General features: G+C 38.7%; 2 protein-coding genes, 2 non-coding genes and 1 pseudogene across 4 annotated transcripts; 3 read left to right on the top strand and 2 right to left on the bottom strand.

Annotated features, from left to right (window-relative positions):
• Positions 1-91,277: 91,277 nt before the first annotated feature.
• On the bottom strand, positions 91,278-91,377 carry LOC133074877 (small nucleolar RNA SNORA72). The gene has a single exon (XR_009697278.1). It is a non-coding gene; the product is annotated as a small nucleolar RNA SNORA72 (small nucleolar RNA).
• A 5,111-nt stretch (positions 91,378-96,488) lies between these two features.
• LRRTM1 (leucine rich repeat transmembrane neuronal 1) lies at positions 96,489-98,057 on the top strand. The gene has a single exon (XM_061211403.1). The coding sequence runs from the start codon at positions 96,489-96,491 to the stop codon at positions 98,055-98,057; it is 1,569 nt and encodes a 522-aa protein (XP_061067386.1).
• Positions 98,058-151,629: 53,572 nt separating this feature from the next.
• LOC133074642 (catenin alpha-2-like) lies at positions 151,630-935,572 on the bottom strand. The gene is made up of 8 exons (XM_061168567.1): positions 935,426-935,572; positions 789,884-789,990; positions 678,650-678,845; positions 561,168-561,334; positions 550,682-550,801; positions 545,776-546,042; positions 507,374-507,577; positions 151,630-151,708 (listed from the first exon to the last, which is right to left on the bottom strand). The coding sequence occupies exons 2-8, from the start codon at positions 789,983-789,985 to the stop codon at positions 151,637-151,639; spliced, it is 1,128 nt and encodes a 375-aa protein (XP_061024550.1). The 5' UTR covers positions 789,986-789,990; positions 935,426-935,572; the 3' UTR covers positions 151,630-151,636.
• LOC133074869 (U6 spliceosomal RNA) lies at positions 801,576-801,678 on the top strand. Its single transcript, XR_009697272.1, has one exon. It is a non-coding gene; the product is annotated as a U6 spliceosomal RNA (small nuclear RNA).
• On the top strand, positions 874,629-875,567 carry LOC133105410 (guanine nucleotide-binding protein subunit alpha-13-like; annotated as a pseudogene).
• Positions 935,573-1,013,436: the final 77,864 nt, after the last annotated feature.

Raw genomic sequence — 1,013,436 nt, 5'->3', positions numbered from 1 at the left:
GTCTTCAAATACAAATGTTTTGTGTTTTTCTATTATGTAAGCACACTTCTGAATAGAAGATGACTGAGATAAAAACTAAATTAGAAAAGAAACTTAAGGTAAATGATCAGAATTCAGAATTTTATACCAATATATCACAGGCTTTTTTGTAACTTCTGTATCAAAATCAAAAGGGATGCTTTACTAGAAAACATAGTGTTTTAATCTTTGTTCTGCCATGCAGTGGAATGCTAAACCTGATAATAAGGAACCCACAGCTTGAGGTCACGAGGAAAATTTCCCTTATGACTGTAACAAGCAGAGGCAAAGGCAAAAGATAATAATAATAATCTTGATAAATTATTCAGTGGAAGTTTGGAAGTTTGACTAGTTTCTGTTTTCCCTTTTGTTTTTCTATTTTTTTCATTGCTGTAGTAACACAATTAAAACCAAACCAAACAGAACCTCCATTATCTTTTTAAAACCACAACAGTAACAAGATTCCCATGGATAAAAAGCTCTACATAACTTTATGGATGGCATTATCTTCCTCTGAAGAGAGAATTGTTCTCAGAATCTTTGTCAAATCTATTAAATTATATAACTTTAGTCAAACACCCTACAGATCTATTTATTTATGGTCCTAGTGGCAGGCCAATTCTTGTTCCATACTCAGTCTCTGTAAAACCAAGTAGGTCTCTGCAGTAATTTGTGTATATGATGAAATGAGATCCCAGGTCATAAATTGTGCCTCATGAGATAATGTGTTTCGAGGATCCATAGAAATTAACATCGGACAGATTTCTAAATGTTCTCTTCCAGTGGCAAAATCCTGGATGCATAAGGCTGATACATACACATCCGATTTACATATACCTAGATTTAAAGCAGTCACTCATTTCTACAACTTGCTTAATTAATCATTTTTTCTTGAATGAATGGTCGATGTGTAATCCTATAGGATTTTTCATGAAAAAGCCAAAACCAGGGCATATGTGCGTATTTTTAATCATTTAAAACCTACAAATCCCCATCACCATTTTTCCACTCCCTAAACTCAAATGCTGACCCTCTCAGATGTACAATCTGAAGTTTTGTAGGTAGAAAGAGCTTAAAATAAAGTGACCAACATTTACAACTTTGAAATATCAGCATACAACTAGCTAAAAGGAAACAAAAGTATATGGAGAAGAACGATGTGCTGCTTAATCTTCCGAGGACAGCTGTCACCTAGTGAGTGTGACTTCTGCGCCCTGGCTCTCCATAGTCAGGTGTGACACCAGCTTAGCAGCCAGAGCTGTTTCTTTTCTCTTTGGTTTCCTGCTTGCAAATAGGACGTCTGCCTTCAAAATACGGGCACTTTTACGGGGGTCTGGACCACAATCATTCTAGAACCACAGATTTCTCAAGCCCTTTCCATGTAGGAGAGTAATTAAAAACTTACTTTGAAAAATGAACAATTGTGAGTTTGTTTTAAAATGTGACTATGAGAGAAGCAGACTGGATCACTGAACTTTCCAATGTAAAAAAAGTCAAGACAGTGTGAATACACAAAATAATTACTGAATAAATACTGTGTCAGACAGGGCTCATTGCATCCTGCCAGTGACATATCATTATCTCCATTTACAAAGGAGACCATGAGGATGACAGAAGACCTGGGACCAGGGTGAGAGGACTGAGGCATTTGCCTCAGGTATAAAATGTAAGGGGTCATCAAAGAACTAAGGAACCAAGATAAACAATAGTTTAATGCAATAGTTTAAAAACTCAAAATTAATGCCCAAAAATCCATGCTGAACAAGTATCAAAACTTTAAATAAAGCCAAGTTCTGACAGGGCCAGGATTAGTGTAAGGCCAGTAAGGTGCATCACGCAAGTACAGGTCAGATAACATTTTTAAATTTTAAACTTTAAAAAATTAGGGGATATATTTATACTAAAAAAAGTCATTGTTTACCTAAATTTCAAATTTAACTGGGTGTCCTATAATTTTATGTGCTAAATCCAGCAACCCTACCCCCAGGGTTAAAGGGGATGCTCAAAATTGTAAGTAGGGTGGTTACAGACACACATTCTGTGAATAGCTGGGCAACATGGGATTCTGTATCCCATCTGGCATCAATAACCTGCAACTGTATAGCACATGTCCCAGAGATGTGAGGCATCATGTTGGTCACTGGGGGGTGGTGGTAGGGGGGTGCAGGGGATGCACAAAAAGTGAGAGTCACATTCTCACACTTGAGGAGCTCCTATTCCAGTGAGTGACCCCAACGTGAGACCAACAAGACTAACAACTCCACAGAGAGACTAACTCCCTACAGGGCTAAATAAGATGCTCCAAAGAGGAAGGAGATGCTGCATTTGGGAAGTCAGTAATCTCACAGAGGGATGGGAAGATTTAGCTAGACCTTAAGTCCTGGGCAAAATCCGAATCGGAAAGAGGGAGGGCCAAAGTAGCATCAAGAGAAGAAAGAGCAAGGCAGGTACTGGGAGGACAGTGAGTGGAATGGGCCAGCCTTTTCTCCACGATGTGAAGGGATTGGTTTGACTAGCTGTAGAGACAGGTTATTTTTATAGGAGCTTCTTTACAGTATGATTACAGCCAACTATAGTTTGATCTGCAAGCTCAGAGCATCTCCGGTGACATTAGCATTCCAGGTCCCTGTGTTGTTGCGATTCTCTTTGTATAATATTTGTGATCTGGTGTCTTGAGCTTTCAAATCTTTGGCTGAAAGCAGTTCAAAAAACTGCAGTTGACTTGGGTGCCATCTTTGTTTTCATGGTTTAGAGAGGTGGGGGAATGGTAAGCCTGGTACTAGAACTTAGGAAACTGGGGTCACCAGCTGAAATCATCCATTCACTGGCCCTTTGTTAGCACTAATTTTTAAAAATAAGGTAGGGGCACAGGAACAAGGCTAGTAACCCCTCAATGCTCAGATTTACATAGTAAATGGGGATTAGCAGCCCATGACTCCATATTTTCCTGTGCTCTGGTATGACCCCAGGTAGAAATACTTTTAAATTATCAACCTAAATTGGACAGGAAGCTAATCATTGAGAGAGACCAAACAAAGAAAGACTCCTGCCTCCTAGCGTCAGCCCTTCGTTATTAGGTTCTGTGATCTTGGACTAATAATGATTTGCTCATTTTATATGTCTGAGTTTTCTCATAAGCACGATGGATAGCATAATATATGCCCTATCTTCTTCACCAGGTTAGCAGGACAATCAATCAAGGTGTCAATGTGCTGGAAACAATAAAAGGCGTTAACAGTATTCAGGGTAATTAGGAAAGTATTTCTACTGTGGAAAAAAATGAAAGTACTGCTTTGGAAACTACACAGAAACTATTTTTAGATCACCTGGACTTCGACTTTCTCCACTCAGGAAGATAATATATGAAAACCTTGCCAAAGACTAGAATTCCTAAAGGAAGAGTTAATTCTGTTTAAGGAAGGAATATTTCAGGCAGTTCATTTTAAACGACTAGTCTGGGATATTCTAAGAGGTGAAATAAGGGTCAGAAACTCCAGATGAATGTCTTTTACATAGTAGGTTGTTGGATATATTTGTTAAATAACTAAAGATTTGATCATCATGAGCAAATTCTAGTTCCCAGGGAATCAACCAGAAGCCTAACCTAAACTCTCCCTCCCTGACCCTCTAGGCTCTATAAACTAAAAATTGTTTAACAAACTGAAGTGAAGAGAGACCTCCGTCTTCATTTTGACACCATCACCTAGTAAACAAAAGTGTGTGGTCTTCAGCCAGTCATCCCTTTATTACCTGCCTTTGCTGAACAGAAGGAAATGAAAAGCAGTTATAAGCACTCTCTGCCAATAACTACCTAAGTGATTTGGCAACTTCTCTACACTCCAGACTCATCATCTGTCCAATGGAGGGGCCAGAGATGAGTGACAGACCCCAGGAAATGGGGGAGCCCGAACATGTAACCACATTTCCCTTGTAGGGAGGCTCTCACGGCACTGCAGAATGGGCTAGAATTGGCTGTCAGTCAGTCGGGGTATTCTTATCTCTAAAATGTGGATAAATGCTTGCTTTGGGGATTATTGTGAACATAAAAGAGATAGGATCTGGAGCATGTAGCACAGTACCTGACCCAACAGAGGTAACTCAATCAATTTCTTCTCCTTCCTCAACCCCTCATTCCTCTCAAAGATGAAAAGAGCAAAACCCAGAAAGATAAAATCACTGATCACATGGCTCACTAGTGTCTGACCAGGATCTCTGGGCTTCCAGCCCAGGGCCATTTCCATTCCATGTCTAAACCGTCTCCCATCTCTAAAATTCTAGGATTCTGTGATTTTATAGAGTTTCATGTGTTTCTTTTCAAAGGCTATCAACAAAAATCTCAGTTTGAGGTGTATCCGCCCTATCACATGTTGTCTGCAGACCCTGTGTGCCTTTCTCAGACTGCTCCTTACTTGACTTCTTTATCTTTACCTGCAGAGAAAGAGTCTGCAATAGAGATAGCCATTTAATAAATATCATTATTAAAAAAAAAAAGAAGACAGGCGCGAGCAATCTCTCACACTGCTTCAGGCAGCTTTCCTAGTTGCCATCTGTTGTGCTAGGGAGGTGCGTGTTTATTAAACTTTATTTGTTTTAGTCGTTGGGCTCTATTTTACAAAACACATTTGGGGTAGATCCGCAGCTTGAATTGATGAGAGGGAAGGGAATGAATTTCCTGATTTGGCTTTTTATAGGGGGTCCTTTATTCTCCCAGCCTCTGGCTCTAAATTCAAGTCCAGTTTGCCAAAGTATTAGATGCTGTCAAGAAGACTTTCATATTTTCAGTTTAATCCTACACAAAAATGATTGAGGCCATTAATTGAAATTTTGATTTTTCACAATCATTCTCTGGGAAAAAGACAATATTTTAGTTCATTTTTTAAATAAAACTATCCTTTGTCCTTTTGCGAAATAAAAGCCCTTCTACTTATTGGAAGAGGGTCTTCATTTTTCTTCTTTCTCTCTCTCCCTTTTATTAAATATCCATCATCCCTTCTGAAACACTGAAGAGGTATGCAGTATATTTAAATTGTATGCTGAATATTTCACAACTCCCTAATTTATAAAACAAAAAAGTAAGGAATAGTAATTTTTAAATTTCTGAAATTGACTGTATATTTGTTTAAAGGTTGTTCCCCATCCCAGACCCTCATTCCACCTTAAACACATAATTCAGTACAAGGAGTCACTCATGGAGGCCCTGAGGATATAAATCTACTATCTCAGTGCTTCCATCAGATCTGTGGTTTCATGTTAGTTTCAGGGCACAATATTAATATGTGGGAAATGGCTGTAAGAAAGCAAATGTCTATCACTTTTTCCTTTCCCTCAACAGTACCTGCAAACTTGATTGAATGTATGAGAAATCTTCAAAATACTGTAGAGTGATGACTCTACTATGCTGAATGCATGGGAAGCTAATCAAATGCCCAGTCTTTAAATTGTTGTCATTTGAAAGAGATGGAAGTCAAAATCATCAGAACGGCAGAAGGCAATAATGTGCCATGCACTCCATCTCCCACACATTTTCCTGTCATTTAAACCTATGATTTAGAAAACAGGAGGGAGGAGAAAAAATCATCTATTGATCTAGCAGTCATCCTATCATATTTGGAGGGTTGACCATCTATCCTCAAACCCTGTATGTAGAAATCATATTCTTATTACAAATAGCACCAAAAATTTGAACATTTCATAATACCTTTATATTCGGTGTCAATCACAGTCTGAGAATGTGAACCTTTCTAAATATTTCTTTTTCACTAGCTATGGACATTTCTCTTAGAAAAGAAATGGACAATATCTCTTTAGAATGGATAAAAGTTTAGCATCAGCTGCAAATCAAACCCACGATCAGGATACTTTGACCACGTAAAAACCCAGCTTTCCTGGACTCTGGGATAGGGGTGGGAGGATAAAAGTAGAAAGGAAAAAGCTGATGAAAATGTGTCAAGGCAAAAATGTGTCTGACATTTCTCTGCCAGGCCTCATCAATGCTCAAGGAAAGAATCATCAATATAGAAGGTTAAAACAGCAGGATGGCATTATTTGTGAAACTCCCAGACCATACCTACTAGCATAGCAACGTTAGTACACACATCAGGTGGTGCACAGAGAAGGCCTGACTCAGAGAGTTCAGGGCACATCACTATTTGTTTTCATTCTCCCAGCAACCTCTTCATGTTCTTTTGGTAAACCCTCTAATTTTTCCTTCTGACTCTCAACCAAGGAGTTCTGGCCCAGGGATAAACTCAGGATAACATCCGAACCAGTGAGATTCAGCTATAAGGTGGTAGGTAAAATTATTAAAAAGGAGGCATATTTTTCTGCACTGGGATTGATAAACTGTCAGCAGATATACCTTGAGCTAGTTAGGAAGTCTTTCAAAATAGATGCCATGAAAAGAAAGCATAGCTGGGAGGTGGGCGGAGGGGAGGGAAGGAGAGAGAGAGAGGGAGAGAGAGAGAGAGATGAGAGATTAATTGGGGGCTGAAAAGAGATGAGATGCTAGGGAAAGGAAATAGAAGGAAAGGGGAAGGAAGGGGAAGGGAAGTCAGCTTTTGGAGTCAAAACAAATTGGTTCATAGTTTCCATTATATACTAAACTTGTAAAAATAAAGCTCCATGAGGGTACAGTCTGTGCTTTACCTATCATTATATCTGGCAGCCTGGAGCTTTGCCTGGCCCATAACAGGCACTTAACTAACTGTATTATATCAGTGAATGAAACACATGGGTTCCTGAATCCAGCTGTACCTAAATCCATTAGTATCTATCAATGGATTTCCTAGTGTCACAAGTTAACCAATTCCCCCACGTTTGTTGATGTTGGATTTCTGTCACTTACAACCAAAAACGTCTGACTAAATCAGAGACCTTAAACTACCAGACCAAACTAATTTGAAGGCAGCATGGAAAGACAGGGAAACCCCAGCAAGTCCCCCATGGACACAGCTCAGAGAACCAAGGGAGCTCAGGCCTTGGTTTCACCTACAGAGTTTTTCTCTGCACTAATCACTGCCCAAGTTCTAAATCCTAATATAATATTTCTCCCCTAAATCTGATCAGTCACTAAACTTGAGAATTTGTCCTTCAAAAAGTCTCTAGGATTCCTGCTGTTCCTCAAATCCCTCCACTCATGACACCCAGCCACCCCAGTGTACATCTCCAACACCACACCAGGCTCCCTCAGCATCCTCATTATGGCCTGTTGAGATGAAGCTTTCACTTCCTTGGCTCAATATTCCTCTCAGTTCCCATTTAGTTCTTACTGCATCCCTATTTCCTAGTAAACTTTTGAGCCTATATTTTAAGACTTCTTAATTTGAGCTCCTTCTTGTAATGCCCACACCTCTAGTCAATTTGTTCCTTCTCAACGACTCACACACTTTCTGCCTCATGTTGGTGCCTGGTTGAAAGGCGTCATTCTCCCTTCAACCATTTGCCTAAGCAGGATGTACCCATTCTTCAAGCAACAGCTTAAAATCCTCCTCCAGGGAGTGTTTCTAGACTGACCTGGCCCCTGAAGACCTTCCTCTCCTCTGATCATATCCTTCTATTATGTACTGTGCCAAATAATGTAGATGTTAACAACAGACCATCCTGCATTGTTTATCAAGTTTTCATGTTCCTGCAGAGTAGAACCCAAGCTTTTTGTGGATAGTGAATTTTATTTTCTCCTGGAAGACTCAGCATAAAACTCCTAAGAAGTGCTCCGGAAGTGCTTCTATCCACTTGTTTGTGGAAAGAAGGATGGATGGTCCAAGTAGGCCCCTGGGGATAGGAGGTAGGTATGAAAGGAATGAATTATTTGGAAAATGTGGGGTCCTAAAAATAAATTTCACCCACTTCACAATTTGCTGATCAAAGCCATAGGAAGTGGTTGGCACCTGTGTAATGTTACAATTCTTGCTCCTTGATTTATTTTATCAACACAGGTGTAGCCCTCAGTGATTATCTGTCAGGCAACACTGCCTAGAAGACAGTTTTCATCAGAGCTCCCCTTCCCCCAGCCGTCAAGCTTGGGTGACTGCTGAGAGCCATGGTTAATTAACCACACATGCCTTTGAAGCCAGTGAGAGACTATGAACTGAGCAAACTCCTAAAAAATGCCATTTTATCTTTACAGTTGAGATGAAAGTAGCCAAGACGAAGTGCAAATTTCCATTGATCTTATACACACACACAAACATGTATATACCCACACTGATTAAATGATTTAAATTTCAATGAAATTTAAACTTCCCCTTCATTTTTAAGTGCATATTCCCCAAACCACTCAGTTACAATTAAAGCTATCAATACCTAAAGGATCCCAGGAGTCTGGCATTTTCCACCATCTCAAAAAGAGGCCAATAACTGGGTCCACATTGCTGAGAGTTCACAGAAATCAGAAAACACTCAGACAGAGGATTACCTTGGTTTATGGAAAGTCTATCTGGGTGGGGAACCCACGCTTTGGCCTTCCTGGGCTTCATCTGCCCATGGATCAGGAGCCAGTTCATACTGTAATTCCTTCATCATACCTTCCTGCCCTCCCAGCTTACAGCGGCCCATCCTCCCCCGAGTGCCTACAGCCACCTATATTATTTATTTCATTGCCAGTTTCCACGCAGGCAACAACTGTGTATTGTGCAAATCTCTTGCATTGTTAATTGAATTTCAGATGTCACACTCTAAAGCTAAAGTACAAATATATAAGATGCATCATTACAATCCTTTATCGTTTGGAAACTTGTCATGACTATATGTCCCTTCTTCCCAATTAGAAGTACAGGAGTTTAAGGACAGTGTATTTGTCAGCTTGGGCTAACACAACAAAATCCCACAGACTGGGTGGCTTAAACAAGATAAATTTATTTCCTTGCTATTCAGGAGGAAATATTATGGAAAGCCAAGATCAAGGTCTGGCAGGTTTGGTTTCTGATGAGAGATCTCTTCCTCACTAACAGACATAACCAAGCTCTCTAGTGTCCCTCTTAAAAGGGCACTAATCCTATCATGAGGGCCCCACTCTAATAATTTATCTAAACCTAATTATCTCCAAGAGGCCCCATCTCCAAATATGATCACATTAGGGGTAGGGCTTCACTATATGAATTTTGGAGGGACACAATTCAGTGCATAGCAGACAAGAAGATGTCAGCCAATCACACTTCCTTGAAACTGAAGTTTCTTGCACAGTCCTTACACAGACTAGATACCAAGCAAATTAGAAATATGTATCAATAGGTACATATGAATATGTATTAAATAATAATAAATGCAATAATTAGTATTCTGGCTGTTTGACACAATGACATGATATGGATCCTTGAGGGCAAGGCTACTTGTGTGCGGAGGTGGAAATGGAGTAGCTGTATCTTCACCACAGGTAGAGTAATAGTATTGTCTACCCTTTTTGTATGCTCATTCTCTTCCTTGCCTGTTCCAAATCTCATGTGAGCAAAAAGAAGACAGAAATCAAAGCCTTTGATTGTATGCATAGGATTAAGATGCACACACTTGGGAAAAGAAACATACAAATTGTACATGATTTTGTCAAATTGTTCTTTCAAAATAGTGGGAGATGGGAGTAGGTAAGCTTGAGGACACTAAATACCAAAAAGAAATGGGTTTGGTGAAATGACACTTCTAAGGGACAAACAGGCCATCCCAGAGAGCATCTGGGAGGCTTCTGTTTGCCAACCTTACAGCAGAACAAAATGAAGAAATTTCCTTGGTGACACTGGGAAGAGGAAATACACAGATTGGGAGTGCCAGGCACTTCCTGCATGCCCAGGGGACCCCCAAAGTGATTTCTTTGCACTCTTCAGAACCAAGGCTTTTTTCCTCCCCAAATCAAATCTGACCTTTCTTGGTCCTTGCAAAGCCTGTGAGGACCACCTCTCCCCGTCCTCTCAGCATCATCACCCCCCATTCTATATCATGGCCCCTTCTTCTTCCTCTCACACTCCCCTCCAAAAGGTCAGCACTGTCTGGAAAGCCACCATACAAGTCTTGGCCACTTTACATCTTATCACTATGAGGGAACTGAGAGAGAATAATATTTTGTTTTTAATTATCTGGACAGTCAAAATAACTGAAGAAATATTTTAACTACTTAGACACTAGCAAGCCCCAATCAAGAGCTGCTAACCTCATTGTTAGCCCTTTTGCTTATCAAGACTTGGGCTCTTTCTCAACTTCCCAAACCCACTCCCAAGCCAGACTGCAAGGCCAGGTGGCTCCCCACCCCCAGCACCAATATCCCAAGACCACTGCTAAGTGACCAGGGTCCAAGCACAGGGCACTCCTCATGCTTAGGTGAGTCAAGGACCTCTCTGAGGCCCTTCTCACTAAGAGTGCTTGGAATCTGACCCATGATGGAACCATCTCATGGGGCCTTTGCTCACACTTGGAACCGATGAAAACCTTATGAGGCAAACAGCATTTTTTGCAGCATGACAATTAAAAACTAAACTAAATAGAGAGCAGGCCGAAACCCTGGAACACATGTCTCACATCGTCCCAAATATTCCTCACTATGTGGCTCCCATAAACACCATCTGCTGTGTTAATTTGTAAAGAATTACAAGGTTCTTAAAATTACACTTTGCTCTCTGTAGCGTACACTGTGTCTATTAAGGGGGAGAGTTGAGAATGTGCATCACGACCAGCCAGACACTGAGATCTTTTTCCTTCCTATGCTGGGATCCTACTGAAAGTTCGCTAAGTCTGCAGGGAATTTTAAGAAGTGTATCGTATTCTCTCTAGACCAGCTGCAGGAAAAAAATTCAAAACAAAATATACACACAGCAAAATCTTTGCCTGGATTATAATCCTAGCATCTTATACATTTTCAAGTTGTGTGCACATGCCCCACTTCACTGAATCCTCATGACAATGCAAAGTCCTTGACTATAAGTTAAAGAGGGTAAATAGCCCAAACTGAGAGAATTTCTTGGGTGAGACTTAATCCTCCATCATGAAGTTCTGACCTCTAGGGCCCCTCAGAGCCTTTGGGTGTTAGCTGTTTCTCGATCGCTCATCCCTGTCTACTCACAGAGCCAGAAGAGCAGCATCTTGTCCCCAAGCACATCTCTCTGACAGTGCAGGGCTATGGTGACTGGCCACCAATGTAAGCTTTTAGGCGAATCAAGTCCCCAGGGTGTTGCTGGTTAAGTGATGGTAAGTGGTGGCCAGAAATGAGAAGGTAGATAGGAGAGTCTTAGGCTCAATAACCCGAGGCTGGAAACTGTCGATGTGAGATAATTGTTACAAATGAAGATCCCTGGGTTCCTCTACCAAGAGATTCCATTCCGTAGCTCTGGAGTAGGTTGGAAATCTGTATGTTTAATAAACTTTTAAAAAATTACAAACAAGTTCTGGAAGTACACAGATCATTTCAGTGGGTCCCAACCTGATGAATCATTTATTAAACAAAATCTTTCCAATTAATACCCAGGAACCTGCATTTCAGATTGCCATGAAATTCTGTTGCTCGGCCTGATTTGGGACCAATGAGTTTTACAATGATTTACTACTAGTAAGCCTGAAGTAGGACCAACGATCCACAATTAAGGCAAATCTGCTTAATTCTGAATGAATCAGTCACTGTATCTCCAAAATAAATTTCATAACCAATCCACTTAATTCGAAAAAGAAAGCATACTGCAGAGTAGACACAGCCTGCAACATCATTTCAGAAAAAGTCCCTGAAAGAAAGCTGAACCAGCTTCCCCAAATTTCTTGCCTGCCATGGTCACATCTACATGTAGACGTTAAAATAAGGCTGCTAGATACAATGGACACAGAAATAAAGGAGGCTGCTGATCTTTCTAAAGCATAGAGAGATTTACAAATTTGCGAGATCACATACACTCAAAAACAGGATCCTGATCCGGCAGTACTTCAGAGTTTCTGCTGGTGAACCCAAGTCTACACGCTGATGATTTCTCAACATTTTCTGAAAATTTACTCCCAAATTCTTCTCCCCATGGTCCCAATCTCTCTGCTCCCTTGTAAGTACCTCCCAGTTCTCAGAGAAGCGTTTCTCTCAGCACCCTATATTAATTTCCCGTATGCTAACTCTGCCTTTTTTCCCCATCCCGAAGCAATCTCTACAGCCCAGATCAAGCTCTCCCTGACCCCACAGCCAACACAGAATTCTGCCTTCTCTGAACCACAGTAGCAATTGGTAGAGTCTTTTCTGATATTAGGCCATAGCATCCCCCTCAGACAAATCTCTGAACAGCCTTTGGGCAAGCTGGCTCTGAGTGGTCTCACCCTGCATGCCTCACAGAGATTTGGCTATAGCTGCCCCCTGACTTCCAAGCTCTCATGAAAAAAAGGCAGGAGTAAGGCTAAATGTGGTTGCTTGAATTTTCTCTGTTCACTCTCAGCTGAACTTCAGTTGAACCACAGTTGCTTCCAATTATATCATCAATCCTATGAAAAAGCGGGATTTGGGGCACTAATTGTAAGGGAAAAAAACTACTGAAACAGGTTGGCAGCAACACCCAAATTGTTTGGTGATGCGTCTGTCGGTTATGTATATAACACAGTAGCGTAAAATAAAAACGTTGTGCCAAGGGTCATCTTAGTCTCCTGAGTGCTGTGACTCTAAGACTTGGGGCAAGTGGAGATGGATGCTTCGATAAAGAAATCAGTGTTACCTCATTCTTAGGTAAAATGACAATGCAAATGAAACTGCCAGTCCACAACCACCAAGCACCCTTCCTTCTTGCCTTCTCCCAAGCCTTCCCTTCCTTCAAACAATTTTTGAAGCAGACACAAACAGTATTACGTTACATCTTGGCTCTGCTACCTAATAGCTGTGTAACCCTTGGCAATTAAACTCACTAAATCTCAGTCCTCAGCTGCAGAATAGCGAAAAGAATGCCTAGCTGTAGATTGGGGTGAGATAATGCATGCAAAATGTCTGTCTACAAGTCTAACATGAAAATCAGCAGATTCCTGACCCTGACTTTTTCTCCTCTCTTGATAGTAAACCTCTTCAGGAGAGGCACAGTGCCCAGCATCTGAACCATGAATGGATGAATGATGGATGGGTTGACTGTCTAGGGAGAAAACATTGTTTTATAGATTGGATCTGGGTTTACACAGACTAGCCATTTGAAAATCTTTTGACATCTGAGTGGTATTTAACACTCATAAAATTTTCACCATTTTAAAGTCTATTTATAACGCAATTCAAATATAAGGCCATGAAAAAGGAGAACCAGACATGGATCCTGAAACTTTACTAATAAAGCAGTGAGAAATTCAAACCCAACAGTTGCGGTTTCCTATGCTAGTGAGAGATGGGGAACAAATGTTGGAGACTGATTCCTTCCTTCAGTTCCATGCATGGGTAATGAAATCAGGAGTGAACATACCTTACTAATGATTTTAATCAAACTGAGCACCTAGAACTAACTGCCAGGAGAGGGAGATCTCCCAAGTAGCACAAATGGATTCTATTTCAGTCCCCCTTATTTGGCACGTCAAGGAAGGCATGGACTGGCTGAAATCAGGAAGCCAGATGCAGCAGACCTGTCACGTCTGCCCCATACTGATGGGGAGTCAGAGAGCAAAGCTGCTAATTACTTATACACACCTAGGTAAGTGGGGCCTCCAGAGATGGATCTGAGCAGCCAAAACACACCTCTTTTCTAAGTATGCCTTCTACTATGATGCAAAGTCTAGAGAGCTATCATTAGAGTTTTATTTTAATTCATTGATAATGACTCTAGAAGTTCCCTGGTAAAATACTAATAAAATTGAGAAAGACCTTAAGTATATAAACTGCTCACTGGTTGTTCATCTGTTTCTCCCGTTAGACACTTCATGGGATCAGTACACTTCATGGGATTAGTAACTTCATCCTTCTGGTTTACCTGTATGTGTATTTCACTAAATCCAGTAACAGGCATGTAGATTCTCAATGAAGCAGTGACATAAAATGGTTGTCATTTTGGAAAATAGAAAGTTGATCTCTAAACAGGACAAAAGGTAGCATAGAAACATTTATGGGGGGTTTAGAAAAGGAAGCTTAGAGAGTTGAAAGCAAACTCTGGTCCCATTAGGAAATCCATGGATCAGGGATTTTAGGATTAGAAATTAGATATATCCATGACACAAAACAAAAAACTGAGGGGAAAAAGATCAAATGATATGGAGAAGGCAAAAAAAAAAAAGAAAAAAAAACAAGATAATGTGTGGAGTTTAAGGCAAAGGATGGCTGAGACCTTACCCTGGAGCTTGGCGACTCTAGCACTGTGTTGGATCCAAAGCAGGAACCATCAAGGGAACAGAACAACAGGCCAGGGATCCAGTTACTATCATTTAGGTGGACGGTACTAATAGGTAGTCAAAAAAGAAGTCAGAAACCAAGAACCAGAAGGGAGGTTCAAGTCTGGAGTGAAATCAGCAGTAAGTCTGTCTTGAGGGTGAATCACTGGGTTATGGGTTCAAGTCCTTTTATTCCCTGTGCAGAAGCCAGAATGGTGCTAAGTTCAAAGTTGTCTGGGTAATCTGTCCCTCTCTCCCACCCACATGTAAACAAGCATGAAGCCAGGCTTACTACCACCCAGCTGTGTACCCAGGTGTCCCCTCTCCTCCTCCCTATTCAGAGAGCTCCCCAGGAACTCTTGCCTCCTGGAAGGGCTTTCCCACCAGAACCCTTTCTCCAGGGCTATCCAAACCTTCACTTTGCCTTCTTTCCCTTGTGATTAATCAAGACCTGCTAAGTGGAAAACAAAGAAATAAAGAGAAGAACTAACAAATCAATCAACATTAAATACAATCTAATTATCCCAGCTTAGGCTTCTTAAACTCAGTTCTCCAGCAGCAGAACCACCCAGCACTGGACCAGGCTTCCATCTGTGGTGGCCTGAGCCAGGGTAGACCTTGTAAGCTGCATATCACAGCAGCCAGGCTGACCTTTGTCTCTATGTGCCCTGGGGTCAGCCACCACATCCTACTTCAAACAGTAGACCATTCTGTCAAAAAGCAAGTATTTCCTGAGCACCTATTTGATATTGAGCCCTGTAGAGGTGTGATAGAAGCTGAATTATGCCCCCCTCCCTGCAAAAAGAAATGCAGAGGTTGAGGTGCTAACCCCATAGTGCCTCAGAATGTGACAGTATTTGGAGACAGAATCTTTAAAGAGATACTTAAGGTTAAATGAAGTCATTAGGGTGGGTCCTAATCCCGTATGACTAGTGTCTCTAAAGAAGAAGAGATTAGATATAGAAAAACACAGGAAAGATCATGAGAGAAGAAGTCTGTTTATTTACAAGCCTGAGAGAAAGGCCTCAGAACAAACCCACCCTGCAGACACCTTGATCTCAGATTTCTAGTCTCCAGAACTGTGAGAAAATAAATTTCCATTGTTAAAACCCCAGTCTGTGGTACCTTGTTATGGCAGCCTTAGAAAACTAATGCAAGGTGCAGCAGGAAATACCAAAGTAATGAATTGTTGAGTTTTTGACTTCCTGTTAAATACATTACTGACTCAGGCTAACAAAAAGTCCAAGAGAACTGAGGTGAGGGCAGGGAGGGAAGATGTGACTGTCTCCAGAAATCTTAATTGATTTCTCAGAAAGCTCTTCAGTTTTTCACAGCACACGGCATATATCAATCAGTTCGCCTGATTCTCATCCAACAATTAGAAAATGAGTATCCTACACTATCAAGGAAAGTGAAAAGATAATGCACAAAATGGGAGAAAATCATATATCTGACAAGGGACTTATACCTAGACTATATAAAGAACACTTACAATGCAATAATAAAAAGACAAATGACCCAATTAAAAATGGGCAAAGGATCTGAATAGACATTTCTCCAAAGAAGACAAATGGCTAACAAGTACATTGAAAAGATGTTCAACATCATTAGTCATCAGGGATTGCAAATCAAAACCACAGTGATATACCACTTCATACCAAATAATATAGCTATAATCAAAAAGTCAGATAATAACAAGTGTTAATAAGGATGTAGATAAATCAGAACCCTCAAACACTGCTCATGGAAATATATAATGGTGCAACCACTTTGGAAAACAGTCTGGAAGTTCTTCAAAAAGTTAAGCATGGAATTTCCATTTGACTCAGCAATTCCATGCGGAGGTATATATCCAAGAGAAACGAAAACATATATCCACACAAAAACTTGTACACAAATTTACGTACCAGTATTGTTCATATGACAGCTAAAGGCTGGGGGTAATGATTGTACAACTCAGTGAATTGTACAATTTAAATGAATGGATTATATGATATGTGAATTATATTTCAATAAGTTGTTATAGAAAATGAGTATCCTAAGTCTCAGAGCATAATTCTTGCTCTGAATGCCGGAATGGCTTCCGGTGTTTGTCTTTTTTCTTTCCTAGATCCTCAAAGAGTCCCACAACTCTCATTAAAAACTGGAAGCTATCAGATAGATAGATAGATAGATAGATAGATAGATAGATAGATAGATAGATAGATATAGATAAACCACTTAAAGCAATCTTCTTGATACATCTTCACACATTTCCATTTCACAAAACAGCCATAGACAGTTTAGTCTCATATTCTCTCACAATTTAATTCAGATAAAAATGTAACATTTTGTCCTCTAAATGAAAGCTTGCAGGTGCTTTTGATTAAGGAGCCTAAATGAGGTATTTAAGTAGCTATATGATGCTTATTCCTTTATTGGTAACTTTTTTTCTTGGTGTGCCTCTCAGAGTTCCAGTTTAACATACCTAGTACTTCAAGCAGGTAGCTGATAGCTATGTACTTGAGATGTCTTAGCAGCAACCCACATGTTGATTAAAGGGAGTGATGAAATCCCTATGAGATCATGGCTAAACTTTCAGTCCCAATTCATTCACTTCACCAATTAACATAAAGAATCATATAATGACCACAGTGCTAGACACTGGAGACATAGCAAACTGTCATGATTGCTACTGAAACTGAGTAGGACCCTGTGGGGCTCCTGGGCACAGAAGCCTTTCTGTGTCCCACATTTCTTGTTTGTAGGGACTAGGCTTCAGCCTCTATGACCTTCCCTGAGTTCCAAAGGGCAGGTTCAAACAGTTGTGAATCAGGGAAGGGAGCGGATGCAGAAACAAGGGAAGAGCAGTCAAGAAACAATAGTGCAGCCTTGGGGCAGGGTCCTGGTTCTACCTCAAGGGATACGCATAACAATATCTTTGAGCTCTTCTGCAGAACTAAAACCCCCAACAAATGGAAGATGTTAACTGCTTGATGAAGCTTTCTTCACTCCAGAGAGAAGGTCATAGTTTGATAACCTCAAGAACCACAGAAGCTCATCAGGAGATCACCTGAGACCAGATTAAAGGAATGCAGGCCCTGCACACACCCTGATCCTTATCAGCAACCCCGACCTTGAACCATTGTTATAAAACTCCTCACCAAATTTCCCCAGGTTGGGACATACAGTTTTTGAGGGCATGAGCCTGCTGTGTCCCCCTTTGCCTTGCAATGCAATAAAGCTATTCTTCTTCTTCAGCCAAAACTCTGTCTCCGAGATTTGATTTGGCACCAGTGCACAGAGGACGACTTTTCTGCATCACTATCCGCAGAGTTAGAGTCTAAGGCATGGTTTCCTACCTGAAGCACTACTGACATCTAGGGCTAGTATATTCTTTGCTGTGGAGGCTGCCCTATGTTTTGTAGGGTATTTAGCAGCATCCCTGGTCTCTACCAACTGCATGCCAGTAGCACCACTTCCTCCAGTTGTGACAACCAAAAATATCTCCAGACATTGGCACCCTGGAGAAGGAGGTGCAAAATAGTGCCCACTTGAGAATTATTGGCCTAGTGAATAAGAAAGATAATTTTAAAAGAAATTATAATGCAAAAAGATAAGTGCTACAGTACAGGTACAGTGCACATGAAGGGAACCAAGTAAACTGAGGGGTGGTGGTAAAAACAAAAAAGCAAAACTGCTTTCTCAATGAAGAGATGTAAAATAAAGACACACAATAGTTACTTATTTGATTTCTACCGTGTGTTAAACATTAAATTTTGCTTGCTTGTTTAATCTCTACAAAATGTCCTTATGTTAACCACTTTACAGATGTGCTCAAAGACAGAAATAAGTTTATTCAGCATTCAAAGACTGAGGGATAGACCCAGGATCTAACCTGAGTTGTAAACTCAAGTCTGACAAATTCTTTAGGAATGGAGAAATTTTAAGAAAATATTTTGCTACATGAGAGCTAAAGTACTCACATATTAAAACAACAACAACGACTAACACTTCTCTAAATATGGGGCTTGCATAACATTTTGAGACACTAAGTAAATGTATCATTGAAATAATTTAAATTGGAAATTGGTTTATAGCAATGAGTAGAGGGTCTACTGGAGAGGTTCTGGGATTCTACAGCATCCATCCTATATTTATGAGTGAATGGATTGGCCTGGCCACCAGGGGTCCCCAAAACCTACCTGCCAACTAAGTACCATCCACAGAACGAGTCATCTCATAGGAACCATGATGATACCTTCCAATTTGCTTCCATTGTCCCAGCATAATTAATAAAAATGCATTCTTTTACTCTCAAAAGTGCCCAATTTGGATGACATGTTTTATGATCCCATTATTATTAGTCTAATTAAGTCTTGAGCTGAAAAATTATTAGGCCAGCTAATTTATGTCATTTTACATCATCAGATTCACTGTGTGAAAACCCAACCCATTATTTGATTGCTATATTTAATAATACACATATGTTACTTCCTAAAATCTTATAATGTCAATCTAACACCTTTAAGATAATGTCCAAGAAGGTTCTGGCCAATTTGACCTCAGTGTGGCTTTACAATCTTATCTTCTACCCGCAACACAACCTCATGTGTTAGTCAGTATTCCTGGAACAGATCATGCTTTCATGCCTCTAGGTTCTACCACACGGCATTCTCAATGCCCATATTTCCTCCAACATTTTGTTCAATATCATTGATCACTGTGATAGACCCTGCAGCATCCTCCCCTTCACTCCTCACCTGCCTATTGAGGATCCCCTTCAAATGCCATCTCCTCTAAATAATCCCTGATTTCCTCAGACTTCAGTTGCTCTTCACTGCATGTGCCTGCATTATATTTCATCCATCCTTCTATTATGGTTCTTTTCATCTTTTCAGGTTCATGTGTCTGTGCCATTCATACTACTAGAAAGTCATCCTCATCTTTGTATCACAAACATCTTGCACTACCTGGTATTCAGTGACATTTGATGGGTATTTGCTGATTAATGACTACAACTCATGACTGTTGAAATCAGAATTGGCCACATTTTGGACAATCAGTAGGAATTTGCTGAGTGCCTACCATGTGGCAGGTGTGTGGCTTTTGCTTTGTGAGGTTATAGTGAGAAGCCAGAATATCTGTGTCTTATTTCCCATTTTGCGTCTCTGTCTTTCTGTGAGGCAAGACAAGTCACTGAACTCTATTAGATCTCAGCTGTCTTATCTCTAAAGCAAGATGTTAGAACTAAACAATTTCCAAGTGTTTTTTCCCCTCAACTACACGTCATCCTTTGTCAAGGTAACATGCCAAAGTCTTCTGGCTAGTCCTCAGTGAATTAGCATTGACTTGACCTTATTATGGATAATTTTTTTCCCAGTATTTTTACAAAGTTTTTAAAATTACAAGATAATGTATGTTAGTTAAATATTTTGAATAATACTCATGTAAATAAAGTAAAATATGAAATCCTCCCCCATGCACACAAACATAGCCCCTTCTGCAGAGAAACTATTGGTAATAATATTTTGCCAATTCTCCTACTATCACTTCCCTTTCTAGAGTTGATATATCAATATCTATCTATCTATCTATCTATTTATCTATCTATCTATCTATCTATTTACCTACTTATCTATCTATGTCCTCCCCTCTCCCCAAATCTGCCAAACCTATCAGCCAGTCACAAATTCAAAACAGGCTGCTAAGGAGAGTTAGTGAAATTTGGAATATGCCCCTAAATTTGGAGCTTGGTTTCACAAAAGATGAATCTGACATTTCCCAAACTATCTGTATCATGTAAGTGCCTTAAGAACAAATTCATGCATAAAATAGGCCATCAGGCTAACTGATACTTTCAAAAGCTTTTTTGTTTACATTTACTTTTTACACCCAAATTAGCCTGCTTTCTAAATCGAAACAAAATTGTTAAAAAGAAGTAGAATCTGTGTATAGTTTTGTAAATTCTCCAATCTTAGCACATTCATATGAAAATTTATAGAAAGAAGATTATTGGTGGGGATTAGCATTACAGTGTGAGAATACTCCTGTCCCCTAAATATACCTTATTACTCGTAATAATTTAAATCATACTAACAAAATGGTGCACAGCATTTCACAGTTTATGATGTACTTTTCTATTCATTATTTCATTTTAATTCTCAGAAAACCCCATAATTTTGATAGTAGTTATAATCTCTATTTATAGATGCTAAAGGTTCAAAAGGGTAAAGATCATGCAGACAGGATGTAGGAAATTCAGGATTTAGATGCAAATATATTCCAAGACAGCCTGTGACATTGATACGGCCCCTGAGGTTCAGTCAAACTCTAAAGTGATATCTGCCCACAGAAACATAGCTTTCCATGGATGTGTCAAATCTTTAGAAGTCAATTTTGCATGCATTTATTTGGTAACATGGATTTCAAGTTATGATGATAATCTGAGCAAACTGATAAATACCTTGGAACTCAACTGCTAAAAGTCAGATTTAAACACAATCCCATCTCAAATTAACAAGTCAGTGGGAAACTCAGTAGAGTAGATGCTACAATTTCCCATATCCTACTCAGTTAAATAACGAAAAAACTCAGAGTAGAAGAGAATATGATTCCTATTATTGAAGGAGTTGATTGACATTGAATATTTACTTCTTTTTAAAAAATTACATCATTCCAACGCCCTAAAACCTTTTTCACACTATCCCAAGTGTGATATGAAAGTGAAAAATATCCCATTAATCATAATGCTTGTTCTTACCAAGCATAAAGCTATTTGTAAACAGCTGAATGCTCAACCAACTTTTTCAATTTGCATCTAGATATTGGTCATAGTGTAGCTGCTGGCAAAGAAAATCTAATAAAGTTTTTAAAATCTTAAAATAATAATACTGCTACCATTAAATGTGTGTCTGCTATGGTCCAGGTGACTCACATAGGTTATCTCTTGCCTCCATAATAACCCTGAACTAAGGTACTTTGTATCTCCTTTTTATTGATGCATAAATGGAGACTGGGAGGCTGTATGAAATTTTCCTATGTTCATAAGAACTCATCAGTGGAAGGTTCTAAACCCAGGTGAACCTGTGCACTCCCCAGTTCACCAGGGCAGCATGCTCTAGTGTAGCAGTGCACAGAACAAAAGGAAGAACAATGTGACAGTGGAGTGGTTCTCTACCTTTTGATTTTTCCTGCCACATACCAGAGGGATTCGATACATGCCACCAGCAGTTGTTGAGGTGTTACCCAAATACTGGATTTGCCTTTTGGTGGATGTAGAGCCAAAAGACACAATGAAGCCAAAGATTGGGAGAAGGAAGAATTTATTATTTGCAGCAAGTAAGGAGAACACTGGGGATCTTTCCCAAAGCAGTGTCTCCCTGAACTGGGGAAGTTTTAAGCTAAGGGTATAGGCATATTCATGAAGGGGCTTGGACAGTCATCAGAGTCCAAGCTTTAATTGATTGAAGTCATGAGGGTCAGAAAAGGTCAACATCATCATCCCTTGGGTTCTAGGTGATCTGGTGGTTGAGCACTTCAGGCTAATCAGGCCATTGGAACAGACCTGGGAGCCTTTACAACTGATATGTTATCTTTGCTATTGTTACTTCCCTTGTCTGAAAAAAATTGTTTGTTCTTTTGTTCCTTTAAGATCATTAATTACTGAGGCCTGTTCAAGGGCAAGTACTGTGGCCAGGCTTAGATCACAAAATGGCTTAGGACAAAAATGGCTTCTCTCATGTCAAGAAAGCCACGCCTGATTCTCTTTCTCCAGGGACCCCTAACCTATCTGCTTACAGAGGGACAATGAAGGAGACTTGAAGAGGTTTTTAAGAAAGGCTGATCCAGCATTAGATGTATCCACCATCAGTATGACTGGGGTTGAGAGCCCTATCACAAAATAACCACATGATGGTCCTCACTGGCTAGATCTACAAATCTCAAAAGTGGCCACAGGATACTATGTCTTGAATTCACCTCCAAAAAATTATCTTATATGTTTGTGAAATACTTCATATCACTCCCCCATACACGTCCACCACACCACACCTTTTTTTTTTTTTTAACTTACAATGCAAGCATGAGGCCAATGACAGAGCTAAAAGAAACCTGTTCAACTTGATTTAACCTTACTTTTCCAATATCTACTGAGCTGCAAAAATATTTTCCCCTTGTCATGCCCATAAAATCTCCAGGAACAGCTGTTCAGAGGAGTACACTGGCTGGGAACCCATCCATGAACAGGATGTTCTCTGTAACCTTTCTAACTCAGGCATCCCACTGCCCTAGAGGTGGAGCCAGAACACAGAAGTCTTTGAGCCTTCCCTGCAGTGCTAACAGTCTTCCCTGCAATGGGGTATTTGTTTGGGATGTTAAGTGTTCTGTGCAAGAAATGCCACACTCTAACCCTGTCACCTTTCAGATCAATGAGGTAAGTGACAGCAATTCAAGTTCCCTGTCAGCTTAATTAAAGGAAGTGAAACACAATTACAGGGCATCAGTGCAAGGCTGGTGCAGAGCAGCAGAGGGCCCTGAGGGGGAGGCCATAACAGCAGACCACAGGGAAAAGCACACTTCTCTCCTCCGACAATTTCATTGAAAGTCTTAATTACAATGCTACTGTATGGGGAAAATTGTTTTATAAATGCCATTACAAACACAGTCTGATTGCAGAAATCTTTTCATCTAAAAACTAATTAAACCATTATTTCCTCTCAGATTACAGTGGTAAAGTGTAAGTTTTTCATTTATGAAAACAGTTATACAATCTTATGTTCCTTATATTTAGAGAGCATCTTTTTTTTTAAAGTATGTACAGGCCAAAATGATCTTAGAGATTAGGAATGCTATGAAGAAGATAATAAATTAGAGATTTTTAAAAAACAGACTATCATGATGCAGACAAAAGATTCAATGAAATGTTTTGGCTAAAATGTGAAGTAGGGAGCTTATGTGTATCAACTCAATCATTTTGATGATCACACTTTAAAAACATTACATTAAAAAATCATTAAAAACAACCCTACTGCCAGATCTGACAAAACATGATTATTTTGCAGCCACTAAAATGTAAGCTTTAGGAGGGCAAGGGGTGCTGCTCCATTCACAGATGTGTTGACAGCACGTGAACAAAAGGTGCCTCCCATCTTATTTGTTGACAGTGAAACCCAGCAGGACCCTGTGGGGCTCCTGGGCACAGAAGCCTTTCTCTGTCCCCTGTTTCTTGTTTGTAGGGAATAGACTTCAGCGTCCATGACCTTCCCTGTGTTCTGAAGGGCAGATTCGAACAGTTGATAATCAGGGAAGGGAGGGGATGCAGAGACAATGGAGGAGCAGTCAAGAAACAATAGTGCTGCCTTGGGGCAGGGTCCTGGTTCCACCTCAAGGGATACACATAACAATACCTTTGAGCTCTTCTTCAGAACTAAAACCCCCAACAAATGGAAGATGTTAGCATTCTTCATTCCAGAGAGAAAGTCACTGTTTGATAGCCTCGAGAAGCAGAGAAAATCATAAAGAGACCACCTGAGGCCAGATTAAAGAAGTGCAGGCCCTGTCCACATTCTGGTCCTTATCAGCAACCCCGCCCTTGAACCATTGTTATAAAACTCCTCACCAAATCCTCCCGGGCTGGGACACAGTTTTTCAGGGCATGAGCCCACTATGTCCCTTTTTGCCTGACAAAGCAATAAAGCTATTCTTTTCCACTTCACCCAAAACTCTGTCTCTGAGATTAGATTTGGCACCAGTGCACAGAGGATGAGTTTTCGACATCAAGAGAAAGAAAGCTGCTCTATAACTGGCTTTAAAGTTGTCCCTTAAATTTCATAGGTTAGAAACAATGGACTGGTTGAGTCTACTGAAATGTCATAGGTTTTCTTTGAACTATTTCATGTATGTAGATAGATAGAACAGAATATTAATTCTTGAATAGAAATGATAAAGATGAAAACAGCAACCCCAAATGGATGTCATTTCCAATTACAGGGGAAATTAAAGAGACAAAAGGCCATGTATGCAGATAAAAGGGAAGAAGTGGTACTACAAAGAGGCTAAAACCTACAGATGATTTGGGATAATGGTGTGTTGGAGCAAGTTCAAGCCAATGCCTTGAAATCAAACAACAACTACTGCACTTAACCCCATCAACTAATCATAAACCCTAGTTCTTCCTTGCTCTTACTTCTGGAGCCCACCTTTACTTCAAGACGATCTTTCACTCTCTTCAAAAAAGATAAAACACTTTCTGCTGTAAAAAAAGGCTGATAGACTAAAATCTGTTCAGGTAAAGCAGAGGTGATGATAAAAGGATTATTTGCTTAACAAAAGGATTCTCTACAAGCTTATTTTAAATTGTGAGCTCCTTAAATGGCCTTTAAGTGTTTATGTACAGATCATCAATTATGTTGGGGGTGGGGAGGATAGGATGTGTGGGGAAAGTGAGGGAGAAGATACTTAAACAACTAAATGATTAGGAGCCACTGACAAATGAGGATCAATCTGATAAGAAAATATTGTCTTTTCTCCCAAAGAATAATATAGAAGTCCAAGGAGAACTTAATTTTCGAATACAAATACTGAATTTACTTCCATATTGCCTTCCAAACAAGGCAAAAAGTGTATTATGTTTAATATTTGCAGAATTCACCATCTCCATTTTTGTAAAATAGAAATAAGAGAAAGAACAGTCCTGTCACAGAAGCTGTGATTTAAAAATTAAATTGACCCTCCCTCTTGAACTCAAAGTGATCAGGTAGATTCAATTTATAAAACATGCCATCAAAAGTTTATTTTCGAAAGGCTTTTCTCCCAGCGAGTCATAGGTAAAACAGCAAGACAAGAACAGTTATTTTTAGTCATCTCAGTGGTACAGCTTTCTCCTGAGGCAAAACTTAAATCAGATAAGGGTCTCCGAGGACCTGAAAGGAAGGAAACCACCCACTTAGTGTATTCAGCTCAATCCTCCCCACACAAACTCAATTTTAAAAACAGAACTAGAAAACAAGTTATGGAATACTTAAGGATGACACACTGCAGTAAGCGCTAGAAACCACATTTCAACAACTGTTAGAGGCTATTACCACTCCCGTTGCACACAAGAAAATTAACCGTAATTGGGTAAGCGACACAAGCATAGCACAGGAATGGGAATTGAGCAGACACTTAATTAATGGTGTTGGGAGAAGGGAAATGGGATTAATGAATAGTTGATATAAATTCCATTTTGTTATTGGGTTAATCACTGGTCTCATGAAAATTTATTTCCTGGCTAAGATTTATAACAGGGTTTTTAAATATTTTATTCCATTCTGAATAATTTCTAACTTGCATTGTAATTTCTAGAACCATACTAGTCACATAATTTATTGGTGTGTATACCTACCCGTTTTCCTGCACCATCATAAAAATGTGGCAGGACCCAATTCTTAGTACAGAACCCCTCATATAAGTGGGAGAAGATAACTTGGATTTGACATATTATTTATATAATTTTGGTCTCACCAATGATTTAATAACCAGGTAATGAGTTTGGTGTCAAAAGAACAAAGCCCCATCTCAGTGCTGTGTTTCAGTCAATGGAGCATTTCCCTAGCCTGGCTTCACTTCCAGTGCACTAGCAAAAGTATACGACATGCTTGAGATTCTTTAACTATTCAAGTTAATTCTTAGCATTATCATGGAGCTGCTCTTAGTCGTTTTTGCTTTGCTTATATTTTATCCCATGATATGTCAAATATGTCAAATTGAAGTAACTCTGGATTCAAGTAATGGCACCAGTGTTTGTTTTTTTTTCCCTTTTTAATGTTTTTTAAAAGCACTTACCAGGAAATAAAATATTTCTTTGCTTGTTTTTCATCATATCTAAACTATTTTCTTGTACTTACATTGATTTTTGTATTGAAATGTATCTTGCTCTATTTTTAAACCAAAATAATTATTGAGAATATGTATTTTAAAAATATATTTTCTTAAAAATATAAGTTTATCTTGATGATTAACTTAATAGAGGTTAAACTAGCTTTGAATTTACCGAGATATTTATTTTTAACCATAAAATGGACTTGAACACACTGATAACAGGAAAACTGGTGGACAAATTTATGAAAACCGGTTTATGGGTAAGACACAAAGAGAGAGATTAAATGTTCAAATCCAACACATAAATGTGGAGCTGACCTATTTTTGTTTTAAAAGTATTCTTGGCCTTAAAGAGACTCTTTTAAAAATGTAAGTCCCCATTAAATATTAGATTAACTGCTTGCATGTAAATCTAATACCAGTAAAGATATGTAATTCCTACTAATTTCATCCTTTAAAATGACAAGTTTTGCATGGTTCCTTTGTTTAAGCCCTTTGTGAAGAGAAATATATAATTGTTATTGGTGTTATTACTCCCTTCTTCCAGATAAAGAACCAGAACTTCAGGGAGATTGAGTGACTTCCTAAAGTATGTCAAGGTAAATACAATTTGCAAAAGAAAAAAACAAATCTCCCTGTTGAAAATAAGGGAAGAGACCCCCTCCTCCCACCCCTACCTTTTTTCTTAGAGCATTTACTTCGGGTGGGGAGGGGGGTAGGGGGAGGACTTGTCTTTTTCTGCCTCTTTGAAATGTATATAAATCTTAAAAGCTAAATAAGCCTCTTGTCAACTTTATAACCCAGGAGTGTCTTTCTCAAAGACCTGGACATCATCTCTTTGTATTACAAACATCAAGGAAGATACAGTTTCTGTGGTAGGGTAGGGGCCTAACTTGAGCCAGGTCCTCTCTCCAAGGTGTTCAACTGTCTCATGTCATAAAGATACGAGTTTATGTTTTCCTCGGAAAAAGCCAATTTTAGCTAACTTAGATGGTCATCCTGATTACCAGGTAGATCTAGGATGAACTGTGTGTGAAAAAGTGTGTTGTATAGTCCTCTCACTTGAGCACTGGTATTGTTTATCCTGAGAACATGTATGGGGTAGGTGGTATCTTAGCCTATTGCCTGTGATATACAACATACATTCCTGTTTAATGCTTATTCAACAATAAAACAATTTTCTTTCTCCTCTACCTTTGTGGAGAGGTTTTCTGATTTGGGAGGAGATTTTATTTTTAATTATATTCCCCCAACAGGTGACACATAGAATAAATAATAGAGTTGGGAATCCATCTGTTGTGTCTCCCTATACATCACAGTTATTTATCCTGTGTATCTTTCTGGTTGTGTCCATGTCACATCATTATTTTGAAAATGTCTTTCTTTGGGAACTGGCACTATTGTCTCAACTGAATGAAAGTTGAACTATTCAAAACTAAAATGAGGTACCACCTTACTTCTGTCAGAATGGCCATGATCAAAAAGTCTACAAATAACAAACGGTGGAGAGGGTGTGGAGAAAAAGAAACCCTCCTACACTGTTGGTGGGAATATAAATTGGAGAACAGTACGGAGGTTCCTCAAAAAACTAAAAATAGGGTTACCGTATGATCCAGCAATCCCACTCCTGGGCATATATCCACAGAAAACTCTAATTCAAAAAGATACATGCACCCCAATGTTCACTGCAGCACTATTTACAATGGGCAAGACACAGAAACAACCTAAATGTTCATTGATAGATGAATAGATGAAGATGTGGTATACACACACACACACACACACACACACACACAATGGAATACTACTCAGCCATAAAAAAGAATGAAATAATGCCATTTGCAGCAACATGGATGGACGTAGAGATTATCACACTAAGTGAAGTAAGTCAGATGGAGAAAGACAAATATCATATGTGGAATATCACTTATATGTGGAATCTAAAAAAAAAAGATACAAATGGATTTATTTACAAAACAGAAATAGACTCACAGACATAGAAAACAAACTAATGGTTACCAATGGGGAATTGGGGGGGGGATAAATTAGGAGTTTGGGATTAATATATACATACTACCATAAGTAAAATAGATAACCAACAAGGACCTACTATATAGCACAGGGAACTACACTCAATATTTTGTAATAATCTAAAAGGGAAAGGAATCTGAAAAAGAGTGTGTGTGTGTATATATATATATATATATATATATACATATATATATATATATATATGTATATATATATATATATATACACATATATACATATATATTTGAATCACTCTGCTGTACACCTGAAACTAACACAACATTGTACATCAACTATACTTCAATAAAAAAAATATGAAAAAAAAAGTTGAACTATTAATGTGTGGTCTTAGGAATAAGAATAAACCTAATCAGAAATTGCATTTGGTTTAGGAATATTTGTTTTAACCATATTCCTCAAGACCACCTTTTATGAAACAAGAATCACTCCACTTGTAAATCCATATTCAGAACCGAGTAAGCCACAATCCCTTGTGTACCCACACTAAGATCCATGATAATGAAGTGGCCCAAATTAGGAACAAGTGGAAATATAATTCTTGCTATTGTGCTTTTTAACCACTTATTACTATTAAGAAATGCATTCATATTTCTTCATAGAGACTCAGATAATTCTCGTGAGTTATGGGGAAGGCCTGAATACTTGCCCCATGTTGGTTAATAAACACTCAGTATTTCTTCTTCTATCTGCTAGAAAATCAATTTGGAATATACACAAATTAGTATTGCACAGTTCCTAACAGGGGTACAAAATAAAGGGCTTTGATGCAGTGAAGGCCAGCTGGGGTACAGAAGGTGAGGGCCTAATTCACAGGATATCCATGTGTATCATCCACTCCCAGGGTATAATCAAGTTTTGGCAACTCAACTATAAAAAATCATTACAATAAATTCAGTAATTAATAACTAATAATAGATGCTAATTAATAATAATCAATGGAACATTAATAAGTACTAGTAGCATATTCAAATTAGTGACCCACATAGACAGACCCATATAGATCCCTGTGACATGAGAAATCACATCAGAAAGCAAATAAGCAACAATGCCATTATTATAGATGAACTCTTCATTTCTTAAAGCAAAACTTTTTAAAGTTTTGGAAACATCAGCACTTTAATTCCCTTGCACTTTAATCCTAGAGGAGAGGTTTTCAAGTGGGGACAGGAATATATACCTTTAAGAATATGAAAAGCTGATCATTAAAGGAACAATTTCTAGATACTTAAACTCCATATATATTCTTACCTAAACTTAGTCTGTTTAAGATACTCCCATGGTTGAAGTTCACCTTTTTCTCTTTCATTTTCACTTTTACCATTCTCCCATTTTACAAAAGTAAGGCATAATTCTCACCCATTCTGCACCTTACTAAAGTATATTATTGTGAGATATAAAAATTCCTGGTGTGCTATCAGAGACAGTTATTTTAATCAAACTATCATAATTGCCACCTCTGTCTCTCTATAATATATATTTTCAAAAAATATATTTTCAAAATATATTTTCAAAAATATACTTTGTTTCTGGGACTTCCCTGGTGGCACAGTGGTTAAGAATCTGCCTGCCAATGCAGGGGTCATGGGTTCGAGCCCTGGTGCAGGAAGATCCCACATGCCACGGAGCAACTAAGCCCGTGCGCTACAACAACTGAGCCTGCACTCTAGAGCCCATGAGCCACAACTACTGAACCCACGTGCCACAACTACTGAAGCCTGCGTGCCTAGAGCCTGTGCTCTGCAACCAGAGAAGCCACCGCAATGAGAAGCCTGCACACCACAATGAAGAGTAACCCCGCTCCACACAACTACAGAAAGCCTGCATGCAGCAACGAAGACCCAATGCAACCAAAAATAAATAAATAAATTTAAAAAATATATATATACTTTGTTCCATAATTATTCATCAAAAAATTATGTTATTTGTTGTTTTGATAAATTATGTGTTAATAATTGTTGTAATAATAGCACAATCCAGGGTAAACATTTTAGTATATAACCTTACCAGGAAAAAAAATTATCAATTTAAATATTTTGTTCCACTACCCTCTCCAACAGCTTCAAAAAGATCACATACGTACCTAGGAATAAATTTAATGAAAGATGTTTAAGACGACTACATTAAAAACTACAAAACTTAAAGAGACGTATGATGTTTGCAGACAAGAAGATTCAATCTTATTAAGATATCAGTTCTCCCCAAATTTATCTATAGATTGACTGCAACCCCAGTCAAAATCACAGCAATTTGTTGTTGTTGTTTTGATAGAAATTGATAATCTGATTCTAAACTTATATGCCAATACAAAGAAATAGAAGAGCCAAGATTATTTTAAAGAATAAATTTGAAAGACTTATCTATACGATTTCAAAACTTACTGTAAAACTATAGTAATTAAGAGAGTGTGGCATTGGCATAAATATAGATGGAAAAATCAACAGAACCAAGTAAGTGTGCAGAAACTGACTTACACATATATAGTCACTTTATCTTTAGTAATAACATCAAAGCAATTCAATACAGAAAGAGAGGTCTTTTCAATAAGTGGTCCTAGAGTAACTCGGGGGTTAAAAAAATCAGTTAAAAATTTCAAGCCTAAAAAGAAATTGTTATAGTATCAATTTCTGTGATAGGATAGAATAGGACTGCTAATGCAAAGAGAAAAAGAAATGATGCAACATGTGAAAATGTTGTAAAAAATCACCTATTCATATTTTTTAATGAATGATGAGGATAGTTTGGTTTCATTAGATATATTTAAAAGAGTGATGCCAAGAGTTTATTTTAAAATGTCAACATACACAGAACACTAGAAATTGCATCCTTTGCAGTAACTGATTAGACTTAGGATAAACATTTTAGATATCTACTTAAAGACATAGAAGGAAACAAATACGTTTCTGAAAATGCTTGAAGGGCTCACAGGCTAAACAAAAAAGTGGAGGACTATTGATGAAGTCCTATGCATATATTCATTTAACAAAAATATTTTGTGTACCTATTATGTGCCAGACAGAGTGTAAGCCTAATATAATAGCAAACAATAGTTAATGTTCATTGATGCTTACTACATGCCAGGTACCATCCTAGGTGCTTTATAAGCATTAATAGAATTAATTCTCTTCTCCCCTCTGTGGAATAGGTACCCATAAGTGTCTGCGTTTCATGGATGATAAAAGTAAGGCAGAAAAGGTTAAGGCCATTTCCTCAGTTTGTACAGCTAAGGAATGAACAAGGACACGGTCTCTGCCCTCACAGAGCCTTCATCCAGGAAGATGAGGGATTAGGCAGTGCCATTTCCCTTTATCTATTTATGGGTGTCATACGCAAAGATAAGTTTCACTTCTGCTCTCCCATGTCCTAAGAGTACCCTATATTACAGCGAGTCAATAAGAAAATGAACTTTAGAGATGGCTTCTCCTAGCAGAGTCCTGGGTCAGGCAGTAGCTGCCCACATTCTGTGAAGGTAAGTGCTTGATGGCATGACCTGTATGAATCTAACAGATTATGAATTTGTCCAAGGCTTGGAGCCAGGACAAAGCCCTGCCTTTTATTCTCAGTGCTTGAGTGCAAAATGGGTGGATTTGACTAGAAGAATCACACTAGCTCTTCTGTCTTCAGTATGCAAGTATTGAGAAATAAGAAGACCCTGAGAGTCTCCTTTTTCTTATATGCTGCCACCACACCTTTTGGTGCTACTTGGAGTTAGGGAGGAAGGAAGAGGCATGGTCTCCATTCATCTATCAATTCAGTCCTGTTTATGGAGGCATCTGCTTTGTGCCCAACTCTAGCCTAGGTACTGTGAGAGATAAAGGTAGAAGTAAAACTTCCTGCCCTCTGAGGACTCACAAAGAGAGGGGGCAATCTGAACATGAATACCAAATACGGATAGGCTTTGAGGTTGCTGAAATCTACCTACAGAACATCATGCTACCTTCTTCCATCCCTTTTCTTCCCCTTGCTCACTCCCTTCCTTCCTTGCAAAACTGAGTTACTCCAAATACCTCCTTGCAAGGCAACTTTAAAGTGCTCTGTGGAGATAACTGCATGTTGTGGATGAAGTAAAATGAAAACGACTGTGCTATAAGATCACCATTAACTAACCTTCCACTTGGCCACAATTTGTACTCTCGAGGAGTACACCTGACTTCTGGGTCATGCAGAAACTAAAAGCCAGGTAAGTGGGTCTAGCCTCACATTGGTGCAAAGGTGACTTCGGCACAGGAAGGGTTGTTATGGGTGGTCAGCCTGTCTGAAGTTAAGACTCCTAGCTAACCTTCCAGTGATCTCAGCTCATTCCATAAATAGCTTGTGATTTCTTGCTATGCCTTCTAGACTTCTGGGGAGATCCAAAGCCCTTGCCTGGTTTATTTATTACTTAATGCCTAAAAGTATTTTGATGCAGCTACACAGAAGTACCTGATCTCTAAGTGTTTTCAACCTAGTTGAGAAGACAAGAAAAATGCTCAGAAAGAATTTACTAATACAGGTGACTGATTACAGTGCTGAAAATGATGCCAACAACAATGTTTTAGCATTCCCTGGAAGGTGAGACCAGTGATGACTGCAGTGGTCCAAGAAGGCTTCACTGAAGGTGTGAAATCTGGGCACATTTTAGCTCATGCTTCCATTTCCCCCCTCTATCCCTATCTTTTTCCCTCATGACTGTCTTCCTTCTGTTCTCTATCATTCTCTGGACTCTTAAACTTTGGTGCCTTCTTCTCTCTGTATTGTTCCCTGAGGGATCTCCATCACTAGGACAATGCCTGGCCCATCATTGGTATGTAAAAAATGTTTATTGAATGAGAATATCTCAGGATGTCTGAGCTGGAAGAAATCTTGGAGACCACTCCTTTTCATGAATGAGGCCCAGAGAGGCTAAGAGATTGACCCAGGACCGTACCACTTGAAGGATTAGCATGTGGAATCAGCAGGCTGGAGACCCTGACTCTGGGTATAGTGATGTCTGCACTACGTCCTACTGTCCGCTTCCTATGCAGAAGTCACCTTTGCACCAATGTGAGGCTAGACCCACTTACCTGGCTTTTAGCTTCTGCAGTGAACCAACTCCTTTTATCACTATCCAGTGGTCAAAGCTATTTTGGAGAAGAAAATCAGGCCCAGCAGGCATGTTTCCTATTTTATTGCTCTGCAGGCTGCTTTGCACAGAACAAAGAAGCAAAGTGAAACAGAAGACAGAAAGGGCCAAACTATTACATAATTGACATAAGAGAGTTACTAAGGATAAAGAGTGCTCCAGTGGGGGACAGTGATTATTTTGAAGACTGAAATGGATGGACTAAGAAATGGAATCGTTTTGGGAAAAAAAAAGGAAACAATGTGACTGTACTATTTACCTAGTATTATAGACCTTGGAAGACAAATATTCACTTTTTTTTAGATGCCATTATTTGTTCTGCCTAATTAGAAATGTCAGTTTAATGTTCATTGAAAGACATTAAAAAATCATATGGAGTTCAAAAAAGAAAGGAAAAAAATGTGCAATGCAAAACATAAAATAGAAAGTCCATTGTCATATGTAGAGGAGAATCTTTGCTGATGATAACTTGGATGTTGAGTTGCTGAAACTCAAGTGACTGGGGCATGATGATTGCTAGAACATTAGTCAGGATATGTTTAGCATCATGCAGTGGAAACCCACCAAAAAGTAACATACAAAGTCTGAGGTTTATACTTCTCACATAGCAAGAAATTGTTTAGGAGACTGTTCAGGGCTAGTACAGCAACTCAAGGAAGTCAAAGTCTCTATAATCTTCAGAATGTAGCTCTAGTCCTCACTATCACAAGAGAGCTGCTGAACCTACAGACACTGTGTCTATATTCCAGGCAAGAAGGGGACAGAGGAAGAGCAAAAACAGCATGCTGGCTTTTTTTTTTTTTTTTTTTTTTAATAATGTGACTAATAGGGAACTGGGGAGCTTTTTGGACACCGTCACGCATGCTCCTTCAGTGTCACATTCTTTTTTTTTTTTTTTTAATGTTTTATTTATTTATTTTTGGCTGTGTTGGGTCTTCGTTTCTGTGCGAGGGCTTTCTCCAGTTGTGGCAAGCGGGGGCCACTCTTCATCGCGGTGCGCGGGCCTCTCACTATCGCGGCCTCTCTTGTTGCGGAGCACAGGCTCCAGACGCGCAGGCTCAGTAATTGTGGCTCACAGGCCCAGTTTGCTCCGCGGCATGTGGGATCTTCCCAGACCAGGGCTCGAACCCGTGTCCCCTGCATTGGCAGGCAGATTCTCAACCACTGCACCACCAGGGAAGCCCAGCATGCTGGCTTTTTATCAGAAAAACAACATCTCTCCCAGAGGGCTTCTGCTTACATCTTATTGGTCAGAAGTATGTCATGAGGCCACTCCTAGCGGCAAGGAAGTCTAAGTCCGCTTTCCTTGAGCTGAGCATACAAACCACCTGGACAGTGTTATCAGTAAGGACAAAAGAGGGAATGGACTTGTAGGATATTGGAGTGTGTGCTACAATTAGGAAGTGCCGTTGCAAAATGGCCCATAGCTAATATATAGAAACTTGAATGTCACAAACCAAATAGCACATGGCCTTTCTCACATGTTAAATGAGTGCTTACTCTGTCCACATCAGTGCCCTGGTCACTTGGAGATAAACAAATAAACAACATCAACCTTCCCACGAAATGTACTTTCTGTGTTCTGAGGAAAATGTAGAGCCACCGCCAACAGGGGACCTGCCGAGGATTTAGGCAATATAAAGAGGGGTCAACAAATCAATATACACTGAGGCCCAGGGTATTAGAGTTAGGGTTAGAGCTGAAAGAAACATCTGAGCCTCCTTGTCCAACTTCCCATCCAGTGCAGCAATCCCTGACTCTCACCCCTGGCAGCTGATCCTCTTGCATAGAACTGAAGTTCTTCCATGAGTGACAAGGGCTAGCTAGACCTTCACCACCCAGAGTATGGCCCCACACCAGCAGCATCCGTGCCTGAGTTTGAGAAACCCTGATCTACCCTTTACCACTTCCATAGAACAGCTCTGTTTACTAGAAAAGATCTTCCACGTGCTGTCTTGGAAATATATTTCCATGAGATCCTACCCATGCCCAAGGCATGAGTTCAAATATTTGAACTATAGAAATTCTATCCTCCTTAAGACTCCATTTTTAAAATTCCCCCCAAATACTCCTTAGCCCATTTACCTTCACAGCCTTCACAACGTCGGTGATTGTTTATGTTTGTCGTACTGTTGTCCCCTTAAAATTCTGCCCTAGAAATCCACATGTCACTAAAGAGGCATCTATTTACAACAGTGAATGAGAGAGTTGTGAGACTCACGGACTCTTCTAGTTTGCACCCAGTGGATGTGGTTTGGTCATGATGACATTGGACAAAAGTGCTTTTCAAGTCAAGCACCATAATTAGAACTTCTCTGTAATGTACTCCTATCCTCACCCGCCCCTCCCTTCTCCATACACCCTTCATTCTAGAATTCTATCCTCTATATCCTCTAGTCATGGCATTTTTATTCCTGATTCTTTCAATAAAGTGTTTTGGTGGCAGTACTCTTCGAGGGAGGCTGCCATAAACTGAAGAGGTGGGCAAGACTCCTTTGTCCAAAGTGATAAAGAGGAAACCCCAGAAGCGGCTCAGGGGTGAGTGGTTAACTGTCATAACAGAAACTCCTCCTCTCATTTACTCCCATCTACCTGCCCACCACCTCCCTCCTTTCCTGGTCTGGAACACAGAGAGACTGTCAGGCAGCAAACACTGTGTGTGGAATGAAATTCTTCCACATTTAGGAAATTTCCTAAATTAGGGTCTTTGAGAAACTGTGTTGATTCAAGCCATTAAGATATTATTTAGTACCTTGCTGCTCCAGGACACTAAATAATGTCATATTTTCAAAGCATAATGCCATTAGAGTTTATAAAGCATTTTCATGGAGGTTATTTCATCGGATCTTGGCAACCACTCACCGCACCAGGTAGAGCTGGTGCATAATCATTGTTTTGCTATGATACTGATGCCCCTGATCTGAGGTCATCTGATAACTATGTTAGAGGCAGAGATACTCCAGGAACATCTGTCTCCTAGCCACTTATTCAGAATCTTTTCCACTGTGACCTGATAAAATAAAGAGTTTCAACACATGATCTTTATGCTATAGATAGATATCTCCATTTGAATCTATTCAAAGCAACTGGGCATACTGGAACTCAAAGCAGTACTAAACTATCCCAGAAAGGAGAGAACAGTTAGCAAGATTATAACCAGAGTGGGATGTCAAATATATGAAAAAGGAAGACAAATGTATCTTTATCACACCTATGGCAAACTACCACATAACTCCATTAAGATAGAAAACAGTAATATCTGCTGGGGTGTTTTGTCTGGTCCTAGATTTTCATGGCTGAATTTTGTTCCTTACTACCTAAAAATTAAACCACTATCCCTGACTGCTTATTTTGCTCTTTATCAGAGACTTGAGAATCTAAATGGAGAATGAGTGGAAATGCTAATGATTGATGAGGAGGATAATGCTGGCCATGATAAAGATACTTTAGGACCTTGGTGGAACAAGATTAACTAGATTCCATTGGGGAAGACATAACATTTAAACCTCTTGAACACTCATTTAGTAGATATTATCTTCCCAAGCACTGATACATATACTGTCCTAATAGAAGTAGTGAATTTATTTCCCCAAAGGGAACACATTTGTTGAAATCTAAAAAAAAAAAAAAGAAAGCAAAAATCAGCTCTAGATCTGATATCACTTATGGGAAATTACAGTAGGGTAACATATATGGTTGAAAGAAGTTAAAAATACCCCACTGCCTGGTATTCCATGCAATAACATCCACTGAAGATACATTTGTCTTATAATAAACTCAAAACAACTTAATTAGGTAAAGCACATAGTTCTCCTGAGTTTCTTTAGAGTACTGATTGACTATCATTTCAAAACATGGCATATTTCCATAACCCATTAAATAATAACTCATGACAGCATCCACTAAACATGCAAAGTGATAAACTAAGAGAGGTTCTTTGGAGGGGTGGAGTCAAGGTGGCGGACATGGAAGATGCAGAATTCACGTCTCCACACAACTAGGGCACCTACCAGCAACTGGTGGGGGACCACCAACACCTAAGGGGACAGGAGGAACCCCCAGCGATGGGATCCTAAGCAGAGGCCCCGCCCCATGCTCAAACATCACACCCCCACCGGCCTAGGTCGCACCCCATCTTAAACCCCACTCCTGCCTAAGCTCCACCCTGCCTGAACTCTGCCCCCATAGCCAAGGCTTTCTTTTTTTTTTCCTCTTTTAGATTGGGGTTCTCTTTTACCTTGTTGATTCATTGTTGTTGATTCATTTGTATTTTTATTTTTTCTAATAAATCTTTTATATTTCTAATTTTATTTTATTCTTTATAATATCTTATTGTTCTCTCCTTTTGGCTTGTTCCCCTCTTCTATTTTTCTTTTCTCTGTTGTGGTTTTATTTTACCTTGTTGCAGTTGTTTCAATTATATTTTTATTTTTCCTAATATATTTTTGTATCTTTCTAATTTTATCTTGCTTTTTTGTTCTTTGATATTGTACTAATCCTTCTTTTCTTTTTTTTTTTTTTTTGTTGTCATGCCATGTGGCTTGCAGCATCTTGGTTCCCAGGCTGGAGGTCAGACCCAAGCTCCTGTGGTGGGAGCTCTGAGTTCAAACCGCTGGACTAACAGAGAACCTCAGACACCAGGGAAAATTAATTGGAGTGAGGCTTCCTGGAGGTTCTCATGTCAGCACCAAGACCCGGCTCTGTCCAACTGCCTGCAAACTCCAGTGCTGGATGCCTCAGGCATAACAACCAGTAAAACAGGAAAACAGTCACACCAATCAAAAAAAAAAAAAAAAAAGAAACAACAAAAAAATATGTTATAGACGAAGGAGCAAGGTAAAAACCTACAAGACCAAATAAATGAAGATGAAATAGGCAACCTACCTGAAAAAGAATTCAAAGTAATGATAGTAAAGATGATCCAAAATCTTGGAAACAGATTGGAGAAAATACAATAAACATTTAACAAGGTTCAAGAAGAACTAAAGAGCAAACAAACAGTGATGAACAACACAATAACTGAAATTAAAAATAATCTAGAAGGAATCAATAGCAGAATAACTGAGACAGAAGGATGAATAAGTGAGCTGGAAGACAAAAGAGTGGAAAGAATTGAGAGGGAGCAGAATAAAGAAAAAAGAATGAAAAGAATTCAGAACAGTCTCAGAGACCTTGGGGACAACATTAAATACACCAACATTCGAATTATAGGGGTCCCAGAAGAAGAAGAGAAAAAGAAAGGGACTGAGAAAATATTTGAAGAGATTATAGACAAAAACTTCCCTAACATGTGAAAGGAAATAGTCAAGTCCAGGAAGCAAGGAGAGTCTGATACAGGATAAACCCGAAGAGAAACACGCCAAGACACATATTAATCAAACTACCAAAAATTCAATACAAAGAAAATATATTAAAAGCAGCAAGGGAAAAGCAACAAATAACATACAAGGGAATCCACATAAGGTTATCAGCTGATCTTTCAGCAGAAACTCTGCAAGCCAGAAGGGAGTGGAAGGACATATTTAAAGTGATGAAAGGGAAAAACCTACAACCAAGATTACTCTACCCAGCAAGGATCTCATTCAGATTTGACGGAGAAATTAAAACCTTTACAAACAGGCAAAAGCTAAGAGAATTCAGCACCACCAAACCAGCTTTACAACAAATGCTAAAGGAACTTCTCTGGGCAGAAAACACAAGAGAAGGAAAAGACCTACAAAAACAAACCCAAAACAATTAAGAAAATGGTAATAGGAACATACATATCGATAATCACCTTAAATAGAAATGGAGTAAATGCTCAAACCAAAAAATATAGACTGGTTGAATGGATACAAAAACAGGACCTGTATATATGCTGTGTACAAGAGACCCACTTCAGACCTAGGGGCACATACAGACTGAAAGTGAGGGGATGGAAAAACATATTCCAAGCAAATGGAAATCAAAAGAAAGCTGGAGTAGCAATTCTCATATCAGAAAAAACAGAAATTAAAATAAAGACTACTACAAGAGACAAAGAAGGACACTACATAATGATCAAGGGATCAATCTAAGAAGAAGATATAACAGTTGTAAATATTTATGCACCCAACATAGGAGCACCTCAATACACAAGGCAAATGCTAAGAGCCATAAAAGGGGAAATAGACAGTAACACAATAATAGTAGGGGACTTTCACACCCCACTTTCACCAATGGATAGATCATCCAAAATGAAAATAAATAAGGAAACACAAACTTTAAATAACACATTAAACAAGATGGACTTAATTGATATTTATAGGACATTCCATCCAAAAACAACACAATAAACTTTCTTCTCAAGTGCTCATGGAACATTCTCCAGGATAGATTATATGTTAGGTCACAAATCAAACCTTGGTAAATTTAAGAAAATTGAAATTGTTTCAAGTATCTTTTCTGACCACAATGCTATGAGACGAGATATCAATCACAGGAAACAAACTGTAAAAAATACAAACACAGGAAGGCTAGACTATACACTACTAAACAACCAAGAGATCACTGAAGAAATCAAAGAGGAAATCAAAAAATACCTAGAAACAAATGACAATGAAAACACGACAACCCAAAACCTATGGGATGCAGCAAAAGCAATTCTAAGAGGGAAGCTTATACCAATACAAACCTACCTCAAGAAACAAGAAATATTTCAAATAAACAACCTAACCTTACACGTAAAGCAAATAGAGAAAGAAGAACAAAAAAATCCCATAGTTAGCAGAAGGAAAGAAATCATAAAGATCAGATCAGAAATAAATAAAAAAGAAATGAAGGAAACAATAGCAAAGATCAACAAAACTAAAAGCTGGGTTTTTGAGAAGGTAAACAAAATGGATAAACCATTAGCCAGACTCATCAAGAAAAAAGGGGAAAAGACTCAAATCAACAGAATTAGAAATGTAAAAGGAGAAGTAACAACTGTGGCTGCAGAAATACAACGGATCATGAGAGATTACTACAAGCAACTGTATGCCAATAAAATGGACAACCTGGAAGAAACGGACAAATTCTTAGAAAAGGACAACCTTCTGAGACCGAACCAGGAAGAAATAGAAAATATAAACAGACCAATCAGAAGCAATGAAATTGAAACTGTGATTAAAAATCTTCCAACAAACAAAAGCTCAGGACCAGATGGCTTCACAGGTGAATTCTATCAAACATTTAGTGAAGAGCTAATACCTATCCTCAAACTCTTCCAAAGCATAGCAGAGGGAGGTACACACCCAAACTCATTCTGCGAGGCCACCATCACCCTGATACCAAAACCAGACAAAGATGTCACAAAAAAAGTAAACTACAGGCCAATATCACTGATGAACATAGATGCAAAAATCCTCAAGAAAACACTAGCAAACAGAATCCAACAGAACCTTAAAAGGACCACACACCATGATCAAGTGGGGATTATTCCAGGAATGCAAGGATTCTTCAATATACACAAATCAATCAGTGTGATATGCTATATTAACAAATTGAAGGATAAAAACAATATTATAATCTCAATAGATGCAGAAAAGCTTTTGACAAAATTCAACACCCATTTATAATAAAAACCCTCCCAACAGTAGGCATAGAGGGAACTTACCTCAACATAATAAAGGCCATATATGACAAACCCATAGCCAACATCGTTCTCAATGGTGAAAAACTGAAACCATTTCCTCTATGATCAGGAAAAAGACAAGGTTTCTCACTCTCATCACTGTTATTCAACATAGTTTTGGAAGTTTTAGCCACAGCAATCAGAGAAGAAATAGAAATAAAAGGCATCCAACTCGGAAAAGAAGAAGTAAAACTGTCACTGTTTGCAGATGGCATGATACTATACATAGAGGATTGTACCAGAAACTACTAGAGCTAATCAATGAATGTGGTAGAGTAGCAGGATACATAATAAATGCACAGAAATCTTTTGCATTCCTATACACTAATGATGACAAATCTGAAAGAGAAGTTAATTAGACACTCCCATTTACCATTGCGACAAAAAGAATAAAATTCCTAGGAAAAAACCTACCTAAGGAGACAAAAGACCTGTATGCAGAAAACTATAAGACACTGATGAAAGAAATTAAAGATGATACAAACAGATGGAGAGATATACCATGTTCTTGGATTGGAAGAATCAACATTGTGAAAATGACTCTACTACCCAAAGCAATCTACAGATTCAATGCAATCCCTATCAAACTACCACAGGCATTTTTCACAGAACCAGAACAAAATATTTCACAATTTGTATGGAAACACAAAAGACCCAAAGAGCCAAAGCAATCTTGAGAAAGAACAATGGATCTGGAGGAATCAGGCTCCCTGACTTCAGACTATACTACAAAGCTAAGGTAATCAAGACAGTATGGTACTGGCACAAAAACAGAAATATAGATCAATGGAACAGGATAGAAAGCCCAGAGATAAACCCATGCACATATGATCACCTTATCTTTGATAAAGGAGGCAAGAGTGTACAATGGAGAAAAGATCACCTCTTCAATAAGTGGTGCTGGGGAAACTGGACAGCTACATGTAAAAGAATGAAATTAGAACACTCCCTAACAAACACCATACACAAAAATAAACTCAAAACACATTAAAGATTTAAATGTAAGGCCAGACACTATAAAACTCTTAGAACTAAACAGAGGCAGAACACTCTATGACATAAATCACAGCAAGATCCTTTTTGACCCACCTCCTAGAGAAATGGAAATAAAAACAAAAATAAACAAATGGGACCTAATGAAACTTAAAAGCTTTTGCACAGCAAAGAAAACCATAAACAAGATGAAAAGACAACCCTCAGAATAGGAGAAAATGTTTGCAAACGAAACAACCGACAAAAGATTAATCTCCAAAATGTACAAGCAGCTCATGCAGCTCAATATCAAAAAAAAACAAACAACCCAATCAAAAATTGGGCAGAAGACCTAAATAGACATTTTTCCAAAGAAGATATACAGATTGACAACAAACACATGATAGGATGCTCAACATCACTAATCATTAGAGAAATGCAAATCAAAACTACAATGAGGTATCACTTCACACCATTCAGAATGGCCATCATCAAAAAATCTACAAACAGTAAGTGCTGGAGAGGGTGTGGAGAAAAGGGAACCCTCTTGCACTATTGGTGGGAATGTAAATTGATACAGCCACTATGGAGAACAGTATGGAGGTTCCTTAAAAAGCTAAAAATAGAACTACCATATGACCCAGCAATCCCACTACTGGGCATATACCCTAAGAAAACCATAATTCAAAAAGAGTCATGTACCACAATCGGCATTGCAGCACTATTTACAATAGCCAGGACATGGAAGCAAGCTAAGTGTCCATCAACAGATGAATAGATAAAGAATATGTGGTACACATATACAATGGAATATTACTCAGCCAAAAAAGAAACGAAATTTAGTTATTTGTAGTGAGGTGGATGGATCTAGAGTCACATACAGAGTGAAGTAAGTCAGAAAGAGAAAAACAAATACCATATGCGAACACATATATAAGGAAACCAAAAAAAAAAAAAAATATATATATATATATGGTTCTGAAGAACCTAGGGGCAGGACAGGAATGAAGGCACACATGTAGAGAATGGACTTGAGGACATGTGGAGGGGGAAGGGTAAGCTGGGACGAAGTGAGTGAGTAGCACTGACATATATACACTACCAAATGTAAAATAGATAGCTAGTGGGAAGCAGCTGCATAGCACAGGGAGATCAGCTCGGTGCTTTGTGACCACCTAGAGGGGTGGGATAAGGAGTGTGGGAGGGAGACTCTAGAGGGAGGGGATATGGGGATATATGTATACATATGGCTGATTCACTTTGATATACAGCAGAAACGAACACAACCTTGTAAAGCAATTATACTCCAATAAAGATGTTAAAAAAAAATAAAGAGAGGTTCTTTGGGGGGTGGGGCAAAGCAAACATCCTTTTACAATTGTTATTAGAAACGTATCTACCAAAGATCCCTGTGAAGAAATGGTTACTATTGAAGGAGTAGCCTATTAAAACATTAACCACAAACACAATTAGAATTTAATTCAAGTTTACAGAGCCCAGGAATTGCCAAACATCAGATCCACTGCATGAATCAATGGCTCCTACTAGTAGGCTATGACCAAATAGAGCTAGTTTACATTTAGATGTAAACTTGAAACAGTAGAGATTATTTGGGTACTTAACAGATTACTTGGCAGACCTCTGGCTTAGACATTTTTAATATTCATTACATTTCACTAGCCTCAGGCATATCAAATGGCTCATTGCTAGATCTCATCTCTCTGGGTAGGTTCAAGACATTGATTCCCTGGCAACACTTTATTGTTGTTGTTGTTATCAGCCTGCAAATTTTTGGCTTAGCTCAGCCTTAAATTATTCAATTCAAATAAATAACTTTCAAGTGACGTGCCTTTGAGGACCAACTTATTTTTTAAATCTGGATCCCTATACAGTAAAAATTTTAAAATAGAGCCCTTGATCCCCAAATGCTCCCTTGCAGCTAGGCTAATTCAGTGTGGATCAGGATTCCAATCAAGCGTAATGTGGGAGGCAGACATGAAAGAAAAAGGGGAGAAGCCGTGAGAAAGGAGCTGTTCCTTGTACCCCTGAAAATATAGGAAATCAGGAAGGAAATGTCAGGAGATGTCAACTTTTCTCAGCTATAAAACTGGGATGCTAATTGTGCTGAATGTTGATTCAATGATCAATTAAGTAAGTGCCTCGTACATGGTAAGTGGTCAATTAATATTAATGTCAAGGTGAGAAAGAAGGAGAATCATAGAGAAAAGAACAATTAGTCCTGACTAGGAGACTAAAGAACTGAGGTTTGGCTAGAGCATCTTGCCTGTTTCGAAAAAAAGGGAAATGAAAGCAAATCTTACACCAATATTTTAGTTATTTCCAAAGTAATACAGCAACTCTCCAATGTGAAATTAACACCCCTATGCTTACCCCCCATGCATGTTAAAGCAGATTAAATGTCATGCCGAATCACCCAGGCAGTCAGTGAACAGCAATCTCTAGGATTCAAGCTGATTGCTCAAAAACACAATTCTCCAATTGGGCAGCAGTGGTATCAAACATGGTCCTCTTTAATAATTTCTCTGACATTTTGTTTTCCCAGAAACGTGGTCACTGTGAACTGTAGGTTGACTCATCTCATGACAGTGAGGGGTTTTATTCCCATCTGCAACCCAGGCACAGCACGGAATCATAAACTGACCAGATGAGGTCATGGATTACTTCCCCAGGCTATAGGCGAACATCACATTTAGGCTTTATTCACCTGACAACAAAATCTTCAACAAACCTGACAACAAAATCATCTACATGGGCAAATAAACCACTTTTGGCCTCCATTTTTATCAAATTTAACTACTGTTGCAACTGGGTTGTGTTTGTATGTGTGTATGTGTGTGTGTGTTTCATTTTTAACCAACTTCCTTTTATCCTTTTAAACTCTTCTCAATGAGTTCTAACAAAATGAATATAAATAACTGTTGGAGTTCATTACAAGAAAGGATAATGATCAGACTCATTTTTTTTTTCCTTCAGTTTAGGCTTCAGGTCATCTGAAGTGTTAGTTTAAATCCTGCATTATGCCTTATTTGGAGATGTTTCCAGAAGCATCGCTATATGAGAGTTTTGACTAAACTTAAGTCCCCTATATTGAAATGCAAAAGTGTTACATTCAAATAACTAGAAGAACTTTGTCGTGCTTGAGGCCAACATTAATGTTCACAGAGGGTCTCAAATTCCTAGATTCAAAAATGTCATCGTTGAGACATGGTTGCTGGGGTTCCGGGGATGGGGTCAACAGTTATCTTCCAGATATCATCAAGACATGGCCCGTGTTCAAACTGGCTTCGAGTGCTTTAACACATTCACTTATTAATTTTCATGAAAACTCTAAGGTGGAAAAAATTCTTTGCATTATAAGTTACTACAGGGTATGAACCTTTGGGCTTACTTGGATGGTTCAAGGGAAGAATGGGAGGATAGCATCTATGTAATCAAGACAAGTTCTTTCGCTTTTAAGTAGAATGATGAGATGCTTTATGGGTCATTTCCTGAAGCAACAGCCTGGTACTTGATCTTCCACATAGAATGTTTGTATATACATATAATTATTTTACAGTAACCTTAAGAAATCTGAATGAATAATGAGTATCTATCTAGATGATGGCATAGTTTTAAAGAACTTAATGAATCAGAATGCTACAATATAATAAGCCTCAGTGTTTCATTTGGAAATCTGTGTGAATGCCCTTGGTTGCCAAAGGACTCCGTTGACACTACTGGCATTTAGTGGGCAGGGCCAAGGATTCCAAAGTTCCTGCAAAGCCCCAGTCATATTTATTTACCCACTGAAGCTGCCAAAAGCACACTCCCACTCCCAAAGCACTGCTGGTTTAAGGAGTACCCTCCTCTTACTCTGCAGTTATATTTATATGTAAAAGATGCTTCCATAGAAGATCCATTCATACTCTGTTGTACTTTAAATATCCTCCTAGAATTCATTGTTGTTGATAAGTATCTTAACAAATCTTTTATAAATACAGACTATATAAAAATAAACTTCAATTTAGCTCCTGGCCTAATCATCACAGTTTTGAGTAAATAAAGTTGAAAGAAAACTTCTTAATCAAAAAAGATAATGGAAAAGAGTCGTACTTCAAAGGGTGGGCGGAGGGTGGGAGGTGAGGGAGGAAAAAATGAACAGGAGAGAGTCCAGTCTCTAGGGTTTTAATCAAGATGACCAGTGAAGATAAAGTGAGAGGCAACAGAAGCTAGAGAAATCAGGAAAAATTGAAGGGGGACTTGGGAAGCAGGAGGAAGTGTGGAGGTGGGGAGATCTCTGCTTCTCCATATTGCTGGTAACCATGGTTAGTGAGAGGAGAAACAGTGATCGGAATGTGGGGCAAGAGCTCACCCACTAGGATCAATTTTTTTTCTTTCCTAGGATTCTGGTATAATGTTTAGAATCTAACATGATGCCAGAGACACTTATTCCCAATAAAGAAATGAATCAACAAATCAACAATGCTGCCTATCTGCTAACAATCTCCCAGTGCGATGCTGTGGAAATATGTGAAACTATTGAGAGCAAAACTGTTTTGAAGCCAACCTCCCTCTCAGATGTATACAAATTCCATTTCTGAAAAGAATTCAAAAGAATAAGAAAAACAGCGAGATGAAAGAAACTGTGTTTTTAGGCAGAGCAATTCCAGACTCCATCAGGCAATAAGAACAGGCAGGGACCACAGATGGCATGTTCTGGAAGCTATCATCTAACAAACTCGATGCTTTCCCAATTGATCCAAGTGCCTTTTACGTTTGGCTATGAAGTGGACGCCAAAGATCCCAGCAAGTTCATCTGTTTGTCCTTTACATTGTGCCATCTGAGGCTCTGTATAAACTGAAAGAACTTTTTAGTATTTTCTATAGCAGCCCTTTCCCTTTCTTTTCTTAGAGCTTGTCTTTCCTCTGTTCCTTCCCTCCATCTGACCAGTGCAGAAGCTTTCAGTGAAATATCTGCTTCTTGGAAAATCTTCCAGGTACCTAACAAACATCTCAAAACCCTATGCTAGTCAACCACCCTCAATTTCCCACCTTGTTTGTTTGTTTGCTTGTTTATTACCATTTTAAATCAGAGTCACAGGGCGTACCCTCCCTCTACTCAGTCATGGTTAGTGGCATGACTTACATGAAATTTTAAAATCTACATATAAAAAAGCCTACACAAAAATAATACGAATCCCAATTGCTTTTCTTAAAGTTGCTATTAATCATACACAGCTAAGTTTTTTGAAACAAGCAGGTAAAGTAGAAAAGTATCGGCTTTAAGAATTAGATAAAGCCTATTCAAAGCCAAATTCAAAACCGTGGCTTTTCCAGTGTCCAGCTGTCCAATTTGGACCTTTAAAATCTCAGTTTTTGCTTCTTTAAGAGAGATAGGAACAACTACTGCATAGCATTGGTGGAAACCTCAAATGACAATCTTTAGACTATACCCTTCCTCCTAAAAAGCATATTAGAAAATGAGATTCAAATCAAACAAATCTTTTGACTATCTAGAAAAACCATATAAAGCAAAAGGAATCTGTCCATTTTCAAATGAGTAGATAAGATAGATAAAGTGGCAAACTGAAGAGATTATACCTTTTCTATGGTGATTCAGAAGATAACTAATACCATATAAATAGACAAAATTCAAATGGAAACTTGTGGCTGGTAGGATGCCAGGTAACTAACTGAGAGTGTTGTAAGTATCATCAACTCTTTTTCTTTTGTTTTTTTTTTTTTGTAGTTGAATTTTTATTTTTATTTTTTTAACATCTTTATTGGAGTATAACTGTTTTACAATGTTGTGTTAGTTTCTGCCATATAACAAAGTGAATCAGCTATATGTATACATATATCCCCATATCCCAACCCTCTTGCATCTCCCTCCCTCCAACCCTCCCAATCCCACCCCTCTACGTGGTCACAAAGCACAGAGCTGATCTCCCTGTGCTATGCAGCTGCTTCCCACTAACATCTATTTTACATTTTGTAGTGTATATATGTCAATGTCACTCTCTCACTTCATGCCAGCTTGCCCTTCCACCTCCCTGTGTCCTCAATTCCATTCTCTTTGTCTGCATCTTTATTCCTGGCCTGCCCCTAGCTTCTTCAGAACCATTTTTTTTTTTTAGATTCCATATATATGTGTTAGCATACGGTATTTATTTTTCTCTTTCTGACGTACTTCACTCTGTATGTCAGACTCTAGGTCCATCCACCTCACTACAAATAACTCAATTTTGTTTCTTTTTATGGCTGAGTATTATTACATTGTATATATGTTCTACATCTTCTTTATACATTCCTCTGTCAATGGACACTTAGGTTGCTTCCATGTCCTGGCTATTGTAAATAGTGCTGCAATAAATATTGTGGTACATGACTCTTTTTGAACTATGGTTTTCTCAGGGTATATGCCCAGGAGTGGAATTGCTGGGTCGTATGATAGTTCTCTTTTTAGATTTTTAAGGAACCTCCATACTGTTCTCCATAGTGGCTGTATCAATTTACATTCCCACCAACAGTGCAAGAGGGTTCCCTTTTCTCCACACCCTCTCCAGCATTTATTGTTTGTAGATTTTTTGATGATGGCCATTCTGACTGATGTGAGGTGATACCTCACTGTAGTTTTGATTTGCATTTCTCTAATGATTAGTGATGTTGAGTATCCTATCATGTGTTTGTTGGCAATCTGTATATCTTCTTTGGAGAAATGTCTATTTAGGTCTTCTGCCCATTTTTGGATTGGGTTGTTTGTTTTTTTGATATTGAGCTGCATGAGCTGCTTGTATATTTTGGAGATTGATCCTGTGTCACTTGCTTTGTTTGTAAATGTTTTCTCCCATTCTGAGTGTTGTCTTTTCATGTTGTTTATGGTTTCCTTTGCTGTGCAAAAGCTTCTAAGTTTTATTAGGTCCCATTTGTTTATTTTTGTTTTATTTCCATTTCTCTAGGAGGTGGGTCAAAAAGGGTCTTGCTGTGATTTATGTCATACAGTGTTCTGTCTATGTTTTCTCCTAAGAGTTTTATAGTGTCCAGCCTTACAATTAGGTCTTTAATCCATTTTGAGTTTATTTTTGTGTATGGTGTTAAGGAGTGTTCTAATTTCATTCTTTTACATGTAGCTGTCCAGTTTTCCCAGCACCACTTATTGAAGAGGCGGTCTTTTCTCCATTGTATATTCTTGTCTCCTTTATCAAAGGTAAGGTGACCACATGTTCATGGATTTATTTCTGGGCTTTCTATCCTGTTCCCTTGATCTATATTTCTGTTTTTGTGCCAGTACCATACTGTCTTGATTACCCTAGCTTTATAGTATAGTCTGAAGTCAGGGAGCCTGATTCTTCCAGCTCCATTTTTCTTTCTGAAGATTGCTTTGGCTCTTTGGGGTCTTTTGTGTTTCCATATAAATTGCGAAATATTTTGTTCTAGTTGTGTGAAAAATGCCATTGGTAGTTTGATAGGGGTTGCACTGAATCTGTAGATTGCTTTGGGTAGTATAGTCATTTTCACAATGTTGATTCTTCCAATCCAAGGACATGGTGTATCTTTCCATCTGTTTGTATCATCTTTAATTTCTTTCATCAGTATCTTATAGTTTTCTGCATACAGGCCTTTTGTCTTGTTAGGTAGGTTTATTCCTAGGTATTTTATTCTTTTTGTTGCAATGGTAAATGGGAGTGTTTCCTTAATTTCTCTTTCAGATTTTTCATCATTAGTGTATAGGAATGCAAGAGATTTCTGTGCATTCATTTTGTATCCTTGTACTTTACCAAATTCATTTATTAGCTGTAGTAGTTTTCTGGTAGAGTCTTTAGGATTCTCTATGTATAGTATCATGCCATCTGCAAACAGTGACAGTTTTACTTCTTCTTTTCCAATTTGGATTCCTTTTATTTCTTTTTCTTCGATGATTACTGTCGATAAAACTTCCAAAACTATGTTGAATAATAGTGGTGAGAGTGGGCAACCTTGTCTTGTTTCTGATCTTAGAGGAAATGGTTTCAGTTTTTCAATGATGTTGGCTGTGGGTTTGTCATATATGGTCTTTATTATTTTGAGATAAGTTCCCTCTATGCCTACTGTCTGGAGGGTTTTTATCATAAATCAGTGTTGAATTTTGTTGAAGAGTTTTCCTGAATCTATTGAGATTATCATATGGTTTTTATCCTTCAATAGTTCAATATGGTGTATCCCATTGATCGATTTGCGTATATTGAAGAATCCTTCCATTCCTGGGATAAACCCTACTTGATCATGGTGTATGATCCTTTTAAGGTGCTGTTGGATTCTGTTTGCTAGCATTTTGTTGAGGATTTTTGCATCTATGTTCATCAGTGATATTGGCCTGTAGTTTTCGTTCTTTGTGACGACTTTTTCTGGTTTTGGTATCAGGGTGATGGTGGCCTAGCAGAATGAGTTGGGGAGTGTTCCTCCCTCTGCTATATTTTGGAAAAGTTTGAGAAGGATAGGTGCTAGCTCTTCCCTAAATGTTTGATAGAATTTGCCTGTGAAGTCATCTGGTCCTGGGATTTTGTTTGTTGGAAGATTTTTAATCACAGTTTCAATTTAAGTGCTTGTAGTTGGTCTGTTTATATTTTCTACTTCTTCCTGGTTCAGTTTCGGAAGGTTGTGCTTTTCTAAGAATGTGTCCGTTTCTTCCAGGTTGTCCATTTTATTGGCATGTAGTTGCTTGCAGTAATCTCTCATGATGTTTGTATTTCTGCAGTGTCAGTTGTTACTCTCCTTTTTCATTTCTAATTCTGTTGATTTGAGTCTTTTCCCCTTTTTTCTTGATGTGACTGGCTAATGGTTTATCAATTTTTTTTATCTTCTGAAAGAACCAGCTTTTAGTTTTATTGATCTTTGCTGTTGTTTCCTTCGTTTCTTTTTTATTTATTTCTGATCTGATTTTTATGGTTTCTTTCCTTCTGGTAACTTTGGGGTTTTTTTGTTCTTCTTTCTCTAATTGCTTTAGGTGTAAGGTAAGGTTGTTTGAGATGTTTCTTGTTTCTTGAGGTAGAATTCTATTGCTATAAACTTCCCTCTTAGAACTGCTTTTGCTACATCCCATAGGTTTTGGGTCATCCGGTTTTCATTGTCATTTGTTTCTAGGTATTTTTTGATTTCCTCTGTCTTCTTCAGTGATCTCTTGGTTATTTAGTAGTGTACTGTTTAGCCTCCAGTTGTTTGTATTTTTTACAGTTTTTTTCCCGTAATTGATATCTAGTCTCATAGCATTGTGGTCGGAAAAGATACTTGATACAATTTCAATTTTTTTAAATTTACCAAGCCTTGATTTGTGACCTAAGATAGGATCTATCCTGAAGAATGTTCCATGAGCACTTGAGAAGAAAGTGTATTCTGTTATTTTTGGATGGAATGTCCTATAAATATCAATTAAGTCCATCTTGTTTAATGTGTCATTTAAAGCTTGTGTTTCCTTATTTATTTTCATTTTGGATGATCTATCCATTGGTGAAAGCGGGGTGTTAAAGTCCCCTACTATGATTGTGTTACTGTCGATTTCCCTTTTTATGGTTGTTAGCATTTGCCTTATGTTATGAGGTGCTCCTATGTTGGGTGCATAAATATTTAAAATTCTTACATCTTCTTCTTGGATTGATCCCTTGATCATTATGTAGTGTCCTTCTTTGTCTCTTATAACAGTCTTTATTTTAAAGTCTATTTTGTCTGATATGAGAAGTGCTACTCGAACTTTATTTTGATTTCCATTTGCATGGAGTATCTTTTTCCATCCCCTCACTTTCAGTCTGTATGTGCCCCTAGGTCTGAAGTGGGTCTCTTGTAGACAGTATATATATGGGTCTTGTTTTTTTATTCATTCAGCCAGTCTGTGTCTTTTGTTTGGAGCATTTAATCTATTTACATTTAAGGTAATTAGTGATATATATGTTCCTATTACCATTTTCTTAATTGGTTTGGTTTGTTTTTGTAGGTCTTTTCCTTCTCTTGTTCTTCCTGCCTAGAGAAGTTCCTTTAGCATTTGTTGTAAAGCTGGTTTGGTGGTGCTGAATTCTCTTAGCTTTTGCCTGTTTGTAAATGTTTTAATTTCTCTGTCAAATCTGAACGAGATCCTTATTGGCTAGAGTAATCTTGGTTGTAGGTTTTCCCCTTTCATCACTTTAAATATGTCCTTCCACTCCCTTCTGGCTTGCAGAGTTTCTGCTGAAAGATCAGCTGTTAACCTTATGTGGATTCCCTTGTATGTTATTTGTTGCCTTTCCCTTGCTGATTTTAGTAGTTTTTCTTTGTATTTAATTTTTGGTAGTTTGATTAATATGTGTCTTGGTGTGTTTCTCCTTGGATTTATCCTGTATGGGACTCTCTGCTCTTCCTGGACTTGATTGACTATTTCCTTTCCCATATTGGGGAAGTTTTCAACTATAATCTCTTCAAATATTTTCTCAGTCCCTTTCTTTTTCTCTTCTTCTGGGACCCCTATAATTCGAATGTTGGTTCATTTAATATTGTTCCAGAAGTCTCTGAGAGTGCCCTCAATTCTTTTCATTCTTTTTTCTTTAATCTGCTCTGCGGTAGTTATTTCCACTATTTTATCTTCCAGGTCACTTAGCCGTTCTTCTGCCTTGTTCATCATTGTTTGTTTGCTCTTTAGTTCTTTTCAGTCCTTGTTAAACAATTCTTGTATTTTCTCCATTCTATTTCCAAGATTTTGGATCATCTTTACTATCATTACTCTGAATTCTTTTTCAGGTAGACTGCCTATTTCATCTTCATTTGTTTGGTCTGGTGGATTTTTACTTTGCTCCTTCATCTGCTGCATATTACTCTGTCTTCTCATTTTGTTTAACTTGCTGTGTTTGGGGTCTCCTTTTCACAGGCTGCAGGCTTGTAGTTCCCGTTGTTTTTGGTGTCTGCCCCCAGTGGGTAAAGTTCATTCAGGGGGTTGTGTAGGCTTCCTGGTGGAGGGGACTGGTGCCTGCCTTCTGGTGGATGAGGCTGGATCCTGTCTTTCTGCTGGGCAGAACCATGTCCCATGGTGTGTTTTGGGGTGTCTTTTAACTTAGTATGATTTTAGGCAGCCTCTCTGTTAATGGGTGTGGCTGTGTTCCTATCTTGCTAGTTGTTTGGCACGGGGTGTCCAGCACTGGAGCTCACTGTTTGTTGAGTGTAGCTGGGTCTTAGCATTGAGACGGAGATCTCTGGGTGTGCTCTTGCTGATTGATATTACATGGGGCTGGGAAGTCTCTGGTAGTCCAATGTCCTGAACTTGGCTCTCCCACCTCAGAGGTTCAGGCCTGACATCTGCCAGAGCTCCAAGACACTTTGGGAAGTCTGACGTCTTTTGCCAGCATTCAGTAGGTGTTCTGTAGGAGTTTTTCCACATGTAGATGTATTTTTGATGTATTTGTGGGGAGGAAGATGATCTCCATGTCTTACTCCTCCACCATCTTGAAGGTCCTTCTCATCAACTCTTATTACCCACATGTGCTGGAGATGAATTCTGGTTCTGCTCTAAACCAGGTGCTTTCAAACTATTGTGCATTACAACTACCTGGGGTGTTTTGAAAGTCCACCATGACCAAACTGAACCCCCTATGAATAAAATCAATTTCTCTGACAGTAGGACCCAGGTATCAATCCATCTTTTTGAAGCTTCCCAGGTGATTCCAATGCACAGTCATGTTTGGAAACCAGGGCTTTAACCAACCCTTCCAAAAAACAATAATGTACAAATGAACAACTGAGGATCTTGTTAAACTGTAGATCCTGAGCATTATGTGTTGAGCAAGACTCCAGAATCCACTTTCCAAAAGGCTCCCAGGGAATGCTGATACTCTAGGACCACACTTTGAGTAGCAAGCTCTAAATTGAAACAATACTGACTGCTCAATATCTTTACGGATTGTAAGACACAGCTTGTTACTTATTTCCCTTATCCAATATGACCTCAAAGAACATATTTGTCTTAGTATTAGCCTTCCTACTCCCCCAAATTTACCTTTAAAAATAAGCAAGAATGTGAGATGCATGATGAATTTCACAGTCAAATATAAATGGATTAGGTTGGATTATTCCTGTGCCTTACCCTCTCCTGTGGTGCTGACATTTGCATGTACATACATGGCAATCAAACACTATCTCTGCCAGGGCAGCCCCAGGCAAGTTTTCTAAGAAATCTGTACACTTCTCCAGGGTTTTAACTGGATTTCCAGATGAATGACATCAGGGAGGGCTCAGAGAAATAAAACCATAGATGTTTGTTGTACAGTGTAAGGTGGGGAAAGTGATCAGCTGTTTACACAAAGGAACTAATCAAATTTAGATTCAACTCATCTCCATGTCCTGCATCTCTGAAGTTAACAACATTTATGATTTTGAGGCCATTTCCAATGGAAGGAAATGTGCCCAGCACAATAGAGGGCAGAGTGCTGAATCAGCCACTGCAGTGCTCACTGGCTGCTTTATAGCACAAGGCTTGGTTTATCTCTAGCAGGAAATATGAGTCCACCGATAGCAAAGACTACTTACTCTATCAGCTTCTCTGTAGCCTTTAATCAAGCTGGGATCCCAGCATGTAAGTCCAGATCTTCAAATCCTTCCAACAGAAACATGGGCACCCATAAATCCTTAATTCACAAAGGCTGTTTTCTTCGGGAAGTGCTGAGGGTAAGATTCTGCTATTATAGAACTTCTCAGTAACAAATAAATGCACCATTTTATTCAATCCATGAGGACACCTAGTTAGGAGATGAATGCAGAGCTTTACATGGGAAAAGCAGGAATTAAAATGATATCACTTCTGGCCTTTTACATAAGCCTTCTACCAATTATGATCTTGTAGTCATTTCCTCTTTAAGGTTTATGAAGGTTAATGAAATACCTTGGGAAGAGAGAAGAGAAAGAAAAACGAGAGAACTCAGGGTGTAGGGGAGTATGGGCAAAAAGCTACAAAGATTTCTCCAAAAAGTGACTTTCACCTTTTCAAAACTATACTGGCACAGTAAGTATAAATGAGGCCCCAATAGCAAAATGAACAAAGAAAACTCATGTAGCAAGAGTAGCAGTCATCAGACAATAGTAGAGTTGGTTTTGCTTTTTGCCCCTTTTTTCTAGGCCAGAGATGATTAACCCAGAGTTCTTGGGCAGGCAAAGGATCCCTAGATGGATTTCAGGGGATATATTAATCTCAGAATTTAGGTACCAAATTATGTGTGTATAGCATCTTTTTTTCTGGGAAAAGTTTCCATAGGTTTCATCAAATCTTAAAATAGTCCATGAATCTATGAACTAGAAAAGTTTAAGAACTATGCAGTCATTCATTCCAAAAATATTTACTCAGCCCCTACTATGTGTCTGGCACTGAGGATACAGCAGTGAACAAAACAGACAAATATCTCTACAGAGGAAAATAAAGCAGCGAAGACGAACAGTGAAAGCCAGTGTTTTAGAGTTATAATTTAAAATCATATTGGCAGGGTAGGCCTTACCTAGTGGGTACCAGTTGAGCAAAGACTAGAGGGGTCAGGAGAACAAGACATGAACATATCTGGGGCAAGAACCTTCCAGACAGAGGTAATTGCAGATATAAAATACCCTGAGGCAGGAGCATACCTGACAAGTTCGAAGAGTGGCAAGGAGGCCAGTGTGCCTGGAGCTGAATGCAGAAGACAGAGAGTGGAAAATATTATCTCAGAGAGGTAAGGGGGAGGGGGCCTCATGTGCGGCAGCTGTAGGCCACTGTGATGATTTTGGCTTTTACTATAGATAAATGGAAACCACTGGAGGGTTTTGAGAAGGCAGTGATTCACTCTTACTTACATTTTTTTCAGGATCACCCTGGTTATTGTGATGAGATTAGAATTGGAGAAAGGATGGCAAAGGCAGAAGCAGAAAGAGCCATTAGGGAGTTTTTGTAAAAATTCAGATGAGACATGATGGAAACTTAATAGTGATGGGAGATGGTGAAAAGCAGTTACTTCCTAGATATATTTTTAGTGTAGAGCCAACAGGATTTGCTAATGGATCATATATAGAATGTGAGAGAAAGAGAACTTCAAGATTTTTTAAATAAAGCACTAGCACAGAGTTGTCTTTGATGGATGTTGAAAAATTAGGAAGGGGGGTTGATTAAGAATTCAGTTTTGAAATGGTAAGTTCAGGAAGCCAATGAAATATTCAAGTGTTGACGTTCAGTAGGTAGTTGGACATAGAAGAATGAAGGTCAAGGGGAAGATTTGAGCTCAAGATATAAATCTGGGGATCAACAAGTATACAGATGATATTTGTCCTATTAAATATGTTGATCTTATCCTGGATAAGATCACTAAGGAAGTGGGTGTAGATGTAAGAAAAGGTCCAAACACTGAGGCCTGGAGCACTTCAGAGTTAAAAGATCAGGGAGATGAAAATGAACTAATAATATATAAGCAGAAATATATAATAATATATAAGCAGAAAAAAAAACTTTTTGAATAAAATGTATCATTATATTTTGGCTGTTAATTTCAGAATCACTCCGACCAACCAGTTTGCTCCCTGGCAAAGCCAATTTTGGCAATGCTGTCAATTAGCTCTTACAGCAGCAGTCTTGTTTATTTACAAGGAGAGCTAACTCCAAGTGCCAGTTCACCAAGTTCATTCGAGGGCAAAAGAGAATCACAGTGCTTGGAGACTTAATTTTAGATATACCTATCTACTGTCTTAATGGCCAAACTCCAGGACGTAGCTGTTGTTTTTTTTAACATTTTTATAGAGATGTAATTCACATACCATAAAATTCACCCAAACTGTATAATTCAATAGTTTTTAGTACAGTCACAGAGTTGTGTAACCATAAGCATAATTTAAGTTTAGAACACTTTTATCACCTCCAAAAGATATTCCTTTTAAAAGCAGTCACTCCCCATTTCTCCCCTTGCCCCAGCTATAGACAACTGCTAATCTACTTTCTGTCTCTAGATGTGCCTCTTTTGGATGTTTCATTTTAGTGGAAGCATACAATATGTGGTCCTTTTTGACCAGTATTTTTTCATTTAGCATAATATTTTTTAAGGTTCATCCATGTTGTGGCATGCATCAGTATTATTGACAAATAATATTCCATTGTATGGATATACCACACTTGTTTATCTATTCATCAGCATATGGACATTTACATTCTTTACAATTTTTGGTTATTGTTAAAAATGCTGTTACAAACATCCATCTACAAGTTTTTTATGCAGACATATATTTTCATTTCTCTTGGCTTATACCTAGGAGTCAAACTAAAGGGTCATATGCAAACTATATTTAGAAATTTGAGGAACTACCAAACTATTTTCCAAAGTAGCTGCACCATTTTACATTCTCAACATCAATGAATGAGGGTTCCAATTTGTTCTTATCCTCTCCAACACTTATTATTATCCATCTTTTTGATTATAGCCATCCTAGTGGGTTTTGATTTGCATTTCCCTAGTGACTAGTGATGTTGAGCATCTTTTCAGGTACTTATACACAACTTGCAAGTCTTCTTGGACAAAGGTCTGCTCAAATTTGTGGTATTAAAATAAAAGTTTAATTTTATTAGTCTCTAGTTCTTAGCACATAGCTACTAAAACCCTTGGAATCTCCACAGTGATGAGGATCTTTGTAGACTAATGAGGTGGCTGCAGGCTAGGAGCCCCCCAGTAGCTTCAGGATGGGGGCTAACCCCAAGAAAACACCAAGGCATGATTAGAAAGTTGAAAATTTCAGCCCTACTCCTGACCTCCTGGGAGGTGAGAGGGACTGAAAGTTGAGTTCCCAGTGATTTAATGAATCATGCCTATGTCATGTAACCTCCATAAAAAACCCATTAACAATGAGGTTCAGAGAACTTCTGAGTTGGTGAACACAGCCATGTGTCAGGAGGGTAGTGTACCCCAACTCCACAGAAGGATAGAAGCTCTCGTGTTCAGGACCCTTTGGGATCTTTTCCCATGATCCTCTTCAACTGGCTGTGTACCTGCATCCTTTATAACAAACTGGTAAATGTAAGTAAAGTATCTTCCCAAGTTCTATGAGCCATTCAAGCAAATTATCAAATTTGAGGAGGGGGTTGTGGGAATCCCCAGTTTATAGGTGATTGGCCAGAACTATGGGTGGCTCAAGACTTGTGATTAATGTCTGAAGTGGGGACATTCCGTGGGACTGGATCCTCAACTTGTGGGATCTGGTGCTAACTCCCTGTAGGTAGTGACAGAATTGAGTTGAATTGTTGGACACCCAGTTGGTATCAGAGAGTTGGAGAATTGGTTGTTGGTGTTGGAAAATATCCCACATAGTCTTTGCTCATTTTATAATTGCAGTATTTGTCTTTTCATGATTGAGTTTGTACAGTTATTTATATATTCTAGATACAAGTCTATTATCAGGTACATGATATGCAAACATATTCTCCCATTGTGTGAATTGTCTTCACTTTCTGGATGGCATCATTTGAAGCATAAAAGTTTCCAATTTTGATGCAGTCCATTCATCTATTTTTTTCTTTTGTCACTGTTGTGTAGTGGTTTGATATGATTTCAAATCCACTTGTTTTTGACAAAAAAAAAAAATTGTTTTTAAGACTAAAGTTGTTTCTAAGAATGAAGTTTTTGCTTTGATATAAAAGTGAAATTGAGTGTCAGGAGGTCATCATCCACATCTGTGGTTGCTTATAAGAACTAAGCAGCTCAGCGGCTATGGGGCACCACTGGGGGCTTATTAATAAGAACATAGGAAGGAGCAACTTTGGAGAGGGGACATTTAGACTATAAACTCAGAGTCTGTGAGCACTATCCCAGAGTGTTTAATTTGGGGAAGGCTACCCTTTGCTGACCTAAATAGCTCTCTGGAGAACTTGGGGCACTAGTTTCTGCTGAGGTAAAGGAAACTCTTTTACCAGTAGTGGCGAAAGCCATGCAGATGTCCCTCAAGAAGATCATCTTGCCCACCAACACCAGCACCTTTGTTCCCTAGCAACTTGCTCTAGCAACAAGGGACTTTTGTTTTTGTAGGCAGCTGGACGTCAGCTCTTGGTTGGTTAAGCTGCTTCTCCGGAGAAGTAACTCAACTAAATTTGGACTTGCTTTCTTTCATCTCCCCTTCCCTGGAACAATAGTGTGATTAATCTATCATTGATTTGGAGTATGTCATTTTTTATTGACTTATTAAAAGACATTATCCTAGATGCTATTGGCTTATGAAAGTATTATAATTCCTGCAGTGAACCTGTGTTAAATAAAACATTGGCAAAGGCAATCAGTTTCTGAGAATAATTTGTCTCAAAACAAAAAAGTCACATATGCTTTTGATGTGTCTAAGAAACCAATCCCTAACCCAAAGTCACAAAGATTTACTCCTATGGTTTTTTTTCTACACGTTTTACAGTTTTAACTCCTACACTTAGGTCTATGATCCATTTTGAGTTAACTTTGCATGTGGTGTAAGGGAAGGGGCGTCTATTGACCATTTTAAAGATATTCCATTTATCTTAATCATTGCTAACCAAAAAAGTCAAATATTTGCAACTTGGTTCCCAAATCCTATATCTAGTTTTCAGCAAGAGCAATCAACTAAGACCAGTTACATGTCCTGCAACAGAGATAGAATGAGAATCTAAGTTTGAGGTCAGGAAACTGGGATGTGATCACCATTGCATGGGTTGTAATGTAAAGGGTTGCATATCACCTTGATACCTTCAGCTATTCTTGTTGGTTCTCTTTCGTGAAAGGCAGAATGAGAAAAGATCCAACTCTCCTCCTTCCAGTGAAGATCAAAGAAAATTATGAATATAAAAAGCTTTTGAAAAGTGAGCCATTGTAAAAGTGTATTCACAATAATCAGAATTTCGCCAAAGCCTCTCTCTTAAAACCATAAAGCTGCAGACAGCAAAAGACCACAGGAGACCTCACTGAAAGTTATCTTGACTGATCCTTCTCTACACGGCTCACACAGATGAGCAGGTTCAAGGAGTTCCTTCCCTAGGAAATGCTGATGCAGAACCAGGCTTGGGAATCATAGGCTGTCTGACCTAACCACGGGACTGCTCTGAGGATTATAGTTATCATCTATGTCCATAAAGAATCTAGCAAATACTGACAGGTGCAGCCTGACTTTAAATGATAAAGATTGCATGAAAGACATTAACCTTGTCAGTCAAAAGAAGAAGAAAAAGACCAAAAAAAAAAAAAAAAAAAAAAAAAAGTGGGCTTCCCTGGTGGCGCAGTGGTTGAGAGTCTGCCTGCTAATGCAGGGGACGCGGGTTCGAGCCCTGGTCTGGGAAGATCCCACATGCCGCGGAGCAACTAGGCCCGTGAGCCACAACTACTGAGTCTGCGCGTCTGGAGCCTGTGCTCCGCAACAAGAGAGGCCACGATAGTGAGAGGTCCGCGCACCGATGAAGAGTGGCCCCCGCTTGCCGCAACTAGAGAAAGCCCTCGCACAGAAACGAAGACCCAACACAGCCAAAAATAATAAATTAATTAATTAATTAAAAAAAAGTATTCATTTTCTCTTAAATTACCTGTGTGTTTGATGAAAAAGCAATACATACTCTGTAAGCACAATAACTGACGTTGACAAGAAGCTACATTAATAACTTGGTGGAGCCCCAATATTTAAAAGTATCATCCTTAACGAACAATGTTTAGAAACCAGCTCCCCAAAGATACAAAAGAGTCCCTGAAGATCATGCTGATAGAAAACATCAAGAGCAAACATCTTAGAGCTGCTCCCACACAAATAACCTCCCCAGCTCAAATCCATACCGTGTCTGATTCTTGATTCTTACTGAAATGGTTTGTTTCTTACACTTTCCTCTCATGTCCTTATTAAGACTGTCAACTCTTTGAAGACAGAATCTAGATTTTCTCTTCTCTTGCACCTCTGGTAGCATCTTGCCCATGGTAGGCATTTGATCAGTAGTTGAAGAAGCAGGAGAAAATCTAGCTCATAGAACATCACGATAAGGTATAAAGGGAAATATGCAACTTCTTTTTGGAGAAAATTGTGACTTCTAAATGCATATTGGAAGAGATAATTCTATGGCTATAGAGTGGGAGTAAAATTTGTCAAGGTAGTCACTTCACCTTATGCAGAATACTTTTGTGGAGCTGGTTTATGGTATTTTAGTTTTTCTTCTATGGTTGAGTCAAAGATACCCCCTCCCCCACCCAAACCCATCTCCAATAAAAATCAAGTATTCTGTCTGTTAAAACCTGTGACCCAGGTCTCATTAACACTCACTCTAGTTCAGTGCCACAGCCCATCTAGTTGCACCTCAGAGTTTCTAATCATGGTTTGGGGATGACTACCTGACGGTAAAATATTTTGTTCCTTGCATTTGGAAAACAGATTTGATTAGTGAAACTCAGTTGATATGGATGATGCACATCTGGGTGTGCACTCATTCACATACACAGGCACATACTTACATTATTAATAGAAGTGACTTTTAAAAATTTTTTATTTTATTTTATTTAAAAATCTTTTAAAATTTCCATACAATTTTTAAAGGTTACTTACAATTTATGGTTATTACAAAACATTGGCTATATTCCCTGTGTTGTAAAATACATCCTTGAGCCTATCTTACACCTAATAGTTTGTGCCTCCCACTCCCCCACCCCTATATTGATTTGTTTTTTGTAAATGAGAAAAAATCTACCGTATGTCAGCCCTACCTCTCCCTGAACACACACTTTTTTGGAGACTTATCTCTTCATCTACTGGCCAAGAGTGAGCAAATACCATTTATTGTACCATTCTGGTATAAAGTACAGCGAAGTAGACCTATCAGAAATACACTAATAAAAAAAAAAGAAAGAAAGAAAGAAATACACTAATAATAGCTAGCTCTGATTGCAATCCGGGAGAGAATGTGTATTCCTGTTCATGTTAAGTTTCCTTTGTTGTTCTCAGGCCTTTGGACCCTGACCTACCCAAAACTATGGAGTCTCCCTATCCTGCCTGGCAATTTGAATTCTAACCACAAGCTTAGCTCTCTTAAATCATTAGGCAAACCACCAGGACTGAGGCAAGTTGGCACCACTTACTTTCTTCTGTTTGTTGATCATTTAGAGTTTTTTATTAGGGCATTTGCACTTCTTCAGAAAAAAAGAATCTCACTTGCACACGAGCCTGTGATGAATGTCCATCTCTGGAGTTGACGGGGCTCAGAGGCCAAGCGAGAGGCCTAAACGTGTGCTCCTGAATTGCAGGGTCGGCACTGATGGACCCCACTGAACACAGCCACCACCACCTCTGTATGTCGCCGCCGTAGCCAGCAACTTCTGCTCCCCATTCCTCATTTTGGACCATCTGCCTTGGCTGAAGGCCCAGGTGTTTCTGAAATGTTCTGTTTGTTTTCTAAAATGGTTTTCTGGATCTCCCACAGAAAGACTTCCAGAACATTCCCTTTCCATTCTTTCTCTCTCCCCTCTCTGCTTTAAAAGCAGGCTATGATACCTTTCCAATTTTACTGCTGTCCATAAATTCTGCTCCATGAACCTGGGGAGCAAGCCTTTGGCTGCCTTGGGTTTGCTACTGCCATTTGTTCTGACCCAGAGACCTCCCACAGTGGGGTGAATTTGATTCCTGGAAGAGGCTGCACCAAGTCCTTCTATGATTTATCTCTACCTTTTGAAGTGAGGGGTTGGCAGTTAAAATGCTTCAAGTTTCTCCCAGCTGCTGGTACCCAGTCGCCATCATGCCTGGGGACATTACTGAACCATTAGCTACCCACAGTTTCAGCCTTTAAATGTGTCTTAATCATCCTTTGTTTCTTTGGTACAACCAGGAGGATGTGTGTGTGTGTATGTGTGTGTGCATGAGCAGGAATGCCTCACACACCCTGCAGGATGTGGGAAGGGAGCCAGGAAGAGGGTGTAGAGTATCATTCTTTAGCATCTGTCCCTCAAAACTGCTCTAGTTTTTTCTGATTTGTTCCCATAGGAGTAAAAAAAAGGAAAAAAATAATGTAGTCAAATAGAGGATTCCTGCAACAGAAGCAAAAGAACTTGTGACATTTCTTTGTCTCTTTTCTTATTCCCACTCCCCACCCAGTTGGAAATTTCCAGGTAATGTGCCTTTTTGAGATTCAGAGTCTGGGGATGGGGGTGGGGTGTGCACAAGTATGTATTGAGTTGGGAACAATGCTAATTTTTTTTTTTGGCCACACTGCATGGCTTGTGGGATTTTACTTCCCCGACCTGGGTCCTCGGCAGTGAAAGCGTGGAGTCCTAACCAGTGGACTGCCGGGGAATTCCCAGGAATAATGCTAAATTTTCTATAAAGCTCTGTAACTCTCAAGTATTCAGTGTGAATATCTCCATTCCTCTCCCACTCCAGTGCATTTTCTTGACTTCAAGACTTCATCTCTCGTGAATTAAAATGTGCATAGAGGGACTTCCCTGGTGGCACAGTGGTTAAGAATCCGCCTGCCAATGCAGGGGACACGGGTTTAAGCCCTGGTCCGGGAAGATCCCACATGCCACGGAGCAACTAAGCCCGTGTGCCACAACTACTGAGCCTGCACTCTAGAGCCCGTGTGCCACAACTACTGAAGCCTGCATGCCTAGAGCCTGTGCTGTGCAACAAGAGAAGCCACTGCAATGGGAAGCCCACGCGCCACAGCGAAGAGTAGCCCCCACTCGCCACAACGAGAGAAAGCCCGTGTGCAGTAACGAAGACCCAACGCATCCAAAAATAAATAAATAAATACATATTTTTTAAATGTGCATAGAGTCGTCTCTTAGCAACTACTTGAACACAGCACCTTATAAATCCTCATTTTAAAACTATAGCTTGATGATGTGATAAAACACAAATACATTTCCTGTAAAAATGTTTTCTAAATAAGCAAGTACATCTTCTGGAGCAAATTAATTAAAAATGATTATTTAAGCAAAATGTAACATGTTTTCAAATCTTTGAAATGTAAAAAGCAGAGCTCTATAGGGGTTGGGGATACACAGGCGTAGGCATTTGTTAAAACATGTTCATTTCACTGTGTATAAATTTTACATAAAAATAATGGTAAACAAATATCAAACGCTAGATAATGATTTGCATGCTGAAGTAGTCAAGGGTGAAGTCTACTGATATCTGTAACTTACTTTGAAAAGTTTCAAAACACAGGATGAGTAGATATGTGATAAAGCAAATATAGAAAAATGATGATTGTAAAATTGAGGTGGTGGGTATATGGATGCTCACCTTACAACTTCTTCAACTTTTCTGTAGGTCAAAAAGTTTTCATAATAAAATGCAGATGTGGGAGCAGGCAGGCACAGGACTTGGAATTGGGAGATTTGGGTCCAAGTCCCAGTGTGGCATGAATGAGCTATAAAACGTGGCCGAGGCTTTAGACTTCAATGGATTTTGGTTTCCTCATCAATAAAATGAGAATCTCAAATGTGTTTTTTTGTGTCTGATAATCTATTATTTTATGAAACAAACATGGATCCAATGGTCAGAAGGCTTCAATTCATAGGAATCTTGGGCTCTAATTTATTGAATTTATGTAGTCCAAAGGAAACATTGAAAATCATATTATCCAACATTTCACCAGTAGGAAAGGTCTAATGTGCCTTTTTGATCATTTCATCTCTCCCAGTGCAAACTTCTCATCTGGTGCCAAGAGCAGATGCCAGAAACACAGAGGGTAGAAATAACCTCTCCAAAGCTGGAGAGGCTAGTAAAAATTGGTCTGGATAACTTGAGAGAACACAATTAGACTGCTGTCCCATGGTGTTCTACCCAAACTATTTTGATGTGATTGTACATCTCACAGCCCTTTCAGAGCCCTCAGCCCTGGAATCCCACATCTGGGCAGAACAGGTAGTCACCTATGGGATGAGTATTTGAGGCCACCTGAAGGTGGGCCTTCCTTCTCACTCCTCTTTTTACCCCCAAACCACATCCCCCATTCCCAGGTCAAAATATCTGCCTTATGAGTTAATCATTTGATTGAAGGCTATGTTTCTTATTAAAAATGCAACGACTCCTGGTGGGTAACACATCCAACTATAGTAGCCATTCACACCACACTGTTAATGACTATCTTAGTCTGTTTGGGCTGCTATAACAGAGTAACTTAGATGGGGTGGCTTATAAACAACAGAAATTACTTTCTCACTGTCCCGGAGACTGGAAATCCATGATGAAACCACTGGAAGATTCATTGTCTAATGAGACCCACTTCCTGGTTCATAGATGACCATGTTTTCCCTGTGCCCTTACATTTTGGAAGAGATAGGAGAGTTTTCTGGGGTCTCTTTTATAAGGGAACTAATCTCCTGCTTAAGGGCTTCACTCTCATGACCTAATCACCTCCCAAAGGCCCTGCCACCTACTATGATCACATTACGTGTTAGGATTTAACATATGAATTTTGGGGGTACACAAACATTTATTCACAGCGATGACCTTCAAACCCTTTCCAGATATCACTTGGTAGTGGAAAGAGAAGAACTATTGTGAGAGTTTTCTTCCCTCCCACAATACTCTTCTCCTAACTTCACACTGCAGTTAAAACTCACCTTTAAGCCTGAAATGGAACGTACAAAGCATCCTTACTAAACCCATCTGAAAGCCATTTATTTTCTCTTTTATTTTATTCCTTTCTTCCTTAATTCACTCAACCAACTAAAGTTTATTAAGCATCCATAACTTATAGGGAACTATACTAGGTACAGAGGATACAGTGCAGAATAAGAGCAATATGGTCCTTGCCATTGAGGGAATGATAGTCTCACCTGGTGATCTGGGACTTTCCTGGCTTTAGCATTGAAAGTCTCATGTCCTGGGAACTCCTTCAATCCTGGGCAGACCAAGACAGTGGGTCACCTTAGTCTGATGCATAAATGATAATACATAAGTTATAATGCAATTATAGTTGTCTGAGGATTGTAGAGGTGCTCTGAGTATGTAAAATGAGAGAACCCCACTTGTGAAGTCATAGAAGGCTCCTCTGAATTCGCAGGCTTGTGAGCTGAGATTTAAACGATGGGACTGTGAGGGAATTCCAGGGAAAGAAAAATCACATTCAAAGGCTCTGAGGTGAGAAACACTGTGGCAGATCTGAGAAATTTAGGATGATCTTATGTCTTGGTTTGCCTGGAAGTGTCCTGGTTATAGCCTATTGCCCTGGCCTAATTAATCATGACCCCTTTCACTCTCACAAGTGTCTTGGTTTGAAAAATGACCTACATGTTCACCCCAGAGAAACTCTAAGATGTCCCTGTGGCTGGAACAGAGGGATCCAAGAGGTGCAAATGAGGCTGCTGAGGTGTCAGAAAACCAACTTTTCAGGGTCTCGAGGAAGATTCCAAAAATTTGGGATATTACGTGTATATCCCTAAGAAATACGTGTACACCTGAAACTAATATAATATTGTAAATCAGCAATACTTCAATATTTTAAAAAAAGAAATATGGGAACAGTGAGAAGAGTCATACACAGAGAAATATCATGATCACACGTAAAGCTTAAACACAGCAAATGCAAGAGTGGATGTGAGAGTTCCATTTAGCAGAGATTTTATTGTGATCTAGGCTAGAGATGACAGTGGCCTAGATTAGGGTGGAAACATCAGCAATGGAGCTAAGTAGATAATTCATAAGATATTCAGGAGGAATAATTGATAGAACTCAGTATGATAGCTGAAAGGTCAAGGGAGTGGGAGAGTCAGGGCTGACACAATTGGCCACCCAGACTGAACAGAACTGGAGGGTGTCTGCATGGAAGACCATGAAGGCTGCATTGAAATACGAGCATTCTCGGCAGAGGCAGAGGAGAGGGAGAGTCAAGGATGATGGCCAGCTTTCTGGTATGAGCCACTGGCTGGACAATGGTGAAATTTAGGACAGGGAATCTGAAGGAGATTCAGAATCTCATGTCATCGTTCCTGAAATACTCTTATAACATGCAACAATCCTTACCATTAATTTTGTCAGGCTTATCTCTTAGTTATGTGCATGTTTTATCTTGCTCTTCCCCTGACACACACTAAGCAGACTATAAATCCTCATGAGCATAGACCAGGCTGGATTCATCTCTCTGACCACCACAGAGCCTAGCACAAGATCTGTCATGAGGCAGCGTATGCAAACTCTTAGAACAAGGTGGACAAATGGGCAGGTAGGTAAGGGGGTGAGCTTCTGCAAAGACTAGACATATAAGAGTGAGACTGGTGACAAGGCTGTATAAACTAATTCCCAGTCAGTGTGACTGCATACACCAATAAAAAGTCCATAGTAAACATTTTAGGTTTTGCGGGTCATACGCCATCTCCTGTCACTTGTCTTTTCTGCCGTTTTGATGAATGAGCAGCCACAATGTGTAAACATATGGATCCTGAAATTTAAATTTCATTTAATTTTCGCATCACCTAATATTACTAGTCTTCTTTTGATTTTGTCCAGTCATTTAAAAACGTAAAACCATTCGCAGCTTGCAGGTAGCATGCCGAACCGCGGACCAATACCTCCATTTCCCTAAGTGGAGGATAGTGCAGCTTCGCATCAGACAGATTCTCATGAAGAATGACGGACACACTCACCCCAAACACCTTCCCTTTCTCCTTGTCTCAAAAACAAGGAAGATATTTACAAACCCATTGTGTCTAATCTCTACCTCATCTTTTAAAAGTGACTCTGATTTCTTAAACGATTTCTTTTTCTTCAAACTTCTTTGGGGGCTTTCTTTCTCTCTCTGCTTTCTCCACTTAACTTTCTTTTTTATTGTGCAAGTTTGTTCTCTCACTAATAAATTTTACTTTTACTACCAGAAGCACTACTGGGTTTGACATTTTTAGTGAGGATGCTGAGACTTCCCCAGATTTTGTTTATCACTTGCCTGTTCATAACCACAGGCAGCCTCAGCCCTTCCTAAATGAAGGATTGATGCCTACACAGCATGACCTACACCTGGAAATCTATTAACAATTAACAGCCAGTAAAAAAGACAACCCAAAGATCCAGACTGCCAGCTTCATGGGTGGGAGGAGGCAGATTAAAGTGCTAATGATGTGCACAGGATTTAATATTTTAACGTCTGTCCAGTGGCATCTGAAACTCTACACTGGTCATAAATACAATTTGTTTGTTTGTTTAAAGAGAAATACTGTTCCATATGCATGATCATTTCTAAAACTAAACTAAGCCATGCATGTGAGAAGGAGAGTGACAGTCATTCCTGCTTGTTTCATTATAGATCAATTAGACCAAGGCTGGAAGTCCTCTCTTAAACACACCTCACCAAATGTGTTTCTGCAGAATTAACTTGTGCCCAGCAGTGACCGTACTCCTGTCTGGTGTACCTCTGTATGGGAACAGTACCTCAAATCAAGGATATGCACAGCTTAAAAAATGATATAAAATTTGACTCAATAAGCAGAAGAATTGGAATATCATCAATGAAGCCATTTTTTTCCAGATCTAGACTAGGTGTAACCCATGACTGCTTATACCAAGATTTTGGAGGGCAGCAGCTATGAATGCAACGGAGATAAAGAAGAAAAATGGGGAGATCCACTCTTTTCTCAAGCCAGTCCATATTCAGCCTGTCACAGGGTAGGGATATCTCTGTCCTTTTAGTCTTTGACACCAAAAAATAGTTGGTCACCATTGCTCTGGAATACAACCCTTTATGTGGGAGACAGCAGAAGTGGCAGGGGGAGTCGAGAGGGATGGGAGCTATAGTGGACATCGTGCAATATCCCTTCTGCCCCTCTTCCACCACAGAGAAGACCTGTGAAGATAACCAGCAGCTACCGTCTGCTAACCAACAATCTAGGACTTCTGGGAATCTCTACTATTGGAAAACTAGAGCTTGATGTGCAGCCCTATATCTTAATAGACCCATCTCTGCAGTTGGCTTCTTTGGAATGTTGCAGGACCAGTTGGAGAGTATTTAAATCCACAAAAGTCTCAATCACATTAAAATGATCTCTGGCAACCAAACTGAGGCACACGGATTTATTTTTTATTTTTAAAAAATATTTATTTATTTGACTGTGCCGGTTCTTAGCTGCCGCTCACAGGATCTTCGTTGCCATGTGCGGGATTTTTAGTTGCGGCATGTGAACTCTTAGTTGAGGCATGTGGGATCTAGTTCCCTGACCAGGGATCGAACACGGGCCCCCTGCATCGGGAGCATGGAGTCTTAGCCAGTGGACAACCAGGGAAGTACAAGCACACAGATCTAAAAGGCAGCAAGCACAATCCTGCCCCACAAGCATGCCTGGTGTAGTCCTGATGCCCATGGTGAGGACGGAGGATGCATGCCTACTGTGTGATGCATCTGTGGCTGTGGCAGAGCATTTGATTCACCTCAGTTGTCACAGACTCAGGCTTGTTAGATAAAAGGGCCGCACTTCTTCCCGCACCCTTCACTGGCCTGTAGAAATGGACCATTTTCTCAAACTTCTAATGCCAAAAGTCTTCAGTGGAGCCAAGGGAAGGAATAAAAAAAAAAAAAAGAGGTTTAAAGGTATGCTCTGAATTTGCTAATAGGCATGCATGGTCCTTTTGGAACCAAAATAGAATTTTTGATGAATTACCTTGTGGCAAATTTGAAATATTATATTAGCCTGGGGGCCCCAACAAGACATAATTCACTCCACTGGTGAGAACAAATCTCATTTCCACATTCATTCCTTTAAACTCATTATTGACCCGGGGAAAATGCTAGCCGGGAGCAAGTTTTAATAAAGACACTGGCGGAATCATTGCTATAGTACTAAATGCAATAATAAGCAACATGCCACTCAGTGGCAATGGCCCCTTAGACCTGCAGAGACCCTGGAAGGCAGCTTCTGAAGGGCTTAACTCTCCATCCAGAGCAGAACAGGACATCCAAGAAAAGATTTCATTATTTTATGTGATAATCTGTCATATAAAAATCACTCTGGCTTAAATGGTCTGATTGTCAGCTTGCCTTCAAATGAACCATTGCTGAAAATTGATTTTAAATTAATTTTGATTAAAAAAAACCTGGCAGATGCAATAGAGGAATTAAAAAAATAATAATGATAACTTTGGGGTCAGAAATACCTAGATTCAAATTTTAAATCCAGGACAAATTTTATTCCCTCCTTAAGATTCAATCTCTGCCACTAGAATTATGCTTTCAGCTAAACATAAGTTATCTGTGGGCAGGGTCCATGTCTTTATTGTTTGTTGCTACATCCTCACATGCCTTATCATATAATAGATGTTCATTAACTACACATCAAATGGATCTATTTTCAAGGACTGTTATAAAGATTAAGAGAGCTAAGATATGTAATTCTTTTGGCACCTTGTTTGACACGAGACAGTTCACAACATATTCAGAACAAATTAACTGCTGCTACAAGGCCACTGGTGGAAAGGCCACAAAAAAGAGTTTTTAATGAAAAATCCAACCAAACTGAAGAGGTCTGCCTGCTGCTGTGGTTCTGGCAGGAAGGGGCCAGGTCCAGAGAAGTCAAGAAAGGAAGACAGGACACCTTGAAAATGCAAGGGGGAGATTTAAAAAAAGCCAGTAATGCCAGTTAGGGAGCTGTGTTTGCTAAAAAAATCTTTAGCCTTAATCAGCAGATTGGAAGGTTTCTCTGGGGTTCCAGAGTATATCTATGTCTAGGCAGGTAAAGTCAAATAAAAATTTAAATCATATCTGTAGAGAATCCACCTAATCAGCTGGTAGGAGGGAAGCACACATATGCCTGGAAAGGCGACCTGTCCTAACTTGTTTCTCCTCAACCCTCATGGCCCTGACCCAGCCCTTCCACTTCAGGCTGGCCCATTGGTCCCCAACATTCTCTGTGACCATATGATGACTTTCTCATTCCCCTGTGCTTGCTCTTTGAGATTGTCTCTGCCAATCTAATTTCTACATAGTCTTTAATCCCAAAATAATCTATACAACATTCCCATTCGTTGTATGAGAGGGAGAGAGAGAATCCTAGTACCACAGGGTTATTCTCATCTCTTCTCAATCTTTATCACACCCTGTCATTTGCTTCTATACTGCAAAGATTTCTCTCATTGTTTATAACATATATATCTTGTTTTCCTGAAAGGAAACATTACTTCTCCAAAGCAGGAACATCTCCCTGGTGTATATCCTCCACCGTCTGGTTACTCACCCATATGACCCAACAAACACCCATGCAATAAACGGTGAAAGGAAGTCAGCAGGTACCCGGTTCACAGTGTATTGACAGGAACGAATGACCTTTGTGTGATTCTCTGTAACTTTCCACAAACTTTTAGAGAAATGACAATATGCAAGGGATTCAGAAGGACTATCACAGAAAGAATGTCAACAGCATCTATGCATATACACATAAGCATATACATTAAATACCCACACACGCACACACACAATGAGGTTATATCTCCACCTAGTCATTCTCAGAGGCAGGATTCCTAAGCAGGATCTGATTTAGGTTCTGACTATAATCAACTCCTGTGAGCCAGGACTGCCCATACCAGCAAAGCACCTTGGGAAAGAGCCCAGAGCCTCTGTAGTAGGATCAAGGCTGTCCCACGCCCCACCCCCCAGCCACTGGTGCTGATTCTCTGGGCTAAGTGTTTCTCCAGTTGACTGCTCCCAACCTTTTCCCCTCTACTCTGTTCATCCTGCTCAATGGGTCTTTTAGTTTGGCCTCTCCAGCCCTGCCATCCCCCCATAGATAGGGATGTCCCTGTAGTACACAAACATGCATCTCCCTTTAACCTCACACAACCTGAAATCAACACATTAAAGTTTCCATCGTCATTGCCTCCTCATTCAGGAGAGAGAAAAGATCAAATGGTTATGGGTGCTTTAATAAGGAACTGATCATCCTTCCCTGAGAAATGTGGAGAATGACAAAAAACCAAAAGAGCAATCCATCTGCTTTCTGATTGCTGGGATGGGAATGTGGGTGAGCCAGGGGACAGAGACAGCTAAGAGTTTGTTGCCACAAAGAGCAAAATGGAGAGTTCAGAGAGCTCTCCTCTTCACTCCAGAATTACCTACTGATCATTTCCCCCGTCATATTAACTGTGAAATGCATCCAACACTGGATGCCAGATAAGGAGTCCATATCAACAAGGAAACATTTCCAGACATCAGAATTGTGAGGAAACAGAGGGAGTAACAAAAGAATGGAACCACATATACATACGAAAGGGAGGGTGACTTCTAGCGCAGATGGTTGCCAACATGGAGCACGTGGATAAGTGATTATCACAAAGTTGAAAGAAGCAAGTCTAGGGCATATGTTATAGCTAAAGTCCGACAGGGGTGCAGATAAGATATCAGGACAGACGATTAGGGAATTAATTAAGACTCTGTTTATACTTATATTGTCAGTGCTAATTATTTGTTGGTTTGAGTAAGCTCCCCTGTCTTCCTTAGAGGCTGTCAGCGAATGATAACGTACTTGGATTTCCACAAGTATCTCTTGTTGTTTCCAAGGATTGTACTTGCAGCATTAGCTCATATGTTCACATAATGACAGTAATAATCAAGGAACATATACTCACTGAAGCTAAAAATGCCTTTTTTTTTCAACGAGAGGTATGTTACTGTCCTTCCTTTAGACTTTGGCTTCTGTCTGGTTTTTGGTACATCGGGGTAACCAGAGAAGACGAAATGGTTAGGTTCTTTGGAAGAGGATGGGCTAGCAAGAGATCCCTCTGTGAAGAATGTGCAGACCATCAAATCCATTTTACAAATGACACCCCTCCTCTGTCCCTCTTCTGCCCCCACTCAGGCATTCATAATTCCAGTAGCACATCCTGGCGGGAGATCTGGTTTGGAAATCTTCCAATAAGGAAGCCTTCCAATGAGGAACCAGTGATAGAACTGGTATGATCATGCCTCTGATTAATTTCTACCTTTAACAAAAGAGTAGCTGCTATTCTACTGTTGATTTCTTACAGCTGGCCTCAGACTTACAAGCAGAAGGCAGCATGTGTTTTAACTTCTGCAACCCTGTAAGAGTCATCAGGATCTATGCAGTAGGGGAAGGGGTGGGTGCAGAGATTGGAAAGAGATAAATCCAGGTCTGTATCAGCAATGCCTTAGGAATATTCCTGGAGAGAGAAACTGAACTTCTAAAATGGAAAGAAATAAGGATTCAGCAGTTTTGATTACTGAATGAAAGGGTATGTGTAAATGGGAGGGGAAAATGAAAGAAACAAGACTGCTGGAGACCAAAAACATGCAGTCATGTGAAATTTGATCCAATTTCACTCTAGGGTGTTATTTTGGAGATATTTATAACTTTTTAACCAATAAATAACAAAAGAAAATCTAATCAAAACCATCCTCCTTTAAAAGCTAGACCTGAAGAAATTGACATTTTTTTTCCTTTTTAAGAAGTTACTTGGTTTCCTTAAATGGAAAGTTTTCTGTGGTACATCTTATTTTAGAATCTCTAACTTTATCTTCTCTTTTTTCCTACCTAAAAAAACGTTTGAACTGTTGGTAATTTGTGATTTTTGTTATTTCTGGGCACATTAAGATTGGCCATTAGTGTCAAATGCTAAAGGTGGTGATTCCAAAGGAAAAGGAATGGAGTCGCATGTCCATATAACACTTAGCAGCGCACAAAGATGAACTGAAGGAGAGGCAAGGGGGGGGGGGGCGGGGGGGGGAGGAGGACAAAATCTGACTGTAGAAGCAGATAAAATGACAGGAAGACTAGAGTTGCCATCTGCTGGAGGATGGAAAGAATGACATTTGACACTCACTGTTTGCAAGAGCAAAGCTAAACTCAGTCAAAATAATAAATCTCCAAGTACTGTGTACTGCCAGTTAAAGGATAAAAAATTGGGAAGGGGGTGTTATTATTTCAGTATGGCAGTCTTTGAATAATGTAGAAAATATATGGGGGAAGTAAAACAATACCATCCTCTTTTCTTAACTTGCACTCTGCATGCTCTTAAAAGGGATGATGAATACTGCTTTATATGCTTTCAAATGCCAGCATGTTCCTTCAACGTGTATTTCTCACTTTCACCACTGCGACTTTGAAAATAAAATTGATGATGGGGTTTCTTCTGTAAGTATGCCTAGTCATTGCTTCCAGATTTTCTTTCTGCTTATGTAACATGGCCAAATGCATGAAGCTTACTTAAGCTCAATATAGAGAGCACTGGACTGGGAGTCAGGATGGACAGGTGGATAATCTCAGTTTGCCTACCAGCCACCAATGTAATTGTAAGCCAATCACTTTATTCCTCTGGGCCTAGGGAGTTTAAAGCTGTAAAATTATAAATGATATGGAAGATGGGCTGCAGAGTTTAAAGGATCTCTGAGGCCCTTTTTAACTCTCAAATTCTGTGAATCTATAAGCATTCCAAACTCATGTAGCACTTATAACATGAATATTCAATCTAAATTCTCATCATTGCTTCTACGGAATGCAGCAGAACAGTATCTAATGGCTTGATTAATCAGCCAAAACCATCTTCCTTACCAATGAAGGGAAGGATGTTTTCCCCCTTTTCATATTGTAGAGAAAGAGCCATTTATTTAAACTTGCTTTCTCTGACACTGTTCTTGTTGCAGCAAATGCCATAGAAAGTTCCCTGAGTGGGGGAGGGATAAATTAAGAGGCTCGAATTAACATATACACACTGCTATATATAAAATGGATAATCAACAAGGACCTACTGTATAGCACAGGGAACTCTACTTGATATTACATAATAACCTATAAGGGAAAAGAATCTTAAAAAGAATATATATATGTATAGAATCCCTGCATCGCCACCCCCGGAACTGCCCCAGGCAGAGGAGATTTTCTCCCTCAGCATCACCCTAATTGCTTTCTCCACTCAAGAGTGCCCTGCCCTGAGACTGAGCAGCCAGAGCCTCTGTACCATTAACCCTTTGGGGCCACATGGTCTGTAGATGGTGCAGAAATGGGGTGGGGGTGTTACTAATAATGCCACCTTCATTCAGCTTCTAGTGTAGGCCCTAAGAAGTGGAAGAGTCCAGGGTCAGGAACCCTGTGGACATGCTGTGCATCCTTATATAGCTATAGATATATAAATTGATATATATAGAGAGAATATATATATATATACATATATATAAATTGAAGTATAGTTGACATGCTGTAAATCAACTATACTTCAGTTTAAAATTTTTTAAAAAAAGAAAGTTCCCTGATGAGGAAAAAGATCCATGAAAACATCTTTAAGAACCACAGAGTTAGAATAGCAAGCAACCTCGTAGATCAGAAGTGGAAACTGAGGTTAAGGAACTCATCCATACTGGTTTGGGACTAAAATGGATTTAATCATTTAATTGGCAAATTCTTCCTTACCCGAAACAAACCCATCCTTCTTTCTGAAGCTCTAAATCCTGCATACCTACAGCATCCAAGTCAGGATACACTTCCTCTCCAACCAATGCTTCTCCAGCCCAGAGTGCATCCTCCCTCCTTTGGAAACACTGGTGTTTAATATTTGAAACACTCACTTAGCAATGAACATAGATGGCTTATTATTCATTTGTTCATTTGACAAATATTTAATGAACACATTTTTGATGGTTTACGTTCTTTTAGGTGGAACAGAAGAGTTAAACCCATTTTCACGAAGCTTCTATTTTAATGGGAGATGGGGAGAAACATATATAAATAGGAAAATATCCAACAGTAGTATGTGCCATGGCAGATCATTAAAACAGGGTGGTATGAAAATGATTTGATACCTTTTTTAGATTGAGTGTCAAGGAAGACTTCTCTGAGTAAGTGCCCGCTAAGTGGGTACTTGAGTGACAAGGAGATGGCTCTTTCTAAAATGGTACAGAATGGCATTTGGGGGAAAGAAATCAAAGGAAGAAATGAGGCTGGAATAAAATCAACAAGAGGGATAGTGAAGAAAGATGAGGTGAGGGAGGTGAGCAAGATGCAGATGACTGGGGGGTCTCAAGGTCGCGCTGAGAAATGTAGATTTTATTCCAAGCATTCTGGGAAGCTAAGCAAAGAGCTGAGTTCTCTTTTCATGTAAATCAGTCTTCCTGACCTCCAAGGGTTAACCTCTTACTTTTAAAATTATTTTTAAAAAATTTCTCACGACTCCTAGGAGGCCCAAACCTTTGTACATAGAAAGCTTTTTAATAAACTGCTGCTGATTGGCTGACCGGTTGGCTAGTAACATGAAATCTTTAAGTTAGATAATATTTTAAGTAGGAGCTTCACCTCGGGGCAGTCAGAGGTCAGGATGATTGCAGCCCTCAAACTCAAATCCACAGGAAGGCTGAAGAAATGAGCTCAGCGTGGAGGCAGCTGCCCTCAGACACAGCCTATGACTCGCAGCCCTGATGTGTGACAATGTCTCACACTGCTCCGAGCAGCCTGTTAGGAATGAAGGGAGCATCTTTTGTCGACTCCTCCCAGAGCAAAGCAAATCCTCTTACTTTGAAGAGAGGTTCTCACGGGGTCTTTGTACTCACGTGTCACACAGCTATAACTGAAACTTTGGAACAGGTATATCTGTAACAATTCATGGTGATCACGCTTTAAAAAGTATCTCTGTGTAAAACAGCAGCCTGAATAACAGGGAGGATTAATTCAGAGAGGTTATTCCATATTTTCTCTTTTAATACATGGCCCATATTTATATGTTTTTCTTTTGACTGGACAGCCATCTTTAACTGCAGCTTTAAGGGAAGCAAGTATAATAAAGAGATTGTTAAACATTATAAAAACTAGAATGCTTCTAATGTTAGCTGAGAGTAACCTGATTTATTTTTTACCCTGAGCTACAGAAAAGGCAAATCCCTTGTAATTAGAAAAAATAGGGGAGGGGTCATCGTCCTCCTTCTACCTGGCCCCTCGTGGTCTAAAGAGGTCCTCTAGGCTATGATGGGAGGAACATGTGTCTTGGAAACCCAGGTAGATGCCAGCATTTTTAAAATCCTATGTGATACTGGGGGTGCTAAGAAGTACATATGGATTCACTAATAGAAGAGAAAAAGAAAGAAGAAAAGAAGGAAGGAAGGAAAGAAGGAGGGGAGGGAGGGAGGAAGGGACAGAGGAAAGAAAGAAAAGAAAGGAGCTGGCAGGTATGGAGCACTGCAAGAGAGAGGTCACAGATGAGAGACCACCAGTGCTATTTGGAGGCAGAGACCATAACCTCCCAAGCACGGAGGACAGTGCCTGGCGCATGGTTGGGAGAGAGGGGGTAGTTGGGGGAGGGAGAAAGAGAAACGTGGGAGGGAGGGGTGGGGGAGAGACAGAGAGAGAGACAGAGAGAGAGAAGCGTGGGTAGAGAAGAGAGGTGAATTTGAGGGACAGCAGGCAAGCCAGAAGGAAAGAGAAATAAGAGGAAAAGCTAGAAATGAAGAGGAAAAAGGAGAAAAGATCTAGACAATTATTCCCAAATTTTCATGATTATCAGAATTAACCCGAGGGAATCAGCCTCAAAATACCGATTTCCAGGCCCTATCCCAGATCTATTATTTCAGAAGCTGGGGGTGGAGTTGAACTGTAGCCCCGGAATCTAACAAAAGTCAAACCCCAAAGCTCTCCACAGGTGATGCTGATGTGCAGGTAGATTTGGGAACATGCTAAGGAGAAGAGAGGAAAGATGTGACTGGAGGGCAGTAGCGGGGCTGGTGCCTGGGCTGGTGCCTGCACTGAGCCTGGAGGTGGCAGCTGTGGCGCTGCCACAGGGCACCCACTTGTCTCCGAGCACACGGCTCATCTACAAGAACCATAGTTCTCCTCCCGGTAGAAGTGGTACCCAACTTCTGCTCCCACATGACATGCCCTTCAGTGGCGTTTGGAACAGCACGTGGTGGCGGACCACGAAGGGAACTACTTGGGAAGCGGAGTTCTCCTCTGCCCGTGCCCGGGGGGCGGGGAAGCAGCTCTGGCCGGCCAGCCAGCTCTGGGGTTGCCAGGGGGCCCAGGGTGGTTGTGGAGTTTGGCCCCCGATTGTCGCCGATTTGTGAGAGAATCTCTCCCACACGTGGAGGAGCTAGCAAAAGTGACTTGGTCTTGGAAAACGACCAGGTGGCAATGGCAGCCGTCTAGCCTGACACGCATTTCCGATCGTCATGGTAACGCGCGCAGCGGCAAGGATGCGGCGGGGGAAGCGTGGTTGCGCTGGGACCTGGCGGGCGCGTGGGGCCGCCACCCCCTCCGCTCGCGCCGCCCGGAGCCGCGGGAGCCCGGGGGCGGCAGAGCCATGCGGGGAGCACTGCCGCCCAGGCAAGGGTACAATTGCCTCTCGGGATGCAGGCGACGTGGGCCCGGATTATGTGTTACTATGACAATGGTAAATAGGTTCACTGGCTTTCAGAGAAGTGGCTACGTGCAGTTTGAGCGGCGGAAGGCACAATATCCCTCCAGTTCCAGAACACACGTATCCATTCATGGGTCTGTTTTCACATCGCAGAAAACGAGGGGCTTAGGAAAGCCACTGAAATACTTAGTTTTAGTCACTGGGCATTTTCCTGACAGTGACCTATACTGAGTTTGATTCAGTGGTTCCAACTAATATTTTTTTTTTTTTTTAAGTCTTTCTACTAAGAAAGAAGAGAATGAAGCATGCTTATCAGATGATAATTAATTTGCTCTCCAGAAAAAGAAAAAGAAAAAGAAAATGAGCTAAATGTCCTGATAAAGTGGTTCTGTGAAATTCTACACATACCAGGAATGTCTCAAATATCATCTTTAAAAAACACAACCACATATGAAATTGTGATTGGTTCTGCTGTTGCTTCCAAGAGGAATATCCACTCTTTTCTGAAACCTGTTACACCTTTCAAAAAAGTGAACTAGAAAATGCAGAGCACCTTCAGAAGGGCTATAGCTTTTCCTAGAGTATATGTTATCTACCATGTCAGAGCCAGCCTACAAAACGTGTTAGCAGAAATAAGGTATTGATTAAATACAGTCATAGTAAACATGAAACTTACATTAATATTACCCACCACTGGTGATTTAGCATTTCATCATCCATCAGAGCCTACGAATGCATGTATACATATATTTATAAACAGTAAACCTTGCCACAATTAACAGGATTTATGCAGCCTTTTAAATTTTAGAAAAGACAGGCTTTTTAAAGCCCGCTATCATATACTTTAAAAAAAAGATATAGTAGTTATCCTTGGTTGTGGTTCATTTGCATAAATTTTATGAATTCATTATATACCACAAATTATTTTAAAATATGCTGTTCAATAAACAAACACATTCAAGAGAAATCACTGGTTGATTCTAACACACTTCTTTCACTTCATCTCTACATGCACTTTCCCCAGCATCTGTACTTTGTCCAATTAATACTCCCCTGGGAGTATTTCTGTTCCCACCAGTCAGACTTGGTCCAGGACCTCCTCACTTCCAGTCATGCCTGGAGAACCATCATAATATGTTTTCCCTTGTGCCATCTCCCCCACTCCCCCACCACGTGGAATCACCAAACCCTCTCAATTCAAGTCACACTTTCTTGTTTGTCCAAGAGGCCTTTCCATTCTACTCTAACCATGGTAAATATTTACTTGGTAGGTTTTGAGTTCTTCCATGTTAAGTCAGTTATGGACTTTTCTTATATTGATTCTTTTATTCATTTTTATATATGAGCATGTCAAAGAAACTACCATGCCAAATTTATCTTTATATCTGCTACAGTGGCTAGCACATTTTAAAAAAAATACTTGAATGAATGAATGAATGAATATTAATGTTGGAACACTCTGATGGACTCAGCTGCTTAGAGGAATTCCTATGGTTATCTTCCTCCTCTGCCCCTTCAGAGACATCACCTCCCTAGCGGAATGAAATGTGGAGATGTGGTTTGTATCCTGATTCAAACAAATATACTTCAAAAAAAAAAAATTGAGGGATAATGGGAGGTATCTGAATATGGACTGTGTATTAGTAATATTAAGGAATTATCATCTATTTGCTAAAGTGTGATAATGGTATTATGGTTATAAAAATGTTCTTTTTTTGAGATATATACTAAAAATGTTTAGTAGTAAAATGTTATGAGATGCATGATTTACTTTAAAATACTCACAAATGATAATGAAATAGTGGCAAGACATTAATAATTATTAAGTCTAATATTAATAATTAAGTCTAAGTCTAATGAAGTAATTTTTTAGTCGCCTCTCTTCATACCATACTTGATAAGGAATAAAATAATAAGAAGAATGAAAATAAGTAAAGACTATACCTCCACATGGCAATTATCTGGCGGTGATTTCAAATATTCTGCCTGTTCCTTACTTAACCACTGTGTGAGGCAAGCAGCTGACTGTATCACAATTCACAGAAGGTAAATCATAGTTCAGTCCTAGAGGCATGTACTAGGTCTGCTGGAGCCCAGGGAGAAAAACAGCTAGTAAACTTTAGAACACTAAAGCTTTCTTCCCATCGACATCCCCCATTTTGTTGGGAAATGGCCTGTTGGCCAAAGAAGCGAATGGCAATGCTAAATGCTAGAAAAATGACAATAATAATGAAAAAGTTTTAAAGTTGCATTCTACCTCCCAGGTGTAGAATGCAACTTTAAAACTAACAGTATATGTATCAGCAAGTTTATTTCTTTAAAGTTGTTATATAAAGCAAGAACATTAATCCCATTTTATAGATGAAGAAACTTAGGTCCTGACAGTTAACATATACATTTATCCTTGAGTTGTTTAAAATTATTAAATGGATGAAATATAATTCCCAAGATTAAGACAGTAGGTAAATCTCAGAATCAAAGCAAAATTGTTCCCCGACATTCTGATTATTACTTTAACATGCAATTCTTCCCTTATCTGTTCCTGAACAGTTGGGTGGAAAACATTGCCTCATTTCTTACCAGCAGGATACAGGAAGAGATGCTCTCCCTGCTGCAGAAGAGACCCAGTTCATGAGTTGTTATTTTCTTTATACAGAACATCAAAAATTTCTGGAAGGCTTTTAAATATGTTTCATTTTAACCCTCCTGACACCACTGCAGTTAGGTGGGTGGTAAATGCCATGTAGTTTACTTTAGAAATCAAGAATGCTTATGACAGCTGGAATGATGTTCTAGCTGGCAATGGAAACAGAGTAGACAGAATCCGGGAACTGGAGACCCAGATACAGCCTTACTACATCCACATCACCAAAGTCACACAGTATTGCTTTCCTTTTTCAGCTCTCAGGGTTTCTGAAAGAGCAAAACCATCAAAGTAAACAGTACTTTGCTTTCCACATTGGTTGAATAATATCCTGAGCGGTACACTTGGATCTCAAAAAGATTTCGGAAGCCTTTGCAATGTTCATAACAGCTATAGGAGAGATGTACTATTCACCATATTATGTAATGAAACAAACTTTGGGCTCAAAGGGATGTGGCAAGTTTGGCAATATGCCTGTTTCATTTTGTGAAACAACTATTTAGTTGTTTGAAACAAAAACAACAATAATAAAATGGTGGGTATCCATCAGCCCTTGTTAGGCAATTGCACTGAAAGGAAGTGGTTGAATTCCATTAAAAACATTTCAAATTTGTAGGCATCCTTCAAACACCAATTATATTGAAATCAGGTAGATGAAATTAAATTCTTTCAGAGAATTACCTATCTTTAAAGTAAGTAATTACCCATACAGGGTTATTACTATCTGAACATAGTTAACCTATGCATATGGTCAAAGGAACTCAAGGCAACTGTTTGAGTAGAGAGGGCTACAACCAGACCAGGCTCGTGTCTGTAATAGGGTTTGGTGAAGGATGGGATTCTCCCTTTGACAGCAGCTCCCAAAGCATAGCACTGAACCCCTAACATCCTACCTTCCTTTAATTACCAGTTATGAATTGTTCAACAAACATCCATCAACATTAGTGGTACCATTCTGATACCTCTAATGTTGACTGTCTAGCGTAAGATGCAGCAACCCAATAAAGGTAGAAACAGGTATATCTCCTGTCTGTTTTGCTCTAAGGACTGGGAAGGAATCCCTGCCTAGCTGAAGACCCTGTCTAAAAGCCTGGCTTCAAGAGAAGGATCCAATATGATTTTTTGATTGTTTTTGTATTTACCCTGTTTCAGTCTATAAGTGGGGGGCAAAGCTGCATTACAGTTAGAAGACCACCCGCCACATAAATAGGCTAGAGCTAGAAGCCTCTGAAATAAGCTAGCAACACCTTTATACTGAGTGTCACCTTCACTTTCCAGCCCTTGTTATGTACTTTAGAATTTACTGATTCATGAAGGTCAGAGCTGAAAGGGAGCTTAGAAATCCTCCCAACCAACTTCCATTCTCTATATACAGAAGAAATGTACCCTAAAACCACAGAGCTAATAAGTGGCAAAACCAGAATTTAAACCTGGATATTCCAACTCTATGATCAGGACACACCACTATACCAGAAATATAATCTAGATTTTGCTCTTGAGAAATTTCAACCTAGGAAATGTGGGGAAAAAATAGGGAAAGGGGCTTAGAAACAACTAGAGAGCAATTTTAGACAGCATGTAGCAGAGCATTTAGTTTATAGATGAGTCATAATTCAAAGAAAGTAGGGATTAATATGGACTTCTAGGACTGTGATTCCCCACTAATGAATGAAATCTTCAAAGAATGGAGTACTATCCAAAATGTCTTATACATCCTAGTACTTGCCGCAGTTAATGAAACAGAGTAAGTACCCATGACATGGTAGTTGAATGGATGGGCGGCTATATGGATTTGTGGATGGATAGTCTGGAGAAAGGAAGCCCTCATAAAGGAAGTGGGATATAGTAGGGGTTAGAATAAGAAGGACAGTGTAGAAGCTATACAGTATTGAAACGAGCATTATTTACTTAAAGGATGTTGAAAAAACAACTTACTTGCAGTAGAAGACACTTACTAGGAAGTAGCACATGATGAATTTAGACACTCCATATCAGTATCACACAGCTGATCGTCACCTATTCTCATGACTTTACTGGATTATGTTTAGACTGGTGTTGTAAGTGCAGGGAGAGTTTGAGAAACTTGTTAATGAATCCAGACTCCCACATACAAAATGAGATTTCTGAATGTGTGTGGTCATTGGTATTCTGTTCCGTTCTTTTTCTACACAAATAGCAACAGATGGTTGGAGGGTGCCAAGAGGAGTGGGAATCCAGGAGGCAAATTTAAATTGCCCCATCTTCTCTTTTGCTGGGTCTCCTCTGGATGAACCCCAGGGGGAAGGAAGACTGTAGAAGAATTCTTTGGCTTTTACACAGCCAAAAGACTGATTGGTATGCAGCCTTCTTAGGTGCCCCATACTTGGATCTAGGGAATGCAGACAAATCTCTTATCACCAATACCAGCTGTGTTAAGTAAATGGCTTAGGTTTTAGATGCCTTGATTTCCACATATATATTGGGAAAGTGGTAGAATCTCATAGAACTTTTAGGAATAAATGGACTTAATATATTAATGTGCTTTACTTTACAGCCAAAGATATCACTCTATAAGGTTTGGTGGAGCTGATGAGGAACTGGTGAACATTTATGAAGTGAAGATTTGTCAAAGGGTACATCGACCCTTTAAGGAGGTTATCTTGTGTTCAACATTCCTCTTGTGTCTCCAATCCCATCACACAGGATCCAGCATGCTAGCTATTTCACAAGTTCATGAACATAGGCTTGTTTTGGCCTTAGGGCCTTGGCTCTTGCTATTCCCTCTCCTTGGAGTTCACATCTCCTGGAGCTTTAACTGGCTGCCTCCTACTCATTATTCAGGTTTCAACTCAAATGTCACCTCTTCAAGGAAGCATTGCCTAACCTTAGATAAAGTAGGCCCCTTCCCTCAATTTCTCTCTTCCACATGGCTCTATTTTAACTTTCCCTAGCTATTCAGTATCTAAAAATTACCTTATATGTCTGTTTGCTTACAAAGTTACTCAGCCTTATTCAGAGACTAGAATATGCCTGCATATGTTAAGTGCTCAACAGATATTTGTTAACTCCTAACTGGTGGGCTGATTGATTGACAAGAACAGGACCCCAAAGCATATACATTGAAAATAGTATTAGTTATAGCTTCAAACAATAAGTAATCCTCTTCTGAAAAGAGCAAATACCCAAAGCAGACTTCATACAGAATGACAGCAGTAGGCTTTAATGGAAAATTTCTCTCTCTCTCTCTCTCTCTCTCTTTTTCTGTTCAGCCTTGAGGTGAAAGGCAAACTGAAGGAGAGTGTTGGTCATTGTAACCAAGCTCCTTCACTTAAAACAAAATCAAAAGTTGAGAAAAGCTCTAGGTCCTTTATGCCCATGTCTGTCCTCAGCCTGGTGAAATAAACTTGTATTGTCGAAAGCTTAGCCTTTCCTACCTACTCCCCCACCTCACTTCTGGGGTCTCAAATGAAGGGAATCCAACAAACTACAGTAATGCTTGATTTAGACCAGTGACTTGCACATGCTAGAAGCTTAATAAGTTCTATTGGTCTTATTACTTGTATAAAGGCCTAACAGTACCTAAGGACCTGTACGTTTTCTAGAGATATTTAACTTGTGGTCTTAAGATTGGAGCATCAATCTTTCAACCTTCAGAAAACCAAGATCCAGTTAAGCAACTGCTTAGGAATATAAAAGTTCAGTTTAAATAAGTATGTGCCTAGCTGTTTCTACTTTAAAAATTGTTCTAACATCTAAATGGTTCTTCCCAGTTAAATATAATATTCTTTAATATTTATGTACTGTTATTTTAATTTTAAATTTCTATTTTTATAGGCAAAGGACAATTGAGCAGAAAAATGTTATACCCTCTCTCTCTCATGCTGTGAAGCAACCTGTTTTACTGTTTAAGCCTGTGTTTGTTCTGTTTCAATTGTACAGAGGAAACAGTTCTGGCACCTTTAAAAATCAAAGATCTATCACTCAACAGGAGAACATAGCAACCTAGGAAAGGGAATTATGAGGAATAGAGAAAAGATACAGTGCTTCTAAAACCTCACTGGGCTTATGAATCACCTAGGAATCTTGTAAAAATGTAGATTCTAATTCAAGTATATCTTGGGTGGAGTCTGAGAGTCTGCATTTCTCACAAGCGCTAGGTGATGTTGTGCTGCTGGTCCTTGTGTTTAAGGATGATGCTGTTTGGGTCACGTGGCTTGAGAAATAAAAATCACTTTAGAGCATTTAGTATTGTACTTGCAGTTATAGTAACATTAAGCCAGTACTATTTTATTTAACCTACAAAAATGACCAAAAATTCTTCCCCACCCATGCAGAGATGAAGCCTCTTTCTCCTCTCCTTGAGTCAGGATGACCACATGACTAGCTTTGGCCAACAGACAACAGCAACCTGCTGGAAGACGAGACCTGAAAAGTACTTGTGCACTGAGACTTGCTCTCTCTTGCTGCTCTTAGAACCCTTCAATCACCACACAGTTGCACCAGAGCTAGCCTTCTGGAGGATGAAAGGCCACATGGAAGAGAAGCAAGGTCCCCCCCCTGCCAACAGCCTGCCAATCGCCATCCCTTTGAGTGAAGCCATCCTAGGTTATACAGTCTCCAGCTAATTCTCCAATTAACCACAGTCAAGCTGGCTTATGCAGAAGATCTGACCCAACACACAGGACCATGAGCTAAATAAAATGATTGTTGTTTTAACCACCAAGGTTTTTGTTTTTTTTGCTTTGTTTTGTTTTTTTCATGCAGCCTCTAAAATATGAACTGATGCTTAAGAAGGAGCAATAAGAGTTTGCAAAGTCAGAGGTGCATAACACCATTTGTGCTTATGATTCTTTTTCCTTCTTGTCTTCATTCTATGTGGTATAATTTTGGTCTCATATAATAGAAATGGATATCAGTAGTTATTGCAATAGAATTTGAACTATTTTTCTATATTATAATTAAATTTATTTTTACCTTGTATTTTACTATGTTGAATCCTCCTGTTTAGAAGTTAAGCCACGTGCCCAGGTCACACAGTTTGTAAATGGCAGAACACTTTTTAGCCTAACACAGAGTCAGAAATTTCAAAAGTTCCTTGCAGTAAGTTATTCAGTGTCTCAATTCTTCTGCTAAGATGCAAATACAGAATTACATTCTGAAGGACATGCTCTCCAGCCCTCACCTTGTTTCATGTTTGAGAAGGTAATGCTAGGCCCAGTTACAAAGGAATGATCTTACACTGATATGAGATGCCAATGGCAAACCCTCCTGGGGGAAGGACTCAACATCAGCCAGTCCTTGACCCAGAGTCCTTAGATAGACGGCACTGGTGTTGCACTGTTCCTTTGCGGGTTTACTCACTGTTGGGCAGCCTCTCCCAATGTTGATGGTCCTTGACCATCTGGGCTCTTCTCAAAACCTGTCAATCTCCACCATATTTTTTCTTTTTCACAGCCATGTGAAATACCTATTACTCACAGTCTCATGGCCATGACTATATATTAAAAACTGCTCACTATGGACTTGGGCAGTGTTCCTTACTTTGTGCCTCCTATTGAAGTGACCTCCACCTCCTCTGCTCCCTTCTATTCTTCCACGTTGAGAATCATCACGTTAAAAGAAGCTTTCCAAACTGGTATTCCACAAGCTGAATAATGCCTGCAGTGTCACTTGCTTATGAATAGAATAGGATTCTTAAAAATTAGAATTTGAAAGCCTTTAATCAAACCATGTACTTTGCAGATAGCACAGGCCATATACTCCCTATCACCCAGCTGCTTCCCCCATCACAGCACCTTACCATACTGCAAAGGCCTCTGATTGTACATCAGCTGTATTCTAATCTTTCTCGCTGAGGATTTGCATATACTGCCACCACTATAACTACCAAGCACGTTCCAGGGATTCCCTGATCTTTAGATCCAGATGTAACCTCTGTCCACATCTTTAACTGCTTACTCTTATTTTTTATTTATTTATTTGGCTGCACCTCACAGCTTCTGGCATCTTAGTTCCCCAACCAGGGATTGAACCCAGGCCCTCGGCAGTGAGAGCTCGGAGTCCTAACCACTGAACCGCCAGGGTTAACTGCTTACTCTTAGCTCTATATGTTAGAGTTTTCTTTCACATCTTATTCTTCCTTTCCTCCCATCTACCCTAAATCAATCCATTCATAGAAATCATCTTAAATTGTTTCTTGGAAAAAGTACCATTTAAAAGATTGTCAATCCCATTGCAAAACTATTTTTGCATTTGTCTTGTCCTGTCCATCTCTCATGTTAACATAGTCAGCCTCACACAATATCTCACTTGGGCAGATAGGGGAAGCTCCCAGCTGCTCTCCTTGTTTTCAGTATCCTTTTCCCTGCCCTTCGTGTTCAAGACCATCATCAGGATTATATTCCTTGTACCCACATTTTGGAAATCGTAATCCAGGTTGAAAGTCTTTCCAATCTGGCTCTGAGCTAACCCTCCAGTCTCATCTCTCCTCAATCCCCTCTCTTTCATTCCTGTGCTCCAGACACCATAAGCATCTCAGAAGCCCCTGTAGTTTTTTCACAGACTTTGCCTACTGACTGGAGTGGCCATCCTCTGTCTATCTGGTCAACCCCTCCTCCTTTTCTCTCACCTCCTCTGACTGTCCTTGCTCAATTAGCTAGAGAAATCTCTCCAATCCCAGTTCTTGCTTACATCTCTGCCATAGCATGAATCATACTGCTTTGTTACCCATCACCTCCACTCCAGATCTAAGAATACCCAAGGCAGGCACCACATTTTATCTAACTTTATCTCATCAGCTAAACCTCCATTTGACTTAAACTAACGAAAACAAATAAGAACAGCAACAGATATTTATGCTAAATTATTAAAAGGTATTCTCAAGGTGCCTGTGAGAGATTAAGAAGTGGTTCCAGAGAATGGGAGATGATTGAATAAAGACATAAATGCACCCAACTGGTTAATTTACTACAGAAGGCTCACTGCTCATGGATGGTGGGGGATTTCCTACACAAACTAGATCTGTGAAATGAAGCCACATATAAATGGCATTAATGTGTGTGACTTCAACTCCAAAAGTTTGCACCTTCCTGGGTTAATAATTTGTGCCTATATGTCAATGTAATATAAAGGCTTTTTATATTTAGCTCAGATTCCCCAGGCTATTGATTAGGCAAAAATTCAAACCAGTTAATAAAGTCAATTCAACAAGAATCTCTACAAAGCCAGCACTGTGCCAGACTGCACTAAGAGGAAAGGGGGCGTGTTTATCACTGTAATGTGGCAATTCCGATGCTCTTTGTGTATGGTTTCTCATATATGATAGTCTTCCACACCTTTAGAGGTAGATATTAGAGGGTCCTAAAAGCAGGAAAATAACAAGTCTTTCCTTAGGGAATTTCATTTTACCTGCAAAGACAAAATTAGCAACATCTGGAAAACAAGATAATTAAATGTCAAGATGTATCAGAGACAGAACTTACTACAGAATCAAATTGGTTCCATTATTTGTGGCTAGGATGAGGAGGTGAGACTTGCTAATACCAAGCAGAAGAACTGTAGTTGTCTGGCTATCCCCACAAATTCTTGGGGCCTGACAGAAAACTGATTCTTGCACCAGCATCCTGTTACAGTGTTTGAGATCTAAACCTGAGAATCACTTCTTGGTATGGTGAGAGCCAAGTTAAAGTCAAATATACCTATGGGTTTACAATTAAATAAATGTTTCCTGAGCTGTTTTGGCACATTGGTTTGATGTTAACAGATGTCCCAAATAAGTGGGTGAAACCATGAAAAACAAGATTTCTCGTGATTGAGATAGTGTATTGTGAATAGCAAAGAACAGAGTCTAGTGCATTTCACAAATATATTTAAACATTCTTACCTCCACAGAGTATTTTAAGTAACACGGCATTAAACTATTTTCAGACATTAACACCTTTGCGAAAATAATTTGGCTGGACAGCCACTTAATAAGATGTGGCAATGAAACGCTTGCGAGCTCCCAGAAGGAACACTGAAGACCCCAAAGCCCAAGCCTCCACCTGCCTCTTCAGGAAGGAGGGAGGAAATGGGAATGGGAAGGAAGGGTGGTTCCAAGGCACCAAGAACAGATTCCGACAGGGATCTCAGTCGGTGCCCCAGCCAGATGAAGGAAAGGGAACCAAAAGATGTTTCTATCTGTGGTGTAGTGGAGTTTCTCAAGGAGAAGAAGAAAGCAGCAAAAGAGATATTGAGGGTGAAATATGTACAACCTTTCAGGAGGATAATCTGGCCTTATGTATTGAAAGTCTTTTAAAACTCCCCACTCTTTGAATACCAATACTACTTCTGGAATTAAAATTTGAAGACACAGTTGCCTAAATGTGCAAGGGTATATGTCCTAGTCTGTTCAGGCTGCTATAACAAACTACCATAGACTTGGTGGTTAAACAACAAACATTTCTTTCTCACAGTTCTGCAGGCGTGGAAGTCCAATATCAAGGCACCTACAGATTTGGTATCTGGTGAGAGCCTCCTAGTTCATGGACATCCGTATTCTCACTGTGTCCTCACATGACAGAAAGGGCCTGAGAGCTCTCTGGGTCTCTTTTGTAAGAGCACAAATCTCATTCATGAGGGCTCCACTCTAGTGACCTAATAACCTCTGGCAGGCCCCACCTCCAAATACCATCACATTGGGGATTAGGTTTCAATATATGAATTCTGGGGGGCACAAACATCCAGTCTATAGTAGTATATGTATGAGGAAGTTCGTCCCAGTCATTTCATAAGAGCTAAAAACCAGAAACAACTTAATTGGTAAAAAAGGGAGATGGGTAAAATAAATAGAATGGTCTGTAGCCATTGAAGATGATCCTATCAATTTGTATTCTGGATATGGGACTATATCAACAATGAAAAAAAATAGTTACAAAGTAATATGTATAATGTTATTGTATTTTTAGAAAATATAGATATATGTGAAATAGTAAAATTCTAAAAGAATATGTACCCAAAACTTAATAGTTTATCTCCAGGTGGTTGAATTTTAGGTGACAATCTTCATTTAAAATTTTTTTTCTTGTTTTTTTCCCCCATTTTTCATTTTTCTATAATAAAAAGGTAACACTTAGACATCCATGAGAAATACATACAGATTGACAGTGATAAGAAAACTGAGGTGTAATATAAGCCAGGAACTGCCTAAGGCTAGCATGTACAAGGGCTCTCTATACCTACTGCCTTACCAACAGTAAAACCAAACTTTATTAAGAGCCCTACGAAGTGCTAAGTACTGAGATAGACACAGACTTTGCATTCTATGTGTTTGAAATCTAATAGGACAGAGAACAAGATTCAGAAGACGTGAGGTTTTTGTCCAAATTCTAGCACCCATCTTGGGCAATCACTTAACATTTCTGGCCCTTCAATTCCTGAACTATAAACTAGGAAATTAATGATACTTGAGTTACTTTTTCAGGATAGAATTTGTGAGTGCTCCAATAGAATGCTTCTTAAAATTTAATTTTAACCTGGAGCTGACGGTAAAATGCAGATTTGATTCAATGGGTCTAGGAAGACACCTAAACTTCTGCCTTTCTAACATGCTCCAGGCCTGCTAGTCCTATGCTTACACTTTCAAGTTGCAAAATTCTAATATACATGATATCATTGAATTTTCCCCAAGAATCTTTTAAGATAGCCATCCTTGGTCCTATTTCACTGATAATGGAGTGACCTGTGTAGGATTAAACTGAGAGAAAATGGCAAAGCAAGGAACCCCAGTTGAAGTCTTTTTATTCCTAATCTCCAAGATGTTAAGGTCCCATTCAGTTCTAAAATACTATAATTAGAAATGGCTGCTACACTCATATAAAGTGAACCCCACCAGGAGCAGTATTGGTAAAGGTAAGCTGCTAATATAGTTCAGAAGAATGAGAGATCACTTTACATGGGAATCAATTAAGAAGTCATAGAAGGGAACTTCCCTGGCACTCCAGTGGTTAAGACCCTGTGCTTCCACTGCAGGGGGCGTGGGTTCGATCCCTGGTCGGAGAACTAGGATCCTACATGCCGTGTGGCATGGGCAAGAAAAAAAAATGTCATAGAGGAAATTTGACATCATCAGCCTTGAAGGATGGCTAGAATGAAGGCAAGCAAAGATGGAGAGAGTATAAACAGCAGTTAGGTATAATATGGCATGAGCAGAGCACATGGCAGTGCAGAGGAAGCTTGTAGAAAGGGGCCCAGGACAGCAGAACAGGCCTCAGGAGCTAACCCAGGTATTTATTACAAAAGTCAAAGGTAACCTTAAGGTGTTCAGTCTTAGAGGCTAGAAGAATACAGCAAACTAAAATTTTCAGTATAGCATTGGAAGCCCTTTTTAAAAAAATTTTACAGTTCATTTAATGGCAAATGGTAATCATCAAATTAACAATGGTTATCTTCAAAAGTTATTACACTAGCTGTGCTGTCATTTCTCAAGCTTGGTCACATACCTAAAGTCACACACACTTTCCACATACGATGCATCATACAAAGCAGACTTGGTTTATCATCAGTATTTATAAAACCAGGCCTAGGGAAAGAACTAGGTCTGGGGACCAATGCATGGTCTTAATATAGCAAATGTTTGGAAACCCTTTACCAACTTCCTTCCCCTCCCAACACAGATTCCATTTGTCCCTGTATATCTTCTTCCCCCGGAGAACTAGGGAATTAATCCACTCATCATGATATATGCATATCAGTTCCCCATCGTAGGTTATGCCTTCACGATGCCCATCTCTCCAGTCAGTGAGCCTTGAGTCCTTAAACTACTTCATACACTTTACTTCCTTCAATGAAGCTTTTTAGCATTGGTCCCATTTGACCTGTCAGCTCTTCGCATTTGTATGTTCTAGAGATATTTACTCTCAAGCACTGGGCCATATATAATTATTATCGGCTAAGTCTCTTAGTGTCTACTGCTCTTCCCTACCTAAAGCTCCAGGAGGAAAGCACTAAGTCACTGCATTTCTTTGGTTTACTCCCATGACTTAATATCAATGCAAGATGTTAGGTATTGCCTTAGTGCTATCCATATTACTACCTTGTTTTAAGAGGAGGATAAAGTTTGATAAGAAAAATGACTTTTTTAATGTGTTCCTCCTAAGTAGATCTCCTGAGAGAAACCTTACAGCCCTCACCCTTTGGCCCCATATACATCTTCAGAGGCGCTCTGCAAAAGGCTAGTTATATGCTGTGTGCCCACAGGAACAACAGAGTTAATTCTCTCCTTTTGAAATTGTGACTCCCACCCTCCTCCCCTACATCTAAATGTTTCCTTTTAAAGAAAAGCCAGTGCTCACTGCTACTGAAAAGTAAAAACAACCACATAAACACCAAGGTCCAGGCTGGAGCAAGCAATGACAGAACATTAAAATCACCATTTGAATTTCTCTTTCCTTGAACACTGCCAAAGACTACTATTGGAAGGCCAATCCTCAGAATGCATGCTCATTTCAGACTTTTGTCACTTGCACCTCTAGGTTCACAAACTATTTTGAGTCAAATAAACGAATTGGAGGTGGCCTTCAGTTGAGATGAAATGGGAGAGATACAACATTTCAAAAAAAAAAAAAACTGTATGTGACCAGCCCCTACCACCCCATCACAACATAAAGTACCAAGAAGAAACAAGGAGGGTTTATTATGCAAAGGTTAATGTATCAGTATAAGGTTTAGGAGAGGAAGAATAAATTACCCCTCCATCCTCCAAACTATACTTCTGGACTCTCCAGCTGCATCGAGCTTGCTCTTCCACCTCCTCTTAGTTCCAGATTGTGTTTTGGCAATCAGATCCATACTTCATGTACCCCTGAGTTCCTTCCCATTTGCTGAATCCACATTTTCAAGATTCTTATCCTTTCTTACCCCACTCCCCAATCACATGTTGGCCTAATAGCTTGAGGTGCCTTTCTTGCTCAACTACTATGGCAGTTCAGCAAGACATGCTAAATATCTTTCCCCATATAAACACGGAAAATAACAAGGGTGTTTTTAAGTGTGTAAAGTATCTCTCATCAGCATCCAATGCTGAAGGAGAAGACAATTACCAACAGAAAACTGTGCTTAGCCCAGAAAAAGAGATTGCTCATGTATATACACAATCATCACATTATAACCTGATGCATTAGATGTTCTCACAAGAGAGGTAAAGAGTTATGAGAGATCAAACATGAGGAAATAAAGAACTTTATGTGAGCTCTTTCCTTTTTTTTACTTTTTAGTGTGTTGGACCCTAAGAGGCATGAAATTAAAACTCAAGAAAACCAGCTATATCAGCTTGCTTTGGTGACTCAAAAGTTGTCGTTTCTCGACTCAACTTTGCTGAAACACTTGATTCATGTTGTTCTTATTTAACCTAATTTGCATTGATTTAATCAGGGCTGGTGTGCTTTAAATACATAATAAATTGGGATTCTGCAACTTAGATGACTTAGAATAGCTAAATTTCAATAAAGCTCATTTCAATCTGTTAATGTATACGGTTCTGCCAAGGGGTTTAAAACCGTAGAAAAGATGCAAACTTGCCACATTAGAAGTGGGAAAGATTTAAAGATACCATCCAGATGAAATGATTTGCAGGATAATAATGTGAAAAGCAATATATATATGTACATATGTATTTTTTAATTACAGCCTAGACATATCTTCTACGTTTTGAGTATCATACTTAGAAGAAAACTCACATATAAATGCAGTGAATTTAATTTTATTTTCCTTCCTTCTTGCCAAGACTCAACTCTTTTCTGCCTCCCTGTACCAGCTCTACAAATCAAGTGACATCCAAAGTGGGACCTCTTCTTGCCATTTGGCAGGCTCTAGCACCACTTTGCAAGCTGCCTGCATTAGGAGAATTTTCTTCCTAGCAGCCATGGGGATTGGGTGGCTTGTACTCACAATACTTGCTGAATGGTTGGCCAATGTTTACCCCTGTCTGCCCCAGCTCCCCAACCTTTTAGAGTTTATGGCTCAATCAACCGGCTTGCTGTGAGGAATAATTGTCTTGGCAAGAGGTGAAAACACTTGAAGGTGAAATTGTTTGTCTGTTAAAGTGTTTCGCAGCACCCTGGAGGTGCCAGTGCCCAGTCCAGAGTCAGGCAGGAGGCAAGAGTGATGGAGAGGTGACCATCAAGAATGGGAAAGGAAGACCACCACTTTGGTGCGAGACAGAAAATAACCTATCTGTGCCAGTAACAAGCTGTGAGACCTCGGATAATCACCCGATGTCTCTGTACCTCAGTTTCATCATGTGCAAAATTCAGATTTTCTAATGTCTCTTTTAGCTCCTAAGACAGCATGTGATGTCTAGGACATTTCAGCTTTGTTTTCCTTCCAATTGAAGGATGCATCTCAGAGATGAATGACCAGGGCAGAGCTCAGAGGAATACAAAATGGAATGATTCATGCCCCTGTTCATATAACTTTTCCTGAAAAGTAGCACTAGTCTTTGGTGACTTTAATTCCACTGGTTAGTGTCTTTGGCTTGAATGTAAGGAGCAACCTAGTTACTTGTCCAAAGCCAGTCCAACCCTGGAGCTTTGGTAATCCACCTCATTCTTATCAATGTGAGCACAACTATAGATAATGTCCACTTATTTTCAGTTCCTAAGAGTCAGACATGATGGGAATTAGAAGTGAGGAGCTGGAAATTCACATTTCATTCTCCCTATTACCTCCTTGGGCATATTTGTGAAGAAGGTAGGCTTATCCACTCACTTCCAGCAGGGTTTCTCTGTCTTTTTTTTTTTTTTTTTTTTTTTTTAACAGATGACCAACAGGTCCCTGACAACAGCAATGCAGACCCTCTCCAGACCAGTTGGAACAAGACAGAGCTAAACATAAGAAGCTTAAGGAGCCCATCCATAAATGAGTGTTAATGGAAATAATCAGGCCAAGACCTCTTCATACTCACATGATACAATTTAGTAACAGTCTCAAAGCTTAAGTACGGGTGTATATATAGAAAGGGGTAGGCTTCACGAGGGTTTAAACTACCCCTTCTCCTCTCATCCTCTCACACATTCTCCTGGAGCGGAGTGTACTGCAGGGTTCTGTCATCACCATGAGCAGCACGTCAGGGTCAGCCCTCCCGGTGTCAGACATTAGAATCTTTCTTTAATCCACCCGGGACCCCACAGACATCTATGGAGACTGGTGAAGCCCCGGCGGGATCTCGGGCAAGAGAAACTCCCTGTACACAGACATAGGTTTCTGCCACTCTAGGTCTCCTACCGCCGGGACCAGGGTGGCTTTCCAAATCCGCTGAGTTTGGAAAGCATTCCCCCATCCACCACCTAACAGGGGGGCTGGCTGACTGCAGAACTCCAGTGCCCGCAAGGGAAAAAAGAAAAATCTCAGCCAAGTCCCCACAATCATTGCTTTCCTCTAGCTTCTCTCAAGTTGCTTTTCTAAAGCTAAGGACCAAATGTTGATTTCTCTACAGATTCCTACGTATCTCTTACACGTAGACAGCTTTAAAGGGGGAGGGGGGAACGTTCCCCAAAGGGAAGGGGAGGGCGGAACAGAATATTTCAGTCTCCCACTTGGAAATATCTTGTCGTTGATGATGCTTTTCCAAACCTCCATCCCCCCTCCTTTTTTTTTTTTTTTTTTTTTCTTTTTGGAAATATGGACCAAAAAGCTGAAAGTTATTTCCATTTCATCAAAGAACATATATTACTTTAGTGGTTCGGGAGAATGTTGGTTTTCTGCCCACCCCTTTTCAATCTGCCCATGTCTGAGGTGCTCCGGGAAGACGCATAATCGTGAGCCGCTTACGACACTCAGTGAGCAGTAGGTGCCGGTGCAAGCTCGCGCCTCACACTGCCTGGCGGAGGGAAGGAGCCCGGGCGCTGGGCGCCGCTCCCCGCTCCCCGCTCCCCGCTCCCAGCGCCGCCGCCCGAGCCGCCCGCCGCCCGCAAAGCATGAGCGAGCCTGCTCTCCGCAGCCGCCCCGGGCGCGAATGGCAGGCGGTCTCCGCGGAGCAAAAGGTGGCGCCGGTCAGTGGTCCTTTCCAATGACGGACATTAACCAGACTGTCAAATCCTGGGGAGTCGCGAGCCCCGAGTTTGGAGTTTTTTTTTTCCCCACAACGTCACAGTCCGAACTGCAGAGGGAAAGGACAGCGGCAGGAAGGCGAAGCCCCGGCTCCCGCACGCAGTTGGGAAACTTGCGGGTCCTAGAAGTCGCCTCCCCGCCTCGCCGGCCGCCCTTGCAGCCCCGAGCGGAGCAGCAAAGTGAGACATTGTGCGCCTGCCAGATCCGCCGGCCGCGGACCGGGGCTGCCTCGGAAACACAGAGGGGTCTTCTCTCGCCCTGCATATAATTAGCCTGCACACAAAGGGAGCAGCTGAATGGAGGTTGTCACTCTCTGGAAAAGGGTGGGTAAGACACTTTTTAATTAAATTCTTTCCCGAAGATTTTTTTTTTTCCTCCCTTTTCTTTGCTGCAGCATCTAACATGGACCAAATCACCATCTCTTTGATCTTTACGTGGCTGTGAACTTTCTATGCTGCCCAGCTTTCTGCATGCTTAGAGGTGAACGTGTGGCTTTGGGGAGGGGGGGGTCCTGCTTTATTTCAATGTATTTATTTGATTTTTGCCCTTTTCTCCCCCTCCCCCGTTCCCCCTCCCTCGGAATAAAATATGATGTAGATTTCTGACCGAGCGCTTCCAATGGACATTCTCCAGCCTCTCTGGAAAGATTCTCGCTAATGGATTTCCTGCTGCTCGGTCTCTGTCTATACTGGCTGCTGAGGAGGCCCTCGGGGGTGGTCTTGTGTTTGCTGGGGGCCTGCTTTCAGATGCTGCCCGCCGCCCCCAGCGGGTGCCCGCAGCTGTGCCGGTGCGAGGGGCGGCTGCTGTACTGCGAGGCGCTCAACCTCACCGAGGCGCCCCACAACCTGTCCGGCCTGCTGGGCTTGTCCCTGCGCTACAACAGCCTCTCGGAGCTGCGCGCCGGCCAGTTCACGGGGTTAATGCAGCTCACGTGGCTCTATCTGGATCACAATCACATCTGCTCGGTGCAGGGGGACGCCTTTCAGAAACTGCGCCGAGTTAAGGAACTCACACTGAGTTCCAACCAGATCACCCAACTGGCCAACACCACCTTCCGGCCCATGCCCAACCTGCGCAGCGTGGACCTCTCGTACAACAAGCTGCAGGCGCTCGCGCCCGATCTCTTCCACGGGCTGCGGAAGCTCACCACGCTGCACATGCGGGCCAACGCCATCCAGTTCGTGCCCGTGCGCATCTTCCAGGACTGCCGCAGCCTCAAGTTTCTCGACATCGGATACAATCAGCTCAAGAGTCTGGCGCGCAACTCTTTCGCCGGCTTGTTCAAGCTCACCGAGCTGCACCTGGAGCACAACGACTTGGTCAAGGTGAACTTCGCCCACTTCCCGCGCCTCATCTCCCTGCACTCGCTCTGCCTGAGGAGGAACAAGGTGGCCATTGTGGTCAGCTCGCTGGACTGGGTATGGAACCTGGAGAAAATGGACCTGTCGGGCAACGAGATCGAGTACATGGAGCCCCATGTGTTCGAGACCGTGCCACACCTCCAGTCCCTGCAGCTGGACTCCAACCGTCTCACCTACATCGAGCCCCGTATCCTCAACTCCTGGAAGTCGCTGACGAGCGTCACCCTGGCCGGGAACCTCTGGGACTGTGGGCGCAACGTGTGCGCCCTGGCCTCGTGGCTCAGCAACTTCCAGGGGCGCTACGATGGCAACTTGCAGTGCGCCAGCCCGGAGTACGCACAGGGCGAGGACGTCCTGGACGCCGTGTACGCTTTCCACCTGTGCGAGGAGGGGGCCGAGCCCACCAGCGGCCACCTGCTCTCGGCCGTCACCAACCGCAGCGACCTGGGATCCTCCGCCGGCCCGGCCACCACTCTCGCTGACGGCGGGGAGGGGCAGCCCGACAGCACGCCTGAGCTGGCTACCGTGGCCCTCCCCGGCGGCGAACACGCCGAGAACGCCGTGCAGATTCACAAGGTGGTCACCGGCACCATGGCCCTCATCTTCTCCTTCCTCATCGTGGTCCTGGTGCTCTACGTCTCTTGGAAGTGTTTCCCAGCCAGTCTCAGGCAGCTCAGACAGTGCTTTGTGACGCAGCGCAGGAAGCAAAAGCAGAAACAGACCATGCATCAGATGGCTGCCATGTCTGCTCAGGAGTACTACGTTGATTACAAACCGAACCACATCGAGGGAGCCCTGGTCATCATCAACGAGTATGGCTCGTGTACCTGCCACCAGCAGCCCGCGAGGGAATGCGAGGTGTGATTGTCCCAGTGGCTCCCAACCCGTGCGCTACCAAATATGCCTGGACAGCCGGGGCGGGCCGGCGAGCACCAGGCTGGGGTCTCCTGTCTGTGCTCTGATATGCTCCTTGACTGAAGCTGTAAGGGGATCTCTCCCAGAGACTTGACATTTTAGCTTTATTGTGTCTTAAAAACAAAAACGAGATAAAACACAACAAAACCCCACCCCACAACCTTCAGGACAGTCTATCTTAAATTTCATATGAGAACTCCTTCCTCCCTTTGAAGATCTGTCCCTATTCAGGAATCTGAGAGTGTAAAAAGGTACCAATCAATCATTGATTTTTTTTTTTTTTTGTAAACTTAAAATGTTTAAAATAAAATAGCATTTACAGTTTTTACAGACTGGTGTAACCTAAATGAATTGTTACCTGGTTAAGAGAGAAGCAACAGTTAGAATTTCCTTCCCCCACCCCCCCGTGTGTGTGTGTGTGTGTGTGTGTGTGTGTGAGTGGAGGGGTGATCTAGTGGCCAGAGGGAAAATCCAGAAATTCAGGAGCAAAGTAGCCAGGCTCATTTTGAAACATTAAGAAGGACAAACAGAGCTTATCAGGTGGAGGTACCCCACATGATTAAGGACTGAAAAAAGCAAGACCCTTTATATTATATTTGGGGGTGGGGAGATGCAGTGCAATCTAGCCACTTTAAAGCAGTTGAAAGGCAGACTGAGGACTGAGCATCCTTGCTCAGCCTTTAAGGCAGAGATCATTGCAAATGTTTTTTAAAAGGCAGTGCCAGACAGTTTTTCCTATGAACAGGAAACATTTTTGCACTTAATACAAGCGTCTTTCAAATCGATTCAAAATCTCACCCCCAAATGCCACTGGTTCACTATTCTCCTACGCCTTGGATTCACCAGACTTAGTAGCATTTGTTCCCTTTTCCATACTCTCTCGAGTGAAAGACTCTCAGCTCCTGTGGTCTGACTCAGGGAAATAAGGCGGAATCCAAATGTTCGGTGATGAAAGCTGTGCTTTCTGGAGCATATTGGTAAGACTGCAGCAAGCTGAGGCTCTCAGCAGTGACAGCACACTCCTAGTTGCTGTGGGGAACAGTGGGAAAATCCTACCCTGGGTGCTGCTTGTAGCAGGAGACTTTAGGGGCAGACGGGATACAGAAGTGATGGGGGTGGGGTGGGATGGGGAAGATGAGCTTTTGATCCTATGTTCCAATATTACTGAAATAGGAATAATTTGTTAACCCAGGACAGAAAAGCTGCCTCTCCTCAGATTGCCCTGTTGTGTAATGCCTGCTTTCCTGTGTTATCTTAGTTTTTTTCTGTGTTGGGGTCAGTGATTTCCCCTTCCCAACCTTCATAGGTTTCCAGGTCCACAGAGATGTGGGTTGTTTATTGAACTAAATTCAAGAGTGGTAGCAGGTGGTGGTGTGGGGAAGGGACAGGGGAGAAGTATGTGTGACAGATGGGAGGGGTCTTTCACTAGCTAGCAATTTAAGCAAATGTGTGATTGAAATAAACTGTCATGAGTGACAGCTGGTGAGCTAATGTTGTCCATGTCCAGAAGTTTTTCTCAAACTCAGGTGCTCACCCCTCTGAATGATCTTACAGACTGGCATCGTTCGTTTTTCCTTTTCTTCTGGGAGAGAGAGAGAGAGAGAAGTCTGAATAGCAGGAAGAGGGATGGGGGGGAGAAAACATACACCACCCTCTCCCAAAATGCAAATGCCTCCGGCCACCTACCTAAAAGGGCACAATCAGCTGTTTGAAATGCAGAATGGCATCACCAGGAGGTTTACTTAATCTGAGGGTTGGTAGTAGATTTCTCTTCTACCAATGGAGAACCCAATATGCCTAAAAATACTGCTTCTGAGAGGTTCTTTCAAGAGAAATATTTTGCAAATGTCTCTAAGATGTTAAGCCTTGGTAGAGAGCTTCTTACGCACGCACACGCGCGCGCGCACACGCACGCACACACACACACACACACACCCCATAATCTCATTTTCTCTGACCAGGAAACTTCATCTTATTTTGTTTATAATTAAAACATGACTTTATGACACATACCAATGCACGCAACACCCATTTAAACTAGTAATGTTCTAGAAGAGAGACGCTTTGATAACTTTGAGGAGGGGGTTTTGGATATAGTCTAAGAATGATCATTTGGGAATGCCATTGTAAACAGCATCTCACTTGGAGGGAAGGGGTTGCAGGAACATCTATAATGAAACCTCACTAAAGAGACCTCCTCTAGGAGACAACAGACCTTTTCTGGAAAAAAAAAAATCCCCCAGTTGTGCAACTGAAGGATTCAATTCAATCCTTGGATTCCATGGATTTAATATGCTCCTAGGAAGGTTCCTGAAATCCAGTGCCAAAAGCTGCTCTGGCTTGGTGCATTAAGGGTGGTGTTGGTGTGCTTATAGGGAAAGCTTCCAGAAGCAAAGCCTTATTGGCAAACATCAGAAGCACAGATCCACCCTACCCCCTAGAAATATGGATATTGGAAACTGGAGAATTTCTCTCCTATCTCTAATACATTTTCCCCCTTCATTCTTCTTTTGTAAATGTGGCCATGAGAAAAAGCTAGAGAGTAATCATGCTTTGTTATATGCTGCTGCCACCCCTACCCACCATATGACTAAACACCACATATGTAGAAGATCTGAAGTCCACGTAAATCTAATGAAATACTATTGTAAACAGGACTCTGTAACCTGAGACCTGGAGAACAAATGATGGTCATGAAAACTGTGTTCTTAATTTGTTTGTGTGTGTTTGTGTGTGTGTGTGTGTGTGTGTGTGTATGTGTTATTGTCTCTGTGTTGTGTGCCTTTATAGGCAAGGAAATATGTTTCCTACACAAACAGAGAAATTTAGCTCACATCATTTCATGCTCCTGTGCCTCTTGCTTTGGAGAATGGCAGGGGGCGGGGGAAGGCAAGAATGAGGGAAATTGGTAGATTTAACTAAGGTTTTATGACACTTGAAATCCTTTCTTTCTTAAGTTAATTGATCTTTAAGCTTCAAGAAACTTGCTCTGACCCCCTCTAAGGAAACTACTGAGCATTTAAAAGACAATCTGATTTTTAAAGGTGTAGCACCTTTTTTGTTGTTGTTCTTCCCACAGAGGGTGCTGATCTCCTTGTCCTGTGCTGTTTGGAAAGAATTTAAGACCTGGTCATTGTCTCTTCCTGGGCATTGTGATGGATTAACCCTCCATTTGCAGTACTTTCCCAGCTGATTAAAGTTCAGCCCTAGTATAGAGGTTTTTCAAATATTTATATAGAAAAAAAAGTCCTTTCAAATGACAAATGACACTCTCAGACCAGTCTTAGCCCCGATAGTTTTTTTTTTAGGTGGTACCAGAGTGAGTGGGTTGAATGAAACCCATCCTTTGGCTTTCACTCTGAGGAAAAGCAGCCCCTGGGGCTCAGACTCCAGCCCTGATAGTTGAGACCACCACCCAGCCCAGGCTCTCAAGACTGCAAAGTTGCCATCATAAAGAAAAGGTTATTCCAGTAAAAGGAAACTTTTAAAATTCATTTTTAATATTCTCTCAAGCTCTTCAAAGTCTAAGAGTGCCTTACCTTTTTTCCCCTGCCTTCAGGAAGGAGACATTTGGTATGACTTAGCATCAACAACACATTTATGAGTATGTGTAAGTCATTAGAAGGGCAAACACTACCTGTTATTTCTCTCAAGTTTCCTGAGCAACTGCACACAGATCACTGGAGGGCTTAGGGGCCTCCTGTGTTGCTGGGTTATATTAATCGACTTGTCAGCAAGTTTGGCACCTATTCTGTCTGGTGCAGCCATGTAGAAGGGAGCACTGGTGGATCACACATCCTGGGATAATGAAAGGCATCAGATACCCTTCTCACAGAGACCACTATCAAGAGGCCAGAATTTATATGCTTTGGACAATGGGTATTATAATGTTTCAGGGTAGTCAAAATAAGCATCAATTATCTCCTGTAGATAGGTGGTTATGTTGGTTGATTTGGGCTTGCCATGGATGGAATGTCAAATAGCAAGGAGTTAATTGGAATATGACTATTAGACAGGCTCCTGAAATATATTTTGGGAGAAGTTTAGGGATATACACATACATACATATACATAAATGACGTAACATGACACATAATAGTCACACACACATACTACATTGTCATATATGTATGTATATATACATATAACCACATGTATAACAACATACACATGATCATATTACATAACTGAACCCTCCAGCATTAATTATCCTCCTGCTTTCTTCTTCCATGACCAAACTTTTACTCACAAAATGATCTGATAAAATCAATCACAAGGTGTAAAGGACTGAGGTGGCTGATGATATTTTCAGGCATTAGTTAATGAGTGGTAGAGGCTCTGCAGGCTGGGTATCTTCTGAGCTCCTCATGCCATAGAAGGGTATATGCCTGCTACCTAGTGGTAAGAGCCAGCAAAGCATTCTTTAGAGAGCATGCACCTAACTCATGAGTTCCACCTCAGGGTTACAAAACATTTCTCTATTAAAAATTGCTCTACTCTAATTTTTTTCCTGGGATCCTGTAGGCAGAATTCTTCCTCCTGTGACTGGGTCCCAGCTCCTGGCCTTCCTCAGCTGGACACAGTTTACAGTTTTTAGCTCAAAGCAAAAGCCTGGCTATTACATCCTTAAGGCTTAGTCAGAGTTGTAAATGAGATGGAAGAAATACATTTATTGAGTGGTTACTTGGTATGAGAGCCTTTATCTAGACCTTATCTTTACATGAGGAACCTGAGGCTTAGAGAGGTTGAGTGTTTTTGTACAGCTAGCAATTGGAAGCACAGGGCATTCAGTCTGGTGTCCTTTTAACTATACCCTGTTTCTAATTTCCTTGAATGGTTGCCTCCTCCACTCCTCTAACCAGCAAAGACCCTAGGACTAGCCTAGGCTAAGGGTACATGCTCACCATATTCTTGGTGGATGACATGGGTGCAATGCTTGAATCCAGGAATTTTCATCATGACTTTGTTTGCTCTGGCCTCTTGTAATCGGGTCATGCAGGACTCTGCCAACAGAAGAGACCTCTCACAGGCTTCCAGGAGCACAAAGTTCAGTTAATCATCCAGCCCAACCACTAACCAGAGGATTTTGGACTCAGAGAGACTAAGGTCTTCCAGGTATTCATATATTACTGTTGAGGATTTATTTAATGACCCCTCTTGGTCATTAAATGGGCTATGTCTCTATGGTGGTGGGTCTCAACCAGGGGCAAATCTGGCACCCAATCAATGTAATGTCCAGAAACATTTGTGATTTTCATGCTTGGGGGTGGGATGCTACCAGCATCCAGTGAGTGGAGGTCATGGATCCTGCTGAACACCCTACAATGTACAGGAAGGCCCCCTCAACAAAGAATCATTTACCCCAAAATGTCAAGGGTGCCGAGTTTCAGAAACTCTGCTCCCTGGTATAGAGTAATGAGGCCATTGACACCAACAAGCTGCGTTCCAGCTTTGCTTGGAGTCGTTCACCCAGCTCTGTTGCCTTCTAATCTTCCTCTCTTGCAAGAGAATTGGAAGTCTAAATGAAAACCCCTCAGGTTGGCTGCTAATCAGCGTGAGGACCTGTAGCTAGCACACGCTTCTCAAAGAACATATGGCAAAACTTAAATTAACTGGGACAAAACCTGTCAGAGCCCTCCATTGACCCACTTTTTCTCTGGCAATACCTCATTTAGGAAACAGAAAAAAAAAAATCGAGTTAACAGTGGATATTTAATTAACAAGAAGGAAAATGAGAAACTTGATATTCCTTTCAGTAGGTGTTCTGATGTCTGGGCTTTTCCCCTTCTCCAACCAAGCCTGGAATGTCTCCAAGGTGGGAATGGGCTTTCATTTTAAAAATCAATGTGCTGGGACTTCCCTGGAGGTCCAGTGGTTAAGACTCCACACTTCCAATGCAGGGGGCGCTGTTTCAATCCCTGGTTGGGGAACCAAGATCCCATATACCATGTGGTGCAGCCAAAAAATAAAAATAAAAATCAATCTGCTTAGTCTAGTGAGTGGTGGACATATTAATCAGGGCCATGATTTCAGACCTTAGAAGCAGGATGGTCTAGAGATGCAGGCATCACAAACTGAAAGGCATTTGGGGCCAGGCAGACCACATGATGAGTGAAGTTTATGGGCCTATGACATTAGGAGAGAACTAGAGAGTTCACTTCAAAATGCAACTTACTTTTGATTGGTCCTGGTTAATCAACAATTCTGCAGGCTATGCCGAGAGAGTGCTCTGAAAGAACCCCAGTCTTGAAGTCAGGAGAGATGGTCTTTAGACCTGGTGCTGGTACTCACAGGCCTTAGGTCCAACTGGTAATCATCTTAACTGCATACAGCCTCTCTCTCTGCCTTTGGGAGGGTTCATCCAGGTATTCCCTAAAGACCCTTTGGGTTCTGGGCTTCTATTTCATCATTTTCCCCGACAATAAAACAAAAGTGGTTTCAAGCTAGTGCCACTTAACCAGAAAATTAAAATTCCCCTGAATTCCCATTCCCCAGATATTCTGATTCATCAGGCTTGACTGCATGTGAATGTGTAAAGGTAGATAAAAAATCACAAAGAGACCAGGGCTTCAGAGAGGGATGTGGGTATGCTGGAAAACAGATGAGAAAGCACGGGCAAGTGTGGGTGGAAAATGGGGTTTTTAGAATGTGCAGGAAGATGAAAGGAAACCCTAGAGAGGACACACGCACTCACACTCACCCACACGTGAGATGGGGAGACACAGGGATCTGTCATGAAGCAGGACCAGTAAAAAAGCTGAAGAAGCCACTGCGGTGGAGGTGGGGTGGGCAGGGAAGAAGTACAGGCAAACATTTGTACAGGACTCCTGAAATAACTTACTAGATCTGAGTAAGTGGCTACAATGAAAACTAGGGGTTCAGAGCCCTTTAGTAAAATGAGAGCAAGGGGGAGGGATGGAGAAAGGGAGAGATGGGAAAAGTAAAAGCCAAGGTTGAAGGTGGGGGCAAAGGGGAAGAGAGAGGAAAAAAAGACAGAGAGCAAGTGGGGAGAGAGTTTCAAGATTTGTGCTTTATATTGATCAAATAATCTTCGGAAGTGGCTGCGATACACCAACTCTACTCCACAACACTTTTTAATCGTTTCTTTCCTTACTCTGATCTACCAGGTTGGCTATTGGCTTCTTATCAATGTCATGTTGGGAAGCCATTTTTCTCCCCGCTTTATGAGAAAAAAAATAATTTTCTAGCTGCATCCTTCTTTCTTTTGCTCAGCTAGGAAAATGCTTCTCAACCCTGGCTGCACATTGAAACCACTTGGGAGCTTTAACAAATATTGATGCCTGGGTCCCTCCCACAGAGATGTGGATTTAATTGATCTGGAGTGTGGCTTTGGTGAGGATATGTTTTAAAACTTCCCAGGTGATTGTAAAGTTCAGTCAAAGTTGGGAAACACTGAGCTAGAGGGTCACAAGTATCGCCACATTTGTAGCTCAGCAATCTGTAAGATCCACAAGTCAGACTGCAGCTCTTTAAGAAAGCATGGTGGGCTGGTGGCTGAGCTGGATGGGGGTCAGCGTTAAGTGAGGAGGCCCCAGCCTCACTGACTCCTCCTGGTGTGGCTGATTTGGTGAGAAAGATGTACAAGCATACATGGGCTTGTCATTTGTTTCTGAGTGCTCTATAGTTTACTAAGTATTCTTTACAATTATTTTATTTACTTTAATTCTCCCACCAATCACAAAAGGCAGACACAAACTTGTCCCATCTTTTAGACAAGAAGACTCAGATCAGAAGAGGTTAAGTAGCTTGCCGAAGGTCAAGGCCTAGCACCTGGAACTGCGTCTTCTAAATTCTGTGTCCTCCTCCGTCATTTCCCTTTCCTTCTCTGATTGGTTGTGATGAGGCATGGCTGGCTTTGCTCAAAATACAAACCTCAGTAAGTCTTCCAGCAGGAGTCCTGGAGAACACATTGCACTCATGCTCCTATACCTTCTCCCTCACCAGCCAGAGTCTGGCAATGACAAAATTTGGCATCACAGTCTCACTACTGCCCCTTTGGTGCCCCCCTCAAGCCCCCTGCCGAGCCTGACACTCTTCTCATTTCCACAGGAGACTCCATGATGCCTCGGAGACTTGCAAATAGATGCCAATGCTTTCCAAATAGCGAACATCAAAATGTTCCCTTTCCAGTCAGCCTACTGCCATCAACTCCTTTACCAGCAACTCTTTAAAGAATGTGAAAACTAAATGCTAGTAGGAAATGGATGGATGGATGGATCTTGATACCTATTTTGCCCAGAAATTCTTGCAGTTTAAAAAAGATCTTTTGGGGGAATAACCTAAGGAAATTGTTCTAATGCTAAAATTGCAGGTACTGAAACACCTGGGAGATGTATATTTGGACAGGAGATCCTTCCTTGTTCCTCTCAAATGAAACAACACAGGCAATTGCTCATATGTAAGCCCAGATCTGCCAACAGTTTATGGGACTTAAAATAAAGCCAGGATCAAGATTGAATCTTCCAGCATATTTTATCTCCTTAAACCAATGTCCTCTTTAGAAATCATGTATTACTAGATGTTCACCATCAGTGTGTTTATCTTCAATTAAGAGTTCTCAATATTGCAAACTATGTGTGGCAGGGACCTCTATCTCAGAGATATTCTAGGCAGACTTGGATAAAAGTGAGATGGCTCAGTCAGTGGCAAGTGAGAGCTGGATTAGTCTGCCACAGAAAGGTCTGGAAAAGCCAAGCTACACACAATTAATGGAATAATGCAACAATCTGTCTTTGGCTGGCCAAGGCAATCCTGTCATTTGTCCCTCAGCTGCAGGACAACCACACACTCTGTGATTTTGTCTCACTGTCTGCTCCATAGTGATTGCATTTGCTGTGAAATCTATATTTCCCTGCAACTGTGTCTGTGTGTGCGTGCATGGGTTTTATTCTAAAAATAACGGTCCTTCTTGGAATTCAGCCTCACTGTTTTGCTTTCTGTCCAGGTCATTTTTATCTCAGTTTCTCTTATTCATCCTTTTTTGCACACTATTTCAAAAATCATAAAGGTGTAAAGAGAAAAGAACAAACATATTGTAAGGAAGAAGAGGAGGAATCGTGTTATCACTGAACTGCAACTGAAGGTAACACATCACTCAGGTTTTTTAGTTCTCATTGAATTGGTCAACTCATTCAATCAAAGTGACACAACATTTCTTGTTCAGGGATTAAGTAAATGTTTGTTGAGTGAACAATAGACCAATTTAACTTGAAGGTGAGGCATTAGGAAGAAGACTGTGGTAAGAGTCTAGGTCCACCAGACTCATCATGGGTGTGTGGAGGAGAGGCCTCCACTTCAACCTGATCCATTTACGAAAGGCAAACACCACCACCCCCGCCCTGCAATGGGCGTGTTTATCACACAGTGTATTTACAAGGTGCCTGGCAACCTGCTAAATCCTTAACATTTTCTCATTTAAACCCTGAAACAAACCTTTATCCCTCCTTGTCCAGAGGAGTATTAATATTCTCATTTTACAGATAGGTAAACTAAGGTTTAGAGAGGTTCAATGACTTGCCCAAGGTCACTTACCTTAGTGGTGAGGGGGGGGTCAAACATTGATTCTGGAGACACAGTGCTTGGGTTCACTTCTGGCTGAGTGACCTTGGCAAGTTACTTAACCTTTCTGATACTCAATTCCTTCATCTATAAAATGGAGATAGGGTTATGAATAGAATTAAATAAGTTATTATTGAGAATTAAATGAGATATTCTTTGTAAAGTGGGTGGCTGGTACATGGTAGGTGCTAGATAAGTGGGATTTTGGTTTGCTTTAATAAAAGATAATGAAAGATAAATAAAACAAGGTCACACAGCCAGCGGGGGTGCTGAGTCCAACAGGGCTGCAAAGCCATGCTACCCCCATTTTCTTCTGTGATAGGGTACTATCCAAAAATCTGAGATCCTGAAAGCACTGGGTCTGGAAGGAGAAGTTAAGGAGGCAGAGTGTGAAGTCTGAGGGTAGAGAGACACGTTTCTTCCTTTATAGCTTTGCAAGTGGCTCAGGCCTTAGCCTCGATACCCACATTTGACTTTTTTCTGGTTCTTAATTGACTTGGCTTTGCCACTGAGATCAGACAGTCCTGGTGAATGTAGCCCATCACTGGAATATGCGTGTGTGTGTCTGACATCTAAGTACACATGCAGCTGTGGCCCCGCCTTCTACCTTCACACATACCAAAGCCTGGCAGCCAGCTCAAGGAAGCATCGTTTGTGTGGGTCTTTGGCAATACAGCAAAACTCACTTTCACATCGGAGCTGTTTGCTCTCTGTAGTCAATTCCTGAAGGTGGAAAGAGACTACACAGCTTGTGATTCTTACCCGGCTCCCAAACTTTTATTTAATATCGGCAATATTAAATCATACTGGCCCCCGAGACACTAAGTATACATCTTCAGCTGTAACAGACTTGCTGGTGTTTATTTAAAGATGTTTTTTTCTCTGTGTACTAACAGCCACAGTTTGATGCTGCTCAAGCAAGTGTAACAAAAGGAGAACACGTCTGAGGTGGACGATCTTCTGGGAGAGGAGCTCATGTGTGATGAGGCAGAGTCCAAGTTCCAGCTTTGTCACTTGGCTTCTGGCCTTTGGGCAAGTCAGTGCCACCTGCCTGGCTTTTCCTTTCTCATCTGTAGTAGTAATTTTGGGAAGTTTTTCTAGTTCTCTGATCTGGTAGGCAGGGTGTGGAGGAAAGCAGGGGTGATTTCCAATATATTCTCCACTGCTGTTGCTTATCAATAGGTAAAGTTATGAATTCATTAGATGTGCCCCAAGGGAAGCTTCCACTCCTCCTTAGAGACCTACCCAACACCACAAACAGAGATTATGTTTGGTCAGAGGAAATGCTCTATTTTGCTCCTAGGGAATTAGTTCCTGAAAGGTAAGTCTGTTCCAAGCCCCAGCCTGTTCCTTGTGATTTACTCACAGAATGACTAAAGAATGCTCCGCACCGGCTTTGGACGGACATATTGGAAAGACTTTGGCCACAATGAAACCCCAACACATGTCTCTATACTACCAGGAAAAGCTGTAACTATTGGGAAATTGAGGACCACTTTCAGTTTAGTGTTTTGTGTCTTTGTTAACTTGTTTTATTGTTTGTTGTTTGCTTTCTCTCTTCCCTTCCTTCCTTCCTTTCTTTCTTCTTTCCTCCTCCTTCTTTAAAAAAAAATTTTTTTAACGAATTCATAGTTTTGAGCTACAGTATGCATTCTCAACAGGGGTAATACTGAACCCAAGGAGTAAAAATAGTCTCTTAAGGGGATGAAAAATATCTTACTAGTTTTATGTATAAAGTACACATATACATATGGTAGACAGTATATAAACAGATACTCAATATATCTGTGGTATTAAAATTTCAAAGTGAGGGGACAATTGGGAAAAAAAGGTCCAAAAAAGTCTCTTGGGGGGAGATAATGAAAAAAGAAGTTTAAGAAATGCTGAGATAGTGATTAACATGGGGAAGAGACAAAATCACAAAAAATTGAAGCATCATGGCAGGTCACCAATTGAGATTTTGAGAAGGTCAAAGGAGGTCTGGGTTCTTCGATATCGAAACCTGGAATTCAGAGGTTATTTGAACAGCCAAAGTTTCATCTGGGGAATTTGGTCTTATCAGTCCCTCCTACACTCAGCATCTCCCAGAGCTGTTTTTACTTGGAAGTTTCATGATGTGTTAGAAAAAAACTGTTGGGATGGAATTAATAGACTGAGCCCTGGTCTTGGCTCTGTCACTTACTGACTTAGATATATCACCTCCTCTGCGGACTTCAATTCCCGTGTGTATAAAATTCAGAAACTAATCTCTGCTCAGCCTGTCTCACAAGGATCTGGTAAGGATCAAAGGAGAGAATGTAAGTGACAACTTTAGGAGCTACGTAGTATCACGCGAAGGCTTACAGCAGTGGACGGAGGAGGAGGGTGGTGACATATGGGTGGCCACCCACAGTGTGACTTTAGAGGGCCACATGCTTCAAACTCTCCTCCACAGGGAGTGGAATTCCTGCTATTAGTCACTGCTCTGAATTAAGTCCCTCATGAATCCTCTCTCTCGAGAGCATATGTAGCAGGGAAGCAACAACGAGACTGTTTGTTTGCTTCTTAAGGGAAGAGCTCCTTTCACTTGACTTTGCCCCTCAACGTGGAGCAGAGTCTGACCCACTTGAGTTTAATGGCCTTTGGGCAGGTCATCATTTGAGCTTTAAGAACTGTGGCCTTCACATCTCTAAAATGGACACACTAATGGCTGCCTTGCAGGTTCTTGGGAAGATTATCAGGGATCACGTATACTGAGTCAACCACAGTGCCAGTTGACAGTTAAGTTCTCAAGTAATAGTAGTTCCCACCCTGTGTCACCAATGTATAGTTACATGTTGTATTTATACAAATAGACTAGAGGAGCATTGAAAGGCATTAGGAACAATTGGTTTCTAGAAATGGATTCTAAGAAGTAGCTGTAAGAGGTTAATTTAAAGAGAACATTAAATATTAGTAATATAAAAACTATCTCCATGGAGGGAAAAGTTGGGGTTTAGCAACTAAAGTAAGTGGGAAGAAAGAGAACACCATCTCTATTAGGCAAAGCCAGCTGGAATACTTAGTTAAGGAGGTTACCAAGCTCCCATCACACAGGTGCTTCAAGACTTGCCACAGGTGATTGCCTTTATTTTTCTCCCAATATAACGATTCTTTCCAGTTCTGTTAACAGATCCAGTCTCCAGTCCTCTTTCTCTGTGCACACCTCTCCCCAGACCTGCTAGATCTCCTAAGAATTTAAATTGAGATTTCAGGAAGAAGGGGGAACAGAAGTCCACCCTGGTTCAATTATAATCACTTATTGCATCATATCACCACCATCAAACTCAAAAGTGCATGTGCTGCTGTTCTGAGTGTTCATGCACAGGCTCTGGCTGTGGTCCTGTATCTGTCGGCCAGTGAGACTCAGCATCCCTGGGTACCACAGCCAAGCAGCCTTGAACTGCAGCAAAATCCAGCAACAGATTCAGCAGCCTGCAGCCTGCTGGGTTCCACTGGTTTACCCGGAGCTACCAACCCCAAAGAACTGGGATGAAAGCAGATGGGGAAGAGGGAGAGGGTCTGTTTGTGTTTTGATTTTTTACCAGGCTCAGCTCTTTGGGAAAAAGAAAAGAAGAATCGTGCTCTGAGCTGGTGTCCTGCCAAGCTTCCTACCCTCCCTTGCTAGTCCAAGCACTCCACCGTCTGTGCAGACTGCAAAACAGCAATTTCTGGAAACACACTGAAAAGTCTGGGCTGGTCCAGAAGCAGTAGATTCTTGGTATCTGTGTGGTGGGGTTTTAGGGATTTTATTTTTCACCTTAATTCTTTTAAAAACCACGAGCTCTTTGAAGCACATCTGTTATCCACACCTTCTGTTTGTAAAATGAGACTGAAGGTATCCTCTCTAGAGAAATTCCTGAATCTTCTCTGTAGTTCAATGCTTCCACTGACAGTTTGGCTCACAGAGTATGACTGTGGTAAATATTAAAGAATGTTAATAAAAATGAGATAGAACACCTAGGGATCTTTTCTCTTTTCCGAATTTTGCTTTGCTCACTACTAAAGTTTATCTTGACAGAAAATTTACTTTTCTGATCCACATCATTTCCCAAAGCAATTTTCCAACAGCAAATATAAATTTGTGGTGATTGTGAAGAGGTTTTCAATCCCTGTGCTAAGGAGGCCACGGGGTTTCAACAGTTTGTCTCACCTTGAGGTAAATACCCCTCACTCAGGAAACTATCACTGAGGACCCTGAGCAGCAGCTGGGGGTGAAAGCCTGAAAATGAGCTCTTAGGTTTCCAAAATAAACAGTCTTGGTGAGGGAGATGGTTTGAGTTTTAAGATCAAATCGTGAGAAAGTAATTAAGTCATTAAGTAAGAAAATAATTGCATAAGCCCACATAGCTGTATTCTCAAACGGGATGAAGCACTAAGCAAACGAGATGCCTTTACATTGCACTGAACCTTGACCTGGTTAATACAGATTACATTTGTACCCTATCAGAAGTGTGAATTTAAGCACATATCATGAGATAAAATTTGTGTTCTTCTCGTTGTTGTGTTTGCTTTTTTGTCCTCAGCCTTTAGGGTTCTAGGGGATGAAAAATGATTGGGCTTTGGAATAAAATACACCTAGATTTGAGTCCCAGCTCCACCATACACCCAGTGAGTGATAAGGGGCAAGCAACTCAGCCTCTATTAGTATAGGGATGGTTTAAAATTTCTACCTTGATTGTTTGGGGAGGAGTAGTGTTAATGTATGTAAAACATTTTGCACATGCTGGGCACATAGAGAGTGCTTAATAAGTATGATTAGTATCACCAGTATCTTCTTCATCATTATTTCCAATACTTTTGGTACCAGATGTATCTATTACCACTGAAGCAGTTTTGACTTTGTACACAGTGAATCTTCTTTCCAATGCTATTGGCAACAGAGTGGAATTCAGTCTATGAATATCACTAGACAGAATCACATAAAATAATAAGCTGTGAGGTTTGATGAAAACATAAGCCACCAATAGGGGTTATTCCTGATGTGTCCAAACCAACCCACAGATGCTGAAGTCATTTCTCTCTCCCTCCCCATGCCCATGACTTCTCTATGTTCTCCTTTTCTTTCTAGTCATTCAAATTTTCATGATGATGCAACATCCAGTTAGGGTTCTAAAGATATCTAAGAAACCTTTCCCGATGCCTTCAGCTCACTATGGTTCTCCTTCTCGCCACCAGAAGGTGTTAGAACCTTCACTGACCTTAGCAGCCATGTTTCCCAGTCTGGACTGCCCCAGGATATCTCCTTTTCATTGTCTCTATTATTAATTTACTTACTATCATGTACCATGCATATATGTTTTGTGTCCCATTATACACTATTCATGGTCAGGAGACAACTCATTTGCATTTAATTCCATTTAGTTTCTTTCTAGGCACCATGGAAGCAAAGAGAACAAGACATGGCTCTGCTCTCAAATGGTTTACAGTCCAACAGGACAGGTACAATGCCCACACATATGAGGACAACCAAAGGTGGAAAAGGATATATACTACAACACAGGTGTATCAAAGTGTTCTGAGGACACAGCAAAAAGAGAGGATTGTCCCAATTCAGGAAATGGGTGGGAGGTAGAAGAGTTCTTGATAAAGAAGGCGGACTGTACACTGGGTCTAGGTAGGTGGGTGGGGATTTGACAGGCAGAATGGAAGGAAAGGGTCTCTCAAGAGAACAATCCACTATGTGCAATGGCATGGAGGCAGGCAAATGAAAGGGAGGTATGGGCCAAATGCACTGGCAAGGTGCCTACCAGCAAGTCATGACTGGATTTGTTATAACCAGATACTTAATCAGCAGGACAATCTAGAATCTAATTTTGTTCCATTTCAATAAGGAAATGTATCCTATTTCTAACAGAATGAGTTAGGGAGAAAAGAACTAACCACTCTGATATCCTTCCCCTGTGCTCACTGTTAGAAGCAGAATAGAGTCCAGGGGAGTGTTTCCTAAGGCTTCCTGAAGGGAGGTTCTGCAGAAGCATCTCAGAGATTATTAATCAAAAGGAAGTATTTGAAAAGGTCACTGGAACATCCAGGGCAGGGAGAGGTTTTAGAGAATGTCTTCTGAGATTGGAAGGGTGACATGGTTGCAACCAGCAGGGATCTGAGGAGGTGGCATGATCCTACAGGGGAGTGGCTATGAGGGGTCTCCTAAGGAGACTGAGTCACGAGCACCACCCTCAGAAAAGACTCCAGTGACCAAGCATGGCATGAAACAGCAGATCTGACTGCCTTTGAGGAACCACGTGGACGTGGACAATGATCCGGGAAGTGGAGATCATGTGACCTGAAGACCAGAGCACCATTCCTGAGAGTCTGGACCAATATAAGGCCTCCAGTGCCATCACATAATCAAGAGAGGTTGGTATGGTACAAGAATCCTTATAGTAATTGACAGTTAACTTCCCTGGTAAGAGAGAAAGCTCCAAGTAGATTAGATGCAATTTTACAAGAAAACAAAAAGCCAAGTGAAATATTTTCACTCTTGTTGTGAAGTAAATTTTATATCCATTACACTGACTTTTATCACACAAGACATGCCTGTATAACACCATGCAAACAGAGTGGCTGAAATGTTACTGGTATTCTTGATAAAGTCATGTTTGGAGTCTCATCAGTCAGGAGACCATTTAATTCCACATCAGACTTTGAGTGTCTCATAAACTTCCCTGAGAAGACCCTAACTTGCATTCCCATTGGGAATCCTGCCTGGGTTGCCTGAGTTTTATCTATTTGTATGAGTACCCAGTGGGCCCACTGGGGCAAAATAAAAGAACATATCAGGACTGATGACTGGGTCCCTAGACTATGACTCTTGTACAAAGACCAAAAGCAAAAGTGACCATCAGTCTCTCCATTAATTCCCTGGAAGAAACTAAAAATCACTGCGAGGTAAGAGAGTTGAGACACCTGGGCTTGATCTTGAGGCACTGGCTGATGGTCATCAGGAATGGACACTTTTGAGTATGACACTGGATGCCCTCCTCGGTGTCCCTAGACCCAGTCTGAGAATGAAAATTGTAATAAGAGAGATACCAGCGTGGTAGATGCTGTTGGCAATCTATTCAACAGCCATTCCCCATCTTCTTTGTCCATGATGGCAGAGTCTGTCACCATGATAAAGGCCAAAAAAGTCATAGGCTGTTTTGGCCAGCTTCCTTGAAGCCAGGTTGTGGCTGACCAGCAGGACAGTTGTCTGCTGGGGAACTTAGTAATATTTTATTCCTAGAAAAAAGTGGGATGTAGAAGAAAAAGTCCCTCTTTTTTGGCTCATGGAGAGCCATTCTGAATCCTGCAATGAGCAAGCACAAGGACTAGGTGAGGTAACAGGGCTGAGGAATGGATGGAGACTGGGTCTCTGATGACACTACTGTGCCCCAGAGCCTAGCCTGGGGAATATACCTCTAGACCTATTGCTGTGTGAGATAATAAACAAGCATTTTTCAAGTCATTGGAAAGTGAGAGCTTCTATGACTTGCAGCCATAAGCATCTTAACTGGTACAACCAAATTCTAGATGGAATGGAGTATAGACCAGGAAGTTTGAAAAGCTAAAACCATAAGGCTAATCTCCTCTGTGAGTATTCTGAGGGATTCTCAGAGATGATGAGAAGGTGATTGAAGATCAGAGATGATGGAACAGATGGTTTCACAACAGTGGAGAGAGAAGCAGCCACCACTTCTGTGTTGCTCAGGCTCGATCGGGGAGAGGAGAAGCTGGAGAAACTACTCTGGATAGGGCGTGGAGCTGAAAACTATTGCTAACACCCTTGCAATTGTTAACCTCATTCCTTGACTGCCCACCTTAGGATTGAATGAACTGTTGAAGTTGGGACCACTTTTACCTTAGGAGTAGAGGAGACCTGGCAGCATTGCACCATCTAGAATTAGGCCTCCTTAACTCCCCAAGAAGATACCTTGCTATTTTCATTCAATTGTTAATTCTCCATGCTCACCTTCTAACAAATAGAACTCTTTATTAAGATATTCAACTCATCCAATAAGAACTTGGGTAGTGAATTTGCAATGCCCCTTGCTGTAACTGCTGTTGAAGCAGAAAGGCAGAATCCCTTCCACTTGTGTGGCCATGAATAAGATTATTCCACTCACACTAATTGTGCCATGGTCAGGGAAATTGAGATAATGCAAGTGCAAATACCTGGCATGTAGCCTAGAATTCATCACTTAATGATTATTAATGGCCAGCCCCATTTCCTTTCCCTCCTCCTCTGCCTCTCCTCCCTTTCTCTTTCTTTCTTACTCCTTCCTTTCCTTTTCTTCCCCTCATCTTCCTTTCCCCTCCCCTCTTCTATCCTTTCTTCTCATTGAATGCTCAGCATATGCAGTGGCTGGAGAAATATCCTTCTTGCTGCATGACTTAGCTGTCTTAACTCATTAGACATCTTCCCATTGAAGTAATGCCATAAAGAGGGTACATCCCTAGCTTATCAAACTATACTCACTGAAAACAACTCGAACACTTGCAAGTTCCATCTCTGGGGTTGCATTTGTGAGGTTACTCCTTTTGGGCGTAGGTGTCACGTGACAAGTCTATCTCATTACTTACCCTTTGATTCTTTGTGCCTATAGACGCCAGTGTACACTTTTTAGAAAATAACTTCTTAAAACAACTAATGACATACACCTGTGACTAGATCCCTTACTCTCAAGTCCTCCTGCTTAAAGTTAACTTGTATATTTCAGATTAAAACCACTTATAAGATTCTCATTCCCATCTCTCATCCTTCATATCCCCAAAGACTGATTTGGAAGACCACATAGGCTTGACTTCCACAGATTCATAAACTGCCCTTTTTATGAGCTCCAATGACTTCACCTCCAGAAGTGAATCACTTAACAGTCTTGCATGTAACATGCTGGATGGACTTAGTCTTTGAATTTCTGATGAGCTCATAACTATGGCCTGGGTCTTGACAATGCACTGTCTTAACAATGCAGATCCTGAGTGAACACTCAGAGACATTTCTGAATATATCTTGTGTATAATTATCTCTGGTCACCCTGGGGATCCCAAATCCCCTTGGATCAGTGGAGCCAAGAGGTTGCATTTCAGCTAATAGCCAATCGCATTTTATGGCTCTCTTGAGAAGGCAAAGAGAAACGATGGTGTTTCTGTGCAGCATTTCAAAAGGAAACTTTTCAAGGGAGGGAAATTAACTCACCAAAGGAAATAAACAACACTGTGTTCACCAAATGCCTTTCAGAAATACTGAGAGTCCTTTGCCAATGAAACTTTGCTCTCTATTTCAAGAGGTGAAAAATAAGAGAGGGGGAAGGTCAGCACAAGATTATAGAAGGGCCAAGGCTAGGTACTCCACTGGTATGCTAAGTGGATTGCACTGCAATATTTTATCTAAATGTATGCATCCCTTTAGGGCTCAAATCGAGGGTATATGCCCTATTGCATTACTTAAGGCTCCAGAACTTAAGGTGACATGTATGGCCCCACTTATATGTTGACCTCCTCAGGGCAGTGAGTGGACAAGTGAGCAGAAAGTAGCAGTGGACAAAGCTCTAGACTGGAGGCAAAGACCTGGGTCCATCCCCAGAGCTGCCTCTAACACAGCTGGGTACCTCTGTGCACTGAAAACCTTCTGGTACTTCCCAGCTCCTGGAGGATGGACTGGTGCCAGTAATCATAATCCATTATCTGTGTTGTACTATAGAGTTACAAGCGCTGCAGCCAGCAAACCTAATCCCATTTGATCAGCTCTGCAAAGAGGTGAAGGGAGGAGAGGAAAACAAATATTGTTTGAAGTCATACAAAGAGATAGGTCCTGACCTTGGCATTTATAGAATCTTATGTCATTTACTCCTTATAACATCAATACTTAGGTAGGTACTGTTCAACTGATGACAAAACTGAGATTCAGAGAAGGTAAGTAAATGCCCAGTATCCCATAGCTAATGCCATTCTTCCTATTCCAAATCTAACAAATGTCTCCATCATAAAACAGGTATAAGTAGAAAGGGAAGCTTATCCTTACCTTAAGGTGGGACAACTTCCCATTTTATCAAGCAAATCTCCCAGGAGACCAGGTCATGACACAGAAATCTCAGTGCATAGAACACTGTAACTTGCTTGGGCAAGGATAAGTACAAGGCTCTTATGTGACAGGATGTAAGGGACCATGAAAAGCCTCCTTCCACAGAAATTGACTCTATTGATCCAATTTTTTTTGGTCAGTATTCCATTCCACCCATCGGTGGATGTCATCAAAGCAACAAGCTGGGAGCTAAAGAGTCAGGACAAAAGATGTGTAAATATTAAAAGGGAAAAAAGAAATAGTATAGCATTGTAAAACTATATAGTAATACAACTGGAAGATATCTTTAAAATCACTAAATCTAGTGCCTTCCTTAAATTGGTAAGAAAGCTGAAGCTCATATGAACTTCTGGGAGTGTCTATGATCACAGGGAGAAAAAGTAGCAGTGCCAGCATTCAACGTCAGCTGCATTCAAGCCAGTACTTATCCTGGAGATAGTACTCAACATATATTTACAGCATGAAGAGACAAGTGAAAGAAATCTAACTCTCTGGGATAAGTCTGGTACCCTTGATCTGCATTACATCACCAGCACATAGAGGGTAGTGGAGGTGGGCAGGCCCGAGCTGGAAGGCCTTCCTCTATTCCTCTTGCCCAGGTGGGGCATGAGGCTACCAAGGCTCCTTGATTCAGTGATCCTTTTTCCAAGTTGGACATCTCAGTTGCCTGTAAGTTTTCCATCTCCTTCTTCTCTTCATCTTTGTCTCTCTCTCTTATGCACACAAACACCCACACACCCACAGCCATCCACACACACATATACACACAGTAAAGTACAAAGTCACTAATGTGCCAAGAGATAACACAAATTCAGTCTCTGACAGAGTCATCTATCCTTCACTACTGCCTTTAAAATGCTTGTTTAGAAGGAGTTTAGTCTGGGGTAGATGATAAGATTAGACATAATTCTTTCTTCATCCATGACATTTGGTATTCCTTTTCCACACCAACTCTGGACTTCCTTGGGCCAATGGGACAGCAGCAAACATGATACAAGTGGAGACATTTAAAAAGCACTTGTACAATAGGACATGTCCTTTTGCTGCTCCTGGGAACCCTGAGGCCCTCATCATGTGAACTAGGCCAGGCTGGCCTGATGGATGAAAAGAACATCTGGCCAGAACCTCAGCCTGCAGCCAGCCAACCACCAGACACATGAGTGAGACCTTCAATCAACAGCAGATGGCAATGAATAAACAACAAGGTCCTACTGTATAGCACAGAGAACTATATTCAACATCCTATGATAATGGAAAAAAATGTTTAAAAAAAGAATGTGTATATATATATATATATATATATATATTTATAACTGAATTACTTTGCTGTACAGCAGTAATTAACACAACATTATAAATCAACTATATTTCAATAAAAAAACAAAACAAAACAACAACAAAAAACAGCAGATGACAAACACCTGAGGGAGCCCACCCAAAAGCACCAGAACTCTGAAGCTGAGCCCGGCCCAAGTTGCCAGCACACAAAATCATGAAATAATAAACTTCTTTTTTTTCAATTTTAAGCTATTACATTTAAGGATTTTTGTTTCTTTGTTTTTTTTTACAGCCAATGCTAACAGATACAGTACCCTAGTAACAGATCATATAAATTGAATACTTACTATATTGGGGGTACTGTCTTATTTTGTATAATTTTCACCATCTCTGAAGAAGTTATCAATATCCCCACTTTACAGAGGAAGAAAATGAGGTTCAAAGAGATTAATTCACTTCCATATCTAGTGAATGGCAGGTAGCACTTCAAATCCCAATCTCTCTGATGTCACAACAGACTCTCTTAACCACCACCCAACTCCAACAATTTCAGTGACAGAGGATCTCAGAACCATGTGGTCTGAAGACTGTGGGTAAGGATTGGGTTGGTTTACGCTGTGAAAAGCAGACTCTCAGGGCCAGGAGAGAAACTTTCACTCTTCTGGGGACTGTCCTATGGAGGGCAGAACTGAGAGCTCTGAGGACAAGATGTCAGGTTCAGCTGGTGGCAAGAAAGAATCTTGTACTAAAGGAGGGATGCAGTGTGGAACAGGTACATTCAAGGGAAGATGAGTTCCCTATAAGCAGAGATATTCAAGGAAAGAAATTTAGTCCATCCATGAATATCTCAAACTTATTTCTGCCTCACATGTACTCATTTTGTTCTTCTCATCAGGAAGGCACCCTGCTTTCCCCTCTTGGGATCCATTTTCTACAAACTCTTCAAGGCCTTGTTGAAATCCAACATTTTCCACAAAGTCTCCCGACTCTCCCTACCCTCACTGAGCTACCTTTCTCTGAACTTGTACTAACAACACCAGTGCCCTTTACCTCTCAATATGACTCAATTCCAGTATACATTATAATGTGGATTGATGGAAAATTATAGTCTTGGAATTGGACAGACCTGAATTTGAATCTAACAGTGTGTTTTTACTTACCTTTCGGGACTACTTTATGAGGCTGTTATGAGGATATACAATGTGATCACAGATGCAAAGTGCTCAGCATGGGTAGTTCTTAGTATTAGCATGTTTCCCTTTTTGAGCTGGTCTCCTGGAATAGACCTTAGGTAGGCACCATGCCTTATACTTCCGTGACCCCATCTCCTCCCGAGGCTGGTGATAAGCACATAGGAGATACCTAGAAAATATTACTGCAACTGATTTAATAACCATTCAAAAAGCCAAATCTGAGACATTTTTATAAAGTAAGTCTGTGGTGTAATAAAAAACATATCTAGTCTTTGTCCCTGGCTTCTGGCTAAGGGCCTCACACACCCTTGGACTTTCCTTAGTAATAGGAGTGTCTTTATTCTGTTAATGAGGCAACTCCTGGTGGGGCTCCCACATAGTTTCAGGATGGGAGCTGGTGATGAGAAAGACCAATCACATGATTAGGGGGTTGGAACTTTGCATCAGCTTGACCTCCAGGGAGGGAAGTGGGACTGGAGATCGAGTTCAATCACATGGCCAATGACTTAATCAATCATGTCTATGTAATAAAATCCCAGTAAAAACTCTGGACACCAAGAGCTTCCTGGCTGGTGAACACATCGGTGTGCTGGGGGAGTGATGTGCCCTGGTCCCACAAGGAGAGGCATGAAAGCTCTGCGTCCCCACCCTTCCCAGGCTTTGTCCTATGCGTTTCCTCCACTTGGTTGTTGGTGAGGTATATCCTTCATAATAAAACTGTAATCTTAAGTGTAGCACATTCAGTGAATACTGTGAGTTCTTCTAGGAAATTATTGCACCTGGGGAAGTTGTGGGAACACACAATGTTTTAGCCACTTGGTCAGAAGTGCAGGTGGCCCCGAGACTTGCAGCTGGTGTCTGAGTGTAGATGGTCTTGTGAAGGAGTTTGCCCTCAACTTGGGGTCTGCGTTAATCCCAGGTAATGTCAGAATTGAATGGAATTGCAGAATACTCTGTGTCAGAGAATTAGTGTCAGAACCGACAGCCAAATGACCAAACATTTCTCAGTTATAAGATTATCTTTTTCCTGGATTAGAAAAACAAAAATTTCAATAAGCTATATTAAAATTGTACACACTTAGAATAGTTTTCCTTAAAAAAGAATCCCAACATTAACTGCCTAAAATTTTTTCCTCTATTACCAAGTTAGTATTCAGCATCCTGAAGGATGTTGCAGAAAAAAAATCTCCTAATGAAATTCACAACGAAGAAAATATTATGACATACAACTTAAAGTATCCATTCTTAATTTTTTAAAAGAGAGAAAAATATATGCTATTAAATAAATTCTGATATTTCTACAACATGCCTTAATGTAGATGAAGACCATGTATTTTCTTTAACCGATTAGTTTTGCTTGAGTGCTAAAGTACAATTTAGAATTTTTACTTTAAAAGCTTACATATCCCTATTCTCTCTCTCTCTTGCTCTCTCTCTCTCACTCTCGCTCTTGCTCTCGCTCTCTCCTTCAAGGAAAAATTTTGTAAAGAGTGACAGCCTAATATTCTCTATAATTTCCCGGGGTAGTGTTACCGGGGTAAATGAGGTGTCAGGTTCCACGCTAATTCATCACTTATTAATTAACAATATCAACAACTCCTTTTTCATTACCGATAACACATTTTACTGACTATCCTGACTACCAGAAGGATTTTTTATTACAAAACTTATCTCAAAGGCTCTTGCCTGTTACCTACAGCAATAATAAAAAAAAATCATCATTCAGTCATCATTTTAATGACGGATCATTTTTCCCCTCACTAAAATTAAATCATAAAACCATTTAATTAAATTGAATGGTAATTGAATGATTTTAATCATGCAAAAGATTAAAATGAAGGATGATGCTTTCTCTCAAAGCCTGACAACACGTAATGACACGATTTGACCAATGTGGCACATCCTGAGAGGAAGCAGAAGGTCGATGATTATCTTTCCTTGTGGTATGTAACATTAACAAAAGAGCTACCATTGGAAAAACCCTTTGCCCCTTCCAGCTCTGGGGCAGGGTTCAACCAACACATCTGTACATGAACAAGAGGTCATGGGGTTTGATTTGGGGGAGGTTCTTATGAAGGACCAAGAAAAGCAAAGCCAGCAGCTATAGAGAACAATATGCTCAGGAGCAAGACTAGGTTTCTCTGAAGTTTCCAAAGTAACTCATCTAATATGCACTTACCATACACCTTTTATTTGCTATACTTGGTGGGAGAGACACAAAGGTGTGTCCCCCCCAGTCTGCTGGGGGAGAAGATATACCAACAAAATATTATAATACGGTAAGTGCTGTGCCAGAGGTCTGTGTAAGGAGCTATGAGATCCTAGAGGAAAAACTAATAAATGATTTCAGGAGAAATTTTAAAACTTCACTAAGCCAGCTGCTTGAAAGTTGAGTTTTGAGAGCTGAGAAGTTCTTGAGGCAATGAAGGCCATTCTAGACAGTGGTAAAGGGACATGCACACCGAGCAGAGGCTCAGGGCGGCCAGCTAGAGGAAGGACTGAAGGCAAACAAGGATGTGGAGGCAGGGTGAGCTGGACCTCATCCCCAACAGGGAGAAAATGGCAGTCTAAAATCTGGCCAGTGATATGGCTTGATTTGTTTCTTAAGAGGATCTTCCTGGAAGCAATATTGTAAGAGGCCTGGGAATTGAGAATAGAGGAGCGCAGAGGAGAAGACAAGAGGGAGAAGCAGTGCGGGAGAAAGACCCTCAGGGGACTGGTGGCCATGGGACAATGTGGAAATGGTCCCCATAGCCCAGAGAAGATCAGACTTTTAATGATCTTATTGTCTTCCCGGATCCTTGGTGATGACAAAGGAGCCCCACAGTGGAGACTATTGATGCACAGTTATGAGACAAATGAATACTTCTGGAATCCAATATATTGCAAAAGGACATTACTTGGCCAAATTGTAAAGTGTCCCTATTACTTTCTTAGGTATTCAAAGTCCTCATATTGACCTGCCTATCTACCTGCTCCCTTATTGTCTTGGTCTTTTCCATGTCCCGCCGTGATGCCCTGGATCTTCTGCAGAATATGACCCTGCCATCACAACATCCCAGTCCTATATCTCATTCTCCCACAATTCTGCTATTTGCAGTTAGGTATCTAATCCATATAGCAAATTTGTTAAAAACTGTTAATGGTTCATTCATTCATCCAACAAATATTTAGGGAGCACTTTGCATGTGGCAGGCACTATGCACTGGGATACAGTGATGACAAAAATAAACAAGAGCAACAACATAAAATCTAGAAGCTTCACGGAGCTTACGTTCTAGGGCAAAGACATGCAATCACAAGATAAGCAAGGAAAAGATAGAGTATAAGCAATGATGCATGCCATGAAGAAAAGAACAAAATAAGAAAGGGAGTGGGGAGGGTTGTAATTACTGTGAATGAAATATTTGAATGAAACCTTGAAGGAGCTGAGGGAGCAAACCATGAAGATACTTGCTGCAAGCAGAGAGGACAGAACTGTAAAGTCTCCTTGGCAGGGATGTGTCTGATACAGTGGAGGACCAGTGTGGCAGGAAAAGTTTGATGGGAGGCATTGTAGGAGTTGAGCTCAGAGTGGTACAATGAAGGAGTGCCGGGCTGTCCTACAGGCCACTGTTAGGACTTTACCTGGGTGAGATGGAAACCACTGAAGGGTTTGAAGTGACATCTCAGACTTAGGTTTCAACAAGAGGAATCAGGGTGCTGTGTGGAGAGTAAACTGAAAAGAGCAATGGTCGAAGCTGAGAGAAACCAGGGCAGGAGGCTACTGCAATAATTCAAGTAAGAAATTATGGCATCCTGGACCAAATTGTTAGCAGTGGAGGTTGTAGGAAGTGGACAGTTTCTGGCTATATTTTGAAGATAGAGTTGACAACATTTACTGTTGGATTGGATCTGGAATATGAAAGAAATAGAGGAGTCAAGAACGATTCTATGGATTTTGACTTGAGAAACTGAAAGGGTCAGTTGGCAAGTTAACTTTCTTCCCTCTCCACCCACACTGTTAATATTTATGATTAAAAATAGAAAATAAAGAATACTACTTAGTCATAAAAAAGAATGAAATAATGCCATTTGCAGCAACATGGGATGGACGTAGAGATTATCATACTAAGTGACATAAGTCAGACAAAGACAAATATATGCTATCACTTATATGTGGAATCTAAAAAAATTATACAAATGAACTTATTTTAAAACAGAAACAGACTCACAGACATAGAGAACAAACTTATGGTTAACAAAGGGGAAAGGTGGGGGGAGGAATAAATTAGGAGATTGGGATTAACATATGCACACTACCATATATAAAATAAATAATCAACGAGGACCTACTGCATAGCACAGGGAACTCTACTCAGTATTCTGTAATAACCTATATGGGAAAAGAATCTGAAAAAGAATGGATATATGTATGTGTATAACTAATTCACTTTACTGTACACCTGAAACTAACACAACATTGTAAATCAACTGTAATATAAAATAAAAATTAAATTAAAAATAGAAAATAAAATAAAACACAACAGTTACTGGGGTTAATCTTATTTCCTTCCTTCCTTCCTCTTTCCCTCCACCAGGCTTGTGAGTGCAAGGAATCAATGCTACCTCTATGTTCTAAACTTAAGTACCACAGAAAGGCTTTCCCAACTGAAACATCTCTCTAACCATCTTTCAAATGTACCCAAAGTACCACCAAAAGAGGTTCATTTTTGGAGATCTTGAAGAGTTTGGTCTTTAGGACTTCTCAATTAAAATAACTATGCCTTTAGAAAGAGTAACTATGATACTATTTTTCAAACAAATATCTTGACAGAACAGTTGTCTTGTAGGTTGAGTTGCCAGATTTAGTAAATATAAACACAGAACATCCAGTTAAATTTGAGTTTCAGATAAACAATAAATTATTTTTAGTGTAAGTATGTCTCAAGTATTGCATGGGACATACTTATACTAAGAAACAACTTTTGTTCACCTGAATTCAAATTTAACTGGGTGTCTGAGATTCTATGTGACAGTCTATTTGCAAGTGAAAACATGTGGAGTTGTTCACAGCTAGTTCACAATGGAAGAAAGGGCAGAGAAAAGGTGGAGAGCAGAGGGCAACCACAATTTTTCCCATTTCCTGCTTTACCCTAATCCTAACCCTGGATCCTAACCCTTGGGTCCTTAACAGCCAATGGTTCTAAAACTGCAATTTGTAACCACCACTGATGGTCCTTAAAGGAAATAAGCATGAAGAGATTTAAATAAAACTTCCAGCCTTTGTAAATCACATTTTGAAAATGTAACCAACTCTGTAATTAAGTTCCAAATTATTTGGTGCAGTCAGTTTGGCTAACAGATGGAATGGTATTTTTGTTCATCCTTCATCCCTGGAGTTAGTTTCCAGAAATCCTGAGTGGGGCATTTCAAGATTATTGCCTGAGTGACAGTTACATGTGTCTAATAACTTACTAGAATCAATGGATTTCTTTAAATGAATTCAGTGAACCGTTATTTATATAAATATGAATGATACATTTATAAGGGGAAAAGAAGCAGTTGGGAAATACTTTCTGAAATGATGTATTGCGGTAATGATAAGTAATTATACATCAACATGCTACTTGCTGATAAGATGTAACCGATGCTATTTCAAAAAGTCTTTTCCCCAGTGGTCCTCTGTGACTCATATTACAGTGGAATCCAATCTAAAAGGGGTAGCCTTCCATTTACAAGGCAGAGAGCATTCACAAAACGATTCTCTTATAGATCAGTCTGATACCAAACATTTGCCAGATGAGACCCTCCAAGGCTTTAAACCATTCCATTTTAAACTGATCCTTAGATGGGATTTTCTCAAAGATATTTATTTAGTGTTTACTGTATACCCCTGTGTTACTTACCACTCAAGACAACCCTCTGAGGTGGTTATTCCTCATATCTCCATTTTATGAAAAAGGAAAGTGACATTTTGAGGATAAAGAAACTTGCTCATTGTCTTATCTGTGAACAGAAGACCCTTCTTCTCATCACTACTTTATATAATTGGATCTAACAAACTGAGGGCATTTCCTAGTGTCAGTGTAAACATACACACATCCCATCACTACTGTCACCACTGCATACTCTACAAAGATATTCTCAATCTTACATGGGCAAAGGGGGAATAGAGAGGCTCCCTTTCTTGCTATTAGATATAAACTAATTTTCCTAGATTTAAGATTTCCCATCATATTGAAACCTATGTCATTCTACTGACAACAAAATAGTCCATGTCTACTAGAGGGGCACCTCACAATACATGATAGACTGGGTTGAGAACTTGCACGTAATTATGAGCTTGTATTTGTTGGGGGAGGGAATTTTATACTTTCAAATTAAATTTCCTTGGCAATAGCTTGCAAGTGCATTTCTTTTCCCTCCACTTAACCATTCTCTCCAATTCTCATAAACAATCATCTAAATATACCAGGGTAGCTGGCATTTAATTACCAAGTCCTTTGGTAAGCAGAAGCAACTGTTGTCATGTCAATATTCCCTCCATACTTTGCTCGATTTTCTGTAAATTATATTTTCTTAAGGAAGCTCCCCTCTGAAAACCTGTTTACCTCGTAGGCTATATCGAGTTGTTGAAGGCTGTAATTATCTGGGTTGAAAAATATATTACTCAAGAAAGTTGCAGTACTATTCCATTGTATACTATTCCACATCTTCTTTATCCATTCATCTGTCGATGGACACTTAGGTTGCTTCCCTGTCCTGGCTATTGCAAAGAGTGCTCCAATGAACATTGTGGTACATGACTCTTTCTGAATTATGGTTTTCTCAGGGTATATGCCCAGTAGAGGGATTACTGGGTCATGCGGTAGTTCTATTTTTAGTTTTTTTAAGGAACCTCCATACTGTTCTCCATAGTGGCTGTATTAATTTACATTCCCACCAACAGTGCAAGAAGGTTCCCTTTTCTCAACACCCTCTCCAGCATTTATTGTTTGTAGACTTTTTGGTGATGGCCATTCTGACTGGTGTGAGGTGATACCTCATTGTAGTTTTTTTTTTTTTTTTTTTTTTTTCTCATTGTAGTTTTGATTTGCATTTCTCTAATGATTAGTGATGTTGAGCATCCTTTCATGTGTTTGTTGGCAATCTGTATATCTTCTTTGGAGAAATGTCTATTTAGGTCTTTGGATCATTTTTGGATTGGGTTGTTTGTTTTTTTGATACTGAGCTGCATGAGCTGCTTGTATATTTTGGAGATTAATCCTTTGTCAGTTACTTCATTTGCAAATATTTTCTCCCATTCTGAGGGTTGTCTTTTTGTCTTGTTTATGGTTTCCTTTGCTGTGCAAAAGCTCTTAAGTTTCATTAGGTCCCATTTGTTTATTTTTGTTTTTATTTCCCTTTCTCTAGGAGGTGGGTCAAAAAGGATCTTGCTGTGATTTATGTCATAGAGTGTTCTGCCTATGTTTTCCTCTAAGAGTTTGATAGTGTCTGGCCTTACATTTAGGTCTTTAATCCATTTTGAGTTTATTTTTGTATATGGTGTTAGGGTATTTTCTTATTTCATTCTTTTCCATGTAGCTGTTCAGTTTTCCCAGCACCACTTATTGAAGAGACTGTCTTTTCTCCATTGTATATCTTTGCCTCCTTTGTCATAGATTAGTTGAACATAGGTGCATGGGTTTATCTCTGGACATTCTATCCTGTTCCATTGATGTATATTCTGGGTTTTTTTTGCCAGTACCATATTGTCTTGATTACTGTTGCTTTGTAGTATACTCTGAAATCAGGGAGTCTGATTCCTCCAGCTCTGTTTTTTTCCCTCAAGATTGCTTTCGTTATTGGGGATCTTTTGTGTCTCCAAACAAATTTTAAGACTTTTTGTTCTAGTTCTGTGAAAAATGCCATTGCTAATTTGAAAGGGATTGCATTGAATCTATAGATTGCTTTGGGTAGTACAGTCATTTTCACAATATTGATTCTTCCAATCCAAAAACATGGTATATCTCTCCATTTGTTTGTGTCATCTTTGATTTCTTTCATCAGTGTCTTATAGTTTTCTGAGTACAGGTCTTTTACCTCTTTAGTTAGGTTTATTCTTAGGTATTTTATTCTTTTTGTTGCAATGATGAATGGGATTGTTTCCTTAATTTCTCTTTCTGATCTTTCATTGTTAATGTATAGGAATGCAACAGATTTCTGTGCATTGATTTTGTATCCTGCAACTTTACCAAATTCATTGATTGGCTCTAGTAGTTTTCTGGTGGCATCTTTAGGATTCTCTATGTATAGTATCATGCTGCAAACAATGACAGTTTTACTTCTTCTTTTCCAATTTGTATTCTTTTATTTCTTTTTCTTCTCTGATTGCTGTGGCTAGGACTTCCAAACCTATGTTGAATAATAGTAGCAAGAGTGGATATCTTTGTCTTGTTCCTGATCTTAGAGGAAATGCTTTCAGTTTTTCACCATTGAGAATGATGTTTACTGTGGGTTTGTCATATATGGATTTTATTATGTTGAGGTAGGTTCCCTCTACGCCCATTTTCTGGAAAGTTTTTATCATAAATGGGTGTTGAAATTTGTCAGAAGCTTTTTCTGCATCTATTGAGATGATCATATGGTTTTTATTCTTCAATTTGTTAATATGGTGTATCACATTGATTGATTTGCATATATTGAAGAATCCCTGCATTCCTGGGATAAATCCCACTTGAACATGGTGTATGATCCTTTTAATGTGTTGTTGGATTCTGTTTGCTAGTATTTTGTTGAGGATTTTTGCATCCATATTCATCAGTGATATTGGTCTGTAAGTTTCTTTTTTTGTAGTATCTTTGTCTGGTTTTGGTATCTGGGTGATGGTGGCCTCCTAGAATGAGTTTGGGAGTGTCTTTCCTCTGCAACTTTTTGGAAGAGTTTGAGAAGGATGGGTGTTAGCTCTTCTCTAAATGTTTGATAGAATTCACCTGTGAAGCCATCTGGTCCTGGACTTTTGTTTGTTGGAAGATTTTTAATCACAGTTTCAATTTCATTATTTGTGATTGGTCTGTTTATGTTTTCTATCTCTTTCTGGTTCAGTCTTAGAAAGTTATACCTTTCTAAGAATTTGTCCATTTCTTCCAGGTTGTCCATTTTATTGTCATAAAGTTGCTTGTAGTAGTCTCTTAGGATGCTTTGTATTTCTGTGGTGTCCATTGTAACTTCTCCTTTTTCATTTCTAATTTTATTGATTTGAGTCCTCTCCCTCTTTTTCTTGATGAGTCTGGCTAAAGGTTTATCAATTTTGTAAAACTCAGGTGTTCTTTTAATATAAAAATTCAAGTTCCAATAGCAAAAGGGATGATACAATCTCTTAAGCCTTTATTGTATGTTACAGCCATGAAAACTTGCTTGCTGTCTTTAGGAGACAGGTATTTCTCTCACTGCTCCATGGAAATACATAGCTCTCTCACTTGTGTGCACTTTGCTACTTTAAAGATGGTCTAGAAAAGTCATAATTTTCAGTAAAGGATTGCAGACTAGCCAAGGAGCCCCTGGCATTTCCAACATCTGGACTGCTTCTGGGTGTGTTTATCAGTTTCTTGCATTGGACTAGTATAGTGATCAACAGTTTATATAAAAAAGCTGAAAATTGATTTTTTTTCTTTTTATTGTGATATTCTAGCTTCCTAAGAGTTGTCATATGTATCCCATACCAGTGATTCAGAGTACAATAAAATACACTTAATGGGCCTGAGCTAAATTAAATCTTTCTTCAATGATTTACAAGGCAGCATGGGATTATTCTTGAGAATATAAATTTTCATTATATAGGCATTGAGATGGTAGAGAACATGTAAGAAATTACACTAAATCTTGTCTTAGATTTGTCTTTCTGGATTTTCTGATTTCACTTTTCTTGCCATTTTTTTCGAAATGGAAGGTTTTGATCCTAATTGGAGGGTTAGTCCTGAATAAGAATCAATGAGGAAAACTGTAAAGAATATGGTCTGTGAACTTTGATAAGTCATTTAATTTCTCCATAACATGGTTTTGTCTCCTGTAAAAGGGAGATGGTGTGTAGCTATCAAATGAAAATAAAATAGATGTAGAAAAGGTTTGCAAATTTTAAAGCACTACAAAAAGAAGTAGAGATCTCTTTAGAATCGATAACATTCTACACCCATCCATCCACTTTCCATTATTGGGTTGTAATTTTGCTTTAAAATTGTGCCAGTCCATGCTTGCTTGTATTTGGGGTCCAGGGCTATAAGTAAAACTGTGTCTGGCATGGGCACAATCTTCAGGGCAGCAGCTGCCACTCCAACTCACAGTGTGGTAGAAGTTTCCAGAAAAGCAAGAGCTGGGATCTGTGGGCTTACAGCTTTTGCACAGAAACTGGCTTACTGCCCGTTTTCCAGAGCAGACTGCCGCCACTTCAAAGCATAAACTCAAGTCCACATTTACCTGGGTTTGATGAGAAGTATTAAGACAGCCCCCTTCACTAAATTCCTTCTGGAATTTATACGAAAGGAAACAAAGAATCAAGCAATCTTGCCCTCCCTCCTATCCTCTTTGACTCTGGCTGAAAAATCCATTTACTCTGTCTCCTGTTCACTCCTCTGGGAATACTTCAACTCCCACTTTGGCTCTCAAGTCTAGTGCGTATCTACTCATCCTTCAAGTCTCTCCCCAAATGTACCTTCCTCAGGAAGGCTTTTCCATGCTCCCCAGACTAGCCCAGAGCCCCCTGTTTTATGTTTTCATAACAGCTAGTACCTTCCTTCTTAGCACATACTGTCATTGATAATGATGCATTTGGGTGGCAATTTGATGCAATCTGTTTCCCTACTCAACCCCAAGCCACATGAGGGCAGGGGCAGTGTCTGTCTGCCTCAGCCTTATAGCCTCAGATGCCAGGCAAAATCCAATTAGGCTACCAGTTAGGAAGTGTGTCATGTATTGGGCCCAACATTTTGCTTTTTGTCAGCATAAGACAGTCTTTGCTCTCGATTCTCCTTCTCAGTCCTTTCTTTTAGTTTTTCATCCCTCTTTCTACTCTCCACCCTGCTACACCTACCCTGTTCTGGGAATGCTATTCAGAGAGTTTAACATATTTATTAAATGTCTCCCCCTCCCTGCATTGCACATCCTCTGAGAACTTGTGGGAAGATGGGGGTGGGGAGTGAAGATGTGGGGGGAGAGGAAAAGGAGAAAGGGAGAGGGTGCCATGAGGAGGAGGAGTCCATGAGTGTGGATGAAAGCAGGACTATAATCCTCAGGGAATAATGTCCTAAGTGGTGTCCCTGAGGGCCCTGGGGGGCCAGACACAGGTCTTTCTCAGCTGGGTTCCTCCTTGATCCTCAGAACACATAAAGTGATTTGAGTGGCTTTCAATTCTCTCAGGGATGGTACATAAATAATACCATTCTAGAGTCGTAGAGGAGAAGTGAATCCCTTTAACACTATGGATGTCTCAAGGCATTAGGGCTTCACCCTCTTGCAGAATCCCAGGTGAGCGCCGCTGCTCAGAAGGCAGGACGTCCAGAGTGGACTAGGAAGACGCCTGCTCTGGGCCAGGAGCAGGTGGTAGTACTGATCAGGTTTGGCCTCTGGATCTCTCATTCTGGATAAGTGGCTCATCCCTTGGTTCACTTTGCAGCCCAGTTCAGCACTAATGGCTCCAAAAGCAGCTTCTTCCCATGAAGTACAGTCAGGAAGGCAAAACAGAGAAAAATTATTTTTTTAAATACTGAGCCTCAATGACTCTTTATCCATAGTGGTTAAGTAAGAGGGAGCTGGCTGTCAAGCTGGCACAGGAAAATTCCTACTAGCTCCCCATCAAAGAAGAGGGCACAGCAAAATTTTCTAATGAATCACCAAGTTTATAGCACACCTGAGGCGTGGCTCAGGAACCAAGGAGGATCCGTAGGCGAAAAGCTGGCAAGCGGCATGGGCACAGCTGATGCTGGCCCACAGGCTTCTGAAGAGAGCCCCCCACACACCTTCAGCCACCTACCACCATCTGTGCTCCACAGAGGCCTCTCGACCACGCTTGCCTGTGGGCGACGGCACTAGCCATTAGTTTTCTCTGGTTGTGTGCCCACGCAGCCCACAGGGAGAATCCCCAGGCAAGAGGACCCCTCCATGGAGTGTGAGAGGGACCACTGGTATGAAGGACTGCAAGATACAGTCAGGGAAAAGTAGTACACACTCTACTCCCAAGATGAGGAATTAGTTATGACCCAGGAAGTAACCTCATCTAGGTAAACTCCGTGACTGATGGATGCAACCAACCTTAGCATCATCTACTTCAATACTGTAATTTCTCAAATGAGGAAATTTGAGACCCTGAAAGTCAAGTGACTTGACTGATACCACAGAGTCAGACAAGATTCAGGTCAGAATTAGAAACCCTGCCCATAGTTTAACAGACCAGGCTGGCCATCAGAATCATCTGAAAGTAAAAAAACAAAAACAAAAACAAAAATAAAAAACAAATAAATAGATCCCATCCTAGACCTAGTTAATCTGAAGCTCCATAGCTGGGATCAAAGAGCATTTATTTCTCAAAAGCTCCAGGTGATTTTCAGATTTGGTAAACACTATCTCAGACTCCTTTCATCTCAATTGTTTCTTTGTCTGTAGAGGATGATAAAGGAAGGTATCCAAGGTTTCTGACTTCTAGAAGCTTAAATATTAGCTGAGGAGATGGGGCACAGGCAGGAGAAAAGGTAGGGATCAACACAGAATACTATGTACTTACTGGGCTAAATAAGGGAGGTGGGAGCAGCAGTTAAGTCTAAGCATAATAAGAGAAGGGTGCTCTACATGCAAGTTTGGAAAGGTCTCAGGGATTGGACTCTGAATCATTTATATTAAAATAGCTGAAGGAGGGAAGGTTGGATAATTTCCAAATGTCTCCTGAATCCCTGTGCACTTTTTCATTTCCAATGCCACTGCCACCATCTTGTTCTGACATTTGAAATCTCTTACTTTGGTTTTACCAACAAACGCCTAACTGGTATCCCTTCCTCAAGTACCACTATTTTCCCATCTAGCCTTCATATTTTTGTTGGTGAAACCTTTCACATGTACAAAGCTTTCACGTTGTTCCTCTGCTGAAAACTCTTGCAATGCCCTTCCTACTTGTAAACTAAAGTCCAAAAGCTTTATAAATGCAATCAGGGCCCTTCTTATTCTGGCTTTGGCTTATTTCTTTAATTTCATTTTCAGTGCTATCCTTTACATACCTTAAGTTCCACAAAAATCACTGTCCCCAGAAAAATTACTATGTCTTTGCACATGTTTTTTTTTTTTTTTTTTTTTTTTTTGATTTGGAATGCTCTTATCACACCTCTGTCCTCTCTTCCCAATTTCCACTTAGAAAATTGATATACATCCTTCAAGTCCTAGCTGAAATATCATCTTCTATTAATAATATTACCCTACTCCAGAGATATTTTCATTTTAATAGGAAGAAAGGTTATTTAGCAGTGGACTTCCAGGCACCAACCAGTAATGAAGATAATGGTGACCATTCAAGCCACTGAAATCACAACTTCTAGACAAATGTCTCTCTTGCCAATGGGTAAAGTCAAAACCAAGTGGAAAAATATGTGAATGTCAGGGCATGAAACAACTTCTGATACCTGTTTACCTAGTACAAAGGCAAACATCTTCTTGTGTGGCTAGTGAAGATACAGACATTGGTACTGTTGGGCCTGATATCCAAATCCAGATTAAGTTTGTGTGCTAATTTATGGAAATAGGTAAGCTGAGAAATGCAATTACTATTTGAAAATCATTTTGCTATAACTTTCTCCTCCAATATCGTTAAATAGCGAAATGCAACTGATGCTCTTTTAGTTACAAGCAGAAGAAAATTAATCCTTGCGGCAACAAGCATCTGTCAAGGAATTTGACGTTCTCCAAAATACTCCTTGGTATTAAGCAAGCAATTTTCACTTCTGAAGGGGATTCTCATTGATATGTATGAGCTAAGCACTCTGTTATTTATGGTTAAGTGCAAATTGATATGTTTAAGAAAAATGCAAAATTAAGGGATGTGTATATTAAAAGACCTAAGGTGGTAATTGTGCATCCAGTGTGGGTAATTTAAATACAGTGACATTACAATATGCTTTAATAATCCTAGGTATGGCTTTGGAATACAATAATGCATTGCTCTTAGAATGTCTGCACACAAAGTTACAAGAAGCCATGTTGCTCTGGAAGCATTCTGTGGCTGTGAAAAATGTTTCATAGAGACTACAGTGGAACCGTGGAACCAGTATTAGATTGGAGGTTAAAAAGTAAAGCTGTCTAGTAGAATTTTCTGCAATAATAGAAATGTTCTACAACATTTCTTTAGCAATTTCTGTAACAATATGGTAGCCATTAACTACATGTGGTTATAAAACACTTATGAAGTGGTTACAATGACTAAGGAACTAAATTTTAAATTTCACTTAATTTAAATGTAGACTACTGTGACTAGTGGATAGCATACTGAAGATCGTTTAGGCTCAATCCTTAACATGAAATTCACCACATGAGAGTCTCCTAACATTTCCAGTTCTCAGTTTTTTTAATGCGCAAAACAGTTTTAACAAAATAGGTGTAGATTTTAAACTCTCCTTGCCACCACTCCCACCCTATCAGGTGAGACAGAAAACAAATGAAAATCAATAAAGAGATTCTCCTGGGACCAAGAAACCAATTAAGCAATTACGCACACACACACACACCCACCCCAGTCAAAAGAGTATTCTGAAATTAATTTCTAAGGAAATTCCTTTCTTAAGGGTCAGTTTAGATAATTCAAGTCTGGCACACTGGAATTTTTGTTAGCTATTATTATGTTTGTTATTTTAAATATTTGTCAATATTGTTGTTGTGGACAGAATAGGCAGTCTTTTTGTTAGGATTTGAAAATTCTGTAGAGGATTCTAATTTTTAGTTCTTTAGAACCTTTTGGGGGCTTGAGCTAAGAACATGCTGATAATTAGTAAGAATAATATATAAACTAACCAACAAGATAGCAGGGATGGCACTGATATTTCTATCTGGTTGATTAAGACACAGCGAACTCTACCTAGCTAAACCTTCCAGAGCCCTTTCTCACAAATAATAAAGCAGCCCCAAGGCAATGGAATGCAAGATGAGTATGTGCAAATGGTGGAAGCAAAGGTAGAGAGAGGTCCAAAGGACTACACTGTAGATCCCAGCAACCTTGTACCGCACAGCCACAGAGGAAATCCTCAGAGAAGGTCAGGGCTGAAAAGAGAAGCACCAGAGGCAAGCACTCTATCTAGCAACTCCATTTTAAAGACATTCCCATTAGGAAATACCACAAAACTTGTACAGAAAATAGATACACAAAACTGTACATACACAAGCATTAGTACAGTCATAAAAGCCGGAGACTATCCATATGCCTAACAATAAGGAACTGGTTAGTAGTTAATCTTTAGAACAGAATGCTCTGCAGCCCATGAAATTTGTATTCAGAAAGAATACAAAATTGAAAATATTTCAAAATTTATTATATAATTAGTGTAAAATAAGTGAAAATAATATTGAGGAATGTGATCACTCTCTCTATATATAATATAAAGTATATATTATATATATATTTATATATAGTATATATTATATATATTCTAAAATTAAAAAACATATTTTTAAAAATTCATTCATTCATGTTCCTACCACCTGGAGAGAACTACTATTCACATTTTGGTACCTATTCACATATTAACATATACTTTTCAAAAGTACCATGTATTTATAATTAAAAGAAAAATTATTCATCTTATTTTAAAAATCACCTTTTCAGAAGTTGAAGGTTCCAAGGCACTAACAGAAGAGCAAGTAGTTAGCTTAGTAGATGTCACCAGATTATGTACAGTTCGTTAGTTAGGTGTAATAACAAGTCTTAGGGAATCACAAAAGGGTTAATATTCTTCCTAAAACACCCTATTTAGGCATAGGGAGAAAGCTGAGTTCATTTGATGATAGATACATACTAAAAAATGGCTATCGATATTCATCAACATCTATTACCTTTGGTCTTATGTAAACCATAAATATAATTTTCAAATGGCTATGAGCAATCACTACTTCTTCTCCCTTAGAAAAAGCAATGACTAACACAGTGATCTTTTTATAGCACTGAAGTTGCCTAGAGTATTCAAATTGTTACCCTAACTATATTATTAGCAAAGGTCCTCAACCACCTGGACACTACAAGGAGAAACCTGTTTCAGGGACATTTAAAAAAAATCTTGGCCATTTAAAGGAGCCAACCTGCCTCTCTGACTACACAGAAATAGCTCATGATAGCTATAAACTGGTGTTAAAAATATATTAAGAAGTGCTTAAGAGCATGCAAACTGCTCTGTAATGAAGTCATTAAACTGAGTGAAGCTAATTTCTGAGGTACATTCTAACCTACAACCTAAGCCAGCAAGCAGAAGTCAATGAACTTTTATGGGGTTCTGTAACCAAGCCATTCCTAGGAGTTAAATTACCAAAGCCCATTACAAGGTGTGTTTGACCAGCAAAACCTGAACTGACACTTGCAGCACACACACGAAAATAAAGTTAGCAAATGGGCATTTAAATTTTCTGCTAACTCTATAGGTGCTTGTGTCATTTGCGGAGAGCCGTATTTATATGTGAACTGAGAAGCAAATGTTGCATCCTGCTTTGAACAATTAACATATAGCCGAGTAATTCAAGCAAGGCTTGGAAAGCAAACACTCCAAATGTTTAGAACAGTGCGGCTGTGGTGCCACCAGGCACTTGGCTGACTCACTAGACTGTCAGCACCATGAGAGCAGAGACTGGGTCTGCCCTTCAGCAGTTGGTCCCCAGGACCTGCACTGGGCCTGGTAGGTAACAAATCCCACCTAAATATTTTGGAAGAAATGCCCAGGTAGACATCAGGAAAAGGTGCAACCCAAAAAGTGAGGTGTATGTCTTTAAATCCTTAATTCAATTACCAATTATCAATTAAGACTTTTCCCCCACCCCTTGGGATTCCACTAAACAGAGAGAATGGAGCTTATCACATATGTGATGTAGGTGGGTTCTGCTCTATGCTGTCTTGCACACTTGAGTTATCATTCCTGCTCTGAGAACCTGATTACAATTCCCAACCTCTGGCCTATCTCTGAGTCTTGGTTTCCTTGACTTTTTCCATTGGTTTATGTTAGTGAGATCACAGCGGTTACTTTAAAAGCCCCATTCTGAAACAGAACCAAACCAAAGAACCAAACAAAGAAGTGAACTTTCTTCAATTAGTGGAAACAAACAGATGTAGCCTCTGTTTTGTGAAAACACTTACCAGGAATCACAGGACTAGAAAAGACTTAACTATGTCAGCCAATCCATTCCAGAGCCTCCAGGCAAAGACAGAGCCCTAGACACCAGTAAATGAGATCTATTCAGATTAAAGTCTTTTAGAAACAGTGCTATGGCTCCAGAACTATTTCTACAAAATGTACACTGACAGCTGACCCTCCATCATATCCCCTCGTTGTCACATTAACAGAACATTAATCTTTCAGGTAGTTTATTATTATTATTATTATTGTTATTGCTAATTACTTCATTATTGAGAAATAGCATAGTGTGATGCTTAAGAGTACAGGCTCAGAAGTGGGCCAAGATTTGAAAACTGACTCTGTCACAGAATTGGAAGACTAGGAAAAAATTTTAACTATTGGAAGTCTCTATAATAATGTGGGATAATAATAGAATGATAATAGCACGAAGTTCGTTGGGTTACCATGAAGGTTAAAAGAGATAAAGTGTGAAAAGTACCTGGAACATAGTAAGGGCCCAAAAGTTAGCTGTTATTATTATTCTTATTGGCCACATATTGATACTGTGGTCCAAGATTATAAAACATGCCTTTTAGTTTTCAAGCTAGGTGCACAGCCATCATCTCATTTAATGCTCCTATCAGCTCTCTCATTTAGCCAGGAGAAATTTTAGTAAAGAGAAAGAATTAAATCCTTTGTCCATTGTTACATAGTAACTTAGTTGAGGTATGAAGTTTGAAACCTGCATATTATACATCATAGCTTAATCCCTCTTTCTGCCACATGATGCTGAAAAGAAGTTTAAGAAGCCTATTATACATCTTGTTTGAGACAAAATTGTATCAAAGGAGATTCCTGAGTTTCAGTATGTCTCAGGAATATCCTGAGGGATCCACAGGGAATCTGATGAGTACATTGAACCTCTGGTCGAGGGGCAGAATGGGGCACTTAGGACTGCACTGCAGCCCCTTCTTGGTACAGGAGCCCATGGGAGAGGATGGAAGGCCATTGTGAAGAGGAGTGTAGAGTGGGTCACTACAAGAGGCAGCTCAGGGGCCCCGTGACCTGCTTCAGTACATCATCAGAGGCTGGGCAAGATCCAGGAAAGATCAAATTACCGCAGAAGGTTTGGTTTTGCGGATGTCACAAGCCACAATTACTCAGTGCAATTCTGTTTCTCTCTCTCCCTGGTGCTGTGCTTGCATCTACTCAAAACCCTGACATTCAGTGAGCAGTGGAATAAATGGGGTCAATGTTAGGGATGATGTCTGAGTTGGAAAGCATCCCAAAATGGGCCAGTCCAATCTGTATAGTGCTACCCAGTGTCTAGACACTGCCAGGCACAGAAATCAGGATTCAGGGATCTTGCCTGAATCGAGAAGGTCTAATTGGGCCATGAGCCAAGCACACCTGGAGCTGCTATAGAACATCTCAGAGCAACACAAAGGCAGAGATGGGGTTTCAGAACCTGAATCCCACCCAGTTCTGGCACTGACACTCATAATGCTGCTGACTAGACATTAAAGTGTTTCTCCTCCTTCACTGGGGTTCTCCTGCTCTGTAGCAATAGACTTAATTATGATGCTAATAACATTCACAATTACCACTAATTGTCCCTAGGTAACGAGGAGGCTACAACAGAGTCCTTTCCACCAAGGCCCTGCCAGCCCTAACTTCACATGTGTCCTCTTGCCTGGTGGAGAAATCCAGGCTCTATCAGCAACTAACTGCCTCACCACCCACGGTTGAGGTTAACATGCGGAGTCCCTCTGCTTTCCCTTCAGGTTGTGGCTGTGATGCCTGTGAAAACGTGCCCTAAAGATGCTTCAGTGGAAGCAGTCCTCAAATGTAGAATCACATGTTAAAGAGTTTCAGGTCCCCTCCTAAGAGCAGATGAGGTCTGGAAACTGGGGGATGGTCTATTTGCCACAGATGATTCAGTGAGACAGTCCCCTCCCTGATCAAGCCTGTGTCAGCTCCTCTAGTGCAGACACAACCACCTCCTTCCCATTTGTGAAGTTGTAATAGGAAAGAACAAATCTGACTCCATATTAGATCTGTTTCTTTTACTTAAACCTTTGTACTTTGTTGCTTTTGCTTGGAGTTAAGAATGTTGCCTATAGCCTGAAATATATGGGATAGCCCATTCTCAAGCCTCTGACCTTTAAGGGTATAACACTTTTCCATTCATACAGAGATAAAAAGTTGCAGAAGAGAGAATAACATTTGTCTTGTTGGAGGTTTACAGGAACATTGTGACCTGACCTATGTGGACAGCTGCGAGAACAAAGGATTCCCACACCAAGAGGTTTGCAACAACCGACCACACCCCTCCCTCACCTTGCCTTTAAGAATGCTTTGCTGAAACCCTTCAGAGAGTTCGGGGTTTTGGGGGCAGAGCCACCCATTCTCCTTGCATGGCCCTGCAATAAACCTATATCTGCTCCAAAGTCTGACGTTTCAGTATTGTTTGGCCTCACTATGCATCAGACACATGAACTTGCATTTGGTAACAAACTCTGCCATGCCATTCACAGACTCAGATACTCAATAAAGCCGTGAACTGCATTCTGCTTTGCACTGTTGTATGTCCGGGGACCCTGTCTTCTATTTCCCTTAGAACAGGGCTCTGTGAACACAGGTTGAACACATTAAACTGACTTTGCAGATACTGAATTTACTTTTATTTAGGAATAGCTGCAAGCTCCCCACGTGTAGAAATAACCTGAAGCTTCACCTTGGAAGATTTTTACAAGGAAGTTTTGCTCACTTCAATCGAAGAAGAATGGACTGCCACTCTGCCCAAGGTAGGAAGAGCTCACATACAAGGCTCACAAAAAGAGCAGTAAAACTCTTTAAAGCAAAAGAAATTTATTCTTTTAGCTGGCCCATACAGCACCTTACTTTACTTCATCTATTAGAAACATGTTATAAAATGTTGGATTCCTAGAAAAAGACACTTTAGGAAAATTGTCATGGTAAGTACACAAATCTCTGATGTCTATGGTGTGCCTGATGCACCCTAACCTTGTGCAGTGTACAACCTACACAACTGTATGTGACAATGCTAAGTTTTACCACAAAAGGATTACAGCCTCTTGGGACTCTGGTCTTGCCTCCTGGATGCAAATAAAATTTAGAATGCAAATTGCAGTGTAACTGACTGTGTTGATGATTGCTAGGATGTGAATTTCACTGTGAGCATGTCTATATTCATGGAACTGACCTTGTTCAATTATTGCTAATCCTTGACAGAATGCCAAAGGCAGAGTTATAACACACCCGAGAGAGTGAATGCTGGAGGAGAAGAGAGATCCATATGACTCACTTAGGACTGAGTTGCATCGTACACAGTAACTCACTTTCCAGAAACTGGCTGGCTGGGTCAGGGTAAGTCTGGCCTTCACACTGGATCCTCTCCAACATACAAATCTTGGTACATTCGCTGACACCCAGATCTATGCATCACATATTCGTTGAAACTCCTCTTTGAAGATCTGCTTTCGGCCTTCTCTCCCTGCACTGCATTTATCAGGTGGCCACACCCAGGCCACAGAATGTGATGAATGGTCCTCTTTTCTAACTGCCCTCTCCTATAGCAAAAAGATAATCAGTAACATTCACAAGGTTCTTTATATATTAAAAAATCCTTTCATCATGTGTATCATCTCAAAATGTGTTCCCTGTGGTGATGCTGAGGTGGGTCTCATTATTATTCTCACTTTAAAGATAAGTTAAGTGACTTTCTGACAATAACATAACCAGTGCAAGATAGCTTTATGTCTAACAATTAAGATTCTGACTCCAAATTATCATACATATATATATTTATATATATATGTATTTATGTATTCATACATACACGTGTATTTTATATGTTTTTTCAATTATAACCACCTATCTCAGAATTAAGAAGAGGTAGAAAATATGGGTAAGAAGGAAGCCGAAGCATAGAGTGAAGACAAGGCTGCAACGAAGAATAAAATGGCCTCTTACTGGTATATCTGACTCCTCAGAACTTTCCAGAGGACACAAACAAGCTGTCTTTCAACATGATATGTCCATTTTAACTAAAGAGGAAATACTGGGTTATAGCCATAGGTTCTATTGGAGTGAGGTCATCCTTGGCACAAAAAGCTTCAATAAAATGTTTGTTGAACGAACCCTCCTTGAACAAACTGGGCATTCTAGATAGATGGACATCTTCTACTGCGAGCCCAGGAGAGACTAGCCAACGGTGTTAGTAATTCAGAGGTTGTCTTCCTGCAGTTACTGTTGTTCAGCTTGTAGAATAACAATTCACCCACAACTGTGCAGGAATCTGTCCTGCGTCTGGCTTCAGCAAAATTCTGAAGTTTCTGCTTAACAAAGAAGCATGCTGATAACATGCTGAGCCCCCAGTGATGGACTTGGCCTTCCTCAGCACCTGGATGATTCTGCTTTAGTGAAGTTGTTCAAGTAAGAGGCTGAATGAGCACTTTCTAGGGATGGCCCAAGTGAGTCACTCCCCCAGGTGGAAGTTGAATGGATACTTGAACAGGCAGCCAGCTTCTATCCAGAAGCAGGGGTTTCTTGTAAATGGAGTAACAAATGTCTCAGCAACAAAGTTCCAAGGAGTTTCTTGAAGGACCCTGAATGCTTTCTGGGAAAGAGAAGCTGTTTCTTGCCATGTTCTCTTTGCTTCTAATGATTTTGTATTTCGATGTACCATAGCAGTCTCAACTTCCAGGGTGATGAAGGCAGCCTAGAGGAGAAAGTGGACTCGAGTTCAAGACCTAAAACGCAGAGCACCTGAGACAGTGATGCTGGGTAGATAGAGCCCGCGCGTACAGTCTTGAGAATAATGTCCCCTGACGCAGAGGATGAAAACTGCATTCACACTGTATGGCTGAGGGCTGTGCCATTTAATGGGTTTCTGAAAAAGCTGCATCCCATCCCTTGGCAAAGGAAGCCCATTAATAAAGGGAGGGTGGCTGGTAACCAGCTACAGATAGCGCGGCCGCACCAGCTCACTGTGATTAGAAACCTTGCTGCACTTAATACATTCCCACATTGAAACAGCTTCATTTAATAAAGCAGTATTACTGCTGACACAAATGTATTAAAAAGTGTATTAAAAGCACAAGCAGGCATCTAAAGCTCTTAGGAACATTCCACCTGCTTGGGGGAAGGGTGGAAGAAAGATGCAGTCTTAAAAAGACTTGTATTTTATGAGCGAAACCCAGTCCTAGCATTAAAAGACAATGGCAGAGGTATGTCACTTCAGCTAATGCCAATGGGGATCATAAATGTAAAATACAGCTTGTAGTATATGTGCATACATATATACATATATATTATATATACACATACTATCTAGAAAGTAAATATACTATATACTATACTATAGCATACACACATACACTTTAGCTAAACAAATCCACCCTTTCCTGGAACAATCATGAGCCTCTCAGATTGACGATGTAGCATTCTTTTAAAAGCATTTTTCCTTCAGGGAAATGTGAGTCATTTTATTCAGACATGACAAAACGTGAGGTGGGTTGGGGGTGGCAGGAGAAGTACTGAATCTCAAGAAAAGGCACGAGAGTCTGGTGGACAAATTTTCTTTTGGAAACAAGTTAGTCATTTGTCTCCCAGGACAATTCATTACCAACAAGAAAATCAATTTGAAAGAAATCAGCATTATGAAATACAAATATAGGACTGAAAACCAGAAATTAGGTTTCATTTAGATCAGCCAGTATTTTTCCTTCTGAGAGAGAGGGAAAAAGAGAAGGAACAGCAGTCAGCTGTGAGAGAGGAACCCCAACCCTTACTGAATCACTGTATGACCATGGGGCTTGGTCTTTCTTCATGTAAAAAATGGGGGTAATACTGCTTTCTGCTCCTAATCCCCCCCGGGTTCATGGGAGGATTCAAACTGATTCTGTGGGTGAAGTTACTTTAAAAGGGCAACACAAATGTAAGATATATCTAAATATTCTGCAAATCATGAAAGCATAGAGAAACTGGTAGGCTCAAACAGAACAATGGAAAGAAAACTGATTTGTGACTCAGGAAGGCTGGCATGTGGGGAAGGGAGACATGCATTTATGGAACTCCCACGCTGTGTCAGGGCCATTTCACATCCCCGGCTATGTCCAGGACAACCCTGGGAGTCTGGGCTTAGGTCCAGTTTCCACATGAACAGCATAATAAGAGGAGGAACATAAAATCCGCCCAAGTCACAGAGAGGGTGACAACACCCAGTACCCAGGGCCTTCCTATTGCACCTGGGATTTAGCCTAATTCTGCCAATCGCTCATGGTGTGATCGCTGCCAAGTCAATTCCTTCCTTTGAAAAACTAAGGGATTTCTTAAAACCTAGTAATTTGAATAATACCTTCATGATTTTTGCTAAATCCATGGACTACCTATCCTATAATTTAATGAATACTTTTCTAAATTTAATAAGAAAATCCTATTACTTCTATAAAAGGGAAATCACACATTAAAATACACAGAAACAGTTCCAACACATAATAAAATACCCAGCTATTACAGTAAAAAGGTGCTGTCTACCACCTCGGTTCCCCATTTTGGGAAACACTCGGTCAAGCTATCACTAGCTCGACTCTGGAAATCTGTGTTCTACTGTGAAGTCATAGGACCGATTCAGTGTAAGTACCAGGTACCAGCTACTGCACTGGCCTCTCTATTACCATGGCTTCTTACTCTGCTTTAAATACTTTTTCTCCATTCTTTCCTTCGTATTTTTCTGCAGTCTCCTCAACTCTTAACTTCTAGCCATCTTCAATGCAAATTTCAGCAAGGCTTTTCCTGAGGATCAATGTGGGGAGAAGCATGTGGTAGGTATTATCAGGGCTTATAAAATGAATAATGCATGCCAATAATATATGAGTCAAGAGTCAAGACAGATGAAGCAGTTCAAGAAAAATCTTACAAAGAAACATAACACCACACATACAAGAATACATTTAGCAGAGACACAGTCAGAGAAGAAGAACAGATACTCAAAGATCAACCCTTAGAATTAAAAGGCACCATAGAAGCCACCTAATTCAGAGCCTACATACCAGTGGCCTAGTGTTTGAATTCAACTGGCAAGCATGTTTTGTTTGACATCCAAATTACTTTACAAAAGAAATAATGAACACCTTTGTAATCAACCTCAGTCTTCAACCCTCTCTATGACCTTACCCCAGGCCTGCTTCACTGTTATATTCTCTACCTGCTCGTGAAGACGTCTGACAAGTACATTCTCTGATGCACTTCATCCCCACCCCTATCAACGAGAATTACACAAAAGTAGGAAAACAAGGCCCAAAGAAGCAAATAACCTTGTTGTTAAAGCAGGGCTGGGACCAGAATCCTACAGCTTTTGACTATCAGTGAAGTCCTTATTGATTAAGTTCAATTTACAATGATGCTTCCAGAATGGATGACTCTTTTTCTTAATAAATTTATTTATTTATTTATTTTTGGCTGCGTTGGGTCTTCGTTGCTGCATGTGGGCTTTCTCTAGTTGTGGCGAGCAGGGGCTACTCTTCGTTGCGGTGTGCGGGCTTCTCATTGCAGTGGCTTCTCTTGTTGCAGAGCATGGGCCCTAGGCATGCGGGCTTCAGTAGTTGTGGCACACAAGCTCAGTAGTTGTGGCTCGTGGGCTCTAGAGCGCAGTCTCAGCAGTTGTGGTGCATGGGCTTAGTTGCTGTGCGGCATGTGGGATCTTCCTGGACCAGGGATTGAACCTCTGTGCCCTGCATTGGCAGGTGGATTCTTAACCACTGTGCCACCAGGGAAGTCCCCAGAATGGATGACTCTTAAATAAGGTTTTGAAAGAGATGTCACTAGAGCAAATCTTGAAATAGGAGACATTAGTTGAGGAAGGTTGCAAAGAAAAGAGGCTGAGGAGAGAGGATTGGGAAGTTTGAGAAACGGGGAAGGAGATATACCTTATAACCAAGCACATGCAAAAGAACAGCAGGCAGATGAACATGCAGACTCAGCTTCGTCCTTGGGCCTGGAAGGCCTGAAGGAACATGCAAAGTGAGAGAGGTGTGAAGTAGAGAGCCCAGACTCTACTAAAAGGATTCCAAAGATAGTTTAAGAAATACCATGCAGGTACAAAATGATCTGTACTAATAGGAAACAAGTCTAGAAAAGCAGGGAGGTCAAGAGGAATAGTAGGGTTTGAACACTAATCAAGTTGTCTGTTAGATTTAGGGGTAGAGTGATTTTAAAGATCATGTGCATCTGTTTCTGTTTTGTAGATAGGTTCATTTGTGCCATATTTTAGATTCCACATATAAGTGATATCATATGGTATTTGTCTTTCTCTTTCTGACTTACTTCACTTACTATGATAATCTCTAGGTGCATCCATGTTGCTGCAAATGGCATTATTTCATTCTTTTCTATGGCTAAGTAGTATTCCATTGTATATGTACCACATCTTCTTTATCCATTCATCTGTTGACTCACAGACATAGAGAACAGACTTGTGGTTGCCAAGGGGGAGGGTGGGAGGGAGAGGGAAGGACTGGGAGTTTGTGGTTAGTAGATTCAAACTATTACATTTAGAATGGATAACAACAAGGTCCTACTGTATAGCACAGGGAACTATATCCAATCTCCTGGGATAAACCATAATGGAAAAGAATATAAAAAAATAATGTATATATGTGTATAACTGAGTCACTTTGCTGTATAACAGAAATTAATACAACATTGTAAATCAACTATACATCAGTAAGAAAATTAAATTAGAAAAAAACGTTATTTCTATTATGAAATGAAAAAAAATCATGTGCAATCCTCTTCCTTTTCAAGGATAGACAATGGCCCCAGAAAGGTTGCATAACTCCCTCAAGTTTATGTACCTGGATAGACACAGAGGGAAACTAGATCCCTGGCTTCTTCACTTCCAGTTTGGTATGTTTTTCCACTTTGAGTTGGACTGGGTTCAATATAACAGTCAATAAAGAGAAGGACAATGCAAAAATGTAGCTTGAAGAAATGAAGTTTGCAACTATATTCAATTAGAATTGGAGTAGAAAGTAAAAGGAAGAAGAGAAATTGTCAGTAGTTCTTGATTCCAGGTCTTATTTTAAGGCCAAGGCTTCCTTGTAGGTACCAACATCACGATACTTCTTCCTAAGAACCTGATAAATACAATTTAAAATCAAATCTCTTCTTCGCAAAAGTCATCAACTTACCTTTCCCACCCACCCTACCCATTATGCCTCCTGCAGATACATCATCACCTTGCAGACAAGTCGCCTCCTACAAGGCCTCTTGTAACCTCGTGAGCTTGCATAAGTTCTATTATAATATCAGAGAATAAAGGCAAAGTCAACCACTAGTCATAATAAAAAGTACCTAGGACATGTTTTTGAGGAACTACAGAGCAATTTTTTTCGTATCTGCTCAGATATGTGTCAGCAGCTTGCTTTCTGACTTTTGAAATCACACAGGGTTTCTGTTGACCAGAATTTATCAAGTTGTTTTAGAAAACACCTAATGTCAGCAAAGGGAACTATTTTTATCACTGTATGTTGTTTAATAGCCCTTGATGGTGATCAAATTTACAACACCTATAAAAGGCAGGATAACTCAAGAGGCTGAGACAAGAACTTGGATTTCTAAAGAACTAAGCATTACACTGCAAAGATTCTAGCTAGTACCTCAGAAACTAGGAGGAACAGGATGTTACTAACAGAAAAGTAAAGGCATAAAGACTAGGCATATGGCCAAATGAGCAAGTATTTAAATTATCTTCTTAATACTAACCCCTCTTCAGAGTTTAGTAATCCAGCAAATATTTATTGATCAGTTCTGACATACAAGGTTCTGTTCTAGATATTAAGAGGGTAAACAAAGATAAATAAGATTTAGTCCCTTATCTTCAAGAGCTCCACAAATAGTGTGGCACAGAGAAGTGTACATAAATTATTGTAATGTACAGAGGGATGTTTTAAGTATCATAGTGGCCACTGGCCCAAGCAACGTGCTGAAGGTGCCCAGAGGAACCGATTCAAGAAAGTTTAAGTCCGATTATTATATAAACAAAATTTTACAAATTGTAAGCAATGATGTGGATTAAATCAAATTCTTTTGACTGAAAATTAATTAAAAAGATGAACGCCTGAGCCATTTATAATTTTGACATTTGATCTGTAAGTTTATTAATAGGATAGCACTTTAAAAATGTGAAGGCAATTTTCTTGTGAATTGTTGGCTATTCACAAATGGTAAAAGGAAAAGCTGTTATCTTTAATGCCTCTTAAATGTTTCCAGGTAATGTGGGCTTCCCCAAGTAACTAGATGGATACAGAACCCAAAGCAGGTTTTGCTCTCTGGCATTTCCTTTTCTTTGCAGCCTTCTCAGAATTCAGAAATAAACATTCAGTAACAAAGACAGAGAGAGTCAAATGGATCAGAAGATCTTGGCTAACTCTTGGGGAAAGTGTATCACCTATAGAAAGTCAGTTTTGGTTTGGTTGGCTTTCTTTAGTATGTACTGGGGGTAATCAATCTATTTGGTTCAATAGGAGTCTACTTGAGTCTTTCCCGGTTTTTCCTTGCAGTCTGGTGAGGCTTAGTCAAGGTTTCTTCCTCTGCATGGATTGCCATTTCTCAAACGGGGGAAGTTGAGGGTTTCTGAATAGGGGACAGTGATGGGAGTGGTAGCCCACCAAATAGGAATGGGTGTCGAGATGCTGAAGTCTTTCAGAAAACCATCTTTGTGATGCCAACTGGACAGTTGTTACAATCATTTTTATTTCACAAATTTCATTTGAAAGATGAAGAAACCAAGATATGAAGTATAAGGCATGTGCCAGGTGTCATACACAGTTGGCACATAATCAAGATGGATATCAAGATACAGCTTCTAATAACCCCTGCTCCTGAGGACTTGCTTAAATTTATCTATAAATGAATGGGAAGAAACACTTTTGATGAGCTGTTAAAAGACTATCGCATATACCATTTACCAATCTTTCATGACTAAAATTAAGGTATCAAAACTGTCAGGATATCAACAGCAATATTCAGGAACCCAGATATTTGACCTCCCTTAAGCCTTAGTTGGCTCACAATTGAGAACTACTTTAGGGTTAATGTTTCCCCTTGAAGTATTTGTCTTGGCTAGTTGGAGAAAGCTGAATATCTACCAATATCATAGTACACACAGCATTAGAATTGGACTGCATTCTAGACATAAGTTTAAAGAGGCATTTGAAAAACACTAAGGCAACAACCAGTAATGACAAAATCAAGATGCCTAAATGCAAATTGCTTCAGAAAATCATAAAAATACAACAGAATACATGGAGTAAAAAGAATAGAAGGAGAACATCAAGGAAATAGAAAAAAACAGACAACATAAAGCAAGATGAGAGAAGTAAGAATTAAAGCTATTAATACAGTGATCATGAAGAATTTTTAATAATGAGGATGCTTACGGTTGTTAATAACAAGTAATGCTTCGTGAAAAAAGCAGGCTACAAATCTGCATGCACAAATGATCACAACTACGTATAACATGCAAGGATGTTTACAGGCAGCGTACAGCCGTTAAGAATATGTATTGTAGAATCCACAGATCCACATTTGGATCTGTAATCCAGGACTTACCATGTGAATCTGAGCCAACTATAAACCTACTGTATCTCAATTTCCTTTTTTTTTTAAAGATGATAATAATGATACCTGCTTAAGAGTCTGTTGGTAAAGATGAAATTAAAACGACTTGCAAGCTTTAGAAAAGTGCCGGGCACATAAGATGTGCTCAGTCAGTGGTAATGATGATTATACTATTAACTCCTTAATAAATAGTATCCTAGTGCCTTTGTCTCATCTCCCAAGGGATTCCTTTGCCTAGCAATGTGGCGAGGGAGCTTGGATGGGAAGTCAGGAGGCCTGAATTCTGGCCCTGAATCTGCCAATTATTAGCTCTGCGATCTTGAGTAATCCATGCCCTGTGCAAAGAGGAGCTGGTCTCAATGCTTTAGCAGGTTCTTTAAAAGTCATCACCATTTCTACCCAAGGAGCCACTGATGATGCAGGAGAGAAAGGCACTGGCGCTCCTCTGTCAAGACTCCGATCAGAAAAGAAAACCAGGCCCTGCCACCTGCCAGTGCAGTCACAGCATTCAGGTAAATTATATGGATTCCCTCTTTTATCAGACAATCACGCTTTCCCTCTATTATTTCTTCATCAGTAACACCACTAGCAAGATCCAAAGTTCAGATGCTTTACTCATTAAATACTTTTTTAAAATTACTTAAAGAAACCTCATTGTTTCATTGCATAAACTGGGCCTGATATAGCTTTTAGCCTTTCTCTTCATTCTAGGGAACAATATCCTTTGTTCTAGAGGCACATTCACCACCACTGGAAGTGGGAAGAGAGTCAGCCAATTATAACCACCTCCACCAAGAGACATGGCACCTCCCCTGGGGCAAGTCATCAAGTATCCAACTGGTGAGAGACTCCCTCCAGGGAAGTACACAGTAGTTGGAAGATGGCAGACAAGAACTGGGCTAAAGAGTGGTTGTATTTGTTTGTTTGTTGATAAGTTTGGCTAAATAGGACAGTCATGGAATAAAACAAATTTTAAGGCAATGAGTCTCAAGAAATGAAAGAAGACGCAAACCCTGAGTCAGATGCTATGGGCAAAGCACAAAGAATGAGAAACAAATTAGTGTTCAGAACTCCAGAACCTCTTCTACCCAACAAACAAATAACAGTTCTTAATTTCCCCTGGCAGGAGATTGATGATCATATCTGAAACAACAAGAAGAATTTGTGAGCTGTTTCCAAAGCAGACGGAGAGAGGTTGTGCTTCAGAATAAGTCTAAAATTTCATCCATCTTGACAAGAGCTTGCTAACCGACTGAAGGATGAACTTCTGCTCAACAGGCCGGGCAAAAAAGAGGCTATGATAGAAATGGTGAGCGATCCTCTGAAACAATAAAGGCGAACAGAGACACTGAGTTGTTAGTCAATACCTCTAAGAGATATGAGGTCACAGACATAGCCACAGTTTCCAATATGAAGTTCAAAGTCCTGAAAAATCACCCCCTACCAAAAAAAGGAAAAATTACAAGTGCTAATTTTAAAGGGCTTTTACAATTCTAACAACACGCAGATTGCTCCAGTGAAAAATTCTAGATTTCAATAACCTGCAGAATAAGACCACTTGGGATATTTATTCTGAGTTTCTGTTATCCAACAAATGTAAGAATCCATTTAGTTTTTCTAATTTTATTTTCCTCTAGACTTTAGGCCTTATTAAATCTTGGATATCCCCCTATGTAATATGTTATACAAGCTTATGGGTGAGTGTTTTTTGTACATGACAAAGAAAATTTATTTATAAGGGATCAGAAAGCTGGACATAAATGACTCAGGAAAGATAGCACAGAGAATTCTAAAATGGAAGAATGTGATGGGTAGGACTTGAGAAACCAGAACAGTATGATTAGAAGGGAACAAGAAAAATGCAAAAGAAACTTTGAGCTATCTCCCTGGTCACATAAGGTAGACTTGTTCGAGGTATGATGTTGGACAGACAAACTGGAGGTATGATGTTGGACAGACAAACTGACACACTCTAAGGTCTGGAAGTGAGGGACAGCGTCACAATCGGGCAGGTGGGGGCGGTTCACAGAGGGGAGATGTGATTGATCAGATGATGGGAGATGATTGATTAGAGAATGGTGGGGCTCGCAGGTGTCTAAGAGGTCAAGTCTCCAGCCTCCTCATTTAAAGGGTGAGGAAACTGAGGCCTAAATATATTGATCAAAGTTACATAGCAAATAGTTATTATGGTTGCTATTGGCAACAGGGAGGTCCCAAATTTCCCAGTTTAATGCTCTTGTCCATACTGAACACACCAGGCATCAGCATCTGCACCTCATTCTCATCCTCATATTATCTGAACTGTCCACAGCATGTAATAGAGTTCCTGAACTTCACCAAGATCTTGAAGCTTTCTCCATCCTTCCTTTGCAATGTGTCCCTCTATCTGTTGGTTCTCCTTCTCACTTGATCACTTCTTCTCCATTGCCTCCTCCTAAACCTGCCCCTTCAAATGTGCATGTTTTCCAGGCCACCATCCTTGATCTTCTCTTCTCTCTTGATACATATACCATATATAACCTAATAAATTAAAAAACAGAAACAAAAATAAACTGTGTTTCTTGCTCACAGTGCACAGATACATTTCATGTTCCAAATCTAGGCAATAGTAGTGGGTATCTAGGTTGTTATGCTGTCTGGTCTACATTTTTTTTGCTTCCTACATGTATCTCCTTTGGGGTAACTCCTCATTCCATTTATAGATTCACACACCTGTAGACAAGTGCCATTCTGTCTACAGAATACATAAAATATATATTTTAAATATATAAAATATTTATTTATTTATTTTCTTTATAGTTGGTATTTTGATACCTTAAAGAAAACTCTCTAGCTGGGGAGAAACTGCTCCTCCCAGAGCTAGCTAATTTTTAGACATAACAAAGGACCCAGCTGGGAGCAAGCCTTTGATATGCAGACTAAGCCATCCAGAGCCACACCTATTCTATCTGGCCCAGGAACCTTAGAAGGCAACATTCCTCTGCCTTAATCATCCCAGGACCAGGTGCTAGAGATCATTCCTATAGCTTAAAGTCACTCAAATTATTCAAACTAGCCAATCCCAAACTTTTCACCCTGCCCTGCCTCGACATTCTCTAGAAACCTCACTACAGGCTCTGACCTAAATCTTCCCCTTGATATTGTCTTCTGCCTTCTGACCACCTTGGTTTCTTTCCAAGGTGGCCCTGTGTGGCATGCTGTGCCTCCTGTCTCTAGGACCTCTGAGTTCAATAAACTTTGTTTTCCTCAGCCTTCTGTCTGTCTCTTCTTGTGGCCACACCTGAATGGCCATCTCACAAAAGACAACAAAATACATTCAATCTGTTTTGTGCTTTCTTCCGTCATGTACCAAACCAATAACCCTCATTAGAATAGTTCCCACACTTTGATTTTGTAAGAATCACTTAAGTCCCCTGTTAAAGTGTAGATTCTGAATCTCCAGGCTTTCCACCTCCAGAGATTTTGATGATTCAATAGATTGGGGAGGTGCTGAAGCCTGTGTTTTAATATATACTTCCAGGAGATTCAGATGTGGAAGGATTCACAGATTTGAATAAAATGTATATTTTAAGATGTAATGCACAGTGTGAGTGTGTCACAGGTAATGGCTCTGCCTTATGTTTCTTTGTGCCTCCCGGTAAGGGTGCCAGGCACAGTGTAGAACACACTAAGTGATGTTCTCTCAAAGAAAAAATGCTCACCAAAAGATCCGATGTATGCAGTGAAATATTTCCCATCGGGAATGTAAGATCCTGTGTAGAAATAAGTGGAATTGTGTTTCAGAGGACATACCAAGGTTCCAGAGGACTTGGTTGTTGTCTTAGATAACCTGGTGTTTCAGGGTCTCAGCAGTCCTATCATCTACCACTTAGTGTCAGTGGCCTGGAGGTAGGGCTGGGAAATATGTGTAGATGCCCAGAAGTGGTGCCTGAACAACCATTGTCTTCGCATAGTGCTTACCATTTGCAAAGGGATTTGGGATCTAGCATCATGCCTAATGCACTCAAGTGGATTCCTCAATGCCTGGTGAGTTTAGAAAGCAACATCACACTTATAGCATGTCCTTTGGTATATGATACCACAACCACCTAACTTCTGGTTTTGGACTCTTAAGAACTGTTTATTCAGTTAGGCACAATGCTAACCACTGGGTCCATACTTTGCCTTTGCAGTGATTTTACAAAAGCATTATAACCAGTGTTCTGCTTATCTGCTGTTTTAAAGTTATGCTCAATTCATTTGTTCAGTCTTTATTAAACAAGTTATTTCTGTACTGGCAAAAGGTCAATTTAATTGCACCAATAACTTTGAAAAAGACAGTTCAATCAATACAACTATATTATATATGTGCACTAAAATTTACCTTGCGACTTCCAGTAGCAAATTGCAAACAATAGCAGTTAAAGGGGTCTCTTTAGGCTTTGGTGGTTTCATAAGGTTTAGAGAAAGAGTAGGAGCTCAGATGCTAAATGACAAGTAGGATTGGGATGGAGAAAGGAAAGAACACATGAGTAAAGGCACAGGAGCTAGAAGTGAAATGACATGTTTGTGGGACTCCGAGGAAAGAACCTAACAGAACAGCAGGCGTGTATGGATTCTCTGTGGGTGTGATCTAGATATTCACCCGGGATTAAAACCCTTCCAATTAAAGAATGTGAAAATGGGAGTGATACAAGCTAGGAAAAGTGCTTAAAAACACCTTCAAATAAAGTGAGCTTTCCAAATATACTAATATATTTAATATGATATTAAAACAAATGGTCAGGAATGGGCCCTAAATTAAGATTTTGGATAGAGTCCCAAATTTGGCAATGGTCAAAATAAGGGGTGGAGTTTGCTGACAAAGCATTTGCAAAGAGCAAAGCTTGTTCTGAACACCACAGCCTTTGCAGGTTATTCCCAACAATTTCAAGCAATAACAGCATACAGTTTCATCTCAGCTACCTTGGCTTTTGAAACCAAATGCTGCCCTGAGATAATGAATTCAAAAAGGGGAACTCAAGTGTGAACACTCAGCAATGTGGAAAATCCTTTTGTGCACTTTATAATTTTCTGTTTGTTTTCATCTCTGCCGAGTATCACATGCACATAAGCTAGTTTTAGGGGTAGGTTGAGTCTTGCACCTGGCTCCCATTGTAGGTATGCTAGGTTCTCTGTGAAGATTTCCTCATTTCTCTGTTGAGATGTATGATGTGGTGAGGAAATGGCAAGAACTCACAAGATTTCTCTGTGAGCACCGTGTTGAGGGTGATTAGTTCTTCATTTTCTGGTATAATTAAGGCCCAGAGCTAAGAATCCAATGACCCCCAGCCCTCCTTGGGTTCAACACCCTTTCCATCCCACTAACATCCCACCCTGTCTAGCCCTGAAGCTCTGGGACAACAGGATCAAGGAGGGTTCGTTGTGGAGACCATTGACCAAAGAGGCAGAATCAATAGATACAGAACTCTGACCTCCCCCTTTGTGTCATTACTTCCCCTAATATTAATAGCAAATATCTAAACTTGTTGTTATGGGTACTGGAAAGAACATGGGCCTTGAAGTTAGACCTGGGTCAAAATCGTAACCTAGATTTGGGACCTTGGGAATTTTTTAAATTTTGTTTGCAGAGTGAAAATAATCATACATATAGCATATGATTGAAAAGCAGATTAAATGAGGTAAGTTATGAAATAACTTTTATTTAGTAGAGTGCCTGACAATTAATATTCATTCCCTTTGCATATGCCTTTCTCTGTGGATACTTATTTAAAATGACTTTGTGTACCTGTGGTCTGAACTTCATCTTAGAACTTTAAAAAGACACAATTTTAATGATAATGTCACCTAATAGTTAACAAGATATGCATATTAAATAATATGCAAATATCTTAATTCTTAGAGTTGCATACGGAATTCTGCAAAAAGTTTTGGCCAGTGTTTTTGCTCATATCTTGGACAAACCTTGTTTAAATAAATGTGTGAGTGACAGGAGATTGGGGAATAACTAAGGAGGCTCCTATAAGATATAGGCAGACCTTGGAGATACTGCAAGTTCAGTTCCAGACCACAGCAATAAAGCAAATAGCACAATAAAGTGAGTCACAAATTTTTTGGTTTCTTAGTGCCTATAAAAGTTGTATTTATACTATATGGTAGTCTATTAAGTGTGTAATACCATTATATCTAAAAAAATAATGTATTACCTTAATTAAAAATACTTTATTGCTAAAAAATATTAACCATCATCTGAGCCTTTAGAGGTTCATAATCTTTTTGCTGGTGGAGGGTCCCGGCCTCTCCAGGAACCTATGGTCACTTGTATTCAGAGACGATGTAGAAGGGATTTCTGCCCTGGGCATTTGAGCTAAAGGGCCACACTTGGAAACATGTTTCTCTTAGTTAAGAACAGTCTAAAGGACTTCTTTCTCTCTGAACATCATGTTCTAGTCAATGTGCAAGCAACATTTACTGAAATCCATAAAATGAAAGACAAAATATATTTACTTTCCTTTCTTCTTACAGAATAATGGTCAGGAATTTTAATCCATATTGATTTATTACCTCATGATTTTGACTAAGACTATAAGGTAAAAGTTCTTTAATTCTCTGGAATCTCACAAAACAGATAGTTCCTGTTGATGTTAGGTCACAAATATCCCGTAGCTTAGTGCCTTCCTTCTTTGTCCAGCCCAAGCCTTGACTCTGATGTGGGGCCGGAGACCAGAAGCCATGCTTGATGCAGACGGGCATATGGGCTGCTCAGGCATCTCACAGTAGGGATTACAACAATAATCCACCGGGATGTGGAGAAAGTGGGACTCTCAGCTGGTGGGAATATAAATATACATAAATGGTAAAGTGTCTTTGGAAAAGAGTTTGGTAGTTTCTTAAAAAGTTAAGAAACTTTCAGATGACCCAGCTATTCTATTCCCAGGTATTTTCCCAGGAGAAATGAAAGCATTCAAAAACTTGTACACGAATGCCCATAGCAGCTTTATTAGTAACAGCCCCAAACTGAAAACAACTCGGATGTCCATGGACAGGGGAGTGGATAAATGGACTGTATTATAGCCACACAGTGCAACTGTACTCATCAATAAAGCAGAACAAACTTAATACATGATGCAATATGGAAAAATCTAAAATATTTACACTGAGGGAAAGAAGCTAAACAAAAGGAGCACTTATTGTTTGATGCCATTTATAGAAAAGTCTAGAAAATACAGACTAATTTATGGTGGCAGAAAGTAGACCAGTGGTTGACTGGAGATGGGAATGGGATGGGGAGGGGTAGGAAGGAAGGAGTACAAAGGGCACAAGGAAACTGTAAGGGGTAATGGATATATTCATTATCTCTACTGTAGTGATGGCTTCATGAGTGAATACCTATAAAAACTTACCAAATTGTACACCTTAAATAAGTGCAGTTTATTGAATGTCAATTATGCCTCAATAAAACTGGTTTTGTAAAAGATCAGGGAAGGAGCTTAGAAGAAGAAAGAAGAGACATAGTAATACCCCCGTTGTTTCTGTGGGATGGATGACTCCCATAAAGCTTTTTTCTAGTCACTGCTGAGATAAAAGTCCAAACCAAACCACATTCTCATGTTCGAAGAAGGACATTCACAAAATAACAATTCCATTGAAACTCACTGCTCTTTCCTCTAAACAACCCGGCTCATACTCGTGGGTTCCCTCTAGTTTATAAGCCTAGTTCTGTTCTGCTTTGGGACCTATACTGGAGCTATTTCTCCTTTGTATCTTCAGAAACTGTTCCCTGCTCTTTGCTGTTTGCTCTGCCTCTCTCTTCCTGTGATCCATGTGGAAGCCCAGTGGCCAGGCTTTAGTGGCAGTGCAGTGAGTCTGCTCCATCTAGTGGGGTCCCTGCAGAACGAAGAAGACACACCCGAGCAAAGTCATCATCAAGAGAACGGGACAGACGCAGGCTGGCGAAGGACCAGCTGGATCCAGGCTGCTGCTCAGCTTCGATATCCAGATCTGGGAGCAAACTCTGAATGGGAAATGCTGTTGTTTAACTTGACTCTGGGATAGGGAGGGCCAGACAGATGTAAATGTTCCCTGCGCAGCGTTACATGGCAAGGCCATGGGAGGCTGGCACCTTTGATTTGGCTCTCATGGCACCGGAAGAAAAGCCAGCAATGCTGGGCTATTTTTAATGTTCATAGAGCCTAGCAAAAGATTTATGACTACAAATACATAGTGTGGGAGAGATAAATTGGAGCAAGGCTCTCTCAGCTCCAACAGAGCAGTCAGCCTGCCAGGCTGGTCAATAAAGTATTTAAGCCCTGAGTGCTGTGTGGGTTGTCATAGATTAAAATTTGAAAATCTTTTATGGTGTAACAAGGTCCTTAATTATAACTCTGGGCTTTGGATCATTTGCAGGTTGTGCAAACAGCAAGAGTTATGCTACAGAGAACATCCTTGGCTACAATAGCCTTTAAATACAACGTCCATGAGAGAAATACTCAGTTCTCAAGTTCAGAATTTTGTCCAAGAATAAAGGAGTCTGATGGATTTCTACAATAAAACCGCCTCCTGTCTCAATTGTACTTGATATTATTTTTCTCTCTTATATGACATTCATAGAATCTAATGAGCTAGCTGAAGTTTCAAGGTGATTTAGCTTTCAACCCTTTTTTCCTTTGTCACTCAATATTGCTAAAATATTCTCATTCTTTCTGAAATTTAAGACTCATGATAATTTCACTCACTGTGGATTTCAGCTGCTGATTAATGTCTGTGGCTGGTGGTTACTAGATCAACAACCTCTCTTAGAACAAAAGAGTCTTGAATAACTAATAGGATTGATTAGCAAAATATTTTAACTATCATCAACAGATCACGCTAAAGTAGTTTTGATTCTTGAAGAACAACTGGCATTAATCTAGAGCAACGTTAACGTTACCTTTAGGCTCCATTCTTGGCACACTGCCATATGATCAGGTAAACTCAGAGCATCATTAACCCAGCATAACAGGCTGATATAAATGAATCTTAACTTATATATATATGTGTGTGTGTGTGTATATATATATACATATATGTGAAACCCTTAATGATCACACATTCCCATGTGAACTCATTTGGCATCTATAACTATAAATTACATTATGGGGCTAAGATACTAGTATGAATGATGAGGGAGCAGGAAAAATAAAATCATGGGTTTAATATGGGAAAGAAAAAATTTTTTCATGAGATATTATGTTGTGTCCCCAAGGAGGAGTAAGGATCTGGACTTGGAAGAAGTAAGAATATATATTATTGGGGGTGTGAGCCAGAGAGATTGTATAGGACCGAAGTCAAGAGATAAGTTGAGCAAGCGATGGGGGAAGGAGCTAGATTAGGGTTTACACATCCATCCGTGGGGATGGCTAGAGGCAGGAATGGTGAGCTCTGTGAGTGGAAATTCTTAAAAACAGAGTGGTGCTGGGAAGCTGCCAAGCACTGACAGCATACAAGCTCTCAGATCTGGTTTGGGTTCAAGGCGTTGTGTATATTCTCTAAGATGTCTTAAAGCCAAGGCCATCTGATGAGTTATATTGTCCATCATTATCTCATGTGTGTCTTAGATTCCTCTTTAAGTTGGATAGGGCCTTTGTTCATCCTTCTCTAATATCCTTCATTGGGATGGACCAGAAGTCAGTTCACTGAGGGTGTTCAATAAATATTTATTATTAGGTTCCTTCAGTACTTTCTGAAAGGTATGTAGGAATGTTCATAATTGCTTTAATTTCAGAAATATATTTATACATATGTATCTCCCCAAAAAATATCTTTGCACAATAAATAAATGATTTTCTGACAATCACCCAGTTTTTGCATAACTATGCCGGGTGGTCACCCAAGTTTCAACCCCCAGCTGAAAGCTATTTTCAGCACACAGATGATTTTCCCGGCATGAGAGCACTCTTTTCAGGTTACATCAAAAGGAGGATCTCATAGAAGAACTGCATTCAGTACAGACACTTGAAAGATAGCATGATAATTGCAATCTCCAAATACATGCATGGATTGAAGACATAGAAGGAGTTTCCATATTTAATTATGCTCATAGTCAAGATTGTCTAATCCTGAAATGTATGAATTTTTAAGTACAAAGTTATAGTTATCATGCTAAAAATCTTCCTCTGATGTAAAATATCTTAAGCCCCCTCTTAGACATTTTTATAAACATTAGCTTCTTTTGTGAATAAGGACTTTCATTAAGGCTCCCAGGAACACAGCATCCATAAATCAGCATGTTGTTCCCCCTTCTGCCACTAGGCGGCCAGTACTAAGTGCTGCGATTCATCACCCAGGGGCGAATTCCACTGAGCAGGTCTTGGGAGATTTTTGATGTTTCTGCTGGTTTCTTGTCTGTGGCCTCAGAGGCTAGCTTTACTTATCCTGATAACTGTGTTCCTTCCCCCATTCCATCTCTCTATTTCTCTTCCAGGGTGAAGTGCTTCTTAACTCAGATGCCAGTCCCTGGACATGGTATATAAATTAAGAGGTTCATTTTCTTAAAACTAAACCAAGTGACTTGTCAGGCAATTCTTATTTCTCAAGAGCCTGGGAGTCTCAGCATTTTCCCTGAGTGACTATCATGCAGAGGCCTCTCTCCTCACACTGTCTACAAAGTCTCTTCCACATCTGTCTGCAAAACATCCTCCATGCTTTCTCTCCTCAATCCTTTTCCCAGCTTCATAACGAAAAGGCACAGCAGCCTGTAACAAATGCTTATCAAGACTCAAGGGCTTCTAATTAATTCCTTGTAATGCTATTTCTTATATCAGTTAAGTCCTGGATATGCTGCAACTCCATGTCAAGGCCAGCTCTTTGCAACTGCAGAGTGGGACACTTTGGTGCAGGAAGTGTTTACAGGGCTTTGACTGCTCAAAGCTCTGTTAGCTCCCTCCTTGCCTGGCATGTGGTCATTATCCCTTGCTCTGGGGCCTCAAATGGTCTTGAGTAAAGCAACTCCCTAGGTCACACAGTCAAGAATGAAATTTTGTTTCCAGATGCTCCTTTGGAGAATGCACTATTAGAATGGTAGCACCTTTCTCTGGATGAGGATATGCTCATTAAATGCAGTATATCCTCGAAAGGCACAGGCACCTAGATGTAGGTTGAAGAGAACAGACGAGTAGCCAGAGAGATGCAAGAAAAAGAAGTGTCAAATTAAAGAGAAGGCACTGGACCCAGAACAGTTGTCAGCAATGGATACCCAGGACAGGCTCCTAGGGAGAAGGACAAGACAGACCTAAATGAAGGGCAGGTCAAGGTCCAGCTGAACCTACCACCATTTTGTCCAGGATATAGAATCTTCACAACACTACCCCTTCTTTTTCTTACTTCGTTTCCCAATCCCTAGCTTGATATTCAGGACAGTATTCTGAGAACTCATCTTTATGATAAATCAACACAGACCCTTAGGGCGTCATAGTTAGAGGTGCTATTCAAAACCTTTCTACCCAGGGCTAGGCTGTGTAGGTACAAAGTCCACCCAGTCTCTACCACTGAGGAAACTTCCATCTGAAGAGCAGGCCTCGTTTGGAGTTGACTACTACAACAACAAAAAGGAACTGCGTACCTTTTACACTAGTATCACCAGTACCACTGCTGAGAAACCACAACCACCAGCCTTAAGGTTTCTCTAAAATTATATATTTTAAACAGTCACACTCAACTTTCCAGCAAAATGACAGACATGAAGTAACATATCCAAGGTCATCAGGCTGGATAATAGCAGGGCTGGGATCAGAGCCACACTTGTTCACAACTCATATCTTTGTGGCCATGTTTCCTGATGCAAGGATTAGGCTCCATGGCCTAACAATGGGATGTGATCTGTGGAAATCCAGGTCAGTATTAGCTGTTGGGAGGACACACAAGCACACTGTGCACTTCTTTCCATATGCTCTTTCTGTTCCTCTCAAACCAGAAGTTCAGAAAAAGTGCCTTCACGGGACTTCCCTGGCGGTCCAGTGGTTAAGACTCTGTGCTCCAGTGCAGGGGGCACAGGTTCAATCCCTGGTCGAGGAACTAAGATCCTGCATGCTGCATGGTACAGCCCCCCAAAAAAAGTGCCTTCCCTCTGTGTAGCAATAAACTCTTCAGAGTACACAAATAGGTGCTGGCTCACATTTAATAGTGAGGAGAATCCTACCAATTTGGATTCTCTATCTCTGATGAGCAAAAGGTGTTTCTTTTTTAGGAATGAGCCCAGGAAAACTATTTCGTTTTTCCTAGTGATTTGACAAACCTAGGCTCTTTGACAAACAAATGCAAGCAACTTCAGAGCACTTGCACAAATAGAGACAATAATCTAGAGTATTGTTTCCTGTTTTTTAAGAGACTAAGCCGTTCCCCTTTCCCCCTAAATACACAGGTGGATTACATTTCCCAGCATCTCTTGCAATCAAGTGTGGCCAAGTGACTGAGTTCTCATTTGCAAGGAGGACAAAGACTAGAAGGCAGTAAGGAGTGAGAAGACACGAGATGGAAATAAAGGATGAATAGCAGTATGACTGCTGGAAGAAGCTACCCACCTCCTGCGCTGTGATTTGACCACTAATATCAAGTGCTTTGAGAATTTGAAAGCAAGATACAGAAAGAGAATTTGTTAATGAGAGTAGAAGCAGAGACAAAGGAAGCAACTGATTTGCATTAATGCTGCAACTCTAAGGTAGGAGAGACAACCGAGAGCCCTACTACCCAGGAGTCTTGATTCCACACAGCGTGTGGTTCTAGGTCTCCCCTGAGGTAATCAGGGCTCCTTCTCTTTTCCGGGAGTTCAGACAAATTGTAGTGATGCCAATCTTACAATAAACCTCCACTAAGCTGAGTTCACCTGAGTGAGCCTCTGCTTCCTACAACAAAAGGACTCTCCAATTAGTGCCAATAAGCCAGCTACACACCTGCTGCTGTGTCCGCTCCACTCATCGGCCACATGGCTGCACACTTGGTCTTGGCTGGCATCCACTGTTGCCAGTGTTTGCAGTGATCGACAGTTCCTCAAGAGCAGAGATATCAGCCCTAATACTTTGAAAAATCTCTTAAAATGGTTATTACAGTATTGGGCTCTCTGATGACACAGAATTGCATTGTTGTTTTCAGGGTTTATGGTTCCCAGGGTTATTATTAAAATCCCTCTTTTATAGGAAAAAGTGTGTTGAGCTTAACTCTATGTACCAAACAAATTTGCTTTTATATGTGCAGATTTGGACACTTACAACATTATTAAAATAATAATGGCACAAATGAGCTTTGAAAAATACTGCTAAACTTAAAAGGGAGTTAATAATCTTCAGAATCTTAGTGTGCTCTGAATTTTCATAAATCTAAGATTTGGCTTGGAACCAGACATACCCTGTACCAACTAATCTACTGCATATTTTTAACAACAGGTTTTATAAATGAGTGACTAAATGGCCATCATGCCAAATCAGTTACAATTTTTTTGTAAGTAAAGTTTTACTGGAACACAGCCACACCCATTCATGTATTTTTGTCCAGGGCTGCTTTATGGAAGAGTGGAGTAGTTGTGGCAAAAGCTGTATGGCTCACAAAGCTGAAACTATTCACTACCTGGTCCTTTACTGAAAAAATTGCTGACCCCTGAATTAGAAGAAATATTATATTAACCATTTTTCCCTAACTTCATAATAGTCTCCATCACTATTTCCTCTTCTTTCACTCCTGTTATTTCCACTATGGTCCAGATATTCAGCCCTGCTCCTCTAGCCATGGCAGTAGCCCTCAATGCATCTCCTACTGTTCATTCCTCACCCCTCTGTCTGAGCCATCACCTATAGTCATCTCTTCCACAGTACCCAATCAGCTAAGCCAACACAAGCATCAAAATGACATGATCCCTGCTTTTAACTTGGAGAGGTCATAAGAAAAAAAAAGAACCCTTCCCAGAGGAAGATTACAAAAATATAATGGAAGATATGTTAGTTACATATAATACTAAATACTAAAGTATTTGCCCTGGAAGCACAAGGAGAAAGGATGAGGGTGAGAGGGAGAAAAGTGATGCAGAAAACTAATGCCTTTTGCTATTTATGCTTCCTCTATGTGTCCTATTTACTTTCAAACATAGTCAGATTTTTAATACTCTTTACTTGGGCATAAAGGTGGAGCAAAGTTATAAAAATCCACTTATTTAAGGTGGTGGTACCATGAAACAAATGTTACATTTATCACTTCTAGAGCAACTTCAAAGATCAAAAGGACTAGATGTAACCTTCCTACAAGAATAACACTAAATATTATTAGAAGTCTCTTCTTGTCCTAACATGCAATCAAACACTTCTTCAAGGCCATGAAACCAACGTCTAATTGTGATTACCTGGATGAATCAGGACGACATTCAATCCCCGGCCAGGTGAGTATCCCAAAGGTATGGATGCCATTTGGCTGCACAGATATTTCTCTGCCGCTGCATTTCCCCAATTTGACTTGACTGCTCACTGTAATCGCTCCTATAGAGATGGGCTTTCTAGCAAAATATGATAGCATTAGCTCCAGTCCATGTCAATATAATTAAGTTTCAGTCTGTCTGTCATATCACAGATAATGGGTGAGTAGATTTTCATTAAATTTGGAGGCTATGTGTCATATGCTAAAATTAATTTGGGGGACTGATGGAGGGTGGTCATTGCAAAAATGAAGGGCAGTTATTCTCCAGAGCAGCTGCACTGAGGTAAGATGGGAGATCTAGATGTTTCTTGGCTAGGAGAGACAGGCCAGAAATATTAAAATGCCATGACAGAGAAAATAAGTTCTGGTTTCTCTTGAGTCTCAGATTGAAATTCACAGCAGCAGACACTCCCAGGCGCAGCTGCCGCTCTGCAGTGGGTTGCTCCTCACATGGGCAACTCTACAGCAGAGTGCCCCTGCGTGCAGAGCAGTATATACTTATTTAAAGATAATCAATAATTGTGGTAACACTTCCAAGGCTGGCTAGTCCTCAAGAATCTAAAGAAGCTACCCTTGTGTACCAGTATTTAAGTAAACAGAGTTATGGTGACTGTTACCAAGTTTACTACTGAGTTTTCAGTCTGGCAGTTTGTAATCCATTCAATTTTTGTCGAGGATGTTACAAAGCAGCTGAACAATAATTCTCTTTTCTCTGATATAGGACAGGCAATGGTCACAGAATGCTTTAGGAATAAAGTAGATGAATCAGTCTATCTTGGTCACTTAACCAGCAAGTGAAATGTGAAAAATAAAGGTTATAAAGTTAGGAAACCCAGGCTGCCTCCCAGCTTGCTACAAATCAGCTTTGGTTAACCTTTCTCCTCTTCAGTTGTATCATCTATAAATTGAGGTGAAAACAACCCCTTCTTGTCCCAGCCAAGTTTCTCTGGTCACAGGAAATAGAAGCTCTTCAAAGCTATCTAAGGGAAAAGGAAGATTTGAACTCAAGGCAGGATGTTGCAGCTAGGCCTCAAGTGAGACCTGAACCAGACAGCGAAAGGCCTGTCTTCCTGGGGTACTTCTTTCAATGTCTGTTTCTTTCCTACTCAGCTTCTGACAACCAGCTTTCTTTGCTTTGTTAAGCACATGGCACAAAAATAGCCACTCCATATTTGCAATCCATCCAACCTTCCAGTTAAAGTACTCTGGAACAACAAACAATTCCTATATCAAGCTCACAAGACAGAAAATCTGATTGCTCATCCCAGCTTACTTCCGAGTCAGCCACTCACTGCTAGCCCAATTAGGATTGGGTGTGAGAGATGGAGAGCAGGGAAGAGGAAGGGATTCCACATGTTATAAGTAGAACAGCCAAGACTGGGCAGGATAGATTCCCTAAGAAGAAGGAACAGGCCTGGCTGGTGGGAGGATGCTACAAGGCACATATGTACCTATGCTGCCCCACCACAGAAGGTCACAGAGGTCATACTCCGGGATCACCATGAATCAGCTGGATGCTCAAAGTAGATCCAAACACCAGAGCCACACTGGTTCCATGCCTACTTCCACCCTGTGTTAGCCAAGAGGAAATTGGCTGAAGGTAAGAAAAAGTCCTATTCAACCTGGCATGAAGAATAAGAATTTTTACTGGCTCACAGAATTGGACGTACAGAGGTGAGGCAGGCTTTGGGAATAAACTTTATCTAGGGGCTTCATTTCTGGGTCCCTGAAATTCTCTGCTGTCTCCATGTGTGAGCTTTGTCTTCAGTCTAATAACAAAATAGCTGCTGCAGTGGTTCCAAGCCTGGTAACCACATATGACAACATCCAGGAAAAGAGAAGAAGTCTTTTCTTGGGACATTCTCCTAAGAGAGAGTACAACTTACCTGGAGCCCCAGAAAACTTTCCCTTCTCTGTGTGCTTTTCCAAATTAGAACTCATTCATGAATTGTTCCCTGTGATCAGAAACTGATGAATGCCACAAACTGATGGGCTTATACCTGGGTTCCTACACCAATCCAGGGGAAAGAGGGTATGAAAATGGATGAGAAAACATCCACAATGCCCATTACACATCCTCATCCATCTGATTCCTCTTATAACTGTGATACAGAAAAAATCCATTTGTTTAGGAAAAGAGGGAGCTATTCTTAAAAAATAATCCTTTCCCATCAATTATATGTCTGGAATTCCTTTAGCATGGAATAAGTAATGTCCACCTACTCTCAGAAAACAGGGCTGAACATTTGCATTTAAAACGTGAGCATACAAGGTACAAATGACCAGCATGAAATTCAGGAGCTTAGATTTGCTGTTACATAATAAGAAACGATAGGAAGAAAATAAAGTACTACATGCAGGACTAGCCCAATCACAAGTGACCAAGCAGTACAGGAACCTAAATAGTGACATAATCTAAGCAGTCTAGCTCTTGTCTTCAATACTGCCCTGGCTATGACCAGCTGTACCCACCATTTTTGTTTATATGTCCCTTTCTCCTAAAGGTCACTGATGTGTAGTGAACAATGACTCTAGCAGTGACCTTGGAATCCCTTGTAATGAGTCCTCACCAACAGGCTTGGGAATCTGTTTCTCGTGACATTAAAAATGAGGCAACATTTCAAAGGCAAGTTAAAGGGATGAGGGGAGGGGTTGGGCCCAATGGACCAAGACCTGAGGGACATGATGGCCAACCTTACAAATGACACAGTCTTATGGAAGACTGGTCCTGACCATGTGCATTCGTGGGAAGTCTGGCCTTCAGTCTTGATAGACAGAAAAACAGCTCAGCCTACTTGCAAAGCAAACACATGGTGTTCTGTACACTAACCAGTGAAGCACCAACTACATATCAAAGAGCATATTTTGGGAGAAAAGCTTCCTGGGCAACTTCCTTTCCTCAAAGATTTCCAAGATTTCCAATGTCCAGGCCACACAAGAACTTAATAATTTAATAAAGCATGTAGTTCTTCTTCCACTAGAGTCTTGGAATAGATGCTGTATCTTTGGGATTTTGTCTTTATACATCAGTAAACTGCCAAACACCCAAGTTTTTCCTGGCTCTCTCAGACAAGTCATAAATGTCATCTTCACTCTGTTTCTTCACCAATCAATCCTGTCCACATCTGTAGTCCAGTGAAGCAGAACCACTGTGGGAGAGCTGAGAGCTGGAGAGGCTGCCCTGTGCCTGTGATGAGCGCCTAGGCAACATTCATGGATAATCAGCACCAAAGGCAGAACTTGAGCTCATATCCATGGACAGAAAGAGCCATCAACAAAGTCAAGAATCAGTTCTTGTCTGTGCTTCTGTTCTACTGTGAAGGGTAATTATCTGAAAGCATGAGTCAATGCCTGGGAATGTCACTGCAGGGGGCACCACAACATGAGACAAAACCTCATAAACTTAGGAGTCAGACCAAACTTAGAGAAGCTTCGAGTGTTTCATTTATAAAGTGAAGATGATAGTATCCCCCTGATAGTACTGTGTGGGGAAAAAAATAAGTCAGAAGATATATTGAAAATTCACCATTCAGCTTCTGACCTGGTCAGCATTCAAAAAAGCAGTAGTGCTTATTATTTTGATAAATAATGCCTAAAATGTCCCTCCTTAAAAACACAGGCCTATAATAATTCATCCATAATTGTGAAATTAAACTAACTTGTAGTGACTAGGCAATAAGAAATAATAAAGGGATTCTTAAGAGGAGGTGTGGTGTGGTTGACCCCTGTCTTCAATATTCCATGTCATCCTAAAAAGGGGGTGACACTTGACACCGGCTGTGCCCATGTCACCATGTGAATGAATATGTCATCTCCTGAAGCTGTTCTTAACCCAAGTTTAGCATCCATGATAACACACACACACTTCTATCAAGCAGGAAGTTTCCAGGGTTGATTTTAAAATGAAATAAAGGTGAAGTGGAGTGGTGCTTGGGGCAGAGCAGGAGAACAAAGGTACTTCAATCTGGAGATGACTTGGGAAGCAAGGCATCCAGAGGAGAGGTATGAGGCGGGATGTAGAAAGAAGGAGACATGCTTATATCAAATATTTTAGCCGCTTAACTGAGTGTCAGGTCATTTTGGTCACCAGTGGCATGAAGCATCTTTGGGGAATTGTGTCACTCAGGACCACTCATCAAGCCTTTCCAATCCATACAGCCCCCAAATTCAAGCCCAAGGGAGAAAGCAGGTGGAGAGAGATATGAGGAAAAATAAGGCAGGGGAAGCCTGGCTGCTGTCTATGGCTGTGCAGGGGGTACACTGCGTCACTCCAGGAAGACCATTCTAATCAGAGTATATGTGAACAGTACCCCCATTGAATTGGATCTGGCAGGATATACAAAATTACAAGCAGAGGTCCTATACATTGCCAGTGACACTGCAAGTTACCTGTGCCAACACAGTGCTTGCCACTAACAAATATATCTGAACAACCAACACCCCAAACTTCAGGGCTGCTGTGTAACTTTGGACCTTCAGTAAATACTCTCAGGATCCAACCATCGTAGGGTATAGCCTCCTCAAGACAGTTCTATTCTAACCATGCCCTTATCCCTTTGTCATGAAGTCATAGTTCTTTATTCATCTAATTGGACCTAGAGTAAAATCACAGACCCTTCTAGAAAGAACAACTATAATTACCCTAAGGAGCTGTTTGGCTTTAACCTGCAATCTAGGCATAGTCCACGAAACACACATTCCCATTAGCTGAAGCCACTAAAGCCATCCTAAGGATGGAATATCTCAATCCTCATCTGATAATGGTTGCCACAGAAAAAAAGTATTCAACTTTTGAAGGACTTAACCTTGGGAATGAACAATTAAAAACCATAATACAGAAAAAATTTGCTATACAGGAAAAGGTTAATGACACAATTTCTGAATTGAGATCAAGAATGATTCTTAGAATCTAATCAGTATTTTTGGTTGTTTTTATAGCTATTACTTAAAAACAACAGGAATCCACCATCAGATAAATACTAATAGTACATCCAAAGGAAATTGAAATTGATTCTGTCCTTGCTTGCACCAGGATCAACAAATTTCATTTATGTAGGATCCCATTGCTTTGAATAATGGCTGAATGGGATACAAAGTAACTATTTTAATAAAATCTAAATGTGCAGGGAGAAAAACATCATCATCCTAGATTTATGCCTCAGTTAGTGGGAGAATAAGTCTGACAGCGCCATTATATGTTATTCTACATACATAGCTGTTTTCATTGGAGTTACTTCAAGATGTTTTCCTTCCATACCAATGGAGAATTTTTTTCAAAACAATTAAAAATAGGGAATTGCTGCTATAAAACATATACATCGCAAAGGACTAATATTCTGCATTTTTCTTAAACCACTTACCATAAAACCTTCATTTTTTATGGCCAACTCGGTACTGATTTCATGATTTGCAGCCAGAAACAACTGATTTCACAGCATCAGTCAGTCATAAATCTTAAGAACCTAAGTTCTGAATCCCAAAGCAGTACCCAGAGACACAAATGAGAATTCTCCCCACAAATTGTGACTTGTGTTTGCAGCTTTGATTAAAAGGAACAAAGTTGAGAAAACATCAACTGTGTCCACCTTTTCCACTGTTTAGGAAAATGTTTAAAATTTTTTCCAACCATAAGCCATGACTAGGGTGGCGCTCTGGGAGTGGACTTGCCCAATGGCTGTCCCCTGGGGACAATGACACATATTCCTAAGGAGAAGAGAAGCCCTCCCCTTGTCAGGCCACTCGTGGAGGCCAACATTTATTTTACTGTGTGTCTCCCTTTAAGAAAGATACTGACACATTAGAATAGGGTCCACTATTCTAATGATAGTGATCAGGATGATGAAGGGTGTGGGATTCTGATGCAGGGAATGGTTGAACTAGTTTAGGCTATTCACTCTGCATGAGAGTAGGGGGTGGGGTAGAAGGTGAGAATGATTTTTCTATTTTAACAGGTCTCACTGAAAAAGAAGGATTAGATTTTATTCGTGGTAGCCAGAAAGGTGTGGAGAAGAGAAAACAGCTTCACAATTGAGGATGTGATCAACTGATTGATGAGGGTCTAACAGTTTAGCAACTAAGAGGTAGGTCAGTGGTAGCATTTGTGAAAACAGATGTGGTGGACTGATTTGGGTGAGGCCAGATGTGAGTACAGGGTGAAGAGTTAGACACCATGAGTTTGCAAGTATCATCCCAGACTCTCAGGCTGAAGTAGAGAAGTACAGAGAGTCTTGCCCCATAGGAAATATACTCCATTTTATGTAAGGGAAGAGAACAAGGTTGGGTGCAAATGCAGACAACGTGGTTGGTCTAAATTGAGGGATGATGAGGTGGTGGATGAGATCTCTGTGGCAGCGGCGAGTTGAGACTGTCCTGTCTTCTGTGATCTCCATGATGTGGGCAGAACTCCAGGGATACAAGAACACAAGACAAGACAAGTTTTATAGCAAGAGGATTAGGGATGTGAGAAGGTGACACTGGTGCTCTGGCTTGAAGGCTGGGGTAACCAAGCACCATCTCAGAGCCCTGGGGGCCTACAGTAGACTAGGAACCACACTAGTGGATTTAGTTTCACTTAGTTCCTTTGCATCAACTCTCTTGTCCAGTAATGCCAATGGCCAGCTGCAAAATCTATGATAACCTCAAGTCTGAAAAATCACAACACTTGGAAAACTGGAATAATGTCTCTTTCTAAGACTATCAGTCATATCTAAGTGGATGGGAATGATATTGACTCAAAGCCCTAAGTCCTTACAGGGGTGTCAAATTCTCCAAACCAGATGTAGGCCCAGCTCATTCTGTGGAAAGCAGAGCTGCTTTCAGGAGATGTCCTAAGTACTGGTCACTTTCTGCTTCCAACAGACAGCCTGAAGAGTTACTGGTTTACTCTGAGCATCCTGTAACACAGCTGTTCAAGGAAGCTGTACGTGAGAAAAGTATGTATGTAAAACATAGGTGTCAACTACCAAACGTAAAATAGATAGCTAGTGGGAAGCAGCCGCATAGCACAGGGAGATCAGCTCAGTGTTTTGTGACCACCTAGAGAGGTGGGATAGGGAGGGAGGGTGGGAGGGAGGGAGATGCAAGAGGGAAGAGATATGGGGACATATGTATATGTATAACTGATTCACTTTGTTATAAAGCAGAAACTAACACACCATTGTAAAGCAATTATACTCCAATAAAGATGTTAAAAAAAAAAAAATAGGTGTCAAGTCATCTCGACAGCAGTTGTCTCCTCTTCCTTTTTCTCTCTTGACTTTCTGATGTTTTATTCTATTCTGTGTCTTAACTAAGTGCCCCTCACCCCAAACAAACAGGCAGACAAAAACCCAGAAATAAGGAAGTACAAACTACTAGATATAAAATAAATAAGTTACAAGGATGTAATGTACAGCACAGGGAATATAGTCAATATTTTATAATAACTTTGTACATAGTATAATCTATTAAAATATCAAGTTACTATGTCATACACCTGAAACCAATATAATATTATAAGCTATACTTCAATTAAAAAGAAGACCACTCATAAAAAACTCTCAGTTACATCTTAAGAAGTACCATCTTTAAGCCTATCTGATATTTCCAGTGCTCTGGAGAGACAACAGAATTTACAAACTCAATGGACAGATAGTAAGATAGCCAATATGGGCATTCAAAAACTGGGATTTGGATAAAGAGAGATTAAGAATAGCTGCATGAGTATGATAAGACATTGGGGTTTTCCTGAGTCCAAGCCAAGCTAATTTACCCCCAAAGCATCAGTAGGAATCAGTGTAGAGGAAATCACTAAGAAACAAAATCTCATTATCTTTTTTGCAAATTTCAACATCTCTTGACTTAACAACAACAATAAACACTGATGTTATATTTATACATATTCAGAGAAAGTCATTTGATGAGATTTGAGATGATGGTCCTAGAGATCTGGGCATAAAGTTGTCACTGCCTGATAGAGAATATGGTATAGATACGAAGAGATGGCATACACTGTTTCTTGAGCTTTTCTTGCACACCCTTAATCCAGCTAGGTTCTTAGGGTGTACCCTACAGCTAAGTAGTTCACTCATGACAACAGAGTGAAGCAGTAGAAAGAACACAGGGCTGGGTTTTGGAAGACCTGAGCTCTAGTTTTCTCTCTGCCACTGACTAGCTGTGCCATTTCAGGGGTCATGTACTGCTCTCCAGAGGGGTTTAGGTTGCTTCATCCTAATTTTTAGGATCTGAGTCTTTAGAAGTAAGATCTGAGTCATAACCTTGTCTTGTCATTTAGAAATAAAATTTGCAAATATAATGATATAGACAACAAATTTAATATCTAAATAATAAACAAGGAAACTATGTTTGGAATAGGGCAACGTAAGTGACTGATGAATGGTAAAGATATAATTTGAAATCAGATAGACTAAGATCACTATGAGTTTGATATTGTCAAGGTGAGATTTTCTTTGCATATGGATAGAATTGGGGACACTGGAATATAGAAGTGAAATTAATTTTTAAAAAAAAAGGCTGGATCAATGTGATAAGGTGATGGGGGGTACCTGTGGCTGATTTTTTAGCCTGGTTTTTGTCATCAATGCTTTTCTCCTGCCTCCTATCTCACCATATATTGTCCAAGTGGAAAATGGCCCTAGCATTTGGATTTAGGCAATGGAGTTTGCCACTGGTTTGCTCTCCATGATCGTGAAGTGTCAGAGGTAGGCTGGGTGGAAATGGTGGGGAGTAGCAAAGCCTTCCAGGAATCTGAGCATGGTAGGAATAAGCCTTCACAAAAGCACTGGTTTTATTATAAGGCAATTTGGATAAAAAGCAAACCTCCTTCCATTTAAAGCCATAAAACTGGAGGTGATTAAACCTGCGTGGTTAAATTCCAGAAATTTAAAACCTATGAAAAGCAGTCTAGCAAAAGGATTTGTGTTGTACACATTTTGACCATTAATCTGAATGTTCTTTAGCTGCCCTATACCACTTCACTCTTTACTTCATCTTGCTGATTGCTCAGGTTTATAAGATGTCTAGGACAAGGAGAATCAAACCCAAGTAACACAGTGTCTGATCCATTTCTCCCTTTTTTCCATGAAATTTTTGTTGATTCAGGGGAAGAGGTACAGATGGAGGAAAGGAAGCTGAATGGCAGTAAACTAGCTTAGCAGGAACGAGTGGCTTATGAAAGAAGAGATTTACACTCAGCTTGCATTTTCTAATGGTCACTGGATTGGCCAACAGTCATCTTTCACTCAACCATTGCTGGGATACAGTGATCCCATGAGGCTGAGCGGAATTGTAAGCCCCAACCTGGGAAATTATGAGAAATTCCTGTCCAACTTGCAAGCTGGCCTGAGGTCACCATAGCAGCTCCAAAGGCAGGAGAAAGCAGATTGGAGCCCTGGGGCAAACAGACAAAAGTCTGCAGCTCCTCCTACAATAATGGGGAAGTGTTCATGGTAAACGAAATGCTTTGATGGACCATCTAAAACCATGCCATCCCTAAAGGTGATGAGGCCCCAAAAAATGAACAGTCAGTAAGGAAGAAGACTCATAGAGGGGGAGAGGAAAGATGAGACATAATAATCATTGATAATTATAGGCACTATTTTAATTTTTCTTCATAATCATAAAATAATAGAGCATCTTACAATTGATGTCCCCTTAGGTTTGATGAAATACAATATGATTCGATTTTTAAAGCCATTAAGGGCCTTCTTTTAAGCCTGTGGAAGCTCCAGATTTTTGCCTATAGGGCTCAGATGTACCAGTCAAGTTGGAGGGATGAAAGTGCTGGGGGAGGGTTTCCAAGTAATTTGTCCTGAAACAATGTTTGCATAGCAAGCTCACAGTTTTAACTTAGATTTTTTATTTGGGGATCTTTGTGGGAAGATTGATGCAGATCGGGAGACTGGTCTTGAAGCTGCGTCCGCATGGCAAGCCACTAGTGTTACTTGAGCTGTATTTGTTTGGGGGAGTTGGGGCATCACGGGGGCTTTTTCTCCCTAACACTCCTTCTGTGAAGGGGTTCCGAGGAGAGGTAAAGGAGGAAGGTTTGGATGTAGAAATGCTGTCATGCCTAGCCTGAAAAACCTCCATGAGAAGACTCAACTTCAATTAAGATGCTCACGATATTAAGCTGTATTAAAAAGGGGAAGATGTATTTATTTTTATTTTATTTTACTTTTAATAAAAGGGGCAGACGTTTTAAAAAATGCTTAAGAAAACAAAGGCCTACAGAATCCAGTTCAAACTCCCTAGCCAGACACTAATGGCCTTCCAGGATGTACTTCCGTCCCCAGTGGTCAACCTTTCTTTGACCTCTCTCATTTCAGGACCCAAGATGACATTCAAACATAACTCTTGGCTAATGCTAGTCTCTTTAACAAGGATGTTCATCTCTTCATATTTACATATATCTAAATCATATCCATCTTTTAAAGTCCAGTTGCCAGTCACCTTCTCAATGACAGACGCTTTGATTCTTCAAGATGGCCGTAATCTTTGCCATCTTTGAAAATCAACAGAGAAAGGACATACCTCTCCAACTCTCTTACAGCATTTATCTCTCTTCTGTTGCAACCACTTACATATCTATTTTTTTTCCTCTACTAGACTGTAATAACCTGAGACAAATGATTTTTTTCGAACTTCTTGTAGACATCTCAACTTAGGTCAAAGTTGGTGGAATTCAATTGTGCTGGGTATTTCTGATAGAGTGATGGAGGAGGGTATTACAGCAATCTCTTTGCAAAAGGAACTCTAGAGAGGTTCCTTGGAGAGAAACCATTCTGAGGGAAGAACTTCAGGCAGACCACCTGGTCCCAGTAAGAAAGCCTCAGTCCTTGAAAGAGAGCAGCAATTCTACACTTAGTGAGCTTTCAGACCCTGAGAACTTGATTCACAGTTACATGGACTTGCTGGGCTTTAAGAAAGAGATGTTGGTGCTAACAAACCCTTAAGGTACCAATTTTGAGATACTCATATGGAAAATGTGTAACCCTAAAAGACTGGAAAGCATTCTCTATTCTTTCTACTTCTGATGAGAGAGTGTACAGCTGGGCTTCAGCATGAGCATGGTGGACTCCAATACTCAGTAGTAAGAGGCCCAAAACATGCAGCAAAGATGGTAGAAACCACTAGAGGGTGTGACAGCAATGCCCAGAAACATGATAACATCCCAAGGAGGGAAAAATGGTGGGTGCCACTTCAAAGCTGATGAATCTTTTACATATATATATATATATATTAGACCTCTTGAATGTGTCAAGATATTTAATATGATTCCAGGAGGCTGGGGAGGCAGGAGCCCAGTGAATTTTCTTTCCAAGTGTCAGGCATAGACTTATGCTTAGTATCTTGATGCCAGAAGAAGAGGGAAAGGAAACTTATGTAAATGGTCAACTTTTACAAATACTTTTACAAGAAACAATGCAGGATGTACCCTCAACATTACTGCAGTCTAAACAAAGTCAAGGTATTAAAGTGATGAAATTTTGGAGGATGTTTCTCTGTTTGTGGGTTGGTGTCAGGTTTTTGTGTGTGTTATTTTTTGTTTGTTTTGTTTCAACTTAATGTACTGTAAGTTAAGGAATAAACATGCATCTGTTACATCATAAAAATGTAAACAGATGACATAAAATGCAGAGTAATTAAAAGTAAAGTTGCATAGAGAAACCTATCTTGATGTGGTTACATTAAATGGAGAGAAAATAGAGGGGTTTAAAAAAAACAGTGCTGATTAAGAAACTAGAGGGCTAGAAATAATAACTAGGATGAGAGACACTTAAAAGATTGTGGTTTTGTCATAAACTTCCTGTTTATTATGTAGAGATATTTTCTGTTAACCAAACCTCTTTCTACATATAGGCATGAAGAATAAAGAACGGGTGAAGATGAAGAAAGTACAGACATTGACTCTTCAGTGTAACAGGTATTACCAAGTATGTGGGTGGATGGTTGGGTTGGTGAGTACTTTTGACTCAGACCAGTATCTCAGACCTCACATTATTTGGTGCATGCTTAAAACAAAAGTAACATAAAAAAGAAATTTTGATTCTTGCCTAGCTAACTTACAGGAATTCAGTGAGGTTGAATCAAATGAGAAAACGTAAAAAAATTTCCTTAAAAATTACTAAATACCTTAGAAATATTTTATATTAAGACATTAATGATATCTAACAGTGCTTCAAATTCAGTAGGTTCTCAATAATTTAGTTGCATTAAATAGATAGAACGAAATCCTTTCTCACTGTGCAGAATCCTGGGGATATAGTGGGATACTGAAAAAAAGTTTATTGCACAGAATTATTGGACTCAAAAATGGCATTTCAGAGGCTGTATTCAAAATCACACTGTAGCAGAAGACAAGGTCTCAGGTTGCTTTGGTAAGTCAGTCAAGGTTCAATCTGATTGTGTTTTATTTTTTAGCTGCTGAAAATGGATTTCACCAGCTCCACTATTAATTACCACCATAGCCAGATAACTTAAGTGCAGTATATATAGGTGATTATATTTCTGGTTGTGGATCCTTAGCATATGATTCTACATAATATTAAATTGAGGTTTTAATGTGTGTATTCATCCATTACTAAATGATAAACTTAAATAGTTCTACTAAGTATTATCCTACACCTCGGATGATTCCAAGCATTAAAGATATTGTAGTATTAATCCAACGACACTAAGTACTCTTAAATATATTTTCACCTTGTCAAATGGAAAGAACGTTGAGTGTATAAGGAAACCAAATGAATACTAACAGCGATATTTATGGAATCCTTACTATGTGTCAGGCTCTGGGCTAAGGGCTTTGCATGCATTATGTCTTTTAAATCTCACAACAACCCTGTGAGTAAATACTATTACTATTCTCATTTTACAGTCCAGAGAACTGAGTCTAATAGAAGGAAAGGAATATGCTCAAGGTCACAGAACTAATCATATCAGAGTGCAGTTCCAAGCTCTTCTGATTCCAGAGTTCTTGCCCTCAACTACTTTGTTATACTGCTTATCTACTCACCTTTTAACACCTTGGATCATAAAGGGCAACCCCTTTAAATACAGATTACCTGGTCTTTGCATTAATCCCCAAACTGCTGTCAATTAGCACAGGATGTCCTGAAGGCCTGCCCACCTCCAGGCACTATAAAAGCCTTCTCACCTTGTATTGAGCCCCCTCACCCTCTTTCCATAAGATGGGGCACAGGTGGAGACCTACAGCCTTTTTCTTTTCATCTTTCCTTCTGAAGCCCCAAAACAGTTCACCTTGACCCCGAAGGCAGAGCCAGATTGATGGGTAGGCAGGAGAGACAGTTTCCCACAGTTCATGAAAAGAGATATTAGGAAAAACTCAATGCCTCTCACCCTTCCAACATCATCCCAAAATTAAAAAAAAAAAAAGAAATAACCTCTAACTGATTGGTGGTATGTACTAATATCCATATTTAGAAATATTAACTTCTGAATTTAGTCATTGAAGAGCAAATGCAAACACTTTGACAGGATAAGACATAGTGGGATATTAACCTTTTATATGGCCTCATTAATGAAGACGATCCTTTTGTAATAGTTCTGTGAGAAGCAAGGTGGCCTGTGCAGAGGTTTCAAGCTGTGCTCTGGAGAGTGCTGTTCTCTGCAAAGGGGCTCAGATGTTCAAGAGGTCAAGTGAGCCGGCTCTCACCATTTTCCCCATTTCAACCATGAAGCTCTGCTTTTATCTGCTCGTAGCTTAGGCTCTGTATTTCATTTTGGAGAAAACAAAATACAACAACAAAAGTATTCCACACTTTAAAAAAAATGGAAATCACATTTACTGGGCAGAGTATGAAATTTGAATGCAGCAAGTCTAGTTCAGTGCCTAAAATAATAAAAGTTGCTCACCCAAAATTTTGTCTTTAAAAACTTCTCCCTGAAAACCATCGGGGAGTTCAGAGTTTTTGGCCCTGCAATAAACCTTTCTATGCTCCAAAAAAATAAAAATAAAAACTAAATAAAATAAAATAATAAAAGTTATTATCTCCCCCTCAGAACAGGTTTGGATTTGGGAAGTAAGGAAGTAAGTTTTCTTGAAACCTACGAGGGGTCAAGCCCTGGTTAAGGTCTTTAATTTTTAGTACTTCATTTAATTTTCTGTGAGGCAGGCATTAGGCCCATTTTATAAATGACAACAAAGCTTAAGGAGGTTAAATAATTTACACAGAGTTACAAAGCTGACGAGTGTGCAAAACTCAACCTAAGCTACTCTGGGTCCCTAAGCCATTGGTATCCTGAGGATGAAGACTAAGTTACAGGTTTGGTGACCAACATAAAAGTGGGTACATGAGGGTAGTAATCTAAGCTTTGCCTTCTTGGAAAGGTGTATGACAAGCGGCCCTGTTCCATTTGCTTGAAAGAATCACATAGAAACTGCTTTTCTGGGTCATTATCATTTTGTGGGGCCACTAAGGAATGGGAACATCTCAGGCTATGCCAGGCCTCCTAGAAATGTTTCTTCTATGATGTTTGTGAAGGTTTTCATTATTATTATTATTGTTCTTGCTATTGTTACTATTATTTTCCTCATTATTTTTCTTAACATCTTTATTAGAGTATAATTGCTTTACAATGTTGTGTTAGTTTCTGCTGTATAACAAAATGATTCAGCTATATGCATACGTATATCCCCATATCCCCTCCCTCTTGTGTCTCCTTCCCACCCTCCCTATCCCACTCCTCTAGGTGGTCACAAAGCACCGAGGTGATCTCACAGTGCAATGAAGCTACTTCCCACTAGCTATCTATTTTACATTTGGTAGTGTATATATGTCAACGCCACTCCCTCACTTTGTCCCAGCTTACCCTTCCCCCTCCCCGTGTCCTCAAGTCCATTCTCTATGTCTGTGTATTTATTCCTGTCCTGGCCCTAGGTTCTTCAGAACCATATGTATATATATACATATTTTCAGATTCCATAAATATGTGTTAGCATACGGTATTTGTTTTTTGCTTTCTGACTTACTTCACTCTGTGTGACACACTCTAGGCCCATCCATCTCACTACAAATAACTCAATTTCATTTATTTTTATGGCTGAGTAATATTCCATTGTATATATGTGCCACATCTTCTTTATCCATTCATCTGTCGATGGACACTTAGGTTGCTTCCATGTCCTTGCTATCATAAATAGTGCTGCAATGAACACTGTGGTCCATGACTCTTTTTGAATTATGGTTTTCTCAGGGTATATGCCCAATAGTGGGATTGCTGGGTCGTATGGTAGTTCTAGTTTTAGTTTTTTAAGGAACCTCCATACTGTTCTCCATAGTGGCTGTATCAATTGACATTGCCATCAACAGTGCAAGAGGGTTCCCTTTTCTCCACACACCCTCTCCAGCATTTATTGTTTGTAGACTTTTTGGTGATGGCCATTCTGAGCACTGTGAGGTGCTCCCTCATTGTAGTTTTGATTTGCATTTCTCTAATGATTAGTGATGTTGAGCATCCTTTCACGTGTTTGTTGGCAATCTGTATATCTTCTTTGGAGAAATGTCTATTTAGGTCTTCAGCCCATTTTTGGATTGGGTTGTTTGTTTTTTTGATATTGAGCTGCATGAGCTGCTTGTATATTTTGGAGATTAATCCTTTGTCAGTTGTTTCATTTGCAAATATTTTCCCTCATTCCAAGGGTTGTCTTTTCATCTTGTTTATGGTTTCCTTTGCTGTGCAAAAGCTTTTAAGTTTCATTAGGTCCCATTTGGTTATTTTTGTTTTTATTTCCATTTCTCTAGGAGGTGGGTCAAAAAGGATTTTGCTGTGATTTATATCATAGAGTGTTCTGCTTATGTTTTCCTCTAAGAGTTTGATAGTGTCTGGCCTTACATTTAGGTCTTTAATCCATTTTGAGTTTATTTTTTGTATAGTGTTAGGGATTGTTCTAATTTCATTATTTTACATGTAGCTGTCCAGTTTTCCCAGCACCACTTATTGAAGAGGCTGTCTTTTCTCCATTGTATATTCTTGCCTCTGTTATCAAAGATAAGGTGACCATAGGTGCGTGGTTTATGTCTGGGCTTTCTATCCTGTTCCATTAATCTATATTTCTGTTTTTGTGCCAATACCATACTGTCTTGATTACTGTAGCTTTGTAGTAGAGTCTAAAGTCAGGGAGCCTGATTCCTCCAGCTCCGTTTTTCTTTCTCAAGATTGTTTTGGCTATTTGGGGTCTTTTGTGTTTCCATACAAATTGTGAAATTTTTTGTTCTAGTTGTGTGAAAAATGCCATTGGCAGTTTGATAGGGATTGCATTGAATCTGTAGATTGCTTTGGGTAGTATAGTCATTTTCACAATATTGATTCTTCTAATCCAAGAACATGGTATATCTCTCCATATGTTTGTATCATCTTTAATTTCTTTCATCAGTGTCTTACAGTTTTCTGCATACAGGTCTTTTGTCTCCTTAGGTAGGTTTATTCCTAGGTATTTTATTCTTTTTGTTGCAATGGTAAATAGGAGTGTTTCCTTACTTTCTCTTTCAGATTTTTCATCATTAGTGTATAGGAATGCAAGAGATTTCTTTGCATTCATTTTGTATCCTGCTACTCTACCAAATTCATTGATTAGCTCTAGTAGTTTTCTGTAGCATCTTTAGGATTCTCTATGTATAGTCTCATGTCATCTGCAAACAGTAACAGTTTTACTTGTTCTTTCCAATTTGGATTCCTTTTATTTCTTTTTCTTCTCTGATAGCTGTGGCTAACCCTTCCAAAACTATGTTGAAATAACAGCGGTGAGAGTCTGCAACCTTGTCTTGTTCCTGATCTTAGTGGAAATGGTTTCAGTTTTTCACCATTGAGAATGATGTTGGCTGTGGGTTTGTCATATATGGTCTTTATAATGTTGAGGTAAGTTCCCTCTATGCCTACTTTCTCAAGAGTTTTTATCATAAATTGGTGTTGAATTTTGTCAAAAGCTTTTTCTGGATCTATTGAGATGATCATATGCTTTTTATCCTTCAATTTGTTAATATGGTGTATCACATTGACTGACTTGCGTATATTGAAGAATCTTTGCATTCCTGGGATAAGCCCCACTTGATAATGGTGTATGATCCTTTTAATGTGCTGTTGGATTCTGTTTGCTAGTATTTTGTTGAGGATTTTTGCATCTATGTTCATCAGTGATATTGGTCTGTAGTTTTTTGGTGTGTGTGTGTGACACCTTTGTCTGCTTTTGGTATCAGGGTGATGGTGGCCTTGTAGAATGAGTTTGGGAGTGTTCCTCTCTCTGCTATATTTTGGAAGAGTTTGAGAAGGATAGGTGTTAGCTCTTCTCTAAATGTTTGATAGAATTCGCGTGTGAAGTCATCTGGTCCTGGGTTTTTGTTTGTTGGAAGATTTTTAATCACAGTTTCAATTTCAGTGTTTGTGATTGGTCTGTTTATATTTTCTATTTCTTCCTGGTTCAGTCTCGGAAGGTTGTGATTTTCTACGAATTTGTCCATTTCTTCCAGGTTGTCCATTTTATAGGCATACAGTTTCTTGTAGTAATTTCTCGTTTTCCTCATTATTTAAGGTGTTATGCCTGCCAGAAGGAATGTGTTCAAAATAGCAATGATGTGAATTTAAAAAAAGAAAAAAAAGAAGAAGAAGAAAAGGAAGAAGAAGAAGAAACACCAGACTCACAGATACACAGAACAAACTAGTGGGTAACAGTGGGGAGAGGGAAGGGGGGAGGGGCAATATAGGGGTAGAGGACAAGAGGTACAAACTATTAGGTATAAAGTAAGCTACAAGGATATATTGTACAACACAGAGAATATAGACAATATTTTATAATAACTGTAAATGGAGTACAACTTTGCAAATTGTGAATCAATCACCTGTAACATATAACATCATACAACAGCTATACTTCAGTAAAAGCAAAAAACAAACAAGAAATAACAGCAATGAAAACGATGGCTCTACTTTGACATTGGAAATGGAAAACTCTATAGTTATTTTTAAAACAACCTCTACATACTAATGAGGAGATATGCCCAGGATATATTGTTTGAAAAATTATAAAACAAAATCTGTGGTTAAGATCCCTTAAAATATTTATTTACATATTCTTTTTTTTTTTTTTTTAGCTTTACTTTGTAATTGTCATTTGAGAGTTTAGTTTTTTTTTTTTTTTTATGGCTGTGTTCGGCCTTCATTTCCGTGCGAGGTCTTTCTCTAGTTGTGGCAAGCGGGGGCCACTCTTCATCGCGGTGCGCGGGCCTCTCACTATCGTGGCCTCTCTTGTTGTGGAGCGCAGGCTCAGTAACTGTGGCTCACGGGCCCAGTTGCTCCGCGGCATGTGGGATCTTCCCAGACCAGGGCTCGAACTTGTGTCCCCTGCATTGGCAGGCAGACTCTCAACCACTGCGCCACCAGGGAAGCCCCTACATATTCTTATTGTTAATATTTATATTATTCTTGCATGGGAAAAATTGTGTCCCAAATCATGACCAACAGTTAAGAACAGTTATATCTGGAGATAGAATTACTGGCGATATTCATTTCCAGGTTTATATTTTTCTGTAATGTTTTAGTTTTATATAATATGTATACCAATATTTTTATAATCAGAAAAACAATAAAGACATACTATTAAATGCCTATGCTAGCATTCTGATCTTTCAGTGTTTTTCCTTACCATGTGGAGCTTTACTCCAGTTGCTAGCTGAGGAAACTAATGGATTAAAATAATTTGCAGGTACACCAGAGCATTAGAACATTTCTCTTTTTATAACCATGGATGTGAAATATTCTAATGGTCTACTACAGGCAATTTGACAAGCACACAGTTTTTACCATTGTTGGGTGGGCTATAACAAAAGGGTTCATGTGAGAGTGAGATCTGAATATTGGCTATGCAGAGGATTCTAAAAAACTGTGGGCAGAATAAAAATACCCTGAAAGACCAGTTTTCAGTTAAACAGATACTTTTTCCAAATGATATTTTCATTTATCACAAAGATTCTGTTGGTGTTTCATGAGATGAAAGATCAGGCTTCCTTACTCCTTGCTATAATGTTTGTCATTTACTTTAAAATTCCCTTCAGCTAAGATAGTGAGATTTTGTATGTGTTCTTTAGTTTAAGCTCTACTCAAGGGGCAGTCTGTCATGTTAATCAGGAATCCAACCACTCAGGAGGGTCACAAGCACTCCCAACAGAAGGTTACATCAGAGATGGCCACTGCAAGAGCTTCTAGTAATATTTCAGTCAACATCAGGGGCTTTATATAATAAATATTAGAAGTGGGCTTTCACTGGTAAATAGCTGGCTTGCTAATTACCATGATGGGTGATTCACTGGTGAAAATATTGGTGTTTAACACTGTGGATTGTTTCACCTATTTTAGAGACACTGCCCATAACTATAGGAACAACAAAGCATAAGCTAGGCCTGAGTCCTGGATCCTTAGGAATGAGACCTGAGCTGCAGCCCTAAATGCTTCTGAGTCCAGAGATGGGGATGAAGAATTTCTGCTTGCTTGCTGACTTCTATAAGGTAACAATCCCGCCTCTCCAAGGCTGTCGTGTTTACCGCAAGTGAACCTTTCACACAAGGTATTATTTAAAGCTAGGTGCTAGGACAGGAAACTGAATATTCCTCAATACATTTGTTCTGGAGAATTCCTTTCATTGGAATTGTTAGCAGTGTTATTGGGGAGAAGCTAAGGCTCTCATATCTCAGATTGGTATAGCTACTGTCCATCTATCTATCATCTATTTGTTTACCTTTTTATCTATCTACCCACCCATCCACCCACCCATCTATCTATAAAACTTAATAACTCTGCATGGCCAAGTTAGCTTGTTATGTTGACTTTTAACACTCTTATTTAAAAATAAAATTTAAAAAAGCAGATTACAATAGAGGTCATGGTGATTTGGGCAGAGAAAGGAATGGATTGGTTGAACTGTGTGTTTGTAGAGGTGTGATATTTCTGTAGCTAAAGTCAATTCAGAAACTTCGGCAGGTCACCCCTATACAGGGATGGATCTTGCTTTAAGCAACAGACATTTTCTGCAAACACATCTTACTTCTTTCCCGGTTATTCATCCAGATCCACAAACAGTTAGATGATTTTAGTTCTATTTTATCTGATCTCTCTCCATGTGTTACTGATGACAATTCCTTTTTCTTGTAACTCCACCCTTCTTGTTCTACTCTCACTGACTACTCTTTCTCAGCTTCCTTCCTAAGCTCCCTTTCTTATTTGCTCCCTAGGTTCTGCTGCTTCCCAGAGTTCTATTCTCTGCTCTCTTCCTTTCTCTCCTTGAGCAGTCTCTTTAATCCCATGGCCCAAACATCCTGACTTACATATGGTGAGCTGCTGAGTTCCAGATCTATAGCTAGATTCCTAATCCCTCTCCCATGCTGCAAACACAGAAAATTGTTCACCCTGCTAGTGTGCCCTCAAACTCAACTTGTCCCACTCAAATAAGCATCTTTTCCTGGCTTCTGTACTACACACATTAATTGGCAAGACATGCCATTTCTACACCTCTGCTATTCCTTATACATCTCCTTGCCATCTCATCCCTAACGCCAAAGCCTAGTTGAAGCATGTACCATCTCTTCACTGGATTGTCAGAAAGTATTCTACCATACCTCTCTGCCACCATTTCACCTTCTTCTAGTCCATTCTCCACACTTAAAGCATATAAATTCTGAGCTCCCTAATGCCTTCAACATAAATTCCTAACTAACTTCTTAACAAGGAGGCTAAGGGCCCTGTTAGCTTTGAAATACTATCATCATCTGCATTTCCCTCCATCTGGGCTTCCTCCCCCATTCCACTCCCCACTTCCTATAGACATAGTATAAAATAAATCTCTAATCGTTGTGCAATGAAAAAATGAATAATGAAAATTTATTTTAGTGAATTTTAAGAATATATATTAAAATATTCCCTATTGATTTTTCATGGCCTATACAATAGTCCTATGCAAAAAAAAAAAAAAAAAAAAAAAAATCCTTCACTTAACAAGTGATGAGAAGAGGATCTTCAAGATGGCAGACGAGTAAGACGTGGAGAGCACCTTCCACCCCACAAATACATCAAAAATACATCTACATGTGGAACAACTCCTACAGAACACCTACTTAACACTGGCAGAAGACCGCAGACTTCCCAAAAGGCAAGAAACTCCCCATGTACCTGGGTAGGGAACAAGAAAAAAGAAAGAACAGAGACAAAAGAATAGGGATGAGACCTGCACCTCTGGGAGGGAGCTGTGAAGGAGGAAAATTTTCCACGCACTAGGAAGCTCCTTCGTGGGCGGAGATGGGGGTGGGCGGGGGCAAGATTCGGAACCACGGAGGCGAGCACAGCAACAGGGGTGCAAAGGACAAAGCAGAGAGATTCCCGCACAGAGAACTGGTGCAGACCAGCACTCACCAGCCTGAGACGCTTGTCTGCTCACCCCCTGGTGTGGGAGGGGGCAGGGAACTGAGGCTCAGGCTTCGTTGTTCAGACCCTGGGGAGAGGACTGGGGTTGGCTGCATGAACACAGCCTGAAGGGGGCTAGTGTGCCACAGCTAGCCAGGAGGGAGTTTGGGAAAATGTCTGGAACTGTCTAAGAGTCAAGAGACCACTGTTTTGGGGTGTGTGAGGAGAGGAGATTCAGAGCACCACCTAAAAAAGCTTCAGAGACGGGTGTGAGCCACGGCTATAAGCGCAGACACCAGAGACAGGCATGAAACACTAAGGCTGCTGGTACAGCCACCAAGAATCCTGTGTGCAAGCACAGGTCACTATCCATACCTCCCCTCCCGGGAGCCTGTGCAGCCTGCCACTGCCAGGGCCCCGTGATCCAGGGACAACTTCCCTGGGAGAACACATGGCACGCCTCAGGCTGTTGCAACGTTATGCTGGCCTCTGCTGCCACAGGCTCGCCCCGCATTCCGTACCCATCCCGCCCCCAAGCCTGAGTGAGCCAGAGCCCCCTAATCAGCTGCTCCGTTAACCCCCTCCTGTCTGGGTGAAGAACAGACACCAGAGGGTAACCTAATGCAGAGGCAGGACCAATTCCAAAGCTGAACCCAGGAGCTGTGCAAACAAAGAAGAGAAAGGGAAATATCTCTGTGCCGCATCAGGAGCAGTAGATTAAATTTTCACAGTCAACTTGATGTACCCTGCATCTGTGGAATACCTGAATAGACAACGAATTCATCCCAAAATTGAGATGGTGGGCTTTGGGAGCAACTGTAGACTAGGGGTTTGCTGTATGCAATGGACTACTTTCTGATTTTTATGTTTATCTTACTATAATTTTTTAGTGCTTGTTAATGCTGGTGGATTTGTTTATTGGTTTGGTTGCTCTCCTCTTTTTTTTTTAGTACTTTTAATCTTTTTATTTTAATAATATTTTTTTAATTTTTATTTTAATAACTTTATTTTATTTTATTTTATTTTATTTCTTCTTTCTTCTTTTTTTCCCTTTTCTTCTGAGCCATGTGGCTGACAGGGTCTTGGTGCTCCAGCCAGTGTCAGGCCTGAGCCTCTGAGGTGGGAGAGCCGAGTTCAGGACACTGGACCACCAGAGATCTACCAGCCCCATGTAATATCAATTGGCAAGAGCTCTCCCAGAGATCTCCATCTTAAAGCTAAGCCCCAGCTCCACACAACGACCAGCAAGCTCCAGTGATGGACACCCGATGCCAAAAAACTAGAAAGACAGGAACACAACCTCACCCATTAGCAGAGAGGTTGCCTACAATCATAATAATTCACAGGCACCCCAAAACACACCACCGGACGTGGTCCTGCCCACCAGAAAGAAAAGATCCAGCCTCATTCACCAGAACACAGGCACCAGTCCCCTCCACCAGGAAGCCTACACAACCCACTGAACCAACTTTACCCACTGGGAGCAGACACCAAAAACAACAGGAACTACGAACCTGCAGCCTGTGAAATGGAGACCCCAAACACAGTAAGTTAAGCAAAATGAGAAGATAGAGAAATATGCAGCAGATGAAGGAGCAAAGTAAAAAGCCACCAGAAAAAACAAATGAAGAGGAAATAGGCAGTCTACCTGAAAAAGAATTCAGAGTAATGATAGTAAAGATGATCCCAAATCTTGGAAATAGCATGGAGAAAATGCAAGAAATGATTAACAACGACCTAGAAGAACTAAAGAGCAAACAAACAATGATGAACAACACAATAAATGAAATTAAAAATTCTCTAGAAGGAATCAGTGCAGAATAACTGAGGCAGAAAAATGGATAAGTGATCTGGTAGATAAAATAGTGGAAATAACTACTGCAGAGCAGAATAAAGAAAAAAGAATGAAAATAATTGAGGACAGTCTCAGAGACCTCTGGGACAACATTAAATGCACCAACGTTTGAAGTATAGGGGTCCCAGAAGAAGAAGAGAAGAAAGGGACTGAGAAAATATTTGAAGAGATTATAGTTGAAAACTTCCCGAACATGGGAAAGGAAATGGTTAATCAAGTCCAGGAAGCACAGAGAGTCCCATACATGATAAATTGAAGGAGAAACACACCAAGATACATATTAATCAAACTATTAAAAATTAAACACAAAGAAAAAATATTAAAGACAGCAAGGGAAAAACAACAAATAACATAAAAGGGAATCCCCATAAGGTTAACAGCTGATCTTTCAGCAGAAACTCTGCAAGCCAGAAGGGAGTGGAAGGACATATTTAAAGCAATGAAAGGAAAAAAACCTACAAACAAGATTACTCTAGCCAGCTAGGATCTCATTCAGATTCGATGGATAAATTAAAACCATTACAGACAAGCAAAAGTTAAGAGAATTCAGCACCACCAAACCAGCTTTACAATAAATGCTAAAGGAACTTCTCTAGGCAGGAAACACAAGAGAAGGAAAACACCTACAATAACAAACCCAAAACATTTCAGAAAATGGGAATAGGAACATACATATCGATAATTACCTTAAATGTAAATGGATTAAATGCTCCCACCAAAAGACACAGACTGGCTGAATGGATACAAAAACAAGACCCATATATATACTGTCTACAAGAGACCCACTTCAGACCTAGAGACACATACAGACTGAAAGTGAGGAGATGGAAAAAGATATTCCATGCAAATGGAAATCAAAAGAAAGCTGGAGTAGCAATTCTCATATCAGACAAAATAGACTTTAAAATAAAGACTATTACAAGAGACAAAGAAGGACACTATATAATGATCAAGGGATCGATCCAAGAGGAAGGTATAACAATTGTAAATATTTATGCACCCAACATAGGAGCACCTCAATACGTAAGGCAAATACTAACAGCCATAAAAGGGGAAATCGACAGCAACACAATCATAGTAGGGGACTTTAACACCCCACTTTCACCAATGGAGAGATCATCCAAAATGAAAATAAATAAGGAAACACAAGCTTTAAATGATACATTAAACAAGATGGACTTAATTGATATTTATAGGACATTCCACCCAAAAACAACAGAATACACATTTTTCTCAAGTGCTCATGGAACATTCTCCAGGATAGATCATATCTTGGGTCACAAATCAAGCCTTGGTAAATTTAAGAAAATTGAAATCGTATCAAGTATCTTTTCTGACCACAATGCTATGAGACTAGATATCAATTACAGGAAAAGATCTGTAAAAAATACAAACACATGGAGGCTACACAATATACTACTTAATAACGAAGTGATCACTGAAGAAATCAAAGGGGAAATCAAAAAATACCTAGAAACAAATGACAATGGAGACACGACGACCCAAAACCTATGGGATGCAGCAAAAGCAGTGCTAAGAGGGAAGTTTATAGCAATACAAGCCTACCTCAAGAAACAGGAAACATCTCGAATAAACAACCTAACCTTGAACCTAAAGCAATTAGAGAAAGAAGAACAAAAAAACCCCAAAGCTAGCAGAAGGAAAGAAATCATAAAGATCAGATCAGAAATCAATGAAAAAGAAATGAAGGAGACAATAGCGAAGATCAATAAAACTAAAAGCTGGTTCTTTGAGAAGATAAACAAAATTGATAAACCATTAGCCAGCCTCATCAAGAGAAAAAGGGAGAAGACTCAAATCAATAGAATTAGAAATGAAAAAGGAGAAGTAACCACTGACACGGCAGAAATACAAACGATCATGAGAGATTACTACAAGCAACTCTATGCCAATAAAATGGACAACCTGGAAGAAATGGACAGATTCTTAGAAATGCACAACCTGCCGAGACTGAACCAGGAAGAAATAGAAAATATGAACAGACCAATCACAAGCACTGAAATTGAAACTGTGATTAAAAATCTTCCAACAAACAAAAGCCCAGGACCAGATGGCTTCACAGGCGAATTCTATCAAACATTTAGAGAAGAGCTAACACCTATCCTTCTCAACCTCTTCCAAAATATTGCAGAGGGAGGAACACTCCCCAACTCATTCTACGAGGCCACCATCACCCTGATACCAAAACCAGACAAAGATGTCACAAAGAAAGAAACCTACAGGCCAATATCACTGATGAACATAGATGCAAAAATCCTCAACAAAATACTAGCAAACAGAATCCAACAGCACATTAAAAGGATCATACACCATGATCAAGTGGGGTTGATTCCAGGAATGCAAGAATTCTTCAATATACGCAAATCAATCAACGTGATACATCATATTAACAAATTGAAGGAGAAAAACCATATGATCATCTCAATAGATGCAGAGAAAGCTTTCGACAAAATTCAACACCCATTTATGATAAAAGCCCTACAGAAAGTAGGCATAGAGGGAACTTTCCTCAACATAATAAAGGCCATATATGATAAACCCACAGCCAACATTCTCCTCAATGGTGAAAAACTGAAACCATTTCCACTAAGATCAGGAACAAGACAAGGTTGCCCACTCTCACCACTATTATTCAACATAGTTTTGGAAGGGTTAGCCACAGCAATAAGAGAAGAAAAAGAAATAAAAGGAATCCAAAGCGGAAAAGAAGAAGTAAAGCTGTCACTGTTTGCAGATGACATGATACTCTACATAGAGAATCCTAAAGATGCTACCAGAAAACTACGAGAGATAATCAATGAATTTGGTAAAGTAGCAGGATACAAATTTAATGCACAGAAATCTCTTGCATTCCTATACGCCAATGATGAAAAATCTGAAAGTGAAATTAAGAAAACACTCCCGTTTACCATTGCAACAAAAAGAATAAAATATCTAGGAATAAACCTACCTAAGGAGACAAAAGACCTGTATGCAGAAAATTATAGGACACTGATGAAAGAAATTAAAGATGACACAAATAGATGGAGAGATATACCACGTTCTTGGATTAGAAGAATTAACATTGTGAAAATGACTCTACTACCCAAAGCAATCTACAGATTCAATGCAATCCCTATCAAACTACCACTGGCATTTTTCACAGAACTAGAACAAAAAATTTCACAATTTGTATGGAAACACAAAAGACCCCGAATAGCCAAAGCAATCTTGAGAACGAAAAATGGAGCTGGAGGAATCAGGCTCCCTGACTTCAGACTATATTACAAAACTACAGTAATCAAGACAGTTTGGTACTGGCACAAAAACAGAAACATAGATCAATGGAACAGGATAGAAAGCCCAGACATAAACCCATGCACATATGGTCACCTTATCTTTGATAAAGGAGGCAAGAATATACAGTGGAGAAAAGACAGCCTTTTCAATAAGTGGTGCTGGGGAAATTGGACAGGTACATGTAAAATTATGAAATTAGAATACTCCCTGACACCATACACAAAAATAAACTCAAAATGGATTAAAGACCTAAGTGTAAGGCCAGACACTATCAAACTCTTAGAGGAAAACATAGGCAGAACACTCTATGACATAAATCACAGCAAGATCCTTTTTGACCCAGCTCCTAGAGAAATGGAAATAAAAACACAAATAAACAAATGGGACCTAATGAAACTTCAAAGCTTTTACGAAGCTTTGAAGGAAACCATAAACAAGACCAAAAGACAACCCTCAGAATGGGAGAAAATATTTGCAAATGAAGCAACTGACAAAGGATTAATCTCCAAGATTTACAAGCAGCTCATGCAGCTCAATAACAAAAAAACAAACAACCCAATCCAAAAATGGGCTGAAGACCTAAATAGACATTTCTCCAAAGAATATATACAGATTGCCAACAGACACATGAAAGGATGCTCAACATCATTAATCATTAGAGAAATGCAAATCAAAACTACAATGAGATATCATCTCACACCGGTCAGAATGGACATCATCAAAAAACCTAGAAACAATAAATGCTGGAGAGGGTGTGGAGAAAAGGGAACACTCTTGCACTGTTGGTGGGAATGTAAATTGATACAGCCACTATGGAGAACAGTATGGAGGTTCCTTAAAAAACTAAAAATAGAACTACCATACGACCCAGCAATCCCACTACTGGGCATATACCCTGAGAAAACCATAATTCAAAAAGAGTCATGTACCAAAATGTTCATTGCAGCTCTATTTACAATAGCCAGGACATGGAAGCAACCTAAGTGTCCATCATCGGATGAATGGATAGAGAAGATGTGGCCATATATACAATGGAATATTACTCAGCCATAAAAAGAAATGAAATGGAGGTATTTGTAGTGAGGTGGATGGAGTTAGAGTCTGTCATACAGAGTGAAGTAAGTCAGAAAGAGAAAAAAAATACAGTATGCTAACACATATATATGGAATCTAAGGGGAAAAAAAAAAGGTCATGAAGAACCAATGGCAAGATGGGAATAAAGACACAGACCTACTAGAGAATGGACTTGAGGATATGGGGAGGGGGAGGGGTAAGATGTGACAGGGTGAGAGAGTGGCATGGACATATATACACTACCAAATGTAAAATAGATAGCTAGTGGGAAGAAGCCACATAGCACAGGGAGATCAGCTCGGTGCTTTGTGACCACCTAGAGGGGTGGGATAGGGAGGGTGGGAGGGAGGGAGATGCAAGAGGGAAGAGATATGGGAACATATGTATATGTATAACTGATTCACTTTGTTATAAAGCAGAAACTAACACAACATTGTAAAGCAATTATACTCCAATAAAGATGTTTAAAAAAAAAAAAAGTTCTAGGTAGAGCAGTTTCTCATGACCAAGCGATCCCCAGTGCCAGTTACGGCAGTGTCTGCACACCCAGGCATCAGTAGTAGCTCTGAAGAACCACTGATAGTCTTGGATCCTCATCAAGGTTCATGAGTGAGACTCCTATGTGGTTCCTTCCTCTTGGGCATGAAGCTAAAACAGTCGTGTCCCAAAGTAGCTATTGAATGGACGGGGTGTAACAGGAGCCAGCAGGAGAATTCATGACTCTGCTTTTCCTCCTTTAAAAATGAGGTGATCTGGGACTTTCCTGGTGGCCCAGTGGTTAAGAATCCTCCTGCCAATGCAGGGGACACGGGTTCAAGCCCTGGTCCGGGAAGATCCCACATGCCGTGGAGCAACTAAGCCCGTGTGCCACAACTACTGAGCCTGCGTGCCACAACTACTGAGTCCGTGTGAGTCTGTGTGCCACAACTGCTGAGGCCCGTGCGCCTACAGCCCATGCTCTGTAATGAGAGAAGCCACCGCAATGAGAGGCCCGTGCGCCGCAACAAGGAGTGGCCCTTGCTTGTCGCAACTGGAGAAAGCCCTCATGCGGCAACAAAGACCCAACACAGCCAAAAATAAATGAATAAAATAAATAAATTTTTTAAAAAGGGTTAAAAAAAATTTTTTTAATTAAAAAAAATAAAAATGAGTGATCTGATATTACCTCTCTAAGTATAGACCAGTCATCCTGGGGAAATTCTTTCCTAATTAAGCATCTTTTGGTCCACAAATTTGCAGGATCTGGTTTCTCTCCATCACCTTCTCTCTTTAAGTCTGTCCCCTGGTTCTTAGCTGAGGAGTGCTCCTAATGACTTCTGATTTGGTTCTGCCTCATTCGAATCGAGTTTTGTTCAAATAAACTCTTAAAATTTAAAAACAAAACAAAACAAAAACAAACCCAAAACAATTAAGAAAAAGTTAATAGGAACGTATATGTCGATAATTATCTTAAATGTAAATGGATTAAATGCTCCAACCAAAAGACATAGACTGGCTGAATGGATACAAAAACAAGACCTGTATATATGCTGTCTACAAAAGACCCACTTCAGACCTAGGGACACATACAGACTGAAAGTGAGGGGATGGAAAAAGATATTCCATGCAAATGGCAATCAAAAGAAAGCTGGAGTAGCAATTCTCATATCAGGCAAAATAGACTTTAAAATAAAGATTATTAAAAGAGACAAAGAAGGACACTACATAATGATCAAGGGATCAATCCAAGAAGAAGATATAACAATTGTAAACATTTATGCACCCAACATAGCAGCACCTAAATACATAAGGCAAATGCTAACAGCCATAAAAGGGGAAATAGACAGTAACACAATCATAGTAGGGGACTTTAACACCCCACTTTCACCAATGGACAGATCATCCAAAATGAAAATAAAGAAACACAAGCTTTAAATGACACATTAAACAAGATGGACTTAATTGATATTTATAGGACATTCCATCCAAAACAACAGAATACACTTTCTTCTCAAGTGCTCATAGAACATTCTCCAGGATAGATCATATCTTGGGTCACAAATCAAGCCTTGGTAAATTGAGGAAAATTGAAATTGTATCAAGTATCTTTTCCAACCACAATGCCATGAGACTAGATATCAATTACAGGAAAGAAACTGTAAAAAATACAAACACATGGAGGCTAAACAATACACTACTAAATAACCAAGAGATCACTGAAGAAATCAAAGAGGAAATCAAAAAATACCTGGAAACAAATGACATTGAAAACACGATGACCCAAAACCTATGGGATGCAGTAAAAGCATTTCTAAGAGGGAAGTTTATAGCAATACAACCCTACCGCAAGAAACAAGAAGAATCTCAAATAAACAACCTACCCTTACACCTAAAGCAATTAGAGAAAGAAGAACATAAAACCCCCAAAGTTAGCAGAAGGAAAGAAATCATAAAGATCAGATCAGAAATAAATGAAAAAGAAGTGAAGGAAATGATAGCAAAGATCAATAAAACTAAAAGCTGGTTCCTTGAGAAGATAAAAGAAAATGATAAACTATTAGCCAGACTCATCAAGAATAAAAGGGAGAAGACTCAAATCAACAGAATTAGAAATGATAAAGGAGAAGTAACAACTGACACTGCAGAAATACAAAGGATCAAGAGAGATTACTACAAACAACTATGTGCCAGTAAAATGGACAACCTGGAAAAATGGACAAATTCTTAGAAAAGCACAACCTTCTGAGACTGAACCAGGAAGAAATAGAAAATATAAACAGACCAATCACAAGCACTGAAATTGAAACTGTGATTAAAAATCTTCCAACAAACAAAAGCCCAGGACCAGAGGGCTTCACAGGCGAATTCTATCAAACATTTAGAGAAGAGCTAACATCTATCTTTCTCAAATTCTTCCAAAATATAGCAGAGGGAGGAACACTCCCAATCTCATTCTACGAGGCCACAATCACCCTGATACGAAAACCAGACAAAGATGTCACAAAAAAAGAAAACTATAGACCAATATCACTGATGAATATAGATGCAAAAATCCTCAACAAAATACTAGCAAACAGAATCCAACAGCACATTAAAAAGACCATACACCATGATCAAGTGGGATTTATCCCAGGAATGCAAGCATTCTTCAATATATGTGAATTGATCAGTGTGATACACCATATTAACAAACGGAAGGATAAAAAGCATATGATAATCTCAGTAGATGCAGAAAAAGCTTTTGTCAAAATTCAACACCGATTTATGATAAAAGCCCCTCTAGAAAGTAGGCATAGAGGGAATTACCTCAACATAATAAAGACCATATATGACAAACCCTCAGCTAACATTGTTCTCAATGGTGAAAAACTTAAACCATTTCCACTAAGATCCGGAAGAAGACAAGGTTGTCCACTCTCACCACTATTATTCAACATAGTTTTGGAAGTTTTAGCCACAGCAATCAAAGAAGAAATAGAAATAAAAGGAATCCGAATGGAAAAGAACAAGTGAAACAGTCACTGTTTGCAGATGACATGATACTATACATAGAGAATCCTAAAGATGCTACAGAAAACCAGTGGAGCTAATCAATGAATTTGGTAAAGTAGCAGGATACAAAATTAATGCACAGAAATCTCTTGCATTCCTATACACTAATGATGAAATATCTGAAAGAGAAATTAAGGAAACATGCCTATTTACCACTGCAACAAAAAGAATAAAATACCAAGGAATAAACCTACCTAAGGAGACAAAAGACCTGTATGCAGAAAACTATAAGACACTGATGAAAGAAATTAAAGATGATACAAACATATGGAGAGATATACCATGTTCTTGGATTGGAAGAATCAATATTGTGAAAATGACTATACTACCCAAAGCAATCTACAGATTCAATGCAATCGCTATCAAACTACCAATGGCAGTTTTCATACAACTAGAACAAAAATCTTGCAATCTGTATGGAAACACAAAAGACCCCGAATAGCCAAAGCAATCTTCAGAAAGAAAAGCGGAGCTGGAGGAATCAGGCTCCCTGACTTCAGACTATACTACAAAGCTACAGTAATCAAGACAGTATGGTACTGGCACAAAAACAGAAATATAGATCAATGGAACAGGATAGAAAGCCCAGACATAAACCCACACACCTATGGTCACCTTATCTTTGATAAAGGAGGCAAAAGTATACAGTGGAGAAAAGATAGCCTCTTCAATAAGTGGCTCTGGGAAAACTGGACAGCTACATGTAAAAGAATGAAATTAGAACACTCCCTCACACTATACACAAAAATAAACTCAAAATGGATTAAAGACCTAAATGCAAGGCCAGGCACTATCAAACTCTTAGAGGAAATCATAGGCAGAACACTCTATGACATAAATCACAGCAAGATTCTTTTTGACCCACCTCCTAGAGAAATGGAAATAAAAACAAAAATAACCAAATGGGACCTAATGAAACTTAAAAGCTTTTGCACAGCAAAGGAAACCATAAACAAGATGAAAAGACAACCCTCAGAATGGGAGAAAATATTTGCAAATGAAACAACTGACAAAGGATTAATCTCCAAAATATACAAGCAGCTCATGCAGCTCAATATCAAAAAACAAACAACCCAATCCAAAAATGGGCTGAAGACCTAAATAGACATTTCTCCAAAGAAGATATACAGATTGCCAACAAACACATGAAAGGATGCTCAACATCACTAATCATTAGAGAAATGCAAATCAACCTACAATGAGGTATCACCTCACAACGGTCAGAATAGCCATCCTCAAAAAGTATACAAACAATAACTGCTGTAGAGGGTGTGGAGAAAAGGGAACCCTCATGCACTGTTTGTGGGAATGTCGATTGATACAGCCACTATGGAGAACAGTATGGAGGTTCCTTAAAAAGCTAAAAATATAACTACCATTCGACCCAGCAATCCCACTACTGGGCATATACCCTGAGAAAACCATAATTCAAAAATAGTCATGTACCACAATGTTCATTGCTGAACTATTTACAATAACCAGGACATGGAAGCAACCTACGTGTCCATTGACAGATGAATGGTAAAGAAGATGTGGCACATATATACAGTGGAATATTACTCAGCCATAAAAAGAAACAAAATTGAGTTATTTGTAGTGAGGTGGATGGACCTAGAGTCTGTCACACAGAGTGAAGTAAGTCAGAAAGAGAAAAACAAATACCTTATGCTAACACATATGTATGGAATCCAAAAAAAAAAGGTTCTGAAAAACCTAGGGGCAGGGCAGGAATAGACTCATATATAGAGAATGGACTTGAGGACACGGGGAGGGGAAGGGTAAGCTAGGACGAAATGAGAGAGTGGCATTGACATATATACACTACCAAATGTAAAATAGATAGCTAGTGGGAAGCAGGTTCATCACACAGGGAGATCAGCTTGGTGCTTTGTGAACACCTAAAGGGGTGGGATAGGGAGGGTGGGAGGGTGATGCAAGAGGGAGGGCATATGGGGATATATGTAAATGTATAGCTGTTTCACTTTGTTATACAGCAGAAACTAACACACCATTTTAAAGCAATTATACTCCAATAAAGATGAAAAGAAAAACAAACAAGTGATGAAACTAAGCCTCAGAAACGTTAAGTGTGTTGGCAAAATCTCCTTGCCAGATATGTACATCATGAAGCAAGAATCAGACCTTCAAATCTCCAACCTAGAACACAGAAGCCTTCAGATGACTACACTGCCTTTTCTAATTGTCTGTTAATCAGTACAAGCAAAACACTTAAGGAGGAAGACCCACCCTTTCCTCAGGCCAGCTTCTGTATCAGATGGCAAAGAAAGAAGGAGCTCTGCGTTTAGAAGTCATCTATCAGGACCAAGTAAAGCATTTAGTGATTAATAAAAAACAAAATGGTGTATTAAATCTAATGTTTTCAGGCAAAAATCATATCAAGTAAATGTATTAGACTTTTAAAAGCATTCAAAATGTGGGAAATGTGGGGGAAGGAATGACAACCAAAATCAGAAAGAGTATAAAAGCCAGGTAATGCATCTGATAAAACACGGACTTAACAAGTGGTTGCTTCTCCCTGCCCTTCACTGTATTCCTTCTCTTCACCGTGAAAAACTGCATATTTTCGTGGCCTCTCCAAGAAGCTTATCAAACACTTAACTTTCAAAACTGATCAGGATTAATTAAAAAAAACATTGACTGTGATGTGACGGCATTTTACAAATACAAAGATCTTCCCTAAAAAAAAAAAAAAAAAAAAAAAAAAAAAAAAAAAAAAAAGATCTTCCCTACATGTTCAATAGCAACATGTTCTGTTTAGCACATGCTTCAAATTGTTCTAAATCACAGTGTGTGAACATCTCTCCCCAACAGGACTTTGCAGGGAATCAAAAATTCCTTGAGGTCTATACAATAATGATGTTTAGATCAGGGTTGAGAACACAATAAATTTCCAAGAATACACATTCTACTATGAAGAACTCATACCTTCATCTGTAATGGCATGGTAGGAGATCTTCAGGTTCTTACATGTCTACATCCTATAAAGCTGTGAGTGCAGAAATAATAGATTTCAGTATTATTAAGAAGAGTATGCTGATCGTAATTATGGGAAAAGGCAATGATGAGTCAGATTATTATGGTAATTGTGAAAAGGAAATGGATTACTATGACAAGAAAGGTGAACAAAATATACTTCATTATAATGTGAAAGGCTACATCTAAGGCCACTTGAAGATCTATATAAAGCACTTTATAAATTGTTTCAAATGCATTGTCTTGAATCAATTATAAAAACTCCTAGTGCCTGCTATTTTTCATATTCAAGAGGGCAGAACTTTGAATTTTTAAACAGGCATTTCACCTTTCCTAGAAGGTTACCAAAACAAAACAAAACAAAACAAAACAAAACAACAAAGCTTTAGTGGTAAGGAAATACTGCTGACACAAGAAACTATTCAATATTTTCCCTTTTAAAACAATCAGGGCCACCTTCTATTTGAGGAGTGCCTTAAGAAATCTGGAAAGATCTCAATCATGAAAGTTTGTCTTTCTGGAAAACTGCAACAGTGACAGTAAATTAACACAAAAACACAGAAAATCATGAACATCCACCATCAACCATGGAGATGTAGAGTGTTTAACAGGTGTGCTCATTTGCTGATTGAAATTCACTTCTGCTAAGAAGAGAACTATGTTATAAAATACTAGTTTTTATGGAAAATTTTCTACCACGAGTTATCCAACTTCCTCACTTTCTGCAATAAAGCTCCCTGAGTCTAAATAAACCTTTATCTGCTGACTCTGGCCCTTCACCATTCACACCAGCTCCTGTGCTCTGCAGCACGCAGGGGCAGCAGTGGCAGTTGCTGAGATAGCCAAGTATCCACTGCTGTTTTTATTCCCTGGGTTTTCATAGTGTTTGTTAATTTGTTTAATAGTTATGTTTGTTTTCCTTTTCATTATTCAGGTATTAGGGATCACTTTTCCCTGGAGTGAGAATATGTTCCTTCAAAGAACTCTCAACCCTTTAGGTTTGGCTATTTTGAATCTGATAGTAGTCCAAGATGTCAGAAAGACAAGAATATCAGAATTAAGTGTGATAAGCTCTGAAGAGAGAGGCTTTAAAAAATCTTTTAAAACCAGTACCATCAGCTCCAGGCTTGTAGCTTATAGGCAGCATTTTTTTTTTTTTTTTTAAGTCACTTAGGAAAAAAGTTCTTTGCTCCAGAGTTTATGGCTGGGTTAATTAGCTGGTCTTTGCTCTATTTAATTAATACACTATTTTTCATATGGGCATTTCAAAGTACCTTATAACTTTTTAAAATTGAAACTCTATTTATATCACTGATTATCAAGTTTGCAATGAATGCAAATGAACTATGGGCTTCAACCCATTTGTTCACCTATTAGATGGCCAATCATTCCAAATGTCAGTCATTCCAGGAGGCTTTCCGTGTCCCTTAGGCTGGAGTGAGAGCTTCTTCTCTGCCTTTCCACAACACCTTCTTCTACTCTGGACTCTTGCCTGTACTGCATTTTTATTATAACTGTCTGCTTTCAGACCTTGAGTTCCTGGAGACCAGGATTCATGTTTCAATGTCAGCAGGGTAGGTGCTGAGTTATGTCTGGTTGATTAATTAATACATCAATTGTTCACAGGCATGTAGAGGATTAGAGCTAGGAAGAAAGAAGCAACAGAGAACAGATCAAGCAGGGAAGGAGGGAGGAAAAGAGGAGACTATTATGGTAATATGCGTATCCTGCTGGTAATGAAAAGTAAACATAAACAATGCTATGCAGAATCACTTGTAGTAGGGAAAATAAAATGCAAAAAAGCAGGAGAGTGATGAGAAGGGTGAAAGGGATAAGAATATTTTCTTTGCTTAGTTGGGATGGTGAAAGGAGTAGATAATAGGGATAAATTAGGCCCATTAAAATATAGAGAGGGCAGGAGATTAATGCTGTATCCAAAAAGGTGGCAGTCCTAGGCTTATTCTTTAATTAGTGTTTAAAAGGGAAAAGAAAATTGGGCGATTAGAAAAATAACAACGACTCGGCAAAAACATCTCCTGAAAAACAGCTCAGGAAGAGAATGAATATACATTAACCACGAGATTGGTCTTCTCCGCTGGGATATTAGGGAATTTGGCATGTTTGCTGAACACTTTTCTATGATTAGAAAAAGAAATCTTGTGGATCTGGTAAAATATGTCCAAATATTCTTAAATGCAAAGGCTGAATATGTTTGGGACAGAAATACCTCCCTTCTTTTTCTTCTCTGGGAATATAGTCTTTGTTATGTCTTCAGTTATTATGGTCCCATACAAGAGGACTCTGGGGAAGGTACAGGGAGGAAAGCCAAGGTTGGTAAAAACAATCACTCATTTCAATATGTCCATGCATAGGTTTATACACACACACTATTCTCATACAAAGAGGAGTCAGGTATGATGATTTTTCATGAACTACGGATATCAATGCAGAATGGCATAATGATAATGGGGAGGGATCCAGATTTAGGAATTAAATAGCTTGGATTCACATTCAGGCTTCACCCCTTCTGAGCCTCATAAACTTGAATTATTCATCATATGCCAGTTTGGATTCTCTGTTTCTCATCTGTAGAAAGGGAATCACAGTGCGAGAGAGATTGCTGGAAGATAATGTATATAAAGTATGTGGTACATTGTCTGGCACATGGCAGATTGCTCAGTAAATTCTGATTCACTTTCTTTCATTCTCAATGGTCAAAATGGGAGTGGTGCTGATTAAATTTTCTTCTGGAACATGTCTATCCCCCAAAACAGAGGTAGCCAGGGATAGCAAATTGGTTTGCACTTTGCTTAAAACATTCAAATTGTCTTCAGGACAGGGGCTTAGCTTTCTGGATATACCCAAGGGAAGGCAGAAACACTAAGGAAAATTAATGTTGAATTAGTGCCTGAGAGTGAGGTCAGGTGAGCACTTGGTGGAACTTTTTGCCCTCTGCTCACAGCAAGAGGAAGAAGACCCACTCAGATCTCACCTATTCCCTGGTCCAACTTTGGTTATACTTTTTCTAAGTAGGTCAAGAGTCAACAGCCCCCTTTCCTTCTGTTGATGGACCTGTCTAGTAGGACCACATCTACCACACTCAACCTCCTTTTATTCTCCTGACCAGCGCACTGTCCCAGAAAGGACCAAGGCTAAACAGATCTCCAATTTGAGATTACAGAGACCCAACCCATGATACTAAGATTGATCAGAGAGATGGTACAAGTTGCATCTCATTCTTCAGATGTTTTCCTTTGCCTTTCTCCTTTGAAATGACCTGCCAATTCCCTCATTCTGCTCTCATTTATCAGGTGCAGCTCCTGCTGTTACATTAATCTGAGAACTTTATGACCACAGACTTATTAACAGGTTACTGCCCTCAGGAATATCTGCATTTCTTAAAATGTTCCAGATAGAGATGATCATAGCAATGGTGGTTAAATTGCCCTATTTACAAGGATGTTTAATGGAGCAATCATGAAGTCCCTTAACATTCTCTTAGTCCTAACTCTTGGCAAATTCAAGGATCATCTCTTCAACTTGCTAGCCACATGGCTAGATCAGACAGTTGATAAAACATGACGGCCATGCCTTGACTTTTCCAAGTTAAAGAATTTAGCACTGTTCTTGGGAACTATGTAGTTCTAAGGGACAGAGTCACTCATTGAAGGAAAATATCTGATGTTGGGCATATGAGAAATAAATCAGTAAACACAATAATGAGCAATGACATCATGAGCAATAAGCCTCATGGATATAGTCCACATAAATCCTCTTCCAAGCACTTTGGGACGGGGTCATAAAGTTAGTGAATTCAGCAATGAAAGATGTTTCATATTTCAACTTCAGGAGAGAATATGCTGCCCTGTCTTGTGGCACTTCAGTTGCAAATTTGATTTTAATTTGATTGGTTAAAGACAGTCTCACTCATTGAAAATTGAAAAATGCAATTTTTTAAAAATCAGATTAAGTGGAAATCTCATAAAATGAAAAGAGGTGAACATTATGGCTAATTAAGCGCAAGTTAGATCTACCCAACAAAGACATAGTCTCTAGATAGTAGTGACTTATATTTTACCAGAGGTCAGCTTTCACTCCTTTCACTAATTTAGGCTCATTGATACTAATTTCTTTCCCCCCTCATGGATGTTATCGTCCAGAATTTAATCAGTTTGAAAGCAATCTGTTTTCTGAAGTCCCTATGTTCCTGTAAGTCTGAAAGAGCAAATACCTCAAGGAAGGGTACAACCAGAACACAGCCATGATGTAACTGGCGAGCTCACTTCCTGAGGAGTTGTAGATGCTCTGGTATCATGCTTGAATTTTAACAATGGTGATTCTATCATGGGCTCACACCGGCAACATTTTCATTAGCGTGTTGTTTTTACACAGCTTTATCTATGTGCATGAGTGATAATCAGAGGGCAGAGCAATTATTATTCAAAATCCCAAACTGTGTAGTATAAAATATCACCCTTCCTAAATGTTTTCTCATAGTGGGAAACCTGCTGGTACTGCAGAGTGACTACCGTCACAGTCATAATTATTCACCAGGTGGGATGCATGCAAGGGTGGGACAGCCATGTGCCCATTCACATTATAGGTATAATTAGGTAATAGTGACAACCAGAATAGGAGAGTCCCAGGCTCTGCCTGACTAAACAAAATGGCAGTACATCCCTAGTCTACAAACAGCAAGCATGTACAATGGTTTCTCATTCAATTACTGAGAATTTCTTTACAATAAGATAATTCCATGTCAGAGTGAGAGACTAGGGCTTCCCTGGTGGCACAGTGGTTAAGAATCCGCTTGCCAATGCAGGGGACATGGGTTCAAGGCCTGGTCCGGGAAGATCCCACATGCCGCGGAGCAACTAAGCCCGTGCGCTACAACTACAGAGCCTGCGCTCTAGAGCCTGTGAGCCACAGCTACAGAAGCCCGCGCGCCTAGAGCCCGTGCTCCGCAACAAGAGAAGCCACTGCAATGAGAAGCCCGCTCGCCGCAACTAGAGAAAACCCACTTGCAGCAACGAAGGCCCAGCACAGCCAAAAATAAAATAAATAAATAAAATTTTAAAAAAAGAGTGAGAGACTAGAGGTGGGACAGACTGGACCCAGAAGGGCTGATGGACACATCAAGGGTCAGGCAGGTACTTGGCGAAGGCTCAAGAGCAGACATCTACTGATGTCTACTGAGAGAACAAAGTTTGGGCAGTAAATGATGAATTTTCTAAGGGGTAGCCAGTTATGGTGAAGAGAGCACATGCTCTCATAAAAACAGACTTGGAGGAGAATTCTGGCTTCATTTAACTAGTTTTGTAACTTGGAAGAAATTACTATATGTTTCCAGGTCAATTATTGTTTTCTAATATGGGAATCACAAGATCTACCTTATACTGGGACTGTCAGCATTTAGGGTAATGCATGTGGACTTTTTTGGTACATAAGACTGATTGCAACAAATTATTAGGAGAGGAGACGAGTCAATATATTATGATCCAAGCAAATAATCTGTTCATTTAATCATTTAGACATGAAGTCTACAAACTAATCTACTCTACAAGTAAGGCAATTTGCTAAGATTTGGGTTTTCTGGTAGTGAACAAAGGCCCTGACTTCACACGTTCTATAAACTAAGCAGCCATTAAGTAAGAAACACACATATAAATGATTAATTACAGGTTGTGCTATGCGCTTCGAATAGAAACCTCAGAGAGAAAATAACAGTGTGTACCAAGGAAATAATACATTAACAGAGACCTGAAAGTTGAGTAGGCATTAACTGTAAGAGCTTAGAAGGAAGAGGTCTTCAGAGATGGAAAATTGTGCATACAAAGAAAGACAGCAAGAAAAAGACCAATGAGTGTGAGGATTGAAAGCAGTCAGGGAGTAAGAGAGAGAATGACCTAGGAGAATTAGTTACAGGCAAGATTATGTATGTCTTTCAAGATCATATTAAAGAACTGTTCAATACACTGGGAAGCCACTGGAGTGGTCTTGAGCAGAGAAGGCACATGATCTAATTTCCTGTTTTAAGCACTCTTTCTGGAAGCTGGAGAAGGTATTGGGGTAGATGGCAAAAGAGAAAGGAGAGATGATTGCATAGGTCAGAGAGAGAGAATGGTGACTGAGGTGGTGGCAGGTGGCTTCTGAGTTCAGCAAGGAGTGATCACTGGCTATTCTAGCAGCTGGATGAAACTTTTCAAAGTCAGGAAATCAAAGTAAGAGACGATAGACATTGGGGTTGTTGGGAAATGGGCAGGAGTGCCACAGCCGAGTTAGTGTGCACGAAAGCGTTTTCTTCTAAATCTGTGGTGGTGCAAAGAGGTCAAAATAGGGACTTAGTTGTGAAGTGCAAGTTCCTGTGATCAGATGTAAGGTGGGTCATAGTCTTTAAGTCAGGGGAGTGGGGCACACATTCACAGGAAATACTATGGCTTACCCTAGGCTGAACTGTCTGAAACGATGGCTTGGAATTAATTTAATATCTATAACTAGGAATAGGATTGGTTTCAGACACCAGGAAGAGCTGAACCAGCAAGTGACAGCTATGAAACACAATTTTAGGAAGACAGAGGACCCAGCTAACCCAAGGCAGACACAAAGGCACATATTATTCTTTATTAATTTAATCTAGATGTATGTTTTTAACACTCTCCCAGTTAGGAAAATTTATAATTACACACATTTTACATAAAAAGGATACAAGATCAGGTAAAGTATAAAGAAGGACATGCACAAAGATACAGTTTCAGAACCCTGGCACACACACACAAAAATAACATGTTGATTAATATTCAATAGAATGGTGATCTTTCATTCATTGTTTCATAATGATGTAAATCCAATTTCTCAAGACTGTAGAGAGCTCTGGGTATTAAAATGTCTGGACCTTGTCTTCCATACAGTTTCAAGGTGGCTTATTCCCAACACAACGCTATTTATAATCAGCTGGCAAAATAATGAGCTATACCTTTCATGTCATTCCAGGGAGGGAAAAGAAAAATACTTAGGTTTCCTTCTTTGCTTGTTTGTTTTTGAAAGCAAAGGACATTTCGTTTATCTGCTTGGCATTTTTTATTTTCTAAATCCTATTGTGATACCAGGAAGAGATGTTTGGGTTTCCCACTATGGGCTTAGATGGGCCCTTATACTTGATTATCTCTAGAAGTCACTGATGCCCAATCAGAAGGACTATGACTGTAATTTTTGACTTGAGTTTTTAGAATCAACAAGTTCTATCTTTGCCCAAATAGAATCTTTAAGTTTACCTTTCAAAATTGTTAGGTCAAGATTCACAAACCAAAATTTCACATGAATATATTCTATGCTGTTAGATTTTTTTTCCCCCCTAAGGCATGAAAGTCAAATTTACAATGCTAACATTTCTCTAAGAAAGGTCTAAGTGATATATACTTTTCTGCAAATAGGCAACAGATCTGTCTGTCTGTAAATATGCTTATAGTCCTATTGGACTGGAGAAAAAGAAGCAGACATACTGAATTCAATAAATGGACTATAAAACCAGGAGAACATTCATACGTTAGAAAGCTACCGTCAAGAACAGTCAACTAGGCTTCCCTGGTGGTGCAGTGGTTGAGAATCTGCCTGCCAATGCAGGGGGCACGGGTTCGAGCCCTGGTCTGGGAAGATCCCACATGCCGCGGAGCAACTAGGCCCGTGAGCCACAACTACTGAGCCTGCGCGTCTGGAGCCTGTGCTCCGCAACAAGAGAGGCCGCGATAGTGAGAGGCCCGCGCACCGCGATGAAGAGTGGCCCCCGCTCGCCGCAACTAGAGAAAGCCCTCGCACAGAAACGAAAGACCCAACACAGCCAAAAATAAAAATTAAAAAAAAAAAAAAGAACAGTCAACTGTTCCTTTACATAATTGAGTTCAATAAACATTTACCAAGAGTCTGCAAGTAAGCCCGCTAATTGTCACGAGGAATACAAATTGATAAAGCCCCTGTTCTCAAAGAACTAAAACATAAAAAGCAAGATAAAATATAGATTTTCTTCATTAAAGCCATTAGTAGGTACTAGAAAAGAGAAACTTGGTTTGAATTATGTTTGATTTTGAATATAGGTCACTCTTCGCAGCAGGAATCTGAAGTTAAATAATACATATGCACACATACACACATATATATGCAAAGTATACATATTAAACTGATGCAATTATAATATATTATTATTAATCTCCATAATTAATATTAATAAAAAGGGTACCTATATTAATGCACGGAATTTTTCCTCAAATAAACAAAAGGTTACCTGTCATCTCAATAGTATAAATAGAACCTCAACTCATGAATTTCCTTATCTTTTTTTTACTACCTGCAGATATTCACCTGGTTTTAAGCTACAATATAAACATATATAGCCATGCAGGCACCCACCCACCCATCACGCCCCCCACCACCATGACCTGTATACTTTAGTGTAAAAAAGAAATCTGTCATTTAAAATATGACATATAAAATATGATTTTAAAATTATGCTAAACTTGTCTCCAATTAAAAATACTTTAAAGCACTGCTACACCTGGTATATTTGCTATAGAACAAAATCTCCAGTTAATTTCTCTCTGTATAAAAATAGTGACATTCCAGTTTGGCCATGCAAGGCACTGATCCTCCCTGGGAGTGATGATGTAAGGCCTAGTAATCTGAAGCATCAGGATGCACAGGGAGTATCTGTTGATGTATGCCACCTTAAATAATTTAGTATGTTGACATACTTTCCACAGGAGTAGTCTTGTCTTAACAGCAGTAAATACAGCTACCAAGCAGTGAGGAATGGCAATTGGCTGAGGACACTAATTACACTGCCTTGACTTGAATTAAAATTGCTAAACAGCAAATGAGATTACCAGCCTAAAGATAACCTTAATTTAAATGCGAGGCTGCATTTATCTCATCTACAGTGTAATTTTCCAGAGGTGTAGAAAGATAGATACAATTTTAATGGAAATCCATTGTTTAAAAATATAATTAAAAATATAATTAAAGTCTCTGGTCCCTCCCTCTGCCCCCCTCTTGGATTTTATTCTACAGGCAAGATGTGCAGACTGACTTAGAGGTCAGAATGAAAACATTCAGACCTTGTCCTCTTGGCCAGACATTACTTTGAGTCCCATCTACATTTTTAATGATCAAGAGCTGGCTAGGGGACAAGTAAATGCCAAAGGAGTTGGGGGTGGGGGAGGAAAGGGAAAATGACCTTTTCCAGTCCCCAGAGCTATAAGAAATCTTACAAATGATAAGAACTCAACTCCACCATTTTGATTAATGAGGAAGCTCAAGGCCCAGAAATCCAAGTGATTTTTCTAAGAACACAGAGCAAGAAGGCAGCACTATCCAGTGGGAAAGATGTTGGCCTAAAATTTGGAAACAGAAAATCTATGTTTGAATTCTGTCTCTTATACTTACTAGTACTGTGGCAGCCCACTTATTTTCTCTGAGAATAACAAGTAAGAGATAGACTCTTACAAAAGTTCTATATATAATCCAATTTTAAATTCCTTTCTACTCTTCTCATTAATGAAACAGAAGAGAAATAAGTAAATAACAAAAGGAAGACAAGAAGAAGAAAGAAGTTAAATCATGATGATCATTTGGCAACAGGGTCCCCTTTGCAGAGGATAATAAGGTGGCTTTGGTTAATGTAAGGCTTGTGCTACAGTGAAAACCACCTTGAAGAAAGGACTCGAGTTTTTAACTCCAATCTCATTCGTATTTAGTTGTATGACCTTTGATAAACATTTAAAATTTCTGATACTTATCTGTAAAATGAGGAAAGCTCCTCATCTGTGTGAAAATGAGACAGATCAGATTACCTCCAAGGTAGCTTTTGAAATTCCATGATTCCACAAATATTCACAATTGCCGGAAATAGAAATTCCTTCTGAGGATGAGAAATCGATATTTTCAATGTATAAATTTAGGGAAGATTCATTAACCAGGCTGAATTATGGTAGAGACTTTCACTGGGTCCTAATGCTCTGAATAGTTCTACTTTCTAGATGGGGTCCTGACTAGGCAATTAACCATGATTTCCTTGTGCCACGACTTCATGCCTAGCTCTGTAAAAGATGTCCATGTTTGGTTATACTCAACCACACTCTAAACTCTGAGTTGTTGTCAAGAAAATAAACAAGGTATTGTTTGTGGTTGAAATATACTAATCAGGGTGTCATCTAGTCACCATGTTGTACATTGGAATGGCGAAATACATTCCTCCTGCAAAGAGAGGTATTTAGTAAGACATTTTTAGTTCTAAAAGAACATTTTTGTTACTCTTGATATTTCTAAGATTCTTCAAATTGTCCTTAGTGTCCCAGTCTCAACTCTAAGATGAATCAAGAGAATGTGTCTGAGGCTGAGAATATACTAGTATTAGTTGTTTTCCTATTTGAAACCAATGAGGAGTGAAGGAAAAGGTGAAGGAAGGTCGAAGAAAGGCAACTGAATGGGTCGATGTGTGACTCACTTCCTTTTTCAAATGGAATTCAGTCCCTTAATAGGTCTTGCAAGGACCATATCTCGCCTGTCCTTAGCACCATTTCTGGCACATAGTAAGTACTGAATAAATGCTTGTTGGAGGAATGACAGCTACTAAATCCAGACATTTAGCCAATAAGGCAGAGAGGATCTAATTGATGCTGGGATTTGTTGAAATCTTGATATGAAATGTCAGTAAAATCTTATCCATCTTATTTTTTCCTAAACTAGTTGCCTACCTCCTAGCTTTCTCTTTTATAACTTTGTCTCTAACCTTTAAGCACAATAGTGCTCCTGGCCTGCCTGGGCCATCTAGGAAAACACTATCTGATTTAACATTTTGAATGGCGTAAACTCTGACTATGAAAAACATTGTTTCACTAGAGAAAAGTTTTGAGGCCACTGTGCATTTAAAAGTTTAGTAATCAATATACCGAAACATTTGTAGCCCTTATTAAACGGGTTGGAACAACTTGTATTTCAGGTCATGAAAATGGGTTGTTTTTTTTCTGTCTCCTCCCTGGTCGGTACATATAGGAAAGAACAATCAATGACAACAACTGAAGAACCAGATTCCTCAGAGATGCACATGACTGCTGCAAAAGTAGTTCTTATAATTTGGAAATTAAGGGACCATAAAAGACAGCATTCTAGAGACACTTCACAAGATAATCAAATACAGTGATTTCCATGAGGCTGTACTTAGGCCCAAATCCATGGTACCCTGGATATTACCTTTTGTCACTGACTTCACCAGTTAAACTAACGAGGTATGGGAAAACTGAATCTCTATGGCCAGACCTTAAAAGCATTAGTCATGAGATTTTTCCCATGGATTTCCTCATTCATGATTCCTCTGACCTCAAAGTCTTAACTATATGCTTTGCATGAAGGTGTATTCCTATTACAACACCTTCTGATTAATTAAGGATTAATTTAAAAAAGAAAAAGCCTTCTTATTTAGTTCTTGCAGTACAAATGCTCCCTAGCTATTTGACATTACACTTCTATCTGGAAAATTTGCCTACAAGTGAAGATTTATTTAATGGTTGAGGTCCACGTTGTGTCACCTCCAGTTTGGTACTGTGTGGCAGAACTACACCACATGGGCCCAGGCATGGGCCTGGGAGTCTGTAGATCTAGGTTTGCATCATCTTTGCTAATTTATTTTCCTTCTCTGTGTCCCAGATTGCTTCTTGATGAAAAGGAGAGACAGGGACAATTTGGGGCTGAATGTCTTGGGACTCTAACATTCTACTGCCCCCTGGAGGGCAAGCCTTGACGATTGCTGTGGAAAATCTAAGGGTCTTGTGAAAGGTGTAAGGGTGGGATAACAAGATTTTATAAGCATCAGGAAGGAATCAACGATTTGACTCAGATTTGTGAATATGTTACATCTTACGTGGCAAAAAGGACTTACAAATGTGATTAAATTAAAGGTCATAAGATTAGGACATTTCCTGAACCATCTAGGTGGGCTCAACCTAAATCACATGAGTCCTTAAAAGCACAGTATCTTTCCCAGCTGCAGACAATAAGAGAGATGGCAGAGTGAGAAGGATTTGGCCCCCTGTTGCTGGCTTTGAAGATGGAGAAAGGGGCCATGAGCCAAGGAATGTGGGTGGTCTTATGAAGCTGGAAAAGGCAAAAAATTGGATTCTCCAAATTCTCCAAGAATTGGAGACTCCAGAAGGAATGCAGCTCTATCAACACTTTTATTTTAACCCCTTAAGACGCACTTTGGAGTTCTGACCTCCAGAAATGTATGATAATAAATTTGTGTTGTTTGAAGTCACTACATTTGTGGTAATTTGTTACAGCAGCAATAGAAAACTAATACAGAACTGCTGGCTGAAAGCAACTAGGGAAAGTGTTCAGGGTCTTAGAACATGGTCAGGCAGTTAGCAGAGGTGTTTTCTTTACTCACTTCTTATTTTGCAACTTTTCTCCCTTGCAAGGATTTCCACATCAACATATTCAGACTCAGGAAAGGACCTAAAATATTCGCACTAGATTATAAGCATATGAGTGACTGTTACCAGCTTCAACTATGCAATTTCATTTTATCATGGATCAAAGCCTTGGGGTAAGAGATGAACTTCCAAAAAATTTTTTTCAAAGAATACCTAATGACAGAGGACGATTAGGGCAGGAACAGGGGCCCTTCTCAGGATTTTGAAAGTATTCCACATAGGCAGGTACAAACTCTCTCTGTCCTTAAGGCTACGTTTAGACATCCTGCAAACTTTTGTTGCTTTTTGTCTTGACAGCATACTCTGTCCAACCTAGTGGTCTTAATCATACACTCTAAATTGTCAACAAAAATTTAGGGGAGAAAGAAAAACATATTGGTAGTAGGGTTGGAAGTTGGGGAAAACGGATGAAAACAAAGGAAAAGGAAAAGGCTTTTTTAATTTGAATGTTTAAACTTCTCAAAGATGTAGGCATTTAAGGTTTTAAAAACTGAGACGCATCTGTGATAACTGTAAGAATCATTTTCTCTACCATTCCCTACCATCTGCCTCTTTCTCTCTGTTCTTCCTCTATGATGCTGTCTTTCCCTGTACTTTTCTGCCTGGTGCCCTGCCCTTTGCCTTGAAAGGTTCATTGGTAGCCAGAACCCTTCTTTTATTCCATTACTTCACTCAGATCCTTGGACCAGACCACATAACACTTAGAAACACAAAAGTATTTTGTGTAAGACAAAAGCGAAAGGCCCTATTTAAAGAAGTCCACATGAAGTATAGATGAGTAACATATATAGCTGATTTATAAACCAAACCAGAAGTCTGTGACAGCACTTTGTTATATGGTGTGAATAAAACTTAACAAATTACTATTTAGTCGACTATCTCCTACTGTGTACTATTTTTCATTGCCTTATCTTTCTTCACCTCCTCCTCCTACATTATAAATTAGCACCATATCCTGGCACTTTTCAGACACAACAGATGTAATGCTATCAACATTCTGATAATGCTGAAGTTCCAGGCATACTGTTTGCTGTCAGTGATCTGGTATTTTTATTATAACTTTCTCTTTCTCTAATGTATTGAGCCATTCGATATATATGTATGTATATATGTATATATATATATATACATATATACATAGACATATGTGGACTACAATACCAATTGTTAAATGGGCCATGAATCAATCTGAGCACATGGAAACATCTGCTCACCTTTAAATAATAAATTCCTTATTTGAATCAAGAATTTTCAAAAGCATCAGGAGCAAGCACCATAATTCACAACAGTTTCTAATACCATATCTAGCTAAAGTTCTAGATGGATCAACCACCCAAAGATTGGTCCTAAAGCAGTATTCCACCCAGAACCATTCTTTTCTAGATTTCTGGTGACTTGTCTTGTAAGACCCGCACTCACACTACGTCATGTTGAGGAGTTGCAGGAGCCACGAGGAGGACAGAAACACAGACATGTTGGATAGACAACACACACACACATATGCACACACACACACATATGCACACACACATTTACACAAAACAAGATTTAACCTAATTATATTGTGAATTACAAGGACTACAAAGAAGCAGGCCAAGCAACAAAAATTATGAAATGTCTAAATATTCCCTCCTACTCCCTCCGTCCCCACCTTCAGGAACATGCAAAATACATTTCACAAGTGGCAGAAAATGAGAAAGTGAATAATTTTCAGGCCGAAATACAAAATAACATTCTTAATGTGTTCAGACATGTAACTCTAACCCAACAATAACTATGCTTATGCCCCACCACCACCCCCATGACATTCCACTCAGCCGAATCACCAGAACCCATTTAGAAAGATGCACTGAAACACAGCATTCTACAGCACTGGAGAGGGATCTGCGGACACACATGATGTCCAGGTCTCTGAGAGGAACAGAGTGCACAGGCTATTAAAGGTCCAAACAAGAAATTAAATGGTAATGTAATTCTTCCGTAAGTGAACTGTTGCAACACAGCATAAGATGCAGGTTTAAAGGAGGGACATGGGCAAAAAGTAAAAACGTTGAGTCAAGATGTTTCCAGAAGCAGTTGACAGTCTAAGTGAAATGCGAAGGGTCTATATCTTTCATTCTAGAGTAAAGTGGGTACAGTAAGTCCCCTACATATGAACTTTCAAGTAGTGAACTTTCAAAGATGTGAACGTGCCCCTGTATGCCAGTTGTTGTACTGTACTAGTGTACTTTCCAAGGTACTGTACTGTAAGCTAAAAAAATGTTTCCTTTATTTTTTGTCTTTGTTTTTTATGTATTATTCGTGTGAAAGTATTATAAACCTATTACAGTACAGTACTATATAGCTGATTATGTTAGTTGGGTACCTAGGCTAACTTTGTTGGACTTATGAACAAACGGGGTTTACAAACGTGTTCTTGGAACAGAACTTGTTCATGTGTAGGGGACTGACTGTACTGGTGACTATTCAACTCCTACAAGGATGGGGGTGGGGGGCTAGGGATATAAGTGGCAGAATCAGCTGCAGCCTGGCTTCTGCCATCCACAGAGGCTGAGGGGAGAGTACCAGCTGGGGCTGATATACATCATGGCTGGCTCACAACAGCTCCTGTAAATAGGCTCAACATCAAGTCATACAGTATGTTTCACTTTTACAAGCTCATGCTCCCAGCAGCTGATGCAGAAGATGAACCAACAGAAGTCGTCACAGTGATGGCTTTAAATAAACCTGCGGCAATTTAATAAGGTGGGAAGAGCCTTGGAGCTTCAGGAGACACGCAGTGACCCCGTGTTCTGCCGCCAATGGCCAGGCAACTTTCCAGTCCTCGGTAACATCACGTGTCAAGTGAAGGTGTGGGGCAGCAGTTCTCCAAACGTTCTGGGGAATGACAGTTTGATATGTCGCTCTTTAACAAAAAGGATTAAGTGGACAAACAGGATTGAGAACCACTACGACCATATTCCTTTCCCCCTTCCCTTCCCACTTGGAGATTCACGATGCAATGAACATGCTCAAGACTAAAAGGTCCTGTGGAAAACGTGCTCTAACCCTAGAATTTTGCAAACTTTTTTGATCTTCAAACTCTCATAACATTACTCCCTGTGATAGAGAGCTTCTGAAACGTCTCTCAGTGATCCCCACTCCCTGATTTTCATGCACTTGGGTAGTCTCTCCCCTTGAATGTGGGCTGGCCCCAGTAATTAGCTCCTAATGAATAGAATATGGCAAAGGTGATGGAGTATCACTTCCAAGATTAGGTTATAAATGACTAAACTCATAGATACAAAGAACAGATTAGTGGTTTCTGGAAGTGAGGGTTGGGGATGGGAGAAATAGGTGAAGGGAGTCAAAAGGTTTAGAAAAAAAGAATTAAAGTAGACCCAGCTGTACAAAAAGGGTATATTTTACAAAATTGACATTTTGTGTCAATGTCTCAGTAACCAACTTTTCAATTAATGTTATTCAGTCAATTTTTTCTCCATTGGAGGAAATGGTTTTCTAATAAAAAATACTTTACAACAAAAATACCATGACTTCCATCTCCTTAGCACCCCCTCTCTTGCTTACTGACTTTCCCAGTCTGTTGAAGCCATGTATCTATGGAGCAGCCCATTTGACAAGGAACTGAGGGCAACCTCTGGCCAGCAGCCAGCAAAGAACTAAATCCTGCCAACAATCACATGGATGAACTCAAAAATGGGTTCTCCCCAAATCAAGCCTTAAGATGACTGTAGCCCCAGCTAACACCTTGACTGCAGCCTTGTGAGACTTGAGCCACTGAATCCAGCTAAGCCATACTTGGATTCCTGACTCACAGAAACTTTGAGATAATAAACATTGTTGTTTCAAACAACTGATTTGTTGGGATAATTTGTTACACAGCAATTAGCAATACTAATACAATAGCATATAGAACTACTCTATGGGAAACACTTTGGAAAGTGCTGATGGGATTTTTAAGGTTATTTCTTATATATCTTTTAAATGTATGAGATAAAGCAAATCACTGGAAAACAGATTTTCCTAAATGCAACAAAGAAAAATTTGCATAAGCCTTTAAAGTATGTGAACTCAGTTGTCACTAAATTAAAATGACTGAGCTGAGATTCACCTTTCCACTGTCAATGAGAAAGAACCTACAAAACAAAACTAAAGTATGGAAAAGATAGGCAAAGCTTTTTCAAGTACTTTAAATATACCTCAATCCGTGGGGATGCTCATTTCAAACTAAAATCTATCCATTAATGCAGGTCCTCAAAAGACTTCTTGTTCACACACTTGCAGATCATTTTCAGTCTTGAAACTCAGAGTATTAAAATTACATTTCATTAAGACTGCTCTTCTATCTAACAAATCCCTGATTCAAGCAAGCCTTGCAAATCATTGAAACCGCTCTGCCACATGAAACTATGATTCCATATCATATGGTCTCACCGGTATAAAAAAGTAAGTTGAATAACTGTGAAGCACTGAGCACTGGGATGGCACATAATACATGTTTAAATGTTAGTATTGTCATCATTACCTCTTTATCACACTTAATGAATATATAAACATATAAACAAAAATAAATATGCATCTGTCTGTCAATGACATATACTAAAATTAATAAGGCTGATTTCCTCATATAGAGAGAATATACAGAATATATATAGTAGAGAATATATATAGTAGAGAATATATAACAGAGAATATACAGAATTTACAAAAGCAGATGAGCATGGTCTTCTTCAAAGAAATCACACTGAATAACTCTACGCTTTCGTCGTGAAGTTGTCACCAGTCAATGTTTTACACATAATCTCCTTTTGGATTACTTTTCTAAAATAAATTTTTTGTAGATATTATTATTATTAAATGCTCAAACAGTAAAATTCAGTTTTCTTATCCATCTCATTCAACATAATTTGCTATGAATGATTTTTGGTTGTTTCAAAAAACAAGGCACAAGCTCACAAATTGATATTTGCCATGGTAAGATCTTCCCAAAGATATTCCATGCAATACTTTTACACACAAACCCATACACACACATAGCACACACTTTCAACTCTTATTTTTTCATTGCAAATTTAATCTAAAGCAAATATGAAATTGAAGTTGTATTGATGTTTAAAAAGCTAAGCAAAGTAAAAATAAATTAAACAACAATCACATCCTCTTATAAATATCAAGTGATTTACTCTTGCAAATACATAGGGAGTTAAAGCCATAAGTTATTTTGTATCTGAATGATAATATACAATGCATTTTGGAAGATTAAATACTACCAACAGCATCAGGCTGCAGTGAGCAACTGATGAATGTTTACTGCATTAAATTAAACTTAGTTGTCTGAAGCTGCAGGGAACAGAAGGTTGGCTTTCAAGTTTACCTTCCTTCAAAGTACAGATAAGGACCATTAAAAGAAAACGTCATCCATAGATATCTGAATTTATCAAAGAAGAAAATTAGGGGAAGAATTTTTTTTTTTATACAGTATTTTTATGGTTTTGGTGGGTTTGCTTTTCATTTGCCAAAAACTACTATGACTAGGAAAGAGTCAGGAAAGACCGTGTTCTGCCACTTATTTGCTTCTCTCTTTTTGGGCCTCAGTTTCCACATCTGTAAAATGAGAAAGTTCCAGTCTCGTTAATCAAGATCAATACTACTTGTTATTGACAGGCGGAAAAGCATGCATGCGTGTAAGGAGGAGAGGGTGTTGGCATTTCTGGATGAAGAGTGTCTGTGTATCTACTGGCATTTAGTAGTGGGAAGCAGGCAGGTCCTTGACCTGCCCAAGGCCTGGAACACCATTCAGGTTGCAGTCTATGTAAAGGCGTCCCCTGGAGTTAGGAGAGGGAGCAGAGGTGAAGTCAGGAGTGATGAACAGTTTGTAGTGTGATAACAGACCTGTTTGACAAATTGTCCCAACAAAGTTCCAATGTTTCCCCCTTTGAAAAATAGGATTTTCTGTGGCACCCTCTAATCTCACACTTATGATTCTAAGGCATAATGCCTTTGGGTCAAAGTCTTGCCCATGTTAATCCTAGGAGTAGTGACACAGATATTTTTCTCACTTGCCTCAACACACCAAACCCCTTCCCATCTTAGGACTTTTTCACTTACTGTTTCTTCTGCCTGGAATTCACCACTCCCATCTTCACAGAGCTGACTCCCTCTCACCTAAAAGTCCAGCTCAAACGCACCTCTTCAGAGAAACCTGCTTTCTCAACCAACTCCTTCCCCAGTGCCAATTTTCTATCTAAGTCTCATTTTCTATCACATTATCCGATTTTACTTTCTTGATTAAACTAATTGTGATCCACTATATTCTCATGTATGTGTTTATAAGGTTTTTTTTTTTTTGTCCTTTTGGATGAGAATGATCACACCATTGAAAGCAGGGATCCTTTCTATTTTGTCCAGATCTGAGCACAATCCCTAATTCAGGGACAGGCTTATGTAGTTGCTCCATAAATATCTGTTGAAGGAATGAATGAGTGAGTGAAAGAGTGAATTTCAACACAAATTTTTAGCACATGAATTTCAATATTAAAGATTCATTAATTTGCCTAAATGAAAGGCACAGGGCGAGGCACTGAGGATATAATAGTGAGAAAAAACTAATGTGCAGCTTGCCCAAGTAGATCTTCCAGTAGAGAAATAAATAGGCATTGTCAATCAAATAATCAAACTAATAAATATAACATTTAATTCTGAAGATTGCTGTCAGGTGGCAGTAGCTTCCAATGGGGGGAGTTGATCATGGGGAATTTGAACTACTGATACAGTGACCAGGGAATGGTTGAGATGAGATCCAAAGAGCATTCCAGACACAGGGAACAGCATGCTCAAAGGCCTCACAGCCTGAATAGTAGGTTGAGACCTGGAAAAACGCCAGCACAGCCATTGCAGAGAGGACAAGGGAAAGCTAGAGATGAATTCAGGCTTGAGAGGCAGTGAGGAGGGGGACCATGCAAGGACTCTGAAAGTCATGTCAAGGGGTTTCATCTTTATCCTAGACGCAAGGGGAAGCCAGCGACACATTTGAAGTGGTGAGGATGAATGCAGAGGGAGGATGTGTGTGTGATATAGTCAGAGGCACATTAGGAAATAGGCCAGAGTGGTTGCTAATAGAGTAGTTGGGAGGCTACTGCTGTGATCCACATCATATGTGATGTAACTTGCATTTGGTTGGTGCTGATATAGATAAAGAGAACTAAAAACATTTAAGAAGTTTGTAGGGAATACGATCCAGGGACTGGGTAGTACAAATGACATAGAAGGTAAGAGAGAAAAATATTGTAAACACAAGTTGCCATTCTTTGAGAGAGAGGAGAGGGAGAGCGAGAGAGAAAGGAGGAGGGAGGGGGGGAGAGAGAGAGAAAGAGAGCGAGAGACAGAGACAGACAGAGATGGAGAGAGACGGAGAGAGCGCAAAGGTGCAGCAAACTAGGGGCAAGTGTGCTAAGATGAATGAATTTGGTTTGGATATGGTTAGTGTGGAGTGCCTTTGAGACATTCAAGATCGGCAATGGTGACTTTCATATAGGAGCTCAGAAGAGCAGCCTGGCCAGAGGGATGTGTTTCTAAGTCATTTGCTTGCACAGAGCTGGCAATTACAGGGCAATGATGGGATAGCCTAAGATTATATAGATGAGCTCAGCTAGAGCAAAATGGCCCAGAGCCCAGGAAGAACAGCCAATGGAAGATAGCTCAGAGGATGGGGTCCCAAATAACGAGAAACAGCATGAGTCCCTAGGAATGCTTTGGGCATCGCATCACAAGGGTATGGACACAGGGGCACCATCATCAAGATTTGCTCAGTTTACAATTTTGTTAATGTCTCTCTTCAAAATTAATGCCCCCACCCCTTCTAAAAAATCACATAAGGTAATCTGGTGGAAAAATCAGTGTATATGTGGGAATTAGAGAAAGGCTGGGGAGACTAAATTCCTTAAGTATTTGATAAGGCATTAAGAGTTCCACATTCTTTATTTCCCTTCTCTGAAACCATATTTGGCTTTAGTACTGAGGACAAAAAAAAAAAAACTTTCTAGTTGCATAGTGCATGTGCCAGCTATTGCCTTGCAGCTGCAAAATCCACCCTTCACTAGTTGTTGTGCTCTAGTGAGAGGGGCCCTTTAGCATTTCTCCTTTGCAATAGGCAAAATGTTAAGTTATGCCAGTAGAGGGCACTGGAGGGACACTGCAGAAGGAAGGGTCTTTTCTCCCTGGTTCTGTTGTGGTTTTGTTTCTCTTTTGCTTCTGTTTCTTTTCTTTTTGCACCTTCCTACTGCAGGGCATCCAGTGGTGCACACATTCCGCTGGTGAGCTCAGGACTGGCCCCGGTCCAGCAATCACCTTACTGCAGCCCTCCTGGTGCAGAAACCGCCGGCAACTGACTCCCAGCACCTCGACTCCTGGTTTCCACCCACCATTATCCACCAGCCTGTACCTTGGGAGCGTATTTTCTGCCCTACGACTGTGGACAAGCTCTGGCCCAGGGAAATCCATAAAATTTCTCTGCCATCCAGTGGGGGCAACCACACCTTCTCCAATGAAATCTGAATCCAAACTTTGGGGAGAGATCCTCTCCTTCTGTGTTTGTTCCTTCCCTACATACTCTCTCACCCCCAGTCTTCTTTAGAGTTCTCTTTATGCCTTTGTAGTTACTCCCCTCTTACAGATAATAACTCATCACATTAAACTTTCTCTGTTCAAATGAACTATGTTTTTGTCTCCCAACTGGACTCTAATACAGCTACCCTTTCAAATTCAAAAAATACATTTGATAAGCCATATAATCTTTACAATATTCTTGTGAAGTGGGTATATTCACTTTAGACATGAAAACCCTTTGGTCTAGTTTTATCATTAATTCAATAAATGTCTACTGAGTGGTGAACACGGGCCTGATGCATTGCTGTGCACTAAAAGTAAAATGGCTGAGGTAGAGCCAGAATCCAGGAGTCCAAGTTTAGGGTGACTTCCATTATACACTTAGGGTAGTAGTAAGTGTGTTGGTGGCACACCAGTGTTTGGAGAACTTTAGGGCACTTCCTCTCAAATTTTAACATGCATACAAACTACTTGTTTAAGTAGAGATTCTGATTCAGTGGTTTTGTGGGTTGAACTGTGCCCCCCCCCCTAAATTCATGTTGAAGTATTAACCCCCAGTGCCTCAGACTGTGACCTCATGTGGAAATAGGATCATTGTTGATGTAATTAGTTAAGATGAAGTTTTACTGGAGTAGGGTTTAGGCTCCTGTATCAGTATAACTAGTGTCCTTAAAAAACAATGCCACATGAAGAGAAACCTGTACACAGGGAGAATGCCATGTAAACATCAAGGCAGAGATCAAGGTAATGCATATACAAGCCAAGGAATTCCAAAGATTGCCAGCAAAGCACCAGAGGCTAGGAGAAAAGCATGCCATAGATTCTACCTCAAAGATGACAAAAGAAACCAACTCTGCCAACACCTTGATCTCAAACTTGTAGCTTCTAAAACTGTGAGACCATTTCTGTTGTTTAAGCTGCCCAGTTTGTGGTGTAATGCGAAGGCAAAGTACAATACCTAGGAAACTAATACGGTGGGTTCGAGGTGTGGCCTGAGATTCTGAATTTCTAACAACCTCCCAGGCGATGCTGATGCTGTTGGTCTTTGGGTCACATTCTGAGTAGCAGGGAGCTAGTGTATAAGAGATGCCACTATACCTGCCAGCCCCTCCTCTTCCTAGGGACACTTACTCCTTCTATAGTACCAGCTAAAGAGACTAACCCTATAGTGTGACCAGTGACTCAGAACCTGTATGACCTGACTCAGAACAATGAAAGGAGTTTCTAGTTAAAAGTGGAGAAAGAAATTACAATTGTTTAAAGTAAGGGTGAGGCCCAAGAGAGTTCATCTATAAGTGTAAATTAAGAGGAATAGCCAGCTAATAGTTGGGGCTGAAATAAACACACATACAGATGTAGCCAAGTCACTTCAGTACAAGAGGTGAAAGATTTGCAAACTCTAAATGCAGGGGCCCCTTGAGGAGCATTAGACTTGGAAGCACCTTCTTTCACAATCTTGTGGGGTCCAATCCTGCTACAGCTGCCTTTTGGCTTCTATGGTTTCTCTCTTGCTGCTTTACGTGGACTCTCGCACTGCCTCCTCTTTTCTTTCTTTCACTATTTGTAATTAAAGTGTTCTATTAGAATACACCAAAAAAATTGTAAAATTGAACACATCTGCCTCCCACCATTGATCCCCTCTAGCAGAGATGCTCAATTGTCTCCTACTAGCCATACTCCCCTGTTTCCTTTTTAGGAATCTTACCAGGGCATAAGTTCTCCTAGCTGGAGATTATGTTTCCCAACATCCTCTGCACGTGTAGCCATGGACAAAGTTTGGGGCAGTGGTTATGTACAGAATTTCAGGGTCATGTCCTTACAGACAGAACTTGCCATGAACGTCCTTTTTCCCCATTCCCACAGCCAGGAAACGGCAACAACAGCGGCAGAGCTTGGACTCGTGATGGAAGCCACATGCAGGAAGGCGTATCACACCTGCTAACCTGGGTCCCTGGAGCATAAATGTCTCCCTGCCCGGGATTGCTGACCTAGCTTGTGTTGTCACATATTTGGGGGCTTCTCTGTTACAGCATCTTGACATGCGTCCTAAATAATACACAGTCTGCAGCAAGCTCTCCACTGATGCTTTGCGTTTATAGAAACCTGCTCTCTAATTCTAAGCCATGCCTTGCTAGCTCCATTCGGCTTTATTTGAGGTTCATGGGAGTGGCAGTGATTATATTGACTGACATATTAAGCGCAATCCCCAAGAATTCACAGCACTCAGCTAGAGCACCTCGTCTTATTAAATACTTTTCCCTGTTTGGGCAGATACCATGGGCCTATTTTATAGAAAGAGAAATGGATGGAAAGGAAGCTTCAATCCTTTCAGTGTGTGGAGCAGTTCAACGCAGATGCTGCCTCAGTGCAGCCCTCTATCTGCTCATAGACGTTTCTCCACCATCCATTCAGTGTTCATTCATTTCATTTCTTCTTACAGTTTATTCAAATAGGCAACAAACACATATATGGCTTGCCTACTACTGAAGGTAAAATGGGCCCACAACAAGTACAGGGCTTCAACTCCTAGCTGCATTTTCTTTTTACTTTTCTTTTTTTTTTAATTTTTAAAGAATTTTATTTATTTATTTTTTTGGCTACATTGGGTCTTCCTTGCTATGCATGGGCTTTCTCTAGTTGTGACGAGTGGGGGCTGCTCTTCGTTGCAGTGTGCAGGCTTCTCATTGCAGTGGCATCTCTTGTTGCAGAGCACAGGCTCTAGGCACGCAGGCTTCAGTAGTTGCAGCATGCAGGCTCAGTAGTTGCGGCACGTGGGCCCTAGAGTGCGCAGGCTTCAGTAGTTGTGGTGTGTGGGCTCAGTAGTTGCAGCCCACGGGCTCTAGGGTGCACGGGCTTCAGTAGTTGTGGTGTGTGGGCTCAGTAGTTGTGGCTCACGGGCTCAGTAGTTGTGGCTCACGGGCTCTAGAGTGCAGGCTCAGTAGTTGTTGTGCACAGGCTTAGTTGCTCTGCAGCATGTGGGATCTCCCCAGACCAGGGATCGAACCCATGTCCCCTGCATTGGCAGGTGGATTCTTGACCACTGTGCCACCAGGGAAGTCCCTAATTGCATTTTCTATCACTTACTTATGCTTCCATCTGACGGGCATGTACTAAACACTTGCTATGCAGGCCTAATACACCAAGGAATGGGTACTGAACCAGGAGCTTACAGACTCACTGTAAAACACTGAAAGTAGGTTGTAATAGGGCACGGTTAACCTCAACAGTCTGGAGTCAGTCTTGCTTCAATTCGCCAGCATCTACTGAGGGCCACTAGCCAAGTACCCCCAGGCCCAGTGACCAAGCTCATTTATGTATCTGTTCCACATCCTCACTGCAGGACACTAGACAGGGTGGGGATATGTGGGGAAGAAGAGTTGCTGGCAAAGGAGAAATATGAACAGTCTCTTGTCATAAAAAACTCAAAAAGTGTTCAGCTTCCTGATGGCAGGCTAGTTGTCATTTTGATATACTGTATGAAGGACACACTCCACACACACACACACACACACACACACACACACACACACAGAACTGAGATGAGTTGGAAATTCATCACAAAAAGAAAAATGGAAGTAATTCAGTTACTTAGCCCTGAAAATATAAATGAGGGAAGTAAAGGAGAAGTGTTATTTTTAAATGAATTGGCCTTACTCGAGAAAGGGAAGCAGTTATTTACTGAATTCTTGCTCCTCTAGGCCCTGTGCCAGCGGTCTTCACATGTTCCCCTGTTTCCTCATTTAGTGGCTCCATCCCCTGCCAGGTAGGTATTGTTAACTCTGTCTACAGAGGAAGAAGCCAAGGTTTGGAAAGGTCAGTCATGTCACCTGAAGTCAGTCACACAAGTGTCAAGTGGCAGATCAGGAACGAGAAATTATATCTATCTGTCCCCCAAACCCATGTATTCTGTACTGTATTACCCCACTATGTATGACACCATGCAAGAGCGGAAATATCTCACAACCAAGCTGCCGGGAAGCTAGAAAGAGGAATCCAGGGCTGAGCCTCATCCGGGCAGGGATCCTGTGAGCAACAGGAGGAAGGTACCAGAGAGTCAGAAAGCATCCGTCAGGCCAGCATCTTCCAACCCTAGGATATAGGCCCATAGAATAGACTCCTGGGCCCGTGGCTACAGCAGGGGTGGTCACAGGCCAGACTCTCACATGTTCAGGGCCCTGAAAAGAATAAACGTGGGAACACAAATACCATATTTTAAAATATTTAAATGTTATAAATCAAGCAAGCTTAAATAAGATATATTCTATCCTCCTTTCTTAACAAATGCAGCTTCATAACAACCAGGAAAGCCAGGTTCTAACTTGAAATTTCTTCGACCTGTCAAAGTGCCATCCTTGGCAGTACCTGGAGAATTAGCCTGGGACCTGGTCCCTCACCCACTGGTCCCCTTCTCTTTCTATCCCCAGTCTCAGAGCACAGCCCATCACGTGGGGCTTTGTGCTCATGACCGTGGACACCTAGCCCCAGCCACTTACCCTTCTCCACAAGTGACTGCATTTTGGGCAGCCCTGAGGGGACACAGCACTGCTGCTTGTCTGGCCCCAGGCAAGAGACCCCAGAGACCCCAGAAGCAGGCTTGGAGCCATTTGGACAGTCAATTCAAAAGCCTTGGTACCTAGAGTGTGGTACAGAATGGGGACATGGGCCCCCAAAGACCAGATGATCTCACTCCGTGGATTCTTTATCCCATAGAGAAGAGCATAGCCAGAGGAGGGCCAGAGCAAGGGTCTCACATGCCCCAAGGCAGGGTCTCTCTTGCCTGAGTCTAAGGTCCTTCCTTGGGAGCCATATACTTCTATCCACAAAGGGAGGAGAAAATTTGGTTTGTGGGGACACACTGTATCAGAAGGGTTCTAGATCATCAGTTTTCATCTCCTCTATACATTCAAACCACCTAAGGAAATATTTAAAAAAAAAAATACATATACTGGCCCCACCCTTAGAGAACTGCTTTAATTGGTATGGAGAGGGGTCTGAGCATTATATAATTACAAAGCTACTCAAGGGATTTTAATGTGCAACTAAGGTTGCAAACCACTATTAATGAGATAAAAGAAAATGTTCTAAAGCCTGGAAACAACTTACCCCACCCCCACCACGTACATGTCTGCAAAACTTTGATGGTTACCAAAGGCAGAGGGTGAGAATGGGAGGAAAATGGTCAGGAGAAGGAGGGGAAGAGGAGGCCCAGAGCACAGGGAGATACTGGGGCAAGGCTCTGCCCAGGCATCTGATGCCAGAGCATTTCTCCAAGAGTAAAGCTACGTGATGTCTTTGGGCAGGTCAGGGCCCAAATTAGTTTATTTGGTATTCGTGGATGTTTTCTTTCTTTCAAACTATCACCATATACCTGCACCTCAATGCCTGTCACCTGTTTCAAACTATTGGCTTGTCCCTACATATGGCCAGAGACTCTTTCAGTTCATGTCACAGCCTTGACCTTTTCTTCTTGAGAGTTGAGAAGTGACAGTGGGAGAGGCAAGGAGAGCAGAGGACAGACACCTCTGCCCCTTCCTCCTATACTATGCTGAGCCATCTCCCTTCTGCTAGAGACTGAATGTCTGTGCTCCCCGCCCAATTCATATGCTGAAACCCTATCCCCAACGTGATGGTATTTGGATGTGGGGCCTTTGGAAGGCGATTAGGTAATGAGGATGGAGCCCTCATGAATGGGATTAGTTCTCTTATAAAGGAGGCCCCAGAGAGATCCCTTGCCCTTTTCCACCATGTGAAGACACAGTGAAAAGATGGCTGTCTATGAACCAGGAAAGAGGCTCTCACCACACTCTGAATCTCCCAGCACCTTGATCATGGACTTCCCAGCCTTCAGAACTGTGAGGAATAAATTTCTGTTGTTTATAAGCCATCCAGTCTATGGTATTATGTGATAGCAGCTTGAATGGATTAAGACACCTCTCCTGACTGCATTTCTCTGATGTCTATCCAGGTAATGGAATAAACATACACACATTCATTCCCTGCTTCTCCCTCAAGGCACTGATTTTGTGTCATCAAGGGCAGACTGGTTATTTACTAAAAAGAAAAAGTGAGAAAAAGTGTTTTGGCCATATGAGCACATAAATGTACATTGATTAAATGCTTTCCTCACAAACAGCCACTGATCGCCTAGTCATGTCTATCAGTGTTATTAAAGTACAACTTTCTTAAGATTCTACTGGAAATTTCAGTACAGTACTTATTAGCTATTTTCTTTACAGGCATTTTTTTCTCTAATAGCTGGATACAAAACGTAAGCTTTATACATAAATGAAATCATAAGGCAAACATCAAGCATTACAACTCATTCCTGATCATCAGTCAAGAAAAATTCTAAACATGGTCAGAGAAAGATATCTACCTTTAGCTATCCTCTAGGCTGAAGGTCTAGAGAGATATTTTTACCTAAGCAAACTTTGTTTAGAGCAATGACTTTCAAACATGGATATGTATACCCTTTTGGTCCACAGTCAAGGATAATTATAAGGAAAATGAATTCCATATTCTCACCATTCATATTCACCTTTTCTCAAAATTGATTAGCCTAAGAATATGTATCTCTGCACAATAGTCCTTCCATGTTACAAAGAATCGCACACTCTTTAGCCAACCTAAATATCATTATTGCTTTGCCCTGATAATAGAAAGACATCCATGCACCAAAGGGATAAATCTAAATATTGTTTTCCAGGAAGTCTCCAAAGCTCCCATTAATAACTAATCAAGATACATCCCTTTCTTTTTCTGCCTTCCACATATTTCCTTGAAGCATGCAGCTTGGCATTGCAAAGGTTACTTTGTCCCCTGACTGAAATGCCAAAACCATTAGTGTGATATGTATTCTTTTAAATGTAATGAATGTTTACAGGGCCACCATACGTATTCATATTTTTTACAACATCGGATGAAACCTATGGATAAAAAATTTACATAATTCCTTTCAGATTTAATGGATTATATTAAAAATGTAATTAAAAACCTACTGTCAAATAATAACATTAAATGTTTATTCCAATTACCATAATTCCCATTATTTCACTCTGTAAGATGTTTTATATTTTCAGGCTTCTAATAACAAGAAAAATTATATGTAAATTTTGATTAAAATGTTTAGTTATTAACCTAAAAATATGTGAAATAGGCTTCTGCTTCTAGGAGGATATAGTGCTCATACTTTTCCCTATTGCTCCTGCTAAAAAAAACAAAAAACAAAAAAACAAACCCAGTAAAATCCATGGTCATTAGATACAAAATATATGATAGAAGACTCTGAAAGTTAGAAAGAAGGCAGACTGGCCAGGACCTATAGGACCAGAAGAAATACAGTGGTAAAATCCCTGGATTTCTTGTGTCTTATGTCTTAGACTTGGACTTGAAGGAGCTGGCAAATGAAAAAAAAACAATGGCATAGACAAAAAAAAAAAAAAAAAAATCCCAACCAAAGCTCAACTTCTCTAGCCAAAAGACCAGAAAGTGGGAAGCCCAGTAATATAGAAATTGTAGACAAAAAAAAAAAAAAACAGAACAAAACACTTTACTCTAGGCAAACACTATATAAAAATTTGTGGCTCTGACCTGTCTAGGCCAGCAAAGGCCAAGTGGAGTGCTGAGACTTACACCCTTATGAGGCTGTAATGAGTTCCCCAACACCCATTACAGGATGGTATCAGAGAAGGCCAAGTAGGAAGCCAGGACTCTGATCTACACAGTAACGTGACCTGCCCCCCACCCCACCACCACTGGTCTTAGTGGAGAATACATGGGGAGTTTGGACTATCACTCTACCTGGCAATAGTGAGGTGCCCTCATCCTCTCCACTGAGGTGCAGAGAGGCTGTGAGGAGTCAGGTCTTTCCCTTTACTTAGAGGTAATAAGGCCATCCCCACTGAAGTATCAGTGCAGACCACATGGGGAGCCAGAATCCCCAAGCCTACTCAGTGGTAATGGGGAGTCTTCCCCACTTGGGTATCAATAGAGGCTGAGGGGAAAATCTGAACTTCTGTTCCCAGCTGGCAGTAACAATTGGCACCTCCATTTCCCCTCCTGGAGTGGTGTCAGAAAAGGCCAGCTAAAACAGAAAGTTTAAGCAAGATCTAGAGTCTCATAATATAATTAAAAAATAATAATGTCCAGGTGTCAATAGAAAATCACTCACACCAAGAACCAGGAGGATATCAAAGTAAATGAACAAGACCATCAATAGATGGCAACAATGAGATGAAAGAAATGTTAGAATTACCTGAAAAAGTTTTTAAAACAACCTTGATAAAAATGCTTTAAAAAGCAATTGTAAATACACTTGAAAGAAAGAGAGAGAGAGAGAGCACCTTATCAAAGAAATACTAGTCTCAGCAAAGAAATACAAAATATAAAGAAGAGGCAAACGCAAATTTTAGAACTGAAAAAAATACAGTAACCAAAATGAAATACTCAGTGAATGGACTCAGTAGCAGAATAGAGGGGACAGAAGAAAGAACAGGTGAATCAAAAGATAGGAAAAATTAACCAATGTAAACAACAGAGAAAAAATAGACAACTCCCCCCAAATAAAAATTAACAGAGGCTCAGGGACCTTTGGGGTTATTAAAAAATCTAATATTTGTGTCATCGGAGTCTGAGGAGAAAGATGCTGGGGCTAAAAACATACTCAGAGATAATAGCTGAAAACTTCCAAAATTTGTCCAGAGATATAAACCTACAGGTTCAAGAAGCTGAGTAAGCCCCATACATGATAGATACCAAAGGAATCCACACCAAGACACACAATTATTATACTTCTGAAAATGAAGGAAAAAGAAAAGAGTCTTGAAAGCAGCCAGGGGATGGGGAACTTTACCAACAGGGAAAATCTATTCAAATAATAGCAGATTTCTCATCAGAAACCATGGAGATCAGAATAAAGTGTCAAAAGTTTTTTCACGTGCTAAAAATAGAGCTGTCAACTAGAATCCTATGCCTAGTGAAAATAATCCTGTAAGAATGAAGAAGAAATTAAGACATGCTCAGCTGAAGGACAAAGCAAGAGAGTTTGTCATCAATAGATCTACCCTAAAATAAGGGTTAAAGATCTTAGAATATCAGGAAGGAAGAAAGAACATGGTAAGCAAAAATATGGGTAAATACAATAGCTTTTTTCTCTTCCTGAGTATTCTAAATTACATTTGCCTGATAGTTGAAATAAAAATTATAATACTGTCTGATATGGCACTAAATGTATGTACAGGGAATATTGAAGAGAATTACATTATAATGGGGGCAGTTAAGGGACACAAAGAGAGGTAAAGTTTCTATAACGCACTCGAACTGGTAAAATGTCAATACCAGTAGACATTATATAATAATCTATGTGTAAATTAAGTGATGCTTAGATCAATTATTAAAAATGCTACACAAAGGGATATATTATAGATAAATAAAATGGAAGTCTTAAAAAATTCAAGTAACATACAGAAAGGCAGGAAAAATTAGAAATGGCAAACAGAGAAAACAAACAGAAGGAAAATAGTGATGGACTTAAGTTCTAACATTTAAGTGGTGGACTTAACTTCTCATATTTTTTAATCCACTCTGCCAGAGTGGATTAAAAAATATTACCCAACTCTATGCTGTCTATAAGAAACTCACTTCAAATATAACAGAAGCAATTTTAAAGTAAATTTGGAAAATATATATCATGTAAATATTAATCAAAGAAAATCAAAAATGGCTATATCAATATTAGGTAAAATAGACTTCAGAGAAAAGAAAATTACCAAAGACAGAGAAATGTTACATAAAGGGTTAATCCACTAAAAAAAAAAAAAATTTAAATGTGTGTGTATTAAAAAACAGAGTTGCAAAATATGTGGAGCAAAAACTGATGGAATTGAAAGAAGAAATGGACAAACCCACAATTATTGCTGGAGATTTCAACACTCTTCTCTTAACTATTGATAGAACAATTAGGCAGGAAAATAAGTCAGAATATAGAAGAACTAAACAATTCTAGCAATTAGCAGGATCTAATCAACATTTCTAGAACACTCCATCCAGTAAGAGCAGAATACACATTATTTTCAAGCGTGCACAGAACATATACCAAGATAGATCATATCTTGGGTCATAAAACAAACCTTAACACATTTAAAATAATTGCAATAATACAGAGTGTGTTCTCTGACCACAGTGGAATCAAACTAAAAATCACTAACAAAGTGAGAAGTGGAAAATGTCCAAACACTTGGAAACTAAACAACACATTTTTAAATATAATGGAGCAAAGAGAAAGTCTTAAGGAAAATCTCTTGACCAAGATGGTTTCACTGGAGAATCCTACCAAACATTCAAAGAAGAATTAAAACCAATTCTATACAACCCTGTCCAGAAAACAGAAGGAAAAGGAACACTTCCAAGTTATTTTATGAAACTAGTATTACTCTGACACCAAAACCAGACAAGGAAGTAGAAAAAAAGAAAACTATGAACAATATCCTTCATGAATACATGCAAAAATCCTTAACAAAAACAGCAGTCCTCCCTTATCCATGGTTTCACTTTCTGCTGTTTCAGTTACGCATGGTCAATTGCAGTCAGAAAATATTTCATGGAAAATTGCAGAAATAAACAATTCATAAGTTTTAAACTGCATACCGTTCTGAGTAGTGTGATGAAATCTCATGCCATCCCGCTCTGTCCCGCTTGGGACCTAAATCATCTCTTTATCCACTGTACCCTGCCCATGAGTCACTTTGAAGAAGCCCTCTAGAGATCAGATCAACTGTCATGGTATCACAGTGCTTGTGTTCCAGTAACCCTTATTTTACTTAATAATGGTCCCAAAGCACAAGAGTAGTGATGCTGGCAATTCAGATATGTCAAAGAGAAGCCATAAAGTACTTCCCTTAAGTGAAAAGGTGAAAGTTCTGGACTTAATAAGAGAAGAAAAAAAAAAAATTGTATGCTGAGGTTATTAAGATCTAGGGTAAGAATGAATCTTTTATCTGTGAAATTATGAAGGAAACAGATATTCCTGCTAGTTTTACCATCACACTTCAAATTGCAAAAGTTATAGCCAGTGTGATGAGTGCTTAATTACGACGGAAAAGGCATTAAATTTGTACAATAAAATATTTTGAAAGAGATCACATTTACAAAACTTTTATTACAGTATATTGTTATAATTGTTCTATCTTATTATTAGTTATTATTGCTAATTTTTCTGTGCCTAATTTATAAATTAAACTTTATCATAGGTAGGTATATATAGGAAAACACATAGTATATTTAGAGTTCGGCAGTGTCCACAGTTTCAGGAATCCACCGGGGGTCCTGGAATGTATCCCCTGCAAGGTAAGGGGGGACTACTGTATTAGCAAATATAATTCAGCAACATATAATGTGCGTTATAATAATAATATATAATATATATATTATAACCAAGTGGAGTTTATTCCAGGGATACAAGGCTGGTTTAATATTTGGAAATCAATTAAAGTAATCCACCATAATAACAAGTTAAAGAAGAAAAATCACATGATTATATCATGATTAATCACATTCAGACAAAGCAATTGACAAGCACTCGTTCATGATAAAAATTCAGAAAAATAAGAATAGAGGGAAACTTCCTCAACTGGATAGAGTATCTACAAAAGCCTACAGCTAACATTATATTTAATGTTGAAAGATTGAATGCTTTTTTTCCCCATAAGATTAGGAAGTAAGGATATCTATTTTCACCCCTCATTCAATATAGTGCTGGAAGTTCTAGCCAGTGTATTAAGGCAAGAAAAGGAAATACAAGGCATGCAGATCAAAAAGAAAGAAAGAAGCATCTATTTGCAGATGATATGATTGTCTTCACAGAAGATCCTAAATTATCTACAGGCATACCTAATTTTATTGTGCTTCACTTCATAGCACTTCGCAGATGATACTATTTTTTTACAAATTGAAGTTTTGTGGCAGCCCTGCCCTGAGCAAGTTTATCTGGGCTGTTCTTCCAACAGCATTTGCTTACTTTGTGTCTCTGCATCAAATTTTGGTAATTCTCCCAATATTTCATGCGTTTTCATTATTATTATATTTGTTATGTAATCAGCTATCTTTGATGTTAACTACTATGACTCACTGAAGGGTCAAATGATGGTTAGTATTTTTTTAGCAATAAAGTGTTTTTGAATTAAGGTATGTATATTTTTTTAGACATAATGCTATTGCACACTTAATAGACTACATTATAGTGTAAACATAACTCTTATATGCACTGGGAAAACAAAAACTTTATGTGACTAGGTTTATTGCAATATTTGCTGTATTGAAGTGGTCTGGAACCAAACTCTCAATATCTCCAAGACATGCTTGTACAAAAAACTCCTAGAACTAATAAGAAAGTTCAGCAAGGTTGTAAGATATGACATACAAAAAATTCTATTTCTTATACTAGTAATAAACACCTGACACTGAAATTTAAAATATAATACCATTTATAATTACTTACAAAAATAGTTAGATGCAAATCTTGCAAAATATATGTATACAGGATTTGTATGCAGAAAACTATACAATGCTGGTGAAGAAAACTATTTTAAAGATCTAATCGGAGACATACTGTGTTGATGGTTGGAATATTTGACATAATGAAGATGTCAATTCTCTCCAAATTGATATACTGATTAACACAATTCCTATCAAAATCCCAGCAAAATTTCTTGTAGATACAAATAAGATTATTCTAAAATGTATATAAGAAGGCAAAAGAACTAGAATAGCTAAAATAATTTTGAAAAAGATGAATAAAGTGGAAAGAATCCCTCTACTCAAGACAATGACTTATTTTATAGTAACAACAATTAAGACTATATAGTATTGATGGAGAGATAGAAACAGATCTTTGGAATGTAATAGAGAACCCAGAAATAACACACACAAATATATCCATTTAATTTTTGACAAAGGTACAAAAGCAATTCAACATGAAGAGGATAACTTTTTCAATAAAGTGTTCTGGAGCAACTGGACATTCATAGGCAAAAAAGTGAAAATTAACCTAAGTCTCAGACCTTATAAAAAAATTAACACAAAATGTATCATGGCTCAAATGTAAAGTGAAAATACATAAAACTATTAGAAAAAAAAACAGAGGAAAAATGTTCAGGATCTAAAACCAGGAAGAGTTAGACTTGACACCAAAAGCACAATCCATAAAAGAAAAAAACTGATAAGTTGGACTTAATCAAAGTAAAAATTTTGTTCTGCAAAAGGCCCTGTTAAGAGGATTAAAGGAGAAGCTATAGAGTACGTGAAAACATTGAAAACTATACATATAACAAAAGGCAAATATTCAGAATATATTAAAAACTCTCAAAACTCAACAGTAAAAGCAACAATCCAATTACAAATGGGCAAAAGACATGAAGGAAACATTTCAACCAAGACGATATACAGATAGCAAATAAGCATATGAAAAAATGTTCAATATCATTAGCCATTACAAAAATAAAACCACACTGAAATATAGTTACACACCTATCAGAATGGCTAAAATCAAAAAAAAAAAAGTGACAATACCAAATTATGGTGAGAATAAGGGGAAAGTGGATCATTTTATATATTGTGATAAGAATGTAAAATGTTATAGCCAATCTGGAAAGCCCTCTGGAAATTTCTTACAAAACTAAACATGCACATTGCACTCCTGGGCATTTATCCCACAGAAATGACGTCTTGTATTCAGACAAAAACCTGGACACAAATGTTTTTAGTGGCTTTATTTATAATAACCCAAACCGGGGAACAACCTACATGTTCTTCAATGGGTGAATGGTCAAACTATTGATAGACAAAACAACCTGAATGAGTCTTCAGAGAATTATGGTAAGTGAAAAAAGGCCAATCCCCAAATGTTACATACTGTATGATTCCATTTACATTATATTCTTAAAATGACAAAATTATAGAAATGGAGAAAAGATTAGTGCTTGCCAAGGGCAAAATAGGGAGCAGGGCTGGGAAGGAAGTGGCTGTGGCTATAAAAGCACAACATGATGGATCTTTCTGGTGATAGAAAGGTTCTGTATATTCACTGCATCAACGCCAACACCTTAGCTGTGACATTACACTATAGTTTTGTAAGATGTTACTTTACCATGGAGGGAAACTGGGCAAAGGGTATACAGGATCTCTTTGTCTTATGTCTTACATGTGGATCTACAATTATCTCAAAAAAGAATGTTTGAGATAGTACAGACAATTTCAGGAGTCTTTCTGGGGGTATGCTTGATTCAACATGTTTGAAGGCCACTGATCCAGAAAATTGGTGGACGGAGGCATATAAGGAGCTCAGGCCCAGAAGCAACCCTGCTCTCTGATGATCTCTTTGGTTCCTAATTAAGCAGGTGGAAGAGGCTATTTCTGGCATTTGTATTCAAAAGCCCATCAACTGAAGAGATGCCAGATAAAGTGGCTGAGTGAAAAAAAAATTAAGCAGCTTTTTACCTAAATGACTAATGGTCAATTTCATATGTGAAATCTCACGAGAGGCTCAGCAAACTATGTAGCATAGAAAGAAAAAGAAATCTGGTTATTAGAGAGCTTGAATTCCAATGGATGTAAAAAATGATTGTTAAACTTTCTGCTCAGTCTCTATGCCTGGCCTTCGATTAGGGAAATGCCCCTAGCTGGGGCAACACAGCCCCACATGCATCAGCTCAGGCAGCTGCAGAACTAAGTTGTGGGGTGCCAGGAAACTGCAAGGACCTGCATCTGGGAACACAAATGTGTAAGATAAAAGCAAACATCACAGACACACTGCATCCTTTTTAAAGTGTCCTTCTCCCCGTGGTTGCATCACACCTTCTCAGACACAGCAGGTGTGAGCCAATCAGAATAACTACCTTCCCTTGGCCTGATTCCAGCAGTGGACACAGCACCAAAAGAGCTGAGAAAAAAAAATAGAAACCATTCATTTGCCCAAACCTCTGCTCCATATGGTTTTGCTAAACAAACAAACAAAAAAACATGTCATGAATCTTCACTTGACTGATGATCAGATCTGATGCAATGTATACACATATCTAACAGGCAGTCAGCTGGGATTTTTCCAGTTGTCTTGCAATCATGTTTAAGGTCCAGTGTGGTGAATAAAAGAACCAAGTTCCCCAGAGTTGAAGTTCAGGGACCTACCACTTAAGGGACTGTCCCATTCCTGCTGGGCTTACTGAGAATTGCCAAAGAACTATCCTTCACACCAACCACCCCTCCACCTTCCTATAATGGGAAGGTACAAACAAAGAAGTGCAGATCCTCTTTCCCTTCCCCTGAGTTCCTCATTCTGGAGAAGCAGGAACATCAGACCTTGCCTGGATTCAAAGGTCTGAAAAGGTACATTTGGAGACCTCACTGTTTCCAATACAGCTCCAGTCCGAGGGTTAAGAGGATGCAGGCAAAGGGATCACCACAATTAGTAGCTGTTCAAAGAAGCACCCCTCATCAGCAGCGCCTGTGGTACCCACCATCTATCTGTGTTGGGTCCACAGACAGCGAGCCCACACAGAGTCACAGTTAACCAAATGAGTGAGACTCAGCCAGGTCTAGTGAGGAGATTATTCTGTTTCTTCTCCATTTTCTCCAGCCCAACAGCACCAGGATTAAAAGGGGACACGATATGTGAGAGCCAGACCAGAATGCCATTTTCCCCTTTTCTCTCAAGCCTTGACTGCCATGGGGGAGAGATGACCAGCTCTGTAGCAAATAGAAGATTGAAACTCAAAGTTTTTACTTTAGAGTGAGTGAAAATGATGGAAAAATTATAGACTCTGATGAATTTTGTTAAGAGAGTTACTGCAAAGTAGGAAAGGGGATTCATCATATCAGGTTCTGGGCAGCTACAGGAAAAACTGAAAACCATAACATTTACATCTTGAATTGTTAACATCTTCAAATACATCGGTGATAGGAAGTTTGCAGTGGACAGGATTCACAGTGAGTTCTGGAGGCAGAAGAGTAGCCAAAGCCTCTTGTGTAATAAGAGGCAAATCATCAAGAGGAATGGTGCCCCAGAGCATATATGCTGTAATTAGCTTTAGAACCTTATAATTCAAGGTGTGGCCCCAGGACCAGTAGCATCTGTATCCGCTGCTTTGAAGCTTTCTGGAAATGCAGAATCTCAGCGTAACCCCAGACCTACTAAAGGAGAATCTGCATTTACAGGGTCCCCAGGTGATCCATACGCACACTGAAATTTGGCCAGCAGTGGCCTAGAGCGCTGGGTGGAAGAAGACTGCTGAAGAGGCTCCCAGGAAGGCATGGATACTGAAAGTTCCAGAAGCCTAAGGTGAATCATCTCTACTTGACAACCAAGAAGAGCTTTGAGGAGACAGGTAATATGAATGGAATGGCTGGAAAGCCACCCACTTTAGATCCAGATGGACGGAAAAAGATATCAGGTACCAATACTCTTAATTTTAGGAGGGTAGCCCAGAAGGTCTCAGCTACAGCAGAGAGGTAGATAAAAGGATATAAAAATCAAGAGTGGAATGTCGCACAGAGGCATTAAGGGCAGCTCAAGTCTTGCCAGTTTGGCTCGGCTCTCCCTGATGGCTCATTTTCTGAACTAACTTGCATTGAGCTTGATCCCCATACCCTCCAGGTCAGCATTTAAGGAAAGCAACAAGTCATTTGCAAGCAAGTAACGGGGGGAGGAGGGAACAAGGCCACCAGGAAATAATAAGTGGACAATTTTGAGGCAGAAACAGTGGTTCTCACCAAATAGTCCATCTTTTTTCTTATTTCCCAGCCATCCTTAAAGTTAAGGATCTGTTATGAGTTCTAGGCAACGGGTAATGACTAAGTGACTTGTGTCCTTGCTGAGTTGAGGCATTAAACGGCTAGAGGATAACTCTCCATCTGTCTTGTTCTCAGCCACAGTGATGGGAGATGTTCTAGGTCAGCAGTCCTTGAAGAGTGATCTCAGGACCTCTGAGATTTCTCAAGACCCTTAGGGGGGTCTAGGAGGTCCTCTCTTTTCTAACTGTGAGAGGCCACTCTTTTTGTATGTACTTAAATCAAAACAGCATATTGCCATAGACAGACTACAGAAGCAGACTTGAGAATCCAGCCGTCTTCTATTAAGCTAGGCATTAAAGAGATTTGTAGAAATGTAAAACAAAGCCACTCTTTTCAATATTTTTGTTTATTTGTTTTGGAAGATATGGTCATTTCCCATAAAAAAATGTTATTTATATTAATACATAATGCTATGACATAAGGCCTAAAATTGAAGCCCAATTTTATATGCCACCTGGATATCTGGGGGAAACTGGGAGGGTCTCAAATTACCTGACCACCAGATCCCTTCCCTACTCTGCTCCTGAGGATAAGGTCCCTTATCAAGAAACCAGGTTCAATTCCTGCTTATCTTTCAGTGTTGGTTTCAGTTCTCTGCCCACTTATGGCATTATTCAAACAAGCCCATCACATCCTCGCAGGGGCACCAGTGGTCACTCCACCCTCTTGGTAACAGTCCCATGTTGTCCACTCTGATCCAGAGCACAAACCTCGTGTGGCCCTGCTGGTGTACTGCATCCTCCACCCCCAGGCTGTGAGTGTGTGTGACTAATATACTGCTGTCAATCGCATCTGTCCAGTGCCAGGTGTTGTGTGTTTAGCCATCCTCAGAGCCCTTGAGAGGAACTCCTCCCTCATCAACAGGATGAATCGGAGGTGATTAGAACACAAGAGTTAAATCACTATTTTTAAATGAACTTATAAATATATTTTTAAATCTGTTTTAATTTATAATGCAGTAAATAGATATAGATAGAAACCACATAAACAAATGCACCTTGGAACCCTCAATATATATATTTTTTTAAGAATGTGAAAGGGTCCAGGAATTTTACAAAGTTTGAGATTGGCTGTTGTTACAGGTGGAAGCTCCATCAGCCTGGATCTCTGAGCTAATATGTGGAGGAGAGATGCCAAGACCCACCCTCTAGTCCCTCCCACATGACAGGTATCTGGAGTAGAAATAACTCTTTGTGCTATGAAGTCACTGGGACTGGAGGTTTGCTGGTATCTCAGCATACTCTGGTCCATCTTGACAAATGCACAAAACACCCATGGGGGCCTGAAATGATTTACAGGACCAGAGGGGCTAACAGGACTTTCTGTCCCGAAGAAAATCACTTTCATGTCACATACTTTCAGGCTCCCTTTTCCTCATAACCACACTCGGTGCTCAGAATACATTTCCAAGCTCAGTTTATTCCTGGAACTTGGCTCCCGGCATTGTGGAAACCCACACCTTGATAAGATAGCTCCCAGTTAGCAGCAGCTCTTCAAAACATCATCTCATTTTCCAGGGCTCCACCTGAAAATATCTCTTCTAATTAAAACACCGGGCGATTCACCTTTCCAATAGCTGGAGGCCCTTCTGAGATGTCATTTTACATCTTTCTAAAATACCACCAGAAAAAAAAAATGCTTCATAGCCAAAAAGCCATAGGCTTTGTCTACAGAAAAAGTAATCAAACCAAATAAACTGTAGAACTAAGTCTGGGTGGCAGTGCCTAAATAATAATGATTATAATAACAAATTTCGGCGTCATAGCTAATAATCATTGAGCACTAATTATGTGCTAGGCACAATTCTAGGTTCTCCTTTATTTAAAATTTCCTAATAATCCTATGAGACAGACACTACTATGATTTCCATGTTAGAGATGAAGAAACTGAAGCACAGAGAGGCTGAGTAACTTGTCCAAGGTTGCACAGCTAAGAAGTGGAGAGTCAAGGTGGGAATTTGTGTCCTTATCATTACATCATATTCCCTCTCATATTTCAGGGAAAACTATGCAATGGGAACTTAATACTACTCCTACTTATTCCTGCATTGCTTCCTAAATCTCAGACAACTTCATGAAAAAATTCATTTTTCTATCCAGAAGGAGAAGGGAGGTTTCTGTTTCTTCTTCTCCTTCTTTTAAATTACGTGTACCACTCTCCATGTTCCCCACTTCATCTGCTCCTTTTACCCCTGGGTAAAGCCTCATTCATGTGGTCTGTGTTGTTCTAATTATCTAGTCTACAGGAATGGAAGTCAGGGGAAAGTGAAGCAGGGAGGAAGAGGAAACAGAAGAAGAAGCTGCACAGATGAAACAAGCATTTGACACCATTTCCAGGAAGGCCAGGTCCCTTCCTCCAAACTAGGTGACACCTGGCACCATCACGACTGCTCTTTTTTTTTTTTTTTTGGCTGTGCCACACGGCATTCAGAATCTCAGTTTCCCTGACCAGGGATGGAGCCCTGGCCCCCTGCAGCGGAAGCAGCGTGGAGTCTTAACCACTGGACCGCCAAGGAAGTCCCATGACTGCTTTTTAAAGACCACTGGGTGCACTTCAGTCAGTGTGAGGAATTATCCTACCTGGGAGGGTAATATTCCAGGAGGGATTGGCTTAATCTAATTAAAACCACTTATCATCTTTGGTCTTAGTCTTGGAGAAATGGCACTCAAGAGCGACCAGGTGAAAACTATTGAGAAAGGACAAGAACACAGGCTGCTCTCAGGAAGGAAAGATCCCATCTGTCCCTGGGAACACTGGCAGATCCAGATGACAGCACCTCAGCCTTAAGCATCAGCGTCTTTTGCATGGATGTATACTAAACACACAGAAATGATGTCTTTCCTGTGCATAAGCACCGGAGGCAGTGCCATCAGCACATGCCAGTGGCCTGGCTGCCAACCTCGGTGCTGGGTGTGGCTGGAGATTTCACCAAAGTGATCTGAAGGAGTTGGAGGGAAAGATCAAAGAGCCATATAGTCGTCCAAATGGCTGGTTTTAGAAACACAGCTCAGTTGAGCTGCAGACTTCTCCAGCAATTTGGAAAGAATACAAGGGGCTGGAGTTCTTAAAGGGAAGGTGGAGGAAAAGCAAGGTAAATTCAGTTATTGGGGGTTTATCGTTATCCAATTTGTAACAGTCATGCCCAAAGATTCCTGAATTTTATTTTATTTATTTATTTATTTTTTGATTCCTGAATTTTAGAGGGAAAGTAGCTAAGGCCTCAGCTGGGATCTGGTAGATACATACATCCCAACTTCCTCTCCACCTCACCAGTATTTCGAGAACAACAAAACCCATTTGTGTCAGAGGGAAAATTTTCTCTCTCTCTCTTTTTTTTTTTTCAGCACAATAAAGGCAAGGTGGCGACATCATATTCATTTACATGTCTTTGATTTCTCTTGTCCTTTTTGGTAACTTTTGATGTGCTGACTGGGTGGAGTTGTTGTAGAATATTAAGCACTTTGTTCCTAATCATTTGGCGCTTCTAATAATCAAAAGTGTTCTGAATGGAAAACTTTGAGAAAGATTTTCTTCATCAAACATTTATGGAATCCCACAGGTTGGCATCAGAGTACATGCTTGGGGGTTCACGGAATTATAATTAGTACTTGCCCCTTCTCTGAAAAACTTGTAGTACTAATACACAGAAACCACACACACACACACACGTACACGCGCACACACAAACACGTGTACATGCACACGAATGCCTGTGAGCATAGGCTGACATGTGGAATGTCACGGATCAAAATGTCGAGAGGCCTTGGTTCTCTAAGATGTGCCACAAGTTTATACCATCTGCCTTAGGCCATCCACTCAGACGTCCTGGGTCTCCAACAAAAAGATTCATAGACTAGGAAATTTTTAAGGGATCTTGGGGATCAAGAAGTCTTAATTCATCTGACAAAAACACAGTCCAGAAAGGCAAGAAATATAAACCTGAATTTTCTTGCCCACTGCTCATTGCCTTTTATGGTTCTCAATCCTGTACCTCTCGCCCCCTTATTGGACAGCCTGCATTTTCAAGGGAGGGAGAAATACAAATGGTCAGAGTGCCCCCTGTCTCAGCCCCCTGGACCCTTGCCTGATGCCTAGGGCAACGCAGCAATAAAAGAGCCATGGGAAGCGGTGTCACAGTGCCAGCAGCATCGGTGATTTTGGTGGTGGCAGCAGCAATGTTGGTAGAAGCAGGAAAAGGCTGGAAGGGGCGGAGTTGGCAAATACAAGAGGCAGCACTGGCAGCAACAACTGTACCCCAGACATTGACACGGCAACCCTTGCCAAAAATATCGGGTGCTGCTAGCCATCACACAGATATTGGGACCAGCAGGAGCCATGGGGACTTCGATGAAGTTCAGCCAACAGTGATGGTACACACCATGGATTCTGGTGGCACTGCTGCCAATTTGGGCATTAGCTAGAGTCACAGTGAGAAAAAGCAAGGAGTAAGACAATGGTAGAGATGTTATGTTTCCAAGATGAATATTTTCTATAATATGTGTAAGAAACTTTGGGAAATGCTCAGAGCAATCTGGAAAGAAATGTGTGGGTGACCATTACAGCCTGAAAGGTGGCATGTAAGTAGAGAAGTTCTATTTTGTGGCTATTACTGTGTTTTACACAATGATCTTATAGCTAGAATGCCAAGTTCAAAGCTCTTGACTATACACGCCAGACCAGGCTGTAGCCTGAAAATGCAAGCCTATCCACTTGGGAGAACAGAATTCCATTTCTAGATGTGTGCCTAAATTTGGTGTGAACTTGAATTCAGATGGATGAGACAGGGAAAAAAATCTCAATATGACTGTTGCAGAGAAAGAGGGACAGCATATTGGCTTGTAGGGGAAATACAGATGGATCTAGTAGATGATCCGTGGGCTTCTGGGCAGCTTAAAGGCATAGAATCTGAGAGGAAACTGCACAGCAAGGAGGCATGGGGAGATGGGCGTGACAGAGGCAGAAGAAAGAAGGTCCACAGGGAAAAGCTCCCCACTCCCACCTTTCTACATTTTTTCCCAGGGTTGGCGCTCTTTAAGAGGCAAAACGAATGGGAGACTGTTTGCTCTCTGTATCCCAGAAGACTACCCACCTGCCAACAGATCTAACATTAAATAGTTCCGTGATCTGCATGAAAATGAAAGGATGGCATATTTTTCCAAGTTGAATAAAAATGTACTGTCAGTATAAATATCCTTTTTCAGAAGCCACAAAGGGAAGAAAGGCAAAATTTTTGTTCTAGTGCTGCATTCTGCCTTAAGTAGGCAATTACAGGGTATAGTGCTCTGAACCAACTCCAGTGTTCATTTAAATGCAATGATCACACATTACGTTTTTTTCCCCAATGGTCCCCTGAGAGATTGAAAGCTCTTCTCCAAAGCACATAGGTTCTGTAAACCCATCTAACATGATTCAAAATGGAGTAACACCTGTCAAGGGCCCCTATTAAGTCTCTTTCAGACACCCACGAACTGGAAAATTACTGAAGACTGCAGGTCTATTCTCTGAGAAACCACATGCTATAGAGACACAGCTAGCCCAGGTACTACTGTAGACCAGAATAGACATAAACCCACTCCCTTTTCCTGCACCTTGCCCTTTGAAACCCAGTAAAAGACTCAAACACCCACCCTTCAGTGCCAACACCACTCTATGCGTCTGGCTGTTTCCTTTCTTAGCAAGTGAGTAAAAACTTTCTTTTCTTCCCCTGCTAATATTTCTGTGAATTCTTTCACAACCCTCATCTGCTCACCTAACATTTTGGTGGCCTGTAGGGGGACAATTTTCACTAACCAAACTCCTTTCGCCTCCACCTCTGGCTCAACCTTCCTCGTTGCCCACCAAGACACTCACCAAACTGTAAGTTATAACCTTTGATGGGGCTTTCACTCGGGAGAATAGCGGCAGCATCTAGGCGGCAGAAAACCCAACGTCGGGTCTGTCACTATCTGGGTCGGAATTTGGCCTCAGGGGACGTCTCCTGTCCATCTTCCTCTTGTTGCTGATTCATCTCTGAGGCTCGGGGATGCACGACTCCAGAGTGAATCCTTCTAGGTCGTTCAGAGGGGGGATGCTCCTTCTGAACTCTGGGATACTAGAATGACCCCGTCCCCAAAATTTTCTCTTTACTTTTCTTCCTAAGATGTCATTATGGGCAACTGTCTATCTGCCCTGATGAAAGACTCCCCCTTGGGATGTCTCCTCAAACACTGGAAAGGTCTCAAATTAGATGACCTCAAACCCAAGCGAATGGTCTTTTTCTACAACATGGATTGGCCTCAGTATAAATTGGGTGACCAGGAGGTCTAACCTCAGGACAGCCCCTTCAACTATAATACTATTCTCCATCTCGATCTTTACTGTCACCACCTTAGAAAATGGTCTGAAATTCCTTATGTCCAGGCCTTCTTTCAACTCACTCAAGACCCCAGACTGCAGTCCTCTTGCTGCATGCTGCTACTAACACCCCCTCCTTCCCTACCACCAACCTCTCCTCTGCCGGTCCCTGGTTCTCCTCCTTCTCCCCGTCACACCCCGTCTGGATGTCCCCTTCAGCCTCCTCTTGAGCCAGCCACCCAATTTCCTCTAAGTGAAGTGGTTGGTTCCAAGGAAATCATTTGCGTTCATGTTCCTTTTTCTATGTCTGATCTCTCCCAAATTGAACTCAAGCTACACAGTTTCTCAGAAAACCCCGCTCTTTTTCTGTCTCACCTTTCAGAGACACTACACCTTTTCATCAATTTAGATTTAACCTCTGAGGAAGACAAAATAATCTTGGCGAATCATTTCACCTCCCAGTGAAACCCTGACATCCATCACAAACTCCAAAAAAATTAGAAAGGGGCCCTCAGACTCCCCAATCCGAACTCACCGACCTGACCTTTAAGGTCTTTAATAACCAAGATAAGGGTGGATGAGAGGAAGAGAGGGAACAAGACTGATAACAGTCTGGAGAGCAGAAACAATCTGTCCAAGTGATCATACCTGTGATTGGAGGCAGCCTCACCCTTCATGATAAGACTTATCTGAGGCCCCAACCAACGACAAGAAAAACAGACATTGGGCCCCAATGCTGGCTCCTGCTCCTACAAACAAGTAGGGCACTGGAGTCGAGAACGCCCCAGGAAAAGGTTACCCCCGGGACCATGCCCACTTTGTAAACTAAAAGGGCACTGGAAATGGGATTGCCCTCTCCCCGATAAGAGGGGACAAAATCTCCTTCTGAAACCAGGGAAACTTCCTGTAATGACCTCCTCCATCCCCATGGATCTTCAAGGACTTTGCTACAGACTTCGCTACAGACTTCGGACTGACAGGCCCCGACGCTAGACCTGGCTCCAAGACATAAGATCGACTTGGCCAAGCCTCAGTTAACTCTACCCATAGCAGGTAAGACAACCAATTTCTTAATTGATACTGGAGCCACTTGCTCTGCTCCTCCTGAGTTTTTGGGTCCCTTGATTCCCTCACTTACCACCATTATCAGAATAGAAGATAAACTTCAACCTACTCTCCAAACCTTTGACTTATCATGCTCACTGGGAGATCAAATCTTTTCTCATTCCTCCCTCGCCCTTCCTAATTGTCCTACCCTCCTCCTAGGTTCCCCTCCTGGGTCTACCCCCTACCTTTTGACCAAACTAGGGACTCAACTAATTCTCCAGACACAAGCTTCCTTCCTTGGAATCTTAAAAAACTCTCCATCTGATGCTCAGCCCTCCTCTCCCACCAGAAATACTTAAACAGATTCCCTTAATTATATGGGATGTTAACACCCCCCGGGAGGGCCTCTCACCTAACTCCTGTCACTATCACCAGGAGGGACCCCTCTCACTTTCCCCGCTGCTCTCAGTATAAAACTGGAAGATCTTAGGGGACTCAAACCTCTCATTAACCAATTCCTAAACTCTGGACTCCTTAGACCCACCAACTCCCTTATAACACTGCTACCTGTTAAGAAGACAGATGGCACCTATCGTCTAGTACAGGACCTGCGCATAATTAACGAGGCAGTGGTCCCTCTCCACCCGGTAGTCCCAAATCCCTAGACCATCCTCAGTTCAATTCCTCCTAACACTCAAGTCTTTACAGTCCTTGATCTAAAAGATGCTTGTTTCACTATCCCTCTCTCCCGAGATTCTCAAGGCATATTTGCTTTTACGTGGACGGACCCTGACACTCACCACTCTCAACAACTCACCTGGACTTCCCTCCCCCAGGGATTTAGAGATAGCCCCAACCTCTTCGGTCAAGCCCTAACCTCTGATTTATCCACCCTGTCAGTTCCGGGCAGCACTCTTATTCAATATGTTGATGATCTCCTCCCCTGCAGCCCAGACCACAACACCTCCCTTACCAAAACCATAGCCCCACTCATCCACTTAGCTCTATGAGGCTACTGAGTTTCTCCTTCCAAAGCACAAATTAATCAGATCACAGTGAAATACCTAGGATTTCTCTTGTGCCCAGGATAACGAACAATCACTATTCAATGCAAAGAGCTTATAGCCTCTCTCCTTCCACCTCATAACAAAAAGGAATTAAGGGTCTTTCTGGGCTTCCCTGGTTACTTTCACATCTGGATCCCCCATTATGGCCTTACAACAAAACCTCTTTATGAGGCCCTCCAGAGACCCAAAAATGAACCCCTGAAATGGAACTCCTCTCTCCAGTCAGCCGCTACCTCACTCCAGACAGCCTTCACCTCTGCTCCAGCCCTGACCCTCCCAAACTTAGATAAGCCCTTCTTACTATACACCCATAAATTAAGAGGGATCGCCCTGGGAGTCTTAAGACAAAAATATGACCCAGCTTTCACCTCTCAAATTACCCAACAGGTGTCTCAAGCTTTAGACATAAAATACAAACTACATACAGCCTGGCATCCCCAATCTTCAGGAAAAATAAAAAAGGCTCCCCCTTCTCTTAAAAGAAAACTCACCAAGTTTGCCTTAAAACTCAGTCAGAGCTGGCTAGAACTCCTTCCCTAGGTCCTTTTCCCATTCCGGACTACTCCGAAGGTCCCTTATACCTCAGTCCCTTCGAACTTATGTACGGATGCCCAGCTCTTCTTACTCCCTTTTCTACCATGAAACTTCCTCCTCTGGGCTCTTACCTCCCAGCCTTAGAATTAACTCACAACCTCTTATGGACCCATACTAATAAACACCTACCCCAACCTCAGGACTTGCCCCCATCTACAATCCTATAACCTGGGCACTGGGTCCTATTAAAGGACCTCCTCAGACATACCAAACCCCTACAACCCCCTTGGAAGGGTCCATTTCAGGTACTACGTACAACTCCAACAGCAGCCAAGCTCTCAGGACATCCATCCTGGATCTGTCACAACTCAAGCCTACTGATTCTCCTACCGTGCCATCAACACAATCCTCTCCCTACTCCTGTCAACAGTTATCCGACACCAGACTACAGATCTACCGGAACCCAGAGACCACCAAAACCATGAGCACAACTGAAGATTAATATGCCCTGGTGGGCTTACATGCATCTTACTCTCTTATTTCTCCTTCTACGCTTTATAATCTTTTATAACTACAAACATAACCCTTCTCCTATCCCTGGAAGGAAATTCCTAGCCCCTTGCTACACCAGTCCCAAAGACCGCTAAGACAAAATGCTTGGTCTCTTTCTTACCTAGTACTTAACCACGCTCTTTCATACCAGCTACGCCTCCTTAAGTGCCACTCATCACCCCTACTTCCACACAATAAAAAAAAACTACAGCCCTCCTTCAAAAGGCCAACTGCTGGCTATGCACTAACATTGACAGGACAGGCTTTTCCAGATTCCCAGCACCACCTCAGACATAGCCCCCGCAGTTTGGGCCCCAACACCCCATGGTGGTATTTCCGGCCTCAGGCTGTCTCATGGGTCCAAAAGAACCTCTCTGACCCACTTCCACAAATGCCCCTCCCCATCCATGGACCCATCTTCCAGGAAGTTTCCTTACTAACCCAGTCTCTCATATGTGTTATGGCCAATACTACTTCATGGATGGTCCCCTGGCCTCACACCCAAACCACCACCTTTACCTCCGACTTACGATGACCACAATCAGCTGGAAATCTAGCTGCTCTCAATTGCAATCAAACTCTATACTTAAACCACTCCTGACGATGGGACAGACCAAAACACAAAGCTCAAATAAATAATTTCCCTAACAATTTAATTTACCTTCCCAAACCAGACAACTGGACACTCCTATCCTGAATGGTCCTTTCATGGGACTTCTATTTTTCCTCCTGTCAATTCCACTGACTGCTCCCTGGCCTCATCTATAAGTAACTTCTGACACCTGCCCTACACGGGTGAAACTAGGACCTGCCACAAGTACATCGGCTCTTTGTTTCCACAAAAACCTTGGGACTTTGACTTTCAATGACAGTGTCTCACCTGGGAAAATAACACCTCCAGCCTCCCAAAAGCTTCTGCCTGCTTAAACCCCGTTGGCGAGACTTTCTCTAACTGCCGCATACTCCCTAACAGAAGCATCAAGTACAAACTTCCTCACTAACATAACTCTTACAGCCTATGTACCCCCTTCAGCCAGACTACACTTTCTCTGAGGGACCTCGGCGTATCTCTGTATGCCTCCTAACTGGATCAGAACCTGCACCATCGTATCCCTATTACCCCAGATGAACATCCGCACTGGGCCTATGCCTCTCCCCTACCTTTTCAGATATCGAACTAAACAAGAACCTCTATCAATCCTAGTAACCATAGCCACAGACCTGGCTTTAGGTACCAGAACTGCAACTATCATACATTCTTCCATAACTGCTATGCTCTGGCTCCTCCCTTTCAGCCCGTCTTATCCAGTTTCTTCTCTCCTCTATCAAACACTGTCTTACTGCCCTTACCAAACCTTCCTCCCCTGTCACGGGTCTTGCCTTTCAGACCGTTCAATTCCAAGACAACCCACACAGCCCCTCCCCCCCAGGTAGGGACAGCTCTATGCCCCAGCTCAGCGGGAAGAAGTTGCAGAAAAAAGACCTCTGCCCCAATTCCCAACAAATGGGCCAACTGGGTTCCAGACAACACTTAAGAATAAGTTAATATTCAGAGGGGGGAAATGTAAACCCATCTAACATGATTCAAAATGGAGTAACACCTGTCAAGGGCCCCTATTAAGTCTCTTTCAGACACCCAAGAACTGGAAAATTACTGAAGACACAGGTCTATTCTCCAAAAAAAAACACATCCTATAGAGACACAGCCAGCCCAGGTACTGCTGTGGACCAGAATAGACATAAACCCACCCCCTTTTCCTGCACCTTGCCCTTTGAAACCCAATAAAAGACTCAAACCCCCACTCTTCGGTGCCAATGCCACTCTATGCGTCTGGACCTTTTCCTCTCTTGGAAAGTGAATAAAAACTTTCCTTTCTTCCCTTGCTAATATTTCTGTGAATTCTTTCACAACCCTCATCAGCTCACCTAACAGGTTCCAAGATCTGAGAATCCTTAAAATCGCAGCTTGCCGTTGAAAACACATGACTAACAGAGACTCAACATTGCTTCAAGAAGCCAAGATTCCCTGGCGTGGCATTCTGGGTTTTCCCAGTGTGAGCCCAATCATCTGACCCAGGAATCTAAGTTTTCATCACTTCCTGAGTGGGAAGATGTGAGACCAGCATGTAGAAACCTGGCAGACAGTGCTGGCCTCCAGGCTGAAGAACAGAGATGGAGCCAATGATATAGTGACCCTGAGGCCAGGGAGACAAAGTGGGAGCACTGGGAACTTAGAAGTCAGAGAGAGGTGCCCTGAGATGAGATAATAAGAAGAGGAGTGGGAGGTGTTGGGGGGAAGAGAGAGACAGACAAACACTGATCTTAGCCAGAGGTGATGAGTAACTCAATGTTCAAGCCAAAGAAGTTACCATCACAGCAATATCAGTGGTGTCTGCAGCATCACAGGTGTGGCCATCTCAGAAAAAGCTTTGTGGAATCTAAAAAACAAAACACATGAACAAAACCAAAACAAACTCAAAGATACAGAGAACAGAAGTGTGGTTGCCAGAAGGAAGAGGGGTTGGGGGGTGGGTGGCATGGGTGAAGTAGGTCAAGAGGTACAAACTTCCAGTTATAAAATAAATAAGTCATGGGGGTGTAATGTACAGCAAGGTGACTGTAGTCAATAATATTGTAGCGTGTATTTGAAAGTTGCCAAGAAAGTAAATCTTCGAAGTTCTCATCACAAGAAAAAAATGTAACTTTGTATGGTGACAGATGGTAACTAGACTTATGGCGACCATTTGGCAATGTATACAAATGTCAAATCATTACGTTGTACACCTGAAACTAATATTATAGTTATATGTCAATTATACCTCCATAAAAAAGGCTTTGCATGGTCTGGCAAGAAACCACTTCACCATATCATTTAGGCCCTGAGCAGAAGTCCTGAGAGCCTCTGGAGCTGGGGGATGACCTCAAGAAGCCAAGAGGACAGGTTGGGGTACAGAAGAAGAACAGGCCTGGGGTGGACACCTTGACTTTTACTACTCATCCTTCAGCCCGACACAAATCCTGATTGTGTCATAAAATTGTAATTCATCGTCTCTATCTTGGGTCATTGTCTAATAAATTTTCATAAAGCAAATATACTGTCTTTGTGTTTTATTTATTTTAATGTCTAGAGAAGCACGGGGTCTGAGCATACAGAACAGTCCTGACATAGATTAAGGAGCAACTATCATTGGCTGTGGAAAACAGGGAATGTGACATCTGAGTTTTGAGTTGAGCTTTGTTGAATGGCTATGGGGTGTGTGTGTGGGTGTGTGTGTCCATATCCATCGACAGAGATCAATATCTTAATGAAAGTATGAATAGCACACTCTCTAGAGGCAGTGAGTCCTAGAACAAGATAAAATAAATAAGTAGAAAAACCCTCTAAACATCTCAAGAGAAAGAGATTCCACCAACTAAACTGAAAACAGAGACACCTAGACATTAGTAATGGAAGAAAGAGGAGAGAAAGAAAGCCTATGTTATAAATTAACAGAATCAGAACATTTTATAAGTCAGAATGTTGAGATTTTTCTGAGTTTTCCTTTTATTTATTTGTTTTTTAATTTGATAAATTCCAGCTTGCTCAGCTGCGCTAATGATGCACCAAGTGAGAGAGACTTGGGTCCACTCAACAGAGAATAGCAGCAGAGAAGAGGATCTGTGCAGGAAAGCCAAAATCGGGTATCCAATGCCATGCATGGAAGACTCTGGTGTTTATTTTGAAAAGGAAGACAGTTTTCCCTCATGAAGCCTAAGGGCAACTTCCATCCATATAGCATACCTTCATAGACTTTCACAGTCTTAGAGAAGCAGAACTCAAATTTGGCAGAGAGTCTGGGCAAACCATGCCCACCCAGAATTAAATTTCGCAAAATAAAAGTCTGTGGCGAACAAACTGCCTTGGTAGTAAAGCCCACCCTCTGATTCCGGTGCTACTCCTCGTCTCTCCCATCTCACCACCTTGTTCCAGGACCCCTCACACCCAGATATGTGAGCATCTGTCTCATCTTGCCCCTCCAGCCCTGGAGGCCTCCTGGTGGCTGACTTTTGCAAGGATTGGATCCCACCGCCTGGTTCAGTGATCATCTTACATTTGCGTTCTCTAGGTTTCTCTTGCTTGCCAGACTGCTGACTTGTTAATGTTCAGTTCCTGTGTTTCACATGATGACCGCCCTGTTCCAAACTTTTCTGTATAGTTTTTGCTGCTGCTTCTGCTGTCACCTTCTACAGCCCCTGTATCCAGACAAGACTGGCTGCCTTTAAACCTGTGCAGAAAGAAAGCTGCCAGTGTCCTTTAAAAATAAAAGAAAATCTCCAAACGCTTCGAGAGAAAAAGATTCTGCCAACTAAACTGAAAAGAGATGTTTTAGACATTAGCAATGGAAGAAAGAGGGAAGAAAGAAAGTTTATATTATAAATTGAGCTATGTACTTTAACCAAACAAAACAAAACCCAAGTCCTTGGCTCTGAAGAATGACATTAAAAAGTTAAGCAGTACTTACTCTTATTTAAAATGTCATTCTTATTCAGTGTAACTGTTAGACATTTAATACAGACAGATAAGCCACACTGACGCCATGAAGACAAAACTTCCCCCTATATATCCTCTCTAAAAGCTGTTAAAACCACTCTGTCAGGAGCAATCTGATGGCATATCAATTGTATTTATCTCCCAAACCACAATACTGCATGTGACAAATGAACATCATAGCAGGACTGGCTGGGTGGGTGGGTGGAGGTAGGGGCTGAGAAGTCCAACCACATGGTATAAATGACTCTAACACAAAACACCCCCAATAAAACAGGAGACAGAGTGCATTAGCCTGCTACAGGGGCTCAGGTTGACTATTAAATATTTCATATAAGAAAAGCATACACAGCACCTAAACAGGGCTTTGCTAAAAGCTAGGGAGTCAGAGGCCCCTAAAAATGATTTGCAAGGGGAGTTTTGTGAGAATGTCTGAGAGGAAGTCCTATAGGAGTTCATCATGGCTGATGAACGCCCCTCAGCCCAGGACCACAGTTCCCAATAGGAGTGTTTGTATCCATTTGCCATTCTTATCTTGATCTTTACCCCACACTGGCAACATCCCTGTGATTAAAAACAAAGAACTTCTCTTTTTTTTTTTTAAGTTTTTATTAGAAATTGATTCTATAACCAGAAAATTCAATCTTTTTGGTTAACCAGTTAAAGTGGGAGGTTGGTAACCCAAATCTAAATTCAAGTGAGAGCCACGAAGAGTGAGCTGGGGAGTATTAGAGACTGTCCATTTCTCTCCCAAAGGCAAGACAGTCATTAGTAATAGAGAAAAACTTGAAGTGAGAAGCTAAATTTAAACCCCATACTTGGGACAGTAAACCATGCCAATAGGCATTTGACTCCTTAATGCATAGAAAGTGGAGAGAGTTCAAGGAAATAAATGTTCAGGAAAAACTGTCTTGCTTGGCTATTAAATCTATGGATGAGTAACAATCCACCCCACAGCTTTGTGGCTTGCAACAAAAATCATTTGTTCACAATTCTGCAATGTGGGCAAAGTTCAGCAAGGGCAGCTCATCTGTGGTCCACATGGTATTTGCTGGGGCTCTAGGACACTGGAAGATCCCAGATGGCCTCAGTCACGTGGCTGCCAGGTGAGGCTCATTGTTGTTTGAGGATTCAGCTAGAGCTCAGAGAGCCTCAGCTGTCCTCTGTGTGTTTTGAGGTTTTCCCAGTATGGAAGGTGGATTCTGAGAGGGAGTATCCCAAAGGGATGAGAGGATCATCTTCAGAACTCTTAAGGTCTGGCCTTGGAAGTTACACAGCTTACTTCTACTGTATTATAGGTCAAAGCCGGGAGTTTCAAGAGGGGAAATAGACTCCACTTCTCAAAGGGAGAAGTGGTAAAGAAACTGCCAACATCTTTAATCCATTGCAGCAACTAAGACCAAGTTAAGAGTGTGTAAGTTCCAAATGAAGAATTTTGGAGAGGAAAAAGAAACACTTTCTCTAAAGTCATATACAAATTACATCACCAGTGGTGAGTCTTTGTGGCAACCAGCATGAACAGTACTTTCTTGTAGACTTGGCTCTGCTGGGAGAATGTTCCCAGTGCTTCTGAAACAAGATGTCCCAACTTCCAAAATGGCTCGTGGTCAAGTGAAAGACACATACCATTATTTTCCTTTGTGTGCCTCACAAAGAGTAGGCGCTAATTAAGTTCTTGTTTAATTGGATCATGAATTTCTAGACCTCTGTGTCTTCCATACGGAGTAGGCACATGGCAGTTAAATAGAAATGCTCTGGGGAGCAGCACAGTGCTATAAATGAACAGCTTTTAATCTCCTCCAGCAGTGGCTAGTAGCTAGTGATGGAGGTTATGGAAAAAAGGAATACAAAGTGAGAAAGGGGTACAACCATAATAAGGGATCCAGTGGACTACCAATAAATATTTGTTGGATGAATAGATAAATGACTGCAGAGAAAGAGTGCTTTGAGGGTAGACTAGAAGGAACTTCTAGAGAGAACTTGACTCAGAAAGTACTTTTTGCTGCTATCTATAGCCTTGTGAACCTGTAAAATCCTCCCAGCATGCAGAAGATTTTACATAAGTATTCATCTCAGGCAGCACATGTTGGCTAGTAACCAAGGAGATTTACGTCAACATTTTATAGTGTATGCATTTGTACAATTTTGAGATTTTGTTCACTCCTGTATCCCTAGTACTTAGGAGAGTGACTGAAGAAAAGCAGTGGCTTTCAACCAGGGATGATTTTGTCCCCCAGGGGATATTTGGCAATGACTAGAGACATTTCTGACTGTCACAGATGGGGGTAGAGGCGTTACTGACATCCAGTGGGTAAAGGCAAATGATGCTGCTACACATCCTATGGGATAGTTTCCTACAACAAAGAATTATTCAGCTCAAAATGTTAATGGTGCCGAGCATAAAAAATCCTGATAGAGTAAGTACTCTATAAATATTTTTAGGATGAGTGAATGAATGAATGAGGAACAAATGAAGAACAATAGTAATAAATTAATGAAGACTGTACGGTTAAGGCATAATATCTCAGGACTACTGATCAACTGTGGATAGAGTCAAACCTACCTGGATTAGTAAGAAGTGGCCTGAGTTAAACTTTGAAATAACAATGAAGTCAGATAGAAAGAGTCAGGACACATCAAGAAGAAGAGACTACTCAGGTCCAGGACAGGGACAAACCCCTCCACACTGCTCTGTAAGGGTTCCAGTGATGGTTAAGGAAGAAACGACTGGTGAACAGCTCCAGAATTGTACTGCTGTGAGACTGCATTACTGAGAAGTGGTTGTATTCTTGAATTTGTACCTAAAATTCACTTTGTAGTATGGGTTCTGTACCTTGAATAATTTTTTTAAAATGTTTATAAACTCACAAGTTCTGTGGGTTCCTTTGAGTATTGTTAAGGAGGAGACTATATCTTAACCAGGTGAATCTATGGGACATCTGTGATGCCCCCTCTGGGAGTCCAGTTAGAAATTTTTTCCCTTTTACAATTTTACGTTGCCAACTTCTCATTTAGGGCTTCAAATTTTTGTTACTTGCTTGGCAGACAGACTGTAACCTGCTGACTTAACATAACTACTGCTTCATTTTTGTCTATATACATCAAGATTTCAAATATTTTTACAAGTATGAAACACTTGAGTGAGAGCTAAAAAAAATTGCATGTGCTAAAAAATAACAGAAAACTAAAGAAGCATCATCATCATATGGAAAGAACATAAAGAGCCAGAAGCCTTTTGGCCTCAGTCTCCCCATCTTTCAATTGGGGATGAGACCCCTTGCCCTACATACTTCATACAATTGTTAATGACAACTAAACTAAACAAGAGATGTGACTGCTTTAAGTACCATGCCAAAATGTTTTAAAATCTAAATTCTCTCCATCAAGCACAATGTGAAGTAATTTTTTAACAAGTAAGTTCCTAGGTCTTTGGAACTGATTTTTTTCCACTCAAGTATTTGGCAAAACAGAACTTCTTGCTGCAATTATGACATCCCTCCCCCAAGCAATTTCAAGGTAGGCTTAGGGCTGCCTGGGCTTTGAGGTTTCTACTTCTTTTTCATTGCCTGCTTCTTCTTGAAAGGGGTATAGGAGAATATATTTTATGTGATATGAAATCTACCTTCTACCCAAAATCCCTTAAGAAGACATTTTGCTTCCTTTTGCTAATGTTCATTTTGCTTGTGAATGCAGGGCAAGCTCTGGGGAACATTCACTGAGGAAGGACACCTAGGTGTTAAGTCACAGTGCTCGGGCAGCTTTCACATCCATTCAGCATCAGCACATGGAATCAAGGGCTGAGCCACTGGAGAATGAGGTATTGTTAACTGTAGTTGATCTTTTTTTTTTTTTTAATTGACATATAGTTGATTTACAATGTTGTGTTAATTACTACCGTACAACCAAGTGATTCACTTACATGCATACATAATTCTCTTTTTTTATATTCTTTTCCATTGTGGTTCATCATAGGATATTGAATATAGTTCTCTGTGCTATACAGTAGGACCTTGTTGTTTATCCATTCTACATATAAAAGGTTACATCCACTAACCCACAAAATCTCGGACATAGAGAAGAGACTGGTGGTTGCCAAGGGGGAGGGTGCTGGGGCAGGGGTGGAGTGGGAGGTTGGGGTTAGCAGATGTAGTCAACCTCGATAGGGCACCTGATGGACTCTCCAATGGCACTCTTGTTATTCTATCCTTGTGGTAGCTCAGGACAATATCTCAGATTCACAGGGTATTCCACAGATCTGCAACTGAGAATGCTCCATTTCCTGACCCCAGATGGCCCTTTCACTATATCTTTTTTCCCCCATTTTCTGCTTTCTCCTCTGTTGATGCTACCCTTGCTCCTGATTCTTAGGCCTTCCAAGGCATCCTCAAATATTCTCTTGCTGGTGGAACTCAGCCCACAGAAACTGCTCTTCATGTGGTTTATGCCACCCGCCCCAACCCATGCCAGCTTTCCCAGCCAGACCTATTAAGGCTGGCCAGAGGCAAATCTCAGGAGAAGCTCACTTTATCTTTGGTGGGTTTTCTTCCCCCCTTCGATAACCCCCCTTTCTTTTCAAGGGGCCCTGAAGTTTCCCCACCGTGTGGTTTATCTCAGCCTCACTCCCCTTACTCTCTCCCGTGAACCTTACTGATCTTATACATCAGCTTCTACTTGCTAAGTCTGTTTATAGCTAATGGAAGAGGGCTCTGACAATCCCTCCAAGGAAACTGAATTATGTGTTGAATTGTGGATTCTAGGAAAGAAAGATTCATAGTTCTTTGGCAGTTCTCTCTCACGGTGGAGATTCCGAGTAGGGAAAGCTCTACGGAGCGATCCCTACACGTGACCGACTCTGCCACCCCTCCTCTCAAATATGCCCACCCCAACAGAGGCAAGCTCTACCCTGTGCTGTGCAGCAGTCCTGAGAAGAGGTACAGAGAAATCTATACACTTGTATTCTACATCCTAAAATAGTAACCAGGGAGGGAAAGAAGCAGGGTAAAAAACCCAAAACAAAACAAGAAAGCAGAGACAACAGAGTAACATCCTTGAAACTCTCTAAGAGTAGACACTGTATAATTAAGCCCAAATTCCAATCTATGCCCATTTTTCATCAGGTGGCTTTTGACGGCTCCTCACTGCAAAGAGGTTTAATGATTTCATTGAGTAAGAGGCGGTGGACTCGAGATGTGTGCATTTGCTGGGAGATAATTGCATTTAATGAAAGGCACAGCCACAGGTTTGGGGAGGCAAGTGATAAATCTTCCTCCAGAGCCTGTGGATCAGTCATATTCCCACCGATGAGTGGTTGGGGGATCAATTAATAATCATGATGAAAACAATACTTTTCACTTGCAATTTTCCTCAGGTTGCTCAGAGCAACTTTATAAACATGAACATCCATCTTCTTGGTCCTCCTGGGAAGCCTACATGCAGGCACATTATCCCTAGATACGCAACATGGAAATTCAGGTGCAGGGGACTGACTGGCCACCACAGCAGTGAGGGAAGGAGAGAAGTGAAAAGAAAGTGGACATGTTTTGGTATTTTCTATCAGCATTTTGAATATTTATTATGCAAACAGCTATTGCTGTCTAATGATAATATCAGCTAACAATTTTAGTGCCCAGCTCTGTGCTCAATTAAAGCTTTGCATGTATTATCTCATTTATCCTCCTGTTTCACAGATGAGAAAACCAAGGGTGAGGAAGTTAAGCACTGTGCGGATGGTCTGGTAATGGAACCCAAATGTGAACCCAAGCAGTCCAACTCCAGAGTCTGTGATCCTACACCTTGTGAGTATTACATGCCCGGCCTGCACTGGGATGGGTACTGAGAGCACATGATTCCTGTTCTCAAGAAGCTCACAGGGAGTGGAAGAAATCCAGTACTGATACCATCTGCGTGCCAGCCACTGTTCTACATGCTTGATACATATGTTGACACATCTAGTCTTCATAACAATTTGAAGAGTTGGGGGTCATTACAACCACAACTCTTTAAAAAGATGAGGAAACTGAGGCACAGAGAGGTTAAGTGACTGGTCCAACATCAGCACCTGTCCCCAGGTGAAAGGATTCTAGAACCTGTGCTGTTAGTCACTAACTGCCTTATTTTCCACACTAAGGGCTTTAGTGCTCATATTGAAAGTGATCAGGGAAAACAGAAGGATTTTATGCAAAAGAGTCATTCAGATTCAGGTTTTCTAAGGCCACTCTGATGACACTGGGATGAACTGATTGTTTAGTCCCTCTCTGCAGTGTAAGATACTTACACATTTTAATAGAGTTCAAAGGACTGAAGGACTGTCACACTTCCAGAATGATAGGTGGAATTATGTATGACTTTTTTCTGTACTTTCCACACCTGATCCTTTCATTTATAAGACTCCTGCTTCCCAGGAGGATTCCTATATGCATGACCCTAGATCTGAGTATTAGTCAGAGGATAAGTCTGAGTTTAAGCTCCTAACTCATTCTTCCCTTTGCCTGTGAGGTCCTCCTCACTATTCTCTGCTTAACTAGCAACTTACCAGTTAATGAGACCTCCAGGTCCCATTTCTCCAATGAACTTTCCCATTACTGGCTGGTCCAGGGAATCTAAGTCTCTCAGGAATTCAAGATTTTACAGCTCACCTTGCTAATTCACTTTTAGTTCATAAATCTTGAAAGGCTCCCATCAAATATTTTATTATCTCATTGGACAGGGAACTCAACATTGCCCAAAACAGCTTCTTCTATATTTGAGCATCCCTTTTGACAGTTTTTTTAAAGTTCATCCTTATACTAGGTCAAAATTCAGTTGCCTATAACTTCCCTAATAGCAGTCTGCCAGAGAAAACTCCTGTCTCTCAATCAGATTCAGTGTAGAGTAAACAAAGCCTTCCTTTACCCCCTTAGGCTACAGTAAGTTTCTCAAAATACCTGTATTCAGCCTTACCAGATTACAGATCAGATTATATGTAACTCCCTGCTATAAACTGAATGTTTGATCTCCCCAAAATTTGTATGTTGAAACCAATGTGATGGTATTTGGAGGTGGAGCCCCCATGAATGGGATAGTGCTCTTATCAAAAGAGACCAGAGAGCTCCCTTCCCCTTTCTCTTACCAGGTGAGGTTAAAGCTAAAGAGGGTTATTATGAACCAGGAAGTAGACCTCAACAGACACTGAATATATCACCACCTTGATCTTGTATTTCTCAGCCTTCAGAACTGTGAGAAATAGATTTCTGTTGTTTATAAGCCAACAAGTCCATGATATTCTGTTATAGCACCCCCAAATAGACTAAGACGATCCCTGGGTGCTTCCTGGTCTCCCCCAGTCAACTATAACCTTCTCAAGAACAAGGGGCATTATTTCTCTGAAACTCCAGCAGCTAGCACAATTGCACCATTCTTGCCACACTATAGGCATTGGATGTTTGTTGTGCTTAGATACATCAGGGATGCCCTCTCAGGAAGAAAGATCTACTTAAAAGAGAAAATAAACACAGCGTGAGAGAAAGAATGAGGAAGCAGAAGTAGTGTGCCACCATTAGAATGAAACAAGCATATGCCTGCTGTTGCACTGACCTTCTGTCCAGTAGAGAAGTTGAGCAGAAGCAAGAAAGCTAATTACACTAGACTTTATTAGCACTTAAATAGTGGCTTCATTAATAAACATGGTATGTGGACGATGTAAAATTTAATTAACAGAGTGAAGGAAAATAAAATAAGAAGGATATAAAGATCACTGGCCCTCCTACTTTTTGCAAGGGGCCAAGGAGTGTAGACCAAAAAAAAAAAAAAAAGTTATCAAAGACAGGAACAGAAAATAACATGGATAGGATGCAAATGTCCACAGTAGGAAAATCCCTGAGAAGGCAAACACAGGATCAGAAGCCAACAACAAAAAACTTTAGTTGTAAGATAAAGGATGATGATGATGCTGGGAAAAAACTGCACAAAAGCTCAGTCTTGGGGAATAGCAAGAAAGGAGATTTCAAAGCAGTGGATATTGAAACTTCAAAGGAAAAAGCCAACAAAGTTAACATTAGCAATGGGTGATCATGGAGATTAATGAATCACAGCATCTTCCTGCTACAAGGGCCCTTAGAGGTCCTCTAGCCCACACTCTCATTTTACAAACAAGGATGCTGAGGGCCAGAGGTTAAGTACTTTGACAGTTCCAGGTTTTGGCAAAGCCCCCCAGATCCTGGATGACTACATAGCACTCTTGCCCTCCTGAGGTCTGCACACTGCCAGGAACTTCACAACTGTTGTCTTATCTGAATGCTACACTGTCCATAGGGAGAACCAAGGAGCATCTCTCCATGCACACACAGTAGGATACACAGGCTAGGGAGGTCGAGCCACCCACCTAGTACCTAGGAAAGGAAACATTTGGGATTCATATTCTGGATTGTTCTACCTCAAAATCTGCCTTCATCTAGACCACACTGCCTTTTAACATGAATTACAAAGCATAACAATTCAGAAGGACAGTGAGTATCTCCTATGCCACCACTCTCTACCTTGGAGTTACAGGGCATGCACAAGGAGAAAAGGAGTTCTGATCTCCAGACTCCATGAGCAATAATGGCCACAGCATCTGACCTTAGGGCAGACCAGGCGAACACCCCTTCCAGGCTGCCAGGTGATTTATTATGGCCAGAAGTCTCCCAAAACAGTTTCTGGACTCTAGATTACAAATTTCTGGAGGGCAAGAGTGTGTTCCTAGCAACCTGGCCCCATGGTGACACATCCTGGGAGGTTCACGGTCAATTGTTAAACTAGATGGTATCCAAATGCCTATCTGAGGTCAGAACAGATTTACAGACCATGACTCTCTCTTGGCCAAGGGCAAAGTGATAGTGATATTACTTTGCATCCCGAGAGGGCAGAGATAGAGAGACTGGCACCCCTGCCCGCACCTCAGTCAAGGCAGAGTTCCTTTGCAGACCTCCGAACTCTGGCAATAACAGACACCCGTGATCTCTGGACTGCCCACCTCAAACACGTGAGGACAGAGAAAGGAGAGACTCTGTCTCCTCTCCTGAGCCCTGCTCCCTTTGTCTCTGTGCTGCTTTCCTGGAGCTTCTGACCTGCTGGCCTTTGAGCCTGACATCTGCCTTCTTGCCAGGACTCCATCTATCAGTCCTCCCTGCCAAGTTCATGGCCTACTGGCTGCTTGGAGTAGTGAGGTTTGCTCCTGCTGGCTGGGCCCCTGGCCCAGGCCTCTTTCTGTTGGTCCTGAACTAAGTCAGCCAGGCCTGATCCCCCCACCAGACCACAAATCCTCAGATTGCCTGTGAAACTCTTCCAGGCTCTTTAAAGCAAATCATTATATTTAACTTTCTGCTCTTGTACAGATAAGCGGTACTTGAAAAGAGAAAAATATGCAGATCACACTTTAATAAATATGGAATACTGCACCTGGCATCTATCTAAAAAAATAATATTACCTGCACCGTGAAAGCAGCAATAACACCACCATAACAATGACAGTGTTGGAATTCAGGAAACCAAGATGTTTTGAATTGTGTTATAATTAGAAAGCCGATAAACAAATAAGAACATCATTTATTCATTAAAACTGTGCAAATGGAAAATCTACTTAATTAATTTCTTTGTATAATGTCTGTAAACTACTTCAGGGAGGAAATCTGAGGAACAATTTCAGGCCCAGAGCAAATGACACAAACATACCTCTGAAGCACAACTGGAAAGGCAAACTGGTGGTGATTGCTTTTTTGTTGAAAGTGCTCTTTTGAATGAGATAATTAAGAGACCAGGCCAGCCTCACAAACGGGATGGCACAGGCAACCAACCATGAGTGTGCTTTAATCCTATTTGTCCTGTGCATCTGAATAATGCTCCCTCCCTTCTTTGCCCACCCTCAAAAGTGAAGTCTCTGGTTAAAGTGGATGGAATTGGGGTTGATTAAGGGACTTTCTGCAAAACCCTTAGGAATGCTTAAAAGCTGAGTCATTAGCAGGTTTCACATCTATCAGGGCAGTCATTACACCAAGCAAAGGATTTGGAGGAGGGTCGGCACTTAGTACAATTGTGGAGAAACGTCAACTGACCTTGGTCCAAATCTCTCTTCCCTGGCTCCTCCCTCCCTGGCCCTACTCTCACTCACTTTTTCTTTTTACTCCTGGGCCTTCCTCTTAGCCTTGCCTCTCCCAGACTTGATCCTGCTCTAGCCTGTAATCGCCTCGCCTTACTTTCATCTTTAAAAGAGTCCAACATTAGAGTCAGTAATATGACTATGGAATTAAGCTATGATTGCGTAATACTTGATAATGTACAAAGCTCCTATTGAGTCCCTAAGTTAATTCTCCTAACACTGTCTACACTAATAATAGCAATAATGGAAATTACTTTTTGAATACTTTGAGTCAGTCATTGTCAAGTACTTTGCATGCATTATCTCATTTAACTCTGGCTACAGGCCTAATGGGCACAATTATTAGCATTATTCCCATCTTCCGACTGAGGAAAGGGAGGCATTGTGTGGTTAAGTTTCTAAAATATCACCCATTCAGTAAGTTCAGTGTGTCCTAAATCCGATTTTCTTTTTTTTGTTTGTTTTCTTCTTTTTGTAAAAATGAGCATTCAAGGTTTTAAATGAGTATTCAGGGTCTTAAAATTTTTTGTTTGTTTTGTTTTAGTCTTAAGAAAAAGTTTGTGATTCATTCAAAAGCAACCCATGGTCTATAGGACACCCCTCAAAGTTACCTGATGCTGATGCCACAGAAGCTATTTTGCAACTCTGCAAATTGTAGATAAACTGACAGCAATGTAATATAATTTTTGTCTCTGAACAGATAAGTTACGCTCTTCCCATAGAGGTTCGAGTTGACTAACCTATCCTTCTGTGGAAGAAGCTAGTTTTTCTTCCATTTGCATATTCTTTTCAACATTCCTTTCTTCCATATAAATTTGTGCTTTTTTGAATTGGTTGTAACATCTCATCAGTTTCCTCAATAATGAGCTAAATAAAATCTTTAACATGTGTATTAGTTTCCTAGGGCTGCCGTAACAGAGTACCACCAAATGAGTGACTTACAACAGAAATGTATTGTCTCACAGTTCTGGAGGACAGAAGTTCTAAATCAAGATGTTCTCAGGGTCACGTTCCCTAGGAGCCCTCTAGGGGAGGATCCTTCCTTACCTATTCCAGCTCTGGTAGCCCCGGCCATTCCTTAGCTGTGGCAGCATAATTCCCATCTCGGCCTCCATAGTCACAGGGTCCTCTTCCCTCTGTGTTTGTGTATCTGTCTTCACGGGGCATTCTTCCTGTGTCTGTGTCTAAAATTTCCTCCTCTTATAAGGGCACCAGTCATATTGGCTTAGGGCCCACACTAATGACTTCATCTCAACTTGATGACATCTGCAAAGACCTTATTTCCAAACAAAGTCCCATTTACAGGTACTGGGGTTAGGACTTCAACATATCTTTTAAGGGGCCACAGTTCAACCTATAACAATGTGTGTTCATTTTTATATATGTATGAGAGGCATGATTTTACCTTGTTTGAAATTATTACAACATCTAAAGGACATTGATAATACAGTAGAATACAAAATTTCTTACTTTTTTCTCTTTCAACTTTTTTTCTTAGAAAACGTCAAAACACATAAACAAAACAGAGAGCGTAATAGTACGTTATAACATAACAATAGGTCCCCATGTACCCATCACACAACCTCAATAACTATCAACATTCTGCCAGTCTTATCTCTACTCCCACCAAAGCCTGGATTTATAGGAGTTCTGATCTCAACTCATAACTTCTTTCTCCCATTCTAGTTAACTGCTTGGCATCTGGTGCTGTCAAGGGTTGCTTGTTACTTGAAATAGATTTAAGGAATTAATTCATGATAAGGTAGTAACAATGATAAGATCTTAACACTGCCCATTCCAAGAGGGAGTTACATTGCTTTCAGACTTTGTTCTTGGTTAGTATATCATAAATAAGGACCAATGAATCAATTTATCTCTGTCCCTAGGTACCCTGTATATCTTAACTGGGGTTAATCTAGAGGGAAAGACCCATGAAAGGAGTCTTGAAATAGGTGGGGGCCAGTTTTGTCCCTACCATTCTTCAAAGCCCTGCTTATGAGAGACCTCCACTTCCATATATATCCAGGGACAACCCTTGGTTTTCACATAAGGTTGTCAGCACGAAGCCTTCTGTAGCAATCTGTGTATTCCTTTCCTCCAATTTGTTCCAGCTAACAGAAACTGCTGAGCCTTCTTCTCTTCCACAAACATCACAATAGCAGACATATCAGTCAATCAGAAAATTAACTGCACATACATTTTTTTATGAACTGTACAAGACACCTGTTGGAAGAACTACTCATGAAGATTTAAACAAATGAGAGAATGTATGTATAAGTGCTTTAATAATTAAAAATATTATGGGGCCTGGAATTAGAGATGGGTGGGTTAAAGCCATGCCATGAGATCTGTGGGCTGTCCTGGAAGACCCTAACCTGTGCCTGGCTTGTCACTATTAGAGAGCCCTGCACTTTAATAAAGTTACAGTCATGACAAAAATCCTCCATGAGAATGGGAATATCATGTACATGCATAGCATTTTATCCCATCATTACCAATTGAAACTTTTTTTATTCTGAAATAACATTAAACCTACAAGAAGTTGCAAAAATAGTGCAGTAAGTTCCCGTGTACTCTCACCCAGTTCCCCACAAAGAGAACATCCTACATGACCACAGTGCATTTTCAAAACCAGGAAACTGACACTGGTGCAAAACAAATTGAACTACATATATACCTTCTGAAGATTTCACTAATTTTTAACTGCACTCTTTTTTGTGGTCTATGAAATGTTCTCTCATGGATAGATTCATTATTATTATTTTTTTAATCACAAGGTGAATTGGTCCATTTTCCCAGAGTTGGCCCAGTTTTGTTAACCTCATTTCTATCCCCTCTTCACATGGGCTTCATGCGTTCTTTTTTTTCCCATTAACAACTTAAAAAGTAATATTATATTGGAAAATTTGGAAAACATCCGAGAATACAAGACATAATTAACAAATGTGGACCCCAAATCCAAACTGCTGCTTGTTAATATATTTGTTTAAAGTCTTCTCCATCCCCATCCTAGGTCCTGGTCCCTTCTCCCTCATTCATTCAGAGACGACCACCATCACAGGTGTTCCCTCTCATTTAATCTTTTTCTACTTTTACATGTGTGTTTTGTATATACGTGATTTTTAACTCTTTACTACAGTGATTTTCAACCATTTTCCTCCACTGATATACACATAGCAGATGATATTCAAGTAGGAGAGTGGGGGACACTTCCCACAACTCCCAGAGCACTAGTTATAACTCTATCTTGGAGTGCTGTATAAAGGGAATCACCTTGAATATGTTCCAGTTTACGGAAACAGTAAAGCCTTCAGAAATTCCAGGACTTGTGCTATTGCGACTCAGCAAATGTGCTTTGGTCTATGTAGATTTCTCTCCTTCCTTTGATCAGATTGGTGGTCATGCTCATCCTTCAAGACTGAGCTCCAGTTTATCTCAGTGCTCTGGGCATTTCTCACACTGAACTGTATCATAATTTTTGGTTTAGATCTCAGTCCTGCCTCCAGAATGAGTTCCTTGAGAACAGTGGTCCACCTGATAATGACAAAATCTCCAGCACCTAGCAATAGCACCTAGGTTACTAGTGGCCCTCAGTAGATGTGCACCGAATGGTTGGAGCTGCAATAGAGAAGCCAAGTGACTGGGCTGACTGGGGTGTGAACGGAATCTCCACCGCTTACAGCTATATGACTTTGAACAAGTTATTGATCCTGTGAGTTTCATCTGCAAGATGGAGATCCCCATAGTAGTTCCATCAGAGGGTGGTGGTAAGGATCAGCTGATATTACCCATGTTTTAGTTAGCACAGTGCCTGATATCTAGCAAAAATCCAAGAGCAGTGGTGATTGGTGCCTAGAGTATTTGGTGAATGCTGAGTTGATTGAGTAAATGAACCAGTAGTAGGTAGCTTGGATGCATTGCAAGGGCACTTGCAACTAGAGGTATGTGGAGGTGACAACACAAGGGCCAGGGGTATGGGGGGGGTGTCAGTAATGTCTGTGGTGACCATGGAAGTGTCCTACTCAGATCTCCCTTTAAGAGAACCTGCTGTAAGAAGAACAGCTGATTGACAGCTTCTAGTTGTCACTGCTTTAAAGCCACAATGGCATGTACACAGATGCCACTGAACATGGTAGAGTTACTAGATCCAGGTCATTCCTGCCCAATGCAGGACTCCTCCAATGGATTTTGTTCAGGGACCACATCAGCCTGGCTGAAACTTTCTCAGAAGTGCATTGAAATTCCAGGTTTTCCCTATACAACTCTCCATTCTTCTTTCTGTCCATCCGTAGATGGCAGACTTACATCATAGTCTGAGGCTCTCCCAAGCTTCACCTGCTCCCCCCTGCTTATCATTTACTAATGTGTCTCCCAAAGCTTCTTGCACATTTGATCCCATCTTAAGCTCACATCTTGACGTGAACTGACTGCACCTAAAAGAAGCTTCACGATTTCTTTGTGGCATAGGTAACATGATGTTGTTTAATTCTGCCTTCATTTTTCCTAAATATCCCCATTCACAGATTGTGTTAAGGAAGAGGTTGGAAGATTTATTATATTTCCATTTATAGGTAATTCCTATGAGAAAAGAACCATGGTGGGGTAGCACATGAATGGGCTTTGAGATATACTCCTTCTGCACTTGAAAATAGCCAGTCTCCATGTCCAAGACTGATCCACTCATGGATCAACAGTTTTGGGGAATCACTCTTGAAGCCATACAGATGGAACAGATAAAATACCAAAAGTCATAGCCTCAGGACTGCCTGAGCTTATAGAAAAAGAAAATATGAACAGAAAACCATTTATACTTCACAGATTGCTCTTGGTACTTGGACTTCTGATCTTTGTGGGTTTTATTGGCACCATTTTCTATAACATTTCTGATGCTCAGAATTTGCTACAAGCTATACAAGCCATGCATAGAACTTTAAATTTGGTCCATTATTTCCCCATCTCTTAACTTCCATTGCTTTAAAGCACCTGTGTGTAGCAGAGGGCCAGACATCATTATCTCAGTTTTATTCATTGGGAAGCTGTGGTCTAGAGAGAGGAGGGACTAGACTGAGCTTACAGAGGCCAGCTGTGTCAATCCTCCTTCAGACCTCAGCCGTGCTGACTCCCAGATCTGAGTACCTTTCACTGTACCAAGCTAAGAACTGTCTAACACCAGTCACTCAAATAAGTAGACACATTCGGGGCAACTGCAATTAAATTCCTTTCTGTCATTGAAGCCCCAGACTTCGGTTTTCACAGACTAACTGGCTCTGGCCTTTTTATCATCAAACACATTTCAAACTAGCCATAATGTCTGCCAGTGGCTGATACCCTGTGGTTTAATTTTTTTTTTTTTTTTCCTCTAGCTTCCCGAATGTTTTCCTTCCCTCCAAAACCTATCTTCTTGATCACTGCTCCTGAGTAGAATTTGGCTACTTTCATCAGTACATCAAAACCACTGAGCAGAGAGCTGGCAGTTGCTTGATTCCAAAAGGTTTGCAATACATATTAATGAATATAATTGACATTTTAGGAAATCAATGAATTTAGGGATTTTTTTTTTTTTAAGGATGCACAGCATGGCATGCAGTTTCTTAGTTCCCCGACCAGGGATTGAACCCTCCTCCTCTGCAGTGGAAGCACAGAGTCTTAACCACTAGACTGCCAGGGAAGTTCCTTAATTTAAAAAAATTTTTTTTGAATTTAGGCATTTTTGACCAATATGAACTTCCACAGAATTCATACTAAACCAAGAATAGCTGCTCCCCTACTCCCAATAAAAATGTCCCTCTCTTAGGCTAATGATCCCTGCAAACCCCACAGTAACTGATAACCCAGAGTTCTAGAGGGTTGCATTTTAGTAAATGGTAAAAACGACACATTTGGCATTAATGTTTTGACTCTTTCTCCCTCAAGATCAATCTCCTTTTAAAATCACCCTAGAGAGAGAACCGTCTCAACTACTAATTTGCAGTTATGGACCTCTACCATATCGTCTATTCTTGTTCTTCAGGGCCAAGAAGAAGAGGATAGGTGACAGAGTCCAATATTTAAACATTCTGGGTTGAATCTCTTCCAAATAATTATTCATATATATAGGCTTGGCTATAACCTAGCTTTGGGGTACATACCTATCAGATTTGCATGTCTATTATGTCAGCTGAAGGATAGGGCTAATCATTTTAAATTTACTTATTTATTTATTTATTTTTGGCTGCGTTGGGTCTTCGTTTCTGTGCGAGGGCTTTCTCTAGTTGCGGCGAGCGGGGGCCACTCTTCATCGCGGTGCGCGGGCCTCTCACTATCGCGGCCTCTTGTTGCGGAGCACAGGCTCCAGACGCGCAGACTCAGTAGTTGTGGCTCACGGGCCCAGTTGCTCCGCGGCATGTGGGATCTTCCCAGACCAAGGCTCGAACCCGTGTCCCCTGCATTAGCAGGCAGATTCTCAACCACTGCACCACCAGGGAAGCCCAGGGCTAATCATTTTGAAACTAGTAAAGTCAGGTCATAGTTTTAGCCACTTTCTTGTCAGCTTCCATATCTAATCCTGATGGTATCTTTCCATGCTCTAAAAGACATAGCTAGAGTTCCCCTCTCTCTCTCTCTGGAGAGTGAGCTAAGGTTTTTGGCTAACAACAAGCATATATGCAGCTAATATTTAACAAGCTGTTATTTGCAGCTTCCTATAGAGACCAGAAAAGAGCTTTTTGATGTGAAGTAGTAAATAATAATGGTAAAAAGCCTAAAAAGTTGAATTTGGGGACAGATACCCCTGTCCAGGGCTCCCTAAGTTACAATGAAAACACCTGTTTACCTGGCTACATTACAAGGTCAGCCTTGTCAAAGTATGGAATCTAGTCCTCATTTCAGTTTTCTCCAAGAATGTTTACTGGCTTTTGTTAGAAGAGCCCACAGAAAACAACGTTGCTGAATCATAGCAACAACCCACACTTGTGTCTAGGAGCTGTACTTAAAAAAGAGCTGAAGGAAACACAGAATGGGGCTCCCATTCCTACACCTCCTCCTCCGCGTGTGGCTTTCTTAAGTTTGTGTAGCTTCTTCAGACAGTCTGTTCTCTTTTTCTAAGTCTCTCTCTTCACACTTAGATGTGACTGATGGAGTGTAAGAGAAAGAACAGACCATGGGGAGAATGAGTGCCCTGATTTAATCAACCACTAAGGCAAATGGTAGGCACAAAGGACAGACCTTGAGGTGGGGGATGGCAGGGCAGGGGAGGGGGAGCTTGAGGAAGGAAAGAAGGAAGAAAGGGGATAGAGAACCTAAAGAGTAAAGAGAGAGAGAGGAGAATGGTAGAGTAGGAGGTAGGAGATTAGAACCAAGAGAAGTGAGAAGAGGGGCCAGAGGAAGGAGGAGAGGGGATTTCACTATTGAGATTCCTCTTTAACTTCTGCTTTATGCACACATATGGGGAGAATCATCAGGGTGAAGAGAGGGTCAGGCCAATAATAATGCTTTACAAAAGACTTTTAAAAATCTCTATCCATATAACCATCCGCCCAATCAAACATTCATGAAATGCTGAACTCATAACTATTAACCCGACACCATGATTTACATTTAAGTTTTTGTATATTTTATAATACCTTGCATCATGTGAATTAGAGTACATCTTTCCTAGAAAGAGAGAGAGAGAGAGAGAGAAAGGGAGAGAAGGAGGGAGGGAGGAAGGAAGGAAGGGGGAGGGAAGGGAAGAGAAGGAAAAAGAAAAAAACCACAGCAAAGAGAGAAAAGAACACAAGGTTAAGTATACAAAGAGGTAGTAACAGAATCAGCACAACTCTACACAGGGCAAAAGTCTAAATGGGAATATGAGAAAATGTCTGTATCAGGCAAGACAAGAGGATGCTAATATGTTTAGATGGCTTGTTGTGGACAAGTTACGGTACTAAACACTCTCTAATCATTATTGCTTTGAGTATTCCCATTCTGTAGATGTGTAATGGCCTTCACATTTCTGGCCTTTCTATCACGTGGGGTATTACGTGGATTTCACTTTGCCATTCACAGATTTCCTGTGTGGCAGATTGCAGAGCTCAGAGATGGTGACACACAAAAATTTGTATGAAGAATATCAGATAGGTATTTCCAACTTCAGCACCAAGCAATAGAGCAGAATTGTCAAATGGATTTCATTTCACATGCCAACTTTTAAATTGATTAAAGCCAACTTCCAGAGGGGCTCTAATTAGAAGCATTCTCTTGTTATCCAGAACTAGTAGGGGAAATTGAAATGTCTAGATAGTGACACCTGCTCTGTGCACAGGATGACAGAGGCTGCATGTATGCCCTGGAGCTGCCTCTCCTACAACAGACTGAATGGTCAGCCCCATGAGTTACTAACCTCCCTGTAGGCTGTGAAATGATCTGGTGAAATCAATCTACCCTTATCTAAGAGCTGTCTACAGGCTCATTTAAATCTTTACATCAGGGATAGTCCTAGTCACCTGTCACCTTCATGGGTCCCCAGGCCAAGGACACTGTCAATGTTGCTCAGATTCCACATGGAGCTGGCAGTGGATTGAGAGCTGGAGCCTGGCATTTAGCTCAGCTTTGTCACCCCGAATGGCACTGGGCAGCCCACTTCCCTCTGGACACTTCAGCTTCCTCTACTGTAGAATGTTATTTGAGCCAAATGACACCAGATCTAAAATTCTAAAATGTTGATGTCCCAGATTTGCTCGACTTCAATTTCAGACAAGACCTAGATTTGGTTCTCATCCAAACTGGTTCACTGGCGTTCTTTCCAAAAACATTTTGTTAAATGTATGAATTGGTATTGGTATTCTCTTCAGAGCTTGCAAATCAGCACTGATTGTCCCTTGAGTAGGCCATGCTAATTTTCACCTCTGCCTTGGCCACTGCTCCTCTCTCAGCTCCTCCCTCTGCTTTCCAAGTCTAATCATTCTCTTGCTCAGCTTCCTCCACAAAACTACCAATGACCTTGGGCATGCTCCTAATCCTCTCCTGCTGATGTCCAAAGCTTGATGGGGTCTTTTAAGGACTCTCGACTATTGCATATCTATTCAGAAGAGGAGAGGGAAACCTCAGAAGTCAATCCTTGGGACAAGTAATACATAGGAGCTCTATACATTTAAGTATCTAACCTGAATTTTCAAATTTGACCAGGTCTCTTGAACTCAGTAGAATCTGGTTCTCAAGAACTTTGGGTGAGAAGAAAATACAATGTCTTTAGAAAACCTCATTCTTTATACTATGTGTGGGAAAATATTTAGTACACTATGCAATAGGAAAGGGAAGATACCATATGTTATAAAGAATATAACTATAATGTCATATTTGGGTCATAATTGGGTACAGACCCCAGACTTTCTTTCTTGACTTTCACTTCTGTCTCTTTCTTAACATATGAGCTTATGAAAATGGCTTAAGGCCTCAGCAATCCAACGTCTGAATGATAAAATAAGGACAAGAATATCTTAAGATTGGGATGAGGATTCCATGAGACAAAGTATATGAGCACCTAGCACAATCCCTAGGCATCTAGGACTGGATGCTCTGGACAATTTTAATCAGAAATGGAAAGCAGAGACTGGGAAATGTGGAGGCAGAATCTGGACATAGATCTGGAGCATAAGGCTCAAAAAGAAACATGATATTTCACCAAGACTTCTCTGTGACATGTTTCCTGCCAAAGGCAAGGCCTATTCTACAGTGTGACTGGTTCTAAACAAAAACCTAAAATATCTTGCTGAAGCAAGAGGTGGAGGACAGGGGAGCTTGTGAAAAGCACTGAGTCTGCTTCCTTGCCCTCTAATTAATCTTCCAGCCTGTCTTGAAACCACCAATCTCAGCGTGTAAAGAAGGATCAGAGTCACTGCTGGTTTGGGTTGGGTCCTTGGTCAGGGCCCACATGTCAATGAGTGTGGCCAACCTGGGCCCCGCTTTTGTCTACTCCAAGTCATGAATTCAGCTGACCATCCTATTAAGATTCTGTACCCACCTGTTTGCCCTTCCAATGATTTCTTTATTTAACTGGTGTGATGGACAAGCTATCCACCATCATAAGTCCCCTATTACTGTGGGACCTGTGTAAATGTGTAAAGAAAGGAGGAGTTCAATAACATCCTTGTGAAATCCTATTTTTCCTTTCCTGGGTAGTTACTACTCAAGTACTTGTTTCACTGTCAGGCTTCAAAGCTCTTTGCAATATCTATTATGAGTACTTTTGTCATAAAAATAAGAAGGAAAGCAGGGCAAGGCCAATGTATACAGAACAAGAAATGAGAAAATCAGATTTGAGGAACCACTGTTCACTAACATATTCTTTCTTTCTTTCTTTCTTTCTTTCTTTCTTTCTTTATTTATTTATTTATTTATTTATTTTTGGCTGTGTTGGGTCTCCGTTTCTGTGCGAGGGCTTTCTCCAGTTGCGGCAAGCGGGGGCCACTCTTCATCGCGGTGCGCGGGCCTCTTCACCATCGTGGCCTCTCTTGTTGCGGAGCACAGGCTCCAGATGCGCAGGCTCAGCAGCTGTGGCTCACGGGCCCAGTTGCTCCGCGGCATGTGGGATCTTCCCAGACCAGGGCTCGAACCCGTGTCCCCTGCATTGGCAGGCAGATTCTCAACCACTGCGCCACCAGGGAAGCCCCTAACATATTCTTTAGATATTCAGAGGTACCAGTTTAGTTCAACTATTCTCAGGCCAATTTCCAGAAAACTCCTATTGAATATCCTGTCTTCTTAATGTCTCTTTCTTTCAAATCCTTCTTTGACCTGGAGTATTTTTTTCCTATGCTTCTAACAATTCAAATGCTATCCCTCCTCTTCAAGGACAAGTTCTAGATGTACTTCCTTGCCCTTTCACTACTTCTGTGGCCCAGTCTGATCACCTCTGAACCATAACATGTCTTTCTCCATTCTGTTTAGCATTTACCTGTTCTATTGTACTGTTTTCTGTCAGGAAGGTTATAGGGATAACTTGGTTCCTCCAAATTAGACAGAAAACAGCAAGAAAAGAAAGCAATGCCTGGGAGCTGGGTGAGCTGAAGCCCCACTAGTACGTTCCCAGAGCCGCTGAAGGAAATTACAGCCAGTAATTAAGCAGAAAGCAGGAAGCAGTCATGGGGCAAGCCTCTCCCCGTCTTGTTTTGTTTTGTTTTTTCCACAAGCGAAGGCTGACTGGAACCTGGATGAGAGTGAACTGACCTTGTCCCCAGAAAGGTGGTGGTGGTGGGACACACACCATACCACACTCAGAGATGGCAGAATTGAGGCTGTTCCATTTGAAGCTGATTAGCTTTTGTTCAGTTTCCACAGGCACATTGCAGAGCTTTGCCTTCCTGGATGATGGAAAACACCAATAGCTGCTGACTATAGAGCTTGCTCAGAAAGCCAATAGAAATGTTCTCCGTGCATCTTTCAAACACTCCTAGTGTGAGTCTTCACTCTTCAATGACATTGTAAGCATTGTAAGCCACCCAAGGGCAGGGACTGTATTGTCTCACACACACACACACACACACACACACATTTTGCATGGATATCTATGTCTATTCCTATACTATAACTAACTAATCACCTTCACATAATTATCTATCTATAATTCACACACTCATAGAGCAGACATTTATTTAGTGCTGGCTGTATCCACAGCCCTCTGTCAAGCATGGAGGGCAAAACTTTGGGACACTTCCCCCAAAGGAAGGAATCTGTGGAAAACCAGTATGTAGAACAGGTCAACTCTGGAAACAAGTTGAAAATAGCTACTGTCTACCTTAACCCTTCAATTTTGGGGGAGAAAAATAGGCCCAGCTGGACTATATTAGTTAAATAAGTAATAAATAAGTAAAACTAAATGAAACATGTTTAGTTTCTTAAACATGCTGGCAAATAGAAATTACTTAGAAACTTTGCAGGAAGGGAGAGAAAGAAAGAGAGAGACAAAGAGAGACAGAGACAGAGAGAAAACTGATTGATTCTCAGCCTCAACCCAGACTCATTGAATTCCCTATAAAAAGTTTTGGTAGTATATGAATTTATCAACTGTCCTGGATGGTTAAACTAGAGGATTAAGCCATTCACCTAAAATTGTAAGTTATGGCTCAGCCCAGAGAACTGAGTGCTCCTTCTCTAGCACTTTCCCTGTCACACCATCCTGCCTTGCTACCCCACAGTACTTTGTTTAGCATGAAGCTTGGACTTCATTATTGTTATCACTATCTGTCCTAGGAGTGTGTCTGATCTTCCTTATGGATTAAAAGCAACTCCAGGGAAGGGAAAAATTTATTATTTCCCAGTGGACTTAACAACATATTGACTAGATACTAGATATTCAGTAAATTTCTACAGGTTGGTTTATCATGGTTAGATTTTCACTTTAGAATTATACCACTCACCGTCCCTATAGGTTCTCTTTGATAAATGCAACCTGGTGATCAAGAAGGAACATGCCATGAAAAAATGGAGGCTCCAGTTTTTAGTTTTGTCACTGCCCATGGGATCCTGGGAGAATCAATAAACTCTACTGGACATCAGTTCAAAATGAGGGAACTGTTATAGGTCTCTTTCAATACTTTCTATGATAAAAGTCTTACTATGGAAAGCTGCCTTCTGATATAACCAGTTTTTTGTTTTTGTTTTTGTTTTTGGCTATGTGGCTCTGCTAGGTGTTAATAAATAATTCTTTAGTCTTACATAGTACTATATTGTTCTCAAAAATGTCACCTGTATTATCTCACTCCTCAAAAACCATGTGAAGAGAGTAAAATTAATAATGATGATTATTCCCATTATACCTATTAATAAATTGAGGCACAGAGAAGGTATGTGATTAGTTCAAGGTCACATAGCCAATAAGTGGTATAACTGAAATTCTAATCGAAGTCTTTTGACCCTTGGTACCGTGTCCAATGGTTTGCCTTCTGAGAGCTTGCTGTTTTCACTTAAGAGATGATTATTGCCTTAGAGTAGCTCTTAAAGCAAAGTTTAACGTTTAAACTAAATCAGAGCTGTGGAACGATTTCCCTCAGCATTTTCTGTAAACCCAAGCCATACCTTTTGGATCTCCACTTGCCCCAGAGAGTAGATGACTTCATTAGCCATGTTGGACCATGTGGAAAAAATCCAGAGCTGGCTTTTGATTCATACTGCATACTCAATTTATTTATTAGTTTTATCCAAGATGCCCATCATTGAGGCACATGGGACATAACTGTTCCAAGGCAATTAAACCAAATGTCAATAGTTCCTCTTGAACCAACCATTTCACCAATCAATTGCAAACAACCTGATTAAATAGATAAGCCTAGATATATGCCCTTAAGATCACCTCAGAAAAATAAAAACTGAAGCCTTGAAAAACAGGGTCATTGGTGGGGAGTTATGTTGTTCCACTTGCCATCATAATTAGAGACCAACATGACCCCTAAATCACTGCCATAACGTCTCGGCAGCCAAAGAAAACAAAATAAATGCAAATACCTTTAAATAACCCATTCACCCTAATAGCAAATATTTATTGAGTGGCTGCCATATCCATAGCCCTATGCCAGGCATGGAAGATGATTAGAAAGGACTAGTTAAGAAGAATCTGTCTAATCGCCATGTAACTCTTAATCTTGGAACAAAATTAAAATCCTTCATGAGTCTTGATTTCATCAGTTCTAATGAGAGAGCAGAATCCAGTGAGAGCTAAGGTTCCTTCTGTTTCTATCTACATCCTTGTTGGACCATAGGGTATCCCAAAGGAGTTTTGCATGGTATGTCAGGAAAATCTGATTATCACTCTCTGGAAGCAATATTTTATTTCTCAACAGAAATAAAACAGTGGACTTGCATCCTCATACCCACAGAATTTATACTGGAAATTATTTACAAATGTTTAGCAAAGCAAACTTAAACTAAGTTATTACTCTTAATGAATGAAAGACTACTGACTGTAATCAGTCAATTGAGTTGTGAAAGGAAGTAAAAATTATCAGACAAATTAAAATGACTATTAAAAAAGCACTGAGGAACTCTGCTCTGGTTCCAGAGAGAGACTGAAATTAAAAATGGTCCTCCTCAGCTATGCGGGGCCTCTCAGCAATTATGCATTGTCTTATCAGCACAGTGACTGACTAAACCTTTGGAGGGTAATGGGCACTTCAGTCAAAACCAAAGGCTACTGTTTTATAGAGTGCCAGAGGCTTTCAATTTTCTTATAGCACATTAAAACGCAGTCAGTCTTTGCCACATTTTAACCTTGTTTAGCATAAATTGTTGCACTTGAAAATCTTTGTCTTACATGGTCCACTGGAGATATCATTAAGAATTCTCATCATGGTACTCCCATGACTGAAGTTTTAATCCCTACTCCCCTTATAGCATATAAAAATTTCGTTATAGATGACTACCTGTCTCCAATTCTTTTAAACATTATTCTGAATTATTTCACATTGAGTATTAGAAGATATAAAGACATAAGGAACCCTTGATAGAAGCATATATAGTTTTGTTACATGAACTTTGTGTGCCCTTATTTACATAAGTCAGCTGACAGATACATTTCTAAAGCTAATCAGATCTGTGATCTTGGCCTATAAGTTCATTTGTCAAACAGTTTCACATCTACATGAACATATCTAAACAAATGATGAATCCTGAGTGGTATGGCAGACACAGGTGTTGGCTTATCCAATAATCATTCTCTAGCCACCTCATCTTCCTCCTTAGATGGTTTCTATGATGGAAGAAACTTCCAGCTATATGTCTTCTCCACCCCACCCCTATGCTTGCTTCTTGCCATGTTATAGGCATGTGACCCAATCAGGGCTAATGGGATATGCCGTGGTCAGGGGGAGGCAGCCAGAGAGCCTAGGAAAGGACTTCTTCCCTGTTAGATGCATAGAGGGCACACTCCTTTTTGTCAAATATTGTTGGTCTCTATAACATGCCTGCATTAGTAGCAGCCATTTGCCTCCAAGAGGAACCCAACCTAGGGATCAAGCCTATGAACTAAGGTTGGAAAAAGTCTGGGTGTTCAACAACAACACTAAAAAAACCTGGACCTACCTACTTTCAGATTTCAGGTTGCCTGCCACCTAAAACATCTGAGCTGGTAAAAATAAAGACACTCTCTTGCATCTACATGTAACTCAGTCTTTACCTTTGATAAACCCTGAGAAGGAGACAACACTATGTGGGAGAGGCAGGTGAGATGGTAGATGGTCATGAATTGGAGATGAAGATGAAGAATAGAGATGCCCTCACTGGGACCTCAAATCAAGCTTTGCTGGGGCTCCTATGCAAACAAGCTGTCTTGACAGGGGTCCTCCAGGTCTCTGCTGGGGATGCTGACCTTTGCCTTGATACTTTCTTAAAGAGCAGCTAAAGATTAACCATGCTTTGGGTATATATACCAAGGAAAAATAGTAAATTTCCTTCTTGTGTTTTCTACTTCCTTTGTTAAGGAGGACCATGAATTTGGTTCACTGAAATATGATCTACTTTAATTAAAGCCAGTGGCACTGAGTAAATTAGAACATAATTGCATTTTCTGTGCATTTCACACAGCTTGCATTTTACCAAAAGGAACCCAGTTTCAGTCAACGCTTGTGTGCTGACACCTGCAATCAAGGCCTTATTAAACTAAACAAATCATGTCTTCACGCAAGTTAAGGAAGCATAAATACAAGGCCAATTCATACATTTTCTAATTTCTGCTATTTGGAAAGGCAGAGTTTGGAAAGAGCTATTTGAAAGGGAAAACTTCTTCCAAGGCAAACCATCTCAGAAAGCCTATATTTTCTCCATTTCGATAATGATTTGCCCTAGAAGGGTTCTGCCCCCCTATATGACTATTTTTTCTCCATTTATTTGGAATGAGATGATACAATTTCAAGATAACGGTAAAAGGAAATTCCTGAATTCATGATTTGGTCAGTAAAAGAAGACCAATTTTAAAATAATATATTCTCAAAATAAGGAACAATTAAATAAAAAAAACTCTTGTATGATATGTAACTGTTAAGAGAGAGGGAAAGGAGCCTGTCTTATTGGTTAAGAGTTTGCGCTATTAACCTCTGTCTGTGTCCTTCCTTTCCACTTATGAGCTGTGTAACAACCTTTCTGTATATCACCTTTCCTCAAAAATGAGGGTGGATAAAAAGAATAGCCACCCCATAGGGTTATTGCTAGGATTAGACACTATAAAAATAGGCAAATAATGGTAAATACAATCAGTCCTTGTTTTCAGAGTCAGAGGCAAGGTAATAGACATGCACTGATATAGCGCATGAACTATGGGGTTATGAGCTCCACGAAGTTTGGGGTTATAAGCTGAAGTCTCATTTGAAATCTTGCCTTCAACTTACTTCTTGGGAGAGTGAGACTGAATACCTGCATGATGAAAGTTGCCTACTCAATTCCCTCAGTGGAGCCATTAGACTCACTGTTTTCCAAGGCCCCAGATGGTACCCTCACCTCTAGCCAATTGGCCTGGAAAAGCTAGCTGTGACTTCACAGGGGGTTGGGGCATGAAGCTTTCTACAAATCAGAAGAAATCCACCTACATCAAAAGATCAGTGCCAGCTCAGCCAGAATTGTGCATTTCAGCAAGTCATTTTTGGAATCAGTTGCTGGGGCACATCGCGCACACGCGCACACACACACTCACACAAACACACTCACAGGAGTCATCTATACTGCATACAAAACACCAAAGGAGAACTTATAAGGAATCAAGGGAAATTCTAAGTGGGTGTGTCAGTGAGACCATCCATTTACAAATGGTATTTATGTCAAATATGTACCCTCCTGGGCAAGGCAAATAAAACTATTTCATAGAAGCCCTTCATTAGTGTAAAAAAATATATAGTCTGAGTGTTATATACCTTGTTTTCTATTTACTTCTCTCCACTTGTTCACACAAAGAAGGTCCTTCAATCTGGCCCAAGGGTCCAACATAAAGATACTTCCATGGCAATCTTTAGCTTTTACCAAATTCTTCCAGAAAGCCCATTCAACAGTTTGTGACTAAAAGTTGACACCTTCACAGTATAAATACACTCTTGCAATTGAAAAATACTGTTAAAGAGTCTTTGATGCTGATAGGTTTGAACCAACTTTTAAAATTTTCTCTCTCCCAATCCCCAGAACTGCCAAGTGTGTCTGTGTATCTCTCGTCTTACATTAACACATGAATAAATGAGCTAAACTATGTTTGCACACACATACACATAATATTGTCTTATCATCCCCTTTCTGAAATTGGACTGGTAATTTATTAATGCTTTCTGCTTTTGTATCTATATACTTTGTTTCTTCTGAAACTTGAGAAACCTAGAAGAAAACTTATTTGATAGGCCCAGCAAACTCATCCCGACCTCACATGAATGCAGCATCTTCCCCAAGCCTATTCTTCCAGTAGTTATTTTTTCAATCACTCAAGAAGAAGCCTGTCATCCAAAATATCTAAACACATCATTGCTGGAGTATTCTCTCTTCTCTATTTCCAGTGCCCTGTCTTACCCCAGGTTTTCATAGTCTTTCAACTATCTCAGTAGCCTTTAGGTTACTTCTGCCAATACTAACACATATTACACACACACACACACACACACACACACACACACACACATGCACAAATCACACACAATCACAAACTTTGGGAACTTCTCCACTCCGTCCAGAGAGCTTTCTTCTTCTTTTTAAATTCTAAAATCTAGTTGTGTCACTCTCTTCCTTAGCTATCACAGTAGGATTTGTTAATGAATTCCCCACACCCACTCCTGCAATACACATGAACACATAAAGTCCTGAACAAATTCCATATTCTAAAACAGGGGTCAGTAAACTATGGCTCATAGGCCAAATCCAGCCCACAATCTGCTCTTATAAATGGAGTTCGATTGGAAGACAGCCACGTCCATTTGTTTATGTATTGTCTATGGCTGCTTTCATGCTATGACAGCATAATGGAATAGTAGCAACAGAGACTGTAGGTAGCCCACAACCTAAAATATTTACTATCCGGGTCTTTACAGAAAAATGTTTACTAAACTCTTTTCTGTAGCACAAGACATTTTTTACAATCTGTCCAAACATCATTACTATAAGCACAAATTGAGCCCTTAATATGTGTTAGCCACTTTTTCAGGCAGATGCGTATCATATTTCATATCCCTATTGAATGGAGAAACAGAGGCACAGAGAGGTTAAGTAATGTGTCCAAAGAGGTCCTGCAGCAATTAAGTGGTAAAGTCAGGATCCAAACCCTGGTCACTGGGTTCCAGAACTCTTTTTCTTAACTGTAATAATCACCTTCTTCTTTTTTTGCCTCCCCCAACAATCCAGAACAATTTCCCATTCCCAGAACCTTGCCCTTTCACATGGCTGTGCTCTGCACATGCTGTTCTCTCTCTTGGAATAGCATCCTTTGTAGGACATGCCATCAGATGAGCTATATATGTCTCCATCAATTCTGAAAGTTCAGTATACACAGTGTTATTCATGAGCAGTTGCTCATTTCTGTTTCTCTCTCTGTCTCTCTGTCTCTTTCATCTTGCTCTCACTTGTTCAATTAACTTAATAATTTCTGTTCTAGCCTTTAGGGAATGGAGACAATGGTCTTAAAAATCTTTCAAATTATCAGTTCCTTGACAGCTTAATCTTCAGAAGGTGGATCTCACTGTCTACCTCTATTTTTGCAAGTGTCAGGCAAAGAATGTCTTCTTCCATAGGTAGATTCCACCCTCTCAACCAAGTGTCCTAAATTCACTTCCTATCTCACAGCACACAGGAGCACACCTTGCAAATTCAATTGCTCATTTGTTGAATGAATAAGTGAGTGAATGAATGATCCTCAGGCCAACAAGGGCTGGCCCACAAAACAGGGAAGGCCTTGATACAAATAGAAACAACACTGAAACTGGGAGCTCACAAAGCATGAAGTCTGAGTCAGGCCTCAGCTCTCATACTGCATTATCTAACAAATTGTGTGTGTAAGTATCACTGGCCCCTAGACACCACTACTACCTCCAACACCGATCTCATTACATTAGCTGCTTATTACCTTACTTTTGCAGGCAGCTCTGGAAGAACAAGCACATTTCCCGAGGTGTAAACACAACTCCCAATAACCCCAACCTTGTGGAATGGGTCAGCTCCCTGAAGCACATGGGGTCGACCACAAAGCTTGGTTATACGTTTCCTCCACAAGGCTTCTCTGGATGAGGTGAGAGTGCAAACTCACACTTTTGATGGAAAACACGGTGCAATAATCACGCGGTGTGTGAGGATATCCTCGGGCACCTGACCAAGCCTAGGTCACAGCATAGTGGTTAATGGCCCTGCCCCATACCTCAGCCACCCTTTGACAAGGCCGGTTAGAAATGTCAACCCTGTGCGGAAGTGTGATTGTGGGAACGAGAGTGCAGTGCAGGGCGAGCTCTCCAAGAGACTCCTGGATTTCAGCGAGAATGCCCGCCCTCTTCCCTCAGAAGCACGCTACTCTAAGCGGATAGGGTACTGAGAGGTTTGCAGCTTCTTGGCCATTCCTGTTTCTATCCAAATGTAGAACGATTTTGGTGTCAAATGGTCAGTTGAATGCACGGATGGTAGGTATGGCCACAGGATTGGAAAATAGGCTCATGTAAAAAGCTTAAAATAAAGAAAATTGACTTCATGCAAATAAAATTTTGCAAAACCTATACAATTGAGGCTGCGTTTTCATGCTTTGAAAATGAGTATAAAAAAAGAATTTTCCCCAGGTTTTTTTTTTTTAATGTATTCGGATAAAACTCTGGATTTGATTTACTGAAATCAACATTGTTTTTCCATTCAGAAACCTATTTCCTATTGCATAAAAGAGAGTATATCTGAAATAGTTTTCTAGTAAAACATGTTACTAGATATTGTCTATCTTCTCTTAAAAATGAGGAGGAAAGGACAAATATACCTGGAACATACCTATATGTTCAAATTATTAAGCTCTTGGATCCTCGCCCGGTGCCCATCAGAAAGGGGGCACTCAGAAACATCTCGTGATGCAGATACAACAGTGATAAACACTTGGAGAGTTTCCCTGAGAAAAAAATTTCCTTTCAGTAGGTTGAATAAATGGATGGCCTTACAGGCTAAGGAATGATATGTATAAATAACAAAATATTCTCCAACTCTGTTATTCCAGAATTTGACACAGTATCTGAAATTCATATAGCAGAATCCCATGGATATCTTTTTCATATTTTCTTGCTCTTCACCAGATACTACTTAAATGTCTATAAAACACTGGGCTTTAAATATCTGAAAATACATCCCTGTCTTTGAGAAAACAGTAGTCTAGGGTTGGTACACTTTTTTCTGGAATGAACTAGTTAGCAAATGTTTTTGGCTTGAGTGCCAGATAGTTTCTGTTGCAACTACTCAATGCTGCCATTGTAGTGCAAAAGCAGCCATACACAATAAATAAACAATCAGTGTGGCTGCATTCCAATAAACTTTATTTACTGAAACAGGCGAAGGGCCAGATTTGGCCTTCTAGCTGTAGTTTGTCAACTCCTGATCCAGATGGATGCCTCCTAATCCATGGGCTATATACTCTTGGGGGATCTGTAATTTATAGAAGCAAATTTTCAAATCCATATGTGCACCAAGCATGGTTTACTGAATGAAAAGAACTTTGCAAGTCTGTACTGCTATTTTCCCAATATATGTTAATACTGTAATGAACACATTTTAAAATAGCTTTGCTTGCCATTAATTATTTTATCAGTAATTAGAAGTTGAACTACAAATTATTCCTGTGTGAGGATTATTTTTAAAAAATATTTATTTATTTATTTATTTGGTTGCACCGGGTCTTAGTTGCAGCTCACCAGCTCCTTAGTTGCAGCATGTGGTCTCCTTTGTTGCGGCATTCGAATTCTTAGTTGTGACATGCATGTGGGATCTAGTTCCCCGACTAAGGATTGAACCCGGGCCCCCTGCATTGGGAACATGGAGTCTTAACCACTGTGCCACCAGGGAAGTCCCCTGTGTGAGGATTTTTGATAGAAATCAGATTTAAACCCCAAAGGCTGAAAGCTACACCTCCAGACTTTCACATGCAATTCATATATTTCCTGAATTTTTTAAAACTATTTTCTTTTAATGTTTTCCCTCTTGGATAAAATGTGGTATATTCCTTGTTCCAGGAATCTACCTGAAAAGGCTCCAACATCTGTGTTAAGCACATCTCAGTCCTGGGGGATGACAGCTGCACAGGACCGACTCTCTGATGGATGGCATCAGGCTAATCATTTCACCAGGTAGCCTTTACAAACTCAAATGTAAGCTACTGCTCCAATCCCAGGCACAGCCATCTCCTAAATAGCTCTCTAATGGGGGGAGCATTGAGACAGAAAATCCCAAACAATAGGTGATCCAGATATAATTCATATTTGGTTCAACAAATGACCTTATTTTGTATGTGTTTTACCTTCATAATTATGTTTTCCTTACACTAATACAATTTGTTGCCACACACCATCTGACAACAGAATGAGGTGTGTAAAACTGTACGTAGGTGGCAGGGAGAAGCTGGGTAGGATAAAAATTTGGCTGTGAGTACTTGAACAAATATAACTGCCAGAGAGAAACAACTGTACGTCATTCAAAGCGTCACAAAATCAAGTAGGAATGGCCTTTATTTTTTTACCTTTTAAAAAATAGACTTTCTTTTTAGAGAAGTTTTATATTCACATCAAAATTGAGCAGAAAGTATAGAGAGGTGCCATACACTTCCTACCCACCTCCCCCCAATTCCCCCACCATCACTATTTTCCACCAGAGTGGTACATTTGTTACAACTGTGAACTACATTGACACACCAGTATTATCCAAAGTCCATAGTTTAGATTAGGATTCACTCTGGGGGTTTTGCATTCTATGATTATTAACAAATGTATAATGACATGTATCCACCATCATAGTATCCTACAAATGATACTCTGCCCTAAAAATTCAATGTGCTCTGCCTATTAATCCTTCCTCTTCCCTAATCCATGGAAACCATGGATCCTTTTACTATCATCTCCATAGTTTTGCCTTTTCCAGAATGTCATATATTTGAAATCATATACTATGTAGGTTGGTTTCTTTCACTTAGTAATATGTATTTAAGATTCCTCCATGTCTTTTTATGCTTGATAGCTCATTTATTTTTAGCACTGAATATTATTCCATTATCCAGATGTACCATAGCTTATTTATCCACTCACCTACAGAAGGACATCTTGGTTGCTTCCAGCTTGGACCAATTATGCATAAAGCTATGCATATATATATAAAATATAATATATATAAATATTTGTGTACAAGTTATTGTGTGGACATACTCAACTTTTTTGAATAAATAGCAAGGAGTGTGATTGCTGAATCATGTAGTAAGTATGTTTACTTTGGTAAGGAAATGTCAAACTATCTTCCAAAATGGCTTTACAATTTTACATTCCCACCATCAGTGAATGAGAGTTCCTGTTGCTCTATATCCTCTCCAGCATTTGGTGTTGTCAGTGTTTTAGATTTTTGTCATTCTAATAGCTGTGTAGCGGTATGTCACTATTGTTTCAATTTGCATTTCCCTGATAACATATGATGTTGAATATATTTTTATATAATTATTTGTCATTTGTATATCTTCTTTGGTAAAATGCCTGTTAAGGTTTTTGACCCATTTTTTTAAATCAGTTTATTTGTTTTCTTATTGTTGAGTTTTAAGAGTTCTTTGTATAAGTAGGATAACAGTCCTTTATGAAATGTGCTTTTTGCAAATATTTTCTTCCAGTGTGTGGCTTGGCTTATTCTTTTCATAGTATCTCTCACAGACCAGAATTTTTTTCATTTTAATTTAGTCCAACTTATCAATTATTTATTTTATTGTCATGCTTCAGATGCCATATCTAAAATGTCATTGACAAACCAAAGGTTATCTTCCAGGAGTTTTTTAGTGTTGTGTTTTGTATTTTTTAAATTTTTAAATTTTTTAAATTAAATTTTTTTTAATTTAAAAAAATGTTTTTTTAAAATTGAAGTATATATAATTGACTCACAATATTATATTAGTTCCAGATGTACAACATAGTGACTTGATATTTTTATACATTACAAAATGATCACCATGATAAGTCTAGTCACCATACAAAGTTATTACTATAGTATTGATATATATTCACTATCTTGTGCATTACATCCCTGTGATTTATTTATTTTTATAACTGGAATTTTGTACCTCTTAATCCCCTTCACTTATTTCACCCATCTCCCTACCCCTTTCCCCTCTGGCAACCACCAGTTTGTTCTCTGTATCTATGGGTCTATTTCTGTTCAGTTATGTTTGTTCATTTGGTTTTTTGTTTTCTAGATTCCACATATAAGTGAAATCATATGGTATTTGTCTTTCTCTGTCTGACTTGTTTCACTTAGCATTTAAGTGAATCCACATTATTGCAAATGGCAAAGTGTCATTCTTCTTTGTAGCTGAATAATATTCCATAATATTGTATAATGAATATTCTTTACTCCATTTACTCCATTATCCAGAAATGGAATTCCTGGATTGCATGGTAGTTCTATTCTTAATTTTTTGAGAATACTGTTTTTCCATAGTGGCTGCACCAATTTACAATCCCACCAATAGTTGCATCCTCAGCAACACTTGTTATTTCTTGTCTTCTTGATAACTGCCATTCTGCCAGGGGTGAGGTGATATCTCATTGTGGTTTCGATTTGTATGAGAATGACCTTTAAAGTTGATCCAACCCAAATGAGACAATGGGTTAAGTAGTTTATCAGGGATTACCCAGCTAGAAGATATAAAATGATAATGATGATGACAAAAATAATGACAATCTACCCTAGTCAAGTTATACTCCCATTACTCTCTGTCACAAGGATCAGCTAACATTTTCTGTGACAAGCCAAAGGGTAAATATTTTACATTCTTGGTTGCAACTACTCAACTCTGTGTTGAATGAGTATGGCTGTGTTCCACAGGACCATATTGCCTAGACATTTACATGTGAGATACTGAATATTAAAAGAGTTTAAAAGATCTCTACATGCCGTTCCTCCAAACAGTTTCAACCAAGGTTTCCTCAGTGGGCCCTGGGATCCAAGGAGTTTCTAAAATTGTTCAGACAACGCCCACCATGTTCCTATCAATCATCCACACCACTACAGTGGTGCTTCCCCACCCAGGGGCAGATGGGGAAATTCTGAGGGTATAAGGATGGATAGCAAGCCCTGACATTGATGCTCCCAACCAGCTCTGGGTCTGGATCGTCCATGTCAGTGCTGTCTCCCTCACTTACACCCTGGGAAAGGGCAGCTACACTCCACAGACTATGCAACAGGACCCTGATAACCCCATGGATTGCTTTCTGCTACTCTCCTTTAACCAATTAATTCTCATAGCATTTATTGAGCATCCTCAGAGGCATGAGCCCTAAGCCATGTGTACTGGGGACCAATGAGATATATAGGAAAAAACATGGACTTTGGCATCAGGCCAATCAAGAGTCCAAATCACTGATCTGTCATTATTGATTGCATGACCTTGAACAACCTACAGTCTAATCTCTAAAATGAGGAGATTATTCCTATGCTTTGTGATTATTGTTAGAATTAAGAGACATAATATGTTGCCCAGCTTAGTTTCTGGCAACCTAACAGATGCCCAGTCAATGAGTATTTCCTTCTAGACTTCAAGACGTGTACTCTGTAGTGGAGAATAAGACAACTATCAGTACTTGTCTGGGCAATTGGAATTGGTGGGTAGCTCTGCCACTACTCAATGTGGCACTTTTGTGTGACTTAATAAATAGTGCCCCTGCTTCAATGCACTTTGCTATCATATCTTGGAACACTGTAGTAACAACTCTCAAAATCTACAATGACAGCGATGTGAATGGCACTTCTAGAGTAGTGCACCCAGCCAACCATAAGAAGCAGCACTTGTCTAAATGAATACTGTGTTAATTCAGAGAAAGGGAGGGTTAATGCAGGCTAGGCTGGTCAGGGACAGTCACATAGGCAAAATGGCTTGAATTGGATTTTAAGTTGATGAGAACTGGAGCTGTGGTGAGGGAAGTAAAGAAAGCATTTAGCCAGCACCATGGCTGGTAGCCAGGAGAGCCCTGGGGGGTTGGCCAGGCTTTGAAGGCCAAGCCAGTTCTCGGAAGAGCTCCCCATGAATACTCCTACATATGGGTTATTTGGTTGAAGAGCCACACACAGATCAACTTGACATCTAGAGCAGAGCATGCATTTCTATGCCAAACAAAAGGTTTTGGAGAAGCAGAGAATATCATGCTGCACTTGACCGCTTCCTGGAATTCAGAATACCAAACATTCTGGAAGTACACCCCCCAGTAATAATACAGTGGTGGCCTGGGGACCAGAGACTCTGCATCACAGAAATGACTCTGGGGGTTCAATGAAGAGCCACACACAGACCATGTCTGGCCATGAAACTTCTTTCAATATGGCAGGCCACATGAAATGCCCTGTTCATGGAACAATCTTAAAACCGGGGCTCACTTGGACTCTGCTATCATTGAAACCAGTATGTTTATTTCATTGGCCAGGGACCCAATAAGCTAAAGGCAGGTGAAGTATGTCAGGTGAGTCTGACTTTTGCTACTCCAAGTCCTCCACTAAGTAAAGAATTTTTGAACTGAAAACCTATACCCTGAAGGGTACTACTTTGTGTTTATATCTACTTAAGTATGTGAAAAACTAAACAAAATTAAAAACATGATTTCAGGGAAGCAGCTTGATATAGTAGGAAAGCACAGGATTTGGAAAAGTCAGACTCTATTCTGACCTGTCCTTCTGCAATGAACCATCCAGGTAACCCTGGTAAAGCTACATGACCTCTCGAAAGTGAGTTTTCTCATCAGTAAACTGGGAGACAATACTGTTGCCTCAGAATACTCTATTTTGGATCTGCAAATCATAGCCTTAGGAAGGCAAATAGATGTCATCACTTGGTAAAATCTGATGGAACAGTAATTGCTTCCTGGGAGGCTGGGTTGAGAAGGATCCTGAGTTTATGAATGGGATCATCTGGAAAGTAGACCATGATGCAGGAGCGGCATCTGCCAGGCAAGGGAGAGAGGAAGGGGCAGCACAATCTATTTGCCATCACCACTACTGTGAGTGGACTTTCCCTGTATCAGCGTGCCAAGGAAACAGGGCAGGGGGGCAGAGAGTGAGTTCACTGAATGTTCTGGTTAATGTGGGTTCTACTATTCAAATGCTAGTCCTTACCTTCATATTTGATGCACAAGGAAAAAAGCTGGTTCCATGTGACAGTCCCCCTGCCAGGTCAGTGGAGACCACCTTCCTTAGTGTCCAGAAGCCACAACTACTCAACTGCTGCTCGGCTTTGGGGTCCAAATATTCACTCTCCACCAGTAAATGTTTTCTTCCTCTGGCTTTTCACTCTGTTTGGTCCTCATTAAAATGAAAGTCTTCTGGGACAAGTAACTCATTCATCCAAAACTCCCATCAAGCTCATGAAATGTTCGTCGTCTTCTCTCTAGCAAAATTTGCTAGGGGTACGGGCAAGGCACTGGGTGTCTAGGCAAGAGGGCACTGTTGGGAGTGCTATATAGTCAGAAAAGATAAATGCTAATGATTGACAATTTAGTTGGAGATGAGTCCAGCAGGCTGGTGCTAAATATCATGCTCAGCACAGCTACCACATCAACACATGCTCAAACTAGGGAATGGGAAGTGACTTTTCCCTACCAGAACCCCCACAGGACAGGCTTTATGTGTCTCACTTCAGTGCTGAGACTCCTACCGGAATGCTTCTAACAACCTGACAGTGAATACTCTGGTCTTACTGTACTCCTGGCTCTTCTCCTGGAGCCCTCTTGAGATCCTCACATCATTAGGAATCTGATGTTGCAAGCATCTGTCAGCTAAAGGCAGGTCCCAAACCATCCTGAGAATTGTGAATCTGAGAAAATAAGGATTCATGGTGGAGGAAAGCATAGGGTCTAGGCATTTGCAGTCAGGGGCAGGGGGTAGAAACCACCCATTATGGAAGAAGAGGGTAGTAAGATTCCAAGAAAGAACAGCTACTTGTGGAGCACTTCCTGTGCTAGGTGATTACATGTGCTATTTTACCCCCAAAATGTCTCTGCTTGGCAGGAATAACTATCTCTTCTTGAGAAAACCAAAATTCAGAAAGTCTAGCTAATTGGCTCATGGCCACTGAGATAGTGAGAACTGTGTCTAACTTTCAAGACCCTATTATTTCCTGTGCACAGCATAGAATGCAGATTACCTGGTAAGACCTGGGGTATGACACACAAATGATCCTTGCATAGAGAAGCAGGAATTGAGGCATAATAAATGGATTTGCTGATTATAATTCTGGGTTTCTAGTTGCATCTTAAGTTCAAACTTTAACAGTTACAGGTGTAGTCTCATACAACTGCTAAATCCTCTGCCCAGGCAATTCTTAACTTTTGGTGTGAAAGAAGAACATGGGCATAAATAATTCAAAACAGAATTTAGTTTTAGGCCTTTTCATATTTTAACTGGGACTTTAACATGCAGTTTAACAAAGAGGCATGAAATGGCCTGCCATGTGTTGGCCTGGAGAGCTGATGACTTAATGTTTTATGTGTATATTTGATCCAACACGATCAGTAATTCTGTTGGTGTGTATTCCCTGGAGAGAATTCCACACAGAATAGCAAGGAGCTAACCAAAATTATTTCATTAAGCCACTGCTGGCCCTGATAACCCCATTACAATTGTCTTCCTTTCATTTTTAAGAAGCACCAAATCCTTAAGTACAGCAGCAAAACTGTAAAACTGTTGACAATCAGCAAATCTCCAAGCAAGTTTACCATCATCCATTCTGATTCATTATAATCACTGAAATTTTAGGTCACACAAGAGCCATCTGTGAAGCAGCCTCCCCAGATGATTAAAACACTCCTGTACAAAGTACATTTACAAATTGAAAATTAATGAGGAAACATGTTTAAAAATTGACTATAGCTACCCAAGGGTTTAAAAACACTTTAAAATGCATAAAGAAATCACTTGGCTATGCAGTCCTCCTTAGTGACAAATAAGTTACATTGCTTCTCAGAATTACTCCTGCTGAATTAACTTTTCAATGTGTTCGTTATTATGGTAGCATACCAATATCATATCTTAAAAAATACTCCTACAAATCATATCCCCCCACTCCTGTCCTCAGGGCTAATTCATTTTGCATCTTTCCAACTCAAATGACCCAGAACAAAGCAAAGATATTCCTCATGAATGACAGGTGTAACAATAAACACAATCGTATTCTGCCAGTGGGAATGTTCTAATCTCAGTTAAAAGTTTCTCTAGTGTTCCTGGCTGCAAACACAAAATAGACTCTGAAGCACTTTCTGGACAACAGAGGGTTCCCTGCAGGCTGCCTTTGGTCAGGCATTCCATCTGGCAGCTGTTGGGATGGGAGTCTTTATTGGGGAGATAGAAAGGAAGAAGAAGACATAATTCTCATTCTCCAGGACTCAGTAGAATAACAGCAGTGGAAGCAGGGGTTTGAGTGGGGAACTGACCTTTGACCAGTGCCAAGTATGTGTTTAAACAGGGCCAAGTGCTTTGCATATTTTATTACATTCAATCCTCCCAATGGGCCTGTGAGATAGGCAATCTAGTATCAGTGTTCATAGGTGAAAAAAGCAAGGCTTAGAAAGCTTATGTAAATTGCCCAGGGTCACAGTTCACACTGTGACTATGAGTAGATTGCACTCAGGGGTGTGCACACACCATGAAAATAACACCACACATAAATTAGTAGCAGATGCTCGGAGTTATGGACACAAAAGCCAAAGAATGCTAGGTTGGTTAGATGAGGATATAATCTTGCAGGGAGTCACAACAGATGCATGCAGCAAGTACAGCCCACTGAGGTTGCTATGGACTGAATTGTGCTCCCCACCCAAATTCTTATGTTAAAGCCCTAACCCCCAGTGTGACTGTATTTGGAGATAGGGCCTTCAAGGAGGTAATAAAGGTTAAATGAGGTCATAAGGCTGGGGTCTTAATCCAATAGGACTGGTGCCCTTATAAGAAGAGGAAGACACAGAGCTCACTCTCTCAGTGCACATGCACACAAAGGAAAGGCCAGATGAGGACAGAGTGAGAAGGTAGCCATCTGCAAGCCAGGAAGAGAGCCCTCACTAGAACGAAATTTCTGAACCCCTCATCCTAGACCTCTAGCCTCCAGGACTGGAAGAAAATAAATTTCTATTGTTCAAGCCACCCAGTCAGTGGAGTTGTGTTATGGCAGCCTGAGCAGACTGAGCAAAAACACTGAGACTCAAAAACAGGAAACCCAGTCATGTGTTACTGGAGGTCAATGCCAGGGTAGGGGAGCAGCAAATGGCCTCCACATGCAAGCGCAGAGCATTGAAGTAGGAGTCTACCCCCTCTCCTCCTTTGTCTCCAATAGGTCACATCCCTGAACTAGCATTTGTGTTGCATTATATCATGACTATTTGTTCTAGGTCTGCTTCCCCCTGCCCTTGACTGTGAGTGTTTCTGAAGAAGAGACTACGCCTCATTCACCCTTTCATCCCTCACACTGTCCATGACACACAGTAGCTGTTCTTGATATTTCTTTAGTGGACTGAGGGTTGGGATATCTGAGAAAATGGGGCAGGTCTGTACCTGCAGGAGGAGTCAAAGTAAGAACATCTGTGAGTACCAGGGATTTGTGAAACATCAGCCACGCTACCCCAGAGACTGATATGATCAAAACAGTTCACAGAAGCTGAGTCTGGAAACAGCATATGGGACAGGGCGGAGGTGGGAGGGACTCTCAGACATGTGGCCTTCTGGAGGCTTTGCCAGAATTAGTCAGGACCCGCTCAGAAGGTAAAGAGGACAATGGTCCTGGGAAGAGGAAGATGTGAGAAAGATTATGAAGGAAATATCAGCTGTAAATCCTGAATGGATGCCTTCATTAATTCAACCAATATTCATTGACTGCCAACCTCCTAGCAGGCATGAGGCACTGTCAGAGGTGCTGCAACTCAAGAGTGAACAAAACCATCCACACTGCATCCGCGTTGGTTAGTTGATTAGTGCAGACAGAAATGAATCAAATAACCACTAAAATAATTTTATAATGACAAATCACGCACAGTAACATGCAGAAGGGTTGCATGGTCCTGTAAGAACCTACAACAGCAGGACTTCCCTATCTAAGAAGCTTAGCTCTCCCTGGAACCTTAGGTTGGGACTCCCTCTCTCATTAACAGGGTGAAGAAGAGGTAAACAAAACACCTCTCTGCACCCACAGCCCAGAGGTCGAGTGAAGCTGAATTTGAAACTCTTCAAGAACAAAGTAGGGGCTTCCCTGGTAGCTCAGTGGTTAAGAATCCGCCTGCCAACTCAGATGACACGAGTCCAAGCCCTGGTCCGGGAAGATCTCACATGCCACGGAGCAACTAAGCCCGTGTGCCACAACTACTGAGCCTGCACTCTAGAGCCCGCATTCCACAACTACTGAAGCCCATGTGCCTAGATCCTGTGATCCACAGCAAGAGAAGCCACTGCAGTGAGAAGCCCGCGCATCACAACGAAGAGTAGCCTCCACTCGCCGCAACTGGAGAAAGCCCGCGTGCAGCAATGAAGGCACAACACAGCCAAAAAAATTAACTAATTAATTTAAAAAAAACAACAAAAAACAAAGTAGATTCCATTCTCTAGTGCATGCCTAATCCACTCAACTGTCTCTTCAGCACACCATTGGTCACAGGAGGAATCAGAGAGAAGACATGGACGCCTGCCGTAATTTGCCCCTGCTGCAGATGACAGAATTCAAAGCAGGCATCCCACTGATAACACATTTCTGTACATGAAGGATGGCACCTGGGTCACTTCAGTGATGCCTCCCTTTGCTGTTAGGAGAAGAATTGGGCTTAGGCTACAGGCAGGCACTTTGTTAATTAAATGTATTCCTTTCAGGTTTCTGAATGAAAGTTTCAGAAGAAGATAATAAAAAAAGAAAGAATCGGTTCAAGTGAAAATTGCCATAGGTGTGATATTTATTTGTAATTTCATGAGTTAGTGTGAGATGGTATGGTGAATTAAAATCATAATGTATAGTGTCAACTGTTTCACAATGTTATCAATTCAGCATTTACAGAACTTATTTTGACAATGTGGGACTGTCATCTGACAATCACAAAGCACTTTAGAAAGCTTACTATGAATGTATTCTAAAAGGGAAATGAATCAAAATGAACATTTTTGAAACATTTTGTTGTGGTGGTTAATATGCTGAGGGGAATACTAGATCTATTTAAAATCCTCTAGGATATTCACCAGATATTTCTGAAAAAAATTCACTTCAATACCTTATTTCCTATCAAATGGTACTCTCCTTTCCAATCGGTCTTATTCCAGCAAGAAGTCCCATAAACAAACACATCAGGAGAGCAAACTGTAATGAGGCTTCGGAGAACAAAGGGATATGGGACTGCATGTGTTTTGACTGCAGGTACATATTAGGTTTGCTCTATAAAGATTCAAGGAGTTAGTCCTGGACTGACAAATGGAAGCCAGAGAGAAAATTATATTCACTCAAAATAATGAAGAAATGTCTCAAGTCAAACTTGTCCAAAAATGGAAGTGGAAGGGTGTGCTCAGAAGGTTGTGAATTTCCACCAGTGGTAGTGGGAATACTAGACTTTGATTAACCACTAGGTATAAGAGATTCAAGCCTCAGATGGTGAGTTGACCTAAATAACCTCAACTGCTGCTTCCAGTACCACACACCCGGAATACCCTGACCTGGGCACAATGTCAAGTGTTTCAGACACTCTTCTTACCTGCTGTGGAGAGAAGATCCAAATGCCTAAGTGACAGAGAAACATAAATTGTGCAAGAGTTGTTTTGTGATATTGACTAGAATGACTTTAGGATTTGTGAGGAAAATCACATATAGTCGACTAGAAGTACTAGAAGCAGCTCCATGAAGACACTGAGACTTGAAGGACAGGCAAAATGGTGACTGGAGAGAACATCTTAAAGTGAGACAAGCAAGATTATCAAATCAAGGGGCTTGAAACTATTAGTGAAGAATGCAGACTTTAGAGAACCAACAGGCGAGTTCTTTCAACCCGGGATGAAAGTATTTGTTGAAAGGTCTGCTTGTTAGATTCAAGATGGGTTAGCTATCATGTCTGAAAACTTCAGTGGGCATCAGTAAAACCTGTTCAAAATGCAGATTCAAGGGTCACAAGCCCCAAAACCCTGATTCAGTAGGCCTGGGGTTGGAGCCAGTAATCTGAATGTTTATCTTCCCTCTCACCCCCACCATGATTCCGTAGCAGGTGGTGCCCACAGTTTGATTAAACAAGTTTGTTTTGCTTTGTTTTGTTTGTTTGTTTTTAATTGTTATTGGAGTATAGTTGATTTACAATGTTGTGTTAGTTTCAGGTGTACAGCAAAGTGAATCAGTTATACATATACATATACCCACTCTTTTTTTATATTCTTTCCCATATAGGCCATTACAGAGTATTGAATAGAGTTCCCTGTGCTATACAATAGGTCCTTATTAGTTCCCTGTGCTAAACAGTAGGTCCTTATATATCTGTTTTATATATAGTAGTGTGTGTATGTCAATCCCAATCTCTCCAATTTATCCCTCCCCCTGGTAACCATAGGTTTGTTTTCTACATCTGTGACTCTATTTCTGTTTTGTAAATATGTGCACTTGTACCCTTTTTTTAGATTCAACATATAAGTGATACCATATGATATTTGTCTTTGTCTGACTTACTTCACTCAGTATGACAATCTCTAGGTCCATCCATGTTACTGTAAATGGCATTATTTTGTTCTTTTTTATGGCTGAGTAACACTCCATTGTATATATGTACCACATCTTCTTTATCCATTCCTCTGTGGATGGACATTTAGGTTGCTTCCATGTCCTGGCTATTGTAAATAGTGCTGCAATGAAGATTGGGGTGCATGTATCATTTTGAATTATGGTTTTCTCCAGGTATATGTCTAGGGGTGGAATTGCTGGGTCATATGGTAGTTCTATTTTTAGTTTTTTGAGGAATCTCCACACTGTTCTCCATAGTGGCTGTACCAACTTACATTCCCATCAACGGTGTAGGATGGTTCCCTTGTCTCCACATCCTCTCCAGCATTTATTGTTTGTAAATTTTTTGATGATGGCCATTCTGACCGGTGTGAGGTGATACCTCATTGTAGTTTTGATTTGCATTTCTCTAATAATTAGTGATGTTAAGCATCTTTTCATGTGCTTTTTGGTCATCTGTATGTCTTCTTTGGAGAAATGTCTAATTAGATCTTCTGCCACTTTTTAGTTGGGTTGTTTGTTTTTTTTGATATTGAGTTGCCTGAGCTGTTTGTATATTTTGCAGATTAACCCCTTGTTGTTTGCTTTGTTTGCAAATATTTTCTCCCATTCTGAGGGTTGTCTTTTTGTCTTGTTTATGGTTTCCTTTGCTGTGCAAAAGCTTTTAAGTTCAATTAGATCCCATTTGTTTATTTTTGTTTTTATTTTCATTACTCTAGGAGGTGGATCAAAAAAGATCTTGCTGCAATTTATGTAAAAGAGTGTTCTGCCTATGTTTTCCTCTAAGCGTTTTATAGTGTCCAGCCTTACATTTAGATTTTTAATCCATTTTGAGTTTATTTTTGTGTATGGTATTAGGGAGTGTTCTAATTTCATTCTTTTACATGTTGCAGTCCAATTTTCCCAGCACCATTTATTGAAGAGGCTGTCTTTTCTCCATTGTATATTCTTGCCTCCTTTGTCATAGATTAGGTGACCATAGGTGAATGGGTTTATTTCTGGACTTTCCTGTTCCATTGATCTATATTTCTATTTTTGTGCCAGTACCATACTGTTTGGATGACTGTTGCTTTGTAGTATAGTCTGAAGTCAGGGAGTCTGATTCCTCCAGCTCCATTTTTCTTTCTCAAGATTAAGCAGTTTTTTTGAAGAAGAGAGTGGAAAACCCAAATTAAGCTTGGCAACTCTTACTGTAATGGAGGTAACAGTAAATGAAATCTGTACTTCGGTTACCACACACCACAATGGAAGTTTTTGTACCTTCTGAGATCCCATAAAAAATATATTCAATCTCTAGTCCACAAGCCGGTCTTTGAAATGTCCAAAGACATTTAACATGGTTCTCCCAAGTAAACTCATCTCCAGGATGAATGATTTGTGTTGCTTTAACTATTTCTCCCAAGAGATGATCTCTAACCACCTCTCACCTTTGCTCACTCTCTTTCTGATAATCTCCCAGTTTATCAATCTCTTCCTTTAATAGGCACACCCACATGGGAATACAACATTCCACTTTACTGTAACCAGGGAGACATAGGACCTTCTCTTCTCTTCTTCTGCCCACCTTGTTCTTATTAATGCAACCCAAGATCTCATTAGTTTTTTGTGAAGTCCAAATCACTCAGTAAATAGTAAATTGATTGAAAAAGAAAACTATCTCACTTATCAGAGTTTGTTCTTAGTGAATCTATGGTTTCTGACAACCATAATCATCCAAGCAATTCCTTCAAGAATAGCATATAACATATGCATATATCCCTATCTTTAAGGTTAGCATTTTAAATCAGGGTTTATAAAATATAGATGTGCATAATTCAATGAAGATTTAATTTTAAAAATAGGTTCTCTGGCTCTTACTGCCTGTCCTTTAAAACCTCTAAATTAATCTTGTCCCCTCCAAGAGCATCTCTGGATGGGACAGCAGCTATCGTGACAATAGGAGCCAGAGAAGATGCAGTCTCCTCAATGAGAGACCATGACAACAGCCAGACCAGTAAAGAATGGCTGCTATTGTTCTCTAGACTATTGATTAAGCAATTTGTAACCATGGCAATGATCTTGGATTCCTGGAAATGTTAGTGAGGTGGGATGGAGAGTCTTCCCTGGTAAAAAAAATAAATAAATGTTGAAATGAAACAGAGCTCTTAACAGTTCTTTTCTCATGTCACTGAATAGGAATTGTCAATGCCAGTTTCTTACATTAAGCATTTCATCTTTCTAAAGAAAGTCCACCCAGAATCCTAAACCACTCACTCAAATCAAACATGTGAAAGCTACAGGATCCAGGGGAGGAGGAGATTGGGGTGATGGGTGCATGCCCGGTTTTCTTCTACTGAAATTAGAACATTGCTTTCACTTGCTACTCACAACAGGGGGAGCTGTCTCTTACACTCAGTGCTTATGAGGAATGCAAGTTCTTTCCCCCAACAAGTATTTGCTATGCAACTATTTATTTGCACGTGTGCAGACCTGTGAACGCTGAACTCTCTGGTTCTAAGATACCATTGCCTAATTGTCTCCAGTGACTAGAAGCCTCAGGGAGAAGGGGTTAGAGGGACTCCACTGAAGGGGACTCCAGGCAGTAGGAGAGTCTGTCCAAATGCAGAGTAAACCATAATTCACACTCGCACACACACACACACACACATGCACGCACACACACCCCTATCACTAATGAGGATTCATGGTGGTTGCTAGAGACACAAAAATGAATCAGACACATTTCTGAGCACCAAGAGCTTCTCGGTTGATTTTTTTAAAAAAGAATTAAATTAACAAGCATAGGGGTATTTCTAATACATTATTATAACAAAACTTCAAATCCAAACAACAACTGGGACGGTCCGAGGATCTTGTTTTGCAGAGGTTTTGTAAAAACTGATTAGGATATGTTCCTGTCTTGTCTGTCTTTGCTTCTTTAAACCAGCTGACTGCTTCTGCCCCACAAGTCCAGTACTTCATGGAGCCCATCAGGCATGTCTTGAACCCAAGATCTCAAAGCATTCTGTTCTTCATTTATCTAATGTCCCAGATACCTACTACCCTTAGCTCTTTCTCTGCTCTTACCCTATGTTTTCACAGCTGCCACAGGCTAAGGAGGTTTACTGCTCCTTTGGCATCTCCTTCTCATGTGCCTGGCATAACCTGCCTTCCTAATCCAGCTTGCTCTCCATGACCCTGTCCTAGTGGTAGTCCAGGTGTCCAGTTCCAGCCTGGTTCACCCCAGACTTTTGATTAGCATGCTGATTCTTGCTCAAACTCCTGCAGCTATCACCAGGTCCTCCAATTATTTTTGCAACCACCCTCTGCCCCACAAATCTAAACATTTTTGACAGATAGGTTGGCCACAAACCACCATACCAGCAAGTTTTCCAAAATTGAATCTGGTCCTGCAGACCTTGCAAAAATAATTTTTTCTTTTCATAATAGCCTGTGACTCAATGTGATGTGTGGGTGGACAATGGCCCTTAAACCTTCAAAGAAAGCTAGGAAACAAGTCTAATAGTAACAAGTCCTATTGATAAATTGAAGTTCTAAGCAACAAAAGTGCTTATTCACTGACCATGAGCCCTGCAACCTATTTTACTTTATTAGGTGCTGAATCCTTAAAAAAAAATTGCCAGAATTCCAAAAGCTTTGAATCTAATTATTTTAAGTATGTTTAATCAAACCTTTGAAGCTACTCGGAGTCTAATGCTGAAGTTTAGATGAGATTATGCCTCTCTGCCACTCATATATATGAATACTATTCCTAAGCTCTGTGAAGACACAAAATAGACCCAGCATTTAAAACAAAGCAATATTTTCAGTTTTAAAAATTTCTGCAGAAGCCTCTTAGATAGCCTCAACCACCAGAGGGCAGACAGCAGAAGCAAGAAAAACTACAGTCCTGCAGCCTGTGGAACAGAAACCACATTTACAGAAAGATAGACAAGATGAAAAGGCAGAGGGCTATATACCAGATGAAGGAACAAGAAAAAACCCCAGAAAAACAACTAAATGAAGTGGAGATAGGCAACCTTCCAGAAAAAGAATTCAGAATAATGATAGTGAAGATGATCCAGGACCTTGGAATAAGAATGGAGGCAAAGATTGAGAAGATGCAAGAAATGATTAACAAAGACCTAGAAGAATTAAAGAACAAACAAACAGAGATGACCAATACAATAACTGAAATGAAAACTACACTAGAAGGAATCAATAGTAGAATAACTGAGGCAGAAGAACGGATAAGTGACCTGGAAGACAGAATGGTGGAATTCACTGCTGCGGAACAGACTAAAGAAAAAAGAATGAAAAGAAATGAAGACAGCCTAAGAGACCTCTGGGACAACATTAAACGCAACAACATTCGCATTATAGGGGTCCCAGAAGGAGAAGAGAGAGAGAAAGGACCAGAGAAAATATTTGAAGAGATTATAGTCGAAAACTTCCCTAACATGGGAAAGGAAATAGCCACCCAAGTCCAGGAAGCGCAGAGAGTCCCATACAGGATAAACCCAAGGAGAAGCACGCCGAGACACATAGTAATCAAAGTGGCAAAAATTAAAGACAAAGAAAAATTATTGAAAGCAGCAAGGGAAAAACGACAAATAACATACAAGGGAACTCCCATAAGGTTAACAGCTGATTTCTCAGCAGAAACTCTACAAGCCAGAAGGGAGTGGCATGATATACTTCAAGTGATGAAAGGGAAGAACCTACAACCAAGATTACTCTACCCGGCAAGGATCTCATTTAGATTTGATGGAGAAATCAAAAGCTTTACAGACAAGCAAAAGCTAAGAGAATTCAGCACCACCAAACCAGCTCTACAACAAATGTTAAAGGAACTTCTCTAAGTGGGAAACACAAGAGAAGAAAAGGACCTACAAAAACAAACCCAAAACAATTAAGAAAATGGTCATAGGAACATACATATCGATAATTACCTTAAACGTGAATGGATTAAATGCTCCAGCCAAAAGACACAGGCTTGCTGAATGGATACAAAAACAAGACCCATATATATGCTGTCTACAAGAGACCCACTTTAGACCTAGGGACACATACAGACTGAAAGTGAGGGGATGGAAAAAGATATTCCATGCAAATGGAAATCAAAAGAAAGCTGGAGTAGCTATACTCATATCAGATAAAATAGACTTTAAAATAAAGAATGTTACAAGAGACAAGGAAGGACACTACATAATGATCAAGGGATCAATCCAAGAAGAAGATATAACAATTATAAATATATATGCACCCAACATAGGAGCACCTCATTACATAAGGCAATTGCTAACAGCTATAAAAGAGGAAATTGATAGTAACACAATAATAGTGGGGGACTTTAACACCTCACTTACACCAATGGACAGATCATCCAAAATGAAAATAAATAAGGAAACAGAAGCTTTAAATGACACAATAGACCAGATAGATTTAATTGATATTTATAGGACATTCCATCCAAAAACAGCAGATTACACGTTCTTCTCAAGTGCGCACGGAACATTCTCCAGGATAGATCACATCTTGGGTCACAAATCAAGCCTCAGTAAATTTAAGAAAATTGAAATCATATCAAGCATCTTTTCTGACCACAACGCTATGAGATTAGAAATGAATTACAGGGGAAAAAGCGTAAAAAACACAAACACATGGAGGCTAAACAATACGTTACTAAATAACCAAGAGATTACTGAAGAAATCAAAGAGGAAATCAAAAAATACCTAGAGACAAATGACAATGAAAACACGACAACCCAAAACCTATGGGATGCTGCAAAAGCAGTTCTAAGAGGGAAGTTTATAGCTATACAAGCCTACCTAAAGAAACAAGAAAAATCTCAAGTAAACAATCTAACCTTACACCTAAAGAAACTAGAGAAAGAAGAACAAACAAAACCCAAAGTTAGCAGAAGGAAAGAAATCATAAAGATCAGAGCAGAAATAAATGAAATAGAAACAAAGAAAACAATAGCAAAGATCAATAAAACTAAAAGCTGGTTCTTTGAGAAGATAAACAAAATTGATAAGCCATTAGTCAGACTCATCAAGAAAAAGAGGGAGAGGACTCAAATCAATAAAATCAGAAATGAAAAAGGAGAAGTTACAACAGACACTGCAGAAATACAAAGCATCCTAAGAGACTACTACAAGCAACTTTATGCCAATAAAATGGACAACCTGGAAGAAATGGACAAATTCTTAGAAAGGTATAACCTTCCAAGACTGAACCAGGAAGAAGCAGAAAATATGAACAGACCAATCACAAGTAATGAAATTGAAACTGTGATTAAAAATCTTCCAACAAACAAAAGTCCAGGACCAGATGGCTTCACAGGTGAATTCTATCAAACATTTAGAGAAGAGCTAACACCTATCCTTCTCAAACTCTTCCAAAAAATTGCAGAGGAAGGAACACTCCCAAACTCATTCTATGAGGCCACCATCACCCTGATACCAAAACCAGACAAAGACACTACAAAAAAAGAAAATTACAGACCAATATCACTGATGAATATAGATGCAAAAATCCTCAACAAAATACTAGCAAACAGAATCCAACAACACATTAAAAGGATCATACACCACGATCAAGTGGGATTTATCCCAGGGATGCAAGGATTCTTCAATATACGCAAATCAATCAATGTGATACACCATATTAACAAATTGAAGAATAAAAACCATATGATCATCTCAATAGATGCAGAAAAAGCTTTTGACAAAATTCAACACCCATTTATGATAAAAACTCTCCAGAAAGTGGGCATAGAGGGAAACTATCTCAACATAATAAAGGCCATATATGACAAACCCACAGCAAACATCATTCTCAACGGTGAAAAACTGAAAGCATTTCCTCTAAGATCAGGAACGAGACAAGGATGTCCACTCTCACCACTATTATTCAACATAGTTCTGGAAGTCCTAGCCACGGCAATCAGAGAAGAAAAAGAAATAAAAGGAATACAAATTGGAAAAGAAGAAGTAAAACTGTCACTGTTTGCAGATGACATGATACTATACATAGAGAATCCTAAAACTGCCACCAGAAAACTGCTAGAGCTAATTAATGAATATGGTAAAGTTGCAGGATACAAAATTAATGCACAGAAATCTCTTGCATTCCTATACACTAATGATGAAAAATCTGAAAGAGAAATTATGGAAACACTCCCATTTACCATTGCAACAAAAAGAATAAAATACCTAGGAATAAACCTACCTAGGGAGACAAAAGACCTGTATGCAGAAAACTATAAGACACTGATGAAAGAAATTAAAGATGATACCAACAGATGGAGAGATATACCATGTTCTTGGATTGGAAGAATCAACATTGTGAAAATGACTATACTACCCAAAGCAATCTACAGATTCAATGCAATCCCTATCAAATTACCAATGGCATTTTTTACGGAGCTAGAAAAAATCATCTTAAAATTTGTATGGAGACACAAAAGACCCTGAATAGCCAAAGCAGTCTTGAGGGAAAAAAACGGAGCTGGAGGAATCAGACTCCCTGACTTCAGACTATACTACAAAGCTACAGTAATCAAGACAATATGATACTGGCACAAAAACAGAAACATAGATCAATGGAACAAGATAGAAAGCCCAGAGATAAACCCACGCACCTATGGTCAACTAATCTATGACAAAGGAGGCAAAGATATACGATGGAGAAAAGACAGTCTCTTCAATAAGTGGTGCTGGGAAAACTGGACAGCTACATGTAAAAGAATGAAATTAGAATACTCCCTAACACCATACACAAAAATAAACTCAAAATGGATTAGAGACCTAAATGTCAGACTGGACACTATAAAACTCTTAGAGGAAAACATAGGAAGAACACTGTTTGACATAAATCACAGCAAGATCTTTTTTGATCCACCTCCTAGAGTAATGGAAATAAAAACAAAAATAAACAAATGGGACCTAATGAAACTTCAAAGCTTTTGCACAGCAAAGGAAACCATAAACAAGACGAAAAGACAACCCTCAGAATGGGAGAAAATATTTGCAAACGAATCAACGGACAAAGGATTAATCTCCAAAATATATAAACAGCTCATTCAGCTCAATATTAAAGAAACAAACAACCCAATCCAAAAATGGGCAGAAGACCTAAATAGACATTTCTCCAAAGAAGACATACAGACGGCCACGAAGCACATGAAAAGATGCTCAACATCACTAATTATTAGAGAAATGCAAATCAAAACTACAATGAGGTATCACCTCACACCAATTAGAATGGGCATCATCAGAAAATCTACAAACAACAAATGCTGGAGAGGGTGTGGAGAAAAGGGAACCCTCTTGCACTGTTGGTGGGAATGTAAATTGATACAGCCACTATGGAGAACAATATGGAGGTTCCTTAAAAAACTAAAAATAGAATTACCATATGACCCAGCAATCCCACTACTGGGCATATACCCAGAGAAAACCGTAATTCAAAAAGACACATGCACCCGAATGTTCATTGCAGCACTATTTACAATAGCCAGGTCATGGAAGCAACCTAAATGCCCATCAACAGACGAATGGATAAAGAAGATGTGGTACATATATACAATGGAATATTACTCAGCCATAGAAAGGAACAAAATTGAGTCATTTGTTGAGACGTGGATGGATCTAGAGACTGTCATACAGAGTGAAGTAAGTCGGAAAGAGAAAAACAAATATTGTATATTAACGCATGTATGTGGAACCTAGAAAAATGGTACAGATGAGCCGGTTTGCAGGGCAGAAGTTGAGACACAGATGTAGAGAACAGACATATGGACACCAAGGGGGGAAAACTGCAGTGGGGTGGGGATAGTGGTGTGCTGAATTGGGCGATTGGGATTGACATGTATACACTGATGTGTATAAAATTGATGACTAATAAGAACCTGCAGTATAAACAAACAAACAAAACAACTAATACTAAACTTTCATTGGGTTATTTGTATGGAAATATGTTAATATAAATGTTTCAGACATTACATGAAATTTCTAAAAATCTTATATGTTCTGGTATAATGTTATAAGTCATAATCCTAGTTATTACTTTAAAATGTATATCTCAGAAATAACTAATTTTCTTGTCAACTGCATTATTATGAACTTTCATCAAATCTTTAACCGTGGTCATTTTTAAGTCTTTTGTCATTTACAGACAGTTCTGGGTGTACTCTGATGCTTTTGTAAATATGTTCCTATAAAAGGGTTTCATCTTCAGGAAATTCATGGAAAAGACTCTGACAAGTACAGGTTTCTGGTACCTGACTGTACTGCTGAACTGAATGAATAAGCATTTTCAGAACTCTAATGAAAAACTGATGAGCTCATAAAAGTGCTAACAAAAGATCAAGATAAAAAAAAAATTAATTACATGGGACTGAGTGAACTGATGAGGATGAGTATAATTTTTGTGACTTTCTGGTTGAATTTAAAAAAAGAAAAAATCCCACAAGAACTCAGAGGCAAAGAATATACGAATCAATTTTCACTGCAAAGTAAAGGAGCTGTTACAGTGGAGGATTACTGGACTGAATGTCAATATTATGACATAGCATGAGTGTGTTTCATGTTTGGTAATTGCAATCATTGTTGCTTTTGTTGTGGTCATCCATGTAAAAAAAAAAAAAAAAAAAAAAAAAAATTTCTGCAGATAATTTTTCCCCTGACCGTTGCTGATATCCTATTCATCTCATCTTGGGACTCCAACATAAAGGAGTTGAGAAAGCATACCTCAAGAAGACAGTTGCAAATAAAAGAGATCTCAGCTTTGGAAAAGACCTTAAAAGGTCAATTTATCATCTGATGTTTGGATTACCTCTACTGTTTGGATTCATGTCAAGGAGTTATCTGTCCTACGCTTAGATATTTTCAGCCTCACAGCGCTGGCAACTCTGTCTTTGCATATCCCTGACAATAACAAAGCGGATTCTTATATAAACTTGTTTTATAACAACTTTGAGCTTATACTCACACACCAATAGATATTGCATAGGATTAGGTTCAAGTACTGAACACACAACTTCATTCAATTTCAAGAGAGCCCTGTGAGCCACATGCTATGCATTTCACAAAAGTCATCGTGCTCTGGATCTCAGAACAAATTCACAACAGCTTGCTTTCAAGTTATTACCAAAGGCCCCCACCAAAGGCAGTGCTTCCCAGACTATTTTAGTCCCAGACTATTTTAGTCCCAGACACCCCTGTGATCCCTGTATAGCACTCCTTTGAGGGTGACAGTGTTGGTGGGAGGTGGGGGGAATGTTTATTCATTATGGATCTGGCTGATGCTTCTCTCCTAGGCCATATGGCCCACACAGCACACACAGAGCACATGCAAACACACACATGCACACCGACTGAGCAAGTGTTCAACAAGCAAAATGCACACACTTCCACCCAGAGAACTTCCCTTCTATCCCACTGTGGTCACTGCCATCTCTACACTTCAACAATTTGACAAATCTCTCTTGAGGACACCTCAAATGTCCCTGAAGGTCAACAACATTTTATAGTTTTAATACCCTGCCTGAGTGATAGATGACACCTGGGGGCATCATTCCTGGATAAAGCAGAAATCTCAGGGCAATGAAAGTCCCCCAGTTTGGAAGCCCCCAGAGATCCATCCATATATCTCACTTGACAAAAAAGGACCTCTTGGTTCATCTGGTAAATTTCGAAGCTTGTGGCTGGGAAGATGAGGATTTCGAAGAAAATGTCCCTTAGATCTTCCCTAAAGCAAGGTCTGATGAAGAGAACGAGAAGAGTGAGGTGGCTGCTTGTTGACAACACACTCATAATAAAAGCAATGGGTGGAGGCCAACTGGTGCTTTCACTACAAAATGGAGTCAGAAACTGCAGATCTGGGCACTTCTAGAGGAATTTCCAACTTTTGTTTTTTCATTTTATTATTTCTTCTCTGGTCAAAAGAAATGGAATCCTTAAAATGAAAAGTGCCTGTGGGCATATCTTGGTAGTAGCAAGAAAAGGGCAGTTTGGGAAAGCAAGTTTAGCATGCAGGTCAAAAGACCCCAAGAGAAATAAAGGCAGCTGCTGGGATGGGGCAGAGCACTGGGAGGAGACTGAGGTGCAAGGCCTCCATGCCTCTGGCCAGGTGTTGGCTTTGTTGGAATCTCCTTCTTTAGGCACCCGAGGAAGCGCTCTGTGAGAGTGAGAAAAAAACTGCCCTTGGGACCCAGCTATTCCCGTTCAGACTAACTTTCCACTTTTGCTCCCACAATTCTAGGAGAGAAAATTTAACGAACGGAGCAGACTGGAAGTCCTGAATTTCCAGAACTCCTGCACTAGGGAAATCAAGTTTGGAAAAGCCAGCTAAGGGGAGGGAAAGTACTTACTCCAAAACAGTGTTCCCTAAAGAACATTTCATGGGCCTCCTGGGGACGGTAGGAGGTCTTCCACGGAAGAATGTTTCCATGGTCAAATCAGGCTGTGGAAGGCTGGATTCTTTACTGCTCCACTTCTCAGAATCTTCAATTTGCTATGTCCATTGTAAATCTCCAAGCAGGGGTAGTGAGCTCATAGGCACAGAAATTCTGACCAAAGAACACTAACAGAAGAACTGCAGGCCTCAGCTGACACCTATTTGGGCGGGCAATGTTTCAAGATCCTTCAAACATGTTTGGGTTTTGCTTTCTTCTTCTAAAGATAAGATGATCCAAATGACAGCTCTTGCTTTGCTCCACTACTTCACTTTTTAATCCTTCTTTATTTTCTCCCACGGTTGAATAAACTGCCATTGAGTATCTATGTGCAAGTAACCCTGCTCCTGATGTAAAACAAAACCAAAATAAGAGCCAAAGTACACTTTCAAGGCAAATGGACTTTCTTTTCTCTCTCTTTTTTTTAAATTGAGGTATAATTGACATAACATTAAATGAGTTTCAGGTGCACAACATCATGTTTTGATATTGTATACAGGGCAAAATAATAACTACAATAAGTCCAGTTTACATCCATCACCACATAGATACAATTTTTTTTCTTATGATGAGAACTTTCAAGACCCACTCTCCTAGCTATGATCTTTTTCTTAAGAACAAAACAAAAACTGTATAGTACTTCCAAGTACAATAGCTTGCATTTAAAGATATTGTTATGGTCTGAATATTTGTGTCTCCCCAACATTCATATGTTGAAATCCTACCCCCCAAAAGTGGTGGCCTTTGGGAGGTGCTTAAGTCATGAGAGTGGAACGCTCATGGATCTTATAAAAGAGATCGCACAGAACTCCCTAGCCCCTCCCCCATGTGAGGATAAAGCAAGAAGGTTCTAGCTACAAACCAGAAAAAGGGCCATTACCCAACCATGCTGGGGCCATGATCTTGGACTTCCAAGTTCCAAGAATGGTAAGCAATAAATTCTTATTGTTAATAAGATACCAGTTTAAGGTGTTTTGTTATAGCAGCCAAAAGGGACTAAGACAGATACAGTACAGACTTGTTGAATTAATATTTCTACTCCCACTAATTGCATAAATATATGCTGATTCTATAAACTGCCCAGCTGGTTATGGCCTGTGATGCTGTTACACTTCCAGATTAGACCTACGTCCTTGTAACTAACCTGATATTGGATTTATTACTGGAACTAATCATATATTATATATACCCCCCCCCGCCTTTTCTACCCATACACACTATTCAGTTTGATGTATGTTGCTCATTCATGTTCTGTGCCCCATGAGAAACACACAGTATCTGTATCCTTACATCATTTGAGTTTTCAGTTTTACCATTTCCACACTCACTTCAGGATACATGTAGTAAACCAGTCACAGAACTGTCTACAACCTGAAAGGAGTCTGCAGGACTGTGGTTGCTGATTAACAGTGAAAAATGTTCAGATTGCCTTTTATAATAGGCCTAACAGTTGTTGGTATCAGCTGAACGAAGGTTGATGTAGCAAAGTACGTGATGTCTGGCCTGCCTTATAATAGGATTAGAGCACGGACTGCTTCGTAATAGCTGCTCTGCTAGTAATCCTCAAAGCATCATCTGGAAATACATTTGAATCACTGCATTTATTTTGAAAAGTCTCTGATAGAAATGCTGGTAATCCTGGCCTCCCAGTAAGTAGTATGTTTATGTCGCACAATCAAATCAGTTTCTTGAGGCCATTTGGAAAATGTCACCGTAATGCTTCTTATTTTTATAAAACATTTCACAATTTACCCAATGCTTTTATTTGGCTTCTTGCATGAGGTTGGCAGGGCAACTTCACCCCAAGCCACACATTCTAAACCTTTACCTACAGATGAAGAAACTTAATAACCTAAGTCAGTTGAAGTTTAGGTTAGTGACGTGCGTTAGAGGGCTGGATGACTTGTCCAGGGTCTTAAGGCTACTCAGTGGAGAAGCCAGAACCAAAGCCCAATGACTGGATTCCTAAGTCAGATTCCTTTTTCCCATATTGGGCTGCTGCCTCCCAAATGATGATTCCATACATCACAGGGGAATGTCCAAAGAGTCAAGTGTCCAACCAAATGTCTGGATCAAATTAACTGGGTCTTTTAATGACCCTCACTTCACTATCTCATTAACCTGCTTGTTACTCCTGAGCATTTTACTTTTTAAAGAAGTTCAAATCAGCACAAAAAGAAATATGCGTGTCTGTCTGCTTTCGGATTATTTAGAAAAAACCTAGGTCCCCCCTATACAGAGAAGAAACTTTGTCCTATGTGTGTGGGTGTTACTTTTGGAAAACCAGGAAACACTTATCTTTTTTTAAATTCATTCATTCATTTGTTGGACAGATGTTTTTGAGTGCTCACTAATGCCAGAGTCTGTGTGACACCTGGGTCACATTCATTTATCAAGTGAAAATTGCTTTTTAATTTTTAATTTTTATTTTTTGGCCACACCACACAGCTTGTGGGATCTCAGTTCCCCGACCAGGGATCGAACCCAGGCCATGACAGTGAAAGCGCCAAATCCTAACCATTAGACCACCAGAGAACTCTGGGATATTGCTTTTTCAGACAGCCAGATCGCACTATGGGCTTATATCACTTGCAACAAACTAAAAGCTCTGGGAAGGATTTAAAATCATTGATTTCAAGTCAGATATTCATAAACCTCTGCACATAGAAGTGATTTTAAAATGCCTACATATAGACGTATTTTTTGTCTTAAGTTTAACCGTAGGTCTACATGCCCATCAAAATCACTTGAAGTCTGTGCTCATTCAGTTAACTCTCTCTGCTGGCTCTTTGCCTCATGTATATTTAATCAACATCACCCCTCCTCTACCCCGTCTCTTTTTCTTTCTCTTTAATCCAAGTCATTAATAAAAATATTGAGCAAAACTGACATAAGGAGGAAACCCTATGCCTCTTCACAGGAGACTCTTCTCCACATATCTCCAAGGTAATCAATCCATCAATACAGGTGAAAACTGAGAGCTTCCTAAAAGCTCCACAGACAAACAAGATGAAAAAACTAGGGTGAAAGAATGCCTTTAGTAAATCCCTCTAAACATTTAAACAAACTGTGCCTTTTCAAAATCACCCAGCCTTTAGAACTCCACCACAATATATGACTCAGCAAAGTTGCCTGTGTGCCACTCCCTGGCCTTACTTTTAAGTCATCATTTTTCTCTCATGCTCTGCAGTGGACATTAGTAGAGCTGTCTTGAAATATTCCTGTTCTCTTTTTGCACCCACTATAAGATCGGATTCCCTTGTCCCCTTTTTACTTTGGCATGGCAAAGTGACCTGCTTTGGCCAATGAAATGTGAATAGATGTTTGCCAACTTCAGGCAGACGCTCTAGGAGCCTTTGCTTTATCCGCCATCTCCCTTTCTCCCATGCATTTCAGGAAACAAGTGTCAAGAAGGATACATGACCACCCTGGGTCATGTATGACTATGCTCATCATACATGACTATGATGAGCAGAGCCCCTGCCAACCCACATTCATCACGGAGGGTGGATGAGAAGAAAACTATTGTTTCATCAAGATACCAAGATGGGGGGATGTTGGTTACTCCAGATTAACCTGGCCTATCCTCACTGATACTTCTGGAAGGATCAATGGCTTCTCACTGCTCAGAAGACCTTAATTCCTCTTCTAGTATTCAAGGTCTTCTATAATTTGACCTGGATTTATCTCTCAAATGTACTTTATAACCATCGCTCAGATAGTACTATCTGCTTCTTTCTGGAACCCAATTCTTCTGAGCTCCACCTCGAAATGTCACTTTTGCCGATCACTGAGTTGAGGATCGCAGCTTAGGAGCCAAATTCGCCTTCAGTTTTTTCATCTTCATTCCTTCATCTAAAATATTACAGAACATCACAGGTGGAAACAAAATATGGATAATTTTTCCCCTGACTGTCTGCTCTCCTTCATCCATTTAAATTCCTCAGGAATTGCCAACCAAAGAGTAAGCAAAATAAACCAAACCAGCTAGGAAGTTTCTTAAGAAGTTAATTAATGTGCTCCATGTAGCACTGTCATATACTAACTCAGGAGTGTGTGAAAGGCACGATTTCTCTAGAAGTTCTGCTGCCTTTAATTAATTCAATAAGCAATATAATAACTACTCTTTATAATCCCTGAAGTTGTCTCTGACAAATTCAATGCGAGTTACAACTGTGTATGCCATTTCTTAGAAGAGGGCTGTCGCATATGATAACCCAGACCCAATGGGTTGGACACTCCTAAAAGAGTGATTTTGGGTCAGTTAAAGATAAAAAACAATTAGAGCTCCCCAACAAAGGAACACACTGCCTACAAAAAGCATTGTGTTTATCCGGGGTCAACAGAAATGTCTAACAGAGGACACATCTATAAGAGAAGTCAGAGAAACAGTTCCAGCACTGGGTGGTATTTCTGCCCGATGAATACTACGGTACCTTCCTGCTTTCTGGTTCTGCGATTTTATTTCTCCCATTTCCCTGTGTCCACCTCTCAACATTTCTTGCCATTCCCTTCTGGCTTGCCACTAAACCCCATTACAAACCATAGATTAAGGACAAAGAAAGAGGGCTTCATCTTGTCAATGGTAATGTGGGTCCACCTGAGGAGGTATTTACAAACGTGATTTAAGGAGAGCCCAGGAGATTGTGTTGGTGCAGGAGAAGGGAACCAGTGGAAAGCTGCAAATAAACCCTCTTCTACAAATGCTCTCTTGTCTCACCAAGATACATTACCTCTCTGTGGGAAAGCCACCGAGCTAGCATTTACTATTTTGAGATTATGATCCACTTTCCATCCTACTGCTAGCATCCCTATATACCTCGCAAAGTAATATCTTCTTCTAAGATCTTGACAGGAATATTAAAAATTCATAAACATATTGCCTTTTGCCCACAATGAAAAAATACAGTGCAGATTTTGGTAAATAAACCTAGTATAACATGGGAAGTGAGAAGGAGCAGGTCCCTTACACTCTAATGATACCACATTGAATTATACATACATGGAAGTAAGAACATTCTGGAAAGGCTGGTGACTCTGACAGAGCTCCCAAGAATGATTCTTCCAGAACATCCTCACTGAAAATGAGAGAATTCAAGCACCTTTTCTTTCTTTCATGCTTCTCTGACTTTGCCTATCCCCCCAGACAAACTGTTCAAAGGTACTTGGAATTTCCAACCCCTAGCTTCTGCCTGGTTCTGCTCCCTACATAACTATAGAAACTCCACTTGTTCTGTCTCTCTTCTGTACACATCTGTGGCCTAGAGCCTCAAAGACCTATCCTCATCTTGCTAGTGTGGAAGTCAAGCAGCCTACAGAAGCTGTTGACAGAACCTAGGATGTTGCAGGGTTGTTCCATTAATCAAATGCCTCCATCTAGTTCCATTATGATTTGGGAATTTCAAAACAAGTACTGATGAAACTAGTTTTAAAACTGTACTTGCATTGATACAGGCAGGACCTTAGGGTATACGCCAAATCAAATTCTGTCAATGACTGTACAGTCACTGTCTATTAATGTTAAGGAAGTCCAAAGAATCAAAGCAAGTCATGATTAAAATACCAAGTTCCAAGTGTGTTTCCCACATGAGATCAAAAGGAGAGATGGGATTAAAAACCTGATATTTCTTCAGTGATGAAAAAGTCAAATCACTTCCTCAAACAGAGAAGTTATTCCCCCTCTTTTCTATAAGGTAGGAATAACTGAATAATGATTATAGTGCAATTAAATGGGGAGCATGGTAAATTACCTTCCAAGTGCAAGAAACCACAGTGAACAATCTGTTATAGCCCTCCACATCCTGTTCTGGAAATGATCTAATTAGGATATCGGTTAGAGCATATTGTCTCCCAGGTGACACAGTGGAAACTCCATTGCTTACAAGTGACTTTAAACTAGAAGATACAGAGAAGTAAAGAGTACAATTTGATCCTGGCAGAGAAACAATATTCTACTCATCTAATAAAGGTACTATTAACCTCTAATTTTTTTTTCCCCATTTGGAGATAGAAAGAGTTTTTAAGAAAATAAAATATTTCTACTAATTTTGAATTTTGAAACACTCCTGAACCTAATCCAAATAGATTACCTTCTCATTTGAAGTCACCAGACCAATGAACTCACTGGTCCAGCACTGACCCAAGAGCCTGAAAGTAAGAAGCAATGGCTTCTGGGCAATGAAAACAGAGGTCAAAAAGTCTTTCTGGCAAATCTTTTGAATCTTTTTTTCTTTAGTGTGTCAATTCCTTGGTGGGATTTGCTGTATTTTATTGATTTGTTCTTTGGACAAAGCATACAAAGTGCATATCATAAGCTATGCACCACTATGCCAGTACTCAGGAAACAAAGTCAAAGAAGCCAAGACCATCTCTCCTCAGTGTCACTCTTAGGATGTTGTTTAAAAGAACACAGAACAAGAAAACAGAACCTCCAAAAACTCTGTGAACTATTTGAAAAAAAGAAAAGAAAAGAAATCCCATTAATTCTCTAAAATTATTGAACCAGAACAAAATAGCATCACTTAATGGAACATGACTGAAACAGCAATTTCATTTGGTTTGATACTTACATTAAATCTTCAGACTAACCACCCATTGAAAGCTTCAGGAGAAACATACCTAAATCCTAGATCTAGATCCCCAAAACACCAAAAGAGCAATATAATCACATCGAATCCAAAGAAAACCAGACATTGGGCTAAGTAGAAACCTTATATATTTTGTTTCTTGCATCTCTTTGCAATCCTTTGGTTGTTGCAGAAGGAAGAGGAATAAGGAAGCAAGTAGTACCAGAGGGAGAAAAAAGAGACAACGCATTTCTCTGACCATCAGATTGATAGTATTTGATTGGTTAGTGTTTTTGTTTTTTTCTCCATAACCATTATCAGTAAGGCCGGTTGATTTTGAATCTAGCAAGGACCTAATAGATTTTCAAATAGGAACTTGTTATTTATTTCCTTAGCTAGTAAAAGTGCTTCTATATAGGTTACTTGATTATGTTGATGGTTCTCAAACGTGAGTGTGTGTGTGTGTGTGTGTGTGTGTCTGTCAGTCTGTCATAGGGGAGTAATAACCTGGACGAAGAACAGAGGAAAGACCTGAGTGGCAGTAAAGATATAAAGGGGAGTGGGAAAGAGATTTATGGGAGTGAATGAAGTCTCTCTGGTACAAATCAATTTTAAAAACAACTTATGTCATGTCTTCTGCAAAGGTGAAATTCACTGGAGTTTGATATTTTACAGGAAAGGAATAAAGTGAGAAAAAGAAAAGGGAGAGAGGGAGGGAGAGAGGAGAGAGAATTTCCTTGCCACGTTTCTGAAGGGAGCCATCCCCAGCGTTTATAGATTGCCACTTATCATTGGCGATACATACCATCAGATAAGGAAAACAGCCCGCACGTGTTTTAAAATCCCCTGTTTAAAATTTAAATTCATTAGTTTATGAGCTGCTGGGAATTGACAGTTTTACACCCCAATCGTCCTTGAAATTTATGTAAAAGCTGCCGTAAAATGGAATAGGGGAGCATCTCCAAGTGATAACACCAAATACAAATTGGTAAATAAAGACGCAGCTGAAGCCGATTTGCTGTGGGTCATATAACCGAGAATGTCGTTTTTATTAAAGGGAAGTTCTTTAAGCATTTGCTCCTCACCCGGCAATGCTTTTTTTACCAACGTTTAAAATATTAATGTACTGTTTTTATTGCTCCCCTCCTCTAATGGCATTTCTATAACTGGATTCACACATATAAAATATGTCCCATGTATCTGCAGCATGGCAGGCGTGTCCTTTTTTTGTAGTAGGGGGTGTGTGCGCCTCTGAGTGGTTTCTATCTGACAGTGTATATCACAATTAGATTACAGTGTCCTGATTTTAGAGGTTTTAATTATAATACAGCTTGATACTAGATACTAGAGATTAGACTTCAGAAATGCATGGAGGTTTGTGTCTGATTTGTCTTCAGTGTTGAAATTTCGTTCTTGCTGTTAAAACAAAGTTCCCTGGGGCCCACACATATGAGTTTAATATGTTTGAATAGGTGGAACAGAAGGTGAGTCAAGGAACCAGGTCTCCAAATGAAAGATGTATCTAGAGGGGTCTCAAAACAAGTTTTCTCCAAATGGGGAAGCCTCAAATACCCTTTCTTGTTCATGCTCTCTTGCTTATCTCTAAAAAAATCTTTGCTTAATCAGTGTCAAAAAGCTCTTCTCCAATACTAACTGCTAACTTTGTAGCAGTAACTAACTACTAACTAACTTTGTAGTTTTATCTTTTATTTGGGGGTTATGATTCATCTCAAATTGATTTTTGTACATGGATGGAGTAAGGTAAGGGTCAAGGTTGACTCCCTATTGAATTGTTTTGGTGTCCCTATTGAAAATCATTTGACCATATATGTGTGGGCCTTCTTCTCCATTCTCTATATTCTTCCATTGATCTATTTATCTCTCCTTTCACTAATATCATACCTTGACTATTGCAACTTCATGGTAAGTCTTAAAAGTCAGGTAAAGTAGGTCCTCCAACTTTGTTTTCCTTTTTAAAGGCCTCCATACCTGAACCTTTAGGTTTACCTGGAACGGTAAACTTACAAAGGCCCAATGACATGTAGGCCTCTTCTAAAAATCACTATTTTAATCAAACTCTGGGATCTTTACAAAGATTAAGGAATAAAGCAATAATAACAAATTTAAGAGGCTGACTGCATTTTACAGACTAATCTGCCTCCAGGACTTCCTGGAGGTAAAATCAAATCCCCCTAAAACTGAGTTCCTATGCTGAGTTTATGATTAAACTATCCCAAACTTTACTCCTTTTCTTTTCCTGAACCTGTTCCCCTCAAGATTGAGGAGTATCAAAGAAAAGGGAGGACTAAAACTGTATATAAGCCCCTGTGTTCCTGTCCTTTGAAGTAAAAGGCTTTCACTTTAGTCTCCCAGGCTTCCCTTGAGTCTCAAAAGGCTGAGTCAAGAGTTAACAATTAGGAATGTGAAGATGTACTAGCAATCCCACTCCTTGGCATATATCCAGAGAAAACCATAATTCAAAAGGATAAATGCACCCCAGTGTTCACTGCAGCACTATTTACAATAGCCAGGATATGGAAGCCACCTAAATGTCCATCAACAGAGGAATAGATAAAGAAGATGTGGTACATATATACAATGAAATATTACTCAGCCATAAAAAAGAACAAAATAATGCCATTTGCAGGAACATGGATGGACCTAGAGATTGTCATACTGAGTGAAGTAAGCCAGACAGAGAAAGAAATATCATATGATATCACTTATATGTGGAATCTTAAAAAAAAAAAAAAAGGTACAAATGAACCTATTAACAAAACAGAAATTGAGTCACAGATGTAGAAAACAAACTTATGGTTACCAGGAGGCAAGAGGGGGAGGGATAAATTGGGAGATTGGGATTCACAGATACACACTGTTATATATAAAATAGATAACTAATAAGGACCTACTGTATAGCACAGGGAACTCAACTCAACACTCTGTAATGACCTATGTGGGGAAAAGAATCTAAAAAAGAGTGGATATACATATATGTATAACTGATTCACTTTGCTGTACACCTGAAACTAACACAACACTGTAAATCAACTATACTCTAATAAAAAATTAATTTAAAAAAAGGAATGTGAAGATGTAAAACAAAAAATAGCTGTTGGACTTGGAAACTGGTAACAATTCAGACTATAAATCCACCACATCACAGAATCACCAAACTCCCAGTTCCCTGAAAGATAGAAACAAAGGCCTGAAGCACAGTCCTGAGTTGTTTTTACAGGAAGCCGACCCCCACCAGATGAAAACTGCTGCCCAGAAGAACACAGACCCTAGACTGGTTGAAACCAGAAGGCTGATGATGCTTGAAACTTCACCTTGCTGCCAAGCAATCTATGAATTGTGCAGGAGCTGATCACACACCCTGCAGCCCCTTCCCTCATACTGCTTTTAAAACCACTTCCCTGAAAGCCACCGGGGAGTTTGGGTCTTTTGAGCATGAGCTCCCAGTTCTCCTTGCTTAGACCCTGCAATAAATGCTGTACTTTCCTTCACCACAACCTGGTGTCAGTAGACTGGCTTTACTGTGTGTGGATAAGTGGACCCAGGTTTGGTTCGCTAACAGAGGTAGGGTCTGCTCTCCTTCAGCTTGGTGTTTCCAGCACATAACAGAGTCTCCAGCCCATTGTTCACAGCCATTTATTCACATGACCTCTGGGGGAATTCACCTCTGCATGGCACAGCCACACCTGTGTACTCACTGTTCCGCGGTGGGGGCCAGGGGGAGGTGCTCTCCTTCACTTAAAATACTCCACCAACCTCTCCCGACCTCTTTTATGTTGCTTTTCCCATTTTGCCTTACCTTGTAGGCAGTTTCCTTCCCTTCAAAATTATATGTCTGGTGTGGATAGAGACTGCCTTTTATATTTCCAAGTATCTCCACAGACCTTTGTACAGAGAACAATAATCCTTTGGTGAGGAGCAGGGTGGTTCTGTGGGGAGGTGTTGGGTCATCCATCAAGCCAGCTAGCAAACTCACCAGCCCCTCATAGAGTCTGGGACACAGAGCAGACACTCAGTAAATACCAGTCAATTGAGAGAGTACATACACTTTCTATTGTAAATACTCTTTTGAGGCAGACACAGAAAATTAGTTTCTTTGCATCAATGGGGGACATCATACATGGCAGCACTCCTTTCAGAGGCAAAATCAAATAGGACTCATATTTCCTATAAAACCTAAAAGAAAACCATGTCATCCCCCAGCTTGTATTTAAGAAAAGATAGAAGGGAAAGAAGAAGCATCAAGATAGGACATGCTTCACAAAGCACTGGGGAGAAGGGGTGAGCACCAAATGCCCTTGGCCAAAGTAAACACACTTGACAAACAAAAGCAGAACCAAATAGAAAGGCAGCACCACATGGAGTTGGAAGACACTTGTTACATATTACAAAGAGTGAGAAGAGGCCATTCCTACCACCACCACTGGATTATTCTAGCAATTCCCTAACTGGGCTCTCTGCTCATTCTGGACTTCTTCAATCAATGCACCACAGTGAGGCGAGCTCGACTGTTCTAAACCATAGTGAATGCATGCCATTCTCTTGCTTAAAGGCCTTCATTTACACCAAACAGAAAATAGGCAAAACCCCGAAGCCCATCACACGGCCCGTGCCCACTTTTCTGCTCCTCACTGGTCACCACTCACACATCTATAGTCTTCACTTCAGACCTAGGAACCACCCTTGCCATGGCTTTGCATATGTTATTCCCTCTGCCTAGAGCATCTACACCCCCTTCTCTTCCCAGGACTTAGATCAAGCATCACCTCATCTCAGGAACTTTCACTGATCCTCCCAGTTGAACTCCTCCATGGCAACTATTTTCACGTTGGTCTAATTGTTAAAACTGCAAATGGGTTGTGGTTACAAAGTCACCTTTGATCTCTGTGGGGTCCATACTCAACACTTGATGTGGCATGCAGTTAGTGCTTAAAGAATGGGTGAATAAATTATTGATTGAGCAAATAAATTATTGATTGAGCGAATGACTAAATGTGCCTAGTAAACATTAAATAGATTCATGACCAATGCAGTTATGTCTCTGGATAACTTTGATGTGTGAGAACTGAAATTTTTACCTACCTTTTATTTTTTAACTCATCATTTTATATACAACATAAAGATATTTTTACATAGTATAGAATATAAAACATATACTATGCTAGGCAAGTTATATACTGCACCCATTTTAAGTGTACATTCAAAAAGTTTTGAAAAATGTGCATGCCTTTGTAACTACCATCACAATAAGGACATAAAACATTTCCATCATCCCAAAAAGCTCCCTTGTGCCTCATCTCAGTCAACCCTCCTCTCATTCCCAGCTGCCAGGCAATCACTAATTTACTTTCTGTCACTATATATTAGTTTGGAATTTTTAAAAATTTTATATACATAAAACCATACAGTATGCATTCTTTTCAGGCTGGCTTATTTAGCTCAGCAAAGTATTGAGATTCATCTGTTTGGTTGTGCGTATCATTATTTTTTTATTTTCATAATTCATTTATTCATTAACACTTGTTGATAGACGTATAAGTTGTTTCTGGTTTGGAGTTATTATGAATAAAAGTGCTATGAAAATTAGTGTATAAGTCTTTGTATAGACACAGTTTTCATTTTATTTGAGTAGAATCCTAGAAACATTACTGTTAGCTTGTATGGTAGGTATGTTTAACAAAGAAACTTCCAAACTGTTTTTGAAGGTGGTTGTACCATTTTTCATTCTTTGCAGTAATATTGTGAGAATTACAATCGTTCTATAGGTTAGCCGCCATTTGGTCCTGTCCAAAATGTCCACAAGATATTTGGTCCATGAAACATTTGATCCATGCCAAAAGGTCCTTGAAATTTGGTCCTACCCAAAATATCCATGAGCATATTTGGCCCATGCCAAATGGTTTTGGACAGGATCAAATATCAAGAACCTTTTGGTGGGGACAAAATATCTTACAGACTACAAATCTCTTTTGGATATTTTGGACAGGACCAAATGCCCTACAAGGGTACTATACACTCTCCAACACTTAGCATTATCAAGCTTTCTAAGCATCTCTCTCTGTTTCCTGCTGTGAGTTCTGCAACCTAAAGGAGTTGTATACTTGCCTTAGGGAGAGGATGTGTAGTTGGTTGTAAGGCTCTTTCATTACTTAGCACAATGCCTATGAACAGGACCCAACTCAGCAGTAATGAAAGGGAGGGACAAACTGAGATGCAGGTAAACAAGTCCAAAGGTACCATGATTAAGAAAAAAAAAATGATGTGAACTGGAATTCAGTTTAAATCTGAAAAGTCCAAGGGTAAACTGAGGAGCAGGGAACCCATGCTTTCTTGGGAGCCCACCTCCATTCCCTAGACTGGTACAGGGCTGAGCAAGAAAGAGGTCTTCAATAATTACTTGTTGATTTCCTTTTTAAGGGTGGGCAGTACTTTTTGGCATTGAGACCATTTAAATAAGGGCTTGATAATTTCTTATTAGGGAGCCACACATAGGAAGGAAACACAGAAAATGCTTGGATCTATTTCTTATTGTCTCTAAGTGAGAAGCTAATGGAAAGCCAACTCTTTAAACTCCCTAGGGCTCCTTTCCCCATATGTCTCTGGCCATGCAATGTACATAACTGGTGATGAGTAAACACTGCATAGTCAATGAAGTGTGTTAAGAGTGCTGGCTTAATATACAGGTGGATTCAGCAGAAAATAATTAATTTATACCTATTATTTTTATAGTAGTTATTTTTAAATTTTATTTATTTATTTATTTATTTATTTATTTATTTATTTATTTATGTTTGGCTGCGTTGGGTCTTTGTTGCTGCGTGGGCCTTCTCGAGTTGCGGCAAGTGGGGGCTACTTTTCGTTGTGGTGCACGGGCTTCTTATTGCGGTGGCTTCTCTTGTTATGGAGCACGGGCTCTAGGCATGCGGGCTTCAGTAGTTGTGGCACGCAGGATCAGTAGTTGTGGCATGGGCTTAGTTGCTCCATGGCATGTGGGATCTTGCAGGACTAGGGTTCAAACCCATGTCCCCTGCATTGGCAGGCGGATTCTTAACCACTGCACCACCAGGGAAGTCCCTAGAGTAGTTATTTTTTGAGAGCTATATGATATACACTTTGCTAAGCAAGTTATATGTGATATGTCCCTTAATCCTTAAACAACCCTAGGAGGTAGATAGTATTATCACCTTCATTTTGCAGTGGAGGAAAATGAGACACAAAGAGTAAAGTAGATTGCCAAAAATAAAATAGTAAGTTGGGAAGTCCACATTGGAATTCAGGTCCAATTGACTCCAAAACCCTTGCTCTTGACCACTATTCTCTGAATTAAGACTGAGAACATATCAACACCCTCCCTGCCTCACCAACCTATAAAGTATTGAGTTATGTATATTAGAAATTACTTCTTTGGTGGAAAAAGTATGATATTATTATCAATCATTAACACCTAATTATAGGTAACTCTTGTCATTAACACTAGTTACTATCTTGGATGGCTCAAAATGGGCAGTTTAAGAACAGAAACACAGGTGTTTTGGTATGAGAAATGGAGGAAAAAGTTGACTTGTGTTCATATACCTATCTCAGTAATTTCCTAGGGCAGCCAAAGGGCAGAATGAAAGGGCGGGGCGTCAGACAGGGATAGAAGTGCAAAACCAAAAGGAGGGACAAAACTATAAGGAAAGGTAAATGGACAGGGCAGTGGAAAAGAATCAAGGACAAACGTTGTTCAGCTACATAGCGGTTTCAATGGACTCTCCTGGATATTTGAAACTCTCTGTACAATCTTATAGAAATAGCACAGATTTTGAAAAGCCTCAGATCTAGATTCAAGTATGGTTCAGCCAGGACACTAAGGAAGTCATTAAAATATCTGTGAGATTAGTATCCTCATCTGAACATTGGAGACACAATTTGCAGGATTATTTTGGGGAGTCCACCAACAAAATGAAATGACAACCTATGAAATGGGAGAAAATAACTGCAAAAGAAGCGGCCAACAAGGGGTTAATACCCAAAATATACAAACAGCTCATAAAATTCAAAATCAAAAATAATCTAATCGAGAGACCTTCAAGATGGCGGAAGAGTAAGACGTGGAGATCACCTTCCTCCCCACAAATACATCTATGTGTGGAACAACTCCTACAGAACACCTACTGAACACTGGCAGAAGACCTCAGACTTCCCAAAAGGCAAGAAACTCCCCATGTACCTGGGTAGGGCAAAATAAAAAAGAAAAACCACAGACAAAAGAATAGGGATGGGACCTGCACCTCAGGGAGGGAGCTGTGAAGAAGGAAAGGTTTCCACACACTAGGAAGGCCCTTCACTGGTGGAGATGGCGGGTGGCAGGGGGGAAGCTTCAGAGCCATGAAGGAGAGTGCGGCAACAGGGATGCAGAGGGCAAAGTGGAGAGATTCCCGCACAGAGGATCGGTGCCAATCAGCACTCACCAGCCTGAGAGGCTTGTCTGCTCATCCGCCGGCCTGGACGGGTGGGGGCTGGGAGTTGAAGCTCCGGCTTCTTCAGAGGTCAGATCCCAGGGAGAGGACTGGGGTTGGCTGCGTAAACATAGCCTGAAGGGGGTTAGTGCGCCACAGCTAGCAGGAAGGGAGTCCGAGAAAAAGGCTGGAACTGCCTAAGAGGCAAGAGACAATTGTTTCAGGGTGCGTGAGGAGAGGGGATTCAGAGCACCATCTAAACGAGCTCCAGAGATGGGCGCAAGTTGCTGCTATCAGCGTGGACACCAGAGACAGGCATGAAACGCTAAGGCTGATGCTGCAGCCACCAAGAAGCCTGTGTGCAAGCACAGGTCACTATACACACCTCCCCTCCCGGGAGCCTGTGTAGCCTGCCACTGCCAGGGTCCCGTGATGCAGGGACAACTTCCCAGGGAGAACACACAGCATGCCTCAGGCTGTTGCAACGTCATGCTGGCCTCTGCTGCCGCAGGCTCGCCCTGCATTCCATATCCCTCCCTCCCCCCAGCCTGAGTGAGCCAGAGCCCCCTAATCAGCAGCTCCTTTAACTTCATCCTGTCTGAGTGAAGAACAGATGCCCTCAGGTGACCTACACGCAGAGGTGGGGCCAGATCCAAAGCTGAACCCCAGGAGCGGTTCAGGAGCTGTAACCCCCCGAACAAAGAAGAGAAAGGGAAATTTCTCCCAGCAGCCTCAGGAGCAGTGGATTAAATCTCCACAATCAACTTGCTGTACCTTGCATCTGTAGAATACCTGAATAGAAAATGAATCATCCCAAAATTAAGGTGGTGGACTTTGGGAGCAACGATATATATATATACTTTTCCTTTTTCTGTTTTTGTGAGTGTGTATGCGTATGCTTCTTTGTGTGATTTTGTCAACATAGCTTTACTTTTACCATTTGTCCTAGGGTTCTGTCTGTCCGTTTTTTTTTGTTGTTGTTGTTTTCTGTTTTTCTTTTTTTTTTAGTAATGTTTTTAGCAGTTGTTATCATTGGTGGATTTATTTTTTGGTTTGTTTCCTCTCTTCTTTCTTCTTTTTTCTTCTTTCTTTTTTTATTACTTTTTAATTTTTTATTTTTAATAATTTTTTTTATTTTAATAACTTTATTTTATTTTATTTCAATTTATTTATTATTATTTTTTCTTTCTTTCTTTCTTTTTTTCTCCCATGCTTCTGAGCCTTGTGGCTGACAGGGTCTTGGTGCTCCGGCTGGGTGTCAAGCCTGAGACTCTGAGGTGGGAGAGCCGAATTCAGGACATTGGTCCACCGGAGACCTCCCAGCTCCACATAATATCAAATGGTGAAAGCTCTCCCAGAGATCTCCATCTCAATGCTAAGACCCAGCTCCACTCAACAACCAGCAAGATACAGTGCTGGACACCCTTTGCCAAACAACTAGCAAGACAGAAACACAACCCCACCCATTAGCAGAGAGGCTGCCTAAAATCATAATAAGGTCACAGACACCCCAAAACACACCACCGGATGCGGTCCTGCCCACCAGACAGACAAGATCCAGCCTTATCCACCAGAACACAGGCACAAGTCCCTTCCACCAGGAAGCCTACACAACCCACTGAACCAACCTTAGCCACCGGGGGCAGACACCAAAAACAACAGGAACTAGGAACCTGCAGCCTGCGAAAAGGAGACTCCAAACACAGTAAGTTAAGCAAAATGAGAAGACAGAGAAACACACAGCAGATGAAGGAGCAAGGTAAAAACCCAACAGACCAAACAAATGAAGAGGAATTAGGCAGTCTACCTGAAAAAGCATTCAGAGTAATGATAGTAAAGATGATCCAAAATCTTGGAAATAGAATGGAGAAAATACAAGAAACATTTAACAAGGACCTAGAAGAACTAAAGAGCAAACAAATAATGATGAACAACACAATAAATGAAATTAAAAATTCTCTAGAAGGAATCAATGCAGAATAACTGAGGCAGAAGAACGGATAAGTGACCTGGAAGATAAAATAGTGAAAATAACTATTGCAGAGCAGAATAAAGAAAAAAGAATGAAAAGAATTGAGGATAGTCTCAGAGACCTCTGGGACAACATTAAATGCACCAACATTCGAAGTATAGGGGTCCCAGAAGAAGAGAAGAAAGGGACTGAGAAAATATTTGAAGAGATTATAGTTGAAAACTTCCCTAATATGGGAAAGGAAATGGTTAATCAAGTCCAGGAAGCACAGAGAGTCCCATACAAGATAAATCCAAGGAGAAACATGCCAAGACACATATTAATCAAACCATCAAAAATTAAACACAAAGAAAAAATATTAAAGGCAGAAAGGGAAAAACAACAAATAACATAGAAGGGAATCCCCATAAGGTTAACAGCTGAACTTTCAGCAGAAACTCTGCAAGCCAGAAGGGAGTGGCAGGACATGTTTAAAGTAATGAAAGGGAAAAACCTACGACCAAGATTACTCTACACAGCAAGGATCTCATTCAGTTACGATGGAGAAATTAAAACCTTTACAGAAAAGCAAAAGCTAAGAGAATTCAGCACCACCAAACCAGCTTTATAACAGATGCTAAAGGAACTTCTCTAGGCAGGAAACACAAGGGAAGGAAAAACCTACAATAACAAACCCAAAACAATTATGAAAATGGTAATAGGAACATACATATCGATAATCACCTCAAGTGTAAATGGATTAAATGTTCCAACCAAAAGACATAGACTGGCTGAATGGATACGAAAACAAGACCATATATATGCTGTCTACAAGAGACCCACTTCAGACCTAGGGACACATACAGACTGAAAGTGAGGGGGATGGAAAAAGATATTCCATGCAAATGGAAATCAAAAGAAAGCTGGAGTAGCAATTCTCATATCAGACTAAATAGACTTTAAAATAAAGACTATTACAAAAGACAAAGAAGGACACTACATAATGATCAAGAGATCAATCCAAGAAGAAGATATAACAATTGTAAATATCTATGCACTGAAAATAGGAGCACCCAATACAAAAGGCAAATGCTAACAGCTATAAATGGGGAAATCGACAGTAACACAATCATAGTAGGGGACTTTAACACCCCACTTTCACCAATGGACAGATCATCCAAAATGAAAATAAATAGGGAAACACAAGCTTTAAATGATACATTAAACAAGATGGACTTAATTGATATTTATAGGACATTCCATCCAAAAACAGCAGATTACACTTTCTTCTCAAGTGCTCATGGAACATTCTCCAGGATAGATCATATCATGGGTCAAAGGTGAAGCCTTGGTAAATTTAAGGAAATTGAAATCCTATCAAGTATCTTTTCTGACCACAATGCTATGAGACTAGATGTCAATCACAGGAAAAAATCTGTAAAAATTACAAAACCTGGAGGTTAAACAATACATTATTTAATAACCAAGAGATAACTGAAGAAATCAAAGAGGAAATCAAAAAATACCTAGAAACAAATGACAATGAACATACGATAATCCAAAACCTATTGGATGCAGCAAAAGCAGTTCTAAGAGGGAAGTTTATAGCAATACAATCCTACCTCAAGAAACAAAAACATCTCAAATAAACAACCTAACCTTACACCTAAAGCAAATAGAGAAAGAAGAACAAAAATAACCCAAATGTAGCAGATAGAAAAAAATCGTAAAGATCAGATCAGAAATAAATGAAAAAGAAATGAAGGAAACGATAGCAAATATCACTAAAACTAAAAGCTGGTTCTTTGAGAAGATAAACAAAATTGATAAATCATTAGCCAGACTCATCAAGAAAGAAAGGGAGAAGACTCAAATCAATAGAATTACAAATAAAAATGGAGAAGTAACAACTGACACTGCAGAAATACAAAGGATCATGAGAGATTACTACAAGCAACTCTATGCCAATAAAATGGACAACCTGGAAGAAATGGACAAATTCTTAGAAATGCACAACCTTCTGAGACTGAACCAGGAAGAAATAGAAAATATGAACAGACCAATCACAAGCACTGAACTTGAAACTGTGATTAAAAATATTCCAATAAACAAAAGCCCAGGTCCAGATGGCTTCAGAGGCAAATTCTATCAAACATTTAAAGAAGGGCTAGCACCTATCCTTCTCAAACTCTTCCAAAATATAGCAGAGGGAAGAACACTCCCAAACTCATTCTACGAGACCACCATCACCCTGACACCAAAACCAGACAAAGATGTCACAAAGAAAGATAACTACAGGCCAATATCACTGATGAATATAGATGCAAAAATCCTCAACAAAATACTAGGAAACAGAATCCAATAGCACATTAAAAGGATCATACAGCATGATCAGTGGGATTTATCCTAGGAATGCAAGGATGCTTGAATATACGCAAATCAATCAATGTGATACACCATATTAACAAATTGAAGGATAAAAACCATATAATCATCTCAATAGATGCAGAAAAAGCTTTTGACAAAATTCAACACCTATTTATGATAAAAACCCTCCAGAAAGTAGGCATAGAGGGAACTTACCTCAACATAATAAAGGCCATATATGACAAACCCACAGCCAACATCATTCTCAATGGGGAAAAACTGAAACTACTTCCACTAAGATCAGGAACAACACAAGGTTGCCCACTCGCACCACTATTATTCAACATAGGTATGGACGTTTTAGCCACAGCAATGAGAGAAGAAAAAGAAATAAAAGGAATCCAAATCGGAAAAGAAGAAGTAAAGCTGTCACTGTTTGCAGATGACATGATACTATACATAGACAATCCTAAGATGCTACCAGAGAACTACTAGAGCTAATCAATGAATTTGGTAAAGTAACAGGATACAAAACTAATGCACAGAAATCTCTTGCATTCCTATACACTAATGATGAAAAATCTGAAAGAGTACTTAAGGAAACACTGCCATTTACCATTGCAAGAAAAATAATAAAATACCTAGGAATAAACCTACCTAAGGAAACAAAAGACCTGTATGCAGAAAACTGTAAGACACTGATGCAAGAAATTAAAGATGATACAAAGAGATAGAGAGATATACCATGTTCTTGGATTGGAAGAATCAACATTGTGAAAATGACTATACTACCCAAAGCAATCTACAGATTCAGTGCAACCCCTAACAAACTACCAATGGCATTTTTCACACAGCTAGAACAAAAAATTTCACAATTTGTATGGAAACACATAAGACTCCGAATAGCCAAAGCCATCTTGATGGAAAAAAACGGAGCTGGAGGAATCAGACTCCCTGACTTCAGACTATACTACAAAGCTACAGTAATCAAGACAGTATGGTACTGGCACAAAAACAGAAATATAGATCAATGAAACAGGATAGAAAGCCCAGAGATAAACCCATGTACATATGGTCTACTTATTTTTGATAAAGGAGGCAAGAATATACAATGGAGAAAAGACTGCCTCTTCAATAAGTGGTGCTGGGAAAACTGGACAGCTACACGTGAAAGAATGAAATTAGAACACTCCCTAACACCATACACAAAAATGAACTCAAAATGGATTAAAGACCTAAATGTAAGGTCAGACACTATAAAACTCTTAGAGGAAAACATAGGCAGAACACTCTATGGCATAAATCACAGCAAGATCCTTTTTGACCCACCTCCTAGAGAAAGGGAAATAAAAACAAAAATAAACAAATGGGACCTAATGAAACTTAAAAGCCTTTGCACAGCAAAGGAAACCATAAACAAGACGAAAGACAACCCTCAGAATGGGAGAAAATATTTGCAAATGAAGCAACTGACAAAGGATTAATCTCCAAAATTTACAAGCAGCTCATGCGGCTCATTATCAAAAAAACAAACAACACAATCCAAATATGGGCCGAAGACCTAAATAGACATTTCTCCAAAGAAGATATACAGATTGCCAACAAACACATGAAAGGATGCTCAACATCACTAATCATTAGAGAAATGTAAATAGAACACTACAGTGAGGTACCATCTCACACCAGTCAGAATGGCCATCATCAAAAAATGTAAAAATAATAAATGCCAGATTGGGTGTGGAGAAAAGGGAACCCTCTTGCACTGTTGTGGGAATGTAAATTGATACAGCCACTATAGAGAACAGTATGGAGGTTCCTTAAAAAACTAAAAATAGAACTACCATATGACCCAGCAATCCCACTACTGGCTATATACCCTGAGAAAACCAAAATTCAAAAAGCATCATGGACCACAATGTTCATTGCAACACAATTTACAATAGCCAGGACATGGAAGCAACCTAGGTGTCCATCGACAGATGAATGGATAAAGAAGATGTGGCACATATATACAATGGAATATTACTCAGCCATAAAAAGAAACAAAATTGAGGTATTTGTAGTGAGGTGGATGGACCTAGGGTCTGTCATATAGAGTGAAGTAAGTCAGAAAGAGTAAAACAAATAGCGTATGCTACCACATATATATGGAATCTAAAAAAAAAAAAAATTAATTGTTATGAAGAACCTAGGGGCAGGACAGGAATAAAGATGCAGACATAGACAATGGACTTGAGGACACGGGAATGGGGAAGGGTAAGCTGGGACGAAGTGTGAGAGTGGCATGGACTTATATATACTACCAAATGTAAAATAGATAGCTAGTGGAAAGCAGCCGCATAGCACAGGGAGATCATCTCAGTGTTTTGTGACCACTAAGAGGGGTGGGATAGGGAGGGTGGGAGGGATATGCAAGAGGGAGGAGATATGGGGATATATGTATATGTATAGTTGATTCACTTTGTTGTAAAGCGGAGACTAACACACCATTGTAAAGCAATTATACTCCAGTAAAGATGCTTAAAAAAATAACAATAATAATCCAATCAAAATGGGCACAAGACCTAAACAGACATTTTTCCAAAGGAGACAAGCTAACAGGCACATGAAAAGATATTCAACACTGCTAATTATTAGAGAAATGCAAATCAAAACCACAATAAGGTATCACCTCACACAGGTCAGAATGGCTGTCACCAAAACGTCTGCAAATAACAAATGTTGGAGAGGATGTGGAAAAAAGAGAACCCTCCTACCACTGTTGGTGGGAATGTAAATGGATGCAGCCACTATGCAAAACCGTATGGAGGTTCCTTAAAAAACTAAAAATAGACATACCATATGATCCAGCAAATCTATTCCTCGGTATATACCCAGAAAAACAAAAAAACTAATTTGAAAAGATACATGCACCCCAATGTTTATAGTAGCATTATTTACAAAAGTCAAGACATGAAAGCAATCCATCAAAAGATGATTGGATTAAGAAGGTATGTTATATGAATATATATATTAATGGAATATTACTCACCCACAAAAAAGAATGAAATACTGATATTTGCAGCAACGTGAATGGACCTAGAGAATACTATGCTTAGTGAAATATGTTAGACAGAGAAAGACAAATACTCTATGATATCACTTATATGTAGAATCTAAAAAATAATACAAATGAATCTATATGCAAAACACAGACAGACTCACAGACCTAGAAAACAAACTTATTGTTATCAAAGGGGAGGGGGGAAGGGGAGGGACAAATTAGGGTTACAGGATTAACAGATACAAACTACTCTATACAAAATAGATAAGCAACAAGGATTTACTGTATAGCAAAGGAACTATAGCCATTATCTTGTAATAACCTATAATGAAATATAATCTTCAAAAATACTGAATCACTATGCTATACACCTGAAACTAACACAATATTGTAAAGCAACTATACTTCAATAAAAAATAAAATTAAAAACTAAAATTTACAAAGTGATTTGGAAAAAATTATGTAGAGAAATGTGTCTTATGTAAATTGTCTGCCATAAGTCAGTAAACCTCATTTTGTTTCCTTTCTCCTTTTTTTCCCTTTAGATTTAAGCAGCATCTATTACATAAATGGTCACAGAGTGGGAAGAACCCTGAGAATATCTACTCAGCACTTCAATTGCCTCAGAGGTGCAGGAGTCAGGTTGTTTGATCTGGTGTTGTTCTTACAGCACATCTTGTGGTTCAGACTCCTCTGCCCCACCCCACACACGCACACAGACATACAAGGAGGAAAGTAGAAGTCACACCGTCATTGTGCCTCCTCCTCTAGCTCATCCACTATTTGCAAAGGATGCCAAGGTTTTTTTTTTTTATTTAAATGTTTTTTTTTTTAATTTATTATTTATTTATGGCTGTGTTGGGTCTTCGTTTCTGTGCGAGGGCTTTCTCTAGTTGTGGCAAGCGGGGGCCACTCTTCATCGCAGTGCGCGGGCCTCTCACTATCGTGGTCTTTCTTGTTGCGGGGCACAGGCTCCAGACGCGCAGGCTCAGTAATTGTGGCTCACGGGCCTAGTTGCTCCGCGGCATGTGGGATCTTCTCAGACCAGGGCTCGAACCCGTGTCCCCTGCATTGGCAGGCAGATTCCCAACCACTGCGCCACCAGGGAAGCCCTGATGCCAAGGTTTTAAATAGCATTTTCCTTACACCATTTAAAATGGGGAAGTGCATTCCTAAGCAAGTGACTATCTGTTTAGATGTTTTGGGGCATGATGATTTGACACAGTCGGTAACGTTACCAGATACGGTCTGGTCTTCACTTCAAAACTAAGATTGTTCAGGGGCCTAGTATGATTGAGTGCTCTTTGCATAATATATTTTCTTGATAAGCACAGTTGCTTTTTGATTAAAACATATCTGTAAGCTTAGACCATTAATCATATTGTTAAATAAATTGATGCATAAATAACTATTTTGAAATCTGAATGAAATCTCTTCCGAACATTATTTTCAGAAATCACTTGATTCCCCAGCTCAACCATCCATTCTGTAGAACTAAGAATCAACAACAGATTTACGGTTCCATCACTACATATCTGTAAGTATGAAACAATAAGCTACTTGTAAGAAAATATTAGAAATAAGGGCTTGGTAAATCATAGGAAAAGCTCATGATGAAATAATGTGCAGCCATTAAAAATCATGTTTTGGAAGAATTTTTATTGACATTGAAAAATGCTTAAGCTATTATTGTGAAAGCTACAAAACCCCATATATGGTAGGACTCCGATCCTGTAAGTATATGCGAGCCTGTGGATGTGTGTGTGTTTGTGAGTGTGTGTGTGTGTGTGTGTAATGTATGTTATATAAATGAAGCAAAGATGGCATCTGTGTATTGGTCCCTAAGTTGTATATTTTCTTCACTATAGTTGAGACCCATTAGCTCAAAAGCCTACTGGCACCAAAGTGAAATTTTTACACGTGAAAATATTTTATTCACAGCCCAAATAAGCAGATTTTTAGCCATTCTGAACCTGCCTGCTTTGCATATGCCATGCAGCTGTGTCCAACATCTATAGCCATAGATAAGGCAAGCTCAGCATCATAAAGATCCCAAGCCACTGCTGCCCTTCAGAGCTTTCTGGCCAGAGACTCCCCCAGGCTTCTGAGTCACTTCACCTAATTAGGAAGCTCCCTCCTAATCCCTCTTTCCCCAGGAATTCCCTTGTCCTCCTCCTCTTCCAAGTTGCTGCCCCAGACTCTTGCTGGGAGGGACTTGCCCAGGCAAACCTGTCCTCAAAGTGCCCAATACAGCGTGTGTGTGCTACTGCCACCTCGTGGTCATATCTTTTTCTAGCCCCCAAATCCCTTGGACCAGTCACAAAGTCACCTGAGGTCTTCTATTCCCATGAGATCCACAGAAGATTGGCTGCAAACTCATATCACCAATCCACATTTCTCCAAATATTTTCAGTGCTTACTATTTCATGTTTACCTTTGAAGGAAACCTCATAATCATTACTTCACTTTGATTCAAATATGAAAATCAGTCTCTTTCCTTATCTTCCACACACCAATACACTCATACAACACATATGTGAAATAGACTGAACTAGAGGTTTGATGCTGAGATAGAGGGTGTTTTGCAATAACATCCAATTGAACATCAAGCATTGCTGTTCTTGGCAGTCTTTTGCAGAGACCCTGCCACTCCCGGTTGTTTACTGGCCCTTTACCCTTCCTATTTGATCATAGATTCCCTCTACTCACCATCTCTTCTGTCCCTCATTCACCCACAGATAACTTGTTGATCACAAGCAGTGTTAGTTGGAAGTGGCAGGCCAGCATTGTGCCTGAGTATTAGAATGGTAGACAAGAGAAGGGTGAGTTCTCAACAGCATCATTTCAGTGGTTGGTTTTGCCAGCTCTCAAAGATAGAAATGGGCATCTGTTTACTTATTTACAATAAGCATTCTTGTTTTTGAAGAGATAGGAAATAGGAAAGGAGACACACAATTGTAAAGCCAAACATTCTTGTCCAAAAGATAAAACAAGTTAAAAATATAAGCAATCCAGAGCAGCAGGGTACTCAAGAAGGCACTTTTCAAAGCTTAACTTGCTACAGAAATCGTGAGGAAGAGTGAGCATCTGGAGCTTGAGTGCCCAGGGACCTGGCACCTGGCAGACTGGGAGACGACTTGGAACGCTTGGCGGGGGGCTTGTTGTGGGGGAGGGCCGGGGGAGGAGGAGAAAGTATAGCGTGACGTTTCAGAGAAGCAATGGGATCTGCACAAAGTTACAGATGTGAGAAGTCTGGGGAATTCTGAGTAGCCCAGTCTAACTGGAAAAACAGTGGGAGGAATGAAAAGTAGGCTAAGAGAGGCAGATGGAATTAGATTAGGGAAAGAATAAGATATCAGGATAAAGTTTTACACTACATTTTAAGTCAGAGTTTCTCTAATTGAGAATTCGTGAAGTCCTCAGTGTCTTTCTGTAGACTCCAGTTTAAGAAGCATCGCATGGCTCTGAAAAGGGTCTAAATCTGCCCATATATACCATTCCCTTGCCAAGGGATTTGGAACTGCTCTTCTCCTGAGTGTGAGTCTTAGCTGCTTTCTCTCTCTCTCTCTGTCTCTCTCAAAACCTTTTCAGGAGCCTAACTTCATTATTTTCATCTGTAAGTTTTCCCCAATCCAAGAATCCCCTATATTCTGTCTGAATCAGAGATCATGTGTACTACGGCCATCTATCACCAAGTAGTATGTACAAGGCTGAACAGCACTTTAGAAAAGATTCAATCCTCCTCTTACTCTCCCCTCCCCCACACGAAGTGCAAGCCAGGACCCAGCACAGATTTATTGAATGAAAGGGCCTGTAATGACTTATCAGTCTGGGTGAGAGAAGTCTATTACCCTCCAACCATACATCAAGTGGTTTTCATCTCAAGTCCACACACCATGGCAGGGAGCCCACAGTGGGCATGGAGCAGTGAATTCACTCCAAGATTAATAAAACTTTGCAGCAGGCGATGAAGATAGACAAGGTCTTGATTGCAACATGTGAGATGGCAATTTTGAATGGGTAACCAAATCTATATTGCAAAGTTAAAAACTGAGAGAGGGTCTCGCGGCAGTGCTGAAACTTCGGTGGGCTCCCATGGCGCTGCTTCGCTGACAGAGCTATTAGCAGCCTGCCTTCCACTCTCACCAGCTCTACGTCCAAATAACTGGTCTTTCCTGGGGAGCCAGTTCCTCCCCAGGCCTCTGAGCCATGCCCATCTTGGCTGCCCCAGACGAGCCAGTGATCACAAACTTATAAACAAATTTCAACTTTAGTACAAATAAGCTTTTTTTCTAGGACAATTTGAGACTGTTGCCAACCCACTGCCCCATCTCTTTCAAATATTTTAGTGTGTATACCAAGGATATTCTCTTAAATAACCACAATACTACCATCAAAATCAAGAAATTACGGGAGATTGTTTCAAGATGGCAGAGTAGAAGGACGTGCACTCACTCTCTATTGTGAGAGCACTGGAATCACATCTAACTGCTAAACAATCATCGACAGGAAGACACTGGAACTCACCAAAAAAGATATCCCACATCCAAAGACAAAGGAGAAGCCGCAATGAGATGGTAGGAGGGGTGCAATCACAATAAAATCAAATTCCATAACCGCTAAGTGGGTGATGCACAAACTGGAGAACAATTATACCACAAAAGTCCACCCACTGGAGTGAAGGTTCTGAGCCCCACGTCAGGCTTCCCAACCTGGGGGTCCAGAATGGGAGGAGGAATTCCCAGAGAATCAGACTTTGAAGGCTAGTGGGATTTGATTGCAGGACTTCAACAGGATTGTGGGAAACAGAGACTCCACTCTTGGAGAGCGCACACAAAATAGTGTGCGCATCAGGACCCAGGGGAAGGAACAGTGACCCCATGGGAGACTGAACCAGACCTACCTGCTAGTGTTGGAGGGTCTCCTGAGGAGGCAGGGGGTGGCTGTGGCTCACCGCAGGGATGGGGACACTGGCAGCAGAAGTTCTGGGAAGTGCTTCTTGGCATGAGTCCTCCTGGAGTCCACCATTGGCCCCACCAGGGAGCCGGGTAAGCTCCAGTGCTGGGTCGCCTCAGGCCAAACAACCAACAGGGAGGGAACCCAGCCCCACCCATCAGCAGACAAGCAGATTAAAAATTTACTGAGCTCTGCCCACCAGAGCAACACCCAGCTCTACCCACCACCAGTCCTTCCCATCAGGAAGCTTGCACAAGCCTCTTAGTGAGCCTCATCCACCAGAGGGCAGACAGCAGAAGCAAGAAGAACTATGATTCTGCAGCCTGTGGAAGGGAAACCACATTCACAGAAAGATAGACAAAATGAAAAGGCAGAGGACTATGTACCAGATGAAGGAACAAGATAAAACCCCAGAAAAACAACAAAATGAAGTGGAGACAGGCAACCTTCCAGAAAAAGAATTCAGAATAATGATAGTGAAGATGTTGCAGGACCTCAGAAAAAGAATGGAAGCAAAGATCGAGAAGAAGCAAGAATTGTTTTAAAAAGACCTAGAAGATTTAAAGAACAAACACCTAGAAAAATTAAAGAACAAACAAACAGACATGAACAATACAATAATTGAAATGAAAAATACACTAGAAGGAACCAATAGCAGAATAACTGAGGCAGAAGAATAGATAAGTGACCTGGAAGACAGAATGGTGGAATTCACTGCTGCAGAACAGAATAAAGAATGAAAAGAAGTGAACACAGCCTAAGAGACCTCTGGGACAGCATTAAATGCACTAACATTCGCATTAGAGGGTTCCCAGAAGGAGAAGAGGGAAAGGACCTGAGAAAATATTTGAAGAGATTATAATCAAAAACTTCCCTAACATGGGAAAGGAATTAGCCATCCAAGTCCAGGAAGTGCAGAGAGTCCCAGGCAGGATAAACCCAGGGAGAAACACTCTGAGACTCACAGTATCAAATTGACAAAAATTAAAGGCAAAGAAAAATTATGAAAAGCAACAAGGGAAAAATGATAAATAATATACAAGGGAACTCCCATAAGGTTAACAGCTGATTTCTAAGCAGAAACTCTGCAAGCCAAAAGGGAGTGGCATGATATATTTAAAGAGATGAAAGGGAAGAATCTACAACCAAGATTACTCTACTCAGCAAGGCTTTCATTCAGATACGATAGAGAAATCAAAAGCTTTACAGACAAGCAAAAGCTAAGAGAATTCACCACCACCGAACCAGTTCTACAACAAATGCTAAAGGAACTTCTCTAAGTGGGAAACACAAGAGAAGAAAAGGACCTACAAAGACAAACCCCAAACAATTAAGAAAATGGTAATAGGAACATACAAATCGATAATCACTTTAAATGTGAATGGATTAAATGCTCCAACCAAAAGACACAGGCTCACTGAATAGGTACAAAAACAAGACCCATATATATTCTGTCTACAAGAGACCCACTTCAGACCTAGGTACACATACAGACTGAAAGTGAGGGGGTGGAAAAAGATATTCATGCAAATGGAAGTCAAAAGAAAGCTGGAGTAGCTATACTCATATCAGATAAAATAGACTTTAAAATAAAGAATGTTACAAGAGACAAGGAAGGACACTACATAATGATCAAGGGATCAATCCAAGAAGAAGATATAACAATTATAAATATATATGCACCCAACATACGAGCACCTCAATACATAAGGCAACTGCTAACAGCTATAAAAGAGGAAATTGACAGTAACACAATAATAGTGGGGGACTTTAACACCTCACTTACACCAATGGACAGATCATCCAAAATGAAAATAAATAAGGAAACAGAAGATTTAAGTGACACAATAGACCAGATAGATTTAATTGATATTTATAGGACATTCCATCCAAAAACAGCAGATTACACGTTCTTCTCAACTGCACACGGAACATTCTCCAGGATAGAACACACCTTGGGTCACAAATCAAGCCTCAGTAAATTCAAGAAAACTGAAATCAGATCAAGCATCTTTCCCACCCACAACACTATGAGATTAGAAATGAATTACAGGGAAAAAAACGTAAAAAACACAAACACATGGAAGCTAAACAATACTTTACTAAATAACCGAGAGATCACTGAAGAAATCAAAGAGGAAGTCAAAAAATACCCAGAGACAAATGACAATGAAAACACTACGATCCAAAACCTATGGGGTGCAGCAAAAGCAGTACTAAGAGGGAAGTTTATAGCAATACAATCCTACCTCAAGAAAGAAGAAAAATCTCAAATAAGCAATCTAACATTACACCTAAAGGAACTAGAGAAAGAAGAACAAACAAAACCCAAAGTTAGTAAAAGGAAAGAAATCATAAAGATCAGAGCAGAAATAAATGAAATAGAAACAAAGAAAACAACAGCAAAGATCAATAAAACTAAAAGCTGGTTCTTTCAGAAGATAAACAAAATTGATAAACCTTTAGCCAGACTCATCAAGAAAAAGAGGGAGAGGACTCAAATTAATAAAATTGGAAATGAAAAAGGAGAAGTTACAACAGACAACTGCAGAAATACAAAGCATCGCAAGAGACTACTACAAGCAATTCTATGCCAATAAAGTGGACAACCTGGAACAAATGGACAAATTCTTAGAAAGGTATAACCTTCTAAGAATGAACCAGGAAGAAATAGAAAATATGAACAGACCAATCACAAGTAATGAAATTGAAACTGTGATTAAAAATCTTCCAACAAAGAAAAATTCAGGACCAGATGGCTTCACAGGTGAATTCTATCAAACATTTAGAGAAGAGCTAACATGCATCCTTCTCAACTCAAAGTCTTCCAAAAAACTGCAGAGGAAGGAACACTCCCAAACTCATTCTACAAGGCCACAATCACCCTGATACCAAAACCAGACAGAGGTACTACAAAAAAAGAAATTTACAGACCAATATCACTGATGAATATAGATGCAAAAATCCTCAACAAAATATTAACAAACAGAATCCAACAACACATTAAAAGGATCATACGCCATGATCCAGTGGGATTTATCCCAGGGATGCAAGGATTCTTCAATATACACAAATCAATCAATGTGATACACCATATTAACAAATTGAAGAATAAAAACCATATGATCATCTCAATAGATGCAGAAAAACATCTGACAAAATTCAACACCATTTATGATAAAAACTCTCCAGAAAGTGGGCATAAAGGGAACCTACCTAAAAGGCCATATACAACAAACCCACAGCAAACATCATTCTCAATGGTGAAAAACTGGAAGCATTTCCTCTAAGATCAGGAACAAGACAAGGACGTCCACTCTTGCCACTATTATTCAACATAGTTTTGGAAGTCCTAGCCATGGCAATCAGAGAAGAAAAAGAAATAAAAGGAATACAAATTGGAAAAGAAGAAGTAAAACTGTCACTGTTTGCAGATGACATGATAGAGAATCCTAGAGATGCCACCAGAAAACTACTAGAGCTAATCAATGAATTTGGTAAAGTTGCAGGATACCAAATTAATGCACAGAAATCTCTTGCATTCTTATACACTAAGAACAAAAGATCAGAAAGAAAAATTAAGGAAACAATCCCATTCACCATTGCAACAAAAAGAATAAAATGCCTAGGAATAAACCTACCTAAGGAGGCAAAAGACCTGTACTCAGAAAACTATAAGACACTGATGAAAGAAATCAAAGATAACACAAACAGATGGAGAGATACAGCATGTTCTTGGATTGGAAGAATCAATATTGTGAAAATGACTATATTACCCAAACCAATCTACAGATTCAATGCAATCCCTATCAAATTACCAATGGCATTTTTTACAGAACTAGAACAAAAAATCTTAGAATTTGTATGGAGACACAAAAGACCCCGAATAGCCAAAGCAATCTTGAGGGAAAAAAACGGAGCTGGAGGAATCAGACTCCCTGACTTCAGACTATACTACAAAGCTACAGTAATCAAGACAATATGGCACTGGCACAAAAACAGAAATATGGAACAATGGAACAAGAAAGAAAGCCCAGAGACAAACCCACGCACCTATGGTCAACTAATGTATGACAAATGAGGCAAGGATATACAATGGAGAAAAAACAGTCTTTTCAATAAGTGGTGCTGGGAAAACTGAACAACTACATGTAAAAGAATGAAATTAGAACACTCCCTAACACCATACACAAAAATAAACTCAAAATGGATTAAATACCTACATGTAAGGCTGGACACTGTAAAACTCTTAGAGGAAAACATAGGAAGAACACTCTTTGACATAAATCACAGCAAGATCATTTTTGACCTACCTCCTAGAGTAATGGAAATAAAAACACAAATAAACATATGGGACCTAATGAAACTCAAAAGCTTTTGCACAGCAAAGGAAACTATAAACAAGATGAAAAGGCAACCCTCAGAATGGGAGAAAATATTTGCAAACGAATCGATGGACAAAGGATTAATCTCCAAAATATATAAACAGCTCATGCAGCTCAATATCAAAAAAAAAAAATAAACAACCCAATCAAAAAATGGGCAGAAGACCTAAATATACATCTCTCCAAAGAAGACATACAGATGACCAAGAGGCACATGAAAAGCTGCTCAACATCACTAATTATTAGAGTAATGCAAATCAAAACTACAATGAGCTATCACCTCACACTGGTTAGTATGGGCATCATCAGAAAGTCTATAAACAACAAATGCTTGAGAGGTTGTGGAGAAAAGGGAACCCTCTTGCATTGTTGGTGGGAATGTAAATTGATAGAGCCACTATGGAGAAAAGTATGGAGGTTCCTTAAAAAACTAAAAATAGAATTACCATATGACCCTGCAATCCCACTACTGGGCATATACCCAGAGAAAACCATAATTCAAAAAAGACACATGCACCCCAATGTTCATTGCAGCACTATTTACAATAGCCAGGTTATGGACGCAACCTAAATGCCCATCAACAGACGAATGGATAAAGAAGATGTGGTACATATATACAATGGAATATTACTCAGTCATAAAAAGGAATGAAATTGGGTCTTTTGTAGAGATGTAGATGGACCTAGAGACTGTCATACAGAGTGAAGTAAGTCAGAAAAAGAAAAACAAATATCATATATTAACACATATATGTGGAATCTAGAAAAATGGTACAGATGAACCAGTTTGCAAGGCAGAAGTAGAGACACAGATGTAGCACACATGTAGAGAACAAAGGTATAGACACCAAGGGGGGAAAGTGGGGTGGAGGGGTGGTGGTGGGATGAATTGGGAGATTGGGATTGACGTATACACACTAACATGTATAAAGTAGATAACTAATAAGAACCTGCTGTATAAAAAAAATAATAAAATAAAATTCAAAAGAAAAATCAAGAAAAAAAAAAAAAAAAACTGAGAGAGGCTTTCAAAGGAAGGTATTCAACAGAGCCAGATTCTACAAGCAACAGCCCAGACTGGGGAGGTGGTGTGTTTCAGCAAAACTTTATCTGCCTCCTCTCCCTCCTTCCTTTCTACAGTTCTTCCATCTCATGTATTTTGTCCTACCGTTTTTTTGAAGAAGAGGAGAGCCATTTCTCCTTTCGGTGACACACTAACAACTAGACTACAACACCAGTGAGGAAAATATGGAAGTAGGATAGTCTCTCAGTGAGAGTGTAAGCCCACCAACACCTTGATGTCAGCATCATGAAAATGATTCTGTACTTCTGAACTTCAGAACTGTGCAAGAATATATTTCTGTACTTTTTAGCAGCCAAGTGTATGGTAATTTGTCACAGACCTAAAGGAAACTAATACATTTCTCAATCGCAATCCCCTTATATAGGATATTTTTGGAAATCATCCAGGGAGTATTTCTGCCTGGACATCATCCCACTGTTTGTAGTGTAGACTTAAATGCAAAATTACCTTGTCAGGAAGACTCGAGTACCCATCTCAATTTCACTGCAAAATCAATTAAACAAATTAGAATCAGCTCACCCAACACTCTGAAGGGTTAAACAATCCTGTGGCTAAATCATCAATCACTCTAGTAGGAATATATAACATAGCTCTTCATCCATGGCTCATGGCATATTCTACCTGACACTAGTCAAGGGTATAGGGACTAAGTTTCATAGAAAAACATATAAAATGTTCATGGGGATGCTTTGACAATAACTGCCAGATTCCTGAGGCCAGGACAGGGTTCCCACTGGCCATTCACTGTTTCCCACTTTTCTCCTTTCTCCACTCCCACTCCCCAACTCCAAAGCTAAAAAAAAACTTAAAAATGAATAGTCAAGAACCTTAATATTAAATAAAAATGAATTTTAATTTGGCAATAGCTAACAATAACATACTTGGGCTTTCAGCATCAAAGAGGACTAGGGTTATTTTAATAAACAGTAAGATGAAAAGCAGTGAGCCAACAAAGCGTGACAGGATTTAAAAAATGAGAGCAATGTGCAAGGAGTTGCAATTATATTTCCAGTTAAAGAGAGATGGAGGGAGTTCAACTCCATTTTAAGCAATTTGCATGTTTCCCACAAAGAGCTCTGCTCTAGTTAATGGCAGAGATGATAAAGAGGAAAAGCACGACCTCCTGGTTACCCAGTGCTGTTCCCTGCAGGGTCTCTAGGCACTTCAATGCACTTGGCACACTCAATTCTGCTGCTTCTCTTCCAGAAAATGGCCTCCAGGACTGTGTCCACAAGCTACATGGCAAGGTTGCTCTTTGGTAATCCTCAGCCTCTGCCTCTGGAGCACCTCTCCTGTCTCTCTCCTCCCATTGGCCAGTGCATCTGTGCTGTCTCTCTCTCCCCACATCAAAACAGCTGTATCAGTTATCTACTTTCACATAACAAATCACCCTGCAACTTGAGAAACTTGAAGCAACAGCAGACATTTATTCTCTCTCACAGTTTGTGTGGATCAGAAATTGGAGAGCAGCTTAGATGAGAGCTTGTGGTCCCTCATGATGGTCAAGCTGTCTATTGGGGCAGCAGTCATCTCAAAGCTTGAGGGAAGATGGAATATTTACTTCCTAGTTGGCTCACTCAGATGCTTGGCAAGTTTGTACCCGCTATTGACAAGAGGCCCCAGGTTCCTGACATATGGAAGTCTCCATAGGTTTGCTTGAGTAGCCTCACACATGGCAGCTGGATTTCCCCACAGTGACTGATCCAAGACAGTAAGGTAGAAACTGCAATGTCTTTTATGACCTAGGATCAGAAGTCACATTTCATTTCTATGGTATTCTTTTGGTTACACAGATGAGCCCTATTGAATGTGGGAGGAGTTTTACACAAGATGATGGATACCATAAGACAAGGATCATTGGAGACCATCCTGGAGACTGGCTACCACAGTAGCTTTTCCCTTAAACCACAATGGGAATACTAGTCACTGAGTCCTGCTAGAGAATAGGAACAGATTTGGGCAGAGTCATTCTCTCCTGTCCTCATGGAATAAAAGGATCTGGCCAATCTTCTAGTTATTTGGGGGATTTGAAAGAGGCAAGGAGTTATCTGAATGTAGATTCTATAGGCAACTGCCCATTCCTTAGGGGTAAAGAGAGCTATGGTATATTGGCAACATTTTTTTCTAGAATGATGATAATGATGATGATAGCTAATGCTTTGTGAGCTCTTATACACAATTTCATTTAAATATCACAACAATACTATGAGGCATGGAAAGACAAATTAATTTATTTTCCCAAGGTTAAACAACTCAAGAAAGGCAGAGCCAAGATTGGTACCTAGACAAGTAGGTACTATATCTTTACCACTATATATTATTCAGTGAATAAAAGACCCAAAAGCAGTGAAACAAAAGACCATCATCTGTCACCCTTACCTAATTTTTCCCAGATAACTAGAGCTATGGTGCTTTTTTTTTCTTCCAAGTTATTCATGGCAGATTACATTAGAAAGGACTACAAATTTCCATGGGTCTGTCCAAAATTATGACAACTCCCATCACACTGTACATAAATCCACCGATACATTACTCAAGAAAAACCATCTGGGGATATAAGTCAGTGGCAGGGTTTTTATTTGTAATATAAACTTGCATTTGTACTAGTTTATATTTAAAAAGTGTAAATCCTTCATAAACTTTCCTTCATCAACCATTACTTGACATACCAGTTTATTGAGATAGTAAGTGTGGGCAGACTGTTGGCAAAGATGGCCCTGGTAATACCTCCCATCCCTTGCAATGTGACCTTGCTATGTTTATCATCAAGAGGTGGAGTTTATTTCTTTTTCCCTCAAAACTAGATAAGGCCAATGAGACATTTGAAAATGTGATATAAGCAGAGGCTTGAAAAGTGCTTGCACATTAGGGCTTACCCTCTCTTGCTGTTGGGAATCTCGAGATGACCCTATGAAGAAGTCCAAGCTAGCCTGTTGCCAAGACTACAGGGAGGAGAAATGAGGCACCTTTGACTGACAGCCTGCCAAGCACCAGTCATGTGCACAGGCCAAATCTGACCATCCTCCTTCAGCTGAGCCCCCAGCTGAATGGAGCTTTAGGAGTGAGTCAGACAACACCAGTGAAAGAATCATCCAGCTGAGCCCAAACCAAACTGCCAATCTGCAATAAACAATGAGCTAATACATGACTGTTGTTTTAGCAGAAAATACTAATTAATACAGTAAGGCTAAGAGATGATTCTGTAGTGTTTCTCAAAGTGTGGTACATTACTAGATCACCTCTAACAGAACCATCTGGGCCTTATTAAAAAAAATCAACTTCCTAAGATCAACTTCAGAAAAACTAACTAACGTCCCAGAGAAACTGAAATGATGGCTAGGAATCCATCATTTTGCTTTATTTTATTTTGCTTTGCTTTTATTTCATTATTCTTTAGTTTGTTTTATTTATTATTTTATTTCTTTATTTTATTTATTTTATTTTGCTGTGATACAACTGAAAGCTTATATCCATTTACCAACTTCTCCCTATTTCTCCCACTGCCCCCAGCCCCTGGCAACCACAATTCTACTCTCTATTTCTGAGTTTGACATTTTTTTTTTTTTTATTCCACACATAAAGCGATATGATGCAGTATTCATTCGTCTTTCTGTGTCTGGCTTATTTCACTTAGCATAATGCTCTCCAAATTCATCCATGTTGTCACAAATGACAGAAGTTTCTTCTTTTTAAAGGTTGAATAATATTCCATTTTGTGTATGTATCACATTTTCTATATCTATTCTTCCCTAGTTGAACACTTAATTTGTTTCCACATCTTGGCTATTGTGAATAATGCTGCAATGAACATGGAAGTACAGATAGCTCTTTGAGGTAATGATTTCATTTCAAGAATCCATCATTTTAAACAAGTCCCCAGATGATTGTGATGCACATGGATATTTGATAACCCAGCCCTCATATTTTATTGCAGGGAACACTGAGCACATGTCAGCTTAGATGAGGAGGCTCTTCTTGGAGGACTGACACAAGGAGGATGTGCATATCAAGAAAATTATAGGGAATTCCCTGGCGGTCCAGTGGTTAGGACTCAGCCCTTTCACTGCCGGGACCCAGGTTCGATCCCTGGTTGGGGAACTAAGATCCTACAAGCCACGTGGCCAAAGAAAGAAAGAAAGAAAAGAAAATTATAGTTTTGTTGTTTTTTCCCTTTTTCCTTTCCCTCCCTCCTCTTTCTCTCTCCCCATCCCTCCCCCAGCCCCACACATTTCATTACTGTTTTCCGTTTCAATAATCCTAATACCTCTCTATTTTATTTGCAGTTTACCGGTTTGATAGCCTACAGCCTTGGTAATGTAGCCTAGACTACAGAATGATCTCTGGAGAGCCCTCAGAAGAGATCCATATCCAATAACTAGGCGTGGGTAGAGTGTGAATTCCTATACTTTGTAAATGATAAAATGCTAAATAGTCTATTATCCTGGGATGAAAACAGCAGGTGTTACAAATATAAATTTTGTGTTGAAGCTCAAGAGAAACAAGACTAAAACAGACTGGATTAATGTTCAGGTTTATCAATGCTGTAAGACATATAGTCACGATATGTATCTAATTAATAGTTTGTATCTTTCTCTAATGAGTGTCAGAAATTTCCAGAGGTATAAGCATCTGGCTTCCTACTCCTATGATGACTTCAAGACAAATACTGTTCAACAGCTATAGTCCTAACTAGAGAAGATATCCGTGTGAAGGGTGACCAAAAGCACATTCCACCAGAAAAGTTCTTTGCCAGTCTGCCAGAGATTCTTAATTAATGTTAGTCTTTTTTGCTCCATTTAGTAACTGCTTTTGAGCATCTACTATATTTCAAGATCATTGAACAGTGGAGATGTAAACAATCCCTATGCTGAAAGTATTTACAGTCTTATTAGGAAACAGTAACAGAATTGAAAGTTACAATCCAATATGGAAAAGGTTTAACTGGGGGCATGTAAAGTTGTCTAGAGAATAGGAGAGAGGGAGAGAGAGACAGAGAGAGGAGAGAGAGAGAGAGAAGGAGAGAGAGAGAGGATATGAATGGGGACAGTGCCACCTCCTTACTCTGCCTGGGGAGAAAAGAGGTTTCACAGGCATCTTAATGTCTGGACGTCATCTCAAGGAAAAGAAACGTAAACGTCTGACAAAGAGGAAAAACAAATACACACAAAAGCATGAAAGAACGTTGCTCACTTGAGGAAGTACAAATATTTGAGCACGCCTGGGCTCACAGTGCAGAAGGGGAGAAGAATGAGCAGGGTCCAGTCTAAGAAGATCCTCATGTGTATCACTAAGAAATTTGATCCATATCCTGTAAGTGACAGTCAAGGAAGAATGGAGTTAGTTCTTTGAGTTAAGGTATCAATACCCTTATTTAAATGTAAATGTTTTACCCAGGAGTATTATTGCAATGTCAGCTCAGTAGAACCAGTTAATATCTTTGTAAAGACTGGCTAATTGTTACTTGAGGAGAGAAGCTAAACTCAGGATAAAAAGGCAATACTGAATTGTACACTTAAAATGGTTAAAGTCCTGAATTTTATGTAAGTGAATTTTACATCAATTAAGAAAAAAAAGACAGGACTTTTTAGTAACTGTAGGAAGAGAGTGAAAGGGCAGAAAACAAGGTACTGTCAGAAAGTTTCAAATGTAACTTTCCAAAATTTAACCTGGAGAAATGCAAAAGTTCTTCAGTAAGAACACTAGCACTTTTTATATTGAATGATTAGGAAAAAAATGATCATTGTAAAGTTGAACAGAACATTTATCCCTGAATGGCATTTCTCATTTTCCTTCTGAAATCAAACTGATGCTTATCTTGAAAGCCTCAAAGCCACAGTGGCAATGTCAGCTTCTTTATAAAGCATGGAGCAAGGAAACACAGGCTGGGGGATGGCCTCCTATTTCATAGTCTTCTATCCTGACACAATCAAAAACATTAATTAGGGTTTCAATGCTTCTTTCTACATCCTTTCTCTCACTTTCAGTAGTTTGTCCCCATGCCACTTAAATGCTTGATTCTTCAAATCTCCACTCCAGATACAACTTCATTTATTCATTTGTTCATTCAGTAAAATGTATTGAGTGTTCACCGTGCAGAGGCCATGTCCTAGGCAGGGGGACATGATCTTCTGCTCTCGTGGAACCCTCGCTATAATACAAGAGATAAATTTAAATATTTGCAATACCATGTGGTGAAGGGTAATGACAGATGAATATATAGGGGGAGACAGATTTGCACAAAAAAGGAAGTGGTCATTAGGTAGAGAGAATTGGCTTCTCCTAAAAAAAGGAAGTAATCAATTCCACTGATTTCTGAGGGAATAGGGATGAAGGACATTGCAGCACAGAGAGGGATCCTGGAAGCTGAAGTTTTTCATTTATCCTCAAAGACTAAGTCAACTTCTGTTTTTCTGTTTTGCATTCTGGGGATTTGCTTAGTAATAGTACTTCATTTTACTGTTAAATGACTTAGGTTTTCTAATGATTACTTTCTCATTGTAGAATATTTAAAACAAGGAAAACCGAAACAAAATTCCAGAGATGGACACTATTTTAATTCTATTTTAGGAGTAACTCCTCCTGAAAATATTTTTCTTTTTGCTCTCATTCTCTTTCTCCTTTCTTCACGTAGATTCTTACATAATAAGGAGCACATTGCATGCACAGTTTTGCCTCTTGTTTTCATATTTACTTCATTAACTTGAGCAGTTTCCTATGTCATTAAATATTCTTTAATACAGAATTTAAGTTTTTCATGACTAGGTATGATTTCACCCTAGATTTGCCAGGTCTTAGGGTTACCTGGAAAACAGACTCTGAGATAGAGGTATGCATGCTGGAGCTTCACTAGGGAGGACTCTCAGAAGACTGCCTACAAGGGAGTGAGGGAAGCAGGACCAGGTAGAGAGAGAGCTTAGAAAGTGATGCAGCTGCAATGAAGTCCTCAGCCCATCCCATGAGGAGTTTAGCTGGAATGGCCCTACAGAGTTGTCCCAAACAGAAGTGCCAAGTGAAAATTGGCACTTGCCATCTGCCTCTACAAGGATGAAGTCGCTAGCCACTGCAGTCGCTGACCTTCAACACACCCTGAAAAGAGTTCAGGGTGGAGATCAGGAATCAGGCACGCTGTGCTCTGGGAAAAACTGGCAGAACAGATCTTCAGATAGTTAGATATTTTCAGGAGATTTTATAAGTCCAATTTCTTGTATCTTCTCATATCTAGAAAAGCACTAAAATCATTAAAGGAGACATCTGCTCCTCGTGACAAGCAGCAACCTTCTGCCAAAATGTGTGCCTCACTGCATGTATCCCCCTTCACTATACTTATATACAGTACTGACCTTCCCCCTACCTCTTTGGAGAAGTTCCTCAGAGCTTTCTGAGATGCTGTCTCCCGAGCTATACTCCTCATTTTGCCCCAAATAATATTGCCACTTAACTCACAACTCTCACATTGTGCATTTTTCAGCCGACAGAGGCAAAGGGGCTGAGCCTCTGTATCCTTGCATGAACTGGTCATCGGAAGTCAGCTGACAAAACCTTGGGTAAGGCAGCTTCCTTCAACCCACGGCTTTCCTGGCAGAGGGACTCAGCTGTGCACCGTGCATAGCCAACATTCCTGACAGATGGGGAATGAGTGCCTTGGCCCTGGAGGGGGAGAATGGGTGTCAAAATACAACGTCTACAACATATTCATTTATCCCTTGTCCTGTTGTTGGACATTTAGAGTGTGTTTGGAGGATGAATAGAAAGGAAAGTGGGGAGATCATTCCAGGTCAGTGAGACAGTGGGAACAAAAGCCCAGAGACACGAAAAAAGAGAAAATTAAGAAAACAAAAATACAACTCCTCAGAGTAGGGCAGAGGACCATAAGCAGACAGTGATGAGATGAGTGGAAGAGGTGGGCATTGGGAGAGCCAGGTCATGGGGCTGGGAACTGATCTTGTAAGAAATAGGAGATATTGAATGCTTTGCTCTGGTTGCATCAGTTTAATGAAGGTGGCTGCTTCTACTCAGGGGCACGGCATTCTCTCTCAGTGCCAGGTTGGGAGACCTAGAGGTGGCACAGTTACTGCCAGATCCTTTGACACGGCTATAATGTGTAGGGACCTCTCCAGCTGTGCCTGCCTTTATCCAACTATAGTGAGAGCCCGGCCCAATGCACGGAACCTCTCTTCCCAGGGTAGACAAGGGTGGTCCTTGTAGGAATATAACTGAGTTCACTGAGGTCATAGAGGGGGGCCTGTGGAGTCCCAGACAAGAGGCCATCAACCAAAAGCAAATATACGATGCACTCCAACTGGAGGTAGAGGGGAATGGCACCTATGCCTGGGCATGGCGCTTCCTTGCTCATGCCCCACTCCAAGTGGACTGGCCAAGATTGAGAAATCCCCATCTAGAAAGACAGAACAGCAATTTCTGCTTTAGTATCCAAATAGTTTAATTTCTTCCCCCAATTGATCAATTGATTGGCTAATTGACTTTGGGAAAGGGAACAGCTGAGCTGAGAAGAGGTAGTCGAAATAAATCATGGTGGAAAATTTTTTTCCTGCATGCCAGGCGGGGTCAGTGAAACAGCAATACACAGTTCTGGCCACTATGGTTATGAATTCATAAAGATCTCAGCCTTAAAGCAAGAAATCCCCATCGTTTAAGTGTGTCAGGCCTTATTGTCAGTGCTTCTGTGCTGATTGGGAACAGGGTGGGGCTGTCAAGAGAGCAAGTGTGTTGCCATGGTGACAAGAAGTTATTTGTGTGGGTACAGCAATTGTCTTGATTCTAGGAAGTTTATTTAAAGAGAGGCTCATATGCTGATGGGTAGAAATGGCTCTCCATCTCTCGGAATCATTATGGCATCAGTGATACAGACCACCATCCTAACAGCTTGCTGGTATCCAAGCAACTAAAATATTCCTTGACATGCTGAGAGAATCCAGGAGACTCCTGTCACCCTGGCACTTGTAAAGGAAGCAAAATACTAAGGGCTTAGTCAGGGAGGCTCAGATGCTGTTGACTCAAATTCAGAGATTCAAAGCCCTGCAAAAGGGAGGCTGCAATGTTCAGGTATTCATTCAAAAATACGTATTGGGCAACAGGTGCCAGACACTGTTCCTGGACCTAGGACCTTTTCACCCATCATGCCAGGTAAGGCAGGTGCATTCACAGACTCTGCCCTGCAGGAGGGACTTTGCTGCAGTTTGTGGCAGGGGAACCTGGCAAAGGCAAGTGGCCTATATGCCACAAAATACAGGATGCCATTGGTCTGTTAAATACAGACCAATGAGCCCTGCTTGTGTGGAAAGAGCTGGACTAACAGGCCTGCATTCCTAAATGCAAGAGCCTGCATTGTAGCTTTGCACAAACACTGTATCATGATGCTTCTTGGCAGATACTTTAAAAATACTGTTGTGATACTTCAGAGGTGCTTTAAAGAAAAGAGCAAACAGGGGAAAAGCAAGACAAAGAAGAAGTCTGTTACATGGGTTATGCTGATTAGAAAGGTGTTTAGCTGTTAAATAAAAATCCTTTCCGGGTATTATATAAGGTGGGAAGGTCAAAAAACCTGCTTGAGATGCATTTCTTGGTTGACAGACCTATCCATATTCCTTTAAACAGGGAAATGGCTTGATGAAGCATAAAGAGACACCCCAGAATAGGACTTGTGTAGTGCTTGGCAATGGGGCTGGGGACAGGTGATTGTGCCTCTGTGGTCGTGGTTTCATTTGTGAAATGAGGGTTTGAGTTGGAAGAACTCCATTTCTAGTCGTAATCTAAGGTTCTACAGCACTTAAAATAACATCTTCTAACCAAAGAGTTCCCATGGACCTAATTCCCTTACAAAACAGCTGGATGGTCATTAGCATGTAGTTAAAAGGTAAGATTGCTTCTACTCCTGGAAGAAGCACATCTTGCTGAGTTCGCAGTCATATGGACTCCTTCAGAACAAAAATAATTTGTAATGTTTCTCTTTCCCACTTGACTCTCAGAATCCCTGGAAATGTCAAAACAATATAGCAGAATTGTTCACCTGGGACAGTGGAAAGACCTGAATCAGAAATTAGGAGTTCTGCCCCATCACCATCTTCCATGTGACCTTGAGACAGCCACCAACACCTTCCAACCCTCAGTTTTCTCTCCTGTAAATTGGGAATAAGGAATACTGTTTGGGATTTAAAAACTGAAACTTAAAAAGAACAATTCTGGTATTACAACATTTTATATAGAGTGCCCTTAATCTCCTTCCTTCAAAATAACTTATTTCACAGAATGACAAGAAGACCCAATATTCTATTACAGCTCTCAAGAGAATCTGCAGAGCAGATGTTGAGAATGACAAGGTTACCCTTACAGATGCTGGGAAGCAGGAAGGAAATTAAACTACTGCTTCTAGAGACCACTCACTGCACATACTTAATCAGTTTTCTTTTTTATAAATTGATGAATAAATATCTGTCTGGGAATGACTGTGGTGTTGTTTTATTTAGTTGTTGTTTTTTTTTTTCCTAGATGGTCTTTTTCTTTTTTTCACATTTTTAGTATGAAAGGCATTGCTGTTGTTTTCTCTTGTTTCTTTAAAATCAAAAACGGTATCAGCTCTTATAGAAAGGTCATCCTCTGATCACATTTTCCCATTTTGGGGCTCACAGCATGAAAGTATCCTAGCCTCTCCTAAACATGTAAAATAAATCCTCATAGTTTGTTGTCAAAATGTAGTTTTCCTGAGAGCTGTAGTCTGGTTCCAAGCCTTGGTCCTGTCCTGTGTCTGCGTGTGAGGAGATGCTGATAAAGAGTGAAGTGATAAAGAGACAAGCGCAACACCTAGAACATGGGCTGCGTCATTTGCTCCTTAAATTCTTCCGTGTTCCCTAATTCAGATATCACAGGGTAGCTTGGGAACGTGAGCTCAAAGTTAAAAGGAGGGATGGACGCACAGGGCACGGAGGCCAGTTGGGGATGTTCTCATTATCACCATCAAAGCCTGGATCATCTGGAGATCCAAGGCCACCCTCAAGTATCTGCTCCTCAGAAGCTGAGAGACTTTCTCTTTTAATTAGCATTTCGGCCTTTAAAATGTCTTTCTTGTTTTTCAAAGAACCAAAAGTATACCCAGTACATCTTTTTTTTTTTTTTTTTTTAATGGTTGGTTGCATTATTTATTTATTTATTTATTTATTTATTTAGTATTTATTTTTGGCTGTGTTGGGTCTTCGTTTCTGTGCGAGGGCTTCCTCTAGTTGCGGCAAGTGGGGGCCACTCTTCATTGCGGTGCGCGGGCCTCTTCACTATCGCGGCCTCTCCCGTTGCGGAGCACAGGCTCCAGACGCGCAGGCTCAGTAGTTGTGGCTCACGGGCCTAGTTGCTCCGCGGCATGTGGGATCCTCCCAGACCAGGGCTCGAACCCGTGTCCCCTGCCTTAGCAGGCAGATTCTCAACCACTGCGCCACCAGGGAAGCTCTACCCAGTACATCTTAACGGTATGTTTCAGAAAGTTAATTCAGGGCAAATTACATGATACTTTTATTCAACAACAAAATAAAGATTTCATCCGCTGTCCCCAGTAGGGAAACAATTGATCAATCAGGTGCATCTGCAATAGTTTGAATAAAGTAACTATTGGGAGGAAAGATGTAATCTTGAATCTCCAGAGCTATGTTTCAGTTTTTCTTAACAGAAGTCATTAGTAGGCTTCTTTTTATCATATTGACTTATTTTTTTACAGTAAAAGTTCAAAAAGTTTAAAGTTTAAAAAGCATTATGTAAATTCAACTTTTGTAAACTGTTTCACACAGAATGGGGCCTTACATTTATTCTTTGGTGAAAGAATTTATTTTCTAAAATGAAAGAGATCCACCTATTCCTAGAGTGGGATTGCACTGACAGCACTGTGTTTCCTCCAACAGAGCCAAGACGGAACTCACTACTTAGGTTAAGATAGATCTCGTGAGACGTGGTGAAATCTAGCATCAGGCTTGCTCAGAAGCTTTGAAAACTGCACTTCATGTGTGGGAAAGAGTTATGAAGAGATTTGCCTTTTCATGTGGGAAGGGGCCACGCTGTCTCTTGATTCTCCCATAGTACCTTGCACAGGATTTAAACACTTGGTTGGTTTACCATGGGTGGTAAGGTAAAGCAAAATGCACAGGAATAAAGCATGAGGGTAGTATATAAAAGGAGTGTGGGACGTACATAGAGTTCATAGCAATTTCACTGGTGTGTGGATAATCAGGAGTTGAATCGAAGGGGTCACTGAGGTTTGATGATTTCCCTCCCTTCCTCTTTTAATATTTACATCATGTCCACCATGTGGAATTCTCTGGGAAATTTTAGAACCATATAGTCCTTACAGAGATTTTTCTCTCCCTGCTGATCCTTTGCTGGGAACAACGTCACCCAGAATAAAGACTCTTTTTCCAGCCTTCCTTACTGCTAGATATCACCATGTGACTCAGTTCTGGTCAGTGGGATGTAGGCAGAAATGCTGCATGCAACTTCTTCAAGGTTTCCTTTGAAGGTGAAGGCATGCCTTTCTCTGTTTATGATAGTCAAAAATGTGTTGCTCTGTTGTTTAAAGCACTATTATTTTGGATTTGCAGCCCCCCAGAGCTAATCCTAACCTCTCTTACTAAACTCTTCTTTCCAGAGAACTCACACCTGTAGGTCTCTGGCTTAGATGGTTGAGATCAGAAGCTGGCAACATGGTTTTGCAGGTATACCTGATTTTGGACCAGTTTTGGGGACCCTCAGCTCCCTTGAAAGTCATCAGCTACACTGAACTTCACCTGGGTATACTCACCTGGGTTCAAACTTTTGCAAAGGCTGTTCTGCATGGAGGTTGCAAACTCAAATGTAGACACCAGGCAGAGAACACCAGAGAGAGAAGAGGACTGGCCCTATGAGTGGTGGGGTCTGCAGCAAACTGGAGACGCATCCCAGCCTAAAGCACCGTGCTGGTCCTGAGTCCCTGTCCCTGGCAGTCATGCTGCCACTCAGACCCCATCACGACAAGTCTTTCATCTCAAGAGCCATTGGAAATCTGGCTTTTCACAGGAAAGTGCTCAATTTTTAAATTTTAGCAACTGAAATTTAAAAAAAGAGTTAAAAATTCCGTGGATCCAGTAAAAGTTGGTTTTGGTCAAGATTTGGCTTCCTCGCTAGTAGTTCACAACTAGTTACAAGCATGGGAGAGAGGCAGGGGTTATTAGCTGACAGCTTGGTGCATATGCTCCCAGCACACAAAAAACTCATTACTGTATGGAGAGAAGTTGAACTGTTAAAAACGTGATATAAATGTCAAAGGTACCTAAAATCAGGTTCATAAATTATGATATATAAGTAAAGTTTGATTTAACTTCAGATATTGTAAAAATAGCACCACTTTACCACCCCATCCTCCATGGAGATGGAAACCAAAAACTGAGACACTTCAGATGCACCATCTGGGGGACAGATTTAACCCTCTCCATCCGTGTCACGTGGTGTGTGTTAGTAATAGCCACTTATTGCCAGATAAGGTAATCTCTTTTTTCCATAGCATACCCCATTCCTGGCAACAGAGGACCAGGGAACGGAGCCTGAGGTCTCTCATTTTGGGAAAGTTCCTTACCTCATTTCCAAGGGCAGCATGGTTCCTGGTCTCAACAGCTCCTTGTGATGTTAATTACACACCTGCCCACTGGTCCTTGCCTCTAAAGGATACAGACATGGAACTAACAGCAGGCCAGCCACAGACTCAGCTGCCTGCCAGAAACCACAACATCCATCTTACTCCCGTTCCTCACCTAACACTCCTCTTCTGCAATTAACTTCCTCACCCCGGGTTCCTCCCCGCCAAGAAGTAATGCCAAAGGCATTACCGCGCAGCAGGCAAAGCTCAGCATGGCTGCAGGCTTAAGGAGTCATGGTGTTTCTGAAATATTTCCTCTAGGAAAAATTCACTTTCTAGCAACCTGGAGCTCCCTTAGCTTAAGCTACTCTCAAAATCACTCATAAATAGTTTTGACCTCTGGTTTAGGGTCTCTCGGAACTGTGACAAAAGCAAATACTAACGCAAACCCTGCTGGGGTTGTTTTCATTCCAGTGAAGTGAAATGTTCCCCAGAGACTAGGGCTTGAGGCCCAACCACTTAGGGTAGAGCCATGGAGGTCAGGCCGTTTGAACCAATCCAGCCCCAATTTGGTTGCATAAATTGAGCAAAAACACACAATGTTAAGAGTGAACAGCTACAAACAATAAATGCTGGAGAGGGTGTGGAGAAAAGGGAACCCTCTTGCACTGTTGGTGGGAATGTAAATTGATACAGCCACTATAGAGAACAGTATGGAGGTTCCGTAAAAAGCTAAAAATAGAACTACCATACGACCCAGCAATCCCACTACTGGGCATATACCCTGAGAAAACCACAATTCAAAAAGAGTCATGTACCACAATGTTCATTGCAGCTATATTTACAATAGCCAGGATATGGAAGCAACCTAAGTGTCCATCGAAAGATGAATGGATAAAGAAGATGTGGCACATATATACAATGGAATATTACTGAGCCATATAAAGAAACAAAATTGAGTTATTTGTAGTGAGGTGGTTGGACCTAGGGTCTGTCATACAGAGTGAAGTAAGTCAGAAAGAGAAAAACAAATACCGTATGCTAACACATATGCATGGAATCTAAAAAAGAAAATGGTTCTGATGAACCAAGGGGCAGGACAGGAATAAAGATGCAGACGTAGAGAATGGACTTGAGGACACAGGGAGGGGGAAGGGTAAGCTGGGACGATGTGAGAGAGTAGCATTGACATATATACACTACCAAATGTAAAATAGATAGCTAGTGGGAAGCAGCTGCATCGCACAGGGAGATCAGCTCAGTGCTTTGTCACCACCTAGAGGGTGGATAGGGAGGGTGGGAGGGAGACATAAGAGGGAGGGGATATGGAGATATATGCATACATATAGCTGATTCACTTTGTTATACAGCAGAAACTAACACAACATTGTAAAGCAATTATACTCCAATAAAGTTGTTAAAAAAAAAGGTGTGAACAGGCAGTTTTCATTTTCTTTGTACCTCTGGTTTTCAGTCACATGGGATGCAAGGCTTCTGCAGAACACGGTTGGCCAGGTGTATGGTCCACTTAACTAAACACAACTCTGCTGCACTACTTTGTAAAATGAATATTTTTTTATTTAATTTTTATTTTATATTGGAGTACAGTTGATTTATAACGTTGTGCTAGTTTCAGGTGTACAGCTAAGTGATTCAGTTATACATATACATATATCCATTCTTTTTCAGATTCTTTTCCCATATAGGTTATTACAAAATATTGAGTAGAGTTCCCTATGCTATACAGTAGGTCCTTGTTGATTATCTATCTTATATATAGTAGTGTGTATATGTTAATCCCAAACTCCTTATTTGTCCCTCTCCCCCACATTTCCCCTTTGGTAACCATAAGTTTATTTTCGAAGTCTGTGAGTTACTTTGTAAAATGAATATTTGTAAACAGAATGATTTCTGTCTATTGATACCCTTATAATTTAAGATATATTCATCTCAGGATTTAAGATATATTACAATGATACATACATTCCTACCTTATGCATATTTTCTGAGGAGGAGCAGGTAATGATATTGAAGAAGTGGACGCTGACCACCACAATGGGGTTGGATGAATGGGCCATGATCCACCAAGGGCCTCACTATTAGATGTGTGCTGGGGACCAAGAGCCAGGGAGCTTGTAGGAAATGTGGAGTCTCAGGCAGCAAAAGATGGGAATTTGGTAGAAGTGTAGAATCCTAGACCTGAGTCAGAATCAGAATCTGCATTTTAACAAGATCCATAGGTGATTCCTCTGCACTGATTACAATTTGAAAAGTAGCACTACGAGGCTAGCCAAGGAGGCGTGGTAGACATGTAACCCATGTCCTGGAGCGGATACTCGGTCTGGAGAGAGAACAGCTGGCCTGGAGTCCTAATTGCACCATCTAACAAATTACTTCTCAGTGTTCCACATCTGTAAAATGGGAATAATAACATCTCTTGCAGAATGGGGATATTTACTCAGTAAACTATAAAGGACTGTTCAAAGATAAGTGGTCTTAGTATTATCCACCCACATTCTTATGTGTACACACACATTGTGAGGCCACTTTTTGGATGTCTCACCTTGGAAGACTCCACCTTCAAATGCCCTTGAAGTGTTGGCTAGAATTAAGGACAGAAGGCTGCTTGCCTAAATCTGAAAAGCCAGAATAAGTGTGGGTACAAATGATTTTCTTTTGAGTATAAAGATAGGCTATAAAGTCCCAACTTCTGCCTGAGTTCACGGTAACAAGCTGAATGCAGTACATGGCAAAAGCAAATACTGAAAGTGAATTTTTCAAAAATCATCTTAGATCAGCATAATCCTAAAATATTAACTCCTCACACTACACCAAAGACACAGGGAACAAATAAAGCAGAAAAAAATGGAAGCAATGACAAAAAAAGAAAAATGGATAAAGGCAAAATTTAATCCACAGCTATTTACTTCAACTCCATTAGGTGTACACACCCTCTGGTCAGTTTCCTTGGTTCTTCAGGGAGCGACAATGGCATGGATTGAGCAACGGCCTCTGCATGGAAAAAGCGCCCTTTCTTGCTGTCTACTCAGTTTCACTGCTTTATTCCCTAAGCCAGCCCTACGTTTTTATTGTTGTTTTTCAAATTGAGTTTTGGATCTATTCTGTCATGTCCTTGCAGTGTTGCTAATATCTAAAAGTATAAATTTATAGATGAATGTGCAGGAGTAACATGTTGCAGTGAAAATTATTGCTTGCTTTTCTAAAGGATAAACAGCAAGCTTTCACATTTTAAAATATACACGATCTATTGGGCAGAGTGAGATTTACCAAAATCCCTGTTGCAATCATTTGCTTGAATCTATGTGTTTTGAAACCATAGGAAAATGTCCTGATCATTTTTTCCCCTCAAGATTACATAGTACAACAGAATTCAGACAACAGAATTAGATTAACCATTATGGATTGACCTATTGCTGAGAGTTCCATCCAAAAACTGTGGAACAACACATTTGACCTGAAAATAGAGATGTTCTCATGACTAAAGATATAACTATCAATCTTATGAGATCTTAGAAGTCTCATAAAATTTCCAAACCTTCTAATTGTTGTTTTTTACAAAATACATTTCCTACTAGAATAACTGTGAACGGCATTTCTCATAACATTACCTATGTTGAGAAAATAATTATCAATGGGTCAGATTTACTATAAGAAGTTTTTATCAAGTTTTCTATTTAGTAAGAGTTTGGGTCCACTGTCAATACTCATCAGAGCCAACGTGACTTGTGAACCTGTCTGACATCTGCCTCCAGGGGCTCCGTTTATTCTTGTTCAGGTTGCAGGCTCCTCTGCACTAAATACCCAGAGCCTGTATCTCAGCAGATGGCACATTTGGGCCTGGTAGCGAGGAACACAATGCAAAGGACATGTGGTGGGCTGACTCTGTAAATACACTGCAAGAGGAAAATGATTAGCCACATATGTCTGTGACTTACTGGTCAGCTGGAAGGAAGACCCACTGAGCCTGTGGGCTAAGAAAAGAAGAAGAAACACATGCAGCAGTTAACGTGAGAGAAACAGAGGGCAACCCTGCTCGTATGCAGATTTAGTGTAGGTTCACCTTGTAATAAATATTTTATGACTTCATGACTTTTTTTTTTTTTGGTGTTCACAGACAGTTTTTATTAGCCAGAGTCCCACCTTTTTAGACAAATGGTATGGAGGTTTAAGATCAGATTTTTAAGACTTGATTCAAGTTCCCTCCATCCCCACATGACCTCCATGGTAATACTCAGTTCACCACTATAGTAATTCAAATGGGCAGCATCAACTTGCAAAGAAAAATCGTATTTTATTCATAATCTCTACTCTCTTATTGTTTGGGGAGGAGAGAGAGGAAGGCATGCAGGGGAGGAATTATTCCTTGTAGCAGGTGATGGAGGAGCCTCTTGGGACATGTCCTGTTGGGGCCACAAGCCAAAACCCATTCGAGTCTCTGGAGGAGAATGGCAGTTATGAAGGCATTGTAGTTCTCTCTGCCATCTCCTAATGGACAGATATCTAGATGGTATAAGAGCAGGAAAGGGAAAAAAAATTCAAAAGGAGCAACTTCATTAAATAAACTCTGGAACTCACTAAGGACAGGACAACTTCTGACAAAGACAATGGTACAGCTTTGGAGCCTTAGGGGGCTAAGATGACAACGGTGCCCTCGGCAGAAGCCAGCGAGCCTCCTTTGCCCAATGGAGAGGAAACCATGATGCCAGGAGGACTGGCTGCAGAACCTGGCACTTGGCAGAAGTGCACTAGATGTGAACATGTGCGGCACAGCCCCGAACTTCCAGAAGGAGCTGCGAGGGGGAATTTCCAAGGGGACTAGAGGTCTTAAATTCGCAATGAAACATAAGAACTGTAGGTAAACATGTGAGGAAAATTAATTATTTCTATCAAAATTTATGATAATTTTATTTGTTGAGCACTGTGAGGGCTTTTATGCTAAACGTTTTATATGTATGTCATTTTATTGAAAACTCATAAATCGTCATGAAGTGTGCGGGATCGTCTCATCTTTCAGACGACCACTGATGTTACGTGACTTCCTCAGGGTGGCAGAGCCAGGGTTCAGTTCCTGCACCCTCTGACCTGAAGTCCATGCTCTTAACTGCTATTCTCCATTGCTCCCCTTGTGAATGACACATGAACTGGCCCAAAATGAGATAATTAAGAAAAATACTAAGGAAGTATTTACCAAATTTGATGCTATAATTTTGAATGTATTTTAAATATACTGCCACTTAAATTTCTGTTTTCATTTCTTAATTTACAGATTAGATCTTGCTTCTCCCCTGCTTGAATGCCTCCCCACAGGTCCTAGACTATAGCCCCTAATGACATGCTTCTAGCCCATCTTCTTCTTTTTTTTAAATAAATTTATTTATTTATTTATTTATTTTTGGGTGTGTTGGGTCTTCGTTTCTGTGCGAGGGCTTTCTCTAGTTGCGGCGAGTGGGGGCCACTCTTCATCACGGTGCGCGGGCCTCTCACTGTCACGGCCTCTCTTGTTGCGGAGCACAGGCTCCAGACGCGCAGGCTCAGTAGTTGTGGATCACGGGCCTAGTTGCTCCGCGGCATGTGGGATCCTCCCAGACCAGGGCTCGAACCCGTGTCCCCTGCATTGGCAGGCGGACTCTCAACCACTGCGCCACCAGGGAAGCCCTAGCCCATCTTCTAACCATCTCTCAATCTACCTTCCCACCTGTCCACACCCCAGATTCCTACCATGGCTGACCACGGGCCAAGTTTGTGATCATACCTGCCCCTTTATTAATCGTGCTGTGCTTCCTTCTCTTCAAAGTTCAACTTAAATATCACTTCACCTACAAGTCTCCTCTGAACTCACAGGCAGAACTAATGACTCCCTCTTCCACATCATTACTGCACATTTCTTTAGATTTCCTTGAAACATTTTCTATCAAATATCAATTTGCATGTCTGATTCTTCAACGAGAGAGCAAGTCACTCTGGGGCAGAACACTTTGTCTTCTTAATCTCAATTTCCCAGTATATGGCATCACATATTTGGTGCCCAAGAGCCACTCAATAAATTGATTGAACTAAGTTTCCTGGCTTTGGTTATAACCAAGTTTACATCAGAGTTATGTTGACTTAATTATTTACATTAATCAAGTTAAATGTATCTTCTTTTCCATAACCATTGCCCCCTTCTTTTCCATGGTCCCAAGATGTACATTCCCTCACCAGCCTATCTTCTACTTTCTTTTAAGGTTGCCATATAAAATACAAGTCTCACAATTAAATTTGAATTTCAGATAAACAGTAAATAATTCTTTTAGTATGGACCACATATTGCATGGTACATAGTTATACTTAAAAAAAGTTGTAGTTTATATGAAATTCAGAATTTAACTGGGTGCCCTGTTTTTTTTTTTTTTTATACTCTTCCTCAGCACCTGGATTTTCAGGGTTTTCTGTGAAGGCCTTGAGCAATGTTTTGTTTTGTTTTGTTTTTTTTGAAAGACTTTCTTTCTTTCTTTATGGCTGTGTTGGGTCTTCGTTTCTGTGCAAGGGCTTTCTCTAGTTGTGGCAAGCGGGGGCCACTCTTCATCGCGGTGCGCGGGCCTCTCACCATCGCGGCCTCTCTTGTTGCGGAGCACAGGCTCCAGACGCGCAGGCTCAGTAGTTGTGGCTCACGGGCCCAGTTGCTCCGCGGCACGTGGGATCTTCCCAGACCAGGGCTCGAACCCGTGTCCTCTGCATTGGCAGGCAGACTCTCAACCACTGCACCACCAGGGAAGCCCGGGTGCCCTGTTTTTTAATTTGCTAAATCTAGCAGCCGCTTTTTCTTTACAATCCTCTTTAAACCATTATTTTCCACAAGTGACTCATGGTGCTCCCGTCTTTGGTCATAAAATAGAGCCTTGCTCTTAATGGAATGTATTTGTTTCATAGGGGTAACATAAAACATAACCACACAGGCCTCCCAAATTCTCAATGGCCCCCTCATGTTGGTGGTATAAGACACACAGAAGGAAAACATCTCTGTAACAAACTGATAGGACATATGATTGCTTATGCTCCCATATCAGGCTGTCCTTCACCCTTCAGCTTTGACCTTGAGTATGGTTTTCTCCTTGTGCTCCTGTATCCTTTCAGTCACTTTTCAGGCTCTTCTTCCTGCTAACCTTCCCCAGTCCTAGCTAGGTCCAGGAGTCCTTACCCTGAATGCTTCCTCTGTGGGTGGCAAATCTGTTTGTCCCTGACCTTTAAAGGGAAATGGATAGGTCCGTGGTTTTTCTTTCAAAGGGTCCCACCTGCATTTTTCATTCAGGAAGGCAATGGGGCAGACACTGGGCCAGACACTGCTCCCCACCTGCACACACTGGAGAATATTCAGTGAGGGAAGGCTTGCTGATTGCCAACAGAGGCAGCACAGTGAGCATTTCAGAGAATGCTTTCTCTCTTAACGCCCAAAGAATTACAAGTGACGAATCTCTTATTCCCAAAGACCAAAAACTTCACTTGTTACTTAGAAAGGTTTTGTCTATAGCAGTGCTCTCTTATAGCATTTTCTATGATTGTGGAAATATTTTATTCTGTACTGTCCCCTATGGTAGCCACTAGACACATGTGGCTATGGAGCACATGTTGACATGTGGTTAATGTGACTGATTTTTAAATGTTATTTAAGTTTAACTGATTTAAATTTAAATAGTTACATGTATCAAGAGGCTACTGGGTTGGACAGTGTAGGCTGATAGCATTAAATTGACTATAAAGACTAAAGATATTTTATTTAGGGAAGACGGAAAAGCTTCTACAGTTTTGGGCAAGGTCTAGATAAGGTCTAAGTCAGAGACTGTCTTCTGTAGCTAATTTTGCCCTCAGGGGGCATTTGGCAATGTCACTTGTCACAACTGGAGATGGAGGTGCTATCAGCATCCAGCAGGTAGAGGCCAGGGGTGCCGCTAAACATACTACAATGCACAGACCAGCCTCCCACAGAAAATAACTATTCTGCTCAAAATGGCAATACTGTCAATGTTGAGAATCCCCAATATAGGCAAAGGAGTAAATGAGGTAACACAGGCACAAAACTTCTCTCAACTAGTTCCCACCTTCCTCCCAAGGCCTCCGTTCCCTTTAATCCCCAGATTTTATCATTATCCTTTCCAATAATCCTTATTTTAATTAATCTAATTATTTTTATTGTCCTGACTAATTAGCTTCCATTTCTTGGACTTGTTATGTTTCTTGTAAATTATCTTATTTTTACAACGATCTTTCAAAATAGCTGTATTTATGCCCATTTTACAGATGGGAAACCAAGGTCTAAGAGGTTAGGTACATTATGCTAAGTCAAAGACATGAGACACAAAAGGCCACATGTTGGATGATTCCATTAATGTGAAATCTTAAGAAAAGGTAAATATAGAGACAGAAAGTAGATTTGTGATAGTCAGGGGCTGGGGGAAGGGAAGAATAAGGACCTCATAGGTATGGGGTCTCTTTTTGGGTGATGAAGTGTCCTAAAATTAGATAGTGGTGATGGCTGCACAACTCTGAATATACTAAAAAACAGTGATTCATATAATTTAAAAGGGTGAATATGACTTATACTTCAAAATTATTAAAAATATAGTTGTATCTAAAATGTACAACATTAAAATATATTTTCATTAAATATGCACATTTAAGTGAATGTAAAAAATTAAAACAAACAAAAACTGAGGTGCAGTGTCTTGCCTGCATCACACAGCTGGGAGTGGAGAGTCAGGATTGGAGGCAGGTCATCTGATGGCAGGCTTTTCACATGACTGACACGTTTCTTCCCTTCATTTCTCCCCAGAGTGTCAGGTGTTCATATTTCAAAGCCAGGAGGATCTAGATTTAAATCCCTGCTATACCTCTTAGTGTGGCAAATTATTACTTTTCTTTAAAAATTCTTTATTTTATTGTTGTAAGAACACTTAACATAAGGTCTCAGCAAACTTTTAAGTGTACAATACAGTATTTTTGACTAAGGTACAATGTTTTACAACAGATCTCAAGAACGTATCTTGCTTAACTGAAACTTCATGTCCATTGATTAATAACCCCTCCATTTCTTCCTCCCCCTGGCCCCTGACAACCACCATTCTACTCTTTGATACTACCAATCTATTTTATTTATTTATTTATTTTATTAAGCTGGCAGGTGTTTTGTTTTTAAATTTTTATTGAAATATAGTTGATTTACAATGTTGTGTTAGTTTCAGGTACGCAGCAAAGTGATTCAGTTATACATATATATAAATATATATATTCTTTTTTTATATTCTCATCCATTATAGGTTATTTGAATTTGACTATTTTAGATTTATTTTGAATTTTTGAATTTTATTTTATTTATTTTTTTATACAGCAGGTTCTTATTAGTCATCCATTTTATACATATTAGTGTACACATGTCAATCTCAATTTCCCAATTCACCACACCACCACCAACACCCCGCCACTTTCCCCCCTTGGTGTCCATATGCTTGTTCTCTACATCTGTGTCTCTATTTCTGCCCTGCAAACCCGTTCATCTGTACCATTTTTCTAGGTTCCACATATATGTGTTAATATACGATATTTGTTTTTCTCTTTCTGACTTACTTCACTCTGTATGACAGTCTCTAGATCCATCCACGTCTCTACAAATGACCCAATTTCGTTCCTTTTTATGGCTGAGTAATATTCCATTGTATATATGTACCACAATTTCTTTATCCATTCATCTGATTTAGATACCTCATATAAGTGAAATCATGCAGTATCTGTCTTTCTGTTTCTGGCTTTTCACTTAGCATAATGTCCTCAGGGTTCATCCATGTTGCCACATACTGAAGAATTTAAGAATCTCCTTCTTTCCTTCTTAAATAATATTCTATTGTATGTATATACGACATTTTCTTTATCCATTTATCTGTCAATGGATGTTAATCTTTCTTGAAACAATTTCTTTACAAAATGGTGTTGCTAATACTCATACTACAGGTTGGTTATGAGAGCTGCACATTACGCAAAATGTCTGACAGAAAATCTTCCTTCAGTAAAGTACAGCTATTGTTGAACTGCTCTACTGAGAAAACTCTGAGAGCATTTTCTTTGGGGCTTCTGGAAGACAAATCTTAGACCTTGGCTGCTGAGGCACCCTGGGCTGCCTAGGGCATGGATGGATCTGAATGGCCTCCCAAATCTGTTGGAGCAACTCTATTTTTTAGCTGCTTTATATATTAGGCTACCAAATAGAATTTTGTTTGAACACAGAGTTCTGTAAAAAGTTTGAACCCCACAGATCTAACCCACCAGTGATTCTAATTTAAGGAACTGGACACAAGCATAAGAAAAAAGTGAGCTAATTGGGGGAATACTTCTCTTTTATCCCCTCTTCAATTACACCATGTAGGAGGTCTCATCTGCTGAGAACCTATAAATAAAGTCTTCGTGACTTCTTTTTCCTGTGGGTGAAGACATATACACCTTGAGAGTCTTGAGTGCCTTGATTAAGGCATTTGTAGGCCATTAACCTCTCCTGGGCAAGTAACCAGAGAATTTTCCAAGAACAAGTGACGGAGTCAAGGTCAACTCCAAAATCAGAGAAGGGGGCAGGGGAGGCATGGCACAGCTTCTCAGCAACTTCCCCAACTGCTCCCAAATGTTCCATTCATTATCACTGTCTTTACATTTGTGGATGAGGGCCCTCTTCTAGTCTGCAAAACTCTTTGAAAACAAGAATGGGAGGAAAGGGCAGATTCAACCTTCTGCCTGGGGAAGCAGGGGGACACTGGCCTTTATGAAACTGCCTTAATGATATTTGCGATGGTTTAATATCTCTCTTTAAAGCAAACATCCTCTGTCTGCTGCCCTGCTGAATGATCCACTCCCACTTTTCGAGATGCAGGCTCATTTAACAACTGGCAATCAAACCCGCTCTGGCAGCCACAAAGGAAACTGTTGAGGTTCATTACACTGGAAAAAATATGCCATCTTTATTTCCATTCTATTGTTTCCCCAAAGATTAACATTACACATTTTTTTCAATGGACAGTTTTTATGAAATTTCACTTGGATATATTTCTAAGTCCCCAATCCAGATGGTACGTCTCAGAGTGAAGTCTGAAGTGTGCTTCTTGTGCTGCTATTCTAAAGAATGGCACTGCTATTCTGGACACATTCATAAAAAAAAAAAATGGCATTAGGAATCCAAATGATGAAAACAATTTGAGATTGAAGAGTTTATGATGTGGGAGTGTGGAAATGCATTCTTGATTTTGATAGTGATTATCGATGATGATTTGATAGTAGCGTGCACGTTTGCCCAATTATTCAATTGGTGTGGTGAGTTTCTAGCAAAATCCTCATGGTATATATTGGGCACTTAATATACATCTGTTAAAAAAGCATTAAAAGAGTTACCCCTTGTGGTACTTTTGGGAATCTTAAGAAAGATATGGGGAAGTCAACAAAACTGTGATAAGCTATTGCAACTAAAAAAAAAAAAAAAAAAAAACAGTAGAAATAACAGATTTTAAGAAAAATAGATTGTGGAAGTTTTAAAACACGATCCCTATTTTTTTAAACTTCTCCCATTGATAGAGTCCCCTTGGGTACACTTATGACAGCTGTGACCAACAGTATGGCAAAAGAGACTCTGTCCTACTTCCACGGCTAGTGATAAAAGGCCAGGCAGCTTCTGTCTGGTTCCCTCGGGATGCTTGCCCTGGGGGAAGCCAGCCAGCCACCATTTACAAAGTCCAACCACCCAGAAACCACCATGCTGGAGAGGCCATACACGTGCTCTGGTCCACAGCCTAGTTGAGCTCCCAGCTGGCAGACAAGTAAACCGCCTACCATGGGAAGGTGCCATTGTGGGTACCCAGCTTATCTGAGCATTCAGATGACTCTAGTCCCAGCTGACATCTGCCTACAAGTCAGAAGAAACCCCAAATGAGAAATGTCCAGTGAGCTCTTTCCAAACGTGCTACCTTCAAAATTGTGAGCAAAATAATATGGTTGTAGTTTCACACTTCTAGGTTTGGCGGGTATATTGTTAAGTAGAAATAGAATCTGGAATAGGTATTAAATCTGCCCATAACTGAGCCCAAGTTTTCTCTAAATGTTTGTACAATAAGTTCCTTTAGAAAGATTGGAAAAAATATTTCCAAATATAAAAGAACTTAAAGGGACTTAAAGAACTTGAAATGCTCAAGCCAACATCAGGAGCTCACCAAACATTGTGTATAACTAGGCCATCAAAATCCAAATGTGCTATGGATTCAGTTAGATGAGGCTCAAAGGTCAGCCAAAGCTTCCAAAAGTCTAGATTAAATGGTAACTACAGCTGAGTAATGGGGATGTATGATTTGGTTCACTATGCTATAGCTGTCCTCCTCCTGACTGCTGATTCAGCCTGAGGAGGATACTCCCACCCAGCTCCACCCAGCCCTGCCACAAGGTGCCTTTCACTGGAAAGCACAGCTTGGCTGTGCTGTAGTTGGCATTCACACCCCACCCCCAAACCACAAATCTTCCATTTGAGGCTAGATTAAGCTATGGACAGAGCCTTCTGGGGCCCTGACATTGAGCAAAGATCGCTGATCTCTTTAACAAATGTGACAAATATTGACTGTATATCTAGAATATTTATGATCTACATACCGATGCTGAAGAAGAAAAGATGAGTGAGCAAAAGTGCCTGCCTTCAAAGAGCTCACAGTCTTGCGGGGTAGACATTCAGGAAATATTATGACCCAGAACTGGAAGCTCCATAATAGAAGGATATGAAAAGTCTGAGAGGATCCCAGAATAGAAGGCATCTCAATCTGCAGGGCAGCTGGGGACAGCCCCAGAAAAGGGAGGGGACAGCCTAAGGTTTGCTATTTGCTTCTTTCAAGCCTATACTGGCTGAATTTTGTAATCAGTAAAAAATAAGATGATTTTAAGTTCTGTATTTTTTTATAATGGGATGTATTTTAGATGATTATTTGCTTCATAAAATCATGTGAATATTTTAACTAATCAGCATTCTGCCTGCATTTAGCACTTGATTTTCTTCAAAAAAGTGTCATTGGCATACCCATAAATGCAAATATTTTTGCAAAATGATGCCCTTTGCATTATATAGCAAAGCCTACAGTTCAGAAAACAAAAATAAAACAATATGAGGACACCTAGAGAATGAAAAGAATATAGTTATCTTCTCTTCCTATCTTACAGAAAATTCCATAGTTTTTCCAAAAGCATTTTAAATTATCTACTAATATAGCAGTCCCTCCTTTACTGCCTATTTTTTTAAAATTATCAACAAACGACCTCTTGACAGGTTTCAAATAGAGTGAGTAATTCTGTTCCTTTTGAAAAAACCTGTGGGCTTATGTCAAATGCATGCATATTCAAAGTATTTTTTTTTTAAGGCTGAGGCAGTAGCTCCACTTATTTGCTACCTTTATCCTCCCACTCAATTGCTGTGTGCTCAAATGTGTCCTGTGTTCTGTGTGCACACACGATCCCCTCCACACACACACATACACACATACCCTCCATATTCCAGCTGGTATATGAAATTCTGCCCAGCACTTAAAGAAAGCACTGTGACGTTAAGAGTCACACAAGTGAACAAAGTATTACTGCCTTTTGTATATTAGGAACACTTGTTTTACCTTCTCTCCCATCAATGTCAGAATATGGAATGCAGAAAAGGCCTGGGCTTGCATCTGGCTTCTATGATTGATAGACTGTGTGATGTCAAGTTGCTTTCTCCAGGCTTCCATTCCTCTATCAATATGATGGGGAATCTACCTCAACTATCTGAGGGTGCTGTGAGGGTTAGATTGATAATGTGGAACATTATCTTTGCAAATATTAAAGCACCCAGAAAACCATCAGCTTATTGTTCAAAGAGGTATTAAGAAATCAGTACCATTGCCTGTGGGGGGCTGTGCATTCAGCCCAAGAGGACTCTAGGTTCAAGCTTTACTCAGAGAACATCTGAGGGACATCTTAAGAGAACATGACTACAGAGTGAATTGCTTGGCTTCTATGTAGCACACCACATTCCCAGCCTCAACCCCAGTCCCAAACTGGTCTCAATTTATCCAAAGCTATAGGACATTTCACATTCCCTAAAGTTCTATAAATGGGAATTTTAGAGAGATTAGGCCAATCAAGCTTAGAGCCTGTGGCAATCACAAAGTCATTATAACATAAATTCCTCTAACCCCATCCAGCTAGTATTCATAAAATGATTTTTCTTAGATCTAAGTTGAAGAATATGCTGGACGGGCATCATTGCTCTCTCATACCTAACTGTGACAGATATCACTAATCTGTCATGGTCCGTTTTCCCATAGAGACTAAAGTTGGCCTCAGAATCCTTCTTAACCCATTGATAAAGTGATTAGAATTGACTTTTTAGAAGCAGCCTTGGGATCCCTGCTTTAAGAAGAAGAGATACCACATAAAAGTGGTCAGAGAGGTTTGGTTCAGTGGAAATCACCTCCACCTTACTGATGTTTCTTTTGCATAAGTAAATTTCTTTTGTCAGTAAGATAACTGTAGAAATATTATTAAACCTGGTCCTCAGAAGCGTTTATCAGACTACTTTAGACCTTGAAGCAAATTCTCTAGATCACTAAGTATGACTTTTAAGAAAAGAACACTGCTAGATGATCAAACCACTCACTGCTATGACTTCCAATCCATGAAGAGAGCTTGAGAATGGTTTTCTCCAAATGTATGTGCTATTTATTATCTGTCTCAGGGCCCGCTTTGGTACTAATGTCTCAAATCCAGCATTCCTAAGAATAATGCTTCAGTTATAAATATTATTCAGGAGGTTGAAACTGTCTTATTAAAGATCAAAATAGTGCTTTGAGTATAGTGTTTCGCCTCTAATTTGTTTTATATACTATCCATTCTATAAATAGGCACTATTACTATGGGAACTCATTCCTCTTCAAAGACAAGAATGTACTGAAAATACTTCACAATTATTCTATTCCTCCAAACGAGCCACTTAACAGCAATAACATTAGTCATGTCAGAGGAAAAGTCATTTCGAATTTTTGCCAGGTGATGTCTTTATATATAAGCAGACACATTATCATAATGTGACACTTATGCTGGGTGCCCCCCACCCAAGGTCCAATGAATAGAACAAAGCAAATAGATATGTGTCTATACAGGAGTCCATTAAATAAGCCTTTTTCTTGAACACTTTAAGAATACCAAATATTCTCTTTTCACACCACTTCCATTAAGAGAACTTTTAACTTGGAAATACACAATGTAGCTGCTCACAGTGAAAAAAAATTTACTGTGTCCCCTTCCTCACCCTTCTCCATGATTATAAGGAACTTAAATGTTCACTATGAATAATAAAAAAAAAACACTAAAATTATTTAGAAGAAAATTTAAATCACTCATGATTCTACCACCCAGATTTAAGTATCATTAATACTTGCAAGTTGTATATATTCTAAATATATTGTTAATGGTATTTTTTTTCATTTTACAAAATATCATGGAGCTCTTTCCCTGTAGATGAACCAAGCTCTACAGAACCATTTTAAAGCACTGTACAGTATTCCTTTGTGTGGACTAACTATCATGCATTCAACCAATTTCCTGTCACTGGACCTCTGGTTAATTTTCAATTATTTTTTTTATCATAAATATCTTTGTTAACACTTTTTTGGTGCATATATCTTTGACTCATTATCTGTATTATTTCCTAAAGTAAATTCCCAGAAAACAAGTTGCTGGGTTAAAGGGTGTACACATTATTCTTTAAAACATTTAATTGAATTGTGCCACACAAAACTGTTGAGATCATAAGATCCCGGCACTATATAAAAAAGCATGAAGCCATTTGCAGAGGCTCTGAAGGATTCTTGACCCCTCACTGGCCTGTGGGGATGCTATTGCTGGCTTTGGGATGCAGCCACATGGTATTACACAATCTTTTTTTTTTTTTTAAATAGGGACCACCAACCTGGTTCCAACATTGTAAATAATGGAGTTTATTTGAACAATGGTGAAGGTGGCCAGGGTGTTTGCATGAGTATCCTATCTACCTAAAAATCCCATAACCAAATGACAGAGTAACCGAGAAGGGAAAAATCTGAGAGATCTGTTTCTGCCATAAGCATGCTGTGTGGCCCTCAGAGAGTCATTGACCCTCTCTGTGTTTTAATTGATTCATATTTCAAATATCAAATCTGTCTACAGTGTTTTGAGAATATTAAGGAGATAAAGAACAGTGTTTTGAGAATATTAAAGAGAATAATGCCTTGGAAAATACAAAATTTCTTTGAATGATATCTAAGTCATTCTTTCACAGAATATTGCTTTATGGTAAAAAAAAAAAGATTACAGTTAGTAGATAAGTATAAAATGTTATAAGGTGTGACCATTTGAAATAAACCTGATGTGCTGGAAACCTGGAATTTGCCAAAAAGATCAAGCAAAAAGCTATAATCTTCAGGAGTTTGGAATGCTTAATCAAATAAATTGAGAAGCTCTGACATGTAGAAAGATCAGTAAACATTTCACATTAGCTAATTTTTTATATATGTTAATGAACCAAACTTGGGCCCACTTGCTCACACACAGTAAAGCCAATCTATTGGCACTGGATTGTGGTGAAGGGAAAGTGTGGCATTTATTGCAGGGCACCAAGCAAGGAGTCCAGGCAGCTAGTGCTCGAAGACACCCGAACTCCCCGATGGGTTTCAGCAAAGCATTTTTAAAGGCCTGGTGAGGGAGGGGCATCCCAAGGTGTGTGATCAGTTCAGGCACAATTCTCTGATTGGTTGATGGTGAGGTAACAGGGTGATGTCACAGGGGTTAACATTATCAATCCTTAGGTGCCAGTAGGTCTGGGGGCTACATGCTCAGGGTCATCAAGTAGTTAATGTCTTCCATTTGGTGGGGGTTTTAGCTTCTATAAAACTACTCAGGAACTATGCATCTAATACTGTTATCTAGGTACTTCAGAGAAGAGCTAAAGCAGAGGATATGGGGGAGGGGTCTGTCTCGGGAAGGCCCCATAGGGTCCTGCTTGGTTACATATATGTTATTGTTTCTTTGAATATTATTGCTCATATCTAGTTTTCAATATAAGACATTTTATCTGTGATTCAATGCTTGATATGAAGTCAAAGTGAATCTTGCATTTATTTATTTATTTATTTATTTATTTAAATTAGAGATGGATCCGTGAAATTACCAAACAAACGTACTCTTTGTTTTCTTGGTCACTTCATGCTAAACATCATGCTAATGTGGTTTCCTGAATTCAGATGAAAAGAAGCTTCTGACTTTCTGGTGCCCTTCTGTTTTCAAGCTTAAACTATAATGCAGAGGAAAATATATCTCCCTATTAGAGAAGTGACAGATGACAAGGAACAGGAATAAAAACCAAAAGGAAGATCAAGACATCTGTTGGGAGACTCCATTAGAGGCCAAAGCAGGGGTCTCAGAGTTTAGCACCAACATCTTAGATCTCTGCCTTTCAAGTCAGATAAAAGAGGGCTGGTAGATTAGCCATCCCTCCCAGGTCCTTGCCTCCTTTAGACAAAGCTCTGGCCCCTGTTTTGTTCAGTGTGGAAGTCAGAAGAGGGTCTGACTGGGATTCCGTCTTTCTTCTGAGGTCACCTTCTGAGTGAGCACACCTGCGCATGGAACCACTTAGGCGGCTGATGGATTTAAAAAAAACAAAAACAAAAACAAAACTGGTAGTAATTGCCTATGTGGGATTCAGCACTCCCAGCCCTCCTTGTTCTAGTCAAAGTCAAGTCACTCTAGTCTAGACTGTCCAGTCACGTGGCCACCTCATCTGTCACCCAGTGCCCTGGGCACATGTTATGCTTCCAAAACAGCAGCTGCACAAGGCACACTCTGTCCACCTCTCTAACTGAACAATGGGTAACCTTTACTCCTCACTCACTATCTACCCCAGGCTTCGCAGAGGGTAATTAACTTTAAGGGTTTTAAAAGTAACACCTGCATAACCCATTTCCTACAATTCCATCCTCAAAAACGGCTCAGGAAGGCATCTTGCACTTCCCCTTTCCCACCTTCCTCCAGCATCACTCATGTCTCTGGCCCTCTATAGACACCCTCCCCTCACACGCACTATTCTGCACTATTCCGATTCCCTTCTTGCTCAGCTACCCTGATGCTTTTCTCCCAATAGTCTTCTCCTTGCACTTCCCAGCCTTGAGGCTATCTCTTCACAGTACAGAGATGTTGGCTTCAACGTGTTGAAATAATACAAAATTTCACATTTTAGGCATTTTTGATTTAATCTAAAAATGCCTTATCAGCTGGAGAGCTGTGATTCTCCAGATATTCCAATGATGCTAGACTTCTCAGAGCCACAGGAAGCCTGGAGCTAAGAATGAAATGAGTTTTTTTTTTCCAATTATGAAAATCCCTACCCCTTTATCCTTTTAAACCTCCCTTTTGACAAGAAGACTACCTTGAAGGCAATGTGTTTGCTTCTAAAGGACAGACATGATATGCTCGCCTCATATTAGCAGGGTCTTGACCCTCTGAGGGCCATGACAGTACTAGACATAGCCCATCTCCCCCAGCTCAGGTTTCTTGGGGGGGGGTGGAATGCAAATTTTGAAGTGTGTGAGCAGAGGGAGGAGTTAGTTTGCATTTGGATTTTCAAGACTGACTTGCATGAGTCAAGGTCATATGATAAGTTCTTTCATGCCATCTCCCCAACTGTCTTCTCCCCAATCCTTCTAATAATAACATAATATCAAAAACATCTAATAAAAATTCATTATTTTTCAGACACTGTTCTAAGCCCATTTTATATCATTGGAAAGGCTTATTCTGTTATAACAAATGTTTTTCATTTATTTATTTTGATTTCATTAGTATCAAGAATGAATTTGTCAAGTTCTTCCTTCATGCCCAGTGTTTTATAAGAAAAATCATGATTTCCTTAGTCACCAAACAACAATCTATAAAGAAGGTAGTAAGCCAATGTTTAAGTTAGACTTTTTAAAAACCTAGCATTTATTAAACCATTACTGCATACCCAGTCCTTGTGTATACATTATCTAATTTACTTCTCATAGCAACCTCAGAGGGGAATGTCAGGACATCCCATAAAAGCATGATGCAGTTGTTCTTCCCAGCAACTGTATTTGCCTCTCCAGAAAAACCACACAGAGACAGACATTACCCAGAGTTCTGTGTCATCTGTGTCATTATCATCTTATTAATGTCATTAACAATTTCCTCCTTAGTAGTCAAAAAAAGAAGGATCACTTGCCTTAGAGTAGTAACAAAATTACCAAGCTATTATGATGATGCAGTAACCAAGAATGAGTTCAGAACAGGGGATCATATTTTTTACTTTACTGAACTGACAACTCCACAATTAAGAGGACATGGTTACTGACATGACAAATGAAAAATTTTCTAATGAGAAATTTTACCTTATTGTGTTAAGAACAGGATCATGATTTCCCTGGGATGGGAGAATACCACTGTTTTCTTTATATTGGAAGGCTCCCCTGATAAGAATACTGCATTAGGACCCAAACTTAAGTCAAAGCTAATGTGTGACCTCTATCTCCTACCCCTTAATATTTCTATAATAAGTATAGACTCTGAGCTAGAAGAACTATCAAAAGAGAACTGCATCCATCAAGCTTCTGCCTTCATATTCAAATCTTTGACTCAACAGTAATATGGATGCCCCTTTTTCCAGTTCCAGAGTAATCACTGGACATGTCCCACCAATGTCTAAAACAAACTTTCTTATGTCTATACACTCCTGAAACACTCTCCCCAGGTTGAGCTCTGCCCTTCCATCCTTCTTACCCAATGGTTTTTCACACAAAGCCCCTGAATAAGATCTCTCTCTCTCTCACCGCTCCCCACACACACTCATGCTTGTGCATGCCTGCACACATGAACACCCACACTCAAAATTAATGAGTAACCATGCGTGCCATTCTCCTTTGCCCACAGTTTTCTGTGTATCACAAATGACACAGTGGTGCTTGGCTTCCTCTGCCATCTAGATCTCACCATGAGAAGCTCCTTGCTATCAACCATGTTGTCCTAACTCATGCTTACCTCTTTGAGTGTTCGTACCTATACAGTCCCATAGTCCTAGAAACATACATACATTCTGTCTCCATCTCTTTCACTCTGTCTCTGGGTCTGCATTAATTTCCACCTCCCTCTATCTCCTCTCCATTCTCCACCATTCCCAACATGCTCCAGTCTCCTAGTAGATGCCACACTAGTTCTATTAAGGACTCTGCTAGGGTTGGGTGACCCAAGAGGGGATGGGAGGGGCCATCAGTTTCTCAGACCCTGATTTACAGCCAATCATCAGAGTGTTTTTTTCTTTCTATTTTTTTTTAATTTTTGGCTGTGTTGGGTCTTCGTTGTTGCAGGCAGGCTTTCTCTAGTTGTGGCGAGTGGGGGCCACTCTTCATTGTCGTGTGCAGGCTTCTCATTGCAATGGATTCTCTTGTCATGGAGTATGGGCTCTAGGCACGTGGGCTTCAGTAGTTGGGGCACATGGGCTCAGTAGTTGTGGCTTGTGGGCTCTAGAGCGCAGGCTCAGTAGTTGTGGCGCACGGGTTTAGTTGCTCCATGGCATGTGGGATCTTCCCAGACCAGGGCTCAAACCCGTGTCCCCTGCATTGGCAGGCAGATTCTCAACCACTGTGCCACCAGGGAAGCCCCCATCAGAGTGTTTTGATGAGACTGTCATGTGGGACAGAATCAAACACTTGCTGTGGCTCATGTAGATTACATCTATTGCTTTTCCACTATCTCTGTGACCTGTCATTCTGTCATAGGAGGAAATTGAATTGGCCCACATGATTTTCTTTTTACAATACCATGCTGGTTGCTACCCAGTTCCACAGGCTTCACTGAGAGATGGAAAATTGATTGCCAGATGCTGAGTTTGGGGGTCTTCCTAAGCACTGAAGGTGACTGATGATTTGATACAGGTGGAATTCACTTTATCCAGTGGCTGTTTCTCTTAGAACTTGTGCAAATTAAATTTTATACAAATCGGATTTTCTTTCCTTGTTGCTTTGTGTTTTTAGATACGTGATTTCAGATGGAGCCTTAATGGTCTGTATTTTGTGATGTTTGAATTGTAACATTATCCTCTTTCAATCCTCAGGCACTTTGGCACTTTGTTAATGAGATATATTATATATATATAAATATACTGGGTGAGCCATAACAAATAAGAAATATTAGGCACTTCCCTGGTGGCACAGTGGTTAAGAATCCGCCTGCCAATGCAGGGACACGGGTTCGAGCCCTGGTCTGGGAAGATCCCACATGCCACGGAGCAACTAAGCCTGTGCACCACAATTACTGAGCCTGTGCTCTAGAGCCCACGAACCACAACTACTGAGCCCATGTGCCTAGAGCCCGTGCTCCACAACAAGAGAAGCCACTGCAATGAGAAGGCCATGCACCACAACGAAGAATAGCCCCTGCCCACTGCAACTAGAGAAAGCTCACATGCAGCAACGAAGACCCGATGCAGCCAGAAACAAACTAACTAATTAATTTAAAAAAAAAAGAAATATTAGCCTAGAAATATTAGCTGTCAGACTATTTCCTAAAGTTTATATAGTGAAGGCAGAGCCCCTTCTAATATTAGTAACTACCCTTTTTTGAACACTTATCATGAAACAATGTCTTGCTAGGTGCTTTACATATATTTTTATCATTTAATCCTTCTAAAACCTTAGGTGGTGGTGGTTATCTCCATCTTTAGGTAATCCCACTGAAGCCCAGACATAATACATATTTTGCCCCAATTCGCCCAGAGGGAAGTGGTAGAGGCAGGATTGGAAAACTGCAAATATGAACATATTATTTTCCCTTTTTAACACAAAAGGTAGCCTACTACACACACTCTTCTTTGTCTTAAGTTTTCTCTGAACAGTGTATCTTGGAGATCTATCCAAAATGGCACATAGAGTGGTCACATTGTTTGTTTGTTTGTTTTCTTCAGTTATGTAATATTCATTTGTATGGATGGACCATACTTAATTTAACCATTTCCCTAATGACAGATTTTGGGTTGTTCCCTAATCTTTTGCTATTAAAAGATACCATAATAAAATTTTACATATCATTCCACATCACATAAGGGATAAATTCCAAGCATAGACTTTCTCTATATTCTTAGGGTAGTATATACATTTGAAATTTTATAATCTTTATAGTTATTTTAAAATAGATTTCCACTGGAGTTGTACAAATTTATGCTCCCCCCAGCACTGTATGAGAATGTCCATTTCCTTATGGTCTCACCAGTAGAGTATGTTATCAAATCTTGGATTTCAGCCAATCTAATAGGTGGGGAGGGAAAAACAGTATCTCAATGTAGTATTAATTTGCATCTCTTTTATTAACAATGAGATTAAGCAATTTTTATGTTTGGATTTCCTTGTCAGTGACTATTTGTTTATATTCTTTATCAGTTTTTCTTTGGGGTCAAAGGTTTGCTTCAAAATTTCCAGACATCCTTTTTATATGAGGGAATTAGACTTTTGCCTGTCAACATGAGGTGGAAATACTTCTCCCAGTTTATTATTGGTCTTTTAAATGTTTCCCCCATGAAGACGATTTTTATTTTCATATGGTTGGATTTATCTTTTTTCATCAAAGAAAAAAGCTTAAGTCATAGTTTAAAAAGCCTTCAAACTCCAAGGTCATAAAGGGCTTTGTCTCTACATTTTTTCTTTAGCACTTTTTTGGTTTCATTTCTTACATTGAAAGCTTTGACTTGTTTGTAATTTATATTGGCATGTGGCTTGAGATACCAATCCAACTCTAATTTTATGTATTTGTTTTAGACTACTATCCTATTTATTGAATGATCTCTTGTTTCCCACTATTTGAGATGGTGCCTTTTTCATACAATGAATATCCAAATGCATTTGGATCTACTGCCTGTAATTTGCATTCCTTCCCAGAAATCTATTCATATGCCTACAGCACACTCTTAATTCCTACACACTTTCATTGATCTTTTTTGGTATTCATACATCTTATAATTAGCTTATTTTTGCATATGAATTTTAGAATAGATATGTCTCATTCTACAAATGTGGCGTTATTTTTATTGACATGACGTTACATATATAACTTGACTTAGTGACATCTGCCATCTTTATGCTATTATGTCACCTTATCCAAGCATGTGGTGTGTCCTTCAATTATTTCCAGACTTCCTTTGTGGTTTTCAGAAGTGGTAGAAAGTTTCTTTACAGGGTTCATGCAAAATAAAATGTTTATTTTGGAGTTTTTCAATTTTTTTGTATGCTGTTTTAAATTGATGTTTTCTACCATCATATATTCTAACTGGCTATTTTATGGAGGCTATTGATTTTTACACACTAATTTCATATACTAGTACTTCAATGAATTTTATTTGTTGATAGTAATTGTTCAGGTATTAGTTTTTGAGCCAAGATTGATATATTTTATCACATTAGAAAAGTATCCATGCATTTTTATTTTGAGTGTGTGCTTTTTAAAGAATGATTGTTGGATTTTGACAAATTTTTATTTCAGGATCTGTGGAGATGATTGTTTTACCTTTATATAAGTATAATGACTTTTATGAGTATACTCCTTTGTAGTGTTCCAATAAATTCCAACGCATTTTACCTGGTGGCTCCTTTCTGTTTAGCCATATTTTATGTAAGACTTTCATAATGGTATCCAGAAGTAAGACTGTGGTCAACAATAGTTACAGGCTGGCACACTGGGTGAGACCTGCAGAACTGGTATTCCTGTGGTGCTCTCTGAGATCTGCTCCACTTAATCCTTCCACAAAACACCTCAAGTCCTCCTCCTCTTCCTCCCAGGCAACTTTGTCTCCATCTCAGCTTTGACCTTCCTTATAAATACTTATGAAGTCTATGGAGTTGAGAGAATGTCAAGGAAAAGGTGAATCACTTTTTTCTTTCTTCTTGTGTTTGTGTTATTTCTAAGAGAAGAAAAAAAAGTCACACAGCCACCTTCAAAACAAATCCCAAGGTTTACTTTCTACATTTAGAACAAATGTAGTCGATTTTTATGCTCCACTATCACAATTATACGTGGAATCATTGTTGTTATTCGTATATTTGTTTAACCTCTTCTATTCTAGAATGTCCTTAGTTACCATCTGTACATAGCTGCAACCATACCCATCAGAATTATTCAAATCTAACAATTTTCTAGACAGTTTTAAAAAAGAATGTTCATGGCAATACATGTTGAGGCATACAGCAATGCACGTAAATATTTTCACTGTAAAATATTTAAACAATATAGAAATCTATAAAACAAAAAGTGAAACCTCCCTTCTTTTCTTAGCTTATGTTGTATATGTTTTTAAGGATCTACCCTTCTGCACTTCTTTACATTTGTATCATGTATAATTTTTTTTAACAGATATAAGATCCAAGGAACGTATACATCTTTGTGCACATCCGTATGTCTGTGGGATAGATGCCTATGAATGGCATTATTGAGGCAAAAGATATACACATTTAAAATCTTTTATAGATATTGTCCCATTGCTATCCAGAAAAGCTATAATAATTAAGCTTCCTATCATGAAAATACCAATTTTTGCACACCATTGCCATAATTAGATATTATAAATTTGGGTTTTTTTGGTTCTTTTAGTTTGCATTTTCTTATCATTATTGATATTGAACACATTTTTCATGTCTATTGACCATTTATATTTCTTCTCTAGATACCCTTTCATATATCTTGTCCATTTTTCAATTTTTTATTGATTTGTAGGAGCTCTTTAAATACACTGGAGATTAATTATTGGTTACATATGTTATGAATAATTCCTCCCAGTCCATCACTCAGTTTTTCACCTTAAATTCATGACACTGAAGGTTTTCATTTTTATGAAATCAAACACTCCATCTTTATATTTTGGCTTCTGGGTTTAGTGTCTTTGTTTATTATTTAATTAAGAGAACAAAAAACAACTATTGCTGGTAAATGCTTCTGCCGAAAGGATCTGAATCCAGCCTTGCCTTCCTGGCTTTGAAGATTGAGGACAATGATACAAAGCCATGATATCCAGAATCCCCAAGGTGGTGAGAGCATTATGACCCACAAGACAGCTGTTATTATTGAAAATCTTGTCCAAGGGCTTGAAACTTCACTCTTGTACATTTTCGCCATCAGTACAGTCATCAAATTTTGAGTTTTCCTTTGCTGACTAGAGATTGTGTGGGGTCATTATGCAGATTACACACTTTCAGTGTCCAAAGTTAGGGAGAATTGGGAAATGGGAGCTGGCCCTGGCACACTCCAGAAGATAATTAGAATTTCCTTTTCTTTCTTTTCCTTTTTTTTTCTTTTTCTTCTTCTTCAAAGATTATTATCTCTAAAATGTGTGGTTTTGGATGGGAAACAGCATGTTCATTATTAACTGAAGATGTTAAATAAATTACAATCATATTTAATTAATTCAAGTTTTCCTTTCATTTTTATTTTCCACTTACATGTCTTTCTCTATTGGTTTTTCAAGCTTCTTTTACCAAAAAAGCATACTGTTTCCAACTTGTGTTTTCCAATCTTGTTTTCCAAAACCTGGGCAATATTTCCATATATGTCTTGGAGACTTGGTCCAATTATTTCCTTTTTTATGCCCTTCTCATTGGCCAAGGCCAACACTGACACGAAGTGCTCACACCATGGTAAAATGACGGCTCATTGCCTCCTCTCCTTTGTGGCTAAGTGGGCTTGTGGCCCAGGTCTTTATGTTTAGAGAAATCTACATTCCTGAGGCTCTTCATTGTTAACAATGCTCTTTATTTTAAGACTTGTTGTGTGTGTTTTTATGCTCTGTTCATGTGTACATGTGTAACACTATTCTATAAACAGAGCAGAGACCATGATGCACTGATATATTTAGTACCTCACTCCCTCCCTCATGAAAGGCCGACCCAGCCAAGGTAAGATACTTAAATTTTAGTTTGTGAATTAGAAAAAATTGTCAAGCTGTCTTGTCATAAGTTCTTTCTCACTATCCTTCTGCCTCCCATTAACTTTTGCAACTCAGTAAGCCCTTCATCAGGAAATATGCACCTAAACTAGACCCTAAATTTAGGACCTAGGACCCTAGGTCCTAAATGTTAATTAACTTTTCTTAACTCTGAAGAAATGCCTTAAAGTTCTCTTTCTGTCATGAAGCTTGGAGACTCCTGAGATGAGAGTCAATGCAAGGTCTCTAGAGATGTAAATTTATAATTGAGGCTAGTGAACCCATGCATGCACATTAGTTCAAGCCTTCCTATCCACCCACACCTGCGAGGTGCTGACCAGTGAGACTGTCATGGAGGAAGAAGTGAGCTGTAAATTTAAAAGCTCATGTCAAGCTACCTGGGCCAGAATTCCAGACTAGATCCTTATTATGCCTCAGTTTCCTATGTTGTAAAATAAGAATGACAAGGGTAGTTAAAACAATACAAGGCACTTAGTAATGATCAAATGCAGCAGGAGTAATCATAGCAGCAGGAGCAGTCATAGTATCCGTCATCATAGACCTCAAAAAGAATAACAGTGAGATAAATTGGGGAGACCATATAAGCTCTTTCCATTAATATTATTTATCTGGTCTCAGCTCAAAGCTCATTTGTTCAGAGTATAATAACAGAATACCGGTACATTTGTTTCCTATTGTTGCTGTAACAAATTACCAAAACCAAAGTGGCTTAAAACAAACGTGTGTATATATATAATTATATGTATATATAAATAATATATGTATTATTTTATAGTTCTGGTGGTTAGAATCTCAACACGGGTCTCACTAGGCTAAGACCAAGGTGTCAGCAAGACAATGTTCCTTCTGGTAGTTTTAGGAAAAACCTGTTTACTTGTCTTTTGTGCTTCTAGAAGCTTCCTGCATTCCTTGGCTCTTGGTTCCCTTCTTTCATCTTCAAAGCCAGCTCTTCAAATCTCTGACTCTAGTTTTCTGCTTCCCTCTTCCACATTTAAAGGACCCTTGTGATTCCATTGTGCCCATCCTGAAAATCCTGGCTAATCTCTTGATTTTAAGCTCAGTTGATTAATAACCTTAATTGCATCTGCAACCCTAATTCCCCTCGCCATGTAACATGATATATTCACAGGTTCCAAGTATTAGGATATGGGTACCTTTGAGGGGTCATTATTCTGCCCCTCAGAGGCAGCACTACTCCTGGGAATGAATAGGAAAAATTAAAACATATTCACAAAGAATGGAATATGGAAACTTAGAAAAAACATATCTATGTTCCAAAAGTTCTCCACGTTTGAAGTTTGTGTAGTTGTGATTTTCCCCTCATGACGAATATAAAAAGGAAGGTCCTTGTGGCCTATATGTGAAGGCCCCAAGAAATTGGGGAACTGGGGGAGATTATATTCTCCTTGGCATCGACGCTTCCTGGGGAAGCAACTCTTGGAGATAATCAAAGGGGTATACCAGTTGGCAACAAGGCATATGGAACAAGGGAGAAAAAAACAAAAAAACACAAAGACCAGGTTGGTACCAAAGCTAGAGGCAAGGCAGACACGTGATGCCTAAGCTTTAATTGGCAGGAGCCACCCCACCTGAGGCTCATTTCAGGAACCAATCTGAAAATACAGGCTTTATAGTCCATTGCTTTATTGCGTTTTGAAAAAGCCACACATCACCTTCTGAACCTCACATCACCTTACATGAAGTTACTAAAGAAATCTATATTCTTTTATTTTTTCCTATTGATTTATATGGCTAATGAGACTCAAAGCTGATAGGTGAGATCAAATCTTTTCTCACCTTTCCACCTACATCCAAGCCCCCACCCCTTACCAGAGCTGGTGAAATAGTCTCCTATCTGATTTTTTAAATTCCTCTCTTGTCTCAACACCATCCATTCTCCATGCAGAGGCCAAATGATCTTCTAAAAATTTAAGCCAGATCACGTCATAACCTTGTCAAAAGCCTTCTGACATTTTCTCAGTGGAAGAGTGAAAATGGACTCTGACCACAGTCTCATCAAGGCCCCATGTGAGCCGCCCCCATGGACCTCACCACCCTCATCTTTTACTCCACTACATTCACCATGTTTCAACCACATGGTTTTCTATCTGTTCTCTGAACACACCAAGCTCAGGACTTTTGCACTGGCTGTCTCCTCTGCTCAGAAAACCTGGTCCCCAGTCTCCACATGGCTGACCCCTGTATATCTGTCTCATACCTAATCAAAGTTCACTTCCTCAGAGCAGCAAGTACTGACTACTTACTCTAAAAGATGCCCCCACCTCCACCTCTGGCACTTTCTAACTCATCATTGTTTTTACATCACTTACATTTGTCTGCAATTATTTCATCTATTTGTCAGTTTACTCTTTTCTTGTCTTCAACCCGCACTCCCAACCTCCCTCCTCACAAGCACAATTTTTTAATTAAGTAGGGATCAAATTGGCCTTATTTGTGGCTGTAGCCCCAGACACCAGAGTAGTGTCAAATGCATGACAGGGACTTCATAAATATTTTTGAACACATAAATTAAGGGGCTGTATTTATTTTACAAGAGAATTTTTATCGATAGTGTCTTAAATAGTAAACAGATGCACTTATGACAGCAATTTCATTTACACTTTGTACCTCAGTTTCCTCTTCTATAAAATGAGAGTTGGATTAGATGACAAATAAGGCTCTTCTAAGTAATTACAGTTCCATGATGATGACTTAAATCAAAAGATCAATGCTAATTTTTTAAAGGACAGTTACTGAGTAGAGTAGTGTCCACCTCTATAATTTAAAAAATGATTCATTCCCATCTGATTCATCCATAGGGATAGTTATCTCTTAACTCTTTATCTGCAGGTTTCTCTGTTGACCACAAAATTCTCCACAGCCAGGAGAAGAGAACCTCAGGCCAGGCAAACTGTCCAGCAGCACAAATAAATACATATTTTCCACAAGACCAGAAGGTTAGGTCAGAGCTCCACAGAACACAAAATAAAGGCAAGATTTTATTTCTCTTTATCTGTTACCCCACTTTCTACCTATGGATACTTGCATCAATGAATCTTTGAATCAATGAACCTTTGTTTGCAAGGTTCTCTTGCAACTGAACCCACCCCATTTCACTCCCCTCTTTTCTCAGTCCAGCCACACTGACCTCCCTATTATCTGTAAAAAGACCCAGATGCTCCTCAGTCCAGGATTTGCACATGCTTTTTTCCTTCTGACTAGAATGCTCTTTCCCGGGTTGGTCCTCATGGCTTATTCCATCATCTTCTTCAGGTCTTCACTCAATGTCACCTCCTCAGTGAGACCTTCCCTAGACACCTTGTCTAAATTGCAAACATGTTCCCAACTCACTCCCTACCTCCTTGCCTGCTCTGTTTGCTACTGTGCATTTATCACTAAGGAACATACTGCATATTTGCTTACTTATGTTGTGCACTGTGTCTTGGCCCCTACTTGAATGCCAGCTCCAGAAGAATGAGATTTTTGTTTGTTCCCTCCATTGTTGAGTCTCCAGTACCAAGAATGGGGACTGGCAGAGTAGCAGATCCACCAGTAGCTGTTGACAGAAGGACACATTGTTTTGTGACTTCCTGGTCCCATTACATCAAATGCCTCTCTATACCCTCTAATATGCCTGAGAGCAGAAGCTGTCACTGCTTATATTTTATTACATTATCGCAAGTTAAAATTTTTCACCAACAGAAGTAATTCCAAGAGTTTGAGAAGGCGATTCCACACTCAGCCTCACCCTGCCCACCTCCCCGGCCTCCCATCAGTTCCCGCCCTGCTCCCTGAGCACCCTCCACGCAGTAGGAATCCACCAGCAGCTCCCTAAAGACACCTTGTTTTCTCCCATCTCATGACTTGGCGAGAGCTGCTCCCTCTTCCTGGAATGTCTTCCCACATCTCATCAATAAAGACAGCTCCACAATCTCCTTTAAGAAACTTGCTTTGGTGGAAGGGAAAGCAGCCATCTCTTCCTCCACGTTCCGTGTACATTTCCCTCTGTTTCCCATGTACTCTCACTCCTCCACGCCTGTCCTTAGGGAGGTGCCCTGGCCTGACACACCCTTGTGCCTTCTCTACCAGACTAACTTCTCCTCCTGCAACACAATGCAGGTATAACCTTTCCCAAGAAGCCCTTTCTAAAACACTATCCTGAGTGAAGCTCTCTTCTACCTGCAGATTCATATCCAAGTATTTGTCACATTTAAAAAATTTGTATTTTATATTGGAGTATAGTTGATTTACACTATTGTGTTAGTTTCAGGTATACAGCAAAGCAATTAGGTTATACGTATTCATATATCCACTCTTTCAGATTCTTTTCCCATATAGGTTATTACAGAATATTGAGTAGAGTTCCCTATGCTATACAGTAGGTCCTTGTTGATTATCTATTTTATACACAGTAGTATGTATCTGTTAATCCCAAACTCCTAATTTATTCCTCCCCCCAACCTTTCCCCTTTTGAAGTCATCACATTTTATTGAAAAGGCCTTATGTGTCCCAGACTCCTAGGAGACAGCATTATTCTCCTCTTATTCAACTTTATATTGTCTATAACAATCAATAAATGTTAATTGAGTTAAATTATATTTGTCTATGACATTAATCGACATATTCTATTTTAATCATTTATAAAACATATCCCATCACACTCTAGTAGACTGTAAGACCTCTGGGAACAGAGACTATGATTTATAATTTTGTATCTCCAAAGACTGACACACAGTAGGAGGTCAACACATATTTCTGAGGGAGCAGATTGCAGGTCCTGGATTTCTTGGTACAGGAATTTGCACAAAACTGTTGCCATAACCATCCAGAGTCACTGTGTAACTGATCAACTGATCATATGATATTAGGAAGTGTTTTATCTGCCAAAGAAAATCCCCACAAAGTCTGAAGCAATTTGGAAATATAGGAAAAGAGAAAGAGAAAGAGGGAGAAGGAGAGAGAACACTCCCAAGCACTCTGTATTCCAGTCCTCATTATGGCATAGCTTAGAAAATGACCTTCTAGAGGGCAGCATCTCAATGGACATTGTGTCTGTGGCATGGAACTAAAGAGGAATGAATTTTGGTACCACCTGGGAGAAGTTTGGTTTGGTGGCTAATAGAACAGAAAGGGACAGTCTACTGTCAGAAGCCCTGAAAGAAACAAGACTCTGGGTTCACAGTTGAAGAAAGTGATCGCCTGCCCCTCAGACAGCAGAAAATTTAATTAAGAAGTAATTATGTAAATAATAGGCACAGATACACAAACTTTATAGAATGGAACTCACAGAACATTTTGGGTAGTTATTAAATTTATTAACTCTGGTAACAACCACGAACAATTTCCTAAGTAAAGTAATTAACCAGTACTCACTTTAAATATTAGAAATAGTAATATTTTATCATAAAAACAAGAAAAAAAAGAAATGATAGGAGATGCAAAATGTTGAACCATATTAAATTTGTGAGTTTATTAATACAATGATTCTAATTTTTTTTTTTCCCAGACATGTGCCCTACTGAGGATCCAATGGAAGTTTTGAACAATTTCTGCCCAAAAGATGCCCATGATACTACATTTTCTGTAATTGAGTGATTTGGATTATGGACAAACCCTGTCATTGCCTCTGGCACTTACCAATGAATAAGATCTAGTGGTTGTTGGGTCATTAGCAAGATTCCAGAATTGTCTTTCCATTTTAGGGGGACCATGGACTTCTTTAAAGCCCCAATAACCCCAGATCTAGAAGATGTCCCTCTAAAACATTTAAGACTTTGTTAGTAGAATAAAAACCAAAATTGTTTAAAAGGCCTGCATTTAAAGTATTACCTGGACTTTGTCTGCCTCTTTCACCTCCTGATGAGACATTTACTCCTTATTGTCACACTATACTACTCTTTGATTTCCTAGAAAGCAGCATCTCATGTGGTCTTTTTACTGAGATTTTTTCCTTCCTCTCCCTTACCCATTTCCATTCAACTAGCTAATTCTTATTTGTCGTTTAGGTCTCAGATCAAGTCCTCCCTTATCCCAGCCTGCACTTGAATTACCTCCCTTAAATTTCCTTATTAGCATTGTGTACTTACATGTGAGTTATTAGAGTGACGGCTGCTTCTGAACTTAACTTTAAGCTCCATGAGGAAGGGATCATGTCTCTCTTACTCAGTCTTGTATCTCCAGTGCCTAGATCCATGCCAGCCACACAGCAGAAGCTCAATTAAATAAATACTGAATAAATGAATGAACACCTACACAGCAGCAGTAGGGCCACACAAACCCGCATGATTGTCAGTGACCAGAGATTCTAACACTGTAGTGGTAGATTTCTTTACACTTACACTTTGAAATTTCACATTTTATTGAACTGGCTACTTTTAACTTCACAAGATAAAGAATAGAGGAGACAGATCTGGAAGGACAGAACTACAAACATTAGTCTTCTGGGAATAAAGGTAAAGAATATTTTGTTTACCATTGCAAACTAGATAGTACTGCCTTCAAATTTTAACAAATAATGTATTATTTTAATGTAAGGTGAACAGTTTTTGTGGATGTATGGCACAGATTGAATAATTCAGTTTTTTAGATCACGTGAGCATAGACAGTCATTTCCACTGGCAGCTACTAAAGTGTGGAATATGGTGGTCTTTCGGGAAGGAGTTTAGTATCACTCCAAATCTTAACCCATCCCTACGTATACCACTTACCATCTTACCAGGCATCAGCAAATAATTGATCAAATGATTTCAGTCCCAACATAAGAACTCTTGTATTATGTCTACATGTTCTTAGATAAGTATAGGGGCTTGCTCATTTCCACACTTTTGACCAAAGGAAGTGGATTTTTAGTGAGCGCTGTAAGGACTTTCTTAGGTATCACAGGGGAGGTTGCCTCTCTTTGGTTGGTCCACAGGATACCATGGCAAATAGCAAACAGAAAGAGAATTCATACACTAATGTAAGCACTGTATTCACACTTTCCAAACTCCTTTTCCTCTTATTTTTTTTAAGAAGGCTGATGGTCCATACAGCAAAGCAGAACATGCCAAATTCAGAATGGAAATGGACAAGTTGAGATGAAGAAATAGAAAAATAGAAACACAATCTTTCAATTTAGAAATTGATTATTTTTATTCTAATACCTGAAAAGGGGTTCCCTGAATGGTAGAAAAGAATAGTCTAATCAAGTCTATCACTGATTTGACTATTCAGTCGAATGGTGAATATCACTTTATTGTCAATTACTTAAGCATAATATGGACAATCATTTAATAATCAATCTCCTATGAGCTTGGTGATCAGATTCTGTCCTTCACATCTGATCATTTCTCAGTAAACTGAAAAAAAAATCACATTGGGACCTGCAAAATGAAAACTCTATATTTGATACTACTGCCAATGGGCACGTATTCTTTCGAGACCACATGCTGTGAATGTTTCTGACCTGTAACATTCTGGGAGACATAAGTCAGCCAGACACCTCCACATGCCACGACATGCCCTTGTGCACAATAGGCCTTTGATTGGCATAGCAAGAGAAATCTCCAGAACAATTCCACTCCAGTGTCCTCATTCACTTTCCCTTGGCCTTTTGCAAATCACGTAACATTTCTGCCTGATATGCTTGGTTTGTACAATATCACAAATGAAAATATCATATTTGAGGAGTGTTGCATAAGCTCTCATTTCATTGTTATTTTAATTACTGTGTTCTCTAGCTTGAGCTCCTTACATAATGGTGCACCTGGCTAATTTCTAGCAGGGAGAGCAGTGTCTCTATCTTTTGTTAACTTGCTTTTGTAATAGTGCATGACCCATGCCCGGATGATCTACTTGTAACAACTACATTTTCAGGAAACTGTGAGGGCCTTAGAGGAAAAAAAGATGAAGAATGACACGGGGTTAAATGTCTGATCCTGCAGAGACTATAGTTAGTCTATGAAATGTTCTGTGTTTGGACGCAATTAGACACATCACTTAGATCATAACATGGAAGAGAGAACAGAAGTGAAGAGCAGCCTTTGATTCAGCAGGGTTTACTCAGGATGTGGTCCCCCACTGTGTGGATGATGAGGACACTACTTTAGGAATCTCTGAGCTGGTTCTAAGGGACAAGAGATGCGCAATTGTCATCAGCATGCTGGCTGACAAAGACTGCGATCAGTCAGCCTCAAACAAAAATAAATGTCCTGTCAAGGAAATAAGAAATTCCTTATTTCTTAGAAGAGATTTTCTTCTAGAAGAGATTTTCTAAAGAGAAAACAAATCTCATTTTGGCTTGAATAATCCAAGTAGACAGGTTGGTTTCAGTGAACTGATGTGCTAGGTGATCCTCAATTTGACGTTAGCAAACGATACATGCTTTCATGGTGTCTGAATAGGTTAGAGAAAAAGACTGAGGTTTTGGCTTGTTGTTTGCTTTCATTCTAGGTTAAGCAACTACAATTCTTCTCAATAAACAGATACTCGGTATTGTGAGTTCTTCATCAACCATTGCTATTTTCTTGGTTTCAACCATGCCTCAATTTAACTTATTCAAGTCACCCAGGATTAACCAAAGACCTACTTTTTTTTTCTTTTAAATTGAAGTATGGTTGATTTACAATGTCATGTTAGTTTCAGGTGTACAACAAAGAGATTCAGATAGATATACTTTTTCAGAATCTTTTTCCTTATAGGTTATTACAAAATATTGAGTAGAGTTCCCTGTGCTACACAAGAGGTCCTTGTTGGTTATCTATTTTATACATAGTAGGGTGTATCTGTTAATCCCAACCTCTTAATTTATCCCTTCTCCTCCCTTTCCCCTTTGATAACCATAAGTTTGTTTTCTACATCTGTGGGTCTATTTCTGTTTTATAAATAAGTTCGTTTGTACCATTGTTTTTAGATTCCACATATAAGCGATATCATATGATATTTGAATGCTACATATCTTTAGATACAGGCAAAAGTGTGCTGGTAAACTGGATCTCAGAAAAGAAAAGAAAGGAACAAACAAACAAAAACAGAAAGCCATGATCAGTACTGTTTGCTGATTTCGTGGTACAGATATTCCCACCACGACTGATTTCAACTCACTGAATTAAGAGTGGGGAAGAGATGCTCAAAATCAACTGTCTTGAGCTAATGGGAGCCTGCTCTTGGAGCAGGAAAAATAACTGCGACAGCAAGAAAAACAAACTAATATTTACACAGCCCTTTCCAGCTCACAAAGTGCTTTTCTCACACAAGTGCTCGTCCAATTCTCACAGCATCCTGAGACAGGTAGTATCCTTGAAACTTAAGTTCAAAGAGTTTAAGTGGTTATATCCACTATGCATAGTAGATAACAGATCTAGGACACATGCTTTATTTTCTGAAATCAAATTCCATGCCATTCCAAAGTACCTTCAAATTCCATGTCCTTAAAGTTACAAATTAATTAGCAAAATAGTTCTACTTTTCTACAGTAAACAATTGCTTACATTTTATAATAATTTACAGTTTTCAAAACATTTTTGCATCTATTATTTTAACCGAATGTCACAAAAACATGGTGAGGTAGGCAAAGGCAGAGATCATAACATACATTTTACAGATCCAAATTCTGAGGTTCAAATAAGTTAAGTGAGGGACTTCCCTGGTGGAACAATGGTTAAGAATCTGCTTGCCAATGCAGGGGACATGGGTTCGAGCCCTGGTCAGGGAAGATCCCACATGCCACAGAACACATAAGCCCATGAGCCACAACTACTGAGCCCGCGAGCCACAGCTACTGAAGCCCACGTGCCTAGAGCCCGTGCTCCACAACAAGAGAAGCCACCACTCGCCACAACTAGAGAAAGCCCGCACATGACAACGAAGACCCAACACAGCCAAAAATAAAATAAATTAATTAATTGTTTTAAAAAGTTAAGTGATTTGTGGAAGATCTCATAGTCAGAAGCACTATTTCACCATGTATTGAATAGATGAAATGAGTTCCTAGCCTATAGTGACAGGAAGGAATAAAAAGTTAAAACAGAACTTATAAGGAACATTAGTGTTGGGGCCCAGTGGAAGGGCAGTGTCTGGGATGAAACTGAACATAAAAAGGAGGTCCCAGGCCCTCTGAGACAGGGCTACCATCTTGCTTTCACCTATACCTGCACATTAGAACCACCTCAGAAGATTTAAAAGTTTCAATCCCTGGGCCACACCCAAGAGCAATTGAATAAGAATGTCTGGGATGGGATACAGATTATCAATATTTTTTAAAGCTTCCCCACTTGATTTACAGAGGTAAATTAACATATACAGAGAGAACAATCAATTTATTCTTTTATTTATTTATCACATTCACACACCCCTCCATCCCTCCATTTATACAACAAATATTGGTGCACACCTATTAGTACCTGTGAGTGCCAGGCACTATTTTAGATGCTGAGGCTACAAAACGGACAGAGACAGGATTTCACTCCCTCACTGTCCACTCCCCTGGTGCTTACATTCTAGAAAAGAGTTTACCCACTAGGAAAGCTGGGGGTTGGGAGGAGAGTGTAACAGAAGATAGAAACTCAAGAAACTTAAGCAGTAAGACCTTGGTTCTCTCCTGGTTGGCCCATGGACTTGTAGACTTTTAGAGGAAGTCACCTGTTTTAGGATCAGGAATCCTTTTTCTTATAATGATATTTCACCCTGCATATCAAATTAAGTGACAGGCTTTAGTAGTTTGGGTAATAATCATACAGGTGCCTTAATTTATGCACTGGAAAGCCTCCTAAACTGTTTTGTGTAAATCATTTTTAAGGTAACACTGAATACTACTTTCCTATTAACTCAGATTATCATTTATCTTCATTACAAGTGAACTTTAGTTAGAAGTGGTTCCTAACAAATTTAGCTACAAATGTCTCACTGGGCCCTCTATTAAGCACAAATCAATAAAAAACAAACGAACCAAAAGGCAAAAAAATTCCTAGTAAATGCATAAGAGGAGTTATTTTTTCAAGTTAATTTCTACCAAGAGACAGAGATTTCTTAATTCCCTGATCCCCTAGTTCGACCACATGAAAAGCTGTGCTTGTAAATATAATAAATCTATATTTACTCCCATTGGTCAGGAAGCAAACTCTCTTTTTAGGACTGATTTGCTCACATAGTTAACACTATTCTCTTAAAGTGCCATTAATTAAATTGATGACCACACACCACATGGAGGATAGCGGCCTTGTTCCCTGACACTTGGCCCTGCTTTCTTCCACTTTCTCACTGACTCACTTGGCATGCAAAGAATATTCCCTCCCTCTACAATCAAGGGACTCAGGACATGCCCCACCTCACCTCTGAGCAGCCCAGCACTTCACAATGACTCAACAGATAGCACTGTCACTCTGACTTCACAATCCATCTCTCTGACTAGACTCTATAGGATAATGAGAGAACATTGTCATCTCAAAGCCAAGGCCAGTTCGTAGTACTTAATCGTTGCCCCCAAAGGGTCAATGAATAAATTAATGATTTATTTAACATTTAATGCAAATGATGCTCTTCTACAATGCAGAAATTTTCCAAGATCACAAAATGCTCACTTGTTCCTTCTTAACCAACAGAACCTCTTTTTATTTAAAAAATAAAAAATAAAAAAGGAGGGGAGAGAGGTAAGGAATTCCCAATGTGGTTGCTATTCTGGAGACTTCTAAATGCTAAAATGACTCTGAATTGCTGAGGGGTGCCATCTTTTCTCAAGTGGAGGGCATCCTTTGAAGCAAATATGGATTCTGCAGACACAGATCATCAAATATGTAGTTTAGTCCTTCCCTTTGTCGCTCTCTTTATCCTTGTATTTATTTCCCTTTTGGCCATCTGATGCCATTAGAAAGTGGGTATGAAAATTAAATGGAACTCAAACTGAATACACATTTCCACTCAGCCAAGGAAGCAATTTTGTTGGCAAAGTAGAAAAGCCTAACAATCTTCAATCCTGCAGTACTTGAATGTTTATAAAAATGGCTCTCTAGGCATGACGTGGATTATCATCTTTGCTTTACAGATAAGAACAGAGGGTTGTTTTTCCAATATCGTGCAACCAGTGAAGGGGAAAGCTAGTAAGCAAATCCAAGTCTCCCAATTCCACGTCTTTTCTCCTTTGAACCACACCACATTCTGAGAGTTCCACCGAGGTACTCTTTCCTCCCCTACCCCTTCCCTCAACGATGGATAATGGAGAAACAGCTATGATGTGAGACAGTGGGTGCCTCTAACAGAGAGCACTTCAGGGTGACAGCTTTCATGGTGTCAAGATCAGCCACCTGATGACTCTATCTTGATGTAATGGCTGTGAATGAGCACTGCTTATTGTCATATCTATTACTGAGATACTGAGAGTAATTAAAGTCAAAGCTCTTTCCCTTTCAGTTAGAACATTGGGCTGGTTTAATTTCAAATGCAAAGAGAATAGGTACACAAGCAGACCAAAAAAAAAAAAAAAAAAGGATATTATGTGATTTCAGGGCAGCACCAAATATACTTTATTCAGAATACATATGGAAGGTAATGCAGGCGTTAAAAAGAGGTGAGAATGAGAAAATGAATCCATTATTTGTTATAAACTGGCCAGAAAACATGTTGTTAGTGTCTGTCCATTACACACCACTTACAAAAATTAAATACACAACCCAGATGGTGGGATAGTTGATTGATTTCTTGAATAATTTTTGTCCAGATTGGTTGAGGATAGTACAAAACTCCCTCCTAGAAATACTTGGATGACCCCACACTATGGAGTCTGTAGATTCCTCCTGTAGTTAACTACAGCCTTGTCTTAGATTCTCAGCATGAAGGGTATGTCCATGTTTGCTGAATATTTTAATGTCAGTATAAGATAATTCCAAAGCTGTTGTCTCATTCAGTGCATCTATGTGCAGAAAAAAGGGCCTTCTGAAGTCAGATAGAGTCTGCAAATGCTTCTTTTTTTCATCACAGTTAACCAGTATTTATGAGAGACGGGGGGAGAGAAGGAGTGGGAGAAGGAAAGAGCAAAAGAGAGAGACTGGCCTTGTGTCTTTCTATTGTTTAAATTAGAAAGAACATGCAGGGCAGTCTGGGTGTCATTAAGGTAAGCTGGCTGGCTGACTGGCATGTAGTCTTCTAAGGTGACTTACAGCTTGGTGCATTCACTATGGTTCAAAGTCTTTGGTGAGGATCAAGTGATATATAATAATATACGACAGCACTTTGAAAAACATAAAAAGTTACATAAGCATAAGGCTTTATTATAGGAAATATATGTCTCAAGAGACGAGGAAAGCTTTAAAAGACAGGAGATCACAGAGTAAAATACTTTTATGAGAGCTCTTCCCTTTCCTCATTCACATCGCCCCTCCAGAACCATGCCCTTTGTCAACCCAGAAAGAAAGACATCTGCCTTGGTCTCTTCCTCCTGCAGCCTCTCCTTATACTTCTTCTATTATCCCAGTATAGTAACTATTATAGATACGATCACTAAAATAATTACTGATTAAAAAATAATGAGTACGGTGATTTACTGAAAGTCCCTAATCAGTGAGAAATGAACTGTATTTAAAAAAGATAACAATGGTATATGGTGATTTTGTAGATATATAACCTGATAAATACTGCTCTCTTCTGTGATAAACGCTTCTAGACTTGAGTTCTAGCCATACATCTCAAATCCTAATTGGGTTTTAAGCACATCATTTCTCCTTACTGAGCTTCATGTATCTCTTTTGGAAACAAAGAAGTTGTACTGGACAAGCACCTAGAAACCCTCCCAAGAAGTAAGCTATGAGCTATGATCAGATGACACTTTAGGTAGAGCCAGCAAAGAGAATTCATTTCTAGAGGCGAAACTTATGAAGTTCTAGTCGCTCTTGGCTTTGATTTTGATAGGCAAAATGGGATACTGGATGGCAGTGTCTGGACCACAGCTTGTGAATATAATATGGGAGAAAATGTTTGACCCATCACCCTCATATTCTACTTAGGGAGGGCCTTCTTTGGCTTGGTGGAATGCCTGGACAAGTTGCATGGGGTGGAGTAGGAGAACACAGCAGCAGGGATGTTCCAAGAGCCAAGGTAACCAAAACTGCTCTGCAGGCAGCACAGTGAAGGCTTGGGGTTTACATTTGAAGAGTTGAGGAAGAAATATGGAGAAAGGAGGTTAATGTAAGTTTAGGGCTGTGTTGGAGAATTAACCAATGGGACCTGCTAGTTCAGGGATGGCTTAAAAAGACATTTAAAAATCGGGAATTCTTAATGTTCAATCAGAAGGTATCTGCATTTTGGCAATATAACTTCCTGTTTTCTCCTTCTCTAAATCTTCAGTAAAGAGTGCTATACTCATGCGTTGACTAAGTTTGGTTGTTAGTGCTTTTGATTGCTTGTTTACGGAAATCATGAAATGGGTTAAAATTCAAATCTGGATCTAAATGTGCAGACAGAGATAACCTTGAGAATGTAAACTACCAGGTAATTAGAAGATCTCTTTGAGAATGTTTTAGACTTCAAGGAGCATGGAACAGGAAGGCACCCAATCCCATAAGGCCAAGAAATCTCCAGTGATTATTTATTTTATCTACTTTCATGAGTAGCAGGTAAAGAAAGAGTGTTTTGAAATTTATGAAAACTTTGTGAGACTTCTGCATCATAAGCTAGGACATGAATCAGCAAACTACAATCTGTGGGCCAAATCTGGCCTGCCATCTGATTTTGCAAATAAAGTTTTATTGGAACACAGCTATGCTCCTTCATTTACAGATCTACAGCTGCTGTCATGATATGACAGCAGTGCCAGAGACCATATGGTCCACAATGCTGAAAATGTTTACTATCTAGCCCTTTACCAAAAATGCTTGTTGATTCCAGGGATAGGAAGGTATTTTGGTGAGTAAATGCCTTTGACAGCCCGACTCAGTCTCAGGAAAGGGAGCCCCCTTCTTCCAAGAGGCAACAAGACCCTGCTCAATAAGACTGGCCTCAAGAATTGGCAGAGTATTTCTCCATCTGCCCCAAATGAATCATTATCTTGACAAAAGGCATTCCAAATAAGAATGCATATGGCAATGAGAGGAGCTTTTGAATCAAAAACTCTAATTGCTGGGTTTCCTCCCATCACCACCATTTGCACACTCATCTGTTCATCAAACAGGAATAAAGAACCTTCTCTCTGCCTGGTACCAAATTAGGTGATGAGAGCCCAGAGATCAATAAGACACTGCCTGCCTTCAAAAATCTCACAAAGGGAAGGGACAGGACACAGATTGTTGGAATGCAGTACAGTGGTTACAGTCATAGAGGCCTGTATTCGATACACCTGCTCTAGGCATCTCCTCAGTGTTCAGGTCTTGCCCCAGTCGTGGGAAGCAGTATATGGTTGCTTCTGTTGGACTGAAATACCATTCAAACATGGCACTTCTGCATGAAGCAGGTAAAGATAATGCTAACCACATCTTCAAATACTTTAAAATGAAAGCAATGAATGTTTTCTAAAACAAATATTTTTAGCACTTAACACAGAGACTGGAACATAACAGCTAAATCAATATTTGTTCAAGGCATATATGGGGAAAAAATGAAGAATGCTGAAGAACTGCACTGCTTACATGGAGATAGAGAGTGAAGATGAGCACTTGATGGAAACCAATCAGTTAAAACAAAACAACAGAACATCAGAACAGGAGGACCGCAGAGATTGTTTAACTCCTTTATTGAATATGGGAAACAGGCCTGGGAAGGTGTGGTGATCGCCCCAAGTCACCTGCCTAGTCTCTGGCTGACCTAGGACTAGGATCCTGGTGTTCTGTTATATAGTTGGTTCTCTTTCCACTACACTAGTAGTTTCCAGCTGCTTTCAGAGCAACCCTCATACTCTGAAGTGGTGGCTCGGGCACAGATGATGAAGGCAGTACAGGCAGCCAGAAAGAGGCCAAGCACTTGAGAAACTAAGCCCCCAACTTCAACACAAGCAACTCTATTATCTGTTATGTATTTGTATGTTGTGGGTTCTGCCCAAGATTTTGTTTGTAAAAGGATAACACAGCAAAAAAAGTTTTGAAACTATAGCAATGTACCATGCTGTCCTTGGTTGAAAATACGTATCTGATTTTCTTAGTGTTAGCCATGATATGAAGGTTTCTGTAATGCATTAAGTTTAGTAAGGATTCTAGGTTTTTAAAATGAGCACAGATCCTTTCCTCTTGTGGGGTATAGAAATGAATCTGCAGAAGGTATATTTCTTCTGTTTGGGATGGGGAGATTCCCCTTGTGAAAGGAGGTAAATTCCATGCTCTTGATTCAGCGATCTGATTCATAGCAAGAATGATGGTATTAACATTCCACTTAAGCCTTTACCCGTATAAAGCCATTGATTCTGTACTTGAAAATCTATACATGGAGAGCTGTAATTTTACAGAGATTTTGATGCTCTTCAATTTCTGCACGAATTTAGGGTAAGACCAAAGATTCTTGAAACAGTTGCAAAATTTATTCCTGCAACCAAGAGGGCATGCTCAAAACGAAGTGAGAAGAATTTTCTTTATAAGACTGCTTTATAAGACCATCTTGACCATATGCAACACCATTTTGAAAACTTTGGGAATTCTTGCATTTTTAAAACTCACCTAATGCAATCGGCCTCCAGGCTAGTTAATGAGGGTAGCTGGGGAGTAACCTTGAGTTCCATCTCATTCTCCTAAGAGGTGTCCTGGGAGGTGCAAGTCAGATGAAAATCAGAAAAGCCCATGGCTTTCTGAGGGAATGTGTGAGAAGGGTGAGAAGAATTTCATTACCTGCTTACATAAATCCCCACAGATAGAAGAGTACGTAGGAAAATACTATTTCTCAACGTTTGTCAGACACTGTGCAAAGAACACATTACTTACATGATCACGCAATTCTAACAAAGGTGACTGGAGGTAGGAGGCAGCAGTTTTTTTTAATCTTTATTTGAAATATAGTTAATTTACAATGTTGTGTTAGTTTCAGGTGTATAGCGAAGTGATTCAGATATATATATACACACATATATATATTCTTTTTCACATTCTTTTCCTTTCTAGGTTATTATAAAATATTAAGTATAGTTCCCTGTGCTATACAGTAGGTCTTTGTTGGTTATCTATTTTATATTTAGTAGTGTGTATCTGTTAATCCCAAACTCCTAATTTATCACCTCCCCTTTCCCCTTAGGAGGCAGTTTTTACAGATGAGTTAGTCTACCTTGATGAGTCTAAGTAATTCACTCAGGTTCATACAACTTTTAAAGTAACAAAGCCAGCATTTGAATCAAGGATCGTCTGTTTCCAAAATCTGTTCTCTATAATATCTCTTTTATAAAGCACTTCCAACTACCCAATGCAGAGATCATGACTTAAGATGTTAAACTGTAAATAACCTGCTTAGATGAGAATGTATCTCCTTTCTCTCATGTACACGTGTGCGCACACGTGTGTGCGCACACACACACACACACACACACAATCAGCTGTGTAGAGCCCAGATCCTCGTTGGCTACAGTATCTTCAAAATCGCTTCAGATGAATGATACCTATAATCAAGCAGAATCACCTCGCATAATAAACATGCACTTATTTTCTAATTTCTTTCATTTATAACCTGTGTGTGTGTGTGCACGCGCCTGTGTGTGTTAGGAGTATTGCTCAGCGTGAACACACAAGACAACTGCATTTCACAGTTGAGTCTTCAGGCAGCAATATTTTAGCAGAATGAACATCAAATCTTCCCAATGACTTGCGAGCTGTGAAAGACACTGCAGCTAACTCCAACTGTAAAAAATATATTGGCTTCAGAAGAGGAATGGCATTTGGAAGGCTATGCTTTAAAATGATGTTGGGTGAGAGCAAAATTGAAGGCTGCAGTTCTCAGAGTGAAATCATCACTTTGAGGGCCCAGGTGCAGAGCTGGAGGTGTGAGGAGAAGATCAAGGTCTCCTCTTCTGTTCATCAGATTTGCAGCAGATCCTGCAGGGAAATGCAGCTGCAAGTGGGCCTTGGCCACATCCTGGGTCAAGGCTGTGATCATGCGATTTTCCTGCCACCTTCTTCCTTCAGCTGTCTAAGATCTAGCACTGTGCAAGGTGGAAGAAGAAGTCTTCCAGATCACCCAAGATATCTTTCTCCTGAGCCACAACTGGTAGATGCGGCTTCTGCTTTGATTTCATTTGAATTAGCTCCCCCTGGCATTTTAGTGTCTCTGAAAGTTTGGGATATTTTCTGCTAGATCCTCCACACTAACACCTGGTTCTGCAAAAAGTAGGTGGTCCATCATTGTTTGCTAAATACAGGACTGATTAAAATATCTACAGAGGCAAGTTACTGAGAGGTGATTTTGTAACAGCCCCAGTGAGGGTGATACCACTGGTTCCATTTTACAGGTGGTGAAGCTGAGTCTGAAAGAGGGTAAGTGATGTGTCCGGAGACAGTGGGGCTGGGACTCACACCCAGGCAGTCTGACAGCAGACCCTGCAGCCAACCTCAGAGGGAAACTGAATCCAACAGCTCCAGTGTCCTTTCCAGGAATCTGGGCCCACAGTCTCCTCTGCTCCTCCTACGCATGACTACTCACAGGAGAGTTAAGAAGAAAAAGAGAAGCTGATGTGCAAGGGGTGAAAAAAAATTGGAGAACTGCTTCAGTAGCCATCTACCAACACTGCCACCCCTCCTCTTAATTAGCAGTGAGTGCCTGGGGAGGAGGTTAGCTTTCCAAAGAGCTGGTTCATGAAAAAGCTAGGGAAACTCATTACTCCTCACCACAGGGGTTCAGCTCTCCCTCCCCAACCCTCCTTAAAAGCACAGTGGGGTGACTGCAGGAGAGATAAGGAAACATAAATAACAACTGTGCTTTCTAAATGGCCCGGTCTGCACCATGCTTCTCCTTCCAGAGAGGTGTCTGTAAATGCACAGAAGCCTGCTTTCCAGACCATGCAGTCAAACCAAGTCAGTTTCCATCTGTTCCTGGTACAGCAAGAAGCGAAGAAGGAACCTGACACAAAGCTGTGGATCCGGGTCGTAGATCCCCACTGTAGTAAGAGTCTCTTAGAGTTCTATAGAATTTTACAGCTCATAAAGCCTTTTCAAGTGAATGGTCTCATTCCTCTTTTGAGCCTTGTAGGATAGTGAAGTGGGTGTGAGGCTCTTTTTCCCAGGGTAAGAACTCAAGACTAAGAAACATATCAAAAGTCCCCCATCCTACAAGGGACTTGAACCCCTGCTTTGACTGTAAACAGGGTGGTCCTTGCACCATCTTCACATTTTTCAATACTGGTGGGAAGGGCTGGTGCACTGGTACTTCTAGGACTCTGTTAGCGAACCCCTCCCCCCTCTCCTGATAGGGAATAATATGGACTCTCTTTTCTAATAAAAATCACTAAAGAAAGCTGATATAGACCCAACTATATTTACTAGAAAGAGAAGACTGCTCTATTTCAAAGAGCTGTCGAGAGCATCTTCCTAAAGGCTTGTGAGAGGGAGCGAGGTGTTGTCCTCTTCCTCCAGTACCACTCAACTACACAGGCAGAGGGAGCAAGAGTGGAAACACACCTCCATGGCATGTTTTCAACGGTACAGAAAAGTCAATCTCCCCCTAAGTCATTAGATTGAGACGCAGGAAACTCGAGTTTCCTTCTGGTTCTGCTACTAACCAGATTCAAGACAAATCATGTAAACGTGTATCCGGGTTCTTCCAATTGGTAAAACATGAGGATTTTTATGATCTCTTCCAGTTAAGGTGGTTGATAAAGTCTGGATAGAACTGGAAAAGGAAAAAACTTGAAAAATGAATTGTAATTCAAATGAGATGTGGAACTGACATATGAATCCAAGATTCATATATCTCTGGCTCCACTGTTTCCAGTGGGAATAGATATGAAAATTCCCACTTTGAGAATTATAATCTATGTACCTCACATATTAATGGTAATATTGAGACATTACTAGCCCCAAATGCATTAGCAAAGATTCAATGTGATGTTGAAGAGATAGGACCCAGAATGGTAAGATTTCATGCACTAGTGAAGGGGACAGTAAGGTCTCAACTCTGGGGTCATGTCAAAGGAGAAAGGTCTGAATGGCGATTCCAGTGAGAACAGAGTAGAACAGAATAAGGAAGGCAAAAATGGCAACTAAAGAAGAGAGGGCAATGAATGGGAAACAGACAACATTTCAAAGCAATTTACTAAGATACCCTGATCTGTTACTATTTCTGATAACCAGTGTAGTGCCCACAAGGAGAACAGGTAGGATATAAGATGCCCAGTTGCCAGGCCTCAGGACCCACATCCATACTGTAAACTCCACTGTTAGACATTCCATTCCTGGGATCAGGTCCATACCAGAATAGAAATTTGCAAAGGCTGCAGCAGATGGAACTAAATCCAAAAGCACTGTGGTTAAGATGAGTGTGGTGTCCGATGTCTTTATTTGAAGCATGGCTCTCTTACAAATTAGCTGTGGAGTTCTAGACAAGTTACTTGACCTCTCTGTGCCCCAGTTCCCTCATGTGTATCTATCTCATAGGGATGTTGTGGTGATTCTGAAATGATGTGTAGAACAGGTAGCACATCTTAAGCACTTAACAAACAGTATTATTACTGATAAGATGGCTTTGAAACTCTTTTTGCAAATATGCATGTTGCTATGGTCTGAATGTTTTGTGTTCCCCCAAAATTCATATGTTGAAATCCTAACCCCCAAACATGATAATTTTAGGAGGTGCGCCTTTGGGAGGTAGTTAAGTTATGAGGGTGGAGCCCTTATGAATGGGATCAGTGCCATATATAAGAGGCTCCAAAGAAATCCTTAGACCCTTCCACCATGTGAAGACACAGTGAGAAGGTGTCAGCTATGAACCCAGAAAGAAGGCTCCCTCCAGAAGGTGACCATCCTGATGGCTCCTTGATCTTACTTTCTAGCCTCTAGAACTTTGCACAATAAATTTCTGTTGTTTATAAGCCACCCAGTCTGTGGTATTTTGTTATAGCAGCCTGAATGGGCTAAGAAACATATCTAGAGCCATGGTTCTCAAAGTACATACAGGTGAAACACCCAAGTTATATTGCTAAATTCATGTTTGGTCTCCCTCAAAATCATAGCAATTAAATATGGTCAGAATCACTTTTTTAATCCATAGTTTTTTCTTTAAATATTAGCCACCTTCTACATCAACCCTAAGGCTACCTTATTTAAAAACTGCTAAGTAACAGATACATAATAGAGAAATGTGTGAATTGCAGTTGATCATGGAAGCTTGTTCTTTCGTGGGCATGAATGTTCATGGGTATGATTTTCTATTGCTCCATATGATGTAACCATAATTTCACTGTAACACAAGCCCTAGTTTATGGAGTAAAATATAAAAAATAATGAAATAGCTCAATATCGTATTTCCCTCCAGATGTTCCACCACCTGAACTAGTTTGAAGACCACTGATCTAAAAATTGCCTCATTCTTTAGCTGTCCTTGCTAAAATGAAAGAAACAAATATATTGGTAAATTTGAGTACTTTGGATTATTTCTAAAAACATGAACAAATAAATTGAGCATGTAGCTGGCCTATTAATAAAAATGTTTAAATCCATAAGTAGAACAACTCTTTTTTTTTTTTTTTCTCCAAAGCTGGTTTATGGGTATAGCTTTCTAGAATTCTCTTTTCCCATGACACCTGCTGGATCTGGTGCTCTCTATACCATTAAGTACCAATACCATGATTTCTATTATACCATAGCAGGTGAGTGAAAAACGTGAAGTATAGACATTGTTAGCCGCCAATAAGTATTCTTAAGTGTTTTCTTCTTAAATATGTCTTTCAAGCTCACCATGACAAACTTCCATGATTCAAGCTCACTGGAGGAGATGGTGGACTAGGGGTTTAAAAGGCTTTCCCTCACTTAACATAAATAGGGCCATTCCTAACCCCTAAAGCATTTTAATGCAAATTTTAAAAAGTAATCCTCTTCTTGATTGATGTAGCCCCTACCTGCCACCTCCATAGGGTGGCTTGCACAGTGTACAGCTACACAACTACATGCATACACAACTGTATGCAGTGGCCCTAAATGTAATGAGTCTAAGTTCCATCCAGAGTCTCAAGGTCATCTGTAATCAAGCACTGCCCAGTCTTCCCAGCATTATTTCCTACTGGCACCACTCACACCTACCAGCTAGTCCCCCACCCCTACCCACCACCACCTTCCTGGGTAGGGACCTTGTAATAAAGAGCAGAAATAATGGGGTCGGATGACCTGAGTTAAACACTGGCTCTGCTTCTTAGTAACTGTGATTCCGAACAGATTATCCCACTTCTCTTCTCCTCTCTACAAGATGGCGAAGATGTTAGCCCCTATCTCAGGAAGATAAAGTGAGAAAATGCAGGTAAAGCACTGACCTATCTGCTTGGCCCATAAAAAATGCTCAGTAGATATTGCTACTGTTAATTTTTTTTTAATTAATTTATTTTATTTTATTTATTTTTGGCTGTGTTGGGTCTTCATTGCTGCGCGCAGGTTTTCTCTAGTTGCAGCGAGATGGGGTTACTCTTCATTGCGGTGCGTGGGCCTCTCATTGCAGTGGCTTCTCTTGTTGAGGAGCATGGGCTCTAGGTGTGCAGGCTTCAGTAGTTGTGGTGCATGGGCTTAGTTGCTCTGCGGCCTGCGGGATCTTCCTGGACCAGGGCTCGAATCAGTGTTCCTTGAATTGGCAGGTGGATTCTTAATCACTGCGCCACCAGGGAAGCCCCTGCTACTGTTAATCTTATCTTTTCCTTTGTCACAACTATCTCTGACTTGTTCATGACCATCCATCTTTTCCAAAATCCATGGGTCCTTTGAGGACCATCCCTTTCTCCACTAACCTACTCTACGCCATACTCCTGACTTTCTGATTACTTATAGCATGCACCCCATACAGTTAGCACTGAATTATGTCCTATCTTATTATTTCCTAGCAACAAAGTCTGCAAGAAATATTAGTCCTGTGAAATTCTCCTCAAAAAAAGTTAATATATTCAACTAAGTCTGGGGGGACTGCACATTGTCTCTCTCTACTTGGAAATCACAAAACACTCAAGGGTCTGAAAAGTCCTGCAGTTAAAAAAAAAAATCTATCAAACATTTTTAATCTCTATTTTCTCACCACTTTAAGTAAAGAAACCTTAAAACCATTAAACCTGAAACCATTAAAGGGTTTAATGTAAAATATATTAAGAGTCCAAAGAAGTAATGTGCCTCATATCACACTTTGGAAAGTTCTGCCGTATTGCTGAATCTAGTGGAGCTGCTGGGGTCTTGGGGGTGGAGAGAGGGGTGATGCCCACATCCTTCCCCGGTTTCCCCAAAGCTGCCTTCCAGAGAATTCCATGGCACCCTAGGGACTATTAAGCAGAGTTTAGAAGCCATCAACATACATTCCTTCATATGGTCCCCAGAAAGCAAGAGGAATAGTGTTATCTTTATTTTACAGATAAGAAAATTGTGGTTTATACTGGTCAGGATTGAATGCCCACACATCAACCAAGCAGTGTGGCCAGAACCACTTCCAAATAAAGTGCTCCTTTCACTGGGCCTTGCAGAGTTCTTTAAATGTGCAATAAACATACAGAATTCTACCTACCCTTTTGTACTGGGTGACAGCTAGGAGGTAAGAAAAGATGCAAAAAGGAATCACAGCTTCAATTTTTCTCTCTGCTACTAAAAATGGTGTCCTGATTATGACCCAATATTTTCAAAGCACAGTGCCCACTCCTCAGGCTGAAGAAAACCTGTATGCTGGGTGAAACTGCATTCTTTATATGGTTTTGAATTGGCGTCTGCACGAGTGGCATCGATTCCAGTATCCAGTGGCTTGGCAGCTATTTCTATTTGCCCTTGACACTCACACCTCAGTCTCAGCTTTAAGATCAGGAAGGGAACTGAGGAAAAGCAGAAGTCATGAGGCAATTATGAGAGGGCAGGATAAAGTGAAACAGACATGACAAAGATGACTTTCCCTTAAATCCCAACACAGTTCTGTACTTAAACTCCAGTACGACTCCTTCAAGATGAACCTGAGCTGGTAGCATCAGGGGCGAGACAGCAATGGTGACAACAGCTCTCTTGTCTCAGACACTACTGCCTCTAGTAGCACCAAGACGCTGACCATCACTAATCTCCAAGAGAAGCTTTTAAAACGTTTCACCACTTAGCTTGAGTGAGTGGAGAACGTTCAACAAATGTCAAAATCTTGTGGATCAGAGAAATTTTGCCAAGTAGGGACTAGCCTTCCAATGTGTATAAAAAGACTCAGGCAGGATAGGCGATTAGTCCTGGGTAGCTATAGGGAGGAGTGAAGGGGAAGGAGTTCAAAGAGGGGTTGTACACTGGTCTGATGAGGGCTGACCCTGTCCTGTAGGTAGAGGAGCATCATGAGGAGGGTGGAGACACAGCTCCATGGAGACTGAGGCCAGGAATACACACTGGATAGATCAGGGTGCAGAGGAGCAGAGCTGTGATTAAATGGATACAGCACAGCTCATTGGTCTCAGCATCTGGGCAAGAACCCAGATTTCCCTGTTCTCAGTGTAGAATTCTCTCCACTAAAGCCTCCTGAGTCCACAGTAGAATTCCCTTTCATCCCTCCTTTCTTTGCTCCCTCTCCCTCCTTTTTATTGCACAGCCTGAGGTTCAGAATTAAGTACTTCTGTTAAATTACCTCCCAGGGTTTCATGGAGAATAATAATGTGCATGTTTGATCTAAGATCAGGGAAATACTGTAGACAATGATTCAGAGCATCCATTTTCCACTTGGCCAAACTCATTTTGACGGAACTTCTCCCAGACGTGACTGAGCCAAAGTCTCCCTTAACTCGGGCTGTGGCTTTAGTGAAATCAAAACTACTCCTCGGGCTCTCTCAATTTTCCTCTTAGTGTAAGAGTGTTCCCTGTGACACTTACACCCCAAACCAATGCTGAGCGATTAAAAGGTAGCTCTGAAGAGCATTCTCAATAGACTTAACTAAGGAAGTGAACCTATGTGGGACTATCTCCAATGCGAAGAATCAACCCATAAGCTTCCCAAAAGACAGCATTACAAAGTCTATCTGAACCATGGAGACACTTGGAATAGTTTAGGGTTGTCACTGAGCACATTTAAAACCTACATCATTTAAAGCCTTAACATTTCTGTGAGGGGTCAACAGCTTAGAAGTAAAGAGAGATATGTTCACAAAAGAGTACATTCTGAGTTATTTCATGAAGCAGAATCTGATGCCCAAAGCTTTAGAAAGTAACAAATGAACAGTATCCTAAAATATAGGGCAGTAGTTTTTAAACTATTTGAAAGCTATAATAGTACATTTCATTTTTTTTTTCAAATGAAATTGTACATGGAATCACAATATATAAGGTAGATAACTGCAGAGCTGGCCTGGTGTCACCAGGCAGGACGATACTGAGGCTGTGTCCACCGGGCGTCTTCCTCATCCTTCATCCTCAAGGCATTTTCCTTTAACATCAGCGACCCATACAACTCAGTCTGCAAACTGCTGATCTTGTTCACCTCTCTCCCTTTACCATAGACTAGAAAGTACCTTAGGTCAGGTTAAGCAAGCACAGCCCTGGCCTTTATTCCTGTCTCTGCCAATTACTAGCCTGATCCCCAGGAGAAAAATCACCTAAATGACAACTTTTCTTTCTTCTATAAAATGTGAAGAAGAAAAGTGTGTGTGTGTGTGTGTGTGTGTGTATCTCTCAAAGATGTGTTCAGGATCAAACTAGATTTTAAAATGCCATTTTTTACACTCTAACATTTAGATAAATGTTCAATGCTGTTGGCCATACAGTTAATTCATAGAAACCTTCAAAAGAAAATAATAGAATGATAAGCCTGAGTATTATGATATAAGGAGAGAGAGAGAGGAAAGAAAAACAATTCTGAGTTTGGCCATAACCTTAGCGGGATATTTCGTTTAGGAAATCTTCACTGAATACTTGACTGACTGAAGGGGTAATAATGACTAAGGCAGAGTTCTCATGTGTAATACAAACTCTGAGGAAAAAGCACCATCAATTACTGGTCATCTAAATCTTCTACACACATAAACATATACACAAAAAGAAACTGTGTAAATGGGAAAAAATTTAAACCAAAACAAGGAACTCATGCCAGGTGTAAAGGTAGTGGTTTGGCTACCGTCTCCTGGAATACTGGATTAGGTCTTCTTTGCAAATGCTGTTCACTCACTGGTTAGAAGCATCTAGAGGAGCCAGACGGCAGCTACTCACGCCTGGATGGGAGCATTTGGGGTAAATGTGGAAACCTCAGACACCTATGTCAGATGCTGACTTGCCACCTCCCCCAGCACACACCTCTTTTCCCTTCAACCTCTACTCACATTCTCTTTCAACAATTTGCCACAAATGCCTCAGCAGGATGGGAGGTGCAGCCCTCAGGGGCCCTCTTGGCTCAGGGCAACTGAGAATGAGCACTTCTCCCTTTCATGGAGAATTCAAGGTCACCAGTATGTCCTCCTCCCCCGTGGATTTGTGATCTTGAGGCTTTACGAAAATAGAGTCTTATCTCTCTGTTCTACCCCCTGCAGGAAGTACAATAATTATCAACTTGAAGGGACTGTTAATTGGGTGAGGTGGCTAGCAGTGGAGGCCAAACATGAAAACAAGGCAAAAACTATCAGCAACTGCAAACAGAAAGAGTTCTTAAAAATGCTGTCCCTAAATATTAAAAGGGTGAGCTCTATTAATTCTAGATTTCTGCAGCAATTGCTATTTTGTTTCCTCACTGGTTTTTCATCATCTCCCACCACCCCCTAGCAGATATTAATTCTCCTTTGCATCAAAGGCTCTCTTTGCATTATCAGAAACTGCAAATACTCATTTAATGCCTTCAAACAATGCTATAGAGCAGTGTGCATGATATAGCTGTGTCTCTCTAATTATGTGATATTTGTAAGTCAATATGACAGCAGAGAAATCATCTTCTTCCATTTCCCACCATTCTCCAAAATATGTTCTTAACGGGAACACCAGACGCCCAATTCTCTAAACTTGGAACCGCAGAGTCACTTTTGAGTCCCCTCCAACTTTGCTCCGCAGAGTCCAACTTTGCTCCAACTTTGCTCCACTTTTGAGTCCCCTCCAAATTTGCTCCAACTTTACTCCAACTTTACTCTCCACGCGACTCCAGTGGCCAAGAACCAAGACTTCTTCACCCATAAATATTCTAATATCCATCCTTCCTCATAATTTCCACCCCCTTGGCCTTCTCCAGGCCCACATTATTTCTTGCCTGGATTACTGCAGTGTCCTCCTAACAGGTCTCCCGGCCTTGACTCTTCCCATCTCATTCTATTCTAAACACTCTGCTGAGTTAAAATTTCCCAAGCACAATGTGAGCACATCAGTGCATGACTACAAATGTCCTCTGGTCCCTCTGCCCACAGGAGACTTAAATGGTCAACTGCAGATAATACAATTTGCTTAATCCCTTTCTCTCTGATTTGAACGTAAGCTACATGAGCATGGGGCTTTGAATTTGAACTGCGCTGGGCATGTAGTAGGTGCAGTAAGTATTTGTTAAAAGAATAAGTGAATATTAAATGGATGAATAGTTGGATGGATGGATGGATGGATCAATGGATGGATGGATGGGTGGTTGGATGGATAAATAATGCCTCCTTTAATGGTTTGTTTACAATATTCAATGGAATAATATACATAAAAGAGCCAAGCACAGGGTCAAGTTTTGTCAAATGTTAATCCCCTTCCCTTTTTTCTCTATTAGTCTTCTTGTACTATTCCATCCCCATCTCCCAAGCATGAAAAGTTAAGACCAAACCATGGAAGTATCATGTACTCCACCCTTTTGAATTTGTACCAGATACTGCATGCAAGGGGGAAGTACTCGATTCTGGGTCTTTAGCTTAGGAGAGATGCCCCTGGCTGATGCGTTAGGAATCAACTCTGGTGGAGAGATCCTGGAACACAAGAGGCTGCCCACAGGTATTAGATGGGCAGGGATGAGGCTTGCAACAGGATAAGGACAAGGATATCCTGCACCGGGATGATGTAGAGAAGGGACAAGTTTGAGAGAGAATCCCCAGGAAGAACTGGTGGGATGATGGGGGAGTGGGATGGAGACCACCTTCTCCACTTGTCCTCAGCCTCTCAAATTCTACCAAAGGCTCAAGTGTCCTTCATGTCTTTTGTCTTTTTTTAACATTGAAGATAGAGATAATGTGACTTTTGATAGCTGAAAGCTAGCAACAACAAATCCTTGTATAGCAAGCTTCCACTGCCTTTAATCACTGATGTCCTGGGGAGTGTGTTCCCCTTTGGAGAAGGCGGAAATGCCAAGGAGCAGAACTCCCTACAAGGAGAGTGTTTTAAAAGGCACTTTTTTAAAAAGCCCATTTTGTGGAAAAAATCAGCTGTCTCTTAATTGCTATCTGCACTGTGCTTTCTCCTGGGGGTTGGAGAGGGGAGTGGATTAAAGAAAAAGTTTTGAAGGCCATATGCATGAATATCCAAATGATATGAATTTTAGTATATACTTTTTAAAGGGTTAGGCAATGATGGAAAGATACGACAGCTTTGCTTTTATTTCTCGGTTCGATTAAAATCCCTACAAAAGTGCAATGGTTACCTCTTTGGAAACTTTGCAGAATTTTAAACTTTGGAAAGATTTTATCTTTCACAGTGACAACTCTATGCAAAAGCCTTTGGATGCAGGAGGCTGGGATCCAGATCAATGGTGTGGCAAAGACTTTGCATGTGTTTCTGAAAGGTAGCTGGCTTGGAATGAGCACCCTCCCAGTTAGAAGTGAAGCCACCTAGTTATCTAAATGAAATGGAAAGATGCATGAAATATTCCCCTCGTCCCAACTAGATAAGAAGACTGAGCTCTCAAAACATTATCCATAGTCAATCATTTAAGGCTTTTCAGATTATCAACTACAGCATTTCCTAAAAAAAAAGTCGTTTCAAATAACATTGCAAATCTCATTCCCTACTCAATCCATGCTTCTGAATGGAACAGGCAACAGGCATGCATTTAAACAGAGTGTCAAAGAAATGAATCCCCAGTTTATTGCAACTATTCATCTTGGCTAGTAAATGGCCTCCATACTATTCTTCCTTCATTAAAAATGGTTCATTTCCTTTGGCCTTTATTCATTGCCTAATATTCCTAATGAACTTAATGTAGCAAGTGATGTAATCAGACAAAAGAACTGTAAGAACCTTTTTCTGCCACTATAAGCAGAATTAAATCATATTTAATTAGGAATTTAGTGTTCACCAAAAGCCTCGATTAACTATTCGTCACCCACACTGCTGTCTTTCCTCAGGCTTGTTCCTTTCTCCCGCTGAAGTAGGAGGAAAGCACTAGCTCTTAGGCTTCATTCTCTATGTCAGACACAACCATGCACCAGGCAGTTGCCTAACTAGTCCCAACCATGGATTAGTCACCGCACTGGGTGACCCTTAATCCTCCATGGCCAAGAGTGCGCGAAGTGGTGTACATGAGAGAGGAATGAGGTGACATCCACGGTAGCTGCTTTATAACCAGAGCAGAGGAGAGAGTCCAGCAAAGCTGGGAAGAGTTGAGAGGCAATGGCTTCTGGATAGCTTTTGCCAAAAATAGTCACTGCCCTGTGGTAAGGATGAGAGAATTCTATTTCCAGAAAGGGAAATTGAGGATACAAAAAGGTGGCGAATAAAAAAGTCTGCCAAAAAAGCATCAAGGACTTCAAGAGGGGCAAACCACAGCTGGAGAGCCTGCCTGAAAGGCAGACTTTGTGCCAGACCGCAGAGGAGCAGGAAAGGCCTGCAGGGTTTGTTTTGTTTTTGTTTGCTTTTGTTTTCTTAGCAGAAATAAACATGGTGGAAAAGGTGTTTTGAGAAACATGATTTGGTACTAAATAGTGCAGCTGGAGAAACAATAATAATTCTGCAGCTGCCTGGTCAGGAGGCAATAAGGTCTTGTACCAAGGTGGTAACAGTGAGGTACCGAAAGGGGGCTTTTGCAAGAGGCCCGGTGGAGGAAGATTTGGTGATGAATTGGAAATCATTGTGGAGAGGTAAAGGAGAAAGATGGGTTAAAAACTGCTGGATGCATCTGAACCAGTTCTTACTCTGACCCCCCACAATGTCTGTCCTTCCTTCCCATCAACCAGGGTGCAGCTCCACACCACCCATCCATCATCTCAGAGTCACTCAGCTGAGCACGAGTCTCCCCACACTGAGCTGGTGCAGCACATATGGGCAGCGCAGGCCACACAGCAGCCCTTCTTGGAGCGTTTCTGAGCAGGTTTCATATTGCTCTTAGCTCCTCGGGGCAGCAAGTTCTCTGCAGCATATCTATAATTACCACCATGCCCCAAGGCCTGGTGCACATAGCACTGTAGGTGTCAGGTAAGTATTTGTAGAGAGAATAGTGAGAATTTAGCACCACAGTTGTCTTCAAGTATTTTCAATAAGGGCTAAAGTCTTGGTTATGTGAATAAAATCTCTCCTTTATATAAGTGCTCTATAGTGACTCAAAATGATTATTTTCTGCCCAGAGCTGCTTTCTTTTTTTTTTTTTAATAAATAAAATAAATACATTTATTTTTTAAAAAAAGGCAATTGAAAGTGGAAATTTTTATCAGGAAGTTAACAAGTACAGGAAGCAGGCAGCAGATCTGGCTAGTGTTTATTCATTTAGATGTTGCTAAATTTTTAAAATCCCTGCCAATGACCAAAATAATGATAATTTGCCCAATAAAACCATATTTTCCCTGTTCTCTTCTATACTATAGTTCCACGTGTGTGAAGTTCAAGGGTAAGAGGGAAACAACATATGTATATTCCAAATAAATGCATTGGTCCTAGTTCAAGTTTAGATCTGGTAGGAAGAGCATTTTTTTTCCCTTCATAATTTATTCCTCGCAGATTTCCATTCATGGGTGAGTATAGACTCTTAGAATGTTAGAGCTGGCTGGATCTGTGCAGATCAGATCACTTACCCCCTTAATTCACATTTAAGGACACTGAGGAAATGACAAAGATAAATTTACTAGGATTATAAATTCTAGAGCCTTTGTGCTCCAATATTCCAGAGGCTTTCTGCTAATTAAAATGTTTCCTTCCTCTAAAAAAAAAAAGTAGTCAGCAGAGTCTGAGATTTCCCCCCTTCCCTCTATAGCATTGCCAGTGTTACCCTTCAAGGCCCTGATCAAATGTCCTCTCTTCTGTGAAGTTTTGCAGCCTCAGATGAGATGAGCCATCTGAGTGTTGCAGGAAAGAAAGTGGGGCCGGAGAGGATGGTCACATCCCAGGTCAGAGGCAAGTCCCTGGGACAGCCACTAAGTGTGGATTCTTGGCTTCACGCAGGAAAGAATTCAAGAGGGAGCCATAGTAAAGTGCGAGAAGGTTTATTCAGGGAGATACACACTCTATAGACACAGTGTGGACCATCTCAGAAGGCATGAGGCCCAGACTTGCTTTCTGATAAAAGCCAAACAAGCTTAAAACAAAAAAGCCTCCATTGGATTTGACATTTCTGAAGAGAGCCGAGAATCTTGGTTGATGATAACCTCTACCTTCCTTGTTCTGCTTCATCATCAGACCACCAGGCAGGTACAAGACTTCTCAAAGATTTCAAATATACATTCTGCTGAGTTTTCTCATTTAGTCATTGGTGAAGGCAATTCCTCCCAGAGAAGAGGCCAAATATCAACCATCAATTTGCATAAAGGAAGAACTCAGTAGGATGTTATTTATGCTCTGTGTCCACTAATATAATCTGTCTCAAGTTTGAAGGACACCTTTACAAAAATAATTTTGTGTGGTACTCACATATTAATAAGCTAGTGGGAGCTCAATATATAGTAAATTCTTCTGACTTAGGCCAATATTTTAAGGCTTATTAAGAGACAACAGTAACTCGACAATTGAGACACAAGCATCTCAGGTATTTAGTTGGTATCTTGACGTTCTCTATGTATCTTAACAGCCAAGCGACCTTAAGACTCAAAAGTGGGCACTGCTCATGCCCACTCCAGAATAAGCCTGAAAAAGAGAGATCCTGAACTGGCACCAAAGAGGTTGAGTGTCAGAAATGAATAGTAAAAATTGGTGACTTCCTGGACAAATCAAGTCTTCACCACATAGTTTTAACTCTATATAAGTAAATTCATCTAATCAAATAGTGGCTACATCTGTATTTGAATATAGGAGACATTCCAAAGCAAAACAAAACTTTAAAAAAATTATGAATCATGTTGAATTACCCATGTGTCAGATTTCATTCATCTGTGCAGAGAGTCTGGATTTGATCATCATAGAGGAAAATGATTCTAGACTATGGATGCTAGATGACTGCAAAGGGGCTAGTCTCCTTCCTCACAGATTCCAAACCTTAGGAGGGAATGAATAAAGAAATAAGCCCCAAGGAGCTGATTAATGGGCATCCCTTCCAGAGTGATTCATACACCACCCCTGCCTGTGTGACCATTATGGATTTATTAACATTAAAGCAATGCTATTCAGACAGGTATCAAAACATGTTAATGTGATGGAACGCTGGATGAAATATTATTGCAACCTCTCAGCAGACTGAAACAAGCTGAGATTATTGTACTGCCAAGGAGAACAGACTCAACCTCCAGATGCCACTTATGGCCCTGAGTTCTATCTTCCAAAATTGCATTATTTGATGTAATAACGGCCTAATGTTATGTTCTGAATCAGCTCCCCCCATATTGTGATACCCACTGGATACCACTGATTGCACCCCCTCTGTTCCAATACATCTTCTGAGGCTTAATCACAGAATCAGTGAGGAATCCCAGGCTGAGGAGCTTCTGTCATTTCCTGGGCACTTCCTGGTACAGCCCTGGTTCATTGAGGGTGGGGTGGGGGTGGGGTGTGGAGAGCAACAGGGTGGAGACCAAGGCCCTGTCTCTCCAAAGAGTCAAGAGCTGGAACAAGACAATTATTTGAGAAGAGACATTAAGCACAAGAGCAACAAGTACAGACTACCAAACAAAAGTGAAGCCATGTTTAGAAAATATACCAACATCCTTCTTTTGCATTTTTCTTCAGTGCGGTTTTCATTTCTGAAAAAAAAATTAATTTCCTACTTTCTGAATTTAGCTGTCTTTTCCTTCTATTCTATACCCCATCCCCTGTGGGCCTTCAAATCTTTTTCTATGGGACAGAAAGAAATAGAGCAGTGCCTGTCTTCAGCAAGCTTGTCACCATGGCGGGGGTCCCATGACTGTTCATGTGATAAGTAAGCTGACCATCCAAGGCAGACAGTGGTCACCACAAAGTCATTTTCAGAAAGCCACTCTCTGAAGGTGGTAGTGTGTGGATGAATGTCTATGAACTAGGGGAATAAGAGCAAAGGAGTGACAGAGTCCAGCAGGTAAAACCAGAAAGTTTCGTTTGAATATAGGTATAGTCACACTTTTTTCCCCATGTTTAGTACCAAGGCCATTTACTAAATGCTCCCAAGGACAGATCCGTGACCTCAAGGAGGACATTGGGTTATTTTAAACCATGATAAGCTCTCTCCTCTTGCTTATTTCATTCTGTATGCTGTAGGAGCCTGGTGGGTGGCAGAGTTATTATACAAAGCTTCTTTTTTATTTTTATTTTTATTTTTTTATTACCCAAACTATCCTCGTCAGTCTCCCAAATTCCAGAGCATCTCCACCCTCAGACCTTTCTTTTCTCAATCTGTCCCCGTGAACCAGAATGTCTTTTCCCTCTTTACATACACTGACTGGTCTGGAGGCTCCTGCTCAAGCTCCCCACCCCCAACCAATGGCACTGCCTTCCTATTCTGGTTTCCTAAAATACTTGTCACTTAATCATTTACTACCTTTGTTGTTATTCCATTTCTTCATGAAACTGTGTACTGTATCTTTGATGAGATCTTAAGATGCCCGAGGACAGCAAATTGAAAACTCCTGACCAGGTTTCAGTTCTTGGTAATGAATCAAGCAAAGTCCGAAGGTGTGCCAAGAACTGTGGCTGAGCTTGGAGCTTATGTGGGATCACAAGGAATGGGGAGAATTAGAGGAGACAGAACAGGCCAATGGGTAGCATAGTGATTTTAGGGCCAGCTCTGTACCTTGGAAAGTCACTGGAGATACAGGGCAGGTGTAAAGACAACTTAAACACAATGCTAATGGATGCTTCTCGTGGACAGGGGATTAATTTAAGAGCACATTTCTTAAATGAAATGAACCAACCTCTGTGGTTCTAAAGCTGCAGACATAGAAGTCGGAAGGTAACCCCTCTGCTACATTATGCATGCGTTTAATACTTTTTCCTGTTCTTCCCCTCAAATAAACTGCAGGAAAGGCTTGAGAGTCTGTTCAAGAGAAGTGGGGAGAAGCAAAGAACCCAGAAAGAGGGGACCAAAGAGGAGCAGTTGTGAACATAAAATTTTGCCAATTTCACAATTTGGCCAGGACAGTTCTACATTCCACCAGATCCTCTTGGAGGGGGTGAGCCAAGAGACAGTGTTCAGTTCTGGTCCTACTTTCCCTCTTCAACAGATCCACATCCAAAGAGCTTCTTCAAGAATTCAAACTAACTGAAAATTTCCATTAGCCCAGTTTGGTATATCCCTATTATACTCACAAATCAGAGAAGAAAACAAACCACAAACTCAGAAGTTCTCAGTAGAATAATACAAAATACAACAACATATCAACCGCCAGCACCATGACAATAAAATCCTAATAGAATCCTAGCAAAGTCCCTATTCAGTCCCAAATCTTCTCCATATCTTACTCCAGTGATGACACTAGCAGATGATATCAAACTAAGACAGGAAGTTAGATTCAGACATCTTAGAAAGATTCTTGTACCTATAATTGTAAAACCATCATCTGCTTAAATACAACAATGAGAAAATTCAGTTAACCAGAATGCCTCATTCCTCACATATTTTGGTTCCTGGGGGTTTTACTGCCTCCATTCTGCCATATGCAACATTAAGTATGCCTAATTTTCAAAGCAGAACATATAATTATTCCTTTTGTCAATGAAAATCTTGGGTGGAAATAATCACCAATATGAACTTTGCCATTCCAGGTGGTTAAATTCAAATGAATATAAATGCTGTTCTCTGTAAATTATCTTTCTAATTTGAGGCATAAATGGGCTTTTTGCCCTCACCTTCAAGGCTTGCCTTTAATATTCTGTGAAAGATAAATTACATTATTATCTAAGGAAAGTCTGCTGAAAATTATTGAATTTTTAGTTCTAGACACTGAAGATATTTCTTATTTGACAAAGTATATCAATACTTGTCACTGACACAGAGATTGGATTTTTAAGGCATTTATGGAGCAAAAGAAACAAAACAAATTTTACCCTGGAATTCATTTTAAAGCAAAACATCTAAATAAATCAGATCTGGCTAAAAACATATCTGGGGCCTTGGCTGGATTTAATTACACATAGAGTTGGCAAATCTACAGTCATAATCAACAAACAGACAGCAGTACTTCTCAAATCATCTCAACACTGACACATCACAGGCAGTTGACTTTCAAATACTTTGAGTCAGAGCTGATAAATGGCATGGCGGCCGCCAGAGGATTTCGCTGATTATGGGCATTTAAAGCAACTTCCTCTATTTTAGATTCGGTCTTCCTATTTGTGTTGCTTTTTAATGGTAGACTAGGAATTAAGACGACCACTCACAATGAGAGTGGAAACACACTTATGGTTTACTGTCTGATTCCATGCTGAGGATAATGTTCACTGCTGCATATGCGCTTCATGGGTTCATTTGTTTAGAACTCACAGCCCTCTGAGTTTGCTATGTTGTTCATTTCACAGATGAGGAAACTGAGTCCTAGAAGAATTAAGTCACTCGCCTAAGGTTATGAGGATAGTTCACATGACAGAAGTACTTGAATCAGTAAGTGAAAAAAGGGTTATGTGAAAAAAAAAAATAGGGAGGGGAATCTAATGGAATTCAGCGGAATACTTAAATTCCATCGACAATAATTCCTTTCTTTCCTTCAAGTTTCAGTATCAGGAGACTCTAGGTACTAATCTCCCATCCCCAAATTTAGGTGCCTGAAAAATGTACTTGTCCTTCTACTTATACAACTCAGTAGTAACAATAATAGCAAATACTTACAAAGCTCTTATTCTGTGCCAGGCTCCATTGGTAGCACTTTATTATTATCATCCCCGTTTTACAAGGGTGGAAACTGAAGCATGGTTAATAGATTAATTTGGTTAATTTGCCCACTGTCACGTGGCTGGTAAGTGGAGGAGCAGGGATTTTGAGTGGGAATAATTTGGCTCCAAGGTCTGTTTTCTTAGCCACCGTGAATCAGTACAATTCCTTTGATCCAACTTCCTCTAACATCTGTGTTTACTGTATTCTTCCTTGTCTCAATGGAGCCACAGGAAACCTGGTGTGGCTCTCTAGGACCTTTGGTCACTTCCAGACTACTCTTGAGGGCATACAAATAGTTATATTCTGCTGCACCTTCTGGACACAGGGAGCTCTGGAAGGCTGCCTCAGTACCCCCTTGAGGGCATATCCTGAAGTCATTGTTCCCTGGGCTTGCGCTGTTCCCTAAATTTTCCCTAAAGAATGAGGCACATATCTTCCCGAATCTACCTAAGGTCCTTCTGTTGTTCCATTCCTAATCCTCAGCCCGCATGCAAGAAGAGCACAGAACTTCTTCTCAGGCACACAATCAGGATCTAATCTTACTTTGCTTCCTCTCTGCCCACATCTACGAGGATCTTATTCTTAGGGGTTATCCATCATGAATTTAACATCTCTGTCAGTTGCTGAGGATACGAATAGGAGGACAAAACTTGAAATCTTCCCTGTCCTCATTAACATTTGAACAAAGGCAGATAGGTCTCTACCTCCACCCAATTTATTTAGCTATGGAATTACCAAGAGACCTGGTATAGTGTCATGCTGTCACTAACCCATCTCCTGGATACCCTCGAAGTCCAGGACAGATCTTTGATTTGACTCAGCTTCCACAGAAGATTGAGAGGAACACAGAAATACATAAGGAGGAAATCAGGCCCAGAGGGGTTAATCCTCAAAAACTCTCAAAGGCAGGCACATCTCAGTCACCAACACTCCAGTTTTGAAGTGTTTTCCACAGAAGAGGGAACCATACTTCCATCTCAAAGCCAAGAGTAGGCTAAGAGCCTAGAAACATGCATCGGGAATAAACTCAACATTATTGTTTTTTCTGAAACACTTACATTTTGTTTTTTAAGTATTTGGACTATAAAATCCTTAGTTTTCAAGGGTTTCTTTGAGGAATACTTACCCATCATTGCATAGCTGGATTTAACAGGTATCACAATCACTTCTAGCGGGCTGGCTTCTTTGGCACAAAGTAGTAATGAAAGTACTATGATTATCCAACATGCTGGAAAAATGTCAGTCTGTTAGACCTTAGGCAAACAATGGTCTACAGTTAGAAGCAAAAGTATTCCCATAACTAAATCCTTGGAACAAGTTATCCAGGAAAGAGAACTTTGACATTCAACACACTACAACTTACAATAGACATTTTTCTAAAATGTGTATGTAGGGTTTTATTGTCTCATCTTGATTCATGAGCTTCAGATATGCAACATTTTATACAAAGAGACTTTCTTGAACATATAACTTTATCCTAGACCTAGACTCACCAACTGATTTTTCATTCCTTAGGGTCACTGAAATAAGCAGACAAATTACATATATCTTTTTAAAAATTCTCTAAATGTATGAACATTAGAATCCCAATTTTGTGGGAAAGTTACTTTCCTCTTTGAGCCTTAGTGTCCTCCTTTGTAAAATCAGCTATGAAAGTACTCAAAATTCTTGTAGGATTACTTCAGGTTAAATAAAAATATAGATGCAGAGTTCTTAGCATAGTGTCTAGTACAGAGTATGGCTCTCCAAATAGAGAGCTAATGCATACACCCACACACACGTATGTATGTAATTCATACAGAATAGTAACACAAAGAAAGCTAAATCTACTATTTGTTTTCTGATGTAGCCCCTTAATGATCTGTGATGGGTCAATGGGTAACGTAGAGCTTAAAAGTCAGGTGCTGTATTCAAACAGACACAGTACATAGGTTTCTGGCTGCCACGACGATGTTGCTAATGATGCTGGCACTATTCTAAGCTCTTGCCTGTACCCTTTGATGGGAGAACCAAAATTACCCTACTTTGCAAATAAGGAAACGGAGACATGGAGTGTTCAAATGACTTGCCATGTCATACTGCTGGTGTACACAGCAGCTAGGATTGGAGCCCGGGTAGTCTGATTCCACAGCACATGCTCTTAACCTTTACAAAAGGAAATGCTCCTCTGACCTGCCCATTGTCCAGTTCTCTGGATGATACAGGGAAAAGCTGCTCAAAGGAAAACCAACGAAGTCCGACCTTTTGTCAACTCTCAGGAGTCAGGAAGTGATAAGCCCCACGCAGCACGTATGACCTGACTGCCTTCAAACCAGGGTTGTTTTGAGAACCAGGTAGGATAACCGTGTGCCCTAAGAACATGATGTATTTTAGTCACACAGAAATTGTGTGACTCTGAATCTGAACTAACTTTAAAAACAACTTAAGAGTGACTGGCATCACGGCATGTGCTGCATTTTCCACTTACAGCCACTCATCTCCAAGTGCTTCCAAGTGGACACCCACTGCTTTCCACCTTTTGACATGGTTGTGGTAGAAGTACTATTTTCAAAAATGTTAAAAAGAGTGCATGTTGAAACAAACACCTTATAACATTCCTACTATGACAGGTAGGGAGAAGGACATAAAAAGGTTATTTATTTATTAGTATTCGTGGTATTAAACCAGGCAAATCAGTGAGACTCTACATACCTGCAATTTGTAGCTTCCGTTTATTGAGGTCCTACTATGTGTCAGTTATCTTTAATCCTCAGGCCAAAGTTATTTTTATTCCTTACAGCCATTTGATGAGTTAAATATTATTACCTTCCCTTTTACAGTTGAAAGAAACAGGCTGCCAGAGATTATGTAACTTGCCCAAGGTCATGTTAAGAAGCAGAGGTGGGGTTTGAACCTAGTTCTGCCTGAATACAAAACCTTCACACTGTCCTTCTATCATATCAAGCTGCTTCAGTGAGATGCCAGAAAATGAAGAGAGTGAGCAAGCTTGAGACAAACGGGGATTTGAATAGAAACAGGAAGTGGGATTCTCATGGGTGGACCCTGCAGATTTCAGATCACTTTACCCCAAGTCACGCTGCTCACCCTGAGGACAGAGTGAAGGACACAGAGCTTACTCCCTGTCAAGCAAGGGCCAGTGCTGTGTTTCATTTTCTTGGGGAATCATGCTCTTGACTTTTGGAAGAGTGACAGCTTATAGCTGGAGAAAGAAGTGGGTTCTGTGAAACACAAAACAACACATAACTCTTGGCCTGGGGCTGACAGTCCAGGAAGTACCCCTGGCCCACTCTCACACCCAAAAACTTCCACTTGGAGGCAGCAAGATTGAATCTTGTGTTTCCATTTCATCTCCACTCATCCATGAGAACTCAGGAAGACCAGAGTATCTGCTATATTCCAGCTGAAATAAATCCTTAAAGACAGGATGTGGACAGAAGCCCTGAAGGTAGCATCTTTCGGGAGCAGCTTGGGTTACTCCCCTGCATCCGTGCAAAGATGGAACACTGAGGGCCCTGCCCCGTCTCACCCATCTAACCTCCTCTTCCTTTAATTCTTCTCCATCTTCTTCCCCTCAAAACCTTTCCCCAAAAGGGCCTGAGGGAAGAGGTGAATGAAACGGTAGATTGCATGTTTTTGGTAAGCAGGGATATCACTAGGCCAGGCTGGAGAGGGGATGGCAGCAGTGGGTTTAAAAATGTAAGCAGGGGACTTTCCTGGTGGTCCTGTGGTAAAGAATCCACCTTCCAAAGCAGGGGATGTGGGTTTGATCCCTGGTCAGGGAACTAAGATCCCACATGCCATGGGGAAACTAAGCCCGCACGCGCCACAACTACTGAGCTCATGCACCTCAACTAGAGCCCGCGTGCCGCAAACTACAGAGCCCACGCACTCTGGAACCCATGAGCCACAACTAGAGAAGAGAAAACCCACACACCACAACTAGAGAGAAGCCTACGCACCGCAACAAAAGATACCGCATGCCTCAACGAAGATCTGGCATGCCGCAACTAAGACCCAATACAGCCAAAAATAAATAAGTAATAAATCTTTAAAAAAATGTAAGCAGATAGTGAGCTTCTCCATCCCAAACCCACCTGCACGTGACTTCCCGGAGAAGTAATATATGGGGCACGCAAAAGGACAGAGGGGGTGGAAGAAGTAGCATTCTATAATTCTATGAAATGGATCCTTTATAGAGCTCATTACAGCCTTGGAGATTCACTAAGAGGCTGTCAGTGGTCCCACCTCCAGCTCTGCAGAGGACAAAATAAAAGCAAGCCACAATGCCACACAGGGTGCTGAAGGTAGGTCTGGGGACCAAGCATTCATAGCAGAGGTGGGTAGCAAGTGGTGGTTACAAAGTGAAGAGGAAAATCCTCCAGGCCATGAGGATGTTCTCTGTTCTCAGAGAAGGAAGCCACGGCAATATTTCCACCTTTCAACGGTGAGCTCATTGAAGGCATTAAAGCAGCAACAGTGTCTGAGCAGGCATGGGCATTTGTTGAAAATTTAAGGGGTCTTGACAATTTTTACCAACACATATTATGATAAATTAAAATTAGATGTTAATATTTTGGCAAAAGGATCTGACATAAGTGGAGTCCAAATGTGTCCTTCAAAGAACTATGCATCCCATGTACATTCACAGACATACATTAAGACAGAATTTGGGCTTTGGGACAGAAATAACCAGAAAGCAAATGTCTAATTTTACTTTTTCTTGTGGTATAGAAAAGTGATCTCCAAGAGAGAATAAGGGCAGATATTTGCTTTCTGATTGATACCTGGAATTCCAGCAAGTGTATGTACCTATCCTGGCCTGCAACCTGGCAGTTGTTCCCTTGCCTTGTTCCAGGTCTTCTAGGAGAGGCCTAGGAAGTTGGGGGCTTGCTGTTGGCACACGAGAGACCAGGCAAGGCCATGCTCAGATTTCCCTGCTGCTGAGCCTGCTGCTTGCTGCTTCTGTTTCTGGTACTATCTCCACTGAAGTTAACATACACAGAAGATTAGCTTGCTTAATGAGTAACATTAATATATTGATTAATGCAACAATGCGACAGCCCTTGCTTTTACCCCAACAGGTCCTTTGTTCTGCTTACATGCAGGATGGCACTTCACTGCCTTACTATCAATTAAACACCTATTTACTGAGCACCTGTGCCTAGGTCTGATACTCGACTCTGGGGAAGGTCAAGACACTCAGGAGGCTTCCACTCTGTGGAGGCAGGGTTCATACACTCAAGAAACAGGCGACTGATGATGCCTGGAGTAAGGTATCCTGAGCAATGTTGAAAGGCTGGGACAGAAGTGCAACTAGGAGGCACGAGGGTGAGGCGTCAGCATGAAGGAGGATGGTTGAGAGTCACTGGGGCTGAGGAGGTGCAGTTAAGAACTCCAGACAGGGAGTGCAGAGGTGTGGAGTGTGCAGCATCTGTAGGAACAGTGAGTTATCCACAGTGGTTCAGAGTAAGATGCATTGGAGGATCTGGCTACAGACAAGCCAGCAAGATAAGCCAAAGGCAGCTTGAGAAGTGCTGTACTTGGGGTGTGAACTTGATCATGCAGGCTAGAGGTCAACAGTTTCTGTACAGAGCCAGATGGTAAATATTTTTGGCCAGACAATCTCTGCTGCAACTACTCAACTCTGCCCTCATAGGGCAAAAGCAGCCATAGACAATATGTAAATGAATGGGCATGGCTGTGTTCCAATAAAGCTTTATTGACAAAACCAGGCAGTCAGATGGATTTGGCTTGTGGCTGGATTTTTTAATTCCTGCTGTAAGCAATGGGAAACCCTGTGAGGTTTAAGCAAGGAGATTATGACCTGATAGTGAGTATGTCACGTAGGTCACAGTGCCACTGTTTGGAGGATATACTGGAGATGAGGGGCAGAGGGAATGACCAGGAAATGATGACAATGGGTCTTTGTATTTCTGGTAGACATCTCTGCAAGTCTAACACTCTGGTACATGTCATCTGTGCAGTGCCCCTCTCCTCTCAGGGCATCGACTCATAGCCACACTCCAGTCTCGAGTTATACAAACTAAGGCATCATTCTGAACCCAGATGCATTTCCTAAGGGACCACACTGACAAAGATGTCTATTAAATTAAGTGCAGATTAGCACAGAGCTAACTTGTAAATCTGACAGTGTGTGGGAGATGGAAAGGATGGCTTGCAAAGGAAAATGTGAAAAATCAGGGTTTGCTTAAGATAAAACAGCGACAAGCATGATAAATGAGCACCATCAGCCTTTTTTTCTTTCAATATTGAAGCGAGGAAAAGGACTTGGATCAATGTCCTCATCAATGGCTAACTCCTCTCTCTCTTCTCAGAACAAAACTAACTTGCTAAATGAGGAGATAAGAAACAACAACAACAAAACCCAGCCTTTCTTGAGCATCTTTCTGAAGAGGGTTTCCAGACAGAGGCTCTGCCAATCCTACTTTTATGAATACATACAAATTCTGTGGTAATTAACAACATCCACCCACATTAATATGTTGAAGGTTCTGCAAAGCAGAATTAAATTGAATGTGCCAACTCTAAATCTACTGTTACAGGGAATTTTGTAGCAAGTCTTCATAACAGGACAAATGTAATCTTCAGTACAGCCTGAGTAGAAACTAAGATTTTGGAGTAATGAGGTTTTTTGGTAAAATGAGGACCTGCTTTAACAGACTCCAATGCAGGATGCCCCCATCTTAAAAAAGAACTATGTTCCCAATTTTTCTGTGCAATTTGAATAACGTTTTCTCTCAGAAACATGGTATAAATGTGGGTTAGTTCCCAGGCTAGCCTTTCAAAAGCTTATTTAAACCAAAAGAAAAATGAAAACAGTAGGAAGCCATGGCTTTGCAGTACTAGTAATTAAGCAAATCAAAAGCAATTAGGATTAGAAAATCATTTTTTAAAATTTCTCTTAAAAACAGGGAGTTTAAGGAAATAAAAGAGAGACAAAGGATGCATTTTGAGATTCTCATCAGTTTCAGCCCCCTCCTCCCTGATCATTCATTAGATCCCAGACTCACCAGCTTTCTTGCTATTCTTTGAAGACTATAAGCTTGTTCTTGCCACTGGGCCGTAATAATTACTGATCCATCAGTCAGAAGCATATTTCCAAGAGATACCTGAACGTCTAAATCCTTCTCATTATCAAGACCTCTTAGCCCTCTCCATGAATATTTAAAAGAGACCCTCCCTAGCCCAGTCAGCATTTGTACTATCACCCTGGGTCACTTTCTTCATAGTTAATATGAAGAATCATGTTATTTGCTTTACACTTGATTTACTTGTTTACTGTCTATCTCCTCCACACATACATAAATTGCACACAAGCAGGAACTCTGTCTTCTTTATCCTGATAAGTGTTCGATTAAATATTTTTACTTTTGAATGGACCCTGAAGGGATGGTTGTATGGATGCTTTCCAAAGTTTCTTTATTTTGTTATTTTATTATTTCTTTATTTTCTCTAATATAATTTCTAATTTTCTCTAATTCTTTAATTCCAAAACCAATGCTCATCCATTATTTGATATAGAGACCCAGGCCAAGAATCAGTTTTTTAATATTTATTGATCAACACAAATAACTTGGTTCCTCATAATGTAACAATTGTGGTCAAGAAGGGGGAGAGAGAGGTAGAGAAAAGTAGGTTAAAGAAAAGTTATGCATGTATCAATGGAAAAGAGAGTCTAATGTTGACCCAATTAACTGCATGTCTATAAAAGGCATAAAAATAGAGGAGATCAATAAATGGGTGGAAGCAAAATCTCCCGAAGACCAAAAAGGGAGGCTCCGAGAATGGCAGAGCAAAATATTGCCATAGGCCTCTAAGGGGCATTGCTGGCACAGTGTAGAGCTGTTATTCAAAGTGTATTTTATACTGAGTAGGGAAAACTATGCTAATAGCAAGCAATGGACATTTATTGAAAGTCTACCATGAGCCAGAAACTTTATTAAGTATTTTTATATTTAATTCTTACAACAATCTTTTGAGGTTCACATTGTATTATCTTTATTTTTCCAATGAATGAAACTGAAATTCAGGTTAAATAATTTAAACCAGAAAACATTCTGAGTTATGCATCCAGATTTGAACCAAAGTTTGTCTAGGAATTTTTTTCCTATGACATTTCTCCAGAAAGACCATATATGAGATGTTTATACTTATAAACACTATCACCAAAATTTACAAAACAAATAATGAGCAAGTTTGATTGGGTATTTTCTTTTTAAAAAAGTAAATTTTGCTTAATAAAATTGCTTTAAATTATAATAATATCCAGTTATTCTAGGGTCTGTGAGAATAATTTTAATTGCAAAAAAATTTTGCACAGTGGTTGTATTCCCCAATTGTCTCCTATAATCACTGCCAGAGTCAGGGGGGTTGTAATAAGTAGATTCTGTAGTGAGTTACAGGTACCACATCCCTGTCGTTTCCTATTTTTATGACAAGTGAACAAATAAAACACTTGAAAAGTTACTCCACAGAACCCAAAGCAGGAAAAATAAAAAGATCAAATAGACAATTTTCCTATATTAAGTTATCTGCTGCCAGCACTGAAGATCCGCCTGAATTTCCACATACCATGTCCTAACCATGGCTGGCATGTGGCCCTCTTGTAGATGGGGCCTAAATGGGTCAATGAAGAAGCAACTTCTCCTTCCATTTCTCTGTCCACAGAATTGTGGTACCCAGTGTAACGGTCAGAATGCATGCAGGTGATAGATCAAACGTGAAAAAGTAGCTATGGGTATGTTATTTGATCTCTAACTCTAAAAATGTGTACTTAGACCTAAACCGCGGGTCTGTACCTTTGTGAGCACGCCGCCCCCAGCCAGCTGGCAGGAACTTCCCTGGCAGCACCGGTGGGGCGGGGCCTGGGGCCTGCTGCATGCGCGGCTGCGCAGGAGGCTCGGCGGGGCCACGGCCACTCCAGGTATGTGGGTCTCATCTTCTGCACGCGACTGGGGCCGGGAGCACGTGTGTGGACATGGGAGAAGTGGAGAGACAGAGCTCAGATTTTCTTCATTGAGAAGTGATGTTACTTTGAGTATAAAAATTTAATGAAGAGAAAAGTTAAATAAAATATTCTATTAGAGGGCACACAGCAGAAGCAAGAAGAACTACAATCCTGCAGCCTGTGGAACAATCACCACCTTCACAGAAAGATAGACAAGATGAAAAGGCAGAGGGCTATGTCCGAGATAAAGGAACAAGATAAAATACAAGAAAAACAACTAAATGAAATGGAGATAGGCAACCTTCCAGAAAAGGAATTCAGAATAATGATAGGGAAGATGATCCAGGACCTCGGAAAAAGAATGGAGGTAAAGATCGAGAAGATGCAAGAAATGTTTAACAAAGACCTAGAAGAATTAAAGAACAAACAAACAGAAATGAACAATACAATAACTGAAATGAAAACTACACTAGAAGGAATCAATAGCAGAATAACTGAAGCAAAAGAATGGATAAGTGACCTGGAAGACAAAATGGTGGAATTCACTGCTGTGAAACAGAATAAAGAAAAAAGAATGAAAAGAAATGAAGACAGCCTAAGAGACCTCTGCGACAATATTAAATGCAACAACATTCACATGACAGGGGTCCCAGAAGGAGAAGAGAGAGAGAGAGGACCTGAGAAAATATTTGAAGAGATTATAGTCGAAAACTTCCCTAACATGGGAAAGGAAATAGCCACCCAAGTCCAGGAAGCACAGAGAGTCCCATACAGGATAAACCCAAGGAGAAACATGCTGAGACACATAGTAATCAAACTGACAAAAATTAAAGATAAAGAAAACTTATTGAAAGCAGCAAGGGAAAAATGACAAATAACGTACAAGGGAACTCCTGTAAGGTTAACAGCTGATTTCTCAGCAGAAACTCTACAAGCCAGAAGGAAGTGGCATGATATACTGAAAGTAATGAAAGGGAAGAACCTACAACCAAGATTACTCTACCCGGCAAGGATCTCATTCAGATTTGTGGAGAAATCAAAAGCTTTACAGACAAGCAAAAGCTAAGAGAATTCAGCACCACCAAACCAGCTCTATAACAAATGCTAAAGGAACTTTTCTAAGTGGGAAACACAAGAGAAGAAAAGGACCTACATAAACAAACCCAAAACAGTTAAGAAAATGGTAATAGGAACATACATATCAATAATTACCTTAAACGTGAATGGATTAAATGCTCCAACCAAAAAAAAATAGGCTTCCTGAATGGATACAAAAACAAGACCCATATATACGCTGTCTACAAGAGACCCACTTCAGACCTAGGGACACATACAGACTGAAAGTGAGGGGATGGAAAAAGATATTCCATGCAAATGGAAATCAAAAGAAAGCTGGAGTGACAATACTCATATCAGATAAAATAGACTTTAAAATAAAGAATGCTACAAGAGACAAGGAAGGACACTACATAATGATCAAGGGATCAATCCAAGAAGAAGATATAACAATTATAAATATATATGCACCCAACGTAGGAGCACCTCAATACATAAGGCAACTGTTAACAGCTATAAAGGAGGAAATCAACAGTAACACAATAATAGTGGGGGACTTTAACACCTCACTTACACCAATGGACAGATCATCCAAAATGAAAATTAATAAGGAAACACAAGCTTTAAATGACACAACAGACCAGATAGATTTAATTGATATTTATAGGACATTCCACCCAAAAACAGCAGATTACACTTTCTTCTCAAGTGCGCACAGAACATTCTCCAGGATAGATAACATCTTGGGTCACAAATCAAGCCTCAGTAAATTTAAGAAAATTGAAATCATATCAAGCATCTTTTCCGACCACAACGCTATGAGATTAGAAATGAATTGCAGGGAAAAAAAGGTAAAAAACACAAACACATGGAGGCTAAACAATACGTTACTAAATAACCGAGAGATCACTGAAGAAATCAAAGAGGAAATCAAAAAATACCTAGAGCCAAATGACAATGAAAACACGATGATCCAAAATCTATGGGATGCAGCAAAAGCAGTTATAAGAGGGAAATTTATAGTTATACAAGCCTACCTCAAGAAACAAGAAAAATCTCAAATAAACAATCTAACTTTACATGTAAAAGAACTAGAGAAAGAAGAACAAACAAAACCCAAAGTTAGCAGAAGGAAAGAAATCATAAAGATCAGAGGAGAAATAAATGAAATAGAAACAAAGAAAACAATAGCAAAGATCAATAAAACTAAAAGCTGGTTCTTTCAGAATATAAACAAAATTGATAAACCATTAGCCAGACTCATCAAGAAAAAAAGGGAGAAGACTCAAATCAATAGATTTAGAAATGAAAAAGGAGAAGTTATGACAGACACCGCAGAAATACAAAGCATCCTAAGAGACTACTACAAGCAACTCTATGCCAATAAAATGGACAACCTGGAAGAAATGGACAAATTCTTAGAAAGGTATAACCTTTCAAGGCTGAACCAGGAAGGAATAGAAAATATGAACAGACCAATCACAAGTAATGAAATTGAAACTGTGATTTAAAATCTTCCAACAAACAAAAGTCCAGGACCAGATGGCTTCACAGGTGAATTCTATCAAACATTTAGAGAACAGCTAACATCCATCCTTCTCAAACTCTTCCAAAAAATTGCGGAGGAAGGAACACCCCCAAACTCACTCTATGAGGCCACCATCACCCTGATACCAAAACCAGACAAAGATACTACAAAAAAAGGAAATTACGGACCAATATCACTGATGAATATAGATGCAAAAATCCTCAGCAAAATACTAGCAAACAGAATCCAACAACATATTAAAAGGATCACACACCATGATCAAGTGGGATTTATCCCAGGGATGCAAAGATTCTTCAATATACGCAAATCAATCAATGTGATACACCATATTAACAAATTGAAGAATAAAAACCATATGATCATCTCAATAGATGCAGAAAAAGCTGTTGACAAAATTCAACACCCATTTATGATAAAAACTCTTCAAAAAGTGGGCATAGAGGAACCTACCTCAACATAATAAACACCATATACGACAAACCCACAGCAAACATCATTCTCAATGGTGAAAAACTGAAAGTATTTCCTCTAAGATCAAGAACAAGACAAGGACGTCCACTCTCACCACTATTATTCAACATAGTTTTGGAAGTCCTAGCCATGGCAATCAGAAAATAAAAAGAAATAAAAGGAATACAAATTGGAAAAGAAAAATTAAAACTATCACTGTTTGCAGATGACATGATACTATACATAGATAATCCTAAAGATGCCACCAGGAAACTACTAGAGCTAATCAATGAATTTGGTAAAGTTGCAGGATACCAAATTAATGCACAGAAATCTCTTGCATTCCTATACACTAACAATGAAAGATCAGAAAGAGAAATTAAGGAAACAATCCCATTCAGCATTGCAACAAAAAGAATAAAATACCTAAGGATAAACCTACCTAAGGAGGTCAAAACCTGTACTCAGAAAACTATATGACACTGATGAAAGAAATCAAAGATGACACAAACAGATGGAGAGATATACCATGTTCTTGGATTGGAAGAATCAATATTGTGAAAATGACTATAATACCCAAACCAATCTACAGATTCAATGCAATCCCTATCAAATTACCAATGGCATTTTTTACGGAACTAGAACAAAAAATCTTAAAATTTGTATGGGGACTCAAAAGACCCCAAATAGCCAAAGCAGACTTGAGGGAAAAAAACGGAGCTGGAGGACTCAGACTCCCTGACTTCAGACTATATTACAAAGCTACAGTCATCAAGACAATATGGTACTGACACAAAAACAGAAACATAGATCAATGGAACAAGATAGAAAGCCCAGAGGTAAATCCACGCACCTATGGTCAACTAATGTATGACAAAGGAGGCAAGAATATACAATGGAGAAAAGACAGCCTCTTCAATAAGTGGTGCTGTGAAAACTGGACAGCTACACGTCAAAGAATGAAATTAGAACACTCCCTAACACCATACACAAAACTAAACTCAAAATGGATTAGAGACCTAAATGTAAGACCGGACACTATAAAACTCTTAGAGGAAAACATAGGAAGAACACTCTTTGACATTAATCACAGCAAGATCTTTTTTGATCCACCTCCTAGAGTAATGGAAAAAACAGAAATAAACAAATGAGACCTAATGAAACTTAAAAGCTTTTGCACAGCAAAGGAAACCATAAACAAGATGAAAAGACAACCCTCAGAATGGGAGAAAATATTTGCAAATGAATCAACAGACAAAGGATTAATCTCCAAAATATACAAACAGCTCATGCAGCTCAATATTAAAAAAACAAACAAGCCAATCCAAATATGGGCAGAAGACCTAAATAGACATTTCTCCAAAGAAGATATACAGATGGCCAAGCAGCACATGAAAAGCTGCTCAACATCACTAATTATTAGAGAAATGCAAATCAAAACTACAATGAGGTATCACCTCACACCAGTTAGAATGGGCATCATCAGAATATCTAGAAACAACAAATGCTGGAGAGGGTGTGGAGAACAGGAAACCCTCTTGCACTGTTGGTAGGAATGTAAATTGACACAGCCACTATGGAGGGCATTATGGAGGTTCCTTAAAAAACTAAAAATAGAATTACCATCTGATCCAGCAATCCCACTACTGGGCATATATCCAGAGAAAACCATAATTCAAAAAGACACATGCACCCCAATGTTCATTGCAGCACTATTTACGATAGCCAGGTCATGGAAGCAACCTAAATGTCCATCGACAGATGAATGGATAAAGAAGATGTGGTATATATACACAAAGGAATATTACTCAGCCATAAAAAGGAACAAAATTGGGTCATTTGTTGAGATGTGGATGGATCTAGAGACTGTCAAGTCAGAAAGAGAAAAACAAATATCGTATATTAATGCATATATGTGGAACCTAGAAAAATGGTACAGATGAACTGGTTTGCAGGGCAGAAACTGAGACACAGATGTAGAGAACAAACATATGGACACCAAGGGGGGAAAGCGGCGGGGGGGTGGTGGTGGTGGCGTGATGAATTGGGCAATTGGCATTGACATGTATACACTGATGTGTATAAAATTGATGACTAATAAGAACCTCCTGTATAAAAAAATTTAAAAAAATAAAAATGTGTACTTAAAAATGAAGCCCTGGATTTTAGATTTCTAAGCGCAACTTTTTTTGCTCTGTTTACTTAGTTTTATATCATTTACTCTCATGATTTACCCTGCAAAATAAGTGCAACTCAAGCTCTTTCAAAGAAACCACGACATAAGCGAATGCATCATTTTGACAGCGGAAAATGACAAAACATCTTTCAGAATCACTCCATACTTGGCTGATAAATGAGCCACATCAACTCCAAATTCTAATACCAAGCAAAGACTAGTGAAAACAAGTGAGCCCATTCAGAATACAACAAGGAAGACAGCACAGAGTATTTGACAGTTAGAAAAGGAAAAAGATTGATTCTTTGTTGATGTGTTAAAAATGAGCAAAGTAGAAAGTGAATTATATTGCAACTTAAAGCTCTCAGTTAATTACTTATTTACCTAAGCAGCACTACAAAATGATGATTTTGATGCCTTTATTCCTAAATTAATTTCTAATTGCTTATTTTTTTCTAAAACAGGCAGCATGAAAAATTTAAATCCATACAAATTAGCAAAACATACAAATAATGCACATAAAACAAATTCAGACTTACCCCTCTTTGCTTAACATTATGTTTTACCTACACAATATCTTAAAAAATAACTTTTAAGGATGTTTACATAATTATAATGATGTTTATATACATAAATGGCAATATCAATATTACAAATGAGTTTTTAAAGTTTAAATATGAAATTGATAAAAATAATCAGAAATTTCAGTAAAAATCCCTACAATTTCAGAGACAGAGAGTCACTAGAAGCCTAACTTGTGCCATTATAGAGCTTTGTGGCTAAAAATATTTAGATCAATGAAGGAGGTATTGCCAGTTCTAATAAGTGTAATAGTCCTCTAACTTTTCTGGACATTCAAAAAGAGAAAAAATATTCAAAAAAAGGCCATGTGACCAGTTCTGGTCTATGAAATATGGATAAAAATAATAACATCATTTTAGGACCAAAGCAGCTTAAATCCTATGTCCCTCCAGGCCCTCTTGTTGAGCAGGGGGAATGTGAAGCCTAGTTTTGAGATGGTGGGGTCACCGTATTGAATCAGCCTGGTAAACAGCTATGTAGAGAGTCTCCTCCAGGATCTGCAGAAAATTTTGTAAGGAAGAAAAAAAAGTCTATTATTAATCCATCAAGATTTCGGCTGGGGACTTGCATGGTGGTGCAGCGGTTAAGAATCCGCCTGCAAGGAACACGGGTTCGATCCTTGGTCCGGGAAGATTCCACATGCCGCGGGGCAACTAAGCCTGTGTGCCACAACTACTAAGCTTGTGCTCTACAGCCCACGAGCCACAACTACTGAGCCCACGTGCCACAACTACTGAAGCTCACACGCCTACAGCCTGTGCTCTGCAACAAGAGAAGCCACTGCAATGAGAAGCCCACACACCACAACAAAGAGTAGCCCCTGCTCACCGCAACTAGAGAAAGCCCATGCACAGCAACGAAGACCCAATGCAGCCAAAAACAAATTAAAAAAAAAAAAAAAGATTTCAGTTGTTTGTTATTGCAGCACAACCTCTCCCATCCCTTCTAACTGATACTGCACATTTACAGCTTTGTTATTGCTTTTCTTCAGACTTGGGGACCTACCTTTGTGAGATATCTAGATTTCTAAAAGTTGCAGACAAAATAAGTTAGAGTAAATTGTTTTAAAATGTTCTATTTATTCCTTTATCATATCTGAGATGCTTTATCCCGATTTCTGATAGATCTTTAGTGTATTATAAAAGAAGTGAATCCTAGGATTTTTTCTTACTCCGGGAAAGACATTTCATTTCATTTTTTTTTGTAATATGAATTCTTTATTGGGTCGAATGACCATAAACAGATACTTTTCTCAATTGTAGAGCAACAAGACTTACTGGTTCTAAGAGGTCAGGAAATTAGGAAGGAAAAACAAAAAAAGAAAATACAAATCTAAGAAAACACAGGTAATTTTCCCATTAAAAACTGAAAGGTGTGCATTAAGTATGAATGAGGCATAAGTCTTGGACACTTAGAGATGGAGAAGAATTTAGAGATCATCAAATGTAACATCTCTAGCTGCAGATGAGAATACGAAGGCTCAAGTCATGTGACTTCTTCAATTTCCTAGTTAAGTTCCTACCGAGCAAAGGGGTTTGCTTTACGTTGTTGACCAGCATCTATCCAAGCTCCCTTTCTTTGTATTGGGTGCTAGTAATTGATATTTAAATAACTGATCTAGAATTTATAAGTGTGCAGGACCTTATTTATTTATTTTTGGCTACATTGGGTTTTCGTTGCTGCATGTGAGCTTCCTCTAGTTGTGGCGAGTGGGGGCTACTCTTCATTGTGGTGCACGGGCTTCTCATTGCGGTGGCTTCTCTTGTTGCGGAGCATGGGCTCTAGGCACACGGGCTTCAGTAGTTGTGGCACGAGGGCTCCGTAGTTGAGGCTTGCAGGCTCTAGAGCGCAGGCTCAGTAGTTTTGGAGCACGGGCTTAGTTGCTCCACGACATGTGGGATCTTCCCGGACCAGGGCTCAAAACCCTGTCTCTTGCATTGGCAGGCAGATTCTTAACCACTGTGCCACCAGGGAAGTCCCAAGTGTGCAGGACCTTAAAGCATCATATTTCTAGCTTTATCTTAGTTTTTTTCAAATACTTATTTTCCCTTTCTTGAGTTTTCTCACTTCCTTTTTGTCTTGTCATTCTTTAGTTTCATTATAAACCACTTCAAATGCTTTCTATAATTAGGTAGTTGTAAATAAATTAACAAATAAAATTATATAATTGCAAAGGCCCCTTCCAATTCCGACATTCTGTTTTTCTAGGGAATAGGAGAGGCAAGCATTTTAGGTATTAAGTTTGACTATAACTAATTTAACCAGTTCTCTATTTGTCATTATGCTCATTTGACACATGAAGGCTAAGTAATTTGCTCAAGGTTAAGCATTTTGTAAATGGTAGAACTTATCAGTTTGAACCCAGGGAATCCATCTCTAGGTTCTTCTCACTTACTGATTATTGATTATTCTATGATACGTCCCTGAGGGATGTATCTTGGATGAAAGCAGTGTCTCTAGAAAAACTCTGATAAAGTAGATATGTGGGCTATGGGCTGTTAGACCGTCATCATGATGACCTAATACTTTCTGGTTGCATCCTTAAGATGACCCTACCCCACTTAAAACACCTGCCTAAGAAAACTCAAGGCTGCCAGAAAATCTACATCTGAAGATAGGGCCCAGTCTCCCAGCCTCTGCAGGAGGGTAAAAGCCTAACTTTGACAAGCACCAGTTAGCAAATCCAGATGGTTTCACATGAACCAATCCCCATTCACTTCCCTGAATCTGCTCAGGATCCTGCCACTCTGCTTCCTACTCCCTCACTTAAAAACCCAGTCAGCTCTACACAAGTGGGAGCCGAGTGCAGTGCTTTCCCTACTGTCAGCTACTGAATACAATCAAAAGAGATTTAGCTAATGTCCAGATGTGTTTCTTTGATCGCCTCTCGATTCTACCACCTAAGCATCAGTCAGTTCCATCCATGCTTCTCCATTCCTTCGCTGTAATTCTGGTAATCATTGTCTCCCACTTGGAGTCCTGCACCAGCCTCCTAAAGAGGTCTTGGCCCCCAGTCCTGCCTTCCTCCAAAGCACTTTCTACACAGTGCAAACTGATCAGTGCCCCCTCCCACTCCCTACTCAATGCTCTCAAAAATGGCTTGCCCTTGCTCTCAGGATACCATTCAAACTCTCTAAAATAGTCCTGTGGACAAAAAAAAAGAAAAAAGAGATAGAAGAGATAATGAGACACCATGAAAAGATGAAGAATGAAGGACACCAAAATTAAGTGCACTTTCCGTAGGAAAAACCTAGTGGCATTTCTCCAACTGCTCCTCAAGAGTAGTTTCCAGCTCCTCCAGCTTGTGATCTACTGGGCAGGCAAGACCTGGAAGCAAATGGCCAGATCTGAAACCAACTCTTGTCTTCCCTAACATCCCACTTAAGCCCTACTAGACTCGTATCAGATTGCTTGTCGCCACTGAGCCAAAAAATGAAGGTACCTAGTTATTAAAGCTTTGGATGGCTTGAGGCTCAGAACTACTGGTGAGGGCAAGGGGTACTGTCCCCTGATGATAGTCATCACTATAGGATCTACTGCCAGAGAACAATTCAGTCCTCCCAACATAGCTCAGATGCAAACTTCTGACCGTCACAGGTGACAGATGAACTAGGCTCAAATCTCAAGTCACGGGCTTCCCTGGTGGCGCAGTGGTTGAGAGTCTGCCTGCCAATGCAGGGGACGCGGGCTCGAGCCCTGGTCTGGGAAGATCCCACATGCCGCAGAGCAACTGGGCCCGTGAGCCACAACTACTGAGCCTGCGCGCCTGGAGCCTGTGCTCCGCAACAAGAGAGGCCGCGATAGTGAGAGGCCCGCGCACCGTGATGAAGAGTGGCCCCCACTTGCCGCAACTAGAGAAAGCCCTTACACAGAAACGAAGACCCAACACAGCTAAAAATAATTAATTAATTAATTAATTAATTAAAAAAAAAAAATCTCAAGTCACTAATGGAGACGCAATCCCCAACAAAGGAAATGGGAAGGGTCACAGATATCCAAAAGTCAGGAATATCCTGATAAATAATTGTGGCAGGGTTCCTTCCACCTTACTTTGACTCAGGAAACCTATGCAGAACAAATATATGATCCAAATATATGTAAGGTCTGGCTACCTTAGCATCATCACTAAGAAATGAATACATTACAGCAACATGGATGGACCTACAGATTATCATACCAAGTGACGTTAAGTCAGACAAAGAAAAATATATGATATCACTTATATGTGGAATCTAAAAAAAAGTACAAATGAACTTATTTACAAAACAGAAAGAGACTCACAGACATAGAAAACAAACATGTTTACCAAGGAGAAGGGGGGGAAGGGATAAATTGAGAGTATGGGATTAACAGATGAACAATACTATATATAAAATAGATAAACAACAGGATTTACTGCATAGCACAAGGAACTATATTCAATATCTTGTCATAAACTATAATGGAAAAAAAAAAAGAATATAGATATATACATACATACGTATAACAGAATCACTTTGCTGTACACCTGAAACTAACACAGTATTGTAAATCAACTATACTTCAATAAAAAAAGAAATGAATACACACAAATTCCCTGCAATGAAAATAATCCTTTTCTTCCAGAAGAAAAAAAAATGAGTCTCAATGGTATAAACATTACCCAACACAAACTTCAATGAAGACTTGTTCATGTGGAGCAAGGACTCAGAGGAGACTTTGCATTCTTTATTTTGGGGCCTGAATCACCTGCTGCCACCTTTCACTATAATTTCCGCTGGAGACTCCTTGCATTAATGCCCTCTCTCCCCCACACTCACCCAAGGCTAAGCACCCAGTGGGTTCCCAGTAAAGACCTGTAGATAAGCTGAATCAGGGCTGAGAAGGACACAATTCCTTCTGACCAGATCATGTTTCACATTGCAGACTGGAAAAGTCTATTGAGTCTGAAAGCACAGAAAATTTAAAAAATAATAATAATAACCTAGGAAAACACAAGTAATTTTAAGATTTTTAAGGAGGGTTATATTTTAGGTTTCCAACAGAGAAAAACCCACATTTTTCCCCAATAGGTATTAGTCTGTTTGTATCATTGTTAGTGATAATGCCTATAGTTTAAAAAAACATTTTTGATGTTAGAACAAAAGTAATTTTTGTAAGGATAGAATTGCTCTAAATCTAAGTTTCTAATAAATATAGGAATGTTAAAAATAGACCCGTCTAGATGGGTCCTATTGACATTTGGCCTGAACAATCTTGTTATGGGGGTGTCTTTCTTACATATTATAAGACATGTAGCAGCATCCTTGGTCTCTTCCCACTAGATGCCAGTAGTACTCCTCCCCCCCTCAATTTTGAGAACCAAAAATGCTTCCTGACATTGCCAAATGTCCCTTGAGATGCACAGTTGCCCCTGGATCTACATGATAATTCCATCACTTATATGAAAGCAGAGTAAGAAATGGAGTGTGTGTATGTGTGACTGCATGCACATCACTCATGCATTTATGGATTCAAATAAATTAGAGATTAGTTACCCCCAATTATTTAATCAGAGCCTTCTAGTAATAAAATTCTGGAAAACATTGTCTTAAATGTATTTAGAACACTGAAGTGCCAAGCGCTCTACTCTGTGCATTAGAAAGCCAAAACCACAGGGCAGAAAGAAAAACTGGCATCTCTACAGTGGATCAGCAGAGGATTCAGTGTGTAACCAGGAGAACAATCTCATATTTAAGAAACAGTCTGGTCACAGGGCAAGACAGGAAACCACAGTGTACAGAATACAGCACAGGACTATAAGGCTTTGCCCTTTTTCTTTCAAGAGGGCAAGTATGGCTGCCCTTCTCTGTGTCGCCCTTGCTGTCCCCCAAGGGGTGGATGAACTGACTAAACCCTCTACGCCTACGAGCAAACACCTTCCCCACACCACGGGAACAGTGAGCTCTTTCACAGTATATTTTACCTTTTGAAATAATTTACTAAATGTCTCAAAACTTGACTATCTATAAACTGGGGATAAGATACTTCTCAGGGCCACTGTGAGGTTAAATTGTAATAATGTTGGAACTGTGCCGGATGCAAAAGCCCTTAATAAATGCTTATAAAAATCTAAAATGTATGGAACAACTGATAAAGCCATACGTAAAAGTGTTAATCCCCTGGCAAAGCAGTTCTTGAACTTGCACTGATGAAAAGGCCTGAAGGAGGCACTTCTGCTGCCAGCCAGAGCAAGTGGAGGTTCTCTTGAGTGGAGAAACATCATCTACTTACATCTCAAGGAGGAAGGGGCACTCTGCAGCAACAGATCGTGCACAATGGATCATGGTTCAATTCTAGAGTACAAATGTCTGCTACTTAATTCTTCACCAATCACCACCCATCTCTTGTTCAGCTGGCTTGAATTTCTTGTAGTACTTTAACAAGGAGAAGCAAGCAAAAATCCTTGTTACACCAGAGACACGCATTAATTATATTTCTACGGAATCATTAAAGAAACATGCTCACAGTTGAGAAAGGCTTACAAAGTTTTCCTCTCCTAGGTCGGAAGAGTGAACAAAGATAGAGTAACTCAGAATGATTCCACTTGGGAAGAAGATCTGAAGACCAGGCTCCAGAGGAATGATGATACCAGGGCTGGAGTTCCAAGTCTGGGTCAAACTTAAACTCATTTTGTTACCTAAGGGAAGTCAGTTCTTATTTATTTCAGATGATGAATGCATGTCCTCGCTACCTCACGATGGATGTTCGAAGGACAGAAAATAAGACATCTCCCACACCCTCCTCTTCATTCACTCTGCTCCAAGCTCTCTGGCCTTCTTGCTGTTCCTGAACACCTTGGGCCTCAGGGCCTTTGCACTTGCTATTCCCTCTGCCTGGCCAGATGCTCCTTCCTCCAGATATCTGCCTGAAAAGTCACCCCAATGATGCCTTTTGGAGCTTCCTGATCTAAATATCAACCTCAGTCCTGACACCTCATTTGGTTAGTTTGACTCCTTTCTGGTTTAGTTTCTTCTCCTTAGTACTTTTACTATTTAATATTGTATATGTTTTATTTCTTTATATTTTTATTATCTGTTTCCCACACTAAAATAGAAGATTCCAACAATAGGAATTTTTGTCTATTTTGTTCAGCTTTTGCCTAAGAGTGCCTGACACATAGTAGGCCTTTAATTAAAATACACTCAAAAATACATGTGAATGTGAGTCTAATTAATAACATTACACAGAAGAAAAAAATCGTAACTCCCTCCAACTTTAAACTTTCCTTTGGCTATGAATTAGGCAGAGGAATGATGGTGAAGACTGAAGATCAAGAATTTAAGTGTGGTCTGTTTGAGATTCGGTTGGAGACGAGAAATTATTTTGGTAGCAGAAGTAGACATGCTTAGGTCCAGTACTGTGGTCAAGTTCTATGTCTTAAGTCACAATGAAACTGGTACCCCAGATAAGATGTGTTGATCTTTCTAGCTTTGAAAATTCCACATGAATCTATTTGCTTCTAAGGGCAATCAGCATTTGATCTTTTTCATGCAAGGATTGGGCTCTATCTTTAGCTCAAGTTCTTATATTTTATCTTCACAGGTAGGTTTCTATGAGTATCCCCATTTACAGATTGGTAAACTGAGGATAAAATAAAGAAACGAGGTTACATACATTTCTCAAAGTGATAAAAGTTTATTAATTTTTACTTATTTTCACCTGAGTATATCCTACTCCTCTTGTTAACAAGTTCAGATTTTTTTTTTCCAATAAATCTCAGTTCTGCCACTTTCTCACTGTCTGTCCTCAAGCAACGTATTTTATCTTTGTGACCCTTTTGCTTGCTCCTCTACATGGAAGTGATGATAATGCCTACAGCTTGCAAATGTCTGAAAGAGTGTAGCTCTTAGTATCTCCTGATCTTTCTGCCAACTTTCAACATTTCCTCAAGGCCACCTTCACTTCAGGAGACATCTACAAATTCCAGAGGATGTCCTTCAGCCTGCAGGCCTGCCTTCCTTTGCATGTGCAGCCTAAAGAGAGTGCTAGCATCAACCACTGATTTCAATCAGAATGGGGGGGGGGGAAAGACTTAAAAAGAGAAAGGGAGATTAAAATATCTGAATTTGAAAGAAAGTGCCAAAAACATCAGAAGGACAGTAATCTTTTAGCATTACATGGAAAGGAAAATAGAGAATTTATTTCAGGGCAATTAAAAAAAAGATTTTTTTCTCTTTTGAATTAAGCTGCCACGTGGCCTCTCGTTCTCTCTCTCTCTCAATGGAAATTTGAAATGGGAAAGTTTCCCAAATAATTTTAGATCAATCATGAGTTCATATGGTTTTGACATCATAATTCTTGTCATGTTACCATGCCAACAGGCAGTGAGGAGCTAAAAGCTTTCCAAAGATATGGAAATTATGGGCTTAGATGTGATTCAGTTCTCTGTGGGGTGAACACTAACAATATCACCGACTATAAATAACAAGGGCTGCCATAGCACCCTCTCACCCACTTTCCCTTGTTTCTTTCAATGAGCACTGAAAATATGCGATCTATTTTGGAAACAAAACCTGAAGCTCCACTTCCCTAAATGGACGCCCTGCATGTAGTAAAAGTTACACGACTCTTTATTGCTACTCTTGGAATAAACTACCATGTTAATCTGGCACCCCCAGCTCTTACTCATGTGTAACCTAACCCCAGCATATCCAATTTTTACTCCTTCATTTGCACTTAGAGGTTAAGGATGTGTACATGTTTGAGTACCATTTCCCTATGCTGTGGAAAGCATGTAAGTTAAAGTGCCTATAACAAAGGGGTGCACACGCCAGAAATCAGAACGGAGTATACTTTGGTCACTCTTGCTCTTAAAAATACCCACAGAATAAACATGCCAACTTGTCCGATGTGTGCTATGTTTCTTATTCACTAATCTTGCTTGCCAGTTTGTCTTTGTTTTGGTTTTGGTTTCTGTTGAACTTCTGGGGTATCAGGTACTACTTCTACAGAGCAGAAGCGGAAACTGTATCTTCTCTGTTTTGACTCTAGTGCTGAATAGATGGTAATAAAATTTATAGTTCATGGATTCTTAGATGATAGCAAAAAACAATGAAAAAATATTTTGCTGTCTTCGTGTGGTAGACACTTAGCTTCAAGCAATTACTGTGAACCATTCCTGTTGGCTTTCATGCCCTTGTGTGGTCCCCTCCCTTGAATTTGGCCAGTCCTATGACCTGCTTTAACCAAAGAATGCTTTGGAAGTTGTGGTGTGCCAGTTTGGAGCCTGCACCTTAAGAAGTCCTGGCATCTCCTGCCTTTGTGCTTCAAGAGGCCCAAGCTAGCCCTAAAGTGAGGCCATGTGGAAAGCACTGAAGCGCCCAACCAATAGCCCCAGCTGGGAATTAAGCCAGAAGCCACAACCAACTTCCAAGCCATGCAGGCAAGGTCATCTTGGATGGACCTCTGGGCCCAGTAATACCGCCCAGGCTGACACACAGATGACCTGTCCCTGCCAACCTCTGTCCAAACTGCAGAAGTGTAGTTATTTTAAGCCACAAAGTTTTGGAAAAATTTGTTTCATGAAACTAGGAGATCATGAGTATATGTATTAAGGAAGAGGTACAGAAAGACAAACCTGAGTTCAAATCCCTCTGACATCCCTTTGGTGTGATTTAGGAGTATACTAAAGCCCCAACTCCAACATCTGAGAAGAAGGGAAAATAGTAATACCAAAGTCATTGGAGGTTGAAAGGCGTAAATGAGGTCAACCATGTAAAATACTTAACATAGCACCTACCTAAGGATAAACACTAATACTGGCTAACATGTATAGTGTTTATCTAGGTACTGTGGAGAAAACAAAAGTTCAATTTCCAGGCATTCATTTAATATGGGAAATAATATACATACGTAAAATGATGAACAAATAATTAATATAAGGAAGGATGATGATATTAATGATGATACCATTTTATATGTGTTTTAAGGAAGAGAAAAGAGATGAGGCCAAAGGAAATATATTTTCAAGTGGAAGGTGAGGGTAGGGACATGCCTGTGCATATCTTTTTCAAATTTACAAAGAAAAAAAAAAAACAAAACACTGAACAAAGGACTAGAGAACTAAAAGTCATGTCTGTTATCCTTATTAGTCTTCAACCAACAGATAATAAAGGGTTAAGGAACCCAGGGTGGGGCTGCCTAAAGGCCCAGCATTGTGCATCTTTTCAAACAGAAGAAACTGAATTCTTGGGCCAGTGTTCCCAGCCCAATATCGTTAGACTACAGAAGCCATTTGTATAAATGTCCTTGCTAAATTGACAGAATCTAGGAATAAGGCCAAGAAGTTCCACAGATGCATTAATCTTGGACAGAAATAATGCTGTTAAATCTCAGTACCTCCTGGAGTCTTCCCCTCTCTGAGTAGTGATTTCTACCACACTCCCAGGTCTGCCCTCCATGTGTGACTTTCCATTTTTTTAGATGTTTACACCTAGATTTCACATTTAGCTTTCATCAGAGGATGAAAGGATGTCAAATTGCTTTCCTCACAGTAATTTACTGGAACCCTCAACCTTCCAGTATGGCCTGCCAACTATTATTATTGGATCTAACACCCAACAGAATAGAATTCCTGGGGAAATCCTCCCAGTTGCAAATGGAAGGTGGAAATATACTTAATGTAGATGCTGTGGATCCAGGAATTGGCTTGGAAACAACGTTCCTTTTCTCCATATGGGCAAAGCATGCAGCCCAGTAGGTGGCAGCAATGGCCACCTTGGCCCATTCAGGTTATAGAGGAAGAGATTAAGAGGTTGAGTGTTTATTGACTAAATTACAATAGGTACCCTTCAAGTCCAGGCATATTTGGAATTATGTTCCAGAAGAAAGACAGGTACTTGAATACAATAAGCATAGATAGAATTTCTTCCCCAAGACATTTTGAAAAGGGAGAGGTCTCAAGCAGCCACACATCAGTAGAGTGGAAATGCACCCATGATCTAGCAAGATATTGGCATAGATGTGAAGCCCATTGATTGTTGGGGAAGCCCTTCACTTTGCCTTCTCTCACTGCCTTCCTCCTATTCCCGGCAGGCCCCTTTTTCACCTGAAATCTCTTTCTCTATGTTGCTCTTCTCAGAAGATATTCACACACCATGTTCCAATAAAGGACTTAGTTCATGAGGCCCTAAACTCTTGCTACACTTAGGATTATACATATTTGCTATAGAAACCTAAACCTTTAACAAACTCAAATATAGTAACAGTGGAATACCAGCCACTTTCCATTTAGTAAGTTATTTTCACCTACTCTGAAGCTAACTCTTGCTCATGCCAGATATATGCACTCATTTGTCAATAAAACCACAATTTGGAATGGTGTATAATCTTAGAAACCACAAAGCCAGACAATATCTTGCACTGAATGTTAAAATTTGAAAAGCTGTCCCATTTTAGTTGATTGTACACAGAGATGAATATTGTACTTTCAATAATCACTGGCCAAGAGTGAAAGGCAAAGGAGTGAAAGGATGGCAGACAGGGTAAGAGCACAGTAGAGGTAGGTTCCTGAGAGCTCAGGAGACCTGTATCAGGGTGTTGCAGCTCCAGGCTAGAGAATCAATAAGAATGTCTTTATCTGCCTCTATGTGGCCTCCTTAAACATCCATCTCTAAGTAATTTACTTATGGTCTTCTCTCAAGGTATTTGGAAGCATTTCTATATCTGGAATAAGGGTTTGAAAAGCAGGATAAAAGAAAACTGTAATGTCTTTATTTTGGACCCCTTTCTTTTGACAGCTTTATTGAAATGGACTGGATGCAGGGACAGTCCTCTCCTTAGCCACTTTCTTATGCAAAGTGTTTAGTTAATTGCCTTAATCAAGAAAAAACTGATATAATTTGCAGTCCTTGAATTTCAAAAGAGTTATCTTTAGAGCATGGGGCCCACAAAAGAGGCATGAGAGACAGTTGGTTTAGTTTGTTGTTCCCTAAAATACTGAGCTCCATCCATAGTCAGTTGCCTAAAAAATGTGTGCCCTTCTTGTTCACATCAGAATTTTGTTTTTTGTGAATTTAGTGGCTTAAACTGGATTCAGCATTTGTTGTCCTTGCTGTACAAGGAAAGAAAGGATGCTGTAGTCATTTGACTTGGTTCCTGAAGTCAACAGTCTGAACTGTACAACCAGTTCTGTCATTTCTTAATAGATAGTGTGACTGTGGACCAACTACTTAACCTTCCTGAGCCCACTTCATCATCAGTAAAGTAAGGGTAATCACAGAACCTGTCTCCAAGGGCTATTAAGAGTATAAATTCGACTATGCTCAACTCTTTCTCTAACACATAAAAAGCACCTAAAAATGTTAGCTATCATTATTATTTAAAACACTGACAAATATAAAATCAGAAGCGTATTTTTTTTTCAGAAAGAGTTTGCATCTCAAATTTTTTCTTTTAAAAAGAAAGCAATGTAACCTTCCACTGTTAAAGAAGGAATTTGTTTCAGGAAGACAAAGAAGAAAATAATTTTGCAGAACTGAGGGAGAAACAGATCAGGGGCATTAAGACATGGGCCTTGCAAACTTAGGGATCAGTGTCAGATATGTTCCCCAAGACGGGTTCTGTACCATGGCATAATTGCACAGGCCAGGATGCAGGGAAGACGAAGCAGGTCTTTGGGAGGAGCAAACCATTGCAAAGGACTAACGAAGACTGATATACGGACCTCTCACTGTTTCCAGGGAAAAACTACAATGCATGGCAGACAAATCCCAGGCAGGAAAGAAACACCCAGTTCCACCTGGGCTATGTATGAATGTTGCAAGAAGATAAAATCCAAGGGAGTTAGAGTAGGGGAGTGAGAAATGGGTACTTTGGGAGGTCCAGGCAGTGACAAGGCTTAATGTCAAGTGTAGGTCTAGTTGCTGGGAGAAGGCTAATTGGAAGCAAGGCTGCCAGAATCTCTGTGTCAAGGGAAGGATCTAGATAAGTGAAAACCACTCAGGATCTAGAAGGATGAGGAAACAAGACCATGAGGTAGAATGAAGCTAGGCATATAGAACTAATGTCATTCCATATACTCCAAGCTCAACTTGGGGATATTTGGGAAGCTGCTGTTCAAATGAAGCTGAGAGGTCCACAATCTTCTAAGGACTTCATCTCTTTGGGTTAGAGCAGTTGGTTGTTATTTCTAAAATCCCAGCCACAGTAAGAGAGGAAACCTGATACTCTGGTAGGCTGGGCTGCCAGTGGCGGAGGAGAGATGGGGCAGCTGCAGATGACCAGTGATATCTGGGATATGACTGGGACAAGGAAGGAAGTCAAAGTCTAAAAGAAGAATAAATACACCATAGAAATACTGGAACTTCAACTCCCTAAAAAAGGCAAAGACAAACATGTGACAGGACTAACGTAAAGATAATAAATCACCAGACGAAGTGAAAGTTTTGGCACTTAGACTTTTATTTTCTTTGTATGTGACTTTATTTTGTATGATTTTTATTTAAAACTATTGTATTCATTATTGTATTCTTTCACTCTATATATAGTCACTATTTTAAAGCATCTGGCAATATTCCATTTCCAGGGGACATAGCAGTGAACAAATTCCCTGCCCTCATTAATGATGCGTTTTACCAGGAATGTTCTAAAAAGTGGTCACACTGTCAGCCTGCTTGCTGAGGCTGAAACTGACCAGGATGTGGAGCAGAAGTTCCAGTTAACTCTAGATGGGCAGGTGACAGGAATAAAATCTATTTTTTAAGTGGAGATAAAATTCACGTAACATAAAGGTCACCATTTTAAGGTGAACAATTCAGTGGCATTTAGTACGTTCATAATGCTGTGCAACCATCACTTCTATCCAGTTCCAAACCATTGTCATCACTCCAGAGACCCCATACCCATTGAGAGAATGTTCCTCATTCCTCCCTTACCCCAGCACCTGGTAACCACCACCCTACATTCTGTCTCCATGGATTTACCTCCTCTGGATATTTTATTTAAAAGGAATCATACAAGATATGACCTTTTGTGTCCAATTTCTTTCACTTAGCATAATGTTTTACAGGTCCATCCACACTGTAGCATATACCAGTTCTCCATTCCTTTTTAATGGCTAAGTAATATTCTACTGCATAAATATACCATAATTTATTTATCCACTCATGTGCTGATAGACATTTGGGTTGTTTCTAACTTTTGGCTACTGTGAATTTTGCTGCTAGGGACATGTGTGTGCACGTGTTTGTCTGAGTACCTGTTTTCAATTCTTGGGGTATATACCTAGAAGTGGAATTACTGAGTCATACAGCAATTCTGCGTTTAACTTTCAAGGTAACTCTGTTGTTTTAAGAGAGATTGTTTGTTACTGTGGGATAAACTAGTTCATCTTGATTGATCCACCTTGGTACGGCATTGGGATTTTACTCTGTAGGGTTTGGATGGAAAAATGATATGCTATTATATGTATTTGTTAAAGGTCATCCTAGCTCCTATTTGAAGAATTGACCACTATGAGGCAAGAGAGGAAGCAGAAAGACCAGTGAGAAGTTCTTACAGAACTTTAGTGGGTGACACTGTTGGTACTGGTAAGCATGATAAGACAGGAATATTTTGAAGGAAGAGTCTGTAGGACCTACAGATGGACTGGATGTAAGGAATAAGGCAAACAGAGATAAGCAGAACTTGTAGGTTTGGTGCCTGGGCAACTGGATGGTGCATGTACTGAGATGGGGAGGATCAGGGCAGGACAGGTTGAGAGGAAGCAGGCTTGAGTAGAGAGAACAGTGATTCAGTTTAGACATATAAAGTTTGAGCTCCCTATTGGACAACCCTCTAGAGATCTCAAATATGCAGTCAACACACACACACACACATAGACACACACACACACGCTGGAGCTCAGGGGAGAAATCAGGGATGTAGTTATAAAGTTGAGAGTAATAAAGTGAATTTCCAAGGAATGAGTATAGAGGGAATAGAGCCTGGATACTCCAAAATTTAGAAGTCAGAAGCAGAAGAAGCTCCAGGAAAGTGATGCTGGAAGGAATGCTTGGTATGGTAGGGAAAAAATACAGAAGAGTGTGGTGTTAAGGGGGAGAGGGTTAAGGCAAGTTAGTTAATTAGTTTCCATAAAGGCATAGTAGTCTCCTGGCTTGAAAAATCAAAGAGATAAAAGTCAAAAAGATATGATGTGCAGATTTGGCATGATGGAGGTCATCAATGCTTTGAAAAGAGCAATTTTCATGGAATTGCAAGTACTAAAATAATTTTGATTTCTTTCTCCCTTCCTTTCCTTCTTTTCTTCCTTCTTTCTTTCTTTCCTTCCTCTCATGAACACAGGTATGTTATTTTCCTGGGGGCTGTTAGAGTCAATGATGTAGGTGTAGAAATTCCAATTAAACTATGTATATAAAATACAAGTATAGAGAACATAACCACCAAGTACTAGCCAAATAAATAAATACCAGTCTAAAGGAGAAAATAAAATACATGACCTTTTGAACATGGCCCCAAATGTCAATAAATTATTTGAAAATAACTCACCATAGAAAAATTAATAGATTACTAATGCCTCTTTGGATATGAATGACAACGAATGTGCCTAGAATTCCATTGGCAGGAAAAATAATATATGTATTTATGATCCCATTACCTATATCCACCAATTCTTTTATTTTTAGATATTCTGAGACACCAATATCCTCATTATTAAAACTATTATAAGTCGGTTTTAATAGACAGCATGTATTAGGAACATCTACCATAAATGACTCAATAGTTAAAGCATTATTTATGACTATAAAATCATGTTCAATATGTCAAATCTGTATGGTAGAGTTCAGAAAAAAATATTGATTTGAAATTGTGGAAAATATTTTAGACGTTTAAACTAATCATGAGAGAATTCTGACCCACATAACCCATGTAACATTCCCAAGGGAATTCTGATTATTTCAAAATTTTGTAGTGTAGCACATGCCAAGCCATGCTAAATATCACGCATCCTGGCAGAAAAAGGTTGCATTTCACATCCAGTGTCATTCAGCTTGAGCTCTCTTTTAGCTGGTGCCCTCCTACGATGCGTTACAGGGAGTACTTGTCACTTACATGCCATAAAATCATGAACAGACAGGCAAGTGAAAACGACTCCTCAAAGAGTGACTTGAACAGAGAAAAAAAATTCTTGGAATTAACAACTCTTCTATATGCCATTCAAGCTCAGGGATTTCATTCTGCCAATTTCTAAAAAGTCATACTAAAAGGGAGTTGTATATACAGTCAAGTATCCCCTGCCACTTAGTGTGGCTTGCTGAGGTCAAATGTTGGCATCCTGCCCATATGTAGCTTGAGTTAGGCCATGTCATTTATTTTAGATTAGAGAGGCTAGGAAAAGCAGCTCCTCCAGTAATCATGTAGGTTTCACACATCTAATTCTCACCTTTTCTGAGACTGGTCAGGTAAAATGAAGAGGAGAGATGAGGTTGGTGAGGGTGGGAGGAATGAGGGATAGCCCAGGGTGAACAAGATGATCTTGTACCAAATGAGTCTGCATAACAATGCTATTTGTTATCATCTCCATGCTTCCCCAGTAACTTTCATAGTTCGTCTAATTGCATCATCTGGAGAATCACCTTAACTCTCTCAAATGTATTCTTTAGTAGAAAGCACGGTATAAGTCACATCTTTCATAAACCAGAACCTATTAACGTTTGGTTATTAGAGCAAAAGAAAGATTTTGATGACATTTTCAAAAGAAAAACTTTGTAAAAGAATTTTCTTTTTCCTCATGAGTTGGTAAAAGAGGAAAAGTAATATATTTCACTGGATAAGTTTTTTCAAACCTAAATTTGAATGTTGGTTCTGCCATTAATGAATTTAAGCAATAATGTGAAGATCGTGGGTAAAGGCCTTAAATTCTATGAGCCTTAGATGTCTCATCTGAAAAATGAGATAATGTCCACATATCAGGGTCATTGTATGAATTAGATGAAATGACTGTGAAGATCCTGGCACATGGCAGTGGGTCAGGACACGTTAATTTCCTCCCTCCTTCCATAAAATCAACCTAATTTGACAGACAAAAGAACAGAAGATAAGGGAAAATCATGAGGTGGGATTTCTGAATGAATCCACTTGCCCTGCAGGTATTCTGGGCTATATTCTGTCTGCAGAGCATACAGACTTATAGCTGATGGCCCCTGGAACACCCAAGGGTATTTTTCACTGGTTTGATGCTAAATTCTACTTCATTCAAAGGCTGATCCCTACCTTGCTAGAATCACCAGCAATAACAAAGGTTTAGGTAGGCACAGCTCTATACAGATGCAGAAATAGAAACAGGGCTAAACATCAGTCAGGAAGATAAGCGATCAAATTTCCAGCAGTCCACTAGGCAGGGGTTGGCTGTGCTTTGTTACATCATTTAGATCATTTCTACGGACAAAGGTAAGATGCATTAGCACTGAATCATAAGGGAAATGGGAATTTTGTGGCAAGGGAAATGGAAATTTTGTGGCAAGAAAATTATTTAGCCCACTGTTTTGTGGGGATAAGGTGGATGGGCTGGCCCCTGTGGAATGTGCCCTGTGGCCCACATGACAGCGGTGGCTATTTCTCCTGGCAGCAAAGACAGGACTGCTCAATGGCCATTAAAGTGACCGTCTCAGGTAAGGGTGACAAATAGCAGTTGGGTTCCTACTAGCATTGACAACAGTGAGTAACTGACGGTGGCTATCAGGAATTTGGTGCTGAGGTGCATTCTATGGTTTGATTTAAAAAAATTCTGTAATCAATTAGTGATGTCTGGCAGGGCCCCTAAAATGGAATGGGGCAGCACAAGCACATCACATATGTCCTCCCTGGTTTAGAGCCCTTACTGTGCAAGGGCTGACCTAGACTGTGGTCCTGGAATTAGCCCTCCATCAGCAGCACCCCAGCCTGATGAGAGAATGGACAGCGCTGGGCTGCTGAATGTGGACATGTCCCCACTTCACTGACACAAGGATGGCAGTCACAAAATGGAAATGAGCACATATATGCTTTAGGAGAAATGTGGGACTATGGGACACTTTGTTTCCAAAATTAAATTGGACATTGTCAGACATTCATTTAGAACACAAGCTTCCAGGCACCATGTGAAATATAAAATCTGTGCAACACTGATTCATTGCAAGAGCAGTCAAAGCTCTACAACCGGGCCCATGTGCACCAGCAGCACGACCTGCAATCACATCCGTCAGACCATGTGAGGGGCCCACCAACTGTAACTCAGCCACTCTGAGACCCGCCTCCTTGCCAGCACAGCTGGGTTTCAACTGTGCTGGGGGTTAATAAAACATTTAATAAGCAACATGAAACACCTAAAACAAAGCAAAACTGAACCACCAAGCCTCTGGTTATTGACCAATTAATGCACCTTGGTTTTTGACAAATAGAAAAGAAAATGACAGAAAATGTAGACAGTTTCAATGCAGACTCCAAAAAATAAACGAGTAAAGATGCACCTTTGGAAGAAAGCTATTTGTCTACGGTATGGCTTTGATCTTGTGGCTTCAGAATTGCCCATTTTTTGACAGAAACAGACCAAAAGCTCATTACTGTGAGTTTACGTCCCAGCACTCACAGGTACCTTTATATTACAGCTGCTGAGGCTCCAGGTCAGATGGCTGGACTAATTAGGAAGTTTGCTAGCTGACCAGGGTCCTCCCATTTTAATCCCTTCTACGTCAACCCACAAGAATGCCAACAAGGAAGCTTTAAGGTAGACCCTGTCCGCCTATTCCCTGATTTGCATATTGTTCTCAAACCCTTGCCATTGAAATCAGAAACCTCACTTTGTCTGGTGGGTCACTGAGCTCTTTCCCAGGATGGCCCTCTGTGATGCTTGAGTGTTGATGGGGTAGCCATGCCTCAGGCACTGAGGGACATAGTGCTTGGAGCTGTAAATGGCAGGGCTGGGGCTAGAGAGAGGTAAAGGTAGCACGAACTGATGGTTCACATGTCAAGAATCTGCACAGGTAAGTGTCCAGCACAGAATAGAAGCCTAGGAAATTCTAGTCTGACACAGACTAGCACAGTGTACTATGATGAGCCTATAGCTCCCTATCTTTTTTTTTTAAAGCTCACTATTTTAGAGATAATATATCTTGAGATTTGCAAACAGAAATTCTTATTTTCCTATTCTACTCTTTACTCTGTAATCAAATATACCCACAACTTAATTCAAACAAGGAAAAATCTGAATTCTATCAATGAGGTTTTAGGCCTACATCTTAGCTTGTTATTATCTCTAGATTTGATGTATGAAATCAAAGAAAATGAAAATGTAATCTAAAAATGTTTATGCTTATATTTGGTTTAGTCACAATTTGAACAATTCAATGCATTTAAATTATAAAAACCCTCATTCTCCAGTATAAATGAGAAGAAAATAAATTGATGCTTGTCATTTAAAAAAAAACAGGCATGGTGTTGATTTTCCATTTCTAAAGATCCTCCTTTTGAGGCCACCATGGCTATGTAAAGGTCACTGCATCACCCAGTGATGACTGAATTGGGAGCTCCTGCAAATACATGCTTGTCCTTTAGCACTCAGCAGGCTGTAATTCACCCTCACGGGCCAGTGAAATGACTTATACTGCTTAGGGTTCAAAGCCGAGTCCTTGCTTATCACTCCAGTCAAACAATTTCATTTCTATCAGTTGGTAGTTGTACTTCAGATTTTATGGATCCAATGGGTCTAGTGAAATTTTATTACCCTGCAATACAACAAGAAGAAAAAAGCTCTGGGGGAAAAAAAATCAATATAATGTTTAAGGTCTTTGTTACCTTTATAACCTCCAGTGTTCTTTTACATATAAACTAATAAATCAACCTTTTAAGGGAAGTTGCATTCCTCAATGCTTGCTCAGTACGAGGTGCTAAGTCTGATCATAAAAATGATCAAGAAGTAGCTAATGGTTTTGCTACCTGAACAAGCACAGTTAAAGTAGAATCAATCGCAGGACAAGGATATTGTTTGCAGGTGTTTTCTCCTTGTTAGCACATGGTAATCAGTTGTTACCAGATGAAGGCAGCCACTTAAAAAAAGTAGAGGGCTTTCATAAACAATATTGTGCTTGTCTGAATTTGCACATGCATGGAAATTAGATTAAACATTTCAACCATCAAATTCCTTACTAGTGGCCACTTCTCAATTGCATGAGATGTACTCATTGTAACTTTACAGTTGAATCAGAAGAATTACAAGACAATCTTTCCCGCAACCTTCAAGAGAATGGCTTTCTCTTATGTCAGGATCTTGGATACATGACTTCAGTAGATTTTCCCTAGTGGATTTTAAGAAGTAGATATGAAGATGCTAAATATTAGAATAAAACTAAAATGAAGTTCTACTCATTTCGGTAATGAATATATCTTTTCTCATAAATGGCTGTCCTGGGACACACTGAGGACTGGTAAACTAAATTCAGAATCTTTTCAGTATGAATTAACATCATGTAGCCAATTTGAATATTCTGCATTAAACTAAATTAAATGAGAAACAGGTTTGGGGAAGCAGTTCATCTATTTATCACGAACAGAACTCTATGGCTTGCCGTATAACATGGTAAGTACCATTCAGCAGCTGAGACAAATTGATAGGGATCCCATTCCAACCAAGTGCCTAGAAGAAAATACTACAAGGCTTTCTCTGCAAGGAGAAAATACGATACAGCAAAGAGCAAATCTCACTGCTCTTGCTTGTGTAAATGGCTTAGAAGGGGCCACAAGACCACTAATGTCCAAAGCGAAGAAGCACAGCCAAGTCAAGGGTTACCCCCATTGCGCTATTAACAAGATAGCTAATTGTTTACTTGATGGCCATTAATAAATGGAGTTATTCCTGCAAGTTCCTAAAGGATTGACCCTTTCAGGAGCCCTGCATTTCTACTCAGAGGCCAGGCATAAAGAGCGGCTTAATACAAGTCCATTTTAACCATTGAAATGGAAGGTGTAAAAGAACAATTACATCATGACAAGGATTCCTTTACCTCTTTATGTGGATTATCAGCACGGTCATAATGATGAGATTGGTATTTTGATTTTTAAATTTTCTCAATTGCGTTGCAAATTTCTCACCAGCCTATTTTGTTACTAATTTTTGATAGAATTACTGAAGTAGTAGATGGGGCAGGGGGAGGATACTTTCTCTAAGTATCCTTCTAATTTTTTAAAAAAAAGATTATTTAAAAACTCTGTCCTGATTGTCTAGTAGATAAGATAGATGAATAGCAGCTAGATGATGATACAGTTGAGTAGAGTCATGAATGGTGCTGATTAATATCTAAGTGTTAAATGGGAGAAAAATACCAAACGTCAAATCTCTGGATTTTCATCAAGGTCCTGACATCAGTATCTATGTTAGCAACATGGTTACCATGCAGAACACATTTGTGAGTGAATGAATCTTACACAGAAAACTTACACACTAGATGATGAAAACATGACTGAAGATATTCTCAACATCCTGGAATGATGAGAAGAAAAGGAAAAACAAATGAGATCGACGTTCCACTCAAACTGAATTCATTTTGTCGTGCACTATAACAAATTACCATAAATGTAAACAAGCAAAATTTATTATCTTACTGTCTGTAGGCCAAAAGTTTGACAAAGATCTCACTGGACTAAAGTTAAGGCATCAGCAGGACATCATTTCTTTCTGGAGGCTCCAGAGGAAAATCCATTTCTTTGCCTTTTCCAGCTTCTAGAGGCCTCCCACATCCCTTGGCTCCCGGCCCCCTTCTTCCATCTTCACAGTCAGTGACAGCAAGTTGAGTTCCCAGGTCACATCACTCTGACCTCCTCTTCTGCCTCCCGCATTCAGTTTTGAAGACTATCATGATTACATTGAGCTCATCCAGACAATCTCCCCATCTCAAGGTCCTTAGTTAAATCACATCTGTAAAGTCCCTTGTAACATGTAAGGTGACATATTTACAGACTCCAGGGATTAGCATATGGACCTCTTTGGGGGAGTCATTATTCTCCCTAACACACAAGGTTAAAAAAGAAAAAAAAAAGCTGCAGAATAAAGGTTGGCAGAAAAGAGAAAAGAAGAAAATGTTAGTGGAAAATAAACAAACAAGGTTAGCTCCAGTGTGGTGAGATGTCACCTGTAATATTAAGTTCTGATCATTACAGTGAAAGAGGCACAATCTTGAACAGAAATGTGTTCAAGAGTGACCAAAATGGAGGGAAAACTTACTACTAAGTCATGTAAGTAACATTTGAAGCAATTCAGACTGATTAACTCAGAGAAGAGAAGGTTTGGGTTCAAATGCCACTGTTTTCCAGGATCTAAAGAGCTGTCAGGAATTATATTTACTCCTTAACATGAGAGAACAGGTCATCATTGCCAGAATTTAGGACCAAACAAATTTAAGCTAAAGATAATAACAAAGCCAAATGAAAAAGGAATGGGTAGTCTGAGGCAATACAATTGAAAACAAACCTTGCACTACTCATTAGAATGTATAAAATGCTTTAATTTCATACATTATTGCATTTGAACTTCTCAACACAACTGAGAGAGATCTAGGACGGGTACTTGGCAGAAACAAGAAATCCAGTGCAGGTGGTACAAGACACTTGAATAAGGGAATGGCTCACAGAGAGGCAAGAGCAGGGTTAAGGGAACTAACAAGGAACATTGAGATTCACAGAGATTGCAATAACAGGAAGGGGAAATATCTGGAACCCCTAGGCCTGAAGAAGCAAGGCAAGAACTGACTCTACAAGGGCCGGGTGAGAGCCAGAGCTGTTAATAAGAGACCAGGAAGCTATCGACAAGGAAGGATGCAGATATAGCAGGCAGCCCAGAGCAGTCAGAGAAGAGTAAAGAAGTACCTGCCCTCTCTCCTTGTGCCTTGCCTCCACCTCCTGTTGGTGCTTTCCATTGGCCCAGCCAAACAGGACCCTGGCAGGAAAGGGGACAAGGAAGATGCTTTCTGAAGGGCCAGGCTAGTTCAAGGGCACAACATAGGACAGATAACTGTAGAGAATGGATAGGGTACGCAGGAAAATGGAGAATGACCACCATAGCACTACTCCATTTCTTTTACAGATGAAGATATCAGGACTTAGAAGAGGCTAAATAACTTCCTCAAGCTCTCCCAGTAGAAGTCATATTGCAGAGCCAGAACTCAAATCTGTCCTTGGAATCACCAAATGCTAAGCATTCCCCACGACAGTGCGCTGCCTGCCTCTCAGGGGCTTTCTATCACCAGAAGTTTGGGAGGCGGAGCTGAAGATGTTGAAAGGGGATTCTTATTTTTGATGAGGGTTTGGATGAGATTCTGCAACTTTTCTATACGGAATTTTCTTTTCTTTTTTAAAAATTTTTATTGAAGTATAGCTGATTTACAATGTTGTGTTAGTTTTAGGTGTACAGCAAGTAAATCAGTTATACATATACATATACCCACTCTTTTTTAGATTCTTTTCCCATATAGGTCATTACAGAGTACTGAGTAGAGTTCCCTGCGCTATACAGTAGGTCCTTATTAGTTATCTATTTTATTTATAGTAGTGTGTATATGTCAACCCCAATTTCCCAAAATGTGGAATTTTCTAATTCTGTTTCCAAACTCATCATCTTTCACAGTATCTACCTGATTTTTCACTTCCTTTCAAATCTGACTACCTTAAATAGCTTTAAACACTGCAGAAAACACATGTACTCATGGTAAATGAAAACTAGTCAAGATTCTTCAGACTCTGGATAAGGCAACACATAAGACAGTCATTCTGTCTCTGTAATACCTATCTTTATCTGTCTGCCCTTCCGTCCATTAGAGTGGTCAGGGAGTATTCCAAGGTATGCATTGAGATGAGATGACGTGAGACTTCCAAGATAGGTTTGATGGTTGAAAAAAAGGGGGTTGACAAATGCTTTACCATTTTAAAAGTCATACTGTTAATGAATTTTATGTTCATTAATCAATCTCTAGAAGTTGGAAATAATTACAAAATAAACAGTCTTTCCTGTCCCTTTTGCCCAAACCTTCAAATAAAGGAGTACTTTATATTACATAAGGTATGGCTCTTAAAAATTACATGGAAGTACTTTCCCCTTCTCCAAGTGCATCTTCCCATCACTTTCAATATATAATTATAGTGTGTTGTCTTTAAACATAAATATAGCCCCAAGGTATCACAAGATCACTTTTATAATAGCACAAATTCATAAGTATTCTGCAAAAGGAAAACATTTTGTGTGAGACTAAAATATAAGTGATGAAAGATAAATGTAAACTAATTGATTAGAGCAGAAGCAACATTTCAAGCAAAATTTTCTGGAGTCTCAGTGCATATTAAAAGTCAAGTTCTCCAGATGAGTAGGAATGGGGGGAGTCACCCGTTCAATTTCTCACTGGCCCCTTGTGACAGCCTCTGAGGTTCCTTTGCTTCACAGGTTGAAACCAGTATGCCTGGGTTTTATATTTGGTCACTAGCACAAATCCATGTAGCAATTTGAGTGTAAATAGGAATCGTATATGTCCTATTATTTTGGCAAACTGGTGAGAGGGTCTCCCTAAGAACATGTGATCCAAAGGGGAAAGGGCATCTTTTTCATTTCCCAGCAGAAGCCTGGTGTACCGGCATCATCCCAAGACCTCTACTCCCACAGATGCCTGGCAAGAGATGGTGATGGATGGCCTGTGGTATCAGTGACTCCTAGCAGAGGGCAGGTGGTTCCTGTGAGCACAGCCTTGCGTGTGAGCTCATGAGATGGCCCCTGGGAACTCCAGAAATGTTTGCAGGCATATTGCGGGGAGTTGAAACCCTGAGTGAGCAGGTGAGGGCCAGAATCAGCTGCATTTCAATTGTTCCTATTACTGTAGCCTTCTCTACCCTCTGACTGGTGGAATCAGGATACAGGCATCTCAAAGCACACTGGACTAAATGAAAGGTCATCTCCTCCTTCTCTCTCCTCCTTCTCTTTCCTAGAACGCTACAAAAGCAAAGCATGAAACTCTTCTTGGTTGTTCTCACTTTATTTGGATTCTAAAGCTTAACATATGGAAGTTTATTTTTAAGGGAATTTTCTTAAGTTTATTTTTTAAACTTGATTATATTTGGGGAAAAGAGATCTTGAATCACAATAGAGGGAAAGTAGCAAAATCAAGGAGGGGTGCATTTATTGCACTCCATCTAAACACATGGACCCTACCTTGCAAAACCTGCCACAGTGAAACCTCTCAAATATACACATGAAAATGGGTGCTTTAAACTGATACTCTAAGATTAAAGGCAACTTCTACTTTGGAATGAAATGACGTCCAAGAAATTATGACTAATATAGGTTTGAGGGAGCATTCATGGAAACAACCGGATATCATTTTTATTTTCATTTCATTTGAAGAGAAGGGCATTTTCTTCTGAAGTGGATTTACCAATTCTGAAACAGTAGATTTCAGGTTAAATATATAAAAAATGTTCACTCTCTTGAATCGTGTATGTTCCCTAAATAACAAAGAGAGTGAAAAGAGAAAACCCACAGGTTCAAATCAAAAGAAGATGGTTGAAAACCTGGCTCATTCTTTCCATAATCATCACAGACCTTTACTCTTAGACACTTACACTCAGAATTTATGAGACAAGTATGCACAATGTAGATGATCCCAAAGTTTTTTGTTGTTATTGCTTCTTGAACCTTGCAGTGAAATAACACATGAAGGTAAAGTTTACTGAGTCTAATTATGCTCTTTGAAAAGATTAAATAATTTGTGTAGCAGGAAATTCTGAGTAACAATTAGGTGAGGTCAATAGCTTTACAAATAAGACCTTTCTCTGACAGCTATGTCTGTGATATATAAGAGTGAAAGAGAAGGATGCTGGGAGTGAATCGAGAAAAGAATGGATTTGAGATCAGTAGTCCAGAGTGAAATAGCTGAATTCATCTCTTTTTAATCATGGGACTGAGGTAAGTCAGGTCCCTTTTCTGGTTCAATTATACACTGGTACATACTCTGCTACTTCATAAGGTTCTGAAAGCATGAGAATGGGGATATAAAACATATGATACTGGACCTCATTTTAACTACCTGAATCAAAATTAATGAAGAAGCATTGAACTAGTATTCAAAGTTGAAATAATACTAGGTAAAATGTGCTTTGACCATTCCATTCATGCCAAACAACCCATTCATCACAGCAACCCAAAGAATTTACTTCTATTATTTTCTCATTTTACAGATGAGGTATCTGAGGCCAAGTTCACACAGCAAGCAGGTGGAGCAGCCACCATCCAGAAGCAGCCATCAGATCCCAGGACCCACACTCCTACCCAATAACTGACTGCCCTGTGTGTCAGCTGCACTTCCCCAGATGATCTACAAAGTACTGGTGTGAAGGTGAGGTGTTGGCAGCAGCCTCTGTCTGGGCTTTCCTTGTTGACACAGAAGGAAGTAAAGAGTGGTGAAAACACAGAGCAGGTAGTTTGGGATAAGAGAGGAGGAGTCAAAGAAAGCTGGCTGCTGCTTCATGACGACACAGGCACAGGTCGGGAACTCCAAGGCACAAACCATCATATTTATCTTTGTGTCTCTCTTGTCTGCAATTTTGCAAAGGCAGAATGTTCAGTTCATGTTCTTGGAGGGAAAATTATGCTAATTATTTTCAATCAAGGTGCAGTGAGGGAAATGGTTTCAGGGAGAGGCACTGAGTGTAAGAGCGAAAAGTGGGAGCCTTCTTTCTTGGTCGAGGATGAGGATAAGCTCGTGAGGAGGGTGGCATTTGAGAAGGGCTTTGAAGGACAGGAAGGACAGAAGTGGGCACTAAATGTCAGCAGGAGGGCCCAGCATGCCTAAAAGCCAAATGCTGTCTTATATTAACAGAAACTCTGATGAAAAGGGGCATCTTCATTTTTTAGGACTTGAATGTCACAGGGCTACATCCTGAGTCATCACAAAAAAAAAATTTTACCATCATCAGAAAGACTTTTTCAAGGATTTCAGCTCTTCTTGAGTATGCAGTAGAAATGATACAAATCAACATAGCTTCAAACTCAGTCTAAAGCAGGAACCAGCACACTGTCTCTGTACAGGACCAGACGATAAACGCTTTAATCTTTGCGGAACATACAGTCTCTGTTGCTACTACTCAACCCTGCCCTTGCAATGAGAAAGCAGCCATAGATAATATATACAATTTCATTTGCAAAAACACATGCTGGGTCATAGTTTACTGCCTGGGTTCTCAAGTTTCATATGATAAGAAGCACCACAAACTACCAGTCCTCAGGACACTTCCAGAGTACTGTTCAGTTTTGCTCTTGTATGAGTGCTTTATCTTTTGTTTCTGGCTAGAAAAATCAAGTCAATGCAAAAATGTCTTTCATAAAACTTTTTACCTCATTTTTAAAATAACAACTTTATTGAGATATAACTTATATAATATAAAGTCAACTTCTTTAAAGTGTCCAGTTCAGTGGTTTTCTGTGTTTTCATAGAGTTGTGCAACCCCCACCACTAATTTTTAGCTCCTTTTTTGACCATAATTGTTCAACAGATATTTATTGAGCATCTACTATCTGTCTATCCTGGTCGGGGTGGTGGTTGTTCTTTTGCTTTGCTTTGTTTGGCTTGGTTTGACTTGGCTTGACTTAGCTTGACTTGGTAGAGGGTGTGGATAGTGGATGGTGGGTAATGGGAAAATATAAGATATGACATATCTGAAGCCGTCAGCTAACATAAGAAAATAAGCAATGAGAAATCTAAATTAGGCAGTGTGGAGACCACAGACACAATAACACTGCATTTATAGAAGGGTTGGGCGCAAGGTGCTAAGGACTTGGTGCACTGACCTTGAGAGGGAACTTGGAATTGGATGGATGGCATGCAGCCTGAGTAGAGTGGATTCCAGAGAAAAAGCAGAGCTATGAGCAAAGGCCTAGAGATGAGAACGGCCTGGCCTGGGAGATGAGCAGCTCTAATTGGGGACGTACTCAGAACTGCAGATGAAATTGTCCAGGGAAGGTGGCCCAGTAGCTATAGGACCTCAGGAAACTGAGTTTAGAGAAGATGATAGATTTGGCATCAGGATCCTCAGAGGTTAAGAATCCTGAGGCTCCTGGGGAGGTGAACGGTTTTATTCAAAGACTGTTTTTGGAAGATTGTCTGATAGTTGTATGTAGGATAGCCTGGAGAAGCTTAGAAACCTTTTGGGTACTGACTTTACCTATGAGAGTAAATGTATTTATTGGACAGCGAGTTAACCTTGGCTGTATGTTACAATCATCTGAGTACTTTTGAGGATAGAGCTCCAACATCTGTATTTTTGAATAAGGTCCACAGATGATTCTAACATGCAGCTAAGGACTATTATTGCAGGGGAATAGATAGGAGACTTTACATTGTTTGTGAAATTATAGTAATAAGCATGGTTTTATACTTCTTTTTCTGGAATACAGCCATTAATTAAATCAGATTTCCTTAAAACTTTTCTGATGGTTTGGATTTTACAGAGTAGCAAACAAAGAATGATGATTTGAAAAGCATAGGGGCTGAATACATTATATAGTGTATTCTGGCAAGCTCTTAGAATATCTCCCTAAAATTAGTCCCTAAACCCAGGCATGTTTTAGAGATTTCAAACTTTAGACCTACACATGACACTGCTTGCTCTGAGTTGCACGTAATGCACAACCCAAACACCTGTATATGTCGGGTAAATGTTAATGTATTCTGTCAACAACAGATTACGTTACATGGCTAAATTACTCAATGCCATTATCTGCACCAGCCATCTGTAAACCTAATCTCCTCTGTGTTCTAACCTCCCAAGCGCCTGCTACACTATTTTTATTTTACATTCCTGCATAAATCTGTTAAGCTCAATATGTTACTGAAAATTCTCAAAAATCAAAGGCAATCTGCCGGCCTATAAAACACTGGTTACTGAGAATCGAAGGGTATAATATGGTAGCAATTCAAGCAGTCAGTAAGCAATCTTTACAGGGATGGGGCTGAACCACAAACTAACTGAACCCCTTAGCGAAGGCTTGCCGTAAATCAGATATGTTCTTTCAATACACACTGCGGGCTCAAACCCATTCATGTCTTTCATATCTAATAAAAATCTGAACAGTTGGCCTGATTGGATTTTAAGTGATGCAAATTTGAAAATCAAACAGGCAAACTCCCTTTAGACTTCATTTATTTAGACCGTAATTGTAAAGAACGACAAATTACATTTACCACACTATTGAATTCCCCAGAGATTCAATATGAAATTTACAGAAAGGGACAAATATTTGCAGGTGTGGTTTTTTTTGTTCACAATGAATGCAATTTTTTTCTCACATAGGATGCCTTCTCCTGATGTTGCTACAGTTTCCTTGATACAACCACTAAATCATGTTTCTTTCACAAAATCTTTATTGATTAAGCAACAATGCTACCGCTGACATGTGATGTCAAGTTATATTTTAGCTGAGATTAAATTCTCCTTTACTCAGTAATTAGGAAGCACGCATTTGCTTTTTTATTTACATTTTCAGACATATAACTAAGTCACTTGAAGAGACACCTAGGAATCTACCTTCTGAAAATATTTCTGTAAAAGTTTAGAAAAATCGATCATCCTACAATTATACTTAATACATTAAAAAACATCTGGCTCATAATATTCAAATAACCACATAAAATATGGGAAAAATTGAAAATTCAGCATGTGGAAGTCATTTTTTAGCATTATCAGGTATTTTAGAAGTTAAGGGGTCTCTTCATTCTTTTTTAATAAACCCTATTATCCTGAAATCTGAATAAATACCAGTTCTGAAAGTTAAAACAGTCATCCGTATAACTCATGCAAATGTTAACATTTTCCACATAAAGTGATCAGTCTGGAACTTCCTATTTCATTTGAAGTATTTTCAAATATGAAAGAAGTTTACACAATTATAGAGGCAATTAGCCCACCCCTATTATTCCCTTATCAAATCTAAACAAGGCCTTGGGGGGCATAATATACTTGCAGCTTACAATAGGAAGTATAAATGGTATCCTACTGTGACTTCAAATGCAAAGCAGAGATTCTTTAATTGTGTGTATTGTTTCCTTCAAATGCATCTGCATTTTAAAGTTTGCATGATACCTTCTTATTCAGATAAAAATCTCCAACTTCAATGGCTCATATTTATAAACAACTTGGTAGGGATTATCAGACTGATAGCTTAAATTAAATGTTTACTGGTCATCCAGTATGTTCTTGAAATAGACATATGGTTTGTTTACATTTGGTTACATTGCCTCCTGTTTCTCCTAACTAATTGCCATATCTTAGCTCTCTCACATCATTATCTTCCCCTTTAACAAAACAGAAAATAGTTAACACTAAGTGCCAGGCACTGTTTGCACCATTTCACTTGCGTTAATTCATTTCATTCGCACAGCTACAAAGTCAGCATTATCATTATGTCCATATTACAGATGAATAAACCAAGTCCAGCAGCTCATACAAGGTAAGGCTGTGACGGAACCCAAGCAATCTGCCTTCGGAGTATCTATTGCTAGCCATTAGGTTATGCTGCCATCTTAATTACATGACATTCCTCTTATTCAATGTCAACACAAGACAGAGAGGAATTAATTTCACTAATTAGATGAACCTGTTGGGGTACCCTGGGCTTTACCAGGGGCAGACCTGAATGTACTGTGAGTATCCCTCACGCACAGTCCTCTGCTGGGGAAGATGAATGAAATGCAGGGGAGGTCACTGGACTGCGGTCCACTGGGGTCCCACACTCTTGTTAACGAAATAACTCCCTAATAGCTATGGACTTGACTACAAACTTCTCTTCCTTTTATCCATCTAGCAAATATTTCTCCAGGAGACTGCAGAGACCACTGCAGGGCTCAGGCACACCTTTCCTACAGGTGAGGGATGGGGACTCTAGGTGCCTCAGTCATCCAGGCAAGCTGTGGTCCCAATCCCCACACCATTCCCTGTTGCTGCCTTCTTGTCAAATGCCCTCCGATTTGCTACCTTCCCTTTGTACAACCTTATCAAACTGCCTCCTCAAGTCCGTAGCAAATTCTGCTTCTATCACGAAGTCCTTCTAAGCCCTTTTACCTCTTTTCCTTTTCTCCCCTCCTTTGGGACATTTATACCACCTCATGATGCATCTCCTAGATGCTGGGTGTAGAAACCATGTGGGCAGAGCCTGTACCCTCTAAAGCATTTGTACCCTTCTATCCCCAGAACTCAGCACATACCAAACACCTGATAAATACTAATTGTATTTATTTTGGTTGAAAGAAACTTACCTACACTTGAAACCAATCTAATGACTTACAAGTTCCATAACAAAGCAAATCCTAAATTTCTGTTTTATTTTTTGAGGCTATCGCATTACAAAGGAGATATTGCTTTATACAAATGTCTGTTCTATCAGTGTTTCTCTGCATCATTTTAATTATAGGGTATTGTTTTTAAAACCTTAGAAAACAAGAACCCCAAAACTCCAATTTCAGAAAAACCAGGAAAATAAATCCTAGACCAAATTGGATCCTCAATCTTTCAAAACTTAACTAGGACAAAATGTGACCCATCTGTGTATAAGAGAAACCCTTCTAATCACCATCAGTGAAGGGCTTCAGGAAAAAAATGAAAACCCTCATTAAGAAGTCAGATTCTCCATTGGAATTGATGATAAATCTTTTCATGAATGACTGCAATTTATTTTAACATACCAAATATTATCCCAGAAATATGAAAGTGACCTCTGCTTATGTAGGATTTAAAATACAACAAGATAGTACTTTAAGCCCTGGATAATATAACCATTGTGAAAATATAATTTACACATGTTAGAAAATCCACTCTTCAGAATTGTTAGGGAATGGGGTTCTGGTTGTTTGACTATTTATAGTTAAATTAGTCCCTTTCCCTCCAGGTCAGCAAAACATAGTATATTTTCCATGCATGAGGGCCATTGCTGTAAATATTCTTTCTGTTTTTTCTGCCAAAAACTAGAAGTCTGGGCTTATTGTATACCGACCCTAAAAGTGACTTTCTGAAATAAATCTCTGTTGATTCACTTCAACTCTAAGCTCCCATAGGGCATCCTTCTTGCTGAAAGTAACAAAGAGTTCTTAACACAGTGGGGAGCCCACCATGGGGGTTCAGAACACAGTGTCTGGCATGTTACCAGCTTGTTGTCCGATAACACGCCTCTATCTTATAACTTCCTCTCCGAAAGGAAAAGCAAGATTAAATTATAATGGAGGGCTGAGGGGTTCTGGTTAATTGAAGTTTTGGTGTATTTAATATTGGACTATACCTGGCATTTATCTTGATTTCTCTGAGATATATATTTTGCTATGTGAATTTAAGAAAAATACTGTTTGAAAAAAAAATTTCTCTTGCCAAAGTAATAGAGTCAGTTTTCAGTTCAAAGTAACAGACTCGTAGGTCAGGCCTCAGTGTAATTAATTAACACACCGAGCCAAGGGTCTCCAAATATTTCTATTATTGGGAAGTGTTCTTGATCATTCCTCTCATTTGGTGTTGAATATGATATGGAGTGGCTTTTATCTCTGGCAGCAGCACACGCTCTGATAGGGTGAAGTTCAGAGGCATAGCTCTAGTTCCCATTTGGGCTTTCATTTGTAATGTGAATTTCAGCACATTAACCTCTCTGCATCTCAGTTCCCATCTGGGAGGAGAGGGCATTAGACTGGATCGATGCAGAAGGCTCTGACCATTCTGATGATGCTTGATTTTCATTCCCTTTCTGTGTCATGGATTTCCCTTTGCCTAGAATATCCTTTCCTACTTTTATACCTAACTCCTTTAAAAATCAGCCCAAACATCACCTTTCCCTATACTATTCTACCCCTAATTCCCTAGGTTTAATTTAATAGCCCATTTTATTTCCTGCTTCTATAGCAACAAGAAACATAGCTGTGTGCAGCTCTGTCCCAGTGTCCATCATACAACAGAGGCATCATGGGATCACTCGTGAGTCTCCCTAATAGAATGTCTTGACCATTGGGTTTGTGATGCCCAGCACTGTAAAGGGACATACCAACCACTCAACTAAACATCTGCTGAATAAATGAATTTCTCTAAAATTTGGTTCTTCATCTCCAGGACCTAGCAGAGTACTTGGCATCTATCAGTTACTCAAAGAAATAAATAGATATAATTTAATAAACAAGTTAAATGCTTGCTGATTTGAAGTGGAAAGCTGAACTGTCATATAAAAACAAAGAGACAGAGACATGAACACATTGAATACACAAGATGCCAACTACATAGAAAAAGAACATTAAAACCTTCAAATGGAAAAATACTGGAAAGATTTACATCAAATGTTAAAAGCAGTTGTGTTGGGTGATGAAACAATATAGCATGTTTTTTTCCTACCCTGGTTAATTTTATATTTTCCAATACAGGGAGTATGTATTACTTTCAAGATTCAAATGATTTTAAAAAATCCAATACCTGTATTTTTGAGAAAAAGTGAAAGTACTAAGTGACATCATTTGACCTTTGCTCTTCTGAGAATTGCAATATACATGCCTACAAGCAAATGTTGGTACATAAAACAGGGTGCCTTGAATAAAATGTGGTCGTGGACTGTCTTTAAAGAATACTTAAAGGCTGAATGAAACAGTTATAACAAATGCTGTCACTATGTATGGAGGGCACAGTCTGAGCCCCTTTTCTCCTTCTTTGCTTATTGAACATGACAGTTTCTTATGATTAATGCAGATACATAATTTGAAGTGTTTTACTTTTCTATGCCAGAATTTTCTTCACACACTTAAGTCGTTGGTATATTTCAAATGTGGGCTCCTGGATTTCCTTGTTTGGCCCTTTGTTGCAATCACTGTCAAGCTTAAGTTTCCAGGTTTCCCCTCAATTCTTCTTTGCAGTCTCTGATTTCTGCACCATGACCCAATGTTAGTAGTTCCACACTATACCAGGAGCGACCCAGTGGCCTGTGTAACCAGTTGTCAGCTTTTGAAAGAGGAAGTGGAAAGGGCAGACACCCTGTTTGAATAAATGCCTTATAAGCCCAAATTCCTCTCTGAATATATGTTGGGTACTTATGACTTATTGACTAAATAAAGTATTCAATTCCCTGGTTTTGCATAGTAAATGAAATACTAATCAACATTTTCATTCAGAAACACTGGCTACGTCCAATAGCTTTTTTCAAGGTGTTAGGACAACATCTGTGAATGAAGTGATTAAACTGGGCGGCATTTAAGGGTAGGGTCTGTGTTTGTCTTGTTACCAGTGGCCCTTCCTGTACCCATCCCAGTGCCTGGCAACTAAAGGGGTTTCAACAAATATTGATTGAGGATGGGAGTATTTCAAAATCTCCCCTTTGTTTATGTCCCTATGAGTTGTTTCCTCTATTTTAAGCAACTTTAGGCTACAGCATTCTAATTTAGAAACAGATATATGGAAAGAAAACTGGCATACTATTAGTTAATCGGTGAATCTATTCTCAAAAATATCCAGTCCTCAGGCATTCTACACCAGAATTAATATAAGCTATACAATACATTTTATCACCTATCTTTAAGCATATTATATAGTAATTACACCAGAATTACCGATTTTTAGAATCTCCACATGCCTTGTGGCAGAGGCTACCAGTTGCCTAACCAATATCCATTCTCGAGCTCTTCTTCATTTATAAAGCCCCTAGATTGTTTGCAGCAGCAATATGCCCAGCTAAAAAAATTACACCTATCTTTATTTTCAGCTTTCTTTATAGAAAGGGATGGCCAATGTGCTGCAAAAGCATTAGAGAGTGTTTTGGGGAAACCTGAGGGCAGGTACTGAGCTGACAAGCACTCTTTTGCTTTTCCTTCCTGGAATGAGGCTAAGATAGCTAAAGCAGGGTCTATGAGACCCTGAAGAGTACCAAGTCAGCACAAAAAAGAGCTGAGAGATGGGAGGAGCCTGGGGCACCAACAACATCACAAAAGTCATCAAGAGCATGTCTGTCACAGGACTTTTTTATGCAAAATACAAATAAACATCTAACGTTTTGAAGCCATTGTCCTTTGCATTGCTCTTGTTAGCCCCTGAATGCAATCCCTAATTGATTCTTGTCTTCCGGGGTGATTTTGCTGAAGAATCCAGACTCTTTTTCAACTTCTTCCTCTGAAAAGGTGTTTTATGAGCTGTGTGTTTTGAGTGACTTCCCAAACGCCAAGTTCAATGAAGCCATATGTAGGTCCATAAATGGAACTTCGTGCTCTCAATGTACAAAATGAACCAGTCCATACGGGGTTTTTCCTTTCCACACTGTGTCTCATATGATTTTCCTCCATGCAAGGATAGAATGTAGAACACAAACAGGATTTGTAGCCAGACAGATAGGGGTCCTAATTAATCCCAACTCCACCACTTACTGGGGATAATAACTGCCTCTCTGGGTTGGTGACTCGGGCAAAATGTAGCTCAGTGTATGGGAACAATAAATGGTGGGCATGATCAGGTATGTTATGCCAGGACCCCTCACTTGGCATTTGTTCCCACCATCAGGGGTACTTGCCCCCTGGCAGAATCAAACCATTTTAGGATTCAGGGCTCACTGTATTCTATGTCTGCTGCTTTCAGTATTACTTTCTACAATCATGCTCTCCCTTTAGTTTTCTTTGTGAAAACTGAGAACAACCCCTTAACAAAGCAAAATCTAGAATTTCACTGCGGGAGGCTTGATGGATCACCTTGCACTTGACTTGGGGTCCATGGGTCTGATGACTTAGAGCAGCACAGCCACTGACTAGATATGAGACCTCTGGGCAAACCGCAGCCTTCCTGACTCTAGGTTTCCTGGTCTGGCAGAGTTTGGATGCAGTCTGCATGGATCTGAATCCTAGCACAGGCACTTGCCAGCCACATGACACTGGGCAAGGCAGGGACCCTCTCCAATGCTCAACGTCCTCAAATGTGGGATTCCATTGATAACAGCCCCTCCTCATATTGTTGAGCTGATGATTACATGAGATAATTGATACAAAGGACTTATGCCTGGAACATAGGTACTAAATAAAGATGTTATGGTTGCTGTTATTACTGTTTTATTATTAATTCCAACATGAGAAGTTGGACTGTAGGATCTCTAAGAACTTCTACAGCTCTTTTTAAAAAGTACTTTTCTCTCCTTGTACTACTTCCTTGGCTTAAGAATAGACACCATCCAGTACTCACTGCCTGTACACCCCAAGGCATCCTTACTCAGTGGGAGTCCTACTACTTGTGGATCAATTTCATTAGTGAGATTTATGCATCATTTACTGTGAGGTAGCAGTCTCAGTGTCTCAAGACAGGTCCCAGAGTGCAGTCAACCACCCAGAATAGAAGTCATGACTGCTGCTGGACTCTTCTGCACAGCCAGAGCAAAACAGAAATGGCAGAGATAGTGGCCAGATGCGGGATTGATGTAATCTGTTCTGAGATGGTAGTAATGTGTAAGACCACACTGAAAGGCCAACTTTCAAATACAGGCTATAGGAATATAAAAGCTGTTATGGAGAAACAGGCTAACCAAATAGAGGATATTAATTTTTGAATAATGTTGCAAAAAAAATGGGTCTAGAAGTCAAACCTGAGAACAATGCTGGGATCTGCAGGAGCCATGTAAAATGGACCTGGCAGCTACCCAGTTGGTTAGAAACACAGAAGCTCAAAGCTGCTGGTCCAAATATATGTCCCTCAGGAGGCTTGCTGTGGCTGCTTAAGTTCTTACGAAAAGGATCACTCCTTTGGGATAAATCACTTCCAAAAATGGAAATATGTAGCTTACGAGGAATACCCTCTAACACATATCAAATTAACACACATTTGTTTATCTCCTCATCAAATGTCCCCTCAATGGAAGAGTTCTGAGAATAAAGCAGGGAAGCATAGATTTTGAACAAAGAAAATATAGTGAAGATGGAAGAAGAGGTGAGAAACAGGACACAGGATGTTTAAATAGGCAGGTAACAGCGAGAGAGCTCTAAGTCTTTGTATAAATAGCCTAGACATAGTTAAAATCCACTCGAAGTACATATGATCGCATATTTATATGCATCAGATGTTTTATAGAACAGTGAGTGTGACTGTTTCAATTATTCTTAGCCCATGGGACCCCATACAAAGGTTACAATGGGAACTCTGTCAAAGGTTGGAGATTAGACCATTGAAAATCTTCATTGCTACTGGAGAAAAAAATAAATAAACATTACATTGCTAGTAGGCCAGTGAAATTTGTGCAGCCATAAATGATGTTTCAACTCTTTGCAAAGTGTACATATCCCTGAGTTTTAAGGCTTTCAAAGGTAGCATGCTTGTTTGGGGGTTCAGCTCAAATAAAAGATTCCTCTAAATTTTGCCACTTAATGATCTTACTTTTTTGGTAAGTAATTTGCCTAAAGATCAAAGTTGCAGTGATGGGATTAGACTTCACGGTTATCTATCTTGTTTAATGGCTCATTAATAAAGAAGTAAACCCTCTGCATGAAACACAGCTGTGTCATTCCAAGTTAATGAGCCTTCTCTGTGCATTGTCTGTCCATCCACTACTGTGTAGGTATGAGTTTCTTTTTTTCTTTTTTAATTTTTTATTGGAGTATAGTTGATTTACAATGTTGTGTTAATTTCTGGTGTACAGCAAAGTGAATCCGTTATACATATACATATATCCACTCATTTTTGTTTAAGATTCTTTTCCCATATAGGCCATTACAGAGTATTGAGTAGAGTTCCCTGTGCTATACAGCATGTTCTTATTAGTTATCTATTTTATATATAGTAGTGTGTATATGTCAGTCCCAATCTCCCAAATTATCCCTCCCCCCATCCCCAATAACCATGTTTGTCTTCTATATCTGTGACTCTACTTCTGTTTTGTAAATAAGCTCATTTGTACCCTTTTTTCTGATTCCACATATAAGCAATATCATATGATATTTGTCTTTCTCTGTCTGATTTACTTAACTCAGTACGACAATCTCTAGGTCCATCCATGTTGCTGCAAATGGCATTCTTTTGTGTTTTTTTATGGCTGGGTAATATTCCATTGCATATATCTACCACATCTTCTTTATGCATTCCTCTGTTGACGGACATTTAGATTGCTTCCATGTCCTGGCTATTGTAAACAGTGCTGCAATGAACACTGGGGTGCATGTATATTTTCGAATTATGGTTTTCTCCAGGTATGTGCCCAGGAGTGGGGTTGCTGGGCATATGGTAGTTCTATTTTTAGTTTTTTAAGGAACCTCCATACTGTTCTCCATAGTGGCTGTACCAACTTACATTCCCACCAATAGTGTAGGAGGGTTCCGGTTTGAGTTTCTTATCAGACTACACATTTTGTATAAAAATAACACAGGGTGTTCATTTGGGGTCTGGGGGCTCAGACATAACAAATATTTATCATACTACTAAGATTAATAAGAGTTACCATATGCACAGAGTGCGAGATTCTTGCACACACAGATGTGTGTGTTTGACACTGAGTCCTGTCTTTCAGCACTGTAGAAAGACCCCCCTAGGCTGGAAATTAGTTCTCTCTTCTTTGAATATATTAGTGCTTTATCTTCACTTCTCCAATAGCAGGGTTTTATAAAACATCTCTTTTCTCCTCTAACAGACTGCAAGCAGCTTGGGGACCAATCTTTGGATGCCTTGCAAAAAGTAGGTGCTCAGTAAATGAATGAGTGCAAAAGGCTCACATAACAGTTGGCTGACCTGGGTCACTGCATGTTTCTTCAGAATTGGAGATGGATTTTCTTGCTTTGATTCCAAACCTTGGATCCTGGGGGTCATAGCCTAGAGAGTTGTTCACTGAGCTAAATTGGGATTAACCCTGGAACATTGGCCCAACTGGTAAGGTGCTCTAAAGAAGCACACTTGCCTTATAGACCACTTAAGCATATTAACAGAAGTCAGAAAGGAAGAAATTTTCCTCTACCCTTCTAGGTTCTTCTGGCTGGTCTAGTAATTAAGTTGACATGAGACAATTAACAGGAGATAATCAAACAAAAGTTTAATAACATGTATACATGGGAGAGACACAGGAAAACTGAGTAACTCACCAAAATGGCCAAAACCCTCACTCTAAATGCCTTCTTCAACTAAGGACAAAAAAGATGTTGGGAGTAGTGGTTTGGGACTTCAAAAGGGATGAAAGAAATTCACATGGAGATGGAAAAGCAAATGTTTGGTAAACAAATGTTTGCTGGGTCATGCAGAGACAATGGGACACAGAGTGGATCTGATCTGTAGACCCACATTTCCTCCATGACACCTAGCCCATATTCTTTACTGATACCTCTGGTGACAGCTTTATTCCAGAAACAGGTCCTCTATCTAAGTTCTTTTCGGTAGTTAAAGGGAAGGTCAAAGTTTCTTCCTGAGTCTTTTGAGCCTTGATTGTTTTCAGCTCAAAATAATTTGCATGCATAAGGCTCGATTTGGCATCAGATGCTATAAGTACTTCAAATATATAGATTCTACATTCATCAGGCACTCCACATACTCAGACACAAACAAATTGGCTCTGCGCCTTGAATTTTTGTTTCAAAAAATACTAACAAAAAATAACAAATTTTATTGTTTAAGAAGTCTTATCAGCTTAGTAAAACTCCATTGATTCTGTGTTCAGAATCCTGTAATACAACTAAGAGCTCAGGCTGGGCCTCTGGTTTTCCACTGCTCCAGGTAATATGATTATGTTGGACTCCAGTGTTCTCCACCTATCAATGTCAATCTTCCTGGACTGCTCCATGACATCCTTTATCAGTGAGAGCCTCCTGGTCTTTAATGCAAAAGCCTTACAGAACCAAAGGTTTTATTACATTAATATGTTTCTCACTAGTTCAACCTTATCTACTTATTCACCTTAGCTTTAAAACCCAATTAAAATCTAATTTATCTGATCTTTGGATTCTGAACACTATTTGGCAATGAATCTAACAGCCTTGTAGTAACTACATTATACACGTTGTGCCTTAAGGTGTTCTAGACAATACTTTAAAAAAAATTGGCAAGTGCCGTTTGAAGCTGCAGCAATCTCTTTGAGGCTGCCTCCATCTCATTTGAAGAACAAATGCTTTGTCCTTATGCAAAAAGTATATAGTATGATTTTATACCTGTGATTTTACTTATAATTCATCTGCATAAATGTGAATAGATCATTGCTTTTCTTAAATTTTGATTCAATTTTTAAAAATGTCAGATAATAAAATCTCCTGACAGCTACAAATCCCTCCAACACATACATACACAACACACACACACACGGAAGTGTTTAAAATCTTCCGAATTGTGGATATACTTATACGTAATGTTACACTGAGAAAACTCTTTATTTAGAATGTCAGTCCAAAAAAACCCACACTACTGTGTTTCTGATACTCCATTTTCTTAAGCTGTGAAAAAAAATCATGTAATGTTGACATTAATTCAGTTCTTTAAAATCCAGCTCTAACATGTGCTTTTATTCATATCATTGAATAAATGATAAACGATAAAATGTATACAAACAGAGGGCTCCTGTTACTTAAGCACTCTACACAGTGCAATTGATTTTGTATATGTATATATAGTGAAAATATACAGTGAATATACATAGTGAAATAAATGATATATACACAGTGACTATACACAGTGAAATGGATGATATATATTAGTGAATATACACAGTGAAATAGATGGCAGTGAGAAGATGCCCCACCCCCTCTTACTTCCCAGCTCCTCCTTGGTTGGGAAGAGGGAACACAATGAGGGCACTACCACTCATGGGAGCCAAACACTATTCCAGGCATTTGCACATACATTGATCTTATTTAACACAATAATCCTGGGAAATAGGTATTATACCGATAAAATCTGAGTAAAAAACATGTGAAAATATGACTTAAAAACAGGGTAAAAACATTGGGGCTTGCTCAATGTCTTATGACTTATAATTCCATCTGGTAATAGGCTACTGAATGAATCTCAAAAGACATGAGAAATCACCACAGAAGTAAATGCAAATATCTTCTCCATCAGTTCCTCAAAGGTGATCTCAGGTAGAACCTGGATGGGTCATTAAGTACCCCTGATTCACTCAGAGGAAAATGCAGTCCCCTTTTAATTCTCTTTGAAGTTTTCTGATTAGATGGAGAATCAAGTCTAGCTGCTAATTGGTTACTTGAAGCCTCTCCAGCCTTTGCTAATCTTTCTTTTTAACAGAGGGAGCAGGACTCAGGCAGGCCTCAGTTTCTGCTCAGTATTTATTTTCACTGTATTTATTTTTGTGGTTACCTTGCACTTGATGACAAATGATACTGATGTTCTTTTGAAAGCATAGTAATATACCATTAACCTTATAATTACATATGATTTTAAAAGTGAAGAATTTTAGAGAAATATCAAATAATAGGAGGTGTGTGCAGACAGGGCAAGACATCATCAGAGTGAAAACATGGAAGACTGGGAGCAGTGCATGAAGAACACTGAGTGAAACACCAGATTGCCTTCCAGGTCGTGTACACCGGCCCAAGCTTACAAGCAGCTCGTTTTCTCAAATTCCATTTCTGAGCGTGTTATTTGTAGTGCTGGTAGTGGCTTCCTTTTTAACAGTGCTATATGTGGTTGTTAGTTTTTGCAGCCAGGCCAGAAAGCCCTGACAGAGTAGAGCTGAACTGGCATATATTTGAAAGAAAAGTGGATTTTTAAAATACAATGCAGCCTAATACTCTGATGCTGCTGATAATTAGGCAGAACTGATAACAAACTGAATAAAGAATATCCTCACACTCATTCTGAATGCGTGTTTGGGGTGGAGATCTGATTTAATGGAGAGAGAGAGGAGAGATCATGAAAACACCTCTAAAGGTCAGTGGCATAATTTGCTTTGTCTAATTTCACCTCAAAATGATACGGAGTACTTTCAGGCCAAGACATAGCAACCAGGATAACTAGAGTGTCTTTTTAGTGGCTTTTCTTTACCTCATATAAGGAACAAATGTGTGCATAATGTGACAGAAGAGGGAAAAAGGTAAGTGTAGTGAGGATAAGAAAGAGAAATAAAATCTAATGGATTTTAAGTGCAGGGCTCTTCACCAGCACAGCCCCCTCCAAAACTCTGTATCTAATGTTTATTCATCTTTTTGTATTCTTTCTTTAAACAGTGACCCCTGATAAAGTTCACTTCTATATTAGGACATACAAAATGGAGGCTGCCCCTGTGCCCTGGCCCACATCACAAATCTATACCTAAGTCAGCCTACACTTATGGGAAACACCTATCAAGGAAACCTAAAATGCACCAATCACAATCCTCCAACTAATCTTTCTTGAGCTCTCCTTATCCTAGAAAGCAGGACCTTCCCATCTTCTAAGGAAATCCCCGACCTCTTAGCCCATCATGCTCTGCTTCCATGTTGCCTCTTACAACCTCTTAAAACTCACTCTCGCCCCAAATCCCTCGAGAAGAGTCTCCACTGCTTATGAGGCACTGTACTCCCCCAACCCATGGATTGTTCTGGCTTGAATAAAGGATATCAAACTCGTTACTAAGTTGTTTTAGTTTTGCCATGTGATGCCTCCAAACTGTATAAACTTCAGACATCTACCCTTAGAGATACTGTGAGACTTCCTAACACAACAAGCCAGAGGTAGGAAGATGAATGGAGATGAAGGAAATGATTATGTCAGTGTCCAAAAGAAGTAAGTTTCCTAAAGGATGATTCTGGGACCTAAGTCTACTGTGTGTGTGGTGATGGGGAGGGCGGGGGAAGGCCCCACACCAACATACAATGTTCTAGACACCATCTGGATGTCCTATAATTCAACTCAATTCTGACACTCTCTACCCAGAGACAGTATCAGATCCCACAGGTTAAGGGTTCAGTCTCACAAGGCTGCCCTCTCCCCTCAACACACATACTGCAGATGTCAGTTCCAAGACCAGGTTGTCACCTGTGCTTCTAACCAACTGGCTATAGATTGGAGGTTCCAAAGACCACTCCCTTGGTTTCAATTAATTTGCTAAAGCAGCTCACAGAACTCAGAGGAGCATTTTATTTACTAGATCACCAGTTTTATTATAAAACGATTGAACTCAGAAACAGCCAGATGGAAGAGGTACATAGGGTAAGGTGTGGAGAAAGTGCAGGGAGCCTCCATACCCTCTCTGAGTGGGTCACTGCCCCAGCACCTCCACATGTTCACCGACCCAGAAGCTCTACAAACTATGCATGACCATTTGGGTTTTTATGGAGGCTTTGTTACAAGGCATGATTGGTTAAATCACTGGTTGTTGGTGATTAAACTCATTCTCCAGCCCTTCTCCTCACTCCGGAGGTTAAGGGGTAGGAACTGAAAATTCCACCCTTCAATCACAGGATTGGCCCCCATCCTTAGGTGAGTTCCCCAAATTGCCTCATTAACATGACAAAAGACACCTTTTCGGGATCTCTTCACTTAGGAAATTCCAAGGGTTTTAGGAGCTCTGTGCCAGAAACAGGGATGAAGACTAAATATATATATGGTATTATAAATCACAGTGTAATGTCTCCCTGAACAAAATTAAGGATGTTGAAAACTGAGACGAGATGAAGATGCTGGGAAAGAGATGGAGTCTTGGAGTTCCTGAGACGGCCACTAGGTGGTGCCAGAAGAGGGGTCAGTAAGCATGCCAGGTGGGCACAGGGATGCAGGAGGCAGTGATGCTGAAGACAGGAGGAGGGAAAGGGCATGGGGAGTAGTATGTAACTCCGTTCCGATATGGCACATTCAGGGAGTGGGTTCAGAACTGGTGGATTTCACTATTCCTCCTTTTAGCAGCAAAGCAAATTAAATAATACTGTAAACTCTAGATCAACTTTATAAGCTCTCTGTCATCAAAAACATTCACCACTGAAACTGCTTTGGTGACAGAGGGGAAAGAACACCCCAGCATGGGGAAAAACTTAAAAGAAAACCTTCAGAAATACTGAGGAAACGTGCTACCTTGGAAAGGAAAAGAGATTCAAACAAATGTATTCTTTGCATTTAGAATACACTGAATAGAGTATATTGTTCTTGTAAACCTTTTGAATCCGATGTCTTATTAGAAATCCTGTACCAAATAAAAATAACCCTCCTATTTTATTTATTAAATCTCTCTTCACTGCCACTGTACAGCATCAGCATGCAGATCACTTAATTACGCAGGGAACAGTTACAGCATGCAAGTCTGCCCTCTTCTGGGCATTTCCTTGGAAAGTCTAAAGAACTGTGACTTGCATTAATTTTTACCTCAACAATTCTGTAAATAAACAAACCTACAAAGAAAAAACACTATTCTAAAAGGAAATCTCTGTAAGGCACAAGAACCAAAGATGCATTATATATCAGGGCCAGTTGTTTTCAATATCCTTTGAAAAATAATCAACAAAACCAAAAACATTTTAGAAGGGTAATTTTCAAAAGGTGGTCACTTCCCACTCCAGAAAGACTTATGTACTAGTCTCATGTATAGTTTTTGTATAACTAGAAGGGACACGTATTCTTCAATTTCAAAGATGTGTAAAGTTCAGAATTTCACTAGGGCATTGGACAAGGAGGGCCACACTGGGCTGAACATAAGATCAGCTAAATCCAGGACTCTAAAAATAAATGATGGACTCTTTTCGAGGAGGCAGTATAACAGGAGTGTGTTATGAAATGGGATAAAATGTTAACAGGCAAATCTGAGTATATAGAGTTGTTCTTTGTACATTTTTTCTTTTTCTTTTGTTTTTTGGCAGCTTTTTGTAAATTTGAAATTATTTGCAAAAAAAAAAAAAAAAAAAAGGAGACAAAAAGAGATAATACAGGCTCTGGGGCAGACCAGAGTCTAAATTGTGGTTCTGCCTCCATGTTACTTTGGACAAGACATTTAACTTCTCTGGGTCTCTGCTTCCTCATCTCTAAAACAAAGATAATAATGGTTTTGCCTAATAGGGCTGTTAGAAAAATTAAAAGAAGTAGTAGTTAAAAGCACCCAACACTATGGCTGGTACAGAACAGCCTGTCAATAGTGTGGTGGTTGTTATTGTTATTTTCATTACTGTTATTATGAATTGGGGAAGAAGATTAATTTCCACCAAGGAGATGTGCTAACTCAGCTCCCTGTCTCTGGCAAACATTAAACCAATACAGGAAGCATCAATTCATGACTTGTTAAGAATCTATGCTACCCATAATCTCATCCAAATAATGCTGGAGGCTTTTTATACATTCATCTTAAAACACTCCTTAGGCCCACGACTCCAAACTTTCTACTCATCTTCTAATGTGAAATGTTGTTGCATTTATTATAAATCTTTTTTCAGTACCGGTAAGTATGTTTAGACTATACGATAGGATTTAAACCATTAGGCCGGATCCTTCCATTCCACCAAAGGGTCCCATGTTTTCCTTGGGGGGAACCAGGAAGACCTCTCCTTGCTCCCCTCTATAGAATCATGTCTGCTGGTGTCTAACTCGGAGCTGCAGACACTGGACTAGGCTTTCACCAGGGAAGCAGCAGCCAGCCCCCTGAGCCATGGGCCCTCCTACTTGAGAAGCTTAAGGAATTGTGGGCAGTAGGGCCCTCCTTTGAAATGATGTAAGGAGAATGGGTTTGGAATTCTGGAAGACCTGGGTTTAAACTCAAGTTGCATCTGTAACACATCTTGTGACTCCAATCAAATTAACTTATTTGAGCATCTATTTCCTCCTCTGTAAAGTGGGGACAATGTCTTAGTCTGGGCTGCTTTAACAGAGTGGCTTAGAAGCAAAGGAAATTTATTTCTCACAGTTCTGGAGGCAGGAAGTCTTGAGATCAGGGTGACAGCATGGCCAAGTCCTGGGGAGGACCCTCTGGGCTGCAGACTACTGCCTTCTCATGTTCTCACATGGCAGAGAGCAGAGAGAGGAAAAAGCCCTCTCCTGTCTCTTACAAGGGCACTAATTCTACTCGTGAGGGCTCCACTCCCATGACCTTATGGAATCCTAATTACCTGCCAAAGTCCCCACCTCCTAATACCATCACATTGGGGGAGGGGGTATAAGGTTTCAACATATGAATTTTGGTGGGTCCCAAACATTCATTCCATAACAGACAACTCAACAATTTGGCAGAGGTGCAGGGTTAAAGATAATATATGGTTTCTAAAGTAAGCAGAGTGATACTGTTATTAGTGTATTGCTATTGTTGATATTATTAGAAAGTCAAACCATCAGGCCTCATTTATTTTCATCTTCTTAATTCAAACCCACTCAAAGTCAGAGAGAGTGGATTTTCTTTAAAAAATGTTTTTGTCAATAAGTAAAATGAAAATAGTTCAAGACTATTTTATAGGTTTGGGGTACAGATTTACATAATGTTAAAGTTAGACCTTAGAATTTATGTAGCCTTGCTTTCTCATTTTATAGATTAAATAAAGTATTTGTCAAAATTTACAGTCAGCTTCAGACCTGAACCTAAAACACAAACCTCTTTTTTTCATTGTGGTGTTCTTTCTACTACTTCATGTGACTTTCTTAAATTTTATTTTATATTTATTTATTTTATATTACTGATCTTTAAATGCTTCATATACAATGTTATTTGGAGATGGGTTCAAGCTGTCATAATTCTCATAAGACATTAAAGAACTAAAACCACATAAAGCGTTAATACAGATAAACAAAGTACAAAAACATTTTAAACATGCTTAAAAGTCAGTGGGCTGGGGGATCATGAAAAGAATAGGGGCTGCAGAATCCCAAAATCTGGGTGTGAATTTCAGTCTCATTGTTTAGGCTAACGGCTTAACTTGTATGAGATTCAGTTTTTTCATTTAGAAAATGAAGATAAAAATCCCAGTCTAAAGTGTTCTCAGGAAGGTTGACTGTGATAACATGTAACATTTTCAACACATAGTATGTAATAAATGTGAGCTCCATCACCCCACTCTTTTTTTCTATCATGCCTATGAATCTCTACACAAAGGTTGTTCTATAAATACTAATGTGGTGATGGTGATGCTGGCAATGATGCTCACATGGAAACCAAAAGCCCTATTAAAGGAGAAAAGATAGCGAATTATACTATAAATATACTAATACTTATATTAAAGATATCCACAAGCAAAAAAATCTCCAATTAGAACTAATCAAACATATATGCATGAAATTATCTTTGGTAGCACAGAACTAACCTGAAATGACATGTGTGCATAAAAAATAACAAATTGGGGCTTCCCTGGTGGTGCAGTGGTTGAGAATCTGCCTGCCAATGCAGGGGACACGGGTTCGAGCCCTGGTCTGAGAAGATCCCACATGCCGTGGAGCAACTAGGCCCGTGAGCCACAACTACTGAGCCTGCACGTCTGGAGCCTGTGCTCCGCAACGGGAGAGGCCACGATAGTGAGAGTCCCGCCCACCGCGATGAAGAGTGGCCCCCGCTTGCCGCAACTGGAGAAAGCCCTCGCACAGAAACGAAGACCCAACACAGCCAAAAATAAATAAATAATAATTTAAAGAAAAAAAAACAAACAAATTAATGACCCCTGAAATACAGATTCCTCAGAGATCATGGGGACCAGTTCACACTATTATAGTGGACACAGTCAAGGTCCACAGGATGAAATATGAAGTGAGATGGTAAAAACCATAGGCTGAAGATGGAGTGACTTAACTTTGTAACGCAATGTAGCTAATGAAAATTTTGATGACCTACTTTTTCAACTCTTCTATTAAAAATGGGCCTGGTTCAACTGAACATAGCTTTGAGTATTCTCCAACCAGCAATTACATGAAATGCAAGTAACTCTCTTTATTTACACTCAATATTGAGAATTATTTTAATATTTCATTTGGTGTGGTTCATAGCGTCCATAGATACAGTGCACTTCAATAAATGGCCCATTTATACCAATAATTCAAGCTGGAACAATATTTTTGAAACAAATATCAAAATTAAAGGTTCAACTCAATTGCTCTAGAATCAAGAAAACATGAAAAAGGAAACAAAGAATCTCACACACAAATACTTCAACATAGGTGGCTGAGAGGTGACCATGGTTAGAAGACAAAATCTTTAAGGTTTTAAACTATGGTGTGACATATCTTCGAATGCCAAGTTCCCTCATTCATTCCCTCTTCCATAACATACAGCGTGATTTTTTTCCCTGCTCCCCTTCCCTTTCATCTGTTTTTTCTCTTTTCTTCAATCCTGTTCCTTTTCTTTCAACTGAAAAACTATAATAAGGTGTAAATTGGTGCAGCCACTATGGAGAAAGTTTCCTTAAAACACTAGAAACAGAGTTGCCATATGATCCAGCAATCCCACTCCTGGGAATATATCCAGAGAAAACTATAATTCAAAAGATACATACACCCCAATGTTCATTGCAGCACTATTTACAATAGCCAAGATATGTAAGCAACCTAAATGTCCATCAACAGATGAATGGATAAGAAGATGTGGTATATTTATACAATGGAATAGTACTCAGCCATTAAAAAAAGAATGAAATAAAGCCATTTGCAGCAACATGGATGGACCTAGATTATCATACTAAGTGAAGTAAGCCAGAGAGAGAAAGACAAATATCATATGATATCACTTATATGCAGAATCTAAAAAAATGATATAAATGAACTTATTTACAAAACAGGAATAGACTCACAGACATAGACAATAAACTTATGGTTACCAAAGGGGAGCAGGGGAGAGGGATAAATTAGGAGTTTGGGATTAAAATATACACACTACTATATATAAAATAGATAACTAACAAGGACCTACTATATAGCACAGGGAACTATACTCATATCTTGTAATAACCTATAATAGAAGATAATGTTCAACAAGAATATATATATATATGTATAACTGAATCACTTTACTGTACACCTGAAACTATCACAACATTGTAAATCAACTATATTTCAATAAAAAAATTTTTAAAAAAACAACCCCACCCAAAAAAAACCTGTAATAAGGCAGTACCGTTTCAGAGCAAAGGGGATCTCTGAAGGTAGAGAGTAGAGAAGAAGGCAGTTCCAGAAGCCATTGACCCCGTGCTTTGCAATCTGGGTGTGCAGTAGTAAGACCTCTTCCTCCTCAACCCTAAGTGGATGGGGCTCATTACCCCAGTGACCCCTGGATCCAAACCTCAGGGTCCTCAGCTCTGTAAGTTAACCTCATGAAAAGAATGAGATGAGTGAGGGAGGCTAAGTGGGCAATTCCAGACAGCATGCATATTAAATGGTGCCTTCTAGATTACAGACAACTGTTCTAATCTAAAAGATTAGCACTGAGGCGTTTGGGCACCATATGATAGACAGGGTAAGGAGAGAGGGACTCTGAGGGCAGGTGATCTATCCAAGGTCCTCATGTCATATTTGGATTCGAAACTTTGTAAAACATTAAGCTGGTCTTGCTTACCTATGCTGCCTTTGAGGACATCTGTTTGCCCTTTTGTAGGGGTCTGCCTTCCTCCCCTCTTTTGGTACTATCCTCTGAGAGGAATAACCACTACTTCTCAAACTCTGAGTACTTTTTTTCTTATTTTTAATTCCAATCTGCTGTAGACTGATTAACTTTTTAAAAATTCAATGAAATTGTTGTGGTGATGTAAAAATGCTACAGAAGTAGTCTAAATGCCGACTGACAATTTTTATATTTGTCTTATTACAAACTAGTAATGAATAGTTTATGGACTAGTATTGGTCGTTAGATCACACTGTGAGGAGCACTGGTCCACACCAATTAAGAAACACATTCTTTACCATTAAATTTTATATTTTAAAAGATACCCATTACCTACAACATGCAAATAAAATTAATAAAGAGACAAAGTGAATTTAAATTATATAAAGCCATCACTTATCAGAGAGTTGGTTCTACACAAGATCTTCTAACCACTACTAAACTCACGCACAGTGTTGACAGAATAAATTTTCACATATTTAGGTATGGGGAAGGCATTCTGGTTTATACATAAATTTGATGCTAACTAAAACAGCCTGTTTGTGGCTTATCAAACATACATTGTACATCTGCTTTAATCATTAAAGAAAAGGGTGCACTGACCAGAAATAAAGAATGTCCATGTTAAAAATAAAGATTAAATGCCTCCCTTTCTGGGATGCCAATGCTTGTCCTCCTTCCATGATAAGACTCCCTTCCCCGGAGCCAAGACTTGCTGTGTACATGCTTATCTGTGGTTTTCTTTGTTTTTGTTTTTGTTTTTTTTTAATCTTGAAGGAATATATCCCTGACTTGTCTAATGTTCTCTGTTCTGAGAAGATATAAAACTGCTGAAAACCATGCTTCTTTGGAGAAGTTCCTTAGAGTTATCTGAGAGGCTGTCTCTTGGGCTATAGTCCTCAGTTTGGCTCAAATAAAACTCTTTTCTATTCCTATTAAAGATTGTTTATTATTTCCATTAACATTGCTTGGAGTAGCCAGCAGGGTATCAAAAAAACCCAACTGGGGTCACCTGGAGTCTACACTGGACCGGCACTTGGTAGGAAGCATGGGCCACTCAAGCCCCCCACCCCAACCCCCAGCTTCATGGCATCCTTCAGGCGCTTCAGTGAGATTTTCCTGATATCTGTATCTCCTTGTATTAAGTTGCAGTCCATGACTTTTATTTGAGCTGTTATCTTAAAACTTGGAGTCTTAAGGGGGGCACTGGTACATTTCCTAGCTAAAAAGGACCTAGGGGGAAGTTCCTAGGCAGAGGACCTAGAGGGAATTTCTAGGCAAGAGACCTAGGAGGAATTTCTAGGCAGGAAGGCCTAGAAGGAATTTTGGACTGAACTGGGTTGGCTGACCTTTTTTTTTTTTTTTAAGTGGCTTAAAATTGGAAAAATTTGTACTTCACAATAAAACAAGAGTAAAAGTAAGGATTGAGATGTACACACTGTTATATTTAAAATGGATAACCAACAGAGACCTACTGTACAGCACAGGGAACTCTGCTCAGTATTATGTAACAACCTAAATGGGGAAAGAATTTGAAAAAGAATAGATACATGTATACATATAACTGAATCACTTTGCTGTACACCTGAAACTATCACAACATTGTTAATCACTTATACTCCAATATAACATTAAAAGTTAAAAAAAAAGTAAGTGAGAACTTGTGCTTCTAAAACCTACCAGTACCTGGACAGGCAGCCACCCACTGGAACTTCGGCTGGCTTCGTGTATAATTGGTATGGAGCCAAGGCGGCAAGTACTTATCTAACACTAAAATGGCCAGCAGGGATCTCTTTTGACATTCCAAAACTGATTTTTTTTTTTTTTTTTTTTTGCATATGCAGTAAAGAAATTTCACTTAATAAAAACTTCTTTTCAAAATTCTGACCTTGAGAGAACAAAAGTACTCCTAGGAGAAAGCTTGAAGTTACAACTATTATCATGTCCTTGGAATACAAAAAACCCCCACATTGCCTGAGACTATAGCCTTGGCTCAATTACTAGAATCTAAAATGGAAAAAAAAAAAAAAAAAAGGGAAAAGAGGCCTTTTAAAACTCAAGCAGAGGGGGAGGCGCCTTCAAGATGGCAGAGCAGTAAGACGTGGACATCACCTTCCTCCCAACAAGTTCATCAAAACTACATCTACATGAGTAACAACTCCTACAGAACACCTACTGAACGCTGGCAGAAGACCTCAGACTTCCCAAAAGTATACTTTTTAACACTTGTTATCATTGGTGGATTTGCTTTTTGGTTTGGTTGCTCTCTTCTTTCTTTCTCTCTCTTTCTTTATTACTTTTTCATTTTTTTATTTTTAATAATTTTTTTCTAGTTTAATAACTTTATTTCATTTATTTATTTTTACTTTCTTTCTTTCTTTGTTTTTCTCCATTTTCTTCTGAGCCATGTGGCTGACAGGGTCATGGTGCTCTGGCTGGGTGTCAGGCCTCAGCCTCTGATGTGGGAGAGCCGAGTTGAGGACATTGGTCCACCAGAGACCTCCTGGCCCCATGTAATATCAAACAGCAAAAGCTCTCCCAGAGATCTCCATCGCAACGCTAAAACCCAGCTCCACTCAATGATCAGCAAGCTACAGTGCTGGACACCCCATGCCAAACAACTAGCAAGACAGGAACACAACCCCACCCACTAGCAGAGAGGCTGCCTAAAATCATAATAGGTTCACATACACCCCAAAACACAACACCGGATGTGGTCCTGCCCACCAGAAAGACAAGATCCAGCCTCGTCCACCAGAACACAGGCACCAGTCCCCTCCACCAGGAAGCCTACACAACCCACTGAACCAACGTTACCCACTGGGAGCAGACACCAAAAACAACAGGAAATACGAACTTGCAGCCTGTGAAAAGGAGACCCCAAACACAGTAAGTTAAGCAAAATGAGAAGACAAAGAAATACACAGCATATGAAGGAGCAAGGTAAAAACTCACCAGACCAAACAAATGAAAAGGAAATAGGCAGTCTACCTGAAAAAGAATTCAGAGTAATGATAGCAAAGATGATCCAAAATCTTGGAAATAGAATGGAGAAAATATAAGAAACTTTTAACAAGGACCTAGAAGAACTAAAGAGCAAACAAACAATGATGAACAACACAATAAATGAAATTAAAAATCTCTATAAGGAATCAATAGCAGAATAACTGAGGCAGAAGAACGGATAAGTGACCTGGGAGATAAAATAGTGGAAATCACTACCACAGAGCAGAATAAAGAAAAAAGAATGAAAAGAATTGAGGACAATCTCAGAGATCTCTGGGAAAACATTAAATGCACCAACATTCGAATTATAGGGGTCCCAGAAGAAGAACAGAAAAAAAAGGGACTGAGAAAATATTGGAGGAGATTATAGTTGAAAACTTCGCTAATATGGGTAAGGAAATAGTCAATCAAGTCCAGGAAGCACAGAGAGTCCCATACAAGATAAATCCAAGGAGAAACATGCCAAGACACATATTAATCAAACTATCAAAAATTAAATACAAAGAAAAAATATTAAAAGCAGCAAGGGAAAAGCAACAATTAACATACAAGGGAATCCCCATAAGGTTAACAGCTGATTTTTCAGCAGAAACTCTGCAAGCCAGAAGGGAGTGGCAGAACATAGTTAAAGTGATGAAAGGGAAAAACCTACAACCAAGATTACACTGCCCAGCAAAGATCTCATTCATATTCAATGGAGAAATTAAAACCTTTACAGACAAGCAAAAGCTAAGAGAATTCAGCACCACCAAACCAGCTCTACAATAAATGCTAAAGGAACTCCTCTAGGCAGGAAAAACAAGAGAAGGAAAAGACTTACAATAACAAACCCAAAACAGTTAAGAAAATGGTAATAGGAACATACATATCGATAAGTACCTTAAATGTAAATGGCTTAAGTGCTTCAACCAAAAGACTGGCTGAATGGATACAAAAACAAGACCCATATATATGCTGCCTAGAAGAGACCCACTTCAAACCTAGGGACACATACAGACTGAAAGTGAGGGGATGGAAAAAGATATTCCATGCAAATGGAAATCAAAAGAAAGCTGAAATAGGAATTCTCATATCAGACAAAATAGACTTTAAAATAAAGACTATTACAAGAGACAAAGAAGGACATGACATAATGATCAAGGGATCAATCCAAGAAGAAGATATAACAACTGTAAATATCTATGCACCCAACATAGGACCACTTCAATACATAAGGCAAATGCTAACAGCCATAAAAGGGGAAATCGACAGTAACACAATCATAGTAGGGGACTTTAACACACCACTTTCACCAATGGAGAGATCATCAAATATGAAAATAAATAAGGAAATACAAGTTTTAAATGATACATTAAACAAGATGGACTTAATTGATATTTATAGGACACTCGATCCAAAAACAGCAGGTTACACTTTCTTCTCAAGTGCTCATGGAACATTCTCCAGGATAGATCATATCTTGGGTCACAAATCAAGCCTTGGTAAATTTAAGAAAACTGAAATTGTATCAAGTATCTTTTCTGACCACAACGCTATGAGACTAGATATCAATTACAGGAAAATCTCTGTAAAAAATGCAAAGACATGGAAGCTAAACACTACACTACTAAATAACCAAGAGATCACTGAAGAAATCAAAGAGGAAGTCAAAAAATACCTAGAAACAAATGACAATGAAAACACGATGACCCAAAACCTATGGGATGCAGCAAAAGCAGTTCTAAGAGGGAAGTTTATAGCAATACAAGCCTACCTTAAGAAACAAGAAACATCTCAAATAAACAACCTAACCTCACACCTAAAGCAATTAGAGAAAGAAGAACCAAAAAAAACCCCAAAGTTAGCAGAAGGAAAGAAATCATAAAGATCAGATAAGAAATAAATGAAAAGAAATGAAGGAAATGATAGCAAAGATCAATAAAACTAAAAGCTGCTCCTTTGATAAGATAAACAAAATTGATAAACAATTAGCCAGACTCATCAAGAAAAAAAGGGAGAAGACTCAAATCAATAGAATTCAAAATGAAAACAGAGAAGTAACAACTGACAATGCTGAAATACAAAGGATCATGAGAGATTACTACAAGCAACTCTATGCCAATAAAATGGAAAACCTAGAAGAAATGGACAAATTCTTAGAAAACCATAACCTTTTGAGACTGAACCAGGAGGAAATAGAAAATATAAACAGACCAATCACAAGTAATGAAATTGAAACTGTGATTAAAAATCTTCCAACAAACAAAAGCCCAGGACCAGATGGCTTCACAGGCGAATTCTATCAAACATTTAGAGAAGAGCTAACACCTATCCTTCTCAAACTCTTCCAAAATATAGCAGAGGGAGGAAGACTCCCAAACTCATTCTACGAGGCCACGATCATCCTGATACCAAAACCAGAAAAAGATGCCACAAAAAAAAGAAAACTACAGGCCAGTATCACTGATGAACACAGATGCAAAAATCCTCAAGAAAATACTAGCAAACAGAATCCAACAGCACATAAAAAGGATCATACACTATGATCAAGTGGGGTTTATCCCAGGAATGCAAGGATTATTTAATATACGCAAATCAATCAATGTGATACACCATATTAACAAATTGAAGGAGAAAAACCATATGATAATCTCAATAGATGCAGAGAAAGCTTTTGACAAAATTCAACACTGATTTATGATAAAAACCCTCCAGAAAGTAGGCATAGAGGGAACTTACCTCCACATAATAAAGGCCATATATGACAAACCCACAGCCAGCATCGTTCTCAAGGGTGAAAAACTGAAATCATTTCCACTAAGATCAGGACCAAGACAAGGTTGCCCCCTCTCACCACTATTATTCAACATAGTTTTGGAAGTTTTAGCCACAGCAATCAGAGAAGAAAAAGAAACAGAATCCAAATTAGGAAAAGAAGAAGTAAAATTGTAACCGTTTTCAGATGACATGATACTACACATAAAGAATCCTAAAGATGCTCCCAGAAAACTACTAGACCTAATCAATGAATTTGGGAAAGTAGCAGGATACAAAATTAATGCACAGAAATCTCTTGCATTCCTATACACTAATGATAAAAATCTGAAAGAGAAATTAAGGAAACACTCCCATTTACCATTGCAACAAAAAGAACAAAATACCTAGGAATAAACCTACCTAAGGAGACAAAAGACCTGTATGCAGAAAATTATAAGACACTGATGAAAGAAATTAAAGATGATACAAATAGATGGAGAGATATACCATGTTCTTGAATTAGAAGAATCAACATTGTGAAAATGACTATACTACCCAAAGCAATCTACAGATTCAATGCAATCCCTATCAAACTACCACAGGCATTTTTCACAGAACTAGAACAAAGTATTTCACAATTTGTATGGAAACACAAAAGACCCCAAATAGCCAAAGCAATCTTGAGAAAGAAAAATGGAGCTGGAGGAATCAGACTCCCTGACTTCAGATTATACTACAAAGCTACAGTAATCAAGACAGTATGGTACTGGCACAAAAACAGAAATATAGATCAATGGAACAGGATAGAAAGCCCAGAGATAAACCCACATACATATGGTCACCTTATCTTTGATAAAGGAGGCAAGAATATACAATGGAGAAAAGATAGCCTCTTCAATAAGTGGTGCTGGGAAAACTGGACAGCTACATGTAAAAGAATGAAATTAGAACACTCCCTAACACCATACACAAAAATAAACTCAAAATGGATTAAAGACTTAAATGTAAGGCCAGAACATAGGTAGAACACTCTATGACATAAATCACAGCAAGATCCTTTTTGACCCACCTCCTAGAGAAATGGAAATAAAAACACAAATAAACAAATGGGACCTAATGAAACTTAAAAGCTTTTGCACAGCAAAGGAAACCATAAACAAGATGAAAAGACAACCCTCAGAATGGGAGAAAATAGTTGCAAATGAAGCAACTGACAAAGGATTAATCTCCAAAATTTATAAGCAGCTCATGCAGCTCAATATCAAAAAAACAAAGAACCCATTCCAAAAATGGGCAGAAGACCTAAATAGACATTTCTCCAAAGAAGATATACAGATTGCCAACAAACACATGAAAGAATGCTCAACATCGTTAATCATTAGAGAAATGCAAATCAAAACTGCAATGCGATATCATCTCACACCAGTCAGAATGGCCATCATCAAAAAATCTACAAACAATAAATGCTGGAGAGGGTGTGTTGAAAAGGGAACCCTCATACACTGAAGGTGGGAATGTAAATTGATACAGCCACTATGGAGAACAGTATGGAGATTCCTTAAAAAAACTAAAAATAAAACTACCATACGACCCAGCAGTCCCACTACTGGGCATATACTCTGAGAAAACCATAATTCAAAAAGAGTCATGTGCCACAATGTTCACTGCAGCACTATTTACAATAGCCAGGACATGGAAGCAACCTAAGTGTCCATCAACAGATGAATGGATAAAGAAGATGTGGCACATATATACAATAGAATATTACTCAGCCATAAAAAGAAACGAAATTGAGTTACTTGTAGTGAGGTGGATGGACCTAGAGTCTGTCATACAGAGTGAAGTAAGTCAGAAAGAGAAAAACAAATACCATATGCTAACATATATATGGAATCTAAGAAGAAAAAAAAAAAAAAAGGTCATGAAGAACTTAGGGGTAAGACGGGAATAAAGACACACACCTAGTAGAGAATGGACTTGAGGATATGGGGAGGGGGAAGGGTAAGCTGGGACAAAGTGAAAGAGTGGCATGAACATACATACACTCCCAAATGTAAAACTGATAGCTAGTGGGAAGCAACCGCATAGCACAGGGAGATCAGCTCGGTGCTTTGTGACCACCTAGAGGGGTGGGATAGGGAGGGTGGGAGGGAGGGAGATGCAAGAGGGAAGAGATATGGGGATATATGTATATGTATAGCTGATTCACTGTTATAAAGCAGAAACTAACACAGCATTGTAAAGCAATTATATGCTAATAAAGATGTTAAAATAAAAGAATAAATAAAATACCTTTCATTTCTAATAAAAAAAAGAAATAATGAGGAAAACATTTCAGTGTACAAGTAAAATAAGATAGGTATTTTCAATAAAAGAATATATCAAGAATGGAAATGCATTTTGTTAAGGGAAAAGAAAGTGATTTTTGTCCTGAAGCATCTCAAAAGAGATATTAAACTAATCAGGCTTATTTGGTATGTTAAATTACATGGAAAGCATTATCAAATAAAAGGTAACATTAAGCTTTCTTTATACTATGTCTGTATAAATATATGCTACAAATGCTCCAGAAATTATGTGACATTCCTGGAAATCTTATATATGCTGACATAAAATGTTATCTGTTATAGAAATTGAGCCTCACATTAAAGGCACTGAACCCAAGTAATGGGGAAATGCCCTAGCTGACATCCATGCAAAGGTAACAACAGAATCTGTAAAGATTATGGCACATGTAGATAAAGTCCATTCTACTACAAAAACTAACCCCTCATTGTCAGATTTTGCCATCCGGATGTCCTTGCAGACTCCTAAATCAGAGAAATTACGATGGGTACACAATACTGTAAATGGAACAGTCAGAGCTATGGGAAATCCAAGATGGCCACTTGCGTTTTCGGACTCCTCCCCAAACCCCATTTTTTGGTTTGATGGCTTGAAATCTTCCCTTACTATAAGGCTTATGCCCTCTCAATGACAAAAACAAAAACAAACAAAAAAAAAAACATTAGAAAATGCATTTCTACTTGGGGTATACTCTCCACAATCTCCAGTGATGAAGGCACCCACTTTACACGGCAAATCATGTGCACCTTAACAAAAACCTTACAGACTGACTGAAATTATCACTGTCACTATGACCCTCGATCATCAGGCAAGGTCAACAGAACTAACAGAAAAACTGGACTCAAGTAGAACAAGAATTACATGGAATTGAACAAACTGATAAATAAGATTATCATTTTTATGATGTTTGAAATATTACTGGCTTTTAATCTTTATTTTCCAGATATAAGGGAACCCTTCCCCTTAAGCTAATTATGACTTACAGCAATTTGGTAAATTATACCTTGGTAAGCAGAATTGAAGCATTTATCTTTTCTCTCTACTTGATACGTCCAGAATTTGGAAATTCTTGGGTTCCCAGCAACCTTTCCGATGAATAAGGAAGGCCACTTCCTGGCAGGTGCAAGAACCTCAGATATTTTAGACCTCAAGAAGAAAGAAATCCACCTAAATCTGTAGGTACTGCAGGCAGAATCTAATGGCAAATCCTTGGCATGACTTTCCTGGCCTTGAGAGACTTTTTAAAAGTTCAATTTGAGATTCCTTATGAAAAGTTCCAGCAATGCCAAATTTAAAAGAGGCTATATGATCAATTACACATATATAAATAATCAGGCCAGGTTTACTGAAACCAGACTTAGTTTACAAACATATTAGTCTTAATTTGACAATATTTGGTAAAATGAGGGTAATTTAGAGAAAAAAATTATGTTTCAATAATATACCTTTATTGATATTGACGTTTTATATACACTGAAATTTTGTATTTACTACCTACACCCAAGATGCCTCTTTGTTGCTATGCTATATTACTGTAAAGTTTAATTTAAATATTAAAAGGATATTCTAAGCTTGTTTCTGAAGATAACAGGAATCTATCTTTGGGTGAAGATCAGATGCCCCATAACCTGCACCCAGGAGATTATGAATACTGAAAAAGACATCACTTTAAGGAGTCTCTCTCCAACCTACACGAAAGGACGCTTATCAGGTATTCTTAAGCAGCTCATGCACAGTGAAACTGAAGGGAATTGACTCTTGAATTTATATTTCCCACTTAAAAAGGGCCTCTGCACCAGACTAGTCTATAGAGAGGACTATTAACCTCAAACTCACCTTAAAACAACCATCAACCCAGGCCTAGAAGAAGACAACAACAGTGGTAGACAGTTGACCCAAGAATCTGGACCATGCCTGTATGACCCATCCTACTAGTTCAATTGAACTAGTTTACCAAATGTTTGTCTCCCTATCAAAATTGAAAGTTACTTTTTACTTCTAGCTATACTTTTGCCCCAATGTTCAGGATGGAAAGAAAATTCTTTAGTAAAGTTGTCACAAAGTATAGCTACTGGGGTAGGTCCTCATTTTACTTATTACTGACTTTTCAGATGCTCCTAGCATTAGCACTCACCAAAACCAACCTCCCTCTGGCTTAACCTTTCAGGTTCAAATTCTTCAGCATATTAATATGTCCATCCTTTGTTTGATACTATCCTCAGTCCTTAGAGACCCAGCACAACTTACCCTAGAACTCCCTTGCTCTGTCCCTTCTTTAATTGAAAAATGTCTTAAAGAGAAAACATAAGTAAATTATGCCAGCGACTCCCATATGTTAAATACCATGCCAGTGACTTTTGGAAAGCCTACAAGAGAAGTGATCCATACTTTATATTGTGTTGACAAAACTTCCAGTTAATGAGATTATCAGTGAGTGCACTCAGGGAGTGCTCCCCCAAGTTTCGTCTTCATATGTGGCATTGGAATTGATCCACCTTCTCAAGGATGGGCATATAAATGTCTTAATAGCTGGCAAAAAAAGGTGTTTTTTTTTTTTGAAACTTTGAAAGAATATGTCCCTGACCTGTTTGATGTTCTGTGTTCTGACAAGATACAAATTGTGCTGAAAACCATGCTTTTCTGGAGCAGAGTTCCTCAAAGTTATCTGAGAAGCTGTCTCCCAGGCTATAGTCCTCAGTTTGACTCAAATAAAACTTTCTATTCCTATTATAGATCGTTTATTGATTATTTCTGTCTATACTGTAAAGGGTTTCATTGTACACAATACTGAAATTATCCACTCAATCTCATAATTTAAAAATTATGTGATCAAAATCACCAGATATAAAAAGCCATATATTATTTTTGTGGTTAATAAGTCAAACCACATGAACGTTGAATAACAAGACAAATTTCAACTCTAACTGCTCTTTCACAAAGCAGGAGCTAAGATTTGCTTTACCTTGTTGAGGGATGTTTACTGCTGTGGGATTCTTAAACAGATCTGGGGTATTCCAAAGACCTGTCTAGTTCTACCTTCAGTAGGAACATACTTCATATATATTTTTAAGTGAAATACTAGTTAATTTGATGCTGGAAAAAGCGTCATACTAGAGTTGACCTCCACAGAAGAATGGGCCCACAAGAGGAGGGTCTTTATAGGGTAGAATTGATTTTACTGGTGGCAACCTCAGAAAATATAACTGCCAGTGCAGCCTTTGGAGAAAACTTGTCCAGGATCATTTTCACTAATTGACAATTAAGTGGCCTTTCACCTCAGGAAGTCTGCAATGGTGGCCAAACAAGAAGTCCATGACAGAAATCCAAAAGGATGTCCAGGAGTGAGGGTTTCATAATAACAAAATGACAAAAGTTCCATGTTCCACCAGATGCACTAACACCTAGCAGTCTTTACTGTTTCCGGGAACAAATACAAATCTAGGAGAACCCAAGACTGTGTCAGCAAAGGTGAAGCCAGAGTCTTTCCCAGTGAAGGAGGATGTGGCTAGCATCCGTATTATTTCTTATGGCAAGGAAGAATTATCCTCATCTTTGCTAAATCTTAGCCAAGTTCCTTCTACCTAAGCCCCTAACTCAGCCAAACACTAGAGAAGCAGCAATATTTTTTTCTGTCAGAAACTGATGAAAAAGGAATGTGGAGCTGAATATCATTTCTTCTTTTTTTTTTTTTTAATTTCTTCCTTCAACTTTTTAAAAATTTTTATTGGAGTATAGTTGATTTACAATGAATGTTGTGTTAGTTTCAGGTGTACAGCAACGTAAATCAGTTATACATATACATATATCCATTGTTTTTTAGATTCTTTTCCCATATAGGCCATTACAGAGTACTGAGTAGAGTTCCCTGTGCTATACAGTAGGTCCTTATTAGTTATCTATTTTATATATAGTAGTGTGTATATGTCAAGCCCAATCTTCCAATTTATCCCTCCCCATGAATATCATTTCCATTCTGACCATTTCAGAACCCAAAGTCCCCTTACATTTTTTAAACTAGCCTCATGTTCAAGAAAAACTAGACGAGTGTCATTCAAAGGACAGATACTTTGCCTTAATGATGGTGGGGCTAACCTAAGTCCCACAGATACATTTCTACAAAATTATAGAAGTGATAACTTCGGGGTTGGAAGAAACTTTGAAGGTCAACCTCACTTTTGAATCTCTAGTTACAGTATCGCTGCTAAATGGTCAGTCACATGTTCTAGTGCAAGGCACAATCACCAGTCTTTGAGGCAGCTCAATTTGAGGTGTTTCTGATGTAGCTGGTTGGCAAGCTCTGGCCACTCAAAAGCTTTTGTCTTATACTGAGCTTGAATATTTCTTCGTTGTCTATATATACTTTTGGACTCATGTATATAAGTCTCTTTCTTTTGCAAAATAATTCTTCAAATATTTGAAGACAACTATCCTCTTCCCACTGTCGTTCCTAATCAAAGTATCCTCCAGTCTCACTGTTTTGAGTCTCTACCATCTGATTATTTTTTGAAGATTACTGCCATAAGCCTTCCTCTGGAATCAGTATACTAGCCACTTTTGGATTCAATGATTTCATCAGTTCCTAATCCACTAAAATGCCTGGAAACCTTCTAAGAAAGACATTAAAAATGCTTTAAAGGTTTTGCTGGAACCCCAATACTCAGCATATTTCCCTGTCAAAGGAAGAAACGAAGCTACCCTTAAATGATCTGTATTTAGCAAATCCATCTAGGGTTGTAGTAATCAGAGACTTTTCATCTTTAAAAAAGTCATCCTTTTAATAATGCGTTCTACAATTTTTTTCTATTATTATTATGAAAGAGATACTACATACTCCAAGGTCAGGGATTCAGTAACTACTGCCATGTTTTTTCAGCACTGGTTGGACTGTATCATCTGATAATGTATCAAGGGAAAAAGTGCATTTCCCAATGAGATTTCAAATCACACTAAGAGGGGTTGACCCTATCAAGTAAGCCTGCAAATACATGAAGCTGCTTCATAGGACCCATCTCTATCAACTATTTCACCTATGCTAAATGAAATTGGCCTCAGGCTGATTGGAAATTGGGCAGATACATCAGTTTTCCTGTGGGAGGTAATAATCCCTTTCTTGAATAATAATGTAACAAATTTCATCTGAATCAGATTCATTTTAATCAACACAATACTTTATTTGCATCATGTCATGAATAACCACTATGTTCAAAATGTAGCTATTTGAAATCAGAGATAATGAATAGAACAGTATATTATTTCTGGACATTAAAAGGTATCATTTCCTTGAAGTTACACACAGTGGCTCTTCTATTCAACTTTGTATTCCTCCTGGTATCTAGAAGAGTGATCTGTTCATAACAGGTACCAAATAAATATTTGAACACTGGTGACTAACAAAAATAACACTTTGATTTAATTCAACAAACTGTCTGGCAATTAAAACCATAGCTGTCATGGGACAGAGGACTATCTAAAGGAGGACTCCAGGTAGCAGACCACCCTCAGAGGAGATCCTTGAGATTCTTAAGGGGTGCATCCTGAGACCTCTGTGAAATCCCATACATACAATCCTTCTCTAATGCAATTTTAGACATACAATTAAAGCATATCTGAGAAAGTTAAATGACCCCTTCAGATTCAATAAACCCAAGACAAACATAAGTATATTCTTTTAAGGCCACTTTTTGTAAAACAATGAAATAATGTTTCTCATTGTGCTGAGAATGACCAGCTGAATGACAGATACTGGGTAGTTTGCCATCCTGCTCAGGAGGCCAGTCACTGGCCAAGAGACCTGCAAATGGACCCTGGGATGTGAGATCCAAACCCAGGACTCACTGGGACCACAACATGCTTCATACCATGAACTTCTGGCAGCTTTAAATGTTACATCAAAGACACTAATGGTCTACTGTGTGAATATAAAAAGGAGTAAATAAAGACCAATATTTACCTAGTAACATCATAGGAACAAAACCAATACGTGGCCGACTTTTAAACACTGTGAAATGCACTTTTTGGGGGGTCGGGGGTGTAAGTAATATTGTCAGTGAATTTGATCATCCCCAATTTAGAAACAGGTTAATCCAATGAATAATTAATATGTCTCATGAGAACATAAAAGCAATATTTTTGTTTCCTTCCCCCATCCTCTCCTCCAAAACAAACAAACAAACAAAAAATAGTCATCAAGTTCCTTCTAATCCTTCTTTCTGAATCTGTTTTTTCTCTTTTTCATTCCCACTGTCTTCTCCCCAATTCGGACTCTATGATTCTCTGTCTGGACTTTCTTAAGAATCCACTAACATGTCCCCATGCCTCCAACTCCAGTGTACACTCTCAGAAGCCACTCTGCACTGGAGGAGGGTGGCAGCTCCCAAACACTGCATGGCTTACCTGATATCACTCCCCCAGTAAAATCAAACCAAACCAAACCCAAACAAGCAAACCTTCAGTAAACAATTCCCTACCAAAATAAAGGATGCACGTCTTAATCTGGAATTCTGGCCCTCTGTAATCTAATCTCAACCTTTCTGCGCAAAACCTTTTTTTCTCTATTTAACATTATTTTCTCTAATCAAGCTGGACTACTAGTCATACTCAAAGTGTACCATACACATTTGTATAATGCATTTTACATAATATCATTCTTCACACCTGGAGTAGCCCCTCTATCTTTGACTTCTCTTCTTCCTACACACCTTCAAGTTCAAGTGTTACCTCTGCCATGAATAATTCAGTTCCTCCACCCAACTGTCTCTCTTTAAACCTGATTCATAACTATCTATTTATATCTTGCAATCCATTTTTTATTATTATTTGGAAAGGACTTAATGGCCTTACAACACTAAAGAGCTCCCCAGAGACTTCCCTCGTGGTGCAGTGGTTAAGAATCTGCCTGCCAATGTAGGGGACACGGGTTTGAGCCCTGGTCAGGGAAAATCCCACATGCCATGGAGCAACTAAGCCCGTGTGCCACAACTACTGAGCCTGCGCTCTTGAGCCCGCGAGCCACAACTACTGAAGCCCGCGTGCCTAAAGCCGGTGCTCCGCAACAAGAAAGGCCACCGCAATGAGAAGCCCGCGCACCACAATGAACAGTAGCCCCCGTTCACTGCAACTAGAGAAAGCCCGCACGCAGTAACAACGCAGCCAAAAATAAATAATAAATAAGTAAATTTATTAAAAAAAAAGAGCTCCCCAAAAATGTTACTAGTTCTACTGCACATGACTCTTTGCTCCTGTATCCGAGGATAACTCCTAAAACATAACAGATACTCAATAAATTCTTAATAATTTTTTTCCAGTTTTAGATGTCCAATCTAAATTTTCTTTTTAAAGAAATAAAATTTCCCTCATGCTTGCCAGGAGGCAGCTCTACAGCAAATATTTTCGGTTACTGTAATAACTTTCTATAAATTTACAATATTATCCTTACATTTATTAATTATTTTTCCTTTTCGTGTTAAAAAAATGAATACATTGATTTACCCAGCAAGTGAGTAAGCATTAGTTCTGCTAAACCGAATTGGTATAATTCAATTTATCATTACAGTGTAAGAATTAGCCTCCAATTCATCTGTAGCTATTATGAAAGAAAATGACACACTATAATGAAAATAAATAAAATGTTTTATGGAGATGTTTCAGAATATTCTAACTTATTTCTGCTGCAGATATTATGTTTATGCTATTCTAAAAACTGAAAATCATGACAATCTCTAAAGAAAATGATGAGTGCCAAGAGTTTTGGTATCATACCTTGTAATCCGTGTGCTGTTCTTGGCTTAAAGGGCATGGCACAGAGTCTGTGCTGAGTCATGAGGGAAGCTCCATGGAGTGGCAGATTGCACCAGGAGCTGCTGAGAAACTCAGGGCCAAGCAAGAGAGGTGGCCCAACCCAGTCTCACTTATTTGGGTAAACTTGATACTTAACAGCCGGAATGTGATGAAAAGCTCTGAATTTGTACTCACCTGGATATTTCAGTTCATGCCTGCCAATCTGCTAAGAGCTGGGTTTCTCTATTTATCATAATTTTCAGATCTATAAGTATAATCACAGATTGGCCAGATACCTAAATAATTCATGCTTTACAATTAACTTTCCTGTCAATTATCTGGTTACTTCAGACAAAAGTCTCATTATTTTTCAAAATCTGTCTTACCAATGAGATTTTTTTTTCCAAATTAAATTTTATATGAAAACCAAATATTGAATTCTATTAGAATCAAGGCTACTCAGGAAGAAGTAAGTATGGGACCAGGTAGAGTGGAGGTAACTAAGTCACACTCATTCTTAGCACAACCACTCCTGGGGTCCCTGAACCATCTAGGGCTCCAGGAAATGCAGTCTCAAAACTAATAAACCAACTAAGTAGTTTTTGGTTTTTCTTACTCTTTAAAGATATAGACACATGTCAGACTACATATGATTTGCTAGTCAATAATCTTTGGTTTAGTGAGAATCATTTGATGGGTGTATTTATCTTGCAGGGAAAATTTAATCAGGTGTCATGCTAATAATCACAATATATTAGGGATATACCACAAGAACTCCAATGTCTGTCTGGCATGTTAAATACCCCACGTTTCTTTCTCTTACCATGGTCTTTAATAGCTGGATATGGATTTTATACAACAATATGAGTTGATAAAAATATCAGTGTGGCTGTTTATAAACTGAATCATTAAGCCATATGAGTAATAAAAGCTCTAAGGATATGAAAACGTATGTGCCAGAGTCATGTATAAAATAGCATCAAAGGGGGAAAAAGCTAATAATACAAAAGATAAACTTACATGACTTAAGTAACTTTTAGAAAGTAACGGGATTTATGAGAATACTCCATTTACAAAGACGCTTCAGTGAACAAAGTTGGTGACTCTCAGTATTTTGAAAGACTCAATTAAAATTAATCAATTCTAAGAAAATGACTGAGATACTAACATTGGTCTTAATTCTCCCTTAACACAATGCTGTGGATCATATTATGGTATCATCTGTGCAACTGCTATCAGTCAATAACTAAGAAGAATACATCATCAAGTAGACATAAAAACAATGAAAGTTTCTGAAGGATTCTTCATCATCATGTGATAAATGCTCTGCTTCTATAATTACCCTACATAAACTCCAAAGATAGGTATTCACAACCACATTTTCTTCAAGGTCTAAATTGGAACCAATATCTATAATGTTTTTGTTAGGAATAGTGTGACACTGAAATATAGCAGAGTGTCTGGATGAAATAGATTCCCCATCTAAGCTTTTTTCCAAACATTATGTCTCACCTCTACTTTTATCCAAAACTCTCAGCTCACTTTGAAAATGTGCTTTGACCATCTTAGCTCCATTGATCTCCTTGGTCAAGTTAGGGTGCAAAAAAACAACATGGACTGTGGACATAAGTATGGAAGGAACCTGTAATCGTCCTTAGAATAAAAGTAAGGTATGGCTGAGATGGCAGATGTAATACACACATTTATCACTGCTCTTTTCTGAAAACCCATCACAATGACCATAGAGCAGTTTTCTTTTAAAGGTCTCAATCCGAAGGACAAAGAAAATAGGAGAAAATGGCCACAGCAATATTCTGAGAGGCAAGTGTGCTAACTCATTTAGCAGGTCTGAGAAAGCTGAATTCCAAGCCAGCAATAGGGGAAAGCTCAGAACAACCCAATTCATGCTGCAAAACCCTCAAAGATGACAGATATTTGAGGCTTCAGCTTCTTTTGGAGGAAAGGAGGGAAAATGGTGAGGTTAAAAGCAAAACGATTGCTTGAATTCACTTAAAAAGCAGTTAGACCCTTAGATCCTCTCTCCTAATCCAAGCTGCAGGCAACCAGAAGTTTATTTTCAGAAAAAGGTAAAAGGTAAAAGGCAGATCTTAGGACAGACATGGTTAATCAAGAACAGAACCACCACATTGGTGGGCAGTTATGGGCAAATGCACATGCCAATGCTGGCTCGTCTGGTTGTTGCCTCTACTGTTGTCTCCTACAAGGTACACAATCTCTACCTAGAGACTGAAGCCAGGAGAAGCTACACTGTTGAAAAAAAATCAGATTCAATTGTCTGCTCCCTTAACACCTTACTCCTGCCAACAAAGGCTCCTTTTTGTCCCTTCAGAAGGAATTCTGGTGGCTGTCCCACAAGGCTGCTCTTGTCTGCTTTTTATCTGGGGTTCTGACAGGGTTCTGGTATGATCTGTAGATGCTTGGAAAAGGAAGATTTGTTTGGAGTCTACTGTCCCTGAGAAATCAAAAAGAATGTTAGGTGAAAGATGAGTCATGCATGGTACAGGGCTTTAAATGGAGAAAAGGAGAATATCAAAAACCCAATATAAAACATAAAGTAATGAAAAGGATCAAAGAATGGCCATAAAGAAACCAGAAGACTTGAATTCCAATTTCAGTTCTATTTACATTACCTTGAAAATGACCTTAACCATTTGATTTTTTGCAGATATCTTGTTGCTCATTTTCATCTAAATGGCCTGAAATCAGAAAACAGGGGCTTTAAGAAAATGGATGGGGATCCTTTGACAATTCTAAAAAAAAAAAAGCAAGGAAGGATGCGATTTTATAGGTTTTACAAATGCTAGAAGAAAAATTAAAGAGTAGGGATAGAGAGCAAGCAGGAAAGATAACAAGCATAAAATTAGGCCAATGATGAGAAAAGATGCAATATATAAGATAAGATGAAGTTTGGAGAATTGTTATTATTTGTAAATGTCTCACAGATACAGAGAAAAAAACACCTTTCCCAAAAGATTTGTGTGTCTGTTTTGCAGGGATCGAAAGTGTGAAATCAGCCACCAGATTGCAGGACACTTAAATGATTCCTCCTAACCCCCAAGTATGCACATTGAATAAAAAAAGGCCAATATTGTCTTCTTCTTCTTTGTATTGAGATGAAATTCACATAACATGCCAATGTTGTTCTTGAGGCACATTAGGGGGAAAAGAGAAAGGAAATGCAAACGTCTGCAAATGTGTGCACTGGTTCCAAGGTGGGGGTGGAGGAAGAGGATTTGGGGGGTGAAGATTAATAATGATAAATAACACTTTGAAAACATTATTGAGAAAACCAAGGAAGAGGAAAATATGGTACCTCTCTCCGAATGTGATACTGATTAAGCTGGGTGATTCCGCCATGCTGGGCTAATCCAAGGCTGGTAACAATGGCTGGAGGAATGAGAATCCCTTGGAAGACTTGCTAAAATACAGAATCTCAAGCTCCATCCCTGGAGATTCTGCTGTTTTAGAACTGGTAGGGCCCTGGAACATGCATTTTTCAAAATCTCCCTATGTGGTTCTGATATGTAGATAGATCTAAGAATCCATAGGACAGTCAGGCAAAATGTGGCTTCCTCGTGGAAACAGTACCCTAGAATAGTCCCAAAAAGGACCCAGAGCAAAAGCCCAATTCAATGTGTGAACTGGCAAAGGCAAAGCTCGGGGTTAATGCTGTAAATCTGTTAGCTGTGACCCAACCTACAGAGTTACTAGAAACTGAAGTCAGCAATTAAGCTGTTGTTAAGAAAGAGGATTTTGAGTCATCTGTGAAACTGTATATTTTAGTTCTGGCACTTACTGAGAGCAGAGTCCTTCCACAAGGATGATAAATTATCTTTTTACAGATGGCGGAGTAATGTATTGGAAGAGGTGTGTTTGAGGGAGGTGTGCTTTGGGGAAAAAAAAAAAAAAGCTACCCTTCAATTAATAGCTCACAGGTGAGAGGCTGGCTTAGCTTTGCCTATTTCTAAGGAATTCAAAGAAGATTAGCCATACAGCTTCACAAGTCTCCTCTGAAATCCTGAATGCCCACGCTGAGTAATATACAGCTCAATGAGATTTCCCAGGAGATATTTCACTTGCTGCTTTCTTACAAAAGTATTTATCCTCATTCACAAAAAGAAAACCCATTTTAAACCCATTCTGTATTAAACTGACTCTTGAACTTATTACATCAAGGGTTCCCTAACTTGCCTGTTCATAGAAATCACTTGGGGTACTTGCTAAACGTAGATATTATCAACCCACTCTGCAGAAAACTGTGATTCTGTAGTCTGGGCCGGGCCTCTGGAAAGAGAGTGTCTAATTTTCAACAGGTGAATTATGATGCTTTTCTTCTGTTGATTTATCGCTTAGGTACATATACAAACTCTTTGTGCCTTCTAGGCAGGGATGAGTTAAGTAATTTCCGAAGTTCCTAGTCCAGCCTGCAGAATTCTGCAGACCTAAAAATGGCCCAGCTCCTCCCAGCCCTTAACATACATCCCCAAGAACTTAAGCCCAGACAGGTCACCCTGGAGGACACACTTAAAATGGAGGAATTAAGAGTGAGCTGCTTGGTGGAGCTCTTCGAACTGAAAAGCAAGCGGCACGCTTCATATCACTTTTTTCTCTACTGATAGTCACAGGATCATTTTAGGCCTTTCTAGAAAGAATTGATGGGGGCCTTAACTATAGCTTTAAATGTAGGGAGATGTCTGGGCACCTCAAAGTGAGTCATGAAGAAGCCAAGAATAGTTAACTTTAGCTAATTTACTTATAGGTTTATCGAGGCAGATAAAGCAGAGAAAACAGGTGAATCATTATGTTCCAAAACATGGGATTCAAAAGACTCAAAATCTATGCGTTATGTCGCTAATGCCTCTGCTGCTTTTCCTTCTCTGTCCCACCCCCCTCCTCCTTCTTCTTATTCTTTTTCTTCTGATGATGATAATTATGATTGTGATTATGATTATCAAAAGAAGAGGATGAGAGAGAAGTCATTTATTCATTCTAAAAATATGTATTTACTATTCTAGGCTAGATTCTCTAGATCCTGGGGATTGTGAATAAGACAACATCCCTCTCATGGGAGCTTAAATTCCAGTGGAGCAGACAATAACAGCACAAAGAGCTGCTGTAATTTCAGAGGGTGGCAGATGCTATAACAGAAATTAATATACTGAGATGACTAAGAACAACATAATCGAATTGAAATTTGAAAGAAGGGCCATCCATATAAAGTTGAAGGAAGAACATTCCAGAGGGATGGTAAGTACAAAGTTGCCAAAGCAGCAAAGAGCCTGGTGGGTCTGAAGCACAGGGAGGCGTCACCACCAGTGAGACAGTTCTTACAGTGTAACAATTTCCTAAATGAATCAAGAGAAACTTTTCAGGATGGTCTCACAGCAGCATTAGGCCCAAGCAAGGAGACCCTTGGGAGCTTATCTTTGGAAGCCTTCCCACGTCCTTTGGAAACACAAAGGAAAGGTTTATCCAGGTTCGTGGGCTTGGTGGTGGTGTACAGCCTGCTGCTCTCCCTGACGGTTTTGTGAGGTCTTCCTTGAAATATCCGAAAGTCTCTCCCAAGAAGATCAATTGATGGATTGTGCTGTCCAGGCTGTCTTAAGTGGGACGGCCAAATCTGATGACCCAGCAGTCAACTCTGTCAGCCATCTCTACTCACTGATGGAGTCAGAGACAGCCCCTTCCTGTCTCATAATGTTACTTGCTCTTCCTCATCATATTGATTGATCTTGTAGGATTCAGAACCAACTTTCAAGGAATCAGTGAAGGGGTACGTTTGATAAGGAAAAAAGCTAGCTAGAATTCTAAGTATGGGACTTAATTTTGCTGTTGAAGTGGATTTTTGTTTTCATCTCCTGTTTCATTTTAGATTTTCTATTCTTTCTGTCACCAAAAAGAGTTCCGTGCAGAAATCCACTGTAGATAAGGTGATTAATATCTACCCAAGGTGTTGCTGCAAGAGATAACCAGCTCTTGCTCCAGAAGTGACCAGCAGCACCACTCTGGACACTCTCAATGACCGTGTCTCTTTCTTCATTATCCCAGGCTGGTGGCAACAAGGAACCTGCTGTCCCAGCCCTTCAAATAAGCCCGTGTTCCTCCACCACACAATCCCCAGTCCTGCCTTCCAAGGCTGCTCAGTCCATTCTCTGGTTTCATGATCACATTTGCAATGCTCTCTTTAATTTCTTTAAAGGTAATTTATAACCTGTGTCTAATAATTGCAGATCTTCAGCCCTTGTAGTTCTGTTCTACAATTGGTTGTTTGTGCCAACTGTCAATCATAGTGGCCTGTTTCATTTTGCTTTCAGTGATTCTAGAATGCTAATTTCTGTTCCTTGTAACTTTATCTGTGGAAATTCTTTGAGGCCTGTGTTTAAAGTGTATTCCTCTAGAAAGGATTGATCTTTGCTTCTGCCAGGTACTTAGCAACCCACCACCTAGAATGACTTCAAATAAAATTTTGAATAAACTTTAGGTCACCCTCAAATATAGATTCTGAGCCCAAAACTGAGTGATTTTGAGATCGTGGTTAGAAATTCTTGGTGGCAGAGGAGAGATTCTTTTCTCCTGCTTTTTAAAAGCCAAGACAGCATGTATTTCCATTGCTTCTCTCTGCGTGGAAGCTTTATTTTCTTAGCTCATGCCCTCATAGTGACACCATCTGAGAATCCAGGCTTTACACTGAGGTCACTAATCTGCCTGGCCATCCAGCTGGGTCTCAGACTTTGCCTCCTGTTCTTTACATATTGTACTATTTAAAAACAAAGTCTAGGCCAGGAGGAATCTGCAGACCTATCTCTAGTCTATTGTTTTCTTGTCATTTCTTACCTCTGAGTAACTCCCTTACATTCTTGTGAGTTCATCCATGCACTGAAAAGAATTTTAAGAAATTCTACCAGGCACAAAGGTGGTAGAGAGAAGAAAAGGGAGGGAGGGAAGAAGAAAGAGAGGGAAGGGGGTAAGAGAGAGAGAGAGAGAGAGAGAGCGACTGACTGCTCAGAACTGCTTTTCCTCCATAAAGAAGTCATCAGTGAGCTCCTGGAGTTATGATTTCCATTGCTCAGAATTAATTCATTATAGAACTAGACTGGGAGCCCCATTTTGATGGTAAGGCTACCTGTCTGTAAGGCTACCTGTCTGCTAAACTATCCACAGTGGGGAACAAAGGAGGGTGTCACGTAGGAAGTACTTTTCCTGGCCAAGGAGATAGTGTGTGAGACCGCACTGTGAATTGACCTTGATGATCCAAGTAAAACAAGTCTGGTTAGACTCATCTGTCCTGGGATCCTATGAGTCATTTAACTGTATGTCATGAGCTGATGATAAGTAATAGCAAACATGTGTATGGCATGCTGTACTTTTCAAAGGGCCTAAATGCCCACTGGAATAAATTCCCACACCTGGGGTCCTTTGAGACCAAAGAGACCTGCCATGTCCCCACAGGGAATGGATGTTACCTACACCTGTGCTCCATAGATACTGTGGGACTGTGCCCAGATCACTCTAGTGTCAATCAACCACCTGCCAGTCTGGATCTCCTCCTGAAGCCTCTCGGAACATTCTCATGCTCTGCAGGATGCTTGGTTCTGGCACAAGATCTCTTACACTCTCACCTGCATTATTTCCTTCCAAGGAACATGTCCCATCAGCATGGCTGGACGTTCTCCCACCACCTGTGCCTGAGTGGCTTCCGCCTGCATGCCTCCCACGACACTCCCTTGGCTTTTTGAGATCCCACTACAGCAAAGGAATACAATATTAATATAAAAAGATGGAAGGAAAGGAAAAGATTAAAAATTTGGAAGATCCTGTTCTAGTCTCAGGGTACCTCTAGGAGTCACACTGAAAACTGCTTGGAAACAGAGGCAAATAGGATTGCAAATGCCCTAATTCAAGGATGGAGGCCTCATGCACTCTCCAGATGACTTCCCACCCCAACCATATTCCACTGGAAGAGTAGGTTCAAAGGATAGTTTTAGACCTCAGAGAACAGGCTGGTAAACTAATTGTACTCTTTCAATATCTGAGCCAGAACCTCCAACTCAAAAGGAATTTTAAAACTGTCTCTTCATGGAAGCAAATGTTTTACATGAAAAGCATAATTGCACAGATGAATTTCAACCTCAAAATTAATAGAGATGTGGGCACTGAACATATTTGAAGGCAGAGAGTAGAAAGGGGGAAAAGAAAAGTTTCAAATAAGGAAAAGGCAAGGAAAACCTCACCATAGGTACCAAATTTGGGATATTAGGACTCTTTGCCTTGAATGAAGCAACCAATCCCATTAAGATACTCCTTAAAATGGAGGGCCGTTATGGGGTGGGGGGAGGGTACGGGCAACATTATGTCATAAACGGCCCACAAACATTTTTAAACATTACTTTCTACTCTATTTTAAGCCAAACCTTTTAGTAGAGAAACTCAGAATTGGCCAAAGTGGCTTTTGTGAGTTTCATCCCCTCTTTTACGTGATTACAGAAGGGAGAGAAATGAGAAGGCCTAGATAACACTGAAAACAAATTTTATGTTTAATCAACAATTACCCTTATTCTTATGTGATAACAACTTCTCCATCTTTCTCCTACCTTCCCATTTGGAGAAATCCAACATTATAACAATTTCTATGACAAAGTTATCTTTCTGATGACACTACCTTCAGAAGCTTTCAATGCCTTCTCTGGGATCTGGGTCAAATCTAACCATTGAACTTGTCCTCTAGATGTTCTGAGCCCCACTTGGCAGTACTACACGTAGCCAACTTACAGAAATTCTGATAAATGAAAATCAAATTTATACAGAAAATCGATAAAGTACAGAAAAATATACTTAAGACAATTTTAAACAGAACCTCAGAGGCATTTAAATTTTCTTTACCTACAAAACATTCATTGCACAAAATTTTCAGGGAGCCCCTTAAGCACAGAAACTGGGAAGCTGTGTTCTCCCCACCTTCTCACTCTGTTCCTCAGTCTTGCTTGGGATCTCAATCACTCTTCTCTATTGCCAGCCCCAGAAGTCCTGCCTACTTATCTTTTCCAATATGCTATATAAAAATACTCTCAAAATGAATTGCTACTAAATGAATTATTGCATATTTATATAATAAAATGCTATTCAGCCAGTCAACATAAGGTTTGAGAATGTTTATTGATATGGTAACATATTCATAATATATTAAGTAAAGAAAATAGATTACAAGTCATCATTTACAATGAGTCCATTTTTTACAACTCCAGGCATAACATATGTGTGTCTCTGTGTGTGTATAAATATATCACTCATAGAAGTTTACAAACATTGGAAAGACATGTACAAAATTATCAAAGATGACTATCTTTAGGGAGTGAGATTGTGAATAAACTTTTTCTTCCATCTCTGTTTTTCACCCTTTACAATGAACATATATTTCTTTTGCGTCATTAAAAAAAAAACAAAAAACAAAAAACAGTGTGAAGCCCACCCTTTTCAGAGCTCCCCAGGCCCTGGATATCTCTCTACATGTTCCTCCTGTACTTTTGTATGCTGGAGCCTTGGTGGGGTATGGGGCCCAAACCAGGCTGGAAATGACCCTTTGAGATCTCATTTCAGACCTTAACCCTTCACAAATAGGTTCCATCAGGAACACCCTTTACATTAAATTCCGCCCTAAAGCAAAGGCTGTGACAATGACCTTTCAGGCACTTGTAATATGTATGTATGTTCCCACATCAATTTGTCCCCATGTGCTTTTAATGCATGCATTACATTAGTGGTTTACACACTGTCCCCAGGGATTCACTTAGATGCTTCAAGAGGTTTGAAAAAAAGTTAGATTCAAATATTTTGTAAAAATATATAATTTTAATTATTCATAAAAATAAAACTAAAAAATAACCTGCCACACTTTAGCACAGATGAGACCAGAAAATCATTCCTTTATGCCACCCGAGTCTCTGCCATCATTGTGCATACAATCTTTAACTGTGCAACTGTTTAAGAAAATTGTAGCTGTGCATTACTCTTTAAAGAAAAATTTAGAGCAACACAGAGTGTTTTTGCCTATGAAACTGAACCAGGCAGTTCAGCACCAAAACGCACAAGGTCCAGGCCTATCCGCTCATCACATTTCCTCACCAAAGCCTCACAGTGAATTGTGTACAAGGTAGTAATGGTTTAACACATCTCCATATTGTTCAGCATTTAGTTTTAGTACTTAGAATAAGCATTATATCTTTTTAGTCTTTTATATTTATAGGAATGTGAACCATACTTGGGTATTTTTGAAACAAAATTTTTCTATTGAACTCCCTTTTCAAATGTAATCTGTCTAGCAGAGTATCCAGGCATTGCAATGTGAGCTGTTTACAAAGTGTTACTACATCTGAGTAAATCAGAATTTTCTGTGCAAACAAAATGAAATGAGGATATCAAAACTGACGATACCATATTAGGGCGGCTGATACAGCTGCAGCTGCCGTTCACACTGCCCAATGTCCATTCTATGTTCATAAATAGTCAGAATTTGAGCACTTTACACTACTGCTACCTCTTGGCACAAGCCACCATCCTTTCATGAATTATTCCAGGGGCTCCTCCTCTGTCCTCCTGCTTTTTTTTTTTACCTTTTGAACTCCTATGGCCTGTCCTCAATACCTAAATTATGGCATTTTCTGCCCAACACTCTCCAATGGCCTCCCATTTCATTAAGGTAAAAGTGTAATTCTGAATAATGGTGCACAAGGCCCTACATAGTCTGACACCTTGTCTCCTTGCAGACCCCATCACCTGCTACCTTCCACTCACTTGGAACAGTCCGTGAGCCTCCCCAAGAAGGTTCCTCAAGAGCTCAGGCACCTTCTCACACAAGGTCAAGGAGCACTAGACCTTGCCGCTCCTTCCACCTCAAGTGCTCTCTGCTCCCTCATCTCTGAAAGATCTTCAACCAAGTGTCATCTTCTCAGTGAACCTTTTCCAGGTCATCCTTACAACTACACTCCATGCTGCTGTCTCACAGGTTTTATATTTCCCTGTTTCACTTATTACCATCTGAGATAACTCTTACTCAAATTATTGACTGATTGATTGTCTGTCTCCCCAACCTAGAGTGTAAGCTCCAGGAGAGCAGAGAATTTTGTCTATTTTTTTTCCCTTCTATATCCCCAGAATCCTAGAGCAGTGTCAGGCACAAAGTAGGCAGGCACACAATACATATCCATTAAATAAATACAATATTCTAAATTCAAATCCATCACAAAATGTTTATCAATAAAATACCATGTTTACTTGTTTCCTATCATGGGGCCACTTTTAAGATTATTTTTTCTTTTTTGATGAAAAAGTAGTTGTACTGCCAATGAAAGAAAGCTGTATAAAATTATAAGTTCCAGATACCCATTTATGTCTTCATTATAATTTGGATCTATTTATAGTACTCAGCATAATACTGCAAAAACCACTCTGATGGCACTAATCCAAAGGTCACACATCCTTTTGAAAATGAGTCTCTCTCTACCCATTAGTCTCCACATATGTACAATAATGATGTTCGATTTAAAGGAGGATTATTTTTAAGAATCTTCTCTGGATTACATCATTAACTTGATAAAAGATAATTAAGGCCACCGAAGGCTTTCCCAAAACCATTCCAACCATCTTTTCTAACACTGTCACATTCTGGGATCATAAATTTTGCCACATGCATCTGTTCACTCAGCCCTTTTTCCTCAAACCACAGTTTCTTTTACATGCATGACTTTGTTAAATCTTCAAATCACACACACATTCATTAATTTGAATATACCTTTGTGGAAATACCCAACAAACAACTGACACCCTATTGAGCTCAGTGTATCCATGTGGCTAAAACATGGCTCATGCCCCATGCAGACAACTTTCTTCTAATCATTTAGTTTACAGCTCTTTTCCCCAATGTCCATCTTCCTCCATTTCATACCACTTGGCATGGGTGTGTATGATTTTAGAACAGCTTCACCTACAAGTGAGCATGAAAAGTTGAATCTTCATCAGGAACTGATCAGGTGATTTTTAGAATCCAGAAATGTCAGTTTTGTCTATGGCCATACCACTCTGAATGCACCCAATCTCATCAGAAGTGTCAGTTATGCCAATTTCAAAATCTTTTCTTCTCAATCTAATTATTTCTTTATCCTAATGACATTGCCTAGCACATCAATATGAAAATCTGCAGAGTGATAACTTGATAAAACCTTCATGTCCAGAGCTTACAAAATTGAAAAAGAAATATCTTATAACAGCCTAGTCACAATTGACTAATTTTTTGGTTGCCGTTAACTACAACAGACTTTTTAGTAAGGCACAGATGTTATATCAAAATAAATATAAATTGATATTGTGGCAGTAGAAATGAGTGCACTAGACAGGGATTATGGAGCTGGTCTAGCTGCATCCAATTCTACCTTGAAATCACCAAAGAAGTGTGATGTCGAAGTAAATTTTATACACTTTATAAAAAAGTCAGTAGGAGGTATTTTATTTCAGCCTTTGATCCTGGTGGTTCAAAGTGAACAGAATTTTCACACTTTAAAATTTAAGCACTATACCCACCTACATATTATCTGTAACTGTGTCAAAGTAGAATCCAAATTTCCAATAAAAATACAAAACATTCCTGCATCACAAGGTTGTGAACAGAAAAACAAGCACCTGGAGTCAATAAAACACAGAAATCCATCAGCTCTGATGATCTGTATGAGTTTATACTGAAAGAAAAACTTCTACTTGACAGGATTCTAGACAACAAACTGAAAATTACATGTCACATCTCGATCAATTCTTCTTTAATCACATTCTGTGATTAAAAGAACACAGGAACATACTTCTTTTTCTGATTTATTTATAATGAGATCTTAACCATCACTCTGATCTCCACAGTTTCTACTTCCTTCTTTGGCAGTAATTCTTCATTGCTAGAAATACCAGCATGCCTTCATAGAAAATCAAATTCCACATATAAATCATTAGCCTGTTGCCATTCTGTTAAAAACAAACAAACAGAATCCCAGATTTTATAAGCCCTCTTTTTTTGTTAAATCCATTATTCAAAAAGATTTACACAGGATGGAAGGCACTGGGGATTGACATTTCTAGCCGTACCCTGCATAGCACCCGTAGACCAAAATCACAGAAAGTGTTGGCCATCCAGATCCTATAGAGAAGTCTTCATAAGCAGATGAATACCACGTGAGACATCCAGACCTTATTCTTTGTGTGCTGAAAATGGGCAAATCTTGCAAAATCAAAGAATCTGAAGGTGTATGGAAAGGAAACAGATTTGGGCTTTTAGTAGGGCATTCTACATCTTTTTGTTTTCTAGATCAAAGTTCTCTGGAGGGTGTGGCAGGAGCAGCTCTGTGCCTGACACTGCTGACTCCTGGCTTGACCTGAGGACCTACATGTCAGTTAGGGATGGGAGTGGTAAGAAGAAATCAGGCTGGAGGGAAGGACATGGGTTGGCTGCTCTGTCTCAGCTTTGCCTCAGGGTGTTCCAGCAGGACCCAGGGTGGGCTTCAAAAGCTGGGAGCAGATTTTCAGAGTCCTCATTCCCTACCTGACAACTACACAGGGCATTCCTCCAACATGTAATGTCAAGACCTCACTACATTTTCCCACTTTATGCTGAATTCTCTCAAACCCAGGAGTCCAGGACAGGAGGAACTCAGATCATTCATGGGTGCAAGCCCTCAGCATCAACAACATCACCTCTGCTGAATGAATACAGCAAATCAATACAAACATAATTCAGTGCCTTTCAAAACAAAGAATATGGCTTCATCTCCTTCATCTAGTTTTCAGGTACACAAGAAGTATCACATTTTATACCTGTAGGAGAGAACAGCTGGTGTCTGTGCTGCCATATCACTAGATATTACTAATACCCATTTGAAAACTTGGAGACATTCTCCAATTTCTAAATGCACAGTGAATCAATAAAGTTTCCCCAGGTTTTACTGCAGTTAGAAGTTTCCACCTTAACCAACTCTGTCCAAACTTTTGAAAATCTATTATAATTCCTAATGCCTCGTCGGGATGAAGATTAGCCGTCTACAGCTGTCCTTAGCTTTGAAATTGCTCTGTGTAGAGGACTTCAGTGTGTCCTCAGTTATTTCCATCCACCATCTACTTTTGCCGACTGAAATCTTACCTAAATCAAAGGCCAGCCACTAAAACGACCCAGACATCACTCAAGTAAAAAGCCAAAGTTTTCCTATGAAACCTCTTCCACCAATCTCTTCCTTGCTACCAATGCATTCCGACACGAAATCAAGACAGGACTCTCCCAAAGCGGCTCTTGGGTTTCCCCTGACCGACTCTCTTAGGGGATCACCTGTCCTCTTTCCAAGCTGTGCCTGCTTTCCTCGGAGCCACCAGATCGCGCACCGGAATCCCCCGAGGGCGGCGCGGGCCTGAGAACCCGGGACTTACGTTGTTCATGTACTCGCTGAGCAGGTCCTGGAGCGCCTGGCGCACGGCGTTGCACTCGGCCACGATCCGCTCGCGCCGGTCGTCGCGGGTGCACGAGGAGTCGGCCATGAGAGCCGCGCCGCTGATGATACTCTCCAGGCGCTCCTCTAGCGACGGCCGGAACCGGGCCTCGCTGAACGTCATGGGGTCCAGGATGATCTTGTTCTGAAAGGAGGACAGTGCAAAAACAATCAGCAGAGAAGAGGCGGCTGCCTCGGCACCCCGTTTTCTAAACCAGAAATTTCTGAGGCCAGGACAAGACGCTGCGTGGAGAAGAAACTGGCTACTTGGATAAACTCTAAAGTGGCCTTGACAAAGTCTCAGCTTGCTGTAAGATACTTTGTCCTGAATCTAATCTTCAGGGAGAAAACACCATGTTTTGTTTCAAAAATGTGTTCTTGGCAAAGGCTGCCTCAATGGAAGGGTTTTCGAACGAGATCGTGGCACTGGCTTGACTTTTTTTAGATTTGTAGCCTTCGAGGAAATCACATTTCAGTGTAGCGCTTTGTGGGGCTATGGAAAGATTTTACAGCCCCAGACTAGACCATAATACATAACCATCAACAGGACTGGTACACACATAGCATGCATCCCCTTCAAGAGAAGCAGAGAGTCCCATGGCAGGATGCCTTTTGAAACTTGAGTAAATAGCATCCAAAAGGCATATACAGTACAGGTTACTTCCCACTAGGAACTAATATATTTTGTATAAAAACTAGCATTCTAGAAAAGGATTCATAATGTGTGTGCATGTATGTGTGTGTGATTTGTCACAATTAACTGACAGTATCCTGATAAAGGTGCTAACATGTTCCGAAAGAGCTTGGACATCTAAGGAGAAAATAGAGACGTTTCCTAAAGGGAAGGTGTCACAGAGCGTTTATGCTTAGTTTTGCCCCTGCTAAGCCTGAGGATCCTGGAAACATATAGGTAGTGATGTCCAGAGGTGTACAGATATATGCATCCAGAATTCAACAGATATATCAGCCTGTATGAGGATCTGGAAATCATCAGGGCTATGTGGACACAAGGTAGTGAATGGCATACTAGCAAAGTGAACGGAACAAGAACAGACCAAAGAAGGCCCAGTTAATCCCAATTTCCAAAGGTTTACAGAAAGATAAGAATCAAAAGGAAGATCGAAAACATAGAGCAGAACCTGGAGAATAGTATTTCCAGCAAGTCAAGGGAGTGGAGAGACTGATGAAGTGTATGGTAACTAACTGCAGGAAATAGAGAGGCAACGCCGACTTTGCCCAATTGCTGGTTTCCACTGGGGACCCCTTTTCTGCTCCAAACAAGGAAGATCATTCCAACAACGTTAATCACAGTGGAATGACCTGCTGCAAGAATGGTTTGCTTATCTTCACTGGAGGTGCACACTCTGAGGTCCAAGAACCAGCATGGTAGGGATGGAGTAAATGGTCTTCTGACCCTTGGATCCTTTGATGGGATTGCCATTCCATTGCTCTTTCCTTTGATGTTCATCATATATATATATGTGTGTGTGTGTGTGTGTGTATACACACACACATATATATTTAGAAAACATAATTTACCATATCTACAAATATAATAAGGAAACCAAATGATAGTAGGTAGTCATGCCATTGCCCACCTGCCACCTGCTGAGTACCTACTATGTGCCTACTAGAGTGCTTAGTGCTAAAAATAGGGTGAAGAGCATAAAAGACACTTGTGTGATTTTTTTTCCCAATAGGATATAAAATAGCTGCTTAATTATTACAAAATAGGTCCGAGCATGCTCTCTGGGAATAGCTTGCTATAACTCTCCAAAATGTCCTAAGGTATTTGCTGAAAGCTGTGCTCAAAGTATCAGTGGCTCTGATTCTCTGCTTGTTGTTAAAATGCAAATCTCCACAGCAGGGAAATCCCTTCAGCACAAAATGATGATGTCCTAAGGAATGAGTGAAGCAGGTGGTGACTTCGAAAGAAAAAAGCACCCACTAAATACAGACCATGTCTGAGGTCCATTGGAATGGTGGATTTCCTAGGAAATTACTCATTGGTCGAAGCTCTCTCTTCAGTTTAGAGAGCAAATGTGTGAGGTCCTTCCTATGAGCTATTCTGTGGCAGGTTTTGGCATAAAGACTACCTTCACATTTGCACTTTCTTAGATCTTAGGCAAAGGATAATTTTTACTTAACTCAGAAGAGCATTACTCAAATCCTGTCCCTTGTGCCTAAGTAACCTTCCAAACAGTATCAAAAAATCACATGGAGTCCTCAGTACAGTGGATTGCTTTGCAGGGTATATCTTACAAGTGAGATTCCCAAAGGAAAGCTGAGAGGGGGCCACAGGTGCCCTGCCCCACCTGCCATCTGTACTAGAGCTGTGTCTGTAAGGACTCTTCCCAGTGGGATCCATTTGAATTCTCTCTCTCTTTCTTGCTCTCTTTCTACTGCTTTTCAGATGATGCATTTTAATATATATATATATTTTTACCATGTAACATGCATTAAATACTGATACTCTAATTAAAGAAATATCTGATCAAAGTATAATTAGACTACTTTCCTTTATAAGGATTGGTGATTTTCAAAGCACTCTTTTATAGGAACCCATATTAACATAAAACAATGAAAAGTATTTGTTCTGCTTTGAGGTTTCAGGAGACTCTTCAGAGTTATATACCGGCTCTCGGATGGATTTTTATTATACTTTTGGACTAAAAAATATAAAGAAATGCCAATTTGATGGAAATACACTGAGGTAAATTTGAACCCAATAAGGGCAATTGTAAAACAGTTTCCCTGTAGAACAAGGAAAATGTACTATTGTCATTATAACATTATTTCCTAAATTATTTTCCATGGAACGCTGAGCTTAGAGATGTAATGTTTTGATGAAAAAATAAGTTTCCTTTGCCAGATATGTTTTGGAAATGCTGCATGGCCCAGGGTACGTTAGCACATGAAATGCTTTGGGGAGTTCTGCATTAAACAAGTCCGTTTCCTGCAGCATTCCTCAAACCTATTTGAGCATAGAGGGGTCCCCTTTAAAATGCACGCATTATCTATGAGAACCTAAGGAACACGCTTTGGGAAACATGGCAAGAGAGAGTTTACAGTGTCAGCCGAATGAGCTCCCCACCTGCCACGGCCCGAGGCTGTCATGAAAGTAAACGCACTGCAACACTGAGCTTCAAAAACTCTGCATAAAAGTTACACTGTTCATCACATTTCTAATGGAATTATTCATTATTTATAGATCACAGGGGAAAAGCTTTTTAAAAAAGTCTCCCTGGAAAAGAAACAATAAATTTACAATATTCCAATCTATATCCATGGTGGAGATGGGGAGTACTGCAATGATGGATGTGAACGGCTAGCAGGAAGAAGCCTCTTAGGGGAGAGAAAAGGCGTAAAGGGCATTGCGCACGTGCGTGTGCATCTGTGTGCATGCGTGTATGTGTGTGTGTGTGCATGTGTGGGGGTGTGGATTGCCTGTGTGTGCTTACCTATGAGTGGATGGGTTCGGGTTGTGTGTAATGGGTGGAAGGGGACAAATTGGCGGGAGGGGACATGGGTTGTTTGTGTGTGTGTATGTGTGTGTGTTTTCAGAGGACTGGAGAGCTCTCACACAGGCTTTAGAAAATTAGAAAAAAGATAAGAAAAAAAAAAAAAAAGAACCAAATGAAGCCAGGGGCTTAAGGACTAGAGGAAAAGACTATCTACCGTTGCTAAAGTGATAGGAAAAAACAAACTCCTGGAGGTGAATCCTGGGCAAAAATACAGAGATAGAAAGCCAAAGTGGAGTGAAGGAGGAGTATTGCTTCTGCATATTTGGGAGCGACTTAAAAAAAGAAACAACCGGGCAAGTTCTCTTTGCTGGCACACTCCAGGGTCATTTCACATCAGCAAACAGATCTCCTGATTTCCCAGCATCAGCTCAGCCTGTCCGCGACTCTCTGAGGCTGCCCTCTACTGGCCAGAAAGGGAGCAGCAGCGGCAGCAGCATCCAGCTCGCTCCCTGGTCACGGAGGGAACATTTCATGGGTAACATGCAAGCACCAAACAGAGAAAGGGCAAGGCCAAGGTTTCCTATCTCTCCCTTTATGACAAAGGTGTGCTCCTGCAAGAGGATTTTATGCTGTTTCCAATTGTACAGACTTATTTTAGTTCACTGAGATCTTACATTTTAAATATCTAAGTGTCTCGTTTGCATTCTTAAAGCTCATTTAATCTTTTTATCCTTTTGATCTTTTAGTTCATCTCCTATTGTCATTTTAGTTCATTTTAAAATTGTGAGGCTACGTTTCTTACTTTATCTTTTTCTTCTTTTTTTTAAGTAAGTCTTACTTTAATTTCTTTTTATCTTGTCTATTCTCAGTCCCTTTATTTCACTAGCATAATATTCTGTGCTTTGTGCTTTTTCCTTAACTTATTTTTTTATTAACATCTTTACTTTAAAAATTAATGTTTTCATTCTTACAGTTTATGGAGTGGCAACTGGAAAGCATGGCCATAAAGAGAGCAGCCCCAATAATTCACCCCCAAGCAAAGGAGGCTAGGATCCTCTTCTGCCATCAAGCTGGTGCTATAACAGTCTCTCTTGTCCTACATAATTGATGTCCCATTTTTTCCAATGTCGAACTCTATAAAAATTGTAACTTGAAATAATTCAGGGAACAATATAGTTCAAAACTACTTCCCAAAATAATACATTTACCTGTACTCACCCCACATCTAATTGTTACAAGAGCACTGCTTTTAAATTGCACCTATCATGCATTCTCTCTACAGGGAGTAATGTGATCTAAAATTTCAGTACTATCCTGGGACACTGAGTTATACTTGTTGCAGGCTCCGATGCCACAGCAGGCAGCAGAGAGACCTCTGTCAAGGCAAGAAGTTGAATGCATTACAAATGGTTTGATAGGTCCAAAATTCTGTGTCTGTGATATTACTACCTCCATCTTATTGAAGAGGAAAATGATGCCAGAGATGTTTCCCCATGTTCGTACAGCTGGGAAATGAGGACAGCTGTATTTGAACACAGCGCTTTTCACTTTAAGCCCAGCGTTCCTTCCACTGTTTCAGATTGCCCATATTCGGTTGAAATGAGTCTAACAAATCATAATTATAAAAATTTATTTCTTATTTTAAAAAACCATGAAATTGTCCTAAACCAAGTATAATGGTATAAGTATAATCTGTCATACTGTCTTCTTTTATGTCATCTGGGTCAACTTGCCCTTCCCATGGATAGTTGAAAGTATAGCCATTCATTCAACAAATGGGTGCCAGTTACTGTAGGTGTCTGAAGGCACAGACTGAAGAATCCTTTCTTTCAAGAGGTTCACTGTCTAGTAAAAATAAAAACAGAATATGTACAACCAAGTGTAATTTGGAAAATATACCGACAATGTTAAGAAACAGCTGAGTGATGGGAATTTGCACAGTTGGGAGGTGGGAGGTAGTCACAGAGATCTTCCTGGAGGAGATTACTCCTCAGCTGAGACTTAAAGAGTGAAAAGCAGTTGACCAAGCAAAGTCAGGGGCTGGAAGAGGCAATGCAGACAGAATAGGAAGTGGTAACAAATGCACAGAGGTGAAAAATATCACAGTATATGAAGAGTATCAAAAGAGGTTTATTGAAGCTGAAGTGTTAAGTGTGAAGTTACAGGTATGGTGCCATGAAGGGGCCCCAAGCAACTTTCCTTTAAGAGAAACTTCTGGAAAAGATGAGGAGGCCAAAGCAGTGCTACTCAAAGACTCTTCCACTGTCTTAGCTAGAAGTGGGCTACAGAGTTCCTCTCAAGGTATAGAGTGCAGCTGATCAGAGTAAATAAACAGGGAGAGCCTTTAGAACTTACTTTAATGCATTTCTTCAGATCTCTAAAGTTCCTTGCAAATATTTAACTATGTATCAGGAAAAGGAGAGCTGAGGATAGAGGTCACCGCGGGTGTTTGTACCTCGCCGTGTACATACAGACACAGCCAAGTGCGGGCAGGTCTCTGCATGTGCCGTGTATATATGGACAGCCTATAATGTGTCTCACATTTGATGATATTCCACTTTCGGAATTTCAGTATTTGTACATAGAAAATGGGTTTAATAACTCACCGTGGTCCTGATTTGTCTTATATTCATCATTTCTTAAAACTCTTGTATGTGTTTTTTATAATAAAAAATAAAAGTAAGCCATGCAAAAAAAAAAAAAGAGAAACTTCTGCATGAACATAGGTAACTGACCGTCTCCACCTGCTACAACTGTAGATCCACCAGTTTCACAAGGAGCCATACTCGACCCCAGCAGCCCCTGTCAATCACAGAGTCATTCCTGCCCAGTGGGGACTTCTCCAGCAGGCAACCTCTGCTCCTGCCCCTGCCTCTGCACTGGCCCTGCTGAGACCTGCTCGGAACTGTGCTCAGGCCCTTCCTACACTGTCCTCTCTCTCCTGCTCTCCTTTCACGGGTGTTTGACCTGCACTGCAGTCAAAAAGCTCTCTTGGCCTATTTCTACTGGTTCTTTCCCACTTTATCCTTCAAAGGCAATTCCTTTTTACACGTCTAATCCCATCTATCTTGGGATTTGCTTCTCCCAGGACTTGAACAGACAAAAACAGGAATAGGAGACAAAGTTGGTGAAGAGAGCAACAGCCATGTTCTGAAGAGCCTTCTATGCCATAAGACGCTTTCTCTCTGTAAATACCCCTTCAGACAATGAAGAGTCATCAAGAATTTAAAACATAGGAGTGATGTAATCCTGTTTGGTTGCAAAAAGTTTTCCCCAGAAGTAGGGAAGTCAGCTTTGGCAGGAGTAGAAGGAGAAGGCGGGAGAGCAATTATCAAGCCTTCAGAGCCCAGAAGAAAGATGGGCTGAGTACAAGATTATGTTTGTATAAAAAAGGTTAAGGGCATGTATTGGGACACATTCAGAATGTGAATCTGCAAAATTTGGAGATATACTGGCTATGAGAATGTAGAAGAAGGAGTCAAAGATAAAACCTAAATTTCTGGCATGGGTAACATCAAAATGCACACATCAACCAGTTATATCCTGGGTGTCAGCCTCCTTTTATGCAAATAAAATATTATTAGAACACAGTCAGGCCCATTCATTTACACACTGTCTATGGCTATTTTCACACTGCAATGGCAGAGTTTAAAATTTAGGACAGAAACTGTATGGGTCACAAAGCTTGGGATATTTCCTATTGGTTCTTTAAGAAAACATTCACTGACCTTGAACAACTGTGACAGGTAACAGATAAAGAAAAGCAGGTTTAGAGTGTCTATGATTCATTTAAGTGGAAAAGTCTTGTGGAAAGTTGATTATAAGTGTATGAAAATGGACCAGATCTAAAGATTGAGGATCATCAGAATAAAGGCAGGAGTGGAAGCTATGAGAATGGATGTGCTATCCCAAGGAAAAGAAACAGAACGAGAAGAGCAGTGAGCCCAAGCCACACTGGGAAACCCTCAATGTATAACAGAGAAAGAGCCCACAAATGACATGGTAAGGAATGGTCAGAGAGATCTGACCAGACCCAGGAGATTTTACCGCCATAGTTTATAAGCGAGAACAGTAGGGAATTCTCTAAAGAGGGCAAATAAGATCAAGGCCAAAAATGTCCTTTGAAATTGGAAGCTAGGAAGTTATCAGTGATAAACTGTGTGCCTATATGTGTATATCTGTGTGTATTTACTTATTTATTTATAAATATTTTAATCCAAAAGGCACATCAGGCTCGATGGAAAGTAGCAGAAGCAATCTGACTACTGTTGAGATGAAAGAGAAATATTTTCAAATTCATAAAAAATTATTTAACATTTTCAGGAAGGTTCTAGAAAACAACTAGAAAAGAGAAAGAACTAAATGGTATTAAATTAGGAAGGAGAAGATAAAACTACGTATGTCCGATTGCAGATGTTATAACTGCTAACTTAGAAAAAAATGAGAATCAACCAAAAATTTATTGCAAATTTTTAAAAAATTCATGAAAGCACTTGTATTTATATGCAAAATCAATTGCCTTCATATATACAAGAACTAACCAATTGGAAGAGCAAAATTACAATAACAAGAATTGCAAAACAAAACACACAGAAAAACACACTTAGTTGTCAACTAGATACAACAAGAAATGCACTAAAGAAAGATGAATCGTCCAGGCACACACTCTGAGCACAGGGCAAAGCTGGAACTGGGATGCACACCCTCTCGCTCCAGAGTCTCTGATTTGGCTACTACACTGCATTTCCCACTGGTATCTTTCTGCATGCGTGATGCTGGTCAACGTGCAGTAGTCAATGGAACAGCCATTTCTCCATCTCAGACACTAAAGTAGTAGTAGTACTGTACATGATTCTTTCTACTTTAAGAGGGTATGGAAAACAGTGAACAATGATCAGGAATAGGGATTTCCCTGGTGGCGCAGTGGTTGAGAATCCGCCTGCCAATGCAGGGGACATGGGTTCAATCCCTGGTCCAGGAAGATCCCACATGCTGCGGGCCACAACTACTGAAGCCCGCGCACCTAGAGCCCATGCTCCAAAACAAGAGAAGCCACCTCAGTGAGAAGCCCGCTGCACTGCAACGAAGAGTAGCCCCCGCTCGCCACAACTAGAGGAAGCCCGCGCACAGCAACAAAGACCCAACACAGCCAAAAATAAATTTATTTATTTTAAAAAAATGAGCAGGGATAAAAGCTCTTAAAATGCTACTTTATCCTACTTTTAATTTGTTATCTGTCTCAAGCTGGTCAGCAGGCATTATAATATACTTTTTCTACCAAGAAGGAAAACACAAATATCTGTTCATCTTTCTTGAGCTACGAATTAACCATCTTAAAGCTGAACTTTGTACCTAACTATACTAAAAGCAGTAACTTAGCATGACTGGCATACTTAGTAAGATCAGGAGCATAAAAGTAATATATTTCAATATTTAGTTACAGTTATGCCAGTAGAAAGGCTCTAGCACACTCATAACACTAATGGAGTGGTTTCACACCCACAGATTAAGTACCCAAGATTTTCAGTGCACAGCTGAGGAAGGTGAAGTGTTTTTCTTTAGTAGCCAAGAAACTGCTTGTTAACGACTGGGAGAAAGTCTTATTTATTATCTTTAGATCTTCTGGCTTTCAGTGTTAATTAAACTCTTTAGAGAACTACTTAGTCATCTCAAATGTACACAGAATTTTCAAAACGCCAGAAAAGATAACAAAGAAAACCGATTTAATCAATTGTTTTCCCAAATCTAATCTTATAAACATGGAAAAAGCAAACGCTAGTGGTATGAGCAAGTCCTGTGGTTTTCCTTGTTCTTTGTGACAACCCTGTAAGATAAATGTGCCCTGGGTTTTTACTACCTTCATAGTTCAAGGTGGCAACGAAGGAAAATGATAAATTGTGCTGTTGTACCTCATGAACACCAGACCCTCACCACCTGCTGTCCAACATAGCTATTTCGAATCAAACAAGCAGAAGAAAGAATAAATGTCAACATTCCCTTCTGCAGCCATTCACTTTCATTTTTTAAAGATGGCAAAAAATTCTCAAAGAGGAAGGTAACATTAGTTAAAGTCATTCTCCTAAAGGAATATGTCATTCTGATCTGAAGTAATTAAAGCAATGCAAATCAGAAAACCAAAATGGTGTGCATGTTTAAGTGAGGGACTATTTCTCTTTAATTATTCTGAGCTTTTTCCTAGAATAGGCAACAATGTACATGTCTTTACTTCCTTTCTTTTGCACCTTTACCATCACCCCATCCTTCTATTTACCTCTGTGTATTTAAATTGTGTACTTTGTCTTGTCTTGGGGTATAACTGGATAAGTTTTATGTTTCACTGATAAAATAGCCCTTCCTTCCTTCCTCTTTCTCCCAGGTACAGAGTTCAGAAGTCCTTCTGTTTCTTGCTGCACGAAGAAGTACAAAGACATGCGGTCTGGAGAGAACAGTGCCCCAGCCTGGGCAGACTGAGCCTGCCCAGAGAACGGTAAGCTTTGGTCCAGCACAGAGCGTCCTGCTGCCTTGGCATTGTCCAAACTGTCTAGGTCACAGAGAGTTCCAGCAGGACCAAGATTTGTAAAGGCATTTAATTTTATTCATTGTATTATTTTGCTGCACTGATAAAATTCAAAACAAAGCAAACAAATGAACAAGTCCAGGCAGTACCTACTGATTAACTATTCACCAGTGTTATTTTTTAAATATCTGTTATCCAGTTTAAAATATTTGACTAGTAACACCAGAGGCAGTCTCTCCCAGTCTCCCATTAAAATGCCTATAGATAAAGAGGGGAAAAAGGAATTTTGTAACCCTGAAAATTGAGAATGAAAGACATCTACTGACAATGAAGCATGATCATAATTCTGGCTCTGGATGCTTTAAACACTTCTTTTAAAGATTGAAGTCTGAGATAAAAGCAAAAATCAAGGCCATTTTAATAAATTAACTGAGGTGTCTAAATCAAAAGCGTGTTATTTGTTTGGTTTTAAACATTTATTCTCCCTGTAGTGTATCAAAAATTAACACAGATACTTATTCTCCCTGTAGTGTATCAAAAATTAACACAGATACATTTTCATCTTTTTCATTCTTTGCCAAGCTCTTCCCAGTGAGAATCTTTCTATCTGTACCTAAAAAGTTTTTCATGGCCTAATTGGGGTAACATTTGAAATGGAAAATACTAAAGGTATTGAGTTTTAATCATCTATTTTTTTGTTAAGCTACAGAGAAACTCTAACCTCCATTTTTGGATTTGCCTTAATTTTTAAAATTGCATTCTAAAATCGATTACTTACTCTTTCTTCTCAGGCTTATACTTAAAGATAAACTAATTATACCATTTATAATATACTTAAGATATTATTTGTAATTAAACAGTTCAGTTTAATTGGAAATAAATGACAAAGATAATGACTTGATAATTATACAGCACTTTTTATTCTTAGATATTTGATTTTTTTTAAAGAGAAATCTATCTAAGCCCACATTAATTTCATTTGAGAAGAGAATCTGATATTTAGCAAGACAGAGTTATTTATTTGCCAAAGAAATGGATAAAAAAACTGAGTGAGGAAGCCCAGCTATGGACTCTTCCTACTGGATGCTTTGATCTAGTGGGAGCTGGTTTATTTTGCCTAATTCCATCATCTGTGTGTGTTGCTGAGTTGTGGGCATTTCATGAGCACAGCCTCAAGTTCCGACAAGAACACTAGTTAACAACGAATCACAGTAAAGCCGGGCAAAGGTAATTATCCTCAGCTTTACACTGTGGATTGATCAGAAAGCAAGTGTCCAAACTGCATTTAATCAAATTGAGCCTTTAGAGGGTTGAAGAAAGAAAACTGACTTTACTCTTTGGCTGAAAACACAGCCATATTATCACTTCACTCTCCTTAATTCTCTACATTGTTGACCCTCTTTTTTATCCAGTCTTCCTCCTCTTTGACCTCTGTGTGGTACTTAATACAATTTACCATCCACTCCTTAAATTAAGCTTCACCTGCGCTTAAGGAAACCCTGCTTTACTGTGGGTCTCCTTAAACCTCTCTGACGGTTCCTTCTTTCATTCCTTCCCTAGTTCTTCTTCCATGATTTACACGAGGAGCTGGCATATCTCAAGGTCCTGCTCCTCAGAAGACCTCTTAATACTCTCTTTCTTGGAGAGCTCTCCCACCCCATGCCTTAGCTATCACCTGGTCATGAACAAGAACTCAAATTCCATGTCCAGTCTTGACTCTCTTGAGGCCCAGTCCCTTCTCTCTAGCTATACACCCACCATTGCCAGCTGGACGTCCAATCATCACCCCAAGTATAACATGTGAACTCTTCATCTTCTTCCAAAGCCTAAACCCTCATTTCTATGGAGGAAAAACAAGCAGGAGGGAAACGGGAATTGATAATCTCACTTCATCCTCCTAGTGCACTGAGAAATTAGAACCCATGAGAAATCCTCGCTTGACAAAGGAATGAAGTGTTGGTCACACAGGGTAGGTGGCTTGCTAAAGACTACACAGTAAAAAGCTTGAGGAGTCTTTCTGGCTCCCAACCTCCTGTGCTTGCAGCCTCATTCTCTCAGGCACTTTTGTTGAAAGATCAAGCATCCTTGTAATCTATAACCAGGTATAAAATGGTACAGAGGTGGACAGCTTGGATTAGAATCCTGGCTCCAACTCCTTCAAGCTGTGACTTCTAGGCTGAGCACGTTGCTTAAATGATGAGGGTCTTAGTTTCCTTATTTGTAAAATAGGAATAACAGCAGTATCTATATTATAGAGTTGCTGAGAAAATTAAATAAGATAATATATGTAAAGAGCTTAAAATACTATAGGGCACATAGAAGTAATAAATTTTAACAATGAAGTCATTTAAAATAACTCTTTTTAATGTAATACTTTATATTTCCACTGTTATTCCATCCTCCACCTTTTATTCAGGCCATTATCATCTCCCATTTGCTCAGTAATCAAAACTCTAAACTGACCTTCTTTTTTGTACAACTTATTTTTCCTAAGAGACCATTCTTAAAATTCTGTTTAATCATTCCACCCCACTGGCCCAAAACCTTCAATGGCTAGTAAACTACCTATGATCACCAACTACCTGACAACGTATAGATGCTGCTAATCTTACCTGATGGTTCTCCAATTCCACTTTCATCATTCCTTTTATAAGATATGTCAAAGTCCCCAATAGAACTAAGCAATCGGTTGCATTTTTCATCCAACCCTCAGAACTAGGATGTCATTTTCAGCAAGTACAACCTAAAGAAATATAAATTCATATCCATTCACTTCAAGTTTCAGATCCCTGGCCTTCAAGATTCTCCCCAATCTGACACCAGTATCTGCCTCTCAAATGTCATCTCCCAGGACTCTCCTCAGGAACCCTTGGCTCAAGCCAAAGTGGTCCCTGACTGCCTCACCCCACCCCCGTATGCTTCGTGGGTACTGTGGTATTAATTCTTTTCTATTGAATATTTCAGTACCTTCCACCCTGTTGCTTCTCTGAAGCCCATGTTTACCCTATGCAGGGCAGACTATCTTCATCTCTCTGTGTACAAGGCTCTCTCCCTTAAGCCCCATTACAGGACACCTTGTCATTTATCATCCAGCTTACACATTCAGCTCTTGTCTGACATTACCATGCCTCGTTAGTGGTGTCTGTGTGTGTGTGTGTGTGTGTGTGTGAGAGAGAGAGAGAGACGTAGACAGAGAGACAGACAGAGACAGAGATAGAGAGAGACAGAGGATTGGGAAGCAATCACCAACTGGGATGCTTTTCTTACGTCTTGATATCTTCTACTATGGCACTCAGCTGAGTGCTTTGCACATAAGTAGTTGACAAATATTTGCTGATTAACAGATTGAGGTTTCCTGAACAAATATGTCCTTTTTCCAACTTTTATCAAAAGGCTTCTGGAACACGATAGGGCACCCAAGTGAATCTAGTATTTGGAGGTGAATACATGTGGGGGGCCCTTCAATTAGGTATGCATATTTTGGTCTATCTTATTATTTGATGTGGCTCAGTGAGCTTGAGATTCAGAATTATTGGGGGAGGGGCACATCACCTATCATGATAACAAATGTTAGTTCTGCTTTCAGTGTGAGGCAGACTAGCTGAGGCTGCCAAATCTTTTGCTTGGCAAACTGCTACTGTAAAATCCTTGATCCTGATCCATCAAAAAAGGAACTATTTTAAGTTTCCATACAGTGTAAACTAAACCAATAGGTATTCACAATGTGTGCATTTAAGTATAGAGTACATATATATGTAAACAGGAGAGCGTTGTTGAAAGCAGCTGTGTCACAGAAATAAACATTCCACAAACATTTGAAAGTCTCGTATGAATATTTGATTAAACCAGGGTCAATAAACAATGGCTCATGCACCAAATTAAGCCTGCTATCCATTTTTGTATGGTTTACAAGCTAAGAATGATGTTTTTAAATAGTTGAAAAAACCATGGGTCTACCAACATGTTACATTTCTGTCTAAAATCCTCTCCTTAATTATATCCTTAAATAGTAAAAAAGATAAGCAAGCAGAGAAAAAAAATCAAGACATGACATGAACCCAATAATCCAGCAACTGAATAGTTACTGGATTATCAATGCTTTAAATTTTTCTAAGTTTAATAATAGGAGGAACAAACTTCTTATCCTCCAAATTAGTTACACTCTATGTCTGTGGTTTGGAATGTTAAATTATCCATTTAAAACAGAAAGACAATTTATATTTCTCGGAAGCAATTATGACTTAATTGCCGTTATCAACCTAATAAATTACTAGGTGATTTCCACAAACTGGTTATACACTCAAATTTCATGTCTGATGAAAGAATAATTATATCAATATTCTACAAATATGAAAAGGAAATTGGTTCATTGGCCACAAGGGAAATGCATACACCTTGAGTGTAAACTCATCTATCTTTTTCTGTCTATTTTTAAGCAGGCAAATTAAGATGGGAAAGAAACAGTTTGTGTCTCACAGGAATAATGTGCAATATGTTAATTGCTTTTCAAGAAACATAGCATGGCTTGAAAAATATTCTTTGTGCTAAATGAGGATGTCATGTTCTCCTCTGAACTCTGTATTTTGATGTACATCTGTTGATGATAATTTAAATCATATAGAGTCTTTGTATGACACTGGAACACAGACACCTGAAAAGGGTTAACCCAACCAAGAAGATAATGGATGCCCATTGGAACAGAATAGAATGTTTATGAAGGCATGCCACGTCTCCTGTGGGGAAGTTGATATGGCATCAGTTCGGAAGGCTGGGAAGACATTATGGGTGGATATTAGAGAGCCACTAAGATCAAAACAGTGAGCATATTCACTTTTGTATCCATTGAACAAACATTTATTTTTTTGCTCACTGTATGGATGAAAGTATGAATGAGAGAGACCTGGTCTCTGTCCTTCTAGTGTTCACATTTGTAGACACAGAACTGGAAACATAATAATACACTTACTATTAATATACACAAAGTATAATAGTAACATAAAAGGAATAGTGGTTTAGTTATTGGGAGAATTAGGGACAGTTTCAAAAAATAAGGCACCTTGCTAAGAATGAATATAAATTTATTACGTTAAAAAAAAGGCAAGAAGTTCAGACAGCGGAAATATCATGAGAGGGAATGTGTGAATGAAAAAGCAATCATACATCTGAAGAATAATAAATAGTTAATTATGACAGAACTTATAATGGAAGGTAAGAAAACGAAGGATCTGAGATGAAAGAGGTAGTCAGGGTTCTACTGAAATGATCTGATGCCATGCTAAGAACTTTAAAGTTTATCCTGAAGATGGAATTTCACTGGTAAAAAAAACATAATACCTGATTTCCATTTTGGAAAAGCTAGACCAGCAGAGGTGATGGAATGTAGGGGGAAGAAGTTGGGAGCAGGCAGAGCAACCAGTGAGGAAGTTATTTCAATGATTCAGGCCACAATATGGGCCTGAATAAACCATGGTCGTAAACACGAAGGTGAGAGGGCCGAGGGCCGAGTCAAGAGTTGTAAAAGGAACTGAATTCATAGGATTTCAAGATTAACTGGAGAGGAGAGTGGAGAAGACTCTCAGTTTTCTGGATCGAATGACCACATTCATAAAAGTCATGCCTTTATCTAAAACAAGAACTACAAAAAGAAAGGTTAGGCTTGACAGAGGAAAAACGCTAGATTTAGTTTGATAACATTTTAGATGTTTAGAAGTCATCCCAATTACCATGTCATATATCCAGATGGACACAGGTCTGGAGCTCCAGAGAGAAGTTGGGACCAGAGAAACAGATGTGCGGTACATGGGATCCCAACCATCAGGCCCTCTAAGCCCTTTAGTGAGAATCAAACAGGGTAAAGAATACAACTCTAGGGAAAAACCTCATTTAGGTGGCTGGAAAGAGAAGCAAGCCCAGGAGATGGAGATGTAATGAATGGTCAAAGAGGCAAGAAAAAAATAAAGCAAAATAGAGTCATTCTTGAAACTTAAAGGATGTGACCTTGAGGAAGAAGCAGTTTAAGGAAAGAGATGCCTTAGCATGACAACAGTTACCTGGAAAGTTAAACCTCCACAAGTGACAGCTTTTTAAGGCAGATGGCTTGATGACTTGATGACTTTTATTTAAGTAAACCAAAATCCAAGATATATTGATTTAAACCTAAGAGCTAAAGCACAGTGCAAGGTCAATGACACATTATTACTGTTGTCGTTGTTATCAACAATTTTGCACCATCAATACCCTTCCACCTTCCTAAATGTAAATAAGTTTCAACAGTAATTATAACCCTTTAACTAAACTGACTGACTCATTTTGCCTCCTCTGCTCTCCAGCAGATACTGTACTCATTTCTTCTTTCTTCCATTCAACAAATGTTTCTTGAGAGCTTACTATGTACCAGACCGTATTAAGCACCAAAAGAAAAATTACTACATTTTTTTTTAATGGGACACGTTTCAAAAAAATATGAATTAAAACACATGGGCATTTGCTGCTTTTTACTGTTCATGAAAACTCCATGTGGAAAGTCATGGACTTCTTGAAAGACAAAAGTCCTGTTACTTCTGAGCAAACTGCCATCTAAGAAAGTGCAGCTCTGTTAGCTTTCTTGCCTCAATAAGTGCTATCTACCTATGTTTGCAGTCCTAGTGGTTAGTATGTTCCTCTTGGTCTCAATTCGTTTAGGCTCTTTCACTTTATCTATATTGCTATGTTCTTTTCACTGCTGAGACTCCTTGTTCTACCCTTTACCTCCCAATCTCCACCCCCTCCAGCATCCAGCAATATAAAAATTACTGGCCCACCTCTCCTACCACTTACCTCTGTTCTGCACATGCAGCCTGTGCAAGGCCTGCATTACACGTCAGCAGATCTCAACTGCATGAGTTTAAACTAGTAACACTGTACGTGGTTTCACCATAGTTATTTATCTCTTAGAGTCCTCTATTCTGCTCTAGCCTGGCAGCAGTTAAGTGATAAGAAAATTAACCTTGGGAGGAGCTTCAAGATGGCGGAAGAGTAAGACGTGGAGATCACCTTCTTCCCCACAAATACATCAGAAATACATCTACATGTGGAACAACTCCTACAGAACACCTACTGAACCCTGGCAGAAGACCTCAGACCTCCCCAAAGGCAAGAAACTCCCCATGTACCTGGGTTGGCCAAAAAAAGAAAAAAAAAAGAAAAAACAGAGACAAAAGAATAGGGACGGGACCTGCACCAGTGGGAGGGAGCTGGGAAGGAGGAAAGGCTTCCACACACTAGGAAGCCCCTTCACGGGCGGAGACTGCGGGTGGCGGAGGCAGGAAGCTTCGGAGCCACGGAGGAGAGCACAGCCACAGGGGTGCAAAGGGCAGAGCGGAGAGATTCCAGCACAGAGGATGAGTGCCGACCAGCACTCACCAGCCCGAGAGGCTTGTCTTCTCAACCACCAGGGCGGGCGGGGCTGGCAGCTGAGGCTCGGGCTTCGGAGGTTGGATCGTAGGGAGAGGACTGGGGTTGGCGGCGTGAACACAGCCTGAAGGGGTTAGTGCACCACAGCTAGCCGGGAGGGAGTCCGGGAAAGTCTGGAGCTGCCGAGGAGGCAAGAGACTCTTTCTTGCCTCTTTGTTTCCTGGTGCCCGAGGAGAGGGGATTCAGAGAGCTGCTTAAAGGAGCTCCAGAGACGGGCACGAGCCGCGACTATCAGCGCGGACCCCAGAGACAGGCATGAGACGCTAAGGCTGCTGCTGCCGCCACCAAGAAGCCTGTGTGCAAGCACAGGTCACTATCCACACCGCCCCCCTGGGAGCCTGTGCAGCCCGCCACTGCCAGGGTCCTGTGATCCAGGGACAACTTCCCAAGGAGAACACAGGGCGTGCCTCAGGCTGGTGCAACGTCATGCCGGCCTCTGCCACCCAGGCTCGCCCCGCATCCGTACCCCTCCTTCCCCCCGGCCTGAGTGAGCCAGAGCCCCTGAAGCAGCTGCTCCTTTAACCCCATCCTGTCTGAGTGAAGAACAGATGCCCTCAGGCCACTTACATGCAGAGGCGGGTCCAAATCCAAAGCTAAACCCCCGGAGCTGTGCAAACAAAGAAGAGAAAGGGAAATCTCTCCCAGCAGCCACAGGAGCAGCAGATTAAATCTCCACAATCAACTGGATGTAGCCTGCATCTGTGGAATACCTGAATAGACAACGAATCATCTCAAATTGAGGAGGTGGACTTTGGGAGCAACGATATATATATATTTTTTTCCCTTTCTCTCTTTTTGTGAGTGTGTATGTGTATGCTTCTGTGGGTGATTTTGTCTGTATAGCTTTGCTTTTACCATTTGTCCTAGGGTTCTGTCTGTCCATTTTTGTTTTTGTTTTTAGTATAGTTTTTAGCACTTGTTATCATTGGTGGATTAGTTTTTTGGTTTGGTTGCTCTCTTCTTTCTTTCTTTTTTTTTAATTACATTTAAAATTTTTTTTTAATAATTATCTTTTATTTTTTATTTTAATAACTATTTTATTTTATTTTATCTTCTTCTTTCTTTCTTTCTTTCTTCTTTTTTCTCCCTTTTATTCTGAGCCGTGGGGATGACAGGCTCTTGGTGTTCCAGCCAGGCATCAGGGCTGTGCCTCTGAGGTGGGAGAGCCAACTTCAGGACACTGGTCCACAAGAGACCTCCCAGCTCCATGTAATATCAAATGGCAAAAATCTCCCAGAGATCTCCATCGCAACGCCAAGACCCAGCTCCACTCAACGACCAGCAAGCTACGGTGCTGGACACCTTATGCCAAACAACTAGCAAGACAGGAACACAACCCCATCCATTAGCAGAGAGGCTGCCTAAAATCATAATAAGGCCACAGACACCCCAAAACACACCATCAGATGTGGACCTGCTCACCAGAAAGACAAGATCCAGCCTCATCCACCAGAACACAGGCACCAGTCCCCTCCACCAGGAAGCCTACACAACCCACTGAACCAACCTTAGCCACTTGGGACAAACACAAAAAACAACGGGAACTACGAACCTGCAGCCTGTGAAAAGGAGACCCCAAACACAGTAAGTTAAGCAAAATGAGAAGACAGAGAAACACACAGCAGATGAAGAAGCAAGGCAAAAACCCACCAGACCTAACAAATGAAGAGGAAATAGGCAGTCTACCTGAAAAAGAATTCAGAATAATGATAGTAAAGATGATCCAAAATATTGGAAATAGAATGGAGAAAATACAAGAAATGTTTATCAAGGACCTAGAAGAACTAAAGAGCAACCAAACAGTGATGAACAACACAATAAATGAAATTAAAAATTCTCTAGAAGGGATCAATAGCAGAATAACTGAGGCAGAAGAACGGATAAGTGACCTGGAAGATAAAATAGTGGAAATAACTAATGCAGAGCAGAATAAAGAAAAAAGAATGAAAAGAATTGAGGACAGTCTCAGAGACCTTTGGGACAACATTAAACACACCAACATTCGAATTATAGAGGTCCCAGAAGAAGAAGAGAAAAAGAAAGGGACTGAGAAAATATTTGAAGAGATTATAGTTGAAAACTTCCCTAATATGGGAAAGGAAATAGTTACTCAAGTCCAGGAAGCACAGAGAGTCCCATACAGGATAAATCCAAGGAGAAACATGCCAAGACACATACTAATCAAAATATCAAAAATTAAATACAAAGAAAAAATTTTAAAAACAGCAAGGGAAAAACAACAAATAACATACAAGGGAATCCCCATAAGGTAAACAGCTGATCTTTCAGTCGAAACTCTGCAAGCCAGAAGGGAGTGGCAGGACATATTTACAGTGATGAAGGACAAAAGCCTACAACCAAGATTACGCTACCCAGCGAGGATCTCATTCAGATTTGATGGAGAAATTAAAACCTTTATAGACAAGCAAGAGTTAAGAGAATTCACCACCACCAAACCAGCTTTACAACAAATGCTAAAGGAACTTCTCTAGGCAAGAAACACAAGAGAAGGAAAAGACCTAAAATAACAAACCCAAAACAATTAAGAAAATGGTAATAGGAACATACATATCGATAATTTCCTTAAATGTAAATGGATTAAATGCTCCCACCAAAAGACACAGACTGGCTGAATGGATACAAAAACAAGACCCGTATATATGCTTCTACAAGAGACCCACTTCAGAATAGGGACACATACAGACTGAAAGTGAGGGGATGGAAAAAGATATTCCATGCAAGTGGAAAACAAAAGGAAGCTGCAGTAGCAATTCTCGTATCAGACAAAATAGACTTTAAAACAGACTATTACAAGAGACAAAGAAGGACACTACATAATGATCAAGGGATCAATCCAAGAGGAAGATATAACAATTGTAAATATTTATGCACCCAACATAGGAGCACCTCAATACATACGGCAAATACTATCAGCCATATAAGGGGCAATTGACAGTAACACAATCATAGTAGGGGACTTTAACACCCCACTTTCACCAATGGACAGATCATCCAAAATGAAAATAAATAAGGAAACACAAGCTTTAAATGATACATTAAACAAGATGGAATTAATTGATATTTATAGGACATTCTATCCAAAAACAACAGAATACACATTCTTCTCAAGTGCTCATGCAACATTTGCTAGGATAGATCATATCTTGGGTCACAAATCAAGGCTTGGTAAATATAGGAAAACTGAAATCATATCAAGTATCTTTTCCGACCACAACACTATGAGACTAGATATCAATTACAGGAAAAATTCTGTAAAAAATACAAACACATGGAGGCTAAACAATACACTACTTAATAACCAAGAGATCACTAAAGAAATCAAAGAGGAAATCAAAAAATACCTAGAAACAAATGACAATGAAAACACGATGACCCAAAACCTATGGGATGCAGCAACAGCAGTTCTAAGAGGGAAGTTTATAGCAATACAATCCTACCTTAAGAAACAAGAAACATCTCAAATAAGCAAACTAACCTTACACCTAAAGCAATTAGAGAAAGAAGAAAAAAAAAACCCCAAAGTTAGCAGAAAGAAAGAAATCATAAAGATCAGATCAGAAATAAGTGAAAAAGAAATGATAGCAAATATCAATAAAACTAAAAGCTGGTTCTTTGAGAAGATAAACAAAATTGATAAACCATTAGCCAGACTCATCAAGAAAAAAAGGGAGAAGACTCAAATCAATAGAATTAGAAATGAAAAGGAGAAGTAACCACTGACACTGCAGAAATACAAACAATCATGAGAGATTACTACAAGCAACTCTATGCCAATAAAATGGACAACCTGGAAGAAATGGACAGATTCTTAGAAATGCACAACCTGCCGAGACTGAACCAGGAAGAAATAGAAAATATGAACAGACCAATCACAAGCACTGAAATTGAAACTGTGATTAAAAATCTTCCAACAAACAAAAGCCCAGGACCATATGGCTTCACAGGTGAATTCTATCAAACACTTAGACAAGAGCTAACACCTATCCTTCTCAAACTCTTCCAAAATATAGCAGAGGGAGGAACACTCCCAAACTCATTCTACAAGACCACCATCACCCTGACACCAAAACCAGACAAAGATGTCACAAAGAAAGAAAACTACAGGCCAATATCACTGATGAATATAGATGCAAAAATCCTCAACAAATTACTAGCAAAAGAATCCAAGAGCACATTAAAAGGATCATACACCATGATCAGTGGGGTTTATCCCAGGAATGCAAGGATGCTTCAGTATATGCAAATCAATCAATGTGATACACCATATTAACAAACTGAAGGATAAAAACCATATAATCATCTCAATACATGCAGAAAAAGCTTTTGAAAAAATTCAACACCCATTTATGATAAAAACCCTCCAGAAAGTAGGCATAGAGGGAACTTCCCTCAACATAATAAAGCCCATATATCACAAACACAAAGCCAACATCATTCTCAATGGGGAAAAACTGAAACTACTTCCACTAAGATCAGGAACAAGACAAGGTTGCCCACTCGCACCACTATTATTCAACATAGGTATGGAAGTGTTAGCCACAGCAATCAGAGAAGAAAAAGAAATAAAAGGAATCCAAATTGGAAAAGAAGAAGTAAAGCTGTCACTGTTTGCAGATGACATGATACTATACATAGAGAATCCTAAAGATGCTACCAGAAAACTACTAGACCTAATCAGTGAATTTGGTAAAGTAGCAGGATACAAAATGAAAGCACAGAAATCTCTTGCATTCCTCTACACTAATGATGAAAAATCTGAAAGAGAAATTAAGGAAACACTCCCGTTTACCATTGCAAGAAAAAGAATAAAATACCTAGGAATAAACCTACCTAAGGAGACAAAAGACCTGTATGCAGAAAACTATAAGACACTGATGCAAGAAATTAAAGATGATACAAATAGATAGAGAGATATACCATGTTCTTGGATTGGAAGAATCAACCTTGTGAAAATGACTATACTACCGAAAGTAATCTAAAGATTCAGTGAAACCCCTATCAAACTACCACTGGCATTTTTCACAGAACTAGAACAAAAAAATTTCACAATTTGTATGGAAACACATGAGACTCTGAATAGCCAAAGCAATCTTGAGGGAAAAAAACAGAGCTGGAGGAATCAGACTCCCTGACTTCAGACTATACTACAAAGCTACAGTAATCAAGACAGTATGGTACTGGCACAAAAACAGAAATATAGATCAATAGAACAGGATAGAAAGCCCAGAGATAAACCCATGTACATATGGTCAACTTATTTTTGATAAAGGAGGCAAGAATATACAATGGAGAAAATACAGCCTCTTCAATAAGTGGTGCTGGGAAAAGTGGACAGCTACATGTAAAAGAGTGAAAGTAGAACACTCCCTAACACCATATATAATAATAAACTCAAAATGGATTAAAGACCTAAATGTAAGGCCAGACACTATCAAACTCCTAGAGGAGAACATAGGCAGAACACTCTATGACATAAATCACGGTAAGACACTTTTTGATCCACCTCCTAGAGAAATGGAAATAAAAACAAAAATAAACAAATGGGACCTAATGAAACTTAAAAGCTTTTGCACAGCAAAGGAAACCATAAACAAGACGAAAAGACAACCCTCAGAATGTGAGAAAATATTTGCAAATGAAGCAACTGACAAAGGATTAATCTCCAAAATTTACAAGCAGCTCATGCAGCTCATTATCAAAAAAACAAACAACCCAATCCAAATATGGGCCGAAGACCTAAATAGACATTTCTCCAAAGAAGATATACAGATTGCCAACAAACACATGAAAGGATGCTCATATCACTAACCATTAGAGAAATGCAAATCAAAACTACAATGAGGTATCACCTCACACCAGTCAGAATGGCCATCATCAAAAAATCTACAAATAATAAATGGCAGAGTGGGTGTGGAGAAAAGGGAACCTTCTTGCACTGTTGTGGGAATGTAAATTGATACAGCCACTATGGAGAACAGTATGGAGGTTCCTTAAAAAACTAAAAATAGAACTACCATACGACCCAGCAATCCCACTACTGGGCATATACCCTGAGAAAACCATAATTCAAAAAGAGTCATGTACCAAAATGTTCATTGCAGCTCTACTTACAATAGCCAGGACATGGAAGCAACCTAAGTGTCCATCAACAGATGAATAGATAAAGAAGATGTGGCACATATATACAATGGAATATCACTGAGCCATAAAAAGAAACGAAATTGAGTTAATTGTAGTGAGGTGGATGGACCTAGAGTCTGTCATACAGAGTGAAGTAAGTCAGAAAGAGAAAAACAAATACCATATGCTAACACATATATATGGAATCTAAAAAAAAAAATGGTCATGAAGAACCTAGGGGCAAAATGGGAATAAAGACGCAGACCTACTAGAGAATGGACTTGAGGATACGGGGAGGGGGAAGGGTAAGCTGGGACAAAGTGAGAGAGTGGCATGGACATATATACACTACCAAACGTAAAATAGATAGCTAGTGGGAAGCAGCCGCATACCACAGGGAGATCACCTTGGTGCCACCTAGAGGGGTGGGATAGGTAGGGTGGGAGGGAGGGAGACGCAAGAGGGAAGAGATATGGGGACATATGTATATGTATAACTGATTCACTTTGTTATAAACCCGAAAGTAACACACCATTGTAAAGCAATTATTCTCTAATAAAGATGTTTAAAAAAGAAAAAAAAAAAATACTTTTCCTTACTATAACATACAAGGTTGTGCAAAGCTTAATTAAGTAGAGCACAGGTATGGAAAGTTGCTAAGGGATTACAGAAGATCTCTCCGCTCTTCCCTCAGCCATCCCTCTACACATATCTACTCTGAATGCTGATTTTAAGTTAATTATTCTTTACTTAGTAATGTAAACAGTGGTCACTAGGGAGTGACGATTTTATAATATATAGCAATTATTCTCTGAGAAAGTGAATCTATGTACAACTGGTTTTTGCATAATTATAAATGTATAATCATTAACAAAAAGCATAATGAACTTAAAATGACAACAAAGAACAAACTGCAGAATGAGGATTACTGACATTAGCAAAAGAAATAGATGATAAATCAGAGTTACCGACCATGATTTAGGAAACAATGTGTTTGAAGGTTTCGGGCCAAAGACTGATACACGTGGCTTACATCTTATTTCCTAGCATACTGTTCACCAGTAATGAACCTTTTATTTACTTTTTCAAGTGTGTGGCAATCTGACCATTACTTAGTTTTGATTGTAAATATCTAAAATTTGTATAGTCCATTTTGAGGGATAGGTCCATATAAATAAATTTACAATATAAACTTTGTTAAAGTAACAAATTTTGAAACTTAATACTTTTAACTTTCAACCAAAGAGGTAAATTTAGATAATTTTCCAATAAATAAATCAAGGTTAAAACACATATTTTTTTTTTAGTGAAGAAGATAATAATAGAAAGGCATCCATTTCTCACCAGCACCATAGCTAACATTTATTTAGTGTTTATGTCAGCCACTCTACAAAGTGCTTTTGTGTACAATTTTAGTAATTCTCACAACAAACCTATATGGCCTCATTAGACTCATGGGAAATGAAAGCTTACAGACATGCTTAACCACCAGGAAAGGCCAGGAGATAACCAACACAGTCCCATTTGAAACACAAGGATCAATGGCTTCTACTTCCAGAGCAATAAACAACAGCTGATATACTTGTAGTGAGTGGGAACACTCTTAATCTCTTTTGTGTAAGAAAAGCAGAAGAAAGACATGGAAACTTAGTGGCAATGTGAGAAAAAGGGCTGAAGAAGGTTGGAAGAGTGGAAAGGAAACCACTTAAAAGGACTTTGTCAAGATGAGACACAAAAATCTGGCAGAATCAAGTATTCCAAGATATTTATTAACTACCAATCTTATGTGAAAACTGGTCATGCAGGGACACAGCAATGAAATTTTCTCATCAAGGTATTCCCAGCCATCTCATGGAAATAGGACTTGTATTTATGACCACGGTAAAATGTGGTAAAGCCTAACAATCATGATAAATACGATAGGTTAGGTGCTTTGGACATTTGCTCTGGAAATTTCAGTTTGAGAAGGAACTCTTTGTTTTGTTTTGTTTTTAACAATCAGAGCTTTCCGAAAATAGAACAAGAATTGGCCACCAGTGATTTCTTCCCAATAATGTCCTGTAAAGGCAGGAGGTCCAGCTGCTAGAGGTGTGGAGTAGGAACTGCAGAACTTAGTAAGTGATACTGGAGGACCTCAAATATCTTTGCCAACTTTGACGTTTTATGGAGAGATGAGGAAAAGAAAATCTTAGTAATAAATTAGTGTCAGAAATGAATGGACTATGCAGGTCTCTCCCTCTCTGTCTCTTTCTCTCTCTTCACCAAGTATAAATACATGGCATCCCATCATTAAAATGTCAAGTTTTCTTTGTTTAGATTGATCAAATTGGAAAGCAATTTTTTTTTTTTTTACATTTTAAGTAATGTTTCTAAAATCAAAGTTTATAAAATGCTTAAAAGAACATATTCAATATTATATGATGATCCACCGGGAACAAATTTAACTCTATTTAGTGTTGTTTTTTTTTAACACTAAAATTGAGAATACGTGGGCATGGATTAGTTAAACTTAGATAAGTGATTACTTTATTTAACCATCTAGTTTTAAGGACACAATTTTTCATGGTAATTGCTGTGTAAAGTCAATATCTGGGGAGATTTTGTTGTAACTACAGCCCTCCATTAAATTAATAATTTTTTGAACTAGTCAAACTAGCAAATTTATAGGTGCTCTGATGTCACCCATTTTATAAATCTGTAATTCTTAATAGAAATAATTTGGGAAAGAGTCTCTGCTGTTTGTCTGGGCATGTGTGTGTGTGTGTGTGTGTGTGTGTGTGTGTGTGTGTGTGTGTGTATAAAATAAGGGGTTTTTGTTTGTTTGTTTTTTGTTTTTATTTATGGCTGTGTTGGGTCTTCGTTTCTGTGCGAGTGCTTTCTCTAGTTGCGGCAAGTGGGGGCCACTCTTCATCGCGGTGCGCGGGCCTCTCACCATTGCAGCCCCTCTTGTTGCGGAGCACAGGCTCCAGACGCGCAGGCTCAGTAGCTGTGGCTCATGGGCCCAGTTGCTCCGCGGCATGTGGGATCTTCCCAGACCAGGGCTCGAACCCGTGTCCCCTGCATTGGCAGGCGGATTCTCAACCACTGTGCCACCAGGGAAGCCCCTAAGGTTGGTTTTAACCATTTAAAAATAGTTTGTGTGCCTGAGAGAGACAGAGAGAGATGACAAATGACACAGCAAATGGAGAAAAATATTAAGAATACGTGAATCTAGGTAAAGAATATGTGGTATTCTTTATTTTTATATTTGCAACATCTGCAAACAGAGTTTTAAATTTTTTCAAGCAAAATATTTTTCTAAATTAAGGAATATTAGTGAGAGAAAGTTTTGGAAATGAGAAATACAGGGGGAAAATACTCATAGTCACCACTACCTAAAGAAAATATCTGGGAGATATTCAGGTTTTTTGGATATTTTCACTACAAATTTGGTTTTTCATATCTCCTTACTGCATAAATAAGTTCTTAGGTGCTAGAATGTTACTATTAAGTCTGCCTTTGCCTTGTGTCACTTCAGGTTTATTTTCTGCTCCATATTTTAAAAGTGATTCTGGTATGTAGGCTTGAGAGAATCTGGAAATAAAAACAGCCTGTATCCACACGCCAAAGGGCTGCTACACTCTACGGGGTCAGTGACAGATAAAGTACACTATCTTTTCCAACCTTGGAGATCTTCTCCTCCTTCAGATATCCCCAAATGTCATCTTCAAATCTGTGACAGGTCTTTGTAAAAAAAACAAAATTGTTCTGCAGAAAACTTTTTTTCTGATTGGTGATGTTTCTGTGCTTAAAGACTGTGCCAAGCCCTCAGTGATCAGAATAAGCTTAAGAAGCATTATGGAAGATGATAGTAAGTTATTTTCAAACAGAGAGATGCACATATATGTTTCTAGTCTTTTCAGAGGAGCAACCGAAGCAGGGGCCCAGGAAACAAGCAGTGTCGGCTCCAGAATTTCTTCCTAGGACAGTTTTAGGAGAGGGTAACTGGTTGGGAGTAAGACAGGACCTGGCTGGAGGCTACATTTGCACAGTGAGCATATTCTTCTACTTAGATTGTGTGATTGTTGGGGTATCTTTAGGGAGTTGATGGAGATGGTAATGATAACACCTCCCACCCCATTCTTCGCCAATACAGCTGAAATCAAAAGACTTGTATTCCTCCTTTGGCTATGAGAATAATTACTTGTGTTGAGTTTGAGCAAAATGTTTGATCTCTCTGGAAATCACTTTTTACATTTATAAATTGGCTTATATGGACTAGACTGGAACAAGGGAACTTTTAGTACTATTAACCTTTGATTTTCTGAATTAGAAACCCCTGTATTAGAAATTTCTATATTAGAAATTCTCTCTGACCTGTAAGTGTATGTCCTAATCTGGGAAATATAGGTCCATCCTCAATCTAGAACATGGGGAAGTCCTACTCCTCACCACAACTGAGAATCCTGGAAATTTTCAAGAGAATATTAGTGATAGAAAAGCTGAGCATTAATCAAAGGTAGGATTCAACACTGTCTTTTCACACTGCTTTATTTTTCCCTAGTTTTTGTATTACATCTTTAAAACAAGTGGCATGTCTTGCTAATTAATTGTGCCGAAAAGATATCATGTTGTTAAAAGAACATTTTAAAAAAGTGATAAATTCCTTTACACTGTGGTCCCTGGGTAGAGCAGGAACCATCATTTCATCCTCTCTCCCCACCCCTTTCTCTCAGTCGCCCCTCTTCCTTCCAGGTGTACTATAAGCATCTCAGAGACCACCAAACCTGAAGAAATCTGATGCTTAATGTGAAGCTAAAGGTGGCTTTCACTACATCAGAAGCCAGTAGAGCAATGAGAATTTCCAAATAAACACAAAGAGAAAGCTTACACACTCAGTGTTACCATTGGACTTACAAGTTCTCACTTTAAGACTCATCCTTCAGCCAGGTGGTTATTTAATCTCTGCTTGGGTTTTTCCCCTGTGATGCAGAATTGCCCACCTTTCAAGATTGCTTATGCTTTGGCAACATGGATGCAACTAGAGATGATCATACTAAGTGAAGTCAGAAAGAGAAAGACAAACGTCATATGATATCGCTTATATGTGGAATCTAAAATATGACACGAATTTATCTATGAAACAGAAACAGACTCACGGACATGGACATAAAGAACGGACTTGTGGTTGCCAAGGGGGAAGGGGGTGAGGGAGGGATGGACTGGGAGGTTGGGGTTAGCAGACACAAACTATTACATATAGAATGGATAAACAATAAGGTCCTACTGCAGAGCACAGGGAACTATATTCTATATCCTATGATAAACCATAATGGAAAAGAATATAAAAAGAACATATATATATGTATATATATATATATACATATATATATACATATATACATATATATATCTGAATGACTTTGCTGTACAGCAGAAATTAACACAACACTGTAAAACAATTATACATCAATAAAAAATACTAATAATTTTTTTTTAAAAAAAAGATTGCTTATGCTTTGGTAAAACCTTCTTTGAAGGCTGTTGTGCATGATGGTGTAGATAGGGCCACAGGAGAGCGAATGGTATTACTGTATCTATAACTACTGTCAAGTGACATTAACAACTTTTCAATCAGGTACTGATCCCTAAGACTTTTCTAGGGAACAGCTTTAACACTAACTTTGGGTAGAAGATGTCTGGCTGACATTTCTGTTAAGAGAGGTAGGAGAAAAAGGTAACTAGCCTACCGTGGATTAGGCACCTATGAATGTTCATCCCATAAAATTACTATCACAATCTTGAGGAGTCAACATTATTACCCCATTTGATAGATTCAGAAGCAGAGGCATAGAAGGAAGAGTTCTGTGGCTGGATTCAGACACGAGCTTGTTTTGTTTGCCCTACACCATGATGTCGCATTGTCCACCAGCGTGACTAGCGTAACCAGGTAGATGAGCACGGGACTCATGCCCTCAGTTACATCAGCTGCCGGCAAAGTTTTCTGCCACAAGTACATCCATGGGTACCCATTTCCCTACCGCCTTAGCTCAATGAATGTGTGTAATAAGAACAAAACAGGGTATCAGGGAACATTTGGAGAAATGAACAATGGGACTCAATAGGTTATAGTAAAGTTTCCCGAACATGCTGCTGGAGAAGTTCGGGAAGTATGTTAAGGAATTTGTTTGATGAGAAATCCAAATGAGTGTTTTAGGAGGATATGTGTGTGTGTGTGAGTGTGTAGTTCACCACAGAATCAAACTAAATCTTATAAATGAGTACCAAGTACATCCTCATTACCGTACCATAGGAAACACACAAGAAGGGGAAGGTATGATTCTGGAGGGCTAAGTACAGACAACACTTCTAACACAAGAAATCATAAAAAAATAAGACCAAGGAGGTAAGCATTTTAAATAAATCACACTTTTCACCACTAAACAGTTCACTAAAGGACTCGTTTGGTTCCCAAATTTTATAGTATAGCTAATGAATAAATGATAATCAAAATGATACTTGCCATCACACATTTATACAGTTTAGAATACGATAATCAATTACGTCGATATTCACTGTTAGATTTAGTACTAATTATTTGAAATAAAGGTGAACTCAGATCCACAGAATCAGTCAATATTCTTAAAGGAGAAAATTATTATCTTGGGGAAAATATAGATTCTTACATTTTCCCTTGTGAAAAGAAATAAAACTTGATTGGAAATATAATACTTTTGATTAAAGACATCAGGGAGGCAAATAAATGAGAATTTGGACCACAATTTTCAAGAAGGATATTTCAAATATCATTCTGTTATTTTGCGCAATGACTTTTTGTAGCTCCATGTTTGCTAATTGAAATGCAGAAGAGAAATTAAATTGTCTTGGGATATTTCCTTGGTGTAATTATAATAAGACATGACAGAAAAGTAAATGATGCTATCAGGAAATACTCCGAGGCTTATAACACCTTAAAAAGCTAAAGTTTCTTAGAAGCAAGAAGACATGGGAGGCATCAATGTTCCAGAATAAGATTTCTCAGCAATAAATGATGATACTGGATAAATGGGTCCCTGCTTCCTGGCTGAGGAAGAATACCTTGTCCCAGATGTTGGCTGACTGTCTCACACTCAGCCAGTAGAACCACCCAAAACTCCACCCTGCCTTGAGCATCTCTTGCTATAAACTCATCTGCATCTGTATCCATCTTTACCACCTTCCCAGGGCTACAAACTTTTCCAAAAGGGATTAATGCAACATCCACTGTATAACATTAGTGTACAAAAGCTGTCATAAGCAGACTAACAGTTCTCTGAAGGCAGACTACACCCTCTCCATATTTACATCCCCTGAGTTTGGCCGCATAGTATGTATTTAGGTTGTGCTATGTTTACAGGTAGACAGAAACCCACTGGAGTATGGTTTATTGTTCTATTTGGCCACCAGATGTCAGTGTGTGATAAAGAACGCTAAAACACCACTGAATGTTTCTAGCTAGGAAGGATTAAAAGTACATTTTGGTGAGTTTACTTTGCCAGAGTAAAAAAGGGCAGATAGATTCAGAGAAGATATGAGAATTGCTGGACCCTACTAACCCTGTTATTACTATTACGTCCTACCACATGGGAAAATGTCTCCACTTTTTTAAAGTGTGTGTAAAAGTTTGTTGTTTTTTAAAAGTAAAATAAACATTAGTAAGCACACACTAATTGAAGCTCAATTAAACATAAATAGCTTAAACTAAATTAGAAAAATCCTAGATATTGTAGAATTTGGAATAAAATGTTCAAAATATATATCTATAAATTACTAGGCATTTCATAATTATACTGGTAGGAATGTAAGTTAAGTAAATTAAGAGCCAGAAAAAAGAAATCAATGCAAGAAAGTTATATTACATAAAAAAACAAATATCCCACAAAAGACTGAAAATTCTCAAGACTTCACAACTGAACCTGTAAAAATGTTTGGTTTTTTTACATAATTAAAGCTTACTATACAAAGCATTAACTCTTTCGATAAATGAAAACAAGAAGTACAGTTCTCAAGGCCTGTTGATTCTACTTCTTCAATGTGGTTCAGATCCATCCACTTCTTCCCATTCCTGTTCCCACAATGTCCTCAGACATTCATAACCTCTGGCCCTAATCACTCTCGCTGCACTGCAGCCTTGCCCTTTTCCAATCCATTCTCCACCCTGCAGCCAAAGAGATATTTAAAAACACAAATCTGACCATGCATGCATTCCCCTGCTTAGATCACCAGCAACTCCCTAATGCCTTCAGGTTGAAGCCCAGCCCCTTGCAAGGCCTAAAAGCCTCTAGAAGCTTCCTCCAGCTCACCGACTTAGCCAGATTTCTCCCTGGGCTCCAGAACCGAATAGCTTACGCTTCCTCTACCCACCATACTTCTTCATGCAAGGATGTTCTTTCTGTCTGAGAAACAGTCTCATTCACACTCATCATGTTAATTCCTACTCATACACCACCTCCTCCAGGAATTCTTCTCTGATTTCACCCTCCCTAATCTCACCCCTGCCACACACACACAGAAGGTTAGGTGCATACTATGTATATAGGTGCATACCACAGCATTTAAGCACTGCAGTAACTATACCTGTACAGTAAGCATTTCTCCTTTACACCTTTATGAATGATCTTAGCTCTCCTGTGCCTAAACCTTATTCCAAGGCCTAGAGATGCTATCTCGGTAACTTAAGGTCACACATCCTTTGTTACTTACAGGGCTTTAAGTAGTAGCCAGACATTTGAATCCAAGTTCTGGGCTCTTCCCAATGTCCTAGGCTATTTCCAAAAGCCATTAAGTGGGAACCGCTTCATAGGAATACAGCAGAGAGCATTATTAAGGAGTACTAATAAACATATTAAAGAATAACAGACATAATAACTGTACAGATATTAAACCTTCAAAAATATTGGCATGAACTCAGACAGGCAGAAAATTGCTGAGCTTGCCTGCTCCATCTTTTTAGTACCTGAATTAGAAATCTGAAATTGCTTTTCAAAAGTTAAGTGGTCCTGCTCACTGGTTTTTATTTTTATGCATTTGTCCTCCACTTTGCTAATTGCTTTAGAACATGAGCTACATCTTGCATTTTCCTTACCAGTGTGTTTACAGTATTTTGATGGGGCCCTCTCCTCTCCTCTCTCCACCCTCACTCTAATGTAAACAAATACATAGAAAACTTACAATCTTCTTAACCCAATATGGGGGTTCCCAGATGTCTGCAGTCAGAATAACTTTACAGAACATCCGAGGAGGAGATGAGGCCTGGGGTGCGCCTCTCTGATAAATAACTATGTTGATTTCCACAGCAAAAGGGAGGGTTAGAACTGGGAAAGGACCGAGCAAGATGCTCTGTGAAATGTACTTCTCCAAGGAGACCTTCCTCCTTGCCTGATGTTGTAGAGACCATGAATCAATAAAACCCTTTAAGAATCCCTGAGCCAGCCAGAATTCTGGCTCATGGCTCCTTAAGGGACTAGTGCTTCCCCGGGAGCATCTATCTGGGCCTAGTAACAATAATAAGAAATAATTATCTCCTATTCAAAAACATGAAGAGTGATATTTGGAGAAGGGGGTCAACAGAAAAACTCTACTTCTTCAGATTCCTTCAGCATAGATCTCTGAGGTCATGTATTTGGGCCTGTGACCTAAGTGATCTACATAGCCCTCCAGCTCTCCACTGGAGCTATATGCCAACCCTGGATCCCAAACCCTAGTCCAGGGTTGTTATTACTCTCAGGTACCCAGAAACCTCTTCTCATGTCCCAGCAATGAGCTGGGGTCCTGCTGTGAAGTGATTGCTGCCACCTGGACTCCTGCCCCTTCACCTCTTTCTTTGGACTAAATCTCCCAGAATCTGAGTGCACCCCCTGAGGACAGCACACAGTTGGAATAACCCTAGGGAGTGAACACTGGAGCACGAAGTTGCTCCCCGGGGTGTGACAATTCTCTCCCACTGCAGTTAGCCTCAGTCCCTTAACCTTGTCAGATTACAGATCCTTGCCATCCTCATCCACCTGTGATACAGATGTCTCATTATTCCTCATACTCACACGCCAACATTTCCACCCACTGAACTCCAGATCAGTGAGAGAATTAGCACTGGATCAAGAAATGAAAATATATTTAAAAAGAAGGAGGAAAAAAGGAAGAAAACCTAAAAGGTAGAGGGGAGGTATGAAAAATTAGGCAGAAATAAAAATGGCAACTTACACAGAGTTGGGATGTCATGGTGACATTTCAGCTCAATGTGGTTGAGACCAGATTGTCCTATTTCTCAAGCACAGATATTTAAATCTTGCAAGTGAGAAGTAATACAGTGAAAGAGAAAGTATAGTTAATACTATTCAATGCCCCCCCTCTTTCCAAAGTTGAAGCAGTCAAGAACTAGAAAATAAGAGCACAAAGATTTCATGAGTGAACGTTCCCTAGAGACCCTCAGACATAGTATCAGAGAGGAGGGGCAGGAGTAGAGGGTAGACGACAAGGCTGAAAGAGGTAAGAGCTAGTCAGCGGCCAAGTAGATTAGAATCTACTTCTTAACTCTGTAAGGAAAACAAAGAGTGAAATATGAGAAGATGGTAAGTATGGTAGTCTAACATTTTATTTCATTTTCTTTTTAGGTTGTAGAATACAAATACATTTTTTCTATAGGCTGAGGGAACCAAACAAGTGGAGTAGGAGAAATTAAATGTAAAAGCAAAAGAGAATTATTAGTCAAGCCAATTCCCAGGGAAATGGGAAAAGAAAGAAGCAAAACCACAAGTAGAATGTTTTAGATTAGAGGAATTTGAGATTAAGATTAGAGGAATTGTCTGATTTAAAAGAAAATAATAACTGTAAAAGCAAAATAGCTATCAATTATGAAGACTGGATCATGAATGGTGTCAATTTCCATTTTTCTAAAGTATCTTCATCTACAAAAGAAAGCTTCAAAAAACAAGGCATGGCATACTCTCCTTTCTTTAAAATAATAAAGAAATTCTTTAGGAATAACTTTTCATTTTCCTTTCTCCCACTCTTGGAAGTTTTCTAGCAGTCAAAATTGACATTATAACATGATTTACTTCTGAGCAGTCACCACATTTTTCTAAATTCTTTCCAGTATCCCTTAGTAGATAGCTTCACTAGATAATATTACCTACCTCAAGTTGCCACATTTTAAACAGAGGTTGATTTTTCCATTGATTAGCAATCATTTTACTTTCTGCTGTTGTATCATTAGAGACTCTCTTGACAGTTTCAAGTTGTTAAAATACTGGGTTTTTTCTTTCAGTCTTTTACTTCATAAATCACTACATCAACTCTTCATGTAGGTAGGATAATAATGCCAGAAAATAGGTCACCGAGCATTGAGCCATAATTATAACTACCCAGGTAGAAATCAATCCTATAATTTTAGACAAATGAATGCAAAAATACTAATTTTTGCCTTGTTCTTAATCAACTAAGAAACTCGAAGCCACTTCTGCATCCTACCTCCCAGTAAAACTGGGTTTAACACAATGATGACTATTATTATGAAATGGACTGGACTTCAAATTCAACATTAGGGGATGACTGAAAATATATTTTGTATTTGTACGGTTCCTTTCACTTCAGAATCTCAAAGTTGCTTGACTTTTTCAAATCCCTATTACATTGGCAAGCCACCAAACCAAGCACCGGTAAGGGATATTACCAGAAAAGTAAATCACCGGAAGTGTCAGTGAGTTTCCCACCCAATGTAATATCAATTTGTTTAATATCTGAGAATAGCATTTAGGATTTAAGACAAATGCCTGTGAATTCTAAATCAACTTCAAGTCAATACGCCTGGGAAATAAAAAATACCGAGGTATTCATTATGCAAATATAGAACAGAAATGTATAATTCTGTTACAAAGAGAAATGGAACATTATTTTTAGTGAGAGATTTTCAAATATCATTAAGGACTGTCTAGGTTTGCTGGTGTCAGAAATGATAAAAAAATCTACAACTGGTTAATTACATTATATCTTTAAATAATAATATTTTACTAGCATTACTACTTTTGAGAAAGTACTGAAATTAATTTCATTTACTAAATAACTGTTTTTAGAGAACCACACCAAATGGGATTACTGTCTATGAATTGCTAATTTAGACAGTTCCACATGTTGATTTTTGTCAACATCTGAGAAATACAATTTTAAACATTAGATAATGCTGTATGCAACTTACATAGCTTGAGAACTAATATACATTTAATAATACAATATTACTTGGTTAATATACTTAGCTAATATAATATACAATTAGTTAACATATAAGATACTGAGTTAATATAAGTAATAAACATCACTTAGTTAATGTTTATAATGACACATAGCAATATATAAAGTTAATAAAATATAATTAGTGAATTAGTTAGTATGCCACTTTTTAAATTAAAAAAAACCTTTGACTATTACATTCATATGTTAACCTCCCAAAGCCTATTTGTCCATAATGAGAAGATACCAACCTATTAGAACAGTTGGAAAGTACGCCAACATACTTTGCTAATAGACTTTTCCCACATGGCCTAAGTTTTATTTTCTGAATCCAAAGCCATAATAACTCAATGATGCCTCAATTGTTAAATTCACTGCAGGTAAAAGCTCCTTTTAATGAAAATGGTTGAGATACAAAGAGAATGGGAAGCTGCAGTCACCATGCTCTCCGGCAGAAGGCGGCAGCAGCTGAAGAGTCTGACTATCCTTCAGGAGAGTCCTCTGCATGCTGCATATCTACTCTATTATCAGGTCCTCATTTAGGCTTTATTGTTTACTTTTTGATTATAAAATAAACTATGATTATAAAAGTGTAATTGTGTCAAAATCTAAATATTCTTTAATTTTAAAAAGCACCATTTCAAAATAAGAAAGCATCATTTCATAAAATAATTTTGTATTTGATATTGTAATTTTCTATTCTGTTTAACTGATGAGAGAATTTTATTCTAATGCACTCAGTAAAAATTAATGTGGCATTGTAATGTGTTAATATCTGAGTGCATGACCTGCTCATTTTTGTTTCCTTAAATTATGGGCTCATTCATTCTTAACCCAGAAAAAAAAAAAAGGAAAAAAAAATTTTATCATCGCTCTGTCAAGTTCCAAAATAACCCTCCTAGAATTTTTATACAGATTGTCTGAATATTATAAAAACTGATAGGGTCAATAGTTTTTCCTACCTGGGATCATGACATCATTTATCAAAAAGTAAAACTTACCCCTCAGTAAAGTAATATAATTTTCTATCTTAGATCCTCTACATTTGTATCAGGATTATTTCTAACATAATAAAGAAATAAAATTAAGTTAAATAGTGAAATAAAGCCAACAAATTATTTTTATTGTTTATTTTGTGAACAGGATCTCTTTTCCATTATTCTATTTTTTTTACATTATGGAAATCTAGTAACTTCTATATCCTTATTTTAAAATCAATAACCTTACTGAAGTATCTTATTAGTTCCAATGAATTTTCTGTTGTCTCCTAAAACTTTGTGAATGCAGTACATATTAAGGCCTAATTTCTGTGGTAAATACTTGAAATTTATTGTATTTAATCCTTATTTTAGAAACTTTGGAAATAATATATATATGATCTGAGTTCAATATATGTATTTTTTTTTTTTGACTACTGAAAAAATAAAAGAAAGAAGAGAGATACCTGTGAAAACTGGAAAGAATTATCTGTGTATAAAGTGTTATAATTATCCCTCCTTTATATCATCCATCTCCATGCCTTTAACAATCATTTGCTCCTGGTTCTCTTTTCTAGCAGGCAGCCAGTCATCTCCTGCCAAAAATTCATGTCAACATATCCAAAAGCAAAGCTTATCATCTTTCTCCACAGCTGTTAAGTAACCGATTTTTCTCCTATGAATTCCTGTTATATTGTATTTTATCACTTAAAGGGTTTCAGTACATTCTGCATCCTTCATCTCCTCTAAGGGAAAATATAACTCTTAAAAGCAGATACTAATTATTTATAAATGGTTTTAGCTCACAACACATGTAGGCTCTCACTGAACATGGGATGAACTCAACTGAATTCCACCTTCTCACAGGTGGGCTATATCCTGGCCCAGGGGCAGTGAGAGCTGTCATCCCGGGCTGTTGATGACATGTGTCCTTCCCACTCATTCGGTTGCCATGACTATGGCACAGTGAGCCATCCTTCTACTGCTTCCCTCATTGGGACACACCCCTAGAAATAGCAGTTTCAGAATGTGGGTCATTCACGGGACTAGCAGAGGTGCCACCCAGAGGGGCTGATGCAAGGAAGACCAGGATCCCAGATGGAATGAGAGGGCAGTGGAGTCTGGTTGCCACTGATTGAAAATGAAGAAATTGAGAGTGGTTCTTCACCCAAACACAACATCGAGGCAATCCACTACCATAGGCAGTCTACACTGCCTATGACATTTGCCTCTTTAATAATAAAGATAATCCTGCAAATGATAAACTGTCCCTAAAATAGCCTATGGTGTAGGAAAGTTACAGCGTTCAAGGTTTCTACCTGTATGGGATCAGGTCCTCTTTAACACAGTTGTTAGTTCCTTTAAAGACCAGTAAACTAGGTTCTACCAAGATGTCGGATTCCTAGTAACAGTCATACATCAGGTAGTTTAACTTACTATCAAAAGCCTCAAGAGAGGTAAATCCATGTATATTATCTTGGTGGCCCTTCATCCCAAAACATTTTTTCAGTGAAAACACACGCCCTTCTGGGTACATCACCCAGATGCTTACGTCAAATTCGTTCAGAGCCGCAGCCAGCTCCCCGATGCCCGTGTGGCCTTTGGCTTCGTCGGTGGGCGAGGTAGCTTGAGCAGCATTGGAGATGCCGGCAATGGCCTCCTGCACTTGTTTGAACACATAATCTCGGTTGGCTCTGGTGGCGGCAACATCTGGGTGGCGGAGAAAGGCTTGGGAGGCTGTGTACAGCATTGTGGCGTTCTTCTTTAGAGCCCCTCGGGCAGCTGCCATCTCATCCCGACAATGAGGGTCCTTCAGCTCCTGTGTGTGCAAAACACAAACCCGTCACTTCCATGAAGCTTGCCATGGAAGTATCTGTAATAGAGCTTAAAGTCACAGACATCTAGGACCACTGAATTTTAGAAACCATCTCCTCTCTCTTCTCTCTAGCTGCCAAGACTTTGCACGTACTGTTCTTTCTGTGTGAAATATCTGAGCATCCCTCTTCCACCCTATCCTTTCCCCTGATGGGGCCCATCCTCTGAGAACCTACTCTCCATCCAACTCTCTAAGCTACATCCCCTTCTATCTGCTCCCACAAGACCCTCTTCCCTCCTATCATTAACACACATCAATTCTTTATTGTATTTACTTATTTAAGTATATGTCTTTCTCCTAAACTGTATGTCTAATGACAGCAGAGAGCCCTAGCTATCTTGCTCAGTGGTTCTTTAGGCAACAGCACAGTATCTGGCCCATGAAATGCATTCAATAAATATTGCTGCAAGAATGTAAAAACTGAGCCACCAACAAGATAAATGGCTTGAATGGATCAGAGTTAGTTATCAGCAGATGGTAAACCCAAACTTCAGTTTTCTGATACTGTGCCTGACTCCACATTCAATTACAATCGCAAACATGGGAAATCGAACGCCTCTGATTTTGCTTAGTGCATCTCTGTCACTTCATTATCATTTTCAGAATAGGGTTCATTTTTTTCAAAACTACTTTTGATGGCAGATCACTCATTTGAGTTTAGGGAATAATAAAAAAATAGATCAAAGATGATTTGCTTTCTTAGTTTTGGATGTCAAAATAGTACCACTGGAGAGTCTCTTTATTTTCAGCTTTAAAGGGTATTGTTAAGAAAATGTTCACAGCATTTTTGGAAATGTTAAAGGCAGTACTGTTCTCTGAGAGCCATGTAGGACTGCCAGCTGAGTACCTCTGGGAGAAAATTTCTCTAGCTTCAAAATTTATCATTAGAGGGTATTTGAACCACTGGGGTTCTATTCCTATTTGCTCACTTGGTACATGATAGATGGATGACCTGGAAACAGTGAATTACATCTCTCTTCCATGGGTCAAAATAATTCTGAGACAAGCACATTATATTTGATATCTAAGATTGTCAAGACAAACTGACATTAAGTAGTAAATAACTAACTGAGCCATCTATCCCCCTTTGCTTAAGCACTAACAGATCTATGCCAGCCAACACAATTTCTAAATTGGGATGACTTATTTTTAGCCCTAAAGATCAACACAGATAAATGGGGAACCAACATCTGAGGGTAGCCTCTACACTGGTCAATAATCTAGGCGGTGCAGGTAGAAGTTTCCTCCCAACTAGTCATGAAGGGTCTTATTAACCTCCAGAACACCTGGTCCAGAAATCTTAGATTCCATTCTGGGATATATCTATACTAAAAAAAAAATCTAAATATGAAAGTGAGAAATAGGGGGTGGGAAATTCTTTCCATAAAGATATTTTTAGAAACATTTTTAATCACATGAAAAAAACCTGTAAACAATGTAAATGCTGATTTATGAAGAATTGGTTAAGTAGACTATTGAAGTTTTCATTTGATGGACTCTTTATGTGGATATTAAAAGAAGTTTCCATAAAAATACTAAAATGGGTAATATTTATAAGATAAATAAAGAAGAACATTTTACGCCTATTTGTATGCACAGTATGATTGTAAATATGTTACAATATGAAGATAAACAACTGAAAAGCAATATACCAAAATATTAGCACGACGTTTCTGTGGCTGGTAGAGTGTTATACAATTTTTTTTCTTCTTTTAATTCTACTTTTTTTCCTAAATTTTCTTGAAAGAGTGTGAAATAGCAATAGTTAAAACAAGGTTAATGAAATAAAAATAAATTATATTTATGGGAATTATCAGATGAATATCTCATATATTACTGTGGATTTTAATACCAGCTACATGCTGATGACTTGTTTCCATCTCCAACCCACATCTCTCTCCTTTTGACATTTCTACATGGATCTTACAAGCATCTCAAAATCAATGTATCTAAGTATGAAATCTTGATCTCTAACCCTCACTGATCCCTTTCCAGTCTTCACCCATCTCAGTAAATTCCTCACCACCTACCCATTTGCTCAAACAGAACCTCAGATGTGAACTGGTTGCTTTCACTCCCTAACCTCCCACAGCCAATTCCACAACAGGTCCTGAGTGTTCTATTTTCAAAATAAACGTGGACTCCCTATGCTTTTCTCCACTGGTACTGCTGCCAAGCTATCTGAGACCACCACTGAGGCAGAAAAGACACAGCCGGGCCCCAGGACAGCTTTCTCATGCACAGGCATTAGTCAGAAGGCAAAGCTACCTCCTTGTTTTGCCCTTACTGAGGCCATGATGCATGGAGGGATGGCATCTAAAACAGAAACTTTGTAGCATCTGAGCAAGAAACTCTGACCATGAAAAACCATGGAGCATGTGCAATAAAAATGCACAGGTTGCTGATGACCCTATAGGACCTTCCACGTGTGGCACTCAACTAGTAAGGGACAATTGAAGGGAAAACAGCTCCTAGAGCGCGTGTAGGGTGGCTTCAGGAGACAAATGCGCAGGACCAGAAGCTGATGCAACCTGGTGCAATCCAGGCCACACCTCAGCCCTCTGCTCAAAGAATATTCCACCCCCTAATCAAAAAGACCCCACCCATTCAAAGTGCTAAAAATAAGACAAAAAGGGGATCAACAACCCTGGGTGGCACCCCTCACTCTAGAGGATGCCCACACTCTTCTCTGAGTGTGCAACTTTTGCTTCTGTCCTGAATAAACTGTGTCTTCATTCTCTTTGATCCTCAGACTCCATGTGTATATTTATTTTTTCCTCTGTGTTCTGTGTTCCTCACCAAATTCTTTTGGACGAATTGAACGAGAGCCTGGACTTCTGATAAAGATTTTCCAGAATCACCAGCATCGCTTGCCTAGATGACTTCAGCCCCCTCCCAACTACAACTAGTCTCTCCTCTTCCATGCTACCCCCTCTTTGCAATGTACCTAGAATAACATTAAACTGTAAATCTGAGACTTTGATACCAAACTCTGAACTATTCAACTACTACCCATTCACTTACAATAAAATCCAAACAAACACTCTGCAAGACTCTGAGTGTCCTGGCACCCACCGTTCTCCCCAGCCTCCCCCTTGGTTCACTGAAATCAAGATTCAATGCATTTTTTTTTTCAGGTGTTTAAACAAGCTAAGTGGCTTTTGGGCCTCAAACCTGTGCTTCAGAGTAACTTTGCTCCTAACCACATTACATTGTGGGTTACCACACAAGATTCCACTTGAACAAAGCATTCTGCTGATAACAAAGTACTTAAAAATAATCGCCTGAACTAAAATCATGACTGTGTGCTCACCACAAAGGACACTGGAAGCTTTTTAGGGGAAGGGACTAGATCTTGGTCAAGTTTGTAATACGGGTGTCACTTCAGTCTGGCACAGATGAACACTCAACAAAGTTCACTAGAATTCTCCTGTTGGTCACAGAGTACCTTAGAAAAAGTCACTAGGAAGTGCCCAAAATGTCGAAGAATCCTGGGAATAGTCAAGAAGATGGGTGAATAGGATTTTAACTAACCTCTCCACATTTAAAGATGTTTTTTCTAAGAAGAAAGAAAAAGACACACTCTTTGGAAACAAAATTCTAATGGTACCTACTGAACAAATAGAGCTGGCTAAATGGAGGGTGTCATCTTGAGACAAAAGGGAGGCAAAGAAAATCCCAGCTCAACCACCTTCATCAAAGTGACTCGCTACCTGTGCTCTCCCTCCCCTGTTCATTCCCTTCTCTCTCTCTCTCTGCCTTTTCTCTATTTTTCTTCATGTTTACTTAATCTCTTTGATAAAAGTTTCACTGTACATACTACACACTTGGGGTGTGTATATGCACTGTGCTGTCCACAGGGCTGGGAGATAAAAAGTGAGGGCTAAGGACAGTGCCCAGGGAGTGGCCACAGCATCACACCACAGTTTGATATTCTTTATATTTCAATCGGGAGCTTTTCCAAGTGTGAACAGAAGGTTAGAGTGTGGTCAGACATAGAGAACAGGCTTGTGGTCGTGAAGGGGGAGGGTGGTGGGGGAGTGAGGGACTGGGAGTTTGGGGTTAGCAGATGCAAACAATTACACATGGAGTGCATAACAACAGGGTCTTGCTGTATAGCACAGGGAACTATGTTCAATATCTTGAGATAAACCGTGATGGAAAAGAATATTAAAAAATGTATATATCAATGTATGTATAACTGAATCACTTTGCTGTACAGCCAAAATTAACACAACATTGTAAATCAACTATACTTCCATAAAAAAATAAATATAAAAGTCAAAAAAAAAGAAAGGTTAGAGTGTGGTAGGGCTGGTGTGGTGGTTCCCACCAGTGAAGCAGGTGGCCTTTGACCTACTGTAAGCACACAGGGGCCCGAGAGTACCCAGGGAGTACCAGTGCTGTACGGTAGGGCCAGAACAGGCTCGAGTAGGAAGATGCCTTTGCGATCACAGGTTCCTAAAGCATCTGATGATCTGACAGCCAGCAGATGCAGCTGATCCACCGTCCAGGCCTACAAAGCTACACGGTTACTTAAACTCACTCACTTTCTCCCCTAGATTTCCAAAATCTTTCCCACCTGTTGTCTTCTTGCAGCTACATAGTTAAGTTTCACCATCTCTTTTCCGAATTCTTTAAAGCGATTTGCAAGGTCTTGCTCATTTGTAGCATTTTTGACAGCTTCCAAGGCCTCCTCCACCTGAAACAATAAAAAAAAAAAAATCCAATATATTTATAACTGGATAGTATTGCAATATTATTAAACATGCTAGAAATGCTAGTTTGTTAAAAAGAAAACATTTACGTATTCACATTTAAATAAAATAATGGGAAAAAGTACCCCAAGAAGCGTTTATAATTAGAATAAATATTTGTTCAACATTTATATATTTTGTATATAAAAGATAATAATTGCTGAACTCCTGAAGCTTATAAAATACTACATTGATTGTATTTTGAGTTATGGTTTTAATAAGGGATATGGACTTTTAATTTCAAGTAGAAAAATAAAGGAAAATATACTTAAGAAATATGGAATTGAAAAACAAACTTTAGAAATCTTCAGAGGAGGAAATGTTTTGCAAACAAAAACTGGAGGAACTCCTGGGCTGCAAAAAGTTTGAGATAGCTTAAATCTGCAACCAATCTTCTTGGCATCACCTCTAAATCTGGGACTAAAGGGATTGTAATTTTAAGCTGAGTTTACACCTTGCCATCCAATAGAAGAGAAAATATTGAGCCTCGAGAAGTAAGTGAATTTGAAGTTTTGTTGCCATGTAAGGTGGCATCAACTAGGGTGAACAGAATAATGATCAGTGGAAATAGCCAAGAACATAATCGTGAGTGAATAAGGCACAAGACAGAACTATGTTTGCAAAATCAAAAGTTCTTAGTTTTGAAGGGAGTCTGGTAGAGAGGCCTCAACTAGTACAGGCTTCTGAGAGTGGCAGTAGAAAAAGAGAAATGGTAGCTCTGAAAGAGTAATGAGAAATACAGAGAATGTATGGGTCTACTGCAGAATTCCAATTGGCTCTTGTAGTTTAGACCAAATCAAAGGACAATATACAGACAGTTCATTGTCTGACAATGCGGAAATCCAAATGACCATTAAAATGGCTAGAAAGAGTCATAGATTAACATAGTACTATAGAAATACACCTTTGTTTAACTTGACACAATCACAAAGGTGGCTAATCCAACTTCCTCACCAAGTTCCACTGAGTGCAGGAAGAGAATAGTGTATATAAGCCAGTGATAATGGATATCATCAAATCTTTTCCTCCATAGATATGACAGTATCATTAAATTTACTAAATAGGCTAACATTTCATTAAGGAAAGAGTTGCAGCAAGCAAGGGAAGTTATTTAGAATGATGGTGATGGGGGTTCAATCTAGACTCCAGATAAAATTAGGTTTCCATTCTCATCTTTTATGGAAGATAGAAGATCTTTCTTTCGTACCTATTTGCATTTTTCCTGAATGATTGTGAAGAGGAAAGGCTACATCTTGCTCTTGGAATGTCTGCAGGTGACAGGGACCTGGGAAGAGTGGAAGGACACAGATGGCAGGCTGTGTGATGGTTCTGAGAAGAAGAGTGGTGCTCATGGGGGAGGTGTTATAAGGGGAGGTTTGGGGTACTCTGTGTGCTGGATTGGGAAGTCACTTCCAACAAGCTGATAAAGGGGGCCCTTAGAGGCAGCTGCCACGTCCTTTCTTGTAATAAATGCCCTCCTGACCTTGGACCCTACAGATAGTTATTCTCCTCCCACGGCCGGCCTGGGCTGACGAACACCAACGTGAGAACCCTCAGCTCTGGCAGGTCTTCCTGTCCTTAATACTGGAGCCTGAGTTCTGGGGATGGGGATAGCTGAAAAGGGTGAACTTCTAGACAGGATATTAAAATTTCCTCCCTATTTGTTGGATTTAGATATTATTTTCAGAGCTTGTCCCTTAAAACTCTTAAAATCTTGAGTCTTCTCAGAGTTTGTCTGAAATAGCCCTTACCCCCATTTCCAAAGCAAGCCTACTTGTCACTATTATTTAGTCGACAGCTCTGTCAAATTGTTTGAGACAGACTCTTTAAATCAATCTCCGGGACTTTCCTGGTGGTCCAGTGGTTAAGACTCCGTGCTCCCAAGGCAGCAGGCACAGGTTTGATCCCTGGTTGGGGAACTAAGACCCCACATGCTGCACAGCGTGGCCAAAAACAATAAATTAATTACATTAAATCAAATCAGTCTCCAATTTTCCTGACTGAAACTGCACTTACTTATTTTGATGTAAAAAAGTAGTCTGAGAATTCATACTTACTAAGTATGAATACTTATTAAGCACCTACGAGGAGCTAGGCAGGCATACGGGGATGGGTACAGCAGGAACAGAAGAGTCTGATTCCCCTCCTGGACCGTGTGATCCTGTTCTCCTGTCCACAGTCACTGCCCATACCAGTGCTACAAATCATTGTTATGATCATTTCCGTTTGGACAGACTGACCTCATTCCAGGGTCCTTCAGTTGATATCCAGTTGATTGGATTTTAAGTGACACTAATGAAACTAATAAGTCACACAAAGCTCTCTTGTTAGGACCTGGATTTATAGCTAAATTTAAAAGATGTTATCTTGGAAATAGGAGTTGGCCAAGTAAATGAATGAATGAAGACAAGATTCTATATTTAACTACTTTACTTGTTGAGCCATATACTCTGGTTTGACCATGGATATCTCAGCAACATCATACTTTATCTTTCTGCCTCCTAAGGATAAGCTGGCCTTCTTGATTAAATTTTCTGTTTCCTTGTTCAAAAGTGAAGAAAATGATTTCATCAGATAGCAAGAATGATTAAATGCTAGCATCATTTATTCATAAAGTGCCATGCTTTATAAAGTACAATAATACAGCTTGATACATTTCCAAAGTTACTTTCAGCTTGTACAAGAAAAATGACAATAGCCAATGTCCCTGACTACTTATGATGTAGCAGACATTGGTCCAAATGTTTTACATGTATCTAATTTAGTCCCCCAAAACAGCTCTTTGAAGCTGATAGTTTTCTTGTTTCTTCTTTACAGAGGAAAGACTGCAGCCAGAGGGGTGACACAGCCAGCCTGAGAGGTCTCACAGCAAGAGAGTGCAGGAACCAGGGTGTGAGCCCAGATAGTTTGCTCCAGAGTTCATACTTTTAACTCCCGGGCTGTGCTGCTTCAGTTTCCTAAAAAGGATGGTTTTGTAAAGCTGCTGGAGTCCAGTTTGGATTGTACTGATCAGCTGATAATGAAGATTCATTAAGAGTCCTGCCCCATGTGATCAGTCTCCAGGTTCTAGTGATTCCACCTCTTAATTTCTCTAAAATCTACCCCTTCACAGTACACACTGCCACTGCCTTCACTCAGCTTTCCTTTCATTCACTGGCCTGGATCATTTTAATCATCTCTCAATCTGTCTCTTTGCTTGGGCTCACCCCTCTTCTAATTCCTTCTCCATATTGCTACCAAAATTATTTGGCTAAATCACGAAGCTGATTCTAATGCTTAGGACTACTCAGCAGTTCCCCATAATCTATACAGAGTCTAAACAAATGGGTAGAGTCCAAACTAATTATCATGATAACCGAGACACTCCACACCCTGTATCTCTCTAACTCTGTGACTGCCCCTCCCAACCTCACCCTCTCTGCTCCAACAACAGAATCAATCAACCATATTACTGTGGATGCTCCAAGTCCCTCCCTCACTCTCATGCCTTTGTTCTTTCCTCCGTCTGTGAAGCTCTCAGTAGGTGAAATCTTTTGTCCCACCTGGATCCATCTCCCTTCTTATGGCAAGAGCATCCCAGTTGGGAGCAGTGACTCACTCTCTCCCTAGGCTGGTTATCAAATCTAAATTTCATACTTTCTGCCTGCTCTGTGAACACATAGCTGGGCCCTTTACATCTTATTCCTGTGTTAAGCTTTGTAGGGAGAGAGTGTTTGACAGGCAACAAAGGAGGAAGGGGTTTTGTTTCCTGGTCCTGGAGCGCTCCCTGGACAGGCTCGGCAGCAGGGGTAGTTCCTCCAACACCAGGTGACCCCCATGGGTGATTCTGTAGTGGAATGCCTCTAGTGAGACATGTCTCCACGCACAGTTTTCCTTGACACCCTAAAGGGCAGAGTTCTAGCAAGTTCTGTTGGCTTGTGTGGCACTTCAGTGGCCTCTCTGTCATCCAGTGACATAGGAACATCTGGATCTTGGCCCTGGTTTGGGGTGGGCTCTCCCTAGAGTGCTCTATCTCAGTCCTGGAGGGAGTGGCTGCTCCTTCCATCTGCCATTCCTAGATTCCCTAGAGTTCTCTTTAAGTCCTCCTAGACAATTCCTTGTTACTCTAATCTATTAGAGCTAATAATTCTTTTTTTTTTAAATTTATTTATTTTTGTTTGCGTTGGGTCTTCATTTCTGTGTGAGGGCTTTCTCTAATTGCGGCGAGCGCGGGCCACTCTTCATCGCGGTGCGCGGGCCTCTCACTATCGCGGCCCCTCTTGTTGCGGAGCACAGGCTCCAGACGCGCAGGCTCAGTAGTTGTGGCTCACGGGCCCAGTTGCTCCGCGGCATGTGGGATCTTCCCAGACCAGGGCTTGAACCCGTGTCCCCTGCATTGGCAGGCGGATTCTCAACCACTGCACCACCAGGGAAGCCCCTAATAATTCTTTATATTAAGCTTTCCCTGCTCAAATTACTGTGCAGTTTTGCTCTCACTACTGGACAGGATGATACCTTCCCCACTCTTCTGATGGGGCCAACCTCTTCCCAATCACCCTCAACTCTCAGCCCCCAGCTTCAGGCTTGGGCTTGTGACTCCAGCCTGTTCAATCTGTGGTTGAACAATTAGTTCAGGAAAAGGCAAATCTCATTCAGTTCACTGAGCCCCAGTCCTAACACCTCCCTCTCCCAATCACATCACCCTTCTTCACATTATCCCAAATCACCCAACAATACATTTGGTTGAACTGATCCCATCCTTGGCTTGGGGGGTGATGAGGGAGAGGAACAGTGCTGACCAAACTAAGAAATCAGCACATCCCACGCCCCCTCTAAATAATTAACTCAGAGATGTATACCTGATTTAGAGGCCAAAATGACTAACAAAATTGTAAAACTTTTATTTGAGCTGCCTGGGAAGAGAATTTCCTCTTTTTTGCTAACTATAGTCTAGAAACATGTAATCTTGAGAATATTTTGCAGCTACCTTGAGATTTTGAGAAAAGGGCCTACAGAGAAGAGTGTCCTTAGTGAGGAAAAAGAGATAGAAACCTGGTCCTTGTCATATGTTTGTACCTTGATCAAGCTTTGCCTGAAGCTACCTGCCTCTGGACTTTTAGTTTGGTGAGCCAATATATTCCCTTTTGGAAAGGCCAACTTGAGTTGGGTTTCTGTTATTTAAAATGGAAAACATCCTAATTATTATGTTTTCCTTCCAGGTGAGACCATAGCAATATGCGCAATTTTCACAACATGTACTGCACTCTTTCTTAATGTCTCCCCCACTACCAGCTTATAAAGTTGCGAAGGCAGGAGTTGAGTCTTATTTACCTTTGAAGTCATATATCTTGGCACAATGTCTTATACATAGTAGGCATCCGATAAGTATCTCTTGAAAGGATAACTGAATAAATAAATAAATTCCAAATAAACCAGCTGAAGTTAATGCCATGACAGCTCTGATGAAAAACATGTGCCAAGAACCTGGGCAGTAACGTCTACCTTTATAATCAGAGACAAGGATATTTTATACCTTGATTATGTGCAGCAGAAATTAACAAAATATTGTAAATCAACTATACTTCAATAAATTTTTTTTTAAAAAAGAGCCACATCAGAGTTGCAGGACAAAACAGCAGACTACTGAGAAATAATGTTACTGGGGACTCACTAAGACCATTCAATGCTAATGTCACAAAAATCACAGGTAATATTAAACTCACCCACCAACAATGGGGCAGCAGCATTAGATTTGTCCCCTGGTAGCCTCGAAGATAATTTGAATTTCCTGAGAAGTTGACTAAATGGTTGTGTTTTCTCATTTTGCTATTGACTTTCTAGGGAGAAATTCTGAGATAATCGGGAACATCATTATTCCAGGACTCAGCCTGAGTACAGAAAAAAGTGATTGTTTCCTCTGACACACACATGGCTAGGTGAGTTTGTGTGTAATGACATCACCAACGCTAAGAATTGGACAATATACTCTGATTGCATTCATTCAGAGTTTAGGGAAAATAAATATCGCTCTTCTCGATCACTGATTGAAATGCAGGAGTCCTTTCAAAGCGTGAAGTGTCACATCTCCATCTAACACACGGATAATGTCAACTGATTGCAGGATACACCAGGTGTCTCTAGGGAATCACTCACCAGTAACTTCAACAATACAAGTGATTATAATTCAGTAGTTTTTAATGATATCTGATGTGCAATGATTCCTTTAGCTTCGCTCAGGAACATCAAATTCCCACTTTGGCGATAACTCGGCTTTGAACTATATGTCACTCACTGTTCCATCACTATCCTCCTGAATTCAAAATAACTACAGTAGCAAAAACCTTCAGCAGTCATACGAATCCTTAATATAACATATTCAAAAGAGAGCTCAACATTAAAATACACACAAAGACTTGCAAAATAGAGCAAGTAGCTTAATATGAGCAGCTAGAATATCTATGTGTTATATGAAAAGATGGACTCCTTAGCAGGCATATAAACTTAAGTTTGCAAATGTAATTTTAAGGTAGCAGAATGCAAAAACCTACACACTGCCAAATCACACAACCTCTGCAGAATTCCCAGTTCTTTACTCATTTTCAGAGGGTGAATGACTTTTGCTCAGGATTACTCAATTTGCCAACAATTACCTAGAGGGTGCAGGGCAGAAAATGAAGACAGGCATTTTAGGAGAATAAATGGACTCTCCTTCATCTACTCAGTGAATTATTGATGGAAAAACATGAAAATAAGTTTCTGATAAGAAGGCAATTCCCTCCATATTCCTGTAAGTTACTCAGAAACGAGAAAAATCAATATCTGCAAAGAACGGCAATAAAGTTTTGGCATATGGCCTAAAAGATGAAAAGTAAAATATTATCTGAAATGCTTAAAGGTAAAATACCTATGCAGTGGTTAACACGGCAGGAAGCTACAGGACTCCTTATACTGTGTTAATCAATGTTCCAACCCCAAATCAAGTCACTGCTTTATTATCGTTAGAAAGCACCTGCCACTCTTTTTCTCACCTATGTTCTATCATCCATTTGGTAAAGAAACTCATTTTTATTTGGAAGAAGTCTTGATAAAAGTATAGATGATAATTTCTAACCTGCTCCATCAAAATACATAAAGATATTTCCTTCATCTTGAGTTAAAAACAAATAAGTAGATGCTGGCAGACAACACTTGTTTATGAGAGGATGTGCTTCTATAGAAAAGAACAAAAATGCTAAGAAGAATTATATACCATGTTCATTTGCAAAGAATTGTTGACACATTGTCTTTTTTAGGGGATTGGAACAATAGTCCCATCGTATGAAACCCTGACTGACCTGAACCCGAGTATGACACATGCCACCTGAGTAATTCAGCAATAGCACCAGAAGCTGCAGTTCCCCACTTGCTCCACAAGAGGACACCATTCTGCCACCGCTGTTCCCTGCAGAGGCTGCGGTTTCAGTAGAACAAATGTGTTATTCAGTCTACAATCATTTTTAATTTTACTACTGACAGTCTGACAGGACTACTTAATATTGCTGGGTTGACCTTTCTATATTTTGTGCTAAATCTTCTTTTTTTTTTCTTTAAACTTCTCTTAAACTGCTGTGTCGGGAAGAGGATATAATTGACTCCACATTAAGACAGGCTGCAGTGTGATATTATCAGCCGACAGCACTGGTCAAAACAGGTGGGTAGAGGCAGGATTGCAGGCAGCAACTGGTGCCGTACATCACACTACAGGCCCCGCTTGCACAAGCACCCTCCACGTGTGGGCCATTCGGGGAGACTATTTAGCCTTCATCACTCCTCAAGAGGGGCTTGAAATGGCCTTCCACGGCACAGAGAACATATAAGTTAATTTCCTTAGGTTCAGTCCTATTCTCCTGGTAAAGGAAGACTGTCCATCTGGGGAAAGATCTTTCTTAAAATGTTGCCTTTGAAGACTAAGCAGGCTGGAAGAGAAAGGTAACAAAACTTTTTCTCCAACACACTTGAGAACAAAGTCATCTGTAGCCTAAAAGATGCACATAATTCAGGCGGGGCTGCAGAAATAACAGCCAGCACTGCAGTTCCGGGATCTGACAATGGTGACACAGCCGCCATTTACCAAACACTTACTTTGCACCAGACTCCGTGATGAATGCTTCATAAGGAATTCCCCCAGTTTAAACCTCCCCACAACTCTGAGGGCTGCACAATCATTAGCCCCCTACTAACAGATGAGGTGTCTGAGACCTAAGGAAGTTTCATTTTTTATTATTTTTTTATACATATATTTTATTGAAGTATAGTTGATTTACAATGTTGTGTTAATTACCACTGTACAGCAAAGTGACTCAGTTGTACGTATGTATAGATTCTCTTTTTTAAGGCTCTTTTCCATTCTGGTTTATCATAGGTTTTTTTTTTCTTGTTTGTTTGTTTTTTATTTATGGCTGTGTTGGGTCTTCGTTTCTGTGCGAGGGCTTTCTCTAGTTGTGGCAAGCGGGGGCCACTCTTCATCGCGGTGTGCAGGCCTCTCACTATCGCGGCCTCTCTTGTTGTGGAGCACAGGCTCCAGACGCGCAGGCTCAGTAACTGTGGCTCATGGGCCCAGTTGCTCCGCGGCATGTGGGATCTTCCCAGACCAGGGCTCGAACCCGTGTCCCCTGCATTGGCAGGCAGATTCTCAACCACTGCGCCACCAGGGAAGCCCCTATCATAGGTTATTGAATCTAGTTCTCTGTGCTCTACAGGAGGACCTTGTTGTTTATCCATTCTCTAGAGAATAGCTTCCATCTGCTAACCCCAGCCTCCCATCCCATCCCTCCCCCACCCCCCTCCCCTTTGGCTACCACCCCGTCTGTTCTCTATGCTGTGGAGGCTTTATGTGGTGGATTAGGACAGGCTGGCAAGTGGACCCCAAACCAAGACTAGACCTAGGCTGTCTTACTCCAGTGGCCATAAGGTTATTCATAAAGTTACACTGCCCTTCAGTATCCTGTGAAATAGGTAGTCTCCCCTCATACTGCTCTCCTCATCCAACTTGCAAGAGCCTTCCCGTGTTTCTGAGGCCTATTCTCTGAGAAAAGTCTGAGAGAAAAATTCCCAAGCAGGTTCTGCTTCGTGTCCCCTGGCTCCTCAGGAACCCGAACAGAAACCATGAAGAGCTACACCTTCTTTGTGGTTTATGACCATGCAACTCAGGCTGGGGATGTTGGCATTTGAGGCCTTTCATAATATTGCAGAGTTTATACAAAATTTTAGAAATCTTGGCTCCTTGATTGGGGCCAGCTCAGCTAACACCCTGCCCAAGATTTTTTGACAGAAAACACTTGTGATTTTGGAAATTTCTTAATGAACCTCCATATTGGACAAATCTGATATGGAAGGTGAGGTAAGAGCAGGCTGCTATTATTCATTTCCTATCTCACCTGCCCCCTCATTGTTCATTTCATGGAAGAAGAAAATAAGGGCATGGAATAGAGACCCTCAAGGCAGAAGCCACGTTCCTAAGCAACTGAGTTACATCATCAAAGGGTGGGTCCACCCAGGCTGCAACTAGATACCAGTGAGCAACTAGGAAAACAGAGAAAGGCCTAGCTATCAAGGACTGGGAGGGTTGCACGTGACCCAGGAAAATTTGTGACCAGGGCAAGTCTCCACTTCCATGAAGAAACAAAAGACTTAAAAGGAACCAAGGAATCCTGACAAGCAAGGCACATATCATGGAGCTCTAGGAGTTGGTGGGGCACATATGCGCCCAGAGACCCAATCCAGGAATGTTAGGTGCCAAGCTTGATGCAACAAGATTGATTCTAGCCATCAGTGCTGTGGACGAGGCTTCTTTTTATTGCCAGACTAAGGGAGGTTCAAAGTACATAATTCTACCAAAGGGCAACGCTGGAGCAGTTAACAAAATACAATGCAACATGGGATCCACATTAAGGTGGGCAGAGGTGGTCACGTGGCCAGCTACCCAGAAGAGCTGGCCTGGCCTGAATTACCACAGGGACCAGCGCTGCTCTGAATCTCAAGACAAAGTCAAGGCAGGCACACCACGCGCGGCAGCCTCTGCAGCCTGAAAGATGCACTGTTTTGTACGCCAAGAACTAAGGGGAAATCCAAACTCTGTGTTTTGAGAGAAGGAAAACAATTCAAGTGAATCTTCTGTAACTTTGAAAGATGTATTATTGAATATAATTTTAGTAGTAGAAAAATTGGGGGCATACCACTTGGGTGAGTAACCAAGTGATCTGGTGAGCAGTGAAACATCTTTGGTCCAGTTCAGTGCCATGGTCAATATTGCTACCCACATAAAGCACATTTTGGTAAGTTCTACATACGTACAATTCTCAGATGAGATAAAAGTCTCATGACGTCTGCCATGTCCGCCAGGATGAGCAAGCGTGTTACAGCCGATAGCAGAGCCCGGGCAGCTCGCACCATGGTGCCACGCTTCACCGAGGAGCACGGGTCATCAGCGAACTCGGAAGAGGCAATGCGCATCGTCTCACCTGGAAGACAGACACGGAGACACATGTGGGTAGACAGGAGGCTCAGAGGCTGGCAGTCATAAAGATCTGTGGACGGGCCATCACAGCTCTCATTGCAAAACCACTATTACCAGGTGGTACCAGCTCCCTCAGCGCAGCAGAAACTTTCAAGTCAAACGCATAAGTGCACCCAGACAGGTGCTATAGACAAAACCCAAGTGTAAAAGTATGTGTTTAGCATCAATAAGGAAGATATTTAATTCAATTTGTCTAAGAATTGAGATGGATTTGCCTGACCTTATTCATTCTCACTCTGCACATCCCTTGGAACCAGTGGTATTCACTAGGCTAGTTGGTTTCTAACAGTTGAAGAATAAAGTTAACTGCACCAGAGAGGAATGAAACTTAAGACCTTGGCCTCATGAGCTCTGTACTCTTAATTGAGCTAATCAGACAATAACAGACTATAGAGTTGCCCCAGGTCTGTTCTTTTAATTCTCTGCTAGGAAGCTATTCTCTAATATAGAGAACATTTATGAGACAATTGAAGCGATTCAACAGATGTTTATTAAGCACATACTCATGTCAGATTCTCTTCCAGGCTCTGGAATTGCAAAGGTGACTAAGAACGCCCTGGCCCCAAGGAATTCACAATCTAATGAGGACACACGTTGTAAATACATACTTATAATAGTGATTACGTGCCATCATAGACGTATGATTAAGAATGAAGGCAAAGAAGAGGAGGAAGTGATTTACTCATTTAGTGTGAGGCTGGAGGGAAGCTGTCAACGTTGATAGCCTTTGAAAAACTAAAATGTGTTCACCAGGAAGACAAAGGTAGGAAGGAAACCCGAGGCAGCAGGAACTTGGAGCAGGGCGCTGAGTATGGGGAAATGCAATCACCTGGAAAGTCACAGCGAGCCAGGGGTGTGGGGAAGAGAGGCACCAGGGCCCGGAACACTGTGGAAGAGATCTGAACTGTGTCCTCAGCAGGGAGGGAAATGACTTAATAGATTTTAATTTTGGCCACATTATATAAAATAAACTGGAAGGGACAAGACCAGTGCAGAGAAAACAGGAAAACATGGTTATAATCTGAGGGAGCAGTAATGAGGACATGGACCAGGGAAATAGGAACGGGATACAGAGAGGAAGGGAGTATTAATGAGATCTGCATGAGAGAAACAACGGATTTGGGGACTGGTTAGGTATGGAAACCAGAGACGAGGTGGTGATGGTGAATACGGACCCAACACAATGGACAGGTACATATTTGTACCCCAGGAGAGGGAAACAAAGGGAGATCATTCACTACATGAGATGGGCCCCATGTTGATGGGGTGGATATCCACCCGGAGAACAGAGAACTAGGAACTAGAACTAGGAAAAAGTATAATGAAGCTTCACAGAGCAGAACATACACAGGGGTACAAATGCTTCAATGAACCAGAAGAGCAGAGTTAAGATGACCAATTAATTAAATTAGGGTGACACAAGTCATTCAATATTTATTTATAAAATGATACTTCTCATCTATTCATCAAAACCGAGTTGATTTAAATAAAGTTAATTACATCACTGAAAGGCCATGCATCCTATAATTTATCCTAAGAAGATACAAGGGAAAATAAAAAACTCTTCTCATCATTTTACAGGCAGATCAAAATGTAATGTAATTCCCTCCATGTTGTAGTTATTTAAACCCTCACAGTGATCCTTTTTATACTTAAGAAATGTGGGTGTGTAAGGAAATATATTGTGCTGTAGGATTTTTAAAAGAGGCTACCATCTATTACACAGCCAACCAGCTTAGTCTTTATGCCTAGGCACAAACAAGTGGCTTAATATATAACAACAGCATGGGAGAAGTTTAAATATTCATTATCATACTGGTGAATTTTCAAGATGTATGGCTCTAGAGGCCTAAATATACTTTAAGGTAGAGGCTGGCAGTTAGGAGATACATATTCAATCCCAGCATTCCACCCTTGCCACAGGCTTGCATAAATCTCCTCTCTGCCCACCCCCTGTCCCCCAGAAAAAGACAGTAGAAGATATCTGAGTGGTGGGGAGAAGTCTACCTCATTCTTACTCTGTACAGTGCAGCAAGAAAGAACATTACACACCAAGGTGAATCTAATGAAATATCGAGAGGGTCACCCTAGGTGAAGAATGGACACATCTGTATATGGTATTAATGGGTAAGTCAGCTGCTGTTGGAAGGGATCCACTTATTCAAGGAAGGGGGAGATTTATTCTGCAGGTGAACCGAGGGAGCTACGTGGTTGGTCCCAAATTTTCAGGTTACATTGGTATGAGTCATAGCTCGGGTAAGAATGGACCGTTCAGGCAGGGCTCTTAGAAAAAAAGGGCCCTAAGAGGACAGTCCAGTCACACCCCCTTCCAGCTTGTGGAGAAACCATGCCTAATCAAACTGATTTTCAAGATCAGATTTTCATATAGGGGGTCAGTATAATGGCACTTCATCCAGATGCTGACTATTTGGCCAGCAATACTGCTTCAAAGCCAGGGGACGGCACATAGCAGGATGGAGCTGTCAGGTGGAGCTTGGGGACCACACCAGGCACTGCTGGAAGGCGCTCGGGAGATGTCCGGGAGAAAGAGAATGAGACCCAGAGAGAGAGAGACAGAGACAGAGAGAGATCCACATTAGCAAATGTGACTCTGCGAAAGGAAATGTCACACTAAATTCTGAGATTATCCTCAAATAAATAAAAGATGATTTAATCCAATTTAAATTAAAACTAAAAACTCACTTGAAGCAGATACAAATGATTTCATGTTTTTAAAGGAAAGGCACTCTGGAGTCGGCTATAACTTTAATGCGTTTTACATCCCTGTAGTTTTAGGATTACTAAAAGAAAAAGGAAATCTATATTACAAAATGATAAGAGAGTTTATCAGAATAAAATTAGCTATTTTTCCCGGGAACTGCTTTTTCTATAAGACTAAAATATTTAGCTAAGAAATAGCATGCATGTGTACGACAAGGAAGAGAGCAATAAGGAGAGGACACCAGAGCTGCCTGTTTCTTTTATATACACTCTTGTATTCAAGCTCATAAACTTGATTACAGACCTAAGCTCAGAGCAGGGTTTCTATGATAAAGCCTTTGATCCTCTCAAGCCACTACCACCTGCTGGAAAGAAGAAAAAAATAACATCTCCAAATAAGTGACTAAGGGGAAATAATACTAATTAATCTGTATACAGCGCTTCTGTATAAAGGTTTAGTTTGTAAGTATTGTTCTAAAAGCTTTACATATATTAACCCATGGATTAACAGAGAATATACATCTTTAACAAAGACCAAGGGTCACTCCTGACTCCTCCCAACCATTATTAAACTGTGAGATCAGCGATTATTCCACTTCTGTGTTTTAGTCCCCTCAACTATAAAATAGAGGTGGAAATAATAACAGCTACTTCGTAGGCTGTCATTAGAGTTAAAGATTAAAGATAATGCATTCAAAGCACCCAGCACAAGGCCTTGCCAGTAATGGGAGCTTACTCATTATTTACCATTAATACCACAGCTACCACTATCACTGCAATCCTCTCCAATACAACAAGAATAGTTGGTGAACTCCTAGATAAAGGTTTGGAAGTGCATTTTGTGGCTGACTTCACTGCTTGTGTACACAATAATTTAGAAGCAAGAAAACATCTGCCTGATAAAAACGTATCACTTTAAGACAGAATATAACCCACCTCCCCAAAAAAATGGTGTTGGTGCTTGGTTTTCAAATTGATGCTTGTTTTGGTTCTTATGCTACCCTGGAGGAATTGGAACCTTTGCAAGGACTTGATAAATGTAGCAAGAGCCACATTCCATAAAATGGTGATTACTGTCTTGCTTAAATGCAGTAGAAGACCGCAGACTTGGAAACAGTAAACAGCGATGTGCTAAGCGTAAAAGAAAAATGGAGTGCAGAGAATCAATACTGAATCCGATGTCACTTGATATTTTAATAAAAATAAAGAGAAAAGAAATTGATAAACATGGTAACTTTAAATTTCATTGTGCAGTGGAAGTGTTTCTGAAATAACTGCACTGTATCAAACATATAATTAAACAAAACCTATTGTAAGTTACTTTGTAAAGCAAGTAAGCACCCAATAAATTATCTTTGTTTATAAATCCAAAAGTTCAATAACCCTGTATATGTAAGGCAAGTCTCTCTATAAAAGGCATGCTGTTGACTTTATACTCTTAAGTCAATAAATGTTTCTATTGATTAGTATCTTTATTCTTCTATAACCATGACTACAAATCAAAACCCACTGAAATGTCAGTAGACTGATATATAGTACTTGGTAGTTGAAATGTGATTTTAAAAAATCTTTTAATGTGATGAGGAAAGAAAAACAATGCCATAAGTGGCATCCTGACTGAACAGCAGAGATAATATGATCATCAAAAATGCTATCATCTAATTCTGAATGAAAAAGGCAGGCTCACCATCTCAACATGCAAATAAAGAGGATGTTGGCTTCCTCTTGCTAATTAAGACACTGTGTTAAAAAAAAAAAAAAAAAAGGGCAGAACAAGAAGGTAGTGGTGGGGTGGGGAGTTAATGTCTAAATTCCAGAATTTAAGAATATGTCAGAGGACATCACGAAGCCTAAATCTTAGCAGATGCAGAACGCAGGTGTGACCTCTGCCTCCTTAGGAAATCATTCCAATTTGAGAGACCTCTAATTGTTAAAATTTTTTCTTCAATTATTTTGGTCTTCCATGTGTTCTTCTGAACCACACATAAAAAACTAGTCCCCTTTTCTACTCGATACATCTTGAGAGAATTTTTTTAAATGTCCTTCAGGGAGAAGGAAAATGCCAAAACAAACACACATCAGCCATTGCCTGAGAACTAATGCTGCATCCAGATTATGAAAATGACAACTCGCATAGAGAAATGAACAAACAACTCCCCCTAGTTTTCCAAACGTTAAATACCTACTAACTAGTCAATCAAGTTGGGATGATTAGTTTGCTTGTACACAAACTTTTAAGCAAATTTATAGTGTAAACATAAAAGGTGTTGCCAATCAGCTTTGGAGGGAAAAAATCTGGTTTCTGGCATGTTGTGAAGACAAATGATAAGATAGATAACAATTGATATCAAGTCACTATGACCTATTTCAGGATCTAAATTACTACCTATGTTTGAAAGATATCAAATGTGAGCTCATAGGTGGAGTCCAACTCCTTAATTTCAGAGGAGAAAAGCCAAGTATCAAGAACCTTATGTGGCTCACTCAAGGTCACACAGCCAACTTAACGGCAGAGTTCAGACCAGAAGCTGGGTCTCTTGACTCTGAGTTTAAATTTGCTGCAATTTACTACTGTAGTATATTTCTTTGGAAATCTTCTGTTTTTGTATGGTTTCACAAATTCACAACTGACTGTCCCCAAGTTAGTCCACATAACTTAAGCCTTTTTATACCAGTTTGGATGTCTTGATACTATGCTTAGGTGCAAATATATTTGTAAGTTCCTATGGTATCTCATAATTGTCATTAGTACAACTAAATAATACTTGCACCATTGATTTCAATCAGCTTAGATATAAATACAAAGAAAAGCAAATAGGAAGTATAAAGAAAGAACATTATATAATTTGCATCTTAGAGGCTGCAGATGAATAAACTACACTTGAAATTGTTACACTGTAAAATAACAAGTCAACTTAACTTTTTCTAAAGTAGTCTTTGGCTAAACAAAGCACAGGAACAATTCCTTTTTTTAAAAAAATTATTTATTTATTTATTTATTTATTTTTGGCTGTGTTGGGTCTTCGTTTCTGTGCGAGGACTTTCTCTAGTTGCAGCAAGCGGGGGCCACTCTTCATCGCGGTGCCCAGGCCTCTCACTATCGTGGCCTCTTTTGTTACGGAGCACAGGCTCCAGACGCGCAGGCTCAGCAGTTGTGGCTCACGGGCCTAGCTGCTCCACGGCATGTGGGATCTTCCCAGACCAGGGCTCGAACCCGTGTCCCCTGCATTAGCAGGCAGACTCTCAACCACTGCGCCACCAGGAAAGCCCCAGGAACAATTCTTATATTGAGAAAAGTTGATTAAGGATAGAAAACTCTACTACACATTTCAAAATTAGAAGCAAAAAAAAATGTTCCAAGTAATTGGTATCATGAACATGGTAAATGGTGCTATAAAATTACAGCTTAATTAAGCTATATTTTAAAATACCACATGGAGAAAACTGATTTTCTTCACTAGTTTGAGGGTGAAAAAACCATAATGATCAGATTCTAGGATTTAAATGGCACAGTTTATGCTTTATTTTCTGAACTGCCATTGATTTCCAAGTCATCACAGAGAAATGGCAGTTTCTTAAATGTGATTATAGCCATGAGTCTTCTTTACTGAACTGACTGGAGGCATCCATGTCTCCATCATTCTGGCTCCTATATTAAGAGAGATCACAGAAGGACCACATCTAAATCAACATCAGGATATCAATTGTAATAAAATACAGTGAACAAAAATATATTTGTTCGGTGGGAGGATCTGGCAATAGGTAATGAACAAAATTGATTTAAGATAACTCAAAACCCTAAATTCAAAAAGACAAACTGCCAAAATGTGCTAATCAAAGCTTTCTTCAATTCTGTGATCAATAGCTTGTCACGAGGGTCATGATGGATCTCAGACAGCCTTCTCTCCTTCCAACTCAAAAGTACATTCTTAAAATAAGTGAAGTAAGGTTATAACAAACATCAACCTTGAGAGGAAAACATGTCTCAACAGGGTGACGTGCAGTCTTATGGGTGAGGGAAATTTGGAGGGTTAGAGAGTAACAGTCCTGTCTACACTGCCTTAAGTTTGTAGGGTTGACTGTATGATCATACCTATAAATGGGTGCAAAGTATATAAGGAGTTATATATCATTTCATTCATCCTTTTATTCATTCAGTAAGCATTTATTAAGCACCTGCTATGTGGTAGATACTTGTTAAGTTCTGGATATTGAAGATGAAGTCATGATTCCTGCCCTCTACTTACTAGCATCCTGATCTTTCTGAATCACTCACTAACAAGGATCATCTGAAGAACATCTGTAGAGAAACACCCACTGATCAGGCATTCAGAAATTCAAGAAAGAGGAAGCTGCATTTTGGGGAGCTGGGACTCATGAGTATGTAGAGGATGTTTAGTCAGCTACCATAATAAGTAAGAGTGGCCAAAAAGTGTGTGTGTGTGTGTATCTATATCTCTATATCTATATCTGTATCTGTATCTAGAGAGAGAGATTAAGTTTTTCATTCTTTATCCCTGCAATGTATAGATTTTAGCCATAATTCTGAGAGAAGCAGAGGCCAGCCACACACTGCTGACCTCTCTTCTCCTCCAATTCCCTGCTAGATTTCTAAAGAACAAAGAGTGTGGATGAGAATGTCCCAGACAAATACACCCTTCATTATTAATTAGTTCCTCAGCCCCATATTGAGCAGGTCTGGGTCAATAGAGAGATTTCAGGGCCCCTCTAACTTCTTAACATCAAATCCTAAATGAAAAGTGGGCCTGAGGGGTCTAGGCCCACTTTCCTGCGGACTAATTCCGTTTTCGACTAATATTTCCAAAGGAAACAGATGCCATCCGATCACACTAGTTTCATGAAATTAAAGAGAAGTATAGAAAGAGAGATGAAAGCATGAAGATTACAGAAAGTCAATGAATTTTAACGTTTTCTCTCCTTCCACTGGAAACAAGATCTACTACCACAGTCAAAATAATGTAGGGTATCCAGAATGTCAGGAAACATGATAAAATTATTTTTTTTAATTTGCTAGTTAAAATTTCAAATAATATTATCAATATTTTTCTTAAACCTCCAGAACGTTGTTTCTTATAAAGTACATAAAAACTTAAAGCAAGGATCCAATTGTTATACTGAAAAAAAAAGTCAAATAAGTGTGCTCTTTTCCCTATATTCCCAGACTTTGTGGATACTGTTTTGATGAGGAGCCATTTTCAGATTCACTTGGCAGTCCACGGTCTTTCTGCCTTTGCAGGCTGCTCTCAAGCAAAGGGAGCCCCATTCTGTGTTCCTTAGTGGTTATTTCCTTCAGAGTTAGTGGAAAATGAGTGATAAATGACTTGAAAATTACACTGTATGTACTTGCCAGTGAATGTAGGCGCCCAGTTCCTTGGAAAATATAGTTCTCGCTACAAATTAATAAACTCATTGGGAACATAATTTAACCTCCTAAGTAGGTCTGCCTATAGGGAGAGAATATTCTGGTCATGCTGACATTAGTATTTCACTCTGTATGACAGCATAATAAGGATTAATACACTAACATGGATTTTTTTTTTTAAGATTTAATTTTATTTATTTTTGGCTGCATTGGGTCTTCGTTGCTGCACGCGGGCTTTCTCTAGTTGTGACGAGCGGGGGCTACTCTTCGTTGCAGTGCGCGGGCTTCTCATTGCGTAGCTTCTCTTGTTGCGGAGCACGGGCTCTAGGCACGCAGGCTTCAGTAGTTGTGGCACCCAGGCTCTAGAGCGCAGGGTCAGTAGTTGTGGCACATGGGCTTAGTTGCTCCGCGGCATGTGGGATCTTCCCAGACCAGGGATCAAACCACTGTCCCCTGCATTGGCAGGCAGATTCTTATCCACTGTGCCACCAGAGAAGTCCCCTAACATGGATTTTTAAAGCAAATACACATGGTTGTTTAATTCTTACTTCATTCACATACTATAAAGATGGTATGACTGACAAGCAATTGCCCTGGGGCACCACTGGGAGGTGTCTGATTTGTGGTAAGTATGGGAACTGGTTTTGAACAACGAAGGGGAATTCATTTTCAATTCCTACTCTGAACAGCAAGTAGCTTTTCCTACCAAAAAAGAATTTGCAGAAAAAGTTGGGGAAGAAAATGTAGATGTCAAAAAACCTATTGATGTGGAGAACTTATTTAAGAGACAGAGAACGGAAGCATGACTGAGCAAACTTGGACTTAACAAGCAAAATTCTAAGCCACTGCCAGATGGTATTCAGGACCATGCAGTACGAAGCAGGCATCCTGGCACATTGGAGAGAGGACAATGGCAGCCGAGGCTGATTCAGTCCAAGCCCACAGAGAGGTCACCATCTATTCACAGTAACCCAATGCTGTTACTTAGATGGAATAAAAGGCCTGTATGAATCCACTGTGCATCCTTTATAAGAGGCCCTATATAAACAAAGGTTAAGCAACTATATTTAATAATCACAGCAGATTGTGGGTTCAGTGATTTTTAATAGACCCATTCGTTACCTTCACACAATTCCAAGCTAAAGAACCTTTTCAGGTATAAATGCATGAGCACGCACACACATAAATGCCCACCAAGTGTGCCCTATTTAAATACTCCAGTCAAGGCTTCGGCACAAGGAGCTGGCAAAACCAGGAAATGCAACCATTTATAGAATTTAGCCTAAAGGCTTCTTCTGCTTCATGTGCTACACATTATAATTACATTTGAGAATCCCCAAATCTAATATTTTCAATAATCAACAGATGCAGCTAGAGATCATGTCCAAAAATGGAAGCATTGCTAAAATCTATTCTGCCCGATTGTGTGGATCTCTTCAATGTTAATTAATGTTGCCTCCTCACTTCTACTTGCTTTAGCTCATCTCCCTCTTCTCCAGAAACTAAGAACACATGCCTAAATGATCTCAAGAGCTCCTTCCATGTATACCATGATGCAAGAAGTAATAATAGCTATTTATAAAATACTATGTACCAGGCACAATGTTAAGCACTGTATATTTGTGATCTCACAATGAGGTGAACAACATTACCTTCACTTAAAGATTAAAAAATTATGGCTTAGCTTAGAAAGGTTTATTAATTTGTCCAAGGTCAGCTTAACACTAGGAATTGAATCTAAAGCTAATGGACTTAAAAGTCTGTGATCTTAGTAACCTTGAAGCTCTAAGTCAAGGGTTTATTGATAAGAACAAACTTAAAACACAATCTGATGATGATGATGATAAATAATGAGATTAATAATTATAGCTAATCCTAACATAATGCTTATTTAGTGTCAGACACTGTTCAAAGCACTGCATTTACTCATTTAATCTTCATTAAAATCCTGCAAGATAGGTACTCTTCCCATTTTATAGATGAGGAAACTGAATTACAAATTATTAATTTGCCAAAGGCCAAAAAACTTTGGATAATGGAATAAGGCTTTTAGCCTAGAAAGTCTAGCTACAGTGTTTAGGATTTAACCACTTCAAGGACAATGCCAATGTCAAGCAAAACAATAAAAACCAAAAAAAAAAAATATGTTCTGGGTCTTCCCTGGTGGCACAGTGGTTAAGAATCCACCTGCCAATGCAGGGGACACAGGTTCGATCCTTGGTCCAGGAAGATCCTACAGGCCATGGAGCAATGAAGCCCATGCACCACAACTACTGAGCCCATACGCCACAACTACTGAAGCCTTCACACCCTAGATCCTGCGTGCTGCAACTATTGAGCCCATGTGCTGCAACTACTGAGCCCACGTGCTGCAACTACTGAAGCCCACGCACCTAGAGCCCATGCTCCACAAAAAGCCACCACAATGAGAAGCCCACGCACCGCAGTGAAGAGTAGGCCCTGCTCGCCAGAACTAGAGAAAGCCCACGTGCAGCAACAAAAGAAAGCTGAAATGTAGCTGAAAGAAAGAAAGAAAGGGAAAAAAATATGTTCTTAACACCAATCACAATCAGTGATAAATTATTTTGTGGCAATATTTTTTAAACTGATCTTTTAAATAAAATCTAGACACTAAAGTGACGTCCTCATGCACTCTAATTTTAAGGAGCTAGGTCAATACTTAAATAAAATCATGAGAGGATATATAAAATAGGAACTGCAATGGAAGAAGGTCCTTGTCTCTCTCTGTAAAATCAGACATCTGATATGCTTATCTTGATTCATAGATGTCCAACTAACAATGCTATTGTGTTGTGATCAGACTCAACTTCCTTTTTTTTCCTAGAGACAACTTTAGAACCTTCCTTAACTTGAAAATAGAACTGTCCAAGAGTAAGCAAAAACATCGCAGTTTTCTTTTAGACTGTAGAGTGTAACACTATGCATTGTGATGCCCATTCAATGTTTCTGCATTAAGGCTGGAGACATATTTAAAGTGCTGCTGATTGTGCATGAAAAAATCACATATTGTTTTTTTCAAATGCAACCCACCTTACAGTAGAATGAGAAACCCATAATCATCTATGGAAATTTGTCTGCTTTCCACCTATTATGCATATGTATGCCAAATAATTCTAGACTAAAAGAAGGAACAAAAAAGAACTAATTCTTCATCATATGACAGATTTTGCTAATCATTTTGAATTCCCACCACCTTGAAAAGTAAGGATTTAATATTTCTCACTATTAATTGGATATCACTTACTAGCTCTTTTCAGTTAGAATTTGGGGCTCCTCTAAATCTTAGGCTTATTAACCTTCATATATGGAAACTAAGAATAAAGTAAAAATTTTAATAGTATTAATATTCTTCTAGCAAAATATTAAGTAACAAAATTATCAGTAGGATAAGCTCCTAAAATAATTGTGCTTTGTCTCTGAGAATATACCAGTGAAGAACCTGGCCTCAGACTTCTTGATCTTAAGTCCTGGTTCTCACATTTTTTTCCTTGTGTGACCTTAGGAAAATTGCTTAAACTTTCTAAGACTCAACAGTAAAATGAATAAAATATCACCCCATGTCACAGATTTATGTAAAACTTAAATGAGAGGAGGTAAGAGACTGAATACCAAGAAATATATCTCCAAGACACCTGGAAATGCATGTGAAATACAGCAAACTTTTAAGTCTTTATAAATGGCAGGGCAATCTCTGAGCTAAAAAAAAAAGAAAAAGAAATTAGCAACCTTGAAATAAAAATGGTGAATTGATTCTGAAGCATTGACAATCTTAGAGTTATTAATAGTTATTTAGAAGCTAGACTTTTAATTGCTACAGATGGGACAGGAGAATGTCTTGACCCTCATGAGGAAGAGCTCTGTAATATTTTCTACCCAAAATAAAATTGAGAAACTTAAAGTGCTATAGCAGTGAAAACATTAACTAGAAAATAAAGGCGTCCTCTGGCAAAGAGGAGTGATAAAGAAACATGTCTGTCCCTATCCAGAAAAAAAATCATACAGTTTCATTTATATTTGGCAATGATAGTTTATAATCAGAGTACTAACCATGTGTTTGTAAGAAACTCATTTATACTATCTGCATAGACTAGAAGCAGAGAAGTTATTTTAAAATTTAGTTTCAGGTTGGTGGTTTTTTTGGGTTCTTGTCAGAAACAAAATCAAATGCTTTTTGGAAGGATGCATAGGAATCTCTCAAATAAGGCTTCAAAAAAATGAGTATACAGTTCAAAATTATAGAACACTGTAGTTGTGCTGAGTGGCAGGATTAATGATCTTAAAGAACTTAATAATTAAACTAAAACAATTAATGATTAAAGAACTTCAGATAATAGACGTATAAGGAATAAAATATATAACAAACATTTAAAAATATTTATAGTAGTAGAACAAGAATTTGAAAGCATGAATTAAGGACCATGATACTTTGAACCAAATAGCTTGTGTGTATGTCTGTGTGTGTGTGTGTGTGTGTGTGTGTGTGTGTTTGTCTGTGCCATGTGGCTTGTGGGATCCTAGTTTCCCAACCAGGGATCGAATCCAGGCCCCCTGCAGTGGAAATGCAGAGTCCTAACCATTGGACTGCCAAGGAATTCCCGAAATAGATTTTTAATTATAGATATTAAATCTGAAAAGAAAGAATAAATAAAAGATTAGATACAACTAAAAAGAAAATCTGTGAAGTAGAAGACAACTAAAAATACTTAACCATAAAGGGCACAAATAGTTAAAGAAATGGAAGATAAGAAAAAGAAATATGTAGAGAATATAGAGAAATTTTCTAATATAAGGCTACTCGGGATTGCAAAGAAGGGGATAAATAGAATGGAAAAGAGCCAGTATTTGTGAGACAATGGATGAGAATTTTCCGGAGTTGAATAAATACATTAATACTCTGATTCAGGAAGCCCAACATACACCAACCAAGATAAACAAAAAGAAGTCCACACTTGGTAACTTCATAGTAAAACCGAAGAAAACAAATGCCAAAGAGAAGACTTTAGTTTAGCTACAAAGAAACAACAGACCAGCTACAACATAATGACAAATTATACAGACAGCATCCTTCTCAATGGCAAAATGGAAGCCAAAAGACAGTAGCATAATATCTCCAGCATGCTGAGAAAAATTAATAGGCAAACTAGAATTTTACGCCTAGCTAAAATATTATTTAAAATGAGAGCAAAATAAAGACGGTTCCAGAAAAATATGAGACAGCTTACTGCCAAGCACCTTCACTACCGAAGAAACCATTACATTTACATATCATGAAGAACTGGGATTCACAATAGAATAAATTTAAAAGATTAATGAAATAACATGCATAAATAACTTAAAATAACCCGGTTTGTAACTAGCCTATAGGAAATTTTTTTAAAATGGTATCCAATAGTAATACTAACCAGTGGTACTTGTAACTAGTATATTTTCTAATAAAGATGTCTAATAGTGTTTTTATAGCCTCTAGTCCTTAACGTTCATCTTTTAGTATAATATCAGTGATAACCCATCCTATCAACATATAATACATTTGATTTCAATACCTCACTTTGTGTCTTCATCTAAATGTAATTCACGGCAAAGTACTACTAATTTGATCAGTATTTTAAATAATTACATAGTCCTCTCCATTGCCAGAGGCACTATCCTAACCAAACCCTCAGCATACCACCTAAGATCTTACAAGAGTGCCCAGTTAGTCCCCCAGTCTCTGGGCACATTCTCTTCTTTTTATTCATCCCATGCTCATCAGCAAAAGCTGTCAAGTTAGTCAAATCATGAGAATCAAGACCTATAATGATAGCTAATCAGAGTATGTTATTGTATTACATTAAATCATGAACTCTAATATATAGTTTTAAAGAATTCTACCAATTATCCCTCCTTTACTTCTTTTTCAGACATAGTCTCTTAGTGCTTTAGCTTATACTACACTCTGACATGGAAAATCTTCTAGCTTTTACTAAAAGCACAACACTCTCTTTTCTGCCTCTAAACTCCTGTTCTGCTTTCTCTACCCATCACACCCCTATATTCTTTCTTCCATGGTCCGTATACACTTTGCTGACCTAAACTGATTTTTCATTTCCTGTAGTTGTAGAAAGTTGGCCTACATAATTCTAGATATTCCAATTAATACTCAATCTTTTAAATCCTCAATGGAATATCAAACTGAGTTCAATGAGTATAATTTCAATATGAAATGTATTTTATTCTTTTCTAATCTTTTAAAAGTAGAAACCAGTTAACAAGTACAGGAAAGCTCTATTAAACGGAACCTCATTTTTTCTCCATTCTGGATAGCAGAGGAAGGACCAATTAATATAGAGGACTTGGTCCACTATTATCATAATAAATATTCACAATCAGCCCTAATCGCAAACATCTTAGAATAACAGCTTGCATAACACTATTCTTTTTTTGTTTGAATGTGGCAATTTTCAAAAAATAAAATCAACTACCTATGGAAATTACAAAGGTCTAAACGATAAAAGCATAGAACTCTTGCAAGAGCTGAGTTATTTCCCCATAGACTAAAACTATTTATAAACTGTATTTCCAAAACTTGATTTTTTTAAACACCTCTTCCCACTTTCTAACAACATATTATGAAGGGAGAGTGTGTTTTGGGGACTGGGGAATAAGAAGATAATGAATGAGTTACGAGAGGAGAAAGAAAGATTTTCCCTGACATCCCCCCACATACCCCTCCCAAAATCACAGAATGCAGCTCCATCCTACATTCCTACACCGTCATGCTCACTTAAGAGTCTATTAGTAAATTATGTTATAGATTAAATTGTGCCCCCTCCACCCCAGCCCAAAAGATAAGTCAAAGTCCTAACCTCCAGGACCTTGTTTCGACCTTATTGGGAAAGAGAGACTCTTCACAGATATAATCAAGTTAGGATGATGTCATACTGAATTAGAGTGTGCCCTAACCCAACATGACTGATGTCCTTATAAGAAGAGGTGACGTATAGACACACAAGAGGAGAAGACCACATGAGGATGAAGGCCGAGATTGAAGTACTAAAGCTGCAAGTCAAGGAACACCAAACATTGCCAACAAACCACCAGAAGCCAGGAAGGGACAAGGAAGGACTCTCGTCTTCAGGTTTCAGAGGGACCGTGGCCCTGCCAAACCTTGATTTTGGACAGAACTATAGAAGAATAAATTTCTACTGTCTGAAGTCACCCAGTTTGTGGGACCTCATTACTGCATCCCTAGGAAACTGATACAAAAGAAGACACGTCTACCCACTTTGTGAGTTATATTGCACTTTAAAAATATTTTTTTATTTTTTATAAATTTATTTATTTTATTTATTTATTTTTGGCTGTGTTGGGTCTTCAATACTGTGCGGGCTTTCTCTAGTTGCAGCGAGCGGGGGCTACTCTTCATTGCGGTGCACGGGCTTCTCGTTGCGGTGGCTTCTCTTGTTGCGGAGCACAGGCTCCAGACGCGCAGGTTTCAGTAGTTGTAGCATGCGGACTTCAGTAGTTGTGGCGCACGGGCTTAGTTGCTCCGCAGCACGTGGGATCTTCCCGGACCAGGGCTCGAACCCCTGTCCCCTGCATTGGCAGGAGGATTCTTAACCACTGCGCCACCAGGAAGCCCTAAAAATATTTTTTAAATGTATTCTACATGTCAACTTTGGTTGTTAGATTACTGAAAAATTATTCAACCACCAAGATTTCCCACAAGAGTTTGAACTGAAGTCATTAAAATTCACACTCACAGTAAAATTTTAGTCATCCAGTGACCAGCCTTCCAGAATCCCAAACTCCTCTAATGACTGCTGACCCAAAAGTAGGCAGGGTTACAATGTTAGCAATATAAGGTACAAAAAAGAAGCCTTCCATGAGTGCCAAGGAAGAGAGACTTATTGCCAAGAGGATCTGATGCTCCAAAGATTGAACCCAGTGTTGAATGGTTGTCATGCTCTGATTGATAGGAATTGTACGTGAAAAATCATCCCTTCCATGCAAGGCTGGGAACTGAACCAGAAGTAGCGGGAAGCAAAAGAAACAAGAAACAGGAAAACTGGAGATCCTTAATGGCAGCATTTAGAAGTGATGCTGGGGCAGTGAGTAGTAGATACTGCACTGTACCAGTCAATGATGAGAGAGTCAGAGAGGAGAGGCAGTTCTGCAGCGTGGAAAGTATCCAGATTCCTTATTAGAGATCTCACCTCTCACAGCCTCATTCTCCCTGGGACACACAGAAAACACAGGTCTGCTCTGCAGCATATGTAGGCTAATACACAGGGAGATATTGCCCTAAAGCTAGTAAAATCTCAGTTGCTCATTGAGCAAACCACCTTAAGGGGATATCAAACTTCCAGCAGCTCACTGTACTTGGTAACTCTGGTAGTCACCCTGAAGACTTAATAATGACTGAAATGTTTGGTAATTTTCCTGCCTACATTAGTTGATTGATTCTATCTACAAATTTCATTGCTATTGCAAATATAAAATTGTATTAGAAAGCTGATTTAATGAAAATAAAACATCCATCATGGATTCGGTATGTAAGACTTTTAAACAAATAACTTAAAGACGGAAATTTTAATGTGATTTTGCCTAGAATTCCAGTAAATGTCAAACACTAAAAAGTTCTTTATAAGTAGAGCATGGTCTAGTGTAATGTTTGTAACTTATCTTGAATATTCCAAAGATAACATCACTGATATTTGTTGAATGATATTCTCACTGAGTATCCATTATATGTCATGTATTATGCTGGGTGATAATGATAGTGTCAATATTACTAAAGTATGTCTACCTCCAAATACCCTAAGGTCTGATGACTACTTCATTGGAGTCATCCTTGAGTCCACTGGTAAAACTGAAAAGACAAATAATATTAAAATGTTAAGTCGAATGCAGATGATTGTAAATGTGACCAAGTGATTTTCTAAAGATAGGAAATATTCCTAACGAAGGAGGGTTTCTTCAGTATTTGAATCATTGTCCAGGAAAAACACGTGATTGCCTTCTACTTGCAAACTACCTACATGAAAAAAATAATAATCTAAAAGCTATGTCCTATCAGTCATTGTTCCAGGAAAACAAATTCTAAAGCAACCACCAGAACTATTAGATTAGGGTTTTAGACATGCAACCAAAATCCAAGCACAACACGATAGCTCATATTTATGATGATATCCCTGAGGCATTAAGAAAATGTTTAAATAGATATTTAACAGTGTAGATAACAATTAAAAACTCTGTAATCATAACAGCCATTTAAAAATAAAACAAAACAAACAAAAACTGTAAATCCCTAGGAATAAAACTAAGAAAAAGGTTAAAGACCTTTAAGGAGGAAATTATAAAACCATTGAAATATATGAAATAAAAAATATGATGAAATATAGAGATATGCCCTAATGATAATTAAGACTCAATATTTAAAGATGGAAATTCTTTCCAGATTGATGTATAAATTCTATGCAACTTTAATCAAGATCCCAACAGAGTTCCCTTGTAGAGAAATTAATAAGATGATACTGAAGTTCAGATTGAGGAACAAAGGGCCAGTAAACAATAGCCAAGATAATTCCGAAGAACTACAAAAAGGAGATGAGGTTTTGCCCTGCCAGATATCAATATTTATTAATAAGCCATAGTAATTAAGTCAAAGTGGTATGCATGCAAAAACTGACCAATGGAATAACAGAATAAAGTAGCTTGCAACAGCCTAACTTATACATGTAAACATGACCTATGACAAATGGGAGATGGATGGACTGTTTAATAAATGGTGCTAATTACTGGCTATGAATAGGGAAAATAATAAACAAGATCTTAATTCACAAAATAAAAATCAAAGATAAAGACTAGTGTAAAAGTGAAACTTTTAAACATTTAGGAATACATATTTATCTATTGGGATAGAAAAGAATTTCTTAAGGACACACAAAACACCCAACAAAGAAAAGATCAATAAAATTACGTTTAAAATAAACTGTATGTAAAAAATAAGGCATGAACAAAATGAAAATATTAGTCACAGACCAGGAGTGTATATTTGCAAACAATACATAAAATACAAAGTTTTTTTTTTTTTAATTGAAGTATGGTTGATTTACAATGTTGTGTTCATTTCAGGTGTACAGCAAAATGATTCAGTTATACATACTTTTTTCAGATTCCTTTCCCTTATAGGTTATTACAAAATATTGAGTATATTTCCCTGTGCTAAACAGTAGGTCTTTGTTGGTTATATATTTTATATATAGTAGTGTGTATATGTTAATCCCAAACTCCTAATTTATCCTTCTCCCACCCCTTTCCCCCTTGGTAACCATAGTGCATTTTCTATGTCTTGTAAATAAAGTTTTGTTTATAAAATTTCTGTTTTGTATATAAAGTTCACCTGTATCAGTTTTCTTAGATTCCACATATAAGTGATATCACATGATATTTGTTTGGGTATCCAAAATATAAGTATAGTTAATTTAGAGGAAGAAGAACAAACGACCTAATGGAAAAGTAAGCAAAGAAAACAAAAGACCAGCAGGCCCAAATGGCTGATAAATAGATGAAAAGCCCAGCAACTGAAGATATGGAAATTGAAATAACAGACACAGTTTTGCACCTAAAAGACTGGGAAAAAATACCAAACACTGTGATAAAATTTAGCGAGGATGTTGGAAACAGTAAATCGCACATACTGCCGGAGGCAATGTAAACTGTTACAGTTACTTTAGAGAATATTTTCAAAATATCTAGTGAAGGTGAATGGTAGATACCATAAGACTCTGAAATTCAACTTTCAGTCAGCATAAGAGAAAAAAGACAGACCTAAGAACAAATCACTGTCAGTTATATCCCAGGAAAGCAAGTTCCAGGACAACGGTTAGACCTTATACATATTTATGGGCTGCCTTATTTAACAATTCTACTTGTAGCTATATTCCCACAAGACACTCTTGTACTTGTTCACGAGAAGAGGCGCAGAAAGGTTTGTTTACTGCAGCTCTGTGTGTTACAGGCAGACACTGGAAATGCTCCAAATGCCCAACAGTAAGAAAATAGTTAATCTGTGCATCCAATAGAATAATACAAGAAATCAACTAGGTTCATTTAGTTAAGTTAGACAAATGCAATGATAAATGATAGTTGCAATATAGTACTACTAATGTAAATATTAAAGAAATTACAAGTAATCGTATATATTATTTATAAATGAATATATGTATTGCAAGAGGAATTCATTCAAAAGATTTCAAAAAGGAAATCAAAGAAAAGATTCTTCATGGCAAGACTGCTCTGTGGGAGATATTAAGACAGAGAAAAGGATCTCTTCCAAAAATATCTGTTTGTATTGTTTTATTGGCTCATACTTGACAATTAAAGGATGATACAGGGCACCCCAGTTTGAATACACTGGCTTTTCAGGGTGACATGCAATAAAGAGCAAGAAATGGAGACTTAACTAAATGGAAGGATTTTTTCCCACCAGCCTTTGGGATGGTTACAAATCCACTGTTTTGGTTGAAGGATGTATTGTCTGGAAGAGGTAACGATTACTGGCATGAGTTCTTAACTGACAATTTTCACTAAAATTCACTCTCTCTGAAGAGAGAGAAGGGTGGTGAGAGCATTGTTTTTAATCGGGCAAGGAGTCTGACAAAGGTAGGCATTTCAGTGTAGTTAAGAAAAGAAAGAAGGCCCTGAGCTCCTAGGCTAGTCCCCAAAGGAATCAGAGGCCAGGAGTAGAGCTGAGGGCAATGATGCTGGAAGACAAACATTTTCTGCTTCGCCATTTTGCCCAGGGCCAGCCCACCTTTCTAATGTAACTCCATTTTCAGCCACAGCGTAAACCCTCTTGAGAGCCATGGAATTGGGTTCTACATATTAAGCTTTTGAGTAAATTCTCCAAATCTAATGCCAGAAGAGAGTCCAGGTAATCACATACCTTAAATCCTTTCTTTCTGTTTGGTGAGCTTTCTAATTTATACATAGATTAATATGTTTACAAATTTACCTTTCCTAAGGGTTTAATGTTGGCTCATATTTAAATCGGTTTTATTTCCTAAGAACAAAACTAGTAAAAAGGGATAACTGCAATCAGCAGCCATAGAAGACGGAATAATATTTTAAAATTTCCAAGAATAGTGAAAACAATGGTTGATGGAGGAATGGCTGGATACACTGTTGATACGGTCACATCTGGTGCTAGCACTGCTGAATAACCACCTCAGGGCCTTGTGCAGGCACACAAGAAGCCTTCAACAAATGCTCATCCTGATTAATATCCATCGATTCAGAAACACAAATACCGTGACTGAATGTCAAAATGAAATCGCGGACCGGCCTGCTTTTGTTTGGATGCATACGAAGACAAAGGACCGAGGCTCTGTCTGGTCTCTTCCAGCAAAACAAAACATGACTAAACTATCTATATGAACATAATGGCTAGAAGAGGCACACCAGAACTGCCAAGAAGCAGCACACCAGAACTGCCAAGTTCATGGAGGTAAAGGGAGAAAAAGCCAGGTCGTGTCAATGTAGATGGAGTAGTATTGACGAGAGAAAGCATATTCGGAATTTAGCTGCCACAGAAATAACTTCCTCAGGTGTAAGTTAAGGAAACAGCATAGGCAACTAACTCTGTGTTAATGGGACAAATCTGCCAGGCAATCAAGAGCCCTTGATTAGCAAATGCTTTATAAAAACCAGGGAGGCCTAGACCCTAGGCAGAACTTTCACCACAGGGGACTAACCATGCATTGTTTCAGACAATAGCAAGGCAACACTTCCCCTAGGTAGTGTAGGAGGGTTTCCTTTCTCAATTTGTTGCATATTGAACGTGGCCATAGGCAATGCAGGCCATCCATTTTAGAAATGCACCAAGTGTGATAAATGAGATTGAAGTTGGGGGTGTATCACAGGGCAAGTGAAAAGCTTAACAGGAAAATGACTAAGGGTATTTTATTTTAGAGCCAAAACTTGAGGAAAAGCCAAATGCTTTAAGGAATGAGTGAACTACAGTTTGGTTTCACATGCCTGAGAAGATTATTGGAAAAAAAAAGGAAAGGTCAAATATCAAAAAGAAAACAAAACCAAAGAAAGTGCAGACATTGTGAATCATCTGCATGAAATTTACTGGAATATTTGTAATGAATTAGAGGCTACAATAAGTAAGTAGGGAATGAAAAGAAATATTGGAATGCAAAATTTTTCTTTTTAATTGGAGGTTAGAAGGTTGAAATCGCTCTGGTAATGATTTTAAAAATGTGTATTCTCAGTGAATGAACAAGGAGAACAAAAGAATCCATCTAGTAAAATGACAGTAGGAACTGGAAATGAGGCATGAGGAAATAGCTGAATTACCAATTACCTTGAAAAAACCTTTACAGAGGAAAAGCTGGAGTGCCATCCAAATAAGTTATCGTATTTCCCAGTATGATTTTGAAGTCAAATTATATTAAGAGAAAAATGTGGGAAGGATTCAATGCTTCTCAAGTTATGTGAAGCAACACAGAGAGAAAATACCTTGCTTATCTAAAAACACTAAAAAATGATGATATTTAAAACCATGGACAGCAGATATAAATAGAGAAGAGGATCTAGGACTGAGCTCTATTCTCAAAGAGTAAGAAGTGGACTTCCCTGGTGGTCCAGTGTGTAAGACTCCGAGCTCCCAATGCAGGGGGCCCGGGTTCGATCCCTGGTCGGGGAACTAGATCTCACAGGCATGCCGCAACTAAGAAGTCTGCATGCCGCAACTAAAAGATCCCTCATACTGCAACTAAAGATCCCGCGTGCCACAACTAAGACCCGGCACAGCCTAAATAAATAAATTAAATAAATAAACATAAAAAAAAGAATCTCTGTTTGCATTCATCTTTTAAAAAATAAAGTAAAATAAAATAGTAAGAAGATCCAGCCACAAAAATGAGAAAGGAACAGCAAATGACAAGGGGAAAACAGATGTTCTCAAAGTCAACTGAAGTCAATACATCAAGAGGTGGAAGTGATCAGTAGTACCAAATGCTAGTGAGACACTGAGTAAAGGTAGAACATGACAAGAGCGATTTCAGTGGGATGATGGGATCATAGGTTTGAAGTGGACCTCTCAGAAAAGAGAGAGTAGATTGACCAGAAAAATATATTAGAATTGCCAGGCATTGCCAAGGGCCCACTTGAGGTTTGCAGTCTTACTTCTGGATTTTGCCTTCATTATCTGGCAGGCTTAACCCTTTTTGTGCCAACCTGCTTCTATTTGTTTTCCACCTAACGCCTTAGCAAATCCAATGGAAAGAAAGAGACTTTTTTCCCACGACTGCCAATAAAAATCTGACTGAGGTCTCACCTATTGGACTTCAGCCCTTGCTCAGGCTTGGTCTCATTGCTGTGTTTGGGGGGATGTTGTGCTCTGATTAGCGGGGCTGTGTGTCCTCCCCAGGAGCTTCCGTTGCTGTGGATTCAGCCCCATCAAACACAAGGATATGATGGGGGAAGGTGGCTTCCCAAAGAAAATGATAGTATATATTACCATGTGAAGGAGGAATAGAAACTGGGCAAAACAGCCAATATCCTACCTCTGTATATTACTGGCGTATCATTTACTGGAAAATTTGCAAGGGTGAGTCAAATGTCATAAATGACCTCTAAGAACTTTTCCGTTCTAATAATCTTGAATTCCCTAGCTTTGAAACTCCCAAACTGGGCACCTTTGGCTGGAAACGGGAATGATCCCACAGTCATATTATTGATGATTATCATCAATCCTCTGAAATATTCACCAGCTATACCTATTCAATACCTAAAAAATAAAATTAAGTTAAAAAAATAAAATTATATTAAAAAATAAAAACAGTAAAAAGAGAGAGAGAGAGGGGTTTGAAAAGGAATTCTGGGCTATTAGCATTAAGGACCTGAATGACACAAGGCCTTACAAGGAAAACATTGTAAATATGAGTATACTAGAGGTGACTTAAGAGAAGAAAAAATGAAAAACAATTTAAAAGTAACTATGATATACTTCAATGGGAAAAAAATAAATGTTTTTCTTACTTTACTTATTCCCAAATTTATTTAAATACTTTTTAGTCTAAGGACTAAAACCAAAGTTTTACAGCTCTTATAAAAAATGTAATTTACTGTGAGAAACTTGTATATTTGTGTGTAAGGAAAAAACAGGATCAATTTTTTTTGCAAAATGATTAAGCAAAGTATAGTCATTTGGCCTGGTAGGTTTGTATGGATCAAAAGGACAGAGTGATTCATGGCTGTCAACACTGTACATTATCAGAGAAAAAAGACGGGGTAGGGATGAGGAGTAGCAATAGGTCACATTTGTAACTAAAAGCATTCACAGAAAAGCCAGTTACTACTAGCACCTTTTTCAATTACCATGAATTAATAATTCTAATATTTCTAATAAAAATATAGATCCTATGTTATACCAAGCATGGTACTCTGGCAGGGCAGAATATTAAAATACCTTGGAAATTCACAAGGTAACTTTCTGGGAAGTGTCAGCACATGGTAATAGGAATGGGCATCGGATCAAACTTGGGCAGGCTGCATTTAATTTGTAGCCTCCATAAACACCAGGGTCTTCCTTTTCACAGCCTGCATTTTGTCATTTTGAACGGAAGCCTGGAGCTCTAGTTTTCTGCTTCCTGCTTCTAGACCAGCTTGTCAAACACCTCAGGCCAGGAGCCATATTGCTTTCATCATCTTCCTGGGGTGGATCACAGTGTCAAGTGAAGTGCAGGTGAACATTAAATAAATGCTCCCAGATGATGGGAGCTGGGATCACGCCTGGACAGCACTGTGAAGCAGACAGAGTTTCCCTTTGGGAGTCCCAGGAATCCTTTTGTTTTTGATTTGGGGTTTTTTTGAGCACCTACTCCACTTCCCCTTTTAGGGGACTGGCCTGCCACCTGCCTACTCTCTCACCCATTCTATGTAGCACATGCTGCTGCGTCCACGCCACATCTTCTCAGAACTTCTCTTTGACCCGTGGGCTGCTTCCAAGTCAGCACCAGGATTCCTTGCCCCGGGCTTTCTCTGCATTCCAGAGTGGAAGTGGCAGGGGAATAATGACAACCTCTACCGGCCCATAACCAATGACAGACAGGAGTTGATAATAAGCTGGATAAGTACTCGATTTTCTTTAGACCTTCCAGCAGGATAACTCTGAGATGGGTTTTACACTGAGTCCCACAGGTTACTGGCTCCCTGACCTTGTCTATCTCTGTCTCCAGTTCCCTATAGATGTTTCCTGGGATTATCTCCGAAATAAATTACTTGTACTGGAATCCTTTACTCAAGTCAACTTCTGAGGGCACTGAAATAGACACACTCCAATTAAAATCTGGTATCATTAAATAGTGTAATAAGGTCAATTATACCCTACAATGCATTGAAGCCAACATATTTTACCTATTTTTGAATAATTTGTATCTTAAGACATCTGCTTACAGGAATGCAAACTGCCCTTTTAAAAAACAGACATGAGTAGGCAGATGAACGTAAGGCATTTTATAGCAACAAGTTTGTACACAAGGAATAAGCAGTTTCCCATTGTATTCCTCCTACAGACCCATCTCTGATGATCATCAAACATAAGATTCAATTACTTAAACTAAGAATAATGTCTTTTGAAGTGGTCAGATCTCAACAGATCTCAACAATTTCTTCAAGCAGAAACTGGTCCTTTCAAAGAACTCATTGGGGCAGGGGTCCTAAACGTTTCACTTAAGCACATCAATAAGTCCATCAAGGAAAGATTCAACTCAGGTTGAAGGTTTTTGACAGATCTTTAGTCAATCTAATTAATGTGGCCAGTTCATCTGGGCAATTCAGACAAATATCCTAGTTCAGAACCACAAATATCCCAGGGGGTCTCAATCTTAAATGTGCATCAGAATCACCTGTGCTTATGAAAACAGATTTCTGTTTTACTAGGTCTGGGGTGGGGGAGAGAATTTGCACTTCTAACAAGTTCTCAGGTGATTCAGACACTGTTAGTTGACCACACATTGAAAACCACAGCTGTAGACAATTCTTATATTCTCCTTCCATCTTTAAATTCAATAGGCTCTTCTGCATCTCCTTCAGTAAATGCAGCCCAACAGCAGACACTTTTTTCCTAGGACTTGTCTCTCTTGCTTTACTGTCTGGCTGAAAGTCAAGGCCATTACTTTACAACTGATCCTTAATATAGTTTTTTTCAGTATTCTTTCTTGCCTGCTAAAGTCACCTTCTCCTTTAAGCCATCACTCTGCACAGTAAAAGGAAATCCTCTACATTCACTCAACAACGAAGGTAATTTTCTGCGAGGCAGTGAGTATGAAAGATATGGTCCCCATACAAAGTTGTATTTGCATTATTTTGCACTGTTCTAGCTTATAAATGGGCAAAAACAAAATACCATGATAATCATAATGGTTATATCTCAAAAATGTTGCATCTTAGATTTAGTTGGCAAAGACAGCGATTGGCAATCCGTTGAAAGTGCTATCTTTTGTATAAATGAAATGCCAAAAATAAAACACCTTCAAGTTATTTTAATATAACATCTTGAAGGGAAAAATTATCAAGTGCACAAGATCTTTAATAAAAAATTGATGCAGGTGGTTATTACATTCCCATAGCCTACTTTTAACTTAATATTTAAGTTATTGTAATATAATTTAATATATAGAACATACTATAACTAAAAAGCAATTACTTAGGAAGAGATAAAGAAATAAAAGGATGCACAAAAGACATCTTTTTTAAGATTCAAGAACATAATATGTTTTCCATAGACCAGATAAAAGTTATAAAAATGTGACTTGGTTTTCAGAAAATACAACAGTAGACCAATACCAATCAGTTTTTATTCAACTTTGATTTTAGATATCTTGCATAGGATTGTTCGTGTTTACCATGCAATGCATCTGTCATAACTGCATGACAGTGTGGTCATCATTGTCACTCATTACAGACCCTTTTTTTCCTTTTCCAAAATTTATTTTATTTTATTTTATTCCATTTTTATTGAGATATAATTGACATGCAGTACTATGTAAGTTTAAGATGTATAGCATAATGATTTGACTTACATACATCATGAAATGATTACCACAATAACCTTAGTGAACGTCAATCATCTCATATATATACAAAATTAAAGAAACAGAAAAAAACTTTCTCCTTGTCATGAGGACTCTTAGGATTTACTCTCATAACAACTTTCATATATAACATACAGCAGTGTTAATTATATTTATCATGCTGTACTTTACATCCCTAGTACTTATTTATCTTATAATTGGAAGTTTGTACCTTTTGACCACCTTCATCCAATCCCCCCTGCCATCCCCCACCTCTGGTAACCACAAGTCTGATCTCTTTTTCTATGACTCTGTTTTTGAAGACATTTTTCCAAAGAACACATGCAGATGGCCACAGGCACAATCTCATTCAAAAGGTGCTCAACATCACTAATCATCAGGGAACTACAAATCAAAACCACCATGAGATATCACCTCACACCTGTCAGAATGACTATTATCAAAAAGACAACAAATAACAAGAGTTGAGGAAGATATGGAGGAAAGAGAACCCTCCTGCGCTGCCGGTGAGAATGTAAATTGGTACAGCCAGTATAGAAAACGGTGTGAAGATACCTTTTTTCCCTTATTCCTTTACTTCTCAAAAGTATTGTTTCTCTTGTTAAAATATAAGACTCAAAAAATCATACAATTATGCCCAAGGGTATAGAACAATACTCCTTTCAGGGGTTATCAACAGAGTTGCTTCTCTAGCAGAAGTAGCTATGTGATTGCTGGTTGTAAAGCCTATTTTTAACTCTAGCTGTCTCTTCAGGTACATGGTACAGCATTCCACCTGGCACACACCTTGGTCCTTATCCATGTGCAAGTTCACTGCTCCTTGTATGAAAGGTTTGTCAGTTTGTATTTTGGGATCAAAGAAACAGCTCCCCACACTCCTACACCTGCTAATCTCCTGCATGACTCCTTGTTGGTTTTCTGTCTGCAATCCAATTATGCTTTGCCCAACTTTCAGCTGTGTTCAACAAAACATCCTGATTGATTGCCTTTTTCAACAATTAAAATCTAATTGTTGTACGGATAATTTTGTTTTGACTAAATATTTTAAAGCAACCAGAGCAGCCTGAACTTCAGACATTCTTCTATCCTCAAAAAATACATAATTTCCTTGAGAAATGTCACGTGGCTTTATGCCATAAGCCTGGATGTCTTTAATAAAGTGAACAGTGTCTCTGAATCCAATTTAATGACTCCTCATTGTCTTCCTGAGTCTGGATGTGATCTGATTATCTCCTTTCATTGAATTATGCCACTCTCTAAGCCCAGTTGAAAGCCTGTCCCAATAAGCCTCTATTCTCTTTCCTTGATGATTGTGTTTAAAGGTGATCATACTTGTGAAATCAGAAAGGAGCCTGTACACAGAGCCCTCATTGAAAGGCAATGGAAGGAGCTGACATTTGTCGAATCAATCTCTCATAAAAGTGCACACACACACACATTTTCCTGTTCCTTGGTGTTATGACTTGTGACAGCAAGGGTCACCCTGAGCTCTACTCCTTGCTCGGTCCCTGAAGACACCTGGATAGAAAGATGATGATAGCCCTAGATGCTCCAGGAGGTTTTGAGTATTTAGTTTGGTTGAGGCCAAACCTTCCATTGTCTTAAACCCCTATAACTGCCCCTAGTCTGATTACCAGGGCTGTGGAATTGTGGGGGATGTAAGGCATAAGGAACGACAAGTACTTACCCTCTCATCACATTGTCTCTGACAAAGTCCAGACACTGGTCTCTAATCCAATGCATCCTTCTCCTTTTTGCATCCAGATAATTTTATCTGGACATTATCAAATTTTCCTCTGGGCACTAATGTCCCTTAGTTTTCAATGCTTTATTTCTCCAAATAGTACTTATGAAAGAAAAAAATACACCAAGTAAGTGGTCACCTATAGAATCTGAATGTCTCAACTAATTACCATGTTATTTTTCCTTTTTACTTTGTAGTGGGCAATACTAATATTCAGAGTAATATACAGATTGGCATTTCTAACATCTAATTATTGTATTTTCTACCATATATGTCACTTTTTTATATGTGTCTAGGATATATTTCATAATAACGATCTGTTTTTTATATTTGGGGAAAGTGAGTTCCATCCAGAGACACAAACAAAACAGTGAAAAAGAGGGGGAAACAGCATTTATAGTTCTTCCATCTCAGCATAATGTCATAATATCACATAATATACAGCATCATTATATTGTTTAATAATATACTGATATTTACAGCATTACATTTTGATAAAGCAATCATTCATTTATCCAAGGTAATGAGAAATGGATATTTGCATCTTCTTCTAAATGCTGGAGACACTTAGGGTATGGTCCAAGGGTGTTCATTTCTCTCTCTACACTCTTTTCCTAGGTCAACCTGGCCAGCCCCCTATGACTCTAAATATCATCTATATGATATCTCCTAAGTTTCTAACTCCAACCTTTACCTTGTCTATAATTTCAAATTCTTATTTCCAATTATGTTTTTATAGCACTATTTTTGTGTCATAGACTCTTAATCTTGATCCCAAACTGAATTCTCCTTTCCATCCTCTCCCCTACTGCTCAAATTTAATCTACACCTTGTCTTCCACCTTTTAGTAATGGCACAACCATCTCCCTCAGCTACTCAAGCCAGATAATTGGGAGAAATATTTTTCTTTCCCCTTTCCACTTCCATATTCCACAGATACCAGACTCCCCTTAATCATCACTGCCCACATTTTGACCCATTTTACCTCTCACCTAGACCATTAAAAAAAATCCCAACTGGTGCTTCACCATTTCACCTCCAATCCATTTTTCAACATGGCAGGCAGAATAGTCTTCTAGAATTGTAAAGCATCATCACTTTAATGTCCTGTAATGCCTTCCATTGAACTTAGACTGAACCCTTGCCTTGCTGAATGCATGATTCAGCTCCTGTTGCCCCCTTCCACCTCACTTTGTTTCTCTCTATCTCGTTCTCTGTCTCTAACTTCAGCTACAATAGCCCTATTTCATTTATTAGAGCTCAGCAAGTGCCTTCCTCCTTAAGATTCATACTGCTCAGGTTTTTTTCTGCCTGAAAAGCAACTCTGTCCCTCTCCTAATCATAATCAGCTCTCTTTCAATCTTGAAATATCATATGAAAACACACCTCAGACTTGCTGTCCTTGGCCATCTTCTCTGAAATAGTTCTCTCGTCTTATCCACAACCATAGTAACATTCATTTCATTTACTTTAGATATCACCTTATTTTTGTTTACTTGTTTCAAATCTGTCTCTGCTCACTGGATTCATGTTCTTGGAAGGTAGAAGCTATTTCTGTAGTTTCATCACTATCACCCATTGCCTGCAAACTGGTTAGCATATAGTAGGCATTTAATAAAAACTTAATAAAAATGTAATATATAGTAATGAGTATGATGTTTATAATAATATCAGTATAACTGCTCTTACTAGGATATAGACACTGTTCTAAGCATTTTCTGTGTATTAACTCATTTAAAGAGATAAGTACTATCATCATCCCTCTCTGAAGCACAGAGAGGTTAAGTACTGGCTAAGTCATAAAGGTAGCAAGTAGCAGAGCAGGGATTCAAATCTTTGTCTTCTGGCCCCACCACCCAAGCTCATAACTATCCTGCTAGGCCACCTGTTAAAATGTGAGGTTGAACAAAGATCAAGGAATCCAAGGGCAGTAAAATATATTTAATAAAATATATAAAAACAAAACACAGAGATTACCAAAGGCCAAGGGATTTAAATCCAAAATACATTTAATAAAAAAAAAAAACTATACCAAAACAAGGTGAACTTTATTGACGATTTAGAAGGTGTACCTGGGTCATGAAGCATCTCAGCATATCATAATGATTATTGGGCATCTACAGTAGCTGAAGAATGTAGAACACAAGTCCAATCTCACCTGACCCTGTACAATATCCTTTATTTTAAAAATATCTTGTTTAAGATCATTCAGATTGATTTTTACTTTATATAAGTTCAAAAGACAATGCCAGCTGTTTGACCAAACTAGGCTAAATTTTGAGAAAAGAGGGGCATTATTAATACTGAGTAGTTTGCAGACTCACAAACATTGGGACAGCGGGCCTGTTCCTTTAAAGGCAATCTGGAAATATACAACATGGTTTGTAATGTTCTCAAACTGATGTCTCATCCTAAGATTCATTGTGATGCTCTTGAAAATTACCATACAACCCCAAAGCAGCCCATGGATACACTCATTTATTGGCTCATGCAGCTACTAAGAGTTATTTCCAACCAGAGTGACCCATGCTTGAGGCATGATAACTGCAAAATAAATTGGAAAAAAAGAAGAAAGGAGGATGCTATTTGTCCTCTGGGTAATTCAGAGAAATCATATTTGGCAACAGCAAGTTGTGAAAACAACATTTATCAGCATCAAAACCAGACTCCAGGGGTGATCTGACATAGAGACCATTATTTGGGTTCTCAGATGTTCAAAAGTTGAAGTACAGTAGATTGCTTGAAAAGATGAAGACTGGGCTCTGCCTGTTTTCATTTCTCCCTACGTGCTTTTCAAGATCTTACCTCATTTCCTTTCCCTCTTTTACTTGTGGTTTCTGGCTTTTTTCTTGAATAAGCACAACTCCCCTGATTTAGTATTATTTTGGCTTCTTACAAAATCTTTATATTTAAACCTCAGGTGTAAACAAATTTCTTCAATCTCTCTAACTAAGACTAAATATAAAACCAGGTCTTAGGGTTGTCAACCAACCAGAGCAATTGGTGGCATTTGGGAGGTGGGGAAGGGGATTTTAAAATGATAAGCAACTTTATTTTCCATGTGATTTTCTATAACTGATAATATCACACACAACAATATCTCAATATCATTATAACAAGGAAACATGATTAATTTGTGGTTAAATGACAAAATTCTTTAGGGTTACAACTGAACAGAAGTTTGACCACATAATCTATGATCTTTTAGTCTTCTATCCCTGTTTCTCTGATTGTAAGAGATATACCATCCATATACTCCATGAGATGGGTTGGTTCTGTCTTTTAAATAGTCCATATTCATAAGATTTAAAATGTAAAGCCTTTTTATTATTCATAGACTTAATAGATATTTATTGATTGCCTATTATTCTTCTTCAGACAGCCATGGCTCAGGCCCTGACTACTGAAACGTTTCAATGAGTATAAGCCACCCTGCTCTGATGCTGTAATGGGAGGACCTGACTGGGGTCAAGTCATCAAGTAAGTCACCTCTGAGGAAATGATATTCTACTGACATCTAAAACATGAGGAGGAGAAAACTGGATCAGGCAAAAAGACCAGCATATGACAGGAGAGAGCCTTTCAAGGTCAAGGGATTGACGGTGTGTACGACTGTAATCTGAGCAGGGATGGTGGTGGGCAGAATGGAGAGGGAGGGTATGAAATGTGTCCTAAGGAACTGGGAGGAGACAGATCACACATGGCTTTACAGGCCACACTCAGGAGTTCTGTCTTTATCCTAAAAGTACAGAGAGCCCCCTGACATGTTTTAAATCGGGAGCCCAGGTAACGAGGAATGTGCCCTGGAAAGGGCCCTCAACAGAGTACAGAAGAGACTACAGGGGCCCAAGTGGAGGTGGGTAGCCCTGTGAGGAGCCATTGCAGTGACGAGAGAGCAAACGATGATTTGGACCAGGAGGTACAGGGGTGGAAAAGCAAAATGAGTTGAGGGATATTAGGAGGCAAAGTGAGCCAGACTTGGGAGCAAACTGGATATCACGGTAGAGGGAGAGGAAGGTGTGGAGAATGACTCCTGTGTTATTATGTTCTTCATATCATTTAACATGAATCCCACTTCAATAACAGACAAAGGTGGTTAACACAGTGCTATACTATGAGATGTTTACACTAAATATAAATGTTTATATTTGTTTATTGGGATGAAGTACTTCCTTAGGCTTAAATTCATTTCCCCTAAATAAAGAAGAGTTTTCAATTAATAAAAAATTGTCCACTAAACTAAATTAGCAGCAAAAAAATATAGTGAGTTCATTGCAATAATTTTGGGAGAAACAAAAAGCACTGAATTTCTATTACATGTAGGGAATTGATTAATATAATATTAGTTTCCTAAACATGAATTTTTAAAAAATTAATCACTGATCATGATGAAGAAACACTGGACTCAAATATCAACACCCAAGTAATTGACAAGAGAATTTTCATTAGTATAATTGTAACTTTCAGAAATAAAGCTACCAAAGGATAGGCAGATAATTTGTTTTGAAGTGTAATATCTGAGCAGTTATACCAGCAAAGGCATCACATTCTTTTATGCAGAATAAATTATAACTTAAATGATTATGGAAAAGGCTAAAAGAAAGCATTCTATTTCAAGATTTTAGTAAACCAGTGTTATACTTTTCTTAAGTTTTATCAATAGTTTGTAAAATACATATAAGACTGAAATACAGCTCTAGGCTTCAATATCTAGTAGACATCAATTCAAGTTACACTCCAATTGGCATTCTCAAATACCAATTAAGAAACACCCAAACCAGGCTCTTGTTCTACAATCTCTGTATGGGACAAACCCATTGATTTCCTATCTGTCCATCATATATGTTACTTATTTCAAAAACTAAATTCGTAATTTTTTTTTCAGTAAGATTACATATATTATGTTCTTCCTCAATATTTGATATGCAGTACAGAATGTATCTTATACTTTCTTTTATTCTTTAATTTTTATATATCTCCTGTTCAACTACTTTTATGCACTCAAAATAACTTTGTTTTTCCCTGATCATTTGATAAATTGTTCAGCATCTAAAAACACTTAAAGCATAATAGGTGAATGAATAAATGAATTTTCTTTATCTTACAGGAGAGTTAATAGTTCACACCAACTTGTATTTGTTTGTTTTGTTTTTCTTCTTAACATGACAAGCTAAAGAAAAGTTTGGGGTATCCTTAAAATGTTTAGTTTTCAGTTTTCATGTTATTTCTATGAGATTTATTTTGCTCATGTTATATTAGTATTATGAAAACCCTATGAAGACATAAACATATTAATTGAAATGGAACCAACCATCCTAGGAAATACATGAAAGGCAATGATACCATTAACAGTTTTCTACAAAATTTCCATTTGGAAAAATCCGTTCTCATGTAACAGTTCAGTTGATACTGGAAAAATAAATAAATATTGAATGGGAAAACAGAGTTTCTGTGTTTAAACTGAAGCTGTGCACCTAAGCAGCAATATTTCCAGCACAAGTCATCTCATTTTGAAGAACTTGGGAGGTACTGAAGTTAAAAGAGGAGTGAATATAAATTTTTCAGATGTTTCACAACAAATATGGTGAATTTCAAAAGTTTCCTTTCTCCTCCTTCCCTTTATAAGAAAACTATGTGAACGATGGCTATAATTTGTTGAGTGTGTATATATATACAGAAAATTTACAATGAACACATCACTTTGACTCCAGGAACGCCAGGACTAAAAGATTCCCTATGTTTTCAACTATTATGAGTAAATTGAAAGACATTCCAAAGATAAGGATTTCAGCCAAGTGGGAAATCTGCAGCTTCCATCTGTCATGTATGGGTGCAGTGCTTGCTACTGTCATAGTGTTTCCTAGTAATTGAACTTCCACTTTCGAAAATAAACCTTGTTTGTGTGTTACATGTGAATCAGGATGAAAATTCCAGATGTGCTAAGAAAAGGAAAAATGTGCACAATAATATATGAATCAAATTTCCCAGAGAGTTCATAGAAGATGGGCATTACATATGTAAGAATATAATAAAACAACCATGGGCTAACAACATCAGCCTTTATTGTTATAAACAATAAATGAGCCTTGAAAAATTGTGTGCATTTTAATCACCTTCCAACTGAATTCCATTTTAGTTTTGGGAACATTTTATGTTCCATTTGAAGTTCGTAAAATATCAATGGAAGCTGTCATTTTTTCTGATGTTCTTAACCCATATGTATTGATAGAAACTCAAGTCCTTAAGAGACTCACATAGAGAGAATTCCAGGAATTCATTCATTCAAGTGCCAGTCATTCCTTAGCACTGTGCTAAGAACATACAGAAATGCAAGTGGTCTCTATATGCTAGGAGTTATGAAGATTGGAGGAGACAGAGAAGTAAACAATTAAGTAAATAATTACAAGAGACTTGTATGTATTGGCATAACAATAGTATACACAGTAAGTCATGGAACACAGAGTAGGGAGTTCCGTGCTGTTTTCAAGATGGAGAACAAATAGTAAACAGGGCCAAAACAATACTTGTTTTTGTGTTTTGTTTTGTTTGTAATTAGTGCTTTGTTTATTGAGTTTGCTTGAAATACAATGATTATCTATCTATCTTTATCTATCACTGCATTTCAAATCCTCGAGGATATGATACAAAATTTGCAGGAAAACAGTTAACAAAACCTAAAAAACAAACAAACAAAAAACCTTTTACATAACTTGCCTAAAGGAGAAGTTGGGCAATAAACGTATTAAAATTTCAAGATTCTAGGGTGTAGGGGTCCTCAGTCTTACCTAAAATGACATCATTAACAGTCTTTTAGAAAAAACTAACAATATCCATTTAAGAAAAACATCAAATATGCTAATTTTTATATTTACACTCTATCTTAAATAATACTAAATTATGAAAAATGAATAATATAAAAGTGAGCAAAAAAGTAAACTTCTTAACGAAATCTGTTGTCCTCTGCTTTGGTTATATAATTTCAGGCATTATTTTTAATGTAAAGAGCACTGAGAAAAATAAGTACTTAAGGGCAGTTAAGAGCTATGTAAATAACCCAGGATCTAATGAGGCTTACTGAAAAGAGCAAATTAAAAATTGAAGCCAAATATGCAAGAGGGTAAACGTGATATTAGCAAACAGCATAAAGTTCTTCATCACATATCTTCAAAAGTTCCCTTTTTGTGAGAGGAGGGTGATTTACACTGGTGGTGTAATATGATTTTGAGTGAATGGCCCTCCAGCTGGATGCTTTATCTCCTTTCTTTAAACTCTGTAACAATCTGCTGTCAGGATCACTCTGTCCTTTTTTCAAGTTACCTGTTCCTCTCCTGTCCCTTTCACATCCTCAGACCTCAATCAAATTAAATGCATGTTGAAGGCAAAGCAAGCTCATGTCCTCATTTTGGTTCTGCGTTTGGTGATTCACACAAGACCTCATAAAAGATCTCATAAGAGAAGGTGACTGTGAGTTGGGTGCTGAAATACTAAGAGAGGTCACCAGTCGCCAAGAGGAAAACCCATCACAGACAGAACAAAGGGAAGGGGTGAGACACAGGACATGGTTCGGTGTGGTTACGGTATTGCCGGAGGACGGGTGTGCAGCCGAGAACACCTTAGGAGACAAGACTGAAAATGTAGACAAGAGCTTGATCACAGCTTTCTTATCCTAAGGGCAATGCAGAACCACTGGCAGGTTTTAGGCAGGAGGTTAACATTTGGTCACTGACTTAACTTCAAAAAGGGCAGAAAAGGGTGAGAGAAATGGATGGCTACATTCTCTAGTCTGGATGATCAAGAAAATGAATCTATTTCATCCATGAAATGAGATGAAGAGATGAGCCGATTTGGTTAAAAAACAAAAAAAATCAATGATTTGGGGATTTACTTAATGGCTGAATGGAGAGAAATGGGGAGGTACAGACAGGGAGAGCCAACAGTTTTGATTTAAACATGTGACGGTTTGAGATGCCTTTCACCTGCTAGGTGTGTCACTGTAAGGAAGCTGTTTTAACTCCCTCGTTTCCTCATTTATAAAATGGGGATAATAATAAATAATATAATATAATAATATATATAATTTAATATTATAATATAATATAATGTAAATATTATTAATATATATTAATATAATATATAATAATAATATAATATAATAATAAACTTGTTGTGAGAATTATGTAATACATGAAAAGTGCTTAGAAAAGTGCCAAACATCCATAAAAGCCAAAAACATTAACACTTACAGCAGCACTGTGCGGATCTGCCTGTGGGCAGGAAGACACACTCGTTTCATTTCCAGGGGACTCTTTTCCTTGCCTGGCCTCTGCGTTGATCTCTTTTTCCTTGGCCTCCTTGAAACGGGACACAAGCTCCTGCTCTTCCTGTTTCTCTCCATTCTCTCTGCCCTGGTATCTTCCTATTCCCATTCTCCAAATGTTGTTGAGTCCTCTGTTATACTTTTGGAGGTTGGGCTTTAAGCAATTTTTGAATCCTTACAATGGTCTGAAATTGTTATGGGTTTTAAGCTGTGTACTGCAAAAAAAAAGTATGTCGAAGTCCAAACCACCTCAGCATGTGACATTATCAAAAACAGAGTTATTGCAGATGTAATTAGTTAAGAGAAGGTCACACCCGAGTAGGGTGGGCCCTTAATCAGTATGACTGATATCTTTGGAAGAAAGGGACAGAGACACATAGAGAGCAAAACACATGTGACAACTGAGGCAGAGATTGGAGCAATGCAGCTGCAAGTCAAAGGATGCCCAGGCCTGACAGCCACTACAAGAAAGAGGCCAGGAAGGAGCTTCCCTTACAGATTTCAGAGGGACCATGGCCCTGCCAATACCTTGATTTTGGACTGCTAGACTCAGAACCATGAGACAATATTTCCCTGTTGTTTTAAGCCACCCAGTTTGTGTCACTTTGTTACAGAAGCCCTAAGAAATTAACATATAAATATTTATAAGAATGTGCTTTTTTCTAAAAAGAGAGTTTTGAGCTTTCATCAGATTCTCAAAAGGACTTGAAACCCAGGAAACCTTCAGCAACAACTGTTCTTTGCACTCTCCTCTGATGATCCCATTTACTCCTGTGACTTTAACTGAAACTGGATATCTTTGTTTCCCAGATATGTACAATAATCCAGACTTCTCTGGAGTGCTAGAAACTTATGTCTACTTGAAATCTCTGCTCACATATTCCCTACTGAGTGGAGGATATACTGAATTATCATTACCTTCCTCATTTCATTAAATGATGCCACAATTCACTTAGCTGTTTAACCCCAATACTGAGAAGGCTTCAATTTTCCATAACCCCATCCATCATTAAGAGTTGTTAGCCTGACCTCAAAAATAAATCATGAATGTGTCTACTTCTCTTCCCCCTTTGCTTCCACCACCCTAGGACTGCCACTCTCATATCTTTCATGGAGTAATGCAATTGCCTCCCCAGCTGGCTTCCTGGCTTCCTCTTTTCTCTTCCTCTTATTCATTGTTTCAGTGAAGTGCCAGGACAGAGATTAACATGAAGTTAAGCACTGAGTGTTCCCCTGTTGGGTAAAGGAGTGAAAAAGGATTTTGGAGAAAGAGGAGTTGGGTTGTGAAACATAGGGTGACCAACTCATCCTATTTTGCCCAGGGCAATAGACTGAATGTTTTCCCCCTAACATCAGGAACCAGGCAAGGATGACTTCAGTTGTCTCTCCTATTCACCATCATAATAAAAATGCTAGACAGTGCAATAAGGCAAGAAAAAGAAAGGAAAATAATATAGAATGAAAAGTCATAAATAAAACTATCTCTATTCAAATAAAACATAGTTGTCTGCTAGAACTAATAAATGAGTTTAGTAGGTCACAGGATATAAGGTCAATTCACACACACACACACACACACACACACACATATACAACTATACAATAGCAATGAACAATTGGAAATTGAAATTTTTTTAAAGTACCATTTAAAACAGCACAAAAAGTATTTAGGTATAAATATAGAGAAATACATACAAGATCTGTTATGTTGAAAACTGAAGAGAAATTTTAAAAGATCTAAGGAAATTGAGAAAAATACTGTTTTCATAGGTTGGAAATCTCAATAATATTATGATGTCCATTCTCCCCAAATATATCCATAGATTCAACACAATCCCAATCTGAATTCCAGCAAAAATACTTTTTAATTAAAAAAGATGATTCAAAAAGTGATATAGAAAACAAAGGAACTTAAATATCCAAAACAAATTTGAAAAAAAAATAAGGTTGGAAAATTCATACTATCTGATTTCAAGATTTATTACAAAGATACAATAATCAATATAGTGTGGTATCAATAAGTATAGACACATACCTCATATATATGGTTAACTGAGTTTTGTCAAAGGTGCAAAAGCAATTCAATGGTAAAAGGATATTCTTTTAAAGAACTGATGCTAGCACAAATGGGCATCCATATATTAAATAAATAACTTTGATCCCTACCTCACCCATATACAAAAATTACCTCAAAGTGAATTAAAAACCCAAATGTAAAGCTGGAAACTGTAAGACTTCTAGAAAAAAATATAGGATAAAATTGATGTGACCTTAAGTTAAGCAAAAATTTCTTAAATATAAAACCAAAATCATAATCCATAATAGAATGAAAATTGACAAACTGGACTTAATAAAATAAAAATGTCTCCACTTTGAAAGATACTGTAAAGAAAATGAAAAGATAAGCCAGAAGTAGGTGACATCGTCCAGTTGCAGAGGCTTTGGGATCCACCTCATCTTTCAGGCCAAAAACATGCATTCCCTAAGCAGTTTCACCAATGACTGGGGCCTGATCATTTCTGTTCAATGAATAATTCCATTAAATGGCAGGAATTCCCCACTGGCTAAGCCAAGTTGTTTTCAGAGCTGCAACACAGTCTGAGGCTCCTAATACCCATCCTTCTTTCCTTGTACTCCTGCTCCTGTTCCCTCTCCCTTTATCTTTCATACATGCAATCTTTAATAATTTTTTTGGCATTTCTAATCCCAGAGGACCCAAACTGGCACGGTAAGTAAAGCCTCAGTCATTTAGAGCATTGTAATCCATGGCAAGAATCTGCAGACTTATCCCCTAAAGAGAAAGTGTTCTGAAATACTTTAAATCATACCCATCAGCATTTCAATTATATATAGTACATTTCACAAGTTAAGTGCTATGTAAAAAGTAATTTTTTTAAAGCAGATTTGATATCATAGATCATGGTGAATCCTTCAAGGAAGATAATAGTAGCAATCAGCTACTTTAAAAATCTGGAAAGTGCTATTTTGCAAGTTTGGGTTATCCACTTATAATTTCATAATATAAAAGTAAGAAGTTTCATAAATACAAAAGAACAGGAAATCCAGTTACCATACTAGAAAAGTACAATTTCCTGCTAACATTCTTAGCTTTCCTCTTCCAGAACAATATCTTGGTATTTACAATTCATATAATAGCATTGTATTTTTTAAAACCAAGAGGGGCAGCTGTAACTTCAATAAAAGATTTTAAATACATCAGCACTTTTCTTCCTTAAATGTGTAATGTAACTGCTGTTCATTCAATGTAAGCACTTTAATTCATTTTTAGAAAAGAAACTTTAACAACTTTCAAGGAACTAATATATTGTTTGAACACTGAATGAAATAAAATAAATGCAGCAAGTTTGGGAGAATTAACATTGCATTAAGTCAAGGGAAATTTGTCAGAGCATGTTTTCAGTCACTAGGAACAATTTAAATTGCTTCTAAGCAGAAAAAATGCTTAAAATTAAGATGAGAAAATTGTTTTCAATATGCAATCATTTAATACCAATTATGACAGAAGGCTGACTTAGCAACAACTGAAAGAAACCACAAGCTTAATTTTAACCTTCCACAAATATCTTTTTAGAAGAGGGGTGGTAAGAACATTAAAGAATAAAAAACATGTATCTGCAGAAAAGAGAAAAATGAAGAAATGTAGGAGGAAAAGAATTCCAAGTCTATAAAAATGGATGAACAAAGCAATAAATATTTGTGTAAAAATGTGTTCTTTGGTGATCCAAGTGAGAGCAAGTTTCATTAGAATGATGGCAAAGGTAGATGTGCTGGAGGGATGAGGATTGAGGGTGATTGTGTTGAGAGGGTAAATGTATGAGACTCTCAGAGGCCCCTTGGAAGTGAAGAGAAGAGACTGAGTTGGAAAGGAACTGGGTAGGACTCAGAGCAGGAGTTTTGTTTTAGGACCATGAATGCTTAAGCATGTCAGTTGCTAGAAGCAAGGATACACATGAGAAGGTTACATGACAGTTAGCATGGTTCAGTCCTTAATGTGTACCTGTTACGTGGTGCACATGAGGCATGACAAATGAAAACGTGGTCTAATCTATCCCTGAGATACTGTAACTTTCAGCAAGAGGAATGGGTGGGATTTAGAGAAGAGTCAGCACCGTGAGGCAGCTAGTTTTCCAGCTAAAGGCTCAGCCTCAGGGAGGAGGCTGTGGGAGTCACAGGGCTCCTGAGATAGAGAGGACGCGGGGTTATGGGGCCCTGTTTTCTCAGGATGGGAGGGAATTCAAAGTATCTGTGGACAGTGAGGGGACAGGAAGCAGGTAGGGCAGGGGCTAGAGGGGTTCCTTTCACCTTTCTCTCCCCCATTCCTCCCAGTTACTACTCCAAACTATCACCTCCGTCCTCATCCCCTCACTTTTAGCAGATATATTCCTCATCTAGCTTATTAATAACATCATAGTAATCACTTCTTCCCTTACTTAGATGTCTGCACAAGCCTTGTAAAACTTGTACCACTTCCATACCCTCCAAAACAACCTCTACATTGCTTCCAAAGTCACCTATCTGAAATGCAAGTTGTATTCCTTCACTCCCTCGATAACTTTAAGAAGTCGACACTATTTTAAAAATTAATCTCCAACAGGCACATAGCCCTCGTCAGTGGCCTTAGTCACCACTTGGTGCCCATAAAGAATCAGAGTTAACTAGTGCAACACATCATCTGAGTCTAAGTGTACTAGTAGTGAGTAATAGAGGGGTACAAAATTTGCCACCCCAAAATGTGTCTCATTTTTTTTTTTAATTTTTATTTATTTATTTACTTTTATTTATGGCTGTGTTGGGTCTTCGTTTCTGTGCGAGGGCTTTCTCTAGTTGCGGCAAGCGGGGGCCGCTCTTCATCGCGGTGTGCGGGCCTCTCACTATCGTAGCCTCTCTTGTTGCGGAGCACAGGCTCCAGACGCGCAGGCTCAGTAATTGTGGCTCACGGGCCTAGTTGCTCCGCGGCATGTGGGATCTTCCCAGACCAGGGCTCGAACCTGTGTCCCCTGCATTGGCAGGCAGATTCTCAACCACTGCGCCACCAGGGAAGCCCAAATGTGTCTCTTTGACATGAGGATTAATATAGGCAGAAGACTCAGAAAGTTTTTCGTATTACTTTCTCTTTAACTGCCTAAAAGAATTTAGATAAAGGGTCTGGGCCTGGAATAGAGCTGTCACCTGAGATATCTGCAAAGAATATGGGCAGGGGGGGTGGGGGGAACTCAACAAGGCCCAGAGATCAGAATCCCCTCTGTGTCCCATTGTTTCTTCCTGGCCCAGCAAACATTTGTTTACTAAATATTTGCTTTTTCATCTCCATGTGAATTGCCTTCCTCTCCTTTGAAGTCCCAAACCAGGACTCTCAACATCCTCTTTTGTCTTTAGCTGAAGAAGGTATCTATGGTGAGGGTTTCAGCCATTTTGGGGAGTTACTCAGGTTTCCTCAGTCTCTCCCACGCATATGTGTTATTGAACTTTTGTTTATTTTTTCCTGTTAATCTGTCTCATGTCGGTGTAATTCTTAGACCAGCCAGAAGAACTTAGAAGGGTAGAGGAAATTTTCTTTCTCTCCAACAGTAATGTATATAACTAACAGAACATTTTGAGAGGAGCAGGAAAAACGAATTTACATTGACACTACATGGAAAACATAAGGAAAATACAGACCCAAATGATAATTTTTAACATACTGTTCTCTGAAAATCATGGGCTAATCACCACCTTATCACCTCTGAATACTCTTTATTGTTGGAAAAATGCAGCACTCTGCAAAACAGATGTTTTAGCCAAAATTAATATTCTGACAAAGAAGCTCACTAAGTTGCTATTTTATTCAAGCATGCTACTTGGTGAGGGAGGAGATCTCATTCTCAGGCTTATCAATCATCCAACAGAAAAGGCCTCTTCCTAGTTATAATTTATCCTTCCAGCTTTAAAAAATAATAATAATTAACAGAAGTCTCAATTAAATAGAGTCGGGAGACCAGAGGGTAAGCTCCCACACCCAGTGATAACAGCAGAGCCCAACAGGAAGAAGAAAGACTCCTCTTCTTTCCCGGCAAGGACACAGCTAATAAAAAAAACATGGATTCTTTGTTTACTACAGCCCTCCCAACTTCCTTTTCCCCTCTATAAAGGAGTTCTCCTTCCCTTGTCATGGGGAGATTACATGTGGCTTTCCATGGCTGCAGACCCTGAGCTGTAATTCTCTGCTTACTCATTTTAAATCCATCTTTGCTTGAGAAATATGTGGTAGTCTATTTGCTTTAGGGTGCTATTTTGGTGGCCTGTATGAAGACCAGAGAAGACCCCCAATGGCTCCAGGCTGGTGAGTAAACAGGTACAATACCCTCAGTGGAGCCCACTGAGCTCACTGCTTTTCTCACCTGGGTTTTGAGCTTTCTCCTGGATCTGAGCTCATGCTCTCTTTGTGTTTAAAGCTCTCCAGGCTTTAATCAGGATCTAATTTAAGGTTCTGTGCCTTATGGTTCAGGCTTCATTCTGTATGGGAATACTCACTTGGCACTTTGGTCTGATTTTTAGATCAGACTGTTTCAGCCAAGACTGGCTGAGAAGCTGTCAGCTCATTTCTTCAGAAACAGGGGCTGCTTCACTGAAACTGTGTCAGTTCAGCCTTTGGTCCATTCCTTTGAAATAGGGGCTGCTCTCTGGAAACTGGCTGAAGAGCCTTTGTCTGGAGCCTCCAGGACAAAGCCTGTTTCCTTAGAACTGGCTGATATTAGCTTGCAGGCTGTTTGAGTTGCAAGCTTTTTGAATTGAGTTGTTTAAGCTGCAAGCTATTTGAGCTATTGGAAAATTATTCTTCACTCTAGTGAAAAACGTCTGAGAAATAGGATCCCAGTTATTTAAATACTGCTGAGCACCCCTTGTACCCTTCTACAGGGACTCCATGATTTTATGTTTAAAAACCATGTTCCTTCCTCATGTGCATTTCTAACTAAATGGACCAACCTGACAAAGGGAAATTTAGAATATCAATGACCATTATGGGGAAATTTTGAAATTCCCACATTTAATTTTCTTAAAACTGAATTGGACTACAATAGCTCAAAATTTTTCATAACTGAATAATATGCCTACTTTGGTTTTTTGAGGTTTCCAAAGATTATCAGGAGCCAAGAATTGCCTCCCTGCAAAATCAGATTTGAAGACTAACTGCAGCAAACAAATGATTAAAGAAAGATGAAAGGGATCCCGAAGCTTCAGGCCCTTATTCCTTGGCTTCTTTCTCTCGGACCCCTTCTCTGGCACCATTTTTTCTCTCTCTCTCTACTCCTCCTGGCCAGATTTTGCCTCCGGCACCATCTTCCTCCTTCCCCTCTATACCACCTACACCTCCTATGTACCCTCCGTTCCCCCATAAAAATACTCTCGCTGAACTTCCCTTTTTCTCTGAAACTTGTCCCACTTCCTTTTCCTCTGAACTTGTCAAAACGTGTCCCTTTAAAAGTAAGCCAGGCTTCCCTGGTGGCGCAGTTGTTGAGAATCTGCCTGCCAATGCAGGGGACACGGGTTCAAGCCCTGGTCTGGGAAGATCCCACATGCCACGGAGCAACTAGGCCCGTGAGCCACAACTACTGAGCCTGCACGTCTGGAGCCTGTGCTCCGCAACAAGAGAGGCTACGATAGTGAGAGGCCCGCGCACCGCGATGAAGAGTGGCCCCCACTTGCCGCAACTAGAGAAAGCCTTCGCATAGAAACGAAGACCCAACACGGCCAAAAATAAATAAATAAATTAATTAATTAAAAAAAAAAAAAAAAAGTAAGCCTCCTGAGGATCCAGAAACTAAACACTCAATTTCTTATATTCCCTGAACTAAAGCTGAACTTTAAGTCACAGACAAAAATTTCCCAAAGTAACCAAAGATCCTCACAGATTTGCTGAGGAATTTAATACAGTTATTCAAACTCATCAACCTGGTTTCTCTGATTTATATCAGCTAGTTCATCTGCTTGTTGGTGAAGACCAAGCCCAACATGGAATGAAAACTGCTAATTGTGAAAATTCTGAAAGGTCTCTAGAATTACAATTGGGAGATCAGCCCTCTTAGTTATTATATGATCAGTCTCAGGCAATTGCTAGGCAACTTCATCAGCAGTTCCTAAGGCTTTTCCAAAGCCTGTTGATTGGGACAAAATGCAGGCTTGCACACAAAAATCTGGTGAATCTGTTCATGACTATTACAACTGACTTCATATTAGTTTTAAGGAGAATTCTGATCTTCCTTCAGATGATGATCCCAGCTGAGGAGTTTTTAACTCTTTTTATTAGTCAGTTGAACTGGAACTTTTCCCTTCAGACCAAGATGGAATGGGAAAGTACATTCACTCTAGATTTAGTTAATCTGGCAAAACAGCTCTTTCACAATCCGGAAGAGTCACCTCCAAGGAAGACCACCAAACTTCTTTATCATCAACTCCAGCAAATGAAGGCTCCTTAACAAAAACAAAATCCTCCTAGTTTCTGCTATTATTGCAAAGAGCCATGAAATTGAAAAAGAGATTGTCACAAAGGTAAGCACTTCAGGCACCTTCATCCCTCTAACCAGCCTTTCCCACATCCTCCCAGTCCTCAATGATGGGGCTCTGAGGAACTACAGGAGCTCTTCCCAATCCTCCCTTGAAATCATCCTGGAGAAACATTTCTTCAGTTTGGGGATGACTGTTTTCCAGTCCTAACTGACAATGTAGCCACTGCTCAACCCCATTATAATAAAGCAGGCCCTGCCTCAGAGTACTAAAACAGTTCAAATAGTGGAGATCTCTAATGAACCTCAAGAGGTTCCTGTCTCTGAACTTATTCCCTTTTGTTTAGGCTTTTTGAGATACATAACCTTTTCTCCTTAGTTCCTCCACCCTATCCATTTATTAGGCCAAAACTTCTTTTAAAAGTATCATGCCAGAATTTCTTTCTCTCAAAAGGGAGAAACAATTCTAGAATTTGACAGTAGTCATCAAAGTAAGCAAAGAGGTGAAAAAATGATCCCTTGACATCTTTTATTTGTTCTGTATCTGACTGTACTAGAGCAAACTCAGGAAACACTGATCATCTATTCCTATTGAATTCACTAGCACCTTCCTTATGGGCAAAATCTCCAACTGATATTGGCAAAATTCACAGCACACCTCCCATCTAGATTCAAGTAGATCCCTCAAAACCTCTTCTCAGAATTAATGAATAGCCTATAAGTAAAGAAGCTCTTCAAGATATAAAGCCCATAATAGAAGACTGAGCTCAAGACCTCATTATCCCTTGTACTATCCCTTGTATTATCCTTATTTTACTGGTGAGAAAACCTAAGAGCTGAGGGTCGAGCTTTGTTGAGGACCTCCAAGCAATAAACAGCTTTGTTAAACCTCAATACCCTATTGCTCATAACTCTCCTACTTTACTAACATCCATTCCCATCAGAAGTAAATTCTTTATGGCAATTGATTTATGCAGTGCATTCTTTAGTGTTCCAATTGATGAAGCTAGCCAATGCCTCTTTGCCTTCACTTGGGAAGAAAAACAATTCACTGGGACAGTAATGCCTCAGGGTTTACTGAGAGTTCTTATTTCTTATAAACCTGAAGACTGATCTGGATGATATAAAGTTCCCTAGAGGGTCTATTTTGTGGCAACAGACCACAAATAGATGATTTGCTTCTTTGCTCTCTTTCCCAAGCCTCCTCACAGGAAGACAGCATTCACTCGACAAAGCTTTTAGCCTTAAAGGGACATAAGGTTCCAAACCCAGTTTCAATATTTACATTATCTGATATCAGAACAAAGGCTACACCTAGATCCAGATAGACTTCGTGGTTTCCCAAAACCCAAAACTAAAGCACCAACTGAGAGTTTTTCTTGGGCTAGTTGGTTATTGCCAAAACTAGATCAAATTTCTCTCTTATGGCCAAACCTCTCATTTTTATTGTTTTATTAAACAATTAACAACCTTAATTTTATAGAAGGAACCAGACAACTTAGCTGTCAAGGCCTTAAAGGAGAGTTTGATGAACCCACCTGCCCTTGGGCATCCCAATTATCAGATTCTCTTTTTTCCATTTTGTATATGAAAAAGAAGGGAATGCCCTTGAAGTACTCACCCAAAAACACAGGGACCACTATCAACCCGTAGGATATTACAGGTAGCAACTGGACGCTATCGCACGAGGATACATCCTTGCCATAGAACCATTACAGCCACTGCCCTTTTGATTACTGCCACTGAGAAAATTCTCATGGTATCCCTTTTAATCATTTTTGTACCACATGCAGTTGAAGTTCTCATGAATTCTCACCTCATTCAACATTTTTTAGTCAGCTACCTCACCTCCCAAGAAGTCCTATTGTTAACTGCTCCTCACGTAACTCTTCCATTGTAATAACCTTAGGCCTGCTGCTCTTCTCCCCTCCAGCCCTGACAAACTCTCTCACTACTGCTTAACACTGAAGGATCACCTCTTGTCTCCTCATCATGATCTACAGGAAATTCCTCTGGGTAGTGCTGACTTTTCATGGTTCACTGATGGTTCTTATTTAAAAGGTGACAATGGCAAATATTATGCTGGGTATGCTACTGCGACTCCTTTTGATGTTGTTAAGGCAGCATCTTGACCTATGGCTATTCAGCCCAACAGGCTGAATTATACACTCTTACATGGGCTTGCACTTTAGCAAGGACCAAATTGCCAATATTTATACTGATAGTTGATATGCTTTCAGAGTAGTTCATGATTTTGGAATGTTGTGGAAGCAACATGGCTTCTTTATTTCCAGCAGAAATAAAATTAAGAATGATCCTTATGTTCAGGAATTACCTGCCACTTTAAGATTCTTCAGCATTCTAAACTTGACTCTCTGGAAGCTAAGGGGAATCACCTTGATGATATTTCCACAAGGAATGCTGCCCTTAAAGGGATCAACAGCAGCCAAAACTCAAAAGGGATATTCACCCAAATGATAACTTAAAAACTGTCTAGAGAAGCCCAACAATTGGTCTCTGTAAAGGAAAAACAAGATTGTAAGAGAAGTTCTGATTTGGACAAAATAAGAACCCAGTCCAACTGGAAACTCTAAAATTCCCACTCCTCATCACTGTACATGCATTAAACCATTGGTCTACTGATAAAATGATATCATTCATGAATCAGTATTGGTGGGGAAACATTAACAAGGCTGCAAATGTGCTTACTTCACTTGTCCCATTTGTCCAAGGTATTATCCAGGGAAGTCTGTTTGTAGTGCTCCCAATATTTTCAACTGCCTAATGGACCGAGTATGACAAATGGATTTCATACAACTTTCTCCATCGCATGGCTATAATTATTTTTTAGTCATGGTCTGTATGTTTTCACACTGGACTGAAACCTTCCCTGCAGGCAGTCTACTGCTTTTCCATGGCTAAAGTCCTTTTGGAAAAGATTTTATCCCGACCTAGAGAACTCCTCTTGAGCTTCACAGTGATCAAGGAACATATTTTACTGGCCAGATGCTTTAACAAGTCTGTGCTGTTTGGCTGGTTTCACAACACTTTCACTGTGCTTACCACCCTCAATACTCTGGTTTATTTAAACACACTAATGGCATTATTAAGATTCAATCGGCACAATTTGTAAAGGCCTTCCAAACAACTTGGCCAAAGCATTCTCACTGATCCTTTTATTTATTATTATTTTTTAATGACAAAGATGCTCTAAATTTATTAATATTTTGAAAAAAATTTCTGTTTTTAGTTCAACACAGTATATACATTTGAAAATAGTAGTAAATATATGTGACAGATATTATATATTCAGTCCAAAGACAATGCCTTTTTGCCTGTTTGGTATTCCAAACCCATTTTAATAGTACTTTGAAAGATTCCTTCTGGGCCTGGTGACTGCCAGGTCAGAAGTCATGGTGCTAGGCTAACTCAATCTCAAAGATTTCTGCGGAACATGATAGATCCTCTGTAAAAACAAAAATAAAACAAAATAAACGAAAAGACATTTCCATGGTGAAATAAGTTTGGGAAGTAATGCACATTAATCTTCGTCTTGGAATTCACAAAGCAAAATAAGCTGTTGAAATTTCCAAAAAGTTCTGAAATAATAATGGCTATTTACTTTTGTTTATCCTAGATTCTAGGTCTTAGAGATTTCAAATCTTATTTGACTACAAAATCTTTTCTTCCCACCACACTTGTTAGCATTCCTAAAACTAATGCTCTGAGGAATACACTCTAAGAAATGCTGTCAGCCAAAAGAGAACAAAGACTCTGCCTATTTCTCTTTATTTCCACTGGGGAGTACAAGGCCAGGCACATAGTAATTTTAAAAAGAAGTAATTCATTTCTTAAAAAAGAAATATCTTACATATACAGAAAAGTATAGAGAATGTTATGACAAATAGCTATAGACTCACTCCCACGTTTAATAAGTATTAACATTGTACAGTATTTGTTTCAAATCCTTTCTTTTTTAAACAAGCAAGTTATTACAGATACCATCCAAGTCTTATCTCTAACTCCATATTCATCTCCAAAGTAACCACTATCCTGAAGTTGGTCTATATTCAACTCAATCCATGCATGCACGTTTTAGACTTTTACTATACACATATGCGTTAAAAGTAATATAAAATATGTTTTGTATGTTTAAAAATGTACCTGGACTCTTATAACTGAGCTATAATAAGATGATCGAGCCATTAAAAGTCAGTCAAAAGACTGGATTTTTAAACAAAGAAGATATAGGGATGGTAAATAAGTACATAAAAGATGCACAACATCATTAGTCAGTACAGAAACAAATAATAACAACAACAGATACCACTATACACCTACAAGAATGGCAAAAACTACAAAGGCTGAGTATGCCATGTGTCAGCAAAGATGAAAAGCAATTGAAACTCTCGTACATTGCTGATGAAAATTGTATAGTCATCTTGGAAAACTGTTTGGCATAAAGTTAATAGGTATTTACCCAAGAGAAATGAAGACGTGTCAACAAAAGAACCTGTCCATGAATGTTTACTTTATTCATAATGGCCTCAAACTGGATACAACCCAAATGCTCATTAACTGGTGAATAAACAAATATTCAATGGAATATTACTCAGTGATAAAAAGAGATTAATTACTGAGACCTGAAACAATACAAATGGATCTCAAAGGCAATACTAAGTGAAAGAAATAGATACAAAAGCCTACATACTATATGATTCCATTTATATAACATTCTGGAAAAAAAAAATAGAGAGAAATAATCAGATTAGTGGTTGCCAGGGGTTGGAGTTGGGTGAGGGGATTCACTACACAGACGCATGAGGAAAACTTTTTGAGTGAAGGAAATATTCTATATTTTGATTTTGATGATGCCATTGGTCTTTTTAAATCTCAGATCCAGCCCTTTTGGAACTCATAAACTCTCACCTTTTGAGATAGTCACAGGCTTCCCAACACACTTGGCTCTTGCTTCTTTTGATCCACAACTGATAAAAGGAAAAATACACCAATATTTCAAAGGTCTAATTGTTTCTATTAAAAAATAGTCATGTTTTGGTCCAGCAATCTTTTCACAGTGTATTCTCATAATACAAAAAGACCTTAAACATCACAAGTTGCAACCTGGAGATTCTATTAGAAAAGACACCTCCAGAAGAACTCTCTTCAACCTCACTGGAGAGGCCCATATCAAATACTGCTAGCCAACCTTTGTGCTGTCAAACTCCAAGGAATACACTCTTGGATTCACGTGATGTACCTAAAAAAGCACTGAGCCCCACCTGGACCAGCACAACATCTGGTAACTTGAAAGTAAAGATTTCCCGGAATTAAAGCCGATGACATCCGATAAGACAGTTTTCCCAAGATAAATGAACAAAGTATGTTGGTAATTTAGTGCCAAACCTTTGCTGATGACATAACACTTCAAATGATCTCCAGTGTCTATGATCTTGTTAACTTATGGACTTCAGATTAAAAGTACCTGAGAGTTCTGCATCCTACCCCTTGTTGTTACTTGCATGTGACCTCAGTAGGTTCCCAGTCTGTGAGCTTTCCCTCCAACGTGAGACACTACACACAGTAAAAGTCCTTCCTGACACTGAGGGAGAAAAAGCCACTGAAACTAGAAAACCTGACTCTTGATCAGTGATGCTTTCAAAGATCTTTATCAAAAGGGGGAAGTGTAAAAAAATTAATAAACAGAAATCTCAAATTTAAAAATTTGGGAGATCAGAGGATTGAGCTCTCATATTCTGTGATGACAACTGTGCCCAACAGGAAGAAAAAAAGACTCCTCTTCTTTCCTGGCAAGGATTTAGCCAATGAAAAGCCATGGATGCTTTGTTTACTACAGCCCTCCCAACTTTTTTTTCCCCTCTATAAAAGTGTTCTTCTACCATTGCCATGCAGAACTTGCACGTGGCTTGCCTGGTTGCAGACCCCAATTTGCAGTTCTCTTCTGATCCTGAATAAATCCATTTTCACTGGAGAAATATCTGGCAGTCTATTTGTTTCAGGTCAACAAGCTTCTACTAAGCTACACCATAAACTGTACTTTATGCTCAATTAATAGTGTACTTCTCATGAAACTTTATATTACCTAGCATCTTTGGTCATGTTAATCACACCCCATTCCCTCCCCAATTGATCATCTCATTCTTACTCTTCAAAACTCTTCACAGGGGCCAACTCCCCTTAAATTGTTTCCCTGACACTTCTGCTGCTTAGAATTGAGACTTCTGAGGCATTTTTGGTATTTTTTTAAATAAGTCTTAAAAATCATCCTTTCCCCACTATCCAAAATGTGCTACAACTTACATTTTAATTTTTTAGCATTTTCAAAGAAGATATTTCTCAAACTCTAATCCGGTGTCTTAATTTTTTATAGATAATGATGTCTTTTTAATATCCCCCTTAACTTATTCTTTTTTTTTCTTATTTTATTCTTTAAGTATGCAGAAAAATAGTTGGTTGCAATCCTTCTCAGAATAATCCACTCCATGTTTTATTACATGGATTAAAGTCAAACTATAAATTCCAGTGAATTTGCCTCCAGCGCTTAACCTCAAGATTTGCTTTGTCCCTGAATCATCAGAAAGAAGTTGGTCACTGATGCAGAGACAATTAACCACTCCAAATAAGAACTATATGTTTTATTTTATTATATCTCTATTGCTTTATTTTTATTTTGCTCAAAAAATAACCATGGTACAAAACATAATAAATTGTGACTATGTAACTGTCATTCTGGTCAGAACAAAACAAAATCAGCTGGTGTTTTTCTTCATCTGGTAGATTTTTTTCCTAGCAGTTCAGTACATGTTAAAAAATAAACATACTTTTCTAGGATTAAAAAAATTGGCAATTTATGAATATAGTTTATATAAAGACTTATTAGTCACTAAATGATAAAAAGAAGAAAAATATTGAAAAAAATTAGGTATGCAAAAGAAAAAAATTCCCATATCTAGAAACATGATTAAGATTGCAATTTGTAATCTCCTTTTGGAAAGAAATAAGCATTTCTCTGATAATTTTTGAAATACCTTTCTGATGAACTACAATGGATTTAAAATTTGGTTTGAAAAACCAGTGACTCAGCTACCATATGGTCAGTTGCCCTTTAGTCATGAGTCTTAACAGTATTTATCCAGACTTTCTTTTTATATTTGTATCAGTGTAACAATTATTATCTAATCATTTTCTTCACTTATAAAATATCCCTACCAAGAATGGCTCTTTGAATTAGCCTACTAGAGCATTTTCTCTTGCATACAAACTATAATAAAACTTAGACACAGGCTTATAATCAATTTATCTGATGTTTTCTCTAGCCAGACTAACTAAATTCTAAGGGACTGTGTCATAGTTTAAGGCATTTATCAATCACACTATTTTTTAGAATTGCAAAAATAGAGCACAAATGAAAAAGAACATAAAATCAACTATGTGTAAGGGAGAAAATTCAAGGGAGATTTAAATCTTTGAAAACAATGTTAACAATATATAATGCAAAAATTTCCATGAAAATAGTGTAAACAAACACCAATCTAATAACACTATTGCCAATAAGGCATGCATTTTTATCATTATATTATATGCAATATTAAATTTATACTGAACTTGCTTTCATATAGCTTTTAACTTTTTAAAATGTTTCATAGCCATTACCACATTTCATCTCATTTAGTTGGTTTTACAACATAATTCTGCTTTTCTTGTTCTTGCACATTAAGAACAGAAGAGAAAAGATAATTCATTCAAAAGTAATTTAAAAAGCATTTTCTGTCACCAGAAATGACAAGTCATAAACAGTAACACATGAAAAGGCCTGTAACCAAGACTTTTTACCAAACAAGTGATCTTCCAAGTCTGTCTTTCCTGCCACCATTTGAGTCTCCTTACTTCATTCCATATCCCCAGCTACTCCTATAATGACAGTCTTTGTCATCATTTTCTTGAGAGACAACTTCTAGTCTAGTAAAGACCCATAATCCAGCTGCATAACTGGAACAGCGTGGACCAGAGCAGCTCAGTCACTAAGAACCGTCGATGTTACTCAGCCCACGAATGAGTCACCAGGGCTCCAAGAAAAATCACAAAACAGCAAACGTCAAATTTGGTATAATGGACTAAAGCCACCCAATTATCTGACATTATCATTTAACCACATCACCATTTTCCTGAAGTAATTAATTCCTATGGCCCTATTTCATAGTTAGAGGAAGAAATATTCTTTGTGAGAATATGACTAGTGTTATAGTAAGTTATCTTTAAGACATTATCCCATTGTACCTGGAAAGAGAAGTTCCTTAGGGAATCTGTGACATAGTTCCCAACTACTTACTCTAATCCCTGCTGCTGAAGGTGATCATTTAGAACAGAACTTGTTCCAATAGTTATTATCATCTCCTATAAAAGATACTCAATCTAAAGAATAATAAAAACTAGTATTTGTTGAGCACCTTTTTGGTGCTAGGCACAAATCCAGCCCTTCACGTAGAGTATCTCATTATAATCTATTAATAAATATAACAACTCAGAGATAAAAATTTAAGTCTGAGCCTTCAGGGGTGTTCTCTCTGATAGCATGCCTTCAGTGCTTCAGCCCTTGCTACTGAATTTCATTTCCTTCTGTCTCTGCTCCTACCCTTCCGTGGCAATCTTCCCCTCTTGGCCTGGCTAAGTTCCAAGCTGCAGAAGGCACTGGTGTACACCAGAACCACAGGGGTCTGCACTGAAGTTCTCCCCTTGGAGCTTATCAATGAGCCTCCAGAACTTCCTCACACATCACAAAATTCATGGCACTGTTGAATCTGGTGGGTTACTTGGTCTGAGTGACAGATTTGTCGTGATTCTTCTGGTTGTTTCAGGGAATGATACAGGTGAAATAAATGGTAATATGAATGGGAATCACAAGTTCTACAAGCCTTATATCTTTGCTGCTGGCACTAATTATGAAATTCCTCCTGGGATGCAGTATTAGTTCTGATTTATCTTGTCCAGGGAGGAGGGGTCAGAGGCTTCTTGTTCTTTCCTATTTTACTGGCTTTTATTTCTACAGGTCAGAGAATTAATTTGAAGGTTCCACCCCGAATCAGAGTATCCATCCAAATTTTGTAGACAAGAACCAAGGAAATTAGCACAGAATGGGACTGTGAATCCCTGGATGAACTGTGAGACAAAAAAAGCATGTATGATGCTTCTGAATGCCTAGGAGTATCACTCCCCTACCTAACACACCAGTGGAGTTATCTCTTTTATATCATTTTAGAATCTCATCCTGAAGGTTTGCTTTATAGGGCCATTTCTAGTACCAAGTATCTTAGTCTGAGTTCCTGCAAAGTGGATTCTTAAGAAAGGGCTTGTGTTGATAATTTATTTTGGGAAGCAATCCCCGAAAAGGAAAAGTGAATACTTATGGAAAAAGAAACAGAGCAAAAGGGAAAAACAAACCCAATGGTATATTTTCAAGCTGATTCCCACTGTAGGGATTTGGAACTTGATAATGCTGGGCACCTTTGCAGAGGCATGTAAAATGTACTTCATCAATGTCTGCCCAGAGCAGAGGAAAAGAGGCATTTATCTACTGGCTCCAGTGCCTCCATCTGTAAGAAGATCAATGACCTGAAACTCAAGGTTTATACGTGACTCAGTGTCTAGATGGTATCTCCCAAGAAATCTGAAAATCTGTGACAGAAACGTGCCCTGGGGCAGAAAGGAAGAGAAAGTAGATGCAGCTGAGCCAGATGTTGTTACATTACATCTGTGGGAAGCTGGTCACCACAAGGGCTAAAGAATATGAAGAGGGACACAAGAGATTTCTAGTTCAATCTTTCACCTTGTTTAAAAACACTTCATCCTCTATAACAAATTAAAATGTAGAGAAACCCTTCTCAAACCCTTTCCAGCTTTTCTAAAGAGCCTTTAATTAGCAAATAAACTCACTATTACCTTTTGTTCTGCTTTTTTTTTAAAGCTACATATTATATCATTACTTTTATTTATTTCTTTAATTGAAGTATAGTTTGCTGTACAATATATATACTTTTTAATTTTATTTATTTTTGGCTGCATTGGGTCTTCGGTGCTGCGCGCGGGCTTTCTCTAGTTGTGGCAAGCGGGGCTACTCTTTGTTGATGTGCGCAGGCTTCTCATTGGGGTGGCTTCTCTTACTGTGGAGCACGGGCTCTAGGCGTGTAGGCTTAAGTAGTTGCAGCACACGGGCTCAGTAGTTGCAGCACGTGGGCTCAGTAGTTGTGGCTCGGCGGGCTCTAGAGTGCAGGCTCAGTAGTTGTGGTGCACGGGCTTAGTTGCTCTGCGGCATTTGGGATCTTCCTGGACCAGGGCTCGAACCCGTGTCCCCTGCATTGGCAGGCGGATTCCTAACCACTGCGCCACCAGGGAAGTCCCTCACTATTACCTTTCCTTGGATGACAAAAAGCACAAATCTGGATGTCAGGCATTGCTGGATTAAAATATGTTTACAGCTTCCCTGATATATTCATCTAGAAGTAACAACTGAATATTTTTCAAGATTCCAAGGACCAGCTCTATTAAGCCCATCCCCAGAACCCCTTTATATCATTTCTAAATGATCCGAGCCTTTCAGACCAGATGCAAACAGTCAATGGTCAGCATCACATTGTAACCAAATAATAGTTAGCTATCATCTGCTAAGTCTGGCAAACAAGCTTGCATCCGATTGCAGTTTGGTTTCAGAAGGCAGCTTATCAGAAAATGGGCAGATTACTCAACACTCTCTCTCCTTCTTCTGCTTAAACTTCAGCATGCTCTTGGTGGACTCCCAGCAACACACCTTCCTAGAACTGGAGTCCCTCCCTCCTTGCCATCCATCTTGGCTGTCACCTTTTTCTGCAGGTGAAAGTGATCTGTTTTGGGCACCTGCTGGCTGGCTCCTCTAAACTCCCCAAGACAGCAGTCAGTCCTCTGTAAGAAAGAAGCTGCTGTCACGACTATCTGAGCTGACTCATTTTGGCATTTCCTTTATTTTTCAATATTGAAGCCGTACTGTGGAGATTCTGACAAATAGAGGTAATACCAATTGCAAATGAGAACCAACGAGGGAGTCAGTTTTCACCCAGAGAGGGAATCAGAACTGTATTTGAGTTGAGAGGCACATATCCGTGCCAACTACAAATTGGCACTTGCTGTCTACCTCTACAAGGATTAAATCATGAGCTGCTGCAGCTGCTGACTTTCAACACCCCCTGAAAGGAGTTCAGGGCTGAGATCAGGAATGTGGCATCATTCTGTGCTCTGGGAAAAACTGGCAGAACAGATCTTCAGATAGATATTTTCAGAAGATTTTATGAGCCCAATTCTTGCATCTCCTTGTATCTAGAAAAGCACTAAAATCATTAACCGTGACATCTGCTCCTTGTGACGAGCAGCAAGCCTCTGCCAAGATGTGTGCTTGACTGCACATCCTCCCTTCACTAAAATCATATGTAACACTGACCTTGCCCCCAGACTGCTCTTTGGAGCAGTTTCTCAGAGCTCCCTGAAATGCTGTCTCCCAGGCTATAGTCCTCATTTTGCCCCAAATAAAACTTAACTCACAACTCTAATATTGTGCATTTTTTTTAGTTGACATCTGAATGCAATGGAAAATTGACTGGAGTTTAGAAAAGAGGTTAGAGCTGAACTTTTATGATTCAGGGTAGTGAATGGAAATGGCTTTGGTTGATTCAACAAGCTCCAAAAGAGAAGGGGACATTTTGTCCTTAGTGTTCAGCATAAGTAAGGCACAGAGTGAGCCCCGAAAGCATGTGCCCCGAAAGCACAGCCACCTTTTCTTTCATAATTCAACACTCAAGTTTCTCGGAAATTCTTAAAGTTTTCTAACTTTCCAAACTACTTTAAAATCTCTTGTTATAAAAATACATTTTCTTTCCAAATTTGGATTCCAATCACCACACAAGTTCTCTCTTGCATTTTACTTGACAAAGTAATGGCATTCAGCAAAATTTGAAATGCTGACACATAAATTTAACCCACATATGGATTAAAGTTTAATCCACATATGAATGTGAAATTCCACAGAAAACAGTCCTGCGTAACATCTGGAAAACTGTATCAGTCCTTTGGCCTTGCAGATCATGTGACTATTTCTCTTTTAATAGTTGCACATCCCTGAAATCTTCCCTTCTAAGAAAAACTGGCATTATCATATCATTCCATAGAGTAAGTTATTACCATGACTACTGACCAACATCTGTGTCTAAGATGTTGCTTTCTTTATGACAGATGAAAAAAATATGTTTTCATAATGATCACTAACATAACCCTGTGGAAAAATAAATTAAATATAGTTTATAAAATGAAAAGAATATGCTAATGTGACATTAAGACTGCAAATTTGAGGCTCCTTTCAGTTTAATGATGCTAAACAATTTTAAGAAAAAATTTTAAAGCTACAGTAGTAGTTTTCTCGCTCTCTCCTTTTCTAAGCCTCATTATTTGTCCAAAGACACATCAGCCCAACTAATACCTCCAAGTCCTTGTTATGTACAGTAAAACAGTGGGGACTTTACATTTCTGCATCATTCTTCATAGGATGTACAAAATGAGATTCTTCCATGGTATCTTCCACACAACTTATTTCTACATGCTTTTCTGGACAAGAAGACAGGAAAGCTTTTGGAGGGAAAAAACTCAAACTGTACCAGGAAGGTCCCTTTTTTTTTATTAGTTCAACAGCTATATTTTATTTTTTTGATTTTTGTTGAAGATAGTTGATTTACAGTGTTGTGTTAATTTCTGCTGTACAGCAAAGTGACTCAGACATATATACATATTTTTTCATATTCTTTTCCATTATGGTTTATCACAAGGTATTAAATATAGTTCCCTGTGCTATACAGTAGGACCTTGTTGTTTATCCATCCTATATATACTAGTTTGCTAATCCCAAACTCCCAATCCAAGAAGATTCCTTTTCAATCTGCTTTGTGGAGGCCAAGCCTATGGATGGTCAATACTGCAGGAAGCCTGACCAGAGACAAGATTAAAGCACCTAAACACACATTTAGATACACATGTATACAGCATTTAGATATATACACACATATATAAGAAAAGGGGAAATGAGGGCTGGCAGGGTTTGAAATAAGATCTGAGATTACACATAAATTTTACCTGAAAGCTGAGACCCAAACAATGGTTTAATTCTGCCTAGAAAAGTGTTCTTTACTTCCTCTAATTTCAAATGGCTAGATTGCAAATATGGGCTGTGGCTCACCAGAGGGAACAAGAAAAGAGAATGAAAATGGACTTTATAACTGACATTCATCCACTTTTCTTCAAGAATACATCATATGTCCTGTTTTCAATGCTGTCATGTTAACTTTCCCCTCAACACCTTAGAAAATTCAGATTGTTAGCTCAAGTTCGTGCGCCTGATGCACAGTGAGGCCAAACAAACTGAAACAGAGAAAGGTTTATTGCAAGGCTATGCAAGGAGATGGGTGGCTCATGCCCTAAAAAACCCCAGAGCTCCCCGAAGGGTTTCAGCAAAGCACTTTTAAAAGCCAGGTGAGGAACCGGGAGTCGCAGGGTACAAGATCAGCTTGTGCACAATTCTCTGATTGGCTGATAGTGAGGTAGCAGGGTGGTGTCACAGCGTTTAACATTATCAGTCCTTAGGCTCAAGGAGGCCTGGGGCTATGTGCTCATGGTCATCAAGTAGTTAACATCTTCCATTTGGTGGGGGAGGGGCGGTGTTTCACATCTGCAAAATAACTCAGGAAATGTGCATCAAATACTTCTATCTACAGACTTCCCTGGTGGCACAGTGGTTAAGAATCTGCCTGCCAATGCAGGGGACACGGGTTTGAGCCCTGGTCCAGGAAGATCCCACATGCTCGGAGCAACTAAGCCCGTGCGCCACAACTATTGATCCTGCGCTCTAGAGCCTGCGAGCCATAACTACTGAGCCCACGAGCCATAACTACTGAAGCCCGCGTGCCTAGAGCCTGTGTTCCACAACAAGAGAAGCCACTGCAATGAGAATCACGTGCAGCACAACGAAGAGTAGCCCCCGCTCACCACAACTAAAGAAAGCCCGCGCGCAGCAAGGAAGACTCAAGGCAGCCAAAAATTAATTAATTAAAAAAACCAAATACTATTATCTAGCTACTTCAGAGAGGGACTAAAGCAGAGGATATGGGGGAAGGCCTTATGGTCCTGCTCGGTTACAAGAGGTTCATTGAGGACCCCAGTCCTCTGTTTTTCATGTTTTCTGGGAGTGAAAACGAATGACACCACTGTCCTGGGAAGAATGTGCTTTATGAAGACATCCTCAAAGTGTTATTCAAAATCCCCGTCTTCCAGGAATTCATTTCAGTGTTTTCAAATGTATTCTCATTTTTAGGTATTCAAGTGTCTGTCTCCTCCCTTCAATTAATGAGACCGAGTTCTTCTGAGTCCCCTTTGAAGTCTCAGCTTGGTCACATCATAATTTCTTGATGCCTCACATTAACTTGCTATTCTTCCAAGCACAGCTTTATTGTCATTAAAAAGTTTGCCTTCTTATATAAATGACTTGATTTTTACTAGAACCTATTTCACTCCAGTGCTTCACCTCCTATTCTGCATTTTGTGTTAAAAAGATTTTAAATTTTCCCAAAAAACCCCTGCTTTAATCTGATTAAAAAGGAAAAAATGTCCTGTTATACAATATAGCGTAGTCCTGACAGTTTTTTTTTTCTTTTTTGTAACGCAAGTGCCTGATTTAAGCTTTGATTGCGGAGCCATCCATTTCAAAAAGGCATCCACTTGAAAGAAGGCTATCTCAAATAAGCACGTGGCCAGCCATGGACTAGATAAAGAGTCAGACCACCTCCCCCTACTGAGGCTCCTGTGTTTTAAAGATCTTGGTTGATTTCAATAACTGGACCTTTGAGCCACTTGTGTTTTTTTTTTCTCTTCCCATGCTTTAACTTCCCATTCAAATGTTTTAAATTCACCAATAAAGAGTCAGCCCTCAGAACCCTAGGTTTCCACCCTTGACCCCAATAAAAGCAGAACCCCAGGCCCATGAGCTCTCTCTGATAAATGGAATATTGTCTGCCATATCAGTAAACAAAGGATGTCACAGTCATCAGCAATTGCAGCCACAGCTGATGGTGAGCTGGTGAGCCCTGAGGGAACTCAGGAAGGAAAAGAATACCTGCCATCTAGCAGCCATCAGACTGCAGCCACTCCCCATGGTGAGCTCTAAGGAAACTCAGGATGTGAAAACACAGGATAGTGGCCCCAGCTAGCTGAGGTGTATATCAAAGGGATGATTTCAGTGAGCCCAGACTCTTGCATCTTCCCATACATAAAAAAGAGCTAAATTCCTTAACTTGAGATTTCTAGTTTTCTTTAATTAACAGTAACCTTTTGTTCCTACTACCTGCCCTTTGTTACAAAACTCCTATATATGCTGGCTCCCCTACCTTGCCTCCTTGGAGCAGTTTTCTTAGAGATAACCTGAGATGCAGCCTCCTGGGCTTGAAGTCCTAAAAATTCCTGCAGAATAAAACTTAACTCTCAACTTTTAGGTTGTGAATATGTTTTTTTAGTCGACACTCTCTCGACCTCAACCTCGCTATGTGGCTTCGGTGTGCTGTGTAATTTCCAGGTCCTGTAAGTAATAAGCCTTTTATTTTTTCAAAGTTTCCTGATGATTATTGCTGAAGGGCATCTTGCAATCATAGTAAAAACCACAAGGGCCAGTCCAACCACAACATTGGTTACTGACAGACTGAAACTGGTACAAAATATACTACTAAAAAGTTTTGATAAATTTGAAATACTGAGTTTTTAAAAGTCCAGGACCCACCAAGACACTAACAATTGTGTTCTTGACATGAAGCTCAGAATAATGATAAAAGCATTAGAGTAGGATTCTGACGACCAGGGGATTAGTACCATCTTTCTTTGAACCTGATTCCTGATCTGGAACCATAAGAGCTGGACTAGACCAATGGATCAAAATCCTTTGGAAGTCTAATTAAAACACAGATCATTGGGCCCCACCCCAGAATGTCTGATTCCACAGGTCTGGGGTGGGGTGGAGAATATACATTACTAACAAGTTCCCAGGTGATGCTGATACTTCAGGTCTTGGGACCGCACTGTGAGATCCTCCAGATTAGTTAATGACAAAGATCTTTCTCTCAGGGAATATCTATATATAAATATATAAAAATTCATAAATATAGATACATAGATATCTCTCTGAAAAAGGGTATATTAGTAACAGTGAGAGGGAATGCAGGAATGCTTCCTGTAAATCTGGTATAAGTATAAAGAAGAATAAATGATAATGATGTTTCATTTAATGAAGTTCGCACCAGAAAACAAAGCAATCCTCTAAAGCATCTCATGATAAACCATTAATTTTTACAAATAAGGAAACTTTTTTCCCTTATTTTTTACTTATGTTTACAAACAAGGATAGTAGAACATATTTAACTCAAACTTTTTTTTTTTAAAGTATTTATTTATTTATTTATGGCTGTGTTGGGTCTTCGTTTCTGTGCGAGGGCTTTCTCTAGTTGCGGCAAGTGGGGGCCACTTTTCATTGCGGTGGGCGGGCCTCTCACTATCGCGGCCTCTCTTGCTGAGGAGCACAGGCTCCAGACGCGCAGGCTCAGTAATTGTGGCTCACGGGCCTAGTTGCTCCGCGGCATGTGGGATCCTCCCAGACCAGGGCTCGAACCCGTGTCCCCTGCATTGGCAGACAGACTCTCAACCACTGCACCACCAGGGAAGCCCCAACTCAAACTTTTAAAATGTTTAATTCCTCATCACAAATTCTTTTTGTAAATCAAATTAACAGAAATTTGTAAATTAAATTTATAAAATTAAATAGGCAAACACAAGAGAAATAGAGGCAGCTTTTGTTAGATTAAGCCACTCTTTCTTCTAACAAAGGTTAAGCTTCCAATATAAGCAAGAGAAACAAGACCAGTAATACCACCTTTTAGGTGACTGCTGGCCTGGCATGCCCGGGCTTTTGCTGACCTCCCCATTTTCCATCACATCCTATCCATCCTCCACCTGAGTTTATACTAGATGACTACCTAGTTACTTCCCCATTCTAGTCCTTCATAAATTTTGTAGAACAAAAATAAAAAGCCCCTTTCATAGCCTTCTGGCATTAATAGCTTGTACTGATAATGTTTTATACATTTGATACATTGTTTATATTTTGAAAGGTACCTTTTAAAGACACAAAGTAATAACCTTAATGAGAATTGCGGAAACAGAGCTGGAAATAGAAGAGGAAGAAGGCCCCTCCTTTGAGACTCTGCAAATCACATTGAAAGTGATCAGTTTAACATGCATAACTAGATTGTGAGCCTCACAAGGCACATCTATCTCCACTCCAGCACCTCCAGGAGAGCTAACACAGTATTCCAGGCCAAGGTGGGAATGCTTAATACATACTGGGTGGGTTGCCCGTTTCTGGCATATGTGGGGAGAAATCTTGCATTTGCATTTCTAGTAATCACACTCTAACCATTTCTCATTACCTAACTGATGCTGCTATATGCATTTTTCTTCCTAACCTGATTCTCTTTCGTGGCTTGAAACTCTGCGCCTGCCAAAGGCTACCCACCACGTGTTTGGCAGGTCCATCTGTCGCGTCCCAGTGGGATCCATATCTGCCTGTTGGATGCTGCTGTCCCTCGTAGTTTTTTAAGGAAATCTAACACACTTGAAGTCAGGAGTTAGTTCTCACTGCATGTGCTTTTTGTTTGTTTGTTTTTGTTTTTGTTTTGCAGGGAAAGGAGAACATTTGTTTTTCTATAAGTTTAGCATCAACCTGGGTAAAGTTTAAAAAAATTTTAAATAGCTGTTGAAGGGATTATAATGTCAAAAACTTTCTTAGGTTCCAGAAAGATCTTATAATTAATTTTCTTCCTATTTTGCAAGGTCTGCCTCTGTCCTTACTGGCTAAGCAGGGCCCCTGTAAGGGCATCGGGTATCATAAACACAAAAAATATAAATGCATTAAAGGGTAGATGGGCATCTTTGTCTCTTGGGATCTGGTGCTGTGAAACCTGTATCCCCAAATACACATTCTCACGACAAAGATTTTTTAGGGCCCAGAGAAACCCTTTTCCGTATCTACTGTCCAATGTCCTCAAAAACAAAAGGCAACTGCCCATATGCTAAGAATTCTCATGTGTTGTTAGAAACAGATATTTCTCCTGGGAACAGGAGGCTTGAAGAAAAGCATTTATTTCACTAATAAGACAAATTAATTAACGTACCCTTCCCTAAGATAGAATCAATACAATAGATTCTCATACAGAGACATATTTTTTCATAGTAGTGTTAAGTGACTATTTTTTGTGTCTCCTCCTGTTTCGAATTGTGGTTCTGAGTCACACACAAAACATCACAGTATTCATACAAGTTGCACATGGGGGCAGATATATATAATATTAAGCAATTTATATTACTCCTAAATTTGTATAAATTTAGGTCCCAATTATAGCAAGTGTCAATCATGATACACTTTACTTCGGCAACTAGAAAGCCACTGAATAGCAAAGTTGCTAATAATTTCTTTCCATAAACAAATTTAATGAGATTTAATTTAATTTTTTTTAAATTAACTAAAATTTTCAGCTTTATTATTTTACAATTGATTTAAAAATTTAATATTCATTATTATATATTTATTGTGCCCTTTAATTTTAGAAGTTACTTTTGAATATATTAAAGTAATTTTTAAATCATTTATGTAAAATATTTTATACTTTTTAAATTATTCCATTTTAATTTTTGAAAAACACTGATATTTTTTGTACTTTGATTACTATTACATTTTTCAATCATTTTGGTCATTCAACAGAACATAAATTATGTGAAAATCTTTACTATAATTACATAATTTGTGACTGTGCTGAAATGAAGGCAAGAAAACTACATTTTATGTAAAAATACATCATAGTTTGTGTATGTGACTTTGTTTTATTACTTATGCAGCCCATCGACTGAACAGCAATATTTAAAATTAGTTGACCTTGAAATTTTGCTGACTTTCTGTCATACAAATAGTCTGGCATTGCCTATATTTTTCACTATTATCATTATGAAGTCTGTTTGCCATGACAGGAGGAGAGAACATATTTTAACAGACAGTTTGTTAGCCTGATTCAGAACTTTAATATTTAGACATATGGTAGGTAAGTCTCCAGTGTACTCCTCCTTTGGGCTCACAAATATTAAGGTTGAGCTTATCCTGTTCCATCTTAGGAAATCAAATCAGCCACATAGGATCCATGTTCACACATTCATAACAGTCAACTGAAGAAGGAGCCTGAATTCAGATAGTGAAGCCAGTGATATGTATTGGAAACGATAACAAATTTTGGTTTTGAACAAGATGGACTTATCTTATCCATTATGACTTGCTGCAATATACACACTCTTATTCATAAGATATAATCCTACTTAAATGTTCACTTTGAGGTCAATATCAAGCATTATAATCTTTTAGATGTCCAAGGCCATGTTGAAATAAAATCCCTATGTCTGCTTTACCATTTATCTTTCTCTGAAGTCTTATTTCCTCTGTCCTCCAAACTTTCACTTTTATTCTTTCCCTTCTTTCTTGCATGTTTTATCTCCTTCATGTGTCTAGGTGGGGGCATACTAGAGAGAGCTGGAAAAAGAAATGAAAACAAAAATGAAGACTAGGGAATTTTTCTGCAATGATACAGTCTGATAACATATTGTAATTTCTGCACTAGAGTTTAGATTAGCCAAACTGTAAAGAAGGCTAAGATTTACTTTAAGATGCCTCCCCTTCATCAGGATATTAAAAATTCTCTAGACTTTCTGCATATCTTGTGAACAGAGGCACTATCTACCACTTTGTTTCAAACTATATTGTTAAAGATGTTTGTAGAGCAGAAAGCCCTGGAAAGTAGAGAGGGCAGACAGCAGTCTTATTATTCAGTAAAAATAATGTGCCCCTTGGAAACAAAGGAGAGGCATGCTTACCATCCAATATAAAAGATTCAGGTTCCTTTAGCTCAGGGATCCCCAGCAGAGATGCAATCCCACTGTATGCACAGTCCCACATGTGCCCCTCTGTTTCAACCCCTTGGGTTTGGAGGGGCAGGGGAACCTATATGAACATGAAGGTCATGCTGCTTTCTGTGCTGTGAGTAGTAAAGGCCTTTGTCTCTAACCTCAGTCCTGTGTCTTCTACTAGCATCTCTGAAACTGCAGCAAGCTAACTTATTAGCTTACCAGTAGCTCGATATTGTACATGCTGTACAGTTCTCTGCTTTTTCCTTCATCACTTCCCATTTCAATATCACCATCAGAGATACTCCAGATACTCCAGTTAGGCACAGTTTCTCCAGATTGTCACCACACTAAACACACATACCACCCAAAAGTCTCTCTCCCTCTGCTGCACAAAATATTTACCCAGCTTAGCACATATACGATATTCTATTGATTTCTGTCAAGTAAAAAAATAAGTGTAGTAGCGGACAGGAGCTATCATCCACTCATTCACATTATGTAATAAATGACTAACAAGATCATGAGGCATTGTGCAGCATAGGTATTGGGTTAGCCAAAATGTTCATTCTGGTTTTTCCATAAGATGTTATGGAAAAACCCAAATGAACTTTTTGGCTAACCCAATATTATAAGAATAAATACATGTATATAAAATTTTGTCATTGATCAGTTACTTGGATTTCATAAATAGGTCATCTTGTTGAATACTCACAATCCACACAGTCATGGGTATTTTCATCTCTGCTTTACTGATTAGGAAACTGAGGAATGATTAAATAATTTTTATAATATCACAAAACCATGAAGTGTTCAATCTTGCACAAGAACTGTAACCCTAAGGTCTGAGATCTTTTCACTATTTTCAAACTTCATGAGCTTAATTAAAAAAAAAAAAAATAGTAGAGGCAACTCATTGGAATGGGACAGGTAAAGGAAGAACAAGGAAAAACACATCCGAGTACAAGAGCTTCTTCCCATTGATCACTTCACACTCAGGATAGCTGCCCCTGCCATGATGGACCTGGTGTCATTATAAACTTCATTGCACTGGGCACTGCCACATTTTATTTTGAAAAATGAACACTATAAATTCGATTTATAAAATTTATAAATTTTTTACTCTACAAGAATTGCTTTATTTCAAGCATTTTATGTCCACATTCTAGTGGTTAAAAGCACAAGTTCTTGAGTCCAAGTATGAATTTGAACCCTCACCCTAAGATTTTCTGTGTGACCTCATGTAAGTTAAGAGAGCAATGATGATAGAACCTACCACACTGGTTATTCTGATGATGAAATGAGAGATTAAATGCAAATTTTATTATAGTTGCTGAACCATAGAAAGTAATCCATAAATGTTAGTTACTATTCTGGATATTATTATATTTCATCGTATTTATGAATTTACTTATTTCTTCTCTCCCAGAAGAATTTAAGATGTCAAGAATTCTAAAGAGTCTAAGATGTTACCTGCCACGGTTTCATGGGGACAACAATTCCATGGGGCTGGGCATAATGGATGCTTATATCCACAGACGTTTTGTTACAGGAGAGGAACTCTGAGCCTAGGGAACCTCAATCTTTTACGGATAGCAAACATATAAGTCCTCTTTTCCTGGGAAGACATTTTCCATTTTTTATTACACTGGACAGTCCCTCAGCGCTGAAAGGAGATATTACTGAGGTAGGAGGTAGATGGGCCCTTGAGCTGCACAGCTGGAGTCTGTCAAATGGAATAAACTGGAGCTTTGTTTTCCCTAGACATTTCAGGGAAAAAGTTAATGGCAGGAGCTGAGCTCTGCTGGAGTAAAGAGATAAGACAACCACATCTATCACTCTTGAGGTCAAGGAAACCTCCCCGACTGCACATGCACAGGAAGGCACCTCAGTGGTCAAAAAAGGGAGGGGGTGCCACCCCATAATAGGTGCTGTCAACCTCCCGTAGGCCTCTGCACTGGAATCCATCTTAGCTAAAAAACGCACACGCATTTTGGGAGGGCCCTGAGACAGGTCAGATGTGGGAAAAGAAGCAAGATGATCTGCCAGAGGAAAACAAAGACCCGGAAGAACTGCCCCATATAAGTGATTTAAATCACCTCTCTGGTGCACTCCTCATTCAGGAGGACACCAGCACCCTTCTTTGGGTGTGTACTTCTGCCTTGCTTCTGTCTTAAATAAATAAACTGCTTCTCTGTGTGCTCTCCCACATGTTCTGCTGTGCTTCTAACACTAAACTTTGTGCTTGTTTCTACAGCTTCTGTCTCTTTGAAAAATTCTTGTTTTCAAACAGGGGCAAGAGCCAGAGAGGCTCTGCTTCTAACCTCCAGCTGCTGGTAGACTAGCAGCTAGGATTCCTGGTTTTCACCCAGGCTACCCGGGTTCAGTTCCTGGGCAGGGAACTAAGATCCTGCTTCAGGCCACCATTCACTGCTGTCTCCCTGAGATCACTACCTCTACCTTCTAAGGATGCAAGCAAACATGCCCTTTGCCCCAGAGGGAGACATTATCTCTATTTCCAAGGCCATTGACTATACAAACATCCTTGAAAAGATAATCCAGTACAAAGGGCCCTCAGTCCTTTTGCTCCCAAGATGCGCAGAAATGGAAGAGACTCATGAAAAACTGTCTCTCAAGACAAGGGCTGTGAGAGTAGAGAACATGCCAGTCACCTACAAGGCTATACTCCTAGAGTTGAGAAAGAACAGGCCTGATTAAAACAAAAAATATATATATTTTTAAAGCATTGGAGATTTTATTGATGACAAGCAATAATAACAATGAACAAAGGAAAGAGTTGGCATGGTTGCTTGTTTCAAGATGCAAAGCTCTGTGATCTCATTCATCCAATGGCTTTCAATACCATCTAGGTGCAAATGGCTTTCAAACTACATAACTAGCTACTAACATCCTCCTAAATTCAAGACTATTTTTTAAATTATCTAATGAACAACATCTCCATTTCGTTGTTTAACAAGCACCATAAAATTAACTTATCCAAGGTAGAATGCATGATACTTCCACTCCCAAACTTCTTTCTCTAGTTTCTCTCTTCTTATTTTTTTTTTTTCCAGTTTGATTGGAGTACAGTTGATTTACAACGTTGTGGTAGTTTCAGGTGTACAGCAAAGTGATTCAGTTATACATATATATGTGTATATATATATATATATATATATATATATATATTCACTCTTCTTCAGATTCTTTTCTCATATAGGTTATAACAGAATATTGAAAAAATGTTTTTGTTAAATGAAAGAATTATAACAGTTGCATAAACTTACATCCACCACTGCATTGTATAAAAGTGTTACATTATTTAATTTTATTTAAATCTGGTTCCTAAGAAATTTAACGGTGAGTTCAGGAGACCACTCTTCCTCTCTTTTTAGAGTTACAAATAATAGAGGTGTCTTTATCACACCTGAGGAAAGAAGGGATTCTGGTATATAGTCAAAGATGATCACAGCTTACTGCTCAAATTACACATGATCCCTTGCTTCACGTGGGCCAGAATCTTTCCAAATGCTAGAATCTGAAGTCCTTCAGAGCATCTGGAGGGCACGTCCCCTGTGGTCCTGCCAGGGCATGGCCATGAGTTTGGTCTTTGTAGCGAGCACGGTCCTCCATCTGCCTCCCAGTCTTAGAGAATCATCCCACTTCTTTCTTCTTCCTCTTCTCATACTTTTCTCCTTTTGTTTTCCCCACAAGCATGATTCCCTCAAGGAGTATATGTTTTCATAAAACACAAATCCTATATAACTAAGCAGTCATACCACCCTGAAGCAACCACTCACAGAGGCCTAATTACTTCTTGAGGGGAGAAGATGCAGGCAGAATGAAACAAATACTAATATCTCAAAACATTATCCTGACTCATTATTATTGTTGACATAACGCTATAGGTAAGTTTTTTTTTTTTTTTTAATTTCACAAACCCTTGAGTGATAAAAGGAGAGGTAAAAAGGACCGGTTGAAGAATACTTGGAAGAGTAATGGGCAAAAGAACCTGGATTTAAATTTGGGGCTTTAGGGACCTCATGAGTTTATTTGCCCCACAACTCAAACTATGACCTCCTATACTGTTAATATTTCAATATCCAGTGAAACCAACTAACAAGTCTCTGATGGCCTCTTCTACATCTGAGGATTAACTTAAAGGCTGAAGATATTATTTAAATCATTTTTCAGTTCTACCAGTGATAGTTTTGAGCTAATTTTACATCTCTGCCCAATGGAACATACTTTGTAAACCATGAATCAAAGTCTGATATATGCAGGTTTGAATTAACTCAAAATAAAAGACTCAACTCTTAGAAGATAAAGATATAAAAGGCTTAATCAACCAGCTCCAGCCAATATCCATTCTGTAAGTTTTAAGTGATCTGCAGAATACTTCACAATTCTACTTATAAATAAGCCAGATGAAAATAATTCTTTGGGCTTATCATTCATAGCTTGTCTAAGGTGGTCAATATGTCTTATGATGCATGTTACAGGACTAAGTAATGATTAGGACAAGGTGCATTAAAAGTCATCGTAAGTATGATTAGATCAATGGACTGTTATCTCAGTAAAAACTGGAAGTTTGAGAAGTAATATGAGATGATGATACATACAATTGATGGCTAATAGATAGTTCTATTTACAATTTATCTGATTCCAATAATAATTCTCTGGCCTTACAATCTGATTCTTAAATGATTTCATTGAAAAGTCACAACCCCATTACGTTTCTAACATTACACCAAAGTTAGCTTCAAAAGATGTTTGAAGGTAATTCATTTAATGAATAATCATTATGCCTCTCTGTTCAGTAATCTATAGTTTCAACTTCCATTTGCATCTACACCCACTCTTGGTGTTTTACCCTTCCCACCATATTCAAATCGTTCTCACAAAGGTTTCCAATTACTTTCTTAATGACTACAGAGTTTTCAGTCATTAACTCACTTGTCCTTTCTGTGTCTTTTGACCTTGTAAGCTACTCCCTCTCCCCGGTGTCCTTCCCTTTTATTGTCATCTCTCACACCATTCTGCTTGGTAATTTTCCTGGCAGCACTTACAGCATCCAAAACCTAAGTTTCTTTGTCCTGTCAATACCTCACAAATTTATTGTTTCTTTGTCTAAAAAGTATAAAAGCAGCTGCTCTGGCCACTTCTTAGTGTCATTTCTATAGGACCTCCAAGCCCATGAATTAAAATTTGTTTCATCTTCTCCTGTTAATCTGTCTTACGGCAATTTTGTTACGAGTCCAGCCACAAGAACTTAAGAGAGGAAGAGGGGGAAAACTCTCCTTCTCCAACAGTGCCCCCAGAATCCACAAGGTCGCCCAAGACAGAAACCTGTATTTCCCAGATCCCTCACTTCCCATTTTCACTCACCACCTGCTCTCAATTTTACCATAAAAATGTATACGTTTGTCCTTTTCTTCATTGCCAGTACCATCCCACAGACACAAGTCTCATCATTTTTTGCCTAGACTGTTGAAATAGACCCCCTAGTGTTTGTTGTGCCTCCTGTTTTCTTCACTTTCCCTGAAGCCCCCAGGGATGCATCCTTTATTCTGTTCTCTGCTAACATGCAAATCAAATCAGCTCACTTTCCTGCTCAAAATTATTCAAGTCTTCCCATAAACCACATGATGATAGAAAGTAAACTTCTTACACTATGGTTACAGCATCCTTTGTGATTTGACCTTCGTGTTCCAGACAAGCCTCATCTGTTGCCATTCTCCCTCTGGCACTTTAAAAATCTGTCAGTCATCTGACACTTTGTGCCTTCTCAAATCTCTTACCTTTTTCCAATGTTATTCTTCTTTTGAATGCCTTTCACATTTATAGACCTGTAAAATTCCATCCACAAAGTCTCATTTCAAGAGTTATCTCCTCTGTGAACATTTCCCCAACTCGCTCAGGTTCTCCTCCTACTAGAAATGTGCTGTCAACATTTTCTCTGCTATGTATTTTACACACAATGCCTACTTCTTATGAGGATTGAGATTTAACCAGTTGGCACATTTAAAAGGCTGAATAATGCTGAACTCATAAGATTGAAACTCAATAAATGTTAGCTATTATTATTTTTAACAATTAGCATGGCGTATCATTTTGTATTATATTTGTCTCACCATTAGACACTAAACTCTGAGAACAAGAACCATATCTTGTCAATTTTGTAATATGGAGGATTTTCTTTTCAATTGCTTTGTTTCTTTTACATTTAGATAAACACGTGTGGAATGTATACAAAGCAAGATTATAAAATGAGTTTGAGTTTGTATGGACTGAGATGCAAGCAATGTTTGTATTCAAAAGAGCACTGATATATGGAAATTTTGACCATTTATGCTATTCTATCCTGGTCTCTAAGGTCACTACAGTGTGTGCATGTATGTTTGCCTATATATAAAGATATATATGTGTGCATATATAAACATATATGTATATATATATAAAGATATATATGTATGCAACATTTCTGCATATATTATATATTATATGTAATATTATAATAATTAAAATACAAATGTAAAATAATAACATAATAATAAATATTGTATCTATCACATCTTGTATGTATGCAGAAATAATGTTACATATATATGTTGCATGCATGCAACCACTCAACCGCTCTTCAGAGCCCATGTACTGAAGAAAGCATCCCCCAACCCTTCCTATAACACCTAAAATACATATTTGCAAAGCTGGGTGCAGTGTGTTTTCTGCAACCTTACTGCCAGCCTCTGGTTCTGAGTCTTGTGCAGACATGTCTCACAAACATTTATAACTGAATATATTCAAACACATTAATGTTGTCATTTCTTATACTGCCACCTAAATTGCAATCGTCAAAGTCACCTTCAACATTCTTACTTCTCAAGAAACACTCCCAATCCACACAGAATCTTCTCTGAAATGTCTCTTTAAACACGTGACTCTGCTCTAATTCCATGGCTGCTCTCTTTCGGAGTTTAGGTTTTTCACCACCTTAAGTCTGGTTTCTAATCAGCAGCATCCATTCTTTCACCAGTTATTTTTCAAAAAAACAAAACTGATCAGATTCTTTATTTGCTTAAAACAAAACTGATAGTTGACCATTATCTAACAGATAAAGTTTCCAAACTCTTTTGTACAGAAATTCTCAAGCTATTTGTCTGCAGTGACATGCATAAGAGATGAAACCCACAAGTCTGACACACCCCCTTTTCCTTGTACTCAAGGGAACATTTTTCACACCTGTCTGCATGAGATTGGCACTAGTAGGGATTGTGGTAGATTGTAATAGCCCTTCAAAAACATCACATCCTAAGCCTCGGAACCTGTGAATATGTTATCCTACATTATGAAAGGCACCTTGCAGGTGGGGTAAAACTATGGGTCTTGAGTGAGGAAGACTATTCTGGATTATCTAGGTGGACCAAATGTAATTATAATGGTCTTTATAAAAGGAAAGCAGGAGGGTCAGAGTGAGAAGATGTGAAGATAAAAGCAAAGGTGGAAGTGGTGTCACTGAATAAAAAAGGGGCCACAAGCCAAGGAATGCAGGTGGAAAGGCAAGGAAACCGATTCTGCCTTAAAGCCTCCAGAAGGAACCAGTCTGCTGACATTTGACTTTAGCACATGAGACTGACTTTGGACTACTCACATCCAGAATTCTAAGATAATTATTTGTGTTGTTTTAAGCCACAGAATTTGTGATAATATGTTGCAGTAGCAAGGGAACTAAAATGGTATTATTATTCTAATTTTTAAAAATAAACCAAGTGTCATACTTTATCCCTTATGAGTAACAAATAACCCACTAAAGCTCATCTTTTACCATTTCTCCCCATGTCTCCTGCATTAATTTACTTAGTCAAGGTGCTCCACTGAATTGTACTACCCTTTGACAATGGAGAAAAGACAGTCTCTTCAGTAAGTGGTACTGGGAAAACTGGACAGCTACATGTAAAAGAGTGAAGTTAGAACATTCTCTAACACTGTATACAAAAATAAACTCAAAATGGATTAAAGACCTAAATGTAAGACTAGAAACTATAAAACCCCTAGAGGAAAATATAGGCAGAATACACCTTTGACATAAATTGTAGCAATATTTTTTTTTGATCTGTCTCCAAAAGGAAAGGAAATAAAAGCAAAAATAAACAAATGGGACCTAATTACGCTTAAAAGCTTTTGCACAGCAAAAGAAGCCATCAACAAAATGAAAAGACAACCTATTGAATGGGAGAAAATACTTGCAAAAGATATGACCGGTAAGGGGTTAATATACAAACTATATAAACAGCTTATACAACTCAACATCAAAAAACCAATCAACCCTACTGAAAAATGGGCAGAAGATCTAAATAGAGTTTTCTAAAGAGGACATGAAGATGGCCAAGAGGCACATGAAAAGATGCTCAACATTGCTAACCATCAGGGAAGTACAGATCAAAACCACAATGAGATATCACCTCACACCTGTAAGAATGGCTATCATTAAAAAAAAAACAAAACACAAAACAAAAACCCACAAATAACAAATGTTGGCAAGGATGTGGAAAAAAGGGAACCCTCGTACACTGTTGGTAGGAATGTAAATTGGTGCAGCCACTGTGGAAAACAGTGTGGAGGTTTCTCAAAAAACTAAAAAGAACTACCATATGACCCAGCAATTCCACTCCTGGGTATATATTGAAAAAAAGATGAAAACACTAATTTGAAAAGATACACACACCCCAATGTTCATAGCAGCATTATTTATAATTGACAAGATATGGAAGCAACCTAAGTGTCTATCGACAGATGAAAGGATAAAGAAGATGTTGTACATGTATATACCATGGAGTACTACTCAGCCGTAAAACAAATATGGAATTTTGCCATTTGCAGCAACATGGATGGACTGGAGGGCATTATGCTAAGTGAAATAAGTCAGACAGAGAAAGACAAACACTGTATGATATCACTTATATGTGGAATCTAAAAGATACAACAAACTAGTGAATATAACAAAAAAAGAAACAGATTCACAGATATAGAGAACAAACTAGTGGTTACCAGTGGGAAGAGGGAAGGGGAGAGAGGCATTATAGGGGTATGGGATTAAGAGGTACAAACTATTATGTATAAAATAAGCTACAAGGATATACTGTACAACATAGGGAATATAGCTAATATTTTATAATAACTATAAATGAATAGTAACTAAAACTTATAACTAAAACTTTATAATAACTAAAAATTTTTAATCACTATACTGTACACCTGTAACTTATATAATATTGTACATCAACTATAACTCAATTAAAAAAATAAAGCCCTTTACAAATAAAAAAAAAAAAAAGAAAAAAGAATCAGAGAATGTACTTTCATTTTCTTAAGAAACTGCTAAAATAGTGAGTTGGAAAAAAGTTATGAATATCCAAGAAAAAAGCAAGCAAATTATATAATAATATTTATTTTAAAAATGAAGGCAACGTAAGGTGATGCAGTGATTATTTTGAAGCTGAGATGATTTAGGGCTGTTTCAAGGAGGTCAACTAATTTATTATTGTTTTTGAACTCTTAATTTTTTAGAAAGGAATCAAAATGAAATTTCAAGAAGAGTGAAGAATATAGAGGCAGGAATGAGTAAGTTTATAAAAAGGAGATAAGGCCAAAGCAAGTTGAGGAATTAGGTTTGATAGATAATCCAATGTCTTAAAGAAAAAGATGGGTACTTGATGGTGGGAAAGGAGCAAAGCAAAATTACAAGATGGATAGAGTTCAAGAAGCAGGAATGATCAACTTTATATGGTGATGATGGGTTGCAGAGTTGAAGAATAATGAGAAATTAATACATTTAACAGATAATGGGAGGTGAGCAAAAAGGGGTGAGTTAGAGAGTTGGTGTAAGAAATTGTTGCTGAATAACACAGATGTTAATAAGTATCGCAATTAAACCACTGTAGGCTGTTATCCCTCTAAGATGTTCTCTACCATTATTGTGTAAGACAGGTGGGTCTTAGCTGGCTCCCTTAGTGTATTCTAAGGCAGTTAAGGAGCGTCTACTATTAGTTTAATTAACTTAACATATGGCCTTCACTTCATCTCTACTCACTCTTCTGAAGCAAATGTCTGGTCTTCCTATGCCCCAAAAGAAGAAAAAACATTTCTCTACTTAATTTATCAGCTGTCACAAGGTGAAATAAGTTGAATGTTTCAAAGTAGAGTGTGTTTAATTAGTGACCTTACATTTTATATTATGTGTAAAATTGAAAAAAAAGTTATTTTCTCCAGATGAAAATATGCCAACTGAGTCTCTGTATTTAGGGTCAAAAATAAAACTAACATCCTAACTAAAGTATTTTTTCCCTTTGCTAATTTCACTGAATAAAATTAGAATATTACAATCCATGTTTACTTATTGTTCTCCGTTCTCCTTTTATATTTAAATATCATTTCATTTTAACATAGTCATCTGCTTTTCACATTTGCTAAGTCATACAGAAACACCTGTTGATGTTTTTCAAACATTTTCCCACTTCAGCATGGTGGAATGAGACACATTCCTGTCAGTAGCAATGGGTATCCTACAGAATGTGTGAGGAAACCCCTTCACAGGTGTTGGGGGTCTCCTCTCCTTCACCCCCATTTAAAATCATCTAACTGAGCTCTCCCTTTAGTTCAGCATTTGTGTAAGACAATTAAAAAGAGCATGTAAACAATACCATGAAAGTAGCTATTTAAATTTTTTTTTCTTTAGGATATATTTCCAAACTTAGAAACACCAGGTCATAGTATCTGGTGAGTACTGCAGCTCTTGCCAAACTGAGTACCTGTTTCACAGCTGCTTTCATTTATTCAACAAATACTCACTGAAGTCCAACTGTGTGTCGGGCCCTGCTCTGGACACTTAAGGTACAGGAAGGAACCCACTGTATCACCAAACACCAAAAATTCCTGCCTTCATGGATTAAACACTTTAGAAAAGATAGAAACATAAGAAACAGATTAGAAATATAGTTTGTCCTATGGTAATAGTCCTGTAAAACTTAAGTAGGTTAAGGTGGCTGAGGAGTGGCAGGGGTACTATTTTACACAGTACGGTCATGGAAGGCCTCTCTGGTAGGGAAACACTGGAGCAGAGATCAGAAGAGGTGAGGGAACAAACCCTGAATGTGTATTGGGACGGAGCACTGATGTTTGGTCAGCATCACAGAGTGCGGGGCCAGTGTGGCTGGAGCTCAGTGAGAAAGGGTGTAAGAGAAAGTGCATCCAAGAGGGGCGGGGGCTCTGTACAGATCAGGTGGGGTCTTGCCAGGCCTTTGGCTTTTACTCTGTGAAAGACAGGAAGCCACTGAAGTCTTCAGTATGGAAGTGATTTTAAGTGAGTTGCATAATAAAAAGATCACCCTGGCTACACACTGTAGGAGAGGATGGGTGGAAGCAGGGGAATCAGGTTGGAGGCCACTGCCGGGATCTGGTAAAAGATGACAGTGTCTTGACCAGGGAGGTAGCAGTGCCTACCCATATTATTTCTGTAGAAGTATCATACATTGAAGTATCATATAGAAAAGTGCACATATCACAAATAGATAACTCGATAAATGTTCACAAACTAAACATGCCAGAAGCTCCCTCATAATCCTTTCCAATCACTAACCCTCAAGGGCAACCTGATTTCTAATAGTATAGGTTAGATTTGCCTATTTTTGTACTTTATAGAAATAAAATCATAAATCATGTAAAATCATAATAGGCTTCTTTCAACATTCTTTTTTGTGAGATTCATCCATAGTACTACTGTAGACCTCTGAGTTCATTCTCATTGCTACGCAAATGCCAAGTGTGAACACAGCACATTTTACATACAAATTCTGGATACATTTTGAAATTAGAGCCCTCAGAGTTTGAAGACAGAAGAGATGTAGGCAGAGTGGAATGTGACATGAGATAAGAGAAGAGTGGAATATAACTCCAAATACGGTCTGAGAAATTGGAACTGAGATACAGAAAACTGGGGGAAGAGCAGGTATGGGGAAAAAAAAATCAGGAATTTGGTTTTGAATATGTCAGGCTGAGATGTCTAGGAGTCCTCCCAACAGTTATCCAGTAAACAGTTAGATATTTGGGTCTGTGGTTCTGGGGAGAGATACAGGTCAAGGATAAAAATATCAGAGTTGCTTGGGGAGCCAATGATCAGATCAATTACCTAGGGAGTGAGCATTAACTAGAGAAGCTTGTGTGGTCATGACTTCGCCCTGGAGCACTACAGCCCTTAGGGCTGTGGGGATAAAGCAACTTTAACTCATAGGCATTTAAATGTGTAGGTCTGTGGAATATAAACATTTAGCACATAAAGCCAGCTCAGATTTTGGTTTGGGTTAAGTGTGTTTTCCTCAGACTGAGCTACTGTTAGGGAGGAGGCGTCAGGAGGTGTAGGTGCTGCTGTCAGTCAGCAGGTACACTGTTTGCTAAGTGACATTCCTGTCCGCATAAACCCTGATCTAGTCCATTACTTATTTCAATATGTGCAGAAGAAAAACTGAATCTCCACTTTAATCATAAAGCTAGAATACAGTTGCTTAACATTATTAGAATTTTAAAATATATGTTTCTTTCTGACAGTAGCTGTCATTAAATGTGCAAAGAAAAGCTCAATAAATATTGAATGAATAATTCCATACACTATTCAAGAATATTTAGTGACTATATATATGCGTTTCACTGTGATAGATCTGTGAAAGTTAAAAAATCATCCTTACAGTTTAGTTGGGCAAGTGAACGAATTTCACTAAATGTATCCAGATAAGCTTCCTCTTGTGTGTGTGTGTGTGTGTGTGTGTGCCTGTGTGTGTGTGTGTGTGTGTGTTTGTATTAGGTGGGGGCAGGATATACATGTTCTTACCTGGGGAAGTGCCCTATCTCTTGGGACTGTAATCACAAAATCCTAAGTAAGGTGGTAAAACCTAGAAAGGCTGAAAGTAGAAACTATGCTCTCCTTTGCTGACCACAGGACAGTTCATTATCTCTAAGAGGTGTCTGGGTTCCATGTCTATGTCTGTTTATAGGTTGCAAAGCAAGGGACTTGGCCTATGTGTGTGACTGGGGAAAGCTGAGGATTATTATTTTTTTTTTAGATCACTTTGTGAATGCCTCAATTTGGGAGACAGTCCTTTTGTTTTCTTGTACTATTTTACTGTTTTCCCTTGGAGCTGGTTTAAGTCACTCAGCTTAAAAAGGAAAAAAAGGTGTGCCCATGGTGGGCAGGGGAAGAAACGGAGAGTAGAGGGGTAAGTGAAGAAAGGAAAGTCCTGGGGACAAGCATGGTAGGGGCAGCAATCATCAAATTAAACAAACAAATAAACAGGATATGAGTGAAATTTAGAAGGTAAGAGGGTAAGCTACTCTTCATACTCAGGATGTTCCTGGAGAGTTTAATAAAAGGAATGTCACAAAATTACAAGTTTGTGTGTGATGAATTGCCAAGTATAAAGGAGAAAAATCCACAGAAGTGCTGAGAAGAGAGGAAAAAAAAAATTACATTGGGGAAGTTGAAGAGGAATTTCTGGAACAGGTGAATCTAAGATGGGCCGTGCAGTCAGACCATCTAGTAGAGATTTCACTTCTGTTAGCTGGACATATCAGCAAAAGGTCTCTGCCTGGGAAAGCGTGGCTAATTATTTCCTGCAACTGGCTGGGTCACAAAGCTCACATGACTAAATCTAATTAACTAGAAAGCTCCATGAGCCTTAGATTCTGTCCCCGGCCTCCTGTTGGCTCAGGGTTTCCAGCCCCTGGCAGCCCAGCAGCTTCCCTAAGCTCCTCTTTCTCCCCTCAGCAGCCACCGTGGTGCACAGAGGACCCTAAAACGTCAAGATTAATTCCAAAGATTCAAGAGAAAACTCTGGTTGACAGCTGACTTGAAATCAAAAATGACTGATCACAATAGCAGACAATTAGTGGAATTAACTAGAAAAGAGGGAGGGGAACTGGCAGGAGAAAAAAATCAAGACAAACCCTGTGAAGATCAGAGAAGGAAGAAAACATACTGAAGGTACGAAAGAGGTGATGTGGGCTGAGTGAGAACAGTCGTGAGGGCAAAGCCAGGTCTGCAAAGACTAAAAACAGCTGCCTGTAGACCACCAATTCCTTCCCTTACTTCCTTGTAAATGGATTTGTATTATTTTTCCTGCCAGGCCCCGAACTGGTAGGGAGCTGGGCTTCAGCCGCTCAACAGCTGTACCCTAGAGGAAAAGTGATTCTTATGTAGAGACTGAACAATTAAGTACGTTGGCGTCCTGCCCATGAAGGAAGACAAGCCGGTGTCACCACATGGCATTTGTGGGGGAAGAGAAGAAATTTCTCTTCTGCAAATTTAAATGAAAAAAGAAAAATCTTGAAGCTGAGATTTTTCTTTAAAGGAACACTTATATGTGGAATCTAAGAAAATGATACGAATGAACTTATTTACAAAACAGAAATAGACTCACAGACATAGAAAACAAATTTATGGTTACCAAAGGGGAAAGAGTTGGGGGAGGGATAAATTAGGAGTTTGGGTTTAAAATATATACACTACTGATAAGGACAGAGTAAGGGGACAAAGTAGGTGATTAAATAGTTAATCCCACTAGGGTATCTTAAGTAGAGAGGAAAGTATGGGACACTCTGTAAGTTAATGATCACTTAAGAAAGCAGGCTTGCTTTGCAACAGAAGCACAAGGCATGTTCCCCAACAATAAAACAGTGATGGAATGAGACTAACATCCAGCCCAGTGAAGTCAGCAAGTTAATGATTCTTGAGAAGGGGCTTTTTCTGCATGTACTAAGAGCAGAAATATAGGGGAAAGGTGACAATATACTGAAACCTGAGATGATTTATCATATTTCAGTATATATTCCCAGCTTTTTGCTTATTTTCATAGTACACTGAGTCCCGGTTGGGCCATATAGGGTCAAAAACTCCCTGCCCGACTTGTAGGAGGACTTAATGATGGAAGACTCAAAGAACGAGGAGGAAGGTGGTCTTCTCCCACTCCCCACTTTTCCTTTGATTATAAAACTGTAGCCCACTAAGTTCTTGGGGTGGCACTCCCTTGCCTGCCCACTTGTATCTCTCACAAGTGTCCTATACTAATAAGCTCTTTCCTTACCTGTCACTCTGCCTCTCGCTGAATTCTTTTTGTGCCAAGACAGAAAAACCTATGCTTTACTAAGTCCCAAAATACATTCTGTGGTTTCACTACTACATATAAAATAGATAACCAACAAGGGCCTACTCTACAGCACGGGGAACTATACTCAATATCTTGTAATAACCTATAACGTAAAAGAATCTGAAAAAGAATATAAAACTGAACCATTTTGCTGTACACCTGAAACTAACACAACATTGTAAATCAATTATATTTCAATAAAATTTTTTTAAAAATAAAGGAAGGCAGGCAACAGAATATTCAGTTAGCTAACCTCTTTCAAAGGTTTCTCCTTAATTTTCATTTTACACATAAAATTAAGCATAGAGAATTATTTTAAACATATCCTAAGAAATTTTAGATATCTGGCAAGCAACTAATGCTGAATACTAACTTGATGCCACTAAACTAGACAATAATTCATTATTTCACTTCAAGCACGATATATCTATGTACAAATGTGAAATCCCAAAGGAAGTTATTTTCTTTTAAACTAATAGAGGAGTTTTAAAAGGAAACAGGATTTGCTGGCATAGTTCTGATTATTTTTAAATTCCCATTAAAATACTACAGAGTAAACAATAAAGAAGAGAAAGTATTTTACAGCTCTTATTGTACAGTTTAAATTATTTAAATTGGGTCTTCTGGTTCCTCTGGATATCAGATGTTTGGGAATGTATGATTTCAGACTAAATAGTGCCTGTCTTACCTTACCTGTAGCCATTTCAGAATTGTTATTGATTATGTATATGCACACACACATACACATACACACATTTTGAAAAATTATGATCGGTTATGCATATATTTGTCCAAGTTTCCTTAAATTTGAATTTTGTGGAAAGCTATTTCCTTTTATTCTTTCTTTGTTCAGCTACAATTCAGATACTTTTAAGCAGCTATCAGATACTTTTTAACCTTCCAAAAGATGAAATATAAAACTCAATTACATTGTATTTAAGAAACCATTAATTAGTGTCACTACATAGGAGCAAGTCTTTTACTGCTTTTGGCAAATGTGATGCAATCTAAGGCTTCTAGGACATTCCTATTATTTTTCTTTTTTAAAAAAGTGTTTTTATAAGTCAGTGTTTGAATAAAAAAGCAAATGCTACTTTTAAATCCTCTTCTTGGAGGTGCCTGAAACTGTATATCGGATGCTTTATTATAGGTATGTATATGAATAAAAATTTGAATTAAACGTGGGCAAGTATAAGTTGCATGCATTTTATGACGTGAAAAGACACTTCCTGAGTTAATAGTAAGTGCAGAAATCTAAAATAATTCACAATAGACAGTATTGTCTTTCTATCTGAACTGAGAGAAGGGATTGCTTAGGATTGTCTTACCTCCTTAGGCCATTTAGGAAACTAGACAAGATCAGGATCCTTAACCTGGGTTCCAAGAATAAGAGTTCACAGAAAGTCCATAAAACCCTGAAATTGTGTGCAGTGTGTGTGTGTGTGTGTGTGTGTGTGTGTGTTGTGTTTCTACATATTTGCGTGTTTGTGTGGGAAGAGTGCTTTAGTTTTTATCAGACCTCAGAGGGATGTGTGTTCCCCACATAAGAGTTTAAAAACTGAGCTAGAAGATCTCCAAGATTCTTTGAAAGCATCCAAGTTTATCAGATCAAGAGTCAAACTGATCACCAGGCAAATGTGAAATTTGAAGTTCATCATTCAACTGCTCCTCTCTGAGTAACTGTCATCTGGATTGTCCAGAATGGGAAATTACCAGATGACAGTAAATAGTTCCTGTTTTAGATCCCCATGAACTCTAGAATTAATGTAAATTCCCTCCTTTTCAGTTGGTTTGTACTGAGGCTTGAGTATCTGCAACAAAGCTCTGGTTGGAAAGCTGCGCCACAGGCTGCATGCACAGACATGTTTTACCCCAGCTGGTGCCCAAGCAGGTCTCGCATGTGAAAGTCAGGCCAATCTGTGTAAATCAGGTTGTGAGCTAATTCCAAGGGGACATGTTCATTATTTGTAAAGGGCTACTCACAGAACATACTCTTAGCTTTTCATAAAAAAAAAAAAAAATTAGAAATTGCACCAATGTGACTGGGCTCTTTAACAAATTCCATGTGGTTTTGGCTCAAGTAATTAAAAGAGCTGGAGATTAAGCTAATTCTTTTATCTCCTGGGCTACATAATCAGGAAATGTATTACCTGTGGAATATAAGAACAGCCATCAGTTTGCAATTAAAAAATATATGATATCGTTACAAAAATATGATATTGTTTCACTATTTTTGAAATATGAGGAACAAACCAGTGAAAGATAAGATATTCAGGTGGAATTTCAGAACTATGCTATGATATGTGGATCTGAATTCCCGGATGTGCAGATACACCTGGCAATGATTCTATTCCAATTGATCTGATGATGACTGCTGCCTTCTCCTAACTGTCTGAGTGATTCCCTTTCAGTTATACAGTGTGTTTTCCCCCTGACCATTCTGTACTAAACTTGTCTTAGCATTCCAATGTAGCTTTTAAAAGAATATAAGTTTGGGAAGCCCTTAGTTATCGTGAACGTAACCGTTACCATGATACTTGTTTCGGTAGTACCCAGATGTCATCATGCCAAGAAGAATCACACAGTGCCTTTCTACTTTTATATACTGGCTGTTCATTATTTATTTTAAAAAAAAATAACAAAAACTTAATGAGTTGGCAGAATTTTTTAGGCATTCAACTCTGACAAAATAAAACAAAAACCTTGTTCTTACCATTAAGGAGCCTAGTGACTGGTAAGGACTGAAGTCAGCGACAGGACTGGGTGAAGAAGGCAAATGTAACCCAGTGGTTTTAGAGAACCAAATGAATGGTAACTGTTTGAGGAGTCCATATTTTAAAATTCCAGATAAATGAAAGGTTATTGATTTTCATTAGTCTGTGCCTGAATACCTCTCTTTCTACTCAAATAAACTTTGGGGACTTAAATCTTCCAAATCTGCAGCTCGTTAAGACAGGAATATAATTGTATGACTCTTGCCTATTAATAATGAATGAGTAATTCTCAGCATTATATTTACATGACTTTTCCCTTAATTATACCTTTACCAACCTTTGAGAGAATTTTGAGTTATAAGTCTAAGTACTTCCTTCTCTTCACAGTGAGAAGGAGGATTTATAAGATTTATCTAGCAAATTTAGAAACTACAATAACAAAGTTCTCATTACCATTACCATTCAAGCCTGCCATCTGGCCCATGGTGGAGGTGGTGGTGATGGAAACCATGCAGTGTGGAAACCAAGCAAGAAACTCAAGGGTAAAGACAATGAAAAGAACAACATAAAATGACATTTCTGTTTGTTTTCAAAATATGAAAAATATTCCACATGCCTTCTACCTCACTGTTGTATCTTAATGCGCCTCAACTTTCATTTTTTAAAAAAACTAGCACTTACCTGAGTTCCCCTTACATTCCAATACTGTTTGATTCTTTGTATTTGTCCACTCTTATTTGTAGCCTCTTGAGAAATGCTAATATCAATGATGTCAAAATATTTTAAGAAAATCATTCTATTATGGTAGCATGGCTAACATTAAAAAATTTAAATAGATAGCAAATAAAAAATTTAAATGGACATAATGGTCTGCATCCTCTATAATTACAATACCATAAAAATACAGAATCTTTAAAACAGAATATAAAAAGATTCAGGGCTTTCGTTGCTATCAGAACGGCTTTTTAAACTGTCATTCATGCCTTGTCAACCATACCAAATGGCTGGAACCCAACACTGTCCATCTGTCAGCAGCTGCTGCCTTTGTTAAGTCTTTCCTAAGAGCATTGCCCTCTTCCCAAGCAGTGCTTCAACTAGATGAGCTCCGCAGTATTAAAGATACAGTCCAATCAAAAACACATGACTTTGAAATATTCATCAGTGACAGACTTCACCCCTAAAGTTATTGATGCAGGCTGAATTACAGGATAATTCATCTTTGAAAGTTACAGATGTCTAAGGTAAGAGGAAATGATTCCCCATGCCTCTAAAGCTTAAGGATCTATCCCTTCGTTAGTAAGTAGAGTGAAAGTGAGGAAGAGAATAAGGCTCAGAATACATGATATTGAGCCAGAGATTTTACACAAAATGAATATTGTTTTGTTCGGTACTGTATGGTCAGGGCACTCAAGATGGCTGTTCTCTTGCTCTCTGTACATCTCCTGCTGGACCAGTGCCTGCTTCACCAATACCCTACTCACATGCCTGACCTTCCGACATACTTGCCCTTGGCCCCAGCTAATGATTGTTCCCAATAGCTTTTCAAAGGGGTGGTGAGGGGCGTGGCCCTCTGCTGGTTTCCCTGGTAATCGACAAGCTAACCTGATGTCAATTCCCCCTATAACTAGTAACCTCCCCCTACCCTCAGAATCAAAGACTGCTGCCATGTCCTGCCCTGCCATCTACAGCACAAGGTGGGATGCCACTCCAGGGCCTTGCTTCTGACATGTAAGCTCCCCTATCCATTAAACCACTGATGTCTCTGTTGCTGACTCCAGATTTTTTCTTTAGTCTTAAAGCTGGACAGGTAAGGGCCTTGCAGGCCTGTATGGTGCAGCTCTACAGGTGCATTTCAAAAATATACATAATTAAATGGCCCTATTTTGTGGATATTCAATGATTTTATATATAGTTTTTCATTCAGTCTTATTGCCCTATTTGCTCATAACCATGCCTTCTTCTCAGAGCCGTTTCCCAAAGCTCTCTTAGGAATGGTGTCTTCAACCATCATATGTGATCACTCAAAAGAGCTGCCAAGATACTCCGCGACTCCATACCTGGCACACAATGACTAGAAGGCTGTCACAGTCACTTATTGCTGCAGTAAAAGACAAAACAAAAAACCAACTCTTTTTTATTTTCCGTAATGTGGGGTAAGGGGTGGCAGGAGTCCTCTGAATTTACACATACAGGCCCATTCAACCACAGGCTCAGCTGTGCTAGAGGGTTGAAATGCCCTCACTTGGGACTTCCCCGGTGGTCCCGTGGTTAAGACTCCACACTCCCAATGCAGGGGGCACAGGTGCGATCTCTGGTCAGGGAACTAGATCCCTCATGCCACAACTAAGAGCCCACATGCCGCAACTAAAAGATCCTGCATGCCGCAACTAAGACTTGGCACAGCTGAAAAAATAAATAAATAAATAATTTTTAAAAACTAAAATAAAGCAACATTATTTAAAAAAAAAAGAAGAAGAAGAAAATGCCCACACTCACATTTAGCAATTGTCACTGGCTGTTGGCTGGGGACTGGGATGAGCTGGGATGGCTCACCTCTTTTTCTGTGTAATCTTTCACCTTGGGGTCTTCATGCCTTGGTTCTCTAAGGTCAGTGTTACAACAGGACAGAACCAAAAGCTACAAAGCCTCTTGAGACCTGGGTGCAAAACTCACTCACTGTCACCTCTGCCATAATTTGTTAGTCAAAGCAAGTCATAAAGTAATCCCAGAATCAAGGGGTGGAGAAACAGATTCCGCCTCTTGATGAGAGGTGCGGTGGAGCCACACTGCAAAGGAACATAGACCGACTGCTGGCAACCACCTCTGAAAACAATCTACCGCACAGGGTAGGCACCTCACCCAAGATGCTCCTTATCACAGCAGCTCAGATTCTATCCTAACTCTTACAAAGGACTGAATTAACTCTGGCTTTCTCTGTTGAAACTCAGATTGTGTTGGTATCTACCTAGTTAGTGCTTTGAGGACAGAAAAACAAAAGATGGTTATCAGCATGAAAAAAATCTGGCTCAGATCAAAAAAGGCTAAAGCTGAGACACAGGGAAACTCAGGGCCTGATCCCAGTTTTCCCTGAGGCTTCTCATGGGTGCCTTGAGATACTTTTTATTCATAAGATACCTTCCCTTCTTGCTGAACCTAATTTGGACTGGATTCTGTCATTTGTACCTAAAAAAAGTCTTTTTTTTTTTTTTTTTCTTAAAGAGATCTTGCACTCAGCAATGAATTGTAAAAGGCTCTGTTTATTTTTTGGTTTTTCTTTTTAAATTTATTTATTTTTTATTTTTGGCTGCACTGGGTCTCTGTTGCTGCACCCGGGCTTTTCTCTAATTGAGGTGAGCGGGGACTACTCTTTGCTGCGGTGCACTGGCTTCTCATTGCAGTGGCCTCCCTTGTTGTGGAGCGCCGGCTCTAGAGCGCAGGCTCAGTAGTTGTGGCGCACTGACTTAGTAGTTTCGTGGCATGTGAGATCTTCCCAGACCAGGGCTCGAACCCGTGTCCCCTGCGTTGGCAGGCGGATTCTTAACCACTGCGCCACTAGGGAAGCCCAAAAGTCTTTTTTTTAATAAATTTACTTATGTATTTATTTTTGGCTGCATTGGGTCTTTGTTGCTGTGCGCGGGCTTTCACTAGTTGTGGCGAGTGGGGGCTACTCTTCGTTGCAGTGCGCAGGCTTCTAATTGCGGTGGCTTCTCCTGTTACAGAGCATGGGATTTGGTGCACGGGCTTCAGTAGTTGGGGTGCACGGGCTTAGTTGCTTTGGGGCATGTAGGAGCTTCCTGGACCAGGGATTGAACCCGTGTCCCCTGCATTGGCAGGAGGATTCTCAACCACTGTGCCACCAGGGAAGTCCCTAAAAAGAGTCTTTAACTCACAAAGATAATACAGATATATATATATATATATATATACACACATACACACACACACACACATACATATCCATGTGTGTACATATGCAGAGATATATATTTGTATATATGTGTATATATGTACACACATATATATAGATAATATATTCATGTGGTTTTCAGTTTATGATACAGTGCTGTTCACTCCAGTTTTCACTGTTGTTTCCACATTACTGGATGCCTTTTAAAATGTTGTTCCAATTTATTTTCTGGAAGTAAATGGACTTGGAAGTCTTATGGGAAAGAAAAGTGTAAGTAAGCAAACTCTAAACACACCTAATCCCAAAGTGAGATAAAGTTCCTGAAATAGTACTTTACGTTTGACAGATCAACTAAAGATGTTACATTTAAGTTTTTGAACATTTTCAAAAAATTCATTCTGGTATTACTGATGGCCTAAGACGAGTCTAGCATGGTGCTATGCATTGGGTACATAAACATGACCAAACATTCCAGGTCATCATGATGCTTATAATCAAGGTAGAGAGCATATAAGTACATATATGTCATGTATAAGCACCAAAAAATTACTTGCTAGAACAGGTATGCAGCCAGTTGGTAGCTGGTGCATAAGATCTACTCTCTACTTCTCCTATCTTTTGAGAGTATAACCTGAACACAAGGGCAATCAGCCGAAGACTTCATTTTCCAGGCTCCTCTGCCATTATGTAATCTTGTAATTAGGTTCTGAACAATGGGAAATGAGTGGCTGAGATGTGTGCCCTTAAGACACACATCTCAGGCCTTTTTTCTCATGGCCACTGTACCTCTTTCTGAAGTACACTAGCTGAGATAGGGTGGAGCAGCTACCTTGGACCAAGAGGTATAAACTGCATGCTGAGGATGGCAGAGCTGCCCACTAGACCTTGACCACTCATCCACCACTGAACTGTTACCTTGTTGTCTATTTAGGGCACTGAACCTTTGCATGTTTTTATTACAGCAGCCTAGCATATATATTAACTACAGTTGTCCCTTGGTATCCACAGGGGATTGGTTCCAGGATCCACCGTGGATACGAAAATCCACAGATGCTCAAGTCCCATGGTCAGCCTTCCATATCCGTATCCATGGTTCCACATCTGCAGATTCAACCAACCGTGGATCATGTAGTAGTGCAGTACTTATTGAAAAAACTCCGTGTGTAAGTAGACCCGCCAGTTTAAACACGTGTTGTTCAAGGGTGAACTGTACTTTGATGTGAGGAAATAACTAGCTGTGGGAATGCACACATTTTAGGGATTGATTCTTCAAGGGAAGGGGTTTAGAGCATGAGGGGACCTGGTAAATGTAGTTTCTTTAACATCAAACTGATTAAGGTTGCTATCTTTTCCCTTTGTATCCTCTGGGCTTAGCTCAGCATCTGAAATCTTGCAGGTAATTAATAAATATTAGTGAAAGTAAAGAATAAAGGAAGAGAGGGAGAGAAGAAGCATGGACTGAAGGAAAGAAAGATAGATGGGAATTCCAGGATCTCATAGTACAGCAAGTCTTCTCTGCCCTCATCCCCATCCCCACCACCAAATATATATATATATTATTATTATTAACAACATAGGCAAAAGCTTATTATAATACAAAACATATGAAATTATTACATCTTCTAATGTAGGATTTTTATAAGAATGTGATAATATTCATAAAACTCATACATAATTAGTTTACATGAAAAAAGACCCAAAGAGAATTCTATTTGGAAGAGCACAGTGTATCAACTAGTAAGATGATGACTTCCAGAATACATGATACTTTTATGCTCTAAGTCTCTACTATCAGCTTAATAAATTCTGACTTTACAAGAAACACGTTTACAGGATAGGATCAGTTTTTAAAATAAGTACAATCTCATACTCCTTGGCATTTACCCAAAGGAGCTGAAAACTTGTGTCCACATAAAAACTTGCACAAAGATAGTTATAGCAGCTTTATTCATAATTGCCAAAAGTTGGAAGTAACCAAGGTGTCCTTTAGTAGGCAAATGGACAAATAAATTGTGGTATCCCAGACAATGGAATATTATTCAACACCAAAAAAAAAAAAAAAGAGCTATCAAGCCATGAAAAGACATGGAGGAACTTTATTTTTTTAATTAATTTTTATTGGAGTATAGTTGATTTACAATGTTGTGTTAGTTTCTGCTGTACAGCAAAGTGAACCAGTTATACTTATATATATATATATATATATATATATAAACACTCTTTTTTAGATTCTTTTCCCATATAGGTCATTACAGAGTATTGAATAGAGTTCCCTGTGCCGTACAGTAGGTTCCTATTAGTTATCTATTTTATATATAGTAGTGTGTATATGTCAATCCCAATCTCCCAATTTATCCCACCCCACGTTTTCCCCTTGGTAACCATAGGTTTGTTTTCTACATCTGTGAATCTACTTCTGTTTTATAAATAAGTTTATTTTGTACCATTTTTTTTAGATTCCACATATAAGCGATATCATATATTTGTCTTTGTCTGACTTACTGCACTGAATATGACAATCTCTAGGTCCATTCATGTTGCTGCAAATGGAATTATTTCATCCCTTTTTATGGTTGAGTAATATTCCATTGTACATGTGTGCCACATCTTCTTTATCCATTCATCCATTGATGGACATTTAGGTTGCTTCCATGTCCTGGCAATTGTAAATAGTGCTGCAGTGCACATTGGTCCACATGTATCTTTTCAAATTATGGTTTTCTCCGGGTGTATGTCCAGGAGGGGGATTGCTGGAGCATATGGTAGCTCTATTTTTAGTTTTTTAAGGAACCGCCATACTGTTCTCCATAGTGGCTGTACCAATTTACATTCCCACCAACAGTGTAGGAGGGTTCCCTTTTTTCTACACCGTCTCCAGCATTTATTGTTTGCAGATTTTTTGATGATGGCCATTCTGACTGGTGTGAGGTAATACCTCATTGCAGTTTTGATTTGCATTTCTCTAATAATTAGTGGTGTTGAGCATCTTTTCATGTGCTTTTTGGCCACCTGTATGTCTTCTTTGGAGAAATGTCTATTTAGATCTTCCACCCATTTTTCGATTGGTGACATGGAGGAACTTTAAATAAATATTTAAGTGAAAGAATACAATCTGAAAAGGCTACATACTGTACGATTCCAACTACATGACATTTCTGGAAAAGACAAAACTATGAAGACAAGTATCAGTAGTTATTGGGAGGAGGGTGGGGAGATGTATAGGTAGAGCACAGAGGATTTTCAGGGCAGTGAAATACTCTGTATACTATAATGATGGATATATATCATTACACATTTGTCCAAACCCATAGGATATACAACACCAAGAGTGAATCCTAACGTAAACTATGATCTTTGGGTGATTATGATGTGTCAATGTAGGTTTACCCTTGGTCAAAAATGTACTATTCTGGGCTTCCCTGGTGGTGCAGTGGTTGAGAATCTGCCTGCCAATGCAGGGGACACGGGTTTGAGCCCTGGTCTGGGAAGATCCCACATGCCGCGGAGCAACTAGGCCCGTGAGCCACAACTACTGAGCCTGCGTGTCTGGAGCCTGTGCTCTGCAACAAGAGAGGCCACGATAGTGAGAGGCCTGCACACCGCGATGAAGAGTGGCCCCCACTTGCCGCAACTAGAGAAAGCCCTTGCACAGAAACGAAGACCCAACACAGCCAAAATAAATAAATTAAAAAAAAAAAATGTACTATTCTGGTGAGTGATGTTGATAATGGTGAGGCCATGCATGTCTGGGGACAGGGGATGCATGAGAAATCTCTGTACCTCCCTCTCAATTTTGTTGTAAACCTAAAACTGCTCTAAAAAATAAATTCTTATAAAAAATAAGTACAATCCACATATTTTCCCACCATAATTCACCATATAATAAGTAGTTTGATGTGGGAAAACAAAATAAAACAAAAATAGTCTTGTCTTTCCATGACAAAAAGTAGGTTGTGGTTAGAAATTTCATGGGACTAGAAGTCATTCAGCTCAATCTGGATTCTCATTCCTACTTTGCCACTAAATAATATTTGACTTGGTAATTCTCTTGAACTCTCAGCAATGGTTTCTTCATTTAAAAACAAAACAAGGTAGATTATGTACAAGTAAGGGATATAGTTCACTTACTTTAGAGTTAGAACTGGGTTTGAAATCAAAAGCTGCTAATGACTAGTTATCAAAACTCTGGCTGTTTACTCAAGCTCTCCAAGGTTGCCACTCTCAATTATAAAATGAGGTAAACATTACTTAACTAACCAAGTGGTATAGAAAAGAGCAAATATATCTCTCTCGGTAATCAGAAATGGAATGAGTAATTTTTTTTTTTTAAGTATAGTTGATTTACAATGTTGTGTTAATTTCTGCTGTACAGCAAAGTCATTCAGTTATACATATATACATATTCTTTTTCACATTCTTTTACATTATGGTTTATCACAGGATAGTGAATATAGTTCCCTGTGCTATACAGTAGGACCCTGGTGTTTATCCATTTTATATATACTAGTTTGCTAACCCCCAAATTCCCACTCCATCCTCTCCCATACCCCTCCTCCACCTTGGCAACCACAAGTCTGTTCTCTATATCTGTGAGTCTGTTTCTGTTTCATAGATAAGTTCATTTGTGTCATATTTTAGATTCCTCACATAAGTGATATCAGATGGTATTTGTCTTTCTCTTTCTGAGTTACTTCACTTAGTATGATAATCTCTAGTTCATCCGTGTTGCTGCAAATGGCATTATTTCATTCTTTTTTATGGCAGAGTAGTATTCCATTGTATATATGTACCACATCTTCTTTATCTGGATTAAGTAATGTTTCATATACTTTGTTCTCTATATTAATATAAAAATAAATTGCTCATATTTTTTAAATGCTAAATATTTATACTTGCCTTAATAATATGAAGCAATTTTATGGACCCTGAATATGGCTTACTGCACACAGATAGTGTTTTGATGGTATGCCTGTCCATCTTTAGTGTTATGGGAGTTTACTGCTTCATCGAGCTTACAAAGACTATCTTTCGTTGTACATGTCTCCTAGGTACTCGACTGTCTATTTTTTTTTTTTTTTCAAAATAATGCACTTCCAATGCTTTTGGTGTTGACCAGTTGGTCTCTTTGTTCTACTTGTTTTTCTGCAGTTTAGAGGCCATTAACCAAATAACATACATATTACACATAGTTAGGCACTAAAAGGAAGAAACCATCCTCCTCTGAAAAATTACTTAGACTCTAGACAGGGTTTCTCAAACTCAGCAGCATTAACACTTTGGAACAGATCATTCTTTGTTGTAAGGGGCTGTCCTATGCACTGTAGGATGTTTAGAGCATCCCTGATCTCTACCCACTAGATGCTGGTAGCCCACCCCTCCAATTGCGACAACCAAAAATGTCTCCAGACATTGTCAAATGCCCCTTGGGGGGAACGGGCAAAACCGTCCAGTGTTCTAGATCTATTTTGTCAAATAGGGTAACTATTCAAAATTAAGTTAAATTAAATCACTTATCTATAGAATCTAAAAAAATAATACAAACATTTAGTTCCTCAATCACACTAGTCACATTTTAAGTGCTCAATGGCCACATGTGGCTAAGTGGCTACTGTATTAGCACAGATATAAAACATTTCCTTCACTGCAGAACTGCTTAAAATCAAAGGCTATGACAAAAATGTAATAATAACAAGGAAATAATAATAATGGCACCATTCCAGGATATCCTCCATTATGTAACTTCTAATTATCCAGAGGATCAATTCCAATTTAATTCCTTCTTTAAAGGCTTCTTCAACTCATCCATTAACAAGAACTTCTATGGAGCATATTCCTAGTAGTTCAAAATATAACTAATGCTTAAGGATAACTGCAAATCAAGTAATTATTAGATAGGCATAAGGACAGAGCTGAGGTGTTAGTTAATCTCTACTAATAGCTAAATTAGGAAGAAGTGGGAAAAGAATCTTAAACAGGTATATAATCTAGGAATGTCTGAAGACTCGAACTCGCTTAAGACCCTGTTGTTAAAGCAACCACAGGATGAAAATATCAATTGACCTTATCGAAGGTTTCACTTCAACAAAACCGGAAGTGACCTGCAGGGCCATCTAGCTTTGAGCACGTTGGTCCCTTGAGCATCTCAGCTAGCTGGCCCAAGGAAAATTTATTGATTAAAGGACCCTCCTTGTTTCAAGATCAAATGTGCCCTAAACCTGGTGAGATAACACAAGGGCATGTTTAACAATAAAGAGGACCAGGACAAATGTAAGTCAAGATTATGGGGCATTTATTTAAGGGAAACAAAAAGGATCCATTGAAAAACTCTAAGAACATTCACACAACCTGCCTCCAGCTTCACAAAAGCCTGAGCTGGGCTCTTACTGGCTGTATGTGAGTGTGAATGTTAGAGAGAGAACAAGGGAGAGAGAGCGAGCATGTGTGCTGGGGGAAGTGCCTTGTGTATAAAGCTTCATATTTAATAAATCTCCCAAAACACCACTAATATTCTCTCTCAAACCTTAATCCCCAAACTGAAGAAATGGCACTCCCTTTTATATTTGCCAATTTTAGGCATGTGATGCTATTGTGGCCTCACTGATTCAGAAGGTAGTTGTTGAACATCGACTGTGTCCTGATTTAAGACATAAGGTCCCAGGTAATAAATTCATTAAAAAAAAAAGTTCCTATTAAATGTAACACATGTATTGGGCATTGAAATTTTACACAAATGAAAACATTCTCAAAGTAATTATAATCAGGGGAATAGCAGAAGGCAAAAATGAGAAAGTATGCAAGTAACATAACACCGACAGGATAGAATACACACTGGCGGAGTTATGAAGTGTTAGGGCTGGCTGTGCAAAAAAGAGAAAGAGCGCATCTCATTGTGGAAATTCAGAAGCCTTTCTGGAGGTGGTCTTTAAACTACATGTTGAGGATGAGGTAGGATTCTGCCATACTCCTGTGGGAAGAAATGCTATTCCCAGCTAAAGCCAACCTTTAGTGCAGAAGAGATGGTGTATATTCTGAAGGGCGTGGTACAGCCTGGGATGCAGGGACAGATCTCACTGGACATGCAGTCTGGGTGTTCAGTAATGGCTTTAAGTATCTCTCTCTCTCTCTCTCTCTCTCTCTCCCCGCTCCCCCAAATATAAGACTCTTACTCAATGTGCATACAGAATTTATATTTTAACAAGTTCCTCAGGCAATTTTAATGCATTACTGAAGTTTGGAAACCATTTCAGTAAAAGAATATTTGAAAATAAGAAGTCAGGGAATGCAGCTAATTTGGATAGTTTTGGAAGAAAGTAAAAGTGACGTATGTCTCTGAAAATATCTAGCAAAGAGGGGAGATACTCTTTTCTTCTCCTGTAATTTTTAAAGAAAATAAACAAACATCATTTCAACCAATGGTCAACAAATGTTTATTGAGACAAACATTGAACTCGGTACTTTCACATGTATGACCTCATTTCATCTTAACCACATTGTGCACAGATATGTTTTTGAGGATAAACTAAAAACTTAGTCTTCTTGTTGAAGGATGATGAAAAAGATAGATCTGATCCTTAATTTCCTATTCTTTTTCCTACCCGCTACCATAACCTCTAATTACTCTTACTGTTTCTAACACATACGCCTACTGGATACCAGAGGTATCACAAGAGGCCCTCCAGGCAAAACTATGTTATCTCTCCGGGTTTGGGGCGCATCTCTTCCTAGCTTGATGGATCACATGTAAGCCTTTCTATTATCCTTTCAGCTTAGACAGACTCTCTGATCACCTCATGACCTTACCTTACATGGGTCCCTTACATGGGACCACATGCTGTTGTTAGTCTATCTAAGGGAAAAGGCACTGTTAAGAACTTCGTCCTAAAGTCCCAGGAAGGAGTTGTCCAAGACACCCACTTCTTTCACCTTTTCTGGACCCTCTCTGATCTCAGAGCCTGCTCTCTGGCCTCTGGAGAACCAATGAGGCTTTTTTTTTGATGGGCCCTCATACATATCAAAGTATGCAAGGGCTTCCCTGGTGGCGCAGTGGTTGAGAATCTGCCTGCCGATGCAGGGGACACGGGTTCGAGCCCTGGTCTGGGAAGATCCCACATGTCGCGGAGCAACTGGGCCTGTGAGCCACAACTACTGAGCCTGCGCGTCTGGAGCCTGTGCTCCGCAACAAGAGAAGCCGCGATAGTGAGAGGCCCGCGCACCGCGATGAAGAGTGGCCCCCGCTTGCCGCAACTAGAGAAAGCCCTCGCACAGAAACGAAGACCCAACACAGCCAAAAATAAATAAATAAATAAATTTACAAAGTATGCAAATTCTGTCTTTGTTTCTTACAGATGAATTCTTTTTATTTCTTACAGTTGAAATTATATGAACTTTCATTTTAATATTCGATCCATCCGGGCTAAGGGCTATAAGCAACTACCCAAAACCTCCGTCATTTAACACAATAAAAGTTTATTTCCCTCTGTTGCCACTCCAATGAGGGACAAATGTGGGGTTGGAGAGATCTGATTATTTAAGGAACCAGACACTTGCACCTTAGGGTCTCAGAGTCTTGCACTGGATTCTCTTCCTCATTTAACAGGAAGGATAGAAGGCGAAGGATGCAGTCAATTATACTTCAATTAAAAAAAATTTTTTTTAAACAGAGAAAAAAAAGAAGGTGGAGGATGGTATGAATGTTTCAGGGGCTGGGATTGGAAATGTTATACATCATATCTGTCAACATTTTATCAGCCAGAGCCCAGTCACATGTCCTCAGCTGCCTGCAGAGGAGGGTGGTAAATGCAGCTTTTAGGTCAGGAGGAAAATGAAATAGTTTGGTGAGCAGAGTCTACCATGGTTATGTCATCAGTATTGATAGCTGCTATTATACATTTTAATTATAAATCACTGTTTCCTTACCTGCTTCATTATCAATTTAGTCGTTGTGGGTTGTTTGAATAATGTTAGTGACACACAACTTTTCAATAGCATTTCTGGCCTAAAAGTTTCAATTATTAGACTTCATGTATGCTGCAATTCAAATACGACTCTCCACACACTTATTGCTAATGTAAATACAATATATATTTGTATTGTTTGAATGATACTTCCTTGGTAATATGTTGCCTGCAGCTCTGTGCTATTGAAATAACTAGAAACACAGGGCTAAAATAAGTAAAACCAAATTACTGAGTTACCTTTAAATTTAGAAGATAATGTTTTTAATATGAAATACTTTGCTTATTAATGGTGATTCATAAATGTTGCTAACCAAAGTTTACTATAAATTATTCAATTAACTCCTCCACAGTTTTTTATAACACTGAATTTTACTTTCCCCACTGGAGAGTAGGAACTGGTAGTGTAAATGAAGGTTTCCTTTGTCCTTCCTTATGTGGAGCCACTAGGACAGTCACCTATCTGTGTAACTGTGTATCCCCAAGGATGCCATTGTCCAATATGTCTTTGCACCATTTCACTATTCCTATTCTTTAAGGGGAAGGGGAATGGATAGAGTGAGATATTGTCTTAATATGAGCCCTAATACATTCCAGGTACCACACAGCCAACAAAAGCTTTGAAATACAACTTCTATCAATTTGGTTACTTCATATTAAACAGCACAGAGAAAAAGAGTATCATACCTGAAAACCCATCCTCTAGCCCTGATCCTCCTCTAATGGGTTGTGAAATCTAACACATCTAACAGTCAAATCTAGGAGTCCGATTCCTCATCTTTAGAATATCAGGAAACAGCGTAACCTTCAAGTTCCTTTTCAGATCAAAAATTATATGACTCTGTGACTGTGGCTTTATAATAACACAGATGGATAGTATTAGATACTAGGTTTGATGATGACTTGCACAGAAATGGAAAAATGATGCTGCTATGCAGAGATGTTAGAAAACTATATAAGAAATAATAAGTGGTTTAGTACTTTTAACACATAGCCTACTTTTACCTTGCAGTGCCCTCTGAAATAAAAGGAAAAGGTAGGATATAAACAGACACTATTGATAGTCAAGGTGAAAAAAAAATACAAGTAATAAACACCTAAATAGTTATTTTCTGGATGGAAAAGGCAATGGAGGAGAAGCTACACAGAAAGAATCTGGGGATCAAAGTGTGCAATAAATTCAAACCAATTTCCGCTGCATGAAAGAAAGATATCAGGGTCTGTGCAAGATGAAAATAAAGTTGAATTATTCAACAAAACAAGGAAGAAACATAGCAGCATCAATCTTATTCTACACCTGAAGAATTGGCTTGAGCTTATAAATTATTTTACTGTAGAGAAATATAAATTGAACAGTATTAATAAAAAAAGACCAAAAATATTAGTGGTATAGATTTAATTAAAATGGAAATAGAAAGGGGGTGGCAGTCATTATCTAAATTGTCAATCACAAATCTGTCAAATAGGACTGTTTCTAAACATCTGAAAGATATAAAAACTTACTAGAGTAAGACCCCACAAATTACTGGGACAAAAGCATTTGGTTAAAGTTGTAGTAAACTAATGGCTAATCCTGAAAAAGAGTTTGTTCCAATCCTTGAAAGCATTTCTAAAATACCCTGGCACTCTTGGAGTAGGAGGTACACGTTTAGAATAAAAACAAACAACATAAAATTGTGTAGATGTATGAGTTATGTATAACTATACTTCATTAGAACTAGACTTAAGATCATTATTATGGGAGATATAAGATTTTTATCTCTATGTTATTATATGGATATAAGATCATTATTATTAAGTTCATATAACTGCATGTTTCAGAATTTATCTTTTTCTTAAAAGCTGAACATGGGAGTAGAAAGAGCAGAGTAGAACGATTCTTAATTATTTTAGTGATTATTTTCATTTACTCGAGAAAGAACATTGTAAGTATAAATATGAATTAAAGATGTTGATTTGTAACTAGGTCCTGTCTGAAAGCTGAAAGAAGTAGGCCAATTATCTTCAAGATATTTCTAATACTTCTCTTAGCTTTATTGTTTAAGCTCCAGAACCCTCTATGCAGAGTATATCTTATCCAGGATTGAAAAAAAAAACTAATAAAAATCATGAAATCTATTTATTTTCCTCAGATCACAACCCTTAAACAATGTAATGATCTGTTTCCCAATGCTGAAATAAAAGAACCAGGAGGGACCTCTGCAAGGAAGCTGTATTTTTCTTAAAAATGCTTATACCTTTACATTTTTTTCAGTGTTCTCCCTGGCACTTCCCTTGCCTTCACAATTGGAATAGAAGCTCCTCAGAACTTAACCATGTCTTGGTTGACTAAACAAAATCCAACATAGGCAATCAACAAAATGAAAAGCCATCTTACAAAATGGGAGAAAATATTTACAAACTATGTATCTGATAAGGGATTAATATCTAAAATATACAAGGAACTCATATAATTCAATAGCAAAAAAAAAAGCCAATTAAAAATGGGCATAGGTCCTGAATAGACATTTTTCCAAAGAAGACATACAAATGGTCAATGAGTACATGAAAAGATGCTCAACATTGCTCTTCATCAGGGCAATGCAAATAGAAACCACAATGAGATATCACCTCACACCGGTTAGGATGTCTATTATCAAAAAGAAAAGAGATAACAAATGTTGGGAAGGATTAATATGTGATGGAATATTAGTCGTCCTTAAGAAAGAAGGAAATCCTACCATTTGTGACAACAAATGAACCTTGAGGGCATCCATGAAATGAAATAAGTCAAACAGAAAAAGACAAACACTGTATGATCTCACTTATATGTGGATTCTAGAAAAGCTGAACTCATAGAAACAGAAAGTAGATTAATGGTTGCCAGGGGCTGTGGGGTGAGGGAAATAAGGATATGTTGGTGAAAGGGTACAGCTTCCAGTTTTAAGAAGAATAAGTTCTGGGGATGTAATGTCCAGCATGGCGACTATAGTTAACAACACTGTATTGCATATGGGAAAGTTGCTAAGAGAGTAGATCTTAAATATTCTTACCATAACAACAATAACAACAAAATGCTAATTATGTGAGGTGAAGGAAGTGTTAACTAACCCTAATGTGATAAACCTTTTAAAATATATGGGAATTAAACCTTCACATTGTATACCTTAAACTTATACAATGTTATATACCAATTATGTCTCAAGCTGGAAAAAATATTTTTAAAAAAACCCAACAGAGGGCTGTGCATACTTATTCTTAATTCTTCTTCCTCTTCCTTTTTAAACAAGACCAAAATATATGAGATATTAGAGAATAACTCATTTGAAGATATTGTTTCTTATTTGAGAAATTAAGACCTGAGATGAAAGTAGGCTTTCTCAGAGACACAAGTTTAATTATTGATGAAGCCATCCTGTTCCCCTTCTCTTGAGGAACACAAACAAACACATGGGAGCTCTCAGGAGATTAATGTACCAAGAAGAGCAACCTCCTGTTATTTGGAGCTTTTGGCATGGAAAGGAGACATATTAGTTATAATACTTACATTTATATTTTAAACATCATCTACTGTTTCAATGGAAGCCCACAGAGAAACAGGTCAATATTTTTGGTTGTGACATTTAAGAAACTACCAAAGCAGTAAGTTCATTAAGCCTACAATCCGATGTAAACCAATTAGTTTTCCTTTCCTGCTTATATTAAAAAAAACAAAACAAAAAAACCCCACATTCTAATGAACGTAAATATTTAATACTTTTGATCTTTCATCCCTTAAATACTCCCATATGAATCTGCATCAGTGAATTATAATTATTATAAGAAGCAACAAACTGCAGCCCATTCAAATACAGTGCACATTTTAAGGGCTTTTTAAAAGGCAATGTTATTAAATAATTTTATGCCTTACAAAGGCAATCATACTTGAGCTCAAATTTTATTCCATCCATAAGAACACAGAGTACAAAAAGAAATGGCATAAACACTGAAATACATTATTTCAACAATATGCACTGACTTACATAGCATCAATTATTTTTAGAAATTCAAAATGAAAGGCCAGATTGGCTTAATAGAATGAACAAATTTGAGTTGTTCTTTTTGGTTGTTAGAAGTATTTTTTAAAAGTAGAATTTCAAATAAATCATGACAACAGTTCATTAAATCCTTGTTCATCCACATTAAAATGACAAGAAATACAAACCTAAAACATGGATTAAACCAAAGTTGGAAAAATTATCTAAATATTTACTTAGAAAATACAGCTTTTTGGCTTATCTTTTAGTTTCATTTTTTAAAGCATGCCTTTAAAAGCAATTGAATAGTCACATATTTAATTTGTAAAGTGCTTCATGTTTTCTCAAATTCTTTTATGGCATTTATCTAACTCTTAAAATTTTGTGGATTAGATGGGACTGGTATTATTTTGACAATATCATTTTGCCAATATTATATGACAATATTATTTTGTCAATATTATTTGACAAACAAGAATTCTGACACAAGATGGTTGCTTGCACAAGGTGGCTTTTGGCAGAACTAAACTTCCACTGTCCCCCAGAAGCACATATGGAAAACCATAGGGCACCTTCCTCTGACATCTGTAACACCACAGCCTTCATTTGGTAGGTTAAGGGTCTTTCAAGAGAAATTCAGCACCAAGTGGCAACATACTTCCAAAGGCAAGCTCATAAACACTGCATACTATGGAGGTTTAGGAAAAATATAGGTAGTCTCATCTATATGTAATTGTTTCAAGTTCACAAAGAATCATTTATCTACTGTTACTCAAAGTGACGATTAGCCTAATGTATCAACTTGGTCAGGCTATGGCACCCAATTATTTAATCAAGCACTGATACGGGTGCTGCTGTCAAGGTATTTTGTAAATGTGGTGAAAATCCATTATTAGTTTAACTTTACTATTTTTTTTCCCCCAAGATTAGTGTTTTATTGGATAACCAAAGAACAGAAATCTTAAGGGGAATATCTTTAAAATTCTGCCTAACACATTGGACACATCAAAGGAACATGAGCCAACACCAAAGAGCTTCTGAAGGACAAAACTGGATCAATTTGAGAAAAATAAGATGTTATTTGATTATATCCCAATGAATAAAAACATCCATACTTATATAAATTAAGGATTAAATAAATAAATAAATAAGGTAGAACTTAGAGAATAATTCCAAGTAATAAATGTAGATGATATGAGGGACATAGAACATCACCATTAGAACACCAAAGTAGTAATTTGCTGCAGGTAAGATCCACTGATGAATGTTAAACTTAATGGGTAAAACTTTAAGGAAAAACAGGATATTTGCATAGCTTCAAAGTACCTCACCTCCAAATTTTAATTAATATTTATGGCTGTTTATTTTTAAACATATACTCACAAATTCTTTGCTACTTCTTCCTCCAAGAGGTGAAGCTTAATTCCCCTTCTACTGACTATGAGCTGGACTAGGTGACTCACTTCTAAGAAATAGAGCATGGAATTGGAGAAATAGAAATTTACAGAGGAAAAATTTGGCAGGACTTGTTTTTGTGCTTTTCTTTACAAGAAACACTACTTGCAGGTGACATGAATGCGTAAGTAGAAAGCTGCAGAAAATCTACAATCAGCTACTAGAACAAATGAACAAATCTAGCAATGTCATAGGATACAAGGTCAACACAGAAAAATCAACTGCATCCCCCACACAGTAGCAGCAAACAACTGGGAAGCTAAATTTTTAAAATCTCATTCAAAGCAGCAACAAAAACATAAAATACCTAGGAATAAATCCAGCAAAATATGTCCAAGACTCCCACAATGACAACTACAAAACATTGCTGAGAGAATTTAACAAGATCTTAATAAATGGAAGTGTATACCATGTTCATACATTCAAAGACTCTGTTAATATAGTTATTATCATTAAATTGATCTACAGATTCAAAGCAATCCCAATAAAAATTTCTGCAGGCTTAAATAAATACATAACCAGCTGATTCTAAAATTTATATAAAATTCAAAGGATCTAGAATATCCAAAGTAATTTTAATAGAGAAGAACAAAGTTGCAGAACTTTCCCTACCTAATTTCAAGACTTACAAGGCCACAGTAATCAAGACAGTCCAATACTGGTGAAAAGACAGACACGTAGACCAATGGAACAGAACAGAGAGCATAGAAACAGACCCACACATACATGAGCCCCTATTATCAGTTTAAGTAAAGAAGATTACCCTTGATAATGTGGGTGGGCCTCATCCAATCAGTTGGAAGGCCTTAAAAGCAAAAACAGAGAACTGCTGAAGGGGAAGATATTCTGCCTCAAGACTGCAGCACTGACTCCTGTCTGAGTTTCCAGCCTGCTAGCCTACCCCACTTGCTAGCTTCTACAATCAAGGGAACCAATTCCTTAAAATAAATCTCCTGATATATGTACATATATAGCCTACTGGTTCTGTTTCTCTTGAGAATCTGACTGATAAACCTATCCTCTCTTTTAGTTGTCTTATAGGTTCCTCCCCACCAAAAAAAATTTTTTTTTCTACTTTGTTCTTTATGGAGGGGTTAGGAAAGCCCTTTCTGAACAAGTGTTTTAAATTAGCATTTATAGCTAATTTAACACATAGCTGACCATGTGTTAGTCATTGATTTAAGTACTCTGCCTATATTAACAGCTACCCCAAAAGATAGGTACTACTGTTATTCCCAATGTACAGATGATGAAACTGAGGCCTATGGAATATTAAGTGACTTATCACACAGTTAGTAAATGTTGGAGTCAGGTTTCAAATGTAGGTTGTCTAGTTTCATAACTTACGTTATAGCTATGCTATATTGCCTTAAAATGGATGGATGTAGTGTATATTTTGGAGTTAGGCTAATAAAATTAAATTATGGCTTTGGATGTGAGGGAAGAAGGAATAAAGTATAACTCATGCTATTGACTCAACTAACTAATTTGTTAGTCCCATGACTAAATGGGGAAAAAATAAAGGAAGGTGTATTTGGGTTTGAGTGAGAGCAGTATTACACAGATTTATCTTCAGCATAGGCCCAGAGGTAAACATTTTGGAGTCTTTGGCATATAGAGTGAGATGACTGACAGAGAAGAAAAGAAAGCCCAGGCCTGAGCCCTGGCACATTCCAAAATTTAGATTCTTAAGCAGATGTGGAACCAGAAGGAGATGGAGGAAAGGAGATACTGTGAAGCCAAAAGCCATGAGAAATAGGGGTGGCCCAGGAGGGAATCATGGTTGTCAACTCCATGTGATGCTATTGAGAGACGGAGCAAAGCTGTAGAGAGAAATGGCCAGATATGACCGACAGCTGAACCCAGTAACTCTGACCACAGCAGGTTCCACGGAGTGGTCAGTCGGAAAGCCAGAATGGTGCGAGTGAAAAAGAGACCACTCATAGCACATTTATTTTAAAAACTCATGGGAGATAGATTTGTGATAGAGCAAGTACGGCAAAATGTTAATGGCAGATTTAGGTCGCGGTTTTGCAGGGATTCCCCGGAAAACTGTTCAATGTCTGAACATTTTCATAATAAAATGATGGGGGAAATGCATGGAAAATATGGACATCAAATTCAGGACTGTGGTTCCCTGGCCAAGCTGAGCAGTGGGGGCAGGAAGGGAAGGATATACAGACATTGAGGTAATAAGCAGGCAGCTTCCACTCCATAGACAAAGTTTTATTTCTCAAGCAAAGAGCATACTGGTATTCTTGTTATTCCTCATGTGGTTCTGTATCTATTATATTGCATTGTTGCATGATAAAAAGAAAAGTAACTGTGGGGTAAGAAAAATGGGGTTGTTGGAGGTGGTTTGCAGTTAGGTAAGGCTTTCTGTTTGTTTTAACCTATCACATTTGCATCTGTTTGAACTGTTCTGGTAGAAAGGAAGAAACTGATAATTCCAGAGTGGGATGAGATCACCCAAGTTGAGTCTTCCAAAAGGTGACAGGCGAAGGGGACCAAAAGCTCCAGTGGAGGGGTAGGTTTGGGAGAAGAAGTGGCTCGTCATTCTTTTTTGACCCATGAGAACAAGAGTACAGGTAAACAGCATTAGGCAGTGACTCCTGATTTAAAAAGAAGTCATTCAGGGCTTCCCTGGTGGCGCAGTGGTTGAGAATCTGCCTGCCAATGCAGGGGACACGGGTTTGAGCCTTGGTCTGGGAGGATCCCACATGCCGTGGAGCAACTGGGCCCGTGAGCCACAACTACTGAGCCTGCGCGTCTGGAGCCTGTGCTCCGCAACAAGAAAGGCAGCGATAGTGAGAGGCCCGCGCACCGCGATGAAGAGTGGCCCCCGCTCCCCGCAACTGGAGAAGGCCCTCACGCAGAAACGAAGACCCAGCACAGCCAAAAATAAATAAATAAAACAAAGAATTATAAAAAAAGAAGTCATTCATCTGCTGTCTTTCCTATCTGCCCTTTTCTCTCCAATTTAACAGGAAGTCCATTATTAGCTTATAATGATTAAGATTCTCTCTGCTTAGCTTTGAGATGTTGGGATGGCATCTCCGTAATTTATTGTAAGGTCTGATTTTTCCGTATTGCCTGTATGTCACTCCTGAGGGCCGGTCTTCTAGGACCGTATGTTAGCATGCACTTAGCAAATTCAGCATGGCTTTAGAAGCTGTTTGCCTTGCCCATTTATTTTCTTTTCCAAAAGCTTGCTCACTCGGTCTCAGTTTCAGAGGGGTCCACTGCTAATGAAGACAGCCTGGGTTGCATCAAGTTGCTGGCATATATCATAATTAGGGATGCATCAGTGAATCAGCTTCATTTTGGACAATCTTACCCCGTTGTTATTCAAGATGTTTACATCAAATGCATTTTTGATTGAATTACAGACTTAGCTATTAGGGAGGAAATGCTTGATAACCAGTTTTCTTTATGTGGTAATGTAGCATATTTCCTTTTATGTATGGTAGGGATCAGATGTTTGGTTTAATTTTACCTTAAAGCAAGGTGAAATTCAAATGAAATGGAGGTTATTGAGTGACTTACCTGAAAGATCGTTTTTAATTTTATAATTAAAATATCATAAAACTTAACATTTACAACTGGTCTGTTATAAAGCATAAAAGCGCAATTTGTTGCTCAGTTGTAGCAAGTACCATAACAATGATGATAATGATAAAGGCAAGAGCCACCAGGCTTTTAGAGCCTGCAGCTGCTAGGTCTGGTGCTAAGCACTTTACATGCATCCCATCATCTGCTCTCCACAGCAGTCTGGGAAGTGTGTGTATGAATAGCCCCACTTAACTCATGCAAACACTGGGGCAGAGAGGATAAGTAACTTGCCCACGTCACACAGCTAATGCAGCATGAAAACTGCAGAACTGGAACCTGACTCTGGATCCACTGCCCCACACCTGCCACCATGCCCCTTCCTGACACCTGGCCCATCCCAGGGTGGATCCGTATGAATAGCATGCCTGGCTCCTCTTTAGTCTCTGACATTGTTCTTTCTTCTTTTCCATGGATTTCTATTTTCTTTCTTACTGTGTTTTGTATATCCCTGTAAGCCTCTTTAAATCTTTTCTGTGAAAGGTAAGAACAGTTTTCCTTAAGTTGACAAGTTTGGACCTCAGTAAAGGGTATTAAAGGGAATAGTCCTCAGTTGGCAATCTTTGAAACCAGATTTCCCATTTTATTCATGCAGATGCATAATTTACCATTCTTTGCAAATCAGTTTAAGGATAAGAATATTTTACAATCCACACTGCATTTTGTCCTTGCCATTTTGCTAAGCACATATGCATAAGGGCTTGTTATTATCGTTTCTTACTATTGTGCTCAGCTCAACTAATAATGTATCAATATTGGTTCATTAATTGTTACAAATGTACCATAAAAATATTAGACATTAATAATAGGGAAACTGGGTGTAGGGTTATGAAAATTTTCTATATTACCGTTGCAAATTTTCAGTAAATCTAAAAGTATTCTAAAAGAAAGCATATATTTTTTTAATGCAACAAGTTTAGGTGATTTTGTAGAGACATAAGTTTTCAAATCAGTAGGGTAAATCCCTAGGACTGAGATTGATGGGTTGTACAGTAATTCTATGTTTACTTTTATTAAAAACAAAAAACGCCAAACTGTCTTCTAAAATGGCTAATTCATTTTGCATCTGAATGTACAAGAGTTCCTATTGTTCCACATCCTCACTAGCATTTGTTACTGTTAATTTGGAGGATTTCATTGACTCTAGTAGGCATACAGTGAAGTCTCTTTCTTGTTTTAATTTGCATTTCCCTAATGACAAAAGATGTTGAACATTTTTTTCATATGCTTATTTGCCATCTGTATATCTTCAGGTCATTTGCCTATTTTTGAATCTGATGATTCCTTTTCTTATTGTTGAATTTTTTAGAGTTCTTTATATATTTTAGATACAAGTCCTTTATCAGATATGTGACTTACAAATATTTTCTTCCAGTTTATGATTTTTCTTCATTGTCTTTCACAGAGAAAAAGGTCTCAATTTTAAGTTCAACTTACCAATTTATCTTTCATTTATCATGCTTTTGGTGGTTCCATTTTTAAATTTCACTTCTATAGCCTGAAGTCATCACCCTGTTTAATTTTTTTTGTATTAATTGTCTGTCTCTTATCAGAATGTAATATTCCTATAGGCAGAGAATGTCTGTTTTCTTTCTTCTGTATTTTATACTCCCAACTCCGCAAATAGTACATGTGCTTAATAGATACTTAATAAATATTTGTTGAATTAGTCAATTAATGGACATGGAGCTCTTTCAGCATCAGTATGGACTTGAAATGACTAACAGAATGATGTTGCTAACTAAAAATTGTCACTTGCCATCTGGCTCTACAAGGATCAGGTCTCTAGCCACTGCAGTCACTGACCTTCAACACACCCTGAAAGGAGTTCAGGGCATAGATCAGGAATGAGGCACTCTTGTGCTCTGTGAAAAACTGGCAGAACATGCTTCAGATAGTTAGATATTTTCAGGAAAAGATTTTATGAGCCCAATTTCTTGCATCCTCTCATATCTAGAAAAGCTCTAAAATCATTAATGGATGAGCAGCAACCTTCTTGTGACTAGCAGCAACCCTCTGCCAAAATGTGCGCTTGAATGCATGTCTCCCCCTTCACCAAAATCACATATATACCGACCACAACCACCCCACCTCTTCGGAGCAGTTGCTCAGAGCTAGCCAAGAGGCTGTCTCCCAGGCCATGATGCTCATGTTGCCCCAAATAAAATTTAACTCACAACCTCCACATTGTGCATTTTTTTCAGTCGACAATGTTAAGAGAACACATACAAAGTCGATTACAAATGGAGTAACAACCAAAAAATGGAAGCTATTATGTTTATTATTCTTGCTGAAAGATTACAGCATTTTAAAAACCCAAGGTCTCCAGAAAGAGGGGTGAGATGAAAGAATTGTCTACCATTATCTCCCAATATGTTGCAACAAGAGCCATAAACAGGGCTCCAGGTTGATGTGGCATATTCCTGGGCCCTCAACTAGTGCAAACTTTGGTGCACTGGTGTATTTTATTTAACAAAATATGCAATAGATAAAACTACTGCAAATGTTAAAATCTGCATTAAGATGAACCCTAAGGCGTATGGCATTTTCACATTTATGCATGTTTTTCTTCATGATACTTTCATATCAAACCTCTTTTTATCATTTTTGTCATCGTATATATCTCTAGGTTTTTTGTATTTTTTTAACTTCTGATAGCAAAGCTTCTGAAAATTTATCTCACTCCTGGATAGCATCCTTTTCAATGGAAATAAAGACTTTAGTTAAAGATGATGTATATAAAGATGTAATAAGTTTAGGCTATTAATGATTCTCAAACTTTGGAAGCATAAGATTCATTTGGGGTACTATCTGGAAATAAAGATTCCCAGTGTTACCCCAGCCATACTGAATCTAGGTTTGTGGCTAGGCCCAGGAATATCAATTTTTTATGGATATTGCCCAACCTCACCCAGGTAATTCTGAACCAGGTGGTCTGTGAACTTCACTCTGAGAAACACTTGTGAAAGAAACCTCTTTAAAGGAGGGAAGCAGGTGCCATGGGAGGGACGGTGAACAGCAGTGTGGGGACACAACAAAGCATCACCAGATCCCTGACTCAGCTGCGGTCTGAGACTGCAGAGACACTCGCCATACCAACTTCCAGGTCTGCCCTTACTTGATCTAATAAACATGCACTCTATTACATTACTTGAATAATATTATTTTTTTACAGTAATGGATCCTACTCAGCAAAGTCCAGGCTCCAAGAAGTGAGACATGTAATGAGAAATGAGTTCTCTTTCTTTCTCATCTAGTTTTTGCCTCTCAAATCCCCATTTTCTGTCCTAGAATTCTCTTCTTCTCTGAAGGTGCTCCCCTTCATTGGAAGCACCTGCTCCCCTAGCTCTCCAGCCATACAGGAGTGAAATATCACCCCATGACAAGAGGACCCCACATCACAATACAGGAAAGTACCATCCATATAAGGGTAGTCAGGCCGCCGCACAGTACAGAAAAAGGAAGATCAATATCTCTAGGAGACTCAAGCATTCAGGATGCAAAGAGTAGAGGCATAAAGCAAGGGATACCTGAGAAAAAGGACAAGCAGAGGAACATCAGAATCCTTGCAATACCCCCCCACCCCGTGCTCCTTCTCCTTAGAGAGGCTGACCTCTGTGGAAAGTGGGGCAGGAAAGAGGACACTCCCTTCCTTCTTCCCCACAGTGTTGCTTTACATATTAATAGGGCGGCTGGAGGAAAAGAGGCAGAACTGTGTGACATTAGGAGCTTCTTGTCCAGGGAAATGGCCTCTGACCAGATCTCAGCTGGGGAACTCACACAGTTGATATAAATGGGAGTTTCTGTTGGACAGCTCATTCCACCAATACTGCAACCCAATACCAAAGCGGATGGGGAAGGAGAAAGCTACCAGGTCATCAAGAGGCAAAGATTTATTCCTCCTCAGAGATGTGAGGACACCTTTCTCTCTCCCTCTGTTACTTTTTCTCAGTCTCGTTCTGTCTGTCTCTGCCCACTGTTCATCAGTTACTCAAAAAATATTGATTGGGTAAAAAAATAATAGTAATAGTGGAACTAGTTGATATAACCATATCACTCCACATTTGAAATTGTATCAAAATGAAGAAAAGCTTGAATGAGCAGTGAAAGGTTTGACTATCTCTTTGATTTAAGAAATGCTTCCGTGAAGAAGCTACCTCTTTCATCTATCTGTACCTCTTTTATCTATACCTCTTATCACTTTGCTCCATGAGATCCCTCTTAATGTTGGGTTAAGGCCATGTACATTTCTGTCTACACCCTGGCCTGGCACATCTTATTGGCTGGGCCATGTCTTAATTGTTTTGATTTGTCTTGCCCAGACAGAGAGTGGGCTGTTGACTGAACACTGAAAACCCAAGCAACTGCTCCAAGGCTTAAGAGGGTGTGGAAATATAATAATGAAATAGCACAGAACCAACTGCTGTGTTACACCATTAAATTAATCTGCTTATTGCGCAAACATGAAGGACAATGCCTATCTTTCAAATGACAGCTTTTGGATCTACTTCAAATCTAAGAAGATTCACAAAGACAATATGTGAGCATTCCATTGCTAGCAGATATTGTTACACACCAGATAAACAAATTAAATTTAAAAAATTCTTAGATATTTAAGCCTGTTATAAATTGGCCTTTTAAACTGCATCCAAGGAAGGAGTAACAGTCAGTTGTATTCAATAAAGAAAATCCCTTGAAACATGTGAGAGATTCACACAGATGCCAGTAACAGACAAAAAATATAAAAGCATCTACAGCAGTGTTCAAATATCAGATATCCATGGTCCATTAAAACATCTCCTCTTTTATTCAAAATAATTGAGATCATTTCATCCAATCTGCTTTCGTTCTGATGTTTTCTATAAAACCCATTGTTGGGTACACCTCTCTTCTCTACTAGCTTTTTATTTTTATTATTTTTTAAATTAATTATTTATTTATTTACTTATTTATATTTGTCTGCCTTGGGTCTTCGTGGCTGCACGCGGGTTTTCTCTAGTTGTAGTGAGCAGGGGCTACTCTTCATTGAGGTGCGCGGGCTTCTCATTGTGGTGGCTTCTCTTGTTGCAGAGCACGGGCTCTAGGCGCACGGGCTTCAGTAGTTGTGGCACGTGGGCTCAGTGTGGCACATGGGCTTAGTTGCTCCGTGGCATGTGGGATCTTCCCGGACCAGGGCTTGACCCCGTGTCCCCTGCATTGGCAGGGGGATTCTTAACCACTGCGCCACCAGGGAAATCCCCTACTAGCCTTTTAGATAAAGAAGTCTGCATCACCTCATGCAACCAACCTGCATTTTGTCCCTTTGTATCCACAATTCGTCTCACCAGTGGCTCCCTCTCTTGATACAGGCTCTGATACTTCTGATTTGGGCTGAACAAAATAAGCAATTGAGCAAGCAAACAATCATACTCTTTGCTTGTCTGAAAATCTTCAAGATCATGCATTAAGTACTCACATGTGCCAGGCACTCTGCCAGTCTCCAGAGGTACACAAAATAATAACACGTGGTCCTTCACTTGAGTTTCAGACTATCTTCAGGGGCAAAAAGAAATATGTGCAGTATATAGCTTAATGATGACCAAAGAAGGGGATGGGTAGCTTTCCTGCCTACATCCTTTACTTCACCATCTACTCTGTTCTTTCAGCATCTTTTTATTTAGCAATTGTCCTTGCAGCTTCCTGAAAATGTACTTTAAATAGAATTAATGATATCTTTCTAGAAAAATCTAAGGAGTTTTCTTATTAATTATCCTCCATGATCTCAGAAGAGTTTGACATGATTGTAACAACATTTGAGAGTCTGGATTGATCACTGTCTTTTTTGCAAAGTATTCTATTCTCTTGGGTTTCAGGATTCTGTACTATCTTTGTTCTCTGGTCACATTTCAAGGCATGCCTTCCCTCTCTGATTCATTTCTACCCCATTTTCAACCTTAATTCAGATTTTCTTCCAAAACTAAACCTCTTCTCTTCTCTATCTATTGGTAAGTACTCAAAGAAAGCTCTGATTCTGAAAGCTTCATTTATCAACTCCAAAAACTTTCAAATTTCTGTTTCCCCAAAGTTCCATTTCCATAGCATTAACCATCTGCTAGGCAGTTCCACTCATCCATCAATGTTTAAAATCAAATTGGTCCTCCCTTCCCACCCCTGTCACCCCTGAAGATGTCCTGATTAAGTTGTCTAAGGCCAAAAGCATAGAATAAATATTGACCTTTGTCTCTTCCCTTCAACAAGTGGCAAATCTTTTATTCTATTTTGCAATGTCTATAACATTTAGTTTCTTATTTCTATTACCATGGCCATCACCCAAATCCCAGACCCTCAAAGTATTTTTCATTTTTTTTGTTGTTTTCTTTGCAATATTACAATAATACCTAAGCAATCGGAGTCCAGTCTTCCTCTGATTTAGTCAACTTTTCATTAAGTTGCCAAATGAATCTCTCTATAACATCACTTAAATGGGTAAAAATCAAACTTCTAACTTCCTTCCTTCCTGTCTCTCTTTCATCATGTTGTCTACATGTCACCTAGTTCCTGAACTTCCTAATCTGGTCCCTTTCCATCATCTTACACATAGTTCTAACTATGCCTGAATATGAAAATTCTCATCAAATCAGGGCTTCTATATCCATCCCCCAATTTTCAATGCCATTCTTATATCTTTGCCTTTTAAAATCAGATTGCTTAAATCTGGAATGTTTACCCCACTAGCCCTCACAAATTTTTAATCAATCCTCAGGTTAAACATCACTTCCTTCTTGCTAATTCCAACTACATGGCTTTCTTTTACAACAACGTTAAATATTTCACTGTTCTACAGATTTAGTTCTACTATATACTTATATTATAGTTACACTATATACTCAACACATATTCCCTGAATGCCTACAGAATGTCAGGCATGGTAAAACATCATTTGGCATAGAATTATATCTATCCATAACATCTTAATATAGAATATCAGGCTGTCCCTGCTATATAAGTCTCCCCTATCTAACTCTATGTAAGCTACACGCTCATAAATCTCATAAAATGACTGATTGCTATCAGCTCACTAAAGTGAACCAGTAGCTAACATAGATTGATGAGTCATCCAAGTGGAGCTGATGAATGAGAAGCAAATTAGTCTATTTCTTTTCAAATTGGCTGCACAAAGGAATCACCTGGGAAGCTTTAAAAACCTCAATGCCTGGGTTGCACCCCAGAGTGCCTGACTTAAATGATAAGGCTTGAGGCCTAGATGTCAAGAATTTCCAAGCTCCCCAGGTGATTCTAACATTTGCTAAAATTTGAGAGCCCCCAGATTAGCCCATAGTTTAGAAACTAGAGTCTTCAATCCAGGGAGAGCTTGGTGGTAAACATTAAAAATGTTTTGGCATTCTTTGTCCCAAAGCTGGCCAGAGCTTCAATATGAAGACCTGATTGAAATAACTCCCTCTGCAATCCCCAGTAGCAGCTTTTCTATGTACAGTTCACAGGCTGCACAACTATCCAATCATAGTTTGCTGGGACCACTTACAACTACCACTAATTCTAAGCCACACTGAGCTATTCATCAATCCTCCTCAGGAGACTGCTAGACACTGATTCAGCTCTCCAGGATCCTGGGTCTAAGACTGATCATTAATAGGAAGGAAAGCTATTTTCTTAAGGAGTACAGATTGATTTCATAAATTATAATGAATAAATTTACTCTGACATTTATATAAAATTTAATTTCTCAAAAATCCTTGTGACTTCATTATGTAAAACAACCCAATGAAGCAAACACAACAATTATTGTCTGTTTTTGAAAAATGGAGACACTGAGGCTGAAAGTGGTTAAGTGATTTAGCTTAAGTCATATAGTCAGTGGCCAAAGTAACACTGGAAGTCAGATATATTAATCAAACATCCAATGCTCTGCTAACTTCACATGTAAACCTCTTTGAATATCACCTACCATGTGCTAGAGCATCATGCCAGGTCCTTTAAGAGCAGAAAGAAATACACACACATCATTGGTCCTATCCTAATGAAGTTTAAACTTAAATTAGGAAGACAATATACGTATATGTAGTACTTTACTTATGATAAAACAGACACACACACACACCCTTGACCAACCATCTTTACCCAAGTCTAAAATATCCCATCTTTATCCAAATCAAAAATATCAGTGTTCTAAGCTTTGAATACGATTTCTCTTCTTTATATATATTTAGGTAATTTATTTTTGTTACTTGTTTTTAATAGAAATGCTGTCATAAGCCTGCTCAAATACCTTTTTTTGCAGTTTATAACTTAGAGTACAGTAAAATCTTCTACTGAAATATTCTAGGGTAAAGATATTGTCATCACTCATACTGAGCACTTTAAAAAACCTGACATGCAGCCTAGGATTCAAGATATATTTTTTTAAATGATAAAGAAATTCAAACAACACTAAGTTTAACCCTATGAGATACAGTAATGACATAGTTAAATAGATAATTTCATATATAATCTTGCCAGATTACAGTGATTAGAATCATGAATGTTGTGAAACTTCAAAAGAACAATAAATGGTTCTATATTAAAAATCTGAAAATGGAGATGTACAATAGTAAAGCTTCAGGCATTTACTCAGGCTGAAAATGTTTTTTAAAAGTGGCAATCCTGAGACTTCCCTGGTGGCGCAGTGGTTAAGAATCCACCTGCCAATGCAGGGGACATGGGTTTGAGCCCTGGGCCAGGAAGATCCCACACGCTGTAGAGCAACTAAGCCCCTGCGCTCTAAAGCCTGCGGAGCCACAACTACTGAAGCCCGCACGACTAGAGCCCGTGCTCTGCAACAAGAGAAGCCACCGCAGTGAGAAGCCCATGCACTGCAACGAAGAGTAGCCCTCGCTCACCGCAACTAGAGGAAGTCTGCGCACAGCAACCAAGACCCAACACAGCCAAAAATAAATAAATAAATAAATTAAAATTTAAAGTGGCAATACTTTTGGCTATTTGATTTAAAAAAGCAAAAACAACTCAATAGTAAAAGATATCTAATAGATTTAATTCCGAAAGTATACATCATTTAATAAGTAAGCATGTGTGGATGTTAGAGCCACTTTAAAGGAGGAAACTGTTTCTAAATGTCAGTGTTTTCATAATTTCTGAATATCATCTTATGTATTAGAAAGTAGATTTCTATGATGGAAGGAAAGATACTATGTTTCAAAGTTTCAGTGACTAAATACACACCTGCCCTAGTCCTCACTTACTCTCCCAAGTTCCTTTCTCCCCATCTCTCTCTGAAAGTCAACTCAGCCTCTCACTTACAAATAAAATCTGGGTAATGGGCAAATAGAAAATTTGGGCAAAGCCAGACAGGCTACAGAGATTACACAACAAATAACCGAGTTGGGGCAGAAAGCAGAAAAGAGAGCCTGTGGGTACAGAACTAGAAGGAGGGTGTGAGGACCTTGTTCTCAGGGAGAAGAAGCACAGACGTCTGAAGTGTATTTGAGACTGAGAGGTATTTGAAGATGAGAGAAACACAAAAGAGAATTTCAAAGGCTTTTGCCAATAAAATTTGTTATTTTGCAAATATAACAACGTTTCCTTGAATTTGACCCTGTTCAGAAAAGGACATGTGGCAGTTAGGCTTTAAACAGGCAACACATAAGCATCATTTCTTATGCATAATTTTTCTGTAACAAGAAATGGGTAATATAATGAAAATTTAAAATATCCTCTAGAATAACAACCATGATAAGCTGTCCTAAATTAACATCTTTATAATTTCTCACTCTAATATTCCTAGGACAGTCTGGCCAAGAACTATGTTGGTTATTATATTATGTCCACAAAACACCATTTCATACAAGCTTTGAGAAATCTAAAATATAATTTCTACAGAAGGTGTGAAAAGTAACTTCTTAGGAAAAAATAAGGGAGAGCTAAGAGGTTGCTGAGGAAACTAAATGGGAAAATGTAACTTGTCTGATAACAGATAAATCTTTGAGAAAATGGCCTAGAGACCGGTTAATAAAAACCCTTAGTACTAGGGAGAGATTCACTATATTGATGGTGGTGATGGTTTCATGGTACACACACCTGTTAAAACTTATCAAATTGTACATTTTAATGTGTGAAATTTATTATCTATCAGTCAACCAAAAAAAGGAAAAAAAAAAACTATCCAGGCTACAGATGCATGAACACGTGTCCATCTGCAATTCAGAAGCAGTACCAGTTTTCAATAGCACTTGGAAACTTGGAAGCTATCATGTTGCTAAAATGCATACACAAATATACTCCATCCACATTAGATGAAATATGTAAAATTTAACACTTCAAATTAAAATAACAATTTACATGAGTGTAATGTAAATAAAATTAACTTTTAGGGGGAAGAAGATGGCAGTATGAAGAAGGGTTGTTATTTCCAGGGGCCAAATATCCATCTGCGAATTCAAAAAGTGGTTGGTTTGCAATAAGAAAGGGGATAGAACACTCATTCATCTATTCCTTCTTTCATTCAACAAATATTTATTGAAGTCTGATGAGTGCTAAGCATTGCAAATCAATGACCGCAAAAGAGACAGAGTGTGTTCTCTACCTTCATTAATTTCTAGTGTGGCAGAGAAGAAAGTTATCAATCAAGTCACCTCACAAAAATTAAATTATCCTGTGGAAAGTGACAAGGAAAAATCCATGAAAAAGTATGACGGGAGAGTCAGGGAAGGTTTCCCTGGGAAAGTGTTCTTTGAGCTGGGATATGCAGAATGAGTCATCCTTAACTGTGAGAGACGAGACAGCATGTATAAAGGCCCTGGGACAGGTAAAACATGGTGCTTCTGAATAACTAAAACAGAAATTGGTGAATTTAAGAGATATTTAGGAGTTAAAATCTATGGGTCTTGTAATAGACTGTATTTGGAAGGAGACGGAAGTAGCAAGAATGATACCAAGATTTCTGCAATTGGATACGTATGTGTGGCATTCATTAGATAGAAAACGGAGGACACAGGCCAGGCTGGGGGTAGATGTCTGTTCTAATTTCATGGTGTCTTAGAATTTTCAACTAAAGCCGCTGAACAAGACTACATCAAAATTAAAAACTTCTGTGTATCAAAGGACACAATCAACAGAGTGAAAAAGTAGCCTACAGAATGGGAGAAGACATTTGCAAAACAATATCTGATAAGGGGTCAATACCTAGAACTCTTAACTACAACAACAACAATAATAAAATAAATAACCTGAGTGAAGAATAGGCAAAAGGCTTAAATAAACATTTCTCCAAGGAAGATATAAATATGGCCAACAAGCATATGAAACGATGCTCAATATAACTAATCATTAGAGAAATGCAAATCAAAACCACAGTATCACCTCACACCCATTATGATGACTACTAAAAAAAAAAAAAGAAAATAACAAGCATTGTCAAGGATGTGGAGAAACTGGAACCCTTGTGCACTGTTAGTGTAAGTGTAAAATGGTACAGCTGCTATGGAAAAACAGTCTGGAGGTTTCTCAAAGAATTAAAAATAGAACTACCATATGATCCAGCAATACCACCTCTGGGTGTAAATCCAAAAGAACTGAAAGCAGGGTAATGAAGAGATTATTTATATACCCATGTTCATGGATTATTCACAATAGCCAAAAGGTGAAAGGGACACAAATGTCCATCAATGGATGAATGGATAAAGAAAATACCATATAAATATATGATAGAATATTATCTAGCCCTAAAAAGGAAGGACATTTTGACACATACTACAACATGGATAAACCTGGAGGACATTATGCTAAGTGAAATAGGCCAGTCACAAAAAGACAAACGCTATATGATTCCACTTATATAAGGCATCTAGAGTAGTAAAACTCATAGAAAAAGAAAGTCAAATAATGGTTGCCAGGAGCTAGAGGGAAGGCGAAATTGGGGGTTGTTTAACAGGTATAGAATTTCAGTTTTACAAGAGTTCTGCAGATGGGCTACTCAACCATGTGAATATACTTTACATGACTGAACTCTACACTTAAAATGATTAAGATGATATATTTTATGTTATATGTATTTCACCACAATTAAAATTTTTTAAATATGATGAATAAATATTGATAGTACTATAGCTATTTTGCTAGCTATATAATTGATCAATCGGTAGCTAGCTAACCAGAGAGAGAGATTTTTGAGGAAAGCTGTGAACTGAAAATACAAATTTGGACATCATACAAAGAAACAATAATTTTATTACACTACATTCTTCTCTTCCCTTCATCTTTAAAATCTTGAATTTTCAATGACTCTATAAATGTACAGTCTTCTCATCCTCTCCTCCCTAAAGCCTGAGTTTGACACAAGAGTCTGGTTTCATCTCCAGGAGAAAACAAGTTGAAGATTTTCAAGCAACAGCAGACATGGAGTGTTTCCAGCTATGCTATACTGCTACAACAAAAAAAATCTCTACCTGTCTATACACCTAATTCCAGCAAAATTAAAAATGAGAAGTGTAGACAGAAAAAAAATAAGACTACTCTTTTGAGTAGTCTTATTTTTCTAGAGAAAAATCCACTGTTTACACATCAATATACATCCCTCTAGAATAATATTATTCTGCCTACCTTGTTTGCGTACATCCTCAACAGCAGCAACCAGTTCTTCTTTGAGATCTTGACTCTCCTTAGCGATCTGTTCACCCTTTTCCAGAAAGTTCTGAGTGGCTTGCTCTACAGATGCAGCCAGTACATGGGCTTTCTTTGACCTCCCTTTCTTTTTACCAGATGGGCCTTTGTTGCTTGTGTTGACAAGGGTCGTCACCTTAAATACAAAAGAACAACTGTAAAATTACTCTGCATAACTGTCTAGGAATAGCATATTATCATCTCATAATTTTAAAATATCCTTTGCTTATTAAGTCATGAATACACATTACATAGCCTTATCTTAAGGAAAATGTGGAATTATATGGTTTAGCATATAAATTAACAGCAATTTATTTCCTGTAGAAGAAAAAAGCATGTGAATAAGGAAGAAAAGCAGACTTGCCAGTAGCTCAAAGTTTCCAATCCACTGGAGGGGGTGCTTTCACAGGTTGACAAATTTAGCGCTGGTTGGAATACCCAGCTTCAGGGAGGAAATAAAGTAAAATAAAATGTAGAATTGCCTTTGAGCTTTGAAGCAGAAGAACCAATAACTGAGCCCAAAAGTCAGAGGTGCATGAGTAGTTAATAAATGGTGGACCATCAATATGCATTATTTATGTGTCACTTACCAAGGACTTTTGAAGAGCCTTACTATTTCTGATTTCATCTTATAAAAACAAAATGGTAAATTGATCCAAAGAGACCGAATGATTCAGTCTCAACATTTGGTTAACCTGCTAAAATTTCCAGAATTGAAATTAGATTTGCATTATCACTCCTTTTCTAAGTATCATAATTTGGATACAATATCTCACCTGCCAAACTTCTTTTAGCACTCTTGTCTAGAGCTATTTAATCTGCTAACAAAGCTTTTAATACTTTTAAACAGCTTATCTCCTGTAGACTTCTGAACCTTTATTTTCTGCCAGTGAGAAGTCTGGGAGGGAAATGAATGCAACTGTTCCATATTCTATTCAGCTAGTCATCTACACCTCTGCATTTTTTTTTATCAGCTTCATAAGAATGTGGGTGCTGTGGTTTATTTGCACTGACGTGTGTCCTGGTTAGTAAACTAAAGCCTTTATTGGAGGTTATCAAGAAAGCTCGTCCACAGAAAAGTTCTAAATGCTATAGTCTCTACAATTTACTCCAAATCTGAGAGCAAGCAGTTATTAGGCAAAGTCACAATTAATGTCCAGTCAGTTTACAGGGCAAGAGATAACATCAGAAGGAAAGTATTGAATAAATGTGAACCAAGATGATGAATATAGCAGAACCATTACTTCAGAAGTGGTTAATACAGCGTTGGGAGCTGTCATATTCAGCTTTCTTTTGATTGTTAATAATTAGACACAGTGAGTTAAAGAAGGACTCTCTAAGGACATTTAAGTACAAACACTAGACAAAAAAAAGAAAGATAAAGTCATTAAGAATAAGACTGTCAGAAAACGCTAGTTAGCTGTAAAATACGTATGCAGTCAGTAACACCTTGCAGTCTTTTCAGTTCCACCCACAGAGGCAACCATCAGAAGAAAGACAGCCTGTCTCCAAAGTTACTTTTTGGAGGTACAAGAATGTTCTCCTTAATGACGGTTTACTCTAGCACATTAACACAGCTCTCTTCCAGGAACCCCAACTCTCCAAAGAGCCGCTACCTGGAAACGAGCTCTTATGCTCCCTAAGCAAACACAGCAAACATCTCAAAAATATTTTATTCGTATTTATTTTTAGTTTTTAATCAAATGTATTTGCCATATAACATTGTATAAGGTTAAGGTGTACAACATGTTAATTTGATACATGTATATAGTGTGTTGATACATGTATATAGTGTGTTTATACATGTATATGTTGTAATATGATTGCCATTGTAGTGATACTTGGCACCTCTATCTCTTTACATAATTACAGTACAATATGGTTGTCTATATTCATTACACTGTGCATAATTTCTCTATTTAGGCTAGGCTCTTTATCAGAGGAAAATAGTCCTATTCTCACTGATATCTGATTTGTTCTCATTTTATATATAATTTTGAGAAGTTTTGTGATCTAATTTTTCAGTCTTCTCAAATTAGAAAAAATGGATGGAGTTGGGCGCCATTAATGTTAGGCATATTGGCAGTTTTGGGGAGTGGAAGCTGACAGTGAATCTATTAATACCAAAAGAGCTAAATGACTATATTCTGGTTCACCTTCTGCAAAGGCAAACAGATTTCAATTTTTGTGTTATCTCATGGTGCATTGCTGTATAAAGCACAGTTTAGGTAATGCTCATAATAACAAGTCAGTATGAAGTGTCAGTATGTGGGAAAAAATAAACATAGAACATTACCAGGAAGTTCCTTAGAAAAATGTGATTACTTTCAAATGAAGCAAATCAATTCAGTCCTCTTTTAGTAAGTGCTCTCATTTATTCACATGTGGAAGAACGTAAAGGGATACAAGATAGCAGAATAGAAGGAAAATTATGAGGCTCGATAAATGCTCATGTCTTAATCAGTCTAGAATAAAGAAATAATTGTTAACTCTCCCTATTGCTATTCAGTGCTTTGTTGAAGGACAAAGTCAACAAATTAGATAAGAAAAAAGAAAGAAGAGATATAAACATTAGAAAGTAGACACATTAAATTGTCATTACTTATAGAGAATATGAATGTATTGAGAAACTACAAAAGAATTAAAAGACAAACAATTAGAACTATTAGTGGTTAAATACTAGATAAGCAATAACAACCTAATAGAACAGCATTACCAATGAAAAATCTAGTTTAAAATATCCTATTCACATAGCCATAAATTGATATTCTCAGAGATAACCATAACACAAAATATAGAATGTTGTATGAAGAAAATTATAATTGTAATGAAGAACATGGAAGATGATTTAAATAACAGAGAGACACACCAATGAGCTCTGGAGACTACAGACCTCTGTGTCTAAGTCTGATATCCAGGCTGGGACTAGGTCTTGGATAGATGGGGCTTACAGACTTTTGAAGGTCTAGTGCAGCTTGGTGGCAACCTTTTAAGAGACGGTTGTTCTATAGAAATTCCTGGTTGAATGGTACACCTTCTCTTACCCCAACCAGGCACTCTCTCTAATCCCCACATCAACTTTCACCCTCTCTAATCCCCACATCAACTTTCACCCAAGGCAAGAGTCATTCAAGATCCACACAATCCCATTACCTCTCTAACAATTTGTGAGCACATCTTTTGTGCAGAAGAAAAAAAGTAGAAAGCATAAAGTTCCAGCAACAGAGACTAGGAGTAATAGCATGAACATTGACGTGTAAAAATGGGCATGATGTTTTCTAGGTAGTAAGGAGACCGTTCTCACTTGAGAGGGCGGCTGTATATGAATGATATAGGAAACAAGATTAGATAGATGCGGTGGAGTAAAACTTTTAAAGGCTCTGAAAGCCAAGCTAAGGAGTTTAGCTTTTATTAGCCACTGCCAACATTTTTTTAAAATGAGAAGCATATGTGTTAAAGTGTCCGTGTTCTCTTTCCATTCATTTCTCAGCCCACTGAAATTCTGCTTTTATCCTCACACCTCCTGTAGCAGAGTCCTCTTAAACTGATCTCTCACTAAAGTAATTAATAAGTTGCCAAAATCAAATTACTTTTATCTTATCATACTACTCTATCACATTTAGTGCTATTGACTCACCTCTTCTTTCTCCTGGATATATCTCCGGGCTAATTCTTTTAGCAATAATCTTTTCCTTCCCCAAACTCCTGTAGCTTTTAGGAGGGTCATCAAGCTTACTTGTCTCTGTACCCACCTTTATCTTCCTCCCTCCTACACCAGGAAAGACTTGCTGCTACCACCATCCTTTTTTTTGAATTTATTTTATTAAAGTATAGTTGATTTACAATGTTGTGTTAATTTTTGCTGTACAGCAAAGAGATTCAGTTATTCATATGCATACATTCTTTTTCATATTCTTTTCCATTATGGTTTATCACAGGATATTGAATCTAGTTCCCTGTGCTATACAGTAGGACCCTGCTGTTTATCCATTCTCTATATATACTAGTTTGCATCTGCTAAGCCCAAACTCCCAATCCTTCCTTCCCCCACTCCCTTGGCAACCACAAGTCTGTTCTCTATATCTGTGAATCTGTTTCTGTTTGGTAGATTAGTTCATTTGTGTCGTATTTTAGATTCCACTTACAAATGATATCATATGGTATTTGTCTTTCTCTTTCTGCCTTATTTCACTTAATATGATAATCTTTAGGTCTATCCATGTTGCTGCAAATGGCATTATTTCATTCTTTTTTAATAGCTGAGTAATATTCCACTGTACATGCATACCACATCTTCTTTATCGATTCATCTGTCAATGGACATTTAGGTTGCTTCCATGTCTTCACTATTGTAAATAGTGCTGTTATGAACATAGGGGTCCATGCATCTTTTTGAATTATCGTTTTGTACTACCACCCTTTTAAACGGATCTTCTGATCACATCATTCAGATTCATTGGCTATGCCAACTTCTCTCTAAACCCTCAACATGGCCTCTCTTTGTAGGCAACTCAACCTTAGCTTAGCAGGATACTTGATTTTCTCTAGTCCTATCTCAAATATTTCCTCAATGTCTCTGCCTCTCATCAAAGAAGAGAAGAAATCCTGCAGCTCATAGATGAGAGTATAAGTGGTCAATGGTTCTAGAACCTTGACATAATGATGGTCCCAATGGACCCTGGTCAATAAAAAAACCTCAGCAATAGCCAGAGGATGGGAAATATAGTTTTCAGATATGTTGACTGTGTGATTTGAGCATGAAACTATGAGACCCAGGCTGGTATAGACTACTCATCATCTAATGTCCTAAGAGTAGACCCTCCATTCTTACACAATGGCAAGTAATGCAGTAGCCAACACCATTTCATTCCTTTCTTTTTTTTGCAATGTGTTTTATTGTAAGACAACTTATCTGACCATGTCTCTTCAACTTGATCAGTTCTCTGCTTCCAGGATGTACAAACTCAATAGACATGGAAGACTTCTTCCAAAACAATAAGCAATAGTGAGGGCACCAAGGCACTTTGTCTTGGCAACTCTGTCACATCTGCCCATAACCAACAACAGTGTAGTTTGTCTAAGCCTTATCCATAGGGCATTCGATTGAAAGTGAGCTCTGGAGATATCATTGTCACCCAGGGCTGGTTAGAAATACAGACTCTCAGGCGCCACTCCAGACCTACTAAAAGAGAATATGTATTTTAACAAGATCCCAAAGTAATTCATATGCACACTAAAATCTGAGAAGCACTGAATTCTAGGACAATGATTTTCAGACTTTATCATACCTTAGAATCACCTAGATGCTTGTTAGACGGCAAATTCCTAGATCTTACAGTGCTTCTGCTCGTGTAGGTCTCAGCTAGTGTATTTCACATGCATCGCATGAAATTAGGATATGTATGGTTCATAGACTTTACTTTCAGAAACAGCAGTCTAGCTGAAGCAAAAGAAAGTGAGAGAGATAAAGCAATGACTTCTAGAGGTAAACACTTCCTCTTATTTTAGGTGCCATGACATATCAGGAGTCCACAAAAACAACTTGTTGATGAATTGATTGAAAGGCAATTTCCTCTGTTAGGCAATCACAAGGAACTTGGAAAAGTAAGAGTAAACAGATGTGAATGCTATGAATCAAGCCATTATTTGAGCTCTCCAGAAAACCAAAAAAAGAGAACCAAGAGCTGAAAATAAAAAATGATAACTTAGGCACCATTTTGCTAGATTCATGCACTCTGTAGATGTGAGTAGTAAGCCTGTATGAATTCTACTGTTGCACTGCTCTAAAGTATTTCGTTTGTCATAATTGCTCAGCAAACATAACAGAGAGCTTTGATTACTGTTATAGCTTAAAAAAAGCAAGAGCATTGTGAGGTGCATATTTGAAAACAAAATTATCAAAAACAAGTTATTTATTCCAGGAGCAACTGAAGATAAATGAAAAAATCCTTAAAGAGGAAAACTCTTTAAGGGAGTTAAAATGCTCAAATGGTAGTATATTTGATAACATGAAGCCTCTAGGAGAAATCTTGTCAGGTTTTGAGCAGTGCCAAGTCAGAAAAACAACTGCCAAGTAATGAGTCAAAATGAGGTCTTCCTTGAATCACTCCTTGATTACCTAATCTATTCATTTTGCAATTATACAGTAGGCACAAATATGGCTTGTACTTTTCCTTATAAAATATATGAAATGATATATGCTCACCTTGTGGTACAGTCCATTATAAGTTATATCCTAGCACAGAATCTCCAGGATATATAAGGTGTATGTATATTGTGCATTTTGGAGAGAAAAGGAGACCAGCACAGTGACACTAGTGCTCGAGCAAAAGGAGGTGATAATACAGACTTATGGTAGTCTCACTAATAACTAAAGTAAGACTTCCATGTTATAGAAACTATTGCAATACAATTTTGTATTGAATTGATCTTGTCTTCCCAAACACTACTCCACATCCTGTTTTAGACAAAAAGAAGTAAATTACAAGAACCGCAGTTACTGATGCCTCCACAACTTCAAAAGTCAGAATTAGAAACGATGATCTTTTTTTTTTTTAAACATCTTTATTGAAGTATAATTGCTTTACAATGGTGTGTTAGTTTCTGCTTTATAACAAAGTGAATCAATTATACATACACATATGTTCCCATATCTCTTCCCTCTTGCATCTCCCTCCCTCCCACCCTCCCTATCCCACCCCTCTAGGTGGTCACAAAGCACCAAGCTGATCTCCCTGTGCTATGCGGCTGCTTCCCACTAGCTATCTATTTTACATTTGGTAGTGTATATATGTCCATGACACTCTCTCACCCTGTCACATCTCACCCCTCCCCCTCCCCATATCCTCAAGTCCATTCTCTAGTAGGTCTGTGTCTTTATTCCCGTCTTGCCACTAGGTTCTTCATGACTTTTTTTTTAAAAATTTTTTCCTTAGATTCCATATATATGTGTTAGCATACTGTATTTCTTTTTCTCTTTCTGAATTACTTCACTCTGTATGACAGACTCGAACTCCATCCACCTCATTACAAATACCTCCATTTCATTTCTTGTTATGGCTGAGTAATATTCCATTGTATATATGTGCCACATCTTCTTTATCCATTCATCTGATGATGGACACCTAGGTTGCTTCCATGTCCTGGCTATTGTAAACAGAGCTGCAATGAATATTTTGGTACATGACTCTTTCTGAATTATGGTTTTCTCAGGGTATATGCCCAGTAGTGGGATTGCTGGGTCGTATGGTAGTTCTATTTTTAGTGTTTTAAGGAACCTCCATACTGTTCTCCATAGTGGCTGTATCAACTTACGTTCCCACCAACAGTGTAAGAGTGTTCCCTTTTCTCCACACCCTCTCCAGCATTTATTGTTTCTAGATTTTTTGATGATGGCCATTCTGACCGGTGTGAGATGATACCTCATTGTAGTTTTGATTTGCATTTCTCTAATGATTAATGATGTTGAGCATTCTTTCATGTGTCTGTTGGCAATCTGTATATCTTCTTTGGAGAAATGTCTATTTAGGTCTTCTGCCCATTTTTGGATTGGGTTGTTTGTTTTTTTGTTATTCAGCTGCATGAGCTGCTTGTAAATCTTGGAGATTAATCCTTTGTCAGTTGCTTCATTTGCAAATATTTTCTCCCATTCTGAGGGTTGTCTTTTCGTCTTGTTTATGGTTTCCTTTGCTGTGCAAAAGCTTTTAAGTTTCATTAGGTCCCATTTGTTTATTTGTGTTTTTATTTCCATTTCTCTAGGAGCTGAGTCAAAAAGGATCTTGCTGTGATTTATGTCATAGAGTGTTCTGCCTATGTTTTCCTCTAAGAGTTTGATAGTGTCTGGCCTTACACTTAGGTCTTTAATCCATTTTGAGTTTATTTTTGTGTATGGAGTCAGGGAGTGTTCTAATTTCATACTTTTACATGTATCTGTCCAATTTTCCCAGCAGCACTTATTGAAGAGGCTGTCTTTTCTCCACTGTATATGCTTGCCTCCTTTATCAAAGATAAGGTGACCATATGTGCGTGGGCTTATCTCTGGGCTTTCTATCCTGTTCCATTGATCTATATTTCTGTTTCTGTGCCAGTACTAAACTGTCTTGATTACTGTAGCTTTGTAATATACTCTGAAGTCAGGGAGCCTGATTCCTCCAGCTCCATTTTTCGTTCTCAAGATTGCTTTGGCTATTCGGGGTCTTTTGTGTTTCCATACAAATTGTGAAATTTTTTGTTCTAGTTCTGTGAAAATGCCAGTGGTAGTTTGATAGGGATTGCATTGAATCTGTAGATTGCTTTGGGTAGCAGAGTCATTTTCACAATGTTGATTCTTCCAATCCAAGAACATGGTATATCTCTCCATCTATTTGTATCATCTTTAATTTCTTTCATCAGTGTCCTATAATTTTCTGCATACAGGTCTTTTGTCTCCTTAGGTAGGTGTATTCCTAGATATTTTATTCTTTTTGTTGCAATGGTAAACGGGAGTGTTTTCTTAATTTCATTTTCAGATTTTTCATCACTAGTATATAGGAATGCAAGAGATTTCTGTGCATTAATTTTGTATCCTGCTACTTTACCAAATTCATTGATTAGCTCTAGTAGTTTTCTGGTAGCATCTTTAGGATTCTCTATGTATAGTATCCTGTCATCTGCAAACAGTGACAGCTTTACTTCTTCTTTTCTGATTTGGATTCCTTTTATTTCTTTTTCTTCTCTTATTGCTATGGCTAACACTTCCAAAACTATGTTGAATAATAGTGGTGAGAGTGGGCAATCTTGTCTTGTTCCTGATCTTAGTGGAAATGGTTTCAGTTTTTCACCATTGAGGACAATGTTGGCTGTGGGTTTGTCATATATGGCCTTTATTATGTTGAGGAAAGTTCCCTCTATGCCTACTTTCTGCAGGGCTTTTATCATAAATGGGTGTTGAATTTTGTCAAAAGCTTTCTCTGCATCTATTGAGATGATCATATGGTTTTTCTCCTTCAATTTGTTAATATGATGTATCACGTTGATTGATTTATGTATATTGAAGAATCCTTGCATTCCTGGAATAAACCCCACTTGATCATGGTGTATAATCCTTTTAATGTGCTGTTGGATTCTGTTTGCTAGTATTTTATTGAGGATTTTTGCATCTATGTTCATCAGTGATATTGGCCTGTAGTTTTCCTTCTTTGTGACATCTTTGTCTGCTTTGGTATCAGGGTGATGGTGGCCTCGTAGAATGAGTTTGGGAGTGTTCCTCCCTCTGCAATATTTTGGAAGAGTTTGAGAAGGATAGGTGTTAGCTCTTCTCTAAATGTTTGATAGAATTCGCCTGTGAAGCCATCTGGTCCTGGGCTTTTGTGGGTTGGAAGATTTTTAATCACAGTTAAAATTTCAGTGCTTGTGATTGGTCTGTTCATATTTTCTATTTCTTCCTGGTTCAGTCTCGGCAGGTTGTGCATGTCTAAGAATCTGTCCATTTCTTCCAGATTGTCCATTTTATTGGCAGAGAGTTGCTTGTAGTAATCTCTCATGATCGTTTGTATTTCTGCAGTGTCAGTGGTTACTTCTCCTTTTTCATTTCTAATTCTATTGATTTGAGTCTTCTCCATTTTTCTCTTGATGAGTCTGGCTAATGGTTAATCAATTTCGTTTATCTTCTCAAAGAACCAGCTTTTAGTTTCATTGATTTTTGCTATTGTTTCCTTCATTTCTTTTTCATTTATTTCTGATCTGATCTTTATGATTTCTTTCCTTCTGCTAGCTTTGGGGTTTTTTTGTTCTTCTTTCTCTAATTGCTTTAGGTGCAAGGTTAGGTTGTTTATTCGAGATGTTTCCTGTTTCTTGATGTAGGCTTGTATTGCTATAAACTTCCCTCTTAGAACTGCTTTTGCTGCATCCCATAGGTTTTGGATCGTCGTGTCTCCATTGTCATTTGTTTCTAGGTATTTTTTGATTTCCCCTTTGATTTCTTCAGTGATCACTTCGTTATTAAGTAGTGTATTGTGTAGCCTCCATGTGTTTGTATTTTTTACAGATCTTTTCCTGTAATTGATATCTAGTCTCATAGCGTTGTGGTCAGAAAAGATACTTGATACGATTTCAATTTTTTAAAATTTACCAAGGCTTGAATTGTGACCCAAGATATGATCTATCCTGGAGAATGTTCCATGAGCACTTGAGAAAAATGTGTATTCTGTTGTTTTTGGGTGGAATGTCCTATAAATATCAATTAAGTCCATCTTGTTTAATGTATCATTTAAAGCTTGTGTTTCTTTATTTATTTTCATTTTGGATGATCTGTCCATTGGTGAAAGTGGGGTGTTAAAGTCCCCTACTATGATTGTGTTACTGTCGATTTCCCCTTTTATTGTTGTTAGTATTTGCCTTATGTATTGAGGTGCTCCTATGTTGGGTGCATAAATATTTACAATTGTTATACCTTCCTCTTGGATCGATCCCTTGATCATATATAGTGTCCTTCTTTGTCTCTTGTAATAGTCTTTATTTTAAAGTCTATTTTGTCTGATATGAGAATTACTACTCCAGCTTTCTTTTGATTTCCATTTGCATGGAATATCTTTTTCCATCCCCTCACTTTCAGTCTGTATGTGTCTCTAGGTCTGAAGTGGGTCTCTTGTAGACAGCATATATATGGGTCTTGTTTTTGTATCCATTCAGCCAGCCTGTGTCTTTTGGTGGGAGCATTTAATCCATTTACATTTAAGGTAATTATCGATATGTATGTTCCTATTCCCATTTTCGTAAATGTTTTGGGTTTGTTATTGTAGGTGTTTTCCTTCTCTTTTGTTTCTTGCCTAGAGAAGTTCCTTTAGCATTTGTTGTAAAGCTGGTTTGGTGGTGCTGAACTCTCTCAGCTTTTGCTTGTCTGTAAAGGTTTTAATTTCTCCATCAAATCTGAATGAGATCCTTGCTGGGTAGAGTAATCTTGGTTGTAGGGTTTTCTCCTTCATCACTTTAAGTATATCCTGCCACTCCCTTCTGGCTTGCAGAGTTTCTGCTGAAAGATCAGCTGTTAACCTTATGGGGATGCCCTTGTGTGTTATTTGTTGTTTTTCCCTTGCTGCTTTTAATATGTTTTCTTTATATTTAATTTTTGATAGTTTGATTAATATGTGTCTTGGTGTGTTTCTCCTTGGATTTATCCTGTATGGGACTCTCTGTGCTTCCAGGAATTGATTAACTATTTCCTTTCCCATATTAGGGAAGTTTTCAACTATAATCTCTTCAAATATTTTCTTAATCCCTTTCTTTTTCTCTTCTTCTTCTGGGACCCCTATGATTTGAATGTTGGTGCGTTTAATGTTGTCCCAGAGGTCTCTGAGACTGTCCTCAGTTCTTTTCATTCTTTTTTCTTTATTCTGCTCTGCAGTAGTTATTTCCACTATTTTATCTTCCAGGTCACTTATCCGTTCTTCTGCCTCAGTTATTCTGCTATTGATCCCGTCTAGAGTATTTTTAATTTCATTTATTGTGTTTTTCATCGTTGCTTGGTTCCTCTTTAGTTCTTCTACGTCCTTGTTAAATGTTTCTTGCATTTTGTCTATTCTATTTCCAAGATTTTGGATCATCTTTACTATCATTATTCTGAATTCTTTTTCAGGTAGACTGCCTATTTCCTCTTCATTTGTTAGGTCTGGTGTGTTTTCATCCTGCTCCTTCACCTGCTGTGTGTTTTTTTGTCTTCTCATTTTGCTTATCTTACTGTGTTTGGGGTCTCCTTTTCACAGGCTGCAGGTTCGTAGTTCCCGTTGTTTTTGGTATCTGTCCCCAGTGGCTAAGGTTGGTTCCGTGGGTTGTGTAGGCTTCCTGGTGGAGGGGACTAGTGCCTGTGTTCTGGTGGATGAGGTTGGATCTTGTCTTTCTGGTGGGCACGTCCATGTCTGGTGGTGTGTTTTGGGGTGTCTGTGGCCTTATTATGATTTTAGGCAGCCTCTCTGTTAATGGATGGGGCTGTGTTCCTGTCTTGCTAGTTGTTTGGCATAGGGTGTCCAGCACTGTAGCTTGCTGGTCATTGAGTGAAGCTGGGTCTTGATGTTGAGATGGAGATCTCTGAGAGATTTTCGCCATTTGGTATTACGTGGAGCTGGGAGGTCTCTTGTGGACCAGTGTCCTGAAGTTGGCTCTCCCACCTCAGAGGCACAGCCCTGATGCCTGGCTGGAGCACCAAGAGCCTTTCATCCACACAGCTCAGAATAAAAGGGAGAAAAAATAGAAAGAAAGAAAGAAAGAGGATAAAATAAAATAAAATAAAGCTATTATAATAAAAAATAAGAAAAAACGTTATTAAGAATAAATTTATTAAGAAAAAAATTTTTTTAATTTTTTAAAAATAGATTTATTAATTTTTATAATAAAAATAAGAAAAAATTATTAAGAAAAAAATTTATTAAGAAAAACAATTTTTAATTTTTTAAAATAAAAAATATGAAAAAACTTATTAAAAAATTTTTTTAATTTTTTAAAAATAGAAAATAAGGAAAAAATTATTAAGAATACATTTATTAGGGAAAAAAATTTTTTTAAGTAAAAAAAAAAAAACGGACGGACCTAACCCTAGGACTAACGGTGAAAGCAAAGCTATACAGACAAAATCTCACCCAGAAGCATACACATCTACACTCACAAAAAAAGGAAAAGGGGAAAAGTTAATATATCCTGCTCCCAAAGTCCACCTCCTAAATTTGGGATGATTCGTTGTCTATTCAGGTATTCAACAGATGCAGGCACATCAAGTTGTTTGTGGAGCTTTAATCCGCTGCTTCTGAGGCTGCTGGGAGAGATTTCCCTTTCTCTTCTTTGTTCGTACAGCTCCCGGGGTTCAGCTTTGGATTTGGACCCTCCTCTGCATGTAGGTCGCCTGAGGGCATCTGTTCCCCGTCCAGACAGAACGGGGTTAAAGGAGCAGCTGATTCGGGGGCTCTGGCTCAGTCAGGCCGGTGGGAGGGAGCGGTATGGAGGAGGCGGGGCGAGCCTGTGGCGGCAGAAGCCGGCGTGATGTTGCAATAGGCTGAGGCGCGCCGTGCGCTCTCCCGGGGAAGTTGTCCCTGGATCACGGGAGCCTGGCCGTGGTGGGCTGCACTGGCTCCCAGGAGGGGCGGTGTGGAGAGTGACCTGTGCTCGCACACAGACTTTTTGGTGGCGGCAGCAGCAGCCTTAGCGTCTCATGCCCATCTCTGGGGTCCGCGCTGATAGCCGTGGCTCGCGCCCGTCTCTGGAGCTCGTTTAGGCGGCGCTCTGAATCCCCTCTCCTTGCGCGCCGCGAAACAAAGAGGCAAGAAAAAGTCTCTTCCCTCTTCGGCAGCTGCAGTCTTTTTCCCGGACTCCCTCCCAGCTAGCACCGAAGCCCGAGCCTCAGCTCCCAGCCCCCGCCCGTCGCAGCGGCTGAGCAGACAAGCCTCTCGGGCTGATGAGTGCTGCTCGGCGCCGATCCTCTGTGCGGGAATCTCTCCACTTTGCCCTCCGCACCCCTGTGGCTGCGCTCTCCTCCGTGGCTCTGAAGCTTCCCCCCTCTGCCACCCGCAGTCTCTGCCCGCGAAGGGGCTTCCTAGTGTGTGGAAACCTTTCCTCCTTCACGGCTCCCTCCCACTGGTGCAGGTCCCGTCCCTATTATTTTGTCTCTGTTATTTCTTTTTTCTTTTGCCCTACCCAAGTACATGGGGATTTTCTTGCCTTTTGGGAGGTCTGACGTCTTCTGCCAGCGTTCAGTGGGTGTTCTGTAGGAGCAGTTCCACGTGTAGATGTATTTCTACTGTATCTATGGGAAGGAAGGTGATCTCCGCGTCTCACTCTTCCGCCATCTTGCCCAGACCTCCTCAGCTATAGTTAATCTTGTTGAATTTTTCTTTCTCTTCCATCATTCACAATTTCTTTTCATTCTTTGCTCAGCACTGAGCTGAGGGAATCACCATTGCACCCCTTCTCTAAGGAAATGCCAACCAGTCCAACAGTGGCAGCTCTTTGGATGAATGAAGCTTAGTTATCTCACCAGCAGGAACTTTTCTCAAATTTAGGCCAGAAATGATGATCTTTTATAACGAGGCACTAGTAATTTAAAGAGGGATAAAATAAAGAATAATTCTGGTCTCTTTGTCTTTGAAAAAATTCTTCCCAGTTATTTGATGTTGACAGTGTAGATTAGTATGTATGTTCATTGATACAGAGTCCTGGAAGCATGTATTCTTAAACTTTGAAGGTAAGGTTTTATTATATCTAAAGCAGACCTGAACTTCTACTAGTTAAGTAATGCTAGAAAGAAAGCCTATAAATAATGTTTCCCATTTAAGTTATTATTCTTTGTAGACTCACCTGCAATTTTTAAATAGGGCCACAAGGCAAGCCTTCCCACTCAGTTGCTTTGGTATACTTTTTCCAAATATTTCATCTTGAACAGTATACAGATGGTCTCTGACTTGTCATGGTTTGACTTACTGATTTTTTGGCTTTACAATGGTGAGAAAGCGATATGCATTCAGTAGAAAACATACTTCGAATTTTGATTTTTGATATTTTCCTGGGCTAGCAATATGTGCTACGATACTCTCTCGTGATGCCAGGCAGGGGCAACCTCAGTTCCCAGTAAACCCACCATCCCATGATCCCGAGGGGAAACAACCACACACTAATAACCATTCTGTACTCACACAACTATTCTGTTTTTCACTTTCAGTACAGTATTCAATAAATTACATTAGGTATTCAACACTCTATTTAAAATAGGTTTCAGTTATCCATATACATATATCTATTATTTTTCGAATTCTTTTCCCACTTAGGTTATTACAGAATATTGAGCTGAGTTCCCTGTGCTGTACAGTAGGTATATGTATAACTGAATCACTATGTTGTACATCTGAAACTAAAACATTGTAAATCAACTGTAGTCCAATATAAAATAATTTTTTAATTTAAAAAATAAATTAAAATAAGCTTTGTGTTAGATGATTTTGCCCAACTGTAAGCTATGGTCTAAGCACATTTAAGGTAAGCTATACTAAGCTATGATGTTCAGTAGGTTAGGTGGATTAATGAATTTGCCACACGATATTTTCAAATTACGATGGTTTTATCAGGACTTGACCTCATTGTAAGTCAAGGAAGGTCTGTTAACACCAAAAAGTAGATTTCCAAAATTAACCCTAAAACAGACATTCTGTGATTGGGTTTGAGGAATTTCTATGGCCAGCCAGTTATGACTATATTAAATTTCTATGAATAGCCAGTTATAACTATATCAAATTTTTTTCTAGGCTAAACTTTCTGTGGTTACAGTTTACAGAGTGGATCAGTTGGGCCCTGGATGATCCATTCATCTTTAGATTAGAAGTGGTTCAAACTTATTTCCTAGCAAGAATCTCATTAGTGTCTATAAGCCAAGATGAAATAAGGTGGCCTTCTCGGGACTTCCCTGGTGGTGCATTGGTTAAGAATCCCCTTGCTAATGCAGGGGACATGGTTCAAGCCCTGGTCCTGGAAGATCCCACATGCAGCGGAGCAACTAAGCCCATGAGCCACAACTACTGAGCTTGCGCTCTAGAACCCGTGAGCCACAACTACTGAGCCCGAGTGCCACAACTACTGAAGCCCTCACACCTAGACCCCGTGCTCCACAACAAAAGAAGCCACCACAATGAGAAGCCTGCGTGCCGCAACGAAGAGTAGACCTCACTCGCCGCAACTAGAGAAAGCCCGTGTGCAGCAATGAAGACCCAACACAGCCAAAAATAAATAAGTTTATTAAAAAAAAGGTAGCCTTCTCCTTAAGAACTTGTTCTTCAGAAGAAACTCAATTTTCCTTATAGGATGTTAAACTAACATTTTCCACTCTCTATTAAGCCTGCTGTTTCATATTTAAGTACCAGCATTAGGAGCTCAAGTTCTTGTAACCTCCAGGGAGTGTGGTCTAGATTTACTGTCATCCAAAAGCTTGTCTGAGAGAAACAACATTTAGTTTTGCTTGAAGGAAGTGCAGTCCACCTCTCTCTCCACCTATTATAATATCTCAACTTAAAACACATAAGCAAAGAGAGAAATGGTATTATCCTGGACACTGGTGCAAATGTTTCTACTGCTTTACTGCAATATCACTTACTTCAATGGAGGATACTACCACAAAGGGTTTTAGAAAGCTCACTGTGTATACTCTAAAGTTATAGATAAGATAATCATTCTTCACATAATACAGAGAAATTTTTGAATGATTTTAGTACCAAGAATATTGGAACCTCTCCTTAGAAACGGGTTTGATTTTATTTCATGGACATTAAATTGTGCAAATTATTCCTTTTTGCACTGACTTCAATAAAAAAAGCTTATCCCAAGTCTGTGGTCCCTATTATAAAGCATATGATTTAATGTTTATTATTACTGTGTTAGTCTCCATCTTTGCTCCTTATCTATACTTATAGTCATCTTTCTTTTTTTTTTTTTAACATCTTTATTGGAGTATAATTGCTTTACAATGGTGTGTTAGTTTCTGCTTTATAACAAAGTGAATCAGTTATACATATACATATGTTCCCATATCTCTTCCCTCTTGCATCTCCCTCCCTCCCACCCTCCCTATCCCACCCCTCTAGGTGGTCACAAAGCACAGAGCTGATCTCCCTGTGCTATGAGGTTAAATCACTTTCCTTTAAGGTATGTTAACCTTTCAGTATTTTATATATACTTTAAAGTCTCCAAAAATCTTTTATGGAAGGCAGTAAAATATATTCTGTCAATTGATATACCTTTTTTCCACACTTTTACATATGCAAAATGAGGATGAATCCTACAATCTGTGTCATCTAAAATATACATTTGATAAAATTTCATTTTTTTCTTACAGGTACTTAAATATATATATCTTACAATTGATGACATGTTAGATTTGATAAAACATGGTAAACCAAACAAGCACAAGAAACAAACCTATTTAAAGGATCTAGTAACAACCTAGATTTTCCTACAATCTGTGTAACTTTCAATGTCTACACTTACAGCAATGAAAAATTACACTCAAAATTAAGACACTAAAGCAATATAAGAATTCACTGAAGGAGCAACTGTTTAGAATCAGGAATTTTAAGTGAGTGAGAAGGTGTTTCTGTTTTTAAAAATCCTAAATGTTGGGACTTCCCTGGTGGTCCAGTGGTAAAGAATCTGCCTTCCAATGCAGGCGACGCAGATTTGATCCCTGGTCAGGGAACCAAGATCCCACATGCTGCAGGGCAACTAAGCCCACGCACCACAACTACTGAGCTCGTGGGCCTCAACTAGAGAGCCTTTATTCTGCAACCTACAGAGCCCACGAGTCCTAGAGCCTGCGCGCCACAACTAGAGAAGAGAAAACTCACATGTCACAACTAAAGAAAAGCCCACGCGCGGCAGTGAAGAGCCCACGCGCCACAATGAATCCCGCATGCCTCAACAAAGATCCCGCATGCCACAACTAAGACCCGACGCGGCCAAAAATAACTAACTAACTAACTAAATAAATAAATAAATATTCCAAAAAGAATCCTAAATGTTCTAACCATCAGCGCCCATCTGAGAAAATCCCATGCTGTTCTTAATGTCCCCCCAAATTGAAGAATGACTAAACGACGTTCATGATTCACTATTTTGGATTTAACTAAGATTAAAATAAAAGGAAACAAAATAAAACTAGACTGTTACAAGAAACATATACATAAATCTGAAACCATGATAGATAAAAACTATTTTCCAATCAACACTATGTTAACTAAGGATTCAGTTGACCAAAACTTCTATTCCCCCCAAATTCATCAAGTCTTTTTACTATTACAATCATTGATTGACAACGCCACTTGCTTTGACATTTTCCTTTTTTAAAGTTAGTCGATTCCAACACAGAGGGCACACACTCTATGGGAAGTAATGGATAATCCATGGGACGCAGGAAAAGTACCAGGATTCTATATTGGCTTTTGTGTGAAAAAGCAAATTAAGAATTAAGCCATACTAATGTTTCATATAAGGACTTAAACTGGCACCACCACCCTATCTCTACATCAGATGGCCTTCAGCCACATATGAGAAATGGGGTATCTGGAGAGAAAGGTAAGGTCCACAAATCCAAGGAATTGGCAATGGTGGCCTTACACTTCAATGTATATACCTTGTTAAGTGGATTTAAGGATTAGATTAATTGATTTTTCAAACATATACAAAAACACCCTCACAAAATGGACCAGAAACTTAAAAGGACCACTGCGAATTGGAAACTGGGACTTGAAGATAGTACTAAAAATGCAACCACAATTTAACAATTTAAGAAAATGCAGGGCTGACCCTCCCCCTAGTCTTTTCTTTTTTTCTTGCAGATTTCTTTTATAAATAATCCTTTATTCACTGCAGCGAATACAAGCAGAATGTACCACGAATTGAATATGGGTTTAGGTACTTACAACTTCATTTTTATCATTCACATATGGGTGAGAAAAGAAGATGAAACACTGTCTCTAGAAGCAAAGGATGACTTCATATTTTTTTAATTTCTTTCCCTGAGGAGCTTTTAAACTGTAAAATATACATAATTACATACAGTGTCCCCAAGCTACTTTAACAATAAATTTTTTGGTTATCTTTTTTTCTTTGGCCAACAGGATTAAATAAGATTAAGTACAGGTACAGTGAAGCAGGCGAGAGGAAATTATATGTTAAAACGGGACTCTGTAGCAATGGCTTGTTGCTTAGGTATTTCCTCTGCCTACTTGTCCTTTGTTTAGATATCGAGTAGCCATCCAGGCTCTTTTCTGGGAATGAGACAATTTTAGCTAACTGTGACTTTCCTATGGTTAGTTTTTTTTTTTTTTTTTAATTTTTGAATTTTATTTTATTTATTTTTTTATACAGCAGGTTCTTATTAGTTATCCATTTTATACATATTAGTGTATATATGTCAATCCCAATCTCCCAATTCATCACACACACACACCCCTGCCACTTCCCCCCTTGGTGTCCATATGTTTGTTCTTTACATCTGTGTCTCTATTTCTGTCCTGCAAACCGGTTCACCTGTACCATTTTTCTGGGTTCCACATATATGCCTTAATATATGATATTTGTTTTTCTCTTTCTGATTTACTTCACTCTGTATGGTGAAGTATGGTAATTACGGTTTTACCATAATTATCACTCTGTGTGGTAATTATGGTTTTCTCTGGGTATATGCCCAGTAGTGGGATTGCTAGATCATATGGTAATTCTATTTTTAGTTTTTTAATGAACCTCCATACTGTTCTCCATAGTGGCTGTATCAATTTACATTCCCACCAACAGTGCAAGAGCGTCCCCTTTTCTCCACACCCTCACCAGCATTTGTTGTTTGCAGATTTTCTGATGATGCCCATTCTAACTGGTGGGAGCTGATACCTCACTGTATTTTTGATTTGCATTTCTCTAATGATTAGTGATGTTGAGCAGCTTTTCATGTGCTTCTTGGCCATCTGTATGTCTTCTTTGGAGAAATGTCTATTTAGGTCCTCTGCCCATTTTTTAATTGGGTTGTTTGTTTTTTTAATATTGAGCTGCATGAGCTGTTTATATATTTTGGAGATTAATCCTTTGTCCGTTGATTCATCGGCAAATATTTTCACCCATTCTGAGAGTTGTCTTTTCGTCTTGTTTGTAGTTTCCTTTGCTTTGTAAAAGCTTTTAAGTTTCATTAGTTCCCATTTCTTTATTTTTGTTTTTATTTCCATTACTCTGGGAGGTGGGTCAAAAAAGATCTTGCTGTGATTTATGTCAAAGAGTGTTCTTCCTATGTTTTCCTCTAAGAGTTTTATAGTGTCTAGTCTTACATTTAGGTCTTTAATCCATTCTGAGTTTATTTTTGTGTATGGTGTTAGGGAGTGTTCTAATTTCATTCTTTTACATGTAGCTGTCCAGTTTTCCCAGCACCACTTATTGAAGAGACTGTCTTTTCTCCATTATATATCCTTGCCTCCTTTGTCATAGATTAGTTCACCATAGGTGCGTGGGTTTATCTCTGGGCTTTCTGTCCTGTTCCGTTGATCTATATTTCTGTTTTTGTGCCAGTACCATATTGTCTTGATTACTGTAACTCTGTTGTACAGTCCGAAGTCAGGGAGTCTGATTCCTCCAACTCCATTTTTTTCCCTCAAGACTGCTTTGGCTATTCGGGGTCTTTTGTGTTTCCATACAAATTTTAAGATTTTTTGTTCTAGTTCTTTAAAAAATGCATTGGTAACTTGATAGGGATTGCACTGAATCTGTAGATTGCTTTGGGTAGTAGAGTCATTTTCACAATATTGATTCTTCCAATCCAAGAACATGGTATATCTCTCCATCTGTTTGTATCATCTTTAATTTCTGTCATCAGTATCTTATAGTTTTCTGCACACAGGTTTTTTGTCTCCCTAGGTAGGTTTATTCCTAGGTATTTTATTCTATTTGTTGCAGTGGTAAATGGGAGTGTTTCCTTAATTTCTCTTTCAGATTTTTCATCATTAGTGTATAGGAATGCAAGAGCTTTCTGGGCATTGATTTTGTATCCTGCAACTTCACCAAATTCATTGACTAGCTCTAGTAGTTTTCTGATGGCATCCTTAGGATTCTCTATGTATAGTATCATGTCATCTGCAAACAGTGACAGATTTACTTCTTTTCCAATTTGTATTCCTTTTATTTCTTTTTCTTCTCTGATTGCCATGGCTAATACTTCCAAAACTATGTTGAATAATAATGGCAAGAGTGGATATCCTTGTCTTGTTCCTGATCTTAGAGGAAATGTTTCAGTTTTTCACCACTGAGAAAGATTGCTGTGAGTTTGTCGTATATGGCCTTTATTATGATGAGGTAGGTTTCCTCTATACCCACATTCTGGAGAGTTTTTATCATAAATGGGTGTTGAATTTTGTCAAAAGCTTTTTCTGCATCTATTGAGATGATCATATGGTTTTTATTCTTCAATTTGTTAATATCATGTATCACACGGATTGATTTGCATATATTGAAGAATCCTTGCATCCCTGGGATATATCCCACTTGATCATGGTGTATGATCCTTTTAATGCGTTGTTGGATTCTGTTTGCTAGCATTTTGTTGAGGATTTTTACATCTATATTCATCAGTGATATTCACCTGTAGTTTTCTTTCTTTGTGGCATCTTTGTCTGGTTTTGGTATCAGGGTGATGGTGGCCTCATAAAATGAGTTTGGGAGTGTTCCTCCCTCTGCTATATTTTGGAAGAGTTTGAGAAGGACATATGTTAGCTCTTCTCTAAATGTTTGATAGAATTCGCCTGTGAAGCCATCTTGTCCTGGACTTTTGTTTGTTGGAAGATTTTTAATCACAGTTTCAATTTCATTACTTGTGATTGGTCTGTTCATATTTTCTATTTATTCTTGGTTCAGTCTTGGAAGGCTATACCTTTCTAAGAATTTGTCCATTCCTGCCAGGTTGTCCATTTCATTGGCATAGAGTTGCTTGTAGTAGTCTCTTAGGATGCTTTGTATTTCTGCGGTGTCTATTGTAACTTCTCTTTTTTCATTTCTAATTTTATTGATTTGAGTCCTCTCCCTCTTCTTCTTGATGAGTCTGGCTAATGGTTTATCAATTTTGTTTATCTTCTCAAAGAACCAGCTTTTAATTTTATTGATCTTTGCTATTGTTTCCTTTGTTTCTATTTCATTTATTTCTGATCTGATCTTTATGATTTCTTTCCTTCTGCTAACTTCGGGTTTTGTTTGTTCTTATTTCTCTAGTTCCTTTAGGTGTAAGGTTAGATTGTTTATTTGAGATTTTTCTTGTTTCTTGATGTAGGCTTGTATTTCTATAAACTTCCCTCTTAGAACTGCTTTTGCTGCATCACATAGGTTTTGGATCGTTGTATTTTCGTTGTCATTTGTCTCTAGGTATTTTTTGATTTCCCCTTTGATTTCTTCAGTGATCTGTCGGTTATTTAGTAACGTATTGTTTAGCCTCCATGTGTTTGTGTTTTTTACCTTTTTTTCCCTGTAATTGATTTCTAATCTCATAGTGTTGTGGTCAGAAAAGATGCTTGATATGATTTCAATTTTCTTAAATTTACTGAAGCTTGCTCTGTGACCCAAGATGTGCTCTATCCTGGAGAATGTTCCTTGTGCACTTGAGAAGAAAGTGTAATCTGCTGTTTTTGGATGGAATGTCCTATAAATATCAATTATAGCTATCTGGTCTATTGTGTCATTTAAAGTTGTGTTCCTTATTAATTTTCTGTTTGGATGATCTGTCCATTGGTGTAAGTGAGGTGTTAAAGTCCCCTACTATTATTGTGTTGCTGTCAATTTCCTCTTTTATAGCTGTTAGCAGTTGCCTTATGTATTGAGGTGCTCCTATGTTGGGTGCATATATATTTATAATTGTTATATCTTCTTGGATTGATCCCTTGATCATTATGTAGTGTCCTTTCTTGTCTCTTGTAACATTCTTTATTTTAAAGTCTATTTTATCTGATATGAGTATTGCTACTCCAGCTTTCTTTTGATTTCCATTTGCATGGAATATCTTTTTCCATCCCCTCACTTCCAGTCTGTATGTGTCCCTAGGTCTGAAGTGGTTCTCTTGTAGACAGCATATATATGGGTCTTGTTTTTGTATCCATTCAGTGAGCCTGTGTCTTTTGGTTGGAGCATTTAATCCATTCACGTTTAAGGTAATTATCAATATGTATGTTCCTATTACCATTTTCTTAATTGTTTTGGGTTTGTTTTTGTAGGTCCTTTTCTTCTCTTGTGTTTCCCACTTAGAGAAGTTCCTTCAGCATTTGTTGTAGAGCTGGTTTGGTGGTGCTGAATTCTCTTAGCTTTTGCTTGTCTGTAAAGCTTTTGATTTCTCCATCGAATCTGAATGAGATCCTTGCCAGGTAAAGTCACCTTGGTTGTAGCTTCTTCCATTTCATCACTTTAAGTATATCATGCCACTCCCTTCTGGCTTGTAGAGTTTCTGCTGCGAAATCAGCTGTTAACCTTATGGGAGTTCCTAGTATGTTATTTGTCGTTTTTCCCTTGTTGCTTTCAATAATTTTTCTTTGTCTTTAATTTTTTTCAATTTGATTACTATGTGTCTCGGCATGTTTCTCCTTGGGTTTATCCTGCCTGGGACTCTGCACTTCTTGGACTTGGGTGGCTATTTCCTTTCCCATGTTAGGCAATTTTTCAACTATAATCTCTTCAAATATTTTCTCGGGTCCTTTCTCTCTCTATTCTCCTTCTGGGACCCCTATAATGCAAATCTTGTTGGCTTTAATGTTGTCCTAGAGGTCTCTTTGGCTGTCTTCATTTCTTTTCATTTTTTTTTTCTTTATTTTGTTCTGCAGCAGTGAATTCCACCATTCTGTCTTCCAGTCACTTATCCATTCTTCTCCCTCAGTTATTCTGCTATTGATTCCTTCTAGCGTATTTTTCATTTCAGTTATTTTATTGTTCATCTCTGTTTGTTTGTTCTTTCATTCTTCTAGGTTTTTGTTCTTTAATACTTCTAGGTCTTTGTTCTTTAATTCTTCTAGGTCTTTGTTAAACATTTCTTGCGTCTTCTCAATCTTTGTCTCCATTCTTTTTCTGAGGTCCTGGATCATCTTCTCTATCATTATTCTGAATTTTTTTTTATGGAAGGTTGCCTATCTCCACCTCATTTATTTGTTTTTCTGGGGTTTTATCTTGTTCCTTCCTCTGGTACATAGCCCTCTGCCTTTTCATCTTGTCTATCTTTCTGTGAATGTGGTTTTTGTTCCCCAGGCTGCAGGATTGTAGTTCTTCTTGCTTCTGCTGTCTGCCCTCTGGTGGATGAGGCTATCTAAGAGGCTTGTGCAAGTTTCCTGATGGGAGGGACTGTGGTGGGTAGAGCTGGGTGTTGCTCTGGTGGGCAGAGCTCAGTAAAACTTTAATCCGTTTGTCTGCTGATGGGGGGGGGCTGGGTTCCCTCCCTGTTGGTTGTTTGGCCTGAGGCAACCCAACACTGGAGCCTACCCCACTCTTTGGTGGGGCTAATGGCGGACTTTGGGAGGGCTCATGCCAAGGAGTAAGTCCCAGAACTTCTGCTGTCAGTGTCCTTGTCCTCACAGTGAGCCACAGCCACCCTCTGCCTCTGCAGGAGACCCTCCAATACTAACAGCTAGGTCTGGTTCAGTCTCCTATGGGGTCACTGCTCCTTCCCCTGGGTCCCAATGCACACACTACTTTGTGTGTTCCCTCCAAGAGTGGAGTCTCTGTTTCCCCCAGTCCTGTCGAAGTCCTGCAATCAAATCTCACTAGACTTCAAAGTCTGATTCTCTAGGAATTCCTTCTTCCATTGCCAGACCCCCAGGTTGGGTAGCCTGACGTGGGGCTCAGAACTTTCACTCCAGTGGGTGGACTTCTGTGGTATAAGTGTTCTCCAGTTTGTGAGTCACCCATTCAGCAGTTATGGGATTTGATTTTATTGTGATTGCGCCCCTCCTACCATCTCACTGTGGCTTCTCCTTTGTTTTTGGATGTGGGGTATCTTTTTTGGTGAGTTCCAGTGTCTTCTTGTCGATGATTGTTCAGCAGGTAGTTGTGATTCCAGTGTTCTCACAAGACGGAGTGAGCACATGTCCTTCTACTCCGCCGTCTTCCCTATGGTTAGTTTTATCCATCACCTCCATGTGGCTTTGGTTCTGGTGCTGTGGCAAGAGGATACAGCATTCCTCGACTCTCCCTCTAGTCTTTTTTTTTTTTTTTAATTTATTTATTTATTTATTTTTGGCTGTGTTGGGTCTTCGTTTCTGTGCGAGGGCTTTCTCTAGTTGCGGCAAGTGGGTGCCACTCTTCATTGCAGTGCGTGGGCCTCTCACTATCGCGGCCTCTCTTGTTGCGGAGCACAGGCTCCAGACGCGCAGGCTCAGTAGTTGTGGCTCACGGGCCCAGCTGCTCCGCGGCATGTGGGCTCTTCCCAGACCAGGGCTCGAACCTGTGTCCCCTGCATTGGCAGGCAGATTCTTAACCACTGTGCCGCCAGGGAAGTCCCCCCTCTAGTCTTAATACAAGTTCTTGTTAGCTACATTATGAGGCTGAAAAAAAGACAAGCTAATCAGAGCTGAGAAGTTGAAATATATATTTACATCCATTATTTCTAACAATGAATCTCATTCCAGCTTCCTTGAGATATTAGCTAATGATGGCCTAAAGCAAGTATGATTTGCAAAACTTTAAAAAGGTTAAGTATACAGAAAATTTAACCATTTAAATTATATATCTTATATTTATTTTTAGTGAAAAGTAAGTTTATTGTTTTCATTATTGTTAATGGGAAAGACCACCTGGTGCTATTGAACACACTTCTTTTTCCTCTGTTCACAAGACAAGATGGCATTTCCCAGCCTCCCTTGGAGTTTATGTGGTCAACTGACTGAATTCCAACCAACAGAATGTGAGCCTCAAGTGATATGTGTTCTTCTCAACCTGGGCCACTAACACCCTCCTCCACATTTCTTCCCCCAAACTGACAAATTTGGAAGCCAAGTGTTGAAGATGATGAAGCTACAGGCTGGAAGGAGCCGAAGCCCTTAAATTTTCCCTTGAAGTAGACCAACCCATGGATCAGAAAGACCCATTTGGATATTATGTAATGAGAAGAAAACTTCCATTATGTTAAGCCTTTGATATTTTGAGGTTTATCTGTTACAGCAGCTAACATTAACTACATCACTATATTATTTATAGATTATATATATATACATAAAATGTATATATGTAAAATGATCACCACAATAAGTTTAGTTAATATCAATCACCATACATAGCTAGAAGTGTTTTTCTTTGATGCGAAATTTTAAGATCTACTCTCTTAGCAACTTCCAAATACACAATACAGTGTTATTAAATATAGTCACCATGCTATATATTACATCCCCAGGACTTATATCTACGAATGCATTTTTATTTTGCTTGTTTAGGTTCTACATTTAAGTAAGATCATATGGTGTTTGTCTTTCTCTATCTGACTTATTTCACTTAGCATAATGCCCTCAAGGTCCATTCATGTTGTCACAAATAGCAAGATTTCATTCTTTTTTATGGCTAAATAGTATTCCATTCTGTGTGTGTGTGTGTGTGTGTGTGTGTGTGTGTGTAATTTTCTTTATTCATTCATTCATCCATGGACAGATTGTTTCCATGTCTTGGCTATCGTAAATAATGCTGCCATGAACATCAGGTACAGATATCTTTTCAAGATAGTATTTTCATAAGTGGAATTGCTGGGTCATATGATAGAACTATTTTTAATTTTTGAAGAACAGCCATACTATTTTCCATTATGGCTCCACCAATTTACATTCCCAACAACAATGCACAATTCCCTTTTCTCTACAAAATGTATATATTTTATAATTGTATATAATACATTAGGTTCAGGAATGTACACTTATTTAGAAAAATAAATAACACACGCACTAAATATGTATGTATACGTACATACACAGACACATACAAACATTTTTTAAAACCGTGCTAGGTTACTATTATAACATTTGGTAGATACAGCTTTGGGTGACAGTTTTTCACTTTTTATGCAGCTCTGTACACACTTTCTTTCTGTGAATTGCTATGAAAGTCTCCATTTTCCATATGCGGAAGTTTGAAAGAGCCAAGCCCTTTTCTTATACAATTTTGAAAAGTTATTCTCTTCATACCATTTCAATGATCTAGGCATAACCTGCTTGTCAGTTAATGGTTTGTTTCTCATAACAAAAAACAAACAGAAAGATAACATTAAGTTTGTTTTTCAAGTCAGATTACAAATTTTCTCTCAAAGTTACGATCCAACTACTGAATCTAAGAATTATTAAATATGAAAGTTCAAGGAGCAAGCTAATGCCTTTAGTAAAATGTGACATTCACATAGATATTGTTAAATAAGCCCATAGATACAGGTACATAAAATCATTACTTATATAGCCCAACATGTTACAAAGACTCTTTCAAAATTTTCCTTGTGGACTTTACAACTTTTTACTCTTATTTGATTTAAGGAGGAGACAGGTACCTGCTACCTGCAAGAACTTCATGTGAATATTCTTTTACCTTCTAAAAAAATAAACTGCATCTGGTGGTAAAAATGTGAAATCATAGTTGCAACATAGGTGATGTTATAGGATAAATATTTTCCCTCCCCCTTTCAATTTGAAAGCACTTTAAGGAACTACTGTCAAATGCTTGATGATACCTCACATGTCAGGATACTTCCCTCAATTCTTCCTGCCCCAATACACCTCACTGACCACCAGCCAGATTTTCCACCTACTAAAATTCTTACCAAAGCTTCTACCAACCATGCATCTTCTATTTCTGTCTACCCACAGGCATCTTAAATTATCCATTTTCTCTGGACCAAAATGGTAAGTAAAACCCAAGGTATAACTGAACACACGACACTCCTGCACAGACAGGTCTGGTGGTCAGACACAACCTACTACACCCCCCCCTTATTACTGAGATCTGCATCACAGGTGTTTTGGAAAGTTATCAATCAACTTGAGCACTGGGTACAACAAAACATATTAATCAGTCTGAGGAATCAGAAAAAGTTATTTAGAAACAGATCAACACGTTCAGCAAACACTTGTGATAACAAAACAGACAGCAGGGCTCCTGGAAACAAGAGGACCAAGTCTTCTAATAGCAAGTCTAAAAGCATCAATGAAATCATAGTTATAACACCGGTGATAAATACTTTATCACCATGCTCTGTATATTCTAATATCACTTGCTAAAGTTAACATTTGTTCCTATTAAGTATACCAGGTAGAGGCAACTTTCAAAAGTAACAGATGCCAAAACAAAGAAATCTTGCAAAAAACCTAAAAAAAAACCCCAAAACCAAAAAAAAAACCCCCCAAAACCCCAAAATCCAAATTCTAACATGGACCAGGAAATTTTAGTATAAAACCTGATGATCTTAACAATAAAAAAGAGAATCAAATAATCAGGCTATTCAGAGCAATAATACATGGAGGTATTAATTTCTTTATTCTTCCCTAATATCTTAAATGTATTTAAAGAAATTTCTCCAGCAGGGAGGTAGGGACATAAACTTCATCTTATGAAATAAAAACAATTTGTTCATTTTCTCAAACATTTTGCAGTAGCCATTAAATATATCCTTTCTCTCCCTCTCCCTCCCTTCCCCCTTGCCCTCTCCCCTTCCCCCTCCCCCTTCTCTCTTCTGTGCATGTGCACATATGCACACTCTCACACACATACAGAAGAGAAAATACAGACTAGCATGCCCACCATGCTACTTTGGCTTTTATGGGTCTTCGTATGACATATTTTAAAAATACTGCGTCAAATTCCAGATCCTGGTAACTAAGGTATATTTGAAATGTAAATTCCAAACCACATTTTGGAAGTACTGATAAGGAGGCTTTAGATTCTTTGTAAACTCAAAAATATAATAAGTGGAATTAATACTAAAATGAAAAAAATATATAAGCCATTAGCACTTCTTGGAACAGAAGTTACTAGTCTCACATAAAGGGAATGATACTTGCAAGCCACAGGGGGATTCATTTAATGCAAAACCTACTGAGTTCTGGGGAAAAAAAAACAAAACAAAACTATGTTTCCCCACTAGCATATTTAAAACAGTTTCTTCCGAAAACAAAAAGCAAAATAATCCCACCAAAATCTCATCCTTTCTATTGTTGATTAGTCTTTACTCTAGAATCAAAATTAATCATGACTAATAATACCACCTTACTCTTTCCCTAATAGAACCCTAAACAGCAAGTGCCCTCTAGCTGTGCCCAGCTTATTACACACATAGCACGTGTATGTGAGAATGAGGAAATGAAAGTTATTATCTCTGTTACTCTGATAACAACAACAAGCCCTGAGAAATTTGCTTGCCAGCGGTCATCAAGCCACTGAAGGAGAAGAATTCAGGTTTTAATTTGTCAGACACTGGCAGTTTACTTCCCTAAGATAATGTTCAACACATATTTGCCTCATTTTACATACAGTACAAATTTCTAAAACCAAAACCAACTGTGTCTTATAGCTAGAAAATGGATGTGGCTACACAATTTCGTTAGGGTATGCATGACATACCTCTTTTTTAAAACATTCCCTTTTTTCCCAAAGATATAATTATATCATCTACTGACATTTTCTGATTTTGATATGTAAGTGTACATTATTATTCTCCCATTAAGCTACAAACCGCTGGTAAAATGCCAATGGCTTGAATAAAGACCACATTGACATTTTACTATAGGGTCATCTCGTTATGGACAGAATGCCAGCCTTCCACTTGAATGCACTGCGTATTGTCTAGCTGCATTCCTTCAGCGTTACTTCTCAAAGGCTTCAAGGTTCTAGGGAACTGTTGATGAAATAAAGGGGAAAATGAGCAGACTGTAATTATCTTGTCAAGATTCTTCTTGTGAACATTTATTTGGACAACTCACGAAAAAGAAAGCATCTCATTTTCTACTTCAGAATATCATTTCTCTTTAAATGTATTAGCATTTTTGAAATTGCAGAATGGGGTCTAGAGGATCAGTACTGAATACTGCAGAGTGAAATGTCAGTAAAAGGCAGTGGCATGAGTTAGTGGAGAGAAGGCAGGCTTTGGAGCTACCATGTCCTATCTGGGTGAGAAACTACTGAATCTGAGACTCATTTTCCTATTTTGAAAAATGAGGGTAATAATATACACCTCATAGGGATGTTCTGAAGTTTAAATATGAGAGCTTATTTAAATCACTTAGCTCTGTAACAAAAAAGGTATTCCAAAAATAATAGTGAACTCACACATTGTGAGGGGAAAGAGTCCTGGACATGAGATCAGAATACTTGCACTTGAGCCCCACCCACTTATTAGCTGTGTAATACTGAGGTCAATTAATCTGTTTGGGTCTCATTCTTTTCAGCTCTAAATTAAAAATTCTCCCTAAGTTACTTCAAACTCCTACATTCTATATGCTAATAAAATTCAATTCTTGACTTGTGGTTCATGATGGTGAATTTTGTATAAATATCTTAAATCTATTCTCTGTATCCTAAATAAATAAGTGGGAGGTAGACTAAATAAATGGGAGAATATTAATTTAACAATGAAGTTTCTGATGTCAAAATCTAGAGGGGTTAACAAAGGAGTCTCAGAAATCTCCTTTCTGGGGATCTTTCAAAGTAATTTGGGTGTCTTACCTGAAGCATTCAGGGGCTCATGGGGAGCCCTGCTGACCCCTGGAGGACCACTCCAGTCAGTTTCTTACCCAAGTATTTTATGAAGTTCCTCATAACTTTCTTTAGAAATGCACCTTTTTTTCCATTATATGTTTTTATAAACTTCTAAACTGAGTATACCTGTACAGAACCATTAAATGAACTTAACTGCAAAGTCTAAATTTTTTGTTACAAGCAATGCATAATTCATATGTATTTACTTTTTCATACAGAGTATGGAGAATAGTTCACCAATCTTTAAAATTAAATATTTACATTTTGAAAAATTATATTTTTAGCAATATGCTAGTGATTCTGAGGAGCTGGGGCTTTGCTGAGCCAGGAAGTCTTAGGCAGGTGTTTAATTGGACTAATTAAGCAACACGTACATAGTCACTTCCGGTTTTCCATTTGCTCTTTGTAAATGCAGATGAGCAACACAACTGATTGCCTAATTAGAATATTTAAAACTCACTCACTTTAGGGCTTCCCTGGTGGCGCAGTGGTTGAGAATCTGCCTGCCAATGCAGGGGACATGGGTTCGAGCCCTGGTCTGGGAAGATCCCACATGCCGCGGAGCAACTGGGCCCGTGAGCCACAACTACTGAGCCTGCGCGTCTGGAGCCTGTGCTCCGCAACAACAGAGGCCACGATAGTGAGAGGCCCGCGCACCGCGATGAAGAGTGGCCCCAGCTTGCCGCAACTAGAGAAAGCCCTCGCACAGAAACGAAGACCCAACACAGCCAAAAATAAATAAATTAATTAAAAAAAAAACAAAACTCACTCACTTTTTACAGCCAAGGAATTTTTTGAACTCATGATTACAGACTCAGAACATAATATGTGGTCTCAAGTCTTACACATTTTTCTTCTTGTTCTAACCATCATTTTTCTAATTTGATTTTTTTCATGTTACTTGAACAATATTAGCATAAGGGATAAGAGTAATAAAATGTACTCCATATATAAAGGACATAAAAGCTACATGGTTTACTGCTCTCATAGTTTTTCTCAGCACAGATAAGATGTATCTTCTCTTGCCTGACTCAGTTTCAAGAAAAATCAATATATTTAGTTGGCCTAGGGATCAAACCTGAAAGGCTGGCCTCATTAGCACTATAACCATTTAAATCAACTGGCTATAAACCTCTTGTGGTTATCAAACTTCAGATGGAGAAGGACGAAACATAATCTTCCTTTTCTCATGCTTCTTCTTCCCCTACCTGTAGACATTGAAGATGCCCTCAAAATTCAATTTTAAATCACCAGACTACACAACAAATCCAAGTCCATTTTGGGTACCATTTATATGCTCTTGAGTAGTGTGTATATAAACTAGAAAGAATATATATATATATATATTTTTTTTTTTTTCCAACTGCAAGCTGCTGGCAAATTTATATGACCTATGACCTAAGCCCAAATAAGCACAATCTCACCCCTGTACTTGGAGCCATGCAGACCACAGGTCACCTGGCACATGGACAAATGCCCAAGTAGCCAACTCACATGCACTTTCTTAGCAACACCAATAGCCTCTCATCATTCACTCACTGTGTTTTAACTACTTCTTCCTGGGCTGACAGAGCATCTCCCAGGCAGCCCAGGAGAAAGAGGGCCCATACAAGATGCATACAGTGATTTTGTAGGAAAGAATAGGAGAAACTCTCTAAGTCATTAAGGGGGGAAGGTGTTTCATAATACACAATGAGACAATTCCATAATAAGGTAATCATATTCCATAACATTGACTATTAAAAAGGAAAAAAAAAGAAGGATGAGAATAAGAGATGACAGGGGACAGTCTTACAGTAATTAGATGATTAGATTTTCTTCAAGACCTTGATAAGTATAGTTATGAGATCCAAGGAGATGCTCTTAGACCTTACCCAATGCCAAGTTAATGTTATCTGTTTATTATTGATACTAACATTAGGATATTAGAAAAATGTAAACCAATATTCACCAACTGGTCCTTCTGCCAGGATAGAAAAGAAAGTACATTCTTGGAGCGTTTGTTCTGTAAAAGCTTTTTAGCTGAGTACTTATGATGCTTTCTCTCAATGAATCTGCACAACTATACTGAATAATGGTATGAATCTTACGCCAAAGAGAAGTAACATCAGATGTATTCTTATGTAAAGTCACACAGAAGTCAGCAGCACAGTCTGTTTGCAGCCACACCTGACTCTCTCTACTCCTCATCCTCGCCTGATCATCCTTTGTTTCACGTTTACATATCAAGATAGATTTTGACAGTTTAGACAGAGATGTTTTGTTTTAAAAAGTAAGTTCAGATAAAATTCATATCAAGTGAGCATTTATGGCATGCTAAATATGAAAGACACGTATCATTACGGAATTAGAATCATAACTTCTAATTACAGTGAAAGCGTATACAGCTCACTTTCTGGGCCTAAATTCTGAAAAATGTAAAATGTATGCAATGAGAGCATTGGACCAAGCCTCTTCTATGGTCCCTTCTAGCTGTGATGTGCTATTAATCTGTGCCATACAGCAGGAGAAAGCCAGGCAGTCAGGGCAGCACAATGCCCAGGGAGTGGGTACCCCAGAGTATATGTGTTGTACAGACAAGCTACTTACTCGTGACTGACGCATTATTTCTTAAAATGATGCTAGCACTGAATATGAATAGCTCCAGGAAACAACACTGAATCCACTTCATCCCTTTAACATCTGAGAAAAGCAGAGATTCCTATGTTCTCAGGAAGGCTTCTAGAGGAGCCACCAGCTAAAGCAGGAAAGCCAAGGGCACATCTCCTGGGATTCAGAGAGCACCAAAAGTTAGGGTCCCTAGCCTCCCCTTCCTGTGCCTTTTTCCCCTAAGAGGTGTCATCTGTCACAGTACAAGCAGGCACACCAGGCAGAACCCAGAGTTAATTGAGGAGAGAATGAGCAAGAGAACCAGAGAACCCAACTCGAGAAAGAGGCCAGGGCCGTCTGAAGCCATTAGGTATTATGATGCTCCGTGTTGGGCTGGTGACACAGGTTTCACAAATACCCACATAGGGAACATCCAACTGGGCAGTCCAGGGCTGAGATGGTAGTGCAGGAATTCCTGGCTGCTGCGGCAGCTCTAAGCTAGGCAGTTGGTGCTGATGTCATGATGGGTCAAAACAATCTGCCCATTTGGGGCAAGATCTAGGCAGAAGCTGAGGGATCTGGCGACAGGATTCAGGCTTTTTAACTCAGGCATGAGCTATCATTAACAGACCCAGGAGCTCACCAGAGATTCAGGCCCCATGCTCCTGGGCTTTATTTACTACAGAGAAGGACCTCAGCACCAATAGAAAAGAGGCAAGAAAAATGAATAGAAAGATCAGCCCTAAAAATTGAACCAATATACAGGCATATCTCAGAGATATTGTAGCTTTGGTTCCAGATCACCACAATAAAACAAATGTCGCCAACACATCAAGTCACACGAATTTGTTGGTTTCCCAGTGCATATAAAAGTTAGGCTTACACTACACTGTAGCCTATTAAGTGTGCAATAGTATGTCTAAACAAACAATATATATATACCTTAATTTAAAAATTACATTTTATTACAACAATGCTAACCATCATCTGATAACATACGGTTGCCACAAAACTTCAATTTGTAAAAACCCCAGTATCTGTGAAGCACAATGAAACAAGGAATGCCTATAGTAGGGGCTGGGAATGCTAGAACTCACATGTGTCCATCTCCTGGACACAAAGTGCCATATATACTAGGAGTAAGACTCAGTTCCACAACCCATAAGGTAGGGATTATGCTTCAGGAAAGCTTCCTGTTCCTGTTATGACTGTCCTGGACACTGGACAGGCCTGCACTTCTCGTATGCATTCCCCTTTTAACCAGTCCAGGTATCTGCCTATGATAAATGCACCCAGACTTCTGCAGAAAACCAGAGTATATCCAGGTGTAGCTAATGAAAAAGTAGCCTCTTTCTGAGTGACACAGCAGTCTTCTGGGAACAATTTACACCTTCTACCAATAATTAGCTGATACTGGCATGATATGTAAACAGACAATATTTACATATATTTGGATCACATTCAAACAATGAATAAGATATTAAAATTCTAACCTGGTATATAACATATAAATACTTGATCTTCTCCCCAGTTCATTTTCTCTTTTTAGAATACATCGCCCCTGTTTTAACTCTCACTAGCTACCCTGATGCCAGTGGGGGAAAGGCAGTCTATGTTTAGAAATAACTTTTGATAAACAATGCAACTGAAAAGATTCTTTTCACAAGAGAGGAGAAAGTGTTGTCAAAGAAGGCAGCAGGGTTTCAAGAGAGCCCTACTCTAAATTGGGTTAGAAAAAAAGCCATCCAATCTTCACAAGACTAATAGGATTTGTAAAGGAATAGTGAGACGAAGAACCATTCCAGTCTTCAGGGTGTGGGGAAGGCATTCATCTAACTCTGCTTGTCTTTATGGCAGAAAAATTTTTTTATGGAAATACCAAAGCAAAAAAATTTTTTAAAGGACCTATGTAAATGTTACAGTATCTCACTTGTCTATTCTTTCCCTTTCTTATTACTTCATCTTATTTACTTACCTTCATTTCCCTTTATACTAATATATAATCTCCTTCAAAATAAAAATAAAAGGCAGTTCCAATTTTGTAGAAAGGTTAAAATTCATAGAGGAAAAAACAGCACCACAATTCAAAATAACATTATCCTCAACTACATGATCATGATCAGCCACGAATTGGATGTTCAAACTTAGCAATTCATTTTTCAGCCTCAACAAATATTTATTGAGCACCTACTATGCCTATATACCATTTGGGATACTGAGCAATGGGTACATCCAAGGGAACAAAACAGATACTGTCCCTATCCTCATGGCATTAGAATCTGGTAGTGGGGAAGAAACATTAAAGAAATAAATGTATTATAATAAATATGTAATACAAAGCTTTATCAGTGAGATAAAAGAAATGGGCAGCATGCTTTCAGATGGACTGAAAGAGGGGTGGGCTCATTTAGATGGATGGTCAGGAAAGACTGCAGGAGTGAGGTTAGATGATCTCAGAGAAATTCTGTGAGATCTGAAAGTACCACTCCATGCTGATGCAGCTAGTTAGAATAATTGTGGGAAACTTCCATCTTCTAATTATTAACCACTCTAGACACTCAGTCAACACTTCAGCTAATCGCCTGTTTTTGTTAACTCCATGCACATTTTTGAGACCATGATGATTCCTATTTCATACTCACACCCTCCAACAAAACAAATCCAACCAAGCCTTCCACCTTAGACAATAAAATCCAGCCCAGCCCACCCACTCACACATTTGGCTGGTCCATTTTAGTATTTGGCTTATTAAATGTGGTAAATATATTCTGCCTTCTTATTGGTGCCTGTGTTGCTCATCATTATATGCCTAGGGTGCCCATAGAGCATGGCTCATAGTGGGTGCTCAAAAATGTACTGAATGAATGAATAAAGGACTACATGTACTCCTACTAAATATTTATGTAATTTACATTTTAGAAAAGTGAATCAAATTCAAATATAAAAGACTGTGGCAGAAAATCCATTTGAAAAGTGATGAAATATTTATTATGGTAAACACTCTATTTCCCTTTTTTCCTGATAATCTTTTTCTGATTTAGTTAAATTTGGGCCCATCTTCAGTGTATTTATAGTGTTATTGTAAAAACAGAAAACATTTTTTATTATATTACATAATACCTCCTCAACAGAGTTGGTATTGCTTCACATCCTCGCCCAAATATATTAATTTGAAAACTAGAACACACAACAGTGACAGCATATATTTCTAATAATGAGAATTCTCTGTGATTTGAGTACCAAACTTGAATGTATTCAATAGAAGAGCTACTATATTAAAATTAAAGGTTTAAAGGTTTTGATATTCTCTGTTAGCATTCAAAATTATTTAGTACCTATTATTACAAAGAAAGTTCTTTTACTAGGTAATATTTAGGGAGTAAATACTTGTGTTTGTATATAGATAATACCATTCCTATTCACAAGCAATTTATTAAGCAGTAAGGCAAAGCAAGCACAACATAAGGTCTCACATGTAGGGCTTCCCTGGTGGCGCACTGGTTGAGAATCTGCCTGCCAATGCAGGGGACACGGGTTCGAGCCCTGGTCTGAGAAGATCCCACATGCCACGGAGCAACTAGGTTCATGAGCCACAACTACTGAGCCTGCGCGTCTGGAGCCTGTGCTCCGCAACAACAGAGGCCACGATAGGGAGAGGCCCGCGCACCGCGATGAAGTGTGGCCCCCGCTTGCCGCAACTAGAGAAAGCCCTCGCACAGAAACGAAGACCCAACACAGCCAAAAATAAATAAATAAATAAATTAAAAAAAAAAAAAAATCTCACATGTAGAGCAGAAGTCTCCAGACACAGAACAGAAAAATTATCAGACTGCAAAATACTTGAACTGAGCTTAATGACTGGGATCTTAGGCCCAGTTACAATGCAGCATGATGTGGTATAAATCATACTTTCCTGGGCCAATGAGAGGTTAAATTATATATTTTGTCTCTTAAGTCCCATGTTAGTTTACAGATGATTTTCTCATTATAAAACACATGTAAGTATGCTACTCTATTTGGCATTTCCTTCCCTAGGTCTTGCACAGTTAAAAGAAGTGTGGTAAAGCTGCCTTAAAAATATGTTGCCCATTTATTAGCTTTCCCATTGAAAGCCTCAGATGTTTCAGACAAAAACCCACGCAAGACATTGGTGTGCTCAAAATACAATAATCATAGCTACCTTTAGATGTGTATGCATTACCTTACCAATTTTTTTTATTAAGCCAACAAAGAAAGCAATGAAAGTAATTTCCAAGGAGAAAGAGATACGTCTTTTGAAAAAGTGAGGTCTAATTTTTAGGTGAGATGCATTCCCAGAGGTATCATCTTTTAAGTCACAGCCTGAATTACATGTAGTGTCTTTTTACATCAAACTAATGGATAAAGGCAGCAAGAATTCTAAAGTAGGATAAAGTGGGGACTGATCTTTTTTATCCCTGTTAACTACCTGACTAGGGGAAATTTGAAATTTTCAGAATTAATGAACCAATTTCACTGATAATTTATTAATAGTGTCAAAATTTATGGTAGGCATATTATAAGCCTCTCATATACCCACAGTATACTGAATATGATTTCCCTAATCTCTATTGGGTTTCATTATTAAGAAAAGAAATAATTCTTCTATCACGAAGCTGGGTCAGATACCTCAATAAATGTACTTGCTAATGTCATCTGAGAAGTTATAAACATTCTGTCAGTGAATAAACAAGACCATATAGTTATCTGCAAGGGAGATACAATTACTACAAGCAGATACTACAACCTCTGTTTTTTCCCCTTTTATGGAGACAAAATTATTCCCCAAGCATCAAACCTGACCCAAGAGATTACTCAAAAGTTCTAAAGCCAAATGGCCCGCAGGAGATTCCAGATGACCTCAGTCCTGGGAGAGCAAATGCACCTAATAGAGATGCACCCATCCACCCTGGACTTCATGCATGTACCAAAACCCCATTCCAACCTGGAGGGCTTTGGTCTCAGGCCAGACAATGAATGTCTTCTGACTCAGGTCCACCAGTGCATGTATTCTAGGATGGAAGGCAGGTTCTAGTTTAGGTCCATGTAGCAATATTTACTCTCTAGGCTGTGCCACTTCTATGTCCCACACAATCTCTTAGGTTGGTCCTACCCTCCTGGACTGTTCTCCCTAGACAGACCTGCCTGGCCACGAATTTTGACACTTCAGCTGACTCACCAACTGTCACTTGTACTTCGACCTTATAGTCACCTTGACAACATTTACTCCTAATTTTCTCCTACCATGTGACCAACAGTGGTCAGTTCAGTCCTGGAGTCAGTCATATCTATAAATACACATTATAAAATATGAGACATTTCTGTTTATATATCCTAGAGCCAAGGAATCTTAGTAATGGTCTGGTCAAGCTGCCAGCCACCTGGGAATCCCTCTAGTAGCTTCTCTTGCCCGCTGTTATGGCAGCCTCCTCCTTGGCCTGGTGCAGCCATGCCTTCATCATGCAGCCTGAACCACATTTCTCTTAGGAACCTCTATGCAGAGGTCATGGCGCCACGAGCTGGCTGGAAAGGCAGCACCAAGAGAAGTGCCACATCATCCCCTTTCTCTTCACACTGACAAAAGTTGAAGGAAGCATAACAGAACTGAGTAAAAGATTTGGAAGGCAAGCTTCACTTGGATTTTTCTAAATCGGGAAGCTCACTCAATTCCCAAGGCAGCCTGTAGGTTTTTTCCTCCTCCAATTAATGTTTACTTTCATCAAAATAAGATGCTAACATATTTAAAATTTTTAAATAGTGCCAAAAGGCTTACATCACAAAGAGTAGTCTCTTGGGTAGCTCTCCCGTCCACTATGCAGTGCTCATACACAAATTGAAATGACGTCTACATTGTAAAAAGTGTTTCTTCTGCTATCCCCGACCATATTGCCATCTTAAGTGTATATTTCTATTCACTGGTCCTAGATCTACCATCTAAAGGAAGACAGGACAATTCTGCACTGCTTTCCCATGATAGTCCTTCAAATATCTGCAGATATCAGCAAGGCTCACCTTTATCTTTCTTCAGGCTAAATATCTCCCCCTCCTCAACTCTTCCTCGGTGGTCTTTAAGATCTTTCCCTAAACACTTGTCCTCCTAAGGATACATGCTAGTTGATCAATGTCCTTTTCAATTTATATAAAAAAATAACTGTAAGTAATGTTCTACAAGTGGACTAACTAGTAGAAAATTCAATGAGTTTATTAATTGTCCCATTAATTCCTCCATGACTGGAATAATGAAAGCTTTCTCTTCATCTTACTCCATTCCCCCACAGAGATATCTTGGAAGATGATAATCAGTGTCTACATATATAATTAGACCCCTAAGGATGGTGGTTTTAAAGTTCAGTTGGGTGAAAGAGTATGTGTTGAGAGACACATGAAATGCATACTTGTCTGCACATTGATCAGGAAGGGGAAAGTTAGAAAGTTATTTCTCTTTTCCGTTATGTGTTGAGCCAGCACCATCTGTGATAGTCATAGTTTGTCGCCGAGAAGTCAGCATATGTCTAATACAATTGATACCAGCAAAACAGCTGAGAGAATAAAGAATGCCTGCAGTTCTCCAGTGAGGATGCATCATCTTATATCCACACTTGCCCTGGACAGGTTTTTCTAAATTATGGTAAAAAACACATTACCTAAAATTTACCATGTTAACCATCTTTAAATGTACAGTACAATAGCATTAGCTATGTGAACTTTTTGATGCTTCAGTTCTCTAGAAATGCCCTGGACAGCTTTTTAAGTGTGTCTGGCCAAAGGTTACCATGCACTGTCCTTCTGGAAGCCTGGAGCACTATCTCAGATTGCATGACTCATATTTGGAAATGGGCACTGTGGGAGGAAGGGCAAGTCTGCTATCTAGGGTGGACCAGGTTGTGCCCTACACCAAGGCACTGGATCGAGGGTCAAGCAGGGTCAAATCCAGCCTTCACTCTGCTTCCTAAACCGCACTCCAATTAGCACACAGAGAAAAGGGCAGGTTTTTTTGCTCATACAGAGGCCATATGGGTAAGCACTGGTTCCCCTGGAGGGTCAAGGCAGGGGAGCAAGGCTAATAAATAAAGAAATCAATGAGGGGCCCCTAGATAAGAGTTTAAATCCTTGGGCACTTTTTATTTCAATGTAGATAGAAGTCATAGTTACTACACTGTTTCAAAGTTTTCCTCTTATACACTAATTTTCTTCAGTTAGGGCAGCCTTTCTGTGAAACCTGATAAGCCTGTCCATGGTGATGGCAACATATCTAAATAAACAGAGCACAAAATGGAAATATTCTCTGCCTCCTTATTCACCTTTGTCTCCATGCCATGTGCAATGTCCTATCGAGAGCACTGTGTCCCCAGTAGTGACTAGCAACAAAGGCAGTGGGATCTCCCGGCAGAGCTGGGAGCCAGGGGATTCACCACAGACAGGATGTAAGCCTCACAAGGGCAGGGATCTTGGTCAGTTTTGTTTATCAGTATATTCTGAGCAATTAGAACAGTTCTCAGGACTGAGTAGGTTCTTAACAAAGATTTACAGAATGAATCAATGATTCAGGGGAGATGTTTTAAAAATACAATTTATTATTATTTTTTAATTGGGTCATTTTAAATTTTTTAAATTGAATAAAAGATTCTTTAAATTCTATAGTGCTTTACAATTTTCAAAAGGTTCACACACATGATTTCATATAATCCCATAATAACCCGTTTTTCCCCCCACCCATATATTAACCCTCACTCCTTCCTCCCTCCACTGGTAACAATTCGTTTGTTCTCTATATCTGTGACACAAATAACAAATGTTGGTGAGGATATGGAGAAAAGGGACCCCCCCGACACTATTGCTGAGAATGTAAATTGCTGCAGCCACTGTGGAAAACAGTATGGAGGTTTCTCAAAAAACTAAAAATAGAAGAACTACCATATGACCCAACAATTCCACTCCTGCATATATATCTGAAAGAAACAAAAACACTAATTTGAAAAGATACATGCACCCCAATGTTCACAGCAACATTATTTACAATTGCCAAGATATGGAAGCAACTTAAGTGTCCATCAACAGATGAATGGTCAAAGAAGATGTGGTTTTTCTCCGGATATATGCTGAGGAGTGGGATTTCTGGATCACATGGTAGCTCTATTTTTAGCTTTTAAGGAACCTCCATACTGTTCTCCACACTGGCTGCACCAATTTACATTCCCACCAACAGAGTAGGAGGGTTCCCTTTTCTCCACACCCTCTCCAGCATTTATTGTTTGTAGATTTTTTGATGATGCCCATTCTGACTGGTGAGGTGATAGCTCATTGTACTTTTGATTTGCATTTCTCTAATGAATGATTAGTGATGTTGAGCATCTTTTCATGTGTCTCTTGGACATCTGTATGTTTTCTTTGGAGAAAAGTCCATTTTTTGATTGGGTTGTTTGTTTTTTGATATTGAGCCTCATGAGCTGTTTGTAAATTTTGGAGATTAATCCCTTGTTGGTCACATTGTTTGCAAGTATTTTCTCCCATTCTGTGGATCGTCTTTTCGTTTTGTTTATGGTTTCCTTTGCTGTGCAAAAGCTCTTGAGTTTAATTAGGTCCCATTTGTTTATTTTTGTTTTTAGTTCCATTATTCTAGGAGACAGATCAAAAAAGATATTGCCGCACATTTATGTCGAAGTGTGTTCTGCCTATGTTTTCCTCTAAGAGTTTTATAGTATCTGGTCTTACATTTAGGTCTTTAATCCATTTTGAGTTTATTTTTGTGTATGGTGCTGAAGAATGTTCCAATTTCGTTTTTTTACATGTAGCTGTCCAATTTTCCCAGCACCATTTATTGAAGAGACTGTCTTTCCTCCACTGTATAGTCTCACCTCCCTTGTCGTAGATTAACTGACCATAGGTGCGTGGGTTTACTTCTGGGCTTTCTATCCTGTTCCATTGATCTATGTTTCTGTTTTTGTGCCAGTACCATACTGTTTTTTGGTTTTTTGTTTTTTGTTTTTGAAAACCATACTGTTTTGATGACTGTAGCTTTGTAGTATAGTCTGAAGTCAGGGAGCCTGATCCTCCAGCTCTGTTTTTCTTTTTCAAGATGACTTTGGCATGGAAGCAGCCTAAATGTCCATTGACAGATGAATAGATAAAGATGATGTGGTACATAAATACAATGGAATACTACTCAGCCATAAAAAAGAATGAAATTTTGCTATTTGCAGCAACATGGATGGACGTGGAGGTCATTATGCTAAGTGAAATAAGTCAGACAGAGAAAGATAAATACAATATGATATCACTTATATGTGGAATCTAAAAAAACTATAGCAAACTAATGAATAAAACAAAAAAGCAGACACAGATAAAAGTCCAATTTAAAAATGAAATTTATTTTGATGTGAATTGATTGACTGACCGACTTCCTTCCTTCCTTCCTTCCTCTCTCTCTCTCTTTCTCTTCCTCCCTCCCTCCTTCCTTCCTTTGTTCCTTCCTTCCTTTCTTTCAAAACCTTGGCAGGATACCAATATTTTCTTTTCAAAGGACTCACCTGCTGCTTAAAAATTGGTTCTTGAATGTTGCTAGGCATCTTAATTCAGGTTATCCATCCGAGTTTCTAGAATCAACTTACTCCTCCTTTGTGAAATTGTGGCAAAACTAGAGGCTTTTTGTTTATGCATAATTAATCTATGATTTCTTAAACATTATCTTTGAGATTTCTTTCACAAATTCTTTTAAATTTCAAAAATAGTACATTGAATTAATAACTCAATCACACCTGTCAATGATAGGAATTTGCATTGATGAATATTTGGAATTCTAGAATATATATTAATACCCCTTGGCCAAATCTAGTCTATGTTATTCTTTAAAAACTAGCTCATATCTTACCTGTCTTCCCTAATTTGTGCCATTCTCTACTGTCTCTCCTTCACTGTGTCTCCCTTTACCAACTGTATCATCAGTTTAAATTAGACTCTTTCATTTGTTGACATATTGCCTTATAACTAATCCTGTGAGATGAGGGGAATGTTTTTTTCTTTCCAATTATATTATACTGCTAATGGATGTAGGTAGGATTCTAGAGGTAGGGGAAAAAAACAAGTTAATAAATACTTTAGTCCAAAAGTCCTAATACTAATTTTCTAAAGTTGCACAGCTCTTCAGAGCTTTCAGAACTGCATGAGCCTCACAACCACACAGCAATGAGAGTAAGAGTAACATCTAGATTCTACAAATGAGGAGATGAAAATCCAAAGAAGTGAAGTCTTTCCAAGGGTTGCACTGCCTGCTAAGAGCCGAACACAAGACTCTGACTTAGCAACGGGATGACACTGGAAAAGTTTCCTAACTTCTTTGAACTTAAATTGGTTCTAAGGATTGAACTAATAATGTCCAACACAGAATTCCTTATGCATTAAATGAGATGACACATAAAGTATTTGGCACAATGCCTTGTATATAGTAAGTGCTCAGTAAATGGGGGATACTGTCATTGTTATCAATGCCTCATGAACAGCACATGTTCTTTTTATCCTGGGGCTGGGAGACTATGGTTCATGAGCCAAATCTGACCCACCACTTGTTTCTTAGGGCCTGCAAACTGAGAATGATATTTACATTTTTAAGTGTTTTTTAAAAATCTAAAAAATAATGATTCATGATACATGAAAATATATAAAATTCTAATTTAATTTTCCATAAATATCTTTTATGGGAACACAGACACACCATTTGTTTACATATTGTCTATAGCTGCTTTCTCACTTCAAAGGCATAGTTGAGCAGCTATTATGAATATGAATAGCATATGGCTCACAATACCTAAAATATTTACTCTCTAGCCCTTTAAAGAAAAAGTTTCCCAACCTTTATTCCTAACTATCAAGCTAAAGTTTCCGGATGAGCTCTCCATGAGTCAGGATTTCTTTTCCTTTCTGCCTTAGGTATGTATCTATTCATTTTACCTCTTATTTATAAGAAAATAAGGAGAAAGGATGCCAAAGGGAAGACTAAACAATTTGCTGTTATTAGGGAAAGTTTTGAAGGCCTGTGATACCCTCTTTGTCATTTGTTTTTATCCCTACTCCTCCCTCCTTTTGCCTCAGAGAGGAGTGTGGGGGCAGAAAGAAAGAAATTAGGCCAGCTGAAGTTCCAGTGCTATTAATCAGATGATAACACAGGGGCCCGATAGGCTTTCCTCCTGCAGCCAATCTGGAATCCAAGAAAGCTAACAGCAGAAGCAACACGCTAAATGCAGAGTCAACAACAGTCTTCGAACCACTTCATCGTCAGTCAATTCTCATTGCCCACTAAACAAAGAAATAAAGAATGAATCAAATAATATCAGTTGAGAGACTGCCATAGGTTTTGCCATTTGAAAGAAATGCTAGAGTTGTCATTCCACTTTACAGCCAGACATAGTCCAAAGCAGATATCTTGAGAGTCTACTTGTGCTTAACACTGTTTTAGAAACTCTGTCTAGGCTTTAAAATAAGGAAAAAATGAGAGCATTTTACTAATAATCCATGAACTTTTTTTCCCCTCCTGTTTGGCTGGAAGCTGTGTATATGACTGTGTTTGATGCAAAAGGTATCCTTTGCTAAAAATACCTCAAGGTACATCTAGCCTATAAAGACTGTGGATAAATGATGGCTCAAACAGAAAAGGAAAACAAAAAATAATGGAACTACTGAAGTGGGGTTTTAAGCCTCCCTAGCCTTTTCTCTGAAAATAGAGGATGTGGACATTACTAAGTGGGACTATGTATATTCAGACAGACTCGCATGTGCACACGACACAAACATACACATGAATATTGTCTTCTCTTAACATTGTCATATTTAAAAGCTGATTGGCTGTGGCTGAAATTAATTTACAAGCACTGCAAACAGCTCTGTGGTATCTCTTAGAAAAAGGAATTGAGACAATAAAAATAGGATGTTTAAACTCAATGTTCTTGCTACATTTAATGTGTCTCCCACAACTCAAAACATGCTCCTCTGACAACCTCATCCATTCACATCTTCTAATGACTAACACATATAGAAGGATCTGTCCTTCATATGTGTTCCTAGATAGGTTATCAAACTAGGTTTTGAACATTTTCTCAAAATGGTTTGAGCCCTTAACTCAGTGAAAGCACATTAGAAATACAGTATTTTAAGATGAGAAATAAGATAATCAGTAGCTATAATACTGTGCATAAAAGCAACAGCACTTAAGGAAGTTTGTATTTTGTTTTTTCTTGGGATAAACCAACTGTGAGGTCTCATCCACTGTAAGAAACACAATTTCTCAGACTTAGGCAGAAGCTGCCAAACTCAAAGATAGGCAAGAGTTCCTACTGTCTTCGTCTTTCTAACTCTGCAAAGTGACTCAAAAAACATTGTCTCTCTTATTGTGTATAGGTTTACTGAATTCATGAGAGACAAATATACGAATTCTTTCCCAATAAAGCTATTCCCAGGAGAGGGACTTCCCTGGCGATACAGGGGTTAAGACTCTGTGCTCCCAATGCAGGGGGCACAGGTTTGATCCCTGGTCAGTGAACTAAGATCCTGCATGCCGCATGGTGCAGCCAAAAGAAAAGAAAAAAAAAAAAAGCTCTTCCCAGGAGAAAATGACCCATCTGGTGTTTACAGCACCCAAATGGGTGCCATTATTGAGCTTCAAGCCTGATGTTTCCAAAGCAGAACTTATTCTGTTTTCTCCTTTGACCTGAATATCCACTCCTGACATCACATTTTCCATTCCTGTTAATGTCTTTATCATCCTCCCAATCATCCCCTTGGTCCTGCAAAAGTGGTTGCAATACCTTTGATTCCATGACCTTAATATCTCTTCCATCCTTCCCTTCTTTAGTTCAACTCCAGAACTCCACCTCCCTGCTTCCTAGTTCAAGTTTCCATGATCACTTCTGGCCAGGAATATTGCAATCACCTTCTAACTTGTCTTCCCACTTCTTGTTTCTGCCCCTGTAAGCCACTCCCAAGGCAGCTGAGCTTTGGCAATAGTGCAGCAGTGACTCCTGATCAAAACCTTCAGTGAATCCCCAGTGCCTACAAAGAAGTGCAAACTCCTTAGCTATGCTCATTATTATTTATTATTATTATTACTATTTCCTCTCCTGTTCATGTTTATTAATCTGCATGGTGACTTAGATGATCTAAACACTGGGGGAACATCTCAAAAAGACACCTTTTTTTTGGAGTGCCAAGTATATTTAATGTATTACTCCTAATCTGTAGAGTTACCCTATAAGACATGCATCTTATCCCCATTTTATGGACAGAAAGAATAAGCTCAGAAAAATATGCTGACTTTCCCATTGCCCTTAGCCGCTAGTATAATACCTTCTATATACTCAATATTATTTACATAGTTATTAAATAAGTAATTGTTTCCTCTTCTCCTCTGTCTCTTTTGATAATAATCTTAAAGCACATGACACTATAGCTTTTTTGTTAAATTCTTCATCCACAGATAAAATGGCTTTTGATTAACTATTAGAACTCATCTTGTGCCAGGTTCACATGGAAGAGGTGCCACCTTCGCTGGGGTCCAAACCCTCTTGATGCAAGACAAAGATGGCACTTCATTAGCCTATATGGTAATTACAGGCCCCTTTTCTAATGTACAAGAACCAGTGAAGGAAATATAATTTGTTTTACTTTTCAATTTTATTCTACTCTAGCTGCCTGATTGAAATGGAAATCCTCAGAATAAACATTTAAACTATAATAGGTCAGAATATCAAGGACTCTCTCACCATCTTCACTCAATTTGAAAAAGGAAAAGATCATTTTGTACAATGTTAAGTAGTATATTATTACCTCTGGCCAGGAAGACTGCAATAATTTCTAAATCTGTCCTGCCATCTCTTATAGAAGGAGTACTGATGTCAAGCAACAGTCTTTCTATGTAAGGATATTTTGATCAAGATGAATTCCATAAATATTAATTTACAGAAGATACCACTGAAATTACAGGTAGATGGTAACTATTTACAAAATCAGTATGATTTTCTGAAGATTTATTTTTTTATTCCTTGCTAAATTATTCATATTGTCCTTAAAATACCTAGATGTGTAAAATTACACTTAAATCATATATTTTGAATTTAGTAGAGTACATAAAGTTATATAAAAATTTATTAATTTGTTTACTTCTTAAAGCATTTTATATTCTTTGATTTTTTTAATCTTTTTGAATGTTTATGTGAGCAAAGATTTAAAATTTTAAGACATTTAAAATGGCTGAACAGGGTATAAAAACTGAGAAACCAGAACACAGATCTTATAAAACATTAATGGAAAAATCGAATAACATAAAAACAGAAATAAAGTTCTTCCCCAACATCAAAGAAAGAAAAGAATGAATATAAATCAGATGAAGAGAAAAAGAATCACACAGAAGTTCCTACCTACCTACTGGGTGTGACTAATCAACATGTTGTAATCAAGGAGGTAAAGCTCAGCACAGGAAATATTTATTACAGCTTTCAGAAGAGCAATGCAAACTACTGGGACAAGCATGGGACACTGAAATAAGCAGAATACATTATACAAACACATAGTAAGAGACAGAATGGCATAATGTAACTCCCTGTACAGCCTCTTGATCTAAAAATGGTCCGTGAGCATTACTGCAATGCCTGAGTGTTTAAATTTAAGGTTGTAGTAGTACAAAATTGCACAAAAGAGAAAGTTCATAAATTATTTGTTAACTTTGAGATCAAGACAGATCTAGTGATATGATTTCTTGATTTTAAATGTAATTTCTTACCTTCGTTCTATTTGTTCTGAGGAACTACACAAGATACGCAGGAAAAGTGAGACACTAGGGACACCAGCTCGGGACTTGGCACATGGTAATGTTCATTGACATAGAAAGCTCCCGAATGGTCTGAGGAATAACAGTGTGTTTAAAGCAGACACTCAGGAGCAGGGTCTAGAGTTCAATGCCATTGGAACAATGTGAGAAGCTATCTTCAGAGCCCACTCAAGCTGGAAACTCTCTTTACCAGTCAAAAGGAGTTGGATGCACTATACCTATTCCCACAACCCCAGTGGATGATACTGGGGTGGTCTGACGGGGAGGAGAACCACGCAGACATAAAAGGTGAATGTGTGGACAAAGCATGAGCTTAGAGAGAATGCTGAGGGAGAAGAATGGATCTAAGTGCCGAGGTTAAGCCCAGATTTGTAACTGATAAAGACACTACATAGATAAGATGACTGCAGAGCCAGAGGAATTCCTCTGGGTAGTGATAAAGGCCCCGGTTCAAGCAACAGAGCATGCCAACCCAGGTGGTATACACTGAGGAATTTACCAGAACTACACCTTCCACCTTCTTCATGAGGGGGGGTAAGAGGTTAATAGCAGACACAGCTCTACAGACACACGTGGACACAAACAAACACACCCACAGACATACACACATCTGATCTTTCAGTTATGTGTAATTACACTGTGTGTATTACTAATCTGCAATATGGATTATGGCTCTTGGTTCATCCTTTTCAGAGTCCCCGCATACAACAATACAATTTATGGTCTGCACAAAGGCATGTGGTAGAACGGGTGACAGTGAGTCTGAAATCCAACTTTCCTTCCTTTCACCAAGCCAGTGGCCATAGCCAGTTGTCCTGGCCCGGGTTACCAGAGCAAAGGAGAAAGGCGTGTCTTTCTAAATAGCCTTCTAGCCCTTTGTGTGATTTATAAAAATGCTACCGATGGGCTAATGGCAGCTCTGATCCTTTCTGAATTTTATAAGGTTCAAATTAGGGAATGCCTCCAGGGCATATGTTAAATGTATATTCGAACCAAGTTGCCATTGACTGACAGACTCTGTGCAGCCAGGATTCTGTCTGTGGCTGAGGCACCAGACCAGGTAAGCAACATGTCTCATCATATTGTAAAAGGTGCTTATGTCTATCTAGGCAACTAACATGGGAGTAGTAGTAATAATAATAACAATAATAATAAAATTATAATATGAAACTCTAAAATTACAAGAAATTGTAATTTTGTATGCTCCTGACAATATCATATGAGTGCCCACTCAGAGCCTGTGTGAAACTAGGAACTAGGCATGCTATGATCTGGGTGTGCACCCACCACCCCAAATGTTCTTATTTTGTCAAGTCCCTGATGGTGCCATTCTTACCTCCTCAAATATCTGGAACCCTTATTACCAAGTGAGTCAGTTTTATTTTTATAAAGAGAAGCAGCTGGATATACTTTGTCCCCTGAAGGTCCTTTGGAGACATAATATGTCTGGACACATATTTCCTCTTTAAAGATGATGGCAGGGAAAGTGCAGTTTTTAAACCAAATGGAGAGGACTTCTTACAATGAAACTTCAAGCACTATGGCACATGAGTGGGAATCTTTGTGGGTAAAAGGTTTATTCTCTCCCACCCTCACTGGTCCTTTGCCCTTACAAAACCCTAAGTAGGCAAATTGCTAATTTCCTCATGCTGATTTTTAATCAGAATACACTAAGGCACTTTGACCTCTCCAAGCCTTTCGGAATTCTGTTATTTCTACCCAGAATGCCCTTCTCTTCCTCCTCTTTCCCACCTGAAAAACTGCTTACATGTTACCTGCTTACATGTTACCTGCTTACATGTTACCTCTTCTCTAGCTTATTCTGCTTCTCCTCAGACCACCTCCGGGCTTAATGGCTTCTCCCTCCCTCACCCTCCTCCCTCACCTTCCTCACCTGTATTCACATAGCACTTTATAAATATGTTAGTATACTACTTATTGATTTATAACTCTTTATCTCTCGGTCAATCCTCCCAGCTGGATAGCTCTTTGCAAACTGGGATACTATCTTTTTAATCTTTGTTACAGACAGTGTGCTGGATAGTAGAGAAATATTTATTGCAATGAAGCATATACACTATTAAAATATTATTCTTTTATATTTATATTTTGGTGATGTTTTTCTTTGCATATTGCCATTTCACCTGGATCCTCAGGTAAATGCCCAAAAAAATAAAGAAAATTAAGACTTGGACCCAGGCATGAAATAAACTGTGTGACTCTGAACAAATCTCCCACTTCTCTGTCTGCAGTTTCCTTATCAGTAAAATCAGGGATTGGTCTAGAACGGGGTTTCTCAACCTTGGCATTCTTGACATTGTGGGAGAGATCATTCTGTTTGTGGAAAGGAGTGAGAGGCAACTGTTCAGTGCCCTAAGAATGTTTAGCACATTCCTGGCCAATATTCACCAGATGTTAGTAGCACTCACCCAGATGTAGCCGTCAAAACATATATACACTACTATATATAAAATAATCAACAAGGCCCTACTGTATAGCACAAAGAACTCTACTCAATATTCCATAATAACCTATGTGGGAAAAGAATTTGAAAAAGAATGGGTATATGTATAACTGAATCACTTTGCTGTATACCTGAAACTAACACAACATTGTTAATCAAATATGCTCCCATATAAAATAAAAATTAAAAAAAAAAGAAGCTTTCCAGAAAGGCCAGGGCTCTCAAGTGCCCTCCAATATAAAATAAAAATTAAATTAAAAAAATGTCTCTAGACATTGACAAATGTCCCCTTCCCCCCCCCGGGGGGGGCATTAAGACCACCCCAGGTTGAAAACCACTGGTCTAGACTAGAGGTTTTCCATACTTTTGAGCATGAGACTCCTTTTTCCTAAAGAAATAACACCCATTGTATAAAGAAATAACATAAACTGTAGGGCTCTGCTTGAAAGGGGTAGAGAGAGCACTGTTGAAAATCCTCTAATTTCTATGATTTTCTGATTTTAAAGAAGCACAAGTGAATACACCCAAAACATATGCCAGATGCTGCTTTCCATTTACTCCAAGATATTTACCATTAAACACTGAGATTTGGAAAAATCAAGTTGAATTTATGCACCAAAGTTAAACATCAGTCATAAATGGTAGATGGTGGTATCAAAATATTTTTTCTTTAATCCACAGAAGGGATTCCCCTGCTACGGTCACAGTACAGTAAGAAAAGCAGTCAAATGTCTTTGGTATTAAGAAAATGTTACTAATTCATACAAATAACATACATTAGGCAATGAACTTTTTAAAGACAGACCCAAATAAGGGTTACACATCTCCACTTAAGAACTGTTTTTTGTGTGACAAATATTGAAATGATTTCTATTACATAATAGTTGCTTGATGTTAAGGGTACAATGATGAACACACATGTATATGTGTGTGTGTATGTATATTCCTATGTATATATTTGTGTGCCCATATGTCACATATAACTTATTTTACCGAGTATGTATCAACTTTCTATTAACTATGAACTTAATTAAAATGTGACCTAAAGTTGATGACTTACTAATTTTAAAACAAAATTATATATGTAAACATACAATGGAATTATTACCAGGTACACATATATCCATTCATTCACTAGAATATAAAATACCTTGTATAAAATATTAAAAGGTTTAAACATTGATTCTTTCTCTGTGTCACCAGAATATGAGAGATTTTACTGAAAAGTTTTTTAAAATGTTTGCTAATACTTAAAAGTAGGTTCTAAATTTAAAAATTAGCCCACATTCAAATCAATACAAATATTCAGTTCAAACTTACCCCCATGTTTAGTAATTCTGAAGAACAAGAATTAAAGATTAACATAAAACAGCAGGACTGTCAGATGTACCTAATCTGTAGGCAGTAGATAAAAAATTCTGAAAGGAGAGTTCAATTTAAAATTCTAACAGTAAAAAAAGCAAAGGAAATACTAACACTGGGACCCACATTAAATTTCTCTCTATTCTATGGTGACCCAGAGCAAATAAGTAGTTATTAGGAGGAAGGATTTCATTTTCCAAAGGTAAGCAATAAGGCAAAATTCAGAAATGTTAACACAAAAGATGAAACTGCATGACCCATCTCTTTAACTGACTGTCACCACCTTATTCCAATTTTGAAAACAACTAATAATCAGTTATGCTCTTTTAAGCTACTCATAGCAAGTAACAGTTTTTTGAACCACTGCCTTTCTGTGTTTTCAACCTGATGTTTAATCCTTGGGTAAGCAATGTTTCAAAATAGACAGGCAGATTAGAACTCACTCACCTGTCAAATGTAGCAGAAAATAGCCTCTCTGCTGAGTTGGAGAAACATGCATTGTCCCCACAGAGCTATAACAAGCTCTCCAGATTTCTCTTCAATGTTTAGAATCCAGATGTCTGGTCACAGCTGTTCTCAGTCTGTTACCCTGCTTTTATTTCACCAATGCTTCTTCTGAATGGAGTGTTTCCTCTAAAGGTAACCACTTAACCAGTGATACCCACTGACCTCTGCTGTGTGTGTGTATGTGTGTGTGTGTGTGTGTGTGTGTGTGTGTGTGTGCATGTGCACAGGGTTGGGGAACACAAAGAGGACCCCATTTCTTTAGGACTCACCATTTAACATCACAATTGAATGAATAATTTAAGACTCAGAAGCAGAGGTAAAGTGAGGGTCTAAAATGGGTAACACTGGTAATTCCCTGGCAGTCTCGTGGTTAGTCCTCAGAACTTTCACTGCTGGGGCCCGGCTTCGATTCCTGGTTGGGGAAATAAGATCCTGCAAGCCGCATGGCACAGCCAATAAGTAAATAAGTAAGTAAAATGGGTAACACGGATTCCTAGCCCCACTTTCAAATGGGAAACCACTCATTTTTGATAAGTCCTATATTATGAAAGGGGCAATCTATGAATGCTATACTTAGACTACCAACTTACAAAACTCCAGAAACAGTCTAAGAGATAACAAAATTACTGTAGATAAAAGTGCTTCCCCAGAAAGCTAAGGCAAGAAAACATGAAAGGAAGAAAATTAGCTAAGATTCAAATTTAAAAAAAAAACTGAGGCACTTACAACCCTTTGGTTACTTCGCATTCTTCGAATAAAAATTGAAATCCCTTCATGTGAAATTCATGATCTGACTCCATACCAACCATCTCATCACTCATCTCCCCTCTCATCCTTTACAGCAGGAGTCAGAAAACTTGTTCTGTGAAGGCCAGGTAGTAAATATTTTAGGCTCTGTAGACCATATTTCCTTCCATATGCAACTACTCAGCTCTGCTGTTTTAGCATGAGTGCAGTCTTAGGCAATAAGTTGAAACTAAGAATATGGCTGTGTTCTAATACAACTATATTTATGGGCACTAAAATGTGAATGTCATATAATTTTCATATGTCATAGATTATAGTTCATCTTTAAATTTTTTTTTTAACCATTCAAAAATGTAAAAACAGGGGAGCCATAAAGAAATAGATAGTGGTCTGCATTTGGTCCACAGCCATAGTTTGCCCACCTAGGCATCTCTACAGCCTCCGGTTCGCTAAGTCAGTAGTCTATCATTCCATAGATTAAGATACTTTGAGGACTCCACACATGCTATGCTCTTTTGGGCATCAAAGGCATTGTACTTGTTCCTTCTCTTGCAATACTCTCACCACATCCTTCTTTGACAAACTAATTTCTGCATACCCTTCACTTTTCAATTTCTCTGAGATGTCTTCCTGAGTCCCTCATGTCTGGGCTTGATCCCCCTTCTATATGCCCCATGACACACTAGACTTTTACATCACAGGATTAGTGACATTGTGCCTGGTCCTAGACCCAATACAAGTTGATCTGAATTGCTATCCAGTATATCTCCTGTGCCCAGGCACTAAATTGGTGCTCAGTAAATACCGATTGAATAAATGGCTGAAGGTAGGATCTGAAGAACATTAGGATGACAAGTTGACCTAGGTTAGACTAGCCATTGGGGTGTTGGAAGACTTTCTGTAAAGACAAGTTTGGATGAATAAATAGCTATTTGGATGCAGTAGTATGGCACAGTGATTAAGAGAATAGGTCCTGACATCAAACTTGCTTGAGCTCTTTGTGACCCTTGGCAAGTGGCCAGAGTGTTCTATAACACAATTTTCTCATTTGGGGGATGCAAATGGTACAATTTCATAAAAATGGAACGTGCTCACACTAGTGGAACATAGTGCTTGATACACAATAGGCTATCAATAAAACATATCTATCATTAGTACTGCTATCAGGCAGAAAGGAATCTAACCTCAAGGACTCTAAGGACTAAAAATGAGAGCCTGTATTTTATTTTTCATCAATAAATTTATTGCCTCGCTGCACACACAAAAAAAGTGTCCAGTAGAACCAATCTGATTTGAAAGATTGGAATAAAGAATAGAAAACGGATTTATCCTTAGAGCTAGAGTCCACAGATACCCAATACATCTAGAATTACATCTCTATATGTAGAGATAAGGAGGCAGAGTCAGGTTTCTCACATGCATTAATATATTGCAAGTGGCTGCCTGAAGGTGCAGAGCTTATGACTGAGTTGCACAGCTTTGCCAACTGCCAAGAGATAAGAAGGAAGGCGGCCTTCTCCTTAACACAGCCTAAACCTCCCGCCACCAAATCTGTTACCTTCATTCCCTAGGAGGTGGCAGTAGACAAGGGCAGTGACAAACACAGGGTGCTTTGGATGGAAAGTGTCCTTAATATTTTACCATGGTGTTTCACAGGCCTTGCCACCTTTTACTCATTTTTGTAGCATCTCAATCTCTCTGCCCTTATTTTCCATTCTAAGGAGGGCATACAGCAAGGTTGTCCATAGGTCACTTACTCCCAGAAGTTCAGGTGAAGTCCCCATTGCTGATTTTGGGCAAGAAGTGACTGGAGATGGCCAGCTCTATATGATGACTGACTACTGACACCTGGCTCCCCTGGCAGCCCCACTGTCTTATAAGCCCCATCCCTCTCTCCTTCTTGGGCTGAACAGAACAGAATGGTATCAGCATCAGAAGTGCTATGGGGTTAAATCACATTATTCCTGTAGGCCGTAGGGAATAAAACATGGAATTCTTATTGTGAAAATTTTAAAATAGTTTTTATGATGAGTATAATACTATCTATAATACTATGATAATTACTGCACAGATGTTACATACATAACCAGCTACACTGAAATTCTTGCTATCAGGATTCCTTATTACCACTGCAAAGAGATATAAATTGATTACTGAATACATGTGATTAAAAAAAGAATTTTGCAAAGTTGGCTCAGTATGGAAATATCCCTAGGATTTTCTAGGTTTGGTAGGTGGAAAGATTTATTTTTCTTTGAAGGAAGTAACTTTTTTTTTGAAGGATGAGTCCTATGGTGTGTATTGGAGGGGTTTGGCTTTTTAAAAAATCTTGTATTTGTTGTAACTGTTCATATCTTTTCTGTGTTGAATTCATTATTCCCATGGTACTGGCCTTTTAAACTACGTGCCTCTGAGTCTTTCAATTTATAAATATGTTATCTTCATAAATATTGTAAAAACAACAAAAAAGTAAAAACTACTAGTATGCTATGAATGTGGATTGTTGTATAGATTTTTGTATATAGATGTTTGGTCTTGAATTAAAAATATATTTCAATATAATAATGTTTACAATTATAAGCTAACATTTATTGAGCCCCTACTATCTCTCTCTCTCTCTCCAATTTATTTCTTAAAATAAAAACGAGTTATGTGATTTTATTATCCTCATCTTACACATGAAGCAATAGGAACAGAAAAGTGAAGTAACTAACCCAAAGTCATAGACAAGGTAAATGGCAGATCTCATTAATGATCAAGTATATCAAATTTCTAAGATTTACTAATTTTATTCATTATTTATTATGATTTTAATCAGGAAAACTTATAAATATTACCTTGTCACTATGTCCTACAGGTATATTGGAAAGGTGGTTTTTGTAGGTTTTTGGTATATTAGTATACTAATTTTTTAGTATATTTAGTATGTTAGTATAGTTAGTAGTATATTTTTCAGTATGAATTTCATTTAAGGTACAGAGTCAAATCACAGTCAAATGAGTGCAGAAAATGTATCTGTTCACTTAAAATTCTATTCACTACTCAATTTATAACATAGGAGGATCAAATAGAATATTTTCTACTAATTTTTGATAAATCTTGACAAATGTGCACTCAAAAATGTGACAGCCTACTGGAAAATTGCCCTTTACCACCGTATTGCTGAGAAAAATATCCTCAGAGTGTCTTTTTAACCAGTCTGTTCTCAGCTTCTTTCTCCGAAAAGAAGATTATGTTTATCAGGACGAAAGCGTAAAATAAGCTACATTTATCTGAAGACCACATACACATGATGCATGAGCACACACACTCACATATGCACATACACGTTCACACATGCACACACACATGCACACATCCCCTATTAGTATCTTGCTCTTTGCTTCTTGCTTCCTACCTCATTCCCAAAGAACTATGTACTCAGTAAACTATAAAATAATCCTTACTAATATATTGGGAGTGAATTACTCAAACATTTTTCTTCCAAAAAGGGGCAAATTTAGCTTGACCTATGAAATGGACACTACCTCTGTACCAAACAATTATATTTCATTTATGATCATTTGAAAATTCACTTTTACCCAATGAAAATATTACGTCTTGCAGTTCACACTTTGTGTTGCTATTTAAAATTTTAAACAGAGATGAAACTCCAAATGGTACCATACAATGAAATCACTGAAGTAACTGAACTTCTATTTCTGCATCTTATTTATTGCTATACTTCCAATTTACTGTTTAAATGCAAGAATGTATAGTACTACAGGTTCTAGAGACACAAACTACATCTTAAGAGAACTTGAAAAATTCCAACTGGTAAGAACTTAAAAATTACTCTTGAATTGAACACATAGTCTACAAACCAAGTGTAGAGTTAGGAGTTATCCAGATTAGCTCCTATATGATACACTATGCCTAAAATATAAAAGATACTAATTTGAAGTTAATATATGTATTATTATAACTCAACTGTAACCACAGAATCTTTTCAGAACTTCCACCAAAAACGTTTCTTGGGGAGGAATATTTTATCACTTAAGACTGTTGAGAATTGATATAACACGGTAATAACAAAAAGTCAACCAATTTTGTATGGTTTTATCATTGTTTTTAAATTCTCTAGATTACACTCCCTTCTTGCTGGTACCTGGGGTACTCCAACCACCATCCTCTTGATGCACCACTGAGTCAAGAGAAAATCTGTTTGGTGAGTTTCAACTGAAATATCATGTGAATGTGATGTATAACTTGTAAATTAGTATACCAAGGCAAGGTACTAATTTGTTTTAACAATGTGCTCTGGAAGACTGAAAGGGCCTGTTCACAAAAGAATGCTTCACTATTGACAGCGTTTCAGATGACTTCAAGGAGGAGGAGATGTGCTTGAGAATGAGGTCTAGTCTGGCACTCCTGGCTTTATACCAAAAAGAGATACATCCACAAAGCCAGGCAAGGAGGTCTGCAATGTGATCAAACACAAGTTACACATGAGAAAATTATCCTAGTATATTCTTTGCAACACTTTTGAAAAGGCAACTCAAAGATGTAGTTTCTAGTTACATATGCTAGATATCCAGGAAACTGTAAGGAACTGAACTTGACTGGTTGTGTTGACAGAGTGTCAGAACTGCAGGCAGTTGCCAGAAGAAAATGTGGGGGTATAATACACAAGAAATGGAGGTGCATCACTGATTCTTTTCAATGCATGGAAGTTTACAGTAGCAGTGATTGACTTCAGACTCTAGTTCTACAAAGTTTGTCAGGAGGGGCACTGCATAACTGTGGGGAAACTATTTTCACACTCCAATTAAGCTAACATCTTGGTGAGTCTAGATTTTTTTTTTTTTTTTTTTTTTTTTTTTTTTTTTTTTTAGATTTTTAAAATTAGGTTTCAGATGAAACTCGCTAAATTCTATTTAAATTGTTCAGACATATTGATATATCACTCTGCTCTAAAAATGACAAAGAATTCACCAAAGGCTATGTGGTCTTGGGCAAACCAGTTCTCTCCGGCCCTAAATTTCCTCCTGTGTAAAATGAGAGTTTAGACTTGATCATCTCTGACCTTCCAACTCTATAATTTTAGATCTATGATCTGATATATAAAACAGCTTAGGAAAGATAGCAATTAACTTCTCTTGAGTGCTTGTCTCACCTGAAAGAAATCTAAGCTCTGTTAAAACCTGCTTTTCTTAGTTCAAAGACCATATTGACTTGCCAAAATTAAGTTATATAAGAAAAGTCTTCCTACAAAAGGCAATTCCAAGGATTTAAGTTTGATTCCAGGATTATTTCAAATTATTCAGGTCAGTATACTAAAGTGTGGTCAAGATGACAACTCTGCCCTAACCGCAAATACTTGTAAATGAATGTGAAAGAATCCATGATCTTCAAAACCTAACAGAATTGAGCTTAGCAGTTGTTAAAATTCTAAATGTATTCAATGTTTTTCCAAAGGCAGTATTTCCTTTAAAAAAGGCAATGTAGAAAAAGCTTTTCTTATTTTGCCTAAATTACCAAACAAAGAAGTAAGGCATGGTTTAATACAGCACTGGAGATCCTACCATATGATGCTGCTTTAGGCAGATATAAAATGGGTAATTTTTCTTAAACAACAACAGACGGCTTGCGTTTTATTTCTTGAGTTTGCCATTAATCACTATAGAATTCACAGCAAAGTAAATGAGAATGTGTTCCTTTCTTGACTCCCTGCCATTGTTAATTCCCTATTTCTTAAAGGTAGAATGAGTTTTAAGAAAGCCATGTGTTGTCAACAGTACTTCTTATTAAAATTCCCTTTAGTTCTTTATGTGGCGACATGATAGAATTCAGAACAATGACTGATTTAAATTGACACAGCAGAAAAACAGTCTTCCCAAAAAAGTCCTCACTAACATCCAACACTCATATAATCACTAGATATGCTTTGAGGTTTATAATTACTTCTCTGACACCCTCTATTCACATGTGAAATCATTTCTCAATGTAAGAGAACAGAAATGAGGCTTAAATACTAGTCTTTATAGAATACGGAGTTATTCTAAGGGTTGACCAAAAAAGTGCAATACACTCCTCACCCTATCTCAGTTAAAAATAAATTCTTCTAAAACATAGAGCTGGAAATTTGTTGCAATGATAATGCTGTCCAAACAACCAACAACAGAAAATTAAATGGTTGAATATTTTCTTTCATAATATATTTTTTCTTTGTTTTATAGTCTAAACATTTTTTCTTTGTGAACCTTCGTTAGCATAAAAAACTTCATGAATAGCTTTCCTGACTCACAGCCACTTAATGTCTTCCTTAAAACTGAATCTATAGAATTGAAGTTTTAAGTGTAATATTTCTAAGTGAGGCGATTTGACAGCATTATAAAAAACATTAAGTTTGTGGTTGCTGTGAGGTTGTCTGATTTCTGATTTCTGTCGTCTAATTTCTCCCAACAGGTAGAGGAAGCCTGTCCATATCTTTGAATAATGTTCTCCAAAATTTATTACTATTTAGGTTATTCATATTGGTACATGAAAACGTTATATGAATGATATTATAATATCTAGAAAAACCACTGCCCTCAATTTTTCCTAAGCTCGCCACATTGATCCCATCAGAAAATATCCATAACCACAAACCTCAAATGGTCCCTTAGGGATGCCCTAAAATCCCACTCTCATTATCACAATGATTACTTCATATCTTTTCCTCAAACCAGTTCTGTCTTCTCCTACTTCATTCTCAGTTGATAACCACCTCGCCTCTTGTTTAATATTTCTGGGAAAAACAGAAGTGATGAGAAGATGACATACATACCCCACCATCACCTCTACCCACCACTTGCCCCTATACCTTGGACTCTGACTTTCCTCCTGTGGAACTACCCTCTTGATAAAGTTCCCATGTTTCCACCGAATGCTAATAAACAGCTTTGTTTTCTCACTTGAACCAACCCATCTTGACTATTCAAAGACATTGTCCCTGCAATTGTATCACTCTCTCGGAATCATCAATTTTTTTCTCTCTTCCGAATCATCCCCATTGGTGTAAAAACATAGTGTGTTCACTGATATTGGCAGCTTAATTTTAAATTAATTTTTAAAAAGCAGATGAAATGAATGGGTAAATGAATAGGTGTACAATAAAGCAAATGCAGCAAAATACATAGAATCTAGGTGGTATGGCTATGAACACTGAACTGTTACATTCTTTCAACTCTTCTGTATGTTGGAAAAATTCCACAATAAAATATTATAAAAAATCATAGTCTAATTTCTCGCAACGTAAAAAAAAATTTCTCATCTACTTCTAGTACCACTTATTTCTTTGTTTCCCCCACTCCTACAAAGTATTGCCTAAATGTTTTGACTTTGATTTCACTTCATTGTAAAAGGTTTATATAAGGGGATAGCATGGGATGTCTTTCCACTGCTAATGTCCAAACATTCTGTATCTTTATAATCAAATCATATCTCATAGATATCTTACCGGCTTCTTTTTGGATCCAGCCTGAAAATCTTTGTCTTTTAATTGGAGTACTTAGTCTGTTTACATTAAATGACTACTGTTATACCATTACTAATATATATCTTAGTATTGCTCTATGTAGTAGACTGCATGTGATCATCTCCATGGTACACACTAAGAGGGTAGTGAAATAACATATAGCTAACAAGCTAACAGCGATAATTGACTAAAAATAGTTAAATAATATAAAAGAAAGCAAGGGGGAAAAAACATAGGACAAATCGCTACTTTTACCACAATCTGGACAATGCAACAATCTTAGACTAGTTAACTTCTATTTACTGCTGATTCTATCCTCACTCATGTGTATGTGTATGTGTGTATGTTATGTGTGTGTGTCTATGTGTCATATATTTAATTATTTTCATGTTTCACCTCAAAAGACATTATTATTATAGTTTTACATAGTCAACATTCATTTGGATTTACCCACATATTTACTCTTTGTTCCACATTCTTTTCTTTACCTCTATGCTTCCATCCAAGCTCATTTTCCTGCACGAAGAACACTCAAGTAATTTCTTTAAGTGTGGATCTGCTGGTGATAAATTCTCAATTTTTGTTTACATGAAAATGCATTTATTTCAACTTTATTTTTGAATAATGTCTTGTCTGGATAAAAATTATAGGATAGCAGTTTCTTTCAGTACTCTGATTAGTTCATTCCATTAATTTTGGCTATCATTGTCACTAGCTAAAAGTCAGTTGTCTCTTATTTTGAGGTAAAAGTTATCTCTCTTTTTAAGGTAACATGTCTTTTTCCTCTGAGTGCTCTGAAAATTTCCTCTTTACCTTTGATTTTTGATGTTTTCTTAGGAAAGAACTACGTGCAATTTTCTTGAAGTGCATGGCACTTTTGAATCTGAGCAGTAATGTCTTTCATCAGTCTTGGAAAACTCTTAATTATATATCAGCTTTCATGTTTTTCAACCTCTTGTCTCTGTATGTTTTATTCTGGATATTAATTCTGACTTATCTTTCAGTTCACAAATTCTTTCTTCAGGTTTGTCGAATCTGCCTGCTACTAAAGCTATTAACTAAAGCTACTGAATTCATTTCAGTTATTGTAGCTTTCAGTTATAAAATTTCTATTTTATTATTTTTTATAGCTCCCTCTATCTTGCCATTTAATTTCCTGAACACATTAACTTACAGAACTTTAATATCCCTGTTTGATAATTCTAATATTTGCATCTTTTGTGGACTAATTTTAAATTATATTTTCTCTTTTTTTCAGCCAATATTGTTTTTTCATGCCTTGTTATTTTTAATTTAATATCACAACTTGTACTCTATGTACTATATACTTAAATATCAATACTATATTCTTATACACTGTAAAGTAAATAAGAAGTTAGAGATGATGATATCTTCTTCCAGAGAGAAATTAGTTTGGTTGTAGGCAAAATATTATGGTAAAGATAGATCATCTTAATCTAATGAGAGACTGAGCAGATCTGAAACTGGGCTTTAGTCTTTGTAAGATCTGATCCCCACACTTCACCCATTCCAGAGTCCCAGGTAAAAATGTGGGGTACTGTGGCAGATCATAATTTCCAAAGATGGTTCTAACAATCTATGTCCATTTATCTTGATCCTGATCATGCCTCTGTAACAACCTTATCAATATATTAGAATAGAAATCCTAGCCTGTGACTTTTGACTATAGATCACAAAAATGCCCTGTACTTGTGCCTCTTTTTCTTTGAGATTCTCATTCTTGAAACCCAGCCACAAGGCTACGAGGAAGCCCAAACTGGAAAATTTGGAGATAATAAATGCACAGGCCACATCTTGTGTTTGGGATGACATCCTCAGCCAAGGTTCCAGCTGACAGCCAGCATCAAGTCCTACATATATGTGTGAAGGCTCCTCCTCCTCCAGGCTGCGATTCCAGTCCCCAGACATCACGCTACCCTCAGCCTTTGACTCTTCCCAGCTGAAGCTTCAAACACTATGGAACAAAGACAAGGCACTCTGCTGTAACCTCACAGAATTCATGAACCACAGAATCTCTTAGCATAATAAAATAGTTGTTATGCAGCACTACATCTCAGGTGATTTGTATGCAGCAATAGTAACTGGAACAGGTGCCTTCTAGACCTTTTGTTCCTGAACTTCAATTTCTGTCCCCCGAGACTAGTGAAACTACCAAAAGCTCTTCTCAATCCCTCCTTGCCTTATTCACTGCTTTGTAATTGGCAGATATTCACATTTCTGGATTTTCCCTCTTTCCAAAATCTTGACCCTTCAAGAGCTTGCTCACTTAGTACTTTTCTAGTGGCTTTAATATTTTAGTTATTCTTTTTTGGGAGGGTTCATCTGAAACAATTTAATTCTTCCTTTTTGGGAGCATATGTCAACTCAACCCACGGAATTTTTAATTTAAATCATTATACACACACACTCCCACCTATATTTTTAATTTCTAAAAGGCCTATTTAGGTCACTTTAAATTGTTTTGTTTTTAAAATCTTTTTATTGCTAACATTTTTAAGCCTCTCTTAATTCTTAAAACATATTACAAAAAATTATTTTTTATATTTATGTCTGATAATTCCATTATCTGTAGCTTTTATGAATGTGATTCTCCTGTGCTTTCTGTTTATTCTACTGGCTCTTACTTATGGTGTATATTAATAACTTCTTGCCTTAAATACATTATTTCTTGAAATACATCTTAAAAATATCTTGGAAATTATTTATGCCTTATGTGAAATTTTATATTTCCAGAAAATCTGTTTCTGCCAATTACTTAGTTCACTATCATCCTGGGATCAACTTATATTAAATTCTTCATTTGGGGTTTGACCACACAGATAGCATGAATTCTGGCTGCAAAACTTGTTGAAGGCCAACTCAAGTTTTCAAAGGGAACATTTTTTTTCCTCCACTCAGGCCCAGGTTAATAAAGACAAGATGGTTTCACTCTTTGTGGATTGAGTTTACTGATAGTTTGCCGTTGTCCTTTGGTATTCCCACTCTAAGAGGGGAGTTCATATTTACCTCTCCATCTCTACCACAAAACAGACTTTATATCATGTCTACTCTGGGCTATGCATCCTTCAACAGAAAACGGAAACAAGCCTTGCCACATAACCTAAGGTTGAAATCTAGTTTGGTCACTTATCTTTCAAGCTTGCCATTTTCTCTTCTTTTATTTTTTTAGCATTTTGGGATTTGTTATTGTTTTCCCAGGTCACAATACGTTTGAAGGATGCTTGTACATTTTGTCTAGCTTTTTAGTTCTATTCATTAAAAGAATCACTCAGATACCCAGCGAACTTTGTACACTCCTTCAAGATGGCAGCCAGGAATCCAGATATATATGTGATTTTTATGTGATAGACCCAGTTAAAAAAGGTATCACACAATGCAAACAAAACAAGGTGGGTTCAGCCATGAGAGATGCCAGTCTGTTCCCTCTGGCCAGTGAAAACTAAAGTGAAAGCTGATTAAGAAAGCATCTGGAAGTGCAAAATATGGGCCCAAATTACGTGTTATGGCTTCTTGCTGCAGCTTAACACTATAATATCTAAACTATTTTTGTTCTTAACTCAAATTCTCTTTTGTATGCTAATAAACATTGGAGGGCTACTGTGCCCCTAAGACCTTGAAAATGAGGGATACGAGATGACTTTTTGAAAGTTAAACTGAAATTTACCATTTGGATCTGAAGTGAGACAGGGGCATCACACTGTCCCAGCAGGTTGTCCTTACATTTTATGCACCTAAACCTCTTGATTCCATGCTCACCGAGCAACCTCCTGATTTCCATGTAAGCCTATCTGTGAGCAGAGAATATGCTGATTGTGCTGACAGGACTATTTCTAGTCTGGGTTACAGTAATTTCTCTTGGTAAATCAATAAAGTGATGTCTGGGTCTGATTTGGCTTCCCTTATAGCTTAACTAAAGAGCGACATAAGCTGATTATGTTGACAGGAACATTTCTGCTGGGTGTAACCACTCCGTTTCTCACTTTAAACTAATGGAGTGGCATTTTAGGTGTCTCCCTAGTTCATTCATGAATTTTAATTAGCTCTCAGTCCTGTCTCACTCTAGATGTTGACCAAGTCAGTATTTTTCAAATCTAGATTTCCATGTCATCAGGAACACAATGTACAGTTCCAGGGTATGTGAAAACGGAATAGTACAGGACATTCTCCTGGAACAATATTTAACAGAAACAGTAGGGGGAAAGACAGAGTTTCCTTTTTTATTAAAAGAGCAAATATATTCTACAAAATTTATATTCATCTTAAAACTAAAATTGAGATTCTAAGAAACTTGCCACTTGCTACCAACCATGTGTGCCTCAATCACCAGATGCCCAGGGCTACTTCAGTGGCAAAGTTGGTGAGTCAATGCTTGGAGGACACCATCGAGCACCACTTCACATTCGTGTCTTCCACTGGTGGGCTGGTTGGTTGTTTGTTCTTTTTAAATGACTACTATACTTCCTTTTCTGGTTCCTCTTTCTCCTTCCCATTCTGCTGATCAATCTGCTTATAATGTGGAGAAATTCTATTTTGTGTTAATGGTAGACTGAGTTTTTTTGTTTCTCAGAGTATAACCATTACCCATTTCAATTAATGAGTAAGAAATAGACTAGAAACTCAATTATCATTACCTACATAAAGTATTTTGTAGCTAGTCTATATGAAAGCCACACTAAGCTATCTTGGAAACATTTATACTTGGTTTACTCTCAAGGACTGAACAGAAAGTTTTCATGTTTCACATGTTCCTCCTTTGGCTCTGGGAATTAGCATGGTAGCTATAAATAAGGCTGGGTTTAGAATAAGGAATAGCATTCAACTATCTCCTTACTTACCCAAACTCTTCAATGATTTCTTCTTGCCTTTAGGATAAAGTTCAATGCCCTCAGCATGGAGTAAAGCATGATCTGTCTCCAGCTCACTTCTCAGAGGCTCATTTCTTGCCCCACCTTGCCCTCAATGTGCCTACCTGCCAGATTGAAATTCTTTCAGTTTCCTAATCACTCCATGCTCATTCTCACATCAGGGCCTTGGAATTCCATGTTTCCTCTGCCCTGAACACCCCATCCAGCTATCATCTGATAGTTAACTTCACTCTTCAGATCTCCACCTAGATAGGAAGCCCTTTCCATTCTGCCTTCCATGCTTGGCTTGCATGCCCCTCACTGTAGGACTTCAGTGGTCAGTGCTCTGTGCATGCCCTCTCATTGCATTTTCAATATTTCATTACAAAATCTCTTGTTTGCTTCTCCATATCATTTTATGGACTGCAAGTTAACTACAACACTAATTCCTCTGCATCCTTCAGCTACTTACTCCTTTAGAGCTTTTGGCAGAGGATGCTAACTTCCATCCTTCATCCATTCTTCCTTTCTTCCTTGTTGCACCCACAGTTCAGCTGGGTGTCTGGTTGTCCGATACAGAGTCTATTTCTCAATATCCCCTGCAACTAAATGTGGCCAGGGAACGTGAGCAGAAGGCTTATGTGCAGTTTTCAGGCCATGTCCACAAGGACGCTTATCCTGGATTCTCTGCCCATCTTCTTGATGGCTAGGAAAGTGTGATGGTTTGGAGCTAAACTTGGAAGGCACATGTTGAAGTTGGTATAAACACCCCACTAAGCCTATACTCCTCAGTTCACATTACTGTGCAGGAGAGAAATAAAATTGTATCTCTTATTTGAGTCATTTAAGACAATCAAATCTCTGTGTTACAGCAGCCAAGAACACAGAGGTCAATTTAGATGTCATTCCTTCAAGGATACTTTCATGTATCTATTACCAGACTATAAATTCCATTAAGACCAGATACGGAATTCATACTTGTTTAATGACACATACATTAATAAATGAACGAATGACTCCAAGGATCTAGTTATATACCAACCTAATTTATGAATATAATTTCAAAACTTTACAATAAATGGTAGCATAAGTAATTAAGTAGTATCTGTAAAAAATAAATTAGCAGGAATAATATATTTAATTACAGAGTATGAGAACATTTAACATCAGTATATCTATTAATATTATCCCATAAATCAAAGTATAAGGAAAATACAATCATCATAAGGTGAAATCTTGGAGCAAAGGGAGAAAGCAATCCTCTCTCATGAAGTAATGTACTCTCTCCACCATCAGCATTAATTGAAGCATCCTCCAGCTCATGAGGAACTGGGCAGGAGAGCTGAGCTCACGGAGCCCAGAAGAAGGACTAGGAAAGAGGTCAGCTCAGGAGGGACAAAGAAAGCAAAACATTTAAAGGAAACTCTGACAAACCTTCAGTCTCACCTACTGACATAAAGTAAAGGAAATGTGTATCTTCATTTCATGGCAAACAAAGCAGCATGCACTAATCAATCGGCCATGGACCAAATTCCCTCATGCAATTTATCCAAGACAATTATTGTACTTGTCACTTGTTGCTGTTGTTATTTTTGTTTCTGTTTTCAAATAATTCAATAAAGTGTTGGAAACCTTTATGCAAATAACTGTCTCATCTTACACACAAAAATAATAGCCAATGATAAATGACTTTGTACTGTATGCCAGAGTATTTGCTAAAAGCAATTTACATATATCATCTCTGAAATCTGTTTAAAAACAATCTAGTAGACCCCTATCATCAGTGTTGATTCATATTACTTTTTATTTAACTATTATATATACACGTTAAAATGTAATTACAGTTTTTTAAACTACAATTCATGACCCATTATTGGGTTGCAAAATCAATTTAATGATTTGAGGTCAGACACTTTTAAAAAAATTTTATAGAATAAATTATACTACAATAGGGCAGGGCAGCAGAAAAGAGAGAAAATACCAGAAAGCAGTGCTTGAAGTATGCACAAATGATGTTCCATGGAAAGCTTTATCTTGGTTAAATATACACACACACACACACACACACACACAAACACACACACACATCTCCACCCAAAAACTATATGCCAAAAAGGTTGGAACTGCGTCATTCTTAGGTCCCCTTACTCTTAGTTGCACAGCCAAAAGCCTATTGACCTCACAGTTGTAGCATGCTCTCACTTGCTCTTTATCCTGGCTCCACTACCTCACTCCAACTGTCCAGTCTTGAGCCCCACTGGATTGTTACACCCTGGATTCAGATTGCCTTCTGTTCTTCCGTGGTTTGAAGTAGGAAAGATTAGCTTTGGGGCAGAGTGCTATGAGGGAGACTTTCCTTCAGTGACACCAAGTTCCATTTCTCTGGGGCGACCTACTGGTCCTCCCCCATATATAAATAGGGATTCAGGCTGTGCATCTGGGACCACAAAGACCCAAATGATTTTTAAATCTTGATTCTAGTTCTCCCACCCACCACACCACATAAGTTGTTACCTTTGACTGTATGCGTTGGGGGTGTAGGTGTATTTCCCCAAGCACCTGCAGTACCTTCAACCAATGAGGAATCTATCCAGGTGTGTAAATTTCAATTTTAAATTGTCAAAATAATCTTGAGAAAGAAGAACACAGCTGGAAGAATCACGTTCCCTGGCTTCAGATTATACTACAAAACTACATCATCAAAACAGCATAGTACTGGCCCAAAAACAGATACTTAGATCAATGGAACAGGATAGAGAGCCCAGAAATAAACCAATGTACTTATGGTCAGATAATCTATGACAACGGAGGCAAGAATATACAATGGAGAAAAGACAGCCTATTCAGTAAGTGGTGCTGGGAAAACTTCTACATGTAAAAGAATGAAATTAGAACATTCTCTAACACCATACACAAAAATAAACTCAAAATGGATTAAAGACCAGAATGTAAGATGGGATATTCTAGAGGAAAACATAGGCAGAACACTCTTTGACATAAATCGCAGCAATGTTTTTTTTTTTGGATCCCTCCCCTAAAGTAAAGGAAATAAAAGCAACAATAACCAAATGGGACCTAAGTAAACTTAAAAACTTTTACACATCAAAGAAAACCATCGACAAAATGAAGACAACCTACTGAATGGGAGAAAACATTTGCAAAGGATATGACTGATAAGGAATTAATATCCAATATATATAAACAGCTCATACAACTCAACATCAAAAAATCAAACAACCCAATTGAAAAATGAGCAGAAGAACTGAATAGATATTTTTCCAAAGAGGAAATGCAGATGGCCAGCAGGCACATGAGAAGATGCTCAACATTGCTAATCATCAGGGAAATGCAAATCAAAACCACAATGAGATATCACCTCACATCTATCAGAATGGCTGGTATCAAAAAGAACACAAATAGCAAATGTTAGCAAGGATGTAGGGAAAAAAGAACCCTCATACACTGTTGGTGGGAATGTAAATTGGTGCAGCCACTTTGGAAAGCAATATGGAGGTTTCTCAAAAGAGTAAAAATTGAACTACCCTTTGACCCAGCAATTCCACTCCTGGATGTACATCCGAAAGAAACAAAAACACTAATTTGAAAGATACAGGCACCCCAATGTTCATAGTGACATTATTTACAATTGCCAAGATATGGAAGCAACCTGTCAGTCAACAGATGAATGGATAAAAAGATGGCATATATATATATATATATATATATATATATATATATATATATATGACAGCCATAAAAAAAATAGAATTTTCCTGTTTGCAGCAACATGGTTGGACTGGAGGGCATTATGGTAAGTGAAATAAGTAAGATAGAGAAAGGCAAATACTGTATGATATCACTTATATTTGGAATCTAAAAGATACAACAAACTAGTGAATATAACAAAGAACAAAGCATACTCACAGATATAAAGAATAAAACAGTGGTTACCAGTGGGGGGGGAGGGGCAATATATATGTGGAGGAATTGGAGGTGCAAACTACTGGGAGTAAGATAGGCTACAACAGTGTACTGTACAACATGTGGAATATAACCAATATTTTGTAATAACTCTAAATGGAGTGTACCTTTAAAAATTGTATAAAAAATAAAAAATAAATTAAAAATAAATTTTAAAAGTCAGTCCTAGATGGGGGTGACAGAGGTGAATGACAGAAACTGGCATGGCAAGATAAGGGTCTCTGGTGAATGGAGACACATAGCAATTGGGGAGGGAGCCTTCTTGAGAGTAATATGTACCAATGATCTACTTAGCATTATATAGAGGGAAACTCCTCACATAATCTCCCCAGAGGATGGCTGGAGAACAGTCATATTTGTTACAAACACTACTTCTAAGCCAAAGGGGCCAGTAGACATTTTGGTGCTTATACCAACTTGGTATCACAAATTATTTTATCTTTGGCTCCTAAAGACTGATTGCTTTAGAAAAACTGAAGCAGGACAAAGTATATTGTTATTGTTTTTGTATATATAAGTCATATAACTTTAATTCTAAGTAACCAAGTGTCAGAAGAAGGAAGACCAAGAACTTAAGGAGATGAGTGGATCTAACATCTGGACTAGAGTTGCTCAAAGAGGGGCCCTGACCACTAGTACCGGAGGTACCTGGGCTGTGGGGATGGACCTAGTCGTAGGCAGGCAGTGAGTCTGACTCCCACTGTGGATCCTTTGTGTCAGGGCTGCAGATTTTGCACCAAAACGCAGTTAAATAACAACACAATCATTGAATTGTGAAGAGCCAACCAAGTCATTCCAAAAATCACCAACCTATACATGTAGACTTTAGTTTAACGCTTCCATGCTAATGAATGTCATTTATATTCTTCAAAATTTCTACAGCAGCTTCTTCTGAAATCATATAGTTATAAAAAGTAATATAATATTTGTATTTTGACAGGTAAGAAAAGTAATATTTCTCCTACTATTGAACCCAAAGCTTGTTTTTCCTTTAATATAAGGTTTCGGCATATATCCACAGACAGTTTATGACAACTTATGGAGATGTAAATGAACAATCAAAAATCACAAAATGCATATACGTATCTATTTTTTCCTACACCAAGACCAAACAAAAAACATAGAAGCACAAACTCTATAAGCTCTGTTTTAAATTATTTAACTCATCTCTGGTATAACCTTAAGAAGGCTCAGGTACAACTTCATAATTCATTTACACTGGAACATTTTTAAGTGTTTTATTTATGTTATAAGGTGTTGTGAGCATTTTATAAATTGTGAAAGCAGCAGCGCCTTTTGTTCAGGCTTTAAATCTGAGTCTTGCCAATAGAAGGGAATCAGATTACTTCAATTCAATTTAGGTTCAGATTTTTCATGCAAATTCTTAGCTTACAAACATTTAGTCTAAAAATTTTAAAGAAAAATGATTTCACTCCACAGAAAGAAAGTAGATGTTAATCCAGAGAAATCCAGTCCTCAAACATTTTTGCTCATCTGCATTTATTAATCTGAATCACATAAAACAGAGAAGCAATGCCACTTCCTAGGAAGAAATCAAATTTCAAGTGTAATTTCTTACCAACAAAGACCTCCTATTTTACCTCAAAGATACCTTTTGGAATCCACTGAGGGGGATTTTAAGAATTTTCTCTTGGTACTGCCACAGTCAACACCATTTGCCATCTCTAGGACAAGCAGTCCAAATAAATAGCCAGACAAGAACCCAGTGAGTACGTAGTCAAGCTAGATAGGATTCCCAACAAAATCTTTTTCTCTTTGAAATAGTTAAATTTTCATACTGTATTCCATGTTACTTGTACACACTGGACCTACTCATTTGCATGCAAACCATATTTATATTAATGAATTTAAGTAGAAAATGAAATTTCTATTTAATTAGAATTTAAGTAGAAAATGGAATTCCCTGGCGGTCCAGTGGCAAAGACTTGGCGCTTTCACTGCGGTGGCCTGGGTTCAATTCCTGGTCGGGGAACTAAGATCCTACAAGCTGCGTGGCACAGCCAAAAAGTAATAATAGTAAAAAAAATTAAATTAAAAGAAAAGAAAAGAAAATGAAGGTTCAGAACTGTGTAATTATGTCCTAAAAGATGCTTTTGTTCGAAGTTAACAGGAAATTTGAGGCGAAAGATTTTGATTCGTGTGTGAAGCTGACTTGTGTAAAGGGGTCAGTTCAAGGTTTCATTTTGCTCGTTCTTCACTAATAACGTTTGTGGAGATTTATGGATAGCAGCTCTTTTTGCTTATCTCATTTTTTTTTTATTGGAGTATAATTGCTTTACAATGTTGTATTAGTTTCTGCTTATCTCATTTAACTCTCCTAAAACCCACGGACATCTGTACTGTTACTACCATCACCTCCACATTACAGAAAAGGAAATAAAGACTTAGGAAGATTAAGTAATAGGTGCAGAGATCCAGGGCTTGGAAGTGGCAGAGCTTGGATTTGAACACGTGTCCGTGTGATGCCAAAAGCTGTACATTTAACAGCTATGCTGATGTGGTCTAGTCAGAGGTCCCTTTATTAACAGAAAGGAAGGCTTTACAGAAGGTGGGAAATCTTCAGAAAAAAATGCCTCCAAGGACTGCATTTTGGGGCAGGGGGCAGGGGAGAATAATATCATATAAAAAACTGACAGAAAAGTGTTAGATGGGATGATACAGTTATATTTTTTTAACTTCTCCAGTTAATTTCCTGTCTCCTATTGCTGTCCTGAAGTTCTGTGGAGCCGAAGGTCTCAACACCGCACTGCAGCAGCCATTTAGAACAGGTGACGAGTGTAATTACACATGCAAAGCTTTGCCCTGATCAAAAAGTCACTTCCCCTCTTTGCAGAATTTTACAACAATCCCCTGGTGACAGCAGCAATAATAGTTCACATTTATGTTGACTTTTCCCCATACTGAAAACACCTGGAGATGAATTACACCAAGAATGTCCTAATATTAAGTTTTCCTGGAAGTCTTCTGAATCAGTAACACATACTTGATGAAACTCTCTATCAGTGGCCTCCCTGGTGCATAATGGCGTTCCTGGTACTATAAGACTTCAAAAGCCTCTGGAGACAAGGTCCTGCCTCCCAGTAGCTTAGAATTCCAGTGTAATACACTCAAGGACAAGTCTTCATTTTATGTACACAGTCCATTTTTTTTTTTGTCTTTTACAATTTTTTTTTTTTTTTTTTACTTCTGTGAACTATTTTTAAAGTAGGAAATAAGATAAAAAATGCAAGTACATCAGTAAGACTGTCCCTTCCCCTCCTGTGAGGCCACTGGCAGAGCAGGAGCATGTACAGTACGAAGTGTCCTTTGTTGATTGGCCTCAAACTAAAAATAACATTCAAATACCCTATCTCTTCGGTATAAAGGAATTAGCTGGATCCACAGTGTACATATTCATGAAAGGAAAGAGATCCTAAGGGAAGGTAAATCTCTAAATCCCTGAGACTTTCTGTTTCCTTCATTTGCTGCCTAGTTTAAAACACCACCAAAACCAAGAACTTTCATGGTAAAAGTTGCTGCCCAGTGTCAATGAGAATGAGTCCAAAAATAAGAATCAGAACAAAAATTTCAAAATAGGAGTGTTTAAACATTGCTTTCTCTTCTACTTGTGCTGCTTATGTCCCTTTCCCAATTAGTTATAAAACATTTCTGGTTCCTCAAGGAGGGGTGGGAGGGATAAATAAGGAATTTGGATTAACATATACACTACTATGTATAAAATAGGTACCCAACAAGGAGCTACGGTATAGCACAGGGAACTATACTCAATGTTCTCTGATAACCTCTAAGGGAAAAGAATCTGAAAAAATAGATATATATGTATGTATACCTGAATCACTGTGCTGTGCACCTGAAACTAACACAACATTGTAAATCAACTATACTCCAATTAAAATTTTTTTTAAATAAATAAAAAAATCACTTCCGGTTCCTCAAATGAAACCTGGAGGAACCTCCAAGTCCTAACAGTTAGTGTAGAAAGATGAATGGATAAAGAAGATTTGGCACATATATACAATGGAATATTACTCAGCTATAAAAAGAAACGAAATTGAGTTATTTGTAGTGAGGTGGATGGGGTTAGAGTCTGTCATACAGAGTGAAGTAAGTCAGAAAGAGAAAAACAAATACCATATGCTAACACATATATATGGAATCTAAGGGAAAAAAAAAAAAGTCATGAAGAACCTAGTGGTAAGACGGGAATAAAGACACAGACCTACTAGACAATGGACTTGAGGATACGGGGAGGGGGAAGGGTAAGCTGTGACAAAGTGAGAGAGTGGCATGGACATATATACACTACCAAACGTAAAATAGCTAGCTAGTGGGAAGCAGCCGCATAGCACAGGGAGATCAGCTCGGTGCTTTGTGACCACCTAGAGGGGTGGGATAGGGAGGGTGGGAGGGAGGGAGATGCAAGAGGGAAGAGATATGGGAACATATTGTATACGTATAACTGATTCACTTTGTTATAAAGCAGAAACTAACACACCATTGTAAAGCAATTTTACTCCAATAAAGATGTTTAAAAAAAAAAAAGAGCCTAATTCGGATGCAAAAGCTGCAAAGTGGGTCTAGGAGGGCCCCGTGGAGATGACCTCTGTGTTCTGAAAGGGTGGGGGTGGAGACAGAGGGGACAGCTCTTCACACTGTATCACCTGAATGAGAAGAGGAAAAACACTCCGCAGCCTCCCCACTTCCCTCCACACATCTCAAAGGGGAGCTTCTGCACATCTGCAGTGGAGCAGGAGGGAGAGGCTGCAGGACATTGAAAGAGTGAAAACACCGGGAAAATCAGAACACATTAAGAAAGCAAATACCTGGACAGGCCTGGGAAGTGCTGACACGGAAACAAAACCCACTAGCCGGTACAGCACAAGGGGGGGCTGGCCGAGGACCCCAGAGGCGGGAAAGGGGCTCTGGTGCAGTGAGGTTCACAGCTTCACGTGAGGGGAAGGAAGAATGGGATGGAGCAGAGGCCCCAGAGCAGGATGCCTTTTTTTTTTTTGGTCTTCAAACATGATTTTTTTTTTTTTTTTTCAGATTGGAAAGGAAAAAGTTAAACTCTATTTGCAGATATCATCTTACAGATTGAAAATCCTAGGAATCCACATTTTTTTTGCACATTTGATAAATCCATTTTATTTATTTATTTGTTTTTACATTTCTTTTTAAAATATTCTTTTCCATTATGGTTTATCATAAGATATCGAATATAGTTTTCTGTGTTATACAGTAGGACCTTGTTGTTTATCCATTCTATATGTAAAAGCTTACAGCTGCTCACCCCAACCTCCTGCTCCATCTCTCCCCCAACACCCTCCCCCCTTGGCAACCACCAGTCTGTTCTCTATGTCCATGATTCTGTTTCTGTTTCATAAATAGGTTAATTTGTGTGCACCCCTATGTTCATAGCAGCACTATTCACAATAGCCAAAACATGGAACCAACTTAAATGTCCATTGACAGATGAATGGATAAAGAAGATGTGGTACATATACACAACAGAGCAGGACGTCTTTAATGACTGCCACTGTGGACATGTGAGTCATCTCAGATCTGCCAGGAAAGGGCTTAGGGATGTGGTGGGGAAAAGGGGTGGAGTGAGGAGCAAGGCAGGTCCCCAGCTCACCCAGGTGGGGGGCTTTAGTATTAATACACACCTTGAATTCTCTTTCTCAGGCTGTTACCGCCTATGTGCCCATCTGAAAAAAAATTCAATCTATTCATTCAACATATTATTTTCTAGGTGTAAAACCAATCAGTTAAAGAAAGTTAGACTATATTTTAAATATTCCAGAGAAACACACTATTAAAAATAAATGACAACAAAAGAGCTGGGAAGCAAAGAATTCTCTTTTATAATGCTGATTGATAATCACTTCCTAAATTAGCTATTTTGTAAGCATGCATTTTGGGGTCTTAATTTTCTATATCGTAGGCCACACAGGTATAGGTTATTTTATACACACACACACACAAATACAACTGAAGTAAAAATAAATAAAAATCTGAACAGCAGAGGGAGAGCTGTGAAGGCAGTGGTGACAGAAGCAGCTGTCCACAGAATCAGAGAGTGTTGAGGAACATCTGTAGATTTTAATGAGTGTTGTGATTTAGATGTTGTCTTCAAGAGAGAGGCTTTCACATTGTTAGTGAAGGAGAGAGCAAGTTTGCATTTTTAAGAGGACTCAAAAGTCTAAGAAAAATATGAAATTTGGAAAGTTGGGAACATGACTCCCAAGACAATTGAGGCCACAATTCTACTTTGAAAGATGCAAAGAGCCCAGGAGGTGAAGGTCGATGACTCCCTCAATGGACCCAGTCAGTGAGGGGTCGGCAGCTGGAGCAAGGTGCATACAGGAACACAAGGATTTGGGGACTCAGACAGGGACACAGCTTATCACCAAGGCCTTGGGAGGCTTTCTACTTTAAAGTATGATGATGCTTGAAATTGTAGCATTAAAATTGGGCGTTGATCAGCTGGGAACTGTTGTCTCATAACCAGGCGATCCAGGGGAGAGCTCTGGGCATAATGTAGTAGATTCTGAAAATAACTTTCTGCCTCCTCTACGTAATTTGCTTTCTGTAGACAGTTTCCTTCCCGGATACTCAAGAACCAGCACAGCCATTACCACCACAGCCAAAATAAAAACAAGCTGTCGTTTACTATGAACTTACTATAAGCCAAGTACTGGATCAAGCTTTTTGTTGTTTTTTAAAATTTTATCTATTCCTCAATGAGCTGCAACAAATCTTAACCGTCTTTCCTGAGGACAGGGTGCCCATGTTACACATGTCCAAAAAGTGTGGTTAGTTACCAGTACTTTGTCATTTTCCACAGCATTCACGGGCCTCTGAATTCATTTCTTTTCTTTTCTGTCAAACTCACCTTTTAAACTTAATTTTTAGAAATTAATGTTATTCTTATCTCCTCTATTCCATTATTTAAAGTACTCTTATGGTGGTTGCATAATCAAATGGCAAAAATATATGGAAAGAAGGTCTACATGGGGTGAAGGGTTGGGCTAATTGATGCCCAAAGTTCCTGCAAACACTAAGCTGGATGATTTTATCATGAGAGTTAGGAGAAACCTCAAAGGTGTTATAGCTTTCAGATTAGGACACAAAGGCTCAGAGTATTTAAGTAATTTTCCCAAAGACCACGGGGTATTTAGCGATGTTGTAGGACAGTGTTTAGAATATTAACCCGTGTGTGTGTGTGTGTGTGTGTGTGTGTGTGTGTGTGTGTGTGTCTTATTAGCACTCTTCCTTTTACCTATTTACTCTTCCCCATTTGGACTACCTAAGCCATTTGGATTTATTGCTTAAGATTAGGGAAGTTTTAGCAGAAAAGAGAGGGGAAAAAAGAGCCCCGGGAGAGGACTCAGCAAACAGATAGCGGACTTGGCAGATTACCAGATGAAGAAGAACTAGGTTACCTATCACAAGCCTAACCAAGGATCCTACAATCTGGAGGAAGGCAGACTGTCTGATGAGGAAGCAGTGGGTATTTAGACAGTCACAGGCACCTGAGGAAAGAGACCCTAGATCCTGTTCCCTGTTCCCCAGATAATCCTTGAGTAAATAATCATATGTTTTATTATCAAAGGGACACTATAGATAATTACCTAAAAACACATGTAAACTCAGACTGTACTAAGCAAACCTCAAGGAGGATCACCCTAGATTTGATGAGATGAGATGAGAAGGTAACAGAACCTCCCACAAAAGGCAGAAGGAACCTGTGCTCTTTTCTCAGCAAAGCCCAACAGACAGAGCAAGATCATTAAGAATCAATGAGTCTAGGTAGCTGATGTATTTATAAAGCTTTTCAGAGTTCCTCACATCTCAGGATGAATTCTTTCCACCCCAGAGTGGCTCTGAGTTTGCTATTTTAAACTTTATAGTTTTTATTTATTTATATTTTATTTATTTATTTATTTATTTATTGCTTGCTTGCTTGCTGTGTTGGGTCTTCGTTTCTGTGCGAGGGCTTTCTCCAGCTGCGGCAAGCGGGGGCCACTCTTCATCGCGGTGCGCGGGCCTCTCACTGTCGTGGCCTCTCTTGTTGCGGAGCACAGGCTCCAGACACGCAGGCTCAGCAATTGTGGCTCACGGGCCTAGTCGCTCCGCGGCATGTGGGATCTTCCCAGACCAGGGCTCGAACCCGTGTCCCCTGCATTGGCAGGCAGACTCTCAACCACTGCGCCACCAGGAAAGCCCCAATTTATATTTTATAATGTAGGTTTTCCTCAAATGTCTGCTGAGTCTTGATTGCATGCTCATATTTATAGTTGAAATCCCCTTTTGCACTGTGTGCTGTACCTGTTTGTGAGGCAGAGACCCACACCAGTATCTAGACAGAATATTCAGTGACGGTGGTGAAGCACTGCTGCGGGTAGGCGCTCCTAAAACTTTTCACCTGGGCCTGGATCACCCTGGAGGCACACTTGGCTCCCTGAAACCAAGATCCCAGACTTGTTGCTCTCAACTAGATTCAGAAACCACAGTTGGTATGTGGGGCCCAGGGAGGGGCGTGAGGTCTAGAGAATGAACTGGCTTCCTTCCCATGAATCAGCACCTTGTCACCCCTGGCCTAAGCTGACCACCCCTGATCTCAGTTTCATCCACTTCTGGACGTGAATTTAGTACCACATCCGTGTTCTCCAGCAGGAGGTACCCACGGAAGTCCTGAGCTGTAGTTTCCTTCTTCAATCAGTCTGATTTTTTGTGGATTCTTCATAATTCTTGTTCTACCAAAAGTTTTCAAACATGCTTTTGAGCTCAGCTATTTAATTATCTGTTGCTTATTTAGTTAAGTATATTTTCTATCATTTCCTGGATTTTGATGCAGGAGAGAGAGGCTACAGCATGTGCTCAACTTGCCGTTGTGAAATGAAAGCCAAGGGACAACTCAGCAGGGACCTGGGTGCACCAAGAGCTGGAGACCAGCTGCTCAATGGGCCTCTCTCAGGGACCCTCATGTACAGGTGCAGGTGACCCAGAGGGTTAGATAGCTGACCCAGTATCCTGACATTACACTACATAAACCCACCAGAACTTAGGTCCAGTGAAACATAGGAGGAACCTAGAAATTGACTGAGAATGCATTTCTTCCTCCCCAACAGAATAAGGGCTTAAAATAGAAGTTAAATTTATTATAGAGAGATGAAGTTGCATTTTTTATAGCCTTGTAAAGGTAGCAGAATCAGAAATATTCATTCATCTTAGAAATTTTTATTGAGTAACTACTATTTGCCAAACACTGTTCTAGACCCTAAATATAGCATAATGAAATCAATAACACCTCCAAGACTCCTGACTTCCACTCAGTTTCTTTATTAATGAACTCCCAGAAGTACCTTGTCCTTCATAATGTAATTGAATATGTTTATAAATAAGAGATACTCAATGCTTAAAAATGATTTGAAAATAAAACTGTACCTAGTTAAAGTTGCATTCTATGCATATGTTTTAGCAATCAGATAAAGCTACATATTTGTTTTTTATAAGCTACAAAGCAATGATATAATTCCTAAGTCCCAAACGCTTTTCCAAGTCATATACAGAATATGCCTTTTCTTAATAGAAGACTAAATGCCTTATTTCAACTTTACCTAGATGCTTTCTCCACCCTCTTCATAAGAATCCTAAGTCTTTTTAATATTCCAAGAAAAAAATATGCCTTATCCACAGCCATAAAATTAGATGCTATTGGTTTCTTACAGTTTGAATCAATACCAATTACACACCCACAGGTCTCTTCTTTATTACAATGGCATCTATTCAAGCATTAGGTAACTATTTCTCCCATTTTTCTTCAGCTAAAAGTAAATTGTGAAGAAATCAATTCAGTTTGGATACTTACATTCATGACATTTATTGTATTCCCACATTTTACATCACAGAATAGGTGCTCATTATTTCAGCTAATCCAAAAGACATACAACTAAAAACAATTCACTAATAATATCCTAGCTTGTTATTTTTTAAATATACAACTACTGTCACAAACAATAGTGACAGTAAAAAATAAGAACACTAATGTCAATATATCAACCACTATCAACCACTAGAATTATCCAAAATAGCATTAGCAAAGGGTACCTAATAAATATTTCCTGTGGTAATTCTAGATGGAACTTAAATCCAACTGGCAATAACATACAGAAACTTTAGAAAACAGCTCTCAGAACCAAGTGCTTTTAGAGACTGGGGATTTTTCTTGAATATCAGTTGAAGTTGCCAATAATAAAAAAAAAATGTCAACGTGAAATCAGCTTACTGTACTTAACAAGTATTTTGATGGCATTAACCACCTTCATGTCATCTCTCATTGGCTGTTTCCCATTTATATATATATATATATATATATATATAATGTATGTGTATATATATATGTATGTGTGTACATATATATTTCATCTGTCCTATTAAAAGTAAACATATAGCTTATTCACTTTGTTGTACAGCAGAAACTAACACAACATTGTTAAACAATTATACACCAATAAAAAAAAAGTAAATAAGAGATGATGATAAGTCAGAAATGGGTACAATCATAGGCTAGAGAGCCTAGAGAACTTTTTAAAAAAGTTCTCTGTTTATCCGATATGGTATTCTCGTTGTTATGATGATTTACTATGGGGCCACGCCACTTAGCAATTTCTTATCCATTCTTTTCTATCCTGTGAGTTTTTTTTTGAAGAATGGCACATTCTTGGACTAGACAACAGCAGACAAGGGTAGATAACATGATGCACATAAATTGCAGTTGCAGAGGTGGCACCAAGCAGTGAAGATGGAAGATGAGAGGGGTCTGGAACACAATCTGTGTTTCTCCTTGAAATTAACTGTTGCCTTTCCAACAAACCAAATTCTCCAGACCCTGCTCAATATTTACTTCCTTCAAGAAGCTTTCTCCAAAACAGAGCATTGACTTTTCTAACAGCTATATGGAAGCCAAGGTGTCGTATTCATTTGAATATACAGACAGTCCCTGTCTTACGATGGTTCAACTTATAAGTTTTCAACTTCACAATGGTGCAAAAGGGATACACATTCAGTAGAAACTATACCTCGATTTTGAAATTTGATCTTTTCTCCGGCAAGCTATATGTGGTATGATGGTCTCTCCTGCTGCTGGGCAGCTGCAGCCACAACTCTCAGTCACCCACGAGCCCAAGAACACAAGAGGAAATAACCAATTCACTTACAACCATTCTGTTTTCCACTTTCAGTAGAGTATTCAAAATTACATGAGATGGTCAACACTTTATTACAAAAGAGGCTTTGTGTTAGATGATTTTGCCTACCTGTAGGCACATGTAAGGCAGTGTCAGCTAAGCTATGCTGTTTGGTAGGTTAGGTGTATTCAATGCATTTTCAATGTACAATGTGTTTATTGAGACATAACTCCACAGTAGGATGAGGAAGATCTGTACCGTTCATCAGGGTGTGATTCAAGAATCATATGCATCAGATCATACAGGGTAAGTTTTAAAAACATAAATTCCCAGGTATCACCCCAGACCTACCAAATCTGAAACTCAAGAAATGGTGCCCTGCAACCTGCATTTAAATAAGCTCCCAGAGTGACTCCCTTGCATACTAAAGTTTAAGAACCACTGCCCCACAGCTTCCAACACAGGTCTATGCATAGCTCAGTAAATACGTGACTGTATTAGAATTTGGGGCCACAGGAGAGAAGAATATATTCAGAAGGGAAAAACATGAAAATAAAGTTTGAATGTGGCTTATTAGGAAATGAAACACTGAACAGAGATAGAGGCAGTCTAAGGGAACAGAGAAAGTAAACATATAAAAATGAAAGTGAATGCAACCTCACTAAAAAAAGACCACAGAAGAAATCAGATACTGAAAAAAGCGCTGCAATACACACACACACACACACCACACACACACAGAACTTAAGATAAAAGATGAGTGTATTCTATTTTAAAAGGCAAATGGCCATTCCTTTATTTTTACAAATTTACAAACCCTCTGCCTAAAAATGCTGGAAAAGGTGAGTGAAGAAAAGGTTTTCTTACTTTGTATTCACAAAGGAAAACAAACAAAATAGTTCTTTCTAGCCAAGGTCAACTTTTTAAAAAACAAAATCACCAGAATATTTTTCCCTGACATCCTTTATTTTATGTTTTTCTAATAAAAATTATATATATTTAATTATATATATTATACAAAATGATGTTTGGATATACATATACATACATCTATATAATGATTACTATAGCCAAGTTAATCCAATTAACACATCTATGGCCCCACATAGTTACTCTGTGTGTGTGTGTGTGTGTTGAAAGCACCTGAAATCTACTCTCCTAGCAAATCTGCAATATAAAATACAGTATTTTTAAATATAGCCATCATACTCTACATTCAATCCCTAGAATTTATTCATCTAACATAACTGTAACTTTGTAACCTTTGACCAACACCCCCATTTCCCCACTTCCCTGCCCCTGGTGAGCACCATTTTAAGTTTTACTTCTATGTATTCACCTTTTTTAGGTTCCACATATTAAGTGAGATCATGTACCATTTTTCCTCGTGCCTGGCTTATTTCACTTAGTATAACATCCTCCAGGTTCATACAGGTTGTCATTCATACATACAGCCTTCTTTTTAAGGCTGAATAACATTTCATATATATACACACACACACACCACACCTTCTTTATACATTCATCCATTAACAAACACTTAGGTTGTTCCCATATCTTGGCTATTGTGAATAATCTTACAATGAACATGGGAGGGGAGATATTTCTTTGAGGTACTGATTTCATTTCCTTTGGATATATACCCATAAGAGAGATTGCTGGGTCATATGGTAATTCTATTTTTAAGTTTTTGAGGAACTCCATACTGTTTGCCATAGTGGCCACACCAGTTTACAGTCCCACCAACAGTGTAAAGGGTTCCCTTTTCTCCATATCCTGGCCAACACTTGTTTTATATATATATATATTTTTTTTGATAACAGCCATCCTAACACGTGTGAGGTGATATCTCATTGTTGTTTTGATTTGCATTTCCCTGACATCGTTTATACTCTTGATACAGACATTTAACTTGATCCCTCCCCTAAAGAGCTATAATTTATTTTTGTACTTTAAACCATACAAATACATGGAAATCCAGATTTATCCTAAGAAAAAAAGATAAAGGTAACCCTTTACTTTAAAAGTTAATTTTTTAAAGTATTGGTATTTTTCCTTCAAAAAGGAACAAATAACTTTTCAGTTAGACAAAGAATAAAAAGGTGCATCGTTGTGCTGTAAAGTCAACCAACCATGACACAAAACAATATGTTGCTAAAATAATATAGTAATTTGTAGTAGAGAAAGACTGGGAAAAACCTAAATACCCAAACAATGAAAAACTGTCTAGGCAAAATCTTCAAAGACCAAACCAGTATAATAACATGAGGCCATAAAAAGTCACACAGAATATTTAATATCATGGGTAAATATGCATGATATAAAGCAAATTATTTTTTTCCTCAATTATGTTAAAGTTTTACATAGGCAAATATTAGGATGAATCAACATTTCAGTTAGTTACCTTATTTTCCATTATCTTCTTAGTGAATTTTTCTAGATTTTCAACTTTTCTAAAATGTACATTAAATTATAATGATGAAAATAAATATATAAAAATATAGGATGGTAATATTTTGTTTATATTTTTCAAAAAGTTCATTTTCCACTGTGAGAACTTTTTCTTTTTTCATGATATTTCTACAAAAATTGTAGTTTTCTTAGAACAAATTAAAGAGACTTTTTCTATTCATGTTCTGTTGTTTTCTATTTAATGACTAAATTTGTTTTAATTTTGGTAATTATTGTTAATGATCATGAGAGAGTGATTTCTAAAACTGTGGTTTGGTTTTTTTCTACAGAAATTTATTTCCTATTAACTTTTTATGGTGCCAAGGCTAATGGATGTATTAAAATGATGGCTGATTAACTTCTTACTTCAAGAACCCAACTAGGGCAGGGATTTCATTAATCTTCAAAGAATACAATATTGGCCAGAGGCTTTTGATGCCCATCAACTTGTAAAACATTTTTTTCTTTTGTTGTAGAAAATAAGTATTTGTTAGCTTATAAAATGTATATGTGGAGAAAACTTAATTTGCTCTTTGAAGCTATAAATTAACTCAGCAGCCTTTTGCTCATTTATTGTCCACTATACATGCATTCATGGTTAGTTGGCCCACAAAAAAGAAAGCATTTTATCTTCATATGATAGATTCTCCTATGGCACATGTGATCCACACACAATGAGAAGTTCCATCTCTCAGTGGCTAAAAAGACAGTAATCCAGGAATCAGGTGTGTGAAAACTTGGTGACTCTCATGTTGCCTTTGGATCTCATTTATCGTAAATGTATACTACAAATCACATGGCATTTCTTCTCCTAATAGCTGCAAAAATGCAGTACACATTTCTACATGCCAAGTGCTAAGAGGTTCCAAGGCATTATTGCATTTGTTTCTCACTGCTTCTTCTGGCACTTAAAAAAGCTGAAAATCCATTCCTTTTTTAAAGATGAATTTTAAAATTTAACCTTGATTTCCTGCTTTCTTCAGAATGCTGTTTCTTCTTTCTTCTCCATGAAGATATCTAACTCAAAACTATATGCTTTGTTGATCAGAGTTTCTTGTCATCTTCTTAGACCTTTTACAAGATAGACAAGTGGGTGGAAAGGAGGTAATAGGCAGTCTCCACTGGCAGGGTGTATGTGAAAAAAGTACTGAGTAACTTGAACATGGGACTAGTGAGAAAGCACAGAATGCTTTCCATGCTATCACTTATCTGAGCTATACTGAGTTCAATCTAACAAAAATGTTGACCGTGTAATCTAGCCTTGGCTACAGTGGGGACCTCACTCTATTCTGCTTCTTGCTCCTTTTGGCTTTAGGGGAGCAAAATTTGCCACCCCAAAATATCTCTTTGGCATGTGGATTATTTTGCAGTAAAAATAATCAAGGCCCAAAAGACTCAGGAAGAAACTTTGACCTTTTCCCTTAACTGCCTAAAGGAATTTAGATAGAGGGCCTGTTCCTGGAATAGAGATATCTGCAAAGTATATGCGCTGGGTGTGCTGGGGGAACTCTAGGCAGCACCTGAAGAGCCATACCCTCTCTGTGTCCCAATGTCTCTTCCTGGCCCAGCAAACATTTGTTTATCACACACCTGCTTTTTCATCTCCAAGTGAATTGCCTTCCTCCCCTTTGAAGTCCCAAACCACTACCCCCAACATCTTCTTTTGTCTTTAGCTGAAGCCGGTATTTAAGTTAAGGGTTTCTGCCATTTTGGCGAGTCACTCAAGTTTTCCTGGGTCTCTCCCATGTATACATGTTATTAAACTTTTGTTTGATTTTCTTCTGTTAATCTGTCTCATGTTATTTTAATTCCTGGAGCAGCAAAAGGAACTTAAAAGGACAGAGGAAAATCTCTTTCTTCCTGACACGGCATTTTAACACAGTAAACGTAAAATTAATAAACAGAAATCTCAATTTAATAGATTTGGAGGACCAGAAGGGGGAGCTCTTGTGTCCTGTGATGATACTAGAGCCCAGCAGGAAGAAGAAACACCCCTCTGCTTTCCCAGCAAAGACTCAGCCAATGAAAAGCCATAGACTGTTTGTTTACTACAACCCTCCCAACTTGCTTTTCTCCTCTATAGAAGAGTTCTCCTTCCTTTGCCATGGGGGGACTTTCACATGGCTTGCCATGCATGGTTGCAGATCTCAAACGGCAATTCTCTATTGATCCTGAATAAACTCGTCTTTGCTGCAGAAATATCTGGCAGTTTATTTATTTCAGATCAACATTATAAAGAAGAGGTTATCAGCCAGGCAACAACATCCAATCCTGAAGGATAGACCTCACAGGGCAGCATCTCTTAAGGCATCATCTCACCCACAGGATCAGAGTAGCCCTGTGCATTCACCATCTCAGTCTGTGTTGTGAGCAGTTAGCAGTGGAATTATTATCTCTTAGGGGTATGAGCAGGTTTCACTTACACATATTTCCATTTTCAGCTTTATTTATTGATATGTCTTTTAAAGTGCTGGCAAAAAATATGAAAAAAGTTGTTTACAGTCTTGATTTTGGTATAGAAAAGAAAATATGAATTACAGACTAAGGCAGGAAGGAAAAATGAAGCATCATGAAATCAAATTAACCTACAAAATGTAAGCAAACAGAACATGATGAAGTCAAAAATAAATATATGATTCAAAGCCAAAAGCATTAACCACAAATCTTGGCTTCAATTAACCAAACTCAAATTGTAAAAAAACCATTGTGTCAAAGTATCATTTTTACAAAAAATATAGATATTACTGTTTTAAAAAGTAAGATTATATAGATACTGAGAATTTAAAAAAATACTTACTAAAGAACTCACAAGTGGGAAAAGTAAGACACCAAAATTGGCAAGCCATAATTATTGTAAAGGGGGTCCATTTATTTATACGTTTATACAGGCCATTAAGAGATCAGACTAACTCAAAAGATCACATTTATTTTCTTTCAGCATGCTATTTTAGACTAGAAGGTGGCAGTGGCAGGAAACTTAAAATATTTGCATTTGATGGTTTCAACTACTAGATATTTTCTTACCCTGTGTTACCAAATATTCTTCTGTTATTCTTTATTTAATAAGCTAAAGAATTACTATCATACTGGTCTCATCATGCCATGCTTAACAATATTCTGCAAGTGGGGCAATATCTAAGATAAGATGAAATTCTTAAGTATTTCAAAACATAATAATACTTCCAAATGGAATCAGGATCTGTCTGTAGATCTCAGGGTCTTACTTGCAAGATCCTAATGTCAGATACCAACTACACACCTCATCTGGTATGCTGAGATTACCAGATAGGGGGTAAAGGCAGGGGTTGCAAACAGCTATATTCCCATTTCCCAATCTGTATGTGATGATCTAGTCCTCATGGTTAGAGCTTTTGCAACTCTTCCTCCACTTCACTGGGGACTTCTGGCTTTAATGATCATATAGTCGTATTTATAAATCTAGACTATCACAGCAAGTAATGATACCAAGCTGCCACGTCTTAGGCTCCAAAAACAAACCCACAATCTATAGATTGTGGCTGTATCTATATTCTGCAACAGCAGGTATTTTTTCATCAGTGTTTCTGCCACTTAGTAATATTGTGTTGTTTATTTTCAATGGCAAAAGTTTTTATTTATTTACTTTTTAAAAGAAGGTAAAGAAGTCATGGGAAGCATAATATGGTAGTAATAGGAAGAATCACTAGTTCCAAAAGGTGCATGTCCTTCATGAAAAAAGTAAGTGGAACTTTTTAATGAGAAAATAAAGGAATATTCAAGAAGCTGGCTCTTATTCCCTAAGACCTGGATTCAAAGTCATGCTGAATGCTAATGAGAAACTTGATACTAATACTCACTGATGTAGATGCACAAACAGAAAAGTTAGGAAGTGTTCAAAAATTAACAGAGAGTTTAAAAATATGTGAGGGATATAAATTAACTAATGCACTCATTTGAAATGGCTTAAATCACTAAACTATTAAAAGTCCACCTAGCAAGAAACAAACAAGGGAAAGAAATTCCATGTTTTTCTAAACTGACAGAAAAGAGAAAGACGTTCAAGTTTTTGATATTATGAATGAATTATAGTTGGTGAAAAATTTCAGAATAACGTATGGTTAATTGAAATATTACAAATCATGCATAAATTTTAATCACTCCTTTCTACAGTTTTCATGGATATGCTTAATTTGCTGTGTAAATCTGAGTACATTAATATATGTCTTCTGTAAATAACACTATATCCAGTAACCACTCACTATGCTAAGATTGATTATGCTTCCACATGAATAGCTCATAATAAAATAACTTGTTATTAGCATATAAAGGTGTAATTTAAGTTACAGAATAATATGGTGAGGATGGTAAAATGTAAATCATTTTGAGAATTTACCTTTTGGATGCCTTCCCATCATAAAAGTTTTGGACTTAACCCATTTCTGTCAGATTTTATTAGGAATAGAACTACAGATACTCACTTACAATTCAACAAGCTCCCAAAGTTTTATTTGGAGGATGATTTATTCAAAAGAACTCCAAATAGAAAGGACCTTCAAGATGGCAGAGGAATAAGACGTGGAGATCAACTTCTTCCCCAAAAATACATCTACATGTGGAACAACTCCTACAGAACACCTACTGAACACTGGCAGAAGACCTCAGACTTCCCAAAAGGCAAGAAACTCCCAACGTACCTGGGTAGGGCAAAAGAAAAAAGAAACAACAGAGACAAAAGAATAGGAATGGGACCAGCACCTCTGGGAGGGAGCTATGAAGGAGCAAAAGTTTCCACACACTAGGAAACCCCTTCAGTGGTGGAGACGGGGGCGGGGGGAAGCTTCAGAGCCACGAAGGAGAGCGCAGCAACAGGGGTGCAGAGGGCAAAGCGGAGAGATTCCCGCACAGAGGATCGGTGCTGACCAGCACTCACCAGCCTGAGAGGCTTCTCTGCTCAGCTGCCGGAGTGGGTGGGAGCTAGGAGCTGAGGCTCCAGCATCGGAGGTCAGATCCCAGGGAGAGGACTGGGGTTGGCTGCGTGAACACAGCCTGAAGGGGGCTAGTACGCCACAACTAGCCGGGAGGGAGTCCAGGAAAAAGTCTGGAACTGCCTAAGAGTCAAGAGACCATGGTGTGGGGTGCACAAGGAGAGGAGATTCAGAGCACCACCTAAACAAGCTCCAGAGACGGGCGCGAGCTGCAGCTATCAGCGCGGACACCAGAGACAGGCATGAAAAGCTAAGGCTGCTGCTGCAAACACCAAGAATCCTGTGTGCAAGCACAGGTCACTATCCACACCTCCCCTCCCAGGAGCCTGTGAAGCCCACCACTGCCAGGGTCCCGTGATCCAGGGACAACTTCCCGGGGGAACGCACGGCGCGCCTCAGACTGTTGCAACGTCATGGTGGCCTCTGCTGCTGCAGGTTCGCCATGCATTCCGTACCCATCCCTCCCCCCGGCCTGAGTGAGCCACAGCTCCCTAATCAGCTGCTCCTTTAACCCCGTCCTGTCCTGTCGGGGCGGGGAACAGATGCCTCCAGCCAACCTACACGCAAAGGCAGAGTCAAATCCAAAGCTGAACCCCAGGAGCTGAACGAACAAAGAAGAGAAATGGAAATTACTCCCAGCAGCCTCAGGAGCCACGGATTAAATCTCCATAATCAACTTGATGTACCCTGCATCTGTGGAATACCTGAATAGACAATGAATGACCCCAAAATTGAGGTGGTGGACTTTGGGAGCAACTGTAGACTTAGGGTTTGCTGTATTTGACTGACTAGTTTCTGATTTATATGTTTATCTTAGTTTAGTTTTTAGCGCTTGTTATCATTGGTGGATTTGTTTACCGGTTTTGTTGCTCTCTCCTTGTCTTTTTATTATTAATTTATTTTTTTATTTTAATAACTATTTTATTTTATTATTTTTTTTCTTTCTTTTTTTCTCCCTTTTCTTTTGAGCTGTGTTGTTGATAGGGTCATGGTCCTCTGGCCAGGTGTGAGGCCTGAGCCTCTGAGGTAGGAGAACCAAGTTCACGACATTGGACCACCAGAGACCTCCCAGCCCCACGTAATATCAATCAGCAAGAGCTCTCCCAGTTATCGCCGTCTCAACAGTAAGACCCAGCTCCACTCAATGACCAGCAAGGTCCAGTGCTGGACACCCCATGCCAAACAATTACCAAGACAGGAACTCAACCTCACCCATTAGCAGAGAGGCTGCTTAAAATCATACTAAGTTCACAGACACCACAAAACACACCACCAGACACAGTCCTGCCCACCAGAAAGACAAGATCCAGCCCCATCCACCAGAACACAGGCACCAGTCCCCTCCACCAGGAAGCCTACACAACCCATTGAACCAACCTTACCCACGAGGGGCAGACACCAAAAACAACAGGAGCATGAACCTGCAGCCTGCGAAAAGGAGACCCCAAACACAGAAAGTTAAGCAAAATGAGAAGACAGAGAAATATGCAGCAGATGAAGGAGCAAGGTAAAAACCCACCAGACCAAATAAATGAAGAGGAAATAGGCAGTCTACCTGAAAAAGAATTTACAGTAATGATAATAAAGATGATACAAAACCTTGGAAATAGAATGGAGAAAATACAAGAAACGTTTAACAAGGACCTAGAAGAACTAAAGAGCAAACAAACAATGATGAACAACACAATAAATGAAATTAAAAATTCTCTAGAAGGAATCAATAGCAGAATAACTGAGGCAGAAGAACGGATAAGTGACTTGGAAGATAAAATAGTGGAAATAACTACCGCAGAGCAGAATAAAGAAAAAAGAATGAAAAGAATTGAGGACAGTCTCAAGAGACCTCTGGGACAACATTAAAGGCACCAATATTCGAATTATAGAGGTCCCAGAAGAAGAAGAGAAAAAGAAAGGGACTGAGAAAATATTTGAAGAGATTATAGTTAAAAACTTCCCTAATGTGGGAAAGGAAATAGTCAATCAAGTCCAGGAAGTGCAGAAAGTCACATACAGGATAAATCCAAGGAGAAACACACCAAGACACATATTAATCAAACTATTCAAAATTAAATACAAGGAAAAAATATTAAAAGCAGCAAGGGAAAAGCAACAAATAAGATACAAGGGAATCCACATAAGGTTAACAACTGATCTTTCAGCGGAAACTCTGCAAGCCAGAAGGGAGTGGCAGGACGTATTTAAAGTGATGAAAGGGAAAAACGTACAACCAAGATTACACTACCCAGCAAGGATCTCATTCAGATTCAATGCAGAAATTAAAACCTTTACAGACAAGCAAAAGCTAAGAGAATTCAGCATCGCCAAACAAGCTTTACAACAAAGGCTAAAGGAACTTCTCTAGGCAGGAATCACAAGAGAAGGAAAAGACGTACAAAAACAGACACAAAACAATTTAGAAAATGGTAATAAGAACATACATATCGATAATTACCTTAAATGTAAATGGATTAAATGCTCCAAACAAAAGACATGGACTGGCTGAATGGATACAAACACAAGACCCATATATGTTCTGTCTACAAGAGACCCACTTCAGACCTAGGGACACATACAGACTGAAAGTGGGGGGATGGAAAAAGATATTCCATGCAAATGGAAATCAAACGAAAGCTGGAGTAGCAATTCTCATATCAGATGAACAGACTTTAAAATGAAGACTATTATAAGAGACAAGGACACAACATAATGATCAAGGGATCAATCCAACAAGAACATATATCAGTTGTAAATATTTACGCACCCAACATAGGAGCACCTCAGTACATAAGGCAAATGTTAACAGCCATAAAAGGGGAAACCGAGAGTAACACAATCATGGGAGGGGGCTTTAACACCCCACTTTCACCAATGGACAGATCAACTTAAATGGAAATAAATAATGGAACAAAAGCTTTAAATGACACATTAAACAAGCTGGACTTAATTGATATTTATAGGACATTCGATCCAAAAAAAACAGAATACACTTTCCTCTCAAGTGCTCATGGAGCATTCTCCTGGATAGATCACATCCTGGGTCACAAATCAAGCCTTGGTAAATTTAAGAAAATTGAAATCATATCAAGTATCTTTTCTGACCACAACGCTATGACACTAGATATCAATGAGAGGGAAAAAACTGTAAAAAATACAAGCACATGGAGGCTAAACTATACACTACTAAATAACCAAGAGATCACTGAAGAAATCAAAGAGAAAATCAAGAAATACCTAGAAACAAATGACAATGAAAGCACAACGACACAAAACCTATGGGATGCAGCAAAAGCAGTTCTAAGAGGGAAGTCTATAGCAATACAATCCTACCTCAAGAAACAAGAAACATCTCAAATAAACAACCTAACCTTACACCTAAAGCAATTAGAGAAAGAAGGTCAAAAAAACCCCAAGGTTACCAGAAGGAAAGACATCATAAAGATCAGATCAGAAATCAATGAAAAAGAAATGAAGAAAACAATAGCAAAGATGAATAAAACTAAAAGCTGGTTATTTGCAAAGATAAACAAAATTGATAAACCATTAGCCAGACTCAACAAGAATAAAAGGGAGAAGACTCAAAGCAACAGAATTAGAAATGAAAACGGAGAAGTAACAACTGAAACTGCAGAAAAACAAAGGATCATGAGAGATTACTACAAGCAACTATATGCCAGTAAAATGGACAACCTGGAAGAAATGAAAAGAATCTTAGAAAGGCACAACCTTACGAGACTGAAGCAGGAAGAAGTAGAAAATATAAACAGACCTATCACAAGCACTGAAATTGAAACTGTGATTAAAAATCTTCCAACAAACAAAAGCCCAGGACCAGATGGCTTCACAGGCGAATTCTATCAAACATTTAGAGAAGAGCTAACACCTATCCTTCTCAAACTCTTCCAAAATATAGCAGAGGGAGGAACACTTCCAAACTCATTCTACGAGGGTTCCATCACCCTGATACCAAAAAGAGACAAAGATGTCACAAAAAAAGAAAACTACAGGCCAATATCACTGATGAACATGAATGCAAAAATACTCAACAAAATACTAGCAAACAGAATCCAACAGCACATTAAAAGAATCATGATCAAGTGGAGTTTATCCCAGGGATGCAAGGATTCTTCAATATATGCAAATCAGTCAATGTGATACACCATATTGACAAATTGAAAGATAAAAACCATATGATCATCTCAATAGATGGAGAAAAAGCTTTCAACAAAATTCAACACCCATTTATGATAAACTCTCCAGAAAGTAGGCATAGAGGGAACTTACCTCAACATAATAAAGGCCATATATGGCAAACGCATAGCCAACATCGTTCTCAATGGTGAAAAACTGAAACCATTTCTTCTAAGATCAGGAACAAGACAAGGTCGCCCACTCTCACCACTATTATTCAACATAGTTTTGGAAGTTTTAGCCACAGCAGTCAAAGAAAAAGAAATAAAAGGAATCCGAATCAGAAAAGAAGAAGTAAAATTGTCACTGTTTGCAGATGACATGATACTATACATAGAGATCCTAAAGATGCTACCAGAAAACTACTAGAGCTAATCAATGAATTTGGGAAAGTAGCAGGATACAAAATTAATGCACAGAAATCTCTTGCATTCCTATACACTAATGATGAAAAACCCAAAAGAGAAATTAAGGAAACACTCCCATTTACCACTGCAACAAAAGGAATAAAATACCTAGGAATAAACCTACCTAAGGAGACAAAAGACCTGTATGTAGAAAACTATAAGACACTGATGAAAGAAATTAAAAATGATACAAACAGATGGAGAGGTATACGATGTTCTTGGATTGGAAGAATCAACATTGTGAAAATGACTATACTACCCAAAGCAATCTACAGATTCAGTGCAATCCCTCTGAAACTACCAATGACATTTTTCACAGAACTAAAACAAAAAATTTCACAATTTGTATGGAAACACAAAAGACCCCGAATAGCCAAAGCAATCTTGAGAAAGAAAAACAGAGCTGGAGGAATCAGGCTCACTGACGTCAGACTATACTACAAAACTACAGTAATCAAAACAGTATAGTACTGGCACAAAAACAGACATATAGATCAATGGAACAGGATAGAAAGCCCAGAGATAAACCCATGTACATATGGCCACCTTATCTTTGGCAAAGGAGGCAAGAATATACAACGGAGAGAAGACAGCCTCTTCAATAAGTGGTGCTGGGAAAACTGGACAGCTACATTTAAAAGAATGAAATTAGAACACTTCCTAACACCATACACAAAAATTAACTTAAAATGGATTAAAGACCTAAATGTAAGGCCAGACACTATAAAACTCTAGAGGAAAACATAGAAAGAACATTCTTTGACATAAATCACAGCAAGATCCTTTTTGACTCACCTTCTAGAGAAATGGAAATAAAGACAAAAATAAACAAATGGGACCTAATGAAACTTAAAAGCTTGTGCACAGCAAAGGAAACCATAAACAAGACGAAAAGTTAGCCCTCAGTGGGAGAAAATATTTGCAAATGAATCAACGGACAAAGAATTAATCTCCAAAATATATAAGCAGCTCACGCAGCTCAATATCAAAAAAACAAACAGCCCAATCCAAAAATGGGCAGATCTAAATAGACATTTCTCCAAAGAAGATATACAGATTGCCAACAAACACATGAAAGGATGCTCAACATCACTAATCATTAGAGAAATGCAAATCAAAACTACAATGAGGTATCACCTCACACTGCTCAGAATGGCCATCATCAAAAAAAATCTGTAAACAATAAATGCTTGAGAGGATGTGGAGAAAAGGGAAGCCTCATGCACTGTTGGTGGGAATGTCAATTGATACAGCCACTATGGAGAACAGTATGGAGGTTCCTTAAAAAACTAAACACAGAACTACCGTATGACCCAGCAATCCCACTACTGGGCATATACCCTGACAAAACCATAATTCAAAAAGAGTCATGTACCACAATGTTCACTGCAGCACTATTTACAATAGCCAGGACATGGAAGCAGAATAGCCAGGATGGAAGCAACCTAAGTGTCCATCGACAGATAAATGCATAAAGAAGATGTGGCACATATATATAATGGAATATTACCTAGCCATAAAAGAAACCGAAATTGAGTTATTTGTAGTGAGGTGGATGGACCTAGAGTCTGTCATACAGAGTGAAGTAAGTCAGAAAGAGAAAAACAAATACTGTATGCTAATGCGTTTATATGGAATCTAAAAAAAAAAAAAATTGGCTCTGAAGAACCTAGGCGCAGGGCAGGAATAAAGACTCAGACGTAGAGAATGGACTTGAGGACATGGGAAGTGGGAAGGGTAAGCTGGGACGAAGTGAGAGAGTGGCATTGACATATATACACTACCAAAATAGATAGCTAGTGGGAAGCAGGAGCATAGTACAGGGAGATCAGCTTGGTGCTTTGTTGTGACCACCTAGAGGGGGAGATAGGAAGGGTGGGAGGGAGACGCAAGAGGGACAGGATATGGGGATATATATATACGTATAGCTGATTCACTTTGTTATACAGCAGAAACTAACAAAACAATGTAAAGCAATTATACTCCAATAAAGATGTTAAAAAAAAAAAATGTATGTGATACCCAGATCTCACCCTTAAAAGAAAGGACATACTCTATTTCTTTTTTTTCCCCTTTGATTAGCTGAGACATGGATATGTCTGGATATGTGGTGGATATCCAGAGATGGATATGTGGTGATGAGTGTCCTGAACCACAAAGAGCAAACCATAGGGAATGATACATGACAAGATGTCTAAACAACATTGTAAATCCCTGAATCCCTGCAGTATCTTGTGGATCAGGGTAACTCACCCCTGGGTGGTCTACTTTGGACTTTTACATAAGTGAGAAATAAATATCTACTTTAAATAAGACTATTATTCTGGTGTCTCTAATAGCACTGAAGAAGTTAGTTTAGCTAACGCTCCTTGCTTTAACAAATATACTCAAAATTTTGGTGGCTTAACACAATAGAATTTTGAACATCAAGTCCAAAATGGATGACCCTTCCCATTCTATACCCAGGCCCACTGTTCAGACTGGGTACTCCAAGCAGTGATTCAGAGTTCCAGCATCCTTCCATCTTCTGGTTCAACCAGCTTCCACATGTCGTTTCTACAGTTACTGGACTCACCTGTCTCAAGCCTTAGAAAGAGGGCTTTACTGGGTCAGGACTGGGAGTGGCATGATTCTCTTCCACTCACATTCCATGGCTGCACCTCTCTACAAGTGAGGCTGGGGAGAATAGTCAAGTCTTGAGCACAGAGAGAAGAAGAAACAGGTGTGTAAACAGGCCCCTGGGATCTGCCATGACATTCAAATCATACTAGAGCTATTTTAAAGACATCTTAACAAGTAAACTTTTTAAAATTCTATTACCTAATATTTCTTACTTCCAAAGTTACCTCATCACCTTGCTACCCAGCTCAGTCTTGATGTAAAGAATTTTAAAGCAACATCTGAAATTCTCCTATATCAGCAGTTATTGAGTATCATCCATATGTGTGTGGTTAATCATCTGTGACAATCTTAATAGTGATGACAATTCCAGGAAGCACACACGAAGTACAATAACCAGATGCTAATGGTTTATGGGTATCTAAGAGAATAGGGAAAAACTGATAATAAATAGAATGAAGACAAAAATACAAATTACTATAGTAAAAACAGTCCATGAAGTCAAAATCAGTCATCTGCTATTAACAAACTCACTATCTATTGATATAGAGTAGTTTAGAAAAGAGAATAAACTAAATTTGACTTCCTTTCAGTATTTATCTACCAAAGTGGTCTGATATTAGCCACACTGAACAAGAAAATATTTTGCACAATTAAAATGTCGATTTTCTATGATGTTTAGCTATTTTAAATTTTGGAATACCTTATTAAACTACCTGCTTAATACCTGTGCCTGTCCTTTCTGAGGAAACACGCTCATTGTAAAGGATAAAGTTTGGAAACCATTTAAAACTGTATGAGCCACCAAAATATTCCAAAGTTTTTAATACTGGTGAAAATCATTTTTACCATGCTTGAATAAGTCAGCTTATGGGAATTTTGTCTCATCTCTTTATAAAATTCCCCTCGGGGATGAAAACAAGCTTGGAAAGTTTCCGTCAACAGTGTAAATTGAGAGTTCATGTTAAATTAGGCATTGAAAACTGCAGTTTAGGACGGAATTACCATCTCAGCCATTACCACAGGGTTCCATAGTACATTTACAATAGCTATGTTTTGCATTAACAACATATTCAAGTACTTTCTACACTTTTTTTTTCATTTTTAAACTTAACTACCATGCTGCAGGAGATCTTAAAAAATCAAGCATATTTTCTACTTTCCCTTTATTTTTCAAAGCCCAGATAATAATATGGCAACAATTATCAATACTCATAGGATGATAAAGCACAAAATCACCAGTAAGAAGACTGACCAGTAGAAATGACATTCTCCTAAGCTCATTAATCTTTTAAAATATACTTTTTAAAATTATTTTTTATGAAAGTATAGTTAATTTTCAATGTTGTGTTAGTCTCAAGTGTACAGCAAAGTGATTCAGTTATACATATACGTATATATGTATATACATATTCTTATATATATATTATTTTATATATATATATTCTTTTTCAGATTCTTTTCCATTATACATTATTACCAGATACTGAGTAGAGTTCCCTGTGCTATACAGCAGGTCCTTGTTGTTTACCTATTTTATATATAGTAGTGTGTATATGTTAATCCCAAACTCCTAATTTATCTCTCCCCACCCCTGCTATCCACTTTGGTAACCATAAGTTTGTTTTCTATGTCTTTTGAGTCTATTTCTGTTTTGTAAATAAGTTCATTTGTATCAATTTTTTAGATTTCACATATAAGCGATATCATATGATATTTGTCTTTGTCTGGCTTACCTCACTTAGTATGATAATCTCTAGGTCCATCCATGTTGCTGCAAATGGCATTATTTCATTCTTTTTTGTGTCTGAGTAATATCCCATTGCATATATATACCACATCTTCTTCATCTATTCGCATTTCGATGGACATTTAGGTTGCTTCCATGTCTTGGCTATTATAAATAGTGCTGCTATGAACACTGGGGTGCATGTATCTTTTTGAATTAGAGTTTTAAAAAACGTACTTTTAAAAGACAGTGTAACCTAACACATAATTACAATTGAGTTGCTCCAGAAAACTGTATCTTAGTTCTATTTAGCTTGGACTCTTGCCTTAGTGAAGAGTGAGAGAGCAAAAGCAAGAGAGGAAGAAAGATTCTCATTAAGTATGGAGGGTACTTACTGTGTCAGCAAAGAAATCATCATTCTTCTAGTCACTCAACAAAAATTTACCACATCACTATTGCATACCAGGCCAAGACAAGGATATACAGAGAATGAAATTTATGGTCTTGTGGGTAATTAAGACAACACACGCAAGCACACATGCATACTAAAACACACACACACACACACTAGAACCAGGAATTATAATACTGCAGGATGATACATGACAGAGGAAGTGAAGCATACTTTAGGAATACAGTGGAGACCTACCCCAGTTTCGTGGGTAACAAAAAAGCTGAAGAAGGCAACCTCTAGGATAAGAACTGAAGGATGCCTGGGTGCCAGCCAGTCTAAAGGAAGAGAATTTCCAAGCACATGTGAAATGAGACACCACAGAGTTCTAGAGATTGAAAGAAGTTCTTTCTGGATTGAGGGTAGACATTCAGACAGAAGTGATAAGAAAAGGAGCAAACTGATAAATAAGAAAAGGTCTTACAGAAGAATTTGTACTTAATTTAAAGTGGTCAAAAATTGTTCTAGAAAACAGTACTGACAAACTCTGCTTATTCTTTCCTACTCTGCTAACATAATCACTTGAGACATTATCTAGAATTTACAAACGAGCAATGAAATCAATTCTTGTTTCAGAACAATAAAACAACAACACATATTTTTGGTATAAGTATGTCTCAAATATTTCATGGGACATACTTATACTTACACATGGGACAAACAACACAATGATTTGTTGTTTATCTGAAATTCAAATTTACCTGGGTGCCCTGAATTTTTATTTATTAAATTTGGCAACCGTGACCAGCAGGCAGTCAAGGGAGAACTTATTAGGATAGTCAACTTAGTGGCACAAGACTGATAATGGCTGCGTAGGGTACCTATATTCAAATGCCAGTTTGAATAATGGGAAGTTTGTAACATTTTGAGAAATTTTAATGAAGTTTGTTGTGTCCAGCATTATGTTTAAAGCCCACAAATCCCTTTGAACATTGATAATTAAGAGGGTGGGTTGAATTGAACATAAGGACAAGAAAAATTATTTTTCTAAAGAAAATATAAAAATTCATTTACTGGCAATGTGAAAGACATTAATTTTCTCTACATGTACATATACAAATATACATATGCAATATGTATGTTATACATGAGTACTATGCCTTTTACTATAAAGATAAAATATTACAAATTTCACTACAAAAAACCAAAACATTATTTCTTAATTTGGTCACTAGGTATCAAAACATTGATACATTCTTAAAAAGCTCATGAATATTTTCGTCCATGAAATCCCAAACAATTGTTATAGTTGTCAACATTTCATAAAACAACTACTGCAACATATAATTACGTTTTACTACTAACTAATTTTGCAAGAATGAGGCAGGCAAAGAATATATACACACTGCATTTCTTTTTAAGGAAGAGTGTTTATTTAATTATCAACAAATATTTATCAAACATTTTCCAATTCAAAGGTAATGGGAATATATGTGTGAACCAGACTGACATCATCCCTGTCCTCATGGAGTTTTCCACCTAGTGAAGGAGTCAGGCAAAGCCACACAAAGAAACACATAAGACAATTACAGATAGTGGTAAGTGCTCTGAAAGAAAGAAACAGATAAAGCATAGAGAAGGTGGGGCAAGAGGCATGTACTTTAAAAAAAGAAAAAAAGGGTAGTCAGGAAAGTCCTCTGTGACGTCAGGGAAATGATTAGACAGGACCTGAAAGGTGCGAGGGATCCAGTCACAGCATTAGAAGGTTGGCATCATCCTATGCAGAGGAAGCAGCTTGTGCAAAGGCGCTGAGGCAAGAAAGAACTCAGTTCATCCAAGAAACTGAAAGAAGGGCTCTGTGGCTTGAGCATGATGATTAAAGGTCCACAAGGACTAGATGTAGTAGTTTGTAGTACTAGTTTGTAGCAGGGGCACAAGTAAAGACACGGTTAGAAGTTTTAATTTTATCCTAAAATGCAATGAAAACAAGGGCACAGTCTTAAGCAGGGGAACGATATGGTCAAATTATACACTGCTTTCAATGATCACTCTGATTGCTGTTAGAGTGTCAAGGAAGTGAGCAAAAGTGAGACTGGCAGATTATTCAGGAAGTGACTACATTGGTTGTGGTGAGAAAGGACTTGGGTTTGGAATCAGGACTTTAGTAGCAAGAGTTGAAGAGAGGTGGGCAGATCTGAGGAAAGACAAACCAGAGAGAATTCTTGGCTGTGAGAATGGGCCGCTGTGAAAAGATATGAGCTGAAGATACAAATTTGAGTGTTGTCAGCATATTGATAATACCTAAGGCCGTAAGGATGGGCAGAATCACCTGGGGAGAGAATGCAGAAGAAAGAAAAGAGGAGTCCCAAGTCTAAACCCTGAAAAACAGAAACATTTAAAGCTGAGGTACGGAAACAAGATAAAGCAAAGACAGAAGGCACAGCCACTGAAGCCAACATGTCCGTGTTACAAGAAGGACTGAGAGTTATGTCAGAATGAAAGAAAAATAGCTGGTTAGATTTTCCGTTACTCTTCTTGGCTTTCTTCCTTCTTAATTGTGTGAAAACAAAGCTTACCTTTGTACTTTCAACAGGATGAGGAGAAAGGGAAAAGCAGGTGTGTTAACATGCCCCACTCCTTTATCTCAGATCTCTGACAAGTTTTAATTAGTTTGCTAGTTGAGGGCTTCCTCAGTAAATGCAATTCTGTCACTTCCTAGGCATTCTCATGCTGGGTGTAATGGAATTTTTTGGTCTCCAGTTCAGATAACATTTCTATATTGTCCAAAATAGTTATAAGCAATTTTGTTAGTTAACCTCCTATAATTTCTCCCTTATATTTTTGAAACAGTATGCATAAGATTTCACTAATTGTCCTGTTTCAAAAACATAAACACTCATTATTCTTCTCTGATATTAATTTTTAAATTAGGTTTAAATTCCATTTTCCCATTTAAAATAGCTATATTCACTGAAATGGAAAAATACAAGAGAAAAAATACTATTAAGGCTTGAGGTTTTGCCAAACAAAATAAAAGAGTTACTGCTAAGTTTAGGTGTTCACATGCACTGACCATTTAAGAGGAAAAGTGGGTTTTTAGTTTAACTTATTCATTTGAATGTTAAGGAATTTGTTTAGGTCATGTTTGCATCTCAGCAAACAGCTGGTTTGGGAAAGAATCAGCTGAAGTCATCAAGAAAAGGAATGAATATCTGACTGTAAAACTATACTCGGTTATCTTCTGCTTGCTTCCTTTCCTCTGCCTGTTTAACTTGGGAATTCTCCCCTTCCCACACCTTCAATTTATTTCTTTACTCTCTTCCCTTTTCACTCTATACATTCTTGGTGGTTGATGTACTAGCAACTTCCACTTCAGTATCTTCAGCTAATGTATCCCTTAGGAGCTGCAGATCTACTCAGTCTGCTTAATTCACCTTAGGTCTTTTTTATTATGTGATCTAAGTCTCTCCTTTTTTCATCTGTAAATCGGAGAAAATAACATTGACTTTACCAAGTTTACTCAAGGAGTAATGAAAACTTCTGGAAATACCTAGCATAGTATCAGGCACCTAGTAACTACTCAAGAAACATTAGGGCCTTTCTCCCTTTTCTCTTTAGAGGCTCTAGATGATCTGTGATCTGTTCCACACAAATGAGAAGAGCTCCAACTAAGGCCAGAGCAGTGAGGACTGTTCAAATAAAAGACAAGATTCTAATGAAAGTAATTTAGAAAGTTTAGTTCAGCAGCTTGGACCACCCTTATGGTGAGCCCCAAATAATTACATGTAAGGGAAACCAGGATTGGTGATCTTAGGAAAACCCCCCAAACCTCCTTTTTCCTTAGGAACAAGAAATTAATAAGTTGAGGTAGTATGTAGAGCATTCATTTCATAGTACCTAAAACTTCTCTTTTATCCTCTACTAAATGGGATTTCTTTTATTAGCATTCATAAAATAATCACTGTGTTTAAACTAGAAATTTTCGAAAGTAAATATTTTGATGGAAAATAAGTTAGTTGTGTCATTCTTAATATAGTTAGCTTATATTTTACAACCATTACAATGTCTTACAACTTAACTTTCATTGTCCTGGGCTAATGAGAAGGGAACAGAGGTAGATGCTTCCTGTTAACTGTGAGTATATTTGTGGTAAAAAAAAAGGTGAGGGCTTCCCTGGTGGCGCAGTGGTTGAGAATCTGCCTGCCAATGCAGGGGACACGGGTTCAGACCCTGGTCTGGGAAGATCCCACATGCCGAGGAGCAGCTAGGCCCGTGATCCACAACTACTGAGCCTGCGCGTCTGGAGCCTGTGCTCCGCAACAAGAGAGGCCGCGACAGTGAGAGGCCCGCGCACCGCGATGAAGAGTGGCCCCCGCTCGCCGCAACTAGAGAAAGCCCTCGCACAGAAACGAAGACCCAACACACCCAAAAATAAATAAATAAATAAATGAATAAATTAAAAAAACAAAAAGGTGAAATGATGCCATGGTGCCCTCAATAGTTATGATTTGTAGTAGTTGGTCCTAAACGTGCACATGGTAGTGAGTGTTTACCGAACACAAGACATAGAGCTAAAGTAGTCACTACCACATCTATGTCATATGCAATGCTTTAATGTCAGCAGAACATCACCCATCAAATTAACGTTAATTTCAATTTTTTGTTTTTGTGTTTTTGGTACTTATTTTGTAAATTTCTTTATGAATAAAAATATATGCATACATAATTTCATGTTTGTAATACTACTTTAAGTCCACTCTAGGATTTGGGAGGATTTTTTTGGTTTTGATTTTGGTTTCGGGTTTAAAAGGACTCCACACATTACTCAAGTTTCAAAACTTGGCCAACACAGCTGGCCTCATCTGGTGGCAGACATCAAAATTTAGAACATAATCCCAAAACAGAAATTAATCTAACTCCATACTATATACTACTTAATTAAATTCCTATTTCAGAAGTGACAAATACATATATATGCATCCGCATACGGTATTTGTTTTTCTCTCTCTGACTTACTTCACCCTGTATGACAGACTCTAGGTCCATCTACCTCAGGGGCGAAGTGAGAGTAGCATCAACATATATACACTACCGAATGTAAAATAATTAGCTAGTGGGAAGCAGCAGCATAGCACAGGGAGATCAGCTCGGTGCTTTGCGATGACCTAAAGGGGTGGGATAGGGAGGATGGGAGGGAGGCTGAAGAGGGAGGGGATAAGGGGACATATGTATGCATATGGCTGATTGACTTTGGTGTACAACAGAAACAGGACTTCACAGTATTGTGAAGCAATTATACTCCAATAGAGATCTATTAAAAAAAAAAATGAAGTCGATATGTTATCAAGATCCAAAAAAAAAAAGTGACAAATACAATAACTGTCAAGAATTCTATCATATGACTTCAATTCAAAGAAGTACTTCCAACATAATTAACTACTTTAGGTTTATGTACCAAACGTAAAAAATAAGTGCAATTTAAGATATGTTAATATGGATGAAACCATATTTGTAAAACAATAAAAATATGGGGGACACAACAGGGAGGAGGTATGGGGATATATGTATATGTATAGCTGATTCACTTTGTTATAAAGCAGAAACTAACATACCATTGTAAAGCAATTATACTCCAATAAAGATGTTAAAAGAGTAAGAAATATATATATATAGACTTTCAATTAAATATTAATATACGTCTTAAAGGTAAATTCGCAAATCATAATCTCATTACTTGTATTCGAATCCTATTTTTAATACATGTTACTTTTTTCTTTAACAAGAAAAGGTACAGAGGTTTTAAATAAAGTTATGGTGTTTTAATTCATTCATTCACCCAAAAAACTTCTATTAAAGACAGATAAACTGAAACATTTTTCAAAGCAAGAAAAATAGCATCCAAAAATTAAAATGGGAATTGGTATGAAAATAACTTAAAAACAAAAACAGAAGAATACTTGGAAACAGGTTAACCATACTATATCTAAATTTGATCAAATAAATAAACAAGCTTACTGGAGTTCCCATCATTTACTTTTAGTACATTCTTTACTTTTCATACAATTCTAATCCTCTGACAAAGATGAATGATCAACTTATTGTAAGGTTGTAGTATCACCATGGAAACCATCCAAATGTATTAATCTTCGAATCTCATGAATAAAACATGAATTATGGTAGTTTCAATAATGATATTTTCTGGACAGATGGAAAAAGGGTACACTGAGACTTCATTTTATACTTTGATTCTTTAGGTAAATTAATACATAAAATATTTTGTAAACAGTGTAAGAGAGAGTATGAAATAGCATAAAAAGGCACACACTGGCTTAATTCTCAGAAGTTACTTCATTTCTGAGTGTCAGCTTATTTCTGCAATCACTTTCAGCTTTAAATCTTCTGATTTTAAATTTAAATCTGATTCCCTGATTTTAAATGCACTGAAGAATTTAACTATTGTTGTGAGTCACACAGAGGTAACTCCTGTATAAGGATTTAACATCAAAACGGGGAGAAAATCAAGTATTTTTTAAAGTATAAAATTGAATTTCTTAATTTGGAAACAATATTTTAAGTATATGATGTTCTAATTATTTAGCTTTTGAGATAATTATTAACTTTTTGAGTAAAATTTTAAAAGACCTAACTATAGAAGGCACTAGAGCCTAACCTAATAGGGCCCGATGGACATTACTGAAAATAATACTGGAAATGATTAAAGAGAGCTCCTTTTCTCAGGAGGTTCTTGCCCCATCAGGCCAATTTAGAACAGCTCATTAAACATCAATGGTATTCTTTTATCAGATACTTAGGGCTATTTCTTAAGTTGCATATTCATCTTTTATAAGGAACAAAATTCCAGCAAATTTCAATCTGTCCTATTGTGATAGCCTAAGCTTCATTAGCTTACTGAAATGGTGAAGGCTGAATTTCCAATAATTTTAGAGGTTTCTGCTTTATTTACCTTTGATTAAAGGCAATACACAAATAATTCTTCAAAATCTACATTAAAATTCTTTTTTCTGAAGAAAATATCCAATGAAACCCTATTTTATAAATGGCACCCATTTTCTAATAACAATTAATTACTACAAAGTAAGCCATTACTATCAAGTAATAAAGCCATTACTATCAAGCCAGTACTACCAATAATAAAGAACATTGCATTAAGAGCAAACCGATAGTACTATGAGAATACTGTCAGGTACTTCACCAATCACTTCAATGCACAATCTCATGTACTACTTTAATAATCCCATGAGGTATCTATAGCTTATATATGAGGAGAGATTAAGTAACCTATTCAAACTCTGATTCACAGTCAAGCCTTCCTGACTCCAAAGCTTGTGTATACGTAATCACTACTTCAATGGTGTGGAAATAATTACAAAATTGCACATTAAAAATCTACAAGATTAATGTGCATTTCATATAGGTAAAATAATTGGCCTTATGTATTCTTTAATTACAAAGAGAATATTTTCCTGTTTTGATTTCTAGCTGTTTTGCATAGATAAAACTATTAATTTTTGGATATTTATTCTATATCTGGCCATCTAACCTTATTCTCATATTAATTTTAATGGTACAATAATATCATAAAAGGAATATTTTATCTGTCCTATTCCTATGTTTACATGGTATATTCCTTTGTCTTAAAAGCTTGATCTTATTCTTATTTAGAGTTTTTATTAGAAATGACTGCAAAATGCTGTCAAATGTCTTTTTAGTGTCTCAGGTTATAATCTATTGAGCCACTAAAATACTTTTATTTGTTTCCTGATAATAGACTATCATTATATTCCTTAAAAAGTCTTATTTTGTTATACATATGCTGAACTTTTGCTATACTGCTGGATGATACTTTCTATATTTTATGTAGGGTTTTTTTTTTGCATTTAAATTCAGAAATGAGATCGAACTATCACTGTCCTTTTTTTAAAGTTATTTTAAAGTGTCTTGAATTTTTAATATTAAAGTTATGATTCTTCAAGAATTATTGAGACACTGTTAATCTTTTTCTATGGTTGAAACAGAACTTTAAATGACAATGCAATTATCAGTTCTTTAAATATGTGATAATACTCAGCTAGGTATCCATCTGTTCTGGTGCTTTTTGATAATAGATCTTTAAACAGCTTTCCAATATTTATATGGCTTATTCCAGTTCTCCACTTCTTCTTAGATAAATTTTGGTTATTTCAATCTTTCTGGGAAGTTATTCCCTTCCTCTAGGTTTTCATGTTTCATAGGTATAGATTTGCAGGTAATATTCTACTATACTTCTTTTAATCTCTCTTGTTCCTAGAGTTCTTTCTGCTTTCCCTTTCATAATCTTATGTATACTTTCTCTATATATTTTCCATAATTTGTGCCCTGAAGAATTTATATTGGCCATTTCAAAGAAGAATCAAATTTTGAATTAATTTAACCCTTTTAACTTTTGTATTCTACTTTAGTGATTCCAGTTTTTATTGTTATTAAGTTCTGATTTCCTAGTTTCTTTTGATGTTCTTTTTCTAATTTTTTTAAGATGAGTACTTAGTTTATTTTAATTTTTCTTTAATAAAAAAAGCATTTAAAGCTAAAATTCTGTACTAAGCACAGCTTTTACTGGGTATGTATATTTTGTTAAGAAGAGATCATCTTCTTCATTAACTCATATATAATTTGTAATTTCCCTTTGCTTTTAAGAGTTATCTAAGAGTGTGTTTTAATTTCCTAATAATTTTTTTACTTTCCTAATAAAGTTGCCTAATATAATTTTTCCATTTCCTAAAAAAGCTTAGTATCACAGAACATGGCCTATTTTTTTTTCAGAGAAAGAAATGTTATTTTAATAGGATGAACAGAAGCTCAGTACAAACAAGAGTAACATGCTAACATGTTAAGGTGTTCCCTGGGTTACAAAATATCAACATCCCCCAAGAAAAATACAGGCTAAGAGCATCTGCATGTGGATACTGGCTGTGTGACACAGACATTGAGCCTGTCAGAGCCTCACTTGCCTCATCTGGGAGAGAGAGAAGATGGCCAGAGAAGCTCCAAGTACGTAAAGTATGAAGTGAACATGGCCTATTAAAGATCTTTACTTTCTTGAATTCATAAAAGTTCAGGCAACTTTTTCAAGGTCTAAAATTCCTAAGATGAATCTTTTCTCACTTGAAATTGCATGATTTCCATAATGTAAACATTTTCCAAAAGGAATCTTGACATTTCAGCATTGTAAATGATAAATATGCCACCTCATATACATTATGATACAAATGAGAAGTTTTGTTTACTACTTTAAATACTTATCAACAATAAATTCCTAATATCATTTTTCTTATGACAGTGAATGAATTTTATTGAGAACTCCTTAATTTCTGGTATTTATTTCATCCTTATCCAGCTTTATCAGAAACTGTAGGAAGGCTATGGGCATACTGTGTCACTGAATATAGCAATGAATTTTATTCCATTCATAAAGAAGTTGTATGTGTGTGTTTGATTCATATGGGGCCTTTGTTAGTTTAGTTTTCTCTCTCATTTCCACCTTTTGCTTTAAATGTTGAGCATGGAGTTTATATTTAACATTTTCTTATCTCTCCTTACTTATTCATATGTCCTCCAAGGGTTAACAATCACATCAGTCATTAAGATTTCATTCCAGGGGAGGGAATGGTGAATCTTGATAACACAGCCATAATATTATGGGGAAACAGTATCTAGAAAACCCTGTCATAAAAGTCACATTTTTTGAGAGAATCTTTTTTTCTTTTTAAATCAGTGTAGGAACACTAGGAAGAAAAGTAAACCATTTAGATATTGGAAGATGTTGGTAGAATGTTAAGACTAGTTAGAGTGCTAAGTTACTGTGTGAAATTCAACAAGAGTTTTTTTTTTTTAAGTTAATTTTGTGAGTGTGAGTCAGTTTGTGTTTTATTTATTTATTTATTTTTAATTATGGCTGTGTTGGGTCCTCGTTTCTGCGCGAGGATTTTTCTCTAGTTGCGTCAAGTGGGGTCCACTCTTCATCGCGGTGCGCGGGCCTCTCACTATCGTGGCCTCCCCTGCCGCGGAGCACAGGCTCCAGATGCGCAGGCTCAGTAACTGTGGCTCACAGGCCCAGTTGCTTCGCAGCAAGTGGAATCCTCCCAGACCAGGGCTCAAACCCGTGTCCCCTGCACCGGCAGACAGACGCTCAACCACTGCGCCACCAGGGAAGCCCTCAACAAGAGTTTTAAGTATTCTACTGTAATATGTGAACAAATATGAATTAGACAGTTAACTGTCTTTATTTTTAATAAATATTTTTAATGCATTACCTTTATCTGACAGAAGAATTCTAAATAATTGGACTGAAAGATATATGGAAAAAGACTACAATCTTTAATTGTAATCTTAGATGTGCTGTACTTTAGATAAGTCAAATACAAGAGCAAAAGTATAAAGGTATGAAAATTTTAAGAAATAAAAGACAGTTTACGTGTAATATTGTGCTTGCCCATGCTGCATTCACTCATATCCTTCTCACTGACTTAAACAGTATTGGTGTATGGCTAGTATTAGCCTAATAATATAACCATCTCAAAAAGAAAAATGGAGTCTACATGTAATCATTGCACCAGGCACTATGTTCTAATTATTGTTTCATTTCTTCCATATGATAAGGGTTAAATATATTGACATGTAATCTGAAGTGAAAATTCCAAGGCTAGGAAAAGGCAATCTGCTTTTATAACTCAGCTGACAGAACTACATTTCAGAGCGGACCGACTCCAAAATATCTCCTAAACCAGTCTTTTTCAAGCTATCTATGATGAAAGGCCATATATTTGTTATTGCAAAAGTTCACAAACCAAAGCTTTTATAAAATACAACAAAATAAATAATTCAAAAGAAATTTAAAGATAAAATAACAAGCCCAAATTTTATCATTAGATTCAACAGACATAAAATTACTCTATAAAACTGCCATAAATTTTTCAAAGCACTTACTCTCAATTTCTGTGCTTACTGCTGACCAATAACAAATAATTCATGGATCAGCCTTAGTCCACAGACCACAATCTCAGTAGTCAACATACTCCCTAATCTAAGAGTCTGTCAGTATTAGGTGTTTCCTGAAGAAATTTGTATAGCACTAACAAGAATCGTGACCAAATGGAAAATGGGCATAAACCTAATGAAATGTTTCAACAATTACAAACAAACATGTCTACTTCCTAATCCTTAGAACTTGTGAATGTATTACCTTAAATGACAAAAGGGACTCTGCAGACGTGATAAAGGTTAAAGATCTCAAGATGGAAAGATGATTTTAGAATATCTGGGTGGCCCCAATATAACCACAGGGGTTCTTATAAAAGAGAGGCAGGAGGAGATGTGATGGTAGAAGCTGAAGTCAGAGGGAGGGGTTCGAAGGTGCTATTCTGCTGGCTATAATGATGGATGAAAATACCATAACCAAGGATACAGGTGTACTCTGGACACTAAAAGAGGGAAGGAACTTCCTACTTAAGGAGAACGGCCCTACCAACACCTTGATTTTAGGACCTCTGACCCCTAGAATTGTATGATAATAAATGGGCATTGTTTTAAGCTACTAAGATTGTGGTAATTTGTTATAGTAGGAATTGGAAACATACAGACATAAAGATTTTGGTTCTGGGAAGTAGGGTGCTGCTATAACAAATACCTGAAAATGTGGAAATGGTTTTGGAATTGACAGTGGGCAGAGGCTGGAAAAATTTTGAGGAGCATGATAGAAAAAGCCTAGATTACCTTGAATGGACCGTAAAAATATGGATGTTAAAAGCCCTGCTGGTGAGGGCTCAGAAGGAAATGAGGAACTTGTTATTGGAAGTTGGAGGAAAAAGAATATTTGTTATAGAGTGTCAGAAAGCTTAGCTGAATTACCCCCTATAATTACGTAGAAATCAGAATTATAAGTGATGAACTTGGATATTTAGCTGAGGAGATTTCCAAGCAAAGTCCTGAAGGAGTGGCCTGGTTTCCTCTTCTTGCTTATAGCAAAGTGTCAGAGGAAAGAAACAAATTGAGTTAAGAATTATTAAGCTAAAAGGAACCAGGACCCAATGATTTGGAAACTTCTTGGCCTATGCAGATTGCAAGGGGTGCTAAAATTAGAGGTCTCACTTTCAGGAAAGTGTGGCTCTGGAGAAAAAGTCAATCGTGTGCCTGGACAACCTTTGGCTAGTGCCTTGGAAGGATTAAAACCTCAGAATGTTCATTCATGCAGGGAGCTCTTGCAGAGATTAGGCATGGGATTCATGGACACCCTCAGTCATTTCCACAGAGGCCAAAAATGGAGATGAGATTATCCAGGAAAGATCTGTGAAGCAGCCTGTTTTCTAATAGAGAAAACCCCAGAGATTTACAAAAGAGAACCACAAGTTTCTCAAGAATGTTACATCAGTAGAAACACTGCCAATCTGGACTTAAAAAAAAACCCAGAGAAGATGAAATTCAGAAACGCTGTGTACTCTCAAAATTATACAGGCAAGAAATATCCAGGTGAAAATGTGTGATATCTTTCATGAAAAAAGAATAATGACTCTTAGGGTAAAGAACCAGGCCCAGAGGGCAGAGCCTTGAGCCACAGAGGATTATTCCCAGGCTGTGAAATATAACTGAGTTTGCCTAGTTGGATTTCTAAATTGCTTGAGACTGGTAACCCATTTTTTTCTTCCACATTCTCCCTTTTTAAATGAAAATATCTGTAACTGTTAACTTAACGCCTGTCCCACCAATGCATTTTGAGAGCATATAATTTGTCCTCTAATTTCACTGGTACACAGATGGAGAGAAATTTTGCTTGAGGATGAATTATAACTATAACCTTACTCATACCTAATTGAGATGATTTAGATGATGAGATTTGGAATTTTTAAGCTGATCAGTTTTAGATGAGATTTTGGTCTTGAGATGATACTATAACGAGTTGAGACTTTTGAGGATCTGGGATGTGGTGAATGTGTTTTGTGTGGGAAGGATGTGAATTTGGGGCGGTGGCCAGAGGGCAGACTATGGTAAACTGAACAATGACCCCCCAAAGAAGACGTCCGTGTTTTAATCCCTGGAAACTGAACATGCTACCTAAAATGGCAAGAGAGACTTTTCACATGTGATTTGGTCATGGATCTTGAGATGAGAAGATTATTCTAGAGAATCTGAGTGGGCCCAATGTAATCATAAGGGTCCTTATAAGAGGGAGACAGGATAAGATATGATAAGAGCAGGGGTCAGAGTCAGAGAGAGATTCGAAGATGCCACATTGCTGGCTTTTGATATGGAAGAAGGGGCCAAAGAGGAGAGCGGCCTTTAGAACATGGAAAAGGCAAAGAAATAGATTTTCTGCTAGAGCCTCCAGAAGGAATGCAGCTCTGCCAATACCCTGACGTTAGGATCTCTGACCTCTAGAACCATAAGATAATAAATTTGTGATGCTGTAAGCCACTAAGATTACAGTAATTTGCTATAGCAGCTAGAGGAAACCAGTATGTGGCCTCTACTTAACTTGACATAGTATCTCTCTACAAATATACCATTAAAATCTTGAATTTTCACATTCCATGAAATTTAGTTAATATAGCAAAGAATATGCTTCACAAGACACAAAAATTAATTTTTAAAATTTAAAAATCCTAAGGATATTTTTTCTGTTAACAGTCCTCTTGTGGAAATGTGACAACATAAAAATGGAACATTTCATCATTTTGACATGACGAATTTTCCCTTGTAAACTAAAGAAAACGTAATTCAATAAATATACTTTGCTCTTAAATAGCCAATATCATTCTTCCTAACTGCACTAGCATCTAAAAGTAAGCTAGGAATGATTTATTTAGACTTTGAATCCATTACTGCAAATGAGAGTCCCCTTCACCAAAGCCACCTCTTTAATTACCTCATCTACTTAATTTCAAAAATCATATGAAGAGTTTTTTAAAAAGCACTCCAAATCTTATAGGGCAAAAAAAAAAAAAAAAAAAAACTGTCCACAGTTCAAGCAGGAATATTCAGTAACTAGCCTTATGGCATGATTTATTCACATTTAAGGATTTCTAAATTCTTTGGAAAGTCATGATACAATTCCAACAGAAATATACACATGTAACAAAGTATTTCAAAGCATCTCTTACCTGTGTAACAAGTGGCTCCAAAAGTCTCTCCACTGTTAGAGTCCGGATTTCCAAACTTTTGGGGTCCCATTTTAATATGATAGGTGAAGTTGCCGAAGTCATGCTCCCTACAGAAACACACATTATCCATTAGAAATAATGATCACAGAAATAATCTGTTACCTTGTGGGTTCAAAATGAATAAGTCACCAAAACGTAGAGCATACTTGAAAATTATCTGTCTGGTCCAACCTTATAAAGTTAGAGATGGGGAAATCAGAAGCAGAACTATGTGAGGTAGTGATGTTGGGTTCAGACTGAAAATGGATATTTCCTGAGGGCACCTGTATACATTAGACAAACTCTTGGTACCCAATTGACACTGAAATATTTCACTCACTCAGTGTTTAGTACACATATCCACCTGCTATATGCTGGGAAAGACTTGGACTTTTTGCCCTCGAGTAGCTGATAGTTTCAATGAAGAGGTCGGCCACAATTATGCCTCAATGTGACCTGTTCTGTGACCAAGGAATACAGAGAGGGCCACAGGAGAACTGAGGAAAGGACACCAAAGTCAGTCTGGGGAGATCAACAAAGACTTTCAGGAAGCACAGTAAACCCATCACGACCACTGGATGAGGGACCCTAGGTCCCAAGGAAAGGCTTGTTTCTTTGTTTTTTTTTCACATCATAATTGACCACTGAGGAGACTATGCTCCCTGGGAGAGCTGAGTTTCATTCTCTTAATCAGGAAAGTTATCTTGCAAAATGAGTGGCAGTGATTCTGAAAATTAGCTTGCTGCTATTTACACGCTGATTACTCTCAGCATTTACACTCGTGTCCCATAAAGTGAGTGTCTGACAAGGTTATTTCTTGCATTCTAGCACAATCCTCTCCTACCTAAGAACCACGGGTGTGCAGGTAGCAACCTCACACATATCAGGCACACAATATGGTCCTGGACTCAATAGAGTACATTAGACATTCTGCCAGGGGTGTGTTTCTCACTGAGAAACTGACTGCTCTTTACTGAATATACTTTGACAACTACCCACCGGACAAGCAACCTTAGATGGTACAAACTGAATCTGAATCACTTGCTTTAACACCATCATAAATCAAACTGTTCATAGCTGTCCTCTTCTTTTGAATCAATGTCCCCACTCAATTCCACTCTTATAAATCAATACAGATGACTATTTCTATTAGAATTAATACTAAAAATAAGGTCTATCACAATAGACACATGTCTCTTTACTGACCTGCTAAAGCTAGTCCTTTTGCAAACATTCCCAACAAATTTGCTTCAGGAAAAAAAAAAAAAAGGCGAAGACACAGTGTGCTGGTATTTTACCTCTCTCTAAATGCCATATTTTAAATAAACTAAGCATAGCGATCCAACCATATAGACCGATTTAGATTTGGGTTCCTTCACAACAACAATAGTTGGCACGGATATGCTGCCTGTACTCCAAAAACCTAAAAGCACTTTACACATTTTCCATTCACACTACCAACTGCCACATAGCAGCTCTGACATGCCGAGAATTCTGCTGCTGCAGCACACCTTCCTGTGCTGTAGAAGGATGAAAACACCAGATGCTTTCTATCCACACAGGAAACCTTCATCCCTGCCGAAGCCAGCCCTACCTAAGTAACCCAGTACTTAGGACACATGATTGCAAGTCTCTGAGAAGTTCCCTGAAAACCTCTTTCCAGCTCTGATGGAATAATGAATGGCATAATAACGATGATGCACACGGAGGTCCTGTAGGAAAAGATAACTAGTAGTGGAGTAGCAAAGTCATTTTAAGACCATAGTGAAAGGCACTGAGTGGGACTGTGCAGGGAATCACCACTATTACACGGGCACACTTGTGCATCTAAGCTGGTGGACCAAGGAAGGCACACAACATCTTTAGGCGTGTTCCAATATATTACTGTAAAGAAATGGCACTCAAAAAATGCTGAAGTGAGAAACAAAAATGCTGGGGCACTCACATTAGAGACACTAACCTAGCATGCATGAAGCAAAAACGGGAGATATTGAACAAAGACCTCAAGCCAACTGTGAGCCAAGAAGCAGAGTTAGATGGAGTGGAGCCTTGGATCCTGAAGGTCAGAGGCCTTATGAATCTAAAACTGAAAGGACAAGAGTGACTGAGCAAATCACTGGACTTAAATTTATTACTTTGGGGAGCAATCTTTCAGCCACTTCTTTTGACACAGGTAAAATTCAAGTGCAAAAGGCAAGGAAAGGCTATATGGTATTAATCTGTTGAAGGGGAAAACCTAGTCATAGAAACCACACATTCCTCTGTGTGAAACAAGCAAATCAACTCAAATAAGAAGGCAAGAGGACAAATGAAGTGTGTAGTCACACACACCAGCCTCTCATGTTCCAAAGGAACATGTCTCAAATCCATACTATGCATCCGTACAATTCGTGCAGACTGTTTTACCCACAAAAGAGATTCTGTGTAAAGAAAATGTATCTTTTTATTCAATGATTAAAATTCAAAGAAAAAAATTACATATTCTACTTGCTTTGGTTAGGGAAACTTAGACTATTGACTAGACACAAAGAGTGAAAAACAGGGGTTGTAAAAAACAAAAGACAACAGGGCTGTCCTCATCCATATATCGCAATTTTACAAGCCCAAGAACAAGCTCTTAGCAATTTACTTAATCTCTGAGAAGATATTCTCCTTGAAAAGTATCAAATTGCATACACATGAAAGGTGATAAAACAACCTATATGGTAATAACTTAGATAATTTCAGACTCTCTCCATGGGGGTAAGGAAGAGGCATGGGTCAAGGTGCTAGCAGCCACTCATCACTCACAACAAAAAAAGCAAAACCTGACAAAAAAGACTAACAGTGTAAAACAAGCTCCCTTATGAGCAGCCAAAGGTCATGTGCTTTCCTAATTTAGACAGTGTCCTGATAAACAGAATATCTCTCAAGGTACCTATCCCAAGGAGTGCCTTCAAATGACAAATATGTTAATGCAATGCATAATTCACTGCAGAAATTCCCCATTGCCAGATGTTCCTGCAAAAAAATGTCTTTGAACCCTCTGCCTCCACCTTCTGAGCTCTCACCATTCCTTCTACTGTTCTTTTGCAAAACAATGGTGGTCCAGGATGCTTTTTAGTTGCCCAGGAGGCCACCCAAACTTGCCTTCCCTCCAAAGGACTCCAGCTTCAGGTCCCCTTCATGAATTTCTCTTTTTACCAATCCTGAGCACTACTGCCAACAAACTCTGTGAGGCTTTCTTGGAAGACAAGCTAGCTTTGGCTGATAGGCAAATTCATGAGAAGTTAATGACTAATAGTGGGTTTATTCACCTATCTCCATATGTATGATACTGAGTCAGCTACTTAACCTAAGCTTCAGTTTCATCACTTGTAAAACAAAAATGGTAATAACCTTATATAATTTATGAATTTGTCCTTATAATTAATGAAATAATTGCATATGCAAAAAGTGATAGTTTTACTTCTTTGCCATGTTGTCTGTATGATTATCACCCTAGCCAGTTCAACACATCGATCAGGGTGGGACCCATGGAGACCCTGCAAGGCAAGATGTTTTAAAACAAAGCTTTGTTGAAAAAGTGAGATATGAAAAAGAGAGAGAATTTTCTAAGTTTCTTCAGCATTTCAAGAATCAAGCCTGGAAACACTGAATCATACTGTTTCTTCCATAAGTAATAATAACACTGGCTAATGATCTGACATTATTATTATCTCCCATTTACAGACAGGGAAATTGAGGCATAAAACAGTTAAGAGAGTTACCCAAGGTCACAAAATTCGAACCTAAACTGCCTGGCTTTAGGGTCTGTGCTCATAAGCACTATGCTTACTGCTTCTAAAGAAGAATCCCTAGGCTTAGGTCTATGCCAGCATCACCATGGTACTTCTGAACCATGGGAAAAAGCAGAGATATGGACAGGAATGGAAAAACCAGGAGCCAGCCCCTTCTGGAGAATGAGGGAGGGAGGGGCTGAGGAGGGACACAAAGGGCAGGTGCCCTGCTGCACAGGTGGAACCCATGGGAAATGCAGCTTCACTTCCTGGTGAGGAAGGGCAGGTCCTCAGTTCAGTTTCCCCTAGCCACCTTTGGTCCCTGGGCAAGAATGGGATGCTGGTGGTGAGGCTGGGCCACCTGGTGAGCAACAGAGCACCCTGGCAAAGCCGAAAGAAAGACCCTGTGATGAGTTTCGCCAAGTAAACAGAATTTTCATCCCCATGACCTTGGACCCCTTGTGAATATGTTACATTTCATCATAAAGGAGATTTTGCAGATATAATTAAGGTTACTAATCACTGGACCTGAAAATAGGTAGATGACCCTGGATTACCTATGTGGGCCCAATGTAAAGCTGAGCCCTTAAAAACAGCTTTCTCCTGGCTGTTGGTAGAAGAGGCAGTCATACAGATGCAGCAGACAAGGACGTCAGGCAGGGCAGAAGAGGAAGGCAGAGGGATTCAAAGCGTGAAAAGGACTCAACCCACCACTGCTAGATGGGGCTATATGGAAAGCATGAAAACAAATGTGGGTAGATTCTGCAAGCTAAGAGAGGGCCCTGGCTGACCGCCAACAAGGAAACAAGGACCTCCGTTCTACCATCACTGGGTACTGAATTCAGCCAAAACCCTGCATGAGCTTGGAAGTGGATTCGTCTCTGGTGCCTTCAGTAAGGAACTCGGCCCTATCAACACCTTGGTTTCAGTCTTGTAAGATGCTAAGCAGAGGACTCAGACAAGTCCACCTGGGCTTCTGACCTGCAGAGAGTACAAGATAAGAAATCTGTGCTGTTTTCTGCTGCTAAGTTTGTGGTCAATTTTTACAGCAGCAATAGGAAACTACAACAGGTGGCTCTAGAATCTGTGTGTGTATCACAATCACCTGGAGGGCATCTTTGTACACAAACCCATCCAGAGAGTTTCTGATTCATTAGGTCTGGGATGGGTCTGAGAAACTGCTTTATTTTTATTTTCTATTTTTTTTTTTTTTGCACTTGTAATAAGTACCCAGATGATACTACTGGTCCAGGAATCACACTTTGAGAACCACTGTTGTAATCACAGCCCACGGCCACACACGCCAGCAGGGAAGCAGTGATGAGGAAGATATGGGATACCTCTGTGGAGATCCTGGGACCAGAAGCAGTAACACTGCTGTTATTACAATGATCACTGGAATCATTATCATATTTTCTGAAAGGTACTTATGCTTTTTAGGGGATCCAATGCCTTGAAGCGATTCTTAACAGGGAAATGAAATGGCATACCAAAATCATTTGGGTTTGTTTTAAACCACATGTGCGCCAACCCCCGATATCCCCAAAAGTTCTGACAGTTTCCCCAGAAGATGCCTTTTCTCCTGAGAATCACTGCCATAGTAGTGATCCCTGTGAAGAATGTAAAGTAACAGGGGGAGAGAGTCACACCCCTCAGTTCACCGAAAGCAGAAATGAAGGTCAAGGTATAATCGCTTAAGGGAGAATAAATGTTTCCAAAGAAACTGTATTCCTAAGTAATTTGAAGTTATTTGAGGGCTACAAAAATAAGTCTTCCAAAAATGTTATCTAAAATACAATAGCAGTTCTCATTTTCTGTTGTTAATAAAGGAAGGTACCTCTAATATTCAGGCCCCCTATTGTAAGAGGGGCTTTTTTCTATAGTTGAGAAGAGTATGTGTGTACATGCATCACAGGCAGGAGTAGAAGTTGAGAAACAAAAACAGAGAAGGAGGCATCTGATTATACTTCAAACACCCCTAGAGAGTAAATCTAAACAGACGGTGAGGGGTATACAGCACTCTTCCTGGTAGTACCCTGGGTATGGAAATGGCCTGATCAAGTAGCTTAACTATGGGAAAGTCCTGCTTCTTATTTTCCACCATTAACTTTGCTCAATTTCAGCTCATTTTCTCTTCCTCTGACTCTACGGAGGCAGCATGTCGCCCAACACTGTCCTCTACGTGATAACCATTCAAAGCCCTTGCTCAGTGAACTGACAGGTGACCCAAGATGCAAGTTGCTGCTGCAATTAGAAGATCCATCACCATTTTTAACCAAAATTGAAGTGATGTGTAATTTCCAACTGTTCTTTGCTATTTGCAGTGGAAGGGGGTGGGGCAGTTAACTCTAACACTACCCTCAAGTACTGCAATATCTTCAAGACTTCTATGTATGGTAAACCCGTACCTTTTAACAAAACACAGAAAGAAACACTGCTGAGCAAAAACATCATTCTAATAATTTTAAAAGGTTGTAGGGGCTTCCCTGGTGGCGCAGTGGTTGAGAATCTGCCTGCTAATGCAGGGGACACGGGTTCAAGCCCTGGTCTGGGAAGATCCCACATGCCGCGGAGCAGCTGGGCCCGTGAGCCACAACTACTGAGCCTGCGTGTCTGGAGCCTGTGCTCTGCAACAAGAGAAGCCGCGATAGTGAGAGGCCCGCGCACCGCGATGAAGAGTGGCCCCCACTTGCCGCAATTAGAGAAAGCCCTCGCACAGAAACGAAGACCCAACACAGCCAAAAATAAATAAATTAATTTTTAAAAAAAAGGTTGTAATAACACTTCATGTCTAAGCATAAATGCCTACTAAAGAATACCTTAATATTTTTAAACACATATTAAATAAGTATTAAACTATTAAATCCTCTTCAGAGCCTCTTTTTGCTTCTACCCAGATAAACAAAACGTCACCAGAAAGGACTACATGAAGAAAGCTCCACAGCCTGAAGGCCGTCAGGATGACAAGTTTAGACTAATAGTATATAGCCTAGAGCTTGCTGATTAAAAAAGAAATAACCATGTCCATATCTCACTGAAATGAGTTTTTATACTTATAATAGCATACACATAAAATTTAAAACTATGTGCCAACTTAATAGAAATTTACTACTCTTGGTGTATACTAATAGAAAGCCAGTAATTTGAAATTCAAAATGAAAACTAGTATCTGTCATATTCATTTCCTTGTTTTTCACTACATTCATAGTCTCATCATTTAAATTCATTTTGGAGCATAAACAGACTCAGTCTACTCCTAAATTATGGCTCGTTTTCCATTCAGATGTAAACATATGTGTTATCCAGATAAGCAGTGCTGAATCTATATGCAGTTAGGTTTCCAAAGTCCCAACAAGCACTCCGTTTTTCTAAACAAAATATATCTGACCAAAGGTTAACACTGTTCTACCTATTATCCTTCAGCAGCATTGCAATTCTGATTTAGGCAGTAGATTCCAAAAACTGAAAATAAGAACCGTTAATATTTCAGACAACCTATTTTGAGAAATTATCTTTATAATCCAAAAGTAACTTCAAATTATTTAATAGGAACATATTATTTAATTGGCAATTAACTTATTCTATGTCCTTCTAACCTCTTGTAAATTAGAATTCCATATGCAATGATTATATAACTTTAATCTTCATAAAAATCTCAACATTTCATGTTCAGATTACAGCAAAATAACCATAAACTGCTCTCCTTATCTTTCATCTTGCTGTATAATTCCACCCAAACTAATTTTCAGAAACATTCCTTTTCTAGCCCAAAGTAACTGCTTGACTCTCTTCTCCAAAAAGTCCCAAGTCTTTGTAACAAGGCTGTCATTCCACTTTCTGACCATGGTCTACTGGATCTTATTTCTTTAAGTCTTCTGCTCTAATCAGGTTTGGACTACATTATAATGTAGGGTTCATGCCACTTCCCAAAATCCCCACCTGGAACACATTCCTTGTCATCCTCCAAAATCCAGACACTGATTTCACATTGTGTCTTCTCCATAAACCCTAAATTGCTACAGGATTTACAGTCAGTAACAGAAGACCTTACTTTTTTCGTAACTGGCTCATTGTTAAGAAATTGATATTAATTTTACATAACCCACTAGATTTTAAACTCATTAGGGCACAAATCAAGTTTTTGACCTCTTGTCTATCATCTGTACAATAGGGAATTACATCCTTCATAAATGTTTGCTTAAGTATACATATATAAAATGTCCCAAATACTTACCTAATTTTTTTCAAATATCAATTTTTTATCTTTTCAATAGTAGAGTCTATTTCCTACGGAGTAATAATTTTTTAAATATCTTTTGGACATATTTTTGGATATAGGTCAGTACTTCTTAGAGACCTAAAACAAGTGATATCTTGGTATGGTTTAGAGAATATAAATTTATACAGTTTATTTATAAACTATTTATGTTATATTTATGTTTAAATTTATATTTGGGTTTCTTTTTATTTACATATTTTAAAAAAAATACACAGTTTCACTATTTATTTTAACTGGATCACTAGTTTTTATTTATTAAGCTCTAAACCTGGGTGTCATTTTGTTCAGGAAAAAGTAGCCTGAGGGCTTCCTTCAGCAAAGTAGTGAGGTCTGCCTTGGTATTTGATTCTCTGCTGAGATCCACGAGGTGAACTCTTTGTGAAGGATTGTACAAGCTCTCCAATTTGGCCCACAATAGCCCTTAGGAAATCTTTCTTCTCCTCATTGACCCAAATTGCCTTTTGTCCCCAAGGCCCAATGACTGTTCCTTTCTCTGAATGCCATCAGTATTCCATCTAATCAGAATAGCTACCACATATTTAATTTGAATACAGATTGCCTTGTGCTGCTCTCTATATGCTTTATATAAATTTTTTCCTCTCAAATACACTCAGGGACAGGGACTCTGCCCCCTTTACAATGATTAGGACAGTACTGAACATTTAGTAAAAACGTTATGAGTACTCGTGAACTTGATTCTTTGCCAAGTTCAAGTCTCACAATCAGACACACACACAAGCACACACAAAATGACTCTAGTTAAAATACAATACCAGTGCTCTTATGCAAAAAGGAGATTTTCAACTCAGAATGCACCACTTTAGATACCACTTACCTGAAAAACGAAAGTGGTTTTCCTCCCTCAGAGTGCCTTCCATATTCTAGCAGAAAAGTCAAATCCCATATGCTCCAATTCTCCCTTCCTTCATCCATTTATCCATCCATTCACTCATTCACGGCAAATGTACTAACCAGCCAATGTGAGCAAGGCCCAGGCAAATGCTGTGGGAAACATCAAGGTGTATCAGACTTGTTAATGCTGATTGGTGAGATGAGACTGGCTCTGACTCATCAGATGTAAAAGCAAGAACCATTCACCGAGCAAGCAGTGTTCAGAGCGTGAGCTTGGCTGAGGATGGACACCTCTAGGGCCAGTATCCTTCCATTTCACCAGGGCACTTAAATCAGGTGGTAGGTAACCAGCATCTCCGAACTTTGCATGCACTGGTGGAGCGATGTTGAGTAGTTTGTGCAACAAAATAACGGGGAAATACTGAACGCCCTTTTGAACTGCTGCCAGAAAAATGCCAAAAACAAAAGTGAGCAAGAGTATGAAAAAGCATTCAAGTAACCCCAGGATGGAGATTCAAGAAGACAAAGTAATCAGAATATTAAGACATGATATAAAGAAATAAATACAGATATTTAAAATTGTTCAGCTATTTAAAATTGTTCAGTGATTATAATACTTAATTAGTACTTAAGGATTTGTATTTTTAAAGCAAGCTCTAGTGTGTTATTATATTTTATTTTAAAAGTCAAAGTTAAATCCATTGATGTGCTGGTGAGTTAACAAGGAATTAAGTTGCAGAAACTCAAATGATTTAAGCCTAATACCGCTGCCTCTTTCAGTTTCCCATTTTTTTTTTTACATTCTTTTTTTTTTTTAATTTATTTATTTATTTATTTATTTATTTTTGGCTGTGTTGGGTCTTCGTTTCTGTGCGAGGGCTTTCTCCAGCTGTGGCGAGCGGGGGCCACTCTTCATCGCGGTGCGCGGGCCTCTCACTGTCGCGGCCTCTTCCGTTGCGGAGCACAGGCTCCAGACGCGCAGGCTCAGTAGTTGTGGCTCATGGGCTTAGTTGCTCCGCGGCATGTGGGATCTTCCCAGACCAGGGCTCGAACCCGTGTCCCCTGCATTGGCAGGCAGATTCTTAACCACTGCACCACAAGGGAAGCCCCAGTTTCCCATTTTAAAGTGGCTTATTCACCTGGTGTAACCATCAGGTACTGCTGTGCATCTGTGGCAGCTTAGTAAAATGGGAGATAATTTACCTGCATTGTGTTATCCTTGCCCCATTCAATTGAATTACTAGACTTCAGAGGTCATAACACAATATAGCAATTATATTTGCTTAGAAGTCTTTTGTAGTGAAGATTGATATTTCAGTACCAGTGGGACTCAGCATATATGCCTGCTGGTAAATCACTTTATTAAGCTTGTTGTTATAGAAAATCATATGTGAAAAGAGAAACAATAACCCAGGTTTCCTTCTGGTCATCTGTGGCATTAAATTTTGTGCTTATGAGACAAAAAGCACCTCATGTGATATGCTTTTGTAAATACAAAAATAAAATGTACCATGGCATTTAGGAAATGAAAATGGGCTGTTGAGTCTGTACACTTCAAAGTAGTAGTCCTTTCCATTTAGTTCATGATATTTACATTTCACAGCAACAAAGATTTCTCTGAACCTGGCCCAAGATTTCTCCTGGTCATGGGCCAAAGTTTATAATCATTAAGAGTTTCATGTTTCTATCAGCAAATCCTGGTGTACAGGAGTGAAAGGGAGCCCTGGATCACTGAGAGTGACAAGATGTGTACAACAAAGTAATGTATGAAGACACTAGTATGTGGTGAACACTCACATATATTATTACCTTACGATATCTTCTATTTGCCCTGAGGTCAATACGATAGTATCCCAGTTTTATAAGATAAGAGAACTAAAGCACAAGAATGTTATTTTCCCAAAGTTGATGGAATTCAACCAAGATTTGTTTCAAATCTGTTTTCCCCACCATACAATGCAAACTTCCCTAGGTTAAATACTTTACTTCACAGGGGGCAGACAAGCTAACAAAGTACACAGCTTCAAGTAGTTTCACAGAAATATGTAGATAATAAATAAATCTTAATAGGTTATTTAAGGTAACTAAAGCATTTGGGGACCATTTCTGACCTTACATTTTGTCAGAGAAGACTAGACCTTTCTAACATACATCTCTTGGCATCGTTCTCAGGATACAAGTGAATAGATAATGCATCTTATCCAATATGGCAGTTTTTTATTTCATGCAAGTTCAAAAAGACTTCTTCAAATAACTGACTACTTATGGGTACCAGCCATCTTCATTCTGAGGTGACCAGAATCACCTCAGGTGAGTCATCCATAAACTTATCAGCATATTTGCCCGCTCTCATCTCCTTCCCTGTTGCCTTCTTGGAAGATAGGTTTGGTCCCTCTTTTCTACACCCCTTCCCTTCCTGCCTCCTAAGGCCTCAGTTCCATCAATCACAACCTCTACTTTGTATCTTCAATTCATCCCTGATGGCTGGCTCCTTCTAGTCAGTGGGAAGTCCTTGTCCAAGTAAAAACTGAAAATACAAAAGAAAAAAAAACTCTCCATCCTACTCCTTTCTTGACATCTTCTACTTCCCTTTCCCTTTGCTGCCTGGTTTCTTGAGAGGGCGGTCTACAATGTTTGTTCCATTTCCTCACTGCCTACCCATTCCCCATCCCACACAATCTGGCTCCTACCCTCACCATTCCACTGAAATTAGCCTTGCAAAGTTACAAATGATCTCCTAGTTGCTTAATTCAATGGACGCTGTGTGCTTCTCCAGCTTATATACTAAAATTGGAAAGATGTGGAGAAGATTATCATGGTGTTTGGACAAGGATGACAAGCAAATTCATGCAGTGTCTCATATTTTTAGAGTAGGAACTCATTTTGTTATATATAGACATATATCTAGATAGAGAATATATTTACATACAGGAAAAAATCTAGAAAGACATACATCACAATTTTAGCAATAGTTCTGCTGGGTGATGGGATTTATGGCAGTTCCTAAATTATACATAATTATGTATATTTCCACTAAATATATATATTTTCACTATATGTATATCTATCCATATATATTCAACTTACATAGTGGTCACATATACCTTATCTAAATAAAGATAAATCTATCACCTCAAAATATCCAGTGGCCCCTTTTCAGTTCTTATCTTACTTGACCTCTGAGCAGTATTTGACAATATTAATATTGTACTCTTTCCTTGGCTTCAAGGACACCACTCTCTCCTGGTCACCACTCTCTCCTGGTCTTCCTCTACCCTCTTGGCAACCTGTTCTTAGTCTTTCCATGCTCTACACACAGTCTCTGGGTGGTCTCATTCATGTCAGTAGTTCACATTATGTTGAAAGCTCCCAAATCTATTTCTCTGCTCAGGGCTCCTGTTCGGGTTTCAGCCTCTTATAAGCAATTATTTATTAATACTAGTTTTCCAAACACTTCAAAGTCAACATGCTTAAAAGTGAACTCATCAGTTTCCCCCCAAACTGGTCCAACTCCTATGTCATATGTCAATGAGTAGAACCACTCACTATCCATCAAGCCCTGTCAGAAATCTAGGAGTCATTTTTAATTCCTTTCCTTTCCCTTACCTCCTACATCAAAACACTCATCAGGTCAAATAAATTCTACCTCTAATATTTCATAAATATCACTTTTTTTTTCTCCATCACTACTGCCTTGATCAAGGCTCTCATTATTTCTTCCGTAGATTATTGAAAAGCCTCTTGACTGGTCATGTTGCCTTCAGTCTTAGCCCCTCTGATTCCTCCCCTATTCTGCAGCGATTTTTTTTCCAAAATATAAATTACATCAGGCCACTGTCTATAGAAAAGCCTCTGATGACTTCCACTGCAAAAGGATAAAGTTCCAATTATATTTACTGTTCTTCAGTATTGACTCATTACTCAGCATTCATCCACCTTGCATCTTAAGTTTTTATGAACTCTAGATTTAGTGAACTGCTAGTTGTTCTCCAAATATATTCTCTGATACCTCTAAACTTTTGCCATGTCATTCCTTCCACAGGGAAGCTCCTTGCCTGTTTTCTTCCCTTGATTTACTCTCAGTTATCCTTTGAAACTCAACTCAGGCATCATTCCTTGACCTGCTCAGACCCACTCTTGTTCTCAGAGCACATTATGCTTCCCTCTAGTGTGCCCTAAATCACACTCTATTTTAATTGTTCATTCATTTGTCTTTATCACATTAGAATGTTGGAATCCTTGAGGACAGTACTGAGAATTTAATTTTTTTAATAAACACATAAGTAATGATTGGCATAAAAGAGGCTGATGTGATGTGAGGGAGAAGCAAAACAAGGCCTCTTGAACAAATTTACCCGCAAAACATTACTGTGTCACTCTTCAAAATCACTAAAGTAAACATAGGTGCATCTAAGGGTATTTGTTCAACCCCAATACTGACAGCTTAAAGAGCTCAAAATTCAGGAAAACTCCAGGAAAAAAGTTATTACTTGAATTAGAGCCATCCCTACTGACAAGCATAAGGTCTTTCAAGAAGGCACTTTGCTGCAGGAATGTCATGATGTAATGCAGGGAACATAGCACAGGAAGTGGGAAACCCAGTTTTTACTTATATCTTTACTTTCCAGCCACCCAAATGATTCTCTTGGCAAATCACCTGCTTTACCTGAAATTCTAGGGCAGCACGTTTGTGAGCCAGAAAGAACTAGATAGTCTTCTATATTCCCTTTAACACTAAAATTACAACATTTCAGTGAGAATGCTTTTCAACCACTTATTTTCACTTTTTATAATAAAAACCATATGACACACTAACTAGGTACGATTATCTGGGGGCTTATTGAAGATGTTCCTTAAGAACTACCAAGTAATCTTCGTTAACCAAATTTAAATACTGTCTTTCACACACTGGTATTACGGACCTCACAACAGGAAGTATGACTCTACATTGGCTCTTCAATACTAGAGAGAGATTACCTGTAATCAATGGGTAGAACCTTGATTCAGGCTCCTCTCTCTCCTCTGACCAAAGACAGGCATGCATGAATACTCCCTCTGACTATAATATAACTGATATGGAAAATACTGCATCTCACAGACATTTTCCTCCACTAATCCCTCAAAGCTTGCTGCTCTTTCTTTCAAACACAATCTCAGTTCATTCAAATATTGTATATCCACAGCTTTGATTTAGGGCTTGATCCTTCTCCAGCCCGAGAAAGAATGATAGTCTTTTTCCATGGCAATTACGCGGAATTCCACATGATTGGAATTTCCACTTTGCCATTTCTTAGTTTAAGTTTGGGTTTGTCACCAAATGAGATCTGACAGCAAGTCAGCTAAGGACTTCTGGGAAAGGTTTTCTTAAGGAACAGACAGACATGTTATCCCTCCCTGTGCACTACTATAACTACATGTGACTGCCGCATCCATTTGTGACAATGAGAAGAAATAATGACCACAGCTAAGGATAACAGAGTAGAAAGAAGGAAGCCACTTGGGTCTTTTATGACAATAATACATTCAATTAGCCAAGACTGAAACTATCCTGTCTTTAGAAATAGTAGATATGTTTTCATATTATTTGCAGCCCAAAACCCTCCTAATTGACATACTACTGATTGTTTTCAAGCATTCTTTATGTTGAAATTGGCAGACTTGCAGTACATACAAAGGGGCTGGCAAACATAACCCAAAGGCAAACTCTGTCCACCACCTGCTTTTGCAAATAAAGTTTTACTAGAACACAGTCACCCCTTTTCATATTGCCTACAGTTGCTTTCCTGACAACAGAAGTGTTGAGTAGTTGTAACAGAGACTGTGTGACCCACAAACCTGAAAATATTTAGTATCTGGCTCTTTACAGAAAAAAGTTTGCCAGCCCCTGTTCCATATCAGCAGATCTCAGCTCGGGGCTGTATCACCAGATAACATTTTCCAAAGGCCATTGTGGATGTTCCAATCATCATGAAGTTCTACAGGGTCAGGGTTGATTAATGTCATGCAAAGTTGAAGTCCCACGCTAAAAAGGATACCCTCACCCAAAATATCAATAGTGACCTTGTTGAGAAATACTACTCATACCTAAAATAGCCCTTAATTCTATGCCATGTCTTGGGCCACATGAATATTTTTTTCACATTACACCTACCACCACAAGTGTGGTAAGTTTACCAGCTCAGGTAAATAACAAATTAGAAGTGCATTGCAGAACACATTATTGATCCTCATTAGATATTTGTTGATTAATTAGAGGAAATATATGTATGGTTACTTTAGGAGATACTTTTAAAATTAAAATTTTCTGTTTTAGGGGCTCATTTAGATGCAAACAGAACACTCCAAGTTCTGTTCTAAAATACAAGTTGGCTCAGCACACAATTTTTATTGAAGCATACTTTATTTTACATTCATGAATTTTTAAGTGCTTTCTACTTTCTATTTTATGGAGTGATTGTAATTTCTTTGGAGTTCCTTTTATATTAAGCAGTATTTTATAAATAATGATAATTATTCTAATTCCTGCTTTAATAAAAAGACCTTAAAATATTGCATTGGAAGGAATTAAATTAGCCTCAGTATAGAGACCTGAGATCTGAAAGAAAAGCACATGCACCTGAAACCACTGGAACTGTTTCACATTCAAGAAATATATACCCTTAACTACATAGTCAGCTGAACGTGAAAATTATAGGGGTATAAAAATATGTGAATTGCATTCATAAAAACAGTTCAAGGGATATAAAACAAATCTATCTTCAGTGGAATATACCACAGGTCCTAGAAATCTTAACTCACCTAAAATTGTTATTTCAATCAAGACACTGCAAAACTAACGACTAGGAAAATCAGGCTGAGGCACTGCTTCAGTGAGACCAGAAGGATGATAGAGTTAGTGGTTTAGGCATTCAGAAAATAAAAAGATAGCACTTCACCTTTTCAGATTTGAGCCAACTGTATTTTTTCTGCTTTGCAGAATATGGAAGACAATAAGAGGAAAGCATTAATGTGCTCTGAACTTCATGTGTCACAAATATTATCCCAGTTTACTAATTCCTTTCATGTTCTTTGAGAGTTAGGGTTTCTTGTATATTTATAGGCCAAAACCACCTAAAGATTCCCTCAGTATTCATGAAAGAAGTGCCACCAACTCCTCTCCTATCTAAAAGGGCTGTGCTGTATATATGAAAATGATTCGCTATGAAACAACCCCCTGGTTAGACAGCAAACACTGTTAAGGTACTTCTGCCTGGGAGACATGCAGCGGTTCTGTGACTCTGGGCAGTGGAAAAGTCATTTCAGCTTGGACCCCAAATATGAATAACCCTGCCCACACAAAACACACAAAAGAAGTATAAAAAAAAAGTGTAAGAGTATACACCTCTCGTGGGCATACAGGACATTGATCCTAACAAGCATGTAGCTGGTGGAGATAATACATGCAGGACGATACACCCACATTGACAGAACTGGTTGAACAGACAGATAAAAGCAAAATTAGGACTTAGCATATCAGGCGTGTAGCATTATGAGTACAGCATAGGAGAGAAAAGGGAAACCTCCGAAACGACTGTGCTTGGAGAGAATGCTGAGAAATACACCAGAGAAACTCAGAGCCTCAGTAAAATGCAGCAGCAAAAAAAAAAACCTGCCATGGAACACACAAAACAGGATCCCACAACATAGAAGAAAAGAACACAGCCAGGAACAGAGCCTGCACAATGAAGCGTTTTAACCAGTTTTCAGTGACCAAGAAGTGGAAATTGTTATCCCAATATACTACCGATTATTTGTACTTTGTTACATTTATGTGTATAATAAAACGTACATAATTCTCAGTTTAGAGACAAACTCAACCATTTGCAAAGGGAACAAAAATTCATTTGTAGAAAGAAGTTGAAGGCTCACCCACATAGTGTTGTTTGGTATATGTACCTGGATCCGTGGCTCCTCCATCACAGTCACAATCAAGGTTTTAATGCCCCAAAGGGGCAAAAGTTAGGTTAAGTGACACCACCTTTAAACTTTGAATCATACAAAATGATTCATAATAATTGGAAAAGAATTAGGAAATATATAGAAACAAAAAGAAAGGTTTCCCCAAATTCCACTCAACATTTTGATGTATTTCACGCCAGACTGTTTGTTTGTGTCTCACACTGTGTATGTTGAAAGTTTTTCTTTAAAATTGGAAACAGCATGTACACTGTTTTAAACAACCTGCCTTGTTTGTTGTTTCTTTTACATGGTAGATTGGTTTTCAATGTTACTGTGTTTCTGTGTATAAATGCTACATAGTAGGCTATTTTATTTAATATTACGGCCCAATTCTTTGTGGTTAGACACACACAGCGTCTCCCCATTGTTGTAAATGTGTCTGGGATTTAATTCACAGAGGTGACTGAGTTATGGAGAAGTCACTGCCATTGAAAGAAGCTTTATTACAGTTACCAAGAAAAGGAGGCATGCTATATACCACAGGGCCACATGGGGAAGCACTGGGGTTAGTCAGGAGGCAGAAAGGGATGAGGGGAGAGCAGGGTCCAGAGACTTTATCATGGTTTCCAAGGGAAGAAATGGGTGACTCAGGATAGGTAAGTCTAAGTAAGTGTAGAATTGGACAGTTTGAATAATTTCAGCAGGCTCTGAACTATAGGGGTGGTCCACAGTTGTCTGACACCTAGCCCTGGAGTGAGTTAGGACAGGAGAAATATTGGCTTGGTGTGTGAGAGTTAGATAAATGAGGTGGTTGCATCTATGGGCTTTGGATTGGTTGGTTTACACATGAAAGGCATGCTCCCAGGCAAGTTATTTACTGTCTTTATGAATCAGCCAGCCCTGGGAGGGAGGCTCTCCAGGACTAGTAAGGCACCAAGATGTTAAAACATCATAAAATACAAAAAAATATAAAACATGATTAATACACCCATACAAACAGATACTTAGCGAGCTTCCCTTCAGCAGTCTCTCCTCCCTCTATCATCTGTCAAGACACTAGGATTCAATCCACCTATATCACTGATGCCTTCATCACCTGGCACCATTCTTCCTTAACCTTTGGTATTATTCTTGATGACCTCAAAGTCCTGTGTCTAAATCATCTAACACTCCAAATTGTCCAGTCTCTGACTTTTCCTTCTCTCCATCTCAGCCACTCATTCCACACAACTACTTCCTTGGCCTATCAATCATCAGAACCAGCACCACCCCAAAAGGCAGTGCTGGAAGCTATAATGCCAAAGGATTAAAGGTTCAGGAATTTTAAAAAATAATCAACTCAAAGCTACGTTCTTCTCATGTTAAAAAGATTACCAAAATATGCCCAAGATTAAAATACCTGAAAGGGCATCAATGCAAGTTTGGGAAACAAGTACTCTTCACTCTTCTGCATAGACAGTTGTTTTGAGGGCAAATTGGTACTCTACTTTTTCAATTGAAATTTTTAATTTTCATATATTTTACCTCTGAAATTCAAATTCCAGTCATTTATTTCACTGATAAAATTTATAAAACATGATTCTCATTATGTTTAGGTTCCCATAATGTTTGGGCAACTGCACAAAGGCCAATGTGGCTAGAGCACAGAGGAAGAGGGAAAGGGAAGAGATGGGACAATTTGGAGTGTTAGATGATTTAGACACAGGACTTTGAGGGAATTTGAGAACTGGGAAGAGGACAGGTCACAGGAAGGCTCACAGGACAAGGGCAAAAATCTGGACTTTATTCTCAGTGCAAAGGGAAACAAACGTGGGGTTTTTAGCAGTAGAGTGAACCCCAAAGGCAGAGTTGTTAGGTTTCTGAAAAATACACCTGAAGGGGCACAGCTGCGAAGAGGGGGAAAGAGAACAAAGCTGCTGCCAATGAGATAAGAGAGAAAACTCTCTTGAAAACAATGTAAAAGGATAGGAATAATATTGTCAAGTGGAAGAAAATAAAACCAATAAAGAAGTTGGTGAAGTTGGGAGAAAGTAAGTCAGAGGTTATCTAAAAGCTACAGGAGAAAAATTCCATTGGGGAAAATATCTTAACAACAAATTAAGTGATATCCCTGGCAGAAAAGAGAAATCAGTAGGAATAATCTGTATTGGTTCCCTGGAACAAAAACTAATTCAGTCTGGACCATACTCAAGAGAAATGTTAATAATTCTTTAATGCAAAAATAATAAAAGTTTTATAAAGAAAAAAAATTCAGTTGCTCCACAATTGACAACTTCACCAACTTCAGGCAACTTCTCTGATTTTAAATTGTTAATTTAAAAAAAATATGTTTTTGAAATTGGAAAAACCTAGGTCAAAATATCAACTAAGTTCCACAAGGACCTGAAGAATGACTTAAAATCACAAATAGACTTTTTTTTTGAAAATAAATCTACACTATGGAACTATACATTCACTCTATTGAGCAAAGAATTCATCATTCCATATTATAACATCCTTACAATTTGGGACAATGTCAAGGCTATTCAAGGAACAGTATGTATCCTCTCATTAACTAGAATGTCTGTATTAAAGAAAAAACATGTTTTTAAGACATCAAGTATCAAAAACCTTGAACAAGAAATGTTAACACTTTCAGTATGTGTAGTTAAATACTAAGTAAACTAACTATAGCTCCAAAAATAAATCATCAACTGAATATGTTTAGACAGGGAGTTAACGTGAAAAATTTCTAAGTCATTTGAAGCACAAAAGATGAACCATAAAAATATACCATAGTGGAATTCCATTTTGATACCAACAACAGAAAGTATGATTTAACAGAGAAGTACCATGATATAACAAGGGAGTTCGACTGTATGTTTATGGAGACAGAATTTAAACTGTGATGTAATCACAGTTAAGATATAACCAGCCAAAAATAGTGAAATTGCACTTTATCTGTTCTACCAGATTGGTCACACACCCATTGGAAATCTGCTACTAGGAGGAGGTGGCAGGCAGCTCTGTACAGGGTATTTACAGGATAATAATCATCCCACAAATTTCCCCTAAAGTAGCTGTGAGAACATGGATGTGTAGCATTATTATTATGTGTGTCAAACCCTCCTTGGCATATTTCAGACAACTCTGGGAGCTTCTATACTCCTTGAATTCATATGCTAACTTGTTTTTATGGTTTATGGCAAAACAGAAGGCCATAGCTGAAATAACTAAGAACGATAGGCTTTTAGAGTTGGAAGAAATCTGGTTTTTTGAGACAACACATTCTTCCCTTGGAAAAACCATCTGTATCTTTAGAATCAACTCTGTAACTCTTTCCTTCATGTTTGGATGGTGATCTCATAATGTAGGACCAAAATACATTCCCAGAGCTACAGTATCCAGAACTTCTGCCATAGAAGCAGTCTGGAGGAGAAAGAGTTACACAGAAGGTTAAGACCCAGGGAAAGGAGAACTTGGAAAACCTGCATCTAACTACACATCTTTACCAAAATGAATCAATATTCAGTACCTAAGCAAAAATATTAAGTACTTAAAATTGCTAGTTATATAATATTTCTATAACTGTTCTGGAAATGTTTCCTACTGTAATATCTCCATCTCCCTGCCCCAATCTCAGACCTCTCCATATAGCCTACTGCACTAGCCCCAGAGCAATTGTTCTAAACTACAATCCAATGTTGTCTTTTAAAAGACAACCTAAGATCCTTCAGCTACTTGCCATCATCTCCTATCACACAAGGTTGTTCATCATCTAGCCCTGCTTGCCTGTCCACGCTGCCCCTCACGCCTCCTCCATCATACTTTCCAGCTTCACATTCGTTTTCCACACCTTTCCCATCTCAGCAGTCCAAACACACACACACACACACAAACACAAACACACAAACCCATTTGCTATTCCTAGGACACATATGCTGACTCAAATATACAAGATTATGCAAAACCGCTCTCTGTGTGGGTCTCTCTTGCCCAGCAGACAAACTCCCACTGATCTTCCATGTCTCCAAAGAAGCATGCTTTTTTCGGTCTTCTGTGTTTCTTGGTTCACAAAGCATTCTAGGCAGAGATTTGACTACTTGGCACAGCAAATTATTCTTTATTTTAATTAGGTGTTTATATGTTCTTCCCTCAAATAGGCAGAGTCTCATGCATTTTCACATCCTGGAACCAAGTGCACTGCCCATTATACAGGACACTTTTAAATCAACGTGTCAATGAAATCAATAATTCAGTGCATACATGTATCTATGAACTTGAAAAATTCATTTCTACTTATTCTGCTTTTACTATATATGCTTGCAAATTAGAAAATGATGCAAAATAAAACAGCTCTATTTCATTGGAAGATGACAGCCTTCCCCACTATACAGCAAATAAAAGACAATCCTTATGCCCTGGACATTTATTACATCTTACAGATACTTAAAAGAGAAAAAGAGTGGTAGAACACTGAATTCACCTTTCATTATTAGTTGTATAATAATATTGGAAGACTACTCGTAACCTTAGAGTTTTAAGAAGTGTGTAATTTTTCTTTTTTAGCTTTAATTTAGATACATATATATTTGTTTATTAAGACTTTATTTTTAGAGCAGTTAAGGGTACAACAAAATTGAGTGGGACATACAAAAATTTCCCACATACCCCTTGTGCCCCCATATGCATAGCACTCCCCATTATCAACATCACTCACCAGAATGGTACATTTTTTACCAACAATGAAACTACACTGACTCATCGTAATAACCCAGAGTCCATACTTTACCTTAGGGTTCACTCTTGGTGTTGTATTATCTATTGGTTTGAATAAATGTATAATAACATACGTACATCATTATAATATACAGAGTATTTTCACTACCCTAAAAACCCTCTGTGCTTGCCTATTCTTCTCCCACCTGGCCCCCCACTGCTCCTGGCAACCAAGGATCTTCTTATTGTCTCCATAGCTTTGCCTTTTCCAGAATGTCATATACTTGGAATCATACAATAGGCAGACTTTTCAGATGAGCTTCTTTCACTTAGCAATATGTATTTAAGATTCCTCCCTGTCTTTCATGGCTTGATAGTTCACTTCTTTTCAACACTGAATAATATTCCATTGTCTGAATGTATCCTAGTCTATTTACCCTTTAAAACACTGAAGGATATCTTGGCTGTTTCCAAAACTCCGAAGTAACGAGGAAAGCTGCTGTAAACATCCTTGTGCAGGTTTTTTGTGTAGATATAAGCTTTCAACTCCTCTGAGTAAATACCGAAGGACGTGATGGCTGCATCTTACAAGAGTACGTTTAGTTTTGTATGAAACTGCCAAAACTGTTTCCCAAAGTGGCTGAACCACTTTGCATTCCCCCCAGCAATGAATGAGAGTTCCTATTGCTCCACATCCTTACCAGCATTTGGCGTTGTCAGTGTTCAAAACTGTGGCCATTCTAGTAAGTGTGCACTGGTATCTAATTTTTGTTTTAATTTGCATCTCCCTGATGACATATGATATGCAGCATCTTTTCATACACTTATTTACTATCTGTATATCTCCTTTGATGAGGTACCTGTTAAGATCTTTGGCCTATTATTTAATTGGGCTGTTTGCTTTTTATTGTTGAGTTTTAAGGGTTCTCCGTATATTTTGGACAACTGTCTTTTATCAGATGTGTCCTCTGCAAATATTTTCTCCCAGTCTGTGGCTTATCTGCTAATTCTCTTGATAATTATCTTTTGCAGAGGAGAAGTTTTTAATTTTAATGAAGCCCAGTGTATTTTTTTCTTTCATGGATTGTGTCTTTGGTGTCATATCCAAAACGTTATCACACACCCAAGGTCATCTAAGTTTACTCCTGTTATCTTCTAGGAGTTTTATAGTTTTGAGTTTTACATTTAAGTCTCCAATTCATTTTGCATTAATTTTTGTGAAGAGTAAAAGTCTGCGTCTGGATTCTTTTTTTTTGTATGTGGATGTCCAATTTTTCTAGCACCATTTGTTGAAAAGAGCATCTCTGCTCCATTGTATTACCTTTGCTCCTTTGTCAAAGACAGGTTGACTATATTTATGGCGGTCTATTTCTGGGCTATCAATTCTGTCCCACTAATCTATTTATCTGGTCTTTCACCAATACCACACTGTCTTGATTACTGTAACTTTATAGTAAGTCTTAAAGTTGGATTGTGTCAGTGCTCCAACTTTCTTCTGCTCCTTCAAAATTGTGTTGGCTATTCCGGGCCTTTTGCCTCTCCATACAAACTTTAGAACCAGTTTGTTGAAATCCATAAAATAACTTGGTATTTTGATTGGGAATGCATTGAATCTATAGACCAGTTGGGAAGAAGTGACATTTTGACAGTATTGAGTCTTCCTATCCCTGAACTTGGCATATCTCTCCATTTATTTAGTTCTTTGATTTTGTTTATCAAAGTTTTGTAGTTTTGCTTATAAAGATCTTATACATATTTTGTTAGATTTTTACCTAATTATTTAATTTGGGGAGGTACAAATGTAAATGATACTGTGTTTTCAATTTCAGATTTCACTTGCTCATTGTTAGTATACAGAAAAGCAAATGACTTTTGTATATTAATGTTGCATCCTACAACCTTCCATAATCATTTATTAGTTCCAGGAGTTTTTTTTGTTAATTCTTTTGCATTTTCTACATATATGATTGTCATTTGCAAACAAAAATAGCCTTACATCTCTTATCCGATCTATTTACATGTTATTTCCTTTCCTTGCCTTATTGTATTAGCAACATCTTCCAGTATGATTTTGAAAAACAGTGGTGAGCAGGCACCACCCTTGCCTTTTATCTGATCTTAATGGGAAAGCTTCAATTTTCTCACTATTACATTTGTTGTCAACTGTAGATTTTTTTTTGTAGATATTCTTTATCAAGTTGAGAAAGTTCCCCACTATTCCCAGTTTACTGAGAGTTTTATTAGCAATGGGTATTGGATTTTGTCTAATGCTTTTCTGTACCTATTGATAGGATCACGTGATTTTTCTTTTTTAGTCTGTTGATGTGATGAATTACATTATTTGATTTTCAAATACTGAGTTCAACTATGTTATTACTGATTTTTTTCTGCCTGCTGGATCTGTCCATTTCTGAGAGAGGTGTGCTGAAGTCTCCAACTATGACAGTGGATTTATTGAATTCATCTATTCCCCCTTGTGGTTCTATTTATTTTGCCTCACTTGATGTTCTGTATTTAGGTGCATACATGTTAATAAGTGTTATGTCTTCTTGGATAACAGACCCTTTTATCATGATATAATGCCTCTATTTAACCCTGATAACTTTCCTTCTTTTGAAGTCTCCTTTATCTGAAATTAGTAAAGCTATTCCTGCTTTCTTTTAATTAGTACTAGCATACTATGTTTTTCTCCACCCATTTACTTTTAATCTATATGTGTTTTTATACTTAAAGTTGGTTTCTTATAGACAACATAAAGTTGGGTAATGCTCTTTGATCCATTACGAGAATCTCTGTCTTTCAATGGTGCATGACATTCTAAGATTGTTGATATAGTTGGATCAGTATCAACCATATTCATTCACTGTTTTCTATTTGTTGCCCTTGCTCTCTGTTCCTATTTTTGTGTTCCACTCTTTTTCTGCCTTTGGTGGTTTTAACTGAGCATTTCATATGATTTCAGTTTCTCTCCTTTATTAGCATAAGAGTTATACTTCTTTTTCTTGCAATTGTATTTTAATTTTTTAACCATTTTTAAAATTAAAAATTAATCCATGTTAATTGTAACGGTAAAAACGGCATAAATATATGCAGAAAAATTGAATAAGTTTAGCCCAACTCATTCTATCACTGCCTCCCTTAGGAAACATGGAAACTATCTCAATTGTACTCTTCCACGGTCTTTCTCAGAACACACAAACATCAACAATGTGTATTTATTGATATAATTTTGTTTGCTTTTATATAAAAATGAGATTACACTGTATAGAGGAAGTACTCTTCAATTTAACAATATATAATGGGCATCCCTTCAGGTCACTAAATAAAGACCTAGATAATTCTTTTTTATAACTCTATGCAGTGGACAGACCCCTCCCTCCCGGCATTCATACATGATGTAATCACTTTGCTTAAACACAGGAAGGACCTGGCTTGCTTCTAAGCAGCAGAATACAACAATGATGATGGGCTGAATGTGATTATGTGTACATGACTATGTACATAAGATTGTAACACCTGTCTTGCTATGAGAAACACTCTCCTTTGCTGGCTTTGAAGAGGCAAGCTGCCATGTTGTGAGCTGCCCTATAGAGAGGGCCATGCATCAAGCACCTGAGGGCCACCCTCCATCTGGCAGCATGGAAGGAAAAATATGTTACCAACAAACATGTGAGCTTGGAAGTAAATCCTTCCCCCTCTGATCAGAAAGAGCTCCAGGTGACACCATGATTGGAACTTTATGAGACCTGAAACAGAGGATCCAGCTAAGCCATGGCTGGACTCCTGATCCACAGAAACTATGAGATAACAAATGTTCATGGTTTTGAACCACTATGTTTGTGGCAATATTGTTACACAGCAATAGAAAACTAATACACTACATAATATTCTATAGTTTGGATATGGCACCGTGTATACAAACATTCTGTTGACAGACATTCTGGTTTCTAGGTTTTGCTATGATGTAATAAGCATCACTGAAGACCTTTGCTTATTTCTATGGGATACACTCAGAAAAGAGACAGCCACATCAAAAATATGTGAAAAAAAAGAGATAATTTTCATTTTAAAATACGTTCATTATTTCTGTCAATATTACTGGTCCATTCCTCTATTCTTCTGTGCCCTAATTTCTTCTAAAATCTCCTAACAGGTCCCTTTTCTCCAATCCACAATCTACAATGTATTTTTCATGCTACAGCTAGAGTGAGCTTTGTAAAATTCAAATATGATTATCTAATTTTGCTTTTTAAACCATTTTAATGGCTTCTCATTGTTCTAAGGATAAAGTTGAAACTCCTTACCACTGCTCCTATGTCTGTTATGACTGGCCCCTAATTTATACCCTCAGACAAATATCTCACTTATATCATCAGTCAGATATCTTTACTGTAATAGTAAAGTCATTCTCCACAACTTGAACTTGCCATGTGCAAATTTCACGAGTCCTGTGCGTATGTAGTTCTTTTTCTCAAAAATATGTGCTGTTTCACTTCCCCCACTCCATTCTCCACCCCTCGGCTAATGTCTAATTATGGTTTAACATCAAATTTACACATCTCTTATCCGGAAAGCCTCACCTGAAATCCCTGCTCTGGGATTGCTGTGGAATCCTGTTTCTAAGCACAAAGTACATTCTATTAAAACTGAAGATACGAGGGTCACCATAGAAGGCTCACTTGCTGTCTTGTATAAAATGCTGTTTAAAGATGTGATTGCTGAGATTAACTTTCTAGCTCACAGACCTAAAAGAGGATGTAGGCCTCATAGGAAATTTTTCTCACCAATTAAAGCAGATGAAGCAGAGTTAAATGCCCCTCTTAATACATGCATGCAACTACTCCTTCCTTAATTTCCCCAAACTGAGCCAGAAAGAATATAGATCTCATCCAACAAGCCCAGAAATCTCCAAACCTGTCAGAAGGCCAATGAGAATCTCTGAAGGTTGAAGAATATAAGCTCAATAATTAACCATCTGCAAAGGGCAGATACCTATTCTGAGCTAACCATTATTCTCAATTTATCTTCATCACAACCAAGGAAGTACCTGGAGGATTTGAGATTGCTGTCACCTTGGGACTGAGGCATGGGGTGTCAACGTGGCCACTACAGTCGTCAGTTTGGCTCTGATGCCGATGGTTCTTACTCCAGGTTCAGGAGTAAGAGAGCCAAACATATACAGATCCTGGTCTCCTCATGCTTCCCCTGGTTCCTTCTTGGCATGTAAACCACCAGGAAACTGGTCCTCCCCATTACAGTGATTTTCAGGACTCTTTGACACCAACCCACAGTAAGAAAAACATCTTCCATGTCCACCCAGGGCACACAAAATGTATCTGTATAATTAGAATAAAAGTTTTACAGTACCTACTTTTTCAGATGCTCTTTTCTGTTTTATTCTATTTTTTTAATCATTAATCAGGCCTCAGCATATTGATTTCACAGCCTATTAATATGGATTTACCCCCTTAGTTAGAAAAACACTGGTATTTTTTAAAGAGGTGTAAGTATCTTATTTACAGTATTGAGAGCCATAATCTTCTAGTTCTCAATTACAGCAATTATCATATCACAATCTATGACTCATTCATCAAACAAATATTAATTGAGCCTCTATTATATGATCCAAAGAGTCCTTTGTTGATCATCCTCTCTCTTTCTGTGTATCTCATTTTATAATATCACTCCATCAATGGTTAAACTCTAGCAATGCTGAATTTACCTTAAATTTCTTTCCTATCTTTTGATATTCTGTACAAAACAATCACGGATTGTCTCCCCAAATATGTCAATTTGCAGACCATTGCTAACCCTTCTGGACTTTGGATTCTACCTCTCCTTTTGTGTGCCTTCCCTAACACATCAGGGAATGATTTGGCACTCCTAGTATACTCTCCATGCAGCAATATACTGGCACATATTGCCATAAGAACAATAATTATGCTCCACTGTAATTACCTGCATAGCCAGCCCCTGAAAGAAGAACAAGGGCCATCTAGATGATCCCATGGCCAACCTGCATCAGAAATCCCTTTCCCCACCCGCCACGCACACCTCACACAGTAATACTCCACAGAACTGCATACTTATCACCATAACTATAGTTAATTACATTTTATTCCTATTTCCCCTTCTAGAGTATATACTGTTTGATTACAGAAACGGTGTTCCCAGCAATTATTCTCCCAGGATCTGGTACAGAAGTCAAAGCTTAAATCAATATTGATTTAATTAATTAATTAATGCTCACCACCAAAAACATACTGGTGACTTAGCTTCTAGTCTTGAACCAGCATCGTCTACTTGATTGAAATCCTCCCCCACATTATCTTTCCTAAAGTATCTTCCCAATTGTAGTGTGTTTCCTGAATTGCTCTTCTTTTCACATTTTCCAATCCCTTCTCCTGGCTCGGTTTCATCTACTTCCCTCACCTGGTAAACATTCTTCAATTTTAATTACATGCTTATTGTGATGAATCACAACTGAAGTAATTTTAGAAGGTGAGATATTTGCTAACTATAAAGGAAAAAAGCCTAATGAAATTCAAATATCTTTCCTTGCTTATTACCCAAATTTACAGCTGTTTGCATAGCTCTACCTAATGAATATAGCTATTTTCATATCCAGCTGAATCCCTAATCTCTTTCTTGTTTCTGTTTAAAACTATCCTCCCTCAGAAATCAGGAAATAACCTTTCTTTTTTTAAACTTGATTTGCCTAGAGCTTCCCTCACATTTGCTATGGAAGAAATATTAAAACATATTTTGGGAGTTCCCCTGAAAAACAGTAGAAGAAAAGAAGAAAACAAGAAGGGGGCAGGTGAGGGGAGAGATGGGGGATGCGGGACGAGAGCGACAGAGAGAAAGAGCTCTTCCATATGGCTCAAGAATTCTTTCACAACTGATGAAAGTCAAATTATGGAGATACTACTAAGAATGTGCCTGAGATGACGGATTGCTTCAGGTTTTGTCAAAGCTGTAATAACCTAAATTGTAAAATTTGAAACAAAGTAAAATCACAGTGAAATTAATCTAGCTCTTTCAAACTAAACTGAATTTCCTTTCCTTCCATTTATTGTCAATCATGAAAAATTCAACTTCTTGCATAAAAATGTTTATTTATAGAATATACTGTATACATTATATATTTTTTTGCATACTTGTCTGCAATAGTAAAAATTAGTTACTTAAGATTAAAGGTCTACATTCTATAATTTTAGTAATTTCCCTAACCCCATGTTGAATCTAAGAAGCCCATATAAAAGAACTTGTTAAATCTGTAATGATTATAAGACATTTTATGTCCAGAGTCATGCAAATTTCAGGCTTATGGTATTTCAAAAGGATATTCTCATCAGCATTTACTTGGAATGGAAGGAATGGATGGGTTGTGATAGGAGAGACTCCTACAAAAGCCTGGAAGCACAAAAGGCTGATTAGTCTGGCTTACTGTTTTCTTTCCTAAAAGTCCCTGGTCAAAACTCTTCATGGGCTACTTGCCCCTGTAGGTGTATATGCCCAAGTCTGTATGGATAACGCTAGCCAGCCTCCCAGGAAATGCAACAGTCACAATTGCACAGAAAATGGATGAGCACACATTTCTCACCATCATCAGAAAAATGTCAAGTACACACACAAGGTTCAGAATATCCTATCTGCATTCAATAGCTAACATAGCATTATTAGCTTTAGGACAATCAAAGGCTTTTCTCGTAACAACAAAAATAAAATGCTGACAGACTATGATTCATGAACATCTCCCTCCTACAATCACCCCTAAAAAGCTTATTTATTTCAAAACAATAAAAACCTACTAAGATGGTTTTGCAACAATATTTATTGAACTCCAGTGTTAGTCCTAGCTCTTAGTCCATCATCGGTGAGTTACACAGTTAGTGGGCAAACAAAAAGTGACGCTATTAAGAAAGGATAATGCCTCATTAAAAATTAGTTTCCTTCTATTATTCAAAGAACTGTTTTTTAGTTTATATGAGTGATAGTGAGGTATCTTCTACAGACCTGGCTACCAAAATTCTCCCTCATGGCCCTACCCTCTCTTACTTTTCCCCATCCCCCTCCCCTTCCCCGTCCCTTTCCCCTTCCCTTTCCCCTTCCCCCCTTCCTCTTCCCCTTTCCCTTCCCCTCCCCTTCCTCTTCTTATTCTCTCTCTCTCTCTCTCTCTGGCACAGCGTGTGAAGACTGGGAAAAAGGACTCCAAGGCCACAGGGGATGGTTCAGCCATGACAGAGAAAATGTCTAGGTCTTTGGGTCACCCTGATAAATAGTCATCCAACTACAAATGCCTGTTCTGAACTCTGCTTGCATTGAAATATACTGAAATGAGGAGCCAGTGTTTATTATGGAGTGTTATGGAGTGTTTATTATGCATTTAACTTTCCCTAACTAATATACCAATTGAAAAATAGTGTTTTCGTAGCATTGTTATTTAGATAAATATGTTTTTGTTTGTTCGTTTTCTTTGCTAGGAGGGATGTGAAAAATGTCATTTATCAAACATCCATCATAGTTTAAATGATCATGAAATAAATTCTTTCTCCTCTTAAGAGCTGTTATGTAATTTATGTATGGCGTTTTCAGAGTATAATGCATCCAGCTTGGAAAGATTCAAACTTTCAGCAAAGAAAGGGAGTAATACACGGGAAATTCATAAACAAAGCAGGAAATTTAAGAAAATGAAATAAATTCTAGCCACTGGATCTGTAATAATTTCTTAAATACTGAGGCAGACTCATTCTTCAAATTCATATTGAACATTGGTGAAGATTGGAGAGAACTGAAAAAGACTCTCCATTTTTAAGGAGCCTTTTTTGTTTGTTTTGAGTAAAGAACATACCTTATTCAGATTTCCTCAGTTTTTGCCTAATGTCCTTTTTCAGTTCCAGGATCCCATCGAGGATAGCACACTGCATTTAGTTGTCATATCTCCTTAGTCTTCTCTAGGCTGTAACAGCTTCTCAGATGTTCCTTGTTTTTGATGACTTTGACAGTTTTGAGGAGTACTGGTCGCGTATTTCATAGAAAGCTCCTCATCTAGGGTTTGTCTGATATTTTCTCATAATTAGACTAGGGTTATGTGTTTTGGAGAAGATGACCACGGATGTAAAGCGCCACTCCTATTACATAGGCTATCAACATGACATCACTATTTACGTTAAACTTTATCACCTGGCTGAGGTAATATTTGAAAAGTTTATCCACTGTAAAATTACTCTCCTTTTCCATACTGTAGCCTTTAGAAGGAACTATGTGCAGCCCATGCTTAAGGAGTAGAGAGCCACGCTACATAAATTATTAAAAAATTTTCTGCATGGGAAATTTGTCTAGTCTTCATCATTTATTTATTTATTCAATCATGTATTTACATCAGAATGTCCTTATGGATATTTTACACTTCATGTTATAATAAAATACTACTTTATTTTATAGCTCCAATTGTCCCAACTTTGGCCACAGGGAGCTCTCTCAATTGGTCCCTGTGTCCCTTTCACATGTCCCCATTGTTGTGTTTTCATTTGATTTTTTTATTTTATTTTTTAACATCTTTATTGAAGTATAATTGCTTTACAATGTTGTATTAGTTTCTTATGTATAACAAGGTGAATCAGCTATACGTATACATCTACCCCCATATCCCCTCCCTCTGCATCTCCCTCCTACCCTCCCTATCCCACCCCTCTAGGTGGTCACAAAGCACCTAGCTGATCTCCCTGTGCCACATGGCTGCTTCCCACTAGCTATCTATTTTACGTTTGGTACTGTATATATGTCAATGCCACTCTCTCACTTGGTCCCAGCTTACCCTTCCCCCTCCCCACGTCCTCAGGTCCATTCTCTACATCTGCATCTTTATTCCTGTCCTGCTACTAGGTTCATCAGAACCTTTTTTTTTAGATACCATATATATGTGTCAGCATACGGTTTTTGTTTTTCTCTTTCTGACTTACTTCGCTCTGTATGACAGACTCTAGGTCCATCCACCTCACTACAAATAACTCAATTTCATTTCTTTTTATGGCTGAGTAATATTCCATTGTATATATGTGCCACATCTTCTTTACCCATACTTCTGTCAATGGACATTTAGGTTGCTTCCATGTCCTGGCTAATGCAAATAGTACTGTAATAAACATTGTGGTACATGACTCTTTTTAAATTATGGTTTTCTCAGGGTATATGCCCAGTAGTGGGATTGCTGGGTCATATGATAGTTCTATTTTTAGTTTTTTAAGGAACCTCCATGCTGTTCTCTATAGTGGCTGTATCTATTTACATTCCCACCAACAGTGTAAGAGGCTTCCCTTTTCTCCACACCCTCTCCAGTGTTTATTGTTTGTAGAGTTTTCGACGATGGCCATTCTGAGCGGTGTGATGTGATACCTCATTGTAGTTTTGATTTGCATTTCTCTAATGATTAGTGATGTTGAGCATCCTTTCATGCATTTGTTGGCAATCTGTATATCTTCTTTGGAGAAATGTCTATTTAGGTCTTCTGCCCATTTTTGGATTGGGTTGTTTGTTTCTTTGAAATTGAGCTTCATGAGCTGCTTGTATATTTTGGAGATTAGACCTTTGTCAGTTGCTTCATTAGCAAATATTTTCTCCCATTCTGATGGTTGTCTTTTCGTATTGTTTTTGGATTCCTTTGCTGTGCAAAAGCTTTTAAGTTTCATTAGATTGCATTTGTTTATTTGTGTTTTTATTTCCATTTCTCTAGGAGGTGGGTCAAAAAGGATCTTGCTGTGATTTATGTCAAAGAGTGTTCTTCCTATGTTTACCTCTAAGAGTTTTATACTGTCTGGCCTTACATTTAGGTCTTTAATCCATTTTAAGTTAATTTTTGTGTATGGTGTTAGGAAGTGTTCTAATTTCATTCTTTTAAATGTAGCTGTCCAGTTTTCCCAGCACCACTTACTGAGGAGGCTGTCTTGCCTCCTTTGACAAAGATAAGGTGGCCATATGTACGAGGGTTTATCTCTGGGCTTCCTATCCTCTTCTATTGATCTATATTTCTGTTTTTGTGCCAGTACCATATTGTCTTGATTACTGTAGCTTTGTAGTATAGTCTGAAGTCCAGGAGCCTGATTCCTCCAGCTCCGTTATTCTTTCTCAAGATTGCTTTGGCTATTTGGGGTCTTCTGTGTTTCCATACAAATTGTGAAATTTTTTGTTCTAGTTCTGTGGAAAATGCCATTGGTAGTTTGATAGGGATTGCAGTGAATCTATAGATTGCTTTGGGTAGTATAGTCATTTTCACAATGTTGATTCTTCCAATCCAAGAACATGGTGTATCTCTTCATCCATTTGTATCATTTTTAATTTCTTTCACCAGTGTCTTATAGTTTTCTGCATACAGGTATTTTGTCTCCTTAGGTAGGTTTATTCCTAGGTATTTTATTCTTTTTGTTGCAATGGTAAATAGGAGTGTTTCCTTAATTTCTCTTTCAGATATTTCATCATTCGTGTATAGGAATGCAAGAGATTTCTGTGCATTAATTTTGTATCCTGCTACATTACCAAATTCATTGATTAGCTCTAGTAGTTTTCTGGTAGCATCTTTAGGATTCTCTATGTATAGTATCATGTCATCTGCAAACAGTGACAATTTTACTTCTTCTTTTCTGATTTGGATTCCTTTTATTTCTTTTTCTTCTCTGACTGCTGTGGCTAAAACTTCCAAAACTATGTTGAATAATAGTGGTGAGAGTGGGCAACCTTGTCTTCTTCCTGATCTTAGAGGAAATGGCTTCAGTTTTTCACCATTGAGACCAATGTTGGCTGTGGGTTTGTCATATATGGCCTTTATTATATTGAGGTAAGTTCCCTCTCTGCCTATTTTCTGAAGAGTTTTTATCATAAATGGGTGTTGCATTTTGTTGAAAGCTTTTTCTGCATCCATTGAGATTATCATATGGTTTTTATCCTTCAATTTGTTAATATGGTGTATCACATTGATTGATTTGCATATATTGAAGAATCCTTGCATTCCTGGGATACACCGCACTTGATCATGGTACATGATCCTTTTAATCTGTTGTTGGATTCTATTTGGTAGTATTTTGTTGAGGATTTTTGCATCTATGTTCCTCAGTGATATGGGCCTGTAGTTTTCTTTCTTTGTGACACCTTTGCCTGGTTTTTGTATCAGCGTTATGGAAGACTCATAGAATGAGTTTGGGAGTGTTCCTACCTCTGCTATATTTTGGAAGAGTTTGAGAAAGATAGGTGTTAGCTCTTCTCTAAATGATTGATATAATTTGCTTGTGAAGCCATCTGGTACTGGGCTTTTGTTTGGAAGATTTTTAATCACAGTTTCAATTTCAGTGCTTGTGATTGGTCTGTTTATGTTTTCTATTTCTTCCTGGTTCAGTCTCAGAAGGTTGTGCTTTTCTAAGAATTTGTCCATTTCTTCCAGGTTGCCCATTTTTTTGGCATATAGTTGCTTGCAGTAATCTCTCAGAATCCTTTGTATTTCTGCAGTGTCAGCTGTTACTTCTTTTTCATTTCTAATTATGTTGATTAGAGTCTTCTCCCTTTTTTCTTGATGAATCTGGCTAATGGTTATTCAATTTTGTTTACCTTCTCAAAGAACCAGCTTTTAGCTTTATTGATCTTTGCTATTGTTACCTTCATTGCTTTTTCATTGATTTCTGATCTGATCTTCATGATTTCTTTCCTTCTGCTAACTTTGGGTTTCTTTTGTTCTTCTTTCTCTAATTGCTTTAGGTGTAAGGTTAGGTTGCTCATTTGAGATTTTTCTTGTCTCTTGAGGTAGGATTGTATTGCTATAAACTTCCCTCTTAGAACTACTTTTGCTGCATCCCATACGTTTTGGGTCGTTCTGTTTTCATTGTCATTTGTTTCTAGGTATTTTTTTAATTTTCTCTTTGATTTCTTCAGTGATCTCTTGGTTATTTAGTAGCATATTGTTTAGCCTCCATGTGTTTGTATTTTTTACAGTTTTTTCCTGTAATTGATATGTAGTCTCATAGTGTTGTGGTTGGAAAAGATACTTGATAAGATTTCAATTTTCTTAAATTTACCAAGGCTTGATTTGTGTCCCAAGATATGACCTATCCTGGAGAATGTGCCATGAGCACTTGAGAAGAAACTGTATTCTGTTGTTTTTGGATGGAATGTCCTATAAATATCAATTAAGTCTATCTTGTTTAATGTATCATTTAAAGCTTGTGTTTCCTTATTTATTTTCATTTTGGATGATCTGTTCATTGGTGACAGTGAGGTGTTAAAGTCCCCTACTATGATTGTGTTACTGTTGATTTCCCCTTTTACGGTTGTTAGCATTTGCCTTATGTATTGAGGTGTTCCTATGTTGGGTGCGTAAATATTTACAATTGTCATATCTTCCTTTTGGATTGATCTCTTGATCATTATGTAGTGTCCTTCTTTGTCTCTTGTAATAGTCTTTATTTTAAAGTCGGTTTTGTCTGATATGAGAATTGCTACCCCAGCTTTCTTTTGATTTCCATTTGCATGGAATATCTTTTTCCATCCCCTCACTTTCAGTCTGTATGTGTCCCTAGGTCTGAAGTGGGTCTCTTTTAGACAGCATATGCACAGGTCTTGTTTTTGTATCCATTCAGGCAGTCTATGTCTTTTGGATGGAGCATTTAATCCATTTACATTTAAAGTAATTATTGATATGTATGTTCTTATTACCATTTTCTTAATTGTTTTGGGTTTGTTATTGTAGGTCTTTTTCTTCTCTTGTGATTCCTGCCTAGAGAAGTTCCTTTAGCATTTGTTGTAAAGCTCGTTTGGTGGTGCTGAACTCTCTTAGCTTTTGCTTGTCTGTAAGGGTCTTAATTTCTCTGTTAAATCTGAATGAGATCCTTGCTGGGTACTGTAATCTTGGTTGCAGGTTTTTCCCTTTCATCACTTTAAATATGTCCTGCCACTCCCTTCTGGCTTGCAGAGTTTCTGCTGAAAGATCAGTTGGTAACCTTATAGGGATTCCCTTGTATGTTATTTGTTGCTTTTCCCGTAACGCTTTTAGTATTTTTTCTTTGTATTTAATTTTTGATAGTTTGATTAATATGTGTCTTGGCGTGTTTCTCCTTGGATTTATCCTGTGTGGGACTCTCTGTGCTTCCTGGACTTCATTGACTATTTCAACTACAATCTCTTCAAATATTTTCTCAGTCCCTTTCTTTTTCTCTTCTGCTTCTGGGACCCCTACAATTCAAATGTTTGTATGTTTAATATTGTCCCAGAGGTCTCTGAGACTGTCCTCAATTCTTTTCATTCTTTTTTCTTTTTTCTGCTCTGCAATAGTTATTTCCACTATTTTGTCTTCCAGGTCACTTACCCATTTTTCTGCCTCAGTTATTCTGCTATTGATTCCTTCTAGAGAATTTTTAATTTCATTTATTGTGTTGTTCATCATTGTTTGTTTGCTCTTTAGTTCTTCTAGGTCCTTGTTAAACGTTTCTTGTATATCCTCCATTCTATTTCCAAGGTTTTGGATCATCTTTATTATCATTACTGTGAATTCTTTTTCAGGTAGACTGCCTATTTCCTCTTCATTTGTTTGGTCTGCTGGGTTTTTACCTTGCTCCTTCACCTGCTGCATATTTCTCTGTCTTCTCATTTTGCTTAACTTTCTGTGTTTGGGGTCTCCTTTTCACAGGCTGCAGGTTCATAGCTCCTGTTGTTTTTGGTGTTTACACCCAGTGGGTAAGGTTGGTTCAGTGGGTTGTGTAGGCTTCCTGGTGGAGGGGACTGGTGCCTGTGTTCTGGTGGATGGGGCTGGATCTTGTCTTTCTGTTGGGCAGGGCCGCGTCTGGTGGTGTGTTTTGTGGTGTCTGTGAACTTATTATCATTTCACGCAGCCTCTCTGCTAACAGGTGGGGTTGTGTTCCTGTCTTGCTAGTTGTTTGGCATGCGGTGTCCAGCATTGGAGCTTGCTGGCTGTTGAGTGGAGCTGGGTCTTAGTGTGGAGATGGAGATCTCTGGGAGATCTCCTTCCTACTGATATTACATGGGGACGAGACGTCTCTGGTGGTCCAATGTCCTGAACTCAGCTCTCCCACCTCAGAGGCTCAGGCCTGACACCAGGCTGGAGCACCAAGACCCCACCAGCCACACGGCCAGGTACATGGGGAGTTTCTTACCTTTTGGGAAGTTGAGGTCTTCTGCCAGTGTTCAGTAGGTGTTCTGTAGGAGATGTTCCACATGTCGATGCATTTTTTATGTATTTGTGGCGAGGAAGGTGATCTCCATGTCTTACTCCTTCACCATCTTGAAACACTTTAGTTTGATTTTTTTCCCCTTATTTTCTGGCGCTTTAAGACACTCGAGGCTCATGTTGTATATTTCTGGCTCAAACCTAGAATCAGTCATTTCTCAAAGGATTCCTGATTTCTTTTATTGGAGAATTTTATTAGAAACCAAGTTCTGAGTGCTGGCATGCTCATTGTTTCTAAGCCCTCTCAGCTATCAGAAAATGGAAAACTGCATGTGTACACTAACCCAGGTATATACACATATCTATAAACATTTCTATAGGTAACCACCTTTATCTATATTAAGTAAACATGATTTTATTCCAACTGTTTCCCATCTGTGGTTTTCCTCACCAAAACCCATAACTCCAGTCGAATCATGAGAAAAAAATTTAGTGATTCAAATATTCCATACTCCTTTCACAAATTACAGTGCAACAGGCAGGCAATATATTTTTGGTAGGCACTGCCAACAGCACTGTTCTTCAGTGGTCTCATGCCACAGCCTTCAAGGAGGTCCAGGGTCAGAGTCAAAGCCATAGCCATGACCTCAGATCAACTGAGGTGAGAAGTTAGAAAGCTGGAAGGGGCTGGAATGAGTGGGCTTCATAGGCTGTGATCAGGAGTTTGTAAATTATCAATGGGTGATGGAAGTTAGTGAGGAATATTAAAACACACAATGACATAAATAGATTTTCTGCAAATCCTGGCTACAAACATTTTACTGCTGTGGGTATAGAGAATGACAAAGCCAACTGAGAACACATCACACTGAAAAAAATATCATTTTTTACTTACTAAGGAAAAGAATCACATATTATAGCATCCTACTCATGTTACTTATTGTAGATTGTTACCATTTAAATTGCAAAAAAAGCTTTAAAAATCTGAAAATCAAGTGAGTCAGTAAAAAAGAGAATTTTACGTTCCTTTCTTTATAAGTACACCTCCTATCTGCAAGGGAGAAAATGTTCAAGTCTGCCGTTAAGTGCTGTATTGCTGTGCAAATTTTCTGGCTCTCACGTAAGATGCATCTGCTTTTAAGTCAGTGACATTATGAGATGCAGAATCTGTCTGAAGCATTTAATATCAGTAAAGCAGGCAACAGTAGCAGGGGTATTTTTCATGACACACCTGTTGAAATGTGATGCTATGTTCAAACACTTTCTTAATGACAACCATTCACCCACTGTATTAAGGACCTCAAATAAGGTGTTCTAAAATCTGGAGATTCAACTCTTGTGTCAAAACAACTCAAGGCGTAAAGTGAAAATCACTATTTGGAAACTAGAAAAGTAATAAAATTAGAAAACTGCATTAAATAATGTCAGCAGGGCCCACTGTAGCCAAGGGTAAACAATCTGTTCTTCAGGAATTATTAAGGCAGTGAGATCTCAAGTCATGCTAGCATTGCTATTGTGGGCACAACCTCGGACAGCTGGAGCTGATATCCAATTATCACTCTTGGTGTAGGATCTGGCATGGCAGGGGCCTTCTTCTTCTTTTATAATTTTCATCACCAGGTAAGGAGAGCATGTGCTCATTCTCTTCAAAGTTGATGGAGTATAGTGGCCAGCACTCTTCATTTAATGCTTATCTACATATTTTTGTGTGCACATCCCTTCTCTCCAGCTGCAAACTGAGCCTCTGGAAGTCTAGCCTGTGAGTGAAGCACTTGGGAACTTTCATAGTGTTTAACACAGGGATGGGCCCTTATATGAACTCTTGCTCCAATTTACTTCAAGGCTTAATTTACTGAATGGCAATTTTGGAGTCCAGAAATAAGAAGGGAATATACAAAGTCCTAGAGACTTGGGGAAGAAAAACAAGAAGGGAAGATGAGGGACCCATTCAGGGAACATATGTTACAGAACTTACATGAAAGAACATTTAAGAGCATACACTGTCTTCAGGGTTTAAGAGGCTTATCTCAGGCATTTTTTTTAAAAATTCATTTTATTCAAGGATAGTTGATTTATAATGTTGTATTAATGTCTGCTCTACAGCAAAGTGATTCAGTTATACATATGTATACATCCTTTTCCATATTCTTTTCCACACCTTATTTGAGGCTCTTTAATATGGTGGGTGAATGGTTGTCATTAAGAAAGTGTTTGAATATAGCATCACATTTCAATAGGTGTGTCATGAAAAATACCCTTGCTGCTGTTGCCTGCTCCACTGATACTAAATGGCTGATATTATATCACTGAATATAGTTCCCTGTGCTATACAGTAGGACCTTGTTGTTTATCCATTCTCTATATAATAGTGTGCATTTGCTAATCCCAAAGTCCCAGGCTTTTTTTTTTTTTTTTTCCTTTTTTCTCCTCAGCAAACTAAACCTCCCACTGACATAGGAATTAAATTTTCATACCTGAAAAGTAACCCCAAACCATCACCCTTAAGAACTGGTTCTGAACCAGTTAGGCAGATGAAGGGAATCCTTTAACTATCATACAAAGAAGAATACTTGCAGGGAAAAGAAAAGGGAAAGGAAATATGACAAAATCTTAAGCAAAAATTTTAATATACATTGGGAAAACTCACCTATGAGGAAATTCAAACAAAATAGGATCTTCTGAAAAAGATTTTAAAATAAGCGCATGGCAGACATATTGGCTGTTGCCCAAAGAACACACCCCTTTCCTCCATGTCCCAGACATTAGGTATCCAGCCTTGGCACATCCCTAAGGCTTAAGGCTTACCTAACTCCTTCCTGTTTACCAATCATTGGTCCAAGGGTGTGTGTCTGTGTGTGTCGTGTGTGCAGGCCTCGCTCTGATCAAAGGGACATGAAGGGCCTAAAACTGGAAAGATTTTCCTCTCTGATTGGACAGAAAAAAAAACTTTTCGACACCATCCTCCTTACTTAGTGCTTTGAAACCAACTTTCACATGAGAACAGGAGAGGAGTTGAGACGGGCATTTTTTGACCCCTAAGAGGAACTAGCACTCTGGAGTGATGCAAGGAGAACAAGAAGCAGCTGGGCCCCTGGTGGCCTCATGGGGCCCCTAACCAAACTTGGCCTGCTTTCCTCCAGACGTCTCATTCATGAACAATAAAGCTGCATGATTTTATCACTATTGGTCAAGTTCTCTGCTATCTGTAAATGCATCCAAACTTATACAGTATGTTTAAAGCCCTTAGAAATATAAAGGAAGGAGTAATAAACATAAAGCAAAACCATTAATTATTTAGCAGAATGGTGAATAAGAGTCAGATACAGCTTGATTATATTATATTTATATTAAACATAAAAATCTGAAAATGAAAAATGTAAACGTTAATGAAGTAGACTGGATAAATACAAAACTAAAGAGAAAGTAAACGAAAAACAGCATAGAAAGATCAATCTATGAAAAATAATGAAGAAAGTTAAAAGAGAATATATTAAGCAGCTCCAATATAAGCCTAATAGGAATTCCAAAAACTAAGAAAGAAAGAAATATTGGTGAAGTACTTCCTGAAGAGATAATGGCTGAGAATTTTACTGACTTACTATAATAGATGAGAAAGAAAATATTTTTATTCCTAGATAGAGAATGTGGGGACTTCCGAATACCAAGGGAAAAAGAAAAATATTAGATGCTATTTGGAAGGGAGCAGGAGGAAATGACAGATTCCACAGGACAATGGAATAATAATTACAAATTACATAGGGGATATAACCACCAATCAAGCATTTTACTAATGAGTTAAATTCTCATTCTAGAGTGACGGAAATGTAAGGCCTTTCTGGAAATATAAAGACTCTCACTGAAATATTTATTAGGTAAAAAGAAAAGGGAACCAAGAGGAAGCTTTGGGATGCAGGAAACTATGAAATGCAGGCAGATATGAATAGGTGGTTAAGTAGGCAATCGGTAGATAGATGGTAGAGTAGGAGGGCAACAGCTTGGTCATTGTTATTTTTTACAATGGTAAGATTTTATTTTTTAATTAATTCTACTTTAAACGTTAATAGTAATATATGTTAATTGCAACAAAAACTAACCATTGAACATATTGAACATTGCATTCAGAAACCAAAGAGTTAATTTAAAAGTACCTGCCATTCTTTAAATTTCATGCCCACAAACAATCACTGTTCACATTCTGTTGTACATCCTCCATACCTAGGTCTCCCTAGAAATCATAAATATGTAATGATTTGGAGATGAAGAGGGTATTCCAAAATATTTCCATTATGCATATTGTTCAGCTACTTATTTTTCTTAATCTAACAATATCTCAAAGATATAATTACAAGTGTATAATATCATTCTATTTTATTATTTTTAATGAGTGCATAGTTTAGATGAGGGTTGCCCAACTTTTTCTATAAAGGGCCAGAAAGTAAATATTTTCGACTTTGTGAGATATAAGGTCTCTGTTGCAATGTGTCAACTGTTATGTTATAGCACAAATGTAGCCACAGTCCGTATGTCTTTCCACTCAGCTCTCCGCTCCCCTCTGTCCCTCTTCCCTTCATAGCAGGGGCATGGCAAGGCCAGGGTTTCTGGCATGTGGCTAAGGGAAAGTTGAGTTAGGGGTATAGTTAGTTTGGATGTCATAGGATATATTTACATGGCTCAGAGTCACCTGCATGTATCGCTGAGTGACTGTGAGACATTGCCCCACAACCCCCTTTCACAGTGCAGAGATGAGGAATTCTCCTCTCATCCATTTGGCAAACTCAAGTGGCACTGTGACAAGAAGGGGCTTGGCCAGAGATCTTAGAGTGATAGGGATGTGCTTTACAGAAGCACATGTACTGTGTCCAGAAGCATATATGTGTATAGTGTAGAAGTGTAAATATGTGGATAATGGAGAAGAAACAAAGTTTAAAATGTACAATATCAGAACTTAGTCTGGGGAAAATTCCTCCAAACATCAGAGGTGTAAACCTGTACACAGAGGATCAGTTTTCATTTCCACCTCCGCAAAACAGTTCTCTCCTGTCAGGAGAGGAATGTCAAGAATATATAACAGAGCATGTATAATTTAAAATGCACTATATTTTTATTACTGTTTTGATGGAAATGAAATATTTAATAAAGCTCAAGTATTCCACTGTAAATTAAATCTTGGAATATTTCAGTAAAGCAAAAGGGCCATATGGGCTCAATTTGTTTGTATAGAAAAGTCAGCTGTTTAAGTCATCTTTGAATTCATTTTTGAAAAACTCAAAGAATATTCAGGAGAAAATTTAATGGGTATGGGACAAAGGTGACAAACATAAGCAATGAAATCAAGTCAAAAGAAACTATTCTGACATTTAGAAATAAATTATACCAAACTTTGTCAGATTATGCGTAAGCTAACTTTATTAAGAGAAAAAAAATTTCAAATAAAAGTAATTAACAGGTACTTTGGTTATTTGAGAATCCAATTAAAGAAGAGGACAGAATTACGGACATGCTGGAAAAACATTAAATTTCTTGATAATTTTACACAAAATATTGACGTCAACAAATACTACAGAAAACACTAAATATGCTTTCTCTTCAGCCACAAGCTGGCTAATGACTGTCATAAAATCAGAATATTTAGGATTAGTCACTGCTTAGGAAACCTTGAAATCCCCTGAAATCTAACAGCTTATACATGAAAGAAACCTGATAGAAGTTTACCCAAATTTAAAAACAATCTCTAAATTTATATATTACTTTATCAAGAATTAGTTGTAAAGCTAAAAGATACTTTTCTAAACTGGTAATAATTATACACACACACACTTCAATCAACTATGCTAGAGGAAAGACTGACTTATTTCATTTTTTCTATAGAAAATATTATAAAATTTTGCACATGAAGAGGTGATCAAAAGGTATGCAGCCAAAAATGTGGGAAAAAGTATAATATTGATAAGTTAGGTCGTTAGTAAGAATATTATTAAGTTTGCTGAATTTTGAGACATTTGTAATATTTATCAGTCTTTTAAAACTTGTATTTTGTTGTGACTTTTTCTCATTCTAAATATACATCCACATTTCTACCTGTTTTCATATTCCTAATTCTTATTCATTTTCTTGAGTAATCAGGGCCTGAAGTTGAATATTTTCTAGGCCCCACAAAACCGGGATCTTTCCCAGAGAGAGAATTTGTTATAACCAATCACTTCCTAGGAAAATGCTTACAAGTATTAAAACGGGATTTTTATATCTTTAGATCAAGAGCTTTGGACACTTCAGAATAATGAATACATGTAATATAATCCAAAGTGCTTTCTAGTCAGGTTAGTTAATAAACATGCAAAAAATACCTCTGAGCCCAGAAATGAAGCCTCACTTACATGGGCAATTAATCTATGACAAAGGAGACAAGAATATACATTGGGGGAAAGACAGACTCTTTAATAAACGGGGTTGGGAAAATTGGACAGCTACATGCAAAAGAGTCCAACTGGACTACTTTCTCACAACATGCACAAAAATAAATTCAAAATGGACTAAAGACTTAAATGTAAGACCTGAAAATCATAAAACTTCTAGAAGAAAAATATGCAGTAAGCTCTTTGGTATCAGTCTTAGTAGTAGTTTTTTTGGATATGTCCTCCTCAGGCAAGAGAAGCAAAAGCATAAATAAACAAATGGGACTAGGTCAAACTAAAATGCTTTTGCACAGGGAAGGAAACTATCAACAAAATGAAAAGGCAACCTACTTAATGGGAGAATATATTTGCAAATGATGTATCCAATAAGAGATCAATATCCAAAATATGCAAAGAATGCACATAACTCAACATCAAAAAATACCACAAACAACCCAATTAAAAAATGAGCAGAGGATCTGAACAGACATTTTTCCAAAGAAGACATACAGATGGCCAACAGGCACATGAAAAAAATGCTCAATGTGACTAATCATCAGGGAAATGCGAATCAAAACCACAGTGAGATATCACCTCACACCTGTCAGAATGGCTATTATCAAAAAGACAAGAAATAACAGTGTTGGAAAGGACGTGGAGAAACGAGAACCCTCACCCTGTTGGTGGGAATGTAAATTGGTGCAGCCACTATGGAAAACAGTAGAGAGATTCCTCAAAAAATTAAAAATAGAACTACTATATGATCCAGCAATTCCACTCCTGGGTGTTTATCTGAAGAAAACAAAAACACTAATTCGAAAAGATATATGCATCCCTGTGTTCACTGCAGCATTATTTACAATAGTTAAGATATGGAGCAGCCTAACTACCCATCAATAAATGAATGGATAAAGAAGATGTGGTATATATATATATATATATATATATATATATATATATATATATATATATAAAACTCAGCCATAAAAAAAGAATGATATCTTGCCATTTTCTACAACATGGATGGACCTAGAGGGTATGATGCTAAGTGAAATAAGTCAGAAAAAGACAAATACTATATAATTTCACTTATATGTGGAATCTAAAAACAAAACAAATGAACAAACATAACATAACATAAGCAGATATAGATACAGAGAAGAAAGAGGTGGTTGCCAGAGAGGAAGATAGTGGGAGGAAGAAAGAAATAGGTGAGGGAGATTAAGAGGTACAAGCTTCCAGTTGCAAAATAAATGAGTCATGAGTATGAAGGGTACAGTGTGGGGAATATAGTGAATAGCAATGTGATAACTTTGCATGGTGACATAACTAGACTTATCCTGGTGATCATTTTGAAACGTACAGAAATATCAAATCACTGCACTGTGTAACAGGAACTAACATAGTGTTGCAGGTCAATTATACTTCAAAAACAAACTCATAGAAAAAGAGATCAGATTTGTGATTATCACAGTCAGGGGTCGGGGAGGGGGAACTGGATGAAGGCAGTCAAAAGGTACAAACTTCCAGTTATAAGATAAATAAGTACTAGGGATGTGATGTACAACACAGTAAATATAATTAACATTGCTGTATGTTATATATGAAAGTTGTTAAGAGGGTAAATCCTAAGAGTTTTTACAAGGAAAAATATTTTTTCTTTCTTTAATTTTGTATATATATGAGATGACGATGCTCACTAAACTTACTGTGATAATGATTTCATGATGTATGTAAGTCAAATCATTATGCTGTATACCTTAAACTTATACAGTGTTGTATGTCAATTATATCTCAATAAAACCGAAAAAAAAATACCTCTGAAATGTACTGCGATTTTCTTGTTTTTCAACACCAGGTTATCCTTATATTGTGACTCAGTAGAAATAAATAGTACAACATAAAATATGAGTAGAGAAGACATTGCTGTTAACATTCAGCTTACTTTTTAATGCTATACATCCATCATCAGTCTCACAATTATATGTTTCATTTTCAATCTCTGTGCATTATTTCCTTGGTCAGATCTTTTGGAAGAATTCCTAGGTCTCCCAAAACAACAATTTCAAGAGCAGATTGCTTGCTAAATTGAATTTAGTACCTCTCTCTTTTGTTCATTCTCTTCTCGTAAGGTTTAGAGTAAATGGGATTCTCTACCCTGTACTTACCATGAAAAATGCAAAAATACGAATCGGCAAAAAGTGGGATTTAGCCTACATCTAGCTACCAAGTCATCTCATTTACAGTAATGTATATTTAATGAACTCAGTACATTTGCTTAGTACTAGAGCTTCACAAATCTAAGGTGCTGATCAGCAGCAGTACAGCCTCGTGTGGAGAGGGTAGGCTGTGCAATTATTAGACTGCTTGCTCTTGTTTGAATCCAGATCCTGCTTGTGATAGCTCGCAGACCTAGAGCAAGTTATTTAACCTGACTATATTTCATTTCCCAACGATAAAATGAGCTGGCAATAATAGTGCCATTATCATGAGGTTGTTGTGGAGATCAAACTGGATAATCCAAGTATACTGCTTTAAAAGAATATGGTGCATAGTAATTAAACCCCTGATAAATGTTAGCTTTTACTATTATCAATCATAATCCCTCTCTATCATCTGGTCTTTAATTGTTATTTAAAGTATTTAAAGTAAAAGCCAACCACATGATATACTACCTGAAATACAGGGAAGCAAGCACAGGAAGTTTGTCTTGAACACAGCAGATCAGATTCAACTATTGTTATATTGTCTATTTTTTTTTTACACCAAGAATTATATAGGCTGTTGACTAAAGGTATTAGAACTACCTCTGAAACTTGTAGCTATCTCTTCCTATTTAAAAAAAGGACTGTGACACCCCAAACAAGGACCATGTTATATACACTTTCTGAAAGTTTCAAAACAGTCTTACTGAAAACAGCAGGGTGATAAATAAGCCCAGAAAAATTTGTAAGGCTGATATAACTTCGTAGGTTGAAGCTTGACCACACATTCTTATTCTTAAAAGGAGATATGACTCAGCACGTGTGTAAACAGCATTTTTTGGTCTAAACATTAGACAGTGTTAACATAATGGTGGATGTTTTCATCTTAGCAAAATTGGGTGGCCAACTAGAGCATTACCAAAATTGCTTTCAGAATTTGTGATGAAATCTATTGAAGTCAACTCCCAAGCAAAACGAGTAGTATATCATGATGGTTTAAAGATGCAAAATCATGTAAAATTAATTTGAATCACTAACAAATGCCATTGTAGTCCAATGAAATTTATTAATTTTTACATAAGAATGTTTCTTAAAGGTGGATATTTTACATTATTTTGCCATGCTTACAAATTTAGGAAAACAATACTACACAAATCATATAAATAGAAATCGCCCATTCTCACAAATCTTTAATAAGAATATGAAGATTAACTTCTGATCCAAGGATTTAAATTTTCATTTTTATGAATCCTAGATCCATGACTTCCTCAATTTAAATGCTTCACAGCAAATGTAACAAAAGAGAACTTAAATAACAATTTTCTGTACTGACAGTTAAAATGGGTAATCCATCAGATTTTCTTAACATTTTCCAAATTTGATTCATTCTGTAAATTGCTAGGTTATTTTTCTATTGATATTAGGCCTAAATCATTTTCAAAAATAAAGCAAATGCTTTCTTTATTCCATGCTCTCATCCCCACTAATTTAAGTCAAGCAACAGACCTTGTTTAAGAGTAATCTGAATACATTTTTTTCCTTGAAACAAGTGTAAGTTAACATTCAATGTGAAATCCTCACTTATCTTTTTAAAGAAACATCTTTTTAAATAGTGTACTGTATTGCATCCTAATAGTGAATCATTGGTACTACAAAGTGTGGGTTGCCTCTACACTAATGAGGCAAGACATAATATAAAGCAGGTGCTCACACACTGGTTTGTTATGAAAACAGTCTACCTAACAATAAAAACAACCATGTCCCCCACAAAAACAAGCCACGGATTCTGATTTAGAAACTGCTGTTCAAAAGTATTTGAGGTCAGCATTTACTAAAATCCAAACAGCTTCCCCCTTAGTTACCAGTAAAGCAAATATGAAATGTGTGCTACATTGTATATCTTGGTCTGATTTGGATTAGTCAGAAGGTATTCAGGGAAGAATGACCATTTGGGCCAGTCTCTGACATATGGAATATTGCACTCAGGATACATTTGTTCTACCAGTACTGTCTACTCAACCCTGAACATGTTTTTGAAATAATCAAACAGTGGCTACGATCACCACATTGGCACCGTGGAAAATGTGCTGACTGTAAAGCATCCTGGAATAACATTTTCTGCACTGTAGGTGAAAAATTGGTCTGTTTTTCAGGGTTCAAGCAACCAGTTAAACTTTGGCATCTAGGAGAAATCTACTACATGGGAGAGAGGTAACATAAGTGACACACCATCAGCCTTCCCATGTCAATATACTGATTTTTAATCCATGATTAACTCATAATGACAAAAATCGGAATTAACCTAATTTAAAAGCGTGAATAGTTATTTATATCACTGATTTGTACAATTCAATTGAAAAAATGAAAAACACATTCTTATTAACATCAAGGTTTATGCCTCTCTTACTACAGTGAATTAAATGTCAAAAAAAGACTAACTGTGGAAACGGTTATGTGAACGAACACAGTTGCGAGTCCCTCTTCAAATTCGCTCTTCAGAACTTCGAGCCACGTATCTCACTGCAGCCCCACCTGCAGCCCCACCGCCTAAGACTATTCCGCCTTACCTCACTGTGGACATCTTGGCAACTCATAGAAGCTTTTTCTGACCTCCGGACATTAGGTACCGCCAATATATGATCTCACAACACCTGCACTTCACTTTTACAGCGCTTTTCACAAATTTAACTGAATAATTGTCTGTTTAATTCTGTACTTAATGTCTTTCTCCTCCCTAGATGAGCGGCTCCCTGAAGGCAGGGGCAGCCCTTCCCTTCTTCACTGGGTATCAAACGCTCCGGGCAAAGGGCCCTCGGTGCACAGGTCTTCACGCAGGTTGTTGGATGGCTGTTACCTGTGAACCGAGCCAGGCTTACAAAAAGGACAGACATTAACAGAATAGAAGCTTATCTATGTTCTCACCCTCAAAACAGCTAATCAACAGTGTGCCAAATTTTTAAATATAATTTTTAAAAAGAATTATTTCAAAACAACTAAAGCTTCATCCCATCTCTTCTCGCTCCTTTCCAGGAGTGACCTCTCGCTTCAGTTGGTGTGTATTGACCCCATATTTTATAGCAAATGATTTCCTTAACTCAGTGGACACCTATGTATTCATTAGGCATGCAGATCATGGTTCTGCTTAATTAAAACTTACATATTTAAGTTATATACATAAATGGTATACTATATGTATTCATTTGCAGTTATTATATTTTTGATATATATAATATTTATATTATATTTTTATAATATATAAAATATTATATATTTTATATCTATGTTGGATACATATAAATCCAGGTTATTGTTTTATGTGCAGGTGTTACTGGTTCTTCAGAGTCATATTGTATCCACTATTTTTCATGTTAACAGCTTTATTCAGGTATAAATGCACATATTCAAAGTCTACAATTTGCTAAGTTGTGGCATATGTGAAACCATAACCACAAGCAAGATTATAAACATAGCTGTCACTGCCAAAACTTTCTTCTGCTCCTTTATAATTTCCTCCCTCTCTCCCACTTCCATCCCTACCCCTTCTACCTAGACAATCACTGATACATTCTCTGTCAAAAGTTACTTTACAATTTCTAGAATTTTATATAAATGGAAGCATATCTTCTTTCATTCTGCATAATTATCTTGAGATCCATACATGTTGTTTGTACCTTAGTTTACACATTATAATTGCTGAGTAGGATTCCATTACAGGTTTGTACCACAATTTGTTTATCCATTCTCCTGTTGATGGACATTAGACTGATTTCCAATTTTGGCTATTATAGAAAAAGCTGCTATAAACAAGCACTTGAAAATCTTTGCATAGACATATGGTAGTGTACGTTTAACTTTTTAAGAACTGGCAAACTGCTTTCTAAGTGATTTTACTATTTCACTTTCCCAGCAGCAGTGTATGAGAGTTCAAGTTATCACACATCCTTACAAAAACACTGCATGATTAGTCTTTTTAATTTTAGCTACTTGAATAGTATATATCACATTGTGATATTGATTTGCATATCCCTAATGACAAAAATTTTGAATTTATTTTCATGTGCTTATTTGCCATTTTTATATCTTTTTTTTAAGTCTTCAAATTTTTTGTCCACTTTAAAATTGGTTTATTTCTTTTATTATTATTTCTTATTATCGAGAGTTCCAAATATGTTCTAGATATAAGTCCATTGTCAGATATATAATTTGCAAAGATTATCTTCCAATATATGGCTGGCAGCCATAACAATTCCTTTCAAATTTTTTTTTACTTTTGATGAATTCCCAATTTATTGATTTGTTTCATGGATTGCACTTTTTGTGTTGTATCTAAGTTCACAAAGATTTTTCTCCTATGTTTCCTTCTAGAAGTTTTAGAGTTTTAGGTTTTATATTCAGACTATATTCCATTTTAAATTAATTTTGTTACAGAGTGCAAGTCACAGACTGAAGATATTTCGGTATACAGATTTCTGAATGTTCTAGCACCATTTATTGAAAAGACTATTGATTCTCCAAAGAGCTGCCCATGCACATTTGTCAAAATCACTTAACCATATATGTGTTGGTCTATCTCTGGATTTTGTTTTCCTACTCTGATCCACTTGTCCATATTGATATCAATACTGCATTGTCTTCATTACTGTCTGTCCCTTTATAATAAGACTTGAAGTCACAAATTGTTATTCCTCTAACATTGCTCTATCTTTTCAAAGTTATTTTGGTTCTTCTGGATCCTTGGAATTTCAGCATGAATTTTAGAATAAGTTATTTTTACATAATTTTGCTAATTTTTACCAAAAATCCTACTGGGATTTTTATTGGGATTGTGTAGAATCAATCTCCTGAACTGTTGACAGATTTAGTAAATAAAAACACAGAAAGGGATACACTTACTCTAAAACTTTCAATTGTTGCATTAAATTTAAACTTAAGTGGGTGTCCTGCATTTTATCTGGCAACTCTAATTTGAGAATTAACATCTTAATAATACTGAGTATTTTGACCCAGAGTTTATTTACTTAGATCTTCTTTGATTTCTCTCAGTAAAGTTTTGCAGTTTTTAGTGTACAGATCCTGCACATTTTTTGTCATGTTTATCTCTAAGTAAGTGATATGTTTTGATGCTATTACAAATGATATTCATTTTTAAATATCAATTTCTGATTTTTCATTGCTAGTAAATTTTTTTTTATATCCTACAACCTTGCTCAACTCACTTGTTAGATTCTGTGTAGATCCCATCATACTTCCTTCATAGACAATCACATTTTATCCAAATTAATTCTTTTCCCAATCTGGATATCTTTCATTTCTTTTTCTTGCCTAACTACACTGGCTAGATCCTCCAGTACAATGTTAAATAGAAGTGGTGAGAGCACACATAGTATCTTATTCTTGATCTGGAGAAAAATGTATTCATATTCATCAGTTCTTTACCATTTAATTTTTGTTTGCTATAGGTTTTATGTAGATGCTCATTATCAAGTTGAGGAATTTTCCTCTATTCCTAGTTTACTGAAAGTTTTATAAAAATGGATATGATTTTCAAATATCTTTTCTATATTGATTGAGGTGATCACATGGCTTTGCTTTAATGAGTTATTATGATTACGCAGATTGATTTCTGAATAGTAAGCCACCTTTGCATTCCAGGGATAAATCCTAGTTGGTAGGATGTACTCTCATTTTTATATTTGGTTGAATTCAATTTGGTGAACTGTATTTAGTCTTTTGTATCTATGTTCATGAAAAATATGGTTCTGTTTTTTTCTTCCTTATGATATTTTCATCTGAAAATTTGGTATCAGGCTAATACTGACCACATAGAATGAGACAGGAATTACTACCATCTCTTCAGTTTTCGATGAGAGTTGTGTAGAACTGGTATTATTTCTTCCTTACATGTTTGGTAGATTTCAACAATGAAGCCAGAGGACCTGGAGATATTTTTGTGGGAAGATTTCTAAATACAAAATAAAATTTTAAATAGCAGATTATTCAGGTTATCTATTTCTTCTTAACTGAGCTTTGGTAGTTTGTGTCCTTCAAGGAATTTTTCCATTTCATTTATATTGTCCAACTTATTTGGCATAAAATTGTTCAAAATATTTCCTTAGTATCATTTTATACCTGTAGACCTGTTAGCAATTAAACCACTCTGATGCCTGCTATACTAATATTTTTTAAAAATTTTTCCTTTTAAGTCTGGCTAGAGATTTACAAGTTTATCAAACTTTTCAAAGAACCTGCTTCTGTTTCCACTAATTTTTTTCTATTGTTTTTGTTTTCCATTTCACTGACTTCCATTCTGACCTTTATTATGTCATTTCTTTTGCTTACACTGGGTTTACTTTGCCCTTTTTTCCTAGTTTCTTAAATTGAAAACTGAGGCAATTAATTTGAGGTATTTCTCTTTTCTGATGTGTGGAGTGCTGGGAATTTCCTCTCTAATTCTGACTTTAGAGGCATTCCACAAATTTTTGTTTGTTGTGTGTTTCACAGTTCTTGTTTAAAACATTTTAAAATGTCCCTAAGAAGTTGGTATTTGACTCATGGAATATATAGACATGTATTTAGTTTCTCAATATTTGGGGAATTTTCCAGATTTCTTTGTTATTGATTTCTAATTTAATTCTATTATTGCCAGAAACATACTTATTAATTAACTTATTTTAATTAACTTACTAATTAATTTATGCCTGGAATTGTTTTGAATTCATTGAGATTTATGTACCACAATATGGACTACCTTGGTAAATGATCCATGTGCACTTGAAAAAAACTGTATATTCTGCTGTTTTTGAGTGAAATGTCCTATAAATGTCAATTAGGTCCAGTTGAATGACAGTGTTGTCCAAGTCTTCTATGTCCTTATGGACTTTCTGTCTACTCATTCTATCCATTAGAATACTGAAAATTCTGATTGTAATGTAGATTTGTTTGTTTCTCCTTGGAGTTCCCTTAGTTTTTGATTCATATATTTTGATGCTTTTTTATTAGGTGCATATTTATGGTCATAACTCCCTTTTGATCCCCATATTATAATGAAATGAACTTCTTTATCCCTAGTAATATTATTGGTTCCAAAACCTACTTTTTCTGATATAGTCATTCCAATTTTCTTTTGATTAGTGTTAGCATGGTATGACTTTTTCCATTCTTTTAATTTTAAGCCTTTAAAGTATGTTTCTTGTATGAAGCATATAATTAAGTGTTGTTTTAATCTATAATCTGATAGTCTAACTGGGGAGTTTTAAATTATCTATATTCAATGTCACTGTTGATACGATTAAATGTAAGTCTATGATCATGCTATTTGTTTTCTTTGTCCCATTCATTCTTTGTTCCCTTTTAATGTATTTTTATGCCTTTTTCTGGATCAACTGACTACTTTTTATGACTGTATTAGATTGGCCAAAAAGTTCGTTCAGGTTTTTCTGTAACATTCGGAAAAACCTGAACGAACTTTTTGGCCAACCCAATACTTCACTTTCTACATTGGCTTGTTAGCACTGCTTGATTATTTCAGAGACTGCTTTAGGATTTATAGCATTTTCCTTCAACTTATCACAGTCCACATGCAAGTTATTCTATATAATTCTGCATATAGCATAAGAATCTTACAACACATGTATATTCATGTGTATTCTCATGGACTCTATGCAATTGGTACACATTTTACTTTCACATATTTACTAATTATACTACATTTTTATTATTTTTGTTTAAACATTCAATGATTTTTTTGAAGAGATTTAATAAGAAAAAATTTCTTGAGTATTTACCCTTATGGCTACCATTTTCCTTGCCCTTCATTTATTTTGATGTATATTTTTTTCTGGTGTTTTTTTCCTTCATGCTGACGTACATATTTGTCATGCCTTTTAGTGATGGGCCAAATATTGGTTTCTTTTAGCTTTTGTATGTCTGAAATAAAAGGGCTTCTTTTGCCCCCATTTTTTTTTACATACTATACAGTTAGATTCATCAATAACATTGTCCCTAGTTATTTATACTTAAATCATGACAATTGATTTGAAAGAGAACCCAGAGCCAAGTTTTTTTCCAAGTATATATATATTTTTTTTAACATCTTTATTGGAGTATAATTACTTTACAATGTTGTGTTCATTTCTGCTGTATAACAAAGTGAATCAGCTATATCTATACATATATCCCCATATCCCCTCCCTCTTGTGTCTCCCTCCCACCCTCCCTATCCCACCCCTCTAGGTGGTCACAAAGCACCGAGCTTATCTCCCTGTGCCCATTTTTTTTTGGCTCGCTTATGTGTGTGTGTGTGTGTGTGTGTGTGTGTGTGTTTTAACATCTTTATTGGAGTATAACTGCTTTACAATGGTGTGTTAGTTTCTGCTTTATAACAAAGTGAATCAGCTATACATATACATATATCCCCATATCTCCTCCCTCCTGCATCTCCCTCCCACCCTCCCTAGCCCACCACTCTAGGTGGTCACAAAGCACAGAGCTGATTTCCCTGTGCCCTCATTTTTAAAAATACATTTTTGCTGGGTATAGAAGTCTAGGTTGATTCCCTTTTTTTCCCTTTGTCACTTTAAAGACCTTATTGTACTGTCTTCTATTTTCCATTGTTTCAAATGAGAAAAATGCTGTCATCCTTATCTTAGTTCCACTGTACTTAATGTTTCTTTCTTTCCTCTGGCTGCTTTTTCTTCTGTTCCATTATGAAAAGTTTCTATTGCTGTGTCTTGAAGTTCATGAATATTTTTTTCCTGTCATGTCTATCTACCATTAATACCATTCAGTGTATTTTTCATCTCATTAAGCGTAGTTTTCATCTCTAGAAGTTAGTTTGGGTCTTTTTAATTTCTTTGGTATCTCTACTTAACTATTCAAGTATCTGAAATACACTTCTAATAGCTGTTTTAACATCCATTTCTGCTACTTCTAACATCTATGTCAGTTCTGAATCAGTTTTGATTGATTGATTTTTGTCCTTATTAAGGGTCATATTTTTCTACTTCTTTCCTCACCTTGTAATTTGTGGTGAGATGCCAGACACTGTGAATTCCACCTTGTTGGGTGCTGGTTATTTTTGTATTTCTATATATGTTCTTGAGCTTTGTTCTGGGACACAGTTAAGTTACTTGAAACAGTTTCAGCCTTTTGGGTCTTGCTTTCAAAATTTATTAGGCAATACCAAATTGTTGATAAATCTAGAGTTAATTATTCCTCAATACTGAGGTAAGTTCCTCTTGAGTCCTACAACCAACGCCTCATAATTCATGAGATTTTTCCAGTCTGGCTGGGGTAAACAGGTGTTATCCCTGAATGTGTGTGAGTACCAAGCACACTTCCTTCTAATCCTTTCAGTGATTCTTTACCGAGCCTCAGGTCTTTTCCTCACAAGTATATACTCATCAGGACTCAGCTGATTACAAGAGGGAAACTCTCTGAAAATCTCCAGAATTCTCTCTCCGTGTTGCTCTCTCCTTTCCAGTATTCTGTCCTACAAACTCTAGGTACCTCAGTCTCCCCATAATCCCAGCTTGGTTTCCTCAACTCAGCAAGTCCACTGGTGTATGACTGCATTCATATGCCTCCACTGTGCACTGAAAACTCTTGTCAATGTAGAAATATGGGCAATATTATGGCTCATCTCTTTTATTGCCCATCTCTCAAGGATCACTGTACACTCATGTCTAACGGCCATTGCCCTGAAAACTGTTGTTTCACATATTTTAAGGCAGGAGCTAAATCTTGTCTCTGTCACTCCACTTTAAACAGAAGTGGTAATCCCCACTGGGTAAGCCTCCTGTTCCTCCAAATGAGAACATGGTTTATTTTCACTATTAAAAATGGTGCTGCAATCAACATGCCTATATGTCTCTTTCTGGCTCCTGTTTCTAGGGTATATGACTAGGAATTGAATTTTAGGATCACAAGGTACATACATCTTTAGTCTACTGAAAAATTGTTCTCAAAGTCAGCTGTACCAATCCATGTTGCCACCAGTAATTTAAGGAAATTAGTGTTCCCCCATATCTTCATCAGCAATCCATCAACAGTAGCAGTCTTAGTAGTTTATACTAATCTGAAATTTGCATTGTCCAGATTATCAGTTTAATATATATTGGGATTTCTTCCTCCGAAAGTTGCCTGTTCCAAACCTTAGAGCATTTTTGTTTATTTGAAGTATAGTTAATTTACAGGGTTATGTTAGTTTCAGGTGTACAGCAAAGTGATTTTGTTCTATATCTATCTATCTATCCATTCTTTTTCAGATTATTTTCCATTATAGGTTATTACAAGATATTGAATATAGTTCCCTGTGCTTTATAGTATATCCTTGTTGTTTATCTATTTTATATATAGTAGTGTGTATATGTTAATCCCAAACTCACAATTTATCTCTCCCTCCTCCACCCCTACTATCCCCTTTGGTAACCATAAGTTTGTCTTCTGTCTATAAGTCTATTTCTGTTTTGTAAATAAGTTCTTTGTATCATTTTTTTTAGATTCCACATATAAGTGATATCATGATATTTGTCTTTCTCTGTCTGACTTACTTCACTTAGTATGATCACCTCTAGGTCCACTAATGTTGCTGCACATGGCATTATTTCATCCTTTTCTATGGCTGAGTAATAGTCCAGTGTGTGTGTGTGTGTGTGTGTGTGTGTGTGTGTGCATGCGTATGTGTATACATATATATATATATATATGTATACACACCGCATCTTCTTTATCCATTCATCCTTCAATGGACATTTAGGTTGTTTCCATGTCTTGGCTATTGTAAACAGTGCTGCTATGAACACAGAGGCACATGCTATCTTTATGAATTAGAGTTTTCTCTGGATATATGCCCAGGAGTCAGATTGCTGGATCTTACAGTAACTTTATTTTTAGCTTTTTAAGGAACCTCCATACTGTTCTCCATAGAGGCTGCACCAATTTACATTCCTACCAACAGTGTAGGAGGGTTCTTTTTTCCTAACGATGATTCTTAAAGTGATGATTCTTAAAGTACTCATTGCTTCCATGATTATTTGGAGTTCTTAATATAAAATGAGTGATAATCCATTGTGAGTTATGTTTTTCAAATATCTTCCCCAGTACCTGAGGCTTTTCTTCTCACTTAGTTTTTCAATTGTAGTTTCTGTCATTCAGAAGTTTTAAATTTTAAAATAGTTGAATACATCATTTTCTCCTTTATAATCTGTGTTTGTTTGTCTTGTGTAGGAAAGCCTTCTCTAATTCAGGACTTGAAGGCTCTCTTCTAAGATTTCTCTAAAATGTTTACTTTTGTAAATAATGCTCCAATGAACATTAGGGTGCGTATATCTATCCAAATTAATGTTTTTGTTTAACAGATGAATAGGTAAAGAAGATGTGATACACACACACACACTACACACACAGCCACAGACACACACACACACACACACACGCACACAATGGACTATTGCCCACCCATAAAAAACGAATGAAATCTTACCATCTGTGACAACATAGATGGACCTGGAGGGTAATATGCTAAGTGAAATAAGTCAGAGAAAGACAAATACTTTCATGTGGAATCTAAAAAACAAGACAAACAAATAAATATAACAAAACAGAAACAGATTCACAAAGAACAATCTAGTGGTTGCCAGAGGGGATGGCGTAGAGGAATGGGCAAAAGAGGTAAAAGGGACTAAGAGGTACAAAGTACCAGTTATAAAATAAATAAGTCACAGGGATGTAATGTACAGTACAGGGAATATAGTCAATAATATTATAATAACTTTGTATAGTGCATGATCTATAAAAATATTGAATCACTATGTTGTACACCTGAAACTAATATAATATTGTAAGTCAACTAAATACTTAAAATTTTAAAATAAAACATAAAATGTTTACTTTTAGCATTAGGTCTTTAATCCATCTCCAACTAATTTTTGATATGTGGTAGATCTAAATTATCTTTTTTCCATAAGGATAGCCAGAAGTCCCAGCATCATTTACTCAAGCACTTTTCCATCGCTATGTAATGTCTCTCATTTATATGTAGAAACATTCTTGGCTCTTTTGTTCAGTTAGTCTATTTGACTATTCCTGCACTAATATACTACTGTTTTAACTGCTAAAGGTTTAAAATAAAGTTCCATTACTGGAAAAGCAAATCTTGACTATTTGGGGAATTTTGACTTCTATGAGAATTTCAGATTCATTTTGCCACATTCTATGAACAACTTGTTTGGATTTTTATTGAAACAACATTGAATTTATGGATTAATCCTTGATTTCTCTCATTCACAAATATTATATACATTTCTTGTTTCTTTAGCTCTTCTTTTATGTCTTTCAATAAAGTTTTACAATTTTTTTCCATGAAGATCTTATAAAACTTTTGCTCGATTCATTAATAGTCTTCAATTATTTGTTTCAAGTATAGAGGCATGCTGCTGTTTTTTATATGTTGGCCTAATATCCAGCAACCTTACTTTCCTCTAATTAGTTCAAATAGCTTGTCCCTATTTTTTTAATTTTAAGAAAACTTATCATCTTATAATGAACAGTTTTGATTATTTGTTTTGGATTCTTATAATTTTTTATTTTTCATGTCTCACTACCATGGCCAGAATCTTGAGTCAGTGGTAGGTAAAAGGAGTGATAATGGGCTTCAATTTCTCCCAATTTCAAAGAAAAATTGTCTTGCCTTTTAGTTGTGTTATTTGCTATAGATGTTTAGTGGATCCTCTTTATTACATACCTAGTGTTTTTTCTTTTTATTCATGAATGGGTGTTAAATTTAACAAGTGCTTTTTTTGGATGGTTAATGGGATGATCATATGTTGTCATTTCAAATAGTATTTTATTGTGATGAATTATTGGTATTTCTAATACCAAGCCAACCTTGCATTCCTGAGATAAACCCTACGTGGTCGTTATATCTTTCCATTTTTTACATATAACTATGTCTAACTATGCCTTATATTTTTAATTGGAATTGTACCATGCACAGTATTTATTACCTGAGAGCGTCCATGCCATGGGAAAGTTTTTTGTGTCTAACTACATAGCTGAAATATTTATATTTTATGAGTAGCATGTTTTTCAATACCCAGTGTTAAATATTTTTTCTCTCTTAAATAATACGGTATTTATCAGGTAATGAATATTTATACTAATCAATACCAATGTTTCACCCAGATATTCTTGAACCACTTTTTCCAATTTTGTGGGCTTTAGGAGCTTCTGCATCTAACAGCTGACACAACTTCTATATCTGCACATGACCCCATCCCTTAACAAATGACTGACAGTTGCAAAGTATGAAAGCCCAGCTCCCCAGCCTCAGATCAGGACAATCCTGAGGACTACTCATATGCCAGAGTTCCCAAGGCACCCTCTTGCAGGACTTCACCTGTGGTCATGCTCCCTCCACTGTCCTACTTCTCCTATTCGCCTGTCAATCACCCAAGGAACAATTCCTTAGTAAATCACATGTACATGAATCCCTAATCTCAGGGTCTGCTTCTGGAACCCAACCTCAAAGAATATCTTATAAATAAGATTGTACCTTCTTGGAAAAGTACATTTTAAGGCTTTTGACACACTTCCTCCTATCAAAGTTGGTAAATTCTTATTTCTATCAGTAATATGAGTTACTGTTTCTCCTCATCCTCACTAACATCAGAGATGTGTATATGCATGTATGTATGCACACACACACATACATTTTAATCTTTCCCAACTGAAAAATGAAAATGGTACTTCATTGTTATTTATATTTCTTTAGTTGATCACTAATGAGGTTGAACGTAATTTGTACATTTTTACTTCCATGTATAGTGAAACTTTCACCTACTGCATGAATCTACTCCACACAACTAGTCACACATCTACTGTTAATAGCCAAGTGGTGAGGGAGCTCACTGCCTTTTGGTATAGTTTAACTCAGTGTGCAAATCTTACTATTATCACCCCTTCCCTATCAATGGGGAGTGATGGATAATTAGGTTTTAATCTGCATTTTGAAAGTAACACAAAATTAGTCTAATCTATCTGTCACACAATGACTCCTCAGATATGTGGAGAAACAGACCACTTTCCCCAGCCTCTGTGTTTCGTTCCCTCAAGTTTTCTTACCTCCAGGCCAAAACATTCTTATATCCTTCAATTCTCCTCACAAGACTTGGTTAGGAATTCAATTAACATCTCTTCAAGATCTAGTCAGCCAGGTGCCAAAAAGGATGCTTTCTCAAAAAGTCAAAGTAAAAATGGCAAAGGACACTTTCCCTTAGTATAAGGAAAATTCATTGCCTAAATAAGTATTCAAGATTTTCTTTGAAATATCTTACTTAAAAATTCTCAGATTTCTCTAAATTGATTTTCTGTATCCTATAAATACAGATACAGTTTCTATTCCCACCATTTCTGACAATTAATATACTTTTCCAATTTTATTTAAGAATGCTGGAGAAGGGCATTCAGTTCAAACATACAATTCCAGTAGCAGTGATGTCCAAACACAGCCTATTGCAGATAAAATTACATTGAATATAGGTCCCAGAGAACCTTTTTGTAATCAATATTAAAATGAAATTTAGTTCTGTGTATTATTTATTCATAAAAATATTAAAATGAGATTTATTTTTGTCAATGTTATATATACAGCAACAGACTAAATATTTATTCATATTTCCCTATTTATATCCTTAATATTTACAGGTTTATTTTGCTCATCATCTTAATATACTTTTAAAAATATTTTAAACTTTTAAAAATATTCTAAACATAGAATAGCCAACTCAATACCAAAAAAAAACAAAGTCAGGGGACTGACACACCCAACTTCTAGACTTACTATAAAGCTACAGTTATCAAGATGGTGTGGTGTTGGTGAAAGAATAAACAAACAGATCAATGGAACAGAATAAAGAGTCCATAAATATATCAACCGATATACATCAACTGATCTTTGATAAGGGAACAAAGGTAATGCAATAGAGCAAAGATAGTCTCTTCAACAACTGGTGCTGGAACAAATGGAAATCCACATTTGTAAAAAAAAAAAGGAAAGAAAACGAACCTAGACACAGACTTGGTACCCTCCACGAAAATGAACTCAAAATGGATCACAAATCTAAATGTAGAATGCAAAACAATAAAACTCCTAGAAGATAATAGAGGAAAAAAACTAGATGAACTTGGGTGCAGTGGTGACTTTATACATAAAATATCAAAGGCATAATCCATGAAAGAAAGAATTAATAAGCTGGGCTTCATTAAAATTAAAAACTTTTGATTGCAAAAGACACGTCCAACAAAGAACTATTATCCAAAATATACAAAGAACATTTAAGACTCAATAATAAGAAAATGAACAACCCAATGAAAATACATGCCAAAGACCTTAACAGACACCACACCAAAGATATACAGATGGTAAATAAGCATATGAAAAGATGCTCCAAATCATATGTCATCAGGGAAATGCAAATTAAAACAACAATGAGGTACCCACTACACACCTATTAGAATAGCCAAATCTGGAACACTGACAACACCAAATGCTGGTGAGGATGTAGAACAACAGGAACCCTTACTCATTACTGGTGGGAATGCAAAATAGTAGAGCCACTTTGGAAAAAAGTTTGGCAGTTTCTTACAAAACTAAACATATTCCTATCATCTTCCAATCTAGCCACTGAAATCCTTGGTATTTATGCAGGGTATTAAACCTGCACAGGGATGTTTACAGCAGCTTTATTCATAATTGCCAAAAACTGGACTGAACCAAGGTGTCCTTTAGTAGGTGAAATTAGCTGGAGTACAGTCAGTCAATGGAATACTATTCAGCACTAAAAAGCACTGAGCTATCAAGCCATGAAAAGACATGAAGGAACCTTAAATACTTATTGCCAAGTCAAAGAATCCCATCTGTAAAGACCACATTTTGTACGATTCCAACTATATAACCTTATGGAAAAGGCGGAACTATGGAGACCATAAAAAGATTATTTAGGGGGAAAGTTAGGGGAGTTGGGGGAAAGGAGGATTTTAACAGGTGGAGCAGAGAAATTTTAGGGCATTAAACTATTCTGTATGATACTATGATGGTGGATATATATTACATATTTGTGCAAACCCATGTGTAACACCAATGTGAATATAACAGCACCAAGAGTAAACCCTAATGTAAACTATGGACTTTGGGTGATGACAACGGGTCAGTGTAGGTTCATCAGTTGTAACAAACGTACCACTCTGATGGGGGATGTTGATGACGGAGGAGGCTATGTGGGGATGGGGGAATATGGGCAATGTCTGTACCTTCTGCTCAATTTTGCTGTGAACCTAAAACTGCTGTAAAAAATAAAGTTTATTTATTTAAAAAAATTCAGAGGACCTTGCAATGGAAGAGATACAAAGCTGACCTAAGGTCCCAGTGTCCTGTGTTCACATCTAACTTGGGCTCAGTTCCCGTTCTTGCAGATCTTCTGATCAACCTCTCTAAGGGACATCTAATGTTTCTAAGGAGTAAAAAAATGTAGAATATTTCAGTTCTTCACACAAACAAAAAATTATATATATATATATATATATATATATATATACACATACACATGCAGTTTATTATATGAATATTTAATATTGTTTCTAACTGACCCATATGTCAGAGGTCCCATTAGCATAACAGGGGAGTCTTCTGCCTCTCTAGGCAAAGCAGGACTGCACAACTACACTTTACAACCACTGAGCAGGGTGATTCTCATGATCCTCCAAGATTTACATTCCCTAGTATCCTTCAGGAAACAAGAATAAGGCTCAACAATTCTGTAAAACATCACTTTGGTTTTTGTTTTGTCTGTTTTCTGCAAGAAAAGCCTTGGAGAAGAGCATAGCACTGAAAGGTTTCTGCACTGGAGACTGGCTGTAGGGCAAGGTTGTTTTTGGTGCAGCTAAGAGCAAGCTAAAGAGAATGCAGCTTGAGCTCAGGGCTCTTTGATTGAATGATTTAGAGATATGAAAGTATCTGGCTTTTTAGTATCATTAGTTAGCAGAAACATGCAAAGCAGCTGTGAAGAAAGGTCTCTTTCTTTCTTCTCCAGATGCTCTCTGACATTTCCACTACTTGGAGTTTTCTCGCTCACAAGGTTGCCCTTTTCTTTCTGTTGCCATCCTTCACTGTCATTCTTCGGGTGTACTGGTCAGCGGCGCTTCAAGGATATCCCTTCCTTCCTTTTCTAGTGCCATTCCCCATTGTTTTCCTATACCTTTGGATCTATTTCTTCATGCTTTCTTCCTTTCTTCTCCATGTGGAACCCATATCATTTGATCTACTGAGAGTTTTCTTTCTTCCTTTGATACCCTCTTACTTCACCATTTTTCCTATCTTTACTCTGGGCTACAGAGACAAAGTATGTCCTACAGAGAAGACTTAGTTCTAAAATTCATTTAAACATTCACTAAGTGCCTACTAAGTTCTGGCAGTGTTCTGGGTGTTAGGAATACAGGAATGCACAGAGCCCTTTGGGAATTCAAATAGTTCCAGGCCAGTATGATAACTACCATCTACAAAGCACTACGAAAAGTAAAAGAGAGTAAATCAATGTTTACAATTATGAATGATTTGTGAAAGGCTTCCCCAAAGAGAGCAATTGGGCTTGGTCTGGAAGAATAAATAAAAGGTTGCCAGAGAACAGAAATAGGTAAGTCTAGCACAGTCAGGGAAAACGTAATAGGAAAGAACAAATCTGACTTCATATTAGATCTGCTTCTTTTACTTTAACCTTTGTATTCTATTTCGTTTGTTTTAAGTTAAGAATGTTGCCTATAGCCTGAAATAAACAGGAGAGCCCATTCTCAAGGCTCTGACCTTTAAGGGTATAACACTTTTCCATTAATATAGAGACAAAAAGTTGCAGAACAGAGAATAACATTTGTCTTGTTGGAGGTTTACAGGAACATTGTGACCTGACCTACCTGGACAGCTGCAAGAACAAAGGATTCCGACACCAAGAGGTTTGCAGCAACCAACCACAGCCCTCCCTCACCTTGCCTTTAAAAGTGCTTTGCTGAAACTCTTTGGAGAGTTTGGGGTTTTGGGGGGCATAAGCAACCTGTTCTCCTTGCATGGCCCTGCAATAAAACCTTTCTCTGCTCCAAACACAAATGTTTTGGTACTGTTTGGCCTCGCTGTACATCAGACACACAAACTTGCGTTTGGAACAACAAGGCATGTAGGCATTTAAGGGAGAGCATCATATGGAGGAATAGATCTGTTCCATTTGTTCATTTAGGGGTTCTGACCAGAACTGAGGTTGGGGGTGGATGGTGAAGAATACTGCATATTTCAAGAGCTGGATCATAAAATGGGGAACCATCTAAGAAGTTTAAGCCAAACAGCACATAATCAGGTCAATGTTCTAGAAGTGTAACTGTCAACTATACATTAGATAGATCAGATAGCAGGTGACATCAGGAGAAAAAGCCATTCAAAGATTCTTATAACAGCTCAGCAAAGGAAAATGAAGACCTCAAGTAAGGCAGTGAGAGTTAAGACTGAGGAAGAGAGATGTGAGATACAATTTTAAGTATCGTGATATAAATAGGGGCTTGTATGTTGAATACAAGGAGAGGAAGGACTCTAAGAGGAACACCTGGTTTCTGTCCTGGGCTCTTTAGTTTCATGGTGAAGACATCCACTAAGGTAAAATTCTGGAACAATGTGACAACTGGGAATAGAAAAAGTTTAATTTTAGATGTACTGAATTTGGGATGCCTATGGGTGTTCACATCTATGAAATAGTTGGAAAGAGGTCTGAAAGCTCAGGAGAGAGTTTGGGGCTAGAAATAGAGATTTGTGAGTCACTAGCACATCCGGTAAACAGTATATAAATGATGGGAGTAGATTAAATTACCCCGGGGAACATATAGAGAAGGATCAGGGTGAGACATGGGACGTGGGGGAAAGCATATATTTAGGAAATGTGAGGAAGACCTAAGAAAGGAGACAAGGAGAAAGTCAGACCTGGAGCAGAACCAGGTGAGAGTGGGATGGTTGATACAGAATTACGTCAGGAAAGTCAAAATTGGCTACAGTGTGAAATCCTGAAGAGGGTCAGAGTGGACCAAGGACAAAGAGCAAATCTTTGAATATGACAAACAGCTAATCCTTGGCTTCCTTGTTCAGTATCAGCAAATTGCAGTCAGAGCCAGAAGGCATTGCATTAAGGAGGAAGACTAATCTTTTCAAAAAAATCTACATGAGAGAAGAAAAGGTAAAGAAAGGACCTGGGAATATGAGGAATTATCAGAGGAAGATGTCTTTTATTCATCTGTTTTTCTCTGATAAGGATAGTGATGATGATAATAAGGCTGTTGTTATTGTTTTTAGAATGGGAGATATTTTAGTATGTTTATAGGCTCAGGATATGGATTGTGTATCAAGGAGTAGATTTAAGATGCAGAAGAAAAAGAAAGATAAACATGAAGCTAGGCAGGAGGCAGGAAGAAGGAAAAAGGATGATCTATTAATGCATCATTTCTGAGAATGAAGAAAATGAGTAAGACTGGATGAGCTGCTGACAAAATCATAGGTATGGAGGATGCAAACAGAGATATGAGGCCTAAAAGCCTCAATATTAAAAATGATAAATAACACACTTGTATAGTTCCTCTTATGAGTCAGGTGCTATTTTAAGTGCTTTCAACCAACATTAACTTATTTGATCCTTGAAAACATCTCTATCAGATAGATGCCATTACTATCCCCATTTTACAGATGAAGACAGAGAGGCAAAGAGAAGTTAAATTATTTACCCAGGATCACAAAATAACTTGCAGAGCAAGGGCTTGAACACAGCCTAGATGTGTCCCTGCTCCTAACCTCTGTGCTATACTGCTGCTCTAAACAATAAGGTATCAAGTGGAAGGAAGTGGGGATCAGTAGGGGGATTTGGAAAAAAATGCCAAGAAAATGATTTGGCACAGACCAATAAAGAACAAATAAAAGGAGAGAAGAATGGATTAAAGACTGAAACATAAGACCTGAAACTGTAAAAAGATAACAGTTTATCCTAGAAGATAACAGAGAAAAAGCTTCGTCACATTGGTCTTGGCAATGATTTCATGAATATGACACCAAAAGCAAGTGCAACAAAAGCAAAAATAAACAACTGGGACTACATCAAACTAAGAAGCTGTTTAACCTCCCTGACAACTCTGAGGTCAAAACTATTACCAAGAGGGTATTTTACTCACACTAAATTAAAAACATCCTCCTAAGTCATGGATTAAGCCCAGTATTATTATTATCCCTCTCTTTGATTGACCTTCTGTTTTTGAATATTAATTCTACCTCTCTTTGATTGTAGGATTTTAGTATCATTAAAGGGCTACATAGCAAATCCAAAGGTAGATTTAAAAGAAAAAAAATCATATAATTCCAAATCATTTCAGGGGATTAAAAAATAACACTAAGAAACTTCTGCACAGCAAAGGAAACAATAAACAGAACGAAAATGTTACCTACAGAATGAGAAAATATTCATAAACCATATATCTGGTAAGGGGTTAATATCCACAATATATAAAGAACTCCTACAACTCAATAGTAAAAAAAAAAGTAATAATGACCGGCTTAAAAATGGACTAAGGACTTGAATAGACATTTCTTCAAAGAAGCCACACAAATGACCAACAGGTATATGAAAAGGTGCTCAACATCACTAATTATCAGGGTAATGCAAATCAGAATCACAATGAGATATGACATCACACCTGTCAGAATAACTATTAACAAAAAAACAAAAGACAACAGCTGTTGTCAAAGATGTGGGGAAATTGGAATCCTTGTGCACTGTTGATGGGATTGCAAAATGCTGCAGTCACTATGGAAAACAGTATGGAGACTCCTCCAAAAAATTGAAAATAGAACTACCATATGACTCACCAGTCCCACTTCTGAGACTGAAGTTTTTTAATCCAAAAAAAACCTGAAATCAGGATCTCAAAGAGATGTTAGCACTCCTCTATGTTCACTGCAACACTCTTCACATTAGCCAAGATGTAGAAACAACCTAAATGGCCATGGACAAATGAATGATAAAGAAAATACATACATACAATGGAATACTATTCATCCTTTAAAAAGAAGGAAATATGCAACAACATGGATGAACCTTGAGGACATTATGTTAAATAAAATAAGCCAGTCATAGCAAGATAAATACTGAATGATTCTACTTACAGGAGATATTTAAAATAGTCAAATTCATAGAATCAAAATGTGAAATGGTGGTTGTCAGGGCAGAGGGAGAGGGAAAGGGGGAGTTACTAAATCAATGGGCATAAAGTTTCAGTTAAGCAAGATGAATAAACTCTAGAGATCCGCTATACAACACTATTTCTATAGTCAACAACAATTACTGTACATTTAAAAATTTAAGACAGCACATCTGATTTTGTGTTCTTACCACAATAAAATAAAATTAAGTTTTAAATGAAGCAAATAGGTCTCAGAAAAAAAAAAAAAAGAAGGGCATCACTGGAGCTCAACTGCAGTTGATGACCATGAACTTGTGGTGAAGCCAACCTATATTGCTGTGTATCTCCTCAGAAGTGCTGGCCACATGGGTACAAGAAATAAGAAGGTAGAAGTACTGATAGGTGTTGGAATTGTGCTGTAAAGGTAAGGCACAAAAGTAGAGGAAGTAATGGACAGGAGGAAGATGGTGGGTCAGCAATTCAACTGAATTGCCAGAGAGAAGGTCAACAGGGAATAGGGAAGAAAGAGAAACCAGGAGCATGATGGAGTAAGAAGATTAACAGCCTGGAGATACGGTTCAAGGGAGAAAAGCCTGGGCAATAAGAGTGAAGACACACTGCAAGTGCTGCAAATAAAGAAGGTTGTGATCAGAGTGAGATGCTATACTTAAGAATTCTGAAGGTGAGGGAGATCTAGTGTTGATAGTTATGTATTAACTGAAGACTGCTCCTTGTGTTCTACAACAGTAACCCAACTGTGTCCCAACGTTCTACAACTGTAGCAATGCACCCGAGGTTCAGGAGAAAGTCAAGTGAAAGGCTGTACTGTTCGAGGTTTGAGGAACATCTAAGTAAAGCATACTGAGAAAGGGGACAATGGAACTGAAGTGCTCCTGAGTGTTCATTAGAGATATTCAGCCTCAACCGTGATGTCCAGGTAGAGCAGGGAAGAAAATAAATTTGGGAGAGTTCTGACAGACTGAAATTAAGGTGGAATTAGAATGTCTGTAAGGGTTTTATAGAAAGGTTAAAAAATATAATTCCATCTTGTCAAACTATTCCTGTGTTTACTTCCTTTGACCAAATGGGCCTTAATCTCCTTGTACGGACAGAAAACTATGCACAGTTTGGCTTCTCCATATCCTAATATTCTGAGGTTGTAGTGTAAGTACTAAATAAATACTTGCTAGGATGAACACATCACTGAATTTACCACTGAGAGCCTCCTTAGAAAAAGATCCTTTAGGCATCATCTCTTCTTGCAAATCAAAAAGGAAGCTCAGAGAGGACTTGACCTCATAGAAAAATGAGTTAGATACAGAATCAGACCATCTGAGGGCCATGAGACAATCACTGATTATCTCCTTTCTGCTATGAGTTATAAACTTTTTCTTTGGGTCCATACAAAACACAGCATTACACCGGCATAGGGTATATAACCGTTTAGGAAAAACACCATATTCTAGCATTAGTCATCTTCCCTTCCTTTCCCACAGTCATTGGACCTAAAGATTCCCCCAGGATCTTGAGAGCTATCCCTGGCTCCCTATGTGACTCAAACCAGCTCCTGGCTCCAGCCTGAGATGGCAAATCCCTAAGACTCAAATGAAAGATTTGAGACCTTGAATGACATCTATGTATTTAAAAATCCAGAATTTGCACATCATTTCTAACAAGAACAATGGAAATGGACATGATTGTTTCTCTCACTGGTAACTGCACCTGGCGAATTCTGCTACTCCACTTTCAATCATCATGGTTCAGAGCAGGCTAAGGCCACTCTTGTGCCATGTGACAAAGCCTGGCCAATTAGAGGATCACAGCGTGGGAGCCACAGCAATAGGCTCAAAAACAGCATTGTTCCTGGCTTAGCTAGGAACAATCAGAGATTGGCTGTGATATTGATGGAGCTTTTACAGAAGAGGTGTTCTCTTTCTGCTGGAGCTGCCAGAGGTGAGCAGGTAAAACACCACACACAGCCTGAGAATGAAGGTAACAGAGATGAAAGCAAGCCCAAGAGAGAGAAACAGACCGAGGTTCAGCCATGTCTAAAGCCATGCAACCCTTGGCCACTGTGGTTACAAAAACTAAAAATATTCAGTTTTTGCATTAAAGAAAGATTTTTGACTTATAAAGGCAAGAGTTTGCTTGGTGTGTGTGTGGTATGTGTGAAAGAGATGGTATTTTTTGAACGTGGAAGAAGATCAGGAAATTAAACTTTAAAAAATAAAACAACTTCAATCTCAAAACTGTCTCACACACACAAAAAGGAATTTCCACACGTACATTATCAACTGGTCATCTGGCATTACTGCGAGAAGCAACTCATTGGCTAACACTCTTTCAAGAGACAGCAGAAAAGAGAAGTGAAAGAGAGAGAGAGACAGATAGATGATTTAACTTTTCTAATCCAGGAAAGAAATACATTAGAACCAGCTCTAATGACCACCTCTGGGGAAAAAATGAAAAGGAAGTAAAAAAGAAAACAAACAAGTTAGTCAATATCAAAAGAAACAACCAATAAAGTAAAACCTTTCTGTATCATACTCTTAGAACAGGCTACTCATATATAAAATGCAGATTCGTTTTCCTAAAGCAACACCAGCATCTCTCAAAATCTCTCTCAGGACACCAATATCCCCGCAAAACTGTTAGTCTTTTAAGCTACAAAAGATTGGCAAAGTTAAAATAAGATGGAAATGGGATCCACTGACAAGCAGTCAGTAGCAGAATTCTTTCTGTGATTTTGATGGGAAGGAACTCAACACAGGTATCCCCTGCTTTTTGAAAGTTCACTTTATGCCACCTCACTTTTATGAAAGACCTACATTAGTACCTGGTTTTGCTAACAGAAAGAGATCTGAAAAGGATTTTCGCTTTTACAAACAAAGGCGAAAATCAAAAACAGCGCATTCAGCATGTGTTTTGCAGGGAGCCCTTACAGAGGGAGGGCACCCTGAGCAGCAAGGGTGGTTCCACCAAGCTCCTTCCTGGGAACTACGCTCCACATCTCAGCATCAAGCCTTGAACTGTGTCTGTGAGCATCTGTGGTTTATCTCTATTGTGCATCCTGTTAGCAAGTTGTGTTTCTACAATATTTGTTTCTTTGTTTTAAGCCGAAACCATTTCGGCTTACGAAAGGTTTCAAAGGAATGCTCTACTTTTGGATAGCGGGGAAAACCTGTGTAAGAAATGTCACTGGAAGATTTTTGTATAAATAAATGCAAAACAATGATGGGAAGCTTAAATAATTAAAGTTGAATCTTATGACACAGTTGCTGTTTTGCCCCCTGCAGCATGTCTTTCTTCATGAATGTCCCTAATAGACAGTCAACCGTGTCATTAGGGGTGATAACTGCATTCATGTCAGAAAAATTCCATCATAACACCCTTTTCAATGTGTTTTTCTAAGTCATGGTTAAACATTCCTCATAATAACATTTATAAATATATTCTATTGACAAGCCTCTTTCACATAAATAGTCTCATTTTATGCAGTACATCCCCAAATAGTGTTCTGGTACAAACCAGAATACTAGGTTCAATGATCCAATATGAGGCAACTTAAATTAAAATTGCACACGAAAAATTCAAATGATCATATTCATTGATGGTAGAATTTTATGATGATCTGCTTCTTTTAAACAATAAAAGCCTCAGTTTTTGCATTCATTTTTTTATGCTGAAGTTTTGAATTTATACACCAACAGAAATATGTCCCATATCTCCTAAAGCAATACAAATACACTAGAGGAGGACAGTGAAGGAGTAGGAGATAAAACAACACATTGCATTCAGTCCTTGTGCTTAGAGCAAAAAAATGGTGAAACTGATTACTCAGGAAGAGCTGATGTCATCTGAAATGACCAAAAATTAAGCCATTTTTTATATTAAAAGGTTTGGATGATATCTCATTTTACATTTAATTTTCAAATAAAATACAGCTTTTCCTTCATCTGATACATTTTTAAAAAGCAAATTACCAGTCCTGCCAGACAACAATGTTTATTGTAGCTCTAGTTATCCTGTATCAAGAAAAAAGTAATAGAGTCACATGTTCCAGACAAACAGGCCTCTATCAGCCACAGAAAAAGTCTTGTCTTGAAAGAGCAAATGTAATTTTTTTTTAAAGAACAAAGCATAAGTTTTAAAATAGGAGTTTAATGTGTTTATGAAAAAGATTAAGAAAATGCTAGAAAAGAATAATGAAGGATATTTTGTCATCTACTAATTCCTTTGGAATGCAAAGTTCATATCAATATATTATATTAAGTATCTCCCCATCAGTTAGAAAACATCAACTGGCTCCTGAATATCTGAAGACATTTAACAAACTAAAGTACAGTAGGTTTTCATCATATTTGAATAAATAAGGACAGTAGCTGAAGAACTATTTTAAAATACAATAATCTTTGTATTCCCTGAGAAGTACTACAAAAAAACCTAGGGCCAAAAAAAAAGTCCCTTCTCATATACATATAAGTTTGCAAAATATGGACCAGCATAGCATGATTAAACATACGTGTTTCAAAAAGTCTCCAGGAAAAAAGCTCACAAGCCTCCTCAAAGGAGCAGTTACAGCAGGTGTAACAAATGAAAGCTGTTTTCACTAGGATTTAAAGAAACCTTTACCTTTATATTCCTTTGCAGTCAAACTTGTAACCACTGGGGGAAAGGGGGGGACATGAAGGGTTAAGTACTCAAAGGTTACAGAAAGCGAAGTGTCATCTACAGTGAAAATACTTAACTTTGATTGTGTATACCTACAAGAGGGAGTTATAAGCTTTGCTTTCTAATTAAATTTGAAGACTGAACACATTTTTGTTCTTGCCAAGATCAGTCTTCAAATTCCTAGAGAGAAGTTAGGAGACACCTGCAGCTCAGTGAGACAGTGATCTTTGTCAATTTGATTTAAGCCTTCAATAGTCACTGCTTAGTTTCCACTCATTCCTAATACTCTGAGGAGTAAACTGGTGTCTCAGGGAAAAAAAAAACCCTGAAAATCGCCGCAGAAAAACAACTGTGACTCGAGATGAGCATCATTCTTTCCTTAATCCACAAGAATGCATATATTTCACTTCTTTCTTTTTAATACTGAGTTCCCAACATTTCATTTTCTTGGCTAAGCTTAGTCTAGGAAATGTCTTAAACACAGTTCTTCCCAATAATATGCCTCCTATCTTCTAAATGGCAATGGGGGTTAATGAACTTTACTATAGAAAAAAAAAGGACACTAGTGGAGACAATTCAGAGCCTTTCATTAAGTATATAAGGATAATATTTAGGACACAAAACACACACACTTCTAATTTATAAGCCAATGGATACTGTGATGAGGAAAATTGAGAAATTATTTCTTTTAAAATAAAAAAGATAAATCATTTTCCAGGTTAAAATTATATAATGTATATTTTATTACTCAAAACACTAACTAACTCTCTCATCACCATTCTAAGCAGTGGCACAGACCTAAAACTACTTTCGAAGAGTAGTCTTGGCTTGCTGGAGGCATGGCCTTGGCTCACTTTGGAAGAGAGTAATGGCCTTCTACTCAGGCATGTGGCCTGCTGAGATGCCTCAATTTTGGGGATAGAATGTCATTCCTCCCAGCTAACAGTTTAAAATGTACAGCTCATAACACAGAATTAGGAATATTTCAAACCCTCTGATCATTATTAGTAATACTGACTGCTAAAATGATTGAGCTATTACTATGTGCTATCATTTTGCTCAGCCCTTTGACCCACCGCCCACTGAGCCCTCCAAATACACTATGAGCAAAGTACTATTATTTTCCTCTGTTCATCATCTCTTCATTAATTTACCTGAATCATCAAAGGCTAAAAGGTCTTATATCTCCCTGACTATATGTTATCCTCTGTACCTCTCATATGGTACTTATCTAAGTACCAATATTGTTTTCCAGTATTCCATGTGTCAGTCTTTACTGTTGCCCCAAGAGCCTTCAAGCCTTGTACAGAGTGTTCCATAGCACAGTAAACTCTAAAAACTCATTGAATGGATGGTGCTTACCATCTCTTTTCCTTTCAGGGTAATTATACAACTTTTTCTCAGTACATTTTCTGTACAATTACTTATTGTATAAAATCCATATACCTATCAGAAAACACATTTTCCCATTCTATAAGAGGCTATATTTTTATCAATTTCTAGAAAGGATTATCAACTTCAAAGATTTCATTTAGCTGCAAGATAACTGAGAACAGCAGGAACTCAAGATAGATTTTCTGATAAAAAGAAATACAAAAATGCTAAAATAAATGCAAATATATCTTAACTAGAAAGCTCAACCCAAAGCTAAAGATCTGCTCTTACAATAATTTAGTGGTAAGAAGTGAAATTACAAAAGATGATAAAGAAGATAATAAAGGCTTCTCCAAGTGAACTTTCATATTTAAATTAAAAGCAAAAGTAACAACGAAAAAGGTAAGTGCTGGAAAAAAACCCTAAACTATAAAAAAGGAAGGCTTTGTGGAAAAGAAAAACTATAAACTTTGAAAAAAAGGGATAAAACACTTTTATGTTATACAGTTAAAAAATAGGGAGCCTGCCAGGGGCTGAATAGGGGAATAATAAGCAGGGGGCCAGACTCCAGAATAGAACACATCCGACCGCAGAGCTGACAGCGCTGACAATAATAAATAAGAAGGGAGGCCATGGTCTTAGGAGGTGATGTTCTTGACAGAAAATAATCAAAAGAATGCTACACTCCTGACAGTTTGGTAATATTTGAAGATTTACTACACAGCAGAGAAGCAGACAGCAGACCAGTGATGTGCACAGAGAGCTACAGCGTCCTCAGCACCCATGCCAACAGCAAGTGAGAAAATGCGGGCACCAGATGCCCAAGGGGCCGACGACCACTTCAGGAGTTCCATTTCCCTCTAGGGCTTTGTTTTATTCTAAAAATGAAGAGTGTGTTTTCGAACGAGTTTTAGGCACAAATACACTTAAATACACTATTTTCCGAGTCTCTTTTAGGGAAAGAAAACCAGAATGTAGGCTAAGAGGAGGGGAAAATGAGGACTGACTCCAGAGGCCTGTTTAGACCTGTTGCCTGACACAATAGGGGCGCAGTGGGGGTGAGAGGCAGCTGTAGCCAGCACAGAGAGCAAGTCAGGTCAGCAAGCATGCCCAGCTGTGCAAGTGCATTCCCTGCTGCACCAGGAATTAAAAGGGAAGAAATCACATCACTGACACATTTTCTCATTAAAATGCCATTTGCAGTTGCCGACCAGCTCTGAGACAAAGTATCATGTATTAAAATCAGTCCCATATTCCCATCCTTTACATATTACAGTCATGTAACATAAAAGCCAACTCTTCCTTAGTGGGGAAAGACAAGAAATATTGACAGTAAACTCAGGAATAAGAAATGTATGTCCACTATTGCCACCACTATTTACTTAACGTTGCCTTGGAAGTGTAATCCAACACAGTTAAAACAAAACAATTGGACACATGAGAATTAGAAAAGAAAAGCCAGGATTATCTCGCACTACAAATAAATGTCTTGAAAGCCAAGTGAAAAACTACTGCAAACAATAAAAGATACCAGTAGCCTTCATACATACAAATAAAAATACACAATTTTAAAATCTAATGGAACAAAAGACATGAGTTAAAACAGCAACAAAAAGACAAACTACTTAGAAATGTGAAAAACTTGCATGAAGAAAATATTTAAACACTCCTGAAAGATCGAAAAACAGACTTGAAAGAAAAGAAATGATGTGTTCTTGGATAGAAATACCTGGTATCATAACAATGTCAGTTCTTCTTAATTTATTAATTTATATCAATCCCCATGAAATACTACCAGGTTATTTTTCTTTTCCTGGAGCGAGATAATTTCATGAATGTGAGATTGGTGCATGCATTATATACAAATCAAAGAACCATAAAAAACATCCAGAAATCAGATCCAAGTACATATAAAAATCTATGGACTTCTACATTTTGCTTTTCTTTTTTACCTCATTAATAATAACCTGAATTTGAACTAAGCAGGAATCACTGAAATCGACTGAAACACACTGAATATACAAAAATCATGAATTCATAATGACATGCAATGATAAAGACAACAAGAAGGGAGAAAAAAATTCACTCCCACCACTACCATCACCCATTAATTATCACTGGAAATTTCAAGGAAACTAACTCCTTCCGCTAAAAGTTATCAATTCCAACTTTTCTAAATAAACTCTAAGGTAACTGGGTAGCCCTAGTGAGGAAAACTCTTCGTTTACAGAAGAAAACCAACCGATAAATACAGTGAAAGGGAAAAATTAGAATATATAACTCCTGTTTGTAACACCTAACAAAATAACTGATTCAGGAAAAGGTAAATGGATGAAACTATTAGATGAACAGTTGATGAGAATCTTTATTTATTTATTTTTTTAATATATTTATTTATTTTTGGCTGTATTGGGTCTTCATTGCTGTGCACGGGCTTTCTCTAGTTGCGGCGAGTGGGGGCTACTCTTCATTGCGGTGCCCGGGCTTCTCATTGTGGTGGCTTCTCTTGTTGTGGAGCAGGGGCTCCAGGTGGGCGGGCTGCAGTAGTTGTGGCCCCCGGGCTCTAGAGCACAGGCTCAGTAGTTGTGGCACAGGGGCTTAGTTGTTCCACGGCATGTGGGATCTTCCAGGACCAGGGCTCGAACCCGTGCCCCCTGCATTGGCAAACGGATTCTTAACCACTGTGCCACCACGGAAGTCTTGATGGGCATCTTTAGAATGAAGAGACAACACTGGCAGCATCTGAACCCAGTGTCAATCAGATGTTAGGTGCCTTCAGAAGTGATACAATATGAAAGAGATGGCCTATAAAGCATTCTATCAAAAATATAAACCTAATTTAGAAGCTAATTTTCTGCTTATAAGAATGATGAAGGATAGGGGATCATGTTAAACAACAAATGAAGAAGAAACAAGATTTTCAGTTTCCTCAACCAAACAATTGAATCGAAAAAAAAAAAAAATGTGTGGGAGACAGGCTGGTCTTGACTAAATGAGGGGTCAGAAAAACAGGCACATTTAGATTCTCAAGGTCATTAGTAATCAGGAAATGCAAATTAAAACTACAATGAGGCATCACTTTATACCTTTTTGAATGGTCAAATAATAATAAAAAACACTGAAAATGACAAGTGTTGACTAAAATGTGGAGCAAACAGAATTCTCATATATTGCTTTGGAAATGCAAAATGGTGCAGCCACTCTGGAAAACAGTTTGCAGTGTTGTAAAAAGTTAAACGTGCATTTACCATGTGACCCAGCAAACCTAGATAAATACTCCTGGACATTTACCCCAAAGAAAAGACATATATCCACACAAAACCTACAGTGAATGTTTATATTAAGATTTATTCATAATCACCCAAAATAACCCAAATGACAAACATTCCAAACGTCCATCAACTTGTGACTGGATAAACAAACTGTGGCAACAACCATCATCCATATGATGGAATAATGCTCAGCAATGAAAAAGGTACAAGCTATGATAAAGGGAACAACAAGACCAATTTCAGAATAATTATGCTAAGTGAAAGAAGCTAGACTTAAAAAGTTAGACACTGCATGATTCCACTTATAGGATATTCTGGAAAAGAAAAAACTATGGGGAGAGATAAAAATATCAGTTGTTTCAAGGAACTGTGGTAACAGGGAGGGAATAGACTAAAAGAAGCACGACAGAACTTCTTGATTATGCTGGTGGTTACATAAATAGATTGATTTGTCAAAATCCATAGGACTGCACACCTAAAAGTAGTAAAATTTGCTGAATATGAATTACATCTCAATAAACCTGAACTTTAAAAGAGAGCAAGAGAGAGAGAAAGGGAGAAGGGCCTAGGAAACATAACAACAAATGCAATATATGGAATTTGTTTGAATTCTGATTCAAACGAATAACTATGAAAAAATATTTTTAAAGCAAATTGGAACACCTAATTGTGGCCTGAATATTAGCTGAAACCAATAAATTATTTTACATTTTGCTAGATGGGACAATGACAAAATGGTTATGTTCTTTTAAAGCCCATATTTTATATTTTTAAGAATAGCGTTTAGGGGTAAAATGACACGCTTTATAACATCCAGACAAAAACCTAAGAGACAAAAAAGAGACACATTTAAAAACTAGCAACATTTGTATAATTCTAGCACCCAGGTGAGGAATATATGACAGTTCATTATAAAAGAGAAACAAGCTAGTCATATAAGCAACTCTATTTTGTGTATGTTTGAAAATGTTTATAATTAAAGATTAAAATAATAGCAAACATTTGTTGAGCATTTATCCCATGTCTGGCAATGTTTTAACTACTTTACAGGTTAACACATTTAATGCTCATTGCAAACCTAAGTACAATTATAATCCCCCTTTTATACATGAGAAGACTGAGATCCTCTAAAGTTTAAAAATTGTCCCAACATGAAGTAACCAGTAAGAGGCAAGCAGGCTCAGCCTACATTCTTAACCACTTCTAAGTCATAACATAGGTTACAAGGTCTGCTTATAGTCTATGTGATTTCTCTTAATTCAGTTATCATGTTGACACATTCAGCTATATATCTTCATGCTCATCGTTTTTTTAATTCTGTGATTTCACACTAAAGTACAGAAACCATACCATCTGCAATTCTCTAAACTGTAACAACAGGCCTAGTTAGATTATGGAAGAAACAAAATGTGAAAGTTAATTTCGTATATAATTTGGAATAAGATAAATCCATTTGAACTACTACTTTTTTTTTGCCAGGAGAATGATTTAGTAAGTGATAAAACTGATTTACTCCACTGGTTCCTTTTCAGTTTCATATGCATACCTTCAATTCCATTTTCCCATCTGCGTTTTCTATTACTGAAACGAAGAAGTGTACTACACCATAAAACTATCCTGAACAGGCACATGAATATTTAGTAAGATGTTTTTGTATAGATATGGCTAATCACTGTCAGCTGAAAAAAATGGGAAATGGCAAAGAATTTGTCAACCCATGGACTTTTACTTCTCCCTGTCTTTTTTTATCCTTGGGAAAAAGTATAAACTCTAAAATCTAGCAAAATCAAAGTCATAGCAAAGACTAATGTTTCTCTTTCTGGATTTGCCTCCACCGACAGGAAGTTAAAAATAACACAGGGTTGTATGTGTGATCCTTCTCTGAGGTACATCTCCAAGAGGAATATTTAAAAACAAGATTATGGAGGGATTTGATTTACACATGAAAGTTTAGCCAAGACACATTGATCTAGGGAATAATTTGGGGTGATCCTAATAGCACTTTGCTTTTCAGAGCGGCCAAATAGTTAATCAACTAACATTTTGGGAAGTTAAATAGAGCTCCTTTTTCACTGAAAAGGGAACACAATGATAAAATCAAATCACTCAGCAACAAAACTCAAAGCTATAAATGAATTTTTATTGGAATGGAGGGTTCTGACTTTTTTCCTCATACTTATATATCAATATTACCTATTCATCAGGAAATACACTCTAGGAAAATATTATTTAATTCAGATTACATAAATTAGCCAACACTTTGTTCTTCTTCAGATAAGAAAAACGTTATATTTAAGAATGAGATGTCTTCATAAATTTTATTAGATTTCTCCTTTGTATCCATGACTATTTTAAAGGGAAAAATCAGTACCATTTGTATTAATTTTCTATCACTGCTATAACAGATTACTACAAATTTAGTAGGTTAAGCAAACACAAATTTATAATCTTAAAGTACTGTAGGTCAGAAGTCCAAAATGAGTCTCAGCAGACAAAAATCAAGGTGTCAGCAGAGTTGCATCTTTTCCAGAGGCTCTAGAGAAGAATCTGTTTCTTTGTTCGTTGAGGTTGTTCCCTGAATTCAATCCTTAGAGGTTGTAGAACTGTCTGCAGTTTCTTGCTGGCAATCAGCTGAGGCCCATTCCCAGCATTAGATGCCACTACATCCCTTGGTTCACAGCTCCTTTTCTCCATTTTCTAAGCCACCCATATAATCCAGGATTACTTCCCCAGTTCATGGTCTCTAACCTTAATCACATCTGCAACATCCCCTTTGCCATGTAAGAGAACATATTCACAGGTTCTGGGGATCAGACAGCAGACAACTTTGAGGGACCATTACTCTGCTTGTCACACCTTTTGATACTACAACATCAGAATCTGAATTAAATTTCTGCTTGCTCAATATAAACTTTCAGACATTTTTGCCTTGGCTGCATGCATCAAGCACCTGGTAATACTGAGAGCAGGTAACAAGGCAGTGGATAGTGGGGCCATTTCAATCACTGAATTTTTTCCAAACCTTCTCACCAAAACAAGGACCATAAAGAAGCCATTAACCGACCTGCGTTACTTACCAGATTATTACTCTTTAAAAAGTATTCAAAGGCATAGGTGATTATGGTCAATTCCAGACTTCTGATCACCGAAAATGTTAAGCATCACCAGGCTGCCCTTACAAAATTTCATGCAAACACAAAGAAGACTGTTGCTTTAGTTGATTCTCATATGTATGCTACATAAAGGTACAGCTGCCACTAGCTTTCTTGAAACATTGAAATCATCACTAAATCCACTGCCCATTAAGATTCTCACAAACTGGTATGGAAAGATATTTCACAGCTGCCAGTATTCAATCCCTCTGGCATTCTTGAAAATCAAAACATCAGTTTTCAAGTGTAATAAATCAGTTTCTTCTATGAGAGGAACAGCAGCCAAAAATTAAATTAGGTGTGTCTTCCTAAAATTAACATCACTGGGAAACTGCCAAAGTCATTGTATATAAAATTCCATTATCATTGTGGTATTTTTCTCCCTTTACAGGTGGGAGGGTGAAACAATTTTCATTTCTGCCTGATTTTTGTCACTTAGCTGTCTTCCAGTCAGGATTCCATCCCACATCCCTTTTTACTTTCCCAACATACATTTATTTAATGACTCCTGGGAGCCAGGCACAGTTCTGGATATTAGAATCTGACAAACTCAAAGATAAGATAAAGATATTTCATGAATATCTCGAAAAAGGTGACAGAGGAACTGGTGAATTTCTGAAACGCCTCCACCTTCAAAAAGCAGATCCTAACTGGACAGCTGCATGTAAATCAATGAAGTTAGAACACACCCTCACACCATACACAAAAATAAACTCAAAATGGATTAAAGACTTAAGTATAAGACATGAGACCAAAAAGCTCCTAGAAGTTAACATAGGCAAAACATTCTCAGACATAAATCATTGTAATATTTTCTTAGATCAGCCTCCCACGGCAAAAGAAATAAGAGCAAAAATAAATGAGACCTAATCAAACTTACAAGTTTTTGCACAGCAAAGGAAACGCTAAACAAAATGAAAAGACAACCTGTGGACTGGGAGAAAACATTTGCAAACAACGCGACGGACAAGGGCTTAATTTCTAAAATATACAAACAGCTCATACAACTCAATATCAAAATGAACAACCCAATTAAAAAAGAAAAAAAAAAAGAAGAAGCAGATCCTAAAAAACACGGATTTCTAAAATCTAATCAGGAGACGGGGTTGCTACAATGGGCATTTCTTGACCAAAGCTCCAATTCAGACCTACTTGCCTTTCCTGAAATAGTGGTAACTTTTGTAGTAACATCTGAGAGCCGAGCATTTGCCATTAAATTTTCTGTCTTCAGTGTTAGATGGCCCAAAAGCTTGTGGGAACTTTGTTCAGAAGAAATATCCTTCCTTTGTGCTGAAGAATAGCCAAAGATTTGGAGGTTAAACCATATTCTCCTGACTTCTCCCCAAACAAACACGCTGTCTATTTTAAAAGCCAAGGCAATACAAATACTTAATTTGATGACAAAGGGAGGATTGAATAAAGATTATATTAAACTAGCCCACTGGTGGAAGAGTTCAGATGTCTAATGGGCCCTGTAGGCACCTTTAAACACAGGATTAAATCTTTAATGAGACCTTGAAAAACAGTGAATTTCTGTGGCCGTGAGGGAGATCCAGGGCCTCAAGACATACCTGGCCTGGTACCTGATTACAAAATGAAGAGAATTCTAAAAAGAAAATAAAAAGTAGGGTAAAAATTTTAAAAAGACAGAATCAAAGAAAAAAAGTACAATGTATGCTATTAGTAGTAATGTCAAATATGACAGGAATCCCAAACAAAATGGCTACACTAAATTATTAAAAAGCAGAGATAAAAAAATTGGAAGTTTGGGATTGACATATACACACTACTATATTTAAAATAGATAACCAACAAGGACTCACTGTACAGCACAGGGAACTCTGCTAAATATTCTGTTATAACCTAAAGGGAAAAACAATTTGAGAAAGAATAGATACATGTATATGTATAACCGAATCACTCTGCTGTATACCCGAAACTAACACAACATTGTTAATCAACTATAATCCAATATAAAATAAAAGTAATTAAAAAAAAGAATATGCCAAAAAAAAAAGCAGAGATAGCCAGTGTGGCTCTTAAATATACAGTTATATACCATTTAACGGACAACATATTTAAAATACAAAAAGACTGAAAGAAAAGAAAATATGCACCATGTGGAAAATTAGATACAATACTTATCTGGCTAGATATTAAAGCTTATTACAAATCACCAATAATGATAAAATATACTGACTTGGAAATTGTCCAACAGACCAGGACAGAAGAGAGAGCCCAGGAGCAGATCTATGCTACATGGAAAGTCAGTGTGGACAGAGGGTACATGGCAGATGAGCTCGCAAAAACAGACTACATGGGCTTCCCTGGTGGTGCAGTGGTTAAGAATCTGCCTGCCAATGCAGGGGACACAGGTTCGAGCCCTGGTCCGGGAAGAGCCCACATGCCGCGGAGCAACTAAGCCTGTGCGCCACAACTACTGAGCCCGCACGCCACAACTACTGAAGCCCACACGCCTAGAGGCCGTGCTCCGCAACAAGAGAAGCCACCACAATGAGAAGCCCACACACTACAACGAAGAGTAGCCCCCGCTTGCCGCAACTAGAGAAAGCCCGCGCAGAGCAACAAAGACCCAACACAGCCAAAGATAAGTAAAAATAAAATAAATTTGTACAAGAAAAAAAAAAAGTAAAAACAGACTACAAATGCTACTGGGGCAATTGTATTCATCCACACAATGAAAAACATAATTAGATTCCTACCTGACTCATACTTAAAAATATATTCCAGACAAATGATAGATTTGAATATAAAATGAAAAAATGTTTAAACTAAAAAGAAAATACAATGAAAAAATGTTTAAACTAAAAAGAAAATATTGGAAAATATTTTCTGTCCTTAAGATTAGAAAAGAATTCCTAAGCAAGATGCCCTCCACTAAAAAGGAAACCCACAAAATGCAAGTTAAAACAATGATAAATTATTTACCTCAAAAGTAGCAGCATCAAAAGTCCCCATTAAATAAAAAATGGCAGAAAATATTTGAACTTTATACAACTGACAAAGGAATATTATCTTGAAAATATAATGAAATGCCACATATTAATAAGAAAAAGACAAATGACCTAATAGAAAAAAGACCAAAATATCTAAACAGAAAATTTAAAAGCAAAATAAGTAGTGAAACATGTAGTTGTAGCTATGGAGCTACTGAGTGTTGGGGTATTTTTCACTCATTTACAATTTCCATTCAGTTGTTGGACTGTCTGGGCGCACTAGTCCAGATGAGGATATCTACATGGCAGCTATTCACACCTCAATGACCACACCTGATTAAAGGCAGTGATGACGTTAGTATACCCAAGTGTCATCTAAATAATCTATTCAAACATTTTCCACTTACATTTATCAAATGAATTTATAAAATTTTACATTAAAGTATCAGATAAAAAGGATACAATATCACCTTCCTCAACAGAGGGACTGAATTAAACTTAGATTCTCCCATTTTTAGAACAGCAAATGTATTCAGCTCAGAGTGATTGCATGAAGCAAAACTGTCATAAACACATGCAGAGTGCCAGCACTATTAAACTGGTAACACTTTAAAATACCACTCACCTTTATACACCTGACCTAATTGGATTTCAAAATCATAGGGGAAAAGTCAGTGTATTTTAAAGCACCAAATTAATTAATGGTTTAAAATAAATTTTAGGCTATCTACAATAAATGTTTAGAAAGGATGAAGGTATTTCTTCCGCTAATCAAAATATTATATAATATTTTTCTGAAACTTCTTCAAGCCTGAAATAATTTGTAATAGTCTTCCTACAGTTTGAAAGGGCAAATGTCACTGACTTTCCAGTACCTTGTCATATCATTGCAAAATGACCTAAAATAACATTTCTAAATGAAAACTATGTCTTTCTGATATGAATCAATATTTTTACAAAACTCATCTAAATAAATATATAGTTTTAAAATTCCTAAGTAGATTTTGATGTCATTAAATACCATTTAATGTAATATTGGAAAATTTTAACTGAAAACAAATAAGTGAAATTAAACTAAAAATGCATCATTCCTTCAAAGAATAAAGAAAGCATTAAACATTCTGAAACTACTTGTGGGTGGTAAGCAACCATCATACAATGGAGTCCAATTATAAGAACTTACAGCTGATCCTAACATCTTAACATTATGTAAAACACATGCCTTAAGCAACTGAACTATGGTTCTCTCATGAACATTTGAAATGCACTAAGATCAAAGAGGAAAATCATGAACTCAAAGAAAGCTTAAAATGTAAAACCAACGCGAAGAACATGGCTGTAAACTTGTATACTCACATTTTCAAATGAGTAAACTTAAGTAAAGTAAATTTAAGTTAAAGTGGAAGTTATGCTTTAAAGTTTTTAGTAGACATATTTCCTAAATGATGCATAGTAACTCCATTTCAGAAAACAAGGAAATCTCTGAACTTCTTCATTTATGAATGAAATAATGTTATTTTAATACCAAGTTTAAATGCATAAGGCTTTTAATTTAAACTCTATAAATAACTGACCCACATATTTTACAGCAGGCTCAATGCCTAGTGAAGTTGTAGGTTCAAAATGAGAGAAAAGCAAACACTAAAAATGAATGATATCATCTATCAATGAGCATGCACACCCCATAAATTTAATCTCAGATATACTAATACCTGGTCTTATAAACAATACATAAATAAATATATGAGCCTTGACTAACAAAATAATGAGATTCTTGTTCTGGACTCTTTAGATGGAATCAAACTAAAGTAGAAGATATAACCTTTTAAAATACTATATAAAGTAATGTGGGTGCTTTTTTAAACTGAGGTATATTATACCTCAGTTTATTTGTTTGTTAACAAATAAAAAGCACAGATATATTTAGTATGTTTAGTTTTAAAAATTGTATACACTGGTGTAACCACCACCCAAAACAAAATATTAAATAAATAGAGAAAATGTCCATCTCCCATAAAATCCCCTTTACCTCCTTCTATTTAATTCCTCTCCTCCCCAACACAGCTAAATGTGGTTGATGTTTTTTAACAAAGCAAACAGAAGTAGACATCTAAATATCTCAATTGGCAATTTATTGAATTGAAATTGTCATTACTAACAAATGTTTGATCTCATTTAGAAGTGTTTTCAGAGCCTGAATAGTGACAAACTTTCATCTTTTAAATGTTTGATTATTGAGAAAAAATTCCAAAGTCATTCATAAATAAGTCTAAAAAAAAGGTAATTACAGAGAAGAAAAAGGAGGTAACATAGTCCAGACACCTAAGTGCCAAGCACTGGGCTAACCATTTTAGACTAATGCTCTCATTTGCTGTTCACAGCAATCCTGAGAGACAGTTATGATTATCTTTATTTTGGAAATGAGGAAATTGAGATTCAATAATGTTAAGTAATTTGGCCAGGATTCCTCATTTGTAGACCCAGGATTCAAGTTCAGGTCTTTTCCTCCAAAAGAGATGCTCTTGTACTAAACTCCAAGGAGACTCTTTACAGTGGTTAATACTGTTTGGAGGGAAAATGAAGCCTCAGGACTTCCTCTCTTTCTGTCTGTGCTTTCAGTACACTTACCCAGCTGTGTGGTGATGGAAGGCAAGCCAGGCAGCAGCAGAATCTAGGGAGATGGACAAATGCCTGCCCTCGGAAAAGTCAGACCCACCTGAAGCAGTTCATGAAAAACCGGGCTTCTGGGAGCAAACCAGAGCAGCAGGTCCATCTTCCTGAAGCTGATGTGGATCATCCACGGGCAGGACTCTGAAGAGCGCTGGTGAGGGGTTTCACCCCACTACCTCCAGCAACATGACCAAAGGTATGCAAGTGCTTGTAGATTTCAAGAGAAGCTTCGTATTGCTTGGGGAGGTAATTCAAACCAACTCAATAAAGACAAGATGATGACAGCTGACAACCCTGGCCACCCATGGCAGCCCAGGGAATGGTGACAATGCCAGGTTTTTGTTTCACTTTTTCAATATTTTTCTGCTATGAGGGCACAGTGGGCAGATGGAAGCACATGACAACCATGGGTAATTTCAGCTGGGTGAATCTGTAAAACTATTTCCTTGAGAATGGATAAGCTCGAAGAGTCAGATACATTCCATCACAAGAGGATATTCTGCTTTGCAGAATACCTAACAAAATATTCCTAAGTACAACTTTGAAACTTACTATGTTCCTTTCAAAATGTCTGATGTAGGCAGTCAAAGATCAAAAAGGAAATGTCGGTTTGAATGCTTCCTTATTTCTTCCAGTGAGTTTGACCAGGTGGTAGGCAAGATAGATGACCAATGCCTTACAGAATCTCTGAGCATTTTTGAAAGGATTGTCAATAACCAGGTTTTCAGCAATGTCGCCATAATTCTCTTCTTAAATGAGACAGACTTGCTTGAGGAGAAAGTGCAAATGTTGAGCCCCAGAGATTATTTCTTAGAATTTGAAGAGGATTCTCACTGCTTAAGAGACATCTAAAAACTCCTGGGGGAATGTTGCTGTTAACAAATGCCAGGACCAGCAGCATAAGCTCTTATACCAGCGCCTCACAGTACTATCAACATGGAAACACCTGCCTTATTTTCCAAGATGTGCCAGGTACTATTCCTCATGACAACTTTAAGCACCTTATTCTACAGTGATGCACAAAAAACTTGTTATTCTAGTATCTTCTTGTGTTTTTATTTTTTTAAATTTATTTATTTTTGGCTGCATTGGGTCTTCGTTGCTGTGCATGGGCTTTCTCTAGCTGCAGCAATTGGGGACTACTCTTCGTTGCAGTGCGTGGGCTTCTCATGGCAGCGGCTTCTCTTGCTGCGGAGCACAGGCTCTAGGTGCGTGGGCTTCGGTAGTTATGGCATGCGGGCTCAGTAGTTGTGGCGCACAGGCTTTGTTGCTCTGCGGCATGTGGGATCTTCCTGGACCAGGGCTCGAACCTGTGTCCCCTGCATTGGCAGACGGATTCTTAACCACTGCACCACCATGTGAGGTGGTAACTCATTGTAGTTTTGAGTTGCATTTCTCTAGAATTAGAAAAATCTTGATTCTATGCTTAACTTCTTGGAAATCTTAGTCCCTCATCTGCAGACTTTGGTTTGTGGCTGAAACCTGCTGAATAACATAATCTGCAAAGTTCAGGCTTTGATCTGTTTCACTATGGCTATGATTTGAGTTAAGTGGCAATCTCCTAGCAGACCTCAAACTAGGTAAATTTCAGGCTTTAAATTTTTCCACTTTTAAAACTGAATACTCTGTTGGTGCCAACTACTGGTAGCCTTAAATACTGTAGGTATGAGGTTAAGGAAAAGCAAAACAAGCAAGATTAAGATCTTCCTCTGCCTTACATCTGTTACCTATCTTTATGGTGGCCTCCTACTTTGAAAAAGATATTGGAAAAAAAATTGATCTAAGGAATGACATTCTCTACGTTTACACAGATTTAGCCTTCATTTTTTTTAAACTGCTTGTACACCCACCTCACCTTGTTTTTGAATTCTGTGGTTTTTGAAGACAATGTTCTCAAGGTTTTAAAGTTTATATAAGGATTTCTGGTATGACGCTAATGAAGGGTTTGCAAGTGGTATCAAAGAGCAAAAGGTACATGAATGCCATACATAATATTTTGATCAAAAGGAAAGAGTGGAAAAGAATTTGCCTTTTTCATATTTAATTATTATGTAATTAATGTGCCATATGTAGAACATTCTGGCCATAACAGCAACTAAAAACTGCAAGCAAGTTCATAATAGAATGGTCTAAATAAATATATACTTTCCATAAACATTTTTTAAAAATAAAATCAGATGTCACTATATTTTAATAAAGCTAATTTTCTTAGCGTCATCAACTTCTACAGTGGAAGAGATGTAAGGTAATATGTGTTGACCTTGTAATTTTTTAAATGAGGAAACTAAAGTAGAAGTCAGTGAGGAGTTAAAACTGGACATAAAATCCACTCTCTTTATTCCAAGTCTGGGTTCCTCTCCAAGTTTTCTGGGAAAACTCATTCACAGTTTTCAAACATCTTTAGTCTGAATGCTTTTCTCAAAAGTAATCAAATGCAGAAATTTGGTATAAAAACAGATCAAAGCAGAGGTGTTCAGGTAGAAGCTGTTGGGGAACCACAAATTCCAGTCTACACCCTCTCCCTCCCCAGTCATATTTCCAGGAATCCCTAAGATTTGGTGGAATACAGTTAGAAAACCATATGCTGTATACCATATCAACTCATAAAATAATCTGGAAGATAGCCAAGTATTAAAATGTGAAAAAAAAAGTTAAACATCAATACAAAAGACAAATTACAATTCAATATAACAATCTGAGAACTGTCCCAAGTTAGCTCATGATTATGCACCAAATGAATGAGGCTGAAAATGGGCACCCATAAGAGTTCAGGAAAGGAAGCGTCACAGTGTGCTGAGTGTGGTCTGGAGTAATTTACCAAAGAGAGGACTGGGAGGTAGGAGGTAAATGGAGACCTGGGTGAACAGCTGGAATCTGTCAAGTGGAATAAATTGGAGCTCTGTTTTCCCTAGACACTTCAAGGATAAAGTTAATGGCAGGAGTTGAGGTCTGCTGGAATAAAGAGATAAAATGACCACATCTATCACTCCTGAAGTCAAGAAAACCTCCCTGGCTGTACATGCACAGGAAGGCTCCTTGGGGGGTCAAAAAGGGAGGGGTCGTCACCCCATAACAGGTGGTGTCAACCTCCCATAAGCCTGTCAACCTCCCATAAGCCTCTGCACTGGAATCCATCTTAAAAAAAGATGTGCATGCATACTGGGGAGGGCCCTAAGACAGGTCAGATGTGGGAAAAGAAGCGAGATAATTGGCCAGAGGAGAACAAAGACCCAGAAGAACCGCCCTTATATAAATGATTTAACTGCCTCTTTACTGCGTTCCTCCTCAATAAGGAGGACGCCCACACCCATTCTCTCTGGGTGTGTATTCCTGCTTTGCTTCTGTCTAAAGAAACTGCTTCTCTGCGTGCTCTCCCACATGTTGTGTTGTGCTAATAATAATAAACTTTGTACCTGTTTTTACAGTTTTTGCCTCCTTAAGACATTCTTGTTTTTCAATGGGGGCAAGAGCCAGGGCAACTTTGCTTCTAGCCTCTAGCCCCTGGTGGACTAGTGGTTAGGATTCCTGGTTTTCATCCAGCCTTGCCAGGTTCAATTCCTGGGCAGGGAACTAAGATCCTGCTTCAAGCCATCACTCACTGCTGTCTCCCCAAGATCAACTTCACTCTTAAGATATGTGTGGTATTTAAATAAGAGGACAGTAGTAGTGAAAGAGGAAGAGGTAAGGGAAGTAGCATCAGCAATAGCACTGGAACAAGAAAGAACAATATAATTTCAGCAAAAGTGAGTAAGTAGACCAACTAAGCTCAAAGGATGGGCTGGGGAAGCTGAAAAAGGTGAAGTTAAACCCAGAAATATATGTTGAGCTAGACTATTTCAAGTTAATGAGTTCTGATTTTATCCTGCAGGCTACAGGGAATTACTGAAGGTTTCTGAATCAAGGTAGCAATATGATCAAAGTGTTTTAGGAATTTTATTGAAACAGTGGTGTAAAGATATTCTAGGAAAGAAGAAATTGGAGAAGAAAGATCAGTTAGGAGGCTATTTGCAGACATCCATGCATGATGACGATCAAAACCAGGTTAAAAGCTGAAAGGACATATATATATATATATATATATATATATATATATATATATATATAAATCAGGAAGTAAGATTTGAAAGGACTTAGAAAGTTACCTGTCATTCCAGATATTAAAAAAATAGTCTGGATATTTATCAGAGATCTTGTAAAGAGGATGCATATCTCAGATGATAATTGAACTATATGACCTCTAAGGTTCCTCTGCAGTTCTGAAATTAAAATTCTATGTAATAGACTGAACATGTTGATAAGGGGTGGGCGTGGGTAGGAGCCAAACAAAAATTAAAAATTTAAAGCTTGGTGACTACGTAAATGATGGATATCATTTCTAAGGTGAGACATGTATTATATTGACCATTCCAAAAAAGAAATAAAAAGTAGGCCCGATTCCTTTTAAAACACTGAAATAATTTAAGCCAAAAAATTCAAGTAGCATATTACGGTACATAATCCTCTAGAGTCAAGTGCTTCTAATGATTTAATGACCCACATTTTCCCAGGCTATATACATCAAGGAGATACCTCAGAAGAAAGTGAACTGGGTTGTTATCAGTGCTGATATAAAATAGAGCAAAATCATTTAACATTTGGTCCTTTCAACCAGCCACACAGGCACTCAACAGTAGGCAAATTACCCTGAGCTTGAATGAGAACAACATAGATACTTTATAGTTTGGACCTTTCATATTTATATTTTTTTCATTAGTTCATTGGTCTCCTGAGGGCAGCATTATATTGTTTCATTTTCTTTGTAACTCTGCATAGCACTTAATCTACACATTCTATGCAAAAGAGGAGTGACTAATTCATGTTCAATTTTAGTTCACTATTATCTCTAGATCTTTTTTCACTTATTAAACTGATAGTGTGTCATTCTCATTTTCTACATTTATAGCTTATTATTATTCTGAAGGGTACTTCCCGGAATGGCCCCCAATTAAATTTACTATCAAATTTTCTCATCTCTTTTTCAATTTATAAAAGTGCTTTGAATTCTACATTTAGCCTGAAGTATTCCCAGTGTGATATACAAGTACCATCATACTTCCTATGCTGACAAGTTATAATCAGCAAATTTCATCGTCAGGTTCTTAATTCCTTTATCTAAATTGGATCTTACAATTTTTATATATAAGTTATTTGTGAGAAATTCTTTTCCATGTTTACAAAGACTTCAACAACAGTATCTCACTTTATATCCCAGAAATATGTAAAGGAAAAATTATTCCTGGGATTTGCCAAACACCTGGGATTGTGATACCAAGACCTTGCCCAACACTACTTAAGAAATGCCAGTTATCTCATCAGAAGGAAAACTGTCTACTGGGGGAATACAACACTGAACTGATCCACTGAACAGAGTACTGGAGCTATGTTCCTGAAGACCTTTCAAGAAATGATAGATCAGGATAGACAATTATCTGCTCTGGGTTATTTAGACATCCATCTGTCATAATTTAAAAGACATATATCAAGGTTTCTGACATAATTCTAGGTCATTAGAACTTTCTGAAGAATAAAATCTGCAGAATACCAATAAATGGTAGAGTAATTCCACCTTTCTTTAGATTTCAGGAGCAAATGATAGCTGTGAAAACCCCTGAAGTTCTGTCCTTAATTATAAACAGCAACATCATTAACACATGTGAATTTAAATTTATCTATCACTTGAACGTCCTGGTTTAACACATTTACAAGTCAAGATACAGAATAAATTCTCTAAGTATTACAAGGCAATGCTGTTATAATGTGAGGATTGTACATAATGATGCCAATTTACTGGGTTGAAGAGGACATTACTGCAATTTAACCAGTCATTATAAACCATGGTCTCATTTTAGTTCAGCTGTGTTAATTTAGAAAGTAATAAAATGTGTTTTTAGAATTTATGGCCTGGTTATCTCCACAATAAATATCAACACATTCAATTCCAAAAGGGCTTTGGCATGAGAAGTAATTATAATGTTTTATTTGTACCTTAATAGATTTTTTAAAAGTCTCAGTCTACATATGTTGCTTAAGCCTAGCTGACACTGAATTTAAATTTGCCAAAGAAGTTATTAAATAGGAACACGGAGTTTCCAATGCAGACACAACCATTAAGTGACTGGTGATTATATTTGTGACAGTGGTATCAAGTCCTCCATTAATTCCTGGATGGTTTAATGTTTTAAGACCTAATAGATTCCTAGAAGCACATATGGGATAGGACATCAAAAATTAGGTGGAAGATAAAGCAGTGAAGAACAAAAGAAATGCACTTAGAATTCCTTTATAAATCCTTCAGTCCTTCTCAAGACAAAGAATCAAGTTCAAATTCTTTAGTATAGCATGCCTTCATGAGCTGACGCCTCTTTGCATTTGCTCTCTCCTACCTTTTCAATCCCCAGTACACTCACCTACCAAACCATTTCCCCTACATTCACATGCATTTTTGCCCCATGACTCTCCTGGCAGCCTCCTGCTCATTCCTCCACCCAGCTAAAATGGACTCTTTAGCCTCTCCCTGAGAGTACAGCTATTTCCAGAAGGGCTCCCATAATGCCCCATACAGAAACCTGTCACCATACCTAATGCAACCGTGGTAACCATTTACTGTTTGCTTTCTCCTCTAGATGGTGATATAAGCACTAATTTTGCTTCTCTGTATAATTACCAAGATATAGTTAGTACTTACTTTTTAAATGAATGAATGAATGATTTAATGAACTTAAAAATTAAAAATGTCAATATGTCACACTTCCATATATAATGGGTTCAACATTTACTAAATAAATGAACAAATATTTACTTAGCACTTATGATATGCCAGACATTATACAAAGTGAAGAACAAAGAAGAATACAATAAAAACATGACTATGAAGACTCTTACATTTATCAGATGAGATAAAAATTTATCATCCTACTATATGTAAATGGTATAAGAAGCATTACATGATGTCTGAAAAAAAGATCTGGTGTCCTCCTCAGGTCAGTGTCTTTAATGCCTACCTTCTGCCCCATCAAGTCTGCAGGCATCTTCTAAGAACAGTCCAGTCTTCTCTGGTTTAGTGATTTTTTTCAGGTACCATCTCTCTCCTCAATTTTAAACCATTTGTTCTGTTCTGATTGGAGCCTCCAGTTTGCACCATCCCTCAAAGTCTAACCATCTGGAGTTGATGAGTCATTGCCTGATTTTGGCTTCTTCCCAGGATGCTGTATTGTAAAACACATCCTTTGGCTCCAGCTTCTATGGCCTCCCCATAAGCAATGGCCACCTGACCTCAGACTGCAATTCCAAGGAATTCATCTAACATCTCTGCCTCTACTTGACTGGGAAGGGGGCTGGGGGGACTCACCAAGCCAGAATAAAGAGGAAGGATTAACTCATTCTGACTAGGATGAAAAGTGAAGACTATACAGGGGCAACAACATTTGAATTGGCCCTTACCTGTTGAGGCAGGTGGAAAAAATAAGAGGCAGAAGGTAGAGGTGCCTTCCTGCTTGAGTAATGGTATAAAACGTAAAACTGAAAGGCCTCTTCAGGTAAAGTCAAGCAGACTTGCCTGCATTGGTCACACTCAATCACATATCCAGTAAATGTGGAAACATTAAAATGTTGTAAAAGCCTTAGGAGTGCCAGATTAAGGTCTATAAGAAATTCAAGGAAAATTCCATCTTTTAGAGATAAAAGATGAAATACATTTGGGAAAGAGAATGCATTACAAGTGATAACACTGTAAGAAAAAAGGAGCAGCACGACTTTATGAAATTGGCCTCATGCAATCTCAAGGCTATTTGAGTTGTCAATGTACCTTAGTCAAATAAATTTCCTTCTTCCAATTCAGCTTTCTTGTCTACAAAATGAGTAATTTTCTTTCTAAATTCTAGTTTAAAAATTAGCTATTATATTGAATTTGGTAGGCATTTTCTATGTGTTTATCCAAATGTTTGTTCAGTATAGTATCTTCTTTTTATTTAAATTCTTGTCAATGTTGAGCATTTGACATTTTATTATGTTTCATTGATTAAAGCAAATCATAAATATGCTATTTCTGTTTTTAACATATCATTTTAGTAAGAACTTTAAGTACAGGAGAAATTCTAATGGCAAGAAATTAAAGTAGGATTCAATTGCCAAATACAACATAACTTAAAAGTATTTCATTTCATCACAATGGACAGGTATGAACTGTACACTGAGTACCAAACTAAGAAAAAGAAAATAATACTAGGATTGGATTTCCACTTTTCCTTCAGTTTTTCCAATTACATTTTCTCATCATTTTATGCAAAATATTACATTTTCTTTCATCCAAATAATCGTAACTATCTCATATGACTGTCTGCCTATCTATGTGCACAGCCAACATCAAGAAAGTAAAATGAAAGAAATCAGTTAAGTGTGTCAGCATTTCATCTTTTGGGTCTTTGCATAACAAGATACATCTTCAATATGCAGATTTAGCTTTGATGAAAATAAATGTGGAGAACCACTTTGGTTGGCAACCTTATAAAAATTTCCATTTTTCTCCTAATGAATGAAATTATTCTTCATGGGAAAGAATGTTTTCCCGAGAATTATACATTTGGACCTGAATACAGAAAAGATAGCTCTTCACTTACATTCTTCTTTTTTCCTTGCAACATGGGAAAGGTCTTTTCAAGGGGGGAAACAGTCAGAAGGCACAACCTGTATTAGATTATCAGGAATTAACTGTGGCAATTTTTTTAATGAAATACTTTGAAAGCTGGTGGCAAGCATTTACTGGGTTGGTTTGAAGACCACACTCATACAATAGGCCCCCAATAAATGCTGTTTCAATAAATGTCTAATAGATTTCTCCTACTCGATTCCTCTGCATCATCTTGTACTGTTGGCCACAAACTTCCTGATATGTTCTTCTCATGGCATATCATGTGCCTGGTTCTCTGCCTACCTCTCTGGGTGCTACTCATTTTGTCTTCTTGGGCTCTATTTATGGAACAAATGTCAACAACCCTCAGGACTCAACCCTCAGTCCTCTAGTCTTCTCTTTATATTTTTCCTGGAAAATCTCCCTAACTATGGCTTCAACAGCCATTTATGCTTTGATAAACTTAAACCCTATTATCCTCAACACAGATCTCTCCCCTGAGTTCTAGATTCCTATCTCCAACAACCTACTGGATATTTCTTCTTGACGGTCTTCAGGTACTTCACATGAAACAAACTCCTAGTTGAACTCACTGTGTTTTAGAAAAAGTATTTGTCTCTCCTCACACATGATTCCATTAACTGCACAAAAAGAAACCTGAGGATGGTCCTGCACTCGGCCTTTCCCTCCCTAATTACATCAATCAAGCACCAAGTCCCATGGATTCTACCTCCTTAATATTGCTTACATTAGTCCATGATTTTACAATCTACTAACAGTATCTTAAATTGGGCCATCATTATCTCTTATTGGATCAGCTTTCTAAGTCCTCTCCCTGCCTCCAGACATGCCCCCACAACCAGACCACCATGATCCTACTCTGAACTCTAGCTGTCTTTAAATTAAGATGTAAATCTGATCAGGTTATTTCCCCACTTAAACCCTTGTTCTCTCCCACTGCCCACAAGATAAAGGTTTACATTTTAGTATGATCTGCCAGGTCCTTTATGATCACTATAAGCCCCTGCCTATATGGAGTTTACTATTTTAGTGGGAGAAGTGGAAGATAAAAAAATAAAATAAAATAGTGCTTGATTAAAACAGCTCAACTGAAATAAATATTTGAAGAGATGTCAGGACTTACAAACTATTAGCTGTTAACATCACTAGCATGATGATTGAACTCCAGAGCAAAAGAGAAAAAAAAATTTAGGATATGTTCTAAGGAACAGAGAAGTATTGAGAGGCCATTCTTTCTACTCTTTGCCCCACATATTAAATTAAATTTAAGCACACTTGTGAAAAAAGTGTGAGCTCACCATTTTAAAAAAAACTTTAATGTGCAATACAAAGGTGTTATAAATTACACTAATGTGATAGGGTATGAATCAATTTCACTTTTGTCCCACGAAAATCAATGTGGGTATGGTCTGCAGAGTAGGATTTCTAAAATAAACTAAGAATGTGTAAACTCCTCCATTTAAAAAGAAAATTCAATCATCTTCACCTCTCTCAGCTTAAAATATTCTGTCTCCCTCCTTAAGGAACCTCTGTTAAGACGTGTCAGCTAGCAGTGACTTTTGTTAGTTCACCTTTTGTCTCGAAAAGGTTATCTTCCACTAACATGTATGTTACATTATGGAATATCTAGTTGCACAGAGTAAAGACCTGAGTTTGCTGTTGGCATTTATCTAAACAAACAGCTGAATCTTCAAAATTACATAATAAAAACTCTGAAATGAAATTTAATAGGATATTTTTTACATCAGTTCAAAATGCATTTTTTATCACCTCCCTGTAACAGGGTAGCTGAATTCCTACTTCGAGTGATGGTGAAAGTGGGCAACATATACATAAATCTACACGTGGCAGAGCCAAAATGGGCTGGAAGGAAAAGAATGCTTCTTGCACCATCCCCACAGGTGCACTCTGGTCAGACCTGCTCCAGGAATGCCTCCTGGAGATGGCCTCCATTATTATAATGGGAAACAGCACCACGTGCTCTATGTCAACAAAGACTGGAACGCAGGAGCAGAAACATACCATTCAATCTTGCCTTCAATTGTATCTGATATGATGACTCTGAATGACCAGTGTATAATTTAGCAAATCATGCTGTTTCCAAATTAATGAAAAGTAAATAAATGTTGCACCAGTATACTTGGTGAGTGTGACAGAGCATAATTATGAGTTGGTTTAAAGAACAACATGTGATTCAAAGGCCTGTCCACCTTTAGAACAGGATTTTAAAATGAAATTCATAAATTATATGTGGAAATAACTATTTTCATAATTAGTTCCAAATTTTATATGCCTATTTTCCTCATAGAGTAGAATAAGACTATTGTGACCAAATAAGGACCCCTTTCCATCCTTACTCCTGCATTTATAAACCACCACCCACTGGAAAACAGCAATGATGTTGAGAGAAAGGGATGCAATTTGAGCTGTGTAATTACACCATTCACTACGCAATGAATTTGAAACAAAACCAATTAATTGTAGTGTAGGGTCTGGATGGTTACATATACAACTTTTTTTTTAAATCTATTTTTGCTATAAAGAGACAAAGGATATGTTATTACCTAGAGCCTGATTGGGGGGGGGGTCAATCCAGACCAAACAACTCTGAATCCCATCATAAATTATATGAGAATAATTAATACATTTTTCATACAAATACATGTACACACACTAAATGACAAATAAATGACATACACTCGGAAGAGAAAACAACATTGAAAGAAGGAAAGAATATACAGATCCTATTATTAGATGAGATTTTTTTGCAAATGTATAACAAAACAATGTCTGCAAAATATGATGAATCACATACCTGATCATATCAGCTGGATTTGCACTTCACCCATCATATTCAATGTACTATACCATAAATAAACACATTCTTGGCATGTGAGTGCATATGTTGTTTGCATATTTTTATTACTCATATTCATATCTTAGAAAACAGCAATGTCTTAGAAAGTAAGTTCATTAGTATTCTTGTTCTCCCTTTCTCTCTCTGTCACACACAGATACATCACAATTTTAGTATCAAACAAGGACTCTGGCTTTTTAACATCTAACTCCAATTTATCTACATTTATTCTTTCAGATTAATAAAAAGGAAAGTGATATAATGCTGCTTGTTTCACATACGCATAACTGCATGAGTATAGCTAAACAAAATATGGATATATTACATGTATATAATATATCCAAAGCTTCTCTTTTCATGCTACACAGGTTTCCAAAAGGAAACCCATAAATGTTAAGTTTAAAATAACTTTATAATCCATTCAGCAACAAATAATATTCAAATTATAGACCTGAATTACTGAATAATATTTTATTTTTTCTAGAATTTCTACAACCACAGCCATCAATTTCTCTTCAGACTTGTAGTCTCCATCTAGGCACTTTTCCTCTGTCTCTGTTCAGAGAAATTAAGGGCTGCAAAGTCCTATCAAGTTTTCAGCCAGGGAGACTAAAAATATCAACTTTCAGCCAAGGTGACTAAGAACAGAAACTAGCAAATGATTCTGCCTAATTATATTATTAAAAAACACAAACTTTAAATTGGCAGTCATAAGTTTTACGGTATTTAATATTAAAAGGTAGTATTATTTCAAAACTTACTACAAAGCTGCTGTAATCAAAACAATACAGCATTGACATAAAGATAGACATACTGATAAATTGATTAGAATTGAGAGTCGAGAAATAAGCCTTACATTTATGGTCATTTAACTTTTGAAGACAAAAAGTACTGAAACAATTGGATATCCACATGCAAAAGAATGCAGGTAGACTCCTATCTCACACCATATAGAAAAATTAACTAAAAATAGATCAAAGATGTAAATATAAAAATTAAAACTATGAAACTCTTTAGAAGGAAACACAGCTGTGAATCTTTGTGATTTTGGATTAGGCTATTATTTTTTGGAAACAACAGCAAAAGGGCAAGCAATCCCTCCCAGAAAAGAGATAAATTTGACCTCATCAATATTAAAAACTTTTGTGCTTCAAAAGACACCATCAAAAAGTGAAAAGACGGCAGGGGGGATCGATCAAGATGGTAGAGTAGGAAGAAGTGAACTTACCTCCCCCAACAAACACATCAAACATACATCTACATATGGAACAATTCTCATTGAAACTGGAAACTAAGAAAGACTCCTGTACAAACAAGGCTGTAAGGAAGAGCTACACAGAATCGGGTAGGAAAGGAAGAGAAGCGATCAGGTCAGGACCTGTGCCCCTGGGAGGGGACTCAGAGGGAAGGGGTGAAGATCTGCCATGAGGAGTAAGCTTTTCAAACCATGTCTCAGGCAGCCCAGTCCTGGAATCTGACACAGGGAGGACAAGCTCACTTGGCTGGTTGGAGAGCCGGTGGAACTCACAGAAGGGCCGTGGGAATCCTGGACTCCACTTGTGAGAAGCATGTGAGCCTTGGCTTACTCCCAAGGTGGGGCAGAGGGCTGATTGAGGACTGCTCCAGTGGCTGCCCAGTTTCCTGTGACCACCCCAGTACGTGCCCCAGCCTGAACCAAGTGAATGCTCCAGCCACACTTACTTCACCTCACAGCTCTGCACTGGAGCAAGGACTGCCAGGACCTGGGAGAGAGCTCACTAAGGGGATACAGAGATAACTCGGACCCTGGGTGGCGTCTGATGGGACCATGGCATGGTGGGGGCTGCCACTGCTGATGCTTACACAGGCAGCACATCAGGGGTGTTCCCAATCTGTGACAGCAGCCAGACTGCCACAGCCTGTGTACTGATACATGCCGAGAGCCCATGTAGCCCACGTGGGCCCCACCTGCCCTGCCTCATGGCTCCACAACTGAGCACGGTTGGCAGAGGCTACAGGGAGTGATTGGCTGTGAGGGGCAAAGGAGACTCAGATGCAGCAGGGATGGTACACTGGAGACAGACCAGACCTCTGTCTTCAGCTGGCACACTACAGCTCAAAACCTGTCACGAGCTGAGAGCCTGCATGGGCCCCTCCTGCTGCATCACTCCCCCCCTCTGGGGAGAGGGTGCCTGTGCTGGGAGAGAGGAGAGCACATGCTTAAAGGAAACAGCTAGCTCAAACCTGAGCCATAAGACTGCTGTTCCGTCAACTTGGGATGCGACCCTGCCCCCGATAGGGCAGTAACAGTCACTGAGCAGAGGGGAAGCCCCACCCCATACAGACCTCCAGCCCTAGCCCCTCCATCTCCAGCCCCACCAAGGTGATAGCTGACAATATACCCTAAGGAAGGACACGACTTCTGTTCACATCAAATCCAGCTTTTCCACCAAAGGCACTGGGCTCATGCAGACTGTTTACGAACACTTCCACATAAAGACACCCCTTTAACACTGTTATAGGTAACTGCTCCACCTAAATTCACAGAGACAGAAAAAGTTAAGTAAAATGAAAAGACAGAGGAACTACTCTCAACCGAAACAGCAAGAGAAAACCCCTGAAAATTTAAATGATGAAACAGAAATAAGCAACTTACCAGATAAAGAATTCAAAGTGTTAGTATTAAGAATGTTAACTGAATTAGGGAAAAGAATAGATGAACACAGTGACAGTTCTAACAAGGGACTAGAACATATTTTAAAAAACAGTCAGAACTGAAGAATATAATAATTGAAATGAAAAACACTGTACAAGGAATGAATAGCAGACTAAGTGATAGAGAAGAACACATAAGTGATCTGGAAGATAGAATAATGGAAGTTATCCAATCAGATCATCAAAAAGAAAAACATGAAAAAAAATGAGAACAGTTTAGGAGATTTCTGGGATAACAAGCATACCAACATTCACATTATAGGGGTCTCAGAAAAAGAGAGAGAGAAGGGGGTTGAAAATGTATTTGATGAAATCCTAGCTGAAGACTTCCCAAATCTGAAGAAGGAAACCCATATCTAGGTACAAAAAGCACAGAAGGTCCCAAACAAGATGAACCCAAGCTGATTCACACCAGACATATCACAATTAAAATGGCAAAAGTTGAAGAGAGAATTCTAAAGGCAGAAAGAAAAAGCAGAGTCATATACAAGGGAACCCCCTTAAGGCTATTTGCTGATTTCTCTGCAGAAACTTTGCAGGCTAGAAGGGAGTAGCATGATATATTCAAAGTACTGAAAAGGAAAAACCTGCAACCTAGGATACTCTACCCAGCAAGGTCATCATTCAGAATTGAAGGAGAGATAAAGAACTTCTCAGACAAGCAAAAATGAAGAGAGTTCAATACTAAACCTACCCTGAAAGAAATGTTAAAGGATCTTCTCTAAGGCTATAACAAGAAGTATCTACAGGAAAGGAAAAATCCCACTAGGAAAGGCAATTATATAGTAAGGGCTAAGGATCAACCACTTAAATAAGCTAGTTCAAAGATTAAAAGATAAAAAAAATTGTCTACAATAAACAGTGAAGGGATAAACATAAAGATGTAAAATATGACATCAAAAACACAAAATGTGGGTGAGGAGAGTAAAAAAGGTAGATATTTTAGAGTATGTTTGAATTAAATGACTACCAGTTTAAAGCAAGTAGATATAGTTATAGTCAACATATATAAATCCCATGGTAACTGCAAATTAAGAACCTACAATAGACACCCAAAAACTAGAGAGAAAAGAACAAATGTATACCACTAAAAAAAATCATCAAAGCACAAAGGAAGAGACTAAAAGATGAAGAAAAAACAGAGAAGAACTACAAAAACAACCAGAAAACAAGAAACAAAATGGCAGTAAATACAAACATATCAATAATCACTTTAAATGTCAACGGACTAAATGTTCTAATCAAAAGAGCATTTATGGTGGCTGACTGGATAAAAAAAAAACAAGACCCATTTATATGCTGCTTACAAGAGACTCACTTCAGAGCTAAATACACACACAAACTGAAAGTGAGGGGATGGAAAAATATATCTCATGCAAACAAAAATGACAAGAAATTGTAGGTAGCAACAGTCATGTCAGACAAAATAGACCTTCCTTTCTTTGTGGAATTAAAAATGGACAAAGGATTTGAATAGAACTGACTCAAAGAAGAGATACAATAGCTAATAAGTACAGGAAAAGATGCTTGACATCATTATTGAGTAAGGAAATGCAAATGAAAACCAAAATGAGATACCTCTTCACACCCACTAGGATAGCTATAATCACAAAGATGGAAAGTTAAGTGTCAGCAAGGATGTGGAGAAATTGTAACCTTCATACACTGATGGAGGGAATGTAAAATAGTACACTCGTTTTAGAAAATAGTTTGGAAGTTGCTCAAAAAGTTAAACACAGAATTACCATATGACCAAAATTCCACTCCTAAGTATATACCCAAGAGAAACAAAAGCATATCTTCACACACACAAAAAAAAAAACTTGTACTCTAATGTTCGTTGTAGCATTATTCATAATAACCCCAAAATGGAAACGACCCAAATGTCCATCAACTAAAAAATGGATAAATAAAATGTGGTGTACCCATATAGTGGAATATTATTCACCATAAATATAAATGAAGTGCAGATAAATGCTATAACATGGATAAGCCTGGAAAACAGTATGGTAAGGAAAAGAAGCCAGACACAAAAGGTCACATATTGTATGACTCCATTTACACAAAATGTCTGGAATAAACAAATCTGTAGAAACACTGTGTAGATAGTGGGGCTGAATAGAGGGGGAGATGGACGGTGATTGTTAATGAGTATGGGGTCTCTTTCAGGGGTTAGAAAAATGTTCTGGAATTAGATAGTGGTGATGGTTCTATAACTTTGTAAATATTCTAAAAATTGTTCTACTGTACACCTTAAAGGGCAAATTTTATGGTATGTTATTTATATCTCAAAAAATGAGAAAAAGCAATATTAAAATGATAAAATTGGGGAAAAGATACAAGGAGGTGAAATCTGGGATCCTTCTTCTCCATGAATGTCCAGTCCTGAGACTGAATAAATAGCTCATCATGAGCATTTCCTTCTGGTTAAGGCACTTCTGGGATATAGTCACAACTCAGCTTCTGTCTGTGGCTCTTAAGATCATTTTCTGCTTAACTATTCTTTTTCTACCATATTCACACTTTATTGTCTGGAATTGAGAGGCTTAAGAGATATGCCTTTTCTAGGAAAAGGCATTTCTTTTGCCTTTCCAATATCCATCCTCTTTTTCTCCTTAATAGCAAGAGTATAAAGAGACAAAGTCACATCATTATCCATCCAACCACCCACACTTGCCACATTCTCCAATTGTTTTTTCCTACCCGTAGAAGCCAGCAACCTGAATGAAAGCCAATTTCAATGACATTTTTACAGTTATGCAACACTCAGATTCTTCCAAGCCTATTTCTATATTTTAAAAGTGTGTGAACATTTTCACCCTGAACATTCACAGACAGGGCCTCTCCTCTTTCTTTTCCATAAACACCAACCTGCTGATAGAGCTGCTACACTCAACTTCTCCTGGTCTCAGAAGACAGACTTCTACCTTGTATTCTGTCTTCTTCCATCTCCATTTCTCTGAAATTCTAACCTCAGAGGTTGCTAACGACCTCCTAATTGCCAAAACCGGTAGATTTTCTCAAGTTCTGATACAAATTTACTTCTCTGAAGCAATTATTGCTGTTTAAAAAACCAGTTTCTCCAAGTTGTCATTTTCTCTTTCAGGTAAGTGAAAAAAATCTCTAGCTGATCTTTCTTCACTATTTTGTCACTATGGCACAAAGATTTTTTTGCAGTCGTGTGTCAAGTGCTGGAGTCATCAAAACATATACACCACACATTCACTAGTTGTTTGATCACAGGAAAACGAAATTCTCTGAGTCCTAATTTTTTTTTCTGTAAACTGGGGATCTCCCAGGGTTTTTGTAAGGATGATGTTAGATACTGTATGTAAATTTCTTAGCAGCAGCCTGCTACATAAATGGTAAGTTTTATAATGGTAAGTAGTATTTACATTTTCATTACCATCATAATCACTATTATTATACACTTTTATAAGAATCAGCTTTAAACTCTTAATCCCCAGTTCTGTGCTGTCCTCTCTTCCAAGCAACCCTGGAACCCTCTTCTGGACAGAGATCCTGGATGTCCTCCTAGCTCCTCCCACTCTCTCCGTCTATCCAAAGCACAATTAACATCGCTGTCAACAACCATGAAACACCACTGCTTCACTGATGATATCACCAGCCTCCTAGCATCAGGATTGAAAGCCTAATGTCAGTTTTGATTCTTTCCTACCATTAGGAAAGAATTTGTTCGCAAGTTTACTCAAGGATAACTGTAACATTTTCTGAGTATAACCCCTGTTCTCCATTTCCACAGGAAAATGAAGCCAGGCCCTCATTATATCTCATTTATAAGTGGTTCCCAGACCTGGCAAAATATCACAATCAAATCCAGATCCTTGGCACCCCACACCTACCAAATCATAATCTCCAAAGAGTAAAGCTTAGAAGTCAATCAGGTTGAAAAATTTCCAGGTGATTAGCATAAATTGCCAGATGTAGAAGTTTAGTGGTATACACTGGGGAAACAACCTCTGACTGTGTAACTCTGGTATCAGCTCTTTTCAATGTTTCTTCTTACCTAATGATGTCAGCTCTTATTTTTCCCAAATTTCACCTTCCCAAAGTACTAGCCTAAAATATGCTCTATCTCTCCACTACCTATAAAGTTGCATCTTGATTATTCAACATTCATTCATCAACATCTGTTTTAGCACCTCCAATAATAGATGCTGAGTATATGAAAATCAAAGATTAAAGATTTGATGAACTAACAATCTAAAGATAGCAAGACAGAGGCAGAAGGATAGGGATGTAAGGACCAAAAAAGAGAGAGAGTGAGAAAGAGAGAGAAAGTATATAGGCATCTATTCAATACCCATAACATGCTAAACAAAGAACCTACAGTTGCAACTAATTTTCTCCTTAGCTTGGCATTCAAAGACTTCACTGTCAGGCTTCAACCTTATTTACCACCATTACCCAAGCTCCAATCAAAATGAAGAGTTCCCACAGTTTCCACAAAAACTGCATATAAATTTTGGCTTACAGTTTGTTCTTTGGCTAGAACATCTCCCTACACTAGTCGATTTCATCTTTCATGTCCTAGCTAAGCCCTTGTTAATTCCTCAAACAGGAAATTAGTTCTTCCTGTTATTCCAAGCTTCTAAAGCTCTATATGGTACTGAATACCTTCTACACTATATAATAGATATTTTATATTTATTATCTTTCCTATTACAACAAAAGGCCCTCTAGGGCAGGACTCATAATGGGTCTTTCATTAAACCCTCACAGCACCTACTGTAAACCATAAATACACGTTTAATTAATGAACATAGATAGATACATAACTAATACTTTCATAAAATCTGAATTCTGTTATCTATTAGGAGCTTTATTAGAAGAAGAAAAGTTCACTAAAATGACATTATCAATATAAAATGATAGTTGATTAAGTTACAGTTAATAATGGGATATGGGTATAATCATTTTTTCATCATTAGATGGCTGGATCAATCTGCATAGTAGTGCCACGTTTAGCAGTGAGTTAGTAACAATTATGTGCATGTTTAATTGCAAACTAAGCTTTGAGTAAGAAACTACCTAAACACACCAAGAATATTATCTAAATTTCTTGAGAAAAACCTATACAGAACTAGAATATGTTAATAACTATATTCTGGTCTGAAATGTAAGGCTGTCTCTGTATGAATGTTTATATGTGTGTATATCTAGATATGTGTAAACACTCTGGAGCTTCTGTGCAATGATGTCAATTGAGCTTCATACTTAAAAACAAAGCAAAACAAAATCAAGCCCAAGCCTCACCAGGAAAATCCTATGCACAGCTAAACAGGTAATTCTACTGAACCAAAAGTTCTCACTTAATTAGGTTTACACTGCAGTAGTACGCTTACAAAATAAGAGGTAGGAGACCTACAAAGTGAATTACATTTAATTTTCAAATGTGCATTGCTGCTAGCTACTCTAAGACCTCTCTCCTGGATATTGACTTAAATTCAAACATTGAAAGCTCACCCAACACATTCTGTCTCCAGTTTCTGAAACAAAGGGCTTCTCACTGACAATCACCAAGGACAATACATGCCAAGAAAATAAACGCATTACATCAAAATTAAGAGGGATACCTGAGGCCCTGAACTCTCCCGACAGGCAAAAGTTTTAGGTTATGAAGAAAAGTAATCTCAAGGATAACTAAGTCATCATTTAAATTCATTTCTAGGGTTACTATAAGCATAATAAACATAAGTTACAAGGAAAAATGAATTTAAGTTTCAGCAGCACTAGCGATGCACCAGCGATTTAGATCAGATATGAGAAAGAGTTTCCTGACTATGACTGCTCTTAGGTTCTGGAATACTCTGCCAAAGAGGCTTTAGAGTTCCCCTCTCTGAAGACCTTTAAGAATCAGACTGCATCTATGTAAGGAGACTCAACCCAGAAGATAAAGATAAGTAATTTCAGTGACTCACAGAGGTCCTTCTAATTTTATATTCTAAAAAACTAGGTAAGCCAAGAAAACTTTTTTTAATTCCTCCAATAAACACTAACATTTCCAAACACTTGCTTTTATCATTTAATAATAAAACCAATCTATTTTATAATACACACACACACATATATAAAATACCGTTTCCAGATTTAACAACTGGAATCATGTAACTCAAAGAAAGGTTACATAATTAACATAATTTGGGGGGGTCAGTATTTAAAGCTACACTTGTCTGGCTTGAAATCCCATTTCATTGCACTATTCTACATAGAAGAAAACAAGGAATGTTAACACTTGGCTACTTTTGCATTGGAGAATAGCTAGGGTATCAGGGGCTGCATTTCAGGCAGGCAGGTTTGAGCACCAGAGAGTTTCAGAACACATACTCATCACACATCATTCGAGTGCCCAGTTTATACACAGCAATGTAACTAGGAATATATCAGGGCACTGGTTTTATTTCAAGCACTACAAGAAGCCATCATTATCATGTATGTTTGAAGATGCTCTAGACCAAAAAGTCAGCCATGCCTCCTACTTTTCAGATGCATGGTGAACCAAGAATAAAAGGGCTAGTCGGGTCAGTACACACAATGGTGCATTCTGCCAGGGAGGTCAAGGTTACCACTACAAATCTTCTGCAAACTAGATAGAATTACATGGAAGAGTATCTCTAATCCTCAGTCACGGGCTCAGCTGTAACCCTGCCAAGTTTCTAAGAAAATGGTGGTGGCAGATCACATTAAATGACAGAATTGGGACAGCTCGATACAACCTATAGTCTTAGTCCATTCAGGATGCTATAACAAAACATCAGAGACTGGGTAGCTTATAAACAATAGGAATTTATTTCTCACAGTTCTGGAGGCTGGAAGTCCAAGATCAGGGTCCCAGCATGGTCAGGTTCTGGTGAAGGCCTTCTTCTGGGTCACAGGCCACTGACTTCCCTCTGTGTCCTCACACAATAGAAGGTACAAGCCAGCTCTCTGTCCTTTATAAGGACGTTAATCTCATTCATGAGGGCTCTGCACTCACAACCTAATCACCTCCCAAAGGCCCACCTTCTAATACTATCACATTGGGCATTAGGATTTCAACATATGAATTTTAGGGGGACAGAAACATTCAGACCATAGCACCTCTCATTAGTATTAGAAAATTCACTCATAGAACTTGTTCTATTAATGATGAGTTGGAAGAGTATTCTATTATATAAAGGATAATGCACTAGTTAATCAGAAAAATAAGGCAATGGTAAATAAACCTACAAGGAAGGACTATAACCTTATTCTCTTTGAAACCTGAGGTTAATGTGTCTCGACAATAATTGGATTCAAAACAAGAGACCTTTACAAAAATTGTAATGGACCAATTTATAGAACCAGAAAGGTGTCAGAGCAGGTGAATTTCTTAAGTTTCAATGAGAAATTAAATCCTCACAACTGCCAATGAAAAGATTTACATTTTTCACATTTGTTTACTTTTTGAGCTCAGTCTTTGAAAGGAACTGCATGAAGTCTTTCTTTAGTCAAGGTCAGTGGAAAACACAGTGAGCTGTGTTTGAAGAATAAGCGTTTATCTTATCTTCTGAGTAACTGTTATATTAGTCGACCTTGGCAAAGCCTAATGTGAAAAATACTCTTGCCAAGTGGAAACGACACATAACCAACAATGAGAGCCAATGCTCTAGTCAGAATTCTGTCCATGATAGAGGACATGGTATCTGTTTCTTACACAAAAAGAAATACTTCTGAAGGTATGAAAATAAAGTTATATATTCAGACACAATTCAAATAAAATAGAGCAGTTGAAATGTTAAAACAAAACAAGGAACTTCTTAAATGAAATGGCTGATCGCCTTTTCTAAATTAGTGATAAACCCATATTAATTATTGAAACATATAACATGAATGGGAGATCTGAAGTAAAACTCTCTTTCATGGCTTAGTGTGAAGCAAACTTCACACTCACCTCTCCTTCCCAGCACTGAACACCTCCGCATTCAGGGGCACACATGGCGCATGGCATGGGGGCAGGGGCAGAGGGCAGGCTGCTGGCTGTTTTCTCAGCCACTCTATACTCCACTGTATGCCCTTAAACAACAGTTTTCACATTTTGCTCTTGAAAAGGCAAAAGTAAATTTGCCAAAAAAGAAGAAAAGAGATAGGAACAGTTTTTGTTTTTTGTTTGTTTGTTTGTTGTCAACTACATAGCTTAAAGCACTGTGTTGCTTTGCAGTCCCATTTGCATACAAAAATATAACCCACAAAGGAATGGGCTCTAAGGCAACAAGAGCACTACACCCAACTATTAACGAGCTGAGTGACATGGGGCCTCAGCCTCTGCAGGGCGCTTTTGGGTTTCATCTTTAAAATAAGGAAAGGCAATTACAGTTGACTTATGAACAATGCAGAGATTGGGGGTGCTGAATACCTCTCCCATCCAAGTGAAAAATCCCTGTATAACTTTACAGTTGGCCCTTTGTATCTATGGTTCCATATCTGAGGATTCAACCAATCATCCATCTAGTAGTACTGCAGTATATATATACTGTAAAAAATCCACATATAAGTGGACCCATGCAGTTCAAACCCATGTTGTTCAAGGGTCAACTGTATATGATTTCAAAATGCTCTTTAAAACACGCTGATACCAAAAATCAATAGGTTTTGCTCTCTGGATTTTGTTTCATGCCTCTTTTGGGTAGGACAAGGCAAAGCCACAAAAAAAGAAAACAAAAAGAAGAAGGAAACCAAGACCATGGAAGTATCACCATTGTCCTGTTATGAAATAAGAACAATCATCCCCATTTTTGTGGGGCTGTTTTGAGAAGAGGATTAATTTAGATAAATAGAATGTCTAGTGCAATCTGATGCTTTGCATGATGTAAGTCAAGTCTCCTTTCCTATTTTTATTTTTTACAGAGGCATTCATATAGGAACCTTGACAACTGAACAGGAGTTGGATACAGAACCACTGGGCTATTTGATTCTGGTATATCAAAACTACCTCGATAAGTCAATGTGTCAGTGTCACCAGAAGGCAACATCTAGAATTATCCCTCGGCTGATCTCAGTGTTCTCTGAAACACAGTGCACAAAACTATATTTTAACAGTACGTAGCATATGTCCTCTCAAAATGTTAAGGATCTCCGTACATACTTTTTTTCCCCTAAACAATCTTAAAGGAGATACTTCCAGCAATTAATGCAAACTAATGTTGAGTGATTTTCCTCAAATGATGCTGCAATGCCATTTCACTTCAACATATAGGAAGCTCTTAATACTGTTTCTAATATATATCCTCAGCCACTCAAACAAAATTTCATGTACCATCAGACATCAATGTTTATGAAGAGGGCCCAGCAGATGAGTGACAAGCAAGTCTCCATCCACCTTTGCTAAATGCAGCCAAAGCTTTACATCAACAGTATGTTATACTCCAATAAGAATTTTTTTAAAAATCCCCTTCAAAAAAAAAAACAAAAACAGTATGTCACATTGAAGAATCAGACAGCAGATCAAGTATAACCATTCAACAACCAAAATCTATTTGAAGAATTTACATTGACACATAGTATAAAATACTAAAAGACACAACTATAAGAACAAGTTGCAAATTGCTCTCACTTCCTAAAGTAATAATAATTCTTATTTATCTAAACGTCCCTCATTGACTTGAATCACACATCCAATGTACTCTATTTCTCCACTTTTTAAGCAGTAACCTTGGTTAAGGTTCTCTATAAGACCTTTAGTTTTAGTAGGAAGGGCACAGCAGTCCTTGGAAGCAGACCCGGGTTCTACCTGTCACTCTCCCAAACAATGGTAGGATCCCTAACCTTGCTCACAACATAAGGTATTTGGTATAAAGAGTTAATGAATGAGTGAATGTTATATTCAGTGACGTTATGATAATACTACAAGGCGAAGCTTGAACACTTTGATATTTGGCCTTCTCACTACCTTATTTCTTTTCTTATATTTCATCGCATTCTGCTATTACAATCTGGCTATGGTGTGCTGCCTAGATCCCCTTTTCAGGACCGAAATACTCATTTCTCCAGATATTAGGAGAGATATCTATTGGTGGCTTATGTCTGAGTCCCTGTCTGGAAATTGCCTTTGACTGCAGGAAGATGCCTTGCCAAGGTTATGCCTTCTCCCCAGGGAATGACTGCATCCAGTGACTGCTCCATCTAGGGGTTCAAAGATGTGATCCTTTTACCTCAAACAGAACAACTCTGAGAGACCATTCTAACTTGAGAGTTCCCGGTAGGATCAGCCAAGGATCAGTCGTTTATAAAGGCAGCCACACAGTATAGAAAGGGGAAAACTAGACATTTTGAGAACTGTTAGACACAGAGTATGAAATGACATTGCTCTCTAGGGACATAATAATAACACCATTATGCCCTCCCTCCATTAGAGTGGGGATCTCTGGGAGTCAGGCAACAGAAGGAATCCTAGTTCAAGTCTGGTTCATAGCGACTCCACTGGGTCTATGGATCAGCCAATGAGCAGTGTCAGTGGTCCCTGAAAGTACAATTGAAACAAACATACTTGCAGATAGCAGAACTCCCAGTCTGGCTCACTGTCTTTTAAAATGAAATGTTAGAGAAGGAAAGGCCCAGTAGAAGTCTTGGATACTGCCCTCCTCCTTGTTCTTTCAAGATGGTGTATAAAAAACAATATCCCTTAATAGGGGGAATAGCAGAAATTACTGTGAACCATAATGTTCTAAAGGATCTAGGGGTGGTGGTCCCCATCATGTCCCTATTTATTTCAGAAGACTGACCTCTACAAAAACCACGTGGGTCCTGGAAGATGGCAGTAGGCTACCACAAATGTAATCAAGGTGTTACCCCAAGTGCAGCTGCAGTGTGAAATGTGGTATTTTTACTAGAACAGATTAACACAGACTCATGTATGCAGTCATTGAACTAGTGAATATATTCTTTTCTAACTCTCTTAAGAAGTATGTTCAGAAGCCATTCATATTTACGTGGGAAGGAAAACAGCATACATTTATGGTCTTGCACTAGGGTAATGTTAACTCTCTTGTCTTCTGTCACACTGACGTCTGAAGAGAGCTGAACCATCCTGGATGTTCTGAAAAACATGACATCTGTCCCCTATGTCAATGAAATTAAGTAAATCAGACCAGATGAGCAAGGAGAAAACCTGTTTTGGGCTCTGCAGGCAGCATATTCCATACTTTAAGAATCCTGCCCTGATCCATGTGCCAAGTGTCAGGGTAGTTATGGCAACCCCAGGAACTAGACAATAAAACTCCACCCAAAGACATTTAAGTTAATTGTTTTAAAAACCACTCTGTTAGCTAAACCAGGTTTCGAATCTCTATGTTATAATACCCTACATTTTAAGTCAGTAATTGAGATATAAAAAAGAGAATTTAAAATAATTAGTTTTTGTGTGAGTAATCAGAAGTAGATCTGAGTTCTAAACCATTATTATATTTTGCATGACCTGTGGACACAAAATCCTCATGTCACAACAGATCTTCTTCAGGATAAATAGCCTTTTCTTTAAAAGACATTTCTACGCAGGTTGGCAGCACTGGCCATGGGTCAGCCTGAGTGCCTGGGAGTGGGGGTAGGGAGGTGACACGGAGAAGGCTGCAGCAGCTAGACCGCGGCACATGTGAGTCAGGTCAAGAGGTGAAGGCACTGTCGGGGTAGGCCAAGCCAAACCACACCTGTCCTGATGGGAAGTGTTGCATTTTCAGGTCTCTCCACCTACTCAAGAAATCTCCATCAAGAAAGAGGAGGCAACAGAAGCTGAGTTATGAACTGTCTAGTTCCCGACACGGGTGACCTTCAGGAACGTGGCTGTAAACTAGAAGGAGAAAGAAGTAAGAGCTGTTGTACGCTGCTTAGCAGATCATTTACAGAAACGTGATGCTTGAGAAATACAAGGACCTGGTTTCCTTGGGGCATCAGCTTTCCAAACAGATATAAATCCTCTAGTCAGAAAATGTGGAAAACCAAGGCTGATAGAGAAAAGGAGTCACCAGAAGACCTGGCCAGATTCAGAGACTGTAGTTGAAATTACATCATCAATTTTCAATAATAACATTTCTGAAGATAAAAAGTTCTATGACATTTAAATGGAAGAAATGGTAAGAAATGAGCTCTGGTAACTATCAGGAAGAGTCTGGAAACGTAAAGACAAATTGAACAATTATTGGAAGAATGAGGAGAGGCACTTCAGGCAAGTTGCATTCATACAAAAGAAAGTACTTAGGAGAGTCTATGGAAACGGTAAATATTGAGGAGATCATATTCTTCCTGCTCAGCTATGCTTAGGGAGTAGGTCTGTAAAATATGGCTTGTGTTAAAAGTTGAATACATAATTTAGCTTAGTGGACATCAGGAAAGCTATGTAAGTAAGAGAAATAAATATAGTCAAATCTTTTGTTAGAAGAGTCACTTTGTTCAATTTGCAAGAACTCCAGCAGGAGATAACTGAACAAATGATAGTGATAACTTTCTTAGTCGTAGTACATCCCTTGGTACATGTGAGGGTATAAATAAAAACACAAGCCCTATGAATGTAAAGAATACAGGCAAACCTCAGAGATACTGCAGGTTTAGTTCCAGCTCAATGCAATAAAGCAAATATTGCCACAAAGCAAGTCACACGAATTTTTTGGTGCATATTATAGTCACATTTACATTATACTGTAGTCTATTAAGTGTGCAGTAGCATTTTGTCTAAAAAAACAATATACATACCTTAAGTAAAAAATACTTTATTCCTTAAAAAAATGCTAACCACCATCTGAGCTTTCAGCAAGTCATAGTTTTTTTGCTGGTGGAGGGTCTGAAATATTTCGAGAATTAAACAAAATGTGACACAGACAGGAAGTGAACAAATGCTATTGGAAAAAAATGGCACTGATAGACCTACTTGGTGAAGGGTTGCCACAAACCTTCAATTTGTAAAATAACACAATACACTGAAGCATGATAAAATGAGGATGCCTGTATGCAGCTAGAGTTCTCACTACACTGACATCACATAAATCATACTAGTGAAGAACCTATGAACGTAAAGAATGTGGAAGTATGTCCAAAAGTCTTTACTGCTTCTATCTTTTTTTTTTAATACATTGGAGAACTCATACTGGAGACAAACTGTATACATGCAATCAATGTGGGAAAACATTTTTTCGTATCTATAGGCTTATTGGATATAAGATAACTCATACCAGAGAGAAACCTTATGAAAGTCCTGCATGTGGAAAATCTTTCAGACAGAACACCCACTTCATAATGTATCAGAGAACTCATATGTAAGAGGGAGTCTCTGTGAATGAAATGAATGTGGGAACTCTTTTATTTTTTTTTTATTTATTTATGCAATTTTTTGGCTGCACCGCCACACCACAGGGCTTGCAGGATGTTCTCTGACCAGGGATTGAACCCAGGCCATGGTAGTGAAAGCCCGGAATCCCAACCACTAGGCCATTAGGGAACTCCAAATGTGGGAACTCTTAAGGCCAAAAATCTCATCTCATTATGCACTACAGAATTCACAATTGGATGAAACCATGAATGTAAAGATTATGGAAAATACTTTGAAACTGTCACCTTTTTTTCACATCAGACAACCCATGCAGGAGAGAAATCATATGAATGCCATCAGTGTGGAAAATCTTTAGCCAGAGTTCTGCCCTTCTTCTGCATCAAAAAATTCATATGGAGAGCAATTACATGAATGTTGTCAATGTTGGAAAGACTTCATCCATAAGAAAACCTTACTGAGCATCAAAGAATGTATACTGAAAGAGTATGTAATCAATGTGGAATTTTCTTCAGCCAGAACTCTTTATTTGTACTCTTGTTAATGGCTTTAACACTGTTAGGTACCAGAAGTCATACTGGAGAAAACACTTATTAATATAATAAATATGAAAAATTAGTCACCAATAATTTTGCATCAAAGAAATGATTTTGGAGAGTAGCTCTGTAAATTTCACCTATGTAGAAATATTTTAAATAAATAAATCATGTTATTACCCCTACTATGCATTAGAGAACTGGTCCTGGAGAGAACCACACATACACATACACACACACACACACACACACACACACACTACATTTCAACATTGCAGTAAACACATACATCAGATTTTCTTCTTTTCAATAATTCCATTAATTCATATAAAAGTAATTGGTCTGGAAGCACTTTTTAACTGATGTATAGTTGACATACATAATGTTAGTTTTATGTGTACAACATAGTGATTCAGCATTTAAATACATTAAGAAATGATCACATTAAGTTTAGTAACCAGCTGTCACCACACAAAATTATTACAGCATTATTGACTATATTCCTTACACTGTATACTACATTCTCATGACTTATTTATTTTATAACTGGAATTTTGTACCTCTCAATCGCCTTCACATATTTGCCCAACCCCTCACCCACTTCTCTCTGGCAACCACCAGTTTGCTTGCTATAAGTCTGTTCTATTTTGTTTTGTTTGCTTGTTTATTTTGCTCTTTTAGAGTCCACATAGAAGTGAGATCATATGGCATTTGTCCTTCTCTGTCTGATTTATTTCACTGAGCATAATACCCTCTAGGTCCATCCATGTTTGCAAGTGGCAAGATTTCGTTATTTTTTATGGCTGAGTAATATTCCATTGGATACTATATGCATCATATACTACATCTTTATCCATTCCTCTGTTGATGGACACTTAGGTTGCTGGTCTAAAGCATTCTTGACCAAGACTTAAGGCTTAAATCTGAGAAGGAACCTTTAAGTTGGCAAGTTGTTGTTGAGAGATGATCCAGGCTCATTATCTTCTTTAGAAAGACAAATAAATAAAAATGCTTCTGTAGGGAGTGTTGTTGCTGAGAAGGCCAAGAATTGTATACAGTTCTTAAAATAAAAGTAGGAAAATAATATTCCAGTGAGTTAATATGCAATTGTTTACGTGACTGCTCCACCTTTGAGACGTTTAATAGGTTTTAATCTGTTATATGTGTCTGCTCAAAACCACATTCTGGTTAGCAACAGAGAAATGTAAAGCAATCAAAGAGAAATACACACCAGTCTTAGTATCTCTTTTAAATATATCTGCATAGGGATAAGAATTGAATGAACACTTATAGATAAATGAACAGAAGTAATTTAGTAAATAAAAGGATTATAAGGAAGATTCTTTTTATAGTTTATTCAGAACTACTGTAATAATATGTTGAATAAAATTTTAAATATTTAAAAAAAGATATCTAGTTTGTCTATAATAAGGTCAAGAAAGCTTGGATACAACTTGCTAGGAAACTGTCCTGTGAATTCTAAGTTGTTTTAGGTCATGGTTAGAGTGCTATTCTCTGGGACATGGTTTTAAAACTCCTGAGAATTAAAGAACCCAGTAATTCTCTGTAATTTGGGTCCTAGAAGAAACAATAGACAGTTCAGGGAAAGGTATCATTTGAGTGGAAACATGTACCTGGATAATATACATAGTAATTGTGCTCAAATAATAAACACAACACTGCATAAGTTGCCCCCACGCCCAACCATTCTCAATTTAGTCTTTAATCTTCAAAAAGAAAACATAGTTAAGAATAGAGACTTGAGCCTGACTGCCCAGGTTAAAACCCCACCTCTTCCCCTAACTAGCTGGGTGATCTTGGCCATGTGCCTGAATTACACATCTCCTCTTTTCTTAAATAGGGATACTAATAGTACTGATCCCACAGGCTTATTGTGAGTATTAAATCAGTAAATAAATGGCTTAGAATAGTGCCTGACACCTATTAAGTACTTATAATTACTATTAATTTATTATATTTATTAATAAATATAATTAATATTTATTAATTTTATTAATATTATTATTGCCCTAGCCTAATTTAAACCTGCTTGAGTACTTACCTCACTTCCAGTCACACATGTTTTCCCCCTTTGCTGAAATCAGGAGTTTCTAACTTGGGAGATCCCTGACCCTTTGTGGGTATATGGATTCACTTTTGAAAATCAGTAAACCACTTTCAATATTATTTTTAAAAGGAAAAAAAGACATTCTCCAATTACACAAAAGTATTGTTTTCACTGTTTTATCATCTTAATATATTGATATTTAAGGTGTTGATGTAGTTAGGATACCAGGTCAGCTGCTATGACAAAAGGCAACAGAGCAAGTGATTAAAGAAGGTTTTTCTCTCTCATGTAACAGCTGGAGCGAATGCAGTTCATAATTGATGTGGTTACTCCACGTCATGGACCCAGGCTCCTTCTATCTTATTGCTCAATACGCAGCTTCCGTCTTGTGCTCTAAATCTCATTACCATAACTCAACCCAGCTTTTGGGTAGCACGGAAGGGGAAGAGGAGTCATGCCTTTTCTCTCTAAGCCTAGGGCCTAGAAGTTGCACACACCATGGTTTACACTTTATTGGACATAACTTAGTCAATGATCACATCTAGATACAGTAGAGGCTGGGGTATATATTATCCTACATCTAATTCAGAGATTCCATTCTTTCCAAAGGAAGAATGTGAGAATGCATATGGGGGCTAAAATGCTGTCTCTGAAACAGTGGTATTCTATGAAGCCCAATTTAAATATCATATAGATATGTGGGACTAAAGAAAAACCTGAGTCTGTATGACCTGTAAGATTCATATTGATATTATCCACTTTAAACAAGAATTTATAATGGAAACATAGCTACAGTGTTGCATATATGATATCATAGCATTCATCAAGACATGGATGATATTACTAGCCTAGTAATCCTTCTAGGATTAATTGACGTATTGCAACTAAAGCAACCACTCCCAAGTAGGCACTCAATATAGGTTTGTTCTCTTCCCTTTCATCTTCCTTCTGGATATCCCTAGCCTGTCGCCAATTAAATAGAACCATTATCTTATGCTCCAACTGGAGTATAATCAGCTCCTCCCTAGAGAGTAAACTGTTGGTCTTCAAAAGGAGTCTTTTAATTGACAGCCACTTGCTTCCTATTCCAATGTCCGCCTGTCTGAGCTTGGAAGTCCACCCAGAACTCAAGGAAAGAAAAAAGCCAAGAAAATATTTCTGTTAGGCCACGTGGACTCTAAATACCTGCTAAGCATTTTCCTTGGTGACCCACAGAATTTAAGAAGTGATCTCTATCTTCATACTGTGCCCCATGAAAAATCCACCCTCTTAATGTCACCATGAAATAGCTCTGAAGATATTATACACTCCTACCATGTTACTAACACCTAGTCTAGCTGTTCCTGAACTGCTTATCAACAAAGCCACATGAACTTGTCTACATCTTCTACACAATAGAAGAGACTTGTATTGGCATCCAACATAGGAACTAGTAGAGTTATCTTCTAATCTCAGAATCTCCCCACTTGACGGAATTACCAAATTCAATTTTGACCCATTCCCTTTATCCAAAAGAATTTGTTTCAACTGCTTCACTTACAAAAAAGAATGTCATATTTATAGGTTCTCATGCCAAGAAAGCCACTGTGTGCTATGTCTCTTAATCTCAGGAGGTTATAGACTGACTTTTCTGGAACTGACCTATACATTCAACTGATGTATTACAACTATTCGGTTGTCTTTTTCTACTTTAATAATTTTATAACAAGAATTCTAAATTAAGTAGTCTTTTCTTTATTATTTAATATTTCCAAAATTTTGATGTTAATAAAATTTTGATTTCATGATAAAGGTATAGAGTAGACCTGGTAAAACAGATAGATACAATGTATTATTCCCAGATAGTTCTGCAATATTGTGTAGCTTATGAAATAATTTCTATTATAAAATCACATTTTCAAATATGGTCATCAATAAAGTGATCTGCTCATTTTCTAGTCAAGTATAAAACCAATGCGTTAAAAAAGGTCCAACTGGGTTGATAGAAGTAGCTGAAGTACTGAAAACAACTTGGCAGAGGGAAAATGGTGAATACAAGGTAGTCAAAATAATTGACCATAAATAAAAAGAGAGCATTTATAAATGGTTGAAAAGGAATTAGAAATTTTTAAAAACATAGGAATTTTATTTTTTAAATGACAAAATATACATCAAACTATTTTGATACTAAATTTACTAAACTCCTCCAAATTCTGATTATATGTTAAAATTTCACAGCAGCATATTAAGGGCAGAAATGCATCATGATGAAAAAAGACACTAAATTATAAATGTTTCTTCTTCAAAGTTTTGACTAATTTACTAGGAGATAGTGAGATTACCTTTTGGGAATAAATAAATGAGTGTGTGTATAAGATTTCCCAAAGTTAAAATAGCTACATTCTACTCTAACATATGTAAGATAATAATTTATGATAATGTTTCAAGTACTGTGCTATGAATTTTATATACATTATCTCTAATCATTATGACAACTCTGCAGGTTAGCATTAGTACCTCATTCTACAGATAAGTTAATTAGGGCTCAGAAATGCTCATTAAATCTGTCTAGCACTAGTGCGCAATGGAGCTAAGACTGAAATCTAGGAGTTTTGCTCCAAAGCTCAAGACATATAAAAAAATGGAGATATTCTGTTTAAAAGTTGGCAACTTAATTTCAAAACATTTGATTCACAGGAACCAAAAAAGTCAAATAATAAATACAAAAAGGAAAAGTAAGTTCTGCTGCTTAAGTTTGCAAAACTCAACACAAAGAATTCTAAATAGAATAGTTATTTTAGAATAAATCATTTCCTTTTAATGTCAGATAATACAACAGTGCGTTTTGTAATACAACATTTCTTTCTTTCAACATTGAAAGGCTGACGACAATAGCCCATACAGGGGGATGAAAATGTGGGCTAATACTGGCAGTAGGAAATTGCAGCAGGCAGACAGAGCCCTTCAGGTCATCATGGCAAGTCTAAAAGTGCTAAGAATATTCACACAATATATAGTACTTTCAGTCTAAAAGGTTAGGCATTTTTCAGTTGTAGAAATATAAAGCATAGTTTTTTAAAAGCTAAAGAAAAAAAGAAATTAGAAGGCCAGAAAGCTTTCAGTTGAAAGGCAGTATTAGTTTTCTAGCATTATGAAAAACTATCACCACAAGGACCAGGTCAAATATTCCATAAAAATCATGAAGATTGGGGAAATGCAAATTCCATACATTCTCAAAGGTACCATCCTAGTAAACTGAGGCACTAAGCACTATGCTATCTATTTAATCAACTCCTAAGCCCTAGGAATTTGGGCTAGATATCAGGAATCCACTCCATTATTAAGCATATTGTCTAGTATAAACTTCAAAGGTTGAAAATGTTGACAAAACACGCATAGATTAGCACAATTACAATTTTAGATTTAAAACCTAACAAAGAAATATTCCCTCAGGCCATGTCTCATGAACATTTTACAAGGTACAAAATCACAGGCAAACAAAACAAAACCCTTTGATCAATATGACATTAAGATTACACATTTAATCATACCAATCAGAAAGCTATTAAGTAAATACTGCCAATTTCCTACTCTCCAGACAGCATTAAGATGTCTAAAGCAGCTTCTCTGGTCAAACCTGTGGTAAGTAGGAAAATTTTTCAATATTAAAAAATATTCAGAAAAACAAATAAATCATTAATGACTTAAATGGTGTCCAGAAACTACACAAAGCACACTCATAGAATCCAACAGTTTTTTTTTAAACTTTTAAGTGACTTCATTAATATATAAGAAAATTGAGTCACATGTAATTCATTTATATATTTACCATGAAAAATATTTACTTTAGCTTCTTTGTAATGAAATCATCTATTTAATGTACTAGTTATGAATATGTAGCTATTAATTAAAAATTTATTTATCCTGTGAATCAGCTAAAAAAAAGCAAGTGGCCTTCATACCATAGTTTAGGGGACTCCAGTGTAAAAGATTACAACAAGAATGCAATGAAGATTAGTATAATTTTGGCTGAGGAGACTTAAAGTGTGGATATTCCAAATGGAGAAAGAGTCAGCTCAAGCAGCAAAACCCTGTTTCTGTTCTATTCATTTTAAGGACATATACTGCACTTACTCTGTGCCAAGCACTGTTTTAGGTGCTTTACAAATATCAAGCTTTTGATTCTCACAGCAATCCTAAGAGGTAAGTAATATTACCACCTCCATTTTACAGATGAGACAGTTGAGGCACAGAGAGGCTCAGTAACTTGCTCAAGCAAGTAAGTGGCAGAACCAGCATTTGGACCCAAACAGAGTCCACACCACTAAGATGTGCTGCCTCTCTTTGAATGGTCCAAACCTGGCCCGAAGATTTGACGTGCATTTCTGTATTCCCTCTTTGTCTTACTCATTCCCTTTTGTGATACAGGCATAGTTATTATTTCATACAACAAATATTTATATAGGCTCTTGGGAAACAGCAGGCAAAAGCAGACATTGTTTCTGTTCTCATGGAGGTTGCAGTCTGGTGGGGAAGACAGGCATTATAGAATAATTACACAAATGAGTGTATAACTGCTAATTAGGAAAACTGCTATGAGAAAAAGCATGTGACGAGGAACCTGATATGGTCTGGGCAGTCAGGGAAGGTTTCCTTGAAAAGTGACACCAAGCAGGAGCACTAAATACATTGTCATTAACCAGATGAAGAAGCGGGGGAGCTAGAAATTTATAATCCCTCTAATTTCCAAGCAGCTGAGGCCAGCTGAGGAGCTTATTGAAGCAGGAGTGAGAGGACAGATCACTCTAATCCATGCCTTATGGACTTTCAAATGCTGCCTAGCAGAGGGGTCCATACAAGTATGATGAGATGACAGGATCAGACAACTGAAGGCAAACATAGGCCCAGCTGGGGGTAAAGGTAGCACTTCGAGACCTCCTTTTTTCTTCCTCTCCTAATAAAGCCCCCCACTACTTATTATGTTAAGGATAAAAGTGGGAGGAAATTATGACTAATGCAGAGGGACTTTTGTGAAAGCTTAGTTCTTTCAGCTGTTAGAATTGACATTAACTACTTCCATGGCACCAATGGGTCTCACAAGGTCGAAAAAGGTTTACTGTGAATTAGCTTTATCTCAAGGACCTTCTGTTATCTCCAGCATTTGAACTGGCCTTCTCTAGGTCTCCCTACACTTCCTAAACAACCTCTTGAAATGTGAAGACCAATCGAGTCCACAAGAAAAGTAAAAGTTTGAACAATGATGCATACAGCAGAAAGGCCACTTCCTGCCATGTGCATGCCTCACTCCTATTAATATATTTCTCAATAGTGTTGGTTCTGTTTTTTTTTAATAACAGCACAACACTGCTGACTCACATTCACCATATGGTCCTCTTGGACTCCCAGGTCTCTGTCTGCTGTACTTGTGCCTGCCTAGTTAGTCTTTTCTTAACCATTATCTGTGCAATTACTTGGATGTTTTCATGCCTACGAGAACCTTGGGTTTATCCTTATTGATTCTGATTTTGGTTTCAGCAGATCACCTCTAGATTATGCCATTCTCAAGCACGCTGCCCTTGTTCAGGCCCCCATAAGACCTCACCTGACTTACTACAAGAGCCTCCTATTTGATTTCTCTGCCACCGCCTTTCCCAATTATGATTCTCTCTTTGCACAGTCATCATGTCATGCTTCAGACATTAGAAGATATTAATTAGACAGCTTCCCCTTGTGGAAAAATGAAGCCCAAATCCCTCAGCTTAGCATTCAAAAACCTCTACATCTGGTCCCAACCGTTTCCCTACCAAACTCTGAGCCCACGGAGCCTAAGTTATCAAGTACACAAGCCTCCTTACCTCTCCACAACATTCCCTGAGCTCCTCTGGTTTTGTTCGTACTCTCCATTTTTTCCCGAATGCCACCATTGCCAACCCTACCCCCTATTTCTACTCTCAAAATCTTCTCAATATTAAGGCCATCTTCCATATTTTTCCCAATCACCCCATTCAACATGTCCTGCCATCCACTGTGCTTGCACAGTATTTTGGATCACTATTTCAAGCCAGCAGTTGCTCAAGAATTCTAAGGGTCACTAAATATCATGGCTGGAATAATAAGGACTGGCCTGCTCAAGTCCTGAGAGAAAAAACGCGGGGGGGGATTAGGAAGAAATGTAGTATTTTTAGATTATAAAAGTACAGTAAGTATAAGGTTCTTAAAGATACTTCTTTTTGATACTTTGCGGTTAAAAGTACAAACAAGGTACTTCCCTGGAGGTCCAGTGGTTGACTCCATACTTCCACTGCAGGGGGCGCGGGTTCGATCTCTGGTCGGGAACTAAGATCCGGCGTGCGGCTCAGCACAGCCAAAAAATAGAAAAAAAAAATAAAAATACACACAAGTTGTTTTTTTTTTTTCCAAATAATCTTTTTTATGTAACTACTGCTGCAGCATCATCCTTCTATAAGCTGACAGCCCCACAATTTTTAGGTTATGGAGAAAACACCTTAGTTGCCCTGCCAGGAAGCCAGTTGGGTTTTACTCAAGTTGGGTTTTCCTAAGGTCAGATATGTGATTCCTCTCACTGTTGGAAAATACAGAAAAAAATTCCAAAAATAGACACTGGAACCATAAGAACAAAAAGATAAAAGGATTAAATGTGATGCAACGACATAAGAAATAGCATGAAGTGACAGGAAGGCAAGAACAGAGCATGGGCAGGGCATTCTGAGAGATGAGATGACAAAATCCCAGAAGAGCAGAAATCTGGGGGAAAGCGTTGGGAAATAAAGTAGGATTATTAGTACTGGGTTCTAATTTCTAGAAATAGTAGTCATTTCACGGCAAGGCAGATTGGTGGATCGAGCAGGTCAAATCACTCAAGGAGTTATTTTCTCAATTCATCAAGAGAACCACTTTCAGTGGAGTTTTTTGAGCCCACTACATACATATAAAAAGGGCAGAGACACTGCAGGAAAGAATGGCCAATTCAGCCAACAATGACAAAGTGAGATGAACAACATTAGAACCCCAGGTAAAGAACAAAAGGCAAATATGAAGACCAAGAGATACAGGTGAACTTCCACTAAAATCCATGGGGCCAATGTAGTAGGAGAGGATGAGCTGAAAGCAAATGTGTGCACACACTGCCTCCCACCCCCCACACACACTCCTTCCTTATAGATACTTATATATATTAGTTTAATCACTCAGAAAACCTTGCTATAATTTTTGTCCATATTGAACAATTTTATTAGTCAAAAAATATTCGTCACAATTTTGGAATCTTAAAATGGTAGTGTAGTATCAGGGACAGCTGAATCTATTTGGATCTTACCATTTCAGCTGAGGCTGTATTATCAGCTAGGACAGCCTATTGAGGAATTGGATTGAGTGAATCTGCCCACACTTTTCCTAGCAATCCGGATAGTGACAAACCATATTGTTTGTATCTTAATAGGGATGAATATATAATCAAAATCAACAGAACAGTGATCATGCTATCGCCTGATTAATTCCACCACTCAGTTCTTGACAAACTACAAAAAACCCTAGCTACTCAGGAAAGTGAGGCTAGCAATGTGAATTCAGATACAGTTTTCTATTGTGTCTGACTGTTTTGATGAAAGCCTTAACTTTTGGTTTCAAGGTTCGTAGGATTCGCTGGCAAAATAACCACTCTACACTCAGTTAAACGAGAATTTAGAGAGAGTTTATTGAATTAACAAAGATTACAGTATACTAACTAAGAATAGTATAACAAAGAAAGAATAGTAAAGACAGAGGTTTATACATCACTGAATTGGGGAAGCACCTACATCCAGATACAAGTAGCGCTGGGAAGTCACTTGAACAGCAATCTGGAGTCCCAGTTGGGAAGGTCCCGGGCAGTGCATCCACCCCACAGGTGAGACTTCAGTTTGCCACTCGAAGAGCCCAGCTTTTAGCATCAGGCCGCAGGCTGATAACAATCAGACTGCAAGTTTTCGGCTCTGGTTGTTGTCATAAATGCCTTGGTCTTAACTTGTAAGTTTTGGAATGTTCTTGATCCCCAGGGGCTGGCCAGACACTCAATGTGCAAGAGTCCCATGACTTACTCTCTGTCTTATCTAGTGGTTTACAACGTGTGCTGGCGCCACCCCTGCTGGCCTGGGTGTAGCTCAGCAGTTTGGCATGCAGCCAGCTTTAGCGTCATTGTCCGGTCAGAGAGAGGCCTGGTGCTGCCTCTGAAGCCTGAACAAGACTACTTTAGTAGCTTCCCCAACACTGACTTTTTGGCAACCTCTCTTCCCATTTCAGCAGACACTGCTCAGTGCCCTACGACCCTGGGCCAGTCATTGCAGGTTTGGCCTCTCTGAAAATTATTTATCCACATGGCCTCTCCTCAAGAAGCTTGGGTACCATCTACTCAACATGATAAATGCCTAAATCAGGAGAGAAATTGAGAACTAGTCACTTATGTGTCTTTTGAGACATTCCAATAACATTAGTGATATTTTCTGGCATGGCAGCTCTAATCATGGTAATTGGGTGGGCTTTTTCTCAACTCATCAACAGAACTGACAATGTGCAGTCATACAGGAGCCTGGGAGAAAAAGAAAATAAGAATCTTAACTTATCATCACTATCTTTAATTCTTTCTGGAAATACCCATTCAGCACCTTGTTTTGCTCTCTCTTCACAGTTGATCAATCTCTTGAAACTCAAACTCCACTAGCATTTATATCTGATGTTACTGTTTATTTTAAAAAAGATTGTTTACTTAAAGTAAGATTGTATCATTATACAGTAAGAACAAATGACTCAGAAAGGTGGCACAACTGCAAAATGCCTACCTTTATGTTCTATTTATCACAACTTTTTCCTGATTATAAATTTTCTTTTTTCCTGATTATAAAAGCAAAATATGTTCACTGGAATAAAAGCTTATCCATTTTTTTTCTGCAAAGGGCTTTTTACTTACTGATCTGTAAGAGGTCATTAACTACGAAATAGACTAAGACTTATACATAATGTATTTCAAAATTTTTTTTATGTGTATAGTTTACTACTTTATTTTGTCCTTTTTTACTACTTAATAATGTATGTCATATTTAATCTATCAGTTGTTTACTTTTAAATTCCTTCCTTTTTTATGCTTAGAAAGGCCTTCCCTACTTGCTATCAAATAAATAGTAATGTATATTTCTTTCTAGGTTATTTTTGCAAGAATTTTTCACAAATTAGTTTTTCAAATAATTTTTACCAATTGGCCTTAATGAGATAACACAGAAAAATCCAGAAATGGAAAAAAATTCCTCTAAAATTGATATTTTTTAAAGAGGAGTCTGTAACGACACAAATGGAAAGCTACTTAAAATACAATTGAGAAGTTATCACAAAGTCATGAACAATGTTATATTTGAGAAATTGGAGAAAACAAGAACAATATCAAAAATGCAATGAGTGGTTCAGGACAAAAAGCGCTATAGGTACTAGAACAAATACATCTGTGTCTAGATGGTCATGGGTTAAGAGCAGCAAAAGTTATTTGTAAATCATTTTTATAATAAACTAATTTTCATCTATATCAGCTTGCAGAATAAAAATGCCTGTTCACAAGTTTCCATTTCATGTCAATTAAGTTGAATAGAATATCTGTTGCTAGCATGACAGTAGAAGGCCTGGGTATAATCAAACACCGCAGGAAGCTATATAAACTGATCCAACAGTTACAGCAAACAATATGGTCATAATCACTAGAGCCTTCAACTCCTATCTGTAGTCTTAGGATTTGTATGCTGATTTCTTAATAGAAAGCTATGCACACAAAGGTGTTCATTTCTAAATTGTTTGCAAATGAGAATCAGAAATAATCTAAATATTTTTAAATGCAATGATATATATAGCCATTAATTGATAATTACAAAATGTATATAACAATAGGAAACTACTTATAAATTTTAGAAATAACCATATGCATGGTATGGTTACAATAAAATGCTGAAAATGAGCATGAACAATCCTGAAAGGCAACACAGAAATGGGAACAACATATGCCACAATGGTGACACAAGGGTTACAATTTCTCCTTTTAGAAAAAGTTCCTTGGCTACAATATTATTTGTGCAACAAAAATAATTAATAGAAAGCTTTATAAATGCCTCAGATCAGTTATTTCCTCTGGTGTATTTTGCAGGATGCCAGTTTTTCCAGCAGGATTGGGCACAAGAGGGTAGACTGTTAGAGTTGGTTTTTTGTTTTATTTGCCAAATGACTATAGGTATCTGGATGTCTGATATTTAAATGTAGTTCAACTGCATTTTGTTGTTTGCTTTTGTGGCTGTTTATTTGCCTGTTTACTGACAGAAACTCTCAAACACTATTAAAAAACAAAAACCAGCAAACAAAAAACATCATTTCCCAAGTTTAGTTGCCTGCAGAACTTGCTTTGAATGAAGCATTGGTCAGGACTAGTCTCCCACAGAAGACATAGCCTCTGTGCTCTTCTAGATACTCCCAAATCATTACAAACATATGGCATTATTAAGATCTTAACCAGTTTAGGGGTTACTTCTGTCACTCATAATCTATAGCATAATTACCAAATTATGTATTCTTTAATAAACTCTGGTTGATAAAATGCAAATGTTATGATCTTAGATAATTATGCAAGACTATGTAACACAATAATGCATGGGAACTCACTGAGTTTTTTCTAATTCTCAAAGAATAACTGTCAACTTTTTAGATACTGTAATGTTGATATTTCCAAATACCCTCAAATTTATACAAACTTCCAATCACTTCATGTCTTAGAAGGGTGAACATACTTAAATTCAATAAGTTTACTAAACTACTCTCATACTTACTGAACATATATTAAATTACGGACACAGACTGAAAGGGATACTTAGATGAATATAACTTATCCCCGCTTTAAAGACATTCACAGTCAACTGTGTAGGCTGTGTAGTGGGATATGTAGCCAGGGCAACAAATACAGCAATAAATCTAAGACAAGGTATAACATAGGTGGGGTACCAAAAATGGATCTAGATGTTAGGAGAGTGAGATGGAATCATTTTAAGGGCTCAGATACAGGGTCATCAAGAAGGGAGGAGGCATACTAGATGGACTTAAAGAACATGTAGAATGTCTCCTGGTAGACAGCAAAAATGAGTCTCAGGTGCCCGTGAAGGAGAAAAGGGGTATAATGGGCGAGCAATGTTGCATACATGCCAGCACACAGGGTTCACATAGAGGAGCATGCGAATATATTTTTGGAATAAGAGATTGACTTTGGAACATGGGAGCTCTGAGTGGCAGGCTAAGGTACTTAGATTTAATTTGGTAGCCACGGAAGTGCACCAAATGTTTTTCAGTAAGGAAAATTAGGACTATGAAAAACTAATCTGGTGCAGGTGTGTGTCAAGATTAGGAGATGTAACACTGGAGAACTGACACTCAGGAAAAGAGAGAGGGAGAGAGGGGGAGGGAAGGAGAGAGAGAGGAGATTAAATTATGTGACAGGAGGACAGTATAGAATTAAGTAGCAGCCTGGAGGTTTCTGGATGGTTCAAAAATCTATCATCAGAAACCAGCAAGAGAAAGGAGTTTAGAAAGTTCACATGTCAAGAATAATCAATGATGGTGAAAAGAAATCAATTATTTAACCAGGGGAATGTGGTCAGAAAGGAAATTTTAAAAGGATTGAAGCACATTCAATGAATCCATCTAAAATCATCTTTAAATTTAATTCTATCACAGTAGTACTTTTGCAAAATAACACAATCACAGTATACATTTGGAGGAGGAAGTAAGACAAGAGAGCATTCTCTCTCATCCCCCAAAATCACTGGGGTCAGAAAACTCCAAAAAGCTTATTTAAGCATCTGTGAAGTCACTCCCTAATCCCTAGGGCAGAATTACTCCCTAGGGATCTGAGTCCACCTCTAAAATTTTATTTCCTAAGACAAAGTAGGTTGAGAGGGCAACATTTGTTGATCCATTAACCCTGTCCATTTCAAGAGAAGTGGAGCAGAAATTGGTTACTTCAGCATCCTCAAGCACACTATGATATGGTGGGAGAATTCTTGAGACTGGAGAAATCATTTACCAAATCCAGTGTATGTGACACACTTCAGGAAAGTCCTTTAGGTCTTTTCAATATCATTACTCATTTGGTGGGTTAATATTTAAAATATTTATTAATATTATTTTAGCAACTCAAATATCATTTTTAGAAATGCAGTAACACCCCCTGCATGCATACTCCTGTGTCAATACCTACACACCTTGCCTGTCGAGGACCCTAGGCTACTATTCTTGGACACCCTGTTATCTATTATTGCAGGCATAAGGCAAACGTGCAAGGAGACGGTTTCTGTTGCCATGGAAATATCATTTAATATCCTAATTAGTAGGTATATAAATGCAAAACCATAACATTTGCTTACTTTCCAAGTTTGGCAACCGAGTCTATTCTTCATGTCTGAAGACAAATTCCTAATGTCTTCAACATTTTTTTTTAAAGTAAGAATTAAGAACTTAACCTGTCTGGCATTTTAATATTTACAAATTGATTTGTTGTACACAAGAGAAATGAGAGAATGGAACAAAAAGCATATGTAAGTCATTAATTCTTCTCCTTGAACAAACTATATGAAAATACCTGTTTACTAACAAATAAAAACAAGTCGTGGCATTAACTTTAAAAAAGGGATTTCTTTAAATCATAACTTCCCTTATAGTTAGGATTTACAAAAGGTAATGATAATTACAAAACTGGACTTCAGCAATTTATCCGTCATCCAAAGCAAGGCATAACTGACATCTTCTTTCCACCCCTCCACCAAGTTTTGTCTAATTTGGGCTTTGCAATCAGGTAGAAATAAGAGAAATTGTGGAGATGAAGCATAAAATTTTAAAAAGTGGTAGCATTCTAAAACTCACTGCTTTCTACCTACTACCTAATTTGCCAGTGAACTCCCTACGCCCAGGCTCAAGCTGCTCCATTGAAAATGAAGCAAACTAAACTAAACTTTCCCTTTCTACTACCCCTTCCCTTGCCTTTCAGCATCCAACTCTGTCAGACAACTTTGGAAACACACAATTTTCAGTTTCCTTCTTTTTAGTCACTCCTATTTCAGATTTCTGAGCTGACCATTTTCCTGAAACTACTTTGGCGAAGAGCATCATGACATCAGCTTCTTATTGAGCAAATGGTGTGGCCTCTCTTTAGTCTTGACCCTCCCTGATCTCTGGACAGCATCTGGTGATCGCCTTTCGCCCCTGGAAACAATGCATACTTGGGAAACTCTTTTTTCTCATCCGAGAAAAAGTTGAGGAAAACCAATTAATGGTGAGCTCACCTCCACCCGCTCCCACAATAAAATCACAATCCCTCTGCCTGTGCACAGAACAATGGTGTGAAAACAATTTGGCAGGGGCCAGATATATGGAGACATGTTTCCTCTTTACTGATAAACTATTTCTGCTAATTATAGGGGCACTATTAGAAAAACACCTTTATTTTTGTTGGAGACACAGGCACACTGTTAACAAGAGATACAGCTTTTCCCTCCTACTGAAAGCATATTTTGCACATAAGAGTGACAGTTAAAACCTTACCCGTGCCAATAACCGATTAGTGAGTGTAGTGGTAAAGAAGGTAACTAGAAGGAAAATTCTGCCAGCTTAAATATCAAAAATCAGGATGCAGAGAAACCAAATCTAACACCACAGGCAGCCTTCTAAGCAGACCACGCGTTGGTCATGGGGTCATCATTTGGCTGCTGATCTAGCCATGTCTCACTGCCTCTTCTCATCATCAGCTGAGCTAAGGGGGCCCCTAAGACCAGGCTGCATGACTTCTGAAATCCTAAAGCTTTGGCCACAGAAGAGGCTCCCAGCTGACTGTGCCATCTTTTACCCTCCTTCCTCCCACTGGCTCTCAAAACCCAGAGACCTCATGGGTGGAAGCAATGAACAAATGCAAGATTTTATTTTACAATCTGCCTTTCTTTGCCTCTGTATGTTCTGGGTAAAAATCTAAACCAAGTGTTCAAAGTGAGAGTAACAGTTCTCTCTCTGCCATGTTTTGTTTTGTTTTGTTTTCGCTTTGCTGATTTCCTTGACTTCAATGGTAAATACCCTGATATATTTTCTCACTTTCTCATTAAATGTTTTTTATTCTTTGTTTTTCTCTTAAGTGATTGGTGTTCTTGGGAAATCAGGATCCCATATTTCTTATAGCACTTCAGACAACCTCTGGGACACTTCATCTACTTCCATGGTTTTAACTGCCACCTTCATCTTTGCTCCAAAATTTCTAATTTGAACACAAACAACTCAGAAGTCCAGACCTTATTCATAAATGTCTACTGAAAACTTGTGTCTTTAAGCTCTTCAAATTTAACATCATCCAAACCAAACATCAGCTTACTCCCAAACTATCTTTTACACCAGGAGGACAAATGATAAAAATCAGAGTTACCCTTGTCTTTGCCTTTGTCCTCTGTCTCTCACATCTAGATGGTTCCCAAGTCCTCTGAGTCCTATGTAATCAGTGCTATTTTCTCCATCCTTCCCGCCACCTCATATACCAGTCCTCCTCTAAGCACCATGGCAACTGTATTATTTGTTGGTCCCTATTATAATCCTACTTTCATGCTTTCTCCTTAGCCTGGAATGCTATTTCCTGATTTTTCTTTATGAGAAATTTCTACATGTTTTTCAAGTTCGCATTCAAATGTGAATCTTCTAGACCTTTTTCTACTTTTGTTTGACCTTAAATACCCCTTCATTATTGCTATCTAGAACTCTTGTCTATACCTCTACTCTCTATCATATTCTTTAGTTATTTGTTTAAGGTCTGCCTTTCCTACTATACCATCAGATGTCCTAAGAGTAGAAACCATGTCTCATACATCGTGGTATTCTAAATAAGGTATCTTATCTAAGAAAGACAAGTTAAAAATTTTTTCAGCTAGATGTGAGTACAATAGTTAAATATCATTTTTAAAGTAAAATATTCCTTTTCATGATAACAGGAACACAATAAAAGTCTACTCTATAATGTGTATTACCTTTCAGTTCATCTCTTGTGAAAAATATATGATTTAAAATTATGATGAGTAATTTCTACTTTCCAAATGGACAAAAATAAAACCAAAAATAATTCTTTGACTTGCTAGCCTTATGTTTTTTTATTGAGATATAATTCACATGCCATAATGTTTGCCATTTTAAAGTGTACAATTCAGTGATTTTTTTTTTTTTTTACTATATGCACAACCAGTAGGTGTGACCATCACCACTACCTAATTCCAGAACTTTCATCACCCCAAAAGGAAAACTCATACCCGTTAGTATTCACTCACCACTCCTCCTCTCCCTAACCCTGGTAACCACTATCCTATTTTCTGTTTATATAGATTTGTCTATTCTGAACATTTTATTTAAATGGAATCATACAATATGTGATGTTTTGGTCTGGCTTCTTTCATTTAACATAATGTTTTCAAGGTTATTCATGTTTTCACATGTATTAGTACTTATTCCTATTTATGACTGAATATTACCCCAATGTATGGATATACCACATTGTTTGTCCATTCTTCAACTGATGGCCATCACTTTGTTCCACTTTTTGGCTATAACAAATAACACTACTATGAATGTTGGTGTACAGGGCTTTGTGTGGATTGATGTTTTCATTTCTCTTGGGTATATTCCTAGGAGTAGAATTGTTGGGTCATAGGCAACTCTGTTTTTGAGGAAATACCAAACTGTTTCCCAAGGAGGCTGTGCCATTTTACAGTTCCACCAGCAATCTATGAGGATTCCAATTTCTCCACATCCTCACCAACATTTGATAGGTCCCTCTTTTTTATTAGAACCAGCCTAGTGGGTATTTATAGCTATCTCATTGTGTTTTAGATTTGCAGTTACCTAATAATTAATGATGCTGAGCATCTTTTCATGTGCTTATTTGCCATTTGTATATATTCTTCGGCGAAATATCTATTCAAATCCTTCTCCCAAGAAAAACTAGGAATTTGTCTTTTTATTATTAAATTGCAATAATTCTTTATATATTTTAGATACTACACTGTCATCAGATATATGATTGTAAACATTTTCTCCCATTCTGTGGGCTGTCTTTTTACTTTCTTGATGGTGCCTTTTGATACACAAAAGTTTTTTATTTTGATGAAGTCCAATTTATCTGTTTTTTCTCTTTTGTGTCATATCTAAGAATCCATTGCTTGATCCAAGGTCATCAAGATTTACACCAACTTTTCTTCTGAGAGTTTTATAAGTAGCTCTTACATTTAGGTCTATGATGCATTTTAAGTTACTTTTTCTATATGAGGTGAGATTGGGTCCAAATTCATCCTTTTGCTTGTAAATATTCAGTTGTCACAGAACCATTTGTTGAAAAGACTACTTTTCTTCCAATTGCACTGTCTTGTCACCCTTGTTGAAAACTAAGTTGTCTATGAAAGTGTGGGGTTTTTTTCCTGCCTTTTTTTTTTTTTTTTTAATTTATTTATTTATTTATTTATGGCTGTGTTGGGTCTTCGTTTCTGTGCAAGGGCTTTCTCTAGTTGCGGCAAGTTGGAGCCACTCTTCATCACGCTGCGCGGGCCTCTCATTATCACGGCCTCTCTCGTTGCTGAGCACAGGCTCCAGATGCGCGGGCTCAGTAATTGTGGCTCACGGGCCCAGTTGCTCTGCGGCATGTGGGATCTTCCCAGACCAGGGCTCGAACCCGTGTCCCCTGCATTGGCAGGCAGACTCTCAACCACTGCGCCACCAGGGAAGCCCAAAGTATGGGTTTTTTTATAGCTGCTCAATTCTATTCCATGGATCTACATGTCTATGCTTACACCAGCACCACTCAGTCTTGATTATTGTATAATAGTTTTATAGTAAGTTTTGAAACTGAGAAGTGTGAATCCTCAAATTCTTTTTTTTTTAAAGTCTTTATTGAATTTGTTACAATCTTTTCTTCTGTTTTTATGTTTCCATTTTTTGGCCGTGAGGCATGTGGGATCTTAGCTCCCCGATCAGGGATCGAACCCACACCCCCTGCACTGGAAGGCGAAGTCTTAACCACTGGACCGCCAGGGAAGTCCCCTGAATCCTCAAATTGTGTTCTTCTTTTTAAAAACTATTTTTGGCTATTCTTGTTTCGTATGAATTTTAGGATTGTTTGTCAATTTCAGAAAAAAGGCAGCTGGGATTTTGATAGCAATAGCATTGACTCCGTATATTAATTGCGGAAATACCACCTTAACAATATTAAGTCTTCCCATCTGTGAACATGGATGTCTCCATTTATCTAGGTCTGCTTCAATTGCTTTCAATATTGGGGGGGAATTTTCAGCATAAAAGTGTTTGATATTTTTATAGTACTAGATATTTGCAGTTTCTTGAATGAAAGACAAAATAGTAACAGTTCGAGTTGTTTCATAATTATAATAAGAATAGAAATGAAATCTGTTCAAAGTTAACACTCTAATAAAACTTTTAATGATATCACAGTGATATATTTATAATTTTGATATGAAATATTTTAAATACTCAAAAAGGAGTATTTTTGTATATTAACTTGTTTTCATTAAGAACAATTCTGCAACTGTAAGTTAGGACAAGCAAAAATAAAATGTAATATATCTGGATTTAAGAGATCAGCTATTCATAACAGCAATGGCAACAAAATTCTTTCCACAGGCAGCCAGGCATCAAGAAAATTTCCTCACATAAACAGATCTATCTCAAATTATTCAAGCAAGCTGGAACAGAAAACAGGTATATGCTGCTCATTGATATCTTTACTCAAACTTATGATATCAAGCACATTGTAACTTACACTTATTTGTATAATTCTTTAGGAAAAACAGAACTATTATAAAGTTAACCACATTTCTGAGAACTAGATTTAGTGATTCGGCATTAACACAAATATCTTACAATTCTATGAATCATTACTTGCTACTTGCTACTAATTTCACACCCATATTCAATATTCTACAGAGAAAAACCACAGTTTTCATTATTAAATTTATATCATCTATTTACAGTATCTTAGTGTGGATCATAGGATTTTAAGGTGATGGGTTTATTAACGATAAATCAATACTGATATGTATGCATAAGGCTTAAACCAGATGAATAATTACAATTCAAGGCAATTTGCCCATATTCTCAATTTGCAGAATCAGTGAAGCGTTTCCATTCAAAATAATAATTTTTCATGATAAAAGAAGATCATGAAAATAAAACCAAAGTTAAGCTTCCCCTCAGGTTTGAAAAAAGAAGATCTAGTGCCAAAAAATTAAATTCTAGGCAGGAACTGGAGACTTCCAAAGCTTCTTAGTGGTGCTGAACTGGCCACTGTCTTAGTATTTATGTATTTCTAAAAAAACAGTGCTGCCTGTAGGATGGAGATGGTATGTAACACAACAGCTTCAATAGGAAAGGGATGACAAAATAATATTTAAGGTATCAAATAGCCAAATAATAAAGTCATTAAGATAAACTTTTAAAGTTTATTGATATCATGAGCATTATCATAAGCATGTTATCACTGTCATCAGAACACTGCTCAATCAACTCAGTCCAAGATCTAGAGAAGACAAAGCCCATGCCTTTGAAGGGTTACACACAAAAATGTTCATAACGGCCTAGAAAAGCACTAAGTGAATATTTGGAAGTGAGTACATGAATCCGTGTATACACCGCATGTAGAGAAAGGCTCAAAACATACTGATATTGGTATAAATATAATAATATACTTGGGTTACTATGGAAGAAACAAATATTGAGAATAATTTTAAAAACAAAAAGGTGTGTTTAGACTACCGTATAATGTATTTCACATAGGAAGAATGACTCATTCATACTAAATCTAACAGAAGAAAAAATATTTTATTTAAAATTAGAAAAAAACTAACAGAAAAAATGAGCATTATATTATTATTTTCATATACATATTATTTGAACCATGAATTGTTATCATACCATATAAAGAGGTCATACAAACTGGTAAGAAAAACACAAGACAAAGAACAAAATTTTTGAATAAAGTATTTCAACAAGGTGACTGGGTTTAAATCCAAATATAAAAATCAAAAGGAATAATTTCTACATCAGCAATACCCTTTTAAGAAATGTAAAAGAAAAGTAAACCTTTTCCCAACAGCAATAGAAACTACAAACAAGATGGCAATAAACTCAAGGGACTTCCCTGGTGGTCCAGTGGTTAAGATTCCGTGCTCCCAATGCAGGGTGCACGGGTTCCATCCCTGGTCAGGGAACTAGATTCCGCATGCCACAACTAAGAGCCCGCATGCCGCAACTAAAGATCCCACATGCCGCAATGAAGATCTTGCGTGCTGCAACTAAGACCTGGCACAGCCAAATAAATAAATATATTTTTTAAAAAGATGGTAATAAACTCAAGATGAAAAGAGAAAGACTTTTACTAGGAAGAAAATTCATAATACTGAAGGGCACAAAAAATGGCCTTAATAAATGGAGAGACATGGCAATGGAAAGACTACGAGTTAGAAAGTTGTTATCCCTCCCTCAAATCATCTTAAATTAAATACCATACCAGTTAAAATACCAAAGGTGTTTTTAATGAATATGATAACCTCGTTATCATATCCTTCCGAAGAAATGGTACAAAAATAGATAAGGAACTTTGGAAAAAGAAAAACCATCACTTACTGGATATCACAGCACACTCTATAATAGTTAAAACAGTATAACAACAAATTTTTTATACCCAGAGAATAAGTCCTATAAATTAAAATAAGATAAATAATCCACTAGAAAAACATGGGCAGAGATGTGAACACACTCATGACAGCAGAGGCAAAACTTGGCCATTAGGCCAAAAAATCAAATGAAAAGATAATCAACCTTTCTAGAAATCAGAGATACAACCTCTATGACAAAGATATACCATTCTTACCTATTCAGTGGTAAACTTTTCCAAGTTTAAAATTATCATGTATTAGTAAAAGAGTAAGGACATATGCACGTTCATAGCTTCTGATGCAATATGAATTAGTACTACCATTTTGAAGAGTAATTAGGCATCAACTACTAAAATCTAAGATGCACATATCTCATGACCCAAAATTACAGTGATCAATCTACCTTTCAAAAAATATACTAATACATGTGGGCAAGAAACCAATGTAAGGATGTTCACCACAACATTGTTTGAAATAGCAAAATAGCAGGAACAAACTAAATGTCTATGAAAAGATAAGGATTAAATAAAGCAAGGTATAATCACACTATAAAATAATAGGCAGCAGTGAAAATATAATGGTGATAACTCATGTTACCAGCTAAGCTGTATGTGAAATAAAAATGAGGTATACAATACCATGTTACCATTTAAGTAAATACTATATATATTTAAAATATTATATACATATATACACATTGACCATCTATATCTTTGAGGCACTCTCACAGTGCCCCCAAAGTCAACCTCAGCCCATATTTGAAGGCAGATCAATGCAAACATTTCATCTCTGTAGACAGCCAAAAACTAGAAACTTAAATTCCAATCAATGTAATATTACACAGAAATTAACATAAAGGAAGGTTTTTTTATTATCTCAGTAAATGCTTAGATATGTTCAGTTTAAAAAAATAGGACATAAAATTATATCTCAGCTTTGCTTTAAAAAGACCTCTACGTGACAAATTCAGATATACTCAAAGGGGAAAAAAGCTCAAAATTCGCCAAATGTTCACTGGATAGACGGACTGCAGTAATTTTTATTTTCAAGTTTCTTTTTCTGGTTGCTTTCTAGATGTTCTACAATGGGCATGTATTGTTGAAGTGTCAAAGACAAAACATGTTCTTTCTGAAACAGTGTATCTTCTGTTATTGCATTCTTGAGATACCTTTATACAGAAAATGCCAAAATATTTCTCTACTCCCAGCCTATCACCTTCACTGCAGTCCCACTTTTCAGCTGCCCACTGAGCAGTTATCAGCATCCCAGCTTCAGTTATCCTGGATGTGACTTCACCTCTCCCACTGCTGTGCTCACTGATCCCATCTTCCTGCTGGCTCAGCCCTGTCCCAGTTCCCAGACCAAGGCAGGACTGAATTTACAAGTACTAATACAAGGTCATCCCCCCCTCCATCTCTCTCCCATCCTTTGTGAGAAAATGTTTCCAATTTGGGGTCTGCCTGGACTTTTGATCCATGCCCCTGAGAAGTCAGTACCACACTGTAATACACTTTGTATCATACTCTGGTATTAAACCATTCAGATACTTTTCACCTCTACTAGTCTGTCAACTCACAGGGTCAAGTACTATATCTTACTCATATATGGATCCAGGGATGTGTCCCCCAAAACAGCAATTTGAATAATTTGTAAGAAAGTATCTGATGAATGACTGCAACATTTGTTTAACCAGAAAACCTGTCTGATTTGTTCAAAGACAGAATGAGTTTGGAGACTTAATTCAATCAGCTAGTATTTATTAAGAAACTAATGGGGGCCCAGGATTATAACAGGGAAATATTAGAAAAAGCAAAGGTATGGCTCCTCTCCTTGACACAGAATCTAAAGTGGTTGACACCTTTAAAAAAACAGAAAATAATTACTGTTTTAGCTTCTGCCTTAACAAGCAAAACATGAAAATCTTCTTGCCTGAGGTCCTGATTTCACAGATGGGCAAACTGCAATCGAGTTTGCCTGCCTGGATTCCAGACTACTGCCAGCACTGACTTTTGCCTCCTGTCCCAACTCCATGGGCCCCAGTATGCCTAGCTCTGCTTGTCACTATGTGTATACTTGCCCACTTTGAATGATCCCAGTGGATCTAGACTCCTCCCCCCTCCACCGGTTCATGCTGCGTGCTAGGATCTAAATGTTTCCCTTCCTCTTTTCCTAGGGTACCTCTGTCACCTGTTTCTGTATGCATTCCCACAATAACAAGCTGTGACTACAATCCTAGTTTTCTGCTTCAACCTCTTTCCCACAAGACTGACAACATCATGGCAGGCCTCTAAAACTGTAACAAACACTGCTGCTTGCTGACCCAACATTCATTTCCCTTTTTCTTAACTAAACTGCCATTTAGCTCAGCCATCCCCTTAACCTCCTCCACACAGCCAGGAGCTTCAGGGAAAGCAGACCTCATCCCAGCCCCAGCAGGTGGATTCCTCATTAGTCTAAGTCTATCATGTATGGTATTCCTTTTCCCCTTACTGTTGACTGGATTGGGGATCCAGTGCTGGCCAGTGAGATAAGAGGTGAGGGAGAACTTTTGGCAAAAGTTTCCTCGTTTTTTCTGGAAGAGATACCACTGCTGCATGATGGTGTGCTCAGAACTGCAGCAGCCAAGACACCAATGCTGAGGATGAGGTCTAGACACAGAGGGATCAGAGAGAAGGGCAGAGAGGATGTTGACCGAGGTCTAGTACCTGGAGCCACCCAACCTCTGCATTTCTTGGCACTTTTACAAATCTTTTTGAATGCTTTCCCTTTCCTCTGCTGCCAGGTTACAGATAAGGGCATATTTCTAAATAAAATACATCAGCAGCTTTGTTTTCTACTTCAAAAAAGTAACTTTAAGATGGGGATTTGTCGGGTATTTGGGCTGTTTTTAGTTTGAAGCTATTATGAGAAAAGCTGCTATTAATTTTCATGTAAATGCCTTTGTGCGTGTTTTCATTTCACCTGGGAGTGGAATTTCGGGGTTATACGTTAAGAGTATTTTTAACATTAAGAGAAAAATGTTTCCCAAAGTGTTACATTCCCACCAGCAACGTATGAGGGCTTCACTTGCTTCACACGCTCTCCAAAACTTGATATTGTCAGTCTTGTTAAATTTAGCCATTCTAGTGTTTGTACAGTGGTAACATATTGTGGCTTTTAAATTTCATTATTTGGGTGACTGATAGACTTAAATCACCTTTTCATGTGCTTACTGGTCACTGGTATCTCTTTTTTATGAAATATTTCTTCAGATATTCTGTTCATTTTTTTGGTTGGATTGTTTGTTTTATTGAGATGTAAGAGTTCTATATACAATTAGTCCATTTTCAGATATATAGAGATAGAAATAAAGATACATAGATCTAGCAAGTCTTGAGTCTTTTGAAGAACAAAAGTTTTTGTTTTTTAATTTTAATAAAGTCTAGTTTATGTTTTTCTTTTAACTTTATGATTAGTGCTTTTGGGGCCCTATCTAAGACATCTTTACCTAACCCCAATTCACAAAGAGTTTCTCCTATAATTTCTTGTAGAAGTTTATATACTCTAAACCATAGACAAATCTCAAACACATTTATACTCAATGAAAGAAGGAGACAAAAATGAGTACATATTCCATGATTCAATCTATATTCACTTTTGGAACAGGAAAAACTAATCTATAGAGACAGAAAGCAGATCAAGTGGAAGGGCATTTTTTAGAGCAATGGAAATATTCTACATCTCGATTGCAGTGGTGGTTACGTAGGTATACTTATCAACACACAACAGTATTTAAAATGGATGTACTTTATTATATGTAAAACATACCTCAACAAATTTGATCATAAAAAATCTTAATGGGAATTTGGAGCTGGATTGGTTGAAAGACAGGTGACCACACAGTCCTATGGGATAGGATTTAGGGGATAAGACTTTGCTTGTGCCTGAGGCAAAAACATTAACATTAGAGTATATGTAACTACTTAAATAAGTATTACTTAATTCTAAACTCATTAATGCCATATAGCGTTTCAAAGACAGTGGCATTACTCCAACAAGCCAAACATATACTGAGCTAGTCCCTATCCAGAGGTAGCAACTGACTTGTATCTCCAGTCTAGGAAGGAATTTTAAAAAGGAGAGAGAGGGAAGGATGGAGAGGTTAAGAAAGGGACAGATTTCTTAGTTCTTCCTTGGCCCAGAGACACTGTGAAGCTAAACCTTAAGTTTTCTTGGGAAAGGGAAAGCATATGACACTGAAGGTAAAGAGTTTTCTTGAGTAGCAACAGTTTGTGTTTCAAAAAAAAAAGCAGGGGGAGTGACACAGTAAGAAATAAATCATTATGCCTTGAAATTTTAAGGGAAATTCACATATGGAATTATAGAATTTTATAGCTATAAGACACTATATCATCTGGTCTAAGTCACTTAAAATACAGATTAAATAAATAAGCCTTGGAGGGTTTGAGGCTTGTTTAGTCATATAATTAGTTAGCTGGTTGAAAATCTGGAGGAAAAACCCAGGTGTCCTGATTCCTGATTCAGTTTTGCTATGAAATTATACTTTCTAGCCCAATGCTGTGCATGGAGCAGACATTTAAAAATGCCTGTTGAATGAATTCATGTTAGGTAATATGATTTTAAAAATACATAGAAAGCATAAGTAAACAGAGGGATAAATTTAGATGCAGACATTTTTTCCCAGTGAATTCTGTATATACTTCTTTATGGCATTTCTGCATTTTAGAGGGAAAAAGCAAGCGCATCTTGTGAAATTACTCTGGCAGATATCAATGCCTGAAGAAAAATATTGAGCACAAGTGGTAAACCCTCAAGAATTGTGGGACACCCTTTCTTAGAAATAGTTGAGGGCAATTAGCTCTTTCTGAGGTAGTTAAGGACACAATAAGAAATAAATCTACCTCCTCACTAAAAGATGCATCAATGATGTTTAACAACTGCCTCAGGCCCTACAAATTTAAGATAAAGTTGGAAGACGGGATTCTCACCAAACTGTTGTCTAACCACAATTAAAATCAGATGGGAATGGGGACTTCCCTAGTGGTCCAGTGGTAAAGAATCCGCCTTCCAATGCAGGGGACGCGGGTTCCATCCCTGGTCAGGGAACTAAGATCCCACATGCCGCGGGGCAACTAAGCCCACGTGCCACAACTACTGAGCTCGCACGCCTCAACTAGAGCCTGCGTGCGGCAAACTACAGAGCCCACACACCCCGGAGCCTTCGCACCACAACTACAGAAGAGAAAACCCGCACCCCACAACTAGAGAGAAGCCCCCGGGCACCACAACGAAGAGCTCGCGCACGGCAACGAAAGATCCTGAATGCCTCAACGGAGGAGATCCCGCGTGCCGCAACTAAGACCTGACGCAGCCAAAAATAAATTAAATAAATAAATAATAAATAAATCTTTAAAAAAAAATCAGATGGGAATGAACCATACCCTTTATCTTAAAGCTCAAGGCCCATAAGGTAGAAGCAAGATAGAAACAAAATGATACACGGAAAACACCAAGATTGCTCTGCAATGTACCAGGGAAACTGCAGATTTGGAAACAACTTGCTGACAGCCCCTCCCACAGGCACATTGAGGGACTAAAATGACTGATAGGGAGCTTTGGATGTCACAGGCCGACCCCATGTTACATAAGAAAACCGGCTCCCGGGTGAAGAGGCATAAAGGCCAGCTGAAACTGCTAGGCAGAGAACTCCTGAAACTTACATGAAATCTACACTTACTTTTCATCCCTCATTTCTGAGCCCTCTTGCCCTCTACTTCCAAAATAAATACTCCACTCAAAAGCTGATGGAGACACAGATCTGAGCTTTGCCTCCTGTCTCCTTGCTTGGCCACCCTGCAATAAAGCCTTTTTTCTCTGTAAAAGACCAATGCCTCAGCATTGGTCTTTCTGTTGTGCATTGGGCAACGAGCCCACTTGCTCTGGTACAGGAACATCAATTCTCTGGTCTTTTAGGGAATCGTTGTGGTTTCTGAGTAGGCTGTGGGAGAACTGGCATGCCCCCATTAAGAGTTCATGACTTTAGCTGTGACATCAAGGCGCCATAAAAAAAAAAAGATATTGGATTTACTGCAGGTACGTAATGAACAATATGAGCCCACTTTACACATATGAGCATATTAAAAGTGTCCTATTAATTGAACAGGCAGTTATAAACTTTTCAGCTCAATAGATGAAACAAAATTAATTAATTTTATCTCATCCTTACTCCACAGTTCCTTGTTCTCTATAAGTTAAGGTCACCACCTTAACTTACAGAGAACACAGTTGCTTCTTTTTCACTCCCTTTAATGCACACTGTCTTCACATCTGAAAGATAACAGTCTGAGTTGTATACACAGATATGGCCTTTAAATAAGAAGGAATAAAAGCCCTATAAAATTAAGCTTTATAAGGTCAGACTATCACTTTTTTATAATGTGTTACAAGTAATGATCTCAAAGAGTTGTAGAATGCGTATTTGTGGTTGAGTTAGAATTCATCTCCAAGATAAAAATTCACTTATGAGGAAAATTAAAACATTTGAAAGTAGTTTGTCAAAAATCACTAGTGCTGTAACATGAAACTGACTAGACGTGATACATTTGAAAATGTTTTATTTAGATCCGCTGCATCTTTAAAACATCAGAATATTAAGAAAACTTCCAAAACGGAAAATAAAAATGCTACAGTCTATGGTGTTAAACTTCTAGCTTTTGGAAATATATTCACATTTTTAGCTATGTATCTTAACATAATATTCATGAGACTAATTTTGTATATATTAAAACTACAAAAAAAATTATAAGAGTATTTTACTATTTTGGAGAAAGGAATGAAATTATGTCTATCTATTAAAAATGAATTAACATGAGCACTATAAACACTGAAACTTGTAACTTGCAGGTAAAATGTTCTGAAAATCCTTTTTTGATAAAATAATTCAAATCATTTATGCTTTTGGATACATGTTTCAGGGATATATATTTCAAAATAGTTAATAAACACGAGCCAAAAATAAAGGTGTGTCAACAGACGTAGCCAATGAGCAACTATCACCCCACACTGAGCAGATATTTAACTTGCTCAGTGTACAATCCCAGACAGACCCTCTGGTGTCATCACACCCTAGTCTCCCAGTAAACACTTGAAAGGGCATAACCCATTTGGAATCGTTAATAATCTTGAACACCAAAAAAAGAAAGAGAAAAAAGGGCTTGTGGTAACAAGGAAAAGTCAACAACGAAGTAAAAATAAAGTTCCTGGAAATACAATTACCCTTACAATTACCAGCTTTATGTATGACAAAATAAAATAATCATGGTTACTATTCTCCAAGTATATATTCTGGAATATTCGTGGGTTAAGGCAAAACAAGAGAGACTTGTGATAATCATGATATTAAATCTTTATTGTCTAGAAAGCTCAACTTTCTCTCTGCCTTGAAGTTTAAAGAAAAGAGAAAGAATACTCTGGGTCCTCATTGTGACACAGACCTTGAATTCTGCGTCCTGGTGTGGGGCTTTGAGTGAGACAAAGAACTAAAACAGGTCCTCTGGGTAGCTGTACATTCTGTGATAAAATGGATCCCACAGTACAACAAGTTGTCTTGTCCCAAGTGATAGTGTAATTACTCTGACTGTATATGTTTAATACCGTTTAATACACTCCCTAGTATTCAAGTAATTAGTCTTCCCAAACACACGGTGCTTCTCCCCTCTCTGCTTTTGTTCCAGCTGTGGTACCCACCCTGCATGAAATCCTTCCCAGGAATCTCTGTCCAAGCCCCAGTGCTACTCCTGAATATAATCTTTCTCTGGCTACATAAACAACCGTCCTCTTCAGAATGCCTCTAACTACTTGCTTTTCATTTCTTTCCAGTAAATAATCATATATTGTCTTGGATTGTTTTTAAGCCATTTCTCCTAGTTATAATAATGCTTAAGACATACTGTGTTTATTCCAAGTACTGTGTTTAACACATTTAATTAACCCTTAAAGCAATCCTAAGAATCGGGGTCTACCATAATTCCCATTTTGTAAATGAGGAGAAAGACTTAAATACTACGAAAGGGCATAACACTCTACTACTTAAGTAGAGCATGCACTAAAATTGAAAGCTCTCTCCAAAGATCTTGATCTTTGCCACTGTGAAATATGACCTCACACAAATGCCTGTTCTCCTCAACTAGGCTGTAAGCTAAGGTTAAAGAAAGTGTCTTTGACATCTTTTGAATAGTGCATATACTTAGCTGAGGGTTGAGCAGGTTTTAAGAACTCTGAGAAAGGCACAGAGAATGTTCTAGAATATTTCCTACAGGGTCCACAAGATGTTGTACTGGGTCTTTGTCTGTACCATACATTCTTAACGGTCCAGTGAACCAAAGGCAGAAACCTCCAGAAATTAAATTCTTCAGAGGAAGTTGGTCTTTATCTGAAAACTGAATAATGATCAGAGTAGCAGGCTGCTTTTTGAAGATGCCAGTTCTTCTTCTGTTTCATATTTTATTCATTTTAACTCAACTCTCTCTCAAAATCTTGCTGTAAACAAATGTTTTCTATTTGTTAATAACCTCATAAGTTTTGTTTTCACTAAGTAGATGAATGTTTACAAAGTAGACAAATAAACAGTATCTTTGTTTCCATAGTAAGCACAGTGTTAAAAACAGAGGCATACACCCACATCACTCTGTATAGCAAAACTGCAATCAAGAAAAAGCAGGGCTGACTGAGGGGCTGCCTCTTCCCCACACTCACAACCATGAAGCTCCACAAAGAAAGAACAGGAGAGATGATGGAAGGGGAAAAGTCACGTGAAAGTACATTAGGATAAAACTAACTTATTGTATTCATATATAATTACTATCAAAGTCTTTCACTAGCTTCATGGCATTCCAGGGAAATGAACAACAACAACAACAACAACAGAACACCCCTACCTACAACTGTGTCCGCTATTAAGTAATGTAACCACACAAATATGGACAGGGTTGACGGCAATTCTGCATTAGAATGTTGGTAACACTGACAATTCGACGAAGCTTCTGCCACATGGCTTCAGTCAGCCAAGCCATTTATGGAATTGCATTCCTATCAAGGGGAGTTGGGGTAGGGGGTAGATCCATCATTCCTAATATCACACACTTCCCAAAAACTGATGCAGATGATTAACTGTGTCAGCTTTTCATCAAATCAGCACTCAATCACTTTCGAAGGTAATTCACTTCATCTCAACTCCTACTTTACATTCCCGTAAAATGTGAAAGTGCATATTGCACTACTGGCATATAATAATTTAAATGAAAAGAAAAAAAATCAGTAATTTGCTCCACAGCATAGTTTCTTACTGGCAGCTTCACTGAATCCACCATTAATTTCAGTCCCTCCCCAGATACTCATTAAGCATAAAACATAGCTATTTATAGATATTAAGGGGGGTTTATATTTTTTATTTTTTTTATTTTTTAAAGAGAGTATAGATAGACCAAATACAGGCTTCTAAATATTCCATTTCTGAGTTATACTGTTTGTTGGACCTTTCTGAAATGGTGAATACACTAAAAATTCTGAGACAGGGCTGTCCCGCCATGTATGAATAAACTTTTCAGCAACAATGCTTGCAAAAAGGAACATTGCCAAATCACTATTAATATATGTAATAGAAGGCTCAGAGTGTAAGCTAAAGAAAGCAAAGTAAAATATATCATTTGGTGAAAACAAGTGGTGCAAAACCAACTGAAATTTTAAATTGTTAATGATGGTCCCAGAGCTAATTTAACTTTTCCACTGGTGTAAACACAGACAAAATCACACAGTATGTTTCCAACATCTTCACAATTTTTGTAACGTAGATGAAAAAGGGTAAGGATATCTGCTAAAGGTATAATGCAGCTAATGCTAGCAAAATGGTATATTTCTAAGCCTGTGGAGTATAACCTCATTACTCCAAACTGTCCATTGTCCCCCTTTAGAAGTTAACTTTTGATGAACAAAAGTGAATCTCTTCCACTCTTCTGCTCCCTGTTTTCCCAAATCAATCTACCCTAGTGTTTTGTATGCTGACCAAAACATTCCACAAATAATGCTGTGGTGCACACACATTAAAGTTTAGAGAGTTTCTGCCTCTGAAGTATAGATAGTGACAGAACCAAGGACACAAGGGTTCAATTCCAAGGCAAATATTAGGCGGGTGGTTTGAAAATATCAACCCAAAGAGGCCTAAGGGAAAAGGATACAAGCATCCACTGTCACCACCCTCCCCCTCCCCTCCCCTCTTCCTCTCTTGTTCTCTTTCTCTCTCCTCTTCCCTCCTTGTGGCTTCTCACACAGAGACAATCAAAGCCGGGAAAGCTGGATTTTAAATTAGTGAGACGCACACTGGGAATATGTAATTCCCAGAAGAAAAAAGAAACTGCTACAGAGGGGAGTGGGGGGTTGTTGGCAACATGTCTAAGTGACAACCCTCCCCACCCCCACCCTAATACAGCAAAAATCCATAGATTCCTCCTCGACCGACCCTCTTCTCCTTCCAGTTCCCAGTACTCTATCCAACTTGACCCTTAACCCAAATAACATTGAAATCCACAGGGCATCCACTGTGCAAGAGTGTGTCTCTCAGTATATGTAATGTACCCAATTTTTTGGAAGCCCCTGAATCCGGACAGTTGTGCCAGGCAAGGGATCTCCCACCGGGGAAGGGGTGAAGAAAGGGGGAAAAAAGAGATGGGATCAAGAGGAAAGGGAGGCAGAGCTGCGCTCTAGGGCGAGTGGCTGCAAGGAAGACAGGGAAGAATGAAAGGGTGGGAAGGAAGTGGGGCTGGGAGAGAGGAAGAAAGGGATGAAAGAAAGGCTGGAAGGGAGAAAGGAGGGGAGAGGAGAGAGGGATGTTGGGAAGGATGAGGGCGGGAGGGTTGGGGAGCTGGGAGGGAGGGGAGGATGGAGAGGATGGGAGGGAGATAGGGAGGGAGGGAGGGAGGCAGGCAAGGATGGAGAATGCTCTGCCCGGGACTCACCTCTGTGGGTCGGTGGGAGTTTCTCGCCCTCCTCCTCTTTCTCGCCCGTTCCCAGCAACTGGAGGGGTAATCACAGAAGGGACTGGAGAGGCGGCGGCGGGGAAGAGGGCAGCAGCTGCTGCAGCCGCCTCTGGCCGAGGTGCGCTGCCTCCTGCTCCGCCCGCCAGCCCGGGTCTCCGCCTCACTCGGGGCTGGAAGCGAAGCCGCTCCCCCCTCCCCCCGCCCGCCCCTCGTCCTGCCCAAGCGCGAGCGGCAGCGGCCCAGATCGCCGCTAGGGGAAGAGGCCAGTGCGCAGGCGCGGCCGCTTGCTCTCTCGCGCGCCCTCGCGGCCCCCCGGCTCCCGCGGCTCCGCGCTCCGCGCTCCGCGGGGCTGGAGAAGGCACGGGGTGGGGGCCACCTGCGCGCGCGGCCTTGGGAGCGCCGGCGGGGCGGGGAGGAGCTGGGGAGGCGAGGCCGGCCGCGCCGCAGGTGGGGGGAGGGGACGGTGGCGAAGGGGCACTGCCGAAGGGCGCAGGTGCCGTGTCCATGACAACCGCGTTACCCCGGGGCGGGGGACGCGGTGAGCCGCCCGAGGACCGGGGACAGACACCCGGTGCGGGAGAGGTCCTGGGGGAGAAGGGGAGGAGGGTTGCAGAGCAGGATGAAAGGGAGAGCCCTAGAGGGCGCGTGGCAGGAGGAGGGCAGCGCCCCAGTGCAGCGAATGTAGTGACTGACGCAGGAGGGAGGTTTGTTGGGATCTGGAGGACCAAGAGAAAGAGGATTGGACTTTAAAAGGGACTGGGAGAGGATGGAAGTGTTAAAACAAATGGCACAATTGCTCATTTCACATGCCTTTATTGAGTGCTGTCTCTGTAGAGGGCATTGTGGTTCTTTTATCGATTCAAAGAATATTACTGAGCCCTTAATTTGTACTAGGCACTCTACTTAGGCATTTTGAGATGTCCAAAAATGTTTAGTATACGGTGTTTGTCCTCGCGGAGGTTATACTTTAACTGAGGAACTTACACAGAGATTTCAGGGAGCAAGTGCTCTGCCTACCACCATCAACTGGGGCTTGATGGTGGTGGAATTAACTGTTACAGAAGTGCTAGAACCGAAAAAGGTGCACAGCTTTATCAAATATGAAAGGTAAGTTACACTTACCTTTGTTCTGCCACAGTGCCAAGTGACTTTTTAAATCAAGAGAAAAATAGAGACAAACAAACCTATGGCAGTTTGGTATGACACAAGTGATACTGCATTCACATGATGCAAACTGGCCTTCTCGCCTACAAGCATCAGTGTGTTTGTTCATGCCAACAGTTGCACGGATTTATATCACATGGTGCACACATTTTTTTCCACTCCTTCTTCACTGGCAACGTCAGCTATGTTACATCCCTCCTTCATTCCCAAGCTGGTATCTGCTGCAACTGTTTTAAGATTGTGTCAAACCCATGTGACTTACTCTCTCCAGGCAATGACTTTAGACCTCTGTCTCTGTCCATTCCTCTATCTTTCCCGCCCAATATCTTTTTGCCTTTCTTTTTTAGTGACACCACCACTGTACCAAATTAAAAATCCCTGAGAGAACATGGACAGGAATCACCAGATGTAGGGTTAAGAAAAAAAAAACCCTTAGCCTAGAACGATGTTTCAGGACCATGGACAGTGCTGTCGCATGCTCCTCCCACCAAGCTTTATCCTTAGGCTCAGCCTATGGATTCAGGAGAAAGACGCTAAGAAGGTAGAGTGTGCTTCAAGAAGTAAATGCCGAGTACCAAATGATTTGTGACAAAAGATAGGAACAGAGTAGAAAAAGAGAAAAGCATACCGTGTACTGGAACAAGTAGAAAGCAAATGGACACAGATAGACTTTGAGTAAAGAATGGGTAAGATTGTGGGAGGCACCACAAGGCCCGAAAGTGGTAAGAGGGGGATAGTTTAGAGAGGGAGGTGCTTGAATAAAAATAGGGATACTTCATGCTACTGCTATACAGTATCTTCCTGGAGTCAGAGGACACCTCTGACTTCAAATGGTCCAAGAATGTGGAAAGGGGAAAAGTAGTTCCAGTTAAATGAGGTAGAATAATCTCTCAAGGATGTTTTGTTGTTGTTACTCTGATTTTTCATTCTCTAGTCCATCTGGTAGGGGATAAACCAAAAAATACAAGCCAAAGAGTTATCAGATCTCTCTTTAATGTTGGAGAGCATTCATTTACAGCTTTGTGCGTCATTTTAAATTAAGTTTAAATTTATAATTCTATGTTTTAATTGGTAGCAGACAGACAGGAGGAAAAAAAAAAAAACCTAATGTAGACCAAGTGCTGTCTTGTCAAAATGAGATGTCCCTCGCTTTTGTCTTGTAGTGACTTTCAAAACTATTAGATATTATTGAGAGAACTTTAAAAGTCATTTGTAAAATATTTACAGGGTTTTTGTCCATGCAATTGCTTTAAATTAGAGTTAGTAAAAATAACGGCATAAAAGCCATCCCTTATTTCTCAGACCCCTGGTCCCCTTACTCTTCCTTCAAAATGCACCAGACTGTTGTCTGTCAGTCAGATAATGATAAGAAATTACTCAGGCAATGCATTTAACTCACCAGCAGGCAAATGACAACTGAAATTTTTGTTCTCTGCCTCCAAAAACTTTGCTAACTCTTTAATATTTTGAATGAAGGGGAAACTCCAACCCCTACCTACTTCATGGGAACATCCAAATTGAGTATTATTTTAGCTATATTTATTTCTCTCAGATAACAGTCTAAACATCCTTGTATAAATAATGGCTATCATTTGATATTGAAAAGCTATCATTTTATTTGTCCCCATTCTAAACCAAGAGGAAATTTTTAAACTTTATTTCATTTGTTTTGAGACTGCTTGTGAGTCTGGCTGTTTTCAATTTTCTCGATTTAAGTATTGTCCTTCATTTCAATGACATAAACATATACAGCCCTAAGAAAAACAAGCAGTTTTTCCCTTCCCACATTCATATTAAAGATTTATGCCAAGCTAAATAACAAACAAAAAGAGCACTGTTTAAAGTGCATTATTGTGTACAAATGGAAAAACATACTGTATGTAACTAAAATACTGTTTAACCTGCAGTGATATGACATCTAGATTTTTAGAATAGTCTCCAAACCAATACTGGCAAATCCTAAGTAAAATTATCCCTAGTGCTTATACATTTAAATATCAGGTCCCTACACACTGGGACCCTCATTCAGTCTGTCAGCTCCTGAAATATCTCTATCAAATTCTCCTGAGATATTCATTTTTTTTAATTAGAGTATAATCGCTTTACAATGTTGTGTTAGTTTCTGCTGTACAACGAAGTGAATCAGCTATATGTATACATATATCCCTTCCTTCTTGGACCTCCCTCCCACCCACCCCCATCCCACCCACCTAGGTCATCGCAGAGCACTGAGCTGAACTCCCTGTGGTTCCCACTCACTATCTGTTTTACACATGGTAGTGTATTTATGTCAAAACTAATCTCCCAATTCATCCCACCATCCCCTTCCCTTAGACTTTATATTTTATAGCAGTTTTAGATGCACAGCAAAATTGAGCAGGGAATACAAAGAGTATCCATATATACCTCCTGCAATCACCCACGCAAAACTTTCCCCCACTACTGACACCTCACCAGTGTTAACATTTGTTAAAACCTATGAATCTACACTGACACATAGCTATCACTCAAAGTCCATAGTTTACACTAAGGTTCACTCTTGCTGAACTTTCTATAGGTTTTGACAAACGTATAAATGACATGTATCCACCCCTGTTTCATACATAATCATTTCACTACTCTAAAAATCTTCTGTACTCTTCTTATTCATTCTTCCTTCCCCCAACCCCTGGTGACCTCTGATCTTTTTGCTGTATACATAGTTTTCCCTTTTCCAGAATGACATATAGTGGGAATCATACAGTATGTAGACCTTCAGATTGGCTTCTTTCACTTAGTAATATTCATCTAAGTTCCCTCCGTGTCTTTTCATGACTTCATAGCTTATTTCTTTTTAGTGCTGAATAATAATATTCCATTTTCTGGGTGTTCCAGTTTGTTAATCCATTCACCTACTAAAGAACATCTTGGATGCTTCCAGCTTTTGTCAATTATGAATAAAAATAATATAGAAATTTTACTTTTTAATAACCTCCTAAATATGTCAGAACTTGTCGTGGTATTTTTTGCGTATGAGTACCCCAGGACTTCTTATATGTTTCATCTTGTTCTCACAAACCTTGCTACAGATTTCTTCTATTGTCTAAAAAATATCAGCCGATGAAACTCTCACTTTTGTTGTTTTTATGTACTCCATTTATTATTTAAAAAAATCACTAAATATCTTGTTTTAGAATTCTTGTTTACTACCTATCAAGTCTAACTTCCCTTTGTCAAGCATATTTATTATTCATATCCCTAGTGTGTGTGTATATGCTGTTTTAATGTTTGCAAATAAGTACAATGGGTGTTTTAGGAATCACATATATAAAATTTCTTTCTTTTGCATTTTGAAACTTCTCAGCTGCAACGTTATATAGATAGATTGTGGTAGGCAGAATAATGGACCCCTAAAGATTTCCATGCACCAATTCCTTGAACCTGTGAATACGTTACACTACATGGCAAAAGGAACTTTGAAGATGTGATTAAGATTACGAAATTTGAGAATGGGAGATTTTCCAGGATTATATGGATGGGTTGAATACAGTCACATGAGCTCTTGGCTAGAGTCAAGAGATGTATCAGAGAGATGAGGCAGAAGAAGAGTCAGAGAGATTCCAAGTGTGATAGTGACTTGAACGGCTTTGCTGAATTTGAAGGGGAGCAAAGGGGACCTTTGCTGAATTTCAAGGGAATGAGGGCAGCCTCTAGAAGCTGAGAATAACCCCTGGCCAACAGCCAGCAAGGAAACAGACCTCAGTCCTACAACCACACAGAAATGAACTTTGCCAACAACTTGAAAGAGCCTAGAAATGAATTGTTCACCAGGGCCTCCAGAAAGGAACATAGGCCTGCCAACACTTTGATACTGTTCTTGCAAGGCTCTAAGCAGAGAAACCAGTGTAGCCCATAAGATTTCTGAACCACAGAACTGTGAGATAAATTTGTTTTAAGCCATTAAATTTGGGGGAATTTGTTAAGGCAGTGATAGAAAACTAATACAGAGAGATTTTATATCAATTATCGTATTTGAAAAAAAAAAAAACAATTTCATTGGATGGCACTGATGAGTGCTTTTAAATTCCAGCATTACCGTATTCTAGTTTTTGACATTGGGCAAGTTACTTAATGTCAATCAGACTTAGTTCCACAGTCTGTAAAACGGTGACCATTTTTATCTGTGCTTCTGACTTTGTTGTCAGAAATAAATTGTCCATAAATTGCTCTTTCTTTAATTAATATTTCTAATATGAATGAGGAAATGAATCAGATATTAAAATAAGATTATTCTTTGTTATATTTTGACCACTTTGGATCTGTTTCCATAATTTTTTATTTCCAAATAAAAGGAAATATTGAGGCTTCCATGGTGGCGCAGTGGTTAAGAATCTGCCTGACAATGCAGGGGACATGGGTTCGAGCCCTGGTCCAGGAAGATCCCACATGCCGCGGAGCAACTAAGCCCGTGCGCCACAACTACTGAGCCTGTGCTCTAGAGCCGGCGGGCCACAACTACTGAAGCCCGCGCACCTAGAGCTCGTGCTCCACAACAAGAGAAGCCACCGCAATGAGAAGCCTGTGCACGGCAGCGAAGAGTAGCCCCCAGTCACCGCAACTAGAGAAAGCCGGCGTGCAGCAACGAAGACCCAATGCAGCCAAAAATAAATAAATAAAATAAATAAATTTATTTGTAAAGAAAAAAGGAAATATCTTTTATCTTTTCAAAGGAAAAAAAAATAACCAGTAATATGTCTCCTCAAACTAAATATGTCACTCCCATCTTCAGGCTCCCTAATAGATCCAGGATCCCTTAGAGGAAGATGGGGAAACTCCTTAAAAATTTCCAGATTTTATCATTTTACTCTCAACTGTTATCCTGGAAGAGCGTTTTTCTAAACTCTGTTCTAAGGAAGAATAGTTCCAGTCTGAATTCTTTCAATAGCAAATGACTGCAATCCAACTTAAATTAGTTTGAGTAAAAGGGAAATTTTGGCTCACATAGCTGAAAAGTCTAAAGTGTGTCTCAGTAAGGTTCAGCTAGATCCAGGAGGGTCATCAAAAATATTAATCACGGTGAAGGCTCTGATTGGTTTTGCAAAGGCCTTGTGTTCATCTATGAACCAATTACTATGACCAGAGGAATGGATACTCTCATTCATATGCCCACCCTTGTGACCACATGCAGGAGAAGGAACAATTACCAAAAAGACTTTGAGGAACGGCATGGGAAAGCATACTGCATAAACCAAAAGTACAGCTGCCCAGTCCAGCACTGTGAAATTATTTAAAAAGTGATCTCCACCATGAAATTTTATTGGTAAATGCTGGGTGAAATGCATTTTAAGGCTTTCCTTCATGAATCCTTAGAATGTCATAATGTGCATGAAGGTTATTTAAGAGAAAGCTATCATATGTAGTGTCTCCTATATTTATTTGATCAGGGAACCCTCTGTCACGAAGTATCTCTTGCAATGAGAGTTCTAAGAAACATGCTTTGGGAAAAGCTGACCTTAGATTTTGCCTCACTCTGCTGTTCTTTGATTCTCACAGCTTATTAATGAGCTTATTTCTGTTCTTCTTGATTTGTAAAATATCTGATCCTCACTGCCATTACTATTCTTATTATTATAGAACTCAAAGAGTCTTTACTGATAATCCTTCATCTGTGGCTTCCTTATTTTGCAGATGGAGAAACTGAGACTCAAAGTGTTTTTTCTCCCATAATCATGGAACTAGTCAATTCCTGTATGAATCATCTGGACTAGGTTATGCTGAGGTAACAACCCCAAGATCTCAGAGGGTCATGTGGTAGCTCTGTTTTATATAATTCTCTTTCTGAGACCCACGCTAACTGCACAGCCACTACCGAGATTCTAATTCATCATCGTTACAGAGGGAAAGAAAGCAATTAATTGTTCTTGCCCAGGAATAACTTGTGTATTGGATCCAAACTAGTCACACAGCCCACATAACCACAAGGAACTTTGGAGTGCAAAACTGCCATGAGCCTGGAAAGACAAGGAAGCTGAAATGTTTGGAGGACAATCCTGATTACTACAGGGGAAAACGTGTTGGGACAGGATTTTCTGACTTACTTCTCTCTACCACTTTTGATTTTCAAATGTGATTTGATGATGCATGGTGATAATGATAGGTATCATTTACAGAATATGCTAGTGCTAAGGACTTATTAAGAATTTTCCACATATTGACTTATGAGAAGATCACTAATATTATCCACATTTTTACAATGAGGAATCTGAAACACAAGGTGTTTTAATAAGGGTTGCCCCGACTAAAACACGAAAGGTGCCTCATATGTTTAAGGCTTTGGGTGTTAGTTCTTGCACCAGGTCATAGAGTGGTGGATGGTGGAGGTGAGCTTTTAATCTATACAGTCTGGCTCCAGAGTCCACACTACTCTTCGCAGCGCTCTACTACCTTCCCACTGATGGAAGAAAAATAACTCCTTCTTACAATTCAAAACACTATGTTCTTAGTTCAGCTCTGAAGTGGCTGAAGCAGATTCATTTCTTTTTTAACTTAACACATGCACCAAAACATGTTATGAAGGAGCTTTAAGAATTTAAAAAATAAAACAATGAATACTCCATCAAACAGAAGATTTATACTACCTGAGAAATGTCTACAGTCCTTATTCTACATACAAATGCACTCACCCATGCACACGTGCCTTTCCTCTAGTATTTTGTTTGAAAATATTCTCTGACAATCAGAAATATAAAGGCCAGTGAACAAGCAGATCTCCAATTCTACAAATACTATTGACCCAAGTGCCTGTTTGCACTGTATAGTATTATATATAATGTTCTAACTAAAAGTTTAAACTCATCCTTGTTAAGAACAAATATTCGGAAGCCTTGGCATATTGATTTATTCATCCATTCAAGAAACTTTTGACATTTGCCTATTGACAGTCAAAATTCTCAATGTAGATTATTTAGATAAAAGACAGAGTTTGTGCCATCAATGACCTCATAGTATAATGAAGCAAACTGACAAAGAAGTGCAGTTTAATGTAATGAGGGCTACAGAGCACACTGTTTATTGCTTACCTAGTACCCATTCCACTCTGTTTCCATTCTAACAGCTCTATACCTCTCCACCATGCAGCCCAGGTGCTTTAGGCTGAGGTTAACCTCACCTCTGGCTCCAAGACCAGTCCAGATCTAAGGGGAAATCCCACTGACCTTGTCACAGGCATTAGTTCAAAAGTTCAGGACTAAGTTCAATGTCCCATTTCATTCCCTGGCCAGAGAAGTTGATTTAGGAATTAACATATGATGGAATATGCACAAATGGGACAAAAAAGTTTTCAGTGGCTTCCAAGAAATAACTTTCTTTTCAAGAGAGCTAATAGAAGAAATATCTACTTTTGTTTGGATTTAAATGGCATATGGGTATAAAGTAAGGAAATGACACAGTCTTTTTAGGTATAGGAAGGAAAAGATAGACCACTACAGATAGCTCAAACAAAAAAGGATTTAATACAGGGAATTGATTTACACAGGTGTTGGAAAGATTGAGTGAATGAGAGAAAATGAAGTAATTTAGACACTGTCATTATTCCATACATTTAAAAAGAGAAAATAAGGAAATTAGTTAACATTTAAAAGTATACACATATATGCCATACTCCAGAACTCACATATGAATAACTTCCTTTATTTACTACCCATTCCATGTTTACTTTGCCTGCAACCAGGATCTCAGCTAGTATGGTCCTTTACCAGATGAAGGTAAGCCAAATTTTCATTCCTGATGGTGTGAGTTTTGGGCGGAGCTGTCTCTTTGGGTTGTATAGACTTCCATTAATTTTTCAGCTGAACATTAAAGTACTAAGATCCATTCTGGGAAACCTCCTTGGTTCCAGACATAATTTGACTGTCTCCTCTATGGAGGAGTAACCCAACTTCTCCTTGGTAAGCACTCCATAAATCACAGTAGCCCAGTATTTGTCTGTTGTTTCAGTGGAATAAGAAGCCCAAAATAATCAGGTGGCAGACTTAACTTCCATTTCATTGAAAGCATTATGTCTCCTGGTCAAGACAGTTTTCATTATGGAAATAAGACCACTCAACCAACAGACCTAGAAGTTGTGTGTACAGGGAAAAATTATTGAGGTCCACTTCTCTTCTTAATGAATGGATTAAGAGTAAAACAATTTCATATGTGGTATCTAATAGAAGCTGGTACTATGTGATGTAGGAAAATACCCCAAATTTTAAAATTCATGTCTCTCAGCTGGCACTGTATCTAATAATCCAGGAAGACATTCTATGTCTCTGTTAAGGCATCTGCTTCTGGGCCAAGCAGTATATGGTAAGATAAGTGAATTGTATGAGCCCACAGCTGCCTGCCTTTTGCTTTGTAATAAGTTCTTCAGTCAGAAGCAATATTGTATGGAATATCTTGATGGTGAACAGAGCACTCCAAAAGTCTCCTGATGTTGGTGCTGAAAGAGGCATTGGAAGCAGGAAAAGCAGATCCAGCATCCAGAATAAGTTTCGTTCCCCTGAGGACAATAGGTCATTTACCATTTCTAGCTGGAAGAAGTCCAAAGCAATCAATCTGATACCAGGTAGTTGGCAGGTCTCCACAAGGAATGGTGCCATATCAGGATCTTAAGTTTGAGCCTGTAGCTCCTGTGCACTCAGCAAGGATGGTAGTCAAATATCTTTGTAAAGAAGGACCATATTGTTGAGCCCTTGGAGAACACCTGTGCTACTTTGCAAACAAGCCCATTGAAAAAGCATTGGAGAGGCTAGAAAACTGGTGGCTGGGTGACATCCACAGACCAGGCCATCATGTACACTTTTTCTCTAGGAGTCAAGCACTGTCACTTGGCTTCTGCCATTCAGGGATCCCATTGTTTCCACTGAAATCAGGGAGCCTATTTCAAAATTGGCCTCTTGCAATGTCATACTCAGAGAACAAAAGATAGCCACCAAAAAACTCATTTTCTTTAATTTTATTATTGATAAGTCCAAAAATATGTAAAAGAAGAGGAATAGTATAATTAATCCATGACTATTTATCACTCAGCTTCAATAATTATCAGTTCATAATCAATCTTGTTCCATCTATGCCCATATCCACCCCCTGAATCACAGAGTTTTTATGGATTGTTTTACTTCTCTCACTAATGTACTTTACAAATGTCTTTAATGAAGTATTTTCTGGACTCATATGGGAACATATCAGGGGGTGGCCGAGTTACAAATAACAGATACACTCTGTTACTTCTACTTCCCTAAGCCTTGGAATATTTCTTCATTATGTCAGGGAAGTTGTAGACTCTGAACATCATTAACTGTAGGTCACATTAGAGTCTGATGTGTTCACAGCTGAACCACTCCTAACTGCTGAAAATAGCACGTTAGATACAGAATCTCTGTAAATCGCCGTTTGTTCCAAAATACTTAGAATCACTTCCCACACATATACCCCAAATTTAAGCTAATATGAATAAAAAATAATAATCTTACAATTCCTTTTTGTATATGTCATGTCCCCCTAGATAGATTTTGCTCTTGCCTCCTAACATATGCCAAAATCTGACTCAAGTCATAGGTCTGAAGGCAATGAGGCATGGTGGAGATCAGTCTTATCAACAGGCATCCACTTGCAAAGCAGCTTCCTTATAGGAGGTTATTACAGGGTCTCCAAAAAGAAAAAGACTAATAGCCTTTGATATAGGAGATTATTTCTACTATCAATGGAAGTTCAAAGAGATTTGCCGGTTTAAGGTCCTCAGTTTCATCCATGTCTAACCAGATATCCATTCTTTCCGAAGAAATGCTCGAAAGTTCACGTAAGATACATAGTGAGGCAATGAATTCAACTTACATTGTAGTTCTGGAATTTTCACTTTTAGATATGGGATGAGATTTAGGATCTCCCCTACAGCTGCAATAAATGAGACATTGTTTTAAGAACAAAGTAAAACCTCTGTGAGTCTCTGGCCTGCCTTGAACTAAGAGATTAAAGTCCTGGACTTGTCAATTTCTCTCCATAAGCAATCAAGGGCAGTCTCAAAAAATCCTTGCCCCACAGGTTTTGTCATCATTACCACTATAGTGGTCAAATGCATTACTCACTTGATTTCCCAGAGCTTTGCCTTCAGTAGGCCTATCATCTAAAGCAACAACAGATAGGAGTTTGGTAAATGAGATGCCTCTGCATGTCATGAATTAGCAGTAACCAGTTTTCCACTGGTGGTAAGATCATCACTATATTCCAGCTAGTTAATGTACCTAACCCAAGAATCCCATCTTTGAAGTCTGTTTCCTGGAACCTGAATAAACAGAAAGCACTCTGATGATTTCAAATAACAGACTTTAATTTTGGGATCTAATTCAGGAATATTATAACATATTTATTAGAAATTCTTTTTTAAAAATTTTTATTGGAGTGTAGTTGCTTTACAATATTGTGTTAGTTTCTACTGGACAGCACAGTGAATCAGCTATACATATAATATATACCCTGTTTTTTGGACTTCCTTCCCATTTAGGTCACCACAGAGCACTGAGTAGAGTTCCCTGTGCAATACAGTAGATTCTCATTAGTTATCTATTTTATACATAGTGTCACTAAAAAAGGGGCTGAAGATGTGGTACACCAGAGGTTAGTAATTGCTGAAAGCAGCTACTTCATCTAGTTCTTGGAGAATGAAAGGAATAAGATGGTGTAATCAGAGCCCCAAAGAACACTCACTGCTTCCCTGGTAGGATGATGTCTAGATAGCACAAGTATGGAAAAGGGGCCTGAAACTTGTGGTAGAACTATGGAAGAGGTGCCATTGAAGCTGAAGCTGCATTGCTGATGGATGGAAGAATGCAGTTGCTCAAATACACTTCAAGAAGAAGAGCAATAAAAAAGAACAATAGCTTCTCTATTCCTCCAACTATCTGATACCCCACTAGTATCCTCTATTGGAAGAATATAACTCGAGGTTAGCTAGGAAACAAGGCCAAGGAATGTACTTTGTAGACCCCTTATCCCCAGTATTACAGAGCAGAGAAGATGGGGGCTGAGAGACAATGTACCATGCAGCCAATGTGATGTAGAAAAATCTTGCAATTATTTTTGTGCATAAGTCATCTTCCTTTGGGTAAGAAAAATTGGTTTGTTCCCCCCCCCACAACATGAATATAAAAATCTAACTCAAGTTTGTTAAGCACCTACTATATAGGAAATGCTGTTTATATTCCACAGACACTGTGACAAATTAGAATAATACTGATACTCTAGAAATGGAAACAGATGAAAAGCACATAACAAATAAATATGTAGTATAATTTTCAGTGTTGCTAAAAGCCATGAAGAAAAGTAAAGTGTGGTAAAGAGATAGAGAGCAGGAATTGGTAGAGGCTTTTAGGAGCATTAGGGTATTTCTGTCTGAGAAGGTGACGGATGAGCACAGATCTAAAACAGTATGTAAGTGTGATGGTTAACTTTATGTGTCAACATGAAGGGTGCTTTAGGATGAGATTAACATTTAAATTGGTGAACTCTGAGTAAAAAAGATTGCCCTTCATAATGTGTGGGGGCCTCATCCAATCGAATGAAGGGCTGAATAAAATAAAAAGACCAGCTTCTCAGAGAAAGAAGAAATTCTCCAGCAGATTGTTGACTCCTGGCCCACACTACAGATTTTGGACTTGCCAGCCTCTATTATTGCGTGAGCCAACACATTATGATATTTATATCTTCTATTGGTTTTGTTTCTTTGGAGAACCCTCACTAGTACAAGGAACGATGCTTGCAAGGCTCCATGTAGGATTGTTTTGGGCATAAGAAGTAGCAAATGTCAACAAAAACTTTAAAAAAAGAAAGAAGCAGCAAATGTCAAGATCCTAAGGTAGGAACAAGCTTGTCACATTGAGGGAACATTGAAATGGAATAGTATGGCAGGAGTGGAGTGAGTTAGAAAAGAGCAACAGGAGATAGGGCTGGAGAGATCTAGAGGGACCTTATTACATAGAGTATCTGAGGTGATGGAAAGGATTAAGGATTTTATTCTTTTTTCTAATGGGAAGCAACTGAAGTGTTTTGGTCAGGGGAGTGACATAACCTGATTTTAATTTTCAACAGATCACCATATGACTACTAAATGGATAATTGACTTAGGGGATCCACTCAGAAGCACAGATACAAGGTAGCAGGACATTGTATCAGTCTAGGAAAGATGGGGTAGCTTTGTGAAGTCCATCCTACCTCTGACCTTTGAGTTACAGGATATGATTTTTTTTCTTGTTGTTTAATACAGCTTGACTTGAGTTTTCTATTACTTGCAGCTATAGTGATCCTGGCTGATGCAAAATTTGGTAACAAGTGTATGGTGCTGAATCAAGGTAGAAGGAGGTCAATGAAAAAAATCTTCCCCTCTTGGACTAGGAAGCTGGTGATATTTGTTACGCAATTATAGAAACGTTGGCTAAAATGACACTTCGTCTATCTTAGGAAAAGACCATGTACTTATAAATGGTGACATATAGGGTGACTGAGAAGAAAAAGTCAGGACGTCAATCTGTTTTGGGTTAGTCTTCCAGCCTCCAGTGAAGTCTACAAAAAAGATATGACTTACTTTAAAGGGAACTTTCTGAAAATAGGGAAGAGAAAGATTGGAAGAAAATACCATTCTTTTCTGTCTATGGACTGAAAGCCAAACTCTTTCAAATCCCAAGCTAAGGTTTTTGCTACGAGGACAGAATGGTGGGAGACATTGGGACAAGATGAGCCTAACTCCTCAGACCTCTCGCAAGGAAATTCTGCTAAGCATTTTCAGCTGTTTAATCATGTCATTGTGAAGGTGCAGGGGGAAGTTAACTTGGGGTAATTATGACAGTTTTGGTGCCTTTTCATCTAAGTTTTATTTTTTAAATTGCTCTGAGACAGAGGCCAAAATGAAAGTGCCATTCAGCTTCCAAGGTAATGGGCATTACACAGAAGCTTGTTGCTAAGATAATGAAATGATCAGAATCAGACTTTGACCAGGTAAACTACTGTGTGTGGTTACCATGCTTGCAAAATTTTTGCAAACAAAAGATCAAAACCTGTTAACTTTTCAAGCAAGATGTACTGCCAAAGAAATTCTAAACCAGGCTAAAAACAGTCTTTGATTTCTTAAACCCAGAAAAATCTTCAGATCCTCAAACTTGTATCACCTGGGACTGGACTGCAAACACCACACCATCACTACAAAGGACGTTCCCTTCATGGCCATTTTAAATATGACTAGGGAGTAAAATGGACAAAGGACACCCATCCCAAAATTTGAACTGGGTACTGTCAGTTTGGCTAACCAAGGATCTCACTTCTCTTGCAGGTCATAAGATAGTTGATATTTCTGTCCAAGAGGATGTGATATCTATTTATCACCCTGTGACACTAGTGTTTCTTACCCCACTCATCCCCTTTTTCAACAGAGGTTTATTTTCTTTTATATTTTGTTGTTTTTATTTATTTTTTTAAATTTATCTTATAGAAGTATAATTGATTCATAATGTTGTGTTAGTTTCTGGTGTACAGCAAAGTGGTTCATATATATATATAGATAGATAGATAGATAGACAGATATATTCTTTTTCATATTCTTTTCCATAATGGTTTATTACAGGATATTGAATATAGTTCCCTGTGCAATACTCTAGGACTTTGTTTATGCATCCTATATATAATAGTTTGCATCTGCTTATCCCAAACTCCCATTCCATCCCTCCCCTACCCCCCACTCCTTGGCACCACAAGTCTGTTCTCTACGTCTGTGAGTCTGTTTCTGTTTCATAGATAGGTTCATTTGCGTCGTATTTTAGAGTCCTCATGTAAGTGATATCATATTGTATTTCTCTTTCTTTTTCTGACTTACTTCACTTAGTATGATAATCTCTATGTCCATCGATGTTGCTGCAAATGAGATGATTTTATTCTTTTTTATGGCTGAGTAGTATTCAACTATATATATATATATATATATATATATATACACACACACACATACACACACACACACACACACACACCCCACATCTTCTTTCTCCCTTCATCAGCCATGTTTGTTTTAGTAATGGCATCCATTTCCCTTACTACCACAGTATGTTGGGGTGAATACTATCAGCAAACCATGAAAAGCTACATCTAGATCTGAGGGAAGAGAATGGATAAATCTTCAGGTTGTTTTCTTTGGGCATGGGCACTCTTGTAAGTATTATATATAGGAGGAAGGGTATGTGCGAATGTTTAGTGGTTAAAACATTGGATTGTGTTTAATATTGCTGAGTGTTACTAGTTATCAGTCTCCCCTTCTCACAGAATTGAATATTTTTATTCAGGTGTTCATCGCTGCCCATATAATACATGTGATCTCCATTCCAAACCCCAGGTAGTCATCACCAAAAGAGTACTTTATACTATCTTCTCACAGTGATTGATTTAAGTTCCTAGATGTAATAACAAAGGTGTGGCATTCCTCTAGCTACAAATTATTTTTAAAGAAATGGTCATGTGTCTTAATTGAGGCTATGAGAATAAGTGAAGTTTTGTTGGATGTTTTGGGGAAATTTTTTTCCAACTTTTAAATGCTAGTTTTCTTCTAATGGAAATCACAGTTGATGAAGATGAAACCACGAACTGCCACAGCTATTTTTCCACTATGAGGAGTACATTCTTAGAACAAAGTCAAAGAAAAAGGGAATATAGTTTAAGGGTTTAAAGAACAAAAACAAGATCTAGGACCACTGAATGAACTTGTCCCACTGTGAAGTCTTGTGTAAGTCAAGAAGTGAGAGAGTAGCATTGAAATATATACACTACCAAATGTAAAATGGATGGCTAGTGGGAAGCTGCTGTATAGAACAGGGAGATCAACTCAATGCTTTGTGACAGCCTAGAGGGATGAGATAGGGAGGGTGGGAGGGATGGAGATGCAAGAGGGAAGAGATATGGGGATATATGTATACATATGACTGATTCACTTTGTTCTACATCAGAAACAGTCACAATATTGTGAAGCAATTATACTCCAATAAAGATGTGAAAAAATAAAAATAAAAGAGCAATTTTTGAATGTAAAAAAAAAAATACAAAACTTAATGAAGGTTTGGAATGGGTTTTCTGTTACTTGTATCCAAATTCACCCTGATATTGATATACAGATTAAGAATTGGATATCATGCAAATGCAGATTATTACAGAGTGTAATTCCTGGAAGAGATGTTTCCTGAGATGAAACTGAAAGGAAAGTGGTACTTTGCCAAAGACAAGAGAGAGAAACTATAGACAGACTAATAACATTTGGAATACTGTAATACCCTTTTTTACTGTGGGGTCTTCTAGTGGGACATAGCCTAACTCCACTTTAGTAAGAGAAGAATCATGGGTGTGCCTAGGTTAGCTTCACGACATTGAGGTGAATGAGTTTACAAGACATTGAGGACTTTAAATTCAAGTGAAGTTTGGTTGACATCATCTGATGTAACATCATGCTGTACAGAGCAAGGAACTGTAGGGACAGAGAACTAATAACCATTTGGTGATACAGAAGATGGCAACAGCAAGAACAAATGCTAGGAACAGTGAGTCAATATCAACGTGGCAACTAATAGAGCAAGACGTTAAACCCAGAGCTGAGGACACAACAACAAAAGCCTAGGGGTAACTGAATAAATAAAGCCAGAAATGTGTAAGACGGTAAGTGGCAGCTAGCAACTGACACCCAGCCATGGTGTTGGAGGAAACAAAGAGATGTTGAGGGCTGTGCTGAACACGATAACACATGTTCATGTAAAGAAACTGCTGCTACTCAGCTCTGGCAGGCTCCTTCCATGCAGTACTGTGGCTGAAATTGCCAGAGCTTTCGATTTGTGATAAACTCTGGAACTATAGATTTTTATGAGAAATCTCCCTATTATAAATTTTGACATATAACCGAACGTAAAATAGATAGCTAGTGGGAAGCAGCCGCATAGCACAGGGAGATCAGCTCGGTGCTTTGTGACCACCTAGAGGGGTGGGATAGGGAGGGTGGGAGGGAGGGAGACGCAAGAGGGAAGAGATATGGGAACATATGTATATGTATAACTGATTCACTTTGTTATAAAGCAGAAACTAACACACCATTATAAAGCAATTATACTCTAATAAAGATGTTAAAAAAAAAGAATATATACATACATAATATTAACATGGGTTCAACCAAAATCAGAAGGAGAAAATAGTAATACACCAATAAATGAAAAATTAGTCAAACAATACACTTTAAAATCTTTCCTGTTTTTTTTGAGATTCCACATATAAGTGATATCATATGATATCTGTCTTTCTGTGTCTGACTTACTCAGCATGACAATATCTAGGTCCATCTATTTGCTGCAAAATGGCATTATTTTGTTCTTTTTATGACTGAGTAACAGTCCATCGTATATATGTACCACATCTTCTTTATCCACTCCTCTGTTGATGGACATTTAGGTCACTTCCATGTCCTGGCTATCTTAAATAGTGCTGCAATAACATTGGGGTGCATGTGTCTTTTTGAATTATGGTTTTCTCTGGGTATATGCTCAGTAGTGGGATTGCTGGGTCATATGGTAGTTCTATTTTTACTTTTTAAGGAATCTCCATACTGTTCTCCATAGTGGCTGTATCAGTTTACATTCCCACAAACAATGCATGAGGGTTCCCTTTTCTCCACACCCTCTCCAGCATTTACTGTTTGTAGATTTTTTGATGACGGCCATTCTGACCCGTGTGAAGTGATACCTCATTGTAGTTTTGATTTGCATTTCTCTAATAATTAGTGACGCTGAGCTTCTTTTCATGTGTTTGTTGGCCATCTGTATGTCTTCTTTAGAGAAATGCTAGTTTCTATTTTGGTCTTCCTCCCAGTTTTTGACTGGGTTGTTTGTTTTTTTGATGTTGAGCTTCATGAGCTGTTTGTATATTTTGGAGATTAATCCTTTGTCAGTTGCATTGTTAGCAAATATTTCCCCCCATTCTGAGGGTTGTCTTTTTGTCTTGGTTATGGTTTCCTTTGCTGTGCAAAAGCTTTTCCGTTTAATTAGATCCCATTTGTTTATTTCTATTTTTATTCCCATTACTCTAGTAGGTTGGTCAAAAAAAATCTTGCTGTGATTTATGTCAAAGAGTGTTCTGCCTGTTTTCCTCTAAGAGTTTTATAGTGTATGGCCTTACATTTAGGTCTTTAATCCATTTTGAGTTTATTTTTGTGTATGGTGTTAGGGAATGTTCTAATTTCATTCTTTTACATGTAGCTGTCCAGTTTCCCCAGCACCACTTACTGAAGGGGCTATTTTTGCTCCATTGTATATTCTGGCCTCCTTTGTAATAGATTAGGTGACTGTAGGTGCATGAGTTTATCTCTGGGCTTTCTATCCTGTTCCATTGATCTATATTTCTGTTTTTGTGCCAGTACCATACTGTCTTGATTACCGTAATTTTTAGTATAGGCTGAAGTCAGGGAGTCTGATTCCTCTGGTTCCATGTTTGTTTCTCAAGATTGCTTTTGCTATTTGAGGTCTTTTGTGTTTCCAAACAAACTGTAAAATTTTTTGTTCTAGTTCTGTGAAAAATGCCATTGGTAATTTGATAGGGATTGCACTGAATCTTTAGATTGCTTTGGGTAGTATAGTCATTTTCACAATATTGATTCTTCCAAGAACATGGTATATCTCTCCATCTGTTTTTGCCGTCTTTGATTTCTTTCCTAAGAATCATAGAGTTTTCTGTGTACAGGTCTTTTGCCTCCTTAGGTAGGGTTATTCCTAGGTATTTTATTCTTTTTGTTGCAATGGTAAATGGGATTGTTTCCTTAATTTCTCTTTCTGATCTTTTGTTGTTAGTGTATAGGAATGCAAGAGATTTCTGGGCATTAATTTTGTATCCTGAGACTTTACTAAGTTCACTGATTAGCTCTGGTAGTTTTCCGGTGGCATTTTTATGATTTTCTATGTATAGTATCATGTCATCTGCAAACAGTGACAGTTTTACTTCTTCTTTGCTAATTTGGATTGCTTTTATTCCTATTTCTTCTCTGATTGCCGTGGCTAGGACTTCGAAAACTATGTTAAATAATAGTGGCGAGAGTGGGCACCCTTGTCTGTTCCTGATCTTAGTGGAAATGCTTTCAGTTTTTCACCATTGAGAATAATGTTTGCTGTGAGTTTGTCATATATAACCTTTATAATGTTGAGGTAGGTTCCCTCTATGCCCAACTTCTGGAGAGTTTTTATCATAAATCGGAGTTGAGTTTTGTCAAAAGCTTTTTCTGCATCTATTGAGATGATCATATGGTTTTTCTCCTTCAATTTGTTAATATGGTGTATCACATTGACTGATTTGCGTATATTGAAGAATCCTTCCATCCCTGGGGTAAATCCCACTTGATCATGGTGTATGATCTTTTTAATGTGTTGTTGGATTAGCTTTGATAGTATTTTGTTGAGGATTTTTGTGTCTATGTTCATCAGTGATATTGGCCTGTAATTGTCTTTTTTTTTTCTTTTTTTAAAACATGTTTATTGGAGTATAACTGCTTTACAATGGTGTGTTAGTTTCTGCATTATAACAAAGTGAATCAGTTATACATATACATATGTTCCCATATCTCTTCCCTCTTGCGTCTCCCTCCCTCCCACCCTCCCTATCCCACCCCTCTAGGTGGTCACAAAGCACCGAGCTGATCTCCCTGGGCTATGCGGCTGCTTCCCACTAGCTATCTATTTTACTTTTGGTAGTGTATATATGTCCATGCCACTCTCTCACTTGGTCCCAGCTTACCCTTCCCCCTCCCCATATCCTCAAGTCCATTCTCTAGTAGGTCTGTGTCTTTATTCCCCTCTTGCCCCTAGGTTCTTCATGACTTTTTTTTTACTTAGATTCCATATATATGTGTTAGCGTACGGTATTTCTTTTTCTCTTTCTGACTTACTTCACTCTGTATGACAGACTCTAGGTCCATCCACCTCACTACAAATAACTCAATTTCGTTTCTTTTTATGGCTAGGTAATATTCCATTATATATATGTGTCACATCTTCTTTATCCATTCATCTGTTTATGGACACTTAGGTTGCTTCCATGTCCTGGCTATTGTAAATAGAGCTGCAATGAACATTTTGGTACACAACTCTCTTTGAATTCTGGTTTTCTCAGGGTATATGCCCGGTAGTGGGATTGCTGTGTCATATGGTAGTTCTATTTTTAGTTTTTTAAAGAACCTTCATACTGTTCTCCATAGTGGCTGTATCAATATACATTCCCACCAACAGTGCAAGAGGGTTCCCTTTTCTCCACACCCTCTCCAGCATTTATTGTTTCTAGATTTTTTGATGATGGCCATTCTGACCGGTGTGAGATGATATCTCATTGTAGTTTTGATTTGCATTTCTCTAATGATTAATGGTGTTGAGCATTCTTTCATGTGTTTGTTGGCAATCTGTATATCTTCTTTGGAGAAATGTCTATTTAGGACTTCTGCCCATTTTTGGATTGGGTTGTTTGTTTTTTTAATATTGAGCTGCATGATCTGCTTGTAAATTTTGGAAATTAATCCTTTGTCAGTTGCTTCATTTGTAAATATTTTCTCCCATTCTGAGGGTTGTCTTATGGTCTTATTTATGGTTTCCTTTGCTGTGCAAAAGCTTTTAAGTTTCATTAGATCCCATTTGTGTATTTTTGTTTTTATTTCCATTTCTCTAGGAGCTGGGTCAAAAAGGATCTTGCTGTGATTTATGTCATAGAGTGTTCTGCCTATGTTTTCCTCTAAGAGTTTGATAGTGTCTGGCCTTACATTTAGGTCTTTAATCCATTTTGAGTTTATTTTTTTATATGGTGTTAGGGAGTGCTCTAATTTCATACTTTTATTTGTACCTGTCCAGTTTTCCTAGCACCACTTATTGAAGAGGCTGTCTTTTCTCCACGGTATATTCTTGCCTCCTTTATCAAGGATAAGGTGACCATATGTGTGTGGGTTTATCTCTGGGCTTTCTATCCTGTTCCATTTATCTATCTTTCTGTTTTTGTGCCAGTACCATACTGTCTTGATTACTGTAGCTTTGTAATATAGTCTGAAGTCAGGGAGCCTGATTCCTCCAGCTCCATTTTTCGTTCTCAAGATTGCTTTGGCTATTCAGAGTCTTTTGTGTTTCCATACAAATTGTGAAATTTTTTGTTCTAGTTCTGTGAAAAATGCCAGTGGTAGTTTGATAGGGATTGCATTGAATCTGTAGATTGCTTTGGGTAGTAGAGTCATTTTCACAATGTTGATTCTTCCAATCCAAGAACATGGTATACCTCTCCATCTATTTGTATCATCTTTAATTTCTTTCATCAGTGTCTTATAATTTTCTGCATACAGGTCTTTTGCCTCCTTAGGTAGGTTTATTCTTAGATATTTTATTCTTTTTGTTGCAATGGTAAATGGGAGTGTTTTCTTAATTTCACTTTCAGAGTTTTCATCATTAGTGTATAGGAATGCCAGAGATTTCTGTGCATTAATATTGTATGCTGCTACTTTACCAAATTCATTGATTAGCTCTAGTAGTTTTCTGGTAGCATCTTTAGGATTCTTTATGTAGAGTATCATGTCATCTGTAAACAGTGACAGCATTACTTCTTCTTTTCCAATTTGTATTCCGTTTATTTCTTTTTCTTCTCTGATTGCTGTGGCTAATACTTCCAAAACTATGTTGAATAATAGTGGTGAGAGTGGGCAATCTTGTCTTGTTCCTGATCTTAGTGGAAATGGTTTCAGTTTTTCACCATTGAGGACAATGTTGGCTGTGGGTTTGTCATATATGGCCTTTATTATGTTGAGGAAAGTTCCCTCTATGCCTACTTTCTGCAGGGTTTTTATCATAAATGGGTGTTGAATTTTGTCGAAAGCTTTCTCGGCATCGATTGAGATGATCATAAGGTTTTCTCCTTCTATTTGTTAATACGGTGTATCACATTGATTTATTTGCATATATTTAAGAATCCTTGCATTCCTGGAATAAACCCCACTTGATCATGGTGTATGATCCTCTTAATGTGCTGTTGGATTCTGTTTGCTAGTATTTTGTTGAGGATTTTTGCATCTATGCTCATCAGTGATATGGGCCTGTAGTTTTCTTTCTTTGCGACATCTTTGTCTGGTTTTGGTATCAGGGTGATGATGGCCTCGTAGAATGAGTTAGGGAGTGTTCCTTCCTCTGCTATATTTTGGAAGAGTTTGAGAAGGATAGGTGTTAGCTCTTCTCTAAATGTTTGATAGAATTCACCTGTGAAGCCATCTGGTCCTGGGCTTTTGTTTGTTGGAAGATTTTTAATCACAGTTTCAATTTCAGTGCTTGTGATTGGTCTGTTCATATTTTCTATTTCTTCCTGGTTCAGTCTCGGCATGTTGTGCATTTCTAAGAATTTGTCCATTTCTTCCAGGTTGTCCATTTTATTGGCATATAGTTGCTTGTAGTAATCTCTCATGATCCTTTGTATTTCTGCAGTGTCAGTGGTTACTTCTCCTTTTTCATTTCTAATTCTATTGATTTGAGTCTTCTCCCTTTTTTTCTTGATGAGTCTGGCTAATGGTTTATCAATTTTGTTTATCTTCTCAAAGAACCAGCTTTTAGTTTTATTGATCTTTGCTATCGTTTCCTTCATTTTTTTTTCATTTATTTCTGATCTGATCCTTATGATTCTTTCCTTCTGCTAACTTTGAGGGCTTTTTGTTCTTCTTTCTCTAATTGCTTTAGGTGCAAGTTTAGGTTGTTTATTTGAGATGTTTCCTGTTTCTTAAGGTAGGATTGTATTGCTATAAACTTCCCTCTTAGAACTGCTTTTGCTACATCCCATAGGTTTTGGGTCATCGTGTCTCCATTGTCATTTGTTTCTAGGTAATTTTTGATTTCCTCTTTGATTTCTTCAGTGATCACTTGGTTATTAAGTAGTGTATTGTTTAGCCTCCATGTGTTTGTATTTTTTACAGATTTTTTCCTGTAATTGATATCTAGTCTCATAGTGTTGTGGTCAGAAAAGATACTTGATATGATTTCAATATTCTTAAATTTACCAAAGCTTGATTTGTGACCCAAGATATGATCTATCCTGGAGAATGTTCCATGAGCACTTGAGAAGAATGTGTATTCTGTTGTTTTTGGATGGAATGTCCTATATATATCAATTAAGTCCATCTTGTTTAATGTATCATTTAAAGCTTGTGTTTCCTTATTTATTTTCATTTTGGATGATCTGTCCATTGGTGAAAGTGGGGTGTTAAAGTCCCCTACTATGATTGTGTTACTGTCAATTTCCCCTTTTATGGCTGTTAGTATTTGCCTTATGTATTGAGGTGCTCCTGTGTTGGGTGCATAAGTATTTACAATTCTTATATCTTCTTCTTGGATCAATCCCTTGATCATTATGTAGTGTCCTTCTTTGTTTCTTGTAATAGTCTTTATTTTAAAGTCTATTTTGTCTGATATGAGAATTGCTACTGCAGCTTTCTTTTGATTTCCATTTGCATGGAATATCTTTTTCCATCCCCTCACTTTCAGTCTGTATGTGTCCCTAGGTCTGAAGTGGGTCTCTTGTAGATAGCATATATATGGGTCTTGTTTTTGTATCCATTCAGCGAGTCTGTGTCTTTTGGTGGGAGCATTTAATCCATTTACATTTAAGATAATTATCAATATGTATGCTCCTATTCCCATTTTCTTAATTGTTTTGGGTTTGCTATTGTAGGTCTTTTCCTTCTCTTGTGTTTCCTGCCTAGAGAAGTTCCTTTAGCATTTGTTGTAAAGCTGGTTTGGTGGTGCTGAACTCTCTCAGCTTTTGCTTGTCTGTAAAGGTTTTAATTTCTCCATCAAATCTGAATGAGATCCTTGCTGGGTAGAGTAATCTTGGTTGTAGGTTTTTCTTCTTCATCACTTTAAATATGTCCTGCCACTCCCTTCTGGCTTGCAGAGTTTCTGCTGAAAGATCAGCTGTTAACCTTATGGGGATTCCGTTGTGTATTATTTGTTGTTTTTCCCTTGCTGCTTTTAATATGATTTCTTTGTACTTAATTTTTGATAGTTTGATTAATATGTGTCTTGGCGTGTTTCCCCTTGGATTTATCCTGTATGGGAATCTCTGTGCTTCCTGGCCTTGATTAACTATTTCTTTTCCCATATTAGGGAAGTTTTCAACTATAATCTCTTCAAATATTTTCTCAGTCCCTTTCTTTTTCTCTTCTTCTTCTGGGACCCCTATAATTCGAATGTTGGTGCATTTAATGTTGTCCCAGAGGTCTCTGAGACTGTCCTCAGTTCTTTTCATTCATTTTTCTTTTTTCTGCTCTGCATTAGTTATTTCCACTCTTTTATCTTCCAGGTCACTTATCCATTCTTCTGCCTCAGTTATTCTGCTATTGATCCCTTCTAGAGAATTTTTAATTTCATTTATTGTGTTGTTCATCCCTGTTTGTTTGCTCTTTAATTCTTCTAGGTCCTTGTTAAACGTTTCTTGTATTTTTTCTATTCTATTTCCACGATTTTGGATCATGTTTACTATTATTATTCTGAATGGTTTTTCAGGTAGACTGCCTATTTCCTCTTCATTTGTTAGGTCTGGTGGGCTTTTACCTTGCTTCTTCATCTGCTGTGTGTTTTTCTGTCTTCTCATTTTACTTATCTTACTGTGTTTGGGGTCTCCTTTTTTCAGGCTGCAGGTTCGTAGTTCCCGTTGTTTTTGGTTTCTGTCTCCAGTGGCTAAGGTGGGTTCAGTGGGTTGTGTAGGCTTCCTGGTGGAGGGGACTAGTGCCTGTGTTCTGGTGAATGAGGCTGGATATTGTCTTTCTGGTGGGCAGGTCCACGTCTGGTGGTGTGTTTTGGGGTGTCTGTGGCCTTATTATGATTTTAGGCAGCCTCTCTGCTAATGCATGGGGCTGTGTTCCTGTCTTGCTAGTTGTTTGGCATAGGGTGTCCAGCACTGTAGCCTGCTGGTCGTTGAGTGAAGCTGGGTCTTGGCGTTGAGATGGAGATCTCTGGGAGATTTTCGCCATTTGATATTATGTGGAGCTGGGAGGTCTCTTGTGGACCAGTGTCCTGAAGTTGGCTCTCCCACTTCAGAGGCACAGCACTGAGTCCTGGCTGGAGAACAAAGAGCCTTTCATCCACACGGCTCAGAATAAAAGGGAGAAAAAATAGAAAGAAAGAAAGAAAGAGTATAACATAAAATAAATAAAGTAAAATAAAATAAAGTTATTAAAATAAAAAATAATTATTAAGAAAAAAAATTTTTAAAGTAAAAAAAAATAAATAAATAAAAACGGACGGACAGACCCCTAGGACAAATGGTGAAAGCAAAACTATACAGTCAAAATCACACACAGAAGCACACACATACACACTCACAAAAAGAGAAAAAGGGGAAAAAATAATATATCTTTGCTCCCAAAGTTCACCTCCTCAATTTGGGATGATTCGTTGTCTATTCAGGTATTCCACAGATGCAGGGTACATCAAGTTGACTGTGGAGATTTAGTTCATTGCTCCTGAGGCTGCTGGGAGAGATTTCCCTTTCACTTCTTTGTTCGCACAGCTCCCTGGGTTCAGATTTGGATTTAGCCCCGCCTCTGCGTGTAGGTCGCCTGAGGGAGTCTGTTCTTTGCTCAGACAGGATGGGGTTAAAGGAGCAGCTGAATCGGGGGCTCTGGCTCACTCAGGCCGGGGGGAAGGAGGGATACGGAGTGTGGGGCGAGCCTGCGGTGGCAGAGGCCAGCATGACGTTGCACCAGCCTGAGATGTGCCGTGCGTCCTCCCGGGGAAGTTGTCCCTGGATCACGGGACCCTGGCAGTGGCGGGCTGCACAGGCTCCCAGGAGGGGAGGTGTGGATAGTGACCTGTGCTTGCACACAGGCTTCTTGGTGGCAGCATCAGCAGCAGCAGCCTTAGCGTCTCATGCCCGTCTCTGGGGTCCACGCTGATAGCCGCGGCTCACGCCCGTCTCTGGAGCTCCTTTAAATGGCGCTCTTAATCTCCTCTCCTCGCGCGCCAGGAAACAAAGAGGCAAGAAAAAGTCTCTTGCCTCTTCAACAGTTCCAGACATTTTCCCGGACTCCCTCCCGGCTAGCTGTGATGCACTTGCCCCCTTCAGGCTGTGTTCATGCAGCCAACCCCAGTCCTCTCCCTGTGATCCGACTGAAGCCTGAGCCTCAGCTCCCAGCCCCCGCCCGCCCCAGCGGGTGAGCAGACAAGCCTCTCGGGCTGGTGAGTGCTGCTCGGCACCAATCCTCTGTGCGGGAATCTCTCCGCTTTGCCCTCCGCACCCCTGTGGCTGCGCTCTCGTCCGTGGCTCCGAAGCTCCCCCCTCCGCCACCCGCAATCTCCGCCCGCGAAGGGGCTTCCTAGTGTGTGGAAACCTTTCCTCCTTCACAGCTCCCTCCCACTGGCGCAGGTCCTGTCCCTATTCTTTGTCTCTGTTTTTTCTTTTTTCTTTTGCCCTACCCAGGTACGTGGGGAGTTTCTTGCCTTTTGGTAGGTCTGAGGTCTTCTGCCAGCGTTCAGTGGGTGTTCTATAGGAGCAGTTCCACCTGTAGATGTATTTCTGATGTATCTGTGGGGAGGAAGGTGATCTCTGAGTCTTACTCTTCCGCCATCTTGAAGCTGCCCCTGTAATTTTCTTTTTATGTGATATCTTTGTCTGGTTTTGTTATCGGGGTGATGGTGGCCTCGTAGAATGAGTTTGGGAGTGTTCCTCCCTCTGTAATTTTTGGAAGAGTTTGAGAAGGATAGGTGTTTCTCTAAATGTTTGATAGAATTCGCCTGTGAAGCCATCTGGTCCTGGACTTTTGTTTGTTGGAAGATTTTAATCACAGTTTCAACTTTATTACTTGTTATTGGTCTCTTTATATTTTCTATATCTTCCTGGTTAAGTCTTGGAAGGCTGTACTTTTCTAAGAATTTGTCCATTTCTTCCAGGTTGTCCATTTTACTGGCATATAGTTGCTTGCAGTAGTCTATTATCATCCTTTATATTTCTGCAGTGTCCATTGTAACGTCTCCTTTTTCATTTCTAATTTTATTGATTTGAGTCCTCTCCCTCTTTTTCTTGATGAGTCTGGCTAAAGGTTTATGAATTTTGTTTATCTTCTCAAAGAACCAGCTTTTAGTTTTATTGATCTTTGTTATTTATTTATTTATTTTTAATTTATTTTTAAATTTATTTTTGGCTGTGCTGGGTCTTTGTTTCTGTGCGAGGGCTTTCTCTAGTTGCGGCAAGCGGGGGCCACTCTTCATCGCAGTGCACGGGCCTCTCACTATTTTGGCCTCTCTTGTTGTGGAGCACAGGCTCCAGACGCGCAGGCTCAGTAGTTGTGGATCACGGGCCTAGTTGCTCCGCGGCATGTGGGATCTTCCCATACCAGGGCTTGAACCCGCGTCCCCTGCATTAGCAGTCAGACTCTCAACCACTGCATCAACAGGGAAGCCCGATCTTTCGTATTGTTTTTTGCTTGTTTGTTTCTATTTCATTTATTTCTGCTCTGATCTTTATGATTTCTTTCCTTCTACTAACTTGGGGTTTTGTTTGCTCTTCTTTCTCTAGTTGCTTTAGCTGTAAGGTTAGGCTGTTTATTTGAGATTTTTCTTGTTTCTTGAAGTAGGATTGTATTGTTATAAACTTCTCTCTTAGAACTGCTTTTGCTGCATCCCATAGGTTTTGGGTTGTCGTGTTCTTGTTGTCATTTGTTTCTAGGTATTTTTTGATTTCCTCTGATTTCTTTGGTGATCTCTTGGTTATTTAGTAGCATATTGTTTAGTCTCCATGTGTTTATGTTTTTTGCAATTTTTTTCCTGTAATTGATTTCTAATCTCATAGCATTCTGGTCTGAAAAAATGCTTGGTACAATTTCAATTTTCTTAAACTTACTGAGGTTTGACTTGTGACCCAAGATATGATCTGTCCTGGAGAATATTCTGTGTGCACTTGACAAGAAAGAGTATTCTGCTACTTTCGGATGAAATGTCCTATAAAAATCAATTAAGTCCATCTGGTCTAATGTGTCATTTAAAGCTTGTGTTTCCTTATTTCCTTTTGTTTTCTAATTTTATTGTATTATTATTATTTTTCATACAGCTGGTTCTTATTAGTTATCTATGGCCATACCAACCTGAACATGCCAGATTTTCTTATTTATTTTCATTTTCTAGCATCTGTCCATTGGTGAAAGTGGGGTGTTGAAGTCCCCTACTATTATTGTGTTACTCTCGATTTCCCCTTTTATGGCTGTTAGCATTTGCCTTATGTATTGAGGTGCTCCTATGTTGGGTGCATAAATATTTACAATTGTTACATCTTCACTTAGGATTTATCCCTTGGTCATTATGTAGTGTCCTTCCTGTCCCTTGTAAGTCTTTAGTTTAAAGTCTCTTTTGTCTGATATGAGTATTGCTACTCCAGCTTTCTTTTGATTTCCATTTGCATGGAATGTCTTTTTCCATCCCCTCACTTTCAGTCTGTATGTGCCCCAGGGTCTGAATTAGGTCTCCTGTAGACAATATATATATGGGTCTTGTTTTTGTATCCATTCAGCCAGTTTGTTTCTTTTGGCTGGAGCTTTTAATCCATTTATATTTAAGGTAATTATCGATATATATATTCCTATTGCCCTTTTCTTAATTGTTTTGCGTTTGTTTTTATAGGTCTTTTCCGTTTCTTTTGTTTCCTGCCTAGAGAATTTCCTTTGGCATTTGTTGTTAAGCTGGTTTGGTGGTGCTGAATTCTCTTAGCTTTTGCTTGTCTGTAAAGGTTTTAATTTCTCTGTCAAATATGAATCAGATCCTTGCTGGGTAGAGTAATCTTGGTTGTAGTTTTTTCCCTTTCATCACTTTAAATATATTCTGCCACTCCCTTCTGGCCTGCAGAATTTCTGCTGAAAGATGATCTGATAACCTTAAGGGGATTCCCTTATATGTTATTTGTTGCTTTTCCCTTGCTGCTTTTAATATTTTTTCTTTGTATTTAATTTTGTTGGTTTGATTAATACGTGTCTTGGCATGTTTGTCCTTGGCTTTATCCTGTGTGGGACTCTCTGTGCTTCCTGGACGCGATTGACTATTTCTTTCCTATATTAGGGAAGTTTTTGACTATAATCTCTTCAAGTATTTTCTCGTACCCTTTCTCTTTCTCTTCTTCTTCTGGGACCCCTATAATTCAAATGTTAGTGCATTTAATGTTGTCCCAGTGGTCTCTGAGACTGTCCTCAATTCTTTTCACTGTTTTTTCTTTATTCTGCTCTGCAGCAGTTATTTCCACCATTCTATCTTCCAGATCATTGATCCATTCTTCTGCCTCAGTTATTCTGCTATTGATTCCTTCTGGGGAATTTTTAGTTTCATTTATTGTGTTGTTCATCATTGTTTGTTTGCTCTTTAGTTCTTCTAGGTCCTTGTTAAACATTTCTTGTATTTTCTCCATTCTATTTCCGAGCTTTTGGATCATCTTTACTATCATTACTCTAAATTCTTTTTCAGGCAGCTTGCCTTTTTTGTCTTCATTTATTTGGTCTTATGGTTTGTTATCTTGCTCCTTCATTTGCAATATATTTCTCTGTCTTCTCATTTTGTCTAACTTACTGTGTTTGGGGTCTCCTTTCTGCAGGCTGCAGGATCGTAGTTCCTCTTGCTTCAGGTGTCTGCCCCTAGTGGATAAGTTTGGTCCAGTGGGTTGTGTAGGCTTCCTAGTGGGAGGGAATGGTGCCTGCATTCTGGTGGGTGGAACTGGATCTTCTCTCTCTGATGGGCAGGGCCTCATCAGGTGGTGTGTTTTGGGGTGTCTGTGGGCTTAGTACAACTTTAGACAGCCTGTCTGCTGATGGGTGGGTTTGTGTTCCTTTCGTGCTTGTTGCCCTGCATGCGGTGTTCAGCACTGGAGCCTACAGGCAGCTGGATGGAGCCGGGTCTTTGTATTGAGATGGAGACCTCTGGGAGAGCTCTTGCTGTTTAATATTCCATGGGACTGGGAATTCTCTGGCGTTCCAGCATCCTGGACTCGGTTCTCCTACCCCTGAGTCTCAGGTCCAACCCCCGGCCTGGGAACCAGGACCCTGCAAAGCGCACAGCTTGGCAATAAGAGGGGAAAAATAGAAAAAAAAAAAGAGAGAAAGAGTTGGAAGAAAAGAAACAGACATAAAAAAAAAAAACCAAGACAATTAGTGAACACAAAAACATGCAAATAGCAACAACAACAATTAAGAACAAGCAAACAAACAAATGACCAGACAGCCAAAATCCCAGACAGAAGGTAAAAACAGAACCAAACAAAAACAAAAACAAAAAAGAAACACACACATAAACAAAATAAGAAACAAAAACAGGGAAAACAAAAAACAAGAGAACAATCAAACAATAGAACCCCAAAATGAAATCAAATAATTAAAAACAAAATTGACAAAAACAAAAAATGAAAAATAAAACAAAAGCAGAATGCAAACTGAAAGAAAAAGCAAACACACAAAAAAGATCAAAAAGATAAGAACAAATAGAACAAAGGAAAAAAGATGTAAACAAAATAGAACAAAGGGAAGAAAAGAGAAAAAAAGAAAATAGGAAAAAACACAGAACAAAAAAAGTAACTTAGAAATCGAAATAACAAAATTAAATGAAAATAAAAATAAAACAACAATAGAACAAAACAAACATAAAAAAATAGTAATAATTATATTTTCCTGGGGTCTCAGCTGTCAGTGTCCTTACCCCCACCATGAGTGACAGCCAACCTCCACCTCCCCAGGAGGCCCTCTGAAACGTCTAGGTATGTCTCTGGTTCCCCTGTGGGCACTGTGGGAGCAGCTCAGACTCTGACCTGGCCCAACTGCTGTGTGTACTAGTCCCCAAAATCCACAGCTGCTAGAGCTAGACCAGTTTCATTTGTGGGAACTGTCCCTTCAGATATTCCACAGATGCAGAGTTTACCAAGATGATTGCAGGGATTTAATCTGTGGCTTGTGCAGCTGCATGGGAATACTTTTGTTCCTCTTCCTCAGTTGCCCTGCCCCTCGGGTTCAACTGTGGTTTTAGCCTCACCTCTGCGTGTGAGCCACCCACAGGAGTCTGCTCCTGAGGCTGCCCTGGAGCACTCGGGTCTGCCCTGGTGAGGACAGGGTGCAGAGGTCGCATGACTGCCTGGGTTGAAGGGGCCCTGGTGGCCACAAGTGCATGGGAAAGCCAGCCACAGGCACGATAGATCCAGCCCGAGTGCCTAGTGGCCAGCGCAAGAAGGTCAGTCCTGGGGTGGGATAATTTTATTAGCCCTGGTTGCAAGTGTGAGAAGGTCAGCACTGGAGGGGGCTTTTCTTAGCTTTTGGTGGGACAGGGAGCTGTTGTGTAGAGAGAGAGGCTGCAATGGCAGCTCCCCCCTTGCACGTCACTCAACAATGGCACCTTGCTTCTTTGGCAGTCTGGGTTTCCTCCACAAGCATTCCTGGTTGTGAATTTCCTCCCTCCCATCCCCTCAGGCTGTGTCCTTGCAGCCAACAGCAGTCCTCCCCCTGGGTTTGCTCTCCAATCCTCATGTTCCAGCTCTCAGCCCCCGTGTGCACTGGCAGACACATGTCCCACTCTGGGGCACTCAGCGCTGTGGCACAGACTGTGTAGGTCTCACTCTGTCTTGTCTGCCACAGACTGGCTGTTTCACCCTCCTCCGACCACCTCAGATGCTCCCCTTCTGTCCCAACTGCTTTCCCTGTCGGTGAGGGGGCTCCCCAGATGCGGGAGCCTCTCCTGTGCTTCAGCTCCCCCCCAGGGGTGCCGAGGCAGTCCCACTTCCTCTCCTCTTTTTTTTCCCTTCTTTCTTTTGTCCTACCCAGTTACATGGGGATCCTTCTTGTCCTTTCTGGTGTCCAAGGTCTTCTGCTAGTGTTTAGCTGGTGTTCTGTGAGAATTGTTCCATCTGTAGATGTATTTTTCATGCATTTGTGGAGAGAGACGAACTCCACATCTTCCTACTCCTCCACCATCTTGGTGAGTCCTGTATGTCTTCTTTGGAGAAATGTCTATTTAGATCTTCCACCCATTTTTTTATTGGGTTATTTGTTTTTTTGATATTGTGCATCATGAGCTGTTTGTATATTTTGGAGATTAATCCCTAAATGAACTTATTTACAAAAAAGTAGTAGTGTTACAGATGTAGAAAACAAACTTATGGCTACCAGGGGATAAGGTGGGGGGAAGGGATAAATTGGGAGATTAGGATTGACATATATACTCTACTATATATAGAATAGATAACTAATAAGAACTTGCTGCATAACACAGGGAACTGTACTCAATACTCTGTAATAGCCTATGTGGGAAAATAATCTACAAAAATAAAAGAGTGGATGTATGTATATGTATAACTGATTCACTTTGCTGTACACCTGAAACTAACACAACATTGTAAATCAACTATACTCCAATAAATTTTTTTTAAAACTTAATAAAAGCAGAAGCTAAAGCTGAATTTAAAAAATCTTTCCTGTAATGGATTTTATACTTTCTAGGTTTTATCTTTCCAACTTTCAAGAAAACAATTAAAAGCATGTATTCACTGAAAATCTATTGTTTAAGATATGGACTACATTTCTTAAAGCATGTAGAATATTTTCAGAGTTTTTTACACTGCCATATAGTATTCTATTAGAAAAAAAGGAAAATTTTCTATTTTAAGAAATACATGATTAGTTTTAATACAAAAATAAGAATTCTAAAGTTTATAAATGTGGAGAACAAGTGCTAAATTTGGTTGCTTTTGTATCCTTTGCCTTTGGTTAACAGAAAGTACTTTTTAGAAGATTATTCATTTAGATTGCTTTTTTCCCATTTGAAGTATACAATTGAATAGTTTTTAATATATTTTCCACTATCCAATTTTAGCACATTTTTATCACCCCCGAAAGCCATGCTTTATCCATTAGTAGTCATTCCTTGTCTTACTCTGCCCTGTCCCCCAGCCTTAAGCAACCACTAATCTAGTTTCTATCTCTGTGGATTTGCCTAATCTGGACATTCTATATAAATGCAATGTTAAAATATGTGGTCTTTTGTAATTGCCTTCTTTCACTTAGAATATTTTCAAATTCCATGCATGTGTTAGCAAGTATCAGTTCTTCATTCTTTTTCATTACTAAATATATTCCCTTTTATGGATATACCATGTTTTGTTTATCCATTCATCAATTGATAGACACCTGGGTTGTTTCACTTTTTAGCAATTATGAATAATGCTTCTATGAATCTTTGTGTAGGGGTTTATGTGTGGATGTGCTTAAATTCCTCTTGGGTATATATCTAGGTTAGGATTGCTGGGTCACATGGTAATGACATATTTAACATTTTAAGGAATTGCCAAACTGTCTTTGCACCATTTTACATTCCCATCAGCAATGTATGAGGGTTCCAATTTCTCCACATCTTTCTCAACATATGTTATTATTTTTCTTCTGATTATAGTGAGTGTCAATTAGTATCTCATTGTGGTTTTGATTTACATTAAACTAAGGAATGATGATGTTAAGCATCTTTCAATATGCTCATTGGCAATTTGTATTCCTTTTTTGGAGAAATGTCTATTTAAATTCTTTGTCTATTTAAAAAATCCCATTATTTCTCTTCTAATTATTGAGTTGTAAATGTTCTATATAGTTCTGGTTATAAGTCTCTTATCAGATATAAGATTTATAAATATATTCTCTCATTCTGTGGATTTTTTTTTCATTTTCTTCCTGATATAATTTGTAGCACAAAGTTTAAAAATCTAATATATGTAGGGTTTTTTTTGGTCACATCTTTTTGGTGTCATATCTATTTATGAAACCATTGCATAATCCAAGGTCACAAAGATTCACACCCAAGTTTTTATCTAATTTCACAGTGTTAGCTATTACATGTATATTCTATGGTCCATTTTGAGTTAATTTTTGTACAGTGTTAAAAAGGAGTCTACGTTTTTTCTTTTTCATATGAATATGTGGTGGTTCCAGCACCATTTGTTAAAAAGACTATTCTTTCCTTGTTGAATTGTCTTAGCACCTTTGCAGAAAACCAATTGGCCATTAAATTAGTTTTTTATTTCTGGAGTTTCAGTGCTAATCTGTTGATCTTTATCTCTATCCTTATGCCAGTACCGCACTGTTTTGTTTATTGTAGCTTTGTGTAGGAAGTTTTGAAATTGGAAAGTGTGAGTCCTACAGCCTTGTTCTTCTTAAGATTATTTTGGCTATTCTGGATCCCTATATTTCTGTAAGAATTTTAGGATTAGCTTGTTAATTTCTGCAATAAAAAAGGCATCTGTGATTTTGAAAGAAATTGTATTGAATTTGCAGATCAATTTGAGAAGTATGCCATTTTATTATTAAGTCTTCTGACCCATTAATGTGGAATGTATTTACATTTCTTTAGGTCTTTTAAAATTTATTTCAACAATGTTTTATAGTTTTCAGAATGTACATATTGCACTTATTTATTTAATTCCTCGTTTTCTTTCTTTTGATTATACTGTTGATATAAACTGAATTTTTTCTTAATTTCATTTTTAGACTTTCCATTGTTAATGTATAGAAAGGCAGTTGATTTTTGAATATTGATCTTCTATTCTGCAACTACATTAAACTAATTTACTTTTTCTAATAGTTTTTTTTTTTTTGGTAAGAATTTCTTAGGATTTTCTCTATGCCAGATAATATCACTGGCAAATTGATATAAATTTACTGCTTCCTTTCCAATCTGGATGCATTTTATTTATTTTTCTGGGTGCCAAACTGTCCTGGTTAGAATTTCCAGTACAGTGTTGAATAGCAATGGGAAGAACAGATATCCTCACCTTGTTCCTGCTTTTAGGGAATTACCTGTGGGTTTTTCATAAATGCCCTTTATGAGGTTTAAGAAGGAAGTTCCTTCCATTTTTAGTTTGTTGAGTGATGAACAGGTGTTTGCTTTGGTCAAAAAAGATTTTTTCTACTTCTATTGTGATGATCTTTTGTCTTTTTACCTACTGATATGTTGTGTTACATTGATTGATTTTAGATATTAAACCAACCTTGCTTTCCTAGAATTAATGTCACTGGGTGATGATATATAATCCTTTTTATATATTTCTGGATTCACTTTGTTAGCACTTTGTTGAGGATTTTTGCATCCTATATTTATAGAGATAAAGATCTATAATCTTCTTTTATTGTATATCATTGTCTGGTTTTGCTATCAGGGCAATGATGTCTTCATCAAATTAGTTGGGAAGTGTTCATTTCTCTAATTTTTAGAAGAGTTTGTGAAGAATTAGTATTCATTCTTCTTTACATATTTGATAGTATTTTTCATTTTGAAGATTTAGTTTTCATATTATGAAAGGTTACTTTTAAATCCCTAGTTCTTTCTTAAGCTTTTTCTATTTTGCTTACAAATCTTATATTTTTCAAGTATAGCAATCACTTTTGCATATACTCTGAACAATATATTTTTAAAAATTTATTTATTTATTTTTGGCTACTTTGGGTCTTTGTTGCTGCACGTGGGCTTTCTCTAGTTGCAGTGATCAGGGGCTACTCTTCCTTTGCAGTGTGCAGGCTTCTCATTGCGGTGGCTTCTTTTGTTGTGGAGCACGGGCTCTAGGTGCGTGGGCTTCAGTAGTTGTGGCTCGCGGGCTCTAGAGTGCAGGCTAAGTAGTTGTGGTGCATGGACTTAGTTGCTCCACACATGTGGGATCTTATAACAACTGTTATAAGATACATACCTAATATAGAAGCAAATATAGCACCTGTGGAAGGTAGATATGCATGTTTCTGCCTTTTCTAGTATTCCTCCTGTACTGCAGGGGCTGCAAAGCTAAAGTCTGCATTTCCAAGACATCTTTGCAACTAGGGTTCTGCAAAGTTTGCTTCATCATATACAGGCATACATAGTTTTATTGTGCTTTGCTTTGTTGTGCTTCACAGATATTGTGTTTTTCACAAATTGAATGTTTGTGGCAACACTGTGTCAAGCAAATCTATCAGCAGCATTTTTCCAACAGCATTTGCTCATTTGATTCCTCTGGGTCACATTTTGATAATTCTCACAGTATTTCAAACTTTTTCATTATTATTATACTTGTTATGGTGATAAGCAATCTTTGGTGTTACTACTGTAATGGTTTTGGGGAGCCATGAAATGTGTTCATTTAAGATGGTGAACTTAATTGATAAATGTTTTGTGTGTTCTGACTAGTTCACTCACCAGTCTTCCCCCATCTTTCTCCCTTCCCTCAGAATCCCCTATTTACTGAGACACAACAGTATTGAAATCAGGCCAATTAATAACCTTGCAGTGGCCATAAGTGTTCAACTGAAAAGGAGAGCACATGTCTCTCACTTTAAATCGAAGACTAGAAATAATTAAGCTTAGCAAGGAAGGCATGTTGAAAGCTGAGACAGGTCTCTTGTGCCAACAGTTAGCCAACTTGTGAATTAAATGGAAAAATTCTTGAAGGAAATTAAAAGTGCTATTTCAGTGAACAAATGAATGATAAGAAAGTGAAACAGCCTTATTGCTGATAACAGAGAAAGTTTTAGAGGTCTAGGTAGAATATCAAACCAGCCACAACATTCCCTTAAGCCAGAGCCTAATCCAGAGCAAGGCCCTAACTCTCTTTAATTCTATGAAGGCTGAGAGAGGTGAAGAAGTTGCAAAAGAAAAGTTTGAAGCTAGCAGAGGTTGGTTCATAAGGTTTAAGGAAAGAATCCATCTCCATTATATTAAAAGTGCAAGGCGAAGCAGCAAGTGCTGATGCAGAAGCTATAGCAACTTATCCAGGAGATCGATCTAAGATAATTAATGAAGGTGGCTACACTAAACAACAGATTTTCAATGCAGATGAAACAGCCTTCTATTGGAAGAAGATGCCATCTAGGACTTTCATAGCTAGAGAGTAGCCTGGCTTCAAAGTTCCAAAGGGCAGGCTGACTTTCTTCTTAGGGACTAATGCAGCTGGTGACTTTAAGTTGAAGTTAATGCTCATTTACCATTCTGAAAATCCTAGAGCCTTTAAGAATTATGCTAACTCAACTCTGCCTGTGCTCTACAAGTGGAACTACAAAGTCTGGATGACAGCACATCTGTTTACAAAGTGGTTTACTGAATATTTTAAGCCCACTGCTGAGACTTACTGCTCAGAAACAAAAATTCATCTCAAAATATTACTGCTTGTTGACAATGCACCTGGTCACCCAAGAGGTATAAATTCCCAAGATTGTGTAAAATCCCAATTCCCCTAGTAAATCCCTTTGTGCTTGACATGGTTTCTGTTTCTTGTCCTTGAATTCTGTTAACTATGGCTACTTAAATCTAAATTTTCTTGGTTTTTTAAGATGTTTTCCCAATAAATATGTTCAGATTAGCTAAGATTACTATACTGTTCAAATTACCTAAGATTACTAACAACCAAAGATTTCAGCTGCATATAGACTTGGGATAGCAGACACCAGAACAATTCTTCTATTGTCCAGTCAAACTAATGTGACATTATAGTCTTTTTATAGTCATTTTGTCATGGGCTTCAAAACAGTATGCAAGTTGAACTATAAATAAAACACATAGTAATTAGAATAAAATAATAGACTTAAAAGAAACAAAGTTCTGACCCGTGCACAGAGTAGGCACAAAACATGTTATTGAAAGATGACCCAGTGAATTCCAAATTTTAGTCACATCTCTTCTACTTCCTCTATAACTCTTGGGATTTCTTTACCCATTTCTGTGCTTTGATGGGAAGCTTTCTCTGATATGATAATCATCTTCAGTTTTATAGAAGTTGTATGTGCCATGACAGTTCGTACAACCATTTCTACCACTATATGCTTATGTCATACTGGACATGGGGAGAATATGGGAGTTATATACTCCTGGACTCTGCTGGGAAGTGTATCCCCAAAATCCTGCTCTTAAAGGATTCCCTAACCTGCCTGTTCTCCTATCATCTTTTTCTCCTCTAAGTGATTGCAAAATTTCTCAAGACCCACAGAAAAATAAAAAGCTTTAAATCAATATGTCTTCTTCAAAATGTATTATTTCTGACATGAACTTTAAAGCCTAGGGCCTACGTGTAAGAAGCTCCAAAATTTCAAATCTTTGCATCTCAAAAACGTCAATAACCATTGATCATACTCTTTTTTCTCCTCTTGTGCTCTGTTGTAATAGTCCTTCCATGTGACAATAGCTCCTTTGTTGCTTAGCTGTCTGAATGGTGGATGGTCATGTTTTCAGTAGAAATTATTGGGAGAGGAAGGGAAACATCAACTGAAGTTTCAAAATACTAAACATATAACGTACTGATGCAATTTAAGGTGGAAGCTCTTTTCTGGTAGTCCTTATAGCCCTGTTGACTCACATTGACTTCATCATCAAAGACTCAGGATTGGACATGAGGCATTCAATGATAAGTGGCTACAGAGGAGTATCAGAGCCCCAGTCTCCAAAGAAAATAAAAAACCCAACCCAGACACAGAATTACCCACAGCAAGGGCAGGTAAGTGTTTCAGTGCACAAGATCAAAGAATTTGCCAAACTTTGGCATTTTCATGCAAGCCTGAATTCTGATTCTATAGGAAGAGTAAGAGAGCAAGAAGTTGTGGAGAGTATATATACTATACATAGTCAGAGCAGTATCGAGATCTGGGAATATCAAGGCATGTCTCTACAGAATGGTTGGAAATATTGAAGACAAGACACAACATATTTTATTGATGGTATTGGAAAGAACTAGGCCACCAGATGAGTGAGCTGGGCTTCAGTCTTAGAATATTAAGCAAGCAAACAGCAGAGTACAGAGGAAGGACCCACACATAAAACGAAATTTATAATCATGATGAGATGGGCAGGTATGGGCATTCCTTGCAGAGGAAACCAGGACCAGGACGCTGGAGTAGATCTTGCTTTCTTGTTCATGCCCACTGTCCACATATCCACACTTCTGGGTAAAGGGAATACCAATCTAATTGGATCAGACTGCAGAATAATGATTCTGCTATAGTTACTTATAAAGGGTCAGAAGTCAGTGCTTCAGAAGTCAATAAACATAGACATACCTCACTCTGTTTTCTTTTCTTTCTCTAACTCTCTGGCATTTCTTTTCACTCAAATAATGGATCAAACTGAGTCAGGTTTCACCTCCTTGGAGTAGATGTAGTTATCTTATATTTTCTCTTCTGTAATAACAAAACAAAACAAACATTGTTTAAAGTTGGTACTGATTGATGTTAAGATTTAGTGTTTTCTTAGACCTCAGCCTTAAGCCCTGTTTATCAGAAAGCCCTGCATTGACTATGCATACAAGGCTAGATCATAATAAATAAGTGATGTCTTATTTCTCATTTGCCATTATTCTTGTATAAGTATATCCTTAATATATGAAATAATGGAGAGGAAGGATGGTAAGATGAAAAAGAGATTCAAGCATCCCAGGATCTCCTAAGTATAATACTATATTAATACCATCTAATAGGACTCCAGTCTTTTGTGTTTAAAATGTAGTTCCAGGACATATTTTGTGCCTAAAGATCAGGAAAGTGGACAAGAGTTGATATCAACTGGCATGTCATCCGTATAAAGGAAATCATGAGAATGAATAACAGGACAGAGATCAGACTGAGAATAAGAGAATGAGGGAGACCATGAAACATACTTACATTTAAGGGAGCAATAAGAAACAGAGCACATAACAGAAGGGAACCAGTCAGAGCAATGCAGAGGGGCCCCAACGTGCCATGGAAGTCAATAAAAAAGAGAATAAATAATAAAGAAGCTGTCAACTTGTTTACATGCTACAGAGATAAAGTGGGGTTGTGAAAAAAGGAAAGGCTAATTAGATTAGCAACTAAAGTATTATGGATAACTTTGGAGATGCAATTTTAGTAGAATGATGGAAGCATAAACAATAGTTAAGAATTAGAACTGAAACAAGGAAATGGAGGCCAAAAACTAGTGGGAGCAGAGAAGGGAGAAGTTTCTTGAGGAGGGATAATAAAGTGATGAAACCAATAACATGGGGGTAGAGCCAAAGGAAGAACATTATAGGATTAAAAATAATTTTAAGGAATTGTTGTTTGAGGAAGAGGGCCCAGTAGAAATATCCTACATAATTATGCAAAAACTGTAGTGGAATCCAGCAAGGTTCTGAAGGACCCAGTGTTTACATTGCTACAAGCTAAAGTTTACTGGCCTAACAATCTTGGTAGATACTCAGTTAAATGAGGATTTTGCTTTAGTTTTTAACTTATTATTTACTTAATATTCAAACCACGTTTAGTTACCTACTTCCATATAACAAATTACCCCCTAAAACATGACTACTTAAAGTAGCCGTTTATTATTCTCTCTCATGGTTTTCTGGGTTGGCTGAGCTGAACAGGTTGGTCCTCACTCAGGGCTGAGCACGGTTGTAATGAGATGATGGCTGGGGTTGGAGTCATCTGAAGGTCCAAATGGGTTGAATGTCCAAGATGGTCAACTCATGTGATGCTGGCCAAAGGCTGAGCTCAACTGGGGCTGACCACCAGAGCACATTGTCTCTCTGGGTGGCTTGGGCCTCTCCCAGCATGCCACCCAGGTTCCCAGATGGAGTGTTACAGATAAGTGCTCCAAGAGGCTCCAGAGGATGCTACAAGACTTCTTGTTAGCTAGGCTTAGGAGACCCAGGATGCCTACTATGTCCTACTGATCAAGCAAACCATTCAGGCCATTCCTGATTCAAGGCTAATGGAATTAGTCTCTGCCAGTTTTGTGAGAAGCAGCATGTGTGTATGGGAAAGGTCTTGATGGAGTTCCTCTTATAGAACTTCTACCACCCTTACTTAAGATTAAAAATATTAAAGATAGGTTATTTTGCAATATGTAGAATATTCCCAATCTTTCTTCCCCTTAGACTTGCCATCAGCCTCTTGCTGATTTCACATTAATCATCAAATCTACTCTTACGGGATGAAAACAGAAACTGGTTAAATCCCCAAATAGTTAAGATAATTGCTTACATGTTAGTGCATCTGTTAAATTATTTTGGAGCTATTGGCCAAGTTGAAAAAAAAGTAATATATTTGTGTATATATTTTCCTCTTATTAACCAAGATAATTAAGCAGAAACTCTGTGAAGTAAATATATACCTACTCCTTCTGTATATGGGGCTACCCATGTATACCCATGTATAGCTTGATTTGCTAAAACACTTTTCTTCAAAATTGTTGCTACAAATCACGCTTAAAATATTGCTCTCTATTTAAATTATATTAGTTACTAAATATTAAATACTGTACTAATACTAAACACAAATACTAAAGTTACTCTTGACTGAATTTTCAGCCTATTAATACAATCAAATTATTTTAAATATTGCTTTTCTTTTATTTGAGTCATAATTATTCTAAATCAATTCCTCTGCTTTCTCTGGTCAAGAATTTTTCTGCTTTCTAGTTGTAACATAGTTACCAGAAAAACCTCATCAGTTTCTTTAAGGTTAATATTTATTTCCTCTAGGAAATAGATAGTTTATGAGATATACAAGATGAAAAATTTATTAATTTCCTATTTAGGGAGAGAGGCTTATGCATGAGACTTCTCCTGTGAAAATCATATTTCAAAACATGAAAAGAGATTCATGGGACTGAAATAAAGGTAAGATGCTTCCTACACTGAGGAATGAGACCCTACCTGAGCTCCTGGGGGATTTTGCCTCCTCCTATGCTACCATCCAGCTCACTCAAAGTCATCATGTAGAGAAAGCAATGGCTTGGCAGTCAGTCTTTGCTATTGTCAATGTCATGGAATGTTCTGTGCCTCTTTTTCCTCACCCAAACAGGTTTAATAAAACCTGACTTTGTTTTAATGTGGTCATCAGGATGATCAAATGAAATGAAATGTCAAAGCAATTTGCAAACTTAAAAGCACTATAAAAAAATGTAGTTTTTTATGATTGTCCCCAAATAAATTTGTAATGTGCACAGTGCATAGTATGTTAATTTGCTAGGTAGAAACACTTTTGTTAAGCATGAATGGCAACACTATAACATGAATCTCAAAGCTACTTATTTCTTGCTATCCCTTAGTTTAAAATAGCTCCTCTCTTAGATACACAGTCCCCAAATAAATTGCATGCTGTGATTCTATCATTTATTTGAATTAAAAGAAAATTTTTATTGTTTTTTATTAGTATAAAAACATTGCTTGACCATAGTAGGTAAATTTAAATGTACAAGTAGGTTTTAAAAAGGAAGTATATTTTTTTATGACACAAAGTAACAACTGTTAGCCATTTGGTCTGTTTCTCTATATATCCATCTATAATCTTCATACAGATAGAGACAGAGATAGAGATATATGACATATGTTTCATTTCCAGCTCTTTTCATATAGCAATACAAACATTTTCTGGCAAAAACGTATGACTTATGTCAGGGTTAAAATCTCCCCTTTTCTCAAATTCCTGTCAAGATAGTACAGGTAATATAAAGAAAATTTCTGTTCTCTTTAGGAGAAACTATAAAGGATATCACTCAACCAGTGAAAATCTTAAGGAGTTTTCAAGCAAGAATGAGGTAAGAGGGGTGAGGAGGGGGAAAGCAAAGTGCCACAGACCTACCATTGCCTGCCAAGCTCCAGAGAAGCTTCCTGTGGACTCCTATGCCGAGGACGGCCCACAGTCACCAGCTGCCTCAGGGAGCACTTACCTGTAAGAGCATTACTGTCCAACACACCTGGGGAGAAGGCTGTCCATCTTCTGTCTGTCTCAGGTAACTGACTCTTTCAGAGGAAGTCCAGATGGATCACCTACTTCTAGCTGGTACCCTGAAAGGAAGATCAATCATGGTGAAACAACAAAAAAGAACATTACACACACACACACACACACACACACACACACTTCATTGTTCCTAGCTATACATGGGGAGAATTCTACATTTAGTTTCCATGGTTTAGGGTAGGAGTCAGTCAACTGACCCCAACTCATCACTCTCTGAGGTCAAGGCAAGGTATGCAAAAAGGATTCAGCAGTCTAGCTAACTGCTCATGAAAGCTGTATCAGCCACTGTTTCCAAACAAACCATACATATGTTTTTAAATGCAGAAGTCTCTTGCTTTCTGGACTTACCATTATGGTGTTTTATGTTGATGTTCAAAATAACTCCTTTGAAGAATATATAAACATTACATTGAATGACCTTTTTTTCAGATATTCACAAGGGTCATAGTTTCATCTCTTTTAGGGAGGACTTTCTTTACCTCTAGAAAAATCTTACCATTTCCCATCTCTTTCCCTCTTTTACATATTTCTATAGGACTAATCATCATTTAAAATACTATATACCTAAACTATTTCTTTGAGAGTCTTTTGTCTCCCCCAACCCCATTTGAACTTAAGCTCTGTGAGGACAGGAATTTTTGTCCTATTTATTTGTTTTTTCCCATGCCTAGGATAAGCCTGGCTCATAGTAGGTAATCAATGTACAGTGTTGAGTAAAAGAATGAACAAGTGGACTCATGTATATGATGCAACTTTGTGTTTGCCTTCCTCTGTGCCTTTAAATTTATTCTTTGGAGCTAGTTTATATCATTCCTCTGAGAGAAATTTGTGGGAGTCTCTATAACCCTTTGGATTGCTCTTAGGTGATATAAGGTCCTCTGATTACTCTGAGTCATAAAGCATAGTTTTATCTCTCATTTCGGAAATTCAGGTATGCAGTTAAATGCAATATTCAAAAACATAAAACCAGGATTTAAAGGTAGAACTTCACTTTTCCCCCAGTTTAAGCCCAATGAAGTAGGAAAGAGGAAAATGTTTGCAAAGGCAAGTTGTATTACTCATTTTAGGTTTGCTCTATGTGGTACCCCTTCGTGTGAAAGGATTAAACATCCCACCCTGCTGAATTCAGGAACACTGAAGCGGTAATTACTCCCTTGTGTAATTCTCTCCTCTTGACTGTGGGCTGCATCTTGACTGTGGACTTGCTTGAAATGAATAGAAAAGTCATACAACATCACTTGCATGATAAGGTTATGAAAGACTGTGACTTCTAGCTTGTTGGCATTCTCTCTTTGGCTCTTCATGCATGTTTGTTCTGGTGGAGAGGGGCACCTGGCAAGAAACCAAGGGCAACCTCTAGCAACTGACACTTTCAGTCCACAGCCCATGAGGTACTGAATCCCACTAGTAACCACTGAGTGAGCTCAAGAGCAGATCCTGTCCCATTTGACATCTGGAACGACTGTGGCCCTGGCTGACACTTTGATTGCAGCTCTTAGGAGACCTTGAAGAAGAGGAATCAGCTAAGCTGTGCCTGATTATTGACCCACGAATACTAATAGATTATGACTGTGTGTTGTTTTAAACTACTGAATTCTGGGGTAATTTGTTACACAGTATTAGATAACCAGTAGACAAGGGGACTTGCTTTGGAAAGATGTTTGTCATTTCTACCAGAAGTTTTAAAAGTTAGTATATTGTCGAACATGTTTCTTTTTGCTTTACCATGTTGACTGGTGATGTTTTAGATGGAGGCTGGATTCTACCACGAAGACACACAGAACAGAGCCACAGCCAAACTGCAATGGACACCTTGTACACATGAGAAATAAACCTTTGTGTTATAAACCACTAAGATTTGGAGATTGTTAAGTCAGCATGCTCTAGCCCAGAGTTTCTCAACCTTGGTACTATTGACATTTTGCTGTATAAACGTCTGTTGTAAGGGGCTGTCCTGTACATTGCATGGTGTTTAGCAGCATCCCTGGCCTCTGCCCACTAGATGCCAGTAGCATTGGCCACACAATTCCCCATCTCCCCAAATTGTGATAACCAAACCTGTCTCCAGACATTGCCAACTATCCCCAGGGGAGGGAATTGCCCTTGGGTGAGAAGTACTCTTCTACTCTGTCTTGACTGATAAGATCAGTGTTCCTTCATTCCCACTATCTGCAGTTCTCTTGGCATAAATGAATTCCTTTGTTCTGGCTGGTTGCTGCTGACTCCTCCTTTAGCTCCTTTCCATTATGTTCTTTCCACCTCTTCAAGTAGAACTCCTAAGATTGGAACTGGAAAAATTTGATGCTAGCATTCTTGGGCACGTGACCCACATCTGGTTCAGAGAAAACAATTTTACTTGGGTAAGATTTGGTAATTTGGGACTTCCCTGGTGGTCCAGTGGTTAAGACTCCATGCTCCCAATGCAGGTGGCCTGGGTTCAATCCCTGGTTAGGGAATTAGATCCTGCATGCCACAACTAAATATCCCACATGCCGCAACTAAGACTGAGCACAGCCAAATAAATAAATAAATATTAAAAAAAATTTTGGTAATTCATGGTGATCCCAATATGCCAACACCAGAGTAGCTGAGCAGCCACATTCCTGACCCTTTCCATGTCTCAGGCTTCAGCCAAGAACAAGCCCACTCTTTCCAAATCACTGGTGCACAGTTCAAACTCTCTGAGATGAAGTTGAATAACTTCCCACTGGAGTTGAACTTTGGAGAAGACACCCTCTAACCCCCTGTGTGTAGGGGAGAGAGGTGGGACCATCTCTTCAAGGAAATGTGCTTATCCTTTAATCTCCAGCTCCTAATCCTTTTAGCCCTTTGTTGTCAGCTAGAGATTAAAATCACAAGACTAGCTTTTTTTTTTTAAGAGTTCTTTTATTATTTTTTAAAAATTATTAGCACTTTTAATTATTATTTATTTATTTATTTATTTATGGCTGTGTTGGGTCTTCGTTTCTGTGCGAGGGCTTCCTCTAGCTGCGGCAAGCGGGGGCTACTCCTCATCGCGGTGTGCGGGCCTCTCACTATCATGGCCTTTCTTGTTGCGGAGCCTATCGTGGCCTCTCTTGTTGCGGAGCACAGGCTCCAGACGCGCAGGCTCAGTAGTTGTGGCTCACGGGCCTGGCTGCTCCGCGGAATGTGGGATCTTCCCAGACCAGGGCTCAAACCCGTGTCCCCTGCATTAGCAGGCAGATTCTCAACCACTGTGCCACCAGGGAAGCCCACAAGACTAACTTTTGTTCACTTTATTTAAAAATTCTTGATGACCTTCCCTTTGGGAAAGAAGCTCTACTATTTTAACCTTCAGCTGAAAGTAACATAAATGTAAATACACTATAGCATCCATTATTACAGTTTATCATTTTTCTAATAAATACATAATATTTTTCTATTGCGCAAAAGAATAAAATTCTCACTCAGAATCTATGCCACAACATGATCTACTCAGCTCAGCTGACTGAAAGTGTCATTTTTATTTTGGGTGTAGTCTAGTATAGGTTTAAGATTTCTTTTTTTAAATAAATTTATTTATTTATGGCTGTGTTGGGTCTTCGTTGCTGTGTACGGGTTTTCTCTAGTCACGCTGAGCAGGGTCTACTCTTCGTTGTAGTGAGCAGGCTTCTTATTGCAGTGGCTTCTCTTGCTGCAGAACATGGGCTCTAGGCCGCAGGCTTCAGTAACTGTGGCACACGGGCTCAGTAGTTGTGGGTTGTAGGCTCTAGAGCACAGGGTCAGTAGTTGGGGCGCACGAGCTTAGTTGCTCCGCAGCATGTGGGATCTTCCCGTACCAGGGCTCAAACCCGTGTCCCCTGCATTGGCCGGCGGATTCTTAACCACTGTGCCACCAGGGAAGTCCTAAGATTTCTTTTTGCTAGGTAACATATATCGGGCCTCTTCCATATAATAAACACCAGCCCACTCTTCAATTGCTTCTTCTCCTCCTCTAAACTTTCTATCAATCAAATCAAACAGACAGCTCTGGAGTGTGTTCAGGGGACAGAGTCAGTAGTGGGGAGTGCTTTAACACTCACCTCTTCCATCTGACCTTTTTTCTTTTTTCTTTCACAAAGTCTATCTACCGTCTATCTATCTATCTATATCTATCTATCTATCTATCTATCTATCTATCTATCTATCTATCTATCTATCTACCTACAAAAGCTTTAGTGAGGTATAGCTGATATACAAAAACCCTCTACATACTTAAAATATACAATTTGATGAGTTTGGACAGAAAGAAACACCTGTGAAAACATCATCACCCTCAATGTAATAAACATGTCCGTCACCTCCACAAGTTTCCTCATGCCCTTTTGGCTTTTTTGTGTGTAACTGTGTGTGTCTGTGTGTGTGTGTGTGTGTGTGCACGTGCGTGTATGTGCGTATGTAGTAAGAACACTTAACACAAGATCTCCGCTTTTAACAAATTTTTAAGTGCACAATACAGTATTGTTAACTACTTTTTTGCCTTCTATACCATCTCAGGAAAAGGGGCTTTCCCCACTATCCCCTCTCACTGCCTCAGCACACGTAGATTTGTCCTGTTCATGACTAAACAAAAATTTTCTTCTCCAGATTATCATCATTTTGAAAATGACAAAACAAGAGGAGAGGGACAGTGACCATGAGGAGAAGCAGAGCATCTTTTTGTTGTCTTTTCATTAATGTATAATTATAGAAAACATACTTTTAGGATGCATTTTGCTAGAGGGAAAATTCAGAGGCACTTTACCGACAATGATTTTGTGTAGCTCACATAATTTCTTCTAATGAAAGAATTATAATTGCATTTTAATCAGGGACTGGTGAAAGTGCTCTTTAATGTTCACTTTATTCATAATTAGGTTTAGGATTTTTTTTTATTCATGTGAAAAATTAGTGTGACTTTTGCACTTCTGGGAATGAATTATAATATTTCCATTGAAATAAAAGATGATAGCCACTTGCCTTTGGTCCATTTTTTAAAATACTGCATTAAAGACATTAATTTGGAGTAAGTATATAATCAGACAATTAAATATTTATCATAAGACTAAAAAGAATTGTCAGCTGAAAGGAAATCAGTTGACCCTCAAAAAGATGGGATTAACACAATAAACCAGGTTAAACTTCAAGAAAATTGAAAATCATTTTCTCAATGAAATTCAAGTGGTTGCTGCATTAGAAGAGACCATGTTACCATGGAAAAAGGAGGAAATGGAGTATCAGAGTACATAGTATGAAATATTATTGCCAAAATTAACCAGAAACATACACACAATGAACAGAATGGATGTTTCTAACAGAGATTAATAAATTAACTTGAGGAATTATATAAGAATTCAGAGGAAAAATAAATTGAAATCAGAAAAAAGATGAGAAAGATGAAAGATATATCTGAGAATCTTGATATCTATATACTATCAGAATTTACAGAAAGACAGCACAAAGTGAATACCATAGAATCAATAATTTAAAGAGTATAATAGAAAATAATTTCTCTGAATTGAAGAAAGATTTGAGTCTTCAGACTGAAAACTTCAGATTAAGTTTATGAATTCCCATGGAAAAAATAAATTTCCTAAATGCATACAGTGAGAGAAAGAGAGATAGAAATAGAGGGAGGGAGGGAGGGGGAGAGAGAGAGAAATAAAAATCAGACAGGAACTTGGTTTTATATTTGCAATATGAAATGCTAGAAAACAATGCAGCAATATCTAAAAACTTCTGAGAGAGAATCATTGGGAGCTCTAGAATTCTACATTCTGGTAAGTGTATTGTTTTATATCTGAAATTCCATATGAAGTAGTAAAATACGAAGATATAACATTTCAAAGAGAGGTACCAGCTCAAATTGGAAATTTTCAAGTGATTTAGCTAGAAAAGTATTTCCACAATTCTTGAACACCTCACATTGAGTCAAAGAAGGTTGAGGGTGCATGGTGAAAGGAAGAGGACATTTTGGAGGGAGCTCCTTGTGTGTTGTGAGTTCCACTCAAGTGGGGACTGGGGCATGGGATCCTGTCCTTCAGCTCAAGTCTAGTGAGAATGGTCAACAAACTTCACTGAATGCAGAGTTAATGCATAAAACAAGGCCCATTTAATAATTGTAAATGGATTAGTCAACGACCTTCAGGAAGATAGCATCAATGAAATATGACCAGACACTTAAGATAAAAGAGAAATTAAAGACCGTAAGTTCTCAGTACAAAAAAATATTGTTAAAGCAAATGCACACACACATTACATACACATAATTGATAGGTTCAGTAAGGTAAATACATTAAGCTTGTGTCAGATTCTTACTTGGAAAATCTAAAAGGAAAAAGCAGACTAGAAAGATGCTTTGAAGGTGGGGATAAAGGTAATGAAGGCAAGATGATGGTGTTTTACGACCTGTGTTCTCAGACTTTTTTGGAGCAAAGGATATGTGAATGTTTCCAGTGGATCAGATAAAGGCCATGCATGAAACAGAATCGGATGGATGTTTTCTTATATGATAAATCTAGGATAAGAAGGGAGAAGTTAAATGTAAAGCCAGATTCCCAAAAGCTGTAGACAAAGTAAGTTATCAGTAAGATGAGCATGTATCAAGAAAACTGCTAGTGAGAGGCATAGGGCAATGTCCAAGTGGTACGTTCCATGAACAACCATATTTCTTCTAGCTAAGTATAAATATTCATTCCTTTTTTATTGTTACTCCATTTCAGTGTTAATTAGGGTAGTTTACCCCAGCTACCATAACAAATGACCCCCAATCTAAATGGTTTAATACAATAATGTCTCATTTCTCATTCCCATCACAGTTCAGTTGAGTGTTAGGTTTGCAGCCTTCCATCCGGTGATTGACAAAATCAGCCTTCTTTCATTTATGACTCTGCCTTGGAGTGCCCCACTGGGTTCTCTACATCTGGTCAGAAGATGATATAGATCCAACACACTCCTATCTTAACTACCATCGCTACTAATAATCCATCATTTCCACTTGCATTTCATGAGGGAAAGCTGGTCACATGGCCCAACCCGGATGAAGGGAAGTGGGATGCCCAGGAAGAAGAAATGGGTTTGATGAGCACCTAGCTAGTCTCTTCTATCCTACCGTCTCCAAGCCCTAACCCTAAAATTGTTGGAAACTGGAAGAGAAGGAATTTGGAATTAGAGCAGAAACCTGTCTTTCATTTTTTTCACTTGCAGCCATCCTGTGTTGAAGGTAGGGGAGTAACTGCGACTCTAAATGAATTTGGAAGATTTGTTTATATATGGGATTGGCCATTTTAAGTAGCAATTTGAGATTATGATTTGTGTCTTGAAATAATCTCAGAGCTTTACATCTCTTTAAAATAATTATAAAAATATATAAATGCCAGCTTTTTCATTGCTAGGGCAAAACTAGTCCCACTGAACAGCTAAGGAAGAGTGAGGAAGCAAAATTAAATTGTCTTGTGATTGCATCCCACCAGTTGGGCTAGTTTAGCATACTGGTTACATAAATTCTTGTTCATTCATTTGAAACAGTAACTGGCATATTTTGTTCCTCTCCCCTGTGCCCACACCCATTCATTTTTAGAGGTCCCCCCAGGGTTCAATTAACTCCAGAGGGAGTTGTAAGCTCACAAGCCAATGATCAAAGATGACACATTCTTCACTTCTGGGCCACCAGAGGCACCATCCAGCTGTGAGACAGCAAAGAGTGCCTAGGGAATGCAAACAAGCAGAACGTGTTTCCAAGGCATTCTTTTTCTTTCCTCCTTTACACACACACCCACACACACACACACACCCACACCCCCACCCCAGAGATCTGGGAGGTGAAAAAAAAGTTGGAAGCAATGCAGGGAATTCATTTCTCACCATAATGAATCTGTGAAGGGGATATTGTGATAGATTTTCCCTTGATATTCATGGGGTACAAGTTTAAAGAAAACTTTTGTTCTGTATTCTAGTGTAGGGTATTTTGAAGGCAGCAGATTAGCAGGAGAACCCCTGGCCAAGGTGATAGGAAGGTTAGTAAAGACATCTTCTTGGGGTTTCTAGGCATGAGAGAGGCTTGAGATATCTCACCTATTTCCAGGGCCACTGAGTTTTGTCAAGTACAGATGAGTTTACTGATATGAAGGTAACTGAGAAAAACTGCCAGTGGCTAGAAGAAATTGTCATAGGGTAAGACAAAGAGACTCTAGCAGCAGAAACTTCAAGGACGGGAGGTGACAAGCTGAAATCAGGGAAGTGACAATGGGCTGAGATCTCAAAAGATGATAAGATCTACAGAGTTGAGGCATGAGTCAAGGTGGCAGTAGCAGAATGGAACAGTGTGCATATTATACTTCCTTATGTAGATGAGAACCACCACAGATCAGCCACATTTTCTCCCCATTCCATAGCCCTTTTATGACACCTACATTTAAGTGTAAATTACCAGCAAATTTCTGAAAAATTCATTGCTACTGTTAGTGAATGGCTAAAGCTTGTGATATAGACTGAATGTTTGTGTCCCTCCAAAATTCATATATTGAAACCTAATCCCCAATGTGATGGTATTTGGAGGTGGGGCCTTTGGGAGGTTATTAGGTCATGAAGGTGGAGCCTTCATGAATAAGATTAGTGCCCTTATAGAGGAGATACCATAGAGCTCTCTTGTCCCTTCTGCCATATGAGGACCCAGTGAGAAGACAGATGTCTATGAACCAAGGAGCAGGCCTTCATTAGACACTGAATCTGCCAGCACCTTGGTGTTGGACCTTCAGAACTGTGAGAAATAAATGTTTGTTGTTTAAGCCACCCAGACTGTGGTATATTTGTTATAGTAGCCTGAATGAACTAGGACAGACTGCTTTAACAAAATATGAGCTAATGGCTCCCAGAAGTGCCCCTGGGGAATAGCCATACTATAACCTAGGCTTCCTTCTGCCCAGTTCTCTTGGATTTCTCTGTTCCTTCTGTGAGTCTCTGAACCAGAGGCGAAGCCTGTACCTATACTCCAGGTTTCTGGCTCTACCAGCTTCCTTTCTTGTATTACTGAAGAGCTGAGCCTTCTTCTTCATCATCCTTGCATGGTCTGGATGGTACTTCTGGCCCTGTACATAATACTCCTACCATCTCCACTCCATATCTTGGTCCTGAGTTTTCAAAATCACATTTCTTTTTCTTCTTAACTTCTGATTTGACACTGAGCGATCTTAGACTTAGTTCCTACTCATTGATTCCCTCTGCATATTTGGAAATTATGGTAAAATAATTGATATTAATTCCATAAATAGAAATGGCATCATTCCAGAAATCTAGATTGCTGTTGAATTAAGCTATTAACATTTTCTTTACAGAAGTGAATTTGCTATGGCATGGCACTCAGAAAATGCATTCAATCCAGGGTTGGTCAAGTTCCCTTCATCTATCTTATTTTAGCTTTTCCTTTTTGCACTTCAGTATCCTCACCAATGTTGATATTACCTAGCACAGTAATGGACCAGTAGGGTAGATTATGAACTGTTAGTATTCAATCTCATCCAAGGTGCTTTATAATGATGAATAATTAGAATAAGCAGAATATTTTGCTGAATATAATTAAGGAAACTCACATAAAGTAAAAATACATTCACAAATTTAAAATGAGGTATGTTCAAAATCAGAGTATTTGAAAGATGTCAGTAAGATTCATACCAAGGGGCAATTTTTATAGTATTGAAAATGCTTCACGGTACATATTCATGTGGAATTTTGATTTGTCCTCTCCTTTGATGTTTCCTATTAGATTGTAACCTCCATAAAGTAAGGGACCATATCTGCTTTATTTACTGCTCACATAAAGTGAAAGTTTATCAAAAGAACTGAATAGGTGCTCCCTAAGGGGAAAAAGTGAGAATAACTTCTGTCACCTCCTGTTCCACTTACTTTACCTTTTTTTGCCTGGACTTGTACCTAGAACAAAGCAAAAAAACCCTGCTATCTCTGTCTAGAAGACAAGTTTCTGGCCTTGCTTTTCTCTCTGTAGGAGGTTTTCATCTTTACACTCACAAATTATGAAAAGAACACACCTTAGACAGGCATTTCTTATAACATGTGCCATAGAATCTTAAGAAAAAAATAGTTGGTTGGAAAAAAGATTTGAAAGTGAAAAAGTTTATGGGAAACTGAGACAAACCAAGGAGGTTTCTTCACAGGAGAATTCCTAGGAGTCTTTCTTTGTATTAGATATAGAGATCACTTTTTTTCAATGTCATATTCTGACATTTTCATCCTTGTTGATAAACAAAGAAGTCCCCTTGAGGTTGATGTGCCTGCATGCAGTTTTCTTTCCTGTGTCATTCCTCATAGAGAGCTGGAAGAATCTCAGACCCTCTACTGGAAAGAGCCTGCACGCTGGAGGAGGAGCAAGGTAGTGGGAAGAGAGATTGGAGAAAATAAAAGCACTGAATAAGGGTGTGGAGAATAGGAGGAAAGACCCATGAGAGAAGGAATGTCTAGATCACCAACCTAAAAGGATTGATAGGTGACTTAACTGGAAATGTAAAATAATATTTTAAACCATACTCCTGATTCTGGATTCATAATAATTTATTTTGGAAATGAACTATATCTTAGACACTAAAGGCATTTCATTAATACATATTAAAATTTAAATATAATGATTCTTCTCTTTTATAAATCTTACTACTTTGGCTATCATAGGGTTTTTCACATCTTAAATTAAAGTATAATTAAGGTACGATGAAATTTACCTTTTGGTAAATTGTGTATAGACACACTATGCCTTGCTCCACTTTTTGATTTAGACAATGTTAATTTTTAAAGCTGCACATTTAATAAAGTAGCCACTAGCCACATGTGACTACATTTAAGTTAATTGAAATTCAATGAAATTTAAAATTTGGTTCCTCAGTAACACTTGCCATATTTCAGGTGTTCAACAGCCATGTGTAGCTAGTCTTACTGACAGCACAGAAATAAACAGTTATATCATTACAGGAAACACTATTGGACAGGGTTGTTTTAGAGCCTTAAATTAAGAAAATTTGTATTTAACTTCTTTTATGTCATTTCTTTCTGTAGATCCAAGTTTTTGTTTAAAATTGTATTGCTTCAGCCTGATGATTCTCCCTTAACAATTTTTTGGCAGTGCAAATCAACTACACATACAATAAATTTCCTCAGTTCCTGTTTTAACAAAAAAATCTCAGCTTCTTCATTATTGAAAGATATTTTTGCTTTGTGTAGAATTCTTAGTTGATAATTTTTAATTTTTCCTTTCATCACTTTAATGATATCATTCCATAGTTTTCTGGCATACATAATTTCTTTTTATTTATTTACTTTTGACGAATGGGATGTTTGATATATGTATACATTGTGAAATGATTACCACAATCAAACTAATTAACACACAAGTCACCTTCTTCCACATTTACTTTTGTGTGTATGTGTGTGTGTATGTATATGTGGCGGGTGGCTTGAGAATACTTGAAATCTACTCTCTTAGCAAATATCAAGTATACAATACATTATTAACTATAGTCATCATACTGCCCATTAGATCTGCAGAATTTATTCATCTTGTAATCGAAAGTCTGTATCCTTTGATCAGTATCTCCCTATTTCTCCCAACCCCTACCTTCTGGTATCCATCATCCTACTGTCTGTTACTATGAGTTCTACATTTATTTTTTGGTTTCCACATATAAATGAGATAATCCTATATTTGTCTTTTTGTATTTGTCTTTATCACTTTTCCTCCAGTTTTAACCATGTTGTTGCAAATGGCAGGATTTCCTTCTTTAGGACTCAATAACATTCCATTGTGTGTCTGTGTGCTTATATATAAATATATAATTTTCCTTATTCATCTGTCAATGGACATTTAGGTTATTTCCATATTTTGACTACTGTGAATAATGCTGCAATGAACATGTAAGTGCAGATGACTTCAATATAGTGATTTTTATTTCTTTTGGATATATACTGAGAAGTGGAATTGCTGGATATTATGGTGGTTCTATTTTTAATTTTTTGAGGTACCTCCATATTTTTCTCCATAATGGCTGTAGCAATTTATTTTCCTACCAACAATGCACAAGTGTTTCCTTTTCTTATCATCCTCACCAACACTGTTATCTTTTGACTTTTTGAAAATAGCCATCCTAACAGGTGTGAGGTGATATCTCACTGTAGTTCTGATTTGCATTTCCTTGTTGATTAGTCATGTTAAGCCCCTTTTCATGTACCTGTTGGCCATTTGTATACCTTCTTTAGAAAACTGTTTGTTCAACTCCTTCACCCATTTTAAAATCAGGTTATTATTATTTATTCTTTTTGCTGAGTTATATTTTGTTCCTAATAAATTTTGTAGATTAATCCCTTTTCAAATATATGGTTTTTAAAAAATATTTATTTATTTATTTGGCTGCACCAGGTCTTCGTTACAGCATGGGGGATCTTTTAGTTGTGGCATGCGGCATTTATTGTTGCGGCATGCGAACTCAGTTGTGGCATGCAACTAAGGGATCAAACCTGGGCCCCCTGCATTGGGAATGCAAAGTCGTAGCCACTGGACCACCAGGGAAGTCCCTCAAATATATGGTTTACAAATATTTTCGCCCATTCTGTAGGTTGCCATTTCATTCTGCTGTTTCCTGTGCTGTACAGGAATTTTTTAGTATGGTGTAGTCTCATTTGTTTATTTTTGCTTTTGTTGCTTGTGTTTTTGGTGTGAAGTCATTGCCAAGACCTATGTGGAAGAGATTACCCCTTATGTTTTCCTCTGGGAGTTTTAGGGTTTCAGCTCTTGCAATTAAGTATTTAATCCATTTTGACTTCATTTATGTGTATGGTGTAAGATAAAAACCCAGTATAATTCTTTTGCTTTTCTTATCATGTTTTCCCAAAACCATTTATGGAAGAGATTATCCTTTTCCCACTGCATACTCTTGGTAACTGTAGAAAATTGGTTAACCATATATTCGTGGGCTTATTTGGGGGCTGTGTATTCTGTTCCACTGATGTATGTGTCTGTTTTCTTTCCAGTACTACACTGTTTTGAATAGTATGCTTTGTAATATAATTGAAGTTAGTAAGTGTGATGTCTCCGGCTTTGTCATTCTTGATAAAAATTGCTTTGCCTGTTTGTGGTCTTTTGTGATTCCAAACAAATTTTAGGATTGCTTTTTCTATTTTCATGAAAAATGCCATTGGAATTTTGGTAGGGACTGCATTGAATCTCTGTATTGCTTTGGGTAGAATGAACATATAGCAATATTAATTCTTTCAATCCATAAACATAAGAGGCCATTCAATTTATTTGTGTCTTCTTTGTTTTCTTCCATCAATGTTTTACAGTTTTCAGGATACAGATCTTTTACTTCCTTGGTTAAATTTTTTCCTAAGTATTTTAATCTTTTTGTTGTTATTGCAATTGAGATTGTTTTCTTAATGTTTTTTGCCAACAGTTTACTGTAAATGTATAGAAGTAGAAGTGATTTTTGTAGGTTGACTTTTTTTTTTTTTTTTAAACATCTTTATTGAAGTATAATTGCTTTACAATGGTGTGCTAGCTTCTGCTTTACAACAAAGTGAATCAGTTACACATATACATATGTTGCCATATCTCTTCCCTCTTGCATCTCCCTCCTTCCCACCCTCCCTATCCCACCCCTCTAGGTGGTCACAAAGCACCGAGCTGATCTCCCTGTGCTATGCGGCTGCTTCCCACTAGTTATCTATTTTACATTTGGTAGTGTATATATGTCCATGACACTCTCTCACCCTGTCACATCTCACCCCTCCCCCTCCCCATATCCTCAAGTCCATTCTCTAGTAGGTCTGTGTCTTTATTCCCATCTTGCCACTAGGTTCTTCATGACCTCTTTTTTTTTTTTTTTTTTTTTTCCCTTAGATTCCATATATATGTGTTAGCATACTGTATTTGTTTTTCTCTTTCTGACTTACTTCACTCTGTATGACAGACTCTAACTCCATCCACCTCATTACAAACACCTCCATTTCATTTCTTTTTATGGCTGAGTAATATTCCATTGTATATATGTGCCACATCTTCTTTATCCATTCATCCGATGATGGACACCTAGGTTGCTTCCATGTCCTGGCTATTGTAAACAGAGCTGCAATGAATATTTTGGTACATGACTCTTTCTGAATTATGGTTTTCTCAGGGTATATGCCCAGTAGTGGGATTGCTGGGTCATATGGTAGTTCTATTTTTAGTTTTTTAAGGAACCTCCATACTGTTCTCCATAGTGGCTATATCAATTTACATTCCCACCAACAGTGCAAGAGTGTTCCCTTTTCTCCACACCCTCTCCAGCATTTATTGTTTCTAGATTTTTTGATGATGGCCATTCTGACCGGTGTGAGATGATACCTCATTGTAGTTTTGATTTGCATTTCTCTAATGATTAATGATGTTGAGCATTCTTTCATGCGTCTGTTGGCAATCTGTATCTCTTCTTTGGAGAAATGTCTATTTAGGTCTTCTGCCCATTTTTGGATTGGGTTGTTTGTTTTTTTGTTATTGAGCTGCATGAGCTGCTTGTAAATCTTGGAGATTAATCCTTTGTCCGTTGCTTCATTTGCAAATATTTTCTCCCATTCTGAGGGTTGTCTTTTGGTCTTGTTTATGGTTTCCTTTGCTGTGCAAAAGCTTTTAAGTTTCATTAGGTCCCATTTGTTTATTTGTGTTTTTATTTCCATTTCTCTAGGACCTGGGTCAAAAAGGATCTTGCTGTGACTTATGTCATACAGTGTCTGGCCTTACACTTAGGTCTTTAATCCATTTTGAGTTTATTTTTGTGTATGGTGTTAGGGAGTGTTCTAATTTCATACTTTTACATGTACCTGTCCAATTTTCCCAGCACCACTTATTGAAGAGGCTGTCTTTTCTCCACTGTATATGCTTGCCTCCTTTATCAAAGATAAGGTGACCATATGTGCGTGGGCTTATCTCTGGGCTTTCTATCCTGTTCCATTGATCTATATTTCTGTTTCTGTGCCAGTACTAAACTGTCTTGATTACTGTAGCTTTGTAATATAGTCTGAAGTCAGGGAGCCTGATTCCTCCAGCTCCATTTTTCGTTCTCAAGATTGCTTTGGCTATTCGGGGTCTTTTGTGTTTCCATACAAATTGTGAAATTTTTTGTTCTAGTTCTGTGAAAAATGCCAGTGGTAGTTTGATAGGGATTGCATTGAATCTGTAGATTGCTTTGGGTAGCAGAGTCATTTTCACAATGTTGATTCTTCCAATCCAAGAACATGGTATATCTCTCCATCTATTTGTATCATCTTTAATTTCTTTCATCAGTGTCCTATAATTTTCTGCATACAGGTCTTTTGTCTCCTTAGGTAGGTTTATTCCTAGGTATTTTATTCTTTTTGTTGCAATGGTAAACGGGAGTGTTTTCTTAATTTCACTTTCAGATTTTTCATCATTAGTATACAGGAATGCAAGAGATTTCTGTGCATTAATTTTGTATCCTGCTACTTTACCAAATTCATTGATTAGCTCTAGTAGTTTTCTGGTAGCATCTTTTGGATTCTCTATGTATAGTATCATGTCATCTGCAAACAGTGACAGCTTTACTTCTTCTTTTCCGATTTGGATTCCTTTTATTTCTTTTTCTTCTCTGACTGCTGTGGCTAACACTTCCAAAACTATGTTGAATAATCGTGGTGAGAGTGGGCAACCTTGTCTTGTTCCTGATCTTAGTGGAAATGGTTTCAGTTTTTCACCATTGAGGACAATGTTGGCTGTGGGTTTGTCATAAACGGCCTTTATTATGTTGAGGAAAGTTCCTTCTATGCCTACTTTCTGCAGGACTTTTATCATAAATGGGTGTTGAATTTTGTCGAAAGCTTTCTCTGCATCTATTGAGATGATCATATGGTTTTTCTCCTTCAATTTGTTAATATGATGTATCACGTTGATTGATTTGCGTATATTGAAGAATCCTTGCATTCCTGGAATAAACCCCACTTGATCATGGTGTATGATCCTTTTAATGTGCTGTTGGATTCTGTTTGCTAGTATTTTGTTGAGGATTTTTGCATCTATGTTCATCAGTGATATTGGCCTGTAGTTTTCTTTCTTTGTGACATCTTTGCCTGGTTTTGGTATCAGGGTGATGGTGGCCTCGTAGAATGAGTTGGGGAGTAGGTTGATTTTGTATCCTGCAACTTTACTGAATTCTTTTATTAGTTTTAACAGTTTTTGGCAGGGTTTTTAGGGTTTTCTATATATAAGATCATGCCATATGCAAACAGACATTTTTACCTCTTCCTTTCTGATTTGGATCTGGCATACATATTTCTGATGTAAATATGCTATAATTATTTTCTTTGTCATTCTGTATGCTATATGTCTCTTTTTCTCTGGCCATCTTCAAGATTTTAAAATTTATTTTGTTTTTCAGCAGTGACTATGTTGTGTCTATGTGTGTGAGGGTGTGGTGTGTGTGTCTGTGTCTCTGTGTGTGTAAGTTTGTTTGTTATTCTCTGAGCTTCTTGGATCTGTGGCTTTGTGTCTTTCTTTAGTTTTTCAAAATTCTTAGGCATTATCTTTTCAAATATTTCATTTTCCCTTTCCTCTTTCTCTTCTTCTTCTGGTATTCCAATTACAAGTATGATAGATGATTTCATTTTGTCCCATAGTTGTTAGATGCCCTATTCTGTATTTTTTACTCTTTTTAATTTGTGTTTTAGTTTGGTAATTTTTACTAGTCAGTTTTTAAGTTCATTGATTCTTTCCTTGGTTGGTTGAGTGGTCTGATTTGCTTTTCAAATGCATTATTCATCTCTGTTATCATGTTTTAATTTCTAGCATTTTAATTTGATTCTTTTTTATAGTTTTTAATCTCTCTGCTTAAGTTCTCCATCTGATAATTCTTGTCCTCTTTTTTTCATTAGGGGCTTTAACATATTAAACAGTTATACCCCATTTGATAGTCCTTATAAATATAATATAATATAATATAGTATAATATAATATAATATAGTATAATATAATATAATATAATTATAATATAATATAATATCTGGATCTGGTTTTATTTATTGATTTATATCTTGATAACTTTTTTTTCCTGACGTTTTTTGTGTCATAATTTTTTATTTAAAGTCAGAAATATTTTGTAGGACAATAGAATCTGAGATAATTATTTACACCTGGAAATAGACTCACTTTGTCTTTCTCCAAGCCTTAGTGAAGGAGTTTGAACCCATCTAATCAGAAGTTGGATTGGATTTGCTTTTTTTGTTGTTGCTATAGTTATCCTTAGAACATCCCAGTCTTCAAATTCTTCTCATATTGTCTTGTCTTTAAGATAGCGGCAGGTTTGCAAGAGGTTTTATCTCAAGTTCTGCTGCACTTTCAACTTCAGATTCCTCATTTTGCTTATATCTCAGAGAAGGTCTCCTTCTATGCTCTTCATCTCTCCCAGCAGTAGATTGCTGTTACTGTTACTCAATGCTTACTAGCCTAGTTATGGAAAGCAAGTAAGGAGAGGGTGTTCTCTGTTATTATAGCTCAGCATAAGTCTTATGGGAGCATTGGACCCATTGGTTTTGGAGGTGGGTCCTTCCCTGTGGTCCTGCATCTCCCCAAAGGAGATATTTAATGGTTTGGTCCCAGAATATATTTCTACCTCTCTTGCAGGAGTACTGGATTCTCCCAGCTGCAATGGATCTTCACTTGTACTCTGAAGATAATAAGGTAATAAGGTAATAAGGTTTGCTGCCTTGTCCTAAACAGCTTAAGGCATTTGTTTTATAGAGGACATTGCAAAAAATGCTCCATGCTTTTTCTTCAATGACTGTTTTTCCTCTCCTCCAGGGCTGAACCATGAAGGTAGAATTCTCACACTACCTCCAATTTTTCTTGTGAACCTGAGAGTGGATGCAAGTTTCTCTGGTGTCTGTGACTCTTAGGAATTGTATACCCTCACATTGGCTCATGATTGGCCTTTAGCTGTTTGTTTAAAATTTTACCTGAATTATTTCCCCAGCTTGTAAGTTGTTGCCTGTCTACTGTAGGTAAACACGTGATTGTGCCCTGTCTCTCTTAGAGGTGCCTGTCTTTATATTTTGGTGAGGCTGGTTGCCCTGAACTTCAGCTGTCTTATAAAAAGAAAGTTGTGATTTTGCGAATTAGCAAGTTTTCCTTTTGTTATAGGCATGAACCATAAAAGATCCAGTTACTCTGTACTCTCAGCAGCTCCAAATATTCTTTTCTTAATCTTGGCCAATACGAAGCTGTGAAATGATAACTCACTTTGGTTTTATTTGATTTTCCTGACTGCTAATGAGGCAGAATATGATTTTCCCCCCACGCTTTTACTTTCAACCTTTCTGTGACTTTATATTTAATGCATGTGTCTTGTAATTAGTGTACAGGTAAATTTTATTTTTATCGCTGCAGTTTGACCATATGATTTTGGATGGAATTTTTAGTCCATTTGAAGTTTATTAAATTACTGACATACCTAGGTTTGAATATACCACATTAGTACTTGTTTCCCATAATCTGTTCTTTGATCCTTTCTCTCTTTTTTTGCTATTTGTTTTTAGTTCATTTATTTCTCTCCATACAGTTGTTAATTACACATTATTGTTGTAGTGGTTGTTCTAGAGATTACAACAGTAACTTTTGACTTGTTTAGAATCAGTATCTGTTTATCATTTTTACCACTTCCTGGACTATACATGTAACTTATAACACATTAACTCCATTTATTATCTTTTTACCCTTTGTGCTATTGTTGTCAGGTATTTCAAATCCACATATATTATGAATTCTAAAAGACATTATTTGGTGTTTTAAAATCTCAATATCATTTAATTTTCCCCATTTACGCTTTCTTGTTCTTTATTGCATTTTTATACTGAATTAATTTAGGAAATATTACATGCTGAAAAACATTTTCTAAATATGACTTTATTTCACCTTTATATATGAAGAATATTTTCACTGATTATAAAATTTTAGATTTGCAATTATTTTCTTACATGTCTTTAAAGATATCCCACTGTCTTCTAGCTTCTTTCTTATTTAGAAGTCATTTATCTTCTTTATTGTTGCTTCTTTTAAAGTAATGTGTCTTTACCATAAACAAGACGAAAAGACAACCCTTAGAATGGGAGAAAATATTTGCAAACAAAGCAACTGACAAAGGATTAATCTCCAAAATATACAAGCAGTTCATACATCTCAACATCAAAAAACCCAACAATCCAATCAAAAAATGGTTGGGAGCTTCCCTGGTGGCACAGTGGTTGAGAATCTGCCTGCCAATGCAGGGGACACGGGTTCGAGCCCTGGTCTGGGAAGATCCCACATGCCACGGAGCAACTAGGCCCGTGAGCCACAACTACTGAGCCTGCACGTCTGGAGCCTGTGCTCCGCAACAAGAGAGGCCACGATAGTGAGAGGCCCGAGCACCGCGATGAAGAGTGGCCCCAGCTTGCCGCAACTAGAGAAAGCCCTCGCACAGAAACGAAGACCTAACACAGCCAAAAATAAATAAATTAATTTAAAAAAAAAGGCATTATAAACAATGGTTGGAAGACCTAAATAGACATTTCTCCAAAGAAGACATACAGATGGCCAAGTGAGGCATATGAAAAGATGCCCAACATCACTAATTGTTAGAGAAATGCAAATCAAAACTACAATGAGGTATCACCTCACACTGGTCAGAATGGCCATCATCAAAAAATATACAAACAATAAATGCTGGAGAGGATGTGGAGAAAAGGAAAACCTCTTGCACTGTTATTGGGAATGTAAATTGATACAGCCACTATGGAGAACAGTATGGAGGTTCCTTAAAAAAACTAAAAATAGAACTACCATATGACCCAACAATTCCACTACTGGGCATATACCCAGAGAAAACCATAATTCAAAAAAACACATGCACCCCAATGTTCATAGCAGCACTATTTACAATAGCTAGGACATGGAAGCTAAATGCCCATCGACAGAGGAATGGATAAAGAAGATATGGTACATATATACAATGGAATATTACTCAGCCATAAAAAGGAATGAAATTGGGTCATTTGTAGAGACGTGGATGGACCTACAACGTGTCATACAGAGTGAACTAAGTCAGAAAGAGAAAAGCAAATATCATATAATAACACATATATGTGGAATCTAGAAAAATGGTATAGATGATCTTATTTGCAAAGCAGAAATAGAGACACAGACATAGAGAACAAATGTATGGATACCACGGGGAAAGGGGTGGGGTGGGAGGAATTGGGAGACTGGGAGTGACACATATACATTATTGATACTATGTATAAAATAGACAACTGATGGGAACATACTGTATAGCACAGGGAACTCTACCTAATGCACTGTGGTAACCTAAATGGGAGGGACGTCCAAAAGGGAGGGGATATCTGTATGTGTATGGCTGATTCATTTTGTTGTGCAGTGGAGGCTAACACAACATTGTAAAGCAAACATACTCCAATAAAAATTAATTTAAAAAATTAATGTGTCTTTTTTTTTTCTTTATTGGCTTCTTGGAACTCTTCTGTTTGTCTTTAGCTTCTGGAAATATTACTACGTTGCACTTGTTTTATGTATTTTTGAGTAACAAACCACCCCAATCTTAGTGACTTAAAAAAAAAATCATGATTTTATTGGCAGACTGGACTCATTTGGGCAGTTCTCACTTGAGTTTACATGCAATTGTAGTCAGGTATCAGCTGATGCTACGCTTACCTGAAGGCTCCACTTGGCTTGACACCCATGGTAGCTCACTTAAAAGCTTGCTGCTGCCTGGTTTCTAAACTGGTGCTGTTCAACAGAGTGCCTAAATTTACCCTCTCTAGGTAGCTTAGACTTGTCATAACAACTGATTCTAAATAGTAGGAAGTGTAAGCTGCTAGGTCAGTTTAAGGCTGTGCCTAAACTGGCAAATTGTTATTACTCCTGTTTACTATTGGTCAAGGCAGTTTCAAAGGGTTAGAAAGTTAAACTATACCGCTTGATGGAGGCATGTCAAGATCACATAGTAGAAGAGCATGTGAGAATGTGAGATAATTCTGTAACAATTTTTGAAAAATTCAATCTGTCACAGTCTGCTATCTGGATTTAAAAACTAATCCCTTCCTCATGCCCAGTACACACAACCTTTCTCCCAAGACCTGCAATGCTTTATTCTGTTATGGCATCAACTCGAATTCTAAGATCACATTACCACACGGCAGACTTATCTACATTTGAATCTGATATAGATAAGTATAGATGAGGCTGCCATGTGAAGAAGGTCAGTCTAGCCTGATAGAGATGTGGTCCAATGGCCAGCATACATGTTCACATGCTCTATGAGAACTTAATTAAACAATTTATTTTCATTATTTGAATTGTTATAAAACCTTCAACCTTGCAACAACATCCTATGATATCACTTGACCTTCTTTTAAGTACGAATCCTAAATATAAATACAAAGTTGGGCACAGAAATTATATGGTTGTATTTTATGAAGTGGCATTGTGTATGTGTTTATATTAACCTTTTAAACTATCAAAAATGCAAAAAAACAAAATGCAAGATTTTGCAAGAATGTTAGAGCCCTAAAACTATGTCTGAATGACCCCATGTGTGTGCCAACTACAGCTTTAGAAACACTGTCCCACATTAATGAGAATGAAATAAGAAATATCTACAACAGTCAGACCAATCACTACCGCTGATTCTAAAACAGAGGTGGGGACAATGGATGCCTGAGAACCACTGAAAGGAGTGATTCAAAATACTGAAGCTCCTCTCCTACCTATATCTGATGCTCTGATATATTCTTGGGAAGAAAAAACATCCAGCATGTCAATTCTGGAAAAAGTTCTCTTGTATTCTGATAACTATTACCCACTGAGAGTCAGAATTCAGGCTCAAGATCAACATTTCCTCAAGTAAAATCTCTCACATTAAATGCAGAACTCTCCAATCTGAAAGGAAGCATCTGCAAAATTAACATGGGCTGCTCCCCTACTGAATTCTTTGCCCTTTCTAATATTTCTGTTTCCTTTGGTTCTCAACTTGCCATTACCTCTGGACTTTGGATTCACAACTATATCTGGAAAACCTTTTGATATTGCATCATAATTTCTGCTGCCCAACACCGCATGCCTCCCAGATCATCTGATATCCATTCACTATTTTGGTACTGATAAAACTGCTTCTTGAACTCTGTTTAATCCCAGACAGTTTGTATTATGATAACATTATTTTTCCAAGCTTCCAATTTCTTTACATAAGACAATAAAAATGTTTCCATTTCTACCATTCTATGGTGAATTTATTTGGAAAGCAAACTAATTGCCTCTTGATAAGAGGTGCTATAGTACTTGACCTGTTGGGAATATATGGCTGTATGGGCACAAGTCACACTAATGCTGGCCCTTCTGGCAATGACACTACTTCCACTCTCAAGACTTTATCATGGCCTGATGAGAACAGCAGGCCTCTTTTTCCAAATAATTATTTTCTCAAAATATTAGAGAGATTTATATCTCCAATATATCAAGTGGTTTTCACATCCCTATTTGACTACATTGTTGAGAAAAGAAGAAAGGTGAATGGTCCTACTCTTATAAGATCAGATCCAAAGGAAGAATACTATAGCTGGCTCCCCTTCCAGTCTGGAGCTAAACATTATATACACACTCGATAAGGAAGCCACCACCACATATGTTGACTCATGAAAGTGTCAAATGCCTAACCATAACATTTACAGTTACATTATTACACCATTATGCTAGCACACTCTTCCACTTGGCCCCAAATCTAACTTATGACCTTATCCTAGAGAAAATGGAGACAGCTTTCCATCCAGGAAAAGTTGGTAAGCATGAATATTCTAGCCAATCTCTCCACTTAATCACTTTAAAATGATGTGACACTTAGATCCTTCCTAACAGGGGAGCCTGGCACTGAAGAGCACATCCCAGCTTCCACTCAAAATGTAACCAATGCAGTGAACTTTCCAACCAAAGACTAGATAACAACACAGGGGCAGCATGGACTCTATCTGTACTTATATCCTCAGTCATTGGCTTTTTAGCTCCAGTCAGTGCCTAACATAGGCACCCAATATGTGTTTGTTGAGTTCTACTAAAGAGAACTTGCTGCTAGAAGGTACAGCTGTTTCCCTCACCCCTTGCCTTTATATCATTCAATCAAAAGTACTTATCTACCTGCACCAGGCACTGTGCTAGCTACTGAGGGTGTTGCAATGAGTAAAACATACGTGTTTCCTGCCTTCATTTAGCTTATTTGTTACTATTCTGTGTCATCCACTCTGGTTGCTTCTCCAAATCTAGATGAAAAGTGCAACCAGAGAGTCCTTTGAAGAATCAAGGTCATTAGGAACTTTTATCATTTGAAATTCAGCCCTCCACAAATGACTGACCAAGTGAGCTAAACTGGATCAGCTGTTCTTGTAGGCTGTAATTTCACAGTTCCTGCGGGGAGGGCAACACATAGAACGTCCCTTCTTTGAATCTCTAGGTAGATGATCTTGAGGAAAGACATGTCCTCAAATTATTATTTTTTCCAGGAAATGTTTGAGAGTGGTGTGCTTTTTCAGCCCTTCTATATCTGATATTCTTCTGTTGTCTTTACCTAAAAATGTCACCTTGACAGGATGCAGGATTCTTCAATCATAACTATTGTCTCATATCTCTGTGAGGTTCTCCGCAGTTTTTGACATTTATTTTTGTGACAGAAACGTTTGAAAACAATCTAATTTTTTGTTCGTTTATAAGTAATTTATCCTTTTCATGTTTCTTTATTATTGAAATTCATAAATTTGGCAATATATGAACAAAATGCACACGTTCTACATTTTTCCTAGTGACTCTCTCCTTCCTATGAACTCAAAATTTTGTTTTTAATTAAACATTTTTTGCTTTTATACATTGAATACTGCCTTTGCTCCATCTACTGTTGTTCATTTTTAGGAACGAATCTCTTAATCATGGAGAATTCCTAAATTATCTTCTAAAATGGCTTTGTTTATTCTTTCTTATTATTTTAATATTTTTATTCTTTTCTTCCATTAAATTTATCCTTTATAATACTGATTTGATTTCATGCTCTTTTCAGGGTAGATGTAAATTTGGTATCTGTGTTTTTGGTCTCCTTATGGTCCATGTTAACTCATGACTATTGATGGGCAACCACACTTTGTATGTTAACTTGCACTCCTTCTCAGATAGGTGTGATGGCGTCAACTAAATCATTTGGTTATGGCAGAGTTACCTATCCAGGTCTTGATTAAATTAGTAATGGCATTGGTGTTGATTTCAGACATTTATAACAACGTGGGACAGAAGCCACCTGATTCCCACCGCTTTGTCAGGGACCCTCACACATGGTACCAATGGAAACTCTATCGAAGTTCTTATGTCATGCACTCAGATGTTTGGAACCAGCCAAGTCAAAGATGAGATTGTACACTATCATAGCACTGGCATTCTCATGGTGCTAGGGAAACCCTCTTTCCCTGAAGGGTCCAAGTGAAGAGCAGGGGAAAATTTTTAATTAATGATCATCAGTAAGAAGGATTGTTCTTTTACTTATTTTTTAAAGCAGAGGTTAGAATAAGGACATTTCTTGTATCTTACTTAAGTGACACAGGCAAATTTCATAGGATAATTTCAAAGATGTTTCAGAATATATTTTAAAGCCATTTCTGTTCACTCTGCCACTCTAGATAAAATTACTGGCCCAAAGAACAATGCAAGTGCAACTTGATATTCTTGGTGAAGGTAGTGTTGGGGAGACTATGGAGTGAACAGGTGAGTGGGGTGGAAAGAATTCTGAATCCTTTTCCATCAAAGATCTGGTACTAAGCTCACCAGGCCAGATGTAAGGAGAGTAGAGAATGGAAAAAATCACTCAAACAACACTGTGGATAATGGATAGAACAAATGAAGAATGAAGGCAGAAAGCTTATTTTGGAAAAGCCATAATTCAGGCTTCCAATCCACAATAGGATTGACCTGTTGTGATGGCAGTGTAAATGGAGAAGATATCAGAATTTTGAGAGATATTTGGATAACAGCATGAAGAAAATTCAGCAAACAACTGATTGTAGGAGAACTATATAAAAGGATTTTACAATAACCTCTGGTTTCTGGCCTATGTGATAGAGTAGATATTAAAATCAAAGGAGATATAGGAAAAAGGGAAGACTTTGAGGCAATAGGTTGAAAGAGGGGCTGAATGTGGAACATAATAAGTTCTCTTTGGACATGGTGTGTTTAAAACAAATACAAGATTCCCAGGTAGAGGTATTCAGTTGGAAGTCAGATACATGGCTCTAGAGTTTTAGACAGAGGATTAAAATGAAGATATAGATTATGAGGTTGGCAGCATACTAATGCCTGGAAAAGAGCCAATAGAAGATGCCAGGCACTGTCCTAGGGACATAGGATGTAATAGTGGAAAGAAAGACCAGGTTCCTACACTGGCGAAGCTCATGTATCAAATAGTAATAGTCAAATAGACAAATATGTATGTAATGTAATTTCAGACTGTTACAAAAAAGACCAAGAATAGATTCCCTAAAAAACGTGAAAATTTAAGATTTCAGTAAATGGAAAAAAGTTATCTGCAAGGAACCAAGAAAGAGAGGTAGAACCAAGTAATCGTAGGAAAATCAAGAGCCAGAAGGCCTCAGTGTGTCAAGTACGAGTGTTCAAAAGAACCAGTGCTAAACGTATTGAACAATCAGTAAAATTTCTCCTTGATTTTGTTCAAGGGTCTATGGCTCTGCCTTTGCAATCAGAGCTGCCAGAGTCAGCATATGGGATGCTGGCTTTGCCATTCTGATTACTCATTTTAAAACAAATCTCACCATATTTCTGATCTTTCACTACCAAAATGTTCCCACGAGTAAAACTGAGTCATTTTAAAGGGATTAAAAAATCATATATTCTTTGTCCAAATTAACTATAGCTTTCTCATTTCTCAGCCAAAGAAAGCCTTGCTCCCTCAAGCCAAGTTGATGAAAATGGATATATTCTGATGTCACTTTCTTTTTTTTTATTATTGAAGTATAGTTGATTTACAATGTTGTATTAGTTTCTAGTGTACAGCAAAGTGATCCAGTTATATATATATGTATATATATATATTCATTATAAGTTATTACAAGATATTGAATATAGTTCCTTGTGCTATAGAGTAGGACTTTTTTTTTTTTACCTATTTTATATATTGTATTTTGTATCTGCTAATTCCAAGCTCTTAATTTATCCCTTCCCTTCGGAACCATAATTTTGCTTTCTATGTCTGTGAGTCTTTATCTATTTTGTAAATAAGTTAATGTGTATCATATTTTAGATTCCACATATAAGTGATATATGATATTTGTCTTTGTCTGACTGACTTCACTTAGTATGACAATCTCTAGGTCCATCTGTGTTGCTGCAAATGGCAATACTTCACTCTTTCTTATGGCTGAGTAGTGCTCCATTGTATATATATACCACATCTTCTTTATCCATTCATCCATTGATGGACATTTAGGTTGCTTGCATGTACTGGCTATTGTAAATAGTTCTGCAATGAACATTGGGATGCAGGTATATTTTTGTATTAGACTTTTCTCTGGATAGATGCCCAGGAGTGGGATTGCTAGATCATATGGTAACTCTATTTTTAGTTTTTTAAGGAACCTCCATACTGCTCTCCAGAGTGGCTGCACCAGTTTACATTCCCACCAACAGTGTAAGAAGATTGCCTTTCTCCACACCCTCTCTAGCATTTATTATTTGTAGATGATGTCACTCTCTTTGAATAAAGAAAAACATTTTCAGTCACAATACTTAAGTATTCTTCTCTTTGCAACTATGGAAAATATTTTTCTATACGCTTCCAATGATCTTAAGAGTAAACTAGATTATTTTATGTTCCTAGAAATATGAGTTGAAGTTGACAGTACTAATCTATTTTTATGTACAATGTATTTGTTTGTCTTAGATGTTGGATGTGATACCTTGAAGATTCTTTGAGATGTGTGATTTTGTGCCTCAAATTCGTTATTTATTATTCAGCTGCCTTTCTGTGTTGCTTAGAATAGAATCAGTATGAGAAGTTTTCATCTTGAATGCACTTCAGGTATAATTATATTTTAAATTCTGTCAGGTTTTACTAGTACTGTTAATGCATTTAACTGTGCATTAAAACCAAATCCTTTCCATCCATTTCTTTTTCACAGGGAAGAATTATAGTGTCAGGATAGTTATTTTCTGGATTAGCTGTAAGCCAGGCAAGAAGCTTTACTGTGGTATGCATTTCTTTTTGGAAATGGCAGAGGAACAAATTTCACAGTGGGCAGCATCACTTTGAAAACATGATTATTAATCTTTTTCTGAGCAAAAGTACAATAGATAAAGAAATTAGTTCAGCAGGAGGAGAGCCTAAACATTTTTTGGTATTTGTTTCATGGTGTGAGATGGAAAAGAAAATAGATAAAGTTACAGCCAAAATTCATTTTCCCTGGAAAGTTTTGACTATAATGCAATGCAAAATACATAATAAACTTTATCTTTTTCCTTTTGAATTTTTGAGGGCACTGGCTGTTCACTTTGTCAAGTGCCTTTTGATGGGTTTGTGCCAGATTGAAATAGAGGATACCCACATCATTATTGCCAATCCTATGGTGATGAAATATTAAGTGAATGGAAGAATTTTGTTATATCACTTCATGGTCTTTCTAATAAAAACCTCACTAATTTATACAGGTAACTAGTATCTAGCAAAACTACTGCCCAGGAAAGTGCTTGGCCAGTCATACGTGCTCACTCTAGCCATGCTTGTTGTTAAGCTCTATTAGGGAATTTTTTTTTTCTTCAGAACTCACTCATTTTATTAAAGAGACAATATCATGACTATTATAGAAATAAAATTGTATTGTTTTAGTATTTTGCCAGGGGACATAGGTATGTTCAAATTATGTGAAGACATGAGAAACTACCACATCCAAAAGCACTGAGGATCTGTGAGGAACTTTCTATAATGAGGCAAAATAACACTATATTTTCTGCTGAGGCTTTGGTCCTAATCTTCAAAACCAATCCCAACTGAGATGCTCAAACTCCATGGAGAGTTTACCTGTGAAGGCTAAGAGTAGGTTTCCTGAGCTTAAGGTTTGCTCTGGAAATTTCCAGCACAAAGCTTACAACTGAATTTTAGATCGTTTCTTCTCAGTGTGAGGAAAGGGCACTGGTGCCAGAAACAGCCTGTTTGCCAGGAGCTAGCCTGGGTACAGTGCTTCAGGTGCTTTTAGGTCAGGGTAAGAGCTCCTCCATCAGAAGCTAGTGGAGAGTGAAAGGACGGTGGGGTGAGAGAGAGGGAGGGAGAGAGCGAGCAAGTGGGTCTATGATCTTTTACTTTCATATCATCATTTCTCTCTCCAATAAACCAATGGACTAAGTTCTTAAACCTGGTTAATCTATCACCCTCCCTTCCTTCCTTCCTTCCTCCCTCCCTCTCTCCCTTCCACCCTTCCTTTCTTTCTAATATTTATTTATTTATTTGGCTGCGTTGGGTCCTAGTTGTGGCATGTGGGATCTTCCGTTGCAGCACATGGGCTTTTTGTTGCAGCACGCGGGCTTCTCTCTAGTTGTGGTGCACGGGCTTTTTGCCCCATGGCATGTGGGATCTTAGTTCCCGACTGGGGATCAAACTCGTGTCCCCTGCATTTGAAGGCAGATTCTCAACCACTGGACCACCAAGGAAGTCCTCTTTCTTCCTTCCTTCCTCTCTCCTTCCCTCTCTCTCTCTTTCCTTTCTTTCTTTCTTTCTTTCTTTCTTTCTTTCTTTCTTTCTTTCTTTCTTTCTTTCTTTCTTTCTTTCTTTCTTTCTTTCTTTCTTTCTTTCTTTCTTTCTTTCTTTCTTTCTTTCTTTTTCTTTCTTTCTTTCTTTCTTTCTTTCTTTCTTTCTTTCTTTCTTTCTTTCTTTCTTTCTTTCTTTTTCTTTCTCTCTTTCTTTCTCTCTTTCTTTCTCTCTTTCTCTCTTTCTCTCTTTCTCTCTCTCTCTCTCTCTCTTTCTCTCTTTCTCTCTTTCTCTCTCTCTCTCTCTCTCTCTTTCTTTCTCTTTCTTTCTTTCTTTCTTTCTTTCTTTCTTTCTTTCTTTCTTTCTTTCTTTCTTTCTTTCTTTCTTTCTTTCTTTCTTTCTTTCTTTCTTTCTTTCTTTCTTTCTTTCTTTCTGTCTTAAGGAAACAGTGAGACAGTTTCAGTGAATAGGCTAGATAGGAAAAAACTTTTGCCATTTCTCCAGAAGCTAATCTTCAACATACATTTTTTTTCATAAGAATCTTATAATTTTCTTTGGTTTCATCGGACATGTGATTCAAAAGTTGATAAAATTCTACATCTAACGTAATGAAATACAGCAAACTTTATTTTTTCTATAGAGGACTTGAGTTACTTGTATTTACAGTCACCTTTTCATGTTTGAAAATTAAGGTCTCACTTTTTTTCTATTAGAAAGATATATCAAATCTTTCTTCACTGTGAATTGTGGGCCTTGTAAATGTAAGAATTGGAAGAAATATGTTACACATGCATGTTTGCTATATAGGTTTTGGGGAGGACAGAATTTCATGGTATCTCTTTTATCCTTCTTTGAATGCAGTGAACCTAAAATAATTTGTTTTTAACTGCACACTTTGAATTCTTATTATTTAACCATTTGAAAATTTCCATCTGCTTTTACTCCATCTGTATACCATATATTTAGATTTGTCTTTTCCATCTTTCCACAGGAGGGAGGAAAAAAATACATGAGATTGCTCTATTGAGGGTAAAACTCTGGTGCTGAGATCATAAGATTAGCAATTTCAGCATGCTAAGCAAGTATCCTTTTACTCTCTAGATTGCAATTGTTGCAAGAGTGGCAAAAAAATCTTGCCAAAACCACATGCCAGAATTTGGGACAATAGTGGGCCCCTGTAAGATACAACAGAATCCACACATTGATGCCAATTTGCCTTGAAGAGACTAGAGAAAGTCAAAGATTTCTCAGAAGAAACAATACCCAATTTCCCTCTGTTTTAATATAGCACCAAGTGAGATGTATTTTTTTAAAACTTAAAACACCATCACATAAAATAATTCTAATTGGTTTGTGGTTGTATTTAATGTTTATATATTTAATTATTGCAAAAATATGAATAAAATGACCTTAAGGATTACATTAACTTCTGACTTTACAAAAGTTTAATTACTGTCAGTAGCAAAAAAATAAAAGAACAGCTCTTTGTGCTAGTTATAGAATCTCAACTTCTTTTTAGCCATTGTAGAGGGGTCTTTAATGAGCAAAAGACAATTTCAGTTTTAGGGGATATTGTGGGCTGACTGATTTAGTGATTTTTGTGACCCAATTTACCTTGAAGGAAGAAAGTTACTTTATAACTTTATAAATTGTAATTCCTTATGAAGATATCCTTAACCTTTGTCAAATATTTCCAGGCCTGAGTGGTTATATTTTAAAGTAATCCCTGGATGTTATCCCTAACAAATTCATAATTCATCCTCAGTGCGTCCCACTTCTCCAAATTTCAAAGTTAAATAGTGAGAACATGGGTCACAGTACCTAAGAGTATAAAATATTATACATGGCATAACAATTCTCCAAACCTTGGGTGGGTCATACTAAGGAAATGGCCAGAGTTGTGATGACCATTACTTACATGCGAGACTTTTTGTGTAATTATTTTCTCAATCCTTCAAAGGATCAGGGTCCTAGCAGGAAACTGATGGCATATACAAACTGAATACTTTGAAGAGTGTTTTAAAATAATCTATTTGAAAACGTGTGTGCATGTAACAGAGCTCCCTGGAGCCGGTAAAGGAAGGTTGATGTTACCCCTGAATAGAAATGAGTATATTTGCTAGAACCTGGAAACAGTGAAGTATGTGTAGTGGGTGGCCTGACAGGAATGGAGACCTTTGGCCATGAGGCACAGCCAGCCCATGGAATCCTCCCCACCCCCTCCCTCATCAGGAAGCTCAGGAATAAGTACAATGACCTCACTCTTCTCCCTTCCTCGAATCACCTGTTTGTGCTCTCTATTGGCTGAACCCAACCCGAAGTGCTGGTGCTGTACAGCGGGGAATAGATATGTAGGTGCATAAACAAGAGACTGAGCACATCCCCCAATATAAAAATGCCTCAGATCCTGTGCTCTAGATTTTAACTGTGGGTATGGAGTAAATATGACTGAATAATAATTTTTTTGCCTCAAAGTCAGGAATTCTTAGTTACATCCTGTAATGCACGATAAGCATATGATTTTTAAATCTCTCACCATTCCACTCTCACTCAATCTGACATCCCCTTCATTTCTAACCATTCTAAGTTTCAGATCAACTTTTCTACCATTACCTCATTCAGTGACATGTACTGAACACAATCTATGGTTGCAAAACTGTGTTAGGTCTGTGGGTGAGGAGATGATATGACCCAGTCTCTGCTACTGCACTGTCTGATAGACAAGATGAATGCAAAGATGAAATTCCCTAATATTATACTGTAACAAGAAAGATATGAACAAAGATTCATAGGCCTGTATCTGTAGGGTGGCATCTTTGCAGCCACATTTCATAGAATACAAAAAAGATTTGAGTCTACACTCAAGGCAATATATTTCTCCTGATTTAAATTAATAAAATGACAAACTAATTATGATTAGGCCTCTCCTATTGATTGCAGTGGGGGGCATGGGATGTGGCAGCTTGAAGCAGGATATTAGTTCCCTGACCAGGGATTGAATCCAGGCCGCGGAGGTGAGAGTGCCGAATCCTAACCATTAGACCATAAGGGCCCACAGGCTTGATGCAGGACCTTGGTTCGTGTCTTATTTGAAGAAAGAATTCATCAAAAAGACAAAAGTAGAGAAGCAGGTAAAGCATTTATTTGAAACAAAGTACATGTGGAAAGACATACGTGCAGGCTCAGAGAGAGTTGCGCTTTTGGGGTGGCTTAAATTGCTTATATGAGGGCAGTTTTCCAGGTTCCCTCTAGCCAATCATCTTGCTTCTTCTAGCTTTGTGCCCATATTTGTTCTGACTCAAGGCCCTTCCCAATGCACGCACACATCTTTTAGCCAAGATGCTTTCCAGTGCAAGGGTCTCTGGGAGGTTGGCAGAACATATTATGGGCTAGTTCCCCCTCCCTATTTTGACCCCCGAAGAACCTTTTTGTGCATGTATAGTCCGGGAGGTCTCATTGACCTAAGAATGAAAAATGTGGTCGTCTTATCGTTTTACTCAAGCAGAGCTCAGCTCCTCTCTGCTCCTGCCTTTATCTTTTCCTTGAAGTGTCAGCAGGAGACAAGGTCCAGCTGCTCAGTCTGGGGCCCATCTACCTCCTACCTCACTATGAGTCTGCATGTGAAAAACATATATGCTGGCTATGGAGATTGAGTTATTTAAACTCCAGAAAATTTGTTTTTCATTTGAGTTTGGTTAATGTGAGTCCATACTGGAAAGATAGATTTAATGTTAATGTGATGGTATTTTGAGACTTCAAGAGTGGGGTAGGATCCTAGAGCAGGGTGATTTCCCTAAGAAGTTTTAGGCCATTTTCAGAGGGCTCTTAGGAGAAAGTGTGCAAATGCTTTCCAAGTAAGTGCTCACACTCTCCAACATTGCAGCATATCAATTTCTTATTTAGATTATTATACTATCAGCATAACATGAAAGAGGCATGGGAGAGTTATGAAATTATAAAATGCATGTGTTTGTGTGTGTAAGACAGAAAGTGGGGGAGTGGAGAGAAGGAGATTGTAAGTACTGGAAATGTGCTAAGAATTGCCAAATTTTATGAAATTATTGACTTAACATATAAATCATAATTCAGTCATAAATCAGAATATGAGATTGAAATTGTTCATAGGACAAAATTTAAAATAAAACAAAGAAAACTGTGAGAAATAGGATAATTTGGGTAGAAATCACTATATCCTAGGGATAAGGACAGATTAAAGTGATAAAGTAGATGATTAAATAGTTAACTTCACTAAGGGATCATAAATAGAGAAAAAAATGTGGGAGACCCCTGGAAGTTAATGATCACTCAAACAGACTTGCTTAGCAAAAAAAACCAAGCTAACTTGCTTGGCAACAAAACCGTGCAAAAGAAGCACAAGACATGTTCCCAAACAATAAAACAATTGTGGAATAAGACCTACATCCTGCCCATTGAAGTCAGCAAGTTAATGATCCTTGAGAAAGGGTTTTTTCTGCATGTACTAAGAGCAGAAATCTAGGGGAAAGGCGACATTATACTGAAACCTGAGATGATTTACCATATTTTGGTATATGTTCCTATCTTTTTGCTCATTTCCATAGCACCATGACAGTCCCAGTTTGACCATGTAGGGACAAGAAAACTCCCCTGCCTGATGTGGAGGAGGAGCTGATGATGGAAGGTTGATGTTTACTCAAGAATGAGGAAGAAGATGGTCTTCACCCTCTCCCCAGTTTTCCTTTGATTATAAAAATGTAGCCCACTAAGTTCTTGGGGTGACACTCCCTTGCCTGGCCACTTGTATCTCTCACAAGTGTCCTATACTAACAAACTCTTACCTGTCACTCTGCCTCTCGTTGAATTCTTTCTGCACCAAGACAGAAGGACCAGTGCTCTACTGAGTCCCAAAACGCGTTCTGCAGTTTCACTAGGGGTTAAAAGAACAAGTCTGCACATGCAGACTATGAGGGCCATGAAGGATGACCTACATACCTTACACTATCTCGGTTATCTATATGACCTGGGATTAGATGCTGTTCCTGATCCTATTTCTAATAACTTAATAGACCTTGTGCAACTTCTTTCTTCTAGAACTGTGAGGTTTCATCCATAATAAGATGATAAAAATGGATTTTCAAACTTGAGTTTGCATCTGCATTGTTTATTATCTTGCATAGAAGCCCACACAGTTAGGGTGACTGCTCTTGTTTGAATCACAGTGCAGTTACCGATTCTAACTACCTCTACTCTCCTAACCTTGCTTCCATGGCCTCTTTGGATACATATCCAAAAATGACAGATTGAAAATCACTGAACTAATGATTTAAGAAATTTTTTCAGTATAAGATTCTTGGGATAAAGCAGGAATAGCTCGACTAAATAGGAAGCTTGCCTTCAGTCTTGATTAGATAAAGACCTACCTTCCTCTTTTGTAAAAACATGTATGTTATCAGTCCTGTAAATTACTTCTCACACCTGAGGAAAGGAAATACCTGAACCCTTACCACTTAGAGAAAGCCAAGCATACTTAATTTTTCAAAGAGTCACATGTGACATGTGACTTGCTCTGAGCAGATTTCCTTCTGGGTCAGTTGGGTTCTCTTGCAGTACTACAGAGGATGGATAATTTTTAACTTAACTGGCTGTACATATTTTTAACAGCATGTAAATTATTACTGCTCCTGTTGTCACATTTCATTGTCACATTCATAGCATGTGAATTACTTGAATTAAAGTACCGAAGTCAGGGGTCATATTTGAACTTTCTATTTAAAACAGATACTGCCCACCTCACCGTTTCTTTAGAGCAGAGTTAATTGTTTTCTTTCTTTGGTCCCCTGAGTCAGCCTTATTTGAATCCTTTAAAATTAACATCAGTTTTCCACAAAGCAATGCCTTACCATAGGAATATGCCCAAAGTGCATAGAGTATTTATACAGGACATTAATTTTTTTTAACATCTTTATTGTAGTATAATTGCTTTACTATGGTGTGTTAGTTCCTGCTTTATAACAAAGTGAATCAAGTATACATATACATATATTCCCATATCTCCTCCCTCTTGCATCTCCCTTCCACCCCTCTAGGTGGGCACAAAGTACCAAGCTGATCTCCCTGTGCTATGCGGCTCCTTTCCACTAGCTATCTATTTTACATTTGGTAGTGTATATATGTCCATGCCACTCTCTCACTTCATTCCAGCTTAACCTTCCCCCTCCCCATGTCCTCAAGTCCATTCTCTACGTCTGCGTCTTTATTCCCGTCCTGCCGCT

Source organism: Eubalaena glacialis, chromosome 14, assembly GCF_028564815.1.
Source record: "Eubalaena glacialis isolate mEubGla1 chromosome 14, mEubGla1.1.hap2.+ XY, whole genome shotgun sequence".
Lineage (NCBI taxonomy): Eukaryota > Metazoa > Chordata > Mammalia > Artiodactyla > Balaenidae > Eubalaena > Eubalaena glacialis.
Note: the sequence above shows the minus strand (reverse complement) of the source record. Positions and strands in the feature narration are given on the sequence as shown.

Bases quoted from the DNA above. Each gene is read 5' to 3' on its own strand.
- LRRTM1 (XM_061211403.1), top strand. From the start codon at position 96,489: ATGGATTTCCTGCTGCTCGGTCTCTGTCTATACTGGCTGCTGAGGAGG.
- LOC133074642 (XM_061168567.1), bottom strand. From the start codon at position 789,985: ATGACTTCGGCAACTTCACCTATCATATTAAAATGGGACCCCAAAAGT. The intron at 561,335-678,649 runs GTAGGCAGAATA...TCTGTCTTCCAG, and splicing joins TGAGGATGTACGCAAACAAG to GTGAGACGATGCGCATTGCC. The intron at 151,709-507,373 runs GTAAGTCCCGGG...TTAATTTATTAG, and splicing joins TCAGCGAGTACATGAACAAC to GTTATATATGGTATATGTAT.